This window comes from Culex quinquefasciatus, chromosome 2, assembly GCF_015732765.1.
Source record: "Culex quinquefasciatus strain JHB chromosome 2, VPISU_Cqui_1.0_pri_paternal, whole genome shotgun sequence".
Taxonomy (NCBI): domain Eukaryota; kingdom Metazoa; phylum Arthropoda; class Insecta; order Diptera; family Culicidae; genus Culex; species Culex quinquefasciatus.
This window is the reverse complement of record NC_051862.1, coordinates 138,074,736-139,157,846: the sequence shown is the minus strand read 5'-3', so window position 1 is coordinate 139,157,846 and position 1,083,111 is coordinate 138,074,736. Positions and strand designations below refer to the sequence as shown.

Sequence of the window (1,083,111 nt, the reverse complement as noted above, 5' to 3'; positions counted from 1 at the left end):
AAGTTTATTCTGACCTCAATGAAACATGCTTGTAGAACTCGTAAAGCAAAATGACATTTGCAGACATGATGTTTCATTTCAGTTTGCTGAACGTGATAACATAGTAGATTTGACCTTTCTTTTCGGCTGGGATTTCTCGTAAACAAGTTGTTTATGTGAAGTTCGAGTTCGTGTTCTAAAATCCGAGCAAGGACATGTTGACGAAACAAGCAAGGATAGTTCTAAAAATAGAAACAGCTTACGTTCGAAAGAAGTTTGGGCAAACTGTTAGTGAACTTGGTAAAACCTAGATGACCGCAGACTTCTTATTGACGTTTAGGCCTGCTCATCCAACATAACCCCTCGTGGAAAGAAGCAGACGCGCGCCCGGACTTGACATTTGGAGTGATCTTGGGTTCGATACTTGCCCTGAGCATTCTTCATCAAAAAGGAAAAATGAAAAAGCAGCACCGGGAACCAGCAGCAGTAGTAGAGTAGAAGTGGCAAGCGATGTTCATTAGCACTCAAACATAATTGAAAAAAAAATCCCCAAAGGCATAACTAGGAAACTGAATGATTTTTTATGGTTGATATTTTTCATATTATTATTATTCATAAATGGCATATCCCTGTCCAAACTAATAAATTACAAAAAAACTAGTAGTTAAAGTATTGTAAAGCGACATTACTCACAAATAAAGGATTAAATAAAGAAAAAACAACTTGTGAGCGAACACCTTGGACGTATTTTATGAAAAGCCTGTTTAACATTCTTGTCTGCCACGATATGTTTTTGAACGGTTATAAAAACGTTTGCCTAACTCCCTCCTGAATCTTACAGGCAGAATGTTGTTAAACGGTTCTAACGACGTTATCCAACCCGGTTCAGAATCTTATAGTCAAGAGTTCTTATGACATGTTCAACAAACGTTCTCTATGCAAGTAGGACGTGCGCTGGTAAAACTTAATTAAACCCCGCACATTTCTAACAGGTTAAGAGATGTTCAACAACAGAAAAACGTGCGCTTTTTCCAGCGTTCAAGAGTTCTCAGGGACGTTGGGAAAACATAGTAAATGAGTTCAACAACAAGTTCGAAAATCTTTTGGCGAACAAAGTGTGCTACTTGGGTTAGTATTACACACTGCATGTATAATTTTTGAAAACACAAAATAGTTGTTATTGAAGGGATTCAAACCCAGAATGAAAAGGATAAACGCCTATAGGTGCATGAGCTTCATATTTCAGGGTTAAATATTTAATGAAATTTCATAAAATAATGCAACATTAATTATAAAATAAAATTTTATTTTATACACAAGCCTTTTACACGCAGCTGGATAACTAACGTCAGGATTCGAATTCCCGGACGCTTCGAAATCCGGACACCTCATCTTGTTTTATCAATTTTTTGGATATACATTCACATTATGAATGTCAAAACTATGTTATTTGATGAATTCTAACATCAACTTTCTTTTTAAGTTCGTTTGAACGCTGTAGTTAATGCCAAAACAATTATATAAGGGTAATTCTCTACCAACTCACACGAAATCGGGAAAAGTTGCCCCGACCCCTCTTCGATTTGCGTGAAACTTTGTCCTAAGGGGTAACTTTTGTCCCTGATCACGAATCCGAGGTCCGTTTTTTGATATCTCGTGACGGAGGGGCGGTACGACCCCTTCCATTTTTGAACATGCGAAAAAGGAGGTGTTTTTCAATAATTTGCAGCCTGAAACGGTGATGAGATAGAAATTTGGTGTCAAAGGGACTTTTATGTAAAATTAGACGCCCGATTTGATGGCGTACTCAGAATTCCGAAAAAACGTATTTTTCATCGAAAAAAACACTAAAAAAGTTTTAAAAATTCTCCCATTTTCCGTTACTCGACTGTAAAAAATTTTGGAACATGTCATTTTATGGGAAATTTAATGTACTTTTCGAATCTACATTGTCCCAGAAGGGTCATTTTTTCATTTAGAACAAAATTTTTCATTTTAAAATTTCGTGTTTTTTCTAACTTTGCAGGGTTATTTTTTAGAGTATAACAATGTTCTACAAAGTTGTAGAGCAGACAATTACAAAAATTTTGATATATAGACATAAGGGGTTTGCTTATAAACATCACGAGTTATCGCGATTTTACGAAAAAAAGTTTTGAAAAAGTTACTTTTTGCGTTTCTCTTTGTTTCGTCGTCCGTGTCTGTCGCGGGTGACCATGAACGGCCATGATCGATGACGACCAACTTTTTCAAAACTTTTTTTCGTAAAATCGCGATAACTCGTGATGTTTATAAGCAAACCCCTTATGTCTATATATCAAAATTTTGTAATTGTCTGGTCTACAACTTTGTAGAACATTGTTACACTCTAAAAATAACCCTGCAAAGTTAGAAAAACACGAAATTTTAAAATGAAAAATTTTGTTCTAAATGAAAAATGACCCTTCTGGGACAATGTAGATTTGAAAAGTACATTAAATTTCCCATAAAATGACATGTTCCAAAATTTTACAGTCGAGTAACGGAAAATGGGAGAATTTTAAAACTTTTTAGTGTTTTTCGATGAAAATACGTTTTCGGAATTCTGAGTACGCCATCAAATTGGGCGTCTAATTTTACATAAAAGTCCCTTTGACACCAAATTTCTATCTCATCACCGTTTCAGGCTGCAAATTATTGAAAAACACCTCTTTTTTCGCATGTTCAAAAATGGAAGGGGTCGTACCGCCCCTCCGTCACGAGATATCAAAAAACGGACCTCGGATTCGTGATCAGGGACAAAAGTTACCCCTTAGGACAAAGTTTCACGCAAATCGAAGAGGGGTCGGGGCAACTGCTGTGTGAGTTGGCGGAGAATTACTAATAAAACAAGCCTTACCCGACAAACTTCGTCCTGCCTTTTTTCGTTTGTTGACGTTTTTATCTTTTTTGCTTATTCAGCCTCCTGTGATCAAAATTCATTTTAACGTAACTTTTCCCTTACAATTTGAAGATTTTTCGGAATCGGTTCCAGAGTGGCCAAAGTTGTAACTTTTAGGCGTAAGAACCTACGAACCCAATGCAACAAAGAGAACCTCGATCCGAAGTTCCGTGTTGAATTGATTCGCGTTCGAACAAAACAGTCGAAATTTTTATATATATAGATAGATTAAATTATAAGTTTATCAAAAATGTGAAATATTTCACTAAAATATTTCTTAGACGTCCGATGCACCGGGAAGGCAAAGCAGAAATTTATGGTTTTGATTTTCTTAAATTCTACCAAACTTTTATATAAAATATCGATTGTTTACAGCTTATTTGAGACCTGAAGAATGAAATTCACTAACATTTCCATCCAAATTTGTGCGGTTCATAAGAAAATCGAGTTTCCGGAATTCGAAGCAAAAGTGTCCGGATTTCGAATCAGTTTTTATCAGTGTCCGGAATTCGAAGCACTATAAGTTATTTTAATTTTAAAATTCTGATGAAAAATTATTAGAAAAGCCATATTTTACATGCATTCTCTTAAAACTGATTGTTTATACTACATCCTGATGATATTTCTACATTTTCAACTTGTTACATGATTTTTTGCGAGCTATAACAATAATGATATGCTACTAAGTGTCCGGATTTCGAATCATGACGTTACTTATTTAGCTGTGAAGAAAATGAAAGCAAACCAACAGTTTCCGAGATTTCACGTGTTGAAAAATAATGGCAGTTAGATGTCACTAAGGAAAAAAATCATTAAATTTCAACTTTAAGGTGAATCTAAAGGTCGGCCATTAAAAAATGTCTATGCGACTTAAATTCTAATCTAATCTAATCTAATCAGACCCTAGCGCAGCCAATCTTTCGAAGGGATCCTGGAGAGTGCCTTAGGTTAGATGACGCTTAGCACTCTTCTTGTCATTTATTAACATTTGTAGTGCTCCATTGCATTGAAATGCATTGAAACATCACAAGCGTTAAAACGGCCAGGCCTACTGCGTAAAGCCGTATCGCAGAGATGACTCGTAATTGGGTTGAGTTTGAGCACTGAGTGTTCGAACAACAACACAATTCTGAATCGACAGGGGAGGAAGAAGCGTGGGGACACACCACCATACTCTCCGAGATTTGGTTGTATGTATTCGTTGGGAGCACCATGCTAAGAAGGTTTGGTACTCCGGGACCCTCTGGGATGGGACATTGTATTTCCACGAATGCCCTGGACACTTTTTGCCATGGTTTTAGCGCCACAACTTGCTCTCTGTAACAGTATCCTAATTCCAGTCCACGCTCACCAAGTCGTCATGTCCTAGTGGTTAGCATTTTTGCTTACCAATCCAAAGGACGGGGAATCGAACCCCGCCTTTGATTTTTCTTTGATTTTTCGTTCATATTCATCAATTAAAATTTCTGTGTTTTAAACTTTCTCGTAGGGAGCAGATGGGCATCGAACCCAGAACCATTCGCTTACAAAGCGAACACCGTAACTAGTCAGCCACGGCCGTTCATGTCTATGCGACTTAAATTATTTTTTAAACTCAACAGATTGTTTATTTAAGGCTAACCGTCTGCCAAACAGAGAACTTTGCAAGGTTTGGCGTTTTTCTTGAAACTGCTTTTGAAACGTGAGTCGGGGAATACGTATCTTCGCGATTACGAACTCCTGATCAACTTATTAGATTTATGAACTCGACAGTTTGCATGTTTCGTCCTTTTTCTCGTCTGAAAAAAACATAACACTTCAACGTTACAGCATTTTCTTTGAAACTGCTTTTAAAAATTCGAGTAGTGGAATCCATACGGCGGTTCTTCCCGTATCCCCTTAACATTCCAACGCCCAAGGCTCCAAAAAAGTTGGAACGGTAACTTCAACTCAATGGTTCTTGGGCAAAACTCAACCAATCAAGATGATTCTTCTTTCTAGTGCTTTGTTAGGATGTCTAGATGATTCTAGACCTTTGCAGAACTTAATTTGATCAAATCTGTAATTTTTGCGATAAAAAACATCGTTCTAACTTTTTTTTTCGCGTGTAAAAAAAAATTCACCAAAAATTCCACGGAGCCAGTTGTTTTAATAAAGGTGAAACGATGTTTTCGGTCGCAGAAATTACAGATTTGATCAAATTGAGTTCTGCAAAGTTCTAGGATCATCTAGACATCTTAACAAATCACTAGAAACAAGAATCGTCCCGATTGGTTGAGTAACGCCCGAGAACCATAGAGTTGAAGTTACCGTTCCACCTTTTTTGGGAGGCTTGTGCGTCCGTGTAAGTTGGACATGCGTTGGGCGTTCCAGTGTTAAGATTCTGTATCTCGGCAACCAACAGTCTAATCGACAGAAAGGGATAATTGTAGGAAATTTTAAAACCTTTCATTTTTTTGCTTATCTCTAAAAGAGCTTTTAAAAATTAAAATTTTTCGAAATAAAAAATCACCATAAAAATATCATTTTCGAATAAAAGTTTGATTTTCCATTTGTAGTCAAGACACAAAACCCGAAAATGGTGTGTCTAATGGCAAATCGTGGTTTTAATAAATCTAAATCGATCATCGCAAGAGGAAAATATGGGACCAACTACAAATTACGTTCTGTTCAACTGCGTTGACACAATAGGTTTTGATTTGGGGTTGATGGAAAACAGGGCTTATAGTAGAAGAACGTGAATGTTAGATGTCCCGTCCCGAATGTCCCGCCCGTGTGGATCAATCGGACCGCGCACTGGACTCACAATCCAGAGGTCGCCGGTTCGAATCCCGCGGCGGGCGCTCTAAAATTCTTTGTGTAAATATGGGTATTCGGCGCCGTCGCTCCGTGCCACACTTTCATACACTTAGGAGCCCAGGGCGGCGAAGTCCTTATAGATAAAAGGAAGACACTAGTGGTTGGTACTAGCAATGGTGGCCGACAGCTATAAAGTCAACTTCGTTTCGAATGTTAGATTAAGAGATAAAAAGAGTAGGTCAGACGGGATAAACGAGATATAAAAAAACGGCGATTCTTGCTGCTGAGAGATTCTCACGGTGGAATGGAGGACAGTGATCGTTGGGGCATGCATTTTCAGATTATTGTAGCGAACGCTGATATTTTGATACTTTTGCAACCCTGTTCGAGAGAATTACCCACGTTTATTTTGTAAGACATTTTATTCAAAATCTGCTAAAATTCTGACCATATCCGTCAAAATATGTAACAGGGAAAGGTTGAACATTAATGTGTTGGACACTCGAAAAATCTGGAATTTACAGATTCCTGGCAATGTATCAACATTTCTAAATAACCATATCAAAATTGTTTGGAATGAGTAGCTTTACAACTTTTCGGAAGACACCAACGCAAAGGCGATTGACGTGTGTGTTAAAACAAGCAAAAAATTGCTGTTTTCTCAACCCGCAGAAAAAAATAGCTGGACTCTCTGTTGTCACACTTGTCGTTCTTTGTTCAAATTGAGAGATTGTTAAGTTTGTAGGAATTTTTAATTGACTTTTTAACTCAGCTTTTTGTTCTCAGCCGGGATAACATTTGCTAAGTTATGTTGGAAAAATGATCAAAAATTTTCAAATACTGCTACTGAAGATATCAATAGTATTTACTATCTAATTGAAATCAAAACCAAGCATTGTACAGTGAAAGTAGTTTTAGTATGAGGTGTTAATTTACTGCTAAACATTCCAAATTAAAATATCACGCCCTTCTACTAATGCTTCTTTCTCCGTTGAAAACGAAACTTTCAGTAGATTGCTGCATTTCACCCGATAAACATCTTAACGTAAAGCCACGATGGTTCTTCTGCTGTTAACGGCGATCATCTCCGTCCTAACGGGACTTCTGTACTGGCTGCACCGGAAGCAGTACAAATTCGCCGACAGGTGGCCATCGGTGTATCCGGCGTACCCGTTGATTGGGAACACCCTGAAGGTGGTCGGAATGACCGACTTGCAGCGGACCGATCTGATCAAGGAAACGTTTCAAGAGTGCGATCGTATCTCCAAGGCATGGGCTGGGCCCAAGCTTCTGCTGTTGACCAGTCATCCGGATTTGATCCAGAAGATACTGATGAGCCCGGATTGCCTGGAGAAGCCGTTTCTGTACCGTTTCGTGGGGTTCGAGCTGGGATTGTTTACTTCAAAGTGTATGATTTAGTAAAAGCTTGGAATGGTGGGTTGTTGACTTCTGCGTCTTTTTTCCAGATCACTACTGGAAGGGACTCCGGAAGCGACTTAATTCGACTATGAACCAAAAGGTCGTCAACAGTTTCATTCCGATATTTGTGAAATATTGTCGAAAAACGGTGGACAGTTTGAACCTTTGTGAGGATGGTGAAACGATCGACATTCACAAGTACACCGGGTTGACCTTCCTGGAGGCAGCCTGCGAGACCACGCTCGGAGTTGACGGTCTCGACAGACCGGGCAAGAAAGAGTTCAAGGAAGGGTTGGACAAGTGCGTCTTGAGAGCGAAAATGTGGTGTGTAGACTTTGTTTTAAGATTGGTTCTGTTTTCGTCTAGGATACAGGAAGTGGCATCAAAGCGGATGATTACTCCATATTTGTATCCGGATGTGGTCTACCGAATGACAAATTACTTCAAGGAGGTCTCTGAAGCTAGCAAAATTGTCTGTGACTTTTTGCTGAAGGTGAGTTCCGACACGGAAAAAAAAATAATTTTGAACTGTCAAAATTTCTCGTATCACTCATTCCCATTTTGAATCAATTGTTTTCAGCTTTCGAAAGAAAGAAAGCAATTTCTGATCAGTAGTGATAACGACAGTGATGATACAGAGGAGGAAAACGACACCTCCGGTAAGCCAAAGGTGTTCGTCGACGAGATTCTGAAGGTATTCAACGACGGAAAAGTCTTCGACGACACGGAACTTACTCATAACATGTACGCGATTATTACTGGGGTAGGTGGAACGCCACTTTGCCATAATGGAGGACGCTATAATGTTTCTATTTCCTCCAGGCTATTGACACCAGCGGTACCATAACGGCCCACGCTTGTCTGCTGATGTCATTTTACCCGGACATGCAGAACCGCCTCTTTGAGGAAATATCCGAACTTTACCCGTTGGACAATCCCGCGATGGATTTTTCTCCCGAGATGCTGAAACAACTGCGTTACACAGAGATGTTTCTGAACGAAATTCTACGCTACTGGCCGGCGGGACCGATGGTAGCTCGCCAGAACATTGCCGAAATCGAGCTCGATGGTGTACGCGTTCCGCCGGGGCAGACGTTTGTAATGAGCATCGAGGCGCTGCACCGCCGGAAGGACGTTTGGGGTCCGGACGCGGATCGGTTTGACCCGGAGAACTTCTCCGAGGAGCGTGTCAGGCAGCGGCACTCGTTTGGATTTTTGCCGTTCAGCGGGGGGAAGAGAATTTGTTTTGGTAGTTCACTAATTTTGGTTGTATTACACTGAATAACTAACTATTTTTATTTGATTCCAGGATGGCGCTACGCCCAGACAGCAATGAAGGTTATGATGGTGCACCTGGTGCGACATTTTCAGTTTAGCACTAAAATTAAACCGGAAGATGTTCGGTTCCGGCACGATGTGACGATGAAGCTAGCGTTTGAACATGCTGTGCAAATCACGAAGAGAAATTCTTTGAATGCTTAAAATATAATTACCAATGCTGTTAATCATTGAAATCAACGGCGTTTATATCATCGATGTCGTTGATCGTTGATTTAAACGTAATCGTAATCGCAGCCATCGTTGATTTAATCGTCAATGTCAACGGAGTCGTTGATTTAAACGGCGTTGATCAACGCGTTGATTATCGATAATCAACGAGTTGGTCAACGGCGTTCTTTTATAGTTTTCTTGAGTTTTATGAGGAAAGAACGATTTTTCCAAAAATGTATTGATTGGGAAACATTCTCAAATAGATGTGACATGGTTGTTCGGGGATCCGGGTGTACCAAGAGTGACCGGATTTTAAACCGAAATTTAAGCCTTAGCTAATTACTGGTCACTTTCATCTCCACTTTGGTTCCCAAGTCCAACCAGGATTTTTCTTATGTAAATGACACCGAGGACGGACGGGAACCGAGATATGGTCGGATTAACACCGGAATTATTGTTCCGGCGGGTTCAGTAAGAGTCTCGCATGGCTAAATAACGACAGAATTTGTTTTTCTATGATACAATACTGAATTGACCGCATGACCCATGTTCCAGAACCCAGATTGAGATCGGCCAAGATGTCAAACTTCATGACAGACCGGAGTAGCTACCTGCTAGTATTCAAAGAGTAAACAAAATATTTATGACCTACTGCGATCGGTTTTCGGCACCACACGAAAGATTTTTCTCGTGGGGTTCAATCGAAACTCATTGATCACCAACAGTAGGCTACTCCGGTCTGTCATGAAGTTTGACATCTTGGCCGATCTCAATCTGGGTTCTGGAACATGGGTCATGCGGTCAATTCAGTATTGTATCATAGAAAAACAAATTCTGTCGTTATTTAGCCATGCGAGACTCTTACTGAACCCGCCGGAACAATAATTCCGGTGTTAATCCGACCATATCTCGGTTCCCGTCCGTCCTCGGTGTCATTTACATAAGAAAAATCCTGGTTGGACTTGGGAACCAAAGTGGAGATGAAAGTGACCAGTAATTAGCTAAGGCTTAAATTACGGTTTAAAATCAGGTCACTTCGGTCATCTTGGTACACTCGGATCCTCGAACAACCATGTCACATCTATATGAGAATGTTTCCCAATCAATACATTTATGAAAAAATCGTTCTTTCCTCATAAAACTCTAGAAAACTATAATAGAACGCCGTTGATCAACTCGTTGATTATCGATAATCAACGCGTTGATCAACGCCGTTTAAATCAACGACTCCGTTGACGTTGACGATTAAATCAACGATGGCTGCAATTACGATTACGTTTAAATCAACGATCAACGACATCGATGACGTTGATTCTAATCTAATCTAATCTAATCTAATCTAACACAAACACAGCCAGTCCGATGAAAGCATGCTGGAAAGTCTTGTGATTAGATAACGCCCCAAGCACTTTTCTTGTCATTATTAATAATTGCAGTACAATCGAGAACACCCGAAAATGTATTACAAAAATTAAAGCGGCCAGCCCTACTGCGTTGTGTTTACCGCAGAGAGGATTCTGAGAACGGATCACATTTCACAGAATCTACAGGGGAGGAAGGATGCGTGGACATACCGTACCAAACGCTCCGATTAATAGTTTCAATTTGGTGTGGAGTGTGTTTAGTGTATTGTGCAGTGAGTATGCTGAAAGGAAAATTGGTTAATAGATTGGAATATGGCATATAATGTTATCATATATAAGTAATACAATAATAATGTAATATGGTTTCAAACAATAAAATAATTGATAATATGATTACTGAGCGGATTCGCTATCATAATCATCAAAACAGTGCTCGGAAAATTAAAAACAAAGGGGTTGAAATACAAACATCATTGGAAAACTAACGAAGACATATGAATACTTCGCATAAGCGAAATTCTAATTAGCGAATCCGCTCAGAATTAATGAAATATAATCGTAAGAATAATTGTAATAAGGAAATAATTAAAAAAAGACGTTTGGCCACACTGTGATGGCACTCATTGTTTAGGCACAGGCTACAGTAGAGGCCCGTGTGACAAGTAACTCAGTTACTCATTTCTCACACTCTGCTGTCTTGACGGCTCTCTCTTCAGTTCGGAACAAACTCACCGGGAGATGAAAAATACTGGTTCAACATTCTTGAACCGCGTCGCGTAGCCTTGTAGCTCCTGGCAAATATTGAACTTTTCAATAATTTGAACTTTCTCAGAACACTTTTTCTGTCACTTTCTCAAAACACTTTTTCTGTCATCTCCGTACCAAAGCAGGAACTAACACTGCTCTCCCGAAGTTTTTAAATCTCTTCATTGCGCTTTTCCTCGAAATTTATGCTGCGCTCACTATTTTATGCTGCCGGATGCCGGGGTGGTCTCGTTGCTGAGACTCACTCAACATAGCTTCGCCTACTGGCTACCAAACACACAAAGAGAGAAACATTCTCTCATACACCCTTACCAAAAATCATGATTTTTTGAGTTCCAAATCCCACTTTTCATACGATTTTTTGAGTTCAGGTACTACAACCATAAAAATGGTTATATGGGTTGAACTGAAAAATTCGTATGAAAAGTGGGATTTGGAACTCAAAAAATCATGATTTTTGGTAAGGGTGTAGTAGGCCATAGAGTTATCTAAGCCCGAGCTCACGCACACTAGCACCCCATTTGTTTTGCTGGTGGGTACAAAATTTAACCTCAATCTTTTTCGTGTACGTACACGCAATACATGCGCACGTAGATAACTCTATGATCAAGCGGTCGCACTAACACTACCGTGCACACTTCAGCAAGTCAAGGAGGTATGCTCACGAACAAGATACCCAGTACACACAAACACACACACTGAGCTGTGCTGAACTCCTCTCTTTTGCTGTCGCTTCAAAATCAAGCTGCCATTTTGAAGACGCTTGGCAACCCAAATTATTATGCGAATATCTCGCCAAAGTCTCAGGATACTGAACACACTCCAACTTTTCCTCAAACAAATAGTTCACACGCGACGAATAAAACACTTTTCGTGGTAGTAACTTAAATATTTCACCGTAAAAAAACGCATTTCAATTCCCGAACTGATTAGGCCGACCTACCTACGCCAACAGTAGAGGCTTGTCCTCCCATACATCGATGACGTTGATTCATCGATTAACAGCATTGATAATTACCTAATTTTTACCAACTTTTTTCATGAATTTGTTTATTTATTTATTTATTTGCGTTTAAGGACCACTTAACTCAAGAGTCATTCGGGTCCGATCATTAATTTGTTAGTTTTTACTATAATCACTTATGCTTTTTATATTTTTTTTAATAACTATCAAAAATCAATAAACCACAATCAATACATAAAAAAAATTAATTGTGAATATGTTGCCTAAAATTGAAAACCCATTGTAAGACAAAATTTTGCATTGATTTATATCGATGAAACAAAACTGAAAAACCAACCGGGTATTAAACAAGCAGATTTGAACTGCTTCAATCGAATCAAATATCTCAACTCAATTGTAAGCACCCAGTTCCGTTGCAATTACCACTCTATTTCGCTATTTGCGAGCAACTGCTGGCCGTTGCGTGAGCTTGAAGAGCACAAAAACACTCGTGGGGTAGATCAGTTTTCGCACCTGATAATTGAATAATTCAGTTTTTCGCTCACATTAGTGCTCAAGTTGAAATAATTATTTGCTTTACATGTGCAGGGGTTAATATCCTGCAGATTAATGGTGAAATGACGTATACGCCGTTTTTTTGATTTTGATTTTATGGCAGATCTTCTTGGAAGCGTGAAGATAGTGAATGCTGCATTTGGATTTTGAAATTATCATTAAATAATAAAATTGAAGTTTTAATAAATTATTTTGACGATTAAACTTGATCAAAATTAGCCGTGATTTGTTTCTTCAAATCTTTGTTCTTCCAACAGGTATATTAAACTGGGAGGGAGAAGTGAAGAGGTCTTCTTATTCTTATTCATTTTCTTGTTGTTGTTTTTGTTTTCTTGTGCAAGATAATTTCTCTTCCCATCTAAATTTCCAGTCAGTCGTCATCTGTCCTTCTTGACAATACAAATTTTCTTGCAGCACATTTCAAAATAGTGCTCAAGATCGTGCATGACTCATGTGATGCAACTTTCTCCGCCATTTTTTTTTTTTTATTCATAACTTATTTTTATCAGGTCCTCTTCGGTGCCGAGACGAGGGTAGGACCGGAAATCATGAAAGTTACATAAAAAATAAGGATTTTTTTAACTGTTTGAAAGACGGTGGCTAATTGAACGATCTTAATTTTTAGGCAAATTTTACCTACGATGATTTTTTTTCCAATAAAAAGAAAACGTTCTGCTTCCTTTTTATTCATGTCAACCTCCAGCTCGCCGTTTTTCTCTCTTTGTTCCTATTTTCGTTCAGAGAATTTGCTTCACTTCCTCCACAGCTCGGGTTGTACTGAACGATTTATATATTTAAACACATTGACTAACTACTACTAACTAAATAAGTCTTAGTTTAGGTACATGTATGTAAGACATAACATTGATTGATTTATGGTCATATTGGAAATATATCTCATGAATACATATTTTCAACTAGATCTTATCAAAAATTAACAAAAATTGACAAATAAATAAAGTTAATTATTTTATTTTATTTTAGCCTCTTTTGTATTTAATAAATTGTCTCAGTCCGAAAAAAAACATTTGCAAATTTAAAAACTTTTTAAAATTTATTTTCTTTTAAACACAATACTGCTCTAACCAAAAAAGATCAGTAACAAAAATTGAAGGCGGCTTTCACTGACAGTTCGCAAGTGGCTGACACTGACAACTAGGTGTATTCTTCTCCGCCCGATTCGATATTAAAGATTACGAAAGTGTTATGTTGCCTTTTACGAAAAAATCGCTCCGAGTGTTTTCACGAAAATATTTGTCAACTCAGATTTTCAAACTTTTTCACAAGTTCTGATCAGCGGAAAATCATTTCAACGCACTTGTTTTGCTAGGAATTTGAAAAGAACAATTGACAAACAACTTTTAACTGATCTAACCCGGTAAACTGTTCAAAATATTCTTCTAAAATTAAAGTGACAATAAATATATAATTAGCAAAAGCCATATCCAATTCAAACAAATGCAATTAAATTGATTAAAGATATTTTGTCACCATTGAATTCCGTACAAATCTGTATTACCGTCATCCGATGTGAAATTAGGTCATACAAATTTTAGCATTTTATGTATGCCTGAAAATATTTTTATCGGATTCCTCGAAAAATTTCACAAAACATATAAAAAAAAATGGCGATGTCGAACCGTTCGTTCCCGAGATATGATTTTTTGTAAATAAAAACTGAAAATATTTTCAGACATAGGCTCTTTGGTCCAGACACGGTCAAAACGCCATTTTAAGTTTTCATAGAACTTTTTCAAATGTTAAGCTAGAGAGCTCATTTTTTTTGGGTGGTGACGTGCGGTCAGTGGTGTGGTATTGTGTGTGAAAAGAAAACAAAATGTTTCGTGTTTCACCCTGGTTGGCTTGCCCACAAGCAGAAGTAGTCAGTTCAATTTATGGTGTGGTGGCTTTAATTTTCGTTTCTTTGTTTAATTGATTGGTATAATCAAAGAAGTCCTTCCTACATCATCGTTGATCGGGAGGCACGCTGGCGGTTTCAGTCGTCTGGGTAATCGTGGTGCATTTATTACATTTATTTAGTATTTAAATGACTGTGTGCGAGTGATTTGGTGTGCTAATTAGAAAGACCTTCCCATAGGCATTGAAAAGCTAATACCTTACCTACTAACAAACAATAAATAAAATCATGTAATGTTTGGAGAAGACGCTGTGGATTCAAAGGTCTCAAGCGGTGTCAACGGGAAAATAACGAAAAACTATGTGCCGTCATCTGGGGTGAATCGGGACATATGGGGCGAATTGAGACAGCTGTTTTTACAATGTTGCAGCCTAATATTTTGATATTTTTAATTGGTTTTGGGTAGACTAGATTCAGAGCAACAGAATGTGTACATCCATTTTCAAATTTAAAGTATTTAACTGCTCTAAAACGTATTGTCCCAATTCAGACTGTAATCCCGATTCGCCCCAGATGACGGTGCTTGATGAGTCTGCAATTTCAACTATCGGACTAACATTCCTCCCTTTTGTTGAACTGCAGGCTTCTTGGGAGGGCGCCGGCATTGACTAATAAAGTCGGTCAGAGGTTAAACAGTGAATGGATGGTTGGCTCCCACTGATCATTTTTGTTTCATTGTTTAATTAAACTTCTTACTAAACTCTAAGCCAAACTCATCACCTTTCTTTTGCATCTAAGACAGCTAAAATGGGATGAAATGGCGCGAGGATACGATTTTTTGAAAAAAGTGGTTTTTGCGAAAACTGACAAAAAAATTCCATCACAAGCTGGACCTTGTCAGACATCTTAGGGGAGACGACCGAAGAGTGCTGAAAAAATCAAGTTTTGCAACGAGTTCCATACAACATTTTATGCAATTCCAAAAAACACACACTGAGTGAAATTTGAAGTCAAATTTTCATGTATTTTGTCAATAAATCGTTTAAATCAAAAAAAATGTTTAAAAGTGTTACTTTTCGAAACAAGTGCTGAAAAGTTCAACTTTTCAGCACCCATTTCAGTGCTGAAAAGTTGAACTTTTCAGCATTTATTTTGAAAAGTGTTGCTATTCGATTCTGTTATTTTTGGTACAGAAAAGTAGGCTTTATCGTCGTTCAAGAATGACAGGAAAAGTAAGTAGTTTCACGACGGAATTGCAAAAAACAAATTTGCAAACATTGGGCCAAAACATATCATTTATAAAAAACATTGTTAGGCTCAACCATAAAAATTAAACTTTGGTATTTGTGTTACCAAAGTTTAAAACTACTAAGTTCGATGAAATCATTTAACTATAATTTTCGAATCTTCTATAATTTGGGTCAATTATGGCTTTTTTTAGTCGAAATGCAAACAAAAAAAATGCAAACAAACTTATGGGAAATTGGACGAGCTTTCCTGTAAAAATATTTTCGAGACTGAAAAATCAAGTCTGTCATATAGAAATCGCCATAAACCATCAAAAAACCTATTTTTTCAACATTTTTTATTTTTAAAACCGCTGTTGTAATTTCACAAGGTTTGGACTTAGGACAATGGTCAATATGGAGACTTTTATGTAAAATTATCTGGAGAATTGACTCTCATGTTCAGTTTTTGAAAATCTTGATGTTTAGTAAATGAATTTTGTATTTTTTTAGGTGAGTTGCTCCATCCTGCATTTTTCGTGAGTCTTTTTGTAACATCTTAGACTATTTTTACAAAAAAAATAACGAAAAAAAACATGGTGGGCTCACTTTCAAATTTGGCTTTTAAACTTAAAAATCAAACAATCTCATAAAAGTGGAGTGTTTTTGTCTTACAGTGTATTTTTTTCGAAAAGCCCGTCAAATTTTCTACAAGTTTGTCTTTGAACATTTTTTGATACGATGCAACGGCTTCGAGATACAGCAATATTTAAATTACGCAAAAATACAAAAATATTTAAAACACTTACGCCCTTCTCAAATGTCGTTATCGAGTGAAACTGGCTCCATATACACAAAAATGGCTTATATATGCCTAGGATAACATGTCTATAAAGTTTCATTGAAATCGGAGAGGGTCTCTTATGAGTTTTGTCGAATAACCTAAAATTGATCATTATTATATTTATTAACAACGTTTGGTCACTTGTACATGATGTGGAAAAGCCAATTTCAAAGTCATATCAAACTTGTAGCGTAACTCCTCTGGATTAATTTTGGTCTCAAAAAAGAAGTTTCTGATCAAGTATATCAGTATAATCTTTGTCAAAATTAGTCCTTGACGCCAACCTAGAATAGAAAAAAAATCCTTAATTAAAAATAATTCAAAGTTTAAACAAATCTCACCAATACAATTCCTTCGTCCACCACTAAACGGAAGGTAAGCATACGGATGTCGTCCCGCGGATCGCTCGTCCGTAAAACGGTCCGGATCGAACTGGTCCGCGTCCGAGCCCCAAATGTCCTTGCGGCGGTGCAGCGGGAACAGTCCAATCAAAAACACGTTCCCCGGTGGAACCCGCACACCGTCCACCGTAATTTCGGCCATATTTTCGCGGGCAATCAACGGGCCACTGGGCGTCAGCCGCAGGCACTCCTTCACGAACCGATCCAAGTAGGTCAGCTCAGTGATTTTTTCGGGAGTGATGATGTCCGGGTCTTTGCTGTTTGTGGGTGGTAAAGCTGTGACGATTTCCTGGTAGAGTTTCTCCTGAATGTCCTTGTGGAAGGCTAGGAATAGACAGGCGTGGGATACGAGAAGACTGCCGGTGTCGTTGGCCTGGAGAATTTGTAGAGCTTTGGATTTGCTGAAAAAATGACCAAGCCCAAACCCGAACCCAAGTCCAAGTCCAAGTCCAAGTCCAAGTCCAAGTCCAAGTCCAAGTCCAAGTCCAAGTCCAAGTCCAAGTCCAAGTCCAAGTCCAAGTCCAAGTCCAAGTCCAAGTCCAAGTCCAAGTCCAAGTCCAAGTCCAAGTCCAAGTCCAAGTCCAAGTCCAAGTCCAAGTCCAAGTCCAAGTCCAAGTCCAAGTCCAAGTCCAAGTCCAAGTCCAAGTCCAAGTCCAAGTCCAAGTCCAAGTCCAAGTCCAAGTCCAAGTCCAAGTCCAAGTCCAAGTCCAAGTCCAAGTCCAAGTCCAAGTCCAAGTCCAAGTCCAAGTCCAAGTCCAAGTCCAAGTCCAAGTCCAAGTCCAAGTCCAAGTCCAAGTCCAAGTCCAAGTCCAAGTCCAAGTCCAAGTCCACAACCTTCTTGTTCTTTTTATTTTTAATTACTCACCCCCGACATAACAGCACCGATGTTATCATTAATTTCAGCTTGACTGAACTCGTCACCACTCGACGTTTCCAAATCTAGCAGCTGATCGATGAATGTGGCCGACTTATTTTCTGCAGCTGCTCGATTTTCCATCATTTCACTCCTCTTAGATAAAAATTCCGCACGTTTCTTCAAAATGAGCTAACCGAATGAAAATCAAACATAAAAAAAGTTCAACGCACTTGATCAAAATTCAGCTCGTTACCTTGATGAAAAAGTCGCAAACTGTTTTCCTGGCTCGTGTTTCCTCAGCGTGATACTTTGTCAGTCGATAGACGAAGTCAGGGTGCAGAAATATGTTGGACATTCGTTTGGCGGGAATGTCAAAGGTACTGAAAATGTGGCTATTTTACCTGACTTCAATTTGAACAAAAGTGTATTGATTACGTACGCGTCCAAACAGCGGATGATTTCGTCCTTGCCCTCAGTTTCAAACACGTCGATTCCCAGCGTGGCCGCACACGACATGTCCAGCGTGCAAACTGCGGCGTAATCTAAAATGTTAACCGTTGCCCCGTTTGGCAATTGAGACAAATTTTGAACCATCCTTTGGGCACATTTGGCGTAGATTCGAGTGTACTGAGGCAGAGTTCGAAAGCCGAAGGCCGGGTTAATCCGCTTCCGTAATCCGTGCCACAGATGATCTGAAAATGAACACCTTTTCAGTTTTTAAACTAAAACTCTTCCACTCAAACGTCCTCACATTTGGCCGCAAAAAGGCCCCGATAGTAGCCCACGAAATCGTACAGAAACGGTTTCTCCAGGCAGTGTTCGTTGTTCAGCAGCTGCCGTATCAGATCCGGATGGCTCGTACAAAGAACCAGCTTCGGGCCAGCCCAAAGCTTAATCAATCGATCGCTCCTGCTGAACACCTCGAGCAGCATATCGAACCGGTCCGGGTCGCTCTTCCCGAGCATGATGGTGCCGTTGCCGATCAGTGGGTACACCGGTTCCATTTCCGGCCAGAGCTTAGCGAAGCTGTACTTTCGCCTGTGGTTCCGGAAGAGCACGCCCAGGAACGTCATGAGAAGCAAGAGTAAAAGTAGATGCATGTTAACCTGAAGGTGGACGGTAGTGAACTAGTCGTGGAGGAAAGTGCGATGTTTTGAATGGCGGAAAAGCGGAACAATGTGTTAATTTGTAAATGGTGCTCACGGTGAAAACAACTGTCTCAATAAACGATACTCTCTATGAATGGTGGAGACAAGTCATTGCACTAATTAACGACAGAACCTGAAAAAACGAGTCAATTTATCTAGAAACGGTCCACTTTGTTCGACAAGATCATTGCTAAATAGGCTGTAATACTTTTTTACTAGGGTATATTATCCATTAGTGGACCCCTTTACTATAGTGGACCCTCTGAAGGTTGTTTGATGAAAAATGCAATAACATCAGAGTTTTAAGCGGGTATTTTAATAGAAATCTTTTATTTGGCATGTTTTGCATCATCCAAAACAATAACTTGTCCTTTTCGCAAAAATAACCGTTTTGCCTTCCTCACTGAGGTGAGGCTATAATCCTGCTCTAAAAATGAACTTTGTATAAAAACGTCGTATATCGACTCAGAATCGAAAACTGAACAAATGTCTGTGTGTATGTGTGTGTGTGTATGTGTGTGTGTATGTATGTATGTGACCAACAAACTAGCTCATGTTTCTCGGCACTGGCTGAACCGATTTGACCCGAACCTGTTGCATTCGACTTGGTTTAGGGTCCCATGGATCGAGTTTTATACAGATTGAAGTTTCGTTAAGTAGTTCAAATGTTATGTATAAAAATGTGTTTTCACATATATCCGGATCTCACTTAAATGTATGTAAACTATGTCCGGATCCACCATCCGACCCATCGTTGGTTAGGTTTTCAAAAGACCTTTCCAACGAGTCCAAAACATTGAAGATCTGGCAACCCTGTCTCGATATATGGTCATTTAAGTGACATTTATGTACTTTTTTGAAGCCGGATCTCACTTAAATGTATGTAAACTATGTCCAGATCCACCATCCGACCCATCGTTGATTAGGTTATCAGAAGAACTTTCCAACGAGCTCAAAACATTGAAGATCTGACAACACTGTCTCGAGATATGTCCACTTAAGTGATATTGATGTACTTTTTAATGCCGAATCTCACTTAAATTTAAGTAAACTTTTTACGGATCCACCATCCGACCCATCGTTGATTAGGTTATCAGAAGAACTTTCCAACGATTCCAAAACATTGAAGATCTGACAACCCTGTCTCGGGGTATGGCCACTTAAGTCATATTTATATACTTTTTTATTTCGGATCTAAAAAATAGATGAAATTTTTGTACAATTCCATCATATCAGCCATTGTTGGTAATAAGTGAGGAAGGCTCCAACCACATAGGTGGATTAAGTTAGTTTTGACATCTTAAATAAGCGATGGCCACTTGCACTTTCACAACAAAACAGCATTTCTATTTTATAATTCAATTAACTATCCAATCATTTTCAACTGTTTTTATGACTTTAGTGAATCGAAATAATGATAATTCTAGATTAAATTGCCATGCGTAAAGTGAACTCTCACACATTGAGAGCGTTTTTCAAAAATATTTTTATCTATTTTTAAAATAAACTTTTTGAAAATCGGCCTTCGTCATGCACAGGAAACCGGTATAAGAAGTCTTCACCAAAATATTGAGCCGGTTTGGTCAAATCAGTGTAGAGATGTCGCCGTACCCGTTTTTTGAAACTGCTAACTTCATATGGCTACAGTATGGCCCATAAAAAAATGCGACATGTGCATATTTTCACAGAAAATTGGCTCCATTCTAAAATGTTCTTAATCAACTGATTGTTTTATGTATCATAGTGTTGGTTTAGATTGTTTGAAGATATTTTTGCAGTTCACCAAAACTGGGCACTGGCGGGCTTCAATAATGGATGTATATTTGGTACAAAATTTACCTTTATTTCATACCTTTTATCTTAAAAACGGAACATTTTAAAATATCCAACCCTGTGTCAAAAGCATCGTTAGAAGTCCCACTTAAATACGCCCAATCAAAAAAGTTTATAAATTTTGATAAAATTGGTAATTTTAGAGAAATATGCTATTTGAGTAATCCTCTTGAGTGATTCAGTTAAAATAATTTAATAACATAAAACCTATGTCGATGGCTCTAAAGGGTGCCCAACGGCTCAATACTGTTAAAAGTCATATCAGGGTATCTGTTAGAGTCAATTACCATCGTTTGTGTCATTATTTTTTTTTCTTAAACCATTGCAGACTCCAAAAACTCCTAAAATTTGAAGCATTTTCAGAATCGGTATATTTCCAAAAAGTTCACTGTTTTAGTACAACTGGTTAATAGAATGCGTAAAGTTCAGTGTAATTAATTTTTACAACTCTCAGAAACAGTAGCCGTGAAGGCAGTTTACTTTTTATACCATACAAAAATTCAGAGGTGGCTCTTCATAGAAAAATCATTTTTCCTTTATATGGCATGGGCTGGAAGCAAATTGGAGAAATTTAAGATTAAATGTGCTGTGAAATTTTTTAAAGCTAAAGAAAAGGTTTTCAATGCATTATTTGTTTGTTTGAAACCTACTTAACATGTACACATGCTATATACATCATAAATAGTCAAAACAGACCTGATTTCCACCTAATAACGATGTCGCATTTTTTATGGGCCATACTGTATATTTTGGCAATGATACATCCAAATGTTTTCAAATTTGTTTTGGTAATTAATAAAAATGTATATTTTAATGCCCTGAAAACAAATAAAAAAAAGTGGAAGTGTGTGCTTCTACCAACCTCTGACTTTTTGCCGATTAACATGTATGTAAACCCTTAAGAGTGAGATTCTCGTTGGATAATTCAACTGACTCAGCTGATAATTGTTGTCTTCTGCTTCCAATCTCGAAACTAATTGTCTTAAAAAAAATCTACTTTAGTCTACTTGTGTAAACAACACTTAAGGGAAAGAATGAAAATTATAATAAAAGCTCCTGTAATTTTGAAGATACTGAAAGGTACGTTTGCTTTTTTCGGCGTACTAGTCAAAAATTAGTGAACCGTTTATTTTAGATTGTGCAATCTAAAATTAACGGTCCACTAGTTGTTGACCAATACGCCGAAAAAAAATAAACATGCTACGACGCTACGTGAAAAGAATAACAACAGTCGAACGATCATATTCTGATATTCACATTTTTTTTGCATAAATCTCGGTGCTATTTAAAGTAATTATCCTACAGCTGACGTAGATCTCTCACTTTACTCTAAGAATGTATTTCTGATGGTATACAATCGGTTGTACTTTTTTTTTGTTTTTTTTTTTTATAAAAGTAACAGCTCTCAAAAATCAGATACGATTATTGCTTGACATAACTTTCATAAACTAGAGAGTTTTTTCACCACTTTAAGATATGCCAACCTTCAACAAAACTAAGATAAATTGAAAGTGTTGAGTGATATTAACACGAAATATCCCACCGGTGGCAAAGGTTGACCGGTTCAACGCATAAGAAGGGATGCTAATATTAAAATGCACGCTCCACGGGTCAACCTCACCGTCAACGAATAAACTAAAACTTATGAATTTGAATCACATTAGCCAGCCTCGATACTTCTTTGTTTCTCATAATAATATTAGACAAATTTTGCCCCGTTGGAGATAATGGACGGCAGGGCGTTAGCTTTCGGTTACCGTGGGCTTGTACAGAATATGCTGGTTTAAAAAAAACTCTAAGGTCATTGCAAGGGTTCCAATAGCTTTTGGATGCCGACTAGGCAAAATGGTTAAACGTTTGGTTAGTATGAATTCAGTCTAATGATTTATATGGTGACCAATTTTTGCAGTCAATTTACTTAAAACCACGAGATAAACCACGAGATAAAAAAATAAAAAAGTAGTTAAGAGATAAAGCGAGTATTTTCAAAATCATTCATATTGAGCTCTTTATTGGATAACAGTTTTGAAAAGCCAGGTTGTATCACCCGAAGCCAACATCTGCCAGTAAGCACCCCAACGAATCTTAGCAAAACAAAAACCGTAACCAAACTTGTTTCACACATTTTGTAGATCGTTTGAAACAAACAGCCCCTCATGGCGATGCTTTTTTTCACCTGGTGTGCACAATACACAGTGGTAATTGATTCGGATATGATGGCTTGATGCTGAAGATCTATTTTTAACTTGTTTTTGGCTGATTTTAGTGACGTACTTTCACTTTTGATGGTTAGATTATTATAGGTTTTTTTTGTAACCCCAAGTTGACAAGGACACCGTAACATATATTTATAAATAACAAAGGCAGTGTGCGTCAGCAATTCATCACTAACATTTCAAATAGTGCTATGCCTCACGCAACAGTCAATGCAATTCTTGAGAGCAAAAAAAAAACAAAATAAACGGGTAACTAACCCGTGGGTCAAACTGGATCGCAAATATATTAATCAAATGGTCAGGTTGTCACTTTAATGCATAGTTGTCTGTCTCCGTCAAGTAAGCTTGACGGCAAGGTGCAGTTTGAAAGCCACTGCACTGATTTGGTTGAAACCTAAAAAGTGAAACATTGGCCTTCACCCATCATTATTCACTTCGATCTTGTGTGGGGTTAGTGAGCAGGTTGGCAACAAAAATAACAAACTGGTTGTATCAATTGGAATTATTGACCAATTTAGAGAGATTTTTTTCTGCTGTTTTTTGCTTTGTAGATGTTGGAAAGACATTTTGAATGCTTGATAAAGTGCACCATTTTGAAGTTATAGTAACTTTTAGTTTATAATGACAGCAAATTTAATATTTTTCGTTTTTCAAAAATATTTGATGAAGGAAAGCAACCGCGGATTTTTTTTAAAGCATGAGAAAATTATCTGAAACTTAGAAAATCTGTAAATTTTGGGATCTGAAAAGAGAAATGAATTGTTCTGAGATTTCAGATTTGAAAACTTGCAGTTTTCTTTAATGCGTTTCTTGTATCGAAACATAGCATAACAACATAACAAAAAACTAACACAATAGTTCACAAAGCTTGTGATTATTTTTTTTCTTGATCGATTGGAATCCCGATTGGCCAAATTTGCCCTGTGATTGATATGAGCAATTCCAAAGAGTATTATTAGTATTGTTATTAATTACATTTATTAACATTATTTTTTCAGTGTAGTATAGTAACCTAGATAGTAAATTAGCTTATATCTGTAAGCCCATGCATCCAACTGAGATGTGGTCGAAGACAAACTTTTAGGAAATCGGATGAGCTTTTGGGTAAAAATATTTACAAGACTGAAAAATCAAGTCTGTCTTATAGAAATCGCCAAAAACCATCAAAAACCCTATTTTTTGTCAACATTTTTATTTCTAAACCCGCTGTAACTTCACAAGGATTGGAATTAGGACAATGGTCACTATGGAGACTTTTATGTAAAATTGTCTGGAGAATCGACTCTCGTGTTCGGTTTTTGAAAATTTTGACGTTTAGAGCACTTTTCAAAAAAACAGTTTCAGGAAATGATTTTCGTTTTTTTAGGTGAGTTGCTCCATCTTGCATTTTTCGTGAGTCTTTTTGTAACATCTTAGGCTACTTTCACAAAAATTTTGAGCGAAAAAAAAAATCGTGGGCTCATCTTCAAATTTGACCATTAAACTTAAAAATCAAAAAATCTCATAAAAGTGGAGTGTATTTATCTTTCAGTGTATTTCTTTCGGAAAACCCGTCAAATTTCCAACAAATTTGTCTTTGACCACTTTTGATACGATGCAACGGCTTTTTTCTGCAACGGCTTCGAGATACAGCAATATTTAAATTACGAAATACAAACATTTTTAAAACACTTACGCCCTTCTCAAATGCCATTATCGAGTGAAACTGGCTCCTATTACACATAAATGGCTTATATATGCCTAGGATAACATGTCTACAAAGTTTAATTGAAATCGGAGAGGGTCGAGAAAAAAGTATCTAAAAAAATCTTGTTTTGGGCTGGAATTGCTTTTAACCTTTTGGACTCGTTTGATAGGTAATTAGATTACGCATCCTACGAGAGGACGCATGATTAATCCGAACATCGTTTCCATCAAAATATCTGAGATCCGGTTTCTAACGAATGAATAAACATCACTTAAGTGCTCATAACTTTTGATAGGTTTGTCAGATTTTCAATCTTTTGAACGCGTTGGAAAAGTGTTTTGAATACATTTCTAAAAATGTATAACATGATGGGTTTTTTTTTTACAAAAACTACCCTTTTTACAATTTTCCCGACTTTTGTTAAAATCGTTTTTTAGCATAACTTTTGAAGTACTTTTCTAAACTTCATAATATAAATAGGGTCTTACAGGACCGCAAAACGAATCGAATGAGACCAAAATGATCCAAATTGGTTCAACCAGTCCGGAAATAATCGAGTGCATTTTTTGGGTGCACGGACTCACATCCAGACACACGCACAGACATTTGATCAGAATTTTATTCTGAGTCGATAGGTATAAGTGAAGACTTTTTGACCATGTTTCACTATGGCTCAAAAGTTGCGGGGTTTTGTCTTCTAAAACATATAAAAAAATAAAAACAAAAAATATGTATTTTAGGAAGTTGAGTTTTTGTGAAAAAGAAGTTGATCAAAAACTCTGCAATTTTTTTTCCGTGTCCTTTTTTTCTCAATAGTCCTCAGCAATACCTACAACTTTGCCGAAGACACCAAATTGATCAGAAAATTCAATCAGTTATAGCTGTTTGAATATGTACGTACCATTTTTGTATGGACAGCAGCCAAAATTGTATGGGTGAACCAATGACCCAAAAGAGATTCTTTGGTCATATGGAAGACCCCCACAAAGTTTGAGCCAAATAAAAAAAAAATACAAAAAATAAAAATGATTGAAATCGGCCGATTTCGTAGAGAGTTGCTCATATCTCGTTTCTCCATATAGGCTCTCTAAGTCAATAAGGTTCTTAAATACCGCCTCAAAAAAATTAGAATCGATGAAAATTAGTTTTTTTCTAAACGTAACCTAATTAGCTTGTAATTTTCAATGCTATAAAAAGAAACTCTTTTAAAATGTCTGTGCTTTTCAATAAATTTTTTTTCAAAATCTGACAATTTGGCCTAAATATGAAATGAGGAGAGTTGTCTATTGGTAGACATTTTCAACAATCATGCTCGATTTTAAAATTATGAAATTACAAATCGAACAGAAAATCCCATCATAAGATAAAGATTTCAATACCCAGTGTACCCATTTTGAAAGATCAGCCTGTAAAATTGTATGGAGACTTAATTGAAAAAACTAACGATGCAAAATTGCTTCATTTAACATGGGGAATGTATGAACAAAATTCATCCAAATAATAAACATAAATAGGTTTTCGAAATCGAACAGAACCCGAAGGTTTGTATAGGACTTCGGATAATGCAAATTGGAGTGGTTCATTGACTAGTAAATTTAAAAATGCCGTTTTGGCTGCCATCTTGGATTTAAAAATTCTAATTCACTAAAGAGTTGTTCAAGGGTCATAAAAAGACAACGATTTTTATTGTGATTCGATTCTCCGGAGTTTCGATTATCCAAAGTGAAATTTTCCAAGGCCTTCGGATTATCGAGTCTGGACTGTTAGTTAAATGTTTGCATAAATGTCTCATATGCAAATGCAACTAGATGAGAAAAACGCATTTGAAGTTTGTCTTAAGAGCAACTCTCTACGAAATCGGCCGATTTCGACCATTTTTATTTTTTGTATTTTTTGATTTGACTCAAACTTTGTGGGGGCCTTCCCTGTGACCAAATAAGCTATTTTGTGTCATTGGTTCACCCATACAAGTCTCCATACAATTTTGGCTGCTGTCCATACAAAAATGGTATGTAAATATTCAAACAGCTGTAACTTTTGAGTGAATTTTCTGATCAATTTGGTGTCTTCGGCAAAGTTGTAGGTATTGTTGAGGACAATTGAGAAAAAAATAGGTACACGGAAAAAAAATTGCAGATTTTTTTATCAACTTTTTTTTAGTAAAACTCAATTTCCCAAAATATGTATTTTTTGATTTTCGAGATTTTTTTATAAGTTTTAGGGGACTAAAATCCGCAACTTTTGAGCTATCGAGAAACATGGTCAAAAAATCTGCCGCCAAGTTATGAATTTTTGAAAAATAGTGATTTTTGGAAAAAAAATCAAAATTTCATGCAAAAACAAATTTGAAGTTATTTTTTAATGCAAAATTTAATTTGCAATCGAAAACTACTCTACAATTTTTTTGATATAGGGCTTCGTTTTCAAGATATAGGGGAACTATACCCTTTCTCAGCCTATTTCTATTATCGGCCTATCAGCACTTTGATCAGCTTATATAAAGTGTTTTTGACTGTTCCAAAGTAATAAATAGCTCAAATAAAAGTGAGCAAGCAACTCTCCATTGTTGAAACATTTGAAAATATTGATGTAATAGCAGAAACGGCAAAAGTGATGAGAATTGGTCGAACGGCTTAGTGTGATTAAAATGGGTATATTTCCCCTAGCCACCGAAAGTTTGATTTTAGCAAAATATTTACAGTTTTTTGATTTTTAAAAATAGTGACCATGAGCGACCATTTCTAAAAATATTTTTTTTGAAAAGTTCACAAAATTTGCTATAAAATTGTCTAAGAGACATTGAAGATTGGACCTCGGGTTGCTGAGATACAGAACAACAAAATTGAAGTTTCACGAAAATTGAAGTTTTCCCAGTCTCACCAAAACAACCCACCATTTTCTAATGACGATATCTCAGCAACTAATGGTCCGATTTTCAATGTTAAAATATGAAACATTCGTGAAATTTTCCGATCTTTTCGAAAAAAATATTTTGAAAAAAAATAAATCAAGACTGACATTTTAAATGGGCGTAATATTCATTGTTTTGCCCTTTTAAAATGTTAGTCTTGATTTATTTATTTTCAAAATATTTTTTTCGAAAAGATCGGAAAATTTTACGAATGTTTTAACATTAACGAATGTATTAACATTGAAAATCGGACCATTAGTTGCTGAGATATCGACATTAGAAAATGGTGGGTTGTTTTGGTGAGACTTAGAAAACTTCAATTTTCGTGTTTCTTTTTCGGCAGCTGTATCTCAGCAACCCGAACGGAATCGACGTAACACCTTATAATGTGGCCCTCTTAAACCTTGCGGTTTCGTCAACGGATCCACAGGTGTGTATCGTTCTTTTTGCGACAAGACTCCGCCTCCCGGGTCTCCTAAGTGTGAATGTATGGCACGGGGAGAGGGCACCGAATACCTATATTTTACACTTAGAATTTTTTGCGTCCGCCTCGGGATTCGAACCAGCGACCTCTGGATTGTGAGTCCAGTGCGCGGTCCGATTGATCCACACAGGCAGACAACCCGAGGTCCAATCTTCAATGTCTCTTAGACAATTTTATAGCAAATTTTCTGAACTTTTCAGAAAAAATATTTTTAGAAATGGTCGCTCATGGTCACTATTTTTAAAAATCGAAAAACTGCACATATTTTGCTAAAATCAAACTTTCAGTGGCTATATCTTGAAAACGAAGCCCTTTATCAAAAAAAAATTGTAGAGTAGTTTTCGATTGCAAATTCAATTTTGCATTAAAAAATAACTTCAAATTTGTTTTCGCATGAAATTTGGATTTTTTTTTCCAAAAATCACTATTTTTCAAAAATTCATAACTTGGCGGCAGATTTTTTGACCATGTTTCTCGATAGCTCAAAAGTTGCGGATTTTAGTCCCCTAAAACATATCAAAAAATCTCGAAAATCAAAAAATACGTATTTTGGGAAATTGAGTTTTAGTGAAAAAAAAGTGGATAAAAAAATCTGCAATTTTTTTTCCGTGTACCTATTTTTTTCTCAATTGTCCTCAACAATACCTACAACTTTGCCGAAGACACCAAATTGATCAGAAAATTCACTCAAAAGTTACAGCTGTTTGAATATTTACATACCATTTTTGTATGGACAGCAGCCAAAATTGTATGGAGACTTGTATGGGTGAACCAATGACACAAAATAGCTTATTTGGTCACAGGGAAGGCCCCCACAAAGTTTGAGCCAAATCAAAAAACACAAATAATATCCATTTCCAGTTTTGGTAGAGAATTGCTCTTAAACAAAAGGCTACATGTTAAAATTCCACCAAAAAAAAAAATGGATATTTTTCTGATTTCTAGAACAAAGTAACAGATATATTAGGCTTTTCTAAAAGAGCACACAATTTTGAAGCTACACTGAAAGCCCGACCGTGGTAATTTTAAGAACATTTGCTAAAAATGCTGCTTATTAAAATAACTGCGGCTTTTTTGTAAAAGTAAACGCAAATATGGTAAAATGAACCATGCTTCCACAAAATTGCATGGTAGCAATTACGAAATCATTATCATTCTCTCCATATTGGAGGGTTAAAATTACCATACCGCTCACGACATAGTAAAACTGACTGCGTTAATCAGTCAATCCAAGCACGGAATGTTTTTAGCAAAAATACGTCGGTGCGTGTTCTCAATTTAACCCTACAATATGGTAGCAACTACCATGGTTGGGTTTTCAGTGTAACTGCCTCAATAACTATGCGACATTTATGCGATCAGGGGCAGTATCAAAAAGTTATTTTTTTTTAAATTCCAAATTATTGTTGTTCAGTGTAACTAATTCGAAAGGATTTTTCAATCCCATATCCAAACGTTATATTTTTGGACCCGAATCAAACACGTTCAACAATAGACTAATGAGGCCCACCTTAGCAATGGCCTACTACCATCTCCCACTCTCCCACCACCCAAAAGACCCTTATCAACTCGTGGCTTGCTTTTTTGTTTTTGTTTCGGTTCAACACACGTGTTTGGCCATCATAGCCGGTCGGTCGGCTAGCAGCGGTGTGCAACACTCCCCCCACGACCCTGCAAACGGCGTCGGCGTCACCGCTGAGATGTTGATCGACCAATCTTTTCGGCAACTTCAGGTTTTTGGAACTGCTTTGGTCAACTCCGACCCACTAAACTGTAACTAATATGTTTCGGGCGGTCGTGGCTATCAGTCGACGGGGGCAAAAAAAGATCGACCAAGTTTACATCACCTCTGGTGTGTGTGTGTTTGTGAGTGTGATTCTGTTAGATTTGTTGCCTCCGAGTGACACGTTGTGACATTGAATTTCTGCTTACCGAAGCTGGACAAGACATTTTCCAAAAGCCGCAGCCAATATTGGAAGAAATTCCCCTCAGTTTGGTGTTAGACGTCGATGGGTTCAGTGCGATGTTGTCGTTGATAATTCTCGTGGCGATAGTGGTTGTTGGGGGGATTCGGCTGTACCGGGACCACCGGAAGAGGTACGCCTTTGCGGATGCATTTCCCGGCCTGAGGCCACTGTACCCGTTGGTCGGCAACGGGGACATTATGTGGAAGAGTGACGTCGCTAAGTTCGACACGATGGTGAGGATCTTCAGTGAGAACGACCGCGTGGTGAAGGTTTGGGCTGGGCCGAAACTGCTCCTGTTCACGGCGCATCCGGATCTGGTGCAGCAGCTCCTGTCCAGCGACAAGTGCTTGGAGAAACCGTTCCTGTATGCGTTCGCTGGCTTTGAGACGGGACTGTTCACGTCGAAACGTAAGCATTGGGGAACTGTGAAAGTTTGAAGAAGTTTGATGCAATCTCTAAAAAACTAAACCAGGGAAATAGTAGAAATAAAGTGCGCAGATTTGAGCATTATAGAATAAATCCAGTTTTAGAAATGAACAAAACATCAAAAGGGTTTTGATACAGTCTTGCTTGATTAGATATAAGTTTTTCAGCTAAGGTAAAGTAGTAGTAAATAACATAATGCTGCAATTTCCCACGAAAACAGCCTGATCAAAAAAATAGTTCTTCGCTCGGACTCAAAAATTTTCTTTAAGCTTCTTTGGTCGATATAATCAGACCCATATAATTTTGTTTGGCCATTAGGGTGACCTACGCCGTGTTAGGATCGCCCCAAAAAGTGGCAATTTTCGTCGAAAAAAACGAATGGGTATTAGATAAGCTTTTAAGAAAAACTATAGTTCAAAGTTTCAAATGTCTAGGATAACATTTGAAAAGATCAAATGAAAACATAAAATGCCCTTTTGAAGGTCTCGGAATCAAAGAGCCTATGTCTGAAAACATTTTTATCAAATTCTTCGGAAAATTTTGCACAACATATCAAAAAATTGTGGTGTTATGATTTCAATACACAGAAAACAATGATGGTAATGTTCATCAGGAAATGGTGACAGATTTTGTGTCAAAAAATTATTAATTTTACCCCAAGAAATGTTGAATTGTCATCAGTTTTTGATGAACATTTATCAGGTTCACATTTTTACACATTTTTCATACTCAAAAAAGAGGTGATATTCAACCTACCAAATTTTCAACATTCCAAAATTCAACTTTTTTTCTGTGTATTCCAAGATACGACTTTTTCACTTAAACTTCAATAACATTAAAATTTAAGCGTTGATTAGATTATTGAATAGAAATGCAAACATTATGAGTGGGAAGAACGGTTCGAAAATATCGTTAGCGTAACTAAGAGTCTACTAAGGCACTAAGGCAAAACTTTATAAAATTACAAAGTTCACCTAAAAGAGCTAGAATTCTAAAAAAAATAAATTTGCGATTTATTGGATAAATCTATCGGCATTTAAGCGCAAAAATTGAACAATTTTAAAACTCAAATAAAAAAAAGTTCCATTCACCATCAACTCGATTCGACCAGGAGCTGGTGTTGGACACTTAGGACTATCATTTGAGAGCGTTTTGGGTACTGCAGTTTTACATAAATCGATGCCTATGTGCTATCTTATACTAACTAGATAGGATAAACAGCAAGCTCAGTCACTTTTTCTTTATGTTTATTTTTTTTCTCGAGTAACACTAGTTTCTTTGGAAACAAATCTGATTTTCATTAACGGTATACATAAAACATAGCTTTGGCGCAAAGATTTTTATTACACACATTTTTTTTAGTTGGAAATTAACAACAAAAATGGTACAATGGGACTTCAATTTTGTATTCCTATCCCTTAATATTTACAGATACACAAATTATCTACTAATTTTCATGGGAATCAAGAGGCTCTAAATTTTACGATTTCCCGGACATTTCGCGTCATATAAGTTTTTAAATTAAATTTAGACCGGCTTTGTGGCTTAATGGTTGCGGCTTCTGCCTCACAAGCAGAAGGTTCAGGGATCAAATCCCGGTTGGTACCTTTAAAATAAAAAAAAAAGTACAAAAATTTAAATTATAAGCATTACTTTGAACATTTTAATGAAAAAGGGGTTTTGAAATGCACATTATACTAATCCAGTAGTTTTGCAATAATTAATTTTCAAAAAACTTAAGTATTTCCAAAAACATTTTTTTCGTGATTTTTTTTTCAGTGTTGTGTAACGAATATTCTAAATATTTTTGATCGAACCCTATCATGTTAAATATGATTTAAAATGCAGGAAAATGCATTTCAAAAAGTTTTCAATTGATTGGACTTCTTTTTCCATTGAAATTTTGAAGTTGAAGCCCCTAATTTTCCGGGACGATTTTGAAGGGAGAACATAAACTTTGAAAAATATTTGCAACGGCCTTAGTAGTTTTTCGAATGTTTTAAAAATCTATCAACGAGTTGTGCATAAGGATATCAACATAATCCATCAGAGGTTAGAATGAAAACTAGTGATCTAAAATAGTTGTTCCCGAAACGAATACCTCCATGACATTCCCCCAAAACAACAACAACACGCGCGCGTGCACCTCAAAATGCGCCCAATCACGGTGCAAATGTAAAGTGTGCGCAAACTTTTGCATAAATTGCGGATGATACACGCACGTGGCAATGTCAACGGTAACGGCATCTATCGCGCTTGAGCTTGACCTTCTTCTCGATGATGGGGGAGGGCGGGAGAATCCGGTGTTACTGCAATTGCACGAGTGACGCATTTTGGCGATTGTTCATTTCTTGAAGTGTTAAAACGAAAACATTGCGTTGCTAGTCTTATTTCGCATTCATTTAATGTGTGTGTTTAATCTTATCAAGAGCAATAATTATTTCGATTGGTACAGTCATCCCTCATATTCGGAACAGTTTACAGATCAGCCAATGTGCAAAAAATCATAGGAAATCGATAATTGAACATAATGATTTGCTTTTACCTTCATGCTTCAGTTTTTCTTGAGATCTTTCGATTGATGTATTGAGCGACTGTAATTTTTTACGTTTTATATCAAATTTTGATAGAAAAACATTGACCCTTGAAATCCACAAATTCTGAACACTTTTTTCTTACAGATGTAAACAAACTTTGGTTTTCCAGGAGTACAAATTTTTTACAAAATAATGACTTCACATACTGAAACCAACGAAACTCAACCTTATTTATGTTTTATGAATGGTCGGATAACTTTTTTGTGAAAATATCAGTTAAATTCAGGTATTCCACAATTGTGGGAGACACAATAACATCCCACAATCATGGAAAGGCAATTTGGAGGCAGTGTTTTGCTGCTCCGAAGAAATTAGTCTTGGAATGCAGTTTGCTGCACTACTTTTACTAGTATGTATAAATAAAGGACCTAAAAATAGTAGGGTCACCAGAAAATATGCATTTTGTTTGCTATTGACAAATTATTACAAAGTTGTTCCGAATTTGTGGGTGTTCCGAATATGTGGGATGACTGTACAGTGAATAGACAACTTAAATTTTTCTGTTTCTTTTTTTAAGCCGCTGTGTCTCAGCAACTAGAGGTCCAATCTTCAATGGCTCTTAGAAAATGTCATAGCAAATTTTCTGAACTTTAAAAAATATATAACTATTTTTAAAACCGAAAAACTGCAAATGTCCAGCATTTGATTTTTGGGTGTTTTCTAACCGCCTTGAGTCATGGGTATTGAAAACACCCAAAAATCAAAAACTGTAAATTTTGTTTATTGGACCTTTTCAAAGAAGACTCCAGAAATATTTCGCTGAAATTAAACTTTCGGTGGCTACATCTTGAAAACGGGGCCTTATAAAAATATATATAAAGTGCTTTTCGATTGCAAAATCAATTTACATAAAAAGGAGTTAAAACTTTTTTTGGCATAAAGTTTTGATTTTTATAAAAAAATACTAATTAAAAAAACATAACTCAGCGGCAAAATTTTTGACCAAACTTCTCAATGGCTTAAAAGTTGCGGGATTTGGTCACCTAAAACATATCAACACTCTCGAAAATAAAAAAAAAAAAACAAATTTTGAGAAACTACAAAAAAAACCTTTTTAAAAAATCGTCATTTTTCATTTTTTTTTTCAAAATATTCCTGAACAATACCTACAACTTTGCCGAAGACACCAAATTGATCAGAAAATGTCTTACAAAGTTACAAAGTTTTCGAATACTTACGTACCATTTTTGCATGTACAGCTGCCAAAATTGTATGGAGACTTGTATGGGTGAACCAATGACACCAATCATTAGAATAATTGAAAATTCGAACTGTATTTTAAGATAAATCCTCCATGCGCTGTATGCGGTGTGCTAAATTGAACTGAAGTTGTGGTAGGTAATTTCCGCAACTGCAAGCTTAAAAAAAATTATCTCAAGAGATTTCAATTAGCTCAACAATCGAAAAATTGATTCTTATGTAAAATCACCTGGGGATCACGATGATGAAGTTTAATTCAAAATGTAATCGCATTATACATGCGAATGTTTTCAATTGCGCAAAATACATCAAAGTTTGATTTCAATCGAAAATGTGATGACACCATTCAATTCAGCGTTCAACTTCAATTAAAACTAACTGTCAAGTTTTGCTCTGTCATTTTTAGTTTTTGAGATATGGCCATTTGAAAATTGAGTTTTTTTTAAATGACGACAATCGCAAAACTTTGGGACGGTAACAAAAAAGAAGGGGTAGTCCAATTTGGTTTAAAATCTGGATTCTGACATGTTTTGATAGTATCAATAGCTCCACCAAATTTGGGCTTGGTCAGAAAATGTCGATTTTGAACTTTTTTTGTGTACAGTTGAGGCGAAATGACCCATATGGAAATGCTGTATAAATAAATCTCTTTCCTCTATTATATTGTTTAAACCTGTTCTATTTGAGAAACGCAAACAGTTCAAATTTAGCACTTTGAATTAGCACATGTGTGGCGAAATCGCGTGCTCCTTATCCCTCTGGCATCATTCTACGATGCTTAATTTGAATTTATTTGATGCACTTCTAGCTTGGTGATTTTGCCTTCCAGGCAGCTCAGTTGGAATTCTTCTCTGTAATTAAGCACTTGCCTCTCTGCGATGTTTGAATTGGTGGTGATAATTGGTGCACTGATTTGCAGCTGGTTTTATATCAATTTCAAGCGAAGATACGATTTTGCTAGTGAATTGACAAATTTGGAACCGCTTTATCCGTTGATTGGAAATGCCAACATTATGATTGGAACGAACGATCTTCAACGCTTTGAAAATTTAGTGAACGTTTTTCAACGAAGCGAACGTTTACTTAAAGTTTGGAATGGTCCGTTCATGCTACTTTTCATCAACCATCCAGATTTGGTCCAACAAATTTTGTGTAGCTCGGCCTGCTTGGAAAAGCCTTTTTTGTATGGTTTTGCCGGATTCAAAACGGGAATTTTTACCGCCAAGTGTAATTAGTAGTTAGGATGCTAGTATTTTCTTAGAATAACTCTGAAATTTTCATGATCTCTTGATAGATGAGCTATGGCGCGTGACCCGGAGACGGCTGGATCCGTGCTTCAACACGCGAATCCTGCACGGATTTATTCCGATCTTTGAACAGTGTTCCCGGCAGTTGGTCAATCGCTTGAACGAGCTCAAGGACGGAGCCACGGTCAACATTCACCAGTACACGTCGGTGACCACGCTGGAAATGGCCTGCGGAACCACGCTGGGCAGCAACATACTTACCCGAGACGGCAAGGAGGAGTTCGTCCACGGGCTGGATGTGTGAGTATAATGGCGATAAATTTCTAAGTTCAGAATGGTTCGGTCGAATTATTCAGTTTCCTACATCATTAAATATACCTATTAGGAATTGCTAATGTTTGTTCTTCAATATAGTGCTTTTGATGGAGCAGCCAAGCGAATGGCCAGCGTTCACCTGTACTGGGACTTTATCTACCGGTTGACCGACCATCACCGACAGTTGAAGAAGGCCCGCAAGGTCGTTTGCGATTTCTTCAACAAGGTACAAGCGGCACTTTTTTGATATTATGATTATTTTTTCAATCGTAATTTTTCTTCAGTTGGTAGTGGAACGTCGAGATATTCTCGGCATGAACAACAACAACAACGATCAAGCCGATGAGGAATATCAGAAACCGAAGATCTTGATCGATCAACTGCTGAGCGTTTCCCCCGACGGAAAAGCTTTCAGCGAAGTTGAGGTCAGAGACAACATCTACGCGGTCATCACGGGGGTAGGGTCTCGTCAAAGTCATTAGGTTGATGGTAACTCACCCTTCAAATGTCTCATTTTAGGCCAACGACACCTCCGGCCTGTTGGTGGCTCACGCCGTCCTCTTCATGTGCTTCTACAAGGACATCCAACAGAGGTTGTACGAGGAAATCATGGAGTTCGTACCAACCAATGACATCGACCTGGACGCGGAAACCATAAAGCAGCTGGTGTACCTGGACATGTTCCTCAACGAATGTCTCCGGCACTGTCCGGTGGCGCCGAATGTGGCCCGTGAAAATATGGCGGAAATCGAACTCGACGGGGTGAAGATCCCGGCGGGAAACATCTTCCTGATGAACTTTTACGCGCTGCACCGCCGGAAGGACATCTGGGGTCCGGACGCGGAAAAGTTCGACCCGGAAAACTTTTCCAAGGAACGGTCCAAGAATCGGCACCCGTTTGCGTTCCAGCCGTTCAGCGGAGGCAGCAGGATTTGCATCGGTAAACTGATTTTCGATTAAACATTTGTTCTGAAGAACTAGATGCAAACTCATTTTCAGGTTGGCGATACGCCATGTTCAGCATGAAGGTGACGCTCATTCACCTGGTGAGGAACTTCCAGTTTGACAGCAAAATCAAACCAGAAGATGTTCGATACAGGTTCGATCTGACGATGAAGTTGCCGTTCGATCATTCTATTCAGATCATCAAACGAAATGCCAGTGATGATGCTACGAAGGCATCAGAAATACTAGAAAAAAGATAAGCTATAGAGAGGATAATCTATGTAAAATATTAGAAGTTAAGAAAAATATGGCTGTTGTATATATTGTGAGAGTATAAAAATAAGGAGAACAATCTTATGCAATTAATTGTGAAATTCGCTGGTACAGAGATAATTTCTTTTTTTGTAATAACAATAATAAAAAAATAGTTTTCAAATTATTGAGAGAAAATACACAATATTTTGATGAAAATATGAATAATTTGTTTCTACGACAGATATCCGCTGTTTATGTAGTCTTAGACTTCTGGAGTTTTGTTAAAGGTCCAATAAGGCTGTTGCGAATACTTTTAATAGTTTTTGTCACCCCCAAACATGCCATGGGTCGAATGATGGATCCGGACATCGTTTACATGCATATAAATGAGATCCGGATTTATGTGAAAACACATTTTTATGCATATTTTTTGAACTGGGACCCTATACCAAGTCGATTGCAACTGGTTTGGTCAAAATCGGTTCAGCCAGTGCTGAGAAAACTCAGTGAGAATTTTGGTCACATACACACACACACACACACACACACACACACACACACACACACACACACACACACACACACACACACACACACACACACACACACACACACACACACACACACACACACACACACACACACACACACACACACACACACACACACACACACACACACACACACACACACACACACACACACACACACACACACACACACACACACACACACACACACACACACACACACACACACACACACACACACACACATACACATACACACACACACACACACACACACACACACACACACACACACACACACACACACACACACACACACACACACACACACACACACACACACACACACACACACACACACACACACATACATACACACACATGAATATTTTCATCATCATCTCATTTAAATCTAACAATTTAATTTAAAATGAAATTGACTTAGGGGAAGGTGGGGCAAGACGACCATATGAGGCAAGTGCACCCAACTGGCAGTCGCATGATTGTGATGCATGGCGGCATGAAAGTATATCAGAATCTGCATGAAATCTGTCCTCATGCATTTTTTGCGATATAGGAGTATGACATTTTTGCCCGTTACCGACAATTATCGACATTACCGACGGCTTTTTGATTGTATTTCACAAAAAACACTTAGCAGAACGAGGATTGAACCACCAACTTCTTGGTTATTGATCCGACACGCTACCACCGCGCCATGGACGCTTGATGAAAAGTGAGTGAAAGAGCACCAAGATATGCTTCTCTTTGGAGTGTTGCTCGGGGACGGGCCAGCTTTATATGTGTTGGTGAGAACTGCAGATCGCTGAAATTTTTACACGCGGGCAAAAATGATCTACGGGCTTGCTGCAAAAAATGTTATAAAATATGACATTTTCTGCAGCAAATCCAATGTTGCAGATTTTGAGATATATTTTTCCTTTGGGTGTGGAACAATCGCTCGTACGACAGTAATTTTTACAATTTTGATTATTTCCAGTATGAGGAATCTAGCAATGCAATTAGCTGATTCTGCTACCACATAACCGCCAAAACGACGTAAACGCCACTGGGCATAAGATTGAATGAAATTTTTTTCCAAACCTTTGTTTCCTTATAATATTTGGAAAGTACAAAATAAGTCTTAGGGTTCGTTTTAAGGCTCATTTCATCAAAATGCTATTTTTTTCTAGATCAGTAGTGTCCCTACCAATGACTTGCACCTATTATAAAATATGATTTATCTTTTGGTTATTTTTGTTGAGAGCTATTAAAAAATCGTGTTTAGGTGGGGCAAGTGTACCATTTGGGTTTTTAGTATGGAAAAAAATACGAATTGCTGCAACAACATATTTTATTGTACACAGAAAAAAATATGTGAATTTACTCGAAACGGAAATGGATCACATGTAAACTCTGATGTAAACTTGAGATTCGACGTAAACGGTTGAATCAAACGTAAAATCATGTTTTTACGTATAATTTATCGCAAATTTACATCAAATTGCATTTAAATTTAAATGTTTAATGACGTGCAAAAGTGTTACATCATAAATGATGTAACATTCGGAAATATTTTTTTGTGTGTAATTGTTAAAAAAATTGTCCATGCAAAATATAGTGATATCATGAAAATTTACTATCTACTACTATTTACTAAAGAAACGTTTCAAATACATTCTAATCTGATGTATCTAAGTGATAACAGTTCAATTGTTAGCAAATTAACATGTTGTTTCATGCATTGTTCCTCTTGCCCCAACGGGTTGTTCGTCTTGCCCCACTAGTTGAGTTGAACGTATGGAAAATAAAAAAAATAAAAAAAATCAATATTTTATATTAAAAAAGGGCTATTTAAAAACGTGTTCATTCAAAGTCTCAGTCAAGACCTGGAATAAGCTAATTATAAAAAAATCCGACAGATTTTTAAACGTTTTCAATGGGTTATAACGAGCATGATTACCCTCTGAAATTGCAGCGTCATCAGTGCATAATTGACAAAGGTAGCGCGTGGTCGTAAAAAATATTCGGAGTGAAAAATGATTTCTTTTGTGATTTTCAAAGCCCTTCGTATATCATCGTTGATCGGAAGGCATGGCGTCGGGTGAATTGTGTTTGAATTTTTCGAATAAGGTTTTATTTTTTTTGCGGTGAAAAAGACATTTCTATATAATGATCGAATGACGCACTGACAATTTGGATCGTTGAGTGAATAGTGGAGCAAAATAACTGTGTGTGAGTGATTTTGTGTGTTAACCAGAAAGACCTCCCCATAGCGTCGTAGCTCGGGAGGCATCGAAAAGCCAATACCTTATCCTACTAACCCAAAAAAATAAATTAATCACGTGATGCTTGAAGGAGATGCTGTGGATTCAACGGTCTCAAGCGGTATCAACAAGTATATAGCGAAAAACTATGTGCTTGATGAGTTTGCAACTTCAACTATCGGACTAACATTCCTCCCTTTCGTTGAACTGCAGGCTTCATGGGAGGGTGCCGGTATTGACTAATAAAGTAGAGATCTTCAGAGGTTAAACAGTGAACGGATGGTTGGCTCCCACTGATCATTTTTGATTCATTGTTTAACTTCAGCTGATCTGTCAATAACGGAGTAGCAGCTCATTGGCAGTCAACCATGCTCATGCTCATGCTCATGCTCAATGGGTTATAACGAGCATTTCCTTAGCTTGTTACACTTGCCCCACTTTCCCCTAATCTTTTTTTTAAACTCCAACATCGCGGTACGAGAATCGAGCTCAACTATACTTGAGGATTGGATTGGAAATCCAGTACGCCGGTAGTCGAAACCCATCCCTTCTGGTCAGGATTTCCAGTGAAGAGTTTGCTCTTTGAAAGGAATTTGGCTTTGCAGAGCCAGACAGGAATCAAACCCGTTTACAAGGCGAAATCGTTGCATCACGGCCACGGTAGCTCGGCAGTCTTGCTTGTTATAGCTACTGTGATCTCAAGTTGGTTGACTCCATAAAATACACTTTATACAATTTATTTACTTAACAAGATTTCATTTGAATATTGGAAATGCTTAAATTTCGCTTTGCACGTAACTTTTTGCTTTTCTCTCTGTTGAGCGTGACTGTAACGTGAATGTAAAGAGTAGGATGTAACAAAACAGGTAAATTTTGCGGTCATTTCAGGGCATGATCCTCTAAATGTACTGAGCCCGAATCCCAAATATGAGCATGCTGCAAGCAAGCTGATGGTGTTTCCAGAAGAGAGTGAAGATAAAGTTCATTTTTTCAGTGGCGGTGTTATAAATTCAGTTATACATTTTAAATAGTGGACGAATCTTTTCGCACTCCTCAGCAAAGTTGTCCCCTAAAACACGGACTATTAGCTCTTGAGGTTTTTGAAAAATTACGGGTTAAATCCCATTTAATCCCCCATGCCCTGCAATACCCGCCAAATTGACCCTTTTTGTTGAATCCTAGTAAAGAGGTAAAAACCGTATGCTAAGCACAGAATCGCGTGGCATGTGTTACTAATCAAGACGATTATCGTCGATTAGTTTAAGGTGGAACTTCATGAAATTGACTTTTCTCGCAAATGAAATTGAATGAAATTGGTTACAAAATCGTACCAAACGTAGCCTTTGTATTGGCAAAAGGCAAAAATTGAACACATTTCGACATGTGATGATAGCAATCAAGCCATACGAGATTGTGAGGCTATCCATTGTCCTTAACTCTGCAAACTGGTCATGGACTTTTGTTGCACTGCAATTTTAATTATTTTAAAGATCCAGTTTATCCTGAGCTGAGTTGATTTATTGAACGTCCTACAATAATTTGAATATCACTCCTTTTAACTTTCGTTCAAAGTGATGCAAAATTTCTTTCCGTGTACATTTCCTCCAGCCCGTGGCATGACTGGAGGTCGTCACCTGGTGAGTCTCCAATTCCGGTGGACTTGTGCGCCCTCCCACGTGTGGGAAGCAAAGCTTACCATCATTCACCTGCATAGTGTGGAGTTCAACAGGAGGTGTGGGAATTATGCGTTTTTTTATGGCAAGCTCACCTACGTCAAACCATAACAACACTTCCAGAGTGAATCCCACGCGCTCTCTTTTTTCGTTCCTGCACGAAGAAATCCTGAAATGAGAGGAAAATTCTCAGCAAAGCTCTTTTCCATGCATGGACGGAAAACTTAGAGAGCGCGCGTGCGCTTTTCGAACGAGAATGTTGTGAAGCTCTATCGATCCAGGTATTGTATGTTTTGAAGAAATTTGATTTTTATATGTTAAGATGAGTTTGGATATTTATAATGTTAATGTTTAATGTTTAGCGCAGATGTTTGGTCTTTGCAATCAATTTTTTGAAAAATAGTTTTGTTTAAAATTTGTGTCGTTTTTTATGTTTTAGTCTATTTTACTCAAATTCATTTGATAGAATTCAGAAAACCATAATTTTGAAATATGCGTGTAAACATGAAAGCTGCCGGAAGAGAGTAAAGAAAAAGTTGAAGTTTTCAGCGATGGTGTTATAAATCCAGTAACATTATTAATAAATGACAAATATTTTCGCACTTTTCGGTATAAAGTTGTTGTCTGGAACACAAACGATGAGCTCATGAGGTTTTTGTAAAATGCAAAAATCATTAAGGGGCTCTAAATTGACAAAAACAAAAAAAAAACCATTTTTACTAGAGAGCCTAGAGCTTATTAGAGAACGGACATCTCAAACGAAAAGTAGCAATCGAAGCACGAGTACTGTCAAACGGAGGTACCAATCGAGCAAAATCCTTTGTCTTATGCTCGATTGGCACCTCCGTTTGACAGTTCTTGTGCTTCGATTGGTACTTTTCGTTTGAGATGTCCGTTCTCTAATAAGCTCTAGGCTCTCTAGTTTTTACGGGTTTCCATTGAAATTCCATTTAAACTTCAAAGTCAAAGCGACAGGTCCTGTTCAAGCTTACAATTGGGATTCGAGCTTAGTACACCAAGTGAATCATGGCCTGAAATGGCCACCAAATTTACCCATTGTTTGCATCTTAGCAGGGTTCTTCTCACTTTTAATCTAATCTAATCTAATCAGACCCTAGCGCAGCCAATCTTTCGAAGGGATCCTGGAGAGTGCCTTAGGTTAGATGACGCCTAGCACTCTTTTTGTCATTTATTAACACTTGTAGTGCGCCATTGCATTGAAAATGCATTGAAACATCACAAGCGTTAAAGCGGCCAGGCCTACTGCGTAAAGCCGTATCGCAGAGATGACTCGTAATTGGGTTGAGTTTGAGCACTGATTGTTCGAACAACAACACAATTCTGAATCGACAGGGGAGGAAGAAGCGTGGGGACACACCACCATACGCTCCGAGATTTTGGTTGTATTCGTTGGGAGCACCATGCTAAGAAGGTTAGGTACTCCGGGACCCTCTGGAATGGGACATTGTATTTCCACGAATGCCCTGGACACTATTTGCCGTGGTTATAGCGCCACAACTCGCTCTCTGTAACAAGTATTCCTAATTCCAGTCCTAGCTTACCAAGTCGTCATGGCCTACTGGTTAGCATTTTTGATTACCAAGCCAAAGGATAGGGGATCGAACCCCGCCTCGAGCGACTTTGATTTTTCGTTCATATTCATCATTCCAAATTACTGTGTTCTTAACTTTCTCGTTGGGAGCAGATTGGAAGCAAACCCAGAACCATTCGCTTACAAAGCAAACATCGTAACCAGTCAGCCACGGCCGCTCCAAGCAGGGTTCTTCTCACTTTTGACATCAAACTCGATTTTTTTTATTTTCTTCCTTTTAGTCAAATTTGTATATTTGAGTGATTGAGCCTGTTACATTTTCTCAATACATTATCACCGCCAACTTGGATTTGAAATATCCAAAACTTTTTAGAACATTTTTGAGATCTTATTTGAACATTAAACTATAAGAAATGAAATTTTTTGGAGGTGTTTGGTGTTATGGGATTAAAATAATATCATAAATTGAATTGGTTTTGTCAAACCAATCAAGTCTTTTTCAGTTTGACACTCCTTTTACACGGCGCTCACACACACTACACTAAGTTTATTTTGGTAGTGACTTTCTAGTTTGACTTTGTCATATCAACGGGGTTCAAACTAAAAACTGCCAATCTGAATAGTGTCAGTTCACCGTGGGTTTTGAATACTTAATACAAGAAGTTTCAGTAAAAAAAATCGTGAGGAATTTCTCATGTGTGCTGCAAAATATAAAGATCTAAAGTGAGAACATTTTTTGTTAAGGGTACACATCAACCAAGGAAGATGTTGTCTTCTTATTCCAAATTTGTCAATCTTACGGACCAAGTCAAACTTTGATGTATTTTTTATATGATAAACAGGGGAAAAATCGGAAATTATATCCATAGCTCTCGTAGTTTTGAAGATACTAAAATATCTGTTATACAAATCAAAAAGCTCTGGTTGATGTGAACCGTTATTCAAAAGTATAGGAATTTCATTTCACTTTTTGTACTTTGTTTTCGGGATCGCCGTGAATTTCAAATAAATAGTATTTTAAATTATAAACTTCACATTTTAGATATTGCATACAAATTTCATTGACAAACCACAACACTTTGTCTACCTCGCAGGAAAAAAAACAGTAATGACGACTCCAGCAGAAGGTCGTACCGTAGGTCTGGAAAAGCGCAACAGGAGTGCTTCCCACAACCAAGAGAGAAAACCAAGAGCGAGAGAGTGTCACCCACGCACTCCTGGTGAGTTTGGCCCGTTGGCCATGCTCGGGGACAATTCTGGCCACGGCCGTCCGTCGACGACGTCATCGTTGGCAATAGCCGCTTGAACACTAAACAGTACGGACGCAGTTCCTGAAAAGGGGATTCTGGAATCGCAGCAAACCAGTTTTCGCAACATTGCACAAAGTCTTGGCCTGCTGAGTGTGTTTGTGTGAGTGAATTTTCGTGCCACCAAGCGTCTCCACTGAGTGCGAGAAGGCGCTCTGAGAAGCTGAGCAGGTTACTCTCGGAAAATTGGAGTTTCCTCCGCGTAGGGAAACCAAACTGTCTTGCGGACGAGAGACCACGGTTCAGTCTTGAGAAGATTTTTCCTCCGGATAGACGACACTGAACGGAGCAGCCACCACCAGCAGGGCAAGCAGCAGAACGAAACATATTGTGTCCACCAGCGCAGAGAGGGGCGGTTTTTCTTGGGTTTGGAAAATTTCCACTGCCTTTTCCTGAGTTTTTCCAGTTTTCATTTTCTGCCTAAACTATACTCAAAATTGTGTTCGGTTTTTGGTTGCGTGTTTTAAGTTTTTCACACGTGCCATCTGGCCATCGCGTGTCCGTGTGTGTGTGTGTGCGTGGGCGTTGGAAGCCCCCGGAAAAAAGGTCGGTGCTAGCTGGAAAAGTGCAATTTTCCAGCGGAAGCAGAAGTAGCAGAAGCAGCTGCCAAGATGGGATTAAAGAATGTCTGTTGAGGAATCAGACCGACGGGAACTAGCACAGCGGACGGACACCCGATAGAAGGTTCCAGTTACAGGTGAGTGGTCGAGGCTCGATAATTGTTCCGACCTTTTCGGAACGGGTTGGAAGAAAGATGGACGACCAATATGTTTGAGTTTGGGATTTTGGGAGGAAAGAGAGTGCTTCACAGATGGGATGATAGCCTCAAGGATTTACATTGTTGAGAGGAGTTTTTTGTCGTTGACAAGGTTGTTGTTGCTTTTATTTGCACCTGGTCATACCGTGGAGCTAATGGTGGTTTTGCGTGGAACTCGTTTTATCACTGTCAAGGATTTTGCTCAAGTAATGAACAAAGTCGGACCGGATTGACTCTTGAGTTAAATGATCCTTAAATGCACATTAATATAATTAATGAACAAAACCAATGCATAATAATCTAGATCGCAAAATTAGGAGGAGTTGTAATTTTTATGAAACAACACTGCCCTGTTTAAACCCACAATTTTCAGTTACTTACCGTGGATTATGGTATATATAGAGCAAAATTCCCACATCTGAGGGGTTTTGCCTTCCGTACAGTCGGTTATCTTTTATCAGTATTTCAATTATGCGAAGGTTTTCAATAAAAGTTACAAAAATCACAGGAAACGGGATCCTTTCAACAAATTTTCCGAGAAATGTTGTTGTAAAATGTTAAAGTTGTTCAAAGTGGATGGACAGTTAGTTAAAAGAATCTATGATCTAACAATAGAATTATGGACAGTGACCAGTTTGAGTGAATGCGACTATTTTTTTAAAGTGAGTAAAAATCTTTAGGAATTTGTGTTTTTCTTAACTTTTTGAGACTTATAGTACTTGTATAGTTTACTTATTGTTTGAAAAAACTTATCACAAATTTAAAAGTTTGCTTTCAATCAATAACATCGCAATCTTTCGAATTTCCCAGCAAACGGGACATATTTATTTACGGAAAATCCTGGGAATTCCCGGGACGGGAATTTGGACCTAGAAATTTGGATCTTGAAAAATTAGGAATCATACCAATAAAAGGTAATATGTTTATCGGGAATTCTCGTGATTTTTCCCAGGACCGAAAATTTGATACTCAAGAAAAATAGAAATCTTATCCATTCATTTACTACAGATAGTGATATGGTCACTTAAAGTAAGATTTGAAAAAAATGCGTTTTTTCCTTTTTTGGAATAAAAATTAAATTTTCATAATTTATTTATATTATTTTCAAAAATTTCAGAAAGTTCGTATAAAAATATTGGACAGCCCACCGCCATTTCTTAAAATCAATATCTCAGCAAATAATGGTCTAATTTTCAATGTTTAAAAAGGCAGTATTTGTAGATTTTATTCAGTATGTTCAAAAGGTCGTATCGAGACGCTTCGATTAGGATGAAATGTTTGAATTAAATGTTTAAATTTAAATTTAAATGTTTTTAATTAAAATCATTGTTTCTAGGTATGTAGCCCCAGAGACATATTAAAATATTAAAATTAAAATATTACTTTTATCAAAACAAATTTGAAGACATTTGATTGTAGCTTTGCCGAGATAACGTCATGATTCGAAATCCGGACACTTAGTACCATATTATTTTTGTTATAGCTGGCAAAAAATCATGTAATAAGTTGGAAATGAAGAAATATCATCAGGATTTAGTATAAACAGTCAGTTTTTAGAGAATGCATGCAAAATATGTCTTTTCTAACAATTTTTCATCAGAATTTGAAAATTAAAATTACTTGTTGTGCTTCGAATCCCGGACACTGTTAAAAGCTGATTCGAAATCCGGACATTTTTGCTTCGAATTCCGGACACTGGTTTTTGCTAATGAATCGCACAAATTTGGACTGAAATGTTAGTGAACGACATTCTTTAGGTCTCAAATAAGCTGTCAACATCAAAACAATCGATAAATTATATAAAAAAATGCTAGAATTTAAGAAAATCAAAAACATAAATTTCTGTTTTGCCTTCCCGGTGCTTCGGACGCCTATGAAACATTTCCGTTGAAATGTTTCACATTTTTGGTAAACTTATAATTTTATTTTATTGTTTTGGCATTAACTACAGCGTTCAAACAAACTTTAAATGAAAGTTGATGTTAGAATTCATCAAATAACACAGTTTTGGCATTCATAATGCGAACTTATATCCAAACAATTGATAAAACAAGTTGAAGTGTCCGGGTTTCGAAGCGTCCGGGAATTCGAATCATGACGTTATAGCTATTTGAAGTTAGCAGTTTCAAAAAAACGGGTGCCACGATATCTCAACATTGCTTCGACCAAATAGGCTCAAAATTTTGGTGAAGACTCGTTAAACCGGTTTCGTGTGTATGACGAAGGCCGATTTTCAAAAAGTTTATTTTAAAAAAAGATAAAAATATTTTTCTGTTTTTCATATCAAAAAATCGCCAGTTTTTGATTTATGTATTTTTTGAAAATTCAAAATTTCAAAATCGGGCTTCGTCATGCACACGGAATATGTCTTGAGAGTCTGCACCCAAAACTTCAGCCAACTTGGTCCATCCCATCTCGAGATATCGTGGCACCCGTAAATTAACTTGGTGTTCAGAGAAAAACGCTCAGAAAGTTAGAGAGTTTGCTTTGCGCATGGCAAAACCCTGAGCTTAAATCGTCTCTGGCTCAGTTAAATCATGAAATACCTGCATGAAACTTTCAGGAGTGTTTGAAAATCATCTTTTAAGTTGATTTAATAAATTTTCTGTAATATGAAATTTTGTAATTTTCTACATGTATGTAACCCCTTAAGTATTTGGTGTCTTGGGAAAAGTAGTTCAAAATTTAAGGAAGGTCCTACATCTGAGAATTGATAAAGATTGGACGACTATTGCGCCCTCGACAGGTAAAACACTGAAACAATTGCCTTTCTCCATACATTTTAACGATTTTTCCCATACAAACTTCTAGCGATTAGAGGGAGGGGTTCCCGTGGAATGAATGTAATGTGCTCAAATTTGGAATTTAGCCTAGCGATGGGCCAATCTTTGATTTCAGGGGGTAGCCCCGATAAAGCCCGGATTTGGACCACCCTAGTGCATAGTAAAAAAAATGTGTAAATTTGTTAAGTGTCAAATTTGAAAATTGAATATTATCTCTTAAATTTTTTTATTTTTAGTGAAAAAACAACAAATTATATGTGGAAGAAATAGACAAAAATGCGTAACATAAGTCTTTTACTGACACAAAATGACATCTGAGAGTTGGTTCATCTTTCTGCCACAATATTTCAGAAAAGATCTGTGGGGTTGAAAACCCGATCTTCCGCTATTTATTTAAGAAACTAAACCTTGTGGAAATCCAAGCCCCTATCCTTGCAACGGTTGTCGGTGCCATCATGGCGCTATAGCAATGTCTTTCGGCACTTCGTCTAAGCTGGCAGCTCTAGGACCTAGTGCAAGATATAGACGTCGTAATCCGGGCCGCCTAACCAACGCGTGCCACCAGTCTGTTGCTTGCTCTGACGTAAAACGTACCGTAAAGGGAACTGAAAAGCTCGAAGCTTGCGTACTTTCGACTCCTTCAGCAGTGCCAAAACTTGGTTTGGTAGCACGTGTTGGTATTGGTGGAAGTGGTTGAATGGTTGGTTGTTAGTATGTGTGCAAGCGCACCATGTTTTCTCCCGAAAGACCTGTTGACTAGAATTTATTTTGATCCCTCTCGATATTGGGTGGAAAAATGTACGATACACATGCATGCGATATCGCATGCTTAGTGATGGGGTATTATGTCAATTTTGGGCAATATTGGCTGTCAATATTGAGAAATATCTTTCTAAAACCTACCATACAGTGGACTGCCTTGGCATGTCTAACATTTCCGGGCTCACAACGCCAAGGTTAGAACCGTGAGCAACAATTGCTCCCGTTGCCCGGGAAATTGTGCTAGCGTGAAGGATTTTCACATGCATTAAGTGTGAGTGCCTGTGAAAATATGTTATCGTGCGTCCAATGACCATGGGTTTACATCGGAGCATACAAACACACACACCCTCACAGAGGCTGTAGCCTTGTATTTTTTTTCCGTGGCCACTTTCGGTCCGTGGCGGCAAAGTTATGAAGTGGAAAGCTAGCTTTATCGCATAATATGTTAGATAATGTGGCCGGGAATGACGGCATGACCACGGGAATACGAGGGGAGCTTTCAAGTTTGTTATGAGTGCAGAGAGGATGACGAACGGAAGTGTTTGTGGTCGATGACAGCTGTTTGGAGAGAAAAATCGAGAAACGCGATGAAGAGCGATGATAAGTTGCCCTTTTCCGTTCCATTTTTTTCCGATTACTGATAAAAAGCTGATGTCGTTAAAAGATGATGCACGACACGAACGAGCATCCGCTTCGCCATTGTGGAACGTAAAATGTCAGACATTCTGACGTTCCGTCACGTTTCCAAGTACCCCCCCCTCCCCTCGACAAGTACTGCATGCAGAAAGAAATGGACAGTTCTTCGGGATGAGTGCTCTTATCGTCGTCCGGGAGTACCTACTTTCTCCAGCGAGGATAAAATCTCTTTAATGTTACGTACCAACGTGATAGCATCTAGGGCGGCGCCGCCGCCATTATGGCATTCTGACAGCTGGTCGCGCATTTACGGCGACAGCATGGCTCCTTATTAAATAACAATTCCATCAAATCGTGACTCGCAAAGCAACATAATTAATTTTCCATTATTTTCCTTTTCCCACAACTTTTCCACAGCTGAAAAAAGAGCCGCCATCAGGACTGTGAAGCCCTTGTCTTCGCTAGGCTCCCACCAACACACAACCATTCAGCAAGTCCGCGTTCGCGTGACGCGTGTGTGCGTGTCAGTCTGTGTGAGTGTGCGTGTGTGTGCGTGTGTGTGTTTGTGTGTGCGTGTGTGGTAAGTGAACCCGAATCAAACCACAGAGCAAACCGGGGACGGACAAAACTTTAAAGTGATGTAATAAAAGCACAATGTCAAATATTGACATATCGACGACAGCAGCAGCAGCAAAAGCATCATGGACAAATGCCGCGCGACAACAGCTGGTCGTCCGGCTGGGAGTGTGGGCCCTGGTTCTGGGACTGCTGGGCAGTAGCGTCACCACGGTGGGCGTCGCGGCCGAGGGCAATATCGGTAAGTTGATTAATTTTGATGAAATTGCGCGATGTGGAAGAGTGAGGTAACTCGGTTAACTGCGGTGAGGTGACTCTATTATTTCCAACGGAGAAAGTTCTATTTAGTGGAGACACGTGACCTTTTATGTGAACAAGTTGCATCTAATCAACTACTCATAATTTCATCAGGCAAATTACCATTTTTCTCCATTACGGATAGTCATAACAAAGGTGCTTGTAAACACTTATTTGCAAATTTTGCTTTGCTGTAATTCTCGAACTGTCATTCTATCATTCTTCTATAATTCTCAAATGACGAAACGGGGTACTTTCCATCGCACAAAAACAAAATTACTAAAATTCTTTTCAGAAAATTCCAACTTTTCAGTACTTGTATTTCGCTACTGTAAATATGTAACATACAAGCAAATATGTAACATACAAGCGGAAACATTAAAGTTTCACTGAAAAAATCCAGAACACTTTTTTCAGAATTGCAATATAAAAGTTGTATTCTCATCCCTGATATTAGGCATAGTTTTAGAGATTGCCTTATGTTTAAATAATCATGGAATTGACACTGATAGGATTTCATTTTATTGTTTTAAATCTTATCCAACCGGTAACACTTTGCTCATGATTTATATTTTCAAAATATGTACCCACCTAGGGTTGTTATTCCCAAAATCGGGTGACTGTGTTCCATACATATTTCAGCCTTAAAGTGAGCAAATTGTTTCATCTGAGAAATAAATCCAATTTTTTTGTTTAACTATGTAACTAATTTGTCAACAAAAAGTTCCTAGTTTTATCTAAGATTTTATAAGATATTTGATCATAAAAAAATATTTATTTTACATTAATTTAGGCAAATTTAAAAAGTCCGTCAGTATCATTCATGTTTCAGCAATTTTTATTTTATTTAGATTTTATAAATTGGATTTGCAAAAAAAACTAAAAAACGAAGCAAAACCTAAACGTCATATTTATGAAAAGTTGAATCAGTAAAAAAAGTATAGTTAAATTTTGTTTTTTTTTCTCAAATTTCAGCAATAAGAAAATTTGAGATTTTAAAAAAAGTTTAGGAAAAACTGCATAAAAAGCAGTAATTACATTTAGTGATAATTCCACAAAATAATTATACATTGCAAAATGCTTTTTAAATTTTGTTTTAAAAATACATAATTCATACACATTAAATTCAAAATAATAAAAATAAATATTAACTTCACAATGAATGCAACTTGTTCATCATTATTTTTATCAATTAATTGTATTGTAGAGTTGAATGATATTCTTTAACAACCTTTTTGTAATTTTGTGGAATATAGTCATTTTGGTGGAAATGTATAATCAACTTTCAGCATTTCGTAAAATGTTCTTATAAACATTATTTTTAACAAATAATTCTAAATCTGACAGGCATTATTTTTAAATTGGAAACTGCTTCCAAAATGCTTGTTAAAACCTTGAGAATTGATTGAATTAAAATATTAAAGCATAAATGCAATAAGCAGTTATTTATCAATCAAAAATATTTCAAATTGCGCGGCATTTCACGGTATTTACCAAATTTCACGGTAAGGGGCAAATTTGTCGGATTACGCGGCTTCCGCGAAATCGCGAAAAATCACCAGCCCTAATCATAAGATATGATTTTTTCATAACAATATCAATGGAGCATATCCATTCGAGCAGTTTTTTGCTTTTTTCTACAATGTATTCCTTCTGGGAGAACTGTCATTTCTACCACTCTTATCAGGTGCTCCATTGTTGCTGCCACCTAAAGCAATATGGTAGCACTGTTCATAAATTTCTAAATATAATCAGAATGTTTTTATGTATAAATATATTACAATTTTCAATGAATTATTGATTTTTGTTTTGATTATTTTTATGTGATTTTTCGAGCTGTTATCAAAATTCGATACTGTAATCCGTTTACCGATTCGAACTTACTTTCATAGAGAAAAACATGATTCTTCATGGGAATTTAAATAAACTTATTTCTCAATGTTTTCATAATGAAAATTGAATAAATTTTAAACGTTTACACAATATGTTAAAACTACTTTATGAAATTTGTTGAACAGTTCTTCAACAAGCTCAGTATTTAGAGTTGTGCTTGTGAGAAAAGAAATGATTTTAAATTCAAAATATTTGCTAAGTTATTTATCAAAATCTAGATCCAAATACATGTGAATGCGGAAAAACGCTTCAATTGTTGGCAAATTCTGCATCTCTTTTTTTACAAATGGCAACTATACTAAAGCTATGTTTGAGCCAAAAGCATAAATCCAAACTAATGCCAATAAAACTAATCCAAGTAAAAGATGCAAATTTACTAAATCCACCTATGTGTGTTGACACAATTAGAACATTACGATGACAGAATTGTTATCTATAAAACTTGGCAAAAATCGATGATTTATTATTAATTTTAGTTTTCTCAAAGCGTTCCAACAATAATTACTTTATTCTTTTTTCTTAACCGAATTTAAAAGATACAATTTAAGTCACTTTCTGAAATCTTGAAATCTGTTCATGAATTTAAGAATCACATCAAAATTAATTCCTTTTTTAATTTTCTTATGTGATTTTTGAATTAATGATCGCAATTGACTATTTAGACAATTGATTATTTTTCAATGTTGCCTGTTTTTGTGAAATACGTTTTTGAGAAAAAAAAAGAGTACGAGAAAAATATATGCACTCTTAAAAGAATACGTCTGGTAATCTATAAGTATGGTTCCATACCATTCCGTTTGCACTTATTTCGTATTTGTCATTCATGCGAAAACAAACTTGATTCTACACCCAAAGTTAAAGAACGAGGGGATAGTCCTCACGAAAAGAAACGTGAGGAAAGTGCTATATAGAGGAGAAAAGCAACTCGCGACAAAATTTTGAGGCTAGGAATTTTGACAGGTATGATTTTCATAAAGTATTCGCCTCCTTTTCTCTCCCACAGAAAACCTGGGAACGAGGTAGCTGTCAAACTAGGCCAAAATGTTAAAGTCACTCACAAAATGAACTTTGAGTGATTTGAGTTCATTTCTGACGTCACGATTTTCTCCTCTATTGCGAGAGTATAAAGGAGAAAAGCTCGGAACTTAACCTCAAAGGTAAACAACGGAATGAACTTTTTTGACAGGTGTCAGTTCCGGCACATAGCAATTAAAATTATAATTTTGTTCCGGTTGTTCCGTTTCGCATGGACACAAACACTCCTGGTCACGGGGCAAGGACACGGCCACGGGAATGGCCAGGAACAGACACCTACACGGCCAGGGACACGAAAACGGCCAGAAGCACGGACACGAACAAGGGCAGGAGTCCGGACAAGGACACGGCCTAGAGCACGGCCACGGGAACGATCAGGAACAGGCAACTACGTGTTCAGGTGCACGTATACGAACACGGCCAGAAGCACGGACAAGCACACGGGCACTAATACGAAAAAAAAAAACTCGGATTATGACGTTTCGCGTAATCGGAAGCAAATTCAAATTAAAAAAAATGCTAAGTCCCGATTTGACACCTGTCAAACCACTCAAATGGCACTCACAAAATGAATACTGAGTTCTTTGAGTTCATTTACTACGTCACGGTTTTCTTGCCTATAGTCCTCTCGCGTGTTCATTCGTTTATTGGAACAGTTCATCCGATTGAGTGGCTTATATGGACAAACGACCGCCACTTAGTCACCGAACCATGGTGGCCCATACGGCAAAGGCACGATTCAATATGCCTAAGGTCTTGGGTTCGAGTCTCGGTACCGATACTTTTTTTTTGAGAGATGAACTTTTTTGAAAAATGAACCATGAGTAAAGTACTCTCGGTAATTTCGGGATTTATCCTCTCCGTCCGCACACAGTACCATTTTACTACCGAATCGTGCTCTTTATCGTCTCGTATGCCGATGCCCAGTTCTGGGTGTATCAATGTCATCCCGGCAATCAAAGTATCGAAAAGTGTTCCGATTATGTGGAATACACCCAAGGGGGTATAATGCCCTCAAGCCTAGAAAATAATGATGCGATTTTAAAACTCAGCTCGAAATGGACGAGGGAATTATACCCTCGAGTTCGTTTCCAACATAAAATTCATCCGTCAACGCAAACAAAATTGTTTGCAGGAACCGAACCAGGGACCTATAACAACCGCTTAATGACTCAAGATTGGTCAGAAGTCGATGTATGACGCTTATTGGAAATTTACAGTTTCAATTGACTCGAGTTTAGTATTGAATTCTAAAAACAATGAAAATGATTCAATAATTTGCAGCCTGAAACGGTGATGAGATAGAAATTTGATGTCAACGGGACTTTTATGTAAAATTAGACGCCCAATTTGATGGCGTACTCAAAATTAAAAAAAAACGTGTTTTTCATCGAGAAAAACACTAAAAAAGTTTAAAGAACTCTGCCATTTCCCATCATTCAACTGTAAACAATTTTGGAACATGTCATCTAAAGGGAAATTGAATCGAATCTACATTAATCCAGAAGGGTCATTTTTAATTTGGAACAAAAATTTTCACCCTCTAAAAAAGCCCTGTAGTTAAAGTACATTAAATTTCCCTTAATATGACATGTTCCATTTTCTTTTTTACAGTTAAGTAACAGAAAATGACAGAGTTTTAAAAAAGGTGTTTATTTTCGATGAATAATACGTTTTTTTGGAATTTTGAGTACACCATCTAAGTGGGCGTCCAATTTGACATAAAACTCCTTTGGACATCTAATTTCTATCTCATCGCCGTTTTAGGCTGCAAATTATTGAAAAAAAAAACACTTCTTTTTTGGCATGTTCAAAAATCGAAGGGGTCGTACCGCCCCTCCGTCTTGAGATATCAAAAAACGGACCTCGGATTCGTGATCAGGTACAAAAGTTACCTCTTAGGTCAAAGTTTCACGTAAATCAAAGAGAGGTCGGGGCATGTAGAATTATTTTGATAAAATATCTCTTTGTGGTTTGGTTGAGCGTTTTAGCAGGATGCATTACCATGAATACAAAGAGACGAGTTGTTCCTTTTAATTCCGCTATATATTTTAATATATTGACAGATACGTATTTCGTCTACTACTTGCAGACTTCATCAGTGTTTTGTTCTCGACAAAAAAAAATATCTCTTATTCTGAAAGTGTTTTTACATTAACCATCCTATTTATAAAATATCCTAGAAAATTCTCGCACGTCAGGTGTAAAAATAACGATGTTTGCTCGAATGGAGACGAATGGTTATTCAATTCCGATCCCCCACGGGAATCCACAAAATGACACAAGCACACGCACTCGTGCTCTATTGTCTTTTATTCGGTTAGCTGAACACAAATGAAGAGCTGTGTTACAATATGCCAGCAGCAGCAGCAGCAGCCACGGTATCGAACAGAAAGTGATCTCAAATTTCACTTGCACACACAAACACACACCGCGATGGTGACATTGTCATAAACCATTACGATGCTATTACTGGCGTGGGCGGGATGATGTGCAACAATGTGCTGTTTGTGTGTGTGTGGGTGTGAGCTGTGCGATTGGAAACCATTGTGAATGTGTGTGCGGTCCGAACTGTCCATTAAATGCAGACAGGGTGTGATAACGGAGATGTGCCAGGGTTAGTGCACTAATTAGGTATCCATTTCATTGGTTATGGTGGCCATTTCCAGGAAACGTGGTTCAATTAGTATTTGCTGGAATGGGTTCAATAGATTTAGCATCACCATCTTGGTGTTGTGAAGGTCAAAAGTCAAGATAAATGCTTCGTTCTGCTTTAACTTAATTATTAAACTCACCAAAAAATCTATCATAACGGAGAGTTGAAAGCGTAGCACTGAACAGAGAGGAAAAGGCTCTCAAACTAGTAGTAAAAAAGAAATGAGAATATGGCTCAATGATTCACAAGAAATGTGTCCTTTTCAATATCAGATTATCTAGTTATTTTTGTATATTAAAAAATGTCTTGCTTGTTACAATGCAAAACAAAATTTTAAAAGAAATTATTGAAATTAATCTTGAGGAAAAGCAATTATAACTTTGAGCAGGCTCATAAAATCAGATATTTCCTGGAATTTATATTTCCATCCAAATTATTATCAGCCTCCCCTGCATGCTATATCAAAAACAACACGACACCGATTCCCTGGAATCGGATCGCAAAGATAAATTTCACATAAGCTCCATAAAAGCCGTGTCATTTACGGGATTTCATTCCAGGTGAAAAATCTCTGCCATTAACATCTGTTGCCTCGACGCGTGTGGAAACCGTAACGTGGTACAAAATGGGCGCGTCACGTGGCCAATATATTTCCCAACATCTGAAAAAAAAACTCGTCGCAAACATCCTGCCGGGATATCGCACCAGGAATGACGAAGCCCTAAAAAAAGAAAGCTCCCGATGGATGTTTTCACAGCGAAGAAGCTTTTGCACATCCCGGTAGTCATAATATTTCGTTGATCCCATTATGTTTTGGCTTCTCGGATGACATTGGTGAAACATCATCCACCTCCATCGCACACCCACGCAGATGAAGAGATATGGATACACTTACGAGCGAAAACACACACACACACATACAAACAAGCGACCCCACTGCTTGGAATAGATGGAAGCAATATTTTGCCATGTCAACCTTGTCAAAAATTGTGGGTTGGAAGGGTCCTCTGGTGGATTAAAAGATATTTGCAAGTGGGAGGCACAGGCACCCACGGAGTTTGTATTAAAATTAGAAAATAACATCATAATGCTGGTTTACATATTATCAAAACATGTTTCCTAAATTTTTCTTCACAAATTCGGAACACTTTTGTGGTAATTTGACAATAGGATGCAAAATGCAACTTTTCTGTTGTCCCTGCTATTTTTAGGACCTTTATTTGGACATTCTATCGCTATTTCACTAGTAAAAATAGTACTTTTTGAACAAAAAATCTCATTTCAAGACTATTTTATCCAGAGCAGCAAAACACTGCCTCCAAATTGCCTGTTCTATATTTGTGGGATGTTATTGTGCCTCCCACAATTTTGGAACACCTGAATTTAATTGATATTTTCACAAAAAAAGTTATCAGACCATGTTTAAAACATCACTTAGCTTGAGTTTTATTGGTTTCAGAGTGTGAAGTCAATTTTTTTGTAAAAAAAATGTACTCCTGGAGAGAAAACAAAAGTTTGTTTACATCGTAAGAAAAAAGTTTTCCGAATTTGTGGATTTCAAGGGTCAATGTTTTTCTTTAAAAACTTGATATAAAACGTAAAAATGTACAGCCGGTCTACACATCAATCGAAAGATCGCAAGAAAAGCTTTCACATGAAGGAAAAAGCAAATTATTATGTTCAATTATCGATTTTCTATGATTTGTTGAACATTGACAGATCTGTAAACTGTCCCGAATATGAGGGATGACTGTACCCCATTGGTTTGACAAAATCAAACTAAAAAGTGACGAGCTGTCACTTTTTACACGAGACTCCAAACACTATCAAACCAAACGTTTGGCAGTAAGTGTGAGCTCTGTGTAAAGAGGGGGTCAAAGTGAAAAAGGACTCTGTTTGTTTGACAACAATTGGTGTCAAACCATCGGGGTTCCAGTGTAGTTGGAATTGGGTCCAATTTGGTAGGATATCGGCCACAGTCTACAATGGTCTGTGCACTCAGGGATGTTCTGTTAGAGAATATGGCAGAAGTTATTGCGTGAATTCCCGTAAAAGACACGCGGCAAACCAGCGTTGGAACGACGCGCCGCACCTTTGGCAAATGCGCGCTGTCAAATCCCATACTGCGCGTTTTGTTTTTGTTGGTCTTCTTCTTCGAATCGCCTAGTATTGTTGCCAGGTATGTTTTTTATTGCACCAAAAGTGCAGAAAATCGCTGGCATCAATATTTATGGCACATTTAGAAATGCCGCACTTTGAGAGAAACGGACAACATCTTGCAAGCAATTAAAAAACATAGCTGCAAGATAACTTTTTTTTTTTAAAATTAAATATGTCTTTATTGAACATTCTTATAATAATTACATTTCTTTTACATGATAAGTGATATGGCCTAATGCTCTTCATCTTTGTTGTATTTTACGTTTTATTATTAACTGATCACATTTATTTATTTGCTTCAAATTGTTTTACATTATTGCATTGAATTGAATACATTTGGGTATAAAAGAAAAAAAAATCACTTTAACAGCTAATCCTAACCTAAAACTAAAAAAAAAATCCATTGAAATATTCAAAATCACTAGAACGAGTAAACTACGAATTGTATTTTAAGATGAATGCTCCAAGAGTTCTTACTTGTTCCTGGCGAGTTTTGCACCCACGCAGTGTTGTTGTCATCTCGATGAAAATGTTCAGAAGTGCTTGTGGTGAAAACAGGTCACTACTGCCTTCACCCGTTGATTTTGGTTGGTTTTCCCTCGGTTGCTGACTGAAGCCTGGAGGTGTTGCATGCTCTGCAACTCTTTGCCGCTGATTCAACGGCAATGGCTGCAGATTTGGAACCACTTGAACAGATCCCGCTCCAGGTGACGCCAAAGCAGGAAAATCCACGACCGTGTATGCTGGTGGTGTTTTGCGACGATTTGGTTGGTGCCTCGTCGTCGCTTGTTGCCGAATTTTTACAAACTCAGCACGTTTTGGGCAGCTTCGATTCTTGGTAGAATGGTCACCGCCGCAATTGAAGCATTTCGCTTCGATGTTCTCGTTGATTGTTTCGCAAGCTTGTGTGTTGTGCTCACCTCCGCAGGTTGCACAACGACTCTTGATGAAACAGTTCCTTCCACCATGTCCAAACTGCAAGCAGTTCGAACATTGCGTCACGTCACGGTGCACTGGACGATAACGTTCCCAAGTCACGATGATGTTGAAAATAGCCCGAACTGCTTTCAGCTCAGACGGCGTTGTCGATCCTTTCTCGAGATGAACCAGGTACAGTTGATCACGATACTTGATGTCCTTGTTGTGTCTCGTCATCTTGAAGACTTCGATCACATTCAACTTAAGAGTTTTTAGCTCTTCCTTCAGCACACTCACATCCATGTCGTACAACCCACGGAGGACCTGTTTCATGGGGCGTTTACCTGGATCGTCATGGCTGTAGTATTCAATCTTTGTGTTGTTCAGGAAATCCCGAACGTAGTTGTAATCCTTTCTGGTAGGTAGCAGAATTTTGAGTCCATCAGCACACAAGTGAATGGAAGCTCGTAAAGCACCAGATTTGATAAACCCGGTCAGCCACTTACGCACCGAATCCGATGACGATGTTTTCACAAAAATGGGTGGCAACTTTTCCCGTCGTTCAAATTCTTCCTTCTCGCTCACGTCCACAGGGAGGGTAGCGAACTGGTTTCCAGACAATTTTTGAGCGTCCTTGCTCAAACTGCCTGGCTTTGCAGGTAGCGCTTCGGCATTCTTTAGCTTCTTCAAATCTGCCGATCCTGCTGGTGAGGACCGCCTCTTTTTCTTGCCCTGAGGCATTTTTGCACTTTTTAAGCACTTTTCAGAAGCTAAAATCCAGGAGTCCCTCACTCAATGATGGTCCACAAAGGAATGATGCAAGATAACTTCTATCAAAACAATGCAAAAAGGCCGTTGTGGGTTTGTAAACAGAGAATGCATCTCTTTCATGCCAGATTTTTTTTTCTAATATCATTGAATGTGCATCATAATTTTCTGCAAGATAATTTCAGCTTGATTTTTAGCAAGATAACATTCAGTTCAGTTACTGCAGACCAAATTCTGGTTGATTTCTGTAAGATAACTTCGGCCTGGTTCCTGCAAGATTTTTTTTTTTCAATATAAAAGTTCAGGTCAGGTCGATTTCAAGCTGAAGTTATCTTGCAGATTCGATGATTTTAGAAAGAAAAACATCGCTGCAATATGTCGTGTCCTTAGGCCACCAACTCAAAATCGCGCAGCGCAACATGCGTTTCGCGTCAAACCGCTTCGAAAATAGAAACCAGAATGATCAAATTGTTTCCTCTCATCCAGCTCGAAGTCTCCCGTTCTTTAAATCTACCCATCTCTTTTACTCTACCCAATATTGCGGCGAGCTTTCACAACATCCGGGCTCGTTTCCGCCCATCTTGCATCACTGCTCAAACTTTTCTCTCTTTCGCCTCTCTCGTGCTCTTACGAGGCTCGAACTGTCAAACGCGATCTTTGTGTTTAGACAACCCTTTCAGAAACGTTTTCGGAGCATGCGTATCTTTTACACTCTACATTGTATTTACTCACTTATTTTCTAGTTTTACTTGATCGTTCGATAAATATCTTAGATAATTTACAACATTACGAATACAGATCAAATTTAATTGAAATCATGCAGTTTACTGTCAATATTTAAAATATAAATATAATCCGCTTTATATCCCACAATATTCCCCTCCTGTACTCTGTTTATCAAATTTCTACCTCGATAAAAATATTTTTGTTACTATAGATAATATCATCGATATCAATAGACAATCTATCAAGCTTAAAATATTAAAAAAAAAATCATCCGGTTCAAAACTCAAACCAGTAAGTTTACTAAAACTGTTTTCTTAGATTTACACAACAAACTGATAAACTTCAACACTTACTCTCGTAAATTCACACTCCAAACTTAATCAAATTTCTTGCAAATCAGATTAACCTACTACTTCTTCAAACATTCTGTAACTCAGCCCAATAAATTCAATCGAAGCTCACACATAAGTCAGATAGGTTTCCAGACTACCATTCTTAAATTCTCACTCAAAATGATTGAAATTTCTTAAAATCATCAAATCAATCTACTTCCTTGATCAATCGAAGCTCAAAATAAGTCGGGTAGGTTTCCAGACTCCCTTTCTTAAATTCTTACTCAAAACTGATTGAAATTTTCTAAAATCATCAGATCAATCTACTACCATGACATAATATTCTTTAACTCAACCCAAAATCAATCGAAGCTCAAACATAAGTCGGGTAGGTTTTCAGACTACCCTTCTTAAATTCTCACTCAAAGCTGATTGAAATTTTCTGAAATCATCGGATCAATTTACTTCCTTGATCAATCGAAGCTCAAACATAAATCGGGTAGGTTTCCAGACTACCCTTCTTAATTTCTCACTCAAAACTGATTGAAATTTTCTAAAATCATCAGATCAATCTACTACCATGACAAAATATTTTTTAACTCAACCCAAAAATCAATCGAAGCTCAAACATAAGTCGGGTAGGTTTCCAGACTACCCTTCCTAAATTCTCACTCAAAACTGATTGAAATTTTCTAAAATCATCAGATCAATCTACTACCATGACAAAATATTCTTTTACTCAACGCAAAAAATCAATCGAAGCTCAAACTATCCAGACTACCCTTCTTAAATTCTCACTCAAAACTAATTGAAATTTTCTGAAATCATCAAATCAATCCACATATTAGACAAACCACTCTGTAACTCAGCCCAAGACATTCAATCGAAGCTCAAACTTAAGTCGGGTAGGTTTCCAGGCTACCCTTCTTAAATTCTCACTCAAAACTGATTGAAATTTTCTAAAATCATCAGATCAATCTACTACCATGACAAAATATTCTTTAACTCAACCCAAAAAATCAATCGAAGCTCAAACATAAGTCGGGTAGGTTTCCAGACTACCCTTCCTAAATTCTCACTCAAAACTGATTGAAATTTTCTAAAATCATCAGATCAATCTACTACCATGACAAAATATTCTTTTACTCAACGCAAAAAATCAATCGAAGCTCAAACTATCCAGACTACCCTTCTTAAATTCTCACTCAAAACTGATTGAATTTTTCTAAATCAGATCATCAGATCAATCTACTACCATGACAAAATATTCTTTAACTCAACCCAAAAAATCAATCGAAGCTCAAACATAAGTCGGGTAGGTTTCCAGACTATCCTTCTTAAATTCTCACTCAAAACTGATTGAAATTTTCTAAATCAGATCATCAGATCAATCTACTACCATGACAAAATATTCTTTAACTCAACCCAAAAACAATCGAAGCTTGAGTCGGGTAGGTTTCCAGATTACCTATCTTAAGTTCTTACTCATTCCAGACTTCACATTTATCAGGTGTGACAACGGTTTACAAAGATAGCGATTTTTATTTTGTACATCCACGAAATAAACCCAACGCAGCTCGGTGACATGATCCAGTCACCGGAATCGAAATTACTACTTCTGCAAAACAAATGTCAGGTTTCAATACCACCGTTTCTATAATTTTCACTCAACACTGATTGAATTCCTCTGAAAATTCGACCGTTTTAATACAACAGAACCTTCTGATACTCTTCCAAAATTCAACCAAATCATTCAAATTAGATTCTCAAATTATCATGCAGCACCGACTTAATTCTATTTACAACATAATCATTAGCAGTTTGAATATAAGCCGATAGGTTTTTTTTTTCATTTTGTGGTCTCTTTTGCAAACCTTCTAGTAATTCTTTTTTTTTACTTTGCATTGTTAATTCGGCTAGTCTTTTTTGCCATTTTTCTGAAGGGTTTTTTTGTCTTCTTAAATCAACCACAGGCTTTTCATTCTTTTTTTTGCCTTGCATTGCTAATTTAGGCTTGTCTTTTTTGCCGTTTTCCTTTAGACTTTTCTTTTTTGTCTTCTCCAATCATGCTCAGGCTTTTCATTCTTTTTTGCCTTGCTTTCTTAATTCAGGCTAGTCTTTTTTGCCTGCCATTTTAACTCGGCCGTACAGGAATATTCAACCTCCCTCATTCACACGCTCGTTTGCGAAACCAACTTGCGGCCGCACGCACACTCTCAAACGCAACGCGGAACACAAACCTCCCCAGCTTACCACGGAGCTAAAACGCCACGAGCTGTAAACGCCAGTCAAGTTAATCTCCCACAAGCCGCTCCTAATCTGGCGAACGGCAAGGACACTGTCAGCATTTGACAAAGACCACTCCTTGCATCCGCCAAAACACTATTGAATTTACCTGTAGCAACTTTTGGAAAATAAATTCCACTATCATCCGCACTACCGATCACTAATAACTTGGAGCAAACACACCAACTAATAAAATAATACTTGCACTAATGACTGAATCTACAATGGGAGCTAATCTGCGCCATTGTCGTGTCCTTAGGCCACCAACTCAAAATCGCGCAGCGCAACATGCGTTTCGCGTCAAACCGCTTCGAAAATAGAAACCAGAATGATCAAATTGTTTCCTCTCATCCAGCTCGAAGTCTCCCGTTCTTTAAATCTACCCATCTCTTTTACTCTACCCAATATTGCGGCGAGCTTTCACAACATCCGGGCTCGTTTCCGCCCATCTTGCATCACTGCTCAAACTTTTCTCTCTTTCGCCTCTCTCGTGCTCTTACGAGGCTCGAACTGTCAAACGCGATCTTTGTGTTTAGACAACCCTTTCAGAAACGTTTTCGGAGCATGCGTATCTTTTACACTCTACATTGTATTTACTCACTTATTTTCTAGTTTTACTTGATCGTTCGATAAATATCTTAGATAATTTACAACATTACGAATACAGATCAAATTTAATTGAAATCATGCAGTTTACTGTCAATATTTAAAATATAAATATAATCCGCTTTATGTCCCACACAATATAACTTCTGAACCAAAATGTTATCTTGCAGCGATGTTTTTTTTGATTTTCAGTACATGCAATAAAACTTTTTTAGATCATTGCAAGATAAAAGCCTATCTGCATCGGGAAAATTGAGCCCTTAATAAATTTGGAAGGAACAATTCTGTTGACTCTGTATTAAGGACTGGATGTCTAATCTAATCTAATCTAGCGCAGCCAATCTTTCGAAGGGATCCTGGAGAGTGCCTTAGGTTAGATGACGCCTAGCACTCTTCTTGTCATTTATTAACATTTGTAGTGCGCCATTGCATCAGAATGCATTGAAACATCACAAGCGTTAAACCGGCCAGGCCTACTGCGTAAAGCCGTATCGCAGAGATGACTCGTAATTGGGTTGAGTTTGAGCACTGAGTGTTCGAACAACAACACAATTCTGAATCGACAGGGGAGGAAGAAGCGTGGGGACACACCACCATACGCTCCGAGATTTTGGTTGTTTTCGTTGGGAGCACCATGCTAAGAAGATTTGGTACTCCGGGACCCTCTGGGATGGGACATTGTATTTCCACGAATGCCCTGGACACTATTTGCCGTGGTTATAGCGCCACAACTCGCTCTCTGTAACAGTATTCCTATTTCCAGTCCAAGCTCACCAAGTCGTCATAGCCTAGTGGTTAGCATTTTTGCTTACCAATCCAAAGGACGGGGGATCGAACCCCGCCTCGAGCGACTTTGATTTTTCGTTCATCATTGCAAATTCATGTATTCTCGTTGGGAGCAGATGGGAATTGAACCCAGAACCATTCGCTTACAAAGCGAACACCGTAACCAGTCAGCCACGGCCGCTCCTTCTGTATTAAGGGCTGGATGTGTCAAAAAACGAATAAAAGTTTTGTTTTGAAAATCTGGGAAAAATGATCTCAACACAATAATTTGTTATTTTTAGTAATTTCTCCGAAAATAACATAAAAACATTCAGTTGTTCTTGAAATTTATCAGACCCACTTCATTCCGTCTTGTTCTACCCACGAACTGGCCATCCGACCGATCCATTTCCTGGGAAGAGGAAATTCTATTAATAGCATCTTCCTGCGAACCATCCGCGGTCAACCTTCGTTGCGGTTTTCCACGTCCAGTAGCGCTGTAAGCCCCGGGGTTTGGTCGTTTCCCAGGCAGAATCCCGGAGCATAATAATTCTCCATCCAATGTGACTACACTACGATTTGGGAAGCGGCAAAAATGAGTAACAAAAACAAATCAGTTTAACCTAGCGTTTGTGTTTGTGTGAAAGTCGTGGTACGATTGAGAGGTCACAGTCTGTATGGTCTGTGTGTGTTATTTTGTAAGATGACAACGTGGCAATGTGACGCCGTGAATAGTAAATTATACGAATCGCTAATGTTACAAGCGTCGAACCGCCCCGTGGATCCGAAGAAACCACCCCCGTGGGCCATTCAGCCTTAGAAGAAGATCCCTGGAGCATGGAGTTTGAGCAAAAGTTCATCAATTATTCATCGCACAATATATGTGTGTTTGCGTGAGAGAGTATGGGCGTGATGGTGTTTGTCGCTTCAAATAATTCAGGATATTGCACGCTCTGACGGGTCCCACGTCCTCATCCCGGGGAAGAGAAACCTAGCGAAAATGGTGTGTTCAGCATCTGGTTGCGAGCAAGTCTCGCAGGGAAGCTCGATCGGAATAGCTAATTGGATTGTCCCAGTTTGTTTTACTCGTATCCCCCAGCAGAAGCGCTAATCGTCAGATGATTACGATTTAGTTTGTCGAGAAAACGGTTTGATTAGAAAACGTTAAATTTAAAGTTTTTTTTTATTATGAATGCATAAGAACAAAATATGTTGATGTAAGTAAACGCTTCAACATCATAACGGTATGATAGATTTGGGTTCCCTAAATACACTCCAAGAGACAGCATTTAAGTTTAGTGAATTTTCTGCGAAACATTAAAGTTGTTAATCTCAGTTATAAATTGTATGAAATATTAAAAACCAAGTGTAACTATTGTTTTTTTTTTTTTTCTCAGAATAAAACCATGGAGGCGCCTGGCTTTTAAGCATGGAGTCAAATTATTTGTACCAGAAATTTACAAGTAACAATTCTTTCGATAGGACTATGTTCCGGAAGTCCAAAGGCTTGATTGTTGAGGCAATTGCAAACCTCCTTTTACACTTAAGCTTCCATCCACCCCGGGATTCGAACTGACGACCTTTGGATTGTTAGTCCAACTGCCTACCAGCGACTCCACCGAGGCAGGATTGAGCTAACGACCTTGATTATACCGGGACCAACATTTACTTCCCCAACCGACGGAAGGCGTGGTCAGGCAAATCTCGTCTCGAAAAATGCCACCGGGACCGTCTGGAACTGGACATTTGTTTTATTGAACCTTTTGAAATAAAAAAACTAACTTAATCCACCTATGTGGTTGGAGCCTTCCTCACTTATTACCAACAATTGCTGATATGATGGAATTGTACAAAAATTTCATCTATTTTTAAGATCCAGAATAAAAAAGTACATAAATATCACTTAAGTGGCCATACCTCGAGACAGGGTTGCCAGATCTTCAATGTTTTGGACTCGTTGGGAAGGTCTTTTAATAACCTAACCAACAATGGGTCGGATGGTGGATCCGGACATAGTTTACATACATTTAAGTGAGATCCGGCTTCAAAAAAGTACATAAATGTCACTTAAGTGGCCATATCTCGAGACAGGGTTGCCAGATCTTCAATGTTTTGGACTCGTTGGAAAGGTCTTTTGATAACCTAACCAACGATAGGTCGGATGGTGGATCCGGACATAGTTTTCATACATTTAAGTGAGATCCGGCTTTCAAAAAGTACATAAATGTCACTTAAGTGGCCATACCTCGAGACAGGGTTGCCAGATCTTTAATGTTTTGAACTCGTTGGAAAGGTCTTTTGATAACCTAACCAACGATGGGTCGGATGGTGGATCCGGACATAGTTTACATACATTTAAGTGAAATCCGGCTTCAAAAAAGTACATCAATATCACTTAAGTGGGCATATCTCGAGACAGGGTTGCCAGATCATCAATGTTTTGGACTCGTTGGAAAGGTCTTTTGATAACCTAACCAACGATGGGTCGGATGATGGACCCGGACATGGTTTACATACATTTAAGTGAGATCCGGATATATGTGAAAACACATTTTTATACATAACTTTTGAACTACTTATCGAAACATCAATCTGTATAAAACTCGATCTATGGGACCCTAAACCAAGTCGAATGCAACAGGTTCGGGTCAAATCGGTTCATCCAGTGCCGAGAAACATGAGCTAGTTTGTTGGTCACATACATACATACACACACACACATACACACACACATACACACACACATACACACACACATACACACACACATACACACACACATGCACACAGACATTTGTTCAGTTTTCGATTCTGAGTCGATATGTATACATTAAGGTGGGTCTACGAAGTTTTTATACAAAGTTCATTTTTAGAGCAGGATTATAGCCTTACCTCAGTGAGGGAGGCAAAAAATTCCAGATGTGTACTATGTACTTTTTTTCAGCAGACCTTTGAAGTAGTATCTTGTGAAAAATTGAGGCTGAAATCTTAAATCTTAAAAATAATGGATAAACATATTTTTATAAGTTTTGAATTAAATCTTGAAGTGAAGCCGGAGCTAAAGCTTTCATTTTTAAATAAACTAGCATAATAAATGGCTAATCTGTATTTTTCATGAATTTTCACGTCAACTATTATAAGCTGGAGTCCATTCCAAATAATTTAATAAATAAATGAATAAAACCTTGTTTCTACATAAAAATATTGATTGCCTTCCTTTTACAGCTTATTTTAGACCTATATGCCATTCACTGAATGTTTAGTTTAAATTTGAATTATCCAGACTTTTTGATTCTCAAACTCAGAAAAAAATGTGCAAGGCTGAAAACATTATATGAATACATGCCCATTATCGTGGTGAAATTTTCTCAGGTACTTGAAATCTAGAGTTTTCTTAAATAGGTCCTCTAAACATATGAAAGACAATAGTTCATAAGACCTTTAAAAAGACTCGAAAAATGAGCTTCACATTGTGGTGCGAGGTTCATCAACCAAACAACAAAAATCTACCTACTTTGCAGATGAGCACGAGAGCACATCCGTGGAACTCTGAACAAATTTCTGCTCAAAAAGTGTGACGAGAAATCAGTTCATTAGTGTTCTACGATAAATTTGTCCTAGATGATTTCTCAGCACACTACGATCTCATAAAAGAAAATGTATACCAGTTAGACTGACATTCGTGGCAACGAATCAAAACAAACAAGCTCATCACGATTTGCACCTTTTTATCAACTAAAAATTGAGTGAAAATGTGTTTCCGTTAAACTGGTCATCCCAGGAGTTAACAAGGGAATGATGGAAAGAGAGGAATCACAAATCCGTATAAATAATTTCAAGATTTTTCAGGTGTAAACCGAAAACGCAATCAAAAATTAAAATGGAAGAATAAGGCTTTTAACTGCTTATTTAATTGTCGGTGTACAGGACGCCGCACTGTTTAATCATTTTCTGACGTACATTCAATTTTGCAGTCCAAACCCAGTCATTGAATTGGAAAAATAAAACTCTTTTTCAAATTTTATTTTCTTGATTTGTGTGCACCTACGTCGAAGACCAAGATTGTTTACTTTTTGCTCTTTGGTCTGACAGTCTTGGTCTGACAGATTTGGTCTGTCAGTTTTATCATGGATTTTGGTCTGGTCTAGGCGAGGGATAGGACACAGCACCTTCCTGGGAGTTAAGCGTTTTGCGTTTTGCGTCTTCCATAAACAACCATCTTAACAAGAGTACAGATTGAAAGTTAAAAAAAACTTGGCCTGGTGACATCAACTAAGACAACAGAAGTGATCACTTGAAGGCACATTTAAAATTGCTTCATTGAACCACTCGTTTTCAAATAACTACCGTAGCTTTCAAGCGTAATGATTATTTCAGTTCAACTTATGTATTCTTTGTACAAAATCAAGATTCATAAAAATAATGCTCGTAACAAATCCAACCACCGGAAAATAATCCATTTAGATAGCACTTCCCCGGTTCTCGATCAAGTGATGTTCACACTAAACATTTTTTATCAGATTTTTTTTATGGAAATCCGTTTCTTTTACGACGCAATAGAATATGAACGAAAATGGTTCCTGACGATGGACGGACATTTGTAAACATTAGAAAATTGTTTTTTTGCATGGCCAGCTACGATGTTGTTTTCTTTTATGTGTATAACAGTTTATTCCAGTTTCTATCAGTCAAGGGGTTCTAAAGTTGTGTTTCGAGTTATTTGCTCAGGCTTGAGAAAAAATCGTGCTGTTGATCAACCCCTCGGTTAAATCTATTATAAAATCTGTTATAAAAGTTGGAGCTCTCCACCGCTAGAGGCAGCACTGTATAAATCCCTATTTTTGAATCTCAAGTTCTACCGATGTGACGAGAGCATGCGATGAGCAGGAGCGAGCACGAGCAATTCTTCATGCTCATGAATGAGCGAGCACAGTTTCGGGCTCGCTCGCTCATTCGCAACCCTGGTTGAGGGTTTGAAGGGGACACAGAAAATTATGCAATTTTAAACATTTTGTGCGTCATTTTGTGAAAATTTTCCAGTATATTTTTAAAGAAGGATGCTTTCAACCATATTTAAGAATTTTGCGACGGATAAAAAAAGAAAAATTGTGTGGTCCAAGAAGCAATTCTTGGAAGTCATGGTCAATAACAGAGTAGCAACTGCTGGTAGACATCAATATTTATATTTATTTAAATTAAAAAAGTGAAATTTTCATGTTTTTTTTTATTCTTATGTTAATTAACCCTGTACTGCCTGAATATTTTTTTCGAAAATTTTTATTTTTCCCGTGTTCAAGAGGTCATTTTTATTTTGACGATTGTTCTACGAAAATCTTTACTTTTCTTGTTTTATATTTTGCTTGCTTCATTTTTAGTATTTTAATTTGTGCAAAACAAATAAAACTTCCAGCCCATAAATTTTCTAGAAATTTTAAGAATTCTTCTTTCCAATGCTTTTAAAGAACAAAAATTGTTTGATTTTTTTTGGCTTTTAAATCGAAGCCCGTCAAAGGCGGGGTTGGGTTGTAGAGGGTTAACTAAATGAGTGATTTAACTGCTGAAAAACTGAAAATCAGTTACGCTTGGTTTAACCTCGTCATTTTACCCGAGGCATTCAAACGAATTCCAATGAAATCCATTAACCTTCCAATCATGAAATGCCAATGTTATTTTAATACGAATCCACGGCTCAGAAAACACTGTCACTCGACTTATCTGACTGCTCGACTAGAATGCTTTTCATTGTTCGAGAAGCAAACGTGGGCAAACACGTGTCAGAACAAACATCCATCATTTCGATATGCTCAACTTGGGGGGTGAAAATGACCCCCTCTTCTTACCCTAAACAGGGTGGGTCACAGGTTGACGGAGTTTGCGTCGAAGGACATGTTGCTTTTATCGCTGCGACCTTTTGGGACAACTTACAGAATATCATTTATAATTATAGCTCGAGCAACAAGACGTTCAATTTATCATTTCCACTGACAGTGCCCAGGATAATGAATATATGCTGGAAAACATTGTTCCAACACTCTCATTTCCACTCAAACAGCAATCACCAAGTCTGGCGATTCATATGCGTTGAAATGGACAGCATAAAAAATGAAGCTATTTGTTCCAATAACTTGCCCTTTAGGATAAGTCCGGCTCAACGGAAATGGCTAGTGCCAAAGTTATTGACATGGCAAACAACTTTATTGGCATTCCATGATTAAACTGATTTAGCAGAACGAATCAGCCAATGTAATCAAATTTGCTAATAAAATAATGGACTTCCAATGCTGGATTCCACCCACGCAGCGAAACCCCATTCACACAACTTTTATTTTTAGCCAAACTTATCATAATCCTTCGTAAATCTCAAGATTGTACCAACATCTGTACACATCGCCAGCATCAGCAGAAGCAAAGCAAAGCTTCTGCACACAGATAGCGCAGCTGCTGGCATTGCAGAAAATAATCAAAATATCTGTGAAAGTTTTCCAACAGACCAAAAAAGCACACAACACAAGTTCTTCGGACGTTTGTCTTCGTGGGAGGGGGGGGGGGGGAGGATGTTTGGTGAAAACTTTGATTTTCGATGCACGACAGCACTTGATGGAAAGGCGGTGCCGAATGACGAACTATTTTTAGAACTGTATGCTACACCATGCTTGGGGCGAGGCGGCTCCCTACACCTCTCCCTTCTGACACGACTTAATTCTGTTCATAGTGGGGGGTGCTACCGCAACTGATGACGTCAAAGGGCACGTCGGGTACGTTAGGATGTGACTAAATGGTAGGAATTTTTTGTTTAATTTCTTCTTTATTGTACACACACACTTTGTCTAGAAGATCTTAACGTTACATAAAACTACAAGGGGGACCTACGCTAGACTTAGTTGTAAGATCTTGCTACAAGATGTTTTTGGTATAATAAATATCACTTCTTCGCACACTGGCAGTTTCTCTCGGCAGTGCTTTGATTTGCAAATTGCTTCTTTTTTTGCGTTTCTTCAAGTCTTTTATGGTAACTCTAACTAAATATTAATCTAACTTTGGCTTCTGTCCGACCACTTTTTAGTAGAAACAAACCGCCCCGATTTCGATCCAAAACTGTTGGTTTAACTCGCCGACATCGCGCACGGCAATATCGATGATCGGCAACCTCGTAGGCTTCTCCGTCCGGTAGGTCAGGATCGATTGAGCGTACGTCGGGGCACGGTACTGGCACTCGTCCACGGTGGCTTCGTACCGCAGCCGTTGGGGACCTCGGGCCGTCAGTTCGGCGTCGTTCCATGCCAGCAGCTTCAAGCTCTGGCGATAGCTGTTCTTCTCCTTGTTGTAGAATGCTACGCTGTTCTTGCAGTGGTAGGTCACGTTCTGCGATGCCGATGCCGACAGAAGCTGCAGGAATCCGATCTGGTTACTGTCGGCCTTGTACGTGATCTTCATGCCGGCTTCCATTTCTCCTAGCCAAACCTCGGTTTCATCACCGACGTGGTGCAGCTCCTTGGTCCTGAGTGGTTGCGGAAGCACGCATGACGACTTCTGTTGGGCATCACAATAGACCAGAATGGCATCTCGGACATCTCCCTCGTTAGGATCAATCCAGTAATGGCCAGACGTGTACTCCGGATAGGCAGCGAACAAGTCTCTGCAGGTCTTGGCCGGCGAAGCTTGCTTGCCGTCTGGCTTCTTGAACGTTCCGAATGCCGTCTTCAATCGTTCGTAAGCCGTCTCAACCAGTTGTCGGCGCTCCTCTTCGGTAAGGTCAAACACCTTGCTGAACTTCATTGGCTCATCGCCCAAGTTCGGATCTGGACCCTTCATGTTACTAACTTGTCCGTGGCCAAGTAGCGCCGCCAAAGCAGCTGCGTCATAACCGACTCCATCACCTGGAGGACCAGGAGGACCGGGAGGACCTGGAAGTCCACTCTGTCCATGCTTGCCATCGTTTCCGGGAGGACCTCGCGGACCTGCCATACCCAGCATACCCTGCGGACCCGGGGAACCATCTCTGCCGGGAGGACCACGAGGACCAGCTTCACCAGGTTTACCGGGCTGTCCAGCCGGACCAACATCACCCTTATCGCCAGGATTTCCCGCAGGTCCCGGTAACCCTTGCAGACCGATCAAACCTCGATGACCCTTGACACCCTTCTGTCCATGCTCACCAGCGTCACCCTTGGGGCCATCCAAACCAGGCGGTCCTGGCTTTCCTCGTGGACCTGGCGGTCCATCAATACCCTGTTGTCAAAACAATAAGAAAAGTTAGTAAGATGGTGTTCTTAAACAGTTATTCTACTGAATAACGTTACCTGTGATCCTGTTTCACCGCGCAGTCCCCTTTCACCGGTCTGACCAATTTGACCTTGTGGCCCTGGAGGACCGGGAAGTCCGGGAGCACCCGATATACCCTGTGCACCAGGGGACCCAATCGGACCCTTGTCACCGACACGTCCAGCAATGCCCGGCGGACCAGGTTTACCAACCGGTCCCTCAATTCCTAGTTGAAAAAAAATAACGTGAAGCTCTACAATTCGCTTTACATTGAATGAACTCTCAGTTACCTTGATCACCAGCTGGTCCTGGAGGTCCCGGAGGTCCGGACATTCCCGGTACACCCTGTGGCCCATCGTGACCCGGTTTTCCCGGTTGACCTGGTTCCCCAGCGGCACCTCGAAGTCCACGTGCACCCTGCTGTCCACTTGGTCCCGGGAGACCTGGCATTCCACGATCACCTGGGGCGCCCTGGGGTCCAGGATTTCCAGCTGGTCCTGAAGGCCCATCACTGCCAGCTTGTCCCTTCAAACCTTCCGGTCCAGGCTGTCCAGGTATTCCTTGAAATAAACTATCGTTGTAGACGATTATCTGCAAAATGTTACATTTGATAACCAACCTGGAGGTCCTGGGTTGCCAGATCTGCCAGTATCTCCAGGGTTTCCTTTCTGTCCAGCTATTCCAGCTGGTCCTGGTGGACCAGAGTTTCCGGGTTGTCCCTATGAAATACAAACCAACTCTTTATCTCATCAAATACATAATTTTAAGGCATCTTACCGCTGCACCCGGGTCTCCCGGTCTTCCTGGAGCGCCCATCGAGCCAGTTTCGCCACGTAAGCCTGCTTCGCCACGAGCTCCCTTACTTCCGGTTAATCCAATCAAGCCCTGCGGTCCAGGTTCTCCGGGTGTTCCAGGGTTACCACTGTTTCCTTGTTCGCCCTTCAGCCCCATTTGGCCACGATCTCCCTTGGGACCCGATGCTCCGACCGGACCTTGCGGCCCCGGGAAACCCTGTAATCCTTGCGGTCCCACTGGACCCCTTTCGCCGACTGCTCCCGGAGTACCAGGTTCGCCGGAAATTCCTGGCGTTCCTGGTTCTCCCTTTTCAGCAGGTTCTCCCGGAGGCCCAGTTGGACCCACAGGGCCTTGGGGACCTCGTTCACCCGTTCTACCGGCGGGTCCTTGAAAGTTATGAAAAAATTGTTTAAAGGTTTAATTGTGTTGTTGATCTACAATACCTTCAGGTCCAACTGGACCAAGAGAACCACGTTCTCCCTTTTCGCCGGCCGGACCAGGAAGTCCTCTCAGACCAGGCATACCGATAATGCCTGGTGCACCTTGGTGACCTTTCATGCCAACCGGACCCGGAGAACCCTATCGTATACAAGTCTTCGTTACAAACCGTCCCAACTAATTCGCAAACATATACCCACCGGTGGCCCATCATTGCCCTGAGCGCCAGCCTCCCCACGTAATCCTGGAGTTCCCGGTGTTCCGATTGGACCACGTTCGCCGGGGAATCCTCGTTCGCCACGAATTCCGGGTTGTCCTGCTGGTCCTGACGGACCCGGTTGTCCTGTTTGACCGTCTTTTCCTGGCGCTCCTGGGTTTCCAGGCGTTCCTGGCAATCCCTGGAATCCACGTGGTCCTGGAAGAAATGTTCTATCATCTCTCGAACTTCACTAATCAATAGTTGCTGTGATGAACATACCAGCGGCTCCAGGTGGTCCACGATCGCCGTCATTTCCGGGCGGACCCGGTGGTCCTGAAATGCCAGGTGGACCATCTTTTCCAGCATCACCACGGGGTCCAGAAGGTCCCGGCGGTCCAATGTCTCCATCTTTGCCTGGTTCACCTGTGAAACCTTTATCTCCAGGCAAACCAATGGGACCAGGTAATCCTTGGAGACCTTGGTGACCGGGTTCTCCTACCTGTAATAAGGTTAAGATTTAAGATCTGTTGAACCAAATGACAGAAGGAGTCATACCTTGCCATCCGCTCCGGGTGGGCCTCTCTCTCCTGGCGCTCCTGCTTTACCTTGTGCACCGGAACGGCCGGCGGGTCCTCTCAATCCTTGGATACCAGGTTGTCCAGGAGATCCTGGATCACCAGTTGAACCCTTGGTTCCTTGCGGTCCTGGAGCTCCCCGATCTCCACTCTGACCTTTGATACCCTGTGCTCCATCAGGACCGGGCAATCCGGGAATTCCCGGAAGACCACGTTCTCCCTGTGGCCCAGCCAATCCAGTGGGTCCCTTCATACCACGCTTGCCACGTTTTCCTTCTGGACCGGCAGCTCCAGGTAAGCCTCGCGGCCCCGGAGTTCCGGATTCTCCCTTGATACCCGACTCTCCCTTGTAGCCTCGATCTCCGGGAAGACCCGGCTCTCCCTTCGATCCGACATCACCTGGACTACCGTTCAAGCCAGGAGCTCCGCGAGGCCCAGGAAAACCGGGTGGGCCAGCCAAACCGGGAGATCCGCTGGAACCTTTCTCGCCGGCAGCGCCATCCTTTCCTGGTGGACCGTTCAGACCAGGTTCTCCCGGTTGTCCTGGTCTACCGGATTCGCCACGGGGTCCCTGCGGACCTTGGCTACCCTTGGGTCCTTGGGCACCCATATCTCCCTTGTTGCCTGGGGTTCCTGGAAATCCGGGTGGTCCAGCTTTGCCCTGTGATTGGAGGCATTTGTAAGTTTAGTAGATGAAGTCTTATTACTTGTTCAGTAACTTGTCCGAGGACAACTCAGTTATGAAATGCTACTTGCAAACTCATAAATACAGGATATCCAGATTTTTAACAAAAAAAAGTGTGCCATGGCATGACAGCCACACTTTTCTCTAATGTTGGTACCACTGCGCGATTTTGACATTTGGGGCGTGTGCCATTCTTAACGCCATCTTTGTTTAAAAAATCTGGATTGATCATTTCAAAAAATGTGTTTATGTTACAGACCTGACCCGTATGACGAAGAACATTCTCAGAACAATAATAAGCAGCCCGGTTAATCAAAGCTCAGTTGCCGAACAAAAGTTACAGAAATTAGAAACTTACGACTGGTCCGGGTTGACCTGGTGGTCCAGCGATGCCATCGATTCCTCGAAGTCCATTCGGTCCGGGAGGACCTTCTCGTCCTCGTTCGCCACGGGGTCCAGCAGGACCCTTAAATAAAAGTATTTCAAAAAATTAGTTTCGGCCAGATGTCCTCGTCGCGATTCAACTTACCACTGGTCCTGGAGCACCAATTGGTCCAATGGAACCTACGGAACCTTTTTCGCCGCTATTGCCCTGCTCTCCTTTTGGTCCGTCCAATCCGGGCAATCCTTGATGACCCTTGATTCCTGGAACGCCGGGCAAGCCCGGTAAGCCCCGAGGCCCAGGTTGGCCTACGATACCTTGTGGACCGGCTTCACCGTCGTCACCGGGTGCGCCATCCTTACCGGGAGGCCCCGGAAGACCGCGAGGACCACCGGGTCCCGCTACTCCGGGCGGTCCAGGTTCACCAGGTTCACCTCTCGTGCCCTGCGTGGGTTAGTTATTGTGTTAGTTGTGGTCCACTAAATGATTCGATCAAAAGTGACTTACCTGAAAACCTTGAGGCCCCGACACTCCGGAAGGACCGGGAGGTCCCCGTGGACCAACTGGTCCCACCTGTGCCTGCATGTACTGGAAGTTATCCGGTCCGGGACCCTTGTCGGATCCAGCCATCGAGTCCTGCAGCTGTTGCGTGAAGTAGGTCAGGTCCGGTACAGGGCCAGGAGGTCCCGGCAATCCTGGAACACCCGGAGTTCCGGGAGAACCAGGCACACCACTTTCACCGGGAGTACCCGGCTCTCCAGCAGGTGCAAGCGGCAATCGATTGCCCAGCTGGGCGGCATCATACTCCGGAACCGGAGTCGTCGTCGTCGTAGTCGTTGTGGTCGTAGTTCGCGGAATAACAGTCACGCTGACGTCCGCTTTGATCTTCGGACAGTCGGCTTCGTCGCATACGACCTGCTTGTTCCGACACCTGCACGTGGCACAGCCCTGGTAACCCGATTGAAACTGTTCCTGCTCGCGGTACCATTTGCCCTCGTAATGGCAGGTGAACGGCTGCACGATCGATTCCGGCTCGAGCGGACTCACGCTGACCGTGATGTGAGGCGCCGGAGCGGCATCGACGGGGATCTCGTTGTCCGGCTGGCGGAACGAGGCCTCCGTTTGGCGGGATCCATTTTCGCCCTCGTCATCACCATCGCCGTAATCGTACTGATCGTACGTGTTCTCGTAGTCGGAATAGGCCGGCGGTGCATCGGCTTGTGGTCGTTCCCTGGGTGGCCTCGGGACGGCTTTCGTCACCGTGACTGTCTTCTTTTTGGCTTTTTTGCTTTTCTTTTTCGAAACTTTCACCGGAGCTGCGCCATCTTCTTCTTGGCACTGGATCTGATCGATCAATATCACAGCTAGCAGCAGCAACGGCAGAACCGTGTGCCGGATTCGAATCTTCATTGCGAGGCGGTTCTGACTGTACCACTCGCGGGATTTTTAGCACATTGTGTTGTTGACTGGATTGCACGCAGTGGCTGGTGGAACCGCGAAGCTAGGGGAGGATCCTGGTGGGATAATTTTAAGGATTTAGTATTGACTTAGGATCTCAATGTGGTCATTAGATTATTTTTAAGTAATGTTACTTCAGGGCTGTGAAGTATAGTCAACTCCTGTAAAAAGTTGTTCAAAATTTTGCCAACTCCACAGCCATGGTAATAGCCGTCATAATTTGGATTGCATGATAACAGGAAGATCTCTAAGATCTTTTTTAGTTTTTGTATGCTCTGTAATCCAATATTGACCCCAGCTTGAACCACCTAAGCAATACTCAAAAATATTTTATTTTGTTCTGATTACATGATTTTTCCTCATTCAACCGTTACAATTGTTTCAAACATGTTTCTCATGTGCACATATTCCCACCAAAAAAACTGATAAGCATCTTTCTTCCAGTTTTTACTCCTTCTAAAACGCCGGTTCAAACATAAACACAACTCGCGTTCCCAAATCAAAAGTTGCGCAATTTCGCGCTTTGAAATCGGCTGCATCACAAGCTCACATATATTTTGACCTTTTTTTTGGGTGGCCGCGTTCATTCACTGGTCTAGTTATGTTCTAATGCGATTATGTCACTGTGAGAACGAATCTCTGCTGATAAGGTTTCGTGTGCTTTTTCGAAGATTTTTACCACTTTCTAACTGAAACGAAGGGGTTTTGATTTTTATTCACATTGACGAATTTGCTGGAAAGTGCACGAAAATCCACAAAATCAGTTTAGATTAGCACGAGGATGTAACTTTTTCAGATTGATTTGCTAGAATCCGCCTCTTCTCAGTCCATCTAATCCACTTCCGGTTTATCGAGCACGAACCAATCACTCAAATATCCCCAAAATCACTGTTAATCCAAGTATCGATCCGCACCTACTTCTCCAAACTCCGAGCCAAGATATCCACGCACAAAGCAGGAAACCAGGAAATCCGGACACTTTCTAAGGCACTCCTGGCACGTCCAAAAACAAACTGTCACTAGTCCTTATCACTCCGAGACGTTCGGGTTCCCGGGGCTCAACCAAACCGCACGCGCTAATAATTCCAGAACAACTGAATTTAGATGCGCGCCCGCAAACCATTTTATAGCCGCACCAACGCAACTTGATTCTGTGACTTAGTACATGTGCTTAGAGCGCAGAGTAGATCGTCTTCGCAGACGCAAAGTATGTTCTCAGTGTGTGGACACAGTGTTGATTACTATTCCATATTTTTTTTCGTTTCTTTCGTTCTAGTTTTGGCGAGAGTTTGGGGGTGAACGAGGGAAGTTTGGGAAGCGAATTATACATGGGAGTGGGCAGTGTGCGCGCTATGTTGATGAACTTTGCAGTTTTGGATGAGATCAATGCAATCATCATCGGAATCAGTGAAGTACATAACGATGATCTGGAAAGCACTACAAATGAACATTCTGAACAATACTATAATTTTTTGTCTATTTTTGGAACGCCTCTTTATGATTGTATTAAACAAACCCTTATGGGCAATTCTTTACGATTCCCTATAATCTGTTTTTTTTTTTATTTGAATGAAACTTTGTCCACGCATTCCCTATGTCAAAAGAAGCCATTTTAAATTATCAGTTTTTCCTAGCTTGATGTTGATTTAATAGCGGAAAACGGCAAAAGTGATGAGAATTGGTCGATCGGCTTAGTGTTATTAAAATGGGTATATTTCCCCTACGAATCATCTCTGCGATAAGGCTTTACGCAGTAGGCCTGGCCGGTTTAACGCTTGTGATGTTTCAATGCATTCCGATGCAATGACGCACTACAAATGTTAATAAATGACAAGGAGAGTGCTAGGCGTCATCTAACCTAAGGCACTCTCCAGGACCCCTTCGATGGATTGGCTGCGCTAGGGTCTGATTAGATTAGATTAGATTAGATTAGAAAAACAAATCTGAAAACGATAATAACTTCACTTTTTTCTATAAAGCGGACCGTTTATAAGTTATAGGCATTTTTTGGTATTTTTCCAAAAATGCTTTATTTTTTACAATTTAAAAAACTTCATCAAGGAAAACACCCCTGGATAGGGTATTTGTTCCTATTTTGGGCCTACTAAGCCGAGCGCACTTTTAATTTGATGAATTCTCAAAGGCTGCTATAGGCAGCCTTGCTTATATTACATGAATAAGTTGGTTTTATATTGCTTATGCTCGTACTTAATCACATGTTTAATAACAACACTTTATATCGCTGTATAAGGCCGAGAAATTAAATCATTTTTTGTACCGTAAATATATCCATTCTCTCCGAGATGGACGAAGTAACTTTAATCAGTTATCATTTTGATTTGGTAGCAGTTTAGTGATTGTTTTTGCAACGGGATTGTGCAATAAATAAAAACATATTGCCGGTGTTTAAGATTCGGGGGACGGCTCTCTTTCGTGTGCTGAGCGATGATCACCGTGACGCTATCAGGGAGCGGTAAGCAAAAGTGGTGAAAATTTTGGACCTAATGAGCAAGTAGCAATCTGCCAAAAAAAGCGAAGAGTGAAATATTAATTGCATTATTTCTAATTTAAGAGGGACGAATCATTCTCAAGTGACAGACTCCGGCCAGATTTGGTGAAATGCACAATTTCGTTGAATTAAGTTTGGTAGACCCAATATAGGTACTAGGCCCAAAATAGGGACAAATATGTTTTCGAAAAGCTGAAAAAACTCCCATTTTTTATATTGTTGATTAAACTGAACTGGTAGTTAAGATACAGCCTCTTTTAGTTTATGTTTATTGAAAAACTTGATAAACAATACAAAGCTTTGGAAAGATTTCGAAATTTTAGATTGATGAGTAATCTTTGAAGGGTTATTATTATTATTATACAGTTATTATGAACATTTAACATGATGAGCTTCGTTTTATAATTTCGATTTTTTTTAGGTTATAAAATCTTCACATGTTCCATTTTTTTATAGTAAATTGAACAAATAGTTTCCGAGAAGATACCGAGAGCTGAGAGGGCTAATTAAGGAAAACTCTATTTTCATAAAATTGAAACTCTAAGAGGTTGGGAGCTGGGAGCTGAATATTGGTTCGCAAAGCGGCCTCAATTTGGAACTGTCAAGTATAGTAATCGATCATTAAATCGATCCATTTGATTCCATTCGAATGGTTGGCACTGCGGCCTCCTTCTGGTAAAGACGTTTTTTTAATTATTACAGATAGTGTATTTGTGTTGAAGATGGGCACAGTATATCCTAAAACTCTTTTTCAGTTTAATTCAGTACAGTTGAATCACAAAAAATCACCATCTTCCAATTATTTTGCAAATTATTTATGGAAAATTTCTTGATCACTACCTACCTACCGCAGCTGTTATTTATGCAGCTATGCCAACATAGGGTAGGATTTTTTGTGAATAACACCCGGAAAAATCAAGTACAAATTTCTGGTAAGGGGCAATTTCTCATCTCTTTGAAAAAATGTTTTCGGTATCCAAATTACGAGTAAAAAATATAATGGCCAAATCATACGTTTGTGCTTTTTTGAAATGTTACTCGTGGTTTTTCTTAATTCTAAGAATAGTTTTTAACTCGAAATCGATGCACATTATCAAAATTTTACTAAAGAACTTTTCGATTCCAATTTGACTAATTTTAACACCTTTTCTTGAAGCACCGATAAGGCTAACTTATGGGAAATTGGACGAGCTTTCCGGTACAAATATTCACGACACTGAAAAATCATATAGAAATGGCCAAAAACCCTTTTTTTGACAATGGATTGGACTTAAGAAAATGGTTGGACCATGGTCAATATGGAGACTATTATTTAAAATTGTAAAATTGAAATCGGAGAGTGTCGGGTAAACCCGATTCCCTATTAATTTTTTTTTTAATTAAATATACTTTATTGAATCTTTCTTATAATAATTACATTTGGTTTACATAATAAGTGGTCAGCTGTGGCTCTTCAGCTTTAGTTTGCTTTTCGTGATTTAAATACTGTTCATATTCATAACTTTAAAAGTATATGATTTATCATTTTTGTAACACTAGGTACAATGAAGAAAAAAATTAAGAAAACATAACCTAACCTAAAACTAACTTAATCTTACCATAAACTAAACCAATCCTTGAATCAAGGGGTATTCAGATATAGCACATTTTTCCCTGAATTTCAAACATTTTTCTTGAATCTTCTGATCCAACATTTTTACTTCTGCTAATTCATGAACCTCACTTGATCTTGTCCAGCCAGGAACATTCAAAACCATTTTGAGTACCTTGTTTTGGACACGCTGGAGCTTCAATTTATGAGTTCTAGCGCAACACTCCCAAACAGGTACTGCATACTCAATAACGGGGTAAATTATTTGTTTGTAAACTGCTAGCTTATTTTTCAAAGATAACTTTGATTTTCTGTTAATTAAAGGATACAAACACCTGATGAGAATGCTGCACTTGTTCAATATTTTATCTACATGCTGTCGAAACAATAGTTTCGAGTCAAGTATGAGACCTAAATAGACAACTTCCTTTGACCAGGGTATTGAAACATCATTCATTTTAATCAAAACATCATCCTTTGGGACAAATCGGGCCGATTTGGAAAGTGGAAAAATGATGGTTTGAGTTTTGGCTGCATTTATGCGAATTTTCCAGTCGCCAAAGTATTCGGAAAGAACGTCAAGACCCTTCTGAAGACGGCCAACTAAATATCTGGTTATTTTACCCTTATAAATAACGGCAGTGTCATCAGCAAAAGTGACAACACACCATTACCAGGAAGAGTAGGCAAATCAGATGTAAAAATATTGTACAGAAGTGGGCCAAGAATACTTCCTTGGGAACCCCAGCATCAATGTTGAATAATCCAGAAGCAATCCCATTCAGAAAAACCCTGAACGATCTCTCCGAAAGATAGTGCTGGATAATTTTGATAAGATACATTGGAAAACCGTATAAATACAGTTTATGTATCAAACCATCATGCCAAACATTGTCAAAAGCCTTCTCAACATCCAACAAAGCCATAGCAGTTGATTTAGACTCAAGCTTGTTCTGCTTGATGATTTTAGTTACTCTCGTAAGCTGATGAGCAGTATTATGCCCTTTCGGAAGCCAAACTGCTCATTCAAAATTATATTATTATCGTTGGTAAAATCCAAAAGCCTTGAATAGATGACCTTCTCAAAGAGTTTGGACAGACTACTCAAAAGACTAATGGGACGATAACTTGTTGGCGATGTTGGATCTTTTGAGGCTTCAAAATTGGTATGACTTTGCCCAGCTTCCAATTGGTGGGGAAGTAACCAAGTTGCAAACATTTATTGAAAATATTGGCTAGATGTTGAAAGAACTGATCACTCTGTTTTTTCAACACTAGATTAAAATGTTATCAAAGCCAGGAGCTTTCATATTTTTCATTTGTTTAACTGCAACTTTGACTTCCTCACCAGAAACATGGGAATCTGCAGGAAATTCAAAGGTAGAGTCATTGATTGTTGAAATACTATTGGCAACTGATGTTTCTTTACGGCTGGTCATGGAAGCGCCAAGATTATGTGAACTAACAAAATGAAGCCCAAGTGCATTTGCCTTTTCCTCGGATGTAATCAAAGGAGAATCCTCAACAATAAGAGGAGGAATAGGCTTTGGTTTGTTTTTAAGAACTTTTGAAAGTTTCCAAAATGGTTTTGAATAATTCCCAAGCTGGCTTACATGTTTTGAAAATTCTTGATTTCTGATATTGTCAAGTCGGTCTTGTATGATTTTGTTCAAATTGTTAACTGAAATCTTTTGTCATAGTCCCCAGTCCGTTGATATTGTCTCCTATAAACATTCCTAAGTCTAATCAAGTGTTTAGTATCTACGTCAATATCAGTTACCTTAAAATTAACAGGAACCTCCCGAACGTTGGCAGCCTCTGCTTGGTTGATAGCCTGCTGGATCACCTCCAGCGAACGATCAATATCAGCAGAAGTTTCCGGGTGTTGATCATAGTCGATGTTGCTGTCGACCACTTGCTGAAACTGCTGCCAGTCAACGTTGTGGTAATCTTTCCGGGTTGGTTGCCGCTGCGGAGTAACGGAAGCTCCAACCTCCACAACCACCGGATAGTGATCAGAACTCAACTCTTCAAACACCTCAGGATGAGCCACGTTCTCAGCCATATTGGTAATGAAGAAGTCGATGATTGAGTGATTCCCAGACCGAGCCACCCTCGTTGGACGATCCGGACTCACAACGTTGTAGTATCCGTTTTGCAGATCGTTGTGCAGAATCACTCCGTTCCGATTCCTCCTGCTGTTGCCCCAAACTTCATGCTTCGCGTTGAGGTCACCAGCGATGATGTACTTTGCGCTCCGCCGTGTCAGCTTCTGGATATCGCTCTTCAGTTTTGCTGCTGAACCATCTCTGGCATTCACCTGACGTGGGCAGTATGCAGCAATGAAGAGTACTGGGCCAACCGAAGTGGGAATTTCCACTCCAACGGCCTCGATGATGTCCAGCTTAAAGTGTGGCAGCCGGCGTGGCTTGAGATCACGATGAACAGCGACAAGCACACCTCCTCCTCCAGAGGTGGTCCTATCGAGCTGCGTCGCGATCTTGTAGTTTTGCAGATAAACTTTTTCACCGGGCTTCAGATGAGTTTCCGTGATGGCAGCTACGTCGATCTCCTTCTCGCGAAGAAAATCCACCAGCTCTAAGTTCTTCCTCCTAATGGAGCAAGCGTTCCAATTCAGCAGCTTGAGGGACCTACGATCCATACTGGATGACGAACGAGGTCAGCACTTCAATCTGCTGGGTCTTGGTTTTGCATCCACGCAGTGCAGCGGACATCTGTTTGAAAATATTGAGGAGTTCGGTTGAGGTGTAAAGATCATTACCATTTTCCTCAACTGCTGGTTCTTGGGTTGGTCTTGGCTCCTGGCTGAAGCCCGGTGGTGGCGGTCTCGGCTCCTGGCTGGAACCCGGCCGTGGATGATTCATCTCAGCTCTCTTCCTGGGATCCAACGGCAACGGTGCCAAGTTCGGGACCTGGCGTCGCGGTTGAAGAGGTGGAAAATTTTCCTCCACCAGGGCTGGAGGAGTTCTACGACGCTGAGGCTGATTCTTCGTCGATGCTTGCTGCCGAATTTTCACGAACTCAGCTCTCTTGGGGCACTTTCGGTCGGTTGACGAGTGCTCACCGTTGCAGTTGAGGCACTTCACCAGCGAATCTTGGATGCACTGGGATGTGATGTGCGCATCGGTACCACATTTGGCGCAACGACGCTTCAGGTGGCAGTTCTTACCTCCGTGCCCGAAACCCAGGCAGTTGAAGCATTGTGTGACGTCACGATGCACTGGTCGGTATCGCTCCCACGACACGATAATGTTGAAAACCGCTCGGATTGCCTTCAGCTCAGGAAGCGTCGTCGATCCCTTAGCCAAATGCAGCAGGTAGAGCTGGTCACGGTACTTGATGTCTTTGTTGCGTCGGCTCATTTTGTGCACGGCCAACACATCCAGTTTCAAAACTTTTAGCTCGGCAGCTAATTCCTCCACTGGCATGTCGTACAGACCTCTGACGACGATTTTGTACGGCTTATCCATGACGACATCATGGGTAAAGTACTCCGCCTCGTTTTCGGTCAAGTAATCCTTGACCAGTTGATAGTGCTGCCTGGATTGCACCAGCACCTTAAATCCGTCCTGACACAGACGAATGTTGCCTTGGACTTTCCCAGACTTGATGAGTTCAACCAGCCCCGCACGAAAGTCGATCGTTGCTGCTGATTGCCTCACATAAAAGGAGGCAGTTTCTCCTTTCGCTGTTTCACTTCATTCTCCTTTGCTTCCGCTACCTGGTCCTCGTCAGGCAGTCCAGCAAACTTGTTGTTCTTCAAAAGCTGCTCCTCGTGCGACGAAGAGTTCTCCTCCTCCTCATCCATCGGTACAGTACCGTCGCTCTTTTTCGTCTTTTTGCTGTTCGATGTCACTTCCAAAAGCACCTTCCTTTTGGAAATTCCCGGTTTTTGGCCATCAGTTGAGGCCTCAACCTTCCTTTTGGAAATTCCCACTTTTTTGCCTGCTTGAGCCGCAGGTAGGGCAATATTGCCGGCGTTTTGCGCCGGGACGCGACGAGTCATGTTGATTCAGACAACCTTCACCAACGAATGCTCGGATAACAATGACGATTCCCTATTTGGGACGCAATTGCTCAATAAGTTGAAAAAAAAGTTTTAAAAATGTTCAAAAGTGTGCTCATAACGATCCCTGAAATTATGTATGTAACTCCTTTACAAGCGAAAGAAGGCTTACTCAAATAAATGATTCAATTGCAAAATGCCTTATTTCAACAGATACATTGTAAGTACTTATACAATGTTCAAATAAATTATAGTTCTAAAAATCGTGTTATTAAGTTGTGACCATCGAGATGTACAGTGGTAAAACTGTTTCACATGTGGTTTGCTCAATCATAATTACGTACTATAACAGTGACGATGTTGTTAGTGTCGGCATCACAGATCTGTGGGTGGCTGTACAAAGTACGTACACGCATGCATTAAAATGTTTTGCGCCTTCTACATACAGTAATTAAGTGATCGATGCATCTCGTCCTCGCCATCAGCTGATATTGGCCGATCTCGGCAAAAGATGTGGAATATTGCAGGCGCCCTTTCTCAACGAAACCTATTGCAACTTTTCAAAATGACGTAACCTTGCAAGTAAACAACAAGCTTATCTCACTCACTCCAGTGAATGCCTTAATAGCTTGTGAGCGGTATGGGTTGCGTGTTTAAATCTGAGCTTAATCATTTTTCAAAAGTTACCCCTAGAAATGGAAAAGAGTCGCGCGAAAGCATCGTGTGAAAAATGCACTCTGCATTCATTGAGATTCATGAGGACGCACTTTGATTAGAAGGAAGAAGGCCAGCTGACTCTCGTGCGTATGCCGGGACCGACCAAACAGACGAAGATGCTGCATATATTGTATTGTGGAGTCAACTCGATTGACTCTTTTTAAGTGCAATTGCCGGGGCCGGTTCACACATGCCACAGTTTGCTGGTCAACCGCAGCCTAACATTGTTTCACCCAAATGTGGTAAAGCAATTATGACGTTGGTTCAGCAGAATAGTTGAAAATGGTATTTTTAGAGAGTTTTTTTAAGCTGTCCGGATGGACTTTTTGGTTGAATTACTTGCATAATCATAAACTCTGCTCACATACACTGAAAAAAAATCATGGTAATATTTTATCTGGAAAGGGGTACATCTTTTATGTCAGAAAAAAATGTGTAATTTTACCTCTGAAAATGTGTAATTTTACCACTTTTCTGGTGTAATGTCACATTTTTAGTCTAAATTGATCATAAAAGAGGTTATATTCAACCTACTAAATTTACACCTTCCAAATTTAAATTTTTTTTTTTTGCTTGGCACACAAAAAATGTGTATATTTGGAAGGTGTAATTTTGAAAGATTGAATACTACCTCTTTTATGATGTAATTTTACCTCAATTTAGAGTGAAAAACCGACATTACACCAGAATAGTGGTAAAATTATACATAAATGACATAAAATATGTACCCCTTTCCAAATGTAATATTACCATGATTTTTTTTCCTGTGAAGTTTTTGCCTAGCTTTTTTCTAAGTTTGCTGTTGGTCGAGTAACATTTTTATTTACTAAGTATTGTCCAGAATAAAATCCTTATGAAAAATATTGTATTCTTTAGTAAAAATTGCATGACTCAAAAACAAACTTTCAAAATTCTGCTCTCAATCAACACCCATTTGACCCCACTTGCCCAAGTCCCAACCGTCACAGGGTGTCTACATTCCCACCAATGAATAGTTTTTCCCTCCTCCGCAATCCTCACAAACTCCGTCGTACACTGCGCTGCCTGTGCCCGGTGGTGGTGTCCCCAGTTTTTCACCCCCACAACACTACTCCTTGCTTCTTCCGCTTCTCCCCTGCGGGAACCCGACCCCTGGCACTGGATTCCGGAGCTTTCCGTTCAGTTGTGTAGGCGGTGGGTGGCTGCTAAAAATAGAACTCCACTGGCGAAAATCGGGTGCTTTTTACGCTCAATCAAAGTTGGCGCTTACTCTGCTTCCATCTCGTTTCTTCGTCGCACACCCTCACCATCAATCTCTTGGGTCGAGCTCTGGAACACGTGTGCGTTTTGTGAATGGCTGGGTCCGGGTATCATTTGATACAATATTTGTGAAAAGTTCCCGGAAATGGTCACTTAAATATTTAACTTTTAATGAATTTGCTGACTCTTTGATTTGTAAACGCTTTGCGAACTGTTGAATTATTTCTCTGGAATTTCCTGTCCCAGCCAAAACGAATGATTCAAGACTTGAAAATTCCTCTTCCCTTTGAATTTTTTGTTTGTGTGCGCGCCATTGTCTGGGTGAATAGAAAAAAACAAAAATGGCCTCTGTTTGATTGCGGAACCCAGGTGAAACGGAGAGGTGCTGGGTGGGTGGTGATACCTGGGAAAATGAAGAAAAAGCAAGCAGCTTGACGTGGGTGGCCCTGCGACAAGGATGGAAGCCGGTGAAAAGACTGGCGAATCTTCTACAAATTGAACACGTTTATTATCGGGGATTTTGTACCTTTGCGAACCATTCTGAATGTTTTTTTTTTTTCATTTTTTTGCCGTTGCGTTACGTAATGGGACTGTTGCACCGAGAGGAGCGCGCAACTTTGTGCGGGCTTTGTTTGGTACCGGAGGTTTCCTGCGAATCATTGAATGCGTAATTTGCGTTTCACTCGAGGGGAGGGACGTTAATTGCAGGAAGATTATTTTGCCTTGGGAAAATCGAGGAGGAATTGAAAATGGCGCAATTTAGCAAACTGAAAAAATATCTGCAAGAAGAGTTGTATTCTATATTTTCATAAATGTTAAGTAATTCTCTATGGTGATGGTGGTTTAGCAAAGTTGTGAGAAAATTTCCTCCAAGCTGTGATGGTCGAGGCAGCTAAGTTACTGAGTTAGTTTGTCGAAGGTCCCTAGTTTGATTCCTTTAGTCAACACTTCTGTTATTTTTTTTTTGTTTTAACGGATGAACTTTTTTTTGGGAAATGAACTCGAGGAGAGGTAGCACTGTTCTCGAGGCCATTATTCAGCTCAGTTGAGTGCGGGTGTGATTGTTAAAAAAATACATATTTGGAATGCTAGAAAAAAAATGAAACTACACTGTTAATGATGCAATGCAATTGTTGTGCGGACTTTTTAGAAAAGTTTTTTATTTCAATAATACGTATTGAGATAAAATAAATAGGATTTAGTTCCAGCAATATTCTTTTTTACGTTTTGTTAATCCGTACAGAATTCAAAAGCATTAAACATGAAAAAAAGTCATCAACTGAATTTATATCAAATCATTACTTATTTTTAAAACTAAACCTTTTAGTTTTTTTTTAGATTTTCACACTTTCTGCAAAATAAATATCGTAAACTGGGATCAATCGGGACACATGGGGCGGATTGGGACAGCAGTTTTAACCATGTTGGAGCACATGGTTTTCTGGTTGAGTTCGGTTAGAACAGACTCAGACCAACAAAATGTGTACATCCATTTCCAAATTTGAAAGCTTTAAGTGCTCTAAAAACTGCTGTCCCTATTCAGACAGAAGTTCCGATTCGCCCCAGATTACGGTATGCAATATTGTCATAGATAAAAGATTCATATAAATAAAATCAAAGCTGATTATTAAGCTTAGAGATTAAAAAAAAATATTTCAAGCCTTTCGAATAATTATAACATATCACCATACTTGTTATGTTAAGAATCTTCTTTCTCGGATATGTGAGAAAAGAATTTTGCAAAAACTCCGAACAAATTTTTTTTAAAGCAAATATTTTTTGATCACGAAAATCCCATTTAGTTTTAATTTTTGATCATTTGACAAGGGCCATTAGAATCTATAGTCTTCAAATAAAATGTGAACTCTAATAATTAATTGCTTCATGTTAATATTCTATTATGAAAACACCGTTTGGCAATATATATTCAGAAAAAAAAAGTAATTTAAAATAATTTTTTGCCTGTTTTATTTAATAATTTAAGAATTTTGATTTTTTTCCACTTGAGTTGCAGTTATAATAATCAATCAGTATGATTATCTCTCATGGGATTTTAAATTTCAAAGATAATAAGACCGTTGCAAATATTTTTCAAAGTTTATGTGCCCCCCCCCCTCCTCCCCCCTTCAAAGTTGGCCTGAATAATCAGGGGGCAAAACAAAATATTTTTTCGGAAAACTTCAAAATGTTAATGAAAATTTAAGTTAAATCAACTGAAAACCAGTTTAAATGGATTTCCCGCGTTTATAATCATATTCAGCATGTTTGAACTCTCCGAAAAGTTTTTTTTTGCGAAAAAAAATTCCATCAATACCTCGATATTTTCAAAACTAGGGGAAATTCTCGTATGTTTGTCAGGTTAAGCACTCGCTCCTAACTCCATCCAATTGGCTGATTTTCACTATTTAAACAACTAATTTTGCAAAACTTTTGATAGAAACTTGCTTGCTCACTTTTTATTGAGCAATTTATCACTCGAGTTCAGTTGAACACGCTTTTAATTAGCTTTATTTGAATGTCAAAGTTCTGACCTGCCAACATTAGAGGCACGCTGGAATTAGATGCTGTTCCCCTAATGATTAGAAAGCAACTGTACGCCTGTAAAATGCATTTTAAAACACTTTTTTCATCCAAATGTTGAAACCTAGGCTTGTAATTTCAATTTTTATATTTTTTAATTTTTGCTCCCCCCCTCCCCCCCCTCCCAATAAACTTCAAAAAATATTTGCAGCGGCCTAAATTCGTTTTATTTTTTTTAACATCGCACACTTTTCTAAGAGAAGATAAATAAGCTTATTAAAAAATTTGAAAACTTCTGCCGCACAGCTCTAGTCAGGTTCGCAAATGGAGATAAACTATATGGCCCAAAATGTCTAATTCATTGTAACAACAAACATGCTACTGTCAAAAATTCGTAAAACACGAATAAATTCTCAAAACACCGATTTGATTTACAGATGGGATGGACCAAATTGGCTGAAATTTGAGGAGAAGACTCTAAAGACATATCCCGTGTGCATGACGAAGCCCGATTTTTAAATTTAGCTTTTTGTAAAAGTAAAAGAAAAATCAAAAACTGACGATTTTTTATATGAAAAACACAAAAATATTATTATCTTTTTTTTAAATAAGTTTAACAAGTCTTCACCAAAATGTTGACCCGATTTGGTCTAGGCAGTGTTGAGATATCGTGGCACCCGTTTTTTGAAACTGCAAACTTCAAATAGCTATACCTCGGCAATGATACATCCAAATGTCTTCAAATTTGTTTTGATGATATATAAAAATGTATATTTTAATGCCCTGAAAACAGATTTTAAATAAAATTAAGCGTGTACTCACACCAACCTCTGACTTTTTTGTTGATTTACATGTATGTAGCCCCTTAAAAATACTATTTTGTGTCATTTTTTTCACCCGATTTTTTGGAAAAATTTAAGTAAAATTTGCATTGACATTCATAAATTCCCTGGAATTTAAAGAGAGAAGGAGCTGGACGAACATTTGGAAAGACCTTTAAAAGCAATATCCAAATGTGTTTTACATATTTGTGGAAAATAACTAGAAAAAAAATTAAAATCTTGGTGTAAGTTTAACATGCATTGGGCGCACCAGTTTTAAACGAAAATTTTTAAAATCTGATCAGCAAAGTCAAAGTCTAAACATTAGAAAACATAGTTTTGCTAAACTTATCTAAATCATTTTTATTAGATGCATTTAACATAATTTCCCTGGGAGATATTTTGGTGAGGTTAGTAATAAGTTAAACGATAATTGCATTTGACGTAACATGTTCTTTGCTTATTTTTTTTTAACATCATGAATCGTATTTGAACATGTTTGTTTCTCGAAATGTGGATATAAAAAAAGAAAACTTATGGCAGACAGACTTTACCAAACAGATAACAGGAAAAAGAAATAAACTTTGATCTTCCAAAAAATCAGGGCTGCGGAGTCAGGTCATATTTCAAACGACTCCGACTCCGGCTTTCTCAGATTAGCTGACTCCGACTCCGACTCCGGCTCCGGCTTTGAACAAATGGTTGGCTCCGACTCCGACTCCACATATTTTAAATGTTTCTAAATTAAGTTAACTATTCTTGGTTAATTATTTTTAAAACATTGATAAAAAGGATTATTTAAATACTCTCTAAGCGTCATGTTTTTGTCAAGAAAAATAAGTAAAGTAAAAGTAAAGTAAAGCAAATAAACGGAAAAAAAGTTTCTAGGTTACATGTTTTATACGTTATGGAAACAGAAATCAAAAAATATCTTCAGTTTTAGAGGCATTTTGAGAAGAACAGTTTTGTAAGTAAATTTGGTTTTATTTGCTTAACCTCAAATTTGAAAATATTTTTTTCAAAGCTAATAAATTTAAATATTAAATTGATATTTTTGAATGAATAACAAAAAGAAACCTGGTCTTAATGATCTATTGAACATTAAAATTCAATTTGCTCACTTTCAGGCTGACATTTGTAAGAAGCACAGTGACAGGCACCTTGTTTTTTAAATGACAATTTTAAACGAATTTTTTTTTTTTGTTTTTTTAAGATGTACATAGACATCACGCCATGGCTGAAGGAGATTATTATTGCAAATCAATGTATCTAAACAATTTCTTCGTGGAAAGGACGCTTAAGATGTCCTTTTCAAACATCTGTGACATGGAGAATTTTTAATTTATTTTAATTTTAAAATTTTATATACTTTAAAAAGGAGGTGCACGATACATCGTGAATCTTCATCTAAAACGAAGCTTTATCGATGATCTTTCGCCTCCATCAAAATATATGAAAAAACTTAAAATATAATAAAAAACAAATATCCACAAGTAAAATATTATCAAGGTCACAAATATTTCATTTTTTTAAGTTACGTTGATTTGCAATGATTATCACTTTCCGTCATATTGGCGTGAGACATACAGTATGGGAAAATTTGAGATTTGTTCAACGATAATTTGCAACGATATCAAAATAGTTTACCTAAAATCAACAACAACATCAACAATCAATGATTATTTCAAATTTGTTGCAAGTTTCAATTATTTTAAATGCAACACTTTGATTTCTTGTACTCAGTTATAAACAGTTATAATGCGCATGTTGAGTTTCAAGTAATAGATTGTTATAATCGTTGATTATTTGTTACAAAAGTTAAACTGTCAGTGGCTCTTTTTCGATCTGCAAAAACAGTGATTACTATTTATAATCTTTTTATGTACCTCGTAATTTTTTCCTAAAAAATGATTTAACTTAAAACCTCTAAGACATTCGCTATCGGGGTAAAAGATTACTTTGTGTGTACTTTTTTCAGAAATAACTGGATGAAATTTGGTCAAATTTGAATTGAAAGGGTACATAATTGTAGTCTGACTACATAACCAATATTTTTTTATTAATTTTTGAATTATGATACTACATACTTGGGTAAGAGGTTAGTGATTATAGCGTAATAACCCAATTAGAGCTTTTCAATCACAATAAAAATTCAAAATATAAGTTGTTTTGTAAATTAAGCTGTTATATAGGAAATACTGAACAATAAAAAAACATATTTTTTCTTGAATCTAAGATAACTCCGGCTCCGACTCCGACTCCGGGTTATCAGAAATCTTCGGCTCCGACTCCGACTCAAACTCATAAAATTTAGCCGACTCCGGCTCCGACTCCGACTCCAGCTGTTCGAGTTTTGACGACTCCGACTCCGACTCCGACTCCAGGTCCCCAAAAAGACCCGACTCCACCAACTCCGGCTCCGACTCCGACTCCGACTCCACAGCCCTGCAAAAAATCAACGTTTTTTCTACCAACCAGCAAAACACACAAAACGATAACCAACCCAATCCAAATGTCAAGTTACACTTGTTTCGAGAAGGAAACCTGCTCAGGTCTCACCATCAAAAAGGTTGCTCTCGGAGGACCACACAACAGATACCGTCCAAAAACCACAAAAGTCCTTCCGAGAGAAGGTGGACCGCCGCACATGTGGGAAAAGTCTACCGCGTGGGAGGTAGGGAACCGATTCTTGATGTTTGTCGGAAATTTGACTCGTTTGAGACACAAAGAGGTAGCCAGAGAGAGAGAAATGCTTGCTTCCATTTGTTGGCGCACATAAGTGGAGGAAATCGTGGGAAATTGGCTTCATTAACATAATTGGAGCTGAAAAGTGGGCAAATAATCAAGGGAGCATTGTTCGAGCTTGTTAAATTTATTGTTGAGATAGTTTCCGTGAAGAAAGTGAATGATGAATAAAACTTGGTATTTTAAGTGTTATATGTTGTGGTTTAGATAGAAATAGACTACAAGGAAACGTCTACAATTTTTTTTTCTCGTGACGCACGTACGACCACAGTCATAATTTCTCTCAATCTTCTAATTTTCTCTGAAATATCGAATTTCCTTAATCCAGATCGCGACCGGTCGAAAACATGTCCAAAGACAGGAGGAGAGTTCTATCGGAAGTTGTAGGGTGGACGTGAAAAACGACTGGTGCTAAAAATAGCCTTCCCACCCCAGCCAGTTCACAGGTTCAGGTGCACATTCAACACGTGTGCGCAAAAAGTAAGCTTTTTTCCTTACGAGCTTTGCACCTCCTCCAAAAAGAAGCTTGCCGAAAGCAATTTGAATAATTTACCCAAACATGCAAGCTTCGCTGCCCGGTGTGGGTTTGAGGAGGGCTGCTTAATTAGATTTTTTCTGTCGTAATAACCAAAAGTTTAAGGGTCGTTGAGATTTTCCAACGAATTTCGTCATAAAAGAAGTAGGGGGAATCACCTTGCAAAACATGTTATTTTTCTGCTTAATGAGAGGAAGATTGCAAACATTTCGCTAAATCTCTTGGTATTTCATGCTTTCTTTACCAAACAAAACATTGAAACGAAATTGAACAGAATTTTCCCGACCCTGACTCCATTGTTCAACCTTGAGTGCAATTAGACTGGTCAAATGGTGTTCCGGGATTTGCACCTACACTAGGGTGCCCAGAATATAGGACTTTTTTTCAACACCTCGCTCCACAAGCTGAATATTGTTCCTTGACCTTTTTTAGGACTCTGGCCCAAATATGAGCAAAATCGGTCATCATTTACCCATTGATACTCGGAGGTGAAGTTTGTATGGGAAAAATTGAAAAAATGTATGGAAAACCCAACTTTCTTACGGTTTGGTCTGCACGGTGCGCTACTTCCATCCAAATATTCTCAAAAGTGAGATTCTTATTGGAAATTTAATGCTTTACAACTTTGTAGAACATACCAAAGCTGTAAAACTCGATCCTGAAAAGTTATTAGCGATTTAAAAAAGTCATTTTTGTATGAAAATATTTTTTTTCGCCAACTTTAGGCTCGGGTATCAATGGGTTAATCTCATCCAATTTCGCTCAAAATTTACACAGATGCTTAAAATAACCCAATAAACCGTTTTCTGCTTGTGGAGCAGGGGGTCATTTTTTCTGGGCACCCTAACCTACACTCAAATCAAAATTTACTAATAAACTTTTTGACTAAAATACTAAAATACTAAAATACTAAAATACTAAAATACTAAAATACTAAAATACTAAAATACTAAAATACTAAAATACTAAAATACTAAAATACTAAAATACTAAAATACTAAAATACTAAAATACTAAAATACTAAAATACTAAAATACTAAAATACTAAAATACTAAAATACTAAAATACTAAAATACTAAAATACTAAAATACTAAAATACTAAAATACTAAAATACTAAAATACTAAAATAATAAAATACTAAAATACTAAAATACTAAAATACTAAAATACTAAAATACTAAAATACTAAAATACTAAAATACTAAAATACTAAAATACTAAAATACTAAAATACTAAAATAATAAAATACTAAAATACTAAAATACTAAAATACTAAAATACTAAAATACTAAAATACTAAAATACTAAAATACTAAAATACTAAAATACTAAAATACTAAAATACTAAAATACTAAAATACTAAAATACTAAAATACTAAAATACTTAAATACTAAAATACTAAAATACTAAAATACTAAAATACTAAAATACTAAAATACTAAAATACTAAAATACTAAAATACTAAAATACTAAAATACTAAAATACTAAAATACTAAAATACTAAAATACTAAAATACTAAAATACTAAAATACTAAAATACTAAAATACTAAAATACTAAAATACTAAAATACTAAAATACTAAAATACTAAAATACTAAAATACTAAAATACTAAAATACTAAAATACTAAAATACTAAAATACTAAAATACTAAAATACTAAAATACTAAAAAAAATCTTGAAAATAAACCCTATGTAATAATCCATAGTAATAATCGACCTCAAATTCGGCAACGAACACGCACTCCATATTTGAGTGTACCGTGCAGCAAATGGCACCACAGGAACCATGTTTCCATTAGGCCTCTGAAGTGGGACTTCCAACAGCAGCCTAGGCCAACCTTGGACAAGCTTTTAAGGTTATGATTTTTGCGTTTAGCACAACCTAACCTAATTCCAAGCCCCTCGACATTAGCATCGTATTGGCTTTGATCCGTAAATCCAGCCGATTTTGCCATTTATCGTATGGACCCTTCGGTGAATTACATTATTTGCTATTTACGCACCCATCACCCTATTTTTATAGGGAAAGTTTTTTTTGCCATTTTCTTCTCCAGCGTCGAATGAAAAATTGGTTCCATTTGGTGGGGAACGTGCCCGTTCAAGATGATTCGCTGGAAATGGTCGGGCGCATATTTTTAATTCAATTTATGCAAAAGCATTCTCCGAGGATCTTCGGCGTTTTCTTTGGCCTTGCGAACGTCACGTGGGCGCCGTCATGTTAAAAGATGACTTACCCGTTTTCCATGAAGCAATTGTTTCTGCGTTTATTTTTTTTCTATTTTATCTTATCAAAAAAATGTCTATTTTGTTTATTTGATGCTGGGACTAAATTCTTTGAATTCTTGAGTTAATTACCTTCGTCAAAATGGATATTTTATACCTCAGTACGTGAGGTGAAATTTTTAATTAGATTTATTTTCTCGGCAAACCCATATCCCACGCACAAGGACAGACACATGCTCGGGAAAACACAGAAACCCATGCATGGGATGATCAAACCCCCGGCCAAAATCCCATTATCTGCGTACCTGCGCATGACCATACATAATTCGAAAACAAACTTAAAGGCTTATATCGTCAGTGCCTTTCAGAGGGAGGGCGAATTTCCGTGAATCAAAAACTGATTTGATAAAAAAAAGTTATGTTGGTGTATTCAGACGTGTGCAGGGTCAATTTTAAATTATGTGATGTGGATTTGTTTTCAATTCGTTGCAAAACTTGTTTTTTCAGCACTTGTCATATTTATCCAGCTCAGTAATCCATACAGCAGGAATGTGTGACTTGTGCTGAAAAAAATCTCTCAACCATAAAAATACTAGCACAACAACACTAATGCCACTCCAGTTCGAACAAAACACTCTTTTCTCCCGCTGAATGGCGTCGCAATTGTCTCGACCCTGTTCAAATGCCAAGTACACAATTAGTTGTGTTGGTACACAAATAACCCTACTGAACACAAAAGTGGAACGCAAATCGCGACAATATATTATTATCAACGATTCCGTCTCGGAAAAGCGCCGACGACGACGGAAAACTTGCCGGCAACGTCAACATCTCCGCTGGTGGTTCTTTTGAGAACGATAACTTCATTCAATTTGGCTTTTCCGAGTTTTCCATCCGACCGACTTACTGCCTGCTGCTGCTGTTACTGTATTAGAGTGGTGTGTTTGGGCTGGGTTGGTGGAAAGAAGGGAACTTTTCGCTTTGACGTCATCACAGCTGTTTATGGCCGGAGAGTGTGAGCTTGCTGAATTTGGCACACTCATACACGGGCAGAGAGAACGAGAAACTTTTATCAGGTCAATGTACTGATGTTTTCTGGGAAGGAAATACTTTGTTTATCAGTCAAAAACCAAAGCATTGCTGTAATTGATCAGGCATATTTTAAACAATATTTGAATCGTCAAACAAAAACATTGACCTAAACCACCCACGTGCCACAGGGATGCCAGCGTGGGTGGGAAATTTTGCCGACAACCTGCAATGGAAAAAAAATCGATTTCATCGTGAGACGTCATTCGGACTATCTCGCGTGCCCGGAACCGATTTCGATGCCATCAATGTTTGCCGTAAGCATGGTCATCATGCACACAAGTAACAGTTCATAATATAAAAGTTAATTATAAACTCTTTGAAACACATTGTTATTATTTGTTCTACTTGAGTTCTACTTAAATTTATATTCGAAAGGGTTTTATAATATGACTTTGGGAGCATTATATAATGGGAGTTTTATAATATGACGGATAGCATTTTGACACCTTGAACTGTTTTGCTATTTGTTAAGTTTTATGTAACTTTTTCTCTAGACTTTCAACAAGGTTTTTGGGATAGCAACAACCATCGTTTCCATGCTTTATCGTTGAAAGCTATACATTTTGTTTTTTTTTTTTGTCAATATTTTTACAAGAAGTTTTGTCTGCTACTGAACTAAAAGTTATATAAAACTACTCCAATAAATCCAATTAAGATTAACACTGGTTCAAATATCGTTCGTTTCTCGTCATTATAGTTATGCCGCTGACATTACTACTGCAACTTTTTCTTGTTTCAAAGCTGAGGCCTTTTTTCGGTTTTAGCAGATTCCCGGTGGCCACAATGACCATATCCAGGTCGGTTTTGAAAAGGAGACATCCTAAGCTTTCGTTTGATACCAAGGGAACCTGTTTTGATCAAAAACTATATTTTTAGCAATATTTCAAGTTTTGGATCGAAATGAACGCTCCCCTAGGGGTCTTACAAGATTTATTGGTTTTGTAAAATATGTATTCATGCTATAAATTTAATGTCAGAAGATTTCAAGGCTCTAGCATTCATATAGCAAAAGTTTTGGCATTAAGCAGCGTAAGGCTTACACCTTTTAAAAATGTTACCTCCCGTGTCATTCTTTGTTTTAAAATTTAAAAGTAAAACTATACTAAATTTACGGGTTTTCAACAGGATGATTGCGAATTTAATTTTCAAAAAGGTCGTATATGACCTCAGTGGATCTATGACATTTCCCCCAAACCCATATTACCGAAGGGACATTTCCCCGAATGCCATTTCCCCGAAAATACATTTCCCTTAGTAGTCATTTCCCCGAATGCCATTTTCCCGAATGGGCCAAAACCCCGAATGCCACTTACCCGATTAGTCATTTCCCTGAATAGTCATTTCCCTGAACGCCATTTCCCTAAACTCAGTCAAACGGAAAAGCCCGGTGCCCTGGAGCGTGCGCGTTCCTGGGCACCGGGCATTTCCGCTGGATTGCTTTTGGGGAAATAGCATTTTATAAAAAAAAAATTATGGCAATTTTTATCACATCAAACTACATATGATATTTCTTGAAAGGTTCGTATTGGCCTTGAATGATCAACTTTCTTTTTGGCTCCATTCAGAACAGACGTAGCATTTTAGGGGGAAAGGGTTGTTCAAAGGTTTGTGACTATCCAAATACAATGAATTTTGTTACATACTTTTTTATATATTCTCAAAACGAACACTTTTTTCTTATGGACATGATATTAATAATAAAGATAATAATAATGCAATACCAGTTTTGTTTTTTTTTATGATTAAAAAAACATACCGTGCGATTTGCGATCATTTTATTCACATTGCTGGTTTGGAATTTAATTTTATGGCGAAAAGTATAATCAACAAAAACTCAAAATAAAATTTGTACTAGCGCCATAAGGCTTTCCAGGCCCAGTGAAAAAATATAATTTAACCCAAAAAATACAAACTTCTCGTCACAGTGTCGTAATGCAAACAATGATCGAGCTCGAGCTGTCACAGCCCTGCAAAGGATGTTGGCTGACATATCGGACGTTCAGTAAAAAAAAAAACAGCTAGAAGTCGCCTGACAAACAACTTTTGCTAGAAAGAGATATCGAATCTGATGCAAACAAACGTCCAGCTGTCATGTAAAAATACTTTGAATGTGTTAGTAAATTTCTGACTAGATAGCCTTATGTAGGGGAACAGCATCTAACTCCAACGTGCCTATAATATTGTCATATCAGCACTTTTACATATACCCAGAACTGGGCATCGGTATACAAGAGGATAAAGAGCATGGTTCGGTAGTAAAATGGCACTGTGAACGGACGGAGAGGATAAATCCCGAAATTACCGAGAGTACTTTACTCGTGGATTCATTTTCCAAAAAAAATCACCCTTAAAAAAGTGTCGGTACAGAGTTCGCACCCGAGACCTTCGGCATATTGAACTGCGCCTTTTGCCGTATTGGACACCATGTTTCGGTGATTAAGTAACGGTCATGGTTTCAAATAAGCCAATCAATCGGATAAACTATTTTAATGAACGAATGAACAGGATTTTTTGTTGTTGTAGCACGAGAGGTCTTTACTCTCGCCAAATAGTACTTTCCTCACGTTTCTTTTCGAAAGGACTATCCGCATGGACTTTAACTCTGGGTGTACAATCACAGCTCATTAAAAGCGTTTTCAACTGAAATCGAATGATAAATAGCTCAATACAAATTGGGCATGCAAGTTTCTATCAAAAGTTTAGCAAAAAGTTGTTCGGATGGTGTTAGCAGCGAGTACTTAACCTGCCAAACATATGAGAATTTCCCCAATTTGACCGATTTTCTTGAAAAAAATTCGAAAACAAGACAAATTTTCTTGAAAATTTATCAAAAACAACATCTAATTATGCGTTTGAACACCAATGTTAATTGAAAAAAAAATCGGATATTTTACAACATTTAATCATCAGCTTACTCAAAAAGCTGTTCGGTGAAATTGAGGAAGAAAATAACTGTTAGTCATGGAAAAAGGCTTTAGCGAAAGTGATGAATAGGGGATATGAAAATTCGGGAAAATAAAATTCAAATAGACGGCAATTGGCGTAAGCGTCACTTCGGGAAAATGGCATTCGGGGAAGTGGCCGATTAGGGGAAATGGTATTCGGGGATATAGCCGATTAGGGGAAATGATATTCGGGGAAACGATATTCGGGGAAATGGCATTCGGGAATGGGGCCAATTAGGGAAAATGATTTTCGGGGAAATGATATTCGGGGAAATGAGCTAGACCCGACCTCAATACATTAGGAAGTTAGCTCTTTTTGAGTTCATACAAATGTGTGTTTATTAGGGTGACAATATTATAAATCAACCTAAGGCAGTGATTCCGGCCTAGAAGAAGGTTGAGAATAGCTGATCTAAGGGATATCCCCTGATTAGATACCTTAGGCAAAAATAAGTAACTGTGAAAATTTTGAGCGAAATCGGTTAAGGTTTAAAGGTTGCCTTAGACCGTTAACGCTTGTAAAAAAATATCTTTTCATACAAAAACGTATTATTTCAACCGAATAACTCGTAAGGGTTAACTTGGATCGACAAATTTGTTTGTCATAAAATTTTACATAAGAATCTCATACTTGACAATGATACGATACACCGTCAACTGGGGCGAATAGGGACAGCAGTTTTAACCATGTAGGAGCACTATATTTTGATTTTTCTGGTTGGTTTTGGTTAGAACAGACTTAGGCCAACAAAGTGTGTACATCCATTTCCAAATTTAAACTCATTAAATGCTCTAAACACTATTCAGACTGAAGTCCCGATTCACCCCAGATGACGGCACCACATTTTGGTAGAATTTCATTTTTTTGCTTTTCCCCATACATTTTTGCGTGTTTTTTTTTTTTTCATACAAACTTCAATGATGAAAAGCGACTCTTATACCTAAACTGAATTGGCTGCTTTTTTTTTTTTGTTTTTCTAAGATTTTTCAAAATTTTCATTATTGTTTGTCACCCTAATATTTTTAAACAAAAGACTTATATTGACATCTTAGGAAACGTGTCGGGGAAGAGGGGGTAATATGCACTTCCGGGGCAAAATGCGCTCCCTGCTTTTCTCAGTATTGGGAAGAATTTTCCGGGTACAAAATCATAGAAATAGGAAACTTAACATTTTAAAATCATGGTGGAAAAAATTGAGTATCGTAGGATAAAACCTTACTTAATACACCCTTAGGTGGATTGAGTCATTTTTTCATTTTTTTTTTTTTCATTGAAAATGTATCGTACTTGTTCGTTCAAATCAAAAACCCGCTCAAAGGCTCTAATAAATATGATGACATCCCACAAACGGGCTATAGCATTCATTATTTTCTTGTGTACCCTGGAGGAATGAATCCCCCTCAAACTTTATTGATATTGGTTCCACCTGTTGACTTTTCTCGCCCACTTCAACCACGTCTCCTACTATATTTGAACCGGACTTATCGGGAGTTGAAATTGCCCTGCCGGAGGCACTCATCGCCTCTCCCCAACTATTCCGACATAAACAATAAGTGTGTGGGTGTACGACTTTCCTTCCGAAACACAATAACCCTTACCTAATGAAATGAAACGTTATCGGTTTCATATCTAAGAGAAAAAAACCAACACGGACACAAAATTAAATTGATTTCCCCCCCAGCAATAGAGTCACCGAGCCGACACTTTTTAGATTGGTTATCATTGCGTTCACTTCTCTCTATTTTTCCCTTTCTGCAGGTTGCCTGTTTGCCGAGACACTCTGCATCGAACATCTGGAATGGTGCTACGATGGTGAGTTTTTTTTTGTACGCGGAACGCGAAAAGTATGATGGAATTCGCTTTTCATTTGTATGCGCAACAGGGTGGTTCATGCTTGTGTGGGCAAGGTGTTATGTTGATGTTGTTTTTTTTTATTTATTTTTTTTGTAACCTCCCTGATTTTTATTCTCAATGACCCACTGAGAATTTTCACACTTTCCTTTTTTGGCTGTTTTTTGAATATTTTACATTCAATCGTCTTTTAAAGCTAATAAAATAAGTTTTATTTCAATATCTGTTTTGAACCACTAGGGTGGGGTGGTGGAGGGTGGTGCAATATTGCATTTTATTTCTCGGTCGGAAAATTGCCTTTCCGGGAAAACTTTCTAATTGGTCATTTTCCGACGCCGTCAGTCATGCTTACGCAAATTGTATCATATTAGTTGGTGTGGACACTTCCCCTTTTTTTCGCTGAACTAGATTGCAATTAGTGCGCTTGATGAGACCTTGAGCGATATGCGCATTTTTCTGCTTGGTTTCAGATTTCGCGTTCGGAAAATGTCTTCCCCAGTACGGGCTCGAGCCGGAAGAGCTCTTCCGGGAGCCCCTGGACGAGGATGCATCCCGCTTTCTAGCCATAATGCTCGAGGATCTTCAGGGTGCCAGTCTGGGCTGGGAGCATCCGTTCACCCAGTGTCGCATGCAGGGTGCCCTGTACGCGATGCGCACCAACTCGGAGATTCCGCGGAATCTGTGCGCAAACCTAGCCCCCGATCCGGAGGTTCTGGGTCCGCAGAGTCCGCTGGCATTCGTACGATTCACTCCACCCAACGATGAGTACGCTGACGAGGTGTACTATCCACCGTTGAAAAAGTCTCAACCAGTCAGCAAGTCACAGCCGTCCCTTAATGAGAAACGGTTCTTCCCATCGGCTCGACAGCACAGCAAGAAGTCCCACCCGGAAATGGACCCGAACCGTCACGCTCCTCCGATGCCGATCGTTGAAGATCTGGAACCGGTCCCGCTACCGATCATTTCCCCGGTCATCGACTACCGTCAGCGAGAGCTTGAGCACATTCGGTTGGCCAACCTCCGAAACAGAGCCAACTTCCGGCGACTCTTGGAACAGTTTGGAAACGCCGGTCCTCAAGCCTACCCCAGCCCAGACGTCACCGACTACATCGACGATCCTACTCCCAACGAGGTTGAACACTTCGAGATGCGTATCAAGCCGGAGGTCTCCTTCAGCGAGAAGCGCGATCACTCGATCTTCAAGGAGCAGAAATCCGCCGACATTGACGAAGAAAAGGCTCTCAAGAAGCTCGTTGAAAAGCTGACCCCCGTCGACGTTCCGGACTACACGTTCATCCATCCGAAATCATCGTCGTTCCGTGAGTACGCCAACGCGCATCACATTCCCAAAATTTCCAACTTTGCTCCAGAGAATGTCAACTCGGTAAACTCCGCCGGCCAGGACAAGAACTCCCCGAACCTGGACAAGTTCTACAAGAAACCGCACGGTGTACATGCCGCCAACGACATCAGCGATGTGCCAAACACGTTCCGCGAGGACGCCCAGTTCGCACCCTCCGAGGCCGGACTGTACACCGAGGGTGGGTTCGTGTACGTACCGAAACCCGGAACGGCTAAGAACAAGAACGACGCACGGACGCTGCTGGACAACATCCTGGGATTTACCCGTCACGAGCGATTGGACGTGAAGAAACCCGGCCCACCGGCTGGTCCTCCACCGTCGAACGAAACCCCGGGAGAGGCACTGCCCAAGGGCAAGGAAGACGCGGACGGTGACTCCAAGCGCCCCAAGTCCAAGAAGGAACTGCACGTGCACACGGACGATAACCACGCGCCGCACTCGGTGGACACGGAGTACGCCCACGTGATCCTGAGGAATCCGTAAGCTAGGTCCGCATTTTGAGTTTTCCAGTTATCACTTGAATAATTCGTTTCAGGATCGACAACTGGAAGGACGGCTCGAGGATTGTGACTGCACTAGCCGAACTCCTCAACATGCAGGGATACTTTACGCATCCAAGGTGAGTACTAAACTTCAAGTCCACAAACGATCCCTGTTACAATAACGAATTTCGCAGGGTCGACCGCCACGAGGTATCGTTCCGGGTGGAGTCCAATCCTGACAAGAAGACGGCCGCCGACGTGGCGAAGCAGATCAACGACAGCCGCGTGCGTAACAACCTGTCTCGTCGATTTGGCGTGGTGGTCGATTCCGCCGGCGTAGGTGACAAGACCAAGGACCTAGACGCCGTCACGACTGAGCGATTGAAGCGCGTCGAAGAGGGCCCGGACGTGACGCACGTGATGGCGTTCATGTTTGCAGGTGAGTTGGCTTGGCGTTGAGCATCTGATCGGATTCGGATGAGTGACGTGATTTTGGGGTTCGTTTCAGGAGCTGGTGCCGCGGCGATCATCGTGATAGTGATTACTTTATTTCTTATCAAGAAGCATGATAAAAAGAAGGACAAACTAGGCGGACTGCAGGCGGGACTTTCGGGTGCGGACAGTTGCAGCAAGGACTACCAGGACCTGTGCCGGGCGAGGATGGCCGGCAAAGGAGCGGGCAATACGGAATCACCCGGCGGCAGGATTACATCGCTCGCGAAGGAAGCCGAGCGGCCACCGTCGTCCAGGTCAAGCACGTCTTCTTGGTTGGTGTTTACTGGTGTCCTAAGGGTAACCTTCACTAACTGCTCCCATCTACTTTCCCCATGCTTACAGGAGTGAGGAACCCGCGTTAACGAACATGGACATCTCTACCGGACACATGGTACTGTCGTACATGGAGGATCATCTGCGCAACAAGGGTCGGCTGCAGCGCGAGTGGGAAGCACTGTGTCGGTACGAGGCCGAACCGAGTGCCCGTGACGCCGCCCTGCAGCCACAGTGTGCACCGCTGAACCGTGCCGGAGCCCCGCTGCCGTACGACCACTCACGCGTCGTCCTGAACCACCTGGCCAACGCGGAAGGCATGGACTACATCAACGCTTCAACGATTGTAAGTTGCGCTTGTGCCAACCTTCCCCCGCTCAAAACGTAAGGCTAGATTACCTCCAATTCAACCAAGTTTTTCCCCTTCCAGACGGACCACGATCCACGTGCCCCGGCGTACGTGGCCGCCCAGGGACCGATGCAGTCGACGCTGGCCCACTTCTGGCAGATGGTGTGGGAGCAAGGTGCCGTCGTACTGGTGGCACTCTGCCGACTCCAGGAGAACGGAGAGCCGGCCTGCGCGCGCTACTGGCCCGAGGAGGGCGCCGAGGTGTACCACATCTACGAGGTGCACCTCGTGAGCGAGCACATCTGGTGCGACGACTATCTGGTGCGGTCGTTCTACCTGAAGAACCTCCGAACCGGGGAGACCCGCACCGTCACCCAGTTCCACTTCCTGTCGTGGCCCCAGAGCGGAGTGCCGACCTCGGCCAAGGCGCTGCTGGACTTCCGCCGCAAGGTGAACAAATCGTACCGCGGACGGTCCTGCCCGATCGTCGTGCACAGCAGGTAGGTTTCAGAGGGATTTTTCAAGGGATCAGAACTATCAAAAATTTGCTTTTCCTTGATTCATTCGATAATAACCAATGGATATGTTTAGCTATTTGATTTGAACATTCAATAATTTTCCAATTGTAAGGGCAGTGTCATGCTAGTTGAAAAAGAGATGTCCCTTTTAAATATAAATTTTTCAATGAAAATATACATTTTTAGTGATATTTTTTTGTTTCTCAATTGTTATTAGAATGTATGACAAGTTGGTCAGTGAGACAAAAGGTCGGGGCTTTTGTATAATCCACGTGGCAGGGATAGATTAATCTCAAAAAAAATATTTCGCTTGCGAACTTTCTTCCAAGGGTTCTGATTTTCTTTTCAAAGATCAGAAATCACTCACTCATCACCGAGCGAATCTTTGCCGACTAGAGCTCGCCACCAGTCGCGAGCGAACACTACGCTCAGGCTGTCAGCGACTTGCTCAATCGCTTCTCCCAGCGACACAAATACTTCATAAATTTCTTTACCTACTCCGTCCGTCGACCCGCGCCACACACAAATACGTTCAGAGAGTAGAGAATCTAACAACATACCAGCTTGTGGCGCTCTTTTGTTTTGCACTACCATAGTTTGCCGTAAATTTGTATTTGGCATGATGGAAATTGTTTGTACATGTGTCTTTAATGTCGTGTTATCAACAAAATTGCAAAACATTTTTGATAACATGGATTTTAAGCAGTTTTATAACTGAGGAAAACAAAGCCGATCGCAAACTATTTCGACTCAGTGACTGAGTGACAAAACACTATCGGTCTCTCTGATCATTCGCTGTACTACCCGATTGAAGTGAGAGGGAGAGCAAAGAGAGTATGCTGTAATGATTGGTGTGGAAGCGACAAACGGTAGGTGACGGTCGGAGCAGTTTTTTGACGCTTTCAATTTGTTGTGGTCGCGAGTAAATGAGTCGTTTTGGAGTAACTAGAATGGGACTGTCACTGAATCGGACTCCTCGATATTTGATAGAAAATTCAGTCAGCGGTCACTTCCGAAAACCAAATTTAATCGCTGTCACACAGTGCCTATCATGATTGACATTGCTTGGCGACGGTTGGTGAACGTAAACACAAAGACCAAACGAACGAAAAATGAGCACCACTCAAGCAGCCGTCGTTTTTCGTCTCTCTCTTCCTTGTGTTTGCAGCGTGGTGACAGCAGTCATTTTGTCATTGTCTCGGTAGAATGACAAACGGCCGTTCTCTGAGCGAATGTTTTTCTTGAGGGAAGTCAATAACTGTGTGAGTGACTTTGCGTAGCACTCATTCGTTTGTGAATGAAACGAACGAAAGTAGAATAGAGTTATCTAAGACCGATCTCACGCACACTAGCACGCAATACATGCGCAAGTAGATAACTCTATGTCAAAGTCAGGTTGTGGTGGTGAAGACGCTTGGAGTGTTCTGTCACCTATCACAAACAAAGTTGAAATTTCGAAAGCGCTGGATTTGAGTTTGGAGCAAGGTTTGGAGGCTTTTTTTCTTATTAGATTGTAAGTCACTGAAAAAAAATGCACATTATACAAACATATTCGGATCAAAACTACTATTGAACATGACACAAATAAATTTTAATTTTTTTTGAAGGTTCAAAATTTCCTGATTTGAAAAAAAAATCCTCAAAATTATTTTTTACTTAATATTTAAGGTTCTAGTGTGAAGCTGTAGAAATGTAGTCCAAATCTCAGCTCAGGATAACAACTGCACCAATGTAATTGTTAAAGCAACCATTTAAAAATATAATTAAATGAAAATGTTTAAGGGTGTTTTCCGGAATTAAAAAAAAAAATTCGATCATTTACAATCCGTTTTTTTAAGGTTTGCTGCAAATTTGTACATTGCAGACTCGATTGAGAGATGCCTTAATTATTATTATTTTACTTTCTCACTTCAAGCATCAAATTGGAGTTCTGCGACCCTACACACAAAAAAATATTTTCGAATGCTACATCATTTATGACGTAACACTTTTGCACGTCATTAATCATTTAAATTTAAATGCAATTTGATGTAAATTTGCAACAAATAACATGATTTTACGTGTGATTCAATCGTTTACGTCGAATCTCAAGTTTACATCAACTGAGGTTACATGTGAATATTTTTTTCCGTGTCGAGTAAATTCACATATTTTTTTCTGTGTATTTTAGTCAGATTTTGGATAGCTATAATATTAGAATAGCTATTAATAGATAATTGCCAATTAAATTACGAATTGATTTTTTTTTTCAATATTTGTTTACCGCCATTTTGGCCGCCATGTTGGATTTAAAAATTCTAATCACTTTAGCGTAGTTTTGGGATTGTACTTAAGTTCAACAATAAAAAAAGACAACGAAAAACAAATTCTGAGACATTCGGACAATCGAGTCTGAACTTATTAGATTGACTCTTGGAACGTATGTTGTTTAAAAAGGATTCGGGCAACTTTTTCTGATTTTGAGTGAGTTGGCGGAGAAAGACCGACAGACGTTGGAAACTCATTGAAGAAAACATTTTCAAAAGCAACTTGAAAACATCTGTCGATTTGTAAAGACTCTTAATTACATTTCTTTTAGTTTGTAAGAATTCTATCATCTTTCAGTTTGTGTCTCATAATGTTTCATTTTCATTTCCAGCAACGGTTCCGGCCGCACCGGCGCCTACATCCTGCTCGACCTGGTGCTCGGTCGGATGAACAAGGGCGCCCGCGAGATCGACATCGCCGCCACGCTGGAGCACCTGCGCGATCAACGGGCCGGCCTGGTCGCCACCCGGCAGCAGTTTGAGTTTGTGCTGATGGCCGTCGCCGAGGAGGTGCACGCGATCCTGAAGGCCCTGCCCCAGAACACGAACCCGGGCGGTGGCGAGAAGCGACCCTGCGATCCAACGGCGGTAACTGCAACGACGACTGCGACAACGACGACGACGACGACGGAAGCCAAGGATCAAACGGCTGCGGCAGCTACCAATGGAGGAACCAAGGACGAAAAGACACAGGACAACACCGAGGCAAAGCGAAAGGACAAGACGGCGGAAAAGAAGTAAACGGAAAGATGATGGGAATTTCTACGTTGAGACTGTATTTAAGTTTTAAAACTGTGAAACTGATTATTTTTTTAATTTGAGGTTCGGTTTTTGCCCCCCAAAAACTCGTTGCTCAAAGTGGATAAAGTTTAACTAAAGATCGTAAGTTGATTTTTTGAACTTGTTTTGAGAGTTTACAAAAAGTTGAGTTCTTTTAAGACTCTTGATTTGCAGTAGAAGTAGAAATATTTTGTTGGTTAAGCACAAATGATTTAACGACCTGAGTTGAGTACGACTTGAGTTAGCGGAACCTGAAATCACGATACTGGAAAACCAATGCAAACGTCTTAGGGAATTTTGAATGACACAAGAAAACAAAAACATATAAGACATAACCGTTATCTAATCAATCCTTAAACAAAAATTAATGCAAAAAAAAAAATGGAAAAAATAATTATTATCTGTCAATTTTGCTGACTAGTAGTAAATCAAGTTGACAAAATAACCAAAAAAAAATACACACAACACAAACACAAACACAAAGGAGGAGCAAATCTTTCCCGCCAAAATCCAGGGAAAACTTTGCCCCTCTGAACAAATATTTTCAAGCATCTATTGGGAACCATTTAAAAACAAACAACAACCAGCGTGTCACGTGAAGCTCTCGCCGGCCGAATGTCCGCCGCCAGCCAGCGGATTCGGCACTACGTAGGCTACGGACGCGCCCCCCCCTTGCACAGAAGCGGGAAAGCGGAATCTACGGATCAGAGGGAAGATTATTTTTGAGGAAGTTATAATACCATTAACACAACAACAAAAAACATATTCTCGTAGACACACAAAATGTCGAGTAGGCAAGTAAAAGTTATGATAAAAAAAAGTAAAAAAAAATATATCATCATCATTTAATTATTTCTATAAACTGAAGTGACAGTAAACAAAGAAAAAATCACAAATCTCAAAACACATACATATGCCACAACAAAACACACACTAGCAAAACAAACATCTAACACAAACCAAGTTCACATATGTACCTCTAAAGAGAAACTTTTTTAAGACAAAGATGAATTTTTAAACATAACATACACCGTTAGTCATGAAGATAATCGAATGAAAAAGTATATATTTTGGGAGGAAAGGAGGAAAGATGGTTTAATCAGAAGCAACCGAGACATCATCATCACACTAGGAAACACAGAAGAGTACAGAAGTTAAACTGAAAAAAAAAATACAAATCGTTATGGGTTGGATAGCGGGCAGTGAGTTTTGATATTTGGAGAAGAAAAAGTGTTTGGACATTGCCGTAGGATTCATTGAGATATTTTCCAAATCACAGAATCAAACAATTTTATCCGGATAGTAATGCTTGGATAGTATTATCTAGATAAAGATCGAAAGTCTTCAGATTTTACTATCAAGATGAGTTATCTAATGGGTTAACCAAAAGAGTTATCTAGTTGGTTTATCCAGAATGACTATCCAAACGGTTTGAACAAATGTGTTATCAAGGTAGATTCTCTTATGTATTAATCAAATGGTTATCCAGAATGATTATCCTGATGAACTATCCAGCTTGGCTATGTAGATGAGTTCTACTTTGGTTATCCAGGTAAGTTAATTTTTTGTTTATCCAAATGAATTATTCAGATGGATTAGCTTAACAAGTTATCCAGATCGGTTAACCAGGTGAACTATTCAGATGGTTTATTCCGATTCTGATATTCTGAAGAAATTTCAATGAGGCTATCCAAAAGGATTTGCCCCAAAGTCATTCAGATAGGCTATCCAGAAACATTATTCAGATGGAAAAGCATTACCCAGTATTCAAGTTGGGGTTAACCATGCGCGTTATCCAGATCGATAGTCCTGCTCAGATTGATTTGTCAGAGTGACCGGATGCATTATCCAAACGAGTGACCCAAAACAAAAATCTGTTGGGTTATCCAGATGGAATATCTAGGTTGGTTATACAGATAGGTTTACCAAGCGAGTTATCCAAATCAATTTTCTTAAGGAATCTTCAGATGGATTGATCAGACCAGTTATCCAAATAGGTTACTTGAATTGGTTATCCCGCGGGTTTAAGGGGTTTGGCTAATCAGATAGGCTCTCCAAATCAGTTCTGATGGAATTTCAGATAGATTTTCCCGTGAACCAGATGTGCTTTTTAAATTGGTTATCCTAATAGATTATCCAGATGGATTATCCTGATGGAATTGCAATGTATTTTTCTAAAAAGATTAACCAAATGAGTTATCCTGATTGTTTATCCGGTTAGATTATCCAGATCTAAACGGGCTATTCAAAAGGATTATTATTATTATTCAGATTGCAGAACCAGGTGAGCTTTTCAGATTGATTATCCAGGTAGACTATCCAGATAGATTATTCAGATGGATAATCCAAATGGCTTATCCAAATGGCTTATTCAGATGGATTATTCAGATGGTTTATCCTGATGGAATTTTAATATGAGTTATCCTGGCAGGTTATCCAGACAGATTATCCAGATTTGGAAGCCAGATGAGTTGACCTGACAAACCTTTAATGTGATTCTCTAGACGATTTTACCAAATTATTAGTTAGATCGTTGTCCAGGTCGGAGAATGATGAGCTTTTCAGATTGATCATTCAAAAAGATTTTCTAGATGGATGGAATTTCAATGTGGTCCTAGTAGATTATCCATGCAGATTTTCCAGATAGAATGGCCAGATAGAATCTGGGTATCCAGACAAATTAACCATTTTTTTTTATTAAGATCAAAATGCCAAATGAGCTATTCAGATTGATTAATTAGACGAGTTCTCCAGATCGCTGAGCTTTGCGAATTGGATATCCAGGTAGATTATCCAAATGGATTATCATAATGGATTTTGAATGTGAGTCTCCAAAAAGAAACACCAAATGTGTTTTCAAGCTGAGGTATTCAGATAGTATCGAGATAGATTATCCAAATGGGTAGGAGATTAATTGTCAATGTGGCTATCCAGGTGAGTTTACCAAACAGTTACCCAGGATTTTCTTTTATCTAAATGGGCTGTTCAGATGAACTGACTAGATGAAAAGATATAGATTTATTATCCATGTAGATTGTGCTGTTGGATTATCCAAATAAAATAGCAATTTGCAACTTACCCCAAAATTTATCCAGGAAGATGATCCATATGAGTTATTCAGGTAAACTAACCTGATAGATTATTTAGACAAGGATCACCAAGATGGTTTATCCTGAAGGTATCACAATATATTAAAACAAACGAATTTGACAAATTAGTTCCTAGATCGGTTATCTAAATGGGTTTTGATTGGTAATCCACAAAAAATATCCCGATGGATTATCAAGAACGGCTATCCTGATGGAATTTCAATGTGGCTATTCAGAAAAGATTTTTAGGTGAGTTATAATAATAGTTATTCAGATGGATTAAACAGATATATTATTCAAATTGATTTTTTGCAGGGATTATCTAAATGGATAATCCAGATTTGTGGTTTTGATAAGTTATCCTGGGTTACCAAGAACAATTATTCTTATGCATTATTCAATTGTTTTATCCGAATTAATCATCCAAATGCATTATCCGGAAAAAAAAGTCTTCGGATCATTCAAATTGAACTATCCAAGCGTCAAAAACAGAAATTCTGCTCACTTCAAACTATCCAGATTTCCAGACTCACAGCTCTGCTAACCAACCCGTGGCGACAAAACGAACACTTATTGGTGCAGCTATTAGGTAGACCATAGAGAAATCAAACACTATCGAGAAGGGAGGGCGGTAAAAGAAGGAATTTGAGCAAATTTGATCGGCAAAAAATATATAGTTTTTGATTCCTTGTTGGATTTGACTCACACAAAAGACATACACACGACGCAAGGAAAAGAGAAGACTTCATACAGATTCTTATTTTGAGGAAATTATGCGATTGTTCGATGAAAACAGTTTAAAGTAACATAAGTAGCTTTTAAAAGGCATATATATAGAAAGCAAAAGAAATGGCTCTTCACGCATTTCTTTACTAATATTGTATGGACATATTAGCGTTGTAAGATAACAGAACTACAAAACAAACAAAAAATACTTATACATATTATATATATACAGTAAAGGTACATTTTCGCACGTCTCCAACAAGCATAAACAGATGTATTTAAAGTAACTAGATGTGTGTGTAAGATGCACATAATTATTAAAACAAAACAAAAAAAAAATGCATTGAAATATATATTGGCTCACCCTGTTCTGGCCGGGTGCCCCGAGCTATCCAGCCAGCTAGGGCACACCCGGCCAGGGCGATCATCCAAACTTTTAGCTATTTTCCCTTTCGAAGAGAATTCGATCAAATGAAGCGGGCACGGCCCGGCCAGACCGAAAGCCTGGGCAAATTTCAGTGGCGCCATTTTGATTTGTTTTCCCTTTCTCATTTCGGGGGCCATACCGAAAGATCAAAAATATATATAAAAAACGCCAAGTTTGCCTCCCTCGGTCTGGCCGGCGTGCGAGAAGGCACGAAGAAGAAGAATTTAATAAATATTGAAAAAAAATCAAGTTTTGAAACATTCAAAAAAGCACTTACAAAAAACTGTCTCACAAAAACACACACTTTCACACACGTTAGACGACTCAGAGACTGACAGATGTCTATTTTTCGGTAAACGAACTTGCCTAATTTTTGCTACTAGACTTTTGTCCAAAAAAAAATCACACACTTTCACAATTTGCACACACAAACACATTACAACACAACACTCACACAGAATCAGAGGCAAACTTGTCTGGTGACCACGGAGGAAAATTATGGAATAAAATACATGACTTATTTTGTAAAACGAAATGTTTGTCCTTCGATTTCTTGGAACAGCGTACAAGAAAGCAGCTATACACAAGTTCTTATAAATATTATCTACTGCAGAGAAAGGTGAAAGGAAGGCAGATTCCTTATAAAAAATATATTCGATGTCACACAAGTTTTAAAAACTATTTAAATATTAAACAAAATGATGCATGAATCCTTTCGAAATCATTATCCCTTAAACAATGTTAGACACATTATACATCAGAGATTATATACAAAACTTATCCAACAAAAAAGAAAATAATAAAAAAATGTAATGAAAGAACACAACCTAAAACCAAAATCACAAATGGGGGCTTATTATACATTAATCATTGTTTGACTTGATAAGAAATTATTATACCACAATCAGTTGAAAGTATTGCAAAAACCACGTTTAGTAGGAGTGCGCACTGACGTTTGCTGTGGGGGTCGTCACCCTCTTTGCAGGGAGTCGAGCCCCCTCGAACATCAGTGCGCCTTGTTGTGAGAAGATGAAAACCAAGCATTGAAGGTGTTGAAAATAAATTGCAACCCAAGTCAGTTGGGGGATTAAATACAGATGACATTATATAGACATATTATATATTATTCTGTGGTAAATGAAAGAAAAATATTCATATATTCTTGTGTATAAATGTCCACAATAAACGGCAAAGTATTCGTATCAGACTTAAAAACAACACAAAGACCACATGCAAAATAAAATTAAAAAAAACAAAAATAATGTATATCAGCATCAGCTTATCCCTGAGTAAGAAAACAAGGCTTGTATAAAAACGAACCGAGAATTATGCATTTACTGAGGAATGATAATTTGAACAATGAATGAAATATACGAACTGAAGGCACTTTACAAAGGAACGGAAACAACTGAACTAAGAGTTTCATTCTTCCGTTAAACTTTGTTATCATTTTCTTCTGCATACAAATCAACTTTTTTTATTTTCACAAACTGAGAAATAGCCAAATTTCATGCAAAAACCCATAAATCAGTATGATTTCAATCATTAGCAGGAGAGCAAGAGCAAGAGACACCGGAAATTAACTTAAAAAACTACAAAAATAAAATATTTAACTACTTTGCCGTCAAAAATCTAACCGACACCCACACTGAAACAAATCAACACAAACACAAACAAGAACGTTTCACGACAGAATATGGAAAATGCGCTTGGAAACAAATCGACAAATGAAAAACACAGACACACACACTGTAACATCTTTATCAATTGTTGTGTAATTCATCAAATATATACAAAAACAGCACACACTCAAAACACACGCAAACAAACAACTTAACTTATACCAGCAAAAAGAACCGGGCAAGCAAAAAAAAGGAAAGAAAAAAAAGTATTTAAAATATATAAACTATTGAAGAACTACAAAAAAAAACAAGTGATTCTCTTAAAGTAAAAAAAACGCAACTCAAAAAGGTGAAAGCAGTTAAAAATAATCAAATGTGTATAATGTTGTGAAATACCTTGTTTGCCTGAGCTAGCAAAAACGAACAAAAGCATAGGAAAATTGTTTTAGAGGAAACATCAGGCGATTGGGAAAAGAAAGGCTGACGACGATAACATAGTGGCGTAGAGGAAGTAGAATCGAAGGTGGAGGGTAGATAAAGTCCAATTATGACAGTCGAAATACAAAAAGATGGAAAGATGCAAAACGTACGAAAAAAAAAAGAAAAAGGTGAAAGTTTGTCTTTGTAGTAAACCGATGGTGGTGCAAATATCACAAGTTGTTGCTTTAAAGGTTCAAATTTATTAGTTTAATGTTGTTTTTGGAAATCAAACACTTTTGATTAAATTATTTTAATTTTAGTAAACGAAATGTTAACATTGAGCGAACATAACAAAATGTTTAAATTTTGTCACGATTTGTCCAAAAATTTCTTGAACCATCCATGCTGTTGCTCCAAAATCCTTCGTGAGCTGGGCGCCTTCGTGACTTGAGGTTGAGGTTGCAGAATCTGTTCTTTATCATTTGATAGGTTTTGAGTAATTATTCAAAATTTTAAAATGAATGATATGGAGTGGAGGCCCTCGCTCCCGACATCTTGCACACGTCCTTATTAATAAAAAATATATACAAAGTTCTTTTAAAAAAAGTTTTCATTAAAAATTAAATTTTTTAATCTGATTTTTTGAACTTCGCGCTGCAGACAGTCTAACAACATCCAAGGTCTGCTGTTTTTTTATACTCAGACTATCTGCAGCGCGAAGTTTTACAATTGTTTCAAATTGCGAGCAGTTTTAAATTTTTAGAACTGGCGGAAATGAAACTAGAACACGATGTTTGCAACGCGCTGATCTAAATGTTGTTTCAAAAAATGCCCTTAATTGTGAGCGATTGAATATCAACAGAGCATCATGGTGTGTGTGTGTAAGAAAACGTGGATATCTCTATATATCTGATTATTTTTGAAGCTGAGTTGAAGCTGAGCTCGTCGAGCAGTTTTATTTCGGTTTCAAAATACTGCTCGAAAAATAAAACTGCAACTCCGCGTGGCGGGTGGTCTGTTTCAGTTCTATTTGAAAAATGAAACAGCTAGAACAAAGTAGAGACGCGTTGCAAGTAGTCTCACAACGATGGAAAAAAGTACACGAAAATTACTCGGTTTTGATAAACTTTATCTACTCCAATTTTTATCATCGTTTGTTATGTTTTAGTAAGGTGGACGTTTTCATGTCGGCAAAGTTTTTTTTTTTTTTGTAAACAGTGATGTGTGGGCGGTTTGGACTCCAATTTAATTGGTAATACAAAAGTTCATTTACATTGTGATAAAGTTTACCATTTTTTGTGTTATAACCTTTATAGGGCATTTTTTTAAACAAAATTATTTTTTTAGATTTTAAAAATAGTCCATTCCCTGGTCCATCTCTGAGACAAAAGCTAAGAAATTTCTTTGAAGTTCTTTTTGATTGCAAATGTTACTTTACATCCATTTAAAAAAAAGATTTTTAGTTGGAAGTCGATTTGCGAAAACATAAAGAATTGTATTAATTACTTCAATCAAAAGTTTTCTCTCTCGGTTTTCGCAAAAATTAACAATGGAAATAAAAAAAAATGATGGTAAGTATTTAACTGTTTTCAGAGTCCGATTTGACTTTCGTCGTGCTTTCACAGAAACTACTTTCATTAAAAATAAGGTAAGTTACTTTAAATTTTTAATCATCAATGCTTCTGATTTTAAATTCGAAAATAAATATTAAAGCACAGACGAATTCAAAAATTCGAAAAAAGGAAATGACATGTTTAATTTCTATGTTATCATACCGTTGTTATTTAACGGTGCACATCAACCAGAGCTTTTGCACAAGATTTTTGTTACAGACATTTTAGTATCTTCAAAACTAAGGGAACTATCGATATGATTTTTTATTCATCCCCTAAAGTACTGCCTTCCAAGTTATTTACAACAAAGTTTGACTATTTTGACAATCAGGTTGTTGGAGGATTGGGTCCGTAAATTTGACCATTTTGGAATAAGAAGACAACAACTTCTTTGGTTGCTGTGCACCCTTAAATGTTAAAGCATATCTAGGATTGCAACATTTAATAGGTACAGGAAAAAAACACATAGATTTATCTTGATTCCTATTAAAAATCCCCTTGAATATATCAACAATCCAATCACACCACTAAACGCACCCTCACTCTGTTTTGCAAAGCTTTCAAACACAGAAAGCTCCAGGCAGCGTCGTTATGGCTGCGCGGTCGAAAGCTTTCCATCCGAAAGCTGAGAAAAAAGTGATGAATTTCTGGCTGAACACTCAAAGCATGTCACGGCGTGTTTTCTAGAACAACCTTATCAGGGAAAAATAGTCATCGCCACTTTCAAATGTGCCTTATAGGAAATTTTCTCAGCTTTCCAATGCTTCTAAAAGCGAAATGTTTTATCGGGAAATTTCTGAGATATCTCTATTTTAAGTTTTTTGGTTTTAAATTCCTTTATTATTCTTTGGAAACTTTAAACTAACAGTTCAGAAAACTTATCAAATGATGAGTTTCATGAGTCATTTACTCATCAAAATGTTTGCACATTTTGATGAGTAAGACAAGAAACAACTTTGTAGAAGGTTGCAAACCGCTGAACATTTTGAAAATTATGTTTTGTCTAGGTTTTTGAATATATGGGATTTATTCAGAAATTAAAATCATAAAACAGTGTAACAATGTTTTTTTTACAAGAATTATTTGATAATTACATATTTTTGTGTACAAATATCACGTGTCTACTCTGATTTAGCTTGTTCAACCGAAACTTTGGTAGGTTTGTGATTATTTAATGGTATTTTTGAATTTTAATGAATAAATTTGATATTTTCTTAAGCAAACATTAACCAGGAACATAAATACAAATATGATTTGAAATCTAAAATGTACTACATATTACTGTAGCAAGCTTCAAAAGTCATATTTTCATTAGTATAAAATAAAGATAAAATTTTATAAAATGTTTTCTGTATAAAATGCACTTAAAAGTAGCAATAAAACTCGAGTCTTCCAATTCAGAATTCTGAAAACACCGTCACAAACATTTATTTTTGCTTGAACAAAAATTAAATAGTATTTTGACAAAAAAAAACTATTTGAACAAAAATCCAGACATATATATTTTTTAAGATGAGATTGAAGATGAGAGTCTTATAAACTTCTAAAATATTGCTAATTCCTTGATCATTTAATTCAAAAAAAAAACTGAAGCAATCATTTAATACTAATGAAAAGTATTTTTCCTAAAGCTAGCAACTGTAATTTGCAGTATAATTTCGAGTATAAAACATGTTTTTTATCCATACAACTAGTTAGTGTTTGATTAAGGAAATATGATATTTATTCATAAAAATCCAGTATTTCCCTATCGATCTCGAACCTGTAGAAATTTCGGTTGTATCAGCTAATTCCAAGCTGAATCAGAGCAGACCGGTGTTATTTGTACACAACAATTATGTAATAATCTATTTGTTCTTGGGGGAGTGCACACAAAACGGTCATCAAGGAAATTCAAGTTCAACAAAATCGATGTCTGAAGGCAATCTACAAGCTACCCTACCTACACCCAACGCACGAGCTGTATCGCTTACAGAACAACATCCTGCCAATCCTAGGAGTGTACACACAGAGAATTGCAGTCTTAATGTATAAGATCCTGAACAACCAAAATTTGCATCACAATTGGCATTTCAGCACAGCTCAACACCAACATGACACCAGATCGTCGAACCAAATCCAACGGCAGCGGTTCCGGACGGAATTAGGTCGAAAAAGATTCCCGATTTGTGGCCCGAACGTCTTCAACAGATTACCTGGAAGTATCAAGGAAGCAACAACGCTAACTAAACTCAAGCAAGAAATGGTACTGAAAATTCGCAGTGATATTAACAACTTTCTACCCCGTTAAAGTAATTCTTAAGTTTTGAATCGCATTATCTCACTCCCCTTTAAAAGAACAAAAGTTCGTTAGGGTAGTGTAAGCCGAATGTAAAGATTTGATTGAATTCAATAAAGTAATAATAATAATAATAATAATAAAATAATATTTCAATACGTTTTTATTATTTTTATTATTTGAATTAAAAAAAAATAAAAAAAAATAAAAAAAAATAAAAAAAAATAAATAAAAAAAAAATAAAAAAAAATGAAAAATAAAAAAAAATAAAAAAAAAAATAAAAAAAAAATCCCACATATTCAAAAAATCGGTAAAAACTTAATTTTCAAAACTTTTAGCAGTTTGCAACCTTCTACAAAGTTGTTTCTTGTCTTATTTTGCACATTTTGGTCAGTAAAATACACATGAAACACATCATTTGACAAGTTTCCTGGACTGTTATTTAAAAGTTTCCAATAAATGATCAAGGATTTTAAAAGAAAAAACTTAAAATTGAGATATCTCAGAAATTTCCCGATGAAACATTTCGCTCTTAGAAGCATTGGAAAGCTGAGAAAATTTCCTATAAGACACTTTTGAAAGTAGCGATGACTATTTTTTCTCCTTAAGGTTGCCCAGAAAACACGCCGTGATGTGGGCAGTGATTGATCAAAACGGTTAAAGCTGCTAGAAATAAATTAATTAACATCAACAACTCGCAGGTAATTACTTCGTGAATGGAACACCGGATTCGAGTAGTAGAAATGGCAGTTCTCCCATAAGAAACACATTGTAGAATAAAGCAAAAAATGCTCGAATGGAAATGCTCCATTCAGTGATTGTAGCATCGTGGACTGGTTAATTTTTGGCTTACGTTTTTTTTCAAAACATTTTTTTCAACAATGCATTTCATAATAACCTGCTTACTAGGGTGGTCCAAATCCTGGCTTTCTCGGGACTACCGCCCGAATCTATGACATTTCCCCGAAACCCACATTCCCGAAGAGACATTTCCCCGAAAAGACACTTTCCCGAAATGTCATTTACCCGAAAATCATTTCCCCGAACGATCCATTTCCCCGAACGGCTACATCCCCGAATGGCGACTTCCCCTAAAAACCATTTTCCCGAATGGCCACTTCCCCTAATTTTCCACATCCCTGAAAATCATTTTCCCGAATGACCATAATCCCGAACGGCCATTTCCCCGAACGCCACTTCCCCAAACCCGGTCAGGCGGGTATGGCCGTTGCCCAGAACCGCGCGCGGTTCTGGACAACGGCCATACCCGCCTGACCGGGTTCGGGGAAGTAGCGATCAATAAAGTATCATGTCCACAATAGAGCTTTATGACGTTTCGCGTACGCATACTAGTGCACCATTTGATTTTGCTGGCAGACAAAATTTAACCTCACTTATTTTTTGTGTACGTACACGCAATACAAACGAACGTAGATTACTCTATTGAACGATCAAAAAATTCCGAGCTTCACTTGAATTTTGAATATTCAAATTGATGTAAGTGCGACAACTGGCCAAAGGGATTTCAGGTCAGAACGTGTTTGACACACGTTCAGGCCCGACTACCGCAAAAATTTGTAATTTTTACTCGGGACCTTAGCCCCTAAACTACTTTAAAGTGATTTAGTTATTTTAAATCTAAAATGGCGGTGATGAAATATTCAAAAAATGCTTTTTGTAATTCAATAATCAACTATTTAGATTTGATTAAAAGTGTTGGTCGCAGAACTCGAATTGGACGTAAAAAAATAAAAAAAATAATTGTTCAAAGCCTTCATCCAGCCAAAATTGATAAAGACAAATTAGTTCAGTTAAACAAAATCTAGAACAAACTGAATCCTGCGCATCGAGTCGTCGCATGAAGCTATCGTTGCTGTTCTATCCTTACCACGTAGATACCGTTTTGGAAAATTGTCCTTTGCTGAAAATGGCCGCTACAAAAAAAATCTTTTTTTATGGAACGTGGATGATTTCAATACCCCGCACTCTTGAAGTGTCCGCGTGGTTTATTAATGGCCTTCTACGGTAATTTGTTTTTTTTTAATCTTACAAAACACGTAAGAGAATTTAATATTAACGTCATACTTTTATAAAAAAAAATCCCTAAATAACAATTTAGTTTATATGTAGGTCATCATTCGGAAAAATTGATATTTTGGTGAAGTAACCATTCGGGTATATGTAAATTCGGGAAAACGGCAGTTCGGTAAAATGGCCATTCAGGTAAATGACATTCGGGGATATGGAATTTTCGGGGATGTGGAATTTTCGGGAAAATGATTTTCGGGGATGTGGAATTTTCGGGAAAATGATTTTCGGGGAAGTGGCACTTTCGGGGAAATGATTTTCGGGGATGTGGAATTTTCGGGGAAATGATTTTCGGGGATATGGGATTCGGGAAAGTGGGATTCGGGAATAAGGGATAAAACCCTTTTCGGAAGCTAATAACTTTTCAGCAAAAAATCCTAAAAAAAGGTGTCTTGAGGAAAGTTGTTCAAAATTTAGTGAAGGTTCTACATCTGAGAATTGATAAAGATTTTACGACTATTGCACCCTCCACAGGTAAACATCTGAAACAATTTCTTTTCTCCATACATTTTGACGATTTTTCCCATACAAACTTTAGGTGATTAGAGGGAGGGGTTCCCGTGCTCAGAATGAGCTCATATTTGGAATTTAGGCTAGTGATGGGCCCCGAAAAAGCCCGGAAAGGCAGAATGGATTGACTCCAAAGTTTGTACGAACCACACTTACGTTCGTGTTTTATGCATACAAATAACAAAAAAATATTTGGGTTAGCGTGGTTGCCTCTCACCCAGTCGGCTTGGGTTCGATCCCAGACGTTCCGGGTGGCATTTTTCGAGACGAGATTTGTCTGACCACGCCTTCCGTCGGATGGGGAAGTAAATGTTGGCCCCGGTCTAACCTAAAGGCTAGTCGATAGCTCAGTCCAGGTGTAGGAGGTGTCTCCCTGGGTCCTGCCTCAGTGGAGTCGCTGGTAGGCAGTTGGACTCACAATCCAAAGGACGTCCGTTTGAATCCCGTGGTGGATGGAAGCTTAGGTGTAAGGTGTCGTGCTGCCATCTGGTTTTTTTTAAGTGCAAGAGTGGAAAAGTGCTGAATCATCGTCTAAAAATAGACGGCGTCCTATCTCGCCCAGCAAAATGAAGACGATAAAGTAGTCGACTTCGATGGAGAAAAAGTGGGAAACGTGGTCTAAACATAGCGACGTCATCCCCCTATTACCTCAACAATCAAGCCTTCGGACACTTAGTTTCAAGTATAGGAATCTCGCAATCGAGAACGTCAAGGAAATGCTGTAGAGCGAATAATTTGTTTTTTTTTTTTTTTTTTGACTCAAAGCAAAACGTACTCACTCTCCATTCGATCTTTAGTACAACTATTTGTCTCCCCTAAATAACAAATTGCACATGACCTTGACAACCTGCTAGTTTATGCTTCCCCATTAGTTGAGATTATGCAGAAGATCCTGAAGTTGATTATAATTTATAGCTTATCTTCTGACGATAATAAATCCACAAAGTGATAGAATAGCACCTAGCCTTTCTTATGGAACAAAAATTCTAGCTTCTGCAGTTTCTCCTATTTTCTACCGCTTAGAAACCGGGGATGCTTCTTTTTCACATTTTTTAAAGGAACTCATTTGTCATCTTCCACCCCAAGGTTGTGAACAAATTGTTGGCCAAAAACGATGCGTGTGACTGATGAAACTCGTCCCAATTTGCATATTTTACAATCCGTTTATTGCGTATACGCTTGTAAACTAGACAAATTGGTAGGAAATCGGCCCACGAAAGTTCAGCGTCTGTAAATTTGCAACCATTTCGAGGCGCACCTGGTCGCATCAGCTCGAATAGGTTTCGTGAGTGTCCTTAATTTTTAGTTTAATTAATTCATCCATAATTACGGATGAACGAAAATTGGCCCCATCATCCGTTTTAAGCTAATCAACGCTGATGCAGCACTCGACTCGACGAACAGGTTCATATGTGGTTTTTGACTTCTTCTTTTTTGAATGGATCCACTGGTGAAAATGAAACTTGAATTTATTTTAAGTATTGGTGATGGTGGGCAATAAATCACACGCGTGTTGGACACATCACGCGTCAGTTATATTGATTGTGACGAGAAATTTTATGATTTGTTTCATCAATTTTAATATCTTTGTTTGGAGAACATGTTGCAGTAACTTAACCTGTAACATGAAATTGTGTGTACACCATATTCATTTTTAAGTCAATTTGAACATTTCACAGAAAACATAGTGGCTGTGGAGTCGGAGTTGGAGTCGGAGCCGGAGTCGGGAAGCCTGGAGTCGGAGTCAGAGTCAGAGTCGCATAAACTCGAACAGCTGAAGTCGGAGTCGGAGCCGGAATCGGCTAAATTTTATTAGCTGGAGTCGGAGTCGGAGCCGAAAATTTCTGATTACCCGGAGTTGGAGTCGGTGTCGGACTTATCTGAAACTCCACAAAAAATATGTTTATTTTTTATTTTTTAGTATTTGCTATAAGACAAATTAATTTACAAAACTTCTTATATTTTTAATTTTTTTTTCAAGTTGCATGCGCTGCGTTGCAATTTTTTGGAGATAAATGATAACCTGGTAATCAGCTCTTACCTAAGTATGTAGTATCATCATAACTAAAAAAAAAATATAACAATATTGGTTTTGTAGTCAGAAATATTTAATTGATTTTTGACTGCATCCTTTTGCCAATATTTATGTACCCTTCAAACTCAAATTTGACCAACTTTAATCTAGTTCTTTCTGAAAAAAGTACACACACAGTCATCTTATACCCCGATAGCGAATGTCTTGGTGGTTTTAAGTAAATCAATGTTCAGGAAAAAAGTTACGAGGTACATCAAAAAATAATAATAATAATCACTATTTATGGAAATCGAAATAAAAAAAAAATCATTGACAGGATAACTTTGTACAAAAACTAAAAAAGTATCTGAAAATGTTGATCCTTAGGCAAACTATTTTGATATTGTTGCAAATTATCGTTGAACAAATCTCAAAATTTCAGGATAGGACAGGATTTCAAGATAAAAAAAAATATTCATGACCTGTGGATTTTTGTTTTTTATCCAATTCTAAGGTTTTTCATATATTTTCATGGAGGGGCATGACCATTCATAAAACTTCGTTTTAGGTGAAGATGCAAGAAGTATCGCGCGCCTCCTTTTAAATATATTAAAAAATTAAAAATTCAAATAAATCAAAAAAGTCTATGTAAAATAGTTTCTAGGCCACGAATATTTGAAAAGGATCCCTTAAGCGTTCTTACCTTGAAGATTTTTTTAGATACATTGATTTGTAATAATAAACTTCTTCTGCCTTGACGTAATGTCCATGTACTTCTTAAAAATTTCAATGGAGCTGTAAAAAATAGTTTTGTTTAAAATTGTTTTTTTAGCCACCTTGTAGACTATGATAGTCACTGTGCTTCAAATTGAATTAAAATTGAATTGAATTCATGTGTTAAATCAATCATTAGGCCAGTTTTCTTTTAATGATCATTTAAAAAATAACAATTTAGTATTTTAGCTTTTAATCAATTTAATGAAAAGGTTAAATAAATAAATCCAAATTATTTCTGTTTCAATAACGTCTATAACTTGCAAAACTAGAAGCTTTTTTCCGTTGTTTTGTTATTCATTTAAAGAGATTTTAAATAATCCTATTTATCAATGTTTTCGAAATAATAGTAAACTAACTTTTGAAATATTCAAAAATATGTGGAGTCGGAGCCAATCTTTTTTTTAAAGCTGGAGTCGGAGTCGGAGTCAGCCAGAGTTGGTGGGCCGGAGTCGGAGTCGGAGTCGGCTAATCCCAGAAAGCCGGAGTCGGAGTCGGTGTCGAAGCCGCTTGAAATATGACCCGACTCCGCAGCCCTGCAAACATTGTTGGAATTCGAGCGAGAAGAAGGAAAGCATTTCTCGCTCGCGAACGAGGGAGAGAACTTGTAGGTTCTTTTCTCTTCTCGCTCGCGCTCGCATTTTCGTTCGCGTTCTCGCTCTCGCCGCGAGCGCTCGCGAGCGCCTCGTGCTAGCCGTTCGTCCCAAGCTAGCAATTTGTTTATCAGGCTTATGAATACGAACCAGGCGATGGTATAGAGGTGTAACTTCAATCGCTGTGTTGTTTTTTGTTCGTTTCTAACACGTTCAACTTCTCGCGAACGGGCAATTCTGGCTCGCGAGAAAGCCCGTTCACGAGCGGAGGAGAGCACGGGCAATCGGTGAGTTTCTCTCGGCAGCTCGAGACTTGCGGCGAGAACTCGAGAGAGAGAAAACTTTCTCGCGAGAGCGCGATAATACCAACACTGCCTGCAAATAATCATGTCCATTTTTAGCTCAAATATATTTTGTGGGTTATTCTGGCCAAAATATGTAAAACAGCTTTTTCTTCTTAAAAAAAACAAGTTAGCTAATTGTTTTCACAATCATTTTTATGTATTTTTAAGAAACAAATCTGAAAAAGACACCTCTTTTCACAATGTCAAAAGATGTTTAACATCTTTGCCGAATATTCAGTACGTGCTTCATCTCCGGCAAGACGAATTAGCAGTTCATCATAAATGTGCTGCTTTCAACAGCCATAAACTCTACAAAGTTAGGTTTACGACTATTTTTTTAATCAAAACTTGAAGCCACGTGCTTTGCATTGGCAATCGTTTCGCAAAGATCAACCGTGGGTGACATGGCCAAGAAAACGTGCCGTCAAATTCACCCCAAAAACACTTCAATTGTGTGTGGAATCGGCCAGGTGTAAAAAATCCCCCAAAAAAGGTCATATCGTTAGTGAAAACAAGAAATGACTAAAACCACAGAAGGGAGAGAGAAAAAAAGGTCTCCGAGCGAAAGTAAATTTATCCAACTACACCCAACCGAGAGCCTGAGCATGATTCAATGGCTCAAGTGTCATTACTTGCTGGTAGTGTACAGTGCACTCATCGGATGACTGCTGCTGCTGCGGGACCGGTTTTTGGGATGGTGGCCTTGCCCGAGCTAAGTCTCGTAAAAGGTGGACCATTTTACCAGCATTTTACTTTTTCGACTGGAAGTTGAGCTGTCGTTAAGATGCAATTTTTCATTACGTCATGCTAGGTTTTTTGAAACTGCAGTGCCGAATGATTCGAAATTGGGTGGTTTTATCGATAAAAAAATATCGTTGCTGCACTGACTTAATTAATCTTATACATCGAGTTTATTTAGCAAGGCGATTGCAAAGATACTAATAAATAATTTATAGAAAAGTGCAAAAACAATTTCATAAAGCATTCGAAATCAAAAATAGCACCAGCACATCCAAAACAAAACAAGTGAACCAAGAAGTGAACTCTAAATTTGGTATAAAAATAGCCGAAGCATGGTCGCCTCATGTGAGCTATCTTGTCATACTTAACCTCTTGTGAGCACCCTTTCTGTGCCACGTGCAAATAAACTCACACCCTCTCCGGTGGGTTTCATCGAAGGCGCGCATTTCTTTGTTTACCGTACGGTTTCACTACTTTGAAATCCGTCAAAAGTTTTTCAAGGATTTTTTTTAAATTTATTCAAGAATTTATTTTTTGTTTTAAATATTAGTCTTTCAGCTCTTGAAAAATGTTTGAAATACTGGAAACTGTTCTTTTTTAAACTAGAATCTTTTCCATCTCATTTCCAAAGCTTGAGAGTTTAGAGTTTGACAATTCTCCTTTTAGGGGTTTAGGCAAAGATTATCTCACTTATCTCTGGTTTAGGTGTTGATGAAATAAGAAATGCAGTAAATAGAAAATAGTTAAAAATCATCTTTATTGTTAATTTGTGGAAGCGTTCCTTTGTGGTCTCTATTGTAAGTTTCCCCACACGGAGAAAATAAAGTTCCCAAAATCGTTAACAAGCGTTCATGAAAATGGGAACCACGAACAAAGTGTCCATGAACGCTTGTTTACGATTTTGGGAACTCTTTTTTCTCCGTGCAGAGTTCGAACTGACAACCTTTGTATTGCGAGTCCAACCGCCGTCAGAGATTCCACCGGAGCAAGTTTGGTTTGGTGTGTTCCCGTATAGTCATGAACTATATAACTACTTTATGACAAATAGTTACTCAACTATTTATCAAATGGTCTCTACTATTCATTAAATTGTAACCCAACTATATATGTACGATATATCAAACCATTAATTCCATTCCCAAAATAGTTTTGGTCGATTTTACTATATGAGAAATTAGTTGTTAGGCAGAAAACTATATGAGGTTTTCATACATATGTAAATATTTTTATAAACTTGGATTTTACGTCAAATAGTCATTGCCCAAAAATTGACTATTCCATATATAGTTTCTGAAAAACTACTTTACCGACACTACTTTGCCGACACTTTAAAAAGACCGCAAAAATGAACCCTACAATTGTTGTGATAACTACTTCGGATATAATCAAATTTGATTTTTAAGTTCTATCGATAGTTGGTGAATGTTTACCGCCATTATATGTGATGTTATTTACGTTGCTGTCGAACTGCTGCCGCCTTATCCGATTGATCTATATCTGTTGGTGGTTTTTCAGTGGTTTTGGTGACATGTTGTGTTAGAAGGGAGCAAGCTCGGGGGCAAGTATTTTTCGATAAGTCCAAGTAGTCCAAACAATTGACTCATTTTATAGTGAACAGTAATAGTCCACCATGTAGTACACATATTTTGCCTGCTATGCTATGCTGCTTGCCTGCATGCCTACTTTTTCTGGAATAGTGAAAGTCAATTTCATGAGCCCTCGTAACATTTTTCTTCTTTTGGGGAGTTTTCTGATAATCTGAGGAGAAGTGGGGGTGTTGAAGGTTCTCTATCATCCAGAGGAATCGATTGTGATCAATTTACTTGATAAAAGTTGAATTTTTTGTACCAATCGTTTAACATATAGTTGGATTATATAACAAACTGTAATTGTACTCCATGCTGTTGAAATATTGTTTGAACTATTTGGACTTATAGAAATTTTTAATTCAAAATAGTGTATAGTAATTTTACTTCATGTAAGTTGACAAATTATTTGGATTATACAAACTTATCGAAAAAAATGTGGCCGCCATCAATTGTGTTCTACTATAGCATTTATAGTAGGTTTTTAATTCTTACAGGTTCTGACTATAAAAATCTAAAATCTGTGGAATTTTGCTATATTGTTCTCAATAAAGTTGATAAATTGTTTGAACTTGTACATTTTTTCGTTGAGTCACGTTGTCTAAACAATCCGAACTGTTTAGTGTAAGGTTATTGTACCCCAAATAGTTCAAAAATAGTTAGAATCATTAGATTTACTTCAATAAAAACGTCATCATTTGACGATCAGTTTCGTTATGGTTTTGTATAGTGCCGTAACTATATGATAATGGTTAAGTATGTGGTAACTACATCTCTTTTAGTAGTAATATAGTTTGGACTATTCCCCCGATGGTTTTTGATTATGCGGGTTGTTTGTCTTTTTATATCATGGAGACGACTCCCTCACCTGGAATAACTTAACGGCCTAACGACAACCAAGGACGTTTTACTTTCACATCCGATAGATGGTTGGAGCAGATGGGAATCGAACCCATGACCATCCGCTTACAAAGCGGACAGCGTAACTATTCGGCCAAGCCTGCTGCACGGAGAAAAATGAGTTCCCAAAATCGTGAACAAGCGTTCATGAAAATGGGAACAACGAAAGTGTTCAAATTTCATAGAGTTATCTACATGCGCATGTATTGAGTGTACGTACACGAAAAAAAGTGAGGTTAAATTTTGTCCGGCCAGCAAAATCAAATGGTGCGCTAGTGTGTGTACGCGAAACGTCATAAAGCTCTATAGTACGTTTTCCAAAATCGTACCACGGAATTTGAACACTTTGTTCGTGGTTCCCATTTTCATGAACCTTGTTCACGATTTTGCGAACTCATTTTTCTCCGTGTGTCTAATGCTTAAAAAAAAACAAAATAAATTAAATGAAAATTATTTTGATCATATTATTTTGAAAGGATCCTCCAATCATTCCAAAATGAGCAAAGTTTAAAAAACGTGTTTTGACTTCCCTACCTTCAAAACATTGGAACAAAAATTACTCCAAATGCATGATAACAGTTAGGCTCCAGTCAAAAATCATCCAACACATTTTTCAAGCTTATCTTCGTAAAATCGTGATAATTCGTGGTGGTTACGAGCAAACCCCTTACATTTTATATCGTTAATTTTAATTTCCTGCTCTACAATTTGCAAACACGACTTTTTGAAATGAACAATTTTGTTCTAAATGAAAAAATTAGCCTACGAGTTATTGCAGATTCGAAAAGTACTATAATTTTTCCATATTCCAACAAAAGTGTACAGTTGAGTAACGAAAAAAATGGCACAATTTTTGAAACTATTTTTGCATTATTTTTGATGAAATATTCTAAGTACAAGTACATCAAATCAGGCGTTTATTTTAAAAAGAATCAGACCACCCCTCCGTAACGAGACATCAAAAATGGAGCTCAAAGTTTCACGCATATTAAAGAGGGGTTGAGGCAACTGCGGTTTGAGTTGACGTAGATTTATATGAAGAGTTATAACCCAACCCATTATTTATTTTTGTGTGATTTTACGTTATATCATGCAATTGGGATTCGTCACTCGTAACCTCAGTCTTCTTGTGGTATCTTCATTGAAACGTTCTCAAAAAATGACGTAAAATTTCACTTTCAACACAACCATTCCTATGCGATTTTCAAATTAAACGTCCAGGTTCTTTTAGAAACATATCCATTTCAGGAACATCGCCAAAAATTTATTTCAAAGTAAATAACGAAATTCGAAAAAAAAACTATGACGGAGCAAAGTTTTTTCGTGACCGCACTCACCGATTACTGTGATCCGAATCCGTTTTAGGTGTTACTTTGTGTTTGCATCTTAAATTATGTTATGAAGTATCTTATTTTTCTAACGTATCATTTTTTTAAATGTATGTCTTCGGTACCAGATTTTGTATCCCCAAACTCTAGCGTAAAAGATACATTTTAAGTCTACTTAAAATTACGAATTTTGGAAATTCAACTTTGAGCGAGGTAAATAAAATACTCGAGAAAATCAAATTTCATCGCCAGCATTTCAAAAAGATCAATTCAAATTTAAGAATCGTGGTTTTAATCTACAAAGCACCACGTTCATGACTAAATTGTTAAGGTGATAACAGAGCTAACACGTTGAGTAAAATAAGCTTACCACCCTCCACGGTACCGACGATCCAGTGAAGCTAGCAGAAACACGGTCCCGGGCCTAGGCCCCACCGCTAGACGCGACCCGTGATCAGTGCGCTGCCAAGTCTTGCAGCGAACGGACGACGAACCTTGCCGGTCTTACCGAGAAAGAAAGTGCTTCTTCGGCTTCGGCCATAACTGTTCCGCGTTCCAAATCTACACGATTTCTTGCTTCCTTTCTTTTCCTTCTTTCTTTCTTTCTCAACGCCGAGTTTATCGATCCATCGTGAGGTGAAAAGAGTGGTGATTGTTGTTGGAGTTTGGAGAAGTGGGCTTTTGCTATAGAGAAAGTTCGTCGAATCTCCGAACTTTGGGTTCAGCTCTGCGAGCTCTCTGCATTTTGGGGTGACAACGAAGAAAGTGATTGGAGTTTTGTGCTTGGAATATGCAAATTTGGCAGTAATTAAACGAAAGTGAAATATTGAATTTTGATCAATTCTGAAAGTTTCGAACCAGTTCGGCAAAATGGTGCTGCAAATGTCCGACATGCTGTACGAGAATCCGCTCGATCACTTCCTGACCCTGATCGTGGACTTTGTAATCTTCTTCTTCAAATCGATCTACTACGTGCTGGAGGCCTGTCTGCTTAGCTGTATTCCCTATCGGTACCGCAAGAAGAAGGTAAGTGGGAACATCCGCGACATTGTGTTCACAACACATCAAATGTTTCAACAAAATGTAAAAAGTCACTCCAACCAACCAACAACACAATCGAGATACTCGTTTCTTTCACTCTCGCGAAACCTGAACAAATGGAGCGAATTGCTCGAGCATTGAACGTTTCAATTTGTGTTTGTTTTGATGCATTTTCCACGTGCAAACGTGCAACGGAACGGAAATGGTGTCTACAACAGGTGCTACTGATGAGTAGGGGAGAGTGGGGAGACTTGATCCCCTTTTTTTGTATCGCACATAACTCTGTCAATTTCTCACAAAACTATGATCTTTTTGCATGAATTGAAAGCTTAAACATTCATCTATGTTTGGCTAATACGGGTATTTCATCAGAAGAAGTCTTCGAATCATGCCAAGCGTTTTAGAAAAATATTTTAAACCGGCATTTCAAAAATGTAAGGGGTAACTTGATCCCCCTTTCAACATTTTGAAGAAATCTTAAGCAAAATGTTTCTTATTCATCCAAACTTTTAATTTTCTATAAGTTACAGCAATTTCACATTAAACCTGTACGTTTGTGTTCAAAATATAACAAGTTTAGCATGCAAAATATTTAAAAACATAAAATTTCCTTTTTTAGACCAAAATAGAGCATGTTTACAAAAGCTGGAAATTTTTGTTTACAAAACTTTTGAAAAAAGGTTCAAACTGCAGTAAGTTATGTACAACTATACTAAAGGAAACTATGTACGAAAACCCAGCCCAATTATTTAATCTTGAGGCAGATTCCAGTGACTGTAAAAATGCAGGGATCAAGTCTCCCTAAACGCACTTTTTTAAACAATTGATTGTAAAAATAGTATGACGATAAATTTAACGTCAAATGCGTAAGGGTTTTGGAGTTGATATATTTATCAAACTATTCATGTATAAAAAATATTTTTTGGAATAATTTTTCAGTGTTTTCTATACTTATCAAAAAAAAGAAAAAAGATCTCTTGGGAGTTTTTTGCAGCACTTCTTAGAAAAATGTGTGTAACTCAATCTAAACATTTTTAATTTTTTTCTTTGTTTTCTACAATGAGTTTTAGTCAATTTCGAACAACTTTCTAGAACAAAGCTAATTGTTTTACCCACATGCTGACGAGATACAGGCTTGGGATCAAGTCTCCTCGGGGATCAAGTCTCCCCACTCTCCCCTACAAACTATTCAAATCAACCTGTCTGCACAGTGTTGAACAGTCCCTCACGATTAGGTGGTATTTTCTTTTGATAGTGGTGCGTTCATGGTTAGTTGCCGATCAAAATGTAACATTTACCATTTTAGTTGAAGTGAATGCATCCAATAAACTGTGTAAACTATTTGATTAACGATTGAATGAAACACCCCGCATAAACGAGAACCTTAAAAAAACTTTGTGTTAAATGGTTTTCTCACCATTTCAGAGATCGTAACCACTATTTGAAAAATGGTAGCAAAACCTTAAAAATACCATATCGGAAATGGTACCCTACCATTTATCATAAAGTTCGACCATCTGAATTGAGGGTGGTTAGCAACGGTAACCTTAAAAATCCTCGAACAACGTTTCGTCAAATTACCATTTGTGTAATGGTAAAAATAAAGTTTTTTTTCGCGAAAAAGCGACCTTTTTCTCTCGGTTTTTACTGTTTGAGAAATGGTTTTTAAATAGTATTTTAAGGTTTTTCTTACAATTTTTAACCTTGCGTCTACTTTTTTAGAAAGGGTTTGTAAATAGTTTTTTAGGGTTTTTCTTGCTATTTTTACCTAGCGCTACTATTTTGGAAATAGTTTTCATATGGTTATTTAAGGTTTATCCTACATTTTTTCCCAGTTTCACTATTTGAGAAATAGTTTTCAAATGGTGAATTAAAGTTTATCATACAAATTTACTACTTTTTGAGAAATAGTTTTGAAATGGTTTTTAAAAGTTTTTCTTACTTTTTTTACCTTTTACAGAATTGTTCACTTTTTGACGGATGATTCACAACAATAATATTTGAACTTTAGCGGCGATATCGATTCTGTTTAGTTGATCATACTGCCAAAATCGTCCTAACCTGAAAAAGTAAGAAGAAAAAATCACAAAGTATCAAGTTGAATATAATATTCAAATATCATAAGTACTTATCTGATTATTCAGATTGATTGATGCCAATCGTTTGTTCGTTTGGTCGCATCCTCGGCGGAACAATATTGTCGGCCGGCTGAGGGCAAAATCTCTTTTGATTACCGATCGATTTCTCCAGCACCAGCTGTTCCGTTTCTATCAAGTTCTCCACGGCGCTGAAATGATCAACAAGAAAAATATAAACAAAGTATTTGGTAAATCAAATGATTTGTTTGAAAATTATACCTACGCACAAAACGTAAACAACAACCAGCCGCACAAATGTTTCACATCAGACTGTTTTTGCCTGCGCAGTGCGCAGTGCGCTTGCCTGCGAAAGAGCAGGTAACGGAGCGTAGCGAGAGAAGAGAAAAGAGAGAGCGCGCAAGGCAAATTTAATTTTGCATTGAATCCAAAATGTTGTTAACTACTAAATTGATTTAGAAGAACATATTGCCTAAAGAATTGAAATTAATAAACAATAATTTAAGACATGAGATTCTGCAATCTGCATTCAAAGGAAGGCGAGCCCTTGCGTTTGTGAAAATTGCGCTTCCTTTGATGGTTGGCGTAAATTATGCGAAACCAAGAATAACGGGGGTTCTGAAACTCAATTTCATAGAAGTAAACGCCCTATTTGTGTAAAATATCACACTACACCTCCACATCATCGATTCCGTTGATGCTAGAGAACCGAACCGTAATTCCGCTGGTCAATCTAACCGATCTGACACTTTGCAATCAGCAGCTCTAAGAAGGGGTGCCTTTGCGAATATCGTCTTTCGATGGCAGAGAGCAGTCCAAACGAACATTTCGTCATTTGGGGCGAATCGGGACCCAGCGCTGCCATAGTGATACAATCACTTGCGAAAACACCGCTGTTATTCAACCAACGCGAGTCCAAGGCGAAACAGCTGATCCTGCGACTTAATCTCGCCGGCTTCTTTTCATCCACCTCGTTCTCTTCACTGCGGCGACAGGAAGTCCTTCTGGAACATTCAAATCGTCATCATCCTTACCTTTGTAGTCTTCCACTTGGATGATTGCGTACAGATCGAGGCAGAAAAAGTCCTCATGTCGGTGATCTGCAGCAGAACAAGACGCGAAACTCACTGCGCACCGCCATAGTCCTTCTTGTTGAACTTGTCAATATCCTGCTCCTTCAAGTTCATTATGTTCAACCGAAGCGAGGAAATCTCCATCTGCAGACTCTTGTACGTGTTCTTTTCCAAGTACTCATCCACCAACGGTCGCGACGTCCGCAACGTCCGCCCGCGAGGGCCCCAAAATTGCGTTGATCAAATCCACACAGAATCGAAACCACTCCTCGACGTCACCCACCAACCGCTCAAAGATGGCCATAATCGTCTTCACGTTGCCCTCGCCAAGATCGCCGCAAGCCAACATTTCCGCCAGCACTTTCTTCAAGTTCTCCCGACCAACCTCGTCACCCAGATCGTACGACGCCACAATCTCCAGCAGCACCTGCATCATCGACTGGAAGTACATCTTCTGCAGCTTGTCCGTCGTCATCGACGGATCGTACGCCAGCTGCCGGATGCAGTTGCACAGCGTCGGCGTGTCCGCAAAGCTGCAACAGAGCAACGTTATTGTAACAGTTTAGATAGATTCCCTGAAAAACTCACGTCTTGATGGAACATTTCTGCTAGAAAACTATAATAATATCCAGCTCTGTAAGAACTCTGCTAGAGTCCTGCTAGAACGTCATGACTGGGCAAAACTTCGAGACACTTTGATTTTGAGGCAAAATTGAAATAACTTTTTTTTGCGCGTGTGTTGAGTTTGACGTCTAGATCTGTCACACACGGGGCATCGCATGTTTACGTCCCAAAGGGATCAAAACAAAGCAAATGCCTTCTCGAAGGTACGGCCAACGTTGATCGTTCCGGCCGGAATACCGTTCGGAATCGCCCCGCCACTGATGCCCGTAAGTAAGTTTCTACAGTTTTGTTGTTGATGTGCCACTAAATTTGTTTTTTATTTTGCAGTCGTTGATCTCCGCCGGAATGCCATCGATGCATCAGCCTCCGCTAGGGTGAGATGGCCGCAGGGGTGACTTCCGGGGATCTAAGCCGACGCTTATTTCACGGCCATATAACAATCACCGCCACCATAATAACCGACGCCGGGAAGACCACCGGTTGTGGGCCGAGGTGCATCATTACCGTATTTATCGGGAACATCAGCAATAAGGCTCTCGATCCGATGACCTAGGAGATCTTGGCGTCTTGAAGGACCTTGATCAACCGGAAGCACGTGTCCAAGTTCAAGAACGCCAAGAACAAGACCCTGCATGACGACCATAAATAATCGGACAGGAAACGCAAAGTTCGGTGACGACAAAGCGTTGGACTTGATTGCGCGAATTCTAGATGAGTATCGGAACGACCTGACGGGTACCGGCGACGATCTCGACGGCGTTGGAAGCAGTGGCAAATCTGGAAAAACGCAATTCCCGCTGGAATGCCACCAATGAATCAGCTTTTTCCGGGGAATTGGGGCCGGGATTCCTTCCGGGGATCTGGATCGGCGGTCGGTTCGCGGCCACTGATCTACAACAACAACAACAAAATCACCGTCACCGAGTAAGTTTTGAAGAATATTCAGACAATTTAGAGTAATTGTAACGAAGATTCTCCCTTCAGTGGTGCCGGTGTTGTCCGGCTGCCGCACGACAAGTAAATCGACGGCAAGAAGCTGGTCGCGAAGGTGGATGCCAAGACGAGGTCCTGCTCGATGACCACAAGGAGGAGGATCAATTGGTGCCTCAGACGGACCGGAAACGAAATGTTCGGTGACGACGAAGTGTTGGACTTGATTTCGCGCATTCTAGACGACCTGCGGGTTGCGGCGACGGCGGCAGTGGCAGAGGACGTGGTAAATCCTGAAAAATGAAACGGAACCTACAGACACAGGAGGAAGCACAAAAGTTTCGAGACGCACGCGCTCCTGCAAGGTGTTGCCCAAGGCGAATTCTAAGATCATTCTCCAGCCCCACCCCCATCGTAGTCATCTTTTATTATAGAATTGTAAAAAACATAAGTCATACAAAAAAAAAATAAAGAAAAAAACTTCGATACCTGATTTCTGTCGGAGGTTAGCTTCAACTCGATTGCGACGCACTTTAGCAAGTCCGTATTCTAGTTCAGCACGTTTCGCGCAATTGCTGGGATTTCGCGCAATTGCTGGGGATGTTAAGGACGCCTGGCTGCAGCAGGTTCGTCAACCGGAGTTCCATGTTAAGCTCGAACTCGAGCAGAAAGTGTGCCAAGTTTGGAGTCGCTTGCTGTGTCAGGGAATCCACCAGCAACGCCACAATCGCCTCCTTGATCCCCAACTCCACACTCCATCGCCACCAAGCTCCAGCTCAGCACTCCACGAATTCCTGTCGGATCTAGTTCGTAATCCGCTCTGCCTGCGTAAACAGTTCATAGATCTGTTGGTTCACTTCTGGCTGTCGCATGATCGTGGATCCGAATCGCGACCAGCGCGTTCTCCAGCAGCCACGAGCTTTATGTGACAAATCGCGTTCAGTTGAGCATGTGGTCGGCCTTGCCGGAGCGTGATTCAGCCTAAGCAGCAGCTTGTTTGCGCCGGCAAGCAGGATCGAGCGGTTGAAGGTGAAGTGCACGTTGTAGAAGTCTTCCTAAGTTTCGAGTATTTGCAGTGCGTACGGGGAAGTGGCCTCCAGGTTCTTCCGGCCTGGGAAGGGCGTGTAGCTGTCGAACGGGGTAGACGACTCGTCGATGATGTGCAGGAGGAGACGTAGAAAGTCGGACTTGGTGTTGACCTGGAGTAGAATGTGGAATCCGGGCGGAAGTATTCTTCGCGGGCAATGGTCGGTGAAGGGAAGTCTGATAGGGAGGATACAGTTCCGGAAGAAGGCGTATAGCAGTTGAAAAACCTTTTGGCGATTTTCCACTTCTCGGCGGGGTTTTGTAGCTGCGATTGTAGAAGCACAGGAAGACGGAGTTGCTGCTGAAGGTTGCGTACGGGTGGAGGCCGGGTTTACGTGGACCGACGCCGATGCCCTTCGAGATGACCGCACAGTGTGTAGAGCAGATCCCACATGCCGAGAACCAGCGGGTACCGTTTTGTAGCGGCTTTCGATCCCTTAAGCGGCAAACGTTTGGACGAGTCGGCATTTAGGATGATCGGGACGTGGAGTGATGGCAAGTTCAGGTGTTCGCAGAGGGCAACACGTGCCACTTCGTTTTAGGTGGCCACGGCAAGGATCACCGGTAGAACCGCTTGCAAACTTGCGATTTCCTGCGGGTTGATGTTCCTGCTCAATCACAACCGGCCAACCAGAAAAAAAGGTTTTTGTTTTGATGTTATTGGCTGACAGCTGCTGAGCGGTGCACGCTAAACCGAGTCGAACAAGGTGGGTACACGCAGAAAAATAAAGCATATTTGAATCAACAAAACGTTTTGTTGATTTGAAAATCAAGATTTTTGTTGAATCAACACTACCCAGTCACGAAATATTCTAGCAGAGCTGGTTCTGCCAGAATCCTGCTAGATCGGTGGAACATTTCTGCTAGAATGTTGTAAGAATATCCAGCTCTGTGAGAACTCTGCTAGAATCCTGCTAGAACGTCGTGACTGGGTAAACGTCAAAGCAGCTTTTTCAAAACAACAAAAGACTTTTGTGAAATTGAGAAAATCAAGGTTTCCCAGTCATGAAATATTCTAGCAGAGCTGGTTCTGTCAGAATCCTGCTAGAACGGTGGAACATTTCTGCTAGAATGCTCTAAGAATATCCAGCTCTCTAAGAATTCTGCTGGAATCCTGCTAGAACGTCAAGACTGGGTTGTTTCAGCCTAGATTTCAACGCATTTTTTTGTTGATTATATTCAACAAAAATTTTGTTGATTCAAACCTCGTACAGGCTGATTCTACAAAACATTTGTCTGCGTTTATAAAAAAGATATACAAGTTCCAATACAAGTTCCAGATTGATTAAAGACCATTTCTGATCACTTTTATCATATTCAAATGCAAAAAAATGACAAGACAACATTTTTTCGATGGATTAACTATGGTCCCCTTGGAAAAAAAAGAATTCGTTGAAAACAATCATTATAAAAAAAGTAAAATATTGAAATTTGCTCTTTGTTTTGTGACAAAAAAAAACTTTACAAATCGTAACTATTTTTTTATAATTATTATATGTTTTTATATGGTACTTGCGTATCGAGATGAACCATTTGAACTTTAAAATAATCTTATGATATACGATAACCATTTCAGAAAACATATTTAAATAGTTTTACAAAGTCGTCTCGAAAAAACCACCATTTCAAACTTTAAAATAACTCTATTACTAATGGTAACCATTTGATAAATAGTCATGATGGTCCGCTAGTTGAACCATTTGAACATTAAAATTACCTTATGATTTAGGGTAACCATTTGAGAAAACATCTGCAAATAGTTTTTTAAAGTTATCAAGAAAATCGTTTACCATTACAAACATTAAAATAACTCTATTACGTATGGTGACCATTTGACAAATAGTCATCAAGGTCCGCCAAATAACATTATTACAAATGGTGACCATATCTCATAAGGTTTTTTAAAGTTCCACACTGCAATCGATATAGTTTTCGTTTATCCGGGACTAAAGCTACTAAATTTGTTGTTTTGTGTTAACATCATTTTTGAGGAAAGACCGTATACCTGGTCTAAAACGGAACTTATCAAAAATAAATTTAATAGACTCACCTTCATGTAAACCTAGCGACTCACAATCGTAATCTGAACAAATGTCTCTTTGCGTGTATGTGACCTAAACTGTCATTCAGTTTTCTCAGGTGTTGATCCGATTTTAGTTAAACCTGTTGCATTTGACTTGGGTTTGGGTTCCATTCATCGCAATTGTATTATGTAAGCTTTAAGATGTAGTTAAAAAGTCATGTACCGTGAACTGGAGTCAACCGGGACACATGGGGCGAATTGGGACAGCAGTTTTAACCATGTAGGAGCACAATATTTTGATTTTTCTGGTTGGTTTCGGTTAGAACAGACTCAGGCCAACAAAATGTGTACATCCATTTCCAAATTTAAAAGCTTTTAGTGCTCTAAAAACTGCTTTCCCTATTCAGACTGTAGTCCCGATTCACCCCAGATTACGGTATACAAATTTATTTTCAAACAGATAAAAAACGAAGTTGACTTTATAGCTGTCGGCCACCATTGCTAGTACCAACCACTAGTGTCTTCCTTTTATCTACAAGGACTTCGCCGCCCTGGGCTCCTAAGTGTATGAAAGTATGGCACGGAGCGACGGCGCCGAATACCCATATTTACACAAAGAATTTTAGAGCGCCCGCCGCGGGATTCGAACCGTCGACCTCTGGATAGTGAGTCCAGTGCGCGGTCCGATTGATCCACACGGGCGGGAAACAGATAGTGACCGGAATTTGCATTGATAAATATAATGCCATGCCTCTTTGGAACATAGTAAAAAATGACTCACTGCAGTTTGAACCAATTTAAAATGTTTTGTAAACAAGAAATGTCAGGTTTTGTAAACATAAATGAATTAGGACTAATTTTTTTAAGGTTTTTTTTTAATATTTTATACACAAAGATCATGTTTGAGGAAATCCGTACAGGTTATATAACATTGTTTTAACTAACAAGCAATCAATAGTTTTGTTAAATATGTATCAATTTGCTTAAGATATATTTACTGATCAAAATAGCTTGGCATGGCAAGACTTAATTAAATCACAAATTCATACCAGCCAACATAGTTGATATTTCAAGCTCCCAACGCATGCAAAAAGTTCAAAATTATGTAATTCATTGAGAGAGCAATGCGCGATATAAAAAAGAGTCTCCCAACTCACTATCTCTCTCTCTCTCTCTTACCTTGTGATATATCAATGAATTGGATTTTCCATATTTCACGTATCGGCTTGATCATTTTTTTCATTTTAATTCTGAATCCAAAGAACTAAGGATCCATTCTGTTTGGTTTTTTCAAGGTTATACAATTGGTACATTCAATGTTGCCACTTTAGATAAAAAAACGTTACTTAATCCACCCTTAGGTGGTTGATGTCTTTCTCACATTTAGAGGGTAATGCTTTCCAAAATAGATACACAAGGGCGGACCTTTCAGTGTTCTATCAACTTGAGACATTATTCAAACCATCAGATTGGGAACTCAGATCTTCATAATTCTGGGCACTTATGTGCTTATAACTTTTGATAGGGTTGTCAGATCTTCAATCTTTTGAACTCGTTGGAAAGGTCTTTTGATCACCTATCCATTGACAGGTCGCATGATCGATCCGGACAACGTTTTTATCAAAATATATGAGATCCGGTCCCCAAAAAGTTCATAAATAACACTTAAGTGCTTATAACTTTTGATACGGTTGTCAGATCTTCAATCTTTTGAACTCGTTGGAAAGGTCTTTTGATCACCTATCCATTGACAGGTCGCATTAAAGATGCGGACAACGTTTTCATTGAAATATATGAGATTCGGCCTCTAAAAAGTGCATAAATAACACTAAAGTGCGCATAGCTTTTGATCTTCAATCTTTTGAACTCGCTGAAAAGATCTTTTGATCTCCTATCCATCGACAGGTCGCATGATAGATCCAGACAACGTTTTCATCGAAATATATGAGATCTGGCCTCAAAAAAGTGCATAAATAACACTTAAGAGCGCATAACTTTTGATAGGGTTGTCTGATCTTCAAACTTTAGAACTTGTTGGAAAGTTTTTTTGAATACCTTTCTAAAAATGTATAGCATGACGGGGTTTCTTACAAAAACCATCCATTTTACAATCTTCCGGACTTTTGTTAGAATCGTTTTTTTAGCATAACTTTTGAAGTACTTTACTAAATTTTATAATTTTTAATAGCGACTTATAGGACCCCAAGATGGATCGAATGAGACCAATACGGTCCAAATCGGTTCAGCCAGTGTCGAGATAATCCAGTGCATTTTTTTTTTTATCAACATCCCACCACACAGACAGACATTTGCTCAGAATGTGATTCTGAGTCGATAAGTATACATGAAGGTGGATCTAGGAGGTCAAATTAAGAATTTCGTTTTTCGAGTGATTTTATAGCCTTTCCTCAGTAAGGTGAGGAAGGCAAAAAATATCGTAAAAAATGTCAGCACTCAAACATAAAATTACATTTAAATAAAAAAACAACACTTTTTATTATTTCGAAGTAAGTCAATTGAGCAATTCTCTACGAAATCGAAACGAAAACTTGATTTGCAAAAAACACTATTTTTATGTTTTCTTATATTGTGATATGTTTTAGGGGACAACAAAAGCCAACTTTCCAGAAATTTCCAGGTGTGCAAAAAATCGTTGACTGAGTTATGAATTTTTTTAATCGAAACTGATTTCTTTTAAAAATCGAAATATTGTTCGCAAAAAAATTTCAACTTCATTTTCCGATGTAAAATCAAATTTGCATTCAAAAAGTAATTTAGTGAAATTTTCATAATGTGTATGTTTTTAAGTTAAAGCCATTTATAGGTAACTTTTTTGAAAATAGTCGAAGTTTTTAATTTTTTAATATTAGTGCATAAGTTTGCCCACTTTTGAAAAAATATTTTTGAAAAGTTGGTAAAATTCTCTATGTATTGCTTTTCGAATTTTGTTGATACGACCCTTAGTTGCTGAGATATTGCCAAGCAAGTGATTAAAAACAGGAAAATTGATGTTATCCAAGTCTCACCCAAACAACCCACCATTTTCTAATGTCGATTTCTCAGCAACTAATGGTCCAATTTGCAATGTTAAAATATGAAACATTCGTGAAATTTTCCGATCTTTTTGAATTTTTTTTTTCAATTTTTTAAAATCAAGACTAACATTTCAAAAGTACCAAACATGGAATATTACGCCCAATACTCACATTTGTATGGAAATTTGTACAGAACCAAGGATTATCAGAAGAAGTAAAAAGTTTGCTAGGATTACCAGTGTAAAATCTAAAAACTAAACAAAAAATAGTAGTCTATGCAACTAGTTGCAAAAGGAAGATTTTTTCAGCACGAGTCGTACATTTATCCAAAGAGGTTTACCGAGTTAGATAAATACGACGAGTGCTGAAAAAATAAAATTTTGCAACGAATTTCATTGAAATATTTTGTTCTTTCTTTTTTTTTCAAACAACCGTCCGATGAAGTTGATTTTTGTGAAGATGAGTGATTCACTCACAGATTTCGACATTTTATGAAGCGGCGGGCGAAGCAGCAATGAATGACCTGCTTCCGGGAACCCGAAAGCGCTTCTTTCGAAAGAAGCATGGCCTAAGCAGTACATTGGGCATTTTAGAAGCAAATATGCCAACATCAGGTTCCGATGGAAATACATTCTTTTCCTCTAGTTGATACCCAGTCAGGGTTGCGAATGAGCGAGCGCTCACAGAAGGCTTGCTCGCTCCAGCTGGAGCGTGAGTTTTTACCAGGTAGCTCGTGCTCGCTCACGCTCACCGGAGGCAGCAAAAACAAACAAGAAAGTGGTCGAACAATCAAAAGAAGGCAATGAAATGGATTTGATCAGCGAACCGAAATTTACGTTCTATTTAAAATCTAGACATTTTTCGAACAAGGAACAAAAAACTAATTTCATAATGTAAACATTCATTGACGTGAAGAGATGCACTGTTTGTTCACAAATCAAATCCATTTTGGACCATATTGTATTGTTGTTATGTACAAAAATATTGACAATTTATGTATATTTTATTTATTTTTAAATAATCTTTAAAACAGTTACAATCATCCTTGTTCAAAAAACCATATATAACTTGTAATTGAATATTTTCAGAGGTTTGATTGCGAAAGTGTTGAATAAAATCCACTTGTTGGAAGAAGAGCCAACCTTTTCGTGGTGAAAAATATTGACAATTTATTTGATTTGAGCCAAAAAAGTTATTTCAACCCTTAGGAATTTTGAGCCATATATTTAAAATAGAACTGTTTCAAAAATGTTACCCTATTTTCTAAAATGTATGCCAAATAAAGACTAACCTTATAAAAATGATTAGCCGTTTCTAATCACTGAATCACTGAAAGATTTGATAAACGGAATAACTTTTTTTTAATGGTAGCTCATTCTGACCCGCAATCTGGAAATGTAGTCAAAACTCTGATTAGGTACATAAAAACAGTTTAATGTTATATTTTAATCAAACAAGCATTTAACCTTGAATCGAGCTTACCAAAGCATAAATCCTCTTGAATCAATTCATTGTTTTGTAAGTTTTTCTAAGGTTTACAGGCCCTTTTATTCAGGCGGCTATACCCCTCCGCCCCTCTCTGCTACAATTAGGCCTTTAAGTTCTAAAATATTTATACATTCTACTGCATGTCTAAAAAATTATTTGACCCTTGCGAATCCAACATTTTATTTAAAAACATGATTGATGAAAATAAGCTATTCCAATTCATATATCATAAAATTTGTTCACAAAGTCATATTTTTACAGCCCTACTGCACCTGACGCAAAAAATCCATCTAGAATTGAAAAACAGAAGAAAAAAACTTTCTCAAAAACGTTAAATGATTAGCGACACGTCCAAAATGAGCGCTCCGTGAGCGAAATATGAGCGCGAGCGCGAGCGTGGAGCAAACGCGAGCTGAAAAAATCGGAGCAAACGTGAGCGCGGGCAAACGTGAGCTAGCTCGCGCAGCGCTCTTCCTCACGAATGAGCGAAAAATGAGCGCTCACGAGCGCGTGAGCGCGTGAGGAACGCAACACTGTACCCAGTAAATATTTTTAATAAATACGCAAATTGTAATTTTAGAAAACTTAAATACTTAAATGTAGTCTTCACCGGTTTCCCTCTTATTAAAAATCACCCTCAAGCAGATCATTCAACCGCTCTCTCGTGAGATGCGAGTGTAATGTGATGCACTTTTGGGCCGTTGCTTTCTTAATTAGCAAAATGGTGCTAATTTTTCTGCGCTGTGGCCGACTTAACTTCTGCCGGCGGACATTTGTCACCATCGCCCTCTCTCTGTCATGGTAGATACATCCAGTTATGCGCTTTGCAACCCTCGAATGTTCACGATGCGTTGCGCAACGGGTATAAATTGGTTCAACTTTCTAGCTGAGCCTTGTCGAATGGGTTTTTTTTGTCCAAATCTTAAACCAGTGATGCTGAACACTATTGAAAAAGTGACAAGTCTCGTTTCGCTGTGTCAATTTCATTTTGTTTGCGGAGCCTATTTGGAGCTTTTCAACAACGGGTTCAACGAACTGTACAAGCGCATTATACAGCTTTGCTTTCTTCTGTTATGAAGTTCGGTCGATGTTTTCTTTCGGCTACCTTAATTAATATGACCCACTTGGCATAACTTGATCTCGTCGCAAATATACACTCGAAAGAGAAGGAGTTGTAGAGAATTCACTTTTTAGCCCCGAAAGTGCTGACAAGCTTTGTCCATTTTGCCGGTACACGATCACTTACAGTTAACAAGCTTCGATCGCCGGTAAAACATGTATAAACATCATGTTGCGGCTTATAAAGCTGTTGTTGGTAACGAACAAAAAATCGGAAACTACTCAACCAGCTGAGCACCACAACCACTAATCAGCCATTTTGTGAAATAATCTTTTTCAGCCATTTCTCGTAAAGGCTTTTTTCAACAACCATCGAAATTGTGGTTGAAACCACCACCTACACGGAAAAATCATTTCTTGATAAACGTTCGCGAATTTGGGAATCATGAAAGAAAAACAGTTTCGTCGTTTCTGCAAAATGATTTTTTTCCGTGCACTCTCACCTGTCCCATCTTGGTTGGGTCAGGCTAGAGAGCCTGGATCTTATTAGAGAACGGACATCTCAAACCAAAAGTACCAATCGAAGCACGAGAACTGTCAAACGGAGGTACCAAACGAGCATAATACAAAGGATTTTGCTCGATTGGTACCTCCGTTTGACAGTTCTCGTGCTTCGATTGGTACTTTTGGTTTGAGATGTCCGTTCTCTAATAAGATCCAGGCTCTCTAGGTCAGGCCGGTCAGCGGCTTGCTGGGATTGAATAATAATAACGGCGGTTTGGTTGGCTGTGGCCGATTAACGTTGATTGAAAACATTTAATTTGGCAGAAGACGATGGGGTTGGTTTTGCCGAAGTGAATGAAATTTATGGAAATTTGGCGGATTTCACTGAGTCACTTGTTAAGAAGGGTCATGTTTTACGGTTTGCATAAATTTAAACACTATGTTCTACAAGGAAATCATCTCATTTTCAGAATAAAACGGGGAGTGTAACATTATTCCGGTGAACATGACAACAAGAAAATAAAGTATGACATCACTCCTAGGTGAAAGTGGCGAAACATTGTGGGAAGTTAACCGCAGGGCAATATTAAGTGAGCTGCCAAATAAATTATGTTCCAAACTGCTCAAAGGATACAAAGCGACCTAAGCGATTTTTTTTAATCATAGCTTAGTGGTTTGACATTTTTCCGTATAGGGTAGCTCTTGAGAGCAGAGATATTAGTACCAGGTGGTAGAGGGCGTTCCAACGCATCTTCTGGAACTTGAATTTTACTGAAATAGTGTCTAGACTTGGCTGCCGATGCGAAAAACCAAACGGCTAATATGCCACTCTTATGGAAAATTACCTTGACGGAGATTTTGTGTCAAACACTAAAACGCGTTTTTCTCGGAATACTTGATTTGGCATAATAGCCGAATTTTCAATTATGGGCAGTCCAGCTATCAATACATTTTTTGGTCCCTTCAAGAAGCATACTTTGATTTTTTGTTCTATAATTTGAAAATTCCCTCTCTCGACGGTCCCTTCAATATCGACAACGTGAGAGACTACTGTATTCGAAAAGTGTCAATTTAGTATCTTCGGCAAAGTAGTTCGCTATGATTAAATGTAATGGTCACATCACAAGGAAAATTGTATATTTAATAATAAGCCTTACCCGACAAACTTCGTTCTGCCTTTTTTCGTTTGTTGACGTTTTTAACTTTTTTGCTTATTCAGCCTCCTGTGATCAAAATTTGATTTTACGTAACTTTTCCGATACAACCTGCAGATTTTCCGAAATCGATTCCAGAGTGGCCAAAGTTGTAACTTTTTGGCGTAAGAGCCTTTCTTGGACTTATACGAACCCAACGCAACAAGAGCACCTCTATCCGACGTTCCGTGTTGAATTGATTCGCGTTCGAACAAAACCGTCGAATTTTTTTATTTACATAGATAGAAGATTATCACTGTAATCTAATTTTGTGTGATTGACAAGAGATTTTATATTTATTTAAAATAAGGCCGTTGCAAATATTTTTCAAAGTTTATGTCCCCCCCCCCCCTTGAAAATTGGTCTGAAAAATCAGGGGGCAAAAACAATATTTTTCCAAAAACCTTCAAAATTTCCATGAAAGTAGAAGCCTAATCAACGGAAACAATCTAAAATGCATTTTTCTGCATTGATAATCATATTTAGCATGTTTGGGCGTGTTTAAAAATGTTTTGAATTTTTACGAAATTCCGATGTACAGCACCGCAAAAAAAAAATTTTTGGCAAAAAAAAGCTTTCGTCAATGCTTAGATATTTTGGAAATTAATAATGGCAAAACAACTGGACAGGTGTATAATGCATTTTAAAACATTTTTTTTCCATTAAAATGTTGAAACCATGGCTCGTAATTTCATTTTTTATACTTTTTTATATATTTTTTGCCCCTCTTCCCCTCGGCTTGGGCAGAGTGGAGGGATATAAGCTACAAAAAATATTTGCAACGGCCCAAATTGTCAACAAAGCATCGGCTTCATCTAAATAACAGTATTCTATGGCGAAAAGTGAGTTTCCATTTTACTGAGCTAGTCAAGCAAAACGTTTTCCCTCGTCATGATGGACTAAATGCCACGTGGAATGTCTCATTAATTATACTTCCGATGGGTGCCATCGGATTGACCTCGGTGCTTCGTGCCAGCACCAGAAGGGTTGACAAACCCTGCGGAAAAGAAACATCCAATTTGTCACCACGCAGCCGTGACATTTATGCCTTACCATAATCGCCGAGATTACAGATGAGCGCTCATTTTTCATTCGTATCTTCTTTTACATCAAATTATAGATTTGAAGAATTTCAAAACTCCTCATTGTAATATTTCACACATTTCATTCACAAAAAAAATCATTAATTGCCTCACCCTGGAAGCAAAAGATTACAAGTGATCGTTATGACACGCCGAAGCTAAAAGTGTGCCATTCAAAATTTATCTGCCATCTGGGTGCAAAATCTCCCTCGAATCGCTCTCATCGAACTGAACGTGCGTGGAATTTTAACCGTTGATTGCTTCAACAATGGCTAATCAAGCTGCAATTCTCCAGAACGTCTTTATTGGCAGAGTTACGCTGGGAATCTTCAATTATCATTTTAACATACGACGAATAGTGCTGATTGCAAAAGTATGTGATGGTCAGAATTGTTTTGAATAACTATTTTAAAATCTTTGGGGCGTCAAACACGCACATGTTAATACAGCAATTTCATTTGAAAAGAGCCTGCACAAAAAAATCATTTTTCCTTTTTTGAGCGTGGCGCGTCGAAAAATCCAGTTTTTATATTCAGAAAATCACATCTCGGAAACGTACAGTTTGGCAACGCCAAGTTTTTGAATTAATATGTGAAATTTTCCGAGGAATCCGATAAAAATATTTTCAGGCATTCAGACATTCAGGCACGGTCAAAACGCCATTTTAAGTTTTCATATGACTTTTTTCAAATGTTTGGCTGTTTTTTCGGATCTCAAAATATTTTTTCTTTATAGGCAAACTAATCACCTTTCATTTACGTCCAAGGCAGGCTAAAATCGGTTGAAACGGCACGGAGCTATGCTATTTTGAAAAATGTAGTTTTGAAAAAAAATACGAAAATTGTCATTTTTGGGACTACCCTAGCACGATGTAGATCACCCTATCGACCAAACAAAAAAATACGGGTCTAATTTTTCGGCTAAGGAACCCCCAGAAAAAATTTGAGCCCGATCGGAGAACTTTTTTCGGTTTAGGCTCTTTTCAAATGGAATTGCTGAAAAGATTTGCAAGTTGGAACATTTTTTTTTTTTTTTTTCAAATTGCCTTGAAATTATTATTGGAGCATTTTAGCTTTCGTTTGCCTCCTAGAAGCAAAGCAATGCTTAAATTTTGATCAAGGAAAAAAGTTTGTAATCAATTTGATTTTGCCTGCAAGATATGTAGCTATGTATACTTGAACTAAACTAATCCTTTGAAAAATTTTTCTCATGATTTTTTTCCAATTCCATTTCAAATTCTAAAGATTTTATACTAAAGGATTCATACAGTTAGTGACAAAAACTTAAATTTTTGAAAGGCCAAGACTATCAAATACAAAAAATGCATTTTTTACAATTTTACGGGGTCTTTAATCGAATTCATACATTGTGCAAGGTAACTTCATTGCATGGATGACTGCACAATAGGGTGACAAGAAAAATTGAAAATTTCGGAAAATCGCAAGAGATTTTTTAGGCAAAAACAAGTAACTGTGCTTTGTAGAAGGGTGCAAGACGATCCGAGTTGATCCTGATGAGTTATTAGCAATGCGATGAAAAGAAATCGGCTTATATACTTGAAAGTATACAAGGGGTTTATAGGAAGTATATAAGAAATTTTTTTTCTGGAAAAATCACCAAAAATCAGGATCAACTCGGATCGTTTTGCACCCTTGGACAAAGTTGTAGGGAATTAAATTTCCTACAAGAATCTCACACTTGGACAATTTTGGGCGAGACCTGCGCCACCTAGCAGAAAATTACTGAAACGATGTTTTTTCCCATACATTTTCGTGATTTTCCTCATATAAACTTCAACGATGAAAAGCGACCCCTTAGCCTTAACCGATTTGGCACAAAATTGGCACAGATACTTATTTTTGCATTAGGAATCGAGTCAGAGGGTATCTTTGATGTCGATTTTTTTATTGTCACCCTACTGCACAACAGTCAAGCGACGAACCTCGTTTGAATTTGATTTAGGGCTTTGAATTTTGACCATGTGTTTTCATAAACTAATAATGTGAGCGCATTAAATTTTTTTAATGTTCAATTTTTCAGGAAATTTACCACGCTTAAATATTTTGATGTTTTCGTCCTCACATTATTTATTAGTGCTCAAAATTTCCTCTTATTGCAAAGCTTCACAAAAATCGAATAGGGTTTGGGTAAACAGATGGGAGAGTTGATAGAAGATAAACCATATTAAAATTAAACTATTAATTCTTCTATTATCAACCTTAATCTTGTCTGGTTCATCAATTGAACTTAGAAATTGCACATTTAGTAACTAAGAAACAGCTCCACATGAAATCAAAATTCACAATTCAGGAATAGTAGTTTAGTCAATAGTTACAAAATGAAGATTTTGTCAGAACTCTTACTTCGTTTGATAAGAAGTCCGTTTCGTCACTTCAGAAAGACATAAGAAAGCAAGTAGTTTTCCAACCTTTTTTTTAATTTAGCTAATTTGACTCGATTTAATATTTACGTAAGATGATTTACTATCCAGATTTCTACCACACTGAAAAAAATATTCTGTTTTCAGTTATGAGCAATGTAATTAAGCATATATCTGTAAGCCCATGCATCCAATTGAAAAGCTGTCAAAGGCAATCTGATGGGAAATTGGACGAGCTTTCCGGTAAAAATATTTTCGAGACTGAAAAATCAAGTCTGTCATATAGAAAATGCCAAAAACCACCAAAAAAGCTGTTTTTTCAACATTTTTATTTTTAAAACCGCTGTAACATCGCAAGGATTAGACTTAAGACAATGGTCAATATGGAGACTTTTTTGTGAAATTGTCTGAAGAATCGATTTCCATTATCGATTTTTGAAAATATTGACGTTTAGATCACCTTTCAAAAAAACAGTTTTAGTAAATGATTTTTTAGGAGAGACATACCATCCTGCATTTTTCGTGAGCCTTTTCGTAAAATTTTAGGTTATTTCCTCAAAAACAAGTTTGTCTTTGACCACTTTTTGGTACGATGCAACGCCTTCGAGATACAGTCATTTTTAAATTACAGAATGCAAACACATCTTAATAACTTACGCCCTTCTCAAATGTCATTTTCGAGTACAATTGACTCCATATACATGTCTACAAAGTTTCATAGAAATCGGAGAGGGTCGGGTACAAAAGTACCAGACAAATTCCTGATTTGAGCTGGAATTGCTCTAATGCAAATTAGCTTGTCCTAACTGAAAATTTATGGACAAAATAAAAGAAAATTGTTTTTAACAAAATAGAGAAAAGTTGATGTGTGAAACCGTTGTCAATTACTCAAAGATATCGATAGCCGTCTAGACACAAATTAAGTCTACCCTGATTAGGTTAGTTGATTATAATTGATCAAACATCAATCAGCGGCTGCTCGCTCTGTATTATTTTAGTAATTTCACCCGACACGTACCCCAAGTTTATGCAAATCCATCAAAATAAAAAATGAAGTTACCTCAATTTAGTTGAACCGTTTTCTCAGACTAAAGTTATGCTAAATATGCAAATGACTCGAGTAATTGTCGTTTTCCACCAATGGTACTGAGTTCTTCTATTTGCATGTGAACTCAACCCTCGATCAAACGGATGTCAACATCATAATTTGAGGATCTGGTGTCAAGTGACACTAAGCCACCATTAATCGTCGCACAGGCGCTTGTCTGAGCTTGGAGACTGAGACCTTTGCTAATTGCGGATAGCAACACTTTGCATAAACACTGCGACTAATTGGAACGGTGACACTTAATCTTCCAAAACAACTACTAGAAGAATTTAATTGGGATATTTTCCATTAGTCAATATTTGATATTGTTTAACTGATCACCTAAATTTAAAAAAAAATGTTCTAAATATAGAAATATCAAATCTTCAACATCGAGAAAAAATTAAACCGATAAGTTTTTCAGCCTTTGAAACTTATCAATATTGATTCTAGCCGATATGTTAGCTTAAGTCGGTGATGATGAGAGGCTGAACAAACGTTGGTAATCACACATGCTCTACGTGATGAGATTAGAAATCTGTGCCAAGCAAATATGTACATCTCATTTAAGTGACTTGTTAAATTTACTCATTTCAAACATGAACTGAATGTCCTAATTATGAAGTATTGAAAAAACAACACAGTATTTTAGATTTTTCAAAAATAAGTTTAAAAACTTCATGACAAATAATGTTTACAAAAAAAACAATTACATCAATTATTTAAAAAAAGGTATTTGAATCTTTCCGTGCATCTTTTATCACAGCACAGCGCAAAAGTTAACGCAATTTTGGGGCGTTGTTCAAGCCGTTTATGCCGAAGGTGTGAATAAGTGAACGAAACTAATTGAAAATTTACATGTCGAGACGACGGCCGGTGTGGTTGCCCCGTAAGCCTAGCATGTGAGCCCCTCGTCGAGTACAATCGAGTGTTTGAAAATGTTAATTTGTGAATGGAAACATAAATTGCCTGGCAACAATGAAATTTTGCATTTTGTTCATGAACACCACTCTACCAAGAGGCGACGACCATGGAGAGTCCCACACGGAGAAAAAAGAGTTCCCAAAATCGTGAACAAGCATTCATGGAAATGGGAACCACGAACCAAGTGTTCAAATCCTATGGTACGTTTTTGGAAATCGTACCATGGGATTTGAACACTTTGTTCGTGGTTCCCATTTTCATGAACGCTTGTTCACGATTTTGGGAACTCTTTTTTCTCCGTGCAGTGGGATTGGTCGGCTTTTCGGGCCATTATAGTGTCAGTGATAAACAAATCTTTTGATCACGAGAGTGGAATTCCTAAGGGGAACCCTCCACAATCAGCGTCACCAATGAATGGAATTTTGGGCCATTCGTTTCGATGCCTTCATGGTGGTGATACGGTCAGTTGTCACGCTGTGAGTCCGATCGATTCGTAATTGAGTTGGAACTTGGGCACGTGCGAAAAAGTGATCGAATTCATGTCACCAATATTATGCCATATTTGGCATAGGTTGTATGAAATCTTGTAACGTAGACCATTTTGGTCGAAAATGAGTTAATGAGGACGTTTTGCTATACTTAACAAACACTTCAAGATGCTTTAACCCGATTTTGGGAACTCGCTTCCGTTTCCCGGATATCGCAATACACACTTGTGACATAGACCAATTTATCGTGCACACTTGTGACACGTCATACATGTTGTTGGAAAATATATTGTATTTTAATGTATTTAGCTAAAACTTGGTAGAGGCATAACTAGTTTGTCTTATGTCCATTCAAGTCTTCGTACAATTTTGTTATCATACAAAAATGTTATGTATTTTTTAACATTCTATATCTTGGAAAGGTTTCAATGTTCTGCATGACATTGGTCTTCAGCTGAATTGAAATTATTGAAGAGGACAATTAAACACAATATTTATACCGTAAACCAGGGTGACATGGATAGAACTTCAATTTATTTTTCAAATACACCCCTTTTACACGGAGTTCACACACACTATCTAATGTTTGTTTAGATAGTGTGCGTGAACGCCGTGTAAAAAGTGACAGTTCGTCACTGTTTAGTTTGGCTTTGACCAACCAACGGGGTACAAACTAAAAAAGTGTCAAACGAAAAAGTGACCAACCACCGGGGGTTGAGTGTATTCACTACTCCCACATATTGCATGCAATTTTTTGCTTGTATGCAACTGCGACGAACCGCCCTAATTCTCCATACAAACTTTGGAGAAAAACCATTCGGCTCTGCCTAAACATTTTTGAAAAATTCAATGTGCTCGTGTTCCTGGGGACCCTAAACTTCATGCTTCCCCTCGAGTTGAGCCTGCGCAGTAAGTTTTGTCAATTTTTGTAAGTCAGTGTAATTAATGTGTTTCATACAAAATTCAGCCGGAAAGGTTGCAAATTGAAATGATAACGTCAAATTGAACATTGATTGAGTAAGGATACTTTGGATGTTTCATTTGATTTTTTATTAATTAATTATTAGTTTAATTTGAGATTAAGTAAGTAAGGCTGGTACAAATTTTATTTAAAGTTTTTGTCCCTTTCCCCCTTCAATGTTGGCTCGAAAAATCAGGGGCAAAAAAATATTTTCAAAAACTTCAATATTTTTATGAAAATTTAAGTGCAATTAGTTAAAATCTATTTAAAATGAATTACCCTGTGCATGTTATTCAATATTTATATTTTTTAATTTTTGCCCCCTCGACTCCGGCCAGAGCCCAGGGACAAAAACTTTTAAAAAAATTTGCATCGGCCTAAAACGTTTTAAACTTGATCAAAATTCATAAGAAATTGATTTTTTTTTTTCATAAAAGTGCCATAACTTGCTGCCACAAACACTAATTTTGCTGCTTTAATCGAACAATTTTTAAGTTGACTATAAAAGTTGTTCTACATAAAAAGCCAAATATATATAAATTGCAGGATATATTATTAAATTCTGTTTCAAAAACACTTAAAACATTTAATTTAAAATTAATATAAACTGTTCTTAGTGTGAAATTTTCCAAATAATCCGATGATGCAGTCCGTTTTCCCGTTTTGAACTAATTTTCATTGTGAAAAATATGACACTTTGAAAGTATTGAAATAATCCTATTTATGATTTTTTCCATTACTATAGTAAACTAACTTCAAAATATAATTAAAAAATTACTTCTTGAGATACTTTAAACACTTCACTACTGAAGTCAGAATGTTTCCATGCCATTCCGTACTACTAATGTAAACCTGGTACATGGTATTCTTATAAAATACTCACTTTAAGCACAATATTTTAACTCAAAAAGTGAAATTCTTGGAAAAGCATTTGTTTCTTTTTGTACACATAAAATCTATGAAAAACTCATTTTATTTCATCATTGAACAAGAATATTTATAATTTTTTAGAATTAAATTTATATTAGTCAGTGGCTCGGCCTATATCTCTCAATGTTAAAAAAAATATTTGTGCTTGTAGATGATAACTTCATTTTCTCGGCATTAGCTGAACAAATTTTGTCCGGATTTATTCCATTAGACCCAGTTTCGGGTCCAGTAGATTGTTTTTGAAAATTAGAAAGTTTACTTAAACAGGCTTTTTTGCAGGGGTAATCACATCCGAACAGGTAGCTTTGAATTATAATAAACTGAACAAATATAATACTTTTTAAACGATTTTTTTCGGCTTTTTGCACTATGTCCCCCTCAAATACAATTTAGTAACATAATGTTGAATGCTAAGGCTGAAAACAATACTTTCCAAAGTTTATGCCAAAAATGTTCTAAAAAATCGTAGATAAGCTGTATCAGCATATTCTAAGTCTAATACAAATTATACTTTCCCATTATTTCGTTGCCAGTCAGCGGGTATAGGAATGGAAAGCAAATAAACAATAATTTTGAAAGAGCTTTCAAATTATTTTTGGTTTGGCAAATCAGACCAATCTGAATTGGTTTCTGCTAGTAAGTGTTAAGTGGATATGCTGGTAGACTGGATCTATTTGTATGGTATGCTATACAACATTGTTAGGATTTCAAAACAATCTTTTGTTCCTTTTTATAAGTAATACTTTTTTGCTGCTAATTTAGTTTAATTTATTTGTAAGGTCATCTTAGGACTGAACATTAGACGATAAGTGTTTTAAAATTATCTATTTAGCACCAAACATATATTTACTAAACATTTAGCATCCAAGTTTATAAAACAAATTGCTCGTGACACTCAAACTAATCTGTAGGTGTCAAAACTTGCCACAAACCACACGCACTTCTTCCTTCTTTTTAGGTGACAAAACTAATTTATCTAACATAAAAGCACGTTTGATTGTGAATGCCAAAGCTCCAATCCATTAGTTGGTGACCATTTTTCTAGGAACGCTGCGTGTGACTTTTAGTTTCTGCTTGAAACTTATTCCCAATCCATCTTTCCTTAGTTTATTCTTGAAACAATTGATGGCTTCTTTCCGAGCGAAATGGACGTTTTGTGTAATTGCTGTCTCTGTTTGTTTCTTCCCTCTCTCGCAGGACGTCTCCGGCCAGGTGGTGCTAATTACCGGTGGAGGTGGCGGCGTTGGACGTCACCTAGCACTCAACTTTGCCCGGCTCCGGTCCCGGGTCGTCATCTGGGACATCAACAAGGATGGTGAGTAAAAGGGGGGGGAGTAGTGCTGGACATTGAACGCTTTATTTGAGGGGAAATTTGCATTTCGTCGTTGTAGTGCTATTTTGTCGCACGTGCATTTCGGCCCAAATTGAGTCAAAAACACCATTTTGTGCAGCTCTCATTGTCTCACCTTTTGACCTCCACAGATCCTCAAAATTCGATTTCAACCCTGAGATATTTATTGAAAACCGAATAAAAAAAACTCCATGCATTGCTGTCAATCTTCATATGAAAGCAGTTTCATTCTTGACAAACTCTCAAAATTTCTACACGTGTGACAACTGACCATAGGGAATTCAGGCCAGAACGCGACACACGTACATGCCCGTCTACCGTAAACATTTCGTCGCTGTCGTGCTAACTTGTCGTACGTGCATTTTGGACCAAATTGAGTTAAGAACGCCATTTTGTGCCTCACCTTTTGTCCTTCACAGTTCCCCAAAATTCGATTTCAATCCTGAGTTATTCAATAAAAACCGAAAAAAAACTCAGTGCATTGTTGTTGCTTCTCATATCAAAGATGTTTCAATCTTGTCGTGCTATCTTGACACAGCCTGACAATTGATGTAAGTGCGACACTGACCAAAAGAATCTCAGGTCAGAACGCGTTTGACACAGGACTGCCGTTTTACGGCGATATGATGTATACGCCATTTTGGACATTTTCAATTTTAATATACAGTCTGATAAAGAATCTTAAAAGCTATCTCCTGACGAAAGAATTTTTCAAAAAACTGCTCTGGGGCCCATTTTATTAAGCAAACAAACAATGATGTATACGCCAATTTTACTCATCATGATGTATGTATACTAGGGTGTTTCAGCCAAACAAAAAAGTTCTCAGAATCAGGCAAACCGAGGTTCCCCTAGTAGAGGATACCCATAGGGACTCTCATGCCAAATATCAGCCCATTTGGTTGAGAATTGGCCTGTCCCCAGCGGTTTAAAGTTTACATGGAAATTACTATGGGATTTTTGTGCTTTTCGTTCAATCGTTCCTACAGGTCTGGGGACAACATGGATTCACTCGGAATAAAGACAGGTGTGTATGGGATGGTCCAATGAACACATTCCAGAAGGAATTAGGCTTGTCCATTCTGTCCCCAAGGTGCGCATTGGATCGACGTCCGGTGTCTCCAAAACCAACGATTCATCCTTCAAAAGCATCACATTTCCTTAGTATGCTATGACGGCTAGGAGAAAATTACGACGCCCCATGTCAGACGATGAACACGTGGCAGAGCATCTACTCGAGTTTTGGATCAGAAACATTCTTTAAAGTAATAAAATTATAATTATTGATGTTCCTGGAAGAATTTCAACTATTCTAAATAACGTAAAATGATGATTTTGTGTTGATAATGCAATCGATGCCTCTCCATGTGTTCACCGTCTCATATGGGGCGTCGTGGTTTTCAGCTAGCCGTCATAGCATACTAAGGAAATGTGATGCTTTTGAAGGATGAATCGTTGGTTTTGGAGACACCGGACGTCGATCCAATGCGCACCTTGGGGACAGAATGGACAAGCCTAATTCCTTCTGGAATGTGTTCATTGGACCATCCCATACACACCTGTCTTTATTCCGAGTGAATCCATGTTGTCCCCAGACCTGTAGGAACGATTGAACGAAAAGCACAAAAATCCCATAGTAATTTCCATGTAAACTTTAAACCGCTGGGGACAGGCCAATTCTCAACCAAATGGGCTGATATTTGGCATGAGAGTCCCTATGGGTATCCTCTACTAGGGGAACCTCGGTTTGCCTGATTCTGAGAACTTTTGGTTTTGGATGAAACACCCTAATGTATACATTGAGAATTGATAGAAGTCAAATTCAATACTGTTTGAATGTTGATAAGAGGTTTTGGGACCAAATTAAGACTGGGCCATATTTTATTACATTATTTCGATTTAATTCTTAAAGGGACGTCCATAAGGCATCATCCATAAAGTACGTCGCGTTCTGAGGGAAGAGGGGGGTTCTGAGAAAGCGTGACCTTGCGTGTTAAAAGCATAGGGAAATCGTGACAAAGGGGGGTGGAGTAAATTTTGGCTGATTTTAATGTGACGTACTTAATGGATGACACCTTATCCACATCCACGTAGACACTTTTTTGAAAATTCTAGACCCACCCACCTCCTTGCTGACAATTGTTCATGCAAAAATGTGTTTATGGAGCATAGACAATCGCTAAAATACCTCCCCCCCCCCCCCTTAAAGTATCCACGGGGACAATGCATTACGGGATCCACTCAGCTATCAAAATATCTGGCACAAAAAATAAAGCCAGCTTTGATCGCTTTGATCAGAGTCTCGGCCCGAAACTTCAAACACGAACAAAAGCAGCGAACCGAAGATTGGCAATGACGTTTTGGAATTTTGACAGTTTGGAACGCATGAATTACCCCATTATCGGTTTCCCGCACGGGTGATGTGGAAATTGTTGCACATGGCTGATGTTGGGAATTTTGCAACTTATTTTAATTTATGCTAAATTTCAAAATGTAAACACGAATCTACAGCGAATAGATGTGAAAATTAAAGATACACTAAAGGAACGATGATTTGATATGCTTTCTTGATCAGAACCTCGATAAAAGAGGTTGAATTGAAAAATAATAATAAAACAAATTCTGGTCTAGAATTAAACGAAATTTTGTCTGTTTTGTAAGACTTAATGTTATTGCACAATGGTTATAGTTTTTTTTTACAAAAAAGATTTTTTTTTCGGTTCGTCCGCAAACAATCCCATGTTTGTAAACAAACGACGCCATGTTGCCAATGTTGTTCGGTAGCTCATATCAGGCCATCGCCGGGGCCCTGGCTTTGATCGAGCAATACATCATTGGGCAGGAAAAGTAGTGATTTTTTATTGCTATTTTTTCGGCCAAATGATGTTTGTGGTTTAAAATCGTAGATAATAGGAAAAAACACGAAATTTTTTAGGGGCCGCATTTTTATTGTACTTTTTAACAGTTTCTACAGAGCAGACCTCAAATTAGTCATTTTAAATTAAAAAAATGAACAAAAACAGAAAATCGTGTCTACAGCAAAATCACCTCAATGGCGTATACATCATATCGTCGTAAAACGGCAGAGGAACGAGCTCGACTACTGTAAACATTTGTAATTGGGTACTAAAGCCCTATGTCAATTTTTATGTACAATGGTAAAAAACACGATTAAAAACCATTTCTGATCACTTTTTTTAATTTTAAGGCAAAAAAAATATTGACAAGACAACATTTTTTCGATGGATCAACTATGGTCCCCTTGGAACGAGCTGTCAAGTAGGACCGTTTCTGTCAAGAAGGACCGTCAAGTTAATTTTTAAAAATTGAATTAAAAATCCATTTTAAATCCTTTGCGTTTGTTCAAAGGGTCATTGTACTAAAAAAAATAAGCTTAATCACTATAGGAACAATAATATCACAAATATAAGCTTAATTTTAGGACCCAATTGTAACTCGAGACTCCAGCAACCAAATTCAACCAAACTTCAGGGCGATGCACAGAACGATCGACCACACAAAACGTGTTTGTTATTGTTTACATTGCGTGCTCTCGTTTTTATGTATTCAAAGTCAAACATTAAAACGCGTTTTTCTCGGAACGCCAAAAAGCGACGACCAGTTAGCACGACGGCGTCGATTTATAATTATAACTCGGGACTCCGGACACCAAATTTGACAAAATTTGACCAAATTTTAGGACAATGCACAGAATGGTTAGTCTAACAAAACGTTTTGTAGTTGCTTACATTGCGTGTTCAATTTTATGTTTATTCAAGGTCAAACATTGAAAAGCGGAACGTCAAAAGCGACTTGTGACTTGATAGCACGACAACTCAGAAAACTAAAAAGTTTTGAGATTCTACAGAGAATTACCCAAGTATCTTAATATTTGTTCTGACAACAGCAATTTAACGTTGAATTTTGACGGTCCGGATAAGGAACGTCACCGCAAAGTAGATTGTCTCGATCATGGTGGTAAACACGGGAACCGTCATCTTGTACATCCCACCGCAGGAGATGGGGAAGGGGCGCTGCGCGAACATGATCACCGTCACGATCATCGTCCGGACGCTTTTGTAGTGCTTGGCCACCCGGTTCGAGTAGACCATCTGTTCTGGCCAGTTCTGCTCGTAGATGGCCCTGGCGATCATGTGGCGCTGGAAGCGAAGGAATTTAAAAAGGTTCTCAATCCTGCTAAAGTAGAATTATGTACCTTGTCCTCCAGCTCATCAACGAGATGGGCGTAGTAGTAGAACTCGGCGATCACGGCGGCCACGTGGACGATGGCGAGCAAGTTGAAGATACCGTCGATGATGGTCACGAAGATCAGCGTTGAGATGGTGGTCACGATGTAGAAGCCAAGCGAGAAGAAGATGGGCTGCGCAATGCCGCGGAGAAGTTTGTTTAATCTGCCGAGATTGATTTGGAAGTAGAGTTGACCAAAACGAAGCCATTTCTAGATTTAGCAAAGTGGATAGAAATAGAACCAAATCCAAACCATCCAAAAAATATGATTTTTTTCCTATTTTATGACCACACATTTTTAAACTATTCCCCAACAAACTTACTCCACAAACTCCCCGTGCCGACTGATGCAGTACACCAACCGGCGCTCAATCCCAGTCCAGCGAACCTCCTCACGTTGCAACCGAGCCCTCCTAAGCACATTCCTCCCCAGCACCTTCCGGGGACACTCGCCGTGGAAGACCTTCTCGAACGCGTTGGCCATAATCTCCAGCTCGGTTTGGAACCAGTGCATCAAAAACGAAATCAGCAAAATGCCCACCGAATAGATGACCAGGTGCAGTAGCGTGCAACCGGCCACGATTTGGACGAGCAGCACGTGAATCCAGGTCACCTCTGTTCGATCCAGACCGATGTAATGGCTCGAAGGACGGGTCGTACTGAGGTAGAACAGAGCGGTTAGAAGCACGTATGTTAGCATTGCTCCGAAGATCTTCCACGTGGTGAAGTAGGTTCGGCGACGAAGTCGATGACACCACGGATCATCCCGGTGAAAAACGTGCTCGTTGAAGTAGTCCATCAGGGTTCGGGTCTTGTCGAAGGACAACCTGATCAGGGTCATCTTGAGCAGGGTTATCACGTTGAACACCAACGAGATCACGTAGTAGCTGATACTGATCAACGCGTCACCAACGGCAATTTGGTAGGCGAAGAAGGCCATCGGAACGGTGAGGATCGCCAGAACCAAAATCCAACGCAGACTTCGTTGCCCGTCCATAGCGAAGAAGCAACACAGGCATCTTAGGTGGGCAAAACAATCCGTTTCGGTGGAAAAGTGCATGAATCTTCTGTAACGAAAGCGCACCCTTGCAGTAAATCCTCCAAAGTAGTTGCGAATTGCAGAAGCCATGTTTAATCGCTACGACTAAGAAACGCCGAACCAGTGATGTCGTAACCGATGAAGATCAACCTGCGAACTGTGCTGCTGCTGCTGCTGCTCATCAACGGCGGCCAAAGTCGAAAAACAGAGCTCAACTTTGTCGGCTGAATAATTAAGAGCCACTTAATTGTTGCATAATTGGGCCGACCTACGCCACAAGACGGAGAAACAAGGGGAAAGTTTTTCGACCGCAGCTTTTCACCCTGAGCTTGGTATTGACACCAGTAAGTTGTTAAAGTTTAAACATGTTCCCAAATCGTTAGTCACTGTAACTTGCTAGAAATTGTGTGACATTCACCTTTCCGATATTCAGATTGAAACATCAAGTAAATCAAGACCATAGAGTTCACGAACCGGTTGAGCATCCAAAGTTACAATCGGAGCATCGCTGGTATGCCAGGGCGTCCGATGTAAAAGATAAAGGACAGGTGACCGATGTTGGCCGTATAGTTGTGCAATCCAGACTAGACAGCAGTGAGCAGTGCGTATCTTTCTAGGTTGAGTCATTGATTATGGAAATTTTGTTGACTGGTTTGGTCGGCATTTCACTGGTTTCTATCGAATCATTTCTTTATTTTTGGAATCTCAGAGAAAATTAATGGTGATTTTTGTTTAGCTCAAAAGTTAAATTATTAAACAAATAAGCTGGTCATACAAACTGGGCAGGTGAATATTCAAAAATATGTAATTTTCTGATAGATTTGGTGTCTTGGGCAAAGTTGTAAATTACCCCAGTTGTTTTACAATCATTAGTTTTCAAAATATCTAAGCTTTGGCGTAATTTTTGTTTTCGTGGAAAAGTTTTTTTTGCTGTACTGTACAACGAAATTTCACAAAAAAAAACAAAATATTTTTGATCGATCCCATGCTAAATATGATTTAAAACGTTGGAAAAAGCAATTCAAATAGTTTTCAATTGATTAGACATCTACTTCCAATAAAATTTCGAAGTTTTTTTTGAAAAAAAAATGTTTCCCCCTGATATTTCGGAACACCGAATTTGAAGGGGGGTGACATAAATTTTGAAAAAAATTGCAACGGCCTTACTAAAAGTTGTATTCCAATAAACTCAAACCCCGGTGATTGGTCACTTTTCGTCTGAGACTTTTTTAGTTTGTACCCCGTTGGTTGGTCAAAGTCAAACTAAAAAGTGACGAACTGTCAATTTTACACGGTAGTGTGTGTGAACTCCGTGTAAAATGGTTGCCAAACTAAAAAGTGACCCCGTTTGTTTGACAACAGTTGGTGTCAATCTATTTTCGAAATTTGTTGATATGTTTTAGGGGACTCTTTTGTGCTTGATGGATGGTACAAAATCTGGTACCGGAGTTGTGATTTTTTGAAGAAATTAGGGTTTTTGGAAAGAATCTAAAATACTGTCAAACAAAATTTAAAAACCATTTTTACAAGCATTTTTAGATGCAAAATAAAATTTTAAATTGGTAATGACCAAACAATTTTTTTAAGTTCAGTTAATTTTTTACAGTTTGAGATACTTCTTGAAGAAAACGGTGGGTTTTCATGCAAATATTGTTGAAAGGCTATGAAAATTGCCAACAGCTTACTCTTTTTGACATTGTTGATCGGACTGCTGGTTGCTAAGGTGTTATATTCTCTGCAACTTTTTGCCGCTGATTCAACGGCAATGGCTGCAGATTTGGAACCACTCGAGCAGATCCCGCTCCTGATGACGCCAAAGCAGGAAAATCCACGTCCATGAAAGCTGGTGGTGTTTTGCGGCGATTTGGTTGGTGGCTCGTCGTCGCTTGCTGTCGAATTTTCACAAACTCAGCTCGTTTTGGGCAGCTCCGATTCTTGGTCGAATGGTCGCCACCGCAATTGAAGCATTTGGCTTCGATGTTCTTGTTGATTGTGTTGCAAGCTTGAATGTTGTGCTCACCTCCGCAGGTTGCACAACGACTCTTGATGAAACAGTTCCTTCCACCATCCCAAGTAACCGTGGGACTGTATATGGTAGCTTTAAATCCCCTCTATATCAACATATAAAGTATGCATACAGAGTCTCAAAACTTTATATTCACTTTATACGCATGGAGGTAAAATTGAGTGGCGATGGGTAGAGTTGATATAGAGTTATACCGCGGTAAAACGTCAAAATACTACCTTACCGACAGTATTTGAAATAGAAAAAAAAGCTTTGGGCGCAGCTCTCTCTCTCTCTTGGGAGAGTGCTTTTCACGCTGGGATGACGGTTTTTGAAAGCTTGTTTGCGTTTTTTTGCTGTATTGTGCTTCATTCGAGATTCTAAACTGCGTGTTGATTTGATGTTCAGAGATGTTTCACCTAGATGCCCTGCGCCAACCGTCTCGCCCGTCCTGAAATATGTTTACACGTTTGATTTTTGTCGATAGAGTCTTCCTTCAGTTAGTTGCATGAAAAATGAATACACTAGCCAGGTTGAAACAAAGTACATATTTATTAATCAATACACTTCAAACCTTTACAAGATATTGATAATCTTCACAATATTCATCGACGAACGGGCTAGGGCACGGAGCACCGATTGCGCACCCGGTCTCGGGGTCTTGGTGCAAGTTCCGCCGGCGGCACGCAGCTTCATGTGCAGCGAGGTGATTCCGAGGGACTTGCACTTTCCGCCTACGTACAAAGCGGCCACATAGCAGCGTAGGGCGAGCCTCGTCACGATCAGCCTTGACCTTCATGCCGCCGGTGCTCCGCCAGATAGTTACTTGCCAAAAAGATCCGTAACGTGGACGAAGGTATCGTTGAAGCTGGCGTAGACGTATGCCACTCCGAACACGATCTCGTCCGAGCAAAACCTGGACCTCCTCCAAACGATTTTTCCTGCATCAACAAAAATACCACCAAATACTGCCAAACTTTCTTTGTTCTCACTAATGTTGAGTTAGTGTTTTGAAACATTTGAAGAAATGTCAAAGTGTGATGTAACTTTAAAAGCTTACTTCACATTGATATATAAAGCATACCATTAATGCTTTGAAACTTTATTGAGCTAAATGCTTTGAAACTTTAATTGGCTGTTCTATATGTCATTGTACAGTAGATAATATTGTTTCAAGCTACAAATGTTTCGAAACATTGGGAAAGACTATTTAAAGTGTCATAGCATCGTAAAAGTTTATTTAGAGTGGATTTAGAGTTTTGATTTAGTGCTTCTTTCAGCACACTCACATCCATGTCGTACAGGCCTCGGAGGACCTGTTTCATGGGGCGTTTACCTGGATCGTCATGGCTGTAGTATTCAATCTTTGTGTTGTTCAAGAAATCCCGAACGTAGTTGTAATCCTTTCTGCCAGGTAGCAGAATTTTAAGTCCATCAGCACACAAGCGAATGGAAGCTCGTAAATCACCAGATTTGAAAAACCCGGTCAGCCATTTTCGCACCGAATCCGATGACGATGTTTTCACAAAAATGGGTGGCAACTTTTCCCGTCGTTCAAATTCTTCCTTCTCGCTCACGTCCACAGGGAGGGTAGCAAACTGGTTTCCAGACAAATTTTGAGCGTCCTTGCTCAAACTGCCTGGCTTTGCAGGTAGCGCTTCGCCATTCTTTAGCTTCTTCAAATCTGCTGATCCTGCTGGAGAGAACCGCATCTTTTTCTTGCCGTGAGGCATTTTTTGCACTTTTTAGCACTTATTCGGTGTTGGAGGGACGCACGTCTGACTCGCTGCTCTGTTAATCACAGCGAGTCTGTGATTAACAGAGCAGCGAGGCAGACGTGCGTTTTTTTATAGTTTCAACCCGGCTGAAACTTTTTTGGTGCCTTCAGTATGCTCAAAGAAGCCATTTTGCATCATTAGTCCATATAATTTTCATACTAATTTGGCAGCTGTCCATACAAAAACGATACATGAAAATTCAAAAATCTTTATCTTTTAAATGATTTTTTGATCGATTTAGTGTCTTCGGCAAAATTGTAGGTATCCAAACCAAGACTACACTGATAAAAAATGATACACGGTAAAAATTTTTTTGGTGATTTTTTATTTCATTTCTTGTTACTGAAACTTGATTTGCAAAAAACACTAGTTTTAAATAATTTCTTTTATTTTCATATATGTTTTAGGGGACATCAAATGCCATTTTTTCAGAAATTTCCAGAATGGGAAAAAAACTCTGATCATGTTATGAATTTTTGAATCAATAGTGATTTTTAAAACAAAATCGAAATATTGGTCAATGCAAAATCAAATTTTCAATTAAAAAGAACTTTAGTGACATTTTCATAAAGTGCACCGTTTTCAAGTTATTAACTTTTTTGAAAATAGTCGCAGTTATTTTTTTTTAATAAGTGTCCATTCTTTCCCACTTGTTTTGAAAAGATGAGAAAATTCTCTATATTTTTATTTTTTGAACTTTGTTGCAACGACCCTTAGTTACTGAGATATAGCCATGCAAAGATTTAAAAACAGGAAAATTGATGTTTTCTAAATCTTACCCAAACAACCCACCATTTTCTAATATCGATGTCTCAGCATCTAATGGCCCGATGAAAAATTCGTGAAATCTTCCGATCTTTTCGAAATATTTTCGTAGAGAATTGCTCAATTGCTTTTAAATAAATCAGTAAAAAATATAAAAGTTATTGATTCGTAGTGTGTTAATGGCTACAAACTTCTGCGAAAAGAAAGGTTATCTATTTTTCAAATTTTGTTCTAAAAAATCTCACTTTTCCTGTCATTTATTAGTGATGAATGACAGGATACTTATCATTACCTAAAATAAAAGTGCGGAGAAGTTCATTATAGCTAAAAAAGTAAACTAGTTAGAACTTGTATCAAAAAGTATTACTGTTTGTATTGTCGTATTTTCCAACTCGGCAGAGACTCATGCGCTAAATAAACAACTCATGCTGAAATAATCTTCATCTTGCAACTTGTAGCATAAACTACTTATGTTTGTTGAAACTGAATAAATAAAATAGTGCACTTCTCAATGTTTGCCGGCAAAACAAGGTTTACCTCATTATAACACCACAGTTGCATACTACTATTTTTCTTTATCACAAAAGTAAACATTATGTTGTGTCAGTATCTGTCCACTAAATCATAAATCTTGTTGTGTCTCGTCAAATATTAGACTACACACATCGCAACAGTGCCTCGTCATCGGTCAACTCTAACCAGACAACCATCCGCGTGGTTACCCTATTGACCATGCATGCAGGATATTGCAACTTTTTTCTTGAAACTCTCATTCACAAAGTGCAAATCTCCTCTCATTAAACTGCCTCGGCATGGGCAAATGTTGTCCCGCCAAACAAACCGAAACGTCTTCATTTTACGACTTCCACCGGCCGTCGTTCATTATCGACTCCAAATGTTTGCTAATTTATCTTCGCTTTTTTATCGTTACAGCACTGAAGGGCACGGCGGACGAACTCCAGGCGGAGGGTTTCTACTGCCACACCTACCTGGTGGACATCGCGGACCGCGAACAGGTCTACGAGGTAGCCAAGAAGGTTAAGCAGGAGGTCGGTGACGTCAACATCCTGATCAACAATGCCGGTATTGTGGCCTGCCGCACGCTGTGGGACCTCACCGATAAGGCCATCGAGAGCACCTACGCGGTTAACATTCTGTCACACTATTGGGTTCGTAGCTAAAATCCCTGCTAGTCAGAGTGAGCTTAATTTAATTTTGCTGCATTGTAGACCACGCGGGCTTTCCTGCCGGAGATGATGAACACCAACAAGGGACACATTGTGACCGTTGGGTCCGTGGCCGGGCTTATTGGAACGTATGGCTGCACGGATTATAGCGCCACCAAGTTTGCCTGTGCCGGATTCCACGAGGCGTTGTACACTGAATTGAAGGTGAGTTAGCTGGATACACATTTTACCCAGACTCAAACCACGCAAGATATGCAACTAATAACCCGTACTCCATTTTCTCGTTTCAGACCCACGGCTTCGACAACATCCACCTGACGCTGGTCTGCCCGTACTACATCAACACGGGAATGTTCGCCGGCTGCAAGCCGCGCCTACTGCCAATGCTGGAGCCCAAACACGTCGCCGACAGCATGGTCAAGTCGATCCTGAAGAACGAAGTCAACTGCACCCTGCCCGACAGCGTGCGCGTGTTCGTCCCGTTCAAGTACCTGCTGCCGGCGAAGATGTGCTGGGAGGGCATGTGCCGCCTCATGAAGGGCCCCCAGACGATGATGGGCTTCCGCGGCCGGGGAAAGGCCACCGCCGGATAATTTTGGAATTTCTTTCGCAAAAACAAACAAAGCAACTCTGAGTAATCGACAACTTTGTTTTAATGTTTCCATCATTACTAAACGTAAGCGGCTGTTGTGGCCGTCGACTTGTTGGTTGTAAGCTCCGCAGGTTGTAGCACGTAAGATATCTTTTTGTAACTACTTTAAAATTTAAAGTACTTTCAAATAAACGAAACCTTCTTTAATAACTACTATTGCGTTTTTGTTGTGCGACGAATGACTAGAAAAGATCGTAAAAGTAATCTAAGCCTTGGCCGAGCTCCCAGAGCGAAATTCCGGTGCCAAGTTCCCGAGCCAGCTTGAGCCGCTCGTTAATGGAGAACAACGTTGGGTAGAATACCATGTGGCGACCGTTTGATGTTCTGCAAAAAAAAACCCACCGTCAATACCTTGTGCAACTCATCTGCAAGATGTACCTACTTGACTTCGAAGAAGTTCTCCACATCGTGCTCGTCAAAGGTCAAATGGCCCTTCAAGTGCTTCAGCAACGCTAGATATTCATGTCCAATGATCGGCTGTCCCCCGTTTGGAGTATAATCACTGCCATATAGGTTCAATCCCAGCAATATCTTCGCTCTCTTTTCCTTCAAATTTTCCGCCGAATCCGGACAAATGTGCTGAACCGCATTCTTCACCCAGTACAGCGGACCATTCGCCCCGGGTCGCTGCACCGTCGAGTAGTCGTAGGTCATCAACGAGAACGCACTCACGACCGGCACCAGCGTTTCAAAATGGCGTTTCGAAAACAGATCGTACGTTTCCTTCCGCGCCGGTGGAATCACCAAAATGCACTCAAAGCCACCCTCGGTCAACGTTTGGCAAATTTCCCGCACCAGTCCGACCAGAAACTCGTCATCGACGCGGGCCGCCAGCTGGGACCAAACCTCGAGCACGATGCCGTCGAAACGGTACCGCCGGACGGTGTCCACGATGAGCCGGGCAGCGACGGTGCGTTCCTCGCTGTACGTCAGCAGCTGGGAGAAGTCCTTGTCGGTGAACTTGTCAAACAGGATGCGCGGGACGACTGGGGAGAAAGTATACGAGCATAAAATTATGTTTATAGAATTAAATGTTGAATTCAGATCAAAATCAAACTATCCGCTTCCACAGGGTACGAACTGACAATCCTTGGATTGTGAGTCCAACCGCCGCCAGCGATTCCACCGGAGCAGGCTTGGTTTGTTTTACGACCCCACAGACCACCGGAGGTTGGCCGAATCCCGGTCTTGGGGTGTAAAGATAAACCGCACAAATTACCAATTTAACAGACGATTTTCGTCAAGTAATAAAAATGCGCGCGATCAGTTTTCAATCAATCAACAGAATCATTTATTCCCTTCACATGACAACTCCAGGTAAACAAGGTTGCGCTGTCAACGACAGTCGAGGCTCGGCATTGGGGCCGAGTTCGAGTCCAGCGGCGAATGCACAGTGGGCACATTCACATTTCCAGTCGTCACAATATCCCCCCACTTAATATAGGAAGTACAGGTCGGACCACTGCGTCGATCTTCACCTGAAGACCAGCATGGCACCTGTACCGACGAGGGCACGTCCACTTCCTGCCGATGTGGACTGCTGGGGTGACATTGATGTGGATGAAGTAAACACTGGGCCAACGGAAAGCTGCGTCGGAGGATGTCCCATGACACCGCTCGTCGTTAATTGCGCCAAACTTCCCGGTTGAAGCAAAGCCTCCCGACGTCGGAGGTGCTGCACACGACTTCAGTTTCGTCAAGCTCCATGGTTCCAGCCAAATGACTACGAGCATTGCTGGCAACACTGCTGCATCCGGTCCGGGATCCCAGTCAGTCCGACGGAGTATGCGGATAGCGCGCGGTCGTTTCCGGACAATAAACGTCTCATAGCCGACACAATTCCTGACCGCACCTGGCTCGCAGCTTCCTTTCACGCACACCAGCTCGAGTGGTGGATTCTTCCAACAGCGTGAAGTCTTTCGATCGGTTGGCTCGTTCGCTTGAGCCGATGATGATGGTGATGATGGCGGAGGCTCGAATTCCAACTTCGTTCGAATGCGCTCGAATCTTGCTTCTGCTGGCGGAGCACCACCCACAACATGCTCGTTTGGGATGCTTCCGAACGCCTTCAGATCGGCATTCAGCGCTTGAGTGTTGGTGTTCCTCTCCGTCTGAAGAATCACCTTCCGGCACAGGCCCTTGACGTCATCAAGGCAACCAAAAGTGCACTGCGGTCCAGCCAGCGTCGACTGCGTCAGCTGCTGCGACGTACCCAGCGAAACTATCGCTCCGGGTGGTTGGGACAGGTTCTCGTAATCGCCTCCCAGGTCAAGAATCCACTCCAGTCCAGCCAGCACAGGAGCAGCTGATTTTGTGCTCTGGAACTCCAATGTTCCGATCGTTGCCGGCACCGAGTTCTTGAAATCCACCTTGAGGGCATCTGCGGCCGTTCCTGGCCCGAATGTAGATGGGTTCACCAGCTGACAACCGGTATTGAGCGTTGTTTCGGTCGATGACGTGGCCAGATGCTCCACACAATGTCCACTTACACCGAAACTAACCTCAATTTCTTTGTTGTTGTTCTCCTCGTGGCACGCTCGATCGCCATCGCGAGTCTCCCGGTTCTGTTCCGCCGCGGTCAGCGCCGCCAAGATGACCCGCACTAGGTGTCCTTGCTGTTGCATGAAGTCCAGCTGCTGCTGGTGCATTTCTGCCAGCTGGCGTTGAACCACCTCTTGCTCACGTCGGAACAACTCCGTTACATAACCTCGCTGCTGAACAAACCACTCGATGTACTGCGCCGCCTGTGGAGAACTCTGGAGGAGCGACTCGATCTGGAACTGTTGCTGCTGACCGGCTGCCAACGGTGCTTCTTGCTGTCCGTCCACCCTCAGCTCCGCGCCGACGCCAACGACGACTTTTCCCGGATCACCTTCCATCTCGCCGTGTGCTGCCTCCTCCTTCGCGGGTTCAACTTTTGCCGGTTGAAAATTCGGCCAAAAGTCACCGTCTCGTCGCCACTTTTACGACACTTTTAAACAACACTGAAAGAAAGACACATAGCAATATCACATGTTTTACACGTGATTCTGCCCCATACGACGTTTCTTGTGAATGTCATGTGCAAATCACTTGAACAAAATTCATCGCGCGACGCGGTAGATTCAAATGCAAATCACGTTAACCTCACGTGTCATTTCACATGATTATCACATGAAATGTTTTTGAGAATGTAATGGATTGCATATTAATATCAAATGATTATCAGTTCAGTTTCAAGTGAAAATTTTATGTAGCATATTATTAAAATACGTTTCATATGTTTTTGATTTTTGCCTTTTATTTTTATAATATTAAAAACAATTAACAAACTTTACAATTCACACTAAAAAAATAAGATGCACACACATTCTGGACGATCAGTGATGATCCATGACTCCTTAGCCACACACCGGATCTCTCACCTCACGGAGGTCCTGGAAAAGTCTCTTCCAAGGAAATCCCTGAGTTTCGCAGGAAATTTGCCTATCCGTGCTTTCCTGGAAAAATGGAATAAAATTGTATGTTTAGTATTCAATTTTGCTAAGAATTAATAAGAAAATACTTACCATATAATCCTAAAATAATTAAAATATTTAAACCACTTTTTTCGGGAGTAAATTAGAATTAAAAGTGCGAGCCTAACTCGTACCAATCGAAAATTGCCATCCTAAAGCAAGGATTAATTTTCATCATCGAAAGTATTTGATACTAACATGAATTTCACTTGAAAATGAACGGACAAGTCGAGTAGGGCAAATCAAAATGAACTTCATTTGAATCTCACGTGACTTCCACTTAAAAACCAAAGGACTAGCCGATTGGGGCAAATCAAAGTGAAATTCATTTGAATCCCACGTGAACACCATGCGAAAGATGAGTGAATGATTTTTTCCTTATGATCAGCTGGAGCTGAATGATTTTCACATTCATTTGAAATGAAAAGCATGTGAGAGTCAAAGGAAAATCACGTGAAGTTGTCGTGTTGGTTTTTGGAGCAGCTCACGTGAAAAAACATTTGATTTAGCTATGTTGGTTTTTTTGAGTGAAGGTTGCGCTGTCAACGACAGTCGAGGCTCGGCATTGGGGCCGAGTTCGAGTCCAGCGGCGAATGCACAGTGGGCACATTCACATTTCCAGTCGTCACAATAGTTTGGTGTGTTGTTTATTTTTATAGCAGGGAGACGAGTCCCACGTCTGGAATGACTTAACGGCATAACAACAACCGAGGCCGGGACCGACGTTTTACTTCCTCATCCGATAGAAGGTTGGAGCAGATGGTGATCGAACCCATGTTCTTCCGCTTGCTAAGCGGACAGCGCAACCATTCGACCACGCACTGCCAATTGAGTTCAGATACAAACTACAAATAAAAACTTTACTTAATCCACCATTAGGTGGTTGGTGCCTTCCTCACATTTTGAGTGTAATGCTAGGTAATATCTGAGATCCGGCCTCCACAAAGTTCATAAATAACACTTAAGTGCTTATAACTTTTGATAGGGTTGTCAGATCTTCAATCTACTGAACTTGTTGGAAAGGTCTTTTGATTACCTATCCAACGACAGGTCGCATGATAGGTCCGGTCAACGGTTTTGTCAAAATAAAAAGCCTCTAAAAAGATCATAAATAACACTCAAGTCCTTTTAACTTTTGATAGGGTTGTCAGATCTTTAATCTTTTGAACTCGTTGAAAAGGTCTTTCGAATACCTTTCTAAAAATGTATAACATGACGAGGTTTCTTACAAAAACCACTATTTTTACAATCTTTCGGACTTTTGTTAAATTCGTTTTTTAGCATAACTTTCGAAGTACTTAACTAAACTTTATCATTTTCAATAGCGACTAATGGGACCCCAAGACGGATCAAATGAGACCAAAACGGTCCAAATCGGGTCAGCCAGTGCCGAGATAACTCAGTGCAATTTTTTTATCAAAATCCCACCACACACACAGACATTTGCTCAAAATTTGATTGATGAAGGTCAAATTAAGAATTTTGTTTTTTGAGTGATTTTATAGCCTTTCCTCAGTAAGGTGAGGAAGGCAAAACCTTATTTCAACCACCTTATTAGTTTATACCTTCCAATTGTAAAAGCTTCCTGTTTGTAATTGAATGCGACCTAAAAGTACTTTGGAAAGGTTGGCAAAGAGGGCAAAAGTTTTAAAAAAGATTACGTTGAGGTTACCGGACAATTAACTCTATTTACATCAACCAAAATCTATTATGTGTAAAAGTTTTTTATGAACTTTACCAAACTTATTTTTTTCATTACGGACTTATGGGCCCACAAACCGAACCGATTGAAACGAATTTTGTTCTGCACTTTTCAAAAAAAAACTTAATCATCCCGGTACGAGAATCGAACACACGACCTCTGGATTGAAAATCCAGCAGGCTTCTAGTCGAAACCCATCCCCTACTGGTCAATATTCCCAGTGAGTAGAAATATTCTTTTAAGGGATCTGACTTTGCCGAGCCAGGCAGGAATCAAACTCATAACCTTCCGCTTACAAGGCGAAACCCGTAACCTCACGGCCACTATAGCCCGGCACACTTATCCCACACAGCAAAAAAAAGTTGACTGATGGAAATTTGATTGGTTGAATATTATCTCTTGTTTGAAAAATATTACATAAAAAATGTGTAAAAAAAGTGAACTTGATCAAATTCATCAGTACCTGTATGAAATATTACACTTTTTTAACACAAAATCTGTCATCAATCCCAGATGAATATCACCATCATTTTTTTCTGTGCATCTCACAGACATTTGTGCAGAATTTGATTCTAAGTCGATAAATATACCTGAAATCAAGGGTCCTGATTTTCGTTACATAGATCAGAAATCACTCACTCATCGCCGAACGAATCTTTGTCGACTGGAGCGCACAACCTTTCGCGAGTGATCACGGCTCGCTGCTATGCTCAGAGAGGAGAGGCCTGCACTTTTACAATTTGCCGTGAAATAGAATTTGACATGGTGGGAATTGCTGTCAAGTGTATCTTTGTTGTTGTGTTATCATCAGAAAAAGGTTATATTGCATCAGGAACAGGTGAATTTTCATCAGATTCACATTTTTACATATTTTGTATGTAATATAACTAAAAAAAGAGCTGAAAACCAACTGAATTTTCAACCTTCCAAAATTACACTTTTTTTGTGCAGTTGAATAAATGATCAAAACAAAGCCGATCGCAGACTATTTTGAGACAGCTTTGTGCGACACAGCTTATTCAGCCTCTCTGAACCATTCGTTGCACTAGCCGATTTGAGAGAGAGGGAGAGCAAATAAAAAGTTGGCTTCATTACACATATTACACAGCAAGAAAAAGTAGAATTTTGGAATGTTGAATATTAACTATTTTTTGAATAATATTAATCAAAAATTTGTAAAAATGTGAACCTGATGAATATTTATCAGAAGCTGATGAAAGTTCACCAATTCCTGATGTAATATTAAACTTTTTTTGACACAAAATCTGTCATCTATCTTTTTTCTGTGTTTAAAACACAACAAAATGTACGCTTCTCTAACACTTTTTAATATTATAGAATTCTCTGATGTGTACCAAGAAACTATACAAGAATATTGCACTGTTAACACTGAAATCAAATATAAAATAGGTATCGTAAACAGGGGTGACATTTTTATGTTATTAAACTTTTTTTGCAAAGCGAATTAAAAACAATTAAATGCTACGTGTTAGGATTTCACGGAAAAAATGGTTTTAAAAATCTTGAGAAAAGTCATACCGGTTAAGTAAAATTAAACCCATATTATTGTCACCTCGGTTTATAAGAAGCAACCTAAATTTGTTTAAACTGTTTAACAAAAAAACGCCCAAATCCACACTCACCTTTATTGCCGATCGATTGGCCAGCCTTCTTCACATCCTTCACCCAGCCAGCGTCGATGTCGTGGGCTCCTCCCAGTTCGTACTGTTTCGGCCCCTTTCGCAGCACCTGCAGCCAAACCGGCGACACATAGTTGAACTTTGAACCCCAGATTTTGGCCACGTCATAGCCGTGATTGTTCCACTGTAAATTCAAAATTTGTGTTGAGATTTTTTACGATGTCTTGAAGATGAAGAAAACAATTATTCATACCGGGGTTACGTAGCCCAGCACCTTTCCGTTGAAGTTCTTCAGCGAAGTCACCTCGTGGTAGGCAGCATTCTCCACCAGTATGTCTTTGGCCGACGGTTCCTGCTGAACGAGACCCCGCTCGAATACGCTATTCGCCTGAGGACCCTGCTTGGTCTTCAACTCCTTCACCTTCTTGCCCTTGTTTTTAATGTCGGACGGCGATAGAGTTGCACCGGTTAGCTGTACCGTGGCCAGCGCCACTAGCACGACTACCACGAAAAACTTCATCACGATTGGATGGTAAAAGTACTTGATACGCTTTTCATAGACCTCAGTGGATCTGTTATCACAAAACTACGAAAGAAATTGTACAAATTGAGCTCACAACTTCCTTTCTCGTCAGAGTTGTGTTGTGATGGAATGAATCGCAAGAATGGAAGTGCTGGCATGACAAGCTCGATGATATACGGTAGAAATGAACGCTATTGCTGGTAAACAACGATGCCGGGTGACCCGAGTGGTGGAATGTATTTATCACTTTTAAAAAAATGAAATTATTTACAAATATGGTATTAACAAACTTCAAAAGCTTTGAAAGTTCAAATGAAAAAAAATGTAAAAAATATTCTAAAAAAATATCAATAAAACTTTAATAAATCTTCAACTTCGGGATGGATGAACGCAGTCAATGAATATCACGCGCCATCTTGTAGCAAAGCATACGAAGCATTAATGAATATTATATGTAAACGCGCGCAACATAAATTGCATGCAAGTTTCTCATGAACACGTCACGTGTTAATGTACAACGGATTCTTCGTTTAGTTAGTAGACTTACAGCAGATGCACGGAGCGCAATGCTAACACCAAAAAGGTCAAACAATATAGGAATAACGTCCAGGAAACTGTAGGCAGGAATCGAACCCATGTCCCATGGTGGGAATTGACAACCTGGGCCATTTACCACGTGGTCCTCCAAACTTTTTTTTTATTGATCAGAGCTGCGTTTGAGTTCTTTTATCAATTCAAATACATTCGAATAAGTGAGCATTGTAATATTTTTTTTAAACTATGTTTTAAAAAACTTTTAATACATTTTAAATTTGAATGGTTAAAAATCTATCTATAATCGAATACTTCGCATCACACTTACATTTATAATTTCATTAATAAAAAAAAAACTCTTTGTTTAATTTATGTATAAGGGTAATTCTCTACCAACTCACACGAAATCGGGAAAAACTTAAGGGTCCTGATCGAGAATCCCGTGATATCTCGCGACGGAGGGGGTACGACCCTGAACATGTGAGATGAAAATTTGGTGTCAAAGGACTTTTATGTAAAATTAGACGCCCGATTTGATGGCGTACTCATTCGAAAAACGTATTTTCATCGAAAAACACTAAAAGTTTTAAAAGTTACTCGACTGTAAGAATTCATGTCATTTTATGGGAAATTTAATGTACTATTCGAATCTACATTGACCCAGGAGGGTCATTTTTTCATTTAGAACAAAATTTTTCATTTTAAAATTTCGTGTTTTTTCTAACTTTGCAGGGTTATTTTTTAGAGTGTAACAATGTTCTACAAAGTTGTAGAACAGACAATTACAAAAAAATTGATGTATAGACATAAGGGGTTTGCTTATAAACATCACGAGTTATCGCGATTTTACGAAAAAAAGTTTTGAAAAAGTTGGTCGTCATCGATCATGGCCGTTCATGGTCACCCGCGACAGACACGGACGACGAAACAAAGAGAAACGCCAAAAGTAACTTTTTCAAAACTTCTTTTCGTAAAATCGCGATAACTCGTGATGTTTATAAGCAAACCCCTTATGTCTATATATCAAAATTTTTGTAATTGTCTGCTCTACAACTTTGTAGAACATTGTTACACTCTAAAAAATAACCCTGCAAAGTTAGAAAAAACACGAAATTGCAAAATGAAAAATTTTGTTCTAAATGAAAAAATGACCCTTCTGGGTCAATGTAGATTCGAATAGTACATTAAATTTCCCATAAAATGACATGTTCCAAAATTTTTTACAGTCGAGTAACGGAAAATGGGAGAATTTTTAAAACTTTTTTAGTGTTTTTTTGATGAAAAATACGTTTTTTCGGAATTCTGAGTACGCCATCAAATCGGGCGTCTAATTTTACATAAAAGTCCCTTTGACACCAAATTTCTATCTCATCACCGTTTCAGGCTGCAAATTATTGAAAAACACCTCTTTTTTCGCATGTTCAAAAATGGAAGGGGTCGTACCGCCCCTCCGTCACGAGATATCAAAAAACGGACCTCGGATTCGTGATCAGGGACAAAAGTTACCCCTTAGGACAAAGTTTCACGCAAATCGAAGAGGGGTCGGGGCAACTGCTGTGTGAGTTGGCGGAGAATTACCCATAAAGAACATTGAAAAACATTTTATTTTAAGATTTTTATTATTTACACTTCTAAAATAGTTTTTAAAAGCCATACAAAATACAGTGATATTACAAATTTATGTGACCATAAATTTGATATTTTGCCAAAAATGCTATTTAAAAAAAAGATCAAATTTTTTTTTCTGTGTACCCATTTTTCTGAAAGTCGATTGTAAGTGTTGTAAAATGTTCACCAATATTTACATTTAAAAGGTAAAATATGGTTTCGAAATATTTTTTTCATTTTTTGTGCAGCATATACAACTGAAGATTAGATCATCATGAACACATCTGACTGATGACCTCATGCATAGTTGTAAATGTATCACATGCAACAGAATTTATGGTATAAAAATAATTTCAGCAAGATAATTTTTTATTTTTATTGTGCGCAGTTTGCGCGCGAAACTTAACTCAACTCTCAAGATGGCTGCCGTTAACTGTCGTAAGAAATTCTTGTACACAGTTTGAACCGAATAAAAAAAATGCAAAATTAAAAATCGTAAGTAGCAAGTTGCAAAAACGAGATTTTTTCAGCACGAGGTTTACCGAGTTGGATAAATACGACGAGTGCTGAAAAAATAAAGTATTTTAACGAGTTCCGTACAAAATATTGCAATTCCAAAATCACCATTTCTACATTTTTTTGTTATGTTTGGTCAATTGACCGATGAAACCAAAACAATATTAAAATAGTAGTTTATGCAACAAGTGGCAAAAAGAGGATTTTTTCAGCAGGAGTCGTACATTTATCCAACGAGTTTCACCGAGTTAGATAAATACGAAGAGTGAAAAAAATTCAAGAATAGTAGAACTTTTCAGCATTTATTTTGAAAAGTGTTGCTTTTCGATTCTGTTATTTTTGGTACAGAAAAGTAGGCTATTTCGTCGTTCAAGAATGACAGGAAAAGTAAGTAGTTTCACGACGGAATTGCAAAAACTACTATTCTGCAATTCCGTCGTGAAACTACTTACTTTTCCTGTCATTCTTGAACGACGAAATAGCCTACTTTTCTGTACCAAAAATAACAGAATCGAAAAGCAACACTATTCAAAATAAATGCTGAAAAGTTCTACTTTTCAGCACTGAAATGGGTGCTGAAAAGTTGAACTTTTCAGCACTTGTTTCGAAAAGTAACACTTTTCAACATTTTTTTGATTTAAACGATTTATTGACAAAATACTTGAAAATTTGACATAAAATTTCACTCAGTGTGTGTTTTTTTGGAATTTTTTCAGCACTCTTCGTATTTATCCAACTCAGTGAACCTCGTTGGATAAATGTACGACTCGTGCTGAAAAATCCTCTTTTTGCAACTTGTTGCATAAACTACTATTTCAGAATCCATTTGTTTGATAAAAAGTTCACGCCTAACATTTGAAAATATCTGAAATAAGTGTTTAACCCTAAAAAGCAAAAAAAAAATAAAATTTAAGATATCATCCGTTGGAAAATGAAGGCTGAACAAGTGAACCTGAGAAAATCCCGTTTTGCAAAATATAAAAAAATGTACTAAATTTTCTCACTTTTTTCTAAATCTAATAAAAAAATACATCTTCAAAGATTTCAAGCAAAAATATCAATTTGAAGAATGCATTTTATTAACATTAAAAGTAACTATCGATTTGAAATTTGATTTGGGACCATCCATAAACCACGTCGACACTTTTTTGGGAAAATCACCCCCCCCCCTCCTTCTTGGACAATTGTCCATACAAAAAAAACTTTTTTCTATGGGTTGTGGACAATCGCTTCCCTCCCCCCCCCCCTAAAATGTCCACGTGGTTTATGGATGGTCCCTTTATTGAAATTTTGCTAATAATATTTTGGGTTTTATCAAAAATTTCTAACTCCGGTCCCAGATTTTGCACATTCAAAACTGTGGCGCAAAATACAGTTCAGACTCGATTATCCGAAGCCTCGATTATCCGAAGCCTCGATTATCCGAAATTTCGATTATCCGAAGGTTTGTATGGGACTTCGGATAACCGAATCATGTTTGATTGCCTTTTAAATTTAAAAATGCTTTTTTTTTAATCTGTTTTCGCAGCCATTTTGAATCGAGTCTGGACAGTATGCATTTTTCGTCGTCTAAAACATATCTATAGAGTTTGTTGTTATAGATTTTATAAACATAATCTGCAGGATCAGGAAATTCCTTGACAAGATTCAGGTTTTTGAATATTTATATGGCCATTTTTTATGACCAGCCCGTAAATGTATATGGAGACCTGTATGAAAAAAAAAATGTTGCAAACTGACTTCTTTCACATAGGGAATAGACGGACCAAGTTTTAACCAAATTATAAAAAAAAATGCAAAGGGAAGTCGATAAGCGAATGACTCTTAAATTGTTTAGTAAATTCTGAGCATAAAAGCCTTCTTCCAAAAAAACTATTCATAGACACATCATTTTTGCGGTTTGTCATCAGGTTTGCTCACCTGCCAAGAGAGTGTGAGAGAGCAAACAAGAGGTGCTTCGGACGGGAGCGTTTTTATGCTACCACGCCATGCTCTGATGGATCTAGTGCAGCAAACCTGCGGGCCACCGACGCGTCGAGAGACGAGATCGTTGATATCGTTGACTCTGAACACTGTTTTGAGCGACATCTGCACCGCCGACGGCCGCATTATCGAAAGTGCGAGCTTATCGTGGATCTTGGTCGAGAGTCAACTGTTAAACTGCCTGTTTCAGGTGAGTGGATGTACTCTCTTGGGTTGTACGAATAAGACAGGAGAACGTTCGAGATGATAACGGAGTCGTTGGATATGGTAATTGGTAACTCGTTTCTAGTACTGACAACTATTACCAGAGTAGAGTAAATGGATACATTTTGAACAAATTCCTAATTCATACTTTTACAAACGTAAATTTTATACATTTCTGTACATTGTTAGTACTAATTTTTCTGTTTATCATAATTTGAAAAAACATTGTTACTTTTTTCATCTTTTCAATTATATTTTAAATAATATTAATAGAAATAAAAGCGGTTTCTAAAAATATTTAGTTTTCCAAAACTCCAATTCATCCTAACCGCGATCATCGCTCTCTCGCAAACTCCAACAACTTGGTGAAAATATTACGTTACAATCGGCCACTTTCGCCGAACGCACCAACTCCAACTCCACCTGAGCTCCAGCCAAGCTAGTCAGTTGCGATCCGGCGCTCGTGGAGTTTGGACCGACTTTCTGCAAAAGTCTCGTGGTGTCTTGCGAACCGTGCGGGCCTTTGCCGGTTTGAGGTCCCGTGGGCTGTTTAATCGGTCGTGAGATTTGTTAATAGTGAGCTAATGATCAAAATTGATCGAATAAAAAGTGATTAGTGGTTGAGTAACTTAGTGCATTAAAAACATTTGAAATTTGAATAATTATCAATTGTCAATAACATTTGAAAATAAACTATATTCAAGTGAAGTGAAAAAATTCTCAATTACAATTCTACATCCTCAAATCTAAGAAGCGATTCAAATGACATCAAGTACACACCAACCTTAATCCGGTGTCAATTTTTCCGTCCAGTGAACGAGCAGAAACCGATTTTAGTAACTGTTTTTCCATCGGCAGCACACAGCAACAAGTAGCAGCTGCTCCTTGACGATCAAAATCTACTAAAAAGCGATCACGCGCCCTCTTCATTGAAAAAGAAAAACGAAGCGAAGAAATTTCTATCTCTTTGCACTCTAATTACGCTGCAGCTCAACCAGCCAGAGTCTTGTGCGCGCGCGCGCGCGCATTTGGTTTGAAGTTGAGCGTGGTGGCGTGGGTGGTTTCTGCGCTGGTGCTGGATGAGGGGGGTGAAATGCTGGAAGCGTTTGTGGAGGAGAAGAAGAGATAATGTACGCAAATTTGGAAAACGTGTGACGGAAGTGGACGAAAGTGGTGGTACCAAATTTCGATTTTTAATATTGAAAAGAGTTTTCAATGAATAAGAACGTTTGATTACTTTTAAAATATATCAAAAAAAGGTTGTATTAATGTATGAGCATTCCAATAGGAGAGAGGGAGCGACTCGATCCCCGGGGACACTTGATCCCAAGCCTGTATCTCGTCAGCATGTGGGTAAAACAATTAGCTTTGTTCTAGAAAGTTGTTGGAAATTGACTAAAACTCATTGTAAGAAAACAAAGAAAAAATAAAAAAATGTTTAGAATGAGTTACACACACTTTTCTAAAAAGTGCTACAAAAAACTTCCAAGAGATCTTTTTTCTTTGTTTTGATAAGTACCTATTGAAAACACACAAAAACTATTCAAAAAAATATTTTTTATACATGAATTGTTTGATAAACATATTAACTCCAAAACCATTACGTATTTGACGTTAAATTTATCGTCATACTATTTTTACAATCAATTGTTTAAAAAAGTGCGTTTAGGGAGACTTGATCCCTGCATTTTTACAGTCACTGGAATCAGCTTCAAGATTAAATAATTGGGCTGGGTTTTCGTACATAGTTTCCTTTAGTACAGTTGTACATAACTTACTGCAGTTTGAACCATTTTTCAAAAGTTTTGTAAACAAAAATTACCAGCTTTTGTAAACATGCTCAATTTTGGACTAAAAAAGAAATTTTTTAGTTTTTGAATATTTTGCATGCTAAACTTGTTATATTTTGAACACAAACGTACAGGTTTAATGTGAAATTGCTGTAACTTTAAAAAAAATAAAAATTTGGATGAATAAGAAACTTCAAAATGTTCAAAGGGGGATCAAATTACGCCCATCATTTTGAAAATGCCGGTTTAAAATATTTTTTTAAAACGCTTGGCATGATTCGAAGAGTTTATCTGGTGAAATACCCTTATCAGCCAAACATAGTTGAATTCATGCAAAAAGTTCATAGTTTTGTGAGAAATAGACAGAGTTATGTGCGATACAAAAAAAAGGGGATTAAGTCTCCCCACTCTCCCCTATAAATAATCTGGAATGAATGTCAAGCAATAACCATATTATTGCCATTCAAAAACCTTTGAATGCTTAAAAGTTAAATATATAGTTTATTTCTAAACTTCTAGTGTTCTAGTGTGTTCTAGTCTTTCATGCTTTTTGTGTTATTTTCAAATTTGATTTGTTTTTTATACTTAATTTATGCTGATACAAACTTTATTAAAAGCTTTTGTCTCTCGGTTATGGTCAAGGTCGAGGGTAAAAAAATGTTAAATGCCAAGACCTATTTAGAAAAAAAACTGCTTTTTATATTGTAACAGTACAACTACCGAAAATAAATTTAAAATATCAATAAACTCGTGAAAGTATTATTTATCCTAAAGTTGTGCGTCTTTATTCAATCTGTGAATATTTATTAAGCCTGAAAGTCCTCTTCCCTTGTTCGCATTAATTTCCCATAAGCATTTTCATCACTTTGAGCTAATGGTGCAGTTTCTAAAGCTAAAAAATTTCAGTACTTTAATCTACAAAACCGGAGGAAATCCAGATATTCGCAAAAACTTAACAGAGCAATTTTCTATGAAATCGGTCTTGTTTTAGAATTATTTTTTTTTTGTATTTTTTAATTCGACTGACACTTTTTTGGTGCCTTCGGCCATTTTGCATCATAATGTCCATATAATTTTCCATACAAATTTGGCAGCTGTCCATACAAAAATGATGTAAAATCTGTATCACTGTATCTTTTTAAGGAATTTTTTGATCAATTTGGTGTCTTCGGCAAAGTTGTAGGTATGGATATGGACTACACTAAAAAAATGATACACGGTAAAAAAAATTGGTGATTTTTTATTTAACTTTTTGTCACTAAAACTTAATTTGCAAAAAAACACATTTTTTTCATTTTTTGATATGTTTTAGAGGACATAAAATGCCAACTTTTGAGAAATTTCCAGGTTGTGCAAAAAATCTTTGACCGAGTTATGAATTTTTCAATCAATACAGATTTTTTCAAAAAATCGAAATATCGGTCGAAAAAAATTTCAACTTCATTTTTCGATGTAAAATCAAATTTGAAATCAAAAAGTACTCTAGTGAAATTTTGATAAAGTGCACCGTTTTCAAGTTAAATCCATTTTTAAGATGACTTTTTTGAAAATAGTCGCAGTTTTTCATTTTTTTAAATAAGTGCACATGTTTGCCCAATTTTGAAAAAAATATTTTTGAAAAGCTGAGAAAAGTGTTTAAAAACAGGAAAATTGATGTTTTCTAAGTCTCACCCAAACAACCCATCATTTTCTAATGTCGATATCTCAGCAACTAATGGTCCGATCAACAATGTTAAAATACGAAACATTCGGTTTTTAAAACAAGACAAACATTTTAAAAGGGCGTAATATTGAATGTTTGGCTCTTTTGAAATATTAGTCTTGATTTAATAATTTTGAAAATATTGTTTTCGACAAGATCGAAAAATTTCACCCATGTTTCTTATTTTAACATTGTAAATTGTAATTCAAAAAAGTTGTAAGTTGTAGTTGTAAGTTCAAAAAAGCTAAATATAGAGACTTTTCTTAGCTTTTCAAAAAAATTTTTTTTTCAAAAGTGGGCAAACATGTGCATTAATTTAAAAAAAAATTAAAAACTGTGACTATTTTCAAAAAGTCACCTAAAAATGGATTTAACTTGAAAACGGTTCACTTAATCAAAATTTCACTAGAGTACTTTTTGATTTCAAATTTGATTGGCATTGTTTGTGGAAAAAACGTGATATTTCCACCAAAAACCCACATAGGAGGCAATCATTCCCGCTTATCACTAGCTAATTTATTCAAATTAAAAATAAAATCGAATATTTTTCATCAATAGGACGTTGTAAAATTGGACGTTGGAATTTTCTTATCAGAGCGTTTTAAGGCAACTGAAAACTTCAGTAATCAAAAGTTTTCGGTTGCCTTAAAACGCTCTGATAAGAAAATTCCATATGAAAGTTTTACGTATTTTATGTGAAATTTCCTAACGAATCGGATAAGCATATTTTCAGACATAAACTCTTTTGGCGAGGCACCGTAATACCGTTTAATAAAAAAAACGTGTCTTATCAAATATTAGCGCAAAAACACCGGAGCAAGGAATTTCCTTACAAGAATTTTTGATATTGAAAAAAGTTTTTCATATATTAATTTACACGCACTACTCCTATCGGACTTCGATCTAAAATGATTTTACTTTTACTTTTACGGAAAAAGCTCATAAGCCCGATCAAGTGAAAAATAACAATTTTCAATTGAAAGTTTAGGCAGTAGAGGGTTGATGTAGATAGTATTTCAGATTAAAACGTTTTGTACAATTTAGTTTACAATGAACTTTAGACACTATTCCAATCACTTTCCTCGAAATTTCAGCATCAATTCTCTGGACTTTCGCAGTTAATTTTTGTAAATTTGTATTCACATACAAACTATGTGTAGAAAAGCAGCCATTTAACACATGAGTTCATTCCAATTTGTGTTTTTTTATAATACATATAAGAAAAGTCGCAGTTACATCAAATCTATAAGAAACATTTTTTATACATGAAATAAGTATTGAAAAAATTGGAAACATTTGCAAAAACATTACAAATTTAATTCAAAAGTTTTATCCCAGCCAATTAAATTTGTTATTTTTTTCAGGAATGTTTTTGATTTCAGTACAGTCCAGACTCGATTATCCGAAGGCCTCGGAAAAATTCCACTTCGGATAATCGAATCACGGAAAACTATTTTTTTTCGCTGTCTATTTTTTTTTATTGTTGAGCATGTATGACCCCTAAACTACGCAAAAATTATTCAGAATTTTTATTTTTTTAAAGGCAATCAACAACTCAAATTAAACTAAAATGGGGTCGTAGATCTCAAATTTTATGTTGAAAACAAGAAAATGAAAAAATACATTTTTTTATTCATGATTCGATTATCCGAAGTCCCGTACAAACCTTCGGATAATCGAAACTTCGAATAATCGAGGCTTCGGATAATCGAGTATGGACTGTAGTATTCAAATATTTCTTTGTTTTTTTGCCATCGAAATTGCTGCTAAGCATTGTAGAGATTTCAGCAGTCAAAAAGATAACCATGATTCAATTATTCATTTTTTTAATTTTCGGTTGAACTTTTTTCTACATCGATCACAAAATCACTTTTGTTGCTGGGGAATTTTTGTTTATTTATAATTTGTAACCTTCAAATTTCTTTTACATATTTTACATAAAAAATGTATGGAAAAGTTTGCTTCAAACCTAGGGGGATCGCAGTAAGCTATGGTCGCGTCCGGTTTGTTTGATTTTTCGCTCCGCGTTTTTTTCGTCTTCTAAGGATTTCCGTCAAATTCTTATCGGCTAGTTCTAGACGAACTTGTGAGTGGCAGTGGACAAGGTGGAGATGGTGGAGATATTCGGGATTCACGTTGCGTTGCTGCATGTCCGGGAAGACGTCGCTGACCTGGGATAGAGCCTCAATCGCGCAGATGACGAGGAAATCTTGGCTGATTTGATGCGGCCGGATTGGCGGCTCCTAAGAACTTAGGAGCTGCAGGTTGGGACACAATCTGGCTGTGTCTTTCGAAGATTTTAAGATTTGCTGATTTGGTGAGAGCTTTCCATCATTATTTGCTAAATGATTATATTCCCTTATATTATTATACTATAAATTTATTAGCCCTCCTATCCCTTCCTCACTTTCCCATTCCTTAATCCCATTTTGCCCAATTCCACTTCCCCCTAAAAATATGATTATCTGCCAAATTTACACTAACACACCACACCTAACTGATCCGGAGCGTTTGGTACGGTATGTCCACGCATCCTTCCTCCCCTGTAGATTCTGTGGAATGTGATCCGTTCACAGAATCCTCTCTGCGGTAAACACAACGCAGTAGGGCTGGCCGCTTTAATTTTTGTATTACATTTCCGGGTGATCTCGGATGTATTGCAATTATTAATATTGACAAGAAAAGTGCTTGGGGCGTAATCTAATCACAAGACTTTCCAGCATGCTTTCATCGGACTGGCTGCGTTTGTGTTAGATTAGATTAGATTAGATTAGATTAGGAAAAGTTTGCTTCAAACCTAGATATACTTAATTTATCAATTCCTGAAATCACAGAGAATTTTGCCCGCTCAGTTTTATACCTCGCGGGCGCGCAGATCTTCGTGCGCACTTCCAAGAGTTGAGACCTTCCCATGGTTATTGCGTGACACCCGCCCAGATTATGGTGCCTGCCTGCACCTTGACAAAGTGCATCAGCCCCGGGCGTGCTCCGGCCCACAATTCGCTACAACGCTACAACGGATATACGAACCGTGAAACTAAAACCTGAAAGGAAAAGTGGTCGCGTGTCCTGAGTTTGGTCGCGTGTCTGAGAAAGAAAAGCGTACGGGGGAGTGGACCTATTTTGGACCTAAGGTTATTGAATTGTGGGTTTGTTGCTTTTATGACAATTTAAGAAATAAAATCCATTTAAAAAAAAATCGTTAGGTCCAAATTAGAAAATCTACCCTAGAGTCAAACGAAAATCGGGATCAAGATCAAGTTTGGCGAAAAGAGCGATTTTCGAGCGTGTTTTAACGGCTTTTCACTTCGTGTAGGAACACGCCACAGCGCGGTGACACGTACGGAGAGCGGGATGAAAGGCGAACCCAAACCTGAGTGGGTGAAAATCAGCGTTTGACAAGACAAGACAAGCAGAAAACTTGATTAGAGTGGAGCCCGCGAATTAAATTTATGGGTGAAACCCGCGCTGGAGTGGCTTTTAATTGAACGGGTGGAACCGTTTCCCAAAAGTGAGTGAAAACAAAACACAAACAATCGAGAAAAAAAAACGAGTAGAGGAAAATCAAAACAGATTCGTGGGAGAAAAAGTGTCGAAATCAAACAAAGAGAGTAAAAGTAAAAATTAAAATCAAACAAAGTGAGGGAGAGCAATCGAAAAGGAAAACAAAAGAAGAAGAATCAACAAGTGAACAACAAAAAGAAAATAGAAATAATAATAACTCATCGACACAATAAAAAAATGGCATTGATGTGACAACGACAATTGAAAAATCAGAGTGAAATAAAGGAAAAGCCACTCTGTGAGAAGAAAAACTGACCGGTCTTGGGACGACAGCTGGCGCAGCAAAAAACATTAAATAACACATAAGAAAAAGATAGCCGGAATGGGTCTATTTTTACTTTTTGCAGCGGCCGTGCTGTTTACTTTCACTGGAAATGGTACGTATACAAGAGTCGCGACTGAGTCTGTGAGTTTTTCTTGCGCGAGATTGTGTGTGGACACAAGATGCATTTCATTTCGACTTGTTTTTCTTATTCCTTTGTTTTTGCGCTCTGGTTTTGCTCGAGTTTACTGTAAACTTTTGCGATTCTGGAAGTAAGTCACTTTTTTTTCGGGGGGGAACGAAAAGTGGGAACATTACGGTAATATGCATTGCGCAATTATCCGGTAATGGAAAAAGTGAAAGGCCGAACCAGAGTGTTGCAATGATAAACGTGATTAGTTATGTTACCGCTAAAGTTATCATTAAATTTATGACAGCTATGATTAAAGTAATTGCCGATAAATATTTTCATAAACGATCAATTTAAAGTCGATCAAAGGTAAATAAAAGAGCTCTTATTGACTGATGACATCTTACTTTCATAAGGAGATATGTAACTTCTAAAAAATCTTCAAAATTTCTACAAAACAAGTTTCTTTAAAAGAGTTCTCCAAAAAATAAAAGGTAGACTTAACCGAGTTTAAGATGCAATAACCGTCAAAAAATACTGAGACGACCAGGCGGGGTAAGACGGCCATCTCACTGTTTTACTAAGTATACTAATGATTAATACTAAAATTTTTAGCAATACTGTTCCTCATGCTAAATAATGCATATGGAGTCACCTTTGCCAAACCTATTGTGTGAAATAGTATAAAAATAGCTCAAAATAAACAAATAATTTTTCAACTTGAAACTGGATGTAATTTTCATGAATAACAACTTCAGGATTTTTGTTAGGTAACAATATGTATTCCTTTCTTTAAATATTTGTTCATGTTAAATTGAAGTTTTCCCTAGATTATGTCCCTCGGAAAAGTTTAAAAAATGTGAAGAGCTATTTGAGCAACTCTCTACGAAATCGGCCGATTTCGACCATTTTTATTTTTTGTATTTTTTTATTTGACTTTAACTTTGTGGGGGCCTTCCCTATGACCAAATAAGCTATTTTGCGTCAGTGTCTTGCGAACCTTCGTGGTGAACGGACACTAGAGCTGCGGTATTTTTTACTACCTAAGCTCAGAGTTATTTCAAAACAAAATTCACAGTCTTTTTAAAGACTACCTGAGTTATTTTCCAAAATTCTAAACAGTCTTTTCAAGACTAACCCCGCCTGAAATTTTGTTGTATTTTACAAACGAAGCCATCTTTTTAAGAGAACTTTGCTTGCAAAATGCGTCAAAACAAAGGTAAACGCAAATCTTCTGAAGATTTGGTCGTTACGTCGGTGAAGCGTTTGAACGCTAAACCGGCTAACGGAAACAGAAAAAGAAAACAGCCTCTTCTGAGGTCTGATTCTGATTCTGAATGTGAGGTCAATCCTCCAATTCCATTGACAAACAGTTTCGGTGTTTTATCCGAAACTGATGACAAGGAACCTTCTCCTCGTACTGAGCCTTCTGCCGTCGAGAAACGAGTAAAGGCTCCGCCAATTGTTGTGACTTCCGTCTCCGATTTGGCCAGCTTTCGAACGCAACTGAAGAATTGCAAGGAAACTTGCAATTTGAAAGTTTCGTTCCAGCTTGGTCGAAGAGGAGAATGTCGCTTGTTGACGGAATCTTTACAAGATCACCAAACTTTTGTTGGTTATTTGAAAACCACAAACACAATTTCTACACGTATGAGACCAAGAATGCTCGGCCATTCAAGGCGGTCCTGAAAGGTCTCTCCAACGACTTGTCGGTGGATGAGATCAAAAACGAACTTAAGGTGTTGCTTGGCTTTGCCCCATCCCAAGTAATACCAATGAAGAAAAAATCAAACGGGAATATTTCTCGCTTTGGTTTGACTTCACAATTTTATCTGATTCATTTCAACAGAAATGAAATCAACAATTTGAAACTTTTGGACAAAGTTCAGTTTTTGTTCCATGTACGGGTAAAGTGGGAGCATTTTAAGAAACATGGCGGTAATGGCCAGAATCTGACCCAGTGCCGGCGTTGCCAGGCATTCGGTCACGGTACTGATCATTGCGCCATGGTTCCAAAATGCATGGTTTGCGGGGATTCTTCTCACGACAAGGACAATTGTCCCGTGAAAGAAGTCACCCAATTTAAATGTGCAAATTGTGGTGGAAATCACAAATCAAATTTCTGGGATTGCCCCATCAGAAAAAGGTTTTGGATTCTCGTGCTAAGCATCAGCCGAAATCCAAACCGAAATTTTCTCAAAGTCAGGTTGTACCTGCATCTTTAAATCAAACGTTCGTGCTGTCTCACTCGAACAATTCTAGAAATACCCCTACCGTGGAAAAGTTAGGTAACAACAATGGCATTTCTTATGCTAACGTCGTTTCGGGTTCGGGTTCATCCACGAATTTTAAATCCTCTACCAATTTTTCTGAAATTGGGCAGGTACCTCAAATCTCATTTGAAAATTTTTCTGCTGGCAACGCTTTGGGATCTTCTGATCTCGGCGATGTTACGTTTGAAAAATGACTTTTTGCAAAACTCACTGTTTGGTTTGATTCAAACAATGAGTAATGCTACATCCATGATGGAAGCAATCCAGATTGGATTAAAATTTGCGAATGATGTTGTTCTTACCCTGAAGTTTAATCATGGATCTAAGTAATTCCATCAATATTATGAATTTTAATGCTCGCTCTTTAAAAGCGAAAGAAAATGAATTTTTCAACTTTTTACGAGTTCATAACGTGCATGTTGCTGTTATAACCGAAACATTTTTAAAAACTGGCACTTATTTGAAAAGTGATCCAGATTATAAAGTTATAACCAATAACCGAATGAATCGAAATGGCGGTGGAGTTGCAATAGTTATCCACCGTAGTATGACTTATAGCACGTTACGTGACTTTAAGTTAAAAGTTATTGAAAGTTTGGGCATTGAACTTGAAACTTCTTTTGGGAAAATTATGATTGCAGCTGCATATTTGCCATTCCAATGCACTGGGGAAAATAAAAATTATTTCAAAGGGGATTTGAATAAACTTACTCGGCATAGATCTCGATTTTTGATCATCGGTGATTTTAATGCCAAACACCAATCTTGGAATAATTCAAAAGTAAATTCCAATGGTAAAATTCTGTTCAGAGATTGCACTTCTGGTCTTTATTCGGTTTTATACCCGAATGGGCCAACTTGCTTTTCTTCTGTTAGAAATCCATCAACAATTGATTTGGTGTTGACAAATCAAAGTCAGTATTGTGGTCCTTTAGTGACTCATGCTGATTTTGATTCTGATCATCTTCCAGTAACTTTTTCACTTTCTCATGAAGCAGTTACCAGACCCAATAGTTCTGTGTTTAATTACCACAAAGCTAATTGGGACAGGTATCAGCATCATATTGAGAATAATTTAAATCATGATTTTGTTTTAGAAACCAAAGCTGATATTGATTCAGCCTTGGAATCTTTAACTAATGCAATTTTGGATGCTAGGAATATTGCTATTCCTAAAGTCCAAGTCAAATTTGATTCTCCCATTATTGATGACGATCTTCAGCTTCTGATTCGTCTGAAAATGTTCGCCGAAGACAGTATCAACGTTCTCGTGATCCTGCACTGAAGCGAATTCAAAAGATTTGCAAAAGGTTATTGACCACAGATTCACTCTCCTGCGAAATGAAAAGTTCGCAAGAGATGTCGAACAAATTAAACCTTATTCCAAACCTTTTGGAAACTTTCAAAGGTTCTTAAGAAACCTCAAAACCCATCCCTTCTTTAAAAGATGGTGATAATATTCTATTAACTAATGGGGAAAAAGCTCAAAAACTTGCTCAGCAGTTTGAGAGTGCTCATAATTTCAACTTGAATGTTTTGAGTCCTATTGAAAATCAAATTTCAATAGAATTTCAGAATATTGTTGAACAAGAATTTTCATCAGATGAAGTTTTTAATACGGATCTGAATGAAATAAAATCTATTATCAAAAATTTAAAAATATGAAAGCCCCTGGTGAGGATGGCATTTTTACATTTTAATTAAAAATTACCAGAAGCAACTTTAAGTTGCTTGGTCAAAATTTTCAACAAATGTTTTGATTTGGCATATTTTCCCAGTAGTTGGAAAAATGCCAAAGTAATTCCGATTTTGAAACCGGATAAAAATCCTGCTGAAGCCTCAAGCTATCGGCCCATTAGTTTGCTTTCATCTATTAGTAAATTATTCGAAAGAATAATTCTTAATAGAATGATGACGCACATTAATGAAAATTCAATTTTCGCTGATGAGCAGTTTGGATTTCGCCTTGGGCATTCAACTACTCATCAGTTGTTGAGAGTTTCAAATTTAATTCGAAGCAACAAATCTGAGGGCTATTCTACTGGCGCTGCTCTTCTAGACATAGAAAAAGCATTTGACAGTGTTTGGCATAAAGGTTTGATTGCGAAATTGAAAAGGTTTAATTTTCCGATTTATATCGTGAAAATTATTCAAAATTATTTGACGGATCGTACTCTGCAGGTATGTTATCAGAATAGCAAATCTGATCAACTACCTGTACGTGCTGGCGTCCCTCAAGGAAGCATTTTGGGTCCAATTTTATACAATATTTTTACTTCTGACTTGCCTGATTTGCCCCCAGGATGTCAGAAATCACTTTTTGCTGATGACACAAGCATCTCCGCCAAAGGCAGAAGCCTTCGTGTCATCACAAGAAGATTACAAAAAAGCTTGGATATTTTCAATTCTTATTTGAAAGAATGGAAAATTACTCCAAATGCTGCAAAACTCAACTTATTATTTTCCCTCACAAACCAAGGGCTGATTTTCTTAAACCAAAAGTCATCACATTATAAAGATGAATGAGGTAAATTTAAAGTGGGAGGATCAAGTGAAATATCTTGGACTTGCTTTTGACAAAAACCTTACTTACAAGGATCACATTGAAAGTATCCAGGTTAAATGTAACAAATATATTAAATGTTTGTATCCACTTATAAACAGGAATTCTAGACTTTGTCTCAAGAATAAACTGTTAATTTATAAACAAATTTTCAGACCTGCCATGCTTTATGCTGTGCCGATCTGGACAAGCTGTTGCTTAACCAGGAAGAAAAAACTTCAGAGGATTCAGAACAAAATTCTGAAAATGATTCTGAAACTTCCTCCCTGGTTCAGCACCAGTGAACTTCATCAATTAGCCGAAGTTGACACTTTGGATGTTATGTCCAATAAGATAATTGATGCATTTCGACAAAAATCATTGCAGTCTTCAGCTGCATTGATCCGCTCTTTATATAGTTTATAAGTTAGTTTTAAGGTATCCCTTTTCCCTTTTGTACATGTAGGACCTCCTACATTTGAAATCACTGAATAGCGAAAGCTACAATATTTCATGAATAAATGAAAGTTGCTAGTATTTAAAATTGAGGTGAAAAGTCATCGTTTGTGATTGGACACTCAATAATATTTTAACTGAATGAATGTACATGGAAAAGAAATTTGAATAAATATAAATTAAAAAAAAAAAAAAAAAAAAAAAAAAGCTATTTTGCGTCATTGGTTTACCCATACAAGTCTCCATACAATTTTGGCTGCGGCCAAACATTGAATATTACGCCCATTTAAAATGCTAGTCTTGATTTAAAAAAATTCAAAATATTTTTTTCGAAAAGATCGGAAAATTTCACGAATTTTTCATGCATTTAAATTAAAAATCGGACCATTATTTGCTGAGATATGGTCATTAGAAAATGGTGGGTTGTTTTGGTGAGATTTAGAAAACGGCTCTATCTCAGCAACCCGAGGTCCAATCTTCAATGTCTCTTAGACAATTTTATAGCAAATTTTCTGAACTTTTCAAAAAAAAAATTACAAACGATCACTCATGGTCACTATTTTGAAAAATCAAAAAACTGCAAATATTTCGCTAAAATCAAACTTTCGGTGGCTATATCTTGAAAACGGAGCCCTTTATCAAAAAATCTGTAGAGTACTTTTCGATTGCAAATTCAATTTTGCATTAAAAAATAATGTCAAACTTGTTTTTGCATGAAAATTCGATTTTTTTTCCAAAAATCACTATTTTTTCAAAAATTCATAACTCGGCGGCAGATTTTTTGACCATGTTTCTCTATGGCTCAAAAGTTGTGGATTTTTGTCCCCTAAAACATATGAAAAAATCTCGAAAATCGAAAAAATTTTTTTTTGGGAAATTGAGTTTTAGTGAAAAAAAAGTTTATAAAAAAATCTGAAAATTGTTTTTTTCCGTGTACCTATTTTTTTCTCAAAAGTCTTCAACAATACCTACAACTTTGCCGAAGTTACCAAATTGATCAGAAAATTCACTCAAAAGTTACAGCTGCTTGAATATTTACATACCATTTTTGTATGGACAACAGCCAAAATTGTATGGCGAGGAGACGGCCACCCGTAACTTGTAAATTCTAATTAATATAGGTTATATTTTTGAAAGTTTTTTGACTATTAAGACATATTTCTAGATAACGAAAAGTATTTTCAATAAAACTACCCATTTTTTATTCAAAATGCTGTTAACAACCGGTTCGATAATATTCAAAAAAAATCAAATTATTCGCTCTACAGCATTGCCTTGGCGTTCTCGATTGCGAGATTCCTACTCGAAACTAAGTGTCCGAAGGCTTGATTGTTGAGGCAATTGCAAACCTCTTTTTACACCTTAGCTTCCATCCACCCCGGGATTCGAACTGACGACCTTTGGATTGTTAGTCCAACTGCCTACCAGCGACTCCACCGAGGAAGGACCCAGGGAGACGACTCCTACACCTGGACTGAGCTAACGACCTAACCTTTTGGTTAGTCCGGGGCCAACATTTACTTCCCGTCCGACGGAAGGCGTGATCAGACAAATCTCGTCTCGAAAAATGCCACCGGGACCGTCTGGGATCAAACCCAGGCCGACTGGGTGAGAGGCAATCACGCTTACCCCTACACCACGGTATTCCTTACTGTGATACAGCAAAATCATTGAATAGTATAATATCCTTTCATACTTTTCATAAAAATCGCTAATTTAATATTGTTTACAGAATTTTGTTTAACTTATTCTAATCGAAATAAACAAACTGATTATTTTGCATCAAATTGTGCATGTTTTGTTGTAAAAATTCACAGTTTTTCATGAAATGTTGTCGCAATTATATGAAATTCGCAAAGCCAAAGTATAAAATTTGTTGAACAGCATTTTTCTTCACATTTCAAACTTGATTTTATCAACAAAAATAGTTATGATGTTCAGAGAAGTCTGTTCAACCAATCATGTAGGTATTTGGGTAGATTTAGCAATTTTATTAAGTTAATTGATATCACTGACCGTCTTACGATCTCAATTATTTTTTAAAAATTGCTGCAAAGTATTGAAAATTGTTTTAAAAACAAACTGATTTATGCCATTTCTATAATGGACTACTAATAGAATAATATGTAGGAGAGAGTGGGGAGACTTGATCCCCGGAGACATTTGATCCCAAGCCTGTATCTCGTCAGCATGTGGGTTAAAAAATTAGCTTTGTTCTAGAAAGTTGTTGGAAATTGACTAAAACTCATTGTAAGAAAACAAAGAAAAAATAAAAAATGTTTAGAATGAGTTACACACACTTTTCTAAAAAGTTCTGCACAAAACTTCCAAGAGATCTTTTTTCTTTTTTTCATAAGTATTGAAAACACTCAAAAATTATTCAAAAACATATTTTTTTATACATGAATTGTTTGATAAACATATCAACTCCAAAACCCTTACGCATTTCGTCGCCATCGTGCTAACCTGTCGTACGTGCATTTTGGGCCAAATTGAGTTAAGAACGCCATATTGTGCAGCTCACAATGCCTCACCTTTTGACCTTCACAGATCCCCAAAATTCGATTTCAATCCTGAGATATTCAACAAAAACCGAAAAAACTCCGTGCATTTTTGTCACTTTATATATGAAAGTAGTTTCAATCTTGTCGTGCTATCTTGTCACTCCATGAAAATTGATGTAAGTGCGACAAAAGGCCAAAGGGATTTCAGGCCAGGAAAGTCAGGATGCGTTTGTCGCACGTACAAGCTAGACTACCGTAAACATTTGTAATTATTACTCGGGACTCCAGCAACCAACTTCTACCAAACTTTTTGACAATGCACAGAATGGTCAGCCAAACAAAACGTGTTTGTTATTGTTTACACTGCGTGCTCTCGTTTTTGTATATTCAAGGTAAAACATTAAAACACGTTTTTCTCGGAACGTCGAAATGGCGGGTGCGACAAGATAGCACGACGACGTCGATTTGACGTTAAATTTATCGTCATACTATTTTTACAATCAATTGTTTAAAAAAGTGCGTTTAGGGAGACTTGATCCCTGCATTTTTACAATTATTGGAATTAGCCTCAAGTTTAATTAATTGGGCTGGGTTTTCGTACATAGTTTCCTTTAGTATAGTTGTACGTAACTTACTGCAGTTTGAACCTTTTTTCAAATGTCTTGTAAACAAAAAATACCAGCTTTTGTAAACATGCTCAATTTTGGACTAAAAAAGAATATTTTAAGATTTTAAATATTTTACATACTAAACTTGCTATATTTTGAACACAAACGTACAGGTTTTATGTGAAATTGCTGTAACTTATAAAAAAATAAAAGTTTGGATGAATAAGTAAGTTACCCCTAACATTTCGAAAATGCCGGTTTAATTTTTTTTTTAAACACTTGGCATGATTCGAAGAGTTCATCTGATGAAATACCCCTATCATTCAAACATAATTGAATGTTTAAGCTTTCAATTGATGCAAAAAGTTCAAAGTTTTGTGAAAAATTGACAGAGTTATGTGCGATACAAAAACAGGGGATCAAGTCTCCCACTCTCCCCTACATAATTTGTATTCAAATTAATTTGTTTTATACATTTTATGAGACTTCTCCCTTATGGTGGCCGTCTTACCCCCATCTCCCCTACAGGAAAAAAGACAAATTAACCTCGGGCATCGATTTCCCGGCAATTTTACTTAAAAGTTTCTATTATGAATTGTTTAAAGTATTTTGCTGATTGTTTATTTTTTCAGGTGTATGCGTATAACTCACTAAAATTATTTTTCACCCGATGATAGTTTTTTGCTTGTGGGTGTTTTTTTTTTCATTTGTATTAATTTCTGCTAATAAATTGTAAATACTTATGAAAATTGATACTACAATTTATTTTGAAGCTTAAAATAGGTACAACTATCCCACATATTCGGAATAGTTTACAGATCGGCCAATCCCGAGCAGGGGTAAATAACACGGGAATACCAAATTTTTGTATTACTTGGACAAATAACAAGGACCAAAATGTGCCCTTGGTTGCCCAGTAATAGATGGTAAAATACCATGAAATCAAAAATACCAAACCATGTTATTCCAAGGATAAAATAATACCTCAAAATAAAACCATTTCAATACCAAGTTGAAGTCTTCTGAATTTTTGAACAAAGCATGAATACCAAAACTTGGTATTACCATGGTTTTATTTTAAGGTATTATTTTATCCTTGGAATAACATGGTTTGGTATTCCTGTGGTCTTCCACATCCATGATTTTGGTATGATTTCATGGTATTTTACCATCTAACGTCATGATTCGAATTCCCGGACGCTTCGAAACCCGGACACTGCATCTTGTTTTATCAATTATTTGGATATAAGTTCGCATTATGAATGTCAAAACTGTGTTATTTGATGAATTTCAACATCAACTATCATTTCAAATTTGTTTGAACGCTGTAGTTAATGCCAAAACAATTAAATACAATAAAATTATAAGTTTACCAACAGTACGAAACATTTCACTTGAAATATTTCACAGGCGTTCGAAGCACCGGGAAGGCAAAGCAGAAATTTATGGTTTCGATTTCCTTAAATTCTAGCAAATTTTTATATAAACTATCGATTGTTTTGATGCTAACAGCTTATTTGAGACCTAAAGAATGCTATTCACTAACATTTCAGTCCAAATTTGTGCGATTCATAAGTAAAATCGAGTGTCCGGAATTCGAAGCAAAAGTGTCCGGATTTCGAATCAGCTTTTATCAGTGTCCGGGATTCGAAGCACAACAAGTCATTTTAATTTTAAAATTCTGATGAAAAATTGTTTGAAAAGACATATTTTGCATGCATTTTCTTGAAACTGACTGTTCATACTACATCCTGATGATATTTCTACATTTCCAACTTATAACATGATGTTTTGCCAGCTATAACAAAAATGATATGCTACTAAGTGTCCGGATTTCGAATCATGACGTTATTACTGGGCAACCAAGAGCACATTTTGGTCGCTGGTTTTTGCACAAGTAATACCAAAATTTGGTATTCACATAACATTTTTGGTGCAGCAGTTGCAGTTATTGAAAAAAACGGAAATGATCCATATGCAACAGCCAAATCTACTCACCTGATGATTCGATATTGTTCTTAGTGATATTCTTCACCACATCGAATGCATTTGTCATTGATGAACGGGCTGTGCTTGAAGTTCTTGAAGATTCTGAAAAATAACAATATTGAAAAATAAGTGTGTTTACAATCAAACTGAATTGAAATTCACCAAAATTCAATAAGTATTTGGTTATCCCGACATAGAGAAATTTCAACGTTTCAAAAAAAATCTTAGTGGGCATATAAAAAAAATTGAAAATCAGCTTTAACATTTTTGGGTTTCTAGTCATTTTAGCGCAAAATTAATTATCTCGTCAAAATTTATAAAAAAAATTCACATAGTTTCAGAGGAATTTGATGCAACCTTTCAATACCAAAATAATACCAAAATGTGTCATCATGACTTAGAAATTTTTCCACAATTTCATGTCATTTCTTTAGGACGTATATCAAAAATGATTAAAATCAAGTTTGAAATTTCCGGTTTTCAATGAAAGCATTCGCTTTGAGACATCATTTTAGCGCAAAATTAATTATTTTGTCAAAATTGGTCAAAATTTTCCCATAGTTTCAGAGGACTTTGATAAAACACTGTAATACCAAAAGAATACCAAAATGTGATGTTCGACCATTGACAAATCCTGCAATTTTACAATATCAAAACAATACCTTTAATTGGTATAATACCAAATTTTGCACTAGCATAATCCTTAAGACAAATTTAAAGGGTCCAGGAATACCAAAATTTGGTATTGATACCAGAGAAAGGTATTATTACGCATTTCCCTTCACGGAAAGGGGATCGATCGCCAAACCAGCGACCGAATTTTGCTGGGTTGGTTTTGCTGATATCAGCGAAATTTTTCTCTAAACCAGCGAAATTTTTCGCTGAAAAAGGTGGCTGCGCGAAATCAAATCCAGCAACTTGGTTTCGCTGGTTTGTTATTTCCGAAACGGTTTCTTTTCCAGCGAAAGTTTTCGCTGGTTTGATACACATCCTTCCGACAGCCGTCATAAATGTTTGTTATTGTTCACGTTCGGAAGCGATTTGTGGCAATCGAATTGCTTTAGGGTTTTTTCAAAACAAAAAGCATGAAAAAGTTCTGCATCAAGTGTTCAGCATTAAAATACATACTAAACAGGTGAGGGTTCTTTTCAATGAAAAGAAGCACGTTTCCATAAAGTTCTCGCAGCAGAAAAATACGGTGCAGTGAAGCTGGAGATGTATTTGTACTGCTGCATAGATGAGTGCACAAATTGTCGCAGGTGGCAGCAAGAATCGTAGGCGAGGAACTTGACCATGGCCGCGGAACAGTTTGTGCTGTGGCAAGTAAGTACAACCTGGTTTATTTTGGCATAGGCTTCTGCCGCCAAAACAAAAAACAAACGTCGGTGATAAAAACGCTGATCCAGTGCAAAAACACTGGTCCAGTGGAAACATTCGCTGAACCAGCGGATTTTTTGCCGGAACCAGTAGAATAATCTCCTGGTTGATTTTGGTACGAGCTGCTGCCGCGGAAAAAAAACCCGGACGTCAGCGATAGAAAACGCTGATCCAGCGTAAAAGAACACTGGTCCAGTGAAGAAATCCGCTGGACCAGCGAATTGTTTCCCAAAACCAGTACAATAATCTCCTGGTTGATTTTGGTGCCCTGCCGCTTTTTCCAAACCAGCGAGAAAATTTTCTGATTCTAGCAAAACTGATCCCCAAACAGCGACATTTTTCACCAAACCAGTGTTTTTTCACTGGTTTGGTAGAATTTCATCGGTTTCCAAACCAGCGAAAAAAATTAGCGATTCTAGGTAATTTTTGTGCAGGCTGAGAAATTAGCGACATTTTTCGCTAGTTTTAGCGAACTTTATCGCGATTTGGCGATGGATCCCCTTTCCGTGTTGTTATTTACCCATGCTCGGGATGTTCAAAAAATCATAGCAAATCGACAATTAAACATAATGATTCGTTTTTACCTTCATTTGAAAGCTTTTCTTGAGATCTTTCGAATGCTGTATCCAACAACTGCAAATTTTAACTTTTAAATCAAGTTTTTGTAGAAAAACTTTGACCCCTGAAATCCACAAATTCGAAAAACTTTTTTCCTACGGATGTAAACAAACTTTGGTTTTCTTCATGAGTACATAAACTTTACAAAATAATGACTTCACTCACTGAAACCAATGAAACTCAAGCTTAGTTATGTTTTATGAATGGTCTAATAACTTTTTTGTGAAAATATCAGTTGAATTCAGGTGTTCCACAATTGTGGGAGGCACAATAACATCCCACAATCATGGAACAGACAGTTTGGAGGCAGTGTTTTGCTGCTCTGGATAAAATAGTTCTGAAATGAAGTGTTTTGTTCCAAAAGTACTACTTTCACGAGTGAAATAGCAAAAGAATGTCCAAATAAAGGTCCTAAAAAAGTAGGGTCGACAGAATAGCAGCATGTGGCATGTTGTTGACAAATTATCGCAAAAGTGTTCCAAATTTGTGGGTGTTCCGAATATGTGGGATAACTGTAGCTTACTGAACAAATCTATCCTTATTTTCGTAGATTTTGGCTCACATGTCGCATGCTTTGATTGCGGATTCGCTGATTCACGGTAGAAACGCAGCGTCCATCAGGCCATCTGATAATTTACATCACAGATCTTTCTGGCACTTCCCAATCGTTATCAGAAGATGACAAAACAATTCGTATACGCAGCTGCTCTATTCTATAAATTGGTTGGCGTACCAGTCTTTCGTGGCATTCAAACAGTACGTGATGGTCAAATTTCCGCTACTCTTCAGCGTGCTCGTACTTCTGGGCACGGTCACAGTGAACGCCGTGCTCTACGACCGACCCTGCCGGACAGATGTTCCCGTGGTTCAGAACTTTGCGTTGACGCGATACCTGGGCAAGTGGTACGAGTTGCAACGTTTCGAGAAAGATTTCCAGACAAACTATGACTGTGTCCAGGCAGAGTATGGACTGTTGGATCCGACTACGGCGTCCGTACGTAATTCTGCTTATAGTTTGGTCAACGAAACGTCCATTGAAGCTATTGGTACCGCCAAGTTTTCCTTCCCCGAGCAGGACATCGTTCAGGCCAAGCTGAACGTTTCATTTTTTGGTGCACGTGAGTTTTTGCAATCTTGGCCTATATTATAAACATTAATTTGCAAACTATTGCAGCCAATGACCGGTCCAACTACTGGGTGATTGATACCGATTACGAACACTTTTCTATCGTTTGGGCTTGTGAGCAGCTGGGCGAGGATAGGTCCAGCGAAGGATATTGGTTCCTGTCGAGGACGCGTCGCTTTACGGACGATGTGGAGGCAAACACAAGGGCTTTTCACGCCATTCGTCAGTACATCGATCGAACGGAGATTCGCTTTACAAACCAGCTGGACGAAAGATGTCCAGATTTTTAGTTGTTCGAAATTGTAGTTACTTTGTTGAAAATATAATAGATTTTTATTTCAATAACATCATTAGATTTGTTACTACAAAAGTGCCCTTCAATAAAGTAAACGTTATTGTAACAAAAGCAAAAAAGAGGAAAATTTGCTGATGGAAATAAGTGCAACCATCACCGCAAAGCACCAGAAGTGGAAAAGCTTTAAAAAAACGGTAATTTTCTATTAAACCATCAAGCATTTGCCACCAATCGTACAGGCCTCACACAGAGAGTGGAGCTCGAATTCAGTGTGAGATTGGATGATGGGATATAATTTAATAAAGCTGCACCGCACGGCTATCATCGACTTAGCCACAATGCCGGAGCCGTTTCTTGTGCCAGAAAAAAATATACGCTCCCCCTTGAAAAGGCCCCAACAACTGCCAACTGACTGAGCTAAACCGATTGCTTGAAGTCGAAGAAGTGGCAAACAACCTGTTACTCGATATTGGCGGGCGGCGGCTCGTCCATGTCTTGTTAAGGGTGCAGATCACAATGGGCCTAATGGGTTGAAATATGGGGTTTTGGTTGCGATCTTGTTTTTCCGGTGTTTGGCTTTTCAGAGAAGGAGGAGGAGGGAAAAAAAAGATCAAAACCTGCCTAGCCCGGTGTTATAATTGGGTTAAGCGGGATGTACTTGAACTAAAGATCGCTCTTTAGCGTTCACTGTAACAAAGCAGGGAATGTGTACTTGCCGTGCTTTACCACTTAAATGGAATCTCTCGAGATTGGCGGGAAACATAACTTCATAATTGTGCGGCGGGTGACCGTGATGTAATCTGGGAGGAGAAGCAAAAAGAGACCCCAATCTGCATACTGAGCGGATTCCAAGAGAGTTGTCAAGAGGTTTCAATTACGTGATCTTGTCCACTTGACACCTCTCTGTCGGTGGAAACCGTACCAAAAAAGTGACCAGCAACGGACGCCCTTACTTGAATCAGATCTTTCAGAGATTTGAGCAGTCGAAACGGGACAACAATGTAATTATGCAAAACCTGAGGTAAAGAAGGTTAATGGGGATTGCAGAAGGGTTTCTTTTTATCCAATTTTGCCCTTAAGCAAATGCTCACTAAGTGTTTGTTGACTGTTTTCGTGGAGTGCCCAAAGTGCCCTTCAGGGCATTGAAGTCTTTTTTCGGACAGCTCGTTCAGCATAAGTGTCACATTCGACCATGGTGATCCTCGGTCTGGTTACGGTTTTAAATTTTGTAAACAAGGTCTAGTGTGCGGTGCGCTTAATCCATAAAAAAATCCAGTATCACCTTACATTTTATTTTATTTTATGTTTAAAAATGCATTTTTTATTTTATGTTTGGAAATGCATTTTATATTTTATGTTTAAAAATGCATTTTTTAGAAAATGTTTTCTAAAAATGCCTATCAACATCTAAGGAGCAGCAGCTCACATCATAAGATATTATCACAACAATTGAATCTTTTAACATATTTTCAATTTGTTTACTTTTTAAAGGTATGTTTTCAATTATTCTTATTTTTTAACTGTAAAATTTAAACAATGAAAGTTTCAAAATACTAAAATTCTCTGCTATTTTATTATAGGATAATTAATGTTAATTAATCAATCCAATCGGGTTTCAAAAAAAACTTACTAAAGTTACTAAGGAAAAGGGGTTAGAAGAGAATAGCTTACAACTAGATCACAGTAAAAATTCATCGAGTATGATTGAATTAACCATCCAATCATTTTTTGACTGATTATTTTACTTCAGCAAGTCGAAATAATGTAAGTTTAAGGAACTTAACTAAAATAAAGCAAAGAACTGCTTATTTTCGAGCAAAAATTAGGGGGGTCCAATATAGGACAACGAAAATTCAAACTTTTCCAAAAGTGGAACCCTGTTAATTTAACCTTCAAAAATGAAGACAACTGTGTATATGGCAAAAGTTTCTTTAAAACATACAACAAATGCTTGTTGTATTCAACCTAAACGCATATTTTTTCAATAATGAGTATAAATATAGCTGTTTTGATGTTAAAAGTATCAAAAATGCTGAAGCCGTAAGAATTTAAAATACATCAAAGCTATAGTTAATTGTACTTAACTGAAGCATCATAATTGAGCAACTCTCTACGAAATCGACCGATTTCGACCATTTTTTTTTTATTATTTGATTTAAGCTTTGTGGGGGCCTTCCCTATGACATTTTAAAAGGGCCAAACATTGAATATTACACCCATTTAAAATACTAGTCTTAATTTAAAAAAAAAATTGAAAAGATCGGAAAATTTCACGAATTTTTTATGCATTAAAATTGAAAATCGGACCATTATTTGCTGAGATATGGTCATAAGAAAATGGTGGGTTGTTTTGGTGAGATTAAGAAAACTTTAATTTTCGTGTTTCTTTTTCTTAAAGCGGCTCTATCTCAGCAACCCGAGGTCCAATCTTCAATGTCTCTTAGACAATTTTATAGCAAATTTTCTGAACTTTTCAAAAAAACATTTTTTAGAAACGGTCACTCATGGTCACTATTTTTAAAAATTGCAAAACTCAAATACTTCACTAAAATCATACTTTCGGTGGCTATATCTTGAAGACGGAGCCCTTTATCAAAAAATCTGTAAAGTACTTTTCGATTGCAAATTCAATTTTGCATTAAAAAATAATGTCAAACTTGTTTTTGCATGAAAATTCGATTTTTTTCTCGAAAAATCACTATTTTGCCTTCCTCACTGAGGTAAGGCTATAATCCTGCTCTAAAAATGAACTTTGTATAAAAACGTCGTAGACCCACCTTCATGTATACATATCGACTCAGAATCGAAAACTGAACAAATGTCTGTGTGTATGTGTGTGTGTATGTATGTATGTGACCAACAAACTAGCTCATGTTTCTCGGCACTGGCTGAACCGATTTGACCCGAACTTGTTGCATTCGACTTGGTTTAGGGTCCCATAGATCGAGTTTTATACAGATTGAAGTTTCGATAAGTTGTTCAAAAGTTATGTATAAAAATGTGTTTTCACATATATCTGGATCTCAATTAAATGTATGTAAACTATGTCCGGATCCACCATCCGACCCATCGTTGGTTAGGTTATCAAAAGACCTTCCCATCGAGTCCAAAACATAAAAGATCTGGCAACCCTGTCTCGAGATATGGCCACTTAAGTGATATTTATGTACTTTTTGGAAGCCGGATCTCACTTAAATGTATGTAAACTATGTCCGGATCCACCATCCGACCCATCGTTGGTTAGGTTATCAAAAGACCTTCCCATCGAGTCCAAAACATAAAAGATCTGGCAACCCTGTCTCGAGATATGGCCACTTAAGTGATATTTATGTACTTTTTGGAAGCCGGATCTCACTTAAATGTATGTAAACTATGTCCGGATCCACCATCCGACCCATCGTTGGTTAGGTTATCAAAAGACCTTCCCATCGAGTCCAAAACATAAAAGATCTGGCAACCCTGTCTCGAGATATGGCCATTTAAGTGATATTGATGTACTTTTTGGAAGCCGGATCTCACTAAAATGTATGTAAATTATGTCCGGATCCACCTTCCAACCCATCGTTGGTTAGGTTATCAAATGACCTTTCCATCGAGTCCACAACATTGAAGATCTGGCAACCCTGTCTCGAGATATGTCCACTTAAGTGATATTGATGTACTTTTTGGAAGCCGGATCTCACTTAAATGTATGTAAACTATGTCCGGGTCCATCATCCAACCCATCGTTGGTTAGGTTATCAAATGACCTTTCCATCGAGTCCACAACATTGAAGATCTGGCAACCCTGTCTCGAGATATGTCCACTTAAGTGATATTTATGTACTTTTTGGAAGCCGGATCTCACTTAAATGTATGTAAACTATGTCCGGGTCCATCATCCAACCCATCGTTGGTTAGGTTATCAAAAGACCTTTCCAACGAGTCCACAACATTGAAGATCTGGCAACCCTGTCTCGAGATATGGCCACTTAAGTGATATTTATGTACTTTTTGGAAGCCGGATCTCACTTAAATGTATGTAAACTATGTCCGGATCCACCTTGAAGATCTGGCAACCCTGTCTCGAGATATGGCCACTTAAGTGATATTTATGTTCTTTTTTAATCCAGATCTAAAAAATAGATGAAATTTGTGTACAGCCATTGACGGTAATGAGTGAGGAAGGCTCCAACCACATAGGTGTATTAAGTTAGTTTTTTCAAAAAATCATAACTCGGCGGCAGATTTTTTGACCATGTTTCTCTATGGCTCAAAAGTTGCGGATTTTTGTCTCCTAAACATATAAAAAAATCTCGAAAATCAAAAAATACGTTTTTTGGGAAATTGAGTTTTAGTAAAAAAAAAAGTTGATAAAAAAATCTGCAAATTTTTTTTCCGTGTACCTATTTTTTCTCAAAAGTCCTCAATAATACCTACAACTTTGCCGAAGACACCAAACTGATCAGAAAATTCACTCAAAAGTTACAGCTGTTTGAATATTTACATACCATTTTTTGTATGGAAGTAAGTAAAAGTAAATCTTTCCCAGTTCCTGAGGGGAACACCCTTGAAGAGTATCGGGGCCGGCATTTACAAAGCGGATTCAGTGGCAGTTTCATTATCAACTTAATGTTAACATGTTAGGGTTAATGATAACATTCCATAGGTCGCCTCCCTAAGGTGTCGTGATAAGGTCCAGTTTGTGACGATACACTACCTTCCCTTTACTAAGCAATCGATTCCAGAAGGGAAAAGATCACCAGTTGTGTTGGTCCGAGCCGGGATTTGAACCCCGATCTACCGCTTACGAGGCGGAAGCGTTACCACTGGGCTACGTGGCTCGGTTTTTGTATGGACAGCAGCCAAAATTGTATGGAGACTTGTATGGGTAAACCAATGACGCAAAATAGCTTATTTGGTCATAGGGAAGGCCCCCACAAAGTTTGAGCCAAATCAAAAAATACAAATAAAATCCATTTCCGGTTTTGGTAGAGAATTGCTCAATTGCAGTTTGAAATGATATTTTATAATAATAAATCAATAACAAAACATTTTTTTTAAATAAACATGCGTGGTTTTATCAGCAACTGTAAACAAATTTATTGATTAGTTTCGGTCAACCATTAATGTAATTAATATGAAAAAATGCATCAAAATTAGTTTTTGCCTTTTTTACTAAAGAAAGTTATAGGTTTGACTTTATGGCCGGACATCATTTCCATCTTCGTAAATATTACAATTCAGCATAAATTTTAATCGAAAAAATCACTAAAAAAAACTACACTGCATCGATTTTCGGCGCTTCGTCACCAAGTCGACAACTTGTCAAGTTGAGCTTCGAATACTGGCGCGAGAATGCTGGCGCATATATTTTGTGGCTCGTTACTTGTTTTGTAGTAGCTTGTCTACCGATGTTTCCTCTGTTTCCTACAACATGTAAGATATCGTAGCTTTTCGGTTTCTTTTGCCCTGTCCGTTTTTGGCATATCTGTCCAATGTTTATGCAAAAACTTTTGTGACATAGGACATTCATCCGGCTACAATCAATTTGTTTCCCGTGTGCTCCTAAAATCGCCTAAATGTAGGCTTCGTAAGTTTATTTAACAGAGTTTATTGGATTCCAATAGGAGCTTTCTAAGCTTTTCATCGTTTATATCGTTTTCAAAGTTTTCAATGCCGGCGACGTCAATGGCTTTCTACCTAAGGTTCTCGCGATTGAGTGTGTAGTGGTGCAGTTGTAAAAATAGCTATCTCTGACTCGCGGTTCACTTGTACCTCGGTTTTGCTTGGCGTGGTGCGCTGGTACGATGAATCAAAATACCAACACACAAAAGGGCTCGTACCGAAGCTAGAAAACCAAAACCGCGGTGTGCGTTGTCACTGGCGCAAGGGAAGCTTACGTTTGTCATAAACGCTTTTTTGATTACAAACGTACAAATATATTGTACGATTAAAAATATTCTTCTGGTGAATATTGTGTTTTTTTATTTCTTTTGGAAATCATCATAAGACTTTCTTTTGTGCTAACGTTATAAATAAACAAAGTCGAAGTTATGAATAGAAAGAAGTTCTACCATTGTTATATTCTTTGGTCAAAAAGGCTCTATCTCACCCCAGGTGGGATCAAATCGGGTTTTTTAAAACTATTTTTATGTTTACATTGGTTTTTGAAACATTTTCTCTGATATTTTTCGGAAATAAATGTGTTTAAATATCTGTTAGGTTTTTTTGTTATTTAAAGCCAAATTTGTTAAGAAAACGTGTTCAAGATGTAAAGTGAGCAAAATCCATCTTTTATCTATCATTAGACCTACACCATGCATCAAAATATCAAATATCGGTTAAATTTGGTATAAAAATAACAGTTTGCCTATAGTGGACCCGGGTCCACAACCGGATTATGGTTTACTATAAGAAAAGGGGGTCCATGACAGGCAAAAAAAAAACTTTTTTTCAAATGGCTATTTTTCTGCTCAAAAACAAATAACTGATGAAACAAATAGTCAAAATTGTTCAAAAAACTTCAGATTGCATTGTTTTGTACAAAGGGTTATGAAAAAGTGCTTGAAATATTGGTAATTTGTGAAAAATGTCCTTCGGCTCTACTAGGGGGTCCACTAATGGTTAAAATACCCTACCACCCTGATGTAAAACACGTGCATGCCGTAGGTAACTCAATGTTTTACAACTTTGCGGAACGAAAGCAAGAGTTTTTCCTGTAAGTCGCCAGTCGGCAGTGACAATAGAATGTATTTCACATGATTGTTTTTTTTTCTGAGCGCGGGGAAGGCGGTTTGTTTGATTATGTGTTGCGTGCAGTTTTCACTTCTGGAATCATAATTTTGAATGTGGTTTTTTTTTCTTACCACCCACAATGGATGTATTGGGATGCTGTTGGTTTGCTCGATGGTGCGTTGCCATCTAACTTCGAGGGGTTTGCCTTAATAGTTACATGGCATTGTGTGCAAATTTTATCGGTTTTTGTTGCGTCGGGTTCCATAACGTGTAGTTGAAATTGTATTTGAAGATTTAAGAAAAAATAAGGTTTTTAACAAACCTGATTTTTGTGTAAAGTTTAATGTTCCAGTAACCTAAAATTCAAAAAAGGTCAATAAAAGATACAAGTTGAACTTTATACAACTCACTTTTCAACACCAAAAGCTGCCATGTAACTCGCTTGAGACAGTCTGAACTTTATGGCAGCCCATAACTCAGCAGATCGTAGAAAATGAAAATAAATAATACTAATTCAATATGCACGCGAAAGCCTTTCCGAATCCATATCTTTACCTAACGTTTGAAATTTATTGATCAGACGGCATTCCGAAACAACAAAAAAATAAACCAAAAACAGCTGACGGCAATGTCGGCTAGCAGTGGCCACTGGCCCCTTCAAATATTTGCACTCCCCAGAGGGGCAGGTTGACCGGACATGGTGACATTTTCTCCCCCTCAGATCAACTTTTGCCAAACCGGGTGATCTTTGCGCTCTGGTGTTGGGTAACTTTTGGAGCGGTTTCCCGCGCTGGCCGCTAAACTATGCTCCTTTCTTCTGTTTTTGCTGCGAACCAGTTTGGTGGAGAGCTTTCGATTTCGCGGCAGCAATTCAAACCAGTTAATAAATTCAATTAAAAAACGGCGCGGCGCAGTTTTCGCGCAATTTAATGAAAGGCTGCGCGTGGATCTAGCTCATTTTTTTTTGTTTTATGCGCAAGGAAGTTTCGAGGCGTAAAGGCTTCTTCTTTTGCTACAAGAAAGTGAATCTGCTTGAAGAAGAGTGAGGATGCGTAACTATTAGCAAGCCTGATTGTTGTATTGTTTCGCATTTGAATCGTAATCGATCGTAATTGGATTCGTTTCACTTTTTATGGGATCATAGCTCTAGCAGTTACCGTGGGTGTAGCTGATAATTGCATTTGCCACAAGCTATTTTGCCTTCCTCACTGAGGTAAGGCTATAATCCTGCTCTAAAAATGAACTTTGTATAAAAACGTCGTAGAACCACCACCAGAACCACGGCACTGGCTGAACCGATTTGACCCGAACCTGTTGTATTCAACTTGGTTTAGGGTCTCATAGATCGAGTTTTATACATATTGAAGTTTCGATAAGTAATTCAAAAGTTATATATAAAAATGTGTTTTCACATATATCCGGATCTCACTTAAAAGTATGTAAACTATGTCCGGATCAACCATCCAACCCATCGTTGGTTAGGCAACTGAAAGGTCTTTCCAACGAGTCCAAAACATTGAATATCTGGCAACCCTGTCTCGTCTTATGACCACTTAAGTGATATTTATGTACTTTTTTGAAGCCGGGTCTCACTTAAATGTATGTAAACTATGTCCGGATCCATCATCCTACCCATCGTTGGTTAGGCAACTGAAAGGCCTTTCCAATGAGTCCAAAACATTGAAGATCTGGCAACCCTGTCTCGAGTTATGGCCACTTAAGTGATATTGATGTATTTTTTGGATGCCGGATCTCACTTAAAAGTATGTAAACTATGTCCGGATCCACCATCCGACCCATCGTTGGTTAGGCAACTGAAAGGCCTTTTCAAAGAGTCCAAAACATTGAAGATCTGGCAACCCTGTCTCGAGTTATGACCACTTAAGTGATATTTATGTACTTTTTGAAGCCGGATCTCACTTAAATGTAAGTAAACTATGTCCGGATGCACCATCCGACCCATCGTTGGTTAGGCAACTGAAAGGCCTTTCCAAAGAGTCCAAAACATTGAAGATCTGGCAACCCTGTCTCGTCTTATGACCACTTAAGTGATATTTATGTACTTTTTTGAAGCCGGATCTCACTTAAATGTATGTAGACTATATCCAGATCCACCATCCGACCCATCGTTGGTTAGGCAACTGAAAGGCCTTTTCAAAGAGTCCAAAACATTGAAGATCTGACAACCCTGTCTCGAGTTATGACCACTTAAGTGATATATATGTACTTTTTGAAGCCGGATCTCACTTAAATGTAAGTAAACTATGTCCGGATGCACCATCCGACCCATCGTTGTTTAGGTTATTGAAAGACCTTTCCAACGTGTCCAAAACATTGATGATTTGGCAACCCTTTCTCGAGGTATGGCCACTTAAGTGATATTTAAGTACTTTTTTATTCCGGATCTAAAAAATTGATTAAATTTTTGTACAATTATATCATATATTGCCATTGTTGGTAATAAGTGAGGAAGGCTCAAACCACATAGGTGGATTAAGTTAGTTTTTATCTTCAACTCAATATTTTTAAACAGCAATTCCCCACGAAAACAGCATGATTCGAAAAAAAGTTCTCCGATCGGGCTCAAAATTTTTCAGGGGGTTCCTTGGCCGAAATAATTAGACCCGTATTTTTTTATTTCGCCATTAGGGTGACCTACGCCGTGTTAGGGTGGTCCGAAAAATGGCAATTTTCGTCATTTTTCGCAAAACCCATTTTTTTTTCAAAAAATCATATCTCCGCGCCATTTCATCCGATTTTAGCTGTCTTAGACGCAAATGAAAGGTGATTAGTTAGACTATTTGAGAAAAATAGTAAGAAGTTTCAAAAATCTAGCTTAACATTTGAAAAGGTCTTTTGAAAACTTAAAATGCTGTTTTGAAGGTCTCGGGACCAAAGGACCTATGTCTAAAAATATTTTTATCGGATTTCTCGAAAAATTTCACAAAACATATAAAAAAATGGAGAAGTTATGTTTTCGATACTCTGAGATACGATTTTTTGAAAATAAAAACTGGGTAATAGAAATACGCAACTATGTAAATTTTTCCGAGAAATCCGATAAAAATAGTTTTGTTGGAAAGGGGTCCACTAATGGATAACGTACACAGAAAAAAAAATCATGGTAATATTACATCTGGGAAGGGGTACATCTTTTATGTCTGAAAAAAGGTGTAATTTTACCTCTAGAAATGTGTAATTTTACCACCCTAGTAACATTTTAGGTTTTAAGTAGGCCATAAAAGCCTATTTAGGCCGTATGCGGGTTTTCAGAACCATGATAAAACCTTTAAGTTTAAAAATGTTACTAGGGCACCTTTCTGGTGTAATATCACTTTTTCAGTCTAAATTGAGGTAAAATTACATCATAAAAGAGGTAATATTCAACCTTCCAAAATTACAGCTTCCAAATTTACATTATTTTTTTTCTGTGTACCCTATTTTGGCATGATATCAGTTGATTGAACTTCTGTTTTCTTTCGAAATTTAAAATATTAGAAAAATCACTTTCATAGGGGAGAATCGACGAAAACCAATTCACAAATTAACTCATTGAATTAAAAATTTAATTACAAATCCGTGAACTGAAAAAAAATAAAATGACTTCTGGAGTTAATAAACCAAATTTCCAGTTTTTGCTTTTTGAGTGTTTTTGAAACCGCCTTGAGTCAGGGGTATTAAAGAACACCCAAAAAGCAAAAACTGAAAATTTGGTTTATTGGACCTTTTCAAAAAAAACTTCAGACTTAATCTATGAAGAAAGAAGCCTGGAAACCCAATAATATTTCCGATAAGGTAGAAAAAAATATTACATTTTAATTTTGAAAAGTTATCAATAAAAGTTAACATAACATCACTTAACACTTAAAACAAACACCTATTTGATTTCGTGTTTTAAATTATATTGATCACATACAGTCATCCCACATATTCGGAACACCCACAAATTAGGAACACTTTGATGATAATTTGTCAATAGCATGCCAAAAGTAGCTTTTCTGTCGACCTTACTATTTTTAGAATCTTCATTTGGACATTATCTTGCTATTTCACTAGTAAAAGTAGTACTTTTTGAACAAAAAACTTCATTCCAAGACTATTTTGTGCAGAGCAGCAAAACACTGCCTCCAAATGGCCTGTTTCATAATTGTGAGATGTTATTGTGCCTCCCACAATTGTGGAACACCTGAATTTAACTGTTATTTTCACAAAAAATACAAGTTATCAAACCATGTATAAAACATCACTAAGCTTGAGTTTCATTGGTTTCAGTGTGTGAAGTCATTATTTGGTAATAAATATGTAGGACTCCTGGAGAGATCCAAAGTTTGTTTACATTCGTAAGAAAAAAGTGTTCCGAATTTGTGGATTTCAAGGGTCAAAGTAATTCTTCAAAAACTTCATATAAAAGTTAAAATTTGCCGTTGTTCGATACAGCATTCGAAAGATCGCAAGAAAAGCTTTCAAATGAAGGTAAAAGCGAATCATTAAGTTCAATTATCGATTTGCTATGATTTTTTGAACATTGGCCGATCTGGAAACCGTTCCGAATATGTGGGATGACTGTACTTATAAATTTTAAAAACTAATGATTGCAAAACAACTGGTCTGGCGTAAAACGCATTTTTCTCTAATTTAATGTGTTCAATTTAAACTAGATAACATGCAAGCGACCGTCACCATTGCAAAACGCAACATGCTAAATAAAAAAAAAATGCTGTGTAATAACGTAACTAATTTCCCCCTTTCCGTTCTCATCTCCATTTTCCGTCCACAGAAGTACACGGCGGCAACTTGGTCAAGCGAAGTCTGAAAAACACAGTTCCCTGCTTCGAGGATGGACGATTTTACAGGTCAGTGTGCTATTGGTGTCACTTTCCGCTCGGAAATGCAGCGCACACCACATTTGATAAGGAAAATCGTCGGTTGAAATGCCATGCCATCATCGAGCTCACGCCACAATTACCCACGCTAATGAAGCAATAATTCGCTCAATCAACTCACCAATTTTATTCACACTTGAAATTTTCTCTTACTTCTTTTTCTCATTTTTCCTCGATAATTTCCAATAAATCGTCTCTCACCCCGCCCCTCCCCGCCCCGCCCCACCTAGGAATCCGGAGCGGCCAATTCACAAGATGTGGACCAACACGGAGTGCGCCAAGTACTATCTCTGTCTGGACGGCGAGGTGTTCGAGTTCAAGTGCTCGGTCGGGCTGCTGTTTGACGTGACCCGCCAGATCTGCGACTTCAAGCAGAACGTGGACAACTGCGACATCACCGCAGGTGGGTGGGAATTGTGGATATTGTTGACTATTTTACCATCTACTGATTTATTTATTTTTTTCGTGTTTTTTCCTGTTACGTTTTTGAGTCTGAATATTTTTAAATACACGAAATCAAACCATAAACGCAATTTTCTATCTTTTCGGGAAAACTATTACACGATTTTTAATTACAGTCCAGAATCGATTATTCGAAGGTTTGTATGGGACGTCGGATAATCGAAGCATGAGCATTTATTTTATGTTCTCAACATCAAATTTTAGTTCTGCGACCCTATTTTAGTCAAATTTGAATAGATGATTGTCTATTATACTACAAAATGCATTTTTTCAACATTTCATCGCCGCCAATTTGGATTTAAAAATTCCAAATTACTGTAGCGTATACACAAAAAAATATTTCCGAATGTTACATCATTTATGATGTAACACTTTTGCACGTCATTAAACATGTAAATTTAAATACAATTTGATGTAAATTTGCAACAAATTATACGTAAAAACATGATTTTACGTGTGATTCAACCGTTTACGTCGAATCTCAAGTTTACATCAACTGAGTTTACATGTGATTCATTTTTTCCGTGTCGAGTAAATTCACATATTTTTTTCTGTGTAGTTTAGGGGTCATATTTTAGCTGCTAATGTTAATTGTATGACGGACGCTAAACATTTTTGAAAAATAATGATTTTTGAAAAGTCTAGAAAAAAAACTTTACTTAATCCACCTTTAGGTGGTTGGTGCCTTCCTCACATTCATAAAGTGAATACACTACACAGCCAAAATATCTGAGATCCGGCTTAAAAAAGTGTAAGCACTAAAGTACTTATAACTTTTAATAGGGTTGTCGGATTTTCAATCTTTTGGACTCTTTGGAAAGACCTCTTGATTATCCATCCAAAGATAGGTCGCATGGTAGTTCCGGACAACGTTTTCATCAAAATATGTGTGATCCGGCCTCTAAAAAGTGTATAAATAACACTTAAGTGATTATAACTTATGAAAGGGTTGTCAGATCTTCAACGTTTAGGGCTTAGGGTTGGAAAGTTCTTTCAAACTCTAGCCAAATCGTTTTTTTAACATAACTTTTGAAGTACTTTTCCAAACTTCATAATATTAACTAGGGTCTTGTGGGACCCCAAGACCCAGTCCGGAGATAATCGTGTGCATATTTTTCGGTGCACGGACTCACATCCAGACACACGCACAGACATTTGTTCAGAATTTGATTCTGAGTCGATAGGTATACGTGAAGGTGGGTCTACGAGGTCGAATAAAGAAGTTCATTTTTTTAGTGACTTTAAAGCCTTTCCTCATTGAGGTGAGGAAGGCAAAACACTCAAATTTTCAATTTGCAATCGAATAATACGTTCGTGAAATTTCGATAAAGTGCACTGTTTCCAAATTAAAACCATTTTTACATAATTTCTTTTCGGAAAAATTCTCCATGTTAATTTTTTTAAGCTTATTTTTTTCAAAAGAGGTAAATATTCAGCAATTCCCCACGAAAACAGCATGATTCGAAAAAAAAAGTTCTCCGATCGGGCTCAAATTTTTTCTGGAGGTTCCTTGGCCGAAATAATTGGACCCGTATTTTTTTGTTTGGCCATTAGGGTGACCTACTCCGTGTTAGGGTGGTCCGAAAAATGGCATTTTTCGTCATTTTTTGCAAAAACCGCTTTTAAAAAAAATCATATCTCCGCGCCATTTCATCCGATTTTAGCTGTCTTAGGCGCAAAAGAAAGGTGATTAGTTTGGCTTTTTGGAAAAATAGTAAGAAGTTTCAAAAATCTAGCTTAACATTTCAAAAGGTCGTATGAAAACTTAAAATACTGTTTTAATGGTCTCGGGACCAAAGGGCCTATGTCTGAAAATATTTTTATCGGATTCCTCGGAAAATTTCACATAGCATATCAAAAAATTGTGCAGTTATGTTTTCAATACTCTGAGATAATTTTTTTTGAAAATAAAAACTGGGTTTTTCGACGCGCCACGCGCAAAAATGGAGAAATGACGAAAACGGGAAAAAATCGACCTTTTTAACTAATATTGCGATAGCTTCAAAATTTTTGCGATGACCTATACATGTTAGGGTACCAAAAGTTGCGTATTTCAATAGCGAAAATTTTGGTACCCTAACATGTAAGTTGCGTATTTCAATTACGAAAATTTTGGTACCCTAACATGTATAGGTCATCGCTGAAATTGTCAAGTTATCGCGGTTTTAGTGAAAAAAGTTGATTTTTTCCCGTTTTCGTCATTTTTCCATTTTTGCGTGTGGCGCGTCGAAAAACCCAGTTTTTATTTTCAAAAAATCGTATCTCAGAGTATTGAAAACATATCTTCACCATTTTTTGATAAGTTATGGGAAATTTTCCGAAGAATCCGATAAAAATATTTTCAGACATAGGCCCTTTGGTCCCGAGACCTTTAAAACAGCATTTTAAGTTTCATACGACCTTTTAAAATGTTAAGCTAGATTTTTGAAACTTGTTACTATTTTTCCCAAATAGCCAAACTAATAACCTTTCATTTGCGTCTAGGACAGCTAAAATCGGATGAAATGGCGCGGAGATATGATTTTTTGAAAAAAATGGTTTCTTCGAAAAATGACCCACCATTACACGGCGTAGGTCACCCTAATGGCCAAACAAAAAAAAATACGGGTCTAATTATTTCGGCCAAGGAACCCCCAGAAAAATTTTGAGCCCGATCGGAGAACTTTTTTTTCGAATCATGCTATTTTCGTGGGGAATTGCTGTATTATAATCTTAGGCCGTTGCAAATATTTTTAAAAGTTTATGTCGCGTTTTTTCGTCGATTAAAAAATATTGTAGCAATTAGAAATATCTTTTCCTATTTTGGGCCTACTAAGCAGAGCGCACTTGAATTTGATATATTTACAAAGGCTGCTATACTGCCCATGTTCGCATAAATGTCCCATATGCAAAACCAGCAAGCTGAGAAAAACGCATTTGAAGTTTGTCCCATACATAAGGCTACGTGTTAAGTTTTCGCGAAAAAACTGGATTTCCTCCTGATTTCTAGAACAAAGTACTGGATGTTATAGGCTCTTTTGAAAGAGCACACGATTTTGAACCAAACTGCATCAAAAACTCGAAATCGCTGAAAATGCATATGGGACATTTATGCGATCAGGGGCAGTATAGGCAGCCTAGCTTATATTACAGTCTAGACTCGATTATCCGAAGGCCTCGAAAAAATTTAACTTAGGATTATCGAATCGCTGTATATCGCTGTATTAGCCCGAAAAACTACAACATTTTTTGTCCCTGTCTTGGGTCTTTTGCTCCTAGGATTCGACCTTCAATGTGCCTATTTTCGACCTACCTTCTGATTGGTTGAAAAGTAGTAGACATTTTGGGCCCATTAACTAGCAATTTGCCAAGAAAAAGTGAAGAGTGATATATTTATTGCTTTATTTCTAATTTAAGAGGAAAAAGTGGAGAATTCTTGGCCACCAAAATGAAGATTATGACTGCACGTATTATTCTCAAGTAGCAGATTCTTGCCAGATTTGGTGAAATGCCATATGGGTAATTCTCCGCCAACTCACACAGCAGTTGCCCCGACCCCTCTTCGATTTGCGTGAAACTTTGTCCTAAGGGGTAACTTTTGTCCCTGATCACGAATCCGAGGTCCGTTTTTTGATATCTCGTGACGGAGGGCGGTACGACCCCTTCCATTTTGAACATGTGAAAAAGAGGTGTTTTTCAATAATTTGCAGCCTGAAACGGTGATGAGATAGAAATTTGGTGTCAAAGGGACTTTTGTGTAAAATTAGACGCCCGATTTGATGGCGTACTCAGAATTCGAATAAACGTATTTTCATCGAAAAACACTAAAAAGTTTTAAAATTCTCCCATTTTCCGTTACTCGACTGTACAAAATTTTGGAACATGTCATTTTATGGGAAATTTAATGTACTTTTCGAATCTACATTGTCCCAGAAGGGTCATTTTTTCATTTAGAACAAAATTTTTCATTTTAAAATTTCGTGTTTTTTCTAACTTTGCAGGGTTATTTTTTAGAGTGTAACAATGTTCTACAAAGTTGTAGAGACAATTACAAAAATTTTGATATATAGACATAAGGGGTTTGCTTATAAACATCACGAGTTATCGCGATTTTACGAAAAAAAAGTTTTGAAAAAGTTGGTCGTCATCGATCATGGCCATTCATGGTCACCCGCGACAGACACGGACGACGAAACAAAGAGAAACGCAAAAAGTAACTTTTTCAAAACTTTTTTTCGTAAAATCGCGATAACTCGTGATGTTTATAAGCAAACCCCTTATGTCTTTATATCAAAATTTTTGTAATTGTCTGTTCTACAACTTTGTAGAACATTGTTACACTCTAAAAAATAACCCTGCAAAGTTAGAAAAAACACGAAATTTAAAAATGAAAAATTTTGTTCTAAATGAAAAAATGACCCTTCTGGGACAATGTAAATTCGAAAAGTACATTAAATTTCCCATAAAATGACATGTTCCAAAATTTTGTACAGTCGAGTAACGGAAAATAGGAGAATTTTTAAAACTTTTTTAGTGTTTTTTTCGATGAAAAATAAGTTTATTCGGAATTCTGAGTACGCCATCAAATCGGGCGTCTAATTTTACATAAAAGTCCCTTTGACACCAAATTTCTATCTCATCACCGTTTCAGGCTGCAAATTGTTGAAAAACACCTCTTTTTTCGCATGTTCAAAAATGGAAGGGGTCGTACCGCCCTCCGTCACGAGATATCAAAAAAACGGACCTCGGTTTCGTGATCAGGGACAAAAGTTACCCCTTAGGACAAAGTTTCACGCAAATCGAAGAGGGGTCGGGGCAACTTTTCCCGATTTCGTGTGAGTTGGTAGAGAATTACCCATATATTGTTGAATTCAGTTTGGTAGACCCAAAATAGGTAGTAGGCCCAAAATAGGGACAAATTCGATTCGATTGAAAATTTATTTTTACATCCAAGATTTTTAACTGGAGTACTTTTTTCGAATCATTTCAAAATTTTTGAGGTTGAATAACATCCTATTTGAAGGTACTAGGGTGCCATTTTTTTGAAGGTCAAACTTCGAAGTCTTTTAAGAGCTCTGCAGAGTGCTTAAAACTTTAATGCAATGTATTAGGATGTAACAAAATAAATCAATTTTGCGGGCATTTCAGGGCATGATCCCCTAGGTGTACTGTATTGTATTTTGTAGGTGTATTTTACATTTACTACATAAGGGAAATATACCTTTTGTAATCAAACACCTATCTTCGTCAAATGAAGAGTTTGATGCTTGATTAAAGCTCCAAAAATACTATTTAGGCTATAAACTTACCAGCAACAGCACCGCCTCAAGTAATCACGCAATTTTATGCCATTTACTGGCCAAAAAGATCAAATTTAATGCACTTTTGATCATAATTTCTATTTTGCGAGGCCATTTCTCATCAATTTGGAGGCACACAGATCCACACGCAAGATGAGAGCTTAACTGCGTAGTTAATTACTCACTTGAAAAATAATCCCGAAACATTTAAATAATTAGAAAGTGCCATTAAAAAAACAAACGCGCCAAGTCTTTTGACGTTTGATTTTTGACGACCCAGCGAGCGAGAAGCGAAGACAAATAAAGAACAAAGGGTGGCCACCAACACCACCAGCAGCGCCTGTTGGTGTGAGCCAGTGATGTCAGGAAATTTTCTCTATAAATGCTACTTTTCGTGAGTGTTTGCTTAAAATTTCATCAATTTTGGCAGCACTTAGCAGACCCAAAAGAGCGCTGGAAGAAAAAAAAGAACTAAGCTGAAAATAGGAAAATAAGCGTGGTCCAATGCAATCTCGCCTGATTAGAATACATTTGGGAAATATTTTTTTAATTACTTGTAAAAGGAATAGCATAACTTTTAATAGAAGTGAAAATAAACATAAATGTTCACAAAAAGTTGCTCTACTCGAAAACTCCAGATTATCGGAACACTCCAGATTATCCAGCATAATTCAAACACGACCGCTTATTAGGCTTAAAATGGGTATATTACCCCTACTACAGCCAAAACGCTAAAAAAAACTTGGGATTTTTTTTTTAGAAAGAGCTGAAGAATTGGTCTCAAACAATCACACACACTACACAAAATATCGTCAATAATTTGTTTCAATCAATCAAATTATGCATAGAGCTTTATGACGTTTCGCGTACGCACACTAGCGCATCATTTGGTTTTGCTGGCTGACAAAATTTAACCTCACTTTATTTTCGTGTACGTACACGCAATACATACGCACGTAGAATGCTCTATTGGAGAGAAAAAAAAACTCGTATTTTTTAGATTTTAAAATTCCTTTTTTAAGTTTTCGCAAATCGATTTTGCTTAGAAGCAAAATCAAAAGTATATTCTAATTATTTGACTAATTTCCCCCCTTTTCCAGAGGCCCGCGTCCCCAAACCCCTGCTGGATGCCGCCCAGTGCGAGGAGCGATCGCAGCTCGGTTGCGGCGACGGCACCTGCCTTCCGAACGAGTACTTTTGCGACGGTTCCGTAGACTGCGCGGACGGTTCGGACGAGGGCTGGTGCGACGTCGAAAATGACCCGAACGCAGCGGATCCGTGCGATTTGTCCGTGTGCGAACTTCCGGACTGTTTCTGCTCCAAGGATGGAACCATCATTCCGTCCCGACTGGAGCGCACTCAAACGCCGCAGATGATCGTGCTGACCTTTGACGACGCGATTAACTTCGAAAATTGGGAGCTTTACACGCAGAAGATCTTCACGCCGGGTCGGAAGAACCCGAACGGATGTCCGATCAGGGCCACGTTCTTCATCTCGCATCAGTACACGAATTACGCCCACGTCCAGAAGATGTGGAACGATGGCCACGAGATTGCGATCCACTCGATCACGCACCGAGGTCCGGAAGAGTGGTGGTCACGGAACGCAACCATCGAGGACTGGTTCGACGAAATGGTTGGCCAGGCGAACATCATCAACCGATTCTCGAACGTGCGCATGGAGGAACTGCGCGGGATGCGGGTTCCGTTTCTGCGAGTCGGCTGGAACCGGCAGTTTCTCATGATGAAGGAGTTTGGCTTCGTGTACGACTCTTCGATGGTGGCTCCACACTCGAATCCGCCCCTCTGGCCGTACACGCTGGACTACAAGATGCCACACGCGTGCAATGGGAACAACCAGTTCTGTCCATCGCGGAGCTATCCGGGCATCTGGGAGATGGTGATGAACCAGCTGGAGGCGGGCGATTACACGTGCGGCATGGTGGACACGTGTCCGCCGCACATGAACGGTGACGACGTGTACAAAATGTTTGTGCACAACTTCAAGCGGCACTACCACACGAACCGGGCCCCGTACGGGCTGTACTTCCACTCGACCTGGTTCCGCAAGCAGGAGTATTTGGATGCGTTTTTGGTAAGTGGCTTATTTCTTTGTAATTTATCGAGAAATTAAAGTTGTAGGAAATTGAATTTCCTAGAAGAATCTCACCAAAAGCCAAAATACTGAAACGATGTTTTTTGTCATACATTTTCACGATTTTCCCCATATAAACTTTAACGATAAAAAAAGCGACCCTTAAACCATAACCGATTTGGCTAAAAATTGGCACAGTAACATATTATTGCCTAAAGAGCAATTCTCTGAGATTTTGGTCTTTCGATTTTTTTTTTTTTTTTTTGTTAATCCGGCTAAAACTTTTTTGGTGCCTTCGGTATGCCCAAAGAAGCCATTTTGCTTTATTAGTTTGACCATATAATTGGGTACTAAAGCCCTATGTAAATTTTTATGTACAACGGTAAAAAACACGATTTAAAACCATTTCTGATCACTTTGTTTCATTTTAATGCAAAATTTTTTTTTGACAAGACAACATTTTTTCGGTGGATCAACTATGGTCCCCTTGGAACGAGCTGTCAAGTAGGAGCTTTTCTGTCAAGAAGGACTGCGAGGTTAATTTTTCTAAATTGATTTCAAAATCAATTTTAAACTCTTTGTGGTCGTACAAAGGGTCATTTTACTCAGAAAAATAAGCTTTATCGCTGTAAACAATAATATCAGCAATCTGAGCTTCATTTTAGGACCCAATTGTCTATACAAATTTGGCAAATGTCCATACAAAAATGATAAATGAAAATTCAAAAATCTGTATCTTGTGAAGGAATTTTTGATCAATGGTGTCTTCGGAAAAGTTGTAGGTATGAATAAGGACTACAATGAAAAAAATGATACAAGGTAAAAGAAATGGTGATTTTTAATTTAACTTGTTGTCACTAAAACTTAATTTGCAAAAAAACACTATATTTTTTATATGTTTAATTTTCAACTTCATTTTTCGATTTAAAATCAAATTTGAAATCAAAAAGTATTTTAGTGAAATTTGCACCGTTTTCATGTTATAGTCATTTTAGGTAACCTTTTTGAAAATAGTCACAGTTTTTAATTTTATTAATTAGTACCCATGTTTACCCACTTTTGAAAGAAATATTTTTGAAAAGCTGAGAAAATTCTCTGTATTTTGCTTTTTTGAACTTTGTTTATTTGCAAAATAAACTACTAAAGTTGGGATTATTAAGCACACATCGGGCCGATGACCTCATTTGAAGTTGTACTTTTATCACATGAAACATTTAACTTAACGACTGTGTAATTTGACTTTTACTACAGTAATTCTTATAACAAAAAATGAATTATTAATAAAAATAATATTTTTGTTTTCACTGTGCGCAGTTTGCGCGCGTTATTAATCTCAATCACCCAAGATGGCGGCCTTTAGCATCCCCCTGGATTATTCGTTTTTCAGCCTGCACCTCCAGCAGATGGTTCCCTCTGGCTGGGCATGAGTTTTTTTTAAAGAACCTATAAACTAATGTCTTTCATATGTTTATAGGACCTATTAAAAAAACTCTAGAAATTATCAAAATTTTCAATAAAATTCAAATGCCAACTCGTATTGTTTGTAAACAAATCGTTATGACAAACTCAACTTGCAACCTAGATTATGCACTCTACGTCAACTTGCATGCAATTTACGTCCGACGGTAAATCATTCACGTCACGACGTCAATTCAAGTGAAAGACGTTTTTAGACCCGAAGCGGTTTCTCCACCTGGAAAGTTTGAGATGGAAAATTCCAAGATTTCCGGGAAAATCTTTACAAAAAAAAGCTTCAAATATCTTTTTCTAAGTAAGCAAGCATGTTAACATAGATTTTGCATGAAAAATATGCGTGAATTGGTGAAAACTATTTACGTCTACAGATAAACCGGTAACGTAAATTCAAAGACGTGAATCAGATTATTTTTTCAAAAGGTTCTATCTGCATAGGAAACCCATGACGGATAGGTTGTTTTGAAAATTTAATCTAGAATTCAGGAGTTATGAGAACACACTCTTAGTAGCTGAGATATTGTCGCCGCGGTACTAAACCGAATTGAGCGAGTTTAACTCTCGCGACGATTTTCTGTCGCGAAATATCTGTCAAGCATGTTTGGGCTGTTTCGAATCAGTGTGTTACACTCAAAACAATGTTCATCACAATGCTGCATGAAAACTAAGCTATAGCTTTTTTGTTTTGATTGCTGGGTTTTGTTTGAGTCGTTGGAAAACATCGTGCACTCAAAAAACTGTTCACCACAATGCTGCATGAAAATTCCGGTGGCAGATAATTTTCAGTCCAAAACAACTTTTTACATGAATCATGCAACTGTCGCAGTGCATTCATGTCAACCCTACTTGATTTGAACGCAGCCTTCACCCACACAACTAAATGTTGCGTGAAACTCATGCCTGAAAAATCGGAGGCGTGGCATGCAGTCATCTGTTTCTTGGTTTGCATGAAATTCTTGTTATATCCACGTGGAAACTGCTTTGGAAATAAATCATTGGCATTTTCATGCAACATTGAAGTGAAAAGTGATGGTGATGAACAAAGCATTTTGGGGTTGCGTGAAATTCCTGTCTGCAAATTTTTAGGCGTGAAAGTCTGGGGACAGTCAGTTAGCTGCTGATTGTCATCAACTGAACATGGTTTCAGTTTTTTTCTGTTTGTGCCGGAACAAACCAGCGCTGTTTTTTCGAAGTGAGATTATTGAGTGCAATAGTAAGTATTTTCCCCACAATGCCGTCGTATTTTGCATAAATTTTTATTTGCTTATTTTCTAGGCCACGAAAACCGAAGTTCCAGCGCAACAATAACCACCGACAAGCGAAACATGAAGCCGGAGGTGAGAAAGGCTCACCCGGTCCAGGACAAGGGAGTCAAACAAGCTAGGAAAGTAACGAAAGAACTAGTCGCGTCCGGCAGAAGGTGAGGATCACTAAAGAAGTCTCCCTGGACCCGCGTTCCGCAAGTGATAACCCGAAACGAGAACCATGAGTGCGTGTGTGGAATTGTTCTTTGAAAATGTCTCCTGAACCAGAAAATAGCAGAAAACTTTAGTATGTTGTGTGTTTTTTGTGAAGTGAAAAAAATTGTGTTAAAGTGATACATTAAAATTGGTAATAAAAAAAAATGTCAAAAGAGCAACCTTTTTTTTTCTTTGATAAGTAATCACAAAACGCAAAAAAAACATTACGAGTAACAAATCTTATAGAACAAATCCCAAGACGCTCGAAGCTAAAACGCATGAAAATCCAGCGACTACATTTAGCTGCGCATGGGTATCACTTTAAAATCTAATAAAAAGCACAGGACAATGTGGTGAAAGCTTCATGAAAATCCGGTGAAATCCATCTGAGGCGCATGCAAACTTGCATTCAATGTGTGTGTCAGCTGGTTTTCGGTATGCATGAATTTCATGACACAACCGCATGGGAATAGGTTTGGAAAAAATCCACATACCTTTTCATCAGAGGCGACTCGTCCACCTGTTCAACCTGTTCATTGAACACGTAGCCGATTTCATGCGGATATTTTTTTATTTAAGTACCGCGGTGCTTTTTCAACCAGCAACATACAATTACAATTTTTGTTTGAATATACGTTAACAAAATCGACGCCCTATGTTCAGCAGCGCAGCATGCACCAAAAAAAGCATTGGCCCGCCACCCTTTACTCTTTACCTCTCTTTACAACCCACCAATACTAAAGCGAGTCAGCCTGGCGGGCCACGCGCAAATGCTCGTCGCGTTCACACCGACCCTCTGAACGTCGGGGAAAAAATCTCCATACGGAAAAAAATTCAACACATGTAAAGAGCTTCCTATTCATACGCAGTTGCGGTATCGATGTGTTGGTAAATCTGGTTCAATCTGAGAGCGTGAACTGACAGCATTTTTGGGAGAGAGCGAAATGCCACCCCCAGGCCCCAGCTGACTTAGCTCGCTCAGCCCTGCAGGGAGCTGCATGCAAAAGGTAAACAAGCCAGCGCGTTGACAGCACGTTGAGAGCATGAATAAATGAGAGAGAGCGAGAGCACCACAGATATTGCTCTATATTTGGCGCACTTTTAGGCATCAGGCTGTTTTGCGCAGACTGGTGATGGCTTGTTTAAAAACTGGAATGTTCAACTGCGCGCGTTGAACCTCTTCGATCTTCTTGGTAACTAGTGGATTCTTGCTCTACTGGAAAGTGATGTAATGATAAGTTTAGATAGTGTGATTGATAGATTGAATTGAAACAATTGAAACAAAAAAGTACTGTGTTTTTTCCAGACTCGGGACACATGAGAAGAATTATGATCGTAGATTCAACCATGATCGTTATTTTATTTTCAGAATGGTTGTATTTAAAGCGGATGCAGTCCTTAAAAGTTTAAGATTTTATGTCATTAAACGACTGTGTTTATTCAGACTGTTGGTCCTGTACACTCTAGTTGATTATATTATTATCATATATTGTAGAATGAATTTGTTCTGAAAACTTTTTTTTCACTGATGCTAAAAACAAATATTTTCATTATGTCGGATTCATGTCAATTTAGTTTTGTTTTTAACATCAGAAGCTCTTCTTTTTATTCAGAAATTGAAATCCAAAATTATGAGGACATACCTAACAGTGAGTAAATTCAATTCTCTAAAAAAAAATACAAAGGATCAAAAGCGATACGACCTGGTTCTAAAAAGTATAAAGTAAAATGTCAATTTAATTTTTAAATAGTAACCAAGTTAGCTCAATATTAGTTGGGCCTAAAAAAGCCCAACAAACAGTTATCCTTTGTGAAGGATGTGGTATTTTTTCTGAACATCCCGATGAATAGTTTTGAAATTTAGTACAATATTCAATAACTTCCCTTGAATTTCGATAAGGATGGCAAAGCGATTGCTCTATTTTTCCACATTCGCCACGCTAATGATTAAGTCTTAAAAATGAATTTTAACGAGATAAAAAAGTATTAATCATAAGTTTAATTAATTATTTGCATAAACAGAAAATTATAATATTATAAAAATAATAAAACGTAAAAAAAAGCCATTGCAAAGAAAAAAAGCTTCAAAAACATTTTTTAACATTAAGATTCAAAAATTTACTACGATCTATAATCAATATTTATTAAAAACAAAATTGTAACCGGGTCGACTTCCAGCACGAAGTCAAATCATCAAAAAGAGTTGAACCAGCCTCCTGAAAGCTGAAAAACTCTATAATAAAGAATAAAAAAAATAACATTGAACAGGTACTTCATTCGGGCACGAGTCGCCTCTGCTTTTCATGCAGCATTGTGGTGAACAGTTTTTTGAGTGTGGGGTTCTACGTGGTGTTTGCAAAGAAATGCGACAATAATGTTTAAATAATTAGTGATTAAAATCATTAAACTAGCATCAGAACTGTTTTGGTTGGGTCATGTAATGATTTTCAATTTGTTCCCAGCTTCAGAAGGAGAGATAAAATGTCAAGAGTTTTGGTCACAATCCTGGGCTGGGTTGCTATCTGGCCTCAACAAAATTACCGAGTGATCGTCAATCTGGTCCGTTAGTCCCATCACGAGTTAGCCATGATAATCCGGTTGCTGATTAGGTGGGCCCCAGAATTTATAAAATTTGTTTTGACAAAGACACCCTTTTGAAAGCCGAATTTGTCGTCATTATCCTTTTCAGGGTAGACTTCACGGCATTACCCATCAAATCCACGCCCATTGAGTTTTGTTTCGAATGTGACATTTGACATACACTCAGAAAAGAAACTACCCAAAATTGCTTCGCGAGATGAAAAACACTCGCGCTGTTAAATATTTCGATTTATTTCCGAAAACACAATATTGCCATGCAAAGGTTTAAAAACAGGAAAATTGATGTTTTCTAAGTCTCACAAAACATCCAACCTTTTTCTAATTTCGATATCTCAGCAACCAAAGGTCCGATTTTCAATGTTAAAATATGAAGCATTTGTTTAATTTTCCGATTTATTTGAAAACAATATTTTCATTATTTTAATCAAGACTTACAATTCAAAAGGGCGAAACATTCAATATTACGCCTTTTAAAATGTTACTCTCGATTTAATTTTTTTTCAATATTGTTTTCGAAAAGAAATTGGTGGGTTGTTTGGGTGAGACTTAGAAAACATCATTTTTTTGTTTTTAAATCTTTTCATGGCAATATCTCAGCAACTAAGGGTCGTATCAACAAAGTTCAAACAAGCGAAATATAGAGATTTTTCTCAGTTTTTAAATTATATCTGTGCAAACATAAGCACTAATTTAAAAAAAATGAAAAACTGAGACTATTTTTTAAGAAGTTACCTAAAAATGGCTATAACTTGAAAACGGTGCACTTTATCAAAATTTCACTAAGATACTTTGAATGAAGTTGAAAAATTGTTGCGACCAGTGTTTGGATTTTTTTTATAAAATCAGCATTGATTTAAAAATTCATAACTCGGTCGATATTTGGTACATTCAGGAAATTTCTGAATAGTTGGCATTTTATGTCCTAAAACATATCAGAAAATGGAAAAAAAATAAAAATAGTGTTTTTTTTTTTGCAAATCAAGTTTTAGTGACAAAAAGTGAAATTAATAAATCACCAAAATTTGTTTAACGTGTATCATTTTTGTCAGTGTAGTCCATATCCATACCTACAATTTTACAACGAAGACACCAAATCGATCAATTTTTTTTTTTCAAAAGATACAGATTTTTCAATTTTTATCATTTTGGTATGGACAGCTGCCAAATTTGTAAGGAAAATTATATAGACAAACTATTGAAGCAAAATGATTTTTTTGAGCATACCGAAGGCACCCAAAAAGTTTCAGTCGGATTAAAAAATACAAAAAAAATCGAATGACCGAAATCTCAGAGGACTGCTCAGCTTAAAAATGATTCATCAAATTTAGAAATACAAATATTTGCACCTACCTAAACTGTTTAAATTTTTATACTAATTTCAAATCTGTGTTCTCCCCGCAGCGCTTCCTGGACGACATGCAGAAGCACCCGGACGTGTACTTTGTCACCAACTACCAGGCAGTGGAGTGGATCCGCCAGCCCACCCCGCTCAACCAGCTGGGCCACTTTGAGCCGTGGCAGTGCGCACCCAAGCAGCTCGATCCGAACGAGGTGGCGTGCAATTTGCCGCGGACGTGCAAACTCCACAGCCGCGTGCTGCAGCAGGACCGGTATCTGTTCACCTGCAACGAGTGTCCCGCCCAGTATCCCTGGATCCGGAACGAGTTCGGGCTGGATTGAGAGGGGCGTGTGGCGTGGCAAGAGGCCAAAAGTTGAGACAGTATTTTTGTGACTAGTTGATAAGGATCTCGCGCATTTTTTAAGGCTTTCTTTCAAGAAAGAGAGAGGAAGAAATCGATTGTTAACGTTTTGTTAAATACATTCGTTATTTGTTGCAATATTTAACTTATACAAAGTAGGGATAAGTTTGCTGTTAAGATGTACGTTTTAGGTGCCAAAAAAGAAAGAGAAATTAATTCGTGAAGAATGTTGGCAAATCGTGAAAATGCAAAATTCAAAACCGCAATCGTTGTGGCATTCCCGTGATCTTCGAAAAGTAACAAATAAATAAGATTCCCAAAAAGCAAGAAACCCGAACTTTCCATTCCCCCTTCCCCGCCCCCCCTCTAACCTTCCTGTGTGATGAACGGATTCTGTATCGATTCCATGCCCTCCTGCGGACAGATCAACACCACGGATGTCCCCCGGCACACGACGAGCCCGAGATGTCGCGATTCCTCCGCCAGCTTGTAATCGTCCGGGTCACGCAGGAACTCGACCGTGTTGTCCAGCACCAGGTTGAGCAGCGGATCGTACCCCTTGAGGACACCCGCGGCTTCCCGCCCGCCGGCAAACTTGACCCGGATCGTTTTTTCCAGGTACTTGCTCAGGTCCAGGATGGATTCCTTGCGGCGTTTTTCCTTGTTGTCGCCACCGCCGCCCCCGGAACCACCTCCCCGATCACCACCGCGGTCTCCGCCGGGGCCCCCACCGGGACCGGACTGATTTGGGAAAAAAGTGTTAAAATTACACTGAAGAATTTATCAAACAGTGGTTACCTTTTTGTTATCGGCCATGATTTACTTTTGAAGTAAACTTGTTAAACTTTTAGCATAAAACTGCCAAATTACTGAGAAACGTTTGCGAAATTTGATTTTGTTTATTTACACACAAAGTAGATTGCTTTTTATTTCGAGGTTAGTTTGTCAAATTTGACGTTTAATAATGCCGGGATTTTTAAGTGTACTAAAATGTTAAGTACTAAAAAATGCCTAGGGACTTTGAACTGCAATTTATCACAGACAACGGAACTTAAACCATGTCAAAATCTGGAGCAACATTTGAAAAGGCCGGTACACTCAACCCCCGGTGGTTGGTCACTTTTTCGCAAGAAAAATTCTGGAGTTTTTTTTTGAAAAGGTTCAATAAACCTAATTTTTAGTTTTTTGCTTTTTGGGTGTTTTTAAAACCGCCTTGAGTCAGAGGTATTAAAAAACACCCAAAAAGCAAACACTGAAAATTTAGTTTATTGGACCTTTTAAAAAAAGGTGCAGGTGGTTATGTTCTACATGACCAATATGACAAAGAACTTTGTACAAAACTCAAAAAATCATGCATTTTTATTTATATTTTTTAATTCTTTGCCAATTTATTTAATCCTGAGTAATTAATTCTAATTAAATATTTGCATTCAATGGCACCCCTGTGGATATAAATTGCCCATATTGCCCCAAGTCGAATGGCTCGATAAACGTCCCCCCGGTAGAACCTTCCCTCAGGGCCATGGCTACTCCGGGTGTGGCCAATCCTGTCAAAATGGCCATTTTCACTACCACACCCAAAGTTAAAGAACGAGGGGATAGTCCTAACGAAAAGAAGCGTGAGGAAAGTGCTATTTTGCGAGAGTATAGTCCTCTCGCGTGTTCATTCGCTCATTGGAATAGTTCATCCTACTGAATGGCTTATATGGACAAATGACCACCATTCAGTCACCGAACCATGGTGGCCCATACGGCAAAGGCACGGATCAATATGCCGAAGGTCTTGGTTTCGAGTCTCGGTACCGGTTCGTTTTTTTATGGATGAACTTTTTTTGAAGATGAACCCATGAGTAAAGTACTCTCGGTAATTTCGGGATTTATCCTCTCAGTCCGCACACAGTAACATTTTACTACCGAATCGTGCTCTTTATACTCTCGAATGCCGATGTCCAGTTCTGGGTGCAGTATCAAAAACCATGAATTTTGATATCCATATTGCCCCAAGTCGTATGGTTCGATAAATGTACCCCCGGTAGAACCTTCTTCAGGACACTGGCCACTCCGGGTGTGGCCAATCCTGTCAAAATGGCCATTTTTACTACCAGTATCAAAAACCATGAATTTTGATACCCATATTGCCCCAAGTCGAATGGTTCGATAAATGTCCCCCCGGTAGAACCTTCCCGCAGGGCCATGGCCACTCCGGGTGTGGCCAATCCTGTCAAAATGGCCATTTTCACTACCAGTATAAAAAACCATGAATTTTGATACCCATATTGCCCCAAGTCGAATGGTTCGAAAAATTTCCCCCCGGTAGAACCTTCCCGCAGGGCCATGGCCACTCCGGGTGTGGCCAATCCTGTCAAAATGGCCATTTTCATTATCAGTATCAAAAACCATGAATTTTGATACCCATATTGCCCCAAGTCGAAAGGTTTGATAAATGTCCCCCCGGTAGAACCTTCCCTCAGGGCCATGGCCACTCCGGGTGTGGCCAATCCTGTCAAAATGGCCATTTTCACTACCAGTATCAAAAACCATGAATTTTGATACCCATATTGCCCCAAGTCGAATGGTTCGATAAATGTTCCCCCGGTAGAACCTTCCTGCAGGGCCATGGCCACTCCGGGTGTGGCCAATCCTGTCAAAATGGCCATTTTCACTACCAGTATAAAAAACCATGAATTTTGATACCCATATTGCCCCAAGTCGAATGGTTCGATAAATGTCCCCCCGGTATCCCCGGGTGTGGCCAATCCTGTCAAAATGGCCATTTTCATTATCAGTATCAAAAACCATGAATTTTGATACCCATATTGCCCCAAGTCGAAAGGTTTGATAAATGTCCCCCCCGTAGAACCTTCCCTCAGGGCCATGGCCACTCCGGGTGTGGCCAATATCCTACCAGTTTGGTCCCAACCCAATTGCCTTAAATCATTCTGGTTTTCGAGTGACCGATCTAACAATCTTCGTTAAAACAGAATTCCTCCCAAGTTGGTGCACAACCTGTGTCTTTCAATGTGTGCATGTGTGTGTGAGCAATAAAATTACCACCGTCGATCCGTCTCTGACGGATTTTCGAATAAAACTAAAATTGTTCAGAGGCTATCTGTTAGCTTATATAGTTCGCATGAAATGTGGCAACAATGGTGCAGCATTCTCGCGTGACAGTTCCAAGAAAGCAGGAGACGAGGCAAAATTTGCACCATGTTGCCACATTTCATGCTAACTATATAAGCTAACAGATAGCCTCTGAACAATTTTAGTTTTATTCGAAAATCCGTCAGAGACGGATCGACGGTGGTAATTTTATTGCTCACACACACATGCACACATTGAAAGACACAGGTTGTGCACCAACTTGGGAGGAATTCTGTTCTAACGAAGATTGTTAGATCGGTCACTCGAAAACCAGAATGATTTAAGGCAATTGGGTTGGGACCAAACTGGTAGGATATTGGCCACACCCGGAGTGGCCATGGCCCTGAGGGAAGGTTCTACCGGGGGACATTTATCGAACCATTCGACTTGGGGCAATATGGGTATCAAAATTCATGGTTTTTTATACTGGTAGTGAAAATGGCCATTTTGACAGGATTGGCCACACCCGGAGTGGCCATGGCCCTGAGGGAAGGTTCTACGGGGGGGACATTTATCAAACCTTTCGACTTGGGGCAATATGGGTATCAAAATTCATGGTTTTTTATACTGGTAGTGAAAATGGCCATTTTGACAGGATTGACCACACCCGGAGTGGCCATGGCCCTGCAGGAAGGTTCTACCGGGGGAACATTTATCAAACCATTCGACTTGGGGCAATATGGGTACCAAAATTCATGGTTTTCGATACTGGTAATAAAAATTACGGGAAGGTTTTCCCGGGAGGGTTCTGTTGGATGACGTTGTAGGGCTTTGAAGTATTGGGCAAAGTTGTAGAGGAGAAAATTTCATGAAAGTTTGTCAAAGGTGCCAAATTTGTAGCTCTTACTCTACTCGAAATATACGCCATTTTTGCAAAAATGGTAAAAAAGCACTTTTTTGGTTATAACTTAAAATGTTAGCATTTTAGCGGCCTACTATGTTCTGAAGAGTTGTTTATGACATAAAATTACCCATCTTTGCCGAAGACAGCAAAATGTTTTGAGCCTTTATTGAGGAGTTTAAAAAAAAATTAAGTGATTTTGAGCCTATTTTCAAGTTGCAATGTTTTCAAATGGCGCATTTTGGCGCATAATCGAACAATGCACCTGAAAGTACACACTTTCAACTACATTTTCTGAAAATATTTTCGTGTTTATTTGTGTCTATTTTCAGATATCTCAATTTGAATTCGTCAGATTTTTAATAATTTTATTTATGAATGTTATTCGAAATCATAATGAATACAAGGGGAAAATCGGTAAATTGAAGGGTAAATTGATCGATTTTTATGGAAATTACATCGTCTATGAAAAATTACGACAACTTTTCCAGAGTGACCTAATATAACAGGAAATACTTAATTCTAAATACGGACAATCATTTAAAATTTTCACTTACATTATTTTTGAGAAAACATGTTTTTATTCATAATTTTAAAATATAGGGGAAATATACCCATTTTAATCACACTAAGCCGTTCGACGAATTCTCATCACTTTTGCCGTTTCTGCTATTAAATCAACATTTTCAGATGTTTCAACAATGGAGAGTTGCTTGCTCACTTTTATTTGAGCTATTAATTACTTCGGAACAGTCAAAAACACTTTATATAAGCTATAATTCATGATCAAAGTGCTGATAGGCCGATAATAGAAATAGGCTGAGAAAGGGTATAGTTCCCCTATATCATAATTTTAAGCATGAACAATGTATTTTCCATAAAAAACGATCAATTTACTGATTATTACCACGTTTCAATAAGATTCTGCTTAAAAATTATAATTAAATTGATTAAAAACCGTCAAATTCAAATTGAGATATCTAAAAATAGACACCGATAGACACGGAGATATATTCAGAAAATCTAGTTGAAAGTGTGTACTTTCATGTGCATTGTTCGGTTTTGCGCCAAAATGCGCCATTTTGAAAACATTGCAACTTGAAAATAGTTTCAAAATCACTTAAAAATGGTTATAAGTAAAAGTAAAAGTAAATCTTTCCCAGTTCCTGAGGGGAACACCCTTGAAGAGTATCGGGGCCAGCAATTACAAAGCGGATTCTGTGGCAGTTTCAAAAATGGTTATAACTCCTCAATAAAGGCTCAACACATTTTGCTGTCTTCGGCAAAAATGTGTAATTTTATGTCATAAACAACTCTTCAGAACATAGTAGGCCGCTAAAATGCTAACATTTTAAGTTATCACCAAAAAAGTGCTTTTTAACCATTGTTGCAAAAATGGCGTATATCTCGAGTAGATTAAGAGCTACAAATTTGGCGCCTTTGACAAACTTTCATGAAATTTTCTCCCCTACAACTTTTCCCAATACACCAAAGCCCTACAACGTCATCCAACAGAACACTCCCCGGAAAACCTTCCCGTAATTTTTATTACCAGTATCGAAAACCATGAATTTTGATACCCATATTGCCCCAAGTCGTATGGTTCGATAAATGTCCCCCCGGTAGAACCTTCTTCATGGCACTGGCAACTCCAGGTGTGGGCAATCCTGTCAAAATGGCAATTTTCATTACCTGTATCAAAAACTATGCATTTGTATACCCATATTGCCCCAATTTATATGGTTCCGTAAAAACCATATTCACCGTAAAAACCATGAATTTTGATACCCATATTGCCCCAAGTCGAATGGTTCGATAAATGTCCCCCCGGTAGAACCTTCCCTCAGGGCCATGGCCACTCCGGGTGTGGCCAATCCTGTCAAAATGGCCATTTTCACTACCAGTATAAAAAAGCATGAATTTTGATACCCATATTGCCCCAAGTCGAATGGTTCGATAAATGTCCCCCCGGTAGAACCTTCCCTCAGGGCCATGGCCACTCCGGGTGTGGCCAATCCTGTCAAAATGGCCATTTTCACTACCAGTATAAAAAAAACCATGAATTTTGATACCCATATTGCCCCAAGTCGAATGGTTCGATAAATGTCCCCCCGGTAGAACCTTCCCGCAGGGCCATGGCCACTCCGGGTGTGGCCAATCCTGTCAAAATGGCCATTTTCACTACCAGTACCAAAACCATGAATTTTGATACCCATATTGCCCCAAGTCGAATGGTTCGATAAATGTCCCCCCGGTAGAACCTTCCCGCAGGGCCATGGCCACTCCGGGTGTGGCCAATCCTGTCAAAATGGCCATTTTCACTACCAGTATCAAAAACCATGAATTTTGATACCCATATTGCCCCAAGTCGAATGGTTTGATAAATGTCCCCCCGGTAGAACCTTCCCTCAGGGCCATGGCCACTCCGGGTGAGGCCAATCCTGTCAAAATGGCCATTTTCACTACCAGTATCAAAAACCATGAATTTTGATACCCATATTGCCCCAAGTCGAATGGTTCGATAAATGTCCCCCCGGTAGAACCTTCCCTCAGGGCCATGGCCACTCCGGGTGTGGCCAATCCTGTCAAAATGGCCATTTTCACTACCAGTATAAAAAACCATGAATTTTGATACCCATATTGCCCCAAGTCGAATGGTTCGATAAATGTCCCCCCGGTAGAACCTTCCCTCAGGGCCATGGCCACTCCGGGTGTGGCCAATATCCTACCAGTTTGGTCCCACCCCGTTTCCTTAAATCATTCTGGTTTTCGAGTGACCGATCTAACAATCTTCGTTAGAACAGAATTCCTCCCAAGTTGGTGCACAACCTGTGTCTTTCAATGTGTGCATGTGTGTGTGAGCAATAAAATTACCACCGTCGATCCGTCTCTGACGGATTTTCGAATAAAACTAAAATTGTTCAGAGGTTATCTGTTACTTATATAGTTCGCATGAAATGTGGCAACATGGTGCAAATTTTGCCTCGTCTCCTGCTTTCTTGGAACTGTCACGCGAGAATGCTGCACCATTGTTGCCACATTTCATTCGTTGCAGACCCCTTCCGCAGTACCAAGCATGCAACATTTTCGTAACGCGCGACATATTTCGTTTTTCTGGATTGACACCTCACCAGAATAGAGCCCTTAGGACAAAGTTCTTTGTCAAAAAACTCCAGATTTGGTAGTGTGTGTGAACTCCGTGTAAAAGGGGTGTTTAACTAAAACGTGACCCCGTTCGTTTGACAACAGTTGGTGTCAAACCATCGGGGTTTGAGTGTATACGACATTGCTCTTGGTAAGAACAAGATTGTCCGTCAGGCCTGAACGCAAACGCAAAATTTTGCGCCTGTCATCATAGCCTGCCAGTCATCGACCATTGACCAAAGCAACCCCTGCAGATTGTTCGAATGACAGTTGATGGAAAAATCGAACTGGCACAGCGTTCTGCGTTCACCACTGCGTCGAACGGACAATCATGTTCTTAGCTTTACACTGCGGTAGTTAGGTGGCAATAATCCAAGGGGGTTGACACATCAAATATTTTCATTCGAATCATTCCGTTCATTCCAGAATGAAACCAGAATGATGTTGGAATGATGCCAATTTTTCTGATTCTTCCTAATATAAATTTTGCGTGTTGTTTTACAACATTTTTATTTTTAAAATCGCTGTAACTTCACAAGGATTGGATTCGGATAATTGAATCAAGAACAATTTTTTTTATTATACTATTTTATTTTCTTACTTTTAACATAAAATTCAAGTTCTCGCGAACTTTCGACAACTTTAAAAATAGTTGTTTGAATCTTAACGAATTATTTCTCTAGAAAGAGATAAATGATTGGAACAAATCAAAAATTTTATTGGATTTATGCAAAAGAGTGAAGCTATGGAATTCAAAGAAAAAAAATGCAATCCTTTCGTTTTAATCTATTTCCTTGAACCAAATGCCATCTTCAGATATGAGACAAACATTTACGACCATTAAACTCACTTTCAAGACACAATCAACCTTTCTCCCATCTGATAAGTAACAATCCACGCGTCACCACGAGGCGTCGCGACTTTGGACGTCGCGAGTCGCGACGTTGAAGCTATCTTGCCTGGACGAAATATTTATCATACGTGACAACAAAAATGCATTTTGCAATTCTCACAAACAATGGACAATTCTGTTGATTTCGGCAAAATATTTGAATTCGCGATAAACTTTTCAAGAGTTTTGTTTGCTGGACAAATCGGGCAAAAGAAATTGCGAATTAAACAAATTTAAATATTTAGACTGCGAGACAATAGAAGCGAAATTGGGAACAGTTCATAACCTTAATGCATTTCAAAACTGTATCTTATGCATTTTCTGAAGCATGAATTAGGGATTGGGTGGCATCACACGCGAGTCCTGGCCGAAATCGAGGTTGCCATGCTCGCGCCGTTACCATGGCGCCCCTCGTCCATAAACAGTGCATTTTATTTGGGGCAAGTTGTGGCCGAGCTGCACAGCCACCTGCGAAATATTACAGCGAATTTATTTGAAGTTGGTTATCTGTGGCTACTAGACCAGGAGAATTTAACCTGGGGAAAGATGAGTGAGTTAAACTCGATAGAGTTGGACTCCAGCGAAACGATTCAGGACATTGCGTTGAAGTTGGTGACGGAGCAGTTGAAGAACGACTCGCACCTTAAGGTTGGACCTTCGGAAAGGACAATATTTGTACTGGGGAGCAAGGGCGCCGTAAGTGTTTGGAACTCCATGTATGAAGTGATTTATAATGAAATCTCTTAACTTTCAGGGAAAATCAACGCTCATAAATCGATTCCTAGACCGGGACGATGTTCCGCGGCCAACTCTCGCATTAGAATACTCCTTCGGTCGTCGCACGGCTTCCGGTCAGGGTGCTCAGAAAAACATCTGCAACGTGTGGGAGCTGGGCAGTCTCGTGAACTCAAACCAACTAATCGAGGTTCCCCTTCGGTCACATGGTCTGGCGACCTTCTCTGCCGTCATCGTGCTCGATCTATCGCTTCCCGATCGTCTGTGGACCGACCTGGAGTGCGTGCTGAACGGATTGAAGCAGGCCTTGGAGAAGAACTGCTCGTCGAAGGAGATCGCCGAAATGCAAGAAGCGATGCGTCAAAAAGTTGGCTCTGACCACGTGGATTTGAACACGCTCGAGGTGCTTCCGTTCCCGGTGATCATCGTTGGCGGCAAATACGACCAGTTCCAGAACCTGGACTCCGAAATTAAGAAGCACGTCTGCAGGTGTCTACGCTCGATCGCCCACGCCATCGGAGCCGCCCTCATCTTTTACACCTCGAAGAACACCGCCCTAACCAAGATGACCCGCGACGCCATGAACTACTTGGGCTTCGGCAGTCCCTCGAACCCGTTCAAAACTACCGCCGCGGACCACAACGGACCCATCGTGATTCCGTTCGGGGCGGATTCGTGGGAGAAGATCGGCGTAACTCCGAGCAACTCGGAACGGATTGGGCTCAATTATAGTTCGCAGATTCCGCAGGTTGGAACGGAGAAGGTGGCCATTCCGGACGATCCGGCCAAGGATGGTGGCTTCCGGGAGCGGGTGATCGACGAATTGAGGGCGCTCAAGGATGAGGAGTTGATGCGACTGCTGAAGGATACCGAGATGAGGATGAAGTTTGAAGCGGTTCAGTAGGAAGATTGTGGGGTGTTCAAACCATCATGTGTGGGATTGTAGTTTATGAGTGCCACTATATTATAGAAATAAAAAAAAATATATCAAATTGATATTGTCTAAATTTTAATACTTTTTGCTTGCTAATTTATTACGAGTTTACTTTTAAAAAAGCCTATAACATGGTGTCGATTCAAATCTAAATAATAAATTCCTCGCATTGCCCTGACCTCCACAGACCTCCAAACATACTCAAACCCCGATGGTTTGACATCAACTGTTGTCAAACGAGCGGGGTCACTTTTTAGTTTGACACCCATTTTACACGAAGTGCACACATACTACCAAAAGTTTGTTTTGATAGTGTGCGTGAGCGCCGTGTAAATAGTTCACTTTTTAGTTTGACTTTGACAAACCAACGCTTCACTTCGCTAGGAGACGGTGATATTAGCGGATTGCAGACTGGATTTGACTTCGACCAACCAACGGGGTACAAACTAAAAAAGTGTCAAACGAAAAAGTGACCAACCACCGGGGGTTTAGTGTATTTATTTTTTCAATATTTAATTCATTAAAACATACTCTACATTCCCCTTTTTGAATATTGAAAATTTAAAGCTTTGATCTTTATGAAAGCAAATTAGAGCATCTCCACCGGTGCGCACATAACTGAGTGACTATTTTGTTCACCCACAGCGCTACTATTTTAGTTTAGTCACCCTTCCCACACCGGTCGTTGATAAAGCGGGTTGGTAAAATAGTTACAGCCAACCCCACCGGGGGCGAGTATCAGCTTATTTTGACGTTTCGAAATAAAATTTGTTTTAATTTATTGGCATGACCAATTTGCCAAAATCTTCAAAGCCAGAAGTAATTATTTCCAAAAAAAAACTTGATTGGCCGCAACCTGGATTGTTCCGGGTTCCCCGGGGGATGTTCCGTGGGAGGGACATTGGCGGCACCGTATGGATATGGGCAATATTGGTGTCAAAATTCATAATCTTCGAAATCACACATGAAAATTTATGAAAATACGCATTTTCATTGAGCTGGCCACAACCCGGATTAGCCCAGATTCCCCGGGGGATGTTCCGTTGAGCGAACATTGGCGGTACCAATGAATATGAACAATGTTGGTGTGAAACTTCAAGATTTTTTAAATCGCAGATGAAAATTTCGAAAATGGACATTGCGAGTAGACTTGCCACAACCCGAATTGGTCCCAGTTCCCCCGGGGATGTTCCGCTGAGCGGACATTGGCGACACCGAATGAATATGGGCAATATTGGTGTCAAACTTCACGATTTTCAAAATCACATATGAAAATTACGAAAATGGACATTTGCAACGAACTGGCCACAACCCGGATGGTTCCGGTTTCCCCGGGGGATGTTCCGTTGGAGGGACATTGGTGGCACCGTATGAATATGGACAATATTGGTGTCAAAATTCACAATTTCCAAAATCACATATGAATATTGCAAAAACTGACATTTTAAACGGACTGGCCAGAACCCGGACGGTTCCGGGTTCCCCGGGGGATGTTCCATTTGAGGGACATTGGCGGCGCATATGAAAATTACGAAAATAAACATTTTCAGTGGATTGGCCACAACACGAATTGGTCCGGGTTCCCGCAGGGATGTTCCGTTGAGCGGACATTGGTGGCACAGTGTGAATATGGGCAATATTGGTGTCAAACTTCACGATTTTCAAAATCACATTTAAATTACGAAAACTGATATTTTGAGTGGACTGGCCACAACCCAGGTAGTTCCGGGTTTCCCGGGGGAAGTTCCATTGAAAGGATATGGCGGTATCATATGAACATGTTGGTGTCAAACATCACGATTTTCAAAATCACCTATCGAAATTACGAAAATGAACATATTAAGTTTATTCGTCACAAACTGCATCAATCCTAGTTCCGCGGAGTATGTTTCGTTGAAGGGACATTATCGGCACAAATGAATAAATAACAAATATTGAAGTTGTAAAGAAATATCATTTTTTCTACAGTCATCCAAATCAAATTATTCGCTCTACAGCATTGCCTTGGCGTTCTCGATTGCGAGATTCCTACTCGAAACTAGATGTCCGAAGGCTTGATTGTTGAGCAAGGGGGTTGACACATCAAATATTTTCATTCGAATCATTCCGTTCATTCCAGAATGAAACCAGAATGATGTTGGAATGATGCCAATTTTTCTGATTCTTCCTAATATAAATTTTGCGTGTTGAGCTGGGAAATGTCATTGCATTTTTTTGTGCCGAAACGTAAACAAACGGCAAAAATCCTTCTCAGGGCCAATAAATCCGTGTTCCCGTAGGTTGCATCGTATGTTCCGTCGTCGGTCGCAGTGAAATGTGTGGGCACGACAAAATGGGACGGGTGGTGGTTGCTACAGTCCACCGTAACCTGGAATAAGTGGCGATGACGACTGGGGGACGTCGGATTGGGCTATCACTGATCGGAGAGTATAGCCACAGTGGTGTCCACTTTTGAGGGGGGGGGGGGGGAAGAAGCCGCGGAGCAGGCTCTCCTGGTTCCCAGTTCCAAGTGTGAATCTGTTCACATTCGAAGGTCTTCGAAGTATTTTCTTTTATTTACAAGTTAGATGCTCTTAACAACGAGTTCTCTTTCAGAAACTTGACTTGAACAATACATCTCCGGCACGTCCATCGTTATTTACCTTCTCCGTCAAAGGAACAATCCGGCGGGTCATTGCGGTAACAGCGGGAGGCTGGCCCTTCCGACGAAAAACCCACCAGCAGCAGTCAAACAGCGCCACTCTGCCTCATCCCAGGACCCCTTTCAACGCGGTGCTCGACCCGCGGACTGACGCAGATCTGCAAGCTTCTCCGCCCTCCGCGCTATCTAGGGTCATGACGTGACGGCCAAAGTGCTGGCCATCAACAACGAAGCCGTGATGCCGCAAATGCAACCGCCACCCTTCAACGAACCATGCTCAACCCGGAAATGGAACCGCTAAAGTACAAGTAGTGGAACGACAGCGAACGGAGCATCTCCTATGAGCCGGACGATCTCTACATCGATCCACCGAAGCTGGCCGAAGCGTCGAACGGAGGAGTGGCCATCGCGAGAAGTTACGAGGTGTAGTCGATCGACGTGGCCTACCGGAAGGTCTTCCTGACTACTGGTGACGAGGCGTGGCCGAAAACTTGCTAGTGTTCGTCACGGTGCCGCTGGCCGTCTATGATCATCTGAAGACACTCAAGAGTATGAATGACTTCGAAGAACTCAGCCAGAAGCTGAAGCCCGGCAGCAAAGTGGCCATCATACCAGCTCATACACGAGGAGGGAAACACGGGCAAGAACTGGCCGGAATATCTTAGCCAATCGAAGACGCGAGGAAGGCGGCAAGGCTCGGCCCAAGACGCAGATCAAGACCGTCGAAGTGCAGGACAGACATTGACGCACGACGGCCGACGGTGATATATGAACAAACATTGCGTGGAATGTGAGAATCAATGGGTGAACAGAAGTTGGTCGTTGATAGTTTATGGTTCTTTCATAAAATCTCTATTTACAGAGCTCGATTAGCGATTGACCAGAAACACGTGAGAGAAGGCCCGCCCGGAGCACATGATCCCGATTCACCCCAACAGCCGCGCGATTGTTCTCAGAAGAGCAAGTTTGTCATACGCAAATCGCAGACAGCTCTCGCGATGTCGGTTTCTGGATGCCCTGATGAACGACAGATGGTAGAGCCGGCAGGCGGACCACCCGCCCGCCCTTGGTACGGAACACGTACCAGAACAACACGAAAAATACCAGTCACTATCCAATCCCTCTTCACCTTGGCCATCTCCACGCCCCCATGAACCTCCCAAGTTATTCAACGAGGAGGCTCCCTCACGCTACAACCCCAAATATGACCGCATCGTCCCCCTGCCCACGTTCAACGACGAATCTCCGAATGTGAGTGAAAACGGCTGAAAGAGGAAACCAGCAGTTCAGGATTGGCGACGGCAGCCGGTTCGGTACAACCTCCGAACCTGCTGAACGACATGTGTGCGCTGCATTTGGATCAAAGTAAGTTTGTTAGTAGTACATCTCAGCATTAGCTGGATATTCTTGAAATGGATTATCACCCTCTTTTTTCAGCCTACTCTATCAGAATCTTCAAGGTCAACCTCAACCTGCTATGCACAAATCTGCCTCGAAAGTGCCGCATGATCGATCACAGCGACAGACGATGACGGCGAGTCCACCGCGAACGGCAGCAGTGGAACATTGCCCTGCACGAAGCTCACCCTGGAGAAGCATTTGCAGCGGCCTTGCGTTCCCCTTCTCCGAACGGCGACCCTGCTGCGGCACCACCATTCCGAGATCGCCAGGCCGCACTGGGAGTCCAACCGGCTCGTGTACTACCTGAAACTGATCACCGACAGCATGATCTGGATAAGCCTAACTTGGCGAAGCCGGTACGGCGTTGGCAATGCCCAAGCTCTAATACAATCAGCCGCGTGAAATTCCCCTCAGGTAGCAGTCGACGCGTTAGTTGGTGAGGAAGCTGCATTCCGAACCAACGCCCCCCTCCCTCACCCTCTACAAGGAAGCCATCAAGAAGCCAGCTGGTTTGGATTATCCGGTCTGTAGGTCGCAACGAAATGGGAGTCAACCATTCCGTCCTGGTTCTGAAGCTGAACACCGTTCTGGAAACCTGACTCAGTCCCGGACCCTTCAAACTGATTTGGAACCTTCTGCAACTTCCCAGCATAAGTTGGTGGAACATTTTCACCGCAGTCGCACCATCACGCAGGAAACCCCAGCAATCGCAATAACTCCCAATCCGGTTTGATATAATTCTAAAAAAATCATGTGATTAAGCTTCATACTTGTATCTAAAAAAAAATTAAAAAAAATCCAAAACAAAAATTAGAAGAAATCATGTCCCCGAAATACGCCGGAACCTAGCCAAGATATACGCTTAAAATCTGGCCCATGTCGTCCACAATAACTAGTTAAAATCTGACCTAATCCATCAGTGTAACCGCATAACCGAACTCAGAAACCTGGGAAAAGTCTGGGGGAAATCGGCCAGAAGATCTCCGGCCGCTGCCGAAAATTCATTCTCCCCACCACCCTCCGCAAAAACAGCTGAACATCCGCCTGTTGTACGAGTTGGCCCTGTCTCGTTCCCTACTTCTGCCCCGCCGCCGTCAGATCTTTCCTGACCCTCTGCAACTGTATTTCCTATTCGCGAAACTGAGCAGACTCTGTTTAAACTCGCTGAAGAGACTCAGCCAAGGACTCAGCAGATCCAAATCTTCATTATTTATTTCATCCTGAACTGCGTCCCGCACATCTACAGAAAGTACAGATCCAGCGCGGCCACCAGAAGTTTTGTCCGGAAGAATATATTTCACTCCATCATCTAACACCTCCTTGAAGAACCATGGCAGGAACCTGTCAAGAGTGCGCCCTCCGCCAAGAATCCAATACCGATCCATACACACGTCGGCAAAACTGACTCCTCAAACTCCAACTCTCGTTCGCCGATCCTGCCAACCTCGTGGCCAATACCCGGATTGTTTTCGGGTCGGTTCGCTCAGTCAGACACTTGTGTAGGCCAAAACATGTCAGTCCAGTCGTTTCTCCGGATCTAAACGGCACGGTCCACAGAACAACCGCAGACTCCCCTTCCAAAGTACCCAGCACCAACAAATGTTTTGATTCTGAAAGATAAATATTATGACAGCCACACTGTTATCTGCACTTGCTCATTTTTGCCAGAATCATCCTCGTCATTCCAGTCATTCCAGAATTAACCCGGAATTATTCCAGAATGACCGAGTGTCAACCCCCTTGCAATAATCTCCTGTCACTAACAGCGAAGGAGAAACGTGATTTTTATCTCGCAAAAAGCAATATACTCAACCCCCGGTGGTTGGTCACTTTTTCGTTTGACACTTTTTTTAGTTTGTACCCTGTTGGTTGGTCAAAGTCAAACTAAAAAGTGACGAACTGTCACTTTTTACACGGCGCTCACGCACTCTATCAAAACAAATGTATGGTAGTATGTGTGAACGCCGTGTAAAAGGGGGTGTCAAACTAAAAAGAGCCCCTTTTCGTTTGACAACAGTTGGTGTCAAACCAGCGGGGTTTGAGTGTAATAATGATAAAAAAACAGGAATTCAGGACCCTATTTCACAAGACCGTGCTAAACTCCCTGGGCACACCGCAGCTGTCAACCTGCGCGCTCCTGTCAACCATTTTGTACTAAAGAGAGAGCCCGCACGCTCTCTCTCCCATCATCCCGTCGCGCCTGTCAAAAAGGTGGCGCTTTTGTTCACGCGTTCGCACACGCGCCCGTTTCGCAGTAGTATTCGTGTGTGCTCTTTTCAACTTGTGGCGACGAACAAAAGCCGGCAAAATTTCAACCTCCCTCCTTTCGATCGTTCTCAGTTCCCGAAAAACCATCGACGACCGTGCACGCAACTTCTGCTTTGCTGATGGTGCGATTTGTTGAAATTGTTTAAAGTGAGTTTGATAAAGTGGCAATTTGAACAATTTCGAGACATTTTCGTGCGCGACCTTGAATCGCTAATCCAGGAAAAGGAGAAAAAACCCGTTTTTTTGTACCCAAGAAAGAGCAGTAATCCGCGGAAGAAGAAGACCAAAGACCTTCAGCTGGAAGGAGAAGAAGAACCGCCCAGAAAAAGGCTCAACAGCAGAAGAAGAGTTGCGAGCGTGTTTGTGTGTGTGTGTATCGCTCCTGCTCACACGCACACAGTTGTACAAATCGGAGAGAAGAGAGAGAGACTCTCCCGGACAGGAGAGGGAGCGAACTTTGTTTTTGGGCTGGAGAAAGAACTTTGACGGATTTTTCTGCTCCGCCGCGGCCAGTCTGCAAAGAGCGCGTTCGTTTTTCGGCAAAATCTCCGGTGGCCTCCGCGCGGCCGTTTGTGTTTGTGTGTGCACCAAGTTCTGCTGGAGCAGCCGCCGCCGCCGCCATCGGGCTGCCACATTTTTCTTTCTTTTCCTTTGTGATTGAGGTGCCCTCCGGAAAGAAGTGACCACTTTCGTGGCAGCAGATTCCCTCTCGCAAGATCGTCAGAACCAACTCCTGCCAAAGGTAAGTCTCCACCAACCTTCCTTCCAACCCCACAATTTCTCACAAAAATCGATAAACGCGAAAAGTTGCCAACTTCAGCAGAGAGAAGCAAAAAAATAACTCCAAAACTCCCGGAATAAGTACCGTGGAAAATCGGAGACCGGCTGGCCGGGCGGCGGGGGTCTTCCACCTTTGCGATTCTGCTGGCATTGACAGAAACGCGAAGAGCCTTCACCGTCGTCGTCGTCGTCACCACCAACACCAGCACCATCGGGCAAAAAAAAAACTTGTCAAAAAAAAATCACGATGGTTGGCGGCCCCGGCCAGGTTGCTTCTTCTTTTGGAAACATTACTCGGCTGGACACGGCAAAAATGAGACTCGAGGAACTAGATTTTTTTTGGAGGCAGCATCATGAGACCAAAAATATGTTGTTGGAGAAGATTATCCCTACAAAAATATTTCATTTAAAGTTATCTAAACGCAGTAAATTTAGGATACGAAAAATAAGAATAATCGTCTATTATGGCAAACAAATTAAATTTTGACCTGAAACCTGTAATTTGGGTCGGCACAAAAGACAAGCCATGTATCATGAGTCATTTTTCTCATTTAGATGAGAGAGCTAAAAACGTTTGTCTTAGCCAAAACTGCTTCATGGGGAAAACTTTATAGAACAATCGGATCGAGTGCTGGACTCACAATCCAGAGGTCGCCGGTTTGGAACCAGGGGCGGGTGCTCACAATATATGTACCAAGTTTAAATATAGTATGAGTATGTTATGACACCGATTTTCATGGTTATTTGAATTACTCAAACAGTAATGTATGCAACAAGTTACAAACTGTTACACTGTTTGATTTAGATGAAACTTTGCCAATGCATTTCCTATCATAGGGAATGCATGGGCAAAGGCTATGTCAAAAAAGTAATTTCTCATTACAGTCCAGACTCAATTAGCCGAAGGTTTGTATGGGACTTCGGATAATTTTAGTGAAACTTGAATGGTTTATTAGACCCGCCCGTAAAAAAAGTTAAGTAAAAAAAACAATTTTTTTTTCCGTGTATCGTTATCATATGTCCACGTCGTTTGTGGATAGTCCCCGTAAAAATTTCTGCATTTTTGTATGACCCAATCTCACCCCTCAGACCCAATGTCACCCCCCGATGCCGATAACTATATTTTCCAAAAATAAAAACCCAATAAAAACCTAACACTCTGCCAAAGACACCAAATCGATCAAAAAATCCCATCGGGGCCATCCATAAACCACGTGCACACTTTTTTTTTTGAAATCTGCAACTTTTTGCCGCTGATTAAACGGCAATGGCTGCAGATTTGGAACCACTCGAACAGATCCCTCTCCTGGTGACGCCAAAGCAGGAAAATCCACGTCCGTGAAAGCTGGTGGTGTTTTGCGGCGATTTGGTTGGTGCCTCGTCGTTGCTTGCTGCCGAATTTTCACAAACTCAGCACGTTTTGGGCAGCTCCGATTCTTGGTCGAATGGTCGCCACCGCAATTGAAGCATTTGTGTTGCAAGCTTGAGTTTTGTGCTCACCTCCACAGGTTGCACAGCGACTCTTGACGAAACAGTTCCTTCCACCATGTCCAAACAGCAAGCAGTTCGAACATTACGTCACGTCACGGTGCACTGGACGATAACGTTCCCAAGTCCAGGGTTGTTACGGACGGCGCGGATCGCGCGATTAGCGCGTTTCGCGCGGATAGGGCGGATCTGGCGCGGATTTGCTGGCTAATTTTGCTCAGGCGCGGATTTCGCGCGGATGGCAATTTTGATAAATAAATTAATTGAGAGAGATAGAATTCCTTTCAAGTTATTAAGAAAAATATTATCAGGAATTACGATAATTTGTTTTTTCCTTTGAGTGCAAGAATTTCATAATTTTTATTAATTGAATTTTCTTCTGAAAATGTTTGTTTGTATTTTCTTAGTACGAAACGTCGAAAAATGAAGATGAAGATTATGTAGAAATAATTTTTTTATATGTTTCTTATCATTTCTTAACATCTCCGGCTCTGAATATTTAATTTCTTTTTAGTTTTGAGTAATGATTTTTAACCTTATTTATTTTTAATTTTATACCGGATTTATTCAATTTTTAATTTTGTAAATCAAATATTAAGTTTTTTTCCCGAAGATATATACATTCGAATGTGTAACAAAAACTATTATTGGGGCTTGTTCTGGTGGGCGCTAAATATGAGCTTGATTGGACGTAACAGAAGCTGGCCTCTATTTTTGGAATGGAATTTAATCGGTAGAAATATTTTTTTCTAAATTTAAACATTCTTGGCGAATAAAAAGATCAGATTATTCAAAATTCAAAGCTTCAGAAATTCAAAAATTTGAAAAAAAATGTTTTAATAGTTTTTATTATAACAAAAAATTAAAATACATATTATTTTTTTTTCGAAATTTCTAAAATCGTAATTTAAAAAATCTGAAATTTCGAAAATCAAAATTTTAGCAATCTGAAATTCAAAATACCAAAAATTTTGGTAATTGAAAATTTGAAGATTTGAAAAAAATGAAAATTAAAAAGTCAAAATTTAAAAACTGAAAAAAATCAAATTCAAACCAAAAAGAGTAGTAGTTTAGTATTCTTAAGCTTATAAACTCTAAAATTCTTAAATTCTTAAGTTCTTAAATTCTTAAATTCTCTTGAATTCTTAAATGTTTTTATTTTTAAATTCTTAGTTCTCAAATTCTTGAATTCCACAATTTTGAAGTCTTATTTTATGTAAGAGATTTTGAAATTATAAGAAGATATTATTTTAAATATCGGAAATTAAATTTCTTTCGGAGTGAAATTTTTGCGAGGATTTTGGATTACAAACTGTATAAAAATTCTTAGATTTTGAATATTTAGACTTTCGAAATTAAAAATTTATCATTTTATAATTTTAGATTTTGATTTAATTTTGAGGTTATTTTTTTGAAGTTAAATTTTCTGGTGTTTAAATATTGTATTTCCCATTTTGAAGATTTTTTTTTTTCATGACCCTTGCCTTGACCGTCTCTTGAGGATTTTTTTCTAAATGGATTTATTGCTTTCATTCTTTTGGATCCTTTAAACATAAAACGAGTTTTTTCAATCAAATACTTTCTGAATTAGTTTTTCTTCATTAAAAAATAAAATTTCTTCAATGTTGGTCGCGATATTTTTTTTTATACGGCTTGGATTTCACGCGGTTTTGGATTTTAGGTCGGCGCGGATTTTTTTTCGACTTTCCCGTAACAACCCTGAAACCGTGACATAAACAAACCCGACTCAGTCGTGAGTGCCCTAGCTCACTGAGCAGCTGCACTGTGTGACAGTAGTCGACCAACGCTCATTCGACGTTGCACACACACACACACATAAAAAAAACAAGTTTTTACACAAATAGTTTGTATTTAGGCGTGGAAATGTAATTTTGAATATAAGTTATAGTTGTTTTAAGTGTTTTGCTCAGTCTAGAACCATTCAATTGTTTGAAAATAGTCAAAATAGTGTTTAGAGAGGATTTCACGAGTCAGTCATATGACACGAATTGAGTGAGTGTCGCTCATTTTTTCATGTCTCTCATTCTCCAGCAGCCGACCGGCACGGGTCAGGCGGCAGTGGTTGAACGGACGCAGTAGGCTTACAGTCACAAGCTAGCAGTGAACTGAATTTTTGGCTTGCTGGGTTGAAAACTTTTTGCAGGCCTGCTGACGAGTCTGCAAATTCAAGTATTGGACTTACACTCCTACCCTTGTCGAACTGCAGGCTTCTGGGGAAGGCGCCGGTAATGACGAATAAAATAGGGATCTTCAAGAGTTAAACAGTGAACGGATGATTGGCTACCACTAATCAATTTTGATTCATTGTTTAACTTCCGCTGATCTGTCAATAATGGAGAAGCATCTTATTTGGCAGTCAACCACTAGGATTCGTCTTTAGGATAGCTAAGCATTTTCGAGATTTAGGCTGTCTCAAAGCTCTTTATTGCTCGCTGGTTCGTTCTACGCTCGAGTACTGTTCCACGGTTTGGGCTCCCTTCTACCAGAACGCCATTCAACGCGTGGAGTCGGTGCAGCGAAAGTTCGTCAAATATGCCCAACGTCACATCACCTGGCCTGATCCTTTAAATCCTCCGAGCTATGCTGAGCGTTGCAAAATGCTAAACCTTGATCCTCTCTCGGTAAGACGTGATGTTGCAAAGGCAGTGTTTGTAGCTGACCTCCTGCAGTCGTCCATTGATTGTCCCGCTGTTTTGCAACTGATCAATATTAACACCCGCCGGCGTGTACTTCGCAACCACTCTTTTTTGACGGTTCGCCGAGCTCTGACTAATTACGGACATAACGAACCAGTTTCTAGTATGTGTCGTATTTTTAACTTGTGCTCTGACCATTTCGACTTTGACCTGCCCCGCGACAAAATCAAAATCCGTTTCCTTAATTTCCTCAAGTCCCTTCCTGACAATACACACGTAGATATTAGAACACTGTGATATTTTTGTTAATTTATTGAGTTAGTTTTAAAGTAACCCGTCTTGTATCATTTGAGTTTTGTGTACTTGTTGATGCGAAAAGACGAGGTGGTTTTGTGCCTCTTTGAGAGAGTGTCTTGGAATATGCTAGACACATCTCAAGGGGGCTTTTGTCCACCTCCTAATAAAGAAAAATAATAAAAAAATAATAAAATAACCACGCACATGTTCATGATAGGGACCTACATAGGGAAATTAAATGTTCTGGGAGAAATTTCAAACACCCAAAGTCGTTCAAATTTAAGGTTGAAAAACTTGTAGTTTTTCTTTCGAGCTGGCACTTTTTTTATACCGAACAAGCACAAACATAACAAAAACTACCAGATTATTATCAACAACAGTTTTACAATACTTGTAATTGTTATAAGTCTCGTTTTTTTTGCCAAAACTTTTTTAAATTAATTCCAACCTTTTTCTTGCATGATCTTGTTGCTAGATTGGAACCCCGATTTGACAGTTCGATTGGAACTCTGAGAGTGACATTTCGCCTCTCCATATAGGCTCTCTAGTTCATGAGATATTTGGTAAAGATGAAGCTTGTTTTCATTTATGTATGTTTCGGGAAAATTCAAATATCGAATAAAATCCAAACGTTTGTTGTGATTATTGTAAACATGGATAACTTTTTAACATGTTGTCTTGATTTCAATAATCTCTACAAAAAATCTCAAATTTAAAAGTTAATGCTATTTAAGAAGTCGTAAATCCGCAAACTCACACCCAAATCCAAATAAAAATCTAAAAATGCATCTGATGTCGGTTCCGGAACTACTATGTCACACGGGCAGCTCCCCCCAATTTCGGGCGAAAACCATTTCCCAAAAAAAAAACCTGAACCCACATTTGACACCAATAAGCTGTGTGTGCTGTGGGGACCGGTGAAAGAGGGTCATCGTCTTAACGCCCAGAGGGCCCCCTCGCCCATCTCTGATGGTGGCGAGAATCGACCATGAAATCGAGAAAAAACGAAAATTGCTGCGAAAAGCGAGAAAATGGACATCACAGAGAAGAGTGAAAAAAAAAAAGTGTTCATGATTCGGGGTGAAACAATGGGAAATCCCCCTGCCGACCCAGGGTAAAAGTGGGGGAGGAAGGGAAAGGGCGCGCGGTGGCACTTGAGGAAATACTGGAGATTGGTCAGGCTTATCTGGATGGGGAGGGGGTTGGTGGGTGAAGAACCGGAGAGAGATGTGAAAAGATCATGGACACAAACTGTTGTTGGGCTTTGTCCAGCAGGGTCATCCAGCAGCATCGGTCCGGTCGTAAAAGCTATTTGTGTTCATGTGTACCTTTGTGGACTCGACATTGATGAACAACCAACCTTCGGGAAGGTTGATCGTTACAGATGAATAGTCGAATCGTTACTTTTTCATGATGTACTGAACGTTGATTTTGCTGATTTAAAAATTATGTTTAACTCGAAATGCTATGAAACTGAAAATCAATAGGTTCAGTCTCTGTTTCGAGCATAAAAAGTGACCACCTTAACTTGTTAATTTAACGACCAGTTGTTGCTAATCCCAAAATACCATTTCGGTTCTGCACGAATACATAACATCGGCTTATGTTTTATGTTGTGTGTGCTATGTACCTTTCCCAATCGTATGATTCTCTCTCTCTCTCTCTCCCATCCAGAATTGTGCTTCTTTGCCAGCCAGGAACTGCACTTTTTTTCTCGAGCTTCTCTTGGTCGTTATCTTCCTGGTCAGTGGCTATTCGCTTTCACTGCATGTCCTCCCGAAAGAAACGCCCGACGACGACGGCGACGACGACGAGAATATACCTGAAAAGCCGGTTTCTCTGCCGGCCAATTTTCCCCGAGATGAAGAGCGCTTAGCAACAAGCAACGCGCGCGCTGCAACTTTGGTGCCGCGCTAATCCTTGCGCTGTGCAGGGTTGCCGGTTAAGCTGGTGCATCGTTTGGTTGAACAATGCAAAAATGTAGCTATGCTTAGACATTTCCTCAAATAATAATCGGACAAGTAAAATGAAAGGGCTAAATGTAAACACAAATTGCAAATTTTGTTGGAAAATAAATACAACAATGAAGGTTGTCGTTACCGCTCGCCTAATGTAGCTTCTTAGACCATAGGGGAAAGTGGGGCAAGTGTAACAAGCTAAGGAAATGCTCGTTATAACCCATTAAAAAGTTAAAAAATCTGTCGGATTTTATTATAATCATCTTATTCTAGGTCTTGGTTAAGACTTTGTTAGAACAAGTTTTTAAAAAATCCTGTTTTTTAATGTAAAAAAATGATTTCAAAATTTTTGATTTTCCGTACGTTCTACTCAACTAGTGGGGCAAGACGAACAACCCGTTGGGGCAAGAGGAACAATGCATGAAAAAACATGTTAATTTGTTAACAATTGAACAGTTATCACTTAGATACAATAGATTAGAATATATTTGAAAGGTTTCTTCCATTTTTAGATTAAATAATAATATTTTACTAAAAATCTTATCGTTTTTTACGAAAACAAAATTACTTAGATGATAAATAGTAAATTTTCATAATATCACTATATTTTGTATGGACATTTTTTTTAACAATTGTTTTTCAGTTTGTTAGTACTTTCATGTATTTATTTCCCAAAAAAATATGTTGTTGCAGCTATTTGTATTTTTTTTTCCATACTAAAAATCCATATGGTACACTTGCCCCACCTGAACAAGATTTTTTAAAAGCTCTCAACAAAAATAACCAAAAGTTAAATCATACTTTGTAATAGGTGCAAGTCATTGGTAGGGACACTACTGATCTAGGAAAAATAGCATTTTGATAAAATGAGTCTTAAAACGAACCCTAAGCCTTATTTTGTACATTCCAAATATTATAAGAAAACAAAGGTTTTGAAAAAAACTTCATTAAATCTTATGCCCCGTGGCGTTTACGTCGTTTTGGCGGTTATGTTGTAGTAGAATCAGCTAATTGCATTGCTAGCAACAATTCCTCATACTGGAAATAATCAAAATTGTAAAAATTACGGCCGTACGAGCGATTGTTCCTCTTGCCCCATATGGTCGTCTTGCCCCACCTTCCCCTACACACCTTAAGAAGAACCGTTTAGCTCCAAGTGAAACTTACCTGTGGAGAATGGATACCCCCTCTCCCTCCCCTAAAGTGTACACGTGGTTTATGGATGGTCCCTAATGAGCAATTCTCTACGAAATCTGTATTTTTTTTAGAATTTTAATTTTTGTATTTTTTAATTCGACTGAAACTTTTTTGATGCCTTCGGTATGCCCAAAGAAGCCATTTTGCATCATTAGTTTGTCCATATAATTTTCCATACAAATTTGGCAGCTGTCCATACAAAAATGATACATGAAAATTCAAAAATCTGTATCTTGTGAAGGAATTTTTTGATCGATTTGGTGTCTTCGGCAAAGTTGTAGGTTGTAGGATAGATACGGACTACACTGAAAAAAATGACACACGGTAAAAAATGGTGATTTTATATTTAACTTTTTGTCACTAAAACTTAATTTGCAAAAAACACTATTTTTTTATTTTTATTTTTTTGATATGTTTTAGAAGACATCAAATGCCAACTTCTCAGAAATTTCCAGGTTGAGCAAAAAATCTTTGACCCGAGTTATGAATTTTTTAATCAATACTGATTTAAAAAATCGAAATATTGGTCGCAAAAATTTTTCGATGTAAAATCAAATTTGCAATCAAAAAGTACTTTAGTGAAATTTTGATAAGAGGCACCGTTTTTAAGTTAAGGCCATTTTTAGGTATCTTTTTTTGTAAATAGTTGCAGTATTTATTTTTTTTTAATTGGTGCACATGTTTGCTCAGTTTAGAAAGAAATATTTTTAAAAGCTGAGAAAATTCTCTATATTTTGCTTTTTTGAACTTTGTTGATACGACCCTTAGTTGCTGAGATATTGCCATGCAAAGGTTTAAAAACATGAAAATCTATGTTTTCCAAGTCTCACCCAAACAACCCACCATTTTCTAACGTCGACATCTCAGAAACTAATGGTCCGATTTACAATGTTAAAATATGAAACATTCGTGAAATTTTCCGATCTTTTCGAAAACAATATTTTCAAAAAAATTATATTAAGACTAGCATTTAAAATATTCAATATTGACACAAAAAATAATTAAAATTTACAATATTTAAAAGGGAAACTTGTTTAAAACAAACTTCTAGATATTTTGAAATTATTTTAAATAATAATAATTATAATCATGTTCTTAAATAAAAACAAAAAATAAATAAATTGAGAATAAAATTCAAAATTCAGATGTTTTTAACACTTTACTATCAATTTCTAATTTAAAACTTTATTTTTACATTTCACCAAATAAACATAAAAAAATATTTCTTAAGCTTTCATTTATTTTGCGAAGACTTTTTTCATGGCTTATTTCTGAATAAAAATAATGAGTGCTTCCTTTTTGATGTATTTTTTGTAGACATTTTGTTCGATGGTTGGTATTGACTTTTTTTTTTAGATTCCAGCTCATATCAGGTTTTTTTTCTTGTACTTTTGTACCCGACCCTCTCCGATTTCAATGAAACTTTGTAGACATGTTGCCCTAGGCTTATATAAGCCATTTTTGTGTATATGGAGCTAGTTGCACTCAATAATGACATTTGAGATAATGACATTTGAGTGCATCAAATATTTTGTATTTTGTGATTTAAAAATTACTGTATCTCGAAGCCGTTACATCAAACTTGTAGGAAATTGAACGGGCTTTCAAAAAAAAAAAAACACTGAAAGAAAAATACACGCCACTTCTACGAGATTTTTATTTTTTTTAGTAAAGAGTAAAATTTAAAGTTGATGTCACGATTTTTTTTCGTTCAGAAATTTATGAAATCCATTGAAAAGTATAAGGCTAAAATATTTAGGAGACTTAAAAATCAAGTCTGTCATATAGAAATTCTAGAGTTTTTTTAATAGGTCCTATATACACATGAAACACAAAAGTAGAGCGCCCAATTTCCCGGAGTTACAAAATTACAAATTTTCAGTGAATTTCCCGGGAATTCCCGAGAAATTTGAAATTTAATGAAAATTGTTCTGATCCCGCTTCTGAATTATATTTTGCAACAAAATAGTATAAAACAGCAACTTTAAAAGTCCAAAGGAGTTTGAGGATTGATTAATGGCTAAACTGCTTGTAAAAAATCATACAACTTTAAGAAAATATACAAATTCTATTTTTATATGCTTTTTTTGAAATCGTACCAAGCAAAAAAACATATTATTCGTAATTTTTGTTGTAAAATATTATTTTTTCAATCAAGGTGTTTGGAAATTGAGTAAGATCCATGCCCCACAACCAAAAAAAAAAGCTTCTTAATTTGTCTCTGTGACCAATTCGAGAGAATATCCTTACAAATAACATTGCCAGATAAAGTTGAAATAATTTTTTTTAATATCTCAATTTTGATCGAGACAAGAAGGTGTTAATATATTATTTTTGAATGATATAACTTTTTTTTGTTAAAAAAGGTTACCAAAAATGAAATAGGCTGTTTCCATGACATAATAGCGTAATTTTTGATGGCCAACAAATAAGTAAGATCTATTTCCAGTTGTGAATGCTAAAGATATAAATATTATCTGAATCAAACCATGACATGCAATTTGCAGACAAACTGATAAGTTCAATATTAACAGTCGATTGAATTGAATAAAATGAAATAAGTTTATCTCATTAATTTTTCTTGTATATTTTCAAACTATTGGTGCTAAAAAGTTAGGAAAATGTAAACTTCCGCTTGAATTTCGGGAATTCCCGGAAAATTTGAAGATTTCCCGGGAAACGGGAAATATTTTTTTTCGGGAATTCCAGGGAGATTTTTCCCGGGAGGGAAATTGGACGCTCTACACAAAAGCTTAAAGGATTAAAAAAAAACTCTAGATATTGGAAAAAACATCAACAACAAAACTTATTTTTCCAACATTTTTATTTTTAAAACCGTGGGAGAAGATTTTTTGATATTTGAAAATTCTAAGTCAATAACATTTTATGTTATTTGTAACAAGTTTTGTTATTCGCCGTTATGATTTGTTTGTTATTGGATTGTTTTTGTAAAAACAGACTAATAACACTTTTAGTTATTCTTGTAACAAATCTTAGTATTTTTTTTTGTTATTTTAACAACTAATCCGATCATCCCAATAAAAGTTAGAGGTATTCTTCCATAACAAAAAATGTTATTCACAAGTTGTTTTGGCTTTCAACCAATATCAGACCAATAACAAATTTTGTTATGATAACATAAACTGTTATTAAACCATTATACAAAAAATGATTTTTCAAGAAGATTCTATAACATTTTCTGTTATTTTAACAGTATTTGTTATTCAAATGGCATGAATTTCGTTATTACCGTCTGCCTGGAACCACTGCATCTTTACAAGGATTGGACAATGGTCAATTTCAGACTTTTATGTGAAATTGTCTAATGCAGAGTTTGAAAAGGAATCTATCACTGAATAGGAACGTGGCGTTACATTGTGCTGCCATCTGGTTTTTTTAAGTGCAAGAGTGGAAAAGTGCTGAGTCATCGTCTAAAAATAGACGGCGTCCTATCTCGCCCAGCAAAATGAAGTCGATAAAGTAGTCGGTTTCGATGGAGAAAAAGTGGAAAACGTGGTCTAAAAATAGCGACGCCATCCCCCTATGGGACTGTTCGATATTCGATAGAACTTTCGGTCAGCGATCATTTCATTTTGGCGACGGTCGGTGAACGTAAACACAAAGACGAAACGAACGAAACATGAGCACCACTCAAGCAGCCGCCCGACAACGTGCTTTTTCTCTCGTTTTTTGTCTCTCCCTCTCTCTTCCTTGTGTTTGCTGCGTGGTGACAGCAGTCATTTGAATGCGATCTTGGTAGAGATGATCGGAATCTCGGTAGAATTTCAAACGATCGTTCTTTGAGCGAATGTACTTCTAGAGGGAAGTCAAAAATGCAAAAAATCCTTAAGGGGCTGAAAACTGGCAAAAAACAAAAAGCACCGATTTTACGGGTTAAATCCGATTCAAAATTCAAAGTCAAAGTACCAGGACCCGTCGCAACCAATAAAGCTCATATTTGAGATTCGGGCTCAGTACACCTAGGAGATTATGCCCTGAAATGCCCACAAAATTCGACCATTTGGTTGCATCCTAGCACCCACCCTGTTGGTCAAACTAACTCAAATCAACCAGCAGAGCGGTTCATTGCCACCTGAAACGCTGCTGCTGCTCAGTCAATATTGCGAATTGCATCGCGATGCGTTGGCAAAAACTCTTCAGCAACTATATTTTTCACTCGAAAATGCTGACAAGCTATTTATCGAAACAATTCGTGCGCGCGCGGGTACTCCACGCCGTTCGCTGCGTCAGCAAAATTGTAAAAAGTGGCGCTGATGTGTAAATTAGTGTGGTCTTCTTCTTGAAACTGGGTTGGTTGCCATCCGTCCCCCTCCGAAGTGAACACAGATAACTCAATGATGTTCATGACACCACCGCTAATGGACCTCGCCGTCGGAGCTACCCCAAGGGGGAAAAAAAGTATTGATTTTAAATTTCGCGCGAGATCACAAACTGTGCCGGAAGTCGACGGTCGTTCCTGACTGGTCGTGCCACGCGTGTTATGTCCCCGATAAGGAAACGACTCCTACCCCGCTCCTGTGTGTTTGCTTCGGGGTTGTGTTTAACGACAAACCGCTGGAACGAGGGGCAGGTCGAGAATCGATAAGAGTTCCAGAAGGAGTAGGGGGAGGAGGGTCGGTCACTCCCACACAGACACTGGCTGGAGAACCGTCGCGTACGCACAATCGACGACGACCCACCAACCACACTCGCCGGGATATAACACCAATACACACGTGCAGTTGTGGGAGAGAACACGTGAATGTTATTACGGTACGGTTGTGGTGGTGGTGGTCGTCGCCACTCTGTGGTCCTAAAGAGGGATTCAATGCTCTGAGTGCGCGGGTTCCGGTGGTTTCTCTGGGATATTCTATGCGAGGATGAAAAATGTGGAAGGTTCGGGATCGAAATGCTAGATAATCCCTTTCTCACCATGGGCAGAGTGGATTTGATATGTGGGGTAATTTGACAAGCTTTTTAGGAATAAAAAAATTGAGAATAAAAAAAACAGTCTGAGAGGAAATCTGGAGTTTTTTTTTTGAAAAGGTCCAATATACCAAATTTCCAGTTTTTACTTTTTGGGTGTTTTTAATACCCCTGACTCAAGGCGGTTTCAAAAACATCCAAGAAGCAAAAACTGGAAATTTGGTTTATTGGACCTTTTCAAAAAAAAAAACTCCAGAAATAATCTATGATTGTAGCACTTCGCTTCGCTTGGAGATGGTGATTTTAGCGGATTGTAGACTGGATTTCGTCATGTTTATACGATGATTATCCAAGTTCAAGTTACATTCTCAGCATCATGACTACCATCCATTGCCGGTCGCTCCCATCTCCTGGGGATTGTGGACGCTCGACTCGTTTTTAAGAGGAATTCTCCACGGTATCATCAAGTAAGCTTCACTTGGAGTTAGAAGTTTTTTTGCAGGTTAATTGGTCTAAGGAATTAACAAAATAATTAAATTTATTCCTGAAATATTTCAGCCAAAACTTGTTTCTTTTTTTACAACCACTAGATTTTTTTACATTTTTGGGCCTAGACAATAGAAGAGCTTGTCAAAATGAACATTTTTATTCTTGAAAAATGAATTTTGGCCAATTCTATCAAAAGTTAAGGACAAAAAACGATTTAAAAATGCTCATTTTCGAATTGTGATTAAATAATGTGTACTTTCAGATGCTTCTAAGAGCGAGGTCAAACTCCACCAGCTTTTCGAGTTACGACACAAGCCTGAGTTGATAAATTAAAATAACTCATTTTTTCATAAACACTTCAACCTAACTTACAAAAATGGCTCTAGAAACTTCCCGTTTGAAGAAAGAGCTTTGTGCTCTTCAGCAAAGTTGCTCAGAATGGTGTTTCCTACAACTTTTCTCAATACACCAAAGCGCTATCTCATTATCCCGCCAAAATAAAAATTCTGAACCACCCTAAAATTTGGACCACCCTAATGTCCACCATACCAAAAGATGCCCCAATTGACCCTTTTCATTTTCCAAAGACACCAAAGCTCTAAATCTTAACGTGTGGCCGCTATCAATTTTGTCGCGCTAAATTTCGGTTTCGGACCACTGTGCATTGTAGACGAGCTTTCCGGTAAAAATATTTACGAGACTGAAAAATCAATTCTGTCCTATGGGACCATCCATAAACCACGTGGACACTTTTTTGGGAATCTCGTACAAAATCTTTTTTGTATGGAGCGTGGACAATCGCCATAACCCCCCAGCCCCCCCTAAAGTGTCCACGTGGTTTATGGATGGTCTCTATAGAAAACGCCAAAAACCACCAAAAAACCTTTTTTATTTTTATTTTTAAAACCGCTGTATCTTCCCAAGGATTGGACATAGGACAATGGTCAATATGGAGACATTTACGTAAAATTGTCTGCGAAATCGATTCCCACTATCGGTTTTCAAAAATTTTGACGTTTAGACCGCTTTAAAAAAAACAGTTTTGGTAAATGATTTTTATATTTTTTTTAGGAGAGACATACCATCCTGCATTTTCGTCAGTCTTTTTGTATCATCTTAGGCTATTTTCTCAAAAATGTTGAACGAAAAAAAATCTTGACATCATCATAAAATTTAACTTTTATACTTAAAAATCTAAAAAACGCATAGAAGTGATGTGTATTTTTGTTTCAGTGTATTTTTTCAGAAAGCCCGTCCAATTTCCTACCAAATTGTCTTTGACCACTTTTTGATACAACGTAACGGCTTCGAGGTACGGGACCATTCATAAACCACGTGGTTTGTGGATGGTCCCTACAGTAATTTTTAAGTTGCTAAGTACAAACATATTTAAATAACATACGCCCTTCTCAAATGTTATTTTCGAGTAGAATTGGCTCCATATACACAAACCGTGTTTTTCGGAGACTTTCATTTGATATTTTATTTTGACGTAGACTTACGTCTTTGTCGAAGGTACTGGGGTGTCATTCCAAAAAACCCGGGCCGAAGGCCCTGGAATATTGCGTCATCCGTCAATCGCTTAGGGGTTGTGCATAAACCACGTGGCCTTTTTTTCGAGAATTTTTGACCCCCCCCCCTCCCCCTCGTGGTTTTTCGTGGTTTCACGCAAACCCCCTATATGGCCACGTGGCTTTTTCCTCCCAGGGTAAAAATAAAAAAATTAACAAAATTAGTTTAAATTTCAAAAATGTTTATCCACAAATGATATACCGTCAGTGGGGTTTGACTTTAGGTCAAAAAACGATATTACTGTTGTTATTTTAACACAATAAACACATTTCAAATTATATCGAAACAAACAATGTTGGGGAATGTTCCTGAATGATTTACCAACATTTTCTCAGTATAAGGCTAAGTTTAATCACTAGGCTTAGTGATTTTTCACGCTCGAAAATTGCAAATTTCACGGGGACCTCAACTTCAAAACACCAAATTTCACGCAAATTTCGCGGAACGGTAATAATGTTTAAATAACTCTGAAAATCTTATGTTTAAATCACAGAAACTACTTTTTATGCTTCCCTGGGCTTTGTCATAATGAGTGTCATAGGTTTGATGCTTGTTTGGCAAAGAGTATGATTTGATTCGATGTGGAATTAAAATCGAAGTGTTCAGTATATTGCTGAAGCTTCCATTTTTACACATGGACACCACTTCATGCTGCGAGAACCCACTTTGGCGTAGTCTCAGGGCTTAATCGATGGCCGGTAAGCTGTCATCGAGACAAGGAGGTTCTCTGATAGTGGAAATATCACATTTGTACAATGAACCGCTACATATGTGATTTTTCCCTATCTTAATGTGGGTGTCAGGTTAGGATGCGGGTTTTTAAAAATTTAGTTTTTGTAGAATTTAGGATTTTAACTATAAATATCAACTTTTTATACTTTGCCTTTAGTTATTTAGGGACAAAATTAGTAATAGTGAATTTAGTAATCTTATCAGAATCGGTGATTTTCATTCAAGTAGCATAAAAACCATTCTGATTTGTCAAAATTTCCATAGAGTCTCGTTCAATCAATATTGAAATGATATCGGACTAAATTCGTTGATCTGTTGAACTAACGACTGTCGGATTATGATTGTATCGACCATTGTTGCGAATCGAGAATCTACTGGAATTCTGACGATCAAATGGTCGTCTCTTTTCACGACTTGTAAAATATCAACTGTTATTTTTTTTTTGTTTTTTTTTTTTTTTTTTTTAAAGAAGCCAGACAGGTTTTAAAAGAAACGCTTTTTTTGGTTAATAATTAAAATGTCGGGGATTTGAGATAAGAGTAGCTTTCGGATAGGTTGCTTTAAATCTTGTATTCAATTCAAGTTAGGTAGTTATCCGCAAATGAATATTTGGACTTATATGAAGAATTAAACATTTTGGACTTATGAATAACACACAACTGTGCATTTATTCTAGAGTCAGATCCATACAGCATCAGTGTTTATTTGGTCGAAGTGTACTAATTCATTGGCAGATCTGGTTCTAGTTGTAATGTACGACAAGACTACTGACGGACGTGACAGGACGAGGGCCCAGTTTAGAGGTTTCGACATCAACGATGTGCGGCTGGATCACCCTCCCAAAAAAAAAAAAAAAAAAAGAAACTACTTTTTATGCTTCAATATATGTTATTCTTCAATAAACTTAAAAAATCTTTAATAAATTTGAAGGTGACACAAAAAAATCTCCTAATTTTCAATAAAGATTCCATCTAGTTTATGGGTGGGCTCTACTCTACATACATTTTGAAATAAAATCTAGGGGATTCGTAATCTCATTTATTGTACTGCTTTTTTGAATATTTGACTAATAAAATTAAAAAGTTTTCGCAGATTTGCTTTATATAATTGAATTTCATATCAAAGCAAGATTTAACAATCTTGTCCAGCAAAAAATGAGTAAAATAATTTGATTTTTTTTTTGCGAAATTTGGCACATTAACATTTTTTTACAGGTTTTTATCTCCTTTTACAAAATTCAAATTTTAAATCAAAAGGCAAAAATAATATAATTGGTTACGAAACTGGCATTTTAATTTTAAATAAAAACAAAACAAAAAGTAGGATGTATTTTATCTTTCACGGGAATCGTCCTCCCAAATAATTAAATATCGTTAAAATTAAACAGGACACAGAAAAAATCTGTAATGTTTTTAAAAGTTGATTTCAAACTTTCATTTTATATTGAATAAAACAAAGCTTGATTCTTTTAATTTCTCTACCTTTCAAATAAAAGCAGTAATTTTTTATAACAGCTAATGAATATAACACTAAACTTAGTTAATAAAAAAATGAAAAATATGATGAATTCATCAAATGGTTCATATTAACCTTTCCAATTGAAAACTTTTAAAATTAACTTGAATAGTCTGTATGGATGAAATATTTATTATGTTGTTATTTTGAAATTGAAAAATGTTTGGAGAAAATTGATAAATTTCAAGAACTTCACGTCGTCTACGAATACGTCAAAAATCGCTAACACTATACTGCCCACCATTGAAAAAACGGCTAATATCCACTTTTGACAAAAACGAGATATTAGCACCTGGTGATAGAGGATGTTCCAACGCATCTACTGGAACTTGAATTTTGCTGAAATAGTGTTTGGACTTGGCTGCCGATGCGAAAAACCAAACGGCTAATATGCCACTCTTATGGGAAATTGCCTTGACGCAGATTTTGTGACAAACACTAAAACGCGTTTTTCTCGGAATACTTGATTTGGCATAATAGCCGAATTTTCAATTATGGGCAGTATATTAGTAATAAAACAAGGGTATTAATTCGTTTGATTCTACAGTAGTTCATAAGATTATGTTTATTCCTATTTGAACTTGATAAATCATTTTGAAAAAAATCGTTACAGTTTCACACAAACATAAAATTTCGCGGAAAAAGCCAAATTTCACGGATTTCACGCTGCCCGCGAAATCGTGAAATTTCACTAACCCTAATAATCACTCATAAATGCCAATCGTTTGGCCAATCGGTGACATTGGGTCAAATAGAAATTATTTTAATTTGTGTATGTGCTGTAAAACCATTAAAACCAATTTAATAATGCAAAAGAACACAGAAACTCACTTAAAAATGCGAAAAAAGTATTACATTACAAAGTTTAAGGTAAATAATAACAGTGTAACAACTTATTGAAATAGTACAGAAAGTAAAAAAATACTCTCAACAAAACAAGATACATATTAAAACATATGTTTTCAAAATTATGAAATTGCAGTGCAAATAATTGCATCCAGAATAAATATGCTTTAAGAATTAAAGCTACATTGTTACATAAACAGCATTCATGATTTAATTAAAATGCGCTTTTAAATATTTTCATAAAATCAAAACTATTAAATAAAAAAGTAAAAAGTATAGTTTAAGGATTTTTTTTTATTTTATTTTAAGTAACATATCTAATTATGAATTCTCCTAGTTAATATTTATTTTATTCCAAACATTCATGAAAATCCAAACTAAAGCAACTTTTCTTTTTAATTAAGCATGATTGATTCCAATGATTCAGTGTGTCCAAAAAAAGTCAAGTTGTGTAATTTATTTTTCCATACAAGAATCAGAGACAGGGACAAACATTCAATATTACGACATTTTGATTTATTTTTTTTTTAAATATTGTTTTCCAAAAGATCAAAAAATTTTACGAATTTTTTATATATTAAAATTGAAAATCGAACCATTAGTTGCGAAAATTATGGGTTGTTTGGTGAGACTTAGTAAACAACAATTTTTCTGTTTTTAACGTGAAGACTTCCATCATTGTCATGATTTTTCGTTCAAAGATATAAATTTTGCGTCACTTTCAATATTTTGACAAAATTCCTTCAACAAGTTGTTTAGAATAGTGCCCTACACATGCTGATTCCTTTTGGTAACGATTATCCCGAAACGAAACTATTGGCACTACGCCCCCCGGGGCATGGCCTTCCTCTAACGTGGGATTTCTGCTCCAGCGCCTCTGACGAGACAGGAGAAACCGGGACCGACGTTTTACTTCACCATCCGATAGAAGCTCAGTGGATAAGGCGGGAATCGAACCCGCGTCTCATAGCATCATCGGGATCGGCAGCCGAAGCCGCTACCCCTGCGCCACGATTATCCCATTCCTTGTAAAGTTATGGAAATCGTCATTAATCAATGATTGCCATTAGGACGTCAATGACTGTGCCACAAAATTATATAAATTTTGAAGCACAATTGATTTAGATCAAAAATTCCTTCAGTGGCTTCAAGATTGCAACAACCGGCACATGCTGATTCATTTTGGTGCCGAAATTCGTTAAATTGAATTTAATACAGAATATTTTATAGTGATGATCAAATTTCTTCGAAAATGATCAACGGCTTCACCTTTACTCTTTGCATGGCAATATCTCAGCTACTAAAAGTCGTTTCAACAAAGTTCAAAAAAACCAAAATATAGAGAGTTTTCTCAGCACTTCAAAAATATTTTTTTCAAGGGTGGGCAAACATGGGCACTAATTTATAAAAATTAATAACTGCAACTATTTTTAAAAAGTTACCTAAAAATTGCTATAACTTGAAAACGGTGCACTTCATGAAAATTTCACGAACGTACTTTTTGATTGGAAATTCGATTTTACATCGAAAAATTAAGATGAAAAATTTTTGGCATCAATATTTCGATTTTTTTCAAACTCAGAAATGATTCAAAAATTCATAACTCAAACAAAGATTTTTTGCCCGTTCTGGAAATTTCTGAAAATTTGGCAAAATTAAAAAAAAAAACAAAAATTGTGTTTTTTGCATATCATGTTTTAGTGACAAAAAGTGAAATTAAAAATTAGCAAAATAAATTACCATTTATCATTTTTTTTTTCAGTGTAGTCCTACAACTTGGCCGAAGGCTCCAAATCGATTGAAAAATTCCTTCAAAAGATACAGATTTTTTAATTTTCATGTTTCCTTAGCTGCCAAATTTGTATGGAAAACTATATGGGCAAATTAATGATGCAATATCGCTTCTATGGGCATACCGAAGGCACCAAAAAAGTTTCAGACGGATTAAAAAAATCAAAAATTAAAATCAAAGAATAAAGATCGATTTTGTACAGAATTGTTTGGCTGTACAAACAAAAGTTATGTGAAAATAATCGAAAAAATCGATTTCGTGTCTTTGGCAAAGTAGTAGACAACGCGCTAAAAATCATTCTTTTAGTCATGGACGTCCTAATTGTTTAAGTTTTACTCTAACTTTCAATTGAATTTTCTATCGACTACGTGTTTTGATAAATTAAAAAAAACATTGAGCTAAAATTTGGAATTGATTTAACATTTTTTTTCAGTTGTTTAAATAGGCGATCAGGAAATTATCACGATTTAAGATTTTTGATACAACTTTTGTTTGCTGAGATTGAAATATTTTTTTTGTATATATTTTGAGGTAATATATATACAAGAAAATAATTAAACATAAGTTGTTTTTTCAATCTTTTCAATATCTTTGAAAATATTAACACTGGGACGCCCAACGCATGTCCAATATTAACGGATGCCCAAGTCTCCCTAAAACATTGAAGCAGGAACATCAACTCGCAGGTTTTCGGGCTTGTCTCCGCGGAATTTCGAGTAAATTTCTTTACTAGAGCAAACAAAAGTTGGAACGATGTTTTTGATCGCATAAATTACAGATTTGATCAAATCGAGTTCTGCTAAGTTTTAGGATCAGCGAGTTGAAAAAAACCGTTCCATCTTTTCGAGGAGTTTTATTTATGTTGATCTTTAACGGCATTTTACTGAAATTTATTTCACAAATTGATATCGGCATTTGAAAATTAAGTGACTCTTCAAAACATAAATTATTTAAATGTGTCTATATATTTGAGTGGTTTTATCTCAAATATGAAGTTTAAGGTATAGTATATTTTCTCAGATTTAAGTAAAACTAATATTTTCAGAAAAGTGCACCTTTGGCTCCTATTTTTTAATCTTTAAATGAATTAAAGAACAATCGTATCGTTCGTTTTTTCGTGACTGGTTATTTTTTAATGTTAAACGTTTCACTCGCAAATGAGGTAGTGAAACTGAAATTTTGCGCGATAATCCTGAAATTGGGGTTTTTAGTTTCTTTTTACTTTAAAAAAAATGCATGAGAGAGGAGAGACAAGATATAGCCGCTTCAGAGAAAAATGTCCGCACTCTGCTAAGAAATCAAGGGTTGGCTTGAGACATTTTTCTCTGGAATGGCTGTATCTTGAGTTTGTTTTAAGTGTCAAATGGAAATCTTTCGATAAAGATTTTTCGATCACTTATAGGATCTATAATTACCAAAGCTAAGATCTAAGATTTTGAAAATATTTTTTTTTCTCAGAGAATCATTTTTAGACACTACATTTACAATACATATTTAATCTTTGCCTTGTTACGAAAATCTTATTTAAATTGTCAGCAATATAATGTTTTTAAATTGTTCAAAAATAAAAATATCCAAGACTAAGACCATCAACATAAAAAGGAAATTTTGTTTGCATTTTGGTACGCATTTTTTAGGGTATATTAACTTTGGATACTGTCACTTTATTTTTTAACAGCTTTTAAACTTTTGTAAGCAGGAGTCACATGAGTATTAAAAAGTGTTTATTCAAAAACAGGCTCAAAGTATTGATATGAATCTGCCGAAATACATAATTAAATATTGAATTGGAAAATATTGTGACATTGAAATAAAAGTAATAATTCTAAACACAATAATAATATGGTTTTAAAGTGTAACAAAAAATGTATGCATATAAGTACTAAGTACTTAATGCGTTTTTTGTTTTTTAAGAAAAGATTTTTTTGAAAGGCCACGTGGTCAACCGTCGACCCCCTCCCCCATGGCTTTTCGTGGTTTTTCTTGGTCGGATTTCGGACCCCTCCCCCTAAGGAGGCCACGTGGTTTATGCACGACCCCTTATATCTTCCTTCCCTCAAATCGAATCGGCACGATTTTGGTTCCATTCGATTCGAAAATTATTCAGCAATTTGCTATAAAACTTTCATTGTTGGCAAAATAGTTTTACTATTGAAACAATTGAATGTTTTAAAATGTTTTCAAAAAGCAGAGATTTTGCAAGCAAAATGAGCGTCAAGTACCTATTTTGAGGGGAAAATCATCCGAGCAACGCGACCGAGTGTCGGTCGCGAAAAAGGAGGGGAAGTAGCAGACCGGAATCATATATAAGAACGCGCGCTCAGCCCATTCTATCATTCACGTCTCAGACGTCGGACCGGCAGCAGCAGCAGGAAAGCTCAGCCCAGAGCAGCAGCAGCAGGAGAGAGACCAGAGCAGCAGCAGCAGGAGATAGAGGGACCAGAACTGCAAAAGAAGTGCGCATCGCCTTCTCGTCGTCACCGTCAGCCAGTTGCCTCTCGATGGCCGGACCGTTTGGATCGTCCCACCCGGGACGAGGCAGCAACAAGATGGGGCGCGCGCTTGCTCCTTCTCGCCGAAAAGTTGCCTCTCGTGGATCAAGCCGTGGTTGTGAAACTTCCATATTCTAGTTGTTAAACTTTCCAACTCTTCGGAGTTCCCTCACTTCCCATCCCTCGTCCCACCCGAGGCGAGGCAGCGCAATGAATAATTACACTTAAAATTTCAGGAACAAATTTTGGTTTTCGGGGGCAACGGTCTGCACAGCTTTCTGAGGCTGCTCTCGCCCCCAACTTCTAAAAACCCGGGCCGAAGGCCCTGGAATACTGCGTCATCCGTCAAACGCTTATATCTTCCTTCCCTCTAATTGAATTGACACGATTTACTTCGGGGGTGACGGATTGCACAGCTTTCTGAGGCCGCCCTCCCCCTCATTCTGCTACCAAACATTCACTCGGTTCGCGAAAAAATCGTTTTTCGTTCTTCTCTTTCCTTCCTCCATTCGATGTTGTCTAGTCAAAGATTTATCAACACATTCAAAGTATGTTTACATGGTAGCTGCGGTTTTGTTCGCATTAGATTTGCCATCTTTCTAGTAAAAGTCAATTCGAATCGTATATAAATTCTGTTTCAACAACCGGTACGTACACGGTCCGACTGAATTTACCGATCGCATTCACGATCTTATTCCGTTAATGTATTTCAAGTGTCTAGCTAATTCATCAAAATTAAGAAATGGTTCACATATCAAAACTTTACGTAGTCTACGCCATTCCGGTTATGTCTGTGACATAACTACTTTGACTTTTTCATAAGTCCTTCTTTTATCATTGTTGATCGGAAGGCACGCCGCCGGTTTATTTCGTTTCAGTAATTGTTTTAACTCCATCACAATCGTTTACGCGGTTTCCTGTTTTCTTTTCGTTAAAATTCGTTGATCTTAATAATTTAATCCAGCTGGCAGTTTTCAAGTGACGTATCAAGACCGACGAGTTGAAGATTCCCGATTTGGTGAGATCGCTCCTTTTCTTATATCAAAATACACTGTCACTCATTCTAACATTCATACATTCCATGTAAGACTAACCACGCCAATTTACTAAATACGCGGTATGGTGTTCCCTTGGTCGTTCGCTGTGAGTTGTGGATTGCCTGCTTCTCTAATGAAGGTTCGACTGAGGGGGCATGCTTATTAATTTCTCGTCGCTCCATACCCTCAGTGACGTGATGGGAGCAAGGGCGTCTATGCGAAGTGTCCCTACACCCGCTACAGATTTCCGGCGCTTGGGGAGGGAAGAGGGAAACCATTTTGTTCTATGCGCTGGTATTTGTAGCACTAAAATTCGTGCAAAAAAAACTTATGCACGTGGGTGTACAGATTACGGAGTAATTGAAGTAATTGAATTGTTCACCTAGCGCTCTCATGTGTTTCGGGACCAAGGTGTCTGCGGGTATGGGGATCATACATACATACATATGGTCGCATAACCTACCACAGTGAATTTTGACCTCATACCCATCTTACAAACCCCTCAAAACTCATGTCATACTTCGTCGGAGACGCAGCCGATTTAGCGGTCTCCTGCACTCAAGTATCAGACTAACATTCCCATCCACTTTCCCGTCGGCGTCGGTATTGATCAGCATGATAGGGACATTTGAAAATTAGCCAGTACCGAGATAATCGAGTGCAATTAGCTTGATCAACTTCCAACCACACACACAGACATTTCCTCAGAATTTGATTCTGAGTCGATTCGAGTCGAGTGATCCTTATTGTGGTGAGGAAGGCAAAAATTGACAGAATAATTTTTTCAAAATTTTCAAATTCGGAGTTCGCTTCCATTCTCAAACCGCTTAACCGTTGAACATATCTAAAATCTGCCCTAATTCAAATCGGATCTTTGTGAATCATCTTTACCACCCGAAAAACCCCTCGTTTTGATCCCAGGAAGAAATTCCATTCCTAAACCCAGCTCGTTCTGATTGCATTTCCACATTTTATTTTTATCTCCCACATATTTTTAACAGATTATTTTATGTTGGTTCCCTTCTGTTTGCTCTCGTTCCAGACTACCGCCGCCGTTCCCTCCGGTTGGGCATGTCCTCCCGGAGCAGCCTCAGCCTACTCGGGAGCACCCGTTCCAGGACATGGCAACACTGCCCCCGCTGCTGACAGACGACGACGACTGCTGCTCCTCGAAGCGACGACGATTGTTTGAATCGATACGGGGCGCGACCCACCGCCAACCCGCTTCTCCTAGTCCTCCTCCCCGGGACAGAACAGACCAAAACCAAAAAGTGTTCCAACAGTGCCGCAGTTTGGCACCGTACCAAAAATATTAATATCACCCAGCGTCGAGCTGCTGCTGGTCGAGTTTGCCAATTCCAGCGGAGAGCAGCCGAGAAAAAAAAGAAGAGATCTACAACAGGAAAACAGCGGTGCGGTGTCCACTCCTGGTCACACAGGGACGACCGTACCGTACATGTGTGCTGTAGTTGCTGGTGCTGGTGCGGTCAGGCCGTGCAACGCCGCAGACGGTCAGCGCTTTTTGCGGTAGCGAATAATTTGGATCGAAATCAAATACCAATCTAGGCCATCATCGGTGTGATAGTCGGTGACGAGACCAGGAAGAAAGGGTTTTCCTGAAAAAGAAATAAAAAAAGCGGAGCCAAGACATGACAGCGACTCAGCCGAACCGGGAGTTTGTTGAAGGATGGACGCTGGCGCAAACGCTGGGCGAAGGTGCCTACGGAGAGTGAGTATTGTTTGGGGTGGGACAGAGGGCACCGAAGCAACATGGCACAAGAAAAGCTTTTCAAACGTTCAAACCCCGGTGTTGTGGTGGGGAGGGGGGACAAGCGCTAGGGATGGTATGTGACACAGGGTGGCCGCTTAGCGAGTTAATTTTGTTCTTGCAGCGTATGTTCTGTTTCTTTGAACTTTACTGAAATGCAGGGTTGTTACGGAGAAGTCGAAAAAAAAATCCGCGCCGTCCCAAAACCCAATCCGTGCCATATTAATAAAAATAATTTCGCGACAAACATACAAGAGAGTTTATTTTTTTATGAAGCAAAATCAAGAGATCCACCAAAAGGAACACAACAATCACAAACGATTAAATAAAATTGTATTCAATAAATGCAATTTTATATCAAGAATAGCCGCATGAGGCCGAATCTCAGAACGCAGAATCTTGAAACGACGAAAATTTTATGGACAAATTTATTTTTGCTAGGATGAAGTAAACCAGAGGGAAAAGCCATAACAATAATTGTGGCAAAAAGAGAAATTCTAAATATGAATTAAAAAATTTTGAAGCATAAATATGAAAAATTCAAAAAAATAAATTCAAAAATTTATGGAATGAAAATGATCATAAAATTCATAAATTTGAAAATCTTTAAAATTCATAAATCTAAGAAATTGAAAATTTAAACACAGTTCGTACTTGATGATTCTCGCCAAAGAGTCACTCATAAAAATCGAACCACCAAATTTGTATTGTTTTATTAAGAATTTAAGAATTTAAGAATTTAAGAATTTAAGAATTTAAGAATTTAAGAATTTAAGAATTTAAGAATTTAAGAATTTAAGAATTTAAGAATTTAAGAATTTAAGAATTTAAGAATTTAAGAATTTAAGAATTTAAGAATTTAAGAATTTAAGAATTTAAGAATTTAAGAATTTAAGAATTTAAGAATTTAAGAATTTAAGAATTTAAGAATTTAAGAATTTAAGAATTTAAGAATTTAAGAATTTAAGAATTTAAGAATTTAAGAATTTAAGAATTTAAATTTAAGAATTTAAGAATTTAAGAATTTAAGAATTTAAGAATTTAAGAATTTAAGAATTTAAGAATTTAAGAATTTAAGAATTTAAGAATTTAAGAATTTAAGAATTTAAGAATTTAAGAATTTAAGAATTTAAATTTAAGAATTTAAGAATTTAAGAATTTAAGAATTTAAGAATTTAAGAATTTAAGAATTTAAGAATTTAATTTAAGAATTTAAGAATTTAAGAATTTAAGAATTTAAGAATTTAAGAATTTAAGAATTTAAGAATTTAAGAATTTAAGAATTTAAGAATTTAAGAATTTACGAATTTAAGAATTTAAGAATTTAAGAATTTAAGAATTTACGAATTTAAGAATTTAAGAATTTAAGAATTTAAGAATTTAAGAATTTAAGAATTTACGAATTTACGAATTTACGAATTTACGAATTTAAGAATTTGAGAATTTAAGAATTTAAGAATTTAAGAATTTAAGAATTTAAGAATTTAAGAATTTAAGAATTTAAGAATTTAAGAATTTAAGAATTTAAGAATTTAAGAATTTAAGAATTTAAGAATTTAAGAATTTAAGAATTTAAGAATTTAAGAATTTAAGAATTTAAGAATTTAAATTTAAGAATTTAAGAATTTAAGAATTTAAGAATTTAAGAATTTAAGAATTTAAGAATTTAAGAATTTAAGAATTTAAGAATTTAAGAATTTAAGAATTTAAGAATTTAAGAATTTAAGAATTTAAGAATTTAAATTTAAGAATTTAAGAATTTAAGAATTTAAATTTAAGAATTTAAGAATTTAAGAATTTAAGAATTTAAGAATTTAAATTTAAGAATTTAAGAATTTAAGAATTTAAGAATTTAAGAATTTAAGAATTTAAGAATTTAAGAATTTAAGAATTTAAGAATTTAAATTTAAGAATTTAAATTTAAGAATTTAAATTTAAGAATTTAAGAATTTAAGAATTTAAGAATTTAAGAATTTAAGAATTTAAGAATTTAAGAATTTAAGAATTTAAAATTTAAGAATTTAAGAATTTAAGAATTTAACAATTTAAGAATTTAAGAATTTAAGAATTTAAGAATTTAAGAATTTACAATTTACGAATTTAAGAATTTAAATTTAAAATTTAAGAATTTAAGAATTTAAGAATTTAAGAATTTAAGAATTTAAAATTTAAGAATTTAAGAATTTAAGAATTTAAGAATTTAAGAATTTAAGAATTTAAGAATTTAAGAATTTAAGAATTTAAGAATTTAAGAATTTAAGAATTTAAGAATTTAAGAATTTAAGAATTTAAGAATTTAAGAATTTAAGAATTTAAGAATTTAAGAATTTAAGAATTTAAGAATTTAAGAATTTAAGAATTTAAGAATTTAAGAATTTAAGATTTAAGAATTTAAGAATTTAAGAATTTAAGAATTTAGAATTTAAATTTAAGAATTTAAGAATTTAAGAATTTAAATTTAAGAATTTAAGAATTTAAGAATTTAAGAATTTAAGAATTTAAATTTAAATTTAAGAATTTAAGAATTTAAGAATTTAAGAATTTAAGAATTTAAGAATTTAAGAATTTAAGAATTTAAGAATTTAAGAATTTAAGAATTTAAGAATTTAAGAATTTACGAATTTAAGAATTTGAGAATTTAAGAATTTAAGAATTTAAGAATTTAAGAATTTACGAATTTAAGAATTTAAGAATTTAAGAATTTAAGAATTTAAGAATTTAAGAATTTAAAAATTTAAAAATTTAAGAATTTAAGAATTTACGAATTTAAGAATTTAAGAATTTAAAAATTTACGAATTTAAGAATTTAAGAATTTAAGAATTTAAGAATTTAAGAATTTAAGAATTTAAGAATTTAAAAATTTAAAAATTTAAGAATTTAAGAATTTAAGAATTTAAGAATTTAAATTTACGAATTTACGAATTTAAGAATTTAAATTTATGAATTTAAGAATTTAAGAATTTAAGAATTTAAGAATTTAAGAATTTAAGAATTTAAGAATTTAAGAATTTAAGAATTTAAGAATTTAAGAATTTAAGAATTTAAGAATTTAAGAATTTAAGAATTTAAGAATTTAAGAATTTAAGAATTTAAGAATTTAAATTTAAGAATTTAAGAATTTAAGAATTTAAGAATTTAAGAATTTAAATTTAAGAATTTAAAATTTAAGAATTTAAGAATTTAAGAATTTAAAATTTAAGAATTTAAGAATTTAAATTTAAGAATTTAAGAATTTAAGAATTTAAAATTTAAGAATTTAAGAATTTAAGAATTTAAGAATTTAAGAATTTAAGAATTTAAGAATTTAAGAATTTAAGAATTTAAAATTTAAGAATTTAAGAATTTAAGAATTTAAGAATTTAAGAATTTAAGAATTTAAATTTAAGAATTTAAAATTTAAGAATTTAAGAATTTAAAATTTAAGAATTTAAGAATTTAAATTTAAGAATTTAAGAATTTAAGAATTTAAGAATTTAAAATTTAAGAATTTAAGAATTTAAGAATTTAAGAATTTAAGAATTTAAGAATTTAAATTTACGAATTTAAGAATTTAAGAATTTAAGAATTTAAGAATTTAAGAATTTAAGAATTTAAGAATTTAAAATTTAAGAATTTAAGAATTTAAGAATTTAAAATTTAAGAATTTAAGAATTTAAGAATTTAAGAATTTAAGAATTTAAGAATTTAAGAATTTAAGAATTTAAGAATTTAAGAATTTAAGAATTTAAGAATTTACGAATTTAAGAATTTGAGAATTTAAGAATTTAAGAATTTAAGAATTTAAGAATTTACGAATTTAAGAATTTAAGAATTTAAGAATTTAAGAATTTAAGAATTTAAGAATTTAAGAATTTAAAAATTTAAAAATTTAAGAATTTAAGAATTTAAGAATTTACGAATTTAAGAATTTAAGAATTTAAAAATTTACGAATTTAAGAATTTAAGAATTTAAGAATTTAAGAATTTAAGAATTTAAGAATTTAAAAATTTAAAAATTTAAGAATTTAAGAATTTAAGAATTTAAGAATTTAAGCATTTACGAATTTACGAATTTAAGAATTTAAGAATTTATGAATTTAAGAATTTAAGAATTTAAGAATTTAAGAATTTAAGAATTTAAGAATTTAAGAATTTAAGAATTTAAGAATTTAAGAATTTAAGAATTTAAGAATTTAAGAATTTAAGAATTGAAGAATTTAAGAATTTAAGAATTTAAGAATTTAAGAATTTAAGAATTTAAGAATTTAAGAATTTAAGAATTTCAGAATTTCAGAATTTCAGAATTTCAGAATTTCAGAATTTCAGAATTTCAGAATTTCAAATTTCAAATTTCAGAATTTCAGAATTTCAGAATTTCAGAATTTCAGAATTTCAGAATTTCAGAATTTCAGAATTTCAGAATTTCAGAATTTCAGAATTTCAGAATTTCAGAATTTCAGAATTTCAGAATTTCAGAATTTCAGAATTTAAGAATTTCAGAATTTCAGAATTTCAGAATTTCAGAATTTCAGAATTTCAGAATTTCAGAATTTCAGAATTTGAGAATTTAAGAATTTAAGATTTTTAGAATTTTAGAAAGAATTTTAGAATTTCAGAATTTTAGATTTTAAAAATTTAAGAATTTGAGCATGCATTAAGTTTGTTCTCTTGGTCGTTTTTAATTTTTAATTTTTAGAATTTATCATTTTTGACTATTTAAATTTTTAAATTCTTAAATTAAATTTGAATTAATTTGTTTGAATTCCAAAATTTTTCCAGTTTTGAATTTTTTTTAAATTATAAATGTATAAAATTTCGTATATTTGAATATTTGTATTCTAATTTTTGAATTTTCAGTAAAAAAGACTATAAAAATCAAAAATATTTTTAATTTCTTAATCTTTGGGTTTTGAATATTGTAGCTTTCATTTTTGAATGTTTTGATCTTTTATTTTTCCCCCAAGAAATCTAGAAAAAAAATCTTTCTATGGGGTGGGTTTTACTACAATTCAACGGCGAAGAGCCAGCATCCGCATTTGAGCACAGTACGGCCACGGAAACAAGCCCCAATAATCATTTTTCTTACATCCTGGTATATAACTTCGAGAAAAGTTTGAAAAATGATTCACATGATTAATTGATTAATAAACAATAAATAAGGCTAAAAAGAACGATACTCAACACTCAAAAGTTATCAAAAATATTCAAAGCCGGTAAAAATTAGTTGAGTGTACTTATAAATTTGTTTAAGAAATCTTCATCAATACATTTAAAAAATAATCTCTTCATGAAGTTTTTTTTGACGTTTTGCCTTCCTCACTTTACTGAAGAAAGGCTATAAAATCACTCGAAAAACGAAATTCTTAATTTGACTTCATGTATACTTATCGACTCATAACCAAATTCTGAGCAAATGTCTGTGTGTGTGGTGGGAAGTTGATCAAAAAAAATTGCACTGGATTATCTCGGCACTGGCTGAACCGATTTGGACCGTTTCGATCCGTCTTGCGGTCCCATAAGTCGCTATTGAAAATTAAGTTTAGTCAAGTACTTCAAAAGTTATGCTAAAAAAACGATTCTAACAAAAGTCCGGAAGATTAGGTGATCAAAATACCTTTCCAACGAGTTCAAAAGATTGAAGATCTAACAACCCTATCAAGAGTTATGCGCACTTAAATGTTATTTATGAACTTTTCAGAGGGCGGATCTCATATATTTCGATGAAAACGTTGTCCGGATCTTTAATGCGACCTGTTGATGGATAGGTGATCAAAAGACCTTTCCAACGAGTTCAAAAAATTGTAGATCTGACAATCCTATCAAAAGTTATGAGCACTTAAGTGTTATTTATGCACTTTTCAGAGGGCGGATCTCATATATTTCGATGAAAACGTTGTCCGTATTTTTAATGCGACCTGTCGATGGATAGGTAATCAAAAGACCATTAAAACGAGTTCAGTAGATTGCAGATCTGACAATCCTATCAAAAGTTATACGCACATAAATGCCCTGAATTATGAAGATCTGACTACCCAATCTGATGGTATGAATAATGAATCAAGTTGATAGAACACTGAAAGGTCCGCCTTTGTGTATCTATTTTGGATAGAATAACCCTCTAAATGTGAGGAAGGCAACAACCACCTAAGGGTGGATTAAGTAACGTTTTTAAAGAAAAATACCAGAAAAATATTTTCAAATAACTGAGGGACCATCCACAAACCACGTGGACACTTTTTTGGAAATCATGGAGAAATCCGGACAGATTGGCGCTTTGATACGAATGCGCTTGGCAGTTTCATGATTCCAAGACGAGTTGGCATGTTCGTTAAATTATGTTGATGAACATATTTTAATTCTTCTTTCAGAAAGAAATTAAAATGATCACCTGTCCTATGAACAGGTTGATCAGGTGAACGCGACGCCTCTGAATATAGCAAGAGAATGTACAAATAAAGAACCTTAAATATGCATTCTCAATACTTGAAGTTCACATCTGTATTTGGAATTCTAGGGTCAAATTTAAAGCATTTAATGTACTTGTAGTTCACGTCCGAGTTAGGGAAGCTTTCGTTTGGGCTATTTATTGCCATGATTTTTGATAACATCTTAACCATTGCATTGTTTCAACACTTAATCTTAAGAACCGCTATTGAAAGCTTGATTGAAATTTTCAGATAGAATTTTGTTTTTCGAATGGTGCAAAATTCATGCCTTTTTCAGTTTTGCTGAACGCATTTGAAATCATAAATTGCTATTTTCGGCCCTGCGGCCTGGGGTTTTCGGAATACCCAATCGTCAAAACATTTAAAGTTGCTAATTTTGGCATTCTTGATATCATCGTAGCTTTGATGGCATATCGACAATGAATGAAATTAGTTCTTTTTAAATCCGAGCAAACATAGTTCTAGTTTCGAATCCCATCTACTCTTGCCTTCCATCGGATGGGGAAGTAAAACGTCGGTCCCGGCCTTAGTTGTTGTTAGGCCGTTAAGTCATTCCAGGAGTGGGTGTCAATTCCTTGACATAAGTACAAACAACACACCAAACCAAGCACACTCTGGTGGAGGCGGTGGTTGGCGATTGGACTCGCAATCCAAAGCTCATCAGTTCGAATCCTGGGGTGGAAGGTTCCTTGCACAAAAAAGAGGTTTGGGTGCTCTCCTAATTCAAGCCTTTTTGACTTCTAGATACAGTAGTTGTTCGGTAACTGGGCTGAGAACGTAGCCCAGTCACCGAATGTTGCTCTTTAACTGGGCTGAACAAAAAATAACGAGGGGACCACCGATGCATAATATTTTCCAGATGAAATATAAAAATAAAAGTTACTCAAATTTATTTACAATGCTTACTTTTTATATTTCTTTGATTGTAACTTAAAATTAAACAAAAGTTTGAAAAAAGTTTTTTTATTTATTGAATATGATTATTGCATCCATTAACCCCTCGGTCATTTTGGTTTGTTTTGGTTTTTTGACGTTTGTCTGCTTTTTAACTGGGCTACGGCCCAGTTATCGAGCGCCCAGTTAAAAAGCAGCCCAGTTAAACAACGCCCAGTTACCGAACAACTACTGTATATAGATTCGAGCAGTAACTTTCAATAGAGACCACAAAAGACCTGTGGGTCTACAAATTAATTGGAAGGTTTGTTATTTTTTTTATTTTTTTATTTTTTAAGCAAAGTTTACACTGTGTTATGCTATTTGAAAGTAGGTAGGATTTGCTTTAAATATCACATAATGTTATCCTTACCATCTGAAACCATGAATGAAGCTAGCAAACTGTCCATCCCTAGCAGTCCTCCTCACCGCAAACCCCCCAAACCACTAATCACCGTGTGTATATCCGGTCTTTGTCCTGTGTTTTCTCATTTTGCTCACTTTCAAAAACGCTCTCCCACTCTGTGTTCTCTTTCTCATACTTGCTCTCTTTCTTTCTCTCTCTCTCCCTCTCATCCACCCACACTCGACCGGAATGATCCTTAACACACACTCACCTGCGCTGCTGGTCCTGCCGCCGTCCAGGGTGAAGCTGCTACTGAACCGCCAGTCGGGTGAGGCCGTCGCGATGAAGATGGTCGACCTGAAGAAGCACCCGGACGCGGAGAGCTCGGTCAAGAAGGAGGTCTGCATCCAGAAGATCCTGCAGCATCCGAACATCCTCAAGTTCTTCGGGAAGCGCACCCAGGGTGACATCGAGTACATCTTCCTGGAGTACGCGTCCGGCGGCGAGCTGTTCGATCGGATCGGTGAGTTTTATGAGCTAGAGGGGGGAGGAGGGTCATTTGCGAGTTTTAGAAGAAAAGGGGGTTGGTTGGGGAAAGCGGTGCGTGTGAAAGTGTTGTAATGGTAATGGTGTTAAAATTCTCTTGGATTATTGACTCCCCAAACACGTGATGTCGCGCAGCCGACCAGGACCAGAATAGAACCGAAATTATTCGCAGATTTGGAAAGTGAGTTTTACTGTGGATCTTCGCTAGTGAAATTGCCTTGGTGAATGGAATTGTTGCTAGGAAAAGCTCACGTTTCAAGTAAATACCTACGAACTGTGCCTAGCTGTTTTGGAATTAGACAATTATTTGTGCTTTTTTCTTACTAAAATATTAAGCATTTGGAGGAAACCACCTTAAACAACCTTTATTGTAAACAAACAGTTAATCCTACTTGTTTGTTTTGTCTTGTTTTGTTTTGTTTGATAGTGAAAAAAAGTTAGGAAATTTGGTTAAAAATATAGCCTGGCAAGCAAAAGAGAATTTTCCCGAATTTCTCGTTGCTGGTTTGTAATGTTATACTGAGCTTGATGTATATCGAGCTCATAAGAACAAGACAAAAAAATCAAACATTATAAATAAAGGAAGTCGCAGTTTTTTGCTCGCTTAGTTGCTGAAAATCAATGTAAAAGTATCACAAATTGAATGAATTGATTCCAATAGTGCACAATTTGAAAATGTAGAAATAAACATGCAAAATGTATTATAAATTGTTTACCAACTATTTTATAAGTTTTTTTCATGATAAAATAGTATTTTTAGAATGTTGTTATACCTTCAGAAATAAAATAAAATAAACAAAACTGCATTTTTTTTAAATTTATGTCCCTCGACTTTAAACAAAGCCGAGGGGGTAAGGACGTCTATTTATCTTAAAATTGTTAAGCTTTTTGAATTTTCAGATTTATCGGTCCGAATTTGAACACGGTTGGGCGACATAAATTATGAAAAATATTTCGAACGGCCTAAGGCTGCTAAAAATTTTATTAAATGTTTTGACCCCTCTCCTTCAAAGTTGGCCGGCAAAATCAGGGGGAAAAGTATAAAAAAAAAAAATTAAAAATTTCAATAAGAATTTAGGTGCACTCAGCTGAAATAAATATAAAATGCATGCCCCTGCGTTTAGGACCGATTTTAACGTGATTGTTTTTTTTTTTAAATTAAATTTGTCTTTATTGAACTTTCTTATAATAATTACATTTCATTTACATTCTAAGTGGTATGGCTAAATGCTCTTCATCTTTATTGTATTTTTCGTTTTATTATTAACTGTTCACATTGATTTATTTACTTCAAATTGTTTTACATTTTTGCATTGAATCGAATATATTGGGTAAAAAAAAAATTCACTTTAACAACTAAAAACTAAAACTAACTTAATCCACCTATGTGGTTGATGCCTTCCTCACTTATAATATAATATGAGTGGTTTGGACAATTATATCAGCTTTTTTTTAAATCAGATATAACTTAAGTGGTCATAACCCGAGACAGGGTTGCCAGATCTTCAATGTTGTGGACTCGTTGGAAAGGTCTCTCGATTACCTAACCAACGATGGGTCGGGTGATGGATCCGGACATCGTTTGCATACATTTAAATGAGATCCGGCTTCAAAAAAGTACATAAATATCACTTAAGTGGTCATAACTCGAGACAGGGTTGCCAGATCTTCAATGTTGTGGACTCGTTGGAAAAGTCTCTCGATTACCTAACCAACGATGGGTCAGATGATGGATCCAGACATTGTGTGCATACATTTAATTGAGAGCCGGCTTCAAAAAAGTACATAAATATCACTTAAGTGGTCATAACTCGAGACAGGGTTGCCAGATCTTCAATGTTTTGGACTCTTTTGAAAGGTCTCTCGATTACCTAACCAACGATGGGTCGGATGATGGATCCGGACATCGTTTACATGCATATAAATGAGATCCGGATATTTGTGAAAACACATTTTTATACATAACTTTTGAACTACTTATCGGATCTTCAAACAATTCAATAGCGATGTATGGGACCCTAAACTAAGTCGACTGCAACTAGTTTGGTCAAAATCGGTTCAGCCAGTGCTGAGAAAACTCAGTGAGAATTTTGGTCACATACATACATACACACACACATACACGCACACATACACACACACATACACACACACATACACACACACAGACATTTGTTCTGTTTTCGATTCTGAGTCGATATGTATACATGAAGATGGGCCTTCGAGCTTTTAATAAAAAGTTCATTTTTAGAGCAGGATTATAGCCTTACCTCAGTGAGGAAGGCAAAAAAGGAAATTCATTGAAATATATTTTAAGATAAATCCTCTAAGCGTTCTTACTTGCTCCGCACGAGTTTTGCAACCACGCAGTGTTGTTGTCATCTCGATGAAAATGTTCAGAAGTTCTTGTGGTGAAAACAGGTCACTGCTGCCTTCATCCGTTGATGTTGGTTGGTTTTCCTTCGGTTGCTGACTGAAGCCTGGAGGTGTTGTATTCTCTGCAACTTTTTGCCGCTGATTCAACGGCAATGGTTGCAGATTTGGAACCACTCGAGCAGATCCCGCTCCTGATGACGCCAAAGCAGGAAAATCCACGTCCATTAAAAGCTGGTGGTGTTTTGCGGTGATTTGGTAGGTGCCTCGTCGTCGCTTGATGCCGAATTTTTACAAACTCAGCTCGTTTTGGGCAGCTCCGATTCTTGGTCGAATGGTCGCCACCGCAATTGAAGCATTTGGCTTCGATGTTCTTGTTGATTGTTTCGCAAGCTTGAGTTTTGTGCTCACCTCCGCAGGTTGCACAACGACTCTTGATGAAACAGTTCCTTCCACCATGTCCAAACAGCAAGCAGTTCGAACATTACGTCACGTCACGGTGCACTGGACGATAACGTTCCCAAGTCACGATGATGTTGAAAATAGCCCGAACTGCTTTCAGCTCAGACGGCGTTGTCGATCCTTTCTCGAAATGAACCAGGTACAGTTGATCACGATACTTGATGTCCTTGTTGTGTCTCGTCATCTTGAAGAGTTCGGTTACGTTCAACTTCAGAGATTTGAGCTCTTCTTTCAACACACGCACATCCATGTCGTACAGGCCACAGAGGACCTGTTTCATGGGCCGTTTACCTGGATCGTCATGGCTGTAGTATTCAATCTTTGTGTTGTTCAGGAAATCCCGAACGTAGTTGTAATCCTTTCTGGTAGCCAAAAACCACAAAAAAAATCACAACAAGCTAACAACTAAACTTTTCTCTCTCTTTTCCCCTCAGAACCGGACGTCGGCATGCCCATCCCGGAGGCGCAACGGTACTTCAACCAGCTGCTGGCCGGCGTCGAATACCTGCACGGACGGGGCGTGGCCCACCGGGACCTCAAGCCGGAGAATCTGCTCCTGGACGAGCACGACAACGTCAAGATCTCCGACTTTGGCATGGCCACCATGTTTAGGTAGTAGGTACAATTCTGTGCGCGCAGTTGTTCCGGGTTTTTCGGACCGAGCCTTGAGTTGATCGATTCTTTCCTCTTCTTTCTTGCGCCCGCAGAATGAAAGGCCGCGAGCGACTGCTGGATAAAAAGTGCGGTACGCTGCCGTACGTGGCGCCCGAAGTGCTGGTCAAACCGTACCAGGCGACCCCTGCCGACATCTGGTCCTGCGGGATCGTCCTAGTCACGATGCTGGCCGGTGGTAAGTTGGCTGTTTTTTTTTTTTTTGTGTAAGAGCTTTACAAAAACCCTTTTGACCTAAACCACCACACTTTTGCTGCTCGAATGCTTCGTGAATGTTGATCGTGCACTTTTTGTTTTCATAAATTTATCATTTTTAAGTTTCTGCTCAAGCAAATCCTCAAGTGCACACCATGCAGTTTTTAGTTTTTTTTTTTCGCTGTGTTTTCAGTATTGTTTACTCGCTGTCTGTATCTCTACCTCTCTCTCTCTCGCAATCATTGTGTCGCCCGGAACGGGACTCAGCTTAGCCACAAGCTTGCTTAAGCTCCCACCGCTGGCGACCTCCATAATTTGCACTCCCACCGCAGAAGAATACTGCTGCTGCCGCCGCCGCCAATTTGTGTAATATTTGCGTGTGTGTGTTGATTGTGAGTTTGCCCCAAAACTCTTGTGCGTGTTGTAACGACTTTTTCCAAACTAATTTTGCGTGTTGTTTTTTATTTTCAATTCCTTCAATGTCTATGCGTATAATTTCCGGCTGAATCTTTGGTATTCTAGCTGTAGAATGTTGAGCTTGTTACGGTATCTTCTAAAGCTTTAGTACCAGAGGTCCAACTGGGAATTGCTTGCTGCACCCCGATCATGAGTTGAGTTTTTTCCTTGAGTTGTGCTGTGTTTTTTTTTCTCTCTTTAGTTACATTTTAAAATCCGCTGCCTTCACGCGCCTGTTTTGTAAGCCTAACTGTAAGCCAATCGCACCAAATCAAACAGATCCACCAGATAAATAGTCGAAAGAAATTTGCACCTAAAACTAACCTCACCAAATAATAAAAGAAAAAAAGGTTTTAAAATCGCATGTGTGAAACTAAACCGTTTGAAAAGTGATCCGAAAATAATAATAATAAACCAAGTGTGTGACGAAAAAAGTGTGAATCACGACTAAATCTAAATCTAAGTGTGTGAGAATGTGTGAATTAAGCAAACTGCACGTCGCTGCTTGTTGATTGCCCCGAGCGCACTGATTTCCCTTCTAAATGTTTGTAATTTTTGTGTAACTTCACGAAGCATTCGACGCAAGTTTTCTCTCTCTCTTTTGATAATGGTCTGATGAAGGATTCTTTGTTGAGTACACCCTATGAAAATCTTATAGTTGGTTAGCTAGCTTAAATCGCTAAAAAAAGAGTTTTGGGAACTATAACCAATTCAGTTTTCATCTCCGCCGATAGCTTGAAAAAGAATTGAGATTTGAACCACGGATTCCCACGTTTCTTTTCCCCCTGTAGATGCAAACTGAATCATCTTTGCGGTTAACATAAGGCAGTAGGCCTGGCCGTTGAAAAAAAGGATATTAAGGATGATCAAGAGTGGTCTAGATGCCGTTAAACAAAGCCCAGTTACCGGACAGTAGTACTGTATTCGAAAATCAGTATCGGGAAGAGATTTTCTAATCGATCTATACATCTTCAGCAAAATTATAGGTTATGATGCGGACAGCTTATGCGCATGTCCGGATCATCATGTTCACAGTTTTAAGTTGAAAGATACCCTCAGGGCCCGAGGAAGACCACCAGAAATTCCGATGCGAGACGCGTTATCTCAACTAGATCTTGATGTTCTCTACCCGATCTATCAGTTCCTCTCAGATTCCAAAATATCCATATAGTTTTTCTTCAGTTAGTTTAAAAACTCTAGAAAACTATGCATGTTTTTCATTATTTGATTTTCGTCAAAGTAAAATTTCCAAAAATCGTATACTTAATTATTTTTTTGATATTTTTATTTATGCATTCATGGAGATATTATTTCTCAAAAATATTTAAAATGCACCATTATTAATTTTTACTAATTTTTCAAATTTAAATTGCTGAGAAAATACTCTAAATTTTTCCTTTTATAGCCGATGCAAATATTTTTTACAGTACCGCAGAAAAAAAAATCTCAATTTATTTTTTCTTCAACACCAGAATTTTTTTTCTTCAAATTGATGTTTTAATAACAACTTTCAAAACATTCTTCATGTTAATTTCATTCCATGCAATTACCCCACCCCCGTTTTCTAAGTGATTTTTAATATGTTTTAATCAGTGATGGAATTCGAGCGAAAAGAAGGAAAGCTTTACTCGCTCTTGAGTGAGGGAGAGAACTTGTAGTCCTTTCCTCTCCTCGCTCGCGCTCGCCTTTGCGCTCACGCTCTCCTTCTCTCCGCGAGCGCCGCGTGCTAGCCGTTCGTTCCAAGCTACCAGTTTTTTTTATCAGGATTATGAATGCGAACGAAACGATGGTTTTCAATATGTTTCGATTACAAAACGAAATGCATTGTTGCAAAGTTGTTTTCAATTCGAAACATTTGTAACATTGCAACGTATTGTTGCTAACATGTCATATATATGTTTCTACAGCAAAACAAAACAAAAACTGGACTTAGTCAAATTTATCATGTTGCCAAATGCTACTTGGGTAACCAAATCAAATTAACAAAAGCCCTCTGGTCTCGTGGCGAGAACTCGAGAGGGAGAGAAATGTTTCTCGGGAGAGCGTGAGAATCCCAACACTGGCAACTATTGGTCCGATTTTTAATGTTCACAAATTAATCTTTGTGAAATTTCCCAATTTTTGGATGAAATAACTTTCAAAAATTTTAAAATTCATCTATCATTTAAAATGGCTAAAAACATAAAGTTTTTCTCTAAAAACATACTCCATGAATAAAAATTGTCCATACTTTTCTGCGACTTGCAAGATACCTTTTTGGTCTACTGGAACATATGTACAATAATAGATAGGATTTTTAGTTAGTATTTAGTAAAATAATGAATTAGTTTTAGTAAAATTGTGTAGTTATATTTCGCAAATAAACAAATTCAATTAAAAAATATATATCAAAAAAAGCTTTCAGCACAGAGTTGGGCATTAAGCATCCTGACTCCTGAGTTTCAAAATGGCTGGCTTATAAGTGACTATGCTAGAAGTTGAACTCTGGTTTAAAGTAACTTCATGATTCGAAATCCGGACACTTAGAAGCATATCATTTTTGTTATAGCTGGCAAAAAACCATGTAAAAAGTTGGAAATGTAGAAATATTATCAGGATGTAATACAAACAGTCAATTTTGAGAGAATGCATGCACAATATGTCTTTTCTAACCCTTTTCAACAGAATTTTAAAATTAAAATGACTTGTTCTGCCCACCATCGAAAAAACGGCTAATATCCACTTTTGGCAAAAACGAGATATTAGCACTAGGTGATAGAGGATGTTCCAACGCATCTTCTGACCCTTGAATTTCACTAAAACAGTGTATAGACTTGGCTGCCGATGCGAAAAACCAAACGGCTAATATGCCACTCTTATGGGAAATTGCCTTGACGAAGATTTAGTGACAAACACTAAAACGCAATTTTCTCGGAATACTTGATTTGGCATAATAGCCGGATTTTCAATTATGGGCAGTGTTGTGCTTCGAATCCCGGACACTGATGAAAGCTGATTCGAAATCCGGGCACTTTTGATTCGAATTCCAGACACTCGATTTTGCTTATGAGAGTTGCGTTGGAGAATTTGAACGGTGTGCGTCGCGGTCCTCACGCAGGATTTTCGTTGCCGTTTCCGTCTCTGTTGTCCCCCCGATTGTGTGTGTATTTCGATCCGGGCGGTTTCGGAATGTTTGACAGTTGCGTTGGAGAATTTGAACCGTGTGTATTTCGATCCAGGCGGTTTCGCGTTTTTGCATTTTATTTCGTTTTATCTTTCCACAGCCGGCTGTCTTAGATTAAATCATTTATGCTAAACTCAACACCATATAACCGGGAATAGTCTCATCCGCATACTCCGACTGATTGCCTTGAGAATGCATAATACAGTCGACTCTCTGGCTGTCGATCTTCTCGATATCAATAATTCTCCATCTATCGATGAATTCTTCAGTCCCTTCAATCTGCATACTTCAATTATCTTCATTCCTCGATATTTTCCCTTGCTTGAAGGATCTCTTCCTCGACGGTCCCTTGGATTCTGCTTGCATTAAAAATCTCTTCCGGTTGTCAATAATTCCACTTTCTCATGGCTTGCATAGACATTTTTCTTGGCAAAACGAAGCTTTCAAGGGTGGTTGACATTAGTTTGTTTTTGTTTGATGGACGTTGCCATGTTTCTCTCCCATAGCTTGGTATCAAGAAAAAAATATTTTCAATCGAGTCTTCATTTTGCATCGTCCTGTAAACTGATGATTCTCTTCCTCGACGGTCCCTTGGATATTGACAACCAGAGAGTCGACTGTACATCACACCATTAAACAAAATTTATTGATTATTGGGTCGCATCATCATCCTCTATGTTGAATCCTGGCCATTACCCTTACCCACTAACAAAATCCCAAGTAGAAGTAGTTTTCCGGCACACGCGGGGGTGTGGATATCGTATAGAACCCATCCTTGGTAGCAGCCTGTGCTAACTAACATTCCCGTCCCATTCCCTCGAGATCTACAAACTGACATGGCGGGCGCCGTTGGTGGCCAACGACTGTTTCCTATTCGCACCGGCTCTAGTTTTGATGATCGTGATGTTTTATCTTTTCAGCGCATTCATGCATGCTGTTGATAAGGGAAACATCATTTGATCGTTGAAGCGTGTGACCGGTTGTGCTGATGGGATATTATGGTCCTGTTCAGCAACGGAGAAGGACAACCATGGGTGGTCTCTCATGCTCAATTCCAGACACTCGATTTTGCTTATGAATCGGACAAATTTAGACTGAAATTTAAGTTAATGGCATTTTTTAGGTCTCAAATAGGCTGTTAACTTCAAAACTATCATAATTAGTATAACAAATTGCTAGAATTTCAGCCGTCCCCTTACATGACAGTTTTCGTGAGTTGCGCGTATCTACTGACAGATGGCAAGTGGGCCTCGTCGGATTCCGACCATTAAATACGCAACTCAAAATTTGCATGGGAAACTTTTTTTTTCGTGACGGCTTTCGCGGTACGCTCCCTCCAACTGTTCAAGACTAATATTTCAACTGGCGTATCTCTAAACAAGTTTTTCAAGAAAATGATTCCAGAATGCTTATCTTGTCGTCTTATACCGAAACAAGGCTAACATTATTTTAATTTAAACTATTCGCCATTTTCAGATGTTTGGCTAGATAATATCAAAGGCCGCCATCTTAGGCCCACTGGGCCCACAAAAAGGGGTACGCTCAGTTTGTATGGGAGCTGTCAACATGCTCCCGGGCTCTAGAATTTAAGGAAACCACAGAACCATAAATTTCTGCTTAGCCTCCTCGGGGCTCCGAACGCCTGTGAAATATTTCAGCGAAATGTTTCACAGTTTTGGTAAACTCATGTTTTTGTTTAATTTAATTGTTTTGGCATTGGCAACAGCGTAAAAACATGTTTGAAATGAAAGTTGATGTTAAAATTCATCAAATAACACAGTTTTACATTCATATTGCGAACTTGTATCAAAATAATTGGTAAAACAAGCTGAGGTGTCCGGGTTCAGAAGCGTCAGGGAATTCGAATCATGACGTTATTAGATTTAATCTTCATTGTAGTTCGAAAACCTACAGCATAACAAACGCTGTGTGTAATAGACTTGGGTTTGAATAAATGTTGCAATATTTTATGAAATTTTATGAAATATTACACTCAGGAATATGTAGCTCATCAATATGGGAAACCTACTTGAACGAACTGTCATGCGCATTTATTTTTTGTTAATTCTATTTTTTTTTTGGTTTGTTAGCCGAGCTGGCTAAGGCGTCAGTCCTCTCTGTAAGTGGTGGGTTTGAATTTTTTTTTTAATTTATTGCAAAACTTTGCTTCTCTTCAAACAATTTGGCATCCCTCGCCACACCACCGAACCAAAATTGATCCAATCCCGCCGTATGCAAATGCAAACACCTTGTTGCCTGCTGAGGAGAGCAAGGATCAACCGGACGCGGAATGCGCTGGTAATGGTGTTATTTGTGGCTGAGAGAGAGAGAGAGCCCCCCCCACCCAAAACCGTGTGATAATGCCCCTTTTCAACTGATGTGGGAGAGGACCTGCGCGGTCTGGATCCCGTCCCTTCGTTCCTCACATTTCCCGCTAGAACTTTCGAGGACCGCACACATGTGAGAGCCGGGGATGTGGACATTAAAAGTATCGCCTGCGATATGTTTAAACGACCAGTTTGCTCTTATCGCCACCGCTCGCCTGTCACCTGTGCCTGTGATGATGAGGGTGGTGGGTTCCTCTCACGCCGGCACACAATTTGGGGGGGTTATTTCGTGACAAATCTTTATGGGAAAAGTTTGGCACGCTACTCGGCTTGGAGGTGGAGAGGAGAATCGCTTTGGCACAATTTGAAAGAATTTTTATTGTTTTAAGCAGCTGGTGTGTGGTTTATGGCACGATTCACGGTTAGAATTTTGCACCGGAATGCTGTGGAATTGGAGATATTTCGACGCCAATGTTATGATAAAATTTAGACTCGCTGAGCAAATCTAGGAGAAAATGCTAAACAAATATTCTTGGAATAAGTTAGAATGAGATCGTTTAATCTAAGCCTACTACATTGCATTGTAGAGGCAGACTCTGTGAATGGAACACAATTCACAGAATCAACAGGAGAGGTTGGGTGCGTGGACTTACCGTACCAAAAAAAATCTGAATCTGAGCTCTGAAACTATAGAAATATCTGAAGTTTTCACGCGATATTTTTTTTAACAGTAGGAGTAATATTCTAGAATTATTCAATTTAATCCTTCCGTGCACCGAAAGTCATCAATCACCCCCGCTGTCACTCGCACGGCACATTCAAATACAATAGAGCAGCATCCTTTCGCACAAGGATTCGGAACCTTCGTGCTGGTGTTGTTGATGTTGTTCTGTAGGCATCGCTCTCTCCTCCTTTTCTGTGCTCTCTGTGAGCAGCACCTCTACCACAAACCGGCCATTCTCAGAATTCTCAACACAGATTTGATTTTCCGTTCAAAAAGTGCGTGAGCTCCAGACATACTCCAATCGAAATGAAAAATAATCGAAAAACCAAGAATGAGGTGATTTTACTTGTTGAAAAGAAAGTTTGTTGGGTGCCACTTCTTGTAGATAGATAAACGCGGTGATATCACCTCCCAATTTCTACTCGATACGTGGACTATTTTTTTCATGAGCAATGTGTCAGTGCTCTATCAATTGAACAACCTCGATTCCCACCATCAGACCATTATCGTAGAGAGAAAAGAAAAAAAAACTGCCGAACTTAATGACTGCCACTGCCGCCGCGCTGATAAAACGCCAACAACTCAAATGAGACAAAAAAAAAAAAAGAAAAAAAAAACTCTATTTTCGATACTGATATCAGTTGTGCGTCCGTGTGTGCGTTCGTTCGTTCGTTCACTTGTGCACATGTATCTTCCCTTTCCTTTCCGTTTTCTTCCGCCTTTTTTGTTTTTGCTCTAGAACTGCCCTGGGACCAACCGTCGACCGGCTGCGCGGAGTACCTCTGCTGGAAGGAGAACAAGTACACGACCGCAACGCCCTGGAGCAAGCTGGACACGCTGACGCTGTCGCTGCTGCGGAAGATCCTGGTGCCCAATCCGGCCCAGCGGCTCCCGCTGGACAAGATCCAGGACCACAAGTGGTGCCAGATGCAGTTCAACAACAGCCAGGGTGAGTCATTTTGTTGTTCGTTTTATTTTTCAGTTGTTAGCGCTATTTTTTGAGCTTTGTGATGATTAAAACGTGTGATGAATAAATGTTTTCAAAGAAGTGAAGTGATAACGTTAACAATCTGTGGAGTGCCAAAGTGACTAAATTTAACAAGTTAGTGTTTTACAGCATGGCTGTGTCAGAGTGGCTTAAACGAAGAATCTATGGATTACAATTTTGAAACATACAAAAAAACAAAACTGATCGTGAAACATTCAATGATTGATTTAGAATAACACAATAGCACTTGTTCTGGCAGCTTCAGGATTTAGTTCTTGTCTTGTTGTGTTGTTGTACATCCGCGAAAATTTGCGGTACGTTTCCCCCTGTAATTGGCGCATTTTACGCTCTACTTTTGCAGCTACGTCTTCCAATCTAAAATCAAACCGTTGCAAATATTGTTCAATATTTATGTCGTGGTTTGAAAAACCAGGTGGCAAAAAATTGGGTTTATAACGTTCGAATTATTATTCGAATTCCCGGAGCTTCGAAACCCGGACACCTCATCTTGTTTTATCAATTATTTGGATATAAGTTCGCGTTGTGAATGTTCAAACTGTGTTATTTGATGAACTATAACGTCAACTTTCATTAAAAGTTCAGCGTACAGCGTTCAAGTAGTTAATGTCAAAACAATTAAATAAATTAAAATTATAAGATAACAAAAAATGCGAAACATTTAACTTGAAATATTTCATAGGCGTCCGAAGGCAAAGCAGAAATTGATGGTTTTGATTTCGTTAAATTCTAGCAAATTTTTATATAAAATATCGATTGTTTTGATGTTAACAGCTTATTTGAGACATAGAGAATGCCATTCACCAACATTTCAGTCCAAATTTGTGCAATTCATTAACAAAATCGAATGTCCGGAATTCGAAGCAAAAGTGTCCGGATTTCGAATCAGCCTTCATCAGTGTCCGGGATTTTCAAATTATGATAATAAATTGTTAGAAAAGACATATTTTCCATGCATTCTCTTAAAACTGACTGTTTATACTACATCCTGATGATGTTTCTACATTTCCAACTCATTACATGATTTTTTTGCCAGCTATAACAAAAGTGATTTGCTACTAAGTGTTCGGATTTCGAATCATGACGTTAAATTTGAAAGTATATGAGAGTATATAGGAAGTACATAAAAAACCTTTTTTTTCTATTAAAAAAATCACCAAAAATCAGGATCAACTTGGAGCGTTTTGCACTCTTCGACAAAGTTGTAAGGGATTGAATTTTCTATAAGAATCTCACACTCCGACAAATTTGAGCTAAGTCTGCGCCGCTTGTGGTTAAATTCTGAAGCGATGTTTTTCTTCATATATTTTAGCGATTTTTTTTCATACAAACTTCATCGATCAAAAACGTTTATTCTATCTCAGTCAACAACTGTCCAATTTTGTAAATTTCAATGAAATTTGGACGGATGTAATTCAAAAATACCGAACTTTGAAAATGTAAATGAAATTCAAAGAAAATTGTCTAAGCTACCCATAATTTGAAAAAAAAAATCAGACGTAGATTACCATGTACAGTCATGCCTCGGTTTAGCACCGCATATGGGGGATGCAAAACCGAGGTGTGAAAAATTAGATTATTTTCAAAAAATGTTGTTATTACATTCGAAATGTATGAAAAAATCCCGATCGTTTAATACCCATATTGTAAAAATTTAAATTTTGAGTATTTTATTCAAAAATACGTAGTTTTGTGAAAATTTTGAGCATTTTCTAAAAATGTTGTTATTACATTCGAAATGTATGAAAAAATCCCGATCGTTTGATACCCATATTGAAAAAAATGAAATTTGGAGTATTTTTCAAAAAGACGTAGTTTTGTGAAAATTTTGAGTATTTTCTAAAAATGTTGTTATTACATCCAAAATGTATGAAAAAAACCTGGTCATTTGATACCCATATTGCAATAACAATATATTTTTGGTTTCTTTAGAGAAAAAATGCATTTTCGAAATACAGGAAAAATACGTATTTTTGTGAAAACTTTCATGAAATAATAATTTTAATGGATAACTGACATCATCCCGATTCCAAAACACTATAGTTTTTTGATGTTTGCATGATTTTTCATACGATTAAAGCCAATGTCTCCCATATAGCCAAAAACCCAAAAGCTCTGTGCTTCAGTTAAGCACTGGGCCGTGCTTAACCGAGGCAGCTGAACGGTGCAAAACCGGGGCAGTGCAAAACCGAGGCATGACTGTACATCAGCGACAAAAGAATCTTGATCAAACAAATTTATTTTTAAACTCCCAAGCGACAAAACCGAAAGAGAACGTAACCCTCCCAAGTAACATTTTAGGCTTTATCAAAGCTGTCAAAACCGCTATAAAATCTATCAGCAAAAACCAACATTAAAACCACTTATTTGTGTCAGCCTCCCCACAACCCAGATAAACCTCTCTTAAAACCCAAAAGAACCTCCGCAAAAGGTTGTCACGGCCTATTCATAAAACCTACATAAGAGTTCAAGGCTTTACAATTGAATCTAGACAACCTCCTCAATACCTTAATAAAACCCAGTCAGGAGTTATAAAATAATTACATTTCGAACGTCTTCATACGTCTTATGCCAGACAGATTTATTTCAGCTGCGGTTAAAACTTAATCGATAAATTTAGGGGAGATAGAAAAGAAAAAACTACTCGCTTCTCCAAAAATAATTGTTTTGTAATTATAATTTATAATAATATTTTTTTTTTGCATTTTATTTTTCATTTCAAAATATTTTTGAACTTCGATGGTTCGATTGCAGCATAAATGTGTGTTTCCTTCATTTTAATCAAATTTATTTCTTTTTCAATTTTTCCCACCATGATGGCGGTCATTCACGTTTAATCAGCCCACGCGTTTAGCGCCATAATTATGCATTGCTATTTAACCGCGTTAAATGCTTTTTTAGGAGCTTATGGTTTTAAGTAAGCATTTGCATGCCTATGCCTATGAAATATGCAATTAAACCGTTTGGCATGACATAGCCATCGAGTTTTCAAGACTCTCTTGAAACTTTCACAAAACCTCCTTGAAAAAAAATTCTGACATCGTTATATAGCCATAGAAGTTCTAAAATAAATTAAACATTTTCTGCAAAACAATAATGCGAATAAAAAAAACATAAATAGCTATGCTTGCACAAGAAATATTTTTAATAAAGCGAGTTATTTTTTTATTTTTTGGCTCTACCTCCCCCGCATTCATCGAAAAAAATTCAACCGCAGTTGAATTTGTGCCACAAATTGCGAGGAATAAGCTTTAAATTTATTTTAATTACCTCCAATATCTATCAGATCATCATCTCCATTTTATTATTTGGCAGGATGAAGACTTATTTTTTGCCAGAATGAAATTTGTTTGTCATAAGACGCATGAAGACGTATGAGTTGACATTTTTACCTAACTCCTAACAAGGTTCTAACAAAGGTTTTATTAATGCTTAGAGGAGGTTGCTAGAATTCAGTTGTTAAGCCTTGAACTCCTATTTAGGTTTTATAAATAGGCCGTACCAACTTTTATCGTAGGTTTTTTTTTATTTTAATTGGGGTTTATCGAGGTTCTGTTGAGTTTTTTATGACTAAGTGGTTTAAATGTTGGTTTTAGCTGATAGGTTTTATTGCGGTTGTGATAGCATTGATAAAGCTTAAAGAAGCATGCTATAAAACCGTTTGGCATGACATTGCCATCGAGAGTCTCTCAAAACTTTCATAAAACCTTATTGAAAGCCATTTGGCTTTTGTTGGCACCATGTGTTATGTCCTCGGCAAAAAAATAAAAAAGTATAAAAATTGAAATTACGAGCGATGGTTTCAACATTTTAATGAAAAAAGTGTTTTAAAATGCATTATACACCTGTCCAGTTGTTTTGGGACACAAACTTTGAAAAATATTTGCAACGGCCTAAATCTGGATTTTGTATTAAATTTTATGTGATGAATGGGTAGTATTATCTTAAGCGTGTTCATAATTGCTTCTGAATTGTCCTCTTCATGACCTACAAATTTGCCCAAGACACCAAATGGATCCAACGTTGGTCATTGTTATCCGAGCATTCGTTGGTGAAGGTTGTCTGAATCAACATGACTCGTCGCGTCCCGGCGCAAAACGCCGGCAATATTGCCCTACCTGCGGCTCAAGCAGGCAAAAAAGTGGGAATTTCCAAAAGGAAGGTTGAGGCCTCAACTGATGGCCAAAAACCGGGGATTTCCAAAAGGAAGGTGCTTTTGGAAGTGACATCGAACAGCAAAAAGACGAAAAAGAGCGACGGTACTGTACCGATGGATGAGGAGGAGGAGAACTCTTCGTCGCACGAGGAGCAGCTATTGAAGAACAACAAGTTTGCTGGACTGCCTGACGAGGACCAGGTAGCGGAAGCAAAGGAGAATGAAGTGAAACAGCGAAAGGAGAAACTGCCTCCTTTTTATGTGAGGCAATCAGCAGCAACGATCGACTTTCGTGCGGGGCTGGTTGAACTCATCAAGTCTGGGAAAGTCCAAGGCAACATTCGTCTGTGTCAGGACGGATTTAAGGTGCTGGTGCAATCCAGGCAGCACTATCAACTGGTCAAGGATTACTTGACCGAAAACGAGGCGGAGTACTTTACCCATGATGTCGCCATGGATAAGCCGTACAAAATCGTCGTCAGAGGTCTGTACGACATGCCAGTGGAGGAATTAGCTGCCGAGCTAAAAGTTTTGAAACTGGATGTGTTGGCCGTGCACAAAATGAGCCGACGCAACAAAGACATCAAGTACCGTGACCAGCTCTACCTGCTGCATTTGGCTAAGGGATCGACGACGCTTCCTGAGCTGAAGGCAATCCGAGCGGTTTTCAACATTATCGTGTCGTGGGAGCGATACCGACCAGTGCACCGTGACGTCACACAATGCTTCAACTGCCTGGGTTTCGGGCACGGAGGTAAGAACTGCCACCTGAAGCGTCGTTGCGCCAAATGTGGTACCGATGCGCACATCACATCCCAGTGCATCCAAGATTCGCTGGTGAAGTGCCTCAACTGCAACGGTGAGCACTCGTCAACCGACCGAAAGTGCCCCAAGAGAGCTGAGTTCGTGAAAATTCGGCAGCAAGCATCGACGAAGAATCAGCCTCAGCGTCGTAGAACTCCTCCAGCCCTGGTGGAGGAAAATTTTCCACCTCTTCAACCGCGACGCCAGGTCCCAAACTTGGCACCGTTGCCGTTGGATCCCAGGAAGAGAGCTGAGATGAATCATCCACGGCCGGGTTCCAGCCAGGAGCCGAGACCGCCACCACCGGGCTTCAGCCAGGAGCCAAGACCAACCCAAGAACCAGCAGTTGAGGAAAATGGTAATGATCTTTACACCTCAACCGAACTCCTCAATATTTTCAAACAGATGTCCGCTGCACTGCGTGGATGCAAAACCAAGACCCAGCAGATTGAAGTGCTGACCTCGTTCGTCATCCAGTATGGATCGTAGGTCCCTCAAGCTGCTGAATTGGAACGCTTGCTCCATTAGGAGGAAGAATTTAGAGCTGGTGGATTTTCTTCGCGAGAAGGAGATCGACGTAGCTGCCATCACGGAAACTCATCTGAAGCCCGGTGAAAAAGTTTATCTGCAAAACTACAAGATCGCGACGCAGCTCGATAGGACCACCTCTAGAGGAGGAGGTGTGCTTGTCGCTGTTCATCGTGATCTCAAGCCACGCCGGCTGCCACACTTCAAGCTGGACATCATCGAGGCCGTTGGAGTGGAAATTCCCTCTTCGGTTGGCCCAGTACTCTTCATTGCTGCATACTGTCCACGTCAGGTGAATGCCAGAGATGGTTCAGCAACAAAACTGAAGGGCGATATCCAGAAGCTGACACGGCGGAGCGCAAAGTACATCATCGCTGGTGACCTCAACGCGAAGCATGAAGTTTGGGGCAACAGCAGGAGGAATCGGAACGGAGTGATTCTGCACAACGATCTGCAAAACGGATACTACAACGTTGTGAGTCCGGATCGTCCAACGAGGGTGGCTCGGTCTGGGAATCACTCAATCATCGACTTCTTCATTACCAATATGGCTGAGAACGTGGCTCATCCTGAGGTGTTTGAAGAGTTGAGTTCTGATCACTATCCGGTGGTTGTGGAGGTTGGAGCTTCCGTTACTCCGCAGCGGCAACCAACCCGGAAAGATTACCACAACGTTGACTGGCAGCAGTTTCAGCAAGTGGTCGACAGCAACATCGACTATGATCAACACCCGGAAACTTCTGCCGATATTGATCGTTCGCTGGAGGTGATCCAGCAGGCTATCAACCAAGCAGAGGCTGCCAACGTTCGGGAGGTTCCTGTTAATTTTAAGGTAACTGATATTGACGTAGATACTAAACACTTGATTAGACTTAGGAATGTTTATAGGAGACAATATCAACGGACTGGGGACTATGACAAAAGATTTCAGTGAACAATTTGAACAAAATCATACAAGACCGACTTGACAATATCAGAAATCAAGAATTTTCAAAACATGTAAGCCAGCTTGGGAATTATTCAAAACCATTTTGGAAACTTTCAAAAGTTCTTAAAAACAAACCAAAGCCTATTCCTCCTCTTATTGTTGAGGATTCTCTTTGATTACATCCGAGGAAAAGGCAAATGCACTTGGGCTTCATTTTGTTAGTTCACATAATCTTGGCGCTTCCATGACCAGCCGTAAAGAAACATCAGTTGCCAATAGTATTTCAACAATCAATGACTCTACCTTTGAATTTCCTGCAGATTCCCATGTTTCTGGTGAGGAAGTCAAAGTTGCAGTTAAACAAATGAAAAATATGAAAGCTCCAGGCTTTGATAACATTTTAATCTGGTGTTGAAAAAACAGAGTGATCAGTTCTTTCAACATCTAGCCAATATTTTCAATAAATGTTTGCAACTTGGTTACTTCCCCACCAATTGGAAGCTGGGCAAAGTCATACCAATTTTGAAGCCTCAAAAGATCCAACATCGCCAACAAGTTATCGCCCATTAGTCTTTTGAGTAGTCTGTCCAAACTCTTTGAGAAGGTCATCTATTCAAGGCTTTTGGATTTTACCAACGATAATAATATAATTTTGAATGAGCAGTTTGGCTTCCGAAAGGGCATAATACTGCTCATCAGCTTACGAGAGTAACTAAAATCATCAAGCAGAACAAGCTTGAGTCTAAATCAACTGCTATGGCTTTGTTGGATGTTGAGAAGGCTTTTGACAATGTTTGGCATGATGGTTTGATACATAAACTGTATTTATACGGTTTTCCAATGTATCTTATCAAAATTATCCAGCACTATCTTTCGGAGAGATCGTTCAAGGTTTTTCTGAATGGGATTGCTTCTGGATTATTCAACATTGATGCTGGGGTTCCCCAAGGAAGTATTCTTGGCCCACTTCTGTACAATATTTTTACATCTGATTTGCCTACTCTTCCTGGTAATGGTGTGTTGTCACTTTTGCTGATGACACTGCCGTTATTTATAAGGGTAAAATAACCAGATATTTAGTTGGCCGTCTTCAGAAGGGTCTTGACGTTCTTTCCGAATACTTTGGCGACTGGAAAATTCGCATAAATGCAGCCAAAACTCAAACCATCATTTTTCCACTTTCCAAATCGGCCAGATTTGTCCCAAAGGATGATGTTTTGATTAAAATGAATGATGTTTCGATACCCTGGTCAAAGGAAGTTGTCTATTTAGGTCTCATACTTGACTCGAAACTTTTGTTTCGGCAGCATGTAGATAAAATATTGAACAAGTGCAGCATTCTCATCAGGTGTTTGTATCCTTTAATTAACAGAAAATCAAAGCTATCTTTGAAAAATAAGTTAGCAGTTTACAAACAAATAATTTACCCCGTTATTGAGTATGCAGTACCTGTTTGGGAGTGTTGCGCTAGAACTCATAAATTGAAGCTCCAGCGTGTCCAAAACAAGGTACTCAAAATGGTTTTGAATGTTCCTGGCTGGACAAGATCAAGTGAGGTTCATGAATTAGCAGAAGTTAAATTGTTGGATCAGAAGATTCAAGAAAAATGTTTGAAATTCAGGGAAAAATGTGCTATATCTGAATACCCCTTGATTCAAGGATTGGTTTAGTTTATGGTAAGATTAAGTTAGTTTTAGGTTAGGTTATGTTTTCTTAACATTTTTTTTTCCTCATTGTACCTAGTGTTACAAAAATGATAAATCATATACTTTTAAAGTTATAAAAATGAACAGTGTTTAAATCACGAAAAGCAAACTAAAGCTGAAGAGCCACAGCTGACCACTTATTATGTAAACCAAATGTAATTATTATAAGAAAGATTCAATAAAGTATATTTAATTCAAAAAAAAATTCAAAAAAAAATCCAACGTTGGTTAGATCATCTGTCGTATGATTTTAGCTGGATTTAGGATGTTTTTGATAACTTATTGCATCTTAAGGTGAGCAATAAAAAATCCAAAGTCAATATGCTAGACATGAATTTTCACAAACCCGTCAACGTGCCATCAGAGCAGCAATGCTATGAAAAAACAATTTTATTTTTAATTTGAATAAAAATCAACTATGAAAAGAGTTCGCAGGCCAAGGATTGATACCTAAGAGCATGCAATGGCACTGACCTTGTTGCGTGCTCTTCGGTTGACGTCCACGTAAGGAACATCCTGGAAGGAGCGTAACTAACTACATCCGTAGTTCTGTTAGATCATCCGAATTATCTTGATCAGAACAGTATAGCTCTGGTTCCTTGCGAGTGTCCTATTTTCTTACCTCCACGTTGGCTTGGTTTTCATGATGATCTCCTATTTTTATTTTGCTCTTCTGATTCCTAATTCTTCACTGATTCTTCTATTTAATATCCAACATTTGATTTTAATTTTACTAACTTTTGATTCTCTTATCACTGAAAGCTTTTCCACTCTTTTCTATCAATTGATACTGCTGTAACAAACTTTGTTTTGTTTTTTTTTCCTTAAAAATATACTTTTCCTTAATGTACTAGTAATATCAAGTCTATTTATCATTCGCCTAATCTATTTTGATTTTATTGCAAATTTATTTATTGGAATAATTCTTTATCTGTCCTATAAATTATCATTACTATAATCTAAGCTTGTTTTGTATCTCTATTTATTAACTATTGTCTAATTTTACATCTAACTACATCCGTAGTTCTGTTAGATCATCCGAATTATCTTGATCAGAACAGTATAGCTCTGGTTCCTTGCGAGTGTCCTATTTTCTTACCTCCACGTTGGCTTGGTTTTCATGATGACCTAGCTGGTGGCCTGTGGAAACGGATCGTAAACCTTTGACCACCGCGGGTCAGAGTCGAGACGGCTAAAAGAAAGGGGCGCGACAATGTGGGATAGGAAGTAATTTGTGATTGTAGACGGTATTGTTTTGATTCGCAGTATGTTGAGTCAACTGCTGTGGATGTACCTGAAACATCGCACAACGGGGTTTCTCTTCTCTTCATTCTCAGCTACCACCTATCTCCTATTTTTATTTTGCTCTTCTGATTCCCAATTCTTCACTGATTCTTCTATTTAATATCCAACATTTGATTTTAATTTTACTAACTTTTGATTCTCCTATCTCTCAAAGCTTTTCCACTGTTTTCTATCAATTGATACTGCTGTAACCAAGGCTGTAACAAACTTTGTTTTGTTTTTTTCCTTAAAAATAAACTTTTCCTTAATGTACTAGTAATATCAAGTCTATTTATCATTCGCCTAATCTTTTTTGATTTTATTGCGAATTTATTTATTTGAATAATTCTTTATCTGTCCTATAAATTATCATTACTATAATCTAAGCTTGTTTTGTATCTCTATTTATTAACTATTGTCTAATTTTACATCTAATACATCTAGCTTCTCATTTTTATTCTTCAAAATACGCTCATCATTCTCTTACTATTGATACCTGATTTTTATGAAATATATTCTCTTTTACTGTCTATTGTTTTCAATCTTCACCCTTTTTTTTCAAACAAGTGAGGTTTGAGCTCTTACTCAATTTATGGAATGGTTAAAGGATTAACACAAATATTACTATTGTATTTTTGGTAAACTTTTATAACATGCTTAGGACTAAAAATTGTAACAAAACACCGCGACAAAAGAAATAGCAACAGATAAACAGACTCAACAATAGGGAAGATTTCAGGAGAAAACAAAACACAGTAAATAACAATAAGTTTTGAATTCAAACTAAAATAAAACAGTTTTTGCTTTAATGAAGTTGATAGGCACACTATAAATGGTTAGGCGCTTATACTTACATCAAACCCTACGTAATGTACCACCCCGGCCGAGTTAAAATGCGTAACCGGAAAGAAGGTGTGCATGCCTGGCACGAACACTCAAAGCGTGTTCTAGCGTGCTGCTCGTACTGACTCAGAGCAAGGGTGAGATGTAGGTGTAAGGGCAGTGCGTGTTCGTCGGGAACCTAGTGCATAAGATCGGTCAAGGCCCGTTCTTACACTGAAAATTGCGAATTGCGAATTGCGAAATTTATTTATTGGAATAATTCTTTATCTGTCCTATAAATTATCATTACTATAATCTAAGCTTGTTTTGTATCTCTATTTATTAACTATTGTCTAATTTTACATCTAATACATCTAGCTTCTCATTTTTATTCTTCAAAATACGCTCATCATTCTCTTACTATTGATACTTGATTTTTATGAAATAAATTCTCTTTTACTGTCAATTGTTTTCAATCTTCACCCTTTTTTCAAACAAGTTAGGTTTGAGCCCTTACTCAATTTATGGAATGGTTAAAGGATTAACACAAATATTACTATTGTATTTTTGGTAAACTTTTATAACATGCTTAGGACCAAAAATTGTAACAAAACACCGCGACAAAAGAAATAGCAACAGATAAACAGACTCAACAATAGGGAAGATTTCAGGAGAAAACAATACACAGTAAATAACAATAAATTTTTGAATTCAAACTAAAAATAAAACAGTTTTTGCTTTAATGAAAGTTGATAGGCACACTATAAATGGTTAGGCGCTTATACTTACATCAAACCCTACGTAATGTACCACCCCCGGCCGAGTTAAAATGCGTAACCGGAAAAGAAGGTGTGTATGCCTGGCACGAACACTCAAAGCGTGTTCTAGCGTGCTGCTCGTACTGACTCAGAGCAAGGGTGAGATGTAGGTGTAAGGGCAGTGCGTGTTCGTCGGGAACCTAGTGCATAAGATCGGTCAAGGCCCGTTCTTACACTGAAAATTGCGAATTGCGAATTGCGAAATCAACTATGAAAAGAGTTCAAACAACAACAAAGTCGGGAATTGTTGTGACACAAACCTCGGTGAACAAGTGACAAACATCAAACCTACACCGGCGCGCACCACATCTTGCCCAATCTTGGCTCAGGTACTGAGTGACTCTCAGCGTGATACCATTTCCAGTTCCTGTGAGCACCTCGGTACCTTGGCCAATGCTGTGGCATTGCAAACACCCCAAAGTGAACACTGCATCCGTCACCCAAACCCTGAACACACTGCTGCGACTGGCCGTCGTCCATGCTTTGGCGCTTTAGCTGTATGATAGAATTTAATATTTCATAAAGCTAGATTACCAAAGCATGGAAGATTGGAACTAGAGCCGACATCTGCCTTCGTTTCAATTTAGGTTCTTTTTTTGTGTGTTTCGTTTCCGTTATCGATTGCTTGTGCAGTGTTTTGAGTGCATTTTAGTTTGTATCTTCCCCGATCCCATTTTGCCTCCCCGCACGCACGCCTCTCACGTTTATTGGATCTTTGGTGATTTTAGCTGTATGCTGCCCGTTTCCGATTGCATATAGCTTTATCACCAAAAACCTAATGAATGCTGACTTTTGAGTTTCGCTTTAGTTGGCCGCTGATTATCTCCTGTGTTTGTGTGTTATTGTTTGGTTTTTAGTTTTTTGCACACTCCAATCGCTTAAGTTATCTCAAATCATTTACTTACCCTTTTTCCCTCCCGCCAGGTCACTCGGAGAGCGGACGCGACGCGGTCGATGGCGTTATTTCACCCCGAGCGAAGCGACTCTGCTCGAACCAGGACCTGTCCACGCCGCTGGACGATTCGACGTCGCGCCTCTGCCAATCGCAACCGGTGCCGACGATTGCCCAGACCGAGGTGCACGGCCTCGAGGAAGCGATCGAAGCCCGCAACGGGTTTTGCTTCTCCCAGCCGACGATGCTGGATGATCTGATTCTGTGCACCCAGCTCAACCCGACCCAATCGGTGGGCGCCACCCAGTCGACGCCTTTCCAGCGGTTAGTTCGGCGCATGACGCGCTTCTTCGTGTCGACCAAGTGCGACGAAACGCTGAACCGGCTGTCGGCCACCCTCGAGAAGCTCGGCTACACGTGGAAGGCCAACGACGAGGGCGTCATCACCATTTCGACCATCGACCGGCGGAAGCTGCAGCTCATCTTCAAGGCCAACATCGTCGAGATGGACGGCAAGATCCTGTGCGACTTCCGCCTGTCCAAGGGCTGCGGGCTGGAGTTTAAGCGACGCTTCATCCGGATCAAAAACAGCCTGGAGGATATTGTGATGAAGGGTCCCGTTACGTGGCCCATTGCCATTGCGACCAACTCGGTGCCTTAGCCATAGTGAGAGTGTGTGATCGAATTGAATTGTGTTCGGATGAAAACTCAGTTAGTATACGGCGCAAAGTGCACGTTCGATAGTTTGATGAAATCAGGGAATTTTGTTTTGCTTTACAGTTTTTTTTTTGTTTCAGTTTAATTTACCAATGAAGAGAGAAACACTAGTTCAGCAAACGTATTGGCTGCGTAAGAGAAAAATAAAGAATTTTTGTATGAACATTTACAAGAGTGTAGTATCATCGCGTCTGAACAATCCGAACCTTCCTTTTGGCATGCTAGTGTTAGTGCGGTGGTGAGTACTGAAAGTATTCAAAACACGACTGTCATCGGTGATTTAACCTAGAACAAGACCTGTAGATACTTCTTCCGGCGCAGCTTCTTCGGTATGTACCCCTGAGAATCAGGTCGTCACACATAACCGACGTCAGAACCAACATTGGCCCAGAAAGCCTACATACGGTCACGAACGACAACGGCCAACGCTGCTTTGACTTCGCAACCTCTCATGGAATGGTTGTCAGAAGCACCTATTTTCTTAGCAAGGACATCCACAAAGCCACCTGTACATCACCTGACCAAAGGACGAAAACGCAAATCGACCACGTCCTGATCGGCGGGCGATTCTTCTCGGACGTAACGCACCTTTCGCGGTGCGAATATTGACTCGGACCACTACCTAGTTGGAGTTAACATGCGCTCAAAGCTGTCGACGGTGTTCAACATCGTGAGTCTCCAGAACGGGGATTCTTTTCAGACGTCACACACGTTACGCACAGCAGCTGGAAGCGAATTTGCCAGGTGAGGAAGAACTTGGCGCAGCCTCGCTCGAGGGTGGTTGGAGCTGAATACGCTCAGCCATCGGCAGTGCAGCGGAAGCTACGTTGAGTAGTGCGATCTGAGTCAGTAGAAACGATTGGTACGACGACGAGCACCCACAGATTACCGCCAAGAAGAAAGCAGCCTACGACAACAAGCTGCACAAGGCGACGAGAGGGAACGTGGAACGATACAGACAGGCTCGGAATCGGCAGGTCGTGGGTATCAAGCTTAAGAAGCGCCAGCAGGAAGTCTGAGACTGCAGTTTGCTTTTCCGAGCTTACGAGTCGCGGAAGTTTTACGAGAAGGTGAACCGATCCCGCAAAGGCTCTGTGTCGCGAGCCGACGTGTGCAGGGACAACGCGGGGTACCTGATCGTGAATAAGAGCGAGGTGTTGGATAGGTGGAAGCAGTACTTCAACGGGCACCTTAACGGCGATGATGTTAACGGTGACAGCGTTGAAATCGACCTTGAAGTGCCAGCAGCTGATGAACAGTTCGCAGCACCTGACGGTGAAAATGGAGATCAGGAAGCTGAAGAACAACAGAGCTGCCGGCAAAAATCGGTTACCCGGTGAGCTCGTCAAATATGGAGCTCCACAGTGTGATTTCCAAGATCTAGGAGGAGAAGCTATCGGAGGAGTGGATGGATGATGTCGTGTGTCCCATCTACAAAATGGGCGATGAGCTGGACTGCGGAAACTACCAAGCAGGCTTCACTGGCATGCGTGCTACCACGAACAAAATATCTCCGACAAATCCTCGAGAAATGTCGTGAGTAGAACACGAGTGCCCACGCATCACATCTTCATCGATTTCAAAGCAGCTTATGATGCTGTCGACCGCGAGCAACTATGGCAGATTATGCACAAGAACGGATTCCCGGATAAACTGACTCGGCTGATCAAGGCTACCTTGGATGGTGTGATGTGTCACGTGCGTATTTCTGTGGAACTAGCAGATCCCTTAAGATCACGCCGAGGGCTGCGGTGATGGCTTATCCTGTGCGCTGTTTAACATCGTTCATTCGAAGGGCGGGCATTGAAACGAGTAGCACGATCATGAACAGGTTCTACCAGCTGCTTACCTTTGCCGATGATGTTGACATTGTGGCAAGAATCCTTGGGATGGTGAAAGATGTCTGGACCCGACTGAAGGTACACGAAGGACGTCGGCCCTCCGGGTTTCACCCTTCTAGCTGTGGATGATGATTTGTTTGAGGAGACGAGCGAGTTCGTTTACTTGGGATCACTGGTAATCGCCCAAAACGACACCAGCAAAGAAAGCCGGGCTCGTTATTTTGCTGGGAATCGTGCGTACTTCGGATCACGGAAGACCCTCACATCGGATCGAGTGCAACGCCGCACGAAGCTGACGATGTACAGAACACTGATCAGACCGGTAGACCTCTATGGCCACGAGACCCGGACAGACCATCAACTGTGCCAATACCATGTTTAGGTTGCACGTGGCAATGCAGGTTAAGGTGTTTCGGAGGTGGACATAGTTGGGGAATTTCGATTTGTTCCAATACTACACATACGCTGAATTCGTTGAAGTAATGGGCGTTGATGGCTTAAAAGGCTTGATGGCTTTTTTTTCGTTTCGTTTCGGCTTAAAAGGTCTAGCATCTGGAATTCTTCAATTTGTTCAGCGTTGCATCGATATAAATAACAATTGCTGTTAAAGTACAGAGAAGTTGTCTTTGAGTTGAATTTATTTCAAAACATAAATTAAAGGCTGTTCTTGATCAAATCTCACCACGCCCTCACCAGCGCCAAAGCCAACGCTCCTAAAATTCCCACCCAAAACGCCCGCATCGCCGCTCCCCCGTTGCATCCATCTCCCGTGCATCGCCAGCAGTCGTCTCCGTCGCGCAGACAATCCGCCCGCTGCTCCTCGCTAAGCTCCGCAAAGCACCCACGCTCCGTAACGACCCGTCGCGCGTTCCGCAACAGGTAGCAGCCCCGGCTTTCGTACTCCACATTGCCCGGACAGAGCTGCACCGTGAAAGAAGCCCGCGATCCATCACAGTCGCGCGTACAGACGGCGCACTGCTGCCGGAGGAAGCTCTCGCCGTTACATCCGGTGGTTTTACAGTCGGTGATGGTTCCGTCGTCGCAGTTGGTCTCATCCAAGTCAGCGGCGCACCCGCGTACGGCGAGGGAATCTTTACTACATCGGAAACAGCCAAAGTCGGCTTCGTTGAGCAGGGGACAAGCGGTGGCAGCTGACGGTTTGAAGCCCCAAGCGCAGCTTGGGTCGGTATCGGATTCGCTGCAGATGATGCACGACTGGAGCGGAACTTCCGTTGTTGTTTCGGGGTCTTCGGTTGTGACAGCTTGTTCGGTTGTGGTGCTTGGGGCTGGTGTTTCAGTTGGTGTCGTGACGTCTTGGCGGTTACAATCGGGTTCACTGCACGAGACACAGTTGTTTCCGGAACAGTTCAGCTGAGGCAAGTCAGACAGACATCCGCGGTTGACGCTGGTTCCGTCCGTCAACGTGTAGCAACCGTCTTGCTGGACATACCTCTGGCAAATGCGGCTTTGTAGTTGATCCGTTGACGTGCAGTCCTTGCACTGGTAGCAGGTCATTCTTCCAACTGGGTAAACCTCACCGTTGCAGCGGTTCCCGAAGCAAAGACTGTGTCGGTTGCCATAGATCGAGCACAAGCTCTCGTAGTCTTGCAAGCAACCTCTTGAAACCAGTCCGTCCCTGGAGACGTACGAAACGCAGGCTGCTCCATTGCACGTTTCTCCAACCACGGACACCGCCTGTCCACAGTCCTTTCCTTCGCACTTGTGGCAAGTGTACTGCTTGTTCTTGTCCGCTAGATTACAGTTGTCGCAGGCACAGGTCTCCTCTTCACAGCTCGTTAGCTGTCCACAACTGTTTTGCTGACTCGCTAGACAGCCTCTTTCCAGCACTTCCCCGTTGCTACTGAGCGTGTAGCACTTGTCAGTTTCACCCAACGCAACGGATCCCATGCATCGTTCTGACTGGTTCGACGTCGCCCCCGAACACTGACTACCCCCTTGACAGTGCACACAGGACAGCTCACTTTGGTATCGACTTGGTTCGTTGTTGCATCCGTTGCTTGTACACGTAAAGCACTGGTCGTCGCATTCCGGCAGCGTAGCTTCCGACAGACATCCGCGCTGAATGGTTCCTCCTGAAAGGTTGACCGAAATTGAAAGAGGTTATGTTTACGTTGTAGAGAGATGGATGTTTCAAGTCAAAACCCTACACTTACCTATCAACCGGGTGTAGCAAGACTCTGCCGGATCGTAGCGTGCACAAATGGCGGCTTCCGTCGTAGGAATGTTGCATGCGGTGCACTGATGGCACAGAATTCGATCCGCCGGGAATGGGACATTGTTGCATAAACTTCCCTCGCATTCGCTGCAATTGGGATCACCCTTCCGGCAAGGTTCAAAAGCGCTTGCACATCCCTTGATGACTGTGTTACTTCCTGTCATAAAGACCAAGATCTTTAACCTAGACTCAATATCAAGTATGTAGTTGTTACCTTCAAATTTGGAAACACATCTAGACTCGTCGCAATCCTCTAGTAGCGCTTCCGGAACCGGACTCATCCTTCCAGCACACTCCGGATCTTCGCTCGAGTCACAGCTCACGCAATAATTGTGCTCACCGTTACAGTTGTTGTAATCGCATAGCTTACAACTCTCCGAGTCCTCCGACTCGCAACTCTCCTTCACAGCTTCGTCACCCTTCTTCAGATCACTCAAACAACCCTTGCGCACGATTTCCCCATCGTCGTACTCGTAGCACGAATCCTGCCGTCCCAGCAGAACCTTCTCCGTGCATCGCCGACCTTCCTTCGCTCCCGCACATGCCGCGCCATCGCACGTAACGCAAACCAGCGAGTTCTGCTGCAGCACGGACTCCCGGTTGCATCCTATACCGTCGCAAGCCAGGCACGGCTCAACGCATGGTTCGGTCAGATCCGACAGGCAGCCTCGCGTGATCCAGGTGGCGTTCTCGGCGAATGTGTAGCACTGATCGCTTGGGACATGCCTTCGGCATGCTTTCACCATAGCTTCCATTGTTGCCTCAAGACAACTGGAGTCCGACCCTTCGCATTGGTAGCAGCTTTGGTAGTCTTCCGCTGGTAGTGTAGCCGTGTTACAGTTCTTTCCCGCACAAACTTCGCACAGCTCGGAAGCTTCACAACTTGCGCGATCGAAAGCTTCAAAGTCTTCGATGCATCCGCGCACCGTGAATCCCTCGTCGTCCAGTTTGGCAACGCATTCGGCTTCGCATTCCGCTCGGTAGCTTGTCAGATTTGCTGAATCGGAACAGTCCGGATCGTCCACAGAATTACACTTGTAGCACCAAGCCTTTCCCTTGTTACAGTCATTTGTTGTACAGGTAGCACAGTTGCCGCTGCTCCGCTGGCAATCGTCGTAGAAAGGATTGGACTCTGCTAGATCTGAGAGGCACCCCTTCTGGATGACGAATTCTCCTACGAATTGCGTGTAGCAAGAATCAGGTCGACCTATCAGAGCATCTTTTTCGCAACGGCTTCCGAAAGCATTTCCTTCGCACTCCGTGTTGCTGGTGCATTTTACGCAGGAGAGCTCGTTTCTCTGCAAAGGTCCCATCGAGTTGCATCCGTTTTCATCGCTGCACTGAAGACAGTTCTCACAATGTTCGGGGGCGTCCGAAGTGCATCCCCGATGCACAGTGAGCTCATCCACTGCCTGCACGTAGCAGGACTCGCTGTCTTTGTATCGCAAGCACGGCTTGCGGTCACTTTGCTTGATCTGCAAGCAGTTTTGGCACTGATAGCATTCGTGACGAACCGCTGGGAGGATGTCTGAGTTACAGTCGTGCTGTTGACATTGTTCATGCTGCGCGGGTTTTCTGCTACAAGTTCCAGTCAAATCGCTTGTGCATCCTCGATGCAGATGACCGTCAGTGTCCAAGCAGGTCGTACAGCTATCACCAGGTTTGCACACGGTAGAGGTAGTCGGATTTAGAAGACATCCGAACGATTCTTCCTCCGTGGAACATTGGTGGCATGACAACTCCTCAGTGTTGCAGTAGTCTTCGTCACAATACTTACAGAACTCGCTCTGCACCTTGCACCCGTCCTTGACAGCATCGGCTATGCCGCTGAGACAACCCCTGTAGATCGTAACACCCAGCGGTGCAAACTTCACGCATCGATCAATCAGAAGCCCGACACTGTCGCAACTCTGTGCCGGTGCGTAATCGCTGCAGCTTCCCAGATCACATTGGGAGCACTGCAGCGACACCCGCAACGGTTCGACAACGTTACACATGGTTCGGACGCACTCGATGCAGTTGACGCCAGGCTGACATTGCTCGTCAGTTGCTTCGTCAGCGCATCCGCGACTGATCGTTCGCTCGTCGAGATCATGCGCTGAATAACAACCTTGCTGCTGGCACATCTTAAGCGGTTGATCATTGACCGTTTCACAGTCCTCGCAGGCGTAGCACACTTGCTGATCGTTACAGAACCCCGTGTTGCAAACATCAGCACAACCTTCAACGCAGAGATCTTCCGCGCAACCTCGGATAACGTTACTACCGTCAAGCAGCGTTACACAACCTAGAACGGTTTCGCAGCTTCTCTCGGTATCATGCAAGCAGTCTTCCCCGTCTTGAGTCGAACATGAGTGACAGCTCCACGCTGAATTGCACAGCACTTCCTCGCAAATAGTGACCCCTTCCTCGGACTCCAAGTCCTCTGAACATCCCAAGATAACCAGACCATCCTTGATCCCCGCGTAGCATTTACTGTTGGGATCCTCACACAGCTTCGTGGACTGTTGGCCGCAATCCGAGCAGGAACACTCGGCGATCTCTGCAATATTACAAGTTCCGTTAGTATCTTTGTATTCACCCCGTCGTACAACGTGCGTAACCTTGCTCATTGCACAGGATTGAGCTGCACGCCTTGCAATGCTCGCTTCCAGCTCCGCAAATCTCGTCCCGGTCTTCGCTACATCCCGTGCGGACTTCACCCTCCCTTTGGTAGCGCCAGCACTTGCCCTCCGCTAGGTTCGAGTCGCAAACCTTCCAGCTGCCGTCGCCATCGCTGCACACGTCTTGATCGTTTGTCGAGCGTAGCTCACACGATCCATCCCGACACTTGGGCACGTTTTGGGCGCAGTCCCGCACGATCGTGTTGTCGTCTGGAATGGGTACGTTGATTCTTCTGTGTGTTCGGTTTGGATATGCAGGTTTACATACCATCGATGAACGCTACGCAACCGGTCATGGTTTTGCAGGTTTGCTCCGGATCTTCCAAGCAATCGCCTTCGGCATTTATGAAGGTACAGGCATTGCACTCCCATGGCTCTTGGTCGTTACAGTTGGCTCTAGTGGTGCAACTGAAACAATTTGGATCGTCTTCGCATCTCATGTCTTCGGTAACACATCCTCGATCGGTTATCTTGTCACCTGGAATTGGTTAATTTCTTATGTGTACTGCATTGCTTTGATCATGATGTGTTCAACTCACCATCAAACATGGTGAAACATCCAAGATTGGTGCTACTTGGGCAGTATTTTGTTGTCGTGGAACCTATATCGCAATCAAGACCGGTGCAGTAATGGCACTGCCAGGCGTTCGCCGGAAACAGCTCATCATTGCTGCCTGGCCCATCGTATTCAATGCAGCTCTCATCCGTACAGTCCAGCTCCGGGAAGCTTGCCTTGCATCCACGGACGGTGAATCCTTGTTCTGTGTATTATACTTGATATCAATCGCTTGACAACTGAGCAGTTCTCTCAGATTTCGGTTATTCGATTTTTTTTTGTATTTTTTAATCCGACTGAAACTTTTTTGGTGCCTTCGGTATGCCCAAAGAAGCCATTTTGCATCATTAGTTTGTCCATATAATTTTCCATACAAACTTGGCAGCTGTCCATACAAAAATGATGTATGAAAATTCAAAAATCTGTATCTTTTGAAGGAATTTTTTGATCGATTTGGTGTCTTCGGCAAAGTTGTAGGTATGGATACGGACTACACTGGAAAAAAATGCTACACGGTAAAAAAAAATGTGGTGATTTTTTATTTAACTATTTATCACTAAAACTTGATTTGCAAAAAAACACTATTTTTATTTTTTTTATTTTTGATATGGACATAAAATGCCAACTTTTCAGAAATGTTCAGGTTGTGCAAAAAATCTTTGAGCGAGTTATAAATTTTGGAATCAATACTGATTTTTTCAAAAAATCGAAATGTTGGTCGCAAAAATTTGTCAACTTCATTTCTCGATGTAAAATCAAATTTGCAATCAAAAAGTACTTTAGTGAAATTTTGATAAAGTGCACCGTTTTCAAGTTAAATCCATATTTAAGTGACTTTTTTGAAAATAGTCGCAGTTATTCATTTTTTTAAATAAGTGCACATGTTTGCCCACTTTTGAAAAAAATATTTTTGAAAAGCTGAGAAAATTCTCTATTTTTTTGCTTTTTCGGACTTTGTTGATACGACCCTTAGTTGCGGAGATATTGCAAAGCAAAGGTTTAAAAACAGGAAAATTGATATTTTCTTAGTCTCACCCAAACAACCCACAATTTTTAATGTCGATATCTCAGCAACTTATGGTCCGATTTTCAATGTTAAAATATGAAATATTCGTGGAATTTTCCGATCTTTTCGAAAAAAATACTTTCAGAATTTTTATACCAAGACTAACATTTTAAAAGGGCGTAATATTTAATGTTTGGCCCTTTTGTAATGTTAGTCTTGACTTGAAAATTATCAACAAACTTGAAAACTTGAACTTGACTTGAAAAGTATCAACAAAGTTCAAAAAAGCAAAATATAGAGAATTTTCTCAGCTTTTCAAAAGTATTCTTTTCAAAAGTGGGCAAACATGTGCACTAATTAAAAAAAATGAAAAACTGCGACTATTTCTAAAAAAGTCACCTAAAACTGGCTTTAACTTGAAAACGGTGCACTTTATCAAAATTTCAGTGAAGTACTTTTTGATTGCAAATTTGATTTTACATCAAAAAATAAAGTTGAAAAATTTTTGCGACCAACATTTCGATTTTTTGAAAAAATCAGTATTGATTCAAAAATTTATAACTCGCTCAAAGATTTTTTGCACAACCTTGGAAATTCCTCTAAAACATACCAAAAAATGAAAAAAATAATAATAGTGTTTTTTTTGCAAGTCATGTTTTAGTGATAAAAAGTTAAATAAAAATTCACCAAATTTTTTTACTGTGTATCATTTTTTTCCAGTGTAGTCCGTATCCATACCTACAACTTTGCCGAAGACACCAAATCGATCAGAAAAAAAACCTTCAAAAGATACAGATTTTTGAATTTTCATACATCATTTTTGTATGGACAGCTGCCAAGTTTGTATGGAAAATTATATGGATAAACTAATGATGCAAAATGGCTTCTTTGGGCATACCGAAGGCACCAAAAAAGTTTCAGCCGGATTATAAAATACAAAAAATAAAATTGAAGTAAAAAGATCGATTTCGTAGAGAATTGTTCAACTTCAAAATTAATACCAACTTACCGTCCACAAAGGCAACGCACTTCTCCTCAGCTGAACACAGCTCGTACCCGACGTTTCCCTTTCCGGAGATGCAATCCTCGAGCGTTTCTGAACTACACCGAACGCAATGGTGTTCGTTACAGCGAGACTCACTGCAAACCTTACATGAGTTCGAATCGCACGAGTTCAAGCCTGACGAGCAACCTTTGGTCAGCTCACCCGTGCCGTAATCCAAGAAGCATTCTTCAAAGAAATCACAATCCTTAGGTTCGTTTCCAGTTGCTTTACAATCCTCTGTGGAGTCACAGGTAACACACTGTACCGGTTCCGGGTCGGCACCGTTACAGCCACCCGATTCGCACGTTAGGCAATTTTTCCGCTCTTGACATTCATCGGCGCGAGCGTCCTGGTCACAGCCGTGAATCAGCTCTCCGCCGTCTGTCCGCAAGGTGAAACAGTATTGAGCTTCCGTGGAAGGGCAAAAATCGAGTTCAGCGTCGGTAAGAACGTCACAGTTGTCGGTACACTGGTAACACTGCAGGTGGGTCGGGAAGGTTTGGTTGTTGCACAGCGTTTCATTACACACGTCGTAGAAATCGAATCCAGGATCAGCGGGATCTACAAAATCTGTACAATCGCGGTACCAACTCTTCGGATTTCCTGAGGGAAAAGTTATTTAATCACGTGGGCATTTCATGTTGGTTCATAATACTCACGGAAGTATCCCGTCAAACATGACGTGTAATATTCCGTACAAACTTCCGTTTTAAGTGTTTCACAATCTTTGTCGCAAATATAACAACTCATAAATTCTATCAATAAAACAAACTCGTTTGCAGATTATCACAAAAAAAATCCTAAATGCCCTTACCTCTTTTGTTACAATTCTCGTCCGTACACTTTTTGAAATTATCATTTTCCTTTGCATCAGGATCCATCAGCTCACTTGTGCATCCCAACCGGAAGTTTGTGGCATCTGTTGAAGTGCAATCAGTATCAATTTCAATATTTCCTTACTGTGGCATCCTGAAGATTATCCTAAATTAGGCAGTCAGCGATAAGCGTGTAGAGCTATGGATGTGTGAGTGAAAAGCGAGCGTGAATCGGGAGTAGATGAAGCCGAAGAATAAAGATGGAGCTATGCTCCCGTTTATATGATTAATAGTGTTTTAAATAAGATATTAATAAGTAGGAAGATATCACACTTACAACTGTACCAAAACTTACCAAATTCCTCGCGAAAGCAACCCTTTTCGTAAATCACCTCTCCGTTGGGACATCTTTGATTCGCATAAATGTCCCAATTTTCAAGACAGTCGGGATTTTCGGCCGAATTGCACTTCACGCAAGTCACCACTCGGTTGCAGTTTTCCGTGCTGCAGAATAAATAGTCGTCTTCGTTGTATCCGTCCTCTAGATTCGATACGCAGCCTCGGCTGTCGTCTGGAAAAGATTGTTTTGGTCGGTTAGAATCACTTTTTGTCCGTACAGCCCTTTACAGAAAAAACCGCTTAAAAAAACCAAAACTCTTGGTAAAGTTCTAACTTTTTTATATCAATCAACGCGTAAGAATGTCCTGACATCGAATTGCAAAAAAAGAACAGAAATAATTTACAAATGAAAGTCTTAAATTTAAGCCAAAAAAATGTCCAACCGAGTTACGTAGCCTAGTGGTAACGCTTCCGCCTCGTAAGCGGGAGATCGGTGTTCAAATCCCGGCTCGGACCAACACAACTGGTGATCTTTTCTCTTCTGGATTTGATTGCTTAGTAAAAGGAAGGTAGTGCATCGTCACAAGCTGAACCTTATCAACGACACCTTAGGAAGGCGAGCTATAGAATGTTAACATTAACATTAACGCTTAACATTAACATTAACGCTTAACCTTAACATGTTAACATTAGTTGAGAAAAAATTGCCACTGAATCCGCTTTGTAAATGCCGGCTTGATACTCTCTTAAAAAGAAAGATAAAAAAAAATGTCCGTGGAGCATTTTGAAGTTTTTGTAAGTTTATAAGTATAACTATTTTTACAAAGTTGCTTTAGTCAACAGAACACCTACTGAACATTTTTTAACAAAAATCATTGAAAACAAAAAAAAAGCGTTTTGAAACAAAATCGTCTGATCCGGATCGGTCTTGAACTAGTTTGGCCGCTCTGGGGATTTTTTCCGATGGTTGATTAATGGATAAAAATACCTTTCTTTTGCAACTCGTAGCGTACAAATCCGTTTACTACACTCTGATTTAGACACTATAGTACCGTCAATGGGGGTGACTATGGGTCAAAAAACGATACACCTCTCGTAATTTCTTAATAACAAAAACAATTTCAATAACATCGAAAATCTTTGAACGTAGAATTGTTCTTGGATAATTTACTAACATTTTTTCAAAATATGGTGGAATTTGATGAACTCTGCCGTAAATTCCAATCGTTTGAAAATCGACTCAATCTCAACCCTTAGAGGGAATGACATTAGTTCAAGTGAAACTAAAATGATGCTCAAATACATAGATATGGTAAAAATATGTCATCCAACAGTGTTTCTTGTTCGAGGGAATCGTATTGACATGCCAAAATGTTTGAAGCAGAGCAGTTCTCTACGAAATCGGTCTTTTTTCTTCAATTTTAGTTTTTGTATTTTTATAATCCGACTGAAACTTTTTTGGTGCCTTCGGTATGCCCAAAGAAGCCATTTTGCATCATTAGTTTGTCCATATAATTTTCCATACAAACTTGGCAGCTGTCCATACAAAAATGATGTATGAAAATTAAAAAAATCTGTATCTTTTGAAGGAATTTTTTGATCGATTTGGTGTCTTGGGCAAAGTTGTAGGTATGGATACGGACTACACTGGAAAAAAAATGATACACGGTAAAAAAAATTTGGTGACTTTTTTATTTAACTTTTTATCACTAAAACTTGATTTGCAAAAAACACTATTTTTAATTTTTTTTTATTTTTTGATATGTTTTAGAGGACATAAAACGCCAACTTTTCAGAAATTTCCAGGTTGTGCAAAAAATCTTTGACCGAGTTATGAATTTATTAATCAATACTGATTTTTTCAAAAAATCGAAATTTTGGTCGTAAAAATTTTTTAACTTCATTTTTCGATGTAAAATCAAATTTGCAATCAAAAAGTACTTCAGTGAAATTTTGATAAAGTGCACCGTTTTCAAGTTATAGCCATATTTAAGTGATTTTTTTGAAAATAGTCGCAGTTTTTCATTTTTTAAAATTAGTGCACATGTTTGCCCAGTTTTGAAAAAAATAATTTTTGAAAAGCTGAGAAAATTCTCTATATTTTGCTTTTTCGGACTTTGTTGATACGACCCTTAGTTGCTGAGAAATTGCCATGCAAAGGTTTAAAAACAGGAAAATTGATGTTTTCTAAGTCTCACCCAAACAACCCACCATTTTCTAATGTCGATATCTCAGCAACTAATGGTCCGATTTACAATGTTAAAATATGAAACATTCGTGAAATTTTCCGATCTTTTTGAAAATAATATTTTCAAAAATTTAAAATCAAGACTAACATATCAAAAGGGCGTAATATTGAATGTTTGGTCTTTTTGAAATGTTAGTCTTGATTTGAAAATTTTGAAAATATTGTTTTCGAAAAGATCGGAAAATTTCACAAATGTTTCATATATTAACATTGAAAATCGGACCATTACTTGCTAAGATATCGACAATAAAAAATGGTGGGTTGTTTGGGTGAGACTTAGAAAACATCAATTTTCCTGTTTTTAAACCTTTGCATTGCAATATCTCAGCAACTAAAGGTCGTATCAACAAAGTCCGAAAAAGCAAAATATAGAGAATTTTCTCAGCTTTTCAAAAAGCTCAGCTGATTAAAAAATTCATAACCGGGTCAAAGATTTTTTGCACAACCTGGAAATTTCTGAAAAGTTGGCATTTTATGTCCTCTAAAACATATCAAAAAATAAAAAAAATTAAAAATAGTGTTTTTTTGCAAATCAAGTTTTAGTGATAAAAAGTTAAATAAAAAAATCACCAAATTTTTTTTACAGTGTATCATTTTTTTCAGTGTAGCCTGTATCCATACCTACAACTTTGCCGAAGACACCAAATCGATCAAAACATTCCTTCAAAAGATACAGATTTTTGAATTTTCATACATCATTTTTGTATGGACAGCTGTCAAATTTGTATGGAAAATTTTATGAACAAACTAATGATGCAAAATGGCTTCTTTGGTTATACCGAAGGCTCCAAAAAAGTTTCAGTTGGATTGTAAAAATACAAAAAAAATCGAATGACCGAAATCCTAGAGAAATGCTCAGCAGAGATTTTCACAAATTGGGTACCTTTCGAGCAATTCCAACAAAGTTAATATAAATTTGATTTTTGGAGCGGTCATTTTTGACCAAAAACATACCTCCACTTTCAAAGTCAAAGAGGCTATAGTGTAAAAATGAACGCCCGATGGCGTACTCAAAATTCCGAAAATAATGTATTTTTTCATCAAAAAAAGTTATAAAATAGTTTTAAAACCGCTGCCATTTCCCGTTACTCAACTGTGAAAAATTGGTAGACATGTCATTTTACGGGAAATTTAATGTTCTTTTCGAATCTGAAATATTCCAGAAGGGTCGTTTTTTTCATTCAGGACAAAAATTTTCATTTTAAAATTACTTGTTTTTTGCAACTTTGCAGGATTTTTTTTTAGAGTGTTCTATTCTATTTTTTATATCTAAACATATGGGATTTGTATGTATTCTTCACGAGTTATCGTGAAGAGTTCCATCATTGCCATTAGTTTTCGTTCAAAGATAAGAATTTTGTTTCGCTATCGATATTTTGATATAAAAATCCTTCAACAATTTATTCTAAATAGTACCCTACATATGTTGATACTTTTTGGTAACGATTATCCTATTCCTTGTAAAGTTATTGAAAACGTCAATAATTAATGATTGCCAACTAGGACGTCAATGATTGTACCTCAAAATTGCATAAATTTTGATACACATTTGATTTAGATCAAAATTTCCTTCAGTGGCTTCAAGAAGGCAACATCCGGCACATGCTGATTAATTTTGGTGGAGAAATTCGTTGCATTAAAATCAACACAGAACATTTCAGAGTGATGATCAATTTTCTTCAAAAATGATCAACGGCTTAACCTTATCAGAATTTTACAACAAAGTTTTATGAAAAAGTGATGATTGGCCATTTTTGACCAGTATTTCGAAATTTTAACCTCTGAAACTCAATCGTGTGATTTTGAAAGTATTTTTTTTTTTGAAAATTTCAGCAAATTTTGAATAAGAATGACCCTATTGGACGGTTGTTGTGGCTCATGCACTGCTTATATGTGGGGATTAAAAAAAACAAGCCAGATACTGCCGCTAATCATAAAAACTTAGGGAATTTTTGTTTTGATTCTAGCAATGCACGAATCACAACAATCGTCCAAAGAGTCATTCTTATGCAAAATTAGCCGAACTTTTTGAAAAAATACTTTCAAAAGCATTTTTCGAATTATGCAAATCCATAGTAATGCTAATATTTTTTCTTTTGTTATTTGTTTTATTATTTCCTGTTTTATTTGGTTTAAACATTCGATTTGATTTATTTTTATCGTTTTCTTCAGTTTTAATCACTTTGTGATGACCTCGTTTAATTTTATGTGACAGTGCTAATAATATTTTATTGTGTGTTGGTTCCGGACATCCTGATCTTATCTCAATCGTTCTCAAAGATACCCACTTACTCTAGATAATTGTATTGCTACGTTGCGAACGATGAGCAATCCGCTAGGATTTCGCAAATAATTTTTTTTTTGCTTGAACTTTTTCGTTTTGGTAGTTAAAATTGGGTTTATAGAAGCACTTTACAAATCATTTCATTGACAGTCTTTGCTCCAAGAGTAAATTATACCAAAGTCGTACTTAAACTATTTTCCATTAAGAATGTACATTTTTAGACTAAGGTGAAGGTTACCTCCTTTACTGATGTAACATAGACCATCGTCATCATCATCATCATTATCTCCACCGTCGTCATCATCATCGTCATCGTTAATTTTGCAAAACACGGTTTTACAATCATCCAGATTTTCCGAACACTGCTTACAAATCGGAATGTTAGCAACGTTACACAAGTCATCAGAGCATTCGTGTTTCAATTCAACTTCAGGATCGACAGGTTTACACCCACGTTCAATTTCATCAGCGGAATCTGCGAAAATTCAAAACAATAAAATTCTCTTGCCTGCTCGACATCACGTGATTCCTACTTTTCCATATGGCACAGGAAGTTTCGCACGGCTCGGTATCATCTATCGTGTCGACGTTTTCAGGAAGTTTCACACAATTTGAACACTTGTAACAGGAAATTCCCTCAACAATGGCTAAATTTTCCACCAAAGCACCCACCACCACTATCGATAGCACAATTTTCCACTGCATTTTTGCACTTTAGAAAATTTTCCTCATCACATCACTCACTAATCCAACCGACGACTACGCGAATGAACCGAATTGGTTGAAATTTCCGTCAAAATTGGGACTCGATTATTCCCGACCTGCTGGATTTATAGAAAGATTGACCCTTATCTAGAGAACCATTATCAGGCCCAAATCCCAAATACGCAATCCGCGTGAGCTGTACGAGGGCTGTAAAGATATTGGCAGTGAATTTGTCTTATCCACGGGGAGATAATGAAATGTTTTGACTATTTTGTCGGATTGGCAGAATAGCAATCGAACACATCATTTCTGAATGAATGTTGCAACTGGACTTATCAATCTGGAGCAATTCTAAATTTGTTGGAATGTTTGAAAGCATGAGATCTGAAATTGGCTTAATTAGGTAAATTTTTTCATATATTTAAAGTAGGGTGGATGTCCCTTTTTTGGTCTACTAGGTAGAGAAGTAATGTTCTACGTTTTCGCAAAACGCCTTTTTGTATTTTTGTCAAAAGAAGCCATTTTACAACATTATTTTTTTTTTTCCATACTTGGCTCCAAACAATTTGCGGGCTGAGAATATTCAAAATTCTCTTTCTTGAGAAGGGATAATCTGATCAATTTGATGTCTTCGGTAAAGTTGTATGTTATGATCGGATATTTTTTTTAAAGTGAACGGAAAAAATCACGAATTTTTCATTAGACTTAAAGTTAGATTCCCCAAATACGTATTTTTATCATCGAAACTTTTTGATGTTTTAGAAGACTAAAAAATGCGTTTTTCGCAGTAGAGTTCAGGATGGTGAACAATTCTCTGAGATTTCGGTCATTCGTTTTTTTTTGTATTTTTTTAATCCGGCTGAAACTTTTTTCGTGCCTTCGGTATGCCTAAGGCTACCAACTGTACGGATTTTTTCCTTACCATACGGATTTTTGAACCTCTTCGCGGATTTTTAACAAGCCGGAATTTTTGTAGGGAATTTTACGCATAATACGGATTTGTACGGAATTTTAACAACTTTTTAATCATTGAATTGCTTTTTTGATTTGGTCGAAGCTTTTGTTAACTAGAAATTTTTATTTTTCTGTGAGTTTGATTTAAAAAGGGGGAGTTTTCCGGAGTTTCCTCAATTCAAACTTGATTATCAATAATTCTAGAGTTTTTGAACTATTGTCTTTCATATGATGATAGGACCTTTTAAAAAAAACTCTAGAATTGTTCTTTTAGAAATTCCTTACTAAATATATTCCATTTCTAAAGGCTTTCTAAAACTTGTGAAAACATTTGAACATTTAACAAATCTAGAGTTTTGTTTTGTTCCTGTTGTGTTTCACATGTTATAAAACCTTTTCAATAAAAAAAAACTCTGGAAAAGTGTTCGTGAAAACACTAAGAACGATATTGTTCGTAAAAGCAAACTTGACATTTCAATTCAATTCAATTCAATTTATTTTATTAGTAAATAATCAATTAACAATTCCGTATTTCTTATAACCTAATAGAGTTTTGGAGTTCCTTTCACGGTTTATTTTATGAACACTTTTAAACGTGCAAGTCATAAGCACTCTGATAGCATTTTGTGAAATTTGTTAGCTGTAAAAACGACACAGTTTTATATTTTTAATTCTCAGATTTATTAAATTTAATTTATCTAAATAATTGATTGACAGTTTTTGTTATGCCATAGTGTCATATCGGCAAAGTGTACGGATTTTTGCTCAGCAAGAGTTGGTAGCCTTAGGTATGCCCAAAGAAGCCATTTTGCATTATTAGTTTGTCCATATAATTTTCCATACAAATTTGGCAGCTGCCCATCCATAAACTATGCATGAAAATTCAAAAATCTGTATCTTTTGCAGACTTTTTTGATCAATATGATGTCTTCGGCAAAGTTGTAGGTATGGATAAGGACTACACTTATAAAAAATCAGCACAATGTAAAAAAATGTTTGGTGAATTTTAATTTTACTTTTTGTCATTGAAACTGATTTGCAAAAAACATAATCGATGAGTTATTGTGTGCTGAAAGCCCTTTCTTCATCATCGCTGGTTGGAAGACAATTTGACGGTTGAGTTCGTTAGGTTTATCGCGTAAAAAAATATTTTGATTCATCAAGAACGTTGAGTGATGCGCGAGTCTTTTTTTTGTGTTGAAAAGACCTTCCCATAGCTCCGTAGCTCGGAGGGCTCGATGTCGGTTGTTTGTGTGTTAAGCCCTCTCCATAGCATCGTAGCTCGAGAGGCAACGAAAATCAATACTTCATCTAGCTAACAGAAAGAAGATCGGAAGGCATTTGATGGTTGAGTTCGTAGCGTCTATTCCTTAATAAATTTATGAATTAAATGGTTATATAATTAAAAATCAGACTACGCTATCATTGCAGCATTGCGTTTAACACCTCATTCTATAAATAAACATTATTTGGCTTTATCTTTCCACAGCCGGCTGTCTAAGATTAAACCATTTCATTTAAAATTTAACAACAGTAAAACGGGAAATGTCTCATCCGCAGCATCCGATTGTTTGCCTTGAGAATAATATATAAAACCTTTCAACAAACACTACGATTTTGGGTCGCATCATCATCTTCTATGATGAATCCTGACCAAGCACCCTATCCTACTAACAAATTTTCAGGTTCCTGGCGCTTGTGGGGTGTAAGCACAGAGTAAATCAGCTGCCCTAGTAGCAACCTGCGCTAACTAACATTCCCGTCCCTTGAAATCGAGATCTACAAACTGACATGGCGGGCGCCGCTGGTGGCCAATGACTTTGACCTATTTGCAACTGATCTAGTTTTAGCAATCATGGTGTTTTATCTTTTCGGCGCATTCATACATGCTGTTGATAAGGGAAACACCACTAGATCGTCGAAGCCTATGATCAGTAGTGCTGAAAGGAAATAACGGTTCTGTTCAGCAACGGAGGGGCAACCATGGGTGGTCTCTCATGCTCATGCCCATGCTCATTCTTAAAACTGATTTGCAAAAAACAGTATTTTTATGAACGCAAACATTTTTCAACTTCATTTTTCTATGTAAAATCGAACTTGCAATCAAAAAGTACTTTAGTGAAATTTTGATAAAGTGCACCGTTTTCAAGTTATAGCCATTTTAGGTAACTTTTTTCAAAATAGTCGTAGTTATTCATTTTTTTTTAATTAGTGCACATGTTTGCACACTTTTGAAAAAAATATTTTTTAAAAGCTGAGAAAATTCTCTATAATTTGCTTTTTTAAACTCTGTTGGTATGACCCTTAGTTGCTGAGATATTGCCATGCAAAGATCAAAAACTAACTTAATCCACCTATGTGGTTGATGCCTTCCTCACTTTTTACCAACAATGGGTAATATTAGTGGTTTGGACACATACTCCAGCTATTTTTTTTTAATCCAGAAAAATAAGTACACAGATATAACTTAAGTGGTAATAACTCGATGCAGGGTTGCCAGTTCTTCAATGTTTTGGACTCGTCCGAAAGTTTTTTTTATTACCTAACCAACGATTGGTTGGATGATGGATCCGGACATAGTTTACATGCATATAAATGAGATCCAAATATATGTGGAAACACATTTTTATACATAGCTTTTGAACTAGTTATCAGTTATCGGTTTGTTCAAAATCGGTTCAGCCAGTGCATAGAAAACTAAGTGAGAATTTTGGTCACATACATACATACACACACGCATACACACACACACACACACACACACACACACACACACACACACACACACACACACACACACACACACACACACACACACACACACACACACACACACACACACACACACACACACACACACACACACACACACACACACACACACACACACACACACACACACACACACACACACACACACACACACACACACACACACAGAGACATTTGTTCAGTTTTCGATTCTGAGTCGATATGTATAGTAAACATGAAGGTGGGTCTTTGAGCTTTTAATAAAAAGTTCATTTTTAGAGCAGGATTATAGCCTGGCAAAGAACAGGAACGATATCTCAACAACTGATGGTTCGATTTACAATGTTAAGATATGAATCAATCGTGAAATTTTCCGATCTTTCCGAAAACAACAATTTCAACGTTTTTAAATCAAGACTAACATTTCAAAAGGACCAAACGTTGAAAATTACGTCAACTTTCGACTATTTTCAAAAAAGTTTTGATTTTTTGAAAAAAAAAATGTATTGATTCAAAAATTCATAGCTCCGCCAAAAATTTTTTGCACACTCTGAAAATTTCTGAAAAGTTGACATTTGATGTCCCCTAAAACATATAAAAAATAGTGTTTTTTGCAAATCGAGTTTTAGTGACAAAAATGAAATTAAAATTCACCAAAAATTGTTTTACTGTGTATAATTTTTTTTCAGTGTAGCCCTTATCCATACCTACAACTTTGCCGAAGACATCAAATCGATCAAAAAAAATCCTTTCAAAGATACAGATTTTTACATTTTCATGTATCATTTTTGTATGACAGCTGCCAAATTTGTATTGAAAATTATATGGACAAACTAATGATGCAAAATGGCTTCTTTGAGCATACCGAAGGCACGAAAAAAGTTTCAGTCGGATTAAAAAATACAAAAAATAAAATTTTAAAAAATTTTGAAAAAAAATTTTTGAATAGAAAAAAAAATATATCAATCAATTAGATTTCCACCTATCTACAATGGGATAGATTGAAATCAAAAAGTAAACTAGACCCGTATTGTTAAATTTATAATTTTGGAGGATTTCTTCGTGTTTGATTTTTTTTTGTAAGTTTTCTCATGTCGGTGAAAAGTTGGGCGGGGTTTGACTCTTTTTCGCAAAACGTCAGCCTGACATTTGCCATTAAATTAGTGCGATTAAATGTTTCCAAAAAAATCATCAAAATTGTAAGTTCAACAATATAACTTGTTCAGCTTGTTTTTGTTTTGAGTAATTTAATATATCAACCAATATATCGCCGGAATTTAATGAAGTCATCCACCCTGGGCTTACATCACATGCCGACGCCACAATTCGAATTATTGTTGGGGAAACGAAATCATCTCTAGCGCCAAGAGCAAGAGTTGGTGTAGTGACCAACAAACTTATGCGCGCATCTTCTATGCCCTTTCGCGCAACTTGACCGCATTACGTGCGCGTATAAATAAATTGGAGTACGCTCACCGTAGTATTTGGGGTTTTGTGTGACCAAAGTGTTGACCCTGCATGCGCTAGGGGAAATTGTCATTTCATGCGAATGTTATGAAAAATAATTAAGCTTTTTTTTCAACTGAAATAAACATACAAATGCAATGATCAAAATTTGACACTAAAACTAACTAAAGTTTAACCCCCCCCTACCAGCAATGCAGCTCATCGCCATTCCCAGAAGACTAACTAACACCGGCCAGCATCAGTGAGAGCAACAAAAAAATGTGGAGGTGGACGATGGTCAACCCAGCTCCAAGCGAACCCCATCAGGGTTTAAAATCTATTCAAAACTGCTGAACGGTGAAGGTAGCCTTTTGACTTTTCAGCAATTTAGCACCGTATGGTCAGTCAGTGGTTGTTCAGTACTGTGCTGGTTTTTTTTTCTCTCTGTATTATTATTCAAAAGACTTTGCAGTTAATTCGTGATGCGTTTGGTTCAGGCGTAACTAAAATATGGTTTTACCCGTAGTTTTGTTGAATGTGTTGCGCCCCAGTGATTCGATTGTTTGTCAGACAACCTGCAGAAACGTCATTGCGAATTTGCATTTGGTCAAGGTTTTTGGACAGAGTGGCACTGTAGTCTTTTAACTAGTACAAAAAATTGCAAATTGCAAATTGTGTTCAAAACAACAAAAAAATGTTACAAAATGATCTTTTAAAAAATAGTACTGCTGGATAAAATGTAGCCTTAAAAATGATTTCACAACTTTAAATTTGAATCACTTTCGAATGAATTTATATAATGCTTGAAGGTATTGTATGCACTGAATCAACAATCTCTCTATAAAGAACCTATAAAAATAATTCCTCAATCAATCAGTGTAAAATCAAAAGACCCCGTTTGCCGCCTCCTATAAATATATTTTGAAATCAATCAATCACTGCGTCCGACACAATTGGCTAGCTAATCAATGAGGACCGCGTCTAAGACCGTCAATACCGAACGATACAGCTAACAACATAATCTCTGGTTGGAAGTAATTGATTAATAACGAACGAATTAGCTGAACGGATAACTTGTCACGCAACGTGCGGTCATCGTTACAGCGGATTCGTTGCAAAATACTATTGCGTCAACGGTTTCCAGCAAATCTGTTCAATCATGGGAAATTTGTACAAGAATTGAACAATATTGCAAATCGTTTTTCCTTAAATTGTCCTACGTGAAGTTTAGATATTTTTGGATATTTGAATCAAATTATTTTATTGTATGAGCAATTCTCTATGAAATCAGTCGTTTTCTTCTTATTTAATTCGGCTGAAACTTTTTTGGTGCCTTCGGTATGCCCAAAGAAGCTATTTTGCATCATTAGTTTGTCCATATAATGTTCCATACAAATTGCAAAAAAAAATGACCGAGTTATGAATTTTTTGTCGCGAAAAATTTTCAACTTCATTTTGATATGTACAACCGAATTTGCAATCAAAAAGTACTTTAGTGGAATTTTGATAAAGTGCATCGTTTTCAAGTTATAGACATTTTTAGGTAACTGTTTTGAGGATAGTCGCCGTTATTCTTTTTTTTTTAATTAGTGCACATGTTTGCCCACATTTTCAATATTCAATGTTACGTTCTTTTGAAATGTTAGGATTGATTTGAAAGATTTGAAAATATTGTTTTCGTTAATTTCCGAAAATTTCAGGAATGTTTCATATGTTAACATCCGTTGCTGAGATATCGATACTAGAAAATAGTGGGTTGTTTGGGTGACACTAAGGCCGATGCAAATATTTAAAAAAGTTTTTGTCCCTCGACCCTGGCCGAGGTCAAGGGGGGGGGGGCGAAAAAATAAAAAAATATAAAAATTTAAATTACAAGCCATAATCTTCACATTTAAATGAAAAAAGTGTTTTAAAATGCATTTACACTAGTTCATTTGTTTTGCAATCATTAGTTTTCAAAAAATCTAAGATCTGACAAAAACAAAAATTGTATCGAAAAAAAAGATTTTGCATCGAAAATTTTCAAAAAATCTTAAGATTTTTTAATAAACCCAAACATGCTAAAAATGATTTTAAACGCAGGAGAATGTATTTTAATTTGATTGCAGCTGGTTGCCCTTGAATTTTCATTGAAATTTTGAAGTTTATTGTACAAATATTTTTTTTGCCTCCTGATTTTTCGGGCCAATTTTGAAGGGGGGGGTGACAAAAACTTTAAAAAATATTTGTACCAGCCTAAGAAAACTTCAATTTTCTTGTTTTTGAATCTTTTCATGGCAATACCTCAGTAACTAAGGTTAAAAAAAATAACGTGTATCATTTTTTTTCAGTGTAGTGTACGGATACCTATTCCTTCAAGGTAGGTTCAGTGTAGGTACGGATACCTATTCCTTCAAAAGATACAGATTTCTGATAAATCTTTTTTTTTTGTTTTGTATGGACAGCTGCCAAATTTTTATGAAAAATCATATGGACAAACTATTGATGCAAAATGACTCCTTTGGGCATACCAAATGCACCAAAAAAGTTTTGTTCAATAAAAAAAGACCTATTTCGTAGAGAATTGCTCATCTGAAAACTGGTGCAACCGCAAAATTCACCTTCATTTTGTCAATGGCTAGACATGTTTACAAAATTCAACATTGAAAAAATCGATTATTTAAATAATTTCATTGTGCAAGTAGTCATCAAATGGATCATCAAAAGCTAGGTTAGATTGTACATAGAAGCAGCACATACAAACATTTCTCAATATTCGTAATAAATAAAACTGATGACTCACAAGCGAGGTTTGAGCTTATTTTATATAAAAAAGTCAAAGTAGTTATGTCACAAACATAACCGGAATGGCGTAGACTACGTAAAGTTTTGATATGTGGACATAGAGTTTTCCATAGCTTAATTTTGAAGAATTAGCTTGATACTTGAAATACATTAACGGAATGAGATCGTGAATCGTGAGATGCCCCCTCCCCCCAACACCCCCCTCCCACCATCCAGTAAACCAGTAAACTCAATCGGACCGTGTACGTATCGGTTGTTGAAACGTAATTCGTATACGATTCGAATTGAATTCCGATTAAGTTGACTTTTACTAGAAAGAGATGGCAAATCTAATGCGAACAAAACCGCAGCTGCCATGTAGACAAACTTCGAATATGTTGGTAAATCTTTGACTAGACAACAACATCGAGTGGAGGAATGAAAGAGAAGAACGAAAAACGATTTTTTCGCGAATCGAATGAATGTTTGGTAGCAGAATGAGGGGAAGGGAGAGGGGTTGGGGGTGAGGGCAGCCTCAGAATGCTGTGCAATCCGTCACCCCTGAAGACCACATTTGTTCCTGAAAGGCATTTCACCGACTCATCTCGGGTAGAACGAAAGACGGGGAGTGAGGGCAACTCCGAAAAGTTTGGAGTCCTCACACCCTTCCTCTTGTTTGACAACCACGGCTTGGCCTACGAGAGGCAACTGTTCGGCGAGAAGGCAGTAGGCGACGCTTTGTTGTTGCAGACTCCCCCCCCCCGGGTGGGACGAGGGACGGGGAGTGAGGCAACTCCGAAGAGTTAGGAAGTCCTCACCCCGTACCACGAAAGATCCAAACGGTCCGGCCATCGAGAGGCAACTGGCTGACGGTGACGACTAGAAGGCGATGCGCGCTTCTTTTGCAGTTCTGCACCCAGAACTGGGCATCGGCATACGAGAGGTAGTGTGTGCGGACGGAGAGGATAAATCCCGAAATTACCGAGAGTACTTTACTCATGGTTCATTTTCCAAAAAAGTTCATCTATCAAAAAAAAAGTATCGATATCGAGACTCGAACCCAAGACCTTCGGCATACTGAACCGTTTCTTTGCCGTATGAGCCACCATGGTTCGGTGACTAAGTGTCGGTCATTTGTCCATATAATCAATAGGATGAACTGTTCCAATGAACGAATGAACACGCGAAAGGACTATACTCTCGCAATATAGCACTTTCCTCACGTTTCTTTTCATGAGGACTATCCCCTCGTTCTTTAACTTTGGGTGTGGTCCCTCTCTTTCTTATATAGGGTGTTGGTTCTCTACTTCCCCTCCTTTTTCGCAACCGACACCGGTCGCTGTGCTTGGGTGATTTTCCCCTCAAAATTGGTACTTGACATTCCCGTCCGTGAGTGGGAAGCGCTCATTTTGCTTGCAAAATCTCTGCATTTTGAAAACACTTCATTCATCTTCATGGAATTCATCTTTTTAAAGGATTTAACAAATATTCGGAAATATGAAAAATTGTATGTAACCCCTGAACACGATGCCAAATCATTTAATGCATTTACAATTTGTATGTTTTGATTGTGTTTTTATGTACTTACTAGTTGTCTGTTTCTTGTCAAAAATGTTTTAGTCCTATTGTGAAATTGTCCTTTACGTTTGCTGCACATCACTGTTTAAAGAGTTAATTTAATATTGTTTTGTAAGGTATTGTGAAATACTAACATGTTTGCACAAATTGTAAAAGCTTGACATTTTTAGTTAACCTCTGAAGAAGGCCTTAAAATAAAGGCCGAAACGTCGGTGAAGTAGAGAAAAAATCTGTTTTTCTTTGATGACAAGACTGCTCGCCAAAACCTGGGTGCAGAATAGTGGTTTGCAAAGCGGCCTCAATTTAGAACTGTCAAAGCGGAACCAATTTACTGTTCTCAAAATGCTACCAAGAAGTGGCAAGTATTGTGATTGATCTATAATTTATTTTGTTCTGTTATCACGTGGAAAACAGAAAAAGCCTCTTTTGGCCGCCAATCATTTAGTACGAACAAAAAATGCGCGAAGCACTTAATTTTTCAGCGAAAACTTTAACATCAACAGATCCACACGCAGAAAAATATTTTGTAAAATCAGCCTGTACGAGGTTTGATTTAACAAAATTTTTGTTGAATGTAATCAACGCCGATTTTGCGTTGAAACAAACCTTGATTTTCTTAATTCCACAAAAATCTTATGTTGTTTTGAAAAAGTTACTTTGACGTTTAGCGTTGATTCAACAAAAATCTTGATTTTCAAATCAACAAAACGTTTTGTTGATTCAGTTATGCCTTCGAAAATCACGCTACGCATTCTGTCTTTTCAGCACCCAGGCCAAAACCAGAAAGATTCAAAAATAATCAGTCGTTGCGAACCCGGATTGTATCAATTCCATAAAGTTTCTTGTTGTGCCCATTTATTAAAAATTGATTACAAATTTTGCCGACGTTTTCATGTAATGATTTACAAACCATCACTTTCCTCTAGATGGAATCACTCCAAGCATCCGGTTCCAATTTTCAACACCACGGGTGATAAAATTAATCATCACGCTTGTATTAAAATTTCCAACGAAAAAAATAAACGTAAATCTCCCCAGTTCAATCACACCAAACCTGTATGCAAATGCAACAACGCCCATCATCCCCCGCGCATGCTGTTGCTTTTTTTTTCGTCTCATTTCCTTCAGTTTGGTCAGTTTTGCTTATCATCATCGGACCACGCGTTGCTGCCGCATAGTTCAAGCTCGACTCCTTAACCGGCCAAACTCGTTGCCGGTGGAGTGGATCGTCGCCGTCGAGACTGAACAAAATCTCTCAATTTACGTAAAAGCTGCATTTTTGGGGGGAAATTAGCGTTTAGTGACTAATTTTACACAGGTTGATATTTTTATTATTTTGTTGCAAAACTTTTTTTTTATTTTTCTAAGTATTTAATTTAATAAATTAAAATATTTGTTTAATGTTTTGTGAAAATTTAATAGAAAATATAATTTAATAATCTTCAAACTAGTGTAATCGTTTCAAAGAAGAAACATCACCCTTTCGAAGTTACTCCCAAAGAGTTAGGATAAGCAGAGCTGATTTTAGGGTACCGCTCTCTTCCTCCCAAAGGGTCATGCCTTGGCGAATTTACAGTTATTCTGCGACGTCGGACGGCCGTCGACAAGAACACAGAGTCTTGCATAATCCCTGACCAAAGCCAAACGACACCACACAGCGAAACAGGCAAGATCAAGTCGACTTTGAACACATTCAAAGCACATTCAGCACACGGTGTCCCACTTTCGGGAAGCACACCGTGTGTACGATCAACAGGCCATACAAAGAACTTTTTTTCTAGTGTCGTGACACCAAGAGATCACAAGATTGAGACATTCGTAGAACTTACCTTTAGAAGAATCGTAGACACAAGCACACGCAAACAGCATGCTTGATTGGCTTACTTGGCTTAGTTTGGCTAAGCCAACACAGTCTCACAATGGACCATAAAATGAGCGTTCAGAAAAAAAAGGTGCGCGTGACCACTGTTTTGAGCTATACGAGGGTCTCGTGCTTAGAAGAAATGGCACAGAGAAAGAGAATAAAACGTAAATATGTGGCATTGAACATAAAGCCAGTTGTTTAGATTGTAGTTGCGACTTTTCAATGATAGATTTATGTGGTATTAGTTTGATTTAGGCTGACCGAGCCACGTAGCTCAGCGGTAACCCTTTCGCCTCGTAAGCAGTAGATTGGGGTTCAAATCCCGGTTCGGACCAACACAATTGGTGATCTTTTCCCTTCTGGAATCGATTGCTTAGTAAAGGGAAGGTATTGTATCGTTACAAACTGGATATTATCAAGACACTTTAGGAAGACAACCTGTGGAATGTTAACATTAAGTTGATTAATAAACTGTCACCACTGAATCCGCTTTGTAAATGCAGGCCCCGATACTCTTCACGGGTGTTTCCCATCAGGAACAGGGAAAGATTTCCTTTTTCTTTAGGCTAGAGCACAGTTTTGAAGCAATATTGCCAAAGAACTTCGACGCTAATAGACGACGAAACTTGTCACGTACCATTTTATTTATATCGATTTGTTTTCTTTTTGTCAATTTTTGCTTGTCGGTTCTACAGTGCTGCAAGCAATTCTTCTAAAAATTAGCATTTTCTTTTGAAACCAAATTGTATTTTAAATTAAGGGAAAAATAGTCTTAAGCCGAAGCAAATATTTGTAAAAGTTTTTGTCCCTCGACTCTGGTCGCTGTCGTGGGGGGATTGGGGCAAAAAAAAAAATAAAAATATACAAATTGAAATAACAAGCCGCAGTCTCAGCATTTGAATGAAAAACTAACTTAATCCACCTATGTGGTTGATGCCTTCCTCACTTTGTGTGTGTGTGTGCAACCAACCAAGCGGGACCACGCGGTCGCTTCTTACAAATTGAGTTGTTTCCATGTATTTTTTTAGATCTACATTCTATACTTGCAAATAACTCGCATAGGCATTTGGAAGGTGTTAGCTCTGCCGAGCTTCGGTGACCCATTTCTACGCTGGCTAGCCGAGCGTGAGGTACCTCAGCTTTTATCGACAAGCCCCGCCCTGAAGAACGTTTGCACCAATCGGATTCAAACGTTATTTAGAACTTCCGAACCCTTGTCAAATGGACAAGGACCCAGCGCGTATATAGTTGATAGTAGCAGTATTCCTAATTCCAGTCATAGCTCACTAAGTCGCGAAGGCATAGTGGTTAGCATTTTTGCTTACCAATCCAAAGGACGGGGAATCGAACCCCGACTCCGAGCGACTTTGATTTTTCGTTCATGTTCAGAGTTTCAAGATTTATATTTCCTTTACTTTCTCGTTGGGAGCAGATTGGAATCGAACCCAGGACCATTCGCTTACAAAGCGAACACCGTAACCAGTCAGCCATGGCCGCTCCCTAGTGGTTGATGCCTTCCTCACTTTTTACCAAAAATGGGTATATGAGTGGTTTCATTATTTTTTTAGATCCAGAAAAAAAGAACACAATGTATAACTTATTTGGTCATAACTCGAGGCAAGGTTGCCAGATCTTCAATGTTTTGGACTCTTTGGAAAGGCCTTTCAATTACCTAACCAACGATGGGTCGGATGATGGATCCAGTCATAGTTTACATACATTTAAGTGAGATCCGGCTTCAAAAATGTACATGAATACCACTTAAGTGGTCATAACTTGAGACAGGGTTGCCAGATCTTCAATGTTTTGGACTCATTGGAAAGGCCTTTCAATTACCTAACCAACGATGGGTCGGATGATGGATCCGGACATAGTTTACATACATTTAAGTGAGATCCGGCTTCAAAAAAGTACATAAATATCACTTAAGTGGTCATAACTCGAAACAAGGTTGCCAGATCTTCATTGTTTTGGACTCATTGGAAATGCCTTTCAATTACCTAATCAACGATGGGTCGGATAATGGATCCGGACATAGTTTACATACATTTAAGTGAGATCCGGCTTCAAAAAAGTACATAAATATCACTTAAGTGGTCATAACTCGAGACAGGGTTGCCAGATCTTCAATGTTTTGAACTCTTTGGAAAGGCCTTTCAATTACCTAACCAACGATGGGTCGGATGATGGATCCGGACATAGTTTACATACATTTAAGTGAGATCCGGCTTCAAAAAAGTACATAAATATCACTTAAGTGATCATAACTCGAGACAGGGTTGCCAGATCTTCAATATTTTGTACTCATTGGAAAGGCCTTTCAATTACCTTACCAACGATGGGTCGGATGATGGATCCGGACATAGTTTACATACATTTAAGTGAGATCCGGCTTCAAAAAAGTACATAAATATCACTTAAGTGGTCATAACTCAAGACAGGGTTGCCAGATCTTCAATGTCTTGGACTCATTGGAAAGGCCTTTCAATTACCTAATCAACGATGGGTCGGATGATGGATCCGGACATCGTTTACATGCATATAATTGAGATCCGGGTATTTGTGAAAACACATTTTTATACATAACTTTTGAACTACTTATCGAAACTTCAAACAATTCAATAGCGATGTATGGGACCCTAAACCAAGTCGAATGCAACTGGTTCGATCAAAATCGGTTCAGCCAGTGCTGAGAAAACTCAGTGAGAATTTTGGTCACATACATACATACACACACACATACACACACACATACACACACACATACACACACACATACACACACACAGACATTTGTTCAGTTTTCGATTCTGAGTAGATATGTATACATGAAGGTGGGTCTAGGAGCTTTTAATAGAAAGTTCATTTTTAGAGCAGGATTATAGCCTTACCTCAGTGAGGAAGGCAAAAGTGTATCAAAAAGCATTTTACATTAGTTCAGTAGTTTTGCAAACATTAATAAAAAAATTGTAGAAAACAAAAATTTTTGCGAAAAAAAAAACTTTGTGCGATCTGTACATTGAAAATTCAAAAGATTTTGGAATAAACCAAAACATGGTAAACATGATTTTAAACGCAGGGGAATGCATTTTTAAATGATTCCAACTGATTGCACTTAAATTTCCATTGAAATTTCGAAGCATTTTGAAAAAAAAACCGCTCTGATTCTTCGGGTCGTTTTTGAAGGTAAAAAAAATTAAGGGTTTTTTTATGTTAACATTGGTTACTGACCAAAGTTGTCATTTTGTATCATTTGTTCGGCCATTCGGCCGAAAATTATGTTGAAATGATGAAAAACAAACATTCTTGAAAACATTTTTTTGTGATAATTTTCTAGTCTATCATTTGACAAAGTTTTTTTTAGGATTTATGATTTTTGATAAAATGTAATATTGAGTCTTAATTTCAGCCCGGAAATCACCCACCCCCTCATAGACAATTTTCCATACAAAAAAAAATCTTTTTGTATGGTGCGTGCACAATTTTGGAAAACTCCGATCCGTAAAGTGTCCACGTGGTTTATGGATGGTCCCTTTTAAAAATATTTTGTTTATATTGATTTAAGAGCGAGTCCTCGAGCAAAGCATACCCATCTCGCATCGACCTCACCAATCTGCCTGAAATTTTCAGGGGTTGTTTGTACATATAAAACTAGCATCTGGCTAAAATATGAGCACTCTAGGTCAACGGGAAGTGGGGCAAATCGGGACACAAAGTTTGAAGGTTCAAAAACGTCAAAAATCGTTAAAAAGCTGTAACTTGGGCAAAATTTAATTTAATTTCAAAATTCAAAATGCATCTGAAAAAGCTTAGAAAATGCAACAAAATGCAGGGTAGAGCATTCCAATTGGTTGAATCTAAAGGGATTTATTGGCATTTTAGTGAAAAAATAGCACAATTTTTAAACTCAAATAAAAAAGTGTTCCATCCAGATATCAACTCTGTTCGACCAGCTTCGCAGCTTGTAGGGGACATCTGGGACTACCATCTTAGACTGAGAACGCTTTGGTTTAGGCAGTTTAACACATCAAATATATACTTTTACTTTTAGTGAATTTTTTGGCTGTAAATTTTTGCTCAGGGGACCCCTTAGATCCCATTTTCTGATGATAATTTTATCATATTCGTGTTCCTGAGACAATTTCACAATAGAAACATGCATGAAAATGTTTATTTTCATCCATTTTAACCCTTTAAAAAATGAAAGTTAAAAAAAATCTTCGATTCACATTTATTGAAATTCAAGTTCGTTTCCAAGGATACTAGATGACACCAGAAAAAAAGCAGCATCTCAATTTTTTTTCAATTTTCATTTTTTTAAGGGTTAAAATGGATGAAAAAAAAAACATTTTTGTGCATGTTTCTATGGTGAAATTGTCTCAGGAACACGAATATGATAAAATTATTATCAGAAAATGGGATCTAAGGGGTCCCCCGAGCAAAAATTTACAGCCAAATAATTCACTAAAAGTAAAAGTATCTATTTGATGTCTGATTGCAACATAAGTTTTGATCTGTCTTGCAACATAAGTTTTATTCAAATTACATAAAAAATATACTTCACTTTAAAGTTAACGCAGTAAGGCCGTTGCAAATATTTTTCAAAGTTTATGTCACACTTTTTTTCATTCAAATGTTGACACCGTGGCTTGTAATTTCAATTTTGAGCTTTTTTTTTTTGCAAGTTTATTCATACTTTTTTATATTATTCACATCTCTACAAAATAGTAAATATTGTTTTCTCATGTAATTTTTCAATCAATTGATTCCAAAAAATATAAATTTTATATTTAAAAGAAAGAAACACAAAACAAAATTTCAATTATTTCGAAACAGTTGAACGTTGAAATAAGTAACATTTGATTGTTAAGAAATAAAAAATAAATAAATATTGTAACTAGACTTTTGAGTGTGAAAGTTCGAGCAAGTGGGCACGCCTGTGTAAAGTTTCTGCATTAGGGGAATTATACCCTTTCTCAGCTTATTTCTATTATCGGCCATCAGCACTTTGATCTTGAATTACAGCTTAAATAATGTGTTTTTGACTGTTCCAAAGTAATAAATAGCTCAAATTATAGTGATCAAGCAACTCTTCATTGTTGATACATCTGAAAATGTTGATTTAATAGCGAAAAACGGCAAAAGTAATGAGAATTGGTCGAACGGATTAATGTGATTAAAATGGGTATATTTCCCCTATATGCATCTCATTTGTTGTTTCTCACTTCAGTCCAGTCTCGATTATCCGAAGATTTGCATAAGACTTAGGATAATCGAATCACAAAAAAATATTATTATTTTTTTCGATTTTTGAAATTTCTTGTTTTGCACATCAAATTCGATTTCTGCGACCCCACTTTAATCAAATTTATTTCAATATTTCATCACCAGTATTTTGGCTGCCATCCTGAATTATAAAATTCTAAATCACTTTAGCGTAGTTTAGGGATTATTCTTAAGCTCCACAATAAAAAATGAGAGAACGAAAAAAAAAATCTGATAATCGTATCCAATGTTTTTTCGAGGCCTTCTGATAATCGAGTCTGGACTGTATTAAAACAAAATATTTTACAAAACTTTTGAAAAAAAAACTGGCTTGCTCAATTTCTATGGAGCTGTTTATTATTCGCATTAAGTTGCAAACAAACTTTAGCAGCTGTAAATGAACGTCAAAGTACTACTATGCCAACATTGGGTGCCCGTTGGAATAACATGCTGTTCCCCAAGTTTAAATTTTCTTAACTGTATTCATAATAGAAACTTTCTTGTGGAAATTATTATGGATGGTTGCAAATCTTTGGCTTTGTTGAAATTGGCGATTTCAACAATCATAAATAAACATAAATATTCTTTCACACTGCTTTAAACAGGATTATGCAGTGTGAACTACAAATCGAAGGGCATTTCAATGAAAAATAATGTAAAAACTCAAAGCAAACATCATAAATCTGCAAACAATCATCGATCGCAAAACGACCAACGTTTTCTAACGAACCACGATCGAGAATTAGAGCCCAACTTTAGGATCGTGCCCTCATGCACAGTACACAAACAGAAGAAGTATGTAGGTATTATAGTGCTGTGAACAGGTTTTCGTTATTCGTTCAGCCTCCTTCTCTCGCTCTCTCTCTCTCTCTCGTACAACCCATACTACAAGAACCAGTTTGGACAGTTTGAATTTGTGGTGATCGCGCTTTTTGTCGGATTCTGGTGTGGGTGTGCCACAGCTGTATGTGTGTGGTAGAAACATAAACCATATAGTAAAAGGTTTTCAACTGGTGGCTTGAAAAACACGCCATCAACAACAACAGCCACGGGATGCTGGCACGTGTGCAGCGAAAGTCACATACTGGAGAAGGGCGCATATTTTGGTTGCAAATTTCAGAAAAAGGTAAGGCACCCGAGTTGATGGAGGTTAAACTGTTTTAAAAATACTTGAAAACTTATTTTTTAATATGATCTGAAAGCAGCTAATTATGAATATTTAAAGATATAAATATTCTTATCTTGAAGATTAGAACAATTGGGCAATAGTTCAGTAAAAGTGAACTGAAATGCTCTAAATCGTAAATAATGCTGTTATAACAAACGAACATTTTAAAATCTCATTCTAATATATTTTTGTTGAAAACGACTGTAATTTATATTCAAAATTAATATTTTAAAATAACCATTGATGTCTAAAGTTCGTTCACTTGCGGTCGTCGAAGTCTCCAGCATTATTAAACGAAATCTGCTTCGATCTTCTCACCCTTCCCTACTCGGGACTGAGATGCTCATTCCCATTCAGGTATCAAGCTGTACCTGTGTGTGACACCACGCCATCGATCGTCATCATCATCGTCATCCCGTGCAGTACAGATCATCGAACTAAAACCTTCTGCTCTCAGATGCTGCTGCTGCCAACCAAGATGATCTGCACCAAACGGGCAGCTGAGCCGCTCAACGCTCTCTCAACCAACCATCCACCAACACAAGCAGCCCCACTAACTAACACTAGCAACCGACTTAACCCGCCCAGCCAGCAAACGAGCAGCAAAAATTTAAAACCTCTCTTTAGTATCGTTTTGTGCTTAAAGTCGTTCGGATCGGAATCGCGAAAGTGCGTTGCTCGGTGCGTTCTTTTTGGTTTTACACCCTGGTTAGTCCAAGTGTTGGGCAGTGTTGGGGCCCCCGTTGAGTTGTGGTGAAGTGATCTCTTCATAAGGTTCTTCAAACGTTTTAGTCGCGCAGCGGTTGCGCTGCATCGTGCGCAGTGACGGCGGCGGTGGCGGTTGGTTATTGGCTGGTCAGATTCCGCGTTTTAGAAGAAGGAAGATCTCTGGGGAAAAAAATAATGGTGTGTATTATGGCTAAGGGAGAACATTTGCGTTATTAGTAACACAGAAGAAATGTTGCCTTACTCCTGACACGGTGTATTTTTTCGAGTCCTTAATGAAAAAAAAAATCGGTATGCTCGATATTTGGCACCGTGAAAGAAGGGCTCTTTCCCGACATTTGGCGGGATCTAGCTGTTTATTACCCAATAGGCTCCGACAAATATTTTTTAATTCCTCTGCCACATTACACCATCCTAAAATAAATAGTGACTTTCTCCAAAATTTCTCGAACTAAAACAGATACTTTTTTATGGAATTTGTTTAGAAAACTGTTGTCTACAATGTGATTGATTCTAAAATGTTTTTAAATGTTATGGTGTAATGTGGAAGAGGACTAAAACAATCTTCTTCGGATCCTATTGGGTAATAAACAGTTAATTAATTAAATGGTCCATGTTTTGCATTGTTTATTGCTCAAATTCGTATCCGGAAATGTGTTGCTAAATTTTCATGACAAATTGTACAAAGAAAAGATTTATTTTCGGTCGTATCGGGGTTTGCAGCTTGGATTTTGGGGTAATTCAAAGAAAGCTAGAAATCTGGTAAATTTGGCTCGAATTTTTTTTTGTTGGAGGTCAAATATTGGTCAAATATAGTTGGTTAGAGTTCTCAAAACATATTCATAAGAAATTTGTGTGATATCAACATGAATGCACCGATTTTCTGTGACTTTTTTGAACAAATATCCCATAAAATCGAAAAAAAAACTTCAAAAAAAAAGTTGTTCTAGACCCCCAACGAAATATTTCGGTAGACCCCGCAAAATGTCGAGAAAGAGCCCTTCTTTCACGGTGCCAAATATCAGACCGATTTTTTTTAACATTAGTTTGTTCTACACCGTGGCATATTTTCTGCATTGGATGATTTTTTGAAATTTTAGTACATGGCATATTAATACCAAGCTTATTTTTGGCAATTGCAACCTTATAATGCAAAAATGTCATACAAATATATTAGTCCTACAAATTTTAATTGTACTCTGCTGATGATTCAACTTATGTTACTCTCGAGCATTTCTTTAAAATTATTCTTAAATATTTAGATTGTTTGTTTTCCTGAATACCTTTTTATATTGTCCATTTATAAGTTGTTGAAAGTATTTTTCAAAGTTTAGTTTTTCGCCTCCCCCTACTTTGAAAATGCATTTAAAATCCAGGAAAATGTATGATTGTACTAAAATTGCGCGTGATAGTTGTAACAAGGTTTATTTTTTTTTTAGTACCAGAGCTCCTTTTTTTAAGTTCAATATCTAGTACGATATAAAAAATATTATTTAACTCCGGAAGATGCAAAAGGGGTTATTTTTGGCAAGAAACATGTAAGGAAGACAAAGTTATTGAAAATACTGCAGCACTTTAGTGGAATTTATAAACTTTTCCCGAACGAATCTGTATTTTTTATAGAAATGATTTCCAGTATCTACTTTTACTCAAAATTTCGAAAAGCGTATTTTTTTTTCAACATTGTAGAACATTGTTACACTCTAAAAAATAACCCTGCAAAGTTAGAAAAAAAAACGAAATTTTAAAATGAAAAATTTTGTTAAAAATGAAAAAAATTACCCTTCTGGGTCAATGAAGATTCGAAAAGTACATTAAATTTCCCATAAAATGACATGTTCCAAATTTTTTTACAGTCAAGTAACGGAAAATGGGAGAATTTTTAAAACTTTTTTAGTGTTTTTTTTTCGATGAAAAATACGTTTTTTCGGAATTCTGAGTATGCCATCCAATCGGGCGTCTAATTTTACATAAAAGTCCCTTTGACACCAAATATCTATCTCATCACCGTTTCAGTCTGCAAATTATTGAAAAACACCTCTTTTTTCGCATGTTCAAAAATGGAAGGGGTCGTACCGCCCCTCCGTCACGAGATATCAAAAAACGGACCTCGGTTTGGTGATCAGGGACAAAAGTTACCCCTTAGGACAAAGTTTCACGCAAATCGAAGAGGGGTGGGGGCAACTTTTCCCGATGTCGTGTGAGTTGGTAGAGAATTACCCAAAAGTAGTTTCAGAAATTCTGCTATTTTTCGTCACTGAACTGTTAAATAATTTGGCACATGTCATTTTATGGGGAATTCAATGTACATTTCAAATCTGCAATAGCCTAGAAGGGGCATTTTATCATTTAGAACTTTTTTTTCATTTTTATTTTTTTGTTTTTGTTCTAACTTTGCAGGGTTATTTTTTAGAGTGTAATAATGTTCTACAAAGTTTTAGAGCTGACAATTACAAAAAATATGTGTATACATAAGGGATTTGCTTGTAACCATCAGGAGTTAGCGTGATTTTGGGTGACATTTGGTCTGATATGGATATGGATAGATTATTTTAGACACAAAATATGCAATAAATACTATTTTGTAGGCTTGAGTTTGGTGGAAAACTTTGATAAAATTTTATCACTGGAAGTTGCAGCTCTGCAAGTTAAATTTGATTGAAAATGGGGTAAGGCAAGAATCAATTTTATTTCAAATTGTTGTTCCTATAGTGTGACGAGCGGAAATTTTTCGTGAAAAATTCACCGGCAAATTTTTAACCTTTCGATTTCCGGGATATTTGGTCGATACTCCTGGGTAATTTGAAACTTACAAAGTATTAAGCAAAATTAATATAATGCGAATCAAAAACATTAGATGAGTTATGTTCTAAACATAGGAAAAATATATAGACATATTAAAGTTCTATTGTATTAATGCTTCTGAAATTTGCTGATTCAGAAATAATAAAATTTAACTTGCAAAAACTGTCAATAACTCTAAGTAATAACATGACCATGAGTCCAGAATTTTCATTAAAAAATAATTTGCAGTTACAGACCAGATTGAAATAAAAAAATATGGTATGTTAACTTCTCTACTTCAAGTTAATTTCCTTTTTTGAAGGCAATAAATCAATTGTACTGTTTTATTTGAAAAGGACACGTTGGGTTAGTTCATAAATCTTTTGAATTTTTGTAAATTTTTTGATGTACAGTACCGCAACAATCTTCAAATTTTGAAAACAAATGATTGCTGAATATCTTAACTGCCCAACTTTGCGAATGTTTTTAAAAATGTTATATTTTCTGGGGTCAACTTTGTCTGTATTTTTCACCAACATTTTCTATACTTTATATCAAAATAAGTATGCAGTAATTTTTGTTTTGTCCCAGACTGTGCCTCTACGTATTTTAAAACAATGTTAATAATAATGGTATCATTTTATAGAAAAAAAATGTGAAAAACAGGCAAAAATTGAAAAAGTGACTCTATAAACATGAAAAAAATGTGAAAGACAAAATGTAATGATAGGAGGAGGACCAAATAATGCCAAAAACAAACATAAACTAAGCAAGATAAATGCAAATTAAAAAACTACAAATAAAACAAGAAAAGCGTAAAACAAGAGAAGTAAAGTTTTTCGTAGAACAAAAGTACAGTCATCCCTTATATTCGGAACACAGTTTACAGATCGGCCAATGTTAAAAAAATCATAGAAAATCGATAATTGAACTTAATGATTCGCTTTTACCTTCACTTGAAAGTTTTTCTTGCGATCTTTCAAATGCTGTATCGAACAACTGCAAATTTTAACTTTTATATCAAGTTTTTGAAGAAATACTTTGACCCTTGAAATCCACAAATTCGGAACACTTTTTTCTTACGGATGTAAACAAACTTTGATTCTCTCCAGGAGTACATATTTTCTACAAAATAATGACTTCACACACCGGAAACAATGAAACTAAAGCTTAATAATGTATTATAAATGGTCTGATAACTTTTTTTGTGAAAACATCTGTTAAATTCAGGTGTTCCACAATTGTGGGAGGCACAATAACATTCCACAATTATGGAACAGGCAATTTGGAGGCAGTGTTTTGCAGCTGTGAACAAAACAGCCTCGATCTGCAGTTTTCTATTCAAAACTAACTAAATCCACCTATGTGGTTGATGCCTTCCTCACTTTTTACCAATAATGGGTAATAAAAGTGGTTTGGACACATATTTCAGCTATTTTTTTTAGGTCCAGAAAAATAAGTACACAGATATAACTTAAGTTGTCATAACTCGAGACAGGGTTGCTAGATTTTCAATTATGTAGACTCATTGGAAAGGTCTCTTGATTACCTAACCAACGATGGGTTGGATGATGGTTCCGGACATCGTTTACATACATTTAAGTGAGATCCGGCTTCATAAAAGTACATAAATCTCACTTAAGTGGTCATAACTCGAGACAGGGTTGCCAGATCTTCAATGTTAAGGACTCGTTGGAAAGGTCTCTCGATTACCTAACAATGATGGGTCGGATGATGGTTCCGGACATCGTTTACATGCATTTAAGTGAGATCCGGCTTCAAAAAAGTACATAAATATCACTTAAGTGGTCATAACTCGAGACAGGGTTGCTAGATTTTCAATTATGTAGACTCATTGGAAAGGTCTCTTGATTACCTAACCAACGATGGGTTGGATGATGGTTCCGGACATCGTTTACATACATTTAAGTGAGATCCGGCTTCAAAAAAGTACATAAATATCACTTAAGTGGTCATAACTCGAGACAGGGTTGCCAGATCTTCGATGTTGTGGATTCGTTGGAAAGGTCTCTTGATTACCTAACCAATGATGGGTCGGATGATGGATCCGGACATCGTTTACATGCATATAATTGAGATCCGGATATATGTGAAAACACATTTTTATACATTACTTTTGATCTACTTATCGAAACTTCAAACAATTCAATAGCGATGTATGGGACCCTAAACCAAGTCGAATGCAATTGGTTCGATCAAAATCGGTTCAGCCAGTGCTGAGAAAACTTGGCAAGATTTTTGAACACATACATACATACACACACACACATACACACACACACACACATACACACACACATACACACACACACACACATTTGTTCAGTTTTCGATTCTGAGTCGATATGTATATATGAAGGTGGGTCTTCGAGCTTTTAATAAAAAGTTCATTTTTAGAGCAGGATTATAGCCTTACCTCAGTGAGGAAGGCAAAAAGATCTCCTTTTGCTAGTAAAATAGCAAGAGAATGTCCAAATAAAGCTCCTAAAAATAGAATAGGTCACCAGAAAAGATTCATTTGGCATGCTATGGACAAATTATCACAAAAGTTTTCCGAATTTGTGGGTGTTCCGAATATTGTGGGATGACTGTAGCTCAAAATGACTTTCTGAACACGGGAAAAATACAAAATTTCGAAAACAAATTGGGCAGTAGAGGGGTAATCTCAAAAAGGAAATCAAATTATGCGTAAATTTCGGAAAAAAACTTCTTATCTATGGCTCATTTCGCCTCAACTGTACACATAAAAGTACAAATTCGAAATCGACTTTTTCTGATCAAGCTCAAATTTGGTGGAGCCTGACACTGTCAAAACATGTAAGAATCTCAATTTGGCACCAAATTCGTTTTTGGCACCGCAAAGTTTTGCGACAAAACTTGACAGTTATAATTGGAAGCTGAATTGAATGGCGTCATCAGATATTCGATTTCAATCAAACTCAGATGCATTTTGCGCAGCTTTACACGCAATTTCCCAATATACATGCGATTCAATTTTGAATTAAACTTCACCATCGTTTTCTCCAGACGATTTTAGACAAGAATACATTTTTCGAATGTTGGGAGAATCGGATTCTCTTGAGATAACGATTTAATAAGCTTGCTTTTGCAGAATTTTCTGCAAAACTTTGGGTAGAATTTCCGATGAGGTAAATTGTTTGATATAGAAAAAAAAACTTAAGAATACACGTTGTTGTTTTCCAGAGAACTCCCCCTTCGTTCACTAAACGGGCTATAGTTTGGATTTATTTTGGCTTTGACTGCCTACTAAAGACTCGCTTTTAAAGACTCTCATCATCTCGTTTCGTGCTGGTCGCAGCCACTGGCTCGTTGCTCTGGCCGGTGAAAAGAAGCAATCATCGTCTTACACGGAGTGCCACAAAAGAAGCCTCTTGCCCTTCTTCGGCGGTGGATTACGCGCGGCGTACAGCCGCCGTTGATTGCAATTATCCCCAAGTGGGCAGCCAGCGTGGTTTTGGCGGCTATTATTGTTTGCAAATTCAATCTGGTGATTTATATAAAACTGTGAAGCGTTTACTAGAGGGAAAAAAAGAGAGTGTAACTTGTGTGACACAGGACGGAGCAAATCGCAGGAAGAACGCAGAGAGGGAGGGAAGTTGTAATTTGAGCACTAAATGGTTAAAGTCGAAGAAGTGCAGCTGAAATCCGCGAATGCCTAAAGTCGTCGTCATCATGTTTGCGGGCTTAATTGAGCGGCGAAGTGCATTCCGCTGGCGGCGACGGAAGGAGCAGTGCTCAAGTGTGTGTGTTTATCTTGAAGAGTAGAGTGTGTGTGCTTAAGGCTCCTTCGGGGATTGGGGCGTGATGCAGTGACCTTTTTCTAAGTTTAAAAGGATATCCTTTGCACATGTAAAGTGTCAGGTAACATTGTTGAAAAAGACGCTTGGAAGAAATGATGAGAACGGAAAACAGGATGAAGGACGTGGCAAATATCCGGAAGAGTATCGATATTCATGAGAACATTTAAAAAAAATCACTCAGCTAATAGTGAAAAGTCATGAGAGGTAAAATTTGAAATTATGATTGCAAAAAAAAACTAAATTTCTGTCGAATGTAATAATTTTATGTATGAAAAACAATTTGAATCGTTGAAAAAACTGCATTTAAATATTATTTTTGGGACAATTATTGAGAATGCAACGGCCTTTATCCAGTTTTATTGTATTGTGTAGTCTTAGCTGAAAATGTTGATGGTTTACACCAAATTTGAATTTAGCAGAAAACTAATTTCAAGTAAAACAATGCAAATGGGTCAGTGACGAAGTATAATCAAAGAATCTATCCTGCTCACGTCAGTTGATGTTTACATTAAGAACGAACAGGGTTTTACACTTCGACATTAGAGAAATAAGTCGAAATTTTATAATTTTGTGTAACTTAATCAATAAGAATTTAAGGTTAATTTACCAACTATATTCTAATCCATAATGAAACATAAATTGCAACGATCTCTCACATCCTCCCAATACCCTGAGCGAGCAGTGATCGTCGCGAGTTGTGACTCAATCGAAGCAAAATATGATCGTAAACAAACACCAAGCCCAAAAGGGAGCTCCAAAAAGCCACTGCCGTCGCCACCCCGCCCCACTGCCAAATACAGAAGAAGAAGAAAAAAATGTGAACTCAATTTTTTGGCGCAACCCACTGCCAAGAGCCGTGTCTCAACGAGAGTGCGGTTTGCCCTCAAGGAATACTTAATTTTAACCATTCTCTTTCCCTTCAGTTGGACGAGCTAGTTCAGCAGCAGCAGCAGCAGCAATAATAATAATAGTTGGCAATAAAAGTAAAAAGTAGTGCACGAACCATGAACCTTTAAGAGGGACGGGTCGCCGAAATTAGTGACATCAACGCCGCGCAATGGCAGCGACGAACCGAAATCGCAAAAATATTCTCACGCTGAACCAGCAGCAGCAGCCGCAGCAGCAGCAACAGCATTATCAGCCACAGCTGGCTCAACCGCAGCATCCGCATCATCATCAACTGAGCTACCAACAGCAGCAGCAGAGTCAGCAACATGCAGAAGGACTTCCGAAGTCGTTCGTGGCTGCCATGCGGACGCTGTTTGACATCATGGACGATGGGAAAACCGGTTTCGTCAAGTTGGCCGACATCGAGGATCGCTGGCAGGACGACGGTTCCAAGGGGTTGCCCCGGGGCGTAATTGACAGTCTGCGCAAGGTGACGCCCCCGAACGGATTGCTCTCGTTCGAACGGTTCTGCAGCGGGCTCAAGATCTGTCTGGTGCGGAATCAGTCGGACTGTTCGGGGTCACCGCCGCCACCACCCCCTCCGTTGAGCAGACTGTCGTCCAAAGACAGCGAAAAGCTCCCACTATCACCTTCGAAGCTTTCCGTGAGGCCACCATCCGCCCCACTACTGGATCTCGACTCCCCAATCAAACTCCCTTGGACCAGTACCGCTCCAAACACGGCCACCGTGCGGCCAAACAACGCCATGCCTGCACAGAAAACCCTCAGCATGCCTCAGCTGCTCAACCCGGACAGTGATCTCGATATGGTGCTCGAGTCTCCACCAATTATCCTGCCCGGAGGCACGTACGGGCCTCCCAAACCTCCGCGGGTCTCCCTGAACCTCGAGCGGAACCACCAACCCACCAACACCCAAAACGCCAGCAATACCAACAGCATGGACAAAGCGGAGATCCGCAACGCCCTGCAAAACTGGCAAATGTCCCTCCTCATGAACGAGGACAAAACCCAGACGCGACTCACCCGAGGTCCAGCCGATGGACAGATTGATCTGTCCAACGGTGGAGGTTCCCCATCGTCCAGCATGCACCTGTATCAGAAGAAAACCAGCGGATCGGGCGGAGGTACCCTGAGTCGGAGGAGGGAACCGCGAAGGCATACGCTCCAGAACGGGATCGACTACAGTATGCTGAAGCGGTTGAAGCAGATCGAACAGGAGAAGGACATCCTGGTGCAGGGGCTGACGGCGGTGGAGAAGGCCCGTGATTGGTATCTCAAACAGCTGGCGAGCGTACAGGATCGGCTCAAATACCTCGGCCGGCCAGGGGCGCATATGGTGAGTTGATTTGGCTGTTGCTATTGTTGAGTTTATTTAAGATCGCATTGGTATTATTTCATGGCAGAAGCATAAGGAAAAAATCAAAAAATGCCCCACAACAAAAATTGTGTCATTTTACTCAATTGTCTTTGAAATTTCGTTCTAAATCGTAATTAAATTTGAAAAACATATTTAGACACATTTCTCATATTTTCACCATAAGCCAAAAGTTCAATCACAAATTGTTATTGTTCAATCGAAATTATAGAATGAAGCATGAAGTGTGCCCCCACCCACATTTTTCAACACATTGATAAATAGATTAAAATTATCAAAAATTGATTCAAACAGGTTTTGTTAGGGAACATCCATAAACCACGTGGACACTAGGGTGGTTCAAATCTGGGCTTTCTCGGGGCTACCCCTTGAAATCAAAGATTGACCCATCACTAGGCTAAATTCCAAATTTGACCTCATTCTGACCACGGGAATCCCTCCCTCTAATCGCTTGAAGTTTGTATGGAAAAAATCATCAAAATGTATGGAGAAAGCAAATGTTTTAGTGTTTTACCTGTGGAGGGCGCAATAGTCACCCTATCTTCATCAATTCTCAGATATAGAACCTTTATTAAATTTAAAACAACTTTTCCTAGGACACAATATTTTAGGATTTTTTGCTAAACAATTATTAGCTTCTGAAAGAACCATTTTTAAGCGGCCATTATTCAAAATCGGTCCCAAAAATCCGCCACTACCCCTCCCCCCAAGACCATTCCCAAAAATTTGGGGGCAAAAAAATATTTGTTTCAGAAATCTTTAACATTTTAATGAAAAAAAACGAAACTATTGGCACTACGCCCCCCGGGGCATGGCCTTCCTCTAACGTGGGATTTCTGCTCCAGCGCCTCTGACGAGACAGGAGAAACCGGGACCGACGTTTTACTTCACCATCCGATAGAAGCTCAGTGGATAAGGCGGGAATCGAACCCGCGTCTCATAGCATCATCGGGATCGGCAGCCGAAGCCGCTACCCCTGCGCCACGAGACCCACCAACATTTTAATGAAATAGAAGTCTAATCAACTGAAAACAATTTGAAATGCAGTTTCCTACGCTTAAAATCATAATGTATTTGTCCCTACTTTGGGCCTAGTACCTATTTTGGGTCTACCACTTTAATTCAACGATATTGTATATTACATCAAATCTGACAGGAATCTGTCACTTGAAAATGATTCGTGCTGTCATTATCTTCATTTTAGTGAGCAAGAATAATTAACTTTTTCCTCGTAGAGATGAAGCAAACAATATATCACTCTTCACTTTTTTCTTGGCGAATTTCTAGTTGCCCATTAGGTCCAAAATTTTCACCACATTTGTTTACCGCTTGTTGACACTCAGCGCCACGGCTTTCATCGCTCGGCATACGAATGAGAGCCTTCCCCCGAATCTCAAACCACCGGCAATTTGTTTTTGTTGCTGGGTTGCACAATCCCATTGCAAAAACAATTCTGGAGTTTTTTTGGAAAGGTCCAATAGACCAAATTTCCAGTTTCTGCTTTTTGGGTGTTTTTGAATCCGCCTTAAGTCAGGGGTATTAATAAACACCCAAAAAGCAAAAAACGGAAAATTTGGTTTATTGGACCTTTAAAAAAAACTCAAGAATTGCTTAGCTGCCACCAAACCAATCAAATAGGGTACGTTATCCATTAGTGGACCCCTTTCCTCTAGTGGACCCTCTGAAGGGGTTTTGATGTCTGCAAATCTTTTATTTGGCATGTTCAGCATCATTTAAAACAATGTTGACTGACATTGAATTGTCCTTTTTGCCAAAATAAGTGTTATGAGTTCGACTTCTGAAATCAGCCATGGCCACTTGCATTTTCACAACAAAACAGCATTTCTATTTTATGATTGAATTAACTATCCAATCATTTTTTGACTGATTATTTAACTTCAGTAAGTTGAAATAATATAAGTTTAATTAACTATACTAAAATAAAGCGAAGAACTGCTCATTTTCAAGCAAAAATTAGGGGGGTCCAATATAGGACAACGAAAATTCTAACTTTTCCAAAAGTGGACCCCTTTTAATTTAACCTTCAAAAATGAAGAAAACTGTGAATTTAAGCAAAAGTTTCTCTTAAACATACAATAAATGCTTGTTGTTATCAACCTAATTGCATATTTTTCAATTATGAGTATAAATATAGCTGTTTTCATGTTAAAAGTATCAAAAATGCTGAAGCCGTAAGAATTTATAATTAATAAAAAACTATAGTTAATTGTACTTAACTGAAGCATCAGAATCAAAGTTTGAAATAATGTTTTATAATAATAAATCAATAACAATTTTTTTTTTGAAAATAAACATGCGTAGTTTTATCAGCAGCTGTAAACAAATCTATTGTTTTGTTTCGGTCAACTTTTTATGTAATTTATATGGAAAAATGTGCATCAAAAAATTTTTTTTTATCATTTTAAAGTTTTTATTGTTTTTAAAACGTTTTCTTTGACCTTTTTCGAAAATAAAATTGTTTAAATGCCAGTTAGGTTTTTTGTTGTTTTAAGCCAAATTTGTTAACAAAACATATTTGTTTATGATGAAAAATCCATCTTTTATTCATTATATCTATCATAAGCCTCCACCATGCATCAAAACACCAAATATCGGTGAAATTTGATATAAAAATAATAGTTTTCCTATAGTGGACCCGGGGCCACGATCGGATTATGGACCCGGGTTTATTATAGGAAAAGGGGGTCCATAACAGGCAAAACAACTTTTTTTTTCAAATGACAATTTTTCTGCTCAAAAACAAATTACTGATGAAACAAATAGTCAAAATTGTCCAAAGACTTCAGATTTCATTTGGTTATGAAAAAGTGCTTAAAATATTGAAAAATTGTGAAAAATGCGCGTCGTCTCTCCTAGGGGGTCCACTAATAGTTAAAATACCCTAACTGATTGAAGTTACTTCGTTTATCTCGGAAATCATGAATATATTTACGGTATATTTGACACTTCTCAGGATCAAATCGGATCTTCTTGCATCCTTCGACAAAGTTGTAGGAAATTAAATTTCATAGAAGAATCTCACACTTGGGCAATTTTGAGCGAGACCTGCACCACCTGCTACCAAAATCCTGAATCGATGTTTTTCCCCACATTTTTTCGCAATTTTCCCCATATAAACTAGAACGATAAAAAGCGACCCTTAAACTTTAAACGATTTGGCTCAAAATTGGCATAGATACTTATTATTGCCTAAAGAACCGAGCCAGGGGGTAACTCTTGAGACTACCAGAATTTAAAAAAAAAATTCTTGTCACCCTAGTGACCACTCTACAAACATTAATAACGATCGCACAACACCTAATACACTTTCAAACTCTTGCAACTAGCCTGCTAAAAGCTGTTCAACTCATTTGACTTGCATTTGACTGCCACACCCCAAATTTCAATGCTTTGTGCTTATCGTTTTCAATCAGAAAGGTCAGCCATGTGTTGCTGGCAATGAAACGTGGAATGTGCAACACTGAAGCATGTTTTGTTGAGGTGGTGTTTCATTTATTGGCCTACTAAGTTGAGCGACCTAATTTATTTACTTTTGTAGTTTTTCAAAATCATATTTTTTGTGGCCTGCTAAAATTATAAAGGCTTTCTATTTCTTTGGGACAGATACAATTTAATAGCTGTAATTCAATACCATAAAAGCTTTAGCAAAAACCCAACTAGTTGAAAATTCAAAACTTCAGATAATTTGCTCGAAAAATATTCCTAATTCAAATATTTAGCAATATTCTAATCACATTTATTGTCACTCCTTCTCCGCCACAGGAACCCTGGACCGACGCCCACCAGGAACGGCTCGACCTGCAGCGTGCCCGCGTCCTCGAGGTGAACCGCCACCTGATGACGCTGGCCGAAAGTTGGGAACGGGGTGGCTTCCCGCTGCACATGAACCTCGCCCTGCGACCCCCGACGTTGGCCTACCCTCATCACCAAGCGCAGGCCCCACAACCACCCCAGCGACCTCAGGGTCAAACGGCCAGCACCGGTGGCGGTCAACAGACAACGGAGACGGTCAACCGGCTGAAGCAGCAGAACTTTCAACTGTCGGAGGAAATCAACCAGAAAAATGAAAAGTTGTCCCTGTTGGAGCGGGAAAAGTCCTCGCTCATCCGGGAGTTGCTGCAGCTTCAGCGGGTCAACCGGGCCAGCAGCATGACTTCCAACACCGAAGAGTTGGTGTTTTAGCATCCGGAAGTGATGCGGCCATTACAGATTTCGAACTGCGTTTTGCACCTTGTTGTTTTGATTCTTTGCCCTAGTCAGGTAGCACAGATTTAGAGGAGTTAAGAGTTTGAGGACACTTTGACGGGTGCGGCAGTTTTAGAGCATTTACAGCCAAGTGTGATTTTAATTAGGAGATATGAGGTGTGTTCGCGTCAAAATTGTACAGCATAGAGAAAATTTGTTAAATAAAGTGAACTTGAAGTTAGATTGGTTTTTGAAGAAAATTCATAAATGTCCGATTTTAAAGTATTTAAAAATTTTCTCTAATGTGAATAAGCTTTTGCGTAATATTCTGACAAATCTCCCATCTTCGATTTGCATGAAGGGTTGGTATAAGGGGTGATTTTGGTCTGTCTTTTTTTTATATCTTGTCCCGAGCAGGGGTAAATAACACGGGAATACCAAATTTTGGTATTACTTGGGCAAATAACAGCGACCAAAATGTGCTCTTGGTTGCCCAGTAATAGATGGTAAAATACCATGAAATCATACCAAAATCTTGTATGTGGAAGGGCACAACAATACCAAACCATGTTATTCCAAAGGTAAAATAATACCACAAAATAAAATCACTTCAATACCAAGTTGAAGTCTTCTGAATTTTTGAACATTGCTTGAATACCAAAACTTGGTATTGCCATGGTTTTATTTTTAGGTATTCCCGCGCCCTTGGAAACTCATATTTTGGTATTCCTGTGGTCTTCCACATACATGATTTTGGTATGGTTTGATGGTATTTTACCATCTATTACTGGGCAACCAAGAGCACATTATGGTCGCTGGTATTTGAACAAGTAATACCAAAATTTGGTATTTTCATACCATTTTTAGTGCAGCAGTTGCAGTTAGTGAAAAAACGGAAATGATCCATATGCAACAGCCAAATCTACTCACCTGATGATTCCATGTTGTTCTTAGTGATATTCTTCACCACATCGAATGCATTTGTCATTGATGAACGGCCTGTGCATGAAGTTCTTGAAGCTTCTGAAAAATAACAAGATTGAAAAATAAGTATTATTAAAATGAAACTGGATCGAAATTCGCCAAAATTCAATAATCTGTTGATTGACTCGTTTTTCAAAGTATTTGGTTATCCCGACTTAGAGAAATTTCAACGCGTTTTGAAAAAAATATTAGTGGGTACATTACAAAAAAAAAATTAAATCAGCTTTAACATTTTTGGGTTTCAAGTCCTTTTAGCGCAAAACTAACTATCTCGTCAAAAATTTTGAAAAATTTCCATAGTTTCAGAGAAAATTGATGAAACATTTCAATACCAAAATAATACCAAAATGTGCCATCCTGACTTAGAAAATTTTCCACAATTTCAAGTAATTTCTTTAGGGGGTATATCAAAAATGTTTAAAATCAGGTTTGACATTTCCGGTTTTCAATGAAAGCATTCGCTTTGAGACATCGCAAAATTAATTATTTTGTCAAAATTGGTCAAAATTTTCTCATAGTTTAGGAGGAATTTGATAAAACACTTTAATACCAAAATAATACCAAAATGTGCCATCCTGAAATTTTCCACAATTTCAAGTCATTTCTTTAGGGGGTATATCAAAAATGTTTAAAATCAAGTTAGACATTTCCGGTTTTCAATGAAAGCATTCGCTTCATCATTTTAGCGCAAAATTAATTATTTTGTCAAAATTGGTCAAAGTTTTCCCATAGTTTCAGAGGAATTTGATAAAACACTTTAATACCAAAAGAATACCAAAATGTGGTGTTCGACCATTGACAAATGCTGCAATTTTGCAATATTAAAACAATACCTTAAATTGGTATGATACCATATTTTGCTCTTGCATAATCCTTAAGACAAATTTTAAAGGGTCCAGGAATACCAAAATTTGGTATCGATACCAGAGAAAGGTATTATTACGCATTTCCCTTGTTATTTACCCATGCTCGGGGTAACATACCATTTTTCGGGATATTAGCACAGTAAAACAAATCATGGTAGTATTACATCTTTTATGTTAGGAAAAATGTGTGATTTGACCTCTGAAAAGTAAAATTGAAGTAAAATTACTTCATAAAAAGAGTAATATTCAACCTTTCAAAATTAGACCTTCCAAACTTACACAATTTTTTACTCTGTGGGATAGGACGAATGTTTCAATGATTTGTTGCCCGAAACCGAATTAGAATTGTGCGTCCAATTAAAGAATTTTAAAATAATAAAAGTTAATCTTTCCCTGTTCCTGAGGGGAACACCGGTGAAGAGTATCGGGCCGGCATTTACAAAGCGGATTCAGTGACAGTATATTAATCAACGTAATGCTAACATTCCATAGGTTGTCTTCTTAAGGTGTCGTGATAAGGTCCAGTTTGTGACGATACACTACCTTCCCTTTACTAAGCAATCGAATCCCGAAGGGAAAAGATCACCAGTTGTGTTGGTCCAAGCCGGGAATTAAACCCAGATCTACTGCTTACGAGGCGAAAGCGTTACCTTTTGGCTACTTGGCTCGGTAAAAAAATAATACGTGATTGAATAGAATAAAAAAGGTGAATCCCTTTTAAACTACTAAAATGCTTTTATTGACTAGATTATTATGCAAAATCGTTTAAACTATTGTTCAGAAACTAAAGTCTAAGTATATGATGAAACAGTTTTATTTTAAGTATAAAAACCGCTGAAAATGTGAATAATGGCACCTGTACTTCATTTACTTTTGGCCGCCTCTCGCTGTACCCGGTCCCAATCGACTCCGTTATGAGGCAGATCGCTTCGAACAAATGGCGACAGCCACGCCAGATGCCACCGCTCGCCCAGAACCATTCGTAGATTTTCCATCCGGCCAAGGTCAAAGTCTCGTCCGTTTTGTTCGTGGACCACACTACCGGAGAGGATCAGCCTGCCGTGGTAGATGAGTAGCACTCCAGTGAACAGCATTCCAATCATGTTGATAAGATAGATGACAAGATAGTATTGCTTGGTGGAGGCGTCGATTACGAGCATGGCCAGCGGAAATACCATCTTGATAAAGGACGTCCAATTGCGGAACTCCTCTCCGTGAATGTACCAGATAAAGTAGTTGTTGAGGGCACTTGAGTACAGTGTGGCCACAAACAGGTGAAAGACAAACATGATGAAGTAGCGGTGGTTCTTGTGCCCAATGCAGCATCCCGTGAACACACAGTGGTGGTCTCTTTTAAGTACGCACGTCCTGCACGCATTACAGTGCCAAGAGCGGGGCGGAGCCACCGCCTCGCACGTTGAACACAGATGCCACGAACGGGAACCCTGTCCCGATGCGACGGCCACATCTGGCGGGACGGAAATCACTTCCGTCCCACAGCTCGTGTCGCACAAAATCGTGGCCAACATGTTCGTGCTGATGTTGTACAGCAAAAACAACGCCGGCACCAGGTGGATCCAGTTCCAGCCCGAATTCGTTCCGTGGATTCCCGGAATCACCACGGACACCTCAAACCAGAACGTGACTGGAATGATGCCAATCATGAAGAGCGTCGCGACGCCGTCCTGAACGCAACGGGGCAGGAAACGCTTCCGAATTTTCATTCCCATCTACAAAGAAGCAAGTAAAACTTGAAATCAAACATTATTCATCAAAAATACACAGAAAAAGTACCTTAAACGCTGCACCCTAAATCCAATGAGTGCAACATGCAGTTCATATGGCTACGGATTCGGGTCAAAACACAAAAAATTGGGTTGAAAACTGTCAGCAGTGGGGTTGCACCCACCATGTATGGAGCATAAAAATCGTTTGACGTTATGTTTTTATGCTGCTTGCTGGCGTGCGACATCTGGTCGTGACATTGAGAACTATTAGAAGATTTCGCACAACTGTGGGAGCTATTTTCAAAATGGTGGTTATGTTGGACAGTATCATAACGATGTGATTATTTAAGGGAGAAATGCTTATTATTAATGGAATGTTAAACTGATGGAAAAAAACTGTATTAACTCATGGTTTATCTGAATCTTAACTTTAAAATGCGCTAAACAATAAGTGAACGAATTGGTTGAAATTAAAACTCCTCTCCCAATAAGTGGCTTGCATCTTTGCATGCCTTATATTTGTGGCAATTGAAATCGCAATCAAATCATATTGAGTCTTAATAAACATTTAATCTTTCATTGACGGACTTTTGATAACTGAAAATTTGCTAAAATCGAATTTGTTTAAATTTTTAGGAAATTGTATCAAACTAAGCTAAATTAAGGAATTTTTAATTTACATTTAAAAATTGGAAACAGAGAATTATTACAAGATTTGTGAATAAATTATAAAATCAATTCATACTATTGTTTGTGCATGACTAAAAAACGTTTTGGCCTGGCCTTCTATCGGATGGGGAAGTAAAACCTCGGTCCATTTGCGTAAAAGAGGTTTTGGGTGACTCACCACACATAACCTTCGGACGCCTAGAAATGAGCAGAAACTTGAAACAGAGACCACAAAAGACCCGGGGGTCTTTAAAGTGGATTGCTTTGTTTTTTTTTGGGTTTTTTGGGTGAGACTTAGAAACTTCTATTTTATTGTTTCTTTTTCTTTAAACCGCTGTATCTCAGCAAATTTTCTAAACTTTAAAAAAAAAATTAGAAATGATCACTCATGGTCACTATTTAAAAAAACGAAAAACTGCAAATATTTCGCGAAAATCAAACTTTCGGTGGCTATATCTTGAAAACGGAGCCCTTTATCAAAACATTTTTAAAGTACTTTTCGATTGCAAATTCAATTTTACAAAAAAATAAGCCAAATTTAATTTTGCATGAAATTTCAATTTTTCCCGAAAATTAATATTTTTTCAAAAATTCATAACTCGGCGGCAGATTTTTGACCATGTTTCTCTATCGCTCAAAAGTAGCGGATTTTTTTCCACTAAAACATATCAAAAAATCTCGAAAATAAAAAAATACGTATTTTGGGAAATTGAGTTTTAGTGAAAAAAAGTTGATTAAAAAATCTGCATTGTTTTTTTGCGTGTACCTATTTTTTCTCAAAAGTCTTCAACAATACCTACAACTTTGAAAATTCACTCAAAAGTTACAGTTGTTTGAATATTTACATACCATTTTTGTATGGACAGCAGCCAAAATTTTATGGAGACTTGTTTGGGGAAACCAATAACACAAAATAGCTTCTTTGGTCATAGGAAAGCCCCCCCCCCCCTGTATTAACTCATGGTTTATCTGAATCTTAACTTTAAAATGCGCTAAACAATAAGTGAACGAATTGGTTGAAATTAAAACTCCTCTCCCAATAAGTGGCTTGCATCTTTGCATGTCTTATATTTGTGGCAATTGAAATCGCATTCAAATCAGATTGAGTCTTAATAAACATTTAATCTTTCATTGACGGACTTTTGATAACTGAAAATTTGCTAAAATCGAATTTGTTTAAATTTTTAGGAAATTGTATCAAACTAAGCTAAATTAAGGAATTTTTAATTTACATTTAAAAATTGGAAACAGAGAATTATTACAAGATTTGTGAATAAATTATAAAATCAATTCATACTATTGTTTGTGCATGACTAAAAAACGTTTTGTTTCAGTTTATTATTTTCTTTTTAATACCCGTCAGGATCTCTATAACTTAATTGCAGTTTTCATCAAAACAACATGAAATTTACCAGAACAATGTAAATGGGCCAGTGTGGATTTGAGTACAAGCAGTCTATCTTGCTGATGTCAAAGAATGTTTAAATTTAGAATTAGAAGGAAAAACTGTTTGTTTATTATTTCACATTTGACAATTTATAATTTTTAGCTTCAATTGTCACTTTTTCACTTCAGCGCATTTGCAAAAAAAAATAAATAAAAAATTGAAATTACAAACCGTTGTTTCAACAGTTAAATAAAAAAAGTGTTTTAAAATTGATGTTTCATGTTTTAACATTGAAATTCAGACCAATAGTTGCTGAGATATCGACATTAGAAATGATGGGTTGTTTGGAGGGCCTCGTGGCGCGGTGGTTAGCGGCTTCGGTTGCCGATTCCTAAGTTGCTGTGGGGCGCGGGTTCAATTCCCGCCTTATCCTCCTGGCCTTCTATCGGATGGGGAAGTAAAACGACTAGAAACTTGCAACAGAGACCACAAAAGACCCGGGGTCTTTAAAGTGGATTGCTTTGCTTTTTTTTGGGTTGTTTGGGTGAGACTTAGAAGGTCCAATCTTCAATGTCTCTTAGACAATTTTATAGCAAATTTTCTGAACTTTTCAAAAAATTTTTAGAAATAATCACTCATGGTCACTATTTAACAAAAAACGAAAAACTGCAAATATTTCGTGAAAATCAAACTTTCGGTGGCTATATCTTGAAAACGGAGCCCTTTATCAAAAAATCTGTTGAGTACTTTTCGATTGCAAATTCAATTTTACATAAAAAAAATTAAGCCAAATTTGTTTTTGCATGAAATTTAAATTTTTCCCGAAAATCACTATTTTTTTCAAAAAATCATAACTCCGCGGCAGATTTATTTACCATACTTCTCTATGGCTCAAAAGTTGCGGATTGTTGTGCCCTAAAACATATCAAAAATCTCATAAATGAAAAAAATACGTAATTCGGGAAATTTGGTTTTTGTGAAAAAAGTTAATAAAAAACGGCAATTTTTTTCGTGTACCTATTTTTTCTCAATAGTCCTCAACAATACCTACAACTTTGCCGAAGACACCAAATTAATCAGAAAATTCACTGAAAAGTTACAGCTGCTTGAATATTTAACTACCATTTTTGTATGGACAGCAGCCAAAATTGTATGGAGACTTGTATGGGTGAACCAATGACACAAAATAGTATGGGTGAACCGAATACAAAAATACAAAAAATAAAAATGGTCGAAACCGGCCGATTACGTAGAGAATTGCTTAGGTCTAGATGTTTTGCAATCATTAGTTTTCAATATTTCCAAGTTTAGTTGATTTTTTTTGCATAATGTTTTTTGTTTTTTTTTTTTGCAGTTCTGTACATTAGAATTTCACAAAAAAAACGATACAGGAATTCTTTTAAAACGGTTCCAAACATGCCAAATATGATATGATAAACGCAGTAAAATGAATGTCTATTTGTTTTCAGTTGATTAAACTGTCACTTCCATTAAAATTCTTAAGTTTTCTGATTGTTTTGCTCTTTGATTTTTTGGGGTGGAAGGGGGCGACATAAACATTGGTAAATATTTTCAACTGTCTTATGAAATTTTGAAAGGTTTTTATCAGCAGCTTAACCTTGAGCATAACTGTTTCAATGATAAAAGCATTTTGTATTTTTTTTGTTACAAAAAAAAAATACTAATTTGGGGATTCTGGAAAACTTTTAGATTTTGAGGAAAAACAATTGATAACAATGGCTTCTTCGTTGTTTGCTAAAGAAAAAAAAAACACATGCTTTTAATTTTTATTTGTGTAAGAACTTTATTTCGACCCTTTTTTTTTGACTCTGTTACACTGAATGGAGACGCAAATTGAAGAAGAAGAAGAAGAAAACTAAAAAGGACGATAGAGAAGTAGGGGTGGCGTGGGAGAGGGAAGGATAGTTGGTTACTTGGTTACAACACTAAGCGTAAATAGTTCGGAAATGTACAGTTTACAAAATGCTTCCATACTTCATTGTGCTTTGCAAAATTCGCGCTAGTTTTTCTTGCATTTTATGGTGCTATTTAATTTCGGTATCTGAGTTTATGTTTGAATGGCAACATTTTATTTCAAGTACGATCATCATGACTGTTTGCTTTTTCTTTTGTTTTGTTTTGCGATGGCACAATGATGGCTGGTAATCTTATCGTTAAACTATCTTCAAATTGATTGAGTTGTTAAATTTCTCTCTCGATCTTGAACACATGGATTCTAACTACTGGTAAAACTCAAACCATGGTTTACTCTTGGAGTCTGCGGAAAAAGAGAATGTTTAGTCGCTTGGAGGGGCAGTTTTGCGGTTTTTTTTGTTATCTCTGTTAAACATAAATCGAAAGTTCAAACTGAATCACAAGCTTAGTCGCACTGGTATAACTAAACATATACTTCGTTACTTGCTAACTAAATTCGTTGCTCGGGAGGTTTACTGGAAAGTTGGCGGTGTTTAATTTATTTTTTAAAGGCAATTATTCCAAAAAGTGGGCAGTATTGTGGCATTACTAACAACAATGTAACTACAGGAAACTAGCACAGTTTTTTTTCTCCAATATTACCTAAAACACGTTTGCGCATACCGTTGTATAAAAGCTACAGGAATTTAAACTCGTTTACTTACATACTCTCAGTTTTTTACATATTTTTGGTTTGTTTTCGGACTTTTCTTTTATTTAATATAAATTCTAGCTTTACTTCACTGTTTTTAGAACGAATCCCTAACGAGTTTCTAATAACTTAAGAAGGCACGTTATTTGTATAAATTAGAGATTTGCTTCTTCTTCACTGTGCTCGACTTGCTCGAGATGGAAGTGCCCTAGACGCGGGTGCACACCTGGCATCGGGATATTCTCGAGAGCAAATTACCAGCCTTGAGGGTCTGCTGTTGTGGCCGCTCGAACTGTTGGTGGTCCTCGAGCGAAACGAGCCAGAACGAGGTCTGCGTCTCGTAGTAGTGACAGTGGCCCTTGCCACCGTTACACTCGATGAAGGGCGTGGCCCGGAAGTCCTCCAGACAGGAGCCCGGAGCCGACAGGGACTGGCCACCGCCACCGTGGCCAACGGCAGTGTGCTGAAAATGAGAATAAAGCACGTTAGTTATTACAACCATGAGAACCCTCCAATCACCGTTAACTCACCATTAAGAAACTGTAGCCGATCCACAGACCCTCCCAGCCGTTGGGACACTCCGGAATGGCTAGCGACTGGCTGTGTACGGCTATCACGTTGGACGTGGCCTCGCACACCGTACAGCGCGAAATGTACGGTCGCATTTCGTGCTCGCTGACGGGCATCATCGGGATCGGTGCCGAGGTGGACAACCAGAAAGTTCGGTCGTTTCGAGAGGCATAATTGCAGACGTTGTTCTGGCCACAAGCCAAAATTGGCAGCGTAGAGAACTTGCGCACACAAGAACCGGCCGAACCCAGATCCTGGTTGTGCGGGTAGTCGTTTCCGTCGACATACAACAGCGAGTAACCGTCCCACAGCTTGGTGTGGCCCGGTTCGCACTGAGGAATCTCTTCGGACTGACTGTGTTTTACAAGCAGAATTCCGGTAAGATAGTCAGGGGCATGCGTACACGCTGCTCCCGGATCTCCCTTAGGACCAGGCGTTCCAGGGAAGCCATCACGTCCAGGACGACCTTCCAAACCAATTTCACCGCGAAGTCCCTGAAGACCACGAGCACCTTCGATACCACGCAGACCGACCTCACCAGGAGCACCAGGAGCTCCCGGAATACCAGGTGGTCCCTGCAATCCAGGCAAGCCCTTGTCTCCCTTCTGACCATCGTAACCAGGTGGACCGGGCGGACCCTTACGCTGTGGTGGCAACACTGGAGTTTCACCCTTTTGACCCTTCTCACCAGAAACACCATCTAATCCAGGAGGACCACGAAGTCCCTTGTCTCCCTTCTCGCCAGACAAACCAACCAACCCCGGAGGACCTTCCAAACCTTGTGGACCACGATCTCCCTTCATACCTTGAGGTCCGTTGAATCCATCGCGACCATCCCGACCACGATCTCCCTTCTCACCTTGCGGACCAGGGAATCCTGGTGGACCAGCGTTACCCTTCTCACCAATGAAGCCTCGCTCTCCCTTAATTCCCTGAGGACCAGGCAGACCATCCTTTCCTGGGCGACCTTCAATACCCGAATCTCCTCGATCGCCCTTTTCTCCTTGTCTTCCAAGCGGACCAGGTAAACCAGGCATACCTTGGGGTCCGGCCAATCCAGGCAAACCCTTGTCTCCCTTCTCCCCAACAGGTCCTGGACCACCATCGCGACCATTCTTGCCTGGACGTCCCGGCAGACCCTTCTCACCCTTAACAACCGGACAAGGTTCACCCTTTTCTCCTATCAAACCAATATCACCCTTCATGCCCTGAAGTCCGTTCAGCCCTGGTGGTCCTGGGAAACCTGGCTGTCCTTGTGCACCAGGTGGACCCTGAAGACCCATATCTCCAACCAAACCTGGCAATCCAGGCTTTCCTGGCAGTCCAACAGGACCCGGGAATCCAGACTCACCCTTGTCACCCTTGATAGCCTCAACGGTAGCCGGTGTGCCACGCTCTCCAGGAACACCTCGATCACCCTTCAGACCCATATAACCAGGCGGACCAGGAGGACCCAAATCACCCTTTTCTCCTCGCTCACCACGCTCTCCAATACGACCTGCCTCACCCTTAGAACCTTTCTCGCCATTCAATCCAGCTAGACCAGGAGCGCCTTCAGGACCCGGAGCACCATCCATACCAGGAGATCCAGGAATACCCGGCAGACCAGAAATACCCTTATCGCCCTTAATTCCTGGGAAACCAGTGACGCCAGCATCACCCTTCTGTCCGTTAAGTCCAGCCAAACCATCCAAGCCAGGATTACCGCGATCTCCCTTTTCGCCGGTAGCACCTTGTCTTCCGTATCCAGGCAAGCCAGGTTCACCCTTGATTCCAACCATTCCATTCAGACCCGGTCGTCCATCAACTCCGCGTAATCCAGGAGCACCAGGTTCACCCTTTTGTCCCTTCTCCGAAGACGCACCAGGTTCACCAGGAAGACCTGGAGCACCAGTGAACCCGCGATCTCCCTTCTCGCCGCCGAATCCAGGCAAACCTTCAAGACCAGGTGGGCCCATCAATCCTTTGTCGCCCTTCATACCGAGAGGTCCCGGTGGACCCGTCAAACCTGGAGCTCCAGTCAAACCGAACTCTCCTTTATCGCCCTTTTCGCCACGTTCGCCCTTAGGTCCCTGCAAACCTGGAAGACCAGCAGCACCAGGTAATCCTTGAACTCCCTTGCGACCCTGGAAACCTTTCATACCATCGTTACCGGGAGGGCCCGTATCACCTTTCTGTCCTGGCCAACCAATAACACCCTGAGCACCAACGTCTCCCTTCAAACCCATCAAACCCTTAACACCATCAATACCTGGACGACCAGGAGCTCCCGGAAGACCAGCGGGACCTTTCGGACCGGGTTCTCCCTTAGGACCAACCATACCAGGTAAACCAGAGATTCCAGGAGTTCCACTATCACCTTTCTCGCCAGGATAACCGACAATACCGGGCTGACCAACGTCTCCACGATCACCAGGGCCACCACGATCACCTTTAGGACCACGCAATCCTTGAGCACCTCGCGGACCAGGTGGACCAACCATTGACAATCCAGGATCACCCTTAGAGCCCTTGGATCCAGGTAGACCAGGAATACCAGAATTACCATCCTTACCTGGGTTGCCGGGGAAGCCCATAGGTCCAGGATTACCCTTTTCACCGCGAGGGCCTGGTAAACCTCTCGGACCAACCGGACCAGGAAGACCCTGCGGACCAGGAATACCACCAAGACCAGTCAAACCACGATCTCCCTTGTCTCCCTTATCGCCCTGAGGACCCTGCGGACCAGTAAAACCTTTTTCGCCTTGCGCTCCAGGAGGACCCTTAACGGCAGCTTCTAGATTTGGTGGAATAGAGGCACAAACACCTGCCTCTCCTTTAAGACCAGCGTATCCTTTGTCACCCTTCAAACCTGGGTAACCTGGGTTGCCCTTAGCACCACTTTCTCCTCGGATTGATTCTCCCGGCTTTCCGGGAGTACCGTCACGTCCTGAAGCACCAGGTGTTCCATCGATTCCTGGCTCTCCGGGCCTTCCCTTATCTCCCTTGGGACCTGTGAAGCCTCTCTGACCGGGTTGACCAATTGGGCCTCTGGGACCGATGTCTCCCTTCGGACCATACGGACCTGGTTCACCACGTTCACCTCGTTCGCCCTTTTCCGGTTTGATCTGATTCAGATCGACAATGGCCGATTCTCCGCGCTCACCATCAGCACCAGGTATGCCGGCTAATCCAGGCTCTCCCTTTTGACCAGGTGCACCACGCAGTCCTGGACTTCCATCAATACCCATTTCTCCAGGATAACCACGTTCGCCGGACGGTCCAGGTGTACCCGGGCGCCCAGGTGTTCCATCGTATCCTCGTTCTCCCTTCTCGCCTTTCATTCCTGGCCTACAGTCCGAACAACGGCCTCCGATCTCTCCCTTGTCACCACGTTCTCCCTTCAGTCCTGGCAAACCTGGTCGACCTGACTCGCCCTTTTCTCCGTCACGACCCGGTCTACCTGGCAGACCAGGGCGACCTTCCTTCGCGTCACCAGGAGCACCCATCAATCCCTTGAAACCAGCTTCACCTTTCTGTCCTTTCAAACCAGGGAATCTGTGAAAAAACACAAGAAAAAATATAAAAGACATGATCAAACAACGCGTTGCCGGCTACACTTACCCTGCCATACCGGGGTTACCCTTCTGACCAGGAATACCAACTCCCGGCTCACCAGTATCTCCTCGGAGACCTTCCGCTCCAGGAGCACCGGGGAATCCACGTGGTCCTTGCGGTCCAGGTAATCCTATAGCACCACCTTCTCCTTTCTCGCCCTTATCACCGGGGAAACCTTCCGGACCTGGTCGTCCAGGAATGCCTTGGCCGCCCTTGGGACCGACTTGACCACGTGGTCCTGGATCACCCGGGAATCCATCCATACCTTTGGGACCTTGCGGACCAGGATAACCGCGGGGACCTTTTGGTCCAGGAGCACCGGGACGTCCTTCACCACCACCTGGAGGACCTGGCGGTCCGGGAATACCTTGCAATCCAGCCGAACCGTCTCTTCCAGATTCACCTTTGGGACCTGGATTACCCTTCAATCCGTGCAATCCTTCGATACCTCGGTCACCCTTCTGTCCCGTCAAACCAACTGGACCAAAGTTACCGTCGCGACCCTGTTAACAAAAAAAAAGTTGTTGATTAGATTAACGAAGGAAATCAGTTATAAGATCACTTACTCTAGGACCAGGTTGTCCCGGAAGACCCTTTTCTCCCTTCAAGCCACGATCGCCAGACGGTCCACGTTCTCCAGCTTGTCCCTTCTCGCCGGAAATGCCGGGCACTCCATCTATACCTTTGTCGCCCTTTTGACCTTGGGGACCAGTTACCGTTTCGCTTCCACTGACAGATCCAATTTCGACACCTTTTTCACCCTTTTCACCCTTGATACCCTTGATGCAGAAGCCCTTGATACCTTTGTCACCTTTGGGGCCACCGGGTCCAGGAATACCGGGCTGTCCTGGTCGTCCTTCGGAGCCTCGCTCACCCGGTGATCCTTGTCGCCCTTGCAGACCTTCAGCACCATCGTGGCCTGGTTCACCCTTTTGACCCTTGTTGTAGTTTTCCGGTTCACGAGCACCTTCACCTTTTTCTCCCTTGTCACCTCGAATACCGGGATAACCTCGAGGACCGGGTTCACCCTTGAGACCAGGCAATCCGGGAAGTCCATCCGTTCCGTTGCAACCGTCAACACCAGGGATACCTGGTGCACCGGCAACTCCAGGTAGTCCGTTGGTTCCGGGAACACCCGGATATCCGGGCAGACCTTCGCGACCTCGGTCACCCTTAACTCCGAGCGGTCCAATCGGACCTGGTTCTCCCTTGGAGCCCTTGCTTCCGGGCAAACCTTCGGCACCGGTGAATCCTTGCATACCCTTGGGGCCTTGCAAGCCCGGTGGTCCCGGGAAACCTCGGTTGCCCTTTTCGGCGAAACACTTTGGCGTACAACATCCGGTTCCCGAGGTGCAGTTCCGCGAAGGTGGCCCTTGGGCACCACTGACCGTGTCTATCACATTGTAGCTAGGATCGATGTACGGCTGTGCCGGTGGTCGCGCGTAGTCTCGATCGTTTCGGTTGAACAAGCCCACGCCGCCCGTGAGATCTTGCCAGAATTGCTACACAGGAGGATGGAAAACAAACGAAAACAATGCCATATTATAAGGAGGTTACCGGAAGTGGGGCCAAAGCGTGGACATACCGCCGTAGTATGCTGTCCGAACCATAAAAGAAGCGTGGTCGTTATTAACCTAAAAATAAACAGAACAAATGGCACATCTTGAGCAATACAGGAAAAATATGAAAGAAAAAAAACCCCGTCAGCTCTGTGTGAACTGCAAAGTTGCTGATAAGCGTGGCTGGTGTTCTGAATGAAGTCAAGTCTGTTCTTATCGGGTGCTGGAGGATGCTGGCCAAGAAGAAGCGCCCAGTCCGTTGTGAACAACGAGCGAAATTTTCATGAATGAAAGGGATATGATGTAAGCGGCCGGGAAACGGCTTAGAAACGATACCGAATGTGTTCGACTGCGCTTGAAACATGTGCTTCGTGAACCCACAGCTGGAAAAACTGTGTGCAAAACTGGACTGGGCGCGATAACTGGCTGGTTGGTTGAACGACCTCGTGCGTGGGTGTGGCACGTTTTCGAGATTAATAATAAATTTGCACGTTAGTAATGATTTTCACAAAGATAATCGGAGACACTTAAAAAATTGATGATTTTGGAAAATGTTAATTGTGAAATGTGAAATAATTAGGGAATTTTATTTAACAACTTTCAAATCACTTAATCGATAAATTTCTTTTTTTTTTGCATTTCTTATACACATTAGGGTTTTAGTATGGTTCCGCTTGTAGGGCATGCCGATAGGGACTTTCATGCCGAGATCAAATCATTTGGTTGTAAACTGGCTGCGCGCATCACGGTTAAATTTTACATTGGAATTACTATGGGAAATTGGAACTTTTTGTTCAAACACCCACGTGGTAGCTACCTGGCATATGGCGTCGCGGTGTGCATCAAGCTTTCATAGCATGCTAAGGAAAATTTGATACTTTTTCAGGGAAAACAGTTACCAGAACCATACCAGAAGTTGGCGCGTGATTTTCCCAGACCTGTAGGAGCGTTTGAACAAAAAGTTCCAATTTCCCATAGTAATTCCCTTGTAAAATTTAACCCTGATGCGCGCAGCCAGTTTACAACCAAATGAGGTTATATTTGGCATGAAAGTCCCTATCGGCATGCCCTACAAGCGGAACCATACTAAAACTTGATCGGAGAACTTTTTGAAAAGTGTACCCACCCTAATACACATCCGTCTTATTTTTTTCCAAAAAATCTATTTAACGTGAAGACTTCCATCATTGTCATGATTTTTCGTTCGAAGATATAAATTTTGCGTCGCTTTCAATATTTTGAAAAAATTCCTTCAACAATTTGTTAAGAATAGTGCCCTACGCATTCTGATTCCTTTTGGTAACGATTATCCCATTCCTTGTGAAGTTATGGAAATCGTCATTAATCAATGATTGCCAACTAGGACGTCAATGACTGTGCCACAAACTTATATAAATTTTGAAGCACAGTTGATTTAGATCAAAAATTCCTTCAGTGGCTTCAAGAAGGCAACAACCAGCACACGCTGATTCCTTTTGTTGCTGAAATTCGTCAAATTGAATTTAATACAGAATATTTTATAGTGATGCTCAATTTTCTTCAAAAATGATCAACGGTTTCACCTTAAGAAGATGCAGTTATGCTCAATTAAGTTTTGATACAAGCCTTCAAAAAAAATTATGGACAAGTCGTTCTAAAGAGAAAGCAGTCTCTCTTGATTACCCCTCCTCCAAATTTTTGGTTCGAAAGTTTTTGTGGTCATTTCTGTGGCCTGTTCTACAGTCTTTCATTATAATCTTTTACCTATTTTCATATTTTTCCAGTCATTTTTTCCCCAACACAAGCGCGCATCCAGACGAGCTTAGAACTGAGCAGTTCTCCCAGATTTCGGTCATTCGAATTTTTGTGGATTTTTTAATCCGACTGAAACTTTTTTGGTGCCTTCGGTATGCCCAAAGAAGCCATTTTGCATCATTAGATTTTCCATACAAATTTGGCAGCTGGCCATACAAAAATGATGTATGAAAACTCAAAAATCTGTATCTTGTGAAGGAATTTTTTGATCGATTTGGTGTCTTCGGCAAAGTTGTAGGTATGGATACGGTCTACACTGTAAAAAAATGATACACGGTAAAAAAAAATTTTGGCGATTTTTTACTAAACTTTTTGTCACTAAAACTTGATTTGCAAAAAAACATTTTTATTTTTTTTATTTTTTGATATGTTTTAGAGGACATAAAATGCCAACTTTTCAGAAATTTCCAGGTTGGGCAAAAAATCTTTGACCGAGTTATGATTTTTTGAATCAATACTGATTTTTTAAAAAAATCGAAATATCGGTCGCAAAAATTTTTCAACTTCATTTTTCGATGTAAAATAGAATTTGCAATCAAAAAGTACTTTAGCGAATTTTTGATAAAGTGCACCGTTTTCAAGTTATAACCATTTTTAGGTAACTTTTTTGAAAATAGTCGCAGTTTTTCATTTTTATTAAAATAGTGCCCATGTTTGCCCACTTTTAAAAAATATATTTTTGAAAAGCTGAGAAAATTCTCTATATTTTGCTTTTTCGAACTTTGTTGATACGACCCTTAGTTGCTGAGATATTGCCATGCAAAGGTTTAAAAACAGGAAAATTGATGTTTTCTAAGTCTCACCCAAACAACACACCATTTTCTAATGTCGATATCTCAGCAACTAATTGTCCGATTTTCAATGTTAAAATATGAAACATTTGTGAAATTTTCCGATCTTTTCGAAAAATATATTTTCAAAATTTTTAAACCAAGACTAACATTTTAAAAGGGCGTAATATTGAATGTTGGGCCCTTTTGAAATGTTAGTCTTGGTTTAAAAAATTTGAAAATATTTTTTTCTTGAAACAGCAATATCCTTCAAAATATCTTATATGCTTTAATATTATTATTTAATAGGTACTCGATGTTTTCTATTGAGTCAAATTGGGAGCGAATGACCCATAGGGTTCCCCTAATAAAATCAACAACAACATGGAGCTAATTGTAACTGTGTGCCCTTATCTTGGGTGAATAGGAACACATGACTTCAGTCAAGAATTTTGATTAAGTCATATTTTTATGAGTGAGAACATGTTTTAGTTTTAGTTGGAATAGACAGAGAACCTCAAAATTAGTAGGATATCTGTTAAAAAAAACTCCTAGGGTTTTTTGAACTTCAATTTGTTTTACAACAAAATACGTGCACATCAATGAAATTGAGCTTCGGGAACAAGTTGTGTATGAAAGTGAGACCATAGTTGCTTTGCTTTTTGTCTTTTTTTCTTTTGATTTTTTGATTTTTGGTCGTGGGCGAAAAATTGTTCCAAGGGTGGGCGTTAATTGAATTTAGGGGGGCAAAAGAGGCACTTCAGAGCACTTTATTAAAACACATTTTTTTGATTAAAACATAAAATCAAATAGTTTATCAACGTTCTACAATAAATAGAACCGACAAACCATAACTTGTCATTAAATTCTCTTCAAATTTCCTAGATTCCCACTATAAAGTAGGCGTTTTCAGGGTCCTCTACCCTATTTTTTGGGACCTTGAAGCACGTACTAACAAATGGCTAGTTTTGAAGCACTGATTAATGTTACACAGTTTTACTCAATAACACAAACATACTTGTTTCACTTCAGAAATAGATTTTTTTTTAAATTTGACATTATTGGAATAAGATGACTACTTCCTTGACTATTGTCACCCTTAAAATAGAGATAAATTGTTACCGTCAATACATTGGGTCATTGGGCCGACATTGGGTCTGGGTGAGAGAATGGGTCACACAAAAATGCTAACATTTGTATCACCCAATCTCACTCCCCAGATCCAATATCACCCCTGAGGACGGTACGTCAAATTATTTTTGAGATAGTGTTTACAGCCATTTTTTCCTAAATATACATCAAATGATCAGTAAATGTCTTAAACATGAATCAACAGCACAAATATCAACATTTTAAACGGATTTGCTCAAAATTATGATTATACAGAACAAGTTTGGAAGCGGATTTGAATTCAGAGGAAAAAATCCACTAACAATAATAACTTCAGCTTCAGAAGTATATTTTTTGCGGAATTTTTATGAAAATAAAATAAATCTTCTTATTTACTTGCTTGCTCTCACTCCTCAACCTCGACCAGAATAAAACATACTAAATGAAATTTTCAAGTAAGAAAAAATAGTTTCTTAAGCCTGGTGGCACTGCTATTTTCCCCAAACCTGTTGCGATGCACTACTCAACAATCAAATTCAATCCAGCTGTTCAATTTGTTCTCTGACAATAAATCGATGCCTCTGTGCTCTCTTCTCCTAACTACATAGGAATCCCAGGAAACTTAGTAAAAGGGAGAACAGAGGCATCGTAATGTTTTGGATGTTGGGTAAAATCCTTGCAAAACCTGCTTAAAAAAATTGTAATGTTCAGTCAAATAATAACATTTAATGTTTTTTGGAATTTTTTATCACGATTCATTTAATTTGAATGTATTTTAAAATTAAGTTTTCGGTGTGAAAAATGATAATGTATTAAAAATTTAAACATATAACCCACAACCTCTTACTTGTTTTTAGCTACGGTCAAAAGGCTTTAAACTTTTGCGGCCAGGTTGGCGAAATTCGAGACTGCGGTGCGCCACGAAAAAAAAATCGTGCATTTTGCTTGTGTACTTATAAATTGCTCAATTTAATTCGGTTATTTACCGTCTCTCGACATCGACAGGCACAGCCGCAGTAAAAAAAACAGCAGCAAACTTTTTAAAGACTATCAGTTTCACCTCGGCGTGTACGACAGGCAATTAAGTTCGTTGATACCTTCTGGGCAGCGAGTCCTTAATGCCGTGAACCCGAAGGGACAAGATCGCTCAGAGTAGTTAGTGCGGTCGCAGTGCTTTCACTCGAGTGAGGTTAAGCCGGGAAGCGTGAAAGTTTAATAAAATTACCCCGTGGAAAACAATTACCGGCATGTAGGTGCGACATAAAAAAATCTCAAGTTATCAATCAATCAAATCGAAGGAAAAGAGGTCAATCGTGAAAGACTAAATGTACTCAAAATGTAAACGATTTTTGATATTCGCATACATATTTTTGATGAATGAATCACAAAAATATCACAAGATTTTCTTCTAAAAATGGCAGCGTTAGTTGGGCTTTTTTTTAATAAAATTATGTCTTTATTGAAACAATTTTAATTTTACATTTAACATTTCCCCAGCACGCAACTTTCTATTTCTTCTTTATCCTACCTTCTACAAGCTTAAGGCATGTTTAATAATATTTATTTTATTGTTTCTGACTAATTAAAAATAAACTTGTTTTGCTTTTATCAAACATTTTGAAATTAATTATCGTTTGAAAATGAAAGTAGGCCATTGCATGATTTTTGAAGTTTATGTCATTCGATTCTGGTCGAGAGAGGTTGGGCAAAGAAATACAAAAATATAAAAATTGAAATTGCAAGCCATGGTATGAACATTTGAATGAAAAAAGAATTGTAAAATGCGTTTTACACCTTCTCAGTTGTGCTGCAATATGAAGTTTTCAAAACATATATGTTTTTAAGAAAAAAAAATGTTTTTTTTTGCGGTACTGTAGACCGGAATTTCACAGAATTTTCAAATATTTTCAATCGAATCCAAAAATGCTACCTAGACATGATTTTAAAAGCGTTTAAAAAAGTTTTCACTTGATATGACGTCTACTTCCATTATAATTTTGAAGATTTTCGATTTTTTGCCCCTTGATTATTCCGAGTTCGAGGGAGGGCGACATAAACTTTGAAAAATATTTGCAACGGTCAGCAAATTTTACTAGATTAGACAAAATAAAAAACTTTTTATGAACAGATTCATTTTCAAAATCCAATGGAGGGTTCATTAAAATTGTCAAGTTTCAATTTTTTTTTTAATCTAGTACTGTACACTATCTCTAACATTCTAAATATTTGAGCCCATCATCATTAAAAATCTAAGTAAAAGAAGGAAAATTTATTTTGACCTATTTTTAGTTTTTCACAAGTTGAAATTTTCAGGATTGAAATAGTAGTTTATGCAACAAGTTGCAAAAAGAGGATTTTTTCAGCACGAGTCGTACATTTATCCAACGAGGTTCACCGAGTTGGATAAATACGAAGAGTGCTGAAAAAATCAAGTTTTGCAACGAGTTCCATACAACATTTTTTGCAATTCCAAAAAACACACACTGAGTGAAGTTTTATGTCAAATTTTCATGTATTTTGTCAATAAATTGTTTAAATCAAAAAAATGTTGAAAAGTGTTACTTTTCGAAACAAGTGCTGAAAAGTTCAACTTTTCAGCACCCATTTGAGTGCTGAAAAGTAGAACTTTTCAACATTTATTTTGAAAAGTGTTGCTATTCGATTCTGTTATTTTTGGTACAGAAAAGTAGGCTATTTCGTCGTTCAAGAATGACAGGAAAAGTAAGTAGTTTCACGACGGAGTTGCAAAAAAGAATTTTAAAATGCGTTTTACAGCTTCTCAGTTGTTTTGCAATATGAAGTTTTCAAAACATATATGTTTTGAAGAAAAAAAATGTTTTTTTGTGGTACTGTAGACTGGAATTTCACTGAATTTTCAAATATTTTCAATCGAATCCAAAAATGCTACCTAAACATGATTTTAAAAGCGTTTCAAATAGTTTTCACTTGATATGACGTCTACCTCTATTGTAATTTTGAAGATTTAGGAGATTTCTGCCCCCTGATTATTCCGAGTTTGAGGAAGGGCGACATAAACTTTGAAACATATTTGCAACGGCCTCAGCCAATTTTAATAGATTAGACAAAATCAAGAACTTTTTATGAACGGATTAATTTTCAAAATCCATTTGTTTTAAATTCAAATGAAATGGAGGGTTCATTAAAAGTATTTTTTTATCTGGTATTGTACACTATCTCTAACATTCTAAATATTTGAGCTCATCATCATTTAAAATCAAACTAAAGGAAAGAAAATTTATTTTGACCTATTTTTAGTTTTTCTCAAGTTGAAATTTTCAGGATTGAAAAAGCATTCTTTTAGGACGACATAAACATTGAAAATATTTTCTTCGGCCTTCAGCCGTTGCAAATATTTTATAAAATACATTTCACCCCCTTTAGTGATGACTCGAAAAATTTGAGGATTTATTTTCAAAAATACTACAAAATTTCAATGAAAAAGACTCCTAAGTTGGTAACCATTTTAAGCATGATTATTGAGTGATACAAAAAATAAAATATTTGTTAATCTTTTTAAACAAATGAACGAATGAATAATCTTGATATCCGTCGGAAGCTTGACCAGTTTTTTTTTATTTATTTAACAAAAATTAAAGAGGGAAAATTAAACATTGTTTGGTTCGCTTCTCATGAACGTGATTCAAGATTTCAATAGATTTGTAACCACTTATATTATCATATATAGTATACCAGTCTAACTGTTTCATGTTTTCATGTAACTCCCAGACCAAACAAATTCGCACCGATCCCCTGGGATCTGTTTTGCACCAGTTCGCCAAAAAAGCCGTCGCTCTGCCATCGCACAAATTCCCCATTTCCTGAGTAAGCAACAAACTTGAACTTCACTCAGTCGTCAGCACCAGCAGTTTCCAAGAGTCCAATCCGCGCCGTAATCCGATCCTGCGGTCCTCACCATTTAACGGGGGTGCCCATGGTGGCCCCCTTGAGGCCCAAGGGCTCGTTTCCTCCTCTCCTCCTAGCAGAACCGAATCGTTGCCAGCTTCAGGCAGGTGTAACACTCTCCCGAACACTGGCGGGAACACACACTTGGAGTAGCACCACACTTGTTACAACTTGAATTTTCCGTTGGACTTGTTGGGAATATTTATATTTTCTTTTTCTGATGATCACAGCACTAATTGACCCTTTACTTTTCCTCCACGGTCAGCACAAGTTGGGGGCACTTTGGAACTATTTTTACCAGAAGACTCCAAAAATAATAGGGAAAAACTAATGTCAACACCGAAAATTCTCTCGTTGATTTTCCTCCTGTTCCCTTTGTGGTATTTTCTATTTAATTTTCCCTTTCTTCATCTGGCCCCGAATTTTCCCGAAGGTAGAGAAATGGGCACGACACGCACTAATTTAGGAACTTCACTAATAATAACTTATCCGGAAAAACCGTTTGGAAAAACCTCTCTCGTTCGTATTTTCCCCCAAAATTGGCACTTTTCAACTTTTTTTTTCCTTCGTTTTTCTCGTCCCGTCCAGCAAAGACCCAACTTGGTGGAGCAGGTCGCGGGGGGGGGGGGGAGAGGGTTCGCACTGGGGAGGGCGGCTCCCGGTCTCGGTTCCTTTCAGACGGCGACGGCAGGTCCGATGGTGGTTAGAAGACGACGACGCGGCGACGACCACACTTTCTCGGTCGATCTGGTGCGTCCGATCGTTCACAGCTTACTGACTCGAGTCGGGACGGGCCAACAACGGCCTGGGCCTGGGTCTGCGATCGCGCTTTTCTCGCGGACCACGAACGAAGATCGCGAACGATGTCGAAGACGACGAGCACGAGCAGGGCCGAAAGGAAGCGTGAAATGGGTAGGGATGATCGAATTTTTGCGTAATTTTAATGATGGACGTTATACATTACCATGCTCTCAGAATCAACCCATTATTTAACGAGACGAGACAAGTACAATTTAATCAAACTAGAAATTTGATTTATAAACAATACTAAACTTATAGTAATTCATTAAAATGTTTTTTAGTAGCCAATATGCTCGAAAAGATGTTTTTTTTCAATCCTCTGTAGAGCGTTCAATTTTCCGGGGTTACAAAATTCCCGGAAAACGGGAAATTTTCAACTAGTCTTCTGGGAAATCCCGGAAATTCCCGGGATTTTAGTAAAATGTTCTGATCCTGGTTTTGATTAATATTTTGCAACAAATTTGTTTAGAATAGCATCTATAATGGTCAAAATAAGTGTTAGGTTCGATTAATGCGTTGGCTGCTTGTAAAAAAACATACAGGTAAACCTCGCATAGTGCGCAGGCGTTACGCTTTGTATTTTTTCGATTACTTTAAAACGACATAATATTTTTGCAATCTTTATGAAGCTAACTCGTCAGCTGTGTGCTATCTTGTGACATAGACCATTTTGGTCGAAAATGAGTTAATGATGACGTTTTGCTATACTTAACAAATTCTACAAGATGCTTTTACCCGATTTTGGAAACTCGCTTCCGTTTCCCGGATATCGCAATACACACTTGTGACATAGACCAATTTATCATCAAAATGATTGTGCACACTTGTGACACGTCATACATGTTGTTGGAAAATGTGGAAATTTTTTCTTGTTTTTCACAAATTTATGTACACACATACTTTCTAAAGGCAATGCAACCTTTTGTTTATAAAAATATATTGATTAAGTCGATTAAACCATTGATTTATGCTTATTTAAGTTTGTATGGGAATTCTGTGACACGTAGTACAATTTTACTTTCGAAACACACTTGTGACACGTGCTTTTCAGATTTTTGTTTACATTATTTACTGTATCTTTTAACTGGTGTAACCAAATTAGTTGAAACTAGGAGCGTTTGTTAAGCGAAAGTATCTGAACCGATTGCTTCAAAAAGTTTGGCTCTACCATTCATAGTTTTGAAATTATTTACCAACAAACTTTAAAAATCGATTTTCTCGAAAAGTACTAAATGGTCGTTGTCACAAGATAGCACACAACCGACGAATTGTAGATTGAATCAAGACGAACAAATTGCTTTAAAAAGATTGTAAAAATATTACGCCATGTTTGAGAAATAGACGAAACACAATGCGTAACGCCTGCGCACTATGCGAGGTTTAACTGTACAATTTCAAGAAAATATATAAATTTCCTAAATATATACGCTGTCTTTCCATTCGTTCAAAATAATAAAAAATAATGATTAGTATTTTGTATTTATAAGAAGAAGCTAGGTATTATCTTTTTAATCACAGTGTTTAGAAAGTGAGTAAAATGAATCCATGCTCCAAAACGATAAAATTTCTTTTGAATACGTCTCTGTGACCAGTTTGAGAGAATATGATAAAGAATAATATTGATAATTTAGTTGAAATGAAAAAGAAAAACAAAATCTTGCAGCAAATATGTTTTTCATGGCAACACATTGAAAAAAAAATAGAAAATATGTTATTCATAGCAAATATTTTATCCAGAGCAAATCTTACTGGTTTGAGTTCATGAATAAATAGATAAGCATTGAATTTACCTTAAAAATGTGCTATTCACTAAAAGTACCATTTTCATGTAATCACAACTTACAGTTTTCAAATGTTTGGAGCGAGTATTATAAATATGTTTGCACTTTATGGGCACCTTTTATGTAATACGATGTAGTTTTTAATGACTATACAATGATTCGGCCTAATAATGACTTCGGTTAAAATAATTTTCATAACAAAAAAAGTAGTTTAGTAGTTTCATATTTAAACCTCTTGCGTCCTTGGTAGCTCTAGTGCTCTATAAATTTACAATTTTTAAATAGTATTTTTGGACCTTTGATCGAGCTTCAAACTCTTCATATGACGAAGATAAGTGTTTGATTAGAAAGGGTAGATTTCCTCTAGAGTGAGTTTTTCCAAAAAAATAGATTTAATTCCATGTTAAATTTAAATGTTTCAAAAAAAATCTTCATTACAATTATCTGAGTAGGCAGTGTTCACCATGTGAGAGGCAATGGAACCCAGAAATTTTGGAGAACGTCGTATTTCAAGAAATTGGGCATATCTCTGCTTATATTGAACTAACACTGGTACTTTTTAGGGAACTTTTCTGCAAACAGTTCCCTACAAATTTTGGCAATCTGTCTATAATTTTTCCAGTCGATTTTAAGTGACATAAACAGTAATAAATAGAAGTTTGTTCAAATCAATGAAACGTTATTTTGAACTTTGAAAAAAGTTTGTTTTTTTATTGTTCTAAATTTAAGAAAACGGAATTATTATGATTATGTTTTCAGAACAGATTCCCGTAATTATTAATTGTTGTGGCATAGAGATCCTTCTTCTGATAAAAAAAAAAATCGGTATTTTCAATGAATTTCATAATTCTCATACCAATTTACTTCTGACTTCTGACATTCTGAATTCACTTCTTTTCTTCTGACATCAACGACTAGATGAGAGGCAACCACGCTTACCCCTTCTCCACGAGTCCCGAAAATTATTTATTATGTATTAATTAACCAGTAGGACTCAAGATTTACATTTTTCAAACATGTAAATACTGGAGTTTGCCACACAATGTTCTCATACCTTATGTCATTGTCCATCATAGTAAGCGGGATACACTCAATGTTTACATTTACTTAAGGGGATTTGAGAAGATCCGTCAGATTGATTCCACGACTCGAGTTTTCAAAAGCAGTTTTAAAGAAAATAGCGTAATGGAAAGTGGGGCAAGTGTAACAAGCTAAGGAAATGCTCGTTATAACCCATTAAAAACGTAAAAAATCTGTCGGTTTTTTTTATAATCATCTTTTTCCAGGTCTTGACTAAGACTTTGATAGAACAGATTTTTTATGCTAAAAAATTGATTTTAAAATTTTTGATTTTCCATACGTTCTACTCAACTAGTGGGGCAAGACGAGCAACCCGTTTGCGCAAGAGGGACAATGCATGAAACAACATGTTAATTTGCTAACAATTGAACTGTTATCATTTAGATGCATCAGATTAGAATGTATTTGAAACTTTTCTTTCACTTTTAGATTAAACAATTATTTTTTTACTATATATTCAAACGAAAAGAATAATTACTTAGATCATAAATAGTAAATTTTCATAGTTTCACTATATTTTGAGGGAACAATTTTTTTAACAACTGTTTATAAGTTTTTAAGTACTTTTATTTATTTATTTTCCAATAAAATATGTTGTTACAGCAATTCGTATTTTTTTCTTACTAAAAATCTATATGGTACACTTGCCCCACCTGAACAAGATATTTTAAAAGCTCTCAACAAAAATAACCAAAAGTTAAATCATACTTTATAATAGGTGCAAGTCATTGGTAGGGACAGGTCCTAGGAAAAATAGCATTTTGATAAAATGAGCCTTAAAACGAACCCTAAGGCTTATTTTGTACTTTCCAAAAATTATAAGAAAACTAAGGTTTTGAAAAAAACTTATGTGGCAGTAGAATCAGCAAATTGCATTGCTAGCAACAATTCCTCATACTGAAAATAATCGAAACTGTAAAAATTACGGCCGTACGAGCGATTGTTCCATATGGTCGTCTTGCCCCACCTTTCCCTACCGTAAAAGTGTTCTGTTTGTTGCAGACGAGAAAAAGGATGATAGCAAGCAAACTGTCGAAGAATCCCCTTTAAAGTCCGTTTTCTAATTATCTACAACTTATGTTCATTGAACACTTCTCTTCCAAGCTCAGTCCCATTTCATACCATTCCGTTCATGTTTATTCCGTATTTTTTTCTGTCATTGTCCCCCGGGTATCAATGACACCCCGGTTTAAGGAAACTTCAAATCTCTTCAAGAAAAAAGGGTTAATTTTCATAAGTTTCATAATTCTCGTCACTTTTTTTAAAGTAAAACAGTGACTTTTATGGGAAATGGTTAATTCTACAATGATATCTGTGTCCATCCTCTGTACTACCAAAAAAAAGCTATTTTCTTCATGGTTTTGTACAAATTAAGAACAAACACAAACATTTTTGTCACTTACGCCCAAATAAAATACAGGAACTACCAGCAAAGAGAACTGATTTGAAAATCAACAGAACCCGAGAGCACCCCTAGTCAAAGCACCGATCGTGGTTTTCCTTTCCGTTCACGAACCGTAGCTGACGACGACGATGATCGTGACGATTCCCGTCTGCGGGCGAGGAAATCGGTTCACATCTTGGCCAGTGAAGTTAGTATTGCTTCGAACGTTCAGAACATTCGATGGTGCATCGGCTGCCAACGGACTGATTTTTCTCTCTCTCGCGTGTGCCCATCGTCGTATTTCTCGTGTTCCTTTCGGCCTTCGGTGTCCTATCCTAGAAACGGGACACTTTGTGGCGTACAGTTTCGAAATGAGTGAATAGTTTTTCGGAGGATTTTTTTCAATATTATTTTTAGTGAACACAATTGCCACAAAAGCATTCTGGAATCGAACAATTCGAAAATGCCGAAACCCGCGGGCCCAACGTCGGTGGGCCTGGGGAATCGATTTCCGCGGAATAAACGGAAATCCTCGATATCCACAATGAGTTACCTGCTAGTGATAGTGCTCAGTGTGTTGCAGTCGGTGGACCTTACGGGAGCTGTGGTATGTACATGAAATTGTGTTGATTTTTTTTTAATGTATTGTGTAAAATTACAGAGTTTGAGATGTGTAGAGAATGTTTTAAAAATCTGATCACTTTTCAAAAAAAAATCCTTCTTGAACTCCTTCTTTGACTTTGATTTTGTATTTACTTGATTATATTTTTTTTAATTATTTAGGCATATCGAAGAAACATTCCATTCTTTATCAAAAAAAGAATAGCTTCTGATTATTCCAAACATGCAACAATGTGTTTTTCCATCCTGAGGTCGCAAATCGACTTTTTTTTATTTTTTTTTTTTTTGATGAAACATTCCCTATGCCAAAAGAAGCAATTCTTCATCATTCGTTTTCCATACATGTCTCCATACAATTTTGGGGGCTGATCAAATAAAATGGGTACGTAAAAGTATGAAGGCATTTTCTGATCGATTTGGTGTCTTCGGCAAAGTTCACAACATATGATAATTAATACTTTTCGAAAAAAAGGTACACGGAAAAAAATAGATGTTTCCATTATTTTTCTTTTATTTTAGATTTTTGAAATATAATTAGGCCGTTGCAAATATTTTTCAAATTTTATGTCGCCTCGCCCCACCCCCCCTTCAAAATTGATCCGAAAAATCAGGGGGTTTAAAGGAAATAGAAGTCTAATCAACTGAAAACAATTAGAAATGCACTTTTCTGCGTTTAAAATCATATTTAGAATGTCTGGGATCGACCAAAAAGTTTTTTTTTTCGGATGTTTGGATGTTTTGAAAACTAATAATTGCAAAGCGACTGGGCAGGTGTAAAAAGCATTTTTAAACACTTTTTTAATTCCAATGTTGAGACCATGGCTTGTTATTTCAATTTTAATATTTTTTGCGACCAGAGTCGAGGGACATAAACTTCTAAAAATATTTGCAACGGCCTTAAGGGAACTAAAAAACATCTTCTGAGCCATAGTACGTGATGGTGAAAAATCTGGTTTAAGAATTATAATTTATTGAAATAATCGTGTTTTTTGTAAAATTATAAAAAACAGCCTTTCAACAATAAAGTAAAATAAGTATTTTAAAATGCAAAAAAACGAAAAGAAACAGAAAATGTAAACCTAATAGTAGCAATGATTTGCAGTATTTTTTTTTTTTGTGCAGGTTTTCGACATTTTCCAAAGACACACAATTTTTTTTATAAATATATCCAAAATTGAGAGTAAACTCAGTAACAAAACATTAAATGAAAAAAAAATAATAATCTCACCCACGGTTCTTTTTATACTGATTTTAAATTAACCATTTAAAGATATGACCTCTGAAGTGGTATTCAAATAGTTTTTTTTCAGCTGGGTCTATCTCAGTAATGTTGATAAAAGTGTTGTACAGGTCATTGGTCAACACATCGTCAATGCATTAAGATTAATTTCATTACAAAGTGCACCCACAAAGTTAAAGAAAATAGAAACAAACTTAAAATATACATGTTTTGAAATGCTTTTTCTATGGAGATTTGCTGTGTTGTTACTATTTTTGAATTATGTTTACTCGTTGTTCTCAATCCAATTTTTACGACATTATGTTTTTAGTTTAGTCCAACAAAAAAAAATCATTTGATTGCAACTAATACAACATTTGCATGAAATAAAATATCAAGTCACCAAAATGATGTTAAAAGGTGATTGAGCTCTGTATCCCTCTATACATTATTTTAATATTTTGTTTCGCTAAACAAATATTTCCAAATACATAGTATTTTGTATTATAATAATGGATGAAAAAATAAAAATGTTCGCTTTGGGATAAAATTAGTACCGTCATCTGGGGTGAATCGGGACTATAGTATGAATAGGGACAGCAAGTGCTTGGAGCACTTAAAGGTTTAAAATTTGGAAATGGATGTACACATTTTGTTGGTCTGAGTATGTTCTATCCGAAAGAAACCAGAAAAATCAAAATATTATGCTCTAACATGGTTAAAACTGCTGTCCCAATTTGCCCCAGTTGAAGGTAGAATTTGTTTTTTATGTTTAGGAAAACCATCACGTATATGATCTTTTGAAAAGTACTCTAGATTTATTCAAATAAGTACCAGAAAAGATACGCAATCATTTGAAAAGTTTAATAAAAAGATTTAAGAGTGGTCTACTGCCCATAATTGAAAATTCGGCTATTATGCCAAATCAAGTATTCCGAGAAAAACGCGTTTGAGTGTTTGTCACAAAATCTCCGTCAAGGCAATTTCCCATAAGAGTGGCATATTAGCCGTTTGGTTTTTCGCATCGGCAGCCAAGTCTAAACACTATTACAGTGAAATTCAAGTTTCAGAAGAAGCGTTGGAACATCCTCTACCACCAGGTGCTAATAACTCGTTTTTGCCAAAAGTGGATATTTGCCGTTTTTTCAATGGTGGGCAGTCTATCGTGAATCAAATAATAAAAATGGGTCATTCTCTGTCGCGGGCGACACTGAACGGCCCCAATCAACAACGAACTACTCTTCCAAAAAAATCGTTAAATCGCGATAACTCAAAGAACCTTATGGGTTATTGCAGATTCAGAAAGTATATAAACCATACGTGTATATAGTTGCATACGTGTACTTTGTGCACACTTTTTTTTTTTTTTTTAATATGGCTTTATTGAATTTTCTTATAATAATTACATTTCATTTACATTCTAAGTGGTATGGCTAAATGCTCTTCATCTTTGTTGTATTTTTCGTTTTATTATTAACTGTTCACATTCATTTATTTACTTCAAATTGTTTTACATTTTTGCATTGAATCGAATACATTTGGGTAAAAAAGAAAAAAATATATCTTTAACAACTAATCCTAACTTAAAACTAAAAAAAAGTAAATTCATTGAAATATTCAAAATCATTAGAACGAGTAAACTACGAACTGTATTTCAAGATAAAACCTCCAAGCGTTCTTACTTGTTCTGCACGAGTTTTACACCCACGCAGTGTTGTTGTCATCTCGATGAAAATGTTCAGAAGTTCTTGTGGTGAAAACAGGTCACTGCTGCCTTCATCCGTTGATGCTGGTTGGTTTCCCCTCGGTTGCTGACTGAAGCCAGGAGGTGTTGTATTCTCTGCAACTTTTTGCCGCTGATTCAACGGCAATGACTGCAGATTTGGAACCACTCGAACAGATCCCGCTCCAGGTGACGCCAAAGCAGGAAAATCCACGTCCGTGAAAGTTGGTGGTGTTTTGCGATGATTTGGTTGGTGCCTCGTCGTCGCTTGCTGCCGAATTTTCACAAACTCAACTCGTTTTGGGCAGCTCCGATTCTTGGTCGAATGGTCGCCGCCGCAATTGAAGCATTTCGCTTCGATGTTCTCGTTGATTGTTTCGCAAGCTTGAGTTTTGTGCTCACCTCCGCAGGTTGCACAACGACTCTTGATGAAACAGTTCCTTCCGCCATGCCCAAACTGCAAGCAGTTCGAACATTGCGTCACGTCACGGTGCACTGGACGATAACGTTCCCAAGTCACGATGATGTTGAAAATTGCCCGAACTGCCTTCAGCTCAAACGGCGTTGTCGATCCTTTCTCGAGATGAACCAGGTACAGTTGATCACGAAACTTGATGTCCTTGTTGTGTCTCGTCATCTTGAAGACTTCGACTTTGTGCACACTTTGTAACGGCACTTGTATGAAACGCCAAAACACGCGACTTCCCAAAGGTTTAAGTTCCCATTTTGACATGCAATAACAGACAATTTTTTTATGTTGAGTTACGAAAAATGGCAGAGGTTTTATACCTTTATAAATAATTTTTTGATGAAAAATACGTTTTTTTCGGATGTTTTAATACGCCTTCAAATTTGACATCCAATTTTACATAACCCTTGACTTTAATTTTCCAAATCATCACCATTTCATGATGCAAATAGATTGAATACAGGTATTTTTCAAAATTTTCAAAAATGAAAGGTGTCGTTCCACACCTCTGTCACAAGATATTGAAAAATTTACCTCGTATCATTAGAATCAATGCAATACGTTTGACACATTGGGATGGTTTTTTTTAAAACCTGCAATCATGGGGATAATGGTGAATCTTTACATAATTTCCATCGAAGTTTCTGAGAACATCACTTTGGTGGCTTAAACTTCCAACAGAATAATTTGACCACACACTGGAATAACAGTCCAGAGGTAGCTGAAGCCTTGAGTGCCATCTTTGCAGCAAAAATAGGAAAGGCCTTTGTTACTAACAATTGTATCGAACAGGGTACATATCACTGAACCGTGAGATTTGTTGGATTCCAAGCATTTGAAAAAAATCATGGATCTTTTTTAAACGAACCATGAAATTTGAACACATTGCTCCTGGCTTTCAATTTCATGAACTTGTTCACAAATTTGGGACCTCATTTTGTCCTAGTAGAAAAAACATTATTCGAAGTTCCAAAATAGCAGTTTACGCAACGTGTTCCCAGCAGAACAGGAAAAAAGTAGTTTCACAAAGGATGCATGAAGTTTCTTGAATAATTTCTCCGAAATGTTTGATTGAAATTTGTTTTTACCACATCAGTCGACTGTCTTTTCAAATTCCTAATGATAGCAATAGCTTTCGCCTAGCTGAAGGATTTTTTGATAAGACACGAATTTAGAGCAACAAAATAAGTCGCTGCGGCATCGGCCTTTACGCGGAACTCGTGTGGCCATCGCAAGGCAAGTGTTAGATTGCCGTCCAGCAAATGCGAACCTGGTGCGGCCGTAGTTGCGGTATCAACAGAAATGAAAAAAAAAATACATGTATTAAAAGAAAATAACCGCTGATAAGTGCGAATTCCGCGCGTCCACAATCGTCTTTGAAAAATGGCGCAATAATCGGACCGCGTGCGTTCCCGACTCGACACATCAGGAACTGAGGCCGGCTGGTGTGCTGCGGCGAGTTGGACGAGTTGCTTTTTTGGTGGTTGCTCCGAAATAAAAAAAATATAACAATTTGGCATTGACTCTGTGCCGCGAACCTGAAACTGACCGCCGGGGTTATCTGCGGCCACGGTCCGTTGACAATTTTGCGATATGGGACTGGGATTTTGCCGTTTGAACATGTTTTTTTGGCGGTCGATTTTCTTAATTTGAATGCATGAAAAGGCACAAATTGGCTAGATTGTTTTTGCAGTTTTATTTTCTCGGAATAAAAGTGCATTTGAAATTTGAAAGCGACATGATAATTCTATCTTGTCGCACGTGCATTTTGGGCTGAACTAAGGATGCTATATTTGTGCAGTGATGACCTTTTTGCCTAAAAAAATCACGAATCACGATTTCGCATATTATTTGGTTTAATCTTTCTACAGCCGGCTGTCTAAGATTGAATCATTTACGCTAAACTCAACACCAAATCACCGGAAATAGTCTCATCCGCATCCCCCGACTGTTTGCCTTGAGAATGCATAATACATCACATCATTAAAATAAATTTATTAATTATTGGGTCGCATCATCATCCTCTATGATGAATCCTGGCCATTACCCTTACCCACTAACAAAATCCAAAGTAGAAGTAGTTTTTTTTCCGGCACAAGTGGGGGTGTGGGTACACGGCGTGTTTTCTGGGCAACCTTAAGGAGAAAAAATAGTCACCACTACTTTCAAATGTGTCTTATAGGAAATTTTCTCAGCTTTCCAATGCTTCTAAGAGCGAATTGTTTCATCGGGAAATTTCTGAGATATCTCTATTTTAAGTTTTTTCTTTCAAAATCCTTGATTATTAATTGGACACTTTTAAATAACAGTCCAGGAAACTTGTCAAATTATGTGTTTCATGTGTCTTTTACTCATCAAAATGTGCAGAATAAGACAAGAAACAACTTTGTAGAAGGTTGCAAACCGCTAAACATTTTGAAAATTAAGTTTTAACCGAATTTTTGGATATGTGGGATTTATTCAAATATTAAAATAATAAAATCGTATTGAAATATTATTTGGGTAATTCTCCGCCAACTCACACAGCAGTTGCCCCGACCCCTCTTCGATTTGCGTGAAACTTTGTCCTAAGGGGTAACTTTTGTCCCTGATCACGAATCCGAGGTCCGTTTTTTGATATCTCGTGACGGAGGGGCGGTACGACCCCTTCCATTTTTGAACATGTGAAAAAAGAGGTGTTTTTCAATAATTTGCAGCCTGAAACGGTGATGAGATAGAAATTTGGTGTCAAAGGGACTTTTGTGTAAAATTAGACGCCCGATTTGATGGCGTACTCAGAATTCCGAATAAACGTATTTTCATCGAAAAAACACTAAAAAGTTTTAAAATTCTCCCATTTTCCGTTACTCGACTGTAAAAATTTTTGGAACATGTCATTTTATGGGAAATTTAATGTACTTTTCGAATCTACATTGTCCCAGAAGGGTCATTTTTCATTTAGAACAAAATTTTTCATTTTAAAATTTCGTGTTTTTCTAACTTTGCAGGGTTATTTTTTAGAGTGTAACAATGTTCTACAAAGTTGTAGAACAGACAATTACAAAAATTTTGATATACAGACATAAGGGGTTTGCTCATAAACATCACGAGTTATCGCGATTTTACGAAAAAAAGTTTTGAAAAAGTTGGTCGTCATCGATCATGGCCATTCATGGTCACCCGCGACAGACACGGACGACGAAACAAAGAGAAACGCAAAAGTAACTTTTTCAAAACTTTTTTCGTAAAATCGCGATAACTCGTGATGTTTATAAGCAAACCCTTATGTCTATATATCAAAATTTTTGTAATTGTCTGCTCTACAACTTTGTAGAACATTGTTACACTCTAAAAATAACCCTGCAAAGTTAGAAAAACACGAAATTTTAAAATGAAAAATTTTGTTCTAAATGAAAAATGACCCTTCTGGGACAATGTAGATTCGAAAAGTACATTAAATTTCCCATAAAATGACATGTTCCAAAATTTTACAGTCGAGTAACGGAAAATGGGAGGATTTTAAAACTTTTAGTGTTTTTTCGATGAAAAATGTTTATTCGGAATTCGACGCCATCAAATCGGGCGTCTAATTTTACATAAAAGTCCCTTTGACACCAAATTTCAGGCTGCAAATTGTTTCACCTCTTTTTCGCATGTTCTGCCGCCCTCCGTCACGAGATATCAAAACGGACCTCGGATTCGTGATCAGGGACAAAAGTTACCCCTTAGGACAAAGTTTCACGCAAATCGAAGAGGGGTCGGGGCAACTTTTCCCGATTTCGTGTGAGTTGGTAGAGAATTACCCATTTTTAAAAGAACAAATAGATTATTACATAATTGATGTGTACAAATAACACCGGTCTGCTCTGATCCAGCTTGGAATTAGCTGATACAACCGAAATTTCTACAGGTTTGAGATTGATAGGGTATTACAAGATTTTTATGAATAAATATGATATTTCCTTAATCAAACACTAAACAGTTGCATGGATACAAAACATGTTTAATACTAGAAATTAAACTGCAAATTACTGTTGCGAGCTTTCGGAGAAATACTATTTATCAGTATGAAATGATTTTTTTTAGTTTTTTTTTTGTATTAAATGATTAAATGTTTAGCAATATTTTAGAAGTTTATAAGACTCTCATCTTCAATCTCATCTATAAAAAAAATATTTTTTCAAATAGTTTGATAACAAAGTTTCTGTTTGTTTTTTTTTGTTAAAATATAATTTAATTTTTGTTCAAACAAAAAAAAATGTTTGTGACGGTGTTTTCAGCATTCTGAATTGGAAGACTCGAGTTTAAGTGCTACTTTTAAGTGCATTTTCAACAGAAAACATTTTATAAAATTTAATTTTTATTTTATACTGATGAAAATATGACTTTTGAAGCTTGCTACAGTAATATGTAGTATATTTTCGATTTCAAATCATATTTGTATTTATGTTCCAGGTTAATGTTTGCTTAAGAAAATATCAAATTTATTCACTAAAATTCAATAATACCATTAACAATCACAAACCTGCCATAGTTTCGGTTGAACAAGCTAAATCAGAGTAGACACGTGTTATTTGTACACAAAAAATATGTAATTATCAAATAATTCTTGTACAAAATATATTTTTACACTGTTTTATGATTTTAATTTCTGAATAAATCCCATATATTCAAAAACTTATACAAAACATGATTTGCAAAATGTTTAGCGGTTTGCAACCTTCTACAAAGTTTTTTTTTGTCTTATTCTGCACATTTTGATGAGTAAAAGACACATGAAACACATCATTTGACATATTTCCTGGACTGTTATTTAAAAGTTTCCAATAAATAATAAAGGAATTTAAAACCAAAAACAATAAAATAGAGATAACTCAGGAATTTCCCGATGAAACATTTCGCTCTTAGAAGCATTGGAAAGCTGAGAAAATTTCCTATAAGACACATTTGAAAGTAGCGATGACTATTTTTTCCTGATAAGGTTGTTCTAGAAAACAAGCCGTGGGTATCGTATAGAACCCACCCTTTGTAGCAACCTGTGCTAACTAACATTCCCGTCCCAATCCCCCCGAGATCTACAAACTCACATGGCGGGCGCCGTTGGTGGCCAACGGCTGTTACCTACCTATTTGCTCCAGATCTAGTTTTAATGATCTTGATGTTTTTTCTTTTCAGCGCATTCATACATGCTGTTGATAAGTGAAACAGCATTAGATAGTTTAAGCGTATGTTTGGTTGTATTGATAGGATATTACGGTCCTGTTTAGCAACTGAGAAGGGCATAATGGGTGGTCTCTCATGCTCATGCTAAAAAATAAAACGAATCACAATTTCACATCTGAGATATATAAAGACAAACATAAAAGCTAAGAGAAATAATGACACTCTAACAACTAACCCCGTTAACTTTGAATTGAAATTTTACTTGTTCCATGTAACCATGCAAAAGTTTACAGAAAAATACAAAAATGTAACTGAAGAACAAATGTTTGATTAAACTTACAACAAGTTGACATAAAAAAAGACACAATTGTTCTTCAATCATTAATTATGTTGACAGATTTCTTTCACTTTGATTGATTTTCAAACATTCTCGAGCAAATTTTCAAACCTTTTGAGCTGTCACTTTTGTGACACAGTTGAGTGTCACTTTTGTGACACTCAACTGTTTCAATCGCAGAGGCGCTTAGTAACTAGGACATACATGATGACCTCAGCGCGGAATCAACTAGTGGACACACGATTTCCCACACTTGCAAGTGGACAAAACTATAAAATTATTATGTGATAACGCTGCCCCGTGATAAGACGCTCTGAATTTCGATGCTCTGAATGAGTAATTATTTCACAACACCCACTTTAATTAGGACTTACAGCATGTGTTATGTTGGCGCTCGAGCATCAAAATCACACGCACTCACACACATGTGATCCAGCGTGGTCATTCAGTGGTTTGACCGCGCACGCGGTTATCAACCAGGACGGAGTGCGCTAAAATAAGACTAAACAAACTTTAACCTCATTATTTTTTCCTGTTCCTCTCGACCAGCGTCATAACCGCGTGAAAGAAAGAGAATATCAAGCAAGGAAGAGGCAAACATTTCTCGGAAACCATTCAATCGTGGTGTGAATGTGTGTGCTTTTTTGAACTCGTATGTGAATGCTAAAAATCAGTTTAATGTTTGTTACTTCTTTCGACTCACTTGATAAGCGCCCATGAATTCTCTGATTAAGAGAAAGAGCAAAACCAATTTAATTTTAGCTGTGTTTTATTCATGAAAACCACATAATTTCAACGTTGCATATAGCTAATAAAGCTTGTTTTTTAAGGCTCATAAAATGAATTCAATGCAAAACTACGAAGCAAAACAAATGTGTGGCTAGTTTTATGGGTCCTCAAAATCAATTGTTTTTCCTTGAAAGGCCCAATAATCACCTTTCATTTGCATCTAAGACAGCTAAAATCAGTTGAAATGGTGCGGTTGCAATTTTTGGGACCACCCTAGCATGGTATAGGTCACCCTAATGGCCAAACAAATAAAATACAGGTCTAATTATTTTGGCCAAGGAACCCTCACTAAATTTTGAGCCCGATCGGAGAACTTTTTTTTCGGCTTGTGCCCTTTTCAAATGGAATTGCAGTATAATACTTCTTACGTTTTTTTCTACATTGTTTTCCTTTGTTGTTTCGAGAAAAAGTTTTCTTTTTATGTTTTATTTTTTTAAATAAATATTTTTGTTTGCATTTATTTTGTTTAATGTATGAGCACTTCTCTTCGTTTTTGTTGGAAGTTATATTTAGGACATTAAATAAAAATCAGTACCAGGAAAACAAAAATCCGGAATCTTACAATTACGTCAAACATTTTCAAGAGACTAAATAAGGACGTTGCAAATATTTTTTGAACGTTGGTATTTATTTCATAAAAATTTAAAAATGTTTTCAAAGAAGTTCAAACATGCTAAATATTTGCAACGGCCTAAAAGGTTTTTTTAAAATTTTGGAATTGTTAGACGTAATTTTGAAATTCTGTATTTTTTTCGAAGATTAGAAAAATTTAAAAGGTATTTTTTTGACATTATAATCGTGTCAATAATTTCCAAGATATTAATAATGATTTGAAAAATGAAAATTTCATAGCATTTTTGTATGGACAAATTCCAATTTTGTATGTAGCAACCATGATGCATAAACGCTTTTTTACTTTTATCGATTCATCAAAAAGTAAAAATCATGAAAAAAATGCAAAAAGCTAAAAAAATATCCTGTTTTGTTTTTAGCTTATCATTATCATAAGCCTTTTTGCTGTATTTGTTATACATATTTTTCGAGACACTTTTTCGATGTTTTGGCTGTTTTCAATCATTTCTACTATAAAATGGAATCATTAGCGTTAAGTGGCAACCAAATGCTTTAAAAATAATTTTGGGACAAACGAACAATTACTGCATGTATATTTTGATATAAATATCCCATAAAATTAAAACATTGCCTGTCTAGAGACGGGTATTAGGAAAGCTCAAATATGCCCAGCTTGAAAAGAAAAAATAAATAAATAAATGTTGCAAATCTCTCTTCACACCTAAGCTTCCATCCACCCCGGGATTCGAACTGACGATCTTAGAATTGTGACTCCAACTGCCTACCAGTGACTCTACCGAGACAGGACCCAGGAAGACGACCTTGACTCGTCTCGAAAAATGCCACCGGGACCGTCCGGCAACCACCAACCCCGGCAAAAAAGTTGCTATGACTAAAAGAAAAAAATATTGTTGATGAATTTTATTTTTATTCAAATATTCCAAACAATTTGTAAAGGGATGGTTTGATTCACAGCTATTTAAGGGGTTACATACATGTATATCGACAAAAAAGTCAGAGGTTAGTGTGAGCATACACTTCAATTTTTTAAAATTCTTTTTGCGAGGCATTAAAATATACATTTTTACCTACTAACAAAACAAATTTGAAAATATTTGGTTGCATGATTGCCGAGTTATAGCGATTTCAAGTTAGCAGTTTCAAAAAAACGGGTGCCACGATATCATAACACTGTCTTGACCAAATCGGCTCAAAATTTTGGTGAAGACTCGTTTAACCGATTCCGTATGCAACGAAGGCCGATTTCCAAAAAGTTTATTTGAAAAAAAAGATAAAAATATTTTTGTGTTTTTCATGTAAAAAAATTGTTAGTTTTTGATTTTTGTATTTTTTTAAAAGCAAATTTCAAAAATTGGGCTTCGTCATGCACACGGAATACATCTTGAGAGTCTTCACCTCAATTTCAGCCAATTTGGTCCATTCCATCTCAAGATTTTATGGCACCCGTAAATCAACTCAGCGCCAACTAAGTTTGACAGCCCGCTTGCGCATGGCAAAATTTTGAGCATAAATCGTCTCTTACTCAGTTTAATCATGAAATATTTTCATGAAACTTTCAGGAGTGATTGATAATCATCTTTTGAGTGGATTTAACAAATTTTCTGTAATATAAATTTTTGTGATTTTCTACATGTATGTAACCCCTTAAGTCGTTATTAGATAAATTTAAATTCTCATTTTCATGAGAAATTTGTAATACACAAAGAGGAAGGCGACTTAAAAGTACCATGTATCTAGTAAAATTATGTTTAAATGAACCCTTTTGAAATGCATTCCAAATTCTGCGAAATTTAAACGCCAGATCAAATTTGAGGCAAAAAGTGCAACGCTAAGCTAAAATTATTTGCTTTGGAAACTGGTTCAGGCTGGGAGTCGTTTTCTCGTGCCCGAGCTTGACTGCTTCCAGCGAAAATAAACCTCAGGGAGCAAAATTTTCGGAAATGAGATGCACTAACAGTGTTAGTTTTGAGATTGTGCAATCCAACTGCCAAAATATTTCATTCGAGTGGGTGCGTTTCGGTCTTAAAGTGATGCAACATTTTGAAACATTTGGAAAATTCTAAACACCACCCATCTGGGTGATCCTTATACTAACAAATGATTTCCTCGATGGGTTACCAACTTGAGGTTTTTACTGCGGAACGCCCGTTGAAGGACTGACTCTGTGTTTCCGTCCTGGCCGAATCGTGGACTCGTCGGGGAGAGCAATAAACCTAGTTTTTCGCTGACTGTTGCTGCCCGTTCTACCAATAAAATGTAAACTAAGCACCGGTAGCGTAGACCTACTGCATTTCCTTGCCAGACGGTGCATGTGTGTGCTGGTTGATTTGGTTTCGATTATTCACACATTCATTACCCGATGCGTTGGATAATCTAGAACAGATTGTGGAGATGGAGGTTCTATGGTTTTAATTACCATTAGTTATTAAAACTTACTTAGCAAATTCTATAAAAAAGAGAATGAATGATTCTGAATAGTTGACTAATTTTTCGATAGAGATTTTCAGATTTTCCTCGTCTAGTTCTTCAATCAAATTTAACCTAGGTTTGTGACTGGAACATTTCCAGTCTATTTCTGAATTAGAAAGTATCCAAAGCAGCTCGTGCATGTCCGAATCGAATCAAGAAAACCATGCAGATTGAAATCGGTTTGAACTCCTACGCACAAAATTTGAACACACCAGATCAGGAAACTATCACAATATATTCGGAGGTGGCATACAGTCTAGCGTATACATTTCTAACCCCTTTTTAAAAAAACATATTGCTTTTTTTTCGTGTAATTTAAAACATACCATCAGATAATTTTTTACACAATATGATCGATAAACGGACGTAAATCTATTGAAGTCTACTATTTTATAACCAGTTATACAATGAATTTAACACCACACTTTAAGCTCAACAGGTGGCAAGTTCAATCATTCTTTCCCTTAAACCAGGGTTAATCGAGACTATATACTTATTACTGACACCATTTTTTAAAGCACTAAATTATGTATAAGACACTCAATAATATTCGCCTGATATCTGTGGTGAAATGCAAAAATATATCAAAAAAGATTGTTCTACCCCGATGCTCCGGCGGAATGTTCTAATAACAGAGCACATTTGCCACCAGCCTAGATTGGGTCTTATCGTTCTAGACAAGACATCGGTACAAATTGAGCAATTAAACCTCCTCTTCAAATCATTCTCGGTGTTGCCCCTTGTGAAGACGCGTGTGGAATGTCATTTCTCATGCCCGCGATCAAAACTGATTTCTTTTTTTTTTTTGAGCCTCTTCATCACTCGCGAGACATCGAGTCAAGAATGATCGCATGCACTTTTCTCCACAATTTGTGCAGCTTTTTGCTCAGCTCAGCAAACACTGCTCAGTTTCGCATATCGCGGCGGCGTCATCTCTTTTTTGCTTCTGAGCACTGTAAAAAATCGCAACTTTTTATTCATGCAAGAATCCCATAATTACTTTTTAATCCTATAAAATGCAATGAAACCAAAACAAACAAAAAACAAAATTTGCTTGTTTTACTTGAAAAGTTCTAACTGTGATGATTCCGCAAATTTTGTTTTTCTTTTTCTCATTTGTAACCGAGAATGACATCCCAGCCACGAGTGACTTACAGAAAGCGATGACATAGTTCTGTCACTGCATATTGTCATCGCTTGCGATCTACATTTTCGAGTGCATCTCTGGTTCCATCAACACCGGGGTAACGATGGAGATGCCTGATGGTTGACGATCTGGCTGATTTGTGTAGCAGCAGCAGCAGCAACGCGCGCGCCTGTCATCATCAGTAGACCGCCGCCAACAATTATGTCATTCTGGAGGGCGGGGTTTTGTGCAAATGACTTGACATTCCGGAGCGCTGAGCGCAGACTTTGACATCTGGTAACCACATTAGAACTTGTAGGTCAGTATTGGCATCACCTTCAAAAGTACCGTTATTTGGGACGAGTCGGGACAAAGGGAGCGAATTGAGACAGAAGCGATGCTAATGTACAATATTTGGAGCCTAACAGTTCAAAAAAGCACAAAACTTTTGTAAACAATAGTGTATCCCTTTCACTCAAATGACATTTTGCATAAGGTGTGAGAATGAAATGAAAAGCACGATTTTTAGTGCACTAAAATTGATGCATTGATTTTCAAATTCAAAGGATGTTACTGCTATAAAACCTGCTATAGGGGAGCTGGGGGTAAGACGTCAAGGTGTGTTGAAACCCGGACACCTCATCTTGTTTTATCAATTATTTGGATATAAGTTCGCATTATGAATGTCAAAACAGTGTTATTTGATGAATTCTAACTTCAACTTTCATTAAAATTTCGTTTGAACGTTGTAGTCAATGCCAAAACAATTATATAGAATAAAATTATAAGTTTAGCAAAAATGTGAAACTATCACTGAAATATTTCATAGGCGTCTGATGCACCGTGAAGGCAAAGCAGAAATTTATGGGTTTGATTTCCTTAAATTCTAGCAATTTTTTATATAAAATATAGATTGTTTTGATGTTAACAGCTTATTTGAGATTTAAAGATTGCCAACATTTCAGTCCAAATTTGTGCGGTTCATAAGCAAAATTGAGTGTCCGGAATTCGAAGCAAAAGTGTCCGCATTTCGAATCAGCTTTTATCAGTGTCCGGGATTCGAAGCACAACAAGTCATTTTAATTTTAAAATTCGATGAAAATTTGTTAGAATAGACATATTTGGCATGCATTCTCTTAAAACTGACAGTTTATACTGAATCTATGACATTTCCCCGAAACCTATATTACCGAAGGGACATTTCCCCGAATGCCACTTCCCCGAAAAGACACTTCCCCTAATAGTCATTTCCCCGAATTCCATTTACCCGAATTTCCCATTTCCCCTAATCGTCCACATCCCCGAAAGTCATTTTCCCGAATAGGCCACAATCCCGAATGCCACTTACCCGGTTAGTCATATCCCTGAATAGTCATTTCCCTGAATGCCGCGCGCTCCTGGGCACCGGGCATTTCCGCTTGACTGCGTTCGGGGAAATAGCATATTATAAGAAAAAAATTGATGGCAATTTTTATCACATCAAACCACACACAATATTTCTTGAAAGGTTCGTATTGGCCTTGAATGATCAACTTTCTTTTTGAATTCACTCAGAACAGACGTAGCATTTTAGGGGGGAAAGAGTGTTGAAAGGATTGGTACTATTCATTCATATACAATGAATATTGTTACATACTTTTTGTTTTATATTCTCAAACCAAATACTTTTTACTTATAGACATGATAATAATAATGCAATAGAAGTTTTGTTATTTTTTATGATTCAGAAAACATAACGTGCGATTTTCGTAGTACAGAACCCCGTTCACACTGATCATTTTATTCACATTGCTAGTTTTGGATTTGGCGAAAAGTATAATCAACAAAAACTTTTAAAAAAAATTGTACCAGCCTGAACCTATTTGTTCGATTTTTGGGTTCTTGAACACACAACAACTCGATTATCCGAAGGCCTCGGAAAAATTTCACTTCGGATAATCGAACTTCGGATAATCGAAACTTCGGATAATCGAGACTTCGGATAATCGAGTCTGGACTGTAATTGGGTCCTAAAATTAAGCTGATATTAGTGTTCACAATGATAAAGCTTATTTTTAAAGTACAATGACTCTTTTAACGACCACAAAGGATTTAACATGGATTTTTAATTCAATTTTTAAAAATTCACTTCCCGGCCCTCCTTGGCAGAAAAGCTCCTAAGGGAGCGTTCTTTTATTACGTAACGCGAAAAATCGGACTTTTAGACCCCCTCCCCCCCCTCGTAACAAAATTTCCATACAAATTTTAAAAATTTTGTATGGAGCGTAACACGGCCTCCAACCCCCCCTCCCCCCCTACTGCGTTACGTAATAAAAGAACGCTCCCCTACTTGACAGATCGTTCCAAGGGGACCATAGTTGATCCATCGAAAAAATGTTGTCTTGTTAATAACTTCTTTTTGCATAAATAAAAAAACGTCATCAGAAATGGTTTTTAATCGTGTTTCTTACCGTTGTTCAAAAAAATTTACAAAGGGCTTTACTACCTAATTTAATCAACAGAATACCCGAAAAAGCTGTTTGTTCGGTAAAATTGAGAGAGAAAATAACTGTTAGTCATGGAAAAAGGCTTTAGCGAAAATAAAGATTAGGGAATATGAAATTCGGGAAAATTTAAATTTAAATAAACGGCAATTAGCGTAAGTGTCACATCGGGGAAATGGCATTCGGGGAAATGGCATTCGGGGAAATGGCATTCGGGGATATAGCCGATTAGGGGAAATGATATTCGGGGAAATGGCATTCGGGGATGTAGCTGATTAGGGGAAGTGGTATTCGGGGATGTGGCCAATTAGGGGAAATGATTTTCGGGAAAATGGCATTCGGGGAAATGAGCTAGACCCGTTTATACTACATCCTGATGATATTTCTACATTTCCAACTTGTTACATGATTTTTTGCCAGCTATAACAAAAATGATATGCTACTAAGTGTTCGGATTTCGAATCATGACGTTATTTCGACAAGTTTTTCTCTATACATCAAGTTGCCAAAAAAGTTCTTTCAATTTTGCAATAACCCAGATAGACCATTTTTCAACTCCAGTACCTGGCAAGTTCTTCTCACCCGTAGTGTGAGGTTTTTTTGAAAAAGTACAGTAGCGTACGAAAAAGTACAGTGCAGTAGCGTACGTGTACATTAGGGTGGTCCAAATCCAGACTTCCTCGGGGTTACCCCCTGAAATCTAAAAATGCCCCATCACTAGGCTAAATTCCGCATTTGAGCTCATTCTGACCACAGAAACCCCTCCCTCGGATCACTTGAAGTTTGTATGGGAAATATCGTCAAAATTTATTGAGGAAAGAATCTGTTTTACTTTTTTACCTGTGGAGGGTGCCATCATTAAATTTAGAACAACCACCTTATTTTAAGGGCTTTTCCCACGAAGCCCGGATTTAGACCACCCTAGTTTACTTTGTACATACTTTTTGAGGACAGTTGTAAGAAACGAAAAAACTCGCTACTTCCGGTGGGTTAAGTTAAGAGTTCTTCTCCATAACCGTAACTCAAATGAGATGGATTAGTGCGCTGACCACGCGGACGCGCTGTCTTGTTTTTGCATGCTCATTTTCATTTCTTTTATGTCGCTGTTTGTGTGCTTGGGTGAGTGGTTATTATAATTAAATAATGGCATCATTAGTGCGCTGACCACGCGGACGGGCTGTCTTGTTTTTGCATGCTCATTTTCATTTCTTTTATGTCGCTGTTTGTGTGCTTGGGTGAGTGGTTATTATAACTTATTGGACATCATAAGTGCAGTGCTTCTGGGGACGCGCAGTCCTGTTTTATCGCGATAATTTTCATCGTAAATGATCGTAAAAATTTATTCCAACTGGCATCGATCGATTTTATGAAGAGTAAAGCGTCATTTATTTACTATTTTTGAAATTTGCTCGCGTTATCTAAATTGAAAATAGTAAAAATATACTGATAAGTCCAGCCCATAGCACTACTGCTCGGCTGGCACGCGTTCGATAAAAAAAAACTTTTTAAATGATCAATTATCTATCTTTCCGCAGCCGGCTGCCTAAGATTTAAAATTTTCAACCGATAAACAAAATGCACATGGTCACATCACTGCCACTCGTGAATCCTGACCTCATACCCATCTACTAACCCCCTCAAAACTCATGTGATACTTTGTCGGAGAAGCAGTCGATTGGGCGGTCTCTATCACTCAAGTATCGGACTAACATTCCCATCCACTTCCCCGTGACCCTACCACTGGTCGTGGCCGGCGCCGGTATTGATCAGCATGATAGGGGCCTTTGAGAAGTTGCGAAGCGAGGAAAGATAGCTCCCACTTATCTTCCACGGCTCGTGGATGTAACTTCTGGAGGTCCTGGTCAATAACGGAGTAGCAACTGCGGGTGGGCACCTATGCTTATGCTTATGCTTATGCTTATAACCGTAACTCAAATGAGATGAAAATGGATGAAAATGGGACATTTATGCAGTACACGCAACTAAGTTAGAATTTACTGAATAGTTTTTTTTTTTTTGCAATAAGATGAACAAAAATAACTAACATTAATTGAGTAGAATGTTGTGCTCTCGATGTGACCATCATTCTTTCAATCCAAATCGACCTGCACTAAGTGTACCGACATCGTATTAGGGATGACCAACGATGATTAATCACCCTCCCATTAGTCAACGCCGCTAGCTTAATCGATTAGTATATAATCGACTCTCCACAGTCGAAATGAGCCGTAAATTTGTGGTCGCTGCGGTTCGCGCATTCGCGCGTGAATAATGTTAATGTAAACAGCTCGAATCGGTGCGATATTTATCGAACTGCCGCGGTGGGAGGTTTGTTTACATATTGATACATCATTCAAAGCTGGGAGCATATGTGCGTTCTAAACTACCACCCAACCAAGATGAAAGGTTAATTTCACAGAAACCATCGCCTTTTGAAATTATGTTCACGATGTGCGAACTTGATTCGCATCTTCATAAACATAATGTAGAGGGAGATTTTTTTTTTTTAGGTGCAGATGAGCTACTCCAAATATCCGCTCCACTCACTGTGACTCTGGGGTTGACCTCCGGCGAATCCCAGCTGACACAGTTGCCCATTTGCGGTCACACCACGCGAATTGGTTTGTAATAAATTATGGTATTTTCCACCATACTCAACCCGCACATTTAGCGAGCAAACACGATGCTCAGCCAATTGAGATTTATAGCACTAGAGTACATTTCTTTCGATGTACACCCAAAGGAGGAACGGAAGTTCAATTTGGTGAGAAATTTGTCAGCAATGAACATCTTATAACTCATCAAATCATGATGACCAGTTTTGAAAAGGCACCGCTCATATTATTATAGGATCACGGGTTCAATTCCGGCTTTAGCATATTTGTTGTTCTTGATAGTTTGTACTTTTTTCGGGAAACTCTCTGATCTCATTATATCGTTTTACTATATTTATTGAATATTTATTTTTTTTTAAATTATTCAAACAGTTCTGTTTTACTAGTCGGTTGAACTAGCCCATTTTTTGTTAATTCAAGGTAAACATTAGAAAGAAAACACTGTTTCTTTAGTTGTATTAGACTTTTAGTGATAATGTGCGATTTCAACAAGTAGAAATGTAGTATAACAATGATCATTTGATATCAGCAACCTTTCGTTTGGGTGTACTCCAACACCAAACATAATGTGTTCTGGATTAGCCGATATCTGCACACCCCGTAGAACCTTGATCCAAAAGCGCATATAAATACGTAATTCATGTCTTCCGTCCACCGCAAGTAGACCTAAAGTGCATTCCACCAAAGTGCCAAGAACCGGGGTGCTCGATTCCCAAAATGGAGTTGCTCTCGGTACCATTTATGGAGTGACCACGGTGTGGAGCGCTTTACCAAGTTTGAAGCGCGTGCGCTCAGGCACATGGCGTCACGCGTGAAAGTAATAAAGTTATCACGCGCATGATGGCAGGACTGCTGGTCACGGGGGTAGAGCGAGAGTGACCCCGACGATGTCGGTTCGCACGTGTCAGCGGCAGCGGAAAAGGTTGACACGAGTATATCTCGATCAAGAAGATCAAAATTACGCTAGATCAAGCTGATCAATCAATTGAATCTCAAGCAAGCTTACAAATTCGTAAAAAGGCACTAGTTTTCACGCACGCATGGAATGTTTACCAAAAGAGTTGTTTATTTACGAGTTCTCCGGCCACTACAAACCATATGGCAGTTGGTCTAAATGCGCATGCACTTCCCATTCTCAATGTGCATCATCGTCATCATCAAGCTCGCGTGCGGAAGTTAATTGTGTAATAAATTGTAACACATCTGCCTAAAAATAATCTCCAGCATCTCGGCTCAGTCGGTAGCTCACCGAGATCTGCTGCTGAGTAGACGTTGAGCAGTGACAGAAGCTATGTCTCGGAGTTATCTCAGGAATGCAATTAAGGTTGGACTTTTATTGTGCATTTCTTGAACAGAGGAGAGGGGGATGCCACGCACCAGCGATTATTGTTACTAAAGTAACAACTCAAGAAAATGAAAATCATCATGCTTTTTTATATCAAAATTTGATGAAACACTAGAATCGCGAATTGAAGTCTCCGTCTATTTCCGTGCAAACTCTACCAAACAAAAACACGAAACAGATTTCGCGCATGCTCCGTACATTTCCGTTCGCATCTGTTCTAAGCACTTCTCAACCAGGGTTTTTTTGATAAGCTGCCAAGGATGAGCCGGTCGAGAGAGGTCGATAGATTTCAACGAAATTGCAAGAGACGAAAATCTTCGTGCCTTAGTTTGCAATTTCATTCACAAAACGCGTTTCTCTTCCCCGGTGATAACCCCTTTGAACCGACCAGCTAACTTTGTAGCTGTCAGTATATGAGATTGTGCCCGAGGGATAGATTGCGTGTGTTTTGTGTAAACATTAAACCGACTCTATCGTTGACCGGACCAAATTGTTTAAAATTTACGTTTATTGCTCACTTTTGCGTTCAAGTGATGATCTCACAGAAACCGCAACTTGTGGCTGCACTCTCTGGGCGGTATGTTTTACATTTGCATCTATTTTATTATCGCAAATTGCAGCGCAAAGTGAAAATGCGCAGATGCACGAGCGAGCAGGAAAGTGCATCGTTTGTGACTTTCTGTTTTTGTTTTTCTGAATGAATCAATGCTGCCGCCATTGGGGATGATCCTGCTGGTAGGGTAAGGGAACCTTATTTCTGTTTGATTAATTTTTGTAAGGGAAAAAATATACATTCAATGAAGTATTTTCCTGTAACGATTTGAACATAACAGAATATTCCACACATTTCCACAAGAGTGTCTTCCAATCAGCTTTTCTATAATAAAGTTAAATTTGATTTATGCGAACAGGCCCGACCTTAACAAATATTTGGCTTGTATTCATTAGTGTTTTCATAGTCTTCTTAGATCTTGTCAATTGTATTTGAAACAATTTACAGTCGACTCTCTGATTGTAAATTTTCTCTGTCACGATATTTCTCCATATCGTCAGTTGTGTGCTATCTTGTGACAACGACCATTTAGTACTTTTCGAGAAAATCCATTTTTAAAGTTTGCTAGTAAATAATTTCAAAACTATGAATGATAGAGCCAAACTTTTTAAAGCAATCGGTTTGTATACTATTGCTTAACAAACGCTCCGAGTTTCAACTAATTTGGTAAAAGATACAGTAAATAATGTAAACAAAAATCTGAAAAGCACAAGTGTATTTCGAAAGTAAAATTGTAAGTAAAGTGTGCACAGAATTCCCATACACACTAAAATAAGCTCAAATCAATGATTTAATCGACTTAATCAGTTTATTTTATAAACAAAAGGTTGCATTGCCTTTAGAAAGTATGTGTGTACATAAATTAGTGAAAAACAAGAAAAATTTTCCACATTTTCCAACAACATGTATGACGTGTCACAAGTGTGCACAAACATTTTGATGATAAATTGGTCTATGTCACAAGTGTGTATTGCGATATCCGGGAAACGGAAGCGAGTTTCCAAAATCGGGTTAAAGCATCTTGTAGTGTTTGTTAAGTATAGCAAAACGTCATCATTAACTCATTTTCGACCAAAATGGTCTATATCACAAGATAGCACACAGCTGACGATATGTCGACGGTTTCTTCCACCCCTTAAAACTGTACAATACGATGCTCTTTTCTAGGGTTTTTTACAAAAAGGTCCAAAGCTTATGTTTATAGGATCTATTCAAAAAAAAAAACTCTGGTTTTGTTCTCTATATCCTCTGGGAGCGTTCTTTTATTACGTAACGCGAAAAATCGGACTTTCAGACCCCCTCCCCCCCCCCTCGTAACAAAATTTCCATACAAATTTTAAAATTTTTGTATGGAGCGTAACACGGGCTCCGACCCCCCCTCCCCCCCTACTGCGTTACGTAATAAAAGAACATTCCCTCTCTTTGATTTCATTTGCTAGAACATTATTCTTATTTTGTCTGTGTTTCATGACGTGTAAGACATTTTCCTTCCGAATGAAGGCAGTATGCCATTCCTTTGTTCCTGTTTGCTGGACATCGCCTAATATTCTCTTTTTTTTCTCATCAAATTTGGTAATTTTAATGAAAAATACCATGCATAATAGGGCATCGGTTGTACTCGCCCCTTTCCGATATCAATAAAACTTTGAAGACATGTTATCCTTGGCTAAGATAACGAATTTGTATATATTGAGCCAGCTGCACTAGAGAATGACATTTGAGAAGGGCGTAAGTTACTTAAATATTTTTGTTTTTCGTTACTGAAATATTGCTGTATCTCGAAACCATTGCATCATATCAGTTGTAAAAGACAAACTTGTCGGAAACATGACAGGCTTTATGAAAAAAATACACTGAAACAGAAATGCACGATACTTTTATGAGATCTTTTGATTTTAATGTTTAGGAGTCATTCAAGGTGAGTTCACGATTTTTTTTCTTTCAAAATGTTTGTGGAAATACATTAAGCTGTTGCAATAAGCCTCACGATGATAAGGTATATAAAAAAGTACAAAAAAAGCAAAGCAATCCACTTTAACGACCCCCGGGTCTTTTGTGGGCTCTGTTGCAAGTTTCTGCTCATTTCTAGGCGTCCGAAGGTTATGTGTGGTGAGTCACCCAAAACCTCTTTTACGCAAATGGACCGACGTTTTACTTCCCCATCCGATAAAAGGCCGGAGGATAAAGCGGGAATCGAACCCGCGCCACACAGCAACTTAGGGATCGGCAGCCGAAGCCGCTAACCACCGCGCCATGAGGCCCTCACAAACATCAATTAATAAAATAGTTTTTTTAACACTGGAACGCCCAACGCATGTCCAACTTACACGGACGCCCAAGCCTCCTGAAAAAGTTGGAACGGTAACTTCAACTCGCTGGTTCTCGGGCATAAAAAGTGAACAAATCTGTAATTTAAGCGACCGAAAATATCGTTCCACTTTTTTTTAAACAACTGCCTACGCGGAATTTTTGGGGATTTTTTTATACATGAGCAGTTCTCTGAGATTTCGGCCATTCGATTTTTTTGTATTTTTTAATCCGGCTGAAACTTATTTGGTGCCTTCGGTATGCCCAAAGAAGCCATTTTGCATCATTAGTTTGTCCATATAATTTTCCATACAAATTTGGGAGCTGTCCATACAAAAATGATGCATGAAAATTAAAAAAACTGTTTCTTTTGAAGGAATTTTTTGATCGATTTGGTGTCTTCGGCAAAGTTGTAGGTATGAATATGGACTACACTGAAAAAAATTATACCGTTTAAAAAAAATGGTGATTTTTTTTTTACTTTTTGTCACTAAATTTGATTTGCAAAAAACACTATTTTTTCATTTTTTGATATGTTTTAGAGGACATCAAATGCCAACTTTTCAGAAATTTCCAGGTTGTGCAAAAAATCTTTGACCGAGTTATGAATGTTTGAAACAATACTGATTTTTTTCAAAAAATCGAAATATTGCAAAAATATTGGTCGCAAAAAACTTATAACTCCATTTTTCGATGTAAAATCACATTTGCAATCAAAAATTACTTAAGTGAAGTTTTGATAAAGTGCCTTGTTTTCATGTTATAGCCATTTTTAGGTAAGTTTTTTGAAAATAGTCGCAGTTTTTCATTTTTTTAAATTTGTGCACATGTTTGCCCACTTTTGAAAAAAATATTTTTGAAAAGCTGAGAAAAATCTCTATATTTTGCTTTTTTAAACTTTGTTGATACGGCCCTTAGTTGCTGAGATATTGCCATGCAAGTGTTTACAAACAGGAAAATTGATGTTTTTAAAGTCTCATTCAAAAAACTCGCCGTTTTCTAATGTCGATATCTCAGCAACTAATGGTCCGATTTACAATGTTAAAATATGAAACATTCGTGAAATTTTCCGATCTTTTCGAAAAAAATATTTTCAATTAAATTTTTCCAAGACTAACATTTTAAAAGGGCGTAATATATAATATTTGGCCTATTTAAAATGTTATTCTTGATTCAATTTTTTTGAAAATATTGCTTTCGAAAAGATCGGAAAATTTCACGAACGTTTCATACTTTAACATTGTAAATCGGACCATTAGTTGCTGAGATATCGACGTTAGAAAAAGGTGGGTTGTTTAAGTGAGACTTGGAAAACATCAATTTTCCTGTTTTAAAACCTTAGTATGGCAATATCTCAGTAACTAAGGGTCGTATCAACAAAGTTCAAAAAAGCAAAATATAGAGATTTTTCTCAGCTTTTCAATATTTTTTTCAAAAGTGGGCAAACATGTGCACTAATTTTAAAAAATAAAAAAGTGCGACTATTTTCAAAAACGGTACCTGAAACTGGCCTTAACTTGAAAACGGTGCACTTAATCAAAATTTCACTAAAGTAGTTTTTAAATAAAAATAGCGTTTTTTTGCAAATCAAGTTTTAGTGACAAAAAGTTATATAAAAAATCACCAAAGAATTTTTTACCGTGTATAATTTTTTTTCAGTGTAGTCTATATCCATACTTACAACTTTGCAGAAGATACCAAATCGATCAAAAAATTCCTTCAAATGATACAGATTTTTGAATTTTCATACATTGTTTTTGTATGGACAGCTGCCAAATTTGTATGGAAAATTATATGGACAAACTACCCAGTCAAATCAATCCGAATACCGAAACGGAATCTTATTAGAATCGTATACAAATTCCGTTTCAAACGCAACAACCGGTTCGAACACGCAACCGGTTGTTGCGTTTGAAACGGAATTTGTATACGTTTCTAATTAGATTCCGTTTCAGAATTCGGATTGATTTGACTGGGTAATGATGCAAAATCCCAGTCACGGCGTTCTCACAGGATTCTTACAGAATTCTAGCAGAGCGAAAATATTCTCACTAGAACGCTGCCATAATCCTGCTAGAATTTCTCAAGAATTCTTTGAGAATTCTAGCTCAAATGCAATAACCGGTTCTAGCAGGAGCCGGCGAAATCAACCGGTTCTGTAAGAATCCTGCTAGAATGCTGCTAGAACTATTCTGACAGGCCATCCTGCTAGAATTCTGTAAGAATTTTGCCAGAATGAAATGGCAAAAATTTCAGCTAGAACCCTGCTAGAATTTTATTAAAATGTTCTTGCTAAAAATTTTGGTTGAAATTTATGACCTGGAATTTAGTTCAAATTATAAAACGACAAAATATTCACATTCCTGTTTAATAACAGTAAAAAGAAAACAAGATGTTTAACATTTTTATTACACAGAAAAACACTGGGAAAAACTAAAATACTATCATTGTCTTTTTTCGTTCACTTCGGATTAATTCTGGCCTTTACTATGTAGTTTTAAACGTGTAGTGGATTAACCGGCATCTTCTTGGGATTCGGCGAGAACGGAAGCACCAGAACTCAACTGAGATTTTGGCCGTCAGGCGGCAACCGGAGTCTATGTTTCTTGGGGTGAAGTTCCGCCGTGTCTTCCGGGAGTTTCCAATCGGAATTGTGCCTGGGGAGTTAAAATTATGAAATTTTAGTTACTTCGAAGACACAATCAATTTATAACAATCTTACCGAAATGCGGATGGCCAGGAAATCATCAAAACAGCATGAATGGACATTTTTCGAATGAAATAAAAGATGCTGCTTTTGCTCACAAGTTTTTTTTTTGTTACAAGATGGCGGTCACAATACGGTTTGGCGAAAATGACGTCATTTCGACAGATTTCGCTTTGCTAGAAAATTCTGGCAAAATTCTTACAGAATTCTGATAGGTCTGTAAGAATCATTCTAGCAGGATTCTAGCAAAACCAGCTCTGCTAGAAATTTCCGTGACCGGGATGGCTTCTTTGGGCATACCGAAGGCACCAAAAAAATTTCAGCCGGATTAAAAAATACAAAAATTAAAATTCTAAAAAAAAGACCGATTTCATAGAGAACTGCTCACATGCGAAATAAAAAGTTGGAACGGTGTTTTGTTTTTGATCGGAAAAATACAAATTTGATCAAATTGAGTTTTGCGAAGTTTAAGGATCATCTAGACATCCTAACAAATTACTAGAAAAAGAATTGTCCCGATTACTTAAGTTATGTCCGAGAACCAGCGAGTTGAATGTACCGTTCCAACTTTTTTGAGGGCTTGGAAGTTGAAATGTTAAAACAATGTCAGTAACCAACACCCTAAAATTTCTTCCTTAGGACATCAGAACTTGAAACAAATGGCAGAACTAAAATCACTGTTCGTTCTCTCTCAGGCTCTGTACTGAATCAAGAACAGTACGTACATCTTGTTCCCAGTGGAATTTTTAATGACTTAAACACACTTGTGAGCACTTCCGGTAAGCGCACGCAGCCATTCCACCAGATAAGCGAATTCGTGCCACTTTCTTGTTAAGATGGTCGCATCGGCGAATCCAGGAATTTGTCCACTTTATGCAAGTTGATTAACCCATTCTATTAGTTAGTCTAATGTGCAATGCAATTAAGCACACAATAAAGCCCGTCTGTGGGTCTAATTGACGTTCACAGGCGCTGACTGATGAAACCCGATTGGAGGTACCAGATAAGGCGCGAAAAGTGTCCCACGTGTGGCCTGGCCAGCCAGTGTGTGTGTGTGTGTGTAATCCAATTGAATTTAATCCCCCGCAATGATGACAGCATCACCAGCCGCGACTCCTTCTGCGCCGTGGATTCCGGTGGCGGCGTGTGCGAGCTGTTACTGGAGTATTACCCTGTTGTACCCCAATTCAATTTAGAGTAAATTGTCTTCAATTGAGCCGGAGCGGTTTACGATCCCTGTGCCGGGCCAATTGTTTCCTGGTAATAAAATCTAGGCTGTTGTTGATGTCATCTGGAGTGGCAAATAAGTGCTAACTTAAGGGATGACTTAGATTTTAAGGATACTCAGAAATAGTTTCGCGACCAAATTGCATGTTTTCGAATAAGCCTTAAAATAATTTTTTTGTTTTAATTCCAGCCGAAAATAAAGCAAATGTTTACAATGTTTTATCCTGAACGTATATTTTCATGTTCAACATGTGTCATAAACAACGTTCAAAATCTCCTCCAGACGTACAGGTCAAATTTTATGGCCCTGCGACTCGAATCAAGAAACTTCGAAGTTTGGGGCTGGTGAAAAATGCCTCCAGCACTTGCTGAAAAAGTTCATTATTTTTATTCCATCTCGCGGTAGATCTGTAAAAGGAACGCAGTTCATCAACACACTTCAAGACTTGCACTTTGGCCTTCATTTTAAAATTATGGTTGAAGACAGGGGTGCTCAAATAACGTTCTTTATGCTGTAAGAATTCGAAACTGAAAAAAAACTCTTATTTTAAAACACCGAATTAAGCAGCTTCGACAAGTCGTGTGTACTTTTCTTTTAAAAAAAGATAATGTGATCGAACCTTGCTGCCAAAAGACGGTATTTTTTTTTTATTTAGATTTGTATTTTTTGATTTGACAAAAAATATGTCAGTTCAGACATTGTGAAATAAGGGTCGAAACGTCCTGAAATGTATGAGCACCACAGGGTTAACCATCAATTTCATTAGCGTGCGCCAACCCACGAAAGTACTTTCCTCACCTTACAAAGCTAAACCGCCTGATCATGGACCACCCCAATTTCAGATGCTCCGGGATTCGGTCAAACGTACCTTACCTCCGGGAACAGACGATGACCAACAAACGCAAAAACGCAGGCAATAAAAACTCGACAAACCTCTGGCCATCGCCGTTTCCTTGCAAATTTAGTGCACTTCATTCGTTACGCCCATCTGGAAGGGATTCTGGCTACAAACCCAGAAATTGAACGACTCCAAATATCCGCCAAGAGTCACTCTTGGTAAATGGGCGCAACAAGTGCCACACTTGAAACGTGCCGGATCCCCTGCATCGAGATCCAGAGCCGCAGTGTGAATTGGTTGTAAAATTAGACATTTTGAAAAAGTTAGAAGATGACGCCTCCGGAGCGATGACGGTATTATTTTCAACAGCTGATCGCTGGCGACGCCAAACGCATTACGACCGGAGATATGGCCGTCAGCCCGGCATCTCATCATCGTAACAAAATGTTCCAGATCGTTCGCTGGCAGGTTATAAAACGAATGTTTATTTTCTGGAACTCTGGATGTTCAGTTTTCATTCTGTTCGATTCGTTCTGATAATTTCTCTTCCAGGCGCCATTATGGCACGCCACACTGACAGTTCTTCATTTTATAGCAACGCCAGGATGACACTGTCTGGATATAACAGATCATCCCTACACCACAAGCCACTTGAGATCGTAACGGCGCGGGTCAAACATAATCCCATCACTTTCTTCTGTAGATCCCGGAAAGCCCCGGAATGGAAGCTAAACGATTACAGATGAAGCGATCGCACTGGTCCACTGCTTGCCAGAGTGACAGCTGATTTCCGTCCCAAATTATGAATTCTTCCGTCAAACTCCAGACGATACTCGGAGAAGGGTCACACTTCAAAGGTATCGGGTTACCAAGACACCCTCGCACAGCTTCCAAAAATGAAAAAAAACCCCAAAGAAAAACAGTGACAAATGTCTCACTGGTATGGAGCGTTCAGCGTTTGTTTACATTCGCGCCTCTTAAGGAGTCTCAAGAAATAATGGGGTGCACTGATGACCGAGAAACAATTTGTAAGTGCATTGTTCGACACCCATAGAGGCAACACCATGTAAACTATTATTAGGTCATTAACCAGATTAGTTTAATGATGTCATTTGTTCCAGTGTGCACACAAACACACATCCAGAACTGAATATCAGCTGGCTTAAGTCTTGCGTACGGATCGCTCGCAGAGGCCATGTGATTTTTATCAGATTGCCTCTTCCGGTGCCCACGTTGCTTTTCTGCACCACTTTGCAAAACCCCAGACGACGACGATGGATGGATGTTGGTTGGAATATAATATCTGGGAAGACGCGAGACTGTTTGGAGCTTGGCGATGATCATTTCTGGTTCTGGCTTTGGTCAATTTTCAGCGATTCTGGCTGTGGTTTGTTTGTTTTCGGACGCGAATTTATGGTTGCGCATGTTATACAGCTTTTCTGAGCAATTTCCTTAAAATCGGTCAGTTACATGAAGTTTTAGCTTTTTATTTTATTTGGCTTTAACTTTGTCTGGGTTTTCGTATATGATATAAACAGCGATTTGGCATCTTTGGTTCGTTTCATACAATTTTTGCAGCTCTGTGTAAAATAGTTGCATGTAAAAAAAAGTTGTCCAAATTTAGTCAGCACAGCAAAAAAGTCCAGACTCGGTTATCCGAAGGTTTAAATGAGCTTCGGATAAACAAATCATGAACAAAAAAAAATTCGTTTTTTTCTCATACTTTCACCATTAAATTCGAGTTCTGTGACCCCGTTTTAGTCGAATTTTAATGTTTAAATGCATTTTTTTCAATATTTTTCGATTCGATTCGTTTCGATTATCCAAAGTAAATTTTTGCCAAGGACTTCGGATAATCGAGTCTGGACTGTATTTCAGTTCTTTTTGGTTTCCTAAACAATTCCACAAAATTTTGGAACGATTGGTATAATCTCATTTTGCGATTCAGTTTGATATGGGATTTTTTATGGAAAAAAATCATTTTTTGGATTGTGATTTATAAAAAATCCACGTTTCACGCTATAATTGAGAAAAACGTGTTTCAATGTTTGACCAAATGTTTTAAACTCAAAACTAGAGCTCATCATGTAAACAATAACAAACTTATTTAGTTAAGGAGCACAGAGAACATTTTACACAATGTCCATAAAAAACTGGGTTGTTGTCGGAGTTCCGAGTTAACTAAAATGTGAACCGAAGAAGAACCTTTAGAGTGTCAAACAGTATCCCGGGGTATTTTTAAAATGGTCATAGTAACCGTTTTTAAAACATTTGTTAAGTTTTTAAAGCGTAAAAACGTGGAATAAGTTGTCTGCCGCTATCTAGTGATAATTTGACTACAATATGATCAGGGACAGCAGTTGGAAATTTCAGTTTAGGGGAAAGTGGGGCAAGTGTAACAAACTAAGGAGTTGCTCGTTATAACTCATTTAAATCGTTAAAAAATCTGTCGGATTTTTTATAATCATCTTATTTCAGGTCTCGACTAAGACTTTGATAGAACAAGTTTTTGAAAACATCCTGTTTAAAATGTAAAAAATTGTTTTTTTTTTTTTATTTTCCGTACATTCTACTCAACTAGTGGGACAAGACGAACAACTCTCTGAGGAAAGAGGAATAATGCATGAAACAACATGTTAATTTGCTAACAATTGAACTGTTATCACTTAGATACATCAGATTAGAATGTATTTGAAACGTTTCTTCCAATTTTAGATTAAATAATAATATTTTACTATAAATTTGATCGTTTTTAACGAAAAAAAAAATATTTAGATGATAAATAGTAAATATTCATATTCATCAATTGTTTATCAGTTTTTAAGTACTTTTATGTATTTATTTCCCAATAAAATATGTTGTTATAACAATTCGTAATTTTTTCCATACTAAAAATCCATATGGTACACTTGTCCCACCTGAACAAGATTTAACCAAAAGTTAAATCATACTTTATAATAGGTGCAAGTCATTGATAGGGACACTAATGATCTAGAAAAAATAGCATTTTGATAAAATGAGCCTTAAAACGAACCCTAAGCCTTATTTTGTACTTTCCAAAAATTATAAGAAAACTAAGGTTTTGACAAAAACTTCATTCAATCTTAAGCCCCGTGGCGTTTACGTCGTTTTAGCGGTTATGAGGTAGTAGAATCAGCTAATTGCATTGCTAGTAACAATTCCTCATACTGGAAAAAAATCAAAAGTGTAAAAATTACGGCTGTCCGGTACAGTGGAGTAGGGGTAAGTATAGTTGCCTCTCACCCAGTCGGCTTGGGTTCGATCCCAGACGGTCCCGGTAGCATTTTTCGATACGAGTTTTGTCTGATCAAGCCTTCCGTCTAACGGTCTAACCTAGAGAGTTAGGTCGTTAGCTCCTGGATTGAGTAGGAGTCGTCTCCCTGGGTCATGTCTCGGTGAAGTCGCTGGTAGGCAGTTGGACTCACATCCAAAGGTCGTCAGTTCGAATCCCGGGGTGGATGGAAGCTAAGGTGTAAAAAGAGGTTTGCAATTGCCTCAACAATCAAGCCTTCGGACACTTAGTTTCGAGTAGGAATCTCGCAATCGAGAACGCCAAGGCAATGCCGTAGAGCGAATAATTTGAATTTGATTTTAAAAAATTACGGCCGTACGAGCGATTGTTCGTCTTGCCCCACCTTCCCCTACTTAATTTTGCTTTAGATTAAAAAAAAAACAAATTGTTCGCTCTGCAGCTTGCCCTGGTGATCTCGATTGCGAGATTCCTACTCGAAACTAGGTGTCCAAAGGCTCGATTGTTGAGGCAATTGCAAACTTTTTTTTACACCTATATAAGCGTCCATTCACCTCGAGATTTGGATTGTGACTCCAGCTGCCTACCAGCGACTCCAGCGAGACAGGACCCAGGGAGACGACTCCTACACCTGGACTGAACTAACGACCTAACCTCTAGCCAAAAATTCACGTTTTGATCATTCTGGGCGTATTGATTTGGGTAACACATTTTATGTCATCGATCCTTTGTTTGGGTGTAGATTTTAGATTTCTTCAATTGCACTTACTTTTGCTTTTATTTCATTTTAACACATAGAGTTGTGTGAAGTGCATTCCTGATTATTTTGTTTAAACAGTTTAACTGGTTTAACATTTCTCCAGTAGAAGTTTAACGACCAAAGCCAGAGCACCATAAAACCCGTGTTAACTAGCCCTTTACACGGCCCACAATGTACCATCACAAGTCAGCCTGGCCGGTCATCATGTTCAGACATCCATCGCTCTAGAGTGCTCATACTTTTTGCAGTTCCATCACTTGATATACTCATTTAGCAAGATCGTAAATTTTATCGCATAAACTCCAGAGTCGTCACATGCAGCAGCTCGTTCTCTCGTGTTGGCCCAGCGAATTGGTTGCAATCTGGATGCGTTTCATTTGCATCCACCATGATTAGAACCCGCGCTGCGGAGAGAGCAATGTGACTTTGCGCGGCGCGTTTTCCGCCCTGATGTTTTTGTTATTAGAAGTGGAGCTAAACTAAACCATGCGCGAGCACTACAACAGTATTGTTTATTTGCATACGCGGATCATGTGCCACCGCCGTACAGAGCGAGGAATTGTTTACATGCGTCACATTTATTTTAGAACTATGACATAATTTCACTCTTTTTTGCAACTGACAACGCCACTCCTTCCAATGTCTCCGACATTGTTATGCAAATTGACGCACTGTCGCGCGCGCTTTACCATAATAGAGGCGCGCAGCTGTCAAGTTGCCATAATGGCTGCCCGTTGTTAGGGCGCTTTCAGCTAATAAACCAGAGCACATCTTGCTCAATTCGATTGAATGTGTAAAACTTTCACACATAGGCTTGTTTGTTTATCATTTGTTTTGTAGCTCATCAAAAGAAACATGAGATCTCGCAAGATTCTGTGGTAGTGTCTCTACTGATTGATCGTTCAAACACATGGTCCAAACAGTGTGTATTTCCAGAGAACTTTTGCTCAATACGGCAGGCAGTGACACTGTTTGCAGTATTGCGACTTCCTCAACCCAGAACAAACGATTCCCTGGCCGAAAAAAAAACACCACAAAACCTGCGAAAGATGATGATGACATGGTGTGTGATCGACGGTTTGTTTGTACAGAAGGGAAAAAATCGAGAAAATCTTAAAACGGGAAACGCGCCTAAAAGAAACGCACAGCTAAACGATTTTTCATAACCAAAACAAAAATCCAAAACCGGCTCATCTGCATGCATATGGAGCCGCTGCGAGGATGTACAAACTCAAAATACGACGACCGGCGACGATACCTTGGACTTAGAATCGCCACAAGACGAATGGGCGTTCGTAGAGAAAAAAGCTGGAAACGGGAACATGTGTTCCACAACGTGCCGAGATACGTGGTCTCCACGAGGGCAAGATGAATGGCTTTTTAAGAGTTGGACCTCAAGCCAAAGGCCAACACGATATTTTATTCCGAACTTTCAACGAGTCTTATCCGAGGTTGCACCGCTGGCATAGTTTCCACGTCCGGAGACCGGAATAATTTCACGCTAAATTATTAGGTCATAATTAAGAACCCTTCTCGACTGAAAGTGGGGGCGTGGGCAGTCGAAATCAATTTATCGACGTGTGACGCTCCCCTCGGTTTTAGCCATAATGGCGACCACCATAAAGCGTCTGACAGCTCGCCGCGCCATAATGACGCAAACCGGCCAAATCTCCGCTCGCATTTGTCCTGGCGTACGATTTGCACGCGCTTGATGCGCTTTTAAAACCCCACAATTTGTGGAATGAGAAAATTACAGTCCTGTGCAGTGCCAGGGCCAGGTTTGGGGCACCAGCCAGACCGATTTCCACCGCTGAGTGCTGATTTTAGGGTTTTCTCTGCCTGGATGCACCGCGCGGCATCCACCTTTTATTAGAAGAGATGATGTTTGATTGATCGGGACCGCTCTGTGTGTTCGTGGATCTGGGAAAACCTGTTTGATGTGCGTTTATGCTGCTGAAATTTGCTGATGTTGGAATGCACAAACATTTCTCATTTGTTGAGGATTCTTCTTAAATCTAATACCTGCTGACCGGCAGCGAAATTATGGGAAAGTATAATTTTTATCAGACTTTAAAAATGCTCAAAGTCTACGGTCCATAGATGTTTTGTACCACCACGGTTCGGATAATCGAGTCTAGAATGATAGTGTAACGTAGGTTCTCTGTATTGCTCAAGACAACTTTCTGTTATTGTTGAAAGTGAGCATTTGTATTTATTGTAAATAATCAACAAAAAATCAACGTTGTTTGTGCCATAAATAGAAGCCGCTACCGCGGTCAGTCATCGATGATTGTTTGTTTGCTTTACCGAGAGATTGTTTGGATTTGTTATATTGTAAAAACATAAAAAATACAAAAAAAAACGAAGTTTTATTTACTCCCAGCGCGGCATCTGTTGTGACCTCGGATGAATGTAATCGATTCACTCTTCCAGTATCCTCAGTCGTTATGCCTCCGTCAAAATAAGGGGAAGTCTCGTTGACAAAGTATGCACTTGACTCTCTTTGCGAAGATCGCTCGCTGATCACTCTCGGCATCATCATCATCGTTTTCATGAGTCCCACGCCTTTTCCTTGACTTTAATGTTTGCCATCAATTTGCAACGAAGCGTGCAGTCACTACTCTGGATGTGTGGTGCAGTTTTGAGTCGAGACCCCAACCAAGTTGAAGAAAATCTCGGCCGCGAAACACACACAAGGGCAACATATGGTTTTCTCATTGGGAACTCCACACTGAGATTCTTTTTCCAATCTTTTAACAGGAAAAATCAGAAATGAAGTAACACGATTGTATGTATCAATCCAGATCTTTTACAACCACTTTGAGTTATTTGATCATCTTTTAGATAAATACGCACAACCGTTTAAGTACATTGATGGGCTAACAGTATTATTTGTTCTACAAATTATCAACTCAAGGCAGTCAATTCTTTATAAAAAAAATCATTTGCATAAATTTGCAACCAAAAATCGAGCCATAATATTTCGATAAAATTGTCAACAAATTACGAGGGTCGTAATTTTTGTGGAATATCCAGAAGATTTTAGCTCTACCGAACAGGAGTGACCGAGTTTAAAGCTTAATTGATTTTGAAAACAATTTATCGTGGGGAAGAAGAAACCCTTTAGGAGGTCTTCGTCTATTCTGGTACAAGGTACTTCAATTTTTTTTTAAAATATTTATTTCTAATCATCAAAAACTCATATGCTTGTTCTGTTTTCTGTGTAAATACAAATATTACAAGTAACTCTGAAAGTTTATGTTTTCATAAAAAAAAAACATCTGAGCAACTCTCTACGAAATCGGCCGATTTCGACCAATTTATTTTTTGTATTTTTTTATTTGACTTAAACTTTCCCTATGACCAAATAAAATATTTTGCGTCATTGGTTCACCCATACAAGTCTCCATACAATTTCGGCTGCTGTCCATACAAAATCAAAAAAAAATCAAACCATCCACGTTAACGACCCCCGGGTCTTTTGTGGTCTCTATTGCAAGTTTCTGCTCGAACCTAGGAGTCCGAAGGCTTGAATGGGGAGAACACCCAAACCTCTTTCTACTCCAAGGAACCTTCCACCCCAGTGTTTGAACTGACGACCTTTGGATTGCGAGTCCAACCGCCGCCAGCGATTCCACCGGAGTAGGCTTGGTTTGGTGTGTTGTTTGTACTTATGGCATGGAAACGACTCCTACACCTGGAATGACTTAACGGCCTAACAACCAAGGCCGGGACCGACGTTTTACTTCCTCATCCGATGGAAGGTTGCAGCAGATGGGAATCGAACCCAGAATCATCCGCTTACAAAGCGGACAGCGTAACCATTCGGCCACGCACTGTCCATACAAAAATGGTATGTAAATATTCAAACAGCTGTAACTTTTGAGTGAATTTTCTGATCAATTTGGTGTCTTCGGCAAAGTTGTAGGTATTGTTGAGGACTTTTGAGAAAAAAATTAGGTACACGGAAAAAATGCAGATTTTTGAATCAACTTTTTTTTCACTAAAACTCAATTGCCCAAAATACGTATTTTTTGCTTTTCGAGATTTTTTGATATGTTTTAGGGGAACTTTTTTTCCGCAACTTTTGAGCCATAGAGAAACATGGTCAAAAAATCTGCCACCGAGTTATGAATTTTTGAAAAAAAACAGTGATTTTTGGGAAAAAAACGAAGTTTTATGCAAAAACAAGTTTGACATTATTTTTTAATGCAAAATTGAATTTGCAATCGAAAAGTACTTTACAGATTTTTTGATAAAGGGCTCCGTTTTCAAGATATAGCCACCGAAAGTTGGATTTTAGCGAAATATTTGCAGTTTTTCAAGTTTTAAAAATAGTGACCATAAGTGACCATTTATAAACATATGTTTTTTGAGAAGTTAAGAAATTTTGCTATAAAATTGTCTAAGAGACATTGAAGATTGGACCTCGGATTGCTGAGATAGAGCCGCTTTAAGAAAAAGAAACACGAAAATTGAAGTTTTCTTAATCTCACCAAAATAACCCACCATTTTCTAATGACGATATCTCAGCAATTAATGGTCCAATTATAAATGTTAATACATGAAACATTCGTGAAATTTTCCGATCTTTTTGAAATTTTTTTTTTGAAAATTTCAAATCATGCATTTTAAATGGGCGTAATATTCAATGTTTGGCCCTTTTAAAATGCTAGGCTTGATTTAAAAATTTTCAAAATATTTTTTTTCGAAAAGATCGACGAATGTTTCATGTATTAACATTGATAATCGGACCATTATTTGCTGAGATATGGTCATTAGAAAATGGTGGGTTGTTTTGGTGAGATTAAGAAAACTTCAATTTTCGTGTTTCTTTTTCTTAAAGCGGCTCTATCTCAGCAACCCGAGGTCCAATCTTCAATGTCTCTTAGACAATTTTATAGCAAATTTTCTGAACTTTTCAAAAAAAAATATTTTTAGAAACGGTCATTCATGGTCACTATGTTTAAAAATTGAAAAATTCGCAATTCGCAATTTTCAGTGTAAGAACGGGCCTTGACCGATCTTATGCACCAGGTTCCCGACGAACACGCACTGCCCTTACACCTACATCTCACCCTTGCTCTGAGTCAGTACGAGCAGCACGCTAGAACACGCTTTGAGTGTTCGTGCCAGGCATGCACACCTTCTTTTCGGTTACGCATTTTAACTCGGCCGGGGTGGTACATTAAGTAGGGTTTGATGTAAGTATAAGCGCCTAACTATTTAAAGTGTGCCTAACAACTTTCATTAAAGCAAAAACTGTTTTATTTTTAGTTTGAATTCAAAAACTAATTGTTATTTACTGTGTATTGTTTTCTCCTGAAATCTTCCCTATTGTTGAGTCGTGTTTATCTGTTGCTATTTCTTTTGTCGCGGTGTTTTGTTACAATATTTTGGTCCTAAGCATTTTATAAAAGTTTTTCAAAAGTACAATAGTAATATTTGCGTTAATCCTTTAATCATTTCATAAATTGAGTCAGGGCTCGAACCTCACTTGCTTAAGAAAAAGGTGAAGTTTCAAAACAATGGACAGTGAAAGAAATATACTATGTAAAGAATCAATAGTAAAAGAAAGATAGTAATTTATGAAGAAGATAAAGAAATTAACAATAGTTAATGAAAAGAGATAACAAACAAGCTTAGATTATTGTTATGATGGGCAATTTACAGGAAGATGAGAAATTATTGAAATAGATAAATAAAGAAAAGGCACATGATAAACAAAATTGACATCGCTGCCAAATTAAGGGAAAGCAGACAGTTTGTTGCAGCAGCATCAATTAGTAAAATAGAGTGGAAAAGCGTTGAGAAATAAGAGAATCAAATAAGTAAAATCGGAATCAAATGGAGGATAGTAAACAGAAGCTGCGTTAGAGAATCAGTGAAACAAAATTAACAAAATATAGATGATAGATAAAAACGGAAAGAAGAGAAACCCCGTTGTGTGATGTTTCAGGTACATCCACAGCAGTTGACTCAACATACTGCGAATCAAAACAATACCGTCTACAATCACAAATTACTTCCCTTTCCCACATTGTCACGCCCCTTTCTTCTAGCCGTCTCGACTCTGACCCTCGCTGGTCAAAGGTTTACGATCCGTTTCCACAGGCCACCAGCTAGGTCATCATGAAAACCAAGCCAACGTGGAGGTAAGAAAATAGGACACTTGCAAGGAACCAGAGCTATACTGTCCTGATCAAGAAAGATCTAACAGGACTACGGACGTAGTCAGTGACGCTCCTTCCAGGATGTTCCTCGCCTGAGCGTCAACTGAAGGGATATCATCAGAATCATTCGCACTTGGCCTGCATGGTCACTATGTTTAAAAATTGAAAAACTGCAAATATTTCGCTAAAATCAAACTTTCGGTAGCTATATCTTTCGGCTATATAGTTCGGTTTTATATGTGAGAAACTTATTTCGGATTTGAATTCATAGGACAGATTGCTAAGCAAAATCAAACTTTTTTCATTAAAATCGCTGTTTCTCGCCAATAGTTCATTTTAGTTTGAGGTCTGCATTGATTATAATGTAGAATTGTCCGGTGAACAACAACGGTGATAAAATAAAACAAATAAAAATATAAGGAATTACTAAAAACTGAATTTTAATACTTTAAACGTTAAAATATAATGTTAGGGGTCATTTTAGGGTTAAAATTATATGTTTATCAAATTCCTTGGACATAAAGAAAACTGTTTTCAGCTTAAGACGTACAATTGTCCAACGACGAGTGCTGAAAACACAAGTTTTGCCACGAGCTGTACACAAAACTTTTTTTTTTTGCAATTCCGATAAACATCCTTTGAATTGGAATTATTCAGTGCAACGTTTGTTTTCCCGCTTGAAGGTTTTTTTTTCGTCAAGATAAGAATCAAATTCCAAAACACAAAGTATATTACGTTTCGATACAAGTGATGAAAAGAAGAACTTTTCTGCACTCAAATGAAGGCTGAAATAGTAGTTAATGCACCAAGTTGCAAAAAGAGGATTTTTTCAGCACGAGTCGTACATTTATTCAACGAGGTTCGGATAAATACGAAGAGTGCTGAAAAAACCAAGTTTTGCAACGAGTTCCATACAACATTTTTTACAATTCCAAAAAACACACACTGAGTGAAATTTTATGTCAAATTTCAGGTATTTTGTCAATAAATCGTTTAAATCAAAAAAAAAGTTGAAAAGTGTTACTTTTCGAAACAAGTGCTGAAAAGTAGAACTTTTTAGCATTTATTTTGAAAAGTTTTGCTATTCGATTCTGTTATTTTTGGTACAGAAAAGTAGGCTATTTAGTCGTTCAAGAATGACAGGAAAAGTAAGTAGTTTCACGACGGAATTGCAAAAAGTACTTTTTAAGTAAAGTTGTTTTTGGCGATGAAAATCAGAACGTTTCTTCATTCGGAAAAGTAGGCAGCTTCACAATGTTTTTGTCAAAAAAAAATGATATTCTCTACAACAAATTACTTTTCATAACCTTAACCTTCAAAAGGCAACTTTTCAATTTAAAAATTTATCTGCACCATCAAAGCACTTCCACAAGTCCTTATTGCAACTTTTACCTTTTTGTAGTTATTTAAATTATAAACTAGATTTAACCAACAACTTAAAATATATCTTAGAAACTCTCAAAATTGAACAACCTCCTCTACGAAATGCCCGGGATATTTAAACCTCGCACCACAATCCCCCTTTTCCTCCTTTAACTTTGGTGGACCCCCGGATCACGCGGCCCAAAGAAGAGGTCCCAAATTCATTGCCATGCTCTTTTTATTATTATTTCTTCCCCTCCGAGGGCACCTTCCGCACGGGACGTCCTTCTAGAGCGCACCGTCACCGTCTGTGACCCTCGCCGAAACAGGTTTTCAGGCATCTTTTGGGTCAAAGGAAGTGGCGGAAAAGGGGTTAAGTCCAAGGAAAGTGGCGCGATGCAATTTTTCAATCTCTGGGTCCGAGGCGCGCAGGCTTTTGATGCGGCTAAATATGCATTGCAAAAACAAACTCACGAACGCCGCCAAACTCTGGAGAGTTCAGAGCTTTGTTTTATTATTTTTTGTTATTTTGGGAGACCCTCATCGAACGGTATTGGGACGGGTGGCGTGAATCTGGCGGGCTTTTCCTGATGTGGGTCTTGTCACGACAGCTTCTCGGTGTTGGCCACATTAGCGTGTTCAATTTGTTTAAGAGTGCTATAACTTCTTTGTTTCCCCTGTTTCTTCTTCTTGCCAGCACTGAAAACATATGAGAAGAATCGGTTCCACCGCCAAAGAGAAAATGCCGGGGAAATCATTATGATTATCGGAGCTCCCCCCCTTTATTGGGCCCGGGGAAGCCGCAGAAAGTTCAGCGTGAAAGTAAACTGCAACTTAATACGAAGTTTAAGTTTGCATTTTCCATTATGCATATGGAAGGTTGGGGAGAAATTTTACTGAATACAGGCGTCGACCTTGTTTTTTGAAAAGAAAAAAAACAATGCCTTTGACTCCCGTTCTCCCTTTTCCAGTGCCGAACCAATCTGATCGAAATAACTATAAACCTCGCAATTGAATGCGAGTGCGAAATTCCAAAAAAAAGTGATAGCGACACGATTTTCCAATAAAGCCATTGGCGATAATCTGTGACCAATGAAACTGTGCGCGCTGAAGCATATTATTGCATTTTCTTGTCTGTCGATAATGATCGCACTGTAAATTGTGTACTCGTCAAAAGGCTTGATTTATTTTCGTGAACAACTCGAAAATTTAAGAACAGTGGTAACATTTGAAACATAATTTAAAAATTTGACAAGAGATTTAAATATCAGAGCAATTTTAAAAAGAGAAAAAAAACAATTGAAGGAGAAATACACTAAAATGCAAACCACTCAAAACATGAAATAATTACCAATTAAAAAAAAATCTCACAGTTGTTCTGATATGGATACTATTAGTTAGATATTAGTTGAATTCATTTAGAAACTTTTTCTAGGTGCTGAAATCGAATGCCAATGTGTTTATGAGTCACGGATGATGAATTGCAATAAATTCAGTTCTCCATAGGTATTTTTTTTGATTTTGTTTTTTTTAATGCAAATGTATTTTTGGTTCGATCGCTAAAATAAATTAACTCCAAAAAAATGCTTTTTTGTTTCAACATAATTTTTCAAAGCTAATATTTTCAGAATCAGTTATTTAAGGGCCAACCAAAATATGGCCCGCGGGCCAAACGTGGCCCGCGAGGTGATTTTTTTGTGACCCGCGGACCCGTTTTGAATGATCAAGTAAAATGGCCCTTTGAACCATCTGCACAGTGATTTTGTTTTTTTACAAATTAAGGTTTAGTTAAGGCTTTTTGCGAACTTTTTTATTTGTTGTTAATATAAAACGAATACTTTAGATCCAAACATGTTGTTCAAATAATCTGTTTTATTGAAAATTGTTGTGTGTGATTGAAAATATTATTTTCCCCAAACATTCGATCAACCATTTTAAGAAATGAGTTATGAAACGTTCAAATTTGACAAAGAAGAAAACTGTAGAGATAGCAAAGAAAAAAAGTTTCCCTTATTTATTCAAAAGTCATAACGCCTAATATTTTCTGAACTTGTTTGAGCTTTTGAATAATATTTTTTTAGATTTTGGATGTAAATAAATTTGATCCAATTAGGCCTGTGTGGACGCTCAGTCCTGTGTTTTCGTGTTATTTTCCGTCTCTTTTGTGTCGCTGTTCGAGTGCATGGGGTGATTGGTCATTATAATTAAATAATGGCATCAGTAGTGCGGTGCCTGTGTGGACGCTCAGTCCTGTTTTTTCGTGTTATTTTTCGTCTCTTTTGTGTCGTTATTTGTGTACATGGGGTGATTGGGTTTCTTATTCTTCTTTTTTTCATTTATTTTTTGTTCGCGCGTTCGTTGGCCGATGAATTTTATTTTTGTTCTCTTTATATAGTTTTCGATAGAAACGATCCGATTTTTGTTTTTTGAGACAAGCAAGTCGTATTGCTGGATTAAGTCCTTTCCATATCATCGAGGATCGGAAGGCACGTCGACGGATATGTTTTAAGGCTTATGATATAAAATAATTTTAATGAATGAAGCCCTTCCTACATCACCGTTGATCGGAAGGCACGCCGACGGAGAATTTCTGGAGAATCGCGGTCGAATTAATACTATTTTTAAATCCCTAGATAGGTATCTTTCCGCAGCCGGCTGCCTAAGATTTTAAAATTTCAACCGATAAACAAATTGCTCATGGTCGCATCACCTACCACAGTGAATCCTGACCTCATACCCATCTTACTAACCCCTCAAAACTCATGTGATACTTTGTCGGAGACGCAGTCGATTTGGCGGTCCCATCACTCAAGTATCGGCTAACATTCCCATCCACTTCCCCGTGTCTTACCACTGGTCGTGGCCGGCGTCGGTATTGATCAGCACGATAGGGACCTTTGAAAATTGCGAAGGGGTGATGATTGGTTCCTACTTTTCATCTGTGGTCCACGGAGCAATGTTTGGGGGTCCTGGTCAATAACGAAGTAGCAGCTACGGGTAGACACCAATGCTATGTAAATAAATTTGATCCAATTAGATTGAAAGCTTTTTGGGACCATCTACACTTGACATGTAAAAGAAATGTCATTATTATAAGATAGTTCAATAAAGATATTTAATTTAAAAAAAAGACATAGAATAAATTATTCTCGTCGAAACATATGAAAAAACATGAATTTATGGCAAAAAATACAACAAAGATAAATCACAATTTGTCAAAGTTTTTATAGCGTTTACTTAAAAAAAAAGAAAAAACAAATGTATCTTTTTGAATGAATGAAAATTTATGAAATTGATAATTTAGAGGAATCACCCTGCAAGGCTGCCATAAGTGGCATTTGATTTTTTTTTCAGAATAACTTTTTAAAACTTTTATAGCTTTTTTCATTGTATCATTTCATTTTCAAATCTTGCATGTTATTTAAGATTTCATTTTAAAAATCAGGAAGCATCGCATTTTTTCATATTACAACATGAAATAAAATAAATTGAAGGGTAAATAATTGAAAAAAATTCAAAGTTTTTGTCCGAAGACGTGATTCAAATTTTTAGTATCTGGAGTATTTTTTTAAGATCAAATAAAACCAAATTTATTGGAACCGTATAAAAAAACACCCAAAAAGCAAAAACCAAAAATTTGGTTTATTGAACCATTAAAAAAAACTCAAGGTATGTTTATAATAATTTTGCATACTTTAAATAATATTGAAAAGGGACCATCCATAATGGATACCTAGGAGGGGGGGGGGGGGTGGGTTGGGTTTGCGATGTCCACGCTCCATACAAAAAATATTTTATTTATATGAAAATTGAGGGTAGTTGAACTTTCCAAAAAAAGTGTCGGCGTGGTTTGTGGATGGTCCCAAAATAATTGAAGTCCACCAATTCGTATTTTTGCCTTCCTCACTGAGGTAAGGCTATAATCCTGCTCGAAAAATGAACTTTTGAAAAACAGCTCGTAAACCTATATTCATGTATACCTATCGACTCAGAATCGAAAACTGAACAAATGTCTGTGTTTGTGTGTATGTGTGTGCGTATTCCCCTTGGTGCTCAAAATTCTTGCCAAGTTTTCTCGGCACTGGCTGATCCGATTTAAGTCAAACAAGTTGCATTCGATTTGTTTTGGTGCCCCATACTGCACTATTGAATTGTTTGAAGATCCGATAAGTAGTTCAAAAGTTACGTATAAAAAAGTGTCAGTGTCGTCCCATAGATGACGAAACACGAAAAGAAATTATCGTGTGTCAACTATGTGGGACATTCTCCGACACCTTCTGTGTCGGTTAATGGAAGACCCCTAAAAAGCTAGTTCAACCAAATATTACACTTAGAATGAATGGCCCTTAGCTTCTTCAACCCCTTTCCCCTTATAACTGCCAGCGCCCTGTCTGGATCTATCCTCCATGTGACAAAAGGTTTGAAAAAACTGTTGTCGCGATCTTCAATTCTGTCTCTCCTCTTTCTGTCCTAGGTTAGCTTAATATTTCTCGCCGCAAATTGCCAATATAAGCAAATAATTATAATTTTATGATTGCAAAACAACAACAATCATGCATTATTGAAATATGATATTTTTTCAAAAGTTTGTTTTATCCCCTCGACAAAGAATTTCAACTTTAAACATATTTGCAACGAGCTATTATAAATAAAATAAACTACATTGGTATGTTTTATCTTTCTTTTTTTTCTTTAATTCAAAATACATGTATCTTATTTGCAACACTACTCTATGAACTTGTTTTATTTGTCTTTTTTGTCAAACATTTTTTTCCAGCCTGTCACTGCTACAGAAAAAAATCAGAGCAGATTGGGCACCCCTCCCATAAAGCTTTTAACATTAATTATTTTATTTTGTAATAAATACACTCAACCCCCGGAAGGTGATCACTTTTTCGTTTGACACTTTTATAGTTTGTACCCCGTTGGTTGATCAAAGTCAAACTTAAAAGTGACGAACTGTCACTGTTGCGAAAGTCGGGAGGGTGTCCACCCTAAACCGATTTCGTGAGCGGGAAACCCCAATAAAACCACCAAATTTTCCATCGCTACAAAACTACAATTTTATTGCACTCCACAGAAAAAAAAAATCATGGTAATATTACATCTGAGAAGGGGTACATCTTTTATGTTAGAAAAAAAGATGTAATTTTACCTCAGGAAATGTGTAATTTTACCACTTTTCTGGTTTAATGTCACTTTTTCAGTCAAAATTGAGGTAAAATTACATCATAAAAGAGGTAATATTAAACCTTCCAAAATTACATTTTTACATTATTTACATTATTTTTTTCTATGTCGTTAATTAACATTAAGTTTACTTCTGATTGTTCTTGAGCAGTAGCGCGGGCACGAGCCGCAAGCACATACAATAGAACGATAACACGACGATCTTGAGCAGCAGTGTCCGAGGGGTGCGACACTTGCGTTTTTGTCGCAACAGTCACTTTTTACATGGCGCTCACGCACACTATCAAAACAAGCGTTTGGTAGTGTGTGTAAACTCCGTGTAAAAGGGGTGTCAAACTAAAACGTGACCTCGTTTGTTTGACAACAGTTGGTGTCAAACCATCGGGGTTTGAGTGTAGCTCTATTCTAGAGTTTTTTTGTAAGGTCATATAAACATGTGAAACACAATAGTTTATTGGACCTTTAAAAAAATTCTAGAATTATTTCTATAGGAAGTGAGCACAGCGAATTGGATGGAATTAGGACCAACCAACATATGAGAATACACCAAAGCTTTTCCTCTAATATTCATGAAGTATCCCACCTCTAACAAAAACACGACCATAGTTTCCGTCTCCCGCCTTGAGCCCAATCTCGGTAAACAGATCATGAAATCGAACCAGTCCGTTCCGGACATAACGTTTTGAACTCAGCGGGACAGCGCGTGACTCTGTCCGTCCTCCCCATGTGTGGTTAGATAAACATCCATCCCTGCTCTGCTCCATTTCCACAGCCCTTTTCTTCCTCAAACTTCACTCTTTTTTCCAACGCAATGTCGCAACACAACAACATCAACAACAAAAACATTTCCCACACATGTAAAACAGCTTAATTGAAGGTGCACGCACACGTGGCTGTCACTCCCACACGAGCGGCATTTTTTTTTTCGAACGACTGCATTGTATGCTTTATGTCGAAATTCGAAACCCAACGGGTCCAAAAATAGAAGCTGCATCACCCGAAACGAGCCGATTGACTTTTCAACGGTGCAGTTCAACAGTTGCTTGCTGGTGGTGTGTGACTGTTCGCTCTGACCATCGCACTAATTACACACGTGTAGCGTCGTCGTCAACGCAACGGCGCGACGCCAACCGGTGACGTCGTCGGCGTCGTTTGCGCTTGTGCGAGAGAGTTGATTTTGTTCTGGAGCGTTTGGATTTTTCTGGAATATCCTGAACGCTGTAAATACCATGCGACTATTATTTTTTCTACAACCCACAAACTTAGAATTTTTTTTACCGTACTCGGTAAAAATTTTACCGAAATCTCAACAGCCGAGTGCTCGGTAAAAGTTTAAACTACCGAGAGCTCAGTAAACGAAAATCTGACAGTTGGTTTGAACTTTTACAGAAGACCTCGGTAAAAAATTACCGTTTGCTCGGTACATATTCTGAATTTTTACTGTGCTTACGGTAACGCTTTTTTATGGATTGAATTTATTTTCCTTTCATTTATTCAAATAGACGACAATTTTTTTTAAATAATTTATTTTTTCTTGATTTTTGAACAATATCAAACATGACGACCTAAACCAGCTCTTCTAAAACGGCTCAGAAGATGAAGCTTCGACGGGAGCTGAAAGAAAAATGATTATTCTAAATTGTGAATAACTTAATTTCCTTAAATAAAAAGACACCTACGTGTTATTTTGTTACAATTTATAGTTTTAAATTACTTTTTTTCTGAAGGTACTCAGGAACAGTCCGACAACAGCGACCAAATAAAAAAAATGACACCTACAAAATGACATAAGTTTCAACTGAGAGACTCGGTAGAAGTTTACTGAGCTTTCAGTAAAACACAAGGTTATTAGCTGAGTACTCGGTAATTAAATTACCGAGTACCAATAATGTACCGGAAACAAGGGTTTACTGAGTAGCTCAGTGAAATAAGTACTGAAGTACGGTACTTTGAGCGATATTTTTACCGTAGCTCTGTATATTTCCTAAATTCAACTGACAGCTCAGTAAAATTTGATTTTTACAGAGTAATTTCGGTAAAATTTTTACCGAATATTGCGTCTCTGATTTAGTGTACAACCCTGCCTCTAGACGGGCTTCGATCTAAATATTCGCCAAAGATCCATTTTCAACCAATTTTTGATCTTTAAAAAGTAATGGAGTCAAAATGACTTGTCTTATGTAACTTTACAAATGTTTTAAAAAATGTTATTTTTTAGAGGTTAACTGTGTTAATGTCCAGTATTTTTTATAAGGACTCTGACTATGCCTCTATGCATTTTTTACAATTTAAATGATAGTGGTGCCATTCTTAAGCAGAAAATGTGAAAAACAATAAAAAATGACTGTAAAAACATTAAAAAAAACTAGAAAGGCAAAATGTAAAATAGGGTTGGTTGAAAAGGCCAAATACTACCAAAAAAAACATAAACTAAACAAGATAAATGACATTTCAAATATTAAAAATAAAACAAGAAAATACAAAACAGAAGAAGTAAAGTTTTTCGTACCTCCAAAACACGGAAAAATAAATATCTTCGAAAAAAAAATTGAGCTGAAGAATTAACAGGTTGTAATTCCTCAGTTCAAATTTTTTTTCGAAAATATTTATTTTTCCGTGTTTCGGAGGTACGAAAAACAACAAGCAGGATTGGGTCCGTAAGTTTGGCTATTTTCGAAAAGAAGACAAAAACTTTTTTGGTAGAGCGTCCAATTTTCTCGGGTTTTGAATTTCCCGGGAAACGGAAAAAATATTTTTGAAATCCCGGGATTTTTTTTTAAAGTCGTAAAATCTATATTTTCATTATATTTGTTATGGTTTCAAGCTTAAAATCATAAATCAGCTCAATTATATTAATTGGTGATAATCTACACTTCAATCTAAACATAGACGACAGCTTTTCAATAGCTTAAGGGGTTACATAAATGTAAATCAGCATAAATGTCAGAGGTTGATTTGAGAGCACATTTAAACTTTTTGAAATCTAATTTCAAGACATTACATATTTTCATCAATCAACAAAATAAATTTGAAAACTTTTGGTTATACCATTGCCGAGAGAAAAACAATTTGAAGTTGGCACTTTCACAAAACGGGTGCCACGATATCGCAACACTGCTTTGGCCAAATCAGCTCATAATTTTGGTGAACACTCGTTAAAATGGTTCCGTTTGCCTGACAAAGGCTGATTTTCATAAAAGTTTATTTTGAAATAAGATAAAAATATTTTTATTTTATTTTTATATTTTTTCATAAAAAAGCTAGAAGGTTTTTGATTATTGCATTTTTCAAACATGAAAAATTTAAAAATCGGGCAGGTCTTGTGAGTCTTCTTCCCAATTTCAGCCAATTTGGTCCATCCTATCTTGGGAAAAAAATGTTCACAAAGTTTGACAGTTTGCTTTGCGCATGGCAAAATTTTGTGCTTGAATCGTCTCCTACTCAGTTTAATAATGAAATATCTTCATGAACCTTTCATGAGTGATCAGGTTTCAAGTGGATTTAATAAATTTTCAGTAATAAGATTTTTTGCATTTTCTACATGTATGTAACCCCTTTAAAGAAATTAAAAATATATATTTTTTTCCATTTTTATTCTTTATATTCTGAATAGTTTAATATATTTTTTCCAATTTTTAGAATTATTAATATTTGTAGTCTTTTAGAAATATAGAGAGTAAAATTGGGATGAACGCACTATTTTTTGGTTACTGTGCTACCTTGATCGAAACAAAACATGGAACTGGCAAAGGTTTTTCGGAATTCCAAATCTTCTTTATATATAAAAAATTTCGATGGTTTTGTTCGAACGCAAATCAGTTCTATACGGAGCGTCGGATCGAGGTGCTCTTTGTTGCGTTGAGTTCGTTAAGCCCAAGGACGGTTTATACGCTAACTAATTGACACTTTGATCACTCTGGAACCGATTCCGGAGCATCGGCAAATTGTATGGAAAAAGTTACGTAAAATCAAATTTTGATCACAGGAGGCTGAATAAGCAAAAACGTCAACAAACGAAAAAAAGGTAGAACAAAGTTTATCGGGTTAGGCTTGTTTCTTATAGAAAGTGAGTTGAACCTTGGTTGAACCGTCTAATTTATTGATGGTTAAAATCAAAACTCAAGATTAATTTTAAATGTATTTTAAATAGAAATATTTTCTCAATTTTTTCTCAAGATAGGAGCGCACACCTTGCACATCCTGTCGTGGGCCCTTCAAAATCCATATGTCGGATTTAAGCACACATTTGTGAGCACTATAAAAATGTTGTTAAAAATCTGTCCAGGATTTTCAGGGAGAATTGTTCATAAGACATTTAAAAAAAACTATTTCGTATTTCTCACAAACGATTATGCTGACATAATATGTCACGAAACGAAACATTCTTGACAATCGACCAACAAGAGTCCTGTCTTACCCATCACGTGTCGAGTCACCGGTTGATGATCAGCTAGCAAACTTGGGCCTGAAGTACATGCGTAGGCGGTTTGTTTATGTTTTGTGCGGTTCATGAATGGGTTTTGGCACCTGTCCGAGCAGCAACGCGTTCTGTGTAACAAGAATTAAACCAATTTAATTTGTACATTACGAGCCGGCAATTAATTCTCGCTTTTGCAAATTGTCGATCTTTATTGAATCTTAGTCCCACGTAGGTGTGGCCAATTTTGGTTCGCTCAACTCGCGGCCTTTAAAGCTGGGAATGATTGTTCTTCAATACTCTCGAAATGGTCGATAAGTGTGCGAAATTCACGCTCAAACTCATCGGGAACATTTAACGATTGTACAGTCCAAACATGGGATTTGGCTTAATGAATGGGTCATTTGTAAATCACGTAGAAACTTTAAGATTACTGTGAGCTTTAGGTATTAGTAAATTCAACACAACATTTTATATATAAAATAGCAGTTCAAAATACTAATGTTCAATGGTGGGTTTCACATTCGCCCGTCAATACTCGCCGTGTGGGTAGGTCGAAGACTTCAAAAACCTAGCTGACGGAGCACAAAATTTCACCAAACCAGCTCCAGGTTTGTTTTCTGGTTTTCGTGGTCAACACTCGAATGTGACGAAGTTGAAAAATTGCTGCAACAAAAAATCAGCAAAAACTGATTTTGCGTCAACGTAGGCGTTTGCCAGCACAGCCAGGTAATAAATTGGAATGTACTATAATATTGGCCAGCGAGTAGGAAGTTTTTATGGCACACTCGCCAGTAAGGTGCATCGCAAGGGAAATTAGCTCATCACCTCCAGCCGCGCTTAAGCTGGGTCGCAAACTTTAGCATTGAAAAGATTTAGTTACGCAACAAAACGATGCCATAATGGAGGAACGGCCTAGCTGTCAGAGTGCCATAATGGCATCTGTATACAAAACCGCCAAAATGACAAATTCATACAGACCCATTAGGGTAGGTGTCACTCTGTGAAAAGTTCAGAAATTAGCACCAAGTCAGCTGTAGAAAGTGAGGCAGATGGCAACGGCGTGCGAAGAAATGAGCGGAACATCTGGATGAGTGCTACTGCATAGTTTCGGACGAAGAGATATTTCGCATAGACCAAGCCGACAGGGAAGCATCACAGCTCCGAGAAGCATGTGCATCAATTAGCGGAATTTTAATGGTACCGCTAGTTTGTACGTCCTACGCGTGATGTTTAGTTGAGTTACGGACACACACGGCTAGTTGATTTAGAAATTAACCGAACGATAAATCTCAACTAGCTAATTCGCGGTGACAAATTGTCGTGACATGAAATTGGGCGTAGCTGCCAATAAATTTGATACATTGGCTATGCTGCCTTTACGCAACTCCTTCTGCTATGATAATCACTCGATTTTAGCATGTAATTACGTCATTTTAAAACTAAAAATACAAGATTCCTAGCGTCTTATCAAACTCGCTCCATCCTTCCTGTCCAGCGGGTGTGTGTGTGGCCCAGTTTAGATTTATCGCAAATGAGCGTAGCACGATTCTAATTCCGACCCATTATGGCGTTTGCTCTCTGTACATGGTTTAGTTTATATGCCAAATGATGCCGGAAAGTGCGGGCGGTGCCACGCGCAGGCTACGCGTTGAGAGGAGATCGTGCACTGCTAATCAAACTGTCTTACATTGTTGTAATTATATCAAGGCTAAAACAGCGTGACAAATTTGATATCATTAATTTGCTGTGAGTATCAGAGGAGTGAAATATGATAAATGAAATATGGTCAAATCGACTGAGTAAACGGATTTTTGCTCAGAAAGTTGGAACCAACTTTCCAGATCACAATAGTTTAGTCTTCTACAACCCAATCCGTCATCATGGAGTAAAATCTTAGATAAAATTAAATCATGGCCCATGCAACCCCAACTCCAAGCACAAGCTTAGTCACACTCACGCCCAGCAAAGCAAGACCTTCAATTAATTTGGATTTGAGGTAACGCACGCCGAAAAATTAAAGAAGAAATCTCCGTCCAGAGAACACATTTCGCGTGACAGTGTGTTGTGGATCAAAAAGCGGCCGGCTTTTTTTTTTTACTCTTGCCACCCACACATTTTCTGCTGTCAAAATTTGGAAACCAGCATGCAGACCGAAAAACATTCACTTGACTGCTGGACGCTGCATGGAAACAAATGGATGGGTACAAAAACGGAAACTTGTTGAATCAATGGAGTTCTCTACGAAATCGGTCTTATTTTTTATCCAGCTGAAACTTTTTTTGTGCCTGGACAAAAAAATGATACAAGGTAAAAAAAATTTGGTGATTTTTAATTTAACTTTTTGTCATTAAAACTTGATTTGCAAAACCACTATTTATAATTTTTTATTTTTTATATGTTTAGGGGGACATAAAATGTCAACATTTCAGAAATTTCCAGGCTGTACAAAAAAGCTTTAACCGAGTTATAAATTTTCGAATCAACACTATTTTTTCAAAAAATCGAAATATTGGTCGCAAAAATTTTTCAACTTCATTTTTCGATGTAAAATCAAATTTGCAATCAAAAAGTACTTTAGTGAAATTTTCATTAAGTGCACCGTTTTCAAGTTATAGCCATTTTTAGGTAACTTTTTTGAAAATAGTCGCAGTTTTTCATTTTTTTGCCTTCCTCACTGAGGTAAGGCTATAATCCTGCTCGAAAATTGAACTTTTTTTCAAATTAGTGCCCATGTTTGCCCACTTTTGGATAATTTTTTTTTTTTTGAAAAGCTGAGAAAATTCTCTATATTGTGTACTCTTGAACTTTGTTGATACGACCTATAGTTGCTGAGATATTGCCATGCAAACGTTTAAAAAGCAGGAAAATTGATGTTTTCTAAGTCTTACCCAAACAACCCACCATTTTCTAACGTCGATATCTCAGCAACTAATGGTCCGATTTTCAATGTTAAAATATGAAACATTCGTGAAATTTTCCGATCTTTCCGAAAACAATACTTTTTAAATTTCAAATCAAGACTAACATTTCAAAAGGGCCACACATTCAATATTACGCCTTTTTGAAATGTTAGTCTTGATTTAAAAAAATTGAAAATATTTTTTTCGGAAAGATCGGAAAATTGTAGCTTCATATTTTAACGTTGAAAATCGGACCATTAGTTGCTGAGATATCAAAGTTAGAAAATGGTGGGTTGTTTGGGTGAGACTTAGAAAACATCAATTTTCCTGTTTTTAAACCTTTGCATGGCAATTTTTCAGCTACTAAGGGTCGTATCAACAAAGTTCAAAAAAGCAAAATATAGAGAATTTTCTCAGCTTTTCAAAAAAAAATTATCCAATAGTGGGCAAACATGGGCACCAATTTGAAAAAAAAAATGGAAAACTGCGACTATTTTTTTTTAACTTTTTTTTTCATAAGTGGGCAAACATGTGCACTAATTAAAAAAAATGAAAAACTGCGACTATTTTCAAAAAAGTTACCTAAAAATTGCTATAACTTGAAAACGGTGCACTTTATGAAAATTTCACTGAAGTACTTTTTGATTGCAAATTTGTTTTACATCGAAAAATGAAGTTGAAAAATTTGTGCGATTAATATTTCGATTTTTAGAAAAAATAGTGTTGATTCGAAAATTCATAACTCGGTCAAAGATTTTTTGCACAACCTGGAAATTTCTGAAATGTCGGCATTTTATGTCCCCTAAAATATATCAAAAAAACAAAAAAAAATAAAAATAGTGTTTTTTTTGCAAATCAAGTTTTAGTGACAAAAAGTTAAATTAAAAATCACCATTTTTTACCGTGTATCATTTTTTTTCAGTGTAGTCCTTATCCATATCTACAACTTTCCCGAAGACACCAAATCGAGCAAAAAATTCCTTCAAAAGGTACAGATTTTTGAATTTTCATATATCATTTTTGTCCATACAATGCTGCCAAATTTGTATGGAAAATTATATGGACAAACTAATGATGCAAAATGGCTTCTTTGGGCATACCGAAGACACCAAAAAAGTTTCAGCCGGATTAAAAAACACAACAAAAATCGAACGGCCAAAATCTCAGAGAATTGCTCTTAATTAACTGACACTCAATGGTGCAATGGTTGGTAACACAATGATAAATGTGGGCTCCCTGAACGTGCTCCAATCGACAGAATTGAATTTTAGTGGATTCTCTGGCAATACATAAAATTGTAAATTTTGGTTACACCCTCAATTCAGAGTCGAGAGAATTGTTCTCTCAAAATGCATTGAGGGCTCAGTCCCAAATTGAAAGAATAATGCTACCAACTCACACCATCAAAACAAATGTGTTCATTCGTTAACCCTCTAGTGGCCAAATTTTACCGATTTTTTTTATTTTTTTCGTGTTTAGGAGGTTATTTTGAACAACTTTTGTTCTACGAAAAACTTTATTTCTCTTGTTTTATGTTTTTCTTGATTCATTTTTAGTATTTTAATTTGCATTTAGCTTGTTTACTGCCGCTCGAAGCTAGTCCGTCCCATATGTAATTTCGTCAATTTTGAGGTAATAATGCAGTTTGGTTCAAAATCATGTAAACTATCAGAAAAACCAATAAAATGTAGTACTTTGTTCTAGACATCCGGAGAAAATCTACTTTTTCGTGAAATTCTAACACGTAGCCTTATGGGCGGGACAACTTTGACACGCGTTTTTCTCGGCTTGCTGTTTTTACATATGGGTCATTCCATCTGAAGCGGAACAGCATTTGAAAATTACCCTCTCCGATCCTGCTCAAATTTGGCAGAGCTGTTGATACTATCAAAACATGCAAGAATCCCGAATTTCATCCAAATCGGACCACCCCCTCCATTTTTGTACCTCCCCAAAAAATTGACTTTTTGGCGATTTTTGGCCAAACCTCCTAGTTTCAAACGGCGATAGCTCAGGAACCACAAATCTCAGAAGGTCGGTCTTAGACTCAATTTTGAAGGAAATTGGACGTAGAATCCATTTCCGTGATCAAAATTTTGATTAATTTATTTTTTCTACCTGTATTGCGCAATTGAAAACTTTAATCGGTCGTATCTCAAAACACCCCAACTTATTTTTTTTATTTGACCTCACCATCGTGTTCCCCGGCCAATTTTACATAAGAATCACCTATCGACAGAAATGAATATGTTTCGTTCCAGAGATATCGAATTTTAAAGTTTTGTGTTTTCGAGATTACCTGCATCAGCTTCATTCGCCGCATCTGCTAGAAGCACACAGGCGGGCTGATCAATAACTTCTACCTGGCCATTTATTGAAATAATATTTCATCATAAATAATCTTCATCAAATTGAGCAAAAATTAACTGTATAATACTGTAGGAAACTGAAGTTTAATCGCAAATGTTTATCTGCTCAAAAAATTAATGAAGTGAATTTCTGTGTTAACCCACTGGACAGAGCAATGACGACACACAGTAAAGGGCAGAATTGGATTCCGACGGAGCGAGAGGAAAATGCAATTCTCGGATTAGTTTTCAAAAGCCGTAAGAGCCATTGTTAAACAAAGTCCTTTTTGCATCGGTATTCGACCTACTTACGAAAAACCAATATCAAAATGCTCGAGATTGTTCATCTACACGTCCTTCAAGTGCCCCAAACTTAAAATAAATGAAATTTTGTTTCATTTTCTAGAAAAACGAAAATTAGTGTCAGAGGTCACAATGGCTCTTACGGCTTTTTAAAAACTCACCCGAGAATTAATCTTGTTAGTAACACTGAAAAATAAGTGCACGATACATTATTGAGTAAAAATATGAATTAAAATGAATAAAATTTGTTGATACGTTGTACTCTAGTGAAGGACGATCACAAAGAGTAGGAAAAGGATTTCTGGAATGTATAAAACTGAAAAATGTAAGAAAATCACAAAGTTTGATCTGCTGCAAAGCGGCTAATTCTCCAAATTTAGTTGCGATGATTTCGACACCGTCCGAACAACAGTGTTTTTTCATCTATCATTCTTGGATTTTGGAACACAATACGGCTGCTGTCCTCACGAATAAGGATTTTTTAATTAAATGTACCTTGACCAAAATCATATTTTAATGAAATGGAGCTGGCTCACTATATAAAAATTGATTTAATATGATCAATCTAAACCATAAATCAGAATTATGGTAAAGTGTCAATAATAAACTATAATAATAATAATAATAAAGCAGGTTTTGGGTTTTTGCTGAATGGCACTATTTTGCTCCACTTCATTAATTTTTTGAGCAGATAAACATTTGCGATTAAACTTCAGTTTCCTACAGTATTATACAGTTAATTTTTGCTCAATTTGATGAAGATTATTTATGATGAAATATTATTTCAATAAATGGCCAGGTAGCAGTTATTGATCAGCCCGCCTGTGTGCTTCTAGCAGATGCGGCGAATGAAGCTGATGCAGGTAATCTCGAAAACACAAAACTTTAAAATTCGATATCTCTGGAACGAAACATATTCATTTCTGTCGATAGGTGATTCTTATGTAAAATTGGCCGGGGAACACGATGGTGAGGTCAAATAAAAAAAATAAGTTGGGGTGTTTTGAGATACGGCCGTTTAAAGTTTTCAATTGCGCAATACAGGTAGAAAAAATAAATTAATCAACATTTTGATCACGGAAATGGATTCTACGTCCAATTTCCTTCAAAATTGAGTCTAAGACCGACCTTCTGAGATTTGTGGTTCCTGAGCTATCGCCGTTTGAAACTAGGAGGTTTGGCCAAAATCGCCAAAAAGTCAATTTTTTGGGGAGGTACAAAAATGGAGGGGGTGGTCCGATTTGGATGAAATTCGGGATTCTTGCATGTTTTGATAGTATCAACAGCTCTGCCAAATTTGAGCAGGATCGGAGAGGGTAATTTTCAAATTTGCACTTTTTCGTGCACAGTTGAGATGGAATGACCCCTATCTAATTTTTTCATGTCACGTTTTCAAAGTTTTGCTTGTTTTTACATTTTCTGCTATGAAATTTGAAAAATTGCGTAAAATTACTGCATACTTCTTTTTTCTTAAAATAAAGGAAATGTTAGTAAAAAACACAGGCAAAGTTGACCCCTTATAAATGATATTTTTAAAAACATTGGCAAAGTCACATAAAACAAGTACAACTTCCTACTCATAATTTTCCTAAAATTTTAAGAGTTCTTCTTTCAAATGCTTTTTAATCTAATCTAATCTAACCCTGCTTTTTAAAGACAAAAATTTGTTGAAAATGGATTTTTGGTGATTTTTGCCTTCCTCACCTCACTGAGGTAAGGCTATAAAATCACTCGAAAATTGAACTTCTTAAATTTACCTTCTAGATATACCTTCACGTATACATATCGACTCAGAATCAAATTCTGAACAAATGTTAGTCATGATTTTTTTCCACACGATTTTCTCAGAACTGGCTGAACCGATTTTGGCCGGGTCAGCCCCATTCGATTCGTTTTGGGGTCCCATAAGACCCTATTAAAATTTATACTGTTTAGTAAAGTATTTAAAAAGTTGTGCTAAGAAAAAGATATTTGTATCTACAAAAAGGGTAATTTTTTGCATAACCTCAAAAGGCCGGGTCTTTTTGTTTACGTGCGAGAGTCGCGCCAGATGCGAAACGCCCGGTTGCCACATTGCTTCAAAAGAGAGTCTGCATGTTTTCTGGAAAAGTCTGTATCAGGTTTATATTTTTTCTTAAACTTATTTTTAATATTACTTTGTAAATATAAGGAAGGCACCAACCACCTAATGGTGGATTAAGAAACGTTTTTAAATCGAAGTTCGTCTAAAGGCGGTATTGGGTTGAAGAGGGTTAAGCAACCATGCCCACCCAAGTTTATCTAATAAGGGGGTGCGCATGGTTGTTTGAGATAATTCCAAAATTTACAATTCTATTTATTGACAGAGAATTCGCTTGGATTCAATTAGGCCAATTACCTAGAGCGTGTTCAAGATGCTCAAATCATACCCTAGAAGAAACTGAAACGTTTACTGTCATCAACTAGAAAAATGTCGAGTTGTGAAATTGGCATTCATTGCCTGAGTTTTCGTTTGGGTGTAAAAATGCATCAATATTTTTATAACGAATTTCGGACAGTAATGTCAAAGCAACTCAATCTTACAGTTGCAACGCTGAAACACTGACTTCATTCATGATTCAGGCGAGTAACACAGAAACTGCAACTCGTTTGTCTCCCTGCACTCGCGGATGATTAACTGTGGCAAGTGGTCGCGTCGCGCAATGATCTGGTGCAAACCGGCATTCTTTGCATTTCTTCTGGATTTCGACGCTATCCTCCTAACAGTGTTCTCGTTCAGCATACGAGTCGTCTGCTTAATATCTGTAGACGGCTTCCGCATGTCATAAAACCAAACACGTTTTAAGAACAGCCAAGACCGTTTCGCAATCCGGTCAAACCCTGGAGATCCCGCCCACTGAGCTGATGTTAGAGGCAAGATGATCGCATCTTTGTTTGTTGTTATATAATCCATTGAGGATGGCCGACGAAGCGAAAAGTCGCATCTCTTTTAATTAACTGCAGTTCTTGTGTGATGCTGAGTCTGGAGATTTTTCTATCAGGAACCACTCAGGGTGATCGACCATCGATCGGCGTCAGCAGAATTCATATCTAGAACATGGAGTCTTCTTCCGCGGTTGCTTTCACTGCGATGGCTCGTTAGGGATAGCCGCGCTGTCTAGACCACTTTTAGTTAAATGATTAATTTGCTCATCAGAGCTAGTTTTTACCACTTTTCCAAGCTACTTCCGGTACTTTGAAGCATTCCCCCTCCCGCCCAAGACAACAATCAGGAAGTGTGTGCTGTCTTTGTTTGGACATCCGCTGTCGACTTAGTCGAGGCTCTTATCACAACATAGTACACTACACTGCTTGCTAATAAATGGAGCACACTGAAGCTCGGACTTGCTGGGTGGGTGGTAATAAAATGTTGTTGCTGTACCACACGCGCAAGGGACACGTGTACGCATGTGGTTTCCGGTTGACAAACTGCCATGCGGCTCCACTATCCGCGCAGGGATAAATAACAAAGGAAGAGTTCTTGATTCGATTATCCGAAGTGATTGTTTTCCGAGGCCTTCGGAGAATCGAGTCTGGACTGTATTTTCATTTTCTATATTTTCCTGTAGTAGAACAATTAATAAGGATTACAAAGCTAATATTTTTATGAGGTTTTTCACTGGACTCACAATCCAGAGGTCGCCGGTTCGAATCCTGCTGGTCATCATTTATAATGTCAACTTTGTCCTCTTTTCCAGGAATTAGTACCATAATGTTTTGAAATATGATTATTGATTTCCAAATTTTAAGATATTAAATATTCTATAAAGTCTTTAGTCTTGATTTGCGAGGTTTTGAAACATATTTACGATGAATCAAAATTATTTAAATAAAAAAAATGATGTTCCTGATCCGATTACCTATATTCTCAGCTCGCAGTGAATCACTCTTCCACCAAATAATTATTTATCCAACCAAACTGTATTCCGCGGGGTACGAAAAATAAATCAGACAACGCACCGAGCGTATCCGTCTGTTTAATTAAAGTTGAAAATCGATAAAATCATGCATGTCTTTCGCTGGCAGAGGTTGATTCCACGCGACTGACTGATGCACGAATGCTTCTCGATTTTGTAATTCTCGCGGTGAGATCCGACCCAACTCCAGCATAAACAGTGCAGTTATGTAGGTCAAACGAGCGTGAACCTCAACCGGACGCCATACTAGAATGGCCCGGAAAATTTCAAATTCTTTTTCACGATCCCAAATACCCACACCGACATCAAAGCCACTTCCGCTCAAGCCATGTTCTTCTTTTCTTTTCCCACCACAGGTCTGCAACCGAACGGAATGTGACTGCAAGGGACTGAAGGGAGCCCCCGGACAGATTGGACCACATGGCGTGCCGGGAGCGGCCGGTCTTCCCGGTGACATTGGCTTTGACGGACCTCCGGGTTATTCCGGAGAGCGAGGTGTCCGCGGTGAATTTGGTTCCACGGGCGACAAGGGTTACCGGGTGAGAATCGGAGAGCGATAAGTTGAATATTTGAAGAGTTGCTTAATAAAGTGTTACACTTTCAGGGTGACACCGGACCTCGTGGACCGGTTGGATATCCGGGAATTCCGGTAAGTGAGAAATTTGCGACTCATTAAGAGTTTGGTTTTCAATTGAGACCATTCCAGGGTCTGCCGGGTGATGATGGACCGAGGGGCCCTCGAGGAATTGACGGGTGCAACGGAACCGACGGTGCAATGGGAATTCCGGGTATGCCTGGCTGGCCAGGAGACCGTGGTCAACCAGGTTTGCAGGGACCTATCGGTTTTCGCGGAGACTCAGGCGAGGGAGGTATCAACTCCAAGGGAACGAAGGGTTCGATCGGCGAATCAGGAAGACCCGGAATAACAGGTGCCGACGGATTCAAGGGTAACCGTGGATTGCCCGGAATCGATGGCATCAACGGTATAGATGGCGCAGTAGGCCCGAAAGGAGAACTAGGTGACGAGGGGGAACCATCCATTCCGTTCTGTCCTGGAGAGCCCGGAGAACCTGGTGAACCGCTGTACTACTTTTCGAGCAAGAACTCAACTGTCAACAAGGGTATCAGTGGTCCGAAGGGTGATAACGGAGCTGACGGTCTACCGGGTATACCAGGCCGAAAAGGAGATACCGGTGGTTACGGTGAGCGTGGCCTCAAAGGCTTCAAGGGCGAAGAAGGTAACGTTGGAGACCGTGGAAAGCAAGGAAAGGATGGTCCACCTGGACCGTCCGGAGAAAAGGGTGAAAAAGGTGCTCCAGGATTCGCTGGTAGAGACGGAGAACTTGGAGATAAGGGTGAACCCGGTGACGATGGTCGTTCTGGATTGCCCGGAACGCAAGGTGTCCGAGGACCGCCCGGATTATACGATCCAAATCTGGCACCAATTGTTATCGGCCCAGTAGGACCACAAGGAGACGTAGGCGCTGCCGGCAACCAAGGCTTGGGAGGAATCCCTGGTAATCCAGGCAGACGTGGTCTCATGGGTTTGCAGGGTCCTCCTGGTGATCCAGGTATTGATGGACCACGTGGTAAGAAAGGCACAACGATTGCTGGACAGCGTGGCGACGACGGTGAAAGTGGACCTCGTGGTCAAGTGGGCCCTCGTGGAGTTTCTGGTCCAGCGGGTACTAAAGGTCCCAAGGGATATCCCGGCAGAAGCATTCTTGGCGAAAAGGGAGAATCTGGATTGCCAGGACTTAACGGAGAATACGGCGACAAGGGTGACCAAGGTGAAATCGGCATAACGGGCGATAAGGGTCTACCAGGAATTGGATACAACATTACCGGTCCACCCGGACCAGACGGAATTCCTGGCATGCAGGGTCCTCCGGGAGAAGCGGGCTGGAATGGGTACGATGGCTCAAAAGGAGATAGAGGTTTCCGTGGTGAAGACTGTGGAATATGTCCTCCTGGACCCAGGGGCATCAAGGGTGAGGGAGGTGACATTGGTAGGCCCGGATGGGAAGGATTCGATGGCAATCGAGGCTTGCCAGGACCACGAGGCTTGAAGGGCGGACCTGGTAAACCTGGACCACAGGGAATTCCAGGACTTCAAGGTGAGAACAGTCTTGAATCACCATGCAAGCTCACATTACAAACATCACTACGATTTTAGGAAATCCTGGAGAAAACGGCGAACCAGGTCGGCCAGGTATGAAGGGAGCGAAAGGAGAGGTCATCCGCGTGGGCAACATGGTGGACTTCCCGGGAGATAAGGGTGAGATGGGCATGTTCGGTCTGCAAGGTCAGCAAGGAGACGTGGGATTGGCTGGAGAACCGGGCGAACGCGGCTTCCCTGGCGAGCAAGGTCTCTTCGGAGACGATGGCAGTCCCGGTTTGCGAGGTCGTGATGGTGATCCTGGTCTACCTGGTCGGGACGGAGTTCATGGCAGAAATGCAGTGTACAACGCCTACAACATGTGGGGGCTGAAGGGATCGCAAGGTCCTCCGGGAGATGAGTAAGTTTGGAAGCGACAAATCAAATCAAAATCCAATTACATACAATTTCTTTACAGCGGTACTCCAGGCGAGCGAGGAGATCAGGGAGATCGCGGTGAGCGAGGTGCCACAGCTGAGTTTGACTACCTCATAACGGGCGATAAGGGCGTACGAGGAGACTTCGGCGACGAAGGACCTTTTGGTGAGCCCGGCTATCGTGGAGAAATTGGAGATGAAGGTTTCAGAGGCGCCCCAGGTGTCCAGGGATCGGTCGGTGACAGCATTCAGGGTCCGATTGGATACAAGGGATACTTTGGCATTATCGGTGATCATGGTCTGCAAGGTGAAGATGGTTTTCCCGGTATGCCCGGCGTCGACGGCCCTCCCGGATTGCCCGGTTTGAAGGGCCAAAGAGGTGACCCCGGACGGGCCGTGTTGTTCGGCGAAAAGGGAGAAGAGGGTGAAGCGGGTTATTTCGGAGAGTTCGGAGACAAAGGATTCAAAGGAATGGAAGGTTATCGCGGTGCTCCTGGTATTACCGGTCCAAAAGGTGAAAAGGGCGACGATGGCGTGATGGGGAGAATTGGATTACCTGGAAACAAGGGTATGGTCGGAGATTTTATTTATGGTGACAGGGGTGCACCTGGTGCTGATGGAACCCCTGGAAGAACTGCGCCCTATGGTGACAAAGGAGAACGGGGTGAACCAGGAATAGAAGGACCTTCTGGACCCAAGGGAGAGATTGGCGACACTGGTAGAGACGGGCTTCCTGGATTTGCAGGAGATGATGGAGAACCTGGTGAGCCAGGTTTACGAGGCATCCACGGATATATGGGCGGAGAAGGCGACCAAGGTGAACGGGGTGAAGTAGGAGATCAAGGAAATATCGGTTTGACCGGTCGACGTGGCTTGGTTGGCCTGCGGGGTGAAAAGGGCGAAATTGGCGACCTTGGTGATATTGGTTTCCCTGGAAGATTTGGTCGTAACGGAACCAAGGGAGAACGTGGTGACGAAGGTTTCGCTGGCGTGAGAGGTCCCAAGGGATCTGGTTCGTTCAGCGGCCATAAAGGAGAACCGGGAATTTTTGGACTTCGCGGACCACCAGGATTGGACGGTATGCCTGGTCTGTTTGGCATGAAGGGCGAAGAAGGTGAAGCTGGAAATGTGATCGACGGCACCCCTGGACTCAAAGGTCCTAAGGGAGCACCAGGATTCAACGGCCGTTCTGGGCTTCCGGGATTAAAGGGCGAACGCGGTGACGAAGGAAGGTTCGGTTCGAAGGGCATTCAAGGTGATAAGGGACGCGATGGATATCCAGGTATTCCAGGACGACGTGGAAAGGATGGTCTCCGTGGATTACCGGGATTGCGAGGACTCTCCGGAAGCAGAGGAGAACAAGGCGAAGAGGGAGACTTTGGATATGTTGGATTCGTTGGAGACAAGGGTGAACGCGGAGACATCGGCCGTATCGGTCTACCAGGAATTGAAGGCATGTTGGGTGATCCAGGCTTCAAAGGTTTACCAGGAGAGCTTATCTTCAGATCACCAGCGAAGGGAGATCGTGGCGATTCAGGATTCCCTGGCCCGGAAGGAATGCCTGGCATACAAGGAGTCAAGGGACGAATTGGATATCCCGGCACGAAAGGAGAGCCTGGTCTTCGAGGAGAACCCGGTTTTGCAGGAAGGAATGGTTTGGATGGACTGAAGGGACAACAAGGAGACCGTGGCTACAAAGGTCCACGTGGTACACTGGACATTCGACCAGAACAGGGAGATCAAGGAGAATCCGGCTATGATGGCTTCCCGGGACGTCTTGGCCTACGCGGCAGTAAGGGAGCTCCCGGAGATTACGGAGATGATGGTCCGCCAGGTCCACGGGGAGAAGTTGGAATGGTCAGCGGAGCCTTCAAGGGCATTAAGGGTGAAGTTGGATTCGAAGGCGCTCCTGGCTTGGAAGGATTGCCTGGACTCCCCGGTCCTCAAGGAATGTCTGGAGCTCCTGGTGAAAAGGGTCTCTCGGGAAGCATTGGAATCTCGTTGCGTGGTCTAAAGGGCGTAGCCGGAGATGATGGTTTGATCGGCCTCGACGGAATGCCCGGCCCACTAGGATTCGTCGGTGAAGTTGGTCTTCCAGGACGACCTGGCATGCGAGGATTCCCAGGTATCAAGGGCGAATTCGGAGATGTTGGAGAAGATGGATACTATGGCAGACTGGGACTTAAAGGAGTCAAAGGTGAACGAGGAGATCCGATTCCTTTGGATGACTGGCGACCAAATCAGCCTGGTGAACGCGGAGTTCCCGGAAATAAGGGAGCACCAGGAGATGAAGGAGATATGGGACTTCCAGGCTACCCTGGACTCATTGGATTGAAGGGCGAGCGAGGATTACAAGGACTTGATGGTGAAGAAGGTCAGATGGGTTTCAAGGGAGAGAGAGGTTTCCAAGGAGCTCCAGGACGCGATGGTTTGGACGGATATCCCGGAATTAGAGGAGAGATTGGTGATCCAGCTCCTCCTCCACCACCGCCAAAGAGCCGTGGATACATTTTCACCAAACACTCACAGACCGTCCACATTCCGGACTGCCCGTTGAATACCATCAAACTGTGGGATGGTTATTCACTGGTGAGCGTTATTGGAAGTAGCCGTTCTGTGGGACAAGATCTAGGCTCTGCCGGGTCATGCATGCGCAAGTTCAGCACCATGCCGTACCTGTTCTGTGACATCAACAACGTCTGTAATTATGCCACGAATAACGACGACAGCATTTGGCTGGCCTCTCCAGAACCCATGCCGATGTCTATGGCACCGATGAAGTCCCGCGAGGTCGCCCAGTACATTTCGAGATGTTCCGTGTGCGAAACCACCACACGAGTCATCGCTGTCCATAGCCAAACCATGGCGATTCCTGACTGTCCCGGAGGCTGGGAAGAATTGTGGATCGGATACAGTTACGTAATGGTGAGTCTCAAATGTCTCAATCTGAGCATTTTTAAACGATATTTGTCATTTTCAGCACACCACCGACAACAGCGGAGGCTTCGGTATGGACCTGACGTCACCTGGTTCCTGCTTGGAAGAGTTCCGCGCCCAACCGGTGATCGAGTGTCACGGCCATGGGACGTGTAACTTCTACGACGGTATCACCTCGTTCTGGCTGACGATCATCGAGGATGGCGAAGAGTTCAACCAGCCGAAGCAGCAAACGCTCAAGGCCGATCAAACCAGCAAGATTAGCAGGTTCGTAAAGAGTTTCTGTACCGAGTGAGATCAACTAAAACTAACCGATTTGTCTTATCCCGTAGGTGCATAGTTTGCCGCCGCAAGGCCGGATTCCTGCGGGTTCTCTCGGATGGTGGCATCAGCGCGTCGGCGCTTCGTCGTCCGGACATTGCGACCGTCCAGAAGCCGTACTACCCGCCACCACCGCCGCAGCCTCCGAGACGGCGAATTAGGCCGGGAAGCCGACAGCGAAACCGTAACAGTGGTTAAGTGATGTATGCGCCTAGTTTTTTTTAGAATTGTAAGGTTCCAAATCCCTGTTGTCAGCGATGAATGCTGTGTACTGCTAAGTGTGCCATTTTGCGACAAATCGACATTCTTCCGAGTATAAACTGCCACCATTTTCTTTTAAATTCGAAAGCATGTTTTTCCTATAAGCTATAATAAAATTCCAGTGTCTGAACAACGAATGCTGTACAGAATAGAAATCGAATTTAGTTATTTTCGAACACAGGTTAAAATTATGATAACTAACGTATGAACTTAAATTATGTGCGTGCTAAACCTAATACAGACAATAATACCAAAAAAGGGAAAACAGTACGTTTGCAGGTTAAGATGTATGTAGGAAATCAGAAGAATACTTCCCTAGGGACTACAGTTGGTCATGGAACTGCCAAAACTATTTAACTTTCCGTGAATATATTTCCCTGGTTTCTTGAATCCTTGCTCCAGCCGAGCCGCTTCCGTAACTGCGAAACTGTAGTAATAATATGCAAATTGATACTGTAAAGAAGCGACAGATTATGTGTTAAACATGAGAGAAATCAATAAAATAAAATAAAAAATAATTTAGTTTTCATTTACTAAGTAACGATTTAATGAAAAGGTGCATCAGCTGGTTGTAATGCGGCCACGACATGACCAATATGACAAAGAAGTTGTTTATTTTATTAACGTGACTTTAACCTAGAGAGGTCATTCGGGATTTTTTTGCCTGTATGCAACAACGACAAACCGACCTAATTCTCCATACAAACTTTGGAGAAAAACCATTCGGCCCTGTCCTAATATTTTTGAAAAAATTAAATTGAATGTCTAGTTTTTTTTTCAAATTGGTCCTATAAACATATGAAAGACAATAGTTTATAGGACTTTTTCAAAAAAAAAACTCTAAATGTTTTTCTGGGGACCCCAAACTTAATGCTTCCCTTCGAGTTGAGCCTGCGCAGCAGTGTGACAAAAAAATGAAAATTTCGGAAAATCGCAAGAGATACCCCCTGGCCCTGGCTCGTTTTTTTAGGAAATAATGAGTTACAGTGCCAATTTTGAGCCAAACCGATTAAGGTCAAAGGGTCGCTTTTTATCATTAAAGTTTGTATGGGGAAAATCGCGAAAATGTATGGGGAAAAACATTGCTTAAGGATTTTGCAGCAGGTCTAGCCAACAATTCGTCAGCTGTGTGCTATCTTGTGACATAGACCATTTTGGTCGAAAATGAGTCAATGATAACGTTTTACTATACTTAACAAACGCTACAAGATGCTTTAACCCGATTTTGGAAACTCGCTTCCGTTTCCCGGATATCGCAATACACACTTGTGACATAGACCAATTTATCATCAAAATGATTGTGCACACTTGTGACACGTCATACATGTTGTTGGAAAATTTATCTTGTTTTTCACAAATTTATGTAGATACACATTTTCTGAAGGCAATGCGATCTTTTGTTGTTGAAAATATACTGATTAAGTCGGTTAAACTATTGATTTGAGCTTAGTTTAGTTTGTACGGAAATTATGTGCACACTTGTGACACGTAGTACAATTTTACTTTCGAAACACGTGCTTTTCAGATTTTTGATTACATAATTTGCTGTATCTTTTGACTCGTGTAACCAAATTAGTTGAAACTTGGAGCGTTTGTTAAGCGATAGTATTCGAACCGATTGCTTCAAAAAGTTTGACTCTACCATTCATAGTTTTGAAAATATTTATCATCAAACTTTAAAAATCGATTTTCTCGAAAAGTACTAAATGGTCGTTGTCACAAGATAGCACACAGCTGACGAATTGCCCAAGTGTGAGATTCTCTTTAGAAATTTAATTTTCTACAACTTTGTCGGAGAGTGCAAGAAGATCCGAGTTGATCCTGATGAGTTATTAGCAATGCGTTGAAAAGAAATCGGCTTATAGATTTGAAAATATATAAGGGGTGTATGGGTAGTATATGAGAAAATACTTTTTACTAAAGAAACACCAAAAATCACGAAAAACTCGGATCGTTTTAAACCCTTCGGCAAAGTTGTAGGAAATTGAATTTCCTACAAGAATCTCACACAATTTTGGGCGAGACCCGCGTCACCTGGTATAAAAATACTGGAACGATGTTTTTCTGTATAGGTACATTTTTGCGATTTTCCCCATATAAACTTCAACGACAAAAAGTAACGCTTAAGGTTACAGATACTTATTTTTGTCTAAGGAATCGAGTCAGAGGGTATCCCTGATGTCGATTTTTTATTGTCACCCTACTGTATGTCAAAAAGTGACATACCTTTTGTAGTTTCTGAATTACAAAAACAATTTAAATAACATCGAAAATATGTTTACGTAGAATTGTACTTCGATAGCTTACTAACAATTTTTTCCAACATATGATGGAATTTGATGAACTTTACCTTTAATGTCAATCGTTTGAAACTAGGACCCTAACATTTCAAAAGGGCACATAACTTTTGTAAACAATGGTGTATCCCTTTCACTTAAATGACAGTTTACATATGGTGTGAAAAGGACACACTCTTGTTTTAAAAAGTTATGTGCCCTAATGAAATGGCAAGCACGAATTGACAAATGGAAAGGAGAACTAAAATGATGCTCCAATTCAAAGATAGGGTTAAAACAAGAGGTCATTTTTGGTTAAAAAAGTAACTCAAAAAGACAGGATTTGTTCTGAGGACGTGATTATTTCAGCACTCGTCGTATTTATCGTCAGCGCCATGTGGGATAAATGTACGACTCGTGCTGAAATAATCTTCTTTTTACAACATGTAGCATAAACAACTATGTATTTGCTAGTGTATGTAATACCGTGTAAAAAATGTGAAAATTCGTCAATTTTTAGACTTTCGGTTTTTCCACGAACGATTCGTCTGTGATATTTCATTGTTCAAAGCGACATTATTTTTTCCGTCTCATCATGTACTCCCGCAGTCAACTGTGGCCATCACCTGATATGACATCGGCTCCGCGTGAACTGTCACCGCAGCTCAGCCAAGGAAAAAAAACAGTGTCAAAAATCGAACATTGAAAAATTTTCTCTCGTCATTTGAAACTATTTTTGCAACACTACCGGGATCCATCACAGAACACAGGTGTTTTAATCCAATTAGCGGGTGCCACCAAACAGAGCGTACCTTGCTGGTCAAACGAAACTAATCAACTGAAGTGGTCACGGTCACCGCACTTCCATCATCATCATGTGGGTACCAGCGTTTTGCCGGAAACATTTCTCCCTGCTGACGGTAGTCTGTGTGGCCGCTGTGCTGCTCAGCTTGGCTCCGGCCTCCGGAAGTGCCGAGAAGGAGATCCCAATCACCAAGTTTAGCCAAAATGTCGGCGGCTATGGGGCCACCATGACTTTCCTTTATTGGTAAGCTCAGCAGCGTTGCTGTTATCTTTCTGGATTGATAACTCATTGTTTGTCTTACTCGCCTGAATGCTAATCAAATATTTACAGCTATTCGTGCGGTTACCGAAAAGCTTTTGATGAATACTACAACATAATTCACGAAAAGTATCCGGAGATCCAGATCAAGGGTGGCAACTACGATCCGCCAGGATTCAACATGTACCTCTCGAAGGTCCTGCTGGTCACAAAACTGCTCATGATCATCGCCTTGATGTCCAACTTTGACGTTTTCGGATTCCTTCGGACGGCCACACCCTCCTGGTGGCGCTGGTGCACCGAAAACAAAATGTACGCCTGCATGATGATCTTCTTCCTGGGCAACATGATCGAGGCTCAGGTAAAGCCCGCATAATTCAGTTCAATTCAGAAACACCTTCAATCAAAACCTTTTCTTGCAGCTCATATCGTCCGGGGCGTTCGAGATTGCGCTGAACGACGTTCCGGTTTGGTCCAAGCTGGAAACGGGCCGCATTCCGGCACCCCAGGAACTGTTCCAGATCATCGAAAGTCATTTGCAGTTCTCGGACAAGATCGAAGCGAATCCCGACTTTGTCAAATAAGGTTAACTAGCTCGTTCCTCATTTTCCACGCGTTCTTTTGACGAACTCATCTAGGTTTGCATAAAACGACCCAGGAACGCTTTCATACCGATAAAATAGAGAGATTCACAGTACCGCAATGTTTCTGTGGCAAAGCGAGAGCAATGCATCCGAATCAAAAGCAATTGTGAGCCCTGCCAACAGCGCGATGGTTATTATTTTCAGCAAGAATTAGAAAGAATGCAAAAAAATACGATGCCACACTGCACACATACACCACCTAATAGTACTCAAAACAAGATCAAAAGATATCCACGCGCCACAGTTTAAAGATCATCGGGCTCCACCCTAACAAGCCAGTGACGAAATTATCTAGAATCTAAAACGTGTCAGTCGAGTTTGGTATTTGGTTATTTTACACTTTGATAAACTTGAATAATACAAACAATAATATTCGTGAAACAATGATGGAAAAGAAAAATTTAAGGCTAGTTTGTAAATGTGGTGTAATTTGAAGGTAAATAAAAATAAGAATTGGTGATGAAGTAATATAAAAAAATGTTGTGCATTTCTTTACATGAGAAAATATATTGATGGAAATTTTATTTTTAATTCTAATCTAATCTAATCTAATCAGACCCTAGCGCAGCCAATCTTTCGAAGGGATCCTGGAGAGTGCCTTAGGTTAGATGACGCCTAGCACTCTTCTTGTCATTTATTAACATTTGTAGTGCGCCATTGCATTAGAATGCATTGAAACATCACAAGCGTTAAAGCGACCAGGCCTACTGCGTAAAGCCGTATCGCAGAGATGACTCGTAATTGGGTTGAGTTTGAGCACAGAGTGTTCTAACAACAACACAATTCTGAATCGACAGGGGAGGAAGAAGCGTGGGGACACACCACCATACGCTCCGAGATTTGGTTGTATTCGTTGGGAGTACCATGCTAAGAAGGTTTGGTACTCCGGGACCCTCTGGGATGGGACACTGTATTTACACGAATGCCCTGGACACTATTTGCCGTGGTTATAGCGCCACAACTCGCTCTCTGTAACAGTATTCCTAATTTCAGTCTACGCTCACCAAGTCGTCATGGCCTAGTGGTTAGTATTTTTGCTTACCAATCCAAAGGACGGAGGATCGAACCCCGTCTCGAGCGACTTTGATTTTTCGTTCATATTCATCATTTCAGATTTCTATGTCCTTAACTTTCTCGTTGGGAGCAGATGGGAATCGAACCCAGAACCATTCGCTTACAAAGCGAACACCGTAACCAGTCAGCCACGGCCGCTCCTCTTGATGGAAATTTTATTTTTAAAATTTCAAATTTAAAAAAATCCACGTTTCACGCTATATCAAGACCGAATTTATATTCGGTAGCTCTGAAAGGTGCTCTACAACTTTCCCGAAGAGAGTATGGTGCTAACTTACTCCTGGAAGAAAATACAGCATCTTCAAAACTCGTATAAAACGTGATTTTCGATCAAAAAACACGTCCTAGACGAGTTTTGAACACGCTGTATCTTTTGATATGAGCAAGTTAGCATAGCGTGAAACGTGGGTATTTGAAATATTAAAATCCAAAAAAAAAGGTTTTCTCCATATTAATTCACATACAAAATTGAAGCGCTTTTGGCGAAGTGGGAACTTAACCAATCGTTCCCAAACTTTAGGGAGTTGTTTAGGACCCCAAAAAGAACTGAAAAGTTGCTATGCTCACTAAATTTGGACAACTTTGTTGTTTTCCATACAACCATATTACACCCTAATGTCCACGCATCCTTCCACCCCTATTGATTTTGTGAAATGTGAAACCGTGATCCGTTCGCAGAACTTGTCTCTACGGTTAATGCAACGCAGTAGGCTTGGCTGCTTTAATTTTCGAATAAAGCAATTCCCCACGAAAACAGCATGATTCGAAAAAAAGTTGCATCTTTTGATTACGAAATTTTTGGTATCCAAACATGTATAGGTCATCGCTTAAATTTCAAAAGTTAGCGCAGTTTTAGTGAAAAAAGTTGTTTTTTGTTTTTTCGTTTTCGTCATTTTTCCATTTTTGCGCGTGGCGTGTCGAAAACCCCAGTTTTTTCAAAAAAATTGTACCTCGGAATATTGATCCGTGCACTGTAACTTGGATTTGGCCCGCACTTTTCTCTCGCACTTTTGACAACAAAATTTTCAAAAACTAGGCAACCAGCAGTTGTTTATTTACATTTCCAGTCGCAGTTTCCACCAAACTGAACATTCGCACTTTAAAATTGCGATTGACAGGTGAGCAACATCGGCTCGCTTTGATCATTTTTTGAGAAAATTAAAATTTCCCAAGCCAGTTTGACAAGTCGCAATAGTGCGATCGATAGCAATAATTTAGTGCGAAGTCCAAGTTAGTGAGAATTGCGCAATATTGAAAACATAACTTCACCATGTTTTTTTATATGTCATGTAAAATTTTCCGAGGAATCCGGTAAAAATATTTTCATACATAGGCTCTTTGGTCACGAGACCTTCAAAACAGCATTTTGAGTTGTCATACGACCTTTCATATCGACGTCGTCGTGCTATCTTGTCGCACCCGCCATTCTTCACGTAAACTAATGTCAAAAACAAAAACATTGACTTTTATATCCCGCTTTTTGACATGGAGGATTTGTAAAACCCGCCAAACAAATCGCAGCAAACTGGGGGTTGCTGAGGAAAATTCAGAAAAGTTCTTGTCAAAAGTTTTCGTTTGTGATGTGATGGACGTGATTATTCTGAGATCTGCTTTAAATTAGACTTTAGTAGACGAGCCTTGATCCCATGGAATGTACCAACCCTGTTGGATTCCAAACTATTTAGCGGTTGGCCATTTGCATTCCCCAATGAAAGTATTGGCACGAACCTCGAGCTGATTTGGCTTGGTATGGAAATGTCATTCATTCGTTTTTTTCGATACGAGTTCAACTCTTGTTTCATAATTTGGTCTATAGAATCGGTATTGTAGAATGTGGAGATTTTTTAACATTTTACAATTTCAATAGCATTTTCAAAATAGTATTTTTTATTGTTGATTTTTCGAGAAGTAATTTTTTGCCACAAACGTATCTCAAATTGAAACAGCTACCTAAATGACAGAATTTATTCTCTGAAATTGATTTTTTCCAGAAAAGTATCTTTAAGATGTCCCCAAAACCAGGGCTGCAGAGTCGGGTCATATTTCAAGCGACATTCTGAGTTAAGACGACTCTGACTCCGACTCCCCAAAAAGACCCGACTCCACCGACTCCAGCTCTGACTTCGACTCCACAGCTCTGCTCAAAACAACCCTTCAAGCTTTAAACAGAAATAAATTTCATTTTAAAGAACCTGGAAAATTGCAAAATCCGTAAAAAAGAATCACTTTGGCCCAGTCTCAAACCCCATGTCCACTAACGGTATCAAATATGAAAAGCATTTCGAATAACACTCTTTAAAACAAGCCCACCCCCTCAAAAAAAAGTTTATTTCACTTAAAAAACTAACAAATTTAAAATATGTTTCATCTTCTGCTTCAGTTTCGCTTCAGAAAACTTTTAAGTTTTAAATGAATTTTTCTTGGATTTTTTTCCGATTCGTTTTCACTCTGTGATCCACCGGAAGCGACTAAGGCCATGAATGTTGTTAAACTTGCACACCATTCGGTACCACAAGCTGCGCTTCTTAATCTGGCCAGATCTAGAGGATTAAAAATTCTAGAATTCCACCCAAATTCAGCCACTTGCTTCCGTCTCAATCAATCCTGAAAATTTCTGACAAGGACTTTTCTGAATTTTCCCCAGAAACCATCAGGTTGCTGAGATTTGTTTGGCGGGTTTTAAAAATCCTCCATGTCAAAAGGCGGGATATAAAAGTCATTGTTTTTGTTTTTGACATTAGTTTACGTGAAGAATTTTGACGTTCCGAGAAAAACGTGTTTTAATGTTTGACCTTGAATATTCAAAAACGAGAGCACGCAATGTAAACAATACCTGCCAACCTCCTGTGGCCGAATGGTTACGGGTTTCGCCTCATAAGCGGAAAGTCATGGGTTCTTCTCAGGGTGGCAGCCTTAGGTTTAAGTTCAGAGGTAGCAGCAACCGTATGAGTATAAAACGGTTGCTTCACGTGCTCTTCAAGCATGTGATCGATCTTGGGATATTCCTTTGCGCCTCTTCCCAAAATACTTTCCTCGTGTCTTCGCATGTAAATAATGCCCAGCCGATCGGTATTGCACTGCAGTCCAGTCGCATTGTCCAGATCAGAGCAAAGGGAACACCGCAAAAGTAGCGCTGCAAAAGACAATTGTCTTTACAAGACCCCGCGCGGCAAATAATAGCTGCTGGGAAGAGCTTGAAAAATGACATGAAAAATTGTCACCGCGGTTCTAGCGATACATAGCGCACAAGGCACAAGGAATGGAGTTTACAGCATCTGGATGGAACAGCACTTTTCCTCTCAATAGGAACTGTGTTATAGATCTGGAAATGCTTAATAACAGTAAAAATGGGTAACACGATACAATAGTCCTTGTAATCAGGATTCCGTGTCTTAATACTCAAACAGAAAAAAAATGTAAACAATAACAAACACGTTTTGTTTGGCTCACCATTCTGTGCATTGTCCCAAAGTTTGGTTGAAGTTGGTTGCTGGAGTTCCGAGTTATAATTACAAATGTTTACGGTAGTCTAGCTTGTACGTGCGACAAACGCATCCTAACTTTCCTGGCCTGAAATCCCTTTGGCCTTTTGTCGCGCTTACATCAATTTTCATGGAGTGACAATATAGCAGGTCAAGATTGAAACTACTTTCATATGTAAAGTGACAAAAATGCACGGAGTTTTTTCGGTTTTTGTTGAATATCTCAGGATTGAAATCGAATTTTGGGGATCTGTGAAGGTCAAAAGGTGAGGCATGGTGAGCTGCACAAAATGGCGTTCTTAACTCAAACTGGCCCAAAATGCACGTACGACAAGTTAGCACGATGGCGACGATATGTCAGGCTAGATATTTAATTTTTTATAATTTTTCCTTAAAATCCTATCATACCTTTCATTTGCGTCCAAGACAGCTAAAATCGGTTGAAATGGCGCGGAGCAATGATTTTTATGAAAAAAGTGGTTTTTGCGAAAGTCAACGGAAATTGCAATTTTTCGGACCACCCGAAACCGGCGTTGGTCACCCTAATGGCCAAACAAAAAATACGGGTCGAATTATTACGGCCAAGGAACCCCCAGAAAACTTTTTTTTCGAATCATGCTGTTTTCGTGGAAAATTGCTGAATACTCATTGTTGGGGTTTCTAGGATGAACTGCATTACAGTCCAGACTCGATTATCCGAAGATTATTATGGGTTATGGGACTTTAAACCATGAATAAAAAAATCGTAGTTTTCTGGATTTTAACATAAAATTCGAATTTTGCAAGTCTATTTTAATGCAGGCCAAGGATTGATACCTAAGAGCATGCAATGGCACTGACCTTGTTGCGTGCTCTTCGGTTGACGTCCACGTAAGGAACATCCTGGAAGGAGCGTAACTAACTACATCCGTAGTTCTGTTAGATCATCCGAATTATCTTGATCAGAACAGTATAGCTCTGGTTCCTTGCGAGTGTCCTATTTTCTTACCTCCACGTTGGCTTGGTTTTCATGATGACCTAGCTGGTGGCCTGTGGAAACGGATCGTAAACCTTTGACCACCGCGGGTCAGAATCGAGACGGCTAAAAGAAAGGGGCGCAACAATGTGGGAAAGGGAAGTAATTTGTGATTGTAGACGATATTGTTTTGATTCGCAGTATGTTGAGTCAACTGCTGTGGATGTACCTGAAACATCGCACAACGGGGTTTCTCTTCTCTTCATTCTCAGCTACCACCTATCTCCTATTTTTATTTTGCTCTTCTGATTCCCAATTCTTCACTGATTCTTCTATTAATATCCAACATTTGATTTTAATTTTACTAACTTTTGATTCTCTTATCTCTCAAAGCTTTTTCACTCTTTTCTATCAGTGGATACTGCTGTAACAAACTTTGTTTTGTTTTTTTTTAACAAACTTTGTTTTGTTTTGTTTTTTTTTCCCTAAAAATAGAAAAAAGTGCAGTGCTTCTTGGGACGCGCAGTCCTGTTTTTTCGTGATAATTTTCGTCTCTTTTGTGTCGCTCTTTGTGTGCATGGTGATTGGTTTTATGTGATTAGGTTTTATTTTTTATGTTATTTTCTTTCTCTCCATTTCCTCAGTTTGATTTGCAATGCCTTTCCGTCGGGTCGTGTTTTTTTCGCGTTCGTCGTCGGTGTGTTTTTCGTTTTTTTTCGCGTGCGTGTATGTGTGTAAAAGTACGGCTGGCTCTGGTTGTCATCGATGACAATTGAGCCAGTCTAATTTGCGATGCCTTTCGGTCGGGTCGCAGGGTTTTTTCGCGTTCGTCGTCGGTGTGCAATAACAACAAAACCTTATCATACCATTTCAGCTCGATAAACGTTGTAACTCGTCGTTCGCTTCGTTAATCAGTACCCCACTAAACATGAATCATGTAAAACTCGTAAAAACATCTCAATTAAAAAGTCAGACTGTTAAATCCTTCATCATTTAATTACAAATAATTTTGGTTCTATCATTCCACAGCCGGATGTCTAAGATAAAACCATTTCAATTAAAAGTTAACAGCCGATAAACGGGAAATGACTCATCCGCAGCATCCGATTGCTTGCCTTGAGAATAAAACATAATACCTTTCAACAAACACTATGATTTTGGGTCGCATCATCATCTTCTATGATGAATCCTGACCAAACACCCTATTCTACTAACAAATTTTCAGGTTCCTGGCGCTTGTGGGGTGTAAGCACAGAGTAAATCAGCTGCCCTAGTAGCAACCTGCGCTAACTAACATTTCCGTCCCTTAAACTCGAGGTCTACAAACTGACATGGCGGGCGCCGTTGGTGGCCAATAACTGTTACCTATTCTAGTTTTGGCAATCATGGTGTTTTATCTTTTCAGCGCATTCATGCATGCTGTTGATAAGGGAAACACCACTAGATCGTCGAGGCATATAATCAGTAGTGCTGAAAGGATATTACGGTTCTGTTCAGCAACGGAGGGGCAACCATGGGTGATCTCTCATGCTCATGCTCATGCTTTTTTTTCCCTAAAAATATACTTTTCCTTACTGTACTAGTAATATCAAGTCTATTTATCATTCGTCTAATCTTTTTTGATTTTATTGCGAATTTATTTATTTTAATAATTCTTTATCTGTCCTATAAATTATCATTACTATAATCTAAGCTTGTTTTGTATCTCTATTTATTAACTATTGTCTGATTTTACATCTAATACATCTAGCTTCTCATTTTTATTCTTCAAAATACGCTCATCATTCTCTTACTATTGATACTAGATTTTTATAAAATAAATTCTCTTTTACTGTCTATTGTTTTCAATCTTCACCCTTTTTTCAAACAAGTGAGGTGTGAGCCCTTACTCAATTTATGGAATGGTTAAAGGATTAACACAAATATTACTATTGTATTTTTGGTAAAAAATTTTAACATGCTTAAAAATTGTAACATAAACACTCAACAACAGGGAAGATTTCAGGAGAAAACAATACACAGTAAATAACAATAAGTTTTTGAATTCAAACTAAAAATAAAACAGCTTTTGCTTTAATGAAAGTTGATAGGCACACTATAGATGGTTAGGCGCTTATACTTACATCAAACCCTACGTAATGTACCACCCCCGGCCGAGTTAAAATGCGTAACCGGAAAAGAAGGTGTGCATGCCTGGCACGAACACTCAAAGCGTGTTCTAGCGTGCTGCTCGTACTGACTCAGAGCAAGGGTGAGATGTAGGTGTAAGGGCAGTGCGTGTTCGTCGGGAACCTGGTGCATAAGATCGGTCAAGGCCCGTTCTTACACTGAAAATTGCGAATTGCGAATTTTGCAAGTCTATTTTAATCAAATTTAAATTACCAAATTGAAAAATTCATTTCCTCAATACTTCATCACCGCATTTTTGTCGCCATCTTGGATTTAAATGTTTAATTTAAATAAACATGGAGTTTAATTGAATCCCAAACTGTTTTTGTCCAGGCCCCACCTTCCATACATCAATGGTGGGGCCGAATTCGGCCCACGGCCATTCCAGGACACAGAACAGTGAGAACTTGCGAAAATACCTCACTTTATTCTGATATAAGTCGCCATATTGAAATTGCTTGAAGATTCATACCCGTGATCCAATCCAACGTAACAAGAATGTTGGAAGTAATCGCCCCGACATCCTCCAGGATGCTTCTGAAAGGATGACTAAAACATACAGTTTTTTTTTGTTTTGAAAAAGTCCTATAAACAAATTTTTTATTTTTTTGCATTATGGGTGTTTTTCAAACCGCCTTGTGTCAGGTGCGGTAAAAACACACAAAGAGCAGAAAAAATAAAAATTTTGTTTTCAGGACGTTTTCTTTTTTAAAAACTCTAGATATCAACACTTCACGCCAGTATATTGTAAAAAAATAACCCTCACCAAACCCTCACCCATCGCCCATACGCTTATCACGCGCACTCCAGTTCAATTTCCTCTGCCGCTACGCTTCGCGCACGAACACATTGCCGAACACGTGTTATCCTTGTTCCACCCCAGCTCGTCAGAGAACAGCCTGCTTCGACTACGCAGGAGCTCCAACTCACCCTAATCATCGCCGTCCGTCATCGTCATCGCGCGAGGAGGGTTTCCATCGCGCCAGGCGATTTTTCCTTTCTTCAGTCTTTCCGAGGGTGGCGCACCGAACAGAACCCGTGACACACGGTCCGTCGTACTTTTTTTTTAAACTTTGGTGAACGCTAGAGAAGCCCGCTCGCGTACGTCGTGGAAGTGTCGCGGTCGTCGTCGGGTTGAATCCGGATTTTGATACGGAACCAGTTTGGATTGTCGTGAAAAGAGGAACGCCAACCTGAGGGAAGAAAGAATTCGGGATTTTCCAAGATGTCGTCGATTGCATCCTGAAGAAAGAAGTCACGCGTCGGCGCAATAGTAGGCCTTGGAACCACAGGATAAGTCGCGCGGGGAAGGAATTTTTAGTCGAGTCCCTCCGTTTCGGAAGGTTGTAAATAGAAGACGGTTCTACGGAGTCAGGCCGTAGGTTCGGGGGGTTGTGTTTGGTCGCACGCGCATCGGGTTCCCCCAAAAGGACATTCGTATGACTTTGATACTGATTTTGCTGTTTTTGAAAAATATTTGCATCTTTTGTAACAAGTTGGTTTTACGGGTTTACAACTCGTTCCTGATTCACCCGAACGGGAACCACCTGGAGAACGCTTCCGGCAAGCACGGCGGCCATCGATACCGGTCCAGGACGATCGGGAATCACAAGGTGTACTTCAACGATCGGGATTTGCCGGTGCGTCCTCGCAGGACTCGGCGGCTCCGCAACGAGCAACAGCAGCAGCAGCAGCAGGAACTGATGGTCGACCGGGACAGCTACGGAAAGTACTACTAGGCAGGGCCAACGCAAACCCCTGCTACCCTTCCATGAGCAGACTCGACCTCGAAACGTGACTCACCGTAGCTAGACTCATCGCCTCAGTAGACGACACCAACACAACCATTCAGAACCATCATCATCACCAGTAGGATTATTCAATTACGCCAACAATACTCGTTCAGGCTGAACATCTCTCAAACTATGGCCTAGCGTCCGTTTCTCGAAATTCTTCCAAGTCTCCAACAATCCAGTAATCTTCAAGCCCGCACCGTGGTCGCCTTCGCAGAAAATGACCATTCAGGAGGGTCGTAACGCGAAACAACCCACCAGCCACAGCATCGGTTCCGGAAGCCACCTTGCCACCTCTACCAGCACAACCAACAACACCAGCAGGAGCAATGGAGTACTCAGCGCCTTCTTCGGATCACTCACGGCCGGAGCTTCCGCCGCCAGAAGTGCCTCCCACCATCATCACCATCAACCAAGTTCCGAACAGCAGGAACCGATTCCAACTCCTCCGCAGCACCAACAACCCGCCATCGCAGTACCGGTTGTGGAAGAAGCGGCGGCGGCTGCGGTGGCCATGGTCGGGGTGGCCTCGGACAACAACAACCAGCAGCCGTTCCGGGGGGAGCGCCCGCTGCAGAACGGCTGCGAGGACAAGTGGAGCTGGAGCAAGCGGGACCGCTCGAAGGAGGTGTGGCTGAGCGGGGCCAACAATCGGACGGTGCACTTCCACCCCAACTGGAGCAAGGGTACGGCCGGAATCCGAGGCACGCGGGTGCTCAACAACGGCCGCTACTACTGGGAGCTGAGTGTGTCGCAGCGGGTGTTTGGGACGAGGTGAGTGCAATACCACCCGATCATATGAAGTTAACCGGACTTTTTTCAAGCTCAGGCAGTGAATCTTCTTTTCTAAAAGATGAATCACATGCTTTCATACAGAAGATAGGAGTTGTGTTAGTAAACATTTTTGTTTATATCAATCTAATGTGATACAGTTGATGAACTGTACATACGAGGATGGATTTGCTTGATAAGTCGATTGGCACACTCATCCCAAAGAAGTGCTGCACAACACAGTAAAAAATAATTTGGAAGCTGTAATTTTGGAAGGTTGAATATTAAGGGAGCGTTCTTTTATTACGTAACGCGAAAAATCGGACTTTTAGACCCCCTCCCTCCCCCCTCGTAACAAAATTTCCATACAAATTTAAAAAAAATTTGTATGGAGCGTAACACGGCCTCCGACCCCCCGCCCCCTCTACTGCGTTACGTAATAAAAGAACGCTCCCTTACCTCTTTTATGATGTAATTTTACCTCAATTTAGACTGAAAAAGTGACGTTACACCAGAAAAGTGATAAAAATACACATTTCCAGAGGTAAAATTACACCTTTTTTCTGACATAAAAGATGTACCCCTTCCCAGATGTAATATTACCATGATTTTTTTTTGTGAAACTGTCATCTAAATCATGCTACTTTTAATGATGGCATTTCTACGTAAATATGCATGAGTGACGTCCCATCAAAATAGATTTACTTGAGTCGAACGCAATTTTGTAGTACGCACTTACAATTATTGATATTTGCAATGTTTTATATATAAAAAGTAGACTTTTTCAAATAGACATTGAAAACATTAAGGTATTATGGATGGCACAGCTTTGGGCATATTTTGAAGTATTTATCTAGAGATTCGAACAATGGTTGACAGCATATATCTTGAAAGGGATCCCCGGCCGCACAATTCTTTCGGGATACACAATACATGAAGAACTATACCGAATGCAACCCCTCAACAGGGAAACAGGTTTGTGTATGGTGCAAGAACACAAATAAAAGCGAAAAAAATCGATATCGTACGCCAACGAGTGCCGCAGGAGGAGGCAAAAGGGAGTTTATTTGACGGGGTGCGGTACGGTTGCTGTTATCAGCACATGACGAAGCATGGAACTATATTTTAGGGATGGGGGGAAAACAACACTTGTTGTATTGTGATGTTTTCAGTGGCTTGCGTGGTTGACTGTTAGGACAGCTTAAAATGTAATGCTTTCCAGCAGACATAGAAAATATGAAATTTCTAATTATTATTAGTATTCATTTACAGTTTAGATTCGATTATCCGAAGTTTTGATTATCCGAAGTTCGATTATCCGAAGGTTTGTATGAGACTTCGGATAACCACGATCACGAAAAAAATCGTATCTTTTATTTTCTTGCTTTGAACATCAAATTCGAGTTCTGCGACCCCATTTTGGTCAAATTCTGCCTATTGAATTAAAAAATGTCTTTTCAATATTTCATCTCCGCTATTTTGGCCGCCAGCTTGGAATAAAAAATTCTAAATAATTTTAGAATAGTTTAGGGGTCATACTTAATCTAAACAATCAAAAACAACGAAAAAACAAAACGTTTTTCGTGGTTCGATTATCCGAAGTGAAATTTTGAAAAAGCCTTCGGCTAATCGAGTCTGGACTGTATTTTTCTTTATTCAAAAAAAAATCGCATTCTCGGGGTTGTATGGCGATTGCCCACACTCCATACAAAAAAAAATTGTATGGACAATTGTCCACGAGGGGTTTGAGATTTTTAAAAAAAGTGTCCACATGATTTGTGGATGGTCCCTCCATAAACTACGTGGACACTTTTTTGGGAATCTCGAACCCCCCCCCCCCCCTTTGTGGACAAATGTCCATGCAAAAAAAAACTTTTTGTATTGAGAGTGGACAATCGCCATACCCCTAAAGTGTCCACGTGATTTATGGATGGTCTCTTTCCAATGTTCGCTAAAACTAGTGGAAAAGGCGCTATTTTCTCAGCCTACAGAAAAATTGCCAGGAATTGCTAATTTTTTTCGCTGATTAGAAACAGGTCTAAAATGACCGAACCAGTGGTAATGGTTTTGTAAAAAAAAATCAATGTTTGGGGTTCAGTTTCGCTGGAATCAACGTTTTTTTTTTCACTAGATTAGAAAGAGCTGAAGGTTTCCAAAATCAACTGCAAAAGAAAGGTTTAAGGTTTACTTTTGGGAAAACACTTTTCTTAGAAAACTTTAAAAATTTTTTACAGATAACACTATCAAATTACAAGAATTCAGATTCAAACAAAAAGCCATTCGAAAACATGCGCCATAAACTGCTAGGCCCCAAAATTTGAAGCTTTTCCAAAATGTATTTCCAGAGATATAGCCATATTAGTGTTTTTCGTCTTACTTTTACCCTATTTTTCCTATTAAATTTTTGGGTTTATACACAATCATTTACTGAATATCAAATTCGATGTCCCGGCACGTTTTCCCTCGAAAGATCGACAAGTCTTCAAGTCGAAGCATAAACGCCAGCACATTTACGCTTGAGCGTTTTACGCACCGCGTGAAAGTGTTCTTTTTGGCTTCTCATAATAGATCGACAAAGTGCAATAGCTATACATATTTTTTTAAGTTAATCATAGACTAACATTAAAGACTGAGTACCCTTTATATTTTTCTAATAATGTCAATCCAATATGTTTTTCTTAATTAAATTTCAATACCTTGCGACCCATAATGTACCTCTGAAATTTAAAAAAAAATCGAGGTTTAGCCTTAAAATATTCGAAGCTTTAGGTCAAATTCTCACTGGGGTGTATCATTTTGTTTCTGAAAAATTAATTGCACCAATATATTTGTCGGAGTTTCATCATTTTTTTAAGAAAGGCTCTATTTCACCTCTGGTGATATTAAATCGGGTTTTTCGGTTGAAAATAGTGAAAATTTTACCACAAGAGCCGTACCATATTAATGATTGCAAAACAATTGGACGAATGTAGGTAATAGTAGTTTATGCAACAAGTTGCAAAAAAAAAAAAAAGATTTTTTCAGCATGAGTCGAACATTTATTCAACGAGGTTCACCGAGTTGGATGAATACGACGAGTGATGAAAAAATCAAGTTTTGCAACTAGTTCCATACAACATTTTTTTTTGCAATTCCGAAAAATACCCTTTGAACAGAATTATAAGTCAAATGTCCATAGATTTAGTCACTGAATCGTTTAAATAAAAAAACGTTGAAAAAAATTACTTTTCCAAACAAGTGCTGATAAGTTTAACTTTAAACGAGATTTTCAGGCACATTATTATAAAAAAATCTTCAGGTAAATACACTTGACTCGGTTTTTCGTGAAAAATTTACATGTTTCCTTATGTGTGAGACAAATTTGAAATGCGTTTTTCTCAACTTGCTGTTTTTGCATATGGGACATTTATGCGAACATAGGCTGTGGGGTCGTTAAAGTGAATGGTTCGTTTTTAAAATATTTTTTTTTAGAAAAAAAAGCTCAATGGAACTAATTAATTGTATTTATTAAAAATGCCAAATAACTTTTTTTGAATAGAAGGATAAATGCTCTTTGTTTGTCAGGTTAAGGATTCGGTCCAATTTCCATCCAATTCGACGATTTCCTATTTTTACACAACTTATTTGACACAAAGATTTGATTAACTACCATCATTACTGAATTTAAAATGAAACCGCTTTTTAGAGACTGTAATCAAACGTCAAAGTACGGATATGCCAACATTAAGTACCCGATGGAAATACACTTTGTTTCCCTATATCGCGCACAAGCAACCCCCCGAAAAAACGCTCGCGACAATCAATTTTAATTGGTTTCCGTTGCGGACCCATTTTTCTCGATTGCGTTCCGAGAGGGTGACACGAAACGCTTCATCAGCATGTTTCATCGCGCCAACGCGCATACAGGCTTGCCGCCGTCGTCGTCCTTTTAGGCTCATTATTTTGTTTTAGTCTTGCATCAGCCCCTTTGTCGGAGATTGAACATAGCAGAGCAAAATGCGAAACAAATGAGATTGGTTTGTTTAATTTGGGCCAAAATACGCTGATGGAAGTTGTGTATCAGTAAAATTTAAAAACGAAGCATTAGGTGTTAAAAATATGAAAAATAATACTTGGAAACTAAAAACTAAATTTATAAGAAAAACAAGTAACAAGTTCAAACATCTTTTTAGAAAACACAAAATAGACTGAACTGTAGCGAAATTAGGTTCCTTCCTGCAATGTTTAAATTGAAAGTGGTGAAAAGGGACGTCCTGGCTGCGGGATCAAAATTGACACTCAGAGGGAAATAAAAATCCTTTTGTCTTTGGGTGTTGGTAAGATGAGAACCCTCTCTCTGCACCACCGGGCCAAGGTTCTCGAAGGGGGGAAGAGTTGTGGAAAAACAAAAATGAGGATAAGGATGCTTCAGTCAGTGCACACAGCAGTGTTTCCGCGTCAAAGGAAGGCTTTCCCTGCAGCAAAAATGTACGGATTCGCTCTTTAAAAATGGAGGGCAAACGTCCGCCTTTCGAGTGCTTGAAAGAACGACTACACAGTGAACAATGTCACATTGCTACATTTTGTGCCAGGAAAGCAAAATTCATTGAATTTTCACAAATTGTTGGAAACGTTTGAACCATCAATTTACAAAACAAAATTAAATTTAAGTACCTAACATTAAAAAACTAAAATATCTTTAAAGTAGAGGAATTTGAAACTCTAGTCTGGACATAAAATGTCTAGTTCTGCATTTGTTCCAATCTTTGTTACTACAAAAGCATTTTCTTTTCTGCCCTGTCCAGTTTCCATCCAGAAGAGGCATTATTTATGCAGCCGTCGCGCGACTTTTCCCCAAGTGTTGCCATAAATCAGAAGAAAAGTGCTTGCACCAGCAATACTTTTACCGCGAGATTAATGTAACTGTCCTGTAAAGGTCCACCCGCTGTTACCAAGCCCCGGTGGCAATGTGGCCCGGAAGGCTTTCTTCGATGTTCAGTGCAAAGTGATGTGGAAAAATTTAACGCTTTTTGTTTATGACTCGGGGCAAAGCTTTTGGCCAATAGAAAGAGTCTGGTGAAATATTTGAAAAACTTTAAGTTATTGCGTTTTGAACTCATTTCTTCTACGGGTCAATGTATTAACCACATCGTCATGAAATTGGAAAATGAGTTTTTGTACTGTTAACTGGCAGCCCTGTGAGCAAGATGTTAGCATTTTCAGTGACGGGTATCTATTTTTGACAGTTGATTTTTTGTTTATGTCGCGGCATCTGATGTTTATGTTCTATTGCTTGTTTACGCTTCAATCACTCCAGTCGCAAATAAATTGCTCTTCAGTTTCAAGCTACAAAACCCTGTTTTTTGCTGTACCTGCTGTGGTGGCAATAGGTTATGGGCCCAGACGACAGGAAGTTGTAGAGGAAGAGGATTTTGTGCGAAAGTTGCTGAAGGCTGGCCAAGGAAGTTGTTGGAGTTCGACGAGGCAAGTTGCTGGAAGTTAACGAAGGGAGTTGCCGGAAGGATGGAAGGTGGTAAGTTCGGGTTCAAGAGGTTGAGCTACGACAACTATGAAACCTGGAAGCGTCGTGCGAGGCAGTTCTTGACGCGAGAAGGACTCTGGAGTTACGTTGTCGGTGATGCAAAGGCAGAGGTGAAGAAATCTCCCGAGTGGGCGGTCAAAGACGATCTGGCACTGCAAACCATCGGGTACCTGGTTGACGATGCGCTGCAGAGAGAGATAGAGGATGCTGTTACGGCGAAGGAAGCTTGGGAGATGCTGCGGAAGTATTTTGTGAAGGATTCTTCAGTGGGCAAGGTGGCACTTATCAAGCGGCTTTCGAAGATGGAGCTCGCCGAAGGAGGTGACGTTCGAGAATTTTTGTTGGCAATGGAGGAGCTTTTCGAAAAAATGGGCAACGTTGGCGTTCGCATGGACGAGGACCTCAAGGCTTGTTTCATCTTGGCAAATCTGCCAGAGTCCTACGACAGCACTGTGGCGTCGATACACGGGCGGATGGACGTTCTTTCGATGAATTTCGTGAAGACAAAGCTGATGGAGGAGTACGATCGCCGCAAGGACAAGCGATCGCAAGACACGGAACGAGAAAGGCAATGGTAGTGCGAAGTGTCCCAAAGAACGTGCAGGCCCCTGGATCGAGCCGGCAGTGCTACGTTTGTGGTAGCTCTGATCATCTTATGCGAGGTTGTGAACTGCTGAAGAAAGCACGAGCAGAGGATGAACGATCGAAGACTGGCGGGAAGCAGACCAAGGCTTTGTCAGCAGTTGTCAAGGTGCACGATAGGTCAAGCGACGAAGTGTGTTTTGCAGCAATTCAGGAGGAGTCATCGCAAGATTGGTACTTGGATTCGGGAGCTACAGTTCACATGACTGGACGTAAGGATAAGCTGGAAGAAGTAAAACGAACGGCAGCGAAGAATGTGAAGTTTGCGGACGACAAGGTGTTACAGTCGAGAGCAAAAGGAGATGTGAAGTTGTTTGCACGGGATGGTAACGGTTGTTCAACCAGTGTTAAGCTAGGTGACGTATCGTATGTTCCAGGGCTTTCAACTAATCTGGTCTCAGTAAGTGTTATCACACAAAAGGGGTTTGACGTTGTATTTAAAAGGGACCGATGCTATGTTATGAAGAGTGACAGAGTATTGTTGGTTGCGCAGAAGGTAGGAGAGCTTTACAAGTTTAATTGTTAGAGTACATCGTTATGGAAGAGGATAGTTAATGCTAAGCTCTTGAGGAGGAGTGTTAACTGGCAGCCCTGTGAGCAAGATGTTAGCATTTTTAGTGACGGGTATCTATTTTTGACAGTTGATTTTTTGTTTATGTCGCGGCATCTGATGTTTATGTTCTATTGCTTGTTTACGCTTCAATCACTCCAGTCGCAAATAAATTGCTCTTCAGTTTCAAGCTACAAAACCCTGTTTTTTGCTGTACCTGCTGTGGTGGCAATATGTACTGGCAATTTAAAAAAAAAATTCACATAAAATATTAAAAGTTATCAGTCGATACACCATTTGAAAATTCACGTGTGAAACTCTCAAATCGAACAAAACATTGTAAATGAGCCAATGTGGATTTGAAAACAAAAAGTCTATCCTGCTCATGTCAAATTGAACGTTAACAAGACAAACTACTTGTTTACAAATTGGCCACATTTACCAAATTACATTGTTTTGCTAGAAATGAAGGATAACAGTTTATTAACTCAAAGCGAACTCAATGCTGATACAGTTCGGTATCACTACTGTTTTTTAATTATTTCAATTATTGGAATAAACCAGAAAAAAAGCAATTTCAAAACCTTAAACAAAACTAAAAATTATAATAATGATCTTTAAATATGTTATAGGTTCCTATTGTTTCTAAACCTTTAGTTGACCCTAAAAAAATGAACATTGAGTCAAAAACATTTTACCAAACCTAATCTTAGGATCACAGAATCTGATTTTTGCATAAATAAGCTAGTTTTAAAACAAGTCAAATTTATAATTTGATACATTAGAATCACTCTCTTGCCCAAATTTCCACACAATCAACACCACCTTCCGGGCCAAAATCGAAAAACCTCCGACCCCAAACCTTAACAAATTTGGCTAAAAATTAGCACAGATTCTTACAACTTAGCAACATTGGATACATAGCAAAAAAAATCTGTGTAAAATAGCATGCTAATGCATGCACATCACCTTTGTGAGCAAAAGCATGTAATATTGTATGAAAAAACGTGTACACAAAAAGCATGTACCGAAGAAAAACATCAATCCAGCGAAAGTCATATTCAGATTACCAAATCCACGCCCCAACCCTTTCGGCTATCTCGCCGCTGTGAAAATGGTACTGTATACTGGGTTTACTGCATACATTTACTGGTACATGCTTTTTGTGTACACGTTTTCTCATACAATATTACATGCTTTTTCTCACGAAGGTGATGTGCATGCTTTTGCATACGATTTTACCATCAGATTTTTTGCTGTGTACCATTTAGCAATTTAAGTTTCTTTAAAATAGTTACCTATTGTCTACGATTTTGAAAGACAGTCCAAGCTACAAAAAATGTGCCCGTTTCAAATGTTGTTCCAGATTTTGCCGAAGGAATCGAGCCAGGTGGTTTTCACCTAGAATTTTCCAAAATTTCTCATTATTCTTGTCACCCTAGCAGCCACTCATGTAGGAAAATCGGAAAAGTCGGAAATATGCCAAAATCCATAACTTTTTGGAAAATATTTTATCTAGTTGTTGAAGAATTATACAATATTTTGTAAAACACCTGTAGTTTGAAGATATTCACTCAAATGTGTGTATCGAAAATCTTAATGCAAAAAGCTCTGGTTGATGCGCACCATTAAATCAAATGTCATAAATTTTCGAAGATTGGTAGCATAAAAAAAACGAATTCTTGACATCTTGTAACTCTACGTTGATTTTTTTTAAATCCGTTGCAAATATTTTTTGAAGTTTATGTCAGAGTCGAGGGGGGTAAAAACATAAAAAAAGTTAAAAAAGATTGAAATTACTGGTCACGGATTTAACATTTTAAAATGCATTATACGCAAATTATACGTCTGTCCAGTTGTTCTGCAATTATTAGTTTCCAAAATTTCTAAGTATTGACGAAAATTTTATTTTTGCGAGAAACTTTTTTTTGCGTGATGTACGTTGGAATTCCATAAAAGTTCAAAACATTTTTAAACGAGCCCAAACATGCTAAATATGATTATCAATGCAGAATAGGGCATTTTAGATTGTTTTCAGTTGATTAGACTTCTATTTCCATTGAAATTTTCAAGCTATTTGCAAAAAAATATATTTTTGCCCCCTGATAAACTTTGAAAAATATTCACAACGGCCTAAATAAAATATCAAAATTAAAACTTTCAGATTGGAGGAAATTTAAACATTTTTATCCACAAATCTGCCGGGTGTAGAGGTAAGCGTGGTTACCTCTCACCCAGTCGGCTTGGGTTCGATCCCAGACGGTCCCGGTGGCATTTTTCGAGACGAGATTTTTCTGACCACGCCTTCCGTCGGACGGGGAAGTAAATGTTGGCCCCGGTCTAACCTAGAGAGTTAGGTCGTTAGCTCAATCCAGGTGTAGGAGTCGTCTCCCTGGGTCCTGCTTCGGTGGAGTCGCTGGTAGGCAGTTGGACTCACAATCCAAAGGTCGTCAGTTCGAATCCCAGGGTGGATGCAAGCTGCTTAGGTGTAAAAAGAGGTTTGCAATTGCCTCAACAATCAATCAAGCTTCGGACACTTAGTTTCGAGTAGGAATCTCGCAATAGAGAACGCCAAGGCAATGCCGTAGAGCGAATAATTTGATTTTGATCCACAAATCCAAAAAGAAAAATTGATAAGAATGCAGCGATGGAAGAACCACAGAGTAACTCTGTGTAAGAACTTTAAAAAAAATCATTTGACGCTCATCAAGAGAAAAAAATCGGAAGGGAACTCGGCTCTTCTCTCTCGCGCACGAATGATCGGTATAAAGAAACTCAAAAAATCATCATCTTAATTACTCGGTGGATCATCTATTTCTCTACTTGCAGGTATAACGTCACACGTCAAAAAATGACCTGTCACTTATTGTAGATGGGCAATGTGTGTAAACAAGTAGGTTTAAGTGGTACTAACAAGGAAATTCACAAAAAATCTTCAACAGATTGATTTTGTTAAGAAGTTTGGAAGCGATTTTGCGTGATTCGCTTGCTCTCACTTTTTTTTATTTTTTTCAAGTTTTGCCACCCCTTTTCTAGGCAAATGCGAGGGAAAAAATTATAGGCATAAAAAAAATTAATTGGCCTCGAAATTTTTATATTTTGGGTGGGTTTGTAAATTTTCCCTTGAAAAAAATTACCTTTTCAAGAGCGAGTTGTGGCGGTATAACCACGGCAAATAGTGTCCAGGGCATTTGTTGAAATACTATGTCCCATCCCAGAGGGTCCCGGAGGTGCTCCCAACGATTTATTGCTCTAACAAACAGGAACGTTAACGGGGGATCCAAACGTTTCTTCCTCCCCTGTAGATTCAAGAACGTATTGCTGTTTGAACATTCGTGCTCAAACTCAATCCACTACAACGAATCATCTTTGCGGTTAACTTTACGCAGTAGGCCTGGCCGCTTTAACTTTTATGATGTTTCAAAGCAATCTAATGCATTGGGGCACTGCAAATGTTAATAATGACAAGAGGATGCTAGGCGTTAATCAACCTAAGGCATTTTCCAGGATGCCCTCGAAAGACTGACTGCGATAGAGTTAGATTAGATTAGATTAGATCCAAAAAACCTTTTCAAACATGTGTTTTGTTAGCCTTCTTGTTTTGCAAAAAGAGCAAAAAGTTAGATATTTTTTGAATCTATTTAGAAATTATTGTTCTATGGTGGATATTGATTTTATTAGAGATAGTTTTTGACGATATTACATCATCCTTTGTCGTTTATTTATGCTTGAGTCGGGAATTCGAACATGTGATGTGAGTGGCCACCTTGGGTTTTATCAATCGGTTTTTGACTAGATCACGAGTTCACGAATGCTTCAGTTCGTATAAATGATCAAAACTAAAAACCTAACGAAAATTTGGTTTTCTCCAGAGTAAAACACAAATTACTACTGGAGATCGGAACAACTGATAGAAGCTTATGAAAACTAAACCGGAATTTGATCACAAAACGAAAACTATTTTTCTAGGGGAAGTTTAATAAAAATATGTTTTGTTGTGTTGCAAATAATAAATAAAAACTGTTTAAATATTCAACTCGTTGCAAAACTTTGTTTTTTTTAGCACTTGTCGTATTTCATCAGCTGTGTGCTATCTTGTGACATAGACCATTTTGGTCGAAAATGAGTTAATGCTGACGTTTTGCTATACTTAACAAACACTACAAGATGCTTTAACCCGATTTTGGAAACTCGCTTCCGTTTCCCGGATATCGCAATACACACTTGTGACATAGACCAATTTATCATCAAAATGTTTGTGCACACTTGTGACACGTCATACATGTTGTTGGAAAATGTGGAAAATTTTTCTTGTTTTTCACAAATTTATGTGTACACATACTTTCTAAAGGCAATGTAACCTTTTGTTTATAAAAACATACTAATTAAGTCGATTAAACCATTGATTTGAGCTTATTTTAGTTTGTATGGGAATTCTGTGCACACTTGTGACACGTAGTACAATTTTACTTTCAAAACACACTTGTGACACGTGCTTTTCAGATTTTTGTTTACATTATTTACTGAATCTTTTAACTGGTGTAACCAAATTAGTTGAAACTTGGAGCGTTTGTTAAGCGATAGTATACGAACCGATTGCTTCAAAAAGTTTGGCTCTATCATTCATAGTTTTGAAATTATTTACCAACAAACTTTAAAAATCGATTTTCTCGAAAAGTATTAAATGGTCGTTGTCACAAGATAGTACACAACGGTCGATTTATCAAACTTCTTTTTGCAAATTGTTGCAAAAACTACTTCTCAATTGGCATGTCATGCCAATTTGCAAGTCAACCAATTTAAAAAATATCAGCTGGCAAGCCTCATTTGACCAGACGGCCATACTTTGCCTAACCCTATTTTATACATTCCCTTTTGCGTTCCAATTTGATTGTATCCGGTGGTTTGCTCAACGGCGGCCAAAACCGAGATGGTGCTGACGGAGTCGCGGCGGGACTTTGTCAACCTGCAGGACCGCTGCCGGGCCGTAATCATCAAGCACATCAAGACGCGCGAGAAGCTGGACCGGTTGAACCTTCCGTACTGTATCACCAACTACCTGGCGGAGGCCCTGTCCGATTGTACCACGCCGGTGACGCCCCTGGAGCAGCAGCTGATCGATTACTATCTGTTCTAGGACATGGCCGAAGTTCGGGGGTCGTACGACTATCAGTGGGTTTGCAACAACCCGGTGTCGTGGGTGTAGAGCGATTGTTTGTTATTTTGGTAGTCCAATTCTTAGTTGCCGCACCACGGGCGTGGTGGAGTTCTTTTTTCTGTTGATACTCAATTTCTGAGCGACCGTACTGAGGGTGTTGCGCGATTGCAGGGCCCGGAATAGTTGGATAGTATTTATTAATTATATTTTTTAATTATTTATTTGTTACCTCAATTGGATTTTCCACTAACAACCTGTAGATGTATTTATTTATTTATAAATGACAATATTGTTTTAAAGCTTTTTCCAAAACTTATCTCATAAGAAGAAATCAAAACATTTTCATTTAAAAATCAGAAATTTGTTGTTTACAGAGCTGGTGGAATGCGGATTGATTTTGATCTCTATCAAGAATTTAAATCTAAACATGTTGTTAAACTTTCCAACATGACATAAACAAAACTTCGAGGCACCTGAACTTTGATCGTGAGAGATAACAAAATATCAAAATTACGATGAAGAGCGATGAAGGCAATTGAATGCTCATTACTCACTGTCGATTCGATTCGACCATGAATCTAATACAACTCATTTTGTTGTTCAAAGAACTCACTAGTGATTTGGAAGAGCAGAAGCTGAGCCAGAAATTCTTATTTCTGAATAAAATGGCGGCTGATCATTTGACAGATTGAAATAGTCAAAATAAATGCTGAAAAAAAAATTTCTCGATTTTTTTAGCACTCATCGTGTTATCCAACTCGGTGAACCTCGTTGGATAAATGTAAGACTCGAGCTGAAAAAATCTTCTTTTTGCAACTTGTTGCATAATAGTAGTTTATACAACAAGTTGCAAAAAGATTTTTTTCAGCACGAGTTGTACATTGGATAAATACGACGAGTGCTGAAAAAATCAAGTTTTGCAACGAGTTACTTACAACATTTTTTTGCAATTCTGAAAAACGCTTCTTTAGTGGAATTTTATGTCAAACATTCATGTGTTTATTAAATTCATGTTACTTTTCGATACAAGTGTTGAAAAGTTCAACTTTTCAGCACCCATTTTAGTGCTGAAAAGTAGAACTTTTCAGCACTATTATTGAAAGGTATTAATTTTCCATTCTGTTATTTTTGATAGGGAAAAGTAGAAGGACAGGAAAAGTTGACGGTTTCACAGTGGAATTGCAAAATAGTAGTTTATGCAACAAGTTGCAAAAAGAAGATTTTTTCAGCACGAGTCGTACATTTATCCAACGAGGTTCACCGAGTTGGATAAATACGAAGAGTGCTGAAAAAATCAAGTTTTGCAACGAGTTCCATACAACATTTTTTGCAATTCCAAAAAACACACACTTAGTGAAATTTTAAGTCAAATTTTCATGTATTTTGTCAATAAATCGTTTAAATCAAAAAAATGTTGAAAAGTGTTCCTTTCGAAACAAGTGCTGAAAAGTGTTGCTATTCAATTCTGTTATTTTTGATAGGGAAAAGTAGGCCGTTTCGTTTCTCGAGAAGGACAGGAAAAGTTGACGGTTTCACAGTGGAATTGCAAAAAGTTTTTTTTGCAATTCCGTTGTGAAACTTTTAACTTTTCCTGTCATTTGAGAGAAACGAAACGGCCTCCATACCAATTAACCCGTGTTGAATTCAGGATTGTTTTGATTGTTGAAAAATGTTTCCTTACAGCACTGTTTTGAATGCGTGTGGTTCAATGTTTTTCTAAACTTATTTACTTAAAAACTCACTCTCATTAAATTTACCTTTGTACCAAAATTAATGGAGTCGTCGGCTTCCTTCAAAAAGTTGAAAATCTTTAGCTCAGTGAGTTTTTAGACTTTTTCGAGCGAGCCAACCTTTTTTGTCCGTGGCTTGAACGTGATTCTACAGCGCCTTCGATTTTCCGGAATTTCCATAGACAGGACAGAAACTCCTTCTTCAAATCTTGGAAAAAAACAACTTGACTTGACGGAGGTTAGAAAAAATATAACAGAACAAACTATTTCACAATTAACAGGTTAATGAGGCCTATTGCTGAAAAAAATCTTCTTATTGCACCTAGTTGCAAAACTACTATTTCAGCATCCCATTCAGAGCTATATAGTACAACTTTTCAACAATTTGATTAAAAATTAACACCTAGTTGGATAAATGTATGACTTCTTTGTTGTGGAACAACATACTTTTCCTGCCATTCTGAACTATTCTGAAGTGACAAAATGGCTTGATTAAATATCGCAAAAAAAAAAGTACTGAAAGCTTCAATATGCAACTCACCGGAGTTGTAAGAATTTCAACTTTTCACAACGTCAAGCGCAAAACAACAATGGTGAAAAGTAAACCACTATGAAACGTTGTCAAGGCATCGGAATCTCGTGACATTTCACTAATCACAATCTATTGGGTCAAAAAAAAAACTGGTGCGTTGACGTTTCGTAGGGTGCCGACATAATGCATAAAATCTAGATTACTTTTTCAAAATAAACAATGCGCCATGAGATTCCTACGTACATAGGACCTTTCGAAAAAGTAAGCAAGAAATAAGTTAAACTCACTGAGTAATCATATTCTAAAGCTGTTTTCGTAGCTGTGTAAAAAAGCAAAAATCAGCCCATTTTGACTAATCAGGGTGCACGGAAAGCAGGTCCATGGCCAAAACAGGATAAAGTTCACTGAAACCAGCGAAAAACTTGCTATAGCTCAGCTTGAAGAAAAGTTATCTGGAATCACAAATTTGTTTTCCCTGGAACGGAAAACTAGACCAGTGATTTGTTGCATTGGATAAGTGTTTTTTTCGCTAGCTCTTAGTTAAACAGAACTGTTTATTCTATTGCCAGTTAAGCAGAAAATTCCGCTGTAATGACCGAGATTTTCGCTAACTGAGATAAGGTCATCTCCACCGCGGTGTTCAAAGTGGGTTGCTAAATAAAAATCAATCGAAGATGCCTCCAAGCGCTGTAAACAACAATTTTCACAATTTTCACTAGCGCCAATCCAGCGTCGCGCTTGGGGCAAGGACCCTCCGTCAAGACGCTGTAGTGGCCTAAGCTACGAGTGAAATTCTAGTCATTCCGTGGGCAATAGTCGACAGTCGTATGTGTGTAGGGGCAGTTTGGTATGATGCAAACAGAGGAAAGGGCTAGAGTTAGAGTGTTTCACGCGACGCTATTGAGTTTTATATGACAGCTGAGTGTGTACATAAATGTAGGCAACCCGCAAGGCTTAAGGGTGCGGGGAAGACACCCCGTTTGAAAGGACGAAGATATCGCGAGAATGAAGAATGATTGGCGTTTGATTTCGAACTTGTTTGTTTGCTATAGGTTGCTTGTAGAGAATGCAGCTTTTCACTAATTGTCAACGAGCATGACTACTGAGATGGTGACAAACGAGTGTGACGTGCTGAGGTATGATTGACAGAAAGAGAAGAAGAGTGATTCATGGAATGTTTGTTCAGGAGAGATAGCGAAATATTTTTAGGTGTGATGACATTTAGGCTACTTTGGATGCAATTTTTTCGGAACGTTATTTTTATGTTTCAAAATTAATGGAATCGATGGCCACTGACGTCACGAGGTCAAACTTTGACGTTGGGGGCAACGCAAATCGATCTCCAGCAGAGCACAAACCGTAAACTACAATCGGCAAAATTCGACTAAATTCAAAATTTGCTTAGACTTAGGTAAGATATTTTTTCTAGGAAAGATACGAACGCAAAGAGTGTGTAAAACTTAGTGGTTAAGAGCGTATGCTGATAGTGAAAGAAACTGTTGGTCTGTAAGGTAGATTGTAAGAGCGAGATGTAGAAACCCTGGATCTGAACATTCCGATACGAAAAGCTGTTAATTTTGTAATAAAATCGTCAAACCAAAATACTCCGTTATGCTTAGACTGTGAATCAAACTAGTCATACAACATACTCCCACGTTCTTCTAACTTATGTTAAATCTCAAAATACTAGGCTTCATTTTCTGTGATGCCTCTACGATTGAAGTCCCGTAAAATTACGTGGTACATTCCTCGAGGCTTTTTATTCACCCGATGCGCACATTTGTTTGAAATTGATACTCTATTTTGAGAAGAAACGTGAAAATCGGTCCCAGCAAAACCGAGTGCCATATTTAGTAACTATAGAACGAACCACTTTCGTCAGTTCTACTTTTTGTCAACTGAATGTAATAGCGAAAGACTACAGTCAAATAGATGTGAATTTTAGAACTTATTATGGATTTTTTTATCAAAAACGAACGATTCAATCAGATCCATTTCAAACTGCAACTAATGAAGTATTATTTTTTGCTTGGCCATAAAAAAAAACAAATAATTTCACATCTGTTTGACAGTGGAAAAAACTGTATCATAAAAAAACTGAAACGAAGAAGAAATAAGAACATTCTACGAATTGATGTCTAAGAATTAACCTACTCAGCTAAACGCTACACACTTAAAAATCTATAGACAAAAAGAACTGTACATTTTTCGCAAGCGAACAACAAAACGTTTCTTCTTTCTAATGTTTGAAAGCTATGGTGGACGAACACGATACTTTTAGTTTACAATTATACAGGGTGTTTGGTTCATGGATGCGGATACTTGGTGGTTCCCTAAAGGACCCCGAAACATGAAAAAAAGTCTTCTACGGCATGGTCGAATTCTCATCCTAAACCGAGTTAAGTAGAATTTACTGTTTTGAGGAGTTTCTACACTAAAATCGATTTATCTCATGATTGTGATCATGAAAAGCTTCGCTTCTGATTTCATGTGAAAGCTGAGTAAATTTCACGATAAAAAATGATTTTTGAAATTTTTTAAACTTTGGTTAAGTCTGCCTACAGAGCCTTTACATTTTTTTCTTGCCCTATTGTTGTTGGTTTTTTGCATTTATTTTGCGTAAATGGCAGGTAAATGGTTTGTTTTATGTATCAAAACGATGCTCCTAGATCCTCTCTACAATTCTCTCTAAATAACCATTTCCCGAATTCTTTTCCTAAAGCCGCTATTTTAATTTTATTGATGAAAAAAATCGAAGCCAGAAAACCTGTCATGGTACCTTAATAAATCAAACCGACGCCTGACAGAGCATCGCGCAAAGCATACTTGATCAACGCGCGCGCGGCCGCATGTTTGCTGGAAGGAGGGTGACAGTTAGAAAACAAACCACGTGTGCCCATTGCATTGTGGAAAAAGTTCGTTCCAGAATTGTTTCATTACCGGAAGTATTTTGTCTCGCGTTCTTTTGGCAAACAGGTTAAAACAAAAGTTAAGGGACGGCTATTTAAGGGAAAGAAGGTGTTAATTATTAAAATGAGTTAAGATGCAATAGGTCTCGTTGAAGGATTTCCACTGTTATTTAGTGTGCGGATCGTTTGATCCACACAGGTGATACAACAATAAATAATTAAGCTGATTAAACCAAACATTTAAAACAAGCCCATTGACAATGCAAATAAATGTTCAGTTAGCAGGAAGAAGATACTTTGCTTTTTAGAGTTCTACTTTTTACATTACAAAAGGATAAGTTGGATTGTTTCTTGCGTACATAGGACAAAAGCATACATTTCCATCAAGCACCAAATGTTGGCATATCAACACCCTTTTGTTTATTTAAAACTTTTGAAAGGCGTTTTTAATTGAATAGCTCAATCAAGACCTAATTCGGAATGTGATCATAATTTGATAAAAAATATCGAAAATTTCAAAATAATAGTACATTAATTTATTTTCTGAGAATTTAAGAATTTAAGAATTTAAGAATTTAAGAATTTAAGAATTTAAGAATTTAAGAATTTGAAAATTTAAGAATTTAAGAGTTTAAGAATTTAAGAATTTAATTTTTAATCATTTAATCATTGAATCATTTAATCATTTAATCATTTAATCATTTGATCATTTGATCATTTAATCAAATGATCATTTGATCATTTGACGAATCCGAGGTACATTTTCAATAACTCGTGACGGAGGGGCAACTATTTTTGTAAAATCGCGATAAATTGTGATTTTTTTTTGTAAAGTTGCGTAACGAAAAATGGCATGGGTTTTTATTTTCTGTTTTGATTCAATTTTTGTTTTAATTATTTTGATTTTTTAATTTAATTTTTTTTTTTGCAAAAGACAAAAACTTTGATTAACGAGTCAATTTATAGTTTTATTTATTTGGCGAACTTGAATTCAGTTTCATTTTAATAACATTTATGTTTCAATCTTGTTATTTTCAGAAGCTTCATGAACTTCAAGGATAAGCCGTTCATCAATGACAAATGTATTCGATGTGGTGAAGAATATCACTAAGAAAAACATGGAAACATCAGGTGGGAAGATTTTGCTGTTGCATGTGGAGCATTGTGATATCATTTCCGTTTTTTCACTAACTGCAACTACTAAGCTTAAAAAATAAATGTAAATTAAATTAAACTGGATTCAGGTTGGCCAAAAATTCAATAAAACTATTAATTGACTTATTGTTAATCAAGTATTTTGTTATGTCACCTAAGTGAAATCGCAACGATTATACAAATTTCCTTAGTGAGTACATCCAAATAACCAAAAAATGGTCAAAATTTTAACAAAGTTTGAGAAGAATTTGATCGAATACTGTAATATCAAAATAATACCAAACTGTGTGGTATCCGATCATTGACAAATTTTGCAATTTTAAAATATCAAAACAATACATTAAATTGGAATGATATCAAAATTTTGCTCCTGCATAATCCTCAATACAAATTTTAAAGGGAATATCAAAATTTGGTATTGATACCTGAGAAAGGTATTATTACGCATTTCCCTTGTTATTTACCCATGCTCGGTTAGTACCAACCACTAATGTCTTACTTTTAACTACAAGGACTTCGCCACCCTGGGTTCCTAAGTGTTTGAGAACAGCACGGAGTGACTACGCCGGATACCCATTTTTACAATTAGAATTTCAGATCTCCCGCTGCGGGATTCGACCCAGCACCCTCTAGATTGTGAGTACAGTGCGCGGTCCGATTGATACACACGGGCGGAGCTTAACGTTAGTAAAGACATAAATTGAGTCCACTTTGTGAATGTGTTAATGGCAGCAGGCGTGGTTGAATGGTTACGCTCTCCGCTTTGTAAGCGGATGATCATAGGTTCGATTCCCATCTGCTCCAACCTTCCATCGGATGGGGAAGTAAAACTTCGGTCCCGGCCTTGGTTGTTGTTAGGCCGTGTAGAAATCGTCTCCCTGCTATAAAGATAAACAACACAACAATCCAAGGCTGCCCCGGTGGAATCAATGGTGGCGGTTGGACTCGCAATGCAAAGGTCGTCTGTTCGAACCTTGAGGTGGAAGGTTTCTTGTAGTAGAAAGAGGTCTGGAAGAAGAGAGCCCCAATCAAGCCTTTGGACTCCTTGGTTCGAGCAGCAACCTGCAATAGAGACCACAAAAGACCTGGAGGGTGACATTGGGTCTGGATGAAGAAATTGGGTCATACAAAAATGTAGAAATTTGTATGACCCAATCTCACCCTCAGACTAAATCTTTAGCAGGGGTAAATAACACAGGAATACCAAATTTTAGTATTACTTGGAATACAAAATTTTTGGTATTTCCACGCCCATGGAACACCAGATTTTGGCATTCCTGTGGTCTTCCACACACATGATTCTGGTATGATTTCATGGTATTTTACCATCTATTACTGGGCTACCAAGGGCACATTTTTGTCGCTGTAATTTGCAAAAGTAATACCAAAATTTGGTATTTTTATGTCGTTTTTAGTGCAACAGTTGCAATTAGTAAAAACGGAAATGATATCACATGCTCCACATGCAACAGCAAAATCTTCTCACCTGATGATTCCATGTTGTTCTCAGTGATATTCTTCACCACATCGAATACATTTGTCTTATCGTTGAAGTTCTGAAGCTTCTGAAAAATAACAAGATTCATTAATGAATGTTATTAAAATGAAATTGGGTTCCAGTCACCAAAAATTTAATAATAAAATCAATTGACTCGTTAATCAAAGTTTTTTTTTCATCCCGACTTAGAGACATTTTAATGATTTCATTTTTGTTAAATGGTTTTTCTTCAAAAAATCAAAATCATTTTTAACATTTTTGGTTTTCAAGTCATTTTAGCGCACCTTTTTGACCTTGTCAAAATTGATCAAAATTTTCCATAGTTTCTGAAGAAATTGATAAAAATCTGTAATACCAAAATAGTAACAAAATGTGGTATCCTGATTTAGATTTTTTTCACAATTTTAAGTCATTTTTTAGGGGTTTTCCAAAAATCTTTAAAATCAAGTTTGAAATTTTCGTTTTTTTTCAGTATTCGATTTGAGAAATCCTTTTAAAGCAAAATTAATGACCACGTCAAAATTGGTCAACATTTTCCCATAATTTCAGAAGAAATTGATAAAATACGTAAATACCAAAATAATAACAAAATGTGATTTTCGGTCATTGACAAATTCTGCAATTTTGCAATATCAAAACAATACCTTAAATTGGTATGATACCAAATTGTACTCTTGCATGATCCTAAGAAAAATTTTCAGGAAAACGAAAATTTGGTGTTGATAACAGAGAAAGGTATAATTAGTCATTTCTTTTGTTATTTACCCATGCTCGGGATGTCACCCCTGATGACGGTATTTGTTTTTTGTGAATGTCTGCTCTGATATTCTTCAATGGAGTTTCCTAGGAAACCGAGGAAGATTTATTTTTATTTACCAAAAACATTTCAAATCCATCTATTGGATAGCAAAAGATTTTAGGGAAAGAATGTTTAATTCGATAAGAATTCATGCATGGTAGTTTATCATGAATAAATTAAATAAATAAACACTTCCTTAAATAAATAAAATAAGTAAGCACTTCCTTAAATTACTAAATCAGTGTTTATTCTACCAAAAGTATTTTAGGTTTCTTAAGAAGTTTTGTTATTCTATGCGTGCATTTTTTTATTTACTTTAAAACGAATTGCAATGTTTGAAAAGGGTTGAAAATATCAATTCACGTTTATAAACAAAAATCTCTTATAAAACGATTTTCAACATGTTATGATTAAAGCACAGAGGTAAGAAACCCTTTCTATTAAATTGGCTTTATTGAGCTAGCCGGGAACCATGGTGTAGGGGTAAGCGTGGTTGCCGCTCACCCAGTCGGCTTGGGTTCGATCCCAGACGGTCCCGGTGGCATTTTTCGAGACGAGATTTGTCTGATCACGCCTTCCGTCGGATGGGGAAGTAAATGTTGGCCCCGGTCTAACCTAGAGGTTAGGTCGTTAGCTCAATCCAGATGTAGGAGTCGTCTCCCTGGGTCCTGTCTCGGTGGAGTCGCTGGTAGGCAGTTGGACTAACAATCCAAAGGTCGTCAGTTCGAATCCCGGGGTGGATGGAAGCATAGGTGTAAAAAGAAGTTTGCAATTGCCTCAACAATCAAGCCTTCGGACACCTAGTTTCGAGTAGGAATCTCGCAATCGGGAACGCCAAGCCAATGCTGTAGAGCGAATAATTTGATTTTTGATTGAGCTATTCAATTAAAAACGCCTTTCAAAAGTTTTAAATAAACAAAAGGGTGTTGATATGCCAACATTTGGTGCTTGATGGAAATGTATGCTTTTGTCCTATGTACGCAAGAAACAATCCAACTTATCCTTTTTGTAATGTAAAAAAAGTAGAACTCTAAAAAAGCAAAGTATCTTCTTCCTGCTAACTGAACATTTATTTGCATTGTCAATGGGCTTGTTTTAAATGTTTGGTTTAATCAGCTTAATTATTTATTGTTGTATCACCTGTGTGGATCAAACGATCCGCACACTAAATAACAGTGGAAATCCTTCAACGAGACCTATTGCATCTTAACTCATTTTAATAATTAACACCTTCTTTCCCTTAAATAGCCGTCCCTTAACTTTTGTTTTAACCTGTTTGCCAAAAGAACGCGAGACAAAATACTTCCGGTAATGAAACAATTCTGGAACGAACTTTTTTCCACAATGCAATGGGCACACGTGGTTTGTTTTCTAACTGTCACCCTCCTTCCAGCAAACATGCGGCCGCGCGCGCGTTGATCAAGTATGCTTTGCGCGATGCTCTGTCAGGCGTCGGTTTGATTTATTAAGGTACCATGACAGGTTTTCTGGCTTCGATTTTTTTCATCAATAAAATTAAAATAGCGGCTTTAGGAAAAGAATTCGGGAAATGGTTATTTAGAGAGAATTGTAGAGAGGATCTAGGAGCATCGTTTTGATACATAAAACAAACCATTTACCTGCCATTTACGCAAAATAAATGCAAAAAACCAACAACAATAGGGCAAGAAAAAAATGTAAAGGCTCTGTAGGCAGACTTAACTAAAGTTTAAAAATTTCAAAATCATTTTTATCGTGAAATTTACTCAGCTTTCACATGAAATCAGAAGCGAAGCTTTTCATGATCACAATCATGAGATAAATCGATTTTAGTGTAGAAACTCCTCAAAACAGTAAATTCTACTTAACTCGGTTTAGGATGAGAATTCGACCATGCCGTAGAAGACTTTTTTTCATGTTTCGGGGTCCTTTAGGGAACCACCAAGTATCCGCATCCATGAACCAAACACCCTGTATATGTGCGAAGATAGCTTATCGCTTCCGCAGCAAAAACCAGTGGGCCGTAGAGCGTGCAATACAAGAAAGGATACAAACGACACAAGAACGAACTAACGTTTGTGAATAGTTTTGATCAAGATTTTGATGCGGTGTGAACAGAAGTTGACTAAATTTAAACCAAACAAAAAAAAATCATGTCTGAACTTTGTAGTTTTAAGTAAATAAATTTACTCTTGTCGTGATCTAAGAAAGGACATTCACAACTGAAACGAGTTACTAAAGTCTTGCAGCTCCGATGTTTGCAGTGTAAATTTGTCACTATTGGTGAAAGCACACACACAGACAATTGCAGCATTAATCTCACAACCACAACTCATACACGGACCGGTGAATTAACGAACAAGTATTGCGCTAGTCATAACAATTGTGAGAGCCTTTTTGCATGCAAAGTGGATTGGGCACCAGATAGAAATGTGAAATTGTGTATCAAAGTTTTGGACACGCTAGAAAATATTTAAGCAAGTAACTCATGTACTCAAAAAAAAAAACACTACAGTGGTTTGAATTGTTCTGATGACAGCCTTCAAATTAATCTATCTATATAGCTAATGTTCACGGAAACTATTTTGTACCATTGTTTCGTTGGTACTTAATTTACTTTTACTGCTTGGACAATCCCCGGGTCATGAGAGGTGCTCAGATGCGTTGCCATCTAACTCGGTTCTGGGCTGCTTCTCTCCAATTCCGACTCGGAAACCCCACACTTTCCAGATTTTCCTCCACTTGGATCAAACACCTGGCACGTTGCGCCCCTCTCCACCGCGTTCCGATGACCGGTGCCGAATCAAACACCAACCTCACCGGATTGATGTTCTTGCGACGAATGTTTGGCTTGCCGTAGAGTTTCTCTAGCTCATGGTTCATCCTTCTCTACCATACATTGTTCTCACGTACGCCACCAGGTCCTCCTCGAGCCCGTAGAGGACTACCGGCCTTATCAGCGTTTCTTACATGGTACACTTTGTACGCCTGGAAAGGAGACCAGACCTCAAGGTCTTGTAGATTCCATAGTAGGCACGACTACCGATGAGGATGCGGCTCCTAATTTCAATGCTGCAGTTGTTGTCCGTCGTTACCAACGACATAAGGTATCGTAACGCTCGATCCTATGCGAGCCCTAAGGAACTCGGTTCCTCCTGTCAGCAGATACTTTGTCTTCGCCACATTCACCCTCAATGCTACGTTCTCTGCTTCCCGCTTCAATTCGGTGTACTTCCTAGCCACCCCCTCGAACGTTCTTCCGACAGTGTCTATGTCGTCGGCATAGCAGATGAACTGGCTGAATCGGTTGATAATCGTGCCCCGCATGTTGAAGCACGCCCACCTCATAGCACCTTCAAGCCCAATGTTGAAACAGAGGCCGGAGATACCGTCGCCTTGTCGCAGTCCCTTGCACGCTGCACCGTGTCCCATCCATCGTTGGTTTCACCATTCTGATCAGCTTCCCGGGAAAGCCGTTCTAGTACATGTACTCCCATAGCTCTTTGCGATCGATCGAGCCGTGTGCGGTTTTGAACTCGACGAACAGGTGGTGCGTCGGGATCTGGTACTAACGACATTTTTGGAGGAATTGGCGTAGCAAAAATATTTGGTCCGTAGTCGATTTCCCTCCACAAAACCGGCTTGTTAAGTCCCTATGAAATCCTTTGCTCGCTCCGACAGACGACAGAAAATGATCTGAGACAGCACATTGTAAGCCGCGTTGAGAATAGTGATGGCACGATAGTTCTCACATTCCAACTTGTCCCCCTTCTTGTAGATCGGGCATATTACTCCCTCTTTCCACTCTTGCACTCCAGCTGTTCTGTATGCCAGACCTTGACTATCAACCGGTGTAGACAGGCCGCCAGCTTGTCCGGGCTCAACTTGATGAGTTACGCACCGATACTATCCTTACCCGCTGCTTTGTTGTTCTTCAGCTTCTTGATGGCATCCCTAACTTCCCTCATCGTGGGTGCTAACCTCGTATTCACCGTCCACCATACCGCTGACGTCGTTTCCCCCGTCACGCTGGTACTCCACCTCCGCCCCGTGCTCGTCGAATGGCTGTTTCCACCTTTTTTCCTCCACCCAAATCTTCGAACTCACCAAGTGGGTCTCCTTCGTTGTCGACAGTTTTGAGTGCATGCTTACGCAAACTAGGTAGGTAGTGTTTCGAGTCAATGTTCGCACCGCGATACGTGCGGAAATTCCGTTTGTCCGACCAGAATCGGCATTTGATGAGAACATGGTCGATTTGCGTTTTCGTTCGTTGGTTAGGTGATGTCCAGGTGACTTTGTGAAATACTAGAAGTTGAAAAGACACTTACCTTGCACACAGGGAGAGCTTTCTTTCGCCTTCTATGGTGAGTAAAATACAGCGCCGAACGTTGTTGTTTTGTGGAAGCACGTCGCGGTCGTTCGTCCCTGGATGTTGCTCGGAACCAACCGGACGACGCCTCCCGTTTTATTACTACTCTCCTTCCGACGGTTTCCCGTTCCGCCTATTCTCCTCTCCCCCTTCTTCTAGTCTACTGGTTCACTTGATGCTTGTCCTCTTCTTTTATTCAAATGGAAATGTTCACTTCAACCAACACCGATGCAAAAAACACGGCATCAAAATCGTCCTGTTCGAAAGTTGCTGGCTTCGGTCTGTTCGGTTCAAATCAAAACGCGCACAAATAAACTAAAATCTTACTGCTTGTTCTCCTTGGCACCTTGCAGGGCCTGGGTCATGTACAGCTTGGCCAACGACTGCGAACAGAATTGGGAAATGTGCTTGGCGTAGGTGTTGATCTGGCCGGACACGATCAGCGGGTTCAACCTCGGTGGCACCGTCGGCGGACGGAACAGCTTGGTGATCTCGTCGTCCGGGATGGCGGTCTCGCCCTTGGCGATGCGGGCCGCGTTCTCCTGGGCGTGCTTCGCCAGCATGCGGTGCTTGTCCTGTAAAAAGGGAGAGTTGTAGTTTGCAAATTTGAAATGTTTGAGTTCTCGTAGCTTACCTGTTCCTGCCGGATGACGGTTTGCTGGTACTTGTTGAACTTGTTCGCTTCCTGGTTCAGCTCGTCAACGCGGTCCATCATGGAGCGCAGGTGGTTCTCGAGCACAGAAGCGGTGCCCAGATCCAGGAAGTGCGTACCCTCCTCCTCCGGTACCATCTCGGCCAGCTCGGACATCATGATGTTGCACAGGGCCGAGTTCTTGATCACGATCGGCACCTCCAAGAACAGATTCTCGTAGCCGACCTTGAGATTGCGCAGCGCTTCCGGCGTGAACTCGCCCTCCTTGTACATGGCGATGGCCTGGGGCGTCAGCCGGTAGGCCTTCAGCGTCAGGAAGCCGCGTTTCGACTTTTGCGTGTCGTAGATGACCACCACGGACTCCTCGATGCTGGTCTGGTAGTGGTACTGCGACTCCAGCAGCGGCAGCGACAGGAAGTTGCCGACGTCCGCACTCTGGTACCAGCCCACGTGGAAGTGGTCCACGTTGACCAGACGCAGCCGGCGCATCATGTTCAGCTGGTACTCCTCCTCGTCGATCGTCTCGTCCGACGACTTCGGGAACGGGAAGCAGTTGGTGATCTCGAGCCGATCGTCCACGACCAGACCGAGCAGGGCACCCTGCGCCACCTCCATGTTGCTTAGCGACTCCTCGTGACAGTGCTTGACCATCTTCATTGCGGCCTGAAGAGACGGATAAAGAAAAGAGTTTGAAATTAGTTGAGTTGGTATTTGCGGTGTGATTCCCTCTACAATTAGGGCATTTCACCCTAGACTTGTACTTTTGTGAGGTGATCATTTCCACATTTGACATTTCTAGATTTTCGTTTACATTTCTGGAGCAACATTTGAAAGGGGCGGTACGACATTGCTCTTACGGCCTTTCGTCTCCACTTAAATGCGTGTAATTGAAGGCCGTAAGAGCAATGTCGTACCGCCCCTTTCAAATGTTGCTCCAGATTTGCAAAAACTGGGACTAAACGTTTGACGAACTGATCTACCCGAACACCCTGTTGATGAACTCAATTCCCTAAGCCTATACGGCAGATAAACGCTCTATTTGGGTCTGTTATATTTGCTCATTAATAGACTACTAGAATCTTATCAACCGCAGCAATAAACGACGATTACAACCCCAAAATACTTCGCATATCTCGGTCCAAGCTAATCTGGCGCTCAGTCCTCTCGTGTCTTTTGAATCGCGCACATCAATTATGTCAATTGTCAAGCTTTTGCAAACTCACCGCAATGAATTTGTGGCCTCGTTGGCAGCCACCTTGTGCTTGTTTATGGTCATAACCACCAACGCGTGGACCTCGCCGGCTCTGCCCAAGCTCCTTGCGGACGATTCACCAGTGCCGATCACCGAAGACGAAGGCTCTTGGATTGTGGCCATCCTGGCGATCGGTGGCCTTTGCGGACCCATCGTAGCCGGAGTTACGGTGGACCGCATTGGACGGAAATTCACCCTTCTGGCGACCTTTGTACCGGTGGTGATCGGATGGACGCTCGTGGGACTTGGCGATGCGGTTGGATACCTGTACGCGTCTCGTTTTCTATTCGGGCTTTCGTATGGGACGGCTTACTCTGTGTCTCCGATATATCTGGGGGAAATCGCATCGGACCAGATCCGGGGCACCGCCGGAACGTTCATCACCGTAATGGCCAAACTGGGCTACATGGCAGTGTATTGCATTGGACCGTACGTCGAGTACTACACGTATGCCTGGATTTCGATGGCTGCTCCGGCGATTTTTGTCCTGTGCTTCTTCTGGATGCCGGAGTCGCCTCATTATCTGATCGAAAAGCAAAAAGACGCCGAAGCCGCCAAGTCTCTGCGTTGGCTACGACGAAGGTCTTCGGTGTCTGAGGAAATCAACGCCATTCGGACATCGATTCAGCAGGCCAGTGCCAACCGAGGTTCGTTCCGGGAACTATTCGACCCCCAGTACAGAAACAACATTCGCATCGTGCTGGTTCTGGTGTTTGCCATGCAGTTCACCGCACTGCTGCCAATTCTCAGCTACGCCCAAACCATTTTCGAGAAGATTTCCATCGAACTCAAACCAGAAGAGATGTCCATTGTGCTAGGAGCAGTCCAATTCCTTGCAGTTCTATTTCCAGCAGTATTGGTAGATCGTGTCGGTCGGCGTCCTCTGCTGCTGATTTCAACCGCCGGAGCCAGCCTGGGATTGCTCGCAGCTGCGGCATACTTTGCAGTTGAAACTGCGGACAACATCGACACAACAAGCCTCGGTTGGCTGGCGTTCGTAGCCCTGCTGCTGTTCATCGTGTTCTACGGCTTGGGGCTCGCCACAGTGTCCTTTGCCGTGCTGAGCGAAATCTTCCCGGTGAACATTCGGGCTTTTGCGAATGCTCTGTTCACGATACTGAGTGCGCTGGTGCTGTTCGTGATGGTGAAAGTGTTTCAACTGACGCTGGACAACGTTGGGCCGTACCTGCCGTTCGGGATGTTCGGCGTGTTTGGTCTCATTGGAGGTGCGCTGATCTACGCGTACATTCCGGAAACCAAAGGGCGGTCATTGGACGAGGTGCAGCGGATTGTCAGTGGGAAACGGGTGGATTGATCCGTTCATACAATAATTTGTCGTTATTTATTTGCCGTAAGGAAAAGAAAATAAAATAACTGTTCTTGACGAACAACTTCGTCTAAGGGCTCTACACGGGGTAGCAATCCAATCCGCCAGAAGATGAATAACCAATTCCCACCTCGGGGCGTGCTATTTAAGTATGTATCTAAAGTTCTTCGTCATGATGGTTATCCTTGTAGCATTAACACTGCACCTTTATACATTTAATAACGCGATATTCATTTTTTTTTTATCCGAATTAATAATTCAGTAAAACGCTGTTTTCTTTTATCTCATTTCAAACAAATTACAATCTCCCACCCCGTTACGGTAAACATTCCTCCTCCCTCTCACCGAAGAGAAACGTCAAACTGCGCTGACAAAGCGTGGCCGAAAAGCCCTCAACTTTCGGATCCAAAATTACCCCCGGAATCGAACGTTTCCCTGCACCAAACCGCACCCGGCGGACGTCCCGGGCCGCAAACCGGCGAACGAAACTTACCAGGCCATCGCACTGCACGTACGAGATGGTATTATCCACTTCCTGGGCCGGACGACGATTTTGACCACGACTCGCCATTTTTGCCTACACTTGTGAAGAGAACTCAACGACTGAATGACAGCTGACAGTTGATGACGCGAAATGGAACTGGAGCGAGCGAGAAGAAGCGAAGGTGAGGGAAGAAGAACGTGACGTTTGTGGTCAACTGTGGTAGGCAGAGTTGCCTGTTTTGTATTTTACAGACATTTTGGTTTGTGCACGAGGTTTTGCAGACTTTACGCTGCTAGCGCAGACATAATAGAATAAAGATTTATGACGTTTCGCGTACGCACACTAGCGCACCATTTGGTTTTGCTGGCTGACAAAATTTAACCTCACTTTATTTTCGTGTACGTACACGCAATACATACGCACGTAGAATGCTCTATAGAGCTTCATGACGTTTTGGATTTAACCCGTAAAAAGATTTTTTCAAAAATGTCACTTTTTGAGGCATTTTGGCTATCCTTGCGCATCTTTTGATATATATAACATTGAAATTTGGAGCACCCTGGAGCTCGGTACAGACCTTCAAAGTTTGGCATATTTTCAAAAAATCGAGCGCAAGAAACGTTCCAGTCTCCCCGGCCGCTGCGACCGCTTTCCTCACAGTTTCTGGTCCTGGATCCCAATCGGCAGAACTGCGTGGCTGGGCAGCATGTGGTTCAATCTGTCGTCGGTCGTCCATCACCATGTTGCTTCGATCGTAGTCCACACCTGTTGACCACTGCCTCTTGCTGTCAGTGTACTTCGAATACACCGAATCATGTCGCGCAAACATTCGAGTTCGCTTCGTTCGCTCGCTTGCAAGAGCTGATGACGTTGTTGATGGTGGCGGTTCAAATTCCAATTTTGTTCGAATGCGCTCGAAAATCGCTTCAGAAGGCGAAGCACAGCCGACACCCTGTCGGTTCGGTATGCTACCGTACGCCTTCGGACAGACTACCAGCACTTGCATTTGGATTGTGGTGATGCTCCTCCCGCCTCGTTCTTGTGCACTGCTAGCGGTTCCTCGAGGTCATCAAGGAGACCAGAAATTCTCCACGGTCCAGCCAGCTTCGGTTCAGTCAGCTGCTGCGACGCTTCCAACACTGCCGTCGTGCCTGGTTGTTGATGTTTGTACTGGCGACGACATGTGTACTTGCCTTGGAGCCGCTCACCTTCCTCCCGCACAACCAGAAATCGCTCCGGAATGGCCACGGGTGAGAAGAACAGATCTTGCTTGAGCTGGTCCAGCACGTCTTCCAGGGGTCGATACTTTGCGGTTGTTCGGCGTTCCGCACTCCGGAACCCAGGTACCACGTCCGCTGCCAGCTTTCTGTCGACGAAACTGCTCAAACAGCCGGAGTCAACCTTCATCACCGCCTTGAAAATACCACCGATTGGAGATGAGTTGCCACCCTGTTGCGAGATGTTTACGTTCGGCACCTGCGACGGTCCGAAACCGTCAGTCGTGTCGCAACCAAACAACTGCTTTCGCGTCGCCCGGGCCAGACCAACGAATGTCCACCCGCCGACGGTCATCTCGTAGTAAAACTTCCCGTCAACCTCCAGCATCTGGGCCGCAACCGCTTCCGCTACGGATGTTGACGTCGGCTGACAGCCAACTTTGCGCCACGTTCCGGTCGATGCTTTAGTGGTGGCAGATCCCGTGTCAAGATTTACACGAGCCGACTTGTTGTTTACAATCGGCACAAACTTACGGCGATCTCCATCACTGCCCGTGTTGACACCCTCAACGATCGAACTGGCGATGTTGCTTTCCTGCTGCTCGAACCTAACCTCCTCAGCCCTCCTGGAGTTGCCCATCGTGTGGCTCATTTTTGCGCACTCCTGAGCCTCCGGGTGCGGCGAAACCTGCTCGTTCACCGCCGCGACGATGTTTCGCAGAATGTGGCCTTGGCGCTGCATAAATTCCAGCTGCTGCTGCTGAATCCGTGCCAGCTGAAGTCTGACCACCTCGTGTTGCTGCCGAAACATCTCGTGCACATAACCTCGCTGTTGTTCCAGCAAGCGTTGGAGTTCTGGCGGAGGATGGAGAGGAGAACGGATGAACGCCTGCTGATGTTGCCCCGCCGCGACTTGCCCGTCCGGCACCGGCTGCTGCTCCACTGGCGCAACGCCGCCCGGCATCTGCTGCTGCTGACCCGCCGGCTGCTGGTCCATGAAAGACGCACCGTCCATCTCGCGTCCGGATCTTCCCCGGAGAAAACTTTTCCGCGTGGGCGAAATTTCGACCGAGAAAACTCGGTCAAAACAATCACCGAGTCGCCACTTTTGTAGCCCCAAACGTACCCACGGTGGCCGAGGTGGTACGCGGGCACAAAGATAAACTAAATTAGAGACTTGTCCGGTTGATAAAAACGCGTGTTTCTTGTTCTCTAACTAAACTGTAATGATTTATTTCCTCTTGGTGACAACTGTCAATCTTGCTCAACGCACTGTCACGACAGTCGAGGCTTGACAGGCTTGGCTGTCAACCGCGAGTCCAGTGGCGTGTGGAAAAGGTGCGACCATCCACTGTTTCAGTTGGCTCCAACATATATTGCACTAAAAGTGCAGAAAATCGCTGTCAACAATGTCTATGGCACATTCTGCAATGCCGCGCGGCGTGTAATTTTGAAAGAAACGGACAATATACCAAAAGATGAACATGGATTTGACCCCTACACGCCAATGATGTTGAAAATAAACGCTTCAGTGGCCAAAATGTCTCGAAAAATTACATTTTTGAAAAAATCTTTTTTTTACGGGTTGAATCCCATTTAAAATTTACATGCAAAGCGCCAGCTCCTGTTACGTTCAATCAAGCTCATATTTTGGATTTGGGCTCAGTATGCCCCCCAGAACAAACCCCTGAATGCCCACCAAAAAGTCATTTTTGTTACACTCTAGTGTAAACTGACATCTCAACAACTCGAATCGAGTCTAGAACAAATGGAACGTTTCTCAATAGAGTTATCTAAGCCCGAGCTCACGCACACTAGCACCCCATTTGTTTTGCTGGTAGGTACAAAATTTAACCTCAATCTTTTTCGTGTACGTACACGCAATACATGCGCACGTAGATAACTCTATATATAAATCAAACAACCTTGATCATTTTCACAAACATTTATTGTTTATCGCAAACGGTAAACCGAAATTGTGCAGACAACATCAAGCTACACACATAATTCTTTACTTTTACGATGATAAGGGAGCGTTCTTTTATTACGTAACGCAGTAGGGGGGGAGGGGGGGGGTCGGAGGCCGTGTTACGCTCCATACAAAATTTTTAAAATTTGTATGGAAATTTTGTTACGAGGGGGGGGGGAGGGGGTCTTAAAGTCCAATTTTTTGCGTTACGTAATAAAAGAACGCTCCCTAAAGCTCCCATGTACATAAAGGTTTCTTTCTATGATTAATAGGTGATCGTTTTATAATGTAGAATAAAGAAAAAAAGAAATATTGCGCATTTTGCACTTTACTAGAGTCTTGCGCAATTATTTTCATCACAGTATTTTTTCATCACAGTGATTTTTCTTCACAGTGATGACGATGATATCCGTTGCTATGGCAGGCTGTTTATTTATTTATTTTTGGAAGTTCAGAAAGCTCGTCCAGCCCAGAGAAAGTGTGTTCCCACTTGTTCCGACTGTGGAATCGCGGTCTTTGGTGCCGGGATGCAGTGGTGTTGCGCCGGCATCTTGGCTTGCGGTGAATCTTTGGAGTCAAATAACGGCTGATGGCTGTTGCTGCTTCGAGCAGGATTCCGTCGAGCGGGTGTTGCTGGGCTTCCGCGCGGCTTGGCGTCTTCTCTCAGTGACGGTATCGGCCAACCCAGCTCCTAGCTGATCTGGTTAAACCGAGCGAGGAACCTCCTTGACGATGATGGCGCGTTCCGCGCCAGAGGTGAAGATGGTCCACGCCAGAGATGAAGATGGTCCGCCAGAGGTGGAGATGTATGGTGGACGTTTTGATGCAGGCAATGGCCCCTATGCACTCACAAGCCTGGACCGACTAAAAACCGTGGGTTGCCGAGGTCCTGCGGATTATTGACTTCCGCCGGGGCACTTCCTTTTCCGGGATGCAGAGCGTGACCAGTACGAAAACGGGACTGACACTGGGACACTTGACTAACCACACAGACGCCTGAATGGCAAAAGATTCCGATCTTTGCAATCGGTGATAAAATTCCACTTCTCCCTTCTAATCTTTTCCGGAAGGAAACTCCACCATTTTCCAATCCAACCCATTTTTGATGCAGTTTCGACGCAGCGCTGTCGAGCCTGTCTTAATTGCAGTGGTACGCAAATACCTTCGCTGCTAGTGTAGTGTGTAGTATTGTAGGTTGAGGAATTATGTTAAAAAGTAAAGGTTCGTTCAAGAACTGTGACCAACGGTTACAAGATTGCCGATATAATTATGGCCTCGAGCTTATTAGAAAAAATAACCCGTAAAAAAACCCAAAAGTGTCAACTACAAGAATCGATCCGAGAACCTTTAACAGACCATCTCAAGACTTAACTGCCACGGCCACCACAGCTTGGTGACTAGATTGGGGTCAGAAGTCGATGCATTGCACTTGTTTTGTTTAGATGGTGTGATAGTAATTCAGTTTGCCAACTGTGATGAAAATAATCCCGCAGCACTCTACTGAGGTGCAAAGTGCGCAAAGTTGACAGTTCTCAGTCCTGCAAAGCAGTGTGATGAAAAAATCTAGGCCTAGCACGATTGACACAAAACTCTAGAAATTGCTGCAAGGCGCAATATTTTACACAGATTTTCGAGGCAATGCACAAGGTTTCGATAAGAAATAATAGCTGCAAGTCAATGATTTCGTCAAGTCGCTGTGTCAATTTATTGAAATAAAATGTGTCGGGATGGGCTACTTGTTGAACAGCGATCAAACCAAATAAGCTAGCTTAATTTTGTCACACTTTGTCTAGCACAAAGAACTTAACCAGTTTAAAATTTCTCCAGCATATCTCTGAGCGACTATCACAAGTAGACTATTGCTTGATACAATACTCAATAATTTAGCAAACATCTCATGAACCGAAAATTTAGCAATCTGACTTTTATCTGGATCGGAGCAGGGGATGACAACGTTTTGTATGTTTTTAAGGCAACTCGGGACACAAAAATGGCAATCCTACGCAATAAAAAGTGCCCTCAGTTGCTCGTACTGCGGCGAGGACTCGCTTATCGATTCCGCTGGACGGTGGCCTTTACTGTCGGGGGTGGATTTTGCCGCTGGACCATGCTGAAGCAGAATCCGGCACGACTCGAGGTGACCCTTTTCGGCTGCCCGGTGAAGAGCCGTTTTGCCGTCGCTGTCCTGCAGCAAGGCATCGGCTTTGTGCGCCAGGAGGAGCTTCAGGATAGGTTCGCGGCCTGTGCGATAGGGAGAAAAATCATAAATCCCATATTTTTTGAAGGTTTTGTCGGGAATGTGTGGAAAAATTATGAGCAGTTGAATATCAGTGTACAAAGCAGAAAAATCAACTGTGGCATCTGATCGACTTCTTTTTACTAAATCAACTGTCAAAACGTAAAACTAAAGCAAAAACGCAAAACTAAAGCAAAAATCTTGCAATAAATGCTTTTATCAGACGTAAATAATGAGGTTAAGGTGAGGAAGGAAGTTCGCGAGTACGCATTGTAAACAAAAATCGTAGAGAAAACACCAGGAGTTCGTCCGCACTCACCCATCATCGCGGCCCGATGCAGTGCGGTCGCCCCTCCTCCGTGGGTTCGCTCGTTCACACCGATTCCAGCCTCCAGCAGCATCCGACAGATCTCCAAGTGTCCAGCCCGGGCGGCGTAGTGCAGTGCCGTGTAGCCCGAGTTGTCCCGATCACAGAGATGTCCCCTCCCGATCAGCGTCCTCACTTTGGCCGCATCGTTGTCGATCGCTGTGGGGAGCGTGAAATTTGGGTTTTAACATTTGCGAGAGGAGAATTTTTATTTGGGGACGTTACCAGCTGTCCAGATTCCCCGCTCAAACTCCAGCTCATCCAGCGATTGCGTGGCCGGCGTAGACGCGCTACTGCAGTTGCACTGATGATGATCGCCGTGCGGCTGGTCGTGGAATGCCGCCGACATCTTTTTTACATCCGTTGCTGGTGGGCGGCTGCTCGAAGGTCAACGGGAAAACGGTGAACAACGCTCGTTAGAGGAGATTGCTTGATAAAAACTATGTAACAAACTACAAAACACACACCACCTGCACCATCCAAAAGTGTTTCCCGGGGTAAAATCGTTGAAATTTGTGTGTGCGGGCGTACGAGGAAATGCCTATTTATACATATGAGTTAAACACTAGTGTAAAAGTAGTGGTTCCGTGAAACGTGGCCAGAGAAAAGCGTGATTGTCCGGTTTACAGCTCACGCTGCAGCGTCCACACGACCTCGGTTTCGCCGGTGCTCGAAATGACCTTGTATCCCAACTGCGCGAGCGAGTTGATGATCAACGAAGGGGCCACCTTGATGACCACTCCGTTGTCGACCGGGATCGAGCTAATCTGGAACCGCTTGGACAGGGCTTGGGTCTCATCCGTGGAGCAGCCGAAAATGGCACTGTCCCGGGCGTACAGGGAGCCCTTCACAAAGACGTACGCGTACGTGCCTTCGGTTGGGAGGATCGGGATGGGCACCGTCACCACGTTGTTGGTCAGCGAGTTCTGGTTCGTGGTAACCGTCGAGTTGGGCGATTCCATCGTTCGACTTGTTCGGGGGTAAAATACGCACACGCACAGAGTAAAAGGGGTTAACAAAGAATCTTTAACAACAACTAGTTAACTTGTAACAGACGGACTAGTCTTCAGTTTGCTCACACCACACTAATGGAGAGAGAGTTCAGTACAGATTATTCCGGCACGTCGATCTTATTGCTCGGTGGTGGCGGATAGTTATTCACCTCGCGGCCCAGATTGGTCAGATTGTCACGCTCGAAGTTGTTACAGGAGGACGCGGAGGATGCGATCGTGGTCGAGTTTTCACACACAAACGGTTCGGGGTCGTTGAACTCCTTGCGCATAGTCCACATGTATTCGTTATAGTCCTGTTTGACGGCGGTCGACGACGAAGCCACCACGCGGTATCCAAGGACCTGGGAATGGAAAAACAATTACTAACGTTTGCTTGCAACAAACTTGCTCTAGAAACAAAGTCACCACGCATTTTATTTTCACCTTGCGTGACTTTTTATCGATAACCCGGATTGCATGTTCTCCAAGCACTTCCACCACACCTCTTCACGTAGGAGAAAAGGCAAGCCGAACATATCTTCATACCGTGTTCTCATCAACTGCTCAACCAGCAAGACGGGGCAAGGGAACGCTCAACAACAACACTCTCCGTGAACGCCGGCGTGCCGGTTCCGTTTTTCCAAAGGTACTCCAAATTGTTTACATTCCCAGACCGCGAGCATCGCGTGGTGCGTTCTGGCGAAGCGTGTGTTGGGCGTTTTGTGCAAGTCACCGATATGATGGGGTAATCCCATGTGAACAGCGTTTGGAACTCTTACCTCTAGTGCAGTTAGTATCACACAAGGATGCTGCAGGTAGACGATCGTTGACTCATCACTGTATCCACCGCACGGGAATCGGTTCAGCTGTTCGAGATCGGACGCTGTGGAATTGGGGAGAAAAGAAGCAAATGTTATTTTGGAGGTTTTGTACAGAAGAATAATTAATCTACATGGAATTAGTGGATCTATTTAGGATTGAGAACTACTAGTAAAAAGATCCCTTTTTTCATATAAATGAAACTACATTGTTTATGTAAAAAAAACCCTTTGCTTTGTTTTTTGAGTTGTTCATACGAAAGTGAAACTATTCGAATATCTTTTTTCTAAGAAGGGTTTGATCAATTGATCGATTTGGTTGTAGGTTATAAATTCATCTATTTGGCTAACTTTACCGTGATTTTTGTTGATTTCCGATAAATTTTAGTGAACAAAAATTCTAATTTTGAGCAATAGATGGAAGAATTAACTTTGGTATTAATGAAAATAAAATAATAGATTTTTGTAGTCATTTCAAGAGTCATTTGCTTAAAATTAAACTTAAGCTCTAAAACGTGCTGTCCCTATTCAGAGGGTAGTACGCACGGACTAAGTCCGGTGCACTGTAGTCAGATTCGCCCCAGTTGACGGAATTCTTAATATCGAGCTGGAGTCGGAGTCGACAATTTGTTGAAAGCTGGAGTCGGAGTCGGCTACAGCTGGAAGGCTGGAAATCGGAGTCGGTTGGAGCTGAAGACCTAAGCTGGAGTCGGAGTCAAAGTTAGAATTTTTTTTTTTTTTTTGAATTAAATATACTTTATTGAATCTTTCTTATAATCATTACATTTGGTTTACATAATAAGTGGTCAGCTGTGGCTCTTCAGCTTTAGTTTGCTTTTCGTGATTTAAACACTGTTCATTTTCTTAACTTTAAAAGTATATGATTTATCATTTTTGTAACACTAGGTACAATGAGGAAAAAAAAAATTTAAGAAAACATAACCTAACCTAAAACTAACTTAATCTTACCATAAACTAAACCAATCCTTGAATCAAGGGGTATTCAGATATAGCACATTTTTCCCTGAATTTCAAACATTTTTCTTGAATCTTCTGATCCAACATTTTTACTTCTGCTAATTCATGAACCTCACTTGATCTTGTCCAGCCAGGAACATTCAAAACCATTTTGAGTACCTTGTTTTGGACACGCTGGAGCTTCAATTTATGAGTTCTAGCGCAACACTCCCAAACAGGTACTGCATACTCAATAACGGGGTAAATTATTTGTTTGTAAACTGCTAGCTTATTTTTCAAAGATAGCTTTGATTTTCTGTTAATTAAAGGATACAAACACCTGATGAGAATGCTGCACTTGTTCAATATTTTATCTACATGCTGCCGAAACAATAGTTTCGAGTCAAGTATGAGACCTAAATAGACAACTTCCTTTGACCAGGGTATCGAAACATCATTCATTTTAATCAAAACATCATCCTTTGGGACAAATCTGGCCGATTTGGAAAGTGGAAAAATGATGGTTTGAGTTTTGGCTGCATTTATGCGAATTTTCCAGTCGCCAAAGTATTCGGAAAGAACGTCAAGACCCTTCTGAAGACGGCCAACTAAATATCTGGTTATTTTACCCTTATAAATAACGGCAGTGTCATCAGCAAAAAGTGACAACACACCATTACCAGGAAGAGTAGGCAAATCAGATGTAAAAATATTGTACAGAAGTGGGCCAAGAATACTTCCTTGGGAACCCCAGCATCAATGTTGAATAATCCAGAAGCAATCCCATTCAGAAAAACCCTGAACGATCTCTCCGAAAGATAGTGCTGGATAATTTTGATAAGATACATTGGAAAACCGTATAAATACAGTTTATGTATCAAACCATCATGCCAAACATTGTCAAAAGCCTTCTCAACATCCAACAAAGCCATAGCAGTTGATTTAGACTCAAGCTTGTTCTGCTTGATGATTTTAGTTACTCTCGTGAGCTGATGAGCAGTATTATGTCCCTTTCGGAAGCCAAACTGTTCATTCAAAATTATATTATTATCGTTGGTAAAATCCAAAAGCCTTGAATAGATGACCTTCTCAAAGAGTTTGGACAGACTACTCAAAAGACTAATGGGACGATAACTTGTTGGCGATGTTGGATCTTTTGAGGCTTCAAAATTGGTATGACTTTGCCCAGTTTCCAATTGGTGGGGAAGTAACCAAGTTGCAAACATTTATTGAAAATATTGGCTAGATGTTGAAAGAACTGATCACTCTGTTTTTTCAACACTAGATTAAAATGTTATCAAAGCCTGGAGCTTTCATATTTTTCATTTGTTTAACTGCAACTTTGACTTCCTCACCAGAAACATGGGAATCTGCAGGAAATTCAAAGGTAGAGTCATTGATTGTTGAAATACTATTGGCAACTGATGTTTCTTTACGGCTGGTCATGGAAGCGCCAAGATTATGTGAACTAACAAAATGAAGCCCAAGTGCATTTGCCTTTTCCTCGGATGTAATCAAAGGAGAATCCTCAACAATAAGAGGAGGAATAGGCTTTGGTTTGTTTTTAAGAACTTTTGAAAGTTTCCAAAATGGTTTTGAATAATTCCCAAGCTGGCTTACATGTTTTGAAAATTCTTGATTTCTGATATTGTCAAGTCGGTCTTGTATGATTTTGTTCAAATTGTTAACTGAAATCTTTTTGTCATAGTCCCCAGTCCGTTGATATTGTCTCCTATAAACATTCCTAAGTCTAATCAAGTGTTTAGTATCTACGTCAATATCAGTTACCTTAAAATTAACAGGAACCTCCCGAACGTTGGCAGCCTCTGCTTGGTTGATAGCCTGCTGGATCACCTCCAGCGAACGATCAATATCAGCAGAAGTTTCCGGGTGTTGATCATAGTCGATGTTGCTGTCGACCACTTGCTGAAACTGCTGCCAGTCAACGTTGTGGTAATCTTTCCGGGTTGGTTGCCGCTGCGGAGTAACGGAAGCTCCAACCTCCACAACCACCGGATAGTGATCAGAACTCAACTCTTCAAACACCTCAGGATGAGCCACGTTCTCAGCCATATTGGTAATGAAGAAGTCGATGATTGAGTGATTCCCAGACCGAGCCACCCTCGTTGGACGATCCGGACTCACAACGTTGTAGTATCCGTTTTGCAGATCGTTGTGCAGAATCACTCCGTTCCGATTCCTCCTGCTGTTGCCCCAAACTTCATGCTTCGCGTTGAGGTCACCAGCGATGATGTACTTTGCGCTCCGCCGTGTCAGCTTCTGGATATCGCTCTTCAGTTTTGCTGCTGAACCATCTCTGGAATTCACCTGACGTGGGCAGTATGCAGCAATGAAGAGTACTGGGCCAACCGAAGTGGGAATTTCCACTCCAACGGCCTCGATGATGTCCAGCTTAAAGTGTGGCAGCCGGCGTGGCTTGAGATCACGATGAACAGCGACAAGCACACCTCCTCCTCCAGAGGTGGTCCTATCGAGCTGCGTCGCGATCTTGTAGTTTTGCAGATAAACTTTTTCACCGGGCTTCAGATGAGTTTCCGTGATGGCAGCTACGTCGATCTCCTTCTCGCGAAGAAAATCCACCAGCTCTAAGTTCTTCCTCCTAATGGAGCAAGCGTTCCAATTCAGCAGCTTGAGGGACCTACGATCCATACTGGATGACGAACGAGGTCAGCACTTCAATCTGCTGGGTCTTGGTTTTGCATCCACGCAGTGCAGCGGACATCTGTTTGAAAATATTGAGGAGTTCGGTTGAGGTGTAAAGATCATTACCATTTTCCTCAACTGCTGGTTCTTGGGTTGGTCTTGGCTCCTGGCTGAAGCCCGGTGGTGGCGGTCTCGGCTCCTGGCTGGAACCCGGCCGTGGATGATTCATCTCAGCTCTCTTCCTGGGATCCAACGGCAACGGTGCCAAGTTCGGGACCTGGCGTCGCGGTTGAAGAGGTGGAAAATTTTGCTCCACCAGGGCTGGAGGAGTTCTACGACGCTGAGGCTGATTCTTCGTCGATGCTTGCTGCCGAATTTTCACGAACTCAGCTCTCTTGGGGCACTTTCGGTCGGTTGACGAGTGCTCACCGTTGCAGTTGAGGCACTTCACCAGCGAATCTTGGATGCACTGGGATGTGATGTGCGCATCGGTACCACATTTGGCGCAACGACGCTTCAGGTGGCAGTTCTTACCTCCGTGCCCGAAGCCCAGGCAGTTGAAGCATTGTGTGACGTCACGATGCACTGGTCGGTATCGCTCCCACGACACGATAATGTTGAAAACCGCTCGGATTGCCTTCAGCTCAGGAAGCGTCGTCGATCCCTTAGCCAAATGCAGCAGGTAGAGCTGGTCACGGTACTTGATGTCTTTGTTGCGTCGGCTCATTTTGTGCACGGCCAACACATCCAGTTTCAAAACTTTTAGCTCGGCAGCTAATTCCTCCACTGGCATGTCGTACAGACCTCTGACGACGATTTTGTACGGCTTATCCATGACGACATCATGGGTAAAGTACTCCGCCTCGTTTTCGGTCAAGTAATCCTTGACCAGTTGATAGTGCTGCCTGGATTGCACCAGCACCTTAAATCCGTCCTGACACAGACGAATGTTGCCTAGGACTTTCCCAGACTTGATGAGTTCAACCAGCCCCGCTCGAAAGTCGATCGTTGCTGCTGATTGCCTCACATAAAAAGGAGGCAGTTTCTCCTTTCGCTGTTTCACTTCATTCTCCTTTGCTTCCGCTACCTGGTCCTCGTCAGGCAGTCCAGCGAACTTGTTGTTCTTCAAAAGCTGCTCCTCGTGCGATGAAGAGTTCTCCTCCTCCTCATCCATCGGTACAGTACCGTCGCTCTTTTTCGTCTTTTTGCTGTTCGATGTCACTTCCAAAAGCACCTTCCTTTTGGAAATTCCCGGTTTTTGGCCATCAGTTGAGGCCTCAACCTTCCTTTTGGAAATTCCCACTTTTTTGCCTGCTTGAGCCGCAGGTAGGGCAATATTGCCGGCGTTTTGCGCCGGGACGCGACGAGTCATGTTGATTCAGACAACCTTCACCAACGAAAAAAGTTAGAAGTTTTTTGTTCTACGGCAAACTTTACTCCTCTTGTTTTTATGTTTTTCTTGTTTCATTTTTAGTATTTTAATTTACATTTATCTTGTTTAATTTATGTTTGTTTTTGGTAGTATTTGTTCTATTCTACTACCTCTTATCAAAAAATTCACTAAAAGATGGTAGTCCCAGATGTTCCCTACAAGTTCCAGTTCGAAACGGGTTGGATGGAACACTTTTTTATTTGAGTTTGAAAATTTTGCATTTTTTTCACTAAAAAACAATAACTCTCTTTAGATTTAACCTGGAAAGGAGAAGTGAAGAGGACTTCTTATTCTTTTTCATTTTATTGTTGATGTTTTTGTTTTTTTTTTGTGCAAGATGATTTCTCTTCCCACTTAAATTTTCAGTCAGTCGTCATCTGCCCTTCTTGACATTCAAATTTTCTTGCAGCACATTTCAAAACAGTGCTCAAGATCGTGTATAAATTATGTGATGCAACTTTTTCCGCAATTTTTTTTTACTATCGCAATTCGCAATTTTCAGTGTAAGAACGGGCCTTGACCGATCTTATGCACTAGGTTCCCGACGAACACGCACTGCCCTTACACCTACATCTCACCCTTGCTATGAGTCAGTACGAGCAGCACGCTAGAACACGCTTTGAGTGTTCGTGCCAGGCATGCACACCTTCTTTTCCGGTTACGCATTTTAACTCGGCCGGGGGTGGTACATTACGTAGGGTTTGATGTAAGTATAAGCGCCTAACCATTCATTGTGTGCCTATCAACTTTCATTAAAGCAAAAACTGTTTTATTTTTAGTTTGAAATCAAAAACTAATTGTTATTTTACTGTGTATTGTTTTCTCCTGAAATCTTTCCTAGTGTTGAGTCGTGTTTATCTGTTGCTATTTCTTTTGTCGCGGTGTTTTGTTACAATATTTTGGTCCTAAGCATTTTAGAAAAGTTTATCAAAAATACAATAGTAATATTTGTGTTAATCCTTTAATCATTCCATAAATTGAGTAAGGGCTCGAACCTCACTTGTTTAAGAAAAAGGTGAAGTTTCAAAACAATGGACAGTGAAGGAAATATACTATGTAAAGAATCAATAGTAAAAGAAAGATAGTAGAAATTAGAAATTATTCAAATAGATAAATAAAGAAAATGCACATGATAAACAAAATTGACATCGCTGCCAAATTAAGGGAAAGCAGACAGTTTGTTACAGCAGCATCAGTTGGTAAAATAGAGTGGAAAAGTGTTGAGAAATAAGAGAATCAAATAAGTAAAATCGAAATCAAATAGAGGATAGTAAACAGAAGCCGTTCAAGAAAATCAGTGAAACAAAATAAACAGAAGATAGCTGTTAGTTTAAATGGAAAGAAGAGAAACCCCGTTCTGCGATGCTCAGGTACATCCACAGCAGTTGACTCAACATACTGCGAATCCAAACAATACCGTCTACAATCACAAATTACTTCCCTTTCCCACATTGACGCGCCCCTTTCTTCTAGCCGTCTCTACTCTGACCCTCGCTGGTCAAAGGTTTACGAGTCGTTTCCACAGGCCACCAGCTAGGTTACACCTTGTCATCATGATGACTAAACCAAGCCAACGTGGAGGTAAGAAAATAGGACACTTGCAAGGAACCAGAGCCATGCTGTTTTGTCCAGCACTACGGATGTAGTTGGGCTCCTTCCAGGATGTTCCTCGCCTGGATGTGTCAACCGACGAGTATCATCAGTATCATGCACCCTTGGCCTGCAATTTCCATTCTGGTTAAAATATAATGCAAAACCCGAGCTGTGGAGGAAGTGAAGTGAATTCGCTTCCCGTTTTCGTCCAGAGAATTTGCTTCACTTCCCCCACAGCTCGGGGTGTACTGAAAGATTGATACATTTAAACACATTGACTAACTAGTACTAATTTAATAAGTCTTAGTTTAAACACATGTATGCATGACATAACATTGTTTGATTTATGGTCATATTGGGAACATATCTCATGAATACATATTTTAAACTAAATCTTATCACAATTTTTCTCTTATCACAAATTAGCCAAATTTCGAAAATAAATAAACGTTAATTATATTATTTTATTTTATGTTAGGCTCTTTTGTATTTTATGAATTGTCTCAGTCCAAAAATACATTTACAAATTAAAAAACTTTTTTAAATTTATTTTCTTTCAAATACAATACTTCTCCAACCAAATAAGAATAAGAGTAACAAAAAATGAAGACGGCTCTCACTGACAGTTCGCAAGCGGCTGACACTGACAACTAGGTGTATTCTTTTCCGCCCGACTCAGGATTTAACCAATTGGGATGTACCGCCCTTCATTTTGTTTCATTTTTTAAGCCCTCTCAGATGCATTTTAAATTTTGCCTATGTTACAGCCTTTTTAAGGTATTTGACGTTTTTAATCTTTAAAATTTGGGTCCAGATTTGCCCTACTTCCCGTTGACCTAGAACGCTCATAATATTTAAGCCAGATGCTTTTATGTACAAAAAACCCCTGAAAAATTTAGGCAGATTGGTGAGGTCCAAACGACGTCCCATACAAAGGGGTAAAAATGATGCAATTCATTAAAATTTCATAAATATTTTTTGTAAAGATTTGATTTGCTAAAATTGTTCAATGTAGTAAACAATAGTTAACAGTATGTAAAAAGAGTATTTGCAACAAATACTATTACAGAAATCAAAAAAGGGTTTGTACATCTTTCGAAAAATTAACATAAATAATGTTATTTGCTGACAAATCACCATAAATGCAGTCTCCCAACTCCAAATAGGCATCCTTGACTGATAAAAAATTATTTGGATTGAATATATAGTTTACTAAATACTTAAAGTAAAAAAGTTTATATAACTCTGTAAATTCTATATAATACTTATCTAAATTTAATTCTGCAAACTTGGACTTTCGTAATTTTTGTCCTTGTGGATCAAACTTACCTTCTTGCACCCTTCGACAAAGTTGTTGGGAATTGGGTACTAAAACCCTATGTCAATTTTTATGTACAACGGTAAAAAACACGATCAAAAACCATTTCTGATCACTTTTTTTCATTTTAATGCAAAAAAAAAATGACAAGACAACATTTTTTCGATGGATCAACTATGGTCCCCTTGGAACGAGCTGTCAAGTAGGAGCTTTTCTGTCAAGAAGGACCGCGAGGATAATTTTTCAAAATTGATTTAAAAATCCATTTTAAACTCTTTGTGGCCGTACAAAGGGTCATTGTACTCAGAAAAATAAGCTTTATCGCTTTAAACAATAATATCAGCAATCTAAGCTTCATTTTAGGACCCAATTGAATTTCCTACAAGAATCTCACACTTGAATCAATTTGGTCGAGACCTGCCGACGACGACCTGCGCCACCTTGCGGAAAAATATTGAAACGATGTTTTTCTGTTTACATTTTCGCGATTTTCCCCATAAAAAACTTCAACGATAAAAAGCGACCCCTTAACCTTTACCGATTTGGCTCAAAATTGTCACAGAAACTTATGTTTGCCAAAGGAAATAAATGAGAGGGTATCCCTAATGTCGAGTTTTTTTATTGTCACCCTGGTGTTCAATGTTATATTTTGTTGTCGCCGGAAACATTGGTTAAGGATCAAATATTTATTCAGACGTGCATCAAGATAGCACTACGGCGATGATGTATAATATTCTTAAAGCATTCTAACCATAAATAATATCACACGAACGATCTAAGAAACATTGTGGTAAACTGTTACACACTTTATGGCAGCCGACTTTATGGCTCCACCAAACGACCTTGCAATTCCAAATTCATCTCTACCGTGCACAAACATGTTATGCTCTAACCAACTTCCTCAGGATGGTGACCCCCCTTTCCATCACACTCATCTTGAAGGAAAGAAACCTTTGCAGTGTGCTTCCGCAGAACGCGTTCACATGCACCTATTTTACGATGTAGAACCCATAATGTGCGTGATTTTGTTTTATTCTCTTTTTTTTGCTGCTGTTACAAGTTATGTTCCCATCGATCATGCATCATTTCAGAGAATGAGAGAAACTTACCTTTCAGGCCCGAAACCAGCACTCGAAACGGATATTTATGGCTGTAGGAAGCTAAATTGCCTCGTATCAAAATGTATGGCATTGAATATCAATCTGGAACGAAACATGAGAGAGGAAAAGAAAAATAATGAATAAAAAAGAGTCGAAAATCGATCGAAAAAGGAGAAGGAATTCACAACACAGAACGAAAATCAACGAGGAAGAACCCACGAAAAAAGCTAAACAAGTTTCATGGAAAGTGAAAATTACACAACATTTTTTGTGTGATGATTCTCGAAATCAAGGGTGAACCGTAATTGGCGGAATGTAAATTTTCTGTGCCGGTAGGTTTCCAGGCTGCCGCGCGTCGTAGGAGTAATTTGAAGGATTAATTTTCCTCAATTTTCCATAGCGTGCGCGCAGTGAAGGTTATTTTTAGAAATGATGAATGGGCCACCCCTCAATCGCGATGATCAAGTCGCGATGCACTTTGCACAATTTGTATCGCTGCGCGTGTGTATATTTGCAGAGTGAGAAATAGAAATAAGAAATGGCAGGAGAAAAAAAAACATTATTTTGAATTTACGGTTATATCACACAGTAGCGATGACGCTGCCCGCGGAGAGGTGTGGCGTATAGTGGCCAACGAAAATAAATAAACATCGGACCGGATCAAGATCGGACGGACCCCTCGGCGCATCGTCAGCCAGAAGCAGCAGCAGCATTGTGCGAACCCCTTGAACCGTGTAACAGAGAGTGCGGGCGAAACCGGAAGTGATGGACGAATGCATGCAGAAGAGCTTTGGCGATTTGCCTGGAGTTTGTTTGGTTTGGATCAGCTGAGACAGTATCAATGATTCTTGGCTTATTTTGTATTTGCTGATACAGTCATCCCACATATTCGGAACACCCACAAATTCGGAACACTTTTGTCGTAATTTGTCAATAGAATGCAAAATGCAACTTTCCTGCCGACCCTGCTATTTTTAGGGCCTTTATATGGACACTCTCTTGCTATTTCACCAGTAAAAGTAATACTTTTTAAACAAAAACTGCATTTCCAGACTATTTTATCTAGAGCACCAAAACACTGCCTCCAAATTGCCTGTTCCATGATTGTGGGATGTTATTGTGTCTCCCACAATTGTGGAACACCTGAATTCAACTGATATTTTCACAAAAAAGTTAGTAGACCATTCATAAAACATAACTAAGCATGAGTTTTATTGGTTTCAGAGTGCAAAGTCATTATTTTGTAAAAAAATATGTACTCCTGGAGAGAAAAAAAAGTTTGTTTACATCGTAAGAAAAAAGTGTTCCGAATTTGTGGATTTCAAGGGTCAATGTTTTTCTTTGAAAACTTGATATAAAACGTAAAAATGTACAGCCGGTCTATACATCAATCGAAAGATCGCAAGAAAAGCTTTAAAATGAAGGTAAAAGCAAATCATTATGTTTAATTATTTGTGTAATATTACATAAAAATGTGTAAAAATGTGAACCTGATTCATCAAAAACTGCTGAAAATTCATCATTTTCTGGGGTAAAATTTATCATTTATTTTGCCACAAAATCTGTCACCATTTCCTGATGAATATTGATCCTTTCACTGTAACTTAGATTTTGCCCGCACTTATTTCTCGCACTTTTGACAACAACATTTAAAAAAAACTAGGCAACCAGCTTTTGTTTGTTTACATTTCCAGTCGCAGTTTCCACCAAACTGGACGTTTCGCACTTTTATATTGCGATTGACAGCTTAAAAACGATCGGCAACCGCGGCTAGCTTTGACCTTTTTTGTGAAAATTTTAAATTTTTCAAGACAGTTTGACAAGTCGCAATAGTGCGATCGATAGCAATAATATAGTGCGAAGTCCATGTTAGTGGGAATTGCGCAATATTACATTAATTTTTTTTCTGTGTAGAAACGATACCTGATGTACATGAAATACTCGTAAAACACTAATATGAAAATATATGGAGTGATTCCAGCTCAAATCGGGTTTTTTTTATCTGGTACTTTTGTCCACGATCCTCTCCGAATTCAATGAAACTTTGCAGACATGTTATCCTAGGCCTATATAAGACATTTCTGTGTATATGGCCAATTGTACTCGAAAAAATCATTTGAGAAGGGCGTCAGTTATTTAAATATTTTTGTATTTTGTAATTTAAAAATTACTGTATCTCGAAGCCGTTGCATCGTATCAAAAAGTGGTCAACTTATAGGAAATTGGACGGGCTTTCTGGCAAAAATACACTGAAATATAAATATACGTCACTTCTATGACATTTTTTGATTTTCATGGTTCAAAGTTAACTTTCAAGGTGATGTCACGATTTTTTTCGTACAAAATTTTTGAGGAAATAGCCTAAGATGTTACAAAAAGATTCACGAAAAATGCAGGATGGTTGGTATGTCTCTCCTAAAAAAAATACAAAAATCATTTACTAAAACTGATTTTTTTAAAGTGGTCTAAACGTCAAAATTGGGAATCGGTTTCTCAGACAATTTTGCATAAAAGTCTCCATATTGACCATTATCCTATGTCCAATCCTTGTGAAGATACAGCGGTTTTAAAAATAAAAATGTTGACAAAATAGGGTTTTTGATGGTTTTTGACAATTTCTATATGACAAACTTGATTTTTCAGTCTCGTTAATATTTTTCCCGAAAAGCTCGTTGTCTTTTTAAAATGATTTTTGTGTTTTTTTAGAAGAGACATACCATCTTGCATTTTTCGTGACACTTTTTGTAACATCTTAGGCTATTTCCTCAAAAAATTTGTACGAAAAAAAAAACGTGACATCACCTTTAATTTTAAGTTTTAAACATAAAAATCAAAAAGTGCCATGGAAGTGGCGTATATTTATATTTCAGTGTATTTTTTTTTTGCAGAAAGCCCGTCCAATTTCCTACAAGTTTGTCTTTGACCACATTTTGATACGATGCAACGGTTTCGAGATACCACGGTTTTGCTTGTAACCACTACGAGTTATCATGATTTTACGAAAAAAAAGTTTTGAAAAAGTTGGTTGTCGATGATCATGTCCGTTCAAGGTCACCCGCGATAACTTGTGATGGTTACAAGCAAACCTCTTGTGTTAATACATACATTTTTTGTAATTGTCTGCTTTCTTGTAGAACATTGTGAAACATTGGGTTATTGTAGATTTGAAATGTACATTGATTTTTCCATAAAATGACCTGTCCTAAAGTATTTTACAGTAGAGTAACAAAAAATGTGAGATTTCTTAAAATTTTCAATGACTTTTTTTGGAGAAAAAAACGTTTTTTTTTTCAGAATTCTAAGTACGCCATCAAATCGGAGGTACATTTTCACATAAAAGTCCCTTTGACACAAAATTTCCAAACCATCACCATTTCAAGCTGCAAATTATTGAAAAACACGTATTCTCAGTCACGAAATATTCTAGCAGAGCTGGTTCTGTCAGAATCCTGCTAGAACGGTGGAACATTTCTGCCAGAATGCTGTAAGAATATCCAGCTCTGTAAGAACTCTGTTAGAATCCTGCTAGAACGTCGTGACTGGGTTGTTTCGAATTGTTCCCTCCGTCACAAGATATCGAAAAATGCAGTCACAAGATGTCGAAAAATGGAGTTCGGATTCGTTATCAGGGGCAAAAGTTACTCCTTACGACAAACTTTCACGTAAATCGTTTCGCAGCAAAAAAATCAGTTGTATTAAGGTGAAAAAAAAAAATAAATTTAATGATCCAATGTCGAAGTATAAACAAAGAGTCTATCCTGCTCACGTCAATTGATGTCTACATTAGGAACAAGCAGGATAGACTCTTTGTTTAGACTTGGACATTGGACCATTTACACTGTTTTGCTTGAATTCGACGTTGTCGGGCTATTTTGTCGCACGTCGCTTTTTGACGTTCCAAGAGAAACGAGTTTTAAGAGCGAGTCCACGAACAGGGCATACCCCTTTGTATGGGACGTCGTTTGGACCTCACCAATCTGCCTGAAATTTTCAGAGGTTGTTTGTACATATAAAACTAGCACCTGGCCAAAATATGAGCACTCTAGGTCAACCGAAAGTGGGGCAAATCGGGACACAAAGTTTGAAGGTTCAAAAACGTAAAAAATCTTAAAAAGGTTATAACTTAGGCAAAATTCAATTTAATTTCAAAATCCAAAGTGCATCTTAAAGGGCTTCAAAAATGTAACAAAATGCAGGGTAGAGCATCCAAATTGGTTAATTCTAAAGCGAGTTATAGGGACCATCCATAAACCACGTGGACACTTTTAGGGGGGGGGGGGGTTATGACGATTGTCCACGATCCATACAAAAAGTTTTTTTGTATGGACAATTGTCCACGAGGGGGTAACAAATTCCCAAAAAAGTGTCCACGTGGTTTATGGATGGTCCCATATTGACATTTTAGTGAAAAAATAGCATAATTTTCAAGCTCAAATAAAAAAGTGTTCCACCCAGATATCAACTCGGATTGACCTGCAGCTTGTAGGGGACATCTGGAACTACCATCTGAGACTGAGACCGTTTTGGGTAAGGCAGTTTAACATATCAAATAAACACTTTTGCTTTTAGTGAATTTTTTGGTAGTAAATTTTTGCTCGGGGCCCCCTTTGATCCCATTTTATGGCGATAATTTAATCATATTCGTGTTCCTGAGACAATTTCACAATAGAAACATATATGAAAATGTATATTATCATCCATTTTAACTCTTTAAAAAATGGAAGATAAAAAAATTAAGAAGCTGTTTTTTTTTTCTGGTGTCATCTAGTATCCTTGGAAACGAACTTGATTTTCAATAAATGTGAATCAAAGTTTTTTTTAACATTCATTTTTTAAAGGGTTAAACTGGATGAAAATAAACATTTTTATGCATGTTTCTAATGTTAAATTGTCTCAGAAACACGATTATGATTAAATTATCACCAGAAAATGGGATCTACGGGGTCCTCCGAGCAAAAATTTACTACCAACAAATTCACTAAAAGTAAGTTTTTTTTTACTGTGAACAGACACGGACCACTGCGACACTTGCGTATCTATTGTAGTATGATCTGTTCTCAGGTTTTCTGTTTTTGCTGCTATACACAGCCTGCCGAACGATCGTCTTCCGTAGCGCTATTGTTTGAGCGAGACAGTTTTTGACGAATTATTCGAGCAGTTGCCCCCTCTCATTCCCCAAACCAATCACTCAATGCCATGCCACACGAGCACGAGAGACCGATCCGAAGACGTGGAGATGAGCGAGATTGAGGGGAAATCTCGTTTATTTTTGACCCATCTAGAGATCGTTACCGATCATATAGCCCAATCTTCAGCTCGAATTTTGCCTGAGAGCATGTGACCGAGTCGAAAGTAGCATTTGAAGCTCTTCTCTGTGTATTGCTGCAGAGTTCTTCAACGCTCAGACTCAGTCGCCAACAGATCGTCCGAGAGATTGGATGTGATGGGTTTTGGGGAGGCTTGGGACTTGACAAATCAATTCCCGCAGCAGCCGAAATCCCCTCTCGACCGCCACCTACCCCTTTTGCCTCGCCAGATGGGTTTCAATCCATCGACCTTCCAACTGCCTTACCCAAAGCGGTCTCAGTCTCAGATGGTAGTTCCAGATGTCCCCTACAAGCTGCAGGTCGAACCGAGTTGATATCTGGATGGAACACTTTTTTATTTGAGTTTGAAAATTGTGCTATTTTTTCACTAAAATGCCAATAACTCCCTTTACAATTAACCAATTTAGATGCTCTACCCTGCATTTTGTTGCATTTTGAAGCCCTTAAAGATGCATTTTGAATTTTGAAATAAATTGAATTTTGCCTAAGTTATAGCCTTTTTAAGATTTTTTACGTTTTTGAACCTTCAAACTTTGTGTCCCGATTTGCCCCAATTCCCGTTGACCTAGAGTGCTCATATTTTGGCCAGATGCTAGCTTTATATGTACAAACAACCCCTGAAAATTTCAGGCAGATTGGTGAGGTCGATGCGAGATGGGTATGCTTTGCTCGTGGACTCGCTCTTAATGTTTGATCTTGAATAAACAAAAACTATAGTTTGGTTGCCGGACTCTCGAGTTATAATTACAAATGTTTACGGTAGTCGGTCATTTACGTGTGTCAAACGCGTTTTAACCTAAAATCCCTTTGACTAGTTGTCACACTAACAGCAATTGGGTACTAAAGCCCTATGTAAATTTTTATGTACAACGGTAAAAAAACGATTAAAAACCATTTCTGATCACTTTTTTTTCATTTTAATGCAAAGAAAAAATTGACAAGACAACATTTTTTCGATAGATCAACTATGGTCCCCTTGGAACGAGCTGTCAAGTAGGAGCTTTTCTATCAAGAAGGACCGCGAGGTTAATTTTTCAAAATTGATTTAAAAATCCATTTTAAGCTCTTTATGGTCGTACAAAGGGTCATTGTACTCAGAAAAATAAGCTTTATCGCTGTAAACAATAATATCAGCAATCTAAGCTTCATTTTAGGTCCCAATTTTCAGGGTGTGTCAAGATAGCACGACAAGCTCGGAACTTCTTTTATATGAAGAGTGACAACAATGCAAGGATTTTTTTGTTTTTTTTTTTTTAATATTGGTAGATTGAAATTTAATGTTGGGGATTTGTGAACGGTCAAAAGGTCAAGCGTTTTTAACTCAATTTGGCTAAAAAGGCACATGCGATAAGATAGCACGACAACGACGACTTATGGGAATATGAATAACTCGTTAATGTTTTTCTGATAGTTTGGAAGAAAATTTCGTCATCATGTTTCACCACTGGTGAAGGAAACTTGCTGAAGAAGAATGAAATTTGGAGTACATTCCGTCGCCGCTGACCACATTTTTCTTCATTACGCACAGTCATCGAGTGTACAAGAAGTAGTTACGCGCCAAACCGTTGATTTCCGACGTCTCTTAGGTCACAATCTAACGCAGCCAAATCTTCACCAAACAGATCTCTTATCCATCCACCGCCGTCTGTACGCAATCCAAAACCCCAAAACACACAACCGACCAGGCCGCACCCAGTGGGGTCTTCTTATATTTCCATTGTATACACTACATTTGACTCCGCGGCCAACAAAGAAGCGCGATACGTAGGAGTCACTCGGACGGAACCACCAAATTCCACACGGTCCAAGTCTTATGCTAATTTGCCGTGGAAATGGATTGACTTGACGGCCACAACTTGACGGTGTAATCTCTGTGCTGACGTTACGAAATGCCACCACCGGGTAATTGCTGGGTGCCTAATTTCACTGGCTTGGGGCACATTTTTTCTTCATCTTCTTCTTGAAACCGAAACCTAATCTGATTAAACCACCTAGCCTATGACTTCACGCGTTCCGACGATTGTTTACACGCGTGGAGTCGTTACTCTTGTATCATGAGTCCGTCCGGCCAGCAAAGACCGGTCGGTATGCTTCCTCTCCCAGCTTCAAAATAAATTTACTCACATCTGGCAAGGCGCCACGGAACGTAATTAAACCGTCTAGCAGGGGTGTGTATTCACCCGTAGGGGGAGGTCTCCGCTCCACCTTTTTGGATCAAAACTAAACAAAATCAAAGCTCAAACTGGCCAACTCTTCGCCAACTCGGCCTAAAATTACAGTAATTCACCCGACGACGACGGCGAGGTTGAAGGTAATCACGAACCGTTGTCACGGTAACGGGGGCGCGCGCGTTGGCAACGCGGTCAAAACGAGTCGTAAGCAACACGGCACTACACAAACCTAATCACAACCACGCGGTAACGCGATACGAAGGAGGCTTCGGCGGCTAGCGAAACGAAGCGTCGGCGGCGGATGATAAACTGCAACTGACCGGTTCGAGCTTCGATGTGGTGGAGCAGTGGAGCACGTTTGCTTGGATCGAAAGAGAAAGAGCGAAGAGAGCGCCGAAGGTGTTGTACCTGTTGTTGTTGGTCTGCTGGTCATCGCCGGCTCTGCAGCTGAGGTGAGCGCTGATTGAGGGATTGAGAGTGTGCTCACAAAGCTCTTTTTGGCTTTTCGTGCTCTTTTGTTTGCATAAGGCTTAGATGTATTTTTTGTAGACGGTTCAGGTGATTTTAGTTGCGTTCTAAATTGATCACCGGCTTTTAAAATAGCCAAACTATCTGGTAATTTTTATAGTTGATTTGATGCTACTTTATACTTTCGTTTTAAAACTTGTTTTTTTTCTGTTTTGTGAAGTTTCAACGTTGTATCAAATGTCACTTGGTTAGAAAGGCATAGTTACCTAGTTATCCCAAGGAATGATGTCAACTGTATTTGGTTTGGGTGTAACAACTTGTATGCTCGTTTGAGTTTTTTTCTCCTACATATTTGTACAGAGTTGGCCACAGTTCTAATTTCAATTTTCCATGTCTCTTAGGCATTTTTATTGTTAATTTCAGAACTTTCAGAAAAAAAACAATCAGCAATGGATAATCATGAACACTATCTTTAAAAATCTAAAAACGGGAATTAACATTAATCTTTAATAGCACCTTGAAAACTTGAAAACAGAGTACTTTAAAAAAAAAATCTGTATTTTTCAATTGAAAATGTTATTTTTCATTAAAAAAGCAAATTAAAGGAAAAAACAATTATATGTTAAAACATGTAACATTTGTGAAATTTTATGATCTTTTTGAAAAAAAACTTTTGAAAACTTCAAAATTAAGACTAACATTTCAAAAGGGCGACGTAATGACTAAAATGTCAATTTTTCCATATTTTTCAAAAAAAAAAAAAAATCTCAACTCGGCGGCAACATTTTTGTCAATACCTCTTTATGACTCAAAAGTAGAGGGTGACGATTCTCGAGATTTTCAATTTCCCGGGAATCGAGAGTTGAATTTGGCCAGTTCCTGGGAATTCCCGGGACCCGGGAGTTATTTTATTTACTATGCCAAAAGTGGCAGTAAGTTAAAAGAAAAGTAAAAAATAAGTTTTTTTAAAATAAATTTACTTACAATTGATTCTTACTTTTTCTACGAAACGTTAATTGAAGTATCCTCATTATTTAGAGGAACTCTATCTACCTTATGATTTTTTTCTTCTAAATCTTCAATTACAAGATTGTTTCTTGAGCTTTTTTGGGACTCTTGGACTGACTAGGAATTATAGTTTCAAATGTTTACGAATAATATATAATTTTCCAGTATCGGGATTTTTGCAAAATGATAAATAACGACTCAGACAACAATTTACACTTGTTTTTTTTTTCCTTTTTACGGACAACTGTAAATAGTCATTTAAGAGGGAAGGAAGATATAAGCGTTTGACGGATGACTCAGTATTCCAGGGCCTTCGGCCCGGGTTTTTTGGAATGGCACCCCAGTACCTTCGAGTAAGACGTAGTCTACGTCAATATAGTGGTATTTTCCAGAAGTGGTAAAGTTTTGTGATTGAATGGTGTAGATAAGTAGGGTAAGTGCATTTTCACGATTTCGCCGACAGCGTGAAATTTGTGAAATTTGATTTTATTCGTGAAATATCGTGGAATTTATCATTTTTTTAAATCAACTCCTTGAAATCAAAATATTATATATATATATATATTTCACCCATAAAAACTGTTTAAGTAAATTTTATTAGTTTTCAATTGACAAGCAAAAATCAGTCAAGGTAAAAAACATATTTTAGGAACCATCAAAATATTACAAGGATGATATCATTAATCAATTGATTGCAGTAATTATCATACCAAAAAGTTTTAATTTTAACAGATTTTGGCTTTTTCAACCAAAATTTGTTATAATTTTCTGAACAAGTAGGGGAAATATACCCATTTTAATCACTCCAAGCCATTCGACCAATTCTCATCACTTTTGCAGTTTTTTGCTATTAAATCAACATTTTCAGATACATCAACAATAAAGAGTTGCTTGCTCATTTTTATTTGAGCTATTTATTACTTTGGAACAGTCAAAAAACATTATGAAAGCTGTAATTCATGATCGAGGTGCTCATAGGCCGATAATGAAATAGGCTGAAAAATAGTATGATTCCCCTGTATTGTGATAAGTTCTTGAAAGATTGCACAAATTTTCTTTAATTGAATTGATTTATTTTTAGAAATCAATTAAAAGCAAACATTTATGTAAAAGTAACATTCAATATAAACAGTCGGTTTTTTCCCTGAGTCAATATATTATTAGAATACAGTAGTTGTTCGGTAACTGGGCGTTGTTTAACTGGGCTGCTTTTTGACTGGGCGCTCGATAACTGGGCCGTACCCCAGTTAAAAAGCAGGCAAACGTCAAAAAACCAAAACAAACCGAAATTACCGAGGGGTTAATGGATGCAAAAATCATGTTCAATAAATAAAAAAAAAACTTTTTTCAAACTTGTATTCAATTTCAATTCACAATTCAAGAAATATGGAAAGCAAGCATTGTAAATAAATTTGAGTAACTTTTATTTTTATATTTCATCAAGAAAGTATTCAGCCCCCTCGTTATTTTTTGTTCAGCCCAGTTAACGAGCAGCATTCGGTGACTGGGCTACGTTCTCAGCCCGGCTACCCGGCTAGCCCGGGAACAAGTACTGTATATAATAAAAAATTTAGTTCCATCAGAGTAGAGAAAAATATTGAGAAATTAGATTGTTACCGTCAAATGGGGCGAATCGGGACATCAGTTTGAATCGGGACAAAACTGAGAAAATTATTTGAGTGACATTTTCTGCATTTTTTCCTTTGTTAGGAGTCTACTTTTCTAACAAAATGTTTGAAATACTTCGAATTTTGATATTCTTTTAAGTAGAGCTTCAAATATAATGGATAAATAATTTTACAACCCAAAATAAGAAAGCGTGATGGAATGACATATGAACATGATGATCAAAGTGTTACTTGGAAAACATCGTTAGGCGCATTTTATTTCTTTCTCATATAGTATAACTTTTTAACAAGTTATTCCTTAACAAAATGAAGTATAAAGAATTAAATTCTATGATATCAACACATAGTTTCAACCATATATATAAAAATATAAAAAGACTGGAAGATTTTGGGTGAATTGGGACAGTATTTTTCTACTTTTGTATGATTCCTACAACACCTTATGCGTACTTAATACATGTAAAAATATACATCGTTATGCTCAGTTCACTTAGTTTCTATAAAATATTTGGTTTAATCCGGTAATTTGATCATTTTATTTAAAAAAAAATGATTTTTTCATCAAATTCACGCTAACACCGAGTAAAACATAAAGAATATCACGCACCTCATTTAACCGTGCAAATGTCAAAACTGAAGTAAACAAAAAGTTGACACGAGAAATTTGTCATTTCCGCCTCAAACCGTCTCAGCAGAGTTTTGATTTTCTTTGTTTCGTCGGTTTCGTCGTTTTAATTAAGGTAATTCTGCCTAAATCTAGCAAATTTATCAATAAAACTTATAAGTTTTCCTTTATTTATAGATGGTTCGTGTTTACCTGCCGGAAAACGCAAAAACCGGATCTGTAAGTGTGGAAGCGTCAATGAAGGCTGTGCGTGAAAGGCGGCGAGGTGTTCCGCTCCGGAAGGTGGCCAAGAAATATGGCCTTTCCAAATCCTCGCTCCAGCGGCTTGAGTCGAAACTCAAAAAAGACCCGAACTGCGTTCTACGGAAACGAGGTGGTCAACCGGCGCTTTCCGAAAATCACGAAGCAAACATCGTGAAGAGCCTAATCATTTGTGCTGAGTGGGGCTACCCACTCAGCACATTTGACCTCCGGTGCTTCGTGAAGACGTTCTTGGATAAGAATGGGATGGTGGTCCCCAAATTCAGGGACAATTTCCCCGGGTACGACTGGGCTGCCAGCTTCCTCCGGAGACATGAAGCGACGTTGTCCAAGCGACTGTGCCAGAATATAAAACGGAACAGGGCTCGCGTTTCTCCGACTAACATCAACTCCTTCTTCGACGAGTACGAGTTGACTTCGGAGGGAATCCCGGATCACCTGAAGATTAACTACGACGAATCGGCGTGGGCTGATGATCCGGGGCGCAAGAAGCTGATTTTCAAGCGTGGTTGTAAGTACCCGGAGCGCGTTATCAACCAGACGAAGTCGAGTGTGAGCGTGATGTTCGCCGCGACAGCAAGTGGGGTGCTGCTTCCCCCGTACGTCATCTACAAAGCGACCAATTTGTACGACGCCTGGACACTGGGCGGCCCATCGGGCTGTCTTTTCAATCGGACCAAGTCAGGTTGGATGGATGCATCCATTTTCGCCGACTGGTTCAAGTCCGTGATCATCCCGTACTGCCGCCGATTTGAAGGAAGCAAACTGCTTATTGGTGATAACCTGAGCAGTCATCTGTCACCGGAAGTTGTCGGTCTGTGCGAAGCAAATCAAGTGAAGTTCACCTTTCTTCCCGCTAACTCGACACATCTCACACAACCTCTTGATGTCTCGCTATTCCGGCCGATGAAGGGACAATGGCGGCAAGCTTTGGAGACCAACAAAATGAAAAGCGCCACCGGAAGTCAAGCTTTTGAAAAAAAAGCATTTCCCGAGATTGCTGAGGGCTACGTTGGAAGGCATGGACGCTAACTTGGAGAAAGATATCATCTCCGGGTTTGTTAAATGCGGGCTTGCTCCGGTTAACCGTAAAAAGGTACTCGCACGGCTGCCACAAGGACTGCAGCAAGAGGTGGAGAACGAAAATGTAACCGTAAACGACAGTCTGACCGAATACCTGAAACTGATGCGATACGGTAACGAAGGAGAACCACAAAAAGGGCGCAAGAAGAAGCTTAATGTGCCCGCTGGTCGAAGCGTGACTTCCGCTGATTTCCAGCCAGCTACCTTGAACGACGTTGCCGAAAATCTACAAGATGCGGACACCTTGAGCGAAGGCGAACAGGATGAACTGAACGACCTGGGCGAGCTGGGAGAACCGGGGCCGGAAGCTGATTGTGCACTTAGCGAGGACGAGCAGGATGAGTTGGGAGAAAATGACGACGAGCTGGAAAACGTGGACACGCTGAACCGGGTTCCAGGGAGTGGGAAGCTGGGTTCTCGTCAAATTTGTGTACGGCAAACGGGATTCACGCCACATTGGAAAAATCACCAGCAAAGCAGGTGGGGATTACCTAGGATCGTTCCTGCGCAAATCTACAAAGAAATCCGACATTTTCGTGTTTCCGGATGTTTCGGACGAGCGTGCCTTCGCGTCCCAAGATGTAATAATGACCCTTAAGGAACCAAGCGTGCGTCGTGGCCGTTATTCGTTCGAGCCAAACCCACTGATTTAGATTGTCGTTTCCACACAGGTTGATATTCTATACAAGTAATCATATCACAATTTAAACTGAACTCATTCCCCTAATGAACAACAAATAAACACATCAAAACCGAACTAAAAAATATCTTTATTTTCAAGTTGCTGCTCTTGTTACATTATTCTGTTGTAAATTGGGAATGAAATTACAAATCAAAATAATAAATACGAAAAGAAGTAGAAATATTTGAACTAAGACTCGTCTCAAAATGGATGAAAATTTCAAAATTGAATGAAAAAAAAACAACGCAGCTATACAGTCGGATGACAAATAGTACGGTAGCATTTGTTGAAATTAACAAAAAAAAAAAAATACTTCATATTTCCTCGATAAATTAAAAAAAAAAACAACTAAAATATTAATCACATAAATATGTCTGCAAAATAATGTTGAAATACTGCTAAGAAGCTTACTTAAATCTTCGAACAAATTATCGTAACCGTACTAATCGAATCGTGACTGTATGCATGTTTTTTTTACAAAATTATCTACACTCTGTGATGAACTTACAAATAAAAGAGTAATTCCAAATCCTAGGTCGATTTGATACTAGCAAAAAAAAAAAAATTAATGCAAATTTTAATATTTAATCGTTATTTTAATGAGATATTTGTAATACATCAGTCAACTTAGTAGTTCTACCATCTGTTTCACTATAAATAATGCAATTAAATGCTGTTGTGATAGCAGCAAAAAGTTTTATTCTTATGGCTGCTGGATAAATTTAATTTTGTATAAAACAAACATTAAGTGTGAAATTTTTTGATAAAAAGTAGCATAAATGTTCAAATATAATCGAAATTTGATTTATATGAGCTAGTTTGTATATATAAAGTGATTTGTTTAAAAAAAAACGATAGACAAATAAAGTGTCCCAATTCGCCCCAAGGTCGGTACGAATTGGGACAGCTAATAAAACTTTTATTTGATCAATTTAACAAAGCAGATAAAGGATGAAACTGATACATTTGTAACGGTAATTATCCATTACATGGATGAAAAATAAATTAGGCTTCCAACAGTTTCTTACAATTGAATTACTAACAAAAATGATCAAAAATTGTCCCAATTCGCCCCATTTTACGGTATTTTGAACATCAATAATAGTGTATCAGTTTTTCTTAGGAACGATATTTGATTAATTGGGTGGATGTTAAAAAATACTACTTTTTTTGTTTTCTGTTCTGGTTTTGATTAAAATTTTGAAGATTGCTTTGCAGATTAAATCATTTTTGCCAATTGCTTTTTAATTATGTTTTTGAAAAGTGAGATCGAAACCATACAAAATATTTTGAAATGGGCAAAATTTCACGGGAAATTCATGTTATTTTGTTCATTTTGACTGCACGAGATTGTTAAATCTTGCTTTGATATGAAAATCAATAAAATTTAAATAAAAAGTTGCAATTCAGCGAAAATTTTACGAAAATTTTCAAATACTGAAAAAAATATCTCAAACTGACTTTTTTTGGTGTAAATGATGAGTGGCGTCAATGAAAACTTTTCTGTGTGCACTGTAAGTAGGTTTACGGAAAGCTATTTTAAAAGTGTGCAGTTTAATAGAGCTTTATGACGTTTCGCATACGCACACTAGCGCACCATCTGATTTTGCTGGCCGGACAAAATTTAACCTCAATCTTTTTCGTGTACGTACACGCAATACATGCGCACGTAGAAACCTCTATTAACACTTTTCTTGTAGGTATTAGGATTTACAGCGTGACGTCACGAGCGCACACGCACACACATTTTTACAGAGACACACGTGCAAAAAATGTAAACAGTGCAGCCAAGCTGTCAAATTTCTAACCTCCAAATCGAGTCGGCGTAAAACCTAATAGCCTTCATTTAGAAGAAACGGTTACATTCCAAAAAGTCATAACCGAAACGCCAAATGCATCCATATCATGAATTAAAAGCACATTAAAACCCAATGCATCTATTTATCTGTTCAGTTTTTCACAACAAGGAAACAAAATTCAATTCTCACCTCCACGTGAGTTTGTTGGTTTGGATCTTGTTTCTTTCTGCGCGGGGACTTGTTTACCTTTTGCTCCTAAAACGAGCGCGAGCGGTCATCGGGCCGTGAGAAGAGACCGACTGGTTTTTCATTATCTTCTTTTTCACGTTTATTCGCGAATGATGTCATGTTTTAGTAGCCCAGCCGAGTTGTTGTGTTTGCAAAAATTTGACGAATGACCTTTGCGCTACACGCAGTCTGTGCGGTTGCAGATTCTGATTAACGCGTAGCAGCTAATTGGGGGACCATGAAATGTGGATGTTCGGTTAAGAATTTCAACAATGGAACAAGACGTTTCCACCCTGTGGGAGTAAATTCCAAACTGGTTTATTCATTGAGGGGACAGCGAGAACGACAACAAGTGATAAACTCGAATGAGGTTGAAAGAAGTTATTTAACGGAAGCATGAAGGTGCAAAGAACTTGGGGCTCTAACGAGAAGACAGCTGGGTTGTAACCGATAGCCGATATCACTGCTGGCTTGCTGGCTGGCGTCGCATTAATTTACCGCAACGTCTAGAGAAAGACTGGGCCCTGCAGGGCAGGTTGTTAAACTTTAATGACACGGGATGTGCATCGATCAATAATAATCACGGATGTGTGGTCGCAGAAGCAAACCGCACATTGACGGAGACAATCCCATGGGAAGAAGTTGAGAAGTTACAAATGTTACAAACATAACTGGGATTAAATTGGATTATGCTTCGTCATTTACGAAAATTTACGAAAAGGTTATTTTACATAAAAAATACATTTCAAAGGTTTTTTTGTAACTTTTTTCCTTCAGTAGATTTACTGGATTCTTTAAGCACCCACAAACTCTGTTCCCAACTTTGAATAGCTGTTGAAAGGTTGTCCACATCTCAGCATAGGATAGTAACTTCACACAAGTAATACTTAAGCAACATAAAAAATACATTGTATTTTCAATCAATTTGGGCAATTTATTTTCAAACTTTTTCAAGGGCAGCAGACCATCAAATTCAGATTTAAAAACTTATTTGAAACAGATGATTATAATAATGTTGCAAGTTGTATAGCGTAGATATCGATTTAATTTGCCTTTTGTTAAATTAAGAATGAACACCAACCGAGAAAATTTAAAAATCGATTTTGAATTGTCTGTCGCTAGTCATTAAATAGTATGTAGGAAAAAAATACTAACAAAAAAGCTATAACAAGCCATAAGTTAAGGAACAAAGTGCCGCAAAATTCATTTAACAATTATTCACTCTTGATTATGTTTTTAGTATGAATTTAATTTATATAACTTGCTTTTCATGGCAACAACAATCTTTCCCTATTTTAAAAATATGAGAATGTGCAAAATTTGTTTTCAAAATGCTTTTTAATACCTGGATTCAGCTGTTATCGTTTTCGGTGATTGAATTTTGAAATGTTTCGAATCAAAAATGGTCACTTTTTAAAATCGAGGCTTCTAAATCACAAAACTAAACTAGACGCGAGATAGCACGTATGTCTTCAAATAAAGCAATAAAAGTAAAATTCGTTTAATGTCCTCACTTGCACAGTATCCACTAGCAACTAAGCGACAACAAGCGTTAACTCGCTTTCGAGATATCCCCAAGGTCCTTCCCGCAAACAACACTCTGATATGTATACGTGTTCGTTCTCATACGTGTATACACAAAACGCGTGAGTCAACCCAATCAAGTGGGATTGAACAAACGACCAAAACGACAACAACCAGCCAAATCAACCCCAACCAACAATTTAAATCATCAACGACGACTTCGCGTACTGTTTTTTTTTTTCATCAAAAAGTAAGAGAACGGGGCTGTTGTGTTGGTAAATTCCGCCGGATGACCTTGGTGACGTTGAATAAAGTGATGGCTTCTAGAAGGCACTTTACGGGGAACTGAAACTAGGTCAAAGGTCGTAATCCGATTCAAGGACGGTTGTGAAATTTTCAGCAATCATTTCTAAGAATTTCGTCGCAATTGATCGGAGACATAGGCGATAAGATAAAATCGATGACAATGGTAAAGAAATAAACCAAACTTGAATGATTGATTGTCCAAATTGCTTACCTGGGCCGCAATAACAGGCTGAGTCAGACGGAAGGCGGCATGTCACCAAGGTTCTGCCGAAAGTTCCTTGGCCAGTTTCGGTAAGTCGTAGTCTGCAAACAACGGTTTCACCAAGTTTAACACTCCACGGTAGCCACAAAATTACAAAAACATTCAATTTGAAGCACTTTTCCGATATTTCTTTCACTTAATCAGAAAACCACCTCCGAACTCCGCCGAGAATTCAATCGATTTGGAAGTATTTTGACAGTTCTGCTGTTTTTGTTGTTGCAAAACCACCTTGTTGTTGTGGACATCAACGACGTGGTAGCACGACAGACTGGCACAGTTGCTGTCGTTTGCGAGCTCTGGTGGCGAGTAGCGGAACAAAAGGAAGCATGCCTTATCCGAGGGACGCGACATTGAGAGTAAATGGAGTAAATGTACGCAGATTGGTTGAGCCTCCGATTGGCGCACAGTGATTTAATTAAGTATGGGAGTTTGTATGGAGAAACCATTTTTTTGCATTTGGATTTTTATAATTTTTATTTCTAATCAAATTTAAAAACCAACACAATAGGATTGAAATTGAGCATATGCTATGAAATCTGATCTGAGAAATTTTCATTTTTCCCTTACAACTATATTCCCTATCGCGAAGTTTAATGTGTAACATGGAGTTAAATTTTCTGTCAAGCTGCTTTGAAGTATTCCATGACAGCTGTAAAAGTTTAACTCCATGTTACCGGCTCACATTCCTCTTTTTAATTTCTCGATTGAAACATCTTCTACCACCTGGAGCAAAAATCTCGATTTTGTCAAAAGTGGAAAATAGTCGTTTTTTCAATGATGTGCAGATTACTCTTAGTAGATTCCATTACCCACTTTTCTGTAATGTTATTTAACACTGGAATGCTCAACGTATGTCCAACTTACACGGACGCCCAAGCCTCCCAAAAAAGGTGGAACGGTAACTTCAACTCGCTGGTTCTCGGGCATTACTCAATTAGAACGATTCTTGTTTCCAGTGATTTGTAAGAATCTCTAGATGATCCTAAAATTTTGCAGATCTTGATTTGAACAAATCTGTAATTTCTGCGACCGAAAGCATCGTTCCACCTTTTTCAAAAAGACTGCCACCGCGGAATTTTTGGCGAATTTTTTTACACGCGAAAAAAAAGTTGGAACGATGTTTTTGATCACAAAAATTACAGATTTGATCAAATTAAGTTCTGCAAAGTTCTTGAATCATCTAGACATCCTAACAAATCACTGCAAAGAAGAATCTTGATTGGTTGAGCTATGCCCGAGAACCATTGAGTTGAAGTTACCGTCCCAACTTTTTTGGAGCCTTGGGCGTTGGAATGTTAATAAGTTTATCAAATATTTTCAAAATTTTGAAGTCAACATTTGATATGGATAATAATAAGTGTGTAAGCCAATCACTAGACTATATTCCAAATTTGAGCTCATTCTGACCACGGAAACCCCACTCTCTTATCGCTCGGGGATTTGTATGGGAAAAATCGTCAAAATTCTGTCCGCCTGGCAGTGCACCTGTTATGTTGCCCCTAGTGTCTTGAGGAAATTTGTTCTAAATTTAATTAAGGATAACTATGGCGCCCTCCATAGATACAAAAGTAAAAGAGTTACTTTTCTCCATAAATTTTGACGACTTTTGCCATACAAATACAAACTTCAAGCGATTAGAGGGTGGAGTTTCCATGGTCAAAATGAACTCAAATTTGGAATTTAGCCTAGTGATGGGCCATCTTTGATTTCTGGGGGGAGGCCCGAGGAAGCCCGGATTTGGGCCACCATTTGGGCGTTTTCAAATGATGAGGTTGATTTGGAAATATATTTATTGGAATGAGCGGAAGCTTTCACGATGCATTAATTTTTTGACAATAGAAATCGGCTCATATTTGCTGAGTTATCGTCTCTTAGAAATTTGACGTTATTTTGGTGATGCAGAGAAATACTAATTTTTCCTGTTTGTTTTTCTAGAGTCTCAGCAACAACAATTGGGTCCTAAAATGAAGCTTAGATTGCTGATATTATTGTTTACAGCTATAAAGCTTATTTTTCTGAGTAAAATGACCCTTTGTGCGACCACAAAGAGTTTAAAATGGATTTTTAAATCAATTTCGAAAAATTAACCTCGCGGTCCTTCTTGACAGAAAAGCTCCTACTTGACAGCTCGTTCCAAGGGGACCATAGTTAATCCATCGAAAAAATGTTGTCTTGTCAAAAAAAAAATTTGCATTAAAATGAAAAAAAGTGATCAGAAATGGTTTTTAATCGTGTTTTTTACCGTTGTACATAAAAATTGACATAGGGCTTTAGTACCCAATTTTGACTAGAATTTTTTTTTTCAATGGATCAACTATGGTTCCCTAGGAACGAGCTGTCAAGAAGTACCTTTATGTCAACTAAAAATCAATTTTAAATCCTTTGCGGTCGTACGAAGGGTCATTATACCCAGAAAAATAGGCTTTGTCGTTGTGAGCAATCATATCAAAAATTTAAGCATAACCCAATTGTACGGAATGTTTCGGAGATGTTTCAGGATAAGCAAAACCGCAGTTTTCTTTTGACTTAATTATATATCTTTTATTCATATACTTTTTGAACAGATTTCATTTGTTTTTTTTTGTTTTCTCACTTGTAAGAAGTATGAGTGCTTAACTATTAACACATGCTTTTTTCACGGCTTTCTGCACGCGGGATTTGCTCCCCCTATCTGACTTTTGTTTGGATTATTTTGAATGTGCTTTGTTTGTTTTTGCTGTAATGAATATCCATGCAACAGGACACATATCGAGAGAGAGAGATGTAACTTTTACTCTGGAGCAAGAACACAAACCTCACATTTGAATCCACCATTTGGTCAGTTCGTTTTAATATTTTTTAGTCTGAGTTGATAAATTGAGTTTTTTTTTTTTTGCTCGATCTTCTATACACACATTTATAACCGGCGTTCGAAAATGTTGCAATATACGAAAAAAGAGTGTGCCCGCTTGAATGCATATGGTTGACTATATGAGAAGACAAATAGTTGTGTGAACTTTAAAATACATCCAGTAAAAATATTCCTTTAGAGCTTTAAAAAACTTGGTTTGATGACACACCGTTTTTGTTTAACCACCGATCGAATGACTTAATATCTGCTGTGTTACTTATGCGACTTGCGACGTAAAAGAGTTTGTTTTTTTTTACTGTTGAGAATTTTAGCACAAATTTTTAAAAACAGATGCTTATTTAACTGCTAATTCGATTTACGTTCGATTTTCCTGACAAATAATGTTTCGATACTGCCTCGTTATGTGATTAGTTGTTTGATTTTGTTTGTTTTTTAAGATGGTGGAATAAGTTTATTGGATTTAACTGGGGCACAAATCTGCGCTCGATTCTAGTCGGATTGTGTGGTTGGAGATATTGCAATAGTTTAAGAAAGGGCGTAACTAAGAATAGTCAAGAGACGGGAAAGAGGACCCCACGATCTGCACCTACACTGGACTAGTCCATAAATACATGTTTTTTTTTATCCATTTTTCATTATGTTGTAACCAGTGGGTATGATCATAAGACGACTATCCGTAAGATCGTATTTTGAAATGTTACAATGTTTTGACTCGTTAGTTCGATAAGATCCTAGTTTGCGTTTTTTTGTTTGCTCTCACGATAAGTACATCTGCCGGTGCTTAATGCTACATATTTTTATATTCAATGTTTGATACATGCTGTTTTGTTTAGTTTTTCTGCTTTAGTTATATTTTTAACCCTATCTAGTCGCTCTAATGCTGCTAAACTGCCATTAGTCCATGTATTATTTCAATATGTTAGATTATCACCACTCACTGTTTTGGGTTTCACAAGGTAGAATGAATCGTAATGGGGCGCAGATGAATGCGTCATACTACAGAATGGAGGTGCAGATGATGGTGCCGCTTTCGCGAAAAGTTTTGTTTCCTTTTTTATTACTGTTATTTATTTTTTACTGCAAATTGCTGCATTTCCATGTCTTTCACTTGTTTATAACTACTTATCAGAATAATACAACAATATAATATATACGACTGGCTTGTTTTGTTCTGCTTGTACATTTCTCCCTCATGAAAAATATCACGTTGTTTGCATGTACACATTTTGTTTTGTTGAATTTGATTTCACTTGTTTCTGCTTTTATTAGATTTTGTTTTTTTAAATGTTGAGTTACAATTTGATAATTACACTTTCTGAGACGCCCGTATTGTTCCATTATACTGTACACTGACCGGTTGCATTTAGCCTTTCTTTTGCAAGTGCGCATAACGCAAAGTGAGTTTAAGAAGACTTTGAATTGAAAGTTCAAAAAACTTGAAAAATCTGCAATCGTCTATGTACAGCGCACTACCAAAACGGATCGTGCGTGAAATAGTGACGAAAAAAAGGCAATGAAAACTCGGAAACGAACACCAATATATGTATTACAGTTACAACAGTTTACGAGCAACGCAGTGATCGTGATTAAAAGTTTTAACGACGTATATCAACATTGAAAATGGGTTTTCGGTGCGCCAACCAAGTGTTGGTCAGCTGCTTGAGCGCTTTTAGTAAATTATTCTTTCAAGTAGTTGTTTTACAGAGCAAAAAATCAAACCATAAAAGCATCGGAGAATTGAATTCCAGTATCTAAAAATCTACAGACAAAATGAAATTCCAACACAAAGTTGTGGTAAACTAGTTTCTGCTCGGGTTGTTCTTGCGAGATGTGAGCCGTGATGTTCGCTTTGACGTTTGACATGACGGATGGAAGAAACAGTTTGTTGATCAAATGGACGCGATTTTCGCTAGAGTGGTTGATATTTGTGCTGGATAAGTTGGCGGTCGATGTTGACGAGTTGCTGGAAGGTCTCGAATATTGTCTGACGTAGAAAATTCAGCAGCGCAAGTGATTACACATAACAAACGGAATTTTGGCAAGGGTGTGAACGAAATTAGTAATTTTCATGATCAATCCGCCAAATGTAAACATCTAGTCCATCCTACTCACACTTTATGTCAGCATACTTAGGAGCAGGGTTACCAGGCCAAAATCTGGCAGATGGAAATCTAACAATTCATAATGGTGAAGGGGAGGGAGGATATAAATCAATCCAAAAGTTTGTAGAATTCAGATGGTTTTACTGGTGTATGGCCTAAAAAAGGAAAATTATATTATCTTTAAGGAAAACACAATCACCAAACCAAACCAAATTTTAATCAAAAAGTTGTACAAAATTGGCATCAAGTCTGTCAATATTATTATCTGTCAATATCTGGCACAGAGATCGACGAATCTTTATTGTGGCAGACACTTGGAAAATCTGGCATTCCCTGATTTATCTGGCAACCTGGCAACCCTGCTTAGGAGTAAGCTCAGTACACTGAATGTTTACATTTGGCAGATTGTATTCGGTCAAAAAAACGTCAGAAATAAAACTTAAGAACTTCAAGTTTCACACTTTCGATCCTACTGAGAAGATGCCCTTGAAGATCTTATTGCAGGGTCACGAAGTCCGACAGATTTTCGAATTGAGGAAAAATTTCTTTTTTCTTTTCTTATTAAGCTCATTTTATGGACATTTCTATTTGTAACGACGGAAACCCGTTTAGCATGTTACAACATAACTGTAACACAATTGTTTATCAGAAACAAAGCGCCACAAGCAGCTTCCAAAGCACCGTGACGACCGAAACCCTTTAGCTGCTCTGTTTTGTTGGCTTCCATACGCGTATGGAGAGGGTGACCGATTGAGGATCGACCTCCCTACGGCTTTCAAAAATCCTGAAAATGAACAGTATAACACCAGTAATTACATGTAAAGCGTCGTTAATTTTTTTTCCAGTTGACTTACAACCACAACCCAAAATTGCGTGATTTATGATTCGGTATTCAGCTCCGCTTGAATAAGTTAATGATGCGCACGTGGGGGCGCTATTGCAGAAAATTAACGCGTTTGCAACGAGTGAGAGATAAAACTTACACAATTGCACACACTTATTCACAGTTACACACACGTTTAAAAATTACAGTAATTAACAACGAGTTTCCGTTTCATCTTTTTCTGCGGATGTTTTTCATAAGTGGTCTCAGATGAAAAAAAAGGATTCACAAAATTCTTCTCACTTTTTTACATTTTTTTTTCGTTCAGTTTCCGCCGGATTCAACAGTCATTCTCGGGTGTTACATATATTTGCCGTGCTGGATGCGTTGTACAATGGAAAACATTTACAATACTTGTGAGTTTTGTGTGAGTGTGTTGATGAAAACTATTCTGCTCCCATACGAATGATCGCCTGGCGAGTGAGCCTTTCTTCAATTATCTTACAAATCTTCTTCCCCTAAACAGTCAACAATTAGGCGCTGGAAAAAAGTCTCAATGATTTACGTAAATATTCTATACATATTTTTTTAGTGTTAGCACTGCTGCTTGATTTCATCTTCATTTTTTTTTGGTTTAACTATTTGCAGTTTACTTGTTTTCTTCCATTTTCCTCTTTCTCTAGTCGCACATCTTTGCGCATAACCTAAAATTAAAATATTTTTTCTATATATTCGCTTAAGACAAAACCTAGCCTGATTTTGGGTACAACTTGCATGGATTGCAACAAAAGTAGAGTGTATATCATCTGTGTTCTTAAATAAAAGCAAACCAAACCTTTCCACTCCACTCTCTTTCTAACTCTTAACTGGCACACGATTTTCCGTTAAAACTCTCAGCCCTCAAAAGTTAATCGAAACTCCGCCTTCGCTAACGTGAATCAGTAAAACTTTAAAATTGTAATATTTTGGAAGAGGGGCGTGCGCGTAGAAGGGGTGAAATCTTTTCACTTCCGGACTCCGGACACAGGAAACAATATTCACAACACAATGAATGACGACGGTCTCCTGCTAGCAGTAGGGGGGGTTGACCAGCCCAAGGATGGACTCTTTCAAACTCTTTGCAAACGGATCGGGATGGGATGGGATGGGCTGCGCGCTCATCAAACAGGAAATTACATGCTATCCGGGAGGTTATCGTTGTGGTTGAATCGGAGCGTTTCCTCGAAAATTAATCGCTTCAGCGTCTCCTTCGGCAGATCGTCCAGCTCCATCGCGATGCGGAATGGTTCCTCGGCCACGGGCTGTGAATGAAAGCGAAACGAAAAACCAAACGTCAAATGATTAATGAAGAACGGTTGCACTTCGGGTGACACGGTCCTGCTGCGGTGAGAGCCTATTGACGGGCAAATTCGATGTCGGAACATGGCCAATTTAGTAAATTGTGGGGCTCAAACGAGACCTGGACCGATTGTTGCTTCCGGGCGGAATATTAATTTGCAAAGTGTCCCACCACCCCATTAATAATGCAGTCTTCAATCGGTTAGAAACTCGTTTGGTCAAATATTCAGGCAGGTCGATTCTGGTCCGGGGTGGGCCGAGAGATGGGCGGAGGGCTCCATCATTAGTTTTAATATTGTGTTTTAATATTTAACGAGGGTATTAAATGGGATACACGTTGTTTTGTTACGGTCCAAATGATTAACTGGGAAAGCAAATCATTAAATTTAATAATAAACGTTGTCAGGAATGGAGTTATATTTGACTCTTTCTAGACTTCTAGATTTTGAATGAAGAGTGCACAGTAAAAAAAAATCATGGTAATATTACATCTGGGTTTGGGTACATCTTTCATGTCAGAAAACAATGTGTAATTTTACCATTAAAAATGTTTGAATCCACCTCTATCTATTCCAGTGTTTTGCAACTATTTGAGTAGAAATCGGGGTTATCTGAGATTTTTTCAGCGTTTTTGTAGTGCTAGATTTCCTCTTTCAAATGCAACCTGGTGCTTAAAATTTTGCTTGCGCCTTTTCGAGATATTTCAATTCAATTCAATTCGGTATTATTGGTGAATAATCAAGATACAATGAGCTATTTTGAAGTGCATAACAGAGTTTTGGAGTTCCTTTCAGCTGTGTGTTGCATCATAATCCATTTTGGAACAATTATTTCTTTAACTAAGGCACTAGCAAGAGCAAGAATTTCGAGATATTTAAGTTTTAAATTTGCTTCTTTTATACCTTAAAATAGCTGTAACTTTTGACCCTTAACTCCAAATTGACATGTCGATCCCTGAAATGCCACGTCCAAAAAACTGATTTTTGAAGATTTGCTCAGATGCTTTCTATAAATTTGGTCATAGAAGGCGTAGATTACGAGATAAAATTTTGGTGTCTTTGACAAAGTTGCCTGCATTGGCAAGCCTAACAACTTTCTAGAAGACAAAAAAAATCCCAAAAATATTCATGTAAAGTTAGATTTTCAAAATCACCCTAATCGTGAACCACCCTAATTTTGAAGCAACCCAAAAGTTGCCCCTTTCCATTTGCAACAACTCTTTTCAAGACACCAAAGCTCCAAAACATCACCATTTTTTCGGAAAATCCATTTTCCACTTAATTTTGCGATCTGGACCACTGTGCATTGATCGAGCTGTTTTTTCTTCTTCTAATATTCGACTAAAAGAGCTTTTTTAAAACCTAATCACTCATTCGCTTTAATTTTATCTTTTATATTTTATTGATTTAGATAATGTTAATTTTTTGCGATTTCCAGTTAAAAATATTTTCTAAGATTTGCATCGCACTTTTCTAAACAAAATAAAAAATCAATAGGCAAAAATAATTTAATCAGGAACGAAATCTTAAAAATTCAAAAAAAAATGTGGTATTTTTCAGCTTCCATGGGAGCCATCTAACCAAATAATCAAAACTCAGACTCAAATCTCAGAAAAAAATTTGTGCAATCTTTCAAACATTTATCACAATATACTTGTTCAGTAAATTTTCACAAGTTTTGGGTGAAAAATCCAACATTTGTAAAACATATTTTTTTCTATGAGAATAACTTCAATCAAATGATTAATGTTATCTTCTTTGTGATTCCGAGGATATGATTAAAGTATTCGCAGCTTTCATTTCTAAGTAAATGTTGTCACAATTTTATGTTAATGCCTGTTTTGCTAACAACTTAAGACCCGATTTTCCTCCGGTTGGCGGTAGTAACTTGAAGTTAATTTGTTAAATAAACTAATCTAAAATTTTACATTGACTGGTATCATTTTATTTGCTGTCGTTTTTGTTTTTCAGACATATAAAAAAAACTTTTTAATCTGTTTTACTCATGTCATATACAATAATTTTAAAGGAAATATTTCCAAAAAGACTTCTCATTTGAACCGCAAATCAAAAAAAAAATCAAATTGGAATTAAAAATTGTAGTTGATTTAAAATCCAAACACCACAATTCGCAATTCGCAATTTTCAGTGTAAGAACGGGCCTTGACCGATCTTATGCACTAGGTTCCCGACGAACACGCACTGCCCTTACACCTACATCTCACCCTTGCTCTGAGTCAGTACGAGCAGCACGCTAGAACACGCTTTGAGTGTTCGTGCCAGGCATGCACACCTTCTTTTCCGGTTACGCATTTTAACTCGGCCGGGGGTGGTACATTACGTAGGGTTTGATGTAAGTATAAGCGCCTAACCATTTAAAGTGTGCCTAACATTTTTTATGAAAGCAAAAACTGTTTTATTTTTAGTTTGAATTCAAAAACTTATTGTTATTTACTGTGTATTGTTTACTCCTGAAATCTTCCCTATTGTTGAGTCTGTTTATCTGTTGCTATTTCTTTTGTCGCGGTGTTTTGTTACAATTTTTGGTCCTAAGCATGTTATAAAAGTTTACCAAAAGTACAATAGTAATATTTGTGTTAATCCTTTAACCATTCCATAAATTGAGTAAGGGCTCAAACCTCACTTGTTTGAAAAAAGGGTGAAGATTGAAAACAATTGACAGTAAAAGAGAATTTATTTTATAAAAATCAAGTATCAATAGTAAGAGAATGATGAGCGTATTTTGAAGAATAAAAATGAGAAGCTAGATGTATTAGATGTAAAATTAGACAATAGTTAATAAATAGAGATACAAAACAAGCTTAGATTATAGTAATGATAATTTATAGGACAGATAAAGAATTATTCAAATAAATAAATTCGCAATAAAATCAAAAAAGATTAGGCGAATGATAAATAGACCTGATATTACTAGTACATTAAGGAAAAGTATATTTTAAGGGAAAAAAAAACAAAACAAAGTTTGTTACAGCAGTATCAATTGATAGAAAAGAGTGGAAAAGCTTTGAGAGATAAGAGAATCAAAAGTTAGTAAAATTAAAATCAAATGTTGGATATTAAATAGAAGAATCAGTGAAGAATTGGGAATCAGAAGAGCAAAATAAAAATAGGAGATAGGTGGTAGCTGTGAATGAAGAGAAGAGAAACCCCGTTGTGCGATGTTTCAGGTACATCCACAGCAGTTGACTCAACATACTGCGAATCAAAGCAATACCGTCTACAATCACAAATTACTTCCCTTTCCCACATTGTCGCGCCCCTTTCTTTTAGCCGTCTCGACTCTAACCCGCGGTGGTCAAAGGTTTACGATCCGTTTCCACAGGCCACCAGCTAGGTCATCATGAAAACCAAGCCAACGTGGAGGTAAGAAAATAGGACACTCGCAAGGAACCAGAGCTATACTGTTCTGATCAAAATAATTCGGATGATCTAACAGAACTACGGAAGTAGTTAGTTGCGCTCCTTCCAGGATGTTCCTTACGTGGACGTCAACCGAAGAGCACGCAACAAGATCAGTGCCATTGCATGCTCTTAGGTTTCAATTCTTGGCCTGCAAAATCCAAACACCACAAATAACAAAATTGATTTTAATCAATTTTTAATTTCTTCTAGGCTATTGTAAAAAATTGTTCCAAGGGCGTGGGAGTACCAAAAAATAAAACCATGGCAATATAAAATTTTGGTATTCAAGCAATGTTCCAAAATCCAGAATAGCTCAACTTGGTATTTAAAATGGTTTTATTTTGTGTTATTATTTTACCTTTGGTATAACATGTTTGGTATTGTTGTGAGCAATTCTCTACCAAAACCGGAAATGGATTTAATTTGTATTTTTTGATTTGGCTCAAACTTTGTAGGGGCCTTCCCTATGACCAAATAAGCTATTTTGTGTCATTGGTTCACCCATACAAGTCTTCATACAAATTTGGCTGCTGTCCATACAAAAATGGTACATGAATATTCAAACAGCTGTATTTTTTGAGTTACTTTTCTGATCAATTTGGTGTCTTCGGCAAAGTTGTAGGTATTGTTGAGAACTATTGAGAAAAAAATAGGTACATGGAAAAAAATTGCGAATTTTTTGATTAACGTTTTTCCAAAAAAAAAAACTCAATTTCCCAAAATAAGTAGTTTTTGATTTTTGAGATTTTTTGATATGTTTTAGGGGACAAAAACCCGCAACTTTTGAGCCATAGAGAAACATGGTCAAAAAATCTGCCGCCAAGTTATAATTTTTTGAAAAAAATAGTGATTTTTGGAAAAAATCGAAATTACATGCAAAAACTTATTTGACGTTATTTTTTCATGTAAAATCAAATTTGCAATCGAAAAGATAACAGATTTTTTAATAAAGGGCTCTGTTTTCAAGATTTAGCCATTGAAAATTTGATTTTAGCGAAATATTTGCAGTTTTTCTATTTTAAAAATAGTGACCATGAGTGACCATTTCCAAAGATTTTTTTTTAAAGTTCAGAAAATTTGCTATAAAATTGTCTAAGAGACATTAAAGATTGGACCTCTGGTTGACATTTGGCATAACGGGTTTTCAAGATGGACGTTTGGCATAATGGACGTTTGGCATAATTGGTCCAAGACATCAGGGACGTTTGGCATAATGGACATTTGGCATAATGGACGTTTGGCATAATTCGTTCAAAACCCATCAAGGACGTTTGGCATGATTTTTGCTAGCTTTTTTTGTTCAATTAGTATTTATTTTTTGTAAAGAATAATAATTTATAGGTTTTTTTTTCCTTTTTTCTTGGCAGATAACTTTACTTTAAAAATGATTTTTGTTTTCAAGAAATCTAGTATCTTTGTCATTTTCTCCCAATAGATGTATTTTTTTCCTTTTTTTCTTAATAAAGCTTTAAAATGCAATTTTTCATAAATATAAAATGTATTTTTTTGAGATTTGTCTTCTTTTGAAATATTTTGCAGCTATTTTTTTGTATTCAATTATTCCTTCTTTTATTTTAAATTCAACCTTACAAAGTGATGTAAGTTTTGCCAGTCTTTGAATATTCAGCAATGAAGATTTTATACTGTTTACCCTTTTCCCTCCTTTTTCAAATTCAACCTAAAGAATGTATGGACATTTTGCTCTTCTTTAACGAAATGCATTTAATTTTTTTAAAGCAATTTGCTCTTCTTTTATTTTAAAGCTAAAATAAGGTAAAATCTCTCAAAAAATGTGCTGTTTGTTTTTTTTTCAAAATTTTGCAATTATTGTTTTATGCAATTTTTTCTTCTTTAATATTCATTCTTAATAAGGGATGTACATTTTTTCTTTATATATATTTGACAAATAAGTAATGAAATTTTCCCTTCTTTTATTTTTAAATTCAACTTTTAGAAGGGAAAATCTCTAAAAACAACACTTTTCGAATATTTGACAATTAATTTCGATTATTCATTTTTTCATAAATTTATATTTATTTATATAAAATTCAACTTATTGAAGGAAAAGTAAATTTAAAGATTCACATTTTGACACTCTTTAAATGTTTGACTATCGCAATATTTTTATGTATTTCACCTACCTCTCTTAAAAATAACATTTAATCAGCATTTATTCTTTTTTTTTTGGGCAGTTGTCCCTTCTTTAAGATTAGTATTGAATAAATAAAAGAAGGGAAAATTCCATAAACAACTTATTGCAAAAATTAAACCAACAGAGAAAAAATGTGCAGAAATTATATAAATGTTTAAAGACAACATCTATAAGAGAATTTCCCTTCTTCAAGTTAAATATAAAAAATGATGGGAAAATTGAATAAAAAAAACTTGCAAAATATTTAAAGTAAAGCAAAGAAAAGCGACATCCATTCACCCAAAATACAGGATCGAGAGTATAATTCCATTAAAATTTATAGAGAGCTCAATGCTAAACTCGATAGAATAATGGTACCAACTCACACCTACAAAACAATTAATTTAATTAATTAATTGAAACAGTAAATCTGCAACAAGAGTCATACATCGAAATCTGACTACTCTTGTGTCACCAAGCTGCTGTGGCCAAGGCAGTTTAGTCATTGAGTTAGTCTATTTAAGGTCTCTGGTTCAGTTCCCTTAGGGAACACTTTTTGTTTTTGAAGGATGAACTTTATCTTGAAAATGGACTCGAGGGCATAATTCTCTCGGTCATCTAGAACTGTGTTCTCTGTGTCTGTGAATCTATCCGCTAGTCTCGTGTCGGATGAGTGCTGCCCAGTTCTGGGGTTTCTTTAGATTAAATTCGAAAAAAAGAAGGGAAAAATGTGAATTTATTTAGAGATTTCCTTCTTCAAGTAAAATTTTGATCAAAAGAAGGGAAAATTGCATCATAAAAACTCAATTGTCGAAGATTTGAAGAGGTTTTTCTCATCATGAATTTCATATAAAAGAAGGGAAAATTTCATTTAAAAATTTATTGCTAATTATATTGAAAGGGGAAAATCTTAAGCTAACAAGAGATATTTTCTTCTTTATACTAATTATTTGATAAAAATATCAAAATTTCATTGAAAAGATTTATTGTGAATTATTCAAAAAGGAAAGAATTTACTATTGGGGAAAAAATATAGAGATACCTATTTTTTTTATAGAAAAAAAAGATAATCTCTTAAAGTAACATAAAAAAGGTAAAAAATATACATTTTCATTCGTAAAAATGACAAATACTTAACAAAAAAACAAGCTAGTAATAGTTATGCCAAACGTCCATTATGCCAAACGTCCTTGATGGTTTTTGAACGAATTATGCCAAACGTCCATTATGCCAAATGTCCATTAAGCCAAACGTCCCTGATGTCTTGGACCAATTATGCCAAACGTCCATTATGCCAAACGTCCATCTTGAAAACCCATTATGCCAAATGTCCATTATGTCTTTCTCTATAGTTCAAAAGTTGCGGATTTTTGTCCCCTATAACATATCAAAAAAATATGTATTTTGGGAAATTAAGTTTTTGTGAAAAAAAAAATGATTAAAAAATCTGCAATTTTTTTTCCGTGTTCCTATTTTTTTCTCAAAAATCCTCAACAATACCAACAACTTTGCAGAAGACTCCGAATTGGTCAGAAAAATCACTCAAAAGTTACAGTTGTTTGAATATTTACGTACCATTTTTGTATGGACAGCAGCCAAAATTGTATGAAGACTTGTATGGGTGAACCAATGACGCAAAATAGCTTATTTGGTCATAGGAAAGCTCCCCCCCCCACAAAGTTTGAGCCAAATAAAAAAATACAAGAAATAAAAATGGTCGAAATCGGCCGAATTCGTAGAGAGTTGCTCTTGTGGTCTTCCACATACAAGATTTTGGTATGATTTTATGGTATTTTGCCATCTATAACTGGGCAACCAAGGGCACATTTTGGTCTCTGTTATTTGGTATTCTTGTGTTATTTACCCCTGCTCGGGTAATTTTTCCTGAGGAATCGAGCCAGGTGGATCCCCTAAAATCTTTTTTTTTTACATTTTTCGTTATTTCGCCACCATGATGAATGAGCACGCAACCAACTCATCACGTCACAGTCTGTGCAGAAGTGCATCCCAGAGCCATGAAACCACTGCTGCTGCTACCACTATTCTGGTGATGGCTGCTCGAGCTCGAGTGCGCAAATCGTTCGTGCTTCGCTATTTCTGCCCCGATAAGCGTGATAATGATGACAGCAGTGATGGTGCTAGTCAGCAAACTCGGATCAGGATACGTTCAGTTGAAGGGAGGGGAACGGCACAGGACGATAAGCATCCGAGACGAACCGCCAATCTTCGTATTCTGTACGTATTGGCACGAAAGAAGCTACTTCAAACGGCTCATTCCTTCTAAGGAACGAAACGATGTTACATTAGCTCGTGAACCACCCTAACGATGATACGTGTTCGGTTTCCAATTAGGGTTCAACTGCGAGAGTGTCGCTGTGCCGTACCAGGGTTCGACGATAAGCTTGTGGAAGTGCTTGAAAGAAGCACAATTCCTTCAGTGCAATCAACAAGCACGTGTGCTTATGGTTCAATCCTGCACAGAATCGTTTACATTACATCATCCCGTCGTCATCGTCTACTGGCGCGTTCCCCCAAGCTTCCGGCGTAATGATAGACATTTGTGATGCCGCCTGAGTGCACCAGAGAGTGCAGAGAAACCAGCTGATTCACAAATCAATCCTTCTGAGCGACGGCTCAACCATGGAAGCAGCGAAAAATGGTCACGTTCGGTGACGAGTTTTCTGTGTACCACAACGATTTCGCGTACACCTTGAGTGGCAATAACGCACATTAGCTCTAGTCAGAGTTGGAAGAATGTGAGTACAGTTGTTGGGATTTTGGGAAAATCAATCCGAATCGGTTGGAACAAGTACAAGTTCTATGTGCAAGTTCAATTACTTACCTCGTCGGCGGGATCGTAGTACTGCTCGAGGTACGGATGGGCGAGCGCCTCCTCGACCGAGATCCGGTTGTGCGGGTTAAAGGTGAGCATCTTGCCGAGCAGGTCAAGCGCGTTCGGGTCGGCGTTTGCGAACAACCGCGACCAGGGCACCTTCGGTTTGTACGGCAACGACTGCAGGTAGCTGCGGGCCTTCTCGTTGATGATGCACTCGAGGTCCTCCTGCGAGGGCGACCCGAGCACGCCGAGGATGTGGTTCAGCTGGTCCAGGTAGTGCTTGCCGGGGAAGATGGGCCGGTTGCTGAGCATCTCCGCCAGTATGCAGCCGACGGACCAGATGTCGATGGACTTGGTGTAACCCTGGAACGAAAAGGGACAATTGATACCGATTGTTCTTAAAAGCCTCTCCCAAAGATCAGCGTGTTACCTTGGAGTTCAGCATGATTTCCGGTGCCCGGTACCATCTGGTGGCGACGTACTCCGTCAGGAAGCCGGTGTGGTCGTGCTCGGGGTCCGCTACCCGTGCCAGGCCGAAATCACAAATCTGCAAACAAACAAACATAGCAAGGTGAGATCATTAATTAGTGCCCACACTTCAGAATCGGTTAGAGTCCCGTGTGGTGATGTCACCACAGTGTCCCCCGTTCCCACCCTGCTGGAATGGGCAGACATCGTGAAGCCAGGGTGTGATAATGGGTTCTGACGTACGAAAATAGAACTGAAACAACACAAACATCACCGCGCGAGCCGTTTTTGGTTAGTGATAAATAATTTAATCATTCATGAATAGCAAAGTGGTGGGTAACATTTGTGTGCAGTGCGCGCGATAACTGATTGTGACGGAACTGAGTGAGAGAAATGGGTGTTGTTATGCGTTCTGGGAAGCTTATCAGTTGGATTATAAAAAAATTGAAGGTATTTTCTAGTTCATGGGAATCAGTATAATTTCACTAGTTGATATTAAATGTAATGCTCCGTTTTTATCAATCATAAAAAAAGCAAAATATCAAAACGTCTGAAAAGTACTTTTGATTGCATATTTAATTTACGTCTGAAAATGAATTCGAAATTTAAATTTCTTACAACGTTCTGGAACAAATCATGAAAATCAAGTGTTATTAACACCCCAAAACTCAACCCCCACAAATCAGTTGGAACGGTAACATCCACTCGCTGGTTCTGAGCATGAGCATGAGCATGAGCATGAGCATGGTTGACTGCCAATGAGCTGCTACTCCGTTATTGACAGATCAGCTGAAGTTAAACAATGAATCAAAAATGATCAGTGGGAGCCAACCATCCGTTCACTGTTTAACCCCTGAAGACCCCGACTTTATTAGTCAATACCGGCGCCCTCCCAAGAAGCCTGCAGTTCAACAAAAGGGAGGAATGTTAGTCCGATAGTTGAAGTTGCAGACTCATCAAGCACATAGTTTTTCGCTATATACTTGTTGATACCGCTTGAGACCGTTGAATCCACAGCATCTCCTTCAAGCATCACGTGATTTTTTTTTTTGGGTTAGTAGGATAAGGTATTGGCTTTTCGATGCCTCCCGAGCTACGATGCTATGGGGAGGACTTTCATAACAAACCCGTCGGCGAGCCTTCCGAGCAACGATGCTATGGGAAGGTCTTTCTAATTAGCACACCAAAACACTCGCGCACAGGTATTTAAATACTGAATAAATGTAATTTTTCATCACGATTACCCAGACGACATTGATGATATAGGAAGGACTTTTTACAGTCATTTACAGTAATACTTAAACTTATTTTAATGCAACAATTCACACGACGTCGTGCCTCCCGATCAACGATGATGTAGGAAGGACTTGAGCAAGCCAATCAGGATGAAACACGAAACAAAATTCTTTTCTTTTCACACACAATGCCACATAATTGACCGCGCGTCACCACCCAACAAATTGAACTGATTTTCCTCTGCTTGTGGGCAAGCCAACCAGGATGAAACACGAAACAAAATTCTTTTCTTTTCACACACAATGCCACATAATTGACCGCGCGTCACCACCCAACAAATTGAACTGATTTTCCTTTGCTTGTGGGCAAGCCAACCAGGATGAAACACAAAACAAAATTCTTTTCTTTTCACACACAATGCCACATAATTGACCGCGCGTCACCACCCAACAAATTGAACTGATTTTCCTCTGCTTGTGGGCAAGCCAACCAGGATGAAACACGAAATAAAATTCTTTTCTTTTCACACACAATGCCACATAATTGACCGCACGTCACCACCCAACAAATTGAACTGATTTTCTTCTGCTTGTGGGCAAGCCAACCAGGATGAAACACGAAATAAAATTCTTTTCTTTTCACACACAATGCCACATAATTGACCGCGCGTCACCACCCAACAAATTGAACTGATTTTCTTCTGCTTGTGGGCAAGCCAACCAGGATGAAACACGAAATAAAATTCTTTTCTTTTCACACACAATGCCACATAATTGACCGCGCGTAACCAACCAACAAATTGAACTGATTTTCCTTTGCTTGTGGGCAAGCCAACCAGGATGAAACACGAAATAAAATTCTTTTCTTTTCACACACAATGCCACATAATTGACCGCACGTCACCACCCAACAAATTGAACTGATTTTCTTCTGCTTGTGGGCAAGCCAACCAGGATGAAACACGAAATAAAATTCTTTTCTTTTCACACACAATGCCACATAATTGACCGCGCGTCACCACCCAACAAATTGAACTGATTTTCCTCTGCTTGTGGGCAAGCCAACCAGGATGAAACACGAAATAAAATTCTTTTCTTTTCACACACAATGCCACATAATTGACCGCGCGTCACCACCCAACAAATTGAACTGATTTTCTTCTGCTTGTGGGCAAGCCAACCAGGATGAAACACGAAATAAAATTCTTTTCTTTTCACACACAATGCCACATAATTGACCGCGCGTCACCACCCAACAAATTGAACTGATTTTCTTCTGCTTGTGGGCAAGCCAACCAGGATGAAACACGAAATAAAATTCTTTTCTTTTCACACACAATGCCACATAATTGACCGCGCGTCACCACCCAACAAATTGAACTGATTTTCTTCTGCTTGTGGGCAAGCCAACCAGGATGAAACACGAAATAAAATTCTTTTCTTTTCACACACAATGCCACATAATTGACCGCGCGTCACCACCCAACAAATTGAACTGATTTTCTTCTGCTTGTGGGCAAGCCAACCAGGATGAAACACGAAATAAAATTCTTTTCTTTTCACACACAATGCCACATAATTGACCGCGCGTCACCACCCAACAAATTGAACTGATTTTCCTCTGCTTGTGGGCAAGCCAACCAGGATGAAACACGAAATAAAATTCTTTTCTTTTCACACACAATGCCACATAATTGACCGCGCGTCACCACCCAACAAATTGAACTGATTTTCTTCTGCTTGTGGGCAAGCCAACCAGGATGAAACACGAAATAAAATTCTTTTCTTTTCACACACAATGCCACATAATTGACCGCGCGTCACCACCCAACAAATTGAACTGATTTTCCTCTGCTTGTGGGCAAGCCAACCAGGATGAAACACGAAATAAAATTCTTTTCTTTTCACACACAATGCCACATAATTGACCGCGCGTCACCACCCAACAAATTGAACTGATTTTCTTCTGCTTGTGGGCAAGCCAACCAGGATGAAACACGAAATAAAATTCTTTTCTTTTCACACACAATGCCACATAATTGACCGCGCGTCACCACCCAACAAATTGAACTGATTTTCTTCTGCTTGTGGGCAAGCCAACCAGGATGAAACACGAAATAAAATTCTTTTCTTTTCACACACAATGCCACATAATTGACCGCACGTCACCACCCAACAAATTGAACTGATTTTCTTCTGCTTGTGGGCAAGCCAACCAGGATGAAACACGAAATAAAATTCTTTTCTTTTCACACACAATGCCACATAATTGACCGCGCGTCACCACCCAACAAATTGAACTGATTTTCTTCTGCTTGTGGGCAAGCCAACCAGGATGAAACACGAAATAAAATTCTTTTCTTTTCACACACAATGCCACATAATTGACCGCGCGTCACCACCCAACAAATTGAACTGATTTTCCTCTGCTTGTGGGCAAGCCAACCAGGATGAAACACGAAATAAAATTCTTTTCTTTTCACACACAATGCCACATAATTGACCGCGCGTCACCACCCAACAAATTGAACTGATTTTCTTCTGCTTGTGGGCAAGCCAACCAGGATGAAACACGAAATAAAATTCTTTTCTTTTCACACACAATGCCACATAATTGACCGCGCGTAACCAACCAACAAATTGAACTGATTTTCCTTTGCTTGTGGGCAAGCCAACCAGGATGAAACACGAAATAAAATTCTTTTCTTTTCACACACAATGCCACATAATTGACCGCACGTCACCACCCAACAAATTGAACTGATTTTCTTCTGCTTGTGGGCAAGCCAACCAGGATGAAACACGAAATAAAATTCTTTTCTTTTCACACACAATGCCACATAATTGACCGCGCGTCACCACCCAACAAATTGAACTGATTTTCTTCTGCTTGTGGGCAAGCCAACCAGGATGAAACACGAAATAAAATTCTTTTCTTTTCACACACAATGCCACATAATTGACCGCGCGTCACCACCCAACAAATTGAACTGATTTTCCTTTGCTTGTGGGCAAGCCAACCAGGATGAAACACGAAATAAAATTCTTTTCTTTTCACACACAATGCCACATAATTGACCGCACGTCACCACCCAACAAATTGAACTGATTTTCTTCTGCTTGTGGGCAAGCCAACCAGGATGAAACACGAAATAAAATTCTTTTCTTTTCACACACAATGCCACATAATTGACCGCGCGTCACCACCCAACAAATTGAACTGATTTTCTTCTGCTTGTGGGCAAGCCAACCAGGATGAAACACGAAATAAAATTCTTTTCTTTTCACACACAATGCCACATAATTGACCGCGCGTCACCACCCAACAAATTGAACTGATTTTCCTCTGCTTGTGGGCAAGCCAACCAGGATGAAACACGAAATAAAATTCTTTTCTTTTCACACACAATGCCACATAATTGACCGCGCGTCACCACCCAACAAATTGAACTGATTTTCTTCTGCTTGTGGGCAAGCCAACCAGGATGAAACACGAAATAAAATTCTTTTCTTTTCACACACAATGCCACATAATTGACCGCGCGTCACCACCCAACAAATTGAACTGATTTTCTTCTGCTTGTGGGCAAGCCAACCAGGATGAAACACGAAATAAAATTCTTTTCTTTTCACACACAATGCCACATAATTGACCGCGCGTAACCAACCAACAAATTGAACTGATTTTCCTTTGCTTGTGGGCAAGCCAACCAGGATGAAACACGAAATAAAATTCTTTTCTTTTCACACACAATGCCACATAATTGACCGCACGTCACCACCCAACAAATTGAACTGATTTTCTTCTGCTTGTGGGCAAGCCAACCAGGATGAAACACGAAATAAAATTCTTTTCTTTTCACACACAATGCCACATAATTGACCGCGCGTCACCACCCAACAAATTGAACTGATTTTCTTCTGCTTGTGGGCAAGCCAACCAGGATGAAACACGAAATAAAATTCTTTTCTTTTCACACACAATGCCACATAATTGACCGCGCGTCACCACCCAACAAATTGAACTGATTTTCTTCTGCTTGTGGGCAAGCCAACCAGGATGAAACACGAAATAAAATTCTTTTCTTTTCACACACAATGCCACATAATTGACCGCGCGTCACCACCCAACAAATTGAACTGATTTTCCTCTGCTTGTGGGCAAGCCAACCAGGATGAAACACGAAATAAAATTCTTTTCTTTTCACACACAATGCCACATAATTGACCGCGCGTCACCACCCAACAAATTGAACTGATTTTCTTCTGCTTGTGGGCAAGCCAACCAGGATGAAACACGAAATAAAATTCTTTTCTTTTCACACACAATGCCACATAATTGACCGCGCGTCACCACCCAACAAATTGAACTGATTTTCTTCTGCTTGTGGGCAAGCCAACCAGGATGAAACACGAAATAAAATTCTTTTCTTTTCACACACAATGCCACATAATTGACCGCGCGTCACCACCCAACAAATTGAACTGATTTTCTTCTGCTTGTGGGCAAGCCAACCAGGATGAAACACGAAATAAAATTCTTTTCTTTTCACACACAATGCCACATAATTGACCGCGCGTCACCACCCAACAAATTGAACTGATTTTCCTCTGCTTGTGGGCAAGCCAACCAGGATGAAACACGAAATAAAATTCTTTTCTTTTCACACACAATGCCACATAATTGACCGCGCGTCACCACCCAACAAATTGAACTGATTTTCCTCTGCTTGTGGGCAAGCCAACCAGGATGAAACACGAAATAAAATTCTTTTCTTTTCACACACAATGCCACATAATTGACCGCGCGTCACCACCCAACAAATTGAACTGATTTTCTTCTGCTTGTGGGCAAGCCAACCAGGATGAAACACGAAATAAAATTCTTTTCTTTTCACACACAATGCCACATAATTGACCGCGCGTCACCACCCAACAAATTGAACTGATTTTCTTCTGCTTGTGGGCAAGCCAACCAGGATGAAACACGAAATAAAATTCTTTTCTTTTCACACACAATGCCACATAATTGACCGCGCGTAACCAACCAACAAATTGAACTGATTTTCCTTTGCTTGTGGGCAAGCCAACCAGGATGAAACACGAAATAAAATTCTTTTCTTTTCACACACAATGCCACATAATTGACCGCACGTCACCACCCAACAAATTGAACTCACGGTAACATCCACTCGCTGGTTCTCGGCAAAAACTCAAGCAATCAGGCGGACTCTTTTCCAGTGATTTGTAAAGTTTTTAAGATGATTCTTGTTGCATATGAAAGACTCGTATTTAATACTAAAATGTAAACGTAGATTAGCATCTACCCGTAGATGCTTCTCCGTTATTGACCAGTACATTCAAAAAAAATCCATGGACGAAAGATGAAAACTGGAGTTTTTTTTAAAAAGGTCCAATAAACCAAATTTCCAGTTTTTGCTTTTTGGGTGTTTTTAGAACCGCCTTGAGTCAGGGGTATTGAAAAACACTCAAAAAGCAAAAACTGAAAATTTGGTTTATTGGTCCTTTTCAAAAAAAAACTCCAGAAAAGTAGGAACCAATCATCACCACTTCGCATATTTCAAAGACCCCCATCATGCTGATCAATACCGGCGCCGGCCACGACTAGTGGTAAGACACGGAGAAGTGGATAGGAATGTACTAAAATTTTATAACGTAGATTTTTACTAAACTAACATTTTCGTAATAGAAAGACACAACTTTTGATACCCTAAAATGTAAAATGTGCTTAAATGTTTGAGTTATTTTACGAAAAATGTGGTTTTACGAAAATCGTCGAAGTGACCATTTTTCGGAACCCTCACTCCAATTTTGAGCCCGATCGGACAACTTTTTAGTACCATGAGAGGAGGCACATGGTGGCCCAAGTAAATTTTTTATAATTTGTAACTAAGCATTATTATATGTCGTATTCATGTCGTGTTAATCCGAAAAATCGCTAAAAAATCAAAAAATCAGCTCTATCGATTCACCTTGAAAGAACTCGTCTATCTCGAACCCTCGAATTTTGAGAAAATAAATTCCGTGGAGGTCGAGTGATGTTCGTATGTGGTAAAATTTTGCAAAATTTTGTGTCGCGCCGTTCTCACCTCCCATATATCCGATTTCGATTCTTCTGAATGCAGATGAAAGCTAGTGTGCTGAACCTGGGCGAGTTGCCGCGCAAATTTCGAAATATTCATCTGTTTTCGGATGCGGCCAGACTTTTCAACAAAATACACAGTTTTCAAATGAAAATATGGTAAAATTTTTGCGTTTTCAATTTCTTTTAGAAAACACATCATTAATAATACCTTGCTTTCATCATAAGATTTTTTGTATCAAGTCGATGTTGTGAATTGAAAGAAGTTATATTCTTTAGTAAGAAAGGCTCTATCTCACCCCTGGTGGGATTAAATCGGTTTTCAATTTAAATTTTTCTATTTTATTTATTACTAGGCTGGGTGATGAATAGAGAGAATGCGTAACGTGATTTTCGAATAATCCCATTTTGTTTACATCTTCAAAGTAGGAGGCTGTTCAAACACAAACGTGACTTCATGACATGACTTATTGGTAAATGAGCTGTTTTATAATCAGTAGTATGTGTATTATTTCGTCTAGTTTTTGATTTTTTTTACTGCAAAATGGTCGCGTTTCAATCGATTAGGATAGGTTTTTCTTTTTTACAGGTGACGAAGAACTGAAAGAAGAAATATAAAAATTATAAAAAATTACGATCTCGCCTTCAACTTTCTTAAGATTTCTTGACTTCAACTCCAGGTTCTCAAAAGCCACAAATTTTTCATTCTGCAAAAAAGAAAAAAAAATCAATTTTTAATGATCGATAACAATACTCTCTGCTTTTGGCGAACAGTAAATTGGTTCCACTTTAACAGTTTAGAATTGAGGCTGTTTTGGGAACAACTATTCAGCACCCAGCTACTAGGCATCTCCATTAGTATGAAAAAAAAACACTTTTTTCTGAAAACGCAATTTTCACCGATTGGAAAATTTGAGTCGAACATATTTTTAATCAGGAAGGTGAAACACAACTTTCTACGTATAAATCCCATGGGTCTTCTCAATTTATAATAATTTGCTTTCCCGGGAAACGAGAAATTTTCTACCAATTCCCCGGGAAATCCCGGGAATTCCCGGGAAATTTGAAATTTAAAAAAAAATATTCTGATCCCGCCTCTGATTAAATTTTTGCAATAAAATTGAATAGATCAGTAACTTTAATGGCCAAATCAGTGTGAGTATTAATTAATTGCTTAACTGTCATTACAATATACAAATTCTAATTTTATATGCTGTCTTTTAAATCGTACCGAATAAGACAAATATCGTTTGTATTTTTTGTTGTAAAATATTATATGTTTGTGTTTGAAAATTGAGTAAGATCCATGCCCCACAACCAAAAAAATGCTTTTAAATTAGTTTCTGTTACTAATTCGAGAGAATATGCTTATGAATAACATTGTCAGATAAAGCTGAAATAAAAAAAAATGCAAGTAATATGTTTTTCATGGTAAATAACTTTTCCAAGAGCAATATTTACTGGTTTCAGCTAATGAATAACAAGATAAACATTGAATTTTTTTTTTAAATAAATATGTCTTTATTGAACTTTCTTATAATAATTACATTTCATTTACATTCTAAGTGGTATGGCTCTTCATCTTTGTTGTATTTTTCGTTTTATTATTAACTGTTCACATTCATTAATTAACTTCAAATTGTTTTACATTTTTGAATTGAATCGAATACATTTGAGTAAAAAAGAAAAAAAATATCTTTAACAACTAATCCTAACTTAAAACTTAAAAAAGTAAATTCATTGAAATATTAAAAATCATTAGAACGAGTAAACTACGAACTGTATTTTAAGATAAATCCTCCAAGCGTTCTTACTTGTTCTGCACGAGTTTTGCACCCACGCAGTGTTGTTGTCATCTCGATGAAAATATTCAGAAGTTCTTGTGGTGAAAACAGGTCACTGCTGCCTTCATCCGTTGATGCTGGTTGGTTTTCCCTCGGTTGCTGACTGAAGCCAGGAGGTGTTGTATTCTCTGCAACTTTTGGCCGCTGATTCAACGGCAATGGCTGCAGATTTGGAACCACTCGAACAAATCTCGCTCCTGGCGACGCCAAAGCAGGAAAATCCACGTCCGTGAAAGTTGGTGGTGTTTTGCGACGATTTGGATGGTGCCTCGTCGTCGCTTGCTGCCGAATTTTTACAAACTCAGCTCGTTTTGGGCAGCTTCGATTCTTGGTAGAATGGTCGCCGCCGCAATTGAAGCATTTCGCTTCGATGTTCTCGTTGATTGTTTCGCAAGCTTGAGTTTTGTGCTCACCTCCGCAGGTTGCACAACGACTCTTGATGAAACAATTCCTTCCACCATGCCCAAACTGCAAACAGTTCGAACACTGTGTCACGTCACGGTGCACTGGACGATAACGTTCCCAAGACACGATGATGTTGAAAATTGCCCGAACTGCTTTCAGCTCAGACGGCATTGTTGATCCTTTCTCGAGATGAACCAGGTACAGTTGATCACGATACTTGATGTCCTTGTTGTGTCTCGTCATCTTGAAGACTTCGATCACGTTCAACTTCAGAGATTTGAGCTCTTCTTTCAGCACACTCACATCCATGTCGTACAGGCCTCGGAGGACCTGTTTCATGGGGCGTTTACCTGGATCGTCATGGCTGTAGTATTCAATCTTGGTGTTGTTCAGGAAATCCCGAACGTAGTTGTAATCCTTTCTGGTAGGTAGTAGAATTTTGAGTCCATCAGCACACAAGCGAATGGAAGCTCGTAAAGCACCAGATTTGATAAACCCGGTCAGCCACTTACGCACCGAATCCGATGACGATGTTTTCACAAAAATGGGTGGCAACTTTTCCCGTCGTTCAAATTCTTCCTTCTCGCTCACGTCCACAGGGAGGGTAGCGAACTGGTTTCCAGACGAATTTTGAGCGTCCTTGCTCAAACTGCCTGGCTTTGCAGGTAGCGCTTCGGCATTCTTTAGCTTCTTCAAATCTGCCGATCCTGCTGGTGAGGACCGCCTGTTTTTCTTGCCGTGAGGCATTTTTGCACTTTTTAAGCACTTTTCAGGAGCTAAAATCCAGGAGTACCTCACTGATTGGTGGTCCACAAGGGAATGAAGGTATAGGGTTTACTTTATGGCTGAACATCATTTTCATCTTCGTAAATAAAACGATTCAGCATGAATTTTAATCGGAAAAATCGCTAAAAAATCACACTGCATCGATTTTCGACGCTTCGTCGCTAAGTCGACAAGTTGTCATATCAAGCTTCGAATACTGGCGCGAGAATGCTGGCGCATATATTTTGTGGTTCGAGATATACTAGTAGCTTGTCTACAGATGTTTCCTACAACATATAAGATATCGTAGTTTTTTGGTTTCTTTTGCCCTGTCTGTTTTTGCATAACTGTCCAATGTTTATGCAAAAACTTTTGTGACATAGGACATTCATCCGGCTTCAATCAATTTGTTTCCCATGTGCTCCTAAAATCGCCTAAAAGTTGGCTTCATTTTAACGTGAGTTCGTAAGTTTATTTAACAGATTTCGTTGGATTCCATTAGGAGCTTTCTCACCTTTTCATCGTTTATATCGTTTTCAAAGTTTTCAATGCTCGCGACGCCAATGCAATGGTTTTCTCCCTAAGTTGCGATTGAGTGTGTAGTGGTGCGGTTGTCTCACTTTCGTGAAGCTGAATGGAAAGCTTTCCTGCACCGTGCGGCATACGCGGTTCACTTGTACCTCGGTTTAGCTTTGCGCCTGCTTTGTTCGGCTTATGGGGTCGTACCGAAATAAGAAAACCAAAACCGCGGTGTGCGTTGTCACTAAAAATTTGTACGATTAAAAATATTCTTTTGGTGAAAATTGCGTTTTTAATTTCATTTGGAAAACACATCATTTATAATACCTTGCTTTCATCATAAGATTTTTATCATATCATATCATATATTTATCATATCACTTTCTTTTGTGCTGACATTATAAATAAACAAAGTCGATGTTATGTATTGAAAGAAGTTCTACTATTGTTATCAGGGCTGCGGAGTCGGGTCATATTTCAAACGACTCCGACTCCGACTCCGGCTTTCTCAGATTAGCCGACTCCGACTCCGACTCCGGCTCCGGCTTTCAACAAATGGTTGGCTCCGACTCCGACTCCGGCCTACCAACTCTAGCCGACTCCGACTCCGACTCCAGCTTTCAACAAATGGTTGGCTCCGACTCCGACTCCGACTCCACATATTTTTAAATGTTTCAAAAGTTAGTTAACTATTATTAGTTAATTATTTTTAAAACATTGATAAATAGGATTATTTAAATACTCTCTAAGCCGGGACCGTGGTGTAGGGGTAAGCGTGATTGCCTCTCACCCAGTCGGCCTGGGTTCGATCCCAGAAGGTCCCGGTGGCAAATTTTGAGACGAGATTTGTCTGATCACGCCTTCCGTCGGATGGGGAAGTAAATGTTGGCCCCGGTCTAACCTACAGGTTAGGTCGATAGCTCAGTCCAGGTGTAGGAGTCGTCTCCCTGGGTCCTGTCCTGGTGGAGTCGCTGGTAGGCAGTTGGACTCACAATCCAAAGGTCGTCAGTTCGAATCCCGGGGTGGATGGAAGCTAAGGTGTAAAAAGAGGTTTGCAATTGCCTCAACAATCAAGCCTTCGGACACCTAGTTTCGAGTAGGAATCCCGTAATCGGGAACGCCAAGGCAATGCTGTAGAACGAATAATTTGATTTTTTTAAATACTCTCTAAGTGTCATGTTTTTCTCAAGAAAAATAAGTTAAGTAAAAGTGAAGTAAAGTAAATAAACGGAAAAAAAGTTTCTAGGTTACAAGTTTTATACGTTATGGGAACAGAAATCAAAAAATATCTTCAGTTTTAGAGGCATTTTGAGAAGAACAGTTTTGTAAGTAAATTTGGATTTATTTGCTTAACCTCAAATTTGAAAAAAAAATTTCAAAGCTAATTTGCTCACTTTCAGGCTGACATTTTTAAGAAGCACAGTGACAGGCACGTTGTTTTAAAATGTCAATTTTAAACGAAACATTTTTTTTTGTTTTTTTTTTTTTTAAGACGTACATGGACATCATGCCATAGCTGAAGGAGATTATTATTGCAAATCAATGTATCTAAACAATTTCTTCGTGGAAAGGGCGCTTAAGATGTCCTTTTCAAATATCTGTGACATGGAAAATATTTTACCCTGGAAATTTTTAATTTATTTTAATTTTAAAATTTTATATACTTTAAAAAGGAAGCGCACGATACTTCGTGAATCTTCACCTAAAACGAAGCTTTATGAATGATCTTGCGCCTCCATCAAAATATATGAAAAAACATAAAATATAATAAAAAATAAATATCCACAAGTAAAATATTTTCTAGGTCACAATTATTTCATTTTTTCAGGTACATTGATATGCAATGAATATCACCTTCCGTCATATTGGCGTGGGACAAACAGTATGAGAAAATTCGTACCAGTTGATATTATTTTGATTTTGTTTTTTTATAATATTTGAAAAATAAATTAAAAACCTATAATTTGTTCTACACATTTTTATTAGTTCATTTTTGTACTGAATTCTTGAGATTTTTTCAACGATAATTTGCAACGATATCAAAATAGTTTACCTAAAATCAACATCAATATCAACAATCAATGATTATTTAAAAATTTGTTGCAACTTGTTTTGATATTTTTTGTTACTTTCAATTATTTTAAATGCAACTCTTTGATTTTCTTGTACTCAGTTATAAACAAAATGTGCATGTTGAGTTCCAAGTAAGAGATTGTTATTATCGTTGATTATTCACAATTCGCAATTCGCAATTTTCAGTGTAAGAACGGGCCTTGACCGATCTTATGCACTAGGTTCCCGACGAACACGCACTGCCCTTACACCTACATCTCACCCTTGCTCTGAGTCAGTACGAGCAGCACGCTAGAACACGCTTTGAGTGTTCGTGCCAGGCATGCACACCTTCTTTTCCGGTTACGCATTTTAACTCGGCCGGGAGTGGTACATTACGTAGGGTTTGATGTAAGTATAAGCGCCTAACCATTTATAGTGTGCCTATCAACTTTCATTAAAGCAAAAACTGTTTTATTTTTAGTTTAAATTCAAAAACTGATTGTTATTTACTGTGTATTGTTTTCTCCTGAAATCTTCCCTATTGTTGAGTCGTGTTTATCTGTTGCTATTTCTTTTGTCGCGGTGTTTTGTTACAATTTTTGGTCCTAAGCATGTTATAAAAGTTTACCAAAAATACAATAGTAATATTTGTGTTAATTCTTTGATCATTCCCAAAATTGAACAAGGGCTCGAACCTCATTTGTTTGAAGAAAAGGGTAAAGATTGAAAACAATGGACAGTGAAAGAAATATACTATTTGAAGAATCAATAGTAAAAGAAAGATAGTAATTTATGAAGTAGATAAAGAAATTTACAATAGTTAATAAATAGAGGTAACAAACAAGCTTAGATTGTATTAAGTGCAATTTATAGGGCAGATGAAAAATTATTCAAATAGATAAATAAAGATAAACAAAATTGACATCGCTGCCAAATTAAGGGAAAACAGACAGTTTGTTGCAGCAGCATAAATTGGTAAAAAAGAGTGGAAAAGCGTTGAGAAATGAGAGAATCAAATGATTAAAATCAAAATCAAATAGAGGATAGTAAACAGAAGCCACGTTAGGAAATCAGTGAGACAAAATAAACAGAAGATAGATGGTAGCTGAAAATGAAGAGAAGAGAAACCCCGTTGTGCGATGTTTCAGGTACATCCACAGCAGTTGACTCAACATACTGCGAATCAAAACAATACCGTCTACAATCACAAATGACTTCCCTTTCCCACATTGTCGCGCCCCTTTCTTTTAGCCGTCTCGACTCTGACCCGCGGTGGTCAAAGGTTTACGATCCGTTTCCACAGGCCACCAGCTAGGTCATCATGAAAACCAAGCCAACGTGGAGGTAAGAAAATAGGACACTTGCAAGGAACCAGAGCTATACTGTCTTGATCAAAAATGATCTAACAGGACTACGGACGCAGTCAGTGACGCTCCTTCCAGGATGTTCCTCGCCTAAGCGTCAACTGAAATGGGAACATCAGCATCATTCGCCCTTGGCCTGCATTGTTATTATCGTTGATTATTTGTTACAAAAGTTAAACTGTCAGTGACTTTTTTCGATTTGGGTCATTCCACCTGAAATGTGCAAGAAAAAATGCAAATTTGAAAATTACCATCTCCGATTCTGCTCAAATTTGGCAGAGCTGTTGAGACTGTTAAAACATGTAAAAATCCCGAGTTTCATCCAAATCAGACCACCCCCTCCATTTTTGTACCCTCCCAAAAAATCGACTTTTTGGCGATTTTTGAGCGAAACCCCTATCTTCGAACGACGATAACTCAGGAACCACAAATCTTAGAGAGTCGGTCTTAGACTCAATTTTGAAGGAAATTGGACGTAGAATCCATTTCCGTGATCAAAATTTAGATTAAAATATTTTTTCTACCTGTATTGCGCAATTGAAAACTTTGAATGGCCGTATCTCAAAACAGCCCTATTTATTTTTTAAATTTGACCTCACCATCGTATTCCCCGTCCAATTTTACATAAGAATCACTTATCGACAGAAAGGAATATGTTTCGTTCCAGAGATATCGAATTTTAAAGTTTTGAGTATTTGAGATTACCTAAATTAGCTACACTCGCCACATATGCTAGAAGGACTCGGGCGCGCTGATCAATAACTGCTACCTGTTTATTTATTGAAATACGATTTCATCCCAATTTATCATTAGCAAATTAGGCAAAAATTGTAGGAAAATGCTGTATTAATCTTAAATTTAAAAAAATAGTATGGGGTGAATTTATGTGCTAGCCCACAGGACAGAGCAAGAACGACACGCAATACAGAGCAGAATGGAATTCCCGCTGTGCTAGCAGGAAATTGAAATTGATGTTGTAAGTAACACTTAAGAAAAAGTGTACAATACATTATCGTATCAAAATTATGAATTAACATGAATAATACTCTCGTGAAGCATGATTAAGCAAGAGGATTTCTGGAAAGTATAAAGCTGAAAAAGTAAGAAAATCACAAAGATTAATTAACCGTTCGAACAATTATCTTTTTTTTTTGTCAATCATTTCGAAATCTTGGAAGACGATACAGCTGCTGTCCACATGTATCAGAAGTATATGGTTTCGTTTTTGAAATTAAATTTACCAGAATTGAAAAAAAACATCAATTTTTCAGATGAAACTGGTTCACAATATAAAAATCAGTTTAATATGATCATGCTCAATCTTTCAAACCGTAAGGCAGATTTTGGGGTTTATTGCTGAATGACACTATTTTGATACCGCACATGGCAAAAGCTCTAGAATCCATGAGAATTATTTCATCTACTACATCCAGCTCTGCATTTATCCTTGCTTCAAATAAAAGAAATAATTTGATAAAGTGGGAAGAAATGAGGAATTAGGAAAAATATGAGAACAATAGATTTTTTTGTTTAATTGTGTTGTAAAAACGTTGTAGCATTTGCAAATAAATATTGAAAGTTCAAATTTTACCTAATATGCTTCAATGACACTGACATCAGGAAAAACAGTGCATTCAAAATTACCCAATAAATATTCCTTAAACAAAAAATAGATTGTTCAAGGTATTGATTATCTCAAAATCGTATAAAATTATAAAAATAATTCATCTTACAGAACACCAGGTAGTAATTATTGATCAGCGCGCCCGAGTCCTTCTAGCATATGTGGCGAGTGTAGCTAATTTAGGTAATCTCAAATACTCAAAACTTTAAAATTCGATATCTCTGGAACGAAACATATTCCTTTCTGTCGATAAGTGATTCTTATGTAAAATTGGACGGGGAATACGATGTTGAGGTCAAATTTAAAAAATAAATAGGGCTGTTTTGAGATACGGCCATTCAAAGTTTTGAATTGCGAAATACAGGTAGAAAACATATTTTAATCCAAATTTTGATCACGGAAATGGATTCTACGTCCAATTTCCTTCAAAATTGAGTCTAAGACCGACTCCCTAAGATTTATGGTTCCTGAGTTATCGTCGTTTGAAGATAGGGGTTTTGCTCAAAAATAGCCAAAAAGTCGATTTTTTGGGAGGGTACAAAACTTGAGGGGGAGGTCCGATTTGGATGAAATTCGGGATTTTTGCATGTTTTGATAGTCTCAACAGCTCTGCCAAATTTGAGCAGAATCGGAGATGGTAATTTTCAAATGGTGTTCCGCTTCAGATGGAATGACCCATTTGCAAAAACAGTGATTACTATTTTTAATCTTTTTATGTACCTCGTAATTTTTTCCCAAAAAATGATTTAACTTAAAACTTCCAAGACACTTGCTATCGGGGTAAAAGATGACTGTGAGTGTACTTTTTCAGAAATAACTGGATGAAATTTTGTCAAATTTGAATTGAAAAGGCACATAAATATAGGCAAAAGGAAGCATCCAAAAACTGACAACATAACCAATATTTTTTAATATTTTTTTAAATTATGATACTACAAACTTGGGTAAGAGGTTATAATTTAGTGATTATAGTGTAATAACACAATTAGAGCTTTTCAATCACAATAAAAAGTTTCAAAAACATAATGTCATCTGATAAATCAATTAAAAATATAAGATGTTTTGTAAATTAAGCTGTTCTATAGGAAATACTGAACAATAAAAAAAAACATATTTTTTTGTTAAATTTAAGATAACTCTGGCTCCGACTCCGACTCCGGGTAATCAGAAATCTTCGGCTCCGACTCCGACTCCGACTCCAGCTCTTAAAATTCAGCCGACTCCGGCTCCGACTCCGACTCCAGCTGTTCGAGTTTTGACGACTCCGACTCCGACTCCAGTTCCCCAAAAAGACCCGACTCCACCGACTCCGGCTCCGGCTCCGACTCCGACTCCGACTCCACAGCCCTGATTGTTATATTCTTTAGTAAGAAAGTCTCTATCTCAGTCCAAGGGGGGTTAAATCGGTTTTTTTTTTCCTAATTTTGGGCATGCCATCAAATGGGCGTCCAATTTTACACAAAAGACTCTTTGACAACTAATTTCCAAATCACCATTGCAGGTTGCAAATGATTGAAAAACTCGATTTTTTTTTCGAATATTCAGAAACGAAAGAGATCGTATCGCCCCTCCGTCACGAGATATCGAAAAATGGACCTCGGTTTCGTGACCATGGATCAAAATTATCCCTTGCGACAAAGAGAAGAGAGGTCGTGGCAACTGCTCTGTGACCCAGGATCATAAAATCAAATTTTAAGCTATGACTTGACTCTGGAATGTTTAGATGCAATTTTTGTATGGATGAACAAATAGCGCAAATTGGCTTCTTTGACTAAAGGGATTGGCTAGTTTAAGACTTTTTATTAAAACAAAAAAAAAATCAGAAATACTGATTTCTGGGAGAATTGCTCTAAAGCATCACAGCTAAAAAAATAGCAATCCAGCTGCGTGTAAAAGGCCTGGGTGTAAAATAAACATTGCATTATTTTATGCAACTTTATGTGATTTTACATTCTGAAATATGTAGACCATCAGTATGGGAAACCTACTTGACCGAAATGTCAAGCTCATATATGCGTTTATCCTTCCAGTTTTTCATCGGTCTGATGGTCGAGCGGGCTAAGGCGCCAGTCCTTACTGTTGGTGCTGGGTTTGAATCCCGTCGGTTGCAACTTTTTTTTTGTGTTTGCAAAAATTGTACATGCAGTGTGTAATATTAAGTGTTTATTTTGACGAAGGTGATGTGCATGCTTTTGCATGCGATTTTACCATCGGATTTTTTGCTGTGCATTTAAAGCTAAATTAACAGTTTTTACACATTTAACCTTTTTAATATGGATTTAACTGGAAATTAACAAAACTAGCCAAACTGTTTTAAAATGTGATTTTATTCAAATGAAAAAAAAAATCAAATGGCAAGCTAAACAATTGCACGTATCGGAACCATTAAACTGAATTGATTTAAAAGATCAATACTGCTCCTGATGTTAACTACCAGAAATAGAAAGTCACTACAAACGAAGCAAACTGATTACAGATCATACTATGTTGTCACTACATGGCTGCCAACATATTATAACAATTCATCTGCACACAACCCCTGACGAACAAAGCATTTTCCCTTCAACATGACAATGGCTGATGCGCAGTCTAGTTGGCTCATTAGTGAAAGGTGTGTTTGTTTCGTAGAATTCTAGGATCTGACTTGAATAATAAAATCCGGCACTCAACCAACTCAATTTTCATTCCTTCCAGGCGTTCTCATAACAGAAAAAAGGGTGATTGAGTTTACAAAGGATTCGACAGACGGCAGCGAGTTTTTCAATCACTTTTTTCGTGAACACAAACAAAAACAATCTAAAGCATCGGCAAAAATCCGGCAGGATCCCTTCCGGTGGAATATTTCTACGTCCTTAGAATAACGATAAGAGCAAAAAAAAAAGTGTAAATCTCAACACTCACCTTTAAATCACAAGTCGTGTTCAGCAGCAGGTTGCTCGGCTTCAGATCCCGGTGCAGGACGTTCGCCGAGTGGATGTACTTGAGACCTCGCAGAATTTGGTACAGGAAGTAGCAGATATGATCGTTGCTTAGTCTCTGCGGGAGGATAAGTTTGCGTAAGAAGAAATATTTCATTATCATATAACATCATTAGTATGGGGTGGTGGAAAGGGGCGCAAAAGTCACTTCGAGGAGCGATTGTTATAAACGAGCGTCGGAATCTCGGGCGGAAAATTCCGCCGGGCATCTGGCGCGGGGGGGTGTGGCTATTTCTAGCTGCTTCCCATTACTCTCAATCATCTCGCCAGTGGCAGCAGCAGCCGGAGTTGGAGTTGGAGCTCGGGATATTCGAGGATGGTGTGGAGTGGATGAAGAGCGGCCAAAAGCGAATCTTCTGGAGGTGGCCTCGGGCGCGGACACATTTGGCCGGGTCAAATTGTGCGTTGCTTTTAATTAATGAAATTTATAAACTGTCCGAGTTTGTCTAGCTATCTGAAGCTGTCTCTGTTGCCAAGGTTGTAGGCTAAAGTTAATGGCTGCTGATGCCCGAGGCGAGGACCGGAGAGCGGGAGTGGTCGAAGCCCTACGGTGTGGAAAATTTTCCGTCAGGATTGAGTTTGGTGGACTTGGAATACGTAGAAATTATCGGAACGATGAAATATGGAAGCGTTTTTTTTATCATTTGAAGGGAAAACGATTTAAACAAAATAGAACGCTGCATTTAAATTCAAGTCGTCGCCATCGTGCTAACTTGTCGTACGTGCATTTTGGGCCAAATTGAGTTAAGAACGCCATATTGTGCAGCTCACAATGCCTCACCTTTTGACCGTCACAGATCCCCAAAATTCGATTTCAATCCTGAGATATTCAACATAAACCGAAAAAACTCCGTGCATTTTTGTCACTTTATATATGAAAGTAGTTTCAATCTTGTCGTGCTATCTTGTCACTCCATGAAAATTGATGTAAGTGCGACAAAAGGCCAAACGGATTTCAGGCCAGGAAAGTCAGGATGCGTTTGTCGCACGTACAAGCTAGACTACCGTAAACATTTGTAATTATAACTCGGGACTCCAGCAACCAACTTCAACCAAACTTTGGGACAATGCACAGAATGGTGAGCCAAACAAAACGTGTTTGTTATTGTTTACATTTCGTGCTCTTGTTTTTGAATATTCAAGGTCAAACATTAAAACGCGTTTTTCTCGGAACGTCAAAATGGCGGGTGCGACAAGATAGCACGACGACGTCGAAGTGTTCCGTTTACAGTGAGAGGCAAAAACACTCCCTTTTCTGAAACCAGCAATTTTCAGGCAGAGTTAAGCTGCAATCCATAAAAAAGACTTGTATTGCAGTATTTTGCTGAAGAGCAATTTTCTAGAATTTCGAAAAATATAAAACTATGTCCATCGATTCGTAATGACCAAATGAGCCAGTTTGTTTCATTAGTTGTAAAGACTTGTAACTTTATAGAAAAGTGTTATGAAAAAAAATCGAAAATCTGTACCTCGAAAAGGAAATTTCTGATCGATTTGGTGTCTTCGAAAAATTTTAAGTTACGATTTTTTTTTGAAAAAATGTGTTTTTTAAGTATCAAAAATGCACAAAAAACATTTTTAAAAGTTACATAAAATTTTAAATCGAAAAGAACTTTTGTTAATTTTTTACCAAGTGCACCGTTTTTGAGTTATAGTTAGGGGAAATAAACCCATTTTGATCAGTCTAAGCCGTTCGACCAATTCTCATCTTTTTTGTCGGTTTGCGCTTTTAAATCAACATTTTCAGAAGTATCAACAATGGAGAGTTGCTTGCTCACTTTTTTTTGAGCTATTTATTACTTTGCAACAATCAAACACACTTTATGAAAGCTGTAATTCATGATCAAAGAGCTGATAGGCCAATAATAGAAATAGGCTGAGAAAGGGTATATTTCCCCTAATTTTAGTATAAATTTTACAACAAAATTGTGTTTGTTAACTTTTCGAAAAAGTGTCCAGCCTAGTGATAAAAGTTTTCAAAAAGCTGAGAAAATTCTCGGCAAATCGCTTTTTTGAACATTTTTGATCCGATGTTTGGTTGCAGAAATATCTGGAGATTTTTTAAAAGGACCTACAAACAAAAATTTTGTTTTTTAACCTTTTGAGTGCTTTTGAAACCACCTTGGGGCAGGGGTATTAAAAAAACGAAAAAAAACCATTTTTTTTTTAATTTTTTAGCCTTTTTTCAAATAAAAAAACCCACATATAACCACGAAAAAAATTGAAATTACCAAAAATGAGTTTTTCTAAGTTCTACTCAATTGAACCTCTATTTTCAAACGATTATAATTGATGTTGATGATCTTGGAAACCGTTGAGCAGATTTTCAATGTTAAAAGAAAAACTTGTGTGAAGTTTTCTCAATCTCTTGAAAAACATATTTCTCAGATTTTGAAATCACGACTACATTTCAATAGGGCCAAATAATATGATTTTGGGGAAAATAATATGATTTGAATCCATTTTGAAATGTAAGTCGTGATATAAACAGCTGAAAATATTCTTTTCATAGAGTTTCTCCTTTGTTTCACATTGTAACATAGGAAATATGTGTAATGTTTCCAAGATATCATTGATTAAAAATTTAGAATCGATTGAGCAGAGCTAAAAAACAATTCATTCTATTTTAAATTAAAAAGGGACGATTATGTTGAAAATTTAATTTAAAAATAGCTTTAATTCAATAACAAAATTTTCAATCAAAATTTTACAGAAGTGATTTTCGATTCAGAATTCAATTTCACGTTAAAAATGAATTGTGAGTTACTTTCAAAAATACAATTTTTTTTTCACAAAAATCATAACTTAACCAATAACAAAACTTCCGTCATACCTTGTAGCTCAAAAATCGGTACTTATTTCTGCTAAAAGAAAAGATAAAATGGAACATGTCAAGTTTGTCAAAATCGTATTATGCCTAAAACATCAAATCAATCAGACAATCCCTTTCTTGAGATATTTATTTTCGGATGTTTTCATAGCACTTTTCTATGGACAGCCCTCAAGTTTGTATGGAGACTTGTATGAAGCAACTAATGATCCAAAAAGCTAAACATATGGAATATATAGTGTTTCACGGAAATAAAAAAAATACAAAAAAAATTAACTAGAATTTTGTTAGTGAAATTTTTGAGAACTGATAAGAAAATAAGTAACTTTATCTAGTGCAATTGCAATTTTTCTGCTAATGTTAACAATATTGAATTGTAAAATTTAATGTGTTTACAGAGACAATTGCAAATTCTTTCCAAACCTAGTATAAAACCAAGGAAGCTATTTATTATTTTTTAGAGAAAAATATATAAGTGGTTATGTAACAAACATGACCAATACGACAAAGAACTTTGCAGGAAGCTCTTAAAATCTATCTATTTCCTTTATTTGTATTTGCTAAGAAGCATTTGCATTTAAAAACATATGAACATTTCCTTGACCAAAACAAGTAATGCTCAACGTTGTTTTTAAGTACATCCTCTGATGTTCGGTTTCCTCCGGGGTGGCCTCCCTGGAGCGCATCAGTTTGCAAAGTAATGGAACGCCAACGGCATTTCGTTGATAAACTCATCAGAGCAGTGCCAGCGGCGTTGACTGTGCAGAATTGCACTAAGTGGCGGTTGTTTTCTTTCGGAAGTTCAAACAAAGATATGTTGAAATAAAGGAATGAATTTTCTTGGAATTATTTGTTCAAAACTTAAACTTTTCTCGTCAACACAATTTTGCACTTAGCTATGAAATGCAAAACAAAAAATCGTAAAGTTCAGTAAGTTTTGATGGGAAGCTTATAGAGCGCAAACAACAATAATCAACTCAGAGTGTAGTCGTACAACTTTCAACCTTCAACAGTTTGCTTCGCTTGAAACTTTACAAAAGCAATTAACGTCATGATTCGAATTCCCGGACGCTTCGAAACCCGGACACTTCATCTTGTTTTATCAATTATTTGGATATAAGTTCACATTTTAAATGTCAAAAATGGGTTATTTGATGAATTCTAACATCAACTTTCATTTAAAGTTTGTTTGAACGCTGTAGTTAATGTCAAAAAATTAAATAAAATAAAATTATAAGATTACAAAAAATGCGAAACATTTCACGTGAAATATTTCATAGGCGTCCGAAGCACCGGGAAGGCAAAGCAGGAATTTATGGTTTTGATTTCCTTAAATTCAAGCATTTTTTTTATATAAAATATCGATTGTTTTGATGTTAACAGCTTATTTGAGACCTAAAGAATACCATTTGCTAACATTTCAGTTGAAATTTGTTCTATTCATAAGCAAAATCGAGTGTCCGGAATTCGAAGCAAAAGTGTCCGGATTTCGAATCAACTTTTATCAGTGTCCGGGATTCGAAGCACAACAAATAATTTTAATTTTCAAATTCCGATGAAAAATTGTTAGAAAAGACATATTTTTCATGCATCTTCTTTAAACTGACTGTTAATACTACATCCTGATGATATTTCTTCATTTCCAACTTATTACCTGATTTTTTGTCAGCTATAAAAAAATGATATACTACTAAGTGTCCGGATTTCGAATCATGACGTTACTCAGGTCCTCCCCTAAACTTGGCGATTCATTTGATAGCCAACAATGTGCAGGAATTTCTTCTACTTTTTCTTATCACAAACCACAAACCACACAGCGCAATAAAATCCGTTCCAATCATGCCACCCAAAGTCCTGCGGGAGATTGGTTTTAAAGTCCAAGCTCAGCAAATTGGAAACGCTCCTGATTGAAAGTATCCGAAGTGATGAGAATGGCTTCATTTTATATTGGAGCTGAGCGACAAGGTATTAAAGACTGGCAATATCCACTTTCTTGTAACTCGATTAAAGTTGCAAAAAAAAACGCGTTATACTCTTTTATTTTTTTTTCAAGTTTTCACAAAAGTTCCTATTTCAAACATCCTCAGCTAAGCAATGACAAAAGTTGGAAAAAGTTATTTCTAAAAGTCCATCGTGTATCGTGTGAGTATGGCCCTTTATTTCTTCTTGAGTATGAAAATATTGGGGTCAAGGTGTATTCTTTGTCCAAAGCTAGATAGTTGTAAGTTTTTATTAATGTTACAATTTTTCAAGGAAAAATACATTCAGGCAAATTATGAGTAAATTTTTGAGTTTTTTTACATGAACTGCATGCTTTTACTTTTTGTAAAACCAGAACCTTAGACCTAGCCAAAATCACACCCGCTCACCCACCTAGAAACAAATATCCACCCAAAATACACCTACACAGCCACCCCGAAGGCTCTTGTATCTTCTGTTTTTGTTTCCAGAGCCCTCTGCACCCCTTCCGCAGGGGAGCCAAGCAAAGCCATGAATTATTCAAAAATTTCGCCCCCCATTGTTTTGTCCCCACTCTCGGGGAGGCCGGGCTGTTTGGGTTGATGCCGGGGGGAGTTTTTTTTTGAATGAAAACGAGAAAAAAAAGCTCGCTCAAAAGACTGAGCCCGAGACAGAGTTGCTGCTTGAGCTTTTGAAGTTCTATCCACCGAAGGGGGTTGTTGTTGGTTGCTCATGGTGACTTGCTGGCTGGTTGGCAGAGTTCCATCAAAACGAAGAGGCAGAGTGCTTTTCATTACCATCGTGGGCCCACGGCAAATGTAGGTCGTCGTCGGCGGCAGTGGCCAAACTTTGCGGTACCGTGCACCGGGGTGAGTAGGGACACCCGAGCCCTGTCCCTATTCAGCACCAGCTAACGGTTCAGTGGAATATTCCCGCTGCACTTACCTGTGTTTTCAGTAGTTTGTACAGATCAGTCTCCATTAAGCACTGCACAATGTATACGTCTTTCATCTGTTCTATGCTAGGCACCCGCAGGATATCTCGTATGTCTATGATCTGAAAGGAGAAAGCAGAGAAGAAAAAAAAAATAGTTTAAAAAACAGGAATCAACAAGGTAAATAAATCTAACGAGCGAAACGCCATTTGCATGCCACTCGTAGATTGTTGAGAACAGCAGCATTTTAACTGACAATCGTAGAAATAAAGGACGTGATGTTGTTTTGGAAGCAATTTGGAGCTGCACCATGAATTTTAAGAACATCACGGCCACTTAATTATTACGACTAATTAGCGAGCTCGTAGTAGCATTAATTGTTCTCAGAAGACTTTGAGTGGATTAGCCGTGAGAGAAGGAAAGAAGACTCTGTTGACTGGTATGCGAAACAAAGATTATGTGCTACACGTTTTTTTACTCAAAATTCCGTAATAATTTTACAATAGAGCGTACACAGCAAAAAAATAAATAAAAAAATAACATCGATCCGGCGAGAGTGATATTCAGAATTACCAAAAATTGGTAGTGTTGCCAATTGTTTAGAGCATGAGCATGAGCATGAGCATGGTTGACTGCCAATGAGCTGCTACTCCGTTATTGACAGATCAGCTGAAGTTAAACAATGAATCAAAAATGATCAGTGGGAGCCAACCATCCGTTCACTGTTTAACCCCTGAAGACCCCGACTTTATTAGTCAATACCGGCGCCCTCCCAAGAAGCCTGCAGTTCAACGAAAGGGAGGAATGTTAGTCCGATAGTTGAAGTTGCAGACTCATCAAGCACATAGTTTTTCGCTATATACTTGTTGATACCGCTTGAGACCGTTGAATCCACAGCATCTTCTTCAAGCATCACGTGATTTTGGTTAGTGGGATAAGGTATTGGCTTTTCGATGCCTCCCGAGCTACGACGCTATGGGGAGGACTTTCATAACAGACCCGTCGCCGAGCCTTCCGAGCAACGATGCTATGGGAAGGTCTTTCTGGTTAACACACAAAATCACTCACACACAGTTATTTTGCTCCACTATTAACTCAACGATCCAAATTGTCAGTGCGTCTTTCGTTCATTATATAGAAATGGCTTTTTCACCGCAAAAAAATAAAACCTTATTCGAAAAATTTAAACACAATCCACCCGACGCCGTGCCTTTCGATCAACGATGATATAGGAAGGGCTTTGAAAATCACAAAAGAAATCACTTTTCACTCCGCATATTTTTTACGACCACGCGCTCCCTTTGCCAATTATGCACTGATGACGCTGCATTTTCAGAGGGTAATCTTCTCCTCGCAGCACACAATACACGATAAAAATGCGAAACAAAAGGCACACAAAAAAAATCACTTTTCACTCCGAATATTTTTTACGACCACGCGCTCCCTTTGTCAATTATGCACTCTGCACTCGAACAGCAACACAAAAGAGATGGAAAATAACACGAAAAAATAGGACTTCGCGTCCACACAGGCACCGCACTCGGTAGTGTTGCCAATTGTTTAGAAAGCATAAACCAATCAAAAACCCAACAAATACAAAAGGTAGAGTGCGGGAACGTTGACTAGATTTACATTTGTCGGTTTTTCGGTTTTGTATTTAGTATGTAAAACCGACGCCTTACTTGAGTCGATAGAGCTATCTAAGCTCGATCTCACACACACTAGCACACCATTTGTTTTGCTGGCCGGTACAAAATTTAACCTCACTTTTTTTCGTGTACGTACATGCAATACATGCGCACGTAGATAACTCTATTGTGGACGGTGGGCAGCGCGTTAGCCTTGCAGGATTATTCGTGTTTAGCGCGTCTTTGTAATTTGTGTTTTTTGTGTTTTAATTAAGGTTAAACTTATTGTTTTGTGATTTTAAAGCCCTTCCTATATCATCGTTGATCAGAAGGTACGGCGTCGGGTAAATTATGCATTAATTTTCGAATAATGTGTAAAATTATCATTATGAAAAAAATCATTTCTGCAGGGTCCCCAAGAAAGGCCGAACCTCAAAAGGCCGAATCCCGAAAGGCCGAATTACTCGATAGGCAGAATTCTGATAAGGCCGAATGCTCAAAATGCCGAACCTCATAAGGCAAACCGCGCTCGAACTCACGGTTTGCTATTATTATTTTCATAAAGCATAGTCATGTAGCAAAAAATGGTTTCGAAATAAAGAAGGCATAACTTTCTAGCATTGCTACTAACTAAATTTTTAAAGTTTTCATTTGATTTGCCGCAAAAAAACTAAACAGAAATGCTTTAATTCATTCTTCTCTACTCACTTGCATGCATGGTAACAATATGATAGGTAAAGATAAAAAGAATGTATTCATTATGTACTTATTTCGCTTAAAATTACAAAAAAAAAATCACAATCCGTTAGTTTACTGTGTCTCTAAACATCAGAATCAATGAAAATCGTGAAAATAAGAACAAAATTTTGAATTCCATAATCCTTTTTGCCTTCTGAGCAAAAGACAAAATTCGGCCTTTTTAAGTTTTTAGGGGAAATATACCCATTTTAAACCTAATAAGCGGTCGTGTTTGAATGAAGCTGGATAGTCTGGAGTATTCCTTGAAATTTACTAAAACCAAGTATACCAACGAGTAGAGCAACTTTTGATAAACATTTCTGTTTATTTTCACTTTTATCAAAAGTTATGCTATTTCTTTTACAAGCACTTGAAAAACATATTTCCCAAATGTATTCTAATCAGCCGAGTGCATTGGGCCACGCCCATTTTGCTATTTTCAGCATAGTTCTTTTTTTCTTCCAGCGCTCTTTTGGGTCTACTTAGTGCTGCCAAAATTGATGAAATTTTAAGCGAAAACTCACGAAAAGTAGCATTTATAGAGAAAATTTCCTGGCATCACTGGCTCACTCCAACAGGCGCCGCTGGTGGTGTTTCAGCCTTCGATTGGAATGGGTCGTCAAAATTCAAACGTCAAAAGACTTGGCGCGTTTGTTTTTTTTAATGGGGCTTGCTAATTATTTACATGTTTCGGGATTATTTTTCAAGTCAGTGACTAGCTAATGTTCAATAGAACATGTTGCCGGAAATTTCATATCTTAAGCGCTTTGAAAACGTTAGCGCAAGTGAAAAGATATTGATGGTGATTTTTGTTAAGCAGTTAAGCTCTCATCTTGCGTATTTTTAGTTTTTAGTTTTTAGGATGTGTGTGCCACCAGAATGATGAGAAATAGTCTCGCAAAATAGAAATTATGATCAAAATGCATTAAATTTGAAGTTTTTGGCCAGTAAATGGCATAAATTTGCGTGTTTACTTGAGGCGGTGCTGTTGCTGGTAAGTGTATAGCTTAAAAAGTATTTTTGGAGCTTTAATCGAGCATCAAACTCTTCATATGACGAAGATAGGCGTTTGATTAGAAAGGGTATATTTCCCCTATTTTTTTAGTTTTTAGTTTTTATCCCTCGAAAATTTATCCCAATGAAAAATGAAATTCATTTACTGTTTCCCTAAAGAATTCCCCACTTGCGAAAATTTAGGCTCCATTTCTAAATGAGAATTTCCTAAAGCAAACATTCCTCCCCTTGACAAACGAAAATTTAACTTCCGTTTAATGAATTCGCCCTTCCGCGCTGCTATTTTTGGGGCCACCTTTCTAGTGTCTGTAACAATAATGTGGTGTGAATTTTAAAATGTCCTCCGGCAATCCAAATTACGTTGAGAGTCTCCCCACTCCAACACTCAGTATTATATCCTGACGAGACTGAACGAAACGAAATGAGCAAAGTTAATCATCGTGCCTGCTGAATTTGAAGTAAGGAGGCATTTCAAGCCGACGCAGACACGCCCATTTTGACAAACAATACAGCAAGTGATACCGGGCTTGAGATTGGAATTGAATTTATCATCAAAATTGTTAATGAAAGTTAGAATAATGGTCGGGTTTAGTTGTTCCTTGTTGTAACTTGAAAACATTGTATCATTCAAAACGCAACAAAATGAAATATTTCTAAAAATACAACTCATTAATCAACTTTATTCCCTCAATTAGAACGAGGGCGTGCCATGGCAAATACAACCCACAATTCGCAATAAATTTGTGATTGCTCTCGGGGATTCCCGTGTGGCCGCAATCACGGCGACGACGACCTGGACTGCTCCCCGGAGGAAATTCAATCCACCATCAGCAACTTCGCTTCAGCCAGCACAGTGCGCGCGTGGTGGTAAAGTATACCTCCATATCGCAACCACAAAAAGTGTAAGTGTACGTGTCAGGGCTCGCACCTGTCACTCAGCCTACACACACACCTACACAGATTTGTCTTGACAGTTCAGCAGATTCGTTTTAGTTCGTTGGCGCGGATTTTGTTAAACAAAGATGTATTTCGGTTGCATTCTGAATTATAAACGCTCCAGTTTTATCAAGGTATGATAGATTTGGGCTTCCTGGGCACGCTTCAATCAACAGAATTGAATTTTATTGCAAAAAATAATCTCATTACTGAATTCAGTTAAATTTACTGAAATTTGCACTACTGAAATTTTCAGTAAATGAAAACTTGCTGAAATTTCAGCAAACTTTGACGGATCCATACAAATTCTGACTGATGTTCAGCGAAAAACTAACTGAAAATTTAAGTAGTACAGTTTTCAGTAAACATTAACTGAAAACGAACATCAGAATTTGCTGTGTTCGGACAAATTTAGAACAAATTTCTGTCAAAATGGGGGCATGGGAATAACATTTTAATGAAAAACTAACTTAATCCACCTATGTGGTTGGTGCCTTCCTCATTTTTTACCAACTATTGGTGATTCGATGGGTTTGGACACAAATTTCATGTAGTTTTTCTTAAAATCCGCAATAAAAAGTACACAATATCAATTAAGTGGTCATAACTCGAGACAGGGTTGCCAGATCTTCAATGTTTTGGACTCGTTGGAAAGGTCTTTCGATTACCTAACCAACGGTGGGTTGAATGATGAATCCAGACATAGTTTCAATACATTTAAGTGAGATTCGGTCTCAAAAAAGTACATAAATATCACTTAATTGGGCATAACTCGAGACAGGGTTGCCAGATCTTCGATGTTTTAGACTCGTTGGAAAGAGTCTTGCGATTACCTAAACATGACGATATTTGAATCGATTTCCGGTCACTTATCCAACATCTGGATATTTACAAAAACAAATTTTTGTGCATAACATTTGAACTACATATCAAATCTTTATAAAAATCAATAGGTAGGTATGGGACCTTAAACCAAATCGAATGCAACTGGTTTGACCAAAATAGGTTCTACCAGTGCTGAGAAAACTCAGTGAGTATTTTGGTCACATACACACAGACATTTGTTCAGTTTTCGATTCTGAGTCGATAGGTATATGAAGGTGGGCCTACGAGCTTTCTGTGGAAAGATCATTTTTAGAGCAAGATTATAGCCTTACCTCAATGAGGAAGGCAAAACGAGTTTTAAAATGCACAATATGCGATTTTTTTGCGGTGTTGTACATTGGAATATCATAAAAATTCAAAACATTTTTAAGAGCATGAGCATGAGCATGAGAGATCACCCATGGTTGCCCCTCCGTTGCTGAACAGAACCGTAATATCCTTTCAGCACTACTGGTCATAGGCTTCGACGATCTAGTGGTGTTTCCCTTATCAACAGCATGTATGAATGCGCTGAAAAGATAAAACACCATGATTGCCAAAACTAGATCAGTTGCGAATAGGTAACAGTCATTGGTCACCAACGGCGCCCGCCATGTCAGTTTGTAGACCTCGAGTTTAAGGGACGGGAATGTTAGTTAGCGCAGGTTGCTACTAGGGCAGCTGATTTACTCTGTGCTTACACCCCACGAGCGCCAGGAACCTGAAAACTTGTTAGTAGGATGGGGTGTTTGGTCAGGATTCATCATAGAAGATGATGATGCGACCCAAAATCATAGTGTTTGTTGAAAGGTATTATATATTATTCTCAAGGCAAGCAATCGGATGCTGCGGATGAGACATTTCCCGTTTATCTGTTGTAAAGTTTTTAATGAAATGGTTTAATCTTAGACAGCCGGCTGTGGAAAGATAAAACCAAAATCATTTGTAATTAAAGAATGAAGGATTAAACAGTGTAACTTGTAAGTTGGGATGATTTCAGGAGTTTTAAATGATTGATTTTTAGTGTGGTATTGATTGACGAAGCGAACGACGAGTTACCATGTTTATCGAGCTCAAGTGATATGATTAGGTTTTGCTGCTTTTGCAATTATTTTACTGTTTTCAATATATATAAAAAAAACGCGCGTTCAATGTAAATAATTTGTCGACACGAATGCTTAAAAAACGCAAAAAAAAAAAAATCTGCCGAGACGACCAAAACTGTATAAAATATTATATCAACCGGATTATAAAACATTATTAATTTTATGAATTAACAAAATCAAATCGTAATGAGTAATTAGAAAGCCAACGCGTTTGAGTTTAACGTTCGAATATGCATTATTTACGCGACGAGAATATTTAATTTAAAAGTAGTACTCATTCATGCTTCCTTACATTCATGACCAATCATACAATTCTTTAAATCCAGAGTTTTTTTGAAAAGGACCTATAAACTATTGTCTTTCATATGTTTATAGGACCTATTAAAAAAACTCTAGAAATGATTATGGCATTTCTCAATAGGGAAAATGTCAAAACGCTTAGCTGTGAAAAAAGGTCGCTTGCGTCACTTAGTCTTTTCAGGAAAGCTGAGAGGTTTTGCGTAACGTCACAATGTTATTTAAACTTGAAGCTTGATGACGAACTTAAACCAACTCAATTCCGAAACATAATTAAAAGTTTTACTCACACATACTCTCTAACATTCAAAATCACAAATACATCCAACAAAGAACGAACTCACCAGCTTCAATGATCTCGACGGCAGCCATTGACATTTCGGAAGTACAACCTCCCGGTCACTCACGGTCACCGGCATCAAAGCAACCGCTTGCAGTGTGCCAAGCCACCAGCACAAACACTAGCAAACGCACATCCTCTTTCATGCAAACCGCCGCTGTTTTCTTCACAGCCTTGATCACATACCCCCCCTCCCCCCCTTCCCGTCACACATCTCAGCAGGCAAAGCAAGCAGCATCCTCCGGTTGGTGCTAAAGTGACGGCAATGTAGCTTCTTCCTCGTGTCATCTTGCGGCCAAATCATCCACAGCATTCACAGGATTTGCTACGTCATCAGGTACCGGCCACGCCAGCTGTCAGCCGTCACACAACGTTAGGAACCCACTTGCGACACCAATACACACTCAAGCACTCACAGTTCTTCCCTGCTTTATCACTCTCAAATTTTATTTGGGAAGATGGCTGACCGACCACCAGCGAAATATGCAAAATTAAAATGCCTCAAAACTACACCAAAACATCATTTCAGCTATGGAATTTCACCAATTTCACAATCCTCCTGTTCTGGACATCGTAAAGAGCAACTTTTCACTAACAAATTCAATAGATAACACACCAAAATTTACATTACTTTAAAGACCAAACTGACACGCACCCGTTCCTTTCTAAGGCACTCACGGAACCTATTAATGATGTGTTTAAAAAATTCAAAACATTTTTAACAAGCCTAAAAATGCTAAATATAGTTGTTTCAGCATTGATTATCAATGCGACATAAACTTTGAGAAACGGCCTCAGTGAATAAAAAAATAAAATCGACAAAATTATAGAACTTTTTATGATTTTTTTTCTGAAATTGCATTTATATCAAAAAATTATAACTTTGTAAATGTTTTTATTCCTTTGAAGAATTAAAAAAATGCATTTTATCTGTTTTAAATATAAAATGTTATGTAAAAAAATGTTTTTTTGCAATTCCGTCGTGAAACTACACACAGAAAAAAGTTTTGTAGAATCAGCCTGTACGAGGTTTGAATCAACAAAATGTTTGTTGAATATAATCAACGCCGATTTTGCGTTGAAACAAACCTTTTTTTTTTTTTTTTTTGAATTAAATATACTTTATTGAATCTTTCTTATAATAATTACATTTGGTTTACATAATAAGTGGTCAGCTGTGGCTCTTCAGCTTTAGTTTGCTTTTCGTGATTTAAACACTGTTTATTTTCTTAACTTTAAAAGTATATGATTTATCATTTTTGTAACACTAGGTACAATGAGGAAAAAAAAATTTAAGAAAACATAACCTAACCTAAAACTAACTTAATCTTACCATAAACTAAACCAATCCTTGAATCAAGGGGTATTCAGATATAGCACATTTTTCCCTGAATTTCAAACATTTTTCTTGAATCTTCTGATCCAACATTTTTACTTCTGCTAATTCATGAACCTCACTTGATCTTGTCCAGCCAGGAACATTCAAAACCATTTTGAGTACCTTGTTTTGGACACGCTGGAGCTTCAATTTATGAGTTCTAGCGCAACACTCCCAAACAGGTACTGCATACTCAATAACGGGGTAAATTATTTGTTTGTAAACTGCTAGCTTATTTTTCAAAGATAGCTTTGATTTTCTGTTAATTAAAGGATACAAACACCTGATGAGAATGCTGCACTTGTTCAATATTTTATCTACATGCTGCCGAAACAATAGTTTCGAGTCAAGTATGAGACCTAAATAGACAACTTCCTTTGACCAGGGTATCGAAACATCATTCATTTTATCAAAACATCATCCTTTGGGCAAATCTGGCCGATTTGGAAAGTGGAAAAATGATGGTTTGAGTTTTGGCTGCATTTATGCGAATTTTCCAGTCGCCAAAGTATTCGGAAAGAACGTCAAGACCCTTCTGAAGACGGCCAACTAAATATCTGGTTATTTTACCCTTATAAATAACGGCAGTGTCATCAGCAAAAGTGACAACACACCATTACCAGGAAGAGTAGGCAAATCAGATGTAAAAATATTGTACAGAAGTGGGCCAAGAATACTTCCTTGGGGAACCCCAGCATCAATGTTGAATAATCCAGAAGCAATCCCATTCAGAAAAACCCTGAACGATCTCTCCGAAAGATAGTGCTGGATAATTTTGATAAGATACATTGGAAAACCGTATAAATACAGTTTATGTATCAAACCATCATGCCAAACATTGTCAAAAGCCTTCTCAACATCCAACAAAGCCATAGCAGTTGATTTAGACTCAAGCTTGTTCTGCTTGATGATTTTAGTTACTCTCGTAAGCTGATGAGCAGTATTATGTCCCTTTCGGAAGCCAAACTGCTCATTCAAAATTATATTATTATCGTTGGTAAAATCCAAAAGCCTTGAATAGATGACCTTCTCAAAGAGTTTGGACAGACTACTCAAAAGACTAATGGGACGATAACTTGTTGGCGATGTTGGATCTTTTTGAGGCTTCAAAATTGGTATGACTTTGCCCAGTTTCCAATTGGTGGGGAAGTAACCAAGTTGCAAACATTTATTGAAAATATTGGCTAGATGTTGAAAGAACTGATCACTCTGTTTTTTCAACACTAGATTAAAAATGTTATCAAAGCCAGGAGCTTTCATATTTTTCATTTGTTTAACTGCAACTTTGACTTCCTCACCAGAAACATGGGAATCTGCAGGAAATTCAAAGGTAGAGTTATTAATTGTTGAAATACTATTGGCAACTGATGTTTCTTTACGGCTGGTCATGGAAGCGCCAAGATTATGAGAACTAACAAAATGAAGCCCAAGTGCATTTGCCTTTTCCTCGGATGTAATCAAAGGAGAATCCTCAACAATAAGAGGAGGAATAGGCTTTGGTTTGTTTTTAAGAACTTTTGAAAGTTTCCAAAATGGTTTTGAATAATTCCCAAGCTGGCTTACATGTTTTGAAAATTCTTGATTTCTGATATTGTCAAGTCGGTCTTGTATGATTTTGTTCAAATTGTTAACTGAAATCTTTTGTCATAGTCCCCAGTCCGTTGATATTGTCTCCTATAAACATTCCTAAGTCTAATCAAGTGTTTAGTATCTACGTCAATATCAGTTACCTTAAAATTAACAGGAACCTCCCGAACGTTGGCAGCCTCTGCTTGGTTGATAGCCTGCTGGATCACCTCCAGCGAACGATCAATATCGGCAGAAGTTTCCGGGTGTTGATCATAGTCGATGTTGCTGTCGACCACTTGCTGAAACTGCTGCCAGTCAACGTTGTGGTAATCTTTCCGGGTTGGTTGCCGCTGCGGAGTAACGGAAGCTCCAACCTCCACAACCACCGGATAGTGATCAGAACTCAACTCTTCAAACACCTCAGGATGAGCCACGTTCTCAGCCATATTGGTAATGAAGAAGTCGATGATTGAGTGATTCCCAGACCGAGCCACCCTCGTTGGACGATCTGGACTCACAACGTTGTAGTATCCGTTTTGCAGATCGTTGTGCAGAATCACTCCGTTCCGATTCCTCCTGCTGTTGCCCCAAACTTCATGCTTCGCGTTGAGGTCACCAGCGATGATGTACTTTGCGCTCCGCCGTGTCAGCTTCTGGATATCGCTCTTCAGTTTTGCTGCTGAACCATCTCTGGAATTCACCTGACGTGGGCAGTATGCAGCAATGAAGAGTACTGGGCCAACAGAAGTGGGAATTTCCACCCCAACGGCCTCGATGATGTCCAGCTTGAAGTGTGGCAGCCGGCGTGGCTTGAGATCACGATGAACAGCGACAAGCACACCTCCTCCTCCAGAGGTGGTCCTATCGAGCTGCGTCGCGATCTTGTAGTTTTGCAGATAAACTTTTTCACCGGGCTTCAGATGAGTTTCCGTGATGGCAGCTACGTCGATCTCCTTCTCGCGAAGAAAATCCACCAGCTCTAAATTCTTCCTCCTAATGGAGCAAGCGTTCCAATTCAGCAGCTTGAGGGACCTACGATCCATACTGGATGACGAACGAGGTCAGCACTTCAATCTGCTGGGTCTTGGTTTTGCATCCACGCAGTGCAGCGGACATCTGTTTGAAAATATTGAGGAGTTCGGTTGAGGTGTAAAGATCATTACCATTTTCCTCAACTGCTGGTTCTTGGGTTGGTCTTGGCTCCTGGCTGAAGCCCGGTGGTGGCGGTCTCGGCTCCTGGCTGGAACCCGGCCGTGGATGATTCATCTCAGCTCTCTTCCTGGGATCCAACGGCAACGGTGCCAAGTTCGGGACCTGGCGTCGCGGTTGAAGAGGTGGAAAATTTTGCTCCACCAGGGCTGGAGGAGTTCTACGACGCTGAGGCTGATTCTTCGTCGATGCTTGCTGCCGAATTTTCACGAACTCAGCTCTCTTGGGGCACTTTCGGTCGGTTGACGAGTGCTCACCGTTGCAGTTGAGGCACTTCACCAGCGAATCTTGGATGCACTGGGATGTGATGTGCGCATCGGTACCACATTTGGCGCAACGACGCTTCAGGTGGCAGTTCTTACCTCCGTGCCCGAAGCCCAGGCAGTTGAAGCATTGTGTGACGTCACGATGCACTGGTCGGTATCGCTCCCACGACACGATAATGTTGAAAACCGCTCGAATTGCCTTCAGCTCAGGAAGCGTCGTCGATCCCTTAGCCAAATGCAGCAGGTAGAGCTGGTCACGGTACTTGATGTCTTTGTTGCGTCGGCTCATTTTGTGCACGGCCAACACATCCAGTTTCAAAACTTTTAGCTCGGCAGCTAATTCCTCCACTGGCATGTCGTACAGACCTCTGACGACGATTTTGTACGGCTTATCCATGACGACATCATGGGTAAAGTACTCCGCCTCGTTTTCGGTCAAGTAATCCTTGACCAGTTGATAGTGCTGCCTGGATTGCACCAGCACCTTAAATCCGTCCTGACACAGACGAATGTTGCCTAGGACTTTCCCAGACTTGATGAGTTCAACCAGCCCCGCTCGAAAGTCGATCGTTGCTGCTGATTGCCGCACATAAAAAGGAGGCAGTTTCTCCTTTCGCTGTTTCACTTCATTCTCCTTTGCTTCCGCTACCTGGTCCTCGTCAGGCAGTCCAGCGAACTTGTTGTTCTTCAAAAGCTGCTCCTCGTGCGATGAAGAGTTCTCCTCCTCCTCATCCATCGGTACAGTACCGTCGCTCTTTTTCGTCTTTTTGCTGTTCGATGTCACTTCCAAAAGCACCTTCCTTTTGGAAATTCCCGGTTTTTGGCCATCAGTTGAGGCCTCAACCTTCCTTTTGGAAATTCCCACTTTTTTGCCTGCTTGAGCCGCAGGTAGGGCAATATTGCCGGCGTTTTGCGCCGGGACGCGACGAGTCATGTTGATTCAGACAACCTTCACCAACGAATGCTCGGATAACAATGAGAAACAAACCTTGATTTTATCGATTCCACAAAAGTCTTTTGTTGTTTTGAAAAAGCTGCTTTGACGTTTGGCGTTGATTCAACAAAAAATTTGATTTTCAAATCAACAAAACGTTTTGTTGATTCAAATATGCCTTATTTTTCTGCGTGTACTTACTTTTCCTGTCATTCTTGAATGACGAAATAGCCTACTTTTCTGTACCAAAAATAAGAGAATCGAATAGCAACACTTTTCAAAATAAAAGCTGAAAAGTTCTACTTTTCAGCACTCAAATGGGTGCTGAAAAGTTGAACTTTTCAGCACTTGTTTCGAAAAGTAACACTTTTCAACATTTTTTTGATTTAAACGATTTATTGACAAAATACATGAAAATTTGACATAAAATTTTACTCAGTGTGTGTTTTTTGGAATTGCAAAAAATGTTGTATGGAACTCGTTGCAAAACTTGATTTTTTCAGCACTCTTCGTATTTATCCAACTCGGTAAACCTCGTTGGATAAATGTACGACTCGTGCTGAAAAATCCTCTTTTTACAACTTGTTGCATAAACTACTATTTCCTATATTAATTCTTTTCGACAAAATTCAGCAAATTAATCGTGTTTCATTTTTTTGTGTAGTCTTTAATATTTTCTATTTTTTCTATTTTTATATTTTCAACCATTAATGTATTTTTTTGAAATTTTATATTATTTTATCGACAAAAATGACAAGAATGTTAACTGAACTCACGAAAATTTTGCCTTCATTTGACGCTCATTGTTTTAAGAAACTTTAATCAAGCTTCATCATTCGCACACAGTCCAGCTCTAAGAAATGGCACGTGCCATTTCATTTCGCCGGAGAAGTAATTTTCCATCGCAGATGAATCTGATCTGCGCTATTCCGGGAATCTGGGCGGCATGTCCTGGGCACGTCCAATGGCGCGACCAATATTCTTCCGTTCAGAGCGGGTTGAACCGTGCTCAGTTGCCGGCATTTCGGAGGATTGCTGAATTCGCATTGATTGGGCTGTTTTTATCCCCGCGGGCCGTGTGACAGATATTCCTTTGCTACATTTCGATCGATTTTCTAATAGGATTCCTCCTAGCAAGGATTATTTCGATGTGAATTTTTATAAAAAAGATTTTTTTTGTATTAAAATCTAACTTCTGAGTTGAGCTTGGAACCGGCATACACTCTTCCTTACAAAGAGATCCAACCTCCAAAACAAGACACTACAAAATTGTTGTGAAGTTTGGAAATAAATTGGAATCTCAACATGTCGAGTAATTGAAACCGACGAGAGTATAGTGACTTCACCCCCGAAAACCAGTCATCTCTCTGGTGGGGATTCCACGCGCTCTTGAGCATCCAGCATCCACTCGAGTAATGGCAAATAAATAGCTTCTTCACCAACTCCAGGGGCAAGGACTCCATCAGCGTTCTTGGGATGGTGTGTGGTTTTGCTGCTCTAGTGGGTAAGTGTTTGAGGATATTATTTATTGCCAATTTGGAGACGAATCGCTCCCATGGGGACTCGTGCTTCGGGCATTTGGCACAGTGGCACATGGGTAAAGCTGTAGAAATATTCCAATTGAGAATAGCTGTTGGATGAAATATTGGTTATTATTGCTCATTATATATTGGAAATGAGTAAAATAATCATTCACAATTGATTTCACCAAAAAAAATTAGAACTCTGTTAAAAGAAATCTTACAAAATTCATACAAAAACGTGTTTCCGCCCGGGCTCGAACCGGGGACCTTCCGCGTGTGAAGCGGACGTGATAACCAACACTACGGAAACAGTAGATTGCAAGACATTAATGAGAGTTGCGTCGATAGTTGCGTATCTCACAGAAAAAAATGTTCGGAATTACTGTTATATTTAATAACTATTTCCACTTTAAAGTTTTCCCTTATTTTGAGACTTCAACAGAGATTAGGGGCTAAGGGACACTTTTGAGCTTTCAAACTGAAGTGTTTGTTATTTCAACTGTTAACACTGGACTTATCATGTAAGAAACAATAATAAAGTCATCACCGTAATGGAATATTCCAAATTATAAATGATGACAGCCCACTTCTTTCAAAAGTTCCTGCAGACCTTCAACAGCCAACTTCGCGCATCAAAATGACATTTTGAACAGTTTGATTTATGAGATCGGTAGCGTCTTTTCGAAAGTCTCTTTCTCTCACGATAGCTAGATATCTCTTGGTACGGTTTTATCTCCAGAAGACACGATAACGTTGAAAAATTCAATTTGTTCTAATGATGTATCGGTGGTGTTGCCACCATTGACACGTGTCGACACGTTCTGCGGTGTTGTTATCCGGCCGAACCATAACCATTTTCTTGATTAAAATTTGAAACTGATGATCAAACGCCGCCGGGCCAAACCCAGCGAGATACATGTTTTGCACAGAAAGTCAAGTGTAGATGTCGCTGGAGGCTGCCTCGTCTCGTAACCTGACACGTGGAATACAATCTGCGGCGGCAGTTACATAGAGAATGGCACACGCACACAGATGTACACACTGAGTCGAGCAAAGTGAGAATCACTTTATCAAACACAGAGAACGGATCTCGGGACGACGTCGACAGAGGGATGCTGTCAAACGGGTCAGACTCCTGGAAATGACAGGTTAGAATGAAAGTAACTCGAGAAGAAATCCTTGAAAATCTCCAACACAACCTCCAGTTCCTGTTCGAAGAACTTGTTAGCATTGCCCTGACTTCGGTTGGAATTTCTTTTCACAAGAACACAAAATGGTGCCAACCTTCCGTTTCAAGATCTTGGCGCTGGGTGTCAGCTTTCTTTTGCTTAGTCACCCAGATTGTCAGAGAGAGCGATGGGTGCATTACACCATGGAGTGTGCCGGTATCTCCTTTGCCAGCAAAAAGGGTGTCGTCGAGCAGCCAACTGCATTGCGTCAGGGTTTGATTGAAATTTGGTGAGTTTTTTTTTTCGTACTGGATTCCAAGAGATTTCCATGGCAAAAAAGTGTGGTTGAAGATTCGAAAGTTGCATGAGCTGTGCTGTAGGTTGTGATAACTCAGCATGATCAAAAGCAGCAGGAGTTCAATATATTAGGAATCTCTCATTTGATGGCCGGAATTTGCTTCATTTGTACCTCATGCTGTAGGCTTTTATATTATTGGATTATGTTCAACGATGGAGTTATCTCAAAAATTTTCTTGGCGAAAAAAAATTCTTCTTATCAGCGAACCAACGGACATCAATATGTTTTTCAAATATTATTTCAGTGGTTAATTCTCCACCAACTTACACAGCAGTTGCCCCGATTCTTCTTTTTCCTAAGGGATAGTTTTGGTCCATTTTTTGATATTTGACGGAAACTTTGATTTTATAAAATTTTAAAATAGACGAATTTTTCAATAGTTTGCAGCCAGCTTGTACTGGTGAAGATTTGGAAATTTGATGTCAAAGGGACCTTTATGCAAAAATTGTGTACTTGGTGTACTTACAATGACAAAGTGGTGACAAAAAACATATTTCTCATGAAAGAATAATACCCATGAAATTTTTCGTTACTCAACTGTACAATTGTGGGACATGTCTTTTTTATACTGTAAACAGACACGGACTACTGCGGCACTTGCGTATCTATTGTATCTTTTGGTTTGGTTGAAAATTAGGGCGGTTCACTATTAGGGTGATTTTGAAGATCTAGCTTTTCAGGAATTTTTCTGTCTTCTAAAAAAATTGTTGGGCTTGCCAATCCAAAAAAAATAAAAATTGTTGGGCTTGCCAATCCAAGCAACGGGGCAGCGAATGACCGAAAGGTTAAAGCTGCCGGAAATAAAGAAATTAACAACAACAACAACAATCCAAGCAACTTTGTCGAAAACACCAAAATTTTATCTCGTAATCTACGCCTTCTACGACCAAATTTATAGAAAGCATCTGAGCAAAACTTCAAAAATCAGTTTTTTCAACATGGCAATTCAGGGTTAAGTTTTCGAGAAAAGTGATATTTAAGGCACTTTTAGAGCTCTAAAAACAAACAATTTTATTTTTTGACAGGTCAATTTGGATTTAAGGGTCAAAAGTTACAGTCATTATAAGGTAAAACAGATTGAAAAAAGATGCAAATTTAAAACTTAAATATCTCGAAAAGGCGCAAGCCAAATTTTAAGCACCATATTGCATTTTAAAGAGAAGATCCAGCACTACAAACGCTGAAAAAATCTCAGGGGTGTTTTTCTTTGAACTCGAGATATCTTCATTTGAAAAAAGTCTAATTTTCACGGGAAAACCATATGGGACCACCCTAACGAAATTCGAAAATTTTCCAAATATATGTTTTTCCATGTAATTTTGCCCGCTTAGTTTGAATCTGCCCTCAAAATTGAGCCAAATTGTCGAAAAATAGATTTTTGGTCATATTTTGGGTCTAAATGATAATTTTACATGGAAACCTAAAATATGACCAAAAATCGATTTTTTCACACTTCAATGTTTCTTGGAAGAAATTGTAGGATTTTTCTTAACCTTTAAAATTTTTTTTAGATATGGACAATCATGAACATTATTTTAAAAACTTTAGGACAAAATTTATCTTTGAATGACTATATTTTGAAAACGGTTCACTTTTTTACATTGAAAACCGAGGTCAACAAAAGAAATTTGTGTCGATACTTCTGAATGGCTTAAAAGATGCGTGGTTTTGTCCACTAAAAAATTTAAAAATTGAAAAAAAAAAGAAATTTGGGAAATTGATTTTTGGTGAAAAAACCGAATTCGAATATTTACGTACCATTTTTGTATAGACAGCTGCCAAAATTGTATGGAGACTTCTATAGGTGAGCCAATGACAAAAAATGGCTTCTTTGGTCAAAGGGAAGGCGCCCACAAAGTTGAGTCAAGTAAAAAAATACAAAAAATAGAAATGGTCAAAAACGGCCGATTTAGTAGAGAATTGCTTATGGTAGTTGCTGTTGGAGTCGGAATCGATTTTACAAAGCGAAGTCGCGGTAGAAGTTGGTAAATCCAAACGCAAAACTGTTTTTTTTTCTGAATTTTGATATTTTGTTGTTATTTTTTTTATTCCCAGCAATTTCAATTGATGTTCACAAACATATAAGGAAAAAAATGTTACTAAACCGTCGCCGTCGTGCTAACTTGTCGTACGTGCATTTTGGGGCAAATTGAGTTAAGAACGCCATTTTGGGCAGCTCACAATGCCTCACTTTTTGACCTTCACAGATCCCAAAATTTTTATTTCAATCCGGAGATATTCCATACAAACCGAAAAAACTCCATATGAAAGAAGTTTCAATCTTGTAAGTGCGTAAGTGCGACAATTGACCAAAGAGATTTCAGGTCAGAACGCGTTTGACACAAATACGAACTCGACTAGCGTAATCATTTTCAATTATAACTCGGGACTCCAGCAACCAAATTCAACCAAACTCCTGGACGATGCACAGTAACAAATAAAACGTGTTTGTTATTGTTTACATCGCAGGCCCTCGTTTTTGTTTCTTCAAGGTCAAACATTTAAACTCATTTTTCTCGGAACATCGTAAGACGAGGTACGACAAGTTAGCACGACGGCGTCGAAATGTCAAAAGTCGTATCAAAACTAGATTCTTTCCAAATGGTGAATTTCCAATTGACTGATTCTCAGTCCACATATCATGCGGGGTAAAAAATCAACAGGTCGAAATATCGCTCGCTGCACGGAGAGACGTTTTTTCAAAATCGTACCATGGGATTTGAACACGTTGTTCAAGGTTCCCATTTTCATGAACGCTTGTTGACGATTTTGGGAACTATTTTTTCTCCGTGTGGAAAACAAACGAGCAAATACAAACAGAGAAAAAGGGAGTGGAAAATGGAAAAATGGGTTGCCTGCTGGTCGAAATGGCGTTCGTTCTGATATGCTTGATGGACACATTCAATTTGGAAGAACAGAACCCAACTGTTGACTCCACAGTGACACTTGGACGGTGATCGAACGCGTGCGGAATGTGTGCGAGTTCACCGAAGCTGGCATCACTGGAGCGATTGATGCTGTGGAAGTGGGTTTTGATTTCTTCTGTAATTGAATTATCGTTCGCATTGATTGGCCGCCGCGGTTTGCACATATTGATATATTCAATTAACATTCACCCCAAGCTAACGATTCATTTTTTTTTTTTGAATTAAATATACTTTATTGAATCTTTCTTATAATAATTACATTTGGTTTACATAATAAGTGGTCAGCTGTGGCTCTTCAGCTTTAGTTTGCTTTTCGTGATTTAAACACTGTTCATATTCATAACTTTAAAAGTATATGATTTATCATTTTTGTAACACTAGGTACAAGCTAACGATTCATAAAACTCGATTGACTTTAAAGATTACGTTATGCGATTTCAACTTTCCAAAAGAGTCTCAAAAAGGAATGTTTTACGCGTGGCTTTTAACGACTGTTTGATGAAACTTTGGTCTCGTTGGGATTTGGTCCCAGCACCGTAGCTGAGCTTTCTAGTTTTTTTAATATGCCATTCAGGGATTAAAGTTATCCTCCTTCGACGAAAAGTCTCTCCTGATGAGAGATGTTCGTTTTACCGCACTTTAATAGAGTAAGCGAATCATTTTTTTAGTTTGACTTAAGGAATTGACTCAAAATGACTAAATCATGAGAGGCTGGGTGACAAAGTTTGGAGACGCCTAATTCGATTTTAATAAATCTGTGAAATTTTTGTAATTAGATCATTTTGAAGCCACAAAGTGCTGCTGAACATGAAAAGGCAATTTTTGTGGCTTTTTAAAAACATTTTTGTAAAACTCTTTTGGGACCATCCATAAACCACGTGGACACTTTAAGGGGGGGGCGATTGTCCACGCTCCATACAAAACAGATTTTTTGTATGGACAATTGTTCACGAAGGGAAGGGGGTGAGAATCTCAAAAAAGTGTCCACGTGGTTTATGGATGGTCCCTTTACAGTTTTTACTTAAACTTTTTTTTTTGCTTTTAACTTCACAATTTACCTACCTCACGGTCAACGAACAATTTGTAAATTTGCATATTACATTACACTGCAGTCAGTTGTTTTTTCTGCACCACACAGTAAACAAAAATAGTAAATTTGGAAAGTTGAATATTACCTCTTTTATGATGTAATTTTACCTCAAATTAGACTGAAGAAGTGAGATTAATCCAGTGATAAAATTACACATTTTCAGAGCTCAAATTCCCTTCCCAGATGTAATATTACCATGATCTTTTTAACCGTGCACCCTGCAGGATCATCCTTTTCGCTGCTATCATCTAAGGAATCGTTTTCGTCAAACGTCGGATTGAAGGATTCCATGTCGGTGCTTTCCATCGCTTTTCTTCCGTTTTGCACGTTTTCTTTTGAATACATTTTGACTTGGCTGTGTGAAGAAGTGAAAAGCAAACTTGGATTCGTCGCCAGGCGGGGATTTTTCCTCTCGGGGGACGACGGCTAAGGAGATGTTTGCCAAAGATTAACTTTTCACTGATTGAATTATTCTAGTGCAGGAAGTGGAAGAAGAGGAAGAAGTGACTGTTGCTGCTATCAGTTCGAAAAAGTGACAGCCAAAAGAAAAGAAAGTTTCGCAAGCGGAAAATCAAGACAATTGAACAAATATTTGAAGGCTTCCTTGCGGGAGGGACAGATTTTCCACCGAAAAAGTGTGCCTGCAAATGTGGGCTTAAAATGTTTGAATTGGACCAAGTTTTGCCAAGAGGAGTAAGTCAAATACCGCATCGCCTGCGAGTAACGAAGACTTCCCGATTAAGCACGAATGTTGAGCATTTATTTTCGTAAAATTTCCTGGGAAAAACAATTCAACTCACGCTAGCCGGTAAGTAATTTGGCCCTAAAGTTTCAGCCAAACTCGTTAAGCACTGCCAAAACCGTTTGCAGGGAAATCATATTGGAAAAGTTCGCTCCGGGCGACTTTTATTTAATCTAAAACTTTGCAAATTCATCATTCTGTATCATTTTGCTCTTGTTTCTCTTCAATCGTGCCTTTGTATTAAAGAACTTTTCGCTCAAGTATGTCAAATGCAATGATATCCACGTGAAAATCCACGTTTCAAGCTATACTCACGTTTTCGTGTTTGAATCTGGTCAGTATTTTGATTTCCCGCAGCGTTCTCTGACAGTAGGTCTGGTGCTCGAAGGGGGAGATTTTCTTGATGGCTACTTTGATATTTGACACGGTGTCCACTGCGGAGCTGTAATTGAGGGGAAAAAAAGAGAGAAAGGAATAAGTTTGAGGTGAGAAAATTTAGCAAACTTGGTGTTAATTATGGGTAAACAAGGTGGTAGATGTCGATGGACGTTGCTACCACAGACAAATGGCCATGAAATTCGTAATATTTTGATAACGAAACATGATCTCGTATATCAAAATTACATTTCTGAACCAAGCAAAAATATTAGAGTGTGACGTCTGTTTTCCTGTTATTCTGCTGTAGGAGGGAAACTTTTAATTGCCACCCATATCTAGGGAGAGGCTGTTGGTCAGGAAGCTTGATTGACATTCAAACTTTTGCTGCCCGTTTAAAGTAAGGTGAAATTTAAATATTAGGGAAAATAATCACTTCAGCTAGTGTTCACATGTAACTTCCAACTCGATTGCAAACACTGCCAAATGAATTATGACTAACATGTGCCATATCTCAAAATATTTGGCATATCCAAAAATGAAATTTAGCAAACATGATTATTTTTCGCAATCTATTTTTTTTCTGTAAAAATACGACTTAAAAAATGCTGTGTAGAGAATCCGAGTTCTGATTCAAATAGAATTTGCACTTGGAAGCAGTCATGCTTTTGAACGGGTTTGAAGATTTCGAACCTGAATGAATCGACACCTTGCATAGCTTCACCGAAAAGAACAGCAAGCAACCGTATAGCGTCCGTAAAGTGGGTCAGCAACAAGCCTCTCCTTCCCGAAGTGGGTGTCGATTTCTCAGGTAAGGAAGAATGAAGCAGAATTGGTCCAGAAGTTACCGGCTTGTGGAAAGCAAAAACACGCGCACACACACACACCGACCACCACTAAGAATTTATGTTTGTCTTGGTGGGGAAAAGTTGTTCTTGCACCTGTGCCTTTTGCACCGGAAGAACTCCCCGCCGACCGGTTCTTCAGCAGAGCTTCAAGAGATAAGCGGAGTGAAATATCTGCCCTGTTTCTTGTGGACCTTAAGGCGACACGTGCCCTACCTTTCCGTGTGTTTGTCTGTGTGTATGCGCGCAGGAGAGTTAATTTGGTGTGGTTTAGTTGGGGTTCACCCTTGTTTAGGGGTGTTTTAGGGCTAACGGGAACCGTTGGACACAATCAAGTTAAGGTGGAAAAATGATGTTGTAACTTTCCGCTTGTAAGGCTGGATTTTCATGGATTATGCAACGACATCGAGAGCACGAGCATCGAACCAACTCGATGCTCATGGCTTGCGTTACTTCATTTAGCTTGGACACAAACCCAAAATCGACTTTCCGGAATAAGGAACACTTGCATGCAAGTTAACGAAGGATGTAAAATGACATATTCAAACGTAAACAAAGCAGCATTTGCGTGGCGGTCGGAATTCCAGCACAACTTTTGAAATAAGCTGATGTTGCTCAATAAATCTTTTTCAAATGGTCGTATGAGTAGACTAGCGTCCTACGGGTGAAACTGGAATCACGAAAATGACAATAATTCAGTGAAAACTCAAACAAATTTGCATACTTCTTTGTTAGTTGGACTCGTTAGAAAGTCAATTTTCCAAAAATGACCCACAAACCCGGAAATGTTCCGGTGGCCGGAGATATTCCGGTGGGTCACTGGGTCAAACAGAGACAAAAATTGCCATTTTTGGGTCCCGCACAATTTTGTTAACAGAAATCATGGAAAAAACACAATTTTCATGTTACGTTCTTTGTTTTACCCACAGACAGTGCTAACCATGGATTTTGAACCAACGGGGATGTTCCGGATTGAGTGGACAGGTTCCCTACCCCGGGGGAACTGGCTAAGGGACGGTCGGAAATAAAACTATTTCTATCATGGCAATATTGGTGTCAAAGTTCATCTTTTTCAAAATCGAGCTCATCTATGATCCCCAAAACCACTTTTGGGCCGATCTGGCTACTTTGTTACCGGTTCCCGGCACTCCGATGAAACCCGGAATATGGCAAATCACGGGATTATTTCTGAACAAGTTTTGACAAGACAATATGGATGTCAAAGTTCATCATATCCAAAATCAAGCTCATCCATAATCCCCAAAACCACTTTTAGACCGACCTGGCCACTTTGGGACCGGTTCCCGGTACTCCGATGAAACCCGGAATATGACAAGTTACGGGATTTGCAAAATATAGCTCATCCAAGAAATTCAAGAAATTGAAGAAATTTAAGAAATTTAAGACATTTAAGAAATTTAAGAAATTTAAGAAATTTAAGAAATTTAAGAAATTCAAAAAAATTAATAAATTTAAGAAATTTAAGAAATTTAAGATATTTAAGAAATTTAAGAAATTTAATAAATTTAAGAAATATAAGGAATTTAAGAAATTTAATAAATTTAAGAAATTTTAAAATTTAAGAAATTTAAGAAATTTAAGAAATTTAAGAAATTTAAGAAATTTAAGAAATTTAAGAAATTTAAGAAATTTAAGAAATTTAAGAAATTTAAGAAATTTAAGAAATTTAAGAAATTTAAGAAATTTAAGAAATTTAAGAAATTTAAGAAATTTAAGAAATTTAAGAAATTTAAGAAATTTTAGAAATTTAAGAAATTTAAGAAATTTAAGAAATTTAAGAAATTTAAGAAATTTTAGAAATTTTAGAAAAACTAGAAACTCAAGAAATTCAAGAAATTTATGGAATTAAGAAATTTAAGAAACTCAAAAAAAGCGTGAAATTAAAATTCAAAAATTTCAAGATTTTTTTAGAAAAAAAAAAAACAATTAGGTTTAAGAAATTTAAGGAATTTTATAATTTCAAATAAGAAAATTGAAAAACATCTAGAAATTCCGAAATACAAGGGGACACTACATAAACTACTTGGACACCTTAACCGATAGACCCCGCTTTTAACTCCCAGGAACCCACCAACTAGGTTTTACAGCGTGACGTCACGAGCGCACACGCACACACATTTTTGCTGAGACACACGTGCAAAAAATGTAAACAGTGCAGCCAAGCTGTCAAATTTCTAACCTAAAAACCGAGTCGGCGTAAAACCTAACCCCTTCGGCGTGGCTGTCGCTGCTGCCATTTTCCTTTGGAACACCAATAACCTGTTTTTGTGGGGCGTTGTGCCGGAACTCATCTACTGGATCTCCCGTCTTGCCACTCGTGGACATTTCATTGAGCACCTGCAGCACGTTGTGCGCCAGAAACGGGTCCAGCCGGACGTGGTCTCATCGCAAAGCCGCCGCAGTGAGGGTTTCCAACTCCAACGATACACAAGTGTCGGTACACTTGTCTTGCCCGCTCTGAAACTGGCCTTCACGGTCAGCGGATCGCCGCCTCTTCTCGAAGTCGTTCTTCTGGCCAATTGTAGATCGAAACCTTCTTCGATCCACCTTGTATCTGGCCAATACCGGCCAATTCCTTCCTCGTCATCCAGCTTTAAACATTTTTCCAACATTGTTTTGATTTTTGGTTGAAATTGCGATGGCAACAAAATCAGCTGTTTTGACAGATCAGTCAGATTTTTTCGTTTCGTTCAGTTTCATTTCCAACATGTTCCCGCTAGTTACCAAGCGTTATTCTGGTTTGTGTCCGGGGTGCAGCGATGGCAACAAAGCGGCGCGGACAAGCATCGTGTTTCGATGCACTGACATTTTAGCAAAGCATGGTCGTGAGTATGCTTTCGATGTCGGTCGGTTTAAAATGCTCGTGCATCGAAAATGAAAAGTCGTAAAATCGTATTTTCGCGACTTTCCGGCAATGAGTGGTATGTTTTATTACTTGTACAGTCATTTTACAGTAATATAAAATATCTTTGAACATTATCTCTTTGAAAAAATGAAGTTTGCAACAAAATTCGACCACGAGCATCGAAAGCCGCTTTCGATGTCGGACATCGAAAAATCCATGAAAATCCACCCTAACAGAGTAAATAGAAACCTCTCAAAAAGTGCTGCCGATGGAAACTCCGAAATAATTCTCTGAAAACGCCATTCACCCTATGTAAAGATGCCAAAGAGATCCTAGTTCCTGGAAAGGATTCTACACTCGAAGCTATATAGCCGTGTTTGTGTATCCGTTATAGCGAGCACTGAAATAAACTTGTGACACGACGACGACGACGATTTCGTTGAACCGAACGACGACGGTATTGAGCGCTTGTTGAACCTTTTTAGGGGAAAGTTAATTTGATAAAGTTGGAACCTGATATTGCGCATAACTGTCTGCAGAGTATGTGAGCTTCTGCGACCCTTTAGCGGTAAACTAGTAAAAGCTTGAATGAGATTTGTTGCACTGTTTTTCTTGTGTGTGGTTTTACTTCGCTCACTGTGAAAAGGCTACAAAATAACTCGAAACATGACCTTCTCTTTGCATTCATATCGACACATCAATCCTCATTCTCTGTTTTATTAGATTAGGAGATAGAAGTTTGGAGTCTTCCGCAATGTAGTTCCGAATGGCTAGCACTACAATACTTCTGAAGATAGTATGCCTCTACCTGTTCAGGGCTCGGAGAAAATTTTTGAAAAAAAAAATATATATAAATGTTTAGGACCACCATAAAACAAATTCCACTAAAATCCAAAGAATTTTACATCGAACAAAAGTACTTTTGACACCAATGCTCCAAAATGCTTCCCAGAAGCAGATTTTTTTTCGCAAATTTTGCTTTTTAGACCACTGTGCGGAGAGTACGATGAAGAAAAAAAAATTCAAAAAAATTCAAAACAACGTTTTCAAACTTCAGGAAATAATATTGGAAAAATGGGGGTAAATATTTATTTTTTATCGAATTCCTTGGATAATTTCCTATACAATGCAACCAGAAGAAAGTCTTTGGGTCTGCACGTGCAAAGGTGCCAAAACAATGGTCTAGCCAGACGTTGGAGGCCAACAAACCAGCAGATAGCAAGCGACGACCAGCGTACGATGGAAGACTAGTGTTACACAAGTTAGAACAACAAATTAAGTTTACATTTAATACTAAGGACATCGAATGACCAAGAAGGTTAAAGCTGCCAGAAATAAATGAATTAACAACAACAACAATGGTCTAGCCAGGGATTTTTTTTTCTCTCCAAGTTGGGTCCAAATCGGTAAAGGTCGAGTCCAAAAGTGTACTTCGTTGACATGGAACTACCCAGTAAGATTTTCGCAAATTATTTCGCGATTTTAAAATTTGTAAAATGAAACTTTTGTAATTTCTTTGGATTTTTTCTTTTATAGTAGTTTATGCAAAAAGTTGCAAAAAGAGGATTTTTTTCAGCACGAGTTGTACATTTATACAACGAGGTTCACCTTTTCAATGAGTTCGATGCAACGTTTTTTTTGCAATCACGCTGACAACTTTCCTTGTCCTTCGGAACGGAACGGCCTACTTTAAATTACCAAAAATATCAGAATTGAAAATCAATACCTTTTAATACCAGTGCCGAAAAGTCCCACTTTTCAGCACTAAAATGTGTGCTGAAAAGTTGAACTTTTTAACACTTGTGTCGAAAAGTAATATTTTTCAATATTGTTTTGTTTTGAACGGTGAATTTACATAAAACATGAATGTTTGACAGAAAATTCCATTCACAAAGCGTTTTTCGGAATTGCAAAAAATGTTGCAAGCAACTCGTTGCAAAGCTTGCAACTTGCACTCGTCGTAATTAATTAATGTACAACTCGTGCTATAAAAATCTTGTTTTCGCAACTTGTTGCATAAACTACTATCTCCAAACAAGTGCTGAAAAGTTCCACTTCTCAGCACCTTTTTCAGTGCTGAAAAGGAGAACTTTTCAGCATTTGTTTTGAAAAGGGTTTCTATTCGATTCAGTTTTTTTTTGTACAGAAAAGTAGGCTCTTTCGTCGTTCAAGAATGACAGGAAAAGTAAGAAGTTTTACGACGGAATTGCAAAAAATATAATTGAATATCAGGCATATCTTTTGAAATGGTTTACAACTAGATGATTAACCCTCATTTCTCATTTGAAGCAAATTATAAAATTTTAAAATATTTGTTGTTGAAAAGATCTGAAATCTTTACAAAAAAAAAAAATCATTTTTTGAACCAATAGTTTCCGACTATCGTTAGTTGAAAATTGAAAGCTTCAATTAGGCGACACTTAGAAAAACTCATTCTCATTTCGGGGCTGTATCTTAGAAACTAATTGTCCGATTTTCAAAGCCTCAGAGGGAAAATTGTAGAAAATTTTCCCAACTATTTTTTAATATTTATTTTTGTGGGTCTGTCCCTAATTAAAAAATACGAAAAATGTAAAAAATTCCGAACATTATTACCTCAAATAAATCGTGTAGGAACTTTTCGATTAAAAAATATTAAGGCAGCTCTTTTGGCTGAGTCCTAGAAAAATTTAAAAAAATGCGAAAACTCAAACAAATACAGTCCAAACTCGATTATGCGAAGCCCTCAAGAAAAAAATCACTTCGGACAATTTAAACATCGGTTCACGATTTTTTTATTTTTCTATTTTTTGATTGTCGAGCTTAAATATGACCCCTTAACTACGCTAAAGTGATTTAAAATGTGTAAATCCAAAATGGCGGCCAAAATGGCGGTGACGAAATATAGCAAAAAAAAATGCATTTATTATTTAATAGACAATCAACTATTCAGCTTTCCTAAATTGTGGTCGCAGAACTCGAACTTGATGTTTAAATCAAGAAAAAGAAGAAAAAAAGAGTTTTTTTTCTTGTTCATGATTCGATTATCCGAGGTCTCGTACAAACTTTCGGAGGTTTCAGATAATCGAGTCTGGACTGTACGTATTTTCCGAATCCAACTTTAAGTGAAAAGAGTAAGATGGGTATTTTTGAAGTGTTTAATTTTTTCCCTAAATAGCCGTAAGAATGATCTACAACTTTGCCGAAGACACCAAATCGAACAGGAAATCGCATCTCAAGATACAGATTTTTCCAAATCAATTATTGCAAACAGCTTTGGAAGAATCAGCATAAAAAAAATCTTTTGACGCTCATCAAGAGAAATAATCGGAAGAGAAAATACAAAAATCTCTTCTCTTGCCCACGAGATATCTTTAAAATAAATCTAAAAAATCCTTATTTTGATTATTTGGCAGATGTAACGTCACAGGTCGAAAAATTATCTGGCGATGTGTGTAAAACAAAACGAAAAAACAATATTTTAAGTGGTTCACAAAAATTCACAAAAAAAAACAACTGATTGAATTTGTTCAAAAGTTCGGAAGCGATTTCCTTTAGCGTGTTTCGCCTCATTTCTCTTTCGCGGGTGGTGATTATTCCATTCCTGACTTCAAATCTGATTGAACCCTTCAACAAAAATGTAGCGGATTGAATTTTTTTACAAGAATCGCGTTGGTTTTTTGGGACTCGTGCACCTGCCGGCAAAATCCTTGGACAACACAGTTTTATCTGAAAGTTTACCCTACCATGCATGGCTATGGACGGTGAATGATTATACTATGACTATGATTTTTGCCATTTCCAGGAAGAAATTTAAACATAATATATTCGCACAATCTGCACAACCGAGTGACGACAGCGGCGAAACTAATGCAGCGTAGCGATGCATAAAATTATTTCATTTGCTAAAAAGCTAAAAGGCGGCCTCCTCTCCGAACTCGGAAGTCGGATTTGTGCAAAGTGGCTCCTCCCTGTTTGGTATGCATCTCTGTATTTATACCGCTGCAGTCGGTGGTTGCATTAATGCAGTGCTCAGTCGTACGTGAAAAAAATATGCAGCACCATCAACAGGATAAACAGGAGCTTTTAGCAGGGAGAGGATGGGATGAAAAACCACCATTAGTGGTTGAAAAATGCGAATTCATGAGCGTTTGTGTTAGACAAGGATTTTGTTCAAAAATATGTCATGTTTCAGCAAATATTTCAGCTAGTGCCAAGTTATTGCAATGAAAACATGAGTTTTGAAAGTTGTTGCATGATTCCCGTTCATGAATTCACAAAATTTTACATTTATCTAAGTGTAAACTTTGGAGAATACATGTGTAAGTTGCAAACAGCTTAAAAGAATCCAACAGCTAGCATCTCCAGCCGTTATCAACATGCCAACTAACGTTCAAAATCATGACATTATCCTGGGGCGAATTGCGCAAACAACTTTCATCGATAAACCGCACCGATGCCGCTATAAAACTGCGACGCTTTTCCGCCTTATCTTTCCCGAGGACCCGTTATTTAGTCTGGCATGTCACGAGACTTTCGGAACAAAAACAGGAAAATCCACCTACGGCGAAAATCATTTCGCCCCCAAACAAAACTACTCACATAGAAACACACCCACAAAAACCCACCGAGGTTCATTGAGAGGTTCACGGAGTCCGTTTTGTGAATGGCGAACAAATCTAGGGCAATCATTTCCCCTTTCCAGTCGCTGGCTCGCACCACACTGCTCGGACCAAAAAGGGAGGGAAGGGATGCCAAAGGACGTAAAAAACAAATTGCGGAAGCGAGCGAGAAAAAAACATACCGGAAAGCCATTTCACAGCATCCACCGTCCGACGACAACAGAAGCTCAGTGATATGTGCACGGTGCTTAAGGCATCCTAGTGACAGTTGAGAAAGTGGGAGAGACTGAGGTAAATTGGAGAATGGACGAAGATGCTTTGTCCAAAGAGGATCATTAAAATAGTTCCTTATTTTTCGGAGAACTGTTTTGACAGCGATGATTTTTCGTTGAACGGAAATCAATATTCAGAGGTAACTAAAATTAGAAATATGAGTTTTGATTGGATTTCCGAAAAGTGTCTACTTATTTCTTTGAATATGGAACGCAGAGACTATTTTAGGCAAATCCAACAATCGGTGGGTATAGTATTTCCTCCTGACCAGCGATGGAATAATCATCATCAAAAGAAAATCTTTGGATGTTCATCAAGAGAAAAAATCCGAAGAGAGCATGGCTCTCCTCTCTCGCGCACGAAAGATCGGTAGAGGGAATCTAAAAAAAATCATCATCTTGATTATTCGGCGGAACATCTTTTTCACTACTACACTTGCATGTGTAACGTCACTTTTTGTAGATGGGCAATGAGTGTAAACAAAGCGAAATAAATAATTTTAAGTTGTGTTAACGAGGAAATTCACAAAAAAAACATCAACAGATTAATTTTTTGGAGAAGTTCAGGAGCGATTTTCTTTGGCGTGATTTGCCTCCTCTCTCTTTCGCGGGTGAAAAAAGTTCGCAAGCGAAAATGATTTTTTTGCGAGTATTCCATCCCTGATCCTGACTAGTATTAGTATTAGTTAAGTTTACCAACTCGATGTCGATGATATTATTTGAATTATTTTGGCGGAGTTGATTAACTTTTTAGTTTAATTAGTCCTCAACTTGTTAGTTGACGGACGGAGGGCTTGAGCTACGATGTTAAAAAAAACGAAATTCTGGTTTTATCAATGTATTTTTTTTGTGTTTCACAAAACTCGGCAAAAACCAGAAATTGATTTTTTTTTATTTGACTTAAACTTTGTGTGTTGCTAAGCTATTTTGCATCTTTGATTTGCCTTTATAAGTCTCCAAACAACTTTTACAGTTAGCCATAAGAATGATATGTAAATATTCGAAAATCTATACCTTGGAAAGGAATTATGTGATCGATTTAGTGTACATCAGGAATTGGTGAATATTCATCAGTTTCTGCTGAATTTTCATCAGATTAAAATTTTCACACATTTTGAAAATAAAATTAATCATAAAAAGAATAACCTTCCAAAATTACACTTTTTTGCGTATTGGTAAGGACTGTTAAAAAGTTAAACTGAAAAAATAGCTAATTTTTAAATATATATTTTTAGTAAATGTTGAATCTCCAAATTTCGAATTTTTAGATTCTCTAAACTGCCCATGTTCGCATGAATATGCATTAGGGTGACTATAACAAAAATCGACAACAGGGATGCCCTCTGATACGATTCTTTAGGCAAAAATAAGTAACTGTGCCAATTTGAGCCAAATCGGTAAAGGTAAAGAGTCGCTTTTTATCGTTGAAGTTCGTGAAAAAAATCTTTTCATACAAAAACGTTTTCTTTAAATCGTAAATAACTCGTCAGGGTAAACTCGGATCGTTTTGCGGCCTTGGACAAAGTTGTTCGTCATAACATTTTACATTTAACGCTACCTTTTGGCGGAATTTTGAATTTTTCGCGTTTCTCCATAATTTTTTTTCGAATTTTTTCATACAAACTTCAACGTTAAAAATGTGACCCTTAACCCTTAACCGATTTGGCTCAAAATTGGCACAGGTACTTATTTCTGCCAAAAGAATCGAGCCAGGGAGTAACTCCTACGATTTTCCAATTTTTTTTTTATCTTTTCACCCTAGTGGCAAACTTTAACTCTTGTGGCATTATCAAACGAGAGCGACCAGAGATCCACTATTTAAAATTTCTTTAATGAGGTGAAAGGAAATTTTCTCAACATGTTGTCCTCCAAGACATTTAAAACATGCAAAATGGTGTTTGCCAATTGACTTTTTTTTCGTAAAAAGTAAAAAAAATGTAACTTTTCAGCACCTTTGTCGATTTTTTTTAAACTTTCAACCTATACGAAAATTAATCCGGGTTATATGGAGCCCTGGAGTGATTTGAACCTTCAATATCCGCCATACACCATCTTGGATCGAATAATTTTATTTATCGTATATCTTCTTCAAGTGGTGCTCCTAATACCATCTTCACCAGAAATAAACACCATGCAAAGACTCCACAATGAATGAAAGGAAGTTTCCGCGCGAATGTCTTCGCTTGGCAGTCATGAAAATACTTCTCCTGTTATCAAGATAAAACTGCCATCCGGACTCGGTGTTTTCCGTCAAGATTTTCAAATCTTTCTTCGTTCTCAGCACCGGGATTGGATTATCCCGGCGAAGAGTTCCATTTTTTCATATCTTTGCACAAACTGGGGGGAGGGACCGTTAATTGAGTTGAGCCCACTCGGCTCTGGCAGACCATTTGCACCCAATCGAATTATCTGCGAGTGCTAATGGATGAGTGTTCAAGAGTTTTTTTTTTCTGCGCACTGATCGATGACGGGGTCTCCTTGCACAGTGAAGTATATACAAAACTCGACCCAAATCACGCTTTTATCCCTGGAGACAAAGTTATTAAAGGCACGCGGACCCCGACCGGGTACAACAGCACGATATTAATTAATTACCATCGGTAAACAAAGCACCTGAGTCTCGCATACTACAGTCAGTTGAGGGTACACCGAACGCCCACGGAAAGGTTGTTCTGTGGAATCAATCATGGATTAGTGGGGGACCGACCCGACTTCCGATGCAAAAGTTCGCGTTCGCGATCCTTCTCGGAAGAGTTTTCCACCCTGCCAATAAAAACACCGACACGACAAACAAACGCGCAGAAAGCCCTTTCTGGCTGACACTTCCAAGGGGTTCCGCGAAAATGCCGGTCCTCTCCCAGCACCCCCAAGGGGTGAAATCGGAGAAGCTCACAAGATTAATAGCTTCTGTGTGATGGTTCGCGGAATCGGGACTACTGACTGGAACATTTCTGGTAGGGAACGCCCTTTTCATTTTCAAATCACAATTTTGTGAATTTCAATCGGGAGCGAAGAAAGAATCTTCATCAAAAGAGTTTCATTGAGCATGAGAACTCATTGAGAGAGAAATTTGAATGAAAAATCCAAACCGGAAGAAAACTTAAATATTTATTTCCAAATAACTGGGAAAATTTTGACATCACTATTACATGCGCAAGAAAAATGTCAGACAAAATTGTCGTTCACTCATTGATAATCTTTTGAAAGTTTAGGAGAGTTTTCGTCATCTTATTTTCGTCTCGTCTCACTTTCGTAATTGAAAAAAAAAATACTGTTGAAGAACGGAATATTGAGTTTGAGTAGTTATATTTCCAGGAAATTTAGTAAATAAACCTTTTAACGAGATGTTGAACTATATCCAAGTACAAGTACAACACCATAATCCGTCGAAAATCCCCTTCTCATTTTGGAAAACTCCACGGGTGGCGCGGAAAATTTGTCTTTTCGTGGAAATCGGTTCCCTACCGCCGTCCTAACATAATAGACGCCACACACCCTGGGAGGATATGTGAAACAACAACACCGGCGTTGAAGGCAGAGATCCTTCCTCCAAACTTTGTCGAAGGTTAACCAGGTGAGGTAAAATTAATTGTTTCGTTCCCATCACTTCAACACCCAACAGGGGGAGGGGGTAGGCCCGACCTTCACCGGATGTTGGTCGCAACCAACCGCGCTGAACGCTGGTATTTTGGCAAAATTTGTTCCGGCAGAACGTCGGAGCAGCCCCTTCAGAAAATGATTTATTAATAATTTATTTTCAATTTGGAGAATTTGGCTCCTTCCCCAACTTCCGATAACACTTGAAGCTCTTTCATCTGCCGGGATGCGAGCGTGTTTATTTACTGAAAAGTTACCGAAATAGCTGTTGGTGAAGGAGGCGACTTAAAAATCACGCCGTCTACCCCAATCAGCTTATGCAAATTGCTTCGAGGAAAGGACCTGCTTTGCAACATATTGCTCCCCTTCCCTTTGAACGGTAAAGGACCCGAACCTCACCTTGGGTGTTCAGAAATTGATACTTTAGAGACTTGTGCGTATTTTCAAAGTTAAAATAATCACGTCGATTTGAGCTTGATTTTGCCAAACGGCGAAACATAAATTTCCAAACAACAAAATCACGATGAAACTCGCTGAATATGCACAAAAACACTGAATACGAGTGTTACTCATCATAACGGAGGTGAAGCTCGGCCTTAAAATGGTTAAATAAAATATTATACGACTCCATTGCTGCTGCAGGTGGTTCATGATTTTTTTTTATCACATCTGATTTACTGCGAGAGCGAAACGTTTTCTTTATTGTGTAATAACCCTTCAAAATCTGCCAGGTGGATAACGAACAGTGACAAGAAAAAATACAACGCAAAGCTAAGTTGTAAAAGTACAATAAATGTTAAAAGGTTTACACACATAATTTATTGCCAACTTTCTCATGATTGAAAATATTCATTAATAAATTAATTACATTATTGCACAAAAATATTGCATTCGTAAGCAAAATAGACCAGCAAAACAACCGTTTTACGAGATAAGTGACGCGATGCATCAATATTGTTCGCGAACTGAAATAAATCCAGCTTAAATCCGATCAAACAAACTGTAAATGTATAATAAAAAGCCCGAGCAACGGGGTTGCAAAACAAGTCCATCGCAAATATTTACGCCAAAAAGTTGGCTCTTTGCTGTTCTTGGAATCGGAACTTTGAACTGAGCAAGAGTGCTGTCAATTTTGAGATATGCTAAAAAAATATCGCGAAACAAGTTGACCGGAAGTGAACGAGGAAAAACATGTCAACAGAGGGAATTCAACAGTCGAATTGGACAAACGATTATAAGCGTTGGGCACACTCAAATAAAAAAAAAAAAATGTAAATTTAAAAATTAAATAAAAAAATAAGCAGCATCCAAAAAACTCAACTAGAAAGTCTAAGAAAAGAAAACGATACCAATATATCCAACAGTTTCCGTAGTGTAGTGGTTATCACGTCCGCTTCACACGCGGAAGGTCCCCGGTTCGAGCCCGGGCGGAAACAATAATATATTTTTGACATGTCATATAAAAAGAGCTGGATCTTTTTATTTAGACTGTTTCAGAAAGACGAGTTTCAAACAATTGAATCATGAACTCTTTTGATTATTTTTGAATATTTCTTAATATTTTCTAAACGGTAAACTGATGTTGTCTAGAAACGTCAACGAAGGCAAGGTGGAATGCGGCATTCTTTGCAGGTTTACCACTAAAAACATTACTCAATCTACCTTTAGGTGGTTGGTGCCTTCCTCACATTCATATAGTACATCATCACTTGTGTACTATCTTGTTACACGACTTATCTTTTTACAACAGACTCCAAAAAATGTATAAATTAACCTTACTGCTCATAACTTTTTATAGGAATATCAGATCTTCGATGTTTTACGATCATTTGAAAGGTCTTTCAAATACTTTTCTGAAAATATTTAACACGGCTTACAAAAACCACCCTTTTTAAAATCTTCCGGACTTTCGCTAAAATCGTTTTTAGTATAACTTTTGAAGTACTTAACTAAACTTTATAATTATGGGACCCCAAGACGGATCGAATGAGACCAAAACGGTCCAAATCCGTTGAGCCAGTGCCGAGATAATCCAGTGCAATTTTTTTTATCAGCATCCCACCACACACACAGACATTTGCCCAGAATTTGATTCTGAGTCGATATGTATTCGTGAAGGTGGGTCTAGGTGGTCAAATTTAGAATTTTGTTTTTCGAGTGATTTTATAGTCTTTCCTCAGTAAGGTGAGGAAGGCAAAAAATGAATAAAAAATACCAGGCTTTCCTGGAAGGATAGATTAGTTTGTATAAATGTAAAATATTTGAAAATTATGTTTAAATTTTATCAATGTCTCCCTTTTTCGACACAGATTTTGGCTATTTGACTGACTCACAAGTAAAAAAAGTTAATTGGATATATAATATTTGGGACGCATAACCATTTTCTGCAGAAAATCTGATGAATATAAGTACAGATTTTTTTTCTGTGGAGTTTGCACGGATGACACACAAAAAATATGAAAATTAAAACCACAAGCATGAATTTTAACATCACATTTTTTTTTGAATATGCATTTTATATCCGAACAGTTGATTTGCACCAATTAGTTTTCTAAAAATGTAAGATTTGAAGAAAAAAAAGCAAAGTAAAATTGTTCAAAGGATTTGAAAATGCAGTACGTTTTCAGATATATTTTCAATGGGAAAACCTAACACATTGAAGGTACACAGTAAAAAATAATGTAAATTTGGAAGCTGTAATTTTGGAAGAATATTACCTCTTTTATGATGATTTTACCTCAATTTAGACTGAAAAAGTGACATTACACCAGAAAAGTGGTAAAATTACACGTTTCCAGAGGTAAAATTACACCTTTTTTCTGACATAAAAGATGTACCTTTCCAGATGTAATATAACCATGATTTTTTTTTCTGTGTATTTTAATACTTATATTGATCAATGTTTTCATAATTATAGTCACTGTTTGCGGTTAAACAGCGATCGACCGGTCTGTCTACGTGAACGTCTTTGGCGCCGTTTCGTGCTGTTTTGCCGTTGAGGAGGAAGAAGAAGAAGAGAAACAATAAACGTCAGTCAGAAGGAGTCTGTTCAAGAGAGAACGACGTGTTTTATTTTCCTCTTGCGCGCGTGCGGGAATCCGCCGGAAGGTTTCTCGGCCTCGCGGTTTCAACGCCGGAACAGGTTCGGCCACATCGTAATACAGTCCGCTACATTTTTGTCCTTCGCGCGTCGGATATGGAACCAGAACAGAAGGCCCTCACCTCGGAGCGTGACGTCATTCTCGCGCAGGTGAAGGAGGAACTGTCCACCGCGAAAACAGTCAAGGCCCGCAATCCGTCCCTCAGCGAAGTGGTGGAACGGCGGGACAAACTCATCGAACTTGCTCGGTGTTTCGAAGCCGTCCAAACCGCGATTGAGGAGGCTACATCCAACCTGGAGGAGGAGTTCAACAACCGACTTCAGTTCGAAGAAGCGTACTATCGAGCAAAGGATTTGTACGCTGAGCGCCTGGAGGACAGCGAGTCCAAGGCCGGTACGGGCAATCGGCAGAAGTGCGATGATCTGTGGGACGCCGTCAGGATCATTCAGGAGACACAACAGCAGATTCTCCTCATGCAGTCCCAGAACCCGCCGCCGCTGGCGCCACCGGCGGGGAGTCAGGTGTCGAATTCGGAACCCCAAAGCGTCGCGGAGGCGCTGAAGGTGTTTGCCAAGCCTGCTGAAGAGAAGTTGCAAGCGTGCCACACGGCCGGCTGCCAGCAACGACGCCACACAATGCTATGCTTGCAGCAGCAGCAGATTCAAGAACCGGAAGAGGCAGGCCGCGACCGACCTGCAACACAACCAAGGAGAACGGAGGTCTCGTCGGTCTCCGAGAACGCAACTCAATCGAGATGGTCGTCGGTGCCATTATCGCCTGCGGAGATCGTCTGCAAGGAGAAAGAGGGCGGAGAATCGCAACAGGTGCGAGGTCTCGTCAACAACAACAGCGGATCACAAGTATCCCACATCACGGAGGAATCGGTCAAGCGCTTTGGGATGAAGTGCACGAATGCCTCTCTGGAAGTCTCCGAGGCCAACGGAGATATCGTCGGGACCACGCCCGGCGCAGACACGCGGGTGATGCCTTCGCGTTTCAACGGTGAAACCAAGCTCACCACGCAAGCCTACGTTTTGGGAGGCCTGACGGCGGCCTTGCCGAGTCAGCACTTCAGCGTAGCAGATGGACAGGTCAAGAATCTACAAAGAATCCTCGTGGCACAGCGTTTCATCTTAGGATGGATGGTGGCGAGGAAAATCTGGAAGCCGTGTCGAACACGCACTCCCTACATGGTTCTTAACGTCGCCCAGGAACTCGACATCAATCGCTCCTTGCGGTTGTCCTGGGAGGACCAGGAGATCCTCGGTACAAAGCGCCTGTGGGCCAACAAAGGCAAGTTCCAACGGGAATCCAACTCCAAGGAACAGATTGTGAAGGAGGACATCATCAGGATCAAACTCCGGGTCGTTCACGACGGCTGCTACGCCACAACGACCGGGGTCTCGCGGAACAATCTGGATCGACAAAACACGAAGCTATGCAAGAAACTCCGAACTGTTGGTCCGGCGAACAAGTACAAGTACACGAAGGGCAAGCAGATTCTCGAGAAGCGCGTGTCGCTGATTGAAGTGTGCCGACAGCGATCTCGAGTCATACGGCCCCTCTACAACCTGCGACCGGAGAAGCGTTCCGGCTCAAGCACCCCAGGGATGCAGTTTGCGAGGCTGGCCAGATCAAGCGGGACTGGTTCGGAACGTGACGACGCGACGAGGAAAGCACGAGTACCATCGCTCGGTGCAGGAGATCAGAAGAAGGTTGAGACGCTGTCTCAAGGCGGGGAGAATGTTTGCAGTTAAACAGCGATCGACCCATCGGTGCGCGGCCGGTCTGTCTACGTGAACGTCTTTGGCGCCGTTTCGTGCTGTTTTGCCGTTGAGGAGGAAGAAGAAGAAGAGAAACAATAAACGTCAGTCAGAAGGAGTCTGTTCAAGAGAGAACGACGTGTTTTATTTTCCTCTTGCGCGCGTGCGGGAATCCGCCGGAAGGTTTCCCGGCCTCGCGGTTTCAACGCCGGAACAGGTTCGGCCACATCGTAATACAGTCCGCTACAGTCACTAATATTAAAAACTTTTCAAAATTTGTATAAAACTACTTTTGAGGCACTTTGTACACTTCTCTAGCAAACTCAGTATGTTTCCATACGATTTTGTTTGTACTCGATTCACAGTAAAAAATTTCCGTGTAAAATCGCATCTAAAAGCATGAACATCACCTTTGTGAGAAAAATCATGTAGTATTGTATGAGAAACCGTGTACACAAAAAGCATGTACGCAAGAAAAAAACGTTTCCTCAGTGCCTTCCTCACATTTAAAGGGTGCTATTCAAAATAGACACAAAATGGCGGTGTTTTTCAGAGTTTTATCAATTTTGACTCATTATTCATACCACTAGATTGGGTAGTCAGATCTTCATATTGCAGGGCACTTATGTGGTTACCACTTATGATAGGGTAGTCAGATCTTCAATCCAATTCGTGCTCGTTGAAAAAGTCTTTTAATTACCTATCCAAAGGTAGGTCGCATGAATATCATGAGATAAGATGAGATGATCATGAGATCCGGCCTCCAAAATGTGCATAAATAACACTTAGGTGTTTGTAAATTTTGATAGGGTTGTCAGATCTTCAATGTTTTGGACGCGTTAGAAAGGTCTTTTGATTACCTATGCAACGATAGGTCGCATGATAGATTCGAACAACGTTTTTATCAAAATATCTGAGATCCGGCCTCCAAAAAGTGCTTAAATAACACTTAAGTGCTTATAACTTTTGATAGGGTTTTCAGATCTTCAATGTCTTGGACGCGTTGAAAAGGTCTTTTAAATACCTTTCTGAAAATGCATAGCATGACGACATGACAACCCTTTTTACAATCTTCCGAACTTTTCTTAAAATCGTTTTTTTAGCATAACTTTTAAAGTACCTAACTAAACTCCATAATTTTTAATAGCGACTTATGGGACCCCAGGACGGATCGAATGAGGCCAAAACGGACAAAATCGGTTTAGCCAGTCTTGAGATAATCGAGTGACAATTTTTTGATCAACATCCCACCACACACACAGACATTTGCTCAGAATTTGATTCTGAGTCGATAGGTATACATGAAGGTGGGTCTAGGAGGTCTAATTGAGAAGTTCATTTTTCGAGTGATTTTATAGCCTTTCCTCAGTAAGGTGAGGAAGGCAAAAGATTTCGCAGACTCCAAAAATAAAATCAATCTTGTGAGAATCATCTCTAGATTACCAAGTCCGCGCTCCAACTTTCTCGGCTATCTCTGGGTCAACATCGCTGTAGCTGTATGTATACAGCTAGACCGTATTACAGTAAATGCAGTATACGACGTACGAGAAACCTATTGGTACATTGGCGTTGAACCATACTGTTATAAGACAGTGAGATAGACGAGATGGTTAGGGCGCGGACTTGGTAATCTGGAGATAACTCTCACCAGATTGATGTTATTTTTGGAGTGTGCACAATCTTTTTTTTCTTGCGTACATGCTTTTTTGTGTACACGCTATCTCATACAATATTACATGCTTTTTCTCACAAAGGTGATGTGCATGCTTTAGCATGCGATTTTACCATCTGATTTTTTGCTGTGTTCGTAATAGAAAAAAGAATTCTTAAACCTATCAATGTCACCCCAGCTATCGGTACCTGAGTTCATAAATATATTGTATGAGTCATGAATGCCTCAGAATTATTCAAATTCAAATACTAAAAGGGTTAGGGATAGTTTGGCAAGAATAATAAAACCTTAAATGATTGATTACGTTAACACAAAAAAAGTTGTTTTGTGGTTATTTCCACAAACATTTAAGTGGAATAATTTCTATAAAATTGAAACGCGCAAGGTCATGGAACAAACATATCGGTTTCCGTGGTGTAGTGGTTATCACATCCGCCTAACACGCGGAAGGCCCCCGGTTCGATCCCGGGCGGAAACAAATATTTTTTGACTGGTTCACTGAACTGGACTGGACATCCCAAGTAACCATAAGCACTAAATCAAAACTCTAAATTCACTCTAAATAAACAATCCCGATGCTATGACACTTTAAATAGTCTTTCCAAATGTTTCGAAACATTTGTAGCTTGAAACATTATTACTTACCGTATAATGACATATAGAACAGCCAATTAAAGTTTCGAAGCATTTAGCACAACAATGTTTCGAAGCTTTAGTGGTAAGCTTTATATATCACTGTAGAGTAAGCTTTTAAGGTGGGCCTCATTTGCCCGCCCGAGGGAAAAAATCTGAACTTTTTTTCTTCCACTCGCAAAAACACTGCAATTTTTTCGAAAACCGCATTCCAAACATATAAGTCGGTGTAGCCAACATTCTAACGAAGACAATGATGTATAGCAATATATACGTTTTATATAAACTATTTGATTCTAGTACAAAATAAATGAAATTTTTAGAAAAATCGTCCATCAAAACTGGTCGCGACGACGACGACGACGACCAACCAAGCAGACACACACGGACACGGGTGGAAAGAGAGAACGAAAATAACGGCAAAATTCGAATGATGTGCAATGCTGGCGAAAACAAAAGTTTCGGGATTATTATTTTACTGAGAATTATAAAGAGAATATTGGTAGAACCGACTTCTGAATAAACCGACCACATTGGAATCAGTTCCAGGGGTCCCCGGGGAATCCGGATCATGACCAAAAGGAAGAATTTTTGAAATATTTCTGCTTGCAAAATGGAGATAAACAATCTCAAATTTGAAAAAGAATAAACATGGCATTGGCCAGAAAGACGATTGTCCGTATTGGTCACTTTGTAATCGATTCCGGGTTTCCCCGGATAATCCGGATCATGGTCAAAAAGGAGATTCATTTCAAAAATAGTTGTACTTGAAAAATGGAGATAGATAGATAGATCTCAATTTCGGAAAAGAATAATTATGACATTTTTCAGGATAGTGCTTGTCCGTATTGGCCACTTTGGAATCGATTCCATGTGTCCCCGGGGAATCCGGATCATGGTCAAATGGGAGATGGATTGCAAAAATAGTTGTGCTTGAAAGTGAAGAAAAACAAGCTCAATTTTGAAATAGAATAATCATGGCATTGGCCAGAAAGACGGTTGTCCAAATTGGCATCGATTCCATGTGTCCCCGGGAATCCGGAACATGGTCAAAAGGAAAAACTTTTTATAATTAATTGTGCTTGAAAAATGGATATAAACAATCTAAATTTTGAAGAGAATATGATGGCATTTTTCAGATGGTGTTTGTCCGTATTGGCCACTTTGGAATCGATTCCATGTATCCTCGGGGAATCCGGAACATGGTCCAAAGGAAAACTTTTGCAAAAATAATTGTGCTTGAAAAATGGAGAACAACAATCTTAATTTTAAAGAGAATATGATGGCATTTTTCAGATTGGTGTTTGTTCGTATTGGCCACTTTGGAATCGATTCCATGTGTCCCCGAGGAATCCGGATCATGGTCAAATAAGAGATTCATTTCAAAAATAGTTGTATTTGAAAAATGGAGATAAAAGATCTCAATTTCGGAAAAGACTAATGTGCCGTATTGGCCACTTTGGAATCGTCCCAGTTTTCCTGAGAAATTTGAATCATGGCCAAACATGAGATTTTTTACGAAAATAGGTGTGGCTACAAATTGAGGCCAAATCAACATTATTTTTAAAAGGATTATAGAGGATTTTATCAGAATGATGTATGAATTAGGCACATTGAATATAATAATATATTTTCAGTGCAACTTTTACATTACAAATCATTTATTGTAAGGAATATAAAGTCCTTTGTGATTTTTAACTAGGTGAATATTTTGAAATTAATTTCCTTTTCTATAGTAATATTAAAAAAAGGACGCACTTCCAAATGAACTTCAACCATTCTGCGTTATAATTCAAATATATGTTATCATATGATGCATCTTGCATCATCATGATCCAGATTTCAAAGGGACACCTGGTACCAATTGCAAAGTAGCCAATATGGACAAACTCCATTCTGAAAATGCATCAATAATCCTTTGAGATACTAATTTAGCGCCAATAATCATCTGCCAACTGCAAGGACAACTATTTTTACAAAATGACATGATCATGACCCGGATTCCATAGGGACACCTGGTATCGATTCCAAAGTGCCCAATACGGACAAACACTATCTTAAAAATGCCATCATATTCTCTTCAAAATTTAGATTGTTCATATCGATTTTTCAAATACAACTGAGCAATTCTTTGAGATTTCGGTCATTCATTTTTTTTTTGTTGTATTTTTAATTCGACTGAAACTTTTTTGGTGCCTTCGGATGCCCAAAGAAGCCATTTTGCATCATTAGTTTGTCTATATAATTTTCCATACAAAATAGGCAGCTGTCCATACAAAAATGATATATGAAAATTCAAAAATCTGTACCTTTTGAAGTAATTTTTTGATCGATTTGGTGTCTTGGGCGAAGTTGTAGGTATGGATAAGGACTGTACTGAAAAAAATGATACACGGTAAAAAAAATGTTAAAGTGGTTTTTAATTTCACTTTTTGTCACTAAAACTTGATTTTCAAAAAAAAACTTTTTTTTATTTTTTTTATTTTATGATGCCTATTTTTCAGAAATTTCCAGTATGGGCAAAACATCTTTGACCAACTTATGAATTCTTGAATCAATACTTTTTTTCCAAAAAATCGAAATATTGGTCGCAAAAATTTTTAAACTTCATCTTTCGATGTAAAATCAAATTTGCAATCAAAAAGTACTTTAGTGAATTTTTGATAAAGTGCACCGTTTTCAAGTTATAACCATTTTTAGGTAACTTTTTTGAAAATAGTCGCAGTTTTTCATTTTTTAAAATTAGTGCTCATGTTTGCCCACCTTTGAAAAAAATATTTATGAAAAGCTGAAAAAATTCTCTATATTTTGCTTTATTGAACTTTGTTGATACGACCCATAGTTGCTGAGATATTGCCATGCAAAGGGTAAAAAACAGGAAAATTGATGTTTTCTAAGTCTCACCCAAACAACCCACCATTTTCTAATGTCGATATCTCAGCAACTATAGGTCCGATTTACAATGATAAAATATGAAACATTCGTGAAATTTTCCCGATCTTTTCGAAAAAAATATTTTCAAAAATTTAAAATCAAGACAAACATTTCAAAAGGGCGTAATATTGAATGTTTGGCCCATTTGAAATGTTAGTCTTGATTTTAAATTTTTGAAAATATTTTTTTCGAAAAGATCGGGAAATTTCACGAATGTTTCATATTTCTGGAGCAACATTTGAAAGGGGCGGTACGACATTGCTCTTACGGCCTTTCATAACACGCGTTTAAATGGGACGAAAGGCCGTAAGAGCAATGTCGTACCGCCCCTTTCAAATGTTGCTCTGGATTTTATTATTGTAAATCGGACCTATAGTTGCTGAGATATCGACATTAGAAAATGGTGGGTTGTTTTGGCGAGACTTAGAAATCATCAATTTTCCTGTTTTTTACCCTTTGCATGGCAATATCTCAGCAACTATGGGTCGTATCAACAAAGTTCAATAAAGCAAAATTTTTTTCAATTTCAAACATGAACAAACATGGGCACTAAAAATGAAAAACTGCGACTATTTTCAAAAAGTTACCTAAAAATGGTTATAACTTGAAAACGGTGCAGTTTAAAAATTCACTAAAGTACTTTTTGATTGCAAATTTGATTTTACATCGAAAATGAAGTTTAAAAATTTTGCGACCAATATTTCGATTTTTGAAAAATCAGTATTGATTCAAAAATCATAACTTGGTCAAAGATTTTGCCCATTCTGGAAATTTCTGAAAAGTTGGCATTTTATGTCCTCTAAAATATATCAAAAATAAAAAAATTAAAAATAGTGTTTTTTGCAAATCAAGTTTTAGTGACAAAAAGTTAAATTAAAAATCACCAAAATTTTTTTTACCGTGTATCATTTTTTTTCAGTGTAGTCCATATCAATACCTACAACTTTGCCGAAGACACCAAATCGATCAAAAAATTCCTTCAAAAGATACAGATTTTTGAATTTTCACATATCATTTTTGTATGGACAGCTGCCAAATTTGTATGGAAAATTATATGAACGAACTAATGATGCAAAATGGCTTCTTTGGGCATACCGAAGGCACCAAAAAAGTTTCAGCCGGATTAAAAAATACAAAAATTAAAATTAAAGAAAAAATACCGATTCCGTAGAGAACTGCTCACATTGAATATAATAATACATTTTCAGTGCAACTTTTACATCCCAAATCATTTATTGTAAGGAATATAAAGTCCTTTGTGATTTTTTACTAGGTGAATATTTAAAATATAAATTTCCTTTTTCTAAAGTAATATTTAAAAAAATTGACGCACTTCCAAATGAACTTCAACCATTCTGCGTTATAATTCAAATATATGTTATCATATGATGCATCTTGCATAGGGTGCCCCTGCTCCACAAGCGGAAAACAGTTTTTTGGGTTTTTAAGCATCTGTGTAAATTTTGAGCGACATTGGATGAGATTAACCCATTGATACCCGAGCCTAAAGTTTGTGAAAAAAATGTTTTTCATACAAAAATGACTTTTTTAAATCGCTAATAACTTTTCAGAATCGAGTTTTACAATTTTGGTATGTTCTACAAAGTTGTAGAGCATTAAATTTTCAGTAAGAATCTCACTTTTGGGAATATTTGGATGGAAGTAGCGTACCGTGCTGACCAAACCGTAAGAAACTTGGGTTTTCCATACATTTTTTCGATTTTTCCCATACAAACTTCACCTCTGAGTATCAATGGGTAAATGATGACCGATTTTGCTCATATTTGGCCCAGAGTCCTAAAATATCTAAAGAAACAATAATCAGCTTGTGGAGCGAGATTTTGAGAAAAAGTCCCATATTCTGGGCACCCTAATCTTGCATCATCATGATCCAGATTTCAAAGGGACACCTGGTACCAATTGCAAAGTAGCCAATATGGACAAACTCCATTCTGAAAATGCATCAATAATCCTTTGAGAAACTAATTTAGCGCCAATAATCATCTGCCAATTGCAAGCAGAAAAAATTAAAATATTGTTTTCTAAAAGATCGGAAAACTACACGAATGCTTCATGTTTTAACATTGCAAATCGGACCATTCGTTACTGAGATATCGACATTAGAAAATTGTGGGTTGTTTGAGTGAGACTTAGAAAACATCAATTTTCCTGTTTATAAATCTTAGCATGGCAATATCTCAGCAACTAACGGTCGTATCAACAAAGTTCAAAAAAGCAAAATATAGATAATTTTCTCGACTTAAAAAAAAAAAATTTCCAAAGATGGGCAAAATGGGCACCAATTTACAAACATGAATAACTGCGACTATTTTCAAAAAAGTTACTTAAAAATGGCTATTACTTGAAAACGGTCCTCATTATCAAAATTTTACTAAAGTACTTTTTGATTGCAAATTTGATTTTACATCGAAAGATGAAGTTTAAAAATTTTTGCGACCAATATTTCGATTTTTTGGAAAAAAAGTATTGATTCAAGAATTCATAAGTTGGTCAAAGATGTTTTGCCCATACTGGAAATTTCTGAAAAATAGGCATCATAAAATAAAAAAAATAAAAAAAAGTTTTTTTTTGAAAATCAAGTTTTAGTGACAAAAAGTGAAATTAAAAACCACTTTAACATTTTTTTTACCGTGTATCATTTTTTTCAGTACAGTCCTTATCCATACCTACAACTTCGCCCAAGACACCAAATCGATCAAAAAATTACTTCAAAAGGTACAGATTTTTGAATTTTCATATATCATTTTTGTATGGACAGCTGCCTATTTTGTATGGAAAATTATATAGACAAACTAATGATGCCAAATGGCTTCTTTGGGCATCCGAAGGCACCAAAAAAGTTTCAGTCGAATTAAAAATACAACAAAAAAAAAATGAATGACCGAAATCTCAAAGAATTGCTCAGTTGTATTTGAAAAATCGATATGAACAATCTAAATTTTGAAGAGAATATGATGGCATTTTTAAGATAGTGTTTGTCCGTATTGGGCACTTTGGAATCGATACCAGGTGTCCCTATGGAATCCGGGTCATGATCATGTCATTTTGTAAAAATAGTTGTCCTTGCAGTTGGCAGATGATTATTGGCGCTAAATTAGTATCTCAAAGGATTATTGATGCATTTTCAGAATGGAGTTTGTCCATATTGGCTACTTTGCAATTGGTACCAGGTGTCCCTTTGAAATCTGGATCATGATGATGCAAGATGCATCATATGATAACATATATTTGAATTATAACGCAGAATGGTTGAAGTTCATTTGGAAGTGCGTCCTTTTTTTTTAATATTACTATAGAAAAAGGAAATTAATTTCAAAATATTCACCTAGTTAAAAATCACAAAGGACTTTATATTCCTTACAATAAATGATTTGTAATGTAAAAGTTGCACTGAAAATATATTATTATATTCAATGTGCCTAATTCATACATCATTCTGATAAAATCCTCTATAATCCTTTTAAAAATAATGTTGATTTGGCCTCAATTTGTAGGCACACCTATTTTCGTAAAAAATCTCATGTTTGGCCATGATTCAAATTTCTCAGGAAAACTGGGACGATTCCAAAGTGGCCAATACGGCACATTAGTCTTTTCCGAAATTGAGATCTTTTATCTCCATTTTTCAAATACAACTATTTTTGAAATGAATCTCTTATTTGACCATGATCCGGATTCCTCGGGGACACATGGAATCGATTCCAAAGTGGCCAATACGAACAAACACCAATCTGAAAAATGCCATCATATTCTCTTTAAAATTAAGATTGTTGTTCTCCATTTTTCAAGCACAATTATTTTTGCAAAAGTTTTCCTTTGGACCATGTTCCGGATTCCCCGAGGATACATGGAATCGATTCCAAAGTGGCCAATACGGACAAACACCATCTGAAAAATGCCATCATATTCTCTTCAAAATTTAGATTGTTTATATCCATTTTTCAAGCACAATTAATTATAAAAAAGTTTTTCCTTTTGACCATGTTCCGGATTCCCCGGGGACACATGGAATCGATGCCAATTTGGACAACCGTCTTTCTGGCCAATGCCATGATTATTCTATTTCAAAATTGAGCTTGTTTTTCTTCACTTTCAAGCACAACTATTTTTGCAATCCATCTCCCATTTGACCATGATCCGGATTCCCCGGGGACACATGGAATCGATTCCAAAGTGGCCAATACGGACAAGCACTATCCTGAAAAATGTCATAATTATTCTTTTCCGAAATTGAGATCTATCTATCTATCTCCATTTTTCAAGTACAACTATTTTTGAAATGAATCTCCTTTTGACCATGATCCGGATTATCCGGGGAAACCCGGAATCGATTACAAAGTGACCAATACGGACAATCGTCTTTCTGGCCAATGCCATGTTTATTCTTTTTCAAATTTGAGATTGTTTATCTCCATTTTGCAAGCAGAAATATTTCAAAAATTCTTCCTTTTGGTCATGATCCGGATTCCCCGGGGACCCCTGGAACCGATTCCAATGTGGTCGGTTTATTCAGAAGTCGGTTCTACCAATATTCTCTTTATAATTCTCAGTAAAATAATAATCCCGAAACTTTTGTTTTCGCCAGCATTGCACATCATTCGAATTTTGCCGTTATTTTTCGTTCTCTCTTTCCACCCGTGTCCGTGTGTGTCTGCTTGGTTGGTCGTCGTCGTCGTCGTCGCGACCAGTTTTGATGGACGATTTTTCTAAAAATTTCATTTATTTTGTACTAGAATCAAATAGTTTATATAAAACGTATATATTGCTATACATCATTGTCTTCGTTAGAATGTTGGCTACACCGACTTATATGTTTGGAATGCGGTTTTCGAAAAAATTGCAGTGTTTTTGCGAGTGGAAGAAAAAAAGTTCAGATTTTTTCCCTCGGGCGGGCAAATGAGGCCCACCTTAATGTTATATCACATTTTGACATTTCTTAAAATGTTTCAAAACACTAACTTAACACTAGTGAGGGCAATAAAAGTTTGGCAGTATTTCGTGGTATGTTTATGTTTGCTGCGGGTAAAATCGTTCGGCGCACGGTTCAGCGTCTATAAAAATGTGAGTCAATTATACTTAGTTTAACAGGGCTTAGTATTAAACTATTCTTTTTTCCAGAACAGCTCCTTATCGTCGCAAGATACAATTTTCTAGTTACGATGGCTTCCTGCAAAAACAAAACTAGAAAGGAGGAGTTTTCGCTCTACGCCAGCTTCAACGACACTTTCGTCCACGTCACGGATCTTTCGGGCAAAGAAACAACGTCACCGGCAACATGAACGCCAAGGCCGATCGTGACGAGGCCTCGCCCTACGCCGCTTTGTTGGCTGCTCAGGACGTCGCCGATAAGTGCAAGTCGCTCGGAATCACGCTGCGTGCCACCGGCGGAAACCGCACCAAGACCCCGGGGCCGGGTGCTCAGTCGACGCACCGTGCTCTGTCCTGTTCGTCAAAGAATTTTGTGATTTAGTGCTATTAGTATAAACATAAATAAATGCTCTGTTATAATCTGGCAAGTGTTTCAGTTTTTCCTGAAGTTGTTCCTCAAGGAAGACTTAGTTGGCAAAAATCATCTGAATGAACATATTTCAGGACGGACGAGACGGTTGGCGCAGGGCATCTAGGTGAAACATCTCAGTACACGCAGTTAAGAATTTCGAAAGCAAAGCAACACAGCAAAACAAAAACAAACAAACTTTCAAAATCGTCATCGTCATCCCAGCGTAAAAGCACTCTCCCAAGAGAGAGAAAGAGCTGCGCAAAGCTTTTTGATTTTTCTATTTTTGTTCTGTCGGTAAAGTAGTATTTTGACGTTTTACCGCTGTATAACTTTATATCAACTCTAGACTTCGCCACTCAATTTTACCTCCATGCGTATAAAGTGAATATAAAGTTTCAAGACTCTATAGACAAACTTTATATGTTGATATAGAGGGGATTTAAAGTTACCTTATACAGTCCCGCGGTTACTTGGGTATGGTTTTGGTTCATTTTTAAGTTTTTCTTTTGCTCCATGTATCCAACATAGTGAGGTTGTTGTTGTTTGTTTATTTATTTTAAGGCAGTTTTAACCAACTTGGTCATTCGCTGCCTAAAAAGTGAGGTTGGAATCAATTCATTTTCAAGACCCTGAGTCAGAGCACGTAATTTCTAACAACTCGTAGCGTTGTTTTTGGAGTAGTAGGAAAAAAGTCTGCAAAACAGATTGATTTTTGGGATGAAGAAATAATACATCTCGGATTATTTCTATAAACAACAATTGCCAACAAAAAAAAATCCCATCTGTGCCAATGTTTGGAAACACTGCCGTGACCAGGATTCGAACCTGGGTTACTACGGCCACAACGTAGGGTCCTAACCACTAGACGATCACGGCTGTATGGGAGTCATGTTTATAGGCTCAATATCGGTGAAACACATTCCACTCCGCCAATCAAACACGTTCGCTGAATGGAACTCAAAAAGCGAGTTCGGGCGATTATGCAACAATTATTTTTGGACCCATGCGTTTAGTTGCAATCGGGTGATCGCTATACCAACCAAGCTTGGCTCCACCCAATAATTGAATCACGAGCCTTTCACCACGTGGGCTTTTGTTGCAGTCTACCACTTTTACATCCGACATTGAAAACGAACTGGTTGTGAAAATCTCAACACTTGATCCATATAATGAATCTTTCTTTAAATTTAAAATAATTTTCCAATGCTTAATTCAGACAAAAATAGCAAAACCCCAAAAAATCCACGTGTAGTACATACAAGCTCCACTCCGTTCGGCCCTCGCTCGCTGATGCTCATGAAACCACTTCGGGGACGAACCGCTTCAGCTCAATTCCGAGCACCGTTATGTATGGGGAAGGATGAAAGTTCGGTACTCGTTTGTTTCCCATACACCATAAGTATACGAAAGCTTTTCCAACAAGGCGGCAGAACCAAAGCCTGAGGGAGGGTTCCTCTTTCGAGAAATGCTTCCTGTTTTGGCACACCAACACCACTTTAGCACACGATGCAAAGCGTTCCGAGCGCGTCGTGATTGATCGGCTGGTGGTGGTTGATCTATTTGTTCAAAAAACAGCCTCCCTCCCCCTTCCGGAAGCTTCCTTTGAATGCGCGCATGACGGAGAAAGAAAGACAGAGCTTTTGGCATTTTATCCCGCAAGTTTGACGTATGAGGCTTGTTCCCGGGGGGAGCTCAATAAGCTTACGTCATACGGCTAGACGGAAGTGTTGCCTATTTTTTATGTTTGTTTGTTGCTGTCTTCAGCATTCTGGCTGCGTCCTTTTATGTCTCGCCCACGGGTCACCGGATAATGTCTTCCCCAGAATCGGGGTCATCCGAGCGTCGTCGCTCCGGGCCGGCCGTCATAATCACTATCATCATTCCACTTGAACGGAGAACTTTAGGGTTTTTTTTTCTTTTCTTCTTTTCTTTACTCGAAGCATAAAATCTGCCCATGAATCGCTGGAGGTCGATTAAGCTCACCATGATGGATCAGTTTTGTTCTGCTTTACGGTGTACTTACCTAGAAAGAGAGAGAGAGGAGAAAAGAAAAACATAAATTAATGGAGGTTTTTGGCAAGAATTTTTACATAAGGCTACCATGCGGCTTCGTGGGACTTATGTTGAGAGAATAAAGATATTTCCTGAAGTAAGTAACAGGCGACAAAAGCTTAAAATTTTGCAAAGAGAATAGTCAAATTTTCTAAGCGTTTTTTTTTTTGCTCGAACGAAGAACTGAAGACTATGTCTTTCGTGTGCATGACGATATTTTTTAGGCTGTTGCAAACTTGACAGATTTATAATGCATCTTTGAACAATTTTTCATTCAAATGTTTAAATCATGGCTTGTAATTTCAATTTAACTAATTTGTTTTATAAAGTACATTAAACAGTACATTCCATTTTCAATTTAAGAAGAAGTGAAGCTTTTTTAAACAATAATAATGTTGAGATCAAAGAGATAATATTTTGCAATTTTCAATTATTCAATAGTCGCAGAACTGTTTTTATGCATTCAGCATTTGGAGATACTAATTGTTAAAAAAAAGTAACAGGACTAAAATTTACTTAAAAAGCAAAAGACATCATGTTACAATTTGTAAAAAAATATATTTGAAGAAAATCAAAATCTTACTTAACAAAATATCCGAAGTTTTAAATGATATGAAGAAGCCATTTTGCATCATTAGTTTGTCCATATAATTATCCGTACAAATTTGGCAGTTGTGCATACAAACATGATGTATGGAAATTCAAAAATCTGTATCTTTTCAATGAATTTTTTGATCGATTTGATGTCTTCGGCAAAGTTGTAGGTATGGAACACTGAAAAAAAATGATACACGGTAAAAAAATCTAGATTTTTTATTTAAGTTTTTGTCACTAAAACTTGATTTGCAGAAAAAAAACACAATTATTATTATTTTTTTATTTTTTGATATAACGTCATGTTTCGAAATCCGGACACTTAGTAGCATATCATTTTTGTTATAGCTTTCAAAAATCATGTAATAAGTTGGAAATGTAGAAATATCATCAGAATGTAGTATAAACAGTCGGTTTGAAGAAAATGCATGCAAAATATGTCTTGTCTAGCAATTTTTCATCAAAATTTTAAAATTATAATGACTTGTTATGCTTCGAATCCCGGACACTGATAAAAGCTGATTCGAAATCCGGACACTTTTGCTTCGAATTCCGGACACTCGATTTTACTTATGAATCGCACAAATTTAAACTGAAATGTTAGTGAATGGCATTCTTTAGGTCTCAAATAAGCTGTTAACATCAAAACAATGGATATTTTATATACAAATTTTCTAGAATTAAAGGAAATCGAAACCATAAATTTCTGCTTTGCCTTCCCGGTGCATCGAACGCCTATGAAATATTTCAAGTGAAATGTTTCGTATTTTTGGTAAACTTATAATTTTATGTTATTTTAATGTTTTTGCATTAAATACAGCGTTCAAACAAACTTTAAATGAAAGTTTATGTAGGAATTTATCAAATAACACCATTTTGACATTCTAAATGCGAACTTATATCCAAATAATTGATAAAACAAGATGAAGTGTCCGGGTTTCGAAGCGTCCGGGAATTCGAATCATGACTTTATTTTAGGGGACATTAAATGCCAACTTTTCAAAAATTTCCAAGATGTGCAAAAATTCTTTGACCGAGTTATGAATTTTTGAATCAATACAGGTTTTTTCAATAAATCAAAATATTGGTCGCAAAAAATTTTCAAGAGTGCATAATTGACAAAGTGAGCGCGTGGTCGTAAAAAATATTCGGATCGAAAAGTGATTTTTTTTGTGTGTGCATTTTGTTTCGCATTTTTGTCGTGTATTGTGTGCTGCGAGGAGAAAATTACCCTCTGAAAAAGCAGTGTCATCAGTGCATAATTGACAAAGGGAGCGCGTGGTCGTAAAAATATTCGGAGTGAAAAGTGATTTCTTTTGTGATTTTCAAAGCCCTTCCTATATCATCGTTGATCGGAAGGCACGGCGTCGGTTGGATTGTGTTAAAATTTTTCGAATAAGGTTTTATTTTTTTGCGGTGAAAAAGCCATTTCTATATAATGAACGAAAGACGCACTGATAATTTGGATCGTTGAGTTAAGAGCGAGTTTTTCACCAATGTGTAACAGGTCGTATCGAGGTGCTCCGATTTGGATAAAACATTCAGCGTTTGTTTGTGTATACATGAGATGATCTCATGCCAAATATTAGCCCTATACGACAAAGGGAAGTGGGGTAAAACGGGCATTGAAGTTTGAGGTCCAAAAAACATAAAAAAATCTTAAAATTGCTCGCATTTAAGTAAAACTACATCATTTCCAACTCTCTTAGATGCATTCGAAGGGTCTTTTGAAACACTTCAAAATGAGCCATAGATATCCAGGATTGGTTTGAATTTTTCTCATAGCTTTTGCAAATTACTGTTAAAAATGGATTTTTTTTAACCTTAATATCTTTTTGCAATAGCCTCCAACACCCATACTTCCATAGGTCAAAAGATAGGGAATTTCATGGACTAGGTATAAGCCTACGGTAATAACTTTTTGGCCAATCGCAGTTTTTCTCATAGTTTTTCGATTTTTCTATAACAAACTTTTTACAACGTTAGTTTTTGCCCTGTAGGCCAAGAAGACGGCACTTTTTGGTCTCAATATTGTCATATTCGGATTCTTCGGAAAATTTCACGTTAGTTAGAAGTATTGGAGTTGTAAATTTGATTGGAAAAAATGCCATTTAGAATGAATCAAAATATTGTTTAACAATTTGTTGGATTAGGGGTAAAACATGTTTTCGCCTACTTGATACAGCATTTGACGTATCGACCACAGAGTAAATAAGATCTATTCCTTTTTTCAAAAATAGTTCATCTGCATGACCATTGACATTGAAAAAAACAATGAAATGAATGTCGGAAGTCGTGATGGCCGTTACGACGTATTAAAAAAATAACCCAACAATGTGCCTCAATCTTGGTAGAATCGGAATACAATAACGATTTTAAACAATGGAACTGGGATCAATTTGGTAGCTCTCCACAATCAGCAGGGACCGGTGCCCTCACAGATGTTCCGATGGGGAACATTTATCAAATCATACAAGTTAAGGCAACAATCACAGTTTTTTTGTAATGGAAATGATGATGACATTTCAACAAAGTTGGCCACTATTCTGACTAACATAAGTTTTGGAAGTTTCATGACTGAAGGGTTGATTTTTCTTAATTAATTACGCCAATGCGTAATCATCAAACAAAGTTCCTTGCATCCATTTTATCAAGTTTAAAATTAATTTTTATTTTCTCTACAGAATGCATGGAAAGCGTTTCATTTGGAGAGGCATAATTGAACAAAGGAAGCGCGTGGTCGTAAAAAATATTCGGAGTGAAATGTGATTTTTTTTTGTGTGTGCCTTTTGTTTCGCATTTTTTGTCGTGTATTGTGCGCTGCGAGGAGAAGATTGCCCTCTGAAAATGCAGCGTCATCAGTAGGCTTAGTGATTTTTCACGCTAAAAAATAACAAATTTCACGGGGACCTTAATTTTAAAACACCAAATTTCACGGAAATTTCGCGGAACGTGAAAAATGTTAAAATAACTATCAAAATCTTATGTAAACATACAGAAACTACTTTTTTTGCTTAATTATACATTGTTTTCAATAACAATAAAAATTAAAACGTTCAACGTGGCACTAAAAAAAACTTTTAGTAATTTAAAAAAAATCCACTTGGTTTATGGATGGGCTCTATATCTACTTTGAAACTAAAATGTAGGGCATGCAAATTATCATTAATTGAGCTGCTTTTTAATGTTCGACTAATATAGCTAAACAGTTTTCGCTGATTTGCTACTATTTTATCCTTTACATTTTATTGAAATTCATATCAAAGCCAAATTCAACAAAACAACTTTAACTTTTTTTATGGCATTTTGCCCAGTTGAACATATTTTTAGAGTTTTCATCGATCAATATTCAAAATTTTATTCAAAATCCAAACAGAAAACAAACATTTTTTTTAATTTCCACGGGAGCCATCCACCCAAGTATTTAAATATCGTGAAAAATAAACAGGTGAAATTTTCTTAAAGGTGACTTTAAAGATAAAAAAACTGAATAGAAAAAAACTAACTAATAAATATTAATTTAATGTTGAATAACCAAGCATAAATCTTTTAACATCTTTCAAAATTAATGAAAATATTGCTAAATTAATTTAGTTTCCTAAGTAAAATTTATGAAAATTTTTTTAGAGTATCAAATAAAGAGCAATCTATTTTCTAAATATGTTTCTGATGAATTAGAATTTTTCTATCTGTTTTTGCTCCTCCGTTTACTCATTGACCGGAGGAAAAGGGAAAGACGACTTCTTTCACTGAATGTTACTTTTTTAAAATTGTTTGCTTTTAATTGATTTCTAAAAAATCAATAAAATTTAAAGAAAAAAACTGTGCAATCTTTTAAAAAAATCACAATTCACTTGTTTAATAGAATTTAACATGTTTCGGTTGAAAAGACAGAGTTTGTAAAAAATACGAGAATATTTTTTTCTTTGACTGATTTTTTGTTAACATCGTTTAAGTTTTCGCAGCATTCACATCTTAGTTGATGTTGTATCAATTTCATGTTAATGTTGGTTTTGCTAACATTTTTTTAAATGGTTCATATCACATATTTCAAAACTAATAAAATTTAAGTCTTTCATGAATGAAATTTTGATTATATTATTATTTTTTCATGTCAAATTTATCAATCGAAAGCTTATAAAATTTAAGTCTTTTATGAATGAAATTTTGGTTATATTATTATTTTAAAGAATTGGTCTGAGAAAAATTGATAAATTTCACGGGATTTCACGGAAATCTTCAAATTTCACGAATTTCACGCTGTCCGTGAAATCGTGAAAAATCACTAACCCTAGTCATCAGGCATAATTGAACAAAGAAAGCGCGTGGTCGTAAAAAAATATTCGGAGTGAAAAGTGATTTTTTTTTGTGTGTGCCTTTTGTTTCACATTTTTGTCGTGTATTGTTTGCTGCGAGTAGAAGATTGCCCTCTGAAAATGCAGCGTCATCAGGCATAATTGAACAAAGGAAGCGCGTGGTCGTAAAAAATATTCGGAGTGAAAAGTGATTTCTTTTGTGATTTTCAAAGCCCTTCCTATATCATTGTTGATCGGAAGGCACGGCGTCAGGTGGATTGTGTTTAAATTTTTCGAATAAGGTTTTATTTTTTTGCGGTGAAAAAGCCATTTCTATATAATGATCGAAAGACGCACTGACAATTTTGATCGTTGAGTTAATAGTGGAGCAAAATAACTGTGTGTGAGTGATTTTGTGTGTTAACCAGAAAGACCTTCCCATAGCATCGTTGCTCGGAAGGCTCGCCGACGGGTCTGTTATGAAAGTCCTCCCCATAGCGTCGTAGCTCGGGAGGCATCGAAAAGCCAATACCTTATCCTACTAACCCAAAAAAATAATCACGTGATGCTTGAAGGAGATGCTGTGGATTCAACGGTCTCAAGCGGTATCAACAAGTATATAGCGAAAAACTATGTGCTTGATGAGTCTGCAACTCCAACTATCGGACTAACATTCCTCCCTTTCGTTGAACTGCAGGCTTCTTGGGAGGGCGCCGGTATTGACTTATAAAGTAGAGATCTTCAGAGGTTAAACAGTGAACGGATGGTTGGCTCCCACTGATCATTTTTGATTCATTGTTTAACTTCAGCTGATCTGTCAATAACGGAGTAGCAGCTCATTGGCAGTCAACCATGCTCATGCTCATGCTCATGCTCAGAATGGATGGAAAGCGTTTCATTTAAATCAAAACAATTAAAATTTTAAATCGAGGAATAATTTGCGAAAAATATGGTTTTTCAGTAACACTAAAAATACTGTTTTTAGAAAACAGTTTTTTATTCTTCTTTTAGTCAAATTTGTTTTTTTTTTCATGTTGAATCTTAAAAAGAAGTTAATTAACTTAATTTCGAAAAGAAAAAGCACCATAACCAAGGATGGCAAATAGAATTTTCGTGTTCAACATTATTCTTTCTGACATTCACCTCAAAGCACGACGATAAGTCCTGCCTAAATTAAAGGAATTCATGCTCTAATGTTCTCATGTCTTGATATTCCTGGCCGTTATTGTTGAGGAGATACGCACCGTTACGATATTTTATTCATGGAAGAAGTTTTTTTTTCTCTCATGTATGTAGCAGTTATTCAAAAAGTTCTCACGTCCTTACCAGAGGGCGTCTGAACGCATGTGGTACTGGCAACTTATTCGACCGGAAGAGGGTCCGAGAGAGAGCGCGCAAAAAGCGGGATATAAATAGAAAAATCCTTTTCATGAATTTTACAGCCTCACCCGACGGCCAGAGGCTAGAGGAATCTGTTTGTCAGACCGTTGATGAACTTGTACCGGTCTGTGGGCAATTTTTCATTGTCACGTGTCCTTCTCCTCTAGACGACAGAAACTCGTGGAAAAATGCTGGGCTGGTAGAACGCCAGCAACATACTGCGGAGGTCAATCCGCACGTCTGTGATAATTGAAAATCAATACCGGAAGGCTCGACCTGTGTGGAACCGGGGATCACCATGGTGATGGAAGCCGTCCCAATAGACGGATGCATTTGCAAAATACCAGGGATTTGCGGTCAAGGCCAACTCGGAAAGGCCAGGGCATCTGGCAGAGAAGTTTGAAGCTTTCCCGGGAATCAAGGGGCGAGCATTAGCTTGAATGTTGCTTTGAAGTGGCGAGAATGCAAGTTTAATTTGAATTTTGTTCAAAGCATTCAAAATGTGCACCAATTGTCGAGTAATGATGGTGCCAACTGTCTTTCGGGAATGCTTCACAGGAAATTCCAAACTGGTTATTCTGCGTGAGTTAACAGACAAGACTATAATAGAGCGCAGCATGAATTTAGGATGGTTGCACAATTCCTACAAAACGATTCGCTGAATTCACAACGAGTATTTGAAATTCTCGCAAAATTTTTAAACGAGTAGCTCACTAATAAACAATATAAATGTTCTCATAGTCTGCCATCTGAAAATGTCAGAAAATACTTTAACATAATATGTGAGTTTTTATTATTGGAATTCTCTCCTAGATCAGAACCAGAACACTTCATTGTATTTCCGTGCGAAAAACCACTCATTTCTGTTGGACCGTTAAAATTTCCGCTTCGTTGCAGCTCGTGAAGCCAAATCTAATTAAATTTATTTCAACGAATCAATCGGCAAAAAAACGAAATACTCCATTGAAGCCACTCAAATCCGCTACAAGTCGGGGGGTGCTTCCACTCCAAAAAGAGGGGTAATACACACACAGCCCATTCACCGGGCTGAAAATGGTTCCATTTCCCGATTTCACGCGTTTTTCCGCGAAACCCCGTGCGTGCGTACAACGGCAACAAGTCCTCGAAATCACTCGCAAAGAAGTGAAAAATTGAAAAATTCACACACACAACACCCGTGCTGAGGGTTTTCCAGCTGCTTTCAACCGAGTGTATGTGTGTTTGTGTGCAGTGTACGTTGCGGAAAAAGGAAAAGGCTTTTCCTGTGGAGTGGAAAAGGGGTTTTGTTGCTCCCGGTTCGTAACCCTTTCGTTGGCCTTTGAAAATGGTGTTTCTTTCGGGCGCGAGGCGCGTTTTTGTGTATTTACTCTCTTAAAAGTCCCGGCAAATCGAAACCGGCTTTTAGGGGGTGGCTTTGGTCCCGACAATTCAAAGTACCTTTTCCATTTGCAAGCTGGGCTCAGGTTTTAGTTTTTTTTTTTTCATCTGAAAAGCCTAATCTGCAGTAACGACCTGAAATTCCTAGTTCATAAGCCGATTTAGGCAATCAATTCTCGTCAGGAAAAAACGGTAAATGAAGACTACAGAATTGACAAACAATGCAGGAAGTGCATTGTGTGTGTATGCCACCAATCCGTTACCTACGGTCAACGGCAAAATGTAAAAATATTGTTTAGACTAAAACCCCAGTCTCACAAAGAAAAATGGCCAAAAACCACAAAATGGCCAAATCCCTTTATTTTTTAACATTTTTAAGATACAGTGGTCTTCACATGGATCGGACTTAGGACAATGGTTAACATGGCGACTTTTCTATGATATTGACAAATCGATTTTCACAATTGGTTTTTAAAAATTTTGACTTTTGGACTCTTGAAAACTAATTAACCTTCAAATTCAGGGTGGCCACTCAAATCTCATTTTGAAATTCCCAACCTTTTCCAGAATCTTAAAAAATAGGAATTTCTTACCTAAAGAATGATATCAAACAAAAAACTCTTTATTGAAAGTCAATATAAACCATCAAAAAATCTAAACGAATTTAAAGAAAATTAAACTATTGACAATTTGCGTAAAAACAGAAATTTAACAACAAATTCCTTTAAAAAACTTTTAAAAATTGAAGCACTCATTATTTTGATTCCGATTAGAAACATAAACAACTAATCTTTGCAAAATAACCGAAAGCCTAATAGTATTTGTTATTTCAATGTTTATTTTTAAAATTGGCAAAAGTATAGTTTTTGATACTTCGTTTCAACTGGAAATGACAAAAAGTTAAAGATTACTAAATTTAAAATTTTATTCTCAAATTTAAAATATGGTTGCTGTTAATGTTCCTTCAAATGATTTTGAAAACATCTAGGAATTTGAAAAAAAATGTTTACTAAGTATGATTTTTATGTTTTTATGATTTTTTTCCACAATGAACTATTCTCTACCAAAACCGGAAACGGATTTTATTTGTAGTTTTTATAAGGCTCAAGCTTTGTGGGGGCCTTCCCTATGACGAAAGAAGCTATTTTGTGTCATTGGTTCACCCATACAAGTCTCCATACAATTTTGGCTGCTAACAAAAATGGTACTTAAGAGAGGAGCGGCCGTGGCTGACTGGTTACGGTGTTCGCTTTCTAAGCGAATGGTCCTGGGTTCGATTCCCATCTGCTCCCAACGAGAAAGTATAGGAAGTATTAATCTTGAAAACTCTGAACATGAACGAAAAATCAAAGTCGCCCGAGTCGGGGTTCGATCCCCCGTCCTTTGGATTGGTAAGCAAAAATGCTAACCACTAGGCCATCACGGCTTGGTAAGCGACGTCTGGAATTAAGGAATACTGTTACTATCAAACTATATACGCGCTGGGTCCTTGTCCATTTGACAAGGGTTCGGAAGTTCTAAATAACGTTTGAACCCGATTGGTGCAAACGTTCTTCAGGGCGGGGCTTGTCGATAAAAGCTGAGGGACCTCGCGCTCGGCTAGCCAGCGTAGAAATGGGTCACCGAAGCTCGGCAGAGCTAACACCTTCCAAATGCCTATGCGAGTTATTTGCATGTATAGAATGTAGATCTAAAAATACATGGAAACAACTCAATTTGTAAGAAGCGACCGCGTGGTCCCGTTTGGTTGGTTGCACACACACACACACACTAACAAAAATGGTACTTAAGAGCAGGGATGGTATTTTCTCGTTTCCTCGCCGATGGCGAGGGCTTTTAGATATCGTCCCTCACTCAAATCATCAAATTTTCGGCGTTCTCCCAAAACTGCATCAAGAGAGCGAAGCGAAAACGACGCCGATGAAATAGCGAGAAACGAACAAACCGATGCGTAAGACGGAAAAAAAAATCTCTCACACGGCCAGTCCCCTCGCTCAAAAAGCAAGAGAAAGAGCAATCGTGAAATTATCTCGCCCGTAAGCCCTGTAGAAATAAGTTCATTTGTGTGCGTGAGCTCCAGTGTACGAATACAGCAATTTCGTGTGCGTGTTTCTCCGGTTGGAACGATAGTTCCATCGGAGCCAGCGATACGGTATTTCTTGGTTTTTGGTTTTAAATTTTTGCTCGGGGGACCCCCCCTTAGATCAAATTTTCCGGTGATAATTTTACCATATTCGTGTTCCTGAGACAATTTCACAATAGAAACATACACAAAAATGTTTATTTTCATCCATTTTAACCCTTTAAAAAATGTAAGTAAAAAAATTAAGAATCTGCTTTTTTCTGGTGTCATCTAGTATCCTTGGAAACGAACTTGATTTTCAATAAATGTGAATCGAAGATTTTTCAGGCAGATTGGTGAGGTCCAAACGACGTCCCATACAAAGGGGTATGCCCTGTTCGTGGACTCGCTCTTAAATATTCAAACAGCTGTAGCTTTTGAGTGAATTTTCTGATCAATTTGGTGTCTTCGGCAAAGTTGTCGGTATTTTTGAGGACTTTTGAGGAAAAAAATAGGTACACGGAAAAAAATTAGCGGATTTTTTTATCAACTTTTTTTTCCACTAAAACTCAATTTCCCAAAATACATACCTATTTTTTGATTTCCGAGATTTTTTGATATGTTTGAGTGTACAAAAACCCGCAACTTTTGAGCCATAGAGAAACATGGTCAAAAAATCTGCCGCCAAGTTATAGATTTTTGAAAAAAATAGTGATTTTTGGAAAAAATCGAAATTTCATGCAAAAAAAAAGATCCAAAATTGTTGAAAAAATGATTTTGGTGATCGCAGTTGGGGTTGAGTTGTGATACACAATATTCGATAGCATCGAGTAAAAAATACCTGGAAAATTCCTGTTTTGAACTGGAATTGCTCATTACATTTTTAGTTTCACTTTCTAGTTTTTTCCCCGAATAAAGAATTTAAACTTAATCATGTTTTCTTTGCGATGTTCTAGCTCAACCCGATTTGACGAAATTCCAATTCGGGAAATTTCCATCATTACGCCGAAACATCTCGATGGGTAATTTGACGAACCAGCAGTGTGTTGCCCCAGTTCGGAGAACCTCTTGTGGAATGAAACCAAATCTATGATACGATCTTCGGTAACCACTTTCGAAGGTTTTTTTCTTCTTTTTCTCTCTTTGCAGTATCATTCCACGGAATGTCCTGATGAGTGCCACGTGAACACGTATCATTGCAGGAAGGCACGTGTACGGACCGTAAACATGCAATTTCTTTCTCATTAATTTTGTATTACTCATCACCATCTCACGAAAGCGAAACTTTTTTCCTGGCAGAAGGGATCCTTGGACGGACGAACCCGGAGTCTGAGTGAGGGTGAAATTCACCTTTCCGTCACTGATGGGCTTATTTCTTTGCACAGATTTATTTTTTTCTCTCTTATGTGAAGCATACTTAAAGTATTCAAATTTGATGAGACTTTTTTCATAAAATCCAGACATTTTCTTTTCCAAAATGCTTCAATTTATCTAATAAAATGTAAATTTTCACATAAACACATAAGAATCCTTAAAATCCCTGTTACACATTAAGTCTTTTTGGCAACACTCTAGTCTTCCTCACGCTCTCGTGTTATGTAATGTGCTGTACGTACAATTAATAAGTTATGAGCCAACATCATTCAGAAGTCGACCCGGAAGCACCCCAAGAAGGCAAGAAGGTCGTCGGCTGGAGGCAAAATGCTGATGGGGAAAGCTTTTTGGCTTTACAGAGCTGGCGAAAGCTCCTTTGCAAAGAAACGTACTTATGCCAAGTACATGCCAAGCCGGTTCCAGGAATGTACCGTTATGATGGTCTTGCTGTTTCGACCTTTACCCCGGTGCAAAAGCTATCACGGATTGCCCTGATTCTTGGCTTTGAATGAGATGGTTGTGACGGGTTTGACATAGGTGAAGGCACGTCTGTAAACCGTAATTGTCTGCCCGTCTCGTAGTTTGAAAGGGTTACGAGCTGCTAGAAATAGCTCGGAAGTGACATTGGTAGCACATTTTGACATTCTGTTGATGAAATTTGGTGCATTTTACCTGAGAAAGAATATGGGTAATTCTCCGCCAGCTCACACAGCAGTTACCCCTCCCCCGCCTCAATTTGCGTGAACCTTTGTCCTAAGGGGTAACTTTTGTTTTTTGATATCTCGTGACGGAGGAGCGGTACGACCCCTTTCATTATTGAGCATGCGAAAAAGAGGTGTTTTTCAATCTTTTGCAGCCTGAAACGGTGGTGATTGATGTCAAAAGGACTTTTATGTAAAATTGTACACCCGATTTGATGGTATACTTAAAATTCTGAAAAAAATAACACTACAAAAAGAAAAAAAAAACACTACAAAAAGTTTTAAGAACTCTGCCTTTTTTTGTTATTCAACTGTAACATTTTTTGGAACATGGCATTTTAAGGGAAATTTAATGTACTTTTCGAATCTACATTAATTCAGAATTTAGAGCAACATTTTACATTTTAAAATGTCGTGTTTTTTTCTAACTTTGCAGGGCAAATGTTTAGAGTGTAATAATGTTCTACAAAGTTGTAAAGCAGACAATTACAAAATTTTTGATATATAAACATAAGGGGTTGCTAGTAACCACCACGAGTTATCGCGATTTGGCAACCCTGTCTCTAGTTATGAGTGATATTTATGTACTTTTTTGAAGCCAGATCTCAATTATTTGTATGAAAACTATGTCCGGATTTAGTTTAGTCTCAAGTTTTGACCACTTAAGTGATATTTTTGTACTTTGTTATTCCGGATGTAAAAAAAAGATAAAATTTGTGTCCAAAGCCGTCTTATTACCTACACCCAAAGTTAAAGATCGAGGGGATAGTCCTCCTGAAAAGAAAAGTGAGGAAAGTACTATTCTGCGTGAGTAAAGACCTCTCGCGTGTTCATTCGTCCATTGAAACAGATCATCCTATTGAGTGGCTTATTTGGACAAATGACCGCCACTTAATCACCGAACCATGGTGGCCCATACGGCAAAGGCACGGTTCATAAAGCCGAAGGTCATGGGTTCGAGTCTCGGTACCGGTACAATTTTTTTTGATAGATGAAGTTTTTTGGAATCCCATGAGTGATTTCGGGTTTTATCCTCTCAGTCTGCACACAGTACCATTTTACTACCGAATCGTGCTCTTTATCCTTTCGTATGCCGATGCCCAGTGGGCAAAAACGGGTGAAAAAACGGATCTTTTGATGCCTTCAGTTTCTGCCTATCGAAAGTATCATTTTTAAAGTAAAAAATTACGAAGAATCGATTGGTGGTACTCTCATTAGTGCCAAATGACGGAAAGTGGTCCATTTTACCCCATTTAACCTTTTTTAGGGTGTTTTTCTCAATTATCTTCAATTGCCGTAGTTTGCCGCACTTCTAAAGTAGCTTATTTTATGAAAAAATTACGAGAAATCGATTGGTGACACTTTTAATGGCGGCAAATGACGGCCAGGGCCAATTTTTGCCCCATTTACCCCCTTTTTATGTGTTTTTCTTTAATATCTTGAATTGCTGTAGGTTAATACAGTTTTAAAGTATGTTATTTTATGTAGAAAATCGCGAGGAATCGATTACTGACATTTGCATTGGCGGCAAATGACAGCAAGGACCCATCTTGCCCCAGTTACCCCATTTTATGTGTTTTTCGTTAATATTTTTAGTTGCCGTTGTTTTTACACTTTGAAATATGCTATTTTATGTAAAAAATCACAAAAAATCGATTGGTGATATTTTCATTGGTGGAAAATGACGGCATGGTTCCATTTTGCCCCATTTAACCCTTTTCAAAGTGTTTTTCGTAAATATTTTGAAATGACATAATTTCCTACAAGAACCGTTTAAAATTTGATGTAAAAAATCACGAGAAATCGAGTGGTGGTGTTCTCATATGTGGCAAACAACGGAAAAGTCCCGTTTTGCCTCATTTACCCCATTGTATGTATTTTATTTAATATTTTTAATTTATGTGGTTTCCCAAAGTTAATAAAAGCTATTTTTTAACAGAAAATCACGTAGAATCTATTGGTGCTATTTCATAAATACATTGAACATGTCGTGATTTCCTATACAGTTTACAAGAATGTTATTGTACAATGCCAATTTTCCCAAACGCAGAATAGACTGCCTTTTAAATAAGTTTTATTTTTACCAACATAAATGTGTCAAACTATCAAGTGCAAATCGTCATTCTTATGTAAAATTGTCTGATCTTTAGGATAAAAATATTTTCAGATTTCCAAAATCTGACATAATATTTGAAGAACAGTTTTTAAAATTTGGATTCGCTAGGAGACGGTAATTTTAGCGAGTTGCAGACTGGATTTTCGCCATGTGATATGATGATTGTCTAAGCCCAAGTTGCCTAGGAATCGTTAATTGGGAATAGAACAAATTCCACCTGAACTAGATTCTCACCACCATGGCAGCCGTCCATTGCCAGCCGCTCCCATCTCCACCGCGCACCAGGGACAAGGAAAGGGATGCGGAAGACGGGAAGTGTTGATGCTCCACTTGTTTAAGGGGTCAAACGCAAGTCACCACGGTGTCCCCAAGTAAGTTTCGCTTGGAGTTGGACGGTTTTTGGGGAGGTACATGGTCTGAGGAGCCACCCTAGGCGAGTGGGAACGACCGTTTTTGCATTGTTGTTCGAATTCTTCGTGTTTTCTCATTTCTAATGGGAAAGCTTTTTCAATTCTTCTCACCCTCTTATTGGATGAATTCTATAAGTCGCCCAGGCTATTTATAGCGAAGTAATGCAGGTTCATTTCAAATGCGCCTGTATGCAATGCAATGCATTCTTGTATGTTCTGATATTCAACTTGCATTCAATTTTATTTTCGTCCGTTTCTTGGATTCAACTATATCAGTCTAAGTCCTACTCAAGCTACCAATGCTTCACGGTAAAGTGGAAAGCATTTTGCTTGCCAATCCTAAGGACAGGGGATCGAACCCCGCCGTGAGCTTCATGTTTTTTCAGTAATTTCCAAATTCAATGAGTCCAGAACTTTCTCGTTGGGAGCAGATGGGTATCGAACCCAACCCCATTAGCTTATTAAGCGAACACCGTAACCATTCAGCCACGACCGCTCCCTTAACAGTTTTTAAAATTTGGATTTAAAAAAAATCGGAATCACTGTCAAATGTCACTCTTGCTATGCTATGCTATGTTCTATCTTCAAGAATGGTTACTCTCTGCTTGAAAAAAGGACTAAGGACATTTAAAAGTACTTTGTTGTCTAAAATTTCCCCGTTCAAACAACACGGAACAACCAAAAACTGCCTCAACTGTCAACGTACCGACACTTTTGATGAGAGTATCAAAAACTCCTCACGGAAAGTTTTCCCATCGTTTCACCGTTTCGCTCGTGCACGTGTGAACCGCCTCCAACCACGAAAATCAAACAAAACTTTGGCAGATATTTACCCGCAAATGAATGGGGCAGCCGCCTTCACAACATTATCCGCTGTCAATTAGCGCTCCCTGTCCCTCCCCCTGCTCAAAACTTTACTTTGTTCCATAGAACTAGTACCGGCGCGCGCGCGGTATGGGTGTAAACTGAGTTCAACTTCCACGTGGGAGGCCCTGGTATGTTTGCGCGCGCAAAAGTTAAACTTTTTTCATTAGCACGCGGCGCTGAACGTCAAAGAAAAGTTTCTCCAGCGTCGCAAAACAGTTTGCAACACTTGCCCACACTACACACACACCTAGAACGATGGCAAGTAATTAAATCTCAACAGGAGTCGTTTTTTTTGCTGCAATTAATCGCTGCCTTTGAAGGAATTTCCCTGTGGTACTTTCACATCCACTAATCCACGTGCAACCGGTGCTCATTAAAAAAATCTGGTAGAAAATTTGAAATCGGGAAATCTGTACCTAGTCCTCTTCATTTTAACAAAGTATTGCATAATTTGAAGCAGGAAAAAAATCGCTTCTCCACAAAAATTTAGATTTGAAGAGATGATTACCAACAAGTACACAAGGACGAAACTACGAGTACAAAATGAGACCCTCCATCAAGCAAGGAGATGCACGGTGTGTTTAAATTTCACATTAAATTTCAAGCACACGAAAAGTGCAATGAGCGATTGAGACATTTAAGTAAATTTTCAAAGCAGACTAAATCATTAATAAAATGGGAACAACTTTAAAACCCACCGCGTGGCCCCACCGTCACTTGAGATGATGATGTTGGTGGTGGCGCGCCAGAACACGAAAAAGAAAAAACTTCACCGGGTGGGAAAATGTTGGGGTGGATCCGCCTGGAGGTTGGTGGAAGCCATGAAAAGTGCACACTCGAGCAGTACACGACGTGGTGTGGTAAATCTTCCGGGAAATTAAGGACCGTAAATTATCTGCACTTGTGCACAGGGATGCCAGATGAAATTTTGAGTTATCTGCAAATTTGTTTTTCAAATATCTGCAAAAATCTGCAAATTTAAATACACGTAAAACTAGGTTGATAGATTCGTATGCTACAATTTTGTTTAACTAAATTATGATGTTTAACTTAAACAACGTTGAATGTATGTTTTATGTACTTAAATCTGTGTGAAAACAAATTGTTTAGCTACAATTATTTGCAATAAATTCCATTAATTTGAAAAAAACGTAATAAAATGTAGATTACCTTTTCGATAAAACGACAAACAATATTTTTAAAATTAAAACATTTTTATTTTATTTCTCAATGTGTTTTTCTATTTCAAGGTTAGGCTAATATCAAAATACTTTTCAGGGGTTTTTCCAATGTGTTTCGAAAACAAAAATTTTACAAAAAAATTAACTGCCATTTAAAATAATTATAAATAAATAATTAGGGCACGGCTCTTAGTTTTGTGATACTTTTGAATAACTTAACAAAATGTTAAAATAAAATTAGCGATAGTCTTATTTCGTGCTGTATTGTATCTAAGGAAATTATTGTTTCAACGGTTTAAGCAGATTTCACGTAATTATAAATATGTTTTTGAATCTCTAAAGTCCATGTAGCATATTTTCAGATAAGTCCAATTTTTCATAACTATTTTAATGGCTTATTCTTCTTGTACCACTACTATTTGTATGGTCATGTCAGTTATTAACATAAACTTCAAAATTATTTTATTTATTATAAGTGGAAAGGAGTTTTTGTTGCATCTCGCAGTTGAAATACATATGCGATAATTTTCTAAATTGATACGAAAATTCTTATTTATTTCAAATATTTATACGTCTCTGAATTATAATTCATTAACACAAAAATTTATTGTTCGCTATTCATGATAAAAAAAAGAAAACAAATGGGAATCAAAATGCTGAACTAAAACAATTCAATATATTTTTTGTGATTTCTAAAGATTCAGTTCAAAAATATCACAACAACCTAAAAAAAAAGTTGTTTATAATTTTAAAACTAATTTCAATAACTAAGTTAAATCTCTCCCGCTCATGGTTTCTTCAGAGTACCAAAATTTTGAACTTTAATATACTGACTCAACTTTTCATGGTGCTTCAAGTTGCAGTTGTTCATGTAGAATGTATGCTAACATATCTCCAAATTTAATCAAATTTGGTTTAGCACAAGCAAAGTTACAGTGCGAAATGTAAACAAAAATGGGCCAATTTCAGGGGTATAAATAATAACTGTTTCCAAAAGCCCGTAAAAATTACCAAACGCGACATTTTATGAAACAAACCTTGGACAAGAACCCCTGTGAATAACATTGTGAGTTTGGACCGATTTTGAGTGTTTTTCAACCTTTTCCATTAGGTGCACCAGAGCATATGAGCAACTAAATATTCAGGAGCACTTTTTCCAAATTACAAAAAAAAAACATTTCAATCAAAACAAAAGTTTATAAACGTTAAGACTATTCAAAAACAAGACAAAACATTGTTATTAGACCGATGGTTTTATTATCTTCCTTAATTTTGATGAAAATGGGTGTTTGTGAGTTTTGAATGAGCCAATCAAAGAGCATGAGCATGAGCATGAGAGATCACCCATGGTTGCCCCTCCGTTGCTGAACAGAACCGTAATATCCTTTCAGCACTACTGATTATATGCTTCGACGATCTAGTGGTGTTTCCCTTATCAACAGCATGTATGAATGCGCTGAAAAGATAAAACACCATGATTGCTAAAGCTAGATCAGTTGCGAATAGGTAACAGTCATTGGCCACCAACGGCGCCCGCCATGTCAGTTTGTAGATCTCGATTTTAAGGGACGGGAATGTTAGTTAGCGCAGGTTGCTACTAGGGCAGCTGATTTACTCTGTGCTTACACCCCACAAGCGCCAGGAACCTGAAAATTTGTTAGAAGGACAGGGTGCTTGGTCAGGATTCATCATAGAAGATGATGATGCGACCCAAAATCATAGTGTTTGTTGAAAGGTATTATGTTTTAATCTCAAGGCAAGCAATCGGATGCTGCGGATGAGTCATTTCCCGTTTATCGGCTGTTAACTTTTAATTGAAATAGATTTATCTTAGACAGCCGGCTGTGGAAAGATAGAACCAAAATTATTTGTAATTAAATGATGAAGGATTTAACAGTCTGACTTTTTAATTGAGATGTTTTTACGAGTTTTACATGATTCATGTTTAGTGGGGTACTGATTAACGAAGCGAACGACGAGTTACGATGTTTATCGAGCTGAAATGGTATGATAAGGTTTTGTTGTTATTGCACACCGACGACGAACGCGAAAAAACCCTGCGACCCGACCGAAAGGCATCGCAAATAAGACTGGCTCAATTGTCATCGATGACAACCAGAACCAGCCGCACTTTTACACACATACACGCACGCAAAAAAAAACGAAAAACACACCGACGACGAACGCGAAAAAAAAACACGACCCGACGGAAAGGCATCGCAAATCAAACTGAGGAAATGAAGAGAAAGAAAATAACATAAAAAATAAAACCTGATCACATAAAACCTACTCACATAAAACCAATCACCCAATGCACACAAATAACAACACAAAAGAGACGAAAATTATCACGAAAAAACAGAACTGCGCGTCTCAAGAAGCACTGCACTTTTGATGGCATTATTCAATTATTATGCCCAATCACCCCATGCACACAAAGAGCGACACAAAAGAGACGAAAATTATCACGAAAAAACAGGACTGCGCGTCCACCGAAGCACCGCACTTCTGATCTGAGTTTTGAATGAGCCAATCAAAGAAATCTGAAAGTGCAGAGATTTTAGAATTTGTATTTCATACTTCAGAAATATGGTCTTACAGAAAAGAATAAGTAGTTTTAAACAAATTTCGATGCATTTTCAAACAACTGAGCCAATAGATTTGAAGAAAATCAGTTTTTGTAATATAGTTGCTTAGTAAAAGTTGCTTATCCTATGGGTGCGCCACTTCAAATTCAACTTTTTTGCACCAATTCGATGTTTATGGGTTAAAGTAAAGTATTTCCATTATTGTACCAAAATTTTACCATTTACTTTTTTTTACGATAAGCAAACAGCTCTGGGCGTTAGAGGGTTAACGAAATAAATCAATGTTTTACATTTTTAATTTTCTTGTAAAGCCGTTGAAAATATTTTTCAAAGTTTATGTCGCCCCTCCTTCAAAATTTGTCAAAAAAAAATCATAGGAAAAAATAGTTTTAAAAACTTCAAAATTTCAATGAAAATAAAAATTAAATCAACTGAAAACAATCATGTTAGGGCTGGATTGAAAATATTTTGAATTTATATGAAACTCCAATGCACAGCACCGCAAAAAACTTTTTTTTTCGCGAAAAATAAAATTTTCGTCAATATTTAGATATTTTGGAAACTAATGATTGCAAAACTACTGGACAGGTGTATAGTATAATGCATTTTAAAACACTTTTTTCATTCAAATGTTTAAATCATGGCTCGTAAATTCAATTTTTAATCTTTTTTATTATTTTTTTGCTCTCCCTCGACTTTGGTCAGAGTCGAGCGACATAAACTTCAAAAAATATTTGCAACGGCCTAGTTTAAAAAATAATATAATGAAACAGTTAACCAAAAGATAATATTGTCGATGGTAAAATATTTCAATAGTTCATCACTAACAAATTTTTTCAATGATTTTGTGATCAGAAAATCACCAGGCTAGCTCAAATCTGGCCCTGGAGAATCCAGAATATCTCCAGCCAGGAAACCGGAATCTAGGTTTTGAGGCATCGTGTTCGGTGTTAAATTACTGAGCGAACGAACCCAAAAGAACTAAAATTGGTTTAGTTTGAGCCAAGATATCGAAATTATTGAATATTAAAAACCCAAGTGATACTTAAATGGTTTATAAATCTGTAATGTAAACATTAAAAACTTTAAAATACGGTCCACACCAAAATCTCCTTAACCTTCGCAATTTATTTATTATGGAAAATCAAATCACGTTAAAAAAATTAAGTCGTTGAGGTCATTTATGCCCCAAAACCATCTAAAGTGATCTGGAAAAATGTAACGTGTGTAAGAATGTTTATAAATATGTACCCTTTAGGCATTTCAAACATTATGTTCAGAAACATAAAAAAAATTAACCTAACTCTAAATTTTGTGAAGTAACTCATGCTGAAAATTGTGGAACAATAAGTTAGTTAAAAGATGAATTCTTAAAAATATTAAAAAAGCTGATAAAATGTTTTTTTTTAACATTGTGTTTTTTTATTTGTTTATCACAAGTAAATCTGTACAACTTCATAAAAGTAAAACTTGGATCAGTCGAGTCTGGGCTGTATGTGTTATCATAAATAAAATGATTTTTTTTGTTAACATGTAAAAGTTAACACTTTATTGTCGTTTTTCTCCTCGATAAACTCGATAAACAAAAAAAATGCAGTCGTTTTGATACAAACAGTGATGAATCCATACTCTAATCTTCTTGCAAAATCGATTAATCTTTTATTTGATATTTTCGCTCAATCTTTTCCTTAACGGTCCCATAAATTTAAATGCATGGAGAGACGTTTGTTGCATATTAAAATAAATAAAAATATGTTAGATATTAAACTTCATATTAATATTGCCAAAGTGTTTTTTAAATAAAAGTTTCATGTTCTTATTTTTTTGTATATTTTAATCAAAACTGAATTGAAAAGCACTTAAATTGCAATTAATGTTTTAATTAATCTTATGTATGCCGCTAGCCTATAGTCCTATAGTTCCATTTTTTGTGAGTTTAATTCATCCTCCAATACCTACAATTTATTTTATTTTATCCTGTGTTTTAATTTTTGTCCAGCATATTCTGGATTTATTTTGTTAACAGTTGAGCTTTATTACAAGAAATTCCTTCAGATTTGATATTTTTGTGTGCCATTAATAAACCATGAATTAAAAAGTTTTGATGGTGAAATGGTATTGAAATATGTATAAAATGAAGATTTTATGTTATATATAAATTGAATTATTTTACTTCTATAGCGATTTTGCTATTTCATGTCAAATATTAAAAAAAAATAATCAAAACTAATGTCATGTGCCCTTTCAGACAACTAGAAACGCTTTAATTTTTTTCTGTTTTTAAGTTTATCTTCATTGGATTCTTCTGTGAGCAAAAATTTCTTTTTAAATATCTATTGTATTAAAAACTAATTCTAATTTTTTTAAATAATTTTTGTGCTGCCAAATTTTTAAGAAAAATTGTAATAGTCGTTAAGAAATTTAGAATTATAATTATTGTAATGAATCTAATTAAATAAAAAATAGGCGTGGAAAAGAAGTATGCAACTAACGTTTTTTGTACAATTTACAAAAAATATTTGAAATATTTTGAAATGATTCGAAACACAAACCCATAATTAAAAACAAGGCAAACAATATGTGTTGAAATAATTTTATTTTAATCACTTAAAAAAAACTAAACTTATCATTCTTTATATGTGAACGCCTTAAGTTATCTATACATCAGACAAAATCATACAAGATTTTTTTTCTTTTACATCTAGAGTTTTTTTTAAAAGGTCCTATAAGCTATTGTCTTTCATATGTTTATAGGACCTTTTCGAAAAAAAATTCTAGATATGTATTGTAATACAAACAGTAATGAAGAAAGTGCTACAAATTTATTAGTAAAAGGGACCTGTTTATTAGGAATTCGTATTCATGTATGATTCTTTTGCAATTTGTCGTTTAATATATAAGAAAAAATAAAAAGATGAGATGAAAACTAAAAAAAAACATTTGCAACATCATTGTTGATTGAATTGGGATAATATTTGTTACAACTTGTTAGTTTATGTTTTTGGCAAATTGAAATTAGCTGTTTGTCATAAGCTTTAAGCTAACAAAAATAAATAGGTTATCTAAAACAAAACTCACTGAAAAAAATCATCAATCAAATTTGGCTGTAGCGGTTCAATTAAAAAAGATACTCCGTACATTTTGACATATTCGAAAAAAATATTGATTTTGACCAACGTTTTACTACTGAGAACCACATTGAAAATCTTATGTAACTTCGCACTTCCATTTATTTTTTTGTTTTTAAAAATAAACAGAGGTAGACTTAATACTTAATTAATACTCAATACTCAATACTCAAATTGAATTTATTTATGTTTCCTAGGGTAATTCAAATTCGAGCTTCTTCGGAACTACCCCCTGAAATCAAAGATTGACACATCACTAGGATATATTCCAAATTTGAGCTCATTCTGACCACGGGTTCCTAAAAATATGGTGTCTTGAGGGAAGTTTTTCTTAAATTAATGAAATTTCTACATCTGAGAAATGGTTAGAATCGGATAACTATTGCGCCCTCCAAGGGTAAAAAAGTGAAACAGTTGTCATTCTCCATACATTTTAATGATTTCTCCCATACAAATTTCATACGATTGGTCAGAATGAGCTCATATTTGGAATTAGGGACAGCGTTTTTTTAACAATAGCCAAAATCTTGGTAAACAAGCAACTTCAACCTTTTGAACACCTAGCTTTGAGGAGGAATCTTGCAGTAGAGTATACCAAAGCCATGTTGTAGAGCGCACAATCTGATTTGTATTTTTTTTTTTTTTTGCGACAATTCTTAAGTGATTAAAAAGAATAGTTGGTAAAATACTTGCATATTTTGACAGTAATCAAACTTCATGTGGGTCTAAGAAGATTTTTTTCTGAATTTATAAAATGCTCTGTACAGTTGGGTTACTCATCTTATTCAAAGAAATTGTCACAGAAGGATTAAAGTTTTTTTGCAAACCTCACCGGTAAAATATCTGCAAAAATCTGCAACAAAAAAGTTGTCTGCAACAAATTTCGGAAATCTTCAAATTTGCAGAGAAATCTGCAAATCTGGCATCCCTGCTTGTGCATGTGAGCCGCGCGTTGCCATTTAGATTTTCGAGGTGTGTGTGTGTGTTTTTTTTTCTCCCACAAGGACACTTGCACACGGCCGCAATAAAACTTGTCACGAGAGTCACACATGGGACTAGGAATAGGATTTATTCGCATTTTTTTTTACGACGCAAGGAATAACGAATCAATATTTTTTCCGAATAAAAATATGCATGCATCGGTATTCAGTGCCAGCTGACAATCCTCCGTCACCGTCGTCATACGCCATAGTAAAAGTGTGTCCTTTGATGCGCAATCGATAAAGAAAAAAAAACACAACGTTCGCATCGATACGCACCGAGAACCAACTGGGACGTTGAATAGCACAAATACTTTATCAGGATTTGTTTCGCTCAAAAGCAACGGATCAATTTCATGTCAAAGCTAATAAATCACTGTCGAAATGTGAAATACTTCAAAAATATCAAAATCAAATTTCATAAACAATACTGCTGCTAAATGTAAATTAAGCATTTTCTCATAGATTTCAATAAAGATAAACTTCATTTCTAATATGAATGAAAAATTTATAAATGTTTTTTCACGATTTTTAATTTTGTATTTTTTTTTATTTGGATGACACTATGTCTCCACACAACTCCAGCTTTTTATTAAAAATAGTCATGTTTATTCGAGAATCTGATTTTTGATCGGTTTTTCTGTCTTCGGTGAAGGTAGTTGTAAACTTTTCAGAAATGGAGGAACTCGGAAGAAATCCCGATTTTTTAATACGCATTTCATCACTAAAAAAACAATTCTGATCAACACATATTTTATATGCTTTAGAGAAAAAAAAAATCTTTCGTGCATGATATCAATAAGACCTTAGTTTTCAACTGACGATACATCGAGAAGTTTTGGTTTGGGTTTCAATCTTGAAAATGTAAACTCTTGTGATTAAAACTATTTTTTAATTTTTAGAATCAAAAGTGAGTCTTAAAAATGATAAATATACGTGATTTCAGCTCATTTAAAAAGTCAGGCAAACGTAGTAGGGCAATTTCTCATCTTTTCGATACTGCAGAGGTTCTTCTTCTTCGTGGATTATTTCGAATTGAAAAAAAAATGCAACTCTCCCCAAAAAAAAACTTTTCACACTAAATATTGACTTTTTTATGTTATTTTCAGATATGTTAGACAAGAGATGGCATCATACAAGCTATAACAAAAATTGGTCTAAACTAATTTTGCAGTGTTGCCAATTTCCCGAAACATTTTTTTTTTAAACGTGGATAAAAGTCGAAAAACTTTTTGATTGTATTTTAAGATGTAAAATAAAATTTGCAAACAAAGAGTACTTCACCTAAAATTTGATATCATGCACCGATTTCAATTTATATCTGCATAAGTTTTTTTTTTGATAAAAAAAATCAAGCTGTAATTAAAATATTTTTTGTTGTAAATTTTATGTTACATCTGAAAATAAAATCAAAAACGTTTTCTACTTTTTTTTCCAATTTTTTACAAAAATTTGATTTTTCTTAAAAGTGGGAACATTGCCAAAAAACTCAAATAAAAATAAGATTTTTCAAAAATAATAATTTTATGCAATTCTGTGTGAAAACTTGAAAAATAGGTATTTTTTAATTGTAGCCATCTTTCCTGACTTGTCCTCACTTTTGCCGAAGATACCGAATTGATCAGAAAATCCGTTCTTAAGATAATTTTTTTGAATATTTCAACACTATGGACAACTGCAAAAATTGGACTATATGTGTCAGATAATTGCTCAACTGACTATAATTTGAAAACGGTGTATTTAATCTTGAATATTATTATGTAATTTTCGATTGCAAGTTATTTTGCATCTAAACATGCATTTAAAAAATCCTTAATACCATATTTTTCATATCCGGGCCCAGATTTAGCACCATACTAAACATAAACGCAAACATTTTTTGCAATTCCGTCGTGAAACTACTTACATTTCCTGTCATTCTTGAACGACGAAATAGCCTACTTTTCTGTACCAAAAATAACAGAATCAAATAGCAACACTTTTCAAAATAAATGCTGAAAATTTTACTTAAAATTTCCGTCAATGGGTGTTTTTCGGAATATCAAAAAATGTTGTATGGAGTTCAATTTGTTGGGTGGTGACGCGCGGTCAATTATGTGGCATTGTGTGTGAAAAGAAAAGAATTTTATTTCGTGTTTCATCCTGGTTGGCTTGCCCACAAGCAGAAAAAAATCAGTTCAATTAGTTGGGTGGTGACGCGCGGTCAATTATGTGGCATTGTGTGTGAAAAGAAAAGAATTTTATTTCGTGTTTCATCCTGGTTGGCTTGCCCACAAGCAGAAAAAATCAGTTCAATTAGTTGGGTGGTGACGCGCGGTCAATTATGTGGCATTGTGTGTGAAAAGAAAAGAATTTTATTTCGTGTTTCATCCTGATTGGCTTGCTCAAGTCCTTCCTACATCATCGTTGATCGGGAGGCACGACGTCGTGTGAATTGTTGCATTAAAATAAGTTTAAGTATTACTGTAAATGACTGTAGAAAAGTCCTTCCTTTATCATCAATGTCGTCTGGGCAATCGTGATGAAAAATTACATTTATTCAGTATTTAAATACCTGTGCGCGAGTGTTTTGGTGTGCTAATTAGAAAGACCTTCCCATAGCATCGTTGCTCGGAAGGCATCGAAAAGCCAATACCTTATCCTACTAACCCAAAAAAATAATCATGTGATGCTTGAAGGAGATGCTGTGGATTCAACGGTCTCAAGCGGTATCAACAAGTATATAGCGAAAAACTATGTGCTTGATGAGTCTGCAACTTCAACTATCGGACTAACATTCCTCCCTTTTGTTGAACTGCAGGCATCTTGGGAGGGCGCCGGTATTGACTAATAAAGTCGGGGTCGTCAGGGGTTAAACAGTGAACGGATGGTTGGCTCCCACTGATCATTTTTGATTCATTGTTTAACTTCAGCTGATCTGTCAATAACGGAGTAGCAGCTCATTGGCAGTCAACCATGCTCATGCTCATGCTCATATCAAAAAATGTTGTATGGAACTCGTTGCAAAACTTGATTTTTTCAGCACTCTTCGTATTTATGTATGACTCGTGCTGAAAAAATCCTCTTTTCGCAACTTGTTGCGTAAACTACTATTTTGGTCCATTCAAACATATCAAAACACTATGAGATTTTTTAATAAAAAAAAGTTAAATAGAAAGTTTTTTTTCTGTGTATCATTTTTTTTTTTGACAGTCCTACTCATAGCCTTCAACTTTGCCGACGACAGGAAATCGATCAGAAAAATCCTTTTAAAGGTAAAGATCCTCGAATATTTACAAGCTCCCTTACTAAAACTAGTCAGAAAGTAAATGTTTTTTTACAGAAGGAAACAATATTTTATCAAAATTTTAAAATATGATGCAAGGGAAGCTCAATTTGTGAAAACCTAGAGAACAACTCTCCCGCCAAATAAATCACTTCGTATTGGTATTGGCAATTAGTCAAATCACAAATAAAACTGATTTTTTTACAGCACAGCGAACCCATGATCCGCAGCATGTGATCAGAAAATTAAACAAAACCTTTGATGAAACAAAAAAAAACGGAATCACCCTGGCGCATTGGATACTTTCCAACCGATTCGAACCACAGCTGATAAAATGTATGATTGAACCATGCCAACCGGTTCGTTGATATTGGATTTCTCTTTGTTTCTGTATTTTTTCTATATTCATTTATCTTTCCGAGTGGCAAGGCTTTCCTGGTCGGATATGAAGGTTTTTTTTACCTCCTCAAGCACAAAAAGCACTATGCGTCTCCATTAGACTGAACGTGTGTGTATGTACATAAGCCTATTTGTCATCGTACGTGTGTTGCGAATGCTTGCAACATTGCCGAGAGGTGGCAACGGATGACTCTCAGATAAATTCATATTGGTGCAGCCGGTGGTTGGGATTTTCATCCGACATCTGGGAAAGTACAGTGTTACCAACTTTGGTAACGTGATTTTTTAGGTCAAAACGATGAAAACGAACATATTTAAAAAAACGGTATCAGATAATGTTGTTGTATATTTTTTATCAATTTTAAATAAGTTTTCTCTTCGACAAAAATGATCACCCTAATTTAGTTTCTTCTGGGTACGCCAGACGTGTGGAAAATTGCAACAATAAATTTCCATTCAGGGTAGAAACTTCCACAGCAGTTCCAAGCTCGATGCATTGTGTCCGGAAACGTTTGTCCCTCTCACCTTGGATTGTAAAAAAAAGCTCGGAACTTCACTCACTCAAGATATCTCTCCATTCCAAGAAGATACCGCATACCCTGACGTCAGTCAGGCACCCCGTTACTGAGCATAAAACGTCCTCCCCGTTGCAGCTTCTTATTGCGAATTGGCTCATAAACCCCAATTAGGTCGTCCGGCGAGGATTCACCCTAAAATCACTTTGGAGCGCCCCTTCTGTTTGCCCTTCCCCGGAAATCCTTCCCAAAAACCCAGAGCCCATATTTGTCAATTATGGCTAAATTATTCATTGAGGCTACCTTTGAAGGGTATAATTTTCAAGAAGGATATGCTTGAGCAAACCGCACAAATTTGAAGCTTTTATTTGATTATTGTGTACACATCAAACCTTCCTCACTATCTTGTAACCTTATGAAAAATATCTCACGTAGGGGAAATCATATAAATCATATGAAGAGTTTGATGCTCGATTAAAGCTCCAAAAATACTAATTAGGCTATAAACTTACCAGCAATAGCACCGCCTCAAGTTAGCACGCAAATTTATGCCATTTACTGGCCAAAAAGATCAAATTTAATGCACTTTTGTTCATAATTTCTATTTTGCGAGACCATTTCTCATCATTTTGGTGGCACACATATCCTAAAAACTAAAAATACGCAAGATGAGAGCTTAACTGCTTAACGAAAATCGCCATCAATATCTTTTCACTTGCGCTAACGTTTTCAAAGTGCTTAAGATATGAAATTGTTTCCAACTACCGGCAACATGTTCTTTTGGACATTAGTTAGTCACTCACTTGAAAAATAATCCCGAAACATGTAAATAATTAGCAAGCGCCATCGAAAAAACAAACGCGCCAAGTCTTTTGACGTTTGACTTTTGACGACCCATTCCAATCGAAGACTGAAGAAAACCGAGCGAGAAGCGAAGGCAAATAAAGAACAAAGGGTGGCCACCAACACCACCAGCAGCGCCTGTTGAATTGAGCCAGTGATGTCAGGAAATTTTCTCTATAAATGATACTTTTCGTGAGTTTTCGCTTAAAATTTCATCAATTTTGGCAGCACTAAGTAGACCCAAAAAAGCGCTGGAGGAAAAAATAACTAAGCTGAAAATAGGAAAATGGGTGTGGCCCAATGCATTCTCGACTGATTAGAATACATTTGGGAAATATTTTTTTTCAAATGCTTGTAAAAGGAATAGCAGAACTTTTGATGAAAATTAAAAATAAACAGAAATGTTCACAAAAAGTTGCTCTACTTGTTGGTGAACTTGGTTTAAGTAAATTTCAAGGAACACTCCAGATTATCCAGCATCATTCAAACACGACCGCTTATTAGGCTTAAAATGGGCCTATTTCCCCTATTACGTAAATCTGATGTGGGTGCTCCAGAATTCGGATTTTTCTCCGAAAAGAAATCATTAATTAACCGGTGCCGTGGCCGCGTCAGCCAGATTCATTACCGCTACCATTTCGCAGAACTGAAAATGGTTGTAGTTGCAGATGAAATGCTTTTGATGTTTCTAGCTAGATTCACAGAAATGGCAAAAAAAATAGAAATGTTTTGATTAGAAGTAATCCATTCTTGAGATTTTTTTTATATATCCACAGAAAACACAATATTTTTTGCAAAGCCTACAATATATCAATCGAGTCGATGGACAGAGCTGGTTCAGTTTTCATAACCAATTTCCAAACATTTAAAATCAGACTTAAAGCGCTTCAAAAGTTGGCTGCACAGCAAAAGAACCGATGGTAAAATTGCATGCAAAAGCATGCACTTCACCTTTGTGAAAACACTTAACTTGCAGCCGACGGGACTTTAATCGAGCTTCAACAGTAAAAACTGGCGCCTTAGCCCACTCGGCCATTAGACCGATGAAGTATGGATAGAATAAACGCATTTCTGAGCTTGACAATTCGGTCAAGTAGGTTTCCCTACTGACGGGCTACATATTTCAGGATGTAATTTTACATAAAATTTCACAACATAATGAAAAATTTATTTTAAAACCAGGCCTTTTACACGATGCTGGATTTCTACTTTTTTGCTGTGAAATAATTAATATGTTTTTTAACTTTTGCCTTTTATGATTGCGAAGGAAGTTAATTCGCTAGTAAAGAATTAAATGTTGAGATAATTCTACGGCTGTTCTTCAGTTTATCCACATACTTTTTTTTATTTCATGTAGAGCATACGAAATATATAAAAAAAAACTATACCGTTGGCAAAATAAACCCAAAATAGAGAGAAAAATATTCCTGGTTTTTATCCTCCGATTGCCCGCCACCATTATCCGCCGAGCAGCCGTCAGCAACAGCCAGAGCTAATATACCGATTGGGCCACTTTCGGAAAACTTTATCGTCCACAATGGCCGCCCGGAATAAAACCTGAATGTCACAGGCCCGAAACCCGTTGCAAAGCGAGACGCAACGCTTTCCTCCTCCCCCTCTCTTCATCACCATGATTGAAAGGGAGGAAAATTCCAAACAACACGAACGAGGAAAAGCGAATTTCGAAGGCAAAGTTTGTCTGTGTGTACCTTTTTTCTCTCGTTGATGTTGTTGTTCCTATTGTGGGTTGGGGGCCCTTCTGAAGCCCTAGCCATGCTGGTGGCCATTTTCAATCGCTTCGGGAGCGAAGTGGCTAGGCAGACCTTCAACAAGTTGTTTCGAGCCGATTTGCTATGGCAAGAGTTGTGCAGCTTTAAGTTTACAGTAAGGTTTTGCAAATGCACATCAGAAATTAAAAGTATTTGAAACAAACAGAAAATCTATACCTATTTTCAAAAGAAATAGGAAATGAAAAAGGCAAAATTGGAAATAACACAAACAATTTATCACTGTTACTTGGTTTGATAAATTTGTCAGCGAAAGGACCCAAATCTGGTGTGGTGTGACCACACACCATTTGCACCGAGCGTGACCGATAAGGGCTTCGATCCACGTTTAATCCAGATTACGTTACGATACATTGAGCCGGGTGCCAGGCTCCATTAACCAGGGCCCAGCCTCTAGGATTTACAGCCAGAACCAAAAATCGACTGTGGGTATCGTATATTGGCACAAGATTCTCTCTCGTACTTTATGGGCGGTAACTCTGATTTTGGCACTTTATCGAAAACCTCGCCCCGCTGAGGGGGTGGGGCTGTAAATCGCACCGGAAGTTTTATTTTTGGCAACATAATAAACACGGCTTCGATCTCGTGAAAAAAAAACATCTGGATTGAAATCAGAGACTTTTTTTCAAGCAAGTTATGAATTAATAATTCCCCAAAAGGAATTTTTCACCAAATGTTACGATTCGGTTCTGTTATATTGCATAATTCTATTACCATTACTCAGTGAGAAAGGCAAACATATCTTCGGAACGAGCCCCCTGTCTGAGCTGCCCGGAGGCATCAGGTAATTGGTTCGTGGAAATGTGCGAAAAACAGCTTTACGGTATACTGGATTGCGATATGATTTGTTGTCACAAATATTTTTGAAACAGAGTGGAAATGCGTTTGAATGTTAGGTGCTTCCAAATTTCAAAGAAAACTATGTTGCAAAAAATGCTAATTTGCTTAAAAAAGAAGCATTTTTCGCGATTCAACTTATTAAGCTTGTACAAACAAAAAACCCCAAACCCTCAAAAGTACACCTTCAACAACAGTAAAATGAGTGTTGATTGCGTAATCAAACGTCTATAAGCATTCACCCTCCCCCCGCTCGAGCAAACGTGAGTGACGAAGAGAAGCCTCTGAATTTTAATTCAAAACTCTTCGCACACGCAGAGCCCGGAAAGGAAAAAGTTGAAATTGCTTCCAGGATTACCGCCCCAAAATGGTACACCTCCACTTAAACACCCACTTTGGTGGAAGTGGAAAAGCTCCTCCAATCTGTACAGTCTGTGTTATTTAAGCACGCGTTCTAAATTATCTGCCCTGTGTGGTTCTTTCTTTTATCCTCGGCAGTGTTGTACGTCACAGTGTGTACAAACAACAGGTAACGCACAATTTGACAATATATCTAGAAGATTCAAAGTGAAAAAAATCTTCCCTCCTAAAGCATAGTATGAATTCGAAAGAAGATGTCGGAAATCGTGTGAAACACGTCTAAATCGTCTGAATTCATTTAAAATCAAATAAAACGTTTGAAAGCGTCTTAAGGCTCAAACATCTGAAAACGTCTGAAACCGACATAAGACATTTGAAATCGTCTGCAAATGTGAAGAATTGACTGAAACACCAGCGCAATGCACGCCTAAAGACGTCTAAAATCATCTTAAAATTGAATGAAACGTCTGAAAGCGTATTAATAACTGAAATAACTGAAAAAAATAATTAACCCGTTTGAGAACTGCTGAACACAAAACACGTCTCAAGCAAAGAAATAATTTAATCGTTGATAAACGTCTAAAGTTGTTTAATATCGTATGTGAACGTATGAAAACGTTCAAAAAGCCTGCAACCTGAAACATTGGATCTGTCTTAAAATTTCTTAAATTGCTAAATATCTATTAAAAACTACGAAAACGTCTTAAACCTTCTTATGAAGACTTAACTTGAAATCGATTTAAATCTGCATAAAACGATCAAAGCACTTTTGAAATCATCTGAAAACGACTTGAACGCTCTGACATGGTTTGCAAACGTTAGCAAACGTCTGATATCGCTAAACATCGTCTGCAAACAACTGAGAGTGTCTGAAGCAACTTTAACGTCTGAAATGTCGATTTAAATCATATGTAAACGTCTAAAAGCTCCTGCAACTCACCTAAAACTAACTGAACACTTGTAAAAACTCATGAAATTATCAAGTTTACACACTTGAGCAATTCCAGCCCAAAACAGGAATTTTTGTAGGTACTTTTTTCTTGACCCTCTCCGATTCCAATGAAACTTTGCAGACATGTTATCCTACGCTTATGTAAGCCATTTTTGTGTATATGGAGCCAATTTCACCCAATAATGACATTTGAGAAGGGCGTAAGCGTTTTAGATATTTTTGTAATTTGTAATTTAAATAATTCTGTATCTCGAAGCCGTTGGATCGTATTGAAAAGAAACTTGTAGGAAATTTGACGGGCTTTCCGAAAAAAATAAACTCAAAGAAAAAAAAACACGCCACTTTTATGAGTTTTTTTTTATTTTAAAGCTGAATAGGGGAAAGTGGGGCATTATTATAATCATCTTATTCTAGGTCTTGACTATGACTTTGTTAGAACAAGTTTTTAAAAAATCCTGTTTTTTAATGTAAAAAATTGATTTTAAAATTTTTGATTTTCCGTACGTTCTACTCAACTAGTGGGGCAAGACGAACAACCCGTTGGGGTAAGATGAACAATGCATGAAAAAACATGTTAATTTGCTAACAATTGAACTGTTATCACTTAGATACATCAAATTTAGATTAAATAATAATATTTTACTAAAAAATTTATCGTTTTTACGAAAAAAAATATTACTTAGATGATAAATAGTAAATTTTCATAATATCAGTTTATTTTGGATAGAATTTTTTTTTCACAATTGTTTATAAGTTTTTAAGTACTTTCATGTATTTATTTCCCAATAAATTACGTTGTTGCAGCAATTCGTAATTTTTTCCATACAAAAAATCCATATGGTACACTTGCCCCACCTAAACAAGATTTTTTAAAAACTCTCTACAAAAATAACCAAACCATAAATTATACTTCGTTTAATTTTTTTTTGTTAAAATAGCCTGAGTTATTACAATAAGACTCACGAAAAATGCAGGATGAAGCAACTCACCTACAAAAAATACAAAAATCATTTACTGAAACTGTTTTTTTTAAGTGCTCTAAACCTCAAACGGGAATCGATTTTTCAGACAATTTTACATTAAAGTTTCCATATTGACCACTGTCCTAAGTCCAATCCTTGTGAAGTTACAGCGATTTTAAAAATAAAAATGTTGAAAAAAATGGTTTTTTGATGGTTTTTGACAACTTATATGACAGATTAGTTGATAAATCGGTAAAGTTTGAATTGGTAAACTATGGGTAATTTTTTTTTTTCGGGTAAAAAATTGACCGAAAATCAACTGAAAGATGATCCATAACGATATCTTCTACTGAGTTTCGGTTTGATTTTACCGAAATTGGAAGTTTTAAATTTACCGCCGTTCAGCAGTTGGAAACCCAATATTTTTACGGAATTCGGTAATAAAACATCTTCATGTGTCTGATATTCTCTATCCATTTATTTTCGCCTATTTTTTGTAGTTACATTATTGTAACTGGGTGAGTTTCCGCCAACACACACAGCAGTTGTCTCGAGCCCTATTCGATTTGAGTGAAACTTTGTCCTAAGGGTTAATTTTTGTCCCTAATCACGAATCCGAGCCCAATCATTCGATATCTTCTGACTATTTGTGATCGTTCGAAAAGACTTGTTTTTCAATAAAATGCAACCTGATGGTTTGGAAAAAGGGACTTTTATGTAAAATTTGACGCCTGATTTGATGGCGTGATTAGAGTTACAAAAAACGTGTTTTTCATAAAAAAAAAATAATAACAAAAATAGTTTCAGAAATTCTGTCATTTTTGTTGTTGGACTGTGAAAAAAAGGGACATGCCATTTTATGGAAAATTTAATGCAATTGTCAAAAATATGAATGAACATATGGGGTTTGCTTGTAGCTATAGCCATCACGAATTATCGCGATTTTACGAAAAAAGTTTTGAAAATTTGAAACGTCACAGACAACTTACCAGAAAACATCTCATAAGAAGAATGCCTTTAGTATTATCATTTTGCAGTGTCTGAAAACCTCTGGACGCAACGTATCATTTTCGAGCAGTTCGTCCCATGAATAATGCATTTCGCGCACCGGTGAAAAGCTGTGCCAACAAATTTTAGCCTGTACCACTCAAACTTCCTTCCCTTTTTTCATAACGAGCCTTTCCGGACTGTTTTTTTTTTCGTTATCAAAACATAAGCGTCCTCATCAATCAGCCATTTTCTGGGCTGAAAACGACAACTCTTGCGAGCTGAGCGCTTGGCACAGAGCTATAATCATGAATTTTCCCTAAATAAGCATAATTTCGGCATGCAAAATTTTCCACTCCACACCGGCGCGCCAAAGGCGAGGGCGTGTCTAAGCCGTAAAGAGCCGCAGATCAGATTTTTCGGAGCCATTTGGCGTGCGAAAATGCTGAAATGATGCTGTTCACAAGTTGCGGAGGCAGAACTGAGTTTTCAGTAAATTCAGCATTTATCACACTTTTTTTTCTCCAAGTTGTGTTCATCAACCACAACTTCCCAACAGTCAAGTCGCATAAGAATATCTGCAGTACAACTTTCCCCCTTCAGAGCAGGCTTGTCAACAGGAACGTCGCGGTAAAAAGGCCTCCATCGACGACAAAAGCACGTCGTTGCAGTTTGTGGCACTCGGTGAGCTTTCAGTCGGTGGCCTCGTCCTGCTCTCGAAGTCACTCTACCATGGTCGTGTGACGTCGCCGGTGCCACTGAGGATGGAGGTATTTATAGCCCATACATTTGCGCTCGCCTTCGGAATACTAATGATCCTCGCGGGGTATTCTCGTGGATGATGACGTGTGCGCATGGGGATATCCACGGGTTGTGGGACCATTTTTTGTAATTTCTTAATAAGGAAATGAAATATCTGAATTTGAGCGATTGTTGAATTGCTCATTTTATATTTTTAATCCTTGTGATGAAGAGTAAGGTTATTGATTTATGAAAAATTCGACAATTGGCATATGTCGCTGGGCCGAAAATGCGGATGGAAATGGTCAAAGTAACAATAAATATGGAAATGTTAACACGATTTTAGTTTTTTTTTTTTTAATTTTCTTAGAGGGAGTAGGGGAAATTCTCGTATGTTTGGCAGGTTAAGCACTCGCTCCTAACTCCATCCAATTCGCTGATTTTCACTATTCAAACAACTAATTTTGCATAACTTTTGATAGAAACTTGCTTGCTCACTTCTCATTGAGCTATTTATCACTCGAGTTCAGTTGAAAACGCTTTTAATTAGCTTTAATTGAATGTCAAAGTTCTGACCTGCCAACATTAGAGGCACGCTGGAATTAGATGCTGTTCCCCTATCTTGTTTGAATTTCAATGAAATTAGAGCGCAATAAAACTACAAAGAATTGAATATTTTTCGCTTCAAAAACTGCTGTATAATTAATTTTAAATATGGAAAATCGTAAAAATTGTGTTTATTATTGAAAAAAAAAAAAAAATAAACCTGCAAATAATTTCATTTAGCATCCCATTATCACAAATTAGCTGGTTTTGATAGTGCATACATTCATAATATGCTTAATTTTTGATTGTAGTTCAGTGAATTGACGTTCTTTTTTTCAGAAATGTGTCCTCTCATCACCCACTAGATCATGCCACCGAACTTCGATTTGCTTTTATGGCAAAAGCGTGCGTATCTCGTGTCAAAAGGCCATTTTCGGAACGCTTCTATAAATGGAATATGAAATATTCGTGCGAAAGTGTCCTGTGAGCAACTCTCTACGAAATCGGCCGATTTCGACCATTTTTATTTTTTGTATTTTTTTATTTGACTTAAACTTTGTGGGGGCCTTCCCTATGACCAAATAAGCTATTTTGCGTCATTGGTTCACCCATACAAGTCTCCATACAAAATAGGTACACGGAAAAAAAATTTGAGGATTTTTTTATCAACTTTTTTTTTACTAAAACTCAATTTCCCAAAATACGTATTTTTTTATTTTCGAGATTTTTTGATATGTTTTAGGGGACAAAAATCCGCAACTTTTGAGCCATAGAGAAACATGGTCAAAAAATCTGCTGCCGAGTTATGATTTTTTTGAAAAAAATAGTGATTTTTGGAAAAAACGAAGTTTCATGCAAAAACAAGTTTGACATTATTTTTTAATGCAAAATTGAATTTGCAATCCAAAAGTACTCTACAGATTTTTTGATAAAGGGCTCCGTTTTCCAGATATAGCCACCGAAAGTTTGATTTTAGCAAAATATTTGCAGTTTTTCAATTTTTAAAAATAGTGACCATGAGTGACCGTTTCCAAAAATATATTTTTTGAGAAGTTCAGAAAATTTTCTCTAAAATTGTCTAAGAGACATTGAAGATTGGACCTCGGGTTGCTGAGATAGAGCCGCTTTAAGAAAAAGAAACACGAAAATTGAAGTTTTCTTAATCTCACCAAAACAACCCATCATTTTCTAATGACCATATCTCAGCAAATAATGGTCCGATTTTAAATTTTAAGGCATGAAAAATTCGTGAAATTTTCCGGTCTTTTCGAAAAAAATATTTTTTTTAAAATTATTTGCTGAGATATGGTCATTAGAAAATGATGGGTTGTTTTAGTGAGATTAAGAAAACTTCAATTTTCGTGTATCTTTTTCTTAAAGCGGCTCTATCTCAGCAACCCGAGGTCCAATCTTCAATGTCTCTTAGACAATTTTATAGCAAATTTTCTGAACTTTTCAAAAAAAATATGTTAAGAAACGGTCACTCATGGTCACTATTTTAAAAAAATGAAAAACTGCAAATATTTCGCTAAAATCGAACTTTCGGTGGCTATATCTTGAAAACGGAACCCTTTATCAAAAAATCTGTAGAGCACTTTTCGATTGCAAATTCAATTTAGCATTAAAAAATAATGTCAAACTTGTTTTTGCATAAAACTTCGTTTTTTCCAAAAATCACTATTTTTCAAAAAATCATAACTCGGGGGCAGATTTTTTGACCATGTCTCTCTAAGGCTCAAAAGTTGCGGATTTTTGTCCTCTAAAACATATCAAAAAATCTCGAAAATCAAAAAATACGTATTTTGGGAAATAAAGTTTTAGTAAAAAAAAGTTGATTCAAAAATCTGCAAATTTTTCCGTGTACCTTTTTTTCTCAAAAGTCCTCAACAATACCTACAACTTTGCCGAAGACACCAAATTGATCAGAAAATTCACTCAAAAGTTACAGCTGTTTGAATATTTACATACCATTTTCGTATGGACAGTAGGGTGCCCAGAATATGGAACTTTTTTTCAAAACCTCGCTCCACAAGCTGAATATTGTTCCTTGACCTATTTTAGGACTCTGGGCCAAATATGAGCAAAATCGGTCATCATTTACCCATTGATACTCGGAGGTGAAGTTTGTATGGAAAAAATCGAAAAAAATGTATGGAAAACCCATTTTTTACGGTTTGGCATGCACGGTGCGCTACTTCCATCCAAATATTCTCAAAAGTGAGATTCTTATTGAAAATTTAATGCTCTACAACTTTGTAGAACATACCAAAGCTGTAAAACTCGATCCTGAAAAATTATTAGCAATTTAAAAAAGTCATTTTTGTATGAAAAACATTTTTTTCGCCGACTTTAGGCTCGGGTATCAATGGGTTAATCTCATCCAATTTCGCTCAAAATTTACACAGATGCTTAAAATAACCCAAAAAACCGTTTTCCGTTTGTGGAGCAGGGGGTCATTTTTTCTGGGCACCCTAATGGACAGCAGCCAAAATTGTATGGAGACTTGTATGGATGAACCAATCACACAAAATAGTTTATTTGGTCATAGGGAAGGCCCCCACAAAGTTTAAGTCAAATCAAAAAATACAAATAAAATCCATTTCCGGGTTTGGTAGAGAATTGCTCCTGTGTGAAACTGCTACTGCTCTACAAGCTATACTCGAACGACTGAGCTACTGTTTCAGCTTCGCATTTCTTGTATCGCATGATGCTGAATGGTTTAACCGACGAAGCAGCAGCAAGGAATTTCAATCTCTGCCCGAAAGAAGCCCCCCTAAGGAAAATGGAGCAAATTTCCATATTCCAATCCAAACGAATTGTGTGTGTATGTGAAAATTCTAGAAATAAACGGAAACACAGGACTTATGGCTCGACCGTAGCCGGATTCCGGCTGTGGTAGCCAAGCTCTCTAGCAGTGTTTCGGTAGAAAGATATGAATGGTGCAATTGCAACCGACAAGATTGAATGGCCAAATGAATTTACACTTTCAATTACGAATTCAACAGCAGTACCAGTTGGCACCAGGACCGGAACGTGCCTGGGACGGCTCCCGTCGTCACAATGTGAGCATTCCCAGATCTAATTGATATGGAAATCAGGAAGTGTGTGTGTGTGTGGGTCGCACCCACTCCAGGGATCCATTTATGTTAACCACTTTAGGTGAGTCGAGTCCCTGCTCATATAATTGTTGCTACATTGTGTGTCACTGTGCCACCATATAATCGTTCTCATTAAGATGAGGAGGAGGATGTTCATTCTGTTGTCGAGATCTTGATTTCTCAGATGCGTCAACGAGAACCCTTTTGTTTGCTAATTAGTCAATTATGACTGTTGCGGAGGTTGGTGGGGAATAAAATTTATTCCAGGATTTTTGATATGTTTGAACAAAAAAGTATTCAAGGATACCGACACTGCAGGGAGCGGTGGGAGATTTCGGGTTGAGGAAAAAATTTAATATCTGAAATTTATTCAGCAATTTTAAACTTTTGCAGGCAGTTTTCAAACTGTTTACCAAATCAAAAGCTTAATCATTCCTAAATCGAAATTTAGCAAAAACAATTTTACCACGCCCACGCCGATAAACAGAACCGCAAAAAGTTTTGCACATCACCTTCGTCAAAAAAGACAAACCTAATATTACACACTGCGTGTACAATTTTTGTAAACACAAAAAAAAAGTTGTAACCCACGGGATTCAAACCTAGCACCAACAGTAAGGACTGGCGCTTTAGCCCACTCGGTCATTAGACCGATGAATAATGGATAGGATAAACGCATTTATGAGCCTTACATTTCGGTTAAAAAGTTTTCCCGTCTTGATGGTCTACATATTTCAGGGTGTAATATTACATAAAATTGCATAAAATAATGCAACATTTATCTTACACCCAGACCTTTTACACGCAGCTGGATAACTAATTTGTTTTTCTTGTTTAGCACTTTTATATGTACAACAGACAAATTATTTTGAGGACTTGTATGAAGAAAACATTGGTGCGAAATATATATTGGTACCGTCAGTGGGGGTAACATGGGGTCTGGGGGGTGAGATTGGTCCAAAGTGATTTTTACGGATTTTACAATTTCTCAGGTTCTTCTCAATGAAACTGAATTCTGTTACAAGGGTTGTTTGAATTGCTCGAAAAAAAACAAAATATATTTTATGTTTTGTTTTAAACAATATTTTTCCAGGCGCTTTCTTTTTTATGTTTTTACACATATTTTGCCATAATAGAGGTGCAACAAATTGTTTTATAACGGAAAACTATACAACCTTTGATAATTAATCTTCAACAACCCAACCTTTGAAAGCCTTGGAAAGAAGAGCTATTAAAGTTTAGGGAAATGTTTGGGTTAAATGTTAGAACAGTTTAATTTATTTTTTCTGAGTCAACTACGGCTAACATTTCCTTAATTTTATGTGAAAATAAGTTTGCACTAGTTTTTGCATTGCATTGTATTCAACATAATTTTTTTACAATCTAAATGATAAAGTTATTTTTATAAAGTAAAACACGAAAAACATAAGCAGAACATTTCAAAAATGGCAGTAAAAACATGAAAACTAGGAAAGCAAAAGGTAATAATTGGAGGTGAAAGAGTAGGCCAAATACTATAAGAAACAGACAAAAACCAAACAAAATAAATGAAAATATGAATAATATTTATGTAACTAGAAAAACATGAAGCAAGCAAAGTAAAGTTTTTCGCATAACAAAGCTGCTCAAAGTAGAAAGAACACTGGAAAAGTAAAAAATAAAAAAAATAATAAAAAGATGGGCATTAGAAGGTTCAGAAATGTGGAGATAAGAGTTGATTTAAAAAAAAAATACAAATTGAAATAAAAAACAAAACATTGGTTAAATTTAGGCGTAGTAATAAGTCAACCTTTAAACCAAATGTTTTTGAACAATTCTTATTGAAAAAACTTTAATTAATCCACCGTTAGGTGGTTGGTGCCTTCCTCTTATTTAGAGGCTATCCAAAATAGATACAAAAGGGCGGACCTTTCCGTGTTGTATCAACTTGATTCATTATTCATACCATCAGATTGGGTAGTCAGATCTTCATAATTCAGGGCACTTATCAGCCGTTCTACGCATAATTGTCCCATGTTCGAAAAGTGCAACTTATAAAAACGCGATTGAAATTTTTCGATCGATTTCTGTGTTTCGTATAATTGTCCCGCGGGCTCCTATTCACCCTATATGTCCCTAATCGCCCCAGTGCGTGGCCGAATAGTTACGCTGTCCGCTTTGTAAGCGAATAATTCTGGGTTCGATTCCCATCTGCTGCAACCTTCCATCGGATGAGGAAGTAAAATGTCGGTCTCGGCCTTGGTTGTTAGGCCGTTAAGTCATTCCAGGTGTAGGAGTCGTCTCCATGCCATAAGTACAAACAACACACCAAACCAAACCTACTCCGGTGGAATCGCTGGCGGCGGTTGGACTCGCAATCCGAAGGTCGTCAGTTCAAACACTGGGGTGGAAGGTTCCTTGGAGTAAAAAGAGGTTTGGGTGCTCTCCCCATTCAAGCCTTCGGACTCTTAGATTCGAGCAGAAACTTGCAATAGAGACCACAAAAGACCCGGGGGTCGTTAATGTGGATGGTTTGATTTTTTTTTTATTTGTCCCTAATCGCCCCAGTTAGCAGTGAATCACTCTTATTTGTGATCCTCTTGCTAAACAACAGGTAAACACGACATAATGCTTCATAAAACTTATGATTCCGTATAACAAAATACTTAGTGGGACAATTGTACGTACACCCAAAGGAAAAATATATCTCAAAATCTGCAACATTGGATTTGCTGCAGAAAATGTCATATTTTATAACATTTTTTGCAGCAAGCCCGTAGATCATTTTTGGCCGCGTGTAAAAATTTCAGCGATCTTCAGTTCTCACCAACACATATAAAACTGGCCCGTCCCCGAGCAACACTCCAAAGAGAAGCATATGTTGGTGCTCTTTCACTCACTTTTCATCAAGCGTCCAGCGTCGGATCATTAACCAAGAAGTTGGTGGTTCAATCCTCGTTCTGCTAAGTGTTTTTTTTGTGAAATACAACCAAAAAGCCGTCGGTAATGTCGATAATTGTCGGTAACGGGCAAAATGTCATACTCCTATATCGCAAAAAATGCATGAGGACAGATTTCATGCAGATTCTGATATACTTTCATGCCGCCATGCATCACAATCATGCGACTGCCAGTTGGGTGTAGAAATGTAACGATGGGACAAACAGACTTGGTGTTGTTTTTAATGAGTTTTTGAACAAAGTCATGGGACAATTATGCGTAGAACGGCAGTTATGTGCTTAAAACTTTTGATAGGGTTGTCAGATCTTCTATCTTTTGAACTCGTTGAAAAGGTCTTTTGATTATCTATCCAACGACAGGTCGCATGATAGATCCGGACAGCGTTTTTGTCAAAATATATGAGATCTGAATCTGAGATTTGAAACAACTGAGCAAAAAAGTTATAGCATTTCCTTCTCAAACCAGGACGTTACAGTTTGCTCCAGTCCTGTAGAACTCCCAGCAGTGCAAAGGCCGATAAAAGCCCGAACATTATCGCTAATAGGTGTGATCATATCTCTATACACTCGCAGGGAACTCCCCATCGGTTGCCAGCAGTCAGTGGGAAAAAGGGACAGCCGCCGCCATAAGTCCCATGATCCCCGCAGGAGGCGCCTCGCAATCTGGGACTCCACAACCGACGCGGGCCGAATGTAATTTCCATTAGCGTAAATTTACAAGTGGTAATTTGCCACAGACACGAACTGCGGGGCAAAAAAGAAAACTGAGGACGACATTATCAACACCGGAGCTGAACGACGGAAACATCCGGCGGACGACTTGTTGTGGCAGGAATTATATTTCTGACCCATAAATTGTGGCCCAGCTCCGAGACGTTTTCGTCGGCGCTAACGGTTATGAGCGGACCTAAGGACCGAAGGGCAAGTGTTGACTTTGGGTTGGTGCTCTATGGCTTCCTTGGAGTGTAAGAAGAGCGGGAGTTGGGACACATTATGAATGCAAAAATGTCCCACTGAAACATTAGGAATGTGCAAATTACGAAACGCATGGGACAGGAGTCCGGTTAAGGAGCGTACTGCCGTAAATTGATGTGGTTTGTTTGAGTCCCTTTCTGAAGACGATAAGTATTTACATTGGCGAAGTTTCTTAAGACAGCGTGAACAAAAATAATGCATAATTAACATTGCAATTATTTATTTTCATAATCACAATTTCGCCGATTGGAAGGTACAGTGTGTTTCAGTTATATTGAATGAAACTGATGTCATTATCCTCAGGTGGTTCATATCCTGCAGCGACTCAATTCAGTGACGAACCACCGATGGAAGACATCAAATAAATTGTGTTTACCCTGTTCCATCCACCATCAGGTAATGAACATCGACCAATAATTTTCCACCGTGCGACATCAAAGTCGATCTTCGTCGAATGGAAACGAATCCAATTATTGTTTGTTTGCACTATTCCGCACCGAATGCGAAACGTTATCACCATCAAGCATCAACAAAAAGGAGGACTGTTTTTCAAAGGGGGTATTTCGAAATTCATTTTGGGATGCTTCCCATGGGAGATACCTTGGGCCCTCACCTTGGCCAAAAACTCAATTTTAAATTCAATCAATCGATTTTGGGTCCAATGTGATTTGCGATTGAGAATTCCACCATTTTTACCCTTGATTATGGCCAAGTTTGTCTTATGATGAATACTCACCTGGAAGGAGAAAGAAAACAAGTATTAGTACAATAGTAAAAGGGAAAAATAAATAGGAAATAAAACAAAAAAAGGCTTATGCCGTGACCAGGATTCGAACCTGGGTTACTACGGCCACAACGTAGGGTCCTAACCACTAGACGATCACGGCTATCAAGGCAGTGTATCGTTAATGATTGTTTATAGCCAATACAAGAATCAATTTTGACCCTACCGTGTCATTATTGTTGTTATAAACTGATCGAAGCAGCAGTCATTCACGATCAGTGGTTTCCGTGGTGTAGTGGTTATCACATCCGCCTAACACGCGGAAGGCCCCCGGTTCGATCCCGGGCGGAAACAAATATTTTTATACAAAAAGTTTCAGAACTTTTGTAAAAGAAAATAAAACATTCATGTGAAATATCAAAAGCCTCATATTTTTAGCCCTTAATTTACAAGAGATATACGCAATTTTTACTAAAAATTAACGTAAAAAGAACATAATATTAACGTAAAATGCACTTTTTTAGGGATAAACATGTATGTGATTTGGAAAAAAATGCGATTATCCAATATTCCTGTACAACTTTGCCTAAGACACCAAGGTCCTAAAACATCACGCAACAAAATAAGAATGTGGTTGACACCCTGCAAGGTAGTCTAGTCACCCTGTTTGAACATTGTTTTTTAAGAGTAAAATTTGTCAACATGTTTTTTAGTGTTTTTATTTAGCAAAAGAATGGACAAGAAATATTTACGGGACTTGAAAGAAAAATATGTTTAAGCGAATTATATTAAAGAAGGATCTTTGGGATATTTTTCAGTGCATTCTCAACATTGCAAAAACTCATATTTCCCCCCTAAAACTAGAGCGTCCATTTCTCGTTTAACCGAGAAAAGGCACATAATTTCTAAAATCAGTCGTGGAGCAAATGGTAAATACTTTTTTTGCAATCCCGCTGGTGAAACTGCCTACTTTTAACTACCAAAATTAACAGATTTGAAAATCAATACCTTTTAATAACAGTGCCGAAAAGTTCTTCTTTTCAGCACTGAAATGGGTGCTAAAAAGTGGAACTTTTCAACACTTGTATCGAAAAGTAACATTTTTCAATATTGTTTTGTTTTGAACGGTGAATTTACTTAACACATGGGTAATTCTCCGCCAACTCACACAGCAGTTGCCCCGACCCCTCTTCGATTTGCGTGAAACTTTGTCCTAAGGGGTAACTTTTGTCCCTGATCACAAATCCGAGGTCCGTTTTTTGATATCTCGTGATGGAGGGGCGGTACGACCCCTTCCTTTTTTGAACATGCGAAAAAAGAGGTGTTTTTCAATAATTTGTAGCCTGAAACGGTGATAAGATAGAAATTTGATGTCAAAGGGACTTTTATGTAAAATTAGACGCCCGATTTGATGGCGTACTCAGAATTCCGAAAAAAACGTATTTTTCATCGAAAAAAACACTGAAAAAGTTTTAAAAATTCTCCCATTTTCCGTTACTTGACTGTAAAAATTTTTGGAACATGTCATTTTATGGGAAATTTAATGTACTTTTCGAATCTACATTGACCCAGAAGGGTCATTTTTTCATTTAGAACAAACATTTTCATTTTAAAATTTCGTGTTTTTTCTAACTTTGCAGGGTTATTTTTAAGAGTGTAACAATGTTCTACAAGTTGTAGAGCAGACAATTACAAAAAATTTGATAAATAGACATAAGGGGTTTGCTCATAAACATCACGAATTATCGCGATTTTACGAAAAAAAGTTTTGAAAAAGTTGGTCGTCATCGATCATGGCCGTTTATGGTCACCCGCGACAGACACGGACGACGAAACAAAGAGAAACGCAAAAAGTAACTTTTTCAAAACTTTTTTTCGTAAAATCGCGATAGCTCGTGATGTTTATAAGCAAACCCCTTATGTCTATATATCAAAATTTTTGTAAGTGTCTGTTCTAAAACTTTGTAGAACATTGTTACACTCTAAAAAATAACCTGCAAAGTTAGAAAAAACACGAAATTTTAAAATGAAAATTTTTGTTCTAAACGAAAAAATGACACTTCTAAGTCAATGTAGATTCAAAAAGTACATTAAATTTCCCATAAAATGAAATGTTCCAAAAAATTTTACAGTCGAGTAACGGAAAATGGGAGAATTTTTAAAACTTTTTAAGTGTTTTTTTCGATGAAAAATACGTTTTTTCGGAATTCTGAGTACGCCATCGAATCGGGCGTCCAATTTAACATAAAAGTCCCTTTGACACCAAATTTCTATCTCATCACCGTTTCAGGCTGCAAATTATTGAAAAATACCTCTTTTTTCGCATGTTCAAAAATGAAAGGGGTCGTACCGCCCCTCCGTCACGAGATATCAAAAAACGGACCTCGGATTTGTGATCAGAGACAAAAGTTACCCCTTAGGACAAAGTTTCACGCAAATCGAAGAGGGGTCGGGGCAACTTTTCCCGATTTCGTGTGAGTTGGTAGAGAATTACCCACATGAATGTTTGAAATAAAATTTCAATCAAAAGCATTTTTTGGAATTGCAAAAAATGTTGTGAGCAACTTGTTGCAAAACATGATCTTTCCAGCACTCGTCGTATTTATCCAACTCGGTAAACTTTGTTGGATAAATGTACGACTTTTGTTTTATAAATAAAAACTAACTTAATCCACCTATGTGGTTGGAGCCTTCCTCACTCATTACCAACAATAGCTGTACACAAATTTCATCTATTTTATAGATCCGGAATAAAAAGTACACCATATCTCAAGTCAGGGTTGCTAGATCGTCATAGTTTTGGACTCGTTGGAAAGGTCTTTCGATAACCTAATCAACGATGAGTCGGATGATGGATCCGGACATAGTTTACATACATTTAAGTGAGATCCGGCTTCCAAAAAGTACAACAATATTACTTAAGGGGCCATATCTCGAGACAGGGTTGCCAGATCTTCATTGTTTTGGACTCGTTGGAAAGGTCTTTCGATAACCTAACAAACGATGGGTCGGATGGTGAATCCGGACATAGTTTACATACATTTAAGTGAGATCCGGCTTCCAAAAAGTACAACAATATCACTTAATGGGCCATATCTCGAGAAAGGGTTGCCAAATCTTCAATGTTTTGGACTCGTTGGAAAGGTCTTTCGATAACCTAACAAACGATGGGTCGGATGGTGGATCCGGACATAGTTTACATACATTTAAGTGAGATCCGGCTTCCAAAAAGTACAACAATATCACTTAAGGGGCCATATCTCGAGACAGGGTTGCCAGATCTTCAATGTTTTGGACTCGTTGGAAAGGTCTTGCGATAACCTAACCAACGATAGGTCAGATGGTGGATCTGGACATAGTTTACATACATTTAAGTGAGATCCGGCTTCCAAAAAGTACACCAATATCACTTAAGGGGCCATATCTCGAGACAGGGTTGCCAGATATTCAATGTTTTGGACTCGTTGGAAAGGTCTTGCGATAACCTAACCAATGATGGGTCGGATGGTGGATCTGGACATAGTTTACATACATTTAAGTGAGATCCGGCTTCCAAAAAGTACACCAATATCACTTAAGGGGCCATATCTCGAGACAGGGTTGCCAGATCTTCAATATTTTGGACTCGTTGGAAAGGTCTTTCGATAACCTAACCAACGATGGGTCGGATGGTGGATCCGGACATAGTTTACATACATTTAAGTGAGATCCGGATATACGTGAAAACACATTTTTATACATAACTTTTGAACTACTTATCGAAACTTCAATCTGTATAAAACTCGATCTATGGGACCCTAAACCAAGTCGAATGCAACAGGTTCGGGTCAAATCGGTTCAGCCAGTGCCGAGAAACATGAGCTAGTTTGTTGGTCACATACATACATACACACACACATACACACACACATACACACACACATACACACAGACATTTGTTCAGTTTTCGATTCTGAGTCGATATGTATACATGAAGGTGGGTCAACGACGTTTTTTTACAAAGTTCATTTTTAGAGCAGGATTATAGCCTTACCTCAGTGAGGAAGGCAAAACATTCTCTTTCACGATAAGAATTGCATAAGCCATGAAAAACTCAAAAATACTTCGGGATTGGCCGGGAAAATAGCTAAAAGTTGACAGAGTCTAACCCATCTGCTGAACCGCAAAATAGAATTAAAAAACGGAGAGAAAATGGGTAAGAAAAAGGCTCAGGAGGTTATGTTACAGACATTACCAGTATGACAAAAAATCGTTTGAGAAAATCTTAAAAACCAGAATTGTAACCAGCTCTGACAAAATGTAAATTGTCATGCCCGGCATCGTTCCCCAAAAAAGTTAAAATCATTTGCACCATTTGCACCGTTTGAAACTGTTTGTACTTGGGGACACCCTGGAGATTTTCCCTTGTCCCCTTAAATAGGTGAAGCATTAACTCTTCCCGTGTTCCAAATATCTTTTATGGCGAAAATAATTCAAGTAAGAACTGTGAATGTTTGATTTACACACTAGTTTCATGATTTACGCCTGCTAGTCTGACTGTAAGAATTTCGAACCATTTTTTTATCGCTTCGTCACCAAAAAAATCCCATCCGTGACAATGCTTCTACTCGGAAACATTGCCGTGACCAGGATTCGAACCTGGGTTACTACGGCCACAACGTAGGGTCCTAACCACTAGACGATCACGGCTGCATGGAAGATATGAAATAGAAGTTTTCTTTTGCGGTACCCACTTCACGCCGTCAATAACTGCAACTCAAAAAACCCGATCGCTGCATTATGCAACAATTTATGTTTATTTTTAGACCCGTTTTTCTCGCCACCAATCAGCTGATCGCAGCATAACCAACTTGGCCCCACCCAGCAATTAAGCCACTTTTTTTTTGGTTTTCACTGTCTACCCACCTCCCTCCACGTGTGGGCTTCGCGTGGTTTTCGGCAGTGGCCATAACCGACAAGTTGCTGCGCCGTAAAAGTGAGCGCTAAAAATACAGCAGCACCCAAAATAAAATTAAATTTAAGCAAAATTACCGACCGCGGCAAAAAACCAACGACGGTGATTGAGAAAAAGTACCTCGAAATGGTCGTTAGAAATATTTTCGTATACACCAATTTTGACCCATGTCCTGACGGTGCAGGACGGCCTCGTCCTTATCTCATTACAAGCACCTGTTGCGCTGTTTCCGGTGACCGGTGGAAAACTTCAGTGTCCGGTCTTTGGGAAGGAAATTCAATTACATTACAGTCGTCGTCGTTTTCGGGAAACTTTTGCTCAATTGCTTGCTAAACGGACAAATTGGGAGAGGTTACAAGTGTCATTTGAAGTTGTGCGATTCCAGGAATACTGGAAAGTTTTCAATTGAACCAAAGAGTTCAGCCGTGTGCAGAAGGGCGGAGTCGTCCACCCACGATCGGACGAACTCCCATTTTGACAAATGGCTCAATCAACTGACCCAGAAAAGGGAAGATTAGTGTCAACGCGAGCAGCATTCAGAATGATTCAGATGAATCGTTGGCGGCCAGGAAAAATTGTGCTTTCTGCAAGGAGGACAAATAAAGTAATGGCACGTGGATCCAGGATTAAGGCCATGGTTAAAAAAGGTGTGGTATTGTTAGGTCGCGCTGTCGGACAAAAGCCATCTACTCAAGCAAGGTCTGAAGGCCATAGCAAGATTTCTGTCTGAGTTTTTTTTTTTTTTTCAGGAACATCCAGGATACCATTAGGAAGCTGTTGACAACGCGCGCGCGAGCAAAACAACTTGCAGAAGTTCCTGGAATAATTAACAACAAAACATTTGGTTGTGTCGGCAGAGCAACAATCACTTGACAGGCTAATTAATTAGCGAAAGGAACTTTGTGCTTTCTATTTTTCTTAAAAAATGCATGTTTTTTAATATTCGACTCTTTAAAAGAAGAAAATTTCTGATTTTTCTGATAGAAACTTTTTCTACATTTTAAATTTAAGTCTAACATTCGAAAGAGGCCACAATTAAAGTTGAATTCAAAGTTTTTGAATTACATTCTGAGGGATCAGAATATTTTTTCGGTTATTGTGGAAAAGAAAATAAAATTTATGTTTATACCATTTTGAATATTTTTGAAATATTATGATATCAAAGAATTTACAACACGGCCACAATGTTTCATCGTTGCTAGCCTACTCAGTAAGAATTTGTAAATTTGGAAGATACATTACATCTTTCACGATGTAATATTACCTCGATTTCTACTGAAAAAGTGGCGTTACTATGGAAAAGTGGTAAATTTACATATTTTAGGAGTAAAATTGGTCATTTTTATTGCCACCACAGCAGGAAAAAGAGCGAAACAGGGTTTTGTAGCTTGAGCGCAGAGCGACGTTTATTTGTGACTTGAGCGATTTGACGGTAAACAACGAATGAAAAGAAAATATCAGATGCCGCGCGAAACAAACGTCAAAAAAGAAAATACCCGGCACTGAAAAATGCTGATATCTTGCCAGCAGGGCTGCCAACTAACATTTTTTTCTGACCTAACAGATGTACCCATTTCCAGATGAAATATTACAATGATTCTTTTTACTGCACAGTAAGAACGTGTTAATTTGGAAAAGTTAAATCGGAAGGTGTGAAATTAAAAGGTGTAATATTACCATTTTTCTAAAAAAAAACGTGTAAATTTGGAGGCTGTAATTTTGGAAGGCTGAATATTACCTCTTTTATGTTGTAATTTTACCTCAATTAAAACTGAAAAATTTACATTACACCAGAAAAGTAGTTAAATTACACATTTTCAGAGGTAAAATTACACCTTTTTTCTAACATAAAAGATGCACCCATTTCCAGATGTAATATTACGAAGATTTTTTTACTGTGTAATATTTAGACTGAAAACGTGGCAGTACAACAGCATAATGACAAATTTAACAATTTTTCAGATGGAAAATTACACTTTTTTTAAATAAAGGTGTACTCATGCGCAGATGTAATATTACCATGATTTTTCTTTTACTGTGTGTAAAATCATGGAAACGAATTTACTTATGATGTAATGCTACGTTTCACTCTAAACTGAGGTAAAATTACTTAATTAATGAGGTAATATTAAGCCTTCCAATATTACACCTACCAAATTTACATTTTTCACTGTGTTTTGTAAGAACAGCTGTCAGCTTTGTATGGCAAAACAGCTCACGATAGTTTTCAGTTTCCGTAGTGTAGTGAATTGAAAGGTTTGCCTCTTTTGTGATGTAATATGACCTCAATTTAGACTTAAAAGGGGCATTACACCGAAAAAGTGGTAAATTTCCTGTCATAAAAGATGTACTCATTCCCAGATGTAATATTACCATGATTTCTGATACTGTCTGAAGTTTGTTTACAGATTTAATTTTGAGCAACAAGAAACATCAGAATTCAAGCTTTTAATTCAAAATGATAGTGAATTACACTGGATTCGCAATCGAAGGTAAACTTTTTTAAATGGTCTCATGATGTAGTTCATCAGTAAGCCTTCTAAAAGATTGGCCATCATTTTTAACATTCACCGGAGACATGCTAAATTTGCACAGATTTTATAGGATTTCTTAGAAAAATCGGAAATAACATTTAGAAATGGCTGTATCTCAAAAACTTCAACGATAAACCTTCTGAAACATGATCAAAAGTAGTGTGTAAAGTAAAAAGACATCAAGAGCATAATACATCAATACCTAGAAGTGCATATTATTAAACATGCTGAAATCAGACGTAACCTCTTAAAAGGTCTGTATCTCAAAATTCCATCAGCCAATAGTTTGTTTTTTTGCTCATAGTATTTTTTTCTGACCGATAATCAAAACTTATCTGTCAAAAAAGTAGTTGACAAAATAGTACTATCCTTGGAGCACTGCCGTGACCAGGATTCGAACCTGGGTTACTACGGCCACAACGTAGGGTCCTAACCACTAGACGATCACGGCCAATTCGGATGGGTTGAAAGTAGATTGATTTTCATTCAACGGATGAATCAAAAGTCATTTCATTTATATTGTTTAAGATTTAAACTTGATCGAAGTAACAATAATTAAATATCAGTGGTTTCCGTGGTGTAGTGGTTATCACATCCGCCTAACACGCGGAAGGCCCCCGGTTCGATCCCGGGCGGAAACATATATTTTGACGGTTTTATTACGCTTGAAGAAAAAAAAGTGAGTCGTTTATTTTTACTTTTCTTAGCCATCACATACAATTTCCGTTTCAATGGGGAGCCATACCGGATTATATTTGCGGGTCATCAATTCTGCAAAGCCCAATTTTAGATTTTAATAATCCTCCTAACGGTTTCCGCAACCCCCACGGAAGCAGGATTATATTCTCCGGTCCGATCAAAGCTGATTACCATCATCAAAATGTCATTTCCAGGCGCGCACTGGCCAATTCCGCGCGCATAAACTCTGTTTTTCAGGGCAGACAATAGACGCTTGAAGGGCGTTCCGTTCATTATTCCGTGTTTTTTTTTCATGACCCTCTTTAAAATCAGGGCAAGTGTCCCAATGTCGCCCTGGGTGTTGAAATCAACGGTTTGTGTTTGTTACTTTTTTTCGTGCGAATTTAAACCATTCCAGATATGGTTGGTATGGGGACGAATTCATGTCCTCGACCGCAGTCCTTCCAGGAATTCCGGCTCCCATTTCGCAACGGACAACGACCGGAGGAGCCATTTGGTTATTTGAATGTGACCCAGAGGCCGGCTTTCATTTGCATCGGTTACCACAGGACGCTGATAGTGAGGGAAATATTTGCAAAACTGAATTCAAATGGTTTTCATTGAAATCTGTTTTTATTTATTATAAAAAGGATCTTGACTTGGATTATGACAAGGTTGCTAGAATATTTGTTTTTTTTTTTCAAAATATTTTTTTAAGGAGCAGAGTTGCCAGCTCACTAATTGCATTCGGGTGTCAACTGGCAAACTTACCGGACTTTACCCTACAGCCCAAATCTCACAGTGTTGCCATCAGTGACTGTGATGAAGATGGCCATCGTTTGCGCACAAAACAAGTGAAAACAAATTATCGCTCGATTTCCCGCAAGAGCGACGAAATTGATTGCTTCCCGGATGAGACCATTTCAGGCTCACCACGCGCCAGGATCTTCTGATCTGGAAATGTTTGACAGCAGTCTCGAATGGTGCTTCAGTAAGGACCATGACAAGTCTGGAAAACGAACGCGACATCGGAGTCCATCCGTGGGGCGTGTTTTTCTTTTCCAAAAAAAGAAAGAAACAATCTCCATTTTGTGACACGGCCCATGGCATCGTCAAAAACCGAAGAAAAGCGAAACAACAATCCTTCGGTCAGAGGACAAGAAACGGCACATTCCGGAACGTCCTGCCACAAAGAGTTTAAAGTGAATAAGTTAATCCATTCTTTTGGTTCGAGAAACCCCCCGAAGAAAGTTTTCCGTCATTTTTCCTCGCCCGAAAATAAATGGGATCATGTGTCTTGTTGTGCATTACAATGAAAAATTTAATGACATTTGTCAACAGCTGTCCCGGGGGCTGATTTGGGGTTGCTTCCGAGCTGCGATAACCCCATTGTGCTAAATGGGGTTAGACAGCAGCGGGTCAGGACATCTTTTTCGAAGAAGAAAAAAAAGGACAAAGACCGATTGTGTGAATTATAACTTAACGGCACGCGAGACCTCAGCTGAAGTAGCAGAAACGTAATCATTCATGGGAAGTGGCATAATGTTCCAAGAAGATATGAGTTTCCGTAGTGTAGCGGTTATCACGTCTGCTTCACACGCAGAAGGTCCCCGGTTCGAGCCCGGGCGGAAACATACCTTTTTAGGTCACAATATATCATAGTTGAGAATTCATGACTGCATAATATTAACTACTACATGGGTAATTCTCTACCAACTCACACGAAATCGGGAAAAGTTGCCCCGACCCCTCTTCGATTTGCGTGAAATTTTGTCCTTTGTCGTGACGAAGGGGCGGTACGACCCCTCTATTTTTGAACATGCGAAAAAAGAGGCATTTTTCAATAATTTGCAGCCTGAAACGGTGATGAGATAGAAATTTGGTGTCAAAGGGACTTTTATGTAAAACTAGACGCCCGATTTAATGGCGTACTCAGAATTCCGAAAAAAAAAACGTATTTTTCATCGAAAAAAACACTAAAAAAGATTTAAAAATTCTCCCATTTTCCGTTACTTGACTGTAAAATTTTTTGGAGCATGTCATTTCAAGGGAAATTTTATGTACTTTTAGAATCTACATTGACCCAGAAGAACCATTTTTTCATTTAGAACAAAATTTCTCATTTTAAAATTTCGTGTTTTTTTTCTAACTTTTTAGGGTTGTTTTTTAGAGTGTAACAATGTTCTACAAAGTTGTAGAGCAAACAATTACAAAAAAAATTATATATAAACATATGGGATTTGCTTATAAACATAACTAAGGCTACCAACTGTACGGATTTTTTCCTTACCATACGGATTTTTGAATCTCTTCGCGGATTTTTAACAGGCCGGAATTTGTGTAGGGAATTTTACGCATAATACGGATTTGTACAGAATTTTAACAACTTTTTAATCATTGAATTGGATTCTTGTACGACAAGAATTGAATTCTTGTCGAACAAGAATTCAATTTTTGCTCCGCTCACCTCAAATTTTTAACATCAGTTTTTTCAAGTATTTTATGGTAAATTCATAAAAAAAATTATGTAGGTCAGTTAGTTTTGAGTAAACAAGCATGTTTGCGAGATTTTTCGTCAAAAATAATGCGAAAGTAACCGAAAAATAATTCTTGTCAAAATCGAACCGGTAACATGAATTCAAGAACATGAATTCTAGAGTTATGAAAATACACCCTTATATGTTGAAAGGACCTTTTAAAAAAACTCTAGAATTCTTCTTTTAGAAATTCCTTACTGAATATATTTATCCCTTTTCCAAAGGCTTTCTAAAACTTGTGAAAACATTTGAACAATTGAATTAACAAATCTAGAGTTTTTTTTTTAAAGGTCCTATAAACTGTTGTGTTTCACATGTTATAGGACCTTTTCAATAAAAAAAAACTCTGGAAAATATTTCGTGAAAACACTAAGAACGATATTATTCGTAAAAGCAAACTTGACATTTCGTAAACTTTTAAACGTTTATCAAAAAAATAAAAAATAAAAAAAAAGAAGAACATACAGCAATTCCCCACGAAAACCGTATGGAAAAAAACAAAAGTGCTCGGATCGGGCTCAAATTTTTTCTGGGGGTTCCCTGGCCAAAATAATTAGACCCGTATTTTTTTGTTTGGCCATTAGGGTGGCCTACGCCGTGTTAGGGTGGTCTGAAAAATGGCCATTTTCGTCGATTTTCGCAAAAACCACTTTTTTTGAAAAATCATAACTTCTCGCCATTTTAACCGATTTCAATTGTCTTATAGAGCAATTCCAGCTCAAATCAGGAATTTTTCTGGTACTTTTGTACCCGACCCTCTCCGATTTCAATGAAACTTTGTAGACATGTTATCCTAGGCCTATATAAGCCATTTTTGTGTATATGGAGCCAAGAGTACTCGAAAATAACATTTAGGAAATTTAATTTTTTTTGTATTTTGTAATTTAAAAATTACTGTATCTCGAAGCCGTTACGTCGTATCAAAAAGTGGTCAAAGACAAACTTGTCCTGGTTTCTACCACACTGAAAAAAATATTCTATTTTCAGTTATTAGCAATGTAATAAAGCTTATATCTGTAAGCCCATACATCCAATTGAAAAGCTGTCAAAGGCAATCTTATTGGAAATTGGACGAGCTTTCCGGTAAAAATATTTTCGAGACTGAAAAACCAAGTCTGTCATATAGAAATTGTCAAAAACCACCAAAAAACCCGTTTTTCAACATTTTTATTTTTAAAACCGCTGTATTTTCCCAAGGATTGGGCTTAGGACAATGGTCAATATGGAGACTTTTATGTAAAATTGTCTGGAGAATCGATTCCCGCTACCGGTTTTCAAAAATTTTGACGTTTAGACCACTTTTCTAAAAAACAGTTTTAGTAAATGATTTTTGTATTTTTTTAGGAGAGACATACCATCCTGCATTTTTCGTCAGTCTTTTGGTAACTTTTTAGGCTACTTCCTCAAAAAATTTGAACGAAAAAAAATCGTGACACTAAAAATCAATTGAAGTTCGTAATTGAAAGACGCAACTTTTGGTATACAGACATGTATAGGTCATCGCTGAAATTTTTAAGTTATCGCAGTTTTAGTGGAAAAAGTTGATTTTTTGCAGATTTTGTCATTTTCGTGTTTTTGCGAGCGGCGCGTCGATAAACACGGATTTTATTTTCAAAAAATCATATCTCAGAATCCTGTTAATGAACTCCTCCCATTTTTTAGTATGTTATGTAAAAATGTCCGGGGAATCTGATAAAAATATTTCCAGACATGGGCTCTTTGGTCCAGACACCGTTAAAACGGCATTTTAAAGTTTCATTCGACCTTTTGATATGTTAGGCTAGATTTTTGAAACTTTTTATTATTTTTCTTTGATAGGCCAACTTATCACCTTTCATTTGCGTATAAGACAATTGAAATCGGTTGAAATGGCGAGGAGTTATGATTTTTTGAAAAAAAGTGGTTTTTGCGAAAATCGACGAAAATGGGCATTTTTCAGACCACCCGAAGACGGCGTAGGTCACCCTAATGGCCAAACAAAAAAATACGGGTCTAATTATTTCGGCCAGGGAACCCCCAGAAAAATTTTGAGTCCGATCCGAGCACTTTTGTTTTTTTCTATGCTTTTGTTTTTTTCTATGCTGATTTGATTCAAATCACAGTTCATTTTATGAATACTTTTAAACGTGCAAGTCATTAGCACTCTGATAGCATTTTGTGAAATTTGTTAGCTGTAAAAACAACACAGTTTTATATTTTTAATTCTTAATTTTTTTAAATTTAATTTATCTAAATAATTAATTGACAGATTTTGTTATACCATGGTGTCATATCGGCAAAGTGTACGGATTTTTGCTCAGCAAGAGTTGGTAGCCTTAAACATAACGAAGTTATCGCGATTTTACGAAAATAAGTTTTGAAAAAGTTACTTTTTGCGTTACTTCTTCGGCTAAGTAATATATTCACGTTTATAATGCAAATGCACAATACTCATGAGCAAATTCCTTCATGGTTCTTAAATTCATGAACACAGTTCACGATTACTGGAATTGATTTTTTTCTGTGCATATAAAATCCAATCACACACCCTCAGATCCCTGCACTTTACTTTTTTAAATTGACTTTGTTTGTAGTGAAAATATTACTCAGTTTCTGATGTAAAATTGCAATAATCTGTTTTAATGTTTTTGTGTAAAAAAAGTATAATTTTACATCAGAAGCCGGTGAAAACAGCAGTTATTCTACGTAGTTTAAATTTCCAAAACTAGCCTATAATTTTCATATGGTCACATGAATCATTTTCCCACCATCATTTAACATAAAATAACATTAAAAAGTGTAAATTTAAATCATATTTTTTTACTGGGAACCAAAGTAGCAGCTAGTGTAAAAGTGATCAAGTAACATTTTCACTGTAAACATCAGGGTGGTCCACAAAAATATTGCTGTGTTTCCGCCCGGGATCGAACCGGGGGCCTTCCGCGTGTTAGGCGGATGTGATAACCACTACACCACGGAAACCACTGAACGAAGATGAATTCTGCTACAATCATTCGAAAAATTTCATAAAGTGCAATTTGGACTCATTTTGAATCACTTGTTGAATGGAAATCTTTTTACCAACAACCCTTTCTGATGAGCCGTGATCGTCTAGTGGTTAGGACCCTACGTTGTGGCCGTAGTAACCCAGGTTCGAATCCTGGTCACGGCAGTGCTCCCAGGAAACATTTTTTTTAATCCAATGAATTTGTACCGAATAGATGACAAAAACAAAATAAAAAATGTAGCATTTTTTTTTCTTCCATTGAACGCAATAAAAAAGAAAGAGCTTCTGGAAGCTCTGCCGTAACCTGGATTCGAACCTGGGTTACTACGGCCACAACGTAGGGTCCTAACCACTAGACGATCACGGCTAACCAGGAAGAGTTGTTTTAGGTAAAACGATTTCCATTCAACAAGTGATTCAAAATGAGTCCAAATCGCACTTTATGAAATTTTTCGAATGATTGCAGCAGCAATCAACTTCGAGCAGTGGTTTCCGTGGTGTAGTGGTTATCACATCCGCCTAACACGCGGAAGGCCCCCGGTTCGATCCCGGGCGGAAACATTTTTTTTAAATTTAAAATAAAGGTAAAAGACTGCGGTCCACACAACAGTTAAACTTTCGTGGAAAGGGCTAAACTACCGAGTTTATTGACGGTCATCCCCCCTATAGCTCAACTAGACATTTTGCACACCTGTCCATTGCTGTGAAGCGTTTAATATTCCACGTCTCTTCCGGTGACGTTCAATTCAATATACTCGATTACGTTATGAAAGGCAGGGAGGACAGTTGTCAAATCAGCCAGTTTGTCAAGTGGTACGGTTCTTGAAGCGAAGTGTCCCCCACATCCTGGCTAGTATAGTACGGTCTAGTCAGAGGTCCCTCAAGACCTATTTAACGGTTCTTCGCTCGGATGGTTGACAACGGTGAGTCAGCTTTTAAAATTATTTTTTTCCCATCATCAGGATATTTCCACTACAACCTTGTTCCCGCTTTCTACTCTCTACCTATCGTTGATTATGATGGATAAATGCGGTACCGCCAAGGTACATTGGCACTGATGACGGGTGGATCCAGTGTGACGGAAGGACCATGCTCGTGTTCTGATGGTCTTGGAGTTGGAGGAGGGGGTGGAGGTTTGATAAGCCACCATGTCATACCGCGATGAGCTGCAGCCCAGGACCGAGCTCCGAAGCGAGCGAGATTAAATCAGAACCGTTTTATGCACTGTGTCGAATATTGCCAAGTGAAGTAAGCGACATTAAAAATGAAAACAGCGTGTTGACGAGTTGCCTTATTTCAATTTGGCGCTTACGTCGCTTTATAATATTATGTCAGTGCAGTCAGCTTGTATGTATTTTCATGCTCTGATAATATGATAATGATGGTAACGATGGTGATTATACACATTTGCCAACTATTCGACGGTGGGGGATATTAAATTGGAACCCACCCCGTCCTAGGAGGAGCGCAAGCGAATTTGATTGAAGCTGTCGGCAACGATGGCTGGATGAAGTTTAGCGTCCCGCTGGGAAAATTGCGAAGACCCGTCAGTTTCATGGGATATTATTTTCGAAAGAAAACGTTATTCTTCTATGTTTCCTATCCATTATGCATGATTCGTTTTATGTGATCTCGGATTTTGTATGGATGAGAATACAATGGAAATCAAAATATTGGCATGAAAGAATCGAATTATTGCTTCTTTTGAAAAAAGCATGATTTCGTCGTGATCGTGCTATCTGGTCGCACTTTTGGGCCATATTGAGTTGAAAACGTAGTTTCGTGCAGCTCTCAATGCTTCACCTTTTGATTTTCACAGATTCCAAAAAATCGATTTCAATCCTGAGATATTCAACGAAACAAAATCGATCTGATCGTCTAATCTTGACACATCCTGCAAATTACTGTAAGTGCGACAACTGGATAAAGGGATTTTAGCCAGAACGCGTTTGACACACGTACATGCCCGACTACTGCAAACATATTTTATCATAGCTCGGGACTTTAGGAACCAAAATCAAAGAAACTTTGGGACAATGCACAGAATGGTCATCCAAACAAAACGTGTTTGTTATTGTTTACTTTGTGTGCGTTAATTTTTGTTTATTCAAGGTTATACACTAAAACGCGTTTTTCTCGAAACTTCAAATACCAACGAGCGACAAGATCGGTTTGATGTCACGCTTGCATCAATACAACATTCTGTTGTTCAAGTTTTAGCCTGTACGAGGTTTGAATCAACAAAATTTTTGTTGAATATAATCAACGCCGATTTTGCGTTGAAACAAACCTTGTTTTTCTCGATTCCACAAAAGTCTTTTGTTGTTTTGAAAAAGCTGCTTTGACGTTTAGCGTTGTTTCAACAAAAATTATGATTTTCAAATCAACAAAACGTTTTGTTGATTCAAATATGCCTTATTTTTCTGCGTGAATGAACCTAGGATTCTCTTTGAAAAAAAAAATATATATTGTTTCCGCCCGGGATCGAACCGGGGGCCTTCCGCGTGTTAGGCGGATGTGATAACCACTACACCACGGAAACCACTGATGAAGTATGGTTGCTACTTCGATCAGTCGATACACTGCAACATGTGTAATTTGGATCAATTTTTTGATCATCCGATGAATGAAATCTTTTCACAAGCAACCCCACCTAGTTAGCCGTGATCGTCTAGTGGTTAGGACCCTACGTTGTGTGCTCCAAGACTTTTTTGCGTGCTTCTGTGAAAAACTTAAAGTCAAATTTAAATTTACCCAATCAATTACAAGGTTATTCTCCAATCCGTATAATATGCTATTGAGACATTTATACGAACATGGACAGCAAAGTGATATCAACAGATAATTCCACCATGAATCATCGTCCACACGCCGCAAACACGCGTGTCACCACGTGGCAAATCTACGTGACAGTATTCTACCGCCCAAAGTGCGGCAACGACAGGAACCACAACTCCCGCAACCGTTATCTAAGACATTGCAATTAATACCGACGACGGCGCGGGGGCGGCGGAAGCAATCCGGTTCTTCCGGCTCCGGGTTGTCAACGGATTAATCGCTTTATTAGCATTGGAAAGCGCTAAGCCGGCCGACGACAGCATCCACACGGAATTATCGGGCCTTCGTGGTGGCTGAGCTGCGAGTTGAGCTTCGACAAACCCAACACAACGCAACACCGGTTGACAGTTTGATCCTTTGAGCTCCCGGGGAGGGGGTGTTGAATCGAACTCTGGTTGCGTGGGAATTTAAGTCTTGGTCTTGAAATACTCTCTCGCCACAGGATTGGGAGATTCGATTTTTGCGCGGGCCTCCACGCATCAACAAAGTCGGGAAAAGTTCCGGTGCGTCGGAGTGGGAGAGGTTGTACCCTGCTGATAAATCGCCGAATTTATGTCCGCAAATACGTGTGACACGTTAAGTCCCGCCCCGTATCTTCCCCTGAGGGAGAGGTCGACGAACAGTGAAGATATTTTCTCTGAGTGCACAGTTAAAACGGAAAGAGAACTATTCTCCCCGAAATAGATTTTTATTGGTATTTTTTGCTTGGCTCGAACATTGTGGAGGCTACCCTATGGCCAAAAGAGCCATTTGTGTCAGTGGTTCAACCATACAAGGTTTTATTTTTTTTAATTTAAGAGGCAGAATTTGTAAATATTGCTCGATTTGTTCTAGAGGTCGTATCGAGGTGCTCCGATTTGGATGAAACTTTCAGCGTTTGTTTGCCTATGCATGAGATGAACTCATGCCAAATATGAGCCCTCTACGACAAAGGGAAGTGGGGTAAAACGGGGTTTGAAGTTTGAGGTCGAAAAAACATTAAAAATCTTGAAAATGCTCGCATTTCCGTAAAACTTCATCAATTCCAACTCTCGTAGATGCATTTGAAAGGTCTTTCGAAGCACTTCAAAATGTGCCATAGACATCCAGGATTGGTTTGATTTTTTCTCATAGCTTTTGCAAATAACTGTTAAAAATTGATTTTTTTTTTAACCTTAATATCTTTTTCCAACAGCCTCCAACACCCATACTCCCGTAGGTCAAAAGATAGGTTATTTCATGGACTATAAGCCTACGGAAATAACTTTTTGGCCAATCGCAGTTTTTCTCATAGTTTTTCGATTTTTCTATAACAAACATTTTACAACGTTAGTTTTTGCCCTGTAGGCCGTCATAGCGGCACTTTTTGGCCTCAATTTTGTCATATTCGGAATCCTCGGAAAATTTCACGTAAGTTAGAAGTATTGGAGTTAAAAACTGAGTGTGTAGGTTGTCCATATAATTTTCCATACAAATTTGACAGTTGTCCATACAAAAATAATATATGAAAATTTAAAAATCTGTATCTTTTTAAGGAATTTTTTTTATCGATTTGGTGCTTTCGGCAAAGTTGTAGGTATGGATAAGGACTACACTGAAAAAAATGATACAAGGTAAAAAAATTTGATTTTTAATTTAATTTTTTGTCACTAAAACATGATTTGCAAAAAAACACTATTTTTCATTTTCTGATGTTTTAGGGGACATCAAATGCCAACTTTTCAGAAATTTCCAGAATGGGCAAAAAATCTTTGACTGAGTTATGAATTTTTGAATCAATACTGTTTTTTTCAAAAAATCGAAATATTTGCCCAAAAAAATTTTCAACTTCATTTATTGATGTAAAATCGTATTTGCAATCAAAAAGTACTGTAGTGAAATTTTGATAAAGTGCACCGTTTTCAAGTAATAGCCATTTCTAGATAACTTTTTTGAACATGTGTCCATGTTTGCCCAACTTTGAAAAAAATATTTTTGAAAAGCTGAATTCTCTATATTTTGCTTGATTGAACTTTGTTGATACGAACGAAGGTTTAAAAACAGGAAAATTGATGTTTTCTAAGTCTCACCCAAACAACCCATCATTTTCTAATGTCGATATGTCAGTAACTAATGGTCCGATTTTCAATTTTAAAATATGAAACATTCGTGAAATTTTCCGATCTTTACGAAAACAATATTTTCAAAAAATGTATATCAAGACTAACATTTCAAAAGGGTTAAACATTCCATATTACGCCCTCTTGAAATGTTAGTCCATATTAAAAAAAATAAATATTTTTTTCGAAAAGATCAGAAAATTTTACGAATGTTTCATATTTTGACAATGAAAATCGGACATTAGTTGCTGAGATATCGACATTAGAAAATGGTGGGTTGTTTGGGTGAGACTTAGAAAACATCAATTTTCCTGTTTTTAAATCTTTACATGACAATATCTCAGCAACTAAGGGTCGTATCAACAAAGTTCAAAAAAGCAAAGTATAGAGAATTTTCTCAGATTTTCAAAAATATTTTTTTCAGCCGGATTAAAAAATACAAAAATTAAAATTAAGAAAAAAATACGGATTTCGTAGAGAATTGGTCATGCATGAAAATTCAAAAAGCTGTATCTTTTGAAGGATTTTTTTTATCGATTTGGTGCCTTCGGCAAAGTTGTAGGTATGGAGAAGGACTACACTGAAAAAAAAGATACACGGCAACTGAAATTGGTGATTTTTAATTTCACTTTTTGTCACTTTTTGAAATTTTCCAATCTTTTCGAAAACAATATGTTAATTTTTTCAATCAAAACTAACGTTTCAAAAGGTCGTAATATTGAATGTTTGGCTCATTTGAAATGATAGCCGTGATTTTAAAAACAAAATTTGAAAAATCTATACCTTCATTTAAAAGAAAATATTGTTTTAAAGATATACTAATAAAGAATAGATATTTTTACTTGAAAGTGTATGACAAGGCATTCAAGAGATCTGGGAACACTGCCAAGATATCTCAATATATTTCCTTAAAATATTCCAACATTAATGTTACGTCATCAGTGGACTTTCACCAACTTTAGTTTTTTTTCTGTGCAGGCTTTTCTATTTTTATAACTTCCAAACGAATTGCCCCTTTTTCCAAAGCAAATCACTCGGGAGGTTTGGTTTCGCGTGACAATGTCACTGCTTACGACGATGGCGGAAGGGATCTTCTTGAGGCAGGAAAAGGGAGAAGGGCTCGTCGCCAAGGATACAAGCCCCACAAGGATGATATTTTTCTTCGCCTCCAACTCCAAGATGCGTGATTTATTTGGAAAAGCTTTTATATGCCCCTTTGGCAGCAGTTGCTTGGCTGATGACGTTGTCAATTTTTCTCCATTTTTTCGGCCATCAGTCATCAGGACCTCGGCACAGTTCCTAAAATGGCGCACAGATTTATCTCGTCGGAATGGCATTGTCATTGTGGTTAATTTTTTTGTGGAGATTTGATTGAAGATTGGGGGACCTTGATCTTTCTGATGGATTAAAAAAAAACGTTTTTGAAATATGACAAAAAGTGATAATCTCTGTTTGACATAAAAAATACCAAATTGGAGATTTCACAAAAAAAAATGTGCTTTTTCAAGAACACCCACCGTGTTCTCCCATGACGCAACCAGTGTGGGGACGGATCAAGTTGAAATTCATGATATGCAATGGAAACCATGCTGCGAGCTCGTGTACACACGCCGATGACATGGTAAGCCTAATATTATTTTCGACAGAACCTCGCAGCAGCAGTATGAGGATATTCAAGGATTCAAGGTTCACGTCGTCGTCGTGATAGACAGATAAGTGAATATTTTTCAATGTCATTGACAACGAAGGCGGGGTTCGGATTAGGGGATGACTTTTGATTGAGAGTAAAAGAGTTTCATTATTTGGCAATGCTTTCATACCGGGAAAACCCCTCTTACGAGAGGGAACTCGTTAATTTGAAATTACTGAGGCGGGTCTTATGGTTTTGATGTCAATGTAACGGAGTAAATTTAGATAACAGTCACAATAAAAAAGCTACTTTTGCGCAGGGTAGCCACTTTGTTAGATATATCTGGAAACTTAAAAAAAAATACAGAGTTAAAAAAAGTATTTTCCAAATATTTACTAATATATTGAAAAAATACATTTGTACACATCTCCCCCAATCACACCCCTGATAACGGTTTTAAAAAAAATCCCCAGGCTGCATTTTTTTTTGAAGAATTAATGACCGTTTCAAAATTTTAAGTTTCTTATCAGAAATAAATCGTGATTTTAGTTGTAGATTACTCAACATAAATGAGCACTTTTTAACTACATGAGTTCCATTCTGAGTGATAATTATGTTTCAAACTTCTTGTTTAAATATTACAATTAAGTAGATTTCTGATCGATTTGGTATTTTCGGCACAATTTTAGGTTATGATTGAGACTGTGTAGAAAAAATAGGTACACGGAAAAAAAGCTGTTTTTATTACTAATTATTACTCAAAATTTTGATCCCAAAATAGGTTTTATTCTAATTTTTGTTTTTTATTTTTTTAATATGTACTACAGTACTAAAAATGCATCTTTTGCGCTATAGATGGTGCAATATCTGATACCGGAGCTATTATTTATTGAAAACAAATGTGACTGTGAAAAACATATTTTTTTTCTAAATTAGGTTTTAGGGTAATTCTCTATCAACTCACACGAAATCGGGAAAAGTTGCCCCGACCCCTCTAAGATTTGCGTGAAACTTTGTTCTATGGGGTAACTTTTGTCCCTGATCACAAATCCGAGGTCCGTTTTTTTATATCTCGTGACGGAGTGGCGGTTCGACCCCTTCTATTTTTGAACATGCGAAAAATAGAGGTGTTTTTCAATAATTTGCAGCCTAAAACTGTGATGAGATAGATATTTGGTGTCAAAGAGACTTTTATGTAAAATTAGACGCCCGATTTGATGGCGTACTCAGGATTCCGAAAAAAAACTATTTTTCATCGAAAAAACACTAAAAAAAATTAAAAAACTCTGCCATTTTCCGTTACTCAAATGTAAAAAAAACGGAACATGTCATTTTAATTGAAATTTAATGTACTTTTCGAATCTACATTGACCCAGAAGGGTAAATTTTGCCATTAGAACAAAATTTCCAATTTTGAAATTTCCTGTTTTTTCTAACTTTGCAGGGTTAATTTTTAGAGCGTAACGAAAAATTTCGAAAAATGAACTTTTCATCAAAATAACTTTTGGAATGGACTTTGATATTTTCAAATGTTGGTTTGGATTTCAAAATCTCGAAATAATAAAAGAGCAGAACATTCCCCAAAATGCTCACTTTTTAGCATAATCGATGACAATGAAAAAAACTCATTTTCTCAAAAAGTGTGCGAATTGAACGAGTTTCCGAGAGGCTTTTTGCAACATTTAAGGCTATTTGCATACAAAACTAAGATTAGCGAATTTCAAAATTCTCGTAGAAATAGCGTGTATTTTTATTTCAGTGGATTTTTTTCAGAAAATCCGTCAAATTTCCTATAAATTTGTCTTTGGCGGGGTCGGAGGGGTTAAGTTCGGTGGAATAGAAGTTGGATTTGTTGGGATCGGGGACTTTGATTCGTCTTTGAGTTGTCTTTGATCACTTTTTGGAACGATGCAATGAGTATCGAGTAAAAAAGTACAAAAAACCTTTTTTTTGGGCTAAAATTGCTCAATAGCGACCTGACAATGCTGTCTGGCCCGCTTATAGAGCAGAAAAAAACAGAACAAAGCTACATAAAAAAACAGAAAACAGAGAACAGAAAAAATAGCTACATAAAAAAACATTTAGCTATGAGAAAAACTTGCATTGGCCAAAACGTTAATACATATTTTCATAATTTTTGACCTAAGGCACTAGGGTTTTGGAGACTGTTACAAAATGATATAAAGGTTTTTCAAATATGAGATTTTTAAAGTACTTGCAAAGGTTATAATATAAAGTAAAACCATTTCGAGATCTATATGGCCCTTTTGTGAAATGCTTCAAAGGATCTTTCAAATGAAGGGATTTTTTTCAAATTTTGCAAAAATGTGAGCAATTTTAAGATTTCAATAAATTCTTCAAGGAAAAGAGTAATCTTCTGCAAAATCCCCAAACGCAGCGTGCGTTTTAATTGATTGCAGGTTATATTTCAGCGCTGGGACCCCAATTTATGGCTTAGAGGTCTCTCTCCCTCCAATTCCGAGAACTACGTGACACATCCTTCGTGATTCTGCTTCTGTCAACGGAAAAAATGTCCTTAAACCAGCAGCAGCAGCATTAGTAGGAAAAAAGGCACCCCACGACACCTCATACATCTCAATAAGTAAAACTTCCAGGATCCACAAAAAAAGGAACTGCAAACGTGTCCATATGGTGCCACACACACACACACATGTCCGGGGTTTTATTTCCCTTTTCAGCACACAGCGCACACACATCATGAACGAGTTGTTGGTTCCCAGTGGACTCTTAATTTTCGCGCTTAGAGTGTTCACCCACAAACATAAAACAAAAACAAATGCGAGTGAATCTACTGCACTGGTCCGAAGGCACGTCCCAGCTGACATAAACACATCAACGGAAGATGGTCGACGTCGTCCTTGTGTGAAAAAGGTTCCACTGACATTTGAGGTGATTTTGGTTTTTTTTTAAATTAATCTAGAAAGATTTGTAAAAAAATACAAAGAAATAATATCAATTTTCAGTACAAATTGAAAATATAGTGAAATTAATCAGTTCAAATCACCACCAAAGAACGGTCTAGCATGAAGTGCACAGAACCATCCAACAAACGTGTCAATACTCTTATTTCAGTTCAATGACAACGACAGAAACAAGTGTCTTGCCCGCTTTTCGTATGAACTCATCCGAGTGTGAACAACAATATTGAATTAGCGATGCCTGGATACACTAATTCCCTCTAGGCTTTCGGGAGTTAAAGTAGGTGCGATAAGAAAATAATGTGGATGTGTACAGTACACTTCACGTAAGAAAAGAAGAATTGATGACACACAATCTTGATAAGTGATTGGAAAAGGTAAAGTTAGGTTGTTAACGAGCAATTTATTATTGCAATTTTGATTCTTTAAACGGAAAGCTTCTATCTTTCAACTACCACAATTTGTTATCAAAATATGTATTCATCTTCTATTGAGGGTTCAAATTGAGCAACGTATTGTTACTGTTTGGTTTTCATAAATTCAAATACACGGCTAAGGACAAATCAAAAATAATTTTCGTCCTAACCAATGCTTGAAAAGGGATCTATCACTGAACGGGACTGCTCGATATTCGATAGAACTTTCTGTCAGCGATCATTTCCCAAAAACGATATTTGATCGCTGACACACAACGCCTATCATGACCATCATTGCTTGGCGACGGTCGATGAACACGAAGACAAAACGAACGAAAAATGAGCACCACTCAAGCAGCCGCCCGAACGAGACAACGTGCTCTTTCTCTTTCTCTTGCTTTTGCCTCTCTCTTCCTAGTGTATGCTGCGTGGTGACAGAAATCATATGATTGCTAGGAATTTTGACATGTATGATTTTCATAAAGTATTCGCCTCCTTTTCTCTCCCACAGAAAACCTGGGAACGAGGTAGCTATCAAACTAGGCCAAAATGTTAAACTCACTCACAAAATGATTTTGAGTGATTTGAGTTCATTTCTGACGTCACGATTTTCTCTCCTATAGAGGAGAAAATCGTGACGTCAGAAATGAACTCAAATCACTCAAAGTTCATTTTGTGAGTGACTTTAACATTTTGGCCTAGTTTGACAGCTACCTCGTTCCCAGGTTTTCTGTGGGAGAAAAAAGGAGGCGAATACTTTATGAAATTCATACCTGTCAAAATTTTGAGTGATTTGAGTTCATTTCTGACGTCACGATTTTCTCTCCTATAGAGGAGAAAATCGTGACGTCAGAAATGAACTCAAATCACTCAAAGTTCATTTTGTGAGTGACTTTAACATTTTGGCCTAGTTTGACAGCTACCTCGTTCCCAGGTTTTCTGTGGGAGAAAAAAGGAGGCGAATACTTTATGAAATTCATACCTGTCAAAATTCCTAGCCTCAAAATTTTGTCGCGAGTTGCTTTTCTCCTCTATTGGAGAGATGATCGGAATCCCGATAGAATGTCAAACGACCGCTCTCTAAGCGATTTTCTCCTGGAAGGAAGTCAATGATTGTGTGAGTGACTTTGCGTAGCACTCATTCCTTTGTGTGTGAAACGAACGAAAGTAGAATGTAAAAATCATGTTGTCGTGGTGCAGACGATTAGAGTGTTCTGTCAGCTATCACAAACTAAGTCGAAATTTCCAAAAATCCGTATTTTTTTTATTTTTTAAATATGTTTTAGGAGACAAAACCCCGCATCTTTAAAGCCATTCAGAAGTATGGATCAATTTTTTTCCGACGAGTCCTGATTTTTTTTAACTAGTGATTTCTGTAAAACATTGAAATGTTGTGCTTAACATTTTTTTACCTCAATTTTTATATAGAGCAGTTCTCTACGAAATCGGTCTTTTTTCATTAATTTTAATTTTTGTATTTTTTAATCCGGCTGAAACTTTTTTGGTGCCTTCGGTATACCCAAAAAAGCCCTTTTGCATCATTAGTTTGTCCATATAATTTTCCATACAAATTTGGCAGCTGTCCATACAAAAATGATATGTGAAAATTCAAAAATCTGTATCTTTTGAAGGAATTTTTTGATCGATTTGGTGTCTTCGGCAAAGTTGTAGGTATGGATATGGACTACACTGAAAAAAATGATACACGGTAAAAAAAAAATTTGGTGATTATTAATTTAACTTTTTGTCACTAAAACTTGATTTGCAAAAAAAAACTATTTTTAATTTTTTTTTATTTTTTGATATGTTTTAGAGGACATAAAATGCCAACTTTTCAGAAATTTCCAGAATGGGCAAAAAATCTTTGACCGAGTTATGATTTTTTGAATCAATACAGATTTTTCAAAAAATCGAAATATTGGTCGCAAAAATGTTTCAACTTCATTTTTCGATGTAAAATCGAATTTGCAATCAAAAAGTACTTAAGTAACTTTTTGATAAAGTGCACCGTATTCAAGTTATAACCATTTTTGGGTAACTTTTTTGGAAATAGTCACAGTTTTTCATTTTTTTTTTAAATAGTGCCCATGTTTGCCCACTATTGAAAAAAATAATTTTGAAAAGCTGAGAAAATTCTCTATATTTTGCTTTTCCGGACTTTGTTGATACGACCCTTAGTTGCTGAGATATTGCCATGCAATGGTTTAAAAACAGGAAAATTGATGTTTTCTAAGGGAGCGTTCTTTTATTACGTAACGCAGTAGGGGGGGAGGGGGGGTCGGAGGCCGTGTTACGCTCCATACAACATTTTTAAAATTTGTATGGATATTTTGTTACGAGGGGGGGGGAGGGGGTCTAAAAGTCCGATTTTTCGCGTTACGTAATAAAAGAACGCTCCCTTAAGTCCCACCCAAACAACACACCATTTTCTAATGTCAATATCTCAGCAACTAATGGTTCGATTTTCAATGTTAAAATATGAAACATTCGTGAAATTTTCCGATCTTTTCGAAAAAAAATATTATCAAAAAATTTAAATCAAGACTAACATTTCAAATGGGCGTCATATTGAATGTTTGGCCCGTTTGAAATGTTAGTTTTGATTTTAAATTTTTGATAATATTTTTTTCGAAAGGATCGAACAATTTCACGAATGTTTCATGTTTTAACATTGTAAATCGGACCTATAGTTGCTGAGAAATCTACATTAGAAAATGGTGGGTTGTTTGGGTGAGACTTAGAAAACATCAATTTTCCTGTTTTTTAACCTTTACATGGCAATATCTCAGCAACTGAGGGTCGTATCAAAGAAGTCCGAAAAAGCAAAATATAGCAAATTTCTCAGCATTTTAAAAATATTTTTTTCAAAGGTGGGCAAACATGGGCACTATTTTTAAAAAATGAAAAACTGTGACTATTTCCAAAAAAGTTACCCAAAAATGGTTATAACTTGAAAACGGTGCACTTTATCAAAAATTCACTTAAGTATTTTTTGATTGCAAATTCGATTTTACATCGAAAAATGAAGTTGAAAATTTTTTGCGACCAATATTTCGATTTTTTGAAAAATCTGTATTGATTCAAAAATCATAACTCGGTCAAAGATTTTTTGCCCATTCTGGAAATTTCTGAAAAGTTGGCATTTTATGTCCTCTAAAACATATAAAAAAATAAAAAAAAATAAAAATAGTGTTTTTTTGCAAATCAAGTTTTAGTGACAAAAAGTTAAATTAAAAATCACAAATTTTTTTTTTACCATGTATCATTTTTTTTTCAGTGTAGTCCATATCCATACCTACAACTTTGCCGAAGACACCAAATCGATCAAAAAATTCCTTCAAAAGATACAGATTTTTGAATTATCACATATCATTTTTGTATGGACAGCTGCCAAATTTGTATGGACTATTATATGGACAAACTAATGATGCAAAAGGGCTTCTTTGAGCATACCGAAGGCACCAAAAAAGTTTTAGCCGGATTAAAAAATACAAAAAAAAATCGAATGACCGAAATCTCAGAGAATTGCTCTATAAAATCGAATTTTTAAAAGTTAAATTTGTCCGAAAAAATCCGGTTTTTGTGTTTTTGTCCGCGCCGGCCCGATGTGCACAGTTCGAATGCTCGTTCCAATGTAACTTGCTTTTGCGAAATTTTCTGCCTAAATAGCCGCAGAGCCGGAGAACAGCACAAAAGGGGCGCGGCCTCGAATGCATACGCTCGCTCTGATTGGTCATTTGCCCGATTTGTACTGAAAAATGACTCATTTTGATTGCATGTTTTTAGCGCTTTAACTATGTTTAGTTAAAGTTATTTTGTAACAAAACGATAGCTTAAGTCTTCCCCTTTCGACCGGTGATTGAATCTTCTGGATCAATCGATTGGGGGAAAAGATATAAACGTTTGAAATATGTCATTTTTATTCGCACGCTTGTGACGGTTTAGATCGAATTTCTGAACTGCCCCCCCCCCCCCTCCCCTCCCAATATAGTAAGTAGAGACATAGTCCTATGTCAAAAATAATTTGTAGATGGTTATAAAAGGTCGGCATTTTTTCCGTGTATTTGCTTCCGTCTACATCTTTTAGAATACATCAAATCGATTAGAAAATCCCTTCTCAAGATACAGAATTAAATGCCTATTTTGAATGACCCACAAAATTATACAGAGACTATAGAAAAATTAATGATGAAATAGTAGTTTATGCAACAAGTTGCAAAAAGAGGATTTTTTCAGCACGAGTCGTACATTTATCCAACGAGGTTCACCGAGTTGGATAAATACTAAAAGTGCTGAAAAATCAAGTTTTGCAACGAGTTCCATACAACATTTTTTTGCAATTCCAAAAAATACACACTGAGTGAAATTTTATGTCAAATTTTCATGTATTTTGTCAATAAATCGTTTGAATCAAAAAAAAATTTGAAAAGTGTTACTTTTCGAAACAAGTGCTGAAAAGTTCAACTTTTCAGCACCCATTTGAGTGCTGAAAAGTAGAACTTTTCAGCATTTATTTTGAAAAGTGTTGCTATTCGATTCTGTTATTTTTGGTACAGAAAAGTAGACTATTTCGTCGTTCAAGAATGACAGGAAAAGTAAGAAGTTTCACGACGGAATTGCAAAAAAATGATTTCATTGACATTTAGATAGGGAATGCATGGACAAAGTTTAGGATATGTACTAGGAATTTCCGGAAATAGACAAATCTTGAGAATCAACTCACTTTTTACACAATTAAATGAAAATAATTAAAATTTATGAATGAACTTTTAATATTTTTAAGCATTGTTAACAAGGTACCACATTTTAATATACTAAAAAATAATTATGTGCCAACACAATATGAAAGTATGTATCAAACTTTTCCGACTTGAGCAACACAATGAATCATTCCACACATAGAAGAAGTTACAAAACAACCGCCAACCATGTTGCGGTGACGCCAAGTTTGACCTAGTTTTCTCACTTTTCCAAGCGCATCAACGGTGATTCCACCGCTACCGCGATAAATCGTCGAAGAAAAGTGAAAGAGGGAATAAGAGTGGGAAAATTAGTGGCCAGGATTAAGCTCTTTGTGGCTAGTTCTATCTGCCCGGTGACGATTTGCCCGGCTAACGTTGGAAGAAAAATCGATTACGGTCAGGATGAATGATTTTTATTGTTCAAGGATTTATTTTTATTTTTATATTTTCACTGAATTTCCACTTGAAACAAAGAACAATTTTGATTACAAAAATTGTGCAACAAAAGCTTGTTAATTAAAATAATAATTTCAAGCCCGATTCGAGGAACTTTTCCAAGCAATTGCAAAGCTTTCAACACAAAAAAAAACACATCCTCACTGTGATTCGGTGGTTCGCGCTCGGAAAATGCTCGCTGATTTTTCTTCCTGGAATCTTCGACAGCATGAAATAATATTTCTCCGAAATCGGAACATAAAACATTCCACTCAAGTCGCGCGGTAGCTGCCATTCTTCTTCTTTTTTTGCGCTCATTTTTCGTCAAACTTTGTTTGGTGCCACTCCCTCCGGCAAAAGGTTCAGGATTTTTACCCAAAACAGAAAGAAAACAAATTGTCACAAAGAAAATTAATAACACAGGAATGACAATCCGAGCATTGTTGCAATTACGTCGAATGGGAATTGGGCGTGACGCTTAATGAATCGCGTTTTTTTACAAAGCTTTCAATTTTTGAGAAAATTATTTGAAGACGGTGGCAAGTTAATCAGATCTTCTTGGGTTTCGAATGATTTCTAGCATCGGAGCTCAAATTCGGAGATGACATGGAAGGTGACTCGTCCTTCGTAGCTAAGGTGAAATTTAACTCCAATTAAAGAAAAGAGGGTTGAGGTAAAACGAGCAAAGGGGAACTTAATCCTCACTGATGAGGCTGATTCCGATGAGCTTTTCCTAGAAATTTTGGTGTAATTAGAGCTTTTTTTCACGAAAAGGTAGAATTGAAGCAATGTTGCAAATGAGTGATAGAAAAAAATATCATTTGATAATTCCTGCACCAATATATATTAAAAAAAAATCTACTCACACAACCATCCCGTAGGCGCCCTCGCCGATGTAGGCCAGCTGGACGTACCGCGGCCCGACCTCGAACAGCTGGCCCCGGATGACCTCGGCGTTCGGGTTAGCATTGGTCACCCCGTTGCCGGTGCCACCGGCGGCCGCTCCCGCTGGGGCAGCCTGCGCTGCTGGATTGTTGGTTGGACCGGCCGCTTCTGCCATCTTGAAGTTGCTTGTTTTTTTTTAACTTTTCTTCTTTTTTTTACACTCTCCCTAGCACTATCGCGCAAAACTTATCAACTTTTTTTGTTGTTGTAGCACTTGTTGCCTATCTCACTCTACGTGCGCGAATTTGAACAACAACACTCAACAACACCAACACACTCGGACGCGGCGATTTCGCGGCGTTTGTTTACGTTTTACTGTTTTTTTTTTTTTTTGCTTTCCGTTGTATTCGCCGGCTTGATTTATCACTGGAACACCAATACACTCGCCGAACAGCTGAAATTGGCTGCAAAAGAAAGTGTTATCTTATGTTATGGAAACTTTAAAAATGATTCTTTATCGAAATGCACTGTTGCTATCAGCTCCTTTGGGAGGATTTCGAGGAGTGTGGAGCGTTTGAAGATAAGAGTTTTATCAATTTTATGACCTATGAATAAAGCGGTTTTGCAAATTTGATGGGTAGAATGGAGCAGACATTTCTCAGAAAACTTAATTAAAACTTAGAAAACACATGAAACCTCGTAGATTCTTGATTTGAGCCAACAATCTCTGGATTGTTTTTCTAGTGCATTAAGGCCGTTGCAAATATTTTTCTATGTGTATGTCAATTCCCTTATGTCAATTTCCTTTGGTCCGAAAACAGAGGACATTTTTTTTAAGCATCAAAATTTTAACAATCTAAAATGCCTTTTCTGCATTGATAATCAGATTTAGCATGTTTGGGCTCGTTTAGAAATATTTTGAACTTTTTTATGAAATTAAAATGTGCTGTACGCAATAATAAAATGTTCGTCAGTGGTAAAATTACACATTTCCAGAGGTAAAATTACACCTTTTTTCTGACATAAAAGATGTACCAATTCCCAGATGTTATATTACCATGATTTTTTTTATGTGTAGACATTTTTAAATTAATAATTACAAAACAACTGGACAGGTGTAAAATGCATTTTAAAACACTTGTTTCATTCAAATGTTGATGATGTTTACATACATTTAAGTGAGATCCGGCTTCAAAAAAGTATATCAATATCACTTAAGAGGCCATATCTCGAGACAGGGTTGCCAGATCTTCAATGTTTTGGACTCGTTGGAAAGGTCTTTTGATGACCTAACCAACGTCGAGTCGGATCGTAGAGCCGGACATAGTTTACATACATTTAAGTGAGATCCGGCTTCAAAAAAGTACATCAATATCACTTAAGTGGCCATATCTCGAGACAGAGTTGCCAGATGTGCAATGTTTTAGACTCGTTGGAAAGGTATTTTGATAAGTTAACCAACAATAGGTCGGATGGTGGATCCGGACATAGTTTACATACATTTAAGTGAGATTCGGCTTCAAAAAAGTACATCAATATCACTTAAGTGGCCATATCTCGAGACAGGGTTGCCAGATCTTCAATGTTTTAGACTCGTTGGAAAGGTCTTTTGATAAGTTAACCAACAATAGGTCGGATGGTGGATCCGGACATAGTTTACATACATTTAAAAGAGATCCAAATATATGTGAAAACACATTTTTATACATAACTTTTGAACTACTTATCGAAACTTCAATCTGTATAAAACTCGATCTATGGGACCCTAAACCAAGTCGAATGCAACAAGTTTGGGTCAAATCGGTTCAGCCATTGCCGAGAAACATGAGCTAGTTTGTTGGTCACATACATACATACACACACACATACACACAGACATTTATTCAGTTTTCGATTCTGAGTCGATATGTATACATGGAGGTGGGTATACGACATTTTTATACGAAGTTCATTTTTAGAGCAGGATTATAGCCTTACCTCAGTGAGGAAGGCAAAAAAATGATACACGGTAAATTTTTTTTTTGGTGATTTTTTATTACATTTCTTGTAACTAAAACTTGATTTACAAAAAAAAAACACTATTTTAATTTCTTCTATTTTCTGATATGTTTTAGGGGACATCAAATGCCAACTTTTCAGAAATTTCCAGGTTCTGCAAAAAATCTTTGACCGAGTTATGAATTTTTTAATCAATACTGATTTAAAATAAAACGAAATAATGGTCGCAAAAATTTTTCAACTTAATTTTTCGATGTAAAATCAAATTTACAATCAAAAAATATTTCAGTGAAATTTTGATAAAGTGCACCGTTTTCAAATTAAGGCCATTTTTAGGTAACATTTTTCAAAATAGTCGCAGTTTTTTTTATTATTTTTTTAAATAAGTGCACATGTTTGCCCACCTTTGAAAAACATATTTTTGAAAAGCTGAGAAAATTCTCTATATTTTGCTTTTTTTTACTTTATTGATACGACCCTCAGTTGGTGAGATATTGCCATGCAAAGGTTTAAAAACATGAAATTTGATGTTTTCTAAGTCCCACCCAAACAAACCACCATTTTCTAACGTCGATATCTCGGCAACTAATGGTCCGATTTACAATGTTAAAATATGAAACATTCGTGAAATTTTCCGATTTTTTCGAAAACAATATTTTATTTTTTTTTTAAATCAAGACTAACATTTTAAAAGGGCTAAATATTCAATATTACGTCCTTTTAAAAAGTTAGTCTTGGTTTAAAAATTTTGATTTTTTTTCGAAAAGATCGGAAAATTTCACGAATGTTTCATATTTTAACATTGTAAATCGTTAACATTGTAACGAATCGATATCGACGTTAGAAAATGGTGGGCTGTTTGGGTGAGACTTAGAAAACATCAATTTTCATGTTTTTAAACCTTTGCATGGCAATATCTCAGCAACTGAGGGTCGTATCAACAAAGTTCAAAAAAGCAAAATATAGAGAATTTTCTCAGCTTTTCTTAGCTCTGAATAGAGAGATGTTACAGGACTGTCAATTTCTGCAGATGATGATAAAATATACAAAAAAACATATTATTATTAATATTATTATTGATTTTTAAATGGCTATACTGCCTTTCTACGCATAATTGTCCCATGTTCAAAAAAGGACAACTGAGAAAAACGCGACTGAAATTTTTCGATCGATTTCTGTGTTTCTACGCATAATTGTCCCGTGGGTCCCTATTCGCCTTATATGTCCCTAGTCACCCCGGTTAACATTTTATCACCCTTATTTGTAATCCTCTTACAGCTAAACAGGTAAACAAGATGAAATGCTTCTTAAAACTCATGATTTAGTGATAGAAAATACTTGGTGGGACAATTATGCGTAGAAGTTCAACGATGGGACAAACAGACTTGATGTTGTTTTCAATGATTTTCTGAACAAAGTACTAGATTTTATGTGTTTTTCTGAAAGTATACGTAAAATTAAGCTTAAAAATGATAAAAAGTCAGAATCGTCCAAAAATGACATGGGACAATTATGCGTAGAACGGCAGTATATGACTTGAAAACTTTGTTTTTATCAATGACAATTAAGTACATTTTGGTTTTAAATAGTTGATCAACATAAACTTCAAATAATTTTGACTGTCTATTAGAAGGAAAAGCATAAAAAATTATCAATTCTAATGTAGTTGTTGCAAAAAAAAAAAAACATATTAATATAATTACTTAATAAAAATGGATAGATTTCGGATTCACAAAACATTTTTCTCTGAGTAATATATCATGGCCTTTTGTTGTTAATCATCATCGATAAACAACATAATAAAAATAAATTTTAGGAGAGAACTATGGTGAATAAGGCAGACAGAATCAGTCGAATCTTTTAAATCTTTTTGTTTTACTCTTATTTGAAATTAATAAAATACTGTTATGATAGATTATATATAAAAAGTAAATAATTTCGTTGAAGAAGTACAATTAAAAAAAACTCAATTACTTTAATTACTCAAAAATTACAGAAAAAATCTTCGAATCACATTTATCGAAAATCTAGTCCGTTTCCAAGGATACTAAATGTCACCAGAAAATGCTGCTTCTTATTTTTTTCAACTTGAATTTTTTAAAGTGTTAAAGTGAATGAAAATAAACATTTTAATGCATGTTTCTATTGTGAAATTGTCTCAGAAACACGAATATGATAAAATTATCACCAAAAAATGGATCTAAGGGGTCCCCCGAGCAAAAATTTACATCCAAAAAATTTACTAGAATTAATGTGTCTATTTTATGTGTTAAACTGCCTTACCCAAAGCGTTCTCAGTCTTAGATGATAGTCCTAGATGTCCCCTACAAGCAGCAGGTCGAATCGAGTTGATATCTGGATGGAACACTTTTTTATTTGAGTTTGAAAATTGTGCTATTTTGTCACTAAAATGCCAATAACTCCCTTTAGATTTAACCAATTGGAATGCCTTTCCTTGCATTTAGTTGCATTTTTTAGGCCCTTTTAGATGCATTTTGAATTTTAAAATAAAATTGAGATTTACCTAAGTTACAGCATTTTTGAGATTTTCGACGTTTTTGAACTTTTAAAAATTGTGTCTCGATTTGCCCCACTTCCCGTTGACCTAAAGTGCTCATATTTTAGCCAGATGCTAGTTTTATATGTACAAACAACCCCTGAAAATTTCAGGCAGATTGGTGTGGTCCAAACTATGTCCCATACAAAGAGGTATGCCGTGGACTCGCTCTCAACTAAGCTGCATAATTTTTAATAGCGACTTATGGAACCCCAAGTCGAATCGAATAAGACCAAAACATACAAAATCGGTTGAGCCAGTGCCAAGATAATCCAGTGCATTTTTTTAATCAAAAAATGAATGTTACCATTTAAATTAAACTTAAAAAAAAGCAATATTTCTAGATTACTTTTTCAAAACAACCCACGCTTTGTGCTAATTCGCTATTTATAAAATTCTAACCAGAATTGAAAAACACTTTTTTTTACTTTTCTTCTCTTGGAAAATTCCTTTGCCTTGATCGCACATCTGAGCGTTCGCGATAATTCAAGCAATATTCAAGCTAAAGGCCCAAAACTCCCCCACCGTTTGCGAAAAGTTGTTGTTTTTTTTTTATTCTATCTGAAGCTTTGATAACGAAAAAAGCTTAACGAGATGCACACACAAACACACTTGAATTGGGTACCTTCCCCACCCAACATCAGCCAAAACTCGTCCCCTCACTCTTCCCACACACACTCGCAGAACTTCAATGAAACACTGACTGTGGGTTGGTGGGCGGTCACACAATCCCACATTCCGTCGCGCCGCCAGGGAGGCTCGTCCTGTTTACTATCGATTGCCATTGCTGACACCGCCACCACCTGCCCCCTTCACTTCGCAGCGGGTTCTTCATGTCATTACGGACTTTTGTTTCACCAGCAGCAGTAGCATCCTGTCAATATCGTCTTCCTTATTTTTTTGGGAGATTTCTTTCGGACAGCCCATCCTGGTCCAGCATCATCATCTTCTTCACTTCTGCTGGAATGTATCAAATTACACATTTTGCCCTTCACTTGTTTCTCGTCTCCTTCGTTCTGTTGCTTCTTCCCTTCACAAAATCAATTTCTGCTTCGATTTGCATGCCCCCAACGCAAAGGCAAAAGGGAAGAATGACTCACAATCTTCCGCCACAAACACGGGAAGCCGCACTTTTGGCCAATCTAGCCGCGGAATCTTCTTCACTCTCGCTTTCTTGTTTTTTCGCTCTACTGTTGCTGCCTCCCCTCCCGTGCACAAACCCGCGAGTTAGAGACTGATTAGCGCTGATTGAAATCAATTCTGGCTGGAGCTTCGAGTCCCCTTCTCCCCCACCTGGAACACAAATCAGGGCGGAACCCGGATCCAATTCCAAGCAGCAGCTGGTTCAAAGTCTCCTCTTCCTGCCTTTTTTCCCCACAATAAATTTTGACAGTCCTCCTCGAAATCCTCCTCCGGCTGTCAAATTCCGATAAATTCCGGAACATCAACGCACCTTCTTCTTCCTCCTTTTCTTTCGCACCTTCACTTCTCCTTCTCTTCCAGGGGCACAATTTGTATCCTCCCGCACCGGAGAAAGGAAAGAAAAACGCTCAGACTGGCCGCTGACCGCCAGGAACCGCCACACAACACAACGCGACACACCAATCCCGGAACAAGAGAATCCGCGCGCGCGACCGCACCGAAGCACTACTGGAACGCAAATGACCCGACGACCGAGCGCTCGCGGAATATTGACCGACCCGAAACCGACGGAAACAGGCAGAGCAAAAAAAAGATGCCAAGCGCAAACGTGCGATTCTGGTAGCGAAACGGGCTCTGGCTGGTTGCAGATTCTGCTGTTGCTGCTGGAGGATGGTTCGGCGGACTTGCGGGGCCAGAGAGAACGACGCGGAATGACCGTGGAGAGCGGAGCGGAGAGAGGTTCTGTCAAAAGTGACAGCGCGAAATGACGCAAGCGCAAAGAAGGAGGGTGCGTTCAATGGCGGTGCGGGAGATGTTAGGCGTGCCAGGTACAGTAATGAAAGGATTCTCGGACCCACACCGTAGAATGTTATTTTTATGTATTTTTATTACTCAAACATCAAAAATTAAAAGTGCTGTGAGGTTTTCCATGACAGCTGCGAAAGTCCAAATCCGTGTTACCGGCTCACATCTTTCATTTTAATATCTCGAAACGCAGCAACAGCGGCGAGAGCAGCCAGAGAGGGTGAAGAATGTCCCCAATAAATCGCTCTCTCTCTATTGTTTTGCTGTACGTAAAACTGTTTCTTGATACCTTTCTTTCCGAGTTCCGTACTAACTTTTAAATTCCATCAAAACTAAAATCACTTAGGCATAGACTTCTCAGGACTGACTGTTTGGCTAGGTTTTGCTTAATTGTGTATAGTTTTACTGAAATTTCACTCAGAATTCTACCACAGACAAACAGACGGGACACTCGAGTGCCGAACCATCGTCCTTCAAAAACGGTTGTTTCAAATGCAATTTTGTTTCGGCATCCACTCACCCGGCGCTGATGGCGCTGCTGCCGTGACAGCTCACCCGTCTGTTCTCAGTGTGTGTGATGCGTGTTTTTGTTTTTAAGTTGAGCGTGAGCACGTGCGAAGCAGCAAATGAGAGCACAAAAATGTATGGAATTCAGGAAATCTAACGGTAGCTTTGCAGGAAAAGGTTGGGGAAGCCTTGGCCATAGCCTCTTGCCCGAGGGGGACGTCACTCCTGCGTTCACCGAGCGATAAAGCTCCCCTTTTAAACCTTTGCAGCGCTAACATTTGCTTTTCCGCTTTAACTTGCTTTAACTCGCGTTAACCGCGATAACTTGCTTTTTGGCTTACCTTTTGTTGCGATCACGCTTCAGACCAAGGGGTAGGACAGTGAGTCACATTGAGCCACATTGAATTTTTTTGAGTAAGATTGAGTAACGAGAGTTATTGTGAAAGCAGACAAAAATCCAAACACGAGCGCAACCTGTCAAAGCCTGTTGCGCCACAGGCTGGTGTACACGCTTACGATAAACCGCTCCATTTTTGTATGGCGCAACAGATTGTTTTGCGCAACAGAAGAGATGCGCACTTCGGTTTGGTGGAAGCTGCATAATACTCAATTTTCATAAAAGACGCAACGAAATTTTGACACTGACATTTGTCATTGATGACAGATGTGATAAAACAAAAACATAAGACAAAGCGAAAGATTGGATTTGAACTGAAAAATTAAGCGAGTTGGACTTATTTGTAATATGTTAAAAGTGTGATGTTTAGTTTGCATCCGTTCCGACCGAGCCAGCTTCTGGTCATCAACGACATCCTGCCTGGCCTCGGCCGCTTTGTCCTGATTCCTACCGGTGATCAAATCAATCTGCTTGTTACCGACCAAAATGACAAATCACTGCCAGCCCACTCTAATCGTTTAGCGAGCGAAACTCCCTGGACATTCCGGTAGCATGCGTATCCGGCGCGGTGGGTCAGCAGAAAATCTGTCAATCCAAGACCTAGCAACTTGATCCTGGTTCTGAAGCTGATGTGTGTTACATCGGTGAAGATCTCTTCGTCTAATAACCAATCTCACCAGACTACCGGGCAAAATCCGCCTGTTGAAGAAGGACCGCGACCAGAGGAGATACCGGTGTGGGTATTAAGCCAACATTTACCATGCGCTGCGGGAGTCGTTCTAGAAGGATTAGGTGACGATTGCGTTCGAGATCCGGTTGTTCAACTCTACTACGATGTGGCCAATTATAAGGACCAAGCAGCTGGGCAACTTTTCGGACCTTTCCGCTTTTTCTGCTGGCTAGCATGTGCACCAAATTGACAACGAGCAGGAGTTTGATGTTATGTGATAGTGGCATGTCCCTGACGATAATTATATTTGTCAGTATTTGTTTTTCTTTCCCCGTTCGAAATCCCTCCTTCCCCCTAACCACGTCAGCGAGTCCTGCCTAAGATTATGCACTATATCCCACTGGAGTTAAACTGAACCGAGAAATGAACCATCTCAATTCTGATACTAAGGTGTCGTTGAAATAAAAAAAATAGCAGAGCGTTACATTTCGGCATTGATGGTCGGGCTGATATCACCGATGGGATGATAAAGCAGTGAGTCTCAACTACCTTGGCCATCCGCAGATTCTGGGTAATAACGTTCAGTTGGCCGACGATAATAGCTACGCCGCTCCTAATAAGTGCCCAGCGGAGCAAGTCGGAGTCAAACCATTGTTTTGACCGAATTTAGTTCACGGTTTTGAGGTGGCCCTGATTGTTGGAACATGTTTCGTTCATTAGGGATGCCGATGCGAGAGCACACCTGGTCGCTTTATAAAAGTGTTGGCCAAGCACGGTGTCGTTAGTTTTGGACGAATTCGGCATGCTTCTGGGTCGCTTCAGGTCAATCGTTCCGTAACTGAGGCGATCCTGTTGCAAGGTCATTTCGTTCTTTTTACCTCTTTCCCTCTTGTTGGGGTTCAACGTGAAGCAGGGGGTGCAAGTGGGAAGATCGGAAATCATAAGTTATGGCCAAGTAGAGGATATCGGTTAAGTCACAGCGAATGTGAATTTAATGTGGGTGCAAAACATCGGTTAACTGTCCAGTACGAAGTAAGATAAACCCGTCGGGTCAAATCGATTTCGACTAGGTTAATTCTGTCCCCAATCCCAGTTAGGGTTTAACTAGTAAAGGACAATACAGGTTGGGTTTGCTCAGCAGGCACAACTAGACGTTGAGCATTCTAAGGTTCATGGAAATTCGCCTAAGCTGGGAAAGTGCTCTACCCAGCGGGATTTGTTCGAAGAAACTTTGAGGTTAGTACCGAATGGCGTTGAAGCCGCCGTCGGATAGTCTTTTACAAGAGCAAAACCTTGGACCAGGAAGCTACAGCAGGAAGTCTCAGCGGTTCGTGACATGCTAGGTCAAGCTAGCACGAGATGAAAACCTTCGCGTTGTCGGAATATGTAAACGGTGAACGCTCCTTGAGCATCTTCCGCAATGTAATCCGCGCCAGTTTACCACTCCGGAACATTTCTGAAACGACTCCAAAATGTTATCTTTATCTTATTTATTTTTGCCTACATTTTTAACCAAACTATTTGTTTGTACATAAACACATCTGTCAAAAACAACAACCGTTCAAATATTCCGTAACCAGGCCGAAAATTTATGTTGATGAAAATTGAGTAGCTTTGAGTAACATTGAGTCATTCTGAAAAATTGAGTCACTGAATTACTCACTGTCCTACCCCTTGTTCTCAATACTCACCGGTGACTTCTTCGGTATTCCAGGTAGATGTTCTTGATCAGGTTCATCGGATATCGCTCCAACCTCAGGAAGTAACCCGAGTATGACAGCTTCAGGACCTGCGGCTTTCGTACAGACGGTTCTTCCAGAACTGGTGCAAACTGTTCTTCCGGATGTTTTTGTAATACTCGTCAAACATGTCCCGCACCGAGAAATGGACTGCGGACCCTCAGGACATCCCACACTGTCCCGTCATCACTTCCGGCACATAATGCTGCTGATGGTCGTAAACCGCCGGCACCGCGCTGACCACCTCCGATCGCTTCTCGTCGTTTCCCTCTTCCGTCGAATCCTTCTCCTCACCGTTAAAATTAACTTTATCGAATTCAGCCGGTGCAAATTCACATCCGCATAAACGGCGTCCTACAAAAACAAACAAAATCAAACACAAACGCCACCAAACACCCAAGCTTCCTTCTAACCCATTTCGGTCGTGAAACAGCTGCAGATCCGGCAGGAAGCTGGCCTCATCCTTTTGAAAACTAACTTTCCCCTAATCCCCTAACCTTGTTCCGCATCATCCTCCTTCGAAGGTATCCGCGTACAAGTTCTGGCTGCGGACGCGTTCTGTTTTGATTGACGTCGTGGACCACCACTCACTAACCACGAGAACGACAAAATGAAAAAAATTATACAGTCGAATTAAAAGTTAAAACTTTTAAATAAGTTAGCAATGAGATTTTCAAAAACGTTACTTAATCCACCTTAAGGTGGTTGGTGCCTTCCTCGCATTCATGTTGTATTTTAGGTGGTATTTACAAATTAATTTAAGAGTTTTTTTTTATTTTTTTTTTTTTTTTCATTTGTTTTTTTTATTATTGATTTTACTTGAACAGCAATTTTCAATTCTTTTTTTTACCAACTCTTCAAAATAAAGGTGAAAAGTCTCATGAGTTATATATTTCAGTAAAAAGTTGGTGTAAATCTTTGTCGAGACAAAATGATGCAGCAACATAATTAATACAGATTTTTTTCCAGAAGAGACGCAGACACTGCTTCAGCGATGTGGCAACCGGGCGATACGCATGCAAGGGGGTGTGCCTGCCAATCCCCCGCGTGGTCAAAAAGTCAAAAAAGAAAAAAGACGCGGCCTTTGAGGTTATGCAAAAATCACCCTTTTTTGAAGCTACAAAAAAACTTTTTCTTGGCATAACTTTAAAAGTACTTCACTAAACAGAATAAAATTTAATAGGGTCTTAGGGGACCCCAAAACGAACAGAATAAGGCGGACCCGGCCAAAATCGGTACAGCCAGTTCTGAGATAATCGTGTGGAAAAAAAATCATGTCTACACACATCCCCACAGACATTTGTTCAGAATTTGATTCTGAGTCGATAGGTATACGTAAAGGTATATCTAGGAGTCGTATTTAAGAAGTTCATTTTTCGAGTGATTTTATAGCCTTGCCTCAGTGAGGTGAGGAAAGCAAAACTGTAGCAGTAAAAGTTTTCATTTTCAAAACAAGAAAAAAACTTTTAATGTAGCAAATTTTAACCACTTATTAATTCAAAAGTAAGTTACTTTTGTCTTTACCATAATATTTTTATGTGTGCCGGCAAAGTATACGGCATCCGGTGCTGCTGTCGGTCTGGACTTCCGGCCGGTTCCTGGGGAGGAGGCGGTGCCAGTGGTGGAAGCGTATCCGAATTGAACAGTGCCGAGCGGAAAGGATTCAGACGGTGACGCGATCGACAGTTCTTTGGACCACGTCTGGGAGAAGGCGGGTGGTAAGTTTCCCCCACCTACTATGGCGTGCCGCATAGTAGGTGGGGGAAATCAGAAATGTTGTGAAGTGGTGTCTTTTGGCTAGGGGAGGACCGCTGGTGTTGGCGGTTGGCCAAGACAGATCTCTAATTTCGTGTACGATGTCCAACGCTGTATAAGGCGTGTTGTTGGTAGACTAAGAAGTGGACTTACTATATCTCTAACAATGCAACTTTTCTATACCGTAGATTTTAAACTCTAAGTTTGTCGGAGAGTACGAGAAGGTCACGCACATTTCGGTGACACCGATACGGTGTTCAGTTTTTACCAAAAGTGGACGAATCACCACGTGGAAGAACGAGTTGGTCAGTTATGCCGGCAGCAAGCTCGATATGCCACCATCTCCTTCGCCGGCACCGTGCACTTGCAGTGACACTTGAAGTGCTAGTAACTCGCACAAACAACGGAAACGGATGCCCCCCAAGGCGGACTAGGACAGCAAGAAAGACGAGAACAATTTGCAATCGAGATAAGTACACCATTTGATTCAGCAGGAGTTTTGTGCACTAAAAAATTATAGTTTTCATATGTTTAGTATTTTATTTTAAAAGAAAACTAACGAAAACTATGAAAATCGAGGCATATAGTATGAGAGCTGTCAAATCTCTCACCATCAAAAAGCACCTATGAGCTTTCGCTGGATTTGTCTATATTTTCGGCTCAAAAAGAGTACATGTACTCTAAAAAGAGTACGTTTGGTAACACTAGGCCAGAGAGGGTTAAGAAAAGTTCCAAGAAATCGTTCCCTCTGCATTGTTCTGTACTTCGTAAAGCCATTTCTTGACCCCTTTTCTTGGGGGAACGTAATGGATCAAAATTAAGATTTTTTAAATGAAGCTCACAAAATCCATCATACGCTGCAAACAAGTGCACTGCTCACATCTCTCAAATGTCAAAAATTGGACGCCAGCTTTGAACGCACTCACTAGATAGATTTTGACAGCTCTCGCGCGTTTCGCCGCCGCATCCGCAACGAAATCGCAAAACAAAGCTTGAAATCAATTTTTGCTTGCTGAATTTCTTCGCTAATTACGCGATAATTTCGTCACCTAAAATCTCAAAATGAACGCACCACCTACCTTCGAATCGTTCCTGCTGTACGAGGGTGAAAAGAAGTAAGTATGGCTGGTTTTTAAATGATTTCAAGTGCTAACAAGAAACTTCCTTCCGGCAGAATCATCAAAGAACTCGACACCAAGGTCCCGAACGCGGCGATCTTCACCGTTAACAAGGAGGACCACACGCTGGGTAACATGATCCGCAACCAGCTACTCAAGGACCCGAACGTGCTGTTCGCCGGCTACAAGCTGCCCCATCCGCTCGAGCACAAGTTCGTCATCCGCATCCAGACGACGTCGGACTATTCGCCCCAGGAAGCGTTCATGAATGCCATCACGGATCTGCTGTCGGAGCTGTCGCTGTTCGAGGAACGCTTCCGGGAGGCTTACAAAGACAAGAAGGAGGGCGGGGACTAGAATTCTTTTCTTTTCTTTTTTTGTGAATAATTGAACACGATTAGGTTATTTAAAGTATTTTTTTTTAATTTTTCTGCTATCTAACTTGACTCTAAATAATATCTAAGATTTACAAATAAAGAGAAAATCAACTGCTGTTAGCTATTGAAACTAATTGGTGTTTATTTCTTCGAAAGATTCCTTCTACAACAACACGGAAATGCGCCAAAAGTTTCTAGAGTGAGTCGTTTGTTCTACAAACTTTGCGGAAAGTGTAAACAGTTTCTTACATTACAAGTTCATTAACATACACAAAAAAGCAAATAAATAATTCGTTGAACTGTATTCAGCTATTTCTGCGAACGAAGCTCACTGTCTCTCCTGATAACACGAAAACAAGAACTGAACTTCACTGTGAGTCTGGGGCTTCATAAAATTACATAAAGAACGAACGGGTGCGGGAGTGTAGAATTAAAACACAAACTGCTGCTGGAAAGCATGCGCGCATATGTTTCCACTGACTGCTGACTGTCTGACTGGGAAAACACCCCACCAACACTGAGCTCCGATCTCAGTACGTTTCATCGTCGGGACATTCACCCAGCTCGTGGCCGAACACTGAAATGAGAAACGGAGATAATTAAAATTGTATCCAAATTTGTCCCAACCATAAAGTTATAAGGAGTTCACAAAAATATGTTTTGTATAGTTTTCTAGATGAAAAAAACTGACTTTTTGTAGCTTTTCTGAAAGATTTTGTGATAAGAAAACAAGATAAGATAAGAAATATACAGTGAAACACCTAGCTGGATGTTCCGGCCAGCGCAACGTAGCTCTTTTTCGGAAACAGGAAATTTTATGAACTAATGACGCCTTCATGTGAAGCTAGCGATAATTTAATTTTGACAAGTCCAACCACTGCGTCTAATAATTTAATTGAAATTTTGACTTACTGTCAAAACTTCAATAGAATGAAAAGTGCCGCAAAAATCGACACTATTAATCAAGCTATCAGCGGATGCCTTTATACTGCTATTCTTGGCACGGAGACCAGTTGGGACGCTAGTATTTTAAGCGAAGAGGTTTTCTCTAGCAACTTTAATGTATTCAGGAATGATAGAAATCTGTTATCATCCGGGAAAAAGTCAGGAGGCGGCGTTTTAGTCGCCATTAAAGCCGATTTTGACTCAGAAAAACTTGATTCTGACGTTTTTGCACATTTTGAACACGTATGGGTCAAAGCTCAGATTGCAAAAGAGACTCACATCTTTGCATCTGTGTATTTTCCCCCGTTATCGCCACTCAGCTCATATGAAGATTTCTTCAGGAACGCTGAAAAAATTATCTCCAGTCTAGATCCCGAATCCAAAATACATTTGTATGGCGATTTTAATCTCGGTGCTGTCGACTTCATGGTTGACGCAGAAAACGAGTCTATTCTTATTCCCATCTTAGGGGAAAGTGATAGATTACAATTAATTTTTGATAAAATGTACTCTCTCGGCCTAAATCAAATTAATCATGTTAAAAATCAAAATAATCGCTTTCTTGATCTTCTTTTTACTAATATGACTGAAGACTTCTGTGTGACTGAAGCAAATAATCCACTTTGGAAAAATGAAGCTCATCACACAGCAATTGAATTTTCACTTTTCGTGCATAAGGCTAATAACAGACCAGATGGTTCAGATTACGAAGAAATTCCTGATTACAATAATGCCAATTATCCCTTAATCAAACGTAGACTATTAGAAGTTGATTGGAAAGCATTACTAGAGAAAGAAACGAACATCGAGCTAGCAGTTAACACTTTCTATAGCATTATATACGACATCCTCGATGAAAGCGTCCCAATACGAAGAAAAAGACGCACAATTGACAAACACCCGCCTTGGTTTACGAGAGAGGTTAAAAACCTTAAAAATAGAAAACAAAAAGCTCACAAAGCTTACAAAAGCAATAGCCAAAAACTTGATGAGTATCTACAAATATGCAGTCAGTTAGAAGTCACCATCCAATTTGAATTTGAAAAGTATCATAGAAAGGTAGAATCGGAAATCAAGAGTGATTCCAAGCAGTTTTTCAATTTTGTAAAATCAAAATTAAAAAGTAGTAATTTTCCGTCAAATATGTCTCTCGACAATAAAATTGGCAAAAACAGTGCAGAAATTTGTGAATTATTCGCAAACTTTTTTGAAAGCGTATACACCTCTTTTGATGAAAACGATCGCGACCGAAGCTACTTTTCCTTTATACCCCAAGCAAATAACGAAATAACAGTCGATAGCTTATCCTTAGATGAAATTCAGGCGGCTCTTAAAGCTCTTGACAGTTCGAAAAGTACCGGACCAGATGGAATATCTCCAAAATTTGCAAAAAATGTAGCCTCTGAACTGGCTTCTCCGCTTTATTGGCTATTTAATCTATCATTAAAATCAGGAATATTCCCAAGTGCTTGGAAGAAATCATATTTAGTTCCAATTTTCAAATCTGGTAAAAATCTGACGTGAAAAACTACCGTGGAATTGCTCTTATTTCATGTATTCCCAAGCTCTTTGAGGCAATAGTTAACAACAAAATGTTTGCTCAATTAAAAGACTACATAACACAAAAACAGCATGGATTTTTCAAAGGGCGCTCAACCGCAACTAATCTTCTCTCGTTCGTAAACTACACATTGAATGAAATGGATAACAAAAACTCTGTACAGACACTCTATACTGACTTTAGCAAAGCCTTCGACAGAGTGGACATTCCTATGCTTCTTTTCAAATTGGATAAAATCGGAATTGATTCTAATCTACTTTCATGGCTTAAATCTTACTTAACAAAACGCACGCAATGTGTTAAATTTAATGGCCTCATATCTAGGCTCATCAATGTTACTTCCGGGGTACCTCAAGGCTCTCATTTAGGCCCATTACTTTTTATTCTTTACGTAAATGATGTATCCTTTATATTTAAGCATATCAACGTTTCGATTTACGCAGATGACATGAAATTGTTTATGAAAATTAAAGACGAAACTGACGCTTCAAGATTCCAGAACGAAATCAACATATTCTTTGAATGGTGCTGTCGTAGCCTTTTACAACTTAACATTAAAAAGTGTACATCGATCTTGTTCAGCAGAAAAATAAATAAGCCAAATATAAACGTAAAACTAGACAACCAGATAGTTGAAACTTGTTCAAATGTTAGAGATTTAGGAGTCATACTTGATTCTAAAATGACTTTCATCGAACATTACAACACGATGGTATTCAAAGCAACTAATATGCTCAACTTCATAAAACGATTCAGTTATAACTTTAAGGACCCCTATACATTGAAAACATTGTTCATAGCTTATGTTCGCTCTATTCTTGAATATTGTAGCGTCGTGTGGAGTCCACACATCAAAACACACGAAACCCGTATTGAATCAGTGCAAAAACAATTTTTACTATTTGCTCTTCGTAAACTAGGGTGGACAGTGTTTCCTCTTCCTTCGTATATTGCACGCTGTATGTTAATAAGCTTAGAAACACTTGTAAAGCGTCGTGAATTCGCTTCTCTCTCGTTCGTAAATGATCTTATTGCAAACCGAATTAATTCTCCAGAGTTGTTACAAACATTAAATTTCTATGAACCCACACGCGTATTGAGAGCACGTGAGCCTTTCGCATTGCATTTTCACAGAACTGACTACGCTAAACACGGGCCCATGAATAGAATGATGGAAACTTATAACAAATATAATAACATAATCGATTTCACAATGACAAAATCCACCATGAAAAAACAGTTCTACAATCAAAGATAGATGTTCCCCCCTTGTAATTAGAAACTAAGCAACGATCATGTAGTCTACGTATGTTTGACGAATAAATAAATAAATAAATAAATAAAATAAGGCTTAAAATTTCAACAAAACGCTGAACAAAAAATCTAAACCCGATTCAAAAGTTCCTCTCTTCTAGACTTTTTTTGGAATTAAATACTTAAATTTTCATAAAAAGTTGAAAATTTCAACCCAAAAATTCTAAAACAGTGAAAATGCACACAAGATTTCGAATTGTTCAAAACCCGTATTGCAAATAATAAAAATACAAAAAAAAACGGTATTTTGTGTAAATTTTGAAACTTCATTCCAAAAATTATAAAACAGTGCAAATGCATACAAAGTTTTGAATCTGATGATGCATATTATGAAAATTTGAGTATTTGAAAAAAATTCCAGCGCCTAATTCCAAAAACTCTAAAACTCTTAATTCCAAAAACTCTAAAACACTGAAATTGCATAACAAATTTCAAATCGTTTCATACAAAAATATAAAAAAAAATCAGAATATTTACAAAAAGCACGCTATTTTGTGAAAATTTTAGTAAACTCATTGAAAATGCGCACAAAATTTTAAAACGTTACATACCCATATTGCAAATTCTGCAAATTTGAGCATTTGGAAAAGAATTACGGTATTCTAAGAACATTTGAGTATTTCATTCCAAAAAGTTTAAACCAGGGGTAACCAAAGTATGGTCCGCGGTCCAAATATGGCCCGTGTACCAATTTTGAATGCGCAAAACGGTAATTTTTCATCATTCTGTTTGATATTTAGATCAGACCCAAAATCGAACACTTCCAATAAAACATATTTATTTACTGAGATTTTTATAGAGCAATCAGATTGAAAAAATGAAAGTATGACAATCAATTGTCTTTTACCAGCCTTTTACATAAAATTTTGAAGTCTTCCAATTTTACTAGCGTTTTGGTACAGTAAAAATATGATGAAACTGTGCTAAGTAAAACACCACCAGCAGCGCCGTACCTAGGGGTTGGCGTAGTTGGCCACCGCCAAGGGCGCCACAATCGATGATTGTATAAAATTTCCATGTCAGTTAAAACAAAATCCTCATTATTATTTCAAATAAAATGGACGCCAGAAGTAAAAGTATACCTAGCCATTAAATAGATTATTTGGACTAAAATATAAAAAAAAGTGTTTAAGGGGTGCAATGTTTTTCAAAACTTATATTAAATGGTATTTTTTTTTCATTGAAGAAGGGGCGCTACAATGGCAAAAAGTTTCAGGAGTTCTAGAAGAGCTTTTTAAAATAACTACAGCATAAAGTTCGCAGTATGATGATGCTTAGTCACACCTTCCAGACAAGAAATTGTACTTGTACTTGTTCGGTAACCAGGTGTTGTTTAACTGGGCTTAGTCCGTTGAAAAGCAGACAAACCTTAAAAACCAACAAAGCTAAATGATCGACGAGTCAGTGGATGCACAGATGAATATCATCATACAAAAAATAATTTAAAGTTTTCATGAAATGTTATGTTTAAACAATATGGTTTGGAAATATTTTTGAGAGGTTTTTATTGAGAAAATATAATGCATTGATGTTCCCCTTACCATTTTTCGATCAACCCAGTTAGCGAGCAGCATTCGTAACTGAGCTGATTTGTAATATTCACGTTAATTTAGCTGTAAATCATATTGACAAATTGATAGCTAAATTATGGTCATATTTTGAGTTTCTATAACATAAAAATTATTTTAACATTATAAAACATTATGTATACAAAATATCTCGAGTTTGAAAAATGGCTTTTGAGAAATTTATAGGACGATTTCCCTCTTCATAAGAAACTTTGTGCATTGGCATACGCTATTTAGAAATACCAGAATTTAAAAAAAAAAACGTTTTAAAATTAAAACGGCTGCTGAATTTCATTAAAAAGACTATTTCTTTCATGGGTAATTCTCCGCCAACTCACACAGCAGTTGCCCCGACCCCTCTTCGATTTGCGTGAAACTTTGTCCTAAGAGGTAACTTTTGTTCCTGATCACGAATCCGAGGTCCGTTTTTTGATATCTCGTGACGGAGGGGCGGTACGACCCCTTCCATTTTTGAACATGCGAAAAAAGAGGTGTTTTCAATAATTTGCAGCCTGAAACGGTGATGAGATAGAAATTTGGTGTCAACGGGACTTTTATGTAAAATTAGACGCCCGATTTGATGGCGTACTCAAAATTCCGAAAAAAACGTATTTTTCATCGAAAAAAAAACACTAAAAAAGTTTTAAAAATTCACCCATTTCCCGTTACTCGACTGTACAAAATTTTGGAACATGCCATTTTATGCAACCAAAAGAAAAATATATATCAAAATCTGCAACAGTAGATTTGCTGCAAAAAATGTTACATTTTCTAACAGTTTTTGCAGCAAGCTCATAGCTCATTTTTGCCCGCGTGTAAACATGTCAGCGATCTGCAGTTCTCACCAACACATATAATGCTGGCCCGTCCCCGAGCAACACTCCAGAGAGAAGATTATGTTGGTGCTCTGTCACTCTCAATTCATCAAGCGTCCATGGTGCGGTGGTAGCGTGTCGAAGCAATAACCAAGAAGTTGATGGTTCAATCCTCATTCTATTTAGATTTTTTTTCTCTAATACAATCAATCAGCCGTCGGTAATGTCGATAATTGTCGATAACGGGCAAAAATGTCATACCCCTATATAGCAAAAAATGTATGAGGACAGATTTCATGCAGATTCTGATATACTTTCATGCCTCCATGCATCACAATCAAGCGACTGCCAGTTGGGTGTGGGAAATTTAATGTACTTTTCGAATCTACATTGACCCAGAAGGGTCATTTTTTCATTTAGAACAACATTTTTCATTTTAAAACTTCATGTTTTTTCTAACTTTACAGGGTTATTTTTTAAAGTATAACAATGTTCTACAAAGTTGTAGAGCAGACAATTACAAAAATTTTGATATATAGACATAAGGGGTTTTCTTATAAACATCACGAGTTATCGCGATTTTACGAAAAAAAGTTTTGAAAAAGTTGGTCGTCATCGATCATGGCCGTTCATGGTCACCCGCGACAGACACGGACGACGAAACAAAGAGACCCACTCAGAGCGTTCCGTTTGAATTCCGTTTAGAATTCCGCTTGAGCGAAAAAAGTTCGATTCGAATTCTAAACAGTGTTCGTTTTAGATTCTAAACCGCATTCCGTTTCAAACGCAACAACCGGTTCCGTTTGAGTTTTCGTCGCAAATCGGTTTAAGCGGAATTCAAACGGAATCGGAACGGAATAGACGGGTAAGGTTTGACAGCTGCTTCTTCTTCTTGTTTTTTTTCTTTCTGATTTTATTTTTTGTTTTTATTAGAATTCATTACTGTTTTAACCAAGGTTTTAACTGTTTGGCCTATCTTAGGCAATTTTTATTAATATATAAAAATTAATCGAGAAAAAAACTCCCCACCATGAATCCCCATGTTTTTAATTACAAAAAAAATGTAAGTTTCACAACATATTACACTGAAAGGAAATTGTTGTCCAGACCGCACCTCTGAGGAATCGCACCGCTGAAGTCTGTTGGCCGCGTCGACGTTGCTGAACTGAGGACCAAATCACCGGATCAGATGCTCCGAGGATCGCGGAAAACCGTCGAGCAAGGTGACTTCCGCTAGAGATGAAATTTTCCTGCCTTGACCATTGTATGATCGGATGGTTCTCGTCCGCAGTTCTTCCGCTCTGGTCCACGCTGTGCCGCTGGGCGCTGGCATACGGTGTCTGCACTTTATCGTTGTCATGGCTATCGAAGGTCATCTAGGAACGTCCTCTTCGGTGTACTGAGATCCTCCTTCTTGGTACACTGAACAAGATTCAGAGTGGGTCCGACAAGCTGAACAGGTCGGAGAAACGGCTGGAAGACACATGCAAGAAGCCGGTTCCATCGAGCCCGGGAACGGTGGCCAGGAATCTGAAGGAGTCGTCGGTTATTGGGTTAATGGTCCGAATCATCAGAAATGCAGCGTAACTTACCTTTTATTTCCACAGTAAAATGTTTTTTTTTTTCTTCGAAAAACGTGGCACGAATGAAAACATGACCGAACAAGTTTTCCACTTTTTTCCAAACACTTTGACGTTTGATTGCCAAAAAATCAACAAGAAAACCGCTTCGGCGAAACGCGGCGAAATGTCATCGAGGTTCCACCATACACCAGCAGGTGTCGCCCTTGTGCAAAAATTGCTCAAATGGAATCGAAGCGGAACCCAACCAGACAAACCGTTTAGAAAATTTCGAAGCAATTTTCGAAGCGGAATTCGAAGCGGAATGAACCCGTCAAGCGGAGAACGGTTTGATTGGGGAAACGCTAAGAGTAACTTTTTCAAAACTTTTTTTCGTAAAATCCCGATAACTCGTGATGTTTATAAGCAAACCCCTTATGTCTATACATCAAAATTTTTGTAATTGTCTGCTCTACAACTTTGTTGAACATTATTACACTCTAAAAAATAACCCTGCAAAGTTAGAAAAAATACGAAATTTCAAAATGAAAATTTTTGTTCTAAATGAAAAAATGTCCCTTCTTGGTCAATGTAGATTCGAAAAGTACATTAAATTTCCCATAAAATAACATGTTCCAAAATTTTTTACAGTCGAGTAACGGAAAATGGGAGAATTTTTAAAACTTTTTGAGTGTTTTTTTCGATGAAAAATACGTTTTTTTCGGAATTCTGAGTACGCCATCAAATCGGGCGTCTAATTTTACATAAAAGTCCCGTTGACACCAAATTTCTATCTCATCACCGTTTCAGGCTGCAAATTGTTGAAAAACACCTCTTTTTTCGCATGTTCAAAAATGGAAGGGGTCGTACCGCCCCTCCGTCACGAGATATCAAAAAACGGACCTCGGATTCGTGATCAAGAACAAAAGTTACCCCTTAGGACAAAGTTTCACGCAAATCGAAGAGGGGTCGGGGCAACTTTTCCCGATTTCGTGTGAGTTGGTAGAGAATTACCCTCATAAAACATTCGTTTTTAGAGCATATAAGCTGCTCAGAACATCACTTTTTAAATTTTTGCTTAACCGGTGTTGAACAAATTGATACACAACTAAATTTTTCTGCCGAAATTCGAAAAAGAAATCAGAACAGCTAATCGCTCGGCAGATATATTATTCAAGCTATTAAAGTATCATTTTGCCAAAATATACACATTGAATTTTGAAAACGTCTTGAAAACTCTGGTAATAAGAGGATATTCATTTTTATTTTAAATCCAGACTAACATTTCAAAAGGGTCAAACATTGAATATTACGTCCATTTAAAATGCAAGTCTTGATTTATTTGTTTTACATTAGAAAATGGTGGGTTGTTTAGGTGAAACTTAGAAAACTACAATTTTAGTGTTTTTTCCCTTAAAGTGGCTGTTTCTCAGCAACCAACATTTGTTTTTGCATGAAATTACGATTATTTCCAAAAATCACAATTTTTTCAAAACATCATAAAATCTGCAATTTTTTTCCGTGTAACTATTTTTTTCTCAATAGTCCTCAACAATACCTACAACTTTGCCTTGGTGTCTTGATCAGAAAATTCACTCAAAAGTAACAGCTGTTTAAATATTTACGTACCATTTTTGTATGGACAGCTGCCAAAATTGCATGGAGACTTTTATGGGTTAACCAATGACTCAAAATAGCATCTTTGGTCATAGGGATGGCCCCCACAAAGTTTGAGCCAAATCAAAAAATACAAATAAAATCCATTTCCAATTTTGGTAGAGAATTGCTCATATATATATATATTTTATTTTTTTCTAACTTCACCGAAATTGAATCCATTGACAAATCAGCTGTTCAATCAAATTAATTCTAGTTCAGATAAAATTCTGCAGGCATAATTAATCATGATTGAGCTTTCGATTATGTGCATTTATCGAAAAATGAATAAAAAACAAAATTCTGCTATCGTTATCGATTTTATGAAATATGACAAAAATATTCGGTCAACATAATTCCTGCATTAAATTTTCAATTCAACCTATCTCATATTCATTTGAAAATTTGAACACAAACAACTGTGTTTCTGTTTCTTGCCATCATATTCAGGTCTCCAATTGGAATTATAAAACCAGAACTCATTGCATCAAGCAATGAAAATAAACATCAACTCATCAAAATGCTTGTAAATTTGGGTAGGGCGCCAAATTGATGCTTCGCCAAGGGCGCCGTGGACCCATGGTACGGCTCTGACCACCAGCATCAGATTAAGGGACCATCCAAAAACCACGTGGACACTAAGGTTGTTAACTATAAAATTTTCGAACAATCGTTATCGTCCGGACGATAACAATAATCTATCGTTATCGTCATCGTTATTCCGATAATTTTATCGGCGATAATTTATCTACGATAACGGACGATAAACTTATATTTAATATATCTCTAAAATTGACTAGAACCAACAAAGTTATGTTAAATTTTTAAGCTTCCTCTTCCTAATTATTTTTTTATAGTATGATAAGTTTCCAACAATAAATACCGTATTTTTTATAGTATTATTTTTTTTATATAATTTGCAATATGGGTATCAAACGATTTGAAATTTTGCATGCATTTTCACTCTAAGGGTGCATTTTCATAACTCCAGAATTCATGTTCTTGAATTCATCTTAACGGGTCAACTTTGACATAAATTATTTTTCAGCAATTTTCCGTTTATTTTTGATGAAGCAATTCGAAAAAATGATTGCTTACTTAGAGTTTTTTGAATGAAATACTCAAATTTTCACAAAATACCGTATTTTCTCGAAAATACTCAAATTTTTATAATTCGCAACAAAAAGAAAGAAAATACAGTATTTTGTGAAAATTTTAGTATTTATGCTTATGGATGATTCTGGGTTCGATTCCCATCTGCTGCAACCTTCCATCGGATGAGGAAGTAAAATGTCGGTCCCCGCCTTGGTTGTTCCCATAAGTACAAACAACACACCAAACCAAGCCTACTCCGGTGGAATCGCTGGCGGCGGTTGGACTCGCAATCCGAAGGTCGTCAGTTCAAACACTGGGGTGCAAGGTTCCTTGGAGTAGAAAGAGGTTTGGGTGCTCTCCCCATTCAAACCTTCGGACTCCTAGGTTCGAGCAGAAACTTGCAATAGAGACCACAAAAGACCCGGGGGTCGTTAATGTGGATGGTTTGATTTTTTTTGCTTTAAAACTTACTACATTATATATATATATTTATGTTCTTAGCAAACGCATTGAATATTTACCATGATATTCATGGATTATCGCCGATAGAATTATTGAAGTAACGATAACGATAGCAGATTATCGTTATCGTCCTGACCATTACCGTTATCGTTAGACGATAATATTATCGGCCTTAATTCTATCGATTAACAACCTTATCTACGCGCGCATGTATGGCATGTACGTACACGAAAAAGATTGAGGTTAAATTTTGTACCAGCCAGCAAGCCAAATGGCGTGCTAGTGTGCGTGAGCGCGGGCTTAGATAACTCTATTGTCCATACAAAAAAAAACAAAAAAAACTATTTTGTATGGAACGTGAACCTTGGCGTGAACAATTACTTACCCCCCTCCCAAACCCCCTCTCCAAAAGTGCTCACGTGGTTTATGGATGGTCCCTAAAAGCGATACACGAAAATTTCTACAGTACCGCTTATTTTTGCAATATTGAGGCAAAAGTTTAAAAAACTTATACACTATCTAACCAAAAAAACATTCGAAAAAGAACTATGTAATGTAATAATAGTATTTGATTGTTTGAATTTTATCTTGAATATTATAAAAAGAGAAACATTAAAAATGTTTTTTAAGAAACATTAAAAATGGTTGGCTCATTATTACATTTTTATTCATATTCATTTATAATATCCATAAAACATAAGATTTTGCAATGTTTGTCAAAATGATAATAAAGTTCTAAAAATGTAAAAAAAATAAATAAATAACGATTTCTAATATTTGGCCCGCACGTATCGTTATCAGAGCCGAATCGAGACTCATGTTGCGAATTGGGACACCAGTTTTAGCAATGGTGCAGCTACCAAAAGTTATATTTTGGTTTGTCAGATCTTCAAAACGCACCCTTTTTACAATCTTCCGGACATTCCTCAAAATATTTTTTTGGCATAACTTTTGAAGTACTTTTAATTAACTTTTGTTTAAAGCTAAGTGATTGAAGAAAGGCCATAAGTCACTAACTTTTTTTACACAACTTATCTATTCTTCGCAAATTAACAATTATTAATTATTAAAATTGATAATTATTATTCGCAATTCGCAATTTTCAGTGTAAGAACGGGCCTTGACCGATCTTATGCACTAGGTTCCCGACGAACACGCACTGCCCTTACACCTACATCTTAAATTATTAAAATTGAAAAAATAAATATATAAAATAAATTAGTTCTGGATAGGTCATAAGTAAAGATCCAGGATATTGATAGATAGATTTTGTAATTTAATAGGCAATCAACCATTCGAACTTCGGATACCGTCATCCTGGGGCGAAACGGGTCACATGGGGTGAATTGGGACAGCTGTTTAGCCTTGTTACCTTGTAATTTTTTGATTGTTTGCGGATAGAACAGGCACAGATCAACAAAAATAGTGCATCGATTTTCAAATTTCAAGCTTTTAAGTGCTCTAAAACGTGCTGTCCCTTTCAGACTGTAGTCCCGATTCGAACCAGATGACGGTAATCGAGTTAATGGACTTTCAATCAGATATCGAGATTTTATTTCAGTAATTTGTAGCGTTGCAGCTTCTAGTACCTAAATCTAAAATCAAAACATCCATGCAACATGACTAGAACATGAAACCCCATTATAAATTGTTACTTTGCCTTACCTTCGCATCCCTCGCAGTACTTCCGCGGCGGGGGCACCTTGCGCTCCTTCGTCGGGTCCGCCGCCGACGACGGATGCTTGAGCGATTCCGGCGGGCTGTCCGAGCACTGCTTCGGGCAGTCCTCCGTCTCGTGCTGATCAAACTCGTCGCAGATGTCGCAGAACACGCGCGGTGCCGGCTTCCGCTTGCCAAACTCGAAGCTCGAGTTGAAGCTGGCAAAATAAAGTAGAGTTGGGTTAGTTTGGTAAACAGTGAACATAATCCCGAAATCGAAAACCTACCCTGTGCCTTCGATGCTGGTCTGCTCCAGCGCCTGGATGCGGAGCGTTAGCTTTTCGTTCTTACGCTGCATGTCGGCGATGATCGAGTTCAGGAAGTTTATCTGCGCTCCAGCGTCATCGTCGGTGGTCTCACTACCGATGGTCATTGTCGTTGATGTACCGGAAGCCGCTGCCGATTCCAGTTCTTGCCGTAACTTGCGAATATCGCTGTCCTTGGTCGTTAGTTGCATTCGGAGAAGATCAATCTCCTTCTGAAGCTTTCGACTTGCGATCTGCATTTCGGTTTCGCGCAGTTCCAGGTCCTTCTTTTCACACTCCAGCTCCTGTTGGCGCTTTTCAACCGACCGCATCGTTCCAACTGTTTTGGCCGATTCACTCATCTGGGCCTCAAACTTGCTTAGCGTAGAGGAAAGTTTCTCCTGAAGTTCGCTGATCTCCTGTTGTTTCAGACTTTCCATTTCCAGCAGTTTCTGGTTCAGCTCGTGCAACTTGTGCGAACTCTCCGTCTCCACGGATTTCTTCTTGTTCAGTAAGTCTTCAAACTGCGACGTCTGTGCCGAAAGTTTTGTTTCCAACTCGTGGATCGTCCTGTCCTGTTCCTTTAGCTTTTCATCCTGTGTCTTCCCAGCAGCTTTCACCTTCTCCAGTTCCTCCCTCAAACCGCTCACTTCAGTAGCTGCCTTCGTTCCCTGTTCACTCCTCTCGGTAAGGCACTTCTCCGTAGATGCTAACTTGTCGAACACGTGCTGTAGTGCTTCCTCCTTCTGTGCCAAATCGCTTCGAAGTTGCTGCACTTCAGCTTCCTTCTGTGCGATCAGCGATTCCTTTTCTTGAACCGACTTCTGCAGAGATTCTTGCTCCAGTCCCTTCTGTTGGGAACCCTCTTCAACCGCTTTGATCGTTTGATCCTTTGAACTCACCTCCGCACGAAGTTGTTCAACAAGGCTTGACAATTCTTCTAACTTTGATCGTAACTCTACAGTTGCGCTCTCCTTCTCCGCGACAGTTCCTGCCAGTCGTGTACATTCCTGTTCCAATTGCGTTTTACTGGCTTCCAGTTCACCCGCTGTACTCGCCGACTTTTGTGCTTCCTTCTCTAGCTGCGTTTGCAGGTCTTTGCACTGCTCTTGGACACCCTCCAAACTTCCCTTTAGTTGTTCAACTTCTTCCTTGAGCACTTCTTCTCGGTTCACCAGATCAATCTGCTCCTCCTCCATCTCCTGGTACTTCTCCTTCAATCCTGTCAATTCCGCAGTCAGCTCCTTGCAGGTAGCTTCCGCCTTACCCTTCTCTCCGTTCACTTCCTGTACTTGCATTAGATAGCCTTCCAGTTGCTTCAACAGCTCCGAGTGCATCTCGGCATTCTGCTCCAGCTTCTTGCTCGACTCGACGCACTCGCTCTGCTTCTTGGACAACTCATCCTGCAGTGACCGCAGATCTTTCTCCAGTTCCGTAATCTTGGTGTTCTTTTCATCCAACTGAGCTGACGCATCGTGACTTCCCTTCTCCATCGAGTCTCGCAGTTCAGCTAGCGACTTTTTGACACTCGCTTCCGCTTCCTTCAATTCCTCGTATTGCTTCTTCAGCGAATCCTCACTTTCAGTTTTGTTCTTCAGCACATCCTCCAGCTCGGAACGCTCCTTGCCCGCCTTCTCAACGGCTTTTTCAAATTCATCCTTCACTTCCTTCAACGAACCTTCCAGTCGTGCCACCTTCCCGTTCAGTTCCTCCTTCAGCTGCTCAAACTCCACCAGCTTCAACTCGGCCTCCTTCAACAACCGGCTCCTCTCCTCCTCGAAGCTGGCCTTCAACCCGGCAATCTCACGCACCAGGTTCTCCTTCTCCACCTCGGCCGTCTCCTTGATCTTGGCCAGCTCCACGTTCAGCTCGTTCTCGCGGTCAATTTTCTGCCCGGAAATGTGCTGCATTTCACCGCGCAACCGTTCGATCTGATCGCTCAGCCCAGCGTTCGACTGGTTCGCTTCGTCGAGTCGCCGCTCCATGTCGATCTTGCTGCTGTCGAACGCATCCTGCAGCTCTTCCAGCAGTTTCTGCTTGCTTTTCAACTCTTCCGTGGTCTTGGCGAGCTCCGAGTTCGAGTCCAGCGTGGAGGACCGCAGCGTGTCCAGTTCACGTTCGAGGTCGGATTTCTGCTGCTGTAACTGGGTGGATTTTTGCTCCAGCGCTTCCATCTTGCGCTTCAGGTCGGCATGCTCGATCTCCAGCTTACCGAAGCTTTCCTGGAGTTCGGACAGCTTCTTTTCGCTGGACTCCGCCTTGGCATAGCTTTCGCTTAGCGAGTTGTTTAGTTTGTCTGCTGATTCACATTTGGAAGACAGTTCCGTTTTGAGCGCTTGGAGTTGCTTGTTCAGTTCCTGAATCTCGCTTGTTTTGCTGGAGAGTTCGTCTGTTGACGACTTGCCGAAGGTTTTTGATTCGTCCAGCTGCGTTAGCAGTTGCTCTTTAAGCTGCCCCAGTTTGTCCAGCGATGCTTCGAGTTCTCCAATCGCGGCCTCTTTGGCACCAATCTGTTTCTCGTGAGCTTCCGTCGCATTCTGCAGCTCTTCTTCGTGCGTCTTTTGTGCGTTCTTCAGTCTTTCCTCGAGCAGCGACACGGCCCCGCTCGAATCTTTCCGCAGTTTCTCCAGTTGTTCGGCCAACAGGGTTCGCTCTTCGTTGAGCTTACTCAAGGCGCTGTCCCGGTCGGCAAAACTGTTTCGCGTGTCTTCCAGCTCCCGGGCAAGATTTGCTTTGGCCGCGTTGAGTTCTTTCAGTTCGCCCTGCAGGGCACTGACGAGGATTTCCGCTTCCTCCAGCTGCTTGTCTTTGGCAAGTTGATCAGTCTCATAGTTGGCGAGCTTCTTGAGCAGGTCTTCCTTGGCTTTGCTCTCGAATTCTTGTGCGGCTTGGTGTTCCGCTTGACGGCTGTCACGGTCTTTGACGGTGTCGTCGAGCTTTTTCGAAAGTTCTGTGATGCTGGATTCGAGGTTTGTGATTTGATATTGCTTCGCGTCGATGTCTTGCTGCTTCTGCTCCAGTTCGGCGTCCTTCGAACGAAGCAGTGCCAGTTGTTCCTCATTCCCAGCGGAACTGTTCTTCAGATCGTCCTGAATCTTTACGAGAATCGTCTCTTTGTCCTCTGCAAGTTTCTCGCTTGCTTTGAGACTTTCTTCCAGCGTTTGTTGGCTCTTTTTGAGCTCTCGGACACTTTCCTCGTGTTGCTTTGCCTGTTCTTCGGTAGCCACAAGTTTCGCATTCAAATCGCTTATCTTTTTCTCCTTGTCTTCCAGTGCGAGCTTAGCTGCTGCCTGTTCCTGCGTCAGCTCTTCCACTTGGTTGCTCAGCTTGCTGATTGCGCCATCCTTCTCCTCCAGCACAACCTTGAGTCCGCTTTCTCCTTCGAGTAGCTTCACATCCCTCTGTCGGAGATCATTCAACAACGACTCAACCTCAGCCGTCAGCTTCTCAAGCTGCTTGTCACGCTCGCCGAGCAGCGTTTCCTTGCTTCGCACGTCGTTTTGCAGCTGGGACACTTCCTCTTCCAGGTTTCCTTCGGCGTTTTTCAGCTCCAGGTACTGCTTCTCCAGGTCGGCGTCCTTCGTCGTCAGCTCCACGTCCAGCTCGTCGATCCGTCCCTCCAGGTAGGTGATCTTCTCCTTGAGACACTGCTCGCTGATGTTGTAGCTCGACTCCTTGATGTCCAGATTCTTCTCCGTTTCGGCCAACCGCTCGTGCAGCTTGGCGACTTCATCCTCGAGCGATTGCTTGAGTTCCTCGCTGAGGTGCAGCTTCTGGTCCCGCTGGAGTATCTCCGCTTTGAGCTTGTCGATTTCCGCATTCAGCTGGGCCGTGGAATCTGCAGGGGACGGCTTTGTGTTTAGACACTGAATCGCTTTCATTCGTTAAGCTGAAGTTACCTGGCTCCTTGGCGGGAAGATCCGGCTCGGCTCCTCCCTTCTGTCCCACTTGCTTCTCTAGTTCCGCTATTCGCTCCTTGTAGATTTGGGTTTGGGCCTTTGGTGGTGCAAGAAGGGGAGATTGGGAAATTTCAAATCGATTAGTTTGTGGCGAGTTGGAGGGGAAAATCGCCTGAACAACAATCCATGCAAAACACGTACATAGCAGCATAATCTCACATGCAGCATGCTTTACATGCTTGACATAAACGTTGGCGTTTCGCTACGATTTTGACAAACATTGCCCAAGGTATTCCAGCGCATACTTGGATAAGATTGCGGCGGAAATTCAAGCACGCAAGGAAGAGGTTTTTTTTCAGAATCATGAACTACCAAGCGTCTCCATGTAATTTGCCATATCATGATTTAAATTATTGCAAAAAAACAAAATCAAGGAAATAGTAATTAATCAGTACATTATGCTTGAACTGGTTTTCCTCCAACATTTGGATATTATAATTTTTAAATGACATACAGTTTATCAATATCAGTGCAATATATCTAACAGACACTTTTTCAATTACGAAAGACATTAATTTCAAACATTTCAGAACATGCAGCAAACAACAAAAACAAAACAGTGACCAGATGAAAGGAATGAGAATTCTCAGGAAATCTACAAGCGAACTGGACAGGATACAGGATCTTAAGGGCAGGTTACAAAACAGGGAAGGGACTAGCCATAGCCAATCAACACGTGTACGTCCAATTGCTCGAAGCCAATTAATTTCCCTCCTGACAATCGATAGGCATGCAACACAGGTGTGGAGGAGAGGATCATTATAGGAACAAACAAAAGCAGCATCCAGCGGCAACAAGGGACAAGGATCGATATCGATTGCCAGGGAGAGCGGGAAACGACAAGAAAAAAAAACAACAGTGAAACAACACAAAACACATCCATCACAAACCGGCAATTTGTGGATGTGTTTGTGCAGCTGCTGCAAAATACTCACATGAGCGGAATTTTGAATTTTTCCCTGCAGTAATTTCGACCGATGTGGGGGGGATGGAGATACCGAAATGAAAAATAACAGAATATGTGAGGTGATATTTACAGAGTGCAGGTGGTGGGTTTTTGGACAGGGGTAATTTGTGTAACCCTGGTTGGCGAGGGAAAATTGCTGTTTTGCCACGTGGAAAGTGCAAATATTTTACATAAACTGTGGTAGCAAATCTCTAGAAAAAAGGCTGGTCGATTTTAATCAATATATCTATGTAGAAGTTTTCATAATCTATTACACTTTTTTTCCTTCCCAGATGCAATATTACCATGCTTTTTTTAATGTGAACATTTTTGCATTTTTTTGCACTATTTCAAACATGAGCAGTTTTTTTTGTAAAATAAGAGAAAGTCGTAAAACTCTAACATGTTTTAAAGACTTTTTAATTCTTCAGAAATCATTGATGCTTAATGTATTTTTAATGTTTCTGTGAGTTTTTTTTTCATTCTTTTAAATAATTCATTCTTGTCTCAGTAACATTTTTGTTAGTTTTTCTATTCGCAGTTCCTTGAAAAGATTTATAAGAAAACAAAAATATTGTATGTCAGTATTTTATATTCATTTGAAATCATTTATTCTTGTTAAAAAATCTGTAGTTTATTTTTGTTAAAGTATTTTTTAAGAATTTGTTTGAGGAAAAGTTTGTAGGTATTCGAAGATATTTCAAAGAATATTAATATTAATTATATTATATATTATATATATAATATATTATATAATATATTAGATATATTATATATAATTATATTATATATATTATTAATTATAATCAAAATTAAAATCAATAACTTCAAATCTATCCTATCCCCTATCTTTTAGATATTTCAATCCCCCTATCCTCCATCTTTTAGATATTTCAAAGGTTTTTTTTTATTGTTTTCCTTTAGTAAGTTTACAAAAAAGAAAGCTAAATAAAAAAACTAAAGAAAAGGATTATTCAAATTCTCAAGGTTTCATTTTTTTTCAATAAAATTCAATGGAATTCAATAAGTTCGAATTTGAAAACGAAAACCATTTTTGGATTCTTTCGATAATTTTCCACTAGGATTAGAAAAAAAATCCTAACAATAAATTTTATGTATTTTTGAAACACAATCCGAAAAATATTCATATTTAAAGGAATTTTCAGTTGAACAAATTTCATGAAAAAACATCTTTATAGTCCTTCGTTTTCAGTTTAAAATGCTATACAAAGCAATATTTTTATAAAAAAATAGTTTATAAAAATTTTAAGCAAAGTTCTAATTTTTTGTCAATAATTCACAAAAATTAGAACTTTGCCTAAAATTTTTACGATTTTCTTCATGTAACCCCTTTATTAAACATGAGATTTTTATGTTATTTTCGGAAACATGAAGATCCTTCCAACTGGTAAGGTTTGTCCGCACAAAAGGTCCATGCATTATTTTTGAGAAAAAAAAAGTTTTTCAAAGGTGTTAAAAAATAGTTTCGCTGGAAATTGATTTTTAATTCAGTTATTTGTTTTTTTTTTGTTAAAATCGAATTTGAAAATACAATGTAATTATTTACTGAACTATGTTTATTAGCCATATTATTATTATTATTATTTTATTTAATTTTTTTTTCAAATTATTTTACATAAAATTTATGTTTATTTTTGAAATATGGCTTATAAACATTTTTCATTAAATAATTACATTAACAAGAGAAACAAGTAGCTCAATTTCCAGCAAAACTATTTTTTAAAACCTTTGAAAAACTTTTTTTTTAATAATGCATGGACTTTCCAAAAATAAAATAAAAATCTAATTTTTTTTAGAAACTCCTCATGTTTAATTAAGAGCGAGTCCACGAGCAAAGCATACCCATCTCGCATCGACCTCACCAATCTGCCTGAAATTTTCAAGGGTTGTTTGTACATATGAAACTAGCATCTGGTCAAAATATGAGCACTCTAGGTCAACGGGAAGTGGGGCAAATCGGGACACAATGTTTGAAGGTTCAAAAACGTCAAAAATCTTAAAAAGGCTAAAAGCGTTCTCAGTCTCAGATGATAGTCCTAGATGTCCCCTACAAGCTGCAGGTCGAATCGAGTTGATATCTGGATGGAACACTTTTATATTTGAGTTTGAAAATTGTGCTATTTTGTCACTAAAATGCCAATAACTCCCTTTGGGTAATTCTCCGCCATCTCACACAGCAGTTGCCCCGACCCCTCTTCGATTTGCGTGAAACTTTGTCCTAAGGGGTAACTTTTGTCCCTGATCACGAATCCGAGGTCCGTTTTTTGATATCTCGTGACGGAGGGGCGGTACGACCCCTTCAATTTTTGAACATGCGAAAAAAGAGGTGTTTTTCAATAATTTGCAGCCTGAAACGGTGATGAGATAGAAATTTGGTGTCAAAGGGACTTTCGTGTAAAATTAGACGCCCGATTTGATGGCGTACTCAGAATTCCGAAAAAACGTATTTTTCAAAGTTTTGAAAAAGTTGGTCGTCATCGATCATGGCCATTCATGGTCACCCGCGACAGACACGGACGACGAAACAAAGAGAAACGCAAAAAGTAACTTTTTCAAAACTTTTTTTCGTAAAATCGCGATAACTCGTGATGTTTATAAGCAAACCCCTTATGTCTATATATCAAAATTTTTGTAATTGTCTGCTCTACAACTTTATAGAACATTGTTACACTCTAAAAAATAACCCTGCAAAGTTAGAAAAAACACGAAATTTTAAAATGAAAAATTTTGTTCTAAATGAAAAAATGACCCTTCTGGGACAATGTAGATTCGAAAAGTACATTAAATTTGCCATAAAATGACATGTTCAAAAATTTTTACAGTCGAGTAACGGAAAATGGGAGAGTTTTCAAAACTTTTTTAGTGTTTTTTTCGATGAAAAATACGTTTTTTTTCGGGATTCTGAGTATGCCATCAAATCGGGCGTCTAACTTTACATAAAAGTCCCTTTGACACCAAATTTCTATCTCATCACCGTTTCAGGCTGCAAATTATTGAAAAACACCTCTTTTTTGCATGTTCAAAAATGGAAGGGGTCGTACCGCCCCTCCGTCACGAGATATCAAAAAACCGACCTCGGATTTGTGATCAGGGACTAAATGATAATGATAAATGATAATATCTTAATAAGGCTTTCTAGTCAGAAATTTACCAACACATTCAAAGTATGTTTACATAAGGCTTTCTAGTCAGAAATTTACCAACACATTCAAAGTATGTTTACATGACAGCTGGACGTTTGTTTGCATCAGGTTTCCTATCTCTTTCTAGCAAAATTTTTTTGTCAAGCGACTTCTAGCTGGTTTATTTGACTGACTGCCCGATATGTCAGCCAACATACTTCGCAGGGCTGTGACAGCTACAGCTCGATCATTGTTTGCATCAGGACACTGTGACGAGGAGTTCGTAATTTTTGAGTTAAATTATATTTTTTCACTGGACCTAGAAAGCCTTATAAGTGACATTTATTCAATGGAAACAAGAGAAAAGTAAAGAGCAATGTTAAAAAGAAAACTTGAGATAATTCATAACCAACAAATGGCTTCTACATGAAAAAATTGAGAAAATCTTGTTATCGAAAGTTGCATTTTCCTAGAGAACTGCTGAGTGCATAATGAAATTTAAACAAACTCCCTAAATTGATGCATTTCTGAATGAATAATTCAAAATTGTTGGGAGGACCACCCTGACGACACAACATCATCACGCGCGGTAGCTCATTGTGATGATCGTCAACACAAGATCGATGCCAGCCGCGCGCAAGGAAGAGGAGAAATTGTCGTCGTCACTTGTGTTGTCTTTATTCTATTGTAGACCGTCCACCGCGACACAGCCTGTCTGCGGCTCGGGTCGTCTTAGTTTCGTTTTAAATTGTTATTTGTAGTTTGTTGTAATAAATGTATAATTACGTCGTGTCCCGTACTTGTTTGTATTACAACAAAGTGGCGACGAGGATTGTCGGTTAGCCGGTTCCGCGCGAAAGACCGCAATCCGCAGTTTCCTCCGGTTCGCGAACGGAGTGAGGTTAGGTGGACCATGTGGGAGCTGCTGGAAGAAGATCTGTTGTCGGAGGACATCATTCCGCTGTTGCTCCAGATCCTGACCCAGCAACAACAGCTTCTGACGGTGCTCGTTCAGGCAGCTACCCAGCTGGCCGACCACGAGCTCGTTCATGATCGTGCGTTCTCCGAGGATGCCCCACCGTTTTGCGATCAACCCGGCGAAGAAGCGGCGGAGTCGGATCAAGCGCCGGAGTTCCAGCAACCACGAGTTCAAGCACCCGTGCATCCAGTTGGCCCGGAACGGAAGCACACACACCGTAATTTCGGCCAAACATCCATCACGAACCTGCACCACTCAGTGCTTCCGCCGATCATCATCGACAAGATGGCGGATCTCAAGCACGCCAACCTGACAGTCATCGATCCGCTTCAGCCGTCGTCCACCACCATCACAAGCACACCGGGCATCACATCCGCGCCGGCGTCTACTCAGCTGGTGGACAACAACGAAGGCAAACTTTGCGGTTCATGTCAAATCGATGACAGCTTGGTTGGAGGACACGCACAGGTTCAGCACGGTAGCTACCCACGTCAAGCACTGCAGCGTCCAAGAGAGCACGCTACTGCGGACATCGTCCCGTTCCGGTACGTTTCGCTCGCCAAGCGAGAAACGCCACCCGGCTCAGTTCTCCAGATCAAACAGGACGTGCAGTCCGGCCGACCAACCAGCTGGTCAGGCCACCGCAACCCACACAACAACGGGGTTGCCGAGTGTAGCATCATCAAGCACTCATCTTCATCATCAACGGGGGGAGAGGCCCTCCGGCAATCAATCAACGCTTTTCTGCTGTTCAACTTTACCTCCTTGGGTCGACGCGCAGCGTTTATGACATCGCCAGCAGAACTGCAGCTGATCGGACGGCAACGTATCATCGCCGGTGGCAGTTTCCTCACCGTTCGTCGATGCACTGTTTGGCCCTGGGACCCCGGTCAACCCAAAGGAAGGTCGGGTCAACTGGTGTACATCTCTTGGCTGCTAATCGCATCGCCAGGACTCGCAATCGATGATCCTGCTCAACAACAACAGCAGCCCGCAAACTCCACACGGCGTTCTTGTGTGTGATCGCAAGAAGCAGCTGAAGATCAACTAGGGTGGTTCTTCGAAGTCCACATCCGCACCATCCAAGGCTACTCCTCAGCAAGTGCCAGGAGTTCTTCGCCACTCTTCACGTTCTGGAAGAGCACCCGTGAAGGATCACCACAACATCTTCAAACTAAAGGGGGGAGGTGTTGGGAGGACCACCCTGACGACACAACATCATCACGCGCGGTAGCTCATTGTGATGATCGTCAACACAAGATCGATGCCAGCCGCGCGCAAGGAAGAGGAGAAATTGTCGTCGTCACTTGTGTTGTCTTTATTCTATTGTAGACCGTCCACCGCGACACAGCCTGTCTGCGGCTCGGGTCGTCTTAGTTTCGTTTTAAATTGTTATTTGTAGTTTGTTGTAATAAATGTATAATTACGTCGTGTCCCGTACTTGTTTGTATTACAACAAAAATAGAAAAATGAATTGCTCGAATAGACTTGAACACAGTAAAAGCTGCTGTTTCAAACCGTACAAAAACAAAAATCACATTTTATACCACGAAAAACCCAAACAAATTGGACAGCACGGAGGAGGGCACTTTGAATTCTACCGCATACCACCACCTTCAGGGATCGTAAACTGGGGATCACCGTTTTAATTACACGCCATAATCCTTTCGGCTTGCGCACATGTGGTCACGTGACGTGGTACGGTGTTGGTGTGCTCTGTTTGTATGTTTTCGGGCCAGCGTGGTTGGGGTTTTTTTTTCGAGCAAGCAACAGCTTTTCCAACGTGAACCAGAGCGTCACCTCCCCCCCCACGGTTTTAAGCCCCAGAGTGTATGATTTCCCTAATAGATTTATTTTATCTGACAAGGATTTTTCTTTTTTTTTTCATTTAGAAGTATGGAGGAGGGCAAAATTGTGAGGAAAGAAAAACAACAGAATGATGAGATTGGTGTACCGAGAAACACGAAATTGCTACAGCTTAAACGAAAAATCTGTGATGGACAGCGGGCGGTTTGTGGTTTTTGTGAAATTACCCACCTTTTTTGTTGTTGTTGGGACAGTGTTTTGAACATGTTTTGAGCTTCTCTTACATTGTACACCGTTTTGGAAATTGATTCGCAAATTTAGAGTAAACCCAAAACTTGTTCAATAACTACTACCTTAATTTTTTTTAAAAACTTGAGTAACTTACGTTATTCTCATCGTTGCAGAACGTCACCTCGTCCACGCTGAACTGGAGGTCCTCGTTGCGGCGCTTTTCATCGCCAAGCTGCCCTTCGAGTTTGGCTATTTTTTCCTTGAGCTGTGGAGAGTTTAACAAAGAAAAACATTACCGTCGAGTGTAAATTAAGTTGCGTTTTCTTCCCAGAAGGTTGCGCACCGTGCTCACGACGAAAACCATAAAAGCGCCAACAGGCAGGCAAGAACCGGAATGTAATATGAAATTAATTTTTCGTCAGCGGCAGTAAAACATTAGAACAACATGAAAAAGATTGCGATACCCGACTCCCCTTCCCCAGCGTCAAACCCCAGCAAACATCCAGCAAAAAAAAAAACTTAAAGCTCTCGGGAAAATTTCGCACACTGTGCGCTCGGGAGTTGTTTTTTTTTCGAGCCAAAGCTGCGATGTACTTTTCTTTTACACTTTTTCTCATTTTCCGGCTCGTTTGCCCAACGGCAACCGGGGAATATCAGATTAACCTCGTCGGTGGAATTTCATTTGCGGAAGCACTTTATTTGCTGGCGGGTCGTCGCCGTCTGTAAAAGAAGAAAATGATATAGCCAGGCTGGGAAATTCTTCAGACGATTTCATAAGTGCATCATAATGGATAAATGTATACTTACCCGTGGTTTACAGGACTTCATCCGCTGGGATATTATGAACGGGGAAGGAAACTGGCGCAGAACGTGTTGAATGAATAAGCTTGTTAGCAACTTAGATGCGCTGGTGAAGGGTACTATGAGGCTGGTAAAAATGATCAGAGAGAAACTGAAACCAAACCATTTGGGAATTTCACAAAATAAGTACAAGATTTGAAACTTATTAAGGTAAAGGTAATGTCTATACATTGTTTCACGAACACTGAACATCTTTTCCTGGTTTCATTATTGTTCAAAATCAAATTATTCGCTCTTCAGCATTGCCTTGGCGTTCTCGATTGCGAGATTCCTACTCGTAACTATGTGTTGATTGTTGAGGCAATTGCAAACTTCTTTTTACACCTAAGCAATTCTCTACCAAAACCGGAAATGGATTTTATTTGTAATTTTTGTTTTGGCTCAAACTTTGTGGGGGCCTTCCCTATGACCAAATAAGCTATTTTGTGTGATTGGTTCATCCATACAAGTCTCAATACAATTTTGGCTGCTGTCCATACAAAAATTGTATGTAAATATTCAAACAGCTGTAACTTTTGAATGAATTTTCTGATCAATTTGGCGTCTTCGGCAAAGTTGTAGGTATTGTTGAGGACTTTTGAGAAAAAATAGGGCGTAATATTTAATGTTTGGCCCTTTTAAAATGTAAGTCTAGATTTAAAAATTTTCAAAATATTTTTTTTGAAAAGATCGGAAAATTTCACGAATGTTTCATGTATTAACATTGATAATCGGACCATTAGTTGCTGAGATATCGTCATTAGAAAATGGTGGGTTATTTTGGTGAGATTAAGAAAACTTCAATTTTCGTGTTTCTTTTTCTTAGAGCGGCACTATCTCAGCAACCCGAGGTCCAATCTGCAATATGTCTCTTAGACAACTTTATAGCAAATTTTCTGAACTCTTCAAAAAAAATATTTTTAGAAACGGTCACTCATGGTGAGCATGAGCATGAGCATGAGCATGAGAGACCACCCATGGTTGTCCTTCTCCGTTGCTGAACATAACCGTAATATCATTTCAGCACTACTGATCATAGACTTCGACTATCAAGTGGTATTTCCCTTATCAACAGCATGTATGAATGCGCTGAAAAGATAAAGCACCATGATTGCCAAAGCAAGATCAGTTGCGAATAGGTAACAGTCATTGGCCACCAACGGCGCCCGCCATGTCAGTTTGTAGATCTCGATTTTAAAGGACGGGAATGTTAGTTAGCGCAGGTTGCTACTAGGGCAGCTGATTTACTCTGTGCTTACACCCCACGAGCGCCAGGAACCTGAAAACTTGTTAGTAGGATAGGGTGTTTGGTCAGGATTCATCATAGAAGATGATGATGCGACCCAAAATCATAGTGTTTGTTGAAAGGTATTATATTTTATTCTCAAGGCAAACAATCGGATGCTGCGGATGAGACATTTCCCGTTTAACTGTTGTTAATTTTTTAATGAAATGGTTTAATTTTAGACAGCCGGCTGTGGAAAAATAAAACCAAATAATATTTATTTATAAAATGAGGTGTTAAACGCAATGCTGCAATGATAGCGTAGTCTGATTTTTAATTATATAATCATTTAGTTCATGAATTTGTTACGGAATAGACGCGACGAACTCAACCATCAAGTGTCTTCCGATCTTCTTTCTGTTAGCTAGATAAGGTATTGATTTTCGTTGCCTCTCGACCTACGATGCTATGGAGAGGGCTTAACACACACAAACAACCGACGTCGAGCCCTCCGAGCTACGGAGCTATGGGAAGGTCTTTTCAACACAAGGGCATGAAGCACACAATAACTCACCGATTAATATGAATAATTTTCAAGATCGATCTTGTTTTATAACTACAGCGCGACTCACTCCTGATTTTCACGATCCCGAATATAGCACAAAATGAACACCGCAAAAATCCATTTCACAATCCTGATTTGTTTTTTTTTCATTTTTTTTTTTGCTTTTTTCACTTTGCACACAAACACAATCATAACTGAATAATTTCCCCCAACCAACGCGTCCCTTCACTCAGCATTCTTGCAGGCACAATCCTGATTTTTTTCTTCACTTTGCACATAAACAACCATCCCCTTGCACTGGTGGAACATAATCTGAACACAAACAGCAATACAAAAGAGACGAAAATTATCACGAAAAAACAGGACTGCGCGTCCCCAGAAGCACTGCACTTATCATTTTTAGAAACGGTCACTCATGGTAACTATTTTTTTAAATTGAAAAACTGCAAATATTTAGCTAAAATCAAACTTTCGGTGGCTATATCTTGAAAACGGAGCCCTTCATCAAAAAATCTGTAGAGTACTTTTCGATTGCAAATTCAATTTTGCATTAAAAAATAATGTCAAACTTGTTTTTGCATGAAACTTCGATTTTTTTTTTTTAATTCATAACCCGGCGGCAGATTTTTTGACCATGTTGCTCTATGGCTCAAAAGTTGCGGATTTTTGTCCACTAAAACATATAAAAAAATCTCGAAAATCAAAAAATACGTATTTTGGGAATTTGAGGTTTAGTGAAAAAAAGTTGATTAAAAAATCTGCAAAAAATTTTCCGTGTACCTATTTTTTCTCAAAAGTCCTCAACAATACCTACAACTTTGCCGAAGACATCAAATTGATTAGAAAATTCATTCAAAAGTAACAGCTGTTTGAATATTTACATACCATTTTTGTATGGACAGCAGCCAAAATTGTATGGAGACTTGTATGGGTGAACCAATGACGCATAATAGCTTATTTGGTCATTGGGAAGGCCTCCACAAAGTTTAAGTCAAATAAAAAAATACAAAAAATAAAAATGGTCGAAATCGGCCGATTTCGTAGAGAGTTGCTCAACTACGATTTTAGCATTTCTTATGAATAAGACTACCAACTCTTGCTGAGCAAAAATCCGTACACTTTGCCAATATGATACCATGGTATAACAAAAACTGTCAATGAATTATTTAGATAAATTAAATTCAATATAATTGGCAATTAGAAATATAAAACTGTGTCGTTTTTACAGCTAACAAATTTCACAAAATGCTATCAGAGTGCTTATGACTTGCACGTTTAAAAGTATTCATAAAATAAACCGTGATTTGAGTCAAATCATTATGTTCTTCATTTTTTTTTGTTAAACGTTTAAAAGTTTACGAAATGCCAAGTTTGTTTTTAAGAATAATATCGTGCTTAGTGTTTTCACGAACACTTTTCCAGAGTTTTTTTTTTTATTGAAATGGTTCTATAACATGTGAAACACAACAGTTTATAGGACCTTTAAAAACTCTTAATTTGTTAATTCAAATGTTCAAATGTTTTTACAAGTTTTAGAAAGCCTTTGGAAAGGGATAAATATATTTAGTTAGGAATTTCTAAAAGAATAATTCTAGCGTTTTTTTAAAGGTCCTATCAACATATGAAAGACAATAGTTCAAAAAACTCTAAAATTATTGATAATCAAGTTTGAATTGAGGAAACCCCGGAAACCTCTCCCTTTTTAAATCAAACTCACAGAAAAATAAAAATTTCTAGTTAACAAAAGCTTCGACCAAATCAAAAAAGCAATTCAATGATTAAAAGGTTGTTAAAATCTGTTAAATCTGTATTATGCGTAAAATTCCCTACAAAAATTCCGGCCTGTTAAAAATCCGCGAAGAGGTTCGAAAATCCGTAAGGTAAGGAAAAAATCCGTACAGTTGGTAGCCTTACTTATGAAGTACGGTTACCTGTGGCGTATCGGGACACATGGGGTGAATTGGGACAGCTGTTACAGATACAGATACTGATATAGATTAACTAAATAAGTACATCTACTATAAGTAACTACCGCTTACTGGAGAAAATCGGGACTAAATTCTGAATAGGTACATGAGATTTAATACCGTCAGTGGGGGTGACATTGGGTCTAGGGGGTGAGATTGGGTCAACGTATTTTTTTACGGATTTTACCATTTCTCAGGTACTTCTCAATGAAACTAAATTCTGTTAAAAGGGTTGTGCAAAGGACATCACTTTTCTGAAAAAATCTCGTTCCTAAAACAAATCCTGTCATTTAAGCAGCTGTCTAAAGTTGAAGTACGTTTTTGGCCAAAAATGACCTCTGGAAAAATCAACTTTTTAAAAATTTTGTTGTACCCAAATGTTTGAAAATCTCTGCCTCAAATATTTTAGCATGTCAATACGATTCCTTCGAACAAGAAACACTGTTGGAAGACTTGTTTTTACTATATCATTGTATTTGAGCATCATTTTAGTTTCATTTGACCCAATGTCACCCCCTCAAAGGGGTGAGATTGGGTCAATTTTCAAACGACTGCCATTTAGAGGCCATCAAATTACACCATATTTTGGAAAAATGTTAGTAAAATATCTAAGAACAATTCTACGATAAAAGATTTTCGCTGTTATTCAATTTGTTTTTGTTATTAAGAGATTACGAGAGGTGTATCGATTTTTGACCCATAGTCACCCCCACTGACGGTAGCTATAAATTTGGAAATCGGTGTATACTAATTGTTTTGTTCTATTCCTTTTTTAACTGAAGTCATTCATTATGTAACAAAATGGCTTAAACAGCTGTCTTAATTTGTAACATTTGTCTTGATTTGCCCCAGATTCCGGTATTTGATGAAAATTAATTCAATTTGATATTTTTCAAATTTAAAATTACAAACATACGTAAATATAATACCAAGTCTATTAAAAATACATATATAAAATAGATTAGAATACATACTTTAATGCTTCGAAATTCATATCGATTACTAAATATTCAAATTGTCATCATTTTCTACAAGCTGAATTTCTAGACTAAAATTTTCGGGAAAGATTTTCAAAAAAGAGTCAACGTGGTTTATGGATGGTCCCTTTACTGACAAACAATGAGAATTTGATTTGATTTAGAGAACAAAAGTCAGATAGGGCCGTTGCAAATATTTTTCAAAGTTTATGTCAACATGGATGTTGTGATTGGATTCCACATAGTTCAAGGCTTACGAAACAACTTTTGGCGCAAGTGAAGTATTAACTACAAGAAATCAAAATACCGAAATCATTCGCATTCGCACGGAGATGGCCAATCATTAAATCCACTGAAATCATTAATCACCATCATAAAAAAACACCTGATCATGTCCTGAAACTAGAATTAATTTCCCGTCGAATACAACTGGACAGATCGGAATTGGTTGAGCATACAGCATACAGCATTGAGAGTTTCCGTGACGTTACAATGCAAGCAAAACATTCTTTTGTAAAAGTTTGCGTTGTAACGTCACGAAATGTAAAGCGGGTGCAAAAAAAAAACAGCTTTCCTTTTTTTTCTTCAAAAACCAATGACGGCATTCGTTTCAGCAGTCAATATTATGTATAAAAAAACAAGAAATAGTCTAGTTTATATTGATTAATAGAGCCGAATCATAGTTTTTTTTTTCAAAAAAATATAAAAAAAGCAAAATATTCCACCGTTGCAACGTCACGCTACATTTTTGCTCGTAGAATCGGCCATTTTGACAGTATTGGCCACAACCTCTGGAGTGGTCGGCGGCCTCAGGGAGGTTCTCTCGGGGGGCATGCTGAACAGTCATGGAAAGTTTGTTTTTGGTTATTTTGTTTCAATTTCTTCCATCTAAATCTCTACAAACGATATCAAACGTTATCTTCAATTGCTTGCTGGCTTTTATTTCCCACAAGACACATTTCCAGCAAATTTCTCCCCAACAGTATGCCGGTTGTGGAATGTTTTCGTACCATACAACAAAAAATAACATGCTACACTGGAAACTGTATGGTATGTTTTCCTTACTCTGAGACATATCCAGCGCAGTCTGGATTACGACCGACAGTATCGAAATTTGCCCGGACAAGCTGCTCTATAAGGCACGATATGCGAACAATGTCAGATTGGCTTCCGATACAGGATTTGCTGCCTGTGGCAAGCAATACCTCTCTCTCTTATTTGTCTGGAGTGGACTTTACGTCCATCCAACTGGTGGATTCAACTCAAAAAGCATTTTCCCTGCTATTTTACAGTTGGACGAGACTCAACTTGTCTTTGAAGGATACAAGTTCAATCGCTGGTTTACAATTTTTGAACCTTTAAAATTCTGTAGAAGTTGTTGAGTTCCACAGGCCGAATTACATCCCTCTACCCTGGATCGCTTCGGACGGTGACCTTGAACTTCCGGAGTTGCATACAATACTCCCGGTTGAACTGTCCTGTACAATCGATGGTACACGGTTCACTTGGTGCTCCTGTTGTGCGAGACGTCGCATATTCAACACTCGTACAGGGCATTTGTAACACAAACCAACTCGAAGCTCGCCCCCACACCGACGTCCGTGTTGGTGCCGATTTTTCACCCACAAACTTCTGAAATGAGTTTGCATGGTCCGGGAAAATGGCCAGGTGGGTTCACAATGCACGATTAATGCGGAATTGCGTTTCTTTGGGGTGCTTGAAAATGTTTTTTGGAAAACCTAAAATCTTTTTAAATTTTTGAATAAAGTACTAACTTGATTCATTATGCTATCCTCAAACATTTAATTGAATTTAGCACCCCCCCCCCCTTTTTCCCCAGGCATGAACCACTGCAACGAAAGTCAAGCATGCAGCCCTCATTTGCCATGTGTTCCTTGCACATTTCGCATTAATTGCCTGCCCTCTGGTCCGTGAAACCTCGCCATTCCTCTTGCAAAACAAGGTCCAGAGCATGGCGAGGAGGACGCATCCACAACGGCCAACCGACCGGAGCCGGTGCAATTAGCCATTGTTTCGAGGTGCTTTCCGTGGAATCACAAGCCACCTTTCCAGGTTCCGATCCCCATCAGGGAACGGGTTCACCCGGTCCCCATATACGGCAATACACCAAGGACAATGCCAGCCGCCCGGTTATCGTTGTACGGGTCCCCCCCCCTCCTCCCCGTCACCATATTCTGAGTGTCAGCATACAATTGGCATTCAGAGACCGTCGTCGGATTACTGAATGGACGCGCATTCAATTTGTTGTCAATATATTTGAATTGGTTTTCCCTCGAGTGCAGGCAATCGATTTTGGAGTGGGGAATTCTGGTGCGAAATGTGCGGGCTACGTGTCCTTGATTGAGTGATAAAGTAATGGAACTTATCGAGCTAAATTCGTGTTCAACGGTCCGATATTAGCAAAAATATTGTGATGGATAGTTTGTTATTCACTTTCCCGGCTTAATTTAAATCTACAAACGATTTAAATCCGCGTCCATTTGCTTTAAATTAGGTTAAAGACGCCTTTTTGCACTGATTTATTTGATCCATCGTATGACCTTCATATTTAATACATTGAGGGCATTGTCGCGCCCCTCGATTACAACAGGAGCTGGCCCTGTGCTTTTGATGCCAATTTAAAAAAAATCTGATAAGCAATAAATTAAGTTTATAAAGTTGATGATTTGGGCTTTAAAAGTTTGACGAAATAAAAGAGCGTCAGTATTTCCAACGCCATTGAATTCTGCCTTTTATTTATTCAAAAAATGGTGTAACATATCCTAAATTTAAAAAAGTAATCATTTGAAATCATGTTTTTACCTAGAGTCTTATTGGACTGTAAGGAGCGATTCCACGAGCAGTGCATACCCATGGGTATTAACCATCTCGCATCGACCTCACCAATCCGCCAATCTGAAATTTTCAGGAATTGTTTGGACATATATAACTAGCATCTGGACCAAATATAAGCCCTCTAGGTAATCGGGAAATGGGGCAAATCGGTACTCAATGTTTAAAAGATGCAAAATATAAAAAAACGTTAAAAAGGCCGTAACTGGCAAAATTGAATTATATTTTTTATTTTTTTCGTTTGAATACATTTGAAATGTGATACGGCTTCAAAAAATTCATAAATATCAGTTATTTGGTCATAACTCGAGACTGGGTTGTCAGATTTTCAATATTTTGGACTCGTTGGAAAGATATTTCGATGACCTAACCAACGATGTGTTGGATAATGGATCTGGACATTGTTTACATGCATTTAAGTGAGATCCGGCTACAAAAAAGTACATAAATATCACTTAAGTGGTCATAGCTCGAGGCAGGGTTCCCAGATTTTCAATGTTTTGGACTCGTTGGAAAGGTATTTTGATAACATAATGTACGATGGATCGGATAATGGATACGGACTTAGTTTACGTACATATAAGTGAGATCCAGCTACAAAAAAGTACATAAATATCACTTAAGTGGACATAACTCTAGGCAGGGTTGCCAGATCTTCAATGTTTTAGACTGGTTGGATAGGTCTTTCGATTACCTAACTAACGATATGTAACATGATGATATTTGGTGCGATTTCCTGCCATTTATTCAATTTCCGAAAATATGCAAAAACACATTTTTATACATAACTTTTGAACTATCGAAAATGACCGGCTCCGTGGCTTAATGGTTGCGGCTTCTGCCTCGAAAGCAGAAGGTTCAGGGATCAAATCCCAGTCGGTTCCCTTGAAATTTTGGAATCAGGAATTGAACTTTGAATATGAACAAAAAACCTTTAAGAATAAGGTGGGATTCGACCTCACACCTTTGGATTGATGGTTAGGAACGCTAACCAGTCGGCCATCATGGAGTTAATGCTCTAGAACTGAATTGATTCGTAGTGGCGAAATAATGTCATAAGGTATAACATATCAAACCATTATATAACTACTAACACCATCCCAAAACAGCCCAAGGCCATCTCATATACTCATGAACTGGACGAGGGAGTCGTGGATTGCCTGGTCCGAGTCATCTGCATTATCGAGCTATGTCTATACAATTTCAGAAGAAATCGTTAGCCAGAGAAAGGTATTCGTTTCAAAGGTTCTTCAGATATATGGTGGTTACTAACCGAACCGTCTCAGTTGAAATATTCTGTGGTCATGGCCAAGTCCTGCCAAGATGGGGGTACATACATACATACATACATACATAACTTTTGAACTATCGAAACTTCAAACAATTCAATAGCACCGTATGGGACCCTGAACCAAGACGGATGCGACTGGTTTGGTCAAAATTGGTTTATCCAGTGCTGAGAAAACTGAGTGACATTATTGGTCACATACACACACCTACCCACAGACATTTGTTAAGTTTTCGATTCTGAGTCGATATGTATACATCACGGTGGATTTTCGAGCTTTAAATAAAAAGTACATTTTTAGAGCAGGATTATAGCCTGTATAGTGAGGAAGGCAAAAGTGTTAAATTCAGGTATCAACTCGATCCGACCTGGACTAGGACTTGGAGACATTTGGGACTACCATCTGAGACTGATAACGCAGGCAGTTTGGGCAGTTTAATAAAGAAAATAGAAACTTTTTCTTTCAGTCAGTTTCAGTCCGTTTGCTTTCCATACAGATTGCAAATTATAGAAATTTCTGGTTAAAAAAACACGATATTTTGTGGATTTTTTTTCTGATTTACAAAAAAATGTGAAATTGCTCTAAAAATTTTGCTTGCTATGCTAATTTTGAAAATTTTAGAAATTTCGAAAAATGCAATATTTTGTGAAAACTTGAGTGTTTCTTCAAATAAAAGCTCTAATAAACTGAAAATTCATATGGGTAATTCTCTACCAACTCACACGAAATCGGGAAAAGTTGCCCTGACCCCTCTTCGATTTGCGTGAAACTTTGTCCTATGGGGTAACTTTTGTCCCTGATCACGAATCCGAGGTCCGTTTTTTGATATCTCGTGACGGAGGGGCGGTACGACCTCTTCCATTTTTGAACATGCGAAAAAAGAGGTGTTTTTCAATAATTTGCAGCCTGAAACGGTGATGAGATAGAAATTTGGTGTCAAAGGGACTTTTATGTAAAATTAGACGCCCGATTTGATGGCGTACTCAGAATTCCGAAAAAACGTATTTTTCATCAAAAAACACTAAAAACGTTTTAAAAATTCTCCCATTTTCCGTTACTCGACTGTAAAATTTTTTAAAACATGTCATTTTATGGGAAATTTAATGTACTTTTCGAATCTACATTGACCCACCCTAGTAACATTTTTAAACTTATAGGTTTTATCATGGTTCTGCAAACCTTCATACGGCCTATATGGGCTTTTATGGCCTACTTAAAACCTAAAATGTTACTAGGGCAGAAGGGTCATTTTTTCATTTAGAACAAAAATTTTAATTTTAAAATTTCGTGTTTTTTTCTAACTTTGCAGGATTATTTTTTAGAGTGTAACAATGTTCTACAAAGTTGTAGAGCAGACAATTACAAAAAAAAAATGATATATAGACATAAGGGGTTTGCTTATAAACATCACGAGTTATCGCGATTTTACGAACAAAAGTTTTGAAAAAGTTACTTTTTGCGTTTCTCTTTGTTTCGTCGTCCGTGTCTGTCGCGGGTGACCATGAACGGCCATGATCGATGACGACCAACTTTTTCAAAACTTTTTTTCGTAAAATCATGACAACTCGTGATGTTTGTAAGCAAACCCCTTATGTCTATATATCAAAATTTTTGTAATTGTCTGTTCTACAACTTTGTAGAACATTGTTACACTCTAAAAAATAACCCTGCAGATTTAGAAAAAACACGAAATTTTAAAATGAAAAATTTTGTTCTAAATGAAAAAATGACCCTTCTGGGTCAATGTAGATTCGAAAAATACATTAAATTTCCCATAAAATGACATGTTCCAAAATTTTTTACAGTTGAGTAACGGAAAATGGGAGAATTTCTAAAACGTTTTTAGTGTTTTTTGATGAAAAATACGTTTTTTTCGGAATTCTGAGTACGCCATCAAATCGGGCGTCTAATTTTACATAAAAGTCCCTTTGACACCAAATTTCTATCTCATCACCGTTTCAGGCTGCAAATTATTGAAAAATGGAAGGGGTCGTACCGCCCCTCCGTCACGAGATATCAAAAAACGGAACTCGGATTCGTGATCAGGAACAAAAATTACCCCTTAGAACAAAGTTTCAAGCAAATCGAAGAGGGGTCGGGGCAACTGCTGTGTGAGTTGGCGGAGAATTACCCATATCAAATTTAGCTTCTTTTGGTACCCATATTGCAAAAAAATAAAATTTGAGTATTTTGGAAAAATTCGCTATTTTGTGAAAATTTTTGTATTCTCTCTCAAAAAAAAACTCCTATAATGTGAACAAGTATAACAAATTTCGCTACGTTTGATGATGCCCATATTGTAAACTTTGAATTTTGAGTATTTTCGAAAAAAATGCGGTATTTTGTGAAAATTTTAGTTTTCTCCAAAAAACAACTCTTTTAATGTAAACATGCATATCAAATTTCGCTTTGTTTGATACCCATATCTGGAGTTTTTTTTTAAAAGGTCTAATAAACCAAATTTTCAGTTTTTGCTTTTTGGGTGTTTTCAATACCCCTGACTCAAGGCGATCATGTTCAATTCAAAATATTCTATCGGTGAAAATTGCGCTTTGAAGAAAAAACAAGTGTTTTCTCATATAAAGTACCATGGGAGGAGGCGCATGGTGACTCAAGTAAATTCTAATAATTTGTTATTGAGTCTTATTACATGGTTGTTTCAAAATGTTTAGCAATTCTTTTACCTTTTGATTAGCATAAAGTGTCACATAAAGTAAATTTTAATCAACCTTTAAAAATAGTACCAGGCGTCTCCATTTGTATAAGAAAAAACACATTTTTATGAAAAACGCAATTTTCCCCGATAGAATATTTTGAATCGAACATATTCTCAATCAGGAAGGTGAAACACAACTTTCTACGTACAAATCTCCCATGGGTGTTTTCGATTTATAATATTTAGCTTTTTCCATACTGTGCTTTTAGAGGACCGAAAAAAAACTCCGATCGTGCTAAAACATTTTCTGGGGATTCCTTAGCCGAAATAATTAGATCCGTATTTTTTTGTTTGGCAGTTAGGGTGACCTAGACCGTGCTAGGGTGACCCTAAATACTAAAAATTTCGTCAATTTTCGCAAAAACCACATTTTTCAAAAATTCATAACTCCGCACCATTTCAAGTTATTTTAGTTGTCTTAGACGCAAATTACTTATTTTGATACTAGAAAAAACGTTACTTAATCCACCTTTAGGTGGTTGGTGCCTTCCTCTCATTTATAGTGATTCCAACCCCCCTAAAGTGTCCACATGTTTATGGATCTCCCCTAACGTTCGCAGCACCTAAGAGGTCCTAATAAAAATAAGTGATGAGTAAAAAAACAGACTACCTACAGACTTTTTGTCAAGATTATACAGACACGGCCTTTGAGGAAAATGGCATCCCTCTACACGGCTTTTTCGTGGCGATCAGACCCGACCGGTTGAGGTTATGTGAATTCAGACCATTTTTTAAACTGCTTGTAATTTACGATAGGTAAGTTAGATCTCGAAAATTCTTACTCCACCTAAAAGGTCTTCTCATATGCTTTCTAAAAATATATAACATGTGAGGGTTTCATGAAAAAAACCACCCTTTTACCATAATTTTAATTTAATATGAAACCGTTTTTTTAACATAACTTTTTAAATACATGAGAAAACAGCATGAATTTAAATAGCAACTTAGGGGACGTTAAGACGGATCGATTAAAACCATTCCGGCCAAAATAGGTTAAGCCTGTGACGAGATATTCCGGTGACATTGATTTGGTACACATGTCTACATACAGCCAAACACACAGACATTTGCTCAGCTGGTGATTCTGAGTCGAAATGTACAAATGAGGGTAGGTCTAGGAGGTCTAATTAAAAAGTTCATTTTCCGAGTGATTTTATAGCCTTTCCTCAGTAAGGTGAGGAAGGCAAAAACTTTAAAAAGGCCGTAACTGGCAAAATTGAATTATATTTTTTATTTTCTTCGTTTGAATACATTTTAAATGTGATCCGGCATCAAAAAAATCATAAATATCAGTTATTTGGTTATAACTCGAGACAGGGTTGCCAGATTTTCAATATTTTGGACTCGTTGGAAAGATATTTCGATGACCTAACCAACGATGTGTTGGATAATGGATTTGGACATTGTTTACATACATTTAAGTGAGATCCGGACTCGTTGGAAAGGTATTTTGATAACATAATCTACGATGGGTCGGATAATGGATCCGGACTTAGTTTACATACATTTAAGTGAGATCCGGCTACAAAAAAGTACATAAATATCACTTAAGTGGACATAACTCTAGGCAGGGTTGCCATATCTTCAATGTTTTGGACTCGTTGGAAAGGTCTTTCGATTACCTAACTAACGATATATAAAATGATGATATTTGGTGCGATTTCCTGCAATTTATTCAATTGGGTCCTAAAATGAAGCTTAGATTGCTGATATTATTGTTTACAGCGATAAAGCTTATTTTTCTGAGTACAATGACCCTTTGTACGACCACAAAAAGTTTAAAATGAATTTTTAATCAATTTTGAAAAATTAACCTCGCGGTCCTTCTTGACAGAAAAGCTCCTACTTGACAGCTCGTTCCAAGGGGACCATAGTTGATCCACCGAAAAAATGTTGTCTTGTCAAAAAAAATTTTTGCATAAAAATGAAAAAAAGTGATCAGAAATGGTTTTTAATCGTGTTTTTTATCGTTGTACATAAAAATTGACATAAGGCTTTAGTACCCAATTTCCGAAAATATGCAAAAACACATTTTTATACTTAACTTTTGAACTATCGAAACTTCAAACAATTCAATAGCACCGTATGGGACCCTGAACCAAGATGAATGCGAATGGTTTGGTCAAAATTGGTTTGTATGGTTTGTGACATTATTGGTCACATACACACACATACATTTCGAGCTTTAAATAAAAAGTTTATTTTTAGAGCAGGATTATAGCCTGTATAGTGAGGAAGGCAAAAGTGTTAAATTCGGGTATCAACTCGATTCGACCTGGACTAGGACTTGGAGACATTTGGGACTACCATCTGAGACTGACAACGCAGGAAGTTTGGGCAGTTTAATAAAGAAAATAGAAACTTTTTCTTTCAGTCAGTTTCAGTCCGTTTCCTTTCCATACGGGTTGCAAATTATAGAAATTTCTGGTAAAAAAACACGATATTTTGTGGATTTTTTTTCTGATTTACAAAAAAAATGTGAAAACTCACCCGAGAAATGCTCTAAAAATTTTGCTTGCTTTACTAATTTTGAAAATTTTAGAATTTCCGAAAAATGCTACACCCAAACGAAAAATATATCTCAAAATCTGCAACAGTGGATTTGCTGCAAAAAATGTTATATTTTATTACATATTTTGCAGCAAGCCCATAGATCATTTTTGCCCGCGTTTAAACACGTCAGCGATCTGCAGTTCTCACCAACACATAGAATGCTGGCGCGTCCCCGAGCAACACTCTAGAGAGAACATTATGTTCGCGCTCTGTCCCTCACCATTCATCAAGCGTCCATGGCGCGGTGGTAGCGTGTCGGATCAGCAACCTAGTAGTTCAATCCTCGTTCTGTTAAGATTTTTTTCCTGCAATACAATCAATCTGCTGTTGGTAATGTCGATAATTGTCGGTAACGGGCAAAAATGTCATACCCCTATATCGCAAAAAATGCATGAGGACAGTTTTCATGCAGATTCTGATATACTTTCATGCCGCCATGTATCACAATCATGCGATCGCCGGTTGGGTGTATATTTTGTGAAAACTTGAGGGTTTCTTCAAATAAAAGCTCTAATAAACTGAAAATTCGTATCAAAATTCGCTTCTTTTGACACCAATATTGCAAAAAATTAAAATTTGAGTTTTTTTTAGAAAAAAACGCTATTTTGTGAAATTTTAGGTATTTTCCCAAAAAAACAACTCTAATAATGTGAACATACATAACAAATTTCGCTTCGTTTGCTACTCATATTGCAAAAAAGAAAATTTGAGTACTTTCGAAAAAATACGGTATTTTGTGAAAATTTTAGTTTTATTCAAAAAAACAACTCTAATTAATGTAAACATACATATCAAACTTCGCTTTGTTTGATACCAATATTGCAAATTTTGAATTTTGAGTATTTTCGAAAAAAAAATACCTTTGGTAAAAAATTTAGTATTTTCCAGAACAAACTTTAATTAAGTCAAAAAGCATACAAAACTTCGGTTTGTTTGATATCCATATTGCAAATTTTTAAAATTTGAGTATTTTAGAAAAAATACGGTATTTTGTAAAAAAAATAGTTCATTCCAAAGCAAACTCCAATGAAGTTAAAAATCATACAAAATTTAGCTTCGTTTGAAACCCATAATGCAAATTATGAAAATTTGAATACTTTTGAAGAAACACGGTATTTTGTAAACAATTTGGATTATTCAACAATTTTATTTCTACAGTTTTTTTTAATAGGTCCTATAAACACATGAAACGCAATAGCTTATCTCGGTATGGAGGAAGCCAAATATTATAAATTGTGTTCCACCTTCCTGATTGAGAATATGTTCGATTCAAAATATTCTATCGGTGAAAATTGCGCTTTTAAGAAAAAAAGTGTTTTCTCATATAAAGTACCATGGGAGGAGGCGCAAGTAAATTCTAATAATTTGTTATTGAGTCTTTTTATATGGATTGTTTCAAAATGTTATGCAATTCTTTTACCTTTGATTAGCATAAAGTGTCACAAAAAGTATATTTTGATCAACTTTAAACAAAATTAGTACCAGGCGTACATTACATTAGAACATTTTTCTGAAAAAACGCAATTTCCACCGATAGAATATTTTGAATCGAACATATTCTTAATCAGGAAGGTGAAACACAACTTTCTCCGTACAAATCTCCCATGAGTGTTTTCGATTTATAATATTTTGCTTCTTCCATACTGTATAAGCCGAAAAAAAACTCCGATCGAGCTAAAACATTTTCTGGGGATTCCTTAGTCGAAGTAATTAGATCCGTATTTTTTTGTTTGGCAGTTAGGGTGACCTAGACCGTACTAGGGTGATCCTAAATACTAATATTTTCGTCAATTTTCGCAAAAACCACATTTTTCAAAAATATGCAGACTGGTGGCAAGCTTGTCAAAAAGTGAACCTCGCTTTTGACAGTCCATATAGGATGAACGTTCCGTAAACTGGTTGCACAAAATAGGGCATACAGGGCCATTTTAGAGTAAAGTTTAAAATATGTTTATTTTATATTTAGGTTTGTAATTTGAAATTGATATTTATAGAGAGTTATTTTTTTTGTTAAGACCGAGCTATGCGGTAACGCTTCCGCCTCGTAAACGGGAATTCAGGACCCGGTGCGGACCAACATAAATGGTTATGGTTTCCCTTCTGAACTCGATTTCTAATTAAAGGAAAAGTTGTTTATTGTCACAAGGTGGATAATATTTTATTTTATCTAGTTATTTATTTTTTGACAAAACATATTCAAAATTAGTCATCAAAAACAAAATTTAAAATAATTTTACACAAAAAAAAACTTTTCAATTGCACATTTGCTGGCTCTTTTACTCTATATTTAGCGACAGAGGGGTAAAGCGACCAAATAGCGGGGGCCACGGTCCAACCAATGTGAGTATCGTGGCCCATACATACAATTTGACAATCTTGCCATCAGGCTGCAAATATGTCTTAGGGACCATCCAAAAAAGTGTCCACGTGGTTTGTGGATGGTCCCTTACCATCCATAAATGCTCATTTCGGCAAAGCACAATTTCTTCTGCAACTCTTAATCGCATTTTGCAGTTTAATAAAACGTAAGCAAATAGCGCTTGCAGCAGAATCGTCCCCAGAAGACGCCACATGTTCAGCATTCAAGGATGCAGGGTGGGTAGTCCTTTTGGGGTTGTTGGCTGGTGTTTGGTTAGGACCGAGAGGATGCAGGATGTAATAAAAAGTTGTGGTTGGCTCTGACTCGGTGGGCGCAATATACAGGATTCTATTATTTCTGGCGCCGACCTTCCCCGGTCGGTTGTACTACTTTCAGGACCCGTTAGGGGAGGGCAACCGGGAATTTGAGCTTTTAATTTGCTTTTAATTTTAACTTTGAGTTTTTTTTTTTGAATTTGATGAATGATAAAACAATTTTCGGATTTTTAATATGATAAAATGTGTGATATTCTCCCCTATTCGGCACATGTTTTCTTTCCGGTGTGGTGGCAACGATTGTTGAACAGGAAATTGAACGCATAAAAGATACGAATGCTTTGGGGTATCCGATGTGTCGGCTATAAAACTTGATGATGGCAAGTTAAGTGATCACTTGGTAAGAGGTTGTTGATTGTTTGCGGAAAAGGACAATAAAACACACTTTGTTGTTTCGATCAGCAACTATTTTAATGCACATGTAATGAAGGAATTTAAAATGTAGCGCAAGTGGCATTTGTGCAAGCCCTTAATACTCTAATAATACAGATTTCACAAGCAAGTTAAAATAAGTGGTTTTTCTTAAGGTCTAGGACAGCTATCGGATGAGCATCAGCAAAAAACAAGCAAAGTTTCCATATTGCACTTCCACAACAAAACAAGCTCATCCGATGCCCTCACGTGGTGCTGCTGTTGCTTCTTTCAGAGTCCAGGAATTCTCCCATCTCCGGGGTTTGTGTGCTCCAAGGATGAACATAAACAGCACATTTTTGCTCGTTCCTTCCGCATCGCGCGAATCACAGCTTTATGCTTCCTCTCTACATCTCTCTCTCTCTCTCTCTCTCTGTCTCTCATAGCGCGGTAAAGGTCGTCCTTAAGCGAGCAGAACGTCGTGAAGAATGCAGTGCCGTTCGTGATTTCCGTGCCAGCCCTGGAACTCGCGGCGCAGGTCGGCAATCCTCAAAGCACGTCGCCGAACCAAATCCGCCCAGCGGCCAATTTCGGTCTCCGCGTCCCGATGCTGGTGGTGCTAAAAACAAAAAACAAAGCCCTTGATGATTAATTTGTCCTACGAAACTTCAACGCAAGCAGGAGGATAATAAAGCAATCAGACTCCACGAGGGGTCGTGGGGGAAAAGGTATCGCAATCCGAACAACGCTCTCCAAAAATGGTCCAAGCCGGGCAACCTTCTGGCTCCAAAAAAACTCCGACGAGCAGAAATACCTGTTGAACATTCTTCTGGTACAAGATTGTCTGGTTGGCCCCTTCCTCCCGGTCGATTTCCCGCTCCCGCATCAGTTGCTCGATGTGGTTCTGCTTCTCCCGGAGGACGTCCTGTCGCAAAGAGACGAGGAAAAAAAGGAAACAAATTAAAGCTCGCCGTTGGTATGTTGGTGCGATGTTGTGGTTCTCGGATACAATGTAGGCGTTATGGAGTTGGACGGTAATTAAAAACAGGTCAGCCATAATGGTCAAACGGGAGCCGTATTTGGTTTATCTGGGTGGTGCAAGCGTAATTGCGGTAGTCCACAGTTTTCGATATGTTTCATGTCAAATGATTGCGATTTATCACAAAGCCGGTTCATTCACCTTTTGATTTAAAAATAATAAAAAAAATGGGGAATTCATTATGCGAGGAAAAGGTTATCCAACGTGAAATAATGGCTAGGTGATTCCAATTTCACATAATTCCGATGGTTAAAAAGGTCAACTTTATTTAGCTTCAATCATTTCAATCATTGTGCACTGCTTTCCAAATTATCAAAGCTATGTTTAAATGCAACAAATATCACGACACTTCATACAATATTGCCACACATTATACGCAATTATAAATCTAACTAACCCTGCAAAGTTACAAGATTGTGAAAAAATACACGAAATCATCATGATTTATTGCAAACTCGAAAATTACATGAAAGTTTCCTTAAAGTTACATGGCCCACGATTTTTAACAGCTGAGTATCAAGAAATGGCATCAAAGTTTTCTAAAATTAGTTATACAATTTAGCTGATGTTAAAAAATTGAAAAAATGTCTTCTTTCGAATTCTAAAAACAAGGGGTCGCACCGTCCCATCGCCGCGAGACACCAGAAATTGATTTCGAATCCGGAATCAAGGACAGAAATTGTTCCATACTTTAGGTAAAGGTTTTTTATGGAAATCTTAAAAAAGGAGTATGTAGACAACCCGAACTGCATTTTTTGAAAATTGGCAATTCTCTCAGATTTCGGTCATTCGATTTTTTTTTTGTATTTTTTAATCCGACTGAAACTTTTTTGGTGCCTTCGGTATGCCCAAAGAAGCCTTTTTGCATCATTAGTTTGTACATATAAATTTCCATACAAATTTGGCAGCTGTCCATACAAAAATGATGTATGAAAATAAAAAAAAAACTGTACCTTTTGGAGGTATTTTTTGATCTTGGTGTCTTCGGCAAAGTTGTAGGTATGGATATGGACTACACTGAAAAAAATGATACACGATAAAAAAATTGGTGATTTTTAATTTAACTTTTTGTCACTAAAACTTGTTTTGCAAAAAAACGCTATTTTTAATTTTTTGATATGTTTTAGAGGACATCAAATGCCAACTTTTCAGAAATTTCCAGGTTGTGCAAAAAATCTTTGACCGAGTTATGAATTTTTGAATCAATACTGATTTTTTTCAAAAAATCGAAATATTGGTCGCAAAATTTTTTCAACTTCATTTTTCGATATAAAATCAAATTTCAATCAAAAAGTACTTTAGTGAATTTTTGATAAAGTGCACCGTTTTCAAGTTATAGCCATTATTAGGTAACTTTTTTGAAAATAGTCGCAGTTTTCCATTTTTTTAAACTAGTGCACATGCTTGCCCACTTTTGAAAAAAATATTTTTGAAAAGCTGATTTAAAAAAATTGAGAATATTGTTTTCGCAAAGATCGGAAAATTTCACGAATGTTTCATATCTTTAGTAAAAAAAAAAATTTTTTTTACAATGTAACTTGGATCATTAGTTGCTGAGATATTGACGTTAGAAAATGGTGGGTTGTTTGGGTGAGACTTAGAAAACATCAATTTTCCTGCTTTTTAAGCCTTTGCATGGCAATATCTCAGAAACTAGAGGTCGTATCAACAAAGTTCAAAAAAGCAAAATATAGAAAATTTTCTCAGCTTTTCAAAAATATGTTTTTCAAAATTGGACAAACATGTGCACTAATTATAAAAAATGAAAAAGTGCGACTATTTTCAAAAAAGTTAATTAAAAATGGCCTTTACTTGAAAACGGTGCACTTTATCCAAATTTCACTAAAGTACGTTTTGATTGCAAATTTGATTTTACATCGAAAAATGAAGTTGAAAATTGTTAACGACCAATATTCCGTTTTTTGAAAAATTCAGTATTGATTAAAAAAATCATAACTCGGTCAAAGATTTTTTGCACAACCTGGAAATTTCTGAAAAGTTGGCATTTGATGTCCTCTAAAACATATCAAAAAATTAAAAATAGCGTTTTTTTGCAAAACAAGTTTTAGTGACAAAAAGTTAAATTAAAAATCACCAATTTTTTTATCGTGTATCATTTTTTTCAGTGTAGTCCATATCCATACCTACAACTTTGTCGAAGACACCAAATCGATCAAAAAATTCTTTCAAATAATACAGATTTTTGAATTTTCATATATCATTTTTGCATGGACAGCTGCCAAATTTGTATGGATAGGTGCCAAATTTGTATGGAAAATTATATGGACAAATCAATGCTTCTTTGGGCATACCGAAGGCACCAAAAAAGTTTCAGTCGGATTAAAAAATACAAAAAAAAAAACGAATGACCGAAATCTGAGAGAACTGCTCTCAAACTTCCATAATTGGATACTCAACAACACAAAATGTTGAATGGATTCTCCGAAGTATTTCCAATATTTGTATATTCCTTTGTGTATTCCTCGCATTCATAAAGTGAATACACTACACAGCCTCAAGAAAGTGTATAAATAACACTTATTTTTATCAAAATATCTGAGACCCAGCCTCTAAAAATGTGTATTAAAAACACTAAAGTACTTATAACTGTTGATAGGGTTGCCAGATCTTCAATATTTTAGGCTCGTTGGAAAGGTCTTTTGATTACCTATCCAACGATGGGTCGTATGATAGATCCGGCCTAAAAAAAGTGTATGAATAACACTTGGGTAATTCTCTACCAACTCACACGAAATCGGGAAAAGTTGCCCCGACCCCTCTTCGATTTGCGTGAAACTTTGTCCTAAGGGGTAACTTTTGTCCCTGATCACGAATTCGAGGTCCGTTTTTTGATATCTCGTGACGGAGGGGCGGTACGACCCCTTCCATTTTTGAACATGCGAAAAAAGAGGTGTTTTTCAATAATTTGCAGCCTGAAACGGTGATGAGATAGAAATTTGGTGTCAAAGGGACTTTTATGTAAAATTAGACGCCCGATTTGATGGCGTACTCAGAATTCCGAAAAAACGTATTTTCATCGAAAAACACTAAAAAAGTTTTAAAATTCTCCCATTTTCCGTTACTCGACTGTAAAATTTTGGAACATGTCATTTTATGGGAAATTTAATGTACTTTTCGAATCTACATTGTCCCAGAAGGGTCATTTTTCATTTAGAACAAAATTTTTATTTTAAAATTTCGTGTTTTTCTAACTTTGCAGGGTTGTTTTTAGAGTGTAACAATGTTGTACAAAGTTGTAGAGCAGACAATTACAAAAATTTTGATATATAGACATAAGGGTTTGCTTATAAACATCACAAGTTATCGCGATTTTACGAAAAAAGTTTTGAAAAAGTTACTTTTTGCGTTTCTCTTTGTTTCGTCGTCCGTGTCTGTCGCGGGTGACCATGAACGGCCATGATCGATGACGACCAACTTTTTAAAACTTTTTTCGTAAAATCGTGATAACTTGTGATGTTTATAAGCAAACCCCTTATGTATATATATCAAAATTTTGTAATTGTCTGCTCTACAACTTTGTACAACATTGTTACACTCTAAAAACAACCCTGCAAAGTTAGAAAAACACGAAATTTTAAAATAAAAATTTTGTTCTAAATGAAAAATGACCCTTCTGGGACAATGTAGATTCGAAAAGTACATTAAATTTCCCATAAAATGACATGTTCCAAAATTTTTACAGTCGAGTAACGGAAAATGGGAGAATTTTTAAAACTTTTTAGTGTTTTTCGATGAAAATACGTTTTTCGGAATTCTGAGTACGCCATCAAATCGGGCGTCTAATTTTACATAAAAGTCCCTTTGACACCAAATTTCTATCTCATCACCGTTTCAGGCTGCAAATTATTGAAAACACCTCTTTTTCGCATGTTCAAAAATGGAAGGGGTCGTACCGCCCCTCCGTCACGAGATATCAAAAAACGGACCTCGGATTCGTGATCATGGACAAAAGTTACCCCTTAGGACAAAGTTTCACGCAAATCGAAGAGGGGTCGGGGCAACTGCTGTGTGAGTTGGCGGAGAATTACCCACTTAAGTGCTCATAACTTTTGATGGGGTTGTTAGATCTTCAAGCTTTTCAACGCATTGGAAAGGTCTTTTGAATACTTTTCTAAAAATGTATAGCATGACGGGTTTTCTTACAAAAACTACCCTTTTTACAATCTTCCGAAGTTTAGCTAAAATCGTTTTTTAGCATAACTTTCGAAGTACTTTTCTAAACTTCATAATATTAACTAGGGTCTTGTGAGACCCCAAGACGGATCGAATGAGATCAAAACGGTCCAAATCGGTTAAGCCAGTCCGGAGATAATCGTGTGCATATTTTTCGGTGCACGGACTCACATCCAGACTCTCGCATTCTGGGTCGATAGGTATACGTGAAGGTGGGTCTACGAGGTCGAATAAAGAAGTTCATTTTTCGAGTGATTTTATAGCCTTTCCTCATTGAGGTGAGGAAGGCAAAAACTACTAAACGGGTTAGCTTTATAATTAGAGCAATTTATTTTTAGATTTATAATAAAACATTACCTCAACTTTAAACAAAGCCATGTTCTACACAGAAAATTTTAGCGGTTTGATTTTTGGAGGGTTTCGCACAAAGAGGAATGCCATTTCTTTTTGAGCAGATTTTTCGAAGCATCAAAACTTGGTTTTTAATTATGAATACAGAAATTTATTTAGGTTTTTTTCGAAAATACTTAAATTTCAAATATTGCAAACAATTTTGAAAATTTTGATTCTCATTTTGTGCAAAATCGATGTTTACAATTGAAATCCTAGAACAGTGAAGATCGATATAAAATTTTGCGTCATTTAATATCCATGATGCAAATTATGGATTTTTGATGCAAGTTATGAAAACTTGAGTATTTTTGAAATACGCTGCTTTTGTAAATAAATACTGTTTAACACTTGAAATTCTAGAACGGTGTACGCTTCGTTTTATACAATATTGCTTATTATGAAAACTTGATTAGGCCGTTGCAAATATTTTTTGAAGTTCATGTCGCCCCCCCCCCCCCCCTTCAAAAATGGTCTAAAAAATCAGGGGCAAAAAAATATTATTTCAAAAAAACTTCAAAATTTCAATGAAAATAGAAGTCAAATCAAATGAAAACAATCCAAACGCATTTTTCTGCATTGATAATCATATTTAGCATGTTTGGGATGGATTAAAAATATTGTGAATTTTTATGAAATTTCAATGTACAGCACTGCAAAAACCTGATTTTTGCAAAAAAACTAACTTGATCCACCTATGTGGTTGGAGCTTTCCTCACAACAATGGCTGTACACAAGTTTCATCTATTTTTTAGATCCGGATTCCAAAAAGTACATCGATATCACTTAAGTGGCTATATCTCGAGACAGGGTCGCCAGATCTTCAATGTTTTGCACTCGTTGGAAAGGTCTTTTGATAACCTAACCAACGATGGGTCGGATGATGGATCCGGACAAAGTTTACATACATTTAAGTGAGATCCGGCTTCAAAAAAGTACATCAATATCACTTAAGTGGCCATATCTCGAGACAGGGTTGCCAGATCTTCAATGTTTTGGACTCATTGGAAAGGTCTTTTGATAATCTAACCAACGATGGGTTGGATGATGGACTCGGACATAGTTTACATACATTTAAGTAAGATCCGGCTTCAAAAAAGTATATCAATATCACTTAAGTGGCCATATCTCGAGACAGGGTTGCCAGATCTTCAATGTTTTGGAGTCGTTGGAAAGTTCTTTTGATAACCTAACCAACAATAGGTCGGATAGTGGCTCCGGACATAGTTTACATACATTTAAGTGAGATCCGGCTTCAAAAAAGTACATCAATATCACTTAAGAGGCCATATCTCTAAACAGGGTTGCCAGATCTTCAATGTTTTGCACTCGTTAGAAAGGTATTTTGATAACCTAACCAACGTTGGGTCGGATAGTGGAGCCGGACATAGTTTACATACATTTAAGTGAGATCTGGCTTCAAAAAAGTACTTCAATATCACTTAAGAGGCCTTATCTCGAGACAGGGTTTCCAGATCGTCAATGTTTTGCACTCGTTAGAAAGGTATTTTGATAACCTAACCAATGATGGGTCGGATGATGGACCCGGACATAGTTTACATACAGTTAAGTGAGATCCAAATATATGTGAAAACACTTTTTTATACATAACTTTTGAACTACTTATCGAAACTTCAATCTGTATAAAACTCGATCTATGGGACCCTAAACCTAGTCGAATGCAACAAGTTCGGGTCAAATCGGTTCAGCCAGTGCCGAGAAACATGAGCTAGTTTGTTGGTCACATACATACATACACACACACATACACACACACATACACACAGACATTTGTTCAGTTTTTGATTCTGAGTCGATATGTATACATGAAGGTGGGTCTACGACGTTTTTATACGAAGTTCATTTTTAGAGCAGGATTATAGCCTTACCTCAGTGAGGAAGGCAAAACAAATCTTCGTCAATACATAGGGATTTTGGAAACTAATAATTGCAAAACAACTAGGGGTACAATGCATTTTTAATCACTTGTTTCTATCAAATGTTAAAACCGTTGCTCGTAAATTCAATCAACCTTTTTTTTATTTTATTGCCCTGTATATAGCTATAACACAAGATATTCAAAGTTTAAAAAGCAGAGCCACATTTTTCAAGACTTTAAAAACGTAATAAAGTTCGAACAATATTGTGACTTAAATTTTAATGTAGATTAAATTTAATATTAAAGAGTAGTTTACATAAATGTATCATATTAATCAAATGAATGATTTTTCAATATTTCTAATTTAAACATGGGTAATTCTTCTCCAACTCACACAGCAGTTGCCCCGACTCTTTCACAATTTGCGTGAAACTTTGTCCTATGTGGAAATTTGTGTCCCTGATCACGAATCCGAGCTTCATTTTTAGACATTTCGTGATGGAGGTCCCATAAAATGACATATCGATGCCTCTATGCTCTCTTATACTAAGCTTGATGGGATTTCTATCCTAGCACAAGAAGGTAGAGAAATCGATATGCATACAATTTTTATCAGTCTTCCCGAAACGCACTGTATGTTTACACGCCGTACATGTTTCCAGTGTATGCGAACCTCAAACACTCAAGGTCACTCAAGGTTTGCACGCGGTATAAACATGAGGTACAAACCAAAGAGACGAAAAAGTGACTGCTTCTCAGTCTCTCTGCCACAAAAGGTGTAGGGTGACTACAACGGAGAATGAAACACCACTTTACCGCAGAGTGAGCGTGGGGAACTATTTTTGTCTCTTTTTTACGGCGGCGTGTGTACCCGAGGTGCAAGGTTCGGTTTAAACTCGAGGTTCGTGTACGAGTACAGCCTGTACACGGCAGAGTTTAGGTTTACGTGTACGCGTACACAAACGCTGCTGGGTCGAGTACAAAAAACCACTGAGTTTTATAGTTGAAAAAAAAATGGATTTAGAAATTATTGAAACCAGTTTTTTAATCTTTTTCCATGGGAAAATGTGTTTTTCGGAATTCTGAGTACCCCTTTGACATTTCCAATCCATTACCATGCTAAATTTAAATTCCAACATGAAGATACCTAACCTGTTGAATGATCTTCATTTCAGAAAACTGCCGACAGCAGCAACGTTCTCTTCTAAAATATTGTGAACGCTATGCTGAAGAGCATTTCCCAGTTCCATTAATCTACTTGCCGAATAGCATTGAAAAAGCGGTGCACTATAGTTTCAGGAAATTGCGTCCGTTGTTGCGAGTAAATGAGAAAATATTTTCACAGCGTTGAACTAACCGTTTGGATAACCCAGTCTGAATAACTTTTACGTGCAGCTCCCGTGAGGTATTCCCAATTTTAGTCTACATTTAGGAGTTGTTCACTTCCTCTCCGCAAACAAAAAACGTACAACAGCGTTGCATGAATTTTCGCTTTCCCGCGTGTTTTGCCCCAGCGGGGAGAGCCCAAGTTCAACTTGATTTACGGCCAACAACAATTTCATCAGCAAGGAAAATAGGGTTGCGACTACCGTTGAACGTAGAATTTTCAGAGTTGCGGGAGGAAAGTTGTAATCACACGCTGATTATTATTTTTTTTGTTTGCTTTGAAACTAAGCTTAATTTACTTAGCGCAGCGGGGTAAGTTTGCATAACCGGGAGTAGGGGTGCCCGCGGCGATGAACTTCCGTGTGCTGAGAGGAAAGTTGTTGATGCGGAAAATTTTACATGAACAATATTTGCCTTCATCGTGAGATAACTTTTATGTTGATATTGACGTGTACGGGGTATTATCAGTAGTTTGATAGTGGAAGAATGATTTTAATAGAAAGTTATTGGTCGACTGACTCATTTAGTCGTTTTCCCTGTAGAGAGCAGTCGATCAATCAATTCGGTAATTTAGCAGAACAGGTATTATTTTTATAAATTTTATATGGCCATTACAAATTTAATCATAAAAAAATTATCATAAAACGTCTTTTTATCTTTTAACAAATTTTGGATTTTGGCATCACGGTTCGGTAAAAGCCGTAAAAGTAAAAAAAAAAAACAAAATTGTTTTTCTTTTCAAGTTCATTGAAATTTTTGGTGACAAGAAAAAGTTCGTTGAAGTTTATATGGAAAAATCTGAAAAAATGTACAGTCATGCCTCGGTTTAGCACCGCATATGGGGGATGCAAAACCGAGGCGTGCATAACCGAGGCACAGAGCTTATGGGATTTTGGCTATATGTCCTAGTAACATTTTTAAACTTACAGGTTTTATCAGGGTTCTGAAAACCTTCATGCAGCCTAAACAGGCTTTTATGGCCTACTTAAAACCTAAAATGTTAATAGGGTGGGAGACATTGGCTTTTATCGTACGAAAAATCATGCAAATATCAAAAAATTATAGTGTTTTGAAATCGGGATGATGTCAGCTATCCATCAAAATTATTATTTCATGAAAATTTTCACAAAAATACGTATTTTTCCTGTATTTCGAAAATGCATTTTTTCTCTAAAGAAACCAAAAATATATTGTTATTGCAATATGGGTATCAAATGATCAAGTTTTTTTTCAAACATTTTGGATGTAATAACAACATTTTTAGAAAATACTCAAAATTTTCACAAAACTACGTCTTTTGAAAAAAAAAACTCCAAATTTTATTTTTTGCAATATGGGTATCAAACGATCGGGATTTTTTCATACATTTCGAATGTAATAACAACATTTTTAGAAAATACTCAATAGTTTCACAAAACTACGTATTTTAGAATAAAATACTCAAAATTTCCGTTTTTACAGTGTGGGTTTTTCATACATTTCGAATGTAATTACCATTTTTTTTGAAAATACTCCAAATTTTCACAAGCTACGTATTTCCTAAAAAAATACTTAAAGTTTCCGTTTTTACGATGTGGGTGTCGAACTATCGGGATTTTTTCATATATTTCGAATTTAATAACAATATTTTTTGAAAATACTCAAAATTGTCACAAAACTACGTATTTTCGAAAAAAATACTAAAAATTTCCGTTTTTACAATTTGGGTATCAAACGATCGGGATTTTTTTCATACATTTCAAAAGTTATTTAAAAAAAATGAAAATACTCAAAATTTTCACAGAACTACGTATTTTTGAAAAAAAAAATTTGATTATTTGATACTCATAACTGAAAAAAAACTGAAATTTTGAAAAGTTTTACAAAAATACATAGTTTTGTGAAAATTTTGAGTATTTTCAAAAAATATTGTTATTACATTCGAAATGTATGAAAAAATCCCAATCGTTTGATACCCACATTGTAAAAACGGAAATTTTGAGTATTTTATTCGAAAATACGTAGTTTTGTGAAAAATTAGAGTATTTTCTAAAAATGTTGTTGTTACATTCGAAATGCATGAAAAAATTCCGATCGTTTAACACCCATATTGTAAAAATTGAAATTTTGAGTATTTTATTCGAAAATACGTAGTTTTGTGAAAATTTTGAGTATTTTCTAAAAATGTTGTTATTGCATTCGAAATGTGTAAAAAATCCCGATCATTTGATACCCATATAGTAAAAATTGAAATTTTGAGTAATTTTTCTAAAAAAACGTAGTTTTGTGAAAATTTGGAGTATTTTCTAAAAAAATTGTTATTTTATTCGAAATTTATGAAAAAACCTGATCATTTGATACCCATATTCCAATAACAATATATTTTTGGATTCTTTAGAGAAAAAAAAATGCATTTTCAAAATACAGGAAAAATACGTATTTTTGTGAAAATTTTCATGAAATAATAATTCAAATGGATAACTGACATCATCCCGATTCCAAAACAATATAATTTTTTGATGTTTGCATGATTTTTCGTACGATTAAAGCCAATGTCTCCCATATAGCCAAAGACCCATAAGCTCCGTGCTTCAGTTAAGCACTGGGCCGTGCTTAACCGAGGCAGCTGAACGGTGCAAAACCGGGGCAGTGCAAAACCGAAGCGTGCAAAACCGAGGCATGACTGTATGGGGAAAAGCAAAAATTTCAAACTTTCGCAAAAAGGTAGAGTTAAATGTGTCGGATCATTGTCAAGTGTAAGATTCTCATGTAAAATTTTATTATTAACAACTTTGTCGAAGAGTGCAAAACGATTCGAGTTAACCCTGACGAGTTATAAACGATTTAAAAAAGATGTTTTTGAATGAAAGATTTTTTTTTTCACCAGTTTCAATTTCGCTCAAAATTTTCACAGTTACTTTTTTTTGTCTAAGGAATCGAATCAGGGGTTATGCCTGATGTCTTTTTTTATTGTCATCCTATTGTATATTGTATAAATAAAGCTCGGGCTCGGGCTAGAAATTTAGTTTTTTTTTTAAATGGAGTAAGCCAAATTTTTATCTGGGATCCAAATAAATCCAAGAAAGTTTGACCTTATAAATTATGCCTTTTAACATCGCCGAACCGCCAAAATCAAACGTTACAAAAAATAGTTTTTTGATGATTTGTTTCTTCCAATTTCAAACTTTAGTATTAGCGTTTATTTAAATTCGAGGATTTTTTTGTACAAAATACGAAAATTTTCACAAAATACCAAACTTTTTTTATGTACTTCATGATCATGTACCTACATATTGGCGTAATCGTCCACAAATTTTGCAAGGATTTTGAAAAATTAAAATGTGTCTGTGAAAAATACATCACATTACCGATTTTCAAATCCTCAAATTTAAAACAAAGGCAATAAGAGTGACAAACAAAACCAAACCTATCGAGGAAGTTTACAACATTTTAAATCTGTTTAAATACCAAACATTAAATTAAACATCATTTACTCTAATTTTCAATATTTTGCTACATGAGAGACAAAAATAGTACATTCTACATGGGCCAAATCTGCAAAATACAGCAGAACTAAGTTTCACCAGTCTTTTAATTATTTGCGAACATCCCAGCAACATGTTTTAACATCTTGATATAATACGAATCTATAATTAATTCAATTTGATTGGATGAAAAAAAAATTAACACAACACTTCCACTCGACAACTGCACTCTTTTCAAAATAAAACTTCAAGCCAACAGCACAAAATAAAAATCTTTATTGTCACATCGATGCACCACTATAATCTGCACTAATTCCTACTCTTCCTAGACCACCTAAATCCTCCAGTCAGCGGTGGAGTATCCTTCCAGGGGGCACCCCAGCCAGCACAACCTTCTCACGATAGCTCTCACCAGCAACTGATCGTGCACTCCCTGAACTAATCCGACGCCGCGGGTGACAAACGCCACAATTCCTAAACCTGCCGAACGAACGAAACGACCTTAAGCACCTCCACCTTTTCCTCACGGCACTAAGCGGACCACTTACAATGTGTCACCCCCGTTCAGCTGATTTTCTTAACTGAATATGACCAACTTTGGGAAGAGCCGCAGCAACCTTAAGATCGGCGGCGCCTCCTCTATCGGATCTTCGCGTTTCCTGAAGTCGGTCGGACGCACAACCACTAAGGAATCACCAATAACTGGCTGAATCGCGCGCCCTCTCTAATGGAGTTGAACGCGCGCGGAACTAGTATCACACATATATTGATGTATATTGATGCTAGGCCACCGCCGCCCCCGCAACTTGAGTGACTTGAACAGGCGATTACGGGGTGAAAAATCGCGCTGGGATGGCTGAACAATGCGACTACTAACGAACCGCGGAGAGCTGAGCACTCAGTGTCTTGCGAACCTTCGTGGTGAACGGACACTAGAGCTGCGGTATTTTTTACTACCTAAGCTCAGAGTTATTTCAAAACAAAATTCACAGTCTTTTTAAAGACTACCTGAGTTATTTTCCAAAATTCTAAACAGTCTTTTCAAGACTAACCCCGCCTGAAATTTTGTTGTATTTTACAAACGAAGCCATCTTTTTAAGAGAACTTTGCTTGCAAAATGCGTCAAAACAAAGGTAAACGCAAATCTTCTGAAGATTTGGTCGTTACGTCGGTGAAGCGTTTGAACGCTAAACCGGCTAACGGAAACAGAAAAGAAAACAGCCTCTTCTGAGGTCTGATTCTGATTCTGAATGTGAGGTCAATCCTCCAATTCCATTGACAAACAGTTTCGGTGTTTTATCCGAAACTGATGACAAGGAACCTTCTCCTCGTACTGAGCCTTCTGCCGTCGAGAAACGAGTAAAGGCTCCGCCAATTGTTGTGACTTCCGTCTCCGATTTGGCCAGCTTTCGAACGCAACTGAAGAATTGCAAGGAAACTTGCAATTTGAAGGTTTCGTTCCAGCTTGGTCGAAGAGGAGAATGTCGCTTGTTGACGGAATCTTTACAAGATCACCAAACTTTTGTTGGTTATTTGAAAAACCACAAACACAATTTCTACACGTATGAGACCAAGAATGCTCGGCCATTCAAGGCGGTTTGAAAGGTCTCTCCAACGACTTGTCGGTGGATGAGATCAAAAACGAACTTAAGGTGTTGCTTGGCTTTGCCCCATCCCAAGTAATACCAATGAAGAAAAAATCAAACGGGAATATTTCTCGCTTTGGTTTGACTTCACAATTTTATCTGATTCATTTCAACAGAAATGAAATCAACAATTTGAAACTTTTGGACAAAGTACAGTTTTTGTTCCATGTACGGGTAAAGTGGGAGCATTTTAAGAAACATGGCGGTAATGGCCAGAATCTGACCCAGTGCCGGCGTTGCCAGGCATTCGGTCACGGTACTGATCATTGCGCCATGGTTCCAAAATGCATGGTTTGCGGGGATTCTTCTCACGACAAGGACAATTGTCCCGTGAAAGAAGTCACCCAATTTAAATGTGCAAATTGTGGTGGAAATCACAAATCAAATTTCTGGGATTGCCCCATCAGAAAAAGGTTTTGGATTCTCGTGCTAAGCATCAGCCGAAATCCAAACCGAAATTTTCTCAAAGTCAGGTTGTACCTGCATCTTTAAATCAAACGTTCGTGCTGTCTCACTCGAACAATTCTAGAAATACCCTACCGTGGAAAAGTTAGGTAACAACAATGGCATTTCTTATGCTAACGTCGTTTCGGGTTCATCCACGAATTTTAAATCCTCTACCAATCTTTCTGAAATTGGGCAGGTACCTCAAATCTCATTTGAAAATTTTTCTGCTGGCAACGCTTTGGGATCTTCTGATCTCGGCGATGTTACGTTTGAAAAATGACTTTTTGCAAAACTCACTGTTTGGTTTGATTCAAACAATGAGTAATGCTACATCCATGATGGAAGCAATCCAGATTGGATTAAAATTTGCGAATGATGTTGTTCTTACCCTGAAGTTTAATCATGGATCTAAGTAATTCCATCAATATTATGAATTTTAATGCTCGCTCTTTAAAAGCGAAAGAAAATGAATTTTTCAACTTTTACGAGTTCATAACGTGCATGTTGCTGTTATAACCGAAACATTTTTAAAAACTGGCACTTATTTGAAAAGTGATCCAGATTATAAAGTTATAACTAATAACCGAATGAATCGAAATGGCGGTGGAGTTGCAATAGTTATCCACCGTAGTATGACTTATAGCACGTTACGTGACTTTAAGTTAAAAGTTATTGAAAGTTTGGGCATTGAACTTGAAACTTCTTTTGGGAAAATTATGATTGCAGCTGCATATTTGCCATTCCAATGCACTGGGGAAAATAAAAATTATTTCAAAGGGGATTTGAATAAACTTACTCGGCATAGATCTCGATTTTTGATCATCGGTGATTTTAATGCCAAACACCAATCTTGGAATAATTCAAAAGTAAATTCCAATGGTAAAATTCTGTTCAGAGATTGCACTTCTGGTCTTTATTCGGTTTTATACCCGAATGGGCCAACTTGCTTTTCTTCTGTTAGAAATCCATCAACAATTGATTTGGTGTTGACAAATCAAAGTCAGTATTGTGGTCCTTTAGTGACTCATGCTGATTTTGATTCTGATCATCTTCCAGTAACTTTTTCACTTTCTCATGAAGCAGTTACCAGACCCAATAGTTCTGTGTTTAATTACCACAAAGCTAATTGGGACAGGTATCAGCATCATATTGAGAATAATTTAAATCATGATTTTGTTTTAGAAACCAAAGCTGATATTGATTCAGCCTTGGAATCTTTAACTAATGCAATTTTGGATGCTAGGAATATTGCTATTCCTAAAGTCCAAGTCAAATTTGATTCTCCCATTATTGATGACGATCTTCAGCTTCTGATTCGTCTGAAAAATGTTCGCCGAAGACAGTATCAACGTTCTCGTGATCCTGCACTGAAGCGAATTCAAAAGATTTGCAAAAGGTTATTGACCACAGATTCACTCTCCTGCGAAATGAAAAGTTCGCAAGAGATGTCGAACAAATTAAACCTTATTCCAAACCTTTTTGGAAACTTTCAAAGGTTCTTAAGAAACCTCAAAAACCCATCCCTTCTTTAAAAGATGGTGATAATATTCTATTAACTAATGGGGAAAAAGCTCAAAAACTTGCTCAGCAGTTTGAGAGTGCTCATAATTTCAACTTGAATGTTTTGAGTCCTATTGAAAATCAAATTTCAATAGAATTTCAGAATATTGTTGAACAAGAATTTTCATCAGATGAAGTTTTTAATACGGATCTGAATGAAATAAAATCTATTATCAAAAAATTTAAAAATATGAAAGCCCCTGGTGAGGATGGCATTTTTACATTTTAATTAAAAATTACCAGAAGCAACTTTAAGTTGCTTGGTCAAAATTTTCAACAAATGTTTTGATTTGGCATATTTTCCCAGTAGTTGGAAAAATGCCAAAGTAATTCCGATTTTGAAACCGGATAAAAATCCTGCTGAAGCCTCAAGCTATCGGCCCATTAGTTTGCTTTCATCTATTAGTAAATTATTCGAAAGAATAATTCTTAATAGAATGATGACGCACATTAATGAAAATTCAATTTTCGCTGATGAGCAGTTTGGATTTCGCCTTGGGCATTCAACTACTCATCAGTTGTTGAGAGTTTCAAATTTAATTCGAAGCAACAAATCTGAGGGCTATTCTACTGGCGCTGCTCTTCTAGACATAGAAAAAGCATTTGACAGTGTTTGGCATAAAGGTTTGATTGCGAAATTGAAAAGGTTTAATTTTCCGATTTATATCGTGAAAATTATTCAAAATTATTTGACGGATCGTACTCTGCAGGTATGTTATCAGAATAGCAAATCTGATCAACTACCTGTACGTGCTGGCGTCCCTCAAGGAAGCATTTTGGGTCCAATTTTATACAATATTTTTACTTCTGACTTGCCTGATTTGCCCCAGGATGTCAGAAATCACTTTGCTGATGACACAAGCATCTCCGCCAAAGGCAGAAGCCTTCGTGTCATCACAAGAAGATTACAAAAGCTTGGATATTTTCAATTCTTATTTGAAAGAATGGAAAATTACTCCAAATGCTGCAAAAACTCAACTTATTATTTTCCCTCACAAACCAAGGGCTGATTTTCTTAAACCAAAAGTCATCACATTATAAAGATGAATGAGGTAAATTTAAAGTGGGAGGATCAAGTGAAATATCTTGGACTTGGTTTTGACAAAACCTTACTTACAAGGATCACATTGAAAGTATCCAGGTTAAATGTAACAAATATATTAAATGTTTGTATCCACTTATAAACAGGAATTCTAGACTTTGTCTCAAGAATAAACTGTTAATTTATAAACAAATTTTCAGACCTGCCATGCTTTATGCTGTGCCGATCTGGACAAGCTGTTGCTTAACCAGGAAGAAAAACTTCAGAGGATTCAGAACAAAATTCTGAAAATGATTCTGAAACTTCCTCCCTGGTTCAGCACCAGTGAACTTCATCAATTAGCCGAAGTTGACACTTTGGATGTTATGTCCAATAAGATAATTGATGCATTTCGACAAAAATCATTGCAGTCTTCAGCTGCATTGATCCGCTCTTTATATAGTTTATAAGTTAGTTTTAAGGTATCCCTTTTCCCTTTTGTACATGTAGGACCTCCTACATTTGAAATCACTGAATAGCGAAAGCTACAATATTTCATGAATAAATGAAAGTTGCTAGTATTTAAAATTGAGGTGAAAAGTCATCGTTTGTGATTGGACACTCAATAATATTTTAACTGAATGAATGTACATGGAAAAAAAAAAAAAAATTTGAATAAATATAAAAAAAAAAAAAAAGAGAGCTGAGCACTAGGGTGGTCCATACTTGTAACATTTTTTGAAAGTTTGATTTTTTTATAAGATGTATTATACTATTACTATAATAGTTTTCTTCTTGAAATGAACTTAGTATGAGATTTAAACTCAAAACCTAATGTTTTCATATTAAAGATTTGCACAGGATTTCACTTGATGTTCAACGAGTTATTACTCAGGCGAGTGTGATAATTTATAAGATCCTATTCAGAGTAAAAAAAAGATTGTATGAAAAAAGTTATACTAAATCATACTATAATCTAAATCGAATTATCCGCCTTCTAATTTTTGTCCACTCAAACCTAGACCGCACTAGCGAAATATGCAAATGTGGGAATAATTGCTCTTTAAAGCTGAGCCTTTGCTGACTCACGACTCGCTCCGGTACTGATTGCAGTTTAATAGGATCACGTCAGAGTGGTGTTTGTATATATCTGGTGACGACGACGGTCTGGTGTAATGTAATTAAGCAGTTTAAGACGCCCGTTTGAAGTTTGCTCAAGTGCGCACTCCAGAGATAAGTTAAGCACTTGAAATGACGTCTTAAACAATACTGATCGGTCAATTGAAGGCACTTTGAAGTTTTGCGACCGGTTTGTGTAATGGAACTTTGTTCAGGAATATTCAGAAAATTATGGACTTTTTTCTTCGTCTGAAAAGATTTTGTAACCACTGCATTTTTCCGTTCATGAGCAATTCTCTACGAAATCGGTCTTTTTTCTTCAATTTTAATTTTTGTATTTTTTAATCCGACTGAAACTTTTTTGGTGCCTTCGGTATGCCCAAAGAAGCCATTTTGCATAATTAGTTTGTCCATATAATTTTCCATACAAATTTGGCAGCTGTCCATACAAAAATGATGTATGAAAATTAAAAAAATCTGTATCTTTCGAAGGAATTTTTTGATCGATTTGGTGTCTTCGGCAAAGTTGTAGGTATGGATACGAACTGCACTGGAAAAAAATTATACACGGTAAAAAAATTGGTGATTTTTTATTTAACTTTTTATCACTAAAATTTGATTTGCAAGAAACACTATTTTTAATTTTTTTTATTTTTTGATATGTTTTAGAGGACATAAAATGCCAACTTTTCAGAAATTTCCAGGTTGTGCAAAAAATCATTGACCGAGTTATGAATTTTTTAATCAATACTGATTTTTTCAAAAAATCGAAATATTGGTCGCAAAATTTTTTCAACTTCATTTTTCGATGTAAAATCAAATTTGCAATCAAAAAGTACTGTAGTTAAATTTTGATAAAGTGCACCGGTTTCAAGTTAAATTAGAGCGTCCAATTTCCCGTCCCGGGAAAAAAATTCCCGGGAATTCCCGAAAAAATATATTTCCCGTTTCCCGGGAATTTTGTAAATTTCCCGGGAATTCCCGATATTCAAGCAGGAGCATACATTTTCTTGACTTTTTGGTATTTTTTTTTTATTTACAAAAAATAATAATAATGAAAGAAATCAATTTTCTTTTATTGAATTCAATTTGCTGTTCTTATTGAACTTTGTCAGTTCGTTTAAAAACTCCATGTTAAGATTTATTTCAGATTACATTACTTTCTGAAGCATTCACAACTAGGAATAGATTGTGATTATTTGCGGGGCAACACAAATTACGATTTTATGAAATTAAAATAAATTAAAATAATTTTGGTAATCTTTTTGGACCAAAATTGATGCTATTTCATTTGAAAAAACGTACCTCTTCCCGCCAAGATCAAAATTAACTTTCAAAAAAAAGTGTTTTTTTTTTCGTTTTTTTACCAAGACCAAATTGGATGAAAATTTAATTTGTATCATTAAATGTCTCAAAGAGGGTTGTGCAACCAGAATTACGTTAATTTGTTCAAATGTGTTAGAGAATTTACAGTTTAAAGTTGAAAATTTATCGAGCACAAGGGCTACCAAGGGCATAAGAGGTTTAAATATGGGTCATTCTCCGCCAACTCACACAGCAGTTGCCCCGACCTCTCTTCGATTTTCGTGGAACTTTGCTCTAAGGGGTAATTTTGGTCCCTGATCACGAATCAGAGGTCCATTTTTCGATATCTCGTGACGGAGAATATGAAACTACTAAACAACTTATTTAGCTATGACTTTTTTAACCAAAATCAGTTATTAGGCTGAATTATTAAAAAATCATTAAAACACTACTTCGTATTAATTATAGCTCGAACCAGTAAGATTTGTTCTGGAATAAATATTCGCAATGAAAAACGTATTTACTGATTTTTTTTCTCATTTCAACTTAATTATTCTTTATCACATTCTCTCCAACTGACAAATTCAAAAACAATTTTTTGGTGTTAATACCAACTTCTTAACATTCCTCACACTTATTTTGAACAATTAAGTTGATATTCTATACAATTTTGTTGCAATATAGAAATCAGAACCAGGATCAGAACAATTTTTGATAAATTTCAAATTTCCCGGGAATTCCCGGGATTTCCCGGGAAATTTGTTGGAAATTTCCCGTTTCCCGGGAAATTTGAAACCCCGGGAAATTGGACGCTCTAAGTTAAATCCATATTTAGGTGACTTTTTTGAAAATAGTCGCAGTTTTTCATTTTTTTTAAATTAGTGCACATGTTTGCACACTTTTGAAAAAAATATTTTTGAAAAGCTGAGAAAATTCTCTATATTTGGCTTCTTTGGACTTTGTTGATACGACCTTTAGTTGCTGAGATATTGCTATGCAAAGTTTAAAAAACAGGGAAATTGATGTTTTCTAAGTCTCACCCAAACAGCCCACCATTTTTTAATGTCGATATTTCAGCAAGTAATGGTCCGATTTTCAATGTTAATATATGAAACATTTGTGAAATTTTCCGATCTTTTCGAAAACATTATTTTCAAAATTTTCAAATGAAGACTAACATATTAAAAGGGCGTAATATTGAATGCTTGGCCCTTTTGTTTTACTGCTATTGGAAAAAGAGTTAAACAATTATTTCAAAATCCTTTCACATAACACTTTATAAGTTATGACAGTTATGCTTCCACCAAAAATATGCAAAATATCAATGAATTTATTTAAAAAAACCCTTCAATTTTATGTCTTCTTCCGACCTGTGGTCCAAAAATTTAAAATTAGCAAAAAGTCTAAAAGTGCCCTTTTGATCAAATTGCATAAATAGACTATACAATTTGTTGCCTCCTATTTTTTGGATTTTTTTTGCAATGGTCTAATATGGTAATTTCAGTTGCCCAACAATATGTCATGTCAAAGTTTATTTTTCAATAATTTAAATTTCTCTATCATTCAAAAGTGGAAATAGCTTTTCCCAGTTTTGATTGAGGCATTCAGGATTATTTAAACATTAAAGATTATTTTAAACTAACCTTGACATCAAATGTATAGAAGATCTGGTCGGTTCAAAACGAACTGTAACTTGAATTAAATTAAATCAAATTATGATGTAACATTTTACCATTTTTTCCAATTTATTTCAAAAAATAGAGTCGAAGTTTATGCTTCTGCTTGAACATGATTTTAACGTAAAAGTTGTAAGCATTTATTGCATCTTCGATTAACATCAGAAAAGTGAGAAGAAAAAAAACATGATCCAGATAAAAATTTAAACTATGCAATTGATCAAAACATGTTAACTAAATTTTTTTTAAGAAATAAAATCAAATGAATAATTTTCCATTATCCACGCAAATTCAACAAAAAGAGTGATTTTTCAAGAATTAATTATTTCTTCTAAATTTATAAAATCTATAACTTTGCTGAAGAATTTTTCTCAAGAAGCAAATATTGATAGATTTACACAGATTGACATATTGATTCATTCAAGCGATTTTTTTTTTGTTGGAATGCGGAGTAATTATATTTTTTATTGATAGTTGCACATAGTAAGAGTTAATAGTAAAATTAAATTGCCTCATTTTGTTAAAACCATAATTTTCAACAAATCAATAAAATGGTATAAATTGTCACCTAACCAAATGACTAACTCATGATTATGACAGAGATGTCAAGCCGACTTCCAACTTGCTTCCGGATGCCCTCCTCGCTATGTGAACCGCAACCCAAACCATATTTTTCCCCGCACAAAACGCTCACGATCCATCTTGGACGACGACGCACATAAACTCTGATTCCTCTTAACAAATCGAATAATCATTCTATCTAGAACGATAGTTCTACAAAGTCCACCGAATATGGCAAACTGCTTAGCATACTGTGCGAGATCGATACACAGCAGAGGGCACTTCCTTCTAAGGTAGCTTGTCCTCTTCAACTCGTTGAGTATTATCGGCTGCTGCTGCCAGTATCAACTCGTCGCCGTCGTGCTGTCTTGCCACTTGTGTCGATGCTTGAATAAATTCTGCTTTTAATTCGGAATAATTTTGAATTAAGTTTGACAAGATGGCACAACGGCAACGATTTGTTCTTCCCAAGCTAGAATCGCTGTTTCAGGTGCGTTCCACATTGCTATTGGGATTGTTTTTCTCGGAATTCCTCAAAGATGACGATTCTTCCCCAAGTGGGTTACCGCGATGACGAAATTGGTCGCGGTAGATGAATAATTAGCATTAGGAAATCAGTTATGTTCTTAGAACTTTGGTCTTTATCATATTTCAACCGAGGTTAATGATGATGTTTTGGCACATAAAAACAATCAATAGTAAATTCAGCTCGTTTGCGTGCCAAGGAGGTCCCTAATTTGAAGCCGTGGTGACCCAAGTCGCCTCAAATGTCGTCCGAAATGGATCTCTCCCACACGTTTGATTAATGGTTTTCGCTTAAACTTTTGACCCTCCCTTGTTTCAGTGAGGGGGCAAAGTCAAGAGTTTAGTCGAGAAGTTTGTTGTGACCGATCGAGCCGTCGTGAACTCACGCATGAGCGTGATTAATTTCACGTTGAAGATGGACTGTAAATTTGCGGGAAATTTGACACCTCTCGAGGCGGCTCATTAATCTTTTGGGAAATAAGATGAAGGCATCACGAAGGTTGTTCATGATGTAAATTAATTAGAATCGTTGTCGGTTTCTGATAGTCAACTACTTAAGTCAGCTTGAATTTCTGGTTATCTAACCAGACTTTGCACTGAGTGAAAAGGAGGAGGAATGAGCTTGAAGAGCAATTCTCGGGAACTTCAGACTTTTTGCATTTTTGATATGGCTGAAACTATGTTACTTTCACTCTTCCGAAGAAGTCATTTTGAATCAATACACTGAAATAAAAAAAAGTACAAAATTCCTAAATTCTAGGAATATTGCCTCCTTTTCATATTAAAACCCCAATTATTAAATAAGGAAAGGTGAGAAAATTTCTAGAATTAAGGAATTTTTGCACTTTGTACAGTTGTTCATTCTAAGGAAACCTGCTCTGATTTTTTCCTGTCTAATGCGAAATACCTATCCTAAGAACTAAATATTGAGCAATTCCAGCCAGTGATCCCCGTGCACCGCGTTCAACCGCGTTCTCTGTTTTCTGTACTCGATCAAACACCAGCACCGCGTGTGCACGCGTACAAGCAAACCTAAACTCTGCCGTGTACAGGCTGTACCCGTAGACGAACCTCAAGTTTAAACCGAACCTTGCACCTCGGGTACAAACCCCGTGCAGGCCGACGACGCAAAAAAGAGACAAAAATATTTCCCTCACGCTCCCTCTGCTGTAAAGTGATGTTTCATTCTCCGCTGCAGTCACACTACAGTGTTTGCCACAGAGAGAGAGAGAAGCAGCCTTTTATTTCGTCTCCTTACACGCTCTTCGCTCGCACGGCGTTGTACCCGAGGTGTGCACCCCGTGTTTACACCGCGTGTAAACTTGAGTGCGCCGTGCGGGGAGAACTCGAACATGGTAGCCTGGTGTGTTTGAGGTTCATCTGCACTGAAAACTTGTACGGCGTGTACGGCGTGCGCGCGTTTCGGGAAGACTGATTCCAGCTCAATTCGGGAAATTTTTATGGAACTTTTGTACCCGACCCTCTCCGATTTCAATGAAACTTTGTAGACATGTTGTTCTAGGCCTATATAAGCAATTTTGGTGTATATGGAGCCGACTTGTACTCGGAAATAACATTTGGTAAGGGCCTAAGTTAAAGAAATACACTCAAAGAAAAATTCACGCCACCTCTATGAGATTTTTCAATTTCTATGTTTAAAAGTTAGATTTTAAAGTGATGCTACGATTTTTTTTTCGTTCAAATTTTTTGAGAAAATAGCCTAAGATGTTACAGAAAGAATCACGAAAAATGCAAAATGGTATGTATCTCCAAAAAAATACAAAAATCATTTACTAACACTGTTTTTTTGAAAAGTGGTCTAAACGCCAAAACTATTAAATACCGACAGATCGATTCTCCAGACAATTTTACATAAAAGTCTCCATATTGACCATTGTCTTATGTCCAATCCTTGTGAAGATATAGCGAATTTTTAAATAAAATTATTGAAAAAATAGGTTTTGTGATGGTTTTTGGCAATTTCTATATGACAGACTTGATTCTTCTGTATCATAAATATTTTTACCGGAAAGCTTTTTTCCAATTTTCGTCACCGCCATATTGGCCACCACCTTGGATTTAAAAAAATTTAAATCACTTTAGCGTTGTTAACTGCCGTTCTACGCATAATTGTCCCATGTTCAAAAAAGTGCAACTGAGAAAAACGCGATTGAAATTTTTCAACCGATTTTTGTGTTTCTACGCATTATTGTTCCGTGGGTTCCTATTCACCCTATAAGTTCCTTATCATCCCAGTTAGCAGTTTATCACTCTTATTAGTAATCCTCCTGCTATAAAATGGGTAAACAGGACACAAAACTTCGTAAAACAAATGATTTCGTGCAAGACTTGGTGCTGTTTTTGATGAGTTTCCGAACAAAGTACTGAATTTTATGGGGTTTTCTTAAAGTATACATTAAATTAAACTTAAAAATGTCAAAAAAGTCAGAATCGATTGAGAATCGAACAAAAATGAGATGGGACAATTATGCGTAGAACGGCAGTTAAGGGGTCGACAATAAGAAAATAAAACAACGAATTTTTTTTTTGTGATTCGATTATCCGAATTCAATTTTTTCCTAGGGCTTCGGATAATCGAGTCTGGACTGTATTTAAAAAATGCAATTAAAGGCCATGGTTTAATGGATATGGCTCTCGCCTCATAAGTGGACGGTTCAGTAATTCCCGATCGATCACCTTCAATTTGTTCGACCATGATTGAACTTAGAATCTGTACAATATCACGCGTTATGTTCGGAATGTCCTGTTCGGAAAGTAATGTCCCATTACTCCCCTGTTGATTTTTTTGAAATAAGGGTCCGTTCACAAAGTCTGTCTCATGCGTCTCATGCAATAGTCTAGAAATTTAAAAAAAATGTTCGAGCATATTTTCGTTATTTTCAAAAATAATAATATCAAAATCATTACTTTGGTGCCAGAACTCACACCATCTTAAACTCTGATGCGAAAGATACCCATTTAGGACACAATCTTTGAAACATATTTGTAACGGCCTAAGGCCATTGCATTTTACATTAAATAAAATCATCCTTGGCCTCATGTATAAGTATTAAATTTTTCAACGGATACGATCGAATGATTTTGTGTTTTTTTTTTGTTTTTATTCAACATTTCGGATAATTGTTTTTCATCTAATTTTAGAATTTTGAACTGATTTGTTTTACTCACTGAAGGATTGGCACTCATTTGGCGACATAATACACTTTTATTTACAACCAACGTTTGACCATTATGGCGTTAGGGGGAGAGCTAGTCATTTTAGTAGCATGTTCTTACAACTAGCAGAACAAAAAACATATGCATCATAAACCAATACAAACACAAACGAGCAACAGTGTGCCTACCTGAAGCGAGAAGGAAGCTTTCGGCGTTGAAGGCACTGCGTTGACCGATGATTTTCTCTGCAAATAACACAAGCGGCGGTTACGTGTGGGGGGTTACGGAGGGGTGTTAGCGTTACAAGTGTAGGTTGGGTGGATTTCGTTTTTTTTTTCTGGGAATACTAGCTTAAATCAGTGAATAAAGGAAAGGAAGGATTTTGTTTAAAGGATTCGTTAAACAGATACAATCCATTTGATCGTTTTAAGGAAAATGGGGAGAAATTCAAAATCAAACAAAAACAACTCTTCTCGCTAAACAAAAACGAAAAACACTCCGGGAGAGGGCGCAATTGGGGTTCGTCTCATTCGTTCTACCAAGCTTCGAGCGATACCTGTGCGCTCATGCGGAGTCTGGAGGTGGCCGTGGTAGCGATCGAGCTCATCGTTCCCACCGAAGTCAGCGATTCCTTCGAGCCGGATCGGGACAGGCGCGCCTTCCGGGAGGAGGGCGACAGCGTAACCTTGGCGATCGGCACGAAGATGCCGCACTTGGCCGGACAGTCAAAGTATCTGCGGAGAGGAGTTGAAGGGATTAGTAAAGATTTTCTCAACGGTTTAGGAAGTACCCTTACTTGACACCATCGACGGAACCGTCGTTTTTGCCGCTGGCCTCGTCCAGCTGAACGCCACACCAGGTTCCGCTGGCGAACTGGGTTTCACCCAGGTATTTGAGGATTCCCGGCCGGGAACCGAATCCGGAAGACACAATGACACGGTCGCCCACCGTCAGCGTAGCGGCTTCTGCAAATCAGATTCGAAAATTTGTACGTTTGGCGAATTTCCAAAACTCCAAAATACTCACTGCCCATGGCCGGCGATCTGGACGCGAAGCTGGACACGCTGTGCGTCGGCGAGACCGCTCCCGAGCGCATCGGCGAAGTCAGCGACCGGAGGCTCTGGTCCAGCGACGTATCGCCGGATCCACCGGCCGAAATGGCCCCGGCTCCGGGCAGCGGTTCCCGCGTCAGCCGGGTCAACCGCGAGAACACGCCCTTCTTGGCTTCGCACTGGAAGTATCGCTTGCCGGAAATCGACCCGTCGTTCTTGCCGTTCGGTTCGTCCAGCACGACCCCGGCCCAGTCGCCCGGGGCAAAGTGCGTTTCGCCGATGTACGCAATGTGGCCCGGCCGCAGCCCTCCCACCCAGACGCGCTGCCCGATGATGAAGCTGTCTGTGTCTGCCGTTAGGACGACACCCTGGTCTGGAAGGAGAGAGAACGAGAGAGAAATTGAGGATGATGTCAGACCCAGGCTCAGAATCAGATGGGCAAATATTTAGCTTTCTCCACATACGACCGGTTGAGTCAACTATCCCCAGATAGACAGGCGTGCAATATATTGGATATGACAACACGCTTATCGAGCGAGGACCATGTCCAAGCGGCTATGGATAGTTATTTTCTCAAACAAGTGTAGGATGGAGGCCGACGAAGCTTGTCGCCCGGTTCGATGGAATGTTGAAGCTTAATTGTTTGTGTTATATGGGTGTGTTTATTGAATTAGAAGGTAGTTGACTTGGCTTTGAATACGAGTAGGATCAGATTATGGGTTATGATAGTGTTGATCAATGGATTTTGGTTATTTCTTCAATTTTGAACAACAATTTTGATGACAGCGTTAAGATTATACAGAAATACCCCACGAAAACAGAATGATTTGAAAAAAAAACATGAGGAGTTTGCTTAGGGCGTCCAATTTTCCCGGGTTTTGAAATTCCCGGGAAACGGGAAAAATATTTTTTAAATCCCAGAAATTCCCGGGATCCCGGAAAATTTTTGAAACAGTCATAAAATCTATGTTTTTATTATAGTTGTTATGTTTTCAAGCTTAAAATCATAGTTTGACTTCAATACTAGTAATTGTTGATAATCTACACTTCAATCTAAACATGGACAACAAATTTAGATAGCTTAAAAACATTAAAAATTGTTTGTTTTTGTTCATTGTTGTGCTTTGGATTTCAGATAAACCACAATGTTTAAGCCAATGTGATTCAAATTATTTTTGTTTCTATGACATGACTACAAAAGCTTTAACAAAATCTTTGAAACTGTCTATATAAAACAAGAAACGAAAAAAAAAAAAAAGATAAATTTAATTTTTTTATATGTTAAGAATTTCATGTTTTACGTAAAATATATTTTACAAATTATCTTTAAGTCACTACCGCCAACTGGGGAAAATCGGGACTACAGTCTGAATAGGTACAGGTGATTTTAGAGCAATAAATTTGGAAATCTGTGTACTAATTGTTTTGTTCTGTTCCTGTTTCAACCGAAATCAATGAAAAAAATAAAAACATTTGGCCAAAACAGCTGTTACTTTTGTCCTTATTTGCTCCAAATGCCGGTGTTTGATGAAAAATAATAATTTTTTATGTTCGAAATCATAAATATACGTAAAAATTATACCAGGTAATATAAAAAATAAATAAAATTAAGTTAACACTTGTAGCCCCAACGAGGTCAAAAAAGTTGGAAATGCATTTTCAGCGGCTCATACAACCCTTGGAAAAAAAGTTGGAAATGCCTTTTTTATTATACCTGAAGGTAGACGCATCTATTTTGGATCTACCTTATTGGAGGTGATTCTTGACATTCTTTCGGATCGAATCCAACAAGAATCATCCAAATCGGTTAAGTTTTCGCCGAGATACAGCCGGTTGAAGTTGCATTTCCAACAAGTGTTAAACATATTTTAAGCACTAGGAATTTTGCGGATCTGTAAACTAAAATTTTAACAATTTTCCTAAATATATGATATATGCCAAAAACAAATTTTAATGCTTTAAAATTCTTATCGATTACTAAGTATTCAACTGTTCATCTATTTCCTCAACAAAATCTAAATTTGCAGACCAAAATATGTTTTTTATTTCAATTTCGGGAATTCCCAGGACAAAATATGAAAAATCCCGGGATTCGGGAATTCCCGGTTTTACAAAAATCCCGGGAATTATGTTCCGGGAATTTCCGGAATGATAGTGATAATTCGTTACAAGAAAATCCCTTATGTTTCAATATCGAAATTTATGAAATTGACTGCTTTACAACTTAGAATTCTAGAACATTGTTACATATTGTAAATAATAACCCTGCAAAGTTAGAAAAAAGCACGAAATGAAAAAAATACCCTTCTGGGTTATTGCTGATTCAAAAAAAGTACATTAAATTTCCCAAAAAATTACATGCGTCAATGATAACGTCGCGTAATGAAAAATGGAAAAAAGTGCTGAAAAAATACTGTTTTGCAACGAGTTGTATTCAATATTCATTGCAATTTGGAATAACATGGTTGAACAGGATTTTTTCAGTAAAACGTTAATTTATTTGTTTTATTGTCGTGGAATTTCCCAAGCATTACGAATATGTAAAAATTGAGCCCAAAAAGTACCGTCTTCTTGGACTACAGGGCAAAAGTTAACGTTGTAAAAAGTTTGTTATAGAAAAATCGTAAATCTGTTAGAAAAAACTGCGACTGGCCAAAAAGTTAATACCGTAGGCTTAAAGTCCGTGAATTTACCTATCTTTTGAATTACGAGAGTGTGGGTGTGGAAGCTGTTGCAAAAAGATATTAAGGTTTAAAAAATCAATTTTTAACAGTAATTTGCAAAAGCTATGAGAAAAAATCAAACCAATCTTAGATATATATTGCACATTTTAAAGTGCTTCAACAGATTTTTCGAATGCATCTAAGAGAGTTGGAATTGATCAAGTTTTTACGCAAATGGGAGCAATTTTATGATTTTTCATATTTTTTTGGACTTCACACTTCAATGCCCGTTTTACCTCACTTCCCTTTGTCGTAGAGGGCTCATTCAGTTCATCTCATGTATAGACGAACAAACGCTGAAAGTTTCATCCAAATCGGAGTACCTCGATACGACCTGTTACACACTGGTGAAAAACTCGCTCTTAATACCTTTTAAAACCGTCCAGTGCCGTGCAATATAGTACAGTGCTGAAATGTTGAACTTTTCAATACTAGTATCGAAAAGTAAAATTTTTCAATATTTTTTTTAGTTTTGAACGGTAAATTTACGGAATTGCATAATAGTAGTTTATGCAACAAGTTGCAAAAAGAGGAATTTTTCAACACGAGTCGTACATTTATCCAACGAGGTTCACCGAGTTGGATAAACACGAAGAGTGCTGAAAAAATCAAGTTTTGCAACGAGTTCCATACAACATTTTTTGCAATTCCAAAAAACACACACTGAGTGAAATTTTATGTCAAATTTTCATGTATTTTGTCAATAAATCGTTTAAATAAAAAAAAAATGTTGAAAAGTGTTACTTTTCGAAACAAGTGCTGAAAAGTTCAACTTTTCATTTGAGTGCACACAAAAACTTTTTTTTAGTTCAACAAAACCATCAAGTTGCTTAGGCGACTTTTACCAGTTGGTCGATACAAGTAATGTGAGCAACAATGTCATCATGTTTAGAGAATATTATAGGCACTTAGTAATTTCAGCAGCTGCGGCGTCCTTCCCAACATAAATAAACTTTCCATAAGCCGCTTCGTACCTAGCACCATTGAGAAATTTATTATCAAAATTATAGTTTTACCGTCAGTGGGAGTGACTTTCAGCTGAATTTCACATATGCTGCGTACATTTCATCGACCCAATGTTCCTCCCATTGACAGAACAGTGTAAAGCACACCTCAATAATTTACAACCAACACCACCACCACCAACCACCACAATGTTGTTGTTACAGGTTGCCGACGTGGCCACCATACTTCCAGGTGTTAAGCTCCGGGGGAACGTGCAACAGGTGTCCAATTGCTTCCACTTCCGGTGCAGTACGTGTGTGAGTCCATTGCTTAAGCCCTTTCGGGCAACAACTTTTCGTTCCCAGCACTATAAACTGTGTACAGTACAATGTGTAACCCCTTCCCGACCACCGTAGACTAGTGCTAGTTTGAACTTGCGTCACAAGCGTGTACAAAGCGTTACAAAGCAACCCCAGGGCACTGCCAAGTGCAGCGGAAGCCAGCTTCTACCCCGGAGGTCATCCGGGTTGCGGCAGTCGTTTGCATGCATACATGCAACCTGGCGGAGAGTGCAATTGTGAGGTAGATCGTACATGATGGACACTTACCTGAGCTTCGGCGCCGTCCGGTGGCCTCCCAGTAGTGGTCCGAGCCGGTAGAGGTCGCTGCGGGGTTGGATTACGTGCAACGCGTGTTGTGGACAATGACAAAGTGTTGACAGAGTGCAGTGTTCAAATTCACACGTGGGATAAGGGATGGTTTACGACGGACAATGTGCAGTGATTTGGGGGTAACATACATAGAGAAAGGGACAGGAAGAAAATATAACACACTCATTACTACATAACACAACAGAGGGAAACTACTTTGAATGCTAAGATAGAGACTGTTTGAAGTACAATGCATATCAATCAAGTCTCGAAAATCGTCATCATTGTAAACACACATTGTACTTCATAAGTCCCTCCAAATTCTACAAAGTTCAAAACAACGCCAAACCATCATGCCATTACTTACTTGACGTCTTGCGGTCCTGCGACGTCCGGTTGCTACGGAAGCCGGAGTCGGGAGATCGCGAAGATCTCGAGGTTCGTTCGTTCATCAGGTCGGTTTCGCTTTCTTCGTCGACATCTGGAACCGGCCCAAGGACATGCACACACGTGGACACGCGGAGGCAAACACACAGAAATACATGCAGAGTAATGATAAACACACAAACGGCGGGTGGTGCAGAACAGAGGTGGGGGGAAGAAACAAAAGATTATGAAAAACAAACTACAACATGCAGAGTAACTTAAACTAGAAGGAAATATATAAAAAAGAAAATGAATAGAACACACACAAAACATATCTACACTACAAAATCACACAAAAATAATATATGCTTAAGAAAAACGTGCATAGCTTAAAACTAATCAAACTTCATTCCTCTTCTAGTATGATTTACTATCTTTCCAGAAACCGAACTTCCGCCGGTCGATCGAAAGTAGATCAACCGATAAGTTCTCTGCCACAAGTAAACACCCATAAATTTCATATCAAATTATGAGTCCATTGTACCCCCATATTGCAAAATGCGTCCACCAGAATGTCTGGCTTTTTAATCTCATTCAGCCAATTCTTGGCCACACAGAAAAGTTCATGCGGCAGCTACTGGAGGCCTACAAGACATTAGGCTGTAACGAAACTAGTCATTTTAATATTTTTTTTCAAAAAAACACATGAGCTCTGTTCCAGAAACAACTTTGCTAAGAACCGTAAAGAAATTTATCAATTCTTAAGAATTTTGTACATTTTTGAACATCTCCTCTCTGTTTGTTCTGGCTTTGTTGAGAAAAAAAAATCATGAAATTCTTTAGAAAAGCTGGAAAATTGTTAGGATACATAGCCTGAAATGATCGCAAAAATGACTCATTTCGTTACATCCTAATGCCCATGTCGGTGAGGCTGTGACACAGCAAACGACTGTTTTATGTTCCGGTCGTCAGTTGGGCACTGTGTGTGGGTGAATGTTGTTTTATGATGTTGGGAGAGTTTAGTTGGAAATAAAAATGGCAATATGTGACCAGCTTCTAATAACAAGAGGTGAGTCACTGGTCTTGCTGGCACATACAGAATTGGGTTGCATTTAACAATTTTAAATTTACTGAAGCTTCGATTATTTGAAGGTTTGTATGGGACTCAGGATAATCGAATCACGAACAAAAAAAGATCTGGCAACCCTGTCTCAAGTTATGACACACCTTTTAAAGCCGGATCTCACTAATTTATTTGTAAACTATGCCCGGATCCATCATCCAACCCATCGTTGTTTAGGTAATCGACCTTTCCAGGCATTCTGAGAGATTGGAGATTTGCGAGGATCTATTTATAAGAAGTGAGAAAGGCTCCAACCACATAAGTGGATTAAGTAAGTTTGTTTTAAAATAATAATAAAAAACATGTGTAATTGGAACAAGCACAAACATAAGCAAAACAAAACATGAGTTTAAGGGTGGCTTGAAATTTGTTTGAAAAATCTTCAAAAATTGTCCAATTCAAAAGATCAATTTTTTTCTGATCGTTATCAGGCTTCAAAACAACTTCTTTAAATTTGGGAACAATCAATGCAGCCCGCCTTTCCGCAAAGAAATTTAATTATGTATGAGAATTTCAAAGGATTTTTTTTGTTATTTGATTTTTGTAATTTTCATTTTGCTTCCAATTGAAAAAACTAATACAATAGCTTTCAAATTGAAAAAAAATGCAAAAAAAAACAACAAAAAGCTCAACAGAAAATAATGTGCTACTTTGCTAATTGCAAAAAATACAGCTTTTTAAAAACTGGTTAAAGTACAGTCATCCCACATATTCGGAACACCCACAAATTCGGAACACTTTTATGATAATTTGTCAATAGCATGCCAAAAGTAGCTTTTCTGTCGACCTTACTATTTTTAGAATCTTCATTTGAACATTATCTTGCTATTTTAATAGTAAAAGTAGTACTTTTTGAACAAAAAACTTCATTCCAAGACTATTTTGTCTAGAGCAGCAAAACCCTGCCTGTTTCATAATTGTGGGATGTTATTGTGCCTCCCACAATTGTGGAACATCTGAATTTAACTGATATTTTCACAAAAAAGTTATCAGTCCATGTTTAAAACATCACTAAGCTTGAGTTACATTGATTTCAGTGTGTGAAGTCATTATTTGGTAATAAATATGTACTCCTGGAGAGATCCCAAGTTTGTTTACATTCGTAAGAAAAAAGTGTTCCGAATTTGTGGATTTCAAGGGTCAAAGTAATTCATCAAAAACTTCATATAAAAGTTATAATTTGCAGATGTTCTACACAGCATTCGAAAGATCGCAAGAAAAGCTTTCAAATGAAGGTAAAAGCGAATCATTAAGTTTAATTATCGATTTGCTATGATTTTTTTTAACATTGGCCGATCTGGAAACCGTTCCGAATATGTGGGATGACTGTAATATTCACATTTTAGATCAGTTTTGAGCACCTTTTATCTTTTGTCAGGAGAGCAATTCTCTAAGCAAACGGACGATTTTGACCATTTTTATTTTAAGTTTTTTTTATTTGGCTCAAACTTTGTGGGGACCTTTCCTATGACCAAAGGATAACTTTGTGTCAATCTGTAACTTTTGAAGGAGTTTTCTTATCAATTTGGTGTCTTCGGCAAGTGTTTTTGGGCACTATTCAGAAAAAATAGGTACTCGAAAAAAAAAGTTGCCGATTTTTTATTTATTTTTTCACAAAAACTCATTATTTTTTATTTTCGAGATTTTTTGATATGTTTTATGGAACAAAACCCCGCAACTTTTGAGCCATAGAGAAGTATTGATAAGATAGTTATTTTTAGAAAACAATCGAAATTTTGTTCAATTTTTTTTATTGATCTAATTTTAGGTAAAATTGAATTTGCCATAGAAAAGCACTTGACCGATTTTTTGATATAGGGCTCCGTTTTCAAAATATAGCCACCAAAAGTTTTATTTTGGCGATATATGTGCAGTTTTTTTTATTTAAAAAAATATTAACCATGAGTGAACATTATATATATGGGTCATTCCATCTGAAGCGGAACAGCATTTGAAAATTACCCTCTCCGATCCTGCTCAAATTTGGCAGGGCTGTTGATACTATCAAAACATGCAAGAATCCCGAATTTCATCCAAATCGGACCACCCCCTCCATTTTTGTACCCTCCCAAAAAATCGACTTTTTGCCGATTTTTGAGCAAAATCCCTATCTTCAAACGGCGATAACTCAGGAACCACAAATCTTAGAGGGTCGGTCTTAGACTCAATTTTGAAGGAAATTGGACGTAGAGTCCATTTCCGTGATCGAAATGTTGATTAATTTATTTTTTCTACCTGTATTGCGCAATTAAAAACTTTAAACGGCCGTATCTCAAAACACCCCAACTTATTTTTTTTATTTGACCTCACCATCGTGTTCCCCGGCCAATTTTACACAAGAATCACTTATCGACAGAAATGAATGTGTTTCGTTCCAGAGATATCGAATTTTAAAGTTTTGTGTTTTCGAGATTACCTTCATCAGCTTCATTCGCCGCATCTGCTAGAAGCACACAGGCGGGCTGATCAATAACTGCTACCTGGTCATTTATTGAAATAATATTTCATCATAAATAATCTTTATCAAATTGGGCAAAAAATAACTGTATAACACTGTAGGAAACTGGAGTTTAATCGCGAATGATTATTTGCTCAACCACAGGACAGAGCAATAACGACACACAGTAAAGGGCAGAATTGGATTCCGACGAAGCGAGCAGGAAAATGCAATTAATCTTGTTAGTAACACTGAACAATAAGTGCTCGATACATAATTGAGTAAAAAATATGAATTGAAATGAATAAAATTTGTTGATACGTTGTACTCTAGTGAAGGACGATCACAAGGAGTAGGAAAAGGATTTCTGGAAATTATAAAATTGAAAATGTAAGAAAATCACAAAGTTTGATCTGCTGCAAAGCGGCAAATTCCCCAAATTTAGTTGCGATGATTTTGACACCGTCCGAACAACAGTTTTTTTTCTTCTTTCATTCTTGGATTCTTGGAACACAATACGGCTGCTGTCCTCACGTGTAAGGATTTTTTTTTAAATTGAATGTACCTTGACCAAAATCATCTTTTAATCAAATGAAGCTGGCTCATAATATAAAAATTGATTTAATATGATCAATATTTTAATCCATAAATCAGGTTTGCCAAATTATGGTAAAGTGTCAATGATTAACATTAATAATAAAAATAATAATAATAAAGCAGGTTTTGGGGTTTTTGCTGAATGGCACTATTTTGCTACCGCTTATGATAAAGGGCCTAGTCATGGCCTCGGAGGTACTCTAAAACGGTTAGCAACATGTAAAAAACGGTGCATTCAAAATAACCCAATAAATATTCCATTCACAAAAATAGATTGATCAAGGTAGTGGAACAGCATCTAATTCCAGCGTTCCTCTAATGTTGCCATATCAGCACTTTGGCATTCAATTACAGCTGATTAAAAGCGTTTTCGACTGAAATCGAGAGAAAAATAGCTCAATAAGAAGTGAACAAGCAAGTTTCTATCAAAAGTTTTGCAAAATTTGTTGTTTGAATAGTGAAAATGAGCAATTGGACGAAACTAGGAGCGTGGACTTAATTTGCCAAACATACGAGAATTTCCCCTATTAGCCATTTGAATAAATATTTGCGTAAAATTATAAAAATATAAATTAAATCAATCATCTCCTAGAACACCAGGTAGCAGTTATTGATCAGCCCGCCTGTGATGCGGCGAATGAAGCTGATGTAGGTAATCTCGAAAACACTAAACTTTAAAATTCGATATCTCTGGAACGAAACATATTCATTTCTGTCGATAAGTGATTCTTGTGTAAAATTGGCCGGGGAACACGATGGTGAGGTCAAATCAAAAAAATAAGTTGGGGTGTTTTGAGATACGGCCGTTTAAAGTTTTCAATTGCGCAATACAGGTAGAAAAAATAAATTAATCAACATTTTGATCACGGAAATGGACTCTATGTCCAATTTCCTTCAAAATTGAGTCTAAGACCGACCTTCTAAGATTTGTGGTTCCTGAGCTATCGCCGTTTGAAGATAGGGATTTTGCTCAAAAATCGGCAAAAAGTCGATTTTTTGGGGAGGTACAAAAATGGAGGGGGTGGTCCGATTTGGATGAAATTCGGGATTCTTGCATGTTTTGATAGTATCAACAGCTCTGCCAAATTTGAGCAGGATCGGAGAGGGTAATTTTCAAATTTGCACTTTTTCGTGCACAGTTGAGATGGAATGACCCATATGGAGCCTAACATTTTAAAAAGGGCACACACTTTTGTAAACAATAGTGTATCCCATTCCCAAATTTTCATTTTTTTTAATCCAGACGAATATTAAAAAAAAAGCCAAACATTCAAAATTACGCCTTTTTGAAATGTAAGTCTTGACTAATCATTTTTGCCAAATCGGATCGGGAAATTCAACGAATGTTTCATATTTTAACATTGAAAATCGGACCATTATTTGAGATATCGACATTAGAAATGGCGGGTTGTTTGGGTGAGACTTAGAAAACTTCAACTTCCTGTTTCTTTTTCATAAAGCCGCTGTTTCTCAGCAACCAAAGGTTCAATCTTCAATGTCTCCTAGACAATTTTATAGCATATTTTGTAAACTTTTCAAAAAAAATATTTTTAGAAATGGTCACTCTTGGTCACTATTTTTAATACCGTCAGTGGGGGTGACATTGGGTCTAGGGGTGAGATTGGGTCAAAGTGATTTTTTACGGATTTTAACATTTCTCAGGTTCTTTTCAATGAAAATGAATTCTTTTGAAAGGGTTGTGTAGGGGACATCTTAAGATGACTTTGCTGAAAAAATCTCATTCCTAGAACAAATCCTGTTATTTTGGCAGATGTTTAAAGTTGGGGTACGTTTTTGGCCAAAAATGACCTCTCGAAAAATCATTTTTCTAATATTTTTGTAAGAATTGCTCGAAAACTACCCAAATGTTTGAAAATCTCCACTTCAAACATTGTAGCGTGTCAATACGATTCCCTCGAACAAGAAACACTGTTGCATGACTTGTTGTTACCATATCGTTGTATTTGAGAATCATTTTAGTTTCATTTGACCCATTGACACCCCCTCTAAGGGGTGAGATTGGGTCAATTTTCAAACAATTGGCATTTAAGGTAGTGTTCATCAAAATCCACCATATTTTGGGAAAATGTTAGTAAACTATCTAAGAACAAATCTACGTTGAAAGATTTTCCATGTTATTTAAATTGTTTTTGTTATTAAGAAAATACGAGAGGTGTATCGTTTTTTGACCCATAGTCACCCCCACTGACGGTATCGAAAAACTGCTAATATTTCGCTAAAATCAAACTGTCGGTGGCTATATCTTGAAAACAGAGCCTTTTATCAAAAAATCTGTAAAGTACTTTACGATTGGAAATTCAATTTTACATTAAAAAATTACGTCAGATTTGTTTTGGCATGAAATTTAGATTTTTTCCAAAAATCACTATTTTATCATAAATTCATAACTCGGCGGCAGATTTTTTGACCATGTTTCTTTATGGTTTTGTCCTCTAAAACATATCAAAAAATCTCGAAAATCAAAAAATACATATTTTGTGAAATTGAGTTTTTGTGAAAAAAATTTAATTGAAAAATCGGCAATTTTTTTCCGTGTACCTATTTTTTTCTCGATAGTTCTCAACAATACCTACAACTTTGCCCAGAATCAGAAAATTCACTCAAAAGTTACAGCTGTTTAAATATTTACGTACCATTTTTGTATGGACAGCTGCCAAAATTGTATGGAGACTTGTATGGGTAAACCAATGACGCAACATAGCTTTTTTGGTCATAGGGAAGGACTCCACAAAGTTTGACCCAACTCAAAAAATACAAATACAATCCATTTCCAGTTTTGATAGAGAATTGCTCAGCTGGATTACTACTTTTTGGCTGTGTTTGGCGATTTGACAAAATTTAAAAGCATTAATCGATGACAGTGCTTGAATGCAAAAAAAACTGTTATTCTGATCTCTGTATTTATATGGATCTAGGATAATAGAGAAGGATAATTCCATTAAGTATGACCGACTTCAAATAACCACATCTGCACAAAAGCCAATATAAAATATAGTCACAGCCATATTTCAATTTCATAACATAATTATTTCACATAATAGCTGCAAATCCAACCACGATAATGATGGAATATGATTCTAATTAATTGAATAGAGTCTGCGAGTTCATTTGCAATCAGGAGAGAGCAGAGCTCAATTCAACAGAATCTAAACAATAGTCTGTGATGTCTGTGAACTCGCGGAATTCGATCCATCTGTACATCGCAAACAGGCAACCGGCAACATTGTTGCATCCAATCAGGGCACTATGCACAAGTTCGTTTGAAAGCTAAGAAGATTGCCATTAGCTTGTATAGAGCGGTACCATGAAGCCAGCAGCACACGCCTAATATGGGCAGGTTTGTTTGTTGGTCTAACCGAACATGTGGTAATCCTGCGGAGATTTCTAAGAGGATTGAAGAGTTGCTAATCGAAGATTAAATTTGAATTTGAAAAGAATATGAAACATTTATTTAACTCTTTTGTAAAGACAATACCCTTTACCGTTCAGACATTCAACTAAGGCTTTACCGAGCCACCTGCAAGCCCAAGTTATAATTAATCTCCAATTTCGTACTAATTGTGCTCCGAGGGTGAAATTCGATGACAGATAATTCCATGGGCCCGAGAGATTAGCACCGAGCAATTACAGAGCAGAGCAGCGGGCTGTGCTTGATGTGGGTGTGACTAGCCGCCCCAAAGTGGTCCTAAACTTTCACTTCCCCTCCCAAAGAAATATTTGGAAAGGGAATTCCCCCCATCGGCTTCACCGTGAGAAAAGGTGATACGACGAAAATGGAATCTGAAGCACTTTCCCAATTTGCCACTCGATAGAACTCATACCTTTCGTCCCATGAAGTTCATGTTGGCATCGATTGAAGCAGCAAAAGCAAGGTGGAAAAGTGTGGGGGTGAGGGGGTCTCATTCTTCAAAGCTTGCACAGCTTTCTGAGCGAGAGAGAGGCCTCATAAATAATGCATTCCGGAAATTAAAAACATCGTTCTTGAAGCGTCTTTTGACTTGAAAGTTTCTGTTTGGGAAAACAGCATGGTACTCGCCACCTTCTCTCTGGGGCAGTTGGTTGTTTATTTACGAAACAGAATGAAAGTGAGCAACCCAGAGCTGTAAACAAGCACCAATATCGTTTCAGTTTGGGTAGGGGAGAGTAAAGCTACTTGGTAGAAAAAGTGCATGCACGAGTGACAAAACGGCATCTGGATAAATTCGTTTTAGCCAGTTGTCGCAATTGCAGGGTGTGGCAAAAAACGACCTGTTCGGAACTACATTTCATTTGAAAAGTATCAACATTGCATGGAGTTTTTACGGTTTTGCGAATATCTCAGGATTAAAATAGTAGAGACGGAAGTAAAACTCCCCAGTATCCACTAACAACTCTGCATGACATGAAGTGAATAAATTACCTCTCGGAAGTATTTGGTCAGTTTAATCATTTTTCCGAAGTGTAAGGTGTTTCCAGCAAAACGAAAAATTGCTCCATAAATATATCGCAAAATAAAGCTCATGGTCCAGAATCTATCCAGAGGCGAAGTTGATTTACGTTCTGCCATCGATGACGTCACATAATATATTGGAATATATATATTCAATAGAGTCGAACAACGCCAGGTATCGATCGCTTCGTGGAAGAAATACCCATTTCGCAACGACGCAGACAAGCAGGGATAAATAACTGCGCTCAAAATGGCAGCTCATAAATCTAGCGTCGGGTTTATCTGACGTCGATAGACGGTCGGGTCAATTGAACTGCTCCCGTGGTAACGCTCCTCCTGATGATCAGCGCCAGTTGGGTGACCTTTGGTGAGTATAATGCCACACACCAGAGTTGCGGTGTTGGAATTAATGTGATGGATTGCACACCAATGCATCTTGGGACGCAAACTCGAATCAACTTGGCATTTGATAGATACTAACAAATAGTTGCATGTCAAACCATAAATAAAATATGGACAGTAATTATACATTGGAAACATGTACAAAGATTTCGTTAACATCACTATAAATAGTATGTAAGTACATTAAATATTTACGGTACCGTAATCTGGGGCGAATCGAGACTTCAGTCTGAATAGGGACAGCAGTTTTTAGAGCACGTAAAGCTTTTAAATTTGGAAATGGATGTACACATTTTGTTAGTTTGAGTCTGTTCTAACCGAAACCAACCAGAAAAATCAAAATGGTTAAAACTGCTGTCCCAATTCGCCCCATGTGTCCCGATTGACCCCAGTTTACGGTACTCCTGAAGGTGTTAATTTCCATGTTGCTGAATTTGAGCAATTCTCCATGGAAAACAGTCAGTTTTTAATAAATTTTCTGATCAATTTGTCTTCGGCAAAGTTGAAGGTATTGTTGGGAACTTTTCCGAAAAAATAGGTACACGGAAAATTTTTTTTGCCGATTTTTTAATAAACTTTTGTACACAAAAACTAAATTATTTAAAATCCGTATTTTTTATCATCGAGATTTTTGTAAATGTACGATGACAAAGAACAAATCCTGTTATTTTGGCAGCTGTCTAAAGTTGAGGTACGTTTTTGGCCAAAAATGACCTCTCGAAAAATCATTTTTTTAATAGTTTTTTTTTTAATTTCTCGCAAAATAACCCAAATGTCTGAAAATATCTACTTCAAACATTGTAGCATGTCAATACGATTCCCTCAAACAAGATACACTGTTGGATGACTTGTTTTTACCATATCGTTGTATTTGAGCATCATTTTAGTTTCATTTGACCCAATGTCAACCCCCCATTTAAGCTAGTGCTCATCAAAATCCACCATATTTTGGGAAAATGTCAGTAAACAATCTGAAAACAAATCTACGTTGAAAGATTTTCGGTGTTATTTAAACTGTTTTTGTTATTAGGAAATAACGAGAGGTGTATCGTTATTTGACCCAAAGTCACCCACACTGACGGTACTTTTCAATTGTAAATTTAATTTTACATAAAAATGGGTCAAAAAAATTGTTTGCATAAATATTAGATTTATTTTCCAAAAATCGCTATTTTTCAATAATTCATAACTCGCGGCAGAAATTTTGACCACACTTCCCTATAACTCAAAAGTTGCGGATTTTTGTCACATTTGAGCAATTCTCTGAGTTTTCGGTCATTCGTTTTTTTTTTGTATTTTTTAATCCGGCTGAAACTTTTTTGGTGCCTTCGGTATGCCCAAAGAAGCCAATTTGCATCATAAGTTTGTCCATATAATTTTCCATACAAATTTGGCAGCTGTCCATATAAAAATGATATGTGAAAATTCAAAAATCTGTATCTTTTGAAGGAATTTTTTGATCGAGTTGGTGTCTTCGACAAAGTTGTAGGTATGGATATGGACTACACTGAAAAAAAATGATACACGGTAAAAAATTTTTGGTGATTTTTTATTTAACTTTTTGTCACTAAAACTTGATTTGCAAAAAAACACTATTTTTAATTTTTTTTATTTTTTGATATGTTTTAGAGGACATAAAATGCCAACTTTTCAGAAATTTCCAGAATGGGCAAAAAATCTTTGACCGAGTTATGATTTTTTGAATCAATACTGATTTTTTCAAAAAATCGAAATATCGGTCGCAAAAATTTTTCAACTTCATTTTTCGATGTAAAATCGAATTTGCAATCAAAAAGTACTTTAGTGATTTTTTGATAAAGAGCACCGTTTTCAAGTTATAGCCATTTTTAGGTAACTTTTTTGAAAAAATAGTCGCAGTTTTTCATTTTTTAAAATCAGTGCCCATGTTTGCCCACCTTTGAAAAAAATATTTTTGAAAAGCTGAGAAAATTCTCTATATTTTGCGTTATTGAACTTTGTTGATGTAACCCATAGTTGCTGAGATATTGCTATTCAAAGACTAAAAAACAGGAAAATTGATGTTTTCTAAGTCTCACCCAAACAACCCACCATTTTCTAATGTCGATATCTCAGCAACTATAGGTCCGATTTACAATGTTAAAACATGAAACATTCGTGAAATTTTCCGATCTTTTCGAAAAAAATATTTTCAAAAATTTAAAATCAAGACTAACATTTTAAACGGGCCAAACATTCAATATTACGCCCATTTGAAATGTAAGTCTTGATTTTAAATTGAATTCTAAATTGAATTCTAAAAAAAAGACCGATTTCGTAGATAATGGGTCATATAAGCTATTTTTTTCCAAATAAATCCAATAGTCATTTTTTAACCCTTCGTTGTTGTACTGAGTGTTTATTTTAGGACCCAAGGATCACATTGTGTTGATATTGTGTTGACCTGTAGTTAACATTTAATGAATGCTTCCCGTTATTCTTACCTGGCAGATGCGACGATTTGTTGAAGTCGGTATCGCTGGGTCGTCTCATTCTGCCCAATGTGCTCGATGTGTCCGAAGAATCGTCTGACGTCACAACAAAACAGCAGCCATAACAGCAATAAAAACGTCACGCACACGATGGTGATGATGATAAATGAGTGCCAATTGAGTGCGCAAAATTTCGATAGCAGCAGCAACAGCAGCAGCGTCAACAGGTGAGATAAAGGTGATGGAAGTGTGTAAAATGTGCATGAAATAAAAAAAGGGGAGAAGAAAAACAAACAAGCGAAAAAATAAGATTAGTATCAAACAGTAAACAAGGGGGGTAAAAATTAAAGCAAAACAAACAGTCACACACAGAGAGCAAGGGTTAAATCGGTTCGACAAACTTTCAAACAAACAAGACCAAAATTTGTCAATGGCAAATCAAATACAAACTTCGTTTTTTTTTGCGGATCTCTCTCAAAAGTTCAACTGCTCGGGATTTACGTAAACAACCGACCGCTGGTGTCTGTCCATTCCCTGTCACCATGACCAATATATTGCGCCGGTACTCTTTTGGACCGGTCAAGATTTGTGTGTTACGAGTACAATTCAACACGCAGTGTGGTGGAGGAGAGGCTGTTGGTGCGCGCACATTTTTGGCCGGAATTGTTATGTCAAACGTTTGGCGACTCCAACTTGTCGATTGGCAAGGTAAACAAAATAATCCCCCCGTCAAAAGTGGGACTGACAGGTATTTAACACGGATCTTTGGTTCAAATTGTAGATTGTGGATGAAACGAATTCGATTGAATATCTGAGCGGTCATTTGACTTTGTTGATCATATCTGATTATAGAAACTGCGATCAGTTTCGACGTGGTTAAACTACTTTTTATCACCAAAACAAAAATAACAGTTCTGAAAAGCACTTTTCAGCATCCATTTGAGTGCTGAAAATTTCAAATTAACAGCACTTTTTAACCGTGTTTTAAAGATCATACCGTGACAAAGTGTGGCAATTCTTAAACTTCAAACATCAAAACAGCCGCCACCAACAGTCAAAGACTGCCGCCGAAACTAACTCCTCGTTGAAAGAGCTTTACAACCGTTCAAAAGCTAGTAGCTACTGCTGCTAGACAAGTGCTTTGGCGGCTCCGTTTTTGGCCACGACACCCCGTCCCCGCGGCTTAAGTTCTGTGCGTTAATGAGACCTCAGAGATTGGTCAGTTTATTGCGTTGGTGGGGTGCGAATTACACGATTCTTGTCTCGGACACAGTTGTACTTTATTAGCTGTTTGACGGGGAGGTCCGTCAACACGTGCTGCGTAATCAATTAAGTTGCCGAAAAAGGTCGATTTCTTTCTGGGAGTGTCAATAAAATATATCGCATTTTCCCCTGTGTGCGGAAAACCGAGCGCAATGTTTGATCCTAAGAATTGGTTTCACCTTGGGGCGCAATAAGATACAGGTAGCAGTCCAGAAACATTCCTGGAAGTCATTGCCCGGTCAAAGTGTCTTTCCCAGACATGCAGCTTTGTACGTACGATGTTCGTGTTTATTTAGCAGCCGCTGCTGTCGTTTTGACATAATATTTGGTCAACAATATTCGACTTCTAGCGTAATTACCGTACGTCAGACGGTTTTCCGGGAACCTGTGACTTCCAGCTTTTGTGTATATTCATGAAAGCTTTTCTTTGAAGGCAAACATTGGCACTGTTGCGGACTTCTGGTTAATTTGGCTGGCGAAGCTTGTTTTTGTTCTAGGTGAGTTTCAATGATATTTTTTGTTTATTCGTTTGTAAGTGGTTGTTTTTGCTCAACTCTAGTGCTCGCCGAATTCAGAAACATTTAAACTTGAACCGCGGAGAATTTTGTTGCAATATTTCGTTGGCGACAATCAGTAAAGAGCAATTCTCTACGAAATCGGTCTTTTTTCTTCAATTTTAATTTTTGTATTTTTTAATCCGGCTGAAACTTTTTTGGTGCCTTCGGTATGCCCAAAGAAGCCATTTTGCATCATTAGTTTGTCCATATAATTTTCCATACAAATTCGGCAGCTGTCCATACAAAAATGATGTATGAAAATTCAAAATCTGTATCTTTTGAAGGAATTTTTGATCGATTTGGTGTCTTCGGCAAAGTTGTAGGTATGGATACGGACTACACTGGAAAAAATAATACACGGTAAAAAAATTGGTGATTTTTTATTTAACTTTTATCACTAAAACTTGATTTACAAAAACACTATTTTTAATTTTTTTTATTTTTTGATATGTTTTAGAAGACATAAAATGCCAACTTTTCAGAAATTTCCAGGTTGTGCAAAAAATCACTGACCGAGTTATGAATTTTTTAATCAATACTGATTTTTTCAAAAAATCGAAATTTTGGTCGTAAAAATTTTTCAACTTCATTTTTCGATGTAAAATCAAATTTGCAATCAAAAAGTACTTTACTAAAATTTTGATAAAGTGCACCGTTTTCAAGTTATAGCCATATTTAAGTGACTTTTTTGAAAATAGTCGCAGTTTTTCATTTTTTTAAATTAGTGCACATGTTTGCCCAGTTCTGAAAAAAATATTTTTGAAAAGCTGAGAAAATTCTCTATATTTTGCTTATTCGGACTATGTTGATACGACCTTTAGTTGCTGAGATATTGCAATGCAAAGGTTTAAAAACAGGAAAATTGATGTTTTCTAAGTTTCACCCAAACAACCCACCATTTTCTATCGTCAATATCTCAGCAACTAATGGTCCGATTTTCAATGTTAATATATGAAACAATTGTAGGAGCGGCCGTGGCTGACTGGTCACGGTGTTCGCTTTGTAAGCGAATGGTCCTGGGTTCGAATCCCATCTGCTCCCAACGAGAAAGTATAGGAAATATAAATCTTGAAACTCTGAACATGAACGAAAAATCAAAGTCGCTCGAGCCGGGGTTCGATCCCCCGTCCTTTGGATTGGTAAGCAAAAATGCTAACCACTATGCCTTCGCTACTTGGTGAGCTATGCCTGGAATTAGGAATACTGTTACTATCAACTATATACGCGCTGGGTCCTTGTCCATTTGACAAGGGTTCGGAAGTTCTAAATAACGTTTGAATCCGATTGGTCCAAACGTTCTTCAGGGCGGGGCTTGTCGATAAAGCTGAAGTACCTCGCGCTCGGCTAGCCAGCGTAGAAATGGGTCACCGAAGCTCGGCAGAGCTAACACCTTCCAAATGCCTATGCGAGTTATTTGCATGTATAGAATGTAGATCTAAAAAAAAAATACATGGAAACAACTCAATTTGTAAGAAGCGACCGCGTGGTCCCGTTTGGTTGGTTGCACACACACACACACATAATATATGAAACAATTGTGAAATTTTCCGATCTTTTCGAAAAAAATATTTTTGGAATTTTCAAATCAAGACAAACATTTTAAAAGGGCGTAATATTGAATGTTTGGCCTTTGTGAAATGTTAGTCTTGATTTGAAAATTCCAAAAATATTTTTTTCGAAGAGATCGGAAAATTTCACAAATGTTTCATATATTAACATTGAAAATCGGACCATTAGTTGCTGAGATATTGACGATAGAAAATGGTGGGTTGTTTGGGTGAAACTTAGAAAACATCAATTTTCCTGTTTTTAAACCTTTGCATTGCAATATCTCAGCAACTAAAGGTCGTATCAACAAAGTCCAAATAAGCAAAATATAGAGAATTTTCTCAGCTTTTCAAAATATTTTTTCAAAACTGGGCAAACATGTGCACTAATTTAAAAAAATGAAAAACTGCGACTATTTTCAAAAAAGTCACTTAAATATGGCTATAACTTGAAAACGGTGCACTTTATCAAAATTTCAGTAGAGTACTTTTTGATTGCAAATTTGATTTTACATCGAAAAATGAAGTTGAAAAATTTTTACGACCAAAATTTCGATTTTTTGAAAAAATCAGTATTGATTAAAAAATTCATAACTCGGTCAGTGATTTTTTGCACAACCTGGAAATTTCTGAAAAGTTGGCATTTTATGCCTTCTAAAACATATCAAAAAATAAAAAAAATTAAAAATAGTGTTTTTTTGTAAATCAAGTTTTAGTGATAAAAAGTTAAATAAAAAAATCACCAAATTTTTTTTACCGTGTATTATTTTTTTCCAGTGTAGTCCGTATCCATACCTACAACTTTGCCGACGACACCAAATCGATCAAAAAATTCCTTCAAAAGATACAGATTTTTCAATTTTCATACATCATTTTTGTATGGACAGCTGCCGAATTTGTATGGAAAATTATATGGACAAACTAATGATGCAAAATGGCTTCTTTGGGCATACCGAAGGCACCAAAAAAGTTTCAGTCGGATTAAAAAATACAAAAAAAATCGAATGACCGAAATCCTAGAGAACTGCTCTAAACAAATTTACCGCGAAACAAGTATTTTAAAATTCATGTCAAAATATCTAAGTATAGTCTATTTTTTCTGCGAAAATAAAAACTTTTTCACAACGGAATTAAAAAAAAAATTCAATATATTTTCGATCATTCCTAGGCATACTGAATATGCTTTGAAACGCAAAAAAATGCATTGTTTCAGTTAGCTAGACTTCTATTTAGGTAAATTACAAAATTTACGTTTTTTGAAAAAAATATGTTTCTGTCCCTTGATTTTTCAGACCGATTTCGAAAGGGGTGGCGACATAAACATTTAAAAGTATTTGCAACGGCCAGGGATAGAATGATCGCAAAAAAATCCTTCTCGCTTGCGAACATTCTTCACTCGCGAAAGAGAGAGGAGGCAAATCATTTGCTGATGATTTTTTCAGCCTGAAAAATCTGTTGACATGATTTCAGTAAATGGATTAGATTTGAGAGAAATAAGCCATTGCTAATTTCAATTCAAGTCATCGTTCTTCCCTGCCCACTCCTCAAAAATTCCCCAAAAAATAATTATTGCTGAAATATTTTATCATTGAAAAAACTTCTAAAAACTAATGTGTGCCAACTAATAAATAAAACATTGTATAACGTTTGTTTTTTACTGATCCTCGGTCCCAACTTGGTCACAGCACCTAAGAAGACCTAATAAAAATAAGTTTGTTTCAAGTTTATTTTTGTATTTTAATCAAATTGGGCATTTTTGGACTTTTTGGTAATTCTGAGTGTAGGAAAACACAGATCGGAAAAAAAACATAAAAGGAGAATGGGCAAATTTGTATGGGAGCTGGTCCAAGGATGTACACGAACGGGACCAACTTTTTTCGAAAGATCTCGCCGAAACATGAAAAAAAGTCTTCTGGACCAACTCTCTAAACCCCGGGGATCAAAAGTTACATGCTGTTGAAGTTTGAGCATTTTGGGTTAAAATGAACAAAAAATCGTTTTTGCTATTTCTAAAATCATTCATAAAATCTCTGTTTCATTATGGATTTCGATTTTCTTGACTTCATTCGACGCGTATCAGCAAAACTATGAGTTCTGATATGTCTTAGCATGATTGAAACATGATTTCTCTTTTTTATCCGTTTGAACCGTTTGTGCAAGAGGCATCCCATAGAAACAAGTCGAAACTTCAAGGATTTGAAACCGGGTCCAACCCAGACTGCTTCAGTGAGTATGGAAGGCTTCAGTGCAATGTTGTAACAACTTATTGGGATGGTCTGAGTCATCCGAGAACTCCTTGGAGTTAAGACCGGTGAGTCTACCGCCGTAACAAGCAAGATGTCGGCGGTTTTTGACCATGGACCATACCCGCATGGCTTCAGTGAGTATGGTAGACTACTATGCTGATGTGTTGGAGTGTCCTGGGTTCCTAGGACTCCTGGTGTTAAGATCTGAGGGTCTACTACCGTAACAAGCCAGTGGTCGACGGTTTATGACCCCGAAAATACCCGCATAGCTTCAGTGAGTATGGTAGACTGCTTTGCTAATGTGTTAGGATGTCCTGGGTCATCCAAAGACTCCCTGGAGTTATGATCTGTAGGTCTATGGCTGTTACAAGGACTCCTGGAATGGTCCAGAACATCCCAACATAACAGCAATACAGTCTGCCATAATCACTGAATCTTTGCGGTTATGATGCGTGGTTAAAAATCATCGATCTTTTCTTGTTACAGTGACCCAAATATCTAAACTCCAGGGAGTCCTAGGATGACCAAAGACATCCCAACACATTAACAAAGCAGTCTACCATACTGTTTGAAGCTATGCGTGTATGTTCCGGGGTCAAAACCGGTCGACATTTTGCTTGTTACGGTAGTAGACCCACAGATCTTAACTCCAGGGAGTCCTAGGAGAACCCAGGACACTCCAACACATCAGCATAGTAGTCTACCATACTCACTGAAGCCATGCGGGTATGATCCGTGGTCAAAAACCGCCGACATCTTGCATGTTACGGCGGTAGACTCACCGGTCTTAACTCCAAGGAGTTCTCGGATGACTCAGACCATCCCAATAAGTTGTTACAACATTGCACTGAAGACTTCCGTACTCACTGAAGCAGTCTGGGTTGGACCCGGTTTCAAATCCTTGAAGTTTCGACTTGTTTCTATGGGATGCCTCTTGCACAAACGGTTCAAACGGATAAAAACAAGAGAAATCATGTTTCAATCATGCTAAGACATATCAGAACTCATAGTTTTTGCTGATACGCGTCGAATGAAGTCAAGAAAATCGAAATCCATAATGAAACAGAGATTTTATGAATGATTTTAGAAATAGCAAAATACGATTTTTTGTTCATTTTAACCCAAAATGCTCAAACTTCAACAGCATGTAACTTTTGATCCCCGGGGTTTAGAGAGTTGGTCCAGAAGACTTTTTTTCATGTTTCGGCGAGATCTTTCGAAAAAAGTTGGTCCCGTTCGTGTACATCCTTGGACCAAATTTGCCCATTCTCCTTTATAAATATTTTCATGAGTTCATTTTCGGTTAACAAAACTGTTACAATATTGTGATAATTTTTGCTTCAAAATTATGAAAAATGGGTTTTAATTTCGTTTGTTTTGCCCCCCCCCCCCTCTCCTGCCCACCTCCTTTCGATCTTGTGAATCGAGGGACAAAATCTGTAAATAAAATTTTTACCTGTCTAAAAAAGAACAATATAAGACTGTAGATGAGAATAAATAAATTATCCAACTTCATTACAGCTTCTGCCAAGCCTTTCATGTAGCGCCCCTTAATTCGCAAAAATGACCAATGTGCTCATAAAGTGACATCTCTGCAAAAGAACAATTGTTCAAACAATGAAAAAAAAAAAATAATAGAAATTATTTTTGGTAATTTTGATTTGGATGAAACTGGAAATGTCTCGTCTTTGGATAAATTTTAGATGGCAAAATATATTATCTTTTGAACTATGGTACAATAGTTGGACAAAATCATGATTTGGCAGTGTTGCCAATTTTTCGAAAATAAATATGAATTTCAGAAACTGTACAAAAAAGCTTTTTTTGTATTGTAAATTTATCTGATTTAATTTTATAAAAAAATCTCTGATCTCTTTTAAAAAATATTTTCAGGTTTGTTCAAGTTTGGCCTTAAACATGAAAAAAGTCATGCATAAAAAAACCATCAGTTTTTAACCGGATATTACTTGAAAACGGTGCACGATATCGAAGTAGGGAAGAGTGGGGCAAGACGATCATATGGGAGCAACTCTCTACGAAATCGGCCGATTTCGGCCATTTTTATTTTTTGTAGTTTTTCATTTGACTCAAACTTTGTGGGGGCCTTTCCTATGACCAAAGAAGCTATTTTGTGTCATTGGATCACCCATAGTCTCCATACAATTTTGGCAGCAGTCTATACAAAAATGGTACGTACATAAAAAAAGTTGTAGGTATTGTTGAGGACTTTTGAGAAAAAAATAGGTACACGAAAAAAAAATGCCGATTTTTTTATTAACATTTTTTTCACAAAAACTCAATTTCCCAAAAAACGTATTTTTTGATTTTCGAGATTTTTTGATATGTTTTAGGGGACAAAAACCCGCAACTTTTGAGCCATAAAGAAACATGGTTAAAAAATCTGCCGCCGAGTTATGAATTTTTGAAAAAAAATGTGATTTTTGGGAACAATCAAAATTTCATGCAAAAACAAAGTTGACGTAATTTTTTAATGTAAAATTGAATTTCTAATCGAAAAGTACTCTACAGATTATTTGATAAAAGGCTCTGTTTTCAAGATATAGCCCCCAAAGTTTGATTTTAGCGAAATATTTGCAGTTTTTCGATTTTTAAAAATAGTGACCATAAGTGACCATCCTAAAAAATATTTTTTTGAAATGTTCAGAAAATTTGCTATAAAATTGTCTAAGAGACATTGAAGATTAGACCTCTGGTTGTTGAGATACAGCGGCTTAAACAAAAAGAAACACGAAAATTGAAGTTTTCTAAGTCTCACCCAAACAGCCCACAATTTTCTAATGTCGATATCTCAGCAAATAACGGTCCGATTTTCAATGTTAAAACAAGAAACATTCGTGAAATTTTGCGATCTTCTCGAAAAAAATGTTTAAAAAAATTAAATCAAAACTAACATTTTAAATGTTAGTCTTGATTTAAAAAAATTCAGAATATTTTTTTCGAAAAGATCGGAAATTTTCACGAATGTTTCATGATTCATGATCAGATTGATCAGAAAATTCATTCAAAGTTACAGTTATTCCAGAGGCGACTCGTGCCCGAATGTAGTACCTGTTCAATGTTATTTTTTTAAATTCTTTATTATAGAGTTTTTCAGCCGGAGGCTGGTTCAACTCTTTTGGATGATTTGACTTCGTGCTTGAAGTCGATCCGGTTACAATGTTGTTTTAATAAATATTGATTATAATAATAGATCGTAGTAAATTTTTGAATCTCAATGTTAAAAAATGTTTTTGAAGCTTTTTTCTTTCCAATGGCTTCTATTTTTATGTTTAAATATTTTTATGCTATTATAATTTTCTGTTTATGCAAATAATTAATTACACTTATGATTAAGACTTTTTTATCTCGTTAAAATGTATTTTTAAGACTCAATCATTAGCGTGGCGAATGTGGAAAAATAGAGCAATCGCTCTGCCATCGATCGAAATTCAAGGAAAGTTATTGAACATTGTACTAAAATTCAAAACTCTTCATCAGTATGTTCAGAAAAAATACCACATCCACATACCACAAAGGAAAACTGTTTGTTGGGCTTTTTAAGGCCCAACTAATATTGAGCTAACTTGGTTACTATTTAAAAATTCAATTGACATTTTACTTTATACTTTTTAGAACCAGGTCGTATCGCTTTTGATCCTTTGTCAAATTTTTAGAGAATTGAATTTAATCACTGTTATGTCCTCAAGGTTTTGGAATTTAATTTCTGAATAAAAAGAAGAGCTTCTTCTGATGTTAAGAACAAAACTATATTGACATGAATCCGAAATAATGAAAATATTTGTTTTTAGCATCAGTGAAAAAAAGTTTTCAGAACAAATTCATGCTACAATATATGATAATAATATATTCAACTAGAGTGAACCGGACCAACAGTCTGAATAAACACAGTCGTTTTTGGAGCATTTAATGGCATCAAATCTTGCACTTTTTAGGACTGCATCCGCTTTAAATACAATTATCCTGAAAATAAAATAACGATCATGGTTGAATCTACGATCATAATTCTTCTCATGTGTCCCGAGTCTGGAAAAAACACAGTAGGGTAGAGTAGTCATCAATGAGACACGGGGAACAATGATAAAATGGTTCTCACAAGTCGTAGTTTCAACCAATCAGGCTCATATTTGGGGGAAAGGTGTATCTATTGGATACACGTCTGCTATCCTAGTGGCTTTGGTTATGGACGCTCCCTTGAAAAGTTATTCATAAATGTTTGATTCTGGGGTGTAAAAGTAAATTAAGAACAAAAAATACTTTTGCGCTCCTAGGCTGCCATTTACACCAAAACTAATATTTCTTCAAATTTCTTTCGACGTTCCATAGGGATTGAGTTGGGCTACAATGTCCTTTCATTAGGTTTGACCAAAATTTAGAATATACCCAGAATCCAGAGCTGTCTCATTGTTCACCACTCATTTTAGCCCATGGGTTACAATGAGACACTTTGATTTTTCTTCATTAAACATTTCAAAATCCATGTAAATCTTTCAAAACATGAATGGAAAGTGATTTTTGGCATATTTATAGAGTTTTAACTTCATTTAACCAAACATACAATGTTGTTTGGTATAAATATATGGATTTTACAAAATTTAAATACTTTTTAGCATAACTTTTGTTAATTAAAGTTTCATGTTGGCAAAATTGCTTTAAAATGTTCAAGGCAAGTCACCTGTAATGTAACAATACAAAAATATAATGTTTTACTAGCAAAGTATTGATTTTCGTAGAGTGTCTCATTGTTCCCCAGCTGTCTCATTGTTCCTGCCAAGTGCGTCTACAATGAGACAGTTGAATAACTCTGGCTGTAGATGTCGGATCGATCTCATATTTTGGTCAGTGTTAGAACACACTAAAAGAAAGTAAATACAACAAAAAGCTCATTAAAACATGCTGAAGAAAAAATTAGAAAAATCGTTGAAAGTTGAAAACCAAAAGTGTCTCATTGATGACTACCCTACCCTACTTTTTTGTTTCAATTGTTTCAATTCAATCTATCAATCACACTATCTAAACTTAACATTACATCACTTTCCAGTAGAGCAAGAATCCACTAGTAACCAAGAAGATCGAAGAGGTTCAACGCGCGCAGTTGAACTTTCCAGTTTTAAAACAAGCCATCACCAGTCTGCGCAAAACAGCCTGATGCCTAAAAGTGCGCCAAATATAGAGCAATATCTGTGGTGCTCTCGCGCTCTCTCATTTATTCATGCTCTCAACGTGCTGTCAACGCGCTGGCTTGTTTACCTTTTGCAAGCAGCTCCCTGCAGAGCTGAGCGAGCTAAGTCAGCTGGGGCCTGGGGGTGGCATTTCGCTCTCTCCCAAAAATGCTGTCAGTTCACGCTCTCAGATTGAACCAGATTTACGAACACATCGATAATGCCGCTGCGTATGAATAGAATGCTCTTTACATGTGTTGAATTTTTTCCGTATGGAGATTTTTTCCCCGACGTTCAGAGGGTCGGTGTGAACGCGACGAGCATTTGCGCGTGGCCCGTCAGGCTGGCTCGCTTTAGTATTGGTGGGTTGTAAAGAGAGGTAAATAGTAAAGGGTGGCGGACCAATGCTTTTTTGGTGCATGCAGCGCTGCTGAACATAGGACGTCGATTTTGTTAACGTCAAACAAAAATTGTAATTGTATGTTGCTGGTTGAAAAAGCACCGCGGTACTTAAATAAAAAAAATATCCGCATGAAATCGGCTACCTGTTCAATGAACAGGTTGAACAGGTGGACGAGTCGCCTCTGAGTTATTCGAATATTTACGTACCATTTTTGTATGGACAGCTGCCAAAATTGTATGGAGACTTGTATGGGTGAACCAATGACACAAAATAGCTTCTTTGGGGAAGGCCCCCATAGAGTTTGAGCCAAATCAAAAAATACAAATAAAATCAATTTCCGGTTTTGGTAGAGAATTGCTAATGGGACAAGAGGAACCCTGCTGATTTGACGTGGAATCGCTTAATGATTAAAATTTTCCGTTAAATGAAACATTGAAGATGTTGCGAAACAAGTCCTTCTTAAGAGTAGGAACAATAATCATTAACCCTCTACTGCCCAAATTTTTTTTTCGAAAATATTTATTTTTCCCGTGTTCAGGAGGTCATTTTGAGCAACTTTTGTCCTACGAAAAACTTTACTTCTCTTGTTTTATGTGTTTCTTGTTTTATTTTTAGTATTTTAATTTGCATTTATCTTGTTTAGTTTATGTTTGTTTTTGGTAGTATTTGGCCTATTCTACCATCTAATATAATTACATTTTGCCTATCTAATTTTTTCACGTTTTTACAGTCATTTTTTCAATTTTTTGCATGTTTTTCACATTTTCTGCTATAAAATGGCACCATCATCATTAAAATTGCGAAAAAATGCGTAGAGGCATAGTCTTTTTACTGAAATTATAGGAAATGTTAGTAAAAAACACAGCCAAAGTTGACCTCTAAAAAAATGACATTTTTAAAAACACTGGCTAAGTCACATAAAACAAGTTAAACTCCCAACCCTGAAATTTTCTAAAATTTTAAAAGTTCTTCTTTCCAATGCTTTTTAAAGATCAAAAATCGGTTGGAAAATGGATTTTTGGCGATTTTTTAGATTGAAGCCCGTCTAGAGGCGGGGTTAGGTTGTAGAGGGTTAAACAATATTTTAAATCAAATTTGTGCAACCCAATTACACCATCATAACTTTTTCCGGAATCACGCTACCATCCACTTGGTTAATGGGTCCATTGTTGACCGGTGAGGGACTTGTGAATGACATTCAAGCAAAGAAGCACCAGCAAAAACTTCGACTTGTTTCGCTTTAGTTTTGGAGGGTACAAAAATGGCACCATGGTGTGAAACTAAAAGCCAAGAAGGTGAGGAATGACATTTATGGCTGATTTTCGCCATCAAATTATGGAATAATTACGGTGGCGGGAGTCAAAACAATAAAACCGCCTAAAGCGGATCCGATTTAGTGGCTTAATAAGTCGACATTTAGTACGATAATGGAATGTGGTGGGGGTCCTAGTTCTCAGGACTGATTTGCAACCGAATAATAGTGGTTTGGCATTTTTGATGTGCTCGAATTAGGAATGAATTAGAGAAGTTGAGTACCAAAAACGAGTAATTTTCTGCTGAGAAGTATTAACCTAATATTCTTTTAAGAATTGTCTGATATGATCGTCACTGTAATTTGAGTGACTCGAGTCAGAAGCAATCGATAACGATCAAATTGGTCTAAAAGGTCAAGTTGCCCTAGCCAAATAATGCTTCAAGTTCTTTGAAACATTTCCAAAGATTCCAACATATGTTTGTGGTGATGTCCATATCGTATCTTTCCGTGTAAAAACCCTTCTCATGCAAAAAACTACTTATCTGACTTATCGTTAATCACCCTGTTGATACCGGCCATAATCCAATTTTCACGCATGACAACTTGAGGCAATAAACAACTTCTTCACAGCCAATAAACACTTCGTCGCGTGGCTATCAAGCTCTAAATGTTCGAGTTTCATGTTCTGGTCTAGATGGCAGCAACGACAGCGGTACAACACACATTCGAGCGAAATAAGCAGACTTAAGCACCATGTAATGCCGTGTTCCGGCCACAACTCAACAACAACCAGCCAGCAGAGCGATGACTGCTGTATGTACAAAATGTAAATCACTTCGTTCGGAATCAATGTCAAGTTCTCCGCGTAAGCTCCTTCCCTTAACGGTTGTGGAAGTAGCATGCTACCGGTGCGCGCGAATTCGTCATGAGGTGAGTTATTGAAGCTTAAAATAAATTGCGTTGTAGGGGTAGTCCCCCTTAAGGGGAACGGGGACAACATTTGCACCGGTCATCGAAGGGAAGTGAGTTCCTTAATGAAATTCAAACTTCAATGATGGAATTTATTCTCCCGGAATGGGAACGGGGGTTCCGTTTTCAAGGTGGAATCAAATGGACAACGACTGAATCAGTACTTGGCACTTTTGTACAGCAGCAATCGACCGAAAGCGCAACCGGAGGGAAAAGTGTAATCGATATCAATTTGCAATTTAATTAAAATATGTACCCATCTGCCCCCGCCCTCCTAGGGCGGTACTTGAGCACAGCAATTAATTGCATAATTGATCAGACCATAAACAGCGGCACTTGGCGTGGTGCAGTTGAACGATGTGTTAATATATTAATTTGCTCAATCGAAAACTGATAGCCTTGATGGTGAATGAGGTGTGGGTGTGGTTGTATGCGATCCGAGCTTAAGTTTTTAATTAATGCTCATTAGTGTGCAATTAGATTGGGAAAACTGCAAATCGATTAAGGAGCATTACAATTCTGTTTTAAAACTTTTTGTTTGTTTTTTTTACAAGATTATCTTGATAGTTCAATTCTCAGACAAGACAATCCAAATCGATTATCCGAATTCCTCGAAAAAAATACTTTGGGAAATCTAATTTTTGGAATATTGAATCACGAAAAAAATATTTGTTTCGCTGTCTACTTTTTAATTGTCGAACATAAATATCGTCGATGTCGCGCTAAGTTGTCGCACGTGTATTTATGGCCAAATTGAGTTAAGAAAACCATTTTGTGCAGCTCACAATGCCTCACCTTTTAACCTTCACAGATACCCAAAATTCGATTTTAATCCAAAGATATTGAATAAAAACCGAAAAACTTCATGCATCGTCACTCTTCATATGAAAGAAGTCTCAATATCTTGTTGGGCTTTCTTGACAAACCCTGAAAACTGATGTAAATGCGACAACTGGCCAAAGGGATTTCAGGTCAGAACGCGTTTGACACATACGAAAACGACTACCGTAAACATATTCAATAATAACTTGGGACTCCGGCAACCGAATTCAAGCAAACTTCTGGACAATGCACAGAATCTTCAACCAAACTAAACGTGTTTATAAAACACGTGAACTTTGAATTTTTCTAAAATATTTAGAAAGGACAAAATGGGTTCGAGTGCATGGGGTGATTGGTTATTATAATTGAATAATGACATCATTAGTGCGGTGCAGTTTTTTTTCTCCTTTTTTTACTTGTTTTCTTTTCGCGCCTTCGTTGGCCGAAGAGTTTTTTGTGTTGTTCTCTTTTTATAGTTTTCGATAGAAACGGACCAAATTTGTTTGCAAGTTTGTAGCAAGTCGTATTGCTGGATTAATTCCTTTCTATATCATCGATGATCGGATGGCACGCCGTCGAATATGTTTTAGAGCTTATGATATAAAATCATTTTAATGAATGAAGCCCTTCCTAAATCACCGTTGATCGGAAGGCACGCCGTCGAAGAATTTCTGGAGAATCGCGGTCGATTTAATACTATATTGAAATCCCTAGATAGCTATCTTTCCGCAGCCGGCCGCCTAAGATTTTAAATTTTCAACCGATGAACAAATTGTTTATGGTCGCATCACCTACCACAGTGAATCCTGACCGCAAGCAAAACCCATCTTACTAACCCCTCAAAACTCATGCTACAACGATTTAGCGGTCTCCATCACTCAAGAATCGGCTAACATTTCCATCCACTTCCACGTTTCTTACCACTGGTCGTGGCCGGCGTCGGTATTGATCAGCATGATAGGGACCTTTGAAAATTGCGAAGGGGTGATGATTGGTTCCTATTTTTCATCTGTGGTCCACGGAGCAATGTTTGGGGGTCCTGGTCAATAACGAAGTAGCAGCTACGGGTAGACACCAATTCTATGCTAATATTTAGAAAGGGCCAAATACTATTTCTCCAAAGTTTGTATGAAGAATTGGTGCTGTTCGGTACTCCCACATATTGTATGCATTTTTTTGCTTGTATGCAACAGCGACGAACCGCCCTAATTCTCCATACAAACTTTGGAGAAAAACCATTCGGCCCTGCACCCAACTGGCAGTCTCATGATTGAGATGCATGGCGGAATGAAAGTATATCAGAATCTGCATGAAATCTGTCCTCATGCATTTTTTGCGATATAGGAGTATGACATTTTTGCCCGTTACCGACAATTCACGACATTACCGACGGCTTTTTGGTTGTATTTCACAAAAAAAATCTTAGCAGAACGAGGATTGAAAGACCAATTTCTAGGTTATTGATCCGACACGCTACCACCACGCTATGGACGCTTGATGAAAAGCGAGTGAAAGAGCACCAACATATTCTTCTCTTTGGAGTGTTGCTCGGGGAAGGGCCAGCATTATATGTGTTGGTGAGAACTGCAGATCGCTAAAATGTTTACACGCGGGCAAAAATGATCTACGGGCTTGCTGCAAAAATGTTATAAAATGTGACATTTTCTGCAGCAAATCCAATGTAGCAGATTTTGAGATATATTTTTCCTTTGGGTGTGTCTAATTATTTTTGAATAAATCAAAGTGCATCAAATCAGATGTTTCTGGGGACCCCAAACTTCGTCCTTCCAGTCGAGTTGAGCCTGCGCAGTGATTTATGTTTATTTTTGTGGGTCAGTGTAATATTTTTATCGAGTACATTGACATCCCAGGGCATCCCAACATAACATCAAAGTAGCCTACAAAGTAGCTCTCTGAAGAAATACGGGTATGATTCGTGGTCGAAATCCGACCACAGTCCTTAACTTTAAGGACTCCTCGGATGACCTACACAGAAAAAAATCAATTCTCGAAACCGTGAAGTCAGTTCACGATTATGAGAACCATGAAGGAATAAATTCACGTTTATGGTGCAAATGCACCATACTCATGAATAAATTCCTTCGTGGATCTCTCATTCGTGAACTTAATTCACGATTAAGGGAATTGATTTTTTTCTGTGTAGAACATCCTTTATCAGTGAAGTGAAGTTAACAATACTCTCTGAGGCAATACGGATTTGATCCGAAATCAAACTCCAACGACCTTTTGCTAGTTACAGCGGAAGACCCGTTAGATCTTTACGGACACAGATATTGATTTCCGGGAATTCTTGGATGACCTAGACCTAGGATATCCATCTACCATACGCTCTGAAGTAGAGGATGGCAAAACCGCTCTTTTTTAGGAGCCACTCATTTTCGTTCGCTCATTAAAAAGAGCCGCTCTTTTGAACGGCTTTTTCGTTTTTTTTTCAAAATTTGGATGGAAAGTTTTTTTTATTAATCGTGTGATTTTATAAGTGATACATTAGACTTTTATAATTTATTTGATAAAAAATAAAACTGAAAACGAGAAGATGCCCTTGAAAACCATAGATCTTGGTGGTCTCTATGTCAAGATTTCTACTCGATCCTAAACATCTGAGTAATAGAATGGCATCCAAACTTAGGGGAAAGTGGGGCAAGTGTAACAAGCTAAGGAAATGCTCGTTAGAACCCATTAAAAAGTAAAAAAATCTGTCGGATTTTATTATAATCATCTTATTCTAGGTCTTGACTAAGACTTTGTTTAAACAAGTTTTTAAAAAATCCTGTTTTTTAATGTGAAAAATTGATTTTAAAATTTTTGATTTTCCGTACGTTCTACTCAACTAGTGGGGCAAGACGAGCAACCCGTTGGGGCAAGAGGAACAATGCATGAAAAAATATGGTAATTTGCTAACAATTGAACTGTTATCACTTAGATACATCAGATTAGAATGTTTTTGAATGGTTTCTTCCATTTTTAGATTAAATAATAATATTTTACTAAAAAATTTATCGTTTTTACGAAAAAAATACTACTTCGATGATAAATAGTAAATTTTCATAATATCACTATACTTTGTATGTACAATTTTTTTTAACGATTGTTTATCAGTTTTTAAGTTCTTTCATGTATTTATTTCCCAATAAAATATGTTGTTGCAGCAATTCGTAATTATTTCCATACTAAAAATCCATATGGTACACTTGCCCCACCTGAACAAGATTTTTAAAAGCTCTCAACAAAAATAACCAAAAGTTAAATCATACTTTGTAATAGGTGCATGTCATTTGTAGGGACACTACTGATCTAGGAAAAATAGCATTTTGATAAAATGAGCCTTAAAACGAACCCTAAGCCTTATTTTGTACTTTCCAAATATTATAAGAAAACAAAGGTTTCGAAAAAAACTTCATTAAATCTTATGCCCCGTGGCGCTTACGTCATTTTGGCGGTTATGTGGTAGTAGAATCAGCTAATTGCATTGCTAGCAACAATTCCTCATACTGGAAATAATCAAAATTGTACAAATTACGGCCGTAGGAGCGATTGTTCCTCTTGCCCCATATGGTCGTCTTGCCCCACCTTCCCCTACATCTAGGACGCTGGGAAATTGCTTTTAATTTTAAAATTGCATTGATTTCTGCAAGAATTGAACTAATGCTGATATTTTATTTGGAGAAAATATCTGTGAACTCTTTCTAAATTCTAAATTAATCGATAAATTCTATAAACGCTTAAGTTTTATTCGGACAAAAGTATTTATTTTTTTCCAAAATTTCTAACTATTCAGTAGATTTTTGATAATATTTTACAAACTATGCGTTTTAAAATGCTCAAATTTATATTCCGGTAATACTTCAATGCACAATTAGTTGTACAGTAAAAAGTTTTGTTTTCCATTTTGTTTAGAAAATCATTAATTTTTATCAGCACGAAATATTTTCAATCGCATTTTCAATTATATTCAAATACAAATTTATTGCAACATTTTTTTTTGGAAATTTCAATGTTTTATATTTATAATAAAAAATGCCATCTTTCAAAAGAACGGAGTTTAAAAAAGAACCGACACCGACTGAGCACAAAACTCAAGCTTGCAATACAATCAACGAGAACATCAAAGCCAAATGCTTCAATTGCGGTGGCGACCATTCGACTAAGAATCGAAGCTGCCCAAAACGTGCTGAGTTTGTAAAAATTCGGCAGCAAGCGACGACGAGGCACCAACCAAATCGCCGGAAAACACCACTAGCATTGACAGACGTGGATTTTCCTTGGATTTGCCTGCTTTAGCGTCACCAGGAGCGGGATCTGCTCGAGTGGTTTCAAATCTGCAGCCATTGCCGTTGAATCAGCGGCACAAAGTTGCAGAGAATACAACACCTCCAGGCTTCAGTCAGCAACCGAGGGAAAACCAACCAGCATCAACGGATGAAGGCAGTAGAGTAATTCTATACGAAATCGATCTTTTTTCTTCAATTTTAATTTTTATATTTTTTTATCCGACTGAAACTTTTTTGGTGCCTTCGGTATGCCCAAAGAAGCCATTTTGCATCATTAGTTTGTCCATATAATTTTCCATACAAATTTCGCAGCTGTCCATACAAAAATGATGTATGAAAATTCAAAAATCTGTATCTTTTGAAGGAATTTTTTGGTCAACTTGGTGTCTTCGGAAAAATTGTAGGTATGTATACGGACTACACTGGAAAAAAATTATGCACGGTAAAAAAAATTGGTGATTTTTTATTTAACTTTTTATCACTAAAACTTGATTTGCGAAAAAATACTATTTTTAATTTTTTTTATTTTTTTATATGTTTTTATATATTTTTAAATTTCTGAAAAGTTGGCATTTTATGTCCTCTAACATAAAATGCCAACTTTTCAGAAATTTCCAGGTTGTGCAAAAAATCATTGACCGAGTTATGAATTTTTTAATCAATACTAATTTTAAAAAAAAATCGAAATTTTGATCGCAAAAATTTTTCAACTTCATTTTTTGATGTAAAATCGAATTTGCAATCAAAGAGTACTTTTGTGAAATTTTGATAAAGTGCACCGTTTTCAAGTTATAGCCATTTTTATGTAACTTTTTCCAAAATTGTCGCAGTTTTTAATTTTTGAAAATAGTGCACATGATTGCCCACTTTTGAAAAAAATATTTTTGAAAGGCTGAGAAAATTCTCTATACTTTGCTTTTTTGAACTTTGTTGATACGACCTTTAGTTGCTGAGATATTGCAATGCAAAGGTTTAAAAACAGGAAAATTGATGTTTTCTAAGTCTCACACAAACAGCCCAACATTTTTCAATGTCGATATCTCAGCAACTTATGGTCCGATTTACAATGTTAAAATATGAAACATTTGTGAAATTTTCCGATCTTTTCGAAAACAATATTTCCAAAATTTTCAAATCAAGACTAACATTTTAAAAGGGCGTAATATTTAAAGTTTGGCCTTTTTGAAATGTTAGCCATGATTCAAAAATTTGAAAAATATTTTTTTCGAAAAGATCGGAAAATTTCACAAATGTTTCATATTTTAACATTGTAAATCGGACCATTAGTTGCTGAGATATCGACAATGAAAAATGGTGGGCTGTTTGTGTGAGACTTAGAAAACATCAATTTTCCTGTTTTTAAACCTTTGCATTGCAATATCTCAGCAACTAAAGGTCGTATCAACAAAGTCCGAAGAAGCAAAATATAGAGAATTTTCTCAGCTTTTCAAAAATATTTTTTTCAATAGTGGGCAAACATGTGCACTGATTTAAAAAAATGAAAAACTGCGACTATTTTCAAAAAAGTCACTTAAATATGGATTTAACTTGAAAACGGTACACTTTATCAAAACTTCACTAAAGTACTTATTGATTGCAAATTTGATTTTACATCAAAAAATGAAGTTGAAAAATTTTTGCGACCAAAATTTCGATTTTTTGAAAAAATCAGTATTGATTAAAAAATTTATAACTCGGTCAATGATTTTTTGCACAACCTGGAAATTTCTGAAAAGTTGGCAATTTATGTCCTCTAAAACATATAAAAAAATAAAAATAAAAATAGTGTTTTTTTGCAAATCAAGTTTTGGTAATAAAAAGTTAAATAAAAAAATCACCAAAATTTTTTTACTGTGTATCATTTTTTTCAGCTGCCAAATTTGTATGGAAAATTATATGGACAAACTAATTATGCATAATGGCTTCTTTGGGCATACCGAAGGCACCAAAAAAGTTTCATTCGGATTAAAAAATACAAAAAAAAAACGAATGACCGAAATCCTAGAGAACTGCTCAGTAGTGCCCTGTTTTCACCACAAGAACTTCTGAACATTTTCATCGAGATGACAACAACACTGCGTGGTTGCCAAACTCGTGCAGCACAATTGAGAACGCTTGGAGGATTTATCTTAAAATACAGTTCGTAGTTTAATCGTTCTGATGATTTTGAATATTTCAATTAATTTTTATTTTAGATTTAAGTTACGATTAGTTGTTAAAGTGATTTTTCTTTTTTATCCAAATGTATTCAATTCAACGCAAAAAAGTATAACAATTTGAAGTTAATAAATGAATGTGAACAGTTAATAATAAAACTAAAAATAGAAAAAAAGATGAAGAGCATTAAGGCATACCACTTAGCATGTAAAAGAAATGTAATTATTATAAGTAAGTTCAATAAAGACATATTTAATTTAAAAAAAAATCGTGCTCAAACTCATTCCACTTCAATGAACCATCTTTGCGGTAAACTTTACGCAGTAGGCCTGGCCGCTTTAACGTTTGCGATGCTCCACTGCATTCTAATGCAATGGGGCACTACAGATGTTAATAAATGACAAGAAGAGAGCTAGGTGTAATCTAACCTCAGGTTTTCTCCAGGGTCCTTTGAAAGATTGGCTGCACTAGGGTTTGATTAGATTAGATTAGATTAGGCGTGAAAGTTGAAAAGTCTAGTTTTTTGCAACTCGTATTTTCTTTAGCTTTCAAATGTCTGTCTTTATTAACATCGCAAGTAATCGCAGCTCCATCCCATCAAACTGATCTTCAGATCGTTAATCAAGCAACAAAAGAGTGTGGCATTGACTGCAGACAACCCCACAGCGGTAGCAACTCCTCCGCGTTTATTACGGCATTTCTCCCACGGAAACCGCCACAGATGAGCAACTCTTTACGATAATAGCCAGGGTGATAATGAGGCTTTCATCACCTTCGCAACTCACTCAACAAGGGGTGTAACTTTAATTGAAATTTGATTGCGCCCTTAAACTTGGCAGAGTTGCGAATTTACTTCGAAGATACGAAAGGTGTGGTCCCCACGCAAGTTCAACTCTCTTCGACTCAAGGTACTACTTAGTTGCACGTGAATCACTACAATCACCACGGCGTACCAACTGCCACCCGTAATAAGGTCCTCGACAGCGCACGCGCATAATTAGAGCCGAGAGGAACAGGTTTGTGGCCGGCACTTCCTAAAAAGGACATCCCAGCGGGGGGACCTTCTCTGGCTAACGAGACACGGATTTAATATTTTCATGCGGCGCATTAAGTCACGCACTGCGGAGTCGCCTTCCAGAGCAGTGGCCATCTGGTGCGCGTGTGCACTTTTCGACGCTGAAAACTTAATCAAGGTTAGCTATTAGAGAGGGAGAGAAAGATGAAGATCAATCTTGAGCTGTTGTTGAGAAGTACGTCCATCAATCATGGATCTTTGGTTTTGTAGACGAACGTGGAGGTATGCATCCAGATGGGATGGACCGCGACTTTGATCGAGATGAAAGTGATTTTAAGCGGCGGTAGTTAATTAAGAGATACCACCGCGGATCGGAAAGTGAAAGGAGTTACGTGCCTTGAATACTTTTATGAGGGAATTCCCGGAACACAACGGGGTAATTGAAAATATAACGATTCTTGTATGTCAAGAATCATATAACTCAATGATTTTAAAATTTTACTAGGGAAAATTTATAAGAATTTTCCCAACATAGTTTTAAAATTCAGGTTTTGGAGAGTTTTCACGACACTAAAGAACCCCACGTACAACTACAAATCACAACAAACTGTTGAAAATTGCTCGTTTGCGCGTCAAATCTAACACTTACAACCCAGTGAAATCAGCACGATACGCGAAGGCAGATTAAGTTCAAGTTCCGCACCACCGCAATGCAACTCCTTACCTGGCTAAGCTTACTAGAGCGCGCGCGCGCGTTTTACTAAGCTTGAATTAAACGGTGACGATTACGCGGACTCGCGGGGTCTAACTAAATCCACCCACCTTCCGTGTGCTCGATCTGTACTCTCTGACGATTGCTGACATCAAATGCGCAACTTTTGCGATAGCTCCAAGGTGCTAACGCCGCGCGTCCAACTGCTGAATTATTCAAAGCCCCCCAGCTTACGTACAGGGTATATTCGCCTTAAAGCTATTAGTAGTGGCTAAAGTGGGATTCACTGAGCAAAGCGGATCCTGAGTTGTTGTGGTGTAATAGCTGCGGTATATTCTTGAACTTGGTATTCACGCGAGATCATTCTAGTAAATCTTGTTTATACACAGACATTAATTGAAGTCGCGACAACACTTTAAGATCGTCGACACAAATCTACAGTTTCACAGCCAGCTTTTCTCTCCGTGCAACTCCTGTGTAGGTCATCCAGTAGCAGCAACGGATGATCATGGGAACCCCGTAACCATTACTTTGTCCAAAGCACTTCCGATGAGCAGCAACTCTCTCAAGCTCAAGCACTCTGTCCGTCCGTCAATGTCAATCACATTTCGTCACCGGACGACTTCCGGGCTGCGCCGTGGAATGCACCGCCGCCATACCGATCATTCCGCGAGCTAGCCCGGAAAGAGCAATATGGTGTTTAACCTCAAAATCACGCTAGAGTTCATCAAGTTGGTCGCTGGCCGTACAAGTCGCACACACAAGTTAGTGCGGCTTAGACCGCGCGTAAGGAGTAGAAAAAAAGAGCTGTCTACGGTACTGGAATTCCGCGAGCGGAAAGGTGTTACGTCGTCATCCGAGCGCGGTGTTTGATTACAGAGAACAGTCGACTTTGTCGACATCGAGCAGGTAGGTGGCCGGCGATTCGATCAAACGGTTCGTTGGGTTTCTAATTTCACCCTGCGAGTGTTTGGTCTCATGTGCACGGAGAAAAAAGAGTTCCCAAAATCGTGAACAAGCGTTCATGAAAATAGGAATCACGAACAATGTGTTCAAATCCCATGGTACGATTTCCAAAAACGTACCATGGGATTTGAACACTTTGTTCGTGGTTCCCATTTTCATGAACGCTTGTTCACGATTTTGGGAACTCTTTTTTCTACGTGTGGAGTGCCTGCGTTTACGAATCGCTTAAAAACTTAATGGTTTATTTATTTGTTTACATTAAGTTATTTTATGTCAGATAGTGTTTTGACGGCGATGCAACGGTTTGTTGAACTTGCTGCCAAACGAACATTTCGCGTGTGCGTCGTGTTTCGATTAACCCATTTGTTATCAGTTGGATAATGTTTTCGATTAGGTTGTGGGTACGAATGTTCGGTAATCAGATTGGTTAAATCGGAATTAAATGTGAGCTGATGATATAAAAAATAACTCGACGTATTACACAATTCCTCGAAATAAACTAATCATTTGGATCATTTGGAGGAGAAGTAATTCAAAATTACTCACAGTTCAAACTAGATTATGCAAAGCCTCGATTTTACGAAATTTGACTATCCGAAGGTCTATAACACAAAACTGGTTAATCAAGTCATTAAAACAAGCTTTGTGATTTTTTTCTTCATACATTCTTGTTCAGCAACTCCAAGATTGACAAATGTCTATTCATTAATGAATATTCTCAATATACAGCGATTCCACGTCAAACAAGCAAGATCCAGATCAAATTTGGAATGGGAATTCCTTGGCAAAAATAATTAAAACCGTATTTTTTTTATTTCGCAATTAGGGTGGTCCTACAGAGTACTCTGTGGTGGTCCTATCCAAATCACGTTTTAGATCGATTTTCACAAAAAACCACATTTTTCTGAAAATCGTATCTCCGGAACGGCTGAACTAATTTTAGCTCGGCATATTTCAAAAAAGTTTGGCGCATTATTCACTTTGCATTATTACGACAGTAGTTGATTATTTTGAAATATTTTTTCTTGACATAAGCAATTTTTGGTTTTCTATTACCCCTTTCAGAACTGAAAACAAGCCTATGATGTTCGTATGGTCCTCAAAGTCATTTTCCCATCACAAAATTAAAAAAAAAATGTTTTGAAAATTCTAGGCCTGAAAGGGTTAGGTCAAGCCATCAAATTTTAATATTAGAAAAGAACAAAAGCTGATCTATAAACAAAATTAAAATCGAGATATCTAATTTGATAAAGTACAGCTTTTTCAATGAAATTTTGATCATTTTAGTTTGGATAATACTTGATTTGACATGAGGTTGGAAGATAAGGTCGAATGGACAAAAGATCGAATGCCAAAAGGTCAAAAGACATAAGGTCGAATGGACAAAACGTCGAAAGTTAATGAACAAATAATTAAAATTATAAACTTATAAAAAAAATCTTGTAAAAAATATTTTCTTACAAACAAATCTATTTTTTTGTTTATCCATCCTATTAGAAACGATTGGAATAATTTCCAAACCATTTTTGAGAAGATTTTCATTCTTTCAAACATGAGCAGTTCTTCGAAAATAAGTTCGACTTCTAAAATATTTTGGAAGTTTATTTTTATTTTTTAAAACAACCTATTCTTGACTATCATAAAATTTTTGTGATCCGGCAAGTTTTTATTCAAAAGACCTCTAAATTTTTAAGAACTTTACATAGCTGCTTTGCAATATTTGTGTATTTAGACTCACATCAAAAGTTTTTTTTTGTAGCAGGATTTTTTTAATTCGACCTTTTTTTCTTTTCGACATTTTGTTCATGCATTCTCTATGTCAAAAGAAGCCATTTTGCATCATTCGATTTGCCATACAATTTTGGCATAATGAGATGGAATTTTCCAATCGATTTGGTCTCTTCTACGCAGTAGGTAGTGATAAGGACTTTTAAGAAAAATTAGATACCCGGAAAAAATCCCGATATTTGTACTTCACAAGGTATTTCCCATTTCATTACTTAAAATTAAATTCTAAAACAGTAATTTATGCAACAAGTTGTAAAAAGAGGATTTATTCAGCACGAGTCGTACATTTAACCGACGAGGTTCACCGAGTTGAATAAATACGACGAGTGATGAAAAATTCAAGTTTTGCAACGAGTTCCATACAACGTTTTTTGCAATTCCGACAGAATTAAAGTTTTTGAAAATGTCTCTGTGTCATCTCATTAGCAATACTTTTTCAACCAATAATATTTCCGAAACAAGTTGGTTCGATTTGTTATGCTAAAAATGAAACTGTTTTTGTTTTTTTTCTGAATTTTAAATTTTTACAATTGAAGTGATTGTAAAGTTTTTTAATCAATCATGGCTCTGGTATCAGATTATGCACCATCCAAAGTCAAGCGCAAAAGATGTTTTTTGTCTTCTATATATTATTTAACAAAACTTTGAAAATTAGAAAATGCGTGTGCGAAGAAAACTGGCAGAAAAAATAATTAGAATCACACAAAAAATTTGGGCTACTTATTTTTTCTAAAAAGTCTTAATCATTAACCTTAGTATACAGATTTTCAAAAATTCACATTCCCATTTTGTATTATCGGCACGCAAAATTGTATAGGGATTTGAAAGTAAAAAAACGTAAGTGTGTGTGTGTGTGTGCAACTAACCAAACGGGACCACGCGGTCGCTTCTTACAAATTGAGTTGTTTCCATGTATTTTAAGATCTACATTCTATACATGCAAATAACTCGCATAGGCATTTGGAAGGTGTTAGCTCTGCCGAGCTTCGGTGACCCATTTCTACGCTGGCTAGCCGAGCGCGAGGTACTTCAGCTTTATCGACAAGCCCCGCCCTGAAGAACGTTTGCACCAATCGGATTCAAACGTTATTTAGAACATCCAAACCCTTGTCAAATGTACAACGACCCAGCGCGTATATAGTTGATAGTAACAGTATTCCTAATTCCAGTCATAGCTCACCAAGCCGCGATGGCCTAGTGGTTAGCATTTTTGCTTACCAATCCAAGGGACGGGGGATCGAAACCCGACTCGAGCGACTTTGATTTTTCGTTCTTATTCAGAGTTTCAAGATTTATAATTCCTATCCTTTTCTCATAAAGAGTAGATGGGAACCGAACCCAGGACCATTCGCTTACAAAGCGAACACCGTAACCAGTCAGCCACGGCCGCTCCCATTTGAAAGTATAAAAAAACTTATCATACAAAATAACTTCTTTTGAAATAGGGATTGCATGCACATCGTGTCACCCAAAATTTTAAAAAAATGGGATTGAAAATATGAAAAAAAAACTAAATTGCCGAGATTTACTCCAACCGCAAAAAATAAAAAAATTTAAATGAAATTTAATGTTTTGTTCTTTATTTTTATAGCAAACGCATACTTTCAAGCAATACAATGATTGCAATCGTTCTTCCAACAACCTCATTGTACTTTTATGCAATTTGTCTCTTCACGAAGCACCCCCTGCACATACCAGTTAAATTTGCATAACAGGTCAACCTTTAAGGCATTCATCGACTCTTGAGCTTCATTCTTTTAGTTTCATTTCAGTACCCCCATGGACCTCATACCAGTCCCCACACCAACAACGCGACAAACAATTAAAGTCACGTAAAAGTCACTCGACCAAACCGCAGCCCCAAATTAAAAGACAAAAAGGCTCAAATGCGGGGTGCTTGCTTCATACACGCACAGTGGGAAAAAGTATGATGTAATTTTCTTTTAAAAATAATGAAAAACAAGTTTTGCAAAAAGTAATCATTTAATCAGATTGAATATTACCTCTTTTTTAAGAAATATCACATAAAAAATGTTTGAAATGTGAACTTGATGAAAATTCAACAAAATCTGATGAAAATTAAGCAGTTTCTGATGCATTTTTTTCGACACAAAATCTGTCATCATTCCCTGATGAATATGACCATCATTTTTTTTCTGTGTACTCTAGAATAGTTTTGTCAAAGTAAGTAGGTCAAATGCCCCTATATTGGACCTAGCAACAATATTTTTTAGGTCCAAAATACAACCAATGTGGGCCCAAAATAGGGACATCCAGCCCAAAAATTAGTCCCCCGTCAAATTTCGCGAGTGACACCCGATAGTCACACCTTACCCGCCGCGCAAAAGGTAAACAACTTCTCCAGCGATTTGGGTCCACTCGTCACAACTCCCGGCGCGGTCGTCACACTTTCCAGTCTGGCGGTTTTGCGGCTCCGATTTGTTTCGCAGTTTCACTCAAAGATGGCGATATGCAAAGTGAGTGCGAGCGCGTGCTTATTCCGGTCAGTTAACGTTTGGAGGGGGGTTCTTTCGGGTTTGGCTTTATTTTGTTTTGGTGTTTAAGCCAAAAGTCTGAAAGCCCGCACTTCCGGTCGATAATTGCTCATTGTTGGCAGATTCGCTTGCATTTTGAGGGGCGACTTATCCGGTACAACTATCTGTTTTCGCTTTTATGTTTTTTTTTTTCGAGATTTCAAAACAAGCTATTTTGACAAACAATGCAATGGGAAATATGCGTGACCTTACCCAGTGCGCTGCTCAGACTATTCAATTTATGGAATAAGAAGCTTACCTGTAAAAAAAGAGAAAGAGAAAAAAGAAGCTGTTAGTAAATCTTAAATGGAAATTAAAAACGAGGTCAAACGCTGGACAAGACAATAACAACGAGCCGGTTGATCAATTTCACTTTTGCGCGCAACTGTCATAAGTGACGATCGTGTTACCATTTAAGGAGCCTACCGCGCAAAGTCTTGTTGCACAAAATCAACATTATGTTTGCGGCGAAACATGTACCACGGAGACCCACCTCCGCAAGTTTCATGTGTGTGCACGTCTCTTGTTGACGGTTTGTCAAGACCATTTTGTCGAGTTTGTTCGCCGTTGATGCATGGATTAGCTAGACTGGGCCAAACTTTGAAGGTTCTCAATTTCTTCAAAAAGCTGTTACTTTATTCTGGAAACTCCAAGTCCATAATGATCCTTTAAGTTTTCAGAAATTCACACGCTGCCACACATTTGGAACAATCTATCGTAGGTCCACTCAAACCTAGCCCTCTCACATGTGCAGGGTTGTTACGGGAGAGTCGAAAAAAAATCCGCGCCAAATCCGCGCCGACATAAAATCCGAAACCGCGCGAAATCCACGCCATATAAAAAATATCGCGCGACCAACGATTCAGAAATTTTATTTTATAATGAAGAAAAACTAATTCAGAAAATATTTGATTAAAAAAACTCGTTTTATGTTAAAACGCTCCAAAAGAATGAAAGCAATAAATCTATTTAAAAAAATCCTTAAGAGACGGTCAAGGCAAGGGTCATGAAAAAAAAACTTCAAAATAGAAAATACAAAAAAAATTAACTTCAAATATATAACATCAAAATAAAACCAAATCTAAAATTATAATATGATAAAATTTTAAATTTCGAAAGTCTAAATATTCAAAATCTAAGAATTTTTATACAGTTTGTAATCCAAAATCCTCGCTAAAATTTCACTCTGAAAGAAATGTAATTTCCGATATTTAAAATAATGTCTTCTCATAATTTCAAAATCTCTTACATAAAATAGTACTTCAAAAATTGTGGAATTCAAGAATTCAAGAATTTAAGAACAAAGAAATTAAAAATAAAAACATTTAAGAATTTAAGAATTTAAGAATTTAAGAATTCAAGAATTTAAGAATTTAAGAATTAAAGAATTAAAGAATTTAAGAATTTAAGAATTTAAGAATTTAAGAATTTAAGAATTTAAGAATTTAAGAATTTAAGAATTTAAGAATTTAAGAATTTAAGAATTTAAGAATTTAAGAATTTAAGAATTTAAGAATTTAAGAATTTAAGAATTTAAGAATTTAAGAATTTAAGAATTTAAGAATTTAAGAATTTAAGAATTTAAGAATTTAAGAATTTAAGAATTTAAGAATTCGATTACCCAAATTTTTGGTATTTTGAAATTCAATTTGCTTTAATTTGCTTTCAGATTTTTTAAATTACGATTTTAAAAAATTTCCAAAAAAAATGTATCCTGATTTTTTTTGTTTTCGAATTTTTGAATTTCTGAAGCTTTGAATTTGGAATGTTCTGATCTTTTTATTTTCGCCAAGAATGTTTAAATTTAGAAAAAAAATTATTTCTACCGTTTAAATTCCATTCCAAAATTCGAAAGTGGAGGCCAGCTTCTGTTACGCCCAATCAAGCTCATATTTGGCGCCCACCAGAACAATAATAGTTTTTGTTACACATTCTAATGTCTATATCTTCGGGAAATATTTGTAATATTTGATTTACAAAATTAAAAATTGAATATATCCAGTATAAAATTAAAAATAAATAAGGTTAAAACCATTACTCAAAACTCAAAAGAAATTAAATATTCAGAGCCGGAGATGATAAGAAATGACAAGAAACATTAAAAAATAATTTCTACATAATCTTCATCTTCATTTTTCGACGTTTCGTACTAAGAAAATACAAACAAACATTTTCAGAAGAAAATTCAATTAATAAAAATTATGAAATTCTTGCACTCAAAAGAAAACCCAAATTATCGTAATTCCTGATAATATTTTTCTTAATAACTTGAAAGTAATTCTATCTCTCAACTAATTTATTTATCAAAATTGCCATCCGCGCGAAATCCGCGCCTGAGCAAAATTAGCCAGCAAATCCGCGCCAGATCCGCGCTATCCGCGCGATCCGCGCCGTCCGTAACAACCCTGCATGTGGGCTTTTTCGGTGCATTTCACGTCCGTACGAGTGCGCCAGCTCATAAATCACTGTCAGTGTTCAGCGATTTTATTCGCAGCAAACTATTGTTTTGCATGACGAATGACGCACGAGCCCAGGCATAGAAACGTTGGAAAGTTATGATCGGCAGTCGGGGACTTGAGCAAAATTTGGGCTCTTGTAAAGTAGCTTGCCGAGTTATGGCCACTTGGAATTGATGGCGGTGAGGGTAGGCCAAGATTAGAATCTACAAGTTGACACGTTTTGTGCGGAAACAATTCGTTACGAGTTTTTGCCCAAGGGTAGAAGACAATGAACAATGGAGTTGTTTACTTTCCATGAGTAATGCTATGGTCAAAGCTTGCAGGAAAGCTTTTGTTTTCAAGTTGAATCCAAGAAAAATATTGAAAAAATAAGTAAGAACAAAACAGTCCACGGCATGATATGATTATTCAGATAAACTCAGTTGAACTTTTCTCAACCAAAAAAAAAAACATTCTGCCAAGTTGTTATGTCTTAGTCTTAGACCAAAGTATGGATAACTGGAATATTTCCCGTTGACTCCGAATCAGTTTCTGAAATATAAAAAATAATAATAAATAAATAAGCTCAACAGGGGTTACCTCTTCAACGATTATTCTTGATAATCCATAAAAATTAATATAAACAATACAGATTTCAAGCTTGAATCATAGTATTTTTCTGTTATTAGAATAGTAAATAGTTCAATTTCTCAAATTTTCAAACGCAGCTCAATTTTGCGCAACTTTGCACTGCAGTATGAAAACCATACACAGTAAAAATACCATAATGTTGAATATTGTAGGTCAGAAAAACAGATAAATTTTATCTCTTAAAATGTGTAATTTAAAACTTTTCCAGTATAGTTCCAATGTGTCATTTTTTATGGAGGGAATATCACACCATTCCTTTTTCCCCTTATCTAAATTTAAACAAATTTTACCGAGGATTAAAAAGCACGGCTTTTCACAGCATCATTTTTGGTTGATAAAAAGTCACATTTTCACAAAATAATGCATTTTTTCGCAAAATAACGTTCCTTTAAATTAACATTAATTTTAGAGGTAGATCCATTTTGCAAAAAAAATCCTGAAATATTGATTAGTTACAAGCTAAACTTTGTACCATGGCGGTTTTATTTTCACAAAATATCTGTTAGCCAAAACTGACTCTTGCTTATGCATTTAGTAAATTATACATTTTATTTGACTTTCGGTTCAGGTCCTTGTTATATAATTTTCTTCGCTATTTTCTATAACTTTTTTTTGCATTTATTTTATTAAGTATTGTTTTAAATTGGTTATACAAGGTATGTTCTAGGAACAGAAATAAATAATTTTACCTATTTGGTGTTTTTCATATTTTGTAGTCACTATTTTATTGACTTGTATTTGTTAAAACATTTTTAATCATAAAATTTCATCAGCTTTTACGTGCAACAAATTGCGATCAAACATGATATTTAAAAATAATAATAACTGCTGCCGATATCTTAGCAACTGTTGATGCGATTTTCAATGTCAAATTATTAAAAAAAAGTGAAATTTTCTGATCTTTCCTGAAGGAAACGTTATCAAAGTTATAAAAAACAAAGTTAATCTATTTTGAACGTATTTCAAAGTTCTCCAAAGCTCATGTTATTTTTTTTTAATTGGCAACACTGCCAAATATTTTTGTCCTCCTGGGCAGACGTGCATCGGCACTCAATAGCACTTAACTATTTTTTTCTCACTCGGGGTAACATTGATAGAATTTCAATATATTTCTTCTTTTTTTCAAGAAATGTTTGAAAATGGTTGTTTTTTTTTAAATCGGTATGCCTTATGACTGCAAATTTCAGCTTAAAAGTAAGCCGGATGAATTAAATTCGTCAAATTGACCATTCGAAAGGTTTGTTTAAATGTTCAATTTTAAAAATACAGGTATTTGTTACTTCATCTAAGTTTTTTAACTTATAATAAAATTTCATCAGAATTAATTAGAAAAAGTTTCTTCTTCATGGAATAACAATTTTGTAGAATAATTCATAAATTAAAAAAAAATTGCTCAGAAAATTGTTCTTCTGAAAATGCCTGTGAATCTGAAGATAATGTTAATTTCTGCTTCAATAACACTGTTCTTAGTGTAAAATTGTTCAAATAATCTGATAATACAGTCTGTTCACCAGAACAATTTAAAAAAAATACTAACATGTAAACACTCATATAGCATGTCATCAAAGTTCAAAATTCAACGTAATTAAAAGTAAACATTTATTCAATAAATTTTATTGAATAAATAATATATGCCTTTTAATTCAAATACTTGATGGATGTAATCAGTATTATATAAATACTTTTCAAAGTTCAAACATCGAGCACAAATCAAATTTCAAATGCATATTTGCATCCAACGAAAGTTTAATTTGTGGCCAATTTCAATTACTTAGTCCACCCAGTCGTAACGATTCTGGTGTGTACAATTTGAACTGCTTCAGTTGAGAATGCGACGAATGCTCGTGCGGTGTGTGAAACATTTATCGATTCGAACCAGGATTTAATTACTGCCATTTTGCCTCGATTTGATAAATGCCATTTCGAGCCATTTTCGAAATGTTCAAATATCGCGAATTTCGGAGAATTAATTGCTCGTAACCTCGTTCCCATCTGGGGGGGTCCCTATCCCGTAATCCATCAACAAGCTGGAACTAATTTTTCACTCCAAACACAGGACAAATTGCTCCCCGGCTCTTGTCACACGGTCCGCTGTTTAAATAGGTCGATCCCGTTCTCATCCGGACGCGAGGCAACTATTTCTGTTTCCGAGTTCGAATCGCAATTTGTTAGGCAAATTTTTCCAACCCCACGATCCGGAAATTGCCTCATCCCCGAGCGATCGCGATGAATAATGAGGAAGAGGAACTTTTTTTTCCAAACGGGAGGAGAGCACACTTTTCCCCACCCTGACATTCAGAAATTGCGTCGAGATTCAGGATCCAGGCTGCAATCACTTTTAATTAATAGGCGAATTGCATCACCGTGGAAAATCTCAACTCACCCACCCTCGTATTAAAAGGTTCAAAGTGAGCTGGGAGGGAGGTGTTACTAATTAATCAGCTTGCTAGTGAGCTTCAAAGCTCTGGTAGGAAGAAAAATGACATCACTATCAGTCCGTGGGGCGTTACAATCTCGAATCTTCTCTCTTGAAGAGGGAAGTTGAGGTTTGGAGCCAGATTTAATCTGGCCTATGTATAATTCTCTGGAATTCTTCATATTTTTAACTCTAATATATTTTCTAAAGAAAATTGTAGAATGAAAAGCAATTAACTAAGCATATAAAACTATCAATTTCTTTTAAATTTTCGAAATGTTCATCAGTTTTTAAGAAAAATAAGTTCCAAAAGAACTTTTGCAAATGCAGCGCAGTAAATTTTACGGCGCAAAAATTACCTCAGTTCGTCATTAGTTCAACGGCGAGTGACGACTGAGTGATGATGAGTAGCGAGATTTGCGTGCCGTGATGACCAAAAAGACGTAAACCGGTGCCCTCCTCGTCCGAGTTCAGAGATGTGACCGCGTGGGATTCAAGAGGGTAGTGCTGCTTCCTGAGTGTTTTTCTTAGCCCCGGGATCGAGTCCCCAAGTGAGGAAGATGATTTCGATGGGGTTCTTTTTTTTTGTTTGCCACTCCCTTAAAGATTTGTTGATGGCGATTTAGCATTTTTATGCAAAGTTGCTGTTTTGTTGTTCTTGCTAATTAATAGTGGTAAGAGTGCTGTTGGTTTTTTTCGATCGCTGGTCAGCAAAAATGAATTGTGTTAAAGATATAAATTAATTCTGGAAATAATTTCATTTGAAAGAAAAGGTTGATTGATTGAAAAAAAAATATTGATTACAATTTGATCCTTATAAAAAAAATTATGACAGTGCTAATAAAAATAAAAATAAAAAGATTTTATCTAAATAACAAAAAAAAAATACATGAAGACAATTTGAGTCATCGCTAATGTGAGCTTGATTTTTTGTATGGCTCAAATTTTTTATGGGTTTTCTCTATACTGAAGAATAAATAAAATATTGAGCAAATTTAGACTTTTTTTCCATTAAATAAAAATATTTTAGCCGATTGCGAATATTATTTCAAGTTTTTGTAACCCCTTACCTAAATTTTTCCCCAAAAAATCAGCAGACAAAAATTCAAATGTTAAAAATTTAAATTTCCTCGAAGAAAAGCAGTAAAATTGATCGAAAACTAATTTGAATAAAGAGACGACACCGCCCCCTCTTCAGCCTTATTTTATAAGATAAAAATATCTTTTATCTTTTTATTTTGTTTATTTTTAAAATTTATTTTTTGTTCAGTAGGTTTAATTGAGCATTTTTTGCTACGTGAAATATATTTTTTATTTTTTTCTGTCTCTACACCCAAAGGAAAAATATATCTCAAAATCTGCAACAGTAGATTTGCTGCAGAAAATGACACATTTTATAACATTTTTTGCAGCAAGCCCGTAGATCATTTTTGCCCGCGAGTAAACATGTCAGCGATCTGCAGTTCTCACTAACACATATAATGCTGGCCCGTCCCCGAGCAACACTCCAAAGAGAAGGATATGTTGGTGCTCTTTCACTCACATTTCATCAAGCGTCCATGGCGCGGTGGTAGCGTGTCGGATCAATAATCAAGAAGTTGGTGGTTCGATTCTCGTCATGTTAAGGGTTTTTTTGTTGTGAAATACATCCAAAAAGCCGTCGGTAATGTCGGTAATTGTCGGTAACGGGCAAAAATGTCATACCCCTATATCGCAAAAAAAGCATGAGGACAGTTTTCATGCAGACTCTGATATACTTTCATGCCGCCATGCATCACAATCATGCGACCGTCGTTTGGGTGTACAGTAGCGTGGTTCACGTTTCTATGAAAAAGACAAAAGTTGTTATTTTGTCTTGCATCAACCGGAATTTCGTTCTTTTATGTCCCCAGAAGCACTCCTGAAAATTTGAGCCCATTTGGTAAGGTCTAGGAGCTCCAGTTTTAATTTGAAATTTATATGGGATTTTGATTTATTTTCCATGGGAAACTATCTTTTTTTACATTGTATTAGGATTTTTTTTTATAAATCGATGAAATGACTTGATTCTTATAGTAGGAGATAGGTTTTGAACTGGGGAACAACTTTGTAGAACATACCAACATGCTAGGAAGTGACCCTTTAAAAATACAGATACTTTTAGATGGTGGCTTTTGAAGGGGCTTTACTACACTGTACAGCCTTAAAGTAGTACCGTAAAACGGAGTGACTTTGATAGGTTTGAGATTTTTCCGCAAAATGAAGATCAGTAATTAAATACATATGGAATGGTAAGGAATCATACACCCAAAGGAAAAATATATCTCAAAATCTGCAACATTCGATTTGCTGCAGAAAATGTCACATTTTATAACATTTTTTGCAGCAAGCCCGTTTCAGCGATTTGCAGTTCTCACCAACACATATAATGCTGGCCCGTCCCCGAGCAACACTCCAAAGAGAAGCATATGTTGGTGCTCTTTCACTCTCATTTCATCAAGCGTCCATGGCGCGGTGGTAGCGTGTCGGATCAATAACCAAGAAGTTGGTGGTTCAATCCTCGATTTGCTAGGTGTTTTTTTTGTGAAATACAACCAAAAAGCCGTCGGTAATGTCGATAATTGTCGGTAACGGGCAAAAATGTCATACTCCTATATCGCAAAAAATGCATGAGGACAGATTTCATGCAGATTCTGATATACTTTCATGCCGCCATGCATCACAATAATGCGACTGCCAGTTGGGTGTATTGCCCGTGGTAAAGAAGTGTTCATTAAATTTTGAAAAGCTTAAAAGGTTAGTTAACTATAATAAAAAAAATGTTGATGAATGGCATTATTTTACGGTGGATTGAGTAATGTTTTTACATAAAAGTTCCTTAACGCCAAAATACCAACTAATCCTCATTTCCAGGCTACGTCCGGCTGCAAAATTATGGAAAAGTTTAAAAGCGAGTCTACGAACAGGGCGTATTTCGCATTTTTTTTTTTCAGGACATTGATTTACTTCATTTGGATGAAACATTGTTCCATATGTCAAAAAAGCCATTTTTTGTCCCTAGTTTTTTTTTCATACAGGTCTGCATACATTTTTTCTTTACTGTGCCTGCCTACCTGGCAATGCACCTGTTATGTCCGTTACGTCCGATCGGAAATTGTCATTTTCGGAAGCTAATAAATTTCTAGCACAGGTAAAAACTGAAACAGTTTCTTTTCTCCATAAATGTTGACGATTTTCACATACAAACCCATCACATAAGGCCGATGCAAATATTTTTCAAAGTTTTTGTCCCTCGGCTCTGGCCGGCGTGAAATAACAAGCCAAAGTCTCAATATTTGAATGCAAAAGTGTTTTAAAATGCTTTTTACACTAGTTCAGTTGTTTTGCAATCATTACTTTTCAAAAATACAGTAAAGTTGACGAAAACAAAAAACAAACTTTTTGCGATACTAAACATCGAAAATTATCAAAAAATCAAAAGATATTTAAATCAACCCAAACATGCTAAAACAGATTTTGCGTTTAAGCAGGGGAATGCATTTCTCAGCTGATTGCATTCAAATTTCCATTAAAATTTGGAAGCTTTTTGAAAAAATATTTTTTTGCCCCCTGATTTTTCGGGCTTAAACTTTATATACAATTTGTACTAGCCTAAATGCTGAAAAAAATAATTAAGGGGCTACATACATGTAAATCGACAAAAAAAATCAGAGATTGGAGTGAGCACACACTTGGTTTTATTTAAAATCTGTTTTCAGGGCATTAAAATATACATTTTCATCTATTAACAAAACAATTTTGAAGACATTTGGTTGTATCATAGCCGAGATATGGCTATTTGAAGTTAGCAGTTTCAAAAAACGGGTGCCACGCTATCTTAACACTGCCTTGACCAAATCGGCTCAAAATTTTGGTGAAGACTTGTTAAACCGATCCTGTGTGCATGACGAAGGCCGATTTTCAAAAAAACTTATTTAAAAAAAAGATAAAAATATGTTTGTGTTTTTCATAACAAAAATCGTCAGTTTTTGATTTTTGTATTTTTTAAAAATGAAAAATTTCAAAATCATGCACACGGGATATGTTTTGGGAGTCTTCACTCCGAATTTCAGCCAATTTGGTCCATCCCATTTCGAGATATCGTGGCACCCGTAAATCATCTTGGTGTTCCGAGAAAAACGCCTAAAAAAGACAGACAGTTTGACGCTTTGCGGACGGCAAAATTTTGAGCCTCAAATCGTCTCTAACTCAGTTTAATCATTTAATATGTTCATGAAATTTTCAGAAGCGATCATCATCTTTTTAGTGGATTTAATAAATTTTCTGTAATATGAAATTTTGTGATTTTCTACATGTATGTAACCCCTTAAGCACAAAATTAAGTGAAATAATAATTGAAATCTGGGGGAAAAGGTTAGACGATGCAATGCTCAATTTAATACTGCAGCTTTCTGAAATTCTGTGGTGATTGATGAAGCCTGCATGCTCGCGTACGAATAACTTGATTAATTTGTATTTTATTATTATTTCCATCCGAATCCCAATCGTCAATCAATTGGTTTGGGGTTTGCCCGATTGATTTTTGCGAAAGCTATTTTTCAAAAAACACCTACGCGCGCACCTCCCTGCTAGGGGTGAGCTCATTTGCACGACTAATGAGCGCTGCGAAACTTAAAAGAAATTAATACTCAAAAAAACACTGCTAGAGTACCATAAATAACCGTGTTCATTACCGGTGGCGAGTTTTTTTTTCTCCAAACGTTTGCGTTAATGCAAATTGAAAGTGCCAGACAAATGACAGCAAACAAAACAAAAAAAAAGACACAGCAAAATGTCGGTGTGACATTTGAGACGTGCCAGACTCCAGTTGAGATGAGTCACGTGAGAAAGAAAATAAAACAATAAACCGGCCGCGTGTTGGAGGCTCCAACATAAGCCGGCCGGAAGTTTACTCGATCCAGATGATGGATCACCATCCACGGCACATAATTGGTATACGCTGTTGTTGTAAAGTTCATTTGACGTTTTATTACACCTCGGCACAGATGATGCTGCAGAGTGAAATTGAATTATCTCGACGCGACGCGACGATTTGGGTGGGATCTTTGTCATTCGTTTTGTGATGAGCAGAGTAACTTTCAACTGCTCAAATATGAATTCTAAAAATTTGAGCTTTATGTCAAAAATCTAAAATGCTGCAAATTTTAATCCAAGAAAACTATATTTCAAATATCTATCTAGTTCTTTTGTCTAATTTATTGATATTTTTTTTAAATTATTGGTTTAACACTTGCCTCAATTTTTCAATCCATTTTTTATAATTGAGTTTTAGAAGCAGTTTATTTTTCGAATTCAAATTAAATTTTGAGTTTCTTCCAAGATTAAGACATTTGCAACATTAAATTGTAATAATTGTTTAAGATTTTCAGAAATATTTATACAATAAAGTTAAAGAAAAGGTTCCTTAACCTTAAATAATTCAACGAGCATGCTTTCCTTATTTTACAGTCCCACTTAGTTCAAAAGTGATTTGGCCTGATGACATCTCTTTTCCGTTTCCTTTCGTTTGTAAACTCAGTCAGTCCGTCAGGTGTCAGGGTCCGGTCGTAAAATGTGATGACTTCACCGCCTTATCGAACGGATGGAAAGTGACTTTCTGAAGAGGCTGCTCGGTGAAAGCTTCAGGAAATTGAACAAATTTACCTGCAACATTTTGGGTTAGCAGTAGGAAACGTTTAAGAAGAGATCTTTAGGTTCAAAACTGCACTTAAATGTTTCTATAAATAAAAAAAAACTGATTTTCTACATTATAAAATTAACTTATAATGATATAAAATCGGGCGTGCTTTTTATAGGGGAGCAATTCTCTCAGATTTTGGTCATTCGTTTTTTTTTATCCAACTGAAACTTTTTTGGTGCCTTCGGTATGCCCAAAGAAGCCATTTTGCTTCATTAGTTTGTCCATATAATTTTCCATACAAATTTGGCAGCTGTCCATACAAAAATATGAAAATTCAAAGGGCGTAATATTGAACGTTTAGCCCATTTGAAATGTTAGTCTCGATTCAATTTTATTTTAAATATTTTTTTCCGAAAAGATCGGAAAATTTCACGCATGTTTCATATTTCAACATTGTAAATCGGACCATTAGTTGCTGAGATATCGACATTAGAAAATGGTGGGTTGTTTGGGTGAGACTTAGAAAACATCAATTTTCATGTTTTTAAACATTTGCATGGCAATATCTCAGCAACTAAGGGTCGTATCAACATAGTTCAAAAAAGCAAAATATAGAGAATTTTCTCACTATTCAAAAATATTTTTTTCAAAAGTGGGCAAACATGTGCACTAATTTTAAAAAATTAAAAATTGCGACTTTTTTTTTAAAGTTACCAAAAACTGGCCTTAACAAGAAAACGGTGCCCTTTATCAAAATTTCACTTAAGTACTTTTTGATTGCAAGTTTGATTTTACATCGAAAAATGAAGTTGAAAAATTTTTGCGACCAATATTTCGATTTTTTGAAAAAATCAGTAATGATTCAAAAATTTATAAATCGCTCAAAGATTTTTTGCACAACCTGGAAATTTCTGAAAAGTTGGCATTTGATGTCCTCTAAAACATACCAAAAAATAAAAAAATTAAAAATAGTGTTTTTTTGCAAATCAAGTTTTAGTGACAAAAAGTTGAGTTAAAAATCACCAAATTTTTTTACCGAGTGTCATTTTTTTCAGTGCAGTCAATATCCATACCTGCAACTTTGCCGAAGACATCAAATCGATCAAAAAATTCCTTCAAAAGATACAGAATTTTTGAATTTTCAAACATCGTTTTTGTATGGACACATACCAAATTTGTATGGAAAATTATATGGGCAAACTAATGATGCAAAATGGCTTCTTTGGGCATACCGAAGGCACCAAAAAAGCTTCAGTCGGATTAAAAAATACAAAAATTAAAATTCTTAAAAAATGACCGATTTCGTAGAGAACTGCTCTAATAACGATATAAAATCGGGCGTACACCCAAAATTCCGAGTCGAGAGAATCGCTACCTAAAAATTTATTGAGGGCTCAGAGCCAAAATCGAGAGAATAATTTTATCAACTCACACCACCATAACAAATGAGTTCATTCGTTAATTGATGCAATAAATCTCAAACAAGTGTCATACATCGACATCTGACCACTCCTTAGCCACCAAGGCAGTAAAGACCATGGGTTAGTATGTCAAAGGTCTACGGTTCGATTCCCGTAGTCGACACTTTTGGTTTTTTGTTTTGACAGATGAACTTTTTTTGCAAATGAACCTCGAGAGGATAATTCTTTCACCCATTTCGAGCTGTGTTCTCTGTGTCCGTAAATGGTAACACTATTCTTTCGTCTCGATGCCATTATTCTCTCGGACAACCGCTGCCCAGTTTTGGGTGTACATTTCAATCAGAGTGGCCACCTCATGAAAAACTGGAAAACTCGAGAGTTTGATTCCACCAGGAGAAAACCAGGAACCAGGTTAAATCGGAAAAGTTTATTTAAAATTCGATTAACATCACTTAAATGTTTTCAAATAGTTGTTATGCAAGAAGAAGTTTTTTCAGCACGAGTTGTACATTTATCCAACGAGGTTTACCGAGTTGGATAATTACGACGAATGCTGCAAAAATCAAGTTTTACAAAAAGTTGCTTAGAACATTTCATGCCATTTCGAAAAACGCTTTTAGAATAAATTTTTACTTCAAACATTCATGTATTTAGTAAATTAATCGTTCCAAACAGAAAGATAATGAAAAATGTTACTTGTTTTGGTAGGGAAAAGTAAGCCTTTTCGTTTCTCCAGAAGGGCAGGAAAAGTAGATAGTTTCACAGCGGAATTGCAAAAAACATTTTTTTTTTTAAATATATTTCACTAAACAATGTTATTCTAGTTATTTTAAATTGATAATCTGAGAAAACTATGGAGCAATTCCAGCCGAAAGCAGGAATTTTTTAGGTACTTTTTTCACGACCCTCTCCGATTTCCATGAAACTTTGTAGACATGTTATCCTAGGCATATATAAGCCATTTTTGTGTATATGGAGCCAGTAACACTCGATAATGACATTTGAGAAGGGTGTACGTATTTTCAATATTTTTGTATTTCGTAATTTAAATATTGCTGTATCTCGAAGCCGTTGCATAGTATCAAAAAGTGGTCAAAGGCAAACTTGTAGGAAATTTGACGGGCTTTCCGAAAAAATACACTGAAAGAAAAAAACACTCCACTTTTATGAGATTTTTTGATTTTTAAGTTTAAAAGTTAAATTTGAAGGTAAGCCCACGATTTTTTTTCGCTCAAAATTTTTGTGAAAATAGCCTAAAATGTCACAAAAAGACTCACGAAAAATGCAGGATGGAGCAACTCACCTAAAAATACAAAAATCATTTACTGAAACTGTTTTTTTGAAAAGTGCTCTAAACGTCAAAATTTTCAAAAGCCGATTACGGAAATCAATTCTCCAGACAATTTTACATAAAAGTCTCCTTATTGACTACTGTCTAAAGTCCAATCCTTGTGAAGTTACAAAAGCTCGTCCAATTTCCCAAAAGTTTGTCTTTGACCACATTTCAATTGAATGTATGGGCTTACAGATATAAGCTAATTACATTGCTCATAATTCAAACATAACAGTGTATTTTTTTTCGGAAAGCCCGTCAAATTTCCTACAAGTTTTTCTTTGACCACTTTTTGATACTATGCAACGGCTTCGAGATACAGCAATATTTAAATTACGAAATACAAAAATATTGAAAACAAGTACGCCTTTCTCAAATGTCATTATCGAGTGTTACTGGCTCCATATACACAAAAATGGCTTATACATACCTAGGATAACATGTCTACAAAGTTTCATTGAAATCGGAGAGGGTCAGGTACAACCGATTCCCTATTTGACATGGAATTGTTCTATGTTTCAATTTTCAAATTATTAAATGTTTTCTAAATACAATGATTTTTTAGAACGAACTTAAACATGTATAAAATGTTATTAAACGCAAAGAAATGCATCCCTCCCTCCCCCCCCCCCGGATTTTTCAGACTAATTTGGAAGGGGGAGAGGGGGCGACATTAACTTTGAAAAATATTAGCAACGGGCTGAACCTCATTTAAGTATTTGCAGCATTTACGATCACTAAATGTTGTAACAATTTTATGTTAATATGTGTTTGGCTAACAAATTTTCTTCAAATGGTTCAGCGTGCTTTCAATTGAAAACTTAAAGATTTTACTTAAAACTTATTTAAGAATGAAATATTCATAGTGTTGTTATTTCAAAGGATTGATTTGAAAATATATATATACAGCAATTCCATTTGAAAAGAGCCTAAACCGAAAAAAAAGTTCTCCGATCGGGCTCAAAATTTTTCTGGGGGTTCCTTGGCCAAAATAATTAGACCCGTATTTTTTTGTTTGGCCATTAGGGTGACCTACATCGTGCTAGGTGGTTCGAAAATGGCAATTTTCGTCATTTTTCGCAAAAACCACTTTTTTCTAAAAATCATATCTCCGCGCCATTTCATCCGATTTTAGCTGTCTTAGATGCAAAAGAAAGGTGATGAGTTTGGCTATTTGGGAAAAATAGTAAAAAGTTCCAAAAATCTAGCTTAACTATTGAAAAAGTCGTATGAAAACTTAAAATGGCGTTTTGACCGATAGATGTTTGGGTATCAAAATTTATGTAATTGAAAGACGCAACTTTTGGTACCATAACATCTATAGGTCATCGCTGAAATTTTAAAGTTATCGCAGTTTTAGTGGAAAAAGTTGATTTTTTGCCGATTTCGTCATTTTCCCGTTTTTGCGCGTGGCGCGTCGAAAAACGCAGTTTTTATTTTCAAAAAATCGTATCTCCAAAACGTACGGTTCGACATCGCCAATTTTTTGATATGGTATGTGAAATTTTCCGAGGAATCCGATAAAAATATTTTCAGACATAGGCTCTTTGGTCCGGACACGGTCAAAACGCCATTTTAAGTTTTCATACGACTTTTTCAATAGTTAAGCTAGATTTTTGGAACTTTTTACTATTTTTCCCAAATAGCCAAACTCATCACCTTTCTTTTGTGTCTAAGACAGCTAAAATCGGATGAAATGGCGCGGAGATATGATTTTTCGAAAAAAGTGATTTTTGCGAAAAATGACGAAAATTGCCATTTTTCGAACCACCCTAGCACGATGTAGGTCACCCTAATGGCCAAACAAAAAAATACGGGTCTAATTATTTTGGCCAAGGAACCCCTAGAAAAATTTTGAGCCCGATCGGAGAACTTTTTTTTCGGTTTAGGCTCTTTTCAAATGGAATTGCTGTATATATAAATTTCAAGGAAATCTTCAAGGTTTCACGAATTTCACGCTGTCCGCGAAATCGTGAAAATTCACCAACCAAATTACACCAACTATGATTATTTAAAAAAAAACGTACAAAAATGTACCAAATGTTTGCATTTTATAATTATTCTGACAGCCAGATCTGATTAAAAAGCATTCCGAGAAAATACTTTTTAAGACATATTTTTTAAGATTTCATGAGAAAACAGGGAAACCCGGAAATAGATTCTTCGATATTCAAAATTAAAAATGATCCCCAGTTCGAGGCCGGTTACGAAATTATGGAAATGTTTAAGGGACCACCTTTGTTAGTCGTTGATTGGACGTTGTAAAACTACCTTTTCAAAGTTCATATATTCAATGTGGCGTCCAAAACAGCACATTCAAAACTTTGTCTTGAACATTAGTAAACATTTAAGTTGGACAAATCTTTACGTAACAAGCAACTATCATATTGTGAGTAACACTCTAAAGTTGACATCAGAAGTTGTCGTAACTTCTCTTGGAAGTTTTCTCCCTTTCCCCAGAAACATCTCCCAACAAACTCGTACGACCCGGCTCATTATAAACTTACAAGAGGAGCAGCTCACCGCCAAGTTGGCCCGTTACACGATGTAAGTTGACACAGTCACAATCATCGCATAATAAAGTAGCACATCGTCGTTTCTCCAACCATCAACCACTACTTTGTCCATCGTTTACTTGCTATGAAATGTGAATCTTTTGGAGTGTTTTCAACTAGACTCCAAGCCAGTTTAGTTTGCTTCAAATTTCAGATTTCACTTAGCTGATTTCGAAATAGTACGAGTTCGGTCTAGTTTTCTGTGTTCAGAAACTTTTCATTGCCATGACACCACAACCATCTAGCCTCCTCATTATACCTAGAGCGCGAATCTTCAACCGTGCCACAATTTTCCAAACTACTTGGTGATCGTCCTGGGACTTTTCCACTTTCCCCCACAAGGATGTTGTCGACACTCGCAGCAAACATCAAAAACAGGTACCGCACCAGCAGATCCGCGGGGACTTATCCTTGTCACGAGACTCGTGAGAATCAATTATGCCAGGTCGCGTGTCGCTGTGTGTCGGTGCCCGGGTTGTTGGAATAAATTTGCACCCGCCATGAGAAGATAAATCTTGATGATGGAAGAAACGTTGTAAGATTTTGCGACAAGCGAAGTGGGGGGAATTTGTTTGAAAAGTTGAGGAAGGTAGAAAGATGCGGGAGAAATTGAATAGGTGAGTAATGTTACCTTCGAAGGATTCAGCGGGAATGTTTTGTGGCAAATTTGGCAGCGAAATTATGAGAAACTATAGTTGGATTATGTTGGCGGTCCAATTTCGAGGTCATTGGTCATTATCTGGTCCCGCCTAAACACAGAGCAAAAACCAGACTAGTACTAGATCTATCTTTAATGTTCCAACCCAAAAAGGTCATTGCCAAACCCCGGTAAACACCTGTCAACATGTTTCAAACAACTTAAATTGTGTCGTACGCTTGCTCTATTCAGTCCTGATTCTGTGCAGTACCAACTTAACGTGTGAAAGCGGAAATTTAATTCCTCGCCTCTGGCACACATTTCCATCACCTTCAGAAAGCTAGACAGGCTCACCAGCATTCAACTCTGGTTGAACGTCAGATGTCTAAATGACAGCCAGCCAGAGAGGTTCCTGCGCGTTCTGGGAGAAATTTTAAAGCATCGCGTCAGAACCGAACACCGCGGACCCGGGGAAAAAGCACTCTAAATATTGAGTTTCAACCAACTCGCGAGAGTCGTATTTTTCCTTCCCCGCGAGGTTTATTTTTTATTGCGGTTGACATTTGCGCGCGAGCATAAAGCGAAAGTTATTGCGCAAACCAGCAGCAGCAGCTGCAACAACCGGCAATACTTGGCATAATGGGTTTTGCGCGACAAGGTATTGTTTTACGGAACACGGCATGTCAATTGAAAACAAAGCCGCACACTCACACCCAAACCCCCCTAATGATGAAAAATTACGTTGGTCACCTGGTTTGGGTAGAGCTACAAACTTCAAAGCAAAATCCAATCAGAAAAACTCTCACGTGTTACAGTGTAACCTTACTTGTTTGATTAAGTTGAGTTTAAAATTGAATAACTCTCACTCTCTTGCAAACTGAAATGTCAAACCAACGAGGGTTGCCCGTACTGCCCTCTCAATGGCCTGTTATCGCGGTAATTTACGATCTACGTGAGCTTGGACTATTCGATCAAGCTTGTAAGGAAGGTAATGATGGGCATCCGTCTTCATGTTCAGCATGTCGTAAAACTTAAGAGGCAGTTTTGCAAGAACTCTGGTTGCATCACGTGCTGTTATGTGTAATTCGTGAGCTAAGATGGAAAAGGGATTTTTGAACCCGTTGCTGAAAATATAATTGAAAATGTTTTTTTTAGGTTTAATTTTTTGTCGACGTGCCATCCGAGCAATACAGCCATGAAATGGGCTCAATCAGTCGATATCAAGATGATAACATGAAACCCAAATGAACCAAAAGTAATTTTATAAGCGATCCCGTTACATCACTGCGGCGCTAATGCCTTACGAAAGATTAACAATGGCGCAACGTTCAAAGGAAACGCCACATTAAAAATGCAACATCGTAAGAATGCCACGTGTCGGGTTCAGTTTAAAGTGGTCCTCATCAGGATTCCAAGTAGCTGCTACTCGTCGGCATTGCTGCCAGTACTCGGTTCGCTCAACTTTGCATAAAATTGTCATAGCCGGTACGGTGAACCGGAGCAAACTCACACACTCGGGGGGCCAGCAAGCAAACGCATTTTCATAAATGAGGAACTCTAATAAATTTCATTAAAAACAGCAACGCCACCGGCATTGGTTGAACTTCAATGAACCTGTGTGCTGGTCGTCGTAGCACTAGTTGCGTGGTTGTCACCGTGGTAATTGACCTGCTTCAGTTGGAGAGACCAGCTGACTGCGGACGGATTTTGGCCGCAGATAGTCACCACCAGTTTTAGCAATTCCTGGTACCCAGGCTTGCACAATGAATATTAATAGAGCACGAATGCTGTAGCAATTGGCGTTTCTGTAGGTCTTCTAAGCTCGAGACTCGACGACATCTCGTTAGTGAGGGCCCGGAGGCCCTTTGGCTTCTCGGTGCAATCGGATTCTGTGAACGGAACGGTTAATGAGAGTGGACTTGTTGCGCGAGATCACGTGATGCAAATTTAATATTAAAAAGTTTGTTTCGAGAACGATGGTAATACTTCCCTCGATAAATGTTCTGAGATTTAAAACATTAAATTCAGAGCATTATAGAAAGCCTTCATGTTAAATAACATTTCTGGCATTGTTCTGTGGAAAAGTTGTTGTTATATTGACCGAAACCAAGTTATTTCAAAATGTAATAGTTTTGAGAAAAACCCCCGTTTTATTCATAGTCCAGCAATGACAAACAATATTCAGCAGTGTTGTAGTATTTTTACGATTGTAATTATTCACGTTTTCACAAATATATATGTTTTTACTTTATTCGGATAAAAATTTCTAAATGATATCGTTTGGAAAATATCATACAACATTTAAAAAAATATTATCATACGAAAAATCCAATTATCAAGTTTAAGCATTTTTAAGGCATTTTTTATCAGAAGTGTATGATTATTTTATTGAACCGCTCGATTTGTTATTGCAAATTGCCATAATTTTTCATTATGTCTAATAAATTTAAAAAGTAACAAAAAACACTTATTTTGGCCATTTTTAAATGTTTGGCTAAATTTTAAACCTGAAAATTATTTTTAATGAAAAAATCCGAGTTTGAAAAAAAAGTTTTACTTTTAAAGATGAAATTTTTTACTAAATCTAAAAGCTAAGAGGCTAAATTTTCAAAAAAAGATTTCTTACTGCGATTACTTTACTTATCAAAATGGTTATAGATTGAAAAAAAAAAATGTTATAAAAATATATTTATTTATTTTTCCATGTCAAAATTTGGAGCCATAATTTGCAACACAACTAATACTCTCAGATTTTGGTCATTCGATTTTTTCATATTTTTTTATCCAACTGAAACTTTTTTGATGCCTTCGGTATGCCCAAAGAAGCCATTTTGCATCATTAGTTTGTCCATATAATCTTCCAGACAAATGTGGCTGCTGTCCATACAAAAATAATATATGAAAATTCAAAAATCTGTATCATTGGAAGGAATTTTTTGATCGATTTTGAGTCTTCGGCAAAGTTGTAGGTATGGATAAGGACTACTCTGAAAAAAAAAATGATACACGTTTAAAAAAATCAGTGATTTTTTATTTTTTTTTTGTCACTAAAACTTGATTTGCAAAAATCACTTTATTTATTTTCTGATATGTTTTAGAGGACATGAAATGCCAACTTTTCTGAAATTTCCAGGTTGTGCAAAAAATCTATGACCGAGTTATAAATTTTTGAAAAAATACTGATTTTTTCAAAAAAATCGAGGTATCGGTCGCAAAAATTTTTCGACTTCATTTTTCAATGTAAATCAAGCCTGCAATTAAAAAGTATTTCAGTGAAATTTTGATAAAGTGCACTGTTTTCAAGTAAAAGCCATTTTCAGGTAACTTTTTTGAATGTTAAGCCCTTTTAAAATGTTAGTCTTGATTTAAAGTTTTTGAAAATATTGTTTTCGAAGAGATCGGAAAATTTCACGAATGTTTCACATTTTAACATTGTTGCTGAGATATCGTCGTAAGAAAATGGTGGGTTGTTTTGGAGAGACTTAGAAAACATCAATTTCCATGTTTTAAAACCTTTGCATGGCAATATCTTAGCAACTGAGGGTCGTATCAACAATGTTCAAAAAACAATGGGCAATCATGTGCACTAATTAAAAAAAATGATAAACTGCGACTATTTTCAAAACAGGTACCTAAAATGGCTTTAACTTGATTAACGGTGCACTATATGAAAATTTCACTAAAGTACTTTTGCATTGCAAATTGATTTTACATCGAAAATTGCAGTTGAACAATTTTAGCGACCAATATTTTGATTTTTTTGAAAACAACAGTATTGACTAACAATTCAAAACTCGGTCAAAGATTTTTTGCACAACCTGGAAATTTCTGGAAAGGGACCATCCATAAACCACGTGGACACTTTTTTGGGAATCTGTAACCCCCACCCCCCCCCTTTTCTGGACATGTACCCCCCTCCCCCTAAAGTGTCCACGTGGTTTATGGATGGTCCCAAAGTTGGCATGTGATTTCCCCTAAAATATAAAAAAAAAAAAATAATGTTTTTTATGCAAAACAAATTTTAATGACGAAAATTAAAAGTAAAAATCAAGAAAAAATTTAACTTGTATAATTTTTTTCAGTGTAGTCCATATCCATACCAACAGCTTTGCCGAAGACACCAAATCGATAAAAAATATCCTTCAAAAGATACATATTTTTAGATTTTCATGCATCATTTTTGTATGGACAGCTGCCAAATTTGAATGGAAAATTATATGGACAAACTAATGATGCAAAATGGCTTCTTTGGGCATACCGAAAGCACCATAAAAGTTTCAGCCAGATTAAAAAATCCAAAAAATATCGAAAGACCGAAATCTGAGAGAATCTATTTAATGGTTCTGTTTTTCATGCCTTTTTATTTCAGATTGGTTTTACCATTTCCTGAATAAAAATATAATAATTTTTATTCGACTTATATCGTTTCTCTGAACGCAATTTTTTGCGACTTTCATTATTTTCCCACACAGCGCTATCGCTTTACTTCTCTGGAGCCAATTATTTTGATCGGAGCTTTTTAAAAAGCTGCGCGTGTGCGGGAAAATATCTGTTGTTATATTTAATTACATGCATCACAATGCACACTGTTTTGCGGGTGCAATTAAATTCGTGTGTGTGCACGAGAACGTGACGAGTGTCATCATTATCGGCATCACCATTCAATTTTATCGCTGATAATTACGGGTTGTTGGAAGTGTTTCTTTATCGTCCATTTTGGGATATATTTTTATCAGAAAGATTAAAAATCACAGGCCACATACCAGCCATCACACTTTTCCGTTGTCATAATCGCAGAAAAAAAAACTTTAAAAATTATGCCCTCTCAAAATGTAAGCTAACAAGAGCTGTCTGAAGTCAACTTCTTTGACAGACAAATCATGCATTATTACGCAACGCAATGTCCAATGAAAGCGAACACGTTTTTCCATTATTTTTCCCTCATGCTTGTAAGCGGACTTCTACTGTATGTGTGTCGTTTTGGACGTTCAGACGATTTTTTTCTCTCTGCTCGTTTCCCAGCAGCAGCAAACTTGACATAATAACAATTAATATTACAAAATAGCACCGCAGTGAATGCGGCAGAAATTTTCGCTGGAAAGCAAAGTGAAGAAAAAACCGACAACAGCCGGGAAATAAAGTGCAATTGTTATTGAAAGAGAAAGAGTGGAAAAAAAAAAATCAAGTGAAGGTCGACAGCAGTAACCGGATAGTGGAGCAAAACAAGAAAACGATGAAAAACACATTTCAAAATGTGGAACAAAAGCCACCACCTCTGGCACTGAATGAAAGAAAGAAAAAAACACCAAGAAGAAAACACCAATAACAATAACAAGTAGAGAAAGAAAAATTGCTCTCAGTGTACTCTCATTATTAAAAAGAAGAAAAAGAAAAGTGTATCAGAAATTGATACTGTCAGAAAAATGAGACAACAACAGAGAGAGAGAGCAAAAAAAAAACTTTGCACTCTTTTCATCAATTGATCCCATTCATTTATGGCGATGGATGTTCAGGGTTGTTACGGGAGAGTCGAAAAAAAATCCGCGCCAAATCCGCGCCGACCTAAATTCCGAAACCGCGCGAAATCCGCGCCATATAAAAAAATATCGCGATCAACATTAAAGAAATTTTATTTTTTAATGAGGAAAAACTAATACAGAAAGTATTTGATAAAAAACTCGGTTTATGTTTAAAAGCTCCAAAAGAATGAAAACAATAAATCCATTTTTAAAAATACCTAAAGAGACGGTAGAAGCAAAGGTCATGAAAAATCTTCAAAATAGAAAATACAATATTTAAAAACTTAAAAATTTAACTTCAAAAATATAAGCTCAAAAATAAATCCAAATCTAAAATTATAAGTAGATAAAATTTTAAATTTCGATAGTCTAAAAATTCAAAATCTACGAACTTTTATACAGTTTTCAATCCAGAATCCTCGCTAAAATTTCACTACGAAAGAAATTTAATTTCCGATATTTAAAATATTGTCTTCTCATCATTTCAAAATCTCTAACAGAAAAAATGACTTCAAAAATTGTGGCATTCAAGAATTTAAGAATTTAATTAAAAGCTTAAGAATACTAAAATTAGATTTTTTTGTTGTTTTCTATATTGTTTTGAATTTGTTATTTTTAGTTTTTAAATTTCAACTTTTTAATTTTGATTTTTTAATCTTCAAATTTTTGGTATTTTGAGTTTCAGATTTCTAAAATTTTGAATTTAGAAATTTCAGATTTTTAAATTGAAATTTTAGAAATTTCGAACAAAAATTAATATGTATTTTGATTTTTTTGTTAAAATCGAAAGAACTTCAAAATTTTAATGAAAATAAAAGTCAAAGCAACTAAAAACAATCTAAAACGCATTTTCTGCATGTTTGTCAATACTTAGGTATTTTGGAAACTAATGATTGCAAAACAACTGGACAGGTGTATAATGCATTTTTAAACACTTTTTCATTCAAATGTTCAAATCGTGGCTCGTAAATTCAATTTTAATTTCCCATTTTTTTGCCTCCCTCGACTTTGGTCAGAGTTGAGGGACATAAACTTCAAAAAATAATTGCAACGGCCTAAAAGTATTAAAACAAAAAAGTTTCGATTGTTTGAATTTCAGAAGCTTTGAATGTTCTGATCTTTTATTTTCGCCAAGAATGTTAAAATCTTGAAAAAAATATTTCTACGATTAAATTCCATCTAAAATTTTAAAGTGGAGGTCAGCTTCTGTTACGTTCAATCAAGCTCATATTTGGCGCCCACCAGAACAAGCCCCAAAAATAGTTTTTGTTACACATTGTAATTTCTATATCTTCGGGAAAAGTTTGTAATATTTGATTTACAACGTTAAAAATTTAATAAATTCAGTATAAAATTAAAAATAAATAAGGTTCAAAATCATTACTCAAAACTTGAAAACTCAAAACTCAAAGAAATGAAATATTCAGAGCCGGAGATGTTAAGAAATGACAAGAAACATATAAAAATAATTTCTACATAATCTTCATCTTCATTTTTCCACGTTTCGTACTAAGAAAATACAAACAAACATTTTCAGAAGAAAATTCAATTAATAAAAATATGAAATTCTTGCACTCAAAGGAAAAAACAAATTATCGTAATTCCTGACAATATTTTTCTTAATAACTTGAAAGAAATTCTATCTCTCTCAATTAATTTATTTATCAAAATTGCCATCCGCGCGAAATCCGCGCCTGAGCAAAATTAGCCAGCAAATCCGCGCCAGATCCGCGCTATCCGCGCGAAACGCGCCATCCGCGCGATCCGCGCCGTCCGTAACAACCCTGGATGTTGCTGTTGACGGGTTGCAGCGTAGGTGGGAATTGTTGGCGATGAATGAATAGAGCTGAGCATAACGAGCTCTCGATATAGGGTATATGACCCTATTTTGGACCTAGTACCTATTTTGGACCTATTTTTATTAATCGAGGTAGTTCAGGCTTTTAAAGTACGAATTCACTGAATCCAACCAACAGAAAGTGTAGGCAGAATCGTTTTGTATCTTACCTCTTCCAAAAATGTGAACATTTTTGATTATTTCCGCTTTTTCAGCCACTTTTTCCAACGCCATTCGAACTTCCTTTCATTTTCCTAGCATATCGATTAGGTCCAAAAATTCCGGCCTCGTTACTTATCAGATTTGGCTCGCGACACCTTGATGATTTTTTCTGTTTTGCACTGACACCAAGCAATTTCGTCTGGTTTCCGAGCAATGTAACTGTTGTTTATTTAATTATTTCTTGTTTTCCGTCACTAAACCATTGAAATAACTATTCTATTATCGAAAAAAACTCATTCCAAAATATTTTTTCAAATCAGCCGCGTTGGATCAGTTTTTGGAGCTACTTTGCCGTCGGTTCAAGGCTATCACCAACACATGCATAACAAGATGTTGCCAGTTTTGTTTATCGATTTATTTCGATATTTCATTGAAATTGATTGAAATTTTTTAATTTAATATTTTGAATTGAATTTCTTTACTGTAATTATTTGAAAGAAATCTAAGCTTTAAAAAGCAAATGATTAACAGAAACAATGAAAATATGTTTTTTAAACGATAAAAATGCAAATTGATGCTAGAGATTTAGATGATTGTTAGGACCGATTGCAAAGTATCCCAAAATTTAAACTGATGTTGATTTATTTTTGCCTTAACATCATTATCACCAATTTAGCCGCATATATTTTTAATTTTTGCTTCAAAAAATGCAAACTGGCTACCCTTTTGGAATTGAAGGGGAAACGATTGAAAAACCTAAAGGGTCTAATTCATTAAATCGTCAGCTGTCACCGTGACAGGAGCTGTCAACATCGCTTACGAGTGGTTTTTGAGAAAGTCGTATGAATTAAATTTAAAAAAATCTTGAGTTAGTTTTAAAAAGATCCTAAGCGCTAGTTGTAAACAAATCAATTTTTCGATTAGTTCTCGATCAATTTACGAATTATATATAAAAAATGCTTTGAATTATCATCTGCACGTCTTTAAAAAAAAAAAACAAACAAAATTTGGTTTGGTTCAGAAAAAAAATCAAAAATGTGTCGGAGATCGTAATGGCTTTTAAGACGTATTGCAAACTAATCAGAGAAATATACATATGGAAAATATATTTGTGTAAGTTTTATCTGATTTTTGCACATTTATCTATATATAATTTTAAAAAATACAGGTATAACGATTTTTTTCACAATTGGCAGCGTTGGTTTATAATAAATTACACTTTTAAATTTTACCGTGTCAATCATGTTAGAAACTCAATTAAACCAGCTGAGCAATTCTCTACGAAATCGGTCTTTTTTCTTCAATTTTAATTTTTGTATTTTTTAATCCGGCTGAAACTTTTTTGGTGCCTTCGGTATGCCCAAAGAAGCCATTTTGCATCATTAGTTTGTCCATATAATTTTCCATACAAATTCGGCAGCTGTCCATACAAAAATGATGTATGAAAATTCAAAAATCTGTATCTTTTGAAGGAATTTTTGATCGATTTGGTGTCTTCGGCAAAGTTGTAGGTATGGATACGGACTACACTGGAAAAATAATACACGGTAAAAAAATTTGGTGATTTTTTATTTAACTTTTATCACTAAAACTTGATTTACAAAAAACACTATTTTAAAATTTTTTTTTTGATATGTTTTAGAAGACATAAAATGCCAACTTTTCAGAAATTTCCAGGTTGTGCAAAAATCACTGACCGAGTTATGAATTTTTAATCAATACTGATTTTTCAAAAATTTTTGGTCGTAAATTTTTCAACTTCATTTTTCGATGTAAAATCAAATTTGCAATCAAAAGTACTTTACTAAAATTTTGATAAAGTGCACCGTTTTCAAGTTATAGCCATATTTAAGTGACTTTTTTGAAAATAGTCGCAGTTTTTCATTTTTTTAAATTAGTGCACATGTTTGCCCAGTTTTGAAAAAAATATTTTTGAAAAGCTGAGAAAATTCTCTATATTTTGCTTATTCGGACTATGTTGATACGACCTTTAGTTGCTGAGATATTGCAATGCAAAGGTTTAAAAACAGGAAAATTGATGTTTTCTAAGTTTCACCCAAACAACCCACCATTTTCTATCGTCAATATCTCAGCAACTAATGGTCCGATTTTCAATGTTAATATATGAAACAATTGTGAAATTTTCCGATCTTTTCGAAAAAATATTTTGGAATTTTCAAATCAAGACAAACATTTTAAAAGGGCGTAATATTGAATGTTTGGCCTTTGTGAAATGTTAGTCTTGATTTGAAAATTCCAAAAATATTTTTTCGAAGAGATCGGAAAATTTCACAAATGTTTCATATATTAACATTGAAAATCGGACCATTAGTTGCTGAGATATTGACGATAGAAAATGGTGGGTTGTTTGGGTGAAACTTAGAAAACATCAATTTTCCTGTTTTTAAACCTTTGCATTGCAATATCTCAGCAACTAAAGGTCGTATCAACAAAGTCCAAATAAGCAAAATATAGAGAATTTTCTCAGCTTTTCAAAAATATTTTTTCAAAACTGGGCAAACATGTGCACTAATTTAAAAATGAAAACTGCGACTATTTTCAAAAAGTCACTTAAATATGGCTATAACTTGAAAACGGTGCACTTTATCAAAATTTCAGTAAAGTACTTTTTGATTGCAAATTTGATTTTACATCGAAAAATGAAGTTGAAAATTTTACGACCAAAATTTCGATTTTTGAAAAATCAGTATTGATTAAAAATTCATAACTCGGTCAGTGATTTTTGCACAACCTGAAATTTCTGAAAAGTTGGCATTTTATGCCTTCTAAAACATATCAAAAATAAAAAAATTAAAAATAGTGTTTTTTGTAAATCAAGTTTTAGTGATAAAGTTAAATAAAAATCACCAAATTTTTTTACCGTGTATTATTTTTTCCAGTGTAGTCCGTATCCATACCTACAACTTTGCCGAAGACACCAAATCGATCAAAAATTCCTTCAAAAGATACAGATTTTTGAATTTTCATACATCATTTTTGTATGGACAGCTGCCGAATTTGTATGGAAAATTATATGGACAAACTAATGATGCAAAATGGCTTCTTTGGGCATACCGAAGGCACCAAAAAAGTTTCAGTCGGATTAAAAAATACAAAAAAAATCGAATGACCGAAATCCTAGAGAACTGCTCAGCTAGAAAAATAAAAATCTTCGAAAAAAAATAAGCATAAGAGGTTAATGCTATGTTAACATTATGAATTTTATGGTTTGAGACTTATAGCCGGGGTGACTTTGATAGGTTTGATATTTTTCCGCAAAATGAAGAGTATAAATTGAATACATACGGAATGGTATGGAATCATACTGACCGTGGTAGAGAAGTGCTCAAAGTACCTCATGAAGAACTTTTCATGAAATTTTGAAAAGTTTAAAAAGTTAGTTAACTATAACTAAGAAAATGTTGATAAATAGCATTATTTTCATCTTCTCAACGTGTCATGATTTTTTCAATGAACATGATTTTGGATCGTAAAACGGAATGCATTTTCGGATTCTTCGGACAGTCTTCTACTAGGAAAAGGGTACTAGGAAAAGGTAAAATAAGTAATATAAATATTATTAAATATAATTTGTTTTTGAAACATAATTTAAAAAAAATCTCATAATTTAAAGGTATTTCCAGTAAAACAAATTTCATAAAAAATGTGAAAAAATTTGATTCATTCTTTAAATTCAGTTATACATGTAATACAAATCCATAATTTAATAAACAAAACTAGTTTCAATGAATTTCAGGCAAAGTTCTGAATTTTTAACAATATTACCTATAATTTATATGTATTATATTAAAAAGCTTATAAACATAATTAACTAAGTATTGACATAAATGATTTCCCTAAAATTATATCAGCAACCTAAGTGATGGTAAGTTCGAAGTAAAAATAATGTTTGAAAACCTCAAATCTGCTTTTAACAAGACAAACTATAGTCCAAAGGCACCCTGGTAGTCAAATAAAGATTTTGTTCAAATACATATTACATTGTTTTTAAAGTGCAACATGTAGTTAAACTTTTTGTCAAGCAACTGTAAAGTTTAACATGACAGATGAGAAAGGTTCACACCAAGTTACAAGCTATAATCTCCCTTTAAAATTTCTTGATTGTTTAATAATATTTGAACATAAGCTCTGCGTAAAATTTAGAACCTTTTTTCATTGCAACTTGTTATGTATCTGTGTCATTCATTTAATTTTAAGTTAAGGTGTTTTTATTGCGAGTAATAACGGGTTGTCTTTTATGTTCTAATGCTTGAACAATTAGATCGTAAGAATATGCAAATTGTAAATAGGACAGAGACCTGTTAAAGATGCGTGAGGTTCCATTCAATATGATTAAAACACGTTTTCAAATTCAAATCCATTGTTTCATCATAATTGTTTAATTTTTGAAATAAATATTTCTAGCAAAACAATGCCAAAGGGCCGTTGTGGGTTTATAAACAAAGAGTGTATCCCTTTCATGCCAGATGTAAACATTCTCTAGCGTGAGCAGGACACACTCTTTGTTTACAAACCCACAACGGCCCTTTGGCATTGTTTTGCTTGATTTTCCAAATTGTAATCTTGGATAGGCCCTTTGATTTATCAAACCGAGTTTTTGTAAGTGTGCATGTTGCCGCCGCACGCCGCAATTCGAGTTGTCCAAATTTCAACCAATCAGAGTGTGGGTCCAAAATAGGTTCAGCGATGTCTCCAAAATACATTCAATAAGTCCAAAAAGCACCCAAAAAATGTTTTACTTGAAATGCTTATTACAATTGAATGGTTAAATTATTTTAAATTTTCAATAGTACACTTTGTTAAGCATAAATTAAGGCACAAAACAATCCTGAAACGAGCCAAATTAGTTAGACCGTTCCTGAGAACTAAGCGAAATATGTTAACGCTTTGCATAGTAGGTCCAAAATAGGGCCATATACCCTATTACATGGCTGTTGTTGTTGTTGTTGCTGGCGTATGAATGGGAGAGTTTATTGAACTTGGTAAGTCTTCATGGGATGGGAAACTTCGATCATGTAATGCGATTGCAAATGGCTTACAAAATGTTCTTAGAAAATCATGTGCACTCTATTTAAATACTATTTTGAACAAATCATCGCGTTTTATTTTTGTTTTATAAGGTCGTACCATGTTCCTTAATGAAGAGAAATTTACCAATTTTTTACCACGATTGATCGAGTCACTTAGCTTAGCGGTAACGCTTCCGCCTCGTAAGCGGTAGATCGTAGTTCAAATCCCGGCTCGAACCAACACAACTGGTGATCGTTTCCCTTCTGAATTCGATCGCTTAGTAAAGTAAAACGTGGTGTAGGGGTAAGCGTGGTTGCTCTCACCCAGTCGGCTTGGGTTTGATCCCAGAAGGTCCCGGTGGCATTTTTCGAGACGAGATTTGTCTGATCACGCCTTCCGTCGGACGGGAAGTAAATGTTGGCCCCGGACTAACCTAAAAAGGTTAGGTCGTTAGCTCAGTCCAGGTGTAGGAGTCGTCTCCCTGGTTACTGCCTCGGTGGAGTCGCTGGTAGGCAGTCGGACTCACAATCCAAAGGTCGTTAGTTCGAATCCCGGGGTGGATGGAAGCTTAGGTGTAAAAAGAGGTTTGCAATTGCCTCAACAATCAAGTCTACGGACACCTTGTTTTGAGTAGGAATCTCGCAATCGAGATCGCCAAGGCAATGCTGTAGAGCAAATAATTTGATATGATTTTTTTGAGTAAGTGAAGGTTGTGTATTATCACAAGCTGGATCTTATCAGACACCGTAGGGGAGACGACCTATGGAATATTATCAAAATAAACTAAACATGTTCACATTAAATTAACAAATAAATTGCCACTGAATACGCTTTGTAAATGCGGCCCCTATGTTCTTTTTGGGTCATGGGGAAAATTTACTTCACTCTCCCGGAGAACCAAAAATATATTTTATTTATATGTTTGGGAGCGTTCTTTTATTACGTAACGCAGTAGGGGGAGGGGGTCGGAAGCCGTGTTACGCTCCATACAAAATTTTTAAAATTTGTATGGAAATTTTGTTACGAGGGGGGGGGGGAGGGGGTCTAAAAGTTCGATTTTTCGCGTTACGTAATAAAAGAACGCTCCCTTTGATCTTCGTAGGGTTTTTTTCTTCCATACAAATTTAAAAATATTCTTAAAATTGCAATGTTTTTGAAAAAAGTCTACGTGTTGTTTAATTTTGAAAATAATCTTCAAATTTTCAATTGTTAAGACAAACTTACTGACCTTTTCAAAAGATAAAAAATAATAATAAATAAAATCTCTTCTAAAAAAAATATAAGTCTTGTCTCTAAAATGCAACCACTCAAAGAAAAAAGAATTTCACAGTGATACCTAATCAACAACTCTTAATCTTCAAATCTTAACGACAAAAATTGCATTAGTAGTGCGTCCATCCCGTGAATTCCCTAATCTCGGAAATTTTTATATTTTTGGAAATTGAAACAAAAATATTTGGTCTGGAGTACATTGAATTTCCTATAAAATGACATGTTCCAAAAATATTTACAGTCAGGTAACGGAAAATGGGAGAATTTGTAAACCTTTTTTAGTGTTTTTTTTTTCGATGAAAAATACGTTTTTTTTCGGAATTCTGGGTACGCCATCAGATCGTGCGTCTTATTTTACATAAAAGTCCCTTTGACACCAAATTTCTATCTCATCACCGTTGCAGGCTGCAAATTATTGCAAAAGACCTCTTTTTTCGCATGTTCAAAAATGGAAGGGGTCGTACCGCCCCACCGTCACTAGATATCGAAAAACGGACCTCGGATTCGGCATCAGGGGCAAAAGTTACCCCTTAGGACAAAACGAAACTATTGGCACTACGCCCCCCGGGGCATGGCCTTCCTCTCACGTGGGATTTCTGCTCCAGCGCCTCTGACGAGACAGGAGAAACCGGGACCGACGTTTTACTTCACCATCCGATAGAAGCTCAGTGGATAAGGCGGGAATCGAACCCGCGTCTCATAGCATCATCGGGATCGGCAGCCGAAGCCGCTACCCCTGCGCCACGAGACCCACCCGCCTTAGGACAAAGTTTCACGCAAATCGAAGAGGGGTCGGGGCAACTTTTTCTGATTTCGTGTGAGTTGGTAGAGTATTACCCTATAACAAAAATTTTCCAACGTTAGTTTTTGCCCTGTAGGCTTCTATAGCGGTACTTTTTGGTCTCAATTTTGCCATATTCGGAATCCTCGGAAAATTTCACGTAGGTTAGAAGTATTCGAGTTGTAAATATGATTGGATCAGGCATCAAACTCTCCATATCACGAAGATAGGTGTATGATTGGAAAGGGTATATTTCCCCTATGGACATTATTTATTAATTGCTGCATGGAATCCAAGAAAGGCTAAATTTGCGGGTCAATTAGAAAAACCAATTCTTTTTAAATTTAATTCGGTTTTATTGGTGAATGATCAAGATACAATAAGTTCTTTTGAGGTACATAACAGAGTTTTGGAGTTCCTTACAGCTGTGTGTTACATCATAATCCATTTTGGAACAGTTATTGCTTATAAATAAGGTTAGTGAAATTTCACGATTTCGCGGACAGCGTGAAATCCGTGAAATTTGGCTGTTTCCGCGAAATCCCGTGAAATTTTATGTTTGTGTGAAACTGTAACCATTTTTCTCAAAATGATTCATCAAATAAGCATAAAAATAATCTTATAAAATACTGTAGAAATAAGCGAGTGAATACCCTGGTTAATTAACTAACATAGGGTTAGTGATTTTTGACGATTTCGAAGACGGCGTATTGTGAAGTTTATTAATTTTCTCAAATATTTTTTTTTCAAGATAACAACATATGAATATTTTACCCATACCGACTATTTAAGTAAATTTTATTAGTTTACAATTGAAATGTTTGATATGAACCATTTGAAAAATTGTTCAATTTTTTTTCTTTTTTTTAAATATACTAACTAAGGCTAGTAATTTGTAATTTATTGGAAACGATAGCCTGTTAGTATAACACTTTGTATCAGATTGAGGAAGGACGTTGAGATGGTTACTTTAGGTTAGTTTAGTAATATTTTCATTCGCTGTTATAAAAAAATTACTGCTATTTTATTTGAAAGGTATAGTTTCATAAGAAATTTAAAGAATCAAGCTTTGTTTTATTCAAATTAAAATGAAGGGCTTTTTTTTACATTGAAATCAACTTTTAAAAAAATTTCTGATTTTTCTGAATCCTGTTGAATTTAAACGATATTTGATTATGTGGGTGGATAATTCCCGTAAAAGTTTAAAAAATACCCCTTTTTTCAATTTAATTCGGATTTATTGGTGAATAATCAAAATACAATCAGTTCTTTTGCAATTCATAACAGAGTTTTGGAGTTCCTTTCAGCTGTGTGTTGCATCATAATCCATTTTGGAACAATTATTTCTATAACTAAAGCACTAACAAGAGCAAGAAAAATAAAAACAAGTGCTAAAAATTTCATTTTGAATAAAAAAATTAATATTTAATATGCTAAATGTCGCAAGAAATTCAAATTATTGAACTTATTTTCTGGCTGGACAAGATTGTTGAATCTTGCCTTGATATGAAATTCAGTAAAATGAAGCAAATTTGCGAAAACTTTTTAGCTTTATTAGTAAAATATTAAAAAACAAAAAAAGTCAATAGATGAGAATACGCATGCCACACATTTTGTTTAAAAATATATATAGAGCCCATCCATAAACCAGGTGGAATCTTTTTAGAAAATCAGGAGATTTTTTTTGTGTCAGGTTCAAATTTATTCAAATTGTTTTTAGTTATTTAAATAATATATGATTAAGCATAAAAAGCAGTTCCTTTGATTAAAACATAAGATTTTCAAAGTTATTTTAACATTTTTCACGTTCCGCAAAATTTGCGTGAAATTTGGTGTATTGAAATTGAGGTCCCCGAGAAATTTGCAATTTTTGAGCGTGAAAAATCACTAAGCCTACTTATAAATAAAGGTGTCACTTGGTGTCACCAAGAGTAAGAAAAAAATAAAAAAAAATTTACTAAAATTGCAAGGGAAAGGGGATAGAAATATAAAAAGATTAAAACTAGATCACAGTTTTTTATCCTTTATAGATGTGCTTGATCATCAGCTCCCCAAGGGTTAGGAATTTCTCCGCCTTGTTGCGGCAGGTCCGAAACCGCGTCATCATCTCCCCTGCGAGAGCAAAGAACTCTGGCAGAGTAAAGAGATCTTCTCCGGTAACTTCTTGCTGGGCCGTATTGCCACTGCCGGCAGCGACCACGCTGGCGAACGATCGCCCCCATCCAGGAGGGAACGCTGAGTTGTCCGCTGGAACCGTACGATGACCAGCTGACACAGTTTTCAATGTAAAATAATATTGCAACCGAAAAGTACACAAATTGTTTAAGTTTTGTCAAAAAATCATTTATTGTTATTATTATCTAATTATTTCAAAAACTGGTGCCTGTGAGTGGACATAACTGCATCTGAAAATATTTTTTCAAAATGTTCAATTTTTTGTTTATCAATTTGTCTAGTATATGTTTAAAAATGGACCTCTGGGTGTTGAGATACAACGGAGCAACGCCGAGCTACCGTGGCCGTGAGGTCACGGGGTTTGCCTTATAAGCGGAAGGTGATGGGTTCGGTTCCTGTCTGACTCGGCAAAGTCAGATCCCTTGAAAGAATGAAACTGCTCACTGGGGATACTGACTGGTAGGGGATGGGTTTCAAATAAGTTAATTTAGTTTAGCCGTTAAACGGCGAGTTGGATTTCCTTTCCAGAGGTTGTGAGTTCGACTCTCGGACCGGGATGGTGAAGTTTTTTTATTTAATTTCCAATGTTAGATAAGGAATATTTTCACACAATTTTCTGATCGCTCCAAAAAAATATATTTTGAAATTTTTTATCAAGACTTACATAATTTTAAAATTATCAAAACATCTTCTGAAAAGATAAGCACAATTTACAACTGTTAATGTTTAATAGATTATTTTAAAGTGATAATTTTATGAATATGAGAACATGCCAAAAGTTTTTAAAAAGACTTACCAAACAAGTCAAAAAAATATGATTTCAAATGTGGTAAATTTTAATAAAATTGTAAGTTAAAGGTCAATGAGCAATTCCAGCTCAAATCAGGAATTTTTCTGGTACTTTTGTACCCGACCCTCTCCGATTTCAATGAAACTTTTTAGACATGTTATCCTAGGCCTATATAAGCCATTTTTGTGTATATGGAGCCAATAGTACTCGAAAATAACATTTGAGAAAGGCGTAAGGTATTTAAATATTTTTGTATTTTGCAATTTAAAAATTACTGTATCTCGAAGCCATTGCGTCGTATCCAAAAGTGGTCAAAGACAAACTTGTAGGAAATTGGACGGGCTTTCTGATAAAAATACACTGAAACAAAAATACACGCCACTTCTATGAGATTTTTTGATTTTTAAGTCTAAAACTTAAATTTAAAGGTGTTGTCACGATTTTTTTGTTCAAAATTGAGGAAATGTATGTAAGCCCTTACATCCAATTGAAATGCTGTCAAAGGCAAACTTATGGGAAATTGGACGAGCTTTCCGGTAAAAATATTTACGAGACTTAAAAACCAAGTCTGTCATATAGAAATTGCCAAAAACCACCAAAAAACCAATTTTTCCATCATTTTTATTTTTAAAACCGCTGTATCTTCCCAAGGATTGGACATAGGACAATGGTCAACATAGAGACTTTTATGTAATATTGTCTGGGGAATCGATTCCAACTATGGGGTTTTTTAAAATTTTGACGTTTAGACCACTTTTCAAAAAACAGTCTTAGTAAATGATTTTTGTATTTTTTTAGGAGAGACATACCATCCTGCATTTTTCGTCAGTCTTTTGGTAACATTTTAGGCTATTTCCTCAAAAATTTTGAACGAAAAAAAATCGTGACAACACCTTTAAATTTAAGTTTTAGACCTAAAAATCAAAAAATCTCATAGAAGTGGCGTGTATTTTTGTTTCAGTGTATTTTTATCAGAAAGTCCGTCCAATTTCCTACAAGTTTGTCTTTGACAACTTTTGGATACGACACAATGGCTTCGAGATACAGTAATTTTTAAATTGCAAAATACAAAAATATTTAAATACCTTACGCCCTTCTCAAATGTTATTTTCGAGTACTATTGGCTTCATATAAACAAAAATGGCTTATATAGGCCTAGGATAACATGTCTAAAAAGTTTCATTGAAATCGGAGAGGGTCGGGTAAAAAAGTACCAGAAAAATTCCTGATTTGAGCTGGAATTGCTCCAATACGACTGGACCTTTTAACTAACTCATCAGAATTTGAAACAACTATCAACAAACAACATTGATAAAAACCCTTCAAAATTAAACTTTCCAGATCGAATCTCCCCGACATTCCACCTGTCGTTGTCACCAAACAAAGACGCGCGTTCAACGCAGTAATAGCTGATTGCAATCTTATCGCCTTCTGGTTGACTGGCTGCTGGTGCCAACATGGGGTCTCGCGGTTTTGGTGTTTGCTCAGAGAGGAAGTGGGTGGAGGCGCCAACATCAACACCGTCTCCCCGCAAAAAGACGTCGCCACCGCGTCGTCGTGTTTGCCGACGGAACACTATGAACGGTATCAAGTTCAAGCCACCACTCTCTGTAGACAGTTGTTTACTCTGATGATTGATTCCGTGCACTTCCGGATAACCGCAGGTGATGCAAATTTTCACCGCAACTTCGTCTATCTTGAGATCGTTGATATTTGCGCGGAGGAAGTACACACTGTGGGAGATTGTGGAGGAATATTGAAGCGTTTGAAAAGTTACCCACAGTGTGCGATGCCTTGCATCACCATATCCCGGGAGATAAACCAGGGGTCTTGTTGGGTGGCAAATTTGACACGTTACGCGATTAGCTTACAAACAAGTGACGTTGACGACACAACGGTTCAGCGCCACCCGTTTGCATCGTCGACTCGGGTGGAAATGTGGCAAATCGCTTCTCGATTTCTGCGGTTCGAGCTTCCGTGTTGAGTAACCACCAGGTTGATTGAGTCGGGTAGGGTAGAGTAGTCATCAATGAGACACGGGGAACAATGATAAAATGGCTCTCACAAGTCGTAGTTTCAACCAATCAGGCTCATATTTGGAGGAAAGGTGTGTCTACGGGATACACGTCTGCCATATAAGTGGCTTTGGTTATGGACGCTCCCTTGAAAAGTAATTCATAAATGTTTGATTCTGGGGTGTAAAAGTAAATTATGGACAAAAAATACTTTTTCGCTCGTAGGCTGCCATTTACACCAAAACTAATATTTCTTTAAATGTCTTTCGACGTTCCATAGGGATTAAGTTGGGCTACAATGTCCTTTCATTAGATTTGGCCAAATTTAGAATACACCCAGAATCCAGGACTGTCTCATTGTTCCCCACTCATGTTAGCCAATGGGTAACAATGAGACACTTTGATTTTTCTTCATTAAACATTTCAAAATCCATGTAAATCTTTCAAAACATGAATTGAAAGTGATTTTTGGCATATTTATAGAGTCTTAACATCATTTAACCAGACATACAAAGTTATTTTGTATAAATATATGGATTTTACAAAATTTAAATACTTTTTAGTATAACTTGTGTTAATTATAGTTTCATGTTGGCAAAATCGCTATAAAATGTTCAAGGCAAGTCACCTGTAATGGAACAATACAAAAACATGATGTTTTACTAGAAAAGTATTGACTTTCGTAGAGTGTCTCATTGTTCCCCAGCTGTCTCATTGTTCCTGCCAAGTGCGTCTACAATGAGACAGTTGAATAACTCTGGCTGTAGATGTCGTATCGATCTCATATTTTGGTCAATGTTTGAACACACTAAAAGAAAGAAAATGCAACAAAAAGCTCATTAAAACATGCTGATGAAAAAATTAGAAAAATCGTTGAAAGTTGAAAACCAAAAGTGTCTCATTGATGACTACCCTACCCTATGTTAGGAACGCCCCAATAAGGTTTATTTATAAAATACTGTAAAATGTACTGCTAAGTTACAGTAGTAACCAATCAAGTACAGTTTATTTTATTACTTTTTAACGCAAGCAAATAAAATAAATAACAGTAAAAACTTTCATATTTTAATTTTTTTTACTGTTTTTGAACGTTTACAAAGCAAATAACGTCTATTCTCGGGCACTCCTTCACCACCTAAAAGCGAAAATCAATCGAGAGCTTTTAAGCTGCCTCCATTACAGAACTTGCAAATGCACCCGATTGACGTATGACCGCAGAAGCCGTGGAACCAATTCGACTTGAAAGCGTGTGCCGGTTCTTGTCAAGTGGTGCAATTCATCCGGTTTGAAGAACGTTGAAAGGCAGCTTTCACGTACGCTGCTGCTATTGAAGCAGAATTTTGGCGTGCCCGCGAGGCCAAAGCTGAGAGCTTGAAATGTTTACAAAAGCTTTTCGCCGCAGCTCGGTGAAGCGATGAGCGATGGTTCTGCTTCGAAAGCGATTCGATTTGGGGGGTGTGTGATTTGCGAGGGTGGGCTTTCGTGCAAACTCTACAGGTAGAACGATGCTTGAAAGTAGTGTGATTGCGTACTGGTTTCGTTAAACAAAAGAGTAGGAAAATGGTTTTGAAAATATTATGATTTGTATTCGTGAAATGGGTCTTTTCTTGCTAAACAAATAAATAATTCAAACTGATATAATTTACCCTTGACGAAGTCCAAGTTATTCAATTGACAATCACTTACCTAAAAAAGAAAGAGAGAAAAAAGTATGCATTAGTAAACTATTTAGCAGAATAAGCTATAGAATCAATCGAAAAGTATCGTAAAAAAACCTCCAAAATACGTATATTTTAATTTTCGAAATTTTTGATATTTTTATTGGGACTAAAAAAGACAACTTCTGAGCCATAGTGCGTGATTGTGCAAAATCAGATTTAGGAGGTATAATTTTTCGAAAAAAAAAAATTGAAATTGAGCAATTTTCGAAATAACTCAGTGAGACCTAGAAAACATCAATTTTCATGTTTCTTTTTCCTTAACCCCTATATCTCAGCAACCAGAGGTCCAATCTTCAATGTCTTGTAAACAATTTCAAATCAAATTTTCTGAACTTTCAAACGAAACTATATTCAGAAATGGTCACTCATGATTAGGGCTAGTGATTTTTCGCGATTTCACGGAAGCTGCGTAATCCGTGAAATTCAACCTTGGCCGTGAAATTTAGGAAATACCGTGAAATGCCGCGAAATTTGAAATATTCAATTGATAAATCGCTACTCAATGCATTTAAGCTTTATTTGTTTAATTCAAACATTTAAAAATATTTTTACAAGCATTTTATAAATAAAGAAGTATTTCATGTCAGATCTACAATTATTTTTTGAAGATATTGTTTATTAAAATATTCAACAAAATGCAGATAGTTTCTGTATCCCACAAAATTCCAAAAAATATTTTAATGGAACATTAATAAACACGCAAAAAATAACCTTTTTTATTTTAAAATTTGGGTAAAATTTATTTTAATTAATCAACTATATTAAACAACACGGAACAAATTGCATTTGAATATTTTGAATATAAATTATGTGTTTTGATTCAATTGATTAGTAAAACAATACATATTGAAATCATATTTGTAAACAATTTTGCAGTGCATTTTATTTTTCTTTAATCATCAATAAATGTTAAAACTGCTTTTAATGAAGTTTTTCCTGAACTTTATATAAAAAAAAAAAACAAAAATTTCCCTATCGAGCAATTCCAGCTCAAATCAGGATTTTTTCTGGTACTTTTGTTCCCCTCCCTCTCCGATTTCAATGAAACTTTGTAGACATGTTATACTAGGCCTATATAAGTCATTTTTGTGTATATGGAGCCAATAGTACTCGAGAATAACATATGAGAAGGGCGTAAGGTATTTAAATATTTTAGTATTTTGCAATTAAAAAATTACTGTATCTCGAAGCCGTTGCATCGTATCAAAAAGTGGTCAAAGACAAACTTGTAGGAAATTGGACGGACTTTCTGATAAAAATAAACTGAAACAAAAATACACGCCACTTTTATGTCATTTTTCAATTTCTAAGTTTGAAAGTTAAATTTGAAGGTGATGTCACGATTTTTTTTCGCTCAAAATTTTTGAGGAAACACCCTAAGATGTTACCAAAAGACTGACGAAAAATGCAGGATGGTATGTCTCTCCTAAAAAAATACAAAAATCATTTACTAAAACTGTTTTTTTGAAAAGCGGTCTAAACGTCAAAATTAAATACCTTACGCCCTTCTCAAATGTTATTCTCGAGTACTATTTGCTCCATATGCACAAAAATGGCTTTTATAGGCCTAGGATAACATGCCTACAAAGTTTCATTGAAATCGGAGAGGGTCGGGTACAAAAGTATCAGAAAAATTTCTGATTTGAGCTGGAATTGCTCTATCGCAGAAATTTAAAAAAAAAATCTATATAGCACTTTTTTAAATGCTTCTAGTTTTGATGAATTAGTGGTTCAGGACTTGCTTCGTTTTGGAGGTATTTAAGCAAATTAATTTTATAAAATCTCAATAAAATTAAAACAGCTGAATCATATATTCTTGACTTTTTTATAAGGTCCTATAAACAAATGTTAACATTGAGTGTATCCCTTTCACACCTAATGTCAATGTTCATTGAAGTAACCGGGATACCCTCAATGTTTACATTAAAAAAAAGAAAAGAAAAAAACTGACGTAAATTCTTCCAAATTTCCCAAGATTAATTCAATACTCCTTTTTTCAAATAAATCACTTGTTTCAGTTGGTTTAAAACGCATTTTATATTGTATCTAACACTACTGCTTACTTTAAAGACAGTTTTCTGTTAATAATGTTGCTAGAAGAATACAGTTTAAAGTTTATTTTGAGCAGTTTTTAGAGTACCGTGAAATTGCCGTGAAATTTAAATGTTTTGTAATTGGCATGCCGCGAAAAATCACTAGCCCTACTCATGATCACTATTTTTAAAAATGGAAAAACTGCAAATATTTCACTGAAATCAAACTTTCGGTGACCTTAGGTCAAAAACGTTACTAAATCCACCTTCAGGTGGTTGGTGCCTTCCTCGCTTGCATAAAGTGAATACACTACACAGCTTCAAAAAAGTATATAAATAACACTTATGTTTATCGAAATATCTGGGATCCGGCCTAAAAAAATTGCATAAATAACACTAAAGTGCTCATAACTGTTGATAGCGTTGCCAGATCTTCAATGTTTTGGACGCGTTGGAAAGGTCTTTCAAATACCTTTCTAAAAATGTATAGCATGACGGGCCCTTTTAACAATCTTCCGATGTAGCATAACTTTTGAAGTACTTTTCTAAACTTCATTATATTAACAAGGGTCTTGTGGGACCCCAAGACGGATCGAATGAGACCAAAACGGTCCAAATCGGTTCAGCCAGTCCGGAGATAATCGTGTGCATATTTTTTGGTGCACGGACTTACACACGCACAGACATTTGTTCAGAATTCGATTCTGATTTGATAGGTGTGCGTGAAGGTGGGTTTACGAGGCCGAATAAAGAAGGTCATTTTTCGAGTGATTTTATAGCCTTCCCTCATCGAGGTAAGGAAGGCAAAATATCTATGAATGAAATTTTGATGTTTTCCAAAAAACACTATTTTTCAAAAATTCAAAACTCGTCGACAACATTTTTGACAATACTTCTTTTAGGTTTAAAAGTTGCGGGTTTTTGTCCCCTGAAACATTAAAAATTCTCGAAAATCAAATAATACTAATTTTGGGAAATTTTGTTTTTGCGAAAAAAGGTTAAATAAAAAAATCGGCAAAAATGGTTTTTCCATGTTCCTATTTTTTCTGAATATTCCTTCACAATACCTACAACTTTGCCGAATTGATCAGAAAATGTATTCAAAAGTTGCAGATTTTCGATTATTTACGTAACAATATTTGAATGAACAACTGCAAAAATTGTATGGAGACTTGACACAAAATAGCCAAAAGGCCTCGACAATGTTTGAGCCAAATAGAAAAAAAAAAAAAAAACAAATAAAATCCATTTCCAGTCTAGGTAGAGAATTGCTCAAACATCAGAAATCAGGAAAAAAAAATTATCAAAAATATTGAATATATATTCAATATTGAATTTTCCATCGGAAATAACTCAACTTTTTTTTGACAAAATGTACCGTTTTCAAGATAAAGCTTTTTTGATATTTTTAGGTTTTTTTAGTCAAAAAAATAACTCTTGAAAGAAAAGCACATCAGAAAACATATTAATCAAAGGCTGAGAAAATGTCCTATAATTATATCTCTAGAACTTTGAAAATTAGCCAGCTATTTTCTGAGATACATTTTTAAGTGTCATCTAATTAGCCTGTAATGTTTTACTACTGATATATCGGAAACAAATGATTAAAATTTGAAAAACTTAAAAAAATATTACAACCAACCATTGTTAGAGAACTTTTACGTTAGAAAGAATTGAAAATCTAGCAAAATTGTTCCAATCATCAAGAATAGTTTGTTTTAAAATAATGTAAAAACACAAAAATATTTTAAAAGTCGGAAATTTCATTTGAAGAACTGCTCGTGTTTGAAAGAGTGGAAAAAGTCACACAAAATATTACAACACGCAAGAATGGCTTGTTTTTGAAAATAAAATAAAAACTTACACATATTTTAGAAGTCAGACTGATAATGTTTTAAAGAATGGAATAACTCACCAGATAATACAAACATCGAGAAACTTTTGTTTTTTAACAATGGAAAATACAAACTATTTTTTTAAGTAATGGAAAAACTCTCAAAAACTGATTGGAGGTTATTCCCTTGATTTAAAAAAAGCTGGCTATTTTAGTAAGAAAAATAAATAAACTCATAGAAAAATACGGATTCGTTTGCAAGAAAATTAATATAACAACAAGATTTAAAGAGTTCGACTATTTATGCCCATGTCCATCAGGGTGCCCAGAAAAAATGACCCCCTGCTCCACAAGCGAAAAACGGTTTTTTTAGGTTAGTTTAAGCATCTGTGTAAATTTTGAGCGAAATTTGATGAGATTAACCCATTGATACCCGAGCCTAAAGTTGGCAAAAAAATGTTTTTCATACAAAAATGACTTTTTTAAATCGCTAATAACTTTTCAGGATCGAGTTTTACAGCTTTGGTATGTTCTACAAAGTTGTAGAGCATTAAATTTTCAATAAGAATCTCACTTTTGGGAATATTTGGATGGAAGTAGCGCACCGTGCCGACCAAACCTTAAGAAACTTGAGTTTTCCATACATTTTTTCGATTTTTTCCATACAAACTTCACCTCCGAGTATCAATGGGTAAATTATGACCGATTTTGCTCATATTTGGCCCTGAGTCCTAAAATAGCTCAAGGAACAATATTCAGCTTATGGAGCGAGGTTTCGAAAAAAAAGTCCCATATTCTGGGCACCCTAATGTCCAATATGCCCATACATCTATTTAATGTTATTCTATGTTAGAAAAATAAAAAAAAAAACTTTATTTTATGTTTAATTTTTCCTATCTTCAACTTTTTTCCTTTCGACGTTTGGCTATTCGACCTTTTGTCTTTCGGCCTTTTGTCGCACATCCATTTGACTTTGCTAATGTTTTTAAAAACGATTTTTTGTTTGGGGATTAGAAAATTCAAAAGTTGTCTGGAAAAAGGCTGAATAGTTCAGAAGAAGATAAATAGCAAACTGAACAAGAGAAATGGATTTAATAATATGTAAAACATAAAAGAAAAAAAACCTGATGAAAAATTTGAAAAAAATGAGAAGTAATGGGTTTATAAGTGAAACCAAGCACAAGGCAGATTGTTTAATAAAACTTTGTCACAGAAACAAACTAATCATTTGAATTTACACAAATAAAAATGACATTTCTGCTCAGTCACCAAAGCTGGTAGTTCGAAGCGTTACAAGTAAAATTAACAACAAAACAGCAGGCGTCATTACTTGCACTTCCAAGTTAATTTGTGCAAATTGAACGTTGTGCAACACACCTCTCAGCCAATTAGAGCAAAACTGCACCGATGCATATTAACGAGTCGAGTGCTCTAGTTTGCCATAGTTTGTATTTCAACGTTTGCAACTGCTCAGCAGAAATTACAAAAGATCGAAAGTTGTTCTAGTTTTGATTTGTTGCTATCAACCTACCACAACTCTAAGCAATTTTTTTCCAAATTAAGGTAATCGATCATAGCTCAATCCTGTTAATCCAGGTCGTAAAACACTTCAAGATCAATTACCTGCCGCCAAAGGAAGGCAACGGGTAAACCTGGAGTCCACGAAAAGTTTCAAGCCAGGCCAAATGATTAATGATTCCCGTCCCAGTAATTGGTAAATAGATGTACGATACCCTCTTGCAAAACCGCGGGACCGCCGTTTCGTTTGCTTTCCTAAACTGATGCTAACAAGCAACACTTCGGACCATTAATTTTCGCGGCGGTTCCGCGGAAACGAGACCATTGATCGATTGTTTGGCATTCGACGTCGTCGTAGTTTGCCAGTATGGACAAGTAATTAATTTAGAGCTCTTGTAACGGCTCACTTTTTCCCCTCTCTCGCGGGCAGGCGTGTCCAAATATCGATTCATCTTGGCCACAATTGAACCTCGAACGTTTTTGGTTATCGATGGGCAAGTCCGAAAAGCACAGGGGGGAAGTTGCATAAGCTGGGGCGGCGGGCTTGCAGCAGCGGATTAAGGCAGTCGTAATGTGTGTAAGCTGCTTAAATTCACACGGTCCGTGGAGAGCTTTGGCCGGAACATTAGCATAGGATTACCATTTTATCGGCGTCGGATCGTCATCATCGTCTGGAGCAGCAGCATGTTCTTCCAGGAATGGAAGAGTACACCAATTGACCGGTAAAGTACACACCACCCCCTTTACCGAAGGTTGATTTGCATTTCAAACGTTGAGGTGCACTGGAATAAGAGGGAGGGAAGGTTGGGGTGGACACTATCGCACAGGTTGTTGAATTTTCCACCTGGATGCATCCAATCATCGATGCTTGTTAGATGGAAGTTAGCTGGAAGCTTGGGGTTGTTCGGAGTGAAACAAAATTTTCGAGATGTTTCATTATTGGCAACAGATTTGGTTGAAAAGTCTAATTAGGCCGTTGCAAATATTTTTCAAATTTTATCACAATCGTTCAGAAAAATCAAGGGGCAAAAAAACATTTTTAATTTTCGAAAATCTAAATACTAAAACAATTTAAAACGCAATTCGGTGTAAAAATATTTTTCTACAAACGAGATTTTTTTCGTAAATTATCGGGAAAATAATTAACGCATTTTTTAATTCAAATTATTCTTGATGCTTCAACTTTTTTCGCACTTTTATATCACTTATCCACAAGATAAGTGCAGTGCTTCTGGAGACGCGCAGTCCTGTTTTTTCGCAATAATTTTCGTCGTAAATGATTGTAGAGTGCATAATTGACAAAGAGAGCGCGTGGTCGTAAAAAAAATAATCGGAGTGAAAAGTGATTTTTTGTGATTTTCAAAGCCCTTCCTATATCATCGGAAGGCACGGCTTCGGGTGGATTGTGTTTAATTTTTTCGAATAAGGTTTTATTTTTTTTGCGGTGAAAAAGCCATATCTATATAATGATCGAAAGACGCACAGACAATTTGAATCGTCGAGTTAATAGTGGAGCAAAATAACTGCGTGTGAGTGATTTTGTGTGTTAACCAGAAAGACCTTCCCATAGCATCGTTGCTCGGAAGGCTCGCCGACGGATCTGTTATTAAAGCTCTCCCCATAGCGTCGTAGCTCGGGAGGCATCGAAAAGCCAATACCTTATCCTACTAACCCAAAAAAAATTAATCACGTGATGCTTGAAGGAAATGTTGTGGATTCAACGGTCTCAAGCGGTACCAACAAGTATATAGCGAAAAACTATGTGCATGATGAGTCTGCAACTTCAACTATCGGACTAACATTACTCCCTTTCGTTGAACTGCAGACTTCTTGGGAGGGCGCCGGTATTGGCTAATAAAGGATATTCAGAGGTTAAACAGTGAACGGATGGTTGGCTCCCACTGATCATTTTTAATTCATTGTTTAACTGCAGCTGCACTATGGGCCATCTCCATACAAACAGGCGGCCAAATTATTTTTTTGCTTTTTAAATGTTTTTTCATACAAATTTGGGTAATTGTATGGTATTGAAATGATATACGTCGATTTTTATGACTTTTCATGTTTTTCAATAGTTGATTGTTTATAATAAATAGTCTTTTCATACATTTGCAAGTGCAACAGAATTGCATATATATTGTATTGCATGTTTATATTATTAAATTATGGATAAGCTAATACATCCCCACTTTAAGGACACAACCCCTCCCTCCTCTTTCTTTCCCCCCCTCTCCACCTTCCCTCCAACAAAATTTTGTTAAGCGTAATAAATTCATTTTAAGTCAAATATTTATTATTTACTGCTGTGTGTTTCTTTTTGTGAGTCCATGCCATATAACTTGAGACCCCCCCCCACCCTTACGGGCATAAATTGCGAAAATTTGAATTGTTAAATCTAATAACAGAAAAAATAATTTTATTCAAAATATTAATTATGAAGTAAAACGATAAAATACTAACCATATTCTTAAAATTCGTGTGATTATAGAGTTTGTGACAGCTTCAGGATATGTTAAAGGTACTTTTTATGATGTTTTGTACTAACCAACATAGAACTTAAATGTGGATCAGTTTCATGGATTGATCGCAGAAATTCATCATGCTAAGTCAACATTTTGATGAATACTTTTTCCGGTATCAAACTGAGATTCTCCAGTTTCGCTTGAGAAACTTCGGTACGAATACCTTATTTTGACTAAGGTACTCAATTTTAAATGTAGGCAACAGAAAATTCCAATAAAGTCATTTCGAACTTCTTGATACCAGGTATTGATTTTTGAAGCGCCGATGCCCACGAAGTAGGTAGCAAAGCAAGTGAAATAAACGGGCGCATATGTAGATTGCAGCAAATTTTGATAAAACGTTAATGTTCAAAATGGCATATCTCCGAAAACGCAAAAAATCGCAGGCTGGAAATTTCAGCAATGTTAGATTATGATCCAATCTTTCAGGTGATCTTAGTTTCATGTTTAGCATCGGTTAGCAAAAAAAGTACTCGATTAACAAACACAAAAAAAATAAGTTTTGTCAAAAAAATACTCCAGTTATTCGATGAAAACTTTAGTTTTTGGTTTGGAAACAACATTTTATTTATAAATAGTTTCAAAGCTTATCTCATTACCTTTCCAACGATGTATATTTGTCCTAATAAAACATTTAAAATGGCTGAGCTATGTTAAAATTAAACAATCAGCCTTTTTTACGAAAAACGCTAGTTTTTTACTCCATTTTTTGACTTTCAGCTTGCGTATCTCCGTAATGAACAAACTTAGAGCTTTGAAAATTTGGATTTTTCTTAGCTAGAATGTTTACTTTCGAGAAAAAAATACCAAAAAATATTTGGAGAAGGTCACTTTTTTGAAACTTGGCCACCCAATGTACCATAGTGAGCTGATCGTCAATAACGGAGTAGCAGCTCATTGGCAGTCAACCATGCTTATGCTTATGCTTATGCTTACTTTTATATCACTTTTCCACAACAAAAAAAAAGACAAGTGAAAAAATATTGTTTCGTGTTTTGAGTAGGTATTCTTGAAATTAGGGCGTCCAATTTTCCCGGGTTTTGAATTTCCCGGGAAACGGGAAAAATATTTTTGAAATCCCGGGAATTCCCGGGATCCCGGGAATTTTTTTAAAACAACCATAAAATCTATTTTTTTATTAAATTTGTTATGTTTTTCAAGCTTACTAATAAAGAATTAGCTCAATACTGTTAATTTTTGATATTCTATACTTCAGTCTAAACAAGAAGAGCAATTTTGAGTTTGTTTGAAAAACATTGAATATTGTTGTTTTTTGTTGTGCTTTGGATTTTTAATGAATCATGATTTTTAATCCAACGTGATTTAAATTATTTCATATTAATCATCTTAAAATCATTAAAAATTTCTATTATTTTTCATAGGAAATGACTTCTTACGTTTAAAGAAATTCATTGAAACTGTAAACAAAAACAAGAAACGAAAACAAATAAAATGATACCATCCAATGTTAAATTTTAGAAAAGTTTATAATTTCATGTTTTATAAAAAAAAATATTTAAAAAATTATCTTAAAGCCACTACCGCCAACTGAGGGAAATCGGGAATGCAGTCTGAATAGGTTCAGGATATTTTAGAGCAATAAATTAGAAAATCGGTGTACTAATTATTATACTAAATCAGAAAATTATGCAAAAAATATTGGGTTAAACAGCTGTCGTAGTTCGTTACTATTGTCCTAATTTGCTCCAGATGCCGATGTTTGATGAAAAATAATTATTTTTTTTCAAGTTTAAAATCATCACAAAACGTAAATATTTATAAAATAAATAAAATTTTATGTTAAATATTTAAAGCGTTAAGCATTCTGCAAATTTTTAATAATTTTTCCTTATAAGCCAAATAAATGTTGATATGTGCCGAATACAAATTTGCTAATGCTTTAAAATTCTTTTCGATTACTAAATATTCATTCATCTTTTTCCACAACCAAATCTGAGTTTCCAGACCAAAAAATGATTTATTTTTCAATTTCGGACATTCCCGGGACAAAATATAAAAAAATCCCGGGATTCGGGAATTCCCGGTTTAGGGAAAATCCCGGGATTTTTGTCCCGGGAATTCCCGGGATGGACGCACTACTTGAAATGTCAACTATTGATAGACAAAACCCATTTGGAAGTAGGCTTTCTTAAAAAACAAAACACGAATTTTCGAAGAGGTTTTTTTTTGTGGCTAAAATGACAACACATCTAATTGATTTTTTATCATCTTGTGTTATAGCTCAAAAGGTTTTTTTTTTAGGTTAAAAATATGTTTCTCTAAAATATATCAAAAAGCCTTTTTCAAAAATGTATTTTTTGTCTCAAATGTGAATAAGAAATTGTTCATACTACTTTCAACCTTAGTTTTTTTCTCAAACTCTGAAAACCTTTCGGAAGACACCAAATCGATAAAAACCGTTTTTGGATATTCTGATAATCGCTTATTTATGGATTTATTCCGAAATAATGGAAGAATTATATAAACAAAAAATAATAATTGTGTAGCAGCACATACAAAAAATATTGCATTTTTGCAGAAATTATTTTCATAAATTACAACCTGGGTAACAGACTACACCAAATTTTGTAACAATTTTGAAAATTTTTCACAAAAAATCATATTTTTTGAAAATACTTAAATATTTATGTTTTGCAATTTGCAATTTGAAAAATAGTATTGAATAGTAAAAACTTAACCAAGGTTTTTTTAAAACAAATTTTTGTACCGTTTGATACTCATATTTTGAAAAATTTGATTATTCTAAAAAACTGAGTTTACTATCTTTGAGATTTTGGTTTCGTAAACTGGGGTGACATTGCGAAATGAACAAAATACAAAAAAAAATATATATGAATTCCAATGAACCATACTGCTCAAATTAGAGCTGGAACTTCGTATACCCGGATAATTTACATTTTTGTCTATTTAAAATCAGATAACGTAAACTGGGGTCAATCGGGACGAAACGAAACTATTGGCACTACGCCCCCCGGGGCATGGCCTTCCTCTAACGTGGGATTTCTGCTCCAGCGCCTCTGACGAGACAGGAGAAACCGGGACCGACGTTTTACTTCACCATCCGATAGAAGCTCAGTGGATAAGGCGGGAATCGAACCCGCGTCTCATAGCATCATCGGGATCGGCAGCCGGAGATCGGGACACATTTAGCGAATTAGGACAGCAGTTTTAACCATGTTGGAGCACAATATTTAGATTTTTCTGGTTGGTTTCGGTTAGAACAGACTCAGGCCAACAAAATGTGTACATTCATTTCCAAATTTAAAAGCTTTAAGTGCTCTAAAAACTGCTGTCCCTATTCAGACTGATGTCCCGATTCGCCCCAGATTACGGTAACATCTTTTTAATCAAACCAAATCAAAAGAGATGTACATATTCAATATTACGCCCTTTTGAAACGTTAGCCTTGATTTTAAATTTTTGAAAATATTTTTTTCGAAAAGATCGGTAAATTTCACGAATGTTTCATATTTTAACATTGTAAATCGGACTATTAGTTGCTGAGATATCAACATTAGAAAATGGAGGGTTGTTTGGGTGAGACTTAGAAAACATCAATTTTCCTGTTTTTTTTAATCTTTGCATGGCAATATCTCAGCAACTAAGGGTCGTATCAACAAAGTTCAAGAAAGCAAAATATAGAGAATTTTCTCAGCTTTTTAAAAAAAATGGGCGTATTATTCAACGTTTGGCCCTTTTAAAATGTTAATCTTGATTTAAAAATTTCAAAATATTTTTTTCGAAAAGATTGCAAAATTTCACGAATGTAATGAAGTATTAACATTGAAAATCGGACCATCATTTGCTGAGATATGGCCATTAGAAAATGGTGGGTTGTTTTGGTGAGATTAACAAAAAAATAATTTTCGTGTTTCTTTTTCTTAAAGCGGCTCTATCTCTGCAACTCGAGGTCCAATGTTCAATGTCTCTTAGACAATTTTATAGCAAATTTTCTGAACTTTTCAATAAAATATTTTTGGAAATGGTCACTCATGGTCACTATTTTTAAAAATTGAAAAACTGCAAATATTTCGCTAAAATCAAACTTTCGGTGGCTATATCTTGAAAACGGAGCCCTTTATCAAAAAATCTGTAAAGTACTTTTCGATTGCAACTTCAATTTTGTATTAAAAAATAATTTCAAACTTGTTTTTGCATGAAACTTTGGTTTTTTTTCCAAAAATCACTATTTTTTCAAAAAATCATCACTCGGCGGCAGATTTTTTGACCATGTTTCTCTATGGCTCAAAAGTTGCGGATTGTTGTCCCCTAAAACATATCAAAAAATCTCGAAAATCAAAAAATACCTATTTTGGGAAATTGAGTTTTAGTGAAAAAAAAGTTGATAAAAAAATCTGCAATTTTTTTTTCCGTGTACCTATTTTTTCTCAAAAGTCCTCAACAATACCTACAACTTTGCCGAAGACACCAAATTCATTAGAAAATTCACTCAAAAGTTACAGCTGTTTGAATATTTACATATCATTTTTGTATGGACAGCAGCCAAAATTGTATGGAGACTTGTATGGGTGAACCAATCAATGACGCAAAATAGCTGATTTGGTCATAGGGAAGGCCCCCACAAAGTTTGAGCCAAATCAAAAAATACAAAAAATAAAAATGGTCGAAATCGGCCGATTTCGCAGAGAGTTGCTCATACAATAAGTAAAACTTCCAACCCATAAAATTTCTAAAATTTTTAGAGTTCTTCTTTCAAATGCTTTTTAAAGATCAAAAAATGGTTGAAAATGGATTTTTGGCGATTTTTTAAATCGAAGCCCGTCTAAAGGCGGGGTTGGGTTGTAGAGAGTTAAGAGCAACCTAATTTATTACCACTTCAAATCAATTTGAACACTATTAGGCTTTAGGCTTGTCAATTATAATATAATATAATTATCAACTGATTTATTTTGAAAAAAGTACGAGGGCATTATGTGGCCTTTCCCAGTAAATGTTAAAATATTATAAATCTGATCTATGTATGACTGTAAGAAAAAATAAATAAAATTAAAACTACATTATCATTTAAAAAAAATTAATATTAAATTACAAAGTCTAAAAAGACTTTGTTCCAATAAGTGAAAAATTCTTATGTCTCTCTTTCATTTCTTCGTAATACAAATCAACAATTTTGTCCCACATTCCCCGTACTACTTTCCATCAAGCAATCATAAGGTGCTACTTGTGAGTTTGTACGACGCAAATGTCAATCAGCTGCCTTGAACAAGTATCATCATCATCACCCTTTGCCCATCGACATCATATCTGCAGTAGGTCCCTCCGTCTAGCGTTTGGAAATTGATTGACTTAGTGTCAGGTCAGGTGTTGAAAACTGGAAGAAAGGGACACAGTCGCCTTCAGTTAACTGCAGACAAGCTGATAGCACTGCAAGTCAAGTTGCAATGCTTAGTTTCGATTCCAGCCGGATGATGTTTCGAGTTTCTTAAAGTGTTTACACTCTTCCCAGTAGTGACATCTTCACTAGCTGAGTGTTTTCCGTGAAAATCTTCAACTAACGATTCGTAGAAGCGCAAAAAAAACAACTTTGTCACTATTAGTGCAAATCCAAAACTTCAAAGCTACTTAGTACATGAATTATTAATGTCCACGCTCCGCGCTAGTGTGTTTGCGGGTGTGATTTATGGGCGATAAGTCCCACCCCCGCCGCAGTGGGATCACACGTGTCATCACTTATAGCCCCTGCCCGCTCCCACTTGGATACGCGATCTCTAAATTACCACCCGAACAATGTTTCGCCTTTTTACGATGTCACTGTTTATTTATTTTAGTTTTTTCTTGCTCAAAAAGTATCATCAAATCGCCGTTTCTAATCCGATTCGGTCGCGTTAGGGTCGTAGGAGGAGCGCGCTGTTCACAGCAGCTTCTGCAATCGATCTCGCGCTGGAAACGAAGATCTCCGCGGAGCGCTTCTTCAAGAAACGGTTGTTTGTCCTACAGTGGAAATATATTCTCTGCGGCGTATTTATACATCTTGATGGCAAATTGCCGGATTGGATTACCGCTGTGTCATTAAATATGACTTGTTGAAGAAATTGAAACGCCGTACGAAGATTCTGCTGCTGGCGGTGATGATGATGATCTTCAGCAGTGCCAATTTTTTTTTCGGGATCTTTTCTGTAGCTTCGTGTAGATAATTTGCTGCGAGTGTGGGATTGGCCTGGTTTGATGTTCTGACATGACAGTCGCTTTGCGGGGGAAATCCCGTATTCCGATGGAAGAATGATATTTAAGTTGCGGCAGATATGAAGATCGATATTTTTGAGCTTTTTTATTTGAATGATAATTTGATTTTCCATTATTATTTTGTGATGGGTCCAATCAGATCGTTTTGTCAACATTTCCAAGTACAGGAAAGATGCCTTTCTCACACTTGGTTGACTTATGTTTACAGTAGTGTTCGGGTCATACGCAAACTCAACAAACAAAACTAAGACAACGAAAAACAAAATATTTTTTTGAGATTTGAGTATCCGAATTGAAATTATTCCAAGGCCTTTGAATAATCGAGTCTGGACTGTATACGATTCATCGTTCCGAAAAACAAATTTGAGGATAAATTTCAATGGATTATTCAAAAACTACATATGCTTAGAGTTATTGTTCCTTAAAAGAATCATACAGAATTTATATCAATTTTCCTCAGTTCATTTTTTCAACACTGGTATCGAAAAGTAATATTTCAGCAATATGTAGAAACACACTTTTCACTGAAAATTCAATTCAAATGTGTTTTCAGAACTACAAGAAAAAATCGTTTACAACTCGTTGCAAAAGCCGTTTTTTTAGTATCAGTCTTATTTATCAAACGCGACTCGTCGAACGAAAAACGAATCTATTGAAACTTGTTGTATAATAGTAGTTTATGCAACAAGTTGCAAAAAGAGGATTTTTTCAGCACGAGTCGTATATTTATCCAACGAGGTTCACCGAGTTGGATAAATACGAAGAGTGCTGAAAAAATCAAGTTTTGCAACGAGTTCCATAGAACATTTTTTGCAATTCCAAAAAACACACACTGAGTGAAATTTAATGTCAAATTTTCATGTATTTTGTCAATAAATCGTTTAAATCAAAAAAAAAAAGTTGAAAAGTGTTACTTTTCGAAACAAGTGCTGAAAATTTCAACTTTTCAGCACCCATTTGAGTGCTGAAAAGTAGAACTTTTCAGCATTTATTTTGAAAAGTGTTACTATTCAATTCTGTTATTTTTGGTACAGAAAAGTAGGCTATTTCGTCGTTCAAGAATGACAGGAAAAGTAAATAGTTTCACGACGGAATTGCAAAAACTACTATTTTCGGTTATGTCTACGACATAACAACTATTTTTTTCATAAAATTATTTTTATTAGGTCCTTTTCGGTACTGGGACCTGGTTAGGACCGAGTCGGCTTTTGTAATTACATTTGACTTAATAATGACAGAGGATCTTGTGTGAAAATGTTAGTGGGAGGGGAGCCGATTACCCGCGGCCTGATCGGGGTTAGTAGGGAAGGGATTGATGTTAAAAGACAAGGCTTGGGAAGAGAAGGGGGATTGTGTAGGGGTCTTGGTTGGCTCTGCTGACCTTTGCTTTTGTCCTCAGCCGCAACTCGGTGTCCAGCTGCTGGGGCGATCTTGCTTTGCTTCCGGTGCAAACCAAAAACGACGGCTTTGTGTGAAGGCGAGTTATACTAACTGAAGGAAAACTAATATAACAACTATTTTCATCAAAATTTAATTGATGACCAGTGTTAAAATATCTGAAACCCATAATGTTTTTCGATGTGATTACAGGAAAAAAATGACGATTTTATTTAAGGGACCATCCACAAACCACATGGACTTTTTTTTTGAAATCTCAAATATGTTTCATTCCAATGAATTCAGTTACGATTTATTCGAAAAAAAACGAAAAAACGAAACTATTGGCACTACGCCCCCCGGGGCATGGCCTTCCTCTAACGTGGGATTTCTGCTCCAGCGCCTCTGACGAGACAGGAGAAACCGGGACCGACGTTTTACTTCACCATCCGATAGAAGCTCAGTGGATAAGGCGGGAATCGAACCCGCGTCTCATAGCATCATCGGGATCGGCAGCCGAAGCCGCTACCCCTGCGCCACGAGACCCACGATTTATTCATGCTTATTCAATGAAACGTTAATTGGTAGCCTCATTATTTTTGGGAACTATGATCTACCTTTTGATTTTTTTTTCTTAATCTGCATGTACAACTTGTTGTACGACTTTGTTATTAGAGTTTGTAAAGTAAAAAAATAGCTGATATATAATTTCCCAAAATCGGGATTTTTGCAAAATGATAAATAGCGACTCAATATAACAATTTAAAGTTGTTTTTTTAAGGTCAACTTTAAATATTCATTGAAGATATAGTAAGTGTATTTCTTCCAAAATATAATTAAATATTGAGGTTGAAGCGAAAAACAAAATGACTTATTGACATCAAAAAAGGAAATTACCTTGATACAGCGAAATGAACTTAATAAGAATTAAAAAAAACTAGATTATAAAGATTGTTATGCTTGAAAGATGTCATGGAAATTATACACAACTTGAAAAGGCTTGTCCCTCTTAGAAATAATAAATAAAAAAAATATTTGAAAAACATAAAACTTCCTACCTGGGGTCTAACTGCGTAGTATGCTTTAAGGTATATTTTGGGGTCCACATTATTTTAAGTTCTCTCAATTTTAGTTATTGGATTTTTTGATAAATTAAACTTTACACTTTCTGAATAAGAAGATAAGATTCATTCGAACTTGAACGATGGTTTGTACGGGACTTCGGATAATCGAACTATGAAAAGAAATTTAACATGAAATTCATGAAACATGAAAGACAACGATAAAAATCTCTTGATTATCTAAAGTAAAGTTTTTCCGAGGCATTCGGATAATCGAGTCTGGACTGTCCCCTCAGCCTTTCCAAATTCACAAAATCGATCAGATAATTTATCACATCCACTTGAGTACTGAAAACTTCAAATATTCTGCTCTTGTATTTAAAAGCAATACTTTTCGCCGAAAAAATCCTATTAAAAAGGGTGCAGCCGACCGTTGTTTTCCAGGAATATGTTATTATCATCATACACAGCAAATGAAAATCCATCATCCGTTAGCGTGAAAAAGCCCGCGTGTAGAATATTGTTCGCATTATTTTATGAAACTTTATGTAATATTACACCCAAGAATATGTAACCTACCAGAAATGGAAACTTTATGGACCAAAATGCCAAGTTCTTAAAGGCGTTAATCCTTCCCACTCTTCATTGTTTTGATAGCCGAGCGGGCTAAGGCGCCAGTCCTCTCTGTGAGTGCTTGGTTAATTGTTTGGGTCATGTTTTCATGCCATGACCCAAAATAGGACAAATAATAATATGTTGTTTTTTGTAATTCGATAATCAGAAGAATTTTTGTCAAGGAATTCGGTTATTCGAGTCTGCAGTATATTCTAAAAACTTGAAAAAGAAATGTTGGTCAAAATATACATAGGTAGCGAAGCAAACCTCAAATATTAATTATAAATAAATGAAAGAATGCGAATGAGAATTGAACGCTTTTCAAATCACCCTAATGCTCACCTCTAAAGCTGTCAACTTAAAGTTAGAAATCGAACAAATATCTACCTTTTGAAGAACCTTCGAGAGTACCGTGAAGGCGTTCAAGGCAAATAATTTGGCCAAGTACGGGGTGCTGAGTCGACGTTGGCAATGATTTTGGCGATTTTACGTGGAGAGGGCAGCAACTCCTCCATTCAATTACCACTTTCACGCTCGAATCGAGGTAGAGAGCCGGTCGAATCGGAATTCGCTGTGACGTTTTTGTGGACAGTCGGTAGTTCCATTAGGAAAATCAACAAATTAGACCCAGACGATGGGTGTGATGTGTGTGTGCCTTCCGAGTTGGATAAGGTTTCTGTTGGGCGAACCCGATGCACGTAACTTCATTATCGCACGACCAAAAACCAGAAAATCGAGCAGGATCGATAAATTATAAATTAATTGCGGGAATTCAATTAAGTGACGACTCGCAAACAGGACATACCATCGCTGCTACTGCTGGCAGGATAAATTATTGGGTTCGAAGCCAACCGCGCGAATTAACAGAAACATCTGTGGAACAATTTCCAGTACAACCGCAATGACCAGATCTGAGCGGCGCGAAAAAAGTAAATAAATAAAAACAAAATATTTAAATGAACTTTCTCCGCGCTCGGGTGAGCCGGTAAAATATGTGCAAATTCGCGAGAGAGGTAAATTTAATAAAAATAAAATATAATATAGCGTTCTCTGCACGCGACCGGGCTCGATGGGTCGGACACAGCAGAGCGAGCTTCCGAGCTCGAAAGTGTGTGGACAATTCCGGTTCGCGCAAATATGGAGCTTTATGATGATATTTCACACCCGATATGGGAAGGATGGCATTTTTGTCATTTGATATTGAGTTACTTGCTGGAAGGTAGGGGAACAGCATCTAATTCCAGCGTGCCTCTAATGTTGGCAGGTCAAAACTTTGACATTCAATTAAAGCTAATTAAAAGCGTTTTCAACTGAAATCGAGTGATAAATAGCTCAATAAGAAGTGGGCAAGCAAGTTTCTATAAAAAGTTTTGCAAAATTAGTTGTTTGAATAGTGAAAATCAGCCAATTGGATGGAGTTAGGAGCGACAGCTTAACCTGCCAAACATACGAGAATTTACCCTACATGTGGAACGGAGTTTCAATAGCATTGTGTGGAGTGTTATTTTGATTACGTTGCTCTAAAATAATAACAAAATTTGCCTTTATAAATCAGTCTTTTTCTTATTTTGAAAATAATTTTCACAGCTATAATGATAAAATGCAATCAAAACATTTATTATCCAGCACAAAAGGGTTCAATTTCCAACGCAATTGAAAATTAATTATGGCAAACAACTTTCGACATCCAATTTGTGAAATCATCCATTGCATTGCCACAAGTTCCACCTCAAACACTGTCATAAAACCTAATTTAACCACAAAATTACCCCAAGCCAGCCTGTCCAACCTGTTGCGCGGCCCCGTTATTGAACCCCGCACAGGGCTGTTCAAACATTGCTCTATTGTCGCACGTAAAAGCACACACGCAGGAAATCACACGTTGTCACACTGAACAAACACGTGCGCCCGCGTTATCGAGGGAGTCATCAACCAGCCACCCACCTTTGAAATAACACGCGTGATGTGGCGCTAATTGCATGGCCCTAGAGCAAATATGGTGAAGGTCTCGGCCGAAATTCAAACAGTCATCGACACCGTGAAGTTTTTTTTCGGACACTTTAACCCCTAATCGATTTCCGATTGACCTCTCTGCCTAGCTCGGTCGGAAGTGGATGTTATGTGTTTTGTTCGTCAGCAAGTGTGTCATTAGAAAAGCGTTTGGTGGTTGACTTCGTCAAAGTTAACCTCAAAAATAGGAAAAAATGAGTTTTTTTCTGAAGCTACATCCCCTGCGTTTAGAATCACTTTTGGCATAATTAAGCTGATTTACAAATCTTTTGATCTTTAAAAATTTTCGATGTACAGTACCAAAAAAAGTTTATTTTGCTAAAATTTTCGTTTTCATCAAATCTAACATGTTTTTGAAAACTAATGATTACAAAACAATCTAATAGTGTAAAATGCATTTTAAGATACTCTTTTTACTCAAATGTTAAAACTTTTTAATATTTTTTATTTTTTTTCTATTTCGAACAACAATGTTGTCGGTTTTGAAATCATTTACATCGAATTCGAGAAAAATGTTGACGATTTTGGAAACATTTAATTTTTTACGAATTCAAAAACGTGGAGCTAACGGATATGTTTACAACATTTCTATCCGTGCAATCTCACCTTCAAGGCTCATTTTTCCCGGGATAAATTTCACGAGAAATCTGCAATTTTGAAAGCTTTTTCACTCGCGGGAAATTTGGTGGAGATGCCCAGGAATAATGATGCTTATAAAAAGTGATGCAAAATAATATTAAGCCAATCAGCGAATCATGAGTTGTTTCATAGAAAAATATAAATATCCATTTTTTTCAATTCCTGCTAATGCTTCATGTATTTGCCAATAATTGGCAAATCATTTAAAAGGATTAAACAATTATTCATAAGGATTTAAAAAATATTTTTGCAGAAAATAACCAACAACTTGTTATATTACAAAATAACAGAGAATAACTTTTACTAAACGTTGTTGAGCTCATTCAAATGTGGTGTGGAATAACCAAATTTCGAGTAACCCTCTACTGCCAAATCTTTATTTCGATTTTTTTTTATTTTTCCCGTGTTCAGGAGGTTGTTTAGAACCACTTTTGTTTTACGAAAAACGTTACTTTTATTGTTTCTTTTTCTTCTTGTTTCATTTTTAGATTTTTTTTTTCATTTGCATTTATCTTGATTAGTTTATGTATGTTTTTGATAACATTTGACCTATTGTACCACCTTGCATCATTATCTTCTGTCTTTCTTGTTTTTTTTCATGCTTATACAGTCATTTTTTGCATGTTTTTCATATTTTCCGCAATACCATTATCATTTAAATTGTAAAAATGCATCGACTGATAGTCTGGGACACTGCAAGAAATACTGCATATTTAAAATATAGGAAATGTAAGTAAAACAAAACAATATAGGAATATAGGATATATATAGGAAATGTAAGTCTAACAAAATGATGAAAATCCGACAAAAATGTTGGTACAATTAATTTTTCAGAATGTTACCACCCAGTGAGAAGTCTTTTCAGGCTCAAACTCGTATGCCTATTCTATTTAAATTTAAGTGGTACATGATGATTCTACTTAATTAAGAAAAAAACATATTGGATTCAAATTATTAGAAAAATATAAAGGGTACTCAGTCTTTAATGTTCGTCTATGATTAATTTAAAAAAAAATATGGGGAAGGTGGGGCAAGACGACCATATGGGGCAAGAGGAACATTCGCTCGTACGGCCGTAATTTTTACAATTTTGATTATTTCCAGTATGAGGAACTGTTGCTAGCAATGCAATTAGCTGATTCTAATACCACATAACCACCAAAACGACGTAAACGCCGTGGAGCATAATATTTAATGAAGTTTTTTTACAAACCTTTGTTTTCTTATAATATTTGGAAAGTACAAAATTAGGCTTAGGGTTTATTTTAAGGCTTATTTTAGCAACCTGTTATTTTTCCTAGATCAGTAGTGTCCCTACCAATGAATTGCACCTATTATGAAGTATGATTTAACGTTTGGTTATTTTTGCTGAGAGCTTTTAAAAAATCTTGTTCAGGTGGGGCAAGTGTACCATATGGATTTTTAGTATGGAGAAAAATGCGAATTGCTGCAACAACATATTTTATTGGGAAATAAATACTTAATAACTGATAAACAATTGTTAAAAAAATTGTCCAAGCAAAATATAGTGATATTATGAAAATTTCCTTTTTTTTCATCTAAGTAATAATTTTTTTCGTAGAAACGATCTAATTTTTAGTAAAATAATATTTTTTAATCTAAAAATAAAAGAAACGTTCCAAATACATCCTAATCTGATGTATCTAAGTGATAACAGTTCAATTGTTAGCAAATTAACATTTTGTTTAATGCATTGTTCCTCTTGTCCCAACGGGTTGTTCGTCTTGCCCCACTAGTTGAGTAGAACGTACGGAAAATCTTTTTTTTAAATTATTTTTTTGCATTAAAAAACAGGATTTTTCAAAAACTTGTTCTATCAAAGTCTTAGTCAAGACCTGGGATAAGATGATTATTTAAAAATCCGACAGATTTTTAACGTTTTTAATGGGTTACAACGATCATTTCCTTAGCTTGTTACACTTGACCCACTTTCTCCTATCGATATTGCACTTTGTCGATCTATTACAATAAGCCAGAAATCGTGTTTGCTTCGACTTGACGACTCTGGACATACATTTTGGAAAAGATTCAAATTTTGGGCACAACCAGTTTATGGCTCATGTTTTCGAAAGGCTTTTTATTTGAAAATGACTTCTTTGAATTTGAAAGTGTTACCTGTAAATAGTCCAAAAAATACCTCTAAAAAGGTTTTGACCAAATTTACTGGTCCAAAAATGTGAATCGCTAGAGAATATAATTCTCGTCTCCGACCCCACGGCTACAAATCGAAAATATAAAAATTTTGGGTTTTACGAGCGGGTTTTCAACGATGGAAGGCATACATTTTTAAGAGCGGATACAGACATCGCACAAGTATTTCAGAAAAAGAGCTCCCAAAAATCTGGCTTTGAGTTCCGGGTTACGGGCCAAAATTCCATCAATTAAAAATTTTCTATTTTTTAAGTTCTTCTTTCCAATGCTTTTTAAAGATCAAAAATTTGTTGAAAAAAGTATTCATTCAATTATTGGCAACACATATAATTAATTTTCACTAAAACTTCAATTCCTCAGTCCCGGGAAATAGCCAAATTCAAGTGTTGATTCCCGGTCTTATGATTAATTTATTTATTTTTATTTTTAAAAGCCAAAATCTATTTGGATGAAATTGTGCATTCTTTCAATCGAAATCAAATCAAAATAAATATCCCAAAACCTTTTCAATGTCATCTATGAAATTAAATTTAATTAAATTTACAAAGAATATCAAAATTATTACATAGAACAATAGTCAAAAAGTTGCCCCGAAATATGCTACTATCACAAATTTGCAATATTATCAATGATGTTTTTATAAGTTTCACGTCTTTTCCGTTCTGCGGTCCCAAGAATTCTAGATTAAATTTTTAAAAGGTCCTTTCTACATAGGAAATCCATGACGGATAGGTTGTTTTGAAAATTTAATCTAGAATTCATGTGTTTTTAATACAAACAAAAAGTTGATCAAAAATTAAAGGTACGAATTTTTTTTTTTTTTTCAATTCAATTGATAAAGGCAAAAATCTGTTTTTAGAGGGAAATTTTGATGACGAATCGGATCTCCATTTTTTGATATCTCGTGACGGAGGGGAGGCCTTTCATTTTTGAACATGCGAAAAAAGAGGTGCTTTTTAAAATAATTTGCAACTTGAAACGGTGATGTGATAGAAATTTCGTGTCAAAGGGACTTTTATGTAAAATTGAACGCCCGATTTGATGGCGTACTCAAAATTCCAAAGAAAACGTGTTTTTCATAAAAAACACTAACAAAGTATTAAAAAATCTGACATTTTCCGTTCTTCAACTGTAAAAACAGTTGGAACATGTCATTTTAAGAGAAATTTGTTGTACATTCCGCATCTACATTAACCCAAAAGAGTCATTTTTTCATTTAGAATAGTTACTCTTTTAGGTAAAAATATTTTTTTTGTGTGAAATTTGAATACTGTTTATAAAACATTAATATTACATCCTATCTATTTTAAAATTAACTTTGAGAAACTTTCTTGGTAAAATGAAGTAAAATTACAAGCAAATTATTAAAAATGTAGACCAGTTGTTTTGCAATCATGTTCAAAATATCAAAGTAATAACAAAACGAATATGACTTTCAACGTAGGAAAATGCATTTAGATGGTTTTTAGCTGAACCTTTAATTCCATTAGGATGATAAAGTCTTTGAAAAAAAAATTTTTTTTTGCCTTCTCGGGCCAATTTCAAAAATATATGCAACGTCTTTAAAATTAATGACATACAAATTTGTCAACATTTTAGATATTTTTCAAAAAGAAAAATCAAATTTTCTTAGCTTGAACTAATGATAAATACAGTAATCGAATCACAGTGCAAAATAAACAATTACTTTGATAAGCTAACTCAATTTATATATTTTCAATGCTGTAGGTAGCAAATCTCCCATTGAAACAAATCGTCGATCACCATAATGTGTCGCAAGCCAAAACTGAACAAAATCCACCGTCTCCTCATCCCAACCATAAAACTATGAAACCAGTTTCCGATACCTCAATCGATCGAAAATGGGTCAACTTGAAAAATCACGTACCCTCCTTTGGCCAACAAGCCAATCAGGTACAACTGAAGTGAAGAAAAACCAGTCCTTCAAGTAGAAAAAGATCCCAAAACCGTCCAACCTGAAGTACTCTTGTGCGCTCAAGACTAGTTGTCTGCCGCTGCTGCTATTGCAAAAAAAAAAAAAAAGTGAAACTCACGAAGGTTTCCCCCCTCGAACCCCACTCACCTGAGGTTTTAGCTTAATTACGGAAAGGTTTCTTATTTGTCAGGGTTCGCCCAAAAGGTCCCGCCTCGGAAAAGGGGGCAGCAGCAGCAGCAGCAGCAGCAGTCGGCGTCGAGAACTTCAACCAAAAAGTGCAAAGTCGCCTCCAAACACAGAGATTGATCTTCACGATTTGACTTTGGGTTGAGTAATTTCTGCTTCGGCGCGGTTTTGCGCAAGTCACAGCAACAACACAACACTTATTCAGCGTGAGCTTTGAGCTTTTTGTGGGTCACGACGGTGTGCACGCCAGATCACGACTTTTGAGGCCTCACAACTCACAAACAATTTTTCCGATTGTTTCACACAATTTTGCGTTCACTTTGGCAATCGGTTGCAGCATCAACGGGGAAGAAATTGCCAATTTTTTTCTACGACACAATTCGCAATCGTTCAACGATTTTTCAATTTGCCGAAAGCACACACATAAAAAACAACAAAATTGATTAATTAAGCTTGTGGAAAACAAACTTCAACACAAATTCCCGAAAGATCAAACACTTTAAACTTTTTTCGTTGTTGTGGGGAGAAATACGCGACTGCGCACGCTTGCTAACAGGTTGCTGTCCAAAGTGGAACTGACTCCGTCGAGTTGAGTCGTTCGTGCGCGCAAGCTGAGCCGAAAGCCCGCAAACGAGAGTTTTGCCGACGTTCCGAATCGATGTGTTAGTGTTTTGTTTTGGTTTGTGGGGTGTTGAGCCGGCGTCGCGAACCGTTGTTGCTGTGGTGGTAGAATGGTGGTTTTGTTTACATCTTGGAGACGAGAGCTTTTGCGAGCTTCTAAGGGTTGTATTCAATAGATTGAGAAATTTGATTTTATTTTAATCAAATTAAAATATTGTAATATCGACGTTGTCGTGCTACCTTGTCACTCGTCGCTCTTTGACGTTCCGAAAAAAACGCGGTTGTATAAAAAAAACGCGGTCTTATCAACAAAGATCAAAAAAGCAAAATAAAGTGAATTTTCTCAGCTTTTCAAAATTATTTTTTTTCAAAGGTGGGCAAACATGTGTACTAATTTAAAAAAAAAATGAAGAACTGCGACTATTTTCAAAAAAGTCACCAAAAATTGATTTAACATGAAAACGATGCACTTTATGAAAATTTCACTAACGTACTTTTTGATTGCAAATTTGATTTTTCATCGAAAAATGATGTTGAAAAATTTTTGCGACCAATATTTCGATTTTTAGAAAAAATCAGTATTTATTCAAAAATTCATAACTTCACTCAAAGATTTTTTGCACAACCTGGAAATTTCTGAAAAGTTGGTATTTGATGTCCTCTAAAACATATAAAAATATAAAAAATAGTGTTTTTTTGCAAATCAAGTTTTAGTGACAAAAAGTTAAATACACAAAAACCAAAAAAAAATTTACCGTGTATCATTTTTTTTCCAGTGTAGTCCGCATCCATACCTACAAATTTGCTGAAGACATCAAATCGATCAAAGAAAATCCTTCAAAAGATACAGAGTTTTGAATTTTCATACATCATTTTTGTATGGACATCTGCCAATTTTGTATGGAAAATTATATGGACAAACTAATGATGCAAAATGGCTTCTTTAGGCATACCAAAGGCGCCAAAAAAGTTTCAGCAGAATTAAAAAAAAAATTGAAGAAAAAAGACAGATTTTGTAGAGAATTGCACACATGAAAAGTGGCAAAAATGTACGCAGGTTTTTTTTTTGTTTTTATTAAATATCTCCGGATTTAAATCGAATTTATTGGATCTGTGAAGGTCAAAGGATGAGGCATTTTGAGCTACACAAAATGGCGTTCTTAACTCAATTTGGCCCAAAATGCACGTGCGGCAAGATAGCACATTAAAGACGAATTTTGCAAACTTTTTCGAGATTTTTTTTCTGTGTTTTTTTTTTATTTGGGACCATCCATAAACCACGTGGACCCTTTAAGGGGGGGGGGGTGATTGTCCACGATCCATACAAAAAAGTTTTTTTTTGTTATGGATAATTGTCCACGAGGGGGGGGGGATTCTCAAAAAAGTGTCCACGTGGTTTATGGATGGTCCCTTTGGATGAAATTTTTTCATGCATTCTCTTTGTTCAAAGAAGAAATTTGGCATAATTAATTTTTCCATTTAAAGGTCCACTGCAGAATGGTCATACAAAACGGCCATGTGAATGTTCGAAAATTTGTGTCTTGTGAAGAGGGGACCATCCATAAACCACGCGGAATCTCAGTCAGCAGATTTTTTGACCATTCTTTTCAATGGCTCAAAAGTTGCGGGTTTTGGTACCATAAAACATATAAAAAAACTCGAAAATCTAGAAATAGGTATTTTGGGAAATTGAGGTTTTGTAAAAAAAGTTAACTAGAAAATCTACTACCTATTTTTTCTCAAAAGTCCTCAACAATACCTACAACATTGCCAATCCGATAAATTGATCGGATGAATCACTCAAAAGTTACAGCTGTTTGAATATTTTCGTACCATTTTTGTGTGGACAGCAGCCAAAATTGTATGGAGACTTGTATGAGAGAACCAATGACACAAAATAGCTTCTTTGGTCATGGGGAAGGCCCCCACAAAGTTTGAGCCAAATTAAAAAAATAAAAATAGTCGAAATCGGCCGATTACCTAGAGAATTGCTCAATTGCAATATGGGTATCAAATAAAGCGAAATTTTGTATGTTTATTCACTTTATTAAAGTATTTTTGTAAAATACAAAAAAAATGAAAATACACAATATGGATATCGAACTACGCAAATTTTGTTATGCTTCATACATACATTCATATTTATACAAAATTTGCGTCGTTTGACACTCATATTGCAAATTTCAAAAAAAAAAATAAGTATTTTCGAAAAATTAGTTTTTTTGTGAATGTTTTTGAATTTTCGAAAAAAAAAATTTCTAAAGTGAAAAAGCATACAAAATTTCGTTTGACACCCGTATTGCAAATTTTGAAAATTTGAGTATTTTCGAAACAATACGGTATTTTTTGAACAATTTGAGTACATTTTTTACTTTAAAACTTACAAGATTTTCTAAAAATATATTCCTAGTGAAAGCATCGAATATTTAACATGATATGGTTCGATTCGATTTTAGATTTTTTTTATAAATGAGTTTGCGTCCATTACTGGCGATAAAGTTATCGCCGATAAAAATCGAAATATCATTATAGATTATCTTTATCGATTACGCTAGAACTATCGCTATCGAGCCTCGACAATTTTGTCGATAACAACTTTGCTAAATTAGTACCCCAATTTATGTTGTGTTATGGAAAAATAATTTACTATTCGAATCTGCAAACTTGTTCTAACAATTCCATTATCAAAATATAAAAATTTAAGCCCAACTTTAAACATTTTGAAAATATTCTTTTCTACAGTGGTGCAACTACTGCAAATTTACAAATATTATAGCTTTATGAATATAATGTCTATCCCAAAGTTTTTTGTCATTTTAGAACTGTTGCCATAATATTCAGTTCAATTCAATTATGTTTTTATTAGGTAAATAATCAATTCACAATTTGTTTTGCAATTGAACCTAATAGAGATTTAGAGGTCCTTTCAACTATGTGTTGATAAATTTGTCTTTGGACACAATTGGTTATTCTAAAGGCTAATGACAAGCAGGAAAAAGTGATTGCCATAATATTCAATTTAAAAAAATACTTAAAAAAGTAAATAATAAACTGTACAAGTTTTTCGAATGAAAATTTTAATTTTCAGTAATATTTTTAGTGTCCTGATTTTTTGGGGATTTTTTGAGGAGGGAACAAACACTTGAAATAAAATTTGCAATAGGCTTATCAAGCAGACTGTTGTTTTTCAGAATTCTTGGTTAAATTTTCAATAGGTCCTATTTGACTCAAAGGTTGTTCTGAAAGTGTACTCTAGAATTGTCCTGACAACCCCATATTTACAATTGCTGCAAAGAGTTTTTCGTTTTTTTTTTAATAGTCGTTTAGTGTTGGTTTGCAAAATGTGTTGACAACTTGCATAAAAGTTAACTAATTTAGGTTATCGAGCTACCCACAAAAATTAAGTTAAACATAAAATTTAAACTATTTCCAGAGCTATGCCTTCCAGAACCACACAAATATAAGTTTTGCGAACATTTGTAATTTTCGTAGCCGCTTCACGCCTCTCTGAGCCACTACAGACCAGAAATGATTTGCGAACGCGCACGATGAGATAATGATGACAATTGCGTTTTAGTAGCGTGGAAAGGTCACCCCCAGGAGGGGGAAGGCGTACCGCGTGAAAAACTACAAAAATAGCAATCGCTAAATCTCCGCGAAAAAAAAACTTAGAAGGGGGTGGCGTTTGATTTGATTTACCGTTTGGAGCTCCAAAAATCCAACTTCACCGCCGGGGAGAAGTTTCCAATTTAAGTTGTGTTTTGATATAAGCAAACCATAAACTTCACCCCTCGTTCGTTCGACTTGTTGGGGGTGTGCTAAAAGCATATATTCCGAATGGATATTTTGTGATTTGCCTCTGATCCTGGGCCGCAAAACTCGATCGAGCAAGTCTCCTTAAAGAAGATGTTGCTTGGCACAACACAGGTGTGGGAAGACGCCTCGTCGTCTCTGCAAATCTTTTAGTTTATTACGCGTTCTGCTTCAAGTGGTGTCGTAACACCATAAATGGCTAATGATGACTCGAAACTCGATTCTTGACGATTTGTAAAACACACTTTGAAGAGGTTTAAAATGTGATGCGCAGTTTTCTCACTTGTGCGATAATTTGGTAGCACCACCGAGTGAGAGAAAAAGTAAAGTTACGTGATATTTGAAACAACGTTACAATTTATGAGCTCCATGGGAATCGTTAAAGTTCTCGTGGCTCGTGGCACTAAATATCTACTGGTGAGAACCGGCTTGGGAAACATTTCTAAGGTGGTTATTCTCTCTCTCTCTCACTATTGATTACTCATCTGGCTCGAGTCGTGATCTCACCGGTTTGGATTAGCAAATTAGCGATTCCAGAAACATTTTGCGGATCTGTTGCATTGCGTAACGTTGGATAAAGTTGTACGGTGAATTACGTTGAAACGTTTTTAAATATTTTTGTCTTTTGTAAAGAAAGTTATCGGACAGCAATTCTCAACCAACAAGAACAGATTTGTTAATATTGTTTATATATTTACGATTTAAAATTTAAACAAATGATTATCGCCTTAGAAACACTCACGGTGCTTAGCGTTGAACTCAACACGGAAACGAGGCGTTTCTGTGAAATCCAAAATTGGTACTTATTATCGATAAAAAAAGTTGGCCAGGAAGCCCAAAATCGCAACCCGTACCGCACCAAAAAACAACTTTTGGGGGAAATTCCTTAATAGTCAATACACTTTGATAAGGTGGAGCCAAAACCACCCAGGACGTGCGCCGGTCGCATATTTCATCGGCTTAAAGTTCAACCAGTTGACAACTAAATTAGGCAGCGGGCGGACGGACGGCCGTTTGACAGATGGGACGACTTCCTAATTGCGTTATGTCACTGCTGTTTCGGGTTCAGAAGCGGTGCGTGGCTGCTACAAATTCGTCGTTAAAATTTTACGATTCTCGCGCGTAGTCGCGTTGAATTGGGACAATTAGATAAAGATCTGCAGAGAAGCCGGCCGGAATCTATGGGACTGTTGGAATAGCGGTGTCACGGAAGTGCCAGATGAAGACGGTGACGTCGATGCTTCTTCGGTTTTCATGATTTACTAATTGAGTGCGGCATTTGCTAGTTAGTGCATTGCTAATTGAATCAACGACGTGGTCAATTGCTACGATGTTGCGTAAGATGAGTGCTAGGTTATGGACATTTTGCTGAAATATAGCATAATACGCTTTGCTTTATTCAGTAGCTTTTGAACGAACTTTAATTTTGATCAATTAAAGCTATTTGAAGACTTTTTGTATTTTCGGGATTTAATCAGTAAATCAAAGAAAGTTTTTTTGAAAAATGGTATTAAAAAAATTAAAGTAAATTATGTGTTAATCATATCACTTTGAATGATTTTTTAAATTTTGTATGTATAACGTTTGTTTTATGTACCAATGTAAGCTTTTCAAAAAAGTTCATTTAATTTTTCAGTCCAAAATCACCAGAATTCTTAAAATGGCGTCAAATCTAAACTAAGCAACTACCATTAAACCGCTCTATCAACCGTGTGTCACCGCCGATCGAAAATGCAAATAGTTTGCCTAATTGGTTATGTTAATCAATTATCAGCTCTCGCCGGTGACAACGCCCGCGTGCCCGGGGTTCAACTGCTGTATTTCTAACCCCATCGCAGGCGTCGTCCAAATCACTAATTAGCATCGCTCGCCACCGACAACAGTATCTGACCCCCCGAGGGCTGAATCCTGTCAGCTGACGCCATTTGTAGCAAAAAAAAAAAACTGTTCAAAACAAAGTGTTTGCTCGAATAAATTTACATTTTCGATAGTTTTGCCTGCAGGCACCTAAACACCTTCAGATTAAAACGTGCTGCTGCTGCCGACTAATCGAAGTCTTGGTTGCGTAAATAAAAAACGGCCGGCGCTGATTTGATCCGGGGTGACCGATGGCTGGCTGCCCGCGGTCAGAAGTAATTTAATGAAGTTATTTCGATCCCGCCGGCGTGAAACTGGTTCGCGACTGCCGCGACGGTCAGCTGGTAGCGCAGTCCTAATGGATTTATTGACGGAGATAAGAGGAAGGAATTGAGCAATTCACATAAAGAAGTACGATCTATTTTTTTAACTTGGCGATTTTAATCCTTAACTGCTTATTTATCGATTTTTTTTTTCCAATTTTAGGAGGTAATATTAGGTTGCCCACTTTTGCTTTACCAAAAAAAAATATTTCTCTTGTTTTGTGTTTGGCTCTTTCTTTGTTAATGTGCATTCATTTTGTGTTTTTCGTATTATTCCAGCGTCTTTTATTTACATTTTTTTGTTGTTTTAACATTTTTAAAATTCATTAAATATTCAAGATAAAAATGTAAGAAATTGTGTACAAACATAATTTTGAAACAGTTTCATCCTACTATCTACCAGTTTTTGCAATTATTTATTTCTGTTCTCGTTTATTGAGTTAAATTTATTTTATCAAGCCGAAAATTACTTATTTTTATTTCATTTTTTTGCCTTCCTCACCTCAATGGGGAAAGGCTATAAAATCACTCGAAAAGTGAAATTCTTAGTTAGACATTAGACTTCATGTATACATATCAACTCAGAATCAAAATCTGAGCAAATGTCTGGGTGGGTGTGTGGTATCTCGGGACTGGCTGAACCGATTTTGCCCGTTTTGGCCACATTCGATTCGTCTTGGGGTCCCTTAAGTCACTATTTATAAATGATGATGTTTAGTTAAATACTTCAAAAGCTATACTTAAAAACGATTTTGACTAAAGACCGGAAGATTGTTAAAAGGCCTTTCCAACGAGCCCAATATATATCTGACAACCCTATCAATAGTTATAAGCACTTAAGTAATATTTATACACTTTTTTGAGGCCAAATCTCAGATATTTAGATGAAAACGTTGTCCGGATCTATCTTGCAACCCATCATTGGATGGGTTATCAAAAAATCTTTTCAACGAGCCTTAAAGATTGAAGATCTGACAACCCTATCAAAGTTATGAACACATACATCTTTCATTTATACATTTTTTTGGGACCGGTTCTCAGATATTTAGCTAAAAACGGCAAATTATGAGCTAAGAAGAAATGTGGAGTATTACTTTACGAGATTTTTTTGCCAGATGAGCATCAGTTTTTAGAAATGTTTATAATATTGAACAGTTCTATCAAGAATTAGCAAATTTTTCATGTTTTTTTCTGTTTTTATATTTTTTTTTATCTGGATGAAATTTTGTGTTTAATCTTTTTTGTGTAAACCAATCTCCATCTTTATATAGTTTTGGCAACCGTTTATACAAAAATGCTATAAAAATATTCAAAAATGGATGCCCCATTTGATGGCGTACTCAGAATTCTAAAAAACGCATTTTTCATTAAAAAAAATAGAAATACAACAGAGAGGGACCATCCATAAACCACGTGGACACTTTTAAGACAATCTCGAACGCCACCCCCCTCCTTCCTCCCCATCCCCCCCCCGGTGAGCAATATTAATACAAAAAAAAATCCTTCTTGTATGGAGCATGGGCAATCGCCAAACAGAGGGGTTTTCTTGATGTAACCATCGCGAAAAACAAAACAAAATGTTTTGAAAAAGTTTGTTGTCATCGATCATGGCCGCTTAAGGTCACCCGCGACAGACACAGACGACAAAACAAAAAAAAATGTATCTTTTAAACAATTTTTTATTCGTAAAATCGCGAAACAAAAAATTTATCTTTTTCAAAACTTTTATTGTTGTAAAATCGCGGTTACTTGTGATTGTTACAAACAAACACCTTTGTTTATACATCACAATTTTTTAAATTGTCTGTTTTAACTCTGTTATACTCTAAAAAATACCTTGCAAAGTCAGAAAAAAAACGAAATTTTAAAATGAAAAAAAAAAGTTCTGAACGAAAAATATGTGCTGCTGAGCTATTGCAGATTCGAAAAATACATTAAATTTCCCTTAAGGCCGATGAAAATATTTCTCAAAATATAAATAAATAACAAGCCATAGTTTCAATATTTTCATGGAAAAAGTGTTAGGGTACACAGAAAAAAAAAAATCCGGTAAATTTACATCATTTATGATGTACCAAAAGTGCACGTCATTAATGATGCTAATTTACATCAGCTTCATCTGAAATTTACATGCCTTCCGACGTAAACGTGCCGAACAAACAAAGCTTCGAAAACTTGTAAATTTCCGATGAAAATAATGTAAATTTACCGAAGCCGCAAAATTTTTTTTACTCCGTTGAATTCTAAATCCGATGTAAATTTCAATTACTTTTATGGCCAAATATTGTTTGAAAAGTCATTATATTGTTTCCCATTCTTGTCAATATAAGCAGTTCTCTATAATCAAACATAACTTATTATTGATCAAAAACGACAAAAGCAAATGATTTCAAACAGTGGGCGTAAAGATTGAAAAGAAGTATCGGATTATAAATTCAACGGAGTAAATTAAAACAAAATTGGCTGTGATTTTAGCTCTGCGGAATTGACTAGGGTATTAAAACTACGAATTTCCTAAGGGTAAGCACATCAGCAGCAAATCGAACACCGCAGAGCAAAATTGCGTAAATCCTAGTGCCAATTGACCATTTTTACCTGGATTTCTATGATCTTCTCGCACTCCAGCAGTTCGATCAAATATTGTAACTGTAGAATCCTACCTTCTGTACTAAACCCACTTGCGTCCTGTTTCCGCTAGTCATGACGGAAGCTTGCGAAGCCTCCATAGCGTTGACGACCTCGACGGAAGCTTGATCCAGACTTGTTTGAGCTTCTTGGATCTACAGACCGACGTTGTGGGCGAGTTGTCACCTGTGTTGAAATAGAAGGCGATTAGTTACTATAAAGAAAGCATTCCTAGACCATCTTACCATCGAATGCAGCGACTTTGTGTTTCGACCGAGTACGTTCTGGCAGTTTGATATTGTCGGGAGACGCATCCGGCTTCCGGCAGGGTGTCGTTGCTTCGCAGCAGAATTACATTCCAGACACCGTCACGTACAAATCCAGTGCCGTAGCTGCGCAAAATATAAAAAAAAATAACAACTGATACAACACATCTGAGAAGGATCTTACCTTGCACAATCATATCGGTCTTAACTTCCACAAATCAACCAGGATCACCATCACCATCCTTCAACAGCAGTTTCGTTCTGTGCTCCAGCAGAAACTCGATCACCGTAAACAGTTACACAGAGTGCACTTTCATCCAGATCTTGGCAGCTGATCGTCATCGGCATGGAGTTCATTTGCGTAACGGTAACCAAATCGACGGTCTTGGCCGCACACAGAAGATGGCACTACCTACCGCGCCTAGTTTGTACCCTGCCGGGGTTTTAAGGACATTTTCCGAGCAAAAAACTGGAAGACGTCGCGGTTGAACGATTTCACTCACGTTCACACATCACTTGATTTTGTTTTGTTTTTCACTTTGACAACCAAACTCAATGACCTGTAAAATATGGTAGACCGGTCTTCCGGCGTTTGTCGGAGTTGCGCTTAATCAAAATTGGGTAGTGCTTATAAAAAGCTATTCTTGATTTAACTAGTACTTTATTCAATCGTACATCACTTTCAATTACGAAGGTGTGAAAAATAAGAACAATTATTTTTAGAATAACGATTCTTAGCCCTTTCTTTGGCAAGATACCCCCTTTGTTTTACTTAAGCTTCTGGTACCCAACAGGAAATTTTTCGTTTAAAGAGCTCACAATTTAGGATTTTTGTTATAAGGAATCATAAATTGAATAAAATAAATTATTTTAAATTTGTTCAAATGGTGTTTTATCGTAAATCGGGAAAACAGTTGATCTAAAAGGACTTTAAGAAAGTTGCATGAAAGTTGGTATTTTAAAGTTCAGTCATTATTTTTCTTACAAAATTTCAGGTTCAAACACCCATATTTACACAAAGAATTTTAGAGCACCCATGCGGGAGTGGCTGTTACGTTGAAAAAAAACCACGTCTAATGTCTCATTTAGAAAATCTTAAACCAATGTTTGTTTTAAGCAAAACATCAAAATTTTGCTTATGGGAACTGTCACAAAAAAAACTCGAAAGTTGAACTAGTTCCTTATCAAACGAAGATTGAAAAAAACCAAGCTTTAAAATTGGTTTTAATGAATTCTCTGCAATGTTTACAAGTTTAAATATTCAGAGAAATAATTAAAAACAATTTTAAAGCTTGTCTTTTTTAATCTTCATTTGATAAGGAACTAGTTCAATTTCGAGGTTTTTTTATGACAGTTCCTATAAGCAAAATTTTGTTGTTTTGCTTATTGGGTGTCTTTAAACCCCTCTAGAGTCAGGGGTATTCAAAAACACCCAAAAAGCGAAAAATCAAAATTTTGATTATTGGAATTTTTTGAACAAAACTCTAGAACTGAAATGCCAATAAATTTGAATATATTTTACCATTTTTAATTAAATTTTAATTTTTACTTACGATTTGAAAATAATGGACTCAAAGTGTGGAAACTAAATAGTGTTTAACTGACGATTTGGTTTTGTCGTTTGTGAAGTATAGATTTTTTTAAACTATCAAAATTACAATTTACCTTTTTTTTAAACCTTCTGAAACCTGATACTAAGGATATGAACTGCTACCAAAAAGTACTTTTGGTAATGTGTATCGTTATCAAGTTATAACTATTTTTGAAAAAAAAAAAATAATAGTGGTTTATAAAATTCTCTCTTGGGAAAAAAACCTTTTCTTGGTACATTTCTATTATCGGCTAATCAGAACTTTGATCATGAACTACAGCCTTCATAAGTGTTTTTGCTGTTTCAAATCAATAAATAGATAAAATTAAAGTGAGCAAGCAACACTATATTGTTGATGTATCTGAAAAAGTTTTTTGAATACCGCCAAACTGCAAAAGTGACGAGAATAGGTTGAAAAATGAGACGAAAATGAGTATACTTTTAACAAATTTCGAAAATCATATCTTTATATATTTGAAAAAATAGATTCATAGAATTTTACCCAAAAAAATCCAAAACATATATCTGGAGTTTTTTTTAAAGGTTTAAAAACCGAATTTGCAGTTTTTGCTTTTTGGGTGTTTTTTAATACCCCTGACTCGAGGCGGTTTTAAAAACACCCAAAAAGCAAAAACTGAAAATTTGGTTTATTGGACCTTATATAAAAAAAACTCCAGATTTTATATTACAATTATTATTGTAGATTAGATAGGTTTAAATTGCTTCAAATTATTTTTGAAATATTAATACAGGACTTCATTCCAATTTATATCTATAAAATAAAAAAAACTTAACACGATTAAAAAAATAATAGTAAAATGCTTGAAGCATGACTGTCTTGAACACTATGCTAAGTTTTGCTTTCTGTTTTATTTTTCATTTAAACCGGATCGACCTTAAATATTGTACTATCAGAGAGAAAAAATATCTTATTATTGAATTCCATATAGTAAGCATTCTTGAGCATATTTCACAAACCCTTTGAGATTGATGAAATAGTTATCTGTTTCTCGAGAATTTGCAAAATAGTTTCAGCTTCCAATCTGGTAATTGATTCAATAATTCTTGCTCACTGTTTCGGAATGTCCTATGATCAAAGGAAACACATGGCGCATAGTACCTTTTGAAAAACGTACTTTTATAATAGCATATATCCCTATTCTATGATAATTGTTAGTGTTGATCCAAAAATAATAACCGTCTAACCCAATTTTGGATAATCTGAAACCTACCCAAAATTAGAATCCAATTGCTTGTCGGAGTTGCAATGAATTCAATATTCGATATTTTAAGATTGCCGTGTAAGCTAATCCGACACAAAAACGTTCTGTCAGTTGTAAAAAAACCAACAAAACAAAGAGTTGCTTTTTGAATATTGAGAGTAATTTCATATTTAAAAAGAATCTTTCGTAAGTATTATCACAAAATTGTGTATTTTTCAAGGTTACCATAACAAAGACAATATCTTACCGGTAGGAAGAAACGAGGATCTGATCCGGAAGGTAAGAGTGGAAGACCAGCGAACCGGAAGATGAGCAACCAACCAAATAAACGCACAAATTACCAACGAGATCTCCTGTCACTACAGATGCAGCAACTTCAACGACCGCCGGTCATATTCTTGATGAATACACCGCTATCAGCATGCCCAGATGGAATGCTTCTAAACGCCACCGGTCCGATCTCACAATCTGGATTTCTGAACGGTTTGCTAACTAATTGCTGAGCGATGTGCCTGTCGAGTCTACTGTCCAACCCAACGCGGAGGACTTGCCGGAAGATTCCTTTAGTTCACCAACACTGTCAAACCAGCTCATCTGTTCTACAGGTAAATAAGCCGAGAAGGAGGAAGCTGCTCGTCACGACAAACAGATCCGATGCAACCGGAAAGTCCAAACAAGCGGGATCTATCATTCTTACATTAAGCAACACCGCCACTCAACCCTCGATAAAACTTTCCCGAGCTCATCCGGAGTCCTCATGGATTGCCCAAAAGCTCCGGGTAATTAGCAGCTGCTTAGACAATACCAGAAGTTGTTTTTTTCACCGCGAAATCTGGCACTGAATGAGCAAACATCTCCACTTCACTTGCGCCAATCTTCAACAACTTTAAACTGATTTGTTTTTGTCAGCCTTTTGAGCTGTCATTCGCAAAACAATCTTTCATTTGAAATTTAAATGTTTTTACAGTTTACATTTAGAAAATATTACATCAAACATGCAATTACATGCTTTTCATTTTTTCAAATTTATGATTTTTTGGAAGCAAAAGGCCCATTTACATGAGATTCGTGAATTACAACGAATCTCATTTTGTGTGAAGGCCCTTTAAATGCAATACAACGTTTTACATTAAATTTCAAACTTACATTGAGCATGTTTACATTTGAAGCATGGTTTCAGTGCCGTGTAAATTTACACTTTTTTTTCTGTGTAGGGTAGTCATCAATGAGACACTTTTGGTTTTCAACTTTCAACGATTTTTCTATTTTTTCATCAGCATGTTTTAATGAGCTTTCGTTGTATTTTCTTTCTTTTAATGTGTTCTAACATTGACCAAAATATGAGATCGATCCGACATCTACAGCCAGAGTTATTCAACTGTCTCATTGTAGACGCACTTGGCAGAAACAATGAGACAGCTGGGGAACAATGAAACACTCTACAAAAATCAATACTTTTCTAGTAAAACATCATATTTTTGTATTGTTCCATTGCAGGTGCCTTGCCTTGAACATTTTAAAGCAATTTTGCCAACTTGAAGCTTTAATTAACAAAAGTTAAACTAAAAAGTATTTAAATTTAGTAAAATCCATTTATTTATACCAAATAACTTTGTATGTTTGGTTAAATGAAGTTAAAACTCTATAAATATGCCAAAAATCACTTTCAATTCATGTTTTGAAAGATTTACATGGATTTTGAAATGTTTAATGAAGAAAAATCAAAGTGTTTCATTGTTACCCATGGGCTAAAATGAGTGGGGAACAATGAGACAGCCCTGGATTCTTGGTATATTCTAGATTTTGATCAAACCTAATGAAAGAACATTGTAGCCCAACTCAATCCCTATGGAACGTCGAAAGAAATTTGAAGAAATATTAGTTTTGATGTAAATCGCAGCCTATGAGCGCAAAAGTATTTTTTGTCCATAATTTACTTTTACACCCCAGAATCAAACATTTATGAGTTACTTTTCAAGGGAGCGTCCATAACCAAAGCCACTATTATAGCAGACGTGTATCCAGTAGATACACCTTTCCCCCAAATATGAGCCTGATTGGTTGAAACTACGACTTGTGAGAGCCATTTTATCATTGTTCCCCGTGTCTCATTGATGACTATTCTACCTTACACTAGTTTAGTTGTTCTGCAATCATTAGTTTTTAAAAAATGTAAAATTTGACGAAAACAGAAATTTTAGCGAAAAAAACATTTTTTGCGATAATAAACATCGATTTTTTTAAATTCTAGAGATTTTCAAATCAACTAAAACATGCTAAAAATGATTCTAAACGCGGGAGAATGCATTTTAAATGGATTTCAACGGATTGCACTTAAATTTTTATTGCAATATTGAAGTTTTTTGAAAAAAAAAATTTGTCCCCTGATTTTCCGGGTCAACTTTAAAAGGGAGGGGGAAAAAGAACAAAAACTTAAAAAATTATCAGCCTTAAACGAAAAATAAATAGAAAAAATACCGTCCAGTATCGAAAAATGGTAAAATTCAAACTAAATTTGTATTTTTTTCGATGAAAAATACGTTTTTTCGGAAGTACACCATCGGGCGTCCAATTTCACATAAAAGTAAAGGAATGTTACTCTTTGTAAAAAAAAGTTGATACAAAACTTTTCTATGAAGAAAACCCTTTACCGAGGATTGATGGATCTCACTGTCAAATTTACTCAATAGCAAAATGGATGAATTTGTTTTGATGCAGATTTTGATAGAAAATCCCGAGCAGACGGAAATAACGTGGGAATATTTTTTTTACAGTTGAAACTACTAGGACATTAAAATTTTGTGTTATTTATAATAAGATTCATGAATTTTTGTTATTGGATTGTTTTAGTAATAACAGTCTAATATTTTTTTTTTAGTTATTCGTCGAACAAATCTTTGTTATTATTTTTTGTTATTTTAACAACTAATCCTATCATCCCAATAACAATTGTAGGTATTCTTCCATAACAAATAATGTTATGCCAAAGTTTTTTTGGCTTTCAACCAATATCATACCAATAACAAATTTTGTTATGATAACATAAACTGTTATTAAGCCCTTATGCAAAAGTGCATTTTAAAAGAAGATTCCATAACACTTTCTGTTATTTTAACAGTATTTGTTATTGAAATGGCATGAATTATGTTATAACCGTCTGCACGGGATCTATCATTTTATGTAGGAAGTTCTGAGTGACAGTATTTGAAGAATTTATTATCTGTGGGTGTTTAATAACAAACATGTTTCATCGATTATTTAGCTTATATGAAAAAAAAACAACATATCAGGCAGATATTACAGGTTTTCTACCATTTCCTCACAAGGCGTCGCCGGCTATTCAAAGTTGTCGCTCTCAGCTGCTAATTACTGTCATGTTCAATTAGCGGAACTCCAGTATTTAGTTGTCTTTACGGGTAAAAGTTGAGTGACCCCCCTAGAGCTTCTGTGTAAACGCAATTAAACTAGATCTAGCCTAATCTACCACCACACGGAGAAAAAAGAGTTCCCAAAATCGTGAACAAGCGTTCATGAAAATGAAAACTCCGAAAAAAGTATTCAAATCCCATGGTACGATTTTGAAAAAACGTACCATGAAATTTGAACGCTTACACAGAAAAAAACCATTCCCGTAATCGTGAATTAAGTTCACGAATGTGTGAACCACGAAGGAATTTATTTATGAGTATGGTGCATTTGCACTATAAACATGAATATATTCCTTCGTGGTTCTCACATTCGTGAATTTAATTCACGATTTCGAGAATTGATTTTTTTCCGTGTAGTTCGTGGTTCCCATTTTCGTGAACGCTTGTTCACGATTTTGGGAACTCTTTTTTCTCCGTGCAGTCACCCTTGCGGCGGCGGCTGACCACGGAACTGCTACTGTCCGCGGCTGGTTATCCTCCACCGGGGGCAGTTCCGCAATGTTTTTTTTTATCTTGCTCTTTCCTTCTATCAACATCCAAGAAGCTGGCTCAGATTTATTTGCTGTCTAGAGCAGATTATGCTACCAGTTAATAGCTGTTATGATCTGTGTTTAGTGGGGCGCCCCCGTCATGATTGAGTATCTCGTCTTTTATTTTCCGCCTGATGGATGTTGATTCGCCGGGGCCATAGGGAAAAGTAAACAAATCCACGATGAATCGAATATAAACACAGTTGGTTGGATCTGTTTGGTGCCCTGGGCGGGCCGGGCAATCTGAGCTCATCGTATTGATTAATTGTATGAGGGAAAATTGTTTCTAGCTCTTGCAGCCGTGAACCGTGAAAGGATCTCCAGGACAATCTCTGTTGTTTGAGATACCAAGTCAGCGGGCTTTTCTGATAACGTAACTCTATACCTCTCACACCAGAACCAAGAATTACCTGCTCGTAATTACCGAACCGTACCTTTTGCGGAGGCAACACTTTGCGCGGAAAGCTTCATCTCTAATAACTATCGTTACTGTCTGTGGTGGGGCCAAAACGTGGCCTCTTCTGGTCTGGTGGGGCCTGCTGGTTATGACAATCCATTTGCTTAATGGCCGCTACACACCGCAAGCCCCCATAACACGACGACGACCCAGATGAAGACGACGATGATCATCGTGCTGAGCATGAAAACAGCCCGCCGCTCGTGGTAATCTCGGGTTACATTTGGCCGACTTCTTGACAGGTCTGCTTGAAAGGGTTTGCTGGGTGGAGGCCTTTTCCGGGAAACTGTGAAGCGTGTAACTCTGCAAATGGCCGCCGGCGGCACGGCGTTTGAAGTCCGAGATTTTGAGTGATTGATTGAGCTTCGGCGTGGTTGTCATTTTTTCGATTGGTGAAATTGACTCCAGCAGTCAGCTTTTGGGACGGTAATCGATTATGGGTGCAGGCTGGGCTGAGTTTTGGCTGGGTTTGTGCAATCGAAGCATTTTGGTGTGAAATTGGACTGCATCATAGTGGAATTGTAAGCGATTCAAATTAAACTTCCAGAGATGAGCAATTCCAGCTCAAATCAGGATTTTTTCTGGTACTTTTGTACCCGACCCTCTCCGATTTCAATGAAACTTTGTAGACATGTTATCCTGGGCCTATATAAGTCATTGTTGCGTATATGGAGCCAATTGTACTCGAAAATAACATTTGAGAAGGGCGTAAGGTATTTACATATTTTTGTATTTTGTAATTTAAAAATTACTGTATCTCGAAGCCGTTGCACAGTGGGCGAAATGGAACCCAAAATCGGACTTAATTGAACGCGGCTGGTTCCCTGGTATGAATAATACTGTTTCTAATGGAAAAAAATCCGGGAAATTGTTTGGTGATGGTTTCATCCACCGCACGAAACGGCAAAGGGTCCATTTTGCCCCAATTCCCCATTTTTTAACATTTTTTCTTGAAAATCGGTCTGTATTTAGAGCGGAGGCTTTATGCGGCCTTCCAAAATGCACTTAACTTATGTGAAATTGTCCCAGGAATCCAGTAAAAATAACCACTTGCACCGCAAAAATCATCTAGGGTCCATTTACCCCCAATTCCGCTATAAAAGCATTTTTGGCCGTTTTCAAATGTTAGGTCAGATTTTAAAAATCTGAAAATATTTTCATCGTAAAGATCAGACAATTTTACTTAAGAAAGACGATTTGCACTTGAAAGTTTGACAAATTTATGTTGATATAGAAACTAAACTAAATAAAAAGATTGAAGAATCACTTTTGGGCCAATTTTCCCAAACGCAGAATAAACTGCTTTTCACATACATTTTATTTTTATCAACATAAATTTGTCAAACTATCAAGTGCAAATCGTCATTCTTTTGTAAAATTGTCTGATCTTTACGATAAAAATATTTTCATATTTGTAAAATCTGACCTAACATTTGAAAACGGCCAAAAATGCTTTTATAGCGGAATTGGGGTTAAATGGACCCTAGATGATTTTTGCGGTGCAAGTGGTTATTTTTACTGGATTCCTGGGACATTTTCACACAAGTTAAGTGCATTTTGGAAGGCCGCATAAAGCCTCCGCTCTAAATACAGACCGATTTTCAAGAAAAAATGTTAAAAAATGGGGAATTGGGGCAAAATGGACCCTTTGCCGTTTCGTGCGGTGGATGAAACCATCACCAATCGATTCCCCGGATTGTTTTACATAAGAAACACTATTATTCATACCAGGGAACCAGCCGCGTTCAATTAAGTCCGATTTTGGGTTCCATTTCGCCAACTGTGCGTTGTGTCGTATCAAAAAGTGGCCAAAGACAAACTTGTAGGAAATTGGACGGGCTTTCTGAAAAAAATACACTGAAATAAAAATACACCCCACATCTATGAGATTTTTTGATTTTTAAGTCTAAAACTTAAATTTAAAGGTAAAATTTTTGAGAAAATAGCCTAAAATGTTACCAAATACTGACGAAAAATGCAGGATGGTATGTCTCTCCTAAAAAAAAATACAAAAATCATTTACTAAAACTGTTTTTTTTTTAAAAGTGGTCTAAACGTCAAAATTTTTAAAAACCAGTAGTGGGGATCGATTTTCCAGACAATTTTACATAAAAGTCTCCATATTGACCATTGTTCTATGTCCAATCCTTGGGAAGATACAGCGCTTTTAAAAATTAAAATGTTGAAAAAAAAACGGGTTTTTTTTTGTTTTTGGCAATTTTTATATGACAGACTTGGTTTTACAGTCTCGTATATATTTTTACCGGAAAGCTCGTCCAATTTCCCATAAGTTTGCCTTTGACAGCATTTCAATTGGATAATTGAAATAACTGAAAATAGAATATTTTTTTTCAGTGTGGTAGAAACCAGGACAGTAAATTTGCTTACGTAAATATAAAAACGATATAAATCAAAAAGCTGTCAAAGGCAAACTTATGGGAAATTTGACGAGCTTTCCGGTAAAAGTATTAACGAGACTGAAAAACCAAGTCTGTCATATAGAAATTGCCAAAAACCACAAAAAAACCCGTTTTGTCAACATTTCAATTTTTAAAAGCGCTGTATCTTCCCAAGGATTGGACATAGGACAATGGTCAATATGGAGACTTTTATGTAAAATTGTCTGGAAAATCGATCCCCACTACTGGTTTTTAAAATTTTTTACGTTTAGACCACTTTTCAAAAAACAGTTTTAGTAAATGATTTTTGTATTTTTTTAGGAGAGACATACCATCCTGCATTTTTCGTCAGTCTTTTGGTAACATTTTAGACTATTTTCTCAAAAATTTTGAACGAAAAAAAATCGTGACATCACCTTTAAATTTACGTTTTAGACTTAAAAATCAAAAAATCTCATAGATGTGGCGTGTATTTTTATTTCAGTGTATTTTTTTCAGAAAGCCCGTCCAATTTCCTACAAGTTTGTCTTTGACCACTTTTTGATACGACGCAACGGCTTCGAGATACAGTAATTACAAAATACAAACATATGTAAATACCTTACGCCCTCCTCAAATGTTATTTTTGAGTACTATTGGCTCCATATACACAAAAATGGCTCATATAGGACTAGGATAACATGTCTACAAAGTTTCACTGAAATCGGAGAGGGTCGGGTACAAAAGTACCAGAAAAATTCCTGATTTGAGCTGGAATTGCTCAGATTCAAAAATATTTAAATTATTAGGATTGTTAAATTAATGAAATGGCCTAACATTTGTAATGACCCTTTTAATAAAATCTATTTAAGGGTACACAGCAGCCAAGGAAGTTGTTGTCTTTTTATTCCAAAATTGACAAACTTACGGACCCAATCCTGCAACAATCTAAATGTAAAAATAGGCAAATTTTGTTGTAAACCTCTTAGTAGACAGTACTTTAGGGAATGAATAAAAAATTATATCGATAGTTCCCGTAGTTTCGAAAATACTAAAATATCTGTAGCAAATATTTTGGTGCGTGTGCACCGTTAAATTCATAAACGTCATTTAATGAGTGTAGAACGAAATTTTTTATGAAAAAGTTTAGGAATTGAAACGCCCTGAACAAATATATCCCTCCAAAACCATGTTACAAAACCAAAGTACTCACTCTTTGCATCCGGCGGTGGCGGGCCGGCCTTCGGTGCGATGTGTCCGCTGCAGGGCCGCCCAATCCGGCTGATGGCGGTGGCCGGAGCGGTCGAACTGGTGCTGGCCAGCGACGTCGTCGACGAGCTGAGCGACATTCCGGACGCCGTCATTGGCGGCTTGATGCCCGAGGGTTTCGGAATCGACCGAACTGCCCCCAGTTTGGGCGGCTGAATTCCGGACGGTTTGACCGTCGGCGGTGGCGCTTCCGTGGAACCGTTTCCGTTGGGTTCCGCCGCTGGTTTTTCACCACCCGATTCACTCATTGCTGAATTTTCACTTTAGCTTTTTTATTGAAAATTTTCCTTGCTCAGCAAGAAAACACTTGAACACACTTACACTTTACAACTTTTTTCTTCTTCAAACAACAAATTAAACCTTCTGAAATGAATCGATTTCTTTTTTTTTTCTTCGACAAAAAACCTCTTCCCTCTTTAACGATTGACCTTGAATTTCCACGTGATTCTCTTCAATTTGAATCAATCTTCACCGTGGCGACGGCGGCGCTTCCTCACCGGGGTGGAAATTTTCCCAAATGATTTTCACCCTGCGTCGTGGAAAAAACTCAGGAATCGAAAATAAACACTCACTTGCTCACACGAAAACAACACAATTTGCGTCGATTGGCGAGACGGGCTTTTATTTTTCTTTGCCCCGCGACGGACGCGATTTGACGAAAGACTTTATTTTTATTTATTTTTTTTTTGCGAATTTGAAGAAGTAGACATTTTCCCATGGCACGTTTCAACAGTGGCGTTTTAAAACGCCCGAAAGGTCGTGATGGCGCTTTGAGTTTGAGCAGCGTGACCATTTGGGACCAATGGGAAAATGATTGATGCGGGAGGACACTTTTAGATTTGTTGATGTGTGTTTAAAGAGGTTTGTAAATTGAAAATTTTGTGTTATGAAATCAGAACAATATTTATTTTAAAGAATGATCAAAAACCCACATTAAAATCTGTTCCAAACAAGAAACATGAAGATTATTTAAAAATCTAGGCCATTAATACAACTGATTATAATTGAAAAAATAATCAACAAATCTTGCTCAAATCAATTACTCGGCTATCAAATAAAATATGTTAACCCATCTCCTGTACATCAAACAACTCTTCGACAGGATTCATTAGTATTCATAATTAATTACTCACCTGCTACGCAACGTCGGAGGAGCACTTACAAATAAACACATTCTATACGCACAAAAGCGATAAACAAACAAATAAAGCGATTTTCACTCAATTAGGTAGCCCCATCTCGAGATCAGTCAACCAAGCAAACGTATGACCGGGTGTGGAGCAATTCTCAGGGAACTGGCATTTTTCGATTTTTTTTAACTTTTATTTATTTCTTTTATATATACAGCAATTCCATTTGAAAAGAGCCTAAACCAAAAAAAAAGTTCTCCGATCGGGCTCAAAATTTTTCTGGGGGTTCCTTGGCCAAAATAATTAGACCCGTATTTTTGTTTGGCCATTAGGGTGGCCTACATCGTGCTAGGGTGGTTCGAAAAATGGCAATTTTCGTCATTTTCGCAAAACCACTTTTTCTAAAAATCATATCTCCGCGCCATTTCATCCGATTTTAGCTGTCTTAGACGCAAAGAAAGGTGATGAGTTTGGCTATTTGGGAAAAATAGTAAAAGTTCCAAAATCTAGCTTAACTATTGAAAAGTCGTATGAAAACTTAAAATGGCGTTTTGACCGTGTCTGGACCAAAGAGCCTATGTCTGAAAATATTTTTATCGGATTCCTCGGAAAATTTCACATAACATATCAAAAATTGGCGATGTCGAACCGTACGTTTTGGAGATACGATTTTTGAAAATAAAAACTGCGTTTTCGACGCGCCACGCGCAAAAACGGGAAAATGACGAAATCGGCAAAAATCAACTTTTTCACTAAAACTGCGATAACTTTAAAATTTCAGCGATGACCTATACATGTCTGGGTACCAAAATTTTCGTAATTGAGAGACGCAACTTTCGGTACCATAACATCTATAGGTCATCGCTGAAATTTTAAAGTTATCGCAGTTTTAGTGGAAAAAGTTGATTTTTTGCCGATTTCGTCATTTTCCCGTTTTTGCGCGTGGCGCGTCGAAAAACGCAGTTTTTTTTTCAAAAAATCATATCTCGGAAACGTACGGTTCGACATCGCCAATTTTTTAATATGTTATGTGAAATTTTCCGAGGAATCCGATAAAAATATTTTCAGACATAGGCTCTTTGGTCCAGACACGGTCAAAACGCCATTTTAAGTTTTCATACGACTTTTCAATAGTTAAGCTAGATTTTGGAACTTTACTATTTTTCCCAAATAGCCAAACTCATCACCTTTCTTTGCGTCTAAGACAGCTAAAATCGGATGAAATGGCGCGGAGATATGATTTTAGAAAAAGTGTTTTTGCGAAAATGACGAAAATTGCCATTTTTGAACCACCCTAGCACGATGTAGGCCACCCTAATGGCCAAACAAAAAAATACGGGTCTAATTATTTTGGCCAAGGAACCCCCAGAAAAATTTTGAGCCCGATCGGAGAACTTTTTTTTTTGGTTTAGGCTCTTTTCAAATGGAATTGCTGTATATATTATTCTCAAAAGCTGAGTTCTTAATTAGAAGAATTTATTCTAAATTTGTCATTGAATCTAAATTCGCGTCCAGTTTTTACATCATACAAAACACATATGAAACTGTAAACTGGAGCGTTTGGTACGGTATGTCAACGCATCCTTCCTCCCCTGTAGATTCTGTGAAATGGGATCCGTTCTCAGAATCCTCCCTGCGGTACACTGAAAGCCCGACCATGGTAATTTTAAGAACATTTGCTAAAAATGCTGCTTATTAAATTAACTGTGGCTTTTTGGTAAAAGTAAACGCAAATATGGTAAAATGTACCATGCTTCCACAAAACTGCATGGTAGCAATTACAAAATCATTATCATTCTCTCCGTATTGGAGGGTTAAAATTACCATACAGCTCTCGACATAGTAAAACTGACTGCGTTAATCAGTCAATCCAAGCACGAAATGTTTTTAGCAAAAATACGTCGGTGCATGTTCTCAATTTAACCCTACAATATGGTAGCAACTACCATGGTTGGGTTTTCAGTGTAAACACAACTTTGTAGGGCTGGCCGCTTTATTTTTTGCATTACTGCAATTTTTGGTAAAGTCAAGAAAAGTGGTTGGGCGTAACCTAATGACAAGACTTTCATCGGACTGGCTGCGTTTGTGTTAGATTAGATTTGTTTAGATTGGAATCTAAATTCGCGTCTAGTTTTTCTCCAAATTGTCACAATTGTTAATTGAAAAGCCATTGAAATGTTGAATGTTTACGATATTGGGTAATGTTTGAAAGCAAAATCGAAAAATGAAAATAAAAATCATATTAATTACAATACTTTATTGAATGCTTAGATTTTTGCCTTCCTCACGTTACTGAGGAAAGGCTATAAAATCACTCGAAAAATGAACTTCTCAATTAGACCTCCTAGACCCACCTTCATGTATACCTATCGACTCAGAATCAAATTCTGAGCAAATGTCTGTGTGTGTGGTGGGATGTTGATCAAAAAATTGTCACTCGATTATCTCGACATTGGCTGAACCGATTTTGTCCGTTTTGGTGTCATTCGATCCGTCTTGAGGTCCCATAAGTCGCTATTAAAAATTATGCAATTAAGTTAAGTACTTCAAAAGTTATGCTAAAAAAAACGATTTTAGCAAAAGTCCGGAAGATTGTAAAAAGGGTGGTTTTTGTAAGAAAACCGGTCATGCTATCGAGAAATTAAAAGTGCAACATGGAGTTAAACTTTCTGTCAAGCTGCTGTGAAGTTTACCATGACAGTTGCGAATGTTTAACTCCATGTTACCGGCTCACATCTCTCTTTTTAATTTCTCGATACATTTTCAGAAAGGTATTTAAAAGACCTTTTCAATGCGTCCAAGACATTGAAGATCTGACAACCCTATCAAAAGTTATAAGCACTTAAGTGTTATCTACGCACTTTTTGCATTTTGAATAGCAACCTTTAAATGTGAGGAAGGCGCCAACCACCTAAGGGTGGATTAAGTAACGTTTGTTTGAATTAAGTTTTGGCGCAGATAATTAACAAACTATTTACAGGAGTAAACTGTTATGATGTCTTAAAATCGGAAGAAACTTTTTGCAACAGAATATTGAAACATAGGATTATAATTTGCTTGCCACAACTTTATTATTCAGTGCTATTAGATAAGAGGTCAAAGTTATATTTATTCTAATATGTTTTGTTAAATGAATAAATGTTTGTGATTTTTTCAAATATCCAACCTTGCTGGAGAACATAGCTTTGTTTTTGAAACAAAATTCAAAAAAATCTTCAAATTTACAGGCATTTTAGTTGGCCAAATTCCATATAAAATGTAAAAACATTCGTGCTTCGAATGCAGTTTAAAATTTAATGCAAATCGATAATTTTAGAAACAAAATCAGTTTTAAACAAATGTCATGCAAAATTCTGACTTTTTAAAATTGTTAAATTTAAATATATTTTGTTAAAAAACGTTTAAACTAAGTTAACTAAATATTAACACTGTTTTTTTTGACGAAGAACTTCGTCTTAGGGCTCTATACAGGGTAGCAATCCAAAATTTCCAAATGAAACCGAAAAATGAAACGCCTTCCCCAAGCAGAGGGGAAAATCACAGAAGCAGCGCGGCCGACGGTTTTGATATAAATATAAACGCCACCCCCTCCACAGCATTAGTTTAGTCGGTGGTCTACCACCGAAGCGAGAGGAGCTCAGCTCTTCTCGCGAGCGCCAGCCTTCTCTCTTCCCTACAAAACCATGGGAAATCGGAAGGCTGGCTTCAGTCGGTGGTCTACCACCGAAGCGAGAGGAGCCCAGCTCCTCTCGCAAGCGCCACTAGGTGGCGTCTTCAGGAACTAGCCTTCCCGCTTCCCTACAAAACCATGGGAAATCGGAAGGCTGGCTTCAGTCGGTGGTCTACCACCGAAGCGAGAGGAGTTCAGCTCTTCTCGCGAGCGCCAGCCTTCTCTCTTCCCTACAAAACCACGGGAAATTTGAAAGCTGGCTTCAGTCGGTGGTCTACCACCGAAGCGAGAGGAGCTCAGCTCCTCTCGCAAGCGCCACTAGGTGGCGTCTTCAGGAACTAGCCTTCCCGCTTCCCTACAAAACCATGGGAAATCGGAAGGCTGGCTTCAGTCGGTGGTCTACCACCGAAGCGAGAGGAGTTCAGCTCTTCTCGCGAGCGCCAGCCTTCTCTCTTCCCTACAAAACCACGGGAAATTTGAAAGCTGGCTTCAGTCGGTGGTCTACCACCGAAGCGAGAGGAGCCCAGCTCCTCTCGCAAGCGCCACTAGGTGGCGTCTTCAGGAACTAGCCTTCCCGCTTCCCTACAAAACCATGGGAAATCGGAAGGCTGGCTTCAGTCGGTGGTCTACCACCGAAGCGAGAGGAGCTCAGCTCCTCTCGCAAGCGCCACCAAGCGCTTGGCAGTAGTGGCCACCACCTGGAGGCCCCGGGGATGTTCCGATAAGGGAACATTTGCGGAACCATAAGAGTTGGGGCAATATAAGTATCAAACTTCAGGGTTTTTGATACTGGACATGAAATTTGTAGTGGCCGCAATCCGGAGTGACCGGAGCCCTCGGGGGTGTTCCGATGAAGGGACATTTGCGGAACCATAAGAGTTGGGGCAATATGGGTATCAAACTTCAGGGTTTTTGATACTGGACATGAAATTTGAAATTGGCGGAACCATAAGAGTTGGGGCAATAAAGGTATCAAAATGTAGCTGCTCCTCTGTGATGTTGCTGCACGGTTACGCAATACGGAAATGAAATTAAATCCAGCCTCGGAATAGAGTTATCTACGTGCGTATGTATTGCGTGTACGTACACGAAAAAGATTGAGGTTAAATTTTGTACAGTCCAGCAAAACAAATGGCGTGCTAGTGTGCGTGAGAGCGGGCTTAGATAACTCTATCAGAATCACCTCGAAATTTACGAGCGGTTACATATGTGTGTGTGTGAGTGTAAGCGCGTGCAGTCCAAAATCTCAGCCTGCTGCGCCCCACTTCAGCTCATAATTTTTGGATCGTCGTCGAGGCCACATCAGCTGCAGCAGAAGAGGGCGCAGAAGGCGAAAATTTCCCTAGGCAGGCTAACGGACAAACAACGAAGAACAACCGCTGCACCGCAGGAGAAGCAAACCACAGGCCAAGGTTCCGAAGGAGAGAGGAAACCGGCCAAGCCCGCGGCCCGTCCGCTGGTTGACGAAACGAATCTGGCCGCCATCACCCCGAAGGATCGGAACTTCGGAACGAATCGCCACTGCAGACCATCGGGAAAGAAGAAGAGCAGCTCCTCCACCATCGCAAGTGTAACGGACAAGAAGCAAAAGCCCCGCCGCAAGTAGCACTTAGGAACGTGGTGCTGATGCAGGTTGACCCAGACCAAAGCCATGGACATCTTCCTCAACGTTGACCGGAGAAGCGGCCCGAATGAAGCACTACACCTCGCGGAAGATTTGATAAACAAACGGCCCTTTTCAGGGCCACCAAATATCTCACGAAAGAGTTGTTCCTTCAAAATTTTCCTCTAAGAATGTTCCCTAAAAATTTAAAAAAAAGATCGAATAAAAATCATTTCACCACAGAGTTAGCATGAAACCACTGTTTCTGTGTGGTAGAATGTCATACGCGCTTGTGTGTGTGTGTGTGTGTGTGTGAGCACGGAGAGGGAAAAATCGCCTGCTGCAAAAATGCACAAGTCAGAATAACTTTTTCGAAAATTTGGAGCCGTCGCCGATTGCTGGCAACAGCCTTCAAAAAACACTGGCTCAGAAAAAGCCCCATCGAAACGACGTTGAACGCTTCAACTTTATCCTCAGCTCAAGCATCTCCGCCGTCAGGTATTCCCGGTTTGGTTGACTCGTCCGACCGGGAACTGCGGCCCAGCTCGAGACTACCGTGTCTGTTTCTCGCCTTCACCTTTCCTCATTTGCTGACGCGTCGTCCCATCCTCGTTGAAAGTCGAGAGTGAAATGATTGCGAAAATGACAAATCGACCTATATTTATAGATTTTTGTTTTGGCATATCGCGCAACGATCAAATCTTGGTGGCGAATGCAGTAGGAAGGCAGAGAAAATGCAGTAGGAACGGCAAAATGAGGAAACAAATCTTGCGTGCTTGTGAAAAGAGGGGAAGTAATAGCGAAGTAGAAGTATAAAAATGCGTTCTACCCTTTCCACTCCACTTAGTTGCCACCGAGATGCTGAACAAGTCGGGTCGGGCAGCAGCAGCAGGGAGAGAGAGAGCCCCAAATTCTCTCTTCCGGAGAAGGATTTCTTCTGAAAAATTACCTTTATTTTCTAGAGAGAGAGAGAGAGAATCGGAGAGCAGCACCGAAGAGGGCAAATTGTGTGCGAATGCCGTAGAATGACACACCATACATACACACTCCCGTTTCATGGTACACGCTGATTGGGTTCGATGCGTCGAGTTTCCCTTCCACGGATGTTCGATTGATGTATCTAAATTCGTCACCTGAAAAGGCCATCAAAGACTGCGACCAACTACAGATACACCCGGGGACGAGCAAAACCGCCAGCGGAGGCAACTTTTAGGCAGTGGAGTAAAATCGTTTAACCTAGTAGACTGTGTAGGGCAGCGAATGACCAAGAAGGTTAAAGCTGCCAGAAATAAATAAATTAACAACAACAACTAGTAGACTGTGTGAAAATTGTTGTAGCCCTGTTGTATGGGTTAGTACAACGAATCTACTACGAGCTCGTGTAATTGGTCACGGCCCCGGGATGCACAGCCGGGTCAGTCAGGAAGCTTCCCCCAATTCGTTCAAAGATTTTGTTTATGCCAGTGGTGGCCAAAACCTGGAGTGGCCGGTGCCCTCAAAGAAGGTTCCCCCGGGGCCTGGGGGGACATTTATAGAACCATACGAGTTGTGGCAATATGGGTATCAAAATTCATGGTTTTTGATACTGAACATGAAAATGGCCATTTCGACAGTGGTGGCCAAAACCTAGAGTGGCCGGTGCCCTCAAAGAAGGTTCCCCCGGGGCCCGGAAGGCCTTTTACAGAACCATATGAGTTGTGGCAATATGGGTATCAAAATTTATGGTTTTTGATACTGAACATGAAAATGGCCATTTCGACAGTGGTGGCCAAAACCTGGAGTGGCCGGTGATCTCAAAGCAGGTTCCCCCGGGGCCTGGGGGGACATTTACAGAACCATAGGAGTTTTGGCAATATGGGTATCAAAATTTATGGTTTTTGATACTGAACATGAAAATGGCCATTTCGACAGTGGTGGCCAAAACCTAGAGTGGCCGGTGCCCTCAAAGAAGGTTCCCCCGGGGCCCGGAGGGCCTTTTACAGAACCATATGAGTTTTGGCAATATGGGTATCAAAATTTATGGTTTTTGATACTGAACATTAAGATTGCCATTTCGACAGTGGTGGCCAAAACCTGGAGTGGCCGGTGATCTCAAAGCAGGTTCCCCCGGGGCCTGGGGGGACATTTACAGAACCATAGGAGTTTTGGCAATATGGGTATCAAAATTTATGGTTTTTGATACTGAACATGAAAATGGCCATTTCAACAGTGGTGGCCAAAACCTAGAGTGGCCGGTGCCCTCAAATAAGGTTCCCCCGGGGCCCGGAGGGCCTTTTACAGAACCATACGAGTTTTGGCAATATGGGTATCAAAATTTATGGTTTTTGATACTGAACATGAAAATGGCCATTTCGACAGTGGTGGCCAAAACCTGGAGTGGCCGGTGATCTCAAAGCAGGTTCCCCCGGGGCCTGGGGGGACATTTACAGAACCATATGAGTTGTGGTAATATGGGTATCAAAATTCATGGTTTTTGATACTGAACATGAAAATGGCCATTTCGACAGTGGTGGCCAAAACCTAGAGTGGCCGGTGCCCTCAAAGAAGGTTCCCCCGGGGCCCGGAGGGCCTTTTACAGAACCATACGAGTTGTGGCAATATGGGTATCAAAATTCATGGTTTTTGATACTGAACATGAAAATGGCCATTTCGGCAGTGGTGGCCAAAACTTGGAGTGGCCGGTGCCCTCAAAGAAGGTTCCCCCGGGGCCCGGAGGGCCTTTTACAGAACCATTTGAGTTTTGGCAATATGGGTATCAAAATTCATGGTTTTTGATACTGAACATGATAATGGCCATTTCGGCAGTGGTGGCTAAAACCTGGAGTGGCCGGTGCCCTCAAAGCAGGTTCCTCTTGGGCCCGAGTAACATTAACCGAAACATACGGGTTGTTGCAATATGGGTATCAAAATTCATTGTTTTGATATTGAACCTGCAAATGGCCATTTCGACAGTAGTGGCCACAACCTGGAGTTGCCGGTGCCCTCATGGAAAGTTCACATTGGGGGAACATTTAGGACAATTTTGCCGACAAATCTATGAAACAAAATACAATAATCTTATCCCAGATTTCACTAGCAATCCAAAACTCATTCAAAATGTTTGGTCCTATGTCTTTCGGTTATGTCTCTGACATACCATCTTGAACTTTTGGCAATATGAGTAATAAATCGCTGGGGGTAATAAATCGATAATTGCGAAATTATTGAAATTGAGAATAACTCTTTCGTAATCAATTTGAGCCCTAAAAGGGCTTTTTAATGCTTGCTGTTGAAATTTACTTGGCTGTCGCCGATGGCTGGCAAGAGCCTTGCCAAAACATTTCCCCATCGCGAACAACATTGAACCCTTCCAGGTTCGGTCTGCCCCTTCGCCACGATGCTTCTCCGCCTTCAGCTATCTTTGTTGCCGCTGTGTCGTCCCTTCCTCGTAGACTGTCGAGAGTGATTTGAGTACGCAAATGAAATAGATTTTCGTTTTGGGATTTCGTGGAACGAAGAAATCTAGGTGGCGAATGCCGTAAAGGCAGAGAGAACGCCGTAGAATCGTCAAAACGAGAAAAAAGTCTTGTAATGTGTGGGAATAAATCGTTTAATGTGATTCAAATTTGTTGTGACGCAAAGAAAATCTTTAACACATGGTTCAGACTGGCTCTTTGTAATGAATTGGAGTCCTGATAATGGCTTTTTATTATTTCAAAATATTTTTAAAACATTGTTCAATGCCAAAAGTTTAATTGATGAAATGATTTCAAATCAACTGGCACGACAATCTTGACATTACGATTAGCTGTGAAGCGTTTCAAAACTTTAGACGTTATCCAACGTCAAAATACCATAAGATCTTAGAGCAGAAATACCATAAGATCTTAGAGCAGAAATAAATAGATCTTAAGAAATAACCGTTTCGTGATTGATTTTGTGGCCAAGAAACGCAAATAATAAAACTATAAAAAAAATCATTAACTTTTGTGTCCGAAGTTCTTCGTCATGATGGTTATGCCTATAGCATTACCACTGCACCTTTTTTCTTTAAAACTATATCAGCAACATTATTGATGGTACATTTGACATAAAAATAAAATTTGAACACCTCAAATCTGATTTTAACAAGATAAACTATGACTATCAAAGTTCATAATGAAAAAACCCGACTATTTTTTCCAAAAACAATGCATGGACTTTGTGTGGCCTGTTTAAAAAAAAAGATCTTGAGAAAAACCTTACCAGTTAAAAAACACTCTTAAATTTTTTTTCAATGATTTTTAAAAGTTTTCGAAAGTTGCTTAGTAAGATTATTCCAATTTTCTAAAACTATCCGAATTTTCTCTATGGAAATCTATGAAGCAGAAAACAGACTGCAATTTTTGATTCTTCTTTCTTTTTTACTAGCAACAGATAAAACAACATTTTTTTATTAAAACAATGCAATGCTTTACAACATTTTCAAAATGCTTTGAACATGTAATATGTGCGCTTCCCCATCACCGACGTGAACTTCAAGTACCTAGAATGCATAAAATAGGCCACTGATAATGCGCTTCTTTCACACCGACGTGAACTTCAAGTACCAAAAATACATTATATTTTTCAGCACTACGCTTCCCAAATACAGATTTAAACCAAAAACCAAACACGTTATCATATTTCTATACTCCTTGACATCTAGACAAACCATACCAGTTGTAAAATATTCATAAAATAGCAATAGCAAACATATTAGAATTTCCCATAGCTACAAATGAGTGAATTATTGTTTTTCCAAGGACACATCTAGAGTTTTTTTTTTTGAAGGTCCTATAAGCTGTTGTGTTTCATATGTTTATAGGACCTTTTCATATAAAACTCTAGACATGCGAAAAAATACAGATTAAATTTGACAAAAAATGCGACTTTCCTGAGAACTGCCCTAGCCCGCACCACATGGAGGTACGTTCAGCTCAATGTACCATATCATATGAGCAATCTTCTCCGTCTGCAATTTCAATATTAAATATCTCAATGCGACAACGATTTCCATTCAACGACAGGCACAAATCATTCAACCGTAAATCATCTGATTTAAAATATTAAACCATTGCTCGCCGGATGGTGTCATGCGAAGACGCGCGCGACATTCTTTTACGTATAGTCGTCGCCGGCGCTGATTTATTTTTGGCAATGCCGTCGTCAGACCGGCTTGCAGACCGCGTGTCGTCATCAACCGAGTTTCCCACCTAAAAATAGCGCCCAGTGCGTGCCCTTGAACCACTTTGCGCCCAATATTTACAAACATTAAAACTATTTTTAGCGCCCCGCAACTTTCTCTTGTGGGGAAACTGGAAGCATTCCAAGAACCGTTCTTGCCGCGGGGGTCAAAATAACGGTCATCGAAGGGATGGGGGAGCAGCAAAACAACCCAAGCAATGTCGGCTCACATCCCGCGCTCCCCTAGGTCGAGCTCATTTGCTCAACCTTAATGGACACTCTAGGTTAAAATTATCAATTCATAACCGGTTTGATTGGCTCCGACGTTGCGTAATGCTGCGGCCTGGTGCACCATCCTGCTGGAAACCCGATTCCCGGGCCGGATTTTCCTCCGTTCAACACCCGAATTCCTTCACACAAAAATCACTTTTTACAGCTACTCGGCGCAGAGCCAACACGGCATGTAAACAAAGCCTTCTCCGGGAGCTGAACCCTCCGAAATCTTACCACAAAAACACGCGACGAAGGCGACACTACGCGCGGATTCACCCGGAATCGACGTCGCGGACCACGAACCGGATTTATGCACGCAAAACACTTGGAACTTTCCGTAACTTCGGACCGGACGAGGACGAAACGCGAAGCGAATCTCAGCCGCACACGAACCAACCAACCAAAAAAAAAACTCAACGTAAACTTTTGCGCAAAGGGAGAAACGTCAAAGCAGGGACAGCTGATGGCAGGTGTCAGTTTTGAACGTTTTGAAAGAGCGCGCGTGAAAAAATTTGAACAGTGGTGGCGTGAGAAAAGTGGGGGCAAATATTTGGTTTTCAGATCGGATTTCGACCAAATCTGTCAAATTTAATGCAAATTTTGATGTAAATTATGTCCCAAAAAAAAAAAAAAAAGAAGTCATCAAGTTAACAGGTTACGAGCTCGAACTTTTCCTTCAAAGATTAGTTCAAATGGAAAGACAAATCAAAAACAATGTGCCAGTGTTCAAGGGGGAAGCGCGTGAATAAGGCTTTCTAGGCCCAGTGAAAAAAATATAATTTAACTCAAAAATGACGAACTCCTCGTCACAGTGTCCTGATGCAAACAATGATCGAGCTGTAGCTGTCACAGCCCTGCGAAGTATGTTGTCTGACATATCGGGCAGCCAGTCAAAAAACCCAGCTAGAAGTCGCCTGACAAAAAACTTTTGCTAGAAAGAGATAGGAAACCTGATGCAAAACGTCCAGCTGTCATGTAAACATACTTTGAATGTGTTGGTAAATTGAAAGTTGACAGCTAGACTCTGTACAAAGCGGATGTTTTGTACGCATAGCTGAAATATTATTTCGTTAAAAGCTCGTGTAATTTAGAAAAAAAACCTTATCTGACCTCAATACCCAGTGCCCTCCGGCTCATCCGGCAATCGTTAAGATGTCCGGATACCGGAAAAACGCGGTCGTAATCGACTTTGGTGTCGTTCCGACCAGACCAAAAATCGACAAAGTAAGAGACTTTGTCTTCCAGCAGATGTGCTTAGATATCTCCAAAATCAAATCGCTCCAAACCAAGATGACCAATGGACAAGTAATCATCGAAACCGAATCAGCAGAACTAGCAGAACAACTCATCTCCGAACACCACCTGAAACACAAAATCACGATCGACAACAAGTCATATCTCATCCCAGTGCAGAGTATCGACGACACAAGAGAGGTTAGGATTTACGACCTCCCGCCTCAGATGCCCAACAAGATGATCGCTACACACTTCTCTACATACGGTCAAGTAACCTCAGTCAAAGATGAGACCTGGAAGGAGCACTTCCCGGGAGTCCTCACTGGAACCCGTATTCTCCGGATGAAGCTACGGAAACACATCCCGTCCTACGTAGAGGTTGCTGGGGAAACCTCCTACGTGAGCTACAAAGGTCAAATTAGGACATGTAAACATTGTGTTCGCCCCCTGCATATTGGGAAATCGTGCGTCGAGGCTCGTAAGGAATCCGGCGAGAGTGTGAACAAACGTTTAACGCTGGCCGAGGTGGTACAATCGACATCCCCACCCATTGATGAACCAAATCTCCCCCCCCGTCGACCCGTCTCCGGCAGAACCACAAACAGCCGAATCAATGGAGGTCGTTGAAGACGAAACAGTACGAGATGACCAAATTGAAATTCCCATAATTCCCGAAAACCCCTCCGATCATCAACACCAAAACAACCTCACTCCTCAAGCTGGAACCAGCACGGCACCAACAATACCGCTCCCGGAGAGGCTGGACATGGATTTGTACAGCGCATACCCTGGCCACACAACACCAAGAGGACCAAAATCAACCCAAGAATGCGACGCCCCCAACAAGCGACCAGGTTCACCCAACCTGGAGAGTGCCGACCATCGTCGCACTAGGACTGATTCAACATAATATTCATCTTTATTAATACCACCCCGCTACTTGACCACATCATGAAAACATCTCCAACTAAATCAGCCCAACAACGACAATACACCTGCAGGGGCACCTGGATGTTCACAGAACGGATTGATTTTTCCCAGGTAAGCTGCAGATGTATATGTCTAGCCTTAGCACGTCTCGATACTGCCGCACCTAAGAAAGCGTTCAAACTACAAACAGATCGATACTGCCTCGCCATAATGCTGCATCAGTACACAACAAGAAGAAAACACCAGTCAAAAACCTCTCGACGGACCTGGACATCTCCAGCGCAGCTGATCCTTCCTCAGGTAAGCTGCAGAAGCAGATGTATATGTCTAGCCCTAGCACACCTCGATACTGCCGCCACCCTCAAGAAGTCATTCCTACTGCACACAGATCGCAACCCGTTGACTCCAACGCTACTCCTTCGACGAACGGCAACCTACTCCTCGACGACCAGCACAGCACGAAAAAAAAACAAATCTCCTCAACAGCAAGGCACCTCTCGTCGGACATGTACATCCCCAGCGCAGCTGATCCTTCCACAGGTAAGCTGCAGAAGCAGATGTATATGTCTAGCCCTAGCACACCTCGATACTGCCGCCACCCTCAAGAAGTCATTCCTACTGCACACAGATTGCAACCCGTTGACTCCAACGCTACTTCTTTGTCGACCTGCAACATACTCCTCGACGACCAGCACTGCACGAAGAAGAAACACATCTCCACAACAGCAAGATCGCAACCCGTTGACTACAATGCTACTCCTTCGGCGACCTGCAACCTACTCCTCGACGACCAGCACAGCACGAAGAAGAAATACGTCTCCTCAACAGCAAGGCACCTCCCTTCGGACATGTACATCCCAAGCGCAGCTGATCCTTTCACAGGTAAGCTGCAGGTGTATAATAATACACTGTATATGTCCTGCCGAAGTATTACGGTTTACTGCTCTCAACAACAAACTGTCATTGCCACCTCCAGACGATCCTGTCATCCCCACGACGTTGAAACTCACGAGTTCCCTTGAGCTGATGGCTCATCGATCGATCAGTTGTCAACATCTGGGATCCCACCGCACGCCGAATGTGAAGTAACGTCATGATTCGAAATCCGGACACTTAGTACCATATTATTTTTGTTATAGCTGGCAAAAAAAATCATGTAATAAGTTGGAAATGTAGAAATATCATCATCATTTAGTATAAACAGTCAGTTTTAAGAGAATGCATGCAAATTATGTCTTTTCTAACAATTATTCATCAGAATTTGAAAATTAAAATGACTTGTTGTGCTTCAAATCCCGGACACTGATAAAAGCTGATTCGAAATCCGGACACTTTTGCTTCGAATTCCGGACGCTCGATTTTGCTTATGAATCGCACAAATTTGGACTGAAATGTTAGTGAATGGCATTCTTTAGGTCTCAAATAAGATGTTAACATCAAAACAATCGATAGTTTATATAAAAAATGGCTAGAATTTAAGAAAATCAAAAACATAAATTTCTGCTTTGCCTTCTCGGTGCTTCGGAAACCTATGAAATATTTCCGTTGAAATGTTTCGCATTTTTGGTAAACTTATAATTTTATTTTATTTTATTGTTTTGGCATTAACTACAGCGTTCAAACAAACTTGAAATGAAAGTTGATGTTAGAAATCATCAAATAACACAGTTTTGACATTCATAATGCGAACTTATATCCAAACAATTGATAAAACAAGTTGATGTGTCCGGGTTTCGAAGCGTCCGGGAATTCGAATCATGACGTTATAACACTTCAAATCAGGTGAGCGACAAACAGTATCAGCTTACACACAAATCGACACGACGAGCGAAGCCGAGAGAGGAGTACGGAGACTGCGACAGACACTCAGTTCAACTCAACTTTGATTATTTGCTACTCAACAAAAGGTTCAGCGAGCGAGTCATACACCCAAATTTGCAGTGGATTTTTTAAGCTACAATTTAGCAACTCTGAACATCAACAACATTTCTAACCAGACAAAAGTTGATGCATTCAAAGCTTTCGTACGGTTGAATGAGATTAATATAATCTTCATTCAAGAAGTGGAAAACGATAGGCTTGAAATACCAGGATTTGAGCTATTTTTTAATATCAATGAGCGTCGTCGAGGGGTTGCGATAGGATTGAAAAACTTTATAGAGTACCGTACGGTCGAAAGATCGTTAGATGCTAGGCTTTTACTTATCAAACTCAAAAATGGAGTAACACTATGTAATATTTATGCACCAACCGGCTCGCAAAGTCGGGTCGAACGAGAGGACTTTTTTAACCTGACCTGTGCACACTACCTTCGTAACTGCGCTGGTCCCATTATTTTCGGGGGAGACTTTAACTCAATTGTGAATGATCGTGATGCGACAGGGGGAACACCGCGAAGCGAGATGACCTCACGCCTCACAGCTGCTCTGGATCTGATCGATGTCTGGCGCGTTTTCAATCGTAATGTTACGGATTATACCTTCCTTCGAGCAGGATCGGGATCGAGGATTGATCGTGTACTCGTAACAAAATCGATGCGCGATAACCTCAGGACGATTCGACACTCTGCTACCTGTTTCAGCGATCATAAAGCAGTGATCGTTCGTCTGATTCTGCCACGACTAGGACCTGCCCAAGGAAACGGACTCTGGAGGCTAAACGTGCACGTGCTCGACGATGAGGAAACTATGGAAGAGTTCCAGAACAAGTGGCGATACCTTGTAAGGCAGAAACAACACTACTCCTCGTGGCTCCAATGGTGGGTCAACTTCGTGAAACCGAAGCTGGCATCTTTCTTCCGTTGGCATACCTCTCAACAACTCCGAAATCATCGAGATTCCCTGGAGCTGCTGCATGGGGAACTGACTAGAGCTTATGGGCTCTATCTAAACGACTCCTCGCAGCTTTGTAGAATAAATCGCATCAAGGCGCTGATGCTCAAACAACAGAGAGATTTCTCAAGCAACGCACGACAATTGAACGAAACCTATCTCCAGGAGAACCCACCAGTCTATTCCACGTTTCAGAAAAATGTAGCAAAAGGGCAAAAACAGTTATCCGGGAGCTGGAAGATCAAGGGAGATGATTGAAGGTGACCGCATTGAACAACACGTTGTCTCATATTTTGAACAACTCTTTGCTGCTGAAAACACGAGAGCAGGGCCCAACAACTTCTTGCCACAAAAAACTCTGTCTGCGAACGACATCCGGAACGAAGATCTGATGAACCCAGCTGATGAAGAAGAAATCTGGCAGAGCATCAAAAGCAGCGCACCACGAAAATCACCCGGCGAAGATGGGCTACCACGAGAATTCTACGCTAAAACTTGGAACATCATTCGCAGAGAGTTCACATATGTTGTGAATGACATCATGCGAAACCCTGAAGCCAACCCGAAGCTGATGAACGGAATCATCGTATTGGTGAAGAAAAAGGACGCTGGAAACACCATAACCCAGTCACGGCGTTCTCACAGGATTCTTACAGAATTCTAGCAGAGCGAAAATATTCTTACTAGAACTATGCCATCATCCTGCCAGAACTTAGCAAGAATTCTCAAAGAATTCTAGCTCAAATGCAATAACCGGTTCTAGCAGGTGCCAGCGAAATCAACCGGTTTTGTTAGAATCCTGCTAGAATTTTGCTAGAACTATTCTGACAGACATCCTGCTAGAATTCAGTAAGAATTTTGCTAGAATGAGATGGCAAAAAATTCTGCTAGAATCCTGCTAGAATTTTCTTAGAAATGATCAGAAAATTTTTGCTTGGAAATTTTGTTTGGTTATTTTTTGGCAAATAAAACTAGTTGAAACATTTATTTATTGCAAAGAACATTTTAACATCTCAGGTAACACATTTTGTTCAGTTTTTCACAATTTCACTGTGGAACTTTTTTTCTTTTCACGTATTTCATAACTGACGTGATGATAGACGGTCGTCGTTTTGTCCCGCCGCCCCGGGTGGTGTGGTGATCTTTTTGCCGAATTTAGTGAGCTGCATCGGATCCACTTACAAATGGCGGAATTGCCTACCTTTGCCTTGGCAAGGGACTTTCCGACGAACGGATGTTTTCATCAGGTTCCCAGCTTGCCAAGTCCACTCAGTTGCCATTTCCTGTTTAAATTAAAGGTGGAATGTTAAATAATGTGGATAAACCATTTTCTCACATGATCAACTTACCCAAATTAGGCGGTGCTGGGAATCGTAGCCTCTTTGTTCAAAGGAAGAGTAAAAATGAACTTGCGCGAACAAGTTTGCCGATAAGATGGTTTTAATGGCGATCACATTCGCCACAAAGCGGTTTTGCAAAATGACGTCATTTTCGCTCTACTAGAAATTTCTAACAAAATTCTTACAGAGTTCTTATAGATTTTATTCTGCTAGAACACTCTGGCAAAAATCTAGCAGAATTCTGACAGGCCTGCTAGAATCATTCTTGCTGGATTCTAGCAGAACCAATTCTGTAAGAATTTCTCGTGTCTGGGAAAAAGCTATCGACCAATAACTCTTTTGAATGTTGATTACAAAATTGTCTCGAGGATCTTGAAACAGCGGATGTCGCCACTGCTGGAAAAGGTCCTGTCCAGCCACCAGAAATGTTCTAATGGAAAACAGAATATTTTTCAAGCCACGTCAAAAATCTTGGACAAAATCTCTGCTGCTAAACACAATCGAGAATCGAAGCTGCTGGTTTCCTTTGATCTTGACCATGCGTTCGACAGAGTGGACCGCCGGTTTCTGTTTGAGATCATGGAGCGCATGAACTTCAACAGGAGACTCATAGATTTCCTTCGGAAAACTATGAGTAACTCGTCGTCGAGGATTCTGCTGAATGGAAAACTGTCCCAATCTTTTCAAATAGGGAAATCGGTGAGACAAGGAGATCCCCTTAGTATGCTGCTGTTCGTGATCTTTATTCAACCGTTAATTGACAAAATAGAGGCTTTAGGACATGGAGGGGATTCCCTCAACATTTACGCAGACGATATCAGTTTGTTCGTTCCGAACACGCAGGCGGCGACAGCCGTCGTTGAGATCATTGAAGCATTTCAGGACTTCTCTGGAGCTCGACTCAATCGACAAAAAACAGTTGCTCTAGAAGTAGGCCGCGTGAGAAACCCGGAAGTTCTACCCTGGCTAAACGTCTCGGAATCTGTAAAAGTTCTGGGGATAACGTTCGCCAATTCGGTAAAGCAAACGATGGAGCTCACCTGGGTAAACATTTTGAGGAATCTAAAATGGCGCCTTTGGAATTGCAAGTCACGAGGATTAAACCTACTGCAGAAAATCACCCACATCAACACGTTCGTCCTTTCCAAACTTTGGTATGTGGCATCAACTTTGCCGCTACCGAAAAAGTTTGAACGGGAAATTCTCAAAGAACTTCGGCACTTCCTTTGGATCCGATGCCGGCAGCCGATTAAACTGGAGACATTATTTCTTCCGAAGGTCCGTGGGGGACAAAATCTACACTCTCCGGGTTTCAAGTCCATAGCATTGTTGACGAATAGGATCCTAGACAACATCGATGAACTACACTTTCTACGAGGAATGCTAGATACACCTGTTCTGCAAATTCCTGCAGCATACCCACAGGTGAAAGCTGCTGCACTTGAAATTGCAACGTTATCAGCAAGGACACTTGAGCACCACGCGTCATCTACAATCTACCAGGAGCTGATAGCTGATGAACCGGATCCAGATTTGCTCAGTGCATCGCGTCAGTGGAGACGAATCTTCGAGAACGTCAATGATCGTAGGCTGCCATCCGACTATCGTGCAACTTGGTACAGGATAATTCATGGAAAAGTGCAACATAAGGAGTTACTCTACAGACAACATCGTTGCATTTCCGCGGAGTGTGACGAATGCCCTGGAGAAATTGAATCTATAGAACACAAATTTTTTGCTTGTTCTACGTCTAGGCCAGTGTGGCTGTTTTTAAAACAGCAACTGAGCATAGTCAACCCCATTTTGCTTCAAAAACCTAACAATTTCTTTTTGTTTCCTGAACTTTATGGACTAGATCAGAATGATTCACTTAGGATTAAAATTCTCGTGGGAAAATATTTCCACTTTATTATAAAAACTCCCAAGGAAGAAGTAACCGTTGAAAATTTAAATTGTGAATTATAAAATAATTTTAAGCAACTTCTGACAAATAAAACCAAGATCTAAAAAAAAAAAAAAAAATGGAAAGACAAATCAAAAACATTGTGCCAGTGTTCAAGGGGGAAGCGCGTGAATAAGGCTTTCTAGGCCCAGTGAAAAAAATATAATTTAACTCAAAAATGACGAACTCCTCGTCACAGTGTCCTGATGCAAACAATGATCGAGCTGTAGCTGTCACAGCCCTGCGAAGTATGTTGTCTGACATATCGGGCAGCCAGTCAAAAAACCCAGCTAGAAGTCGCCTGACAAAAAACTTTTGCTAGAAAGAGATAGGAAACCTGATGCAAACAAACGTCCAGCTGTCATGTAAACATACTTTGAATGTGTTGGTAAATTTGTGACTAGAAAGCCTTATAGGGTCCTTAAGCGCCTTAAGCCTTATGTCAATTTTTATGTACAAGGGTTAAAAAACACGATCAAAAACCATTTCTGATGATTGACAAGACAACATTTTTTCGATTGATCAACTATGGTCCGCTTGTAACGTGCTGTCAAGTAGGACCTTTTCTGTCGAGAAGGGTCGCGAAGTATTTTTTACAAATTGATTTAAAATCCATTTTAAATCCTTTGCGGTCGAACAAAGAGACATTGTGATCAGAAAAATAAGCTTTATCATTGTGAACAATGATATCACAAATCTAAGCTTAATTTTAGGACCCAATTACTGAAAGCTATTAGGACTCCGAGGAAGAAGTGGACGCCGGAGTCCGAAGACGAAGCGAATTTCAACGGCTGCTTATGGCTTGGATCAAGGCTTGAATACTGCCCGTGTTAATCATTATACAATAGATTTGTCAAACACGGTTCAGGTTAGGACTCCGAAATCGGTTTCACCTTCGGTACCGTTTACAAGTTTCATCTTAATGTAAGGTATGCACTTCGGAAGGAACGCGGTCAAGAAAAAAAATCAAATGGGCAGTGTAGGGATTATGGGTTGCAGGATTGAATATGTAATAAATTATTAAATGAGTATTTATTATAAGATTGATATAATTCATACATAAGAGTTTAGAGCGCAACAAAAAGTGCGCACCTTCATGAATATTGCCTTGTTAGCAGACAGATTGCGGATAGAGTGCGAGAGCGTGCTAGCGAGCTGCGAGAGAGAACAACGAGCGAGAAAACAACGAGATGCGCGCGGCCGGCGAAAGAGAGAATGAAGATTGTCAAATCAGTTTTGTGGTTAATTTGTGTGGAATAAGACGTGTTGTTTGTTAATTGCGAAATATCTGTGCTTTTATTATAAAAGAAAGTCCCCAATCACGACCGGCAGCGCAAGCAAGCCAGAGAGGGTGAAGAAAAGCCCCAATAAATCGCTCCCTCTCCTTTGTTCTGCTGTTAGTAATGCTGTTTCTTGATCCCTTTTCTTCCGATCTGCATACTAGCCTTAAGGTGAAGAAAATTGATCATCACTATTAAAAATTCTGTATTGAATTCAATTCAACGAATTTCTGCACCAAAAGGAATCAGCATATGCCGGTTGTTGAGTTCTTGAAGTCACTGAAAGAATTATTGATGTAAATCAAATGTGTTTAAAAATTTATAAAATTGTGTGGTACAATTCTTGACGTCCTAGCTGGCAACCATTGATTAATGACGATTTCCATAACTTTACAAGGAATGGGATAATCGTTACCAAAAAGTATCAACACATACAGGGTATAAGGCTTTCTACACTGAAAGAAACCAACATAGCAAAATCAAATGCTTTTTCACGTGAGTTGCTCGAAAAACCTACACCATAAGTTCACATGCTTTTCCTTTGACCTACGTGTGTTTTGCATGTCAATTGGATGTGAAAATCATTTGAAGCCAGCTGATTGCATGCAAAACCCCTTTCACGTTGATTACGAATGGATTTCACGTGAGTTTCATAAGAAAAGAACTTAGATTTTCCCCATTCGACTTATCCATTGATTTCGAAGTGAAAATCACGTTAGTTCGAAATGTTTATGCGTGTGGTGGAAAAACCTTCATAACTAAGATGGCCACGGACGAAGATGGTTATTTTTTTTCTTGTCAGCTTGAAATGTCTGTTTCAGAATCCGCCAGTAGAATCCTGTGATCCGGAAGTTCACCGGAATATCCGCTATGATTCGGCGGTCGGTGACAACATCTTTTTTGGCCAAAGAATGCAATCGTTTCTTCCCGGAGTCCGCCATCAAGATCGGATCGCGCGTACACGGTATCGTACGACGCAGTGTTCTGTGTATTTTACATTTAAAAAAATGTAGATTGTGCATAATAAATTATAAATTGGCAAATAAATCTGGTTCAAAAAATACGACAATCCAAACTCATTATTTGAACATATGAAAGTCTATGGAAAATCATTTGATTTCTACCACAAATTCATATCATTTTCATGGGCTAAGCATTGCAAAGTCATGTGAGCTTCCACGTCAAATTAACGTGTTTGGCATTTGGATTTGCCGGTTCGCGCGATCGATTTTTTTCAAGTGATTTCCACGTGATATTCACAGACTAAGTCGTATGGGGTAGATTCATGTGCAAAACATGTGACATTGCTATGTGCCTTTCTTTCAGTGTAGTCAGAAATTTACCAATACATTCAAAGTATGTTTACATGACAGCTGGACGTTTGTTTGCATCAGGTTTCCTATCTCTTTCTAGCAAAATTTTTTTGTCAAGCGACTTCTAGCTGGTTTATTTGACTGACTGCCCGATATGTCAGCCAACATACTTCGCAGGGCTGTGACAGCTACAGCTCGATCATTGTTTGCATCAGGACACTGTGACGAGGAGTTCGTCATTTTTGAGTTTAATTATATTTTTTTCACTGGGCCTAGAAAGCCTTATTATTCTGAACAATTTGTTGAAGGAATTTTCGCAAAATGTTGAAAACGACGCAAAATTAATATTTTTTGAATGAAAAATCATGGCAATGATGGAAGGTGAAGTTAACGGGATAATATACAATTAGGAATGGTGATATAATAGCATTTGATTTGATAAAACGAAACTATCGTGGAATCCATTTCTGCTAAAGCTTCATTATATTCACTCAAACGAATAAAGTTTACGGTTGTATTACACAATTTGAACTTAATGCCTTAACTAGGTGTATTGAGAAGAAAGACAAACTATATCGTATGAAAATTCGTTGACTGTACGACAAAAAACAAGAATTGCTACTGCTTAACAAAACAAAAAGTACATTCGCAATTGTTCAGGTTGACTCTTATAGATCTCTGTTCGCTTTGTATGATTTTAAATGAGAAGAGAAACAGTATGTGGAGGTTTTGGATGATCAAAATGAGGCCTATTAACCAATAGAATCGAATACCGAAATTTAGAATGCTCACGAATGGGGTAAATTACTAACAATAAGTTTGATGAGTCACAAAAAATGTATATATTTTATATATTAAAATTCTCTCGATTACCGTATCTCTTTAATAATGTGGTATTTGTTGCATAACATCAGTACATCCCCGCGCATGCTTCCGCTATCCAGCTGATTCTCATTTGTTTGCCTGCAATCTTATAAACTCTCTCTATCCGTGCAGTTGTCTTACGCAAATATTTAGTTTGGACATTCAAATAGGTTGCACATCAAGCAGCGCGGTTTCAGAAACTCGTTGAGGTTTTACTCGAAAATCAGCGAACCTGAGGCATAGCTAACGCTGGAGTCTTTTTTATCACAGCACTGATTGCTTTGGTCGTACTTGAGAAATTTGAAGCTCATCCGGTAGCCGCGCCGCTTCAGCTCTTCGACGGACTAAAAACATGGACCGAAAGTTAGGTTAAATTTGCTGAGGAGTTTATCCACCCATCAATCCGGTACCTGTAGCAACACCCCGATCGGATGGCGGCCGCAAATTGTGTTGTTGTACTTTCGCAGATACTCGGCGAAGCTCTCCGGCTTCAGTGTCTCGATCAGATCCATGCCCATCTTGTCCAGCACCTCGATCCACTTGTAGATCGGGCCGTGCGACTCCTCGTAGTACGTGTACCGGAAGCGGGCACCCCAGTGGCAAAAGTCGGACGAGATGACGAAGAGATTCTGCGGGTCGGCCAGGTACGGCGCCAGGATCTTGCCGTACGTTTCCTCCCAGTCGTTGCTGATCGAGCCGACCATGATTGGCACAATGGTGAACTGGTCACGGAAGCTGAACGAAACGGGAACTTATTTCTGATTGCTGACCCAACGAGCAATACACGATTGTTTTCTGGTTGATCCCACCCGTAATACAGTCAGATCCCCCCTCCCGACAACACTTACTCTTCCATCACTTTGGCCACGTAGGGAAGGTGCATCTCGATGCTGTGCTCGTCCTCGTCAGTCTTTTGGTCCATCCACTTGAAGTGTCCGGTGGCCTCCAGCTCGGCGTTGACCTGTTGGTCAACCTTGAGGTCGTACAGCGGCGTACGACAGAACTGGGCCGCCGACAGGGCACAACGCGACAGGCGGACATGGTGGGAGGGTCCCAGGATGAAGACGCGCTTCCTAAAAACAAAGTAAACAAACACTCAAATCAACTCAAATTCTACACATCATTTCGGAAAAGCTCTACTTACACAACGGCCGGACTAATTTGTCGGTACGCCCAGGCTCCGCAAGCGCCACAGTAGCGATATCCTGCGTGTCTGTTGTGAAGAGAAAGAGAAAAAAGACATTTAGAGCAAGGATAAATTGTTGCTCTTGAAAGCTCCATTATGGTGGACGAAATAATTACGGGGCGATAATGGCGCGAGCCGGCCCAAAGGTCAGATCGGAGTCATCCAGCCATTTGGACAGTTGTCGGTTGAGTTCGGAACCTGTTGAAAGATAAAGAAAAAGAAGGAATGAAACTCTGTGTAATTTATTTTGTTTGCTATTATTTTGATTTGCTTTAGAAATCTGGCGACAACACGGGAGAAGAAAAAGGCGAAAAAACTGGGTTCCAGGGGAACTGTCAGCAAAGTTAACAATATTTTCATTTTAGGAAAATTGATTTTAAAAGACAATCTTATCGTCTTTGCAGACTGAACACTAATATTAAACAGGACAAACATTGAACGAAAAGCTCCAGGACGATAAGGCGGGAATCGTAAACGCGTCCAAAAGCAATTTAGATCGGCAGAAATTAGAATAGGGACTTATGGAACCCCTGGACGGATCTAATGAGACTAATAGATTACACTCAACCCCCGATGGTTTGACACCAACTGTTGTCAAACGAACGCGGTCACTTTTTAGTTTGACACCCCTTTTACACGGAGTTCACTCACACTACTGAGCGTTTGTTTTGATAGTGTGCGTGAGCGCCATGTAAAAAGTGATAGTCCGTCACTTTTTAGTTTGACTTTGACCAACCAACAGGGTGCAAACTAAAAAAGTGTCAAACGAAAAAGTGACCAACCACCGGGGGTTGATTGTATAATTGGTTCAGCCAGTGCACAGTAGTCCGAAACCTAAATCTAGCGTAACAAATTTGATAGCACACGAAAGTTACAGCCGAAAAGACGTCAATTTAAAGCGTTAGTAACTAAAAAAGTTAATGCAGTTTGACCTCGCTGTTGGAAGCTTCCAAAAGTAAACATTCTAGAGTTGATTTGCAGAAAACATCTCGGACAACCAAATCTCGGAGCGTATGGTGGTGTGTCCCCACGCTTTTTCCTCCCCTGTCGATTCGGAATTGTGTTGTTGTTCGAACACTCAGTGCTCAAACTCAACCCAATTACGGATAATTTCTGCGATACGGCTTTACGCAGTAGGCCTGGCCGCTTTAACGCTTGTGATGTTTCAATGCATTCCGATGCAATGGCGCACTACAAATGTTGATGAATGACAAGAAGAGTGCTAGGCGTCATCTATCCTAAGGATCCCTTCGAAAGATTGGCTGCGCTAGGGTCTGATTAGTTTAGATTAGATTAGAACTCATTTTATCTTAATTTGAAAATTAGCATTTTTTATTTTTTTTGTCTATATTTTTTGATAGAAGTGAAAAAAGTTCGTTTTTTTAAATAAAATGTTAATTTGGACAAGCTCTACAAAAAAAAGAAGTAACAAGTCTTGACTAAAATATTCTTGGAAATAACGTCATGATTCGAAATCCGGACACTTAGTACCATATTATTTTTGTTATAGCTGGCAAAAAATCATGTAATAAGCTGGAAATGTAGAAATATCATCAGGTTTTAGTATAAACAGTCAGTTTTAAGAGAATGCATGCAAAATAACGTCATGATTCGAATTCCCGGACGCTTCGAAACCCGGACACTTCAACTTGTTTTATCAATTATTTTGATATAAGTTCGCATTACGAATGTCAAAACTGTGTTATTTCATAAATTCTAACATCAACTTTCATTTAAAGTTTGTTTGAACGCTGTAGTTAATGCCAAAACAATAAAATAAAATAAAATTATAAGATTACAAAAAATGCGAAACATTTCAACGGAAATATTTCATAGGCGTCCGAAGCACCGGGAAGGCAAAGCAGAAATTTGTGGTTTTGATTTCCTTAAATTCTAGCAAATTTTTATTTAAAATATCGATTGTTTTGATGTTAACAGCTTATTTGAGACCTAAAGAATGCCATTCACTAACATTTCAGTCCTAATTTGTACGATTCATAAGCAAAATCGAGTGTCCGGAATTCGAAGCAAAAGTGTCCGGATTTCGAATCAGCCTTTAACAGTGTCCGGGATTCGAAACACAACAAGTCATTTTAATTTTCAAATTCTGATGAAAAATGGTTAGAAATGACATATTTTGCATGCATTCTCTTAAAACTGACTGTTTATACTAAAACCTGATGATATTTCTACATTTCCAGCTTATTACATGATTTTTTGCCAGCTATAACAAAAATAATATGGTACTAAGTGTCCGGATTTCGAATCATGACGTTATGTCATTTCTAACCATTTTTCATCAGAATTTGAAAATTAAAATGACTTGTTGTGTTTCGAATCCCGGACACTGTTAAAGGCTGATTCGAAATCCGGACACTTTTGCTTCGAATTCCGGACACTCGATTTTGCTTATGAATCGTACAAATTAGGACTGAAATGTTAGTGAATGGCATTCTTTAGGTCTCAAATAAGCTGTTAACATCAAAACAATCGATATTTTAAATAAAAATTTGCTAGAATTTAAGGAAATCAAAACCACAAATTTCTGCTTTGCCTTCCCGGTGCTTCGGACGCCTATGAAATATTTCCGTTGAAATGTTTCGCATTTTTTGTAATCTTATAATTTTATTTTATTTTATTGTTTTGGCATTAACTACAGCGTTCAAACAAACTTTAAATGAAAGTTGATGTTAGAATTTATGAAATAACACAGTTTTGACATTCGTAATGCGAACTTATATCAAAATAATTGATAAAACAAGTTGAAGTGTCCGGGTTTCGAAGCGTCCGGGAATTCGAATCATGACGTTATTTCAGGAATGAATTCTGTTGACACTAGAAATAATTTAGTTAAAACTCGTTTTTTTTCATTTCATTGTACATTTTTGAGCCCTTGTAGACAATTGTAGAGCTTGTCAAAATGAACATTTTTGTACTTAGAAAACGAATTTTGGTCTATTCTATCAAAAGCAATGGGTTAAACTCCAAAATGACGTCTTTTTTTCGTGTTTTGGCTCTAACTTTCGTTTAAAACGGCCTACTTTTACTCTTTTGCAACATGAATGCTTGTTTTGATGATCTCTACAAATGTCTACAAAACATCAACTCGCTATGATGTAAGCGTGAATTGATAAATAAAAAAACCTAAACCTAAGTCACAGCACAACTGGCTCTAAAAACTTCCCGTTTGACAATAGAGCTTCGTTCTCTGGCGTTCCTTACAACTTTTTTTGAAGACACCGAAGCGCTATCTTGTCATCCCGTCAAAATAATGTCCACCATACCAAAATATGCCCCTATTGACCCTGTTCATTTGTCCCAAAGACATCAAAGCTCTAAATCTTACCGTGTGGCCACTATCAATTTTGTCACGCTAGATTTCGGTTTCGGACCACTGTTTACACGTTGAAGCGGCCAGGCCTACTGCGTAAAGTTTACCGCAGAGATGATTCATTGAAGTGGGTTGAGTTTTAGTATGGAATGTTAAAAAAATCAGCAAAATCTCATAAGTCTGCCAACACTGCCCCCAAAAATGAAAATATAAGGGGCACAAGGGAGAAAGAGAGAGACAAGGCGAACAAGAATGTTGTCTTCCCAAAAAACTGCCCCCTCGGACAGCTTCCTGGAAGGCAATTAAACATCGAAATATGAGCATCAAACAAAACCTGCCATAAAAAGGCGACCCCGAAACGTATCCTACCTGAGTCGGTGTACCAACTTCCGGCGTGAGAAGCCTCCCGATAAGTCATCTTTCGCCTGGGGATGGATTATTTCCTGTTTTGGACTTGTTTGGGTGCGTTCAGCAGAGGAAAATCTCCGTCGCCGTCGTTGTTGTCTGCAGGTCTACGAGATGCACTGAACCACCGAAAAACTTTCTTTCTGTTTTACTTTTGCCCAATGACGACGAAAGTCAATGATAGATTTTCCGTCGCGTTCCCTCTCGCCAGGTTCAATCAGCTGTTGTCTCGCTCTCTCTCGTTCTGGTTCAGAAATCGAACAAAAGATGAATATTTTAACGTGAATTTAATTTGATTAAATACAATTTCTTTACAAAACTTCCTTACCTACGCGTGTAGAAGGTGGAAAACAGTGGAAAGTGGCACTTTTTCCAGCTTTCCACGCCCGAAAAGTACGCACAAAGGACAGACAAAGTTTGGACGACAGGAAAATGACTGCTGCTGCACCCAAACTCAACAACAGAAATGAGAAACGAAGAGTGTTGATGATGACGATCGAGGTATGCGATGTTTGTCTCGCTTGCACATCAGACGTTTTTGACGTTTGGAAGAAACCCAGTGAAAAAAGTATGAATCGCTCGGCAAACGTCAACTTTAATGGGACAAAATCCGATTGGCGGCAAGTTTCTAATAAGATTTAATTAAACAGTTTATGAGCATTTAGGTGCACAATGTGATTTTACGATCTTTGTGTTTTCATTAAATAACAATATGTCCCATATTTTGCATGTGTAAATTGGGTCCTAAAATGAAGCTTAGATTTCTAATATTATTGTTTACAGTGATAAAGCTTATTTTTCTGAGTACAATGACCGTTTGTACGACCACAAAGAGTTTAAAATGGATTTTTAAATCAATTTTGAAAAATTAACCTCGCGGTCCTTCTTGACAGAAAAGCTCCTACTTGACAGCTCGTTTCAAGGGGACCATAGTTGATCCATCGAAAAAATGTTGTCTTGTCATTATTATTTTTTTGCATTAAAATGAAAAAAAGTGATCAGAAATGGTTTTTGAACGTGTTTTTTACCGTTGTACATTGAAATTTACATAGGGCTTTAGTACCCAATACTCGGACTTGACTATTTCAGTAACAACATTTCAAAAGGGCGAAACCTACGATCCTGCCGTTTCGAGAAAATCAACATTCAAAATTTTGCAATTCCGATCAATTCCTATTTCCACAAAAAAGCATGAAATCCCACATTTTTTTTCAAAACGTAATAGAAAATAGCAATAATTTCATCATAGAGAGCAATTTGAAATTAATTAAGGTGTTTTTGCTTTTAAAAATTGAGAAAAACAAATTACGCCTTTTTGAACAGCGTGCCTCCATTTTCGCCCCACCGTATTCGCCACCCACTCAACCAAAACAACGGTTTAGCCCGTCAGGTTACGCCACAAAGCAAAAGTAAACAACAGATTCGCCCTTTTGGTTTTTGTTCACTTTTCGGGTTTTTAAAGAAAAAAGTGGTGAAACAACTATTTTATCATTGTGAAACGTTACAGTCAGTGATAATACAGTGATATTTGCAACCGCAGTGATAAAAAATTGGTCTAGAAAGCCTTCATAAGGAGTCCGTTTCAGGCCAAGACTCGTTGAGCTACACTGAAAGAAACCAACATAGCAAAATCAAATGCTTTTTCACGTGAGTTGCTCGAAAAACCTACACCATAAGTTCACATGCTTTTCCTTTGACCTACGTGTGTTTTGCATGTCAATTGGATGTGAAAATCATTTGAAGCCAGCTGATTGCATGCAAAACCCCTTTCACGTTGATTACGAATGGATTTCACGTGAGTTTCATAAGAAAAGAACTTAGATTTTCCCCATTCGACTTATCCATTGATTTCGAAGTGAAAATCACGTTAGTTCGAAATGTTTATGCGTGTGGTGGAAAAACCTTCATAACTAAGATGGCCACGGACGAAGATGGTTATTTTTTTTCTTGTCAGCTTGAAATGTCTGTTTCAGAATCCGCCAGTAGAATCCTGTGATCCGGAAGTTCACCGGAATATCCGCTATGATTCGGCGGTCGGTGACAACATCTTTTTTGGCCAAAGAATGCAATCGTTTCTTCCCGGAGTCCGCCATCAAGATCGGATCGCGCGTACACGGTATCGTACGACGCAGTGTTCTGTGTATTTTACATTTAAAAAAATGTAGATTGTGCATAATAAATTATAAATTGGCAAATAAATCTGGTTCAAAAAATACGACAATCCAAACTCATTATTTGAACATATGAAAGTCTATGGAAAATCATTTGATTTCTACCACAAATTCATATCATTTTCATGGGCTAAGCATTGCAAAGTCATGTGAGCTTCCACGTCAAATTAACGTGTTTGGCATTTGGATTTGCCGGTTCGCGCGATCGATTTTTTTCAAGTGATTTCCACGTGATATTCACAGACTAAGTCGTATGGGGTAGATTCATGTGCAAAACATGTGACATTGCTATGTGCCTTTCTTTCAGTGTAGGATACACCGTATACACGCAAAGCCGACATTAGTCTTTTAAGACTTAAAATTAGGCTTTATCGAACCTAACCGTGTTAAGTCTTTTTAAGCCTAATGATGGGTTAGTCTTTAAAAGACTAGTTTCGTTTTAGTACGAAAAAGCCTACATTTTAGGCTTTATGTTATCGTCAAAAAGCCTAAATTTTAGTCTTTTTCGAGAATGCGAGGGGATCAGAGCGGACAAAATCCAAGATGGCGGAACTTGATTAAGACTTATTTTTAGGCCTAAAAAGGCTTATTTAAAGGTTTTAAAGACTAATTTTTAGGCTTTTGCAGGAAATGGGAGGGGTCAAAGCGGACAAAATCCAGGATGGCGGAACTTGATTAAGACTTATTTTTAGGCCTAAAAAGACTTATTTATAGGTTTTAAAGACTAATTTTTAGGCTTTTGCAGGAAATGGGAGCGGTCAAAGCGGACAAAATCCAAGATGGCGGAACTTGATTAAGACTTATTTTTAGGCCTAAAAAGACTTATTTAAAGGTTTTAAAGACTAATTTTTAGGCTTTTGCAGGAAATGGGAGGGGTCAAAGCGGACAAAATCCAAGATGGCGGAACTTGATTAAGACTTATTTTTAGGCCTAAAAAGACTTATATATAGGTTTAAAAGACTAATTTTTAGGCTTTTGCAGGAAATGGGAGGGGTCAAAGCGGACATAATCCAAGATGGCGGAACTTGATTAAGACTTATTTTTAGGCCTAAAAAGACTTATTTAAAGGTTTTAAAGACTAATTTTTAGGCTTTTGCAGGAAATGGGAGGGGTCAAAGCGGACAAAATCCAAGATGGCGGAACTTGAATAAGACTTATTTTTAGGCCTAAAAAGACTTATTTATAGGTTTAAAAGACTAATTTTTAGGCTTTTGCAGGAAATGGGAGGGGTCAAAGCGGGCAAAATCCAAGATGACGGAATACTTATTTTATGCCTGAAAAGCCTAGGGGATCAAAATAGCAGGAATAAACAGTAGAAAATAAAATATTGTTATATATTATATGTAAAAATGTTTTTATTCGGTAATTCGGTAGTTTCGGAATACAACAGATTCACGGATGCGTTCAGCTTTAACCTGAAAATAAATAAATCAATATTTTGAAGATGAGTGCGAGAGTTTGATAGTTATTAAAAAATTGGATGATTTCATTTAAGAGTTTGTCTCAGAACTGGATTTGCGTAGTTAGGCAAGTTCGATTTTTAAGAAATTTTTAGAATTTAAGAATTTTGGAATTTTAGAATTTTAGAATTTTGGAATTTTAGAATTTTAGAATTTTAGAAATTTAGAAATTTAGAATTTTAGAATTTTAGAATTTTAGAATTTTAGAATTTTAGAATTTTAGAATTTTAGAATTTTCGAATTTTCGAATTTTCGAATTTTCGAATTTTAGAATTTTAGAATTTTAGAATTTTAGAATTTTAGAATTTTAGAATTTTAGAATTTTAGAATTTTAGAATTTTAGAATTTTAGAATTTTAGAATTTTGGAATTTTTGAATTTTTGAATTTTTGAATTTTGGAATTTTGGAATTTTGGAATTTTTGAATTTTTGAATTTTTGAATTTTTGAAGTTTTGAATTTTTGAATTTTTGAAATTTTTGAATTTTTGAATTTTTGAATTTTTGATCTTTTGAATTTTTGAATTTTTGAATTTTAGAATTTTAGAATTTTTAAATTTTAGAATTTTAGAATTTTAGAATTTTAGAATTTTAGAATTTTAGAATTTTAGAATTTTAGAATTTTAGAATTTTAGAATTTTAGAATTTTAGAATTTTAGAATTTTAGAATTTTAGAATTTTAGAATTTTAGAATTTTAGAATTTTAGAATTTTAGAATTTTAGAATTTTAGAATTTTAGAATTTTAGAATTTTAGAATTTTAGAATTTTAGAATTTTAGAATTTTAGAATTTTAGAATTTTAGAATTTTAGAATTTTAGAATTTTAGAATTTTAGAATTTTAGAATTTTAGAATTTTAGAATTTTGAATTTTTGAATTTTTGAATTTTTGAATTTTTGAATTTTTGAATTTTGAATTTTTGAATTTTTGAATTTTGAATTTTGAATTTTTGAATTTTTGAATTTTGAATTTTGAATTTTGAATTTTTGAATTTTGAATTTTTGAATTTTGAATTTTGAATTTTGAATTTTGAATTTTTGAATTTTGAATTTTGAATTTTTGAATTTTGAATTTTTTTTGAATTTTGAATTTTGGAATTTTGAATTTTGGAATTTTGGAATTTTGGAATTTTGGAATTTTGGAATTTTGGAATTTTGGAATTTTGGAATTTTGGAATTTTGGAATTTTGGAATTTTGAATTTTGAATTTTGAATTTTGAATTTTTGAATTTTTGAATTTTAGAATTTTAGAATTTTAGAATTTTAGAATTTTTTAGAATTTTAGAATTTTAGAATTTTAGAATTTTAGAATTTTAGAATTTTAGAATTTTAGAATTTTAGAATTTTAGAATTTTAGAATTTTAGAATTTTAGAATTTTAGAATTTTAGAATTTTAGAATTTTAGAATTTTAGAATTTCAGAATTTTAGAATCTTTAGAATTTTAGAATTTTAGAATTTTAGAATTTTAGAATTTTAGAATTTTAGAATTTTAGAATTTTAGAATTTTAGAATTTTAGAATTTTAGAATTTTAGAATTTTAGAATTTTAGAATTTTAGAATTTTAGAATTTTAGAATTTTAGAATTTTAGAATTTTAGAATTTTAGAATTTTAGAATTTTAGAATTTTAGAATTTTAGAATTTTAGAATTTTAGAATTTTAAATTTTAGAATTTTAGAATTTTAGAATTTTAGAATTTTAGAATTTTAGAATTTTAGAATTTTAGAATTTTAGAATTTTAGAATTTTAGAATTTTAGAATTTCAGAATTTTAGAATTTCAGAATTTTAGAATTTTAGAATTTCTGAATTTTAGAATTTGAGAATTTTTGAATTTTTGAATTTTTGAATTTTTGAATTTTTGAATTTTTAAATTTTTAAATTTTAGAATTTTGGATTTTTTTTGAATTTTTGAATTTTTAAATTTTTGAATTTTTGAATTTTTGAACACACACACACACACACACACACACACACACACACACACACACACACACACACACACAAATACACATACATACGGAGTAGCACACACACAAATTTTCAAAATTTCGCTCATAAACACACACACACACCACTTATTCACTAACACAAACACAACCACCACCACCATAATTTTCACCGCCACCGTCGGTTGTCCACTCCCGCTTCGTTGCCCTTTTTCGCTTCCACTTTGGATTTCAATCCCCGGCGGATTCATTCCGCGATTTTCTTTCCACACGTCCATTTTCTGTCCACACGTCCACGCCGTCCACAAAAAAAAAGTTGCTTCCCTCCTGCATCCGCAAAAAACACGCTTCCCGTCTTCCTCCACCGTACCGAGAACCAGAATTTGGGAACCCGGTAAACAGCAGACATTTCGTTCGGCCGCCGTCTCACTCCGGCCGAACCTTCCGGCAGGAAAAACACAAAAACTTACCTGCAAACTGGCCAAAATCCTGCCCCTGTCCGACGAACAGCAACCACCACCGGCAACTTCAACTTTTTCTGATTTGACATGTCAAATCGTGAACCAAAGTTTATAGTACAGAAAAGCCTTAAATTTAGTCTTTTTCTAAGTTTTGCACTAAGTTCTAAAAAAAGCCTAAAATTTAGGCCCAAAAAAAGACTAATTTTTAGGCTTTTTTCTGACAATTATGACCGAACTTCAAAAAAGGCTAAAAATAAGTCTTTAAAGACTAATGCCGGTTTTCCGTGTAAGTAGCAAGTTGGTTTGACGATGTGGTCTATATTCAAGTGACGTTCCTTGGGGTGTCCCCGCTGGAAGTGGGAGACATGGCATCCTGCCTTCTCAATCTTTGCTTTGCTTCAATGGTTACGGAGGCGATGATTTTGTACGGCATTCCTCCTAAACCTCCCTACACTAACTTTTTGTCTTGCAACTGCTCGACCCAGAATCCCCGGATGTCCCAAGAACCGGTAAATTATGGACCTTCATATCTAGATTGTGAATCCAGACCAGATCCGATACTACAATAATTGAAATTAAAAAGTTATGTATTTAGGATCATACAAATCTGTGTTTGTTGTGGAATTGTGGTCAGAGACATCAAAAACATACATTTTGATCCATTTTGAGGATTGTCAGGTTAAAATTCAATAAATTATAACGAAAATTTAGTGTTTCTAAATATACGTCGGAACTTGCAGAAAACACTACATTCGCCCCTCGTGATTGGATGAAAACACAAGGGCGGAAACTCAAATTGGTTTGTTTTGATTGATGTTGTTGATTAGCCCTTTTGTTTTTTGCTTGTAAAACTACGTATTTTCGGAATTTTGTGATGATGGAGGGTGTTTTAGAACCAGTTTTTTTCGCTTTATATGATTCTGACAAAAACTCAGTTTGTTTACATCTGAGGGTTTCGCCCTATTGAAAAGTTGTTACAGATTTTCTGGATATTAACAGTCTGGAGCCGATGCCCGATTTTTCTGTAACATTCTTGTTGGAATTCCATATAAACTGTAGCGGGAATTGCAGGCACCGGGTCCTGACTCCATATTAACGTCGCAACTGCCAACTCTTTACTGAATACTGTCTACCCATGGCTTTCTACCTAAGGTACTCGCGATTGAGTGTGTAGTAGTGCGGTTGTCAAAATCGCTATCTCTGACTCTCTCACTCCACTGACATTGACATTGTTTATGTTTTGGTTTTCCTGGCACGGTCCTTTGTTCTTTTGTTATTGTTTTGGTTTTAGTGGCACGGAGTCATGCACTCACACTAATGCAAAGCAAGATGACGAGTACCTTTGATATACAGCCTTGCTGTCTACCATTGTCTACTGACTACTGTTAACTGTCAACTACTGTCCACTGTTTGCTGTCTAATGTCTACTAACTAGAGAACCTGGAGCTTATGCTTCGATTGGTACTTTTGGTTTGAGATGGCCGTTCTCTTATAAGCTCGAGGTTTTCTACTACTAACCACTGTCTTCTGAATTATGGCCTATCTACAATCACTTAACTTAGAAAATTTCACTTAGCTTAGGAGTTTGAATCAATGGAAATGAATCTGATCTTCTACAATGAAAAGGAATAAAATTAGAAACTTGACGTATGGTTTGAAAAATTTCAAAATCTACGGTAAGTTGACGTTTCCATATCAAAGGTAAACAAACAACTGCATAGCAACGTATATCAGCCCAGCAAATTTTCTAAGTTGATTGTGGATGACGGCCGTAAGTTGTGTACATTTTCTAAGTTTTACTTTACTTAACTATTCTAAGCTAAGTGAACCACGGCAAATAGTGTCCAGGGCATTCGTGGAAATACAATGTCCCATCCCAGAGGGTCCCGGAGTACCAAACCTTCTTAGCATGGTGCTCCCAACGAATACAACCAAAATCTCGGAGCGTATGGTGGTGTGTTCCCACGCTTCTTCCTCCCCTGTCGATTCAGAATTGTGTTGTTGTTCGAACACTCAGTGCTCAAACTCAACCCAATTACGAATCATCTCTGCGATACGGCTTTACGCAGTAGGCCTGGCCGCTTTAACACTTGTGATGTTCCAATGCATTCCGATGCAATGGCGTACTACAAATGTTGATGAATGACAAGAAGAGTGCTAGGCGTCATCTAACCTAAGGCACTCTCCAGGATCTTTTTCGAAAGATTGGCTGCGCTAGGGTCTGATTAGATTAGATTAGACTTAACTATTCTAAGCTAAGTGATTGTAGATAGGCCATTACTGTCTACTGAATACTGTTTACATAAAACTGGTAACCGTCCAATGTCTACTGCCTATTGCCTACTGTTCACTTTCTACTGTCCACCGATTACTGTCTATTGTCTACTGACTACTGTTCACTGTCTTAGTCTACTGTCTAAAGTTGTCTGACTACTGTCCAATGACTGTCGAGATCGGGGACTTTCTTTCATAATAAAAACACAGATATTTTGCATATCAACACGTCTTATTCCACACAAATCAATCACAAAACAGATTTGACAGTCATCATTCTCTCTTTTACCAGCCGCGCGGTACTCGCTGTTTCTCGCTCTTTGTTCTCGCTCGGTAGCGCACTCTCGCGCACAATGCGCAATCTGTCAAGTTATTTAGCTAACCTTTGGGAAGTCGCGTGTTTTGGCATTTCATACAAGTGTCATTACAAAGTGTGTACAAAGTAGGGTGCGCACTAGGGTGGGTACGTTTTTCAAAAAGTTTTCGGATCAAGTTTTAGTATGGTTCCCATAGGGACTTTCTTGCCAAATATCAGCTCATTTGGTTGTAAACTGGCTGCGCGCATCAGGGTTAAAGTTTATATGGGAATTACTATGGGAAATTGGAACTTTTTGTTCAAACGCTCCTACAGGTCCGGGAAAATCACGCGCCAACTTCTGGTATGGTCAGGCCTATGGAGAATGGTCTGGAGAACACTTTTCCCGAAGAGAGCATGTGGATTCGTTGTCCCTACACCTGGCGCATCGGCAAACAATCCGATGTCTCCGGAATCATCGGTTTTCCCTCAAAAAGCATCAAATTTTCCTTAGCATGCTATGAAAGCTTGATGAACACCGCGACGCCATATGTCAGACAGCTACCACGTGGGTGAGAAACGGCTGGAATATTTAATTGCAAACCTTCTTTTAACTAGAAAATGATCATTTCGAGTAATCCTGATATTATTTAGTCAAATTCAGAATCTTTGCATAGCAAATTTGTATTTTTTTTTTTGCAAATATTTCGTACCACGTGGTAGCTGCACTTAACTCCCGCTTCAATATCGGCAACAAGAGGTCCACTGTATTCAATTAATAAATCGCTTCTCAGTGAAATAAACTTTAACAACTTTGGCCAGTCTGGAACCGATTCCGGAAAATCTGCAGATTGTATGGGAAAAGTTGCGTAAAATCGTATTGTGATATCAGGTGGCAAACAAGCTAAAAACGCCAACAAACGGAAAAAAGACAAGACGAAGTTTGTCTGGTTTAGCCTTGGGTTTATCTTGTATTTTATAAGAAAACATTTATCAATATTTTATTATTTTAATTTTTAATTTAATTGGTTACAAATAAAATACATATTGAAATAAAATTTACTTACTTATCAACAAATATAAAACATGTTATTAATGAAGTTTGAAGTAAACTTTTATAAAATACTCGAATTTCCCTGTTGCTAAAAATTATGAAAGTATACATCATTTTATTGCACTGATTTTAAAGATTCTACTTTTGATGAATTTGATGTTTAAGATAAGCTGCTTTTTAAACATATTTTGGAAGACTAAAATTCTAAAATCTCACTCAAACTGAAATAGTTGAATGATTATGATAGGTTCAATTGACAGAAATTCTTCAAAATGTTCCAAAGGAAATCAAATACAACTGTTTTTATTTTCAAATAAATAATTTGTGCCATGACGTTTAAATTTGTAACTTCTGGAGTTTTTTTTTTTGAAAGGGTCAAAAAAGGGTAAAAAAAAACTCCAGACTTGAACTGCTGCTAAAATATGACCCATAATTCTTATGGCCTATCTACAATCACTTAGCCACTAAATACTGTCTACCTAAATATTTTTTTTTTAATATTAATAATTTCAAGAAAAATTAGAATCCTGCGCTTCAATTAATCGCCGCAGAAAGATACCGTCGCAATGGAAAAACCTATAGAGAAGGCAAGAAAGTAGGCTTAGACAAAAAAAAACATATTGATTGTCAATCTGAAAAAATCGTAGGGACGTTTGTTGCTGGCCTTCGATTGCTTGTAGATTTAAGCTGACTGATGTTCGGTGACGGAATCTGCTGTTCTGCGACCTTCGCGGCCGGCTCGGTGGTATCCGTACCTGTGCTGGAATCTGCGACCTTCGCAACAAGCTGTACCGTACCGTCGAATGGAGGCACTGCAGGTGTTGTTGGCTTCGTCGGGCAGGCTTCCCCCCAGTCATACGCTTATCGGGGCATGCCCTGAGGGGAGCCTCCTTGAAGGTTAAGCTGCTTGAGGGCATGTCGTCTTTGGAAACATGGTTCCATGCAAACTACAAATACTTGTTTTTTCACCAATAAACAAAATGTAATATGAGAAATCACCCCACACGAACGAGAGCAAGGGCAATTCAGTGAGAAACTCTGGGAGTTACTCTGAGTTTCTCAGCTTACTCCCGAGAAACTTCAATTCCCACCCATAGGTTGATACCTTGGTTTAACAAAATGTCAATGTCAGGCAAATGTCAACTTAAAAAGTAAACATTTTTTTTCAAAATTCTCCCGCAGCAGACCTGTATGTTTTGGACGCAATTCATCTTTTTTCCGAAAAACAGGAACCTTTTCAGCCGAAGCGCCCGCCAGCGCACCAGCAGGAGGAAAAACCGGGAGACTCCTGCCGCGCTGGAGGTCGACAGCAAGTTAACCTCAGGAAGGATTTATAAACTAGTCCTAAACTGCTGCAGAATCTTCAATGTCCAAATTTCCAGTGTAACGGGAACAATCTTTAGAGTGACTTCGTAGATTTCTCCGAAAAGGACTAATTTAGTCGGATCAACAATCAGTGTGGCCCCCACTACCTCATGAAGCACACGGCTACCTTCACCGATGTCTCATAAAAATACGAAACGGAATTTTGTGCTGATTTCCAAATCTTCAGAATATGGCAAATTAAAACACATTATTTAAGTTTTTTTAATTTATTTTACAATTTCACAATTTTATAGTGTGCAGACAGTGTGGTTCCTCTGGCAGATAGTTGCAGGGGCCAGGGAGAGGGAACACTTTTCACCGACTGTTCAGGATGTTGTTGTCTCGCTCGCCTCTGACAGTTATTGCTCTTCCAGGGACAGACCAGGCGCAGCTTAAACTGGTTGGTTCCTTGATCTTGGCAGCGTACGAACGCTTGACGCAGAACTTGGCCAGGTTGAGGTTGAGGTTACTGCTGGTGGGGCATACCTCACAGTGGACCATTGCAACGAGGCGTCAGTTGTAGTTGCCGACGGAGAACTTGGCCACACGGCCAGTATACACAAAACCATTTTGGATTGGAAAACGCTTTTCCGGCATCAGTTTCAATATATTTTCCGCAACAGGAGACGACGGCCGCAATTGCGACGCTGGCGAGCTCCGGGAACTGCAGAGGAAAAAAGGTACAACGAGATTAGAGAGCTCTTTCAGATGGCAACGGAATCCGCCTTTTCTAAGAGCGGTCCACCGTATTGCCGAAGAAACTTACCTTATCGTGTCTTTTTGTACTTCAGCTTCCAGATGACATTTTTTTTTCAAAATAAACAAACCCCTAGCAACGACACACACACTTTTCTGACACAAGGTTGATCTATATAGGTGGGATTGGTGAAAAGCAATCGGAGTAACTCGGAGGAACATTGAGAAACTCTCGTTACTCTGGGCAAAATTGAGGAACTCTTTTGCTCACTGAAATGCCCTTGAACGAGAGTGTACCGGCCACCGAAAGATCCAGATTTGTTGAATTTTCATTAAATTTATTCATAGGAAATCTGGTTCCTGAAAACTGATTTCTTTTACCGAGAATTTTTATTTAGAAGAATCCAGGAATAAAAAAATCCGATTTCAAGATCTCCGGTGGCCACACCCTGAACCGTATTGAGAAATCAGTATAAATTTGGCATGCAACATATAGAACTTCTGGACAGGTTCCCATGTTTCCCGTAGGCTACATCCGTTTTCTAAAGTGTAACAGAGTCTTCGACCCCCTCCCCCCAACCCTCTACACTGTGTTACATTATAAAAGAACGCCTGTTGATGGCCGATCTTCTGCGCTGGATGCAACGGTTCTATGGCCTTCGCGGCGGGCTTGGTAGTCTTTTGACTTCGCCCCTGACTGGATGAACGCACTGCGTTGCTGGCTTCTTCGGGCAATTTTCTTTGTAGCTAAAACGGTAGCCCTAGAATCCGATGGTCCGGGTGTGCGCTCGTATAGCGGGTGCAAGTGCCGCCGATTCACCAACGAAGGACAAATCGGTCCGACAAAGCCATCACCAGCCACACTGCGTTCAACCGACCCGGTACGGAGACCGAGGATTGCCATGCCTGCCGCGAAGGCCACGGAACCGCTGCTTCCGGCGGAATTCCAAAATTATTTTCTCAACCTTTATAACATTGACAGCAATGGAAAGTGGGAATCAACACGGTTGCTGCCTCGGTTGCTGCGATGAATCTGAAAAACGCTTGCGCTCGTATCATTGAGACCCCTACAAGAAAGTCACCAAAATTGATATTTTCTCAATACGCGCAATATAATGTTTTGTAAATACAAGTTTTGTAGCAGATTCAGTTTGCCATGACTCCATGAATTCATTTTATAACGTTGTCAAAAACTTTGTGTAAAACGACACTCGATCCTGTAGAATTTGGAATGCCTTTCGATCGTCGCGAAAAATTCTTCCTCCAAGATGAGGTCGTCATGCACAACCAAATCGACAGTGCGTGGGTTGTCATCCGTGGGAACGTCTTCGACATTACGGCTTTGTACGGCGGCGGTGGTGGCACCGGCAGTCGCCCAAGCTCTCCAAAAAAGGTTCGTGGCTCCGCTTCGACTGCCGATGATAAATGGTCTCCGTAATTTGCCTATCCTCTGATTCCCATCTCCTCCGGGGTAGATTCATCAACTGCTGCTTGCCTTTGCCGGCAAGGATTTAAGCGGATTCTTCACCGACGGCGGTCGGCCACTTTACAGGATTAGCAAGGATGGTGTCAAGGTGCCGGTGTTCCCGCCGGTCAAGGTGAAGAACCGTGCCACCGGAGAGTACTGGTGGAATGATCGTAGCTTGCGGATCGGGAGGATTACGGCCCGGGAGCGGCCACTTCGGGTGCGCAACAGCTTGACGTTCAAGGTGCAAGAACTGGTGGTTTGCGAAGAAGATACGATCGCAATGATTCAGCGCAAGTTTCTCCGATTCAACGGCAATGCCACAAACTACCGGTGGAGGAGTAATATTGATATGGTTAGTTGATTGGGCTGAAAGTTGATGTTTTCAACAATTATCAAAATTAAAGAAGAATTTAGAGTATTTTATAAGCAAAGCCCACTTAATTAAACAAAGTTCCAAATTAATCATAGCACCACTTCTTTCACCCCCACGCGTGCATTCCAGAGTGACGCGGCCGCAGATTTACGACTTGATAAGACGCTGACGGAGAATGGCATCGTTTACGACCGCTACCCACCGGCGCCGCTCGTTTGGATCTTCTACCAGATTCCGGAGGGAACGCGTCTCGACCACGACCAAACCGGTGGCGGTGACAGCCATAGCCAGCCCACCATCACCAGTGCGTCGTCGGCGGTTCCACCCACAACAGAAGCTAACAATGGCACGTCTCCATCGTCGACGCAGGTGGCAACATGTTCTGCCGGAAGTTGACCACCGTGCGGTTAAATGAAACAATTTCCCCGTGACTTGAAGAAGAAGTCCCCGAAAACAAAAGACCACTTGGCAATTTGCCGACCCCAGCAGACCCGGCCGGGAAAGTGAACCCCTTTCTTCGTGTTGAGCTTCTCTGTGTGAACCACCAAAGAAATGAAAAAGAGGGGAAAATCGTCTTGAAATTTAAATATAATAGAAATTCCTCAAATTCCTTCAGACGACCTTTGTTTTAGTTTTAGCGCGAAATCGGATGTGGGTGTGGAATGCGTTCTCACGCCGCCGCAGACGTCAACCGGGAGAGCAAGAATTACTGTTGCGGACCCAGTTTCTTTTTTTTCGGTGGGAGGTGGCTTAATCGGGTGATGAACGAGCTTTCGATGGTCGAGTGGAATAAATTTGTACCGAAATTAAGGAAATCTGCGAGGCAATTAGTTAATATTTATGTTAAATTAAATCAAATTTACAAACTCCAATAGTTCATATTTTTGTTATTTTTCTTTTATTTTTCAGATTCAAATAAAAAAAAATAAATATGGAGGGGCAAAAAACTACAGTATCATTTGTAGTATGAGAAATATACCAATTAGTCAAGTTTAAAGTGAAGGCATATTTGAATCGGATGAATAAATGCTGTTGTCGAAAAACATTTTTTTTTTAATAAAGAGCATCCCAATCTGATTGAACATGGACAAATATATGCTGAATACATTCTCTACTTTTTTGCTGTTCTTCACATTTCTTTGCCATTTATAATTGGATTATGCTTTTTTGGAAATCAATGGCCCCTAAAACAAATATTAAAATGTTGCTATTTGGGTGATTTTGAAACCGTCTTGAGTCGGCTGTGAAGCAAACAAATAAAATTTAGTTTATTGAACATAATTAAAAACAGTCCAAGATGTGTTCTTTTGTTAAATGAAGCAATTCTAATGATAAGGATTTATAGTTAGGTGAATTAAATGAAATTAAAAACCATATTTCAAATTTCAAGCTTGAACTTCCAAATGTAGAAACAAGGAGTACACCACAAAAAAATCTGTTGTACACCCTCCATACAAAAAAGTTTATTTTTGTATGGAAGTTGTCCACGATGGGGAGTGGGGAGATCGACAACGACGATCGTCGGGGGAGATGGTTGAGAATTCCAAAACAGTGTCCACGTGGTTTATGGATGGTCCCTTAGCCCGCTCGGCCATCAGACCGATGAAGAAAGGCATTCTACTTGCAGCTACACGCGAAATCCACATGCGTGTAAAATAAATTTTGCATTATGTTATGAAATTTTATGTAATATTACACCCTGAAACCTGTCGCCCATCAGTATGGGAAACCTACATGACCGAAATGTGAAGCTCATATATGCGTTTACCTTTTCCAGTCTTCATCAGTCTGATGGCCGAGCGGGCTAAGGCGCCAGTCGTTACTGTTCGTCGTTACTGTACATGCAGTGTGTAAAATATATTTTCCCACAAAGGAGATTTGCATGGTTTTGCAAGCGATTTTTCCTCGGAATTTTTTTTTCTGAGTAGGGACAGCAGGTTGTTTTACCCGAAATATCCAAATGTTGTGCAGTAACAAGGCTAAAACAGCTGTTCGCCCCAGATGAGGGAACTGCTAAATGCTTAATACAAGTTTCAGGAGTGTAGTAAAAATTGCAAAATAATGATATTTTCCCCCCTCACCTTACGATTATTTACAATTTGTGGTACCAACACTACCAACAGGTCGGACTTGATAACCCAAAGTCTCGATTATGTCGTTAAGCCAAAAAAGAACATATTTTTCCTTAATTCGATTAAACTGTAATTGTTAAATGTTTGAAAAGTGCCCTATTTGATTTAAAATGCAAAAAAATAAATTTATACAATGTCTTGCAACATTTTTCCAATCGATTGTACAATTTCTCATTGTTTTTTTTTTTTTTAATTTTTAGTAGAGCGTCCAATTTCCAGTCACGGGAAAAAAACCCGAAAATTCCCGGAAAATTTTTTTCCCGTTTCCCGTGAAATTTGTAAATTTCCCGGGAATTCCCGGAATTTAAGTAGAAGTTTACACTTTCTTAACTTTTTGGCACAATTTTTCAAATTTACAAAAAATAATAATGAAAAAAACTCAATTTTATTTTATTTAATTCAATTTACTGTTGTTTTGAACTTATCAGTTCGTCTGAAGCTTTCATATCATGATATATTTAAGGTAATACTACTTTTTGAAGCTTTCACAACTGGGATCTTGTTTATTTGTTAAGCAACAAATTTTGGCATGACAATAGACTTTTATAAGGCGAATTACAGTTTGAAGTTATTAATTTATATAGCTACTAAGGGCGTATGAGGTTTCAGTATGAACCACCAAACTGCTTTTGTTTTGCTGCTTTATTTTTAACCGGAAAAGTTTATTTGACTGAATCATTTAAAAATATTTAGAAACAACTTCGTATTATAAAAAATTCAAACATATTTCAAAATCTCGCTCAAAATATTCAAATACTTTGAGTTGTGAATTCATGAAATTGCTATTTCTAGTACAAAAGCAGATTTTCAAGGTAAACCCAATGCTTATCTTCATTATTCATTTTATTCATGAGCTCATGAGCTGAGATAAAAGATTTGCTAACAAAACCATATTTTCTTCATGGTTTTTTTTTTCAACTTATCGTCTCAATGTTATTCTTTATCATATTCTCCCAAACTGTTCACAGAGCCATATTTAAAAGCAATTTTATGGTTTTGAAGCATGGATTCATTATACTCGCTGTCTAAACACTGTGATTAAAAAAAATAATACGAAACAAAAAATACTAATGGTTATTTTATTAATATTTTGTACAATTTGAAAATTATGTATTTTCAAGTTTTTTTTTGTTTTTATTTTACATGCGGTTAAGGCATTGACCCTCGTACTTATTATGATTTATTTTATACAATTGTGTTGAAGAATATCAATTAGAACCAAAATCTGAACAATTTTCAATTAATTTAAAATTTCCCGGGAAATTTGTTGAAAATTTCCCGTTTCCTGGGAATTTGTTATCCCGGGAAATTGGACGCTTTTATTTTTAGCAATAATTCGTTTATTTTATGATTCCGAAAACCCAAATTTTTAGAAAAATGTCGAAACAAATATTTGTATGGTCGCTTCCATTCCCCGTTACTTTTAAACTTTTATGGGAAATGTACTTTTCGAATCTGCAATAATCCAAAGAGGTTATTTTTCATTTAAAACAAAAAAAAAAGATTTTAAAATTACTTGTTTTTTGTTACTTTGCATGATTACTTTTTAGAGTGTAATAATGTTCTGTAATTTTGCATTAGACAGACCCTTTGAAGTTTTCGTGGCAGATTCGACAGGTACATACATTTTTCCATAAAATTACATGTCTCACGATTTTTGCCAGTTCAGAACGGGAAGCCCAACTACACAAATTTTCTACCTCCTTACGGTTTCGAGCTACAAATCACTGAAAAACGTGACTTAGTAAAAATCCTGACAAATGAAAGGGTTCGACCAAAAAACCTTCTCTCTGGTTCGACCACCCCACCAACACGCGATTTTTAAAATTGGACCTCTTATTTGAGATCAGGGACTAAAATTACCCATCAGAGCAAAGTTTCACGGAAATCCATGAGAGGTTGGGGCAATTCGTTCCTATTTTGTGTGAGTTGGCGGAGAATGACCCAATTGCCAAAAATTTTGTAAGCAGATCGTTTCAAAACTCGATTTTTAGGCATTCGTCTTATTTATTCAACTCAAAAGAGCCTTGTTGAATAAATGTACTAAATTTGATGAAAAAACATCATTTAGCTACTAATCTAATCTAATCTAATCGAACACAAGCGCAGCCAGTCCGAAGAAAGCATCCTGGAAGAACTTGGGGTTAGATTACGCCCCAAGTTCTTTCTTGTCAATATTAATTATTGCAGTACACTTGAGTAACCCCGAAGATGTATTGCATAAATTAAAGCGGCCAGGCCTACTGCGTTGCACTAACCGCAGAGACAGATTCTGTGAACGGAACACATTTCACAGAATCTACAGGGGAGGAAGGATGCGTGGACATACCGTACCAAACGCTCCTGTTTACAGTTTCAAATGTGTTTTGTATAATGTGTTAAGTGTAAAATATAGTGTGGTTATATAATCAATTAAATATAATAATGCAATATAATGATCATTTAATAAAATCTCTTCACCTATATATAATAACCACGCACCCAAGCACACAAGCAGCGACACAAAAGAAATGAAAATGAGCATGCAAAAACAAGACAGCGCGTCCCCGCGGTCAGCGCACTAATGATCGAAAAAACATCATTTAGCTACTTGATGCAAAAACTACTATTTTGAATTTAGATTTTGCGTTTTAAACCGGCTCAAATTTAAATATTTTGCCCAAAATTTGAAGAATGTCATTCTGTGAATTCAATTTTGATAACGTGTTTCAAAAAAGACCATCAAATTACCTGAGACAGCATGTGTTGCTTTCAGACCTTATCAATAAGGTGTAAAACGCCTCATCAACCAGAAGTCCCAACATTGGTTCAAAATCATCCATCTTTATCACGTGCGCTTGATGAGCCAAGTGAAAAGCGCCATGTGCAAACCGCGCCCAACAGTGCAGCCTATAGTCAGCACCTAATTAAACCAATCGAGAAACCAATCTCTAATCAATTTTAACGAAGGTCCATTCAAGGATTCCACATTGCAAGAGGCGTATAACAGCAGGTCAGCACGTTTGGACAGCATCCGCGCGGTTAAGGCACGAGACCAGTTCGCGTGAGCCACGCGTGGAACGTGAAACACATGGCGTTTAGTCCTAAACCGTGTGTGTGTGTGTGGAGACCTGGAGAATTTCAGGAATCGATAGCGATCTATACGAGCGTTTGATTGGTTATTTTGGCACGAAACAGGAAACGTTTGCGACACGTTGCCATTTAGTTATTCGAGGCAAAGAAGGATGTAATCCTAACTTTTTTTAAAGCTGATGATGCTCGAGAAATAAAAAGGATTAGTCTTTACGGATGTTTTTTTTTCGAAAGCATCGACACTCGATCGAAACGAATCGCTGTTGATTGTTTTCCTTTTATTTTTTCCAAACTATACACAAACATCACGGAACCGATCCCGATCAGCAGATCGAACGTACGACCAACATAAGCATAAAAGCAGGCGGCAGGTGGTAGACGTCTACGTTACAATTTGCACCGGATCTTTCTCTCCCTGATGCTTGCCGGCCCAAGACCATCATTATTGGAACGAGGAACGGACGGACGACCGAACAAAACAACGCACACCCAAGTTTGTTCGCCACGCTGCACATGGTGGCAACTTTAAACAAATACTTCTCAGCTTTGAACAAATAATTGTCGTGCTTATAATTACTAAGCAGTACACTTTTTAATAAGTTAAGCTTATTTTTTGGTAAAATGAAATCCTTGTTTGGACCATGCATAAACAACGTTGACAATATTTCCCTTCCCCAACGTGGATAATCGTGACAACTGTAATAACGAAGCAATAACTAATAAGTTTCATCATCCCGGTACGAGAATCGAACCCACGACCTCTGGATTGAAAGTCCAGTGCACTGTTAGTCAAAACCCATCCCCTACCGGTCAAGATTCCCAGTGAGCAGATTTACTCTTTGAAGGGATCTGACTTTGCCGAGCCAGACAGGAATCGAACTCATCACTTTCCGCTTACAAAGCAAAGAATGTTCAAATTAAATCGATGTTTGTGGGAAAACAAAGCATTATTTAAGAAAAAAAAAAAACCGTTCCATATTTTAACTTTAAGCAAACAGCTGTAAACGTTAGAGAGTATCCGAATCTACACTGAAAAAATCTGACATAGCAAACTCATGTGCTTTTTCACGTGAGCTGCTCCAAAAATCAACACGATAATTTGCCATGCTTTTCCCTTGACCTAGACGTGTTTTTCACGTGACATTTATGTGATAATCATTTGAAATCAGCTGATCGCAAGCGAGATTTTTTTCATTCTTTTTTCGCTTGGTGTTCACTTTGGATTCAGCAGAATTTCACTTGGATCTACCCCATTCGACTTTTCCCTCGATTTCACAGTGAAAACCACGTGAGATTAAAATGTATTGGTTATTGAAGGTGTTTGATTTAAAACATACTTATTCGTAAGATGGCGACGGATGAAAACGGTTCAGTTTGCGTTTTTTTTCGTCGAAAAACCTGAAAAAAAAAATTTTGGTAAGTATTTAATAGAAAAAAACAGTGAAAATTCACAAATTTACATGAAAAATAACATATTCGGCCATGCATTTTCAGGAAATAAAACTCCGACGAAGGATTGGCTCGTGAATTCGTTTTTTTTTCTGAGGACAGACGCTGAAATTGCCGATTGATCCGTGAACGTCAGCATCTGGCTGTGATACGATTCTGGAACACACAACCATCGGCAGTTTTGTAACGCGGTGCTGAGCGTCATAGCTTCTCGTTACCGTACCCAGATCCAGATCATCAAGGTCGAGTCGGCGGAGACCTCCAAGAACCGTCGGCAAGCAGTTTCACAGCTTCAATAAACGGTTCCCGCTGGTGCGTCGATACCACCAAAAGCGTTACCGGAATCAGCTACCAGTCGTCGATGCCATTTTTAATAAGGGAAAGTTATGAGTGAAAAGCGCAAAAAATAGATCGGTGGTCCGGTTTTTTAAATGTAATCTGTAATTTGTTTCATAGATCAATAAAAAATGGCCCAAGAAAACTTATAATCGTAATGAAAAATCTTGTAAAATAAATCGAAAATTATATGCAATATTCAGCTCACATGAATATCACTGGAAAACCATTGTAGTTATACAACAAAATCATTTTAAATTCATATGCAAACCATTCAAAAGTCATTTGAGCTTTCACGTTAAATTAACGTGTTTTGCATTTGAATTTGCCGGCTCGCGCGATCGATTTTTTTCAAGTGATTTCCACGTGACATTCACAGACTAAGTCGTATGGGGTAGATTCATGAGCAAAACATGTGACATTGCTATGTGCCTTTCTTTCAGTGTAAAGTATTATTTGAATACAGTCGACTCTCTGGTTGTTAGAGGTGGGCAAAACCGCTCTTTTTTAGGAGCCGCTCATTTTCGTTCGCTCTTTAAAAAGAGCCGCTCATTTGAACGGCTCTTTCGCTCTTTTTTCAAAATTTGAATGAATTGGGTTTTTTTCAAGAATCGTGTGATTTTATAAATTATTTCACATTGGACTTTTATAAATTTGGCTATACCAAATATTTTTTGAAGTTTATGTCCCTCAACTCTGGCCAAAGTCACAAAAATATTTAACATTTTAATGAAAAAAGAGTTTTAAAATGCATTTTACACATCCCCAGATGTTTTGCAATCATTAGTTTTCAAAATATCGAAGCATCGATGAACTTTTTTTTAAACCGAAAAAAAACTTTTGCATTAGATACTGTACAACTTAATTTCACCAAAAATCAAAATGCTTTTTAATTTGTTTTCAGTGCATAAGACTTCTATTTTCATTTGAATTTTAAAGTTTTTTACTTTAATAAACAATCAGTTGCCCACTGAAAAGTTTATTTCATTTTGTTGAGAAATTCATTTACTTTTGGGATTAATTTTTAAACGCATTGACATTTTTGAAATTGCATTTTCAATTCTCAAAAACAAATTTAATGCTACATTTTTTGGAAATTCAATAAATTATATTTATAACAAAATTCATGCCATATTGAAACGGTTTTTTCAAAAGACCAGAGTTTAAAAAAGAACCGCGGTTCTTTTTTTGTGAGCCACAGTTCGTTCGCTCTTTTAAGTGAACCGGCTCTTTGAGCAGTTCGCTCTTTTTTTGCCCACCTCTACTGGTTGTCAATATCCAAGGGACCGTCGAGGAAGAGAATCATCAGTTTACAGAACGATGCAAAAAGAAGACTCGATTGATTTTTATTTTTCTTGATACCCAGCTATGGGAGAATCATGGCAACGTCCAGCAAACAAAAACAAACTTATGTCAAACACCCTTCAAAGCTTCGTTTCGCGAAGAAAAATGTCTATGCAAGCCAGGAGAAAGTGAAATTATTGACAACCGGAAGAGATTTTTAAAGCAACCAGAGCAAGAGAATTGGAATATACAGATTGAAGGGACTGAAGAATTTATCGATAGATGGAGCAATATTGATATCGAGAAGATTGACAGCCAGAGCACAGACAAACAGACGGGACACTCGAGTGCCGAACCATCGTCCTTCAAAAACGGCTATTTCAAATGCAATTTTGTTTCGGCATCCACTCACCCGGCACTGATGGCGCTGCTGTCGTGACAGCTCGCCCGTCTTTTCTCAGTGTGTGCGATGCGTGTTTTTTTTGTTTATAGGTTGAGTGTGAGCACGTGTGAGGCAGCAAATGAAAACAAAAAATCCAAATCCAACGATAATCCACTATCCAGACTTTGCGGGTAAAATTTGGGAAACTTTCGGCCAGAGTCAGATGAGCGTCTGACTAGCGAGGGCATACCCTTTACCCCACTATTAACCAGATAGGCCTGCTCCACTGCGGAGAAAGCCGGATCCTGTGGTGGAGTCATCTCCTTCGGAGCAACCTGCTTATCCTTCGCGGACTGCTGCTCAGATTGCTGCTGCTGGTCGTCCTTTTGGCATTTTGACGATGTTGCGTCGATCGTGAGCGCTACTCTTCGCGATTTTTTTCGTCTCATTCGCCCCATTTGGTTTTGTTGGCTGGCAACATAATTGCGCCGTGGACACGCTCCCTGCAGATGTTTCCAAACGCCCATCGTGGGGATCAATTCCGTTAGTTTTGAATTGGATTTTCCTATTCCGGCGGCCACTACTGGTGTTTTCGAGACCGGGATATCTTGTTGATGATGGTGTCAGGTGTAATGGTTCATGTTTTCGGTGGAGGAGGAATCTTATACAAAACATGTCTTGCATCGCTGCAGGTGCTGCCACATGATTTGCCTCATGAGGTTCTGCCATTGGAAAAGGAACCGGCCCACCGTCATTTTCGGCCGTCGGTCTTGATTTATTTATTTTGATTTTGTTACTGATGATCAGCAACAACAACATTATTTCGAATCATATGTTAATGTTTACAATCGTTAGGGACCATCCATAAACCACGTGGACACTTTAGGGGGTATGGCGATTGTCCACGCTCCATACAAAAAAGATTTTTATTGTATGGACAATTGTCCACGAGGGGGGGGGGGTTCGAGATTACCAAAAAAGTGTCCACGTGGTTTATGGATGGTCCCTTAAGGCTTGATTGTCTCACGCATACACTGACGTGACACATGACAGTAATGGGGTTGTATTGGTGTGTTTGGGCTGCGCTTCGGCATAAGCTCACCAGGCAGCGCTGACGTCGCCGTGATTTGGAGATTTGATGAAGGACGATGGATTTTAAAAATAATTTGTATGGAGAGTCACGTCTGTTTGTCTGTGGCCAGAGAGTCGACTGTAGTTCCTATAATCAAAGGGAGTTATTTACGTGCACATGTATTGCGTGTACGTACACGAAAAAAAAGGTTAAATTTTGTCCGGCCAGCTAAATCAAATGATGCGCTAGTGTGCGTAAGCGAAACGTCGTAAAGCTCTATTGCTTATAGGACCATTACCAAAAATGTTGTTGAAATTATTGCTTATTATTGTTTTTTTTTCAATTATCTCGACTTCAGTTTAAGTCAAGGGACATGAACATTGAAAAATATTTTCAGTGGCCAACTGCACAATCAAAATTATCAATTTTTAAGGAGCAATTTATTGCCCCTGATCGCATGAATGTCCCATATGCATTTTCATCACTTTTGAGTTATTGATGCCGTTTGGTTCAAAATCGTGTGCTCTTTCAAAATAGCCTAGAACATCCAGTACTTTGTTCTAGAAATCTGGAGGAAATCCAGTTTTTTCGTGAAGCCTTATGTGTGGGACAAACTTGCCTTGCGTTTTTCTCTGTTTTTGCATATGGGACATTTATGTGAACATGGCACAGTGGTCCGAAACCGAAATCTAGCGTGACAAAATTGATAGCGGCCACACGTTAAGATTTAGAGCTTTGGTGTCTTCGGGACAAATGATCAGGGTCAATAGGGGCATCTTTTGGTATGGTGGGCATTAGGGTGGTCCAAATTTTAGGGTGGTTCAGAATTTTTATTTTTGCGGGATGACGAGATAGCGCTTTGGTGTCTTCAGAAAAATTGTAGAGAACACCATTCTGAGCAACTTTGCTCAAGAGCACAAAGCGGGAAGTTTTTAGAGCCATTTTTGTAATTTAGGTTGAAGTGTTTATGAAAAAATGAGTTTTTTGACTCAGGCTTGTGTCGTAGCGAGTTGGTGTCTTCTAGAAATTTGTAGAGCTTACCAAAATACACATTTATCTTCCAAGAGAGTAAAAATCGGACCTTTAAAACGAAAGTTATAACCAAAATACGACGAAAAAGACGCCATTTTGAAATGTGAATAACTCGAAAAGGTGGTGGAGTTTGACCTCGCTCTTAGAAGCATCTGAAAGTACACATTTTAGAGTACATTTGTTGAAAATATCTCGGGGGTCTTTTTTGTTTAACTTATTTAATCTCAATTTGAAAATGAGCATTTTTTAATCGTTTTTGCCCATAACTTTTGATAGAATTGACCAAAATTCATTTTTCAAGAATAAAAATGTTCATTTTGACAAGCTCTACAATTGTCTAGAAGGGCTCAAAAATGTACAAAATGATCTAGTGGTTGTAAAAGAAGAAACAAGTTTTGGCTGAAATATTTCAGGAATAAATTTAATTATTTTGTACATATTATAATGAATCCTTATTTTTAGAGCAAATATGAAGCTTTTATAATGGGAGTTAGACAAATCTGGCTAATATCAGTTAATATGTTCATAACTTTTAAAATATGAATAACAATTAATAACGTAAAAATCATGGAATTTAAGCGATTTTCAAGTGTTATTCATTATTTGAAAGTCCTGGAAATCTCGGGTGAGTTTTCAATAAGCCGTAAGAGCCACCGTGACCTCCGACACTAATTTTCATTTTTCTCCAAATTGAAGCAAAATTTCATTTATCTTTAATGTAGAGCACTTGAAGGACGTGTAGATGAACAATCTCAAGCTTTTTTGAAATTGTTTTTTCGCAAGAAACTCGAGTACCGTTGCAAAAAGGGCTTTGTTTACCAATGGCTCTTACGGCTGTTTGAAAACTAATAATATATTATAATATTTAATATTTTAATATTTTTTTTAAGAAGATAAAAAAATTTCACAGAAATTTCATTTTAATGCATGGAAAATCAGATCAATTCTTTCCAATGTATCGTCAATCGAAAATTTAAGGCATGCAAAAATTAAATTGGCCAAATCTCACCAACAAAAGGTTTGATAAACATTTTTGTTGAATGAAAATTTTAGAAGAAAATGAAAGAAAAAACGAGAAAGGACACTACTTATTAGAAGTTTGTAATTACTACTTTATGCAACAAATTACAAAATAATGATTTTGAAATTTTTAGCACTCTAAATTCATTTGAGTTAAATTGAAAAGTATATCGTTTGGTCATTCTAGAATGATTGGAAAAGTAATTATTTGTAATTATATAATTTTATTTTTCGAGTGAAAATTAAATTTTAGAACATTTCAATTTTTGTAGTTTCACATTTTCAAACATTTAAAAAATATTTTTTGAATTTTTCTTTTTTTAAATTACTGTTTTTTTCACTAATCTCCAAAAATCAAACTTTAATCCTCATACACCAGAGCTCAAAAAAAATCAAAGGGGGTAGATTGTATTTTAATCGACTTTATGTGACATGGAGGAAACAGTTTTTTTTTCAATGTGGCCTATGAAAACGATGGAGAGAGTTTCATAAAAATTAAAAAATGTCCTTTGTAATTTTTTCCATGCAACGACAAAAAAAGGCATGTCAGAAAACCACTTTTGATTACAGTTTTGGATTTTAAAGCAAATAAATTAAAGTGACAAGTCGACATTTTGCGATGGATGAACTATTGTCCCTTTAAAACGAGCTGTCAAGCAAGATACTTCCTTGTCAAGAAAAGCTGCGATCCAAATTAATCAAAATTAATTTTATTATTTTTTGCAACTCAAACAGACACTTCTTAACAATTTGGCAAAACAATGTTTGCATCACAAAGCTTGTTTTATTCCTTAAATTTATTTATTTGCATCATTTGAGTTTTATTTTATTTGCAATATTTTTCACCGTTATGTATTTTTTTGTAAAGTGTTTTTATCCTCTTTGTTGGTTTTATTATTTATTTCATATTATTTTAAAATAAATTGCAGGTCACGTCAGCTCGTAAACCTGATAAAAACCTCTAGAAAACTGAGTCATCACCCTGCTCAATAATCTTCCTGTCCTCCATCCTGCCGAAGCGCCTGCCTGGCAGCTATCACTACACCGGAGGTTGGTGAAACAGAGAGGAGGAGGAGGTCGAGCAGTTATTCGACGCACCCAACTGCGACAATGGAAACCAGCATAAAAAATCGTAAAATTTAAGAAATAAACCAGCATCAAGGAACCGTCTAAAATCACCTTTCTCGTGTCCGCTCTCGTTCAACATTGCTTTGGGTGCGATCCTGGAACGAAATCCTGACTCGTTTCAGAGGAGTAGAAAAAATAAACTCAACAACGCAACGGAACATCTGCCACATGACGATCCTTAGGGGCCCACATTGGTACAGAAAGCTGCTGCGGCAGTTTCGAATAAAAACGGCTTTACTCCCGTCACTACCCCTGCACCTTCTCCAAGTGATCGAAAATGGTCAAGCCTAGAACCGATCAGTCCCGGTGTCGAAACGAAAAAAAGCCCTTAGAAAATCGCTAAACGATCTGCACACACGTGTGATGATTGATGCTGGCTACTTAGAATGAAATCCAGGAGATTCTGTCGAAGCAGAGATAAAAAAAAAAAAACTGAAAATCATCGAACTTGGAATCGAGGAAGGAGCCTGCTGAACGCGGCACGCGACAGCTGCAACATTCTGACCGTGATGGGTTTCGGGTTTTGTTTATCGGAGATTTTGGGACTCCGCGGGGCACAATTTGGAGGTAGCCTCAAGTCAGGCACGCGGCCGAGATCGTTAGTCGGCGTTGTTTTTGGGCGCCTTCCTGCGTGGTTTGGAAGCCTAATGTGGTCTCAATTATACACAGCGGAAACCGCGGGATGATGAGCGACGAGGATCATTTTCGTTTGGATATAGGCATATTTTGTATGGAAAGTGGCAGATGTTATGGTAGAATAATGGAGTTATTGGATACCTTGAAACTGAAATGAATATTTTGGAGCAGAGTTATTTTCAACAGCTTATCAAAATGTTAAGGTAAATAGTAGTTTAAGCATCTAGGAAATTAAATAATAATTGCTTCAACAACCTACAACAGTATTGCTTAACGAGAGTTCATTACACTTCCCCAAGATAGAACCTACTCGAGCCCATCAAACGGCCATCATAACATTGTTTTCCTTCCTCCCCCAAGCAAACTTCACATGCAAACGGTTTATGTTGATAAATTAACCAAGGAAGTAATTGAACGTGTGCCTGTCGCTGTTGCCCGCGCGGGAACTATGCGCTTGTGGCTCACCAAGAAGGGCCGGATGTGCGCACTTGGCCCACCGCTGACAAGGGAACTATAGAAGGTATAGAATTCCCAAACTTCGCCAAAGGAGGTAATTTCCTAGGTGGCTTCGGCCTCCAGCCTCGTGACAACTAAAACACGTGCCCCGGAAGTCGCGGAAGAATGGGCCACTATGGACGCGTGCCGATTAGGTTGCGTCTTGTTCTTGAACACTTTGTGGGATGGTATTCCCATCATATACAAAAGATAGTTTAATTGACAATAATCGACTAAGCACACACGCGAGCGAGTGGCGCACGCGCAATACGTTTGAATAGCGCATAACTCATCGAGGCGTAATAATTCTAATCGTATGGATCTAATCACCAGCGTAGAGCTAGCTGAAGTGCCAAGCGATCAAATCAATCATGACTGTCACTTGAGTAGTAGTACACATCGTCCTTAACTAGTTGCTTGTTCTCTTAACTCATTTACCATTTTTTTCAGTCTATTCGAGAATGGGAAATATCTCACTGGAATCACTCATTTTTTGTTTTTTTTTTTTGAAAGTTGGTCAAATTTTACCGAAGCAGTAGAAAATGTACTGTAATACTGGTTTTGTCAAATTTTCGCTGTTTTAAATCAGCTTCGCTAGAATCATCGATTTTTTTTTCGCTGGATCAGAAAGAATTGTGGAATTCCAAAATCAACTCGAGATTTTTTTTATGTTTTTCTGCATTACTCGCGACTGGATAGACCATATGGATAAAATTTCGGTGCACTGAAAGAAAGACACATGAGCAATTCTCTACCAAAACCGGAAATGGATTTTATTTGTAATTGTTTATTTGGCTCAAACTTTGTGGGGGCCTTCCCTATGACCAAATAAGCTATTTTGCGTCATTGGTTCACCCATACAAGTCTCCATACAATTTTGGCTGCTGTCCATACAAAAATTGTATGTAAATATTCAAACAACTGTAACTTTTGAGTGAATTTTCTGATCAATTTGGTGTCTTCGGCAAAGTTTTAGATATTGTTGAGGACTTTTGAGAACAAAAAAGGTACAAGGAAAAAAAATTGCAGATTTTTTAATCAACTTTTTTTTCACTAAAACTCAATTTCCCAAAATACGTATTTTTTTTATTTTCGAGATTTTTTATATGTTTTAGGGGACAAAAATCCGCAACTTTTGAGCCATAGAGAAACATGATTAAAAAATCTGCCGCCGAGTTATGAATTTTTGAAAAAATAGTTGGTTTTGGGAAAAAGAATCGAAGTTTTATGCAAAAACAAATTCGACATTACTTTTTAATGCAAAACTGAATTTGCAATCAAAAAGTACTTTACAGATTTTTTGATAAAGGGCTCCGTTTTCAAGATAAAGCCACCGAAAGTTTAATTTTAGCGAAATATTTGCAGTTTTTCAATTTTTAAAAATAGTGACCATTTCTAAAAATATTTTTTTGAAGTTCAGAAAATTTGCTATAAAATTGTCTAAGAGACATTGAAGATTGGAATTTGAAAATTGAAAACTAATGGTCCGATTTTCAATGTTAATACATGAAACATTCGTGAAATTTTTCGATCTCTTCGAAAAAAATATTTTGATTTTTTAAAATCAAGACAAGCATTTTAAATGGGCGTAATATTCAATGTTTGGCTCTTTTAAAATGTCAGTCTTGATTTAAAAAAATCAAAATATTGTTTTTAAAAAGATCGGAAAATTTCACAAATGTTTCATTTTTTAACATTGAAAATCGGACCATTAGTTGCTGAGATATCGTCATTAGAGTGAGATTAAGAAAACTTCAATTTTCGTGCTTTTTTTTTCTTAAAGCGGCTCTATCTCAGCAACCCGAGGTCCAATCTTCAATGTCTCTTAGACAATTTGATAGCAAATTTTCTGAACTTAAAAAAAAATTGGAAATGTTCACTCATGGTCACTATTTTTTAAAAATCGAAAAACTGCTTCGAGCTTTCAGTGGCTTGAAAACGGAGCCCTTTATCAAAAAATTTGTAAAGTACTTTTGGATTGCAATTTCAATTTTGCATAAAAAAAATGAATGAAAAAATTTTGAATGAAACTTTGATTTTATTTCCAAAAATCACTATTTTTTTCAAAAATTCATAACTCGGCGGCAGATTTTTGACCATGTTTCTCTATGGCTCAAAAGTTGCGGATTTTTGTCCCCCAAAAAAATACAAAAAATACTTATTTTGGGAAATTGAGTTTTAGTGAAAAAAAATTGATTAAAAAATCTGCAATTTTTTTTCCTTGCACCTATTTGGTTCTCAAAAGTCCTCAACAATACCTACAACTTTGCTGAAGATCAGAAAATTCACTAAAAATTTACAGTTGTTTGAATATTTACATACCATTTTTGTATGGAGAGCAGCCAAAATTGTATGGAGACTTGTATGGGTGAACCAATGACGCAAAATAGCTTATTTGGTCATATGGAAGGCCCCCACAAAGTTTAAGTCAAATAAAAAAAAAAATAAAAATGATCGAAACCGGCCGATTTCGAAGAGAGTTGCTCACATAGCAATATCACATTATAAAAAATATATATATAGCAATATCACATGTTTTACACGTGATTTTGCCCCATACAACTTTACATGTGAATGTCATGTGCAAATCACTTGAACACACTTGATTCAAATGCAAATCACGTTAACCTCACGTGTCATTGCACATGATTATCACATGAAATGTTTTTGAGAATGAAATGGATTGCACATTAATATCAATGATTTTCAATTCAGTTTCAAGTTAAAAATTTTATGTGGGTTATTCTCCGCCAACTCACACAGCAGTTGCCCCGACCCCTCTTCAATTTGCGTGAAACTTAGTTCTAAGGGGTAACTTTTGTCCCTGATCACGAATCCGAGGTCCGTTTTTTGATATCTCGTGACGGAGGCGCGGTACGACCCCTTCCATTTTTGAACATGCGAAAAAAGAGGTGTTTTCAATAATTTGCAGTCTGAAACGGTGATGAGATAGAAATTTGGTGTCAAAGGGACTTTTATGTAAAATTAGATGCTCGATTTGATGGCGTACTCAGAATTCCGAAAAAAAACGTATTTTTCATCGAAAAAACACTAAAAAAGTTTTAAAAATTCTCCCGTTTTTCGTTGCTTGACTGTAAAATTTTTTGGAACATGTAATTTTATGGGAAATTTAATGTACTTTTTGAATCTACATACAGAAGGGTCACTTTTTCATTTAGAACAAAATTTTTCATTTTAAAATTTCGTATTTTTTCTAACTTTGCAGGGTTATTTTTAAGAGTGTAACAATGTACCACAAAGTTGTAGAACAGACAATTACAACATTTTTAATTTATAGAAATAAGGAATTTGCTCATAAACATCCCGAATTATCGCGATTTTACGAAAAAAAGTTTTGAAAATGTTGGTCGTTGTTGATCATGGCTGTTCATGGTCACCCGCGACAGACACGGACGACAAAACAAAGAGAAACGCAAAAAGTAATTTTTTCATAACTTTTTTTTCGTAAAATCGCGATATTTCTACATAAACTAATGCAGGTTGAAAAATGCATGGCTGCAGGGAAATTTAATTTTGAGGACAAAAACAAGAGAAATTTTGTTGGAAAAGTTTTCAAAACCAATTTTTTATTGTTTTGACAAGTTTGCAACCAAAGTCCGTCTTGATAGGGGGACAGGGGGTAATATGCACCCCCTAAGGGAAAACTGTGATTTCTCAACCATAACAGCATTTCTGTAAACGAATTTCGTTAGATGTTCATAAATAACTATTATTCAACGTCATCCAAGTGAAAAAGTCATTAAAAACCTCAAAATTTTTTAAAAATAACAGATTTCTAAAAATATTTTTGATTATTTTCAAACAACCGTGCGGGGCAATATGCACCGCAACATTGGGGCAAAATGCACTACAACAACGGGGCAAAATGCACCGGGTAAAAGCAGTTTTCACTAGTCACCACTAGATGACACCGCTGTTTTTACAAAGGAGCTTCACAGCATTGCATTTTGCCCCGACCACGCTTTTTGCAGAAAATTTAATTAAAAATGCATTTTTTGATGTTTTTGGACTCATCTATCTACATAATAATGAAGATTATGGGAAAAACTATATATCTCAACACTTACAATATCAATAAATGCTTTTTATATTGTCCAAAAATCATAATGAAAGTTCAATGAAAATTAGATGAAAACACAACATTTTACAGTTTTGCAAATAACTTAAGCTGTTTTTATACCACGATGCTCAAATTTTTCCAGCATAGTTAAGCAGTGTTAAACATCCAATTTCTATGATTTTTCCCCCGGAAAATTCTTCCAAATACCGAGAAAAGCAGGGGGTGCATTTTGCCCCGGGGGTGCATATTACCCCCTCTCCCCCTACAACGGATTTGGTTTTCTTACGCGTTGGCATTGTTGTTAACCTAGCCGGAAACCAGCACTACGTGATTGTTAAAAGTCAATTGGGTCCTAAAATGAAGCTTAGATTGCTGATATTATTGTTTACAGCGATAAAGCTTATTTTTCTGAGTACAATGACCCTTTGTACGACCACAAAGAGTTTAAAATGGATTTTTAAATCAATTTTCAAAAATTAACCTCGCGGTCCTTCTTGACAGAAAAGCTCCTACTTGACAGCTCGTTCCAAGGGTACCATAGTTGATCCATCGGAAAAATGTTGTCTTGTCAAAAAAAAATTTTGCATTAAAATTAAAAAAAGTGATCAGAAATGGTTTTTTATCGTGTTTTTTACCGTTGTACATACAAATTGACATAGGGCTTTAGTACCCAATTGAGTGATAAAATCGACGACAATCCACCACTTTGTAAGTTCCGTAAATCAACTTTGAGATGAAAATGACAACTGTCATTTCTGCAGCTACTCCTACCCTAGGTGATGAATAGAGAGCATGTCTGAAGTTTTTTGCCTTCCTCACCTCACTGACAGGCTTGCCACAAATACAGATTTTTCAGCACATGCCCGAAACACAAACGATTTTTTTATACAGTTAAAATAAATTTGAGCAGTTTTTGTTAAATTGGTCAAAAAGATAAACATTGTTAGCATCTTTTGGCATGTTCAGTTTTTGGTAAGAATATTATTCTTTAAAGTTATACTTGATTGAGTGTTTGGTATGTGCCAAAAAAATCTGTATTTGTGGCAAGCCTGCTCACTGAGGCAAGGCTATAAAATCACTTGAAAAATGAACTTCTTAAATACACCTCCTAGATATACCTTCACGTATACCTATCGACTCAGAATCAAATTCTGAACAAATGTCTGTGGGGATGTGTGTAGACACGATTTTTAAAGTTTTGCCATGAAAAAGTTTTTTTGTAGACGCAAAAAAGGGTGATTTTTTGCATAACCTCAAAAGGCCGGGTCTTTTTGTTTACGTGCGAGAGTCGCACCAGATGCGAAACGCCCGGTTGCCACATTGCTTCAAATGAGAGTCTGCATGTTTTCTGGAAAAGTCTGTATCAGGTATATATTAATTTTCATTTCTTATTTTCATTATTTTTTGTTAATGTGAGGAAGGCACTACCCACCTAAGGGTGGATTAAGGAACGTTTTTTTGAAAAGGTCCAATAAACCAAATTTCCAGGTTTTGCTTTTTGGGTGTTTTTAAAACCGCCTTGAGTCAGGGGTATTAAAAACACCCAAAAAGCAAAAACTAAAAATTTGGTTTATTGGACTTTTTAAAACAAACTCCAGATGTGCAACGTGATTTTCGAATGATCCCACTTTGTTTAAATCTACAAAGTGGGAGGCCGTTCAAGCACAAGCATGACATTTTTATTACTGGCGAATGAGTTGTTTTATAATCATTGGTATGTATTTTATTTTGTCTAGTTTTTTTTTTACTTTTTTTAATGGGAAATTGAGTGTGTTTTCAAGTTTCTATCGGTTAGAAGAGGTTTTTGTCATTTTGCGATGTCGCAGATGAATTCCCTGGCTGATTTAGGAATCCTACAGCTATTCCTGGTCCAGTGAAAAAAAATTTCTCTAATGCTAGCGAAGCTGATCTACAACAGAGAACAGAGAAGATTTTCACTAAACCAGGTTTTTCAAACGGAAACAAACAATAAAGACAGCTTCTGGATGGATACAACCACATCGACTCCATTAACAACTTCCATTCATAATTATAAAAAAAGACGATCTCACCTTCAACTTTCTTATGATTTCTTCTCGAGGTCCTCAAAGGCACACATTTTTCATCTACCAAAAAAAAAAAACAATTTTTAATGATCGATAACAATACTCTCTGCTTTTGGCGAACAGTAAATTGGTTCCACTTTGACACTTCAAAATTGAGGCCGTTTTGCGAACCACTATTCAGTAGAGAGCATGGAGCTTATTAGAGAACGGTCATCTCAAACCAAAAATACCAATCGAAGCACGAGAACTGTCAAACGGAAGTACCAATCGAGCAAAATCCTTTGCCTTATTACCTGTAATTGAAAGTCAAACCAAATTTTCAGTTTATGCTTTTTGGGTGTTTTTTAATACCCTTGACTCAAGGTGGTTTACAAAAACACCTAAAAAGAAACACTAGAAATTTGGTTTATTGACCTTTCCAAAAAAAAAAACTCGCTGGAATTAGATGATGTTCCCCTACGCTGAAAACAGTCACCAGTTTTCTAGTTTTTCAGCTGTCAGATATTTTAGCGAAATCTAAAATTCTAATCAGCAGAAACTTATTTGTCCGCGCTGCTGCTGATTAAAGCGAAAAATGTAGCTAGTCTATAAGTTTTTTTTATAAATATCAGCAAAATCAAATCTTTTTGCTGATTTGGCGATGGATCCCTTTTCCGTTTAGATAGTATAAGTTCCTGTTGAACCCAAACTTATGCTTGAAAAACTCGTTTATTTCAATTTAATTATCTTCATTCAACTTTTCATTGACATATCAAGTGCTCGTCTTGAGTGCTCTTCAACTTAGTCGGTCTTTTCGTTTCATTATTCACGATTAACTTATTTTTGTCTTTTTACAAATAATTTTTTTATTAAATATACATTTGAGTAAAAAACTTATTTAGTAATTTTTTTTTTTATTATCAAAAGAGCCACCTTGTAGTACAAAATTGACAAATCTGAACCGATTTCACTGAAGGCCGATAGGTTCCCCTGCATGAATTTTCGGGCTTCGGCCTTTGTTTGATTATAAAATTGACAATCATACATTCGGATCGATCCATGAAACTTTTTGCAATACGCATCATTCTAGTCATACAAAGATCAGACAACCCAATCGAGTATTCTGAACACTTCAATGGAATTGCATTCGTCAATAGATCATGACATCGCCCAAGTTCATTTCATACTTGTTACTGAAAGCTCAAGTGTTGAACCAAATCAATTGCTTTGCTTCCACACACAGGCGAGACCTTTCATCAACTAGTTGGTTTAACGCCATCAATCAATTGGGTAAGAGAACGCACAAATTGCTAAACCAGGTTTTTCAAACGGAAACAAACAATAAAGACAGCTTCTGGATGGATACAACCACATCGACTCCATTAACAACTTCCATTCATAATTATAAAAAAAGACGATCTCACCTTCAACTTTCTTATGATTTCTTCTCGAGGTCCTCAAAGGCACACATTTTTCATCTACCAAAAAAAAAACAATTTTTAATGATCGATAACAATACTCTCTGCTTTTGGCGAACAGTAAATTGGTTCCACTTTGACACTTCAAAATTGAGGCCGTTTTGCGAACCACTATTCAGTAGAGAGCATGGAGCTTATTAGAGAACGGTCATCTCAAACCAAAAATACCAATCGAAGCACGAGAACTGTCAAACGGAGGTACCAATCGAGCAAAATCCTTTGCCTTATTACCTGTAATTGAAAGTCAAACCAAATTTTCAGTTTATGCTTTTTGGGTGTTTTTTAATACCCTTGACTCAAGGTGGTTTACAAAAACACCTAAAAAAGAAACACTAGAAATTTGGTTTATTGGACCTTTCCAAAAAAAAAAAAAACTCGCTGGAATTAGATGATGTTCCCCTACGCTGAAAACAGTCACCAGTTTTCTAGTTTTTCAGCTGTCAGATATTTTAGCGAAATCTAAAATTCTAATCAGCAGAAACTTATTTGTCCGCGCTGCTGCTGATTAAAGCGAAAAATGTAGCTAGTCTATAAGTTTTTTTTATAAATATCAGCAAAATCAAATCTTTTTGCTGATTTGGCGATGGATCCCTTTTCCGTTTAGATAGTATAAGTTCCTGTTGAACCCAAACTTATGCTTGAAAAACTCGTTTATTTCAATTTAATTATCTTCATTCAACTTTTCATTGACATATCAAGTGCTCGTCTTGAGTGCTCTTCAACTTAGTCGGTCTTTTCGTTTCATTATTCACGATTAACTTATTTTTGTCTTTTTACAAATAGTTTTTTTATTAAATATACATTTGAGTAAAAAACTTATTTAGTAAATTTTTTTTTTTATTATCAAAAGAGCCACCTTGTAGTACAAAATTGACAAATCTGAACCGATTTCACTGAAGGCCGATAGGTTCCCCTGCATGAATTTTCGGGCTTCGGCCTTTGTTTGATTATAAAATTGACAATCATACATTCGGATCGATCCATGAAACTTTTTGCAATACGCATCATTCTAGTCATACAAAGATCAGACAACCCAATCGAGTATTCTGAACACTTCAATGGAATTGCATTCGTCAATAGATCATGACATCGCCCAAGTTCATTTCATACTTGTTACTGAAAGCTCAAGTGTTGAACCAAATCAATTGCTTTGCTTCCACACACAGGCGAGACCTTTCATCAACTAGTTGGTTTAACGCCATCAATCAATTGGGTAAGAGAACGCACAAATTGAGCCAAACTCCAAGCTGTCACTCAGAACGGTCCCCCAAAAGATGTTCCAACCAATTCATCATCACTTCTCGTTTGGATGAAGTCGCGACCACATGGTTTTCCCCCTTTAACATATTGTATCGAGCAGCCTTTTGGAGCCAACATGCGGGTGCCAGTTTTCAATTACTGCGTCTGGAACCCTCAACGTTTAGACTAAACGAAAGTGTGTTCTGCATCTAGTTTGAACCCCTACAGGAAGTAAGGGGTTAAGGTTAAGCATGCGTCCCGAGAGAGGCCACCAACAGTGACACGGAATTTCGAAAATTCAATCAAGGGACATGCGGGGGGATCTTATTGAAAATTGAGCTGTTGTTTGAACAAATAACTTCTACAAGTTTAACATTTTGGGTTGAAATAGATTCGATGGGGGAAAGGTGTCAGTTGTGTTGGCAAGATTTTCGAATAAAAAAAAACTATAACTTGAATTTTTGAATAATTTGACCAACAATTTTGTTTTTAAAAGGAAACTTAAAACGGCTAAATTAAAAGTTCAACCATCACCGACTGCAATTTCTCTCCACAAATGAAGCGATTTCCACAGGTTAATTGAGTAAGGATCCCGTTATCCGGCCGACACCGGAGTCGCGATCAAGATCCGACCTCATCGCGCGGCGGGGAGTGAACAACAATCAACAATAAACTGCCAGAGCGATGAAAGATAATTCTAAATCTCATCGCACTCGCGCGCGCGCGTCATATGTGCTAAAACGGTCAAACCATTAAGAAAGGTACACTCGGTGCGAAATAGAATAAAAACCAAACAAAACAACAGAAGAAGCAAAAGAGGGGAAAAAGCTCTGTGCAAAGAATCCCACATTTCCTTTTCCGCTCATCAATTAAAACACACACCTGACTAGTACGAGCAACTAGCTAGTTCACGGCAGCTATCAAGATAGTCGAAGCAGCAAAATAAAACAATCCAAACATAATTAAAATTCTGCAACCTGACTTGTCAAGCCGATCGACGGTGCTGACAAATTTGGTACCAAGGGGCGAGAAAGTCCGCTACACTTGCTCATTAGAATATGTTTTAATTTATGATCAAACGCTAAACTAGCCATTCCACATGTTGGTCACGTGCCATTTCCTTATTGGAAGTTGGGTGATGCGTTCCAGCGCAGGGATTTATGACTTCTCGACTTTGAATACAATCGAGTTTTAGTTAATTAACTTCCTCCTTTTACGGAACTGTGGGAAACGCCGTCGAAGCTGTTAAAGGTGCTGCTGCTGGAGGAATTTCTAATGGGTTCTTAGGATTTGCAGGTGAATACTACAGCACAACCATTGGGGGTGGGGTCTTCGATCATGTTACAAATAAGTTTCTACATGTTTTACGAAACTCTACTTCTAGTCTTGGTTGAGCGTAAATCGTTCAAAATTCATGTATGAATCATTTAAGAGAATATTTTGCAACAGTCCTCCATCGGAAGCAATTAATTTTGGGCACAGTCTCCCTCCTCTGCTGTGTTGTTCAAACCAATTACCAACGCCAACATGTCTCGAAGCATCTGTTCAGCTCAACCGACTGTCGACTGTATTGTTGACGAAATCTCAATAGCGCATTTTTGCCTTCCGATCACTTGCCAGACTTGTTCCATGTGCTGTGTGTCTGTACTTATAAGTAAGTACACTCGACTCCGTTTAATAATTAGCGACTGGAAAAAGAGTATAAATAACGCATATAATGAAGCGGCACAGACTATTATTATTAATGTGTTACTCTTTTATCCCACTTTACGTCGAAGAATGATACGAAGAAGCAGAAGGGCTCGACTCTAGGCCACTGCGAAGACTTGGACGATTGCAGCTTCTGAGGCCATGGCCATACGGCATTGTGGAGAGGTCTGCTGAACTGGTTCTGGTGCATCTGCATGGCAACTTAGTAAATAGGTGGCCAGATGACGACTCTTGTCACGCAACTTCTTGATGATGGTTAACCTCTTCGATATAGGTACCTCTGGGACCAGCTTCGTGACAATCGGTGTGTATTGTGGGCAGATGGAACCAGGTTGGCCTGCAGTGGTGGTTGTAGTGGTACTTGCAATTGCAATCAACAGGTATTATCAGGCTGGTTCAAGATTTGAACCTTTTCGGGATTTTTTTCTGTCCAGATATTTAGTACAAGTTGTTATTTGTGATCAAAATAAATTTGTAAACAATTTATTTCTTGGTACTTGGTACTGGGTACTTGGTACTTGGTACTTGGCACTTGGCACTTGGTACATGGCACTTTGTATCTGGCACTTGGCACTTTGTATCTGGCACTTGGCACTTGGTACTTGGTACTTGGTACTTGGTACTTGGTACTTGGTACTTGGTACTTGGTACTTGGCACTTGGCTCTTGGTGTTTGGAACTTTGTATCTGGCACTTGGCACTTTGTATCTGGCACTTGGCACTTTGTATCTGGCACTTGGTACTTGGTACTAGGCACATTGTATCGAGTACCAAGTACCATGTGCCGGATACAAAGTGCCAAGTACTGAGTGCCAGATACCAAGTGCCAAGTGCCAGATACAAAGTGCCAAGTGCCAGGTACCAAGTGCCAAGTACCAAGTACCAAGTACCAAGTACCAAGTACCAAGTGCCAAGTGCCAGATACAAAGTGCCAAGTGCCAAGTACCAACTATCAAGTATCAAGTACCAAGTACTAAGTGCCATATACAAAGTGCCAAGTACCAAGTTCCAATTGCCAAGTACCAAGTACCAACTATCACACTTGGTACTTGATAGTTGGTACTTGGTACTTGGCATTTGACACCTGGTACTTGGCACTTTGTATCTGACACTTAGTACTTGGTACATGATACTTGATAGTTGGTACTTGGTACTTGATGCTTCGTATTTGATATTTGGTACTTGGTACTTGGTACTTAGTACTTGGTACTTGGTACTTGGTATCTGGCACTTGGTACTTGGTACTTGGCACTTGGTACTTGGCACTTGATACTTGGCACTTTGTATCTGGCACTTGGCACTTTGTATTTGGCACATGGTACTTGGTGCTTCGTATTTAATACTTGGTATTTGGTATTTGACACTTGGCACTTGGTATTTGGTACTTGTTAACTTTTTAGTTCTTCTTTCAACTTTTAACTTTCAATTTTCAACATTCAACTAACAAATTTTAATTTTGATTTTTTTCTTTCGATACCAAAAATGACCCAGCCTAACGTAAAGACACACGGCGTGCCTTTACATACTCTCCACCGGGGTAATCATAATAAACACAGAGAGACGCACCGTGCGCACATTGTGAACCAATGAACTCTTTCACATCGGTCCAGGTCCAGCTCCAAGTCGGGCGGTATCAGCTCATAACAGTTTATGCAACCGCAGCAGTTTTTATTAGCACTTCTCGCCGGGTTGATGTGGAACTCTTGATGTGTTCTGGTGAACGTCAGTGAAGAACGTTGAAAACTGTGAACATTTGTTATTGTTATTGTTGACAGTTTTGAAAAGGGGGGGTGTCAAGAAGAGTGATTGATCCTCGCGAAGAAAGGTCGAAACGTCTATCCCGAATAGTGTCTTAGTGTATCTAATCCCGTAAACGTCCAACATTAGCACTCAATATTCCCGTGATATATTATTCATAATGACTGAATTCAACGAGTTTACTGGTAGCAGCCATGACATCCCAAGTGGATACGCGGCCTACGCGACCGGGTGAGTACAGGTTGCCACGGTTGAGATTCTGACTGACGGGGAGGTCGACGCAAGCAGCAGGCCTTGTAATGAAGTTATTTTTATTGCTTGTTAATCGGTTTCCGACGAAAATGGCTTATCGCGTTAGGGGCAGCTTTTGGGCTTAGCCACCCACTCATCGTCCAGCCAGTCTGGTTGACCTGGACGGGGGAGATGGCATTTTGTTGATCTTTTTGCTAGTTGGGAGTTTACGAGGCTGTTTGCCGGGGTGATTATGATAAACGAATTGGGGTGCTTTGTTTTCTAATTAAGCTAAATGAACATAACATAACATAACATTGAATGTCATTAGTAGATTTCTAAAATTTTAAGATTGATTCGAAGATTTGGCCATATTTGTACGTTAGAGATAAATATGAAAAATGCCAGAAAAATCTAGGAATTAAATAATTTTGAAAAATAAACGTCATTTAAAACATCTGATTTATACCAGTTTATGAATTAATAAATAAACTGAATCATTTCCCCCATTCAAAATTGTTAGTTTTTGTTAAGATTTTTTTAAATTTTATTGGCAACCCTGGTCATGTCTTAAAATTTAGTTTATTGCCTCCCTTGACTTTGATCAGATTTGTGCAAAAAATACTTTATAACGAAATGTACCGTCAACTGGGGTGAATTGGGACCTCTAGGGCAAATGGGGACAGCAGTTTTAATCGTGTAAGAGCACAACATTTTTATTTTTCTGGTTGGTTTCTCCGATAGTATGGACTCAGACCAACAAAATGTGTACATTCATTTCCAAATTTAAAACCTTTAAGTGCTCTAAACACTACTGTCCTGTCCCTTTTCAGACTGTAGTCCCGATTCGCCCCAGATGACGGTAATTACTTTATATGGTTTTTATCACTTTTAAGCTGTGATCCAGCGAGCTCAAAAATACTGTTTTCTAAAGGTTTTTTTTGAAAATAAAAAAAAAAAACAAATTTGCAGAGAAAAAATAAAGGTTTTTTTTTAAGAAAGTCCAATTTAACTTTATTTCAACTATATTTTTTCATGTCACCTGCATTGCACCGAAATTTAACTACTACTATTTTCAGTGCAATAGATATGAAGGCATAAAGCCTTTTTAATATTGAAATATTTTTTTAGGCATTTTTCAAGCTATGAACTTAAATTTTAGATTTTCAAAATGTGTTATTTATTCACACCTTAACTACCAAGCTCGAGAAAAAGGGGGAATTTCCATATTAATTCCCCCTTTTTCTAAAGCTTGGTAGTTAAGGTGTTAAAAATCTCAAATTTAATACATATAATGAATTGTTTTATAGTGCAAAAACAAAAAAACAATCGAACATGTAGTAAATTATTTAGAAAATAAAAAAAAATATAATAAAATTGTTTAGCCCCTATGAAATATTTATAATTGTTTAAAATTTGTAGCCCTTTTCAAATTATAATCTTGAATTTTTAAGAGTGAGTCAACGAGCCGAGTATATTGTCCGTTTCTCTCAAAGATACAGGCCGCGCGGCATTTCCAGCGATTTTCTGCACTTTTGGTGCAATAAATATCATACTCGGCAACAATGCCATGCAATTCGAAGAAGGAGATCAACAAAAACAAAACGCGCAGTATGGGATTTGACAGCGCGCATTTGCCGAAAGTGTGGCGCGTCGTTTCGAGGCTGGTATGCCGCGTATCTTTTTCGGGAATACGAGCAATACCCATCTTCTTTAATTTCTGGAGCAACATTTGAAAGGGGCGGTACGACATTGCTCTTACGGCCTTTCGTCCCATTTAAACGCGTGTAATGAAAGGCCGTAAGAGCAATGTCGTACCGCCCCTTTCAAATGTTGCTCTGGATTTAATGCCTTCCGCTCTCGACGTTCCCTTCAATATCGACACAGAGAGATTCACCTGTGTTTGATAACTAATTATTTCAAAACTAGTGAACTGGTGAAGAATTTAGTTTAAAACATTTTTTTTTTCATTGAAAAGTGGAATCCGTGGCTTGTCATTACTATTTTCATATTTTTTTAAGGATGCAGACAAGTTTAACATAAAAAAGAAGAATTCAGATAAAATTAAATAATTATTATAATAATGTAGATCATGAAGTCAGAAAATTCTTGGGAATTTTGAATAATTTTCCCACAATTGTATATTTTAATAATCTGTTAAATAATTAAATGATTATGGGCAAATTATTTGTGATTCTTCAATCTGTGTTTGACATAAAGACTTTGTACATCTTTGCCTTGTGGCGCTCCAGTTCTTAAGCTGAGCCTATTTCTGAATGAAATCCGCTGTCCGTAAAGCAACTGATTATTCCATTGATACCTTTTGCTGCTTGCAAACAGGTTTAGTCATAATCCCAACTCCGCCAAGTTCGCGTGACCAAGAAGTCATTTTGCCGTTCGTCGCCTTTGGCTTCAAATTAACGACATCCGATCATCAGGTGCTGAAACCGAGGACTGTTTTGCATAAATAAAACAATTATTCTTTTTTCCATCATTGTTGCAACAAAGCCTGGATGCGTAAATCTTGCTTGTTTCATTCGCCGAAAAAAAAAACGCTCATCATTTGTTTCCTTTCTGTTTCTCTGTTTTATTTCTCGGCTTTGATTCTGGCGCCAACGCCATTCTTCATGACTCGTGATCATCGTGCGTGACGCCGAATGCCGCCGCCTTTTGAACTGATCCCCAACTCGCGGAACACATGTCACCGCTGGACTGGATCGACGATAATGACGGGGTGTCTACGGTGTTGAATCGTGATCTGCGCGGGGGTGGACATTGCTATTCAAACACACAACTCCTTGGAGCAGTGGGAACAACAACTTGATCGTCAGTCAACCGGTGCCGAATTTGGTAACCTCGAAAAAAGATTATGCAAAGGTGAGTTGTAGCGAAACATAAAGAACGCGTTTATTGCTTCCAGAGAGAGGACGGCAGTTAAATGTTGTGATGATTTTGAATGAGTTCAGGTTTGTTGATGGCGAAGGAGTTGATGAAGGGTTATTGCTCATCTCGTGCCTAATGAATAAGCATTGGAGATAACACTTTTGCTTATGTAAAACAACCTTGGATTTCAGGATACTTTAACTTTGTATCATAGAATTTCATGCAATTCTTTACAATTCATTGAATCGTGCATGTTTGAATTGATTGAAATCATAGATTATTGTATTAATACTAGGAATTTTCGACCTTGTATCCAACATATTTTGAGTCTTGATTTCTTGGGATTAGTCCTTTCTTCTGGATTTAAACACTGGCAAATTTTGTAATCTGAAATTCTCACTTTTCAGTTTTAGTTTTGTTTGTTTCCTAGAATTCGTGGATCTTTAGTTCCTTTACCGCATATTACCACAGATTTTTTGTCTTATTTTAATGGCCCTTGCCATTCTAGTTATGTCTGTAACATAGCCACATGCCTGTTTTTGATGTAATATTTAAGTACATGAAGATCAATGCAGAAAAAATAAAGATCGAAAGTATTGAATATTATTCAGATCCAGCAGATAAGTTAGTGCCATATATGGCAATGCTCATTTAGTTTAAGGTAAGACTGATTTAATTAAATCACTTCTGGGAATCAGACGACATCGTCGCGGTCCAAGTCTCCGTCTCGCAGGTTAGACTTTCATCAATTCCTGCCCCCCGGAATGTGAAGTGTGTAGGCAGACACCATTATGGGGCTTGATTTGAACTTGTTGGTGGCAACTGGTGCTCACGCTGCGTTATTTAGTCACACACACACACATTTTGAAACGATCATTTAAATTAAACAAAATATATAAAAAACAAACCATGACACAAGCCGACGGCCACTTGAGTTGACTCTCAGCAGGAACCAACCGGTGGCCACAAAGTCCACAATCCTACACACTAAACGAGCCCAGCAGCAATCGTCGTGGGAAATAATTAGAGAGGAATTTCTATTGTCAGCGTAAAGGAGTATGAAACAAAAACAACAAAATACAACAGCAAAAATGTGCCTCATGTTGGCTAGGAAGAGTAAAGTGTGATATTTTGGGTTAAAATGCATCACCTTTTGGATTTCATAGATCCCCAAAATTTGGTTTCAATTCTGATAAATTCAACAAAACCCCTAAAAACCCCATGCAATGTTGCCACTCTTCGTATGGTTGTACACTGAAACTCCGATGGTTTGACACCTACTGTTGTCAAACGAACGGGGTCACTTTTTAGTTTGAAACCCTCTTTACAGAGATTTTACACTTACTATTAAAAACGTTTAGCCGGGACCGTGGTGTAGGGGTAAGCGTGATTGCCTCTCACCCAGTCGGCCTGGGTTCGATCCCAGAAGGTCCCGGTGGCAAATTTTGAGGCGAGATTTGTCTGATCACGCCTTCCGTCGGATGGGGAAGTAAATGTTGGCCCCGGTCTAACCTAGAGGTTAGGACGATAGCTCAGTCCAGGTGTAGGAGTCGTCTCCCTGGGTCCTGTCCCGGTGGAGTCGCTGGTAGGTAGTTGGACTCACAATCCAAAGGTCGTCAGTTCGAATCCCGGGGTGGATGGAAGCTTAGGTGTAAAAAGAGGTTTGCAATTGCCTCAACAATCAAGCCTTCGGACACCTAGTTTCGAGTAGGAATCTCGCAATCGAGAACGCCAAGGCAATGCTGTAGAGCGAATAATTTGATTTGATTTTTTGATTATTAAAAACGTTTGGTTTCATAGTATGTCGATGTCGTCGTGCTATCTTGTCGCACCCGCCATTTTGACGTTCCGAGAAAAACGCGTTTTAATGTTTGACCTTCAATAAACAAAAACGGTAAGCACGCCATGTAAACAATAACAAACACGTTTTGTTTGGCTGGCCATTGTGTGCATTGTCCCGAAGTTTGGTTGAAGTTGGTTGCTAGAGTCCCGAGTTATAATTACAAATGTTTACGGTAGTCTAACTTGTACGTGCGTCAAACGTGTTTGACCTGAAATCCCTTTGGCCCAGTTGACGCACTTACATCAATTTTCAGGGAGTGACAGGGAGAGCGCGACAAGATTGAAACTACTTTCATATGTAAAGTGACAAAAATGTACGGAGTTTTTTCGGATTTCGTTGAATATCTCAGGATTGAAATAGAATTTTGGGGATCTGTGAAGGTCAAAAGGTGAGGCATTGTGAGCTGCACAAAATGGCGTTCCTAACTCAATTTGGCCCAAAATGCACTTACGACAAGTTAGCACGACGGCGACGAGGTGTAAAAAGCGACAGTTCGTCTCTTTTCAGTTTGTCAAACCAACGGGTTATAAACAAAAAAAGGTTAAACGAAAAAGTGACCAACCAGCATGAGTTGAGTGTAGTTCCGATCATATCGTGCTATCTTGTCTTGAAGGACGACAAGACTTTGACAACTGGCCAAAGGGAATTTAGTCAGAGGACGTTTTGCCACACGTACATGCCCGACTAGTGTAGAATTTTTAAAGTGTAACTCACTACTGAGTCGCAACATAGCATCTTCTACCCTACAATAAGTCAGCAGAATAGCGAGCAACTTTGTTGCGGTCACCTTCTTTAGGTTTGCTTCTTGCGAACCAGCTGAGGGGTTCTTCTTTTTCTGTTTCTTGTGTTGTTTTATTTAGGAAGAATATTTTAATGTGCATTAATAAAGTCTTTAGCTGTGTTTCACATGTCGCTCAAAATGTGGGCGCAGGGCTTGGTTTGATGAGGCTTCCGGAAGGCCGGTTGACTTGAAAAACTGTCCAGATGAAAAAGGGTGAGAGCAGAATGTCTGTGGTTTTTCATGAATGAAGGAATGCGACCCATCTTGCTTGCTAGCTCGGATGTCATCGAGGAATGAGAGAAAAAGGATGTATCTTATGACCGGAACCAGCATTTTACGGGCTTCTTTCGGCCTGCAGGACACATGTTGAAAAAGGGGTTTGTTGTGATTCGATTTCGAACTTTGCGAGCTCGAAACTATCAAAAATCTTGTCCAAGACATACATTAAAGACAAACAAATAGTTGCTCGACTTCGAGCAAGTGGGTTGTCAATTAAAATTCTTCCCAAAACCCCTTGAGGACAACTTGAGCCGAGCTCTGGTTTCCAGATGTTGCGAAGGAAGAGGGGCGCAAACATCCTCCGGGAGTATCCTCTCGAAACGATGATGAAATGTCGATCCATGCGACATACACGTGTTCGGCTCGGTGCGCACGTGATGAGGAGACCAAGTCTCGGGCAGGAAGTAGGAAGATTTTAGTTTTTCTTACGCAAGCAACGAACCAGTCATGCGTAATGCACTTTTGCTGCACACGTACAGATTGCGTCTAATGACTGTATAGATGTGATGCCGTACTGGGTTGGTCTCCCAAGAGGTTAGATGCTTAAAAATAGTAATAAATAATACCATAGACGTGTGACCAGGGTTGCCACATTTGATTCTGTATTTTTGAGGGTCAAAATCTGTATATCTGTATCAGGGGGACGGAAATCTGTATTTGGAATCTGTATTGACATTTTTAAACAATTTTTCAAAAAACAAAATATTCTAAATTGTTTTTTAATGCATAAAAATGCTCTACAATCTAAAATTTAATGTTTGGGCTCATCGAGCAATTGAAAAAAAAATATTTAAAGAATTAAAATTATTTGATTTTAATAAAAAATTGGGAAAATCTGTATATCTGTATGTTTTTCTTAAAATCTGTATTTCTTTATATACAGATTCTGTATGACCTCATCACCTCAAAAATCTGTAAAATACAGATAAATCTGTATTTGTGGCAACCCTGCGTGTGACTGTACGTTTGGTGACAGTTGGGTAAAAAACACGGTGGAGGTGGAATGAAAAATGAATGACACTGATTTTGGACCAATGCAGAGATACGCATCTTACCTGAAATGTGACAACTTTATTTGATAAAAAAAAGATTTCTATCAATTTGATCAAGTATGAAAACAATAACACACTGAAACCCCGGTGGTTTGACACCAACTGTTGTCAAACGAACGGGGTCACTTTTTAGTTTGACACCTCTTTTACACGGAGTTCACACACACTACCAAACGTTTGATTTGAGAGTGTGCGTGAGCGTCGTGTAAAAAGTGACAGTTCGTTTGTTGAGTGTATTGGCTGATGCACGAAGTGATTTGTTTACCTTTTTTGGATACAAAGTTACTGCCCGATCTTTCCGGGAGAGATCCGGAAAAGATCCGGCAGCAATTTGTATTGATTTGAAGTTTGCAGAGGGTGCTGAAAAGTTTGGTTATGTTCTGCTTGCAAAAGATAATAGCACAAATTCAGAAACAGGTGAAGAGTCAGACACCCCTTGATTTGTTGTTATCTTTTATTAATTAATCTACGTGCGCATGTACATACAATACGTACACGAAAAAAAGTGAGTTTAAATTTTGTCCAGCCAGCAAAATCAAATTATGCGCTAGTATGCGTGAAACGCCATAAACCTCTATAGGAGAAGAAAGAAACAATGTAAAAGCAATTAAATTTGGCAAACCAAATTCTTTTTGCAGAATTGATTGTATTTGTTTCTAAAAATCAACAAAACCGTTTTATCTCATTTTTTTTTCTAAATTGATGGCAACACTGTCCTCCAGCTCATAAGTGCTCTCCTACAATGCACTTGAAATACAAAAAATGAACACAACGATGCTCGTTTACATATTACTGTTGATGTTAAGAACCTTCTCTTTTCCTAAAATTAACCGTAACCGGTCCAAATCCATCTCCCGCATAGCTGAGCTTGTCGGAGTCGTGCACTGGTGTCTCATTTTGTTGTGTTAGGTAAACTGGTGGAAAACATTCATAGGCTTTTTTTCCTTTTCTGTTCACATATTTTTAATAAGACTTCTAGTAAATGCTTTCATCTGGATCCTAATCATCCGATGCTATTTCACTACTACTTTGAGAGCACTTTCCTCCTGGTTGGTTGTCATTTGTTTCAGAGTACATTTTGCTGCTACCCCTAAAGCTGTAAGATTCGAAGTTTGAGTTATTTTAATATGAGCATGAAAACTTGAGACAACAGAGCATGAAGATGAGTAGTTTGAAGGCATTTAGTGCTGCACATGCAAGTGTACAAAGCTGGTGTTCCAAATCTATGCCCTCGTGCACTTTTCTACAAAACGGTGCATTTTGTCCTCCCCCAACAACTGTTATCGATTAATGACTTGGTACACACTTGGAAGAACACGTTCCTCACGGGAAGGGCCCGGTGTTACACATTTCGTCGTCGATCCGGATTTTGTTACCCGAAAAGCGGGGTGTGGGCCATTTCCACACATCTAAAGGGACGATTTTGAGGGTGAGGATAGTTTTGTTTATTTTTGGGTAACTGATTTTTACTTTCAGTTTGTCCTCCAATATACCGATGGCTTTGAGTCATTCTCCACATGTTGTCACAGGACAGGATAAGCTACCGTCGTCGGTGTTTGTACTTGATGTCAAATCTGAGCTGGAAAACGTTAAATCATTTCCCGGGCATGTATAGGTGATTCTTCCTCCCCCTAAAGTAGGACAAACTTGTCCTTTGTCGTTGAAACGAGGGACCTCGTGTTTCATGAACGACTTTGATATGTAAACAGATTGAGATGAAACTTGATTCCAACGCGGCGTGGCCTGTCCGCCGTGTTGTGGCTTATGGTTTGAACTTTTTGAAAAGTGATACCACAAGCTGAGAATTTTAAAATGAGATCTAGAGCACCGTGTTTAAGCAGTTGGTGATGCCACACGACTGCGGCCCTGGACTTCAGTCACGTGCGGAAAGAGTTGTGTTTGAGAAGGCGATTCAAAGAGCAAACACGGTGCCTTTTATTGTTTGTTGTGTGAAAAGGGCTTCTTTTAGCAACGAGCTGCTGCGGCTTGCACCTGGTACAGCTTTGTCAAGGACATAGATTTTAAGATTTAGAGTAAATTTGGTAAAAATATCCATGGAAATATGGTATCTTTTAATCCAAGAATTAAGAGTCCAAGGTTCCAAGAGTCCAAGAGTCCAAGAGTCCAAGAATCCAAGAGTCCAAGAGTCCAAGAGTCCAAGAGTCCAAGAGTCCAAGAGTCCAAGAGTCCAAGAGTCCAAGAGTCCAAGAGTCCAAGAGTCCAAGAGTCCAGGAGTCCAAGAGTCCAAGAGTCCAAGAGTCCAAGAGTCCAAGAGTCCAAGAGTCCAAGAGTCCAAGAGTCCAAAAGTCCAAGAGTCCTAGAGTCCTAGAGTCCAAGAGTCCAAGAGTCCAAGAGTCCAAGAGTCCAAGAGTCCAAGATTCCAAGAGTTCAAGAATCATGAATCAAAACGTTTGAGTCGATCACATCGCAATTCAAACCCAATTTAATTTTGATAACACACGATCACTTCCTCAATTAAGCCATAAATTTCCATTTGACCTTGCTGATAAAAATCGAACACGTCCCCGATATCCACGTGGCACCTGCCAGAGTAGAAAATTATCTCATTGCTTGTTCCGTTCATCTTTCCCCGGGAACATTGATTGAAGACATGCTGCCAGTCTTGCCTTTTGGCCACGCTTGGTCTGCCATGCCGGGAGAGGCATCCATCCCGAACCGAACCTCGGGTTACTGAGTAAAGTTTATTATTCGCTCGGTAGCCCGGCGGAGATGGTGTAACGTAGTTAGTCGGTCGGTGGAATGTTATGTTCCAGCTGGTCGAATCTTGGCGTACATAAACAGCACAGGCTCCCTCATTATACGTACGACCGGGCCCGAGTTGAGGGAAAACCCCCAGAGTTCGGGAAGGGGAAGTACGAGTTATTAATCCGTTTGAGTTGTTTATGGTAGATGGTGGTAGCTCCGGGTCACCGAAAAATGCACCCGAAAAATTAGTTCTTGGAATTGTACTTGAAACTGTATGACACACTTAGGGACGCGGCTGTTGGCAATTGATGTTAATTTTAAAGCTATATTTTTCAAGTTGCGCTACTTTAGCTACAGTTTTGAATGGTGAGTGAGAGTCAACCGTTTCCCTCGGTGCTTCAACTTTTATTTTTTCGAAACTAGGACTCAACTTACTATAAGTGATTTTTTCCAACACCTATTCAAAATATCGTAGATTTGAGAAAGTTGCTAATTGTCAGGGCCAAGTTCAAAGCTCAATTTTTTCAGAACTAAAAATATAATGTTTGCAACCACCCTAATATTCCAAGGGTTACCGTCAAACATTTTGAACCCAAGAACGATCATCATGTTCGGTATGGTACACAATCCCGCTTCGTCGAACTCACTCCTGAGGGAGGCACAATCAAGCTGTTTTTTCTGCAAGAAAAATACATAAAAAAGAACATTTGCGCAAAGTATTTGCATTGTGCAGTGCAGCTCAGCGAAACTACAACAGAAAAAAAACATCCAGGTAAAAGTGCAACCTAAGTGCATTGCAATTCCATTACATGCCACGCTACTGTGAAATGGTCTGCTGCTTGCAAGAAATTACCATAAAATGCTTATCAGTCGTAATCTACGACCTTTTCCACCGGATGAATTATTCTAACCAACAACTGCATTCGCCACAGACTGCTGGTTCCGTCAAGTGATTTGCACAACAGAGTGCATTAAATATCAACCCTTCTCGGTGCGTAAATTTCACCACTTTTATAATTCAATAATCACTGCCGTTTACCCTTCAACGCCTTCTCCCTAAATGTTCCGGGTGGAACAGATGCTTACTTTGCGGTTGTGCAGATGTGCACGTGCAGGGGTTTCTCTCCCTCCCTAAAACTGATTTGTGTCGCGCTAATAAAACTCTCAAAACAAACAGCATCAATTTACTGGGCGGAAAAATCACTTTCACTCGGGATGCTTGATTTATTTGCGCAGGGAAAAGTGACAGTTGGTAGTTCTTGGTTACAGTCAGGTTATTGAAAAATGTGTACCGATTGTTACCTCGAAAATTGTATAATTTTAAAATTATCTTAATCCTAGTTGATTACATCTAAAAAGAGTTATTGGCATTTTAGAGAAAAAATATAACAATTTTCAAACTCAAATAAAAAAGTATTCCATCCAGATATTTTCTTAAAGCTTGTAGGGGACATCTGGGACTGCCATCTGAGACTGAGAACGCTGAGAAAAGCAGTTTGACATATGAATAACATAGACATTTTTCATTTTAGTGAATTTTTTGTGTGCAAAGTTTTGCTTGGGGGACCCCTTAGAACCCATTTTCTAGTAATAATTTTATAAAATTCTGAGTAATTTTTTTGGTAGAAAGAATTTTGCAATATCAAAACAATACCTTAAATTAGTATAATATTGAATTTTGCTCTTGCATAATCCTTAAAACAAATTTTAAAGGGTCCAGGAATACCAAAATTTGGTATTGATACCAGAGAAAAGTATTATTACACATTTTCCTTGTTATTTACCCATGTTCGGGAAGAAGCCATTTTTCATGATTAGTTTGTCCATATAATTTTCCATACAAATTTGGCAGCTGTCCATACAAAAATGATTTATGATCGATCGACACCAAGTCTTTGGCAAAGTTGTAGCTATGGATAAGGGCTACACTAAAAAAATGGCACATGGTAAACACATTTTTGGTGATTTTTATTTTAACTTTTTGTCACTAAAACTTGTGCAAATAATCTTTGACTTTTGAATTTTTGGATGAACAGTGATTTAAAAAAAATCGAAGTATTGGTCGCAAAAATGTTCCAACTTAATTTTGCGATGTTAAATTGAATTTGCAATCAAAAAGTACTTTCATGAAATTTTGATAAAGTGCACCGTTTTGCCTTTCTTACTAAAGAAAGGTATACACAGAAAAAAATATGTAAATTTACACGGCACGTAATTACTGTTTCTTATGTAAACTCACTCAATGTAATGTTGAAATATGATGTAAAGAGTAAAAAGTCATGGAAATTACTCCAATGTAAATCTAAATCTAATGTAAATCATGAATAGAATGGAAACGTTGAGCATGGAAACTCAAATCTGATGAATTTCTACCCGTGTTCGGCTTCCTGTAAATTCCTATTTAATGTAAATCATATATCCAATGTATTTCTGCCAAACGTTGACTTCAAAACTACCCGAACTAAAAATAGTCCTATATTTGGTTCTCTTTCTATCGCTCTCATACTTCGCTGGCCCACTGCCTGAGCCTCGACCTGAACAAGTTGATGCTTTAGCCGCTCGTTTATAAAATGCGAAGATGGCTCAGTCGGCAGCGGGTAGCAGCAGTAACACCGAACATCCTACCCGTCGTCCGTTCGATTCCAGTCCAGCGTTATTCCACTTGGCCGTCGACGAGAAAGCGTACCCTACCTGTGAAACAACTTTTTAAAATCCGAATTTCCTTTTGCTGCCCGCTTCAATCATTTTAAAATAGAACATAGACCACACCCTTTTCCTACTACAATCCAAGTCGAGCTTCTCATTCCCATTGGCCAATCAGAATTAGTTGATTTGAACTAATGTAAATTCCAAATGTAATGTAAATTCCAAAACTAATGTAAATTTTCAAAACTAATGTAAATTTCCAATGAATCTAATGTAAATTTCCAATGAACCTAATGTAAATATACATAATTTATCATGATACCTTTTGGTACATGATAAATAATGTAAATTTACAGGAATATTTTTTTCTGTGTAGGTTATACTTATAGGTTATACTTTATGGCTATTTTCCATTTTGAGTGTTCTAAGTGCATTTGGAAGCTAGTGTGCTGAACCCGGGTCATTTGGAGGCCGAATTTAGAAATATCTATCTGTTTTCGGATGTGGCCAGACTTTTCAACAAAATACACAGTTGTCAAATGAAAATATGGTCAAAATTTTCCATTTTCATATCTTTTATTTATCTCAAAAATTGCATTTTTCGAGCTCTACAACCTCCCAAATTTTCATCCAGATTATGATTCTGGATATGGTTCTGGAGTTAGAGCCGTTTGATTAACCTACCATAAGAAAAAAAAATCCCTGAAAAAAGGTAAAAGCCCATCTGGTCACCTTCGCCAACATTTTTCATTTCTAATTTTATCCGGAACTATTTTCTACATTCATAGTACAGACCATGAGTGAGCATCTGAAACTAATTTGACATCTATCGGCAATCCCGATCAAATCTTAGAACAATTTAATTTTTGCCTTTCTTACTAAAGAAAGGTGTAGGTTTTACTTTATGGCTGGACGTCATTTTCAGGTTCGTAAATATGACGATTCAGCATGAATTTAAATTGAAAAAATCGCTAAAAAACACACTATATCGGTTTTCGACGCTTCATCGCCAAGTCCACAAGTTGTCAAGTTGAGCTTCGACTACTGGCGCGAGAATGCTGGCGTATATAGTTTATGGCTCGAGATATACTCGTTTGTAGTTGCTTGTCTACCGATGTTTGGGAGTGTTCTTTTATTACGTAACGCCACAGAGTAATCCAGAGGACGCACTGGCATTTGATTTATGGTTGCGTTACGCGGTACATCGCGGTACATCCCCCCTTCAGGAAAAACTTAGCATGATGAGTTATTTCTTTGCTATCTTAGTTCACTGGATTTTCAAAGGCGTTACGTTTTTCAATGACAGTTTTCCTTGTCAGAAATTCAAAACATAACTTAATCAGTTGAAATTTCTTAATTGTTAGGTTGCTTTCGAACAGTAAACTTTTTTTCCCCGGTAAATATTGTTACCAACTTGGCGAGGATACCAACTTTTAATGATTTAAACAGTTTTATTAGCTATGTATCAGTACGGGAGTCGTACGATGTGCAGCAAGCTGAACCGAGGTGAAGGAGAACCAATCCCACACATTAATGCAAACCTTTCTCGGCCAGGTTTTGCAGGAAAAAACCCAACTTCCGCTTTTGGGGAAGGTGTGTTACGAGCCCAACTAGTTCTGCTCAGGGCGAATGAAAATAATTTTTATTGCCCTGGCAAAATGCATCAAGGACTTGGGGAGCTTAATCTAGCTGATCTGGCCTGATTTGTGTCGCTTCTCCGACGTAATGTTGATGTTACGTGGACGCTCTGCTGTTCGACGACTTGTCGTCAGATGATTACGTGCAGGAGATGGTTACGCAGCTCTGCGCTTCTCTGTGGTGGCGCGCAAGGTAGCGCGACCTGAGTGGCTTCAGCAGGATGTTGATGGCACTGCGGGGTCCTAGTCACACAATAAAATGGCGTACACGTGTGTGTTGAGCTTGAGTGCGTGCGTGTGTGCGAATTGCGGAGAATGCCAAAGTGCGTCAGATGCGGTATTGGCGCCGTAGATGTAGACGTCAGATGGATCGCACCCGTCCAGTGACGATCGCGATCGTAGCTCGCTAGCAAAAAAATATTCCACTTCTTTCGCTTGGTTTTATTCGAAAAAAGGTAAACAATTCTCTTTTTATTAATTACATTTATTGTCGCTTACAATTTAATTTGCCCATGTGAACAGATTTTAGGATTTTGAAAGCAGTCCGGCTTGAAATGGCGCGAGCAAATAAAACCATTTGCTGGTGGCGAATCGACTTCGGCAAATGCAGTCCAGAATGATAGTCTGAAAAACGATAATCTCTGTAGAAACCAAGAGAATAATTTTGAATAAAAATCATACAAACGTGGGTCAGATGGGAAAGAATGCAATGAAATCTTTGCGCCAATACTAAAACTTTCTCCCCATGATTCAGGACACTACTTTTAATCCAAAAATCTGACTTCTCCAACGCGGTCTTCCGCCCACGGCACAGCAGGTAACTTTTTCTCGTAGTCCGACTTCTCCGGACGGCCCGAAGACAAGGACGTCAGGCGGACTTTTTCCTACGGCACAACACTTCTTCGCATTCCAACTTTACAACGGCAGTTTGACAGGACATTTTCAAAAATTGACTACTAGATTTAATTCAAATATCCGTTCAAAAACTTAACGCCTGAAAAAAAAACCTAACGCCTGCTACCCTTAGGAAAATCTATCAACAACAACCGTAACGCAGCCACAAAATTCAATGACTTTTGTTCGAACTGCGTCCTCTGGATTACTCTGTGGTAACGCAGTAGGGGGAGGGGGTCGGAGGCCGTGTTACGCTCCATACAAAATTTTTGAAATTTGTATGGAAATTTTGTTACGAGGGGGGGGGGTCTAAAAGTCCGATTTTTCGTGTTACGTAATAAAAGAACGCTCCTTTTCCTACAACATGTAAGATATCGTAGCTTTTCGGTTTCTTTTGCCCTGTCCGTTTTTGCATAACTGTCCACTGTGTATGCAAAAACTTTTGTGACATAGGACATTCATCCGGCTACAAACAATTTGTTTTCCGTGTGCTCCAAAAATCGCCTTTAAGTAGGCTTCATTTTGTCGTGATTTCGTAAGTTTATTTAACAGAGTTCATTGGATTTTAATAGGAGCATTCTAAGCTTTTCATCGTATATATCGTTTTCAAAGTTTTCAATGCTCGCAACGCCAATGGCTATCTACCTAAGGCATCGCGATTGAGTGTGTAGTGGTGTGGTTGTAAAAATATCTATCTCTGACTCTCTCACTTTCGTGGATGCTGAATGGCAAGCTTCCCTGCACTGTGCGGCACACGCGGTTCACTTGTACCTCGGTTTTGCTTTGCGGTACCTTCGGTTTATGGGCTCGTACCAAAACTTGAACACCAAAACCGCGGTGTGCGACGTCACTGGCGTATGGGAAGCTTGCTATGTTCTCGTTTGTCATAAACGCAAGTTTGATTAAGAATTTGTATGATTAAAAATATACCTTTTTCGAAAATAGTCGCAGTTATTAATTTTTTTAAATAAGTGACCATGATTGTCCACTTTTGAAAAAATGTTTTTGAAAGCTGTGGAAATTCTCTATTTTTTATTTATTGAACTATGTTGATATGACCTTAAGTTGCTGAGATATTGCCATGCAAAGATTTAAAAACAGGAAAATATATGTCTTCTCAGTCTCACCCAAGCAACCAACCGTTTTCTAATGTCGATGTCTCAGCAACTATTGGTCCGACTTTCAATGTTAAAATATGAAACATTCGTAAAATTATAACAATAAAAAAATGCAATATTTTTTTTTAAAATAAAGACCAACATTTCAAAAGGGCGTAATATTGAATGCTGGTTTTTTTTATGTCTGAGTTCACACACGATTCAACAAGTTGAAAAACGTGTTGCGCGTTGAAGCCAAGGCAAACTAATGGTATGAAAACTCATGTCCCCCCATTAAGTTTTTCATTCGCTATCAGCTAACCAACAGTGAGTAACGACGTCGTGAAATAAATTCTGCTTAAAAAAAAGGGCAACTGCTTTAACAGTATGAGTTCCAAAGATTCTCTCGGTTCAAGTCATCAGTGTGAGCATTCACAAAAATCAGCAAAATCAAGTGAATCAGGTGAAAGTTTCAACCAAACTTACCTCGTGAAACAAGTGAAAACTACTAAGCAGGAATCCTCAATAGAGGTGGAACGGATTCAAATAGATTTGCAAATCCCTTGCGTTTTAATGGCAAGGGAAATCATGCGGAAGACGATTGCGTTGCTCGAGAAAACTGCCGCCAAAACGGCTAGCGTAGCAGAACGTGATCAAGCGTTGGAGTGTGTCAGGCTGATTCGGCGTGATAATGGTAACGTTTAACTGATTTTGAAAAGTTTGATTTAAAAATAAACATTTGTGTATGATTTATTTTCAGCTTCGCTCATTTCATCAAGTGATGCTTGAATTTAGGATACACAAAAAAATAAGGAGGGAACTAGCGATTCCTGTTTTAACAACGTTTCTAACGATCTCTGATACCGGAAGTTCTATACGAGATATGACGGATTTTATTAGGCATTACTTACGTCTATTTGAAAAAAGTTTTTGGTATGTAAGCAAATTTTTTCATCTGAGTTTCAAAATAAATAAACTTCGTCAATAATCTGACTTTCATTAATATAATATCACTAGGTTTCCAAATGGTTTGATTTTCTAGATACTTCAAAAACTGCCTAATATATCGTCTTTACAAGTCAACCTTGAATAATTTCAGTCACACTCGCCGATTGTCGAAAACCATTGAACCGCATATGCACCATGTGTTCACAGTTTCCTCCCCCTCTTGGCAGGACATCCTGGGCCAGAATGTCGAACCAGGAGGGGAACAAACCCTGCCTGTATACGCAAAGTCATTGCAACCTCACCCTCTGATATAGGGGTGATTTCCGATATCGCACACGCCAGCCAGCAACAATTGAATTGCGTTGAAGTTCAAAAAAGGGGTTGTGGGTAATAGATGCAAATTAAGGAGTGACTACTTCCTGTCTGGGAGAGGTCCTCGTGCCTAACTGTTGATTTCAATGGAACCATTCCGCGGTCAAGCTCGGAATCTATAGCGGAACAGCTGACGCTTGAACACAGACAACTGGCAGCACTCCTCAATTAAGACAGACCCGCAGGGACATTAAAATGTTGTCGTAAATTTCTAAATTTTTAACTGCAAACATGACGGCAGAGGCGTTGCCCAACGAAAAGTCTGGGCGAGATTAGGAATCTGGCTGGTTCAGCTGCATTTTTGGTCCGATTCTTCGAGGTCGACTTGCACTTTATCAACTTTTTGGGAATTTCTCTTTCCTACGGATCCTTTTTTAAGGTTCCGTTTTGAAATCCTAAATCAGTCACTTGCGCCCAAACCCAAGCGATAAAAGTGTCTGTATTTCTCTATTCTTCGTCCCTTTTTGAGAATTGGCTATTTGGTGTTAACGACTGCACATTGCATCCTCTGCAGATAAATATGTTCCCTGTCGTTGGTAGGGCAGAAAACAGTTGTTTGGAGGGTGACAAATTTACGGTATGACCTCCTCCCGATAGTGGTGTTGATGCACATGGTGCGGTCCCGAAGCATGTTTTTGATCGTAAACGAAAATTAGCTATGGGACATTTTATTGGGCCGGACAATCGAGTGATATCGCTTTGATGGGTTTGGATGCAGCAGCTGCAATTTTGTGATATTTGACGTTCTGGGCTGGTTTTGTTGCTTTCTATCGGCGTTTGTTTATGACATAATTATTTTTTTGGTTTTATCGCCAGAAACACAAAGGGACGTTAAATATTGTTCAAGTGACAGATTGATCTGATATTTAGTAATTTAAAAAGTTTAAAATTGAGCACACTAACCTTACAACACATTTTCGGTTTTGAGTACAAATTATTTCAAGTAGATGGTTGTAATCTTGGTAATGCATTATAATCGTTTCTACTAAATCTGATTTGAATTTTTTAGAATTTATTCCTCCCTTCACCTCACGTCTTTGAGTCTTTTGACGTAATATTGAATGTTTGGCCCTTTTGAAATGTAAGTCTTGATTGAAAAAAAAAATAAAATATTGTTCTCGAAAAGATAGGAAAATTTAACGAATGTTTCATATTTAAACATTGTAAATCGGACCATTAGTTGCTGAGATATCGACATTAGAGAATAGTGGGTTGTTTGGGTGAGACTTGGAAAACATCAATTGTCCTGTTTTTAAACCTTTGTTTAACAATATCTCAGCAACTAAGGGTCGTATCAACAAAGTCAAAAAAGCAAAATATAGAGAATTTTCTCAGCCTTTCAAAAATATTTTTTATGATCTTTGGGCATACCCAAGGCACCAAAAAGTTTCAGCCTGATTAAAAAATACAAAAATTAAAATTAAAAAAAAAATATCGATTTCGTAGAGAATTGCTCAATTCCAAAAAACACCCATTAAGTGAAATTTTAAGTAAAATTTTCATGTATTTTGTCAATAAATCGTTTAAATCAAAAAAATCTTGAAAAGTGTTAAACTTTTCAGCACCCATTTCAGTGCTGAAAAATAGAACTCTTCAGCATTTATTTTGAAAAGTGTTGCTATCCGATTCTGTTATTTTTCGGTACAGAAAGTAGGCTATTTCGTCGTTCAAGATTGACAGGAAAAGTGAGCAGTTTCACGACGGAATTGAAAAAAGGGTTTTCAGTCATTATTAAATGTTTGACATGATTTTTTTCCTGAATATTTTTATTGAAAGGAGCACAAAATTTCACATCAGTTTTTGTTTTTGACTTTGCAAATAAAACCAATAGTTGCCAAAATATTATCAGTTGAAAAATTATGGTTAATTTGAGTCAATCCATAAACCACGTGAAAAATTAATGAAGAAGGGGAGGGGAGAGAGGGGGAGGTTTGCGATTATCCATGCTTCACACAATTTTGGGAGTCCGAGATTTTCAAAGAAGTTTCCACGTAGTTTATGGATGATTCATTAGGCGATACTGAGAAAAATCCGTTTTTCGCAATAATAACACTTAAGGGGTTACATACATGTAAATCGACAAAAAAGTCAATGGTTAGTTTTATTTAAAATCTGTTTTCAGGGAATTAAAATATACATTTTAATCTATTATCTAATCAAACTTGAAGACGTTTGGTTGTATCATTGCCGAAAAAAACGATTAAAAATAACGGGTGCCACGATATCTCAACTTTGCCTTGACCAAATCGGCTCAAAGTTTTGGTGAAGACTCGTTAAACCGGTCCTGTGTGCATGACGAAGGCTGATTTTCAAAAAGTTCGTTTTAAAAAACGATAAAAACATGCGTGCCAATACACATCTTATTTTAAATTTTTGTTCCTCGAGTTCGAGGGGGTGGGGGGGACAACAAAATATAAAATAACTTTGTTTCAAATTTGAAACCTAATGTACAAAATGTGTAAGCAAAACGTATCAAGTAAACGATTTACACACAATATTTTTTAATTTTTTTTAGCATTAGCATTAGCAAGTAAGGTCGCAATTTTTTTTTTTCAAACTTGATAATTTTATTGGAACATAAAACATAAAACAATTATAAATGTCAATCTGTTAAACAAGTTTTTTCTATAAAAATTTAAATTATTACCAATAATTTTACCAGGGCTGCGGAGTCGGGTCATATTTCAAACGACTCCGACTCCGACTCCGACTCCGACTCCACAGCCCTGAATTTTACCCTTAGATTTTTTGGAGGAACCTTGATAAAAATTTGAGATAAAATTTTCATTGGTTTTAGTCATTTTAAATTGGTTATTTCATTTTGCATTTTAATCTTCGCACCATTGTACGAAATAGTCTCCGATAATATAACGGGAATCATTTTTTAATTCCGCCAACTCACACAGCAGTTGCCCCGACCCCTCTTCGATTTGCGTGAAACTTTGTCCTATGGGGTAACTTTTGTCCCTGATCATGAATCCGAGGTCCGTTTTTTGATATCTCGTGACGGAGGGGCGGTACGACCCCTTCCATTTTTGAACATGCGAAAAAAGAGGTGTTTTTCAATAATTTGCAGTCTGAAACGGTGATGAGATAGAAATTTGGTGTCAAAGGGACTTTTATGTAAAATTAGACGCCCAATTTGATGGCGTACTCAGAATTCCGAAAAAACGTATTTTTCATCGAAAAAAAACACTAAAAAAGTTTTAAAATTCTCTCATTTTCCGTTACTCGACTGTAAAAAATTTTGGAACATGTTATTTTATGGGAAATTTAATGTACTTTTCGAATCTACATTGACCCAGAAGGGTCATTTTTTCATTTAGAACAAAATTTTTCATTTTAAAATTTCGTGTTTTTTCTAACTTTGCAGGGTTATTTTTTAGAGTGTAACAATGTTCTACAAAGTTGTAGAGCAGACAATTAAAAAAAAAATTGATATATAGACATAAGGGGTTTGCTTATAAACATCACGAGTTATCGCGGTTTTACGAAAAAAAAGTTTTGAAAAAGTTGGTCGTCATCGATCATGGCCGTTCATAGTCACCCGCGACAGACACGGACGACGAAACGAAAAAACGCAAAAAGTAACTTTTTCAAAACTTTTTTGCGTAAAATCGCGATAACTCGTGATGTTTATAAGCAAACCCCTTATGTCTATATATCAAATTTTTTTTAATTGTCTACTCTACAACTTTGTAGAACATTGTTACACTCTCAAAAATAACCCTGCAAAGTTAGAAAAAACACGAAATTTTAAAATGAAAAATTTTGTTCTAAATGAAAAAATGACCCTTCTGGGTCAATGTAGATTCGAAAAGTACATTAAATTTCCCATAAAATAACATGTTCCAAAATTTTTACAGTCGAGTAACGGAAAATGGGAGAATTTTAAAACTTTTTAGTGTTTTTTCGATGAAAATACGTTTTTCGAATTCTGAGTACGCCATCAAATCGGGCGTCTAATTTTTCATAAAAGTCCCTTTGACACCAAATTTCTATCTCATCACCGTTTCAGGCTGCAAATTATTGAAAACACCTCTTTTTCGCATGTTCAAAATGGAAGGTCGTACCGCCCCTCCGTCACGAGATATCAAAAAACGGACCTCGGATTCGTGATCAGGGACAAAAGTTACCCCATAGGACAAAGTTTCACGCAAATCGAAGAGGGGTCGGGGCAACTTTTCCCGATTTCGTGTGAGTTGGTAGAGAATTACCCATATATATAAAGCTTTCTAGTCAAAAATTTACCAACACATTCAAAGTATGTTTACATGACAGCTGGACGTTTGTTTGCATCAGGTTTCCTATCTCTTTCTAGCATTTTTTTTTGTCAAGCGACTTCTAGCTGGTTTATTTGACTGACTGCCCGATATGTCAGCCAACATACTTCGCAGGGTGTGTCAGCTATAGCTCGATCATTGTTTGCATCAGGACACTGTGACGAGGAGTTCGTAATTTTTGAGTTGAATTATATTTTTTCACTTGGCCTAGAAAGCCTTATATATATATATATATATATATATATATATATATATATATATATAAAACTCATACCATTGCTAAATAAGCTGGTATACAATAGTTCCTGATTTCTTATAAGATAAAGAATGATGTTGTCTTTGGTACACCATACCATCACTTGTGTTATCAAACATTTTGAAAAAGATACAAATTAAAAAAAACCTTCATTTTGTTAGGCCTTTATAATTGGTTAAAGTTATACGGATATGCAACATCTTATTAAATGTCGTTATACAACTTTTAATGCTACAAACCCGCTTGATACCGAAGCCAATCCCGGCCATGTCTTGCAGAGAAATGGCTAATATCAAACTCGCTTGCTTTAAACGAAGCTTCTCTGCCTGCTGGTGCTCCGTTCAATCCGCCAGGTGAGAATTTCTTTTCATCGACCTCAAAGACGAGCAAGCGCGCGCACTTTTTAACACAGGAAGTCGGAGGTCGAGTAACCATATCTGTCCAGAGTGGAACCTCCCAAGTCTTGTCGTGTTTGTGAAGAAGAACAGCGTAACAAAACCATGACACCCATCTCTAATTTCATCAATTTCGTTGCCGAGATTTATTACGGTGGCATCCATAGAGGGGCACCCGAACGCGCCGTTACGGACGTTTCCTCAATCCGGAGGTTTCCTGAAAAGAATGAAATCTCTTCTTTTCGTATTTTTTTTTTCTTTCATAACGCTTTGCACCCATTGTTTACTTCCCTCGGGTCAACCTTCGTCTGAACGTGGCGGTTCCTTGACGGATCCCTTAAAACGCACTACTCAATTTGAAGGCAAACATGTTACAAAGAGGGAAAAACACCGTTCCGTTTTCAGAAACATTTGTGTTCCTTGAATAACTACGTCGTCTACGAACTAATTCTAACCATGTTTAGCCTGGCTACCAAAGGAAGACCTCTGAAAATGAAGTAGAAAAAGTCCACACTCGGAATGTTCACACCGAACCGGATTAAGGATGCGCCTATTTACATTTTGATAGGTTTTTAACTGGAATTGAAGAATTGTAAAGCGAAACCCAGAGAAAGGAAAACATTCGACAGAGCAAATGAGAAGTGATTGAGAGCTCTTCAACCGCAACGAACCTCAATGGGCTGACCAACTTGAATGAAGGAAAAAAAAATGCTTGGTTTTACAAATAAGTTGTTATTTTCCTTTCAAATGCCAATCGGGTCTAATCCTTTTCAAATTTATGTAGATTTCCAATATTTGGGTTCGAGTATTTACCCAAGATAACGAACAAATGAAGCCTAATCGGATGCACGTGTGTGCACACGGTACGATGCAGTAGTTTCGTGGGAGCCAAAATTATGAATGTACAGTAGGAATGCGATAATGAACGAAATGAACTTGTTTGTTTTCCAATTTGCAATTGATTTATTTTTGGGAGCAGAATACTTAAGAGGTTTGTTTGCTAGGTTTGTTCTAGAGGTCGTATCAAGGAGCCTCGATTCTTGTGAAAATTTCCAGCCATAGATTGCCATCAAATTGTACACCCACAATTCAGAGTCGAGAGAATCGTTCCCTCAAAATTTATTGAGAGTGCTAAATTCAAGAGAATAATGCCACCAACTCACACCATCAAAACAAATGTGTTCATTCGTTAACTGAATCAAAAAATCTCCAACAAGTATCATAGATTGACTTCTGATCACTCAACGGTCACCAAGCTGTGATGGTCGAGGCAGTAAAGTCACTGGGTTAGTTTGTCAAAGGTCTCTGGTTCGATTCCCGTAGTTGACACTTTTAGCTTTTTGTTTTGACGGATGAACTTTTTTTGCAAATGAACCTCGAAGGAATAATTCTCTTGCCCATCTCGAACTGTGTTCTCTCTGTCCGTAAATGGTACCACTATTCTCTCGACTTGAGGTCATTATTCTCTCAGACGAGCGCTGCCCAGTTTTGGGTGTACATGAGGTGAACTTATGCCAAATATGCGCTCTCTACGACAAAGAGAAGAGGGGTTAACCGGACATTGAAATTCGTGGTCTGAAAACATAAAAAAAATCCCAATTCCCTAGCTATATCTGGGTAGAACAAGATAGCACAAAGTCATCGACTAGTTAAAAGTGTTAGAGGTCAATGAACCTTCTACATAAGATAGTTTGTCAACAATCCATCAACCTCCGGGGTAGTAATTGTGGATCTGATCCCTAATCTTCCAACTCTAACAAAAGATATCAATCACTCACTCACGTGTGCATTCCGAACGATAATCGTCCACGTGAAAGTCCATTCAGATTCTAATTCCTGAATGGCTGCTGAATACATTTAAAGGATTAATTTCTCTCCCCCAACTAAAGCACCTCAACATAGCATAACTCAAAGAAGATGTTGTTGAACTTTGTTTTCCAACGGATAAAGATCTTCGAGGTCAACATGCAACGGTTTTACTGAGGAATTTCTCACCGATTCCCACTGCTGCTGCTGCACTGGGCCAAAGTATTGAAAAGAACGGGATGAGTCACACCTTTCTCGCTTATCTGCTGCACAAAATCTGGCCGGTCATCGGAACGGGGGTGATTCATCCGTCGTTTGAAGCCGTACATTTTATGCAGATTTGAACAAGCTTCTTCTCGGGCGTTGATTGAACGCGAATTAAAATACTAAATGATTTCATCAGCACAGTTGATTGCAAACACTTTTGGGCGAGTAGAAGTTCCCACGAGTTCATGATCCAGCTCATCGACCGTTGGTCGATGACATAAATCTTGTTTAAGCTCGATTCCTGTTCGCCAACAGTGCCACGTGACCTCTCCAGCAGAGCCCATTTCTCGATTGGTCCCGCGCCAAGGATTAAAATTAAAAGGAAGGATGTTTTGGGAGTGCGATGGCGTGGAAAATTTGAAAAATAATTATAACGAACCCGTTGCGTCACATGGTGCTCGGAATGAGTGGCTGATGTCTAAAGAAGCGTGACCGTTGAAGTTGATTGCGTTTGTGGGGAAATTGTGTTCTACTGTTAACTGACAACATTTGTTTTTAACGAACACGTGATCAAAAAAACTAAGGCTGACTGGAAAGATGCAAGAATGTTACTTTGAAAATCCTGTTCACCCTAATTTAATTTAATAGAGTTTCATCCCAAACTGAACCTATGTAGGATTTGGGAGACTTTTTATATTATCTTCTCTGGAGTTATTTAAAATAAATCTTTTTTTTCGGTTTGTGCATAGCTTCATAATAGTTAAAATTAACACATCTTCTATAAAAAATTGTTCAAAAATTAATTTACTTATATCAGATGATGATAAATATTAAATAAACTACATAAATGACAAGACGGTGTGTGTGTTCTGATCCAACATCTGCTGGCCGGCAGCGAAATTATGGGAAAGAATAGTTTGAATCAGACTTGGGTTATGTTGATACAACAAATCTAAGTTCCCGTACTACTACGAAATTCGCTTCTAACATTAAATTCGTAATCAAGAAACGCCGAATTTCTCAGCAAAGTAAACAGCGTTATTTAAAAAGCAGAAGGGGATTTGTATTGTAGCATTAGAGTATTTCTGTACGCAAATCGACATTTCTTTGCATTATATATTTTTTAAAATTTTAATTAAACTTTATTCATGGATCCACTATGTCAAAAGAAGCCATTAGTTTAATCGAGATGGTCCTACAAAGTATGTAAATGTTCGCAAATCCGTATCTCAAGAAAGGATTTTTTATCGGTAAAGGGTCTTGGGAAAAGGAATACGTTATAATTAGGACTTTTTATGAAAAATAGGCGCAGAAAAAATAGTTTTTTTAAGTTGACTTTTTTATGAACAATCCTAAAATAAATAAACAATTTTTTTAAAAAGTTGATTATAAAGGCATCTTACCTTATACCGAAGAAATATTTTTTTGTTTTTTAAGTTTCATCGAAAATATTTTCAAACAAAATCACGGACATCATTTTTTAAGGCAAAATAAAATTTGCAATCTAAACTGACTTAAGACATTTTTTGATAATGTGCGCAGCGTTTTAGGTTACTTGTTTTTGAAAAATGTTCATTTTGCCTTCCTCACTGAGGTAAGTCTATAATCCTGCTCTAAAAATGAACTTTGTATAAAAACGTCGTAGACCCACCTTCATGTATACATATCGACTCAGAATCGAAAACTGAACAAATGTCTGTGTGTATGTGTGTGTGTATGTATGTATGTGACCAACAAACTAGCTCATGTTTCTCGACACTGGCTAAACCGATTTGACCCGAACCTGTTGCATTCGACTTGGTTTGGGGTCCCATAGATCGAGTTTTATACAGATTGAAGTTTCGATAAGTAGTTCAAAAGTTATGTATAAAAATGTGTTTTCACATGTATCCGGATCTCACTTAAATGTATGTAAACTAAGTCCGGGTCCACCATCCGACCCATCGTTGGTTAGGTTATCAAAAGACCTTTCCAACGAGTCCAGAACATTGATGATCTGGCAACCCTTTCTCGAGATATTGCCACTTAAGTGATATTGATGTACTTTTTGGAAGCCGGATCTCACTTAAATGTATGTAAAATATGTTCGGATCCACTATTCAACATATTGTTGGTTAGGTTATCAAAAGACCTTTCCAACGAGCCCAAAACATTGAAGATCTGGCAACCCTGTCTCGAGATATGGCCCCTTGAGTGATATTGATGTACTTTTTTGAAGCTGGATTTCACTTAAATATATGCAAACTATGTCCGGATCCACCATTCAACCTAACATTGGTTAGGTTATCAAAAGACCTTTCCAACGAGTCCAAAACATTGATGATCTGGTAACCCTGTCTCGAGATATGGCCATCTAAGTGATATTGATGTACTTTTTGGAAGCCGGATCTCACTTAAATGTATGCAAACCGTGTCCGGATCCACCATCCTACCAATCGTTGGTTAGGTTATCAAAAGACCTTTCCAACGAGTCCAAAACATTGATGATCTGGTAACCCTGTCTCGAGATATGACCACTTTAGTGATATTTATGTACTTTTTTATTCCGGATCAAAAAAATAGATGAAATTTTGTGTACAGCCATTGTTGGTAATGAGTGAGGAAGGCTCCAACCACATAGGTGGATTAAGTCAGTTTTTCCAATTTAAAATACTTTTTGAAGGAAAAGTACACCTGCAATTTGTATGAAAAGCTGCGAAAACCTTCTAAATTTTTCTTTTCTCACCTTGGTGATCAGATTGCTTGTTGCTGATATACAGAATTTTACATTTTATGGTGTAAAATGGGTTTTCCATAGAGTCACCTAATTTGTCTTCATTGTCAACTTTTCAAAATAGGGTTATGAGCCCTTTCAAAAAGTTACTCTTCATTAGCAAATTTGAAAATAATTTCCTAAAAAGGAGCAGAAAATTTTAATGAAGTTTAATTTTAATTTAAACATTGAAAATTGAGCCAAAAGTATCCGAAATATCGCGAGTTGAAAAATGAGGGTAGTTATGTAACACTAAATTTTTTTTCACAAAATTTGAACTCTAAGAGGTTGTGATCTCAACAAGTAGCCGCCCGATCAACAATGTATTAAAAAAGTAGGAAGTTTACGCAGCTTTTCAAAAATGTTTTTTTTGCAGCGGTGGTTTTAAATTGCACAAAACTGAATACTTTTCAAAATAAGTTACCTTAAAAATCATTTTCGTTTAAAACTTGCTACCATAAATGATTTCTCAATTTTTTTTAGATAATATATATTTTTTTTAAACATTGGCATTCAAATTTTTTTCCGGTATCATATTTTGCACCAGTCTAAATTCTAGCGCAAAAAAAAAATTAGTCCCCTTAAGGGTGCACCAAAGCAACCAAGGAAGTCGTTGTTTTCTTACACCCAAATTGTCAAGCATACGGACCCAATTCTGCAAAAATCTGATTGTTAAAATATATTCAAACTTTGTTGTAAATTATTTGGTAGACTGTAATCAAAAATTATATCGATAGTTCCCGTAGTTTTCAAGATACTAAAATGTCTGTAACAAAAATCTTGATGCAAAAGCTCTGGTTGATTTGCACCGTTTAAAATATTTTTCAAAGTTTTTAACCTCCCCTCCCCCTCTCCTGCAAAATCGCCCGAAAAAGAAAGCGGGCAATTTTTTTTAATACATTACCACATTACCGACGGCTTTTTGGTTGTATTTCACAAAAAAAACACTCAGCAGAGCGAGGATTGAACCACCAACTTCTTGGTTATTGATTCGACACGCTACCACCGCGCCATGGACGCTTGATGAAAAGTGAGTGAAAGAGCACCAACATATGCTTCTTTTTGGAGTGTTGCTCGGGGACGGGCCAGCATTATATGTGTTGGTAAGAACTGCAGATTGCTGAAATTTTTACACGCGGGCAAAAATGATCTACGGGCTTGTTGCAAAAAATGTTATAAAATGTGACATTTTCTGCAGCAAATCCAATGTTGCAGATTTTGAGATATATTTTTCCTTTGGGTGTACAAACAACACACTTAACTAAGCCTGCTCCGGTGGAATCACTGGCGGCGGTTGGACTCGCAATCCAAAGGTCGTCAGTTTGAACCCTGGATTAGAAGGTTCCTTGGAGTAAAAATACATTTGGGTGCTGTCCCCATTCAAGCCTTTGGACTCCTAGGTTCGAGCAGAAACTTGCAATAGAAACCACAATAGACCTGCGGGTCGTAAATGTGGGTGGTTTGTTTATTGTTTGTTTGAACTAGTGTAAAATGCATCCTGAAACTATATTTTCAAAATTCAATACAGCAGTTTTGTAAAAACGATGGCTTGCAATTTAAATTTTTATACTTTTCAGTCGATTGAAAATTATTATGTTAATTTAGTGATGATAAGTTTTATAAAACATCTGGAAATTATTTATATAGAAAAATCAAAGATGCAATTTGGCTTCTTTTGACATGCATGGACAAAATTAAGGTTCAATAAAAAAATAAAAATCTCTTTAAAATTGCGAATTTTTATCAGGATAAAAGTTATTGAAATATTAATGCATTTTGACAGTTTTACCGATTTTGAGTAGACTCTTAGCAGTATTAAATATAAATAATAAGTTTTTTTTTAGAAGCATCTACAGATTCTACACATCAGCAGATATTTCTCAAACGCCACCGACATCATCATCATCGTGACGAATCGAATATTCCTGGGCCATATTTACCCGTACAGACGTATACATTCTGGAGAAGAAAAAAAAACAGCTGCATCGCAGCCCATCCCAAAATCGTCAGATTTCCAAAGAATGACGGGCACCATTTACAACCGATCCGTTCCTTCATTCATCCGCCTCTCTCACTGAGCGGATAACTGAAATATGCAGCAAGTTTTGTGGGCTCATACATACGGTTTCATTACGCGTAGCTTTTTAACACTTGAACAACCAGGCTGAAATTTTCGGTTGTCAGTATTACTTGAATAGAATGAAAAAATCCTAAAAATAGCACAATGAGGCATAACTGTGAGATTTTCAAGCTTGGTGTTCCAGGCGTTAAACGCATCTCATCAACTGATCCTCGTATCGTGGCGCGGCATCTTTTTGGACCATAACCAAAAAATCCTCCAACATGGTTCGAGAGTGTCAGCTGGGTTAACATTTTTCGGAAAAAATAAAAACCATATGGGTCACTGTCGAAAGAATTAAACATGGAAAGGAGGAAAAAAAGGAATTAGGTAGAGAGAGGAAGGCATAATAATTAATGCAATTGACGCTTCCAGCTCATCAGTTTCGGGATGAATTGCAAATGCGTTCTGGTGTTACTTTCGAGTGCCACCCTCGGCGTTTAAGCCCTCTCTCTAGCTTATGTGTTTGCCCGGAGCTTCCTGGGAGATAAGCAACCTTTTTTTGGGTTTAATTTAAATTTTATTGAGCCACTCGAGCTTCGGGTCTGGCAAACAAATTGGTTAACAAAATGCTGTGTGCGCTGAGCTGTTCGACTAATTACCTTCCTGTTTTGTTTGAAACTTTTATTTTTTCAGGAAATTGAATTGATATTCCTAAGTCGAGGATCCCTTATAATTTAAATATGAATGGAGTTCGAACTGAGCTGTAAATCGTAATTCCCAGCCTCTTGACAGACAATACGCTGGCGCAGAGTTGTGTATGCTAACAATATGGTAAATTTTGGAACATTTTCCTAGAAGAGTGGCGCTTACATTTAATGGCAACGAAAATTACATTTACGACTGTTTTAACGACCCCCACACGGAGAGACCGGCCGGGGCAAATCTAAGAAAATCTTGGTTAATTTAACTAAAAGTATGGGTTAATTTTTTACACAGCTTTTTTTCAACAATCGATTGTTGATTTTGTTAACCTGAAATTGCTGACCACCGATAATTAAAATTAACTAAAAAAATACTTGGAATTGCCATTTTTGTTGGTTAAATGGCCGAAAAAAAATTCTAGCAGTCGACTGCTAGAATATTTTTTTCAGAAAATTAACTAACAATTTCTTGTTTTCAGCTGAAATATTGTGGAATATTCTGTTGAAGACTGGCTGGGAAATGTTTTTCAACTTTTTTTCAACATTTTTTTTCGTCGTATCAACCGAAATATTTTTGCATGCAGCAAATTATTAGTATTTTTATAACAAAACATTTCTTAATTAGACATAATTTATGTAAGTGTTGATATATATTTTCTTTAATTATCTAACGATATAGGCTGGGCCGAATTTCTAGCTATATTTTAACTATTGTCTTACTAGAATTCAGAAAAATATTCGTACATGTAGTCAATAACTAGCAGTTGTTAGCGATATTTTTATTGAATTTTCAGTAAATTTTGTAATAATGCCTCACAAATTAATGCTGAGTGTTTTTATTTTCGCATTTAATCTGCCTAAAAATTTAACGTTTTGTACTAATTTGTTTTTTTTGAATGAAGTTGTTAAGTTACTGTTAAAAGCATCAAAACAAAACTTTTTTTTAACTGTTGTTATAAAACATGTAAAGTTTGATTAATGTTTTAAAAAATTACGTTGCATTAAACTAAAAATAATGAAAAGCATATTACAAATTTTGTTAAACATGTTTAAAAAAGATGTTTAATTTAACATGAATTCCTGAAAAATAGAAATCGAGCAAAATTTTCACCAAGTTTTAAGCTTATATTTTTATTATGTTGTATAAAATTAAGTGTTGTATCCACTTACCATCACTGTGAAATCATCCGATAAGTCATCATCATCTACAATGGTCTCAGGTTTAGTTATTTTTCTTGTGGTTGGAAACAGAATTTTCACTAAAGTGAACCTTTTGCTGCAAATAGACATGTGAAATGTATTAGTAATTTAATACAATTCAATTCAATTAGAGTTTATTAGTAAACAATCAATTTACAATTTCGTGTTTCTTATAACCTAATAGAGTTTTGGAGTTCCTTTCATCTATGATTTGAACTATAATTCATTTTGATGTAATTTGATATTCTAACAATGGATTTGACATTAATTTAATACAAAATTCTTAATTTCGGCTATAAACTGAAAAAAGGAACGTAAATAAATGAAATTATATTGAGGAAAGAAGAAATATCAATAATGCTACTTACCAAAGTTGCATTAATTTAACAATTACTTTTGGCAACAAACTTTCATTGCATTTGATTCAATTTATTCAACGTACTTTGATTCCTGAAAAAAATATTTTGAGTTTTACTTACCAGTTTATTGAGCAGTCGTATTTGCAACAAAACTTTCAAGATAATAATTATCTTCTTTTATATATTTTATATATTTTTATTTTTTTTATATTTTACTTCATCTCTATTTTTATGTTGTTTATGTTGCTTACACATGGCATTTCTATGTATTTAATAATTGATGATTCTGGAAAAAAATAATGGTTCATTAAGATTTTATCCGTCGTAAGCACGAAGCTTTTTAATGATTCAGTTTTCTAATAAGAATCACATTAGATAAATTATTGTGCAAAAATAAACCCATACTTACTTGGATTAACCAACATTTTGTTAAATTTGCCCGAGCTGCTCTATCCGTGAAGAGTCGGCCCGCATTTCCCTTCTATTGCCCTCTTGTTCCATCAAACATTCTTCTAACATGTTCAACTCACTCGCATTGGAGGTCCTCATGGCAAATCGTCCTCTTGCTCTTCATAGTTTATCACCTGCAAAGAAATCATCAACAAACCTACTCACCAATTCCACCTCCCCAGTTGCAACACTTTGATGTGCCACTTCAACATTAGCTAAATAGTGTAAGTTTCACCTTTCACATCCTCTCACTTCATAATTAACAACACAAACTCAACAAATCGACCGCTCTCGTTCGAATCCTGACTTCAAATGACAGACGTAAACAAACCCAAGTTCATCTTTTAAATATTCAACCAAATGTAAATTATATTCAACCAACAAAATTTTTGATTTTCCTAAAACCAAAGCTAACAGTCGAGCACGTTCATTCGAGTTCGGGAAATCTGTTAGCTTTTTGCCTCTAGCATTTTCAACAAACAGGTTATTAAATTAATACTAAATTTTAGTTATTCTAACGGAATATTGGCAGTAACAAGTACGTTTTTGTTAAAATTAACGAAAGTAAAATCAACAATTTTAATTGTTAAAATTTCTGGGCACGGTCTCTCCGTGCACTGATCCGATGGTCGGGAAAGAAGGAACTCAAAGCCAGTGTTAACGCCACACTGACCCCTGCTGGTGTGAAGAGTGACTTCCTTTAATTGAGAGTGCATTTATGGCTCGATCCGCATCAATGGAGGATCGTTATAATTAAACTCGAACCGTCTCTAATCAAACGAGGCCGCGATGGCTCTCGATCGCTCGAAAACAAATATCATGCCTTGTGGAGTGCGACATTTGGTAGATAGGCTAGGAGCAATTTTCATTAGCAGCCTTTGAGAGCACTTTCGTTAAAATGATATGAAATTAAGTTGGATAAATGAGCGAGCAGATGAACTGAGAAATTTACAACTGGACAATTCTCTAAGATTTCGGTTATTCCATTTTTTTGTATTTTTTTATCCGGCTGAAACTTTTTTGGTGCATTTGGTATGCCCAAAGAAGCCATTTTGCATCATTAGTTTGTCCATACAAGTTTCCATATAAATTTGGCATTTCAAAAAGGCGTAATATTGGATGTTTGGCCCTTTTGAAATGTTTGTCTTGATTTAAAAAAAATATTGAAAATATTGTTTTCGAAAAGATCGAATGTTTCATATTTTAACATTGTAATCGGACCATTAGTTGCTGAGATATCGACGTTAGAAAATGGTGTGTTTTTTGTTCATGTTAAATTTTCGACCATGAAATAATTTTTATTAATGTAATACTCAAAATTATCCACAAAATACCGTATTTTTTCGAAAGTGCTGAAATGTCATAATTTGCAATAGGCCTTACCACTTTATTAGAGTTTTTTTTGAAACTAACATCTTGACAAAATATCGATTTTTTCAAAAATACTTAAATTTCAAACGAAGTGAAATTTTGTATGCTTTTGACTTTATTAGATTTTTTATCGAAAATTATTAGAGCTTTTTTGAAAATACTAAAATTTTCACAAAATACCGTATGTTTCGAAAATACCAAAATTTCAAAAATTTGCAATATGCATATCAAAAGAACCAAAATTTTGTACGTGGTTTCACTTGATTAGAGTTTTTTTGTCGAACACTAAAATTTTCACAAAATACCGTATTTTTGGAAATACTCAGATTTTCATAATTTGCAATATGGATATCAAACAAAGCGAAGTTTTGTTTGCTTTTTTACTTTATAACAGATTTTCAAAATTTGCAATATGGATATTAGGGTGGGTACGTTTTTCAAAAAGTTCTCGGATCAAGTTTTAGTATGGTTCCCCTTGTAGGGCATGCCCATAGGGACTTTCATGCCAAATATCAGCTCATTTGGTTGTAAACTGGCTGCGCGCATCGAGGTTAAAGTTTACATGGGAATTACTATGGGAAATTGGAACTTTTTGTTCATACGCTCTTACAGGCCTGGGGAAATCACGCGCCAACTTCTGGTATGGTCAGGCCTATGGGGAATGGTCTGGAGAACACTTTTCCCGAAGAGAGCATATGGATTCGTTGTCCCTAGACCTGGCGCATCGGCAAACAATCCGATGTCTCCGGAAACAACGGTTTTCCTTCAAAAAGCATCAAATTTTCCTTAGCATGCTATGAAAGCTTGATGAACATCGCGACGCCATACGTCAGGCAGCTACCACGTGGTTGAAATATTTGCAAAAAAATACAAATTCGCTATGCAGAGATTCTGAATTCGACTAATTAATATCAGGATTACTCGAAATGATCATTTTCTAGTTAAAAAAAGGTTTGCAATTAAATATTCCAGCCGTTTCTCACCCACGTGGTAGCTGTCTGACATATGGCGTCGCGGTGTTAATCAAGCTTTCATAGCATGCTAAGGAAAATTTGATGCTTTTTAAGGGAAAACCGTTGTTTCCGGAGACATCGGATTGTTTGCCGATGCGCCAGGTCTAGGGACAACGAATCCATATGCTCTCTTCGGGAAAAGTGTTCTCCAGACCATTCCCCATAGGCCTGACCATACCAGAAGTTGGCGCGTGATTTCCCCAGGCCTGTAAGAGCGTATGAACAAAAAGTTCCAATTTCCCATAGTAATTCCCATGTAAACTTTAACCTCGATGCGCGCAGCCAGTTTACAACCAAATGAGCTGATATTTGGCATGAAAGTCCCTATGGGCATGCCCTACAAGGGGAACCATACTAAAACTTGATCCGAGAACTTTTTGAAAAACGTACCCACCCTAATGGATATCAAACAAAGCGAAGTTTTGTTTGCTTTTTCACTTTATTACAGTTTTTTTTGAAAAAAATTACAAAATCAAATTTTCCAAAAACTCTTAAAAAGTGAAAAGCATACAAAATTTCCAAAATAAACTTAAAAAGCATACACAATTTCGCGTCGTTTTATATCCATATTGTATGTTTTGAAAATTTGAGTATTTTCGAAAAATATGTTTTTTTGTGAAAATTTTAGTATTTATCAAGAAAAACTCAACTATAAATAAGTGACAAAGGATACAAAATTTCGCTTCGTTTGATACCCATATTGTAATTTATTTATATATATATTTTCGAAAAAATACGGTATTTTGTGATTAATTTTGATTGTTTATAATTTGAAACTTACTATATTTTCAATGAATTCATTCTTAGTGAAAGCATTGAAAATTTAACATGATATGGTTGAATGAAGTCGATTTTAGAAAAATTTAAAAAATAACATTTCCGCCGATAGAATTAACGAAATGACGATAACGATAACGATAACCATTATCGTTATCGACAAATTCGATGGTAACTTTAAAATACTTCGAGTACAATGCTGAAGCATTGGGCCAGGAATCTCAGTAGTCAGCCCATTAGGATGTGGTCCTTTTGCACCAAATGTGTCCGATCTCAACTAATATTTCTGATGGTTAGCTGATTCTGACAAAGAAATTCCACTTCTGGCCTATAAAACCAAAATTTATTAGTAGTATTAGCTAGTAATTTGAGTCCTTGAATCTGAATCTTGGGTCCATTTTTCGATATCTCATGACGGAAAAGTGGTACGACCCCAGGATTTTGTAACATTCAACAAGAATGTATATCTGACAAGAACATTTCAACATACTTAGCTTGTTTGTCGATTACAGCATTATAAAAAAAAACTCCACAAAACCTTCCAGCTGTTCCATCAAATTCCTCGCTATCGACCTCCGTGCAAAGTGGCCGCGTAGGCAAAATGGTAATTCAATAACCCACGCAGACGACCAGTCGCGCGCCAGCCCTCGAGAAGGTTCTCATGTTTTGCTGAGGCGTCCCAATTTCTTGAGCCAACAACTTCAGACCAGCGCGCAAAAAAAAAAGAAAACTTTCCGCCCATAATTGCCATAATCACAGGAAATTAAAGTATCGCTTGAATTTTTCCGCCAACGACAGCAGCAGCAAAAAGTCATCGGAACCTAACCTAAAAAATGCAAATGTTGCGGCTTCGATGCCGAAATTCTTATTCAGCTCATTTCCTTTCCACACACCGGGGCTCATAACCGCAAGAAAAAGTGGTGAATGAAGCAAAAAACGAGTCCGGCCATTGGCTTCTTTTGAAGGGAAAAAAAATGTTGATCGGCGACAGCAGGGATGTCAGCCGTTTTGGCAAATTCCATTCCATTGAAAAACTATAACCTCAGATGGTCGAGATGATCGCAGCGAAATTTTTGCATGCATCAAATTCGATCAAGCTGCCGTTTTCCGGTTCATCGTCCAGTGAGAAATGTCTAACTCGATCCCCGAACACAACACAAAACTCAAGAATCATTAAAAAATTCCTCAGAGTTCACTTTTCTCTCTCATTATTATCGATCGCAATTTTTCACCTTCAACTTCCTCTCGATTTCTCAAGATATTCTCCTCCCGGTTCGATCGATGCGCGCAATTAACCTTCAAAGGTCGCTCGACTTCCCGCGGCTCCGCACCAAGATCCAAATCCAATTACACAATCTTTGAGGAGAAAGAGAGGTAGATTCGATGGCGATGGCCACGAATCCAAGAAATGTTGGATTTTTTCCAAACCATCGAACGACCCTCGAAAGGTCGAATTCGATGGGGCGATGTTCGCAGTTCGATCGAGTGTCGGTTGTGATCAGAGAACGTTCTTTCTTCTTGCAGTGGAGGTAATCTACGATTTCCTCTTCTCGGAAATTGGGCAGTTTAAGCTGAAAGTCAACTGTGAGGTTGCTATTTTGGAGCAAGATGGTATTCAATAATTGTTTTGATTAACAACGTTTTTCAGAGAGCTTTGAATTCTTCATTGATGAAAATTTCGAATCTATACTAATGGGTATTACGTAGAACAAGTAAAATTTGACCTTTTATTTTAAAGTTTATACAATGAGCAAATCTTCACGAAATTGGCCGATTTCATGTCATTTTATTGTTTTGATTTAGCTAATACTTTGTGAAGAGCATCTCTATGACCAAAAAAGTTAAAAGTTTGCCCATAAAATTTGTTTGATTTGGAATTTTCGACAAAGTTGTAGGTAGGAAAATTAAGAAAAAATAACTAACACTCTAAAAACCCATTTTTTACCTTCAAAATTTCAAAGCAAATAACATCCCAAAATACTTTATTTATCATCACAGGTATGATACTATCAAAAATAAAAATATCAATAAAATATTAGTAAAACTAGAAAAAAAATATTTTCCTCAACTTTTTCTTCTTTAATAGATCTGTGGTTCCAGAGTTGAAATATTTAAAAAAGTTAAATAGTCTTTGATTAAATTAAAAATGCACAAACGTTACTGCCATCAGAGGTTATATTGAGTCTGGGGTGAGCTTGTCATACAAGAATGCAAAAAATTGAAGGAACCAATCTCACCCCAAAAATTTGTCATGAAAATATAGCAACACATTGCCCGGATACGAATTTTTTCGTCTTACTTTTACCCTATTTTTTCCAATAAAATTTTTGGTTTAATCAAAATCATAAACTGAACATCAAATTCAAAGTCCCAGCCCATTCTCGATCGAAAGCATTTGGTATGAATTGTATTCGAGTAAATTTTGGTATTCATCAGACGGTTGGTTCAAAAGTTAGAGCTGTATGATTTTTCTTTATATACAGAATAAATTTCTCAAAAAAGAGGCCATTCAGAATCATTCTCCCCAACGATTTATTTTCAATTTCACTCAAATTTATCTTTCTAACTGAGTGTTCACGACACGATCAAACTTCTCAACAAATTTTACATCGATTGGAATGCGCACTTCTATTTGAGAGCTTTTGACTTTTTGCCTTTCTTACAAAAGAAAGGTTTAAGGTTTGCTTTTGAAAAAACACTTTTCTCAGAAATCTTAAAAATTCTTGCACGGCGAGGATTCGTCCCTGGAAAAAATCCTATTACTAAATTGAAGGTTTAGATGCGCTCTTTCGATTGAACTTTGGCCCGAAACCCGGAACTCAAAGTCTGATTTTTGAGAGCTCTTTTTCTGAAATACATGAGCGATTAAAAATTTGTGTCTTCCATCATTGGAAAACCGGTCGTAAAACCCACAATTTTTACATTTCAGATCTGTAGCCTTGAGGTCGGAGACGAACATTTTATTTTTCGATTCACAATTTTCGACCAGTAAATGTGGTCAAAGCCATTTTGAGTGGTATTTTTTGGACTATTTTACAGATACCACTATCAAATTAAAAGAATTCAGTTTCAAACAAAAAGCCATTCGAAAACATGCGCCATAAACTGCTTGGGCCCAAAATTTGAAGCTTTTCCAAAATATATTTCCAGAGATATAGCCATATTAGTGTTTTTCGTCTTACTTTTACCCTATTTTTTCCTATTAAATTTTTGGTTTTGTATAGATACTTGTACGGACGAACCAGTGATGCAAAATGAATCTTTGATCATAGAAAAAGTACTCACAAAGTTTTACCTGCAAGAAATAAATCCTCAAAAAATATCGATTCTTGAGAGAATTGCTTTAAATGCAATCAATTGTGGTTAATTGGGTACTAAAACCCTATGTAAATTTTTATGTACAACGGTAAAAACACGATTAAAAACCATTTCTGATTACTTTTTTTCATCCTATTGCAAAAAAAAAAAAAATTACAAGACAACATTTTATGGATGGATCAACTCTGGTCCCCTTGGAACGAGCTGTCAAGTAGGAGCTTTTCTGTCAAGAAGGACCGCGAAGTTAATTTTTCAAAATTGATTTAAAAATCCATTATAAACTCTTTGTGGTCGTACAAAGGGTCATTGTACTCAGAAAAATAAGCTTTATCGCTGTAAACAATAATATCAGCAATCTAAGCTTCATTTTAGGACCCAATTATGGTAACATCCATAAATCAGTTTTCCCAAAGGAAACGCAATATCATGGGCTAAACTGTTGCTCAGGACCACAGGGTACAAATTTATCTGTTCTTTTAATACTCTGTTCAAAAACAAAACAAAAGGTTTTGGCTATGATCTTTCCGCAAACGTTTATGATTGGAATTCTAATTATTCCATGGAATTAAAGTAATTTTTCATATTTTTTTTTTGTAAAAATGCTGAATTGTTCTATCAATTGTTTACAACTTGTGGATGTTTGTTTTTCTTCACTTATCCACTTTCCAGACAATTTAAAACAATTTGAATCTCTTTATTGTAGTTCAACTTCATGACTACATCCGGTGATCAGCACTTGTTCGATCATAAAAAAAAGTTAATCCAAAGCAAACTATATCCATTGCTCAATGCCGAACCTAGCAGCAATGTTGTGGTCGGAACAGTTGTTCGAATAAACCCCAGTGAAGTCCACAATTAATGAACATGACTAAACGGCCACTCCCTGTGTTTGGAACCGGACTTTGGTTCATGTCTAGAGTTCTACATCTCTGTACGATGGACGAGGTCCCCGAGAGGCTACTCCATTGAAGAAGCATGACAGCTGGATCGTGTGGTCATAAATTAGCCATCATACACCAGAATTCAGGGTACACCATTGCGGCTTCAGAGGAGGCGCAATTTTAATGATATCTCACGACATGTTCCGAGAGATTTTTTTGTCGGTTTTTGGAGTCTGACCAGCCAGCCGAGGAAAACAATAAAGTTCTTTGATTGCGCGTTGTCTCTACGGTCTAGACTCCATGGGAGATATAGGTGTACGGTAGGATGGGGTCATCAATTATTATTATAGAACCATCGCGCGAAGATCTTTCGTCAGTCGAAAAAAACGAGAAAACGCAGTCTTAGGCCGGATTTATGACCGCGGGACGGTTCCAGCTTGCGTCGCGCGATATATGGTGTGAACCTGTAAAACTATTTCATTTTCCCATCTAATTAACATAAAACCGGTCGATTTTAGTGGCATTCCCGGGTACTGAAATGTGGATTATACGACCGTCTGGAATGACTCTGCTTGACGGAAAGCGAGTGCGCCTCCGTTTGACAGACAGATAATGTCATTCTTCAGTGAGTGGTTGATTCTTTTCGGTGGTTTAGATGAATTGGAAAGCTCGTAAAGATTAATTAGAATAAGTTGAACTAGGTGAATATTTATGAACTGAAGACATACTTATTCAACTTATGTATCAACCTTCTTTAGAGACAGCTTTTTGTACTTATAGCTTTAAATAAAAAAAAAACTTGCAGAGTTACGTGGACCTGAAATTAAACTTCAATGCGAAATATCATTCTAGTTATAGCAAAGAGATTCAGAGTTCTGGTACTTATCGAATACCTTCATAATCGCTCGGTCAATTTTGCTTTTATCATCTTCCCTGCTCTCCGAGTTGATTCTGATCATGTTTCGATCGCGTCTGCTTTGCTTAGTTTCGTTTCTACAATTTTTTACCAGCTTTTTTGCCCACAGACAAATCGATTTCCCGCCGACTCGCAAATCGAGCTCGTTCACAGGAAACGCTGCCCATTCCAGCTAAATAAAAAAAAGACTTGAAGACCGTGTGGAAAAGCAGCTGATCCAAGGTTATTCGACGACGAGTCTCACGACTTCGCGACGGCAAGGGAAGAATGCGACCTTGCGATGGTTCTGAACTGAACGTTTCGTGAGCTCCGAAGAAGCTCTTCCGAGAACTAGGGCTGGAGAACTGGAAATTGCGATGTAACCTAATTCCATTTGCAATAATTGGCGCCACTACTTTATACTGCTAGTTTGGTCCAATTCCAAGGATTCTAGCTCGTTACTCGATTTGATCAATTAAAGTTCTAATTAATCGTGCTCATCGAGCGGTGGTTGTGCTGATTTTCAAATTACAGTTGAAGAATGACGAGGGGGGAGATGTAATTAACTAGAACTGAAGTACGATCGCAATTGTAGAGGTGAGAGTCCAGAGGAAGCCCAGTTTCAATGAGAGGTGTATGGCAGATGTTTTCACTATTTATGCAAAATTTTAGCGAGTCATTAATCTATATCGAGGCAACGAGAGCATAACAGTATGCAATTTGAAAGGACTGAACAAACTATTGACAGAGGGAGTATTATTGAGATAGCGAAGAACGACAACGAGAGGGTCGACTACATTATGCAGTTACCAACTGATTAATCTGCTGAATCCACACATCATTACAGCATCAATAAATTTACGACCATATTACTTCGATTAGCCATTGGGCAAATATCGAAAGAAAGGAAGCAATTAAGAGGCAGTATTTGTAAATATTGCTCGGTTTGTTCTAGAGGTCGTATCGAGGTGCTCCGATTTGGATGAAACTTTCAGCGTTTGTTTGTCTATGCATGAGATGAACTCATGCCAAATATGAGCCCTCTACGACAAAGGGAAGTGGGGTAAAACGAGCTTTGAAGTTTGAGGTCGAAAAAACATTAAAAATCTTAAAATTGCTCGCATTTCCGTAAAACTTCATCATTTCCAACTCTCTTAGATGCATTCGAAAGATCTTTTGAAGCACTTTAAAATGTGCCATAGACATCCAGGATTGGTTTGACTTTTTCTCTTAGCTTTTGCAAATTACTGTCAAAAATGGATTTTTTTAAAACCTTAATATCTTTTTTCAACAGCCTCCAACACCCATACTCCTTTAGGTCAAAAGATAGGCAATTTCATGGACTATAAGCCTATGGTATTAACTTTTTGGCCAATCGCAGTTTTTCTCATAGTTTTTCGATTTTTCTACAACAAACATTTTACAATGTTAGTTTTTGCCCTGCAGGCCGTCATAGCGGCGTTTTTTGATCTCAATTTTGTCATATTCGGAATCCTCGGACAATTTCACGTAAGTTTGAAGTATTGGAATTGTAATTTTGATTTAAAAAATAATTAAATAAAACATTTTTGAAAAAAGAAATCGATTTTATTTCACCCTATGATGAATGCGTCAAATGCTGTATCAAGTAGGCGAAAACCTGTTTTACCCTTAATCCAACAAATTGTTAAAAAATATTTTAATTCATTCTAAATGGCAATTCTTCCAATCAAATTTACAACTCCAATACTTCTAATTTACGTGAAATTGTCCGAGGATTCCGAATATGACAACATTGAGACCAAAAAATGCTGCTATGGAGGCCTACAGGGCAAAAACTAACGTTGTAAAATGTTTGTTGTAGAAAAATCGAAAAACTATGAGAAAAACTGCGATTGGCCAAAAAGTTAATACCGTAGGCTTATAGTCCATGAAATTACCTATCTTTTGACCTTTGGGAGTATGGGTGTTGGAGGCTGTTGCAAAAAGATATTAAGGTTTTAAAAAAATCAATTTTTGACAGTAATTTGCAAAAGCTAAGAGAAAAAGTTAAACCAATCCTGGATGTCTATGACACATTTTAAAGTGCTTCAAAAGACCTTTCGAATGCATCTAAGAGAGTTGGAATTGATGAAGTTTTACGGAAATGCGAGCAATTTTAAGATTTTTTATGTTTTTTTGACCTCAAACTTCAAAGCCCGTTTTACCCCACTTCCCTTTGTCGTAGAGGGCTCATATTTGGCATGAGTTCATCTCATGCATAGACAAACAAACGCTGAAAGTTTCATCCAAATCGGAGTAACTCGATACGACCTGTTACACATTGGTGAAAAACTCGCTCTTAAACGGCCTGCCACAGCCGCGTGCCATGCCACGATCTGTTTCCCACTCCGCAGTTCTTGATGAGCCGGTTCCGCTATCCCCGCACACTCGAAGTATCGGCCAACTCCCAACCCAACTGCTGCGAGGAGGAAGCTGAAGAAAGATTTAAAACCTCCCCAGCAAACGATCTGGTTATGCAATGCCATAATTTCATTTTCAATCGCCTGAGAAATGGCACACATACGCGTGGAAAGGGAACCCACATTTGAAAAGGGGGTCTCAGGTACTTGGAACCTTTTGCGCATGGTCGCTGGGCTAAGCTATAGAGACCAGCAGGTGATACCTCAATTCCCACTCCAACGAGAGGTACCGTTTGGCAGCTAGCAGCGATTCCCAAGCCACTCGCGGGGCCAACAAGTGTGAGCTCTCTTAACACACTTTAATCACACTGTGGGGCTGAGCTCCCCCCGTCTTAAGAGGTCGGGGTACTCTTTTGCTTCTTCTACATTTTAGGATTGTGCCGGGAGTGCACAGCAATGCAGTGAAAACCAGTTCTAATAAGTTTATTTGCTCGCGACAATTGACGGAGGCGCCACGGCGGCCGCTGGCATGCTGTTGTGCCAGATAGGGGACACCTGGCGACATTCCGCTTGGGATGCGTTCTGGAGTGCTTCTTCCTATATTTTTTTTCGATATCACTAGTCACTAATCTTTCCTAAAATAAAAATCCTGAAAAAGGTAATCCTTAAAACTAAGAGTATTGGGCAAAATCGACTGTTAACAATTTGTACAAGTGATATTTTCTGGAAAACGTTACTTAATCCACCCTTAGGTGTTTGTTGCCTTCCTCACATTTAGAGGGTAATGCTATCCAAAATAGATACACAAGGGCGGACCTTTCAGTGTTCTATCAACTTGATTTATTATTCATAACATCAGATTGGGTAGTCAGATCTTCATAATTCAGGGCACTTATGTGCTTATAACTTTTGATAGGGTTGTCAGATCTGCAATCTACTGAACTCATTGGAAAGGTCTTTTATCCAACGACAGGTCGCATGATAGATCCGAACAACGTTTTTTATCGAAAGATCCGGCCCGAGGGGCGTGAAACTGGGCTTAATGTATTTAATTTGCGCATTTAATGTATTAAGGAATTAAATTCCTCTTGTCAACTAACATTTGACAGCGCCCAACCTGCTTTGTCGAAAACATTGAATTGTTTTGCGTCTCCTTCGCACACCCGCCTGTCAAGTTTGTGTTTGTTTTGTTGTTGAATTTGTTCTTGGTGAAAAATGTGGCGATGCCGGTCAGTATTTTTTGTTTGAAATTTGTTTTTGGAAGTAATTAGTAAATTTAGATTGCTAGTAGGTAGCTGCAAAAGGTGGTACATCGTTCGCCGCAGTTGCGCAGTTTTCGAAACGCCGGTCGGTCGGTATTGAAGCTGACTCAACCCGCATCACCAAAGAGGTCATCGAGCTGAATGGCAAGTCCGTCGAGTAACTGATCGCTTTCGGCCGCGAGAACCTGTCCTCGATTCCGTCCGGTGGTGCTGCCGCGGCCACTGCCGTCGAGCAGCAGAAAGAGGAAAAGAAGATGGGCGAGTTCGATTTCGAGGACGATGACAACATGTGCTGCGGTATCTTTGAATAAGGGATTTCCCCGTGGCCACATCGCCGGATGGCTACTGGCGGTTGCACTGGCCCAAAGACGGCAGGACGGAACTGTTCCGTGCAGTGGTTCCGGAAGTGTACAAATTATTTATTTCTAAGAAATGCTAAAAGAAGGAAAAAGGACGATGGCCGTTCAAAAAGGGCAATAATTATTTCGTTTTTTTATTCAGTTGCTTTGTTGGTACTTTTGGCATTGAGTTGTTAGAGTTTGAAACAATAAATAAAGAATCATCTGCTTGTTTTTATGCTTCCCACGATCAGCACGTTCGCTAGTCCATCCATGTTTCCGCCGGCATGGCCATCAGCTGGGATGATTGCTGAGCGTTGGAACTGGATTCGGTTGCTTCGGAAGAGGCTCCCAATGAGACTCTCGAGTGCGCGACAGCCGCAGGTACCGTTCGACCTTGGACGAATTTCTAAACTCGGGTTCCATCTCGGCGGCGGCTGCCACCGGAATTCTTCCTCCGCTACTTCTGAGAATGTTCGGCTCGCAACGATTTCTAATCAGATAAATCAACTGCTCTTGGAACTTTCGCGATAATATGATGGCCGGATTGGAGTGGGTTTGAGAGACGTGGATTTTAAGTCCACTCGACGACTACTCTAGCTCAGGGTGGTCAAAGTAGACGTCGACTGGGTGGTAGGAGAGCTTGTGATGACAATCTGGCCGACGCTGCTGGCTTGAACGAGTTGTGATCCGATATCAGGGTTGGTGAATGGGCCGGGGATCGGGTCCCATTTGTCATAGGTTCGGTGGTGGAAATCAGCTTTAAGCCATCGTTCGGAAGTAGCGCCTCTGTTCATCGCTTGCTGTTGGAGGTCGTAGAGATGGTGCTGTCTTCTAGTAGCTCGCTGTCGTCCATTGCAATCGGGATGTTGTCAAAATCGAACTTGTTCCCGTCGGGAGGTACCCGGTGCGCCAGTCGCAGGAGACGACGAGCTTCCAGCTGATTGGAAACCCTGATGATTCTCTGTACTGGCCAGCTGCAACAGGTCTCCTGAACTCGATGATCGTTTCCAGCGGATCCCTCGTACGGGCCAGTTATTTTTATTTTTTTTAAGAAAACAATTTTCCACCCAACGCAACAACAACAATCACGCGCGATGTCGAACTGTCAAACATCGTCGGTCAATGTGGTGTAAAGAGAGGTGACGACGTTATGATCGTAAACAAAAGTTAATTCGTTAATTCCTGCAGTTAATTAATTAAATGTATTTAATTTTTTACTATTGTCGCGCCCCTCGATCCGGCCTCTAAAAAGAGCATAAATAACACTTAAGTGCGCATAACTTTTGATAGGGTTGTCAGATCTTCAAACTTTTGAACTCGTTGGAAAGGTCTTTCGAATACCTTTCTAAAAATGTATAACAAAAACCAACCTTTTTACCATCTTCCAGACTTTTGTTAGAATATTTTTTTTTAGCATAACTTTTGAAGTACTTTACTAAACTTTATAACGGTCCAAATCGGTTCAGCCAGGGCCGAGGTAATTCAGTGCAAATTTTTTTGATCAACATCCCACCACACACACAGACATTTGCTCAGAATGTGATTCTGAGTCGATAAGAATACATGAAGGTGGGTCTAGAAGGTCAAATTAAGAATTTCGTTTTTCGAGTGATTTTTTAGCCTTTCCTCAGTAAGGTGAGGAAGGAAAAAAAAGTAGTTTATGCAACAAGTTGCAAAAAGAGGATTTTTTCAGCACGAGTCGTACATTTATCCAACGAGGTTCACCGAGTTGGATAAATACGAAGAGTGCTGAAAAAATCAAGTTTTGCAACGAGTTCCATACAACATTTTTAGCAATTCCAAAAAACACACACTGAGTGAAAGTTTATGTCAAATTGTATTTTGTCAATAAATCGTTTAAATCAAAAAATGTTGAAAAGTGTTTTTTTCGAAACAAAAGCTAAAAAGTTCAACTTTTCAGCACCCATTTGAGTGCTGAAAAGTAGAACTTTTCAGCATTTATTTTAAACATGAATCAAAATAATATCAAATTCTGCTGAGTTCTTAATAAATTCCGGGTACAAGCATCTCCAAGATCTGAATTTTTGCATGTGTTCTCAAATAAATTAAAAATCTAATTTCACTATGTTTCAATAGATGAAAAAATAGAAATGTATAATTTTTTTCTGCTCACATTGATTTTTTTGATATGTTTAGTTGAAAAAAAGCAAACGAAATTATGTTGAGTTAGTTAGGCAAAAAACATATTTTGGAAGTATCTATTTCTTTCTATAAAAAAAATCAAATTTTCTGCTGCAAATATTTTTGTGTTTTTTCCTTAAGTGTTTTTTCCCCTCCCTTCAAAATCGGGCCGAAAAATTCAGTAGACATTTTCAACAAGTCCGTTCAAAAATATTTTCAATTTTAGTGCATTTGCATATTTTTTTGTTAAAACTGTTTGAAAACTAATGATTGCAAATTAGCTGTAGTAGTGTATAATGCATTTTTTTTCAGTAGCTTTTAAGAGTCATACTTAAACTCTTCAATAAAATATAATACAACGAAAAGATTTTTTTGTGATTCGATTATCCGAAATATAATTTTGCCAAGGCCTTCGAATAAACGAATCTGGACTGTACTTATTTCATTTCATTTAATTTCATTTATTGGATTGTTTTGCTAAAAACATCAGTGCAGTAATAAACCTAAGCTGAGATACGGGATATCTTTCAACAGCTGACTAATTCAAACGGGATAAGAGTTTACTGGTAGGGTAGGTGGTTTTTAACTTTCAACAATTTTTGTATTTTATTCATCAGCATGTTTTAATGAACTTTTAGTTGCATTTACTTTCTTTTGATGTGTTCTAACATTGACCAAAATATGAGATCTTGGAAGGAACAATGAGACAGCTGGGGAACAATGAGACACTATACAAAAATCAATAACTTTCTAGTAAAACTTCATGTTTTTGTATTGTTTTGTTGCAGGTAACTTGCCTTAATTATTTTAAAGCAATTTTACCAACTTGAAACATTAATTACAAAAGTTATACTAAAAAGTATTAAAATTTTGTCAAATCCATATATTTATCCCAATTAACTTTATATTTTAAATATGCCAAAAATCACTTCCAAATCATATTTGGAAAGATTTCCATAGATTTTGAATAGTTTGATGAAGAAATCTTACATTTTTTGAAAACTAATTATTGCAAAACGACTGAACAAGTGTAAAATGCACTTGAACAGTTTTTTTATAGCTTGTAATTTCAATTATATATTTTCTGTTCCACTTCAATAAATTTCTAAACTCGACAGATTGCTTGCAATCGACCTATTTATCGTATTAAAAAAAACATAACCATGTAAGTTACTGAGACGTTGAAACTTAAATTAGCGTAAAACACGATTAATTGTTTCCAAATCAACTTGAAACTCTGAGTTGGGTGTGTCTTTACAACTACCCAGACGGCAGAACATCTTGCGTCTGGCGGCGGCGTGCGTTTGTCGGGGATAATCTCAGACACCATAAATTCATGTTGGGTTCATGTCTTTGGTTGGTTTGGGACCTAGCTATATTTGACAGCAAAATTTCGGCGAAAATTCGCTTCACTCACACTAGTGTATTTTGCAACTGTCATTTGAGTCATTTGTCATTTTTTCTTTTTGCTCGTGTCTCGTGTCCGCGTGATATTTTCGGTCCCAAAAAGACGGATAATTCCGTTCCGTGCGTCGTGTCCGCTTGTTGGTTGTGATCGGTTCGACCGTTCGTGCCCGCCAAAAGTGCCCGTGCCAGGTTGAACCGATCCGTACCCAGCCGTGTGCCGTAAAGGAGTGAACCGTGCCGGAAACCGCACTGCTCGTGGCAAGCCACGCATTTTCTTTTGTGCATGTTGGGGCCACTTGCCCATTTTGCATCGCGGGCCGCGTCGGAAAACGGTAAGTCAACAAAACATGAATTGGCTGGAAACATCAAACCGTAATTCTGCGGAAGCCTACACACGGTTTCCGGCGAAACGATTTTTAAGGTTAGGTCAGGCTGGTGTTTATCTTGCGTGCGAAGCGGTCCACGCATAGGCGTGCTCGAGACGAACGCTGACGTCCCACGGGAACTGGCCAAACTTTTGTGACTTATTTTCCTCATCCAGCTTTTTGTCCATGCGGTAGACCGGTGCTCGCGTAAGGTCCGATCCGGTCGAGTGCTCGAACGACATCAGATTCTTCAATCCTCCTCGTCGCTATGGTGTTCTTGGTAATCGAAGTACGAACATCCGGTTTAGCCATTTCCTAAGCTGGACGGCAGTTCCAACAAAACTCCGCCTATGTCGAGAAGTTTTAGATTGAACAATTTTGGTTTTTGTGGACGGACCACATCCACATCTTGAAAACATACTTGACTTGATCTTACGATTGTCCGGAATCTCCAATCGTCGTACGCCATCCGCTGCTCAATCCAACCTGTCGCTCTTGCTCCTTGGCCACCTCTCCAAGCCCGTCGTTACCATGAGCACATCCTCCTAGGTGCTTCTCCCCCGCCATCCCGTCGTTACGGTCAGATCTTTTTTAATCACGACAGGTTCCTTTCGTCCATTTGGGGGCGCTGCAAAATCCACTACCCCGAACGAAATTTAGAATTGAAGAAATTTAGAACCATAGAATTTTTATATTTTTCTGATTGTTTATGAATTTTTGTATTTCATAATTTAGAATTTTTTAATATTATAATTTACCTTAGAACTTAGATTTTTTTATATTTTACAATGTTGAAAATTTTCGTTTTTGAATTTTTGTTTATCAAAATTTGGAAATTTCAGGATTATGTAATTTTAGAATTTAATTGTTTTTTTAAATATATTAAATTTTAGAATTTTAGATTTTTTATGATATTTTAGAATTAAAAAGTTTTAGAATTTGCCAATTTTAAAATATTAAAATTCTAGATTTTTTGTATATTTTAGAGTCTTTAAATCGTGCTTTGAATGCTAGATTTTTAGATTGTTATAATTTTGAATATTAGAATTTTGAAATATCTGAGTTTCAGGATTTCACAGTTTAAGTATTGAAGAATTTAAGAATTACAGAATTTGTAGAATTATATAATTTTATAATTGATTTTTTAAGTTTAGAATAAAAGAATTTAAGAATTGATTGGTATTTTTTAATTGTATGGTTTTCAATTTGCATTTTTTTTATTTTAGAACTTCATAATTTTAGAATTTTAGAAATTAAGAATAGAATAATTTGAGTTCTTCAAAATTCTAAATTTTTTGTTGATTGTTTTATATGTTAGATAAGTTTTTAGAATTTTGGTACTTTAGATTTTGAGTTCTTCAGAATTCTAGAATTTTTGTCAATATTATTTTTGTTAGAATTTTGGTTTTATTTTTGAGTTTGAATATTTAAGAACTTTTGGATTTGATATTTTAGAATTCTAGTATTCAAGTGAATTAGATTTTCAGAATTTACAATTTTTTGAAAATTGAAAATATTATCATAAATTTATTTAAGAATTACACAATTTTAGAATTTTAACGATTTTAGAGTAGAGTTCTAGAATAACCTACACCATTTTTTTTTAATTCTTGAATTTTTTTTTTAAAGATATCAGAATTTTATGATGTTTGAATTTAAGAATATTGAAACAGTAGAATTTTAGAATATTAAGTTTTGGAATTATACAATTTTTGTATTACATAATTTTATGATTCAAGAATGTTAGAATTCATAGAATTATAGTCATAGAATGTAGGAATTATAGGATCATTTTTTTTAGATTTTCAGAATTGTACAGATTTTAGATTTTTTCAAATGTTGAATAAAAGATTTAGTGTATATTAGAATTTTTCGGTATTTTTGTATTTTAGAGTTTTAGAATTTTAGTATTTTTGAATTTTAGAACTTAATAATTTTAGAATTTCAGAAATTAAATTGTTATATATGTTAGTAGATATGTTTCCTGAATTTTGGTACTTTGGATTAGGCTAGTACAAATTTTATCTAAAGTTTTCTAAAGGCCTTATTGATTTTAGAAATTGAAGAATTTTTGAAATTTTATAATTATGATATTTTCCAATTCTAGTATTCAAGTGTTTTCTAAAGTGTTTTACAATTTTGGATTTTTTCAATTTTGATGATCTAACAGTTTTTTGTATTTAAGATTTTTTAAATTTTAGAATTTTATAAATGAGCTTAAAAATTTAATAATTTTAGAATAAAATAAAATAAATAAATTTAGAATGCTTTAGATCTGTACTACACTAAATTTTAGATCTGTACTACATTAAAACCCCGATTGATTGACACCAATTGACACCCTCTTAACACAGAGCTCACACTTACTACCAAACGTTTGGTTTGATAGTAATGGTGAGTCCCGTGTAAAAAGTGACAGTTCGTCATTTTTAGATTGACTTTGTCAAATCAACTGGGTACAAAAATAAAAAAAAGTTTCAAACGTAAAAGTTATCAAACACCGGGGGTTGAGTGTATTTATAATTTTAGATCTAAAAATTTTGTTGTTAAAGAATTTTAGAAATTTAGATTTTATAATATTGCATTTTTTTGTTTTTATGAGCTTTTTTTAAAAACAATTTGGACATTTAGCAGTTAATTTAATTGTGATTTTGTATTTTAAATTTCAGAAATTTATGAATAATAATAATTACAAATTTAAGAATGGAAGTATTTTTGAATTGCAGAATTTTATAATTTTTTTGGTATTTTTTTAATTTTTAGAAATGCTGAACCTTAAAATTTTATAAATTTTATAGTGTTATAATTTTGGGGTTTTATAATTTTAAAATGATAGAATTTCTAATGCTTAGAATAAAAAATTAGGAAGAATTAAAAGAAATAAAATTTTTATCTTTTTAATCAGTTTCCTTTTTCACAGATCCAGAAGTCGGAGCTCAACCCGGATGCTGCTTTCAGTCGGAAAGGCGTGGCCGATTTCAAGAAAAGCTCGAAAAGCTCAAGATTCCACCGGCGACGGTCGACCAGCCGGAATATACGAAGATGAAGATGGTCCGCACCGCCGGGACCGTGGCCGACTTTAAGAATAGCAAGAAAATTACGGTGGCGGTCAGCCACTCCAGGCTAAACCTACCGAAAGAGGCGAAGATAGAGATGGTCCGCACAGCCGGGACCGTAGTCGAGTTCAAGAAAAACTAAAGAATTCACCAGCGACGGTCAATCACCTCGGGCTGCTGCTGAACCTACTAGAAGAGGGGAGGAGGAAGACCGGTCGCTCAGCCGGGACCGTGGACGATTTCAAGAACCTGTGAGTATAATGCATCATTCGGCATTCCTAACTAAACTATACAATTTAATTAACCAGTTTCCTTTTTGCAGATCCAGAAGTAGGAGCTCAACTCGGGATGCTGCTGAATCCGTTGAGCGTGGCCGATTTCAAGAACATGTCTGAACTGAACCTGCTGGAAGAAGACGGTCCGCACAGCCGGGACCGAGACCGATTTCAAGAAAAGCTGATGTTGCTGCTGAACCTGCTAGAAGAGACGAAGAGGGGGATGATCTGCAAAGCCCAGACCGTGGCCAATTTCTAGAATACGACTTTGACCCCCTCGAAAAGCTCAAGTATCCGCCGGCAACGGTCGACCACCTCTGGCTGCTGCATAATCTTCAAGAAGAGGCGAGGTTTAAGAATCCGTCGAGGAGGGCCCACCGTCTCGGGATGCTGCTGAACCTGCCGGAAGAGGAGATGAAAAAGATGGTCCGCAAAACTGGGACCGTGGCCGCTTTCAAGAACCTGTGAGTATAATGCGTTGTTCCAAACTAATCTAACTAAACGTTTACTTAATCCGTTCCCTTTTCGCAGATCCGATTTCAAGAACATCTCCTTGGCACCCTCGAAAAGCTGAACCTACCGGCGACGGTCGCCCACTTCGGACTGCTGCTGAACCTGCCGGAAGAGGTGGGGAGGAGGAAGGTCCGCTCATCCGGGACGAGTTCACGGAAAGCTGGAGAGTCCACCGGCGATGGACGACCACATCGGGCTGCTAATGAACCTGTCGGAAGAGGCGAGCAGCCAAAGACGGGGACCACCTCGAGCTGCTGCTGAACCAACCGGAAGAGAGGTTGGAGATGGTTCGCAAAGCCGGGTCCGTGGTCGATTTCGAGCTCAACCCGGGAAGCTGCTAAATCTGTCAGAAAGGAGTCTGAACTGAACCTGCCGGAAGGAGATGGTCCAGTGGTCCACATAGCCGCAGGAGTTCCAGGGCGGCACCTTCAGCATATCCAACCTGAACATGTTCGGCATGACGCACTTTTGTGCCATCATCAACCCCGCTAGAGCTGTATCCTTGCCATCGATGCTTTTCCGTTCCCTGGCTTCGGTTCCGTGGTCGATTTCAAGAAAAGTTTAAGAATCCGCTGGCCACGGTCGACCACTTCCAAGACAGCGCAGCGGCTCGTTAATCAAAGTGTCATTTTAAAATAAATAAACCGAGATAAAGTATAATTATTACGATCAGAACCAAAATTAGTTTTATTTGAGTTTAAAATAAAAAAAGAATATTAAGAAGAAGAAAACCAAGAAGAAAATCACAGCACGAAATATGTCCGATTTTTCGCCAGATTTGTGCTGCTCAGTTGACCGCAGTCCTGCGAAAATCTGGCGCAAAATCTGGCGTTTGTCTGGCAGATGGGATCTGTCAAAATGCATAACCGATTGAACCGGGCCAAACGGTTCGTTCGCCTCAATCGTGCACGACCGGTTTGTTGCATATTCGCAAGAATTCTGGCGAAAATCTTGGGCCAGTCGGGGGGAAAATCTGCCAGACGTCTGGCGCAGCGCCCAAGACAAAACGCCCGCCAGGCGCCCCCCGTTTCCGTCTGGGTATGAGAAAACGTAAATAACCTTGGTCTTATTCCGTTTGGAGGCAAACACCACTCACGATAGTTGAAGCTTCCACAATCCCAACTGAAGGTGATAAGAACTTCTTGGTAGTAAACTCTCCACGCAGCAGCCTCCGCCCAATCGGTTAGGGTCATCTTCACATTCCGCGCTGATAACACACGTTCTGTGGCACGGATTTACTCAACGTTGTCTCAGTTTGAGTCACTTTCCAGCGCAGATTGGATGCGCATCCCAGTATTGTTTGGTAACATTTATGTTTGCAATGGAACAGTTTCTGCTGGGGGTGGTGGCCCTCGTTATAGTGTACAAATGCCTCCGAATGGATACGGTTTCCGACGGTTACCCGATACCGGACAGTGAACGCCAGTTCGAGCTGATTCGTGCAAGAATCGACTACAAGTACCGCGTGGACCAGCCCATGTGAAGTAAAGGTCACCGTCGTTTGTGTGCATTGAACTTTTCGGAATTCTACGTTTGGAAAAACGATACCATCAGCCGTGGATAGAATACCAGCGGCGGCAGGTATTAATCACGATACCCCCGGCCCCTTAAACGATCTCAACACGAGTGCTAGCATAAATTAAGCCTAGGATATCTGAAGTAAATAAACAACGTGAAACTGAAAGAGAGAGATAGAAAAACAAATCAACACGATCTTCTTACTGTCTAATTTAGCAAACACACATTTGTCTTCCCAAGTCCTAAGCATGCAAAAAACGTGGTCTTTCGGCGAATTCGCCGTTTTTGCTCTCATCGATCCGGGTTGTTCCCACCACTTTCAACGTTCAACTTTTTTTTGCTGTTTTAAGGGCGCATAATCATCAATTTACGGAATTATTACCAAAGTTGCTACCTCACGATCCCACTCGCTGGGAAGAATCGACTCCGGATCGGCTATTTGTTTTCCTCAGTCCAAATCAGTGTCTGTCTTGGCTACACCCAAACGGAGAATGGTGAAATTTCTTACAAACTTGTACGCCAAGAATGTATTGGGGCTACGCGTCAAAAGTGAAATTGTAAAGCATCGACTGAATAATTTTCGAGACTGTTGTAAGGGCAGCCTTACATTGTCAGTCAGATTACCCTCTTGTGGGTGTATGAATCCTCTTCCCATGTTGCACACAACAAAATGTACATCGGTCTTGATACCTTTGGGCTCACTTCCCACGTGCCTTGGGGTATGAAACGAAAAGTGTGAGTTTTTTCTACGCTGTTTTTTGTTCCTCCACCTCATTCATCCAACGATGCATTCTTTTAAAACTGAACTAAACTTTCTTAGTTGTAGAGTTGTAGTTATAGTAACGATGTTTATCGAGTAACCACGACGAGTGCTGGAAATATCGAGTTCTGGAACGTTTTGAAAACATTTTTTTTCAATTCCATTTGAATTGATTTATGATGGTTTCAAATGTTAAAAATCTTTGCGTAATATTCAAACAACCCTTAGCGATTTTACTTCAAAATTTGAGAGAAATGCTGTGGAAAAACATTTTTTTTCGATTATTTTACTTTATAATTGTTTACAGGAATATTGTATTCGCATATCGACTTCAGCACGTTATATGATTTAGAGACATTTGGCAACATTTTCCACCGTCACGATGGCAGCACTTGAATCGCGATCGTGTGAGAATAACATCATAAAATCATCCTCGTATGGATGATATGTTTCACACGTTCCGTTCTTAATTATAAATCATTATCTCCATTTATTCTTCGATCGAAAGGGTACGCAAAGTACGTTTCTCAGCAGGGAAGTATACCGTTTGATGAATTCCGCCTCCTTTTGAATCGCGTTTGTCTGTTCTAATCATCTTTGCTTCTCAATTTTGCCTTTTGAGAAACATTCCATCATTCCATATTTTGGATCGTCCGGCCTTGCCTAATTTGATAAAAAAAAACGCGTTAATTTTCACAGTTTCGTTTTCGAAAGTTGGCGCACCCATTCCACGTAGAAAACAAAAGTACCTTATTGCCAAAACGTAACGCCACACCACTTAAGGGTACAAACGACGATGGGCCGATGGCCGTGGGAAATCGACATAGAGTTTGAAGCATAGCTTGCAAAATAGTTGAAATCATTTTTTCAAAAAAGGTCTCACCCATCAAACTTGGCCGCCCGCGTCAGAGATGGCTCTCGCATTCGGATTAAATTAGCGTGATAATTCAGACCAATTGTTTGGCACCACCACCCGCATCCACACAAAAGCATTTTCACTGGAAAAATGGCCACTAAAACAGCAGCCAGCAGATGGTTGAGGTACCTCACAATAAGGGAATTGCAGCATACCACGTCGAATGTCCATTATGAACCCATTAACTTTTTAACGAGGCGTTCACATTTTGCAAACTCACTGGCTAATGAAGATTCATTCAACTTTGCGACTTATTTTTTAAATTATTTGTTAAAAATTGTCCCGCCCGTGTGGATCAATCGAACCGCACACTGGACTCACAATCCAGAGGTTGCCGGTTCAAATCCCGCGGCGGGCGCTCTAAAATTCTTTGTGTAAATATGGGTATTCGGCGCCGTCACTCCGTGCCATACTCTCATACACTTAGAAGCCCATGGCGGCGAAGTCCTTGTAGACAAAAGGAAGACACTAGTGGTTGGTACTAGCAATAGTGGCCGACAGCTATAAAGTCAACTTCGTTTTTTTTTTTTGTTAAAAATGGGAATAATTTTATTAGGAATAATAAAAAAAATACTCTAGAGATGTTATTTTTATTCAAGAAATTTTATTTTCAATTTTGTAACATTTTTACCTTGAAAAAACAAAAGTAAAAGAGTCCACCACATGCCAGCATCACTGCCCTCTTCTTCTTCAGGAGAGGATATTTTATTCAGCTTTCATCTGAGGCACGCACTGTCAGTCATAATTTGGCACACCATTTATGTGGTGAATTTTCAAGTGTGCCGCTTGTTTTTATTAAACCGAAAGCATTAGCAGGTTATTTGGCCGGCTAACATCGTCGTTATTGTTTAAATAAAAACTAATTAATTTTACAGACAACACCAAGCAGTTTAGCGTTGCATAATAGAGCGAAAGTGAATTTTGACGACAGCACTTTTTTTAATTTAGTACGAGAAAAATAAGTCTTTGCATCAAAGATTTCTTAAGAACCAAAGAAATAATTTCTATTAAGTATACTTCTTATTTTTTTTAATAAAGCCCTTCTGAAATGTTAGTTGTGATTTGAAAATATGTTGTATCAGTAAAATTCTCGAACATTTATTGAAATCTTGCAAGCTAAAAGAAAGATCAACAATGCAATACAATGATATAAAAAAGAAAAATGATTATAGTTATCAGAACCAAGTCGCGAAATTAAGAGGAAAATTTATTTTTCTAAACATGGTTAAGAGTTGTTGCTAATGAAAAAGGGCAACTTTTGGATTGGTTGAAAATAGGATAATGGATAAGATGTCTCAGAGAGTTCTTTTCAAGAGAGCAGAAAGTAACTTTGTTGATAACATCAAAATTAAAATAAGTGTGTTGACCTTACCAATTCAGGGTTATGTTATAAGAAAAAGTGATGCCATTGAACTAACTGATCACAGTTTACAGCCATTTAATTGTAGAAAAGATGCTATTTCAAAGCTTTAGTTTCTCTAAAAATCGCAAGTCAGTTTTAAAACACTAGGTTGCATTCAATTTTTAATATCATTGTTTTGCTCAAATTAAGTGTGTTCTATACACCTTTCTCAAATGAGCAATTCTCTACCAAAACCGGAAATGGTTTTTATTTGTATTTTTTTATTTGGCTCAAACTTTGTGGGGGCCTTCCCTATGTCCAAATAAGCTATTTTATGTAATTGGTTCACCCATTCAAGTCTCCATACAATTTTGGCTGCTGTCCATACAAAAATGGTATGTAAATATTCAAACAGCTATAACTTTTGAGTGAATTTTCTGATCAATTTGGTGTCTTCGGCAAAGTTGTAGGTATTGTTGAGGACTATTGAGAAAAAAATAGGTACACGGAAAAAAAATTGCAGATTTTTTAATCAACTTTTTTTTCACTAAAACTCAATTTCCCAAAATACGTATTTTTTGATTTTCGAGATTTTTTGATATGTTTTAGGGGACAAAAATCCGCAACTTTTGAGCTATAGAGAAACATGGTCAAAAAATCTGCCGCCGAGTTATGAATTTTTGAAAAAATAGTGATTTTTGAAAAAAAACCGAAGTTTCATGCAAAAACAAATTTTATGTTATTTTTTAATGCAAAATTGAATTTGCAATCGAAAACTACTCTACAGATTTTTTGATAAAGAGCTCCGTTTTCAAGATATAGCCATATGATTTTAGCGAAATATTTTCAGTTTTTCGATTTTTAAAAATAGTGAACATGAATGACCATTTCTAAAACAATTTTATTTGAAAAGTTCAAAAAATTTGCTATAAAATTGTCTAAGAGACATTGAAGATTGGACCTCGGGTTGCTGAGATAGAGCCGCTTTAAGAAAAAGAAACACGGAAATTGAAGTTTTCTAAGTCTCACCTAAACAACCCACCATTTTCTAATGGCGATATCTCAGCAACTAATGGTCCGATTTTCAATGTTAATACATGAAACATTCATGAATTTTTCCGATCTTTTCGAAAAAAATATTTTGAAATTTTTTAAATCAAGACTAGCATTTTAAATGGTTGTAATATTCAATGTTTGGCCCTTTTAAAAAGCTAGTCTTGATTTAAAATATAGCTCAAAAGTTGCGAATTTTTGTCCCCTAAAACATATCAAAAAATCTCGAAAATAAAAAAATACGTATTTTGGGAAATTGAGTTTTAGTGAAAAAAAAAGTTGATTAAAAAATCTGCAAATTTTTTTTTCCGTGTACCTATTTTTTTCTCAATAGTCCTCAACAATACCTACAACTTTGCCGAAGACACCAAATTGATCAAAAAATTAACTCAAAAGTTACAGTTGTTTGAATATTTACATACCATTTTTGTATGGACAGCAGCCAAAATTGTATGGAGACTTGTATGGGTGAACCAATGACACAAAATAGCTTATTCGGTCATAGGGAAGGTCCCCACAAAGTTTGAGCCAAATCAAAAAATACAAAAAATAAAAATGGTCGAAATCGGCCGATTTCGTAGAGAGTTGCTCAAATGAAGATACCATGCATTTTAGTAAGTGCATAAAATATGGATTATAATCTAGGTTACATAAAATAATTTGAATAATTTTAAATTTGAAAATTAATAATTGTCACGATAAATACTCTCAAACATATATGGCGACTTGTATGAATAAACCATGATGAAAAACTGTTTAACACAAATAAAAAATATAGAAAACCCCTTTTTAGCGACGAGCTATAGAACTGTTCAATGGAATGCCGTTCAGGAATGCTGATTTTCACGTTGCTAAATATCTTCTCAAAGGATTAGAAACGATCCAGACCCATATAATGAACTCTCTCAATGCAAAAAAAAAAAACAGAAAGACAAAATTGGAATGAAGAAACTTTAAAAACATCCAACGGTCACTTCCAACGCGGTGGCGTCAGACGTCTTGTTGGCACCACTTGCGACCGACTGTGTGCGTTAAACCGACAAGTTTCCTTTATCGCGGAATAGCCCAGTTTGGAAGGAACGAAGAAAAACTCGATTCCCAGCCACCTTTCTTTTTGCAACCGACCTTGCCAATGTCGACCGGTTTCTTCCGTGGAGACTCTCCACTGCAGGAAGAGAGAGATGGAAGGACTCAGAAATAACCATTTCAAAATGTGCAACGTTGACTGCAACATAATTGAGAGGAATTTTTGAAATCAGCTATGTTGGCAAATTTAGTATTTTAAAGTTTTTAAAACTAATGCTATGATTTAAAATCAACCGTCATGATTTTGTATCAATTCAAAATTTAAGGGTTTCTACTTTTCATCTCTCTGGTGGTTTCTTTCCTCTGGCCAGATGCAATTCCATCACACAAAGTGAACAAAACGATCCAGTGCGGAAATATTGAGTCGAGCTTTTGATGATTATCCTTTCTTTTTCACTGCTGTTCAGGTCAAAAACTCATCTGCCAAAGGTGGTCAGTTTTGTCCAGGTTTGGGTGCAACTGCACAGAGTATTGAATGGCGATGGTGGCGGGAGATCAAGCTGGGTTTTCGCATTTTGCACATTTTGCGTTTATCATCAGGCCTGTTTTTTTGTTTGCTTCTTTCACTGATCACCACCACACACTGGGATCAGGCCGTTGGTGAACGGCTGTTTTCAGGTGGGACAGGTGATACCGGAGAATCAGCTTTTGAGCAAGCTGTGCGTTAAGGCTGAGGGAATGTGTAAGATATTGCGTTTTTATTTCAGTTCTGTTTTCATATCTTGGTGTTCATCATATAACAGTGAATTAATGTTGCTTCGATTTATTTCAAAACTGAATTATATGCCTTGCTGAAAAACAGTAAATGATTTTTAATCTTTTATCACTTGTTAATATCTTTATTTAGCGATTCCACGTTTAACCAGCAGGTTCCAGATCAAAAGTAAATTATAGCCAAATTGGAGAACTTTTGATCTGGATCCAGCTGGTTTGACGAGGAATTCCTATATTTAGATTTTCTAACAAGTTAGATTCACCTATACACCTATGTGTTGTGTCAGTAGATGATAATATATATTTCAATATAAATATTTAGGGCTAGTGATTTTTGACAGCAAAAAATCGAAATTACGCGGTATGCCAATTACAAACCATTGAAATTTCATGGCAATTTCACGGTACTCTAAAAACTGCTCAAAACAAACGTAAAAATGTATTCTTTTAGCAACATTATTAACAGAAAAGTGTCTCAAAAGTTAGCAGTAGTTCTAGATACAAAGCAAAACCCCCTTGAAGGTGTGAAACGGATACATTCAATGTTAATATTTCTTTAAAGGACCTAATAAGAAAAAAAAAGTCAAGAAATTATGATTCAGCTGTTCTATTTTTTTTTAAGATTTGATAAAATTAATTTGCTTAAATACCTCCAAAACGAAGCACGTCCTGAACCTCTAATTCATCAAAACTAGAATCATTAAAATAAGAGTAGCAGTTGTTTTGTACAGTTTTTTTCTGCTCTCGCTTAATCGATTGAAATTTGCTGAATTTATTTCATCCAATGATTGTATTTGAATTTATTTGTAGCTGTAAGTATTTCCAAAACCCTGCATTTATCATTAGTTAAGCAAATTGTATTATGATTAGTACAACAAATAAACATGAATTGAATTGAATAAAATAAGTGCAATAAAGATTTTATTGCTTTCCTTAATTTCAGCAATAGGGATTTTTTAGTATTTTGATAAAGTGCAGGCAACACTTCATTAAAAGCAGTTTTTACATTTATTTATAATTCAAGAAAAAAAAAAACATTGCAAAATGATTAACAATTAACATTGCAAAATGCCTAACATTTCAAAAGAGCACAAAACTTTTGTAAACAATAGTGTATCCCTTTCACTCAAATGACAGTTTGCATAAGGTGTGAGAGGGATACACTCTTGTTTACAAAAGTTTTGTGCCCTAATGAAATATGGTTTCAATATGTTTTGAATTGAAACGTATTTTATATTCCAAATATTTAAATGCAGTTTGTTCATCGTTGTTAAATATAGTTGATTAATTAAAATAAACTTAAAAAAAATTAGAAACTAAAATGATATTTTTTTTTTTCAAAAAAGTGTTGATTAATGTTCTTTTGAAATCTTTTAAAAAATTTGTGGCGTAAAGAAACTATCCGCATTTTGTCGAATTTTCTAATAAACAATATCTTCAAAAAATATTTGTAGGTTTGATATGAAATACGTTTTTATTTGTAAACTGCTTATAAAATGCTTGTTAAAAATCTTTTAAAATATTTGAATTTAAAAATAAAGCATAAATACACTGGGTAGGGATTTAACAATTGAATATTTCAAATTTCGCGGAATTTCACGGTATGTCCCAAATTTCACGGCCAGGGGAGAATTTCACGGATTAAGATATAAATATTCAGCTGAATTTGACAGTAGATATTATTTAAAATCTTTTTGATGCGAAAGAAGATTACACGGTTAAAAAAGTGTGAATAAAGAAATTATAAAAAAACGTTACTTAATCCACCCTTTGTTGGTTGGCGCCTTCCTCACATTTAAAGGGTGCTATCCAAAATGCAAAAAGTGCTCAAATAACACTTAAGTGCTTATAACTTTTGATAGATTTGACAGATCTTCAATGTTTTGGACGCGTTAGAAAGGTCTTTTAAATACTCATCCTACGATAGGTCGCATGAGAGATCCGGACAATGTTTTCATCAAAATATTTGAGATCCGGCTTCCAAACAGTTCATAAATAACTTTGAAGTACTTATAACTTTTGATAGAATTGTCAGATCTTCAATGTCTTGGACGCGTTGGAAAGGTCTTTTAAATACCTTTCTGAAAATGTATAGCATGACGGGTTTTCTTACAAAAACCACCCTTTTTACAATCTTCCGGACTTTTGTTAAAATCGTTTTTTTAGCATATCTTTTGAAGTACTTAACTAAACTGCATAATTTTTAATAGCGACTTATGGAACCCCAAGACGGATCGAATGACGCCCAAACGGACAAAATCGGCCAATGTCGAGATAATCGAGTGACAATTTTTTGATCAACATCCCACCACACACACAGACATTTGCTCAGAATTTGATTCTGAGTCGATAGGTATACATGACGGTGGGTCTAGGAGGTCTTATTGAGAAGTTCATTTTTCGAGTAATTTTATAGCCTTTCCTCAGTAACGTGAGGAAGGCAAAAAGAAAATCCATCCTCACGTCAAACACTGATCATAGTGTTGATGTACACCTCAAGTCAAAGATGCGTTGAACAATGCGACATTTGAAGGTTCTTCAAAATCTACCACTTGTTAAAATACAAGTTTGACCAATATTGACGAAGGTTTTTGACAACATTTTGAAGTTATTTGAAAAAATCACGTCAATTTTGATTACGTAATCAAGACTCAGAATAATCTTTTTAAATTGCAAAAAAAAACATATAAAAAAGGTAGCTTTTGTACATAGAAAAAATAATAATATTAAATTTGGGAATGGTGTGAGATTTTGTGTTCAAAATAGCGTAATTTTACATCAGGTAACTGGTAACATTGTGTAGGTTCAACTACTCAAAAAAAAACAACAAAATTTTCAACATTGCAAAATTCAACTTTTTTCTGTGTGATCAAAAAAATTAAATCAATTTTCTGTGTGACATTATTGTACGCAGTAAAAAAAATGTTAAATTTTTGATGGTGTGCAATTTGAGAATACACAGAAAAAAAAATCAATTACCGTAATCGAGAATTGTGTTCATGAATTTGAGAACCACGAAGGAATTTATTCATGGGTATGGTGCATAAACGTGAATATATTCCTTCGTGATTCTCAGCTTCATGAACACAATTCACGATTTCAAAAATTGATTTTTTTTTACTTCGCCTGGGCTCTTGGAGCGACAGTGCTGGATACCCATATTGACACTTAGAATTTTAGGACGGTCCGATTGATCCACACGGGTGGGAATAATTTTATGATAAATCCCTAGTAACATTTTAGGTTTTAAGTAGGCCATAAAAGCCTATTTAGGCCGTATGAGGGTTTTCAGAACCATGATAAAACCTGTAAGTTTAAAAATGTTACTAGGGATGTTACCTCAATACAGACTAAAAAAATGATATTATACCGGAAGAGAGTGGTAAAATTACACATCTTATCTGACAAAAACATGTTTTAATTCCCATATGCAATATTAATATAATTTTTTTTTACTGAGGATCTGGAGAGTCCAGTTATTGTCTACACTTCGAGTTTTTTGAAAAAAAGCTACCCAAGCCGGAGAATTTGCAAATTAGTTCGAACTGTCAAAATGATTATTCGCCGTATTCTTGTGTTTATGATTTGTGGTGTAGTAGTAACCGTGGTTGACTCGTTTTAATTCTAGTCAAACCCGATAAGCATTTCTTGAGACGAGAAATGCTTGATCTCGCCTTTCATCGGAAGTGAAAGTGAAATGTCGGTCCTCGCCTGTGTGTAAAGCTAGGTCGTTAGGACATTTCATGTGTAGGAGTCGTCCCTTTGGACTTTGTACAGGCCCTGATCGGCGATTGGTCTCTAAATTCAAAGGTTATTAGTTTGAATCCCGGCGTAGAAGGGATCATAGGTTTGGGTGCTCTCCCCATTCAAGCCTTCGGACGCCTAGATCTGAGTTAAAATCATGCAATATAAGACTGCCTTAACCTGTAGGCTGTAGAGAGAATGTTTTTTTTAATTTTACCTTGCTTCTAATACTTTTGTCGGGCGCACTACCTTGAACCTATCATATCAGCATAACGACGATCACTACAACGCTTCATTTGTATCTGTTTAATTACGGAGGTCAACCACCAACGCCGGGGATTCCCCGTAGAGTTGTGGTTTTCGTCTGCGGCGCTTCACGGAGAAATGAACTTTTCGAATGTTGTTTTTCGATGGTGGAACCACTTTTTTTTGGGCTATTCTGCACACGCATAAAGTCGAGGGGGTGTCCCTAACCAACGTAATTTGAAATAATGGATGTAACATGGAAAATGAAGTTTGAGATTTTTCCTGCTGTTGTGATGTTATCTTGTTCTTTAAACGTAAGGTATGGTCGACCCCCAACGTCCGGTTTTTTCGCATGTCAATTAATTGCTACCTGTAAACTTTATGATAATGTCGTCTACAGCATCCGCTCCGTTCTTCTTCGCGACGTCATCAACCGTCCTTTAGTATGAGTCCCCGATCGTAAACAGAATCCGCGATATCATTTTTGGCCAGATATAAAAGAGGTCTTCCGTCCGAAATGCGACAACAGTTTCAGGCAGAGATTCAAACATGCGGTGGTTGATCGTATTCGGAGTGGCCCTCGTGGCAGTGAGTTGGGCGGAACAAGTGATCGAAGTGGTTCAGCTGGAACCGGCTGCGGCAGCGGAAGCCATGCGGAACAAGCGACAGTTGGGATTTGTGCTGGGACTGGGAGGCATTCCCGGCGGAGGTTACAATAATCACGGAGGACACGGCGGATTCAGTGGAGGACAGGGAGGACACGGAGGAGGTTACGGAGGCGGTCACAATCATGGAGGAGGTGGTCACGGAGGTGGCGGTCACGGAGGTCACGGAAACTATGGAGGTGGTCACGGAAATTACGGGGGTGGACATGGCAGTCACGGAGGTGGCCATGGAGGCCACGGTGGTCACGGAAACTATGGTGGTGGACATAATAACTACGGAGGTGGACACGGAGGTCACGGGAACTATGGAGGAGGTGGTCACGGACACGGAGGGCACGGAAATTATGGAGGAGGACATGGCAATGGAGGCCACGGATACCAAGAGCACCACCATCATGGACATCATTAAGGTTCTGAGAGTTTGTTAAACTGTGATTGTATCGATTACAAAGTTGATTTGTTACCAAATAATGCATTTCTTTTACAACAATATCACATTTTCTGTCGATCAATACCGGTGCCAACCTTCCCTTGTGGTACACTGAAAACCCGATGGTTTGACTCCCATTGTTGTCAAACAAACAAGATCACTTTTAAGGTTTGACACTCTCGTTAAACAGAGCTCACATACACTATCCAACATTTGTTTTGATTGTTTCTGTGAGCGCCGAGTAAAAAGTGACAGTTCGTCACTTTTTTAGTTTAGCTTTGTCAAACCAACGGGGTACAAACTAAAAAATTTTAAACGAAAAATGACTAACCGCCGGTGGCCAGGGTTGCCACATTTGATTCTGTATTTTTGAGGGTCAAAAATCTGTATATCTGTATCAGGGGGACGAAAATCTGTATTTGGAATCTGTATTGATATTTTTAAACAATTTTTCAAAAATACAAAATATTCTTAATTGTTTTTTTAATGCATAAAATGCTATACAATCTGAAATTTAATGTGTGGGCTCATCCAGCAATTAAAAAAAAATTTAAAGAATTAAAATTATTTAATTTTAATAAAAAATCGTGAAAATCTGTATATCTGTATGTTTTTCTTAAAATCTGTATTTCTTTATATACAGATTCTGTATGACCTCATCACCTCAAAAATCTTTAAAATACAGATAAATCTGTATTTGTGGCAACCCTGCCGGTGGCTGAGTGTATATTTGTGAAATTACTGCAAACTGTATGCACTCGTAAGATTACAATTTCAGTTATCGTTCCATAAACCTCAAAAACACTCTCAAATAAAACACCCATTAACATTCCATAATTTGGAGCTTTTCGCAGCACAGGAGAAAAAAAACATGTTTAAAACTCGTTCAAACAGGCGCAGCGTACACTGCCCGACCGCAGGGCTTCGAGAATATCTCGGCCATGTACAACACCTTACCTCAACGGTCGGTGTCATCCGACGGAGGTCGCGATCCCTCGCGGTCTCCAGCGTGTATAAATCAGATCTTTCAATGTACTGGAGAACGGTTAACTCATGTGAAGTTTTTTTTCAAATATTTGGTTGGTTAATTTTGCACATTTTTATCATAATAAGAATTTTGCATTTAAAAAAAAAGATCGAAATTCTCATCTGGAACGACGACAACGCGACTTATATTTCAAATCTCCCTATCGATTTTTTTTTTCAACTTTGAACATCCACCTTGCAATCGAACCACCGCGACCCAGTGCTACTTGCTGTACCCGACACCTTGCGTCCAACCTGGAACACGAAATTAAACCGTGAGAAGAACCGTGCCGATGCCGCGAAGAAGTGGCTGTTGGCCGTTGTGTTTGAACATCAAATTAAGCCAACAGCACTAATTCACGCTGGAATTTGCGGCCACCTTAAGCTACAAACTGCACCGCTGCGGCGCTCGACGATCTTTGCGATGAACTTTGATGTTTAACGACAACACGACGATCCACGGGTTTTGCTTTCTCAGGTTCCTCTTTTCGCGCACAATCCCTGGTAATTGAAAATTTAGACTAATGGAGTGAAATTTCTCCGCCGTGTAGCTCGTTGTCCGACATTCCCCTCGATTCTTTACGACTCTCGTTTTGTCCGGCTCGGGTTTGGTTTATTTTGATAAGTTTGTTAAAATATTTTCACCAGTATGGTCTTTCGGTCACGCCGATTACGGCCAAAGCCCAAATTTGCACCTCCTGGGTGCACGGTTGGTGGTCGATTTTTTCAAAAGTGCATTCCCGGACCGAAAGACAGGAAACCTTTCCGATAAGGGAGGTGGGTGACTCAAGACAACCCTAAGAAGCAAACGCAGATCTATCATCCCTTAATTCCCTGGTAATGAAAGACCAGACTTCGAAGAATGCAGCCTGAGGTATACTGAGGTGCGGTAGCACCAGCCGGGGGCGGACGGTGTTTGTGCAAGATAATAGATCCATAATTTTGTCTAGTCCTGTCAAGGCTGTGCTGCTGCGGGGATGTGGTGAAAAGGACCGATAACAGGGTGGGTGTACAAGGAGGAAGATTGGGACCGGTGTGGACGACGTCTTCGGAGAAAAGCGCCTAGGTGGCATTTTTTGAACCTGTGCCGACACGTCCTGTTTGGTCTTTTTAAGGGAGGAAGTGATGCCAAAAATCCGGAGTATTGCTATTTCCCGTTTTAAAACGAAATGTTACGGAAGATTCAGAAATTCTTAAAATTCGAATTATTCAGCATTTTTTTAAATTCTAATAATTTCAAAGGTTTTGATGACCCGAAGATTTTGGTTTATTTATGTTTCAGGAACCCGACAGTCAGGTTTAGAAACAAACGATTCGGCAACACTGCTTTTAAAAGGGCCAACTCTACCATTAGTGAGGTTGTTCTCCAGCTGAGCATGGCTTTTACGGCCAACCAGATAACCTTCACCATTCGATTCCCTTTCGGGACTCATCCAAAGCGTCCAAGTTTACAGCCTAATCTTCACGCAACTGTTCCGCATCGCTGACGACTTACGGGGCTTACGGTTGTTTGTTGAGGAGTGCGTGCGGGACTCTTATTGTCCTCGTGCGTCCTCGAGGTGGTGACCGCCTTCTGAGTCAATTGTTTGGTGATAACAGCCAGCCAGAGAGGATTAGGAGCCAAACAAGTTGTTCCCGGAGCTGTGCTGTGTTGTGCATTAGGCGTGAAGGATCTGTCCCCTCGGGGGTTTGTGTTCAAAGTGTCCAGTGTCCTGTTTTTTAATGGTCACTCCTTCAGGGGCGCGACGGCGAGGTATTCCACTTTTAAATTGAAGATAATTATGCGACGTCGTCGGCGGTGAGGTCGGCCTGGAATCGTAAAAATTACATTAACATTCCGTACCATTTTTTTCTGTGTTGTCCGGTTGAGACACGCTGAAGCAGTTCCATTTCGGGGTTCTGTTGAGGAGACGGGGGTTAAAATACTGTTTCCCATGAGTAACGTAGCCGGCGAGTTGTTTCCGTTCTCCTTGTGTACTCAGTTTATGAACGGATACACCGTAAGGTGGTGCAAGTTTGATTGTTGTGATCAAATGACCTTAGAATCGTAGAACTGCGAAAAAAAATATTCTTACTCTGACTCCGGCTTTTGGACTCCGACTCCAGATCAATTCTCCAAAATTGACCAACTATTCCCAACTTTGAATCTTTGAATCTTTGAATCTTTGAAACTTTGAATCTTTGAATCTTTGAATCTTTGAATCTTTGAATCTTTGAATCTTTGAATCTTTGAATCTTTGAATCTTTGAATCTTTGAATCTTTGAATCATTGAATCTTTGAATCTTTGAATCTTTGAATCTTTGAATCTTTGAATCTTTGAATCTTTGAATCTTTGAATCTTTGAATCTTTGAATCTTTGAATCTTTGAATCTTTGAATCTTTGAATCTTTGAATCTTTGAATCTTTGAATCTTTGAATCTTTGAATCTTTGAATCTTTGAATCTTTGAATCTTTGAATCTTTGAATCTTTGAATCTTTGAATCTTTGAATCTTTGAATCTTTGAATTTTTGAATCTTTGAATTTTTGAATCTTTGAATCTTTGAATCTTTGAATCTTTGAATCTTTGAATCTTTGAATCTTTGAATCTTTGAATCTTTGAATCTTTGAATCTTTGAATCTTTGGATCTTTGAATTTTTGAATCTTTGAATCTTTGAATCTTTGAATCTTTGAATCTTTGAATCTTTGAATCTTTGAATCTTTGAATCTTTGAATCTTTGAATCTTTGAATCTTTGAATCTTTGAATCTTTGAATCTTTGAATCTTTGAATCTTTGAATCTTTGAATCTTTGAATCTTTGAATCTTTGAATCTTTGAATCTTTGAATCTTTGAATCTTTGAATCTTTGAATCTTTGAATCTTTGAATCTTTGAATCTTTGAATCTTTGAATCTTTGAATCTTTGAATCTTTGAATCTTTGAATCTTTGAATCTTTGAATCTTTGAATCTTTGAATCTTTGAATCATTGAATCTTTGAATCTTTGAATCTTTGAATCTTTGAATCTTTGAATCTTTGAATCTTTGAATCTGTGAATCTTTGAATTTTTGAATCTTTGAATCTGTGAATCTTTGAATCTTTGAATTTTTGAATCTTTGAATCTTTGAATTTTTGAATCTTTGAATCTTTGAATCTTTGAATCTTTGAATCTTTGAATCTTTGAATCTTTGAATCTTTGAATCTTTGAATCTTTGAATCTTTGAATCTTTGGATCTTTGAATTTTTGAATCTTTGAATCTTTGAATCTTTGAATCTTTGAATCTTTGAATCTTTGAATCTTTGAATCTTTGAATCTTTGAATCTTTGAATCTTTGAATCTTTGAATCTTTGAATCTTTGAATCTTTGAATCTTTGAATCTTTGAATCTTTGAATCTTTGGATCTTTGAATTTTTGAATCTTTGAATCTTTGAATCTTTGAATCTTTGAATCTTTGAATCTTTGAATCTTTGAATCTTTGAATCTTTGAATCTTTGAATCTTTGAATCTTTGAATCTTTGAATCTTTGAATCTTTGAATCTTTGAATCTTTGAATCTTTGAATCTTTGAATCTTTGAATCTTTGAATCTTTGAATCTTTGAATCTTTGAATCTTTGAATCTTTGAATCTTTGAATCTTTGAATCTTTGAATCTTTGAATCTTTGAATCTTTGAATCTTTGAATCTTTGAATCTTTGAATCTTTGAATCTTTGAATCTTTGAATCTTTGAATCTTTGAATCTTTGAATCTTTGAATCTTTGAATCTTTGAATCTTTGAATCTTTGAATCTTTGAATCTTTGAATCTTTGAATCTTTGAATCTTTGAATCTTTGAATCTTTGAATCTTTGAATCTTTGAATCTTTGAATCTTTGAATCTTTGAATCTTTGAATCTTTGAATCTTTGAATCTTTGAATCTTTGAATCTTTGAATCTTTGAATCTTTGAATCTTTGAATCTTTGAATCTTTGAATCTTTGAATCTTTGAATCTTTGAATCTACGTATTTTTGAATTTCACAAATTTCTAATGAACATTTCAAATAATTTGACTAAAAATTTTACCAACTTAACCACAACTCACGGTCCAAAACTGGAAAGTTCGTGCACCACCTGCTCCTTTTTTGTGGTCGGTTACTTCCGCTCCAAGCGTTGTCGGTCGGTTGTGGTTATGCAAAATAATTATCACTGCTTTCCCTTCGTCTCAGTCATTTCCTTCTGCTGTTTCCAAGCTTTTTAACCATCCTGGGACAGTTATAAATCCTGGCAATTTAGAGGGACTCCACGAGAAATTAAATTATCCCGGAATATTCCACGCAATAATGCGACGTGCAGTTTCAACGGTCTGAAATTCCTTTCTCCAGAAACCGTTGCCAAATGGTCCTCCACCGAGGGTGGGAACGAACCGCTGAGGGGTAATATTGACATATTGACAAAACCAGTTTTGCTTGATACAAAGTTCCAACCGTTTTTTTAACTTCTGCGTGGACACCGGATCGAGTCGATGTTGTTGTTTGCGCCGCGATGATGTGAAACTGTGCAAGTTCTTCACTCGCTCAGCTGGTAAACCTGTTCCAAGTCGCGGTCCAGGTCGAGTGGTCTCGACGAGAGAGACCCCATTTGACACATTTCTGACGCGCTCAAGTGGCGCCGTGAGGACCAACCCATCCCAGCGCTTCTAGGACTATGCGGTAGCCGGGCTGAGAATGTCGGGCTCTGGGAGGTTGCGTAACGCACCCTCGCGATGGCTTAGCCACTTGAGCCTCTGGGTGTCTAGGGTGACTTCATGGGGCAAAACACGCGATCGCGCGTGGGTATTCACTTTTCGAAAGCAAAGTCAACTCAAGACAAGAATTTTGACCTTTGGCGAGACGTCGCCGCGGAGTTCTTCTTGCTCGGGGGATTGGACTGGCGATGATGGTTGTTATAAGTCGATTTGGAGCTATAATCTGGGAGTGAACTTAGCATACATACAATTTAATGTCTTGAAGCTAGTTTTCTTGCAAGATGTTTCAAAACTTAGAATTATTTGACACATAGATTATTGACCATTCATTAACCACGTGGACACTTTTTATGGATATTTTTGGATTTTTGTTTCATGAATTTTCTATGTAGAGTATCGCAAAAAGTTTGTTTTTGTGGAATTTTATTTTCGTCAATACTAAGATATTTATAAAATTAATGATAACAAAAAACTGGACTGGTGAAAAATGCATTTTCAAAAACCTTTTGCATTAAAATGTTGAATATTATATTTTCATTTAATTTTTTTGCGTCAAACAATCATCGCTTCCCCCTTCCCCCTCGAGTCGAGGGAATTTTTAAAAAAAATGGCAGCAGTCTAAGCACGCAATGTAAACAATAACAAACACGTTTTGTTGATGAAGTTCCGAGTTATAAATACTAACAGGGTAGAGGACCCAGAAATCGCCCACTTTATATAGCAATCTAGGAAATTTGATGACAATTTGATGACAATTTATGGTTTTTGGTTCTATTTGTTGTAGAACGTTGATAAACTATTTGATTTTAAGTTTCCACAAGGTTTTTATCATTTACATGTTCATTTTGGATAAAATTTTGCGTTTAATAAAGTGCTCTGAGGAGCCTATTTTCGCCCCCCTAAATCCAATTTTCGCCCACCCTTGGAACCAGTTTTCGCCCACGACAAAAATCAAGAAATCAAATGAAATTATGACACAAAGCTAAGCAAATATGGTCTCTTATAGATACTCAACATGTTCCCGAAGCTAAATTTCATTGATGTGCACATATTTTGTCGTACATATTATAAATTGAGGTTCAAAAAATCCTTGGAGTTTTTTTTTCAGATATCCTACTTATTTTGAGATTCTCTGTCTATTATAACTAAAACCAAAACATGTTCTCACTCTCACTAAAAAAATATGACTGAATCAAAATTTGTGATAGAACTCATGTGTCCCTGTTCACCCTAGATAAGGGCACACAGTTACAATTAGCTCCAACCCTATGGGTCATTTGCTCCCGAATTGACTCAATATAAAACATCGAGTACCTCCTAATAAAAATATTAAAGTTCATGTGTAACTACTTCTCCATCCTCTGCTTAATTTGTTCTCCTATGTACCAGTAAACTTTTACAATATTTGAACAAAAACCCCTTATGAATGAAAGTAATTAAAATGATTATTTAACCTTTAAAAATAATCTAGAATGTTCCAAATATATTTTCAACCACATTTCGCTGCGATTAGAAAAGTTTTTATGGTAAACGAAAACTGAAACAATACTAGATTTCGCTCTGGTCGAAAATTGGATCGAATGTTTTTTCATGACCCCAGAAATCGCCCACTTTATTTTATTGAAATAACCTTTGGTAAACGTTTAAAACAGGTAAATCACTAGATTTTCATGAAATTCAGACATACAGTGAACTAATGAATTATTCATTCACATTATTTTCGGACAAAATGAGTTGAATTTCCCTCATAAACATTATTACCCGCTGTAGTCTAAATTGACAAAAATATGGCGGCTGCAGTAAGGCTTTTTTTTTGAAAAGCTTATAAAAACTTAATAAACAATAGAAATTCATTAGGAAAGTTTGAATTAGTACTAGAAATGAATGAATATGTAAACCTGCATAATAAATTCAACTAAAAAACGGTATGAGTTTGCTAAATACAGATTAAATCCAGTAGGTGGGCGAAAACTGGGTCCTCTACCCTATTTATGTTAGTCGGGCATGTACGTGTGTCAAACACGTTCTGATCTGAATTTTTTTTGGCCGTTTGTCACACTTACAGCAATTTTCAGGGTGTATTAAGATAGCACGGCAAGATTGCAATTTCTTTCATATTAAAAGTGTGTTTTTATTGAATATCTCAGGATTGAAATCGAATTTTGGAGATCAAAAGGTGAGGCATTGCGAGCTGCACAAAATTGCGTTCTAAACTCAATTTGGCCCAAAATGCACGTGCGACAAGACTAGACAGCGACAGCGACGAGGTGACGAATTCCATCATTGTCATGATTTTTTTGTTAGACGATACCTCGGGTGAGTGACCTCCGACACTAATTTTCATTTTTCTCCAAATTGAAACAAAATTTCATTTATCTTTAATGTAGAGCACTTAAAGGACGTGTAGATGAACAATCTCAAGCAGTTTTGAAATTGATTTTTCGTAAGTACTGTTGCAAAAAGGTTTTTGTTTACAAATGGCTCTTACGTCTTTTTGAAAATTAATCCGAGGTATAATTTTTGCTTATTTTGCAATATTTTTAAGTAAACTACCATTGCACAATGGTCCAGATCGCAAAATTAAGTGGAAAATTGATCTTCCGAAAAAAATGATGTTTTGGAGCTGTGGTGTCTTCAACAGAGTTGTAGAAAATGGGAAGGGGCAATTTTTGTTTTGGTTCAAAATTATCACGATTAGGGGGATTTTCAAAATCTGTTGGGCTTGCCAATCAAGCAACTTGGCCCAAGACACACAAATTTTATCTCGCAATCTAAGCCTTCTACGACCAAATTTAGAAAAAGCATCTGAGCAAACCTTCAAAAATCAGTATTTTTATCGTAGTAATTCAGGGTAATGTTTTAGAGAAAAGTGATGTTCGAAGCACTTTTAGAGTTCCAAAAAAAAAACAAACATTTTATTTTTTGACATGTCAATTTGAACTTAAAGGTCAAAAGTTACTGCCATTTTGAAGTTAAAAAATTATGCAAATTTAGATATCTCGAAAAAACGCAGGCCAAATTTTTAGAGCTACATTGCATTAAAAAGGGAAGACCTAGCACTACAAACGATCAAAAATCTCATGGGTATTTTTCTTTGATCTCATTTTCAAGGGAAAAGTGTATGGGACCACCCTAACGAAATTCAAAAATTGTCCAACTATATGTTTTTCTATGAAATTTTGCACGCTGAATCCGAATATGCCCTCAGAATTTACCCAAATTGACAAAATATGGACTTTTGGTCATATTTTGAGTTTATACTTAAAGAGAAAAATCTTTTTACGCGATGCGTTACGATTTCCTATTTTGTCGGTTTCTCTGGAACGACGCAACATTTTTGAAATGTTTTGAAAGCAATTTGTAGGTTTTGTTCGATTCTACAAAACACTTTTTGAAGGTTAACAAAAATATTATGTGGTTTAAGAGAAATCGACGAAATAGAAATCGTAACGCCTCCGCGTAAATAGAAATTTCTTTGTATATGTTTTTTTTATATTATATGTTTTTACGCATTGGTTCGAAACATTTAGCATGTGTGAAAGGGGTTCTGGAAATGCACCCCGTTAAATAGGCAAAACTCGAAGTCAAACCAACTGGGTCCAAGTGTAATTGCAAGAACAAGATAAAGTACAATTTGGAGCTATGAAAAATAGATGGACACAACGTTAAAAGGCAACTATTTTGTTTTTGTTGTACACTGAACTCCTTAATTTTTATCCAAAAACACAAAAACCGTTTCTGATTCCTTCCGATCAATACGCTACTCTGTGATCGTGACTTTAACCATTGAACTTCGCCATATACGCCAAACAAGGCCCGAAGCCCCGTGGCAGACTTTAACGGCCAAGTCATAAATCTAATATAAACTTTATACCGAACGGGATGCGGTATGAGCTTTGCTTTACAGCGACATTCCACATCAATTCGATCATCCTGCGGCGAAGAACTCTCTTCCTTCTCCATTGAGAGGGGGAAAGATGAGATGTGTTTTGTTCTTGGAGATTCGCTGCTGAACCTGAATGAAGAACGATGAACGGTTCATGCCATCTAAGCTGAATCGCTACTGACTTTTACGGAGACTGCACGGGGTTGGCAAAGATTGCTACTTAATTAATTGGAATAGCTGGCAGTGATTGCAGATGGTTGGGTTCCGATAAAACCGGAAACCACCAAGCCAAATATAGCCGGTTGCGGAATGCCACCGCAAGGCTGGACTCTCTCCGCAAAAGGGGGCTGCGCAGGTTAATTACGCATACTGGTTCCAGCTCGGGTTTTTTGCGGTCCAGACGCGGGAGCTGCTCCGGCTTTCGGTCCCAGACAAGGTCGTTGCTCTATCGGCGCAAGGCCATCGCGGAGATTCAGCATTCCAAGCGGGTAACTCCCAGGAACTGCTGTACAAGTAGTTGATTCTTTCGTGGAAGTTCAAGTTTGTAATTTTGGTTATGCACGAATAAGTAACTCACGTTTTCCCCCTTCTATTCCATCGCAGAACACAAAAGAAACCGACTACCGAAAGGTTTAGGCCATTTGTGCCGAGACGTGATAAATTATGCCGAAAAAAGTGCTGACTTTGAAGCCATGCTTGGGAGTTCTGTTTTGGAGCTTCCCACAGTTCTACTCTTTTTAGATCCCTTTAGATACGCATATCCGAAGTAAAGAGCTGAATTTACAAATGCCGAAAAGTGGTAGCAGAGAGGAACCTGGAACTCTAGGGGAACGCCAACCATGTGTGACCCGTGAACCATGCGATGATGGAGTTGGGTCAATTCGTTACAATGTCTTGTTCAACTCTGACTAATGTGTATAAGTCGCTAAATGATTCATTAGAAACTGACTTATTCCATCTTACTGTAAATGCACCCTTTGCGCAATCCGATCGCAACGGTTCTCCACCGATCGTCACCGGTTTGCGGGAATGATCAACAAATGCACAGACAACGACCGACATTCATTGGGCTCGACGCCTCCCCGTATCGGAGATGTATCATTTAATTCGCACGATTTGTCCCTTTCGTATAAACGTGAACGAACCCCGTCCCAGTCCTGTTCGAACACGTTTGCACATGAGGTGACTTGCGACTGTCTATGGTCCACAGAGTGTAGACGTTGCAGTTTTAGAAGGCACCAAACACCTCTTCGTAACCAAGGCACGTTGCCGGATCGGGTTGCTTAGCTCAGCAATCGTCTTCTCTTTATTCCATTCGTTTACTTCTTCGGAAAGCTTGCCGCGGCCACAACATCTCACAAGACGAAGCAACCCGTTCGCTGATCGACTTTTTCCGTTGTTGTTGTTGTCCGCTTCTCTTCGCTTCCCTTCTTGCGCCGTCGTCGTCGTCGTGGCAAGGTCATAGAAGGCCGAGCACTCTCTTCGCGTGGCCACCACAACAACGATCGGTCGGTGATCGCCGAAGAAGAAAATGCGCAAAAAAGCAGCAACTCGAGCAAAAGAGAAATGGAGAGAAAATTGGCTTTGACGAATGGAAAGGCGCAAAATTCAAAGCAAAACTTCCAAGAAGAAGGAAGGAACTCGTAAGTTAATAAGCACAAAGTTACGCGGAGAAGAAACAAAAAAAAAAACAGGTCTGATTTCGGTAACGAAAAGGCGCAGCAACTACACAAAAAAAATGAGCGGAAGAAGTTGCGTGAGACTTTATTTTATGCGCTATCATCCGGGTTGTTCCCCAAAGTGGACATGAGAAGTACCTACAGAAGTTAAGTCATGGGGAGGGTCATGTGGAACGGACTTCAAGTCGGGGGAGAATGACTTGTGGTAAAACATCATCTTCAAAGAACAATGATACAAAAACGATCGCTTAACGCATGAAATGATCTCAAGTTAACGTTTTGATACACTCTTTTATAATTACGAATTCTGACGTTTTTTTTTTAATGTTTAAAAGTTTGTTTGATATTGCAGCAAAAACATCTTATCAGACAGTAAAAAATTGACTAGACGCAGGCAAGTATGCTTTCTAATGAGCGTTTTATTGAATATTTTACCCTTTTAAAGTGTTAGTCTTGATTCTTGTTTCTTTTATTTGCTTCCACAGGTCCAATGGACAGAATTTTTAAAAATCGTAAAACTGGAATTTATTAGTTAAAATTAAACTTAAAGTGATTATATCTTAAAATGGTGTATTCTATCAAAAAATATATAAGGTATTTCTCAAATTAGGTAACATTTTTCTAGAGGCTCTTGAAATATGAAGTAATTTTTAAAAAGAAAATTATGTACAAATAAATATTAACAAAGCTTTTCTGAAAACATACTTTAAATCATATTGTTCTTTTTCAATTGGCTTTTACAGAACAAAAAACTTTCACCACCGTTATGTATCTACGAAAAATGTGCAAAATTGTGACCCATTCAGCCCTTCCAGGCAAACAAGCAAACACAGATTGAGGAAGCAAACAGAAAACTCGAAAAGTGCACCCTTGAAAGTTCAAAAAGAACCATTTAGTAACAAAAATAACAACACACTTCGAAGAAAATAAAGCAAAACAGAACGGCCACATTCGAAGCTCTTAGGAAACTGTTTGAACGAATCCATTCCACGCTCACACACATGCCCTCCAAGTTGCAAACACAAACAGAAATTTTAAATTTTCTGCACGGATCTATAATTGCTGCATTGGTGCTCACCTCGTTTTGGTGAGATCTATCGTTTTCTGTTCTGTGGTGGTTGATGCAATACGTTGGTGATTGTGGAAGATCCATTTGATGCATATCGGAGTGTGATTTTTGGTTCAATATAAATAATGAAAAAAAAAACTTTATTTTAAAGATATATTTCAATAAATAAACCTAAAATTCAACCTTCAATCTCATGAGACAAGTAAGAAACCAAGTGGTGTGCGTTTTGCCATCGAAAGCGGAACCGTTTGAATTGATTTTCGTTTGGTTTTGTTGGGATTTTCATCTTCTTTTCCTTCATTCTGCTTCTCGCCAAAGATGCAGATGCTTAGGAGTGGTAAAGAAAACAAAGTCTATTTTTATGCCTTTCCCCCTGATGGAGATGTTTATTTTGTCAAAGTCAGAAGTGATTTGTTAGCTTTTCGAGAAATTATGATACATACTTGATTCATCTTAAAATAAAAATAAATCTGTTTGTCTTTGCAGCATTGTAAATCATAGTTTCCTTTCATGCTAAATTATAGAAAATAGGAGTTTTTCGCATGAAAAAGAATATTGCTTATGAATGAATTTGAAAAATAGGACAATCGTAAATTTAAACATTTGTGCTACAGACGAATATTGATCACAATTACACATTTTTATTTACAAAGAAATAATTTTTTATATTGTTTTTTTAGGATAATCAAAACAAAACTCTTTTAGTCATGAACTGAACATAGGGTATTTTAACCATTAGTGGACCCCCTAGTAGAGCCGAAGCGCATTTTTCACAAATTTTCAATATTTTAAGCACTTTTTCATAACCCTTTGTACAAAACAATGAAAATTGAAGTCTTTTGAACAATTTTGACTATTTGTTTTATCAGTTTATTTATTTTTGAGCAGAAAAATAGTCATTTGAAAAAAAAGTTTTTTTGCCTTGTTATGGACCCCCTTTTCCTATAGTGGACCCGGGTCCATAATCCGATTGTGGACCCGGGTCCACTATAGGCAAACTGTTATTTTTATTTCAAATTTAACCGATATTTGATGTTTTGATGCATGGTGTAGGTATAATGATAGATATAATGAATAAAACATGGATTTTGCTCCCTTTTCATCATAAACAAATATGTTTTGTTAACAAATTTGGCTTTAAACAACAACAAAACCTAACAGACGTTTAAAAACATTTATTTCCGAATAAGATCACAGAAAAAGTTTCAAAAATCACTGTAAACATAAAATAATAAAAAAAAGTAATTTTGATGCACATTTTTTCATATTAATTACATAAATGTTTGACCGAAACTAAACAATAGATTTGTTTACAGTTGCTCATAAAACCACGCATGTTTATTTAAAAAAATGTGTTGTTCTTGATTTATTATTATAAAATATCGTTTCAAACTGCAATTACGATGCTTCAGTTTAGTACAATTGACTGTAGTTTTGATTAATTATATTTTTTACGGCTTCAGTATTTTTGGTACTTTTAATATGAAACTGCTATATTTATACTCATAAATGAAAAAATATGCGTTTAGGTTGATAACACCAATCATTTATTGTATATTTAAGAGAAACTTTTGCTTAAATACACAGTTTTCTTATCTTTGAAGGTTTAATTAACAAGGGGTCCACTTTTGGAAAAGTTTGGATTTTCGTTATCCTATATTGGACCCCCCTAATTTCTGTTCGAAAATGATCAGTTCTTCGCTTTATTTTATTAAAGTTCCTTAAACTTGCATTATTTCAACTTGCTGAAGTTAAATAATCGGTCAAAAAGTGATTTAATAGTTAATTCAATCATAAAATATAAATGCAGTTTTGTTGTGAAAATGATACTGGCCATGGCTGATTTCAGATGTCGAACTCAACACTTATTTTGGTGAAAAGGACAATTCAATATCAGTCAACATTGATTTAAATGATGCTGAACATGCCAAATAAATGGTTTGTAGACATCAACACGCTTGAAATTGTGATTTTATTGAATTTTTCATCAAAAACCCTTCAGAGGGTCCACTATAGGAAAGGGGTCCACTAATGGATAACGTACCCTAGTTTTAAGTTCATAACTTTATTTCCTGAAAAGGTACTTTTAACAGATTGAAGAGTGTTTAAGGTATTTTTAAAACTAACTTCCCCTAGAGTTGAGCCTACGCAAAAATTTTGTTGGTCAGTGTAATCGAAATTTTATGTAGGTATAACTTTGTTCATGTCAAAAGAAGACATTTTGCATAAGTAATATTTCCAAGCAAATCTCCATTAAATTTTTCGGGCTGACCATAGAAAATGAGCATGTCAATATTCCAAAATTGTATCTTGAGAATTAAATTCTTAAATGATTTGATGTTGTTGGAAAAATTATAGGTTTTGCATGATTAGGATTGATTTAGTTGACTTGAAATCATTAAAAGTTAATTTCCCAGAATACGCAATTTTAATTTAATGTTTTTATTTATAACAAATAATTTTTTTGCGCTTGAGTTTAGGACAAAACTTGCAATATCTTAAAGCGAAGATAAAATTTGAGAAAATGTTTTTTTTTTTTAAACAAGAATATTACACGGAGAGACTGTGCCCAGAAATTTTAACAATTAAAATTGTTGATTTTACTTTCGTAAATTTCACAAAAACGTACTTGTTACGGCCAATTTTCAGTTGAATCAACCAAAATTCAGTAATTATTTAATAACCTGTTTGTTGAAAATGCTAAAGGCAAAAAGCTAACAGATTTCCCGAACTCGAATGAACGTGATCGACTGTTAGCTTTGGTTTTAGAAAAATCAAGATTTTTTTTGGTTAAATGTAAATATCAATTGGTTGATTATTTAAAAGATGAACTTGGGTTTGTTTACGTTTGTCATTTGAAGTCAGGATTCGAACAAGAGCGGTCGATTTGTTGAGTTTGTGTTGTTAATTGTGAAGTGAGAGAATGTGAAAGGTGAAAATCACACTATTTGGCTAATGTTGAAGTGCAAATCGAAGTGAACACTGTTGCAACTGTGGAGGTGCAATTGGTGAGTAAGTTTGTTGATGATTTCTTTGCAGGTGATAAACTATGAAGAACAAGACGAGGACATTCGCAATGAGGACCTCTGATGCGAGGGGACTTCATGACAATGTTTTAAGGAAAGGGAAGGGCAGTGAAAGGAAGAGGCGGGCGAACTCTTGCACGACAATACTTGCACGGGCAAATTTAACAAAAGGTTGGTTAATCTAAGTAAGTATGGATTTAGTTTTACATAACAATTTATCTGTAGTGATTTTAATTAGAAAACTGAATAATCAAAAACCTTCGTGCTTACGATGGATACAATTTTAATGAACCATTTTTTTTTTCAGAATCTTCAACCATAAAATATATGGAAATGAGTACACATAATATCAAAATAAAAATGAGATGATGGGAAATGTCTAAAAATAAAATTTATAAAAGATATACAAAAGAAGATAGAAATATTTTAAAAATGCTGTTAATAGAAGACTGCTAAATAAACTGGTAAGTAAAACTCAAAATATTGTTTTCAGGAAACGGAGCATTATTGATATTTCTTCTTTCCTCATTATAATTACATTTATTTACGATCCTTTTTCAGTTTATAGACAAAATTAAGGATTTTGTATCAAATTACTAATAAATTTTATATGTCTATTTGCAGCAAATGGTTCGTTTTGGTGTAAATTCTGTGTGAAAAATAACTAAACCTGAGACCGTTGTAGATGATGATGACTTATCGGATGATTGCACAGTGATGGTAAGTGAATACAACACTTAATTTTATACAACATAATAACTTACTTGGTGAAATATCTTCAAGGAATTCACGAGAAATTAAACATCTTTTATAAATATGTTTAACAAAATTTGTAATATGTTTTATTATTATTTTTTAGATTTATGCAACGTATTTTTTCAAACTTTAATCAAACTTTACATGTTTTATAATAACAGATAATAAAAAGTTTTGTTTTGATGCTTTTTAACAGTAATTTAATAACTTCATGCAAAAAAACAAATTAGTACAAAAAGTTAAAATTTTAGGCAGAATAAATGCGAATATAAAAACACCCAGCATTAATTTGTGAGGCATTATTATAAAATTTACTGCAAATTCAATAAAAATATTGCTAACAATAGCTAATTATTGACTACATGCACGAATGTTTTTCTGTATTTAAGTAAGACATTAGTTAAAATTATAGCTAGAAATTCAGCCCGGCCTGTATCGTTAGATAATTAAAGAAAATATATATAGACACTAACATAAATTATGTTTAATTAAGAAATGTTTTGTTATAATTCACTAATAATTTGCAGCATGCAAAAATATTTCAGTTAATAAAACGAAAAAAAATTGTTGAAAAATAGTTGAAAAGTATGGCCCAGCCTGTTTTTTACAGAATATTCCACAATATTTCAGCTTAAAACAAAAAAAAATTAGTTAATTTTCGGCCATTTAATCAACGAAAATGGCAATTCCAACTATTTTTTTAGTTAATTTTAGTTACTGGTGGTCAGCAATTTTGGGTTAACAAAGTCAACAATCGATTGTTGAAAAAAAGCTGTGTAAAAAATTAACCCATACTTTTAGTTAAATTAACCAAGATTTTCTTAGATTTGCCCTGGCCAGTCTCTCCGTGTAGCAGATAAAATTTCAAAAATCAATATCTAAATGTAAAACCCAACTGCAATCGAAAATGACTTTACTTCTTTTAAGGATATTTTTTACGGGAAATGAACTTTTTTGAAATTTAAAAATACTTTACTGCAAAAAAAACTACAATTACTTTTTGTTACTTTGTTGATGTTTAAATACAGCAATTTTTTAACACAGGAAAATCTTCTTACTATCAAAACCATAGAACATAAAGGGATCATCCATAAACCGCGTGGACACCTTTTGGGTTCAGCGATTGCTCCATACTAGAGGTGGGCAAAACCGCTCTTTTTTAGGAGCCGCTCATTTTCGTTCGCTCTTTAAAAAGAGCCGCTCATTTGAACGGCTCTTTCGCTCTTTTTTCAAAATTTGAATGAATTGGGTTTTTTCAAGAATCGTGTGATTTTATAAATTATTTCACATTGGACTTTTATAAATTTGGCTATACCAAATATTTTTTGAAGTCACAAAAATATTTAACATTTTAATGAAAAAAGAGTTTTAAAATGCATTTTACACATCCCCAGATGTTTTGCAATCATTAGTTTTCAAAATATCGAAGCATCGATGAACTTTTTTTTAAACCGAAAAAAAACTTTTGCATTAGATACTGTACAACTTAATTTCACCAAAAATCAAAATATTTTTGATCGATCCCAAAATGCTTTTTAATTTGTTTTCAGTGCATAAGACTTCTATTTTCATTTGAATTTTAAAGTTTTTTACTTTAATAAACAATCAGTTGCCCACTGCAAAGTTTATTTCATTTTGTTGAGAAATTCATTTACTTTTGGGATTAATTTTTAAACGCATTGACATTTTTGAAATTGCATTTTCAATTCTCAAAAACAAATTTAATGCTACATTTTTTGGAAATTCAATAAATTATATTTATAACAAAATTCATGCCATATTGAAACGGTTTTTTCAAAAGACCAGAGTTTAAAAAAGAACCGCGGTTCTTTTTTTTGTGATCCACAGTTCGTTTGCTCTTTTAAGTGAACCGGCTCTTTGAGCAGTTCGCTCTTTTTTTGCCCACCTCTACTCTGTACAAAAAAGTTTTGTTTTGTATGGAAATTTTCTACGGGGGGGGGGGGGAGTCTGAGAATTCAAAAAAGTGTCCACGTGGTTTATAGATGGTCCCAAACGTTATAACTTTTCAAAAACAAGGCGAAACATGGTTGTTGAAAGGATGGTTTTATCTTTTCTATTTTTTTTTTAAGAAAATGGGGTTTTGTTTTCAAGGGAAGAACAATTAGTTTAAAGCAAATTTCGAATAATAGTAAAACAACTAAACCGATAGATTTAAAAAAAAATACTCATCATTCTTTTTTTTTTTTTGCTCTTTTCGAATTTTTAGATTTGAGAGTATTCTTTTGAAAAGAGCTTTAACACTAATTTTGGACATTTTAAAATGTTAACTTAAGAAATACACCAACAAGTTTTTTTTTAAATAAAAAAATACAAGGACAAGTCGACCTACAAAAGATTATCAGTAGCACAAAGTAATTAAAATTTGTTAGCCAAAGCCATGATTTAAAAAATAGTAGATTTTCCAAAAACAAATATTGCCTTAAAATTGCTCCTATCAAAAGTTTGAAAAAATAATATGAAACATTTTCAAAATAGTTTCAAAAAGTATTCATTCTTTTTTTTAAGCATTTCCAAACTCCATAATTCGACCTCAGGAAAGAAAAGTTCAGCTGCATGAAAGCCAAACACATGGGCCAGTAGATTGTTAAAAGATCTCCGAAGAGACCCGATGGCAGCTGATAGGGCAACAACGGCGTAGCAGACACCAAAGTGCAGCATCACTTCACTGGGTAAAAAAAGAAAGAAAAAAGCTTCCCCGATGATTAGTTTTCGTTTCGCATTGATTGTTTTGCCTTTTTGGCAAATTACTTGGGATCGGATGCAGCCATCGACTTTTGAAGATTGATTTTCACTTTTACTTAATTTTGAGCTTACGCAAACGCCACGCCGGGCAAACTTTGAGCACACACGCAAAAAATAGATATTAACTAATATTTACACTTGTTGGAGAGTTTATACGGACGGGCATAAAACGGGGGGCAGTTTCCCTTTTTCTGTCTCAACTGAAGGCATACTTATGAAGTCTAACCACTCACTGACTAAGTTTTCAAAGTCATTCAACTTTCCATACGGCACACGTGCTGCGGCATTTGATTGGGGGTTTTTGAGATGACTGTAATCTTCAAAATCTAATGCCATACAATGTGTGCTGCACCCACTTAAGACTAAACGCGCGTACCTTAACTAATTTCCTCCGGGCATCGAATTAACCCCTTCAACAACCAGCTAGCAGCAGCACTTGAGCGTCCCTTAAACGATCGCAATTTTCAAACAAAGCCACTTTCACTAGCCGCGTGGACTAAACGTCATTTATCCTCGTTTTAAATTTCTGTGTGTGTTTTTTCCCCTTTGCCTGACTTTTGCTCTGTAATTTCGGGTTTGCTGCACATATGCAATTGCGAAGAGGGTGTGCAGTGGAATGGAAGCTAGCATCTGCTTCTGGAATTCTTCACTTTTTTCCTTTGGCGGTGAGCTCGAATTGAACGAATTGGTTGCAGGGCGGTTTGTGAGAGAGGACGGTGTTTCCAAATGGAGGTTTAAGAATTTGTTGATAATTTTCTAATTCAATTGATTCTAAATATTTTATTTATTCCCATATTTCGGATAAATATTTCACCTATTTTGTGTGTGTTTTTTTTTTCATTTTTTGTTCTAAGCTTTTCCTAAAGTATTGAAAAATGTTTATTTTCTCGTTATATAAAACCCTTCCAGTTGCATAAAATTGCGTTAAATCAATTCGTTTCATTGTCTAATTTTTTATTGTTAAGCTTAAGTTGCTTCCTAAACTAAAGTATACGCTAAATTAATTAAAATGTTTAAATCCAAAATGGTGGCCAATATGGCGGTGACAAAATATTGAATAAATGCATTTTATCCGAAGTCCCATACAAACCAAAAGTTCGAACTTTTTTTCTTTTTGATGTGGTTTCAAAATGCAGAAAGTTAAAATTTCTCCTTCAATGAAAATTGAAGAGTGTCTTGGACTTTACTACAATTAGTTTTCAAATGATTGTGCTGTTTGTTTCAAATTACATTATTTTTGGGTCATAATTAAAGAGGGAAGATAAAAAAATACATTGAAACTTTTGAATGTGATTAATGAGCAATTCCAGGCCAAAACAGGAATTTTCAAAGTACTTTTTCTCAACCCTCTCTGATCTCAATGAAAAATTGTAGACATGTTATCCTACCTTTATATAAGCCATTTTTGTGTATATGGAGCCAGTTACACTCGATAGTGACATTTGAGAAGGGCGTAAGTGTTTTAAATATTTTTGTATTTCCTAATTTAAATATTGCTGTATCTCGAAGCCGTTGCATCGTACCAAAAAGTGGTCAAAGACAAACTTGTAGGAAATTTGACGGGCTTTCCGAAAAAAATACACTGAAAGAAAAAAACACTCCACTTTTATGAGATTTTTTAATTTTTAAGTTTAAAAGTCAAATTTGAGGGTGAGCCCACGATTTTTTTTCGTTCAAAATTTTTGTGAAAATAGCCTAAGATGTTACAAAAAGACTCATGAAAAATGCAGGATGGAGCAACTCACCTAAAAAAATACAAAAATAATTTACTGAAATTGTTTTTTTTTTTCAAAAGTGCTCTAAACATCAAAATTTTCGAAATCCGAACACGAGAGTCGATTCTCTAGACAATTTTATATTAAAGTCTCCATATTGACCATTGTCCTATGTCCAATCCTTGTGAAGTTACATCGGTTTTAAAAATAAAAATGTTGAAAAAGAAGGTTTTTTGATGGTTTTTCGTAATTTCTATATGACAGACTTGATTTTTCAGTCTCGAAAATATTTTTACCAGAAAGCACTCCAATTTCCCATAAGTTTGCCTTTGACCACATTTCAATTGGATGTATGGGCTTACAGCAGGGGTGCTCAAAGTTTTTGGAGGCCGGGCCAAATTTGAAGCTCAAATGAGGTTGCGGGCCAAATATACATAAGGTGAAGCCGTTGATCATTTTCGAAGAAAATTAATCATCACTATAAAAAATTGTGTATTAAATTCAATTTAACGAATTTCAGCACCAAAAGGAATCAGCATGTGCTGGTTGTTGCCTTCTTGAAGCCACTGAAGGAATTTTTGATTTAAATCAATTGTGCTTCAAAATTTATATAATTTTGTGGCACAGTCATTGACGTCCTAGTTGGCAATCATTGATTAATGACGATTTCCATAACTTTACAAGGAATGGGATAATCGTTACCAAAAGGAATCAGCATGTGTAGGGCACTATTCTAAACAACTTGTTGAAGGAATTTTGTCAAAATATTAAAAGCGACGCAAAATGTATATCTTTGAAGGAAAAATCATGACAATGATGGAAGTCTTCACGATAAGAGGTTATAAAAAAATTAAATTACATTATTTTAATTTAAAAGAATTAATTTTTGTTTAAAAAAAAAATGTCAATTCCATATAATAGAAAATACAAAATAACGGTTTTCTATCGGTATTGTTTCAGGTATTTGAAAAAATGTTTTTAGCTAAATGTACTTGAGTTTTCAAAAAAAAAAAAAAGTTTTGTTTTTATATTTCGAAAATGGTGACATAACATGTTGAACAATTTATCTAAAACCGTAATTTTAGCTATAAGTTTAGTGTGGCTTATGAAAAATCGTTGAGAGCCAGAATTTCAACATTTCAATGAAAAAAAAAATGCTTATACAGTCAATCAGATACGTTATCTAACTGTAATGAGTTCAAATCCCGAAGGAAGTGCAATGTATGTTTCAGGGTCAGTTCATAAAACGGTTATTATGACTTGAAAATTAATAAAGAAAACTTATAGTTTGGCAAATATTACAAATTCTACCTAAGTCAAACTTGAACTTTTTTTAATATTTCTAAAAATATTTGATGAAAGTTTTGAGGATATTTAGTAGTTTCACTCACATTGAAACCTGTGAAATTGTTTTAATTATTAATTATTAAAATATTAATAAATCATAGGTTTTTTTTAACGCAAAATAAAAAAATTAGCATATAAAAGTTTAAAAAATTACCCTTAACTTTGAAAAAGTAGAAAATAACTTTACAAGTGATCAACGGGCCATTTTAAATGATCATTCAAAATGGGCCCGCGGGCCACAAAATATCATCTCGGCCATACTTTGGTCACCCCTAATCTGGAGTGTTCCTTGAAAGTTACTAAAACCAAGTACACCAACGAGTAGAGCAACTTTTTGTGAACATTTATGTTTATTTTCACTTTTCCAAAAAGTTATTCTATTACTTTTACAAGCAAATGAAAAAAATATTTCCAAAATGTATTCTAATAAAACGAGAATGCATTGGGCAACGCCCATTGTTATACTTTCAGCTTAGTTTTTTTTTCACTTCCAGCGCTCTTTTGGGTCTGCTTAGTGCTTCCAAAATTGATGAAATTTTAAGCGAACACTCACGAAAAGTAGCATATATAGCGAAAGTTTTCTGGCATCACTGGCTCACTCACTCACTGGCTGTTGGTAGCCACCCTTTGTTCTTTATTTGCCTTCGCTTCTCGCTCGGTTTTCTTCAGCCTTCGATTAGAATGGGTTGTCAAAAGTCAAACGTCAAAAGACTTTACGCGTTTGTTTTTTTTATGGCGTTTGATAATTATGTACATGTTTCGGGATTATTTATCAAGTGAGTGACTAACTAATATGCAAAAGAACATGTTGCCGAAAGTTGGGGGCCGTTTTGTATCGATAGCGCCGTGAAAAAGTAAGCGAAAGTGACAATTTGATTTTGGCGATATTCATTAAGCGTTTGAGGGTTTCTCGCGTGTGTCACTGTGTGTGCCAACAAAATGATGAGAAATGGTCTCGCAAAATAGAAATTATGATCAAAAGTGCATTAAATTTGATCTTTTTGGCCAGTAAGTAGCATACATTTGCATGCTTACTCGAGGAGGTTCTGTTGCTGGTAAGTTTATAGCCTAAATAGTATTTTTGGAGCTTTAATCGAGCATCAAACTCTCCATATGACGAAGATAGGTTTTTTACCCCAGAAAATGATGAATTTTCATTAGTTTTTGATGAATATTAATCAGGTTCACATTTTTACACATTTTTATGTAATATTACTCAAAAAAGGAGGTAATATTCAACCTACCTAATTTTCAACATTCCAAAATTCAACTTTTTTTCTGTGTATTAGACTCATTAGATAGATATTTTAAATAACTTTCTAAAAATGTATGAAATGATAGGTTTTTCTTACAAAAATCACCCTTTTTATTGGGCAACGAATGTCCGTAACGTCATGATTCGAAATCCGGACACTTAGTAGGATATAATTTTTGTTTAAGCTTGCAAAAAACCATGCAATAAGTTGGAAATGTAGAAATATCATCAGGATGTAGTATAAACAGTCAATTTTAAGAGAGTGCATGCAAAATATGCCTTTTCATCAGAATTTAAAGATTAAAATGACTTGTTGTGCTTCGAATCCCGGACACTGATAAAAGCTGATTCGAATTCCGGACACTTTTGATTCGAATTCCGGACACTCGATTTAGCTTATGTATCGCACAAATTTGTACTGAAATTTTTGTGAATGGCATTCTTTAGGTCTCAAATAAGCAGTTAACATCAATACAATTGATATTTTGTACAAAAAATTGCTAGAATTTGAGGAAATCAGAACCATAAATTTCTGCTTTGCCTTCCCTGTGCTTCGGACGCCTATGAAATATTTCACGTGAAATGTTTCGAATTATTGGTAATCTTATAATTTTATTATATTTAATTGTTTTGACATTAACTACAGCGTTCAAACAAACTTGAAATGAAAGTTGATGTTAGAATTTATCAAATAACCCATTTTTGACATTTATAATGCGAACTTATATCCAAATAATTGATAAAACAATATGAGGTGTCCGGGTTTCGAAGCGTCCGGGAATTCGAATCATGACGTTACTCGTACAGGAAATAAAGAACTAATAACAACAACACCCTTTTTATAATATTTCGAACTTCAGTCAAAATATTTTTTTTGAAGAACTTTTGAAGTACTTTATTAACCTTTATGGGACTCATTGGACCCCAAAACGGACAAAATCGGTCCAGCCAGTACTGAGATAATCGAGTGACAATTTTTCAATCAACATCCCACCAGGCACACAGACATTTGCTCAGATTTTGCTCCTGTGTAGGCGGTCTAACTAAGAAGATCATTTTTCGAGTGATTGTATAGCCTTTCCTCAGTAAAGTGAGGAAGGCAAAAAGTGAAAGTTTTTTATTGGATTATATTAAATTAGAAGGCAAAAAGTGAGTAAAAATTGTGACGAATGTGTCAATAACGTTTATATTTATAAAATATATCAGGAGAGACATTTCCAAATTCCTCTTTTTTCTCGAGATTGGGAGTTTAGGTGTTAAGACGCAGCATACTGTTGCAATTCCTTAAGCACTTTGTGATACTGATACTCCGTGTTTAAAATTTTTGAAATAGGGATGGCACAATTTAGATATTGTTTCACCATCCTCTCGATCTTAACCAAGGCCGAAAGACTTACTTAGAACCAAATCTTTGTTCTTGAAATATTGACAAAACAGACAGAAAAACAAACTTTAATTTTTAAATGAAATTGTTTTTTTTTTTGCTCAAATTTCCAGTATTTCCTCTCCGTTCCCCAGAATAGAGTAAAACTTCAAACTATTTTATTTTTCTATTTTCCTTTTAAATGGAACCTTACACCTCCTCTAACCTCCCGGCAAAGGGGGTGTGTGGAGAGTTTATTGTTTACCGCACTATTTTGGGTGCACTTTTCTGACAAAAAGAGGGAAATAAAAAGAAATAAAATCTTTGTTATTACAGCTATTTCAACCATCAGCGGGCGACGAGGTTCATTCGACGAGGGTGAAGAGCTCGCACATGTCCTATTTTTCGGGAGATTTATTTTCCGGTCCAAACTTAAATCCCTTTTTTTGACAGAAGTGCAAGAAGAAATTGCTGCAGCAGAGGAGGGTGTAATTTGGAACAGCACACGATTCGGCGCTTCCTGTCTGGTCCTTGGTCCTGGTGTGGTATTTGGTCCTCTCGAATGTGGATTTTCTCCACTCGTAGAGTCGTGGTCGTTTTGACGCTAATTGCAGATCTGCAGTTCCTGTCGTGACGGGATTCAATTATCCCGCTCTTTGAACGGGGAGACTTAACCAGTTGGGCGGAACCGATCGAAAGTGGGATTTACATTGTTTTGTGGAAATTGGATTTTAACGGTAAGGAGATAAATATCTCAAAGATGATATTTTGTCCGTTTTTGTTTGACACCAAACCATTATTTCACTACGCTTATAGTTTAAATCAAATCCGGACTATAGTTTTCGTATGGAAATATTGTTTATGATGACACCAAGATAAACATTTTATTGCAGTCAGAACTTTAAATATTATTTCAGGAAGATTTTGTTAAAGGCAAAAAATTTAAGTCAATAATTAATTTTTAAATTTTGAAGGTCTATAATTGAACGTAATACAGAAAATATTTATAAATAAACAGGTGCGGGAAAAATAAAAATCTTCTTTAAAAATTGTGCGCTTATTTTTTTTTTGTAATAGATAATTCTGGAAGGCCAACACACAACCTTATAAATTCAAATAATCTTCCACAAATATTTCGCTCCAATTTTTCACACAATCCACCACACTCGTAAGAACCCAAACTGGTTTCTCTGTCCTGACCGCGGAGGCCGCAAACTTTCACGGGCCGCCAAGATCCTTCTGGGAATTATTTGCACACTCTTTGCCTTTGAAGCGGCCGTTGGTTGGTGGCCAGCATCTTTGGCATTTCGACAAACCGCAGCGGAAGCGAATCAAAACAGGAAATGAGACGGTAATAACAAGAAGATCGGAGATTTTGTACAAGTCATAATGGCTGGGGACGAGCCCTTTTACAATCTCAATTACTTCGGGTGTGGACTTGAATTGACTTGGCGTCGCCAAGAGGTCACACTGGTTGGTTGGAGTAGCAAGTATCGCGCGAGAGAAGTTCATTCACAAAGAATGACATAAGCAGAAACCCTACCAGCTTGGTCAGCAGTTTGTGGCAGACTTGAGCTGGCCAGAGGAGATGAACTGCCCAAGCAAGTGAGAGCTGTGTGAATGGCAAATATTGACTCATCAGGGTCGTCACTGTCGGCGTCGTCAGCTTATGGTCAATTCGGTACCTTAGTCATCGTGCAGGAGATGGGCTTGGGTTTGGCGTTTAAAAAAATAATAAGCGAACCCGCCAAGTGATTGAAGTTGTGCGTGATATGAATCTTGAAACCGCCAACAACAGTTGTTAAGTAGGGGGAATTTTATGATTTTGAATTGCACTATTTGTGAAATGGATTAGTAGTACGGACACGTACTGGTAGAAATGACTCAAATAAAAGAATTTAGGAAATTGAAAAGATTGTTTCATATATACTGCATCTTTCCTCAAAAAATCTGAGGCAAAATAACCTTTTTTTCACATTTCCTCGTTATCGTGCTGTAAAAAGATAGGACGAGTCACAAAATAGCACACGAGCGACGATTTATTGAAAATCAAGCTCGTTTACAAGGATTGTTAAACGCCGCTCTAATCGAGTCCGTCCTATATGTAAAAACAGCAAGCCGAGAAAAACGCATGTCAAATTTGTCCCGCCCATAAGGCTACGTGTTAAATTTCACGAAAAAGTGGATTTTCTCCGGTTTTCTTGAAAAAAAAGTATTAAATTTTATTGGTTTTTCTGATAGTTTACATGATTTCGAACCAAACTGCATCATTAACTCAAAATTGACGAAATTACATATGGGACGGACTAGCTTCGAGCGGCAGTAAATGTCACCCGGAAAAAGAAGATTCTTATTTAAATTGCACATTGAAAAGGGTATAAATGCATGAAATAAAAATTTCTATTCTGAAATTGTCTCAGAAACTCGAATTTGATAAAATTATCTTTATAAAATGGGATTTAAGGGTCTTCCGAGCAAAAACTGAAAATTTTTTTGATTAAAAACTTATATTTTTGCCTTCCTCACTGAGGTAAGGCTATAATCCTGCTCTAAAAATGAACTTTGTATAAAAACGTCGTAGACCCACCTTCATGTATACATATCGACTCAGAATCGAAAACTGAACAAATGTCTGTGTGTATGTGTGTGTGTATGTATGTATGTGACCAACAAACTAGCTCATGTTTCTCGACACTGGCTGAACCGATTTGATCCGAACCTGTTGCATTCGACTTGGTTTGGGGTCCCATAGATCGAGTTTTATACAGATTGAAGTTTCGATAAGTAGTTCAAAAGTTATGTATAAAAATGTGTTTTCACTTATATCCGGATCTCACTTAAATGTATGTAAACTAAGTCCGGGTCCACCATCCGACCCATCGTTGGTTAGGTTATCAAAAGACCTTTCCAACGAGTCCAAAACATTGAAGATCTGGTAACCCTGTCTCGAGATATGGCCATCTATGTGATATTGATGTACTTTTTGGAAGCCGGATCTCACTTAAATGTATGCAAACCATGTCCGGATCCACCATCCTACCAATCGTTGGTTAGGTTATCAAAAGACCTTTCCAACGAGTCCAAAACATTGATGATCTGGTAACCCTGTCTCGAGATATGATCACTTTAGTGATATTTATGTACTTTTTTATTCCGGATCAAAAAAATAGATGAAATTTTGTGTACAGCCATTGTTGGTAATGAGTGAGGAAGGCTCCAACCACATAGGTGGATTAAGTCAGTTTTTTGTTTTTATTTATTAAACCGCCTTACCCAAACCGTTCTCAGTCTCAGATGGTAGTCCCAGATGTTCCCTACAAGCTCTAGGTCAAATTGAGTTGATATCTGAATGGAACACTTTTTATTTGCTTTCAAATGTTTTAAACACACACTTCAAATGCTAATTACTCTCTTTAGATTTGACCAATTGGGATTCCTCACCCTTCATTGTTGCAGTTTTCAGGCGCCGTTTGAATTTTGAGATTGTATTGAAATTTACCTTAGTTACAGATATATTAAGATTTTTGAAGTTTTTAAACTTTTAAAAGTTATGTCCCAATTTGTCTAACTTCCCATTGATATACAGTGCTCATATTTGGCCCAGATGTCGTATATGTAATTTAATTTGTAATTTATTGTTTTATTGGTTACGATATGTCCAAACAACCCCTGAATGTCAGGCAGATTGATGATTTCGATGCGAGATGCGTATGCTCTGCTCGTGGACTCACTCTTAATAAGAAATCTTAACTTAACACATTTCCGATTGTTAAATAAATCGTCTCTCGTGTGCTATCTTGTGACAAGTACAAGTACGAGCGATACCATGGAGACTGTTTTGGATTTTTTTTTTGTAAAATTTAGTACACCAGCGTTTTAAAATGAGGGTAGCTTCTGAAATTGCATTGCCAAGAATGGTATTATTTTCTGTTATGTTGACACAAATAAATTAAGTTTTTCTTTCTTTTCATTTCATTTATGAATAGGTTTGAGAATTACATCAGTGCAATGATAAAATTAGGCCTTAGCAAGAAATTTTGTACCTTAAAATTTAAACCGATGTATTCTAGATTTCCGATGCGAACTCATTTTAATAGTGCGTATGAAGAATTGACCAGAAAAGAAAAATTGTTACATTTCTTTTCTTTTTAAAATGTTCTGTTTTTTGATAATATTTGTTTTGCTCAATGAAAAAGGGAATCACCAGTATAAAATTTTAGATTGCACTCTTCATAATTCAGCAGTTCCATTTGAATAGAGCAAAAATCGGAACAAAATTAATAGAATTAGACTATTGAACCGTTCCCTTTCGCTATTAAAATCAACAACAACAATATTTAGGCTAAGGGTTTCCCGGCGAAAATGATTGGATTAGTATTTTTTGTTCGGCCCTTAGCGTGGTCCGAAAAAAGTCGATTTATATAAATATTCTGATGTATCCAAAGAATGAAAAATTGCAATTTATGAAGAATAGAAAACCCCACAGAAGTAGTACTTCAGATTCAGAAACAAGAAAATACATGATATTGAAAAAATAAAAAATAAATATATAAAACATGATTGAAATTACAATTTAAAATAAATAAATGAATTACCATGCTTGAACGCATGAAAAAATAAATTTTACATATCCAACGAAACATGAATTAAAATTTTTGAATGTTAAAAAAGACTCACAGAATTACTAGAGAAAAATTAATTGATCATATTTTTTTTGGAAATAATGTTTATAAAATACTTAAAATATGTTCAGATTTTTCTCATACAGTCCAGACTCGATTATCCGAAGGCCTTGGTAAAATTTCACTTGGGATACTCAAAACTTCGGATAATCGAATCACAAAATATTTTTTTATCGCTGTTTTATTTTTGATTCTCGACCCCTAAACTGCCCATGTTCGCATAAATGTGCAAAAACAGCAAGCTGAGAAAACGCAAAGCAAGTTTGTCCCACGCATAAGGCTACATGTTAAGTTTTCACGAAAAAACTGGATTTCCTCCTGATTTCTAGAAAAAGGTACTGGATGTTTTAGGCTCTTCTAAAAAAGCACACGATTTTGAACCAAACTGCACCAATAACTCAAAAGTGATGAAAATGCATATGGGAAATTTATGCGATCAAGGGCAGTAAACTACTCTAAAGTGATTTAGAATTTTAAATCCAAGATGGCGGCCAAAATAGCGCTAGGATCGCAGAACTTTAATTAAATGTCAAAAATAAGAAAATAGAACAAAAAGAAAAAAACAAATTTTGTCATGATTCGATTATCCGAAGTCCCATACAAACCTTCCGATAATCGAACTTCGGATAATCGAAACTTCAGATAACTAAGTCAGGACCGTATTTAGAAATAATATGATAAAACAAGATTTACAAGATTTTTAAGGAATGGAAAAACAAACAGCAATTAAATATTTTGATACAATTAAAAATCTTAGAAAATATTTTGGATACAGTCATCCCACATATTCGGAACACCCACAAATTCGGAACACTTTTATGATAATTTGTCAATAGCATGCCAAAAGTTGCTTTTCTGTCGACCTTAGTATTTTTAAAACCTTCATTTGGACATTATCTTGCTATTTCACTAGTAAAAGTAGTACTTTTTGAACAAAAAACTTCATTCCAAGACTATTTTGCCCAGAGCAGCAAAACACTCCCTTCAAATGCCCTGTTTCATAATTGTGGGATGTTATTGTGCCTCCCACAATTGTGGAACACCTGAATTTAACTGATATTTTCGCAAAAAAAAAGTTATCAAACCATGTATAAAACATCACAAAGCTTGAGTTTCATTGGTTTCAGCGTGTGAAGTCATTATTTGGTAATAAATATGTACTCCTGGAGGGATCCAAAGTTTGTTTACATTCGTAAGAAAAAAGTGTTCCGAATTTGTGGATTTCAAGGGTCAAAGTAATTCATCAAAAACTTCATATAAAAGTTAAAATTTGCAGATGTTCGATACAGCATTCAAAAGATCGCAAGAAAAGCTTTCAAATGAAGGTAAAAGCGAATCATTAAGTTCAATTATCGATTTGCCATGATTTTTTGAACATTGGCCGATCTGGAAACCGTTCCGAATATGTGGGATGACTGTACCAGACTTCTTTTCTGTTCTGTGCAACCTGCATAGATTTTAGTTAAACAAGAATAAATAATTTTGAAAGGCTGTAAAAAAGACATACAGTAATGTGTGGCGTGATACACCCTGTTGCGGTGAATGCGAACGCACTCCATTGGATGTAGTCGAATAAGCCCCTCGTACGCTGGGCTCGACGCAGCCAAGCGCTGACAGCGCATGGACGCAGCCACGCGAACGGTTCGGTGACAGCTGGCAAAGCAGGTCCAGCTCTCGTCCTCTTTCCTCGAGCGACGCTCGGCCAGATCGGATGTCAGTCCGCACTGGTCATCCTCGGCAGACGATTTCCCGGGCGGAATCTGGTCTCACACATTGGCGACCGTGACGGAGTTGCATTTTTATTTGCAATTTAAAAGAATCTGCGGGAAACCGTCTGCCAAGGAAAGTGGAAAAGTAGGGAAGTGTGTGAGGAAAGTTGTCGGAAGAAGGTTTTGGCAATTTTGTTTTCACCGTAAGTAGAGTGTGGCAAGTGGACAAGAATCGGTGAAATAAAGATTTGTGGTTGTGTGCGGAAGTTTGCTCAATGGTTAGAGCAAGTTTTTTGGTGGAATTGAATTTGACAGAAAGTCAAATCATTTTCGAAAATCGCGTTGGGCACGGTGGGCCGATGGGCCTGCCGTGGTAAATAGCCTGGAAGGCCGCGATTGGAGGAACATCTTGTCGCGTTGGGCACGGTGGGTCAGATTGACCCGCCGTGGTAAATAGCCTGGAAGGCCGCGATTGTTCCAAGAAAAAAGAATCGCGTTGGGCACGGAGGTCAGATGGGCCTGCCGTGGTAAGTAGCCTGGAAGGCCGCGATTGGTGGAACACGTTATCGCGTTGGGCACGGTGGGTCTGATTGACCCGCCGTGGTAAATAGCCTGGAAGGCCGCGATTGTTCCAAGAAAAAAGAATCGCGTTGGGCACGGAGGTCAGGTGCGCCTGCCGTGGTAAGTAGCCTGGAAGGCCGCGATGGGTGGAACACGTTATCGCGTTGGGCACGGTGGGTCTGATTGACCCGCCGTGGTAAATAGCCTGGAAGGCCGCGATTGTTCCAAGAAAAAAGAATCGCGTTGAGCACGGAGGTCAGATGGGCCTGCCGTGGTAAGTAGCCTGGAAGGCCGCGATCAGTGGAACAGGTTATCGCGTTGGGCACGGTAGGTCTGATTGACCCGCCGTGGTAAATAGCCTGGAAGGCCGCGATTGTTCCAAGAAAAAAAGAATCGCGTTGGGCACGGAGGTCAGATGGGCCTGCCGTGGTAAGTAGCCTGGAAGGCCGCGATTGGTGAAACACGTTATCGCGTTGGGCACGGTGGGTCTGATTGACCCGCCGTGGTAAATAGCCTGGAAGGCCGCGATTGTTCCAAGAAAAAAAGAATCGCGTTGGGCACGGAGGTCAGATGGGCCTGCCGTGGTAAGTAGCCTGGAAGGCTGCGATTGGTGGAACACGTTATCGCGTTGGGCACGGTGGGTCTGATTGACCCGCCGTGGTAAATAGCCTGAAAGGCCGCGATTGTTCCAAGAAAAAAGAATCGCGTTGGGCACGGAGGTCAGATGGGCCTACCGTGGTAAATAGCCTGGAAGGCCGCGATTAGTGGAACAGGTTATCGCGTTGGGCACGGTAGGTCTGATTGACCTGCCGTGGTAAATAGCCTGGAAGGCCGCGATTGTTCCAAGAAAAAGAATCGCGTTGGGTACGGAGGTCAGATGGGCCTGCCGTGGTAAGTAGCCTGGAAGGCCGCGATTAGTGGAATATTTTATCGCGTTGGGCACGGTGGGTCAGATGAGCCCACCGTGGTAAATAGCCTGAAAGGCCGCGATTGTTCCAAGAAAAAAAAATCGCGTTGGGCACGGAGGTCAGATGGGCCTACCGTGGTAAATAGCCTGGAAGGCCGCGATTAGTGGAACAGGTTATCGCGTTGGGCACGGTAGGTCTGATTGACCTGCCGTGGTAAATAGCCTGGAAGGCCGCGATTGTTCCAAGAAAAAGAATCGCGTTGGGTACGGAGGTCAGATGGGCCTGCCGTGGTAAGTAGCCTGGAAGGCCACGATTAGTGGAATATTTTATCGCGTTGGGCACGGTGGGTCAGATGAGCCCACCGTGGTAAATAGCCTGAAAGGCCGCGATTGTTATAAGATAAGATTGAGTTGCGTTGGCAAGGTAGGCCGGTTTGACGTGGTAATCTGAAATGCCGCTATTGTTGTTACTATTTTAGCTATAAACTATAAAGCTGTGATAGGATGTTATTGATACGCTAAGCAGTGAACTTTTAAGCGTAAACTTGGGCTAGAAGGTAGCGAAGAATTGCGTTTCGAGGAAATGTGTTAGAATTATGAGAACAAGCATAGTTGTATAAAGAAGGAACCAAAAACAGCGAGAGGGAAATAGAGAGGAAGATAGAGAGAAATGTAGGGAGAGTGAAATGTAGAAATAGCGATAGACAAAGGTAGAGAGAGAGATAGACAAAGGTAGAGAGAGAGAGATAGACAAAGGCAGAGAGAGAGATAGACAAAGGTAGAGAGTGAGAATGGAGGATAGAGAGAGAGATAGAGAAAGGTAGAGAGAGAGAAAGGAAGAGAGAGAGAAAGGAAGAGAGAGAGAGAAAGGTAGATAGAGAGAGAGAAAGGTAGAAAGAGAGAGAAAAGCTAGATAGAGAAATGTAGATAGAGAGAGAATGAGAGAGAGAGAGAAATGTAGATTGGCAGCAATATTTGGGTGTCCGATTATGTATGTTTACATTCCCGCAGTAGTAATTTTTTTTTTTGATCTTTTAAGAGATTGATGATGTTTATCTGATGCTTATTATTTAATCTTGTATAACTGAGAGTTTGAGAGAAATATTGGATAGGTTTGAATATCGCGGCATATTTCATGAACTACCACTACATTATTGGGCTTGCTCTAAAATTGGCCGAAAAGCTTTAATGCCGAGATGGGAAAACAGTTGACCGAGTCATGGACTAGCAGCTAAAGAGCGAGCCGATTGTAGACCAAAAGAAGTATGTGGCTTAACACATGTAAGATTTTGTTTTTTTTTTATGGAGAAGAGGAGAGATGTGTGGCGTGATACACCCTGTTGCGGTGAATGCGAACGCACTCCATTGGATGTAGTCGAATAAGCCCCTCGTACGCTGGGCTCAACGCAGCCAAGCGCTGACAGCGCATGGACGCAGCCACGCGAACGGTTCGGTGACAGCTGGCAAAGCAGGTCCAGCTCTCGTCCTCTTTCCTCGAGCGACGCTCGGCCAGATCGGATGTCAGTCCGCACTGGTCATCCTCGGCAGACGATTTCCCGGGCGGAATCTGGTCTCACACAAGTAACATTAAAGAGAAATGCAAACAATATTTTTGAAAGAATGCACACTTCTTTAAAATATGTTCGAATTTTACCTTTTTCATAAAAAAGCTCATGTTGGAAACAATGGGAAAGCTGACAAAAAATGCTGGAACATAGACTAATATTGTAGAAAGAAAATAAATACATGTATTTTTTTTCAAAATCTCTTTAAACTAGTTGTTTAAAACAACTGTCATTAAAAAACAAATTTCAGCTCTGATTTTTTGTTAATAAATTGTACGGAAGAATTTATTATGCAAAATGAATTATTTGATCACCACGTTTCAGTCAAGTCACAAAGGAAAAAAAACAAATCTTTATTTCTGGTTACGGAACATAGCTTTGTAATGAATTTGAAAATCCGCAACACATAAATTTGAATTTGCTAATCGTAAAATAATGAAAGTAAATTTAAAAACAAAATTTAAGTTTTTTTTAGTACATGACTTTGCACATTTTGAGAATTAAATAATTATTATATTATTACTTTTTCCATTTAATATAAATATCATTTTATAAACACTCAAAGTGACAGTAAAGGTAATCAATTAGTTACGGTTAAATATTTGTGAGACTCAACGGCCGTTGCATCAACCAGCATGATTCTCAAACGCTCAATCTCCAATTAGTTTCCCCTGAGGGACTTATAGACGTCCTCCTCGTCCAAGTCCATAATTGCATACACGTATCTTTTCCTCTTTCCATTTTATTGCATCACTAAACAGTTCACACCGCGTGACGATGACGGGGACTCATCGACAGGAAGATTGTTTCATATCAGCAAAAAACGTAAAGAAACAAGGAACGAACATTGGCATGGCTCTTTTATTGCAGCCAACGGAAATGAGCAACAAATTAGTGCTGGTGTTGAAACAAACGCAACACCAGTCGGGTCAGCGTTAGGACGGCTCGTCCAAAGTGTGGAACCAGAGGGCAAGAAGACAACAAAACAGTGCATTCTTAAGACACTCTGACTGCAGTGCAGTGACAAACACTCAACAATTGGTCATAAAAGGAAGGAGAGTCGTCTGATATGATAACAGAATGGCTCTGTACAAGAAAAATGAGGAGACTGAAAGAGGAGATCTCCGGATCGTTCAAGCTGCGTGTCCGGCCCGGGTCCAAACGCGAACAAACAAAACTGAAACAGGCAAGAACAGGATCGATCGGAGATCGGAAAAAGGTGGCCACTTTGAGAAGATGACGACGACGAAGGGCCTTGCGGGTTTCGCAGCTGAACCATCACCATCATTTAGAGTAGAATATAGATGAAGAAGAGCGTAAAGAAGACACCCATTTCATGCTTCCTTCACTCTTTTTCCAACCCACAGTTGCTTCTTTTGCTACATTTTTCGTTTGCAGCATTGTTGTGTTTATGTATGGTCCCAGTACAAGCAAGCAAGTAACGAATACGAATGTTGCGCCTTGCCTGCCTTCGTGAAGGTTGTTTGGAGCAACATTGGAGTTGGTTCTGCTGAAGTAAGCAGCATGCGCATGGCACCAATACCGAGAGTATGTTGTAGTGGTGCTGCGGGTGTGATGAATGAAGGAAAACATGAAAACAGCTGTCTGCTCCCACAGCCTGGGGTTTCGGATATACTCCGAACACGTCCCGAGCGTGGAGAGTGTCCGGAAGGCGAGCGAAATTTGATCGTTGACGACTTTTCTAGATATTTGTTCGAATGTGAACTTTTTTGATAAACTACAAAATCTCAATATTTCCTATTCAATTTCCTCAATTCCAAAACGGACTTCACTTTACAGATAAACTCATAAAAGTCACTTTCAGTTAGGGTATGGCCCATAAGAAATTCACTCACTTGCCCATTTGGTCTGCTATTATTGGTTGCATCTAGTCCAAATTGCTAAAGTTGCAGTTCCGACCAAATTGAATTTCGAGCAACATGGTCTGGTTGCAAAATCCTTGCTTGTTGGGTTTGTTTATTTTTAAGTACCATCAGAAGATTTTACACGACATTATTACGTCTAAAGAATTGAAAAAATCACTTTTTCAGGACATCGCGTGACACTCTTGGTTGAAGGTCCACTGGAATCCGTGTAGGGACGCAGATCCCGATCGCAGCACGATGGCTGGGGTAGCCTACCTCCCGATTGCCCACTGACCACAGTCCAGTTCCTGTTGCCCCGTTAGGGTCAATAGAGATCCGCTCCGCTCGTTCCGTATACGTTCACATTCGGACTACTTACTTATCCTCATCTGTCACTTCCTCCTCCAGATCGTTCAACACCAGGTAACGCAGATTGTTGTTACGAGATTATTCTATGATAGAGTAATACAAATAAAGACAAGTCTTAGAGATACTCACCGACATCTCATCGAGGATGGCGTCACCTTTGAACTGATGTCAGTTTGTTTCACTAAGTGTCCTTACCTGAAGTTCTCCAACTGATTTCAACGACAGACGGGTTTATTGGGATCCAGGTTTCGTTTTATATTTTGTTTCGTTTGCTATGGAATCATTAAAATGATGTCCGCAATTGTGATGGAAGTAGTAAATCCTATGAACTAAACTAGTTTCATAAGGCGTTAAACTTCAAACATAAACAACTAATGCTTAACGTATCCCAAAGTAATCCCTACACCCACCCACTCGGACCACTCCGGCATTCTATGCACCGTCCAACAACAATCGTGGCCGACATGCCCAGCAAACCGGTCCGAGGAGATGGTCTTTCGCCAATTTCCCAAGTGACACACGACCACAACACGCCAGAGCGAGAACAAACATAAACATTCCCCGACAGTCCACGTGCGCACGAGCGAGACAACCACTTAACCACTTTGCCTCTGTATTGGTGAGGGCGAACGTTCGGAGGATTGAACCGTGTAGCCTACTTCGTTCAGTCGAACCACTTCCATTCGGCGCAACGAACGAATCAGTTGCTTCCAACTCGTCCACCAGCAAGGACGTTTCTCCAGAACTTTGCAATTTGAGAGCTCTGTTTAGAGTACAGATCTCTTTCTATTTTTTGTCAAGTGTTGAAATTGTGTAATTCGATCGTTTCGTGTCCCTTCGGGTAATCGGGTTCTCGCTTCGTGTGTGGTGTGAATCTTCAGATTTTTTACCGTGTGTTTGGGAAGATTGATCGGAAATCGGATATCAAGTGTCAACTGTTTTGTACCAAGTTTCACGGTTCAACGGGTACCGCAGCTGCAGAGGAAGTCGTCGGTGAAGCACTACATCTGATTGATCTGTTCTCAGAGTGTGTGATGGATTAAACCGTGTGTTTTGTGAGAGAATCAGTGCACAATAAGAAGAAGCGCTAGAGGAAGTTCCGTTTCCGGTTGTTCAAACAGGAACGCAGTGTGTTGAAGCTACCAACTGCGGTACTAATGATAGCAGCATCGGTTTGAAGTCATCTAGCCAAACTGGAAGTGAACGGCGTACCGCCCAAAAAACTGACCATGGTTCGCAGCTTGTCCCAGTGGACAAAGACGCTCAGCTTTCCGGCGCGCATCTCACCGAACCGCAACTCCAAGGATTGCAGCGTGAACGTGCTGCCCATCACGCCGCCACCGGCTCCGCCGCGGAACAAACCGGCCACCTCGACGACGACGTGTTCGTCGTCCAACTCGTCGACGATGTCGTCGCCGTCGCCACCACCGAACGTTCCAATTACGGAAATTAGTCAAATTGTAAGTTTTTTGGGGATTTTAAATCAAATTTCATAATAAGTTCGTTCCTGTCAACCACGGGTTGTACACAAGGGCGTCTATGTAAAGTGTTTAAAGTTGGTATAGCCAGTTTAAAAGAGGGCAGCGAATGACCGAGAGGTGAAAGCTGCCGGAAATAAATTAATTAACAACAACAACATCAGTTTAAGAGGGGATCAAGGGCGTCTATGCAGGGAAACCTTCAGCCAACCTTCAGTAAACAATGTCTCAATTCGTAAAATGGTCAGGAATGTGACATTCCGTTATCACCTGGCCGAACAATGTGGCTGATTGAGATAAGATCCATTTTAAGTGCGCGACACTGTCCAGCTGTGCGATCGCGCAATGAATGGAGTTCATTTACGCGTTCAATATCCGAGGAATTTTCGAAGGTTTCCAATATCGTTCGGATCGCTCGCATAACATTGTCGGTTGACATTGCCGTAGAAAGTAGCGCTAATCGCTACCAGACGGAGCCGACCGCCAAGCTATGTGTAAATGTTTACTCAATTTTATTGAATTTCTCGTGTACGGGCGGCTTCCCATCCCGCGTAGTGCTGTTTATTTTCAGCATTCTTGGGAGTAATTTCTCCTGCGTGGAGGCCTTCGTCGGCTCCAGCCGGCCCCCCTCAAGAATGACTTAATGATTCCGGTGGAGTTCGGTTCTGCCTGTTTTTTTTTTTTAGTACACCATTTCTTCGCGCGTACTCTCACGGCCTCGGCCGAACGATGAGAGAATGCCCCGGCGCGTATTAAATAAAAAAGAAACCTGAAGAGGAAACGATCAACGCGAAGAATGAAACAAGCAAAAGTTTATTTTTAGTGGTTTTTTGTGTGTGTACTTCTGCGCCCTCCTGTGGGAACGGCCCGGAGCGGAGATTCATTGATGGGCAGCTCTTAAATCCGACCGCGTAACCAGAAACCTAATGGAATTCTAATTTGACAGCTCCTAGGAGGCGAGCATCCAAGAATGCGCGGTGTAAATAAACCGTAAAGCTGGGCTGCTTCACAGCAATCCGGTGCGCGCCACACGCAGTTTGACAGTCAAGTGTCAAAACGGGTCACCATTGTTCTCTCGCAGCCTACTAGGCTGCGCCTAGGGCGCACAGGAAAGTGAGGTTAGGGTCGCGCATATTTTCGCAAACAAGAGTGACGGGGGACAAGAGTAAGCCACAATGGTTCCCATGCATATGAAACAAGCTAGCGAAAGAGGTGCCAGCACAAAGAAGAACGACAACGACGACAAGTCGCGAACCTGTCGAGACACGTTCGGAGAAAACTCGAGTTGGACGTCTTCGACGATGCTTCGCAAAGCGTAACTCATTGGGCCCGCAAGAAATAACCCGTAAAATCGTAAACACAAGAGAAAATGCATGGGATTTGCAGCGATCGTTTTCACCGGAGCACTCTATTGGAAATGGAACCTTGATCCAAATCCCGCGACAAAACCGCGAAGTGACGGTACTTCCGATCGACGACTTGATGAAGTTGCTTTTTGCCATCCCAAGACACAATTTCCGCTTCGCGTAAACCATTCGATTTTTTTTGCTGTCTTCGTACAATAAACCATAAATATTTCATCACCATTTCCACTTTTTACACCCGTCGTGGTCGTGTGGTCGTGTCCAGCAAATGCTGACGCGTTGCCTCTCTATAATCATTTCGAATTCCGTTTACATTTGTTCTAATGAAGTCGCTGGCTGCTCATCCGTTTGCTTCGTCTTCCTTCTCAAAACTGCCGGTCGCAGACCTGAAGCTATGCACCGAACACGTATTTGATCTTCGGTGCTAATGTTTACCCCGTACGGGTCTTCTTGGGAAGGAATTTCACAGCAGTCTGGTTCTTGTCAACCGACGTGCGTAAACAAACCTCCCTTCGATCGGTTTTGATACTTGGAAATGCTGCAGTTGCATCAGTAACGCGGTCGCTGACGGATCGTCTCTTCAGTTTTGAGGTTAACATTTTGACAATCTAGGGATAGCCTACTTGGTCGGCGTTGTTTCGTCATCCAACTGTTTGCAAATTGCTGCCGTTGCTTCCGTAATTCGTACCCTTCGACGAACGCGGCACCTGCAATTTCACAACAATTTCGATGCGCGTTCGCACCACAAGAAAAAAAAGTTATGCTAATTCTTCAGTTTTCTGTTTTGTTCCGTACCTGCTGACGGGCAGCACTTTTTCGCTTGTCTTTGCACACAGTTGAGCGCTACAAAAAAACGGTTCTAGCTCCGTTGGCAACCGAGGGTTCTGTGTTGCCACGCGCAACAACTGACAGCCGAGGCGCAAGGTGGTTGCACGCAGAGAGGTGGGCGTCATCCGGAAGGCGATTGACACATCTTCCACGCCGAGCGCTTTGACATTTGAAGAGGAAGCAATCGCGCGCGCCTTGGTTTTCGAAATTGCTCAATCAGCCGCTTGCTTGATTCGTTTAGCAATTAGCCTGCGTTTGTTCGCGGCTAATAAAGCCTTCAATTTGCGCGCTTTCGCGATCGAATTGAGTGAATAATTGGGCGTGATCTGTCAAAATGAGACGTGCGTTCAAGGTGGCCGGACACTTTCGGACGCTGCGCTTGTCGCTCGTCTTGGCCATAACTGTAAAAGTTTACATTTTTAATTGCTTTCCACGCGAGGGTTTTCTCCGACTTGGGCTGTATGTTTCTCTTGGTGTATCTCCAAAAAAATATGGTAAGCCACCCGTGAATGATTTATGGGTCCCGCCGAGGCCAGACACGGTCTGCGGCACCACCTCCACTCTAGGATGTATGTACGTACAAGCAGCACCTTAATTAAGGGGGGAGTTGTCAGCTCAAGTGTATCCAAACCGGCTTTCGCGTTAAACAAAACAATCTACATCAGTTTAGCGAATCAGAAAAAAAGCGCGGAGAAATTTGACTCTAAAGTGCCTTGCGCAGTTGTCAAAAATGAGGAAGATTGTTTTCTTTTTCGGAAATATGGCGCAGATTTTGTGCTCTGAAAAGCACGTGATGACAGTAATTGGGCGCTCTTTTTTTTCTTCAAAACGGAGTCGTATTAAAATATTCACTTTTTCCAGTGCCTACTGAGTTGCTTTGACAGATAACGACGCCGGCCACCAGGTTTGTGCAAATATGATCCGTATCGCTGCGCAAAAGTTTATTTTTGTACAATGTTTGACACTCTCAAAAGGTAAACAAACGTACAAGCTTGCTGTCACATGCACACCTTTACGATGTGTTTTTCTTGGAATATCTAAAAAGAGATAGAAGACAGATTGAGGAAACCGGATAAAAGAACGTTATTGATTTATTACTTACCTTCTGAGGATTCGACGATCTTCAACCAAGCAAGAAAGTAAATACTGCAACCGTACGTGGTCCCGGATGAGCATCTTCCAATCTATGTAAATATTATGATTGCTAGGAATGAAACCTAGAACATGGGAATATAGCACTTGAAGAGAGAGCATAAAATTTTATGGAAGCATCCGCTTCCAATAAATTTTAATGCTTCGCGATTGTTTTGCTTTCTTCGGTTGCTCAATTCCACGGTCTTGTTTTACTTTTCTCCGAAAAAAAAACCCACCAGAATACCGCTGCGCTTCGGAAGCCCCCATCAAGTGGAACAATAGCTCGCAATTTTTTTCCCATGTGAACCGGTTCTATACGTCACAGCTAGCCCGTTACCGTGTTTATTTCAGTGTAGCTATCCGGAACCGCGTTAAAGTCGCGAGTCCAGTAAATAGATTCCCAACTGACCGACGCGGGTCAATCGGCAGCAACTTTGGGGGTATTCCGGAAGGCTTCTTCGGTGGCTCCGCGAAAAAAAGAATCTGAAGAAGAGAGGAGGGAAAGGAAACCAAAACAAGTTTCGTCTGGAGCTGCCGCCGCTTTGCGTTTCCGGTGACCCTTGCGCGGCCTGCTTCGATCAAGCGTGGAGAGGGGCGATTACGCGCGTGCGACGGCTTGTCGTTCTTGGTGGGAAGAGGTTATGCAATCTGGAAAGAAATTGACGAGAAAGTTGGGTTGATTTTGAGACAGAAAAATAAACCAAAACAAACTAAAGTTGGCCAGAAAACAATAGATTCGTCAATTGACAGCTTCGATCTGTCAAACAAGTTGTCAGTTGACAGTCCACCTGTGTATTAGCATACACTGAGAAATTTTGTCATGTCAAATTGAACATATTCTCAGCACTCTTCTCAACCTTTTGCTAGGTGGATTCTTCATAGGTTTTGTTTATGATTCTCCGTTCTAGAACTTGCGTTCGAACAGCTTTTTAATTGCAGCACCGATTAGGGCGAGTATTCATCAATAAAACATAATGTCCATCGAGGATCGTTGAACCATCCTGCGATAAGCGCTCTGTTTGCGCTCGATGTCGAACTGGTTACCCAGGAGAGGGCGGGCGGTTAAGTTATTCCAAATACCCAAGGGTCTATCGCTGCAACTGTAACAAGGTCAACTTGTCAAGCCGCGTTGACGACCACGCACGCACGATCTGGTCATTTTCCCACACTTTACCGTGAGGGGTAGAGCTACGCAGTGATTGATGTCGGGCTCGAGTCGTCGATAGTTTCAAGTGTCTATTTGTGTTCTCTTATCGAAGTTTGGTAAACAATTTGGAATTGAACCACTCGAATTGATTTCCTCTTGGGTTTTTCTTTTTCGGGGCCTCGACCTGGAACGGTAAGCGATAACACTAAGCACTTTGCTTGGTTGAAACCCCCCGGGAGTCCGGTTTTGGACCCGAAACGATCCATATGTTAACCTCTCGTGCTCTGCTACTCTTTAATGTGTTTTGCTTTGGTTTCCGTTCTGCGTTCAAAGGTGAGCCCCAAATGGGCTCGCGCTTTGTGCAACCTCCCCAAGTCCGTCTAGGAGTAACAAGTTGGCGTGAAATTTCCCCAAGTTATCCAATAATTCTAACCTCAATCTGCCTTCCCATTCATGCTTTTCGATCCGACACGCCTCGATCGCGCGCAATTACGAAACATAAATCTCTAACAAGCTCCTATTCTCTCTCTCCTTCCCTTTCAGATCTACCCGGACCCGGAATCGGAGAAGGCCATCATGGGATCGCTGGTGTTCTGCATCCACCACAAACAGGGCTGCAAATGGTCCGACGAGCTGCGCAAACTGAAGGTGATTATCCCGCTTCTTCTTGCCCCGCTACTTCTTAATACGTCATTTAGCAACCCTTTTAAGTCGCTTAACTAAGTATCTCTCGACACAGTGCCCGCTGAACTGCTGTTGTTTACTTTGTTGTGGCGATTTTTCGCGCAGCTTTGCAATTTACCTACTTTTTCGGGCAACACGATTAAAAGTGCACGACCGTTTGTGCCACCTTTCGCTTAGAGTGTAGAGATCTATCATATTTGACGTCAAATGACAGCGAATAACAGTGATGCCAATTTTACAGCATTTTCAAACCTCAAATTTATTTGTAATATTTTCAATTAATTCAGCTAACCCCAATGAACCGGAGGCCGCACTTGCGGATCCTAACCCTGTTTACCTCTTTTCTTCAACAACAACAACGCGACAGATGCAAACCTCGCGCGTTGAAACGGGCCAGGCTGAAACAGGTTTAAGCGCCGAGTCATACACCTTTCGAATTTTATTTTTCGCCACAAGGCAGCGCCGATCGCCGCAAATGGCTAACCGGTGCGGGGAGATTAATCAACGTTGGCCTACGCAAAAATGTGTGCGACGACGACGACTTTCAACAAATGCCAGCGCGCGATCCTACTTAGATTCCTGTCGTAATTATTCCTAACCTAGAACGCGTTCCGGTTTTCCGGACATTATCGCATTAATGGGATTAAACCAGTGGGGAGAATCTGTGTCGAGGGGACCGTTAAGCTGCTCAATAATGGCGAAATTCTTGGTGCGATTTGAGGCAGGAGTACTAACAAGATCTTTCTTTTTTCAGGCCCATCTGAACACCTGCAAGCATGATGCGATCCCGTGCCCGAACAAGTGTGGCTCGCAGATTCCGCGCGTCATGATGACGGATCATCTGGCCTTCACCTGCATTCTGCGCCGTGCCATCTGCGAGTTTTGCAACGTCGAGTTCACCGGACTGGGGCTGGAGGAGCACGCCGGAACGTGCAGCTCGGAGCCGATGTACTGCGAGTCCAAGTGCGGAGCGCGTGTCGTGCGCGGTCGCATGTCCATCCACCGTGCCAAAGACTGCTCCAAGAGGTTGCGCCGGTGTCCGCACTGCAGCCGGGAGTTCAGCGCCGATACGCTGTCGGCTCACGGTGCCACTTGCCCGCGGAGTCCGGTTCCGTGCCCGCAGCGGTGTGACGCGGGTCCGATGGCTCGGGCAGATTTGGACTCCCACCTGCGGGATGAGTGCAAGGCCCTGTCCGTCCCGTGCTCCTTCAAGGACGCCGGATGCCGGTTCAAGGGACCGCGCCATCTGCTGGAGGCTCACCTCGAGTCCAACACCTCGGCGCACCTCTCACTGATGGTGGCGCTATCTGGCCGTCAGGGTCAGCAAATCACCATGCTGAAGAACGCCATGGCCAAGCTGAGCACCAACTACACCGGAACGCTGCTCTGGAAGATCACCGACTGGTCCGCCAAGATGGTCGAGGCCAAGAGCAAGGACGGCCTCGAGCTGGTCTCGCCGCCCTTCTACACTAGCCAGTATGGCTACAAGCTGCAGGCCTCGATGTTCCTCAACGGAAACGGCCCCGGCGAGTCCACCCACGTGTCCGTCTACATCAAGGTCCTGCCCGGAGAGTACGACGCCCTGCTCAAGTGGCCCTTCTCGCACTCCGTCACCTTCACCCTCTTCGAGCAGGGCACCCTCGGCGGCCAGGGCGGCGTTGCCGAATCCTTCGTTCCCGACCCCTCCTGGGAGAACTTCCAGCGGCCATCCTCCGAACCGGACGCCCTCGGCTTCGGCTTCCCGCGGTTCGTCTCCCACGAGCTGCTCAACCGCCGACCCTTTGTCCGCGAAGACACCGTCTTCCTGCGCGTCAAAGTCGACCCCAGCAAGATCGTCGCCGTCTAAACGCCTTGCACGCAACATTGCATACAAAGACTCAAAAAAACAAACAAATCAACGAGAGAACAATGAACTGCATTTACGTTTACCAATCGCCACCTGTACATATAGTGCGAACGGGCGATGCTAGTATTGTAGAAAAAACCTCCCCTTCCCCCTCCCCCCACCAACCTGTACATAACAAACGGAATCGAAGAGCGTTCCCGGCCAACCCGATCCGGGAACCACTCTGACAGAAGTAAAGAGAAAAACACTGCGGCTTGCACCAAAACTCCTGTACACACGTCCAAGCGCTAACACGAATCAGCTTGCGGAAATCTCATGTAATTTTTATGTTTAACAATTTTTGTTTACTTTTTTTTATTAAGTGTGCTCAGGATCTTTTTTGTTCTTGGTCCCTCCGCGGGGGCAGAGCCCCTGCCCCTCGGTCCCAATCAAAGACACTACCGCTGGAATCATGCCAAAGTTTGCTGTTTGGATGGCTTTGCACAACTGAATTTCCACCGAAGTTCAGGCAAAGCTCATATCATAAACTCGAAAAACTGTCCCTCACCTTTTTCCATTTACCTCAAAAATGTTATCTGTTTCTCCTCCCTACCTTTTCCCCTCTTTTCCCACTTTTTCGAATTTGTTACTCGTTAACACTGCAAAGGTCAGCGAAACGTTAGTTAGTTAGTTTTTTTTTTCTTGTTTAACCTGTAAGTGAACGTCTCGAGTCATTAGGATTACTAGTTGTTCGTTAACAACACACAAATACACATAAAAACACAAATTCGGATCGAAAATGAAATCCGCAAATGCGCCACAAAGCGAATGAATGATTATTTCATAACAAACAAAACGTCTAGTGCGTAAGTCGTATTTAACCATATTAGCAACGTAAGCGGTAACACGATAGGTTTAAGGACGATCAATCAAAGACAAATACAAATCAAAATCTTGAAAAATAGCTGGATTGTTTGCAGAAACGCTTATTTTGATGACATGCCTTGGATTTCCCGAATACAGACGTCATGGTCAGGTACCTTTCCGAGTTTAAATCAGATTATAATGAATCAAAGGTAACTCTTCAATGTAATGTAAACAAACAACTCACCCAGTTCATACAATGTAAACCATTATGTAGTGAGTGGGATGATATGTGTGTCCAAGAAAAGCTCTTTTTAAATTGTTTTGAAATTCAATCTCAATAAAATAAATTTAACACTTGAAGGTATTCTTCTTGTAATTTGATCATAGTATTTTTACCTTCTCGATAGGAATGACATGGCAACATGAAATCGCGATTCCTTAAAAGTAAATATTTTGATCTGATTCGATGTGGCATAAACAAAGTAGGCGTATTTTCACGGCACGCAAATTTCTTAGATGTCATCATTTCTAACTAATGCATCGATTCCAGTTTGTTTACAGACAGTGAATCATTCTAGTCACTTTAAGTACATTTTCCAGTATTAGTTAACACTAAAAGTGTTTTTTGTAGAAGAACATATCCAAATTAATATATAAGTCGATTAAAATAACATTGTGAACCTATACTACGAAGATGTATAGCTAGCAATCACTACTCCTGAATCACAGGACGGTTCACTGTCTAGCATGTGTCTCCTTTTCATAGGTATCACGTAAGCTGCGAACTAGGAGAATGTTGGATAACCATGATGACTTGGAGATAACTTGGGGACACATCAAACTTTTAAAAGGGCACAAGTGAAACAAGTAAATAATGCAACATTATAATAGAGAACCCAGGCCTTAGGATTCGTCTATTAAGTCATTGGTATACGATTGAATCCAATTTTGATAAAATAAAGTTGAGAACAGTAACGTTATAGCGGGTTGAAGTCCGGTTTAGAAATGATTTGATGAGTTTTTGTTCTTCTGAGTTTCCATGTTTTCACGTTGAAGAAGGTCCGGTTCCTGAGGTATCGGTCTATATTTTTTCCTGAAGCATTTTTTAGTAGTTAAAATGTAGATATGTTTTCGCTGAGTTATTATTTAACCAATTTAACTTTATTACTTCTTAAAACAAAAACCTTATCAGACTAATCTTGAACTAATCAAAATGAAATCACAACTAAAAAGTAATAACACCAGCCTTCTCAATGCCGCGAGTGCGACCCGGTTAAGCTGGTCACCAGCAGCGAGTGGTCGCGCACCGTCGCGTTGCCCCGGGTGCCCTTCTTGGCCTGCTGGATGCGCTCCAGCAGGTCCATCGCGTGCGGCAGAAACGGCCGGATGGTGTGCAGCTCCACGATGCTCACGTTGTCCAGCCTGACCATTTCGCCCTCGCCTTTGAGGAACATGTCCGTCGTGGTGCGCAGCTTGGCGCACCGAATGTCCCAGATGTCCTTGATCAGCGTCTTGATCTCGTCCGACTGCGGCACGTCCTCGGGGGCCGTGTTCAGGACCAGCTTGGCCTCCACCATGTAGTGCTCGCTGGGCATTTTGGTGAAGTTCCTGAAACATTAATAACGTAACAATAAAAATGTTCAAGCTAAACAAAGACCAGTCTCACTCACCGGGACCGCTTCTCCTCTTCCTTCAGGTTCTCCAGCAGCGTGACGTCCATCCAGACCGGGGGAACGATGCGGCACTTTTGCTGCTGCCTCAGGTGCATCGCAAGCCACAGTGGGATGTGCAGCGGTTGACCTCCACGGAACGGTCCCACCGCTCCCGAGATCAGATAGATCGGATCGTGGTTGAAGTTGGGAATCACACCGATGGTGGCGTTTTCACCGATAAACTCCAGCTCGTCGGGTTCCATTTTGTGTGATTGTTGATTGATTTCGAATAACAAAAATGTAACAACCTTAACCAGGTCGTTCAAACTGTAAACTAAAACATGAACCGAACTGTTTACAAATTTGCGCGCCTTTTGCTTTGACAGTTTGGCATGAAAGTGACAGCATTACATTTACACTGAACAAAATGATCATTTCGAAAGGTTGTAAGAATTCAATGGTTGAACCGAGGATTGAACTTCCTTTTTGTCTAGCAATCCAGTAATAAAAATTCGAATTGTTCGCGGTCTCTTTTGCAAGATTCCTACTCAAATGTAGGTGTCCGTAGGCTTGAAACGGTTAGGCAATCCAAACCTCTTTTTCAGCTAAGCTCACATCCTCCCCGGTATTCGAACTGACGACCTTAAGATTAACGAAAATTTCAGAACTGGTGTTTCTGGAGAAACAGTTCAGTAAGGATGATCATATTATTTGTTTTGGATTAAGTAAAAAGAAATACAGTCGACTCTACCCAGTCACGACGTTCTAGCAGGATTCTAACAGAGTTCTTACAGAGCTGGATATTCTTACAGCATTCTAGCAGAAATGTTGCACCGTTCTAGCAGTATTCTGACAGAACCAGCTCTACTAGAATATTTCGTGACTGGGTACGGTTGTTAATATTCAAGGAACCATCGAAAAAGAAAATCAGTTCACAGAATGAAGACTCGATAGAAAATATGTTTTTTGTTGTACCTTGCTATGGGAAAGAATCATGGCAACGATCAGCAAACAAAAGTCAAACATTCTTTGAAGCATCGTTTCTCAAAGATAGCTGTACAGTGAGTCAAATATTTGTCCGTACCCCCCCGTACGGAAAATGTTTGTGATATAAAAGTACATAAAATTCGACTAAAGTGCCATGTTTTATACATCAATCGACGCGGCAGAATGTCCTCTTTAAGACACTGTCATTGGATTTGCAAAAAACTTTTTCTAAAAAAATACAAAAATAGTTTACTGAAAAAAGTCAAAAAAAGAGGTCAAATAATTGTCCGTACCCCTAATAAAAGTACAAAATCTGATCGATTTAAGTGAATTCATTTATGAAATGTTGTTTCTATGTCAAATACTAGTACCTCTAGCCAAATTTCAGACTAGGGACTCGTAATCGGGCTGTAGTGGACGAAATTGGATGCTTTAAATTGCAAGAGGTGGGTTTTTTTGTCCTCTTTCTGACCACCACAAAATTTCCCTCCGAGGGGTTAAACCGGTTCCGGGACAATCCGGATTGTTTAACGGTATTGTTCCGAAACAGTATTTTTGGTCGAAAAATGTCAATAAAAAAGATGAAAACAATGTATATTTCGAACAAATATTGTTTAAACTTGTTAAATAGAGACTCTTACAACATAAAATAGCAATTTTATAAAAATAGTTGTTTATAAACTAATATTTTGATAAGTTTTACATAAAAAAACTAAATTTAATCAAATTTTTAATATAAACTAACTTAACAAAGTTATCAGAAGTTCAAAGTTGTCACAAACTGGCTAGAGGTACTAGTATTTGACACAGAAACAACATTTCATAAATAAATTCACTTAAATCGATCAGATTTTGTACTTTTACAAGGGGTACGGACAATTATTTAACCTCTTTTTTTGACTTTTTTCAGTAAACTATTTTTGTATTTTTTAAGAAAAAGTTTTTTGCAAATCCAATGATAGTGTCTTAAAGAGGATATTCTGCCCCGTCGATTGATGTACAAAACATGGCACTTTAGTCGAATTTTATGTACTTTTATATCACAAACATTTTCCGTACGGGGGGGTACGGACAAATATTTGACTCACTGTATATGCATGCCATGTGTTTTAGCCAAAACAATCAAAACAATAAACGAAATGAAATGAAATGAAAAGATGGTATGCAGTTTGAAGGGACTGAAGATTTCATCGGTAAACGGAGCAATATTGAGATCTAGAAAACACTTGAAGACAAGGTCTTGTTAGGGTGATCGGACAGTATGAAACACAAAACAATAATGCATAATATTTTCTTTGGAAGAATTTTGGTTTCAAATCGCCAGTTTTGTTAACCTTTTGGAAACAAATGATTTGTTTGTTGAAATACAATCCCCACAGCCATCTTTTTTTCAGTGTCAACTGACAGCACGCTTCCCGATTGACAGATCTACTTGTCAAGCTTGACTCCCCTGCGCGACTTTTGTGTTGTTTTGTAACATCCATCACTTGCGCCCCGGACTGCCCCGTAGTGCGCTTTCGTTGGCAGAAAATTTGCAACCTTTTTGCTGTCGGAAAAATCGCACTTTCCTGCCCACATTTTGGTTCCAGTTTGTAGTTTAGTAATGCAAATCTTCTAATTCCTCAGCCGCCAGCCCTCCGAACGCGAAAATGTCCGAAACGAAGGAAATGCAAACCGAGGAGCGCGAGGCGCTGGTTTCCATCTACGAGGGCGATACTTTCTTCAAACAAATCAACGCCGAAACTTATCAATATAAGGTATGATTTAGTGGGGGGTTTGATGTAGTTGGGTAATTGTTATTGTTATTTTTAGTACGGCGAGGAAGATGGCAACAAATCGTTCCTGTTGGAAATAATCTGGCACGAGACGTACCCGAACGAACTTCCCACCATCAACATGGACACGTTCTACAATCGTAATATGTGGGTATTCTGATTGAACTAGCGGGCTAAGTCACATTCATGAATGCATGGAACCTGGATTGGCGGGGAGGAAGTCAGCTCACTGTCAGTGCGAGTTACCTTAGCAAGAATTGAAAGAGAATTTGAGTACATTGATCATTCAAAAAACTGTGGTAGAAAAGTATTCACCGGTAGATCCACCTTTGGTGGATTTTTGACAGTTCGAATTATTTCAAGAAAATCAACCGCGGTTAACCAAAATCAAATTAACAATACAACTTAGATCTATTTAATGGAGCACCGGATTTTATTGGAAGAAAAATCAATTTCCCATAAGGAATACATAGTGGAAACAGGCAAAAACTGCTCGAATGAAAGTGCTCCATTACGATTTATTTAAGTTCACCCGACTCTGAGCTTGACAGATGCTTACCTTTAACATTGCTTACCTTGTTATGTTGAGCTTATCACGGCATGTTAAGTTAAAGGTAAGCAACTGTCAAGCGCTTGTTTAAAATGTTCCATGAACTTATAGAACCGCGTCTCCACCCCGGCAGGTCCCGCACTGTCAAAGACAAGATCACCTCGATCCTGAAGGAGGAGGGCGAACAGTGGCTGGGCTGCGGAATGACGTACACCCTGTTTGAGTGCCTTAAGGACAAAGTGGAGGAGCTGCTGGTGGACGAGAACTGCAACAGTGGCGCCGACCAGGTCATCGGAACGAACGACCAGGGCGAGACGGAAGCTGGGGCGAGGCAAGACGACGGCAGCTCAGACGAGGACGAACGGGGGAACAAAGCGGGTGGGGGTGGCGCCAGCGGAGGAGGCCAAAAGAAGGAACATCTCACGAAGGCACAAAAGCGACGACAGTGGGACCGGGTGGACAACAAGGGCAACCGGCCCAGGGGTTGGGACTGGGTGGACATTGTTAAGCATCTGTCGCAGACGGGCGGAAAGCCGGAGTGAGACCTTTTTTGGGAGGATCTGCACGTGAGAAAATAAACATCTGGACCGCATAAGGAAAGTTTCTTTTTGTTCTAGCTGAGAAAGCAAACTCGCGACGTTAAAGGTAGCGGTGATAAAATTTTATAAGCGATTCAAGATAAAAACCAGTTTTAAAACGAATGCATCGTGTAACTTTGAATGCCCTTAATGTGATATTTCTGTAAGATTTTTAAAAGCAAACTACCCTAACTGCTACTGCTGCTTTAAAAAAGTGGCCACGTGTCGAAAAAATGTGCTTTCTACTCATAAAACAAGCAAAATACATAGTTCCATTTTCTCCCTCGTGTCCTACCAAAACGACACTGTGCCGTTGGCCTGCCCTCATAATTGTCAAGTGTTTATGGGAAAAAAGGATTTTTCTTGGTACTAATAGTGCTACTACTACCGAGAATGCTACCGCGATTTCCATTGGAGATCATTAGTAATCAGTTGTCCTATCATTGCTCATGACTACAATGTGACTAAGTGAATTGTCATGTTCATGGATTTGTAACGGAGCTGACGGATTACGCTAAATCGATCACCATTTGCGAATTCATTGCCATAATGCTTTGTTGTCACCATTTTGTACAGATTTGAAATCAGTTCTTTAATATGTGGCCTTTACAGATCCACAATACTTAATTTAAAATCTTAGATGTATATTTCAAATCCTATTTTTTGTGACTACGCGCTCACGCACGCTATCAAAATAAACATTTTCGCGTGTAGAAGGGGTGTCATACAGGTCAAACTAAAAAGTGACCCCGTTCGTTTGACAACAGTTTGATTGTATATCGTATCATTCGAACTAGAGCTTGTGACCAGGCTTGCCACAAATACAGATTTTTCAGCACAGGCCCGTAACACAAACGATTTTTTTTAACAGTTAAAATAAATTTGAACAGTTTTTGTTAAATTGGCCAAAAAGATAAACATTGTTAGCATCTTTTGGCATGTTCAGTTTTTGGTAAGAATATTATTCTTTAAAGTTATACTCGATTGAGTGTTTGGTATGTGTCAAAAAAATCTGTATTTGTGGCAAGCCTGCTTGTGACCAGTCGACATTTTTGTGACAGTTGACTGAGCTCGTCTTTCGTTTTCGCTTCGACCGTTTGACTTTGAAACCGTTCGTTTGAATTCTACCGAAATTTCCGATCACTTTCCCCAAGACAGCAATCAATGTAAGCAAAACAATGTAAATCAGGCCAATGAGAGTTTGTAAACAAAGCGTGTACCCTGATGCACTCACGTCAGTGGATGTTGTGAGCAAGGGAATGATGGAATGAGAGAAATCACAATTCCGCATTAATAATGCCAAGATTGTTCAGGTGTAAACCAAAAATGCGATCAAAATGTAAGGTGGACGAATAAGGCTCTTAACTGCTTATTTCATTATCGATGTACAGGACGCCGCACCATTTAATCATTTTGTGACGTAGGGGAGAGTGGGGAGACTTGATCCCCTTTTTTTGTATCGCACATAACTCTGTCAATTTCTCACAAAACTATAAACTTTTTGCATGAATTGAAAGCTTAAACATTCAACTATGTTTGGCTGATAAGGGTATTTCACCAGATAAACTCTTCGAATCATGCCAAGCGTTTTAAAAAAATATTTTAAACCGGCATTTTCAAAATGTTGGGGGTAATTTGATCCCCCTTTCAACATTTTTAAGAAATCTTAAGCAAAATGTTTCTTATTCATCCAAACTTTTAATTTTCTATAAGTTACAGCAATTTCACATTAAACCTGTACGTCTTTGTTCAAAATATAACAAGTTATGCATGCAAAATAATTAAAAACTTAAAATTTTCTTTTTTAGACCAAAATTGAGCATGTTTACAGAAGCTGGTAATTTTTGTTTACAAAACTTTTGAAAAATGGTTCAAACTGCAGTAAGTTATGTACAACTATACTAAAGGAAACTATGTATGAAAACCCAGCTCAATTAATTAATCTTGAGGCTGATTCCAGTGACTGTAAAAATGCAGGGATCAAGTCTCCTAAACGCACTTTTTAAGCAACTGATTGTTAAAATAGTATGACGATAAATTTAACGTCAAATGCGTAAGGGTTTTGGAGTTGATATGTTTATCAATCAATTCATGTATAAAAAATATTTTTTTAAATAATTTTTTAGTGTTTTCTATACTTATTAAAACAAAGAAAAAAGATCTCTTGGAAGTTTTTTGCAGCACTTCTTAGAAAAATGTGTGTAACTCAATCTAGACATTTTTTAATTTTTTTCTATGTTTTCTTTAATGAGTTTTAGTCAATTTCGCACAATTTTCTAGAACAAAGCTAATTATTTTACCCACATGCTGACGAGATACAGGCTTGGGATCAAGTCTCCCCGGGGATCAAGTCTCCCCACTCTCCCCTACATTAAATTTTGCAGCCAAAAACCAGTCATAAAATTGAAAAATTAAAATTCTTTTTCAAATTTTTTTTTCTTGATTTGTGTTTACCTACGTCCAAAACCAAGAATGTTTACTGTTTACTCTTTGGTCCGACAGGTTTGGTCTGACAGCTTTATCATAGGCCTGGTCTAGGCGAGGGATGGTGTTGGGGATTCTTCCCGGACAAAGTGACATTAGTTTTTGTTTACAACCCCACATAGAGTTATCTGCGTGCGCATGTATTGCGTGTACGTACACGAAAAAAGTGAGGTTAAAATTAGTACCCACCAGCAAAAACAAATGGTAAGCTAGTGTGCGTGAGATCGGGCTTAGATAGCTCTATAGAGTTATCTAAGCCCGATCTCACGCACACTAGCGCACAATTTGTTTTGCTGGCGGGTACAAAATTTAACCTCAATCTTTTTCGTGTACGTACACGCAATACATGCGCACGTAGATAACTCTATTGGCTTATTTTGTTTTGCTTGCATAGAGTTATCTAAGCCCGAGCTCACGCACACTAGCACCCAATTTCTGTTCTATTCCCGTACCCGCAATTTTTTTTTTCTACAGAATTCTGCGTACCGTAAACTGGGGTGACTTTACTAGCCCGGGGTGACATTGACAGAAATTCGATTTGGCCACTAATTTTGATTCATCTAATGTAACAGTCACATTTTTGCATTTATGTTCGATAATAAGCTATCCCCTAATGCTTACATACTCAAAATTCTCAAAAATGTTTGGATATCAATTTGACGAGCATTTGAAAAACCTATCATAGTCACCCCGGGCTATCAAAGTCACCCCAGTTTACGGTACTTTTCTGCAACCTTCTATTTTGCAGCAGTTCTGCAATGGAGCAAGAAAAGGGAAAGCGATTTAAGGTGAAGCCGTTGATCATTTTCGAAGAAAATTGATCATCATGTATAAAATTCAATTTAACGAATTTCAGCTCCAGAAGGAATCAACGTGTGCCGGTTGTTGCCTTCTTGAAGCCACTGAAGGAATTTTCGATCTAAATCAATTGTGCTTCAAAATTTATATAATTTTGTGGCACAGTCATTGACGTCTTAGTTGGCAATCATTGATTAATGACGATTTCCATAACTTTACAAGGAATGGGATAATCGTTACCAAAAGGAATCAGCATGTGTAGGGCACTATTCTAAACAACTTGTTGAAGGAATTTTGTCAAAATATTGAAAGCGACGCAAAATTTATATCATTGAACGAAAAATCATGACAATGATGGAAGTCTTCACGTTAACATAAGAAAAGTAGGTACGGGAAGGTTTTGGTCAAGGTTTTGTTGCAACTTCAGCCTCTCTCATTGCAGAAGTACTGCTTTAAGCGGTATACGCACTTCCGACGGAACCGATCAAGCAAAATTTCAAATGGGCAGCAGCGGCAGCGAAAGCAAGCCAGAGAGGGTGAAGAAAAGCTCCAAGAAATCGTCCCCTTTCCTTTGTTTTGCTGTTCGTAAAGCCATTATCGGAGGTATTGGCTCTTAGAAAATAAGTTACTTTTGTTGCAGAATTCTGCAGTACGGGGACCACACAAGCAAGAAAGAGATAGGGAAAAGAGAATGAGAGTTGGAATGTTGAGTTCGACATTCTTTTGTGTCAACTTCGTGTGTGTCAACTGACGGTTGCATCTAAAATGATGATCGGGTCAAAGCGAGCATCTTTTTCAAGACTTTTTTTTCACATGGATGACGTAGAAAAATAGTTGTTTTAGAATATCTAGCAAAATTCTGTTCCAGAAATGCAGGTTCAGAATTTAATGTTTTCCATTAGGGGATTGCAATGATAACAACGAATAGATCGATTTCGCGCAGATTCCGTCCATCATGATATGACTGTACGAAGTGTGATGTTCTCATCAGGAGAAGAGCCGCCAGGGACAACTCCAAACTATGGCTACCGTAGATTATGAACTCTTCTATCTCTCACTAACAGGGTTTTCTTTATTTTCTGGGAATGTGTAGAAAAATAGTACTTCTATACGCTACGATAGAGTGATTCATCGCTAAATTGTTAATAGCTAACGGTTTTTTTTAAATTTTTGTCGGACTGATCGCTTCACAGGTGGTGCGGACACGTGTTGGTTACTTTTGTTTTGGTTTTCTAGTTCACTTACAGTCATCCCACATATTCGGAACACCCACAAATTCGGAACACTTTTATGATAATTTGTCAAGAGCATGCCAAAAGAAGCTTTTCTGTGGACCTTACTATTTTTAGAACCTTAATTTGGACATTATCTTGCTATTTCACTAGTAAAAGTAGTACTTTCTGAACAAAAAAATCATTCCAAGACTATTTTGTCTAGAGCAGCAAAACACTGCCTCCAAATGGCCTGTTTCATGATTGTGGGATGTTATTGTGCCTCCCACAATAGTGGAACACCTGAATTTAACTGATATTTTCACAAAAAAGGTTATCAAACCATGTATAAAAAATCACTAAGCTTGAATTTCATTGGTTTCAGTGTGTGAAGTCATTATTTGGTAATAAATATGTACTCCTGGAGAGATCAAAAGTTTGTTTACATTCGTAAGAAAAAAGTGTTCCGAATTTGTGGATTTCGAGGGTCAAAGTAATTCTTCAAAAACTTCATATAAAAGTTAAAATTTGCAGATGTTCGATACAGCATTCGAAAGATCGCAAGAAAAGCTTTCAAATGAAGGTAAAAGCGAATAATTAAGTTCAATTATCGATTCGCTATGATTTTTTGAACATTGGCCGATCTGGAAACCGTTCCGAATATGTGGGATGACTGTACTCGCTAAAACGTTCGATGTTTCATTTACGCTTAAATTCCCCTTTGTTTAAATTTTCGATTTGAACTTTCTTGCTGGTTTGGTCCGAAATATGGTTGCGCGGTTGCGTTTGTTTAAATTGAGACTAGATTGCTTGTTTGGCACCCTAATAGTCGTTTTCTCTTTTTGCTGTTTTAATTTGTTCGTTTTAAAAAATGGAAGGTTTTGAATGATTTGGTAAAATTGCGCAACTTGACCACACTTGCCAGATTCTCTAAACGCTAGGTTTTGTTTCTGATACACGCTAAAAGTGCTGAGTTAAAATACTTACCGGACGAGGTGTGCCGCAAAAGTGCCTTGACCCTGTCCAGCTTATATCCTCCAGTCCAGCCGGTACTCGTCGGTTTTGAGCAGATGGGCCTGCACGTTCCAGCCCTCGCGCTGGGCCATGCTGAGGAATTCGTTCCACTTGTTCTGGGTCTCCCAGAAGCGATCGCGCAGCTGGCTCTTGTCCTGCAGGTACGAGGCCACGTAAAAGTACGACTTGATAATGTCCAGCGGTTTCACGGTGAAGTGCAGGTACACTCCGACGTAGTGGCGGGTTTCCGCGAGCAGAAACTTTTCCCGCGAGTCAAAACAGGCGATCACGTTCTCCAGGTCGTAACAGTTGCGGTAGTACTGGGCCAGCTCGCGCGCCGAGCAGCCGATTTTGACGCGAGCGGTTAGCGATACCGTCTGCCCGATGGTGACCCGTTCCAGCTTGTTGACCTGCTGGGGCGAGAGCATCGTGCCGGACTTGAAGTACTCTTCCAGCGCGATCAGATAGCGGGCCTCGTTGAAGGTGCGCAGACAGACCGCCTTGACGGCTTTGATGTTGGCGTAGATGTGCAGCAGCGTTACGAACAGGAACAGACCGTATAAAACTCTAGAAAGGAGACAATTGATTATGAACAAGTCATGCAATCTAAAAACAAAAAAAAACCTCTGATTCTGCACGTGCGTAAGCAAACCCAACCCAACGAAGGACGCAATCAAATTTACGCAAGTTTCCTGGGCGCTATCTTTTGAAGCCACGTCCGCCAGATTACCCCGGAGAGCGTGGTGCTGCGTTAAGGCGGACCTCGTGGCACCTCCAGCCACACCGACGATCGCCTTCATCGTACTGGTGGCGCACAGGATGTACGTCGAAACCTTCGGATACAGCGGTAACACGAACAGATCGACGCCCATCGCAATATCGTTCAGGATGTCAGCCCGGATACGCCACTTCTTCGAGTCGATGTCCAGTTCCGTCCTGAAAAAATCTCATTTTTAAAGAGATACATGTAAGTTTTGAAGGTTCATTCAGTCTTACCCCTTCCACCAGGCGAAAAGAATCCGCCCAAAGTGTCCCATGCCGTCCTTCAGTACCCAGGTGATCGTTGCCGATAGTGGATTCGCGACGTCACTGCCCACTCCAACACCCTTGAGAATGGCGTGCGTCGTGAGGGTGCCTGCAATTCGGCTTAAGGTTACTTAACTTGATCCTAATATCATCTCTGCTCTGAAATGTATTCCTTACAGAAATCAACCATATAATGATATCAATAATTATAATTATTCTGGGCTTATAAAACTCTATAGATTAACCGTCAACTGCCATTCTGTAGATATGCATGATGAATCTTCTCTACAAGTTTTAACTAACCTTTCGAAGAAAGAACTAGAATAACGTCTAATGTACTTTATCACCAGCTCCCTGAGAGCATGGAATTGTTACGCCTTTTCCGAGTTAAGAAACTACCCAACCAGGAGAAAACTTTGTAGTGACGGGACGCTGTTTCTCAGAACAGCCACGTAAATAAGTAGTGTGGTTTTTACTACAGTTTGCACACTTGAGTCGCGATTTGTGCTGCAGGAATAGTCATGTCCTGTCCTGGTCTTGATGTTTGTCGGAGTCGCAATCAAAGTCAACACTATCATTTATTCTGCATGAAAATTAATTCTGCAATTGAGATTTTCTGTTAGCTGACCTCTATAATAAAAGTCTAAAATAAACTCTGCACTAAAATTCAATCTAAACTGAAGGCGATATCGTACTGACATCAGATTATTATCTACTTCACTTTACTTTTACTGCTTAAACAATCAAGAGCTATCTTCAGATGCGTTGCCATCTAACTCGGTTCTCTTCTTCTCTTCAATTCTGACACGAAACTCCCACACTTTCCAGACTTTGCTCCACTTGGTTCAACCAACTAGCAAGTTGCGCCCCCCTCCGCCACGTTCCTCTGAATTAAACACCAACATCATCGGATTTATTATCTCGTTCGATTCGTCCGGCCCACCGGATTCGGCCAGCTTTGACGACCTTCCGAATACTTGGCTAGCCGTAGAGTTGCGCCAGCTTGTGGTTCATCCTTCTCCTCTATACACTGTTTTCACTAACTCAGATCGTCTTTAGTACTCACCGTTCAAAAACCTCAAGATGTTTGCAGGTCCGCCTCGAGCATCGTCTACGTATCGTGCCCGTAGAGAACAACCGGTCTTATCAGCGTTTCGTACATGGTGAACTTTGTACGACGGGAAATTAGACCAACACTTAAGTTGTTGTCCGAAGTCAACAACGATTCGAGGTACATAAACTCCTCCACAAACTCACACTCGTCTCCGTCGATAGTCACATTCGGTCCTATGCGAGCCCTAAGGGATTTCTCCTGCCAGCAGATACTTCGTTTCCACCACATTCACCCTCAATCCAACCTTCCCCACTTTCCGCTCCAATTCAGTGTACTTCCTAGCCACCTCCTCGATCGTACTGCCTAATATGTTAATCCTACTCCTAGATCAAATTTACTTTGACAACAACTCTACTCTGAACTCGAAACTATAATCCACATTATTCTGCTCAACTTCATTTACTAAGAACTAAAACTGCTCCTATGGTAACCCAAAGTAAATCCCCCCCCCCTTCTTACCACTGATGGTACTGCAAAAGGCCTGCACGGTGTCCCACTTCTGGTACGCCAGGTAGTCGCTGCTCACGCTGTCCGGGTAGCCCGCCGGCAGGAACAGATTCTGGAAGAACCGCTTCAAGCTGAGCCGCTTCCGGAGCTTGGGCCGCTCGCCCTTCACCGTCACCCGGACCACCGAGTCCTGGTCTGAAAACACACACACGCAGACACAAAAGAAAGCAATAAAACATGCCCCTCTCGCCACATGAATTTTTAATCCAACCAGGAAGAAATTGCAGCAACAGTGTAAGTAATTCTGCAAATCATTAAAAATTTAAGCGCGGTACTTACTGTCCGGGGTCACGTAGAGAATCTCCTCCCCGGTGGAGCCGTACTGCTCGCGGAAGTGGATCTTCATCGCGCCTGGATGCCTTCCCCGGGGGAACCGAACGAACTTTCTGCGTCTCTGGTACGTGGTGCGACGGGAGGAATCGGCTGCGACGGGTTTAGAATTGACGGGTTTACCTGGTTCTGTTGCGCGTATTTCCAACAGCAATCAATTGCAGCTAAACATCGGAACAAGTCCTGAGACGTTTTGCTTGCGTGTGAAAATTTTGCGATTGTTGATTTTTTTCCTCTCCTGTTGACAGTGGATTGACAGTGTTTTTTGTTTGACAGCAACGTAAACAAGCAACCAGTCCAGGGGAGAGTCTGGCTGCGTACTGAACGAAGGAGAAGGTGCTCGAAGAAAGAAAAAAACTTGTCGAGCAGTTTGCATCGAGCAGTGTATTGCGGGTTGCGGTGGGTTCAGGCGTATTTCACCTGATAGTTATCACTGTCGACTTTAACTTCAAGTACGGACTTCAAATATCTTGCCATTGTTTAGTTTGGATAGCAAGATTTCGCAAAACATCCCGGATTACCAAACATGCATTCTAATTTGTTATTTTTTGTCATTTTGTAACATCTTAAAATTGTCTAGCTTGTCGGACTGGACCCTTTAGCTCGTAGCATTGCTTTAGTATCAGTTCAACGACGTGGTGCTGACAAGCTAATGGAATAAGCGCCTTGTTCAGCATTTTCGGCAAAATAGTAATGACACCACCTTTGCACCCAGAATTGGTATTGTCAAAACTCATTGCCACAACTTTGTCCTCAAGATCCCATGTTTTGATAGCGCCAGCGACAGCTCCTTTCTTCACTACTGCTTTACCATTTGGCAAAGCAGGGACTGTCAAGAGTTTTGTTATTCCTTCGCTGGTTACTAGTATCGGTAGTCGATCTTCTTGTATCACTTAAACATTGTTTGGGATCAGCTTTCCGTTCCAATGACTGTTAAGGGGACATCTGGCTTAAACTCTGGTTGTCAATAAACATATCAAAAAATAGACTACCTTGGTAGCCTTCTGTATCTCATCCTGGCTCTCCTCATTGTGTTATGAACCAGCGCGTAATTCTTCACATCATGATTTTGTGTATGTCTGTCTAGAATCATTGCAGCCTTCCGGTTCGAATTTCCAGCATATTCTAGTACTTCGATCACACTCGGAGTTGTTGAATTTCGTTCTAATTTTGAACAGTTGATTCCCGTTCAGAATCCTATAAACTGTTGATAATAAGGCTTTGCTTTGTTTATTTTATTATTTTGCACGATTTTTATTAGGTTAAATGAGTTTTTCGCTGTACGCATGTTGTTTCTCTCATTCTTTATCTGTGTGACACAAACTTTATTACCTGCTAAAATAATTTCAGCATTAATTTGAACTTCATCTTGAGACCACCCCTAGCTAACATTTCGCAATGAGCACCCGTTTAATGCCCTCCTAATTACGCTAATTCTCACCAATTCCCAGCGACAGCGCCAACCGGGATTTATTTCAAACCCAGTCCAGATTAATCATGAACTACCTGCGACTCCCAAACTGCTTGAAGTCAACGTCACAGCAGCAGCGTCTTCGCACCCCGGGCAAAATTACGCCAGCCCAGTCCTCACTTTATACAAAGTAAATCATGTGTAGGGGTTTAATTCAATGTCTACTTCTTAGAACTAATAATAAAAAGCTCAGCCGCGCGCACGCCAACCGATTTGGCTCTCCTTAATTCGTTTCGCGCGCCTACATCACCTGAAGAACTTATTTCGCGCAGCACCTCAGAACGCAATAAAGACTTAATTTATTTTTTCGTATTCTGCACTCTGGTTTTGATTAATGGAAAGTTGTTTCCCATCTTGACGCCAACAGAATGAGCAAACACAAAGTCTGGAACCGGCTGAGGTGGCCACTGATTGGAATTAATACATTTAATCGAACGAACGCTGATCGAGCGTAAATGTTTGAAAATGTATCCTTTTATTGTGTCGTGGCGTCACTTTCGTAGGGGGGAATTGAATTTGACGGTTGATTTTCCAGCTCGATGAGTTTGCATGTGCGTCGCGTGCAACTGAATATCCCACCCAAATCGAAACGAGACTGGTGGTGACAATCAGCCTGATTTTGTTGGACGTTAAAAGTGGCAATGGTGACGAGTTTGAGGATTATTTCTAGTCGTCGTTTACACAGTAATAAAATGTGTAATTTTGGTGGGTGTTCAACTGGAAGTTAAGATAGATATTGCCTTCTTTTTCTCTTCTTATTAGCAATAAATCTACGCGAAATGCCAAACAAGTTCTTCTCAAAGAGCAGTTAGAGCGGATGCCTGTTTACTAGAAGGTCCGTGGTGATACTATATTTTTTCTGACAAAATAGATTTACCCATTTTTAGATGAAATGCTTATTAAGAATGTTGAAGGCGAGATCGGCATTTTTAATAATTATGAATACAAGTTGTTTATGAAGTCGGCGATGTGGTTGTATTTATGCAGAAGCTGTCTTTATTGTGTGATTCCGTTTGAAAACCTGGGTTAGTGAAAATCTTCCCTGCTTGTTGGATCAGCTTCACTAGAATTAGCGATGTTTTTTTTCAGGAAGAGCTGCAGGATTCCAAAATCAGCCAGGAAATGTGTCTGCAACATCGCAGAATGACATCTCGCCGCAGTTGCTCGTCATGCGTAAAAAAGAAAAATCTCTTCTGACCGATCCAAACGTGACTTTTTTTTAGCAAAAATGTCAA

General features: G+C 37.8%; 37 protein-coding genes, 4 long non-coding RNA genes, 14 other non-coding genes and 2 pseudogenes across 76 annotated transcripts; 31 read left to right on the top strand and 26 right to left on the bottom strand.

The window, feature by feature from the left end:
- Positions 1 to 6,559: 6,559 nt before the first annotated feature.
- Positions 6,560 to 8,578, top strand: LOC6031847 (probable cytochrome P450 313b1). Its single transcript, XM_001842498.2, has 6 exons — positions 6,560 to 7,085; positions 7,144 to 7,396; positions 7,463 to 7,589; positions 7,677 to 7,859; positions 7,919 to 8,345; positions 8,406 to 8,578. Exons 1-6 carry the CDS (start codon positions 6,734 to 6,736, stop codon positions 8,576 to 8,578), a joined length of 1,515 nt encoding a protein of 504 aa, XP_001842550.2. The 5' UTR covers positions 6,560 to 6,733.
- A 7,701-nt stretch (positions 8,579 to 16,279) lies between these two features.
- LOC6031849 (cytochrome P450 4c21) lies at positions 16,280 to 18,520 on the bottom strand. Its single transcript, XM_038250823.1, has 6 exons — positions 18,172 to 18,520; positions 17,860 to 18,112; positions 17,674 to 17,800; positions 17,430 to 17,609; positions 16,505 to 16,937; positions 16,280 to 16,447 (listed from the first exon to the last, which is right to left on the bottom strand). The coding sequence occupies exons 1-6, from the start codon at positions 18,518 to 18,520 to the stop codon at positions 16,287 to 16,289; spliced, it is 1,503 nt and encodes a 500-aa protein (XP_038106751.1). The 3' UTR covers positions 16,280 to 16,286.
- Positions 18,521 to 29,722: 11,202 nt separating this feature from the next.
- LOC6031850 (probable cytochrome P450 313a4) lies at positions 29,723 to 36,834 on the top strand. The gene is made up of 6 exons (XM_001842500.2): positions 29,723 to 30,074; positions 35,184 to 35,436; positions 35,551 to 35,677; positions 35,736 to 35,909; positions 35,971 to 36,391; positions 36,451 to 36,834. The coding sequence occupies exons 1-6, from the start codon at positions 29,723 to 29,725 to the stop codon at positions 36,654 to 36,656; spliced, it is 1,533 nt and encodes a 510-aa protein (XP_001842552.2). The 3' UTR covers positions 36,657 to 36,834.
- A 7,069-nt stretch (positions 36,835 to 43,903) lies between these two features.
- Positions 43,904 to 114,552, top strand: LOC6031853 (receptor-type tyrosine-protein phosphatase N2). 3 transcript variants are annotated; one of them, XM_038255186.1, is made up of 10 exons: positions 43,904 to 44,677; positions 49,336 to 49,735; positions 101,468 to 101,521; positions 102,031 to 103,402; positions 103,459 to 103,542; positions 103,600 to 103,844; positions 103,917 to 104,172; positions 104,243 to 104,519; positions 104,604 to 105,022; positions 107,679 to 114,552. In XM_038255186.1, exons 2-10 carry the CDS (start codon positions 49,573 to 49,575, stop codon positions 108,085 to 108,087), a joined length of 3,279 nt encoding a protein of 1,092 aa, XP_038111114.1. In that variant the 5' UTR covers positions 43,904 to 44,677; positions 49,336 to 49,572; the 3' UTR covers positions 108,088 to 114,552. The 3 variants fall into 3 exon arrangements, with proteins under 3 accessions (XP_038111114.1, XP_038111115.1, XP_038111113.1); XM_038255187.1 differs by having other exon boundaries at positions 43,905 to 44,677; positions 103,914 to 104,154; XM_038255185.1 differs by having other exon boundaries at positions 43,907 to 44,677; positions 103,914 to 104,172.
- Positions 70,722 to 77,813, bottom strand: LOC6031852 (collagen alpha-1(I) chain). Of its 2 annotated transcripts, none has more exons than XM_038255183.1 (13): positions 77,645 to 77,813; positions 75,780 to 76,786; positions 75,420 to 75,716; positions 75,249 to 75,356; positions 74,186 to 74,866; positions 73,910 to 74,129; positions 73,632 to 73,846; positions 73,437 to 73,572; positions 72,976 to 73,379; positions 72,818 to 72,917; positions 72,489 to 72,758; positions 72,237 to 72,424; positions 70,722 to 72,165 (listed from the first exon to the last, which is right to left on the bottom strand). In XM_038255183.1, exons 2-13 carry the CDS (start codon positions 76,680 to 76,682, stop codon positions 70,996 to 70,998), a joined length of 4,692 nt encoding a protein of 1,563 aa, XP_038111111.1. In that variant the 5' UTR covers positions 76,683 to 76,786; positions 77,645 to 77,813; the 3' UTR covers positions 70,722 to 70,995. The 2 variants fall into 2 exon arrangements, with proteins under 2 accessions (XP_038111111.1, XP_038111112.1); XM_038255184.1 differs by having other exon boundaries at positions 77,649 to 77,813.
- Positions 114,553 to 129,643: 15,091 nt separating the features above from the next.
- LOC6053559 (short-chain dehydrogenase/reductase family 16C member 6) lies at positions 129,644 to 166,362 on the top strand. The gene is made up of 5 exons (XM_038253337.1): positions 129,644 to 130,206; positions 154,382 to 154,499; positions 165,304 to 165,539; positions 165,600 to 165,761; positions 165,848 to 166,362. Exons 1-5 carry the CDS (start codon positions 130,051 to 130,053, stop codon positions 166,148 to 166,150), a joined length of 975 nt encoding a protein of 324 aa, XP_038109265.1. The 5' UTR covers positions 129,644 to 130,050; the 3' UTR covers positions 166,151 to 166,362.
- On the top strand, positions 133,313 to 134,071 carry LOC119766899. The gene is made up of 2 exons (XM_038253338.1): positions 133,313 to 133,721; positions 133,804 to 134,071. The coding sequence occupies exons 1-2, from the start codon at positions 133,506 to 133,508 to the stop codon at positions 133,954 to 133,956; spliced, it is 369 nt and encodes a 122-aa protein (XP_038109266.1). The 5' UTR covers positions 133,313 to 133,505; the 3' UTR covers positions 133,957 to 134,071.
- On the bottom strand, positions 158,419 to 160,098 carry LOC6053558. The gene is made up of 3 exons (XM_001869580.2): positions 159,107 to 160,098; positions 158,752 to 158,947; positions 158,419 to 158,695 (listed from the first exon to the last, which is right to left on the bottom strand). The coding sequence occupies exons 1-3, from the start codon at positions 159,910 to 159,912 to the stop codon at positions 158,447 to 158,449; spliced, it is 1,251 nt and encodes a 416-aa protein (XP_001869615.2). The 5' UTR covers positions 159,913 to 160,098; the 3' UTR covers positions 158,419 to 158,446.
- On the bottom strand, positions 166,187 to 173,719 carry LOC6053555 (chitinase domain-containing protein 1). The gene is made up of 4 exons (XM_001869582.2): positions 173,302 to 173,719; positions 173,052 to 173,232; positions 166,592 to 167,195; positions 166,187 to 166,533 (listed from the first exon to the last, which is right to left on the bottom strand). The coding sequence occupies exons 1-4, from the start codon at positions 173,566 to 173,568 to the stop codon at positions 166,392 to 166,394; spliced, it is 1,194 nt and encodes a 397-aa protein (XP_001869617.2). The 5' UTR covers positions 173,569 to 173,719; the 3' UTR covers positions 166,187 to 166,391.
- A 5,156-nt stretch (positions 173,720 to 178,875) lies between these two features.
- On the top strand, positions 178,876 to 226,430 carry LOC6036693 (chitin deacetylase 1). Of its 3 annotated transcripts, none has more exons than XM_038255787.1 (6): positions 178,876 to 178,973; positions 185,225 to 185,849; positions 211,147 to 211,222; positions 211,483 to 211,655; positions 218,094 to 219,088; positions 226,024 to 226,430. In XM_038255787.1, the coding sequence occupies exons 2-6, from the start codon at positions 185,795 to 185,797 to the stop codon at positions 226,300 to 226,302; spliced, it is 1,578 nt and encodes a 525-aa protein (XP_038111715.1). In that variant the 5' UTR covers positions 178,876 to 178,973; positions 185,225 to 185,794; the 3' UTR covers positions 226,303 to 226,430. The 3 variants fall into 3 exon arrangements, with proteins under 3 accessions (XP_038111715.1, XP_038111713.1, XP_038111714.1); XM_038255785.1 differs by having other exon boundaries at positions 178,876 to 178,992; XM_038255786.1 differs by having other exon boundaries at positions 178,876 to 179,035.
- Positions 198,981 to 199,908, top strand: LOC6053557 (outer membrane lipoprotein Blc). 2 transcript variants are annotated; one of them, XM_038255788.1, is made up of 3 exons: positions 198,981 to 199,349; positions 199,406 to 199,650; positions 199,691 to 199,908. In XM_038255788.1, exons 1-2 carry the CDS (start codon positions 198,995 to 198,997, stop codon positions 199,645 to 199,647), a joined length of 597 nt encoding a protein of 198 aa, XP_038111716.1. In that variant the 5' UTR covers positions 198,981 to 198,994; the 3' UTR covers positions 199,648 to 199,650; positions 199,691 to 199,908. The 2 variants fall into 2 exon arrangements, with proteins under 2 accessions (XP_038111716.1, XP_001869618.2); XM_001869583.2 differs by having other exon boundaries at positions 199,406 to 199,696.
- LOC6036642 (U6 snRNA-associated Sm-like protein LSm7) lies at positions 226,421 to 227,280 on the bottom strand. Its single transcript, XM_001846614.2, has 2 exons — positions 227,121 to 227,280; positions 226,421 to 227,063 (listed from the first exon to the last, which is right to left on the bottom strand). Exons 1-2 carry the CDS (start codon positions 227,136 to 227,138, stop codon positions 226,689 to 226,691), a joined length of 393 nt encoding a protein of 130 aa, XP_001846666.1. The 5' UTR covers positions 227,139 to 227,280; the 3' UTR covers positions 226,421 to 226,688.
- Positions 227,281 to 234,337: 7,057 nt separating this feature from the next.
- On the top strand, positions 234,338 to 236,062 carry LOC119768095 (cytoplasmic dynein 2 light intermediate chain 1-like). The gene is made up of 2 exons (XM_038258501.1): positions 234,338 to 235,036; positions 235,095 to 236,062. The coding sequence occupies exons 1-2, from the start codon at positions 234,653 to 234,655 to the stop codon at positions 235,977 to 235,979; spliced, it is 1,269 nt and encodes a 422-aa protein (XP_038114429.1). The 5' UTR covers positions 234,338 to 234,652; the 3' UTR covers positions 235,980 to 236,062.
- A 6,242-nt stretch (positions 236,063 to 242,304) lies between these two features.
- On the top strand, positions 242,305 to 300,318 carry LOC6036638 (serine/threonine-protein kinase grp). The gene is made up of 7 exons (XM_038257808.1): positions 242,305 to 243,061; positions 267,140 to 267,826; positions 275,870 to 276,093; positions 279,386 to 279,563; positions 279,659 to 279,801; positions 287,228 to 287,437; positions 299,465 to 300,318. Exons 2-7 carry the CDS (start codon positions 267,747 to 267,749, stop codon positions 300,091 to 300,093), a joined length of 1,464 nt encoding a protein of 487 aa, XP_038113736.1. The 5' UTR covers positions 242,305 to 243,061; positions 267,140 to 267,746; the 3' UTR covers positions 300,094 to 300,318.
- Positions 300,319 to 302,610: 2,292 nt separating this feature from the next.
- Positions 302,611 to 315,988, bottom strand: LOC6036643. Its single transcript, XM_038257803.1, has 12 exons — positions 315,716 to 315,988; positions 315,421 to 315,657; positions 310,667 to 310,882; positions 310,311 to 310,415; positions 310,156 to 310,251; positions 309,461 to 310,099; positions 307,429 to 307,650; positions 307,158 to 307,367; positions 306,830 to 307,099; positions 304,441 to 306,768; positions 304,165 to 304,383; positions 302,611 to 304,083 (listed from the first exon to the last, which is right to left on the bottom strand). The coding sequence occupies exons 1-12, from the start codon at positions 315,885 to 315,887 to the stop codon at positions 302,669 to 302,671; spliced, it is 6,129 nt and encodes a 2,042-aa protein (XP_038113731.1). The 5' UTR covers positions 315,888 to 315,988; the 3' UTR covers positions 302,611 to 302,668.
- An 18,325-nt stretch (positions 315,989 to 334,313) lies between these two features.
- Positions 334,314 to 347,756, top strand: LOC6036644 (suppressor APC domain-containing protein 2). 4 transcript variants are annotated; one of them, XM_038257804.1, is made up of 3 exons: positions 334,314 to 334,384; positions 341,952 to 343,273; positions 347,096 to 347,756. In XM_038257804.1, the coding sequence occupies exons 2-3, from the start codon at positions 342,086 to 342,088 to the stop codon at positions 347,513 to 347,515; spliced, it is 1,608 nt and encodes a 535-aa protein (XP_038113732.1). In that variant the 5' UTR covers positions 334,314 to 334,384; positions 341,952 to 342,085; the 3' UTR covers positions 347,516 to 347,756. The 4 variants fall into 4 exon arrangements, with proteins under 4 accessions (XP_038113732.1, XP_038113734.1, XP_038113733.1 ...); XM_038257806.1 differs by having other exon boundaries at positions 334,316 to 334,357; XM_038257805.1 differs by having other exon boundaries at positions 334,378 to 334,450.
- A 2,323-nt stretch (positions 347,757 to 350,079) lies between these two features.
- LOC6036645 (probable palmitoyltransferase ZDHHC24) lies at positions 350,080 to 351,285 on the bottom strand. Its single transcript, XM_001846619.2, has 2 exons — positions 351,163 to 351,285; positions 350,080 to 351,098 (listed from the first exon to the last, which is right to left on the bottom strand). The coding sequence occupies exon 2, from the start codon at positions 351,096 to 351,098 to the stop codon at positions 350,232 to 350,234; it is 867 nt and encodes a 288-aa protein (XP_001846671.2). The 5' UTR covers positions 351,163 to 351,285; the 3' UTR covers positions 350,080 to 350,231.
- Positions 351,286 to 354,929: 3,644 nt separating this feature from the next.
- LOC6036646 (collagen alpha-1(IV) chain) lies at positions 354,930 to 369,889 on the bottom strand. Its single transcript, XM_038252023.1, has 6 exons — positions 369,112 to 369,889; positions 361,530 to 361,578; positions 360,511 to 361,446; positions 359,951 to 360,447; positions 356,308 to 359,884; positions 354,930 to 356,240 (listed from the first exon to the last, which is right to left on the bottom strand). The coding sequence occupies exons 1-6, from the start codon at positions 369,129 to 369,131 to the stop codon at positions 355,986 to 355,988; spliced, it is 5,334 nt and encodes a 1,777-aa protein (XP_038107951.1). The 5' UTR covers positions 369,132 to 369,889; the 3' UTR covers positions 354,930 to 355,985.
- A 4,802-nt stretch (positions 369,890 to 374,691) lies between these two features.
- On the top strand, positions 374,692 to 439,962 carry LOC6036647 (collagen alpha-1(IV) chain). Its single transcript, XM_038250822.1, has 8 exons — positions 374,692 to 374,754; positions 433,731 to 433,913; positions 433,979 to 434,023; positions 434,081 to 435,491; positions 435,551 to 435,893; positions 435,951 to 438,834; positions 438,890 to 439,113; positions 439,179 to 439,962. Exons 1-8 carry the CDS (start codon positions 374,692 to 374,694, stop codon positions 439,363 to 439,365), a joined length of 5,340 nt encoding a protein of 1,779 aa, XP_038106750.1. The 3' UTR covers positions 439,366 to 439,962.
- Positions 439,963 to 442,354: 2,392 nt separating this feature from the next.
- LOC6036648 (thioredoxin reductase-like selenoprotein T homolog CG3887) lies at positions 442,355 to 443,889 on the top strand. Its single transcript, XM_001846622.2, has 3 exons — positions 442,355 to 442,752; positions 442,840 to 443,128; positions 443,190 to 443,889. The coding sequence occupies exons 1-3, from the start codon at positions 442,580 to 442,582 to the stop codon at positions 443,349 to 443,351; spliced, it is 624 nt and encodes a 207-aa protein (XP_001846674.2). The 5' UTR covers positions 442,355 to 442,579; the 3' UTR covers positions 443,352 to 443,889.
- A 9,190-nt stretch (positions 443,890 to 453,079) lies between these two features.
- Positions 453,080 to 466,345, top strand: LOC6036649. The gene is made up of 3 exons (XM_038250821.1): positions 453,080 to 453,658; positions 459,187 to 459,750; positions 465,262 to 466,345. Exons 1-3 carry the CDS (start codon positions 453,105 to 453,107, stop codon positions 465,503 to 465,505), a joined length of 1,362 nt encoding a protein of 453 aa, XP_038106749.1. The 5' UTR covers positions 453,080 to 453,104; the 3' UTR covers positions 465,506 to 466,345.
- A 12,170-nt stretch (positions 466,346 to 478,515) lies between these two features.
- LOC6036651 (eukaryotic translation initiation factor 3 subunit H) lies at positions 478,516 to 482,376 on the bottom strand. The gene is made up of 3 exons (XM_001846626.2): positions 482,222 to 482,376; positions 479,132 to 479,812; positions 478,516 to 479,072 (listed from the first exon to the last, which is right to left on the bottom strand). Exons 1-3 carry the CDS (start codon positions 482,297 to 482,299, stop codon positions 478,821 to 478,823), a joined length of 1,011 nt encoding a protein of 336 aa, XP_001846678.2. The 5' UTR covers positions 482,300 to 482,376; the 3' UTR covers positions 478,516 to 478,820.
- Positions 480,323 to 481,927, top strand: LOC6036653 (facilitated trehalose transporter Tret1). The gene has a single exon (XM_001846625.2). The coding sequence runs from the start codon at positions 480,343 to 480,345 to the stop codon at positions 481,714 to 481,716; it is 1,374 nt and encodes a 457-aa protein (XP_001846677.2). The 5' UTR covers positions 480,323 to 480,342; the 3' UTR covers positions 481,717 to 481,927.
- Positions 482,377 to 486,999: 4,623 nt separating the features above from the next.
- On the bottom strand, positions 487,000 to 489,301 carry LOC119765008 (ankyrin repeat domain-containing protein 39). Of its 2 annotated transcripts, none has more exons than XM_038253223.1 (4): positions 489,164 to 489,301; positions 488,227 to 488,378; positions 487,954 to 488,160; positions 487,000 to 487,639 (listed from the first exon to the last, which is right to left on the bottom strand). In XM_038253223.1, the coding sequence occupies exons 2-4, from the start codon at positions 488,348 to 488,350 to the stop codon at positions 487,398 to 487,400; spliced, it is 573 nt and encodes a 190-aa protein (XP_038109151.1). In that variant the 5' UTR covers positions 488,351 to 488,378; positions 489,164 to 489,301; the 3' UTR covers positions 487,000 to 487,397. The 2 variants fall into 2 exon arrangements, with proteins under 2 accessions (XP_038109151.1, XP_038109152.1); XM_038253224.1 differs by lacking the exon at positions 489,164 to 489,301 and adding an exon at positions 488,469 to 488,608.
- Positions 488,597 to 488,999, bottom strand: LOC6036652. The gene has a single exon (XM_038253226.1). The coding sequence runs from the start codon at positions 488,961 to 488,963 to the stop codon at positions 488,625 to 488,627; it is 339 nt and encodes a 112-aa protein (XP_038109154.1). The 5' UTR covers positions 488,964 to 488,999; the 3' UTR covers positions 488,597 to 488,624.
- LOC6036654 lies at positions 489,005 to 516,447 on the bottom strand. The gene is made up of 4 exons (XM_038253225.1): positions 516,197 to 516,447; positions 498,885 to 498,977; positions 489,773 to 489,876; positions 489,005 to 489,355 (listed from the first exon to the last, which is right to left on the bottom strand). The coding sequence occupies exons 2-4, from the start codon at positions 498,964 to 498,966 to the stop codon at positions 489,113 to 489,115; spliced, it is 429 nt and encodes a 142-aa protein (XP_038109153.1). The 5' UTR covers positions 498,967 to 498,977; positions 516,197 to 516,447; the 3' UTR covers positions 489,005 to 489,112.
- Positions 510,148 to 510,441, top strand: LOC119766885. The gene is made up of 2 exons (XR_005277191.1): positions 510,148 to 510,217; positions 510,280 to 510,441. It is a non-coding gene; the product is annotated as an uncharacterized LOC119766885 (long non-coding RNA).
- Positions 510,610 to 512,099, top strand: LOC6051273 (jerky protein homolog-like). The gene is made up of 3 exons (XM_038250819.1): positions 510,610 to 511,197; positions 511,460 to 511,876; positions 511,968 to 512,099. Exons 1-3 carry the CDS (start codon positions 510,610 to 510,612, stop codon positions 512,097 to 512,099), a joined length of 1,137 nt encoding a protein of 378 aa, XP_038106747.1.
- Positions 516,448 to 518,821: 2,374 nt separating the features above from the next.
- LOC6036655 (mitogen-activated protein kinase 1) lies at positions 518,822 to 686,210 on the bottom strand. Its single transcript, XM_038258490.1, has 8 exons — positions 685,797 to 686,210; positions 679,770 to 680,252; positions 577,237 to 577,363; positions 556,845 to 556,955; positions 551,034 to 551,168; positions 532,181 to 532,297; positions 531,757 to 532,113; positions 518,822 to 523,324 (listed from the first exon to the last, which is right to left on the bottom strand). Exons 2-8 carry the CDS (start codon positions 679,961 to 679,963, stop codon positions 523,196 to 523,198), a joined length of 1,170 nt encoding a protein of 389 aa, XP_038114418.1. The 5' UTR covers positions 679,964 to 680,252; positions 685,797 to 686,210; the 3' UTR covers positions 518,822 to 523,195.
- Positions 570,875 to 570,945, bottom strand: Trnav-cac. Its single transcript has one exon. It is a non-coding gene; the product is annotated as a tRNA-Val (tRNA).
- Positions 590,841 to 590,913, top strand: Trnav-cac. Its single transcript has one exon. It is a non-coding gene; the product is annotated as a tRNA-Val (tRNA).
- Trnav-aac lies at positions 596,419 to 596,491 on the top strand. Its single transcript has one exon. It is a non-coding gene; the product is annotated as a tRNA-Val (tRNA).
- LOC119767294 lies at positions 604,630 to 605,071 on the top strand (annotated as a pseudogene).
- On the bottom strand, positions 605,906 to 605,977 carry Trnah-gug. The gene has a single exon. It is a non-coding gene; the product is annotated as a tRNA-His (tRNA).
- Positions 650,228 to 650,299, bottom strand: Trnah-gug. Its single transcript has one exon. It is a non-coding gene; the product is annotated as a tRNA-His (tRNA).
- Trnav-aac lies at positions 650,418 to 650,490 on the top strand. Its single transcript has one exon. It is a non-coding gene; the product is annotated as a tRNA-Val (tRNA).
- On the bottom strand, positions 654,754 to 654,825 carry Trnah-gug. The gene has a single exon. It is a non-coding gene; the product is annotated as a tRNA-His (tRNA).
- Positions 658,004 to 658,075, bottom strand: Trnah-gug. Its single transcript has one exon. It is a non-coding gene; the product is annotated as a tRNA-His (tRNA).
- On the top strand, positions 658,193 to 658,265 carry Trnav-aac. The gene has a single exon. It is a non-coding gene; the product is annotated as a tRNA-Val (tRNA).
- On the top strand, positions 659,864 to 659,936 carry Trnav-cac. The gene has a single exon. It is a non-coding gene; the product is annotated as a tRNA-Val (tRNA).
- Trnav-aac lies at positions 663,728 to 663,800 on the bottom strand. Its single transcript has one exon. It is a non-coding gene; the product is annotated as a tRNA-Val (tRNA).
- Positions 663,919 to 663,990, top strand: Trnah-gug. Its single transcript has one exon. It is a non-coding gene; the product is annotated as a tRNA-His (tRNA).
- Positions 664,314 to 664,386, top strand: Trnav-aac. Its single transcript has one exon. It is a non-coding gene; the product is annotated as a tRNA-Val (tRNA).
- Positions 666,295 to 666,367, bottom strand: Trnav-aac. Its single transcript has one exon. It is a non-coding gene; the product is annotated as a tRNA-Val (tRNA).
- Positions 686,211 to 692,292: 6,082 nt separating the features above from the next.
- LOC6036672 (DNA-directed RNA polymerase II subunit RPB11) lies at positions 692,293 to 692,983 on the top strand. Its single transcript, XM_001846630.2, has 2 exons — positions 692,293 to 692,473; positions 692,533 to 692,983. The coding sequence occupies exons 1-2, from the start codon at positions 692,421 to 692,423 to the stop codon at positions 692,831 to 692,833; spliced, it is 354 nt and encodes a 117-aa protein (XP_001846682.1). The 5' UTR covers positions 692,293 to 692,420; the 3' UTR covers positions 692,834 to 692,983.
- On the bottom strand, positions 692,966 to 900,378 carry LOC6036674 (restin homolog). Of its 10 annotated transcripts, none has more exons than XM_038254795.1 (16): positions 900,193 to 900,377; positions 888,043 to 888,461; positions 777,483 to 777,566; positions 766,013 to 766,126; positions 765,604 to 765,660; positions 761,302 to 761,700; positions 761,072 to 761,240; positions 760,832 to 761,009; positions 760,464 to 760,520; positions 735,701 to 735,811; positions 717,011 to 717,121; positions 710,687 to 710,710; positions 709,692 to 709,788; positions 705,775 to 709,630; positions 705,494 to 705,705; positions 692,966 to 693,430 (listed from the first exon to the last, which is right to left on the bottom strand). In XM_038254795.1, the coding sequence occupies exons 2-16, from the start codon at positions 888,344 to 888,346 to the stop codon at positions 693,384 to 693,386; spliced, it is 5,820 nt and encodes a 1,939-aa protein (XP_038110723.1). In that variant the 5' UTR covers positions 888,347 to 888,461; positions 900,193 to 900,377; the 3' UTR covers positions 692,966 to 693,383. The 10 variants fall into 10 exon arrangements, with proteins under 10 accessions (XP_038110723.1, XP_038110724.1, XP_038110726.1 ...); XM_038254796.1 differs by having other exon boundaries at positions 888,043 to 888,458; XM_038254798.1 differs by lacking the exon at positions 765,604 to 765,660 and having other exon boundaries at positions 900,193 to 900,378.
- LOC119767120 lies at positions 747,493 to 747,992 on the bottom strand. Its single transcript, XR_005277336.1, has 2 exons — positions 747,787 to 747,992; positions 747,493 to 747,718 (listed from the first exon to the last, which is right to left on the bottom strand). It is a non-coding gene; the product is annotated as an uncharacterized LOC119767120 (long non-coding RNA).
- A 10,912-nt stretch (positions 900,379 to 911,290) lies between the features above and the next one.
- Positions 911,291 to 917,103, bottom strand: LOC6036677 (protein MEMO1). The gene is made up of 7 exons (XM_001846633.2): positions 916,945 to 917,103; positions 916,581 to 916,860; positions 912,997 to 913,078; positions 912,839 to 912,907; positions 912,543 to 912,767; positions 912,105 to 912,429; positions 911,291 to 912,038 (listed from the first exon to the last, which is right to left on the bottom strand). Exons 2-7 carry the CDS (start codon positions 916,627 to 916,629, stop codon positions 911,907 to 911,909), a joined length of 882 nt encoding a protein of 293 aa, XP_001846685.1. The 5' UTR covers positions 916,630 to 916,860; positions 916,945 to 917,103; the 3' UTR covers positions 911,291 to 911,906.
- A 12,375-nt stretch (positions 917,104 to 929,478) lies between these two features.
- LOC6036678 (cytochrome b5 domain-containing protein 1) lies at positions 929,479 to 930,916 on the top strand. Its single transcript, XM_001846634.2, has 3 exons — positions 929,479 to 929,726; positions 929,809 to 930,153; positions 930,304 to 930,916. Exons 1-3 carry the CDS (start codon positions 929,565 to 929,567, stop codon positions 930,568 to 930,570), a joined length of 774 nt encoding a protein of 257 aa, XP_001846686.2. The 5' UTR covers positions 929,479 to 929,564; the 3' UTR covers positions 930,571 to 930,916.
- A 25,436-nt stretch (positions 930,917 to 956,352) lies between these two features.
- Positions 956,353 to 1,066,476, top strand: LOC6036684 (TNF receptor-associated factor 4). 3 transcript variants are annotated; one of them, XM_038253448.1, is made up of 4 exons: positions 956,353 to 956,732; positions 959,540 to 959,609; positions 1,063,547 to 1,063,651; positions 1,064,442 to 1,066,476. In XM_038253448.1, the coding sequence occupies exons 1-4, from the start codon at positions 956,662 to 956,664 to the stop codon at positions 1,065,531 to 1,065,533; spliced, it is 1,338 nt and encodes a 445-aa protein (XP_038109376.1). In that variant the 5' UTR covers positions 956,353 to 956,661; the 3' UTR covers positions 1,065,534 to 1,066,476. The 3 variants fall into 3 exon arrangements, with proteins under 3 accessions (XP_038109376.1, XP_038109375.1, XP_038109377.1); XM_038253447.1 differs by lacking the exons at positions 956,353 to 956,732; positions 959,540 to 959,609 and adding an exon at positions 1,057,735 to 1,058,512; XM_038253449.1 differs by lacking the exons at positions 956,353 to 956,732; positions 959,540 to 959,609 and adding an exon at positions 1,063,047 to 1,063,195.
- Positions 1,000,201 to 1,000,827, top strand: LOC119767293 (annotated as a pseudogene).
- On the top strand, positions 1,004,173 to 1,008,997 carry LOC119766927. The gene is made up of 4 exons (XR_005277212.1): positions 1,004,173 to 1,004,461; positions 1,007,415 to 1,007,801; positions 1,007,873 to 1,008,289; positions 1,008,357 to 1,008,997. It is a non-coding gene; the product is annotated as an uncharacterized LOC119766927 (long non-coding RNA).
- Positions 1,020,258 to 1,020,850, top strand: LOC119766926 (cold and drought-regulated protein CORA-like). Its single transcript, XM_038253450.1, has one exon. It carries the CDS (start codon positions 1,020,267 to 1,020,269, stop codon positions 1,020,789 to 1,020,791), a length of 525 nt encoding a protein of 174 aa, XP_038109378.1. The 5' UTR covers positions 1,020,258 to 1,020,266; the 3' UTR covers positions 1,020,792 to 1,020,850.
- Positions 1,060,055 to 1,060,781, bottom strand: LOC119766928. Its single transcript, XR_005277213.1, has 2 exons — positions 1,060,690 to 1,060,781; positions 1,060,055 to 1,060,601 (listed from the first exon to the last, which is right to left on the bottom strand). It is a non-coding gene; the product is annotated as an uncharacterized LOC119766928 (long non-coding RNA).
- Positions 1,066,477 to 1,067,507: 1,031 nt separating the features above from the next.
- LOC6036685 (probable DNA replication complex GINS protein PSF2) lies at positions 1,067,508 to 1,068,403 on the bottom strand. The gene is made up of 2 exons (XM_001846639.2): positions 1,068,050 to 1,068,403; positions 1,067,508 to 1,067,987 (listed from the first exon to the last, which is right to left on the bottom strand). Exons 1-2 carry the CDS (start codon positions 1,068,292 to 1,068,294, stop codon positions 1,067,630 to 1,067,632), a joined length of 603 nt encoding a protein of 200 aa, XP_001846691.2. The 5' UTR covers positions 1,068,295 to 1,068,403; the 3' UTR covers positions 1,067,508 to 1,067,629.
- A 2,070-nt stretch (positions 1,068,404 to 1,070,473) lies between these two features.
- LOC6036688 (RWD domain-containing protein 4) lies at positions 1,070,474 to 1,071,939 on the top strand. Its single transcript, XM_038256382.1, has 3 exons — positions 1,070,474 to 1,070,775; positions 1,070,831 to 1,070,940; positions 1,071,477 to 1,071,939. The coding sequence occupies exons 1-3, from the start codon at positions 1,070,668 to 1,070,670 to the stop codon at positions 1,071,883 to 1,071,885; spliced, it is 627 nt and encodes a 208-aa protein (XP_038112310.1). The 5' UTR covers positions 1,070,474 to 1,070,667; the 3' UTR covers positions 1,071,886 to 1,071,939.
- A 5,057-nt stretch (positions 1,071,940 to 1,076,996) lies between these two features.
- On the bottom strand, positions 1,076,997 to 1,080,666 carry LOC6036689 (RUS family member 1). Its single transcript, XM_001846643.2, has 5 exons — positions 1,080,355 to 1,080,666; positions 1,080,028 to 1,080,210; positions 1,078,425 to 1,078,563; positions 1,078,053 to 1,078,364; positions 1,076,997 to 1,077,995 (listed from the first exon to the last, which is right to left on the bottom strand). The coding sequence occupies exons 1-5, from the start codon at positions 1,080,419 to 1,080,421 to the stop codon at positions 1,077,443 to 1,077,445; spliced, it is 1,254 nt and encodes a 417-aa protein (XP_001846695.1). The 5' UTR covers positions 1,080,422 to 1,080,666; the 3' UTR covers positions 1,076,997 to 1,077,442.
- Between the last annotated feature and the right edge of the window lie 2,445 nt (positions 1,080,667 to 1,083,111).

Coding starts and splice junctions, on each gene's coding strand:
- LOC6031847 (XM_001842498.2), top strand. CDS start 6,734: ATGGTTCTTCTGCTGTTAACGGCGATCATCTCCGTCCTAACGGGACTT. Junction 7,086..7,143: donor GGGATTGTTTACTTCAAAGT/GTATGATTTAGT, acceptor TCTTTTTTCCAG/ATCACTACTGGAAGGGACTC. Junction 7,860..7,918: donor TGTACGCGATTATTACTGGG/GTAGGTGGAACG, acceptor TATTTCCTCCAG/GCTATTGACACCAGCGGTAC.
- LOC6031849 (XM_038250823.1), bottom strand. CDS start 18,520: ATGCATCTACTTTTACTCTTGCTTCTCATGACGTTCCTGGGCGTGCTC. Junction 17,610..17,673: donor TTTGCGACTTTTTCATCAAG/GTAACGAGCTGA, acceptor TCATTCGGTTAG/CTCATTTTGAAGAAACGTGC. Junction 16,448..16,504: donor TGGACGAAGGAATTGTATTG/GTGAGATTTGTT, acceptor TTTCTATTCTAG/GTTGGCGTCAAGGACTAATT.
- LOC6031850 (XM_001842500.2), top strand. CDS start 29,723: ATGTTGTCGTTGATAATTCTCGTGGCGATAGTGGTTGTTGGGGGGATT. Junction 35,678..35,735: donor TTTGCGATTTCTTCAACAAG/GTACAAGCGGCA, acceptor ATTTTTCTTCAG/TTGGTAGTGGAACGTCGAGA. Junction 36,392..36,450: donor AGGCAGCAGGATTTGCATCG/GTAAACTGATTT, acceptor ACTCATTTTCAG/GTTGGCGATACGCCATGTTC.
- LOC6031853 (XM_038255185.1), top strand. CDS start 49,573: ATGTCAAATATTGACATATCGACGACAGCAGCAGCAGCAAAAGCATCA. Junction 101,522..102,030: donor TCTGGAATGGTGCTACGATG/GTGAGTTTTTTT, acceptor GCTTGGTTTCAG/ATTTCGCGTTCGGAAAATGT. Junction 103,543..103,599: donor GGATACTTTACGCATCCAAG/GTGAGTACTAAA, acceptor CGAATTTCGCAG/GGTCGACCGCCACGAGGTAT.
- LOC6031852 (XM_038255183.1), bottom strand. CDS start 76,682: ATGAAGATTCGAATCCGGCACACGGTTCTGCCGTTGCTGCTGCTAGCT. Junction 75,717..75,779: donor CGGGGCCTCAAGGTTTTCAG/GTAAGTCACTTT, acceptor TAACCCACGCAG/GGCACGAGAGGTGAACCTGG. Junction 74,130..74,185: donor CACCCGGAGCGGATGGCAAG/GTATGACTCCTT, acceptor ACCTTATTACAG/GTAGGAGAACCCGGTCACCA.
- LOC6053559 (XM_038253337.1), top strand. CDS start 130,051: ATGGTGCTGCAAATGTCCGACATGCTGTACGAGAATCCGCTCGATCAC. Junction 130,207..154,381: donor ATCGGTACCGCAAGAAGAAG/GTAAGTGGGAAC, acceptor CCTCTCTCGCAG/GACGTCTCCGGCCAGGTGGT. Junction 165,540..165,599: donor ACATTCTGTCACACTATTGG/GTTCGTAGCTAA, acceptor GCTGCATTGTAG/ACCACGCGGGCTTTCCTGCC.
- LOC119766899 (XM_038253338.1), top strand. CDS start 133,506: ATGTTCAACCGAAGCGAGGAAATCTCCATCTGCAGACTCTTGTACGTG. Junction 133,722..133,803: donor TTCACGTTGCCCTCGCCAAG/ATCGCCGCAAGC, acceptor TACGACGCCACA/ATCTCCAGCAGCACCTGCAT.
- LOC6053558 (XM_001869580.2), bottom strand. CDS start 159,912: ATGGCTTCTGCAATTCGCAACTACTTTGGAGGATTTACTGCAAGGGTG. Junction 158,948..159,106: donor CGGCACGGGGAGTTTGTGGA/GTAAGTTTGTTG, acceptor CAATCTCGGCAG/ATTAAACAAACTTCTCCGCG. Junction 158,696..158,751: donor TTGATGAGCTGGAGGACAAG/GTACATAATTCT, acceptor CTTCGCTTCCAG/CGCCACATGATCGCCAGGGC.
- LOC6053555 (XM_001869582.2), bottom strand. CDS start 173,568: ATGAAGTTTTTCGTGGTAGTCGTGCTAGTGGCGCTGGCCACGGTACAG. Junction 173,233..173,301: donor TGCTGGGCTACGTAACCCCG/GTATGAATAATT, acceptor TTGAATTTACAG/TGGAACAATCACGGCTATGA. Junction 167,196..173,051: donor CCAATCGATCGGCAATAAAG/GTGAGTGTGGAT, acceptor CTTTCTCCCCAG/TCGTCCCGCGCATCCTGTTT.
- LOC6036693 (XM_038255787.1), top strand. CDS start 185,795: ATGGGTCTATTTTTACTTTTTGCAGCGGCCGTGCTGTTTACTTTCACT. Junction 211,656..218,093: donor CAACTGCGACATCACCGCAG/GTGGGTGGGAAT, acceptor CCCCTTTTCCAG/AGGCCCGCGTCCCCAAACCC. Junction 219,089..226,023: donor AGTATTTGGATGCGTTTTTG/GTAAGTGGCTTA, acceptor TTCTCCCCGCAG/CGCTTCCTGGACGACATGCA.
- LOC6053557 (XM_038255788.1), top strand. CDS start 198,995: ATGGTCAAATTTCCGCTACTCTTCAGCGTGCTCGTACTTCTGGGCACG. Junction 199,350..199,405: donor CGTTTCATTTTTTGGTGCAC/GTGAGTTTTTGC, acceptor AAACTATTGCAG/CCAATGACCGGTCCAACTAC.
- LOC119768095 (XM_038258501.1), top strand. CDS start 234,653: ATGCATTTTCTGAAGCATGAATTAGGGATTGGGTGGCATCACACGCGA. Junction 235,037..235,094: donor TACTGGGGAGCAAGGGCGCC/GTAAGTGTTTGG, acceptor CTTAACTTTCAG/GGAAAATCAACGCTCATAAA.
- LOC6036638 (XM_038257808.1), top strand. CDS start 267,747: ATGACAGCGACTCAGCCGAACCGGGAGTTTGTTGAAGGATGGACGCTG. Junction 267,827..275,869: donor GGCGAAGGTGCCTACGGAGA/GTGAGTATTGTT, acceptor GCCGCCGTCCAG/GGTGAAGCTGCTACTGAACC. Junction 279,802..287,227: donor AGTCACGATGCTGGCCGGTG/GTAAGTTGGCTG, acceptor TTTTTGCTCTAG/AACTGCCCTGGGACCAACCG.
- LOC6036643 (XM_038257803.1), bottom strand. CDS start 315,887: ATGCAGTGGAAAATTGTGCTATCGATAGTGGTGGTGGGTGCTTTGGTG. Junction 315,658..315,715: donor TTCCTGTGCCATATGGAAAA/GTAGGAATCACG, acceptor GAATTTTCGCAG/ATTCCGCTGATGAAATTGAA. Junction 304,384..304,440: donor ATGTGTTTCCAAATTTGAAG/GTAACAACTACA, acceptor TCTTTATGACAG/GAAGTAACACAGTCATCAAG.
- LOC6036644 (XM_038257804.1), top strand. CDS start 342,086: ATGGCAGCGACGAACCGAAATCGCAAAAATATTCTCACGCTGAACCAG. Junction 343,274..347,095: donor GCCGGCCAGGGGCGCATATG/GTGAGTTGATTT, acceptor TCTCCGCCACAG/GAACCCTGGACCGACGCCCA.
- LOC6036645 (XM_001846619.2), bottom strand. CDS start 351,098: ATGGGAATGAAAATTCGGAAGCGTTTCCTGCCCCGTTGCGTTCAGGAC.
- LOC6036646 (XM_038252023.1), bottom strand. CDS start 369,131: ATGGGCACCCCCGTTAAATG. Junction 360,448..360,510: donor CGGGACAACCTGGTCCTAGA/GTAAGTGATCTT, acceptor TTTTGTTAACAG/GGTCGCGACGGTAACTTTGG. Junction 359,885..359,950: donor GGTAACCCCGGTATGGCAGG/GTAAGTGTAGCC, acceptor GTTTTTTCACAG/ATTCCCTGGTTTGAAAGGAC.
- LOC6036647 (XM_038250822.1), top strand. CDS start 374,692: ATGAGTTACCTGCTAGTGATAGTGCTCAGTGTGTTGCAGTCGGTGGAC. Junction 374,755..433,730: donor TGGACCTTACGGGAGCTGTG/GTATGTACATGA, acceptor TTCCCACCACAG/GTCTGCAACCGAACGGAATG. Junction 438,835..438,889: donor TCGGATACAGTTACGTAATG/GTGAGTCTCAAA, acceptor TGTCATTTTCAG/CACACCACCGACAACAGCGG.
- LOC6036648 (XM_001846622.2), top strand. CDS start 442,580: ATGTGGGTACCAGCGTTTTGCCGGAAACATTTCTCCCTGCTGACGGTA. Junction 442,753..442,839: donor ACCATGACTTTCCTTTATTG/GTAAGCTCAGCA, acceptor AAATATTTACAG/CTATTCGTGCGGTTACCGAA. Junction 443,129..443,189: donor GCAACATGATCGAGGCTCAG/GTAAAGCCCGCA, acceptor CTTTTCTTGCAG/CTCATATCGTCCGGGGCGTT.
- LOC6036649 (XM_038250821.1), top strand. CDS start 453,105: ATGACCATTCAGGAGGGTCGTAACGCGAAACAACCCACCAGCCACAGC. Junction 453,659..459,186: donor CAGCGGGTGTTTGGGACGAG/GTGAGTGCAATA, acceptor CGGGTTCAAGAG/GTTGAGCTACGACAACTATG. Junction 459,751..465,261: donor ACGGAACGAGAAAGGCAATG/GTAGTGCGAAGT, acceptor TCCAATTTGATT/GTATCCGGTGGTTTGCTCAA.
- LOC6036653 (XM_001846625.2), top strand. CDS start 480,343: ATGTCAATTGTCAAGCTTTTGCAAACTCACCGCAATGAATTTGTGGCC.
- LOC6036651 (XM_001846626.2), bottom strand. CDS start 482,299: ATGGCGAGTCGTGGTCAAAATCGTCGTCCGGCCCAGGAAGTGGATAAT. Junction 479,813..482,221: donor ACGTGCAGTGCGATGGCCTG/GTAAGTTTCGTT, acceptor CCGTCTCTTCAG/GCCGCAATGAAGATGGTCAA. Junction 479,073..479,131: donor CCGTCATCCGGCAGGAACAG/GTAAGCTACGAG, acceptor CCCTTTTTACAG/GACAAGCACCGCATGCTGGC.
- LOC119765008 (XM_038253223.1), bottom strand. CDS start 488,350: ATGTCGGCGGCATTCCACGACCAGCCGCACGGCGATCATCATCAGTGC. Junction 488,161..488,226: donor GCGGGGAATCTGGACAGCTG/GTAACGTCCCCA, acceptor CGCTCCCCACAG/CGATCGACAACGATGCGGCC. Junction 487,640..487,953: donor GCATCGGGCCGCGATGATGG/GTGAGTGCGGAC, acceptor CCTATCGCACAG/GCCGCGAACCTATCCTGAAG.
- LOC6036652 (XM_038253226.1), bottom strand. CDS start 488,963: ATGGAATCGCCCAACTCGACGGTTACCACGAACCAGAACTCGCTGACC.
- LOC6036654 (XM_038253225.1), bottom strand. CDS start 498,966: ATGCCATACATTTTGATACGAGGCAATTTAGCTTCCTACAGCCATAAA. Junction 489,877..498,884: donor GCTGGTTTCGGGCCTGAAAG/GTAAGTTTCTCT, acceptor CCAATTCCACAG/CGTCCGATCTCGAACAGCTG. Junction 489,356..489,772: donor TGATACTAACTGCACTAGAG/GTAAGAGTTCCA, acceptor TTCCATTCCCAG/GTCCTTGGATACCGCGTGGT.
- LOC6051273 (XM_038250819.1), top strand. CDS start 510,610: ATGGTGGTCCCCAAATTCAGGGACAATTTCCCCGGGTACGACTGGGCT. Junction 511,198..511,459: donor GTCTGTGCGAAGCAAATCAA/GTGAAGTTCACC, acceptor AACCGTAAAAAG/GTACTCGCACGGCTGCCACA. Junction 511,877..511,967: donor TGGGTTCTCGTCAAATTTGT/GTACGGCAAACG, acceptor AAATCTACAAAG/AAATCCGACATTTTCGTGTT.
- LOC6036655 (XM_038258490.1), bottom strand. CDS start 679,963: ATGGCAGAAGCGGCCGGTCCAACCAACAATCCAGCAGCGCAGGCTGCC. Junction 532,114..532,180: donor AAATCATGCTGAACTCCAAG/GTAACACGCTGA, acceptor TTTTCGTTCCAG/GGTTACACCAAGTCCATCGA. Junction 523,325..531,756: donor ACTACGATCCCGCCGACGAG/GTAAGTAATTGA, acceptor TTTCATTCACAG/CCCGTGGCCGAGGAACCATT.
- LOC6036672 (XM_001846630.2), top strand. CDS start 692,421: ATGAACGCACCACCTACCTTCGAATCGTTCCTGCTGTACGAGGGTGAA. Junction 692,474..692,532: donor CTGTACGAGGGTGAAAAGAA/GTAAGTATGGCT, acceptor TCCTTCCGGCAG/AATCATCAAAGAACTCGACA.
- LOC6036674 (XM_038254795.1), bottom strand. CDS start 888,346: ATGAGTGAATCGGGTGGTGAAAAACCAGCGGCGGAACCCAACGGAAAC. Junction 761,010..761,071: donor GGTTCCGTCGATGGTGTCAA/GTAAGGGTACTT, acceptor TCCTCTCCGCAG/ATACTTTGACTGTCCGGCCA. Junction 709,789..710,686: donor AAATTCAAAATTCCGCTCAT/GTGAGTATTTTG, acceptor GCACCACCAAAG/GCCCAAACCCAAATCTACAA.
- LOC6036677 (XM_001846633.2), bottom strand. CDS start 916,629: ATGACTTATCGGGAGGCTTCTCACGCCGGAAGTTGGTACACCGACTCA. Junction 913,079..916,580: donor AAGTTGGTACACCGACTCAG/GTAGGATACGTT, acceptor ATCTTTCAACAG/GTTCCGAACTCAACCGACAA. Junction 912,908..912,996: donor GCTCGCGCCATTATCGCCCC/GTAATTATTTCG, acceptor TCTTCACAACAG/ACACGCAGGATATCGCTACT.
- LOC6036678 (XM_001846634.2), top strand. CDS start 929,565: ATGCCTTTCGATCGTCGCGAAAAATTCTTCCTCCAAGATGAGGTCGTC. Junction 929,727..929,808: donor GCCCAAGCTCTCCAAAAAAG/GTTCGTGGCTCC, acceptor CCTCCGGGGTAG/ATTCATCAACTGCTGCTTGC. Junction 930,154..930,303: donor GGAGGAGTAATATTGATATG/GTTAGTTGATTG, acceptor CGTGCATTCCAG/AGTGACGCGGCCGCAGATTT.
- LOC119766926 (XM_038253450.1), top strand. CDS start 1,020,267: ATGCGGTGGTTGATCGTATTCGGAGTGGCCCTCGTGGCAGTGAGTTGG.
- LOC6036684 (XM_038253447.1), top strand. CDS start 1,058,282: ATGGTTCGCAGCTTGTCCCAGTGGACAAAGACGCTCAGCTTTCCGGCG. Junction 1,058,513..1,063,546: donor TTACGGAAATTAGTCAAATT/GTAAGTTTTTTG, acceptor CTTCCCTTTCAG/ATCTACCCGGACCCGGAATC. Junction 1,063,652..1,064,441: donor ACGAGCTGCGCAAACTGAAG/GTGATTATCCCG, acceptor TTCTTTTTTCAG/GCCCATCTGAACACCTGCAA.
- LOC6036685 (XM_001846639.2), bottom strand. CDS start 1,068,294: ATGGAACCCGACGAGCTGGAGTTTATCGGTGAAAACGCCACCATCGGT. Junction 1,067,988..1,068,049: donor GAAGAGGAGAAGCGGTCCCG/GTGAGTGAGACT, acceptor TTAATGTTTCAG/GAACTTCACCAAAATGCCCA.
- LOC6036688 (XM_038256382.1), top strand. CDS start 1,070,668: ATGTCCGAAACGAAGGAAATGCAAACCGAGGAGCGCGAGGCGCTGGTT. Junction 1,070,776..1,070,830: donor CCGAAACTTATCAATATAAG/GTATGATTTAGT, acceptor TGTTATTTTTAG/TACGGCGAGGAAGATGGCAA. Junction 1,070,941..1,071,476: donor ACGTTCTACAATCGTAATAT/GTGGGTATTCTG, acceptor CCACCCCGGCAG/GTCCCGCACTGTCAAAGACA.
- LOC6036689 (XM_001846643.2), bottom strand. CDS start 1,080,421: ATGAAGATCCACTTCCGCGAGCAGTACGGCTCCACCGGGGAGGAGATT. Junction 1,078,564..1,080,027: donor CTTTTGCAGTACCATCAGTG/GTAAGAAGGGGG, acceptor GCCGAATTGCAG/GCACCCTCACGACGCACGCC. Junction 1,078,365..1,078,424: donor CTTTTCGCCTGGTGGAAGGG/GTAAGACTGAAT, acceptor AGATTTTTTCAG/GACGGAACTGGACATCGACT.